General features: G+C 39.1%; 8 protein-coding genes, 3 long non-coding RNA genes, 1 other non-coding gene and 2 pseudogenes across 36 annotated transcripts; 3 read left to right on the forward strand and 11 right to left on the reverse strand.

Moving 5' to 3' along the window:
* Positions 1-11,693: 11,693 nt before the first annotated feature.
* On the reverse strand, positions 11,694-18,657 carry DCSTAMP (dendrocyte expressed seven transmembrane protein). Its single transcript, XM_045895583.1, has 3 exons — positions 17,622-18,657; positions 12,727-13,035; positions 11,694-11,768 (listed from the first exon to the last, which is right to left on the reverse strand). Exons 1-3 carry the CDS (start codon positions 18,648-18,650, stop codon positions 11,694-11,696), a joined length of 1,413 nt encoding a protein of 470 aa, XP_045751539.1. The 5' UTR covers positions 18,651-18,657.
* A 52,184-nt stretch (positions 18,658-70,841) lies between these two features.
* RIMS2 (regulating synaptic membrane exocytosis 2) lies at positions 70,842-652,791 on the reverse strand. 3 transcript variants are annotated; one of them, XM_064588000.1, is made up of 28 exons: positions 651,665-652,791; positions 566,010-566,042; positions 565,523-565,609; positions 535,392-535,602; positions 481,838-482,148; positions 387,619-388,544; positions 368,139-368,347; positions 366,535-366,654; positions 363,685-363,784; positions 362,537-362,660; positions 360,676-360,722; positions 355,854-355,966; positions 345,769-345,899; positions 339,926-340,097; positions 336,888-337,041; positions 304,507-304,575; positions 298,282-298,438; positions 296,442-296,558; positions 272,623-272,802; positions 271,612-271,721; positions 224,199-224,299; positions 202,508-202,680; positions 153,366-153,607; positions 78,311-78,452; positions 74,574-74,686; positions 74,147-74,248; positions 72,146-72,285; positions 70,842-71,721 (listed from the first exon to the last, which is right to left on the reverse strand). In XM_064588000.1, exons 1-28 carry the CDS (start codon positions 651,838-651,840, stop codon positions 71,503-71,505), a joined length of 4,779 nt encoding a protein of 1,592 aa, XP_064444070.1. In that variant the 5' UTR covers positions 651,841-652,791; the 3' UTR covers positions 70,842-71,502. The 3 variants fall into 3 exon arrangements, with proteins under 3 accessions (XP_064444070.1, XP_064444071.1, XP_045752074.1); XM_064588001.1 differs by lacking the exon at positions 368,139-368,347 and adding an exon at positions 368,486-368,553; XM_045896118.3 differs by lacking the exons at positions 153,366-153,607; positions 202,508-202,680; positions 224,199-224,299; ... (18 more) ...; positions 566,010-566,042; positions 651,665-652,791 and adding an exon at positions 99,781-100,061.
* Positions 279,232-279,503, forward strand: LOC123858819 (ragulator complex protein LAMTOR5-like; annotated as a pseudogene).
* On the reverse strand, positions 353,220-353,448 carry LOC123860770 (U2 spliceosomal RNA; annotated as a pseudogene).
* Positions 652,792-652,845: 54 nt separating the features above from the next.
* On the forward strand, positions 652,846-665,859 carry LOC135364081 (uncharacterized). Its single transcript, XR_010410558.1, has 3 exons — positions 652,846-655,095; positions 662,673-662,836; positions 664,956-665,859. It is a non-coding gene; the product is annotated as an uncharacterized LOC135364081 (long non-coding RNA).
* A 12,461-nt stretch (positions 665,860-678,320) lies between these two features.
* Positions 678,321-682,949, reverse strand: LOC123860499 (uncharacterized). Its single transcript, XR_006794691.2, has 4 exons — positions 681,383-682,949; positions 680,957-680,995; positions 680,352-680,444; positions 678,321-678,835 (listed from the first exon to the last, which is right to left on the reverse strand). It is a non-coding gene; the product is annotated as an uncharacterized LOC123860499 (long non-coding RNA).
* Positions 682,950-717,618: 34,669 nt separating this feature from the next.
* DCAF13 (DDB1 and CUL4 associated factor 13) lies at positions 717,619-741,198 on the reverse strand. Of its 2 annotated transcripts, XM_045896120.3 has the most exons (11): positions 741,012-741,198; positions 737,712-737,911; positions 737,028-737,135; positions 732,995-733,084; positions 731,008-731,163; positions 729,892-729,969; positions 727,926-728,008; positions 723,815-723,979; positions 720,531-720,666; positions 719,148-719,311; positions 717,619-718,267 (listed from the first exon to the last, which is right to left on the reverse strand). In XM_045896120.3, the coding sequence occupies exons 1-11, from the start codon at positions 741,079-741,081 to the stop codon at positions 718,180-718,182; spliced, it is 1,338 nt and encodes a 445-aa protein (XP_045752076.1). In that variant the 5' UTR covers positions 741,082-741,198; the 3' UTR covers positions 717,619-718,179. The 2 variants fall into 2 exon arrangements, with proteins under 2 accessions (XP_045752076.1, XP_054368493.1); XM_054512518.2 differs by lacking the exons at positions 737,028-737,135; positions 737,712-737,911.
* A 165-nt stretch (positions 741,199-741,363) lies between these two features.
* SLC25A32 (solute carrier family 25 member 32) lies at positions 741,364-757,779 on the forward strand. Its single transcript, XM_045896122.3, has 7 exons — positions 741,364-741,765; positions 747,389-747,539; positions 749,538-749,623; positions 750,756-750,916; positions 751,287-751,400; positions 751,719-751,864; positions 753,018-757,779. Exons 1-7 carry the CDS (start codon positions 741,612-741,614, stop codon positions 753,157-753,159), a joined length of 954 nt encoding a protein of 317 aa, XP_045752078.1. The 5' UTR covers positions 741,364-741,611; the 3' UTR covers positions 753,160-757,779.
* A 6,579-nt stretch (positions 757,780-764,358) lies between these two features.
* CTHRC1 (collagen triple helix repeat containing 1) lies at positions 764,359-775,613 on the reverse strand. Its single transcript, XM_045899195.3, has 4 exons — positions 775,289-775,613; positions 769,974-770,195; positions 767,743-767,959; positions 764,359-764,617 (listed from the first exon to the last, which is right to left on the reverse strand). Exons 1-4 carry the CDS (start codon positions 775,439-775,441, stop codon positions 764,475-764,477), a joined length of 735 nt encoding a protein of 244 aa, XP_045755151.1. The 5' UTR covers positions 775,442-775,613; the 3' UTR covers positions 764,359-764,474.
* A 25,129-nt stretch (positions 775,614-800,742) lies between these two features.
* FZD6 (frizzled class receptor 6) lies at positions 800,743-839,489 on the reverse strand. 2 transcript variants are annotated; one of them, XM_045896124.3, is made up of 7 exons: positions 839,295-839,489; positions 837,971-838,276; positions 810,691-810,887; positions 806,354-807,371; positions 804,873-805,021; positions 802,983-803,411; positions 800,743-802,220 (listed from the first exon to the last, which is right to left on the reverse strand). In XM_045896124.3, the coding sequence occupies exons 2-7, from the start codon at positions 838,145-838,147 to the stop codon at positions 802,052-802,054; spliced, it is 2,139 nt and encodes a 712-aa protein (XP_045752080.1). In that variant the 5' UTR covers positions 838,148-838,276; positions 839,295-839,489; the 3' UTR covers positions 800,743-802,051. The 2 variants fall into 2 exon arrangements, with proteins under 2 accessions (XP_045752080.1, XP_045752079.1); XM_045896123.3 differs by having other exon boundaries at positions 837,971-838,300.
* A 24,547-nt stretch (positions 839,490-864,036) lies between these two features.
* On the reverse strand, positions 864,037-994,174 carry BAALC (BAALC binder of MAP3K1 and KLF4). 18 transcript variants are annotated; one of them, XR_010410562.1, is made up of 16 exons: positions 991,434-993,577; positions 989,801-990,053; positions 986,109-986,300; positions 981,695-981,837; positions 976,551-976,697; positions 976,187-976,462; positions 974,548-974,961; positions 909,320-909,445; positions 908,280-908,369; positions 891,430-891,596; positions 886,481-886,604; positions 878,284-879,457; positions 873,054-873,107; positions 871,272-872,957; positions 865,011-867,481; positions 864,037-864,843 (listed from the first exon to the last, which is right to left on the reverse strand). XR_010410562.1 is itself a non-coding variant. In XM_064588014.1 (16 exons), exons 7-11 carry the CDS (start codon positions 974,698-974,700, stop codon positions 886,548-886,550), a joined length of 555 nt encoding a protein of 184 aa, XP_064444084.1. In that variant the 5' UTR covers positions 974,701-974,961; positions 976,187-976,462; positions 976,551-976,697; positions 981,695-981,837; positions 986,109-986,300; positions 989,801-990,053; positions 991,434-993,595; the 3' UTR covers positions 864,037-864,843; positions 865,011-867,481; positions 871,272-872,957; positions 873,054-873,107; positions 878,284-879,457; positions 886,481-886,547. The 18 variants fall into 18 exon arrangements, 13 of the variants coding, with proteins under 13 accessions (XP_064444084.1, XP_064444080.1, XP_064444081.1 ...); XM_064588014.1 differs by lacking the exons at positions 908,280-908,369; positions 909,320-909,445 and adding exons at positions 943,822-943,900; positions 944,016-944,064 and having other exon boundaries at positions 891,430-891,646; positions 991,434-993,595; XM_064588009.1 differs by lacking the exons at positions 886,481-886,604; positions 908,280-908,369; positions 909,320-909,445 and adding exons at positions 943,822-943,900; positions 944,016-944,064 and having other exon boundaries at positions 864,044-864,843; positions 871,272-871,798; positions 872,559-872,957; positions 891,430-891,646; positions 991,434-993,519.
* A 12,308-nt stretch (positions 994,175-1,006,482) lies between these two features.
* ATP6V1C1 (ATPase H+ transporting V1 subunit C1) lies at positions 1,006,483-1,049,071 on the reverse strand. Of its 4 annotated transcripts, XM_045896126.2 has the most exons (13): positions 1,048,882-1,049,071; positions 1,031,817-1,031,987; positions 1,030,744-1,030,811; positions 1,024,746-1,024,831; positions 1,023,925-1,024,019; positions 1,021,910-1,022,001; positions 1,020,789-1,020,887; positions 1,018,945-1,019,013; positions 1,011,374-1,011,466; positions 1,011,190-1,011,283; positions 1,009,659-1,009,756; positions 1,008,698-1,008,824; positions 1,006,483-1,007,389 (listed from the first exon to the last, which is right to left on the reverse strand). In XM_045896126.2, the coding sequence occupies exons 2-13, from the start codon at positions 1,031,946-1,031,948 to the stop codon at positions 1,007,294-1,007,296; spliced, it is 1,149 nt and encodes a 382-aa protein (XP_045752082.1). In that variant the 5' UTR covers positions 1,031,949-1,031,987; positions 1,048,882-1,049,071; the 3' UTR covers positions 1,006,483-1,007,293. The 4 variants fall into 4 exon arrangements, with proteins under 4 accessions (XP_045752082.1, XP_064444074.1, XP_064444073.1 ...); XM_064588004.1 differs by lacking the exon at positions 1,020,789-1,020,887 and having other exon boundaries at positions 1,048,882-1,049,070; XM_064588003.1 differs by lacking the exon at positions 1,011,374-1,011,466 and having other exon boundaries at positions 1,048,882-1,049,070.
* Positions 1,049,072-1,074,152: 25,081 nt separating this feature from the next.
* Positions 1,074,153-1,074,210, reverse strand: LOC123860734 (small nucleolar RNA SNORD78). Its single transcript, XR_006794847.1, has one exon. It is a non-coding gene; the product is annotated as a small nucleolar RNA SNORD78 (small nucleolar RNA).
* Positions 1,074,211-1,083,184: 8,974 nt separating this feature from the next.
* On the reverse strand, positions 1,083,185-1,125,314 carry LOC135363962 (uncharacterized). The gene is made up of 5 exons (XR_010410405.1): positions 1,125,111-1,125,314; positions 1,116,988-1,117,118; positions 1,089,971-1,090,033; positions 1,087,719-1,087,882; positions 1,083,185-1,084,794 (listed from the first exon to the last, which is right to left on the reverse strand). It is a non-coding gene; the product is annotated as an uncharacterized LOC135363962 (long non-coding RNA).
* Between the last annotated feature and the right edge of the window lie 28,119 nt (positions 1,125,315-1,153,433).

The raw sequence follows: 1,153,433 nt of genomic DNA on the forward strand, positions 1-1,153,433 counted from the left end.
CATACCGGATTATGGTGGGCCTTAGCCCAAGGACTGCTGTTCTTATCATAAGAGAGAATATTAGTCACAGAAGGAAAACTGTCAGTGTGAAGACAGGAGAAATCGGAGTTATGCTGCCATAAACCAAGGAAAGCAAAGGATTGCCAGCAACCAGCCAGAAGGGAGGAGAGACAAGCAAAGATTCTTCCTTCGAGACTTTATTCAGCTTCTATCTGTGAGAGTGTAAATTTCTGTTGTTTTAAGGCACTCAGTTTGTAATAATTTGTTATAGCAGCCCTAGGAAATAATTCATTCACCAACTGGAAACCTAGGTAGAAGTGAGAGGTTTGAGTCTCTCCAATTTTGTCCTGCCTCCGGTGTTCCACTGCCTCAAGGTTAAATGGAAACGTGCCCCGTTTGTTTCTGGGATGAGAATACTTTCTTTACTTTTGGATGTGAGCAAACAAATACAGAGATTTCCTCCTCCCCTGACATTGGTAACATTATTACCCACAATGCTTTAGACACTTTTATTTGAGATACTACCTAAATATTTATACCTCCTACTGGAGTATGAATGCCTGATACTCCAATGAGAGGCTACCTGTGACCCACCCCTGACCATGCTACACACCACTGGACCCTCCCCTCACGCCCAGCTAATGAATTAAATATGGCTCCTGAGTGGACTCATTAGCCTACAAAGGCAGTAAGGCAACTTGAAGGCTGGATGTGATAAGTAATGCAGATTATAAATAGCCATTGTAAATTTTCTTCCAAGGAAAATTTCTGAAAAAAATGCTTTTAAAATTATTTTTTTTGTTTTGTCTTTGGAGGAAGAGTTCTGGAGCTGGGGATAATGGAGAAGCTCAAGGAGGGATGGAAGCAAATTTCCTGGTTTGGTAGGAAAACGATGGTAGCAGGTCATTCCTGGTCAAAAGGGAAATTTAAGGAATGTTGCAGCAATAGAATTGGTTGGGTGTTGCCTAGAAGCAGAGTTACAAATAAAACTGACTCCTAAGCTGAGAAAACCTGGAAAACGTTTGGGTCACTGACTGTGGTAGGAAATTGATATTTCGAGATCAAGAAAGGCAAGAAAAAGGGGATGAAGAGGAGGATCTATCAGACTCACAGGCTAATAGAGCTTGGCAGAGCCCTCAAAGTCATTGACTCCAAGGCCTACATTCCACAGACGAGGCAGCTGGAGACCGGAGAGAGGAAGCTATCAACCAAAGTTCCATGGCTAGCAAAGGGTGGAGCCAAAATCAGAATCCAGGACTCCTCTCCTAGTCCAAATGAGAGATCAAGAACTGGAGGATTTAGACCTATGGATGTAGATTTTGTAGGTCCCCCACTTTACAGCTGGTAACACACGAAGGAGAATATGTGGAAGGAGGTTACAAACTGCAAACTCATGGCTCCACCTTTACTCTATTTTTAAAAAATTAATATTTAAATTCATTTCTAACATTTACAGATTAGGTATGTTCCTATAAAAAACTCTGGGTTTCTGGGCGCTCTGGGAAAAGTCAGTTGGTCTGTGAGAAACTGAGGAAGAGTTCCTTCCTTTCAGATGGTTTACCCTGCCCACCTGGCTGGCTTCACAGCTGATATCCCCGGCCTGGCCCCGGTGGGCCCTGCAGTTTATCCCCGGGGAATGGGGAAGAACAGCAGAGGTCCTGAGCCCGAGGCTGACCCGCAGGACTGAAATGGCAGAAGGTGAAGGGAAGCCAGCAAAAGAACCTGCAGACAAGAAGGACCAGGGAGCTTATATCACAGATGCAAACGTCTTGTCCAAAAATCCCGGGGACAGAGTTTTCATCTATTTTTAGGTAAAGTAACAGGATGTGGAAACCAAAAAAAGTGGACAGTTCTCTGATCCTGCACAATGGTGATGACTTATGCAAAACATCCTCTTTCCTATTTTTAACTAGATCACAGAAGCTGCGTCAGAGGGCGTGTTGCTGACTAATCCTGTTGCGGCGCCTTTCTCTGAATGGCATAAATGCCATCTACATAGGCTAAAGAACATTTGAGAAGGGGAAAAAAAGTCTGTAAAGACTACTGCACACACGGCATTCTTCTAAATAGAGTTCTGAGTTGAGAGCAGGGAGTTCTGGGCCACCGCTTTCTGGACGTTGTCTAGGCCTTCATGGTTGGATGATGCAGACATTCAAAGAAAATTATTCATTTATTTAAGCTGAGTTAATGATCCTGTGATTGGTTTGTAGTCCATAGTGACAACTGTTTTTCAGTAGGTGACATGGAGAATGATGTTTCAGCAAAATTATTTTCTAGTTGGGTGAATACCCCTGCCCCAGGCATCTGCATTTTGTTGGAGGACCGGACTCAGGAATGAGAGCCAAGGGTTCTCAGTGGTTTCTAGGCAAGAACGACATCATGACAATGACAGGGCTTTAGTGTCAGCAGAGACCTGGGTGACCGTGGAAGACAGCCCCTTCCCATTTTACTGAGATGGAGATGCTGCAGGTGCTGTGGGGCCCCCCCTCCCCCCACCACTTCCGGGCGCTCCAGCTGACCCCAGCTGCCGGGCTCTGCATCCCTTTGCCTGGGGGCTTTTTTCCATAACCGAGGAAAGCCAGAGAGGAATGAAAACCACCCCAAAGCAGCAGCAACCCCAACCAGCAGGTGGTGGGAGTTGGTGTACAAATACCCTAGTCCCTCGCCCCTCAGTGGGATAACCCCTAGCATGGGTTCTGCGAGCTGTTTCACAGAGTAAGTAGGCTGTTGGCTTTGGCAGGCAAATACCTCACTAGACTAATGCTGTAATAATGTTGTTTTGTTTTCAGTGCGCGTGTGTGTATCTGTGTAGTATATATAAAATGTACATAACTGTGTGTATAACGTATCTGTGTATAATCTGCATATATAACAAATAACATACATGTGATGTGAGTGTGCGTGTATGCTACTTTATATTTATGGAAGGTGACACTGTTTTTCCATTTGCAATGATGTTATAAAGCTTCCTTTTTTTGAATGAACTTATTTAAGTAATAATGCTGAATTGGTTTAAAGAACATGTAAGTAAATGATAGAGGATGACCTCTGTCGACATGTGGCAAACTAGTGGAGGTGGGACTAGACTAGAGCCACCCCTGTGTCTTCCTGCTCTGGTCTGCACATCGCTCGGGTGCCTCCCAAACTGCCAAGGTGGACAAGAGGACAGAGAGTGGCTCCAGGCTTCAGCCTCTCCTTGGAGCAGGGCACCTGTGTCTGCCGGACAGGAAGTTGGTTATCTAGAAAGTGAACTAGGGGAAGGGGTCTCCCGCTTCAAAGAAAAGAGTTCACAAGTTTGAAAAAGTGCAAATGGAGTCCAGCACTCAAATGATCAAGCAACTGAGGCCAGGAGAGTTTAAAGGACGTTTCCCAGTTCCCACACAGAGTTTGTGACCCAGCCGGGACATGGCCCCATTCACACGACCCCCATCCGTGCTCTGCCCACTGTGCTCACTCCCTGAGAGGCAGGACTCAGGTAGGGCCTGGAAGGCAGGAGAAAGCAGGGAGGGGGATGGGGAGGGGAGATCCAGGAGAGCACAGCCCTGAAGGGGGATGCAGGTGACTCTTTCAGGGGGCCGGGCAAAAAGGGCTTTTTAATAAAGGAAGGGCTAGGGCAGAGGGAGAATGAGAAATATGGTGGGGGCTAGGATCAGATGGGAGGGAGCTTGAATGCCCGGTGGGGGGGAGTATGAACTCACAGCACGTGTGGATCTGGGTCTCTAAGCTGGGAAAGGACACAGGAAAGCTCGCTTTGGGAGGCAGCATAGTAGAGAGTCAATCATGGCTATTACGATGTTTTCTAGGAAGGACTGAGTTGTGTCAAGAGAGGGAAGCGCCCCGGCTAAATCTAGGTAGTAGTAGAGACAGAATTAGAAGTCAGTTCTGATTTCTAACTCAACGCTCTTTTTCTTTGAAGGCATCCTGTTTTAAAATGATGACTTATTGGGCGCCTGGGTGGCTCAGTTGGTTAAGCGACTGCCTTCGGCTCAGGTCATGATCCTGGAGTCCCGGGATCGAGTCCCACATCGGGCTCCCTGCTCGGCGGGGGGTCTGCTTCTCCCTCTGACCCTCCCCCCTCTCATGTGCTCTCTCTCTCATTCTCTCTCTCTCTCAAATAAATAAATAAAATCTTTTAAAAAAAAAAGGGGGGGGCGCCTGGGTGGCTCAGTCGGTTAAGCGGCTGCCTTTGGCTCAGGAGTCCCAGGATCGAGTCCCGCGTTGGGCTCCCTGCTCGGCGGGGGGTCTGCTTCTCCCTCTGACCCTCCCCCCTCTCATGCTCTCTGTCTCTCATTCTCTCTCTCTCTCAAATAAATAAATAAAATCTTAAAAAAAATAAAATAAAATGATGACTTATTTATTTTCTTGTATTAGCATTTGCATTTGCAAGACACAGGGCCCTTATTTAGTGCAAACATACCTCCACATGGTTTCCTTTTGGAAAAACAGTTTTGATCGATTTCTTTCAGTCCCTAATTAACATATCACAGTTAGAGTAAGTGCACTGCTCGCTTTGAAAAAAACAAGGCTTTCGATTTTCTGGTCTTCAGCCACTGACATCTTAGCCTGACTTGAAACCGTATGAAATTACGTATGACATTTAAATTTAATAACTGTTCTGATTGTTTCTTTGTGTCTGTGGAGAAAACACCATTTATTTTGACCAAATGCTATCTTTTCCCTTTTTCATCAAATAAATCGTACTTATGACCTGAGAGCTTCTGTTGCTCTTTATGATTCACTGGTCAACCATGAAAGAACAAACAAATGCTGAAATTCGGGTGACAGTGAGAGACTGTGGTCTCTCAAAGAATCAGAGACAAGGGATGTCAGCTTCCTCAGAGATTCTGTAGCCCAGCTCCTTCGTCTTTACAGATGAGAAAATTGTGAAGTGAATTTTGCAAAGTCATCTAGCCAGTGGGTGGTAAAAGGGATTTTGAACCCATTTGGGTTTTCTGACTTTGAGTCCCCAGTGCATCATGTCCGGCGTCAACCCATGCATTTCTAAAAAGCCTTCCTTTATTATCAGGCAGACAAATCCAGCTTGACTCCTGGTTTTGCAAATAAAGTTTTATTGAAACACAGTCATACCCACGCATTCACGTTTTGTCCGCGCGTTGCTTTCTCACTACCCCAGCAGAGGTGAGAGGGTTTGCAACAGAGACCCCATGGCTGCAAAGCCTGACCTATTTACTGTCTGTCCCTTCACAAAAAAAGTTTGCCGATCCTGGTGTGTACCAAGCCTGGTTGAGACTCTTTTTTGTTGTTCTTTTGTTTCTGTTTTACTCTTTTTTTTTTTTTTAAAGATTTCATTTGACAGAGACACAGCGAGAGAGGGAATACAAGCAGTGGGAATGGGAGAGGGAGAAGCAGACTCCCTGCCGGGCAGGGAGCCCCACGCAGGGCTCGATCCCAGGACCTGGAATCATGACCTGAGCCGAAGGCAGCCGCTTAAACCCACTGAGCCACCCAGGCGCCCCTTACTCTTTTTGTATCAGACTTTAGTCTTGTCAAAAGTTGAAAAAAGTGAGATTGAGCAGGGGGCAAAGAGAAAGGAGCAAGACAATAAACATTTATTTATTTTTGAGAGACTTTATATGTGTCATTTCATTTAATTCTCAAAAGATGCTATCGATTCCTATTTTAAGCCCCATTTTAGAAATAAGAACATTGAGGCTCAGAGAGGTAAGAGCTAAGTTGCTTAAGTCGTTGCCACCAATATTTAGCAGAAGTAGGATTTGAATCCAGCCCTCCCCATTCTAAAAATCTGTTCTCTCTAGTGTATCCTGTGACTGTCACAGTTGAGGTTACTTTCATTTTTCAAAAAATGTGATATACCATCCCCTAAGTTGGGATAGTTTAATTAAAAAATAGTATGGGTACCAAACTATGTTTGATAGTTAACTGCTAGTTATTGATGAAGTTTTAGAATGTAAGTGAGGTCCAGTGGGGTGGAGTCGGGAGCCAACGACTAGGAAAGAATTCTTGAGACGTCTTGGGTGCAAAATGGTGGTTTATTAAAGCCCCGGGGACAGGACCCATGGGCAGAAAGAGCTCCCGCCCCGGGGTTGTGAGGGGTGGCTGATTATATACTATGGGGTGGGGGAGGTGAGGAAAAAGGGAGGTTTCTGAAAGAACTTTCATATGCTCAGGAAGACTCACAGGATACTGGAGGCCTTGCCATTGTCAGGTTAAGGTTGTTGACCCCTCTAGGAAGGCATTAACAGTAAGATAGTTGGGAGCTTCCTGGAGGAACATTACACTCGCCCACTTCAATTATCTGTCAATGGGCCGCAGGTTATAAGGGCATTTAATTGTATCTACATTCCCTTCTGGAAGCTAGGCCATTGATAGAAATGCTTTGTCCTCATAAATTGCTAAGACTTTTGTAAACTGAAGGAGACTCCTGTCCTGCAAGACTGTGATCTCTATCAGTTAACTATTTGTTTTTCCTTTAGGGCAGCCAGGAGTGCCTGAGGAATGTCACACAGATCCCATGGTGGGGGGTGGGGGGTGTCAGCTTCTGCTTTGTTCTCAGCTTACCTTCTGTTCCTTCATCATTATGATTATTTAATTTTATGATACCATCATCAGTTCTGTTTTTGTTTGGGTGGGGAGTTGGGCTGCAGAAGGTGAAAACAATGTACTTTTTTTTTTTGACAATTTGCATTTTGCATTATTGAAAAATCTTGGTGGATTAATAGCTCCTTCAGCAAAGAGTAGAACGGAAGTTCTATGTGTATGTCCATACAGCTAATCCCATCGTAGATGTGTTTTTATTTAACCAGCAACCCATCCTCTCCAAAGCTTGCTCCAGTCCTCTAAAGCTGTGGTTCCCAAATTTGCCTAATCATCTGAACTCCTGCTCCATCCCATGAAGTCCCACAGAATACAGACTCCCGGGACCCTCCCCCATCTCTCCAGTCAGTGGATCTGAATTTACGTTTGGAAATCTGTAATTTTATGTTTTTTCTTTAGCCTCTGGAGGCAACTCTGATGATCAGCCAGCTTTGGGAACTCTGCTCTGGGTAATGAGTGGATGGATGTCTGTATCTTTGTCACAGTCCTTCCTGGTCCTCCTGTGTGTCCTCTAAGCCCTTCCTCTTCCTGAGCCCCGTGCTGTGGGCACTGGGTACATTGTTCCTCATCTTTACTGAATGAGTCTTGGGGCTGGGGCACCTTACACACCACACTGTGTTTCCACAGTATCCGGGAAAGTAGTGCAAACACTTTGTGCCCTCATTGCAGTGATTTGGCTGGTTATACTTTGATTTCTATCATTGCCTTTTTCACTTTCCATTTGCATTTGCATGAATTTCCTCAAATGACAAATACAACTCTGATTTCTTCTGTTTTCTGATTATAAAAGTGAGGTTCATAGACACCCAGAATTTAGCTGATAAAAGGCTCATATCTCCTGTACCCTGTTATTCATCTTTCCTTTCCTGCTTTTAGAAATGTCACTGCATTAGAGATTAAAACCAAAGAAGACTTTGACCCTGAAAGTTTGTTGGTCTCAGCCACCTATTAATTTAAATCTTTCCTCCCTGCTGTTGTTGGGGGGGGGGAGCAGGGGAAACAGGCTTTTAAATATATGTGAATATAGAACCACGTTCAGCCCATATTCATTTTTTTTCTAACCAGTTCCTCTTTCTTCCATAGTATAAGTTAACTAAAATAATTGAAATTAATGGTCTTTTCACTATGATTGACTTTGGGTGAGAAAGCTAGTTCTCACTTTCAGAGGATGAGATACGTTTATTAATTAAGGTGAATTAAGACAAAAATACATGGTGTGTGAAGACTTCAGTATATCCCATATTGTAATTGGGATTGATGAGGTCCTCATCAAGAAAGCAGCAGAGAGCGAATCAAAAGAGGAAAGATGATGTTTAACATGCCGAGTAGAGCAATAAACGAGGGGCGCCTGGGTGGCTCAGTCGTTAAGCGTCTTCGGCTCAGGTCATGATCCCAGGATCCTGGGATCGAGCCCCGCATCGGGCTCCCCGCTCAGGGGAGAGCCTGCTTCTCCCTCTCCCACTCCCCCTGCTTGTGCTCCCTCTCTCGCTGTGTCTCTCTCTGTCAAATAAATAAATAAATAAATAAATAATCTAAAAAAAAAAAAAAGAACAATAAACGAGATCTATTACTGCGAAGGGTTTAGAATTAGTGTATCTCACCGTCAGAGAGACACAACCTACAACACATGCGAAGCCAATGAGGACGTCAGAATGACACTTGAAAGACCGGAAGGAGTATGGCACCAAGCTGGGGTTCGTGAGATGAGAAATAGTGACTTAGACTGCAATAATGCAATATCTTTTATAAGCCATTAAAATTAGAGGTGAAAAAGGAAGCGCTGTTAAATTACTTTGAGTGGTATCTTTCCACCTCCACGAGATCAACAAGGCACATTTCCTAATAGATGTCTTAAGAAATTTAACCAACTGTTCATTTTTTAATCTAAAGTGGATACGCTGTAATTAAATAAGCATTTTATATCCCAGTTAGACTGGCCCGAATGAGCAAGTCTAAATCTTGTTTTCAGGATCAAATTGCATTTTGTGCCACCCCCTCTTTGTCAGCCTGTCCTTCCAATAGGGACAAGCACTTCAAAGTCAGGGCAAACATGCCTAACAGGGACAGCACGACACTCTCCAGGAGCCCTGTGAACTGTTCAAAGTCACAGTGCATTGGAAACAACAGAGATTATGCTACTTCAGAAAGTAATTTTGGTTTCAAGGGAATTAAAACCAATTGACTAATCTCTCTAATGCCCTTCTCATAGAGAACAGGGGTAAACTAGGCAATTGTAATCGGCCAGGGCAGAGAACCTGGCCCCTGCGCCCTACAGGCACCCCCTGCCCTGTGCCCTTGACACTTTCCAAAACCTAGGGTAAATTGTTATTTATTGTCTAAGCACGTGTCTGTCTTCCTGACTAGACTGAAAGCATCCCAAAGGCAGGGACCCAGGTGAACTGTCTGGGCATCACCAATACCTTCTACATGGCCTGTCCCAAAAGTTTATTCTAGTCGTTGGTGATGCTGTTAGGTAGATCAGTAAGTTAGTTAATTAACAGAATTTAGAAGCACAAAAGCATCCAATTCCTTCTAAAAATTTGGCAGTTCATTCTTTGCCTTTGTTAATATGGAACAGATCTCTTCTCTGTAGGAGGAATAAATGCAAAATGAATACAAACATTCACACATTGGATCCATGTATCAATATATACATTTGTTTATTTAGAAAACACAACAAGGTATGAAATCATGAGAATGATTTGATTTAAATAAACCAAAACTGCAAATGCATCTTCATCTTCTCAAATCCTTTTTTGGTTGGAAGTCATGCCAACTCCATCAGCATTTGCCTTAGTATGGACTGCAGAACTGGCCCTACATGATGCTAATCGTTGTTGCAGGTAAAATTATTCCAGAGTTTCATAATTTGGGGCAAAATAAGTTTTAAAGAGATTTCTTTATTATAGGGTTTCTCAAGTTTTTGAATTGTGCCAACATGCTTTATGAATCTTCAAAGTTAGAAGGCAGATGGTATGGATTTACTAACTCATGTAACTCTTTTTATGGGACAGCTGAGAGACTGGTGTGTTCTGAGGAACACACTTTGGGAAATGCTGAATCAGACAGGCTTTTAATGGAGGCTCCTTCTGTTAGAGAAATTTCACAGTTGAACCTGAATTGAAAGACAATTCTGTAAAACTTTCTGGACTGGTGGTTCTCAATCCTGGCTGCCCATTAAAATCACCTGGGAGCTTTAGACAAGCCATCGCCAAGGCCCCACCCCCAGCCAGCTGAGTGAGGGTTTCCCATCTATCACATGGAAATAATACCTACCTCACAGAATTGTTGTGAAACCTAAAGGAGATCACGTATGTAAAATGCCCACTCTGGGGCCTGAAACAAAAGTTTGGTCTTTGGAACAATGTTTCTTTCTGGGGATAGTGTAGATCCAGTGAAAAATGGAGATGATGTCAGGTAAATAGAAAATCACTCCTTGTCCACACCCTGGTTCTGCATGGACAGATGCTAACAACGGATGATGAGAAATGGGATATTTGCATCGCCTGAATATTTCCCCACAATACACTTAGTAATTACAAAGGGAAGAACAGTAACTTTACCGTGGAAAACTCTGGCAGACCCCATCCTAACTAAATGAGACATGTCCATACCACATGCCCCCTGGTAAAAGGGGACACCGAGATGACCACATCATGGCTTCTGTAGTATTCTTGCCAAAAATATACTATCCGGAGGAATTACACAAGGAAACATCAGGCAAACCCCAGGCAGGACATTTTACAAGATTACTAGCCAGTACTTTTCTAAAGTGTCAAGGTCATAAAAGAAAAAGAAAGACTGAAGAACTGTCTCTGATGGGAGGAGACTAAGAAACTAAATGTGTTGTGGGAGCCTGGACTGACTCAGGGACCAGAAAAGGGGTATTAGTGGGACAACTGACAGCTTCAGTAAGGTCTGTACATGATGCATTTTTTTCAAGGTTGTTTCCCCGGTTTCAATAATTGTGCGACAGTTCTTGGGGATGATGGATGAAGGGTAAATGGAACTTTGTACTATTTTGCAACTTTTTTGTAAGTCTGAAAAGTTTTCAAAATGAAAAGTTAAAATATTAGAAAAATTTAATGATTATTTCTCTCTCATTCAGGGGCTTTCGAGATGATGGAATCAATATTTGAGGAGGTTTTTCTCCCTCTTGGGTATTTGGAGTTTAGAGGAAATAGGGCCTTTATACAATGTAGTCTACACCGAGCATTGTAGAAAGCGGCCCAAGATGGTCCTTTTAACAAGCATTTCCTGTGGTTTGGATACATGTGGTCTAAATACCTGATGGGGGCGCCTGGGTGGCTCAGTTGGTTAAGCGACTGCCTTCGGCTCAGGTCATGATCCTGGAGTCCCGGGATCGAGTCCCACATCGGGCTCCCTGCTTGGCGGGAAGCCTGCTTCTCCCTCTGACCCTCCCTCCTCTCATGTGTGCTCTCTCTCTCTCTCTCAAATAAATAAATAAAATCTTTGAAAAAAATAAATAAATACCTGATAGAGGATTTGATAGAAGACATAAAACCAAAAGTGCTCCAGGAAAGAGGAGGGTCAAAGCCGAGGTGGTAGTGCAGAGAAATTAGGAGCTGCTAGATAAGGGTTTCAGAGAAAGTCTTTGGTGTTTGAAAAAGGACAGGGGGAGGGCAGAGAGTGCTGGGGGTCGGGAATAGCTATGAACGATATTTCAAAGGGCAGAGAAGGGACAGAAGAGTTTAAAGATATTTTCCTTGCATTAAATGTGTATGTTCTCCTTGGCATTTGCCTATAAGCCTTTAGTAGTGATTTTGATTTTTTCTAATTTTTGTTCTGGTTTTTTTGTTTCGTTTTTTCCTTGAGTATTATTCTATGCTGAGACTCATCCTCCAGGGGTCTGGTTTATACTTTTCTGCTACATTGTCACACAGTCCGGATCATGTACCTTGTTTGGAAGACAGATGACAACGCCATTTACCTGGTAGCCCTTTGGCCTTAGGAAGAAAAGTGGCTTGGCCTGCGAGCACACCCCAGCAGGTGCACGGAACACAGTTATCTGCTCTGGGGCAGGTACAGGGACCTGTGTCAGCAGAAACCCAGGAGAACGGCCGCAGTGGTGTGGCCGAGGAGCTCCTGGGGGTCTCTCATGGATTGCCTTCAACTGCAATGCCCGATCGCTTCTTCCTAATCATTTTCAGGACTGGAAGCCAGAAGTGAATCTGAAGAGACAAAGAAGACAGATAAATGAGCATTAGAGTCATTTCAAGTGCCTCTGACATAAACTTTTCATCGTACAACGGCTGGCATCAGGAAAAATGCAAAAAAACACTTCAGAATGGCAGAAACTGATCCTTGTGGGTTATCTTAGTCTTTCATTGTTTATGAGCTATTTTCCAACTCTGTAAGTTGTTGGGAGCCGAGAGCAGCAATGCAAATGATTCTTGTCCATGGACGTGAAAATGACTTTCACCCTGTGGAGTGCAATTAATCCTTCCACCGACCTTGGGGAAGAAACCAGTTTTGCATCTAGTAAGCTCATTCGTTTTGGTGTTCCTGATGGCTTACACATGCGTGTGCTTTGAATTGTTGTTTGAATCGGTTGGAATTTCTTACTGTTCCCTCGTTAATTAGTTAAATGAAGTCTTTGACGAGCATTCATTTTATGTGTAGGAAGTCATTAGGTTACCATATATATGTATAAATATGCATATGTGTCATATACATAATATCATATATATATATATATATATATTTACACACACCAGACATATATTTTAATGCTGGAGAATGAACAAATTCTTTAGAGTTTACCAAGCTGTTGTAGATAGTTCCGTCTGTTATTTCTGTGTGCTTGGCATGATAAATAACTAATTGGACCCTGTCCATTAATAATCACCACAGAGGGTCTTCCTGCCAGTCTCTCTACCTTATGGCTGAATGTGCCCACTTAAAATCAGTGTTTTGAAAAACAGCTTGTAGAATCATCTGGACCAGCATCCAACATCAAGAAACTAAGAGCCTTAGCCATGCACATCTGTTAATTTTCTCCTCCCAGTGTCCCATCTGTTCCTGGGGACGTGAGCCCTAACGTGAAGCTGGAGAGTGCTTTGAAAGTCCACTTGCCCTTCAAACTCAAAATCTCCTTCATGACAGGTTATGCCCCCATCTTGGCCTTGCCTTTGTGAAGTAGAGACGCTGTTTACTGCTTCCTCCTTCCACTGCCTGCTTTGATCTTTTCTTCAGTAGCTTCCCATGCAGGTATCGGACACGCTCCGCCTGCACGCTGGGGTAGAAGGATGCCGACACCAGGATTTTGAGTTGCGTCAGGATGGAGGACAGCAAGCCCAGCATCACTAGTACCACAAGAATGAAGCTGAGAGGAATCCAGGTCTTAGACAGAAGGATCTTTGGTTCAGGGATGCAGGTGGGTTCGAACAGAGATATGTGAAAGGAAGAATCATGGATGATGTCTTGAGTTCCTTGCTCCTAAAATGAAAGAATAAAATCCTAAGATTCATGCCATGGTTGTCCTCAGTCCCGGTCTTTCTCAATCTTGCCCTGCAATGCAAAGCATTTATCTTACAATGTGCAGGAGCTCGGGCTGGAGCAGCTAAGGCGGCACCTCCTGCGTGCTAGGATCAGAATAAAGAGGAGGACCAAATCTTACGGGAAGCTACCGCAGTGTTTTTCCAAAGTGGGTTTGTGGAAATAGAGATTTCCTTGAGAGAAGGGTATCAGATAAGTTTGTCTACTCTGTCCTTTCTTTGCAGAGTCGGGATGCCCATGAGACTGTTGAAGTCTCAAGAAGACAAAGAAATCCAGTTAACGTCAGCTAGCGGCTCTCCTGACAAATGTGACCACATCACCCAGTTTTACAGAACACCTGCTTCTACCCTGTAGGACATGTGGGACTGATGAAAGATGGTTTTAGCTCAACTGGAGGAGAAGATTTTTGGAACTTAGACCCAGTCAGATCCTCCCCATCTTGACAAACACCTTGACAGTGGACCACAATGTCACAAAGATGTGGAAGCATTGTATTATGTTCTAAAGCAACCTTCTAGACTTTGGGGGTGGGGAATTATTCTTAGTGTAAGAATACTAAAAATAGTATTTGCTGAAGGTGGCTTTAAATCCTATTTGTAGAGGTCTCAAACAGGACATTTTCTCATTTTTCCTGGATGCTCAGGTGGAGTGCATTCCTTTCTGCTTGAAGACAAGAGTACAGACCAGTTGCCCTCAGCTGACTGACACAGAGGGCAAAGGATGACATTGAACCACCCAGCCAAGACACCAGCAAGAGAAGTGTGTGCTGATTCAGCTCTTTGTTTCCCCTGACCTGAGAAAGTCATTTCATCTCTCGGTGGATTTGTTTTCTGATTTGGTAAAACAGGAATTAATGGACCAGATCCTGCCCATGAATAAACTACTCCCTGTGTAAATTAAGCACCTTGGGGATGGAGCATTAACCTTACAGGCGGGAGTCCTTAGTAAGTTTTTATCACCGCTGTACCCCAGAGCCCTGGGGCCAGGAAGAGGGAAATGACTTCTCCAAAAGAACACAACCACGCCTAGAGAACAGAGTGCACCTTGATCTACCCCAGTACCTGTGAAGACTCTGGACACTTCAAATCTGGGACCTCTCTACAATCGTCAAGTCACATCTGGAATTTCCATGGCCCCATGCCTAAGCAATGAAAAGCATTTGCGCTGCCTCTCCTTTTCTCTTATTAAAAAGACAGTTCGCCTACAATTAAAGAGAGAGATTTCAGTCCCCAGAGCAAAAGCATGCACTCTTTTTAATACGGTTGAAAAAACAACCACATCGATTGAGTCAGTGATGAGAAATCCTGCAATAAGAAAGCAGTGGGTGTCCGGTCTGGGAAGAAGTTACTTAGTCTAGGAATCTAACTGGGGATTTTGCAGTTGGGAGTCAGAACTTCATAAAGATTGAGTCAACATTTTTGTACCGGGTTGGCAGAGGGTAATGTGGAAGACAAATGAATTCTCTCAAAATGCAGAGCAATATACTAAATGGTACCCTGATGTTTTAAAATGTGTTTACCTCTCTTAAGTAAACAATTTGCCAAGACAGCATTGAGGAATGGACCGAGGTCTGGTATCAGACCGTCCTGAGAAGTTAATGTAGACCAGTGCTGTGCATAAGTAGGGACTGGAAAAGTAACAACGCTGGCTATTTTCCCGTACGATGTCCACCCATCCAGCTAGCTCACTTCGGGTCATTTCCCTTCTTCTTTACTTAAAACACTTCTTTAAAATCATATGAAGGTGGGAGAGAAATACTGGCAAAACCCTGAGGTGATGGTTCTCTCCCTGCTGAGCCTCTCCTTTGCAAACCTGTGACAACAGAGGGACCAGGAGCCTCCCAGCGCATCCTGGGATAAGGGCAGGCTCGGCGGGTCCCCAGAGGCAGCTGCTGACGGCAGTCTCCCAGGTGTGGCAGGAGAGAGTTTGAGAGGAGCCCCCACGGCAGTCTCCAGTCTCGTACCCCCATCTGCCCCAGCGCCCACCGCCCTGCTGTCGCTGTGCTCGCGGCGGCCTCCCCCACCAGGATGTGAGCCTCCACGGCAGCCCGCACAGCTTAGACATCCTTGCATCCCCCGTCCCCAGTGACGCCCCAAAATGTATTTGTCAGGACATCGTCATTGGAAAGCTTCTGGGCTTTTTTTGGAAGGCAGAACTTGCTTTTCTCTCCTTCTGTCTAAAATGGTGAGAATTCACAAAGCAGGCATGGGTATTGGCTGCGGAAGAAATGAATGAGAGAGGAGGGAAAAGAGAAGGGAGGGGAGGAAGAACCAAACAAGGAAAAAAGACAAAGGAGAAAGCGTTGGGGGAGGGGAGGGGAGAGGCCCTTTTACCTGCCAGCTTCGGGATCAAGCATGTCTGAAAGTCTAGTTTGGCTTTCACTTGTAACACCGCTCCCGTTATGACCCTGCTCCAGATATCTAGAGCACCAGGGATCTTGTAATTCACTGAATTCTTCCGAGGCAGTAGAGTGCTCGTGCTGGGGGTCATCAACTCTGAGAAGCAGCCCAGAATTAGAAGGGGCAGAGCCCAGCTACCTGCGGAGCCAGAAGAAGCAGGGAGGGAGAGTGTAGACACCACAGGAGGACCCCAGGCCCGGAGATGAAGAGAGCCATGGAAAGTGGGGCTTCAGAGGAAGGCTTGCAGACACCCTTTCTGCCATTTCCTTCTAAGAGTTCCCCTACTGTAGCTTGACAAAAGCAAGGGAAAATCAGACATGTGCAGACAGCTGTTGGCGTTTTCACCAGCCCAGGCTAGCGCACTCCACCCCAGCACGCACAACGCTCACACACCCACTCACACACATGCAAACACACAGGCCTGCGTGCACACACGTCCCACCTAGTTCAGCTTCACAACTTCTGGGTTTAAAAGAAATCAAGACAATATCTGACAATATCCACATCCTCTGAAATGCCCACATAATCACAAACTTTCCCCAGAGAAAAATGGAAGAGAAAAAAATGGGATGCACAAAAACCATGGTCTTCTTAGCTCGGGACACAGCTGCTAAGAGGAGTAAGAACAAAGGAGAGAAAGGCAGATTCCCTGAGACTCCGGGGGCACCAGCTTAGAGAAACACACCGTCTTGACTAATTAAGATTGTCATAGATCCACCAATGGCCTTCGGCTCCGTTCTTTTGGGTGGGGTTTAGATCCGTGGTTCTCAGTCTTGACCGCACATCAGAATTACTTGGAGAGTTTTTCAAAATCCCCCACCTCAGCCTCACCCCAATCCATTTGAATTCAATTTCTGGGGTGTTCTTTTGCTTGCTCAGGTCCACAGTGATGACACTGTGCAGTCACAGTAGATAACCACTGGTTTAGAAGGTCCTTGAGTGTTGGCACCTGAGCCAAAGTGTCTCCAAGTATGGTCTATGGACCACCTACTTTGAAGTCACATGGAGTGCTTATTAAAGGTACTCTCCTTTTGAAAACGGATTCTCTGTAAATTGAAGGCTGAGACTCTGTATCCATCCCAGGAAATACTTAAAACACATTTAAGGTTGAGCACCACTGACCTAAAAAAACAAGGTAGCTGTTTTCATCGCTTTAGTGGGTATTACCACATACCAGCCCCAGCCATAACATTTGGTTATTTAGGAGCCCCCTTTTTTTTTTTCGGTGCCCATCGTCTTAAATGCCATGTGGATGCATTGGGAGGCCTCCTGTGTTGTGTAAGGGCTCAAGATTCAAAGAAAAGAAGTTCTCATTCCCAAAAGGTGCTCAAAGTCTACTGGCAGAGATCCGACAGAGAGATGAAGAAGGAGCCTAGGTTCATGCCAAGCACTCTTGCTTGAGAACCAACTTCATGTTCCATATCAGAGACACCGATTCCCACATTTAAGTGTTTGCTGACTATAGAAAGCTAAAAATGCTCACCCACCATGATATATGATCCTAATGCCCAGAATCTATAAATGTTACTTTATTTGGAAAAAAGGGACTTGGCAGAAGTGACCCTGATTATCGTGGTGAGCCCTAACACAATCACATTCATCTTTTAAGAGAGACGCAGAGAGAGATTTTACATACTTGGCGGAGGAGACGATGCAAAGACAGAAATGAAGGTGGAGGGCTGCAGCCGCAAGCCATGGAAAGCTGGCAAACCACCAGAAGCTGAAAGAAGCCCGAGTGGATTCTCCCCTAGAGTCCGAAGTGAATGTGGTGCTGCCAACACTTGATTTCAGCCCAGGGATACTGATTTTGGACCTCTTACCCCCAGAGCTATAAGGGAATACATTTTTGTTGTTTTAAACCACCCAGTTTGTGTTCATTTGTTACAGCAACCCCGAGAAACTAACACAGTGACCAAGGATGTTCAGGCTGAAATCAGACTCTTAACAGTAGGACTTCGATTCAATTTAACCAACAATTATTGGGCACCAATAATGCCAATGTGCCAGGCACTGTGCCATCACAGGGATCCAAGGGTGAATAAGACACTGCCCTGGTCTGTGAGGTTCATGGTACTTCTTAAGACACCCCAGCAAACAGCCGGGACACGCCTCTAGACATGCGCCTACCTCTCTGTGCAGTTTCAAGTGAACCTCAAGCCCTGGCAAACTTTGGAAATGTTCGCTCACTGAGAAAATGAGCCGATACAGCAGGTAATCGATGGCTGCAAACAGCACCCAGATGTAGAGGTGGGTAAGTATGGGGAGGAAAAACAGCCCCAGGTTTCTCCTCTCTTTCGGAGACAATCGGAAAGACGGGATGACTACATAGTTCTTCCTTTCCTTCTTATTCAGCGGGAGGACGCAGGGCCTCTGTAGGTCCCTCTCCATTTCGTCGAACCGAACAAATTGTTTGGTAATGAAGATGTTCTCAAACTTCCGACTGCAGGGGTCCAAAAACCGTTTCATGAAGAGCCCGGTGCCAAGCAGCACCAGTAGAAGCCCTGCTAGGGCAAGTACCTGCCGACCCAGCGAGGACAGTACATCTGTCGCTGTCACCATCTGGTACAAGACACCCAGGGCTTGGCCTTTGGTGTCATTTAGCTGTGCCTCCAGGGCTTCAGTGGGACTGAAAAGCGAGACCGCCAGAGTCTGGTTCCAAGAAATAAGGTCATCAAATAGATTTAGGTGAGTGGCAAGGCCATAAATCCACTGAATTGCTTCAATATATCTTTTCAAAAGTGGAAAATGTATGGAAAAGCTCTTTGCTCTTAGGTTGCAAGTCATACCGTCCAGGAGACCTTTGAAGTTGTGAAAAATATTTTCCACGTGTCCAAAGATCACTATCCCTGTGCCGGCTGCAATCAAGGTGCTCCTGCCTTCCCGCAGTCCGCAAGAGAGGAAGAAGAGAAGAATGAAACATCGTGCATGCTTGGAGCTGCCGAGCAGCGCACTGGTGATCACCCAGGAGGTGCTGAAGACTGTGAATGAGGACAGAAACCAGGAAAAGGCCAGAGAGAGGAGGCCCACTGAAATGAAAGCCACAAAAGAGCAAACTCCCCAATGTTGGATAAAGGCCATCCAGCCAGGGCGTCTGGGAGACACATATGTCCCCCAAAGACCTAGGAAGATAGCAGTGCCCGAGGTCCAGACACCCATGCTCCCTGCGTCCCTGGAAATAAAAAAGAAACCAGGGTCAGACGTTGCTTTTCAGTGGCCCCTGTCACTTTGCAAAGGGCATGGTGGTAGACTGGCAGCCAACAATGGTCATAATTCTTTAACCTATCTTTATCTCCGCATCCCTTCCAATGTGACTTCACAGCTTCTCCCACTTAGAGGTTAGAGAAAGAGAAGAATCCATCAAGAGGCGAGTCTATTTCTCCAACCCTTGACTTCGGAGTGGCTTTGTGATGTCTATGACCAGTAGAATGTGGCAGAAATGTCACGGTGCCAATCCTGAGTCTGTGATTCACCCCTGCTTCTCTCTGGGCACCCTCCTGCTAACTTTTTAACACGCCCCGGTGTATTAGTCTCCCATCGCTGCTGTAGCAAACAGCCACAAGCCTAGTGGCTGATAGAAACACCTATTTATTCTCTTACAGTTCTGGAGATCAGAAGTCTAAAATGGGCCCTGAGAGCTGTGTTCCTTCTGGAGGCTCTAGGGGAAAATCCATTTCCTCACTTTTGGCAGTTTCTGGAGGCTCATGGACTCTTCTTCCTCCATCTCAAAGCCAGAAATGTTGCACCTTTTTTTCTCTTGGACCTCTGCTTCCATCCTTGTATCTTCTATGACTCTGATCTTCCTGCCTCCCTTCATAAGGACACCTGTGATTATACTGGGCCCACCCTGATAATCCAGGATAGTCTCCCCATCTCAAGGTTCTTAACTAATCCCATATGTAGAGTCTCTATCACTACGCAGAATAACGTACTAACAGGTTTTGGACATTAGGACATGGGCATCTTGGGGGGGGGGGGCACATTATTCAGCCTATCGCACCAGGTTGGGCTGCTGGATGACAAAGACACATGGTCAGTCAGTTCCACCAACCAACAGCCAGCCGAGCCAGCCAACTGCCAGACAGCTGAAGGAGGCGTCCCAGACCAGCCGGTCACCGGCCAGCCCACCAGCTGATCACAGATACTTTAGTAGTAATAAATGCTTATTTATTTTAAGCCACTGAATTCTGTGCTGCTTTATTAGGCAGTGATTGCTAAATGATAAAAGCAGTAATACTGTATCATGGACCTTAATAATTGCAATAAGCCCTCGGCTGATGGATAGGTTGAAATTCAATGCACCGCATTATGTAACATCACTTTTGATAGTCATCTGTTTTCTCCTGCTCTAATTTTGCAAACCAGAAAGCATACCAAGGGCATCCAAACTGAGATGTAGCGCTGGGCTGAAGCCATTGTGCCTCTGTGCTGTGACAATTGCATCCTCCCCACACCCCTCCAGCCCGCCCCCACCCTCCGAGGGCAGTTCTCCCCCGGAGAATCTTGCAAGGAAAATAAGAATATTTTGTCACCGAGTTAATCATCATTTGTTTTTTCCCAGCTGTGGCATAATTACAACAAAGGTGCTATGGGGCTGCTGCCACGCTGTCAGTCATGCATATTTGGGTCTGTGACGCACTCCTAGTCTTGGGTTCATTTGGAACCACATAAAATCAGTTTGAGATGTTTCTCTCCTGATTAGCAGGAAAACATCTACTGAGCATTATACCATATGCATGGGATTTCCATGAAGCCATTGATTAGGTTTTAAACACAGTCAAATACATCCCTCCTCGGATGTGAGGGCGATCTGGCTGCGACATCTGCCACCCCATTGATCGCCAGGGTTGATTTGGCTGATCTGGCTGGCTAGGCGGGTGTCCCCTTCCTCCCTCACCGCTCCATGTGCGTCCCTCCCGAAGCTGCGCGCTCGGTCGAAGAGGACGACCCTCCCCGATAGAGGAGGACCGTTCTTCGGTCAAGGGTATACGAGTAGCTGCGCTCCCCTGCTAGAACCTCCAAACAAGCTCTCTCAAATACATCCCTCCTCACATCAGATATGCTGGGGCTGGATTTCCGGATTAGCTGCACACGGTTTGAGCCAGTGGATTACACCCAGGGTGTGAGAGGGGTCCAGGCATTGGCTAGTAGGCATGCACTGAGCGACGCAAGGTGAAGAAACGATTCTTTTTGTGTTCGGGCTGAATGAGGTGAATGAAGGGCAGACATGAGACGGAGAAGTGGGCAGGTGAGGAACAAACCTGCGGTTGTTTCTCCTGCAATAATGCAGAAGGTTTGCAACTCCTGTCACGTGAAGGGAGATGGCTCGGAACAGAAAAGAGATCTGGAGAGAAAGTAACTATTGAAGAAGGGTCATTACCATGTGGGACCGGCCTTCTCAGAAATTCAGAATCCCACATTAGAGGATATTCTCACTCTATCCGGAGGGAAATTGGAATCGCCATTAGAATGGGGACCCGCAAAAGGACAAAGCTCTTTTTTCCTGCACACTCGCCTCCTTTTAGGGTCTGAGGTTGGTTTAGAGGTTGGCAGTGCTCCCATGCACTGACCCCATTCCTACTTATTTGACTAAATGATCCACTAAAAGGGATTCACTGCCTATTCTGCTCACTTTCCGTAAAGCATCTCCCTCCATCCTAAATGCCCTTTGCATTTCACACAGAAACTGAGGCTCAGAGGGCTTGCTGAAATCTGTCAGCAATCCCACAGAGAGTCTGTGGTGCAGTGGAATCCAGACCTGGTCTCCCTGCCTCCTGGACCAGCTCCCCGCTCCCCCTGCACTGTGGCCAGATTCTCTGACTCCCGGGTATGTGACAGGACACTCAGCTCAGTGTGTGTCTGCTGGAAACACATTACACTTTCTGCCAGTGACCGCTTAAGAGCTGACCTGTAGATCACAAACCCATTTCTATCTGCTCATTTTCCCCCTGCATCAAGATAGTTGGCCCTGGAAAGCTGTGTCTCAAATCAGCAGATTTCTCTTTAAAGCAGATCAGGAATCTCAGCTGGCTTTTTCCCCCCTAATATCTTTTGTGAAGCACCATTTTGCTTGCTTCCTAAAAAATTAATAATGTGTATTTTGGATTCATATTTCCCTTCTTTTGCCTTCATTCTTGAACAGTGTGTTCTTAATACAGATATTTCTCTGAAAGTAAGAAACGGATTTATGGACACATTAAAACTGTAACATTGGGCAATAAAAACTAGTATCAATTAAATAAGATATAGGACTGCAATTTTGTCCCATAAGAGGCACATGTTTTCTTAATGAGCAACAGATCTAATATTATCCTCCTTGTTTTTGTACTCAAAACAGCACGTCACCAAAAGACACCAAAACTTTCTGCCACGAGAGGACTGAATGCATTCTCTCCTATTTTATTTTATCTTTTATTTTTTTAAAATGTTTTATTTATTTATTCATGAAAGTCAGAGAGAGAGAGAGAGAGGCAGAGGGAGAAGCAGGCTTCCCACCTAGCAGGGAGCCCGATGCGGGACTCGATCCAAGGACCCTGGGATCATGACCTGAGCCAAAGGCAGACGCTTAACCATCTGAGCCACCCAGGCGCCCCAACATTCTCTCCTATTTTATTTATTTATTTTCTTTTTTTTCCCTCAGAGGTAGAAATTAGTGAATCATCAGTTGCATATAACACCCAGTGCTCATTACATCATGTGCCCTCCTTAATGCCCATCACCCAATTATCCCTTCCCCTGACCCACCTCCCCACCAGCAACCCTCAGTGTGTTTCCTAGAGGTAAGAATCTCTTGTGGTTTGTCTCCCTCTCTGATTTCCTCTTAGTTTATGTTTCCCTCCCTACCCCTATGTTCATCTGGTTTGTTTCTTAACTTCCACATATGAGTGAAATCATATGACAACTGTCTTTCTCTGATTGACTTCTTTCACTTAGCATAAACCCCCTAGTTCCATCCACGTCGTTGTAAATGGCAAGATTTCATTCTTTTGGATGGCTGAGTAATATTCCATCGTGTATATATACACCACATTGTTATCCATTCATCTGTCGATGGACATCTGGGCTTTCTCCATATTTTAGCTATTGTGGAAATTGCTGCTATAAATATTGGGGTGCAGGAGCCCCTTCGGATCACTGCATCTGTATCTTTGGGGTAAATACCCAGTAGTGCAATTGCTGGGTCGTAGGGCAGCTCTATCTTCAACCTTTTGAGGAACCTCCATACTGTTTTCCAGAGTGGCCGCTCCGGCTGTACATTCTCTATTTTATAGTTCAAACCACAGACCTGGGCTTTGGACCACGTGCCCAGAAGCTGGTGTTCAATCTGCCCTTCCTGTCACTGTTGAATGAGGCCTTGATTTCTTCTCCAATCGGTTTCTCATTTTCCCTACTTGAATATAAGATCTGCCTGAGCTCCTTCCTGGTGAGGTTTGAAGAGGGGAGCTGTCGCAAGCCCCTTAAGACGACCCGGCCAGAAAGTGCAGCCCATTTCTTGTTTTTTTTTTTCTACCACAAAAAAATTGAGAACTTCCCTTCTCTGAAGGTCTTCAGGCAAGGACTGAATGCCCCAAGTTGATGGGAGGCATAGCGACAGGAGCTGGATTCACCGCCTTCCCAGCACTGACTTTCCGGGTCTCCTTCAGATGGCTGCTGATTTCCTTCCTCTTTTCCTGCAGAGGTGCGAGTGTCCTGCTGAACTTTCTCGGCAGATGGTCCCAACTCTTTCCTTTGAGGCAAATCAGGATTTGGACAAGCTGGTTGCTTTTTCTTTCCCAACGACTTTGTCAAGCAGATACCCAGATCCCTGAATTTTATTTTTAGAGCTAACATGAATCTTATAGATCAGAGCTTCTTAAACGTGAGTCTGTGATCACTAAGGAACCTTGTTAAAATGCAGATTTTGCTTCTAAAGGCCTAGAGTGGCCCCTGAGACTCTGCCTTTCTGACAAGTTCCCGGGTGGCTGATGCCGCTCATCTGAGGACCAGACACTGGGTAGCAAGCTCGGGGGTTCAGCCCTGTCTCATGGCACTTCCTGTGATGATGGAAATGTTCTCTCTCCGTGCTGTCCGACCCAGTCGGCACCAGCCATATGTGGTGATTGAGCACTTGAAATAGAACCAATGGGACTGGAGAGTTGAATTTTTAACGTTATTTAATTTTAATTAACTCCAATTTAAATAGTCGCATGTGGTGGGTGTCATTGTGTTGAGCAGCCCAGCTCTAGAGGACTGACACCTGGTGGGCTGGTTTCCACGGATGAGGAAACAAAAGTCCAAAGAGGCTAAGGGACTCACAGAGCCTGTCCTGGCGTTGGAGACAGAGCTGGGGGTGAGACCCCAGTTCCCACCACTTTACCTGTCACATCAGCATCTCACCTCTGACTTCTCATGAACCCTATTTTAAAATTCTTACCAGGAGGCACCTGGGTGGCTCAGTCGTTAAGCATCTGCCTTCGGCTCAGGTTATGATCCCAGGGTCCTGGGTTAGGGTCCTGGGATCGAGCCCCGCATCGGGCTCCTGCTCCGTGGGAAGCCTGCTTCTCCCTCTCCCACTCCCCCTGCTTGTGTTCCCTCTCTCGCTGTGTCTTTCTCTGTCAAATAAATAAATAAAATCTTTTAAAAATAAATAAATAAATAAATAAATAAATAAATAAATAAATAAATAAATAAGAGCTCTTGGGGCGCCTGGGTGGCTCAGTCGTTAAGCATCTGCCTTCGGCTCAGGTCATGATCCCAGGGTCCTGGGATCGCGCCCCGCATCGGGCTCCTGCTCCGTGGGAAGCCTGCTTCTCCCTCTCCCCCTGCTTGTATTCCCTTTCTCGCTGTGTCTCTCTCTGTCAAATAAATAAATAAAATCTTAAAAAAAAAAAATTAAAATCCTTACCAGTGTTCCTAGATAATGGAGGTAAAATTTTCCACATGCCAAATTTGCCTTCAGGCAAATACATAACTAGAAAAGTGGACAAACTACAGTCGGTGCCTCCAAGACTTAGCCAACCTAATACTAGGTAATAGTAATAGCTATCAATTTGTTAACCAAGTGCCTGGCCACTGTGTTAGCGTCTGATGTACATTATTTCTAATCTTCACAGCTCTAGATATTACAGATATTCTTATAGCTCTATATTTTAGATGAGGGAACTGAAGCTCAGAGTGGTCAAATAACGTGCCCAAGGTCACACAGCTAATAAGTGGAAAAGCCAGGATTCCAACCCACATTCCAGTGGCCCTGAGGGTTCAGGATGGGCAGCTTTCTAGACTTTCTTAAAATGATTTTCAAAGAGCAGCTTCTAAATTTGTTTGGAATATATGCCCAGAATCCCAGTCATGCATGCATCCCGGAATGTGGCTTTAACAACGCTGGTATACACTGTCCTTGCGCTGCCATCTGCATCCGGCGTCCCCCACCTCAGCTGCCAGCTCAGCCCCACTGAACCCTCCAGAGCTGGCTGTGGATCTCCTCTCCCTGGGCTGACCCTTTTGCTCAGCTGTGGCCTGCTCCTTGTTCTCCTTAGAGACTGTTCCAGCCAGCCTGAGGCTCAGACTTACTCATCCCTTAAACCAGCCCATTTGGCGTCGGGCTTCCTGGTCTGAGGTCTGGGCTGCAGGGCCCTCATTCTCAACTCAAAAAGCCCTCTCTTCCAGGGTCAGGGAGCCAGGAGGTACATTCAGGGCTGGTGCCCACACTCTCTGTTGCACAGGAAAGTCAGGGCGGGTGGGCAGCAATCAGCATTTTAAATAGCTACAAGGATCAGACTAGCACCGGAAAGAATAAAGGAAATCAGGAGGTGTGGATACTTCTCAGGGTGAGGGATGTGGAGCAATGGGCGGTGGGTCTTGGGGGGCTGGAGAGCCCAGGCCCCAGTTTAAGTTATCTGGACAGGAGCCTCCATCCCAGCAGATTTTCTTCCAGGCTGTATGGAGACCCAGTGTGGCCAAATTTTCTGATTTTTTTTTTCTTCCAAAAGAAGCCAGAAATCTAGATTTTGGGAGGTGACATCTCCTGACTTAAAAAAACAAAAACAAACTTGGCTCAAATGATTTTTAAATACTCTGACTGGCTGGTTTCTGGCCACCAGACTGTCGGTTTGCAAACCTTGGTCTTTGGGGAATCGTCATTGCTTCCTCCTCTCTGCTCTGCCCCCCTCCTTCCCTTATTTTCCTCTTTCCCACTCATCTGAATTGCTTTTGCTTCTTTTTCCCCCCTGGGACATTTTAAAATCATGCTGTAGGCCAGTTTCCAGTCTCATGCATAAAGGTTTTTCTCTATGCCTTGGGAATATTTATTTTTGCCCAAAGGTCTCTAATTCTATTCTCTTCCGGGAGCTGCTGAAAGGCAAACCTGATCCCTTTAACCTGCAATTTCTCTTTGTTTTGCCTCCATTATCAATAACATTTATTATCTGACTCAACATCCTTGTCTCCCCAGGACAGAGTACCTGCTTCTTGCTTTTACCCACAGTAATATTCCAAGACAATTACCACTTTGCTGCCTTTATCTCTAAACTACAGTTTGCACCACAGCCTGGGTGGGAGAATCACAGCTGGAGTGCACAGGGAGGTAACACGGAGGAGGCCCCATCTCGCTTCCATGGGTTAAAGCAATTTTGGGGGGGCTGGGTGGGAGGGAGCAAGGCAGGAAACGGGGCTGGTGATGAGGCACCCCGGTCCAAGCCAAGCGCCACACAGCCTGTGAGTGGCGTCGCCAGCCGGAGCCCACACTTAGCTGCTTTCACGCGGAGCTGAGCTGTTGCCATGGGAAACAGCAGTGGCCAGGCTCCTCCATCAGCCCTGCGTGCGCCTGCAAACACTGGCTGTGGGGGGCATACACTGCGGCCCCCACTGTTACATGTCAGAGGCAGCAGCGAAGTCCCCCAGCACCCCCCCCCAAGAGCCTGCTCGTCCACTCTGTGGGGGAGTCAGCGGGTCCAACGCTCCTGAGCACCGTCCTTTGAGCACAGATCCTGTCTCAAGGTGTACCGCATCCTTGCTTCACATACAAGGACACATGCAGCCATGAAATAATAACTCAAGCCTCCCAACAAATGGCCTATCCCAGGAACTTTCTAGATGGGGGCATACAGGAGACGCAAATCCCCAGTGCCACTCCGGGGCAGGCAAACAGAAACCTCAGTGCAAATGCAGGAGAAATCAAGGCGGACTTCCTTGTGGAGGGACCTAGAGATCAGGATCTCGGGGATTGTCCTATTGCTCCCCTCTTTCCCTACTTGTGGAACATTCACCTTGTCTGACATCCCAACATTTCCATTAAGTGAGATCAGCTCCTTCTGCTCCTGCTCCCCATGCAGAAGCCAATGGCTTATGCTCAACAGGTCCAGCTGCAGTCTGTAGACACCCTGGGGAGGAAAAGTAAACGCAGCCTGCTGATCCCTCTATTCTTTCTGTGCTCCTCCAGCCAGCTCCGCTAACCCCCTGCGGGAACCTACCTACCCAATACCTCTCAGGATATTTAGGACTTGATGAGACTCTCATCTGAAAGGAAATTAGGACAAAGGTCAGAGTGGAATAAGAAGAGTACCCGGCAGGGAGATGGGAACCCTGTGGTCTAGCCTGCTTCTACCCAGAATGAGCTGTGTGACCTTGGGTAGGTCAATTCACCTCTCAGGACCACAGCTCCTTTGAGCTAGATGAGTTCTAAAGTTCCTGCTAGCCCAATGGTCTGAAATGAAAGGCACAGGAGAGCAGCAGATCAGGCCCTGGGTGCTGACATTTTCCAGCCTGGTACCTGTAAGTGGGACAGAGGAAGAATGGAGGGTTTCTCAGCCCTTCCTTCCTTCCTTCTTTCTTTCCTTCCTTCCTTCTTCCCTCCTTCCTTCCTCCCCCTCCCTCCCTTCCTCCCTCCTCTCTCCCTCTTCCTTCTTTCCTTCCTTCCTTCCTTCCTTCCTTCCTTCCTTCCTTCCTTCCTTCCTTTCTTTCCTTCCTTCCTTCCTTCCTTTTTTTTTCTTTCTTTCTCTCTTTCTTTCCTTCCTCTTGCAAACTTCTAGTTTGCTTGGGAATACACTGTTCTCTCAGGAGGCCAAAAGAGCTTGAACAAGCACAGAGGCCTCCTTTTGAGGTGGAATGAATTCCTCATTTCTTTTCATCGTTCTTGCCTTGGGAAAGCCAGCAAATGCCTTCCTCCGTGAAAGCAAACTTCACACAAGAAAGGAAAGATTAATGAAAGCTACCAGGTAAACAGAAGAGCATTTAGGGCTCAGTTCAGTCTGTCACTGTGCAGGGCATTGTCCATGAGGCCTGGCAGCCTTCCAGGCCGGCCCGGACAGCCCTGCTCCTCACCACCACCCGGAGGCTCAGCCAACAGGTATCAATTCTTCAAAAGTTGGGAAATGGGCAAGTTAACCCAAACTGCTCTCTTCAGAGGATAATCATGCTCCGAGATGAGGGTATTTGGATCCCTCGGGCCAGCATCCACAAAGACTTCTTTCTGGTATTTCTGTACACAGATAAACTGTCTGAGGTAGAGGAGGAGCTTAAAGTATCGTCAGGTCTCAACTGTTTATTCCAATTTACTATTTTTTTTTCATTAAAAAAAGCAATTCCAAGAACAGAATTTTCGAAAAGTTTACTTACAGCTTCCTCTCAGGTTCTTCTGTGAGTGCAAAAGTGCCCTTCCCATTGACTCTGAGTTTTGATATACAACAGGAAAAAAGGAACTAGAAGTGACGAGAGGGTCACATCACTTTGAATCAGCATCTTTATTTCCCCCACAAAGTGACTAAGTAATAATATTGACAAAGGGGATAATTGTTACAAAGGAACTCCATATTTCTTTCCAGTATTTTCCCCAAAATGGATGTTCCAGAAATCAATTCTAGAAAACAACGAAATAAGGCATTTTCAAACACAAGAGAGTGAGTTACGAACACTTGGAGGATTTCTTCCCTCTGTCCTTTTCTCCCCTCACTCTTATTCTCCCTACCCCACCCCCAGCAAGGGGACAGTGACGGTCTTCACCATTCCCACTGCCATCAACAGTCCCAGGGGCATGAAGGAGTCACCTCTGCACCGATGACCCAAGACAAGTGTCATTGTCTGTGTAACCCATCTCAATCTTACCATCTTGGAAATTTAGCTTCCAAGTCAAGAGGATCAGCTTGTATGGTTGAGGGAGTTAGGGAAGCCTCCAAACCCTCCTACAAAATTGTTCTTCACCTTTCGATTGAGACCTATAAGTGGAGGAGATTTTATCTTAAAATCCATGGATTCCTGCCAAAATGCGGAAGGGTTGATAAAAAGAAAAATATAAAATAAACAAGTGGATAGATCACTGAATACTTAGGTAAAAAAAAAAAAAGAAAACTCAGGTCAAACATCATGGTGAAGATACCCAAATGTACGATGTTTGGGAGACATACTATTCATCATGAACAACAGGTATCCAGCAAATGTTGTGAGCAAATTAACGTTACAAAAAAAAACTCACTGATTTTTTCAACGGGGTGGATTGGAGGGGAGTGGGTACAGGGAGCAAGGAGCTGAGTCAGGAGGTAGGACCAGTGTATTAGTCAGTGTTCTCCAGAGAAATGAAACCGATAGGGGGAATGTGTGTATGGATAAAGAGGTTTATTTTAAGGAATTGACCCACATAGTTGTGGGGCCTGACAAGTACCAAATTGGCAGGGTGAACCAGCAGTCAAGAGCCCCAAGTAAGAGGTGGTGTTGTAACTTGAGTCCAAAGGTGAATTGCAGGCAGAATTCCCTCTTTCTTGGAGGACCTCAGCCTTTTTCCCTCTTAAGGCCTTCAACTGATTGGATGAGGCCCACCTACAGTATAGAGGATAGCTACTCAATGTTTACTGATTTAAATGTCAATATCATCTAAAAAATACCCTCACATCAACATCCATATTAGTATTTGACCAAATATCTGGGCACTAGCCAAACTGACCTAGAACATTAACCATCACAACCAGATCTAAGTAACAGAAAGGAAGGACAAAACATAGGGTTTTATTTGTTTGTTTAGGCTGTGGAGAGCGAATGGACAGAATTGGTAGCTAGGGGAGAGAAAGGAATCGGTGACAATCGAAAATTTCCACCTGAACCACATAGAGCTTGGAGGTTTGTAGGGAATGTGTTTGGAAAAATAAGGTCCCAGATAGATGTCCGGATGGAAATATCCATCCTGTGAACAGCCAGGAATGTGGTCCTGGGCTTAGGAGAAAATATGAGGGATAAAGGCAGAGAGCTGAGAATTAGCTCAGAGAGTGCCTGCAGCATAGCATCCAGAGCATTTCTGTTGAATTGAGTTGCAAGCTGAAACTCTGAGGCCAGATGGATTTTCAGAGGGAGATGGTATCCGAAAGGAAAGCAGCAGTGAGGGGCTGGGTTGATGGGTACTGGGCTATGGGGTGCCAGCCTGGGACTCAAAGGGCCAGGGCTTCTGTGGACTCATCAAACTCACCGAACACATGCAGAGAAGGCTTCAGGAGCACAACTGCTTCCAGGGAGGCCGAGAGGCAAGTCTTAACTTTTGGAAGGGTGGGGGTGGGGGGAAGGGAGGCTTCCAGACAGAACAAAATGGCACATGCAAATAAATGCATGGAGACAAATGAGAGCTGCAAAAATCTGGATGTGACTGAAGTGAAGGGACTAGAAACAGGCGGTCACAAATGAGGCAGACAAGCCTGCCAGAGGCACAGCCTCGACAGCCTTCGCGTCAGGAGGCTACTCTGTCCCGAAGGTGAAGAGCGCCACTGAAGAAGGTGTTTTCATTTGAATAAGAAGGTCCGGACCACAGTGAGGGGGCCTGATGGGGTAATCTGGAAGCAATACTGGGGGCCCCAAGAAAGGGATGGGTCAGGGAATGGAGAACCAGAGGCAGGCTGGAGATCACGAAGGTGGGAAGAAGAATGAAGCCCAGGAAATGGCCCTGGACTTTGGTGATCAGGAGGTCACTGTGCTCTTGGAAGAGCCATGTCAGTAGAGGGCTGGGAGTGAACCAGAGGTGAGAAGAGGGGCAAGCCCACTTTACTTTGTAGTAGTGTTGGGGGTAGAAATGGAGAGGGGAGAAGATAGTAGTCCAGAAGCAGTGGTTTTGTGGGGTTTTTTAATTAATTAATTTTTTTAAAAAGATTTTATTTATTTATTTGAGAGAGAGAGAGAGCGAGCATGAGTGGAGGGAGAGGCAGAGGGAGAAAGAGAATCTCAAGCAGACTCTGCACGGAGAGTAAAGCCTGACACAGGGGCTTGATCTCACCATCTTGAGATCAAGACCTGAACCAAAATCAAGAGTCAGACGCTTAACCAACTGAGCCCCATTGGTTTTTGAAGAACAGAGAAAATTTAGCATATCGGAGGTGAGGTAAGGAGGAAAGAAGGAAAGCCACTGAGGATGGGCTCAATCCCCTTGGGGTGAGAGTTGGGGGGCCTTCTGCCCAGAGAGTAGGGAAGGGAGATGGGTCACCAGCTTGTGGAGAGCACATCTGGGAGCAGCTGCTAAAAGAAGCACCAGGAGGAGGAAACTAATTCGCCATCGGTGAAACCTCCCAGTGAGCCCCAGAGCAGTGCCCAAGCTTTGGAATAATAGCGGCCAACTGGTTTCAGACCTTGGAGATTTCTAAAAGTGGGTGCCCCTTAAGGTTGAGGGGCTGGGATGCTGACATTCAGCGGTTGCTGCCAAGATTTCTTTCCTGGGCTTCCAGGGAACTCAGACAATGGGAAGGAAAGTTATGCTCAGCTGGGAATTTTAACCTGAGTCAGCTTCAAGGTTCCTTAATGACTTTGAAAGTCTGCAATTAGTAGACTGGACAATTTGAGAGTCTCTGTACTCCTGAGATAAATAGCTTCAGAACAGCAATGGTTGAGAGGGCCCGATAAGCAGCAACCATCTTGATTCCAAGGTCAGAGCCTGGTGACCACAGGCATGTCTAGGATTCCGCCTGCAGTGTGGGACAGGGAGCAGTCAGTCACTATTGAAATTCCTGTAAGAGCCTAGTTTCGGGAGCATCTAACATTCTTTCTCCTGCCATCAGGAATCTCTGGCCCAGAGGTGATTTTGGTGTTGATGAGTCAGGAAGCACGGAAAATACGAGATTCACTTCAGACTGGTGATTCATCCAGGCCAGGGATCTCTGGAGAACAAGCCAGGGAGTGGGTGTTTTGTGAGACTACAAGGCCTGGCATAGACAAGTGTTGTCATTTTGGCCATTTAGTAGCTTTTAGCCCCTTAAAAATGGCGGTAGACTTTCCTGAGCAACCCATAAGAGGTAGTAAGCTTCATATGTTGAATGAACAATGAGAGAATTCTGTCCCATGAGTCCAGTTGTGTGGTCTCTGCTCCAAAACTCTCTCCTTTTAATCTTAGAGTGATATCCCCAAGTGTTTCTCTGAGGTCATCCAAGAGATAGCCTTTACAATTAAAGATCTGGATCATTCCTGCTGTCTCAATACCGAAGCCTTGCAGTGTTTTACATTCACCCCCGCACTGAAGCTGCTTCCCTCCCTCCACCCCAGGCCCGGGATGTAAGAGATAACAAATATCTCAGTTGTTCAAGCCACTTTTTTTTTTTTTAATAAACTTTATCTTATAGAGCCGTTCTAGGTTACCAGAAAAATTGAACTGAAGAAGGTACAGAGATTTCTCATGTACTCGCTGTCCCCACAAATGCACTCGCTGTCCCCACACATGCACAACCTCCCTGCTTATCAACATCCCACACTAGAGTGGAAAATCTGTTACAACAAACCTACACTGAGACCTCATAATCACCCAAAGTCCATAGTTTATATTACAAATCACTCTTGGTGTCATATATTCATTGGGTTTGGACAAATGTGTAATGACCTGTGCCCACCATTACAGTGGATATTCTGTTGCCCCCCCAAATCCTTGTGCTCCTACCTCCCGATCCCTCTCTCCCCCTAACCCTTGGCAACCACTGATCTTTTCACGAACTCCATAGTTTTGCCGTTTCCAGAATGTCACAGAAGAAGAATCATGCTGTGCCTAGCCTCCTCAGGCTGGCTTCTTTCACTTAGTGATAGGCACTTAGGTTTCTTCCATCTCTTTTCAAGGTCAAGCCACTTTGAAACACCACTTTATTCGGGTATAATTGACATACAACAAACTGCACGTACTCAAAATGTGTATTTTGATAGGCTTCGACATACATGTAGACCCATGAAATCATCATCACAATCAAGATAGAGAACATATCTGTCACCCCTGGAGTTCCCTGGTACACCACTCCCCTCTTCACTCCACCCCATCCTCAGACCATCACTGCTCTGTCACTATAGATTTGTTTGTATTTTCTAGAATTTTATAGATGGAACCACACGGCATGTACTCATTCTTTCCTTTTGGTCTGGCTTTTTTCATGCAGTGTAATTATTTTGATATTTACCCACATGGTTGCATGTATCATTCCTTTTGATTGCTGAGTGGTGTTCCTACATATGAACATATTATCATTTGTTTCTCCATAAACCTGCTGGTGGAAATTTGGGTTGTTTCCACTTTGGGGCTACTAAAAATAAAAACACTATAAACATTTGAATGTGAGTCTCTACAAGGGCACATGATTTCATTTCTTTTGGGAAAATACTTAGGAGTGGAACGGCCAGATCATATGGTAGGTGCATATATGATTAACTTTTAAGAAACGGCCAAAGTTTTCTAAAGTAATTGTGCAATTTTACATTCCTTCTTGCAGAGTGTGAAAGTTCCAGCTGCTCTAGGTCCTTGCCAACACTTGGGATAGTCAGTTTATTTAATTTAACCCAATCTAATCGCTGTGCAGTGATATTTCATTCTACTTTTAATTCTCATTTGTCTAGCAACTAATGATGCAGAGCATCTTTCCATGTATTAATTTGCCATCCCTGTATCTTTTTTGGTGAAGTGCCTGTACCTGTTTCTAATTCATTTTTTTTTAAAGATTTTATCTATTTATTTGACAGAGAGAGACACAGCAAGAGAGGGAACACAAGCAGGGGGATCGGGAGAGGGAGAAGCAGGCCTCCCGCTGAGCAGGGAGCCCGACACAGTGCTTGATCCCAGGACCCTGGGATCATGACCTGAGCCGAAGGCAGAAGCTTAATGACTGAGCCACCCAGGTGCCCCTCTAATCATTTTTAATACAACTGCCACAATAACAGAATTTCTGTGAAAATATGTATCTTCTTTACAAAATAAGAATGCACGTTCATCGTAGAAAATCACCCTTAACTTTACCATTCAAAAATAATTCTCTGTCCATTTTATACACTTCAAATAATTTTCCACTTTGTAATTTGCATTTTAATTTAATTTTTAGGGTTTTCTTTTTCTTTGTATAGAGAGGTTTTTAAAAATGCTATCACTATCTGTCCTTGAAGAAAGAAAATTCTACTTCCCTTACAAGTTTTGTTTTGTGTGTGTGTGTATGTGTGTGTGTGTGTGTGGTGCTCCTATTTAAATATTTAATCTATCTAATATTTGATAACTTATAAACTAGAAATCTGCATTAGTTTTCTACTGATGCTGTAACAACTTGCAAACTTGGTAAACTTAGTGATTTAAAGCAATACGAATGTATTCTCTTACAGCTCTGAAGGTCAGGAGTCTAAAATGGGTTTAACAGGGTGAAAATAAAGGTGTCAGCAGGGCTGTTGTTCTTTCTGGAGGCTCGGGGGAAGAATCTGTGTCCTTGTTTTTTGCAGCTTCTAAAGGCCACCCACGTTCTTGGGCAAGTTCAAAGCCAGACATTACGCCACGCCCACCTCTGCTTCCATCCTCACATTTTCATCTCCGGATTTGACCTTCCTGCTTCCTCCTATAACCCTTGTGACTACACTGGGCCCAGTTGGATAAACTAAGCTAATTTTCCAGTCTCCAAACCCTGAATTGTAAAGTAACACATTCGCGGGTTCTGAGGATTAAGACAAGGACCTCTATGGGGGTGGGGGTGGGACTGGGGTGGGGCTGGGGTGGGGGGGGTGCATTATTCTGTCCACCATAGGAACTGTCATTGTTTTATAGTGGCTCACCGGTTAGCCCAGTATCATTATTGAATAATCAATCCATAATTACTCTACTAATTGGAAATGTCAGCTTCATCATATAAAAACTTCATGTGGGATGTATATTTCAGAACTTTCTATTCTGTTCCTCTAGTGGGGAGAGCACACTTCCTAACATGCATACCTGGTCCGCATTGCGACAGGTCACAGTTCAGACTCCTTCCCGTGACTCTTGAGACTTCCATCACGGGCTCCTGTCTCGCTTCTCAGCCTCATCGCCTACACGCCCGGCAGGCCCACCAGGCTCCAGCCAGAGCCCGGGGAATCTAGTGACATGGTGACCTGCCAGATCGCAGGTGACACAACTGTGTACCACTTCCTGCAGGGACACTGAAGTGAAAATATAAGATCTATGAGATCTGCAATGATAGGATGCCACCTCATTCTCTGTGAACAGTAATGAGCTACATCTTAATGCTTCCAAGTTTCAGCTCAACAAATGTTTGTTGAGAACAAATGATGTACCAAATGCCAGGCTCACCACGGGCGCTATCGAAGGAGTAAGCCACCATCTCTAACTTCGAGGCATTCCTAATCTGGTGGAGAATTCAAATATGTACCATGAGAATTTTAGTATAGACAGCTGTTGTGATAGACACGCGTTGTAGTTCACCCACCAGAGTTGCATTCTTGTTTATCTTTCTTAATGTTTCCATTATGTTCGTATTCATTAAGCACTACTATGTCATTCATTTCATCAAATAGCAGAATCTGTTAAAATTTCAGAGTGAATGTCTGTACTTGCATTTGGTGGCCATGACCATTTTACAGCTGTCCTTGGTAAAATTGCTATAACAGCCTGAACTCATTTCAAGAGGCTGCCGGGTATTTGCTTCCTCAGCCACATCAGCTGCCTGATGGCATAATGTCCAGCAGCCAGGATAGGAAATGCTACAGTGCTTTTGCTAGTCATCACAGACATCTCCACCACCAAACTGTGGTTCACCCAGACAATGGAACGGTACTATGCGCTCAAAAGAAATAAGCAATCAAACCATGAAAAGGCATGGAAGAACCTTAAGTGCATATTGCTAAGCGAAAGAATCCAGTCTGATGTTTCCAACAACACTGAAAAAGACAGAACTATGGAGACAGTGAAAAGATCAGTGGTTGCCAGGAGTCGAGGAGGAGGAAGAATGACTAAGCTGTGCTCGGAGGATTTCCAGGGCAGTGAGACTACTCTGGTGAGGGCTCCATCGGCGCGTACTGGCCATTGTACGTTTATGCAAACCCATAGAAGGTACAACTCCAGGAGTGAACCCGAATGTAAGCCATGGGCTTTGGTGATTCTGATGTGTCAAGGGAGGTTCGTGGATTGTAACGCATTTTCCACTCTGTAGGGGGGATGTTGATGGTGGGAGAGGCTGCACATGCGCGGCGGCAGGGTGTGTCTCGAGACTCTGTCCGTGAACCTTCCATTCAATTTTGCTGTGCGCCTAAAACTGCTCTGAAAAATAAAACCGATCTTTTTAAAATTCTATGATCCCATAATCCCTATTACTGAAAAATCGTCAAATGTATGGCTCTCGGTGACATCCAAAGTGATAGCATTTCCCAATATCTTCTCCCTAAACTCCTAAGACTTATAACCTAGAACCTTATTGACTCCTGAGAACACAGGCTCTACACATGGCGGGATAAACCCGGAACTGCTTCTTCATCACAGAGGGAGGCGGTGATGAACCCAGTCCCATGGTATGGGCCAAGCAGTCCTCCCTGCAGAAGGCTGGGATCCCAGTGTGTGAAGTGAGCCGGTCGGACACGGGGCAGTGAGCCTGCCCAACAAGGTCGGCCCTGGGTTCCACTGCCCGTGCCCACTGGTTATTCTCCAGCCGGAACCCACCTGCTCCCCGGCCCTGGAAATTTACTCCAGACCAGATGATCTAGGTTCAAAGGGGGAAGTTCAGTTAGATAAAAGATGGAACTTTTAAAATAAATGCATAAAACAGGAGAGTAGAAAAGAATTTGCCTCTTGAGATTAATACACGATTTAATCTTGTGTCTTCAGATCATGGAGCTATAGATAGAAGGGAGGTGGTTCTTTATATACTCAAATGGAATGATTTCTAAGAAATACTGATTGGAAAAAGAGATAACAAGCAGAATGATATATGCTGTATGCACCACGTATAAAGAGGGGTAAAAGAATATATAGGCATATTATTTTACCTATATCATTGTTTCCGAAAGACTACACAGCACACTAATGTGATTGCCCCCGCGGAGGGATGTGGATAGCTTCAGGACAAAGGTTGAGGAGGGGCCGTTTTTACTGCATTTTGAATTTTGGGTATATTTTGAGTTTTGAATTGTCTGCACTATGGCCTATTCAAAAAGTAAATAACCCAAAATTCCCAACAATAATAAAATAATTACTAAATTATAACTTAGTATATTATATGATTTTATCAATATATTAAAGTTCTATGTGAATGTAATGAATGTATTTATATAAGTAGATAAGCCAATAATTTTCTATAATATAAATATTGGGAAACTAATAAGTAAATAATATAAAGCAGATAGATCTGCATTTCACACCAGTTACTAGCTGTGTGGTCTTGGACAAGTCACTTACCCTTTCTGAGCCTCTGTTTTGCTCTGAGCTCAAGGATCTTTATTATTGTCTTGAAAATGGGGGTGGGTTGGAGAAGTGGGTAAACTGCCTACAGGGCTGGCAGGGTGGGGAGCAGGGGGCTGGTGTGTGTATCAGCTCCGGGATGGGCTGCAGGGGTGGGGGGAATGGGGAGACAGGTCAAGGACCAGAGGGCAACAGAACAAGGGCCCTCCTGGGGCAAGTCAAAGTCCTTGGGACGTAAGTCCCTCCCTTGGGGAAAGCTCTGGCTCTAAACCCAGAAGCAACTTTGTAACTCTGGCTGGAAAGCCTGAAGCGCCCATCTCCTCTGGGGCTTTCTTAGTCCCGGGCCTCATCTTGGCCCCTGTTCCTCTTGGCCATCAACAGGATAAACACTTAGAATTTACACAGCCCCAGATGCCTGCCTGCCCCAGGGCTTGCTGGCTTGGCCTGAGACTCAGCCGCCGGCCGACCTTCCTCCTCGTCAGGTGCCTCCCGCCAGCCCTCAGTGTTTTCCCTGTGGTTCTTCATTCTCAGGGGCCGAGAGAGGGTATGAATCAACCGTGGCTCAGGGGATAGAGAAGTGGCTTCTTCTTCCCCTGGTTTTGGTTGTGGCTAAAACTGAGGCCACATGAGCCTCAGCCACAGGCTCAGGGAGGCTGGGCCGCTGGGAGCCCACCCCGCACAGCCCGCGGGCCTTCCTCCCTTCATCTCTTCCTCCACTTATAAACGCACATTCTGTAAGGGGGAAGAAAAGATTATCTGTTTTTCATCTGGTCTCTGTAGGTGTCCACTCTGCCCCCCTCCAACCCCACACACAGTTGTTCACTTGAAAGAACTAAATTATTTTTTTTTGCAGGTGGGAAAATGGAAATGTCTTAATTTAATTGCCCCTTCTCTGTAGGCCTCACTGGTTCCCTCAGACTGGCCTTCCTGAGTGCCTTGAAGAGAGCCAGATTTAGAAGAAATATTATTGCAGCTCTCAAGATGGAAAAAGATTTAGCCAGGAGGCACAGACTCTGGAAAATTGCTAATAAATTGTTACTGCCTGCTATTAAAAGGATCGATAAGATAAGGCCAGAAATGACGGGTGGGAGGGAGTTGTGCTTTGAGGATTAATGCAGGAAGTGGCTCCTGGCAGCTCAGCAGGGTCCCTGGCAGGGGCAGGTGCTTGCCCATCACCTCCTTCGCAGAACCCTGGGCCAGCTCCATTCACCGCCATGGAGATCAGTAGCTACTGACGGTGGCTATGAATAATTAAATCAAATGGCATCTGGGGGAGTTCAGGTACCAGGGGAATTTCCTGATTTATTATGTCTGTAGCACTGAACATGCGCCAACATGGCTCTTCTATGATTTTGTTTGTGATGCACGCATGGGGCAGAAGTGGGCGCTGGTGCCCTGTGAGGCTGGCCCGAGGTGGGAAGGAGCCCGGGGCATGCAGCTGGCTCAGCCTCCACGGCAGCCCTGCCCAGCGGCCCCGCGTGCCTGCCCGGCTCACCAGTCTTGTTCCTTGCCACCTTCCCTCCCTTCTGTAGGTGGCCCTGCAGCCAGATGGACACGTGATGGACCAGGCTCATCTGTGGGACCAGCCTCTCTTCCAGCCCGCAGACCTTCCAAAATCCAAGAGGGTGAATCCATGTATCCAACAGCCAGACCTTTCAGCCACACGCATCTCTGTCCTTCTTCCTACCTTTCTCCCCTGGTTGTCAAGCATACCTCAGAGAGGGCTGGGGCAGGGTTCCAAGGTGCCCCAGAAGCCCCGTGAGCTAAAAGTCGGGCCTCCTTCTTGCCCAGGACTCCCGATCCTTAGAACCTCCGGAATGCCTTGAGCAGACCAGATCTTTCTGCCGGCAGACGGAAGTGTCCGTACTCTCAGGGACCCGCACAGGACATCAGCTGTCCCCTCAAAGGGCAAGGCCATGAAGCAACGGACCGTGAGCGGGCTGCAAAGTGCGGTACCGGGGTGGACGGTGGGTGGGCAGGAAACTCAGCACGGGGGCTTTGCCTGAGGACGAGCCACCTTTAGGCAAAATGGCAGAAAGGCAAGTCATTGGTGGCACTTCTGCCATCCCCTCTTCACTTTCTTTCTCAAATGCCCTTCAATGCCTCCCTCTTCTGCTCTTTTGCTCAGGAGAGTCCTGGATTTTGTTGCCATCCTTTTCAGACAACAGTCTTCCATTTCTCCCAGCCTCGAGCAAGCCCAGCCTCCTTCCAGCAGGACCTCCCAGCCAACCAGCAGCCCCAGTGTTCTGGGCTTACCAGTGAATCCTTTAGCGAGCAGCTGGGGAGTCCTGAGTGTGTGCAGGGTCCCGGGCTGTGGGCCCCCCTGTGTTATCACTTGCGCATACCATGACAGTTGGCCGAGAGACCACTCTCCTTACCGTGGGGTGAGCATCCCGAGGAGCAGAGTTATCCCTTGCCCCTGGGGTACACGGCACTCACGTTCTGGAGCCCAGATCCGGCCCTAAAGCTAGGCTCTGTCCTCGACACCTCACCTCCCATCTTCCGTCGGGGCCTCGGGAAGATGGATCTCTTAACTCCAGAATGTCAGGGAATGCTATAGGGGTCCACATCCTCGACATCTGCCCAGATTGGCAGGCAAGGATTGCAGGAAAGCCAGGACCCGAGGAGACTGTGGCTGGGAAGTGACTGCCACCAAGACTCTGACAGCTTCTCAGATCAACCTGGGGATCCCTCGTCTGCCAGACACAACACTGGTGTATCCTTGATCTAGGGGAATGCAGCCTAAAACAGGTGACACAGCCAGAGCCTGAGCAGAGGAAGGATCATGGGCAAAGACTGTGGCCTCTTCGATGGGGGAGTCCGGAGCACAGAAGGTACTAGGAGGGCTTGGGTGTCGGGTGGCAGACATAGAGGTCTGTCCACCCCACAGCCTGAGTCCAGCCTTCAGGAGACCCCTACTCGTAGGGTTTACCAGACACTGCCCAGCTAGTGAGAGGCCAAGTGCAGCCCAGAGCCCTAGAATGCCCACAGACTTGCGGTCGGCGTCTTGGGTCCACTCCCTTAGGCGGCTGGCGATGTGCCACAAAGCAAGTCAGGAAAATGCACAGGGGTGGCTGTGAGGGACAGCGGTGTGTCCTCCTGCCTGGGACCCAATCGGTGGGGGCAGAGGGTTTATGCACACGTGCCCAGAAGTGGGGTCACTTTGGTGTGGGGCGCAGGCTGTGGGTTGCTCCTGGGGGGGGTCCCCTGTCTGTGGGCAGAGGCACAGATTCGGGAGGTGTTGGGTCCTACGAGGGTCTAACTGATGGCCGAGCATTTTAGGAAGAGGCCCTGTCATCCACACTTGGCCTGAAGGTGGCAGCTCATCCTGCGTCTGGAGAGGGTGGGGAATTTCCTTCTCTGAAGCCTTTAAAGTCGGCCCCCTTCTCTTTCCTGGGCTGTCTCCAGCCTTTCAGCACAGAGCAGCCCCTGACACAAGGGCCATGACCCCAAGGGGCCTGAGAGGCAAGTGTGTCCTTGGGAGTCCAGCCAGGGTGGGTGTGAATCCCGGCCACTTGCCAGCGGAGTGGGCTTGGCCCAGGGACCGAACCCCTCTGAGGATGAGAATCCGAATTCCTGTGATTTCCTCCCTGCCCGGCTGCCCTCCTCCGACAAGTCACTCCAGGTCCGGTGGGCCGGAGGGAGAGGGATGGAAGAAATGGAAGCAGCACGCATTGGTCTGACAGAGTCCAGTATGTGCGTAGCAGGCAGTCAGCTTCTGGCGAACCAGGCACTGAAGGCCGCCAGCTCCACTGAGGTGCAGGGCGCCCCCTGCTGGGCACGCTGGGAACTGCAGCTCCCTAGTCTGCATCCCGGCCTGACCAGGAGGGACTGATGACAGTCATAATTACAGCCACCACTTTCTGATGCTGACTGTGTCCCCTGCCTTCTTCCATGCAATTTGTATCTATTAATTCATTTCATGCTAACAACGGCCCTGTACTGCTGGTACCCAATTTTATAGATGGTGAAACTGAGGCACAGAGAGGTTAAAGAAATTGCCCGGGGTCACACAGCCTGTTAAGTGGCAGCTCCGAGATCCAAACCCTAGGCAATCTGGCTCAGCTCTAGGGAGTGCTGTCAAAAAGGCTAAACTGCTGTTGACAGAGGACAGGCACAGAATCATGAAGGAGGAGGTTTCAGGGGCCTGAGTCTGTTTCATGTACAGAGCACAGGGCTCTGTCCCTTGGCCACCAGTGTAGAATGAATGTTCCAGAACCCAGGTGGCAGCCGGCCGAGCAAAAGAGCTGCCTATCTCTGGGGCTGAGGGAGAGGGGATGCAGCCGTGGAGAGCTCATTTCTAGGGTGTTGGGCCCCTCCTGAGTTCTCTCCATCAACGCCTGAGCTCTGTCATTCCACTCCAAGCCCTGAAACACAGGCCCCTGATAAAACAGCAAACCCCGGAGAGAAGAACAGTGGAATTAGAATAACAAATACAGAACACCAAGGTGGGAGCTACATAAACATTAGAAGGGAAATTAAGTTGGAGAAGAGACACACCACGAATGGACTTTGGGGACTGGCTTTTTTTTTTGCAGTTCTTAGATTGCCTTTAGAAGAGAAAATTAACCCTAAACAGAAAGCAAACGTTCAAGGGAAGAGGGATTCTGCTTTCTCACCAGTAGCCCGGATGTCCCAGGCTGGGCCTGCCTTGGAGGTTTCCATCAGTCCCAAAGCCTGGTGCCAGGGCCAGGCTGCTCCCGGCCACCTTCTGCAGACCCTGGGGGTGGGGGGTGACGAGGGTGCATTTCTACATTCCTAACCTTCAGCAAAGGGTCTGTGCACACGGGGCGCTCGGGGCGGGGGTGGGAGCAGCCCCAGAGCCTCACTGAAACTATTACAGCCGCTAATTGCTGCCTGGGATGATCTAAGCTCTAACTGGGGCTTTTATGAACCTGCAGAATTCCCAGGGAGCCCGCAGAGCTGCAGCTTCTCAGCGTCCTCCTGCAGAAAGGCAGAAGTCATTGCGCTAATCGCAGTGTCCCCAGCCTGCTGTCCCTTCCCTCCCCGACCCGAGTCTAGTTCCCGCCGACTTGCAGCCTAATTATTCCTGGGGCGTGTGTGTGTGGGGGGGGTGCGTGCAGAGGTTGGACTCTCATCATTATATTAAGAGCTTTTGACAGGACCAAACTTTCTGTCTTCTATTTCTGTCTTGTTGAAATTCTACTGTGCCACGTTAATGGCAGAAATAAATGTGAGGGGAAGGATCCATCAGCCCTTTCTGGAAACGGGGAGACAGCAGAGTGTGTTGTGTGCCTAGCATTTGTGCCCAGAGGGAGATTTATGTTTTGTTCTCTTGGCTAATAGGAAAACTGCCCAGACTTAGGGGTATGTGTTTGGGTGGGGTGGGGGGAGAATCTATGTTATCTCACTTAGAGCCAAATTTATGCCACTCAATTTTATGCCAATATCAAATCATAAGGCCGAAAGGGGCCCCCAGAAGGTTTCCATCTTACCCCCATTCCTATTTTATGGGCTGATTCTCTCCTTGCACCCTTGCTCTGGTCTTGACCTGACCCATGGTAGTGTGTCCTATTAGATGAAAAGATTAGCACTGGCAAAGTCAAGGCCACTGGCCAGGTCCTTCACCTGGCACGTTGGCCAACGAACGTCCTGACTGCCCTCCATACCCAGCCACTTGCTTTTCTGACCTCAAGGGGAGTTAGTAGTGGAAGAGCATAATGGCCAAAACAGCAGGACTTCTGCAGAGGCAAGATGGCCCTCACTGTGTGATAAAAGGTCAAGAAAAGCACCATGAACAATCACCTGCGCTTGTGGAAGACTCTAACAGTAACATTATCAACGTCTAACATTATCAATTATATACCATAGGCCAGGCCCTGAGTTATGCATATGACATGGCTTATCTAATTCCAGCCTTATGATAATGCTATGAAATAAGCATTGTTAGCCCATTTTGTAGATGTAGAAGTAGAGGCGCAGAGAGTTTAGGTAACTTAACCAGTGTCCTACAGAGAACAGGTTTCGTGATTGGAATTGTATTCATAACTGAGATTTGAACCCAGATATTTTGAACTCTTAGCGCCCACATTAGATTGCTAATCATACACCCAAATGAGAAAGTGAAGGAGCAAGGAGGACATCAGGCAGAGTCACATTTCTCGGTATTCCCTGGGAAATGTCTCTCAGGGTCTCCAACTTTGACTTCTACCATCCACAGCTGCTCTCCCTTCCATCCTTCCCAGGAAGTTTTCCACTGGGGTTTGATGAGCTTTAGAGGGGTCTCAGAGAGGAGCCACAGCCCCTGAGAGCTTTGCTCCCTGGAAGTCCATCCATTTTAGTTTCTGTTCTCTGCCTGCCTATTGATCTGCCCTTCACACGCTGTAGTCTGGGGAAATGAAACACCATTTTCACATGAGTCTAGTCATTCCAAAAATTTCATAATCGCATCCAAGAGCCTCATTCCTGGTGAGTGCATGAATTAGTATCTCAATACTTACTAATCAATAGATGCAATGTGACCAGGGATCCCAAGGCATGCAACTGCTTCCTTCTCGCCTCTAAGGACCCGTATCAGTCAAGAGGGTGCTGGGCCGTGAGTGACAGAAAATCAGATTTATAGGGTTTACACACAAAGGGATGTATTTATTGCAAATACCAAGAAGACTTTGGTTAGGCAGCTGGTCACATTGGTCCAGGGCACAGTGATGTCAGGACTGGCTGCTCTTGGCCTTTCAAATAAGGCTGCAGGATGGTTGGTGCTACTCGAGACGCATGGCCTCATTATACCAAGTAGAAGGTGGGAAGAGGTGAAGTAACAGCAACATCCTTCTATCAGAAAGAGCAAGGACCTTCCTAGAAGCTCCCAGTGGACTTCTGCTGACATCCCATCGGCCCGGGGAGTGCGAAAGGCCGCAATTGCCCTTTGTAACGGAGGTACCAAGGATAAGGGAGTGAGACTATGTTTCGAGCCAATTAACAAGTAGCATCTGCCAGAAGAACGCTTCCTCAAACACTGTGTAGAGCCTGGAGCCAGGATTACCACCCAGGCCTCGTCACTGACTAGCTCTGTGACCACAGGAGAGTCACCTAATCTCATCTAGGTAGACTTCGTTTCCTCGTTTGTAAAATGGAGATAATCACACCGACTCACTGAAGTTGTTCTGAGAGCCAAACACTACGGTGTACGCGAGCACACCACCCCCCAGGTGCCCGGCACATGCTGTCGCAACCGGACCCCAATCAAACTACCAGACACAGATGGCAGGGCTCAGACGCAAGCTGGCCTTCCCCATATGTCTTGCCCTTCTCCCGCCTGTCTTCACGCTCTCCTGCCTGCCAGGTGGGGCACCGCAGGCTTGAGGAGCTCCTACCAGGACAGTTGGGAAACCACCTGACTGGGCAACGGAACACACTGGTTCCGAGCAAGGGCCTCCCGGTCAGACAGGCTGGGGTGTCCCAGGCGGTGGCCTGTGCTTGACTTGCTGAGGTTCTCAGAGCCCTCCCTCCCTAATGTGGGGAGCACATCGCTACCCGTATCATTGGGTCGTTAGGAAAATTAATGCGATCTTACTGGTAAACCACAGGGTCAGATAAATAGCAAGAGCCTGGCAAAGGGGAGCTATTATTACTGGAGATTCGGACTGGACGCCCCCACTTTGGGGCACTAATCAATCCCAGTCCCAGCCTTGCTGAGCTGGAACAAAGTGTAGCAGAAAGAGTTGGCCCTAGTTGGCTGACTGGCTCTGTCCAGTTTGGGCCTGAATTCATTTCCTTGTACCATGAAGATAGAGCCTTCCCTGCCGGCTCCGTGGCAGGACAGGGGAGAGCATGGGGAAAGCACCAAGCCCAGAGCCAGGGGCAGGGGAAGGACTCCGTGCCTAGCATCCTACTGCTGGAACATGAATCAGGGCTGCCAGCCTGTGATGAGCATGGCTTGAGGCACAGAGGTGCTTAATATCTCTTCCGAAAGACAGCTTAGAGATTTCTTTGGAATTCTTTGACAGGGCGCCTGCTCTGTGGAACTCGACAACAGCATAGCCCCTGGAGCTCAGCCGTGGTCACGGACCAGTTGAGCAGAGAGGAATGGACACGGTCAGTCCTGTGGAGTCCCCCAGGGCCCTCGCTGGCATGAGAAGTGAGGTTGCGGATGTCGAGGGTCACTGGTGGGCACACCAGCTCTGAAGCATCAGCAATTCGCTTTATGAATCTTCCTGCAGTGGTCTGGGACCTCTGTCAGGAGGGGAGGCAAGCAAGTAAGGGGTCTTAGGATTTCTGTGTGGCTCTCTTTCCATACACAGAGGGACTTTGTTCTGTGAGTCCAGTATCGCTCACCACTGTTCTCAGTGACTTAAGGGGGGAAATGATGGCGGGGAGACAGCTTTCCTCCATCCAGCCCGAAATGGCAGCTCCATTGCTGAGCTCAGGGAGCTCACAGACTTGCTAGGCATCCCGCAGACCCGGCCGCAGACGACCAAGGAGCCCTGAATCCAGGGGGCGAGATGCACATTTCCTCTGTATCTTTGCAAGATACATAGGTTAAAGCCGATGCCATTTTATGCCTCCTCCCAGAAGCATTGTTTCTCAATTGACCAATAGTTAAAATAGGCCTGGCTGCAGCAGGGCTCAAAACAGACATTGTTAGTTTTCAGGACACTTATACTAACTGGGAGGAGTTACCAAAGCATTTTCCCATCCAATGCTCACAAGGGCCACTTTGTATGAAAACTGGAGAAATGAAGAAACTGAGGCACAGAGTGTTCCTAAAGTCACAGAAAGGAGATTGCAGAAAGGGCTCAAACCCAGTCCTCAGACTCAGCGCCTGGGAGGATGCCATCTTGCTTTCCGCATGAGCACAGTTTGCATGTGAGTCCCATCGCTGATGCTGGTCTCCTCATCGGGGGGTGGGGGGGTGACAGGAGCATTGCATCTGGATTCAGACCTGTGGCCCCACCATGCTCGCTGTGTCCTTGATGCTTCACAGGGTCTGCGGCTCTGCCAGCAAAATGAGGATAGCACTTCCCACACAACATTGTTGCCAGGCACATAATAGATGCTCAGTAAATGGTTATTGTTGCCAGGCACATAATAGATGCTCAGTAAATGGTTATTGTTAATAATAATATTCTCTAGTTCGGCTCTAACAACAGAGATGACTCTCTTTATGTATTTATTTAAATTAGTCTATTTGAGGGGCGCCTGGGTGGCTCAGTCAGTAGGTGTCTGCCTTTGGCTCAGGTCATGATCCTGGGGTCCTGGGATCGAGCCCTGGGTCTGGCTCCCTGCTCGGCGGGGAGTCTGCTTCTCCCTCTCCCTCTGCAGCTCCCACTGCTTGTGCTCTCTCCCTCTGTCAAATAAATAAATTGGTCTATTTGAACATGGGATGCTTACTTTTTTTTTTAAGATTTTATTTATTTACGTGAGAGAGAGAGAGAGTGAGAGCATGAGAGGGGAGAGGGTCAGAGGGAAAAGCAGACTCCCCGCTGAGCAGGGAGCCCGATGTGGGACTTGATCTCTGGACTCCAAGATCATGACCTGAGCTGAAGGCAGTTGCTTAACCAACTGAGCCACTCAGGCGCCCCATGGGATGCTTACTTAATTTGAATGCAAGCCTCCAGAGCTCAGGGACCTCTCACAATCTAAGGTGACGCCAAACCTCTGCCCTTTCCTCATTGTACATCTTATTGACTGGACTCCTACTAGGTGACAGGAAGGTGGAAACTACTGATGTATGTGTGTATTAATGCAGCCAATGCCAAACAAACAGCCACAAGAAAACCCACAGAAAGCTAGTTGATGCTAACAACTTTTGAGTAGAGAAAATGAAGAAAGGGTGGAAAGACTAGACCCAGTGGCTTTGACTAAACACTTCGCTTTGGCCTGGATGTTTTGTCTTCAGGTCTGGCTGAATGTCTGTGTCTCCTGGGTTCTGTAGCTGTGTCCTCTGAAAAGGAAAAGACTTATCCAGTAGCCCTCCTCCCACTGGCCTACTTAGAGAATAATAGGCAGGTAATCCTTTGGGCAGAAGGGAAGAAGTTAAGCAAAAGTGGAGAAGTTCCTCTTTAAAGTGAATAATGTCATGTACAGCTCCTAGAAAATCAAAACCAGGTCTTTGGAAGAAACTTCGTTCCGGCACAGATGGTCCTGCCTCACGGTCCCAGCCAGGCTTTTCAGTAAAAGCTGAGACAGTCCTAAAGTAGCAGAGACTTGCCACCAAGGTGAGTAAAAGGTATTTAATGGGCAAAAGATGCTTTAAACCTGAACATTCCTACTCAAATCATTGGGCTCCCCTTTGCCTTTCTTTTTCTCTCCTATTAGATTCATTTTTCTAAGATCTATAGCAATTTTCTCAAAAGAGATTTTTTTTCCCCCTAAACTGAATCCACCACTTTGTATTCTGTCCATCCCTCCTGCCTCCCAGACAGGTCACTCTGGGACAGGCTCAGAGATGATCAGCCCCATGGGGAGTCATCTTTGGATCAGAATCACTAGCTCCGTCCCTTTCTCATCCTTCCAGGTCAGTGATGGTGGGAAGACCTCAGGGCTGATACCCAGAAGCTGCAAGGCAGGGGGAGTGCACTAAGCTGCCTGGGTTTATATCCTGAGTCCCCACTTAGAACCCTATGAGCTGTGTGAGCTTGGGCAAGTTACTTAACCTCTCTGAGCTTCAGTTTCCTCCCTGGTAAAATGGTGATACCTCATAAAGTTGTAGTGAGAATTAGGAGAAATAAGACAAGTGCGCAGCACCTGAGAAGTACTTGGTGAGGGGCATCTATTATTAATAACCCTTATGAGGCATGGATTCCAAGGTAATCTCATAGATCTTCCTACTTACGTCATTCTGGACACTGAGGTGTGACCACTCTCTGTGGTCATTTGTGATTGTGCCTTTTGAGCACAGAGACCAGGCACTGCACACCGTGGAATCATAGAGAGGGGTTCGCTGAGGCCCAGAGGGGTGCCTTTGCTTAGGACTGGAGGTCAGGTAGCCTCAATCTCAGGCCGATACCCTTAAGATTTTAAAATTTTGGCAGAAGAGGAGGCACTGCCAAGACACAAATCACATGAAACTGAGTCTGGGTATGTGTGTTGTGCTGAAATGAAGCAGCTTATGACGTGGGTACTCAATTTCTGTAATCTGTTCTAAATTTAAGCATGTAAAATGTCAAGTTATCTCACTATTTTGCTTGGGTTAAAAAAAAAAAGATTTAGATTTATGGCTGGATGTTATAAGAACTGCCGCTTCATTTCAAATCCTGGCAGGCCCCTCAAAAGCAGCGACTGGGCAAGAAGTCATTTCCTGACCTGAAGGTCGGTGCGTTGGCCCCGGAACGCACATCAGGCCGACAAGAGCCAAACCTTCTCCCCTGCCCTTTCAGGGGTGGTGGTGGAGGGGGCTGGAGCTTGAGGTTCCAGCTGCTTCTGGCACCACCTATGCTCCCCATATCACCCCCAAACCCCCTCCCCGAGCCCCTCCCACCAAGTGCTGCCCCAGAGCCCCACAGGGCACACCCCCAAGACCTGGGGTGCTGCATCCTCCTGGCCTTGGCCCCTGGCCAAAGTGTGCCCCATCTGAGATGGCTCCCCCGGACTTAGTGCTGGGGCCGACGGGACAGTGTCTGGCTTTGGGGTCCCAAGTCACTTCCAGGTGTCCTTGCAGGTCAGGGACTTGAGTTACCAGGGTAGGTTCAATACATATCTCCCGGTTTTTGTTTTCTTAGATAACAGCCTTTCATAACATCCCATTTCCTTATCAAAGCCTGATAAGAAAGCTTTGTGACTAAAAGTGCTCTCTAAAGAGACAAAGGAAATGGGACCTGGGAGTACTTGTTATTCACGTTCTAACCAGGTCTGGTTACCCGCCCCACACTGGAGATAGAGAAGCAAACTTATTTCCGTTTTGTAATTTAGAGCCGAGATGGCAAAACTCTGGTGGATCTATCCGGTGCTTTTGCAGCTGGATTAGTAAGTGCTGCAGATCCTAAACCGCAGATCCTAAACCGCAGATCCTGCGCCCCCGCCCCCAAGGACTGCACCAAAAGCCACCAGACATAAAGCCATCCATTGCCATCTTTTCTTCCTGTTTTAATCCTCAGCACTTGACGCCCTGAGTGTTTTCTTGTTTGTTAGTTTATATCCAGTTTCCGTTGAAGTCAATCTCAGCCACCCACACCTGGGTCCGCAAAGCCCAGAATGGTGAGTTAAACAACAGCCAAGGCTCTTGGCAGCCTTAACTCCTGTTTGTAGAAAAGGCCAGGAGAGGGGAAGGAAAGCACCCTGGGGCAGGGGAACATCTGGAGATGGAGTGAGGCCTGGGGACAGTGCTCTCAGGAGCGTGGCCAAATGCAGTGGGGAGGGGCTTTGAGCAGAACATTAGTTGGCTCCCGTTGTCACCACAAAATGCCACAGACTCAGTGGTTTAAGCAACAGACATTTATCTTCTCTCACTTCTGGAGGCTAGAAGGCCAAGATCCGGTCTCAGCTGGTTTGGTTTCTTCTGAGGCCTCTGTCTTGGGCTTTTGGATAGCTACCTTCCCTCTGTGTCCTCACAAAGTCTTTCCTCTATGCATGCTGTTAAAAAGAAAACCTCAGCCCCCAAATGGCCTCACTTAAGCCAATTCACCCATCTGGACTTAACACCTCACCCAACTGTGGTTTCCATATCCCCCAGAAATGTAGTCTCAACCTGTCAGTCAGGAATTTTCCCATCAGCCTCAATGAAGAATCTACCCCAGAGGCTCTCCTACTCCTCAAAGAAGATGAGGTAATCCACCTAATGAGACACCCTGACCTCTCCCCTAAGGGAAGGTGACCTTGCTGAAATAATCCTTTCTTTCCTTTTGCTTATTCTTGCCCAACCCTCCTTCCTCTAAAAACCTTCCATTTTGTACAACTCCTGGGAATACCCCTCTACTTGCTAGATGGGATGCTGCCTGATTCATGAATTGATTAATAAAGCCAATTAGATCTTTAAAATTTATTCCATTGAATTTTTGTTATTTAACAGCATGCATTCCTGGTGTCTCTCCAAGTGTCCGAATTTCTTCATTTATGAGGACGTCAGTCGTATCGGATTACAGCCCACACTAACAGGCTCATTTTAACTTAATCACCACTTTCAGGGACCTATCTCCAAATAGTCACATTCTAAAGTACTGGGAGTTTAGGCTTCAGCATACAGATTCGGGGAGGAAACAGTGTAGCCCATAACGAGCAGTGTAGGAGAATGGAAGGCACCAGAGGGGGGAAGAAAGACGTGGTAGCAGTTAGAACCAAGGGTGAGGTCTAGAGTTTAAAACCATCAGTTAGGATTGAGATGATGTTATGGGTTGACTTGTGCTCCCCATCCCCCCTCTAAGAAGGTATGTTGAAATCCTAACCTCCAGTACCTCAAAATGTGACCTTATTTAGAAAGAATCTTTATGGAGGTAATCAAGTTAAAATGAGGTGATTAGACGAGGCCCTAGTCCTATCTGACTGTTGTTCTTATAAAAGGGAAATTTAGACACAGAGAGACACACAGAGAAGGAAAATGATGAGAACATAGAGGGCTGGGGGGATGGATCTAGGAGCCAAGGAATGCCAAAAATCGCCAGGAAACCACCAGAAGCTGGGAAGAGCCAAGGAAGGATTCCCCTACAGTTTTCAGAAGGAGCATTAGCTCCTTTCTTGACCTCACTATTTAGATATTATTTTTATCACTTCAATGTTAGTGAGATTCAGAATTTTTTTAAATTCTAGAATTTCAAAATTTTAGAATTTTAAATTTAGAATGTAGAATTTTTATAAAATGAACTTATCTTAGACCTATCTTCTGATCTTCTGGGATCTTCTCTCTCTCTCTTTCCTTCTGTAGTACATCCTTTAGAATTTCCACTAGTGAGAGTTTAGAGGTCAACCTCCTCAGTGTTTATCTGAAAATGTCTTTATTTTGCCCTTGTTCTTGAGAAGCAGTCCCTCCAAGTATATCAATCTCGGTTGACAGTTATCTCAACATTTGAAGCTATTTTCTTTTTTTTTTTTAAACTCTATTTTTTTTTAAAGATTTTATTTATTTATTTGAGAGAGAGAGAATGAGAGACAGAGCACGAGAGGGAAGAGGGCAGAGGGAGAAGCAGACCCCCTGCTCAGCAGGGAGCCCGATGTGGGACTCGATCCCGGGACTCCAGGATCATGACCTGAGCCAAAGGCAGTCGCTTAACCAACTGAGCCACCCAGGTGCCCCTGAAGCTATTTTCTTACTGTTTTCTGACTTCACTGTTGCTGCTGAGTCAACTGTCAGCCTAGGTGTCACTTGCGGTTATCTCTCTGTGTCCCTAAAGATGTCTTCGCCTCCGATACCTGCAGTTTTGCTGTGATGTGTCCAGGTACCTTCTCTTGTCTACCTTCTTTTTGTTTATTCTGCTTAGGAGTCGTAGCTTTCTTTTCCAGTGGTACTTAGCCCAAGGTTCACCTTTACCTTTCCAGCTAATTATCTGCACTCCCCTTGTTCCTGTTCCTTCTCAAAGTCACTCTCCGATTCTCAGACTCTCTTCCCAGCTCCCAGCAGCCCTTCTCAGAGACCTGCAAATATCGTTAGACCCTTGCGGCCTCCTGGAAGGAGACTTCTTGTTCTCTCCTTCTGCCTTGGCTCCAGGCAACTAAGGCGGCCCCTGGCTCTGGATGTGGCTGCCGACCCCTGAAATGGGGTCAGATGAAGAGAAAGCAGCTAACAGGGTTGAGTGTTGAGACCTCTAATGCCTGGGCATCCAGTGGCATCATATCCTTCTGTGTGGAGTAAACATGTGTGATTTGAAGTCAGCTCGCCTTTGAAAGAGGAGTATCGGAAACATCACTGGTGCTGAAATAAACTCTTTGCTTATCCTCAGCCACCAGGGAGTACACATTTAGCTCATCACTGTGGAGGGGCTGGATTCCTGTCAACAGGAGGCTCCAGCATGGCGACGATGATCCGGGACTTTTTTCCTCCACTGACAGCTCTCAAAGCTGAGACCTCGATGAACTTCCCCCCGCGCTACCAGCTCAGAATGGGGAAAGCCTGAGTCTAGATGGCATGCAGGTAAACTACCTCCGAAGGATGAAATTCTTGACTTAGTTCCAAAAGGTTTTAATCAGAGAATGGTGCCTTATTTTATGAAATCACATAACAAGATGAATTTTGCTCTGATGGAGACAAAAACACCAATGGCAATGAAAACACACGGTTGCATTAAGAGACAAAATTAAAGGTATCCCTTATTGGCTGCTTATATTCTGTAAATGTGTTTATGTCATTTTTTAAATCCTTATTCTCTTTTAGATTGCCTTAAAAAAAATCACCTTTCCTACTAGACTCCATCTAATATGGATACTATTCTTCTACTTAGTGGCTTTAAAAATAAATACTTCTATCTTAGAGAAGTTTTTAATTTTATGTGCTCAAATCTGTCAATCTAGGGGTTAAGTGTCTGCCTTCAGCTCAGGTCATGATCTTGGGGTCCTGGGATGGATTACCTCTCCCTTTGCAGCTCCCCCTGCTTATGCTCTCTCACTCTCTCTCTCTCAAATAAATAAATAAAATCTTAAAAAAAAAAAATCTGTCAGTCTTTTTCTTTATGCCCTCCGAGTTTTTTTGTTTTAGGTTTCGTCTTATTTTAGAAGGCCTTTCTTATTGCAAGATTTCAAAGAGATATTCTAATTATCTAGGTTTTGTTTTTATATCTCAATCTTTAATCCATTTGGAATTTATTTTTGTGTGTGGTATGAGATTGGAACCCAACTTAATTATTTTCCCTTTATGATTATTCCTCATTGCTTATTTTTTTTTAAGATTTTATTTATTTATTTGACAGAGAGAGATACAGTGAGACAGGGAACGCAAGCAGGGGGAGTGGGAGAGGTAGAAGCAGGCTTCCCGCTGAGCAGGGAGCCCGATGTGGGGCTTGATTCCAGGACCCTGGGATCATGACCTGAGCCGAAGGCAGACGCTTAACATCTGAGCCACTCAAGCTCCCCTCCTCATTGCTTCTTACCGGCCTATTTGGCTGCCTTGAAAAACTATGCCTGGAAATTATCAGCCCACAATGTATTCCTGAGATCAGCAGTAGGATTCTGTTCTGTTCTAGCTGCGTAAGTGGTGGCGTTTATTTCAAGAGGAGAAAGTGCGGGTGAACCCAACCCCGAATGCTTAGTTGCAACAAACATGAATGACTGACTGTTTTCCTTTCAGAAGATGCTCACACTGCCACTTTACCACCTCAAAATCACATTCTTTCAATTTCAAAAGGAATTATTATACATTATTGTACATTATACTCTGCACCCTGTGAATTATAATACAAGATACAGCCCTGTGCTCAAAATGCTTATAGAGTTGGGGCACCTGGGTGGCTCAGTCATTAAGCGTCTGCCTTCGGCTCAGGTCATGATCCCAGGGTCCTGGGATCGAGCCCCTCATCGGGCTCCCTGCTCGGCGGGAGGCCTGCTTCTCCCTCTCCCACTCCCCCTGCTTGTGTTCCCTCTCTTGCTGTGTCTCTCTCTGTGTCAAATAAGTAAATAAAATCTTTTTAAAGAAATGCTTATAATCTTATGGGAAAACCAATTTATATATATACACACACGTGTGTGTGTATATATGTAATTAACATATACATATGTGCACATGCAGATGAGATGGATAAACTCCAAAGCAGTATACATTAATGCATCATGAGTGCTTTAAAGAGTGCCTGTCTTCCTCCAAGTCCCCAAGAAAATAAGATAGTGTCATTGTCATTTTCTTTTGCCTGGAACAAAGTAGGAGATTGGTAAATGTTGGCTGGATGAAAGTGAGATAATAGGTAGCACTGGGACTGACAGAAGAGAGAAATCTTCATAGTTAATAAAGGTCGGAGGATGTTTCCTAGAGTCAGCACTGGGCCAGTGCCAAGGATTTGGAGAGATGGAAAAGAGGAATGAGGGGCCACCAGGTTCATCTGCCCTTAAGTATTGACTCCCTTGGAACCAATTTTCTCTGTTTTCACATATTAGTTCAGGTTGTCTGGGACGGAATTGAAAAGCTGCAAACACGATGTTGATCTCCCTCAATCATTGGTCTTCTTCGGATGCTCCTAGGGCGCCGTAGCTTTTCAAACCAGTGGAAATAAATTCTCTGGGAGCGACCTCCTTGCTGAGTCTCCTCTCTGCGGGAGCGGCCAGCCAAGCGTGAGACACGGGCCCAGCATCCATCTGTCACAGGGCATTAGCTCGGCGAGCACTCACCGTGCTCACAGTGCAGAAGATGCAGAATACCTTGGGCAGTCTCTGCGTGGGGCTGCGACTGCCCTGTCCTCCCAGACCCAGCCCTAGTGTCAGTCAACCTGTTTAGCCACAGGTTTTCTGCCCAAGTCCAGGACTGAGGCAAATGGCCCTAAAGTGGCTGACCCTTCAAGCCAGGACCGAGAGGGACAAAGAAAGGATGCTGAAGACAAAAGAATGGACCCCAGCCTGCGTCCCGAGTCAGAGCCCCTTGAATTTGCCTGGCGTGTTTCTGGGGAGCCGGGGACCCGAGGACCTTGGGAGGAGGAGCATGCCTGTGCATTGGTGAGGGGAACAGGGGCCCATGCAGAGCCCCTCTCTTGTCTCTCAAAGCCAGGCCCTCTGCTGCCCCCACTTGCTATTGCTGGCCATCCTGTCTGCCCCTGGGGATGGGTCTCCACAGCCCCGGTGATCCTGCTCCCCACCCCTCACCGTCCATGGTTCCTTTATTTTCTAGATATTCATGCATTGAGGCTCTAGCCAGTCGTCTCCAGGCCAAACTAGTCATCACAAGCTCCGGATTAATCCATCCTCTGAACTGCAGTCAGCCCCTCTGTAAAATGAGGATGCTATTCCCCTTTAGGCTGGTTTGCAGACCTTGGTGACAAAATGACCCTAAAGCACTTACATTTGATACGACACATGGCATGTTAGCTGTGGCCGCGTTCCCGACCTTGTGATCCCAGTTTGGCCTTTAAGATATTTTTTTGGAACTTTTAAATTTATGGAAATCAAAAGAATATATTCTAAACCCTCTCATCTCAGAATGCGCAGGGACTCTTCCTCCTTGGCATCCTACAAGAGACACCCCTCTATCTCTGGTGCTCAGAGGACTCAGGGAAAGGTCCTCTCCATACCCCTGTCCTCCCTGGTCTCCAGTCTGCTTCTCTGAGCACAGGCATTTCTCGGGATGTCAGGCTAGGGCTTCCGACCCCCAACAGAAGAGTTTGAATTAGTCCTGAGACCAGCATTCACAGCTCACACAGGAACTGCATTGGCTACCTTTTGAGTTCAAGCCTGAAAGAAAGCCTGCCTGCCTGCCAGGGTCCCACAACAGGGAGAAAAAACATTAATTCGCTCAGTATTTTCTGAGTGCCTCCTCCGTGTGGAGCAGTGTTCTAGCGAGGGGGGATCCATCAGTGAGCAAAACAGATACTCCTGCCCTCCTTATGCTCCAGCAGGGAGGGCAGTGGAGACAATAGACAATATGAAAAAATAGAAATAAGTTAACACAAATTAATCTTTCAGCAGACTGCACTGGCATACCCCCAATTTAAAATGTGTGCATTTAGGGGCGCCTGGGTGGCTCAGTCGGTTAAGCGTCTGCCTTGGGCTCAGGTCATGATCCCGGGGTCCCGGGATCGAGCCCCGCATCGGATTCCCTGCTCGGCGAGGAGCCTGCTTCTCCCTCTCCCGCTGCACCTTCCCCCGCTCGTGCTCTCACACTCTCAAATAAATAAATAAAATCTTAAAAAAAAAAAAAAAAGAGTGCGTTTATTCCCAGTGGTAGTTTCATTCAGACCGTAATGGGTGTGGTGACTGCCCTCATCTCCTGAGGCCACAGGCGCTGGTCACAGAGCTCTGCAGGGATTTGTTCAAGTTTCTCTTTTCCAAAACCCACACGGCTAGAAGAGGGGACCCAGGAAAATGTGCCCTATGCCCACTGCAACATGTGAGAAAGGTCCCGCTTCCACAAATGTTTGACTACGTTCTGCAAGCCTGAAACCAGGAAGAATGCAAGTGTAAGAGGCACTTGGCCATCAGCCGGTGAGGGCTGGTTCCGAAACTTTAAAAAGAGTCTGCGCAATATAAAAACCCCGAGGAAAGAATCACCCCCACGGATCTGTACCCTGCAGCAACCTTTCCCAGGCAACGGAAGTAGGTTCTGTGGCAGGGAAGGTACCTGAAGGAGACGGCACGTGCTTCTAAACTAATAAACCCTGTGCATTGAGAAATGCCTTCTAGAACCTTTATTTTTCTAGATATTCACACAGACAGCCATTTTTAATTGTCCATCTAATCTATTTTCTATGAGAACTTTCCATCGGAGTTTCTGCCTACCATGAAAACCTCCAGCTCCAAATCCTTGCTTGGCCAATGTTTCTTGTCCTCCTAGTGTCAGTGTATATGTCCTCCGATCCTGAGAAGCCTTTCGGAGTAGTTGAGCACATACCCTCCAGCCCACACTCTCCACCTACCTGATCACTCCCTTTAAAGGAAGAACTAAATATAATTTATGTAGTTTTATCAGAACTAAATATAATTGGAAACTATCTTTTTCACTCATTCATTTCTTTGCTCGCTTATTTATTTTATGTCTGCCTCCACCAGAAGATAAACTCCATGGGAACAGAAAACTTATCTTGCTCTGTCTCTCCCCGGCTCTTAAAGCAGTGCTTGGCAAGAGTAAATGCCCAATAAAGATTTGCTAAATGAATGAATGAAAAACTGTCAGATTTGCTTTAGCAAATCAGCTTTGATTTGGCTGCTACCTCAAGCAACCATCTTATTTCCCTTCTTTTTTTCACAGTCCCATGTTCTACCTCCACTTGGGATCACTCCTTCCTCGGTCTGGCCCCATGGCCTCCCTGAAGCAGCTCTCTTGAAGGTCAGCCCCCATGGTCTCCTTCGAGGTCAGACCCCATGGTTTTTCCTCACCCTCAGCTTCTTTGACTTATCTCCAGATCTGGCAGTAAGGAACCTTCCTGACTAAACTGAGCCCTTTTCTATATGTTTTTATTTTGCTCCCTAAATATGTGTTCTTCCTACTGCCCTATAAGTAAGCACGCTCCTTGAGCTTCTCTCCTTAAAGCTTTGCTCCGTTTTCATCATTTGTCACCCAGATGATACTCATGGGAGCTGGGGCAGCAGATCACAAAGGGCAGTTCTTTTTTTTTTTTTTAAAGGGACATTTATTTCTTTTCCACATGTTACAGTAAAACAAGGTGGAAGAGAATGGTTTTATCAGTTAGAGGGAAAAAAAAGTACAAATTTGGGGTTTGGCCATTAAAAGTTATTGGCAACAATGGGGGGGGGGAAGACAAGTTGTTTCACATTCCAGACGTCCCCTCCCCTCAAAGCCTAATACTTGCTTACCAAGTCAAAAAGGAGACAGTCGAATCACAAGCTGGAGGTTTGAACTTGAGGAAGACATTTATAAAAATCTAGACAGGGGCAGTGTCCTCCCAGCCCAGGTACCCCTAGACACAGCACAAGAGACTAAAAACTCAACAGAGGTGGGAGGCTAGATACTCAGGGTTTGCGAGTGTAGGCACCCCACATCCGGCTCAGGCACTGGAGGAGTAGAGTAAACAAAACCTATTTGGAAAAGAATTGGGGAAGAAAACGCAGCACTTGCCTTCCACAGGGCTGGGGACAGGAGAGGTAGGGCCAGGGGCAGCAGCATGTCCCATCACTAACCTAACTCGGGAAACTGCAAGGGACCATCTTCAGCCGGCCTTAAGAGGAAGGCCAGATGGATGACGGGAGAATCCGCAGGAGGGAAAAGGAGAGGGAACATGGCTGGGAGGGGGCAACAGCCCCTTCCTTTCTGGGCATAGGAAGGCAGCCAGGGCACCAGGTCCAAGCAGTGACCTTATGAGAATGGCACAGTGTTTGCAGCTTCGAGATCACCCCCTACCCGCACCCAGCTACTCACTCTGCTTGCTGGCCGGTGCTCGGTCACTCTCCGGCCCGGGGACATGCCTCTTCTGTGTCTCTTCCCTTGGAGGCAACACTACCTTCTGCCCCCTTGGCGGGGGAGGGGGCTGGGGGGCTGGGGGGGGCTCCTGGCTCTCAGGGGTGGCAACAGCCTCGGCCTCCTGGGCTGTGCCTTCCTCCCTCCACCGTCCTTTTGCCAGAGGCACGTGTAGGATGGCTTTTATTGTGTTCACTTGGTCTGAGGAGTGATGGATCATGTGACTTACTTCTGTCAGTGAAGCATGAGAAAAAGTGTCATGTGTCCCTGAAGGGCAGAAGTTTTATGAACCAGCCCCTGGTTTGCCTTTCCCGGGCTCTGTGACCACTGAGAATATGTTGAGACGGAGCCTCCGAAACACCGGAGTCCCTGGTCACTAGGATGAACGTGGAGCGTGAGTTACAAACAAGCACCACTGTTGCAAGCCCCTGGGATTCCACTGAACTGGTCATGGTAGACCCGCCAGCCTCGCCTGACTGACAGAGCTGCTCAGTCTGACTTCTTCCTCAGACTCCAGCTCTGCTTCTCCAGCTGCCTTCAAGATTTCGATCTGGCTTTACTTAAAGAAGTGTAAGCCCGACATGTCTACACCCACTCATCATTTTCCTCCCCGACCCAAAACAGCCCTCTCTCCCTGACTTTCCTCTTTTGGTTAGTGGCAGCAACAATCTTCTGAAGACCCAAACTTTATGTAATGAGATACCTCATCTTGTCCCTGCTTTATTGTTCCCCTGGGTGCCTCCTGGTCTGGTCGTGGTCCCTTCATTCCTGGATTATTACCCCTCTAGAGTCATCTCACTGCTTCTATTTCCTCCACTTTATGATCAGCTTTCTTAGTCATTGGCCATTCATGAATGTGCTGAAGGTAAATATCTAGATCCTATGATTCCTTTGCTCAACAATGTCAGTGTGTCCCCACCATCTGCTGAATAAACTCTCAATCCTTGATCTGGCATTTGAGACCTTATTTCCTCTCACCTCGACCCCCCTCTCCCATGACTCCTTTGCATGGATTGTACATGAGCAGGAGGTCACTTAGCTCACTATAAATGGGATACCTCTGGTGCTCTTAGAATTAATTCCCTATCTTTGCTTTTCTTCCCACATATGACTGTCAAAACCCAGGTCCACTTTCAAAATTCTGCTGAGATGCCACTTTCTTCCCAGAACCTTCTCTGGTCACTCCCGCCAACAGTGGCTCTTCTCTGACCCCTGGGGCTCTTGCTCTGCTCTACTTCTTGCTGTCACAGTACTATCGGCAGAAGAAGTCTCATCTCCCCTCCCGGACTTTTCTCCCTAAGTCACCATAGCCTGGACATCTGTGGCTTCTCCACAGAGCTCAGCTTTTAACTTTTGTTGTTTTTTTTTTTTTCATAAACTCTTTTTAAGTGAAGAAGCACCAGGACGTGACCTCAATTCACAGAAAATTTGTGTGACTAAGAGAATTCATTTGGGAAGCTCACATTTTGATAAAACAGAGAGCTATAGCAAGCCTAGGCAATAATGAGTGTTATTGTTGTTTTTTAGTATTGTAAGTAATAAAAAATGGACCACCACTGGGTTATGAAATTTCATTTTATGTGAATTAGAGATATACTGCTGGTGGGGATAATAATGACCTAAATATTAGAAACATCTCTAGTTCACCATCATTAGCTTTTCCCATATAGTATATTGAAGAAATACTGCCAGAGTTCAATTTTATACTTATGGCCCTTTATTCATGGCACAGTAAGTACAGGAAACGTAACTAGAATCCCTTAAATCTCCCTGCTGTCATTTCTTCCAGCGGGGGGGCGGGGGGGATCATTATTAATGAAACGATTCCTTTGTAACCTTCTCCTTGCTCTCGGATATCAGCTTCCACCCCTACCCATCACCTCCTGGGATTGTGGATGACATCATGTTGTAAAGTAATGAGTGACGGAGGGCTGGTGACTCTCTACAGGAGGGAAATATAAACACAGACAAACATAGACATGAACTTGCTCTGAGAACTCTCCATATCAGTGGTTCTTACAGTGTGGTCCCCTGACCAACAGCACCTGGATACTTGTTAGGAATGCACATTCTTAAGTCCTTTCTTAGACCTACCAAATCAAAAACACTAGCAATGGGGTCTAAACGCTTATATGTTCACAAGACCTTCTTGGAGATTCTGCTGCATACTCAAGTTTGAGAACCACTGTTTTATATCATCATGACTGAAGTCAAGAGAACTGAGGAAATTTCCAGTATGGTCAGAAAATGTCTCTGGGTTTTGGGTTGCTCATCTGTTCTTTTTTTTTTTAAATATTTTTATTTATTTATTTATTTGAGAGCGAGAGAATGAGAGAGAGCAAGCACATGAGAGGGGGGAGGGTCAGAGGGAAAAGCAGACTCCCCACCGAGCAGGGAGCCCGATGCGGGACTCGATCCAGGGACTCCAGGATCATGACCTGAGCCGAAGGCAGTTGCTTAACCAACTGAGCCACCCAGGCGCCCCCTCATCTGTTCTTAATATATGGGTTTCTTCCTGCAGTGACAGAATGCTCAGATTTGATGAAAGGATTGGTGTCATAACTTACCAAATATTCTGAATGATAGGTATGTTACAGTTTTAGTTTGACCCTTTGATTACATAAACAGAGACCCACTCAAGGTAGCTTAAGTAAAGGGGGTGGGGTTAATGCCAATATCACATAAAAAGATGAGTAGAATCCCTTGGACATCGAAGAAGAGGAGAACCAAAATAAGATAGGACTTTGGGCAGTCTGGAGCTGAAGGATGGTTCTGAATTCAAGATTTATCAAAACATCCTGGCAGAGCTTTATTTTTAGTCTTATTTATTTATTTTTTTTAAGTAGGCTTACCGGGTGGAGCCCAACGTGGGGCGCAGAGCCCAACACTGGGCTTGAACTCACACCTAAGATCAAGACCCGAGCAAGTGTCAAAAGTCAGATGCTGAACCAACTGAGCCAGGCGCCCCCACCCTGGCAGAGCTTTAATGCTACACCATGATTGTGAGGCAGCTACAGTCTCAAATGCCTACTTTTAAAAATCCTCCTACCCATTAGCTTCCTCTGTTTAATCCTGCTTTGGATCCTCCATCATTTTGGGTTGCAGGGATAATTCTCATTCTTCTTGTTCTAATGTTGGAAGATGTTGGAGTGCTAGACCAGCTAGAGAAGAGACACCTGTCGCGTACATTACACTTTCAGTTGTGAATTCGGAAAGACCATGTCTGAGGAATGAGGGCCATGTCCTAGGACTAAGTTCAGAACAGAACTAGACCTGCCCTAACAAAGAATGAAACAAGCCTGACAGGAACCAAAGCAGCCACCAGTAAACTTAATAGTAATTTAAACATAAAGAGAAGCACACCTACATAAAATGTAGGCAAATTGCTAAAAACCAAATGTGAAGAGAAAAATCTTAAAAGCAGTCATACTGTTTTTTAAAAGAAGTTACAAAAAGAGGGAAAAACATGAAGTCTGACTGACTTTTCATCATAAAGAATGGAAGCCAGACAAGAATGAGATGACAACATTAAAGTTCTGTAACCCAAGGAAAGAAACTGAACACAGAAGTTTTTATCTAGTAAAATAAGTATTTCAAAAATTAAGGTGAAATAAAGCTATTTTCAGAATAACAAAACTTAAGAGAATTTGTTGACAGCACTCCTGTGTTATAAGAAATGCTAAGGGAAATCATCCAAGCTAAAAAGGAATAACACTAGGTAGAAAGTTGAATCTACAACAGAATGAGAAAATCAGAAATAGGAAATATTATCAAAAAATATAAAAGAATATCTTTTTCCTACTCTTAATTTGTTTGAAAGAGAACTGATCATTTAAAGCAAAACTAATACATTGCATTGTGGTGTTTCATTACTTAGAGAGACAAATAATAACAATAGCAAAAAGGATAGGCAAGGTAAATAGAATTTTGCTGTTGTAAGGTTCCTGTATTTTATGTGAACTAGTAAAATATTAACTCTAAGTGGACAGTAATAAGAATTCATTTGTCATCTATCTAGAAGCAGCCATAAAAAAAATCAATGCAAAGCAAATAGAGGAATTAAAATGGAATATTAAAAAGTACATTAATCCAAAGGACAGGAAAAAAGATAAAAGCAGATAGGATAAGTTGGCAAGAAATACCAAGATGGCACACTTAAACCCAGTCTTATTTTTTTTTTAAAGATTTTATTTATTTGACAGAGAGAGAGACAGCAAGAGAGGGAACACAAGCAGGGGGAGTGGGAGAGGGAGAAGCAGGCTTCCCGCGGAGCAGGGAGCCCGATGCGGGGCTCGATCCCAGGACCCTGGGATCATGACCTGAGCCGAAGGCAGACGCTTAACGACTGAGCCACCCAGGCGCCCCTTAAACCCAGTCTTATTAATAGTGGGACTAAATGTCAATGAATTAAGCATTCCAAGTAAAAGGAAGAAACTATCAGAATAGATTACAAAGCAAAAGCCAGCCATAAACTGCCCTGAAGGAGACAGACACACAATTAAATAAACCAGCACGTACAGGTGAAGAGTAGAAGGATGGAAGCAGCAAATGTCAGAAGGCTGGTAAAAGTATTTCAACACAAAGTAAAATTCCGGACGGGGGATATTATTGGTGATAAAAAGATACTGCATAATAATAAATTATTTAATTCATCGGGAAGACATAACAGTCATATATGTTATGCAATTCATAACAGAGGTTCAGAATACATGAGGGGAAAAAACTGAAAGAATGAAAGGGGGAAATCGACTCACTTCCAGGCAGTTGCAGATTTTATTACCTCTCACTCAGGAACTGATGGAGATATTGAAGATTTTAGCAATAATATCAACTACCTAGACCTTATTAACATTTACAGAACACGAACACCACACCCAGCAACTGCAGAAAGAACATTCTTTTCAAGGGCACCGGGAATGTTTGCCAAGATAAGCAATATGCCAGATAATAAAATATGTCCCATAGATACCAGAAGATCAAAATCTTGCAGAATTTGTTTTCTGGCCAAATTAGGATTAAGTAAGAAGACATCAATAACAAGATACCTAGAAAATGCCCGAATATTTGGAATTGGTGCACTGTGGATGCCAATAGCAATCATAAAGTATAATAAAGCATTTGACCTGAATGACAATGAAAATGCTAGTCAGCTTTTGAGGGATGAAGCTACGGCAGTGTGTAAAAGGATACATATAACTATATGGATATTAGAAAAGAAGAAAGGTTTAAAGTCAATGATCCAAGCTTCTACCTTAAGAAATGAGACAAAGAACAAATCAAACTTGAAGTAAGTAGAAGGTAGGAAATAATAAAGAGCAGAAATCAGTGAAATAGAGAACAAAGAATATAGAAATATAACAAAGCCAAAAAGTGGTATGTTGAAAAATGTAACAAAATGGATAAACCCCTAGCAAGTCTGATCAAGAAAAAGAGAAAATTATTAATATCAAGAGAAAGAGTGGGTCCGTTATTTTAAGTTCTACAGAAATTTAAAGGATGGCAAAAAATATTAAAATACCCTTAGAATGATAAAATTTGGCAATGTACATGAAGTCAACAAATGGTTGGAAATCATAGCCGAAACTGAAAGATACTCTAGCAGCCTTTTATTTATTAAACAAATTTAATTTTTAATCAAAATTTCCTCACAAAGAAAATTCCAGGCCTAGCTGGTTTCACTGGTGAATTCTGACAAATATTTTAGAAAGAAATAATACCAGTTTTACACAAATTTACTCAGAAAATAGAGGAGCAACCACTTGCCAACTAGTTTTTCATGAAGCCTTCATAGCGCAGGTAAGGAGCCTGACAAATACCACAAAGAAAGAACATTAAAGACCAATATCTGAATACAGAAGTAAGAGTCCTTAACAAAACATTATTAAATCGAATCCAGCAATATATAAAGAAGATAATACCTCACGATCAAGTTGGGTTTCTTTCCAAATTTTTAAATGGCTTAACATTGGAAAAATCAATGTAATTCATATAGTACAGTGTGTGGGCGAAAACCCATATAAACATCTCAATAGAAAGAGAAAAGGCTTTGACAAAATTTAACAGCCCTTTCTGACAAAAAGTCTCAGCAAATTGAGAATAAAAGGTAACTTTCTCAGTATGATAGAGCATCTACAAAAATCCTACAGCTAGCACAATATTTAATGATCAAATATTGAACCTTTCCCCACTAAGCCTGGAAGTCTTGGGCAGAACTTCCTGGAAAGCGTTCAAGCTATTTCCCCACTTGACTGGTGCCCTTTGCTATTCCCTCTTCCTCTTTTTTTCTCTCCTAGGACTGTTGATGTGATGGCAGGAGCTACAGCTGTCATCTTCTAACCAGAAAGCAACCTTGAAGAAAAAACAAACTACTTTCACTGTGGACTCTCTTACCTATGCTGAACACAGTTCCTGGTTAATACAAGAAATAACTTTGGTTGAGTACTTATTATATACTCAGTGGATTTGGAAGTGGTCATTTCTTTTGCCATTTCAACCCCCACAGTTCTTTGAAGTGGCCATTAGGTGTCTCCGTGGCAGGAGAGTAAGCGTTTTGAAACAGAGTAAGTCAGCAGTAGATGGAAAAGCTCACCTCCTTCAGGCAACCTTCCTAAAGAAAATTAACCGATTCTTTCTCCACGTTCCTGTCTAGCATAACTTATCGAACAGCAGACATGTTTTAGCTATAGAAGCATACACTCTGGTCATATTCAGGGAGTCCTTTTGGGAGTCTGGAATGATGTCTTGCTCACCATGACGTTACTAGTGCTTGAACAGAATTCAAAAAATATATATATAAAACCATGTTTAAAAAAGAAATAAAATATGGAGAACATACTGTCTTGCAGTATATTGTTCAGGGTTTTCTTTATTAAGAAGACCAACTATACAGGGGAGAAAAGAGCAAGTGACTACCAGCAGAGTTTGAGCACTGGGATGCCAAGACCTGGAAAATTCTTGCAATCTGAAGTCTCCCGCCAGGACTGCTGCTTGCTGGTGCCTACCCTCATGTTCTAGGACCCCTGAGCCCCACCTTGTTTCATGTCCTGAGAACCTGTTTCATAAGTGCAAAATCCTGTGTTTGAAATGCAGCTGATAAACTGCCCAGCCCAGCAGATAAGAAAAAGACATCTGGGGGCACCTGGGTGGCTCAGTCGGTTAAGCTTCTGCCTTCAGCTCAGGTCATTGGGCTCCCTGCTCATTGGGGAGACTGCTTCTCGCTCTTCCTCTGCCCCACCCTCTTGTGCATGCGCACACACTCTATCTTTTGAATAAATAAATAAAACCTTAAAAAAAAAGAAAAAGAAAAAGATCTGGCTAGGCAGACTAGTACTCTGATATTTCCATATTAAACGAAGAGAAAGGAAAATAACAGACATATTGTAGGAGCCTCAAGGTATTCCCGCTGCGCCTTATCGGGTTCTAGGAGGAAGACCTTTCCATCCCTGTGCCGCTGTGGTCCTGCTCTCTGTGAGCGCGGTTTATGTCCCTCAGACTTAACTCCAGCCCACTGGTGTGGCTCTCTCTTCTCCGAGTGTCCTCTTAAAAGCCATGACCCTTCTTCACATTCAAGGCACACTCAGCTCTCCAGCAAGACCCTGGATATAAGTCTATCATTAAAAGAAGCCTCCAAGTGTTTATTTCTGTTTCCATTTTGTTCCTGGTGCTCATTTGCATTCACCCAGTCACCTGCCTTGCTCCAGCTGGGTGTGAGAAAATGGACCACATTCTAGACAGGGAAAACAGATCAAATCTCATCAAGGGCTAAGTAGTTTGGGGGCCTTTTCTTTCCCGGTCCCCTCCTTTCCCATGCTCTTCATTCCCTCTTTCTCCTCCCACACCCCCATTTCCTCTTTGGTACCACAAAAAAATGAGTGATAGGGTTTGAGGTTCAACTTTGAATGAAGAGTCCCAGTATTTACACCTGAGAACCGAAATGAGATTTATTATGACAATAGAAAAGATAGAAGACAGAAAAGATGTGCCTATTAGTATCTGTAGATCGAGGACCCTTCCATTTGGAAGAGAAATGATTCCTGGATATTTGAAGAGCCTGTCTCTTAGATAATTTTAAGACCTGAGACTCCGTTATACCTTATCACTTCTTCTGAGAAGGCTGAAGAATTAGATTTTTGATTTTGTGAGTTTGGGATTTTTTCTCTAAGTATTCAGGCAGGCACCAAGTTGGTACCTAAATGTTGGCTAGATTGTCAACTTTGAGAGCTCAGCACTTGTCAGATCTCAGAATATTCAGGATGAGTCAATCCCCGATCCTATTCCCCCTTACCACCAAAGCACTGTTTTTTTTTTTTTTTTTTTGTCTGTCAGCACACAAAGTTCTTGGCTATAATAAGTCAAGAATGAAGTAGGCAACACATACATTTTCTCACAATTTCCAAAATTTCTCCAGCAAGAGCTTGAAATTTGCTAAGAAAGGCTTAGTTTTGTCTTGCTGCCATGCTGTTCATCACTCCCAGATCGGGCCCAAGTCATTAGGGTCAGGGTTTGGGTACCCCAGTATATCACCAGGGCCCCTATGTAGTCTGTAGGGGTGCTCATTGTCTTTGGCTGAGCACCCAAAAAGTCTGTTGTCCCCAGCAGCCCACCAGCCAGACCTATGACAGGAAGGGAGCCCAGACTCCAGAGGTGAGAAGCAGAGAAGAGCCTGACCTATTTCTTGCCCAGGAAACAATCAGAGAAGGTGTATGATAAGGAACTCAGGGATCCGTCTATGAGGATTCTGAGGTCACCCTGCTCCCGTGTCATGTTATCTTCCAAGAGCTGGGACTTGCTCTCCCATCACTGACTTTCCAGGACAGAGAGCCAGCCCATGTGCTGTGAACTCTCCCAGGGTATTGTTAAGGTCCTATCATTTGGATGACTGCCCAACTCTGTCTGTTAGCTGCTCCCTTCTGAGGAGGCCCTGAGCTGCTTTGCTGAGATTTCTTGCTGGGGTCTTTCTTTTATGCAGCCCTGATGATAGATGACTGAACCCACTGGGGGCACATTCTTCTTTAGGGAAGATCAGACATGGTCTGCAGGGAGCTCAGTGGGGCTACCTTCCAATCCAGCTTGGCCCGGAGGATCCAGAGAAAATAATGTGTCTCCTTAGGAGGACTTGTACCTTCGATGAGACAGACCAGCAAAGAACGAAATGGTTTTTAAGACCTTCCAATCAATTATTTATGCTTGTAATAGTTAGCACTGACTTTATACCACTCCTGGTGCTGTGCGTTCTATACACAGTATTTTATTTAATCCCTATGAAAACCCAATGTACTGAGTAGCTTTACTTTTCCCATCTTGCAGTGGTGGCTACTGAGACTCAGAGAATATAAATGACATTGTCCGGGCATTTGGGTGGCTCAGTCGGTTAAGCGGCTACCTTCAGCTCAGGTCATGATCCCAGGGTCCTGGGATCGAGCCCCACATCGGGCTTCCTGCTCAGCGGAGAGCCTGCTTCTCCCTCTCCCTCTGCCTGCCGCTCTGCCTACTTGTGCTCTCTCTCTGTCAAATAAATAAATAAAAATCTTTAAAAACAAAACAAAACAAAAATAAATGACATTGTCAAAGGGGAATAGTAAATAACTGGCAGAGTCAGGAACCAGTCAGTAGCGTATAATTTAAAAGAAAAACAACCCAAACTGGTTTGTGATGTAGAAGTCAGTCACTTACACTTTTGGGAGTAAGTCAGTACGGGCAGGCAGCTTTGGTGACTTTTCAACCATTCCTCTGTCAGCCCCTACAAGAGTGACCCCCATGTCCTTTACTGCTGCGTGTGGCACCTCAATCAGGAGTTCCTGGGAAATTGAAGGTGTTGGCCTCAACAGCAGTCCTGTTGTTCAGGTTCAGTCAGGAACTGCTCAAGAGCTCCATCCTGAGCAGGGAGTTGCAGGGAGGGACCAGCGTGGATCATTTCTGAGGAAGTAGAAGGGCTTTTCGGGAGAAGGCATATAAGAAAGGCAAGGGCATGGTTATAACAGGAGTGTGTGAACAGCAAAGAAACAGTTCATTGGAGAAGGAGGTGTATATTGAATAATGAAAAGTAATCTGGGATAGGCATGGAGGACGGAGCCAAAATGGAGTCCTTGGAAATGGAAGAAATGGCGGTTTCCAAGAATGGAGAGAAGACGAGGTTTGGATTTGTAATAACTAAGCTCCCTTTCAAATTTAGAGAAGGGAGGACTTCCATCAGAACTTTGCTGGGTTTTTTTTTTTTCCAGTTTGAGGAACTGCCCTAGCAAGAGATGGAGAAACCCTCCCACCCAGAGCCCCAGGAGGGAAGCCAGTCTTTGGACAGGTTGTTACCCATCACGTTAGCACAAGTGTCTCCCCAGCTGCAAAGGCACCCTCTGCACCCCAACAAAGCTGAACTGACACGGCAGCATAAAACCCACTTCACCCAGGAAATGGCAGAGTCTGCGTGGGGTTCTCTGGGACTCTGCTATCCATGGAGGTGACACTGACTCAGAAATCTCACTCAGTTCGCTCAGAGACTATGTGAGCTGCTGAGTCACTTAACAGAAAGCACCTCAATCCAGAACACCAATCTGCCCCCACCCCGCACAGAATCACCACCTTTTTGAAAAGCAGCAACTTTTAATGATGTGAGCAGAGATCCTTTGGCACTTTGAAAACACTCTCTACTGAGGCCTATTTGCTAAGACCAGCAGGCTGCTTCTGTCACAGAGAAGTAAGAAAAGATGATTATTTCACTGTTTTGAAACGATGCGTGAGCTCAGGGAAAGCTGCAGGAGGCTTGGGGATGGGGAGAAGAGAAGTCAGAGGAAGCCGTGCATACAACGTCTGTAAAGAAAATGTTTTATTTAAAGTGTTAAATACCATCACCAGAATGAATTTGATTTACATTAGTTGGTGTTCATTACAGGACTAATCTGCCCTTTTTTTTTTTACCAACCGGAATTCCCTTTACTTTTAAAACATACTATGTACAGCAATGGTCCAGAGCAGCAATGGTCACTGGAATAGTGCTATTTACACGACTAAACCACAAGTCGAGGTGCAGACATGTGAAAATTAAAAAAAAAAAAACCCACCAACTTTTAAAATAAATACTGCATAATGACAAGTATGTACAAATATTCCATACAGTCATGTCCCTCTTATTAAAATTAGAAATAATTTATATAGGAATATGCACAAAAGAGTATGTGACTGCATCTTAGTATCAGGAAAATGGTAAACATTTATTCTAAGGGAGAGTATAGACACTATAGGTCTATTAAATCAGCTGTTGCTGGTACACAAGTGTCTAAATTATTTCCATAAAGTTTTATTCGTTCTTTGGACAACTTTACCTGGGCCCATCGTAGATCTCAGAAGGTCAAGACACAGTCTCAGTGTATTTCATATTGCACCACATAAAGAGAAGGCATTTTTAGTGATACTCCTTTTAACTTTTGCACCATATCAAGCATGATAGTTTTTAATGGTCAGCATGGAATTTAAAAAGGAAAAAAAAAAAAAAGAAGAAAGAAGAGAGCAATTTTTGTGCATGGCCTTAATGTGGATTTCAAAAGTTGCTGCATTAAAATCAACCTGTAAAAATGCGTTATCAAAGTGTACATAAAGAAACAGAAAGTATGGGTGGCTTTATTACATTAACCAGTGACTTTTCCTCTTAACAGGGGAACTTAAGAGAAACTTGACCTTGCAGCACCACCCAATGGTATAACTATCTGTAAAACCAAAGGCAGGGGTTTGACCTTTGGGGATTTGGGGTGTAGACTTTTGGGTGATGGCATCAAAGAACTATTAATAGGCAGGTTGACTTTCTTTGAGTCACCTAAAAATTGGAGCTTTAAAATTATTTGTTGCATATTTATGTTTACTATATTTCTTTAGAAATATAATTTGTGAAAAATTGTATTTTACTACAGAAAAGTGAATTAATAAGCAGCCCTGTGTTTCAGGCTCCAAATTTTTAGCAGTGTTTTTCTATTCACATAGTAAATGGAAATTGGCTAACGAAATTGCTATAATTAATTAAAAAACAAAACCTAAGACCTTCTAGAAATAATACTTTAACCCCTGTATGAATAATGCTGGTGCTAAAAACAAATTTATTAGACATTACAATGACCACATGATTTTAGGATTTTCCTGTAAACTGAACTTTGAAGGTGAAAAGAAAAGTACCATGCACTGAACAATAAATTGCAAAAGTTCAAATATCTTCTTTATCAAATACGTGCTGACTTACTTTAATGTACTCCCAAGTCATGTTGCAAAATCCTTTTCAACATGCTTGAAATAGAGAAAGCTTAGTTTTTTTTCCCCCTTGAGAAATTCATAAATTCAGAAGCATCTACAGCTCTGAATCAACATGGGGTATAAGGAGTATCAGGTCAAAAACTTGTAATCTTTTAGTATAATGTTCACTCTGGTAGGGAGAAAGAAAATAAAAGATTAAAAGACAAAACAGGAAAAGTGAGACAGAGAAGAGGAAGAAAGATGTGAACAATTTACACATATTGAACTTCATAAGATTTGTATATTTAACATGGAAATAAATTGAATATAGTATGCTTATTTGTCACATAAAGAGAATTTTAAGTATCTTCTAGAAAGTATTCTCATTTGTAATGTCTGCCAAAACACAGACTATGATTAAAGAATAAACATGGTGTGTCTTTGTACCACCCTGTTGCATTCTCTCCCCCTTTTAAAACCATGCAATAGTGAAATTTATTTTTAAAAATAATATAAATTGTTGAAAATGGCTGATTTTATTCTTTTTTTTTTTGCAAGTTGCAGCCCCAAGAAAATAATTTAAGTATTCAGCTAATCTGTGTCCATGCAAAAAAAAGTTTCTTTAATTTCATTCAGTACAGTGTAGCCACAGAATTTTGTTTTTCAGAGTCCGACACATCGTGGCCTTAGTGAATGGTGTGCCTGCTGGAGCTCTGAAGTCTGCCACTGCTCACACTGGACAGGCTGCTCCTGGTCACTGTGCAGAGGAGGGCTGACATCTGTCCCGGACCACTTCTTTGGTCTCCTGCTTTTCACCTGATGCTTCCTAGGACTTCACTCCTTGACTCGTAACATGGCTTAATGACTGTATAGCTCCTTTCTGTGGCATAACAGGGCTTTGGGGTCAGAGAAATGAAGAAAAAGGAACGATAAAAATAGAAAGGTGCCATTGAAAAGGGCTTTTGTTGCATGAAACTGACTGATTCTTTGAGATTAATCCATGGCTTCAGATTGGACCAAAACTCGAGTGCTATTGAACTCCAAACCTGATAGTTCTTCATAACTCTGCTCTTTCACCTGAGGGCCATCATTAGGGCACAATGTGTGCAACTTCCTCTGAGAACACAGGATCGCTTTGTATCCCTAGAAACAGGCTCAGAAGACACAACATTAAGCATGCAGTGTTACCAGGGTTTGCGACCTGTGGATTTTTTTTTTTTTTTTTTGTAACGCTGGTTGCTATGACAACAGTTTTACAGCAGCTATGAACGAGAGTAAGAAGGTCCGGTGGAACTTTCCAGAGAGGATTGGGAAGCTCTTCTTGTCAGAGGGGCCAAGGTTGGATCTACTAGGGAGGAAGGGGGGAAAAGTTTGAACCATCCAATCACCATATTGGACAGCTCCAGTTCGTCTAAAAGTATCTGGGCCACTCCCATAAAGGATTTGTGATCCATGCGGCCATAATCTCCCCAGACAATGATCTGTTGGCACAATAAAAGGAGACGGAGGTCAGTATAGTTATGTATATGGAAACTTGCAAACTAAAATACATTCGGTTAATGTGCTATCATCAAACATCAAGTTAAATAGTTGTGTTTTAATTGCTGGGATAGTGGTCTTTATCTACTAGAATCCAAAGACGCATGAGGAAAAGTGTACTGGAGTGCTAAGATCCTAAGCAGTCCCCGGAGACTGGAGTCTGTGTGTGATGGGGGTTGGCAAGTCTCTAGTTCACTGGAAAGGAAACAACAGTGTCCGTGGCTTGGTAGCATTGGCCACTGCTTTGACGTTTCCCAAGAATTTCAGCTGTGAGCAACGGAAGAGAATGCGGTAAGACATGTGGGTCCAAGGTCTGAGTCCACGAAAATACTTTCTTATGTAAGGGAGAAACCATTCAGTAAATACCTGTAAAACCTTCCCTTGGGGACTTTCTTCGAAAGATAATAGCTGTTGGTAAAGGGGTTCCAGTGTTTTTCTTGCCACTTTTGTTTTCTTTTTGGCTATGCAGACTCCATTATCCAACAGATACACCTTTACATATGGTGCTTGGGAAAGAACACACAGAGGGGAGGGTTAAGTGACGAGCCATGGTTATGGAATACCCAACTCACAGGTGAAATCTGCAACAGCTTAGTTTTAGGCCAAAAAAGCTAGCAATCAAAAGTCATTCATCTTGGGCGCCTGGGTGGCTCAGTTGGTTAAGCAACTGCCTTCGGCTCAGGTCATGATCCTGGAGTCCCTGGATCGAGTCCCGCATCGGGCTCCCTGCTCGGCGGGGAGTCTGCTTCTCCCTCTGACCCTCCCCCCTCTCATGTGCTCTCTCTCATTCTCTCTCAAATAAATAAATAAAATCTTAAAAAAAAAAAAGTCATTCATCTTTCCACATGATGTCAAAATCATTAGATAAATAATAGGTACCTATCAGCCATTGAGGTAGTTTTGGCAATATTAACTCAGAGGCTACTCTGAGTTGATTACTACTTCACCATCAAATGGTTATATGGATTTAAATACAGCATTAAATAAAGTGAAATACTTCCAGTCCCTAATAATATTCGAGAGAGGTCTTACTCAGTCTTTCATTTGTCAGTACTTAAATCTAAGTAAACGTGCTTGCGACAATATCTTTTCATAAATAAATTAGAATATGAACAATACAATTTCTATAAGTACTTATGTAATATGATTATGTAATATAAATAATATAGTATACATTTTTATAAATAACAATCATTTATTTATTACTCAAAAGGGTTTATTTATTGATGGCATCATGGTTACAAGGCAAGGGTGGGGTTTGATGTAATATGTTCACATAAGCTGGGAAGAGGCAACTAATTATGAATTGCATGGCTTGAAATGTATCTGACTCTTCATAAAAGCATTTTCATGCATGTGCGAGTTATGGTATTCTTTTTTTTTTTTTAAGATTTTATTTATTTATTTGACAGAGAGAGAGATAGCGAGAGCAGGAACACAAGCAGGGGGAGTGGGAGAGGGAGAAGCAGGCTTCCTGCCGAGCAGGGAGCCCGACGTGGGACTCGATCGCGGGACCCTGGGATCATGACCTGAGCCGAAGGCAGACGCTTAACGACTGAGCCACCCAGGCGCCCAAAATTATGGTATTCTCTATAGCACGGTGGGGTAACTAGCTCCAAGACCTTTGTAAACACAATTGACTTAATCACCCTGCAAGGTTGTACACATTATCATTTAGAATTTCTGCAAGGACAAGGAAGTTACGAAATTCAAAATTACACTTCAGTCAGTGGAGGTGCCAAGGTGAGAACCCAAATTTCAGAATCCTCACTAACTGTTCCACATATCCGATCTCATGTTCTATACGTCTCTGCATACGGTATCTGGACCCTGTGTCATTTTCTGTGGCTCCAGGCACCTTAGATCATGACATTTCAGTATGAAATATGTGACACCGCAATACAAATTGCTCATGGTGCTTCTCTTTCTTTGAACACTGCAGGAAGTAAAAGTTAGTCTAATTAGAATGTCCTGTATACAAAGGCTTATGCTGCTTTGGAAACCTGTATCTATTTTTATTCTAATGCAGAGCTTTAAGAATTCCCAAGGAGAATTTCGAAGCTCCAGATAAAGTGAAGAACACAAAATATCAGCTAATAAGAAAAAGAAACTCTTACGTACCTGTTTATTTTGCAATGGTTTCTACTACATACGTACTTAATAAGGTTAACTTAAATTATATAACTTAAATTATCCCTACCAGACCACCCTCACTGCATGCTCACTTAGGATAACCACACAAACTACTACAGATTACAGACTCACGCATCTATCTAAAAACAAAGTTTTTGGCATTTAATCAAAAACAAAATATCTGAATTGAAAAATAGGCATTGCAGAAAATAGAAGAATCTCTTCTGTTCTTACCTGGCAGTGTCTTGGAACCTGGTTTTACGACAAGGCCACGAGCCCGAATGATTTCCACCTCCAACTGTCCCTTTTTGTCCATCATTCCTACCTGAATGTCACCTAACGATGTGTGAGGAAGAAAGAGACAGGCCTTAGTGTACAAACACAGTAAGAAACAGGCTTGTGCCAAAGACCCTGGTTTTATATCATTTCATCATTTCCCATATATTTTCCTACATTCAAATATATTTAAAATTCTATCAATGATCTCTTACTTTAAAAAGCATATCAATTAACCTGGAAAAATCAGTTAAAATTTTTTTATTGGTAAAATAAAAATACTTATTCCTGCTGACGATACTGTTAAAGATCCCATGAAACTAGAGAATGTAATTTTCGATAATCTAAAGGAGAAACAGTGAAATCACATGACAGAAATTCTTACCCATTGCAGGTGTAGCCAGAGTCTGGCGCCCCACGAGCTGGGCAGGGCCAAGGCCATCCAGGAAATCGCTGAACTGGCTATCAGAGGCCAGGCGGACACCAGGGAAAATCAGACTAAAAGCAAAATAACACATGGGATTAAACCCTCAACCTATTTACTTTCAGGCAGTTCGGGTTTCCCTCTTGCCCCTATCGGGTACTACCGTGATTTTGCCACTTATATTAACTGGATCCCAGCACCCCGCTCCACCTCCTATGGCTCATCCTTTCTTATTCTCTAGCAGCCCATGTATGTCACCAGAAGCACCTGTCACACAGTATTGTAGGCTGCTAGGTCTGTGTCTTTCTCCTCCTTGTCTGGAGGGCATGGGCTGTGATTTCTATCAGTAGCACTTGGTACCTACTGAGCACTTCACAACAGGCATCATTGGATTTAATCCTTTTAGCGGCACTAGGAGATAGATTCTATTATCCTTGTTTTATAGATGAAGAAACTCTTCTAGATCATTTCCATCAGTACACAAACATACTGTTATTCTTCCACCTTAAAAAAAACCACAAAACTTCTACCTTAAAAAAATCCCTTTCCTAACGCCACTTCCTTCTCCAGCTCCCACCCCATTTCTCTACTCAATGCTCCTTGAGAGAGTTTACTCTACAGGCTGTCTTCAATTTCTTTTTTCTTGTTCTCCCTTGAAACGCTATTCAGTTTTTCCTTGCTCCCTTGCTTGCTTGATTTTTCTCCATTCTACCCAAATTTCTCTGACCAAGGTTACCCGAGGGCCACATGGGAAACCCAACTGCTCATACTCAGCACTTGTCTGATTTAACACATTAACATCAGCTGACACAATTGAGCCCTCCCTCTTCCTTGAAACACTTTGTCCACTTTGCTTCCCAGACCCTCTGGTTCCCGGATTTTCTCCTCTTTGGACGCTCTACCTCAGTCTCCGTCACTGGTTCTACCACTAAATATTGGGAGCTCGATCCTTTGACTTCTTATTTTTTCTGCATGCCCCAAACTCCTTGGTAATCTCATGCAGTTTCACGGTTTTAAATGACATCTTTGTTGATTTGGCCTAGTTTGCCATCTCCAGCTTGGACCACAGACCTGTATTCAATCTGCTTTGTCTACATGTCTGCTTGGATGTCTAATAGGCAACTGATACTCATTTTGTCCCAAACTGACTCCCAACCTCGAAACAAATAAAAAGCCAAAGTCTGTTCCTCTCAGGGGATTCTCATCTTAAATGGCAACTTCATTCTTTCAATTGTCCAGCCTTGGGGTGGCCTTTCCTCTTTGTTACAGACTGACCCCTGTCCCCCCCCCCCAATGCATATGTTGAAGCCTTAACCCCCAGGATGACTGTACATGGAGATAGGGCCTTCAAAGAGGTAATTATGGTCAAATGAGGTCAGAGGGTGGGACCCTAATCTAATGTGACCAGTATCCTTATAAGAAGAATAAAAGACATCAGGGGTATGCATGCACAGAAGAAATACCATGTGAGCACACACTGAAGAGGAGGCCATCTGCAAGCCAAGGAGAGAGGCCTCAGGAGAAACCAAACCTGATAACACCTTGATCTTGGACTTCTAGCCTCCAGAACTATGAGAGAATAAATTTCTGTTGTTTAAGCTACCCAATCTTCAGTATTTTGTTAGGGCAGCCCTAGCAAATGAATACACCCCCTTTCTCTCATTACTCATATCAGATGTATCAAGAAATCTTATCAGCTCTACTGTCAAATGCATCCAGAATCTGACCTGGCTAATGCTACCACTGTGGTTCGAGCCTTTATCTTCTATCTGCGGTATTACTGAACAGCCCTCTGAATGATCCCTCGGTGGCCAAATTTACTTTCCACCCCCACAGCAATCAGAATGGCCTGTTAAAATTCAAGTCAGGTAATATCAGGACTCTGCTCAAACCCTCCATTGGTTTCTGGCCCCTCTCAGAGGAAAAGCAAAGTCCTCACAATGCTATTTTAAAGATGATACGAGCTGTCCACCCCTGCCCCCATCTTAATTCCTACTCTTGCCCTTCTTGCACAGTGCTACCCTCCCCAGTGTTGATGCCAGGCAAACTGCTGCCTCCAGGTCTCAGCACAGCTTCATCCTGGAATGTTCTTCCCTCGAATGTCCACATTCTTAAAATCTTTACCCAAATACATCTTTTTCCCTGTCTACCCTACATGAAACCCACACTTACTCTCTTTCATCTCTCTCCCTTTCTTTCTTTTTCTCTTTAGCACTTATGGGACCTAATCTACTATTTTATGAATTTTCCTTATATATACATATTATCAACTTTTCTTATTTATTGTCCACCTTATCTATTAGACTGGAAGTTTGGTGAGGGTAGGGTTTTTTGGTTTTTTGTTTCTATTTTGTTCACTGATATATCTCCAGCCCCTAGAACCATGCCTGGAATACCTAAGCACTTAATAAATACTTGTCAAGCAAAATCAGTTAATTAAAATGACACTGAGAAAAGTTAAATAATTTGCCCAAGTTTCTACAGTACTGAAAAACAGATGAGAACTTAAGCCTATGTGAGCTTAAGGCCCATGGTCTTAACCACTAACTGATTTTGGTCGCCTTGTACGACTTATATCCCCAACTTAGCACAGTGCCTAGAACACTGGAAGGTGTGGAAATACTTGTTGAATGAATTTACGAGTATTCAACCCATTTTTCCCATAAAATACAAACATCTGGGGTGCCGGGGGCACAGTTGGGACATTTTTGTATCCCTAACAGTATCTAACATAGCACTTTGCAATGCTGAAAGCTCAGTGCACATTCATTTTTCAATTGCTTCCATCTCTTTTAAGACTTCCTTGATTAACATCAAATCTGTTTGTTCCCCCAACCTAAATCCCCAAATATACAGTTAATCCAAGTATTTTAATTAGTATCCCATATAACCTTATTGATAAATGTATGGAAACCATGTACATCTTCTGTATTTACATACTCATGCTAGACAAATGTTCCCTGTGGCACATAATCAATACTCTGCCTCATGTCTTGCAACATGTATATTGTCCAAACATCTGATGCTTCCATGCTGATGACAGAGTGAGGTCAGTAAACCCCACTTTCCTCTATTAACCTCCTTTATGCACCCATCTATGGATCTGTGGTTGCTGATTATTGTCAGTTTGTTGGTGACAGGGCTACACAATCTTGACAGATGCTTTAAAAATATCTTAGCTACAGCTGATTCAAGAAAAAGCTACATGCTAACTACATGAAGGAAAGGCTCACCAACTTACTTTGTGGCATTCCATCCATGTGAACTGCCTGTTACTTCTTGGAACGAAGTATGAGTCAAGTATTCTACAATTTTTGGTAGTAACTCTTAAGAGCAAAGATTATGGAAATTAGCATTGTTCACATGGTGTGGCATGAGTGCTTATTCTTTCTGTGTTTCTATATGTTATTTCAAGCCAGGGCAAACTTTTATGTGCATGTATTGTGACGGTCACATTTTAGCGTCTTGCTATTAAAGCAAAACACTTTATCACCAAACCTATTTCCCTTGATATAAAAGGCCAGATATGCCACATTTCTCGGTGGTAGGCGAGCAAAAGTTCTCTTCACAGCAAATCAGCCAGTGGAAATGAAAATGGCGCCCTCAAGAGTGTGAGTTAGCTTCCGAGAAAGCACAAAGAGAGAGGAGATGGTCCCGGCAAGGCACAGAAGAGACACATCATGGCTGGCCTCACTCACTTTCCTTCTGAGCTGTAGCTGTTCATGCTGCCGTCAGTAGATTCTCGGCTCGCCTGGCGAGTCATCCAGTTCCTCATTTCCACAGCCAGGCCCGTTTCCGTGCTTCTCTGGACAGTGCTCCGTAGCTTTTTACCTCCTGCTTCTGCACAGACAGAAAACAAGAGGCATGATAGCTTTTATCATCACCATCTGGTAATGAAAAATACTCAGCCAACGTGGTGAAGGTCCTCAGATGGAAAGAACTGCATAAAGACAAAGTGCTCTTATTAAGGAGACACAGAGAAAAGGTATTTCAAACAATGTCTTGTTGAATGGGATGAAAATATTTTTAAAAAATCTTCAAGAAGCACAAAATACCATTGTTTTATTTCCATTTAAAGCAGTGCTCAAGTTGGTTACAAAAGGAACAAAAAGGTTCAACTTAAGGAAAACAAAATAAGCTTTGTTTCGTTGTAATATTTCAATACAATGTTAATTTATGCCCATCTTTTTCTTTTTCCTTTCTTTTGATCATTTTGAAATGATTAGGCCTTGACTTTATTTCCAAAGAACGGGTGATGAGTACACCTCAATTCTAGCCTTAACTCTTACACAAAAACCTGATTTTGTAAAGTGATCGATATTAGAAGGCAAAGAAAGCCATACAAGGGAGATAACCTGTCTGATAATAGTTTCACATCTGTTGGTAACTTTCAGAGAGACTCTCAAAGGGAATGCAAAAACCCAGCAATGCCATGTGAAAAGAGCTTTCTAATTTGGGATCATGGGTAGTCATATTCAATAGCTTGAATATGAGATTTACTTACAGAAGCCAATGAGAGGACCAAACAGAAACTGAGTCAGAGACCACAGATGTGACAGAGTGTAAGAAATGCAAGTGATTTGGAGAGGTCAGGGAGGAAGGAGCTTGACAGAGGGAGGGGAGTGGGATTTTAGCTGGGCTTGAGAAATGGGCCCAATGGGACCTAAGAGTCAAGAAGGAAGTGTTTTGGGCCAAGGGAAGGGCCTGGACAAAGGCATGAAGGCAGGAAAAACCATGTGCAGTTGAGGGATGATGCAAATAACCAGATGAAGAGTAATGGTGCGGGAGTGTCAGACAAGAACCTGGGCCCAGAACACAAAGGGCCTTGCGTGCAGGTATGTGGAGTGGAGACCGCAAAAGCTGGAGCAACAGGTGACAGTCCAAACTATTTGTCTTAATTTACTTCTTGTCAGGCCTAAATATGTATCTACATTGACCATGCATACCATTAGCTTTTTGGGATATGGTAAGCTCTTTTAATGCCTGGTATTAATAATTTCATTTTAGATCAATAAACATTTGCTGATATTGACCTTGACTTCTTGAAATTCCTCCTGCCACACCTCGTATAATATTTGCTCACCATTTTGAAACACTGCTTTAAATTTCATCTATTCTCTACTTCCAATCTCAATGTACATCAAAATGCCCTAAAAAGTTTATATCAAATATAAGTTATGACTGATCAACAGCTCAGTTCCATAATCTAAGGCTGATATTTTAGAAAATTGATAGGAAACATGTTGTACTGATATGAACTATAAGAGAATCTAAATTATCCCTTATTGATGAGGGAAGGCCCTTCTTTACAGAGAAATATTAGTTATATTTAATATATGTTTAATACATTTAATAAGTGTAAAAGGAATGATAAAAATTTAAAATGACTAATTTGCAACCTTCAGTGGAACAAATGATTCAGATAAGGCACATCGTGGATGTTAACAGCATTAGATGAAAGGATATTCACATGAGCCCCCCCCCCAAAAAAACAAACAAAAAAATCATTCCCAACAATTTAGTTCTACTTGTTAGAGGTAAACATGGACTTTAACTCTGGGAGACCAACCATCACCATCTTTGTGTGTGTGGTGTGTGTGTTTTATTTTTTTAATTTTTATTCAGCACTGTATCTTGGAGATCCTTCTAGACAGCTAATCACCATCTTAATCAAGTGATCAAACTTAGAAGCACTAGTAGTGGGGACACCATAGGTACCTCCTGATAGAAAATAAACAGTGCCACCTATCAAGTTAGTCCAGACAGAAATATACAAACTGTTTATAATTGGGTCTTTGGAACCAACTTCTAGTTTTCTACAACACAGAGGACAGAGTAAAAGATAAATGACACAATAAAAAAAAAAAATCAGACAAATCCAGAACATGGGGTTTTGTTCAGGAGAACTGACTTAGTCTCTTTAAAAAGTTAATATCGGGCGCCTGGGTGGCTCAGTTGGTTAGGCGACTGCCTTCGGCTCAGGTCATGGTCCCGGAGTCCTGGGATCGAGTCCCACATCGGGCTCCCGGCTCAGCAGGGAGCCTGCTTCTCCCTTGACCCTCTCCCCTCTCGTGCTGTTTCTCTCTCTCTCTCTCTCAAATAAATAAATAAATAAAATCTTTAAAAAGTTAATATCATGAAAACAAACAAATAAACTAACAAGGTAGGGGAATTGGTTCAGATTTTAAAATATCACAGAGATGTAACCATTAAATGCTATGAGTTGGCTTTCTTTTTGGGAAAAAAACAAAATAGAACAAGAAACCCTAAAAGCAAAACACTCTAAAAGCAATTTTAGGACAAATAAGGAAAATCTGAACATGGGCTGGATATTAGGATAAGAACATTGTTAATTTTCCTAGGTAGATAATGACATGTACTATAAAAAATGTCCTTATCATTAGAGATACATGCTGAAGTACTTAGACCTGAAGTGTTACGTTGTCTGCAACTTACTTTCAAATAGTAGAGCAGAAAATACACACGCACCCAAAAAAGAGAAAATGTTTTTAGAAAAAGAATGGGGATGAAGAAGAGACCACTGGTACACAGAAATTTAATATTCATGATTATTTGATGGTGATCTCCAAATGGCCACGTCCAAAGGTCATACAGTTCTGTGCAGGTGTGCACCGGAATCATGGAAGGTGCTGGGCTGTCGTGCAGGAGCCCGGCCAAGGGCTAGGTCCTGGCCTGTCTATGGGGCTGTACTGTTCTCTTCCCATGAAGAATGCCCGTGTGGAAAATCACCTCCAAGTGAGCCGTACCACTGCGGGGAGCTGGAAAATGTGGAATGAGGATATATACAGGAGATGTAGGACTTTCAAAGGAAACGAGATTCCTAAGTTGTCAGGACACAGAACCTTCTCATTTCACATCTGACTCCGCCGCAGCAAGAGTGATGTGAAAACCTGTTAATACAGGGTGATGAGAACCAGCTACCATTTGTCAAAGAATAACAATACAATGGACGTGTCATCCTTGTGTTTACAGACCGCTTTCTACCTGTATTCTCTTCAGAACTCCAACAGTCCCCATTTTACAGACACAGAGTCCACGGGCCCTGGCAGCTTACACAGTGAGTGACACCACTGAAGTTTATACTCAGTTCCCCGACTCCAGATTCTCCGCTATTCGCTGACTTGGTGTCAGAATACAGCCAACGGGTAGCCCGTGTGGTGAGCTCTGTAACTGCACATGCAGGCCCCATGAGCAGTGGCGGGCCTGGGAAAGAGCAGAGCACAGGGAAGGGCTCCGGCCCTGGTGTCAGACTGTTTCTCTTTGAATCCCCACTTAACCATAAGCAAGCTGGGTGACACTGAACCAGCTACTTAGCCCCTCTGTGACTCAGTTTTCTCAAACTGTGGAATGGCAAAGACAGTAATGCCTACCTCATAGGAGTTTTGTGAGGATAAGAAAAATAATATATATATATATTTTTAAAGATTTTATTTATTTGACAGAGAGAGACATAGCGAGAGAGGGAACACAAGCAGGGGGAGTGGGAGAGGGAGAAGCAGGCTTCCCCGCAGAGCAGGGAGCCCGATGTGGGACTCGATCCCAGGACCCTGGGATCATGACCTGAGCCGAAGGCAGACGCTTAATGACTGAGCCACCCAGGGGCCCCAGAAAAATAATATATTTAAGGTACTTAGGATAGTGCCTTGTACATAGAAAATCTTTAATTAATGGTACTGTCATTACTGTTATTACCAGGTAGGGAATCAGAAAACAGATATTCCAGGCCAATCTCTACCACTGACCAGCTGACTCTGTGGTCCTCTCTGAGTCCAATCCTGAGTCTCTGGCTCCTCATGTATGAAAAAGGCAGGGAGTGGGGGGGTTAGGGGTGGTGGTCACAGACGCTCTCTGCTGCCTTTTAGCTATAAAGCCTACGAGTCTGTGTCATTACTGTATGACCAAGATCATGATTAGTGGCAGACACGGAGGAGATAAAGCTACTCATCGTCATCGGATGGGATCGAGAATTGTAAGCAACATGCTGCATGTTTATAATAGGTCTTTATGGCTTTTAATGTACTTCTTTCTAATGCACCACATACACTTATTTAGAAAGTAAATGTATTTTTCAGTACTACAAATCCTTTGCATGACATTCACAATAAAAGTAATTTCATCTAGGGGCGCCTGGGTGGCTCAGTTGGTTGGGCGACTGCCTTCGGCTCAGGTCATGATCCCGGAGTCCCGGGATCGAGTCCCGCATCGGGCTCCCTGCTCAGCAGGGAGCCTGCTTCTCCCTCTGACCCTTCCCCCATCTCATGTGCTCTCTGTCTCTCTCATTCTCTCTGTCTCAAATAAATAAATAAAATTAAAAAAAAAAAAAAAAACAATGTTAAAGTAATTTCATCTAGGGCACCTGGGTGGCTCAGATGGTTAAGCGTCTGCCTTCGGCTCAGGTCATGATCCCAGGGTCGTGGGATCGAGCCTCACGTCGGGCTCCTGGCTCAGCGAGGAGCCTGCTTCTCCTTCTCCCTTTGCCTCTCTCCCTGCTCAGGCTCTCTCCTCTCTCTGTATCTCTGTGTCTCAGATGAATAAATAAAAAATCTTAAAAAAAAAAAAGTAATTTCATCTAAATATAATTGACCATGGTGATTCACATTTAATGCTCCAAATGCTTTGTCATGTCACCCAACCTAAAAACTGAACCTGGAGAACAGTGGATGTGGGTGTCTACATAAGGTAAGTGTAGCAGGCAGAATTCTAAGATGGCCCCATGATTATGTATTTACCAGGCAAAAGGAATTTGGTAGATGTAATTAAGGTGACTAATCAGTTGGGGCGCCTGGGTGGCTCAGTTGGTTAAGCGGTTGCCTTCAGCTCAGGTCATGATCCTGGGGTCCTGGGATCGAGCCCCACATCCGGCTCCCTGCTCGGCGGAGAACCTGCTTCTCCCTCTCCCTCTGCCTGCCACTCTGCCTACTTGTGATCTTTCTCTGTCAAATAAATAAATAAAATCTTTAACAACAACAAAAAAGGTTACTAATCAGTTGACTTAAAGATAGGGAGATTATCTGAGTGGGTCTGACATACCCACATGAGCCTTTTAAAAGCAGAGTGCTTTCTCTGGCTAATTCTAGAAGAGTCACTGAGGGAGATCTGAAACCCATGAGAGATTCATTGTAACTTTGCTGGTTGAAGATGGAGGGGACCACGTGGAAAGGACCTGCGAGCAGCTTCTAGCTTCTGAAAGAGATGCCTGGCTGAGAGGCAGCAAGAATACAGGGGCCTCAGGCCTACAACTGCAAAGAACTGGAATCTGCCAATAACTTGAATGTCCCTGGAAGCAGTTTTCCCCCAGAGCCTCCAGACAAGAACTCAGCCCAGCCAGCAACTGGTTTCAGCCCTGTGATACCCTCAGCAGAAAACCCAGCCATGCCATACCATCCCAGACATGTGGCTTACAGAACTATGAACTGAGTGTTTTACACTGCTAAATTTGTGAAAATTGTTAAGCAGCAATAGAGAATTTTTTAGATACATGTTCTTTTAAATGGCAAGGTCCATAAAAATAACCTATTGGGACCATAGGAGTAGCCCAACTGAAATTTTTCTTAAGGACTTAATAGCCATGATTAAAAAATTCATATTTTTAAAAAGATATAAATATATATACTACATACATATACATAAACATGTAAAATATATGTGCCTGTGTGAGTATATACAGATGTTTAAAAATACTGAGGTAGCAAGCTATAGAACCAAGGCCCAGATTATGTTGTTGTAGAGCCCTTAAAACCACTCTGGTGTTAGGTATTTTAAACCATAGTGTATTTGGAGAAGGCGCCTGCAGGTAAAAATCAAGTTCTTGAATTGCCAAACATCACAGGCAGAAAGCAGAACACAGGCGGTGTCCATGTTATTCTGCTCCGCTTAGTCTGATGACTCATTTACTTGGCACCCTCTGTATTCAAGGAAAGCCACTTGATTAAATAAACAACCATAAACAACCGGTCAGTTTCCCCTAATAATCTGAAAACCCTTTGAGTGACTTGACAACAACAATGAAAAGGTCCTCCCTGCTACCGATCTGGAAACTTTCATAAGTCCCAAGATGAAGCTCAAAATGAAATGCCAAACCTAATGTTATATGGTGACTCCTTTCCAAATCTTGTATCCACAGAACCCATTCCTGCTTGCTCTCACTTGGACGGTCTCATCCCCTTTTTGAAGGCAGACTTACTGATGAGTCAGGATTTTCTGGACATTAATGTGGGAAATTATTTATGGAAACAGGTTGAAGACAGGTTGGCAGATTCTGAAAATTGTCTTTAATTTGTAGTTTTGGCCACAGTTTATGTGCTTGGAGTTAATAAGACACTGATTTTGCATTTTACTAAAAATTACCATTTTCCAGAGTGAGTATAATTTAGAGAAGCCATTTGCATTACATTGAAAGAATTTAAAAATGCATTAAAAATGAGAATTTCTAAAATTACCGATTCATAGAATTTCAGAAGCTACCTCAGGGATCCAACGTGCTTTTATGGTTTACATACTCCCTTACTGTAGCAATGAGAAAGTTGAGGTCCAGAGTGGCTAGCTCCCCTTTAGTAGAAGACTTTCAAATTGAACTTTATTCCACCTAACCCCTCTAATTCCTCAAACTTTCAAGTGTAAGAAATGCTTTCAGCCCTTTATCTCACCTCAATGGTGGCCACTGTGGACATAACTTCCCCTCTGTGGATTATGTATCAAGACATGAAGGAGGGTGATTTATACTCCTCAATAGCGGGATACTCACGAGTAGGTTGCTGTAATTGCATATAAAAGCTTGTGTACTTATGTTTGTCAGGGCTTCTTACTATAATAAATAACACTTACTATATACTTATTATAATAAATATAATTCAAACCCCTAAAAGTCTAAACAAAATAGGGGCAAGTACCTGATAATTTCTTCTGAGTTAAACCAGGATCTGCATTAACAATTACAATAAAATAAAAATTAATAGAAATTAGCAATTGATTTCTAAAATTGTTTCAGAGCTTAACACAAATCCATTTGTTCCAACAGCTTTGTCAAAACTATTATGAAAGGTATGTAGTTAATAGCTACAATACAGTGAACTATAAACAGAAGTCACAATCATGATAGACATTGGGTCTGTTTGAATATATTCACCTGTCCCCCCACCTCTGAAGTTAGGTGTGGTGATGTGACTTGCTCCGCCAATGAAATGTGGGCAAACCTGGCCCCTGTAACTGCCGGGAAGAAGCTTCAACAGTTGAAGTGCGAGTCACCATGCCCCCGTCCTTTAATGTGGAAGCAGTTACCAACAGGCACCTCCCGAGCCTGGGTCCCTGAGGACAGCCACAAGTATGACTCTCAATGGACTTGCAGAAGGAGCGAAACAAGAATTCTTTGAGTTAAGCCACAAATAATTTTGAATCCTTTGTTATTACAGCATAACCTAACCTATTCTGGCTGATCCACACAGAATTGCTGGAAGACACTATTCATTTCTCTTGTAACTAAGGGGTTCTAAATTTTTGTAACTTTTTCCTTTTTTCAACATCATTTATATATTGACCACTTTGAATGCAGTTTTCTGAATAAAAACTCTGCATTTGTTATTTTATTGTATAACTGCTTTCATTGGTTTTGTCATATTAGTATGCTTAAAGAAATTTTAAGAATTAGTAATGCTTAAAGAATTTTAATTGTTCTTAAACTTCAGATTCATGTTTTAAAAATATTAAAATAACTTCTAATAAACTTTTAGTTTTAGAAGAGGTTTAGATTTACAGGAAAATTGTTATGACAGTACAGAAAATTCCAGCATACACCACACCTTATTTTCCCTATTATTAATATCTTACATGGCTATGGTAAATTTGTCACAGTTAATGAACTAATATTGATATATGACTATTAACGAAAGTCTAAGCTTTATTTAGATTTCCTTGGTTTTTAATCTGATTTTTTTTTTCTGATCCATGATGTCACATTACATTTTGTCATCATCATATCTCCTTAGACTTCTCCTGGAGAGAGATTTTTAATGTCTTTAAGTCCTGACATTCTTTTACATTTATAACTCCTTTTAGTCTGCTCTTTGTATATGAAGTTAATATGCAGCATATTTCATCATAGTATAAATATACCCATTAATGAAACCACTTATTTTTATTAAAAAACAATATATAAGTTGAAAATATTCATCAATAGAAAAATAGAAAATATGCCATGTCATAAGTAAGTAATACTGAATGTATGAAAATAAACTGTCAATACTAAATTAATTTATACCGTATGGTATAATGTAAAGGGACAGAGTTAATATACATACTTTAAAAGTTCATTAAAATAAGCTCAATTATGTTTCAGATAAAAATTAAATTAAAATCACTATTCCCAGTGTAATGATTCAGGCAAGGATCAGCGCTGGATGTTAAAGATCATTTGATGAGAGGTTTTTGGGAAACAGGATATTCACATGGTACCAAAATATTACCTCAGAGATTACTTTGTAATTATAAAGGGAAAGATACATCCCCTCCATACAGGGAAACTGGTAGTCATCTCTAAACCAAGTGATCAAACTTTGCATGCCCAAGAATGAGAAAACGTGATATTGTGGCTACTGATGAATGTATGAAGTTTACATCACCTGTGACATTTAAACTGAAATTAACCATGTCTCTAGACCTAATGTTCAGTTTACAGGAAACACAGGAAATAGAGAAAACAATCAGACAAATCCAGGTTGTTAGATATCCTATAAGACAACTTTGTCTGGATTCTTTAAAAGTAAATATCATGAAAAAAAAAAAGGTGAAAGTACTATTTTAGATTACACATAACAACCAAATACAATGAATGAGACTTAACTAGATCCTGGATTGAGGAAAAAATACAACAAAATTTTAGCTATAAGAAACAATTTGGGGATAGTTTAAAAAGTGAATATGGAGGAAATGTTAGATGATAGACACTTTTTGTTAATTTTATTGTTTATGTAGTTTTTTTTTTAATTAGGAGATGCATGCTGCAACTTATCTCACTCTCAAATGTTCAGCAAAAATACATACTGTGTTTGTGTGTGAGAGAGAGAAAAAGAGAGAAGCAGGGGAGAGACAGGAAAGATAAAGTCAACTAAAAATTGGTCAATCTATATAGTGGATGTTCACTGTCCTACTTTTTTTGATATGTTTAAAATATTTCACAATAAAAGTTGGGAAAAATTCAATTACTAAGTTTAAAACAAAGGAAGGAAAGAAAGAGCTCTCGTGTCTTGACTTACTACTATGTGGAGATGCTTTGGATATTAAATCTACCTGCCTCTAGTCCTCATAACAGTGTTGTATGGTGGTTATTATTACTACCACTTTCTATTTGAGGAAATTGCTTGAGTTGCACAGCTAGCAAGTGATATAGGTGAAACTTGAACTGGGAAACCCTAGCAATGTCAAAGCCAATGCTTATTTATCAAACAGGCTGGCTTCCATCTTTAGTATTTTGGACACTAATTTCTAATTCCAGAGTAATCAGTGACTTGAAACCTCATCTCATGTTCTCACTGCTTGTCCAAATAAACTTAAATTGTTTTGTGAACACTGTTAAGATTTAGATCATTCATGCTTTCTTGTTTTATCATGAATGGAAAAATGTTAATTTTATTACTAAATTCTGACTTCAAGAATGTGATGGTGAAAGAGAAAGAGCAAGAGCCTCTTAACTATAGAGAACAAACTGATGGTTACCAGAGGGGAGGGGGATGGGGGGAATGGGTGAAATAGGTGATGGGGATTAAAGAGCAAACTTTTGATGAGCACTGAGTAATGTATAGAATTGTTGAATCATTATATTGTACACTTGAAACTAATATAACACTGTATGCTAACTATGCTGGAATTACAATTTAAAATTTTAAAAAATTACCATAAAGTTGAAAAAATATATTTATGATAAAATTCAAACAAATGTGCAAGAAATAGCTTTTCCTTACTATATACATATGCATTTCTATCTCTCAGCATGTTACTTTGGATTTATCCACACAAAAAATGGAGATTTCATCAAATGATGTCACGGCAGTCAAACAGTATTAAATACATAGTGAAAAATTATGGATTTGCCAGCATGTGATGTTGAAAAAGACCCTGATCCTTTCTGACCCTTATATATAAAACAAAGTGGCTATTACAAGAACAGAAAACTATAGACTAGTATCTCCCATGGAAATAGATGCAAAATCCTCAACAAAATACTAGCAAATCAAATCCAACAATGGATAAAAAGAATTATACACCATGATGAAGTGGGATTTATCCCAGTCATGCAACGCTGGTTCAATATTCACAAATTAATTAATGTGATAAATCACATCAACAAGCTAGAAAAGAAAAATCACATGATCCTATCAATAGATCCAGAAAAAGCACTTGACAAAATCCAACACCTATTCATGATAAAAATTCCGTAAACTAAGAATAGAGAAGAGCTAGGGGCGCCTGGGTGGCTCAGTCGTTAAGCGTCTGCCTTCGGCTCAGGTCATGATCCCAGAGGCCTGGGATGGAGCCCCGCATTGGGCTCCCTGCTCAGCAGGAAGCCTGCTTCTCCCTCTCCCACTCCCCTTGCTTGTGTTCCCTCTCTCACTGTGTCTCTCTCTGTCAAATAAATAAATATAATCTTAAAAAAAAAAAAAAGAATAAAGAGCTTTCCCAACTTGATAAAAAAGATCTATGGGTTAACCTGGTGATGGGTATTAAAGAGGGCACGTACTGAATGGAGCACTGGGTGTTATACGTAAACAATGAATCATGGCACACTACATCAAAAACTAATGATGTAATGTATGGTGATTAACATAACATAATAAAATAAAAAAAAATCTATAAAAAACCTAAAGCCAACATTAAATTTAATAGTGAGAAACTCAAAGCTTTCCCACCAAGATTCAATACAAAACAAGTATGTTCCTTCTCATAACTCCTTTCAACAGCTTACTGGAAATTCTAACTAATGCAGTAAGGCAAAAAAAGATAATAAAAATTATACAGATTGAGAAGGAAGAAATAAAACTTTTTTGCTCACAGATGATATGACTGTTTATGTAGAAAATCCAATAAAATATATATCTAAAAATTCCTGGAAATAATAAATGATAATAGCAAGGTTGTAGGATACAAGGTTAATATACAAAGGCAAATTTTTTCCTATATACCAGCAATGAACAAATGGAATTTGAAATTAGGAAAAAAACACAACAGTATCACTTATATTAGCATACAAAAAACGAAATAATGTTAGGTATGAGGAAAACTATAAAACTCTGATGAATGAAATCAAAGAATTAAATAAATGGAGAGATATTCCATGTTCATGAATAGGAAAGCTTAATATTATTGAGATGTTAGTTATTCTCAACTTGATCTATAGATTCAATGCAATCCCAATCAAAATCCCAGCAATTATTTTGTAGATATTGACAAACTGATTCTAAAGTTTATTATGGAGAGGCAAAAGACCCAGAATAGTCAACACAAAATTGAAGGAAAAGAATAAAGTTGGAGAGCTGTAAGCTATGGACACTTGAAATTCGACACTGTCAAATTTCAAGACTTACTTAAAGCTACAGTAATCAAGACAATATTGTATTCGTGAAAGAATAGAAAAATAGATCAACAAAATAGAACAGAGAGCCCAGAATTAGGCCTAAGTAGTGATGAATAAAGATCTGACACTATAATCTATGTGAAACAGTTTTGAAAACTGTAAAATGCCATACAAATTCTTATTTGAAAAATGACTGGAAAGTGTGAAATTATCCTAAACTTGCAGGAAGAAACTTGCAGGAATAATTAAGTGGGGCCTTGACATTCAAAAGGGGAGAAAAGAGACTGCTGACCAAAATGGATTAAAGGGTTTCCTTCCATTGTTTTCAGATGATATCGAGGTGGATGCCATTAAGTTGAGAGCACAAGAAGTGGGCAGGGCACAGCAGCTACAAACTAAAAAAACAGAATCTTGAGGCTTAAAATCTTTGTCAAATGAGGTGTTTGGTTGGAGTTACTCATACTTGAAACTAACTGGAATTAAATAGACTGGTATGACTATTGAATTTTTAAAGGACTAAGCCCACTTAGAAAAGTCTGTTCAACTCTTAAGATAATTACTGAGTTTCCTAATATGCAGTAGCAGAAACAGGCTATTAATACTATATAGCCTCCTCTTCAAAGCAAATCTTTGTGGCCAATGAAGAATAAAGGCAAAGACATACTTTCTAAAAAAACAGAATCGAGGTTGCCAGGTGAGTAAACCAAGGAATGTATTCTGTCAATCTTTGCAATTCCTTCCAGGTGGGACTTGATAATTCTTGTGGATAATTCATTGTTTTGTTTTTCCTATTCTCCTTTCCTTTTTTTTTTTTTAAACACAATTCTTTTTTTTTTTTTTTTTAAGATTTTATTTATTTGAGAGAGAGAGAGAGAGCATGAGCTGGGGAGGGGCAGAGGGAGAGGGAGAAGCAGAATCCCTGCTGAGCTGAGATCCTAGGACCCTGAGATCATGACCTGAGCCAAAGGCAGACGCTTAACTGACTGAGCCACCCAGGTGTCCCCCTATTTTCTTCTTTCTAAATGAGACTTTTTATTTCCATTATCCTGTTGCTACTCTACCATTTAAAATGAATGTATTGTAAGCAGATAACTTATCTGTAGGTTTGCCAGTATATATATACATATATATACATATATATATGTATATATATATACACATATTTACATAACATGAAAAGCCCCATCTGGATATGAGGAAGAGAACTACACATCACTCAAACATTCTAGATTTCAATTTGCATGCAGTAAATGAATGACATTTTAAGGCTGTCTTTCTAGGGAGGGATTGACTATGTTCTATATGCAAAATAAGAGTGTGCATGGATATTTGGGTAGCCAAATCTGCAGAAAAAGTTAAAATTAAGAGAGCTATAGTCTTTATTCTAGCCTTCTTCCATAGATTCCCCCCCCCTTTCCTATTTGCTTATGCTTATCAAGCAAAGAGGAAAATAACCCAATAGCAAACTAGTATTTAAAAATATTAAAAATAGGTAATTAGGCTGAGTTTAATGGGCTTTTTCCACCGCTAATTATTTTATATTATTAAGTGGATATTTGTTAATGCTTTTGGCTCACTAGTATTTGAACCCTTTTCCTATGTATGAGAAATAATCTATCCTTCAATTGTAGACACTAAAATTGTTGGGTATTACTAGCCTGTCTGGCAAACAGGGCACGAACAAATGGCTGAGGTTCTGCTGATCAGACACCACTGCCCCAAACTTTGATCTGAAGCTAATGAAGCAAAGAAGCTGGGACATCGCGGGCTCCCATTCTAATGAGGGTGGTAGCCACAATGTATAATTTCCAAGAATGGTCCTCCAGCAGTAGGTAATGATTCCACTTCAAAGGCTGACAACAGTGCAAACTGTGTTTTCTGTGCTAAGCAGCAGTGATAGTTCAGTAGGATTAGTTCTGCAGTATGGTTTGGGACAACTTTTCTAACCTCTAGCACAGAATCTCGGTCGTCCTAAAGACTCTGTGACCTATCCAAAATCCCTTAGCAAATACCTTTTCCATCTAATTGCTAGACTTGGTTTCTGTTGATTATAAGAAGGCACCCTAAGTGAAACATACTGCATACACATGTTTCATTTATAATTTACAGTAGAAAAATATATTTCTAGTTTATAAGGGGCTAAGTATGCCCAACTTCCAGGTATAGCACCAAGAACACATGACTTTCAAGCACTATTGCACCTGCAAGATTAGAAACAGTTATTCAAACAATTTGGTCCCTTCCAGCTCTAATAGCTTCTTTCTATTCCATGATATGAACACAGAAGCCAACCAGAGACTTGTTCATTTATTCACACCACATATTTGCTAAGTACTTACTTGGTGCAACACTGTGGGAGATAAATATATGTAACATTTGATCACATAATTCCTTATTATATAATTTTACAATTTAGTAGGTGAGGTAAGATAGTCAATAATGACAATCCAAGGCGATATATTCTAAGGGCTATATGAGTGCTATTAAGTATCTGAAGCTATACTGTCCAATATAACTTTGTGTGAATGATGGAAATGTTCTATAATTCTGCACTGTTCAGTAAGGTAGTCACCAGTCATGTGTAGCTACTGAGCACTCAAAATGTGGCTAATGTGACTCTGGAAATAATTTTTTAATTTAATTTTGTTTCAATCTATTTACATTTAAATAGCCAAGCGGCTAGTGCTTCCTGTATTGGACAGCACAAATCTAGTCCAGAAAAAGGTAAACATACGTTGATATGGGATCATAAGGGAATAATAACCAAGACAATGCAGTTCACAACATCTCTCCAAGGTAAGTATTATTATGCACATTTCACATAAAAGGAGGAAACTGAAGCTCAAGGAAATTAAGCATCCCACTTAGTTCACACAAGGAGGAAAAGGTGGAGCTAATATTTCAAACCCCAGTATATGCCCATTCACCTTCTCCTCTGCCTGCAGAAGCTTATATAGCTTCTGAAAACATGGACAAGATATGAGCTGCGCTTTGAAGGGTAATTATATGTGATGCATATACAGTGGTAGAGGATGAATAGAAAGAAAAGCATGAACAAAAATTTGGAGGCAAAGAACAAGAAGGCTTAGTTTTATTGAATTACTGGATTCCTAAAGGGCCCTAGAAGGCAAAGAAGCTATGCTGTATATAAGTACCTGATTGTTAAAGACTTTGAATGTCAGGCTAAAGGAACTATGTAATAGGAAATGGGAATCTACTGAAGTTTTTGGAGGAAGAGCAGTGTCACGATCAAGACGATATATAAGAGAACTGACACAGGCAATGAAGTTAGATTGGAGCGGAGACCCAGAAGGTAGAGAGCAGGTTGGGAGACTCTCAGAAGATTTCAAAGGGGAGCAAATGTAGTCCTAAACTATCCAGGTGACAATAAGAACTGGAAGGAAGAAAGCAGTTCCTTCGCAGAAGTTGCCAACTGGTGGCACATACTTGGTCAACAGGTTACGTTTTGTTTGGCCCAAATAATGTATATATTTTTTTCATTTAGCTGCCAACATTGTAAAAGTTAAAGATTTTAAGTAAACATCCAGATTTATAGCTTTTCTCTTAGGGAAAAAAGAAGAGTAAGTTTGCCAACCCTGGGCTGATATTCAATTTGGCACCAATTAGCTAGAACAGAGTGCTGACTGGGTGGGTAAGCTTTCTCCAGCTTTTCAGAGTGCTTGCTTTTCCTATTTGTATTACAGCTGGTCTACCTCACTGATGTATGTTACCTGCCTGGCCCCGATTCTTAGGATAGTAAGGGAACAACTGATCACGGAAATCGCTAAAATAAACAGTCCTTTCATTGCAGTCTCATTAGGTAAAATCTAAATCTTAAGAAATGGTACTTCAAAACCTACATTGATGCTATCATTTTTATGATAGCTTTTTTCTTCAGTTGTTCAAATAATATTATATATACATAGCATTAGGTAAGCCCCCCTCATCTCCATCAAACACTGTTACATTAGGAGATAGAGCAAATGTATAGAATGATCTTGTCTGATCAATAATAAGAGCCTACTTAAGAACAACAGAGAGTATCTACATTAAACCACAGTCCTTGGCAGCAATGGGATGCTGCCATTACCACCTTCTAGTGGGTTTCTTCTGTAAGTTGTTACACACAAGGATGTCTCCATAGGGAAACTCATCCCTTTGCTAGCTCTGAATTTAGTGAACTTATTGAAGGATGAAAGCACACGGGGGTTTAAACTTGACTTTTGTATTAAAGTTTTAAACTACTTTAAAGATACTGTTTGGACACTTACCAGTGACAAATTCTGAATCTCAGATAAAAAGGTAATATTTAATAAGCACTCTGAATGGACCTGTTCTTTCATTTATGTTTTTCAATTCAAAAATCTTTTGCTTCACTTATCTGCCTAGAATGTAAACCTAATATAAAAATGTTGTGCTATTTCTGAATATGGTATAGACTCATTTATGAAATGATTTATTATATGTAATCAATCATAATCTAGGGAAAATAATATCTCCTAAGAACATATACAAATTCAGACTAAAACTCTGTATCTATGTCCTGCCTCCAATTCTAGCATTGTGAAGATGTGCAAAAACTATGATCACTGAATTTTAAAAAGTCTAGATCACATATTAAATTTAAAACAACATAAATAAAATAAATAAAAATAGCAGTCAGTATAATGACATCTACTTTGAAAAGAATGGTAGAACTATATACTATTATTAATAGACATTTAGTGGATACTTTGCTAGGCATGATGTCTATACTTGGGAGGATTACATTTAAGTGTATGGAGAATTTTTTATTCCAATGGAGCATGGGCGAAATGCTATGTTCCATTTTAATCAAATGGGACTGCTTATTAAGAATTAAGTGTATCATTTACTATATACAAAGATTAGACCAAGATAGAATTTTTTATACTCTTCTTATTGGTTGCACGACCTCTTAAAGAGTGGGGGTGAATTAAATAGGTCTTTTCTATTAGTCTCTTTAGTTCCTTTTACATTAATTCCTCATAGCTTCACTATCATATGCAAAAAAAAAAAACACCTTTTCTCAGTTTTTCTGGTGATTTAAAATTATTCCTGTTTCTTGGATGGTTTTCCTGTAATTTAATTTTTAAGCTAGTGGCATGTAAAAGAAATTAAATGAATTAATTTATTCAGTTAAATAGCATTAAGTTGATAAGATCTCTTCTGTATGATTGCCAAGCCATACTTTAACCAAAGAAGTCAGGCCATAAAATCAAGTAAATCAAATTCATCATATATTATACGTACCTAACTGAACAAAGATCACTAGCCCAGAACCACAGGTAACAACATTAAAATAGTCTCTGAGAAACCATATCTATCAAGTGTTAGAAAATGTGCCATTTTCTACATTGTAAGATGATAACCACTTACCATTGAATCTATAGATGGGAAGTTGTGGGGCTGCTAAAAGAGTAGGGAGCATATCAAACTATTTCAAGGACTCCCGTTGCTGACACATCAAATAGCCTCACTAAATTTTTTTGAATGAACGAATGAATAAAAAGAATATGGTTTCTCAATAAAGTTCTTGGTACTTCTTGTGCAGAATGGTAAATTCTCCTTGAAATGATTCCTTCTTTCTTAGGAAGGAATCTTAGAATTACTTGTAATGTTTAAAAATTCTACATAACAATAATATTCTACATTGGGGAGGTAGACTCATAGATTCAATGTTGGGGCCAAGTAGTTTATATAGTGAAGTTAATACTTATAGGATTCAATGATAAAATAAGTAAACAAAATTCATAAACTGTTAAGTAAAATGTAAGGGGCTATTATTATTACTTTTACTTAAAAAAAAAAAAAAAAAGCATGGGGAGCCTGGGTGGCTCAGTCAGTTAAGTGTTTGCCTTTGGCTCAGGTCTTGATCCCAGGGTCCTGGGATCGAGCCCCACATTGGGCTCTGTACTCAGCACAGAGTCTGCTTGCCCCTCTCCCTCAGCCCCCATCCTGCCCCACTTGTGTTCTCTCTCTCTCAAATAAATAAATTAATTAAAAAAAAAAAAAGCTACTCAGAGAATTGGAGAATAGTTGTTTAGAATATATCCAGGGACAAGGAAGCAAAAAAGAAAATAACATAAAAAAGAACTACAAGCATACAAAAAAGATGCTACAAAGACAAATCACTTAACTTATTTTGCTTATAGGAATGCCCCTTTCCTCCTCAATGACAATGCCCCATTGAAATTTATAATCCATGGCCAAACTAACGTCTCTGAGTCTCAGTGTTCACATGTGTAAAATGTTGAAAATAATAACTTCCTTGAAGAATTAGGAAACCAAAGGAATGTGGCACATGGGTGTTCAATAATTACTATTATTAATGTACTGTACCTGGTTATCAACTCCATAGCATATTACTAGAAAGTGTACTATAATAATGAGGAAACAATACACAGAGCAGTTAGGATTATAAACTCCAGAGCCAAATTATGGCTTTAGATCCTAGTTCAGGAACTTCCTAGCTGTGGGCTCTTTGCGTGTTGTTTTCACAGGTCCGCAGGAGGCACTGTTCCCAGCAGGTGAGGGACTGAGAGCTGTCACTGAGGCCCAAATCCATGTTTCACTCTCACTTTCTCAGGACACCCTTCTCTAACTCCTCAATTAAGTTTTCTTATAATTCTGATTGCACTCTGTACTTCGCCTTCCTAACACTAGTCAGTTATAATTACATAGTTGTTCCTATTAATATCTATCTCCATTAGACTGGAAGCTCTAAAAGGGTAGGGAGCATATCAAACTATTTCAAGGACTCCCGTTGCTGACACATCAAATAGCCTCACTAAATTTTTTTGAATGAACAAATGAATAAAAAGAATATGGTTTCTCAATAAAGTTCTTGGTACTTCTTGTGCAGAATGGCAATGTCCAGATGCACAGCAGAAGAATGAAGTGAGACTATGGAACTGGAAGGCAGAGGACATTTGAGTTAGTTATTGCACGATGTCTGAAAAGACCAAAAAGAAAAAAAAGACGAGCTTTAAAATCAGGCTAATTTAAAATCAGTTTCATTAGTCAAATTACACTTGTTCGTAGACCACCGATCTCTTTAGACAAGTTGTTCTCAATCAGTGTGATGGATTTGTTGTTGTGATGGATTTACTTTTCTTTATACATTAGAATGGGTCTCACAGTTATAATAACATATTCCTGAATAAGCTTACGAGAGTATGTTACCCACATGAACTTCATGTGTCCCTGTGGGTGTCTCAATAGAAAAAAAAAAAAAAATGTAGGAAGCACTGCTCCGGGACAGTGATTTCTAACTTTTACAACTCTACAGGGTATGTGGAATACCCTAAAAACACTTCAGGACTTTCAAGTCTGGTAGGAATACTGCAAGACAAGAAGAAAGTCAGGAAATCTTCTCTTGGCCATGTAGATGACCATAGCCCAGTAGAAAGACTGCTCATTTATGGGGAGCAATTCCTCTTTGGTTACCTGTAGATAGTTATGGCTTAATTTTGAAAACACTAGCTTCCTTATGAAACATTGTCTTGGCAACACAATAAGCCATATAGTGGAATAGAAATCTGTTTCAACTTCCCATGTGTAGATAGAGGATTTTCCTCTGGGATAGATCTGTGTAAGCCAAGGTTAAATGAATGTATTTTAAATTTTGAAAATTTTCATGTTATATATAAGCTTTCCCTGTCTCTTTAGGAATGGTATTTTATAAATTCAACAATTCTGGTTATAACTTAGGGAAGAATGATGAAAGTTTATCTGAAGCAAACTCAAGACCGAAGATTTGGTGTAAAAATTAAAAACTGAGAAATGAGTCTCTAATAATTTGTTTCATTTAAATATGGATTTTCAGGCACAGCTGGGTTTGAGTTCTAGCTTCACCACTTGCAAGGTATGTGACTGTGGCCAAGTATATGCAAATAATAATCTAGTATAGCCCAGAGTTGGGTGCGTAGGTTGTGTTGTGGACTGCCTGGGTTCATAGGCAACTCTATTGCCTACTACCAGGGAGACACTGACCGTGGGCAAGTTTCTGAATTTCTCTCTGCCTCAGTGTACTCTTTGTGAAATAGGGATAATAAAAAATACTGCCTCATAACGTTCTTGTGGGCCTAAAAGAGTAAATACAGTTAAGTTCTTTGAACAGCGTCTGGCTCATAATAAATACTGAAAGTTTTAGCTTCAGTTGTGATCATTCATCTACCCAATGTGATTTTCTAGTTTCTTGACTTGTTTACACTTCTGAGATTTTAAACCATTTAATTATAGAAAACAAGTGAAATGTCAATGTTCAAACAAAACTAGCAAGACATTAGTATGAAAATTAAAAGTTGTTTGCATAGGGAAGTATCCTTTAGTGATCTATAGCAAACTGAGATTGCAAACTGGGATTGCAACAATAAGCTAGAAGAAACCTGGATGGCTCTAACTAGTGAATTCTTTTGAAGACCACGTTCCAGACATTGTTCATCCTCCCATTTTCCAGCTCCCTGTCCCTCCAACTGGGAAAAATAGGGGGAAGCGTATCTACCTCGTCACGGAGCAGGTAGTTAGTTTCTTCTAAATCAGGGCTCCGTAAAGATATCCTGGTAAGAGGTCATTGATTGTCAATCAGGGCTCAGTGCAGATATCCTGATAAGAGGTCATTGATTGTCACAAAATAAAAGCAGAATAAACTCTATTACCATACAATACTAGAGTTAACATGATGATGATAACTAACGTACTCTGGATATACGTGTAAAGATGAACACGGTTTGCAAGTAGCATATCAATAAATTAATAAACACTATTTCAAATGTTGGGAACGCCATTATTCAGCAGTCAATTTTTACTCTGATTTACAAATTATGTTTTTTCCTGTTAGTTGTTAAATCTTACGAAAAGTTCTTCCTGAAGAAAACCTATGTTGTGTTATTCAAAACTTTATGAAGGTTTCGAAACCACTTGGCGAGAAGTTTAAAACAAAGAGTCCTCTTCCCCGTTTTTCTCTTCAGCTTACTTATCACGGGATCCCCTAACGCCAGAGACAGACAACCGACGGTCAGGTAGGTTGACAGCACTGTGCGGTGTGAACAGTTTCCAGAGTCCAGAGTCCAAACCCCCCTTCAGTACGGTCAACCTCTGACCTGTCCATTGTATCACCCCTTCCCCTCATCTGGATCTTGAGTTTACACAAGCGGGGATTCGCTGCTGCCTCCCCCTTTAATTTTTGAGTACTTCTGTCCTCGAGGCCAAATGTTAATACCGAGATCACGGGACTAAACAAAAACACAGCGGGGTGCCCCCGACGGCTGCTGCCTTGCCTCCCCCAGACTGCATCCCTACTCAACTTGCAAGCCCTTGAGAATGAACTTCACTAGGAAAGCTGTCTCCCAAGTCAGCGCTGGTGGAGCTCTCGGAATAAACCAATAAAACGGAACTTGGCAGCTCAGCCGGCGCGCCTGGGGGTCTCTCAACCCCGCGCAGTGCCCGAGAGCCGAGCGGGGCTAGGGACGCTGCTCCTGGGAGTGCTCGCTCCCCTGCCAACCCTCCACCCACCGAGATGCCAGGGGGTGAACGGACAGCAATGCCAACTACAGACAGCCTCACCTCCTTCTTCCTCCTCCAGGGAGTTCATGCAGGGAAAGTAGCCGGCCAGTGCCTCGAAGGAGGCAGAGAGGCTGCTCCGGCTCTGGGAGCGCTGCATGGCGCGCCCCGCAGCGCCGGCGCCCCCCAAGCCCTGCCGGCCCATCTTGGACGAAGAGCCACTCTTCCCGCGGTACAGGATACGAGGCGTCTTGGCGGCTGGGGCGCGGCGATCGCAGCGCTTCGCGGGCCAGGACGGTGCGACGGGACCCCTGGGGTTCTGGCCCCGGCCTCGCCGACCCGGTCCGGACGGGACGTGGCTCTCCCGGCGGCCGGGTCCTCCACTTTGTTGGGGAGGGGCCACGAGGAGGGGGTCGAGACGGGGGCGGGCGGAGACGCGGCTGCTGGCGGCGAAAGTCCGAGGTCTCGCCGGGAGGGAGCTGAGGATCCCGGAGGCAGTGGCTGCGGAGTCTCGCCGCCCTCCCCTCGCCGGGAGATGCTGCTGATGCTGTGGTCCCCGCCAATCAGCAGTCGCAGGGGGAGGTGGTGGCGGTGGGCCGGCGGCTTCGGAGCCGCGCGCCCTGGCTTCTGGGCAGCTCGGACCCAGAGCAACCCCTGCGAGCTCCTCTTCTTCCCGCCGCGTGCTTAGGACCAGAGGGTGTTAGTTACACGCACTACGTTAGGCATCGCAGACCGGTAATGTATCGGGAAATTTTGGGTTGTCACTTTCCCTTTCCTCAGTTTCACTTAATTTGTTAACGCTCCTCAAGCACTGACAGGAAATACTGAAATTTTCTCCAAATCCTAACACAAGGCTCCCCAATTTTTAATAGATTCCACGGAAGCCTAGAATTAAAGCTTTCTCATTTACCGTCTGTCTTTAAAAAAAAAAATTCAACAGAGGAGAAAAAGGTTAAAAAGAAACCAAGAGCCTGAAAAAGCACCCACACTAAAAAAGTACTTTCTTGCTTATCAACTTTGCTTTAATTTCAGGAATGTTTAATGCTTGCTTTCTCTGAATTAAATAATCTGCTACCTAATGTTGCTAAGAATGACAATAAACACTGGAAGGCTTTAAACATCTAAATAAAAGATAGCATCCTCTTAAGTTGGACACAACACAAACATACTAGAAACAAAACAGTTTATAAGTGACATAACATGTCGCATTCTGGAAACTGCAAATCCCTATCCCAGGATATGAAGCAATCATAATTCCATTTTAATAGGAGTCAGAAGACTGCCCCACTTTTCATGGTTTACACAAGTCCCTCAACCTCTTAGTTTCTTTAGCTAGGGGGGTGGGAAGGTAGGGTACAATGATTCCAGTCCTAACCATGTCACAGCTTGATTCTTGGGTACGTGTAAGGGAGCTCTATTTTTTCATACAATAAATATTTCCTAAGTAATATATATGTACAAATTCTTTGCTTGATGTACTGGGAGATTCAAACGCTCATTCAATTAAATCTACTTGAGCTCCTCGTATATGCTGGGTACCTTTGCAAACACTTAGGACACAACAATAATCAGAGCAGATAAAAATCTCTGCTCTAGTGGAGCTTGCATTCTAGTAGTGGGGACAGACACCATAAATCAGTAAAGTACACAGCGTTAAAAGGGTTAGGATAAATGCAAATGGCAAAAAATTAAGAGAGATGGGGCAGTCTGCAATGTAAAAAAAAAAAAAAAGGTCTGTTAGAGTGGGCCTCATCGACCAGGTGACATTTCAACAGAGGTGTGAAGATGTTGAGGAAGTTAGCCATTCGGGTATGTGAGGAGGAGAATGAGTTTGAGGCAAAGAGAACCTCCAGTGGGAAGGTTTGAGGTGTGTCCTGGACCAGCAGAAAGGGCTAGCGTGGCTGCAGTGGGATGAGTGAGAGGGAAGGAAAGGAGGTCAGAGAGATAAGAGGCAGAGGAACAGATTACCAGGGCCTTCTAGGGATGTTAATGACTCTGGCCATTGGACACTGCAATTTAGAAGGTATTAAAAAAATGCATTCAGGTAAATCATCCTTTCAAATCTTTCTAAAAATTAGGAAACTTTCAGTACAAATAAGCATGCCATCACATAACTTTTGGTTGCTTAGATTTAGGATTATCCAGGTTTCTTGCTTCAGTTTTTCTGAAGGCTTTAGTCTTTTCTCATTATTATTCCTACAACTCCTTAGTTCAATTTCCTGTTCTTTATTCACTTTTGTAACATATCAGCATTTCAATAGAACATTGATAAAGCCAGGAACTCTAAGAGCACTTTTTCATACCATATTGCTTTTTGTTCAGAGAACAAAGACGTTTTTATTAAATGAAATTTTCACCATAAGAATAAAGACAATCAGAATTTTGCAAACTGAAAAAAACTATTTAAAGTCATCTAATATATTTTTTTAAACTGTGGGTCACAAATTTCTAGTGAGTCCTGAAAATCAGTTATTAAGTTTTGATCAGCATTCCAAAAAATAAAGTGAAACAAAACATTAGCGGCTAGCCCATGTAGTTACTGCATCAATTGCAGTATTGTTTTAGGAATACATCTGTATGTATGGGAACAAGTGTGTGTGCGTGCACATGTGTGTATTGTGTTGTGGTCAGGAGGAAAGAATCAAGGAAGAGGGACTGAGTGGGGAAATCCTAGGAAAATAAATTGGCCAGGTGTGGAAACTTTTATTTTGGCATCCAGGGACATCAGAATGATAGCTGAAAGTCACTTTGAAAGGGAATACCTTGGGTTTCTACTAGAGATTGCCGGGGGATAGGGAATATAAAACCTGAAACGGTGGTCATGTCTGAGTTGCTTGGGCCCTGCCTTCTCTGTGTTAATGACCTGGCTTTCTGCACCACGAAGAAGTTAGTCTAGAATAGTCTAGATGAAGCTATTTCTATAGGACCATCATTTCTCTCTTGTAGTTTTAGAACATGGTTGTCCTGGGAAGCTGATATTTTCCCCTATAGTTAGAAGCTTAGAGATACAGAGAAGTGACAGAAGAATGGCATAAGAAGTAGGGAGAACTCAAGAAGAAAGAAGAAAATCACCTTATTTCAAGGAAGAAAGCTTTAAGAAAATAGCAGAATGTTGGCACATGGCATTCAAGAGACAAAGTACAATAATAGCTAGAGACCTCTAGTCCTGAATGATACCTTGTGGCATACACTGAACTTTTGAGAACATTTATAATTCTACTTTTTTTTGTCCTATGCTCAATTGCTTGCCTATGTATAATAAATCTTGTATAAATAATATTTCTGGCTTATATATTTTCAGCAAATTGATTATTTCTTATTCCATTCTGATATAAGTACTACTGCCCCCAAAGGAACTAAAAAATTTATGTAAAAAATAAACCACCGATAAAAATTCACACATGTCATTCCTCCATACCGTATTCTACATATTCAAATGGCTTTGGATATAGTTCTCAAATGATGTGCCATTAGGTAGTTTCATTATATAAAACTAAGTATAACTCCAGAATCATTATAATCCAGTATTTGGATTATTTATAACTTTCTTATTCAACCAAAGATAATCAGAGGAAAACGTGAGTCACAAATATACACAATAAATTACCTCCTAAAAGCACAATGTGGTCTTGAAAATAGATTCTACCACTAAATATGAAAGTCATCTTTTTGAAGAAAAGATATATAAGTATAGCAGCCATATACTATTATAGCATTCTATTTGTTGAATATCACACCAATTATGCCCCTTAATTCTTACGTCAACCCTGAAAATGTCATCATTACTTCTTCTTTATAGATGAGTTAGAAAAGACTCAATAATATTAAGTGATTTGCTTAATTAGAAGGTGGCAGAGCAAGACTCCAATTCAGAGGCTCTGATTTCAGGTTCAATGCCCTGTATACCACATCACAGGTGTCTCATACCATGTATACTTACACAGAAATAGATGATAGATATAGTATGAATTGTACAGTAAATTATTTGATTTAAGAGAAAAGAAATATTGAAAACATATCCTTAAAACCATATTGTTTATTCTGACTATATATCAATTTTAAATCTATATTTGCTTTTTTTTTTTATCAAATCATAGCCACAATTATAACAGGTCTAGAATACATGTCATTTATGTCTCTTTTTTTTAACCATTTCTCAAAAAAAAAAATCACCAAAATTTTAAACTATGTTAGTTTATTCCTGAAATAGAGACTTGGTCACTTAAGTGGATATATAAAACAGTTATTACGTGAAGTAGCTGTATAGTGTCTAGACTGCAGATTAGTTCAATCAGGAACATAGTTATCTAATAAAGGGAAGGGAAGAAAAGGAAGTAAGTCCCTGAGAGAAGTAGTGGAGAAAACAGGTAGCAAGGCCCAGAGGTAGATATGCTAAAAAGAAACAGAAAAAGTACTCCTCTGGCTACTCTATCACCATGCAGTGTTTTCCAGCCAATCCAGAAATGGCTCGTTGCTAGAAGAGACAGAAATTGCTCAGGATAGGTCACGGAGCACGCTGCAGACTGAACTAACCTCCTGATATACATTTGCTTTAGGTAACATGGAGATTCATTCCTACCTCAGGCTTCACAATTGATGTCAATTACTTTGCCACCGTGAACCAATCCTCCTTACAGCAATGATTCTTTGCTAAATAAAAACATTTATGGATATATTTTTTTAATTCAAAACCAACTCTCAGAATCCTAAAATATATATTCTTTTTTCTGTCACAAAATAACTTCGCATTTAAGTCATGAGAGACCAAATCCATGTAGTCAACATTTTCTACTAACTTCAGATTCCCAGAAGTATTTAATAGTCTTGGGCAATTAGCCTTGACTTGCATATGAAATCTAAAATATACAGTCTCTTCTCCCATCCCCAGCTTCATGTCAATATAGTACAAAAAAATTTTAAGCTTTTGTGATTTTTCAGTTTTTCAACGTAGTTTTGGTGTCTACTCAGCATACTTACAAAGTGAATAGCAGATGGTACACTTTAGCAGCTGGTCAACCTGAAACTTTCACAACAGATTGATGAAGTCAAGGGATGTTTAGAGTACAAGAAGATAAAAAAGAAACATTAAATGATCAGCATTTTCGTTATTCTGTAATGAGATTTAGGATAATATTTGCCTTTATCTTATGACAAACTATAAAGAGTGACATTTACCAAAACTTGTTTAGGGCCAGGAAAAAGAGAGGTACATGAAAATGTCCATGGAAGTAAGCAAATTGATTTCTTGATTAGTCCAAAAAGCAGTAATAAGAGTTGACCTAGGAATGAAGAAAAAAACCTCTAAAGATCAACGTTATGAGTCATAAAAGCAGAATATCTAGATGATATAGGGTAAGAACAAAATTTGGATTCTAATATTACCTACAGCCCTTTATGTATAATAATAATGATGATAATAGTTGGTGTTATATGTTCTTCAAAAGCATTACCTCATTTAATGCTCATAAACACTCTATAAGGTAGCTACTCTCATTATTCTCATTTCACAGACAAGAAAAGCAATGTACACTAATTCAATAAATATATGTTAAGTGCCTACCGTGCGCCAGACACTATTCTAGTTACTGGGGATATAGCACTGAACAAAAATGGACAATGAGCCTCACATGCAACTCGCATTCTAATGGAATAATCTAACACTTATATGCCACTTACGATACGGCAGGCCTTTTTCTGAACAACTTTACATAGCACATCAACTCACTTAATAAACGCACAACCCTCTGAGAGATATACGATTATTCATATCTTCATTTTATAAATGAGGAAACTGAAAAGAAAATAAATGAGAAAACTGAGAGACGCGAGTCAATCTCCTGCCCAAGGTCACTCAGGTTATTAAGAAATGAAACCAGAATTTAAACCCACGAAGTTTGATGCACATTCTTATAATTTGTCTGATATCACAAGTAGCAAATCCAGGATTTGAATCCAGGTCTTCTGACTCCATAATCTATACTATTTTTAAAAAATATTTATTTATTTTAAAGAGAGAGAGAGAGGGGTGAGGGGCAGAGGGAGAGAATCTCAAGCAGACTCCCTGCTGAGTAAGGAGTCCCACGCGGGGCTTGATCTCACCACCCAGGAGATCACAACCTGAGCCAAAACCAAGAGTCCACATTCAACCGACTGCACCACCCAGGTGCCCCTACAATCCATACTATTAACTGCTAAATAACATGGCTTAAGAGAACCTTCGGATATCAATATTAGACAACGGGGCTGCCAATATGAACTGTTTTTCCATCCATAACAAAGAACTTCTAGCACAGTAGTTCTGGCTCATTATATGTAAATCTTCATTTAGCTATCACCAGGAATCCAAAACTCTTACTAAATGTCCTCAACAATTTTAGGAGTCAGTGTACAGGGATGACTTCAGACAGAATTCAGCCTCAGAGAAAATAGGAAATACACTTTCATGAGATTTGTAACTTATTGGTATTTGGCCACCCCTCAAAGTATACCTCCCAGAATAAAATGGAGTCAATCATAAGCTAAGCAGTTTGGATAGATAATACCAAAATTTAGGAAAAAAATGCTCATGCCTTCTATATACTTTCTATAGACCATCATGTGAAATGCCATTTTCAAAGAAAAACTAAAATATTCATATAAAAAGGAAACACTTTATTTCACTGATAAGGTTAAACACGATCCAATGATAAGTTAGACACTGATAGGTAAACTACAAAGAGTGACATTTACCAAAACTTGTTTAGGGCCTGGAAAAAGAGAGGTACATGAAATGCCATTATGTTTCAGTCATTCAGACAGTTTCTCTCTAATGTGTGATGGCCTTCCACTTCCCTTCATTTTCTCATTCATTCAGATATTTACTGGGCACCATAGGCAAGACTCTTTTCTAGGATCTTTGGGTAAGAATTACACCAGACATGTGTTTGCCTCTCAAGATGCACAGAGTCTGGTAGTAGGGGACGGAGAGGATAACACAGACGAGAAAAACAAATAAATGCAATATAGTGGAATAGGGAGTAGATTTATGACAGGTTCTAGGCACTCTGGTGATATACAACAGGGAGTGACAACTCTACTTAGATGGGCCAAAGAAGCCTTCACAGAAGAAGAGACAACTGAGCTGCATTTTGAAGGCTGTCTGGTAGGCAGGAAATGGGATGAATGACATTGAAAACAGAAGTCTCTCTACCCTGACCATAATAACTACTATATCTACCTCTTTTGGATCTTTGAAAATGGGTAACAGTTAGGGCCTCTCTCTTTCTAGTCCTTTAGGGTGGTGGTAGGGGCAAAGATGGTTTCCAAGTTTGAGAAACTCCCTGCTCCTTCTGTCTACTGTTCTACTATTCCAAGCCATGCTCTGGTTCTGTGAGAAATTTATACAAAGTCTTTATTTTTTATTTTTATTTTTTTAAAGATTTTATTTATTTATTTGCGAGAGAGAGAATGAGAGACAGCACGAGAGGGAGGAGGGTCAGAGGGAGAAGCAGACTCCCGCCGAGCAGGGAGCCCGATGCGGGACTCGATCCCGGGACTCCGGGATCATGACCTGAGCCGAAGGCAGTCGCTTAACCGACTGAGCCACCCAGGCGCCCTATACAAAGTCTTTATAGTACTGTTAGAAGAACATTTTCAAACATTTGAGAGAAGACAGAAGTATTTCTTCTATTGTAACTCCCTTGGAATTCTAGAAGAACATCACCTAGCAACGTCTCCTATCATGATGAAATCAAAAGCACTGTAAGATTCTGTGAACATAAACATTTGCATAAATATACAGCAAGATCTAAAAATTATGAACTATGAGGGCAGCATTTTACAGCTTCCCTGGGTGAGGGATAATAAAACTTTATATTTTAATAAATCTTACATTATATCTGAATAAATACTAAAAGATGCTTTTCAAGGACAGTGACCTTAAAAATGTAATTGTTACCCATTTTATCACAATTCAACATAACTGCAATTTTATTTTATTTTATTTTTAAAGATTTTATTTATTCATTTATTTGACACAGAGAGAGAGACAGCGAGAGAAGGAACACAAGCGGGGGGGTGGGAGAGGGAGAAGCAGGCTTCCCGCGGAGCAGGGAGTCCGATGCGGGGCTTGATCCCGGGACCCTGGGATCATGACCTGAGCTGAAGGCAGAAGCTTAACAAACTGAGCCATCCAGGCGCCCCCATAACTGCAATTTTATTTATTTTTTGTTTTTTAAAGATTTTATTTATTTGAGAGAGTGCACAAGTGGGGGGCAGAGGCAGAGGGAGAGGGAGCAGCAGACTCCCCTCTGAGCAGGGAGCCCAACGCGGGATTTGATCCCAGGATCCTGAGATCATGACCTGAGCCGAAGGCAGAAGCTTAACCAACTGAGCCACCCAGGTGCCCCTATAACTGCAATTTTAACACAGAATATAAAAAATTTTGTACTATTTTAAAATTCATTTTTAAAAATAGACTCATTTTTATTCTCAACTTCAGATTATAGATCAGGATCAGCTGACAAAGGGTATACTTTCTGCCTTCTATAGCCACTTAGAAGGTGCATGGGGCAGAACCTTACCATTCTGGAGTAAATCAAATAGCCATCACATGAGATGAACAGCCCCATCAACCTTCTAAGACACAGTCTGCTCCAGTCCTTGCAGAACTAGAGCTCACCTCCTTACTCTTAGATCTGAACCCTACCCCCATCTTCAGTTTCATCGCAACTTTACTCTCAATCTCACTTCATTGCTCTGGTCCTACGCTCACCTGGGGTTTGTCAAACCATCAAGTCTCCTCTGCTTCACTGCCTTGTGGATGAACTTTTGACCTGAATGACCAGAGGGAAATGCCCCCCAAAACTGAAGTTCCCCTTGTCTCTGCACATTCCATCACTTTTAATACAACTTTTTGTCTTAAGAGAGAGAAAGATGGTATTTTTTTCCATGATGGAATCCATTAAGAAAAATGTAAAACATTGGAAACTAAATAATCCTATGAGAATCTATTATCAATATGTATTTCTTAATATAATGACCACAGTGACTATAAGAAAACTCTTCCAATTATAAATGATTCCTATAATATTCTCTGTATGTGCGCATTTTATGAGACTGACGCGCTGCCTACTGCACTAAAGAGGCAGGTTGTATGTGCCAATTTTAAAAGTTTATGCCAATGATGCAATTATTAACACGTCAACAATAGTGTAACATATTATAGGGATTAAAATCTTTTCTAGCACCTACACTAGGCATTTCTCATGGTTTAATTTTTCTCATGTTTCTAGATATTGGATCTAATGCGTAATAATTGTTTTATACAGTAACTTTCTCTCAAGTATTTTTGACAAACCTATATATTCATCTCTAAAACATATAAAACATGGAACCTGTTAGTTTAAGCCCCATTTCATATTTGCTAAAGTATAAGGAAGATAAAAGGCTACACATCCATTAGTAGTAGGATCTGGTGAAGCCGAGATATACTGTGGGTTTATAACCTTTTTGTGGGTGTTATACTCAACTAATGAATCCTTGAACACTACATCAAAAACTAATGATGTACTATATGCTGGCTAATTGAACATAATAATAAAAAAATAAAACCTTTTTGCATTTCTGTATATTGAATAATTATTTGCAAAAATATATGTGAAGGGCCCATGAATATAAGCCTGTGAAAAAGTAATCTATTGAAAGTGTTTAACAAAGAGAACTGATTGTTAGCTTAGTAGAACTAATGTTCCATTCAACGATTGTTTATTCAATACTTTAAGCAAATATTTATTGAATGCCACCATGTCCATGTACAGTGCTAAGCAGAAGTAGTATATAGTAGTGGGGCGCCTGGGTGGCTCAGTCGGTTGGGTGTCTGCTTTCAGCTTGGGTCATCATCCCAGGGTCCTGGGATCGAGGCCCACATCGGGCCCCCTGCTTCTCCCTCTCCCTCTGCTGCTCCTCTTGTTTGTGCTCTCTCTCTCTCTCCCCCTCTCTCTCAAGTAAATAAATAAATCTTTTAAAAAAAGATTAAAAAGTAGTATATAGTATCATTTATTAAATAACTGACCATTAGTTAAATCTGTTACTTTCATTTGATTATTATTTGAACTAATAAGTGTAGAAAAGCTAAGGAAACAGATCAAGTAATGCTATGTAATTAAAAATAAAGATATAATAGACCAGAATGTATTTAGAACACGTGTATGAAGCTCAAACGCATTTAAGATATCAGCACCAAAGCAAAATAAAGACAGCTAAGTATTCCTATTTTGACCATAATAATGCCTTTCAAATCATGGGACATTAATTTTAAAAATTGTAGGACTATCACATTCTAACACATAATTTTGGAAAAGTACAGTATTCAACAGGAAAATAGAACCAATGGGGAAAATCAGGAGATAGATAACTTTGGTTATCTCACACACACACACACACACGAACAGTATATCGCACAGCACAGTAAGGGAGTAAACGAATCAAGAGTGTGGGAGGGGACAGTCAGGGTGCTCCTTGGCAAGATGGTGATATCTGAACAAAATCTTAGATAGTTCTCTTCTCCCTCTGAGCCTATTGCCTTCCCTTCCTTTATTAAATTACCACCTTCTTCCTACAGATCTATTTAGTAACTATAATGTGTGAGGTGCCATAATAGGTTCTGGAGACTCTAAGGTCCAGGATATACTATTTCCATGACTAGCTCACAGTCTAGTGGGAGCAGAACCATGAAACAGAAATCCCTACACATTGAGTGTTATAATCAAGGTGTGGATACAAATCAGAATTGGAAGGTGGCTGTTCTTGAACTCTAAGAAAACATGGTCTCGTTCTCCCAAGATTTCTAATTCTTGCTCTTCATCAGTTCTTTGTTGTTCAAATGTGGAGTCTAGAAGTGTAGTTATCCTAATTCTCTTGAAAAGACTTCTACAAATGTTCAGATATTTGAAGCTTTCTAACTACTCCATTTTGCTTCTGTAATAGTTTTATGATCTGTTTTTAAGAAAGCATCTTGTCCTCTTGACTATACTAAATCTGAAAACCATTATTTTTCTTTTCAGTTTCACTTAAATGTTCTGTACTTAGCTTGTCTTATCAAGTTCATGGAATTTCAGGCCCATTTAAAAATCTTTTAATCGAACAGCACCTCTTCCTCATTTTTTCTTTCTATAATACCTGTTTGTATTGAGGAAGATAAACTATTTCTTGATATTTCAGTCCCAAATCTGATCCTTCTAAGTCTTGGTTTTCCCTCAAATTTCAGATTTTCCCTGCCTGTGGTACACAGTTCCTGTTATTTTCTCCAACAGATCACTGAGTGCCTTTCTCCATTGTGGCTTTTCTTGTTACAAAATACTGATATCCACCACAGAAAGTATTCTTCAGTTTTAAACAGACCCTTTTCTCCTTACTTCTCATATTTCAGCTTAAAGAGAACTATGTAAAGGTCAGTCAATTCCCACCACACATATTTTCTGAAGTCTCATGAAATATATGGTATCTCTGGCCAGGAATTCTTCATAGCAGTATCATAATTCAGTGATTATTTAACTTGCCCAACAAGGCTTTAAAACTTACACCTGCCTCCCTGAAGAACCTGTGACTCATTTATGCAGTGAGCTGTTATTACTGGCGAGAATGCATCATATCACTTTGTTGAAAATAGTGGGGGTGGATGTAGGACCTCAGGATCACGATACAGGAAGTCAAACATTATTATCATTACTTAATATTTAACAATTTAATAAGATTACTATCTTATTTGATTTCGTCTACATAGCCATTAGGAATACATTAGATTGGATTTTATAATTTAAAAATTTATTTTTAATTTCACCTCTCTTGTCCCCTTCAATAAAACCTGCCAGGTCCCAGTTGCTAGCTCTGCAGGTAGACAAAGAGCTTGGTTATCCATGAGGGAAAGATGGGCTGGGTCCAGTGGAATTGGCTCAGCTCTTCTTCCTCTTCAGACATGAGAAACTATGTAAAATAGAGCCCCATCTCTTCTTTTGGGTCCTTTGCAGACATTTCAAGTCTTGTATGTCAAAAGGAAGTCTGTTTTTAATTCTGAGGCTATCATTAACTAGATATCTTTTTAACGGATGTGTGATTTCAGGCAAGTCACTGAATTTTTCTCTTTTTTAAAAATATTTTATTCATTTATTTGACAGAGAGAGACACAGTGAGAGAGGGAACACAAGCAGGAAGAGTGGGAGAGGGAGAAGCAGGCTTCCTGCGGAGCAGGGAGCCCGATGCAGGGCTTGATTCTAGGACCCTGAGATCATGACCTGAGCCAAAGGCAGACGCCTAACAACTGAGCCACCCAGGTGCCCCAAGTCACTTAATTTCTCTGTCCCTTGATTTCTTTTCTAAAAAGCGGTCAGATAGCTTCTCTCTACTGTCTACACAAGTCAATGAGATCCCTCCAGCTTTAACAGTTTGCAGTTTTAAACTTTCTGCTTGGTTCCTAATAGCACGAAGACAGTTCCCATTCTCCATCCCCCCTAGAAAGGGACAGGAATGCATGTAATGGCTGGAAGCTAGGCCTCCTTACTTGTTTGAAGGAGCATCCTTCAAACAGCCTGGTCAGATGTTTGCTTATCTTTACCCAGGAGACAGGAAGACAAAGTGGTTAATGGTGTGAACTCTGGAATTAGGCTAGAGTATATACCTCCGAGCCCTTCCACTTCACAGCTGTAGGACCTTGGGCAATTGCTTTAATTCTCTATGCCTCAGTTTTCTCACCTGGAAATGGGAGAATAGAACAGTAATGGCCTCAGAGGGTGTTGTGAGAATTACCTCCTTTCATAGTGAGTATAAAGCTCACAAATTCCAAATCATCAGCCCCTTATCCTCCTTTCCCCAATTAAAATATCACTCTCCAAGTATTAGTAATCTCTGGCTGGTTTAGGACAGAAATAAACTGGTGAAATGGACTCATCTTTCACAGATATTTTTATTTTGAAACACTATCCTTAATTGGTGAAATTTTAGGCAGTGTTAAAAGTGATTTTTAAAACTTTGTAGATACACTTATGGAGGCTTTATAATTTGGAACTGGAAAATCTTCTCCCACGCACACATGCCTTTCCTAAGATTCTTCTCTGGGCTCAGTTCTGAGTTCAAGCTTTGGTATTTTGGTTTTTTCCCAAAAAAATGAACACAGATTTGTTAAAATGGCCAAGTAACTTTTTTTTTTCAAATTAGGTGCTCTAGAAGTGGACATTGAGGGGTTAAAGACAATTTTTTAGTCAGTATGTTAGAGAACTATCTGCACGTATATTTTAATATATTAAAATTTAATTAATACTACCCAGAGAAATTTAACATCAGCCTTTGTGCAATGTTCCTCTGATGCAGATGAAGAATACTATACACAAATATTAGACCCTATATAATATCTATATAACAGTATCATGTTAAATAAGACAAGTCCTTGATTAAGTAAAACCAAGCTTGACAAAACAGCTATCTCAAGGTGATTAATTGCAGTTTTAGGATATAAGTTATCACCTAGTTTGCATTACTTCATGATTATAATGTGAATATTACAAAGATTATTAAAATGTAATATGGATTTACAAAAGTTCAGAATTTTCCCATAATGTTGTATATATAGGCAAATTTACGATATAGGATACCATATGCTATGTTTATGTATTTTTTGTTTTATTTAAATTCAAGTTAGTTAACATATAATGTATTATTAATTTTGGGGTCAAATTTAGAGATTCATCAGTTGCATATAACACTCATGCTCATTACATCAAGTTCCCTCCTTAATGCCCATCACCCAACTGTGTGAATAACTGCTTACAGGTTTTATTTTATTCGAGTGGCCAGACGGACTCAGGATAAGTTTATGTCCCCAAATTATTTTGCTATATTTTATCTAGTATTTTCTTGTGGGTGGAATGGGAGGCAGAGGGTCCTTCTATATCAACTACTTCTGCCATATTTTTTTTTTTAAGATTTTATTTATTTGCGAGAGAGGGAATGAGAGACAGAGAGCATTAGAAGGAGGAGGGTCAGAGGGAGAAGCAGACTCCCTGCCAAGCAGGGAGCCCGATGTGGGACTCGATCCCGGGACTCCGGGATCTTGACCTGAGCCGAAGGCAGACGCTTAACCAACTGAGCCACTGAGGCGCCCCAACTACTTCTGCCATATTGACTATGGAACAACTCTGTGGACATAGGAAGTGTCAATTTAAAATATTCCAACTATTGGCCTCACCTGTTCCCTTACTCAACTGAGAAGTAGCTATAGCGATTCTTTATATAAGTCACCAAAGCAAAAACTTGGAGTTTGAATGCTTCAGAAGTAGTTTCTAATGGACTAATTGCTTTACTTATTGCATTTATCAAAGTTAAAATTAGACAGCTTCTAGTTGCATGACAAATAATTCTTTTAAAACATGTTGAAAATTCAATTGCTTTCGCATGGTCTTAAGTTGTTCTCTTAAAGCCTATTTGATCATTTAAATAGATTTCTGCATTGGGGCAATACTATATAAGATATGATATAACTAATAGTTTAAGAAATTTCCTATTTAAAAAATCCTTTCCCACATTTTTTCTAATATAATTTTTTTCCTGCATATAATAATAGCCACACAATACATAATGAAATTTTGTGGTATTAAAAACTGTATGTAATTTTCTATTCCCCAAATTAATTTGTTTCTGATAAAAGAACCAGATAATTATGTTAAGCATGTTACTACTATAAATGTTCTCTAGTTTCTAGACTTGATAAACCATTTTGTATTTGAGGGATTGGGAAGAATGGCAATGTCTTTAGATCTGAAAATGTCTTGAGAAGGTGCTGGTAAAATCTCTGTAAACACAGTCTTACATGAAGACAATCGATTATATTTTTCTCCTAAATATTTGGGAAAGATGCTTCCTAATCTCCTGTACTTCCAGGGTGATGGAACTCTTAAAGTGAAGACACTATCCTTTACATTCCATTCCATACTTACTCCTAGTAAATCGAAGAAATTTTATTGTGAGTTGTACCTCTTACATATAATACCACTTCATAGATCCCATGGCTGAATAGCGTTCCCTCAAAATTCAGATGTTGAAGTGCCAAGACCTAGTTGCGTGTAACTGTAGTTGGAGATAAGGTCTTTGAAGAGGTGATTAAGTTAAAATGAGGCTGTAAGGGTGGCCCTAATCCGATAGGACTGGTATCATTATCAGAAGAAATGTGGACACACAAAGAGACACCAGGGATGCACAGAGAAAAGACCATTGTGAGTAGGCAACAAGAGTCAAGGAGAGAGAATGTCCAGCCTCCAGAACTGTAAGACAGTAAACGTCTGTCGTTTAAGCCCCTCCGTTCTGTCGTATTTTATTATGGTAGCCCTAGCAAAGTAATATAATATGCTTTGAGATAAATTAAATCTCCTATAATCTTCAGCATTTACAGTGCTTTCATAAGCTTTTAGCAGCCTTGTTTCTACAAGTAATTTATTTAGCGTTACTTAGATCTAGTCTAAATTTTTTAACATCTTGTTACAATTTTGCTGTCCCAATAGACCATATCTCTTTGTATAATAAAAATTAAGCTGTAAAGTGAATTTCCATAAATCAAATGGCATTTTCTAATTACTTCTCCTGTTTTAAAAACTGGTATTTCTACGGGGCACCTGGGTGGCTCAGCCATTAAGCGTCTGCCTTCGGCTCAGGTCATGATCCCAGGGTCCTGGGATCGAGCCCCACATCAGGCTCCCTGCTCAGCGGGAAGCCTGCTTCTCCCTCTCCCACTCCCCCTGCTTGTGTTCCCTCTCTCGCTCTCTCTCTCTGTCAAATAAATAAATAAAATCTTAAAAAAAACCCCAAAACCTGGTATTTCTACACCAATGGTGGATATTATGTGTCCAGTTTAAACAAAGGCAAAATTTTTATATAGTCTCTTAAAAGCACACTTGTCACTACATTTTTATATACATAAGTTGTCACTTTTCTCAAGGGCAGAAACAGTATTTTATTTATGATATTTGAATTCACAGGGTCTACCTGCCACAACGATCAGGGCCTAGCTCACTGATTTGCTTCTAAGGACACTAATTTATCTGAATAAATTCTAATAAAGGAGTTGCTCATTACCAATAGTCACACTCTAGTTCTTATTTCATTCATGCTTTTAAAGAAAAGATTTCAAAATTAAAACTGCTAATACCAGCTTCTGTGGTGAATGCAAATGAATTATCTGATGACTATTACTGTGAATTGTGGCTTTTAAAATTGATTTTTCTTCATTCACACTCTAAATCCTTACTTACAAATTACATTTTTTTGATATTTAAAAAGCTCTACAAAATGCAAGGACCAGTTATCCAATTCACTAAAGTAAATGGATGCCATGAACACATCTTTTATGCCTCCACTTATTAGGAAGCAAATAAAAAATGAACATATATTTCTCACTTTTATCATTTGAGGTGTTCAGTACTAGAAGCCTGGCTAATTTTTAAAGCACTGAATACATTAAAAACTAACTGTGTCATTTTCTAGCTACTTAATTAAATGTAATAGAAATGTAAAATCTTGCATTTCTAAATGTCCCAACCAATATCATCCATTTAAACCTGTGATATTGAATTCTTTATATCTTTCAATTGTTCATTTGCTTTCATGACCATCTTCTTCCCCTAGACATTGTGACATATGTTGAATTGAAGTGACATATGTTGAATTGTGACATATATTGAATTGAAGTGAGTTAAAGTTTATTTTGAGACTCTTTTGAGAATTTTGTGATAGCTCTGGAAGAATACAGAAACCCTAAGTGTTGTTACTAATTCTGTGTTAGGATGTACTGATCTACATAGCAATTTAAAATTCCCATAAATCTATTCATGCCTTCTTTCTGTTTTTAATTAGATTATTATTATTTTTTGGCAGTGACTTGTACAAATTCTTTATATATTTTGTATATTAATCCCTTATGGAATATATCAATTGTAAATATCCTCTCAAAGACATCCAGATGACCAACAGACACATGAAAAGGTGCTCAACATCACTCATCATCAGCGAAATGCAAATCAAAACCACGAGATATTATACCTGTCAGAATGGCTAAAATAAAAAACACAAGAAATAACAAATGTTGGTGAGGATACGGAGAAAAAGGAGCCCTTGTGCACTGCTGGTGGGAATGCAAGCTCATGTAGCCAGTATGAAAAACAGTATGGAGGTTCCTCAAAAAATTAAAAATAGAATATCACATGACCCAGCAATTCCACTACTGGATATTTACCCCAAAAAAACAAAAACACTAATTCAAAAAGATATATGCATCCTTATGTTTACTGCAGCATTATTTACAATAGCCAAGATATGCAAGCAACCCAATTGTCCATCCATAAATGAATGGATATATATAGATATAGATATATAATGAAATATTACTTAGCCATAAAAAAACTAATGAAATCTTGCCATTTCTACAACATGGATTGATCTATAGGGTATAGTGTTAAGTGAAATAAGTCAGTTAGAGAAAGACAAATGCTTTCACTCATATGTGGAACTTAAGAAACAAAACAAATGACTACAGAAAAAAAAGACCAAAAACCCAGACTCTTAAGTACAGAGGACAAACTGATGGTTATCAGAGAGGAGTGGGTGGGGGTTGGGTGAAATAGGTAAAGGGGATTAAAAGTATACCTATCGTGATGAGCACTGAGTGATGTATGGAGAATGTCGAATCATTATACTGTATACCCGAAACTAATCTAACACTGTATGTTAATTATACCTGAATAAAAAAAATGAAGCAATAAAAAATTCCCATAAATCTATGTATTTATGATCTAAACCTATCTCATATCTAAAGAAAAAAAAACAAAGCTAAAATATCTAATTATGTTCTAGAAGTTATTTCAGAAATCAACTTTTATGTTAGAATTACAACTTTGTTTCATTATACATTGGCATAGTTTTTAGATAAAAACAACTACTGATGCTGGTACCAACTCAGAGTTAAAAATATATATGGGGGGGCGCCTGGGTGGCTCAGTCGTTAAGCATCTGCCTTCAGCTCAGGTCATGATCCCAGGGTCCTGGGATCGAGCCCCGCATTGGGCTCCCACCTCAGTGGGAAGCCTGCTTCTCCCTCTTCCACTCCCCCTGCTTATGTTCCCTCTCTCGCTGTGTCTCTCTCTATCAAATAAATAAATAAAATCTTTAAAAAATACAAAAAATAAAAATATATATGGTACATATTTCTTTTTTGCAATTTCCAGTCCCCGTGCCCTGGCCCCAGGCCTCCTGACCTTATGTCTGGATTCTTTCACAATGTGTTCCTTGGCATTTCTGCCTCCAGTTCCTCCCCCTTTCAGTCCATTCTGGACATTTTTGCCAGATTCATTCTCCTAGAATAAATTTTTTTTTTTAATCAAGTCTCTTTCTAAGGAAAACAACAAACTCTCAGTGGGTTGATAGGACAAAATCTAATCTACCAATCTCTGAATTCAGGGCTTCCCACCAAAAGGCCTTCCCAATTTTATTCCCACTTTTCAAACACATCCAGCTTTAATCAAGCTTCGCTACTCTGTTCTCTGTTACTCAGCACACCTCTTTGCTTCTCATTTCTTATTTCCTTTCAGTTGAGTCATTAGTAGGGTCTGGAATGCATCTTCTTGTCCAAAGCCTCTTGTCTGCTGTGCCAGAGCTAACTCCTACCATGATTGTTCCTTTATCTTGAGGCTGGAAGCTATTGATTTCTCAGACCCTCAGTCTCTGGACCCTCAGAATCATGATATACCTCCTAGTCTGGTTATCAATATCGCCATTCCTATGTTATCTCTTGTCATTTCCTCCTATGTCCTTTGACCTGGTAGGACCCACATTCATCCCATCCCTATAGCACACTTTAGACTGCGAGTTCGGACCCCTTAACAAAGGGGCCCAGTTCTACAGCATCTCCGGAACTATCTGGTTCATGTTTCCCTCCTTCCAACCCTAGGTTTATGAATTCAAGGTCCCAGCAGCCTTGCAAGTACAAAGCCTGTTAAAGTCTGTGTGCTGGTCACAGAGCGCTCTTCCAGATCTCTGCTCATTGATATGCTGCCCATCCTTCAAGATTCAGCTTGAATTCCACCAGCTTCCTGAATCCACCATCGTCATGCCTTCCTCTTCCTGAAATCCCTTTATCTCCTTCACTCTTTGAGTGCTCGTTATTATTCTACATTATTGTTGAACTTCTCTTTTTCAGTTGCCGGCTGTACATCTTTACTTGAAAGTTCCAGAGGTATCAAACCCTCAAAATATCCCCAAATGCCTCCATCCTTGGCAAACATGCTCCTAATTCTGTACTCCCTCTCCTGGTAGGTGATATAGCACCAATGCCTTCATTCACTCAGCCACCCACTAGAAGAAACGGTGAGTCTTCTTTAACATTCTCTCTCTTCTTTACTCCCATTCATATCTGTAAATCACCAAGCCCTAACTCATACCTTCTAAATATCTATCAGACAGATTCTACTTCATCCCTAGTTCAGGACTTGATAATCGCTCACTTCCATCATTTAAAATATTCCTGATTTGTTGCTTTATTTTCAGTCTAAGTGCTTTCCAATCTATCCTTCATGAAACCAGATGATCTATTTAAAAAAGAAGTTAGTCCATGTCACTGTTTAAAAAACTTTTCAGTAGCTTCCCTTCCCTTGGCCTAAAGGGCAGGCCTGCTATCTATCTCTAGCTCTTGCTTCTCCCTGTCTCTTACTCCAAGCTCCAGCAACACTGGATTGTGTGAGCTGCCCTGCATATTCCAGGCTACTTCTTAGCACCCACATGTTTGTGAAGGTGGGGTACCTGGAACGCCTTCCTCTGTTTCTCTTCACCTAAACATTTTCTACGCATAGGGAACAACTCCTAATCTTAGGTTGGAGTGGATGCTCCTTCTTTAAGATTCCATGGTATCTGGAGTCTGTCTCTACTAGATAGTATTAAAAATTGTGTTCCCTGTGTTGTAATTATGTTCATTCACTGATACTTAACTATTCATCGAATATCTATGATAGGTCAGACACTTTTTGTGCCATGTACTGAAAGTTCAATAAATGACTTTTGCTAATAAATTAGTGAAAATGCCCAATTGAACTTTTAGAGAAATACTACTGTTTTATTTAATTGACTTTATTTTCATTCACCCTCACGTCCCCACCTTATGTCTAGTACAGTATTTTCTATGTAGTAATAGCTCCAAAACATTTGTCTTATTTCTACATTAAGTCTTGACATGTTTTTGAGAAAAAAATTATCATTGATTGCAAATCACCTTGAAGATTTTGTAAAGTTATATGATCATACAGTGTAAATAATGCCCAATATTTGTAAGCTCTGAAATCTCACCAGCTCATTAATTTTGGTAAACTATTTGCAAAAGCTTGCTCCAGAAAAAGAATTTTGTAGCCATGATATCTGAAGGTTAAAGAGGAATCATATACAATAAAGATTTTAATACAAAAGTGGAATATAGGAGCATTTTGACAACTTGAAAAAAAGAGAAAACTCTCATAAGATTGGTATTTGCTACAAGAATTTATTCTAAGCAGGCTAGAAAATAATACAGCCATTGTGAAAAAGGCCACGTAAAGATCTTCACAGGGTGTAAGTACTGTGTCTACACTGCTTAATAGTTAAGAGTCTTGCTTTGGGGGGTCCTGGATTCTTCCAGATGTTACCTCACCACATTCATAATGGAAAAAAAAAAAACAACCTTCACATAACAGGGAGATTTTTGTAATATTTCAAACTGAAGAAGGAAATAATGTCAGAAACTTTTGAAAACCAGAAAGATAAAGATAGAAACCTCAACAAAAAATGAGTAAGGGTTAGGAACAGTCAATTTGCATAAGAGCAAACAAAAAGATTGATGGGTATAAAAAGATTTTCAAACTCATTAGTTATTAGAGAAACAAATTAATACACAATGAGCAATCACTCATTGCTAATCATCACTCACCACTAATCATCATTCATACTGATACTAGCATATTAAAAATCAGAAAGTAATGCTAATCGTCAGCAGGGATGTGGGGATTTAGAGATGCTTACACATTACTGGTGGGAAGTCTAGAGTAGGCAATCTGGTGAGGAAGCTGGCAGAACCTGGCCAAATTGATTAGATGCACACTGAACAACTTGACAAACCTAGTTCTGGGTAAATATAGATACACATGAGAAATTCTCGCCCAGGCTCATTAGGAGAGATCTAGGAGGACACCCACTCATCTCAGTGTTATTTGGGGTGGCAGGAGCTGGAGTAGATCTGGAGGTCCAGCATCGGAAGAACAGAGAGGACAAAGGTGGTAAATGCATACCAGGTAGAACTATGCAGCAGTTAGAAATACACGACTGAATATACACACAGATGCTCTGAAAACCATAATGCTCAATGAGAAAAGGAAAAGGAGAATGGAAATTAAAATGCATAGGTAAATACATATATGTATATGTAAAACAACAGATACTGCACATTTTACAACAGCATATATATACACTGAAGGTACACATTAAACATAGTAAAATAACCACTCTAACAGATGGAGGAGGAAAATGGTTAAAGGGGATTAAAGAAGGAGGGAGGGAGAGCTGAAGAGAGGGAGGGTGGAACGGGGTGGGAGAGAGAGAGAGAGGACAGGAGAGGAGAGGAGAGGAGAGGAGAGGAGAGGAGAGGAGAGGAGAGGAGAGGAGCCAAGCTCCTCTCTCTGTGTGGACCTGTGTGACCTTCCTTCACCCTGTTTCCTTGCGTTGCCCCCTGTCAACCACTCCATAGTGTTTTTATACACTCATGTCTCTACAGCTAGGTCATAATCCACATGATGGTGGGTACCATGTTTTGGTCTTATTCACTGCTGTATCCTCAGTACCTGGTATTGTGCTTGAACACATTAGGGATTCAAGGAATATTTGCTGAAGGAATGAATGAATGCATATTTTTATATTGGGCTGACTTGTAAAAGAGAGAAAACCAAAGCTGAATTTAAGATCTTGAAAAAAACTTCACATGGATCTTTTCAGTGTTGAATTCCAGGTTTCATCGCAAGAGAGGTTAAGTTCTTATATTTCATTCAAGTGAAGCAGACAAAGCAGAAATTTTATTTTTCATGATACTCCTATGTGGCACTAGCTGGACCCCTTTTGTCTTAGATAATATATTTAAAACAGACAGAATAAAGATTTTCATCTTCAGCTTTTTTATATCAGAAAGATAAAGAAATACTACTGTTCAAAGAGCAAGAAACGTTTCTTTCAAAATCTAAAGTCTGCATATTATAATTTTCCTTATGCTCTCTTATATTGGAACTTCTTAGAAATTCTATCAGGGAGTTCCTTCAACTTGTAACATCACACAATCAGTTGGAATAGGACTTTACCTAACATTTTCATAAAGCATGCCCTTTCGCAGTATTTCACTTAGCACTAAATCTTGTAGAGAGGTATTCCGCTGGGCGGGATGTGGGGCAAGCATCCCTGTCCTCGCAATGCGGATATCGCTGTTCCTCAATTTCCCGCCAGAATCCATAACTGCCATTCACTCCTGCCTGCAAGTGAAAGAACCCTTACCAATAAGTAACTTATCCAAGAAGGACTGTTTAACTTCATCAGCACCCTAGCTTCTCTCTGACAGTAAAACTACATTTTTTTTTTTTTTTTTTTTTTTGGTTCACACGTATTAGGGTGAACATTTTCACTAGAACATTAATTCTTCTGGGAACAAACATTTTTCTAGGATACCTGCTCTTCTTGGGGAATGAATGTATTTTCTAGGACACAGGATAATTAAGGAGGACTTACAGGGCTGTGTTGATCAGCTCTAACAAATCCTCATTGCACCATTTGGTTGCTGATTATCAACAGATTAGAAACAGTGGAAGATTACAGGGTTAAAGATTGGTCAATGCTAGGGCGCCTGGGTGGCTCAGTTGGTTAAGCGACTGCCTTCAGCTCAGGTCATGATCCCGGAGTCCTAGGATTGAGTCCCACGTCGGGCTCCTGGCTCAGCGGGGAGCCTGCTTCTCCCTCTGACCCTATCTCCTCTCATGCTGTTTCTCTCTCTCTCAAATAAATAAATAAATAAAATCTTAAAAAAAAAAATGATTGGTCAATGCTAGGTAATTTACATGTAAACAACAGTTTCTTTGAAACTGCTAAAGCAGCTAAATAATCTCTTGTGGCTTTTAAGTCATGTGTTATTTTCAATATACTTCCTTCTAAACCTCTTTATCTTTTGGTTTTAAAACTCAACTGGTTTTCCTGAAAAGCGCAGATCTCACTATAATATGCATGGTGCCTCATTTTACTAAATCTGGTCTGATAAAACAAGGTCCCGAGACCCACATATACGAAATAGGTGAATTTGAAGAAGTTTATTTTCACCACAAAAATATTTACTAGGTCGAGTATGGTGATTCATAAAAGTTGGAATTTACAAACAGCTGGGCTTTTTTTGTTTTTTTGTTTGTTTGTTTTGTTTTTTGTAGAGTCTATTCATTTCACAGTCAGAAGCCATGGCACAATCTTTATAAAAATAAGACTTGAAATGGCAGGCTTAATTATCACTGTCTTGAGAAGTCTTGAGAAGCCCACCATAAATTTCATAGGAATAGAGATTACATTTCAATTTATAGGTTAAATTATTTTTTAGAGCAAATAATGAAAATTAGATCCTGCTAAAAGACATCTCCCCTGCCCCCCAAAAAGCAGAGCATTTTAGGTAATAAACTCTTTGTGTCCTTCAGTATTTCTTAAGAAATGACTGCATATCTTTGCTTAATCCTATGTGCGACCACCTCTCCCATCTGTTTCCCACCCCAGAAAAGGAAGAGGTGAAAACAAACTCACAAAAAGAAAAGAGAAAGATTAAATCTAACATTCCTCAAGTGTTAAAGAAAGCAACAGGCCTTTAAACTAGTTGCAACCCACTACAACTCAAAACCCGATGGTGGCAACTACATCTTTCTTATTTTTGATGGTTTGAAACGATCTGTGAAATGATTGGGCTTTTAAGGAGTTACCCAAAGGAGTCCATGTGCTCTGATCTGCCAAAATAGATGCATACTTTCAAATCTACAGGAAAGGAGGTGATAGGCCATTCTGCACCAAAGCAGTCCCGTATGCTTAGGACTCCATTCTCAGTGCAAACTTGAATACCTTTGGAGGAGATGATTCAAAATATTTGGGAATTTGAACAGGAAAGACAAAAAGGGTAAAGACTAAAAAGGAAACTCAGACAGGACATCAGACTTTCTTTAAAAATAGGAAAAACTATATATGAAAATTTACGAGGGCAAAAAGTACAACTAACCAACAGATGGAAGTCACAGCAAGCCAGATACGAATCATAATCAAAGTTCTTGGAAAGATGGAGTAGGTTTCTTTATCTTTAAGAAGTGAATTCCCTGTCCCTGGAGGTGTTTAGCATAGGCCAAGTACCCTGAAAGATGATATGAGAAGATTCAAGAAACAAACGGGTAGTTGGATTAGATGGCCCCTTTCAGTTCTGGTATTCTGTGATCTCTGAAGCAAAGTGATTAATGAGTTTTTTCTTTGTCTTCAGAGTTTCATATTAAAAATTGGCCTGTTTCATAATTCAATAATTAATAAAAAATATATATACTACCTCAAGTTATAATTTTGTAACCATTATTCAGCACTTTGGGGAAAATATGTATAATTTAAATGTGTGTAAATATATGTACTTGAAGTACATACACATTTGGAATGTACATTTAGAATATATATTTGGAATACATTCAGAATATATATATATATATATATATGTATATATGTATTTCTTGCTTTCCATGTTGACATCTAGCTGGGACTTTCCAGAGTTTATGCTAGGATCTTCTGGTGTTCTGGTGATTTCATTCTTTTGGACCTCTAGAGAAATAATGGATCTAGTCCAATAGCAAGAAGGTATCAGAGGTAAAGGGAAGCACCTAAGGGAGTGCAGTTTTGTGTCATCCCCAGGTCAAGAAGACAGATCAGTGACCTGATGACAAAAACCTAATGATTTATCCTTCATCAGAGACCTAAGCATGTAGGTGCTGGAATGTTTTTCTAATGCCAGAAGCTTTAAGCAATTTCAGGAGAGAGAAGATGCTTGTTTCCAGTTCCTTCTTTCCATTCCTTCTTTGAAAACTAACTTGAGGCTTCTTTGCCTTTCTTTGATTCTCACAGAAACAGCTATTCTATAGGATAACTTACAGAGAAGTCTGGTGGTTTACTGTTCTTAAAATAAGTAATCATTAAAAAGCCAATTCACAATTTATGTTTTGAAAGACAAAAAACACAATTTAATTTACAAAAAGCAAAGTGAATGAAGATTGAGCAATCTGTCAACATGGGCAAACCAGTGGAGGATACTTATGAAAGGTCAATATTTGTAATTCACAAAAGTAGTCATGGGCACTAGGCAGGCCTAGTCCATTCAACTGCTGTTTTTTCCTTTAAGAATATAAAATAATGCATATTTATTTATTTATTTATTTGAGGGAGAGAGTGCGCCCAAGTAGGGGGCAGGAGAGGGACAAGAAAACTGTGCTGAGTGCAGAGCCCAAAGCAGGGCTCAATCTCATGACCACAAGTTCATGACCTGAGCTGAAATCAAGAGTTGGAGGCTTAATTGACTGAGCCACTCAGGTGCCCCAAGAATATATTATTTTAAAAGCATGATATACTTATTGTACAAAACCAGGAAAGTATTGAAAAGTCTAATGAAATAAAAAACCCTCATAGTTTCACTACCTAAATGAAGGAACCTATATTTTTGTATATTTACTATCTGTAATTAAGTTATAAGGAAAATTGAATCCTACTCTATAATTTTGTGTCCCTTTTTTAAAAACTTACATATTGTGGGCCTTTCCCCATGCATATATAGTAAACTCTCATTTGGATACCACATCCCTCCAATGCTTTACTAAAAATGTTAATCATTTCACACTTCTCAGATTGGGCACACATTATATCTGCCTCGCTTCATAGATTTTGAGTATTTCATGCATAGTAAATGCATAAATCTTACTTATATTTGACTACCTAGGACATCTATCATGTCTGGCACATAATGGACACTAGATACGTCTATTATTTACTCTTTGTGAATTGAATACATAGCAATTAAAATTAACCTACTGATTAAAAGAAAAATCCTGAATTGGATACTGGGAATCTTGAAGAATTTTTAGCTCAGGATAACTCTAGATAAAAACTCAGATAGATCGCCTCTCTACACTTAGATGATTTTATACATGCACAGACATATACACTCTATCTAAATAAACAACTCAAAGTCCTACTTCTTTAATGAAACCTTTCCTCACAAATGGGGTACCCAACCTGAGCTCTCCTTTCTATAATTTTCATTACCAACCAGGAACTGTTCTATTGAACAGATATGTTAAGTTCCATCAATTCCCATCCTATAGACACTCTCATTTTTTATGACTCCTAGATCTCCTATTTCACATCTGTAGCCCAACCCAACCCCTAAACTTTAGACTGGTGTGTCAGCTGCCTCCTACCTATCTCCACAGGCATTTCAAAAATCATCATTCCCAAGATGGAAATGGTATTTCTCTCCTCACCTACATTCCCTATTTTGATAAATGCTTCCACTGTGGACTAAATTGTATCCTCATTCAAATTCATATGTTGAAGCACTAACCCCCCGAGGTGATGGTATTTAGGGATAGGGCCTTCAGGAGGTAATTAGGTTTCAATGAGAGTGGGGCCCTCATGATGGGATTTGTGCCTTACAAGAGGAAATGCTAGAAAGCTTGCTTCATTTCTCTCTCTCTTCACCCCCTCACTGCCTCAGGCATTAAAGGACATACTGAGAAGGCAGTTATCTGAAAGCTAGGAAAAGAACTCTCAAGAACCAAACTGACTGGCACCTTGGTCTCAGATTGCCCAGTCTCTGGAATTGTGAGAAATAAATTACAATTGTTTAAGCCACCTGGTCTGTGGAATTTTGATTCAGCAGCCCAAGTAAACTAAGACAACCACTAAATACATAAGTCTCAAATATGGAAAACTTTCTAGATTCTGCCTCACATTCACTCATCACATCTAAGATGTGTAGTCTAGTTAATACAGTTGTACCAGTTTAGATTTCCTGGTTTTGATATTATACTATATTTATAAAAGATATTATTACCACTGGGGCAAGCTGGATGAAGGAAACATGAGACATTCTTCTGTATTATTTTTGCAGGTTCCTGTGAGTTTGTAATTATTTCACAATAAAAAAAGTTGAAAAAAAAACCGCTTTGTGTCATTTCAACCTCTAGTAATAAGAATTTCTGACGAAGAAGTATTTGTGATGTTGGAAGGTATTCGCTGTTAAGAGAAGCATTTTGTATTCAAGCCTGATAACTTTTATAAAAGTGAAGTATTAAAGAGTCTGGCTGGTCTTACTTCTACAGAATCTCATAATTTCTAAATAATAAATAATATACCTAAAGTACAATTACATTTTACATCCTTAATTACTTATAAAATAGTTTTACCTAGTTCAATAAAGATTCAGGAATAAAAGAAAAACCTTTAGCCAAGTAAAATGGACTTGATGCCCCCAAATAAAACTTTAAGAACTACACAATGTGTTGCTTTTGATACGGAAGGCAAGAGATCAAGTTTTCAAGTAGGTACATATCTAAATGAAAATAGTTGCATTTCTTTGCTAGATCTGAACACAGTGATAGAATAAAAGACTCCAGCTTTGAAATATTTCAGTTTCACCTACAGATTCATTTTCTAAGGCTATTTTAACTCTGCACTGATATTTCACTAGCAGCAGGAAACGATTTGCCTGTCACATCATTATGTTCCTTGAGACTTATTCATAAACACACTATAGATTATCATCATTATATTGTTCACATTATAAGCACTGAATAGAAGTTCTCACAGTGAAGAGGAACTAATTCCAAACAACAAACCAAAGGACTAAGTGCCTACACTGAATTCTTCTGGAATTTTCAAGAACACATATTTTCCACACTTATGTTTCTGCAAAGAGCTTGCTCCAGGAAATCCATGAAGGAAAAGTCTAGAGTGATATAACAACTTTTGCATAGATTATCTTTTCTCCAAAGGCAACCATGTGACTTCTAAGAGAAAGCGTATTAAAATCATGTAACTAGAGACTTGAGACAACTATTACGGCTTTGTTCCATTTGTCAGTCTGTCAATACTATTTCTTCTCATCCTTTTCTTTTCCCCAGACCTCCTTGTGGAAATAGCTTTTTTCCTCCAAGATATATTTTCCTTTGAATTAATGTACTTTCCTGCACTTTGGGGACACCAGCAGATTGCTGGAATCATGCTGGGGGTGTGACCTTTTCGGGCTACAAGGGCTTTTTTGAATCCTTACTTGGTCCCAGAATAGGTAAAAGGCCAAGGAAATGGAGTATCAGATATTCTTTAATGTAGATAAGGGAAACAATCTGGCCTTAGGTGGAGAACATTTCTGCACTACAACTCAGCAATCTATGAGTAGATGAGGCTTAAAAGAACAAAAGGATGTCAGTGGTGGAAGGCATTAACATAGAAGGCCACACACTTGAATATTAACATGAAGGGCCATGAAGAGCCCTTAAAGTTTTGGAGGAAAATTGGCAATCAACCCTACAGACAAAGAGAATCCCTAATTTTCCCCAATTTTTCTTTACCCTTACTCCCCACCCTGGCAATGCAAGAAGTCAGACCCTGGTGAGTAAAGAGTGGTAGAAATAATGATAACTAAGGAGATATTTAGTGAGGAAGAATACAGTTGAACTTTGAGCTATTGATTACACCATCTGGAGTTTTAATGACAAATCTCTAGTTTCTATTTATATCTCCAAAGCTGAAGGCTCTCTTTTACTGTAAGGTTCACTACTTGCCTCAGTGCCTTTGTCAGGATTTGGGGCTACAGGTAATACTGATCCAGGTACACCTAGAAAGGATGAATGGCTTTTGGCCCTTTGGAAAGAACATGGAGACATGGGGTATGGCTCTTCATTCTAATCAGAAAATAAATGAAGACTTAAAATAACTTCGAAGGCTACAGAGATCAAGGATACTTAAAAATTTCTACATAACCCACTATTACCAGGAAGGAAAAACATAAAAGTTTGATGAATCATTTTTGTTTATTATGAAATGTAACTAATTACTGGCTTAAGCAAGATTTTATGCTTTATTCTCAGGGGTTATTGAGTTGAAATTAAGTTCTTGGTGTGAAATGTAAATGTAACTGGAGAAATTTAAACACATTCTCATTTATTCATATGCATAAAAAGATATAATGAAGGCAATTATGCCTCACACAAACCAGGGTTAACACTGAAAATATTTTACAACCCATCAGTCAGAACAGATGCTAGCTAGTACTACTCGTATACCCAAAATAACAGAAGTAAAACAAAATCTATTCCATAGACCATGACTTTGCTAGGGTTTTTTCTTTTCTATTTTAAAGTTTTGCTAGAATCTGACTTCTTACCATGATGCATATGTATGTACATATATGCCAAAAGGTTGCCTAAATATAGTACTTTTTATTTTTAAGATTTTATTTATTTATTTGACAGAGAGACAGCGAGAGAGGGAACACAAGCAGGGGGAGTAGGAGAGGGAGAAGCTGGCTTCCCGCTGAGCAGGGAGCCTGATGCGGGGCTCGATCCCAGGACCCTGGGATCATGACCTGAGCCGAAGGCAGACGCTTAACGACTGAGTCACCCAGGCACCCCAACATAGTACTTTTTAAAAAGGGGTAGGTGCGTCTCAATTGACTTGTTCTTCATTTTTTCCACAAATCAATCTCTGATTTACTGGGATTTCTAGGAAGTGCATCACATTATCTTAATTTTTTACTGAATCTTTTAGAATTACCCAAAATAAAATAAAATAGTCATTTTATAGCAGTTGCTAACAACCACTGAAAATTCCATTGATCTGTTTGAAAACTGTTCCAAACCCAGATATTGAAAGAGAAATCATACGGGACTGAGGATTATAGCCAGTAAGAGCTTTCGTCTTGATATTATCAGAAGAACTGTTTACATCAAGCAAGAAATATCTTTCACACTATCCAATAAATATACTGTTTTTGATATCATGAAGTAGGTAAAAGAATTATAATAAATGGTGCTTTCTCTCTAGTAGTTTTTAATGTAGCTGGGTGACTAGTAACTCAAATTACATAAAAAATAATTACATGTGAGGTTGAGTGTAGATGTTAAGCATAATAGTTTATAGAGAAGATAAAGTCTTTGAACGTGAGAAGCATATAACCTAATGCAATATGAGCAATCTAAGGAGAACGCAGACATGATGACCTTGAGAAAACACAGGGCGCCAGGAATCTGTGCCTAAATTTCACATCATAGTATTGTACTCTGTTTGTCTCCTGTGCAGAGATGACCTGTTTAAAAAAAACTACGTGACATATCTTTTCTGCATAATTGAGGTAGGATACAAGTTATGACATAGATAGCACACTGCTTCCTTTTTTTTTTAGAAATTTCCCATGTTTGGGGTGCCTGGGTGGCTCAGTTGGGTAAATGTCTGCCTTCGGCTTGGGTCACCATCCCAGGGTCCTGGGATTGAGTCCTGCATTGGGCTCCCTGCTCAGCGGGGAGCCTGCTTCTCCCCCTCTGCTGCTCCCCCTTGCTTGTGTGCTCACTCTCACTCTCTCTGTGTCAAATAAATAAATAAATAAAATCTTTATAGATCATGTCCGTACCAAAAAAAAGGTACTTCAATGCCAATTAAAGAAAAAAAAAAAATGGAACAGTTTTCTCCTTGTAGATCTCCATCATGTAAGACTGTATTGAGGGCTACAGGAAGTTTTACCAAAAGTATGTTGATTTCACAGTTTTTAACTCTAGTCCAGACTTTTAAAAATATCTATTCTTTTATATCTGTACCTACTTACTATTTTCCCCAATAGTCCTCTAATGGTAAAAATATATATAATTAATGAGACTATCAAATATAGACCACAAATTTAATTCTATTTTATCTTATCATTTAGTTATGGTAAAAATTGTGGATCTCATCAACAAAATCATATTCTTTTATATTCTGATGAGCTGTCCAGAATTCAATTTGGTTAAAGGAATATTGCAGCATTTTCTAACAATGTCAGCTCTATATTCCTTGATAACTAAATTTTTTTTCTTTAAAAAAGTCAGAGTTTATTTTCAAAATAATGTTCATTTTTTTCATGGTATTCCGGAACTTATGCCTTCTGGTGTGAATGATATTTCAGAGTTTCCTAATTTGAATGTCAATCTTACTAATCTTAAAAATCTGTAAAATAGCTCAACCTTCATTTTTTTTATTATTTTTATTTTTTTGGTTTTATTTTTTTAGTGGTTTTACAAAATATGAGTTTATTGAAGAAGAATAAATGGAAAAAATAATGGTAAAATAAAGCAGACAAAAGAATGAAAAATAATAAAATGTAAATGAGTAGAAATATACTACTTCAAGTCCAACTTAATTGCTATAGTTAAATTTCAAACTTGACTTTGAACTTCTTGGCAGCCAAAATCATAACTGGTACAGAATTAAATAATTAGACAAAAAAATGTATCATCAACTCTTCCATGAAAACAATCATTTTGATAATTTAATTCTTTGGGAAGGTAGCATGTGAAAGGGTTTATTTTGTTTAGTTGTACTCCATCAGACAGGACAGAATGCGGAACAGCAAAACAACTTCCAATATGGGGTAAAAATTGTAGTTACTTCTATCTTTTCATGGATTCATTGTTTTGTTTTGTTTTGTTTTGTTTAAGATTTTATTTATTTGACAGAGAGAGACCCACAGCGAGAGAGGGAACACAAGCGGGGGAGTGGGAGAGGGAGAAGCAGGCTTCCTGCGGAGCAGAGAGCCCGATGCAGGGCTCGATCCCAGGACCCTGAGATCATGACCTGAGCCAAAGGCAGACGCTTAACAACTGAGCCACCCAGGCGCCCTCCATGGATTCATTGTTAATGCTTCATTTATTTCATGTTTTCTGTGGCGTAGGGGAAAAAATGTACTCTGAGCTGCATCTCTGGAATAGCTGCAACTGTCCTATGACTTACAAGTAAATACTCATCACTATTTGTAAATAATTTACAAAGTACCTTCACATACATTTTATATTTTGATCCTTAGAGGAGCCCATTGAAATGGATATTACCTTCACGGTACAGATAAGGGAGCCAAGGCTCACGAAGATGCCCGTCTGCAGAGTGGCTGGGTCCAAAGCTACGCTGTCCCAATGGCTGACACCAGCCACATGTGCTGATTGAGCACTTGGAATGTGGCCGCTGAATTGAAATGTACTACAAAGAGAAAATGCATACCAGCATTCAAACACTTGGTACACAAAATTGAATATAAAGTATCTCATTAATAATTTTTATTGATTACACTGAAATAATATTTTGAATAGAGTAGATCAAATAAAATATACTACAACAGGGGCGCCTGGGTGGCTCAGTTGGTTAAGCGTCTGCCTTCAGCTTGGGTCGTGATCCCAGGGTCCTGGGCTCGAGCCCCACGTCAGGCTCTCTGCTCAGTGGGGAGCGTGCCTCTCCCTCTCCCTCTGCCTTCTGCTCTGCCTGCTTGCGTTCTCTCTCTCTCTGTCAAATAATAGGGTTGCTGGAAAATTTAAATTTATAGATGTGGCTCACATTTCTTTTGGATACTCTTGTCTAAACTAAATCTCAGAGCCCTATTTGACTCTTTCCCAATATCCTTTACCCTTAATATGGGTATCGATAATTTTATTTTGTAAATAAGTGATCTCTTTTGTAAATTGTTCTCAATTGCTGTCTTTGGTAGCTGCAGCCTTCATTATCTGTGGCATAAATCTTACTCTGTGTCCTTCAAGTTAACCCCCTGGTTCGATAAACAACATCTGGGACCTTTGAAAATAACCACAGTAGTCATACTATGTTTTACCATCACAATGTGTTTGAAATCTACAAGTCCCATTTATGCCATAGGTTAGATTAAACCAATTCATCTCTGGCTAGACCACTGCACCTTTATCCTACCTGACTCCTTTTCTCCATAATTACGTCTTTCTTCTTCCTACCACACCTCTTCTCTCACCACGGACCCAGTTCTGCAGGGAGTCTTCATGATTCAGCGGGAGAGTGGAGCAGGGATATGTAAACCGGCTAAGAGGGTCAAGTTAGTCCTTTGTCGCCCGTTTAATGAGAAATTCAACCAGAGAGATGCAACCAAATAGAGAAAATTTTTTTGTCTATTTTTTCTAACTCTGTTTTCTTAAAAACACATGCTGCTATTTAAGTTTGGGGATGTTTAAGTGTTTTTTAAAGTAGTCCAGGCAATACTAATTCCAAGATATGCTTCATAGACAAAGGGTTACTTGGTCAAAGTGAGCCAAGGGGAAGCTACGCATTCTATTTTTCTTTTGAAACGTCATAAAGCACATAAACATAACAAAGGACTTTATGAAGTCCTGCAATTAGGAAAAAACCCCACAGAGTCAATGATATTTTAATGACACTGTATGATGACTGACGGCAGCTACACTTGGGGTGAGCGCAGCATAATAGAGAGATGCTGACTCACTGTGTTGTGCACCTGAAACTAATGTAACATTGTGTGTCAACTCTACTCAGACTTAAAACATTAAAACAAAAAACTGTTTAACCCATATTTTCTCTACTTATTTGACCATGAAATCCTATTTTTCTGCTTAACATCTGTTGACATCCAAAGGTCTATCGCTCTATGGGATGCACTTTGGGAAATGCCACTTTCGGTGAAAGAATTTTCCATCTTCATGATGTCTGCTATTGACCATTTTTAACCGGTGACACTTTTACATGAGCGAAGTTAGAATGCCAGAGGCCTAGAAGCCCTTACTAAATGTTGCTTCCGATTACTTTTGCCCTTGTTCCTGTCACTTCGTTGATTCATTTTTAAAATTGACTTTTTCATGCTTTTGAAAATATTGATAGCTAGAAATAGATCTTAGATTGGCAACAGCCCCAATGTCAGGAACCTTAAAAAGCAATGAATCATAGATTAGAGTTTATGCTTCAAAGAACTACGGAGGATAGAGTACAAATGAAAACTTAATTTTGCTTTCTTCTTTGACAACATGACTTATATAATACAGACTCAGGGTTAGGAAGGAAAAAATATTGCTTCTTCTCCTCCCTCCCTCCCTTTTTTAAAAAGCAGAGCTTATGGTGAGCCATTTCCTAGAGTAGCAGGGAACAAATGCAGTAACATTTCTGAACATACCTCAAGCCACTGCTCCAATTAATCTGTGCTAAATCTCAACAGATGCATCTTGGAAGTACACTTAGAGGAAGAGAGTAAAGTAATTTTCAGAAGATCTAGGGTTGTATTTAGAAAAACTAAAGGGAAAGCTAGTGGAATTCATGAGAAAAAAACATTAGTACCAATCAGAGTTCAATAAGGTGGCCTGACAGAATATTTAAAACACAATTTAAATTAATAATTTTAATAAATAAGTACCAAAAATAACCACTTAGAAAATGTAATTGAAAAAAATATGGTATTTACTATAGTAATACAAGTTGCAAAAAACCTAGGAACAAAATTAACAAATTCTGTCCAGAAGATATAGGACGAAAATTACAAAATATAACTGAAGGAGAGAAAAGAAGACCTAAATCAATGGAGAGACCTACCAGGAATCTGAATAGGAAGAATCGAAATTATAAAGATGCCAATTCTCCTCAAATTAGTCCACATTTTGATGCAATTTTAACTTTACATTTTACCAAGGGAAAAAAAAAAACACAACTTCTAGAAGAAGAAAACACAGACAGCAATCTCTCTGACATCAGCAGTAGCAACATTTTCCTAGATATGTCTCTTCAGGAAGGGAAACAAAAGCAAAAATAAACTACTGGCACTACACCAAAATAAAAAACTTCTGCATAGCAGAGGAAACCACCAACAAAACAAAAAGGCAACCAACTAAATGGGAGAAGATTTTTGCAAATGATATATCCAATAAGGGGCCAATATCCAAAATATATAAGGAATTTATACAACTCAACAGCAAAAAACCCAAATAATCCAATTAAAAATGGGCAGAGGACCTGAATAAACATTTTTCCAAAGAAGACATACAAATGGCCAACAGACACACAAAAAGATGCTCAACATCACTCATCCTCAGGGAAATGCAAATCAAAACTATAATGAAATATCACCTCACACCTGTCAGAATGGCTATTATAAAAAAGACAAGAAATGACAAATGTGGGTGAGGATGTGGAGAAAAAGGAAGCTCGTGCACTGTTGGTGGGAATGAGAATTGGTGCAGCCACTGTGAAAAACAGTATGGAGTTTCCTCAAAAAATTAAGAATAGATCTCCTATATGATCCAGTAATTCCACTACTGGATATTTACCCAAAGAAAATGAAAACACTAATTTGAAAAGATATACATACCCCTGTGTTTACTGTAACATTATTTACAATAGCCAAGATATGGAGGCAAACCTCAGTGTCCATCGACAGATGAATGGTTAAAAAAGGTGTCGTATATATACACAATGGAATATTACTCAGCCATAAGAAAGAATGAGATCTTATCATTTGCAACAACAAGAATGGACCCAGAGGGTGTTATGCTAAGTGAAATAAGTCAGACAAAGAAAGACAAATACCATATGATTTCACTTATATATGGAATCTAAGAAACAAAACAAACAAACAAAAAGCAGAAACAGACTTGTAAATACAGAGAACAAAGTGGTGGTTGCCAGAAGTTATAACAGTGGGGGGGATGGGCAAAATGGATAAATGGGAGTGAGAGGTACAGGCATTCAGTATGGAATAAATAAGTCACAGGATGAAAAGTGCAGCATAGGGAATTTAGTCAATGGTATTGTAATAGTGTTGTATGGTGACAGATGTGGTGGGCACAGTGTAACAGAGCGATGTTGAATCACTGTGCCGTACTTCTGAAACTAATGTAACATTGTGTGTCAAACATACTTCAATAAAAGAAATGAGAGTTTAGCCAAGAAAATCTTGAAGATGAATAATGAGGTCAAAAGAGAAATGCATTATGGAGACACTACTATGTACCACTTGCTGCAGTCCGTTATTACCTTTGATATCTTCCTTTAAGCCTAGAACCAAGAAAGGGAGGCCCAAAGAGAAGTGCATTGTGGAGACATTACTAAACACCACTTTGCCTTGGTCTGTTACTACCTTACATCTATGCACACAATGTGTGATTCTTCCTTCTTTGCCTGTGTGGCCAGTTTGAAGAGACTGCCTTTAAGCATGTACATTTAGTTTACCTTCATAATCACTTGTGTTAGGAAAATTTCCAGTAGTATTTCATATTGATTGAAATATAAAAGCTAGAAATTATTAAGCATATATTTGTGAGATCTTACTAAGCAAGGAGTCAGCTTAGTTCTGAAAAAAGTAAAGATATTACATATAAGGTATATAAAATTTCCATCCTAATGTATTCCTTATGAAAATAGCTACTATAGAATATAGCTATGAATTTTTTTTTAAAGATTTATTTATTTATTTGAGAGAGCGAGAATGAGAGAGAGTACATGAGAGGGGGGAGGGTCAGAGGGAGAAGCAGGCTCCTCGCTGAGCAGGGAGCCCGATGCGGGACTCGATCCCAGGACTCCAGGATCATGACCTGAGCCGAAAGCAGTTGCTTAACCAACTGAGCCACCCAGGCGCCCTAGCTATGAATTTAAAAAGAAAATTTCTGGGGCTCCTAGCTGGCTCAGTTGGTGACGCGTGTGACTCTTGATCTCAGGGTTATAAGTTTGAGCCCCCTTGGGTTTAGATTACTTAAAAATAAAATCTTTAAAAATGAATGAATGAATGAATGAATGAATAAATAAATAAATAAAAAGAAAATTTCCTAGTACAAAGGCAGCACAATCACATTATAAAGAATGAATTAGGTTGTATCTTTGCTTCATTATTAATATTACCATGAGACCTCAAGAAAGTCACTTTATATTTTTTGCTTCGGTTTCACATTCATGAAATGATCTTATACCTCTCTTATTCTATTAAATGAGACAAGTAACTCAAGTTTTCAAAAATGTTATCTCCTTTAAATGCCAATGATAGTATATCATTAATCTAAATGCAAAGGATAGTATATTATAATCATAATTATAGTAAGCTATATTTAAATATATTATAGTTGACTCCTCACTTACACAACTGTTCCATGCATAGGTGTATATTGGCCTTCCATATTTCAATATGGATTCACTTGTTGAATTTGTCACATTTTTTTTTTAAGATTTTATTTATTTATTTGACAGAGAGAGAGAGACAGCGAGAGAGGGAACACAAGCAGGGAGAGTGGGAGAGGGAGAAGTAGGCTTCCCGCTGAGCAGGGAACCCGATGCGGGGCTCTATCCCAGGACCCTGGGATCATGACCTGAGCCGAAGGCAGACGCTTAACGACTGAGCCACCCAGGTGCCCTGAATTTGTCACATTTCTAACATATGTCAAATAACCATACTGCTTTCAGTAAGTAAATATTTGTAAAGGTTGCTAATGATAAAATAAGAGCAATACATAGCCATGTGCAATTTGTCCTCTTCAGATATAAGTTGAAAGGTATACATAACTTCCATATAGTACGGAAATATTGAGAAAGCTTGGGGGAAGTAATATGATGGTCATTCAATTATTTCTGTTTAATTTTTTTCTTTAAAAAGAAATGATTAGGGTGCCTGGGTGGCTCAGTTGGTTAAGCGACTGCTTTCGGCTCAGGTCATGATCCTGGAGTCCCGGGATTGAGTCCCGCATCAGGCTCCCTGCTCGGCAGGGAGCCTGCTTCTCCCTCTGACCCTCCCCCCCTCTCATGTGCTCTCTCCGTCTCAAATAAATAAATAAAATCTTTAAAAATAAATAAATAAATAAAAAGAAATGATTATATAATGTTTGTCTGTTTCTTTTTTATTATGGAAAGGCTTGTCTCTCTAGGACCATGGAGATACTGTTTCTATGAAAACAGGGTCTATAATTTCACAGCAAGGAGGAGATAATAAGTAAAACGATAGCTTCCAGCACCAGAATTAAAGCCTAAGAGAATGAACCATGCCTACTATGATCTAAAGCCAGGCTGGGACTAAGGACAGAGAAACAAATTGGCAAGAACGATGATGATGGTGGTGGTAGTCATAGTGGTGGGAGGTGGTCAAGGTTATATTACAATCAGAGAAGTTTTCTACATTGTTCTTGATTCAGCATGTTACTACAACTGGAAGAGAAACATTTAGGGAGTCTACCCATTGCTTTAGTTTTTTGGATGGTTTAGAATGGAAGACAGGAAAAGAAGCCAGATTTGGAGAGCTGAAGATAATAGGCAAGGCCATGAATCAGTACCAGCCAAGGAGCCAAAAGTAAGGGAATACATGTTGCCAGGGGTCAATTCAAGATAGCACAGATGTAGGCAAGTTAGATTAACAGATACAAAACAATGGGGCCAAGAACTCTCGAGATTCATATAATTCCTGCCTCAGATGGAACTGTAGTTTGAGCAGTATCAGAGAAAGAGAGAGACAAAGAGACAGAGAGAGGGAATATAAATTTGCTGTCCTTAGAAGCTGGGCTGGTTTTGGAACATAGCTCCAGATTTTATGCCTGTCCTGGAATAAAGAGGAGTGTGCAGCTTGGCTCAGTTCTTTTACTCTTTGGGGGAAAGAAGAGTGAAAGAAAAGAACGTCCACCACTGACTGGCCACAGATCTCTAGAGATTACTGGGCCTGCTCAGGGATGCTTCAGATGTTGGTATTCCTTCAACCTTCACAGTAAGAACTTCTTGCTGTGAGAGCTTTATATGACGAATGATGGTGCACTTTTCTTGTTCCTTCTCCCAGTATTTCTGCTCTTCAAAACCATCTTTCATGAAAAATAGGTTTCTCTATGTTTTGGGGGGATTCAATTTCCAATAATGTGAAGATTCAATTTCCAATATCTCTGTTTTTGTTCCACAACTTAAAAAATTACTGAAACGTCGTTATGTTAAAACAATGATATTTTAGCAAACAACGTATCTTTTAGCTTAACCAAAGTGCCCTTGGGTATGGAAAGGAGATTACAGAATCCTTATGGGAATGATTCTGGAGATAGAAGAAGACCCTTTGCCTCTCCCAACTTTACCCTGTACTTACTGATGCCTAAACCTTTATAGTTTCACCACTGGGGTCTAAGACTTTCCATTTCTGAAGATACAAATACTTGTAGAGGGTAATTAAGTAATTCCAACTATTCTCTATCTTAATAGGAATGAGTTAAGCAATTAGTTCCTAAGAACAGAAAAGGGTGAAAGAGCCTGAAAATACTCAAAGAAGATCAGCAATAGAAAGGAAGGGAGCACAAAGTGGAGACTCCTGGAGGCGATTCACCTGCTTCACAATTCTGAGTAGGACTTGCTCAAAGCATTTATTGTCTTCTCCCTCTCCCCCATCACCCTTCTTTCTATTATTTCCTTCAGCTTCCTCATAAAAGAAATGAAGAGTAGAGATCATAATCCCTTCTTCAAAAAGCAAATACGGGGATTGGAGAGTTAATAAAATGGCTGGCGATCCAGGAAATGTCCATTACTCTCTTGTTGCAACTCCTATTTCATTTGGCTAAAGGAAAAAAAACACTTTCTCCTCAATGAATATGACAGTAAATAAAAAGATATCAAGAATATATTTTAGCCATATGTGCCTTCCTAAGCCCAGAAACTCTCAACTTGCCACTTAACCTTCCTCCCCACAAAAGGATTTCAGGAAACCTATTATCGACTAGTTCAAAGGCCTGGGCTTAGAACATGTTGTACACCTGAAATTAACATAACACTGGGTGGTAACTATACTGGAATTAAAATTTAAAACTTTTTTTTTTTTTTTAAAGAATATTTTAGCCATGACTAAAAAGTGGAAAAAAGGAATAGTGTTATATTAGTTTCAGGTGTACAACATGTTCTTTTGATGTTACCCATTGTCTCTAGACCATGAGACTCTAAGTCCTAGAATCAGATTCAATTTAAAAAATCAGAAAAGCTACAGGGGTGCCTGGGTGGCTCAGTTGGTTAAGCGACTGCCTTCGGCTCAGGTCATGATCCTGGAGTCCTGGGATCGAGTCCCGCATCGGGCTCCCTGCTCAGCAGGGAATCTACTTCTCCCTCTGACCCTCCCCCCTCTCATGCTCTCTCTATCTCATTCTCTCTCTCAAATAAATAAATAAAATCTTTAAAAAAAAAATCAGAAAAGCTACAGTAGTAAAGATCTTAAGAAAGCAATAATTCGTACTTTTTTCCTTTTGTTTCGTAACATTATAGAAACTCTTGTGACTAAATCCATAGTAAAAAACTTGAATATTACTTCACTTAAATAACCTGATATTCATTAAAACAAACAGGGGAATTCAACATTAGTCTAAGATTATCTACAAAGAACAGCACTGTCCAAACTGTACATGTCTGGAAGAAGCATGGCCTAACCACCAGGAACACGTCATTTTTCTCAAAGACTGCTGAAATCTCAAAGACAATCCAAAACCCTGGTTACAGGGTAAGAAACAAGGGTCTTCCAGTAGCATTCTGGATAAAGTGGAGAAATGATCATGAACACTGGCTGCGAAGAATTTTTCTTTTAACATATGAATATTAATTTTGTTACACTTGTTTTACAAACTTAAATGGTTATGTCATATTAATCAAAACTAAAACAAGAAAACCAAAAGTGACAGCAAGCATTGTTCAGTGAACCCAAAGCAGAGGTGGTAAACAGGACAGCCATCATTTTATAGAGAGCACAATAAATGTGCTCGGTAGCAAACGTATGGACACAGATAAAATGTCAAGGCTATTTTGGTAGAAAACCCCAGTTTCTCACAACAGTGGAGCAAAGCTTCTTGACTAGATAATCTTGATGAGATATCAGTTTAGCTAGAGTAGAGAACTCCTTTTGGAGTTTAGAAAGAACTGAAAATTAAGCATGAGGTAAAAGGCTGGCTGGACTAAGTGACATTTCATCTTTTGAGATTTAAAAATTATCCCATAAAATATTTGGGTGTCTATTTTTACACTTAGTCATTTCCTCTCTCGTATCTTCAATTACTTCCCTTCCTTTATGTTCAAACAAGAAGATTTTTCTTATCTTGGAGGGTAAAATCGTGTTTGGATCCCCACCTGAATCAAGCTTGAATAGGGCTTGGCAAAGTTTGTGTGTAAAGGGCCAGATGGGGAATATATTAGGCTTTGTGGGTCATAAGGTTTTCTCTGGCAACCTCTCAGCTGAGCCACTGCAGCACAAAAGTAACCACAGACAATACATAAACGAACGAACTTGGTTGTGTTCTAATAAAACTTTATCAAATAAAAAATATATTTATATAAAAAAATAGCAGCCTGCTGCACTTGGACTGTGGTCCATGGTTTTCCAGCCCCTGAACTAGAGTTTTTTCTCCTTTGCTTCTCTGGTTGGTACCTCCAACTTCCACCATTTATGTCCTCCTTAAGCCCTGATGATCTGGCCTTCTTCACATCTTAAAAGCTAATATTTAATAAGAATTAAATTAGGCAGCGCACTGAAGATGATTAATAGAGAATGCACTAAATATAATGCATATAAAGCACGTGTCATAGTACCTGGCACATAGGAAGTATGTGAACCACTTGGTCTTCATCACTATAAAATATAAAACAAAAAAGATTTGACCGTAAGTGGGATTAAATTCTAGAACACAATTCAAAAGAGGACCCTATATAGCTTTAGAATTGTCCATAGTGCTGTACGATTTGGAAGGCAGAATCATTATATTTCCTTGACGAAGGAAAAAATTTCAGTTTTCCATGTGGTTAGGAACAAGAAATGGACTTTCAATCATAGAGTAGTATGTATTTATTTATATGGTATGCCATCTTTCCTATTGTTAGTTTCATCTACTATTTTGTTTGCAAAACACAGGTATTTTCATTTGTGTAAAACTATTTTTTTAAAGATTTATTTATTTATTGGAGGGGGGTGCACAAGCTGTGGGAGGGGTAGGAGAGGGAGAGAATCTCAAGCAGACTCCCCACAGAGCGTGGTGCCCTACGTGAGAGGCTTTATCTCACGACCCTGAGATCATGACCTGAGCGGAAACCAAGAATCGCACGCTTAACCAACTGAGCCACCCAGGCGCCCTAAAACTATTCTTATTGTCCTAATTTTGGGTGGAAAACCTTTCCAAATAAGTCAAATGAACACAGATTCTTAAGGTTTTTTTTTTTGTTTTTTTTTTTTAAGAAATCTATTTTAACATAGTGAAGTAGAACTCTATCCAACTGTAATTTCCATTAAGAAAATTTCACAACTGACCGGTTAGATGAAGAAAAAGTCAGTCTGGCTGATAGCAAGTCAGAAACCTTTGGTCATCCGTCTTCCCTTTGACATATATCTCCCTAATTCCAGTATAAAATGACTGCTGGCAGAAGGAGAAAGAAAACAAAAGGGGACAAGCAATTGAGATATTTCAAATGTCAATGGAAGTGGAAGGCATATGCGAAGAAGCTGGGGGCCACTGATTTCTCACCTCTGGCCACTATATTTCCTTTGGAAAGAAGGTTTTGGTTGGAAGACGTTGTAGAAATGTCTCAGTTATGAGCACAGCCCCCTAGGGGTTCTCTGTGGTTTCTGCAATTATTTCTGTGTCTTTACACCTTTCTGTTTCTGCATTACATGCTGCCTTACCATCAACTTCCTCCTCAGAATATGTTCCCCACCTCATCTCAGATTTCATCAGCTCTTGTCCCACTCTCATTTTCTAAGCGATTATGAAGCTTCCAGTAAAAAGCAACAAATCCTCAGATACCAAGAGAAAAACGAAATGAAAAACAAAAACCACTCTTTGGACTAAAAGCTACAGAAATCACATTTTTCTGTTAATGCAGAACTTTATTGCCTACGAGCATACTAGATCCATTTTCCCACTATGACAACATCAAGCACACTTCTAAGTTAAACTAGAACCTATTGTTTCTGTCCCTCATCGCATATATAGTATACAAATTCATAACCCATACAGTTTTTAAATCTCTTTTCCAAAGGTCATTTGGCTTTCAATTGTCTTTAACAGAAAACACACACACACATACTGACCCCCTTGGGAGATTTGTGGACTGTACTCACAAATGCAGAGATTGCCAAACAAACCGAACACAAAGACAGAAGGGCAGTGTGACATTTTTCTACTATAAATGTGCAACATTTTATACCATTCGACCACCATTTGTTGAAACTCTACTATGTGGGAAGTATTTGGTAAGAGCTGGGATGGACAGAAAGATGAACCAGACTAGGTTAGTTATCTGCTGTGATATATTTTCATGCTACTTGGTACTTTTCCATCAGGGCCAGCTTTGGAATTTTGACTAATTATTACTTTATGTTTTTGTTAAGGCCTGTCTCTCCCACTGGAACATAAATATCCTACAAAGAGGATCTCATTCACTATATGCCAGTGGAGTAGAAATTCAATAAATATTTACTGAATAACAATATAACGTTAACATGTTCTAAGGTAGTAAGAGCGTCAATTTAGAAAAAAAATCTTTTAATAAAAAGGATTTTTCCATCTAGAGCAGCATCAGAGAGGAAAGATGGATTCTACCTCACTGTTTTTCATTCCACAAAGTGTGCAATACAAAATAGCTTTTAAAGCCCAAGGGGACAATGAGCCAACATTCCTACATTTTTCTGTAAGTTGGAAAAATGAGCTGACATTACTCCTAGTAGAATTTTACACTGTTTACCTAGGGCTCTATTAAATTTCCAACAAATACCTGCAACTGTCTCTGGAAATTTTCCTAGTAGGTAAAAGTAATGGGACTCACTTGAAAAAAAAATCTAGTAGCTCCATTTACCTATGCAGAGTGTATGGGAATTTCATTTAAAAAAATGGCCTTTACCTTAAAATGCCATTTCTGTTTATACTCTCATGCTCAAAAACCTTAAAACATTTACTTTTAATGAAATTAAAAGACTTCTTTCCCTTAGTATGTACTTCTTAGCTTACAATTAAACTCTTTATGGTTTTTGTTATTTACATTTACTAGGCCTTTACTGATTACTAGCCTGTACAATGCCTTTGGCTATTCACATCTTAAAATTATGTCCAATTAAATAAAATAAAACCTATTAAAAGTAGCTCCCTGAGAATTTTTATTTTGAAGAGAAAGCTTTTCCCCCCTAATGATATGAAAAGAACTAATTATAAAAACATACTTTTAGCAACAGTGAGGTCACATAGAGTATCAGCTTTGGAGTGGATCCATCTACTATGAAACTTCTGAGCCTCAGTTTTCTGATACGTAAAATGGGAATGAAAATGCAAATATTTAAGTTGTGAAAATTAAAATGAACAAATTCATGCTACTGTTAATGATGTTTTTAATAATGGTAAATTATTTTCTGAATTTTATATTTTAAAAAGCTTATATTCTTAATAACTGGTATGCACTCTGGTCAGTGTAAACTGTGAAGATTAACATTTATGTCTATTTTGCTTTACTCCCAGGAAGCAAATAATAGGATGGACATAAATGATAATTTTTATAAAACATATCTACAATATTTCTTGAATCTCCCCACCTTTCCACCTCCTTCTACTATTATCATTTGTGGTAGGCATAATGGTCCCCAAAGATGTCCATACACTATTTTCTGGTATCTCAAAATATGTTACATCACATGGTAAAAGGTACTTTGCACATGTAATTAAGGTTAAGGACCTTAAAACAGGGATATTATTCTGGATCATCTGAGTTGGCCCAATCTAATTATAGGAGCCATTAAAAGGAAAGAACTTTCTCTAGCTGGAGCGGGGGAAGAAATGCAGGAAAATGGGTACTTGGAGAGATTAGAAGCACAAAAAATATGCAACATGCCATTGTTAGCTTGAAGATGACAGGGGTCGTGTGTCAAAGAAGGGACCTTAGTCCTACAAAGGCAAAGTATTGAAACCTGAATGAACTTGGGAGTCTTCCCTTCAGCCTTCAGATAAAAGCCCCAGTCTTGATGACACTTTGGCTTCTTGTGAGACACAGAGCAGAGAAACCAGCCAAGCCCACCCAAATTTCTGACAGAAAGGCAAATCTGCACTAAGTTGCTAAATTTGTGGTAATTTGTTACGGCAGCAATAGAAAACAATACACCATTGATCAGGCCCTCATCATCTCTGCTCTAAACTGTCTTGCTGAATTCGTCTCTGGACTTTCTTATTGACAACATCTTGATTATCATGACAACACCTCTGATTATCATGACTGTATTCCAAATCCTGCAGGAGATTCCTACTGCCAGTTCTATGGCTCTGACTCCCTGGCCTGACATTAAGTTATTTCTTATCTGGCTCCAACATCCATTGCCAGTCTCACCTCCCACTATGTGTTAAATATTCTCTGCTCTGCTCCTACGTAAACGGCATTTCCACGTCTCGGGTCTACTATCGCCCATGTCTGAAACGTCCATTCCCGTCGTCAGCATCTTCACAGTTTAAACATTACCCATAATTTAAGGCTTAGATCAACTGTTACCTTGTCATCAGGGTTGGAACTGATCATTTCCATGGCTACACTAATGGCAATATAATAATATTAACATCTAAACTATGCTAGTACTTATATTAACAGCAGTAACTGCCATTTATAAAGAACTTATATATGTTGGACACTGTTTGAAGTTCTTTCACGGTGCTTATAACAACCTCATGAGGTAGGAAGATAGAGTCCATTATTTTTACAGCTGAGGAAAGAGAGATTAGGTAACTTGTCCATATAGCAGAGGTAGGATTTGAACTCTAAAACTCTCCAATCTGTTTTCTCTACTCTGCTACATTTCCTTATAGGATATTCTTTGTTTCTCTTGCTTGTCCTCATCATGTTCCACCTTGTTTTATATTTCCTCCAGCCTAAAACTCATTTCTTCTAGTAGATTCTAAGATTCTTCAGTATAAAAGCTGGGAAAGATTAGGGACTATGTTTTGTCAAGTTTTGCCTTCATAGAGCCTACCAAAAGGCCTTCCTTGCAAATAGTGTAGTTGATAAAAAATGTTTACTTTGTGAGATGAATAAATGTATGGTGATGTTTGTACTTTAGGGAAATGATTAAAATACCATAAGAACTCATTAGTAAATTTTTAATAATTTGATTATGAGTGTAATCTCTAGTTTTGGGAAAGGATAATGCAAGATAATTTGCTTTTGTAGATGTAAATGGATAGTTCCTTAACAATCGCTTTCAAGAGTTCTATTTATTCTTTCTACAAATAATAATAACAAAACACTAGAATAGGAGATGTTAAGAAATATTTGACATATATTTATGTGATCATTTATAGCTTTTAAAACCTCATTGTACCAGTTTAACATCCTGAGGAACACAGTTTTAAGTTACCTTGTCTATAACAAAGATGAATTGTGCATTCATTCATTCTAACAAATACTGAGTATTTAGTAGACATCAACTATAACCATAGGTACCAGAGATATTAAAATGCATGAGCTATAGTTCCTCCCCTCAAGGAATTTATAGGCCTAATGAGATTCAGAAAAATACAAGTTAATAATAATAACAATACAACATGTTATTTATACAGAGATAACCCTTAAGAATCTGAAAAACAGGCTTGTATGTTTCTATTATAAAAAGTTTTTTTCAACTCAACAACAACAAAATAACCCAGTTAGGAAATGGACTTTAAAAAGACTTGAATAGACATTTCTTCAAAGAAGATATACAAATGGCCAATAAGCACATGAAAAGTTGCTCAACATCACTAATCATTAGGGAAATGCAAATCTATACTACAATGAAATGCTACCTCACACCCATTAGGATGGTTATTATAAAAACATAAGAAGTGTTGGCAAGGATGTAGAGAAAGCAAACTCTTGTGTACTGCTGGTAGGAATGCCAAATGGTGCAGCTGCTATGGAAAACAGAGTGTCAATTCCTCAAATAATGAAAAATAGAATTACCATATGACCCAGCAGTTCCACTGTGGGTATATGCCCCAAAGAATTGAAAGCAGGATTTTGAAGAGATATTTTTACACCCATGTTCTTCATAGCAGCATTATTCACAATTGCTTAAAGGTGGAAACAATCCAAATATCCATTGACAGATGAATAGATAAACAAAATGTGGTATACCCATACCATGAAATGTTATTCAGCCTTAAAAAGGAAAGAAATTCCGACACATGCTTACAGCATGAATGAATCTTAAGGACATTATGGTAAGTGAAATAACTAAGTCACAAAAGGACAAACACTGTATGATTCCACTTATATCAGGTACCCAGAGTAGTCAAATTCAGAGACAGAAAATAGAACGGTCAGAAGCTGGAGGAAAGGGCAAATGGGGAGTTCGCTCTTTGATGGGTACAGAGTTTGACTTTGCAAGATGAAAAGCCCTCTGGAGATGGATGGATGGTTGCACAATAATGTGAAGGTACTTACTGTCACTGCACTGTACATTTGAAAATGGTTAAAGTAGTAAATTTTATGTTATGTATATTTTGCCACAATTTAAAAAAATAAAGAGTTTTCTTTTTAGAACAAATGATATAAAACTCAATCCAAATCTAAGAAATGTTAAATTAACTTCCATTAGCAGTAAAGCTATCTTTCTTAGCTACTTGCTCACCCCAGCTTGCTACAGAAATACTTTACCACAATTCATAATGTTTAGAATAGTTTTCACTTACACGAAATATTTTGCCTACCTCATTTATTATATTTAAACCACTTGAAGTTGGTACAGATAGTGGCATGACTACCAATACTTTTAATTAGTTATGGCTGATAGTATTATATGTGCTAAAACATTATTTCAAAAATGAGAAATATACCTACATTTAGGATTAGATGCACATTCTTTGTGAGAATCTTTAACATGTTATATCCTGTAGTGTTAATTTGAGATTTCTAATAACATGAAAAGGCAACAGTACTATTTAATATCTCTATTATTCTTCATGATTACAAAGTTCTTTTTTTTTTAAAGATTTTATTTATTTATTTGAGAGAGAGAATGAGATAGAAAGAGCATGAGAGTGGGGAGGGTCAGAGGGAGAAGCAGACCCCCCGCCAAGCAGGAAGCCCGATGTGGGACTCGATCCCAGGACTCCAGGATCATGACCTGAGCCGAAGGCAGTCGCTTAACCAACTGAGCCACCCAGGCGCCCACAAAGTTCTATTAATAGATCTGTGGAGTCAGCACTCAGAACTATAACATACTAGCATCGTGGTTTTAAACCTTTTTGAATTAAATATACTAGGCCAGTTGTTTTAAATCTTTTAAAATACCATCTCCATTTCAGTAAAAAATTATTTATAAATAATACACATATTCCATAATACTTTTATAGCACATAAAACACAAATATTTTAAAAGATTAAAATGCAACAAATATTTGCAAACCATGATTCCTAATGATAAAGTAAGACTTTATGGTCTCAGGAGAAATATCTGAAGTGATGTGCATTATAAGTTTCAAAACTACTGGTATGCCCACCAAACTTGCTTCTCCTTTCTCCTGAGGACTCCCTGGACTATATTCCCCAACCTCCCGTTTTCCAGCATTAGCTTTGTGACTGAGCTGTAGACAATGGAATTCAAGCACAAGTGACTTAACTATTTCCAATTTTAGCTCTTAAGGAGTTGCCATGTGCTGGCTGAACAGAGAGAGTGATCCAAGTCCCCAGAAGAGGGGAACGCCGTACGAGGAAAACCACCTCCAACCCTGACCGACCACGGGGAAGGCTACTGGCCCGGGAATAACTGCATTGGACTGACATTTTTGCCCAATAGATAAAGCTCTTTCGCGGTATGCCTTCACGGTTTATAAATCATAGTGGCTGGCATTATGTGGCTAAAAAATAAAGCAACTTGAAGGTCGGCTTCCAGGCTCACTTTTCTCATACTCACTTTGAATGATGTCGTAGTTGAAGAAGACACTTCACGAAGACATACCATAGACCATATAAAGTATAAATACAGGGTAAGGGGCTCACTGTTAATAATAGTGGATGTAAATCTACATTTTATTCATCTTCCCAATAACTTAGAGTTTTTCAGTGAGCTTCTTGTCAGATCTTAGAGTGTCACTGCATCTACTTCATCAGTGGCTGATGAAAAGCTGAAGTAGGAATAGAAGTTTCAAGGTCTACCCTGTTTGCACAATTGCAATATTAGTACTACACTCAATCCACAGTTCCACTGCAATTATCTTACTAAGCCACTTGCCCACTTTCTGGTGGTTTACTAAACTAACGTCTCCAAAAGGCACGCAACACTGACCATCTGCAATCCAGACCAACCAAGAACACAAGGAGGAAGTGTGTACTAAATATTAGCAATGCTTACTTCTTCTGTCTTTTAGGTTAAAAAATAAAAATAAGTTCTATCAGTTTCTTTCCATTTCCCCAGAGAACTTAATCATGCGTCCCAAGAAGTACATAAGCTTTTCATTGAAGATCACTATATTTGAAACAATACCAGACATGGAGAAAGACACATAAAATAAGAAAAACAGGCTAGTCAGGAAATAGACAAATAAATAAATGATGACGGTTCTTAAGTGTTACAATTAGAGTAAATGTAAAGTCCTGTGTCAGCTTAGAAATCACTATAAGATGAAAAGAGAGCATAGATTCCTGAGTGACCACAGGCTATCACAGCTGATCTCCACTTTAAGCTCTGAATCCAACATCTTTCACCTACTCAGTCATTCCCACAAGGATCCCATCTGTCATTAGAGTAACAAAACTCTTTTTTGACTTCATTTCCCCTAAGCTACAGTCCTATTTCTTTTTTTCTTTTTTTTTTTTTAAGATTTTTATGATGTATTAGAGAGAGAGAGCAAGAGAGCACAAACAGGGGGAGCAGCAGAGGGAAAGGGAGAAGCAGGGAGCTCCCGCTGAGCAGGGAGCCCGATGACAACATGGGACCCTGGGATCATGACCTGAGCCGAAGGCAGACGCTTAACCGACTGAGCCACCCAGACGCCCGGCTACAGTCCTATTTCTAGATTTCCTTTTTTTATCAAGATCCTAGAAAGAGCTGTTTCTGTCTGTACTGTCCAACTCAATAGTCACTAGTCCCATGTGCCTATTTACATTGAAATTACTTAAATGAAAAATGTAAAAAATTAAAAATCAGTTTCAAATGCTCAATAGCTATGTGTGGCTAGTGCCACTGTATTGTGTGGATAGCACAGATACAGAAAATTGCCCGCATTGCAAGTTGCATTGGACAGTGCTGGTCTAGACTATACTTGAATAAGAGTGAAGTCTTCAGATCCATACTGCCTGGATTCAAATCCCAACTTCTACCCTTACTACTTGGGTAAACTTGCGAAGGTTATTCCCCTCTGCTCACTTTGGTTTTCTCATCTGTAAAATGAGGATAGTAATTAATTCCTGCTTCATAACATTATTGTGAAGTTTAAATGATTTATATGTAAAGTGCTTAGAATAGTGCCAGCACATAAAAGTGCACAATGAGTATTAGATGTTGTTATTTTTATTCTTGATATTATTCTCCCCGTCTCTACCTTACCTCCCATTTTCTTTGACTGGCTCCAATAAGGCCTTGTCCACCACTGCAAGGTTTGTCAAGGTTTACCAAATTCCCCATCTTGCCAAATCAAAGGTCAGTTCTCAGTCTTCCATCTTACTTGACCTGTCAGAAGCACTTAACACACTGATCATCTTTCTTAAAATATTTCTTTCATCTGGTGACCAAGATACCATATTCCTTCCTTCTCTTCCCTTCTCTTTCTCTCTCTCTTTTTTTAATGGCTGCTCTATTTTTTCTTTCTTTTTTTTTTAAGATTCTATTTATTTATTTGACAGAGAGAGCAAGCACAAGCAGGGGGAGCAGGAGAGGGAGAAGCAGGCTCCCCGCCAAGCAGGGAGCCTGACGTGGAGCTCAATCCCAGGACTCTGGGATCATGACCTGAGCTGAGGGCAGATGCTCAACCCACACTGAGCCACCCAGATGCCCCTATGGCTGTTCTTTAAGTCTTCCCTGATGAATTCTATTCTGATTTCCCAAAGTTGGAGTAGCACAGAGCTCACTCTAGTTTTCTTCTTGATTTCAAGTTACCTTAAGTAATCTTATCTAGCGCCATGGCTTTCAATACTACCTGCCGATCACTCCCAAATTACATCCTTAGTCTTGACTTACTGGGCTCTGGACTTATATCCAACTAACAATATAACAACTCGCTTACATGTCTAAACAGGCATCTCAAAATCAGCATGTGTAAAATAGAGCTCTTGATTCCCCATGTGAGGCTGAATAGGTTATTGATATCTGACACAATTATTTTAAGTTTTCAAAGCATTTTCTTATAAATTTTAAAATATTATCTTTAAAAAAGCCTTGTTAGATTTGTCAGATGAACATTCTATGACTCAGATAAGTCGGGTAGGTTTTTAAAGAGGTCATATTTGATTATCTTATGTAAGTCAGAGTAAGCAATGGGATCTGAGTCTCCTTGTTATTTCTATGTGTTTTCTGCTGAGTTATAATGCCTAGCAAGTCATATTTAATCTTTAGGAATGATGACTTGAAAGGCAAGTGTCTGATTCACAGGCAAAGGAGCATACAAAATAGCATGGCGGAAGACAGATAGGACTTACTTGCCATGAGTACTGGTCAACAACATACCCTTATAAATGGTTCCCTTTTGCCAGTTATTGTTTACATATCATTGCTATGATATCTTCCCGAATAATTTCACTATTCTTTAGAAAGATCCCATTTTACTGAGTACTCTACTCTTTAGAAGGCAGTTAAGCAGTCTTGTCTGAAAATCCATTCTGGTTACAGTGATATTTATTTTTACAATGAAAAATACCATCTTTGTTCTCCATGTGCCCGGCACATAGTAGGTGCTCAACATTTATCAAAAAACCCCGAGCAAGTGGAAATAATTATTTATTTTAACACCACATATTCTCTAACTTATATAAACTTACATGAATGTCTGTTTTAGGTTTAGGTTCTGTATTTTTTAGTTTATAGGCTTTACTTTTAGAACAGTTTTCGTCTTATAGCTGTTTCTAAGTTTTAAGGAAAAAATGCAGTGAAGTTCTAACTGCTAGAGACATATAAAAAAAGCCCTCAATTTCAAAAGGCCACCATCTATCATATAACATAGCTAATTATGTATAAATATTTGCAATTTTAAAAATCATTGAAATATGTTCTCTACGTCCATAAATTAAATTTTTATTTGTATATATATATATATTTAAAGATTTTATTTATTTATCTGACAGAGACAGCGAGAGAGGGAACACAAGCAGGGAGAGTGGGAGAAGGAGAAGCAGGCTTCCCGCTGAGCAGGGAGCCCGATGCGGGGCTCGATCGCAGGACCCTGGGATCACGACCTGAGCCGAAGGCAGACGCTTAACGACTGAGCCACCCAGGCGCCCCTATTTGTATATTAAAACATAAAATAACATCTTAAAACACCAAATGAAAAATTCCTTTCAATAGCCACATTGAACATAGTGAGTTACAACCACAATATAAGGAAAACCATCAAATAACTATTTCAATATAATATTATTATATAAGGCTCAGATTCCAGAATTGCTGTTATAATTATATAAAATCAAGATTAGTCGGGTCCAGGAATTAACGTAGCCTCCAATTCTTTTGTGTTGCAGATTTTTGTCCAGATTTCTGTGTATAAGAACCCTAGTAATTCAAACATAAATGAGATCTCACCTATTTGCCTATAATTTATTTGCTGTAAAAGGAACACCATATTATATGCTTTTGTTTGTTAAGTAGAAGACATGTTATTATTTCCAAGATACCAGGGATTTAATGTTTAATTATCAACCACCATTTGGAAAGACATGGCTTTGACTCACAAATTTCTTAATTGCTAACTGTGGCTTTTCTGAGTAGGAGTAGGAGTGCCGTATCTAATTTACTTTTGCAGATGTGAGTTAGAAACTGAATGTTAAAGTTGCAAAGCTTTGAATATCTTCACTATCAGCAGAACGTTCCTCCATCCCCGCTGCTGGAGAATATTGCTGCTTGAAGTTTTCGCAGGAAAATAGAAACCGCAGTAAGAAAATTGATACTCCCGGTAAATGGTGCTTACAAACCGAAAAAGAAGTTAGGTTGTCAGCAATAAAAGAACTATATTATTCACACAAAATATGACGTGTCATCTCCATCAGGGTAACTTGCCGAGGATGAAAACTAATTTGGCCGGTTCCCTCCTGAGGAACCTAAAGGAAGCAAATATGTCACAGATCAGATAACCTTTAGGAAGGATCCACCACTGGCAATCCGGCGCCCACAGCTTGACTCCCCCCCGAGGAGGAAAGACACTGCATGCCCCTCAAGAAGAGGGGCCGACGTTCGCTTCAAAGCAGCTTCATTTGTCACTGCAAAACAAAGTTACTGTTTTATTTTCAGAAAGGTTTACCCAGTTTAAAAGGCCCCTATGTCTCTGGGACATGTCCTCTTCCACTAATGACTGCAATAAAATGAGCAAGAGAAAAGAATGCGTATTTGAAGGACAACTCAAATATGAAGTCAAAAGTCACATAAAAATGCCTACCCGTTTGGCTGAGCTGGGAAGCGCTGCGGCTTTTCCGGGAGAGGCCAACAATAGCTACCATTTTGGCGCCAATGCTAAAGCGCCGCTTTTTGCCGCTGGTGCCCAGGGCCCCCACCGCCGTGTCGGACTGGCTGCCGTCTGTCTTGTCCAGCGAGCACATGTCTCCACTGATGCTGGTGCTTTTGGTCAGGTTCTTCCCTGAGATGCCCATTTGTCTGCTTTGCATTTTGGAGGTAAAGACACTGTAGGCCGATGGATCGTTAAAAGGGAGGACAGGAGTGAAAAGGAAAAGACAGAAAATGTATTTTAGATGAAACATCTGGAGTATAGTTAAATGATACCATTTATGGGACCTATTTCTAGGGTTTGAACAGTTTCAAGTATCACGGGCTCGAATGGGCTTTACGATTCAGGGTCAACATCACGCAACTACTGCAGCTCATGCTCCTGATTTCACTTCCGCTGTCAGAGAAGGTACCAGTTTGCATGGCCACAGAGGGGAAAAAAAAATTCGCAAAAAATCAGAGGGCTTATTGAAGACAATATACTGTCCTTCAAGGGCAAATATGCTGTAAAACAGCTATACAGCAAAGGAAGACGTTTGCAAAAGCACTCTTCTCTAGTTTGCTTTCCTATTGCCTTCAAAAAGAAATTACAGGAGAGGGAAAATTCTTCAAAAAATAGCAAAACTGACAGCATCCACTGCTAAGAGTGGCCCTTCAACGTAAGTTTCCCTTGTCTCATAAGATTTGTAAGATTTCTCTAATAATGGTTAAATTTTCTAACAGAGATTGATGTTTTCATTAGTTTTGAATTAAAGATAAGTTATTTCACTTAACATAAAAATAAGTTATTTCACTTAACATGAATTAAAAATAAGTTACTTCACTGGACGTTAAAATAAGTTATTCCAACTTAACTCACTTATGAACATATGTTCATAAACATAATTTTATATTTGTTGATGTCTATATTCCAAAAATAAAGAAAAGGAAAATTTCCTTCTTGCATTCATTTGAAAGAAGGAAAACTCATTATCAGTTTTCTAGGCAATATGGTCAGAAAGCAATCAATGTCTCAATGAAGCATGTGAGCTGATTAACGATTACTGATTACTGATGACGATTACTGATTAGCTGATTACTCCCATTGGCAGTGTTAGCAGTGATTACTGATTACTCCCTAGCGTTAGTCAGTAGACTAACACTGCCAACGGGAGTAATTAAAGACAGGACCCTCGATTTTTCTGTGATCACTGGAGCGTAGTGGGAAGTAGTATGGGGGTTGGAGAATCTGGAAGCAGGCTATCCAGCTGGCCCCCAAAACCCAAGAGAATGTGAAGGAAGCGGCCTGTGTTGCAGGAATGGGAAGACTTATTTACACATCATTTTGACTAGGATTAGAGTAATAATTTCTGCTTTAATTTGGTTTTGATAATATGAGTGAATAATACATAATTATAGAAGCAAAAGAAACAAAATCAAGAAATATTAGAAATATATATTTTTAAAGATTTTATTTATTTGAGACAGAGTCTGTGCCGGGGCGGGGGCGGCGGGGGGGCAGGGGGAGGTGAGGCAGAAGCAGATTCCCTGCTCAGCAGGGAGCCCTGACTTGAGGCTTGATCTCAGGACCAAAGTGTTTGCAGATACTTAACGCACTGAGCCACGCAGGAGCCCTAGAAATCTATTTATAGTTCATTGAAAGAATGAGAATTAGAAAACTGACCTATTGAGGTAAGCTCTTATTTCTAATTCAATTTCTTGGTCTTTCTAAAAAAATTTTTTTTACTGTATCTTAGAGTAAAATCTGCTAAAATGCCAGGACCACATGTTAATTTTACATACATTTCCTCCAAGTATTTCAGAGGGGAAAGGGCTAGTGTAAAATTGTCTTAAAAATATAGTGAGCTAAGGGGGCACCTGGGTGGCTCAGACGGTTAAGCGTCTGCCTTCGGCTCTGGTCATGATCCCAGAGTCCTGGGATCGAGCCCCACATAGGGCTCCCTGCTGAGCAGGGAGCCTTCTTCTCCCTCTCCCTCTGCCTGCTGTTCCCCCTGCTTGTACTCTCTCCCTGTCTAATAAAAAAATAGAAAATCTTTGGAAAAAAAATATATAGTAAGCTGGGGGCGCCTGGGTGGCTCAGTCAGTTAAGCGTTTGCCTTCGGCTCAGGTCATGATCCAGGGGTCCTGGGACCGAGCCCCGTGTCGGGCTCCCTGCTTCTGCCTCTGCCTGCTGCCCCGCCCCCCCCCCCGCCCCCGCTTGTGCTCTCTCACACTCTCTGTCAAATAAATTAAAAAAAAAAATTAAAAAAAAAAAGTAAACTATACTATTTTACCCCTCACATTAGTTTAAGAAGAAATGAGGCATAAACAGGCCAAAAGAGAGAACAGTGTACATGCTTCTACAATACCCCCAATTAATCATTTTCAAGCTTGTCTGATTTTGCTCTTCTTTAATAAACAACAACAGAATAAAACAGAAAGAGTTTTGGAGGCAAACAGATATGGGCTCGACTCCCAATTTTACTGTTACTTAACTGAATTCCTTGGAAGAGTTAATTGCTCTACTCTGAGCCTCAGATTCCTCATTTATAACATTAGAATAGTCTATTTTCCCTTCTTATTTTAAAGAATAGAGATAATATAGGGTAAAAATTTGATGAATTGAAATCATAACAATTTTTATTAAGGAATATGGGCAACAGATAGAAAAAGGCTAAAGCCCTTCAACAAGTGTCATATAAATACTTAACAGCATCCATAGAAATGATATTTATAATTATAAATTTACAAACTTTCTAAGTTAAAATGTCTAGTCTCTTCAAGATAGCCAGCATTATATAATGGACAGCAGACTACACTGAGAGTCAGGAAATCCAGGTTTGATCTTTGGCTGATTCATTTGGGAGAGTTGTTAGCCTTTTCTGAAACTTAATTTCCTCACTTAATAAATGAGAAAATGTAAGTAAAGCACTAAACGGAATGCCAGTCACAGAAGAGCTCCAGAAATTAGTCTCCCCCTCCTTCTCCTTATTATCACCACCACCACCATTGTCCACTGAGCATCCATTAAACATCTTAAACTGGTGTTTCGGTAAGGTCCCCTTTAACTATGAAACACTTTGCCGCCCTATGATATTACTTATTCCATGGATTCTAGGCAAATAAACACAGAAATGCAAAATACAGTTTTCATTGTATGCTGTCATCAGAAAAGCCTAAAAAAGTTAAAGTTTATCCTGTCATGTAGGCATCTTTCTCTCAAACACATGCTTTTCTAAAAGAGCCACTTAAGCTATTCCCACTCAAGGAAGAAAAAGACATACTCACAAAATATTGCTTAATTTACCTTATGTTTTTTGCATTTTAATTTTCATGGTTGGCTATTAAAGCCATAAAGAACTTCGCCAAAATTAAGCAGAATACAATAAAATACTAACTGGAACTGATAAGTCAGTGTGTGGATAAATATTTTAATGACAATTTGGTTTTACAGAAGTATATTCTCTTCGGGCGCCTGGGTGGCTCAGTCGGTTGGGCGACTGCCTTCAGCTCAGGTCATGATCCTGGAGTCCCGGGATCGAGTCCCGCATCGGGCTCCCTGCTCAGCGGGGAGTCTGCTTCTCCCTCTCCCGCTCCCCCTCTCATGTTCACTCTCTCTCTCTCTCAAATAAATAAATAAAGTCTTTAAAAAAAAAAAAAGAAGTATATTCTCTTCAACCTAACAACTTTGATAATGCATTATCTACAAAAAAAAAAGGGTTATTAAAGTTTTGTAAGAGGGATCTACTCTTCATCTTCTAAAACCTTCGAGATCACCAGGGATGAGTTTTGAATAGCTACCCCCCAGTGCTGTGTTTTGAGAAGACAGAGACTGAGGCTAGGGTATCGCTACTGATTTCCTTGACTTTTCCTGCTCCACATCACTTAAAACTACAAGCAAACAATGTTGCAAGCAAACGAGCTATTAACCAAAATTTTTAAAGCTTTATGACTCCTGATTCATGAAATACTTTGCAGTAAAAAAATCTGTAAACATGGGTGATCATTTGGAATGCTCTGTGTGGTTAAGAAAACACAGATCCATTACATTATCAGTTACAAAAGAGAGTGTTTCTAAGGGTCTGGTGATACGGTAAATCTCCAGTACAGCTGTTGGGGTCTCAGTGATGGACTTCTGAAGGGCAATCTGGCAATACGTATCAAAAGCCTTTAAAAAACCCAGCCTAGCTTTTAACCTATCGATTCTACTTTTAGGTATATCCTAAAGGAAAACTTAGCAATGTGTACAGATTTGGCAATAACATTTACTGCAGAAGTGATTATAACAACACACTCACATACACAAGGGAAAACCTCATAAATGTCCAATAGTTGAGGGTATTTAAATAAGTTATGTTCATCAATAAAATAGAATGTACCTTTGAAAATGCTGTTGTAAAAAAGTATTTATTGACATAAAATATGTTCTTGATATGGGGGGGTGGGCAGAAGCAGATATTTGTAGCCTAGCTTTGGCTGGCTCTCATACCAAATATGGATTTACCTTACTGCAAGGGGACACAGATAAATTCAAACCCTGGAGGCTATCCATTCTATCTATCTATCTATCTATCTATCTATCTATCTATCTATCTATCATCTATCTATCTATCCTTGCTAAACTAGGTGGTTGGGGAAGCCTGGATTTGTGAGATGATCTACCATTTCCCTGCACAAGAGGCAAATGAGCAGAATATGAAAAATAAAATATATGTTCAGAATGTTTATGTTCTTATGGGGAAAAAAGTATAAATGCACACAGCAAAAGATCTAGAAGGATATGCTGTGAACAGTACACTAAAAGTAGTTTTAATTTTCTCTGGTTGGTAATCATGCTTTTTAAAAATGTTCTTTTTTTTTTTCTATTTTCCCCCCAACATACACAGCAATATGTATGACTTTAGAAAAATTAAAACAAATAAAAAGAGCAATCAAGGACTAGCATACATTTTTCTTTTAGATAGGTCAAGTTATTCAATCCACATAGTTCATTCTGTGGGCTAAAGGTATAGCATGGCTTTCAAGCTAATCCTAAGAGATTACCACACAATAATACTGGGTGTTGATATAGGATGCTCAGTTCTAGAAAGAGATGCAGGCATTTCTACATTTCTAAATATTGTTTTATACATGTTTTCTAATTTTTGACTTTAGAAAAACAATGGAAAACTTTATATACATTTAGTACTCTCACAGTAAAATACGTGAAATTGCCCATGCAAGCAATCTATTTTATGACATAATTATAAATGGTGAAATTGTGTCCTGAAAGATTTTTCAAAAGGGAAATTTAGTATTGTCAATCATTAGGAGAAAGGTAATAAAAGGCAAGTGAAATATTTGTAGATATTCCTCCAAGACTTAATTTAAATAGCATATCAGGAGTTACAGCAGTATGTGATTAAATTAAATGAAGTTTATAGGCTACAGGGCCAAACATATTAATTAATAGTTTGAATGAATTGACTTAAGTCGTTTGGCTTAAAGTAATAAATAGCAAACATAGGACAAAGTCTGAGTGTGTGAGCTGGGAGGGTGGTAGGAGAGACTTAGCCAAAGTGTTAGAGACTGAGCTGATTCAGAACGTTGTGGCCAGAGCTACAGAGGGCCAGCAGCTGATACAGTGGAGTATGAGAATGGCAGCTCAGGAACAGAAGAGACACTTCTAGATAGGAAGTAGGCAGAGATAATTCCAGGAGTGGAAGTGCTTATAACATCTGGGCTAAGAAGTGGTGCTAGAGAGGGTCTACAGGGCTCAAAAGGTAGAAGACAACAGTCATAATGGTAGAATGGGAAAAAAGCACCCAGTGAGACTGGCCAAGCTCTCAAACATTATGGCACCTTGAAAGGTTTAATTCCTTATCCTTCCCATTGTTGTGTTTCTGGAGCCAGGTGCCAATGGCTAACCATATACCTATCACAGTGATAACTCATACTTGATTGCAGCAGTTGCCAGCTGTTGGGCAGATGTCTGGATTATAAAGCGTCACTTCTTGAATTCTGGCATGTTCCTTGGGTGCGGGAGAGAGGGGTAACAAACTCAGCTCCTGTCATAATTTCTCTTAATTAAAATTTTTCTCTACATTAAATGCTATGGCTTTCCTAAAATGTGGAACTTGAAATTATTATTACCCTAATTTATGATTTAATAAGCTTTATTTCACTTACTCAAATGACCATCTATAATTTTAGGCTTGGAAAGTAGTAATCATCTATTCAACCAATGTTTATTTAACATCTATCTCCACAAATAGAAAGATAAACCCATGATATGACATAGTTTCTTTTAATTAATTTACTGGCAAATATCAGCATGAGAAACAAAAATATGGCTGCATAATGACATGGCCTTTGTTTATAATTGAAATTCCGATGACCAACTCTAATGTCAGGAAACCTTAATTAACAATTCAAAAAAAAATCTCTCTCTGAGGAGTATGTAAAAACTGAGTGTCCTATACTAATTCTTTGATTTCTGAAAATGACACAAATTTAAAATTCAGTATTTTTAGTATTATTGCAGTACTATATATAAATGCATTTGATTAATATACCATAATTTATTAGTATAGTATCTAAGTGTATCGGAGGGGATGTGCGCTTGTCTAGGCCACAAAGTTGATATCCAGAGTTAGGGAGGAATATTTAGCTAATTAATGAAGTATTTTTAGCCAAAAATACCTGCCTTGATGAGAGCCATTAGTCACAGAGCAGGGTGTAAGGTTCAAGTCTTGGGTCTCAGGGAAGGAAGCAGTGCCTCAGAGTTAACAGAACAGATCACTGCTTACTTAGAATAGTTTAAGGAGCACCAGGAAGGCCTGTAAGCTCCAAAATTCCCTCCCAGCTTCTTGTTAATGCCTAAAGTTCTGCTATATTAAAAATTTCTTAAAAACAAAACAAAATATTCTTTAAGGAAAAAAAAGATTTATTTCTTAGTTTGAGGTTTGATCCTCTTTAATATGTCACTACCTCTAGGATTTGATCATTCATTTAAAAGATACTTATTTTGTACCTCCTATGTGGCAGTTCTTGGAGTCAGAAGTACAGCAGAGAAGGACAGAGAACGCCCCTGTTTTCATGGAGCTTTCATTCAGATCATCGTGGGGAATGACAATAAACAAGTAAATAAAGGCCAATTTCAGATGGTGATATGTGATCTGAAGAAAATAAGCTAGAATAAAGTGATAACGGGGACTGGAAAGTTTGGGGGAAGGATAACATTAAATAGGGTGGTCAAGGAAGGCCTCTCTGAAGAGGAGACAACTGAGCTGAGTCCGGAATGATGAAGCCAGTCATGCTAAGGAAGGATACAGAGAGGGGAGCAAGTGCAAATATCCTGAGGCCAAAACAAGCTTGGCTGTTAGAGGGAATTTATGAAACCAATGTTAATTGAATGAGGTGAATTCATAAGGGGATACTGACATAAGATGAGGTCAAGAGAGAAGAGGGCCTGGATGTGTTCGGATCAATGTATGTCCTGTCCTACTTACCCTTATTGAACTGCCTGTTCAGATATTACATCAGAGCAACCCTAAGTCTGTGGGGACACACACTGCACATGAGACCTGGCACCAAGAGACCTGGGATCCAGACCAATATTTTATCTCTAAATATACCATTAAAGGCCATTTTGGAGAGAACATGACTGCCTTCTTTAAACAGCGACAAATTTATAAAGGCTAGATTAGGAATATTCATTTACTCACTGAACATTCATAAATTTATTTAAACTCTTAAGTCTACCTATATATTAATTCCTCACAGTTCCTTAATTTTATAAGTTCACCACCAAATCGCTGAATAACATATCCCACTACCACCACTTTGAGTATGAAGAAACTTACTTTAAGAAAAAAATTTAAACTTAACACTTTATAAATCCTAAGTCTATGTTTCTCTCTGTCACACAGTCTGTTTCTCTCTGTCACAAAATAACATATTTTGCCCATCCTTATATGATTATTTTTCAATATCTTTTATTACGCTGTTGTGTTCTGTCTTCCTTAAAAAGTTAAACACGAAAACTACACTTAGGGTATACACATTTCCATCCTGCCACTTGCTTTCATTATTGGTTTAAGATAACAATTTATAAAGAAACTTTATACAAGGATTATGATTTTAAGATGTTTTCATTATAACATGTATCTTATGAAAACTACATCTCTGACTTCAGCTTCTTCTTTATAATGTCCTCAGCGACAAGATCTAATTTATATTTTGTTTCGTTTTCTCCTTGAATTTTTAGGCCTGCACACATTTCTGGACTCAGCTAATTTACACTACAGTAAACATTCTTGCCACTAATTAATGGATTCCATTAGCAAATATCTACACCTACTTGGCGTTACGTCCTAAAGAAGCAAGTGGAGGCTGAAAGAGTGTCTGAGTTCCATCTTCCTGCTCAGCGGGGCCAAAACTGATGGGAAGAGAACTTTTTATTCTGTACACAAAGGGAGAATTTTCTCTGAGTGGTCTGTTCAAAACAAGTATCTGTTTCTAATAACCTACCTAGGGGAACAGCTTTTTCTAATTGGTGCTAAAGCTCTATTTAGGCTAGAGTAGGGTTGGCCTGGTGGTGAATAAAAACACTGAATGAGGCACAGTCATAATTGAAGAAGCATATAGTTTAAGAATGCAAATAAGAGGAGAAAGGCTTATACAAATTAGTTTAAAAAATATAAATATCAGAGAACATCTCACAGTAGTATGAGATTTTACTATAGAGAAAGAGACCATTAAAAATCAGAGATCTGGAAAGTTTCATGAACCTGGGTCTTAAATAATGGGTAAAAATTATCACATGTACAGAGAAAGAAAACTGTTAAAGAGAAGAGAATACTAGGCATTAAATGCAGAGGTAAGAAAGAACATGCCATGTTTTTAGGATGAGTAGTGCAGTTTGGCTGAAGTGGAAGATGTTATAGGCTAAGAGTAGCAGAGGTTAAGTCCAGAAAAGCAGATTAGACTCAGGTTGCTATGTGGATTCCTGTAAAAAGAGTCACTGAAGCTGATGGAGCTAGAGAATAACATACAAATGATAAATACGGAAGATTATGTAACATAGTGGAGGGAGTCATTAGGCTGTTTACAATACTCTGTTCTCCTTGCAGGTGCAAGGTAAGCTTATTTTTCCTTACCCCGTTGAGGCTAGAAGTGATCTTTTGACTTGTTTTGACAAGTGAAATGTTAGTGGAAATGAGTCATGTTGCTTCTGGGTGGAAGCATTTAACTGATGTCGATAAACTCCAACTTCTCTTTACTTCTGCCTGGGACTGTGGAAGAGGGGGCCGCTATCAGGCTAGGTCCCTGAATGACTACAATGGGAAGAAATAACTTGTGTTGGTTAATGTCACTAGGAGTTTAGGGTTGTTTATCACAACAGCACAATCTCATTTGTTTTGACTAACAAAGAGACTGGAATAAAAGAGACACAATAAAAACCCAGGCTCCTATATTGCTATTACTAGAAGAAAGCAAAGACTAATGTAAAAGTTATTTGGAAGGTACCATCTGTACAGCTTAGTATCTGGATCTGGGAATAAGATATAAATAAGAGCTCAAATTAGTAAGCATTTACCATATGCCAATGGCTACTCTACATGCTTTATAGGAATCAACTCACAACAACCTTTTTGGAAGAGGAAACTAACACCCTTAAAGAGCGTAGTGTTTGCCTGTGTAGTGCTGGTTTAGAAAGCGATCACCACTGAACCAGTGGAATTTTCCGATGGAGAGGTTCCATAGGAGGAAGCTGCACACTTAGGACAAGTGCTCAAGGGAAGAGTCGGGGCTAAAAAGATGGAGTGAATAAATATTTGTTGAATAGGAGAGGATAGAGGAAGTTAGGAGGCAGCTTACATAGGGAAGCCAAGAGTGTAAAGACCGAAATAACAAGGCTTGAGAAGATACTCTGCAGAATACTTATAAAGGTTAGGAAGAAGAGGACTGAGAGAAGAATAGAGACATATTCTCAGAAATAAGAAAAATAGAATAGGGCTAAATTCCATGAAAGACAAGAGAAGAATGCGGTTCAAGAAAGTTGAGGTGGTCAAGTGATGCAAAGAATTCATCAGCAGGAACATTTAAGAAAGGCTCTTGATTTAGCACTTGAGAGAACACAACTGGCCTTTAAGAAAGCAGCTACTGAAATAGAGATCAAAGTCAGTTTCCAAGAAGCTGACAAAGAAACTCGAACAGAGAGGAAGCTATTAAGGTGGATACAATGTTGGAGAGATTTGAAATTGAAGAGAAAGAAAGAAATGGTAAAGTCTTGGGAGTGTCAAAATGAAGAGAACAGTTATGAAAATAAGGATTACTAGTATATTACTTTTTTTAAAGGCAAAATCAGAGGAACTTGAAGAGAGAAAGATTAAAAAGAAAGTCAAAAATTGATACAAGATATTCTTCAAGATGGATAAGTATCTGAGTTTAAGAACTCAAGTGAAAAAGTTTGATTTAGCACATTAAACTTCTTTGTTTCTTTGCTCATTGGGCCTTCTTTTCCTAACCTAGCACATGAGGAGGTTAGAGATCATTAATAGATTTTAACCTCCACATTTTTATGGCTTTAATACCTCTGTTAATCTTTTTAGAATTAATTCCTTTCAAATTTTCATGGTTCTTTTTCTCTTTTTAATTCAGCTTTGCCTATTGTTCCTCCCAGTTTTCCTTGGTATATGATTTTTAAGTAATAACATCTTTCCCTTCACAGGTGTTTGAAATAAACTCCACAATTCTAACCCAGCTACTCAATGTGTGTATCATCCCCTTAAATTGTTCTATTGTTTCATCTGTACTTTTCAGCTAAACTCGATTATTTCTATGTGTAACTATTTGAGGCAAGAATAGACTTCCCTCGCACTCATTTTCATTTCAGCTTCTTCTGATTTCACCACATGATTCCACAGTATATGCTACCCCATAAAAAGGTCCATGACAAATATCAGAAGGTATCCTCACAGGCCTATAATTTCAAGCATCAATTTGCATTTTTCACCATTCTTATCAAAGGAACACTAATAGTTAAGATTTTGTGAAAATAAAAAAAATAGACTGAGAGCTTTGATTTATTCTTGCTAATCGTCCAACTCCATAAGTGTATCAAGTTTGTAGAGTATTTAACAAATGATGACTATTCCACACTATCAAAATGATTACACTAAATAAAAATTCACATTATGCCTCTAAAGATAATACTGAAAGCTAGGCTATAATATGAAAATATTCTTGGACTATAACTTACCCACATCAAATCATGTATTATGAAAATATTTCTGGACTGTAATTTTTACTGGTATGAAATGACTAGATGTTGTGTTTCAAAATGTATAAAAATGTATGAATGGCTATATATTAAGAATATTAATTCTCCAGACTATAAAGTACAAAATACATTAGTCCCATATTTTGAAAAATAGTGGGTACTCTGATTTTTTTGAAAACTTGATTACAGATCAAATCCAAATTTTAAATATATCTCTACTTTCTGTAATCACATTGCGTGCATCATTTCAGAGAATGAGAACATGCTTTAAACTTACATATCTTGATGAAATCTAATTACTCATTATCTATGTAACTTCCATAGCTAATCAAATCAATCTTTCAAATTCACAGAAGAATCTACCATAATTTCTGGAGTCTCAAGGGATTAAAAAAATCCAGAACTGATTCTACAGTTTTTTTCCAAGAGGCCAAATACATATTCCCCGTACTTTATTCTTTTATATTTGGAAACAGTGATGCTTTTATTAAAGTTGTGTATGTTTTCCTTCTATTTGGCTGACAATGACTGAGAAAAGACAAGTAGTTCCTTGCCCTTTTGCCTTTCTTAGCAACTGTTAGAGACAGGTAAAATGATTTGTAGGGCACCACTGTTCCAAGTTCCTGGAACTTGTGGCTTTATGTCACATTATTCTTCTTAATGAGCTCTGAATTATTGCTCGCAAAAGATAGCCATTTTTTACCATCTATCTTCTTTGCAGCAGGGCTCAGGAGACTGGGCCACAGGATTTGGAAATGTCAGGGAAGAGCACATTGTGCTTTCTGAGACAGTGTTGTTAACAGTTATCAGTCCTCTTGCTCGCGTGGGAAAAAATTAGGGCTCTGGGCTTAGAAATAAAAGACCAAGAAAGGGTCTTTCCTCCAATAGTACACACTAACAGGCCACAATTACAGATATTTAAAAAATATCTAAACAACAAAGCTCCAAGTGAGAATTTTTTATACTTCTTAATTTAATTTTAGTGGGGATTAAAAATCGTCTAAAGATTATATGTGTGAGTGCATATATGCATATGTATGTGTACTGTTTATATTTTTTATTTTCCGTATATTATGATGTTTTGACAACTTAAAAATCTTCCTGACTGGAAAGAAATTGCCAATTGTTAGAGATAGTGAAGGGCTCAGCCCCGTGCTTGCCTTTGGTATGCAAATTAGACAAATTCAGAGCCTCGCCTTCTCTATTTGGCTTAGTCAAACCAAACCCATACTTGCCCTGCCCTAAATCATTCCAGGGCCTGGTACCAGGCAATAGAAGACCACTCCTAAAACCCAAAGCCCAGCTGGAAGGAATTACTCAAACCTGCCAATCTGAAACTGTTTACTCTGCCCTATCTTGTCTTTCTAGTCCCCCAAAAAGGTTCTGGCCTTAACTCTTGCCTCATTCCTGCCCCTTCTACCTTCTGAACCCTACACATGACGTGACACGCCTCCTGGTTCCTAGGACCTGTTACCATAAACTTCATTTTCCTGAGCTCCTCCTGTGTCTCCCCTTGTGGCCACACCTGAACTGACCATCACATAGAACACTGAAGACTGTGTATGTATGTATCTATAAATTGACTGTACTTCCTGTCAAGGACCATGGTTTATTGTCTTAGTTAATCAGTTTAGAAAAACAAGATAATAAACTAGAAGAATTATGAAGCAAAATTCCCAGGTAGCTTTAATGTGTAAATTATTTTGTGAAGTATAGTACTGTATCTAGGTTAAGACTTAAACTTGCATATTTTAAGTTCAATTTAGGCATTTCATGTGGAAAACAAAATACTTATATGACAGGTAATCCCTTACTTTTTGTTAAAATATACTGTTCTTGCCTAATTAGATGAATACCGGTAATTTCCCTTTGACTAAATCCAGCGTTAATAAATGCACTATATTAAAATTCCCAAGATTATGCCTTTATACACCACTAAAGAGCATTTTATTATTCTTTCATGTGAAGACACACGGATATACCTGATTTAACTTAGAATATTGCTTAGCTTGTGTCTGTGCATGTAGACAATGTAACTCAAGTATAAGTTTGTATAAGATTATAATCTAATTTAATGATTAAAATGACAGTAATATTTTGACTAGGTGTGCTTGGTCATACATACTGAATCCTCCTTGGAATCTCTTAAAGAAAGGCTTTCAGCTCATTAGAAATCTAAACTTATTTTTTTCCTTCCTTCAGTCCCACAAATATTATGAATTTCTGCTCTGGAATGATGTCTCAGAGCAGGCACAGTGCTAGGCTTTGAAGGGTAGGAAAGCCACTGGACTTGGAGTTGACATAGGAAAGGAAGTTACGTAAGCTATCTTTTAGTCTAGTATATAGTGTTTGAAGTTTTCTTACTATTATTATAAATCTGAAGGACATAAAGAATAACATGATAAAACTATGCAGTATACAATAAATAAATAAATAAATAAATAAATAAATAAATAAATAAATAAATAAATAAATAAAACCAAACCACTGCCAGATTTTTCTGGAGCTAAAGTGATTTATTCAAGGCAACAAAATCTGGTAATTTTTCAAGAAGTGAGACCTAAATTTAAGTTCTGAAACAGTCAGACATGGTTTTCTATCCTATTTCTATCATTTAATAGTTCATGACCTTGAGCATATTTTTTAACCTGTTCTGAGCTTTTGTTTTCTTGTGTATTTATTATATACCCTTCCTCTTGAATGGAAGCTATCTGCATGGGGCAAGGACTTTACCTCTTCTGTTCACTGCTAAATCCCAGGTTTTAAAATAATGCCTGCTGCCTGGTTAAGTATTCAGTAAATATTTATTGAATAAGTGAATTAATTCATCTAACAAAAATAATAATACTCTCACAAGTTTGTGATGAGGATTAAATGAAATAAAATATATACAGCATTTAGCACAACATCTAGAATATGGTTAAGCTATGTTAGCTCTAAATTATATATGTTTACAATTAAATAGGGACATTGAGGCTTTACTAAGCACAGAAACTTAAACTTGCTAGGTTTATTTGAAGAAGCAGCTATATTACATTGAGAAGTACTGTGGCCTCATAGAAATGGTCTCTCAGACTTCATGTAGGTAAATAATTCCCATACCGTCAGTCATTTCAAAGTTAAAAAGATGTGTTTCGGTGAAAATATTTATAAGATGACTTTGTTACACAGATATTAAATTAATAATGCGTTTACAAGTAAATTCAATTTAGCAGACATTTACTGAGTAACTATAAAATGTCATATACTGTGGTTGGTAGTGAATGAAAAATTATACACTTTGGGCACTAAATGAAATGGTACATACAATCTATGTGAATAAATGCACTCTTCCATTTTGTTGGTAAATAATGATTACAATGGGAAATTCTCTTTATTCTACAGATCATCCTCCTGAAAACACTCCCACACTCCAAAACTCAGACTTTACCTTAAACTCCCTTTTGCCTAGAAAGAATGCCAATTTAAGTGCTATTTATTGCTTTTAGCTCACTGTTATTAAGATTGGATAAAAATCTCACTGAGGTTAGAGACTTAGCGAAAGACAAGGAAGAGGTCATTGAAAAGGAGTCACCATTTAACCCGGGGTACACTCGTGGCAGAAGCATTCCCATGAAACATTAAAATATTATTTTCTCAAGTTTGTTTTGAAAACTAACAGCCAAAACTTAAGTCAAGGATATTATGACTTCCATTACAGAAACTAATAAAGTTCCCTTTTCAAATGAATTTTGTGATGTCAAAGGCTAGAAAATAATAAATAATAGTGAAAATAAATACCGATTAATCATCATAATGAAATAATAAATCGAATTTAACAAATAAATGTCATGTCTCAAACATTCTACTCTTTTACATTTGTAAGCTACTTTTTGCTTTCATGGATATTTATTTTTCATTTTCTTTAATGAATATAACCTGCCACTTGAACTCATGTTTGAGTGAGTGAATAATGAATTGCATGTACAAAAAAATAAATAGAAGGTATTCTTCTTCGCCTTGACATTTCTTACAGAATTCAATTATAAGCATAAAATAAGCATATATTGTTATTATGTTTTCTATTGCCCTGAATGTTTGTTTTATAGTAGAATTCTGATTTAAAATATTGAAACCAATAATCTTGCTAATTGGCATTAAATGGAGACCCTAAAATTTTAATTTAAATATATAAATTATTTATTAAATTTTTTATTAAATGTTTATTAAATTCTACATGATTAAATCCTTACATTCAGAAATTCTTACGTTCCCAAAATGGAAATTATAAATCCTCAGAAATTTTTGAATGATTATGTTTTAGATTATTACACAATGGAGCTATCAAATTGCCCAAGATTTATCGCTAGCCATTTAAAGTCAAATTTATATAAATAAACACAATTAGGCCATTTTTTTCAAGTAGTCACATATAAAAGTTTAATACAAAAATACTATGGCTCTAAAAGATAGGATTACCAATCAAACTGTTGTACTATAAAAAGACCAGACTGTGTACCAATTTGATTGCTCGTCTATTTCCTTAAAAAAAACAACAACAAAAAACTACTATCCTTCCTTTCTTCTTTCCAACAAACATGTATCTTTTCTAACCAAGATTTCTTAAACCATGCTTCTCTCAGGAGAAATCACAAAGAGCTTGACTTTATTTGAGTATTTTACTTTGCTGAATTATACTTCATGAACGCTCCACATCTGCACCGTCCAGGACTATAGGCGCTAGCAACATGTGGCTAATGAACACTTGAAATGAGCTTTGTCCAAACTGAGATGCATTGTAAGTGTAATATACACACTGGTTTAGAAGTCTTAGTACACTCCTCCCCAAGATAAAATACAGCATTCATTTTTCATATAGATTAAAATCTGAAATGGAATTATTTTGACTATATTAGGTTAAATAAAAGATATTGTTAAATTATTTTACCTGTTCCCTTTTTATTATTTTAATGTACCTATTAAGATTATTAAACTTACCTATGCGGCTCACATTATATTTATTGGATATTGCTGCTCTAGATAAATGGTTTAAAATGGCATAATTCCAGCAGAAATATTTGATATAAAATGTATTTCCCTATGTAAATTATCCTTTCCCTTTGACATTAATTATGGAATTAGTGACATGTGAATAAAATGGACTAAAACAAAAACTTTTATAAAGGCAACCAAACGATATCACTGACAAAACATTAAGCTTAATACTAAAAATTACGACTATAATACAATTGATATTCAAAATAAAACACAAAGAAAGTGCATTAAAAGGAAAAACACAAAGCAGAATAATATTTAGCAAAAGAAATGTTATAAAGATAAGGCACACATAGGCTCTAAAACAAACAATCCATCTTTGTATTTTAACACTTATTTGGACATTTGTACTTTATTTCTGTTAAAGGCAATGATTCCTAATCTTGAACAAAGAATATCTATGATTTGCATATCTACTAAGAAAAGTAATTATCTACTGCGAAGCCAGGTGAATTTAATCAAGACACTCACACTCAAGATGTAGCTGTACTACTCAGGCCGTAACCGAGGAAACAACATAGTTTGTGCCTCAGTTGCCCTATTATATAAAAAGAGGATAATAAGATCTCAACCTTATTCAGAAAGTTGCTACAAGCCTTTCTGTCTCCCTTCTTTCTAGCTCATTTAATCAGGTATTCTTACTCTTCAATATTATGAGAACTTCGATTCTCTCGCTTTTTCTCCAATTATCTTTGAGTAACTTAGAGTCCATAGCCCATCATTTCAATTCACCTTTTTTAGTGTCCCTCCTCCTATGACATCCAACTGACAGAATCCTTTTTTTTTTTTTTTAAAGATTTACTTATTTATTTGAGAGAGAGAAATAAAAAGAGAGAAAGCACGTGAGTGGGGTGGGGCTGCGGGAGAGAATTTTCAAGCAGACTCCCCACTGAGCGTGGAGCCCTGCACAGGGCTTGGTCTCAAGACTCATGAGATCATGACCTTAGCCGAAACCAAGAGTTGGACACTTAACCGACTGAGCCACCTGGGTGCTCCCTGGCAGAACCTTTTGATGAATCCTACCACGTGCTTCTTCTACGCCTATATCTCTCAACACCGTAGGATTGTTGAAAATAAAAATCAGTAGGACACATTGGTTCCACTATAATTCACTGGCGTGAGCCTCAACAGTTACTCTACACATGTGCTCCTCACTCTCCGCAATAACCACTGCACCCCTTCTTCACGGTACTCAAACTTTCCACCTTTTGCTATTTTCCCTATATTTCATTGAGAAAAATGGAAGCTATCAGAAGCAATTAATTCTTACCTTAAAAATAGTATATATATGCTAATATTTATACCCACGTGTACATACACACACATAAATATGCCAATCATCTCTAAATTTAAGTTAGCTGAGTAGCTTCTTTTCCAAATGCCAGAACTATTTATCCAATTGCCTACTTGTAATAAGCAATCAGATGTCACACAGGATGTTACAAATGTGATGTGCCACAAACTGAACTGAACCCTTTTTTTTCCCTCAAATATATTCCTCTCTCAGCCTTCCCTGTTCCACTAAAGAGTATAACTACTCATCAAGTTGCCTAACCTGGACATCCAAGAGACTCCCTTGACCTCTCCCTTTCCTTCAGCTCCACACCTAATCTATCACTAGGGCTTACAGATCCTACCTCTAAGATATAATCAGACCTTCCATTTCTTGCCATCCTGACTTCTACTGCTCAAGTCCATGCCACTCTTGTGCACCCTACCACAATAGCATCCTAGCTGCTCGTGTTCCATTTTCCACACAAGCAGCCAGAGCGATTTTTTTTTTCCTAAAACATAAATTGGGTTAGTCACTCTTATGCTAAAATTCTTCAATGTTTTCTCATCATTCTTGGGAAAAATCCAAAATCTATAAAATAGAAACTATCAGAAGAAATTCCCTTATCTTCCAACAGATAGTCTATAAACCTAATTGCCTTTGCACATTATTCTTTTTGCCCTCCTAAGGAAAAAAAAAAAAAGTCCCTCCTCCTTGAAAATACCAATTCCTCCAAGGAGCGGAGGACCCCACCGTTGCTCCAAGGTCCTACAAGACTGTGCATGATTTTTTTTTTTTAAAGATTTTATTTATTTATTTGGCAGAGAGAGACACAGCGAGAGAGGGAACACAAGCAGGGGGAGTGGGAGAGGGAGAAACAGGCTTCCTGTGGAGCAGGGAGCCCGATGCGGGGCTCGATCCCAGAACCCTGGGATCATGACCCGAGCCAAAGGCAGACGCTTAACCGACTGAGCCACCCAGGCGCCCCAAGACTGTGCATGATTGACCTTCTCTTTCACCTCATCTCATTTTTCTTTATACTTTACAGCCACAGAAGCCTCTTTTAAATTTATGAAAAAATGCCAAGAACTTTTCCACCTCAGGACTTTCACATATATTATACTCCACTTGAAATATTCCTCTGAATAACTTATGAAATAGAAACTACTATAAGCACGCAAAAAGAATGTGAAGCACAGAAAGGTTATGAGGTTTGTCCAGGTTCTCATTGCTAGGAAGTCATGAAGCTGGAATTGGAACCCAGCAGTCTGCTTCTAGAACACATGCTCCTAGCCATCAGACTTTACCAATACTTCAAGAAGAAGAAAACAAATGCCACTTAGCTTATACCACGGGTTGCCAAAGTTCAGCCTGCATCAGAATAATCTGGAGGGCTTATTAAAACAGATTACTCTGCCCCATTCCCAGAGTTTTTGACTCACTAAAAGTGGAGTGGTGCCTGAAAATCTGCATTTCTAACAAGTTCCCAGGAGATGCTGATGCTACAGATCCAGCAACCATATTTTGAGACTTATTAGCTAGGACTTACGTAGTACAACTGTATCTTATGTAACAAGACAGTAGGCCTTCATCTGCTGTTTGGTAAACAACATTCAGGTCACTCCTTTTGTTTTGCTCAGTTAAAAGACTTGCATTTATTACCTACCTAGATGTAGCCCCCAATCAGAGTTTGATTTTATCTCTACTTACCCAAACAGCATTTTTGCTTTCATGTCCTCCTATAATAGTAGGTCAGAGAAAAGTTAGGGTGGAAATTCAAGTATTCCACCCATTAAAGGATAGTTCTATATTTTAAAATTATTAGCAAAATGATGTTAATAAGTAACGCCATAGGCTTATGAAACTGGAGTTCTGACTTTAGGACTATATAGCATCTGTCTTGAGACAAATAATTTGATCTCTCAGGTCTCAGTACTTCGACTGTAAACTTAAGGGGATGAATATTATAGAACGTAATATAATTCAGTTACAGAAGGCAGAAATTCTAAAATGACCCAAAGAGAAAGTTGCAAAGCAGAGGTTTTTATTAAGGCTAATAAGCTTAGAGTAATACAGAACATGATTATTCTATCTAAGAAAATAACAAATATATTAAAATGCATTTAGCTTGGTCCTAATTATATTAACATGAAAAACAGAAAAGGAAAATGAATAATTTTCACAATTATTTGAATGTATATATGAATTGGTCACTGAAACAGAAAACGTTTAAGAATTTAGAAAACTATTAGCTATGAGCCTCTGGCGTTCCCTCTCCAGTCGTTAACTATAGTAACATTAATACTAATAACGATAATACTAATAGCTACTGCTTATCTAATACTTACTTTGCACTGGGCTTTATGCAAGAGAATTCACATACTTTCTAATCCATACAACCCTATGAAATGAGTACTATTATCTCTTATTTCACAGATGAGAAAACGGAGTTTTATAGTGATCTTTTACAAATAAAATTTCTGCAAAAATTTCTTTAATGGGGGTGCCTGGGTGGCTCAGTCTGTTGGGCATCTGCCTTCGGCTCAGGTCATGATCCCACGATCCTGAGATCGAGCCCCGCATTGGGCTCTCTGTTCAGCGGGGAGCCTGCTTCTCCCTCTCCCTCTGCTGATGCTCGCCCTGCTTGTGCTCTCTCTCTGTCAAATAAATAAAAATAAAATCTTAAAAAAAAATTTCTTTAATGGCTCCTTTGTTTATCGAACGAGACAGAAACTGTTGCATGGCCTACAAATGAGTCATGGTCTGACCCATGCCAAACATTTCATCTCTGTTTCTTTCTCCCTTAGCTCTCAAACTTCATACTCTAGAAATACATGTAGTTCTCTGAAATACCTACACCCTTTCAGCTTTCTGCGCCCTGACATCTGCTTTTTTTTCTCTCTCATAAACATCCTTCTTCACATGGCCACCTGGCAAGCCACCACATTTCTTTTGAGTCACTGCTGGAACAAGGACTCTTCTGTGAAGACTTCCCCAATCTCTCACCCACCAGCTCGGGTAGCTTCGATGGGTTTTCCCTAGGTCAACTGTATATAGGGTAAGACCTCGCAATAACATATGCCACACTAATGTGAAATTAGATAGAACACGATTGCCAATCTGCTCCCATCTTCTGCCTAGCACCTGCTGGCAAATGCATGGGCTCAAATTCTTCTCTCCTGGGAGGGGGATGGCAAGGCTCTGGAGCCCATCTGGAGAAACAGGCTAGTCCTCCCAGTCCTCTGACATGTCCTGGGAAAACCAACACGGAGATAACTGGACTCTGCCACTATCCTGAAAGTCTCCGTCAGCCACAGAATTCAGAATTGCTTTCATTTTTGGTGTGTTCACTAAACAACTGCAGCCAGGTGGTGCCGAAATGCAACTGGAATCTGGGCATTTGGGCTCAGGCAGCATGACTGCTGGTTGTCCCAGGCTTACCCAGGTCATCGAATGAATCTAACAATGTGGCAACATTACACTAGACGCCACGAATTTTTGGATACAAATTACAGTGTTTTCTCAGGGTCTTATGATATCTCCATCACAGAAATTCTATTACAATTGTGCACTCTCTTCTCATGGAGCTTGGAAAGCTCATTTGGCCAGAGTCCTTCAGCAGCCTAGCACCTGAGACTTGGTACTAAGTAGCTCTAAAGAAATAGCTTACTGAATAAATGAATTCAGTAAATTCATTATGTGAATGAACGCTCCCAGTAACGTAGGGATAATTCAATAATAATGTGTAAGCGGCATCTAGTGAGTTTCGTAAGTTATTTTGTACTGAATAAATATTGGCTGATGATAAAACAGAAGTTCCTAATACATGTTTTGGAAATCTATAGATGCCAATCAATTCCCAAATATTTATTTGCACATCTACCGTGTACAAGACACTGGAGTCAATGTTATGCCAACTCTAAAGAAGCAGAAGCCATGGTATTTGTTCTAAAACCACTTATAACACAGTTTTGCTAAATGAAACTTAGAGACAAAATAGAACCCAAGGCGACACCTGGTAAGTGTCAAGTAAATGCTAAAGACATCAAATAGTCAAGAATTCCAGCGAATAAATTAAGGAATGCCACTGATCTCCTCTGTCCATCTGTCCATGTCACAACAGCTTTCCATCCCCTCTAGGCCACGCGGCTGCTTACGGCTGCATGCATGCTTCTGTGCCGACACAGAAAGCATTGCACTGACTTGCGGCAGCTTCCTTCCTTCTTCCACTTAAGCTAACCCTTCCACCTTCTAGGGTCCCCACACTATATTTAAGTTATATCTTCAATCATGTGCAGACACCTAAAGCATATAGTGGGATGTCAATAAATATTTTCATTGATTTGTTATACAATCTAATTAAGTCTCAGTTCTGTCCCTATATAAAAAAAAATATCTAGTCCAGAATATATCACTTTGCTGTTCGGTTGCTAATTAAAGTAGAGATCTAAGGCATAATTTAAGGAAGAATTTATATTTGAATCCAACGTGGAGTGACATTCAGGAATTGCTAAATCAGATCACATTGTAGCCCATCTAGCTAGCCCAAGGTTCTGTAGACAATAAATATTTTTTTCTCTTACAAATTGAAGATGTTTAGCCACTCTAAAACAGGTGAAACTATATTTTTATTTATGTATGTATTTATTTATTTTTATTATTATGTTCAGTTAGCCAACATATAGTACATCATTAGTTTTTGATGTAGTGTTCAACGATTCATTAGTTGCGTATAACACCCAGTGCTCATCACAACATGTGCCTGTATTTTTAAAATTTAGTCTAGCATATCAAGAAAATAAAAATTGTAATGAAATAGAGTGCAGCTGACTAGACAGTATCTCTTACTCTGTTATGTAAGAGATTATTTTTATATCTTAATGCCTCAAAGATTAGAAGATAAAATGACTTCTTATTTGAGTATCTAAAATGTAGTGTTTTTTAAAAAAGATTTATTTATTTTAGAGAGAGAGAGAGAGACAGTGAGCAAGCATGAGAAGGGGCAGAGGGAGAGGAAGAGAGAAAATCTCAAGCAGACTCCCCACTGAGCGCAGAGCCCGACAGGGGGCTCGAGCCCATGATCCCAAGATCATGACCTGAGCTGAAATCGAGTCAGATGCTCAACTGACTGAGCCACCCAGGTGCCCCTAAAATGTAGTCTTTTGATAACATTTTGAAAAGCCATTACTCTTGGAAACACCCCTGATACTCAAATATCCAACTGAACAGCACAGAGGAACTTCTAAATACCCTCCACAAAATTGGACAAATGTATTCTTGCCCATGTTATCAGTATGTCCCTGCTGATCAGACAGTAACTGGGGAGAACACAAATTTAGAGCTAGATCATTCCCACTCCTAAAACTGGCACATCTGGGGATCTCCCCAAGTATGACCAATAAGCTATCCTTTCATTAGACTCAGAAGAACCTCCCTGTTTTGCCTGTTGTAAATAGAGTGACTAAATAGCTTTTACATTTATAAGAGGAAAATATTTATTTGTCACTTATGGAATCTTGGGCGAGATGGGTTAAGATGTGATCTCATGTAGCAATTGCCTGAGTGTTACTCCAGACTAGATTCAAATTCCCTCCCCCACCTCACTGATATGAGGAATTCTTAATCGCAGGAAACAAACTGAGGGTTGCTGGAGTGGGGGGTGGGGTGGGAGGGATGGGATGACTGGGTGATAGACACTGGGGAGGGTATGTGCTCTGGTAAGCGCTGTGAATTGTGCAAGACTGTTGAATCTCAGATCTGTACCTCTGAAACAAATAATGCAATATATGTTAAGAAAAAAAAAAGGAGAAGAAGAAGAAGGTAGCAGGAGGGGAAGAATGAAGCGGGGGAAATCGGAGGGGTAGACGAACCATGAGAGACGATGGACTCTGAAAAACAAACTGAGGGTTCTAGAGGGGAGGGGGGTGGGAGGATGGGTTAGCCTGGTGATGGGTATTAAAGAGGGCACATTCTGTATGGAGCACTGGGTGTTATGCACAAACAATGAATCATGGAACACTACATCTAAAACTAATGATGTAATGTATGGGGATTAACATAAGAATAAAAAAAAAAAATTCCCTCCCCCTTTTCCCAAGTCACCAACCACTGAAAGAAAGCCTTGCAAATGAGAAACATGGACCGGGTCAGTATCAGTTGGCTACAGTTGACTTACCAACCCAGTCTTCATTCCTAGCAATTTTAAATTAGTAGTGCATGACTTTGTAAGTGTTGGTGTTTCACATATAAATTTTGCCTTTAAAGCTGTAGTTAATATTTCTTTTTCATTGTGTTTATCTTAGCAAATATTTACCGGTGTTTACTATGTGTCACTGTTATAAATACTTGGCTAGTTTTAATTTATGTAATCCTCAAACAATCCGATGAGGAAACTGTTATTATCATCACAATTTCATAGATGAGAAAATTGGGCCCAGAGAGGCTAAGTAACTTTTCCAAGATATGAAGTGGGAGATAATAAGTGGGGGAGGCAGGATTCAAACCCAACTGTCTGGTTCCAGAGCCTGTACTCTTATTAAACATAATGCTATATTCTACACACATTCTTCTTTCATTTATTTACCCATCCATCCATTCTAACATTTAGTGAGCATTTACTATATATGCCAGCTCCAGGCTGAACATTGGCAATAGGCAGAGACAAGTAAGATACTCAGAAGATGTTTGTGAATTAATGGCTTTACTTCAACTTTATTCTACTTAGTGAATCCTTAGGTTACTTCTTCTTCTTCTTTTTTTTTTTTTTAAGATTTATTTATTTATTTAGAGGGTGGGGAGGGGCAGAGGGAAAGGATCTTTTTTTTTTTTTTTTAAGATTTTAGTTTTTTATTTTTTTGATAGAGACATAGCAAGAGCAGGAACACAAGCAGGGGGAGTGGGAGAGGGAGAAGCAGGCTTCCCGCGGAGCAGGGACCCCGATGCGGGGCTCGATCCCAGGACCCTGGGATCATGACCTGAGCCGAAGGCAGACGCTTAACGACTGAGCCACCCAGGCGCCCAAGGGAAAGGATCTTAAGCAGACTCCTGGCTCGTGGAGCCCAGCACATGACTCAGTCTCATGACCCTGAGATCATGAACTGAGCTGAAATCAAGAGTTTGATAATTCACCAACTGAGCCACTCAGGCACCGCCCCCACCATAGGTTACTTCTTAAGTAACTGTAAATTAAAACAAGTACAACCTTAAAAGGCAATATTTTAGGATAGCCAAGAACAGACCCATTTATAGAAAAAATTAACTTGAAATAGGTGAATGTTCTAGAGAGCTAACACTTAACTAAAATTAAATTCATATGGTGTTATAGATTTTCCTATCTTTTAAAAGCCACTAAAATACTTTAACTTTTTCTTGATGACCAGGATAAGAATCGTAAATATCAGTTATTATTCTGAGTTTTAGATAATTTGTAACTCAGGGCTGAATGGACACTAGGTTCAGAGTGGCCATAATGAAAATTGGCTTGAAAACTTGTACTTCCTCTTTGATCCATTATCTCTGGAGACAAATGTGGCTTTTCATATCTTGAAAATTATTGAGGAAATCAAAGACCAAAGCAGCTTTACTGAAGGATATTTGTCTTTAAAAAAAAAATTTTCATGTATATAGAACAGGGCCTGGCAAGTAATAAGCACTCAATAAATATTTATTGAATATATGAATGAAGTAATTCAACCAATCATCAAACCCTACTTGATTCATTCTTTGTAATAATCTTGGACTTTTCCCTTACTTGTCCTTTTTTGCTACCTCTTTAGTCCAGCACCTTATTAAAACCAAACTAAAATAACTTCATTTTTCAGATTAATTGGAATAGTTAGTAACACTCTGAGGCAATATATCAAATGCTGGAATACGGTGAAACTGGGAATGTGAATTTGAGCCTCAGAACTTAACTGGTATCACATAAGACTGTTCCCCTTACATTTATTTCCTTACACAAGACAAATACAGAATCATTGGTTATTTAATATGTGTAACCATCTAACATTCAATATATGTAACTATGAAATATTCAATAATGGAATATATCATTATAATAACGGTTATTATATTGTATTATAATTATTTAAATGTCCATGTCTTCCTCCAGCTTTGACTTCCTCAAGACAAGAACTATTTTCATATATCTCAGTATCTTTCTGAAATTATCACAATGGACAAAATGTTGCTACTGGACAAATGGCTAGAGGAAGGAAAGGAGGTAAAGAAAGAGAGAGGACAGGATGTGGGAAGAAAGAAGGAAAGGAGGAAGCTAATTAGTTCATTGCCTATCAAACACCACTAAGGAGAGAGTCCACTTAGTTAATCTACATGTTCATTTCTTTCTATATTTCACTGGTGACTAGGGGAAAAGGCTGACTCTTTCCCATATATGGTGTTATTTCCACCACAGTGCAATGAAATTAATAATGTCTCGACACTGAAAAATGTGACTTTTGCAGGTCTTTTCCTTTTTTTCCTGCTTTTTGTATTTTAGTTTTATAATACTGTTGCTGTCTGTTTTAAGACTGATATCCCAACATTCTTCCTAGAAAACTTGTTTAAAAAGTCTTAAATAATAATCACTGCTTGATTATATGCTGTATGTTTTTTTATACGCTGTATGTTATAAAATGAACCAAAACAGTGAATAAGAATCACCTATAACTTTTTAAGCTAATGAGTTATTTATTTAATCTAAAGCAACACACAGTTCTCAGTGAGAAGAATTACTGCTTTTCGTTAATGGATATAGAAATGACTAACATGTGTCTTTACCCTCATGAAGACTGCAGTCCAGAAATACCTCAATATTATCCCAAGGAGGAAGAAAGCACAGATGAAAAGGTTACTAGATACTCTTTCAAGAAATTATCAATAATTAACTTAAGGAACTAAGTGGCTCATTCAAATAATAATATAAATATGCTTTATATGGTTGGGTAAAAAGCAAAAAATATTAAGCATTCATTTTTCAAAGATATAAATTATAATCTAGTTCATGTTCTTTGGAGTTTAGGTTAAATGTTAAAAGTTTACATTAAATGTTACTTAAATGTTAAAATGATGATCTAAACCTGAATTGCATAGAGACAAGAGACTTGAAGACCATCTGGCTCTCTTTATGAATGATAAAACTGAAAAATGACAATACTCGCCCCAGGTCTCAGTGTTAACAGCGAATGGAATTAGAATATATCCAACCGAGTGCCAATTCTACCATAACATATGGAAATATGCTAGGAAAATCGTTGGATATTAACTCTGCTTATCACATTGTGCTCTACATTTGTCTAAAAATACAAGAGCTTTATTATGCTTTAAGTAAAAATAGAGTTATGAAATAATCTTTTCTTAGACATGACAGACTAAATCTCAATCAAAATTTCTGTCCATACATGCATTTGCTTTCGCTGTTCAAGCAACAAATAAGGGTGTCCACCTTGGCAGGCTTGAGGACGCCGATTTTTCAGTCACCTCGGGTTTTATTTTGAGCAAGATTGCAGCAATATGACAGGCAAGAATGGTTAAATTGCCCCTTTCAGCTCCAACCTAGGAGCGCTGATTCATAGGCATCAATCAGGTGGAAGCTGACTGACAGAACAGCATGTTTTATTTTTATTGCAAATTTTGTTTCAGAGAGAATATTGAGAAGTCAAATTTAGAATTAAAAAAAATGAATAACATACCATAATCTTTTTAACTTAAAAATAATTCTTTGTATTAACATTTAGACAATTTTATTCTCTCTAACAAAGGAGTTAACACTGGGATTTTAAACTTCTTTGAAAATTTTACTCCCCAAGTTAGGAGCAAAGTGTATTTTGCCAATCATTTTCCTTTAACTGACATATATATATCAGCATTTCTAAAGTACTATAATCACATATAAAGTGAAGTTCTGCTCTATACAATAATTAAAAAGACTGTGTATTATGAACACTAAGTGTGAAACTTTAACCTAAAAATTTGTAATCATCAACTAGAAATAGAGTGACTCTCTTTATTAAGTTTTATTCTATGAATTCTCATAAGTGTCTTTAAGTTCTTCCTTTATAGTACTATCTCACACTACATAAGGAATTCTAAAATTTTTATATTTCTTATCCATTGTAATAAACACATAAAGTGGGGTTAAAAAAGGAAACTCCTCTATCATTGAGATGACTTTCCTAGTTATTGCAAGTATTTTTACTTCCTTCTAGTAATTTATTTCCTCTGCTGAAATTTTCAGTAGGCAGTGCCAATGGAAGTTCATAGTGTACTGTCCAGAGCTGCTGTCCATTTGTATTTATTGTGTCCTTAATATGATTCTAAATAATATTTGTAGTCATATCATAAATGTTCTGGTAAGAAATCAATGTAGTGGCTTAAGAATTTCCTTAAATTATACACTTAAATATATAAATGTATACAGATCTTTGGCAGCCTGAGGACAAGCAGAAATTTGATAAGGCTATGCGAATAGCTCAGAATTCAGCACAAGAGAGAAGAAAAAATTTCCCCAAAACTTATCTTAAGGTACTGGGTTTTGTTGATTAAAGCAGAAGACAACATTCCACATAACCTAATCAGTACAAAATGTAAAGATTATTTTGCTCATAATTATAGTCTCTAGAAATTCACAAAGATATATTTTCTTTTAAATGTATATATTCCTACACATTTTAAAAGTCCATTACCCTAAAAATGTAAACCTATTTGAATACATTAGATTATAAGATATCCATGAAATACAGAATGTATGCCAATATACACAATGACAGCTCATATATATAATTTTTATAATTTAAATATTAATATGTATAGTGTGATTAATTTTGCACAAAGCTGAGTTAAGCTGTACATATAAATTTCTGAGTTACTAGGTCAGAAAAAAGAAGGTAAAGCTGTGGGCAGATTTCCAAAGCATAGTTATTGGTGTTACTCACTGTATATAGAAGTATTCCAAATTCTAGAGTGATATAAGAAAAGCTCTCTATCATTTAAAAAACAAATCTGAGAAGGATATTATGATTACTATTTATACTTAAGTTACATCAATAGACAAAAGAGGGCTCTTTTTAAAAAAATCTTATCTATTATTACTATACTATTACTATATTATAATTGTAGTAATTATAATCTAATAGTGCCATACTTGTTTGATTTCAGATAACACTCTTGATCAGAGTTAAAAACAGAATTAAAACCTTCCTCTCCCATGGTAAATTAAGTAATTTCCAAAACTACTAGCTGAAAATATAGAATTCAGTCTAACTCACTGTATACCCTGTGAACCTTAAACCGATCAAGAATAGTTATTTAATTTTGCATTTAAAATTTTTTTTTAAAGATTTTATTTATTTATTTGAGAGAGAGGATGAGAGGAGAGAGAGAGAGAGCACATGAGAGGGGGGAGGGTCAGAGGGAGAAGCAGACTCCCTGCCGAGCAGGGAGCCCAATGTGGGACTCGATCCCAGGACTCCAGGATCTTGACCTGAGCCGAAGGCAGTCGCTTAACCAACTGAGCCACCCAGGCGCCCTAATTTTGCATTTTAAAGAACTGCTTTTATTAAAACCATTTTTAAAAATTTTGTTTTATTTAAAATCAACATATAGTATATTATTAGTTTCAGAGGTAGAATTCAGTTATTCATCCGTTGCATTTAACACCCAGTGCTCATTACATCCCGTGCCCTCCTTAATGCCCATCACCAAGTTGCCCCATCCCCCCACCCCTCTCCCCTCCAGCAACCCTCAGTTTGTTTCCTATAGTTAAGAGTCTCTATGGTTTGTCTCCCTCTCTGATTTCATCTTATTTTTCCCTCCCATTTTAAGAACAAACTTAACTGTCTTTTATTTTCTAGCAATCTCAATGAAGCTTAATTTAATTTCCCCTTAATTTAGGTAATCATACTGTAACACATAGAAGACAAAGTTTTCCACATTGGCAACATCATTTATTTATACTTATTAGCATTTCTATAATTAGCTCCACCCCTGGATACTTAAATCCATCACAGCACTTTTTTTTCTATCTGTTAAGGGCTGTATAGTATTCTGTATAACAATTCCATATTGTTATTATTCCATCCTATTATTATGCTTGTTTCTACCATCTATCTAACAATCAATCAATTTATATATTTACATCTATCTCCCTCTCCATTAACAAGAATATTTTAGAAATGTAATATTCTGATTAATCTGTTTGTATTTACATTACTAAAGGGTGTTCTAAAACATATGAGCAGTTTTCTGACTTAGAATAATATGAAGAATATGATTATTTCCTTTTTTTATCATTTGGAACTTTTGGTAACTCAGAGTCATTATTCCTAGGAATAATTACTATTTCAGATGCTAACCAGTACCCCAGCCCCCCACCAGTGAATCTGGCCCACTGATATACTTTCTTTAGCCAGAAGAGTTTTTACAAAGTTAACATAAGGATTAGGGGATTAGGGGCTTGGGTCTCCTGAAACGTCCCATCTGGCAATACTGCCCATATTCCAGTCTGACAGGGACTAGCTGGACCTGAGCAGCACTGGACCCATTTAAAGGGAACACGTGCTCTTCAGTGGGCTACAGTTCGCATACTACCTAGTCCTCAAACCTGATTTTAATCACTTATATTATCTGCTTGGCCTCTGTAAGACCTTGAATTTGAGATCCCCAGACTAGTATTAGAACACTGTTACTGTAGGAGTCATAGAAATTAAACTTAATAGGTCTGGAGAAAATTCTGTCAAAGTTGCCTTTAAAAGAATCTCAGGAACCTTGGTGTAGGCAGTATCTCTGGTCACTTTCCTATTTCTGGTAAAGCATGGGAGTAAAATATAGTTAATAACAATTCTAGTTAATTTCTAGTTGGTCAACACCAGATACACTGAGCAATTGTTTCTATATTATTGGAAGGAACAATCAAAGATTTTGTTCTAATAAAATTAACAATCCTAGCCTCCTCACTGAACCATCTAAAAGATCATTAAGGCATTTTTTGCATGTGATTTTCATTATAAATATGCAAATACCAAAACCAGAAATATTTAATGACTCAGTAGAGACATCAAGGGGGATACTGTCAATCCAGCACTGAAGAAACTTAATCCTTGAGTTAATGAACAGAATACCTTCTTGAAAAAACAACTCTTTCTGAAGTAAAAAGAAATGAGGGCAGCTGTTATTCCTATGCAATTTATTTTGCTAAAAGCTTACGAATTTAGGGCGCCTGGGTGACTCAGTTGGTTAAGCGACTGCCTTCGGCTCAGGTCATGATCCTGGAGTCCCGGGATCGAGTCCCATATCGGGCTCCCTGCTTGGCGGGGAGTCTGCTTCTCCCTCTGACCCTGCCCCCTCTCATGCTCTCTCTCACTCTCAAATAAATAAAATCTTAAAAAAAAAAAAGCTTAAGAATTTAAACACCATTATTAACATTGTATTTTAAGGTTTATAATAAATTGAATGCAAATTTAGAGTGCACTTATAGTCTTAGCTTCAGAGCACTATTACCTTTTGTCATGCAGAATAATTATTATAAACTATTATGCAGTAATATTCTGAGACAATGCATCTAGTTATTTTCAATTCAAAAAGAAATACTGACTCACAGGTGTTCTCATAGTTATTAGAGTTTGAAAATCTGCAATCCTTCAATACATGTTTAAAAAGCTATTGGGGCTTAAATATTTTTCTTATAATCTATGTAAATGAGACTTTTAAATGATAAAAAAGAGGAAAATTTGAACAATAAAAGCACTGTAAGAATATTGAGTTTTTAGTCTATCATTTTCCACAGCAACTCTGCGGATGATTAGGGCATGGATATCTACTCCATCAATTCAGAAAAATGGAACTGTAAGATTTTTCAAAATAAATGATGTGGTCCTAGAGTCTTAACTTTGGCTAACAGAAATATTAGCTATTAACATTTATGAGCAAATTCCTAAGGGGCTTAAATACTACTAGTGACTACATTTGATTTTATACAAAAGACTAATAAAAATGTTTTATAGCACAACTTATCTATTTCTTAAAATATATTAATTAATCCTTTCAATACCTTTCTGTTCTTTTCTTCATCTTTCATCTTCCCTTCTTGTTTTTTTCTATATCATTGTTACAAACATAATGTTTTTAAATTGTGCTAAAGAGGTAAAATTTCACTCTTTTGCATCCTTTCAATACAAGATGCATGCTATGTTGATTTACTATCAAATTGCGGAATAACTTCAAATGGGCAAAACAATTTGTACAAAGCAAGTGAAATGCAAATTTAATGTAGTAGAGATTGGTGGAATACGACAAATCTTTAATTTGGATAAATGCTATTTAAAGATAGCATTCTGGGCGCCTGGGTGGCTCAGTTGGTTAAGCAACTGCCTTCAGCTCAGGTCATGATCCTGGAATCCTAGGATCGAGTCCCACATCGGGCTCCAGGCTCAGTGGGGAGTCTACTTCTCCCTCTGACCCTCTCCCCTCTCATGTTCTCTCTCTCTCTCTCAAATAAATAAATAATCTTTAAAAAAAAAATAAAGATAGAATTCTTCTTAGGTATGTGTTGTTTTTGTCTTAAAGGCAAATAATAATTATATAATTAATGAACATAAATTAATTAATGAACATAAATTAATTAAAATAAAATTATTTAAAAATATTTTTTATTTTTATATATATTTTACACCCCTCCCCAACCCTCCACCCCGCCCAGTGGGTCAAACATAACTTGGTTCAATTCTGAGATGATAGTCCCTGATACAACTTTCCCTTCCAATTCAATTTTCATGTTCTTAAACTTGTGAAATATATCATAAATACAAAGGAGTATGTAAGACATATGTTCAATTGCAGGATAATTATAAAGTGAATACCTTTATAATCACTCTCCAGGTTAAGACAGTGAACATTTTTTTAAAAGTTATAGGCAGGTAGGGTTTGGCTCCATTTAAAAAAGTCTAATAGTTACAAATGTCCAAAAATATAGTGGACTTGGGTCATAAGGTAGAAAGGTCTGAATTCTTTACACAGATTTAACAATCAACTATCAGTGATATTGTATAGGGTTGCTGATTATCATATCTAGATATACTGGAACAGAATTCTCATGCTAAGGTCAGAGAATTGATGTTTTTAAAACGGTCCCCTGGCAATTTATCAGGTTGGTTTGGGAACCACTGATATAGGAGTCTAACTCTAGTTAGTTCAGAGAACTAGGGAACTTCTAAAGTCCCTTCCAATAATGGTCTGTGGCTTTCTGTATATAATAGTTTAATTATAGAGGCGCCTGGGTGGCTCAGTCATTAAGCGTCTGCCTTCGGCTCAGGTCACGATCCCAGGGTCCAGGGATCGAGCCCCGCATCGGGCTCCCTGCTCGGCGGGAAGCCTACTTCTCCCTCTCCCACTCCCCCTGCTTGTCGTTCCTGCTCTCGCTATCTCTCTCTCTATCAAATAAATAAAATCTTTAAAAAAAATAGTTTAATTATAAGAGAAGCACTACAACTACTGGTATTTACCCCCAAAATACAAAAATACTGATTCAAAGGAATACATGCACCCTGATGTTGTGTATATATATACAAGAGAATATTATCCAGCCATAAAAAAGAATGAAATCTTGCCATTTGCAATGACATTGATGGAGCTAGAGAGTATTTTGCTAAGCGAAATAAGTCAGAGAAAGACAAATACCATATAATTTCACTCATATACAGAATTCAAGAAAACAGATGAACATGGGATAAGAAAGAGAGAGGCAAACCATAAAGCTGACCCTTAACTCTAGAGAACAAACTGATGGTTACCAGAGGGAAGGTGGGGTGGGTGAAATAGGTGATGGGGATTAAGGAGGTCATTTGTTGTGATTAGCACTGGGTGTTGTATGGAAGTGCTGAATCACTAAATGCCATCCTGAAACTAATATTATACTCTATGTTAACTAACTGGAATTTAAATAAAATCTTGGAAGAAAAAAAAAAGAGAAGCACTACATTAAGATTTTAAGAATGAATCATTAACAAGGAAAATTGTAATCAAGAAGAGGTATATGGTGATTAAATATTTCATAATAGTTTGAGGATTAGTGGGAAAAGGCACTCAATTTAATCTAATTACTTGGTATTTAAAAATCTTTATTTTTTAAAATTATCATTCTAATTCATTATCTAAGTTCAATTGTTTTAGTGAAAAACCACATTTTAAAAAATTACTGAAATAGGCATTCATTTATCCATTTATTCTTCAACAAATATGTGTTGAGGACCTACACTAAGCCAGGAAGTGCTCTAGGAAGTGCCAAGACAGATGAAGACTCTGCTCCCATGAAGTCAAGATTTTAGCATCCCCTAAATATCATTATTCTGAGAGAAGTATGCCTAAATCACAGATTCTTTTTATTTTTTACAGTGGTAACCACTTGTACAGATTGAACCTAAATTCTAAGTTTATTTCATTAGAGCAGCATTAGAATCCTAAACCAGGAAAATCCTCATCTCAAAATGTAAATAATAAAACCTGCTTACAATCTCTCACGTCTACGTAGTGTTACCATCTCATGATATACACATATACATACGTACATAGAGCTATATGTAACATACATATGATGTATGGATATACTATATTATATGTTAATATGTACATATATTTGTATGTATTATATATAAAATTAGTTTTTAACCAGTAAAGTACTCTGTAAATATATTAACATTATTTATTTATTTATTGTTAAAGATTTTATTTATTTATTTGAGAGAGAGACAGAGCAGAGGGGAGGAGCAGAGGGAGAGGGACAAGCACACCCCGTGCTGAGCACAGAGCCCCAAGCAGGGCTCTATCCCACGACCCTGAGATCACGACATGAGCCAAAATCAAGAGTTGGATGCTTGACTGACTGAGCCACTTAGGTGCCCCTTAACATTATTATTTACTAAAAGAATAACAATAAAGCGGTGAAGCCTTTGAAAGTATAATAGGACAATGAATTAGCTATATATTGAATTTAAAAATGAGTCTATAAATATCTCCCTTATATATTCACTCATTATTATATTGACAGACCTTGATGAATATTTTATATATCCTTAAACGTAAGAGAATGTTCATGTTTGTCCTATATAATATGTATAATTAATCCTTTTGGTGAAGAGGGTGTATTCTAATGACAGTAGAAATAGTAAAGTTTAATGATGTGTTAAAATATTAGCTGTGGGAGTAATGGACTACATTAAATAACAATGTAAAATCAGCTCTGGAAGCCTAGAAAATTAGACATAAGGCCTCAAGTTCAGAGCAAGATAGAGTACTTCTTAAAGAGGGAAATTGGGAGAGAGTTCCATTAAGCATGTGCTAGAGTGTAGCGCATGCACGTGCGTGCACATACATAGGGACACACATGCACATATGACATCAGTGGAACTCAAGCTATTATCTCCTTTGATCTCAGCAACTAATAGTCCAAGCAAATAGAAAAGGATAGACAAGGTAGAAATGGGCTATTAACCATCAACTCCATCTCTACAGTGCGACTCAACTGCCTTGTTTGAAGTGACTTCTTAAATAGGAGACAGGGTAAATTAAATTTTAAAATACATGTGAAAAGTCAGCAAAAATTATAAATGTCATGATATTTGTTGAATTATATAAGTCATTTTTATGCAGCCCTTTGGTAGCGTCATTATTTGGAGGATAAATCTTATCTCATATTCTTTGGATCATACTTTTCCTTGTCAGATTTGTGAATTTCTAGTTGATTTTACAATTCTTTTCCTAGCCCCACCCATCTGCTTCTTTAGGGTCAAGATTAATCCCTATAAGCAAGTTTTCTCAGCTCTAAGAATCTCTTCTGGGAAACCCCAAATTTTGCACCATAATTCCATGCCTAATCTCATCAAGAATAAAAATATTTATTTCACTGAGAGAATGCAAGCCAAAGTTAGGAATGAAAAATGAATGCATGTCATTGAGTTTAAAACATGTTTCTCAGAATAAAATGTGAAAATATTACATTAAAATAATCTATCATAAAGTTTAGGAAATACTTTTTTAAATACAACTTTATTACAGAACTTCTCAGAATGCTAATATAGACTACGAATCTCAAAGAGAAGGACAGTATGTATGCTGGTTTCCCACACTTGTTGACCTTAAAGCCATTTATTTTTAAGCATTAGTTCATGGGGTTAATTTTCTGGAAATATACTTAGAAAGCACCAATTTAAAAGATTCGATTTATATTTCTAAGTATTCATACTTCATAATCTTGCCTTGCTGATTGATTTTAGCTAGAGACCCTTTCAGATTTATATGACAGGAAGATTAAAAAACAAAACAAATGAACAAAAAATGAAATAGGAGAACCCAGGAGTCCCAAGTACAAAATAGTATGTAATGTTTTAATTATTGTATTTTTTAGATTTTAAAAGCCTTATGTTTGGTATGCATCAGAGCTAAGAAAAACTATTTAACAAAGGTTCTCAAATATGTTCTTTTTTATTTTATTTTATTTATTTATTTGACAGAGAGAGAGAGACAGCGAGAGAGGGAACACAAGCAGGGGGAGTGAGAGAGGGAGAAGCAGGCTTCCGGCAGAGCAGGAAACCCAATGCAGGGCTCTATCCCAGTACCCTGGGATCATGACCTGAGCCGAAGGCAGACGCTTAACGACTGAGCCAATCAGGTGCCCACCCCCCCAGATATGTTCTTAAGCTATTAAGTCAGAATTTTTAAATAGTTAGAGGTTTATAAGACCTAATGGATTTTCTTCTGAGGATGTTTTCCTAGCTTGTATAATGCTGAAAGAGTCACCTGTTTCTACTTCAGTTTAAATGATTTAATATTGGGCAATTTAGATAATGCCTTATAACTTTCATTTTCCATACACCTGTGTTTTAAAGTTAGTAGAGAGCTTTAAATGAGATGATTAAGTGGGTTGTTAAAATGATGTACTAAGGGGGTTATTATCAAATCACATGTTAGAATTAATTTTTATACTTTTACTTACTGTAATTACTTCTTGTAACCATTTATTTATTTCTAATTACTCTATCTCCCCTCTAGACTTTAAGCTCTTTGAAGGAAAGGTCTTATCAACCCATTTTACCAGAGGATCTGGCATATGTAAGATGCTCAAAAATATTTGCTGAATAAATTAAGGCAATTTAAGGAATAAAACCACTACAACTCCAAGACCATTAAAGGTCAACCATATCAAACTCTGAAACAAACCTTATAAACATTGTTCAGAATCTCTACCATATTACTTTGTGAAATTATCTTATCATGAAATCTCTTTGGTATTTTGGGAATTATTTTCTCTTGTACAAAATGTAAGATGGATTTATCTTATTCTGAATTATCTGTCAAAGTGTTACAGGAAAGTTTCTATGAAATACACAGTTAAAAAGGCCAAAAAAGTGAGAATTTTATAATTTATTTTTCCTCTCCTTTCTTTTTTTTTTTTTTTTAAGATTTCATTTATTATTTGAGAGAGACAGTGAGAGCATGAATGGGTGGGAGAGGGAGAAGCAGGCCTCCCGCTGAGCAGGGAGTCCAATGTGGGGCTCAATCCCAGGATCCTGAGATCATGACCTGAGTCAAAGGCAGACGCTTAACCGACTGAGCCACCCAGGTGCCTCCTTTTTCTTTCCTTACTAATCTCTACTATTTATCAAATGCTTATCATGTGCCAGGAATGCCAGGAATGGTGTTAAAGCTTTAAGGATATAATTTCATTGAATTTTCATGACGACCCTGTGAAAAATTATTATTATTATCCATAATATATAGATGAAAAGAGTGATTTTTATTTGCTTACATTTATATTGTTAGGAATTGACAGAACCAGGATTCAATCCAGTTCTGTCAGAATCCACAGCTAAGTTTTAACCTTACGCTATATTATCTCTCATGTATATTTTTGGAGGACTTATGTGTTATTTATTATAATACTAAAACAAATTTTGTTTGATGATAAGTTATATTCTGCTTACTGTGAGTCAGTGCAACATGGCATCAAGTTCTCATTCACAACTTTGCCAAGCAAGCCAGCTGAATCCTTCCTGAGTCAGACTGAAACTAAATCTCTACAGATGACAGGTCTACCATGCAAAGCAGTAATTCATAATCTATGATAAATAGAAATAGTAAAGTAAGTTGGTTAATTCACAGATTGTTCTGAAAATATGCAGTTGTCTCAGACAACTTCAACATTAAGTCCTATGTATCACTTATTCAAAATATCTTGATAGAAAGTCTCAGAAGAGGGACGCCTGGGTGGCTCAGTCGTTAAGGGCCTGCCTTCGGCTCAGGTCATGATCCCAGGGTCCTGGGATCGAGCCCCGCATCGGGCTCCCTGCTCAGCAGGAAGCCTGCTTCTCCCTCTCCCACTCCCCCTGCTTGTGTTCCCTCTCTCACTGTGTCTCTCTCTGTCAAATAAATAAATAAAATCTTAAAAAAAAAAAAGTCTCAGAAGACTAATTTACAAGTCTCCTTATTTTTGCCATTCTAATGATAATCACTATTTTATATGTAAAAATCCTGTATGAAGTCTGACAAGGGTGGGGGAAAAACATATAAGTAAAAATAACAAAAGGGTTCCCTAAGATAGTATTTAAAGATTAGACAAATGAATGCCAATCTAATGCACCCCAAAAGAACAGTGTAAAATTAATTCTAAAATCCTATCAAAAAGTATAAAGATGAGAAAGATAACTATTCTCATATATTAAATCAGTAAACCAACACATCAATTAACTAAATCTTTCCTAAATGAATTACAAATGACCTCTTGGACTATTTAAAAACTTTCATCAAAGAAGACTGAGATGGGCATATTGAGTATTGCACTATGTTGGAAGCCAGAAGCACTATGTTGGAAGCTCTTCATACCTCTAAATTTTCACTGCTTTATTGCAATCTTACTTATTCATATATTCATACACAAACTTTTATTGAGCGCCTACTTTGTGTGATGTATTGGAGATACTGGGAGATAAGACAATAAAAAGATAAAAATGATAGATAATTTATCTTCAAAAGGCTAACTAATGGTTAACCATGGTTGATTTTTTAAAAAATTTTATTTATTTATTTGAGAGAGAGAGAATGAGAGACAGAGAGCATGAAAGGGAGGAGGGTCAGAGGGAGAAGCAGACTCCCTGCCGAGCAGGGAGCCCGATGCGGGGCTCGATCCTGGGACTCCAGGATCGTGACCTGAGCCAAAGGCAGTGGCTTAACCAACTGAGCCACCCAGGCGCCCCTCAACCATGGTTGATTAAATGGATATATAATTAATTATATTCAGAGGAGAAAAATGAATACCACAAGAGAAACTGTTATTGTAAAAGGATATTAGATAAATTGTGAAGGAAGAGAAGAGACAGTATTTCTTAGATGAATTTATGTTTGAGTTGGTATTGAAGGATGGGTAGGTACTTTACTCATAAACAGAAAGGAAGAAACCACAATTTAGGCACAAGAATTGATGTGAGCATATACACAAGAGTACAAAAGCAAGAGCCTGTAAGGAGAAAGATCAGTAAGTATAAAAGACCGAAGTCAAAATAAGGCTAAAATATAAAGATTGAATTGTGTCATTAAGGTTCTAAAGTCTCAGGCCAGGTATTTGTGGATTTTTTTTCCATGACTTTTGCTTCCTTAAGATTAGATCCCATTTTTCTACATGGAGAATCAGAAGCTGAAAATGAAGCCATACTATATAGTACCACATTATACTGATATACTGCCAATAATATTCATGCATGAAAATTCGACTTTAAACTTGATCTTACTTTTATTATTTCTATAAAAATCAAACTTCTATATGTTAAATTTGTTCATCCTAAGGGATAACTGTAGTTCTGCTAGGAGTCACTAGCTCCAAATATCTCATTTAGTTTAGAATAACAACTGTAGATTAATTGTCCTTATTGGCTTGTAAAAACAAATATTAAATATGATGGAAACTACTGCAGTAGTTTTTTTCTGCTATTATTTTGTATGGTGAAAGTCATTCCAATTTAATTGTTTCTCTACTTTCACAGTAAATTTATTTTACTCTCTAACATGCAGCTAGTAGTGAAAATGTTAGAAAGAAATGAAAAAAAGAGCAACAGAACTAATTTTATCTATTATAGAAGGTAAGTCCATAGAAACATTATTTACTTATAGCTTAACCAATGGTGGTAATACCAGAAAACAAAAGTTCAATATATAAATGAAGGCTAATAGACATTTTAAATGTATATAACCTTCAATTGCTGTTCTATCTATAGGGAAATTGATTCATCAGTAAAAATGAATCTGTGTAGACATCTCTGAGCAGGATTTTCTGGTGGTAACAGGATAGAATAACCAGTTATCAGAGAAATACAAATGAAGAGACTTGCTAATAATGATTACATTACGAAGCCCATTAAATTTTATAAGTCTCTTAAAATTTATGCAGGATGTGGGAGTAAATTTTAATTAACACTGACCTCTAATTTCATATCAAAAAATAGAGATGTGGTATTGAAGTATAAATACTATGAGTGAGCTGAAAAGAAGACCCCAAAAAAGCGGTGACACCAACAGCAGAGGAAAAGCCAGGTGGCTCTATTACAAAGCTATACTCTTGTTACTTATTCCAAACCCTTTTCATTATGGTCAAGAAAACAATCTCTATCTTGTCTTAACTAAAATCTGGTGCTTCCTTGAACACATTCCTTCCCTTGAAGTCCTCTCTAGTGACAAATACTTGTCCTTCTTCATAGGTTGTAATATTTCTAACTACTGGCTACCTTTTTTTTGAATATTTCTCTTCTACTTTTACTTAAAAGTTTATTTTTTTAATTTTTTTTTTTTTTTTTTTTTTTTTGCAGTTTATGACTTCTGGCTATGCCAACAGGTACTTCTCCTCTTTTTCTCCTCTTATCATCTGGTGACTTCATGGCCATTGACTCATTCACTCAAGTCTTTAGGAGCTGGCTTAGTCTTCTTTTCAATTCTCATTTTTACTGTAATCCTATGAAACTTATATATTTATTCATTAAGAAGACCTAACCAACTGCTTCATAACTCTAAAACTTACCTATCTCCATCTACCTTCACATTTACTCTTTTCATCCACTCTATTCTACTTGCTTCAATGGCTATGTCTTAAAATTTGCTAACTAGTTAAATAGCTCCATCACACAATCTTAAGTTTCACTGTCAAACTGTGATGTTAAAACCTCTCACGTTTCCAGTTCCCCAGATTTGCTTTTGTACTACATGACATAGTTTTCCAATTTTTGAATTTTCTCTACCTTCTCCTAGTATATCAGTTCCTGTCTGGACTTTTCTTCCTTCTTGTCTAGCATTGATATTTACATAAGAACCCTTAATTTCTTTCCACTACTATTTTTCTAACAGCCCCTCCCATCGAAATTCCCATCCTCCACAAATGCTACAATCTGACTTCTGTACCTACACTTGGATTGGCTCAGTACTGCTAGAAAAGATCACACTACTCTCCCATGCTGGTGTCTCTTGGAAATGTCCCTCAGTTGGATTTACTGAGTTATTCATCAACCTTTTAATTTGTCTTTGGTCAGCTACCTTTCCAATTTTCTTCAGCAATTATTCAAAATCTTCAAATCAAACCTCTAATTCAACTTACAAACTCTTACATTCTGCCTCTTATGTGTTTGAGAAAATTAAGGCTATCAGGTAGTGACAACCAACTTCCCAACTCCCAGTCTAACTTATCTATTTTCATATTTGCCTTTTTTCTGCTTTGAGCCAATCTATCCACCTATGCTTCTGACCCAAAGCCCTCCTCCATCTTCAGGTTCTCACTCTAGTAGCTATGCCTTCTCAGTACTTTATCGTCAAATGCTCCTTCTCTTTAGACCGTATACATAATCAAGTCTCAAAGCTTTCACTCAGTGATCCGATATGGAGACCATGAAGTCATAAGCACACTCAGATTTACCACACATAGAAAACAGTGTGATGGAGAATCATTTAACCCAGTAATTTTTCCAAATTTGTATGAGAATAGCTTATTATTAACTGAGCATCTTCGGTATATAAATAGAGTTCATAGTTTCAGGCCAACAACTATATTTATGTGCAAAGGAGAAATCTGGGACTATAAAAAAGGGGAAAAGAAAGTCATCACCTTTTCTTAAGAATAAGGCTGTATTTTATTCATCTTAAGCACCCTGGTGATGTTAAAAATGTATGCAAGAATTTTTTAAAAAGAGAGATAAATATTTTACGGAAAGGTAGCTCTTAAGGAGAAATGGAATAGAAGAAAACATGCTTGACAAACTAAGCCCTAAACAAAATACCTACATTTATCACCACTATACTCATAATATTTACTGAAGAAGCAACATAGATCACAGTTTCACTTTTTTTTTGCAGATACTTTTTGAGCATTTAAATTTTTTTAGTATTTTTTGAGCATTTTAGAAGATCTAATTCACATACCATAAAACTCATCTTTTAAAAGTATATAATTCATAAATGCTATTATCATAATGAGCTCAGAGTTATGAGTTATTATTTTTAAAAGATAAGAGTTTCCTACTAAACTAATCTCTGTAAGAGATAATAGATTAATTCATGGAAGAGGAAATAGGTTTTGGGAGAAATGGACATATTTCAGAAATGATTAAGCATTAGAATCCATAAGACTTGGTGACTGGAGGCAGGGAATTGTGTTCAGTAAAGAGTGATGTCCGGGTTGCTACACTTGGGCAAGTGTAAGAATATGGGAGCCATGCACTGAGAAAGACAGTACAAGAGAAGCAGACCATTCATTTTGGTTGCTTGTTTGGTGAGGAGTATGATGAATTTAATTTTACATTTTTTAAAAAGATTTTATCTATATATGTGTGAGAGAGAGAGAAAACATAAGTGTTGGGGAGGGGCAAAGGGAGAGGGAGAAGCAGGCTCCCCACTGAGCTGGGAGCCTGATGACGGGCTCAATCCCAAGACCCCGTGATCGTGACCTGAGCTGAAGGCAGATGCTTAACCAACTGAGCCACCCAGGCATCCTTTAATTTTATATGTTGAGCTTGGTATGTCTCCAGGACGGACAAGAAGATGGACAGAACAGGACCGGATAGATCTGGTGGAGGATTAAGAAAGAGATCTGGACTGGAAATATAGTTTGGGAAGTCATTAATATACTGATACTACTTGAAGCCATGGAATTAAAAATGCACTGACAAGATATGTGTAGAGTGTGTAGAGTGTAGAGTAAAAAAATGTGTAGAGTAAAAAAAGGGGGGCCTAGGATGGGACCCTGGAAAATATTAACATAAAAGGGGCATACAGAAAGCTCACAAAAAAAAAAACAGGGGACCAGAGAGATGGGCGGAGAATTAAAGGACTGTACAATCACAAAAGCTTTGAGAAAAAAGCATTTCAAGAAGAGAAGGGTAATGGGGTCAAATTCTAAAAGTCTGCACAATAAAATATGAAAACTGTTAAGACTGAGCAGCATATATAATTTGAGGAAGTTTTAAGAAAAAGTTATAGAACTCTAAATTATAGTAAAATAGAAGTAGAAAAGCAAAGCCTCAAAAAAGAGGCAAAAGTGAAAATGTCAATTATTATATGTAATATAATTTTAATATCATGTAGTTCAAGAAATTGAATGGCATTAATAGGTGTTGACTATGAACTTGACTTCCTGATAGACTAGGTAAAGAGAACATACAGTGGGCTACAATGTTTTGTTTCCTGTGAAGCAGATACATCAGTTGTTTAGGAGAAATACTCAGAGAATTTTAAAAGAAAGTTTTGCATAGACTATTCTAAAATGGATGAGTGGCATCGGAGAAAATATCCTCAAAAATGCTGTGACAGTTAATTCAGAGTAATTCTATATGGTTTTTTCTTTTAAGAACTTTCTATGAGTCACTTCTGTTTAACACCGTAGTGACGGTTTTAGCCAGGTCATTAGACAAGAAAAGGAAGTAAAAGGCATTCAGATTGGAAGGAAGAAGTAAAACTACCTTTATTCACAGATGACATGATCTCTTATATAGAATATCCTAAGGAATTAACAAAAAAAACCTTTTAAAACTAATAAATGAAATACAGCAAGGTTGTAGGATACAAGATCAATATATATATAGAAATGAATTGTATTTCTATATACTAGCAATGAACAGCACTAAAAGTAAATTAATAAAACAATTCCATTTATAATAGCACGCAAAAATGCTTAGAATAAATTTAACAAAAGAAGTGTAAGATGTGTACACTGAAAACTATAAAACATCATTGTAAGAAAGTTAAGAAAATAAATGGAACATCTCATGCTCACAGATTGGAAGATAATATTTTTAAGATGGTAACAGTCCCTAAACTGATCTAATTAAACAAATCCCCATCAGAATCCCAGCTGCTTTTTTTTCACCCCAAAACTGACAAGCTGATCATAAAATTCATTAGGAAATATAAGCAACCCCAAAGAAAGAATAGATAGCATCATAACCACTTGGGGTATTTGTTTTAAAAATGCAAATTCCTGGGCCCCACCCCAAACTTACAGAATCAAAATTCTAAGAGTGATATTTACGTATTTTTTTAAAAATTCCCTTTTCATGCACAATCATAAAATAGAGGAGAACTTACACAAGCTTGTAAGATTTCAGTAGTACTAACTAGAAGATAGCCTTAATGAGAAAGAAAAAAGCAAAAGAAAACACAGACCACTAGTAATAAGGTGTAGAACAGCATAGTCGTTCAGTATGCCCGATGGGATGAGTTCGCACTGAAACATATTTCCAGAAAACTGAAAGACTCAGCTTGATCTATGGAGTATTAAATACTGGTCACCTAAATTTTGGAAACACCTGCCAAATGCTGGAAACTTACGTTGAGCTGTTTGTTCTACTAGTGGTTAGCTGCAGAACCAATGATCTCTTGAGCTCATGATAATAAAGACAAATCTCAGTGTAACAGAAGATGTTTCCTTTCCTGTTGGCGGTGTACTTTGGGAAGGGGTATGAATCATTCATTCCTCTAACTGGCAAACAAAAAAGCCCAGAGAAAGTGAGCGGGTAAATGTGACAGAGTCAGGATGAGAATCCAGGTATCTTAGATTCATTCCTCATCCACAATTACTTTTATGAGACATACTGTTTCTCCTTTAAAAGTCTGTAATGTGGGCATAAATATGCTGTATGTACCAACGAATATCACATGGTCATGAAAATGTTCAACTCCAATCTATAACTCTGATCCACATGTTAGTAGCAATAAATATTTCATTAATAATTACTCTGCTTGCTATTCTAAAGATTTTAAGAATTTTTATCTACACAATTTAGATGGCTTAAGTTTCTTAAAAACAGTTTTTCATGAATATTTGAACAGATGCCAACCTTTTTCCTTTAAAAAATGTCCCTATCTCAAGAACATTCTCTTTAAAAAGAAATTATAACTCTCTAGCATTTACAGACATACCGGAGAACTAAAAGTTTATAGAGAACTAATTTCTTGAATTTTTCCTTTTGTCTTATAGCCCTAGAACAAAACCTAGAAGAATAGATAAGTCCAGTTTGATCATAAAGCTACCAGTATTGTTGGTTTTGACAATACTATATTTTTCAGTATTTGTTTTTTCTATCTTCCATTGCAGATTTACTTAAGATGCCCTCCTTTCTGTGCCAAATTCCTTCCTTAAATATGCTTGTGAATTTGTTTAGGTATATTAATAACATTTTTTGGATATGAAGCTATCCTTAAATGTCCACTCACACAAGGCTAAGAAACTTATTCACTCTCAGGCTTAGATATTTAGAAATGCTTAATTTCATTTCTATCCCCAGTTTTTAGTAGAGTGCTTGAGAAAGTATTGGTTGAATAAATGATTTCTCCTTACCTCTGAACTCTGAACACTGTTTTTTTCTGAGCCAGCTTACCATTTTATATATATGTGTAATATATACATATATATAGGCAAATGTATAATGGATATATATATATATAATTGGCAAATGTAAATGGATATAAAATTTAGAACATGCACACATGTACACAGACTGAGAAAAAATATTTTAAATGGTTAAAATAATCTTGGATTTTCTAGAGCTTACCAAAAGATCATTAATGATATAGGGGCATTAACCTGACTTATATACATGTATGTAAATGTAAATATATAAATATGAATATATTATTTATCAACTTTGAAAAATATTATATTCAAAAATTTAATGAACCATTTTTGAATTTACTTTTTCCTATTCATTTTCTACTTGTATATTCAGAAGACGTACTCTAATGTGACTACTAGACCACAAAAAAACATAATTCTGTATTATGCAATGAGATTCAATTACTGTAATGAAAACAGCAACTATAATGGATTTGGTACATTGTAGTCACTGTGTTAATTTTAAGTTCTAGCATTGCTATAAATTCTTAAATTCTGAAGTCAAAAATTTTTTTCCTTTATAAAACTTGGATTACTAGTAAAAGGCATAAAATGTCAATGGTGTATTATAGAATAAGATTATTTCCAGTAATTTCGTATAAGCACATAAGCTGTTTTTAGTGTTTAAACAATCTATGATTGCGTTCATCAATGACCAAAACAAAATATTACTGGGAGTACTCAGACATATATCCTCTAATAAAGATTGTTCACTTTATTCTAAGAAATGAAAGCAATTTCAAGATCTTATGTTGTAATAATTAGTGACACCAAAAGTTTCCTACAAATAATTGCAGTTGATACTTCTCGTCATCTTATAGAATCTATGTTCCCTAGAGACATCTGCCTGGCCCCCTTTATAATTTCAGAAGGATTATATAGTTACTTCAGCTGAGTACAGTGCCTTGATGTCTCAGATTGCTAGGAATATATCATCTTTCCCTTTCCCCTGCAAAATAATGTACTCTTTCCCTAAAGGAAATGATAAAGAAAGTAATAAATTAAAAACTGAAAACTTAAAATCTTTGTCCACCAAGCCAGGTATGTCAGACTTTTGGCTCCAGGCAAACACCAATGGGCTCAGGTGTTCTCTACACAGTATACAGAAAGAAAAATAGTAGAGACCTGGATTTTGCTCTGCTTTTGAAAGAAAGGAAACTCTTCCAAGGAAAGCTTTTCTCTGTGAACCAATGATGAAATTATTCTACGCCCAACAAATCAGAAAAATGGTCTTTATTGCTAAACCACTGTAATTATTGGAAGTTAGATAAGTAATGAAGGTAGATTTGCAATTACTAGTTTAGATTCAAATCACATTAACAGGCCAAATTTAGGATTCCTTTTAGGTTTAATGTCTGTTACACAGAAACGTTCATAGATCACAGATATAGTAATATACCAATCTGAGACAAAAAGTGAAATGTCATAGACTAAAACACTGAATTGTATACTGAAGGGATAAACATCTGCCCCAGTTACCTTTCTCATTAATTATGAATAAGTACAAACTGCGATTGGAGCTAGATATAATAATGCAAAGTTTGGCTTATACTAAGGTATGCTTATCAAGCCAACTATGTACTAACACAAAATCAAATTCTGGATTGACCACTAGAAATCCAAATTCCTCCAAAATGGACATGATGTACAATTCTCAGTCTCTGAGAAGTATAATTAGAGAAACCTCATCTCCTCAGGCAGAAAGATGAAGTCTACTGCATAATTGTGCTGATGTGCTTTTCAGCACAGCACTGTAAAGAAAGATAGCTTCATACTTACTTGGTGCCTGTGTTATGAAAATGAAAACATAGTTATTTTTATACCTTGCTGCTTATGTTTTTCCCCTTTCTTTCCTGTTCAAAGTTCCTTCTCTGGCAGTTTCTCTAGCTGACTAAATTTTTTGAGGGAGCTAACCCAACGTGCTTGCCGTCTAACAAACCCTGGGGCATCTATCCTTTTCCTAGTAACAGAGTACTGCCCCTGATTCGCAATCTTCCTCAGTACTCAAAACTGGGTTAGAACCCACCAGAAAACTAAGAGGCAAGGGAGCCGGAGAATGAATAAAGCTTACTTTTTGCTAGCTATTTTGCCACTCATTTTTAGAGTTAATCTCCAGCGTGTCATACTTTTTATGAAGTAGGCCAATTTTTTTCAGGCTCTTCAGAAGCTCATTCTAAAAATTTTGACTCTACAAATGGAGAAGTTATACAGCAATTAACATTAAAGGAACTAAGGGAAATTCACATTGGATTCAGAGAGTCATCAAGAAAACCAAATAAAGCAGACCCTCAGAGCTAGTGGATACAAATTAAAGACTGTTTCATAAGTCAATCTGTTTGATAATAATTTGCCAATATAGGAATTAGTTGTATTAGAAGCTAAATAGATAAAACACAAGGAAATAAACCAAATGAAAATGGCAAAATACTTTTTAGGATTAGGAAAAAGGACTACGTTACTAATGGGAAATGTCTACACAAATAAGCAAATTTTACCTGTCATCATCTTGTGAAAATCGTCTTTGCAAATCCTCTTTATTCCACTGTTCTTTTTCTTTCCCTTGCTCAGGTATATCTTGTGCTTTTTCCTCGTCTCCTGATTGTCTGTTTTTCTCCTTATCACATGTTTTTGTGATCTCTGTCCCTTTCTCATTCTCATTAAGTTTTTCTTCCTTTACCTCTTCCTTCTCATGAACTATCTCTTCATGCTTATCCCCTTCTTGCCCTCCCTCTTCTATTCCCTTTGGCCTTTTGAAAGCAACACAAATCGAAGGCATGCAAAGAAACACAAACAAGAAAGAAAAAGTCAAGGAAAAAACTGCACATGAAATTAAACAGAAATGTAATGAAAACTACTCAAACAAACAAAAATTCTGTCTTTTAAATGATGAATACTTTTTTCTCCAGCGTATACCAGAAGCAGCACTGTGTGAGCAACACTCAGTCATCATTGTTTTTAGATCAGATTTTCCTGTCACAAAGTTGCATGGAAAAAAGTTGTAGTCTCCATTACAGACGTTTTCTGATGTAATGGGAGTAAAAAAACCCAGCTTAGGTGCCTATAAAATCTATAGGTCAGGTGATAAGTAAAAATTGTACTAACATATATGACATTTATACATTTTCTTGAGAAGCCGAGGACTTTTTCCATGCATTTCTAAAAGTTTCAGGAGAATGAGAGAGCATCCTACTAAAAAAGTCATATTCTTATGTATTCTGAATCACTGAAGTGTATTAGGCTAGGGAAAAAAACCCCTTCAAAATATTATTTTTCATATTCTTTGGAACGTTAACAAATTCAAGTCTTAACTTAGCCATCACTTTAATTTCAGGAAAGATATAATGATAACAGAATTACTTTTTAAAACAGCAAGCATGAAAAAATAACTCGTGACAGGATTTCAAGTAGTCTAGTAAGAAAACTACGTTCTACAAAACTTTTCTGTGCAAGTAGTTTGAATAGAGACCAAAATATAATAGTGATATGTTCAGAACTTCTTATTGCCTTAACAACACGTATTAACCACTTTGAAATCCAGGATTTTATGTTTGTCCAAAGAAAAATCAAAGACCTCCTAGAATATGTTTAGAAAAAAGAAGTGCCTGCTACAGTCCCCTTACTCACCTGGTTTTCTTGTTTCCTCCTGGCCGTTCTGATTGGACAGACATGTAGCTCGTGCTGCTGAAACGAGAAGCACTACTAGTCCTCGAAACCGCAGACACATCACTTACATCACTGTCCGAAGATTTAGTGGAAATATTATCTGCCCCTCTACGAGGATCCCATCCTGATCGATACTGTTAACACAGATTGACAAACACGCAGAGGTGGTCAGTGTTACCACACACAGCAATCATTAGCTTCTCCTATTTCAGCACTTCAATTGTCCACAGAGGAGACTGCAAAACCCCACTCAGTGGCATATAAAACAAAAGTGAATGGCAATTATCCTAAAAGAGAAATCCAATTTATATGAAACCTTGTTTTTAGCAAAGGCAATTAGAGCATTTTCACCACACCCCAGTGAAGGCCATTAAAACAGTTTCACAAGAGCAATGGCCCCAGGGAAGAACACTTAGGTAAAATCTGGGAAATAAATGTAATATAAGGAAGTGGAATTGTTTGATTGCTGTATAGAATTTGAAAAAGAAAGCGTATAAGGTTGCCATTGTAACTTATAAAGACCAATTTTAGTAGCCACCAAGGTTCTCTTGTAATCCATTATGCTTCACTGAAAACGTAGAGATAGTATAGAATCTAAGTATTAAAACACTAACTTTTTATTTTTTTTATTTTTTATTTTTTTTTCAAGATTTTATTTATTTATTTGAGAGAGAGAGAATGAGAGAGAGAGAAAGCACATGAGAGGGGGGAGGGTCAGAGGGAGAAGCAGACTCCCTGACAAGCAGGGAGCCCGATGCGGGACTCGATCCAGAGACTCCAAGATCATGACCTGAGCCGAAGGCAGTCGCTTAACCAACTGAGCCACCCAGGCACCCCAAAACACTAACTTTTTAAAAGAAAAGCCAAGAAAAAAGAGAGTTTAATTTTTGCATGGTGGCTGGAGTTTTGATGAATCCTAGAAATACTAGAAAAAGTCATTATTATTTACAATAGTTCAAATTTCCTGGAATTGAAATAATCAAATCGTTATCTGGCACAGCCAGCCTGCAGGGTGTTCTGGGTGGTCAAATATTCTGGTAAGTTGCAAGCCATTATGAATGCTTTGTGTTCATGGCACTTGGGATGTAAAAAAAGAACAGACTTTGGAGTCTGGAAAACCTGGGGTAAGAAAAACTCTTACTAGCTGGGTAAACTCGAGCAAATTATCTGACCTTTACAAGCCTGTTTATAAAATAACAGGGATAATAATATCTTCCTTGCAGGGTTGTTTTGAAAATTAGAAATAATACATGTCTGCTATCTAATAATATAAATAAATAATTATGATTGTATCATTACTACCTGATGGCTACTAGTGGGTTAAGAGAATATCTGCTAATAGGTCTTTCTTTGTTTATATGCACTTCAAACATCATGTTGAAACATCCTTATTTGGTCGATTTTGCAATGGAGATTTTTCTAATCACAGATACTAGCAAGTATCACAAAGCCCTAAAAGATGATTACCTTATATAAACAATTTACTGTGACTTGAAGAATCTTTACTTAATAAATCATCTGGTAAGAATAACAATTCACTGCAAATATTAGATAGATATAAACATTCTGGCTAAGATAAATTGAATGGTAATAGGGTATAGTATAAACAGTAAATCAGATTAAAATGATCTGTTTTTTTTTTCCCCAAGGATCTCTCAGTGTCTAGTTATATATTTTTGAGTTAATGACTGATTCTTTTCTTCAAATATAAAATGAGGGGATTAATTTTAAGGCTCCTTAAAATTTGATAATCAAATCCTTAATCTAGAAATATACATTCAAATTAGGTGAGGTACTGGCCTTCCTTAGTACATTTTAACTTTCAACTTTGTTGGGTAAATCCAAGTATCAAAGAGAATACACTTAAGTTCTGCAAAATTCGCTGCCTTTTTTTCAGGAAATACCGATGTAAATAGAACCTTCATGTTGATTTTAAAGGTGGATTATTTATTTACAGTGAATTTATTGGAGAACATTTGGTCCATGATATTCTTTTTCAAACTAACGTCACTTTAAAATATTAAAAACAATTTTTTGTGACATTGTGTGACATTTTGAAGTGACAATGTCTTCAGCCATTGTGTAGAATAGCATCTCGATGGCTGGATCCAACTGTAAGAGGTAGTAAGAAATAATAATGTAACCAGAGCACATGCCCTGGAGTGAGAATGAATTGTTGGTCTGAATCGTAGCTACATAAAATTCTTAGGTTTGTAATCTCAGGCCAATTGCTTCTATAAGTCCCAGTTTTTTATCTGTTAAAACATGGACAACAACTGTATCCATCTCCCATGTTTGCTGCAAGGATTAAAGAAGATAATGTATGTAACAAAGCACTTAGCACAATATCGACATACAACAAGTGTTTAATAAATGACAAATGATGATGATGATGATGATTCGATAGTAGTTGAATACTGGTTTAGTATCAATTCCACGTATATCTTTACCGAAAAAAATACTAGGTAGAAATACCCCAAAATAAATACACTATTTTAAGACTGCGCTAAGCTACAATAAAAATATATCCAATTTTACATATCTCCAAGAGATTCATTTCAGAAAATATGTTTATAAAGCAAAATTGAAATATGAAACCAAACTTTGCCACTGACTCCTACTCTGTCCTCAGGTCTCACCTTCCCCATTTGACCAGCTTCATCCATATCCCATTATTTTATGGAGAACTACTGATTCCCAGACACAGGATGAGAAGTAGCTTTATCTCAGCAGGAAATCCATGACACTTCTTGGCTGACACAGAACATGCCTCATTTTTAATATCTGTCTCTGGTACGTTATCTCAATACACAAAGCCATCTGGTACCTGTGTATTCTGTGTTTCCCTGATTGGTTCTTGTCTGATTGTTATGCCTTCATTTCTGAATCCTAAATCTTACTTGATTTTTATATTTCACTAGTTAGGATTCTGACTTTGCATGCTCTAGTCTTTGTCTTTTTGAGTTGTCGTGACTTTTAACCCTGTTGCTATGATGCATAGGTACATACAGGCTAGCCTAAGGCTTAAGAATTTGTCTTAAAAGATACATACACAAAGATACATGTACATTGCACGTATCTTTGGCTAAAACCTCTTAGATAATCGAGTTTGCTGAGCTAAAATTTTGGATATGCAAAACTTAGGGAAAGATAAGATTACACATATACAGTTTTATAGAATTCAACACACGCTAACTCTTGTTAAAGATGTGTGTTTGTGTGTGTGTGTGTGTGTTTAAGTGTGTTCATTTTTAATTTTCAAACCCTCTACTAGAATATAAGCTCCTAAAGGCCAGGACAATATCTTCCTTATTTTTGTAACTCTCTTAGCACCTAAGAGTCAAAGATTTAATTTGATTTAACTTAAACTCTGAAGCTTAGTTTTTGTACCAGTAAGATAAGGATAAATCTCATTTTAAGGATTCTTGCGAGGAGTTAAGAGACATGATATATTTAAAATACCCCGTAGTGTGCTTAGCACACAGCAACTGCTCATTTCCAATGCCTAAAGCAGAAAGTCATTAAATAAAAAGACACTGAGTGGAAAAGTTTATATAAAGAAAGAATACAAATTAGCTAACAGCTCTAGTTTGATGATGATTATACTGCATTCTCAAGGCTTGTATTAAGTGCATTTCTCTGTCTACTTCTGGGCAACTAAGTAGGTTTACCTTTAGGGTATAGATCAGGTTTCCATTACAAATTTACACATGATACACAGAATGAGAAATATAGAAAGTGAGAAATAATAGAAAAAAATCTTTTTATAAATAGAACTTCAGAAGAACATATTTTGAATATACTTAGAATATAATATCTTCACATATACAATTGCAAAAACCCCAAAATTCAAAGTCATAAATGACCTAATATTAGAGTTTACTTTTAAAGCAATTCATTTTTTAAAAATTTCTTAAATGTATTTTTTTCTTTTCCTAAATTATGGTAAACAAAAGTTTCTAGTTTAATAGTGAGATAGCAGCAGCTAAATTATTATTGTACCAAGGTATTATGAATGCAAATCAGCTCATTTATTTAGAAAACAGTTGGTGTTGTCTTGGCACCATACAATAAAAAATGTTTTCAACAATCAGCATGTATTAATTTACAGCTGACAGATCAACAATGGATGATATGCTCACCATTCTCTTTAATGGAACAAAAACAAAGAAGATTTATTGCATAGGATTACATGATCTCAGCTGAAAATTGTGCCCTGATTGGAGATCATTAAAATCTTGGAAGACAGTAAGGAAGCCTTTCCCGACAGCATTTTGATGTTTTGTACATTGCTATTAAGTAGATCATGAACTAGAAAAATTTACGGGAAATTATTATTCTTCAGGATGTTCCAGACTCTAAAGCGTTCTTAAGTGGCCTAGAAAAGTTAATGTTCTCTCTATTCATCTGACAATAGTGGAAAGTAACAGCATATCATCAAAGCTCTATTAAAAAGAAAGTTATTATTAAAATTTTAGAATATTCCTGAGAAAAAAGTAAATTCAAATTTCTAAAATAAGATTTCCATTTCTCCAGTATACTCATCTGAAGCTCTCAGATTAGGCAATTTCCCAGCTTGATTTCTCTACCAGCATTTCAGCAACTCAGGTTGTTTGAGTTTTGTACATGAACTTCTCAGACAAGACACGGGAGTGGGATTATGAGTTGCCTTGAGCATTGCTTATCTTTGATTTATTAAATTTCACCAGAAAACTGCAATTTGTTGTCTGGGAATCTAGTCCAAGACTTGGTTATTGCAAAATACCAGGCAGGAAAAAAGTCCAAGTTTGAAGAAAAATAAGTTTTATGTCATCAAGAAATACTTGGAGGAATATTCATATCATATTCAGAGAGAAAACACAATGAATAGATCATAAGATTGGAAAAAAATAGGGCAAACATAATCTTTGGAAGGTAAAGGAGAAGCTGAAGTTCTGGACAGGGCTCTCCACACCAACGTGGGGGTCTGGAGGAGACAAGAACAGAGCAGGGGGAGTCTTGGCACTGTGGTCAATGAAATAATCATGTGAGCAAGAAGATGCTCTCATTTTTGCTAACCTATTTTACAGTATTTCAGATCATAATTCAAAAAGTCCTGTTGTCTTTTGATAGTACCAAAATTGCAGAAACTCCCTCTTTGAGGAGCTACTTCCAGATGATTTCCCCTCTGTCCTAGCCAAGGCTCTTATCAGTGCTTGATAGGAATGTTGCGCTATGCGAAAATCTGTTAGGAGATCATTCTGTTTAGATACGACTCCTAAAGAGGGTATTGTGTAATAAGGTCTCTACCTGAGAGGGAGAAGAGAGTGAGGAAAAGCTACAGAAAACTGAGGGCTAATTTAAGATTTAGCCCTAAAAACAATATTCTGCAAATGAAATCCCTGCTAGGAAACTCTTCCTTAATTCCTTCAAGACAGTTAGTCACTGCCTGGAGTTTTCCTATACTACTTTATTCATGAATTTCTTACAATTTTTTCATGTATTTCTTTCTCACACATTAGCTATCTATCATCTATCTATCTATCTATCTATCTATCTATCTATCTATCTATCTATCTATCTATCTATCTATCCATCCTGCTTAGATTATAAACTCCCTGAGAATAATGACTGTCTTACTTATTTTAGTATGTACAGATTATGGGAATTACCTAGATCCTTGCCTGGCAGGTAGTAGGAACTCAATAAACGTTTAATGAATTGAAATGAAGGGAATGGTTGTTTTATCTGGACTATATACTGGAGTATAATCTCCAGGACGAAGCATTAAGTCAGAGTATAAAATACTGTGAAGATAGATGAATAGAGTTTAGTCATGCAATCCTCTTATTCCCTGTGATAGGTATACGCAGTGATGTGCTGATATGTTTAACAACCAGTATCCAAGAGGTAAAAGGTCTGATTTACAGCGTTTGCTAATTTCTGAGGAATAAATATTCCCACCATGGTTGATTTCAAGTTACCAAGTGGTTACCAAATGCAGACTTGGTGTATACCACCAAGCATGGGGTTTAGAAATATGTGCACTGTTTGTAGGATTCATTGAGATTCATCAGGAGACAATGAGTAAGGGACAATAAGATACATTATCTGTAAGTTATTCATCCAGGGAAATCTTGAGAAAGATGGAATAGCAAGAACAGCTTAAGGGAAAGAACTATAATAGTAGAAAGGGTAGCCATTAGCCTATCAGCCAAGACTTACTAAAAAGCCAACTGTCTTTTGGTTTGAGGGAAACTTGTAAGATTAATAATTTTTCCTGGAGAATTTATAGAGGAGGAATTATTGCTAGTAGTCAATTATGACTCACAAAGGCTTGGCTCTGTGGGAACTACATGTCTGTTAGTAAGCAGCTGCTCTCATCATCTGTTATTTAGTTCCATCAATGTCTCACAATTTTAGAAATGGAAATGCCAGTTCTGTGAAGAAATTCCAGATCTGCAGATCTCAGGTAGCTACAGAACTCATGCTTTTGCTCTTAGCAAATGCCCTTACCACTTTTCTCCTCAGAATCCATAACTCTCACCCATTCTAGTCTACCGTTTACTGAAACTGTTCTCAAAAACAAACAGAAAACACCAAAAATATCCGAATTTACCAGCCAGTAGTGTCTTCAGTTCTTTCTTGATGTTGCTGCTACATCTAATATTGAAGTCCTCTCTCCTGAAATGTTTCCATGAATGGTTTCTCAGATAATGTTACTCATGGTTTCTCCCCTGGCTCTCTCACTGTTCCTTCTTAATCTCCTTTGCCAGTTTCACTTTCTCTGACCTGATTTTAAATTATATTTTCCCCAAATTTTGATCAATAGTCCACTTTTCTTTACACTATGCATATCCCCCCCAGGATGACCTGATCCATTATCTGTGCATTTTCACTGCCATGTAATGACGAATAAATCCTTATCGTCTGCTCTCACTACCCTCCAAACTTCAGACTTGTATTTCCAGGTGTTAGCAGGGCATCTACCACATGTTGTTTTTCAGGTATATCACATTCAACTGTGACCAAAACCAAATTTATTCTCTTTCACCTCAAACCAGCTATTCTTATATCTCCTATATTCCCTGCATTATTTAATAGGCTCTAAATTGAACTAAATATTGAACTAAAACAGAAATTTGTGCTACCTTTGACTTCTCCTTCTTCAATATTCTCCACTCTAATTAGTCAAGAAGTATCACTCATTTTATTGTAACAAATATCTGGATATTTAGCTATTAGGGGTGTATGAATAGGTCCTTGGTCTTTCATGTTTGTAATTCAAGTCTACTACTCCTATTCATTGGTCACAGTTGCTGCTGAATGCCTACCAATATTCTTTCTCCATTTTTGTTCTTTAAAACTCAAAGAATCAGGATTTATATTAGTAGTCTAACAATGACAACAACAAGAACAAAACAAAACAACTTCATTTTTCATTTTCCTTGTAGCCAGGGTGATCACTTGACTTGAGTCTGGTCCCTGTGATATAAGCAGGAAAATAGAAGGTGGGGGTTGGCGAGAGCGATTACAGTGGGCTGACTCAGCTGGGATGGCCATTTGCCTTTCCCTCTTTGCTTTTCTTTCTAATTGGAGTTTAAACATGGGCCTAGGGGTGCAGTCATCATTCTGTGACAATGAGCATGAATGTCCTACTCTGAGAACAGGGAGCAGGGAGAGAAGCTCTAAGGAAGCTTGGCTCCTTAAATAGCAGGATCAGCCTTGGGCAGCTGTTTGGATTTCTTGTTTGTGAAAAAAAAATTTTTATTCAGGTAATTTTGTCAGGCTTTTTTTTTTTTTTTTTTTATCATGAACATGTGAATACACACCTGAATGATATACCACTCATTCTGTTCTGGGTCAAAAAAATTATTTTCTGACCTCATAGTATAAAGGCACATTCTTTAACTAACAATATTGATAAAATCTATAATGTGGTCTAATTTTGATGGTAAGAGGCAAGGTATCATATTGACCCTGGGCTACAGAGTGGAAAGACATGGATGTGTAACTGCTCTCCCACTCACTGGGAGCTGTGTTATCTTGGGCAAGTCTCTTAACTTCTCTGAGCCTGAGGTGAGCTTTAAATGAGATCACAGGTCTTGACACATAGTAAATATTTATATCATGATAATAATTAGGCATAGTCTGTGATGAAATTAAAGAAGCTCTAGGCTGTGATACTCCGTTTCTTCATCATTCCAGCTATCACCTCAAACATTTTCTCTTGGCTAAAAAAAAAAACTTGAAAAGAGCTATGAAAACTTTGTAAGTTCCTACTTCCGTATCATTAAAAAAAATAAGGCATTGTCCTTTGACACCAGCTTGGTTTATTTACTTAGAGTAGGACAACACCAAACCTGACTTGGAAATTCATGTTTTTTATTCTTGAAACTATTAACCTGGGTTACTTTTTGTAACTATGCTTCTACTAGGCATCAAGGAAAGTTAAACCAGGGAACGTAACAATTCATGACTGTAACACTAATAATTATTAAAATGTGGATACATTTTATGCTTATAAACTTCCAAATATTTTATATATTGTTTTCTTTTCCCAATGCCTAAGCCAGCTATTATTTTCTAAGTTTACATATGTGTTAACACTTAGCCATCTCTTGATTCAGATGTATTCACATAAGGTAAATGATTTTTTTCTCTTTTTCAACAGCCTTAATGAGTCTTACATTCATTTTTATGCCTTTCTTATTCAGTAATATCTCAAACAAATTCTGAAATTTCTGCCTCAATGAAGAAGTGTTCTCGAAGTCTGTTCTTCCCAGACCGTTAAGTATATTAATGATAATATCTCATTGTGATATACACAACCATTTCATTTATAGCCAAGCTGACAGAGGGGAGAACAGAATGCCTGCTGCCTGTGCAAACCCACAAACCCAGACTTCTCCAAAAGACAGAAGGGTCAATATTAAAGCACTGGTACCATTATCGTGACCAAATGTTTTCCAAACCCTCAGATAAGAAACCTGTAAGATCTACCTAGAACTGAGTATCACAAAGAAGCTCTCCTTGGCCATAAGAATCCCTTATACTTGATCCTTTGTGAATATCTTTAAATATTCCATGGTTTATTATATGATTTTTGTATTTTTGAGAGAATATTTATAGCTTGCATTGGGATATGGGGTAGGGACATTACAGATATTGAGTGGCAAGCTAGCATTCCAAAAGCTGCAACAGAAAGAAAACATGGCAAGACAGCATCAGGACAAGGGTCCTAGGAAAGTGAAGCAGGCAGACACACAACAAAATTTAATGGACTGGGGATATGGAGAGGGCTCCTTTTCAAATTAGTACCTTAGAAAGCAACAGAGTAACTCAAGGTACTTGTATTTGAGAGAATCAGGGTTAAATAACAGCCCAAATAACCACAAAGTGTTGAAAAACTTGGAAGGGTCTGAGAATTGCCATGATCCATTAAATTCAGGAAGAGGGCAGATGTAATTATTCTGTTGAAAATCTGGAAGAAGCCCACTACGCTCATTCCTCATGTGAGAAGACAGAGCAGCATCAGCTGGGTTTGCATTAAGACCATTTGGGTTGGAGGCAACAGTTAAAACATGGCAAGGAATAACAATTACATCTTGTTTAGACCATAGCAGTAGCCTCTGAATAGGACTTCTTGTCTTTAATCTCCCTTTCAAATGCATCTTAAGTTTACCACTAGAATTAATATTTGTTCATATCGGTGACTTCTTCAAATATCTTCAAAGCCAATGTTTATAATGAAAACATTCTGGATTTTTAACTAAGTGATTCAAAGCCCTCTGCAATCTGGTCCCAGCCAATTTTTCCATTCTTATATCCTAATATGTAACCTAATTTGTTGGGTATTTCCATTCCAAAGAACTACTAGGTGTTCCTTAAACATATGGCTTTTGCTCATATGCTTCTGCATTTTTGCTTAAGCTCTTCCTCTACTTGACATGTCCTTCATCTAAGTATTATTCTACGATATGTTCCAGATTTCTCCAAGCCAAATGAATATTTCTCTTCTTATGCTTCCTTTGCATGGTTAAGTTTTATTATATCAGTTAACATAGCCTATTTTGTAAAAGTAACACTGATGTACCTGTGTTTCCCTAATTCAATTAGGAGCTCTTAGACTGGAAGGTTTTTGCCTGCCTGCCTCCCTTCTCCCATTCCTCCTTCCTTCCTTTGCTTTCAAACTCTCTTTTTTTTCATTACTCCCTCCCTTCCTCCCTTCCTCCCTCCATTTGCTCAGTCCTTCATTTTATTGCTATTCATTTGATTGTTTCTCTGGAAATTTTTTTTTCTTTTAATGTTGCAGAACCGGAAACCAGAATTACAGCTGATTAGCTTTAGAGACATACAAGGCATGCAGTTTTGAGTTGCAGGAAAGAGAAAGCTACTAAATGTCCCCTGAGATTATGTTCAGATACACAGAAGAGGACTCATCTATAACCACCCTTTGTTTAAGAAAAAAAAGCCCAGGAAAGTTACTTGGTGCTGAAACATACTTTTAGTTATTCGCTCATCACTGAGTCTTTAAAAAGAAATCATAGTATTTTAAAGCTGAAAGTGACCTCAGAGAGGATATAATCTAGATTCTTAATTTTATAGATGAGAAAATTAAGAAACAGAGAAGTGAATTGACTAAGCTTATATAAGTTGTTAGTATTGAAGTCTTTCAATTTCATTTAAAAATGTGTTAACTATAATTTCATGTTTAATGGGATACTTGGCAAGCGTATGTAGAACATAAGTCATTTCTTTTTAAAACATTCACATTTTTAAGTATATACTTCAGAATAAAGATTTTCTTCCTTTTCTGAATTTTAAAACTCTACCTAAAATGACATACATAATCAGAAAACAAAAACTTACAACTATAACTGGACAGATCTTAAATAAAACTTGAAAAAAAAAAAACAGTATCTTGCAAACTAACTTGAATAAAAAGATAAAGATGTTTTATGTCCTATTGAAATAACCCCTTTACATTCCATTTAAAATTCAGGTCATCTTTTTTGGGGGGGGAGGTGGGGTAGGCAGAAAATGGTAATGGGCTTAAGAAGTAACATGTTCTTACATGGCTGGATCTTGAAGACTATTAGCTTTGCTGTGAGTATGCCTGGTCATGAAAATGACCTGAAAAGGGCCAATCATAAAATCATAGCCATTTTCTTTGTTAGTCAGGAAGTTGTATTGAACTAGTATATTTTGATTCATCTATGAGAATGAAGTTCAACTGTAAGGTTTTTCTTTTATTACCCCTGCATCACATATATAATAATAAATATAACTACCATTACTGGGCGCTCCCATGTGCCAAGCCAAGTTCTGTACCCTTTACACACAACATTTCTACCTCTCGAAGTTATCACCAGCCAAAAGTTCCTTCTCTTATAGGTTAGCTATATTATTTCCAGACTAGAGTATTATTTTGCAATCTTCAAAACTGATGAAATAGAAATAATCAAGATTCCATGTTAAGGAAAACAGTAGTGAATTTATTTTGCTAATAAATAATATCTGTAATTCTTCCAATTGAGGAAAAACTACAACTAATTTTTGTGCTCATGAACAAGCTGTTACATAACAAAATTGTAGACATGTTCAAATTATAATTAGCCAACTTAGATTGAAATGATAGGTGTAGACAGCTCCACGCTGTCCTACTTGACTGACTGCCTAACTGACTAAAGGTTTGGAATTAAGTGTCAATTCAAACCTAGCTGTCAATTATTTCATGTGAAGTAATAGGCTAAAATATTATACATATAAATTTATTCTCTAAATCATAATTAATATGACATAAATTAATTTAAAAATACATAGATTCAATCCTTTGTGAGACTATATCTAATAGAGAGCCTGACCCTGATCAGAGATTGTTGAATCACTTAGATGAAGAAAATGAAATATAGAAAATCTTACTTCAAACCTAATTTTAAATATTAGGCCATGAGATTAAATGATTCACTTATTAATGATGAGGTTGCCTAAAACCCAAATGTTAATACATAGTGTTTTTTTTTTTTCAATGCAGCCTCCAAAGTACCATGTATTTGTGTAACACTTCATAGATTACCAGGTTTCCTCGATTTTTACACAGAAGAAAGCTGGGTTGTGAAGAACTCTAATTTTTATTCTACCACTTATGTGATAAGACTTTGGGTAACAAAGTTACCCAAAAGTTACCCAAAAGTATCACATAAGTGGTAGAATAAAAATTAGAGCCCAAATCTTCTAGTGGTAGAATAAAAATTAGAGCCCAAATCTTCTAGTTTTTTGTCTCAGTATTCTTTCTACTATGATTAACTCTAGACACAAATCAATAATTACATACCCATTAGAAAATTTGCTTCTGACTCTCATGCAATAACCTACCCATACCTTCTCCCGGGGTTCTTATCCTGTCCTTACCTTGGTACAAAATATTTGACATTCATCTCCTCTAAAGCCTTTTCCAAACATATACCACCCCTGACACTCTAGCTTCCTCTCAGCATTGATGTCCATATTCTAGAAAAATATCCCTTTGAGTGCCTATTATAGCCAAAGCAAAGTGCTTGCCACTAGAGAGACTACCAAGATGAAAAAAACATAGTCCCCATTCTCAAGAAGATAAAAAATAAGCAAATTATCATATAAGGCAGAATATATGCATTTTAGGAGGTGATAAATGCCATGATTGGTTCAGAAGGTATATATGTTTTCACCTCTCTGTTTCGAATATTCTTATACTTGTCATTTTTTTTTCTGAAAATACTTAATGCTTCTAGATTACATGGGCTTTGAGTTGGAAATAATATTTCTGCCCTACTTATCACATTTTCTTCCTTCTTTATTTCTCATATCCTCCTTGATTCTATAAAGCAAGATTTCTCTCCTCTTGGTGATCCATATCATTCATCCCTTATATTCCCTATAAGGTATGCTAGTAGTTAGCAATCCAGCAACTCTGGAGGCTTGATGAAAGCAAAGGTGAATGCATGAATTTTTTTGGCGGGGGGGAGGTAAAAGAGAAATGTTTTCCCTGTGTATTCTTACGCAATATACTAAAAGAATTGTGATCTTGGCAATAGCAGCTATTCTTCATAGATTGACCTTTTTAGCAGCAGGTAGCTCAATACATGTTACTTAAAATTCTTTTGTCAGTTTTTAGCAACATTATACTTACGAAAAAGGGAGAAATGATAATTTCTTCTGAAATCTTATAGTGTTCTACAACATATAAATTGCTGTCTTAGTAATCTCAAATGACTTCTTCATAATTAAAAAATATCATCTTCATATTTCTTGGCCTGACATGTGGTTAGATAGTAATAGGTAGCAATTCACAAATATATGTGAAGAAAAAAAGAGTCATGGCTTGAATGTCATAATAAAATTATGACCAAGAAAACCATATTTAAATTTAAATGTGGTTTTATCACTAAGAAAAATAGTTTTAAAAATGAACTTGTTGATACAAAAACAAAATATTTCATCTCCTAGGATGTGACAATGTAGTTGGTGAAATAAAAAAAGTAACAAAATTTTTAAAAAATCATAAAGTTTGAAACAAAATAGCTATATTTAGCTACTTGCCTTAAAATCTCTATTCATATTATAATCAAATATGCTTTTATAAGGCAGCAGTTATTTTAAAAGACCATTAATTATTTTGTAGACATAGGTTATGATTCAGCTGTGTATCCCCCAAATTCGTATATTGTAATCCTAATTCCTAGTACCTCAGAATATGACTATATTTGTAAATAGTGCCTTTAAAGAAATAATTAAGGTAAAATGAGCTCATATGGGCAGGCCCTAATCCAATACACAGAGCGATGACCATGTGAACACACAGCAAGAACGTAGCCATCTGCAGCCAAGGAGAGAGGTCTCAGAATAAACCAAACCTGTCAACTCTTTGATCTTGGACCTCAAGCCTCCAGAACTATAAGAAACTTAGTTTCTTTTTTTAAAGTTACCTAGTCTGTGGCAATTTGTTATGGCAGTCCTAGCAAACTAATACAAGATATTAAGGGGAAAAGGAAGCTAAAGTTAGAAAGTTTTGAATTCAAAGATTAACCACACATAAAAATACCACATTTCTAAAACGGCATTAAAATTATTTACCATTAAGTTTTTAACTGTGGGTCTTTTACATAAAGTAGGTATATTTGTATCTATGGGATAAGCAAGAAATGAATAGTTGTTACCTCTATCAGCTAAAATATGGAGAACAGAAATTCTCCTTGGCTCAGAGCTCTAGGGTGTGTGCAGGTGCGTGTACAAATAGATAAATTTATGTGCAAAATAATTTTATCTCTCTCTCTTGTTAAACTAAAATCGAAGTACAACCAGCTTACTAAGGAGTAGAAGTGGTAAGAAAAATAATTTTGGGTAAATAAAGATTTGACTAAACTGGTAAAAAATAATACAACCTTAATCAATTTTTAGACTTTTATAATTATCATTAATTTTTATATTTTTCCTCCATTTCCACCCAATTATTTTTAGGATTACCTTAGAGATATGCTTATCTCTACCTAGTAGATTGTTAATGGCAACAAATACAGACTTGAACCCCCAAGGATTTTGGTAAGAGCAAGTTATCTGCTGGAAATGAATCTTCTTTTTCTTCTTCTTCCCCATCATCACCATCATCATCACCATCATCATATCGCAGCTAACACGTATGTATTGCTTACTATATCCCAAACTCTGTTCAGGCGTTATACATGTATATAAATAGATTTAATCTTGAAAACAATCCAATGAGGTAGGCACTATTCTTAGCACATCTTCCAGAATAAGAAACCTAACTTGCCCAAGGTCATATAAATAATGACAGGTAGATTTGAGCCCAGGCAGTTTGGTTTTGGAGTCCATACTTTTAATGCTACTCTGCAGCCTGTATTTAATCATAATCACTAAAAATAAATTGAAGAGTGACTAACAAACTGGTTATATATCTCCATTACTGTAATCAAGACTCCAGACGTTGTGCTGTGATTATAGTTGCTACTATGGTTATTGATAATGCTTCCCATTAGCATGAAGCTATACTTCCAATGGCCCCTTCTCCCTTAATGATGCCTTGATCATCCCTTTATTTATTTCAAAGGTAAAGGAAGAAATTATATAAATGTATACGGAAATTTTTTATTTACTTTTAAATTCTAGTTTGGTGGACGTTTAATGGAATATAAATGAGAAATCTACCCTCACAAACATGAGTAAGAGACTACAGAAGAGGGGAAAATAGGATATAAAGGCTCTTACAATATGATTTTACCTGGTTCCTTTTTCATTTCAATCTCCAACTCTCTTTTCATTAGGCTTATAGAGCCATTTGTCAGTTTCGTAGGTGAGACTGAAGTTTTTTTTATTCAGGCCTTGATAAGATTACCACTAAATCTCTTGTACTTGTAGCATTGTATTATATATGGCTGCTCTTACTAGTTTAATAATTTAGATTTTAAAATCTAGTTTTACTTCTCTTCATAAATATACTTGGAAAAGGAACAACCAGAGAGTAACCGTAAAAAAAGTACACAGCAGGTGACTAATAAAAGGCCTGGAGGCTTGTCTGGCTTGGGTAAGTAGCAAGATAGTACAGAAGGATGTGGTCTGGTTTGGGGCCAGGAAGCAACCTAAAGCGTGCAGTACTTGGACAAAATGTATCCTTAAGTGGTGGAGGAGAGGTAGAGAATATTAAGAAGGGACAGCGGCACCCAGGACTCTGTACACTTTCTCAGAACCTTGGTGGCTAAGTTTGGCAATAAGAATGCTTCCAGGTATGTTGGCAAGTGGAATTTAAATTAAAAAAAAAAAAAAAAAAAAAGAATGCTTCTAGGTAAAGTAACTTGTTCGTTTTTCTTCCTACTATGCTCGCATATCAGCCACTTTCAGTGAATTCCAGAAGTTTGTCTTGGGATTTTGCTACCGATCTTGAAGCTCGCTGATTGCAGGGTTATAGAGAAATTAACACAACAATAGAAACATCTGCCAAAGCAGACGGGAAGGTTAGAGAAATGGTGTGTTTCACTGAAGAAATCCAGGTGCAGCTGCTGGCATTCTGGCTGTGGCAGCCCCATCAGTGAGGGGTAAGATTTCTTGACCTAGCTTGGGATGGAACTCACAGGTAAGTAATCTTAATTCTGATTTTTACAAATGAAACCATTCTGTTCGCTATTTGGCCAGACGAAGCCTTGCAGCAATTTTTTCTGAAAACCTGAACCCTACCTCTGTTCATGAAACAATGAACTGCTTCTTCCAAGAAAGGAAGCTTCATGACTTCCTACGGGACATTTTAACCTATTCCTTGAGGGCCTTGCAGGGGAGAGACTGAGTTTCTGAGATCGCTCCTGCCCTATTTATCAGATGATTCCATCTACGTAATGCTGGCACAATGGGGTCTGTTTCATGCAAATACCAGGTTCTCTTGGGAGCTTGAGAAGGGATTCTGCAAGCAGGATTTCCTCCAATGCGCACAAAGCCCAACTCAACTGTTCTGTTGCTGGCCTGTGTTCTATGCTGCCAGCAACTCAACTTTTCTGCCAAAAAAATTTGAGCATTTTATTTCAATCACTGCTTATAAAAATCAAAAGGTAGCATTCATTTCTTCACTTCTGCTAAATACATGTATTTTCTCGCAATTTCTTAATTTGCACAAGGCCACCTATCCACATTTTAAATTTTACTTTTTATAAATTTCGTCTTTGAGTGTTCAGATCCATGTACATCACTGCTATTAAGGAGCATTTCCTGTTAAATGCCCATGCCTGCGCGTGCACCTGTTAACCACTTTCCAAGGACCACGCCCATTAACATCAGCCTTGATAACATAATTTCTTAATTTCAGTAATTTAGTTTGTAATTTCCCATCCCACGTTATGTTCCAGGCTTGCGTTTTTAATCTCCATATCCCTTGAAGATTCATAAATTCCTTCCCCCTAAATCTGATTGTTCATTTTAGATCTCTGATGCTTGAATTCTCTGAGAACAAAGGGAACATTCGATGATATGTGAGTTACCCTGAAATCCTTTTCATTAGCTCAATTATTTCTTTACTATTTCTTTTCGACCTTGTCATTTTAATTTCTGGTGTCTATGATTACATTTGCTGTTGTTATTACAAAAATAAAAACAAATGTTATCTGCACCACGTATTCAGCATTTAATCACTAAATGCTACGCCATTTATATACATCATCTCATTTCACCCTATCATCACCCTATGAAACAGGTCTCAAAGCCCAGTTTAATAGATAAAGAAACTGAGAATAAAGGGTTAACCTACCCAAAGTCACCCAGGGGGGAGTTTCTGCAGACTGTACCTCCATCTACTACACTACAGGCACGAACCACTGCCTCGATACTGAGGTCTTCAAGTACTCCTGTTTACAAACAGCAAACTTACAAACACCCGATATGCCGCCACTCCTAACCTGCCCCAGCCTGTCTCCCTCTTCTGGTGTCCCTGTGGCCTATGTCTTGAAAAATCAATTTAAAACACTCAAGACTGGCCCTAAATGTGTATTCTCAGTGTGGAGAAGAGAATGAGCTCTAATAAAGGGAACAGCTTAGTTAACAGAGGCGACCCATCTGTCAAAAATACTTAAACTGTCTGAATTTTTTTTAAAGATTTTATTTTATTTATTTGAGAGAGAGAGAGAGAGCACAAGAGGGGTACGGTCAGAGGGAGAAGCAGACTCTCCGCTGAGCAAGAAGCCCATTGTGATGCAGGGCTCCATCCCAGGACCCTGGAATCATGACCTGAGCCGAAGGCAGTCGCTTAACTGACTGAGCCACCCAGGTGCCCAAACTGTCTGAAATTTTTTACATTGATATTGATGGCAATCGCATCAATGTGAGTTTTGGTTGTATTTATAGGTTTAAAAAACTGAAACTATTTCTGTGTTACGTTATTCATATTATAATGTAAATTACTTTAGTTGGATTGCTTTCCTTTTGATAGGTCTCTTTGAAATGGGTGAATGGGTCCTTAAAGGACAAAAAGCCTGAGACTAATTAGGGTGACAAGAGGTAGGGTTCAGGTGTGTACAATGAATGGAGTAAAACCCTTTTCCTTTCTTTTACTACACCGTCCTCTGCTCCCTGAACACTAAGTCAGTCTATCAGATTAAGGGTTAAATGCATTAATTTAGACTTTTGGTTCACATTTGAAAAGTTCTGGGCACTTATGAGTTTTATTACTTAATTCTAGGGAGATAAATAAGAAAACAAAATTATAATATGATATTTATATATAGCACTTATGCTGTAATAAGAGTAAGATATTTTTGTGGGAACACAAAATCACTTAATTATTTAATTTAAAAAACAGCATTATTTCTACAGAGATAAAAGCTTTGAATTCCAAATAAATACTGTACCAATGAACTGTATAGCATTCTCTATTGAAATGTTAGGGACTACCCTTTTAAAAAAGTATCTTCCTGGATCATTTTAAAATAATAAATATAGCTAATTAAAAAAATAAACATTATATATTTAAATAAACATTATCAAATTCTCCATATTAATTTTCAGGTATAGCTACATATTGTTTGACATTCAATTATTGCCAATTCTGTTAATTAGTAATTATATAACTCACAGAAGCATAGTTGGTCTATGCTGAATTATATTTTGCACTGTTAAACTTAATAGACAAATCACTTTTTTCTGAACCAACGAAGAGCAGAGAATATTGATCTTATAGGGAAAAATCAAAGTTGCTCCTTAAATTTCTGCTGAGAGTGGAATAGATGTCTTAAACTGGGATAAAGAGAGGCAGGGGTGTGCTCTGGCTACACAGTTAAATTCTGTTTTGAGGGAAGACCCCCTGAGAAATTGGAATCATGTCTGCACATGCCTTTTACTGCTCTTATTAAACAAAAATTTTCTGTTTTCAAATCTCTAGTATAGTTAAAATATTCTTAGATAGTAACTTAGTAGTTATTGTTCTACAGATGCTTCTGTAATTTTCTTTTTGATCCATGACAGAGGAAGATCATGTTAGGGATGATGGGGAGATAGATGACCCAGCAAAGATAGTCCATATCAGTAAGTAATTTGTAGGGTAATGAAACAGAGTTGTGTTTTGGACCCTTTAAAGAAGTTATACCTTAATGGCTTAAATACATTTTTAGTTAAGCTGAATGCATAACTTCATAATGATAAGCATTTGATATCCAAATGATAGGATGTTATAAAGTATGAGCACCCTGTAAAGGTGTCAGATCATCTGATCTCAAAGTCTCCATTTTTTAAGGACATCATTCATCATGGCTTCCAGCTAAGACCCTAATAGAGGAAGTCAATTTTATAAGCGGCTCACCTTAGAGCAGTTCTCAAACTTTGGTGTACACCTGGTAGGTTTGTTAAAACACAGGGACCTGACCCCCAGAGTTCTGATTAAGTACTTGGGCCAGAGAATTGCACTTCTAGAAGTCCTCAGGTGATGACGCCACTGGTCTGAGACTACACTTAGAAAACCACTTCCTTACAGAATACCTATGAAATTATATTGCTTAGTATAGTTTGTCCTTTGCCAAGATTTAAATTTTCTCCAGCCCAAAATAATTGGTCTCAAAGTTATAAAACTTTGAAGATTCAAGAATTAATTTATGAATTGGAATGGCATCAAAACTTATTTTTTTGAAAAAAAATCTGGAGCCATGCCTATTGTATTCCATTGGTCCATCCTCCTACAGCAAATTTCTGTCAGGTATCTATAAAAGGAATCATTGAAATTGCAACTAAAGAACTTGTTTTTATTGTATAAACAATGGGAATCATACAACCGACCCAGTTTCCCCTTCTGTCTTTGCTGCTTTTTAGGAAGTTCACAGTCAAAATACATGCTTCACATGCAGCAGGTATATAGGGTCTCACATTATGCATTTTGTTCACAAACTTTACTTCTGCTGTTACTTTGTTTTGCCTTAACTTCATTTTCTCTTGATATTCATCTCTTCATTGACAGTATTATTGAGAGTATTATATGTACTTTAAAAAATCATCTACATTCTTTCCTAAAATACAGTGGGAGATAAAAAAAAATTGATGTTAGTTGAAGACATGTTTCTAGAAGTTTTTAGAACCTATTTTATTAGGACTACATGCCTTGGTCTTTGGATTATATATAGTGAATATATATAGAGTATAAGAGATGCCACAAAAGATCAGGTGTATCTACTTAGCCCTAAGAAGAAATACTGACAAAGTACCTGGGAAGACAGATATCATTTCTGACATTAAGCTCAAAAGATTGGTAGTATCTGAAATACTATATCATTACAAAACTATTTTCTATGAAATTCACTGAGGCTATTTGAAGTTATTCATATTTTTATTTTAGAAAATGAATATAGGGCGCCTGGGTGGCTCAGTTGGTTAAGCGACTGCCTTTGGCTCGGGTCATGGTCCCGGAGTCCTGGGATCGAGTCCCACATCGGGCTCCCGGCTCAGCGGGGAGCCTGCTTCTCCCTCTGACCCTCTCCCCTCTCATGCTGTTTCTCTCTCTCTCTCAAATAAATAAATAAATAAAATCTTTAAAAAAAAAAAAGAAAATGAATATATTTTAGGACCCGCTGAGTAAAGGTAAGACTTTATTTGTCTTGAATTTACCTTTCTCTGGCTTTAGGCCTATGTCATTTCCAGTACATCAGAACTCTGTGATGAACAATTCTACATTCACCATGTCAGTATTTGTGTAATTTTGGGAAGAGATTGGTGATTTGGAAGATGATGCTGATGTAAGAATCTCTGCCTCTGTTAGGTGGTATAGTGGGGAAACTAGAAACGTATATATGCATATCCAATGTAGCCAGTTATGCTTTCCTTAGTAAGTCTTGACTTCACCAAAGAATGCAGTATAATGGAGAGGAACTAAAGGTTAAGTAGGTAAAAATAAAATAGACCTAAGCGTATAAAAATCTAAACTGCTTTTCTCTAATACACAGAAATATATAGACCACAAATATTACACGATTGCAATGATCACATTACTAAGCCACAGAACACATAGTAACTAAATGTTATATGAGTAAATTTGCTATTTTCATTCTCTTATTAAATCTTAAATAGGTACATCAGAGCAAAGTCTTTTCATGACTTTGACCATGAATAATATCACGAACCTAAACATGTTTTGAAAATATAAAAGCAATGAAGGGCAAGAATCTTCCCTGGTTGACCTCATACCTCAACTTATTCCCAAAAAGTAGCTCAAAAGGATGCTCACTTTTGAACTTACAGCATCTCATATGAATATGTATTTTGTTCTAATGACTCATTAATAAACCAGGTTCCATTAAAATGCTATAAAATTTTTAAAAAAATCTATGTATGGGAAAACCACAGCCGTTCTTCCTAAACATTTTTGAGGGTGTTAGAGCCTTGTAAGTTCTATAAAATAAAAAATTCTAAAAGATCTGTTCTTCAGATCATTTATGAGTTTCATTTCTTTAATCTCCTATATTATTATAATGACTTTTTTAATAAGACAATTTCTATGCCTAAAAGTTGGAATATAAGCACATTATAAATTTTAGCATTTGATATCATGGGGCCATTGCATTATATGTTTGTGTCTAACTAATCTGTGTTCAGAAGTTGAAGAGAATCTAACGGTTTCATATGATTGTTTATTTTACAACTTTTAAAAAGAAAAATGTCTTGCCTTTGAATGGTAATCTTGTTCCAGTCTGGGATCTGATCCGGCTACCTGTTTGTATTTGTTAATTTTCATTTGGCGATTTCTCTCCTCTATATCCATAGCACCTATCGAGTAGAAAAAAACCCATAAAATTAATGTTCAGTTCTTATTTCTGAGCCCTACTTTCAGGATGTATAATAGAAGAAATGTTAGGCTGATATATTACTTTCATTCAAGGTAGTACATACAAATTAAAATGTCATATTATTTCTTAGATTTATTTAAAGTATGCAATTTGGTGAATAAAAGCATGATTACTAAATCTGTAAAAAAAATTTAGTCTAAATAAAATGTAAATGAATTTTAACAGAACAACAAATCTTAACTAGATAGAAAACATTTCTGGTACATGTATGCCCAGGAGAATATATTTGACAGCGCATAAACCTGACAATAATAATCCTATAAATAAAAACTGGCTTGTAACTCATCAGGATTTGATTTATTTACTGAAAAATAGCTGTAAGTCTAATTGGTTTCAAATGCAATTTTACAATTGTGTTTAGAAACTACCATAAAATTAGCCCATGTGTTAAAAAGTAGGTTGTCCAAGCTTACATATGGATCTTTTGAACTTGAATTTTCTAGAACTAGCACCAAGAAAGAGGCACTTGGAATAATACTCCTGAGAACAAACCATGCCAATAAAGGCAGAGTATAACTGAAATCATTTCAGAAAAAAAAAATGTAAGGAGGTGAGAAAATGAGATGGTAAGCCTATTACAAAATGAGACTAATACTCTCGATAACAGGTCTACCTCCAAATGCATCAATTATAGATATCAAGAGGGTCTTTAAAAACTTTGGTTAGAATAAGAACTAAATTCAGTTAGCAAATCTTAGCAAACATGAAAAAGTGTTTTTAAGGTATATTTATAACTTTTATTAAAGAGATTTTATATGAAAATTCCATTTCTCATAAATATGCATAATGAGATTATGCTCACAAAATCTCAATTGTATACTACAAATGTACAAACTGGGAAAAATAATCATAGCTTACTGGGCTCAAGTGGGTATCTACAACATGTCATCATGTAAATTCATAACCACTCAGCGTTGGGAGGAATGTAAACATACCACATATATACCCCTTGCTTAACATCATAACCTGAAAACTGCAGTAAAGATCTCTATACAAAAGTGTGCCTATTCAAGAATAAGTATTTTATGAGAGATGATGGACTCTGAAAAACAAACTGAGGGTTCTAGAGGGGAGGGGGGTGGGAGGATGGGTTAGCCTGGTGGTGGGTATTGAGGAGGGCACATTCTGCATGGAGCACTGGGTGTTATGCACAAACAATGAATCATGGAACACTTCATCTAAAACTAATGATGTAATGTATGGGGATTAACATAAGAATTAAAAAAAAAAAAGAAAGAAACTAGGAAGATCCTTCAGAAGCCATGTCTAGAATAGTAAAGGTAAAGTTTTGCTTTGAAGAGCCTCTGTTTTCCAGCACTGTCCATTATAATATTAAAGTACTTGGCCAGAATCCTGATTCTGTGGGTGTATCTGCCTGGAGTGCTGAAATGGTTGAAAAACTTTGATTCAGCAATTTGACTTAGTCATATGACAAACAGTAGTAGCTTGAGAGATGGCGGAGACATTAGGTGTCCTATAGTTCAACCACTTCACCTAAGAGACAAAGACATTGAGCTCCATGTCTTCCATTATCTGGTTGAAGATACATAATAGCAGAGCTAAATGAAGTACCTCTTGGGATTAGAGTTTTTGTTTATGCATGACTTTGTTTTGGATTAAAAACAGTGCTGTACACAACTGGTGAACCATTGAACACTACATCAAAAACTGAGGATGTACTCTATTTTGGCTAATTTAATTTAAATTAAAAAATAAAGCCGTGCCTGTTTGCTAAGTTAAAAAAAATAAGTATTTTAATACTTATTCTGAAAAAAAATCTCATTGTATATCAGAAAATTCTTGTTGGTAACAAATTTTAAGTAAAAACCGATTAATTTAAAATAAAGAGTAAAAAAAGAAAAAATTTCAAAAAAATCCTAAGTAAAAGAATGTATAAAGAGTCTATATTACATGACCTCTAAGTATAACAGCAAATTTAAGTCAACTATTCAATAAAGTGAGGCAATTTGTTCCTTTTAAGAGTCTCTTTTTAATAATGATTTGATTAAGTCTGTGCCAAATTAAAAAATAGGGATATGTGTCATATTGATATAAATTGAATGATACATAAAATCAAGTGAGTGCCTCCATGATATGAATGTGAAATACAGTGAAGTATAAATGTCTACTAGCCTATTAAAATACAATTTTGTAGTTATTTGTACCTTAAGAGATATTCTCAGGTAAATGTGTTTATTTTCTCCAAGGGCAATGGAACAAAAAGCCATCCCTGTATCAAAAAAATTATGTGTACTTAAAGATACTAGCTAAATTGAGTGTTTGGGAAGTTCTTTTAAAAAGTTTCATTTTGATATCATGGTAGCAAGATAGTATATTAATATGAATAGCACCAACAGACAAAAAAGCTTGAACAGATTTTATATATTCATATTTAAATATATATACATACACATAGATATATATACATACATACATATATACGCATTTTCTAATATTTAGACTTTTTTCTGGACATCAGCCTCCTATGAAGCTACATCAAATTCTTTTTAATAACCAGGTAGTAATGTGATATATACTGGCAGGAGTCGACAAACTTGTTCTGTAAACGGCCAATAATAAGTATCTTAGGCTTTGCAGACTGTATATTTTCTACCACAACTCTACCACTATAACATGAAAGCAGGTATAGACAATGCATACATAAATGAGTGTCACTCTTCTATGAAAACCTTATTTACAAAACAGGCAGTGGGCCTGATTTGGTCTGTGGGCCATGGTTTCATGATCCCTGCATTAAAGCATAATTTTTAAAAAAACATATTGATTTAATATTGCTTTGCAAAGGAGCCTTTCTCCTTAGTAAGGGTTTAAAGATTTTGTAGACTCAGATTTATGGGACATCATTTATATTTAACAGATCATTGGGGGGGCCTAAGAAGAATATTAATTTGTATTTGCTATAAGTAAACAAAGATGCAAATAGAGAGAGTGATATAATTACTTAAATATGTTATCAACTAAATTCCAATTTCAAACACATCTCTCATCTCCAGACTCAATTACCATCTATAGACAGACCTTAGATGGAAAGATTCTTTGTTAGCACCTTACCTAATGAAATTTCAAGTGACCACCTTATTTGATATACAGTCAACACACTTCAGTAAATATACTTTTAACTTACAACTTTAAATTCTTCTAGGAGGTAATCCTTAGGACAAACAGTAACCAGACATTCCTCTCTCCAAAACTATTTGGCTCCTATGAAGTCTTCCATTGCTTTTCTACATTTTTATCAACCTATTCTCATAAAGAAAACACTTCACAAACAATGATATCCATAGAGAGAAAAGTATCCTACTGGTAAAGAGATCCATCATAGGAAATATAAAACTGTCTTCTGTTGAGACTCCCCAAACTCTTGATGACAATATGGCCGAAGTGTAGCTTTAATAAATCTAATTGATTTTCATAAAATACACAGAGATACACTAAATGGAATCTGAGCATAAAACAAAATATTATGTGAGACAGTTTTCTGATTAAGATTAAAGAAGTATATTACTTATATGTATGTACCAAATAAAGTGCAATAAAGAAAAAGGTGGAACCAGCGTATGCAATCGCTACTTGCCCACTTTGAGGTGACAGTTACACAGGAGAAAGCATCGTTCCTTCTGTCTATTTTCTAGTTTCAGTAGGATAGACTATAAAAATAACTTATTAATGTCTTTCACTAGTCAGAGGACTGGAATAGAAACTGTTAAAATGACTACATAAGATATAATGAGATAAATAAGAATAAATAAAAATGTATATGAGATAAAAGAAATGTAACATTTTGTTACATTATTATTTTCAAAGGCCAAGCAATTCAAAAAGAAAATATTGTCCTTGACTTTTATTGAATATTTTAACTGTCTTTCAATATCTGTTAACTGTGAAAAAATTTGTTTTTCAGATTGACAGTCATTGACAGCTTTTGACAAAAAGTTGATAGTCATTTATATGAATGTTTTCCAAAGTACCTGATGTACAATGATACAAAGTAAATTGCTTAAAAATACAACATATTTGGTACTGTGTATCAAAAGGCTTTACAATGGTCATATATTTGAATGTGAAATTTTACTTCCCAGGATTGTTCCTAAAGAAATCAATGTGCAAGATGTACATACAAGTGTATTTATTGCTCACTGTTTGAAAATTGTAAAGGCCTAGGAAAAGAAACTCTAAATGTCCAACAATTTACTAACACCAACAATAGCTGTTAGTAAATTGTACTTGTGGTGTATCTACAGAATACTATGATGCATCCATGAAAAAGAATGCATATGATGTGCATGTGCATTCACACATATAAATGTAAAATAAAGACATTGCAATCGGTAATTATAAAACAGATTAAATGGTGATATAGTACTATAGTTTATAAACTATAATTTTAAAAAATGATATATATATTCATAAAGATATATATACACATAACCTATACAAAAGACAAAGAGAGGGAAAAAAATTAAGATTTACATACTAGAATGTTAGCAGTTATTGCTCGTTATTGAAATTAAGTGCTATTGTTTTCTTATTTGGGTTAATATATAGTTTATAAAATGCCCACAAAGGCACTATACAGAAGAAAAATATTACTTTAAAAAACACAAAACATAGTGTTTTTGTAAAAAAGGACAAATTATTCAGTTTGAAAACCTGTATTTTTGTTGTGATTCTATAAAAGTGCTTTGGAAATAAATGTCAAATAATTTTTAAAATGCAAATATACAACCATTCATTGCTTAACTTATCTAAGGGATATATATTTATTTTTTCATTGCTTAATTTATCTTAGAGATATATATTTATTTGTTAAATAAAAGCATTTGGGTGTATTGATTGAAAATGGTATATAATGAGAAATATTTCCAAACATAATAAAGTACAGATCTTTTCAAATTTTATGAATATTAAAAAGTGACCTGGCATGTTTTAAAATTTTCCTTCTCAGGTTTTTCAAAAGTGGGACTTAAGAAACTATGCAACAAAATTTTTCGAAGTTACTTTAAAATGATTTCTTCATAATCACTTAATAAATTTTGATTTTTTAATACTAAAACTTTATTATATACTAGAAACTCATAAAAAGCACACTTTTGTTAGCTAAATTATTTGTTTAAATATATGTAACACAGAGAATAACAAACATTGGAACAAGTTAAATTTAAAAAGTATGGAAATAAATATTGAGATAAAAATTATAAATTATGTACCAGATTATTTCCACTTCAGTACTGGGGCAAAGAGAAGCATTTTCCTTCTTTCTTTTTTTTTTTTTTAAAGATTTTATTTATTTGACAGAGAGAGAGAGGGAACACCAGCAGGGGGAGTGGGAGAGGGAGAAGTAGGCTTCCCGCTGAGCAGGGAGCCCGATGTGGGACTCGATCCCAGGACCCTGGGATCATGACCTGAGCCGAAGGCAGAGGCTTAATGACTGAGCCACCCAGATGCCCCCAAAAGCATTTTCTTTTAAAGTGTAAACAAACTTAATCTTTTTCTTTAAGTTTTTATTTAAATTCCAGTTAGTTAACATACAGTATAATATTAGTTTCAGGTGTACAATATAGTGATTCAACGCTTCCATACAACACCCAGTGCTCATCACAAGCACATTCCTTAATTCCCCCTATCCCCCTGCCCACCTCCTTCTGGTAACCATCAGTTTGTTCTTATAGTTGAGTCTATTTCTTGGTTTGACTTTCTCTCTCTTCTTTTCCCTTTGCTCAAACACACTTAATCTTAACCGGGCAACTAAGATACACAAATTTTGAGGAATACTTATTTCCAAATCAATCAATTTTGAGGATGTTTCTACTGTGGTTACTAGGAGCTAACACACTGGGAACGAAAGAAAATATAATGTGATTTGGTTTATAATGTGTTTGTTTATAAAATGATCTTTCCTTTGCTCCTAGGAATGTAGGAAGACTGAACTCTATATGTGCCTAAGTGAAACATGGAATTAACGGAAACATAAAGGCTCTAGGAACTTACAAAACTATTGTACTACCTTGAAGCTCATAGGTTTTTAAAGTATGTCCCAAACTTTGACAACCTATTTTAGATATTTAGGTTACCTGTTGCTGTGTGTATCTGTCTGCTATTTCTCTGTTAACTCTCTACCATATTCATTAAATAATACTTCAAAGGAGATGCTATAGCAAATGGCACAGAGTCCTTTCCCTATCATCAAAAGAAGCTGATATTCAGACTACTTTAGGACATATGTTATTAGGAGTGACCTAGTATTTACGGAAAAAGCGTATATCTGTTTTTGACATCTAAACTCAGTGAACAGAATTACTGAGATTTTATCATTCAGAAGACTTGGATTTCAGCACCATTTTAGGTTTTAACATTTAAAATCGGGATATGTTTGGGGGCGCCTGGGTGGCTCAGTCGTTAAGCATCTGCCTTTGGCTCAGGTCATGATCCCAGGGTCCTGGGATTGAGCCCCGCGTCGGGCTCCAGCCCCGCGTCGGGCTCCCTGCTCAGCAGGAAGCCTGCTTCTCTCTCTCCCACTCCCCCAATTGTGTCCCTCTCTTGCTGTGTCTCTGTCAAATTAATAAATAAAATCTTAAAAAAAATAAAATTGGGATATGTTTGGCCTATAGGGGAAAGTCAGGGTTTTGTGTATGGAGAGTGTAATGCAGATAATCATTACAGAGTTGATGGGACTTTGGGACTATCCAGATTTAGGGTAATGGGTATACTTATGATACATAGGAATGAACAAAATCTTAAAAACAAAATCTTAAAAGATAAGAAGAGACAAGACTTAGGTTCAAGTCTTGATTTCACAAGCCTTATAACTGTAAGCACCTCACTTACCTTTCTGGCCATAAAATTCACCATCTGTAAAATTAATAGTCTTAGACCAGATATTCTTTATGTTTCCTTCTGCTATAAAACTATCTGGTTGGTTAATTTTGAGGCCAAATAATGTTTAAGTATTTTTCTTTTATATTATCATATTTATTTCATTAATATAAATAGTATAAAGTGGTCTAGAAATCCCTACTCTATTTGCCTGGTATTGCATTCATTAAAATTTACCTTACTCTGTGTGTGTGCGTGTGTGTGTGTGTGTGTACAGAGACAGGGACAGAAATGAGATGAAGAGAGGGAAGGAGAAAGACAAGGAAAAGAGGGAGGGAGGAAAGAGGGGGAGGAAAGAGGCAGAGAGAAATCTTAAGAGTGATCCTGGCTGGGAGAGGCATAGAGATAGACACTACTGAAAAGTTCATTAAACCAGAGAATTTGCCCAGCAAAAAGAATCATAAGGATGATCTAGTATAGGAGACTAGGAGGATCTTTTAGACTAGCTCAAGCATAATTGTCTTACTGTATATGTTTTTCCCCCTATACACAGTGAGGTGTTTAAAAGAAAATATTAGTAACTTTCTAATAACTTAGTTATTTTTAACTTGTTAGTCACAATTCCTGTCTCTGAAAAAACAAGATCTATCTTATAGGATAAACTTAATTTTCAAGTAAAAGTCCCTCAGAGAAGGAAACAATGGTTATTATTAAAAATGCTCCTGAGAGAAAGTGCAGTAACTACTGAGAAAAGATAGAAACATGAGTCAGATTCATTGAGTTAATAAACCATTCCCCATATGTGTTAAGCACTTTTGGAATCTCCTGCCTTTTTCCTGATGGAAAAAAATCTACCTTGAGGAAGAGATGATCCACAGAGTAGCACATATTATTGCCCATCTTATAACGGTGGGGTATGACATTATGAAAGACCGCTGTGTCTCACATCTGGCGTCTAATGAATGTAGCCATGAGATATATTTCAACTACATCCGCTATTATACATATCGCAGATTGCATGGAAGGTTTGAGAGGAGCGTCATGAAGAAATTTAAATGCAACTTTAAATTTATGTTAATTTAGAAATAGAAATTTAAGTATATTTAGGAATGCTAAGAATGTTAACTTAAATCATAAAAAGATAAAAATGTCCATCATACAAAAACTGTAATGAGGCCTATTCTAGGAAGAGACCCGTATTTCTTTTTCTTATGAATACTGGAAACTCAGTATATTTTTCGTGCTATAATTAAAGACTTATCTAAATTTGCCCACATTACATTAAAATTGAGATCTCTGCATTCCAACTTGTGTTTAGCCTTAATATTGATACTCTAAATTCTTTTTAAAAAATAGTCATGGTATGATTCCAAACACATGGTGAAATTTTGGATTTTCAATTAGTTAGATATTTTGCTTATGAAAATGTGTTTAGTCTGTTGATTTTTTCCTATATAAAGAATTCTAACCATCTCACAAAGTTTGTATAGCAAAGAAATGATAATGATGATTAACAAAATGTTGGACCTAAGGTATGTAACTCATAAAAATGGAAATCCAAACAATATAAATCCCCCCAAAATCAATTTTTGTGGTATTTGATATTGTTCATACTGACTACTTCTTTAGTTTTCATTTCTTTAGGTTTCATTTCAGCATTTCTAAAACTCCTGTGAGAGCTTGTTTATTCAAAAAAGCTTCCGTACAGTGAAGGAAACAATCAACAAAACTAAAAGGCAACTTATGGAATGGGAGAAGATATTTGCAAATGACATATCTGATAAAGGGTTAGTATCCAAATTATATAAAGAACTTGCAAAACTTGACACCCAGAAACCAAACAATCCAATTTAAAAATGGGTGGAAGACATGAATAGACATTTCTCCATAAAAGACATACAGATGGCCAACAGACACATGAAAAGATGCTCAACATCACTCATCATCAGGGAAATACAAATCAAAACTACAATGAGATATCACCTCACACCTGTCAGAATGGCTAAAATAAAAAATGCAAGAAACAAATATTGGATGTGGAGAAAAAAGAACCTTGTTGGTAGGACTGCAAACTGGTGCAACCGCTCTGGAAAACACTATGGAGATTCCTCAGAAAGTTAAAAATAGAACTACCCTATGATCCAGTAATAACACTACTCGGTATTTACCCTAAGAATACAAAAATACTAATTCACAGGGATACGTGCACCCCAAAGTTTATAGCAGCATTATCTATAATAGCAAAATTATGGAAACAGCCCAAGCATCTATCTGATGAATGGATAAAGAAGATATATATATAATGGAATATTACTCAGCCATAAAAAGAATATAATCTTGCCATTTGCAAGGACATGGATGGAGCTAGAGCGTACTATGCTGAGCGAAATAAGGCAGAGAAAGAGAAATACCATATGATTTCCCTCATATGTGGAATTTAAGAAACAAAACAAACGAGCAAAGGGGAAAAAGGTGAAAGAGAAAAGAAGGGAAAACAAGAAACAGACTCTTAACTACAGAGAACAAACGGATGGTTACCAGAAAGGAGAAGGGGGGAGGGGGCTAAATAGGTGATGGGAATTGAGGAGGGCACTTGTTGTGATGAGCACTGGGTGATGTATGGAAGTGTTGAATCACTATATTACACACCAGAAACTAATATCACACTGTATGTTAACTAACAGGAATTTAAATAAAAACTTAAAAACTAAGTTATATTAACTATGGCATTAAAATGATAACATAAATATTTTTGAAGGTAACAAAGAGATCTCTTTTTTTTAAGATTTTATTTTATTTATTTGAGAGAGAGAGCATGAGCAGCAGGGAGAAGGCAGAGGGAGAGGGAGAAGCAGACTTCCTGCTGAGCAGGGAGCCCGATGCGGAGCTCGATCCCAGGACTCTGGGACCATGACCTGAGCCGAAGGCAGACGCTTAATTGACTGAGCCACCCAGGCGTCCCCCTAAATATAGAGATTTTAAATAATACTCATGCTTGGATATCAAGCTGTTTATCTTTTTCCATAGGTGCTCATGATGACTGTCATCAGTCAAGGGAATTAGAAGAACCATACAGAGTGACTAATGTCCTGCAGTTTAATACTTCCTCAGAATTCAAAGGAACGCATCCTAAATGTTTCCCGAATAGGGACAACTCCTGAAATGCTTCTGTTCAATACTGAGAAGAAAGAGGAATAAAAGTTAGGCAGGATGTCTCTCAGAGACAGATAGGATTCGATGGAGACACCAGGAGAGACCAGCCCAAGCTAGAGACAAGGCTGAACGTCATTCAACCTTCCAAATTCTCACACTGGAATATGAGTTACACTGAGGATCCTAAATAAAACTGCAAACTAGAATGAGTTGGTCTCTGTTGACATTAAATCTCTGCTTCTGAATTCCTCTCTTCCTTTTCTCCTTTTCCTAGACATTTAGCATTGTTCTCTAATGGTATTCACTGCACATGTCCCAGCTTCTTGGCTTTAACATTTCTGTATCTTCTACCTTGTCCAATTGCTTTAAATTCCAGCTTCAAATGGTTGGAATAAGTTATTAACTGACCTGTACCTTAATTTTTCAATCTGTAAACTAGAAATAAAAATTGTACTTATAATGGGTCCTAAACTCAATTATGGTTAAAATAATTTGTACCACAGTGACTTAATTATCCATAATGTTTGACTGCTGAAGACTCTTAACCTTCAGCTCCTACCTCTCCTATAAGCTTAAGATTCACATTTCTAGTTGTCTCCTAGCCATCCCCAAATGAATATCCCATCAGTACCTAAAACTCAGTTTGTCCAAAACAATTTTACATTACTTCTCATATCTGTTCTTCTTCCTTTAGTTATTATTAATGAATATCTAGAATATCCAGAATCCATATCTTTGTTAATGTCTTGCCTGTTCTTGCAACTGTCAACCCTAAACACTTTTCTTACTCTTTGTTGGTTTCTTGACCACTGCTTTAGATTCAGAGCTTTAGGCCTTCCTTTGTTAGTTCAACCACTATAGTCATCTCTTCTCTCTGTGTTATGGACTTAACGGCTAACCCCATCCATTACCATGCCCCCTGAACCCTTGTGGGGATGGGACTTGGCTCTTAATTGCTTGGGATGTGTCAGATCAAATAAATTTTCTATTAGCATATATTTAGTACTATTTGGGTAATGTATTAAAAATTCGTTTAAATTTTGTGTATTTTCAGTTATTTTTAAAGTCAGATTTATGAAGGCATACTTACATAAATTAAAATTCACACTATTTAGGTGCAACGTTCTATGGCATCTGACAAATGTATATAGTCATGGAACCTCGCCAAAATCAAGATACAGGGTATTTCTGTCACTGTAAAAAGCTCCCTGGTGCCACCTGTGGTCAATACTCTCCCTGCCAGCCCAGATGACCAATGATAAGATTTCTGTCTAGCTGTTAATTTTTTTTCAACAATGTTTAATTTTACTTTATCAAGGCATAGAAAATAAAATATAACAAGGCTTTTAAGGGTACATGGTTAAAATCTTGTATTCGAGACTTAATACTAATGTTCCTGAACAATTAAGATCTTAACAAGAATAATACTTTGCACACGCCGGGAATTGTGCTAAGAGCTTTGCATGTATTATGATCATGTCACTTAATTAGTACAACTGTATGTGATAGGACTATTTTCACAGTTTTACTTATTAGAAAATTTATACAAGGTCATATAACTAGTAGATGGCTGAGATTGGTCTGTTTTCCAAAACTTACGATCTGAAATACTTAGTCTTTAAAGGACTCTCTCTTGTCTTTCTCTCTATCTCTTTCACATACACACACATACGACTCAACTCTTTTGCCCCAACATTTCTTCCTTTCAACATTTCCCCCCTTTCCTTTTCTAACTACATCATCTTCTCTTTGGCTTTTTTTTTTTTTTTTTGGTCATACTTTAACTTATTTCCGTATGACCCAACCTTAAACTATAATATGGTCATTTTAAATATTTAATCTTCTTTTTAGAGATTCCTTCTGATTCTCATTCCATTACTCTGAAATGGCCTATCAACCTCCTTCACATTCTTCATGACCTTAGAATCTATAACTGTGACCTCCCCATCAGTTAGGTCACATGATTAATGAATCTAATCACTTTTACTTATTATCATTTTGCTTTCCATTAAACTTTGCCTTTCCTACTATCAGTTCCCTTCCTCATCCTTACTCTCACCTCCCACACCCCATCCCCTGAAGCCTTCATACAGACTAATAAAAAGAAACTATCACCTATATGTCAAATAAATCCTTCTCTTCAGTTGAATTGTAATCTAATTTAAACTCCCTTAGCAATTATCTTCAATGTAGCATTATTCATGCCAACTTACCCTCTTTCATATGCAACTGATTTAGCATTCATGCCAACCCTTTTATATTATAATGCTTTCATTATAGATATAAAAGTATAGAGCTTTAATGAGCGAAGAGAAAGTGATCTGAAAACAATCATAACTTATTTTAACCATGTGCTAATGAATACTTAGTATTTTGTACAAGTTAATACTAAATAACTTGATTCCTAACTTATTACATTGAATCCTTTCCTTTCAACTCAAATGGTTTTAAAAATATTTTAATCACAACTTTACCATCCAGAGTTATACTTTATTCCTTCACCTCCCTGAAAATCTTCAATATTTAAAACTCTCATCCATCGCTGACACTTAAATGTCTTCTCAGAAAAGGAAGATTTATAGCAAAAATTATTCTCCTCTTCTGAACTTAGAAGTCCTGACTTTATCTGCCATATATTGATCTTAATTACTTATGTATCTCCTGGTTCCTTTGCATAGTTTATTTCTTCTTACTCTTCTTACTACAATTCAAATTATCACCTCTTCAGAAAGACTTCCTGGATTGCTCCATCTAAAATAATGCCTTCCCACTCCACTCACACTAAGTACATAAGGGTTTTAAATAATAGTATTTATAACAATCTAAACTTATCTTCTTTAGTGACTATTTGCTCTCCCAAGAATATAATTTCCATGACAGGGGAGACCTGTTACGTTCCCAGCACCTAGAATAAGGCCTAGCATATGAAAATGTTTATTAGATATTTGTTAAACAAATGAATTTTTCAGATGTGAAATACCTTTATACCACTAAAATAAGAATTTCAGGCATAAACTCTCCTTTATATAAGCCAGTTATGTTATATGATAGTTTAATATGCCATTTTGATACCTAAAGAAGGATTTGGGTCTAGCATAGCCAAGTTTACATATTATTGGGCTATTTTACAGGCATTTTATTAGTCTCTGCTTTGGATTTTTATTCCTATTTTATTTTTATTCTCATTTTAAATAAAGACTCACCTTTATTATTCATTGTTTACCTTATATATCTGTCTGAAAATGAAATTTTTGGCATAATTGGTTTCAGTAGTTAATAGGAACTACCATTTTTTTACTTTCTAGTATGGAAAGAACTCTGTGACAAGTTCCTTACAGATATTATCACTTCCAATTTTTTTCAAATTACAAAAAAATATAGAAATAAGTGTTTCTAATTTCTATGGCAATAAAATTATTCAATTAAATGGCTGCATATGTATCATAATTTAGCCATTCCCCATTATTCAACATTCATGGTAACATCCTTTTCATCGCTACAAATAATGCTTTAGTGATACTCTGGTACATACATTTTTATCTGAACTCTATTTCCACCAGGTCAAAAGTCTGTGAATATTTTTGAGGCTCTTGATTTATATTGGAAAATTACTTTTTAGGAAGATTATACTAAATTATGCCGCCACTCGTGGATCACATTCTCACCAGCATTAAAGTGTTGTTTTTTAAACAGATGAAACACAGTATCTCATTTTTTAAAAAGTCATCTATTTGGTTATATTGGAATGAAATGCTTTTTATATATTTACTGTCCACTAAATTTCTTGCTTAGTGAAATGTCTGTACATGTCTTTTGCCCATTTTTCTATTAGAGTTTTACAGACTACATAATTCATTTGTCAGAGTGAATCAGATGTTAAGGCTCTTAATACTCTGAGTTGCTGCAAATTTCCCAGTTTGTTGTTTGCCTTTTAATTTGTTTATGCTGATTTTGAGATTCTGAAGTTTATACCTGTCACACTGTAGTCAAGTCTGTTTTCAAATTTCATTACTTAGGAATGTATTTATTTTATTCTTAGAAAGTCCTGCTCTTTTCAGAGAAAAGCTCTTTTATGCTTTCATTAAAACATAATTAACCCTTTAATCTAACTGCAGCCCCAAGTCACATCCCTAGTGGGTGACAGAAACTGGATTGGAATTCAGACCGATCGGATTTCAGTGTTCTTGATTTCTACCCAACTCTGTTGTCCCAGAAATGACAAAGCTCTCCAGTCTGGGTGCAGCAGTTCTGATGCTCGGGTTTGTATGGCCCCCATGTCCTAAACCAGAAGTCACAAGCTAGTAGAAGATATTTGTGATGCACATAACAAAAATAACTAATTCTGTATCATAGAATGAAGGACCACCCATCAAAATGCCTGGGCTTCAATATACCCGACTCAAAATAAAAATTCTGGTTTTTAGTGTATTTTATAAAATTAAAAAGAATACTAGTTTCACTTATATAGTGCCTACTAAGTACCAGACACTGCTTTTAGGTGATTTACGATCATATATTAATGAATTTAATCCATACAATAACCCGTTGATGTACTATTATTATCCCTGTTTTTGAGAGGAGGAATCTGAGGAATCTACAAAGAACAACTTTGTCCAGATCACCCAGCAAATACGTGGTGGGGCTGATCAGGTGGTCTAGTTCCAGAGTCTGTGCTCTAATATTGCTTCTCAGGCTAACATTTCTTTTTTTTTTTTTTTTTAAGGTTTTATTTATTTATTTGACAGAGAGAGACACAGCGAGAGAGGGAACACAATCAGGGGGAGTGGGAGAGGGAGAAGCAGGCTCCCCGCTGAGCAGGGAGCCAGACGTGGGGCTCGATCCCAGGACCCTGGGATCATGACCTGAGCCGAAGGCAGACGCTTAACGACTGAGCCACCGAGGCGCCTCTCAGGCTAACATTTCTTATAGGAACAAATACTTTCCTCAATAACTGAAATTTTCAGGAAAGAGAGCTAAGGTGGACAATAGGCCAAGGTAAAATAAAATGTTACAGTATTCAGAGTGCAAGGTAACATCTCAAATTCAGGATGTATCTTCCAAGGCAGATGGAATTTTCTATCCATAAAAAAATTAAAAAACAATGCATTCCAAACCCCAATTTAAAAGCGAGATACCTGAAACCCAAAGATCTGAAATTATGTGTCTAGGATCACAGAGCTCCGTAGCAAGACTAAAGCTAAAACTAGCTCTCTTGACACCTATTCTAAAAATCTATTATATTAATCTTTTATTCATATTAATTAATATTCTAATAATCTATTCTAATAATCTTTTCAATTTCCCTCACACCAACCACACAAGGAAGAAATACTCAAGACCATTCTTACTCCACGTGTGGCTATCCCTATTATTACAAGTTCCAAGAACTTTCTAAACTCTCCTTTTATATTTGAGTATTTATATGCTTTAGGGAATTAGTCTTTAAGTATTATATTTTATTAATAGGAGCTTTCATATAGATGTGATATGTTTTTATATATATGCACATATACTCATATTTCATTTGATACTTTTTTGGTTAAAATATCACAATACTGCTTAATAAAACGTTAAACTTAAACTTACATAAAATATTCCAAGCTGCTGTGTCTCTTGTAACGTCTAAGGTAGCCAGCACAGTAAGGAAGAGGGAGTTAACACTCCATTCCTCCTTAGGAACTGACTGATTTACATTTTCTAGTAGAATTTCAGTATACTACAGAGTTATGGTTTCCATGACTGAGCAAATCTTGAGTATCTATGTCAGACTTTCATCAATAACAGAGTTCATTAAATATAGGTAGGATAGAATCAATGCACAGAAAATACCTAAAAATGGGTAGAATCTGTGTGTAATGATAAGACTGATAATAAATCAATAATTGAAAGATTTTGGGAAATTTCAGTAACAGCTTATATACATGTTTATATGTGTACATATTCATAGATACAGTAAATTTCCCCTACAATGAATGTTACTTCTCTTTACCTTTTAGGATATAACACAAGTAGAACAAGATGTCAAGTGAAAGCATTCAGAACATGGCATATATGCCAACCAAATCTGATAAAAACTGAAATGCAGGTTTGGACTAACATATCTCAAGGAGCAACATTCAGGATAATCACAAAAATAAAGCAAAAAAGAGGAACTGTTTTAATGCTAAAAACAATACTGTAATTGTATTAATTTTGAAAACTTTCCCTTAGCTAACCCTAACAGGAAGTGAAGTAATAATTTTATTAAGAATTATAGAATGTTAACCAGACTTATTATGGAAATAATTTCATAATTTATACATATTCAAATCATGGTGTTGTCCTAATACTAATATTAATACAATGTTTGTCTTTTTAAGTCATCTCTATGCCCAACGTGGGGCTTGAACTCATGACCCTGAGATCAAGAGTCACATGCTCTACTGACTGGGCCAGCCAGGTGCCCCCTCAAACTAATACAATATTATATGCCAATTATATCTCAAAAATGTTGGAAAATTTTTAAAAGAATTAAAAATAAATTTTTAAAAATTAGAAAAGAATAATTACAATGCAAAGGACATGTTATTTATTCCCAGTTGTATTTTTATTAAGAAGTGTTTAAAATCTGTTCAACTTGAATTGTTAAGCTTTTCAAATTAACATTAGTACCTGGCAGACCAATGGACCAGTCTGAAATAGAAATTTTTAAATATATTTTCCAAAACTCTTGATGTAGCACAGAACCAACTATAATAATGTAAGAAGCTAATTAACATAATAATATAATAATTGGTATTATAATATAATAATTTACCTAAGTAATTAATAAGAAATATGGCTGACAAAACATCTTTTGTTTTTGAGATCTCCTTAGGAGTAAGACATATATTACACAAGCACTAAGATCGCTAGATGCTCTAGACCAGGTCTGGGAGTAATTCTGAAAATTTGTGTAGTTAAAACTTGAATTCAAAAACATGAGCAGTTATTTTATGGAACTTACGAACAGTATTTTTAAAATCCCTTTGTATCATTAGCTCTCTTTCAAATGGTCTCTAAGATCTGTTTTACAATTATCTAAAAAAAATAAAATTGTCATATGAAATTTCTTAAGAGTAAGAGGAAAAGTGTAAGCCCTAATAAAACTCACTACTTCTCATTTAAAAGAAACTCAGTTATTATTTGCAAGGGCTAAAATTAGTGGGGGGGGGGGGTTTGCCACTTCAAAATGTGTGATCAAACTCCATTCTTTCATTCACTGTGTAGAATTGTGTTGCAATGACCATATTTGGACCTATTGACAGATGTGAAGGTCCTTTGTGGTGTTAAATGTAAAATACACACTTCAACTTAATATGTCAGGAAAATGATTAGCCTTATGAAATTATTTTCCCATCACATTTTGGCTTGAAGTATTAATAGGTGGTGTTTGATACAGAGAAATAACCAACTTACATATTCATTAGAGATGTGATGATAGTTTAATAAAGATATTATTTTACTGGTCAAGTCTCCAGTCAGTTTTTGAAAAGTTTTAGCTTCATCTAACTTTTATTAAACAGTTGGAAATCCATTCTGGATTGCTTGTCACAAAATTTACTGTTTTCTAAAATTATCTCCTTTTTCTCTGAAGCTCTTCTTACTATCTTCTCTATAATTCTCTCCTTACTCATATTTCCCTTGGAATGGAATGCATTAGTCTTCATTTATCTCTAGGCTTTGGAGAGTCTGTGGAATCCTAAATTCAGTGCTAGTTAATAAGATCAAATCCCCACTTAAAGTGTTGGGAGTCTACAACTAGAACTGAGAAAGCTCACTCCAGCTTCCTCCCACCAGACGGAAAGTAAGTGTTGTAGATCTATAGCTACGACTGCAGCTTTAAAGTTTACACTAAGAAAGACTTCAAATTATGTTTAGGTAAAAATTAAAAGTAATTTAGGACCTGATATTTGAACATAACAAAATTCTCTTTCCTCTGTATTTTAACCATTCCACATATGTCCTAGATAGCACTGATTTTTTTCTTAAGAAAAGTTGCTTCCTTTATCAATCTTCTCCTCTTCCTAATTTTCAAACTCCCTCAACTAAGTACTTTCCTTTTACCTTTATGCCTATCATGGAGATTCCTTTGTTCAATCTGTTGAATTCCCCCTTCCAAAGCTTAGCTTACATTCTCTATTTTTCTCCGTGTTTTCTCCCCTACCATATTCAATAGTTCATTTCTTCCTTATCTTAGCACCTATTCTTTTCTCAACATTTTCTGATTTGTACCCTCAGCCACACCTATCCTGAGCTTTTTTCTCTAATTTTTCCCTCATTCCTTCCCACATCCTAATCTTTTCTACTGTGAATTCTGATGCCCGATTGCTTTTACTTAAATCTTATGCATTCTCAGCCTCATCTGAGTCCCCATCTCACCCTGTTAGCCTGAATGGAAAGTTGACTTTTCCACAAGAATACTACCTCTGTCAGGAACATTTTGAGGAGAAACTGCCCCAAATCTTATACTTTAAGTAATATGGAATCCCAGAAGTGGGATCAGCATTCTTCTAGATCTGGTCTGCGGCTTCCACATTCTTACTTTTCTAATTTCATATAAAATTTACTCCTTTTATGTTCATATCATTATACTTCCTTGCTGCTACTGTCTTCTTTCTGGGCAATTTCCTTCATCCATTTCCTGTCAAACTTAGGCTATCAGGGACTTCAATGCCTATATAAAAATTCTACATCAAAATTTATTACTTTTCCTTTCCTTTCCAAACTGTAATCCATGCTCCACTTCAGAAATTCACTCCCAGGACCAAACCTTGTATCTTTATATTACTCGGAATTGTCTAACATCTGAAAACCTCTAAGCATTATTAAATCAGTCTCTGAAAATAACCTTCTCGATTTGCCTCCATTAGCCTTGAATATTTCCACAAATTCCTGTTCTTTCATTGAACCCCTTCTCTTCCAGTTCACGGAAAACTCTGCATCTGAACATGATTTAACAAGACCGCATGATTTCACATGACTAGCGACTTCCCTAATCTATCTTGGACAAAACTTTATTTTTTTTTCTTAAGATTTTATTTATTTATTTGAGAGAGAGAGAGACAGCAAGAGAGAGCATAAGTAGGGTGAAGGGTAGAGGGAGAAGCAGACCCCCCTGCTGAGCAGGGAGCACAATGCGGGACTTGACCCTAGGGTCACCAGGATCACGACCTGAGCCCAAGGCAGACGCTTAACTGACTGAGCCACCCAGGCACCCTTGGACATTACTTTAAATGCTTTCCTTGCCAGCCACCCTCAACATCCCCTTTTTCTTTCTACTATAACTGCCCACAAACTTCCAACAATTTATCTGAAGTGTGCTAATGAGTCAATCACACATTAGAGAACCAATGCCATCACAAATTTAAGTTCTTCACTTAAACTATCATCTTTCTACATATCTTTGGTGAGCTCTCTCTTGTAGCCCCAGGGTAGCTACTCTTCATTTTATAATTTCCCCCAAGCCATTCATTCATTCACCTAGTCTACAATCATCTTCATTTTTTTTTTCTTTTAGATCTCTCTTTCCTTCTCTTCCATCTGGCTTCCACCATCCACAACTTCACTAACACCAATTAGGCAAAGATCGTTATTGGTTAGTTTTGTCATTTAACAATATTTGTTCTTCTCTTGAATTTTTCTGATGAGTATACCCTTCTTGAAACACTTTCCTTTCTTGAATTCTGTTCCTTTCTGGATATGCTACTGTCTTTCAAAAGTTCTTTTTGTCATGGTTTTCTGGCTCTAGTTCTTTCAACCACTCCTTAAATGTAAATAAATGTTGGTAACCCCAGAAATGTGATTCTTGGCTCTCTTCTTATTCTTCATATGCTTCTGATAATTCCATTCATTCCAATGGAATCAGTTAAGTGCTGATACTCTATTCTATGTCTCTAGCCCAGACTTCTCTGCTGAGTTTCCAGACCCATACATTCAATCACTTCTATTAGATAGCCATACCTGAATTTCCAAAGGAATGTCAAATTCAACCCATCCTCAAACTGAATTCTTTTATTTCTTTCCCTAAAACTTGTTCAGCCTACATTCCTTATCCTAACAAAATATGCCACCATCTATCCATATATTTAAGCCATCTGAAATTATCTTATTCTCTCCTTTTCTTGCATCAACAATATCCAATCAGTGACTAAGTCCTACAGATTTTACATCTTTATATAACTTCTCATGTATCAATTTCCTATGCTACTGATACCTTATGTGAGCCCATTATCATCTCTTTACTTATCTGTTCAATAGCCTCATAAATGATTTTTCTGCTTTTACTGCTCTAGTCCATTTTTTTATATAGCTTCCACAGCAGTATTTCTAGGAAAAAATATCTGATCTTGTTCCTGTCTTGCTTTACATGTTTCAATATCCTACATGATCTTCAGAAACCCTCCCCTGCCTACTTTTGGCTGAACTTGTTGGAAGTCATTTTTCCCATATTGTTTCCTCTGACTGAAATGTTCTCTACACATGAGGGCAACATCTTTCTAGTTTTTAATGTTCAATTCATTATATTATCTTTCTTACGAAGTCTTTCTTGAACTAATATCCATACTTTCCAGGTGGAAATGATCATACCATCCTTTATGATCCCACTGTATTCTATATACATAGATTTCTCATAGCACCTGTAATATTATTGCATTTACTTAATCAGACTCACGCTAGAAAAAGCCTGCAAGGATAGGGAGCAATTTTGTGTGTCCTGTTATTTCCAGCACCTAGAACAGGACCATGTCACCGTGCGCATAATAAACGAGTATTGAATGAATGTTCAAGTTTCAGTTCAAGTGTTATTTCTTCCATGAAGCCTTTTCTGGCCATCTAGCTGAAACAGATTTTATTTAACTTTATATCTTTGTAGACCATGTTGCTAGAATCATCCATATTGGCACATTAACACAGCACGTTACCCGCATATTTTAACTCCTCAGTGGTATTGAGAGCTTGTTTAGGACATGTATTAGATCTTCACTGTTCTCCACATGTCTAGCACATTGCAGAACTCATGATAAAAATAAAATACTTTTAGAATTATGTAAAATAAAGTTGAAAACAAGGTTTAAGTCTAAAATAAGTTGAAGAATGAAATATGATCAGTTTGTTAATTTAATCTCGCTGGCTAAATACTATATATCTATGTGTATATATGTATAAACATATATACATATACATATATTTGGATCTGGAGTTAGTTACCCATTATGGAAAAAATACACACACACATATATATATATGCATATATATATATACACACACATATTACATAAAAATTAATCATTTTATTTTTATCAATCTAATTGGAGCAGTTGCTGTTAAAAGTTGAATATACTACTACCTGAAATAAAAATGCCTGCAAGATTTAACATTTTTTTATATTAGAGGAAAATGAAAAATTATGAAATGAATAAAAAATAGTAAAAAATTTCTAAAACAAGTTAGATACATGAAAAAATAACAAAGAAAAGCAGTAGAAGAGACAGACCTGCATGTCTTCTCCTTGTGGAGTCCACTTCTTCTGTGGTCACATCGTGTTATGGACAGACATAGACAAAGGAGATGAGTGTGAGTGGATGTACTCAACAGGTAAAAAGTGACACTGAAGGAAAGGGCCCCAAATCATTTTGAGAAAGAATCCTGTACACAGTTGTAGGGAAGATATAATAAAATACGTACCATATTAAAAAAAATTAAAAAAAAGAATACGGAAGAACTGATGGAGAATTGGTTAAGCTATTATGGATTAGCAGAATCAGAAAAATAAAGTTAGTGTAGAAATAAAGAAGATTCAAAAGTTTACGATTATTTATAGACAGCCAATCCTGAACACTGACGCTGAAGAAAGATACCATTAGTGAAAACAATGTTACTTGTATGACCATATTGTTCAAGACATTCCTGAGTCCATTTAAAACCTGTGAAAATGCTTTTAGAATTTTTAATTATCATTTAAAGAAAATAATTTAATTGAATAAACTTTAAAAAGAACATTAAAAATAGTTCCAACAGATTTCTATGTCTTTCAAGTTTCCCAAATTGATGAGTGCACACATGGGCCATCAGGCCAATATTCCACCAAATTACTTCACTACAGCAAAATATTACCATAAAACATTATATTATAAAATATAGAGAGTAACAACTAAAAGATTCATTATAAAAAGAGTAGCTGAAATATATGGCTTTATCTAAATATTAAAAATTCAATGAACCTTAAATTTAGACAAATCTTATTTGATCATATTCTCTTATAATACCTATTTATTCGGAAAATTCTTACAGACACCACATAACACATCACGGACATCTCTATTCAAATTTGCCCATCAAAATCCAACATCTACTATAATAGATACGGCACACATTTTGGAAACACTTCTTTCTCCACTGCTAGTGGAGTTCAGAAGACATTTTATACAGTGATTGAAAGCAGGAAATACCTGCTAAACTCAGCATTCTAGGAAAAAAAATTCTTCCAAAGATATTAGTGAGTTAGTATGACTGACACAGATAAACACAGTAATACAAAACCAAAATCTCCCATTTAATCACATACTTAGTTTTGAGTCAGGTACCATAAAATTCTTAAATCAAAACACCAAATTTACTTCTGCAATGGTTATATCATAGTTTTTGAGAGCTATATAGAAAAACATATCAAAATATGCTTGGAATATTGGTATATTGAAATTATAACTCTTGAGAGGATTCTTTCCTATAACAAATTTATCTCCTTTCTTGAATAGTCAGAAAATGAAAACTTTCCACTAGGAAAAGATTGCTAAGATAACCAAAACTTGTTTTCTTAGAAAAAAAAGAAATCCTAGTATGAATTATAGAGAACTGTAAAGGAATGACACATTTTGAAATTTAACAATGTCATTTTGATTATTGTTTGAGCACATCTTTGATCTATTCAAAATTGGACACTAAATTTCATCATAATTATATTGCAAACCAGGCTGTGTTGATAGGATTGACCACTAGGAAAAGTATTACCCTGCTGAAATGTACTCTATACATTAATATGATATATGTCATATTTTGTTTTCCATCCCCAGTCCACCCACTTCTCAAAGAAGATAGAAAAATCAGAGATATAATAACACAGTTTAATTCTGAATTGTATTATATCTTGTATTATTTCTCATATGCAAAATTTGTCTATATACATATTTACCATACTACTAAAATAAATTCATTGCATGTTAAAATGAAATTGATATGAATTGGATAAAATGACTGCTTAGGTATATTCCTTCTCTAAGAAAAAATTTTATTATTATTACTATTATTTTTTGCAGAAAATGTAAACACAACATAAATAAGTGAAGCTCTTTCTCTACCTAGCATTTTTCTGTATCTTGAATTACTTTAAAATGGCATTGAGGCAATGTTCTTCATGTTATATAGATTCAAAACATTCAAAATTCTTCTCCACTCATCCATTCATTAATAACAAAGGCACACAGAGTTCAAGTGACTTACCCAAGGTCACACAACAAGTTCAGTGGCAGAACCAGAAATAGAACAGAGGTCTCCTGATTACCAGGTCAACTTTCTTTCTACCAGATGCTATATGACCCAATAAAAACACGTGAAATAAAAAGTCAAGCAAAGAAAAAACAAAAAAAATCTTCTCATGGTGGCACCTGATCTGGACATTTTATTATATAGTATTTAGTTAGAATTTTTTTTTACAAAAAGGTAACTGCCACAACTATGCAAGTAATTCACTAATGTTTTTACTCTTGTGAGAAATATGATAACACTTAGCACTGGTAATTTAATTTTTTAATAAAATAATACAAAATTTATATTACATAAAAGGATGAAACTGAAAGATTTGACAATGATCTCACTACTAACTGAAAGTTCCCATTAAATCATTTTTCCATCATTTATGTGAAGATGATCCATTAATAAATAGGTCATAACCAATCTTATGTAAAAATCACTCAATTTCAATTAGCAGGTAGAATATTCTTTAAATCATAAAATCTCAAAAATTTAGTTATACCAAATATATTTTTTTAAAAAAATGGCTTTCTTGTCTTCCTGGTTGTTAGAATTTGTATTATACATTATTTGTATTAAAACAGCCTCATTTTAAAAGAAAAACTTATAGTCAGCATCATTTAAGCAGCCAGGTCTTATTTAAATGGCAATAAACTGTAAATACTTACTTCACATATACAACTGAAATGAACTGCAGACTTCTGTAAGTCTTGAAGAAGCTAAGAGTAACTGCTTCCACAATTCCTATCTCTCTACTTTTCCTTTGATCATTACTATGCCACAAACATTCTACTTTTCAGTGTTGTTTTAATGTCCGTTCTAATGAGAACTCTTTCTAACGCTTCCTTTAACCAACAACCAGTAAGAAGTTAAGGATAGTAGATAGTATAGTAAGATAGTAAGAAGTTAAGGATAGTAAAAGTATACCCTCTCTTTGGTATCCATTACTGTCATAGTTATGGCTGAATCGTAGTTTTAGTTTTAGACTTAGGAAATATAAAGACTTTGCAAAGAGAATATACAGTATTTTTTTTTTTTTTGGTTCTTTCCATCATATGAGCCAACAAAGAAGAAATAAAATATTTTCATATATTATATCGAAAAAGACCTTTATAAGATATGATGAATACTTCATAAGCCCCATAATATCATTTCACCACTTATAGTATATATATATATATAGTATAGTATATATATACTATAGTAGCCCTCATAATATGATTAGTTTTTAATTATATGAAAGTTCTATTTTAAAGTATTAAGTCTTCTGTTTCATTGTCAGGAATCTTTAACAGAATGCTTTGTCCTATAGTATACTATAGTATATATATCTATATACTATGTAGTATATATATAGTAAATTATTTTTGAGAAGTGCTTTTAAATTTAGGTGCATCAAGGTGCAAACTATAAAAAGAATGGGGTTTTGGGGCGCCTGGGTGGCTCAGTTGGTTAAGCGACTGCCTCTGGCTCAGGTCATGATCCTGGAGTCCTGGGATCGAGTCCCACATCGGGCTCCCTGCTCAGCAGGGAGTCTGCTTCTCCCTCTGACCCTCCTCCCTCTGGTGCTCTCTCTCATTCTCTCTCTCGCAAAAAAAAAAAAAAAAAGAATGGGGTTTTAATCAAGCAAAGTAATACAATATCTATGTGTTTATCTATTTACCTATCTACCTACCTACCAACTAAAGTTGTTGTATTTTTGGTCCTTAAAATTAAAAAAAAATCTACTGAAGATAAATAGATATATAATTACTTTCATTGATTTATTTGGTAAAAAGTAAATTTGTAAGAATGTATATGATGCCAAATTTTATGCAAAATTTTGTACAAACCAAAACTTTTCTCTTGCTAATATAATGTATTAACTATCATTATATTTCAACTTAATACACCTCAAGTTCAAAAAGAAATATTAATCTGTAATCAACTTAATTTTAAAAGGCATGTACATGGGTCTGTTTATCTACAAATACAGTTTTTACCAAGTGTGTATGATATCTATTTAAAACCCATTGATGGCTAATGTTCTTTCTCATTTATCACCATTTACAACAGACATAAGGTCCTATTATCAGATGTAATTGTACTTGAGTAAACACATGTCCTCAGGACAAAGCATTCTGTTAAAGATTCCTGACAATGAAACAGAAGCCTTAATACTTTAAAATAGAACTTTCATATAATTAAAAACTAATCATATTATGAGGGCTTTTTAAAGATCATAGAGTCTCAGGATGTCCCTTTGGGGTAAGGAGAGATACCTTTCAAAATGAAGCCTAAATAAGCAACTACTTTGTGGGAGAGCCTCAATGGGGTACAAAGATCAGGATGGATCTAGAATATAAAAACAAAATGTTTACCAAATTTACAGATTTCAAACTAAAACTCTCCACTGTGACAAAAGCTTGTTGAAGAATTCCTCAACCAAGTGATCTGAGCTTATTTTTTAAACTAATTATTACTTTCTGTAATTTTGTCAGCAACCCTAAAATTATTGAATATTTACAATAACCTCTACCTCTTAAAATAGGCAAGGTACAATCTTTTAAAATACTTTGCTGTTTTTAAAAACTCACTAATAAAAATGTTTATCTTTTAAACATCTTCTTTCCTAGCTGTACTGTTTTTTACTGATTCTGTCCTTGAGGTCTGACACATAATGCAATTTTAAATATATTAGAAAAATATACTCAGAGAATGTATTGAGGGAGTTTAAAATAACTGACTTTCAAAATATATCACACTATTTATCATAAACACAACAGTCACTGAATTACAGTTTGGCCTTATAAGCTTATCTGTGTGTTTAGAGGAAACTGAACTAACTTTAAGCAACTAAACTCATAAATCATGAAATTTCACTTTATTGATAGGAAAACATAGTTGTTAACAAAGAATGCTATATTTACATCTGAAGGTATCAATAGTATTTAATTCTGAAATTCCATCAGTTGATTTGTCTTGCATAAAATATTTACTTTGTTTTATATCACTTTTTTTCTTTCAAAAATAAAATTCATTTATTCTACAACAATCTGGAAATTACCAGCTTCTAATACTGACCAAGATCATAATCTTGATTCTCTTTTCCAGATTAGATGGATTAGACTAGCATCTAACTAGAAGACTAATTTAGATTATTGATTTAGATGGAAATACATTGTTTCCACCTTTAAGAAACATCAAAGTACTCAAAAATAAAAGGAAGCAACAGTCCATTACATCAAAATACTAAAAAAAGTTAAGTATTAAATTCACTAACAAAGCACATCTTTGAATATTTACTTTTTCTTAAAATAAATTTCATAAAGCATAAATCCAAAGGTAGAAGAAAAAAAATCCCTACCTTCACCACAGTTACAGATCCACAAAGAATACAATATGGAAATGTCCATGTTGGAAAAAATTAAATGTTATTAACTTAATCATATAATGCTAAAAACTAAGGGCTTATGCATCAAGATGTTATAGTATGTAATAAAACACAACTTGTTACTTTGAATAGTTTCTATTTCCAAAATATTGTATAATCATACAGTAACCCAGCAAAGTGTTTCACTGCCCTTACTTTCCCAGAAAAGCACAGACTTATTTTCTAGAGAAGAAACAGCAAAGTAGCATCATCACGGTTTCAGGGTAATTACAATAAGGGTAGCTAAGTCATTTCAAAATTTTCCTTGCTATAGCATATCTTACACTTAAAAAGTAATGAATCGAGGCACATAATCCTTTTAGGAATAGTATCAGTTAATCATCAAACATATCAGAAATCATTTAAAATTGTATCTCAAAGTCCATTGTTAACTTTTTAAGTCCAAGATCTTTATTTGGAGAAACTCTATCAGTTCTAAAACATTCATTCAGCCTAACTAAATTTAGCTTTCTCACCAGAGTTTTTTGCGGGTGAGTTTAAGCAAAATATGAGATAAAATATTTTATGTAAATTATGCTCTTTTCTCAGATACATTTCAATTACTACAAGAACAGATAGACTCACAAAGTGAAAATATAAAGTTCAACAGATTAAAGTTTTTCAATGTTTAATAGCAATGCATTATTATAGACCATAGTATTGTAATCTAGAATCAGATTGCTCATTGAAAAATTAAGCAACAGATTTTCCATACTCAAATAACCTTGTTTATGTTAAGAATGTTTTATTAACTTTATGACCTAAACAAAATCTAATTCACATCTCCCTGAGGAAGATATTAGTGATTTACACTAAACATTATCCATAAAACCTGAAGTTTAAAATCATTTGTACAATACTTATATTTTTGCTCATATTTAAGATACTAATGTGATAAACACCATTATATTTCCCAGGGATCTTCATCTATATCATCAATTAAGTAAGAGATATGGAAAATAAATCACCCCTCTTGCTGATAATCCCCTCAGGGCAGTCTAGTTTTGAAATATCAAGGTTTTTCTTTAAAAGAAGCAGATACTAGTCCATAATAGTTAAAGTTCATCCAAATATTTATTAGCATATTTTCTAGCCTACATAGTGCCATTTAGTCCTCTGGTTCTATACTCTTATATTTAAAGTAAAAATTTCAAATGATTTTTTTAAGATGTTAGTGTACATCCTAAAAATGGTAAAATTCCCAGCTATTATTCTTGCACAGATTTTCAGAAAACAGCAACAAAAAAGACAATATATGCTATTGATACACATAGTTGACTTTGCATCTCAGATTTGGGTTCAAGTCCTTACAAACTTTTCCTAACACCACAAGTTTACCACAACAGTCTTCTGATGAAGAATCTCTGACAGTTAATGGAAAATGCTATCTTAGATTTTAGTGAATAAAAATTATGTATTAAACATGGATTACAATCAATAGATTATTACTACCATAGATGTACTTAAATATGAAAGAAAGGATGACTCCAAACACGTCTTCCATAAAGCCCACACTCACAACATGTTACTGAAATGTAATTAGCCCCACTCACCTGATATCCCACTATGTTCCTCCCATTTTATCACTTCAAAGTTTCAATAATTAAAAATATTCCCTACATATCCCACCTTTAAGAAACAAACAAAAATATTTAGGAACACTAACATTTAACATAGTGTTTGCTGCCTTAGCATAGTGCATACTTACTCGCGACATTTAGGGTGGGAATTTCCAGGGCCAGTTGAATTTCCTAGTATATAGGAAAATGCACAATTGCCAAAATAGAAAAATCTATAACCATATTAAACCATGACATTAAGGCACTCTAATTACATTAATTTTCCTCTTCTACACATGAAGTTTATCTTTAATTAGAGTACTCAAGGAATAAAGTGTATATATGCTATGAGAATATAGAAATTAATAATATTTCGGAGATTTAAAAAATTTTGTTTGTGAGATTTAAATTTTTTTTAAGCCAACAATTGCATTGTTCCATGACTTTAATATTCAATGTAATTTATTTACATAGATCTATATGGCCACAAACCTTTATGTAATCAGACATGATGGCAAACAAGACAAACAAATAACAGTTTATGACCAAGGGTAACCCGTATCACACAATATTGCAAGGAAAGATTTTTACAGTAATAATTTTTGTTACATAAATCATAACATAAATCATTAATTTTACACTGTTTATCTTTAAATCCCATTAAATATATTAAGGTGATTATTATCTTCCAAACAAACTGTGATGCTTTATTGAAAAATTGAAACAAAAAAGCAAGATATTTTTCTTACAATGTACAACTATATTTAAATTCCCAATGTAAATTCCTGCTTATTTTATTAAATTTTCAGAATGTGTTTTACTAAAAGAGAATTCACAGATAAAGCCATTTGGGCTGTGGCAGTTTTCCTTGCTCACCAGACTTACATGACATAATTCTTTTTCTCAAAGCAACTTATTCTTCTCCTGAACAGTACTATCACAATTGTGGTAGCTTAATCATTAGTATAATTACTTATAATTTATGTATTTTTGCCAGAATGCAAGCTCAATGAAGACAATTGCTGCACTGGGGTGGTTTACCTGAATAACTCAGTACCAACCACAATTCCTGGCATACAACAGGATAGCAGTGAATACTCATTAATAAGTTAGTTTAATTTATACATTGACATATTTTAAAGCCTAAGTTTTAGAGATGTGAGATGAACTGAGTCACCATATAAAAATACATTAACACTGTTACCATAGACACAGTCATTTTAATGATAATATCACTATCAGAAACGCCATCCTAAAATTTTGAATGAAATTTTCAATATACTCTCATCCAGTTACTGATTAAAACTCGGACTGATTATTCCGTTTACTGATTACCTCTGCCCTTTGCTTCTCTTCCTTTTACTCCTGGTGCAAGTTTTTGTCTTCTACTTAGTTAATAATACCTCTCCAAATAAGAAAAGAAGAGGAAAATAAAATCACTTCATTTCAATTCATTTGATGGACTAAAGAGACTACTGAATTCACATAATAAGCTATCGTTCCTTCTTGCTGTTGTTAGCAATATTTTAGCTGCAAAAGTTGTAAATAAGTCATTACCAATATCTGATATAGTGCCTTGACAGTATTATTGAGCGTTGTAGAGTACTTTTTAAGGAAGCAGGTAATACCTCCCCATTAAGGTACTTTAATTATACATATTTATATTTAATTATACACATTATATTTAATTATATATTGTGATGCCTCTCCACGAAGGTACTTTAATTTGGGTCATGACAACCAAATATATAAATGACCATTTGTGCTTAAATTAGTCAATTTTTCTCCTAGAGAAGTAATCTTGATAACAAAAAAATATATTTTTTCCAAAATATGTAGAATTCGTTTTCTATACAAATCTTGAAATAAAGTGTTCACCACTCTAATTTAAATAGGCTCTACACACTATAAAGTTCACACCAAAATGAGAAAAATGAGGTATAACAAGCACACACATATTTAAAAAGCATGAAATGCAATGCTTAGAGTCTCATGCTTTCAGTAGTTTTCCAAACCCTGACAAACCTGGCTCAGATTGGTGTTTCTTTTTCGGCAATGGTTTGTCATCACTTATTGTACCATTCACCTTTTTCTGCTGGTCTTCCCATGTAACTTCTAGTATAAATCAAAAAACAATAATCAGAGCTTGTCAGAAGTATAGATAATGTGTGTAACGAGAACCTAAAAATACTTCAGAACCTAATTATTTTTTAGATTTTTTCCCCTATGTTTTCCCATAAACTTTAAGTAATATGTAGTCAATATTTTAAATACAGCAATGTGACACTTGAATTTTTTATAGGTTTCAAAATCCAGAGTACTAAAATTTATTCCAGTAATCTCCAAAATTTATTTTCAATAAAATGAGTGGGGCCAAGATAAGAAAATATAATTAAAATGGTTTGGCAAATAAAGTTTTTTTCTTAGTTGATATTAAATAATATTAATTTATTTTAGAAATAAACATTTTGCTAAACATTGTGTTATTATGGTGCAATAAAATGTTTATTTGGAATTAAAATGCATTGACTTCCATACATACCAAGAGAAAATCTATACATTTTAATATATGATAAGATAAAATGACTAGTTTTTTGCTACCACATTTAGCACTTTCATTAAATGACAGAAAAATTTATGTGCTGTGGGGATATTATTTCAAAGAAAACTATTAAGTTTGGTGTCACTGAATATGAGTTATCTGTCTTATCTAAGATTATCCAGAATTATTTGTAGTATTGTAAAATATATTTAAATCCAACAAATACATATTCAGCACCTACTATAATTCAGGCATGTCTAGGTACTGGGAATTTAACCACAAACAAAACAGACACAAGTCCATACTCTCAAAAAGTTTATATTCCAGGGGAGAAATAGATTAAACAAGATAAATAAGTAAAATGTTTTGTGACTTAGATATTGGTAAGTGCTAAGAAAACAAAAATGAAGTAGGTAAGAAAAAAATAAAATGTCCAGAGGGTGACAGACATTTGAATAGGCTAGTCATAGACAGCCTCACTAAGAAGGCAAGTTTGAGTACAGAACTTATGGAAGGTAAGGGAGTTAGCCAAATGGTTATTTGGGGAGAAGGCATTACAACCAGAAGAACAGTACATGCAAATGTCTTGAGGTAAGAGCATGTCTGACATGTTCTAGAAAAGCATGGAGACCTCTGTGACTGGAACAGAGTGAATGAAGGGGAAAGTAGTAGAAGATGAGGTTAAAGAGGTAATGAAATGGGAAGCGGGGGAGTACAGATCATGTAGGGCCTTGTAAGTTGTGTATCAAAAGGTTCACAGATCACCATTTAATCTCATAGCAGCATTCATAGATACTTAAGTATACACTTGCCTGTTTTTTACTCACATGTTTCTAAAGCTATATTATAAGTAGCTGGTTACTATCAATGTACATTTTAATCCCCATGAAGTTTCACCATGTCATACAAAATTTTCTGGTGTCTTATCCACCTTCGGCCATAAATAATGGGATACTAACATTTTATGATATTAACCAAAATTTTATGATATTAAGCAAAACATAACTAGGAAGATGAAATCACTGTCAAAATGGAAAATATGCTATATTGCAACATCAAATATAGGTGATTTGGGATAAACTACTGTTTTTGATTACTTATACTGCTAGAATCAGCTGCATTAATTGTAAGGGTTTTCCAGTTCCTAAACCTAAAATAAATGCTATTAATAATAAGACGCTTTATTCTGGCCCAACATAAATCAGCTATTGTGAAGAAGCAAACTCCTTGATTTGGGAGTATTAAAGTTACAGTTAGGTGTGTAGTTGATACCCTGATTTTCTTTTTTTTTTTTCTTTTAAAGATTTTATTTATTTGACAGAGAGAGACATAGCGAGAGAGGAAACACAAGCAGGGGGAGCGGGAGAGGGAGAAGCAGGCTTCCCGCGGAGCAGGGAGCCCAATGTGGGGCTCGATCCCAGGACCCTGGGATCATGACCTGAGCTGAAGGCAGATGCTTAGCGACTGAGCCACCCAGGTGCCTGATACCCTGATTTTCTAATTGGTAAATAATCTGCTAAAGATGTAATATAGGACTCTGGAATGGTAAACAATCTTGATAAAGATACTATATTTCAATCAACCACTAGTGGAAAGAAAATTCTTAAAACCTTTAAAGAATATACAAACTTTCTAGTAAACTCAAAAACTCTAGTTAAGCCCTCTTTAGTTATAGGAATAAAGGAATCATCTGCCCCTTTATCCAAATTAATCTGTAATATAAAAAACCAACAGACTAATTTCTCTGGGCAAAAATAATAAGCTCATAAAAAAAAGTATTTCTCTGCACTTTTGGTTATCCACCAATATAATACGAAAGATTTAACAAGCATTACAGAGTTGTTCCTAAAATTTGCTAAAATCCTACACATTTGTCATTTTAAAGAGTTGTTTCGCCCTTGATAGCTTGTGATGTTACAAAATAGAAGACATGCTACTTAAGATTGAGTATGTAGAAGTAGAAATGGCTTGTTTTGAAAATGGTTCAGCCTACCTGTAAATTGGCAGAAAGCACCTTAACACATAACACATTTAATTTTTAAACACTTTCTTTGAGTTGACAAACACTTTAGTGGAAGAGAAGTTGTCTATAGTCATTTGTCTTGTGTTGACAGAGTGAAATTAGCAAGTATTTGTTGAAAATTTATTCTATGCCAGTAACGAAAGAAGTCCCATAACCATCAATTTATAAATGACAGCCAATATACAATGAAAGAAGACCTAGATCAAGGCTATCGCTGGTTGATAAAAAATGTCACAGATATGTTACCAGTCTGAGCCAGGAATGGTGGCTTCTAGAACATTTCTGCTATTAACTATGAGTACAGCCTTAGGCAAGCTTCATAGCCTCTCTGGCCTCTCATATGTTATATTTGAAGTGAGAAAGTTGATCTTGAAAAGTTGAAAGGTTATTTCCATCTCTAAAATTACAGAGTTGCTCTTGCTTCATATTATTCTAGACTAGTCAGATTCTGTGGAAGAATATCTACAGCAGAGATGATGAAATTTGGACACTGAGATACAGAAGATTTTCCAAAAGTTCTAAATGTGACTATCATTAATCCCTATGTTGAAACTCAAATGTCTATTTTAAAACAGAATTAAAGTCATAAAAAGAACGGAACTGACTACTGACTCATTAATTCATTTATCACCCAAAAATCAATGCAGAGAGCTACCCATATCTAGCCCTCTTGGAATTATGGGCCATAGTATTAAAATGAAACTAGCAAACTAGTTTTGTATCAGGAAAATGTTCAATTGTTTGAAAGTTGTTTTAGATATACTAAACAAAAATAGCAAAAATACACTGATGGAACACCTTAAAGACAGTTTTTTCTGTTAAAGGACTATTTTGATAATTAAAAAAAAATAGCCTCCTTAATGTTAAATAATAATGAACTTAAAATTGAAATTTAAGTACAAAGTGCTAGCCCATGATATTGTACACTTAGTACCCAAGGGTAAAAAGTGAAAATCAAAGATGTACAATGTAGGAATAATTTAATTGGTAAGTATTACTTTGAAAGAATATATGTCAAATAGCCCAGACTAGGAATCCATTCAAGTACACACAAAAAGTTTGCTCTAGACAGATATTTTTCTTTCTTTCTTTCTTTCTTTCTTTCTTTCTTTCTTTCTTTCTTTCTTTCTTTCTTTCTTCTTTTTACTAACACTCCCATTGAGTGTTTTAAAATTGAATTGAGTAAATATTCAGTTGTGAATTTAATTTGTAGATGAGAAAGCTTAAAGATTGATTTAATAAACATTAGATAATATGAAGAATGATTTTACACATGGATACTTAACCATGAAGTGAGCTTTTAAGTGACATCTAAGAAACTCATGTCTTTAAAATAACTATTTCAGCTACTTTCCATCACACCAGGTAGCCAATCCTACAAATGCTACAATTTAAAGAGCACAAATTCTTACGTTAATAAGACTATATTTGTATAATACTATATGCTTCAATTGCCTCCACATACAGCACCATATTTAATCCTATAAAACACAAAAAGGACCTTCTATCAGGTGGTTGGTTTCTACAGGTAAGAAAACAAAGAGCTGGTTATTAAGGATAACTGAATAGTTACAAACAATCTAGTGTACAAACAATCTCACATTCATTACCTCATTTGATTCTCAAAGTAGCATATTGGGCATAAAAGAAATACGGTAAGATTTCCTTTTCTCAGATGAACTGACTTAGGTTAAAGGCCTAGAGTCACATAGTTGGTACATAATAAAGACAGTCCCTGAGCCAAGGTCGAAAACCTGCGCTCTTTCTCTAGTCTATCATCTTCCTAAGATCACATTATTTTTAACAACAAACAGAAGATGGCTTTAGGATTACATTTAGGAAGTCAGTGATGGTATGGCTTGAGTAATGGTTGAAGTATGCAGAAAGGTATGAGGTAGGTAGAAGCGAGTTTTTCACTAAATCTCATTAGCCAATTGAGGCTTTGGAAGTATAGAAGAAATAAAATGAGCAAAAGGGAAAGAAAGTAAAATAAGGAGAAATGGCCTCCAAGAAGGAAAGGAAAGATTAGGAAAAGAAATTTTAAAATATTTGTTTATAAGTACTTAACTTCTACAACTGATTCACTTAGGCTTATGGATTCGAATGAGGAGGGAAATTTTTAAAACACATTTATTCTTCTCCTTGCTCTAGTTCAGAATATGATAGTGGATTATTGAAATACCCAAAATGGTCATGTCCTCTGTCTCTTTTCTTTCCAGCCATCTTGCTCATTGTCACCAAGTTACTATTCCATAATACAGATGTGATTGAATGCTCATCCTGAGAAAAATCATATGATAAATTCTTTTTTATGATATCCTTGATTTCTCCCATATAATTTTTAGTCAAATCATCATTCATCTACATTGGCAAGGAATGCTGTATTTAGGAAATATAAAATCCATTGTTATCTAGATATAAATCAAATTTGGAAATTAAGACATGGGTACCGTACTTTCCTTGCCCTAGAAGCATTCACAAGCATACAGAGAGGTAGCAAAACAAAGCCTACCCATACCCTAAATGCTATCCAACTTCTAGAATGCTTATAGAAGTAAGTATTCATTACAGACTGTCAAAATTACTTCATTATTTTTGGTACCTTTGTAACCTGTTTTTTTTCCTCTTCTTCCTCCTTTCCTTTCTTTCTTATCTACAAGGTTATCTATGTTTGAAATAATGTAGGCAACAATACATTGAGGCTTAAAGGGATAAAATATTTTTCCTTCTGTATGTTTAAGGACATGATTTTTTGATAGGTAGTACAATAGGGTTTATTTAGTCTATCATCCTGACAGTGAATGACTCACTAACAGCCAATTAAAGGTTGTATCTGTTAAGTTTCCAAAACCAAACAGAATTAACAAATAGCAGTAACAACATAGATAATAAATTGGAAACAAAACTATTTGAGACTTTAGATTTCATTAGGTACATCTCCAAACACACTTAGTTTCTATAAAAAAAATTCTTATAGGATACTTCATTTTACAGAAGAGGAAACTGAGGTGCAGAGAAACTAAAGGCCTCACCAGAGGTCATATGCCTAGGAGTAGAAATGAGCTTAAGAGCCAAGTATTGATGTCCAATGGAGTCCTCTAAACACTATAAAACTTGAAAAGTATTAATAATTTAAATAGTTCTCTTAGAGAAAAGTATTCTATTTGCATATTGATTTTTACACATGGATTAAAACATATACAAATGCATTAGTGTATTATGCAGTAACTAATGCTGCAATTTGATCTGATTTATTCCCCCAGGTATTGTTTCTTATGCAAGCTATCTGATCAAGAACAGCATCAAGATTAATAATTTCCTAAAAACTACTAAACAAAATGCATTGAATAAATGGTTCAGGTTTACTTTTATAATCAGGTGTGCTTTTACTTTAAATTGAAAGTTTTCAGAGTTTGTGCTGAAAATACAAAATCGGAGCAAGATATCACTAAGAAACATTAATAATAACAGCTAACACTTATACGGTACTTATTACGTGACAAGTATTGTTCTGAACAATTTAAATATAACAAATTCATTAGGAAAGTAAATTTAGAGCATATCTACATAGCCAGGAACACTATTTAGAGCAGACTAATAGACTAGAGGAGGGCTTGTTCAAGGCAGAATTCGTTATTATCACTCTTCCAAGGTACCTAGTGCTCTGTTGCATTTTTCAGCATCCCTCTCCCTACACTGACTTTCTCCACTCACAGGCTCTAACTTGCTTCCTATAAAGATCTGTATGTAATAATAGCTCAGGTCAGTCTCCTCAGGACTATTTACATTTCAGTGTTCTGGAAAACCTAAAATCTTTATTTATTAAAATAATTAAGCCACTAGAGAAATGGCAGAATATGAACTATAGCAAGCAGGGGAAGAAATTTCTTAAGCTGAAAATCTACCCAGAACCCCTCAAAACTTACCTCTTCTTTGTATGTATCACAATCTCAAGACACTTTATGTAAGTGACATGCTATAAAATAATTTTACCAGTTCTGTTTTGTTATTCTCATTATATTATCATTTTTTTTTAATCTTGGGACCTCCCCAAAGCAGGGAACACATCTGATTTGTCAGTGTATCCTCAATAACCACCTAGTACAATACACTAAAAATAGCAGATATTGGTTGAGCTGAACTAAGCCATTCATTAATATTTAAAATAAAATGAATGGTTGAAACCCATGCAAGAAGATTGCTATTTATCTGAAGAGGCATGGTATAGAAATGCAAACATTGGAAGTCAAGACTAGAGATCTGCTACTATGTGGATTGAATAAAGCTGATTATCTTCTAGCTTTCTGCTCCTTTGTCAATGAAGAAATACAGTTTTATTAAAAGATTTATAAGGTTCCTTCTACATCAAAAAGTCTTGATTCTAAATCTAGGACCGAAGCCCCAGAATACTGAGATACCTTGGTAAACTATATGGAGATGGCCAGGGCCTGGTAGCTCTACAAAGCGAACCAACAATCTGGATTTAGAAACAAAAGCACACCAAATTTCCCACGTATCCTGCATGCATCCATTCCCATGATCTCACCCCTCAGTTTTAGATTTTTATTTCTTTTCTTTCCTTTACAGCCAAACTTTTTTTTTTTTTTTAAAGATTTGATTTATTTATTTGACAGAGAGAGAGAGACAGTGAGAAAGGGAACACAAGCAGGGGGATCGGGAGAGGGAGAAGCAGGCTCCCCGCTGAGCAGGGAGCCCGATGCGGGGCTCAATCCCAGGACCCCGGGATCATGACCTGAGCTGAAGGCAGACGCTTAACGACTGAGCCACCAAGGCACCTCTACAGCCAAACTTTTTCAAAGGCATCTATATTCACTGTCACCTTTCTCTCTTCTTTTAAATCCATTCTACTCAGCCTTCTGCTGCTTACGACTCCACCAAAACTGCTCTTAATGAAGGTTAATGTGATGACCTCATACTTGCTAAACCTAGTGATGGTTTCACACTCAATAGTTCTCTCCCACTTCAAGTACTTTCTTCACCTGTACTCAAAGACACTGTGCTCCATGGTTTCCCCCCTAGTTCTCAGTCTCCTGCTGCTTCATCTTGTCAACTTCTAAATATCTGAGAGTAGTTCAGGGCAGAGTCCCTTGACCTCTTCTACTCTTGTTCTCTCACTGATCTCAACTAGTCTTGTGGTTTCAATCTCTTCTCTTTATGAGAGTAACTCCCAAACAGTCCAAATCTCCAACCTGAAATCCAGACCGAAATTTTAGCCGCCAATTTGACATCTTATCTTAGATATCTAGGACCTAGGTCTCTAACTTATATCCAAAACTGAGCACCTGATGTTCCCACCAAACAATTCTTCTCAAGTTTTTTCCTCTATCAGTTAATAGAAACTCCATATTTTCCAGTTACCTAGGCCCCAAACTTGGATGTTATCACTGAATCTCTCTCTTTTCCCCTATCAGGTAATTCTGCTGGCTCCATCTTTAAACAACTAATAACTATCCAGAATCCAACTACTCCTGTCACTATGGTCTAAGCCACTGTCTCCTTTTTCCTGGGTTATTGCAAAAGCTTCCCTGTTTCTAATCTCAATTCTTCCAGGTTAGCCTTAACATAGCAATTAAACTGATTTTATTTCAAAAAGAAATGGCATTATGTCACTTGAATCAAATCCTCCCATTTCACTCAGTGAAAACAAGATCCTAATATTGATTGATAGATAATATGAGTCACCTGCCCCAGCCCCTTCTGACCACACCTACTACGATTCACTCTGCTCACTGGGTCATACTCAAGTGACCTCTTCCTCGCTCCTCCAACAAGTCAAGCTGGCTCCCATTACAGAGCCTTTCTTCTTGCAGTTCCCTCTGCCAGGGACACTCTTCTTTCCAGGCCTTCACATGGTAATTCTGTCACTTTATTAGGGTTATCTGCTCAAATACTACGTTGGTGGGAATACTTCTCAGAATGCATTATCAAGAATTATTTACACCCTACTTTCTTGAACACTATCCATCCCATTATCCTGAATTTTCTTCTTTGTACTTACCAGTATATGAAATGGTATTCTTTTTTTTTTTTTTTTAAGATTTTATTTATTTATTTGACAGAGAGAGACACAGCAAGAGAGGGAACACAAGCAGGGGGAGTGGGAGAGGGAGAAGCAGGTTTCCTGCCAAGCAGGGAGCCCGATGTGGGACTCGATCCCAGGACCCTGGGATCATGACCTGAGCTGAAGGCAGACGCTTAACGACTGAGCCACCCAGGCGCCCGGTATGATGTATTCTTTCATTTATTGTTTGCTTCCCCCAATAAATGTAAGGATTATGAAGGCAGGGGGTTTTGTTTGACATGTACACTAGCATATTTCCAGCACTCAGAACAAAGACTGGAACATAGTAGGTACCCCAAAACGATTTGTAGAATGAATAAGTTAAAAAAAATTGTAAGTAGCTAGAAACTCACCAATTATGCTGTTCTTTGAGTCTTTTTTTTTTTTTTAAGATTTTATTTATTTATTTGAGAGAGAGAGCACAAGAGGGAGGAGCGGGAGAGGGAGTAGCAGACTCCCCGCCGAGCAGGGAGCCCGATGCGGGACTCGATCCCGGGACTCCAGGATCATGACCTGAGCCGAAGGCAGACGCTTAACCAACTGAGCCACCCAGGCGCCCTGTTCTTTGAGTCTTAATTTATAGTGCCATGCTATGGAATAAGGATAGTCTCATTTTAGCTCATTAGAGGTATGAAGATCATGTATCTAAGGGACTGGCTTAGGTAGATTGTCATTTGAGAACTGTGAAACCGATTCCACCTACCAAAGAATCTGACCTTAATACAGGGTTAATGGAGATGCTCTGGCTGACTGATCACATATCTCACTAACTGAAGGGCAGCATACACTATGTCTATTCCAAAATGATATGTGGGCACTTCACAGAAAGATGTAAAATAAACCTATCTTTATCTTTATTATTTCCTCCCTTTGCATTTTAAATCAGAAGAGAGGACGGGCATAAATCCATCATTCAATTCAATGTTTGGCCATTTCTAATACATGGTTACAGCCGGAATTCATAGTTACCTCTTTTTTTTTTTTTTCACTCTGAATATATAAGTAGAAGAAGGAATATAGTAACATCCCTTTAACCTATGGAATTTTCCTTAATCCACAAATATGCTTTAGCCAATTTAAAAACAACCTCCCACCTTAATCTTACTCATGAACTTTACTGTGAAATTCAACACAAACAGTAAATTTGTCTCTCCCCAAAGAAAACAGCAAAAGGAAAAATTAGGTGCCTAGACCTTAATTATAGGTAGGCTATCAAAAGATTATGCTAATTAAAATGTGAGTTGGTATACATAAAATATCCAGAGTTTTCATCTTTCAAATTTTTATTCATTAATTTCTTTCTAGGTCCAACTATTTCCTATGTAGGATTGATCTATATAACAATAGTGATGTTTTGCAGTAAAGAGGATTTTTATGTAAATGATAAAAATACATTAATAATGAGTGGGAGGGACTCAACAGTCATTGTCATTTTAACCTTTACAAGCAAGATCAAAGGAATAACAAGAATGCAGAACAGCTTAGAGGTGAAAGACTTAACAGCATTTAGGGCCAACTGGAGCTCAGAAGGCCCAAAAAACCTGCTCAGAGTACTTCCTCAGTTAAAGTATTTACCTTAGTGACCTCCTGGGAAGTCTTTATTCTTTTGATACATTTAAACGTACTTAAATTAAAAAAAAAATGGCATTAAATGTCCTTAAAACTTGTTACACTCTAACAATTGAACATTTAAGAAGATGTATCTACATTTCAGATCACTGATACAAATTTCAGTACATATAAACATAGCCTTTCGTAGATACTAAGCAAAAATCATGGAGGTTAAAATATAGATAAAAATGACACATATGTAAGTATACACTAAAAGATTATTTAAATTTTTATTTTTTTATGGAGAATGTTAATATTTTATAAAACTTGATTTCATTTTATTTATTTTGTAACATTATTTTCACCTTCTCTTACCTATAATATCCTAGCGTATTTTAAGAATTTTATGCTGGAAGGGGTGTTAATGAATAATTAAATTAACACTCCACAGTAAATAAAATCACAAAATTATTTTAGTGCTAATTAAATATCACACAGAACATTGTAGACATTATAACAGGTGAAGACATGGAAGAAAGAATATATTCAAGACTAAAGGACATTTTAACTAAAGTTACTGAAGCAAAAACTATTCATTTTTTAATATGGCCCCAACAACAAGGGCAGATTGTTATGATATAGAGAAATTTTAGAACATTGGTTTTTTTTTAATAACCATCTTAAATTCTGACATTCTGAGTCAATACCTGTAGCTATATTTGATTATCAATTACTATAAAACATACACAGTCCTGCTGTTTTTGAAAGAATTTAGTTGTTGCTAGGTTATAGAATTAAGTCACCAATAATCATAAGAAAACTAAACCTAAGTATTGAAACTGATCTTTTTTACTCACTCAGGCAATATATTAATTCATGTGTATAAAACTGAAAAATCTACAAATATTATAAGTATTCATTTAATATTGTTGAACTAATTATTAAGTTCATATCATTTTCTAATTAAAAATTCTGCTTAAAATATTTCTTAAATCACTCTTTTAAAACAATTTCTGGATTGAAAAATATCTATGTTGTGTTTTTCACAAGATAACTTGGCCATCACTCTTTCCCTCAGAATCTTAAATGACCAACAAAGCCAAACTTCTGACTTTAATGACATACATTTCAATAGAATAGGATTGTACTAGGATATTTTTTATGTTTATTTAATTTAAGAAAGTATATTCACACACATCATAAGTGTCAATGATGACATATAGAAAGGCATGATTAACTTCGTATTAGACTTGCCTTTTTTCCCATTATTAGATGGGCTTGGTGTTTCTCCCTCATTGTCTTCTTAACATTGGAAACAGACAATAGTGGTTAATAATTAAGGTCACTAACAACCCAAATAAAAACCAAGCACACTACAAAAGATGAAATCACACACTAGGGAAACAAATTCATGCATTAAACATGACATCTCACATTAATGAACACAAAAGTAAAGTATATCCTTCCCATCCTATGAGAAAAGTAATAAAAACAAAAATAAAATGAGGAATAAAGAGTCATTCTATAGTAAGTTAGAAAGATTATAGTTACGGTTTTATGTTAACTTAATAATTGATGTATTCACTAAGTTAATTTTGAGAATAAAGCATAAGTGACAATCTGGTTCAACAAATAGGCTTTATCTTAATGAAGTGAAAAATAAATAAAAATATTAACTACCACCGAAGCTTCCAAATTAATGATTTCCTAAAAAATGACTTTCCTGTAGAAGCCAATTCATGAACAGTGTGAAAGCATTTCAGTGTTCATATGGACTAATATGAGATACATAAGAATGGGCAAATAGGAAAACATTAATTGTACAGCTAAATTAAAATGAAATTCATTTTTTATCATATTCTCTAAACATGGGATTCCTATAGCATTGCAGGAAAATGGAAGATGCGTGATACTCAGAAGAGAGATAGTTATTTCTGGAAATAATGCAGCTAAACCTGCCTTTGTTTCGTGGTCAGATGCACTCTGATGATTATTCTCATCTTTATGACATTAAAAATAGTTACCGATAATCAGTAACTATAGCTTAAGAGGTTTTGTGTCTTATACTATAAATACAGCCTTGAAAATACATGTTATGCACAATATACATAAGGACATTGCTTTCACACAGTTGAAAAGGAGAGAACATAAGGCACATAAAGTACACTCTTCTGTTCACAAATGAAAAGTGATGATGAGTTAAACATGATGAAATTAGGACTACAGTTATTCTTCATCGTTCAAAGAAATTTAAACTTTTTTAAAAAAATTGATATCTTAGAAAAGATTAGGAGTCAATTCTGTGTTTCAAATAAAAATAGTGAAAATTTGATAAAAGAAGCATATTAATACATTTACTGATTATATAATATTTTAAGTTTTAAAATCCTTTCAGGAACATTCTGACAAAGAAAGTGGCAAAAATTATGACATGTAAACATAACAGGGACTTAAAAAAACACCAAAATGAAGGCCTTCCACACCATTCAGAAGACAGACTCTTTAGTAAGAAATTATGATTGTCAATAAATATTAGAGCAATATTGAGCTGGGATGAAGAACAGGAATATATGGTTAATTGTTCTCATTTTATGAAAAAAATTTATGAAGAAAATTGTGATAGTCCCTAAAAATTTTAATAGACTTTATATTCTGCTCTATATTTACTTGTAATTTGCCTCTACAAAACCAAAAATCTTTAGAGAAGAGGCTAGGACTGTAACATACTACTCAGTTTAACCCACAGTAGGAACTCAGTTTTTAATAAATAAATGAACTGAATACAGAGTTGGGGTAAAGGATAAGTATGAATTTGATCAGAGGCACTGTCTATAATTTTAGTTTGATTTAAATATTAAGGAACATGTTCAGATGGATAAATTAAATATTCTAGTAAGTTATCTAGATTAGATAGCTTATATAATATTTCTCCATTAATAAAATCAGGCAATTTATTTAAAAATCCATACTGAAAAATGAACTTTTTATTGTGCATTTATAAATTTAGAGCCCAAAGTCTTATGTGAAATTGAAAAGTCATACTTCTAAAACATTCAGTTATTTATTTTAGACACACAGTCAGACAGACCTGCCTTGACCTCTTCACCCTGCTTTTCTCCCCACTGCTCTTCCACATGCCCAGTTTCTTCATTAACTTCTGTATTTGCACGAGTAAAGAAAAAAATAATACCAGATATGTATATTTGTTACCCTTAGTGACAAAAAATTTCAAATTATTCATGATATTATGAATGACTATAAGGAGCTTAATAGATTATTTTTAATGAGTTTCTCACATTATGGAAGCAAATAAGTATTCTATTAATAAATTATCATATTATCTCCTTTTATGATGGCTTTGATTTGTGAAAGAGAAATTATAGCCCCTAAAATATTTGCATATGTGATAACTGTGTAAAGTATGCAAAATATTCTGTCTATAAACTTGATACATTCTTAGAAAAATAATATATTATCTTTTCTTCTACAGAACCAAAAAAAAAAATGATATTACAAACTCTCTTTTATTTTCACAAAATGCCAGGACATCAAAGTTAGGAGAAAATTTTAAAAAATATTAATGCCTTAACAGTTGTTTAGCACATTGTACTTTTCTTATATTGCCCCTATTTTTTCTGGTTCTCAAACAAAGAGAAGATAACCAATATTGTACCATCATGAAAACCAACATATCCAAGGTTTTAAATTAACTTACTTAACTGACTAAAATATAACCAAAATCAAAAGGAGTTAAAAGTAGGAGTTACTCATTTTTTAGTTGTTGAACAGGATGAGAAAAATAAACACGTCATTACCTTGATTTTAAAATAATGCCATTAAATTACTTCTGACAACTTTTTAAGAGATAATCCAAACATCATTTGATTTAGACCACCAACTGATAGCCTGTTTTAGGTTATGCACCTTTAACTTCAGTCGGAATTTGAAAACTTCTAAAAGAGATATTTTGTATCTCCATTAAAGCTAAAGAAAATTACACAATTATGTACCTGCTGAAGTCTTCATATCAACATTTACAAAAACACTGCTGAAATCATTCATACGATCAAGCAAAACAAAACAAACAAAAAATCCTTTTATCTCATAATGGTAAGGGAGGTTTTAGCTCTCCTTCCTTTTACTTATAAAAAAAAATCACAAAGAAAGGGGATATTAAAGGAAAACCATGGTTTTAATAGATTCTATAGGGCAAAAACTGATGGCATATACAATGTTGGTTGACAAGCCCATTAAAAACTTCCTGAACCCCGACTTTCAGCATTAGCTCTATGTTGACTTTCTGGTAGGTTTATTATTACAAAGAACAGAACTACTCACATCTCAACAGAGTATTGCTATAAAAAATATTAAAGCTGAATTTTTTAAAAAGTTGTGACATAAACTACGTTTCTGACTTCATATGCCAAGTGAAGTCAAACTCTGTCTTTAAATATCCTGGGGAGACAAAAAATTTCCTACGTACCACAGAACTTTCTTTCTGGAAAGTACTTTTTAAAATTATGTAACCCATTCTAATGCAAATAATTAAGAACTACAGAAATGCTGCTGTAATCTCCTTGTCAGACAGCATAAGAAAACATTAGTCATAATAGCATGGAGTTGCTTAAAATCATGGTACGTAGGATAGAAAGAACCTCAATATAGAAGGCCATAAATCACTCAGTAACTAACAAAAACACAACTGTTCCAAGTTATATAAAGCAATAAAAGTATTGCTTCCCAAATGCAGTGCACTTAAAATTTTGTTACAAATAGGTTATAGATATCTTAATATAAAACATATTTTAATAGAAACATCTATAGAATGACAAGATTATTTTAGGGATATATTATACACTATTTGAAGTAGTTTTTCAATTTTTAAACAGTGTTTCATGCATTCATTCAACAAATATTTTTTGAGGGCCTATAATGTGCCAGGCATTATTCTATGTGCTGGAAATTCATAAGTAAATAAAACAGTTAACAATTCTTTAAATTTACAAAGTTAATTTCAGAATTCTTTCATTGGCAGAGGAATTTTTATTATTTAGTAAATGTATTACACTCCATATATCATGACTCAATATTTTCTCTTGAGGCATAAATGTAGTGTAGATAATAAAACTGTATATATTTAACTTTGGTATACTGTAAACAGTCTTGGTACAACATAAAAAGTGATGTAGGAAATACAAACCACAATCACTATCTAATTCAACAACTTTCTTTTCTAGAAAGCCAAATTTAATAACTGAAAGATCATCATAAATACGAAATGAAATATATGATGATAAGTATCACTAGACTAGGTGTACATCTTCAGTGACATAAACACAGACTGCAATTGATATCTTTGGTTAAAAGTCCACGACATATAGAATTCTGCTTGAAAGGCAAATTAAAATTTTTAGAAACAGAACATTTTATCTTGTCATTTAAAGGAAGTTCAACTCTTTGCATTCTTAGTTAAATGAATCAAAGAAACTTAACTCCTTGGTGTAATTTCCAAGTAAAGCAAAAGCTGAATACCAAAAATCATAAAAGAAAATCATTTACCATATATAAAAGTCTACACAATGGAGGGACATCAATTGCAGTTGGGTTTATTTTTGCTTACACAGCCCCCCAAAAAGGCTGTCAGCACAAAACAAACCCTCCTTTATGTACAGACCTTCATAAGGTTCTATCTCCTTGACTCCATTGTCTAGGAAAAACAAAATAAAAACAAAACAAAAAAGGGAACCAAAGCACAGGGGTTAAAAACAACAGAAATTTCCAAAGGCACAAAATGTATGTATCATCCATTAAAGAAAAGTTAAATGGTGATTTAAATATATATATATATGTATTTTTTTGGCAAAGCACATTCAGTTACTAAATAAAGGGACCATTTAAAAAATGAGGTTAAAACTTATTATATTCTATCATCCATGCTTTTAGAGGTCCTTTATCTAAGAATTTATAGATGTTTGGGGAGTATGCTCATCTGTGTATAAACAAATAGTGTTTCTTAGGCAAAAATTTGAAAGTATTAAAAATATCAGTACAACATGCATCTTTCTTTGTATATTCATGATTACCTTTTCTCTGGTTCTCCAGTTTTGAGAAGGATCACCACTGTTGTGCATCAGCTAACCAGTCCTTTGCAGTGTGTGAAAATTGATTTGGCTAGTTACTAATAAACTTTATGTAACTATCAACAATTACATACACTTAGTTGTAGCAAAGAAACATCATCCAACTGCTTATTTAAGAGTATTAAGTTTACTCTTTAAAATGCATTTATTCAGATTTTGAAAATGTGCAAGAGCAATAACAGTAGGTTATTTTACCTCCAAATATTACAAATTTTAAATGCAAAATATGTAACATTTATAAATATATTTATAAATATAACTACTAGCAAATGCGGCTAAGGCGTTCAATTAACAAAAGAATGCTAACACAAAGGTAGTAAAAAAAATCTTGATTCACCTTAGCTTCCATGTGTATTTCCTACATGACATAATTAGAAATAAAACTTACTTCTCTCCAATGTTCCCTTTGGCGGAAGTTGTGGAAGTTGCCGGCCCCTTCGTCCTGCCACTGGAGTACTTGATGGGCTGGTTTGGACTGACCCAGTACGAGGATGAGACCTACAAGATACACCATCGATGCTCATTTTCAGTAGGATGAATGAAATAATTTGAATACATTTGGTTCATATGATAGCTGTGCAAGTGCAATTTTAAAAGAGGTGTAGCTGCTGATTAAAAGGTTAGGAAAGTAGGACAAAATATGGATATTTGAATGATTGTCGGAAGATGTTTCTACTTTTGCGTCATATGCATACATACACAGATACATGCACACAAAATCCTACAGTAACGTCCATGGAATTGTTCATGTAAATTAGTATTCTATCCATTCGAAAGCAACAGGAGAGTTCTGCAGCTCAAAACATAAAAGGTAATGTTTTACATTTCTTTCTACCAGATTTTAAACTCTCAGCACTACTAACCTCCCTCCCTTGATCCAAGGAGATTTTTACTCAGGCTTATATTAGATATCCCTTTATTAGAAAATATCTCCTGAAACTACAAATAAAACCCTGAACAATTCAAAATTCAACTAAAGAAGGTACTGGTTAATACATGATATTAGTATTGATAGAAAGAAACAAAAATCTAGTTTTAGTCATTGTCATTATGATGATTATTCCAAAAGTGATGTCTAATGGACACAAACAATTTCTCATTCTGTAGGAGAAGAACATGATAGTTATGAGGTGCATTATGGGGGGATTTACCCAGGACTCCTGATAAATGAGAAATCACAAAACAAATGTGGTCAGGACAGTTAAAAACAAATTACAATGGTAGCCACACACTATTATATCCACTGAATATAAATAGTGTGCTTACACTGAAAAGGTTAGTATCGATTGTTATTAGTGATCAGCCAAGGATGATAGAAGAGACCATTTAGCTGCTGGGAAAATAAATAGGTGTGCTGGTGGGGCAAAGGGGAGGTTAGTCTGATTGATTTATCTTTCACCTCGATAAGGCAGGTGAAGGAGGGGCAGATCTTCCAGTCATTAATGAAGGCATCGACCTCATGAGGTTTGTATCAGGACGCTCAGTGGATCTGGAGCGGGTGGTGGTCCGCTCTAGGAGAGGCCGTTGTTCTGTTGATCTGGATCTGTGATATGGCTGTCTATCTGCTGCTTCACAATCCCTGAAACGTTAGTCAAAAAGCAGCTCAGTTGATCTTCAGTGCCCTTCTGCTATTTGGTTATGATGCATCAAATTGATTTTGAAAAAGGTCATTGTTTAATATTATCGAATTCGCAAAAACATATTCTGAGCAATTTTCACTAAACTTCTTCAGCGTATCTAAGGAAACCCAAATCTGCCTTTAACAGCAATTCCCAATGAAGCTACTAGGAGTTGCTCAGTTGTCATCAGTGACAAACGAAATTGTCTGCTTTCCAAAATGAGCTCCCTAAATGGAACAGGTGAAATATTGTGAAGTATTCTATTTCAAAGAATTCAATGGCTTTTCCTAACATTTTTCGTTAAGAGTGAAGAAAACCATATAAGCATTAATTCTAAAGCCACTAAGGTTATTATATGTCAGCTGAACTATAAAAAGGCTTTAGGCACAAAAATAGTATATTGATGCACCCAAACATTCTAAGAGAAGAATCGAAATGTTGTAAGAGAACACTGCAACTTCGCAGGCTGTAGTCCTACTAGTCATACTTAAACACATGGTCCACAGGAAGAATCACAGACAACTGGTTAATCAGCCAGTCTATGCCCCCTATTTGGGGGCACTTTAGCAATGCCAACCGATACCATTCAGAAATGTATTAACAGATCAAAAATAATAATGGTTCTGAAACAATGGGATCTCTTTGACCACAAGTAGGACCAATATCAAAACCGAACCCTTGTTGAAAGAAGTATACTTAAATTTCAGGAATCCATCATTACTGACTTTTGTATCCCTGGAATTTAGCATGCTTTTAACACCTAATGTGTGATCAATAAATGTTTTCCAACACCAGCCCCACTATCTGCGAGACAACCCTAAGAACACAATTTTGGCTCGAGAGCTCCAAAGTAACACATACGCCAAATTATACTTCAAACTGTGCCCTCCCCATCTAGTTGTAACCATAGAAATGGAAATGCTTACATATTATGGACTGTAAAAACAAGCATTAGTCTCCCCCAAGACTAATTTAAACAACTTCCACTTCACCTGTAAGTTCTCCCAATCTCATTTTTGATAATGAAAAATGCGGGCAATTAAAGAAAAACAAGAAAAGAAAGGACACAATTTCCCACATGTATTTAATTATATGGCATATAATTTTGGACCAGCAGACATGAGATTAGATGACTTTAGGAAGTGAATGCTGGGTTTATTCTACAATATAGCTTGTCATTCTCTTACACTTTAAATTTACAAGGTAATAATATATCAGTCAAATCATTCTAATATTTTAAAATCCATGTGCCATGATATGATTGATTTCCTAAGATAAATTTAGTATTTTAATATAAGTATATCCAGGATATGTCAAAAAAGCTGACATATACAAAGTGTAAATACATATACAATATTTAACTACTTTCAAAGAGAGATATAAAAAAGGCAACCTGATGGTATAAAAATTTATAGTTCTATTTCTGTTCCTGAAAAACTATTTGAGAGAGAACACTTTTCTTTAGAAATAAATGTGCTAAATAGTTTGTTAAATGTTTTTAGTGTACATATCTTTGTATAGCTTCATCACAGTACATAAGCAGAAGCAAAGGAACATATATATCTTAGATTCCTTAAAACCTATTTTTTTTAGAGAGACCAATCTTTACATTATTTTCAGATTTCCTATTATCTTAAATTAATAATAAACTTATCTTATTATATGACATGTAGTGACAAAATTTTGTGGAATATCTTTGACAGAAAAGCAGGCTAATCTTTCCTGTATTTATGCAAAATTTGATTTATTCTGATTCCATCAAGCAATTTTCCCAAGTGAAAACTAAGATGTTAGGATATATACTCTTACTTCTTTGACACTATATTTTAAATAATTGAAATACATGATTGTGAGTGAAATCCAGAGAATTATTTCAAATTTGTTGCTATGTCCTTAAAAGGATACTGTTACTTTTATATAAAGCAAACAGGTCACTCTTTAGGAAATATCCCTTATTAAAATTTCTCTTTAGCAGAAAAGTTGTTTGAAGACTATGTCAATGTTTTAAATTCTGCTTGTAATGCTTCTCTCCATATTCATAAATAATATGAATTATACGATTTCCATAGTGTGAAAGGAAAATTGGTTGATAAGTGAAACACAGACATACACAAAAAACCCACAGTAGAAGGTAGCAATTTCCTAAAATGTCTACCATAGTTAAGGGGAATAAAAAGCTACCATATTTTAAACTTAGATAACACAACAGAAGATCAACACAGGCTCCTGCTCCCACAATTGGGTGAGAATAAGCCTTCCTAAGTAGGAACTAGGACAATTACTTAGAAAATTGAAAGCAGGGCGCCTGGGTGGCTCAGTTGGTTAAGTGACTGCCTTCAGCTCAGGTCATGATCCTGGAGTCACAGGATCGAGTCCCGCATCGGGCTCCCTGCTCGGCAGGGAGTCTGCTTCTCCCTCTGACCCTCCTCCCTCTCATGCTCTCTGTCTCTCATTCTCTCTCTCTCAAATAAATAAATAAAACCTTTAAAAAAAAAAAAAAAGAAAATTAAAAGCAGCAATGCCTACGTCTTACATATAACACCCAGTCTTATAGCAGGTTCTTTAAGGGAATGAGATACAAACCTTGACAACTTCTACCTAAATTCTTAGTGAATTTTAGTTTTAAGATAAGAACTTAAAAGTAATTAATTTTGAATGATAGCAACTGAGATGTGGGAAATATGCATTTACAAGGCATAAAATATTTTAGTGCCTAAACTTTGGTTCTTAACTTGGGGTCTATATTTCAGTGTAAGTAGTTTTCTTTGTACCTCCACTTAATTTACTTTATTTTACTTTAGGCATTTTAAAACATTCTTCTAAAGAATGGCCATAGGTTTTCCAAGACCGCCGAAGGGCAAGCCATATAAAATGTTAGGAACCATGCATCTCTAGATTTAAATCTTTCTTAAGGTAAATAATTTTGCTGTCTTTTAAAAAGTGATATCATTTCTAGTAACTTGCTATCTTTCATGGTTCTATTTTTTAATAAATAGTTTATAATTTGTAACATATGTGTAAAATAGTTCAGATTTTTGCATGCATCATTTACCTGGATAAATACCAATTACCGCTCTGCATTATTTAGGGGCTCCTATTCCAAGTGGCAAGCGTTTGCAGAGGACCTGTTTAATAGCCCTTCCACAAACAGAGCTAATTCATCTTGACTGATAATACCGTAACAGGAGCCAGTATTGTAACAACTCAGTTTTATTTTTTTTTTATTTTTTATTGTTTACAACTCAGCTTTAAAAGCCTATAATAGCACAGAGAGACATTGAGCTGAGGATTTCTAAGGGAAAAATAATTTTATAATCATCTTGTAAAGTTGTCCATTTTGAGTTATTTTTCCCTTCACTATAGTTGCTCTTAAAAGACTTTTTAAATTTCCAAGTATCTAGCACAGCTTTCTACTTATTTCATTTACTTTTCCTATTCTCGATTTACTTTTCCTATTCTCAGTTACAGCACAATGTAACAGGGAAGAATAAGGCAGTGGGCCTTCTTTTCTATAACCACTTACATTCGACCATCACAATGATTCAACTCCATAAAAACAAAAGCTCAATGTAGAGCATCTCTGTAGGTATGACAAAAGAATACTAAAAATACTCAAAAAAAAAAAAAAAAGAGAGAGAGAGAGAGAAAGAAAGAAAGAAAAGAAAAAACAACCACCAGCACAATACAAAATTTCAAAGTAATTTGCAGATACTAGTGAAAATTATCCTAGAACTTATAGTCTATGATAAATTAGACAGGCTCATTTCACACTTAGATTGTAAAGATGCCATAAATAAATGTAAAAGGTTTTCTTAAAAAATAAACTTGTAAAAAGTGAAGCTATTTATTCTTTTTTTCCTTTTCATAAAGAAATTATTTCTCTAATGCTGAAATCTTATATTAAAAAAATTTTCAATGTATCTCTAAAGGACAACAAGTACATCTCTCATTTGGGGCAAGAAATGTCTTCCTTGTATCCATATTGTGTAATACAGTAAGCTGATTAACAGCAGAAGCATTACACTTTTGATAAAATATATTGAATGTCTAGAGATTTTCTGAGAATTAACTGCATAACTGAAGAAGTAAATACAGGATAAAATTTTAAAAATAGACGTTTTAGGGTAATTAACAAAAAATATATTTATATAATATAACAAATCATTTAAATTCTATGACTCAACTCTATAATTTTCATGCTCATCATAAATTATAATGTACAAGTTAACTTCTTAAAAACTTGAGTTTATATTATTTTAGTATTGCTTCCAAGGTAAAGAGAATTGCAAGACACACAATACTCACCATGAAACTCATGGTAAATAAAGAAAGAGATACTGTGTACAGATAGGAACACTTTTATTATCCTGGTAGAAGGTAGATTAATTTATCCTTAGGCATGATAGCAACTCTTTACAGAACATTTCTGCTCATTTAAATGTAAATTCTGTATGTTAGTTAAAAGTAAGTGAGTTTATTCAAAAATAATAGCAGTATCTAGTGTTAGCCAAGTTAACAACCTAAGATGTGAAAACAGCAATAATACATATAGTGAGGTGAGAAAGTAAGACACTTCTAATGTGGGAAAACATATTACTGTTACTGATAAGCCTAGTTTATCATCAAAAAGAGAAGTAAACTGTTCTCATATCTAGAGATGCATTTTTCTTAGAAATAGGAGATAGCAAGAAGAAAAGATTATATATCTCAATTTCCTGAAGAAAATTAGGGACAAATGCAATACTGAAAAATAAAGATATATTGTATTATTAAATATACACACACAGAAACATAAAATCTGTAAATGTCTTGAGGATATTTTGAGTATTCTATTAAATATTTATAAGATTCACTGTTATTTTTTACTTCAAAAAATAACAGAAACAAAACCACAAATAAGCAGGGTTATTTACTCAGCAGCAATTAACATGCAGCAAATTAATACATCTTTAAAATATATTTTTTAAAAATCCTGAGATATATAATTACCATCAATAATCTATAAAATTCTTACTTTACTAAATAGATAATTTTCATTGTCAGTGGATGTTCAAGTTTAATAACATTTTGTCAATTGTAAAAAAATTATTGTTATTCCACTACGGTAGGGGATCCCTACGCTTTCCCTTCCCAGGTCCTCAAATTTTCCATAAAATAACAAACATTTTAAAGATTTTATTTATTTATTTATTTGAGAGAGAATGAGAGACAGAGAGCACGAGAGGGAAGAGGGCAGAGGGAGAAGCAGACCCCCCGCCGAGCAGGGAGCCCGATGTGGGACTCGATCCCGGGACTCCAGGATCATGACCTGAGCCGAAGGCAGTCGCGCAACCAACTGAGCCACCCAGGCGCCCGAAATAACAAACATTTTAAAGATATATGTCTAAAAGACCAAATTATACATGGTTACTGTAATATATGTGTAAATGTGATGAGGCTTGGTCCTCACACTAGAATGCTGTGTTCAACAGTTTCACTGATCAACTCTGAACAATTCATTAATCTTCCTTCGTTTTGTTGGGTTTACATGGAGAATGGAATGGGCACAGTGTGATGAGGTCATACACACCGCTACCAGCTGCCCTTAGCTGCCACTTCAGGTCACTCCCAATCACACGGTCAGAGGTGGTGGTCAGAGGATTAATTCCCCCAACACACACACACACACACACACACACACACACACACACATACGTCTAACACAGCAAGAGGTATGCACATTTTCAGACATAAATACTGCCTTACTCACAACTGATGACATGATGAAAATAGTCAATAAAAAATGACTAGATCTCAGAGCTGTACCTCTGAAACAAATAATGCAATATATGTTAAGAAAAAAAAAAAGAAGATAGCAGGAGGGGAAGAATGAAGGGGGGGAAATCGGAGGGGGAGACGAACCATGAGAGATGATGGACTCTGAAAAACAAACAGGGTTCTAGAGGGGAAGGGGGTGGGAGGATGGGTTAGCCTGGTGATGGGTATTAAAGAGGGCATGTTCTGCATGGAGCACTGGGTGTTATGCACAAACAACGAATCATGGAACACTACATCTAAAACTAATGATGTAATGTATGGTGATTAACATAACAATAAAAAAATTTTTTAAATGACTAGAAACACCAAAAAGCAAGAAAAATAGGGCCCACTGTCAAGAGACAAACTCAGAGATGACAGAGATGTTGGAATGAATAGACAGGGAATTTCAAATAAGATAATTGATATATTAAAGTCTACATTAGAGAAGATGGACAACATGCATGGAAAGATGGATGGATTACTTTCAGCAGATAGATGGAAACCATCAAAAAGGGTCAAGTGGGAGACATGCGGTAGAAAAGGGACACAATGTGCTCTGGGGTCCCGGGCTGGAGTGGATCATGGGGGTGATGGAGGAGACTCTGGAGCAGCCCTTGGAGGACACAGTGAAGAATCTGTCCATCATTTGAATCCTGGGCACAGGTTCATAAGGACTTAACCTGGGCTGCTGTGGAATCCTGTCAGATGAGCATGCTGGGTGCTATCTGTTCTAGCCCAGCAAGCAGCCAGGCTAGCCTCTGACCCCACTGATACTCCTGCGAGACGCCTAGAATCAGATAACGGGAACATTATTCTCCAGAAATGTGGTGTCACAGTGGCCGTGCAAAACAAGGCTTCTTGATGTCTTATATCAAATTCTCCAGCAGCCAGTCATCTAGGGACTTAATCCTATTGAAGTTCCAGAAGTTAGGCCATTCGTTTCAAGTGCATTAGGTGCTTTTCTATTCATTTTAGATTAAGCTTTTTTACACTCTATGGACTGCCTTATCAAAAATATTAGTAAGGAAGGGTCACATTTTGAAGCAGAAGGTCCAGGTCATTTTGTATACAGAATTTTGTTATGTTCAATAAATCAAGTTGGAGGGGGAAAGAAGTCAAATGGAACTGCTAGAAATACAGAAAGTAAAATATGGCAAAATATTAGTTAGAAAATTTTCCTGGACTCAGTTTATAGGGGTCTTAAATGCCTAGTTAAGAAGTTTAGATAGGGTTTAATTTTCTTTTTTTTATTTTATTATGTTATGTTAATCACCATACATTACAAAATTAATTTTTGATGTAGTGTTCCATGATTCATTGTTTGCGTATAACACCCAGTGCTCCATGCAGAGCGTGCCCTCTTTAATACCCATCACCAGGCTCACCCATCCCCCCACCCCCTCCCCTCTAGAACCCTCAGTTTGTTTCTCAGAGTCCGTAGTCTCTCATGGTTCGTCTTCGATAGGGTTTAATTTTCAATGAGAGTGACTAAAGCTTCTGAACAAAGGTAATCTTTAAATAATGAATTAAGAAGCTAAATTCAGCAGTAGTGTATGGAATGAATTAGAGTAGGAATAGGCTAACTTATACTAAGAGGGGTGAAAATAGAGACGAAAGTATGGATGACAATTATAAATCACAATGTACAAAATATGCAACATGCAGTATACACAATATACACAATATACAGAATTATATAAGCAGAATTTTAGGGTTAGAAGGAATCACAGAAGTCATATAATCCAATCTTTGTCATTTTAGAAATAAGCAAACTAAGGCTCACAGAAACTTGGGACACGTCACACAAGCAGATGTTTTCTTAGCTGGAACTAGAATCGAGCTTTCTCAATTCTAAAGCCTGTTAACTTCACTGAACTATAAATTCTCTGATAGCAGGGACTTTTTTTTTTTTTTCTCTCAAACATGTTTGACATCACCATATGAATTAAATGTAGAAATAAACAAACTAAAGAAAAAACCTGAAATTCCCAGCCTCCAAAATGAAATGATGATCTATTAACAGAAATGAAAGGATTCTAGGGAGGAATGACAGTAACTTCAGGTTTGAACTTAAATTTGTGAGGGGTGGAAAAATATTCTGTACTGATGTCAATCAGATAGAGAAATCTGGCCTTCAAAGGACAGAGCTGTACTGGAGATACGTTTTGAGAAGTCACTGCATAGTGTTAATATTTCAGGATAGGTTGATTGATTCCTTATTTCAATACTATTTACTGCATTCATATTATGGGCCAGGAACTATACCAGCTATTGGAAATTTAGGTCAAAACCACAGAGATGATAGGATATGGCTCAACACACAGTCAAAAAGTTGAGGACATGAGGAATAGAAAAGAAGAGAAGGAGACAGAGAACAGTCAAAAGGTAGAATGAGAATCAGGATAGTAATGCATTAGAGAAACTAAAAAAAAACAGTGATTAATAATGGCAGGTGCAAAGAGGCAACACAGATAAATATGTATAAAAGCCTTGGCAAATAATAACCATGGGGAAAATAATTTAAAATAAAGTGCTGGAGGCAGAGGTCAAACTGTAGAGGGCTGAAGCTTAGGAGCTGATGAAGGAGTGTTGGAAGCATACGTAAAAATACATACTCAAGAAACATGACTTATTTATAAGACAGAACGGAATCATTCTCAAAGCAGCTTGAAGGTGTGGCAGAATAAAAAGAAGGTGTTATTTAGACTTCATCCATAATTCAAGAAGAAACAAAATCATGAAAACATGAGATTGAAATGCAAGAGAAACAAGAAATAATTAGCGAAGAAAAATTCGAAAGGCATTAAGAGAGGTTACAGTCAGAAACACAAATAGAAGATGAGTTATGATGGAAAAGAAAATACTTGTAAGAGAGAAGATTGGTAACAATGCAAAGAAGTTAAGACAAAAAGGAAGGTAGCTCAGGAAGTATGAGTTACTTGGATTTGATCACGTTTACTAAGGGCTCTCAGTACTACTTGCCAGATAGGGCATCTATTTATAAGCAAACAGGAAACTCCTCCCTCCTGTGACTCTGCTAACTTTGTCAGAATCCTTTCTCTAATCTTAATTAGATTAGTCTTAATCATGGCCCCAAATACCCTGAGATAAGACCAGTCACTGCCTCTCTTCAAACTCCATGGCATCCCTCAGCATTACTCTAGACACAGCTCAGACCCTTCCCAGAACCTTGCTCTGTTCTAGCACCAAAACAAGTTCCAGTTCTCGCACTAAAACAACTTATGATAAATTTAGGATATTTGACATAAATCACTTCTACTCAAGCATCTTATCCCTGTCATTCTTAGTTTTCAATTAAAGGGCAAGCTCAGTTGCCCCTGATGTCATCTCTCTAAATTCTTCATCTCCTGTACTTTCTTCTATATCATTTTAATCTCCCCTAATTCTCTTAGCTGTATTTTCAAAAATCCTTATCCATCGTTAACAAACTTCCTTGTATCATCAAAATCCCTTTGCCTTCCTTCCTTACCTATCCTAGACTCCTATGATTGATCACCTGACCCACTCCCATATCAACACTCAGATTCCCCCTTTTTTTTAAAAAAAGATTTTACTTATTTATTTGTCAGAGAGAGAGAGCACAAGCAGGGGGAACGGCAGGCAGAGAGAGAAGCAGGCTCCCCACTGAGCAGGGAGACTGACACAGGACTCAACCCCAGGGCTCTGGGATCATGACCTGAGCAGAAGGCAGATGCTTAACTGACTAAGCCACCCAGGCGTCCCCTCAGATTCCCTTCTAACCCAATCTTTCAAACATTCATCAGAACCCCAAAATTGGTTCAATGCCATAATTGGATTTCTCTACATCTAGGCAACTGGGTATAGTTTAAGCAAAAGTTATATTCATTCAGGTTGGCACAATGCAAATTCATGGCTTCCAACTTCTGCTGCGCTATCACCAATAATCTTTTTACTTTTATTTCATCGGTTCCCATCACTTTTTAACCAATGACCATTTTAAACTTCATTTCCAATCAAACACCATGTTCAACCTTGGGCCTCCCTGCTCAAGAATTTGTCTCAAAAACAATCACCATGATCTTGATGTACAGCAACAACAAATTGAGGCTATCAAACATAATTACCTTCAATTTAACAACTTTTTTCTAAAAACTTATTTAGTTTCAACTCTCTCATCTATTTTCTTCCTGTCTCAAAAGGAAACAAGAGCTTCTTTCTGTTTACATACTCCATCTGTGTGTTTAGACCAATCTCCTGCCCTAAGACCTTTCTAACAGTCATCCTCTCTTTTCTATATTTTCAATCTAACTTTTCCTAGAGGATCTGTTCCTCCAGCCTACAAACTCATGATGCATTTTGTAATCTAAAGAAGGAAATTACTTTGATATCACATACCCCTATCCAGTATTTCTCCTCCACACTCATAGTGCATCTATTTTTTTAGCTCCCAGGTATGCCTCAGGCCACTGCAATCTGCTTTTTTCAATCACCCCCTTCTGAAATCATTGAAGAAGTCACCGATGAATCCTCACTTGCCAAATCTAATGGGCATTTTTCAGTTATTATTTTTCCTGTTGACATCATTTCTTCCTGCCTTAAACTCTATTTTGTTAGCTCTATTCTTCTCACTCTTCCTTCTCTAGGTCTCTTCCTTTATCTACCACTTAAATGTTAATGTTTCCCAGAGTGGAGAAAAAGTCCTTGGCCTTCATTTCATGGGTTGTTTCTCTGATTTCACTTTCATTTTTGTAGCTACTTACTGTTATTAGTGAATTTACTCTCAAATTACTCTACATGCTCAAACTACTTTAAGTTTTAAAATTATTGATTTTACTCCCTGCTGGAGGTTTCCCCTTAACTCTCTCAGTAATTCCAGAACTGAACTTGTCTCTTGCCTAAACTAATTTCTCTCTGAACATTCCTCCCCCCATTCACCTTTGTTAAGGTACCACATGCATCCAGTTACCCAAACTATAAGACTCATTATGTTTCTTGACTCTGCTCCCCATCAACATCCATTATTTACCATGTATTACTGATTTCAATTGATTAAATCTCCTGTCTTCTATCTCTCCATCCATTACCTTACTTAGTTCAGGCCCTCAAAGAGTTCTCTGCTGCCCAAGACCAAGGCAGCAAATATCTTTATGCATGCTTTTCTTTCACACACCCTGTTCTCTCAAATCAACCATCCACATAGTCTCTAGAGTAATTATTCTAGAATGAATAAATATATTATAACCATCTCCTAATTAAAACTCTTTGAAGTACCTCTATCACTTACAGTCTTAGATCTAAATTCCTTAACAGAACATACAAGGTTATCCATAATTGGGACCATCTCTATCATCCCAGATTCATTTCTTGCTATTCCCTGCCTTGTGGATAATGCTCCAATAGCACTAAAACATGGTATTTATTACTTTAGGGAGTTTGCTCATACATTTCTTTAGAATTCCACTGACATCCTACCTTGTCTATATAAATCTAAATAATTCCAATTCCTCTTTTAAGATATAGCCTAGTTGTCTTCTCCATGACCTCTTTACATGAAAGTCCACCATCATGCTGCCAAACAATGACTTAAGTAGAGATAAATACTAGGGGGAAAAAAGTAAGGTATGGGGATAAATTTTTTAAATATAAAAGATATTATTTATTAAAATAAAGGCTGTATCTTAATAAAGGGATATTAATAAAAGGTAACATGATACCTATTCTAAATATGTTTGTTTAAATGTTGACTGTGTTTAAAAATACACAATAACTCAGATAGATCTGTACTGGTTAGCATAACCTGGTCAGAAGAAAAAGAGTTTCGATTCCTAATATTAGTTAATATTTGTCTCCTGAAATAATATAAAAAGTTTAGCAGCCATTATTTAAGCCGCTATTCATCTGTTCCAAAGAGATAGCTCTCAAAATTTTTCATTTTACAAGGCTGGGGTAGAGAGACTGGTGATTCTGATTCTTCACAGACTGGGGATGCCACATTTAATTTACTACATTCGTTCCATTCAGAAAAATGCAGATTTCATATAGTGTAGTGTAGCTACACTATAGTTCACTTGGAGCTCTTAACACATATTTACCCCCAGAAAGGGAATTTCCAGACCATGAGAGTAAATGTCACCTTGAAATCTGGGCAGGGAAATTGGACACTTAGAGAGTTGATGCCACTTTCTTTTCTTTCTTATTCTTTCTTCTTTTTCCTCCCTCTCTCCTCTTTTCCCTCCCTCTTTCCATCCTTTCTTTCTTTCACAACTCTCAATAAAGAGGTCACTTTTCATTTAAGCATTCAGCTGAGTTGGGGAGAATTTGGAAAATTTAGTTCAGAACAATTCCGCAAAAGAAAGAGATTGGTCCAGATGTGAACTCTGTCAAATAGGTAAAAGAAGAACAATGTAGCAAGGGAATTGAAGATATTTCTAAGAATGGAATCAACCTCTGGATATGTAAGTAAGTAAAGTGGAGACTAATAGGGAAAAGAAAAGGGGTCAAGAGTGTGGAGTTCTCTATTGAGATACAAGAGCTAGTGCAGTAAAAGTAACTCAGTGAGAAAATAAGAAAGAACCATGTGTAGTTCTGGTCCAAGAGTGAAGTATTTGAATTAAGACTTTAGAGGTGTAATAATTTCAAATGATGATAAGATTCAGATATGGCCACGGCAGTAACTGACTAAAGTAGAATTGGGAAAAAGTTCACTACGTCCAATTTGAGACAGCCAAGGAAGTGAGTGGCTGCTGCACAGATCATTCAGGTGAACACTAACATCACGCTGGTTGATGGCAGGAATTATTAAAAGTTAGACTAAAGCCAGGTGCTAAAATCTTCAGTGAATAAAATGGAATAACCAAGAGGTCACCAGATGATCTCAACATGGAAGGGCTGTGCTCAGTTACATTACATACAAAGGTACAGGGGTTAAATTAAAGACAAGAAGCCTAGAGAATTATGGTAACAAACATAGGAGAATGGATACCTGATTATATCCTCAATAATCCTAGAATCTCATAGTGGATTGAGGTGAGGGTCAGAAAGACTGAGTAACTCAAAAAAGTTAGCAGAGTGAAAACAAATGACCAAAGTCACTTTAAAAAAAGCAAAGAAAGGGGATGTTAAACTGAAAATCAGTATAGTGTTTACTACTTATATGAAAGAGGCATATGGATTCAATAGGCAAAGATTCTACAGATAGATGCAATAAGTAAAACCATAAATTCTGGTTTTCAGTTTGGGTAGCAGATTCATGGATTTCATTTTATCATTATGCTTTGAAAGGTGCACATATTCTTTTTTGTGTATTAAACTGATAATGATGAAAGATAGTATTTTTAAAAGCAACTAAAGAATTTCATTCTTACAAAATCCACCCAAATTTGTCTAGGAGTAGGTGTACATTAGTCTCACATACTGGAATCGTCTAAGTGATGGCAAATCTTCAGTAAGAAGATTTTTTGTTACACTCTTCTCTGCCTGCAGGGTCTCGAAATGTCACAGGATGGCTCAAATCCCTACTTGATTACTTGTTTTCTAAAGTTGATTTTTTAAACTGTGTTTTACCTTAATATAAACATTAATGATACTGTGTTTCCTGACCACAAAATAAATCATGGCATAAAAGGCAATTCAGAAATATATCATGCAAAATAGGCCAGCTAGGCTATGTTCAGAATTTGAATAAGTACATGAAATTGATAACCAACCTAGAGCTGATCAAGAACTGATTCTACACATGTTGGCTCATTGAAAAGATAAATAATATGAAGCAATTTACTTATTGATAACTAAGATAAGTAGAATATAAAAAAAACTAATGTGGTGCAAGATTTTAACTTGAATTTAAATGAAGATACCAGTGTAATTAGAATAAGCCTATAATCAGTAATGTCTCATTCATGTCACCCACTTTAAGAAAGGTCTTGTTCAATTATAGGGACAGTTATAGAACTACTTCCTTACATTTTTGTAAGGTAATTGTATAATCACTGCAAACCCAAATAGAATGTAATATACAGCAAAAGTAAAAATAAAAAGACATAACAAAAAGGAATTATTTAGTATTAAAGCAAAATAACAGAAAAGAGACTGAGAAAATACAAAAGACAATAAAATACAGCAATAATCACTATCATATAATAAACTGGAAGGCGCTACATTTCAATTATATTTACTGAAAGACATCACAAAACTTCCATCGTTAGGAATCTATTGTTGATATTATCTCTTATGTTTCCTTCTACATTTATCTACATGAATTCAATCCTTAGGAATTTATTCATTAGTTTCAATTTTTTTTCTAAACCCTTTTATGAATAACTCTTAATGAATTAAATTAATAGTACAAAAGTGGTCACACACAACCCAGATCACTTTGAAACAACTGAGTAGAGCCCATAATTCTTAATCTAGCTGAACCCACTACCACATTATCACTGTTACTTTCTTCTCTGCCTTCAGGGCCTCGAAATGTCACAGGCTCAAATCCCTAAAGCTACATAAAGCCTGGAGAAACTGTAAGCTTTTAGAGACCTTCTTTCCCTTCTCTTTCTAGTTTATCCTTCTTTCGGTTAAATGCCGAATAATTGATATTTCCCTTCAATGTAAGGAGAATGGTGGTAAAGTAGAAATGAAACAAGGATTTTCCCACAGACCCAATATTCTCCATGGATCCAGGATTATCTATGACCAGTTGAGTAGATCACAGCCACCTCTGACAAGGTAAACTATAAACTGATCAGTTCAACCTAAGCATTTCTAGGACTGGTTCCTCAACTGTGGGGGATGGGAGGTGGGGGAGCAGATGATTAAGATATGTAAAAACCAGTGCTGTCTAAATATATAATTATGAAGGTGGTCAGTCAAATGCAATTAATTTTTAAAAATACTGTTATTCTATCCTTCTAGGTAATCAAGGGTTAACTGTAAAGCCTGGTGACCTAAATTTTTAGAGTCATCAAGGAGATGATACTAGCTCATTAAAGGGAAGCTTTGTTTTTGACATCTTACTACAATTAAAGTATTTACATATGCTTTATTTTCTATTATCTTATATAGTAAGGATAATATTTCTATATTCATGAATAATCATATATGTATATATATAAAAAGCAGAAATAGAAGTGAATTATACCATATCATTAGACAGGCACATGCAATTCTACGAACAGACTCAATTGTAAGAAAAATATACCTGCCATCCCTGTGATGATGTTCAGTGTTCTGACTGTATCTGGAGCGAGGTAGAGTAAGAAAATGACTGCAAGCATGGCAGAAACAAGAATATAAATGAGACTCAGGAAAGAAATGAAAAGGTATAGTTTACTTTTAAAAAGTGAAATTCAAAAAAGATAAGCAGACAGTAAGCAAAGCAAATGAAAACTGTTACTAGAAAGCTTGCTCTTTCCTCCCAATGTCCATTGTAATATGGCCATGCTAAAGGTTAAAATATTCTAAGTATTCCAAAATAAACACAACAAAAACATAGCAAATCAAGATTTAAACAAATTATATTTCAAAATAAAATCTTATCAATTATCACTCAAACATCTCTAGCACCATCTATAAAATGTTATACAATCTATAGTTGCTTTCCCTTTTTGAGGAGGAAAGATGGAAAGAGAAAACTAATAAAATAACAAGGAAGTTTAAGAAGAAAATAATTAAAGAGGTAATTCCTAATACACAGGAGATTTTATAAGGTAATTATTTCTTCTTCAATCATGAATAAGTAAAAGTAACTAAAAGGACTTAAAAATTCCATTTAGTAAGGAATAAGCTGACTTGAATTATTATTTGGTTATTACTTTCATTTATTAGGTTCATTGGATGCTACCCATTTTTCCATTCACTATGTTTAGTATATGTTTACTACCTACTGTGGGCTGTGCTACACTTCACGCCCCATGACTATCCTACACCATCAAAGCAGCACGCTGACGTTTTCACCCATCTCTAGGGGCTCCTCTTCTTTCCACAGCGCTGATTTAAACTTTTCCGTTTTTGTAAAACCTCTCATGCCAACACACCTAATTTTGGCAGATGATCATTATGTTTCAGTTTTTTAAAAAAGGAAACCAACTTTGAATCCTCTCTGTCATATTTCTGCCACTAAATGCAGAGTACCTATAGAATATCTTCACTTGTCATTTTCTTTTGCACCAAAGGAAGAAACTCCTCTACTTGTAATCCTGATTTCCCACATTCGCTCTTCCTTCCTTCCTTCATTGTCTCATGCCTTCCATTCCTGAACTGCACTGAATCCTAAAAATAAACCCTTCACTAACCTCGCTCGCCATCCTCTCAAGCCTTTGCATGTCTCTAACATTCATCATACAACATCTTAGCCATACCTACTTCCTCACTTCTCATCCAAGCTTTAAGTTCACTGTATGTAACGGGACTTTCAGTGTCCACCCTTCTCTGGAAGCTAGCCTATGAACGCTACCTGTGAAATCCTGAAAAATCCTTTAACTTCTTGATCTTCCTCATATTACCCTTATCTATGGTGTTACACAGTGATTTTCAACCTATGTTTCTTGACACTCTCTCTTCTCTTGGTTTTTGAAACATGATTCTCTCAGGCTATTAAAAAATAGTATTTATGTAACACTTAATGAGGTGACAAGTACTCCATTAACGGTTTGTCTGCTTTATCTCATTTATTTCTCATAACAACTCTTTGAGGTAGGTTCTAGTATTGCCACAGACAGAAAAACTGAGGCTGTGAGTGCCATATAGGAAGTAGCTGGACTGGGTTTCAAACTCAGGGCTTCCTTAATCCAAAATTCAGGCTCTTAACATTTACACATACGGCCTGGTTTCCCACCTATCTAACTGCTTCTTTACCCATTTCATTTACTGGATTCTCCTTCTCTTTATTCCATAGAGGCAGTGGTTTCCCAAGATGGGTTCTTCAAATTTCTTTATATTCCAACACATTCTTTCTGGATTATATCATTTCCTTTAGAGTGTGAACTCTCACTTTGTTTAGCTTTCATTTTTCTTTGGGTTTCACAGCACATTTCCAGCTGCTTCCTGGGCTCCCCACACAGCTGCCTAACTGTTGTGTAGACACTTCAGAAAAACGCATGTTAATTTTAAGGTTCGAGCAAGACATTCGCCTATTTGGACGCCTGGTGCTGCATTTGTGAAATGAGGGGGCTGGAGCAGTAGTTTTCAAACTTTCTTTCTGATCAGAAGACCAATGTTTTTTTGGAGCAGATTTTTATGTAAAACCCATCATTAGGAAGCCAATAAAATCCGAATGACTCTGGCTAAAGAGGGAGTGAGAAGACTAGTCCCTATCCATTTGGCGTGGTCCTTACCTACAACCGCAGTCCCTCAGTTACCTCCATGATCTCTAAAAGACCCTCTAGTTTCAAATATAATTCTTTAACCCTCCTTTGAAACTTAATATAATACTTCAGCTGTTCCTCTTTGTGTAATCCCAGTTTTAACTAAAGATTTAAATATTTACTTAACAAGCCAAGTTTTAAAAAATCTCATAATTTAACTCCTCCATTTTCCTTATTTTCCACATTTAATTGATTTATAAACCTTGCTAGTTCTAATGCTTAAATAACTCAGATTTATCTCTTCTATTCCTTTCCTCCTGCTACTACCTTCAATCAGGCTTACCATGTCTACTAAAATAATCTATTGCTCCCCTCCTTCAACCCCAACCCTTTCCTGATCCAATCCATTCTCCACTCTGTCTACAAGCAAGATAATTATAAATTATGCTTTTGATCATGTAGGTACTTTGCTTAAATTCCTTCTCTGGTTTCACGTATCAAAAACAAGTCATATTCCTTAAAACAGCATACAAATTAAGTTCTAAACTACTTCAATCTTCAGTATAGTCTATCACTTCCCACCCCTCATACTATAACTTTTTATGTAGGTATGCCAGACCACCTAAGATTCTCTAAATATATCCCATACTTTCCTGACTCTGAGACTGTTCATGCTTATCACTCTGCCAAGAATGCCATTATCCTCCCTCTGTCTCCACTTTATTGCCTTTGAAAATTCTACTCAATCTTTAAAGTCCAACTTCCCTTTAAAGCTTTTTTTCCAATACTCAAGCAAGTAATTTTCTCTCCAATCTATTCCAATAATATTATGCTTGGCCTGACAGGCTTCTATGTTTTATAATTAGTTGGTATATTATATATTAGTTGGTATATATGAGTTGGTATAATTAGTTGGATCATCTGTTTATTTAGGCCAGGATAATGTCTATTTTAAATCTTTGTGCACAATTGGGTGGCACACTCAATAAATATATTTTGGATTGAACTAAAAAGTAAAAACAGAATTATACTATTTTCATGGTGAGCCTACCCTCCAAAGAGAGCAATGGTTCACATAATCACAGAAACTTCTAGAAATGTAAACAGAACATTACAAACCTATGTGGTATAAAAAGAAAGTAAAACAGTATTCAAAAAAGATATTCCTGGCACTACAAAGAGTAGAAGTAATACCCAACAGTTGTGATGTTAGGATTTATTGCATTAAGAACAAATAGATCTTCTCTGAAAATTACTTGAGGAATGAAAATATATAAACTTCAAAACTTATTAAAATTTTCAAATTCATAGAACATATATATCATCATCAATTTCTAATATTCTCCTTGAGGAGCCTTATAGTTAATTTTGTCTCTACAAAGCCAAAGAAAACATTAAGCAAGGATCACCTTTATCAAACATCAGTTTGTTTTATTTCCCTTTTTGTGACTGTTAATTTAACTGGCCCAAGGGGTGCTCACATTTAATGTTATTTCTGAGGGGTGTCTGTGAGGGTGCTTCAGGATGATATTAGCGTTTGAATCAGTGGACTCAGTAGACTGCCCTCCTCAATCAGGGTGAGCATCATAGAATCTGGTGAGAGGCTCAACAGAACAAAATAGGAAAAAGGATGAATTCCTCCCTTTTTCCTGCCTCAACTTTAGAGCTAGACATCTCTTACCTCTCTGTTCCTCAGACTGGGATTTATAACATTGGCCACCCTGGTTCTCAAGCCTTCAGACTTGGACCGAATTATACCATCATTTCATGGGTCTCCAGCTTGCATAGAGCAGATGGTAGGCCTTTTGACTTCTATAATTATGTGAGCCAAATCCTTATTATCTATCTATCCTACTGGCTCTGTTTTGTTGGAGAACCCGAAATGCATAGTTTTCTATAGTCATGTTGTACCTCTTAACTCAATCTGGTCATGATACCCCTTGAGATTCTGTTGACAACTATAAAAATGCATCACTGAATATTACATAAATTTAAATCCACATTGTTTTGGAAGTAATATCCACCTAAGATCCAGAGATGCATTCAAGGTCCTTTCCCACATCCACTTGATACAACTTAAAAACATTTCATTTACTCTTCTCAGTTAAATCATTCTTACATTTCTTCCAAAATTAATGGAATTATAAAACCTAAGTAAACAATACTGTCGCCAATATACATAATGAGTTAAAAAATTGTGTTAAAAATTGCAATTTATCCAATCTCTTTGAAAATTTTTTAAAATTGAGCAGAGCAGTAATTCATTGTAAAAAAAATAGAAAACTAAAAGAATTACTAAATTTTAAAGAGTGAAAAAAAGAAGTTATAGATTCAAAAATCATAATGACAAATTTCACTATTCAAATAATTGAACTGGATTACTGATCTAATTTCTAGACACTCTGATTCTTATTAAGGAATGTAATCTTTAAAGACAGAACAAAACTGTATTTATAATGAATTATCCTTCCATTATATCAGATGAATCTGAATGTCTCCTTTTAGAAACCACCAGACAAAAAGGACTGCAAAAAGAAGAAATAAAATATCTCATCCTTAAATAACCTATAGTTTTTGAAAGCAAAGTTTCCAACAATCTCAACTTAATGCAAAACTTTCTGTTCTGTCTTCAATATTGTTAATGTTTTGCTACTTTATAGTTCCTAAAACATTCTAAGTATGATTTAACTATGTTAAAATATATTCCTGAAATGTAATAAAATGTATTGCTTTTAATTTACTTTCTCTGTATTTTCAAACTTGCAGAGATGTGTTCCCCTCATTGTTGATAACTAAAAGGACCAAGAAGACTGTAAATAGTTATGGGTAATTTTGACACTTCCTTACAGCTGGTTGGCTGATAAAGAGTAAGAAATGGCATAAGTGTGTGAGGTATCCTAGAGATCCATATAATATGACATTTTTCTTTTTAGAATATAAATGTATTAATTGAATGCACACACAAAAAAAGCCTATGAAGTGATGTATCTTAGGCCAGTGTTAATTGTACTTTTTTTTTCTTATTATGCTAAAGGTATACTGCATAGAATTAAAGGTACCCAATATATTTTGGCCTCCAGGATAGACATAAAAATGAGTACTGCATGATATCTCTGACATGTTACAGAAATATTATCTAGTACTCTATATTTACTCTAATAGTAAATTAACTCATGTAAACAAATAAGCTCTTGAAATGGTTTCTAATACTAAAGCCACATAGGTTGCCCCAGGAAAATTATGTTCCTAGTCATAGTTACCATGATTTACCAGAGAAACAATGATCTAAAAAGTATGGGGGATGGAGAGGAAGATGAACGATGTCTGTTATAATTCTTCATTTGGCTAACAGCCCTGCATCCAAGTTTCTGAATTACTTACAAAGAACCTATTTTCTTTTCAAAACAGAATAGGATTTTGACTAATGATAACAGAGTGAGATGTGCAGAGATATAAAGATCCAGTCAAATTTTGATATATAATTCTTTTTAACATTACCTGCAAGAAAAAGGGAATCCGAATACTATTATCTCCTTCTTATACCACTTAGGTTTAGCCAGGCACTATAAATTAATGCCAAAGAGCATCATTTCTCACCCAATGTAGCCAATGTAAAAGCTATTATCTTCATGCACAACTTTCCAATATGTCCCAAGTCCTTCATCCTTCATACTGAGTCTTTCTGATATATATGTATGTTTTGCCTCTGTACTTATGCTTTTGTTCTTGCCTAAATAAGCATGTCCATTTTTCAAGGTCCAACTCATGCTCTACACTCTCTACAAAGCTTTTTTTAAAAAAAATACCTGTATTAACTGATTTCTTTTTTTTCTGCTTAGTTAATAAGCACATTAAGATGTCAATTATTTGTAAGCCACAAGATCTTTTAAAATGTTAAGAGTAAGGCACATTTTCTGAGCACGTACTATGCAACTGGAGGTGCTGTGCCATTTAATCTGCCCCACAACCTTACAAAGTTGGTACTAATGTTCTAATTTTATAGATAAGGAAATCAAGTGTCAAAGACATTAATTTTCCCAAAGAAACACAGCTAGCAAGTAATAAAAAGCCTACATTAAAATGCAATGCCATTTGGTTCCAAATCCTACAAAAAAAAGAGTATATTCAATAAAATACTCTTCTGGTCCAGTGCACCATTTATTACTGACAAGAATAGTTAATGTACCACTCAAAATGCCTACATTTTACTTACTATCTCAAAGGAAATTCTCTTTTAGGCTTTTTAATCAACAGTATTATTGATTGACTATATAAAACACTATCATGAAAATTCACTGTAAGAGTTCTAGAGAATTATTACCTTCTAAAGAGTGCATAAAAATTATGATGTCTTCACATGCATTCTATTATTGAAAATCTTTTAAAATATTTAGAATATAAAGCATAAAACAGAAATTAAGAACCCATTGTTTAATAATTTGATAGACTACCTAACATGGATACTATTGTACTTCTTGATTTTTGATCCCTCATGTTAATAAGTAATGTTTACACAGATAACCTAAATATAATATTAGAAATAGTTTTATAGTCTTATTTAAAAGAAATTCTATTTTAGTTATTTAAAAAAATGTAGAACAGCTCACAATTAGGGGTAACTATGATTTGATAATCTACAGCACTCTAAAAAAGTGATGAAACCCCAGTAATTATGATTTGGTAATCTACAGCACTCCAAAAAAGTGATGAAGCCCCAGGGGTCAAATTCCTCCAAAACTTCTGAATTACTTGAACATTTTTGTCAAACTAAATGATTCATAAAGTTATAAACAAGAAAAAATATAATGACATAGCAGTTATGACCATAATAGCTATATACCAAGGATTTAACAGCAAGTCTTTTATCATTAATGCTATGGCCATTTGTCTTAAAATACTCATAAATTATTATGTGTTTGCATGATAGTGACTATTTTTGTTTGTGAATATAATTGTAGAGGTTAATTTTATTCTATTCCTCTCTGCAAGATTTAGACCATATTGTCTTCAGAGAAAATATCAAGTCCATTTCTCATCTAAAGAAAAATTTTATGCAAACTTGAAGGATTTAAAGTCATTTCAGACTTTTTTCTTTCCTCATTGCCTTAAGGAACTTTCAAAGAACAAGGAGTTTATGAATCACTATATAAATAAAATTTCCAGAGATGATCAAACTTATTAGAATTCTATAATGTTTAATGAAAGTACCTATTCACCCACCCTAATATGACTTCTTCCAACTCCTGATCGTGCCCATACAGTTATTTTTCTTTCACTAGTATCATACTTGATGTGATACAATTTCTTTAGGTACCACACCTATAATTACCACTAAAGACACAGATCACTATGAAAAAGTTAAGCAAATAAAAAAAAATACCACATTAACTTTTATTTAACAATTAATAAAGATACTAATTTAATAACTTCTATTTCTTCTTAGATCTCAGATACAAAAGCTAATACTTGTTTGACACTATTGAAGATTAGGATAGATGTTCCCTACCTTTTCTTTTGGAAAAGTTTACTTAACACAATGAAATTATAAGCCTGAATTGAGTATAACCTTAGATTTAGATGAAAACAATTAAGTTTACAAATATTGACAATGATGAACATTGGGAACTTCTCAAGTCAGTTGATTTAAGATGTTCTTATTAAAATTGGTTTAGGTCTCATACAAAGAGACTTCTGCATTCCCTTGTTACTTTATCATAATATTCTTTATCATATCAAAATACTTTATCATAACAGCTTTCTTTGCGAATCCTTATCTCAAACCTATTTGATAGTGTGGGGGAAATACCATAGCATTTTTCATTTTATATAGAACTAAACCATGAATTCAAGGGTTAATTAATTTGTTTAACTTAAAAACAAATTAGTAGTAATTAGTGTGATTAATGCATTGAAACATATGTTATTTCCAAGTATGTCACATTTAATGGAGCAAACTTGGAGAATTCCTCCAAATACAGAAACCAATAAGCATAATTCTTTAAGATGCTTAAAAGGTTTACTGAAAGCCATGAGGAAAAACCTCTTCATGAATCAGTTTTTGTGTCTGTTTCCTAAACAAACCAGACTTGCGTCAATACTTTTATATATAAAGTCACACTGGTTTCCCTGATGAATATAAAAGACCTTAAATCTATTGTCTCATGAAGTATATTTATATGTAATGATTGGTTATGATAAATGAAAATAATAAAATGTCTATTTTCGTTATAATTATCCTTATAGCCTCATGTGCAAACTCACTAGCTTAACTGTTTGATTTAACAAAGGACCAAAACTGCAAAAGCAAGATGATTTTTTTTAAACCAAAGAAAAGGTTGTTCTTGTTTGTTTTATTTTTTTACACGGGGGTCATAAGAACAAATGTAGGCATTGTAAAGGAAATGGTGTTAGAAGCTAAGATTAACAAATATCCAAGTTCTGGATGAAAATATTTTATGGTAATACCTTCGTCCTGAAGGCAGCGATTATAATAAGGTCTAATAGTATTTAATCCTATTTACCTGTCTCTATCTGGAGAGTAACGGTCATCCATGACACGATGTCTATCCATTCGGCTAATTGTATTATAATGTCCAGCAGTAGAGCGTGTCCCTCGAAGCCCCTGTTCCACATTCCGACTGCAATAGCAAAATCCATTAAATATTTTAATAAACCATAATCATGCACTACACTAAAAAGGAGGTTTATTAATAAAGAATGTAGAAAAAGGTAAAAATCAGTGTAATGCGAAGTCCCAAGTTTTTTGTTTTAACTAATTGCATCTCGGGCTAATGGGATACATTTCAACTGGAGGCTGACAGTGAAGTTGGAGATTGCTGCTATAACAGAGATAAACATAAACATGGTATCAATGGGGGTGGAGATAAGGATTATCAAAATTATTAATGGATGACACCCAGGTTTCCAAAAGTGATTTTTATACGCAATACAGGAGAAGGAATAAATTTGTGTGGAGAAAATGAGTTTAGCATGTTGCTTATAGATAATATTGGTGTATCTTGTTTTAGGACATGATTATGATCTGTTTTTTAAAATCTAAATTGAAGTCTTTATAAATGATCAATGATGATTTATTTTAAGCTACCAATCTTGGCCTGGACTGACAACTTACACATTTCTTTTTCATGATAGAATAAGCCTCTACATAGCTTTTGCTATTGCTTTCTGTTAGGCACAGCTGAATCTATTCTAAAACTTTGCCTATTTTTTTTAGGTGTGTTCCAATATTCTTTCCCTGGTAAAAGTCGAGCATCCTTTTTTTTTAAATTTTTTTATTTAAATTCAATTAGCCAAGCTATAGTACATCATTGGTTTTTGATATAATGTTCAATGTCCTTTTTTTAAAAATAAGAAATGGCTTAATTTATTAAAGTTAAAATCCAAAATCTAGTTCTTTCTTAAATTTAAATTTCAGATTAAAAATATTATTCTATTGATAGGTCTACCATATTTGAACAATTACTTTTCAGAAGACTTTTAATAATTTTAGTCCCATTTACAAACTTAGTTAATCAATCATTTTAAATTTTTATAAACTTAATATATTTTTAATTACTTTAATTGTCTAAATTAAGTAAACACTTTCTAGTACTTACATCTTTATACACTAAATAAATTAAATTCATAAATATAACAAATCTTAAGTTCTCTTAGAAAGCCCAGTACCATGTATAAAATTAAAATCATAAGGAAAAAGTCTAAATCTAAAAATAAATCAATTATTCATTCAAAATAGGCATTATAAAACTATCATTCTAAGAGTTCAAATTTTCTTAAACTTTGCAAGTATATAAAATGTGAATTCTATCAATATTTCTTGTTAGTAAATATATTATTTCCATGGCTCTTACTCCTGTAAGCTTTCTGTACTTAACTGGATTGATGAGAGTTTTCTACGAGGCATAAGACTTAGAGCTGTAGATTTTCTGAGTCACTCTTCCCTCTGCCTGTCCTTTTTTTTTTTATTCTTTGCATGATTTCTCCTAACTTTAAAACCCCATCAGATGTTTATTTTCTCCTATTTCTTAAATTATCAATACCTATACCATTCAAGAGTATAGTTCGTTGGCTCTAACTAGATACGCTCAGTTCAGCATATCTGAAAGCTGGGTCTTCTTTATGATTTTGAACTCTCACATAAAAGAAACATACATCAACCGAAGTTACAAAGTAGTCCATATTTCATATTACTCTCAATATTTAGGTTGTGGAAGAACATATCTGTTTTTTCTTAAGTCACTTTCCCCCACAAGAATTTATTACCTTTAGAAATTATTGAATTCTTTGTGATAAATAGGCTTTTAATAGCATCCTACAAATAAAACGTGTATGGTATCCTACCTTTGTGGAGGAGGGACACTGGGTGACCATGATCTAGTCCTTCCTATAACATCTACTCGGTGAGGAGATCCTGATGGTGAACAATGGTTTGATGACATTACTTGTTCTGGCACTGATAAGGTTGAGCTTTGAAGATCTCGACCATCGTGTCGATAATCTAGAGAGGTGCAAAGATGAAGAGTGCAGTCATCTACTCACTAAGTCCTTTGGCATTTTGTACTTCAGTGAAAAAACTAAATGTTAGTGAAATTGAAAGCCTCTGAACATTTTAAATGTAAAGCATAATGAGTAAAACATGATACCATCATAAAATAATATTTTGTGAACACTTAAATTAAAAATGAATGACAAATATTTAGATAGCTACTATGTCCAAGGCACTGTGCTAGTTAGGCTAAAACTTTTTTTTTTTTTAAGATTTTTATTTATTTATTTGACAGAGAGAGAGACAGCGAGAGAGGGAACACAAGTAGGGGGAGTGGGAGAGGGAGAAGCAGGCTTCCCGCTGAGCAGGGAGCCCGACGCAGGGCTCGATCCCAGGACCCTGGGATCATGACCTGAGCCGAAGGCAGACACTTAATGACTGAGCCACCCAGGCGCCCCTAAGCTAAAACTTTTATATACAGTTAGTTATCCTCACTAAAAGAGGCAAGTTTACTCTAAAAACATTTTCATCTCTTCAATAAACTAGAAGAGCTTTAATCACTTTGCAACAATTATAAATATTCAGAATTATGAACTTCACAAAAATTCCTAAAAGTCTATGGTTATTTTTTTTTTTTAAGATTTTATTTATTTGACAGAGAGAGAGCACAGCAGGGGGAGCAGCAGGAAGAGGGAGAAGCAGCCTCCCCATTGAGCAGGGAGCCCGATGAGGGACTCGATCCCAGGACCCTGAGATCATGACCTGAGCCAAAGGCAGATGCTTAACCAACTGAGCCACCCAGGCGCCCTATGGTTATTTCTTTAAGAGATAAACATATTAGAAAGTATTTGGAATACCATCTGAAGTACCTATGTAAACTGTTTTTCTTATAGTGATTGACAGGGCTGAGATACAAGAGATGCCTGAGAATAAAAACACGACAGTTTGGAGGAAGAAAACAGCTCAATGATTTGACATACTTAGAAAAAGTGTATTAGAAGTGATAGAACTCAAACGAATCTTAGGAAGCAATAGATATTTGACTGATGGAGAGAAAAGTAGAAGGAATTCAAAGTTGCTAGAAAAACCGCAGTTCAATGGGGGGCAGCGGTAGGGAACTAAACAGTAAGTTTGACCCACGTTGTGTATATCTAAAACATCATGAGGCTTGTAATGGAAAAAACCTGAACATTTCTGGGCAGGAACTGGTGTTTGCCCCACCACCATTATCTTCAGCATGTTCATCATGGCTGCTATTGACTTTTACTATGTGCCAGGACCTCTGCTAGTACTGTACAAAGTGTTCTGCTACAACATTTGTCTCAGAAATAACTCAGAAGTATTGGTTCATGTGTGATTTTTCCCAGCATGTTCACATTTTGCAGTATTATCTGAAGTTAGGTTCCCAAGGAATGCAGCAGGAGAAAGATTTGAGTGCACAGAAACGACTGAAGGAGAGGTCTCAAGAGAAAGGAATTAGAACAGGGCACGCGAAGAAACTAAGTAAGAATGTGATGTCAGCTTGATTCCACTGGCCTGTGAATTGTACCAGAGCTGCTCTGATTTTGAAGTAAGGGTCCAATGTCAGCCAGTCATGACTGAAGACTGCCAGTGGGAAGGGGGTGAGATTGTTTTCTGTTTGTCTAAGGCCAATTCTCCGGAACATGGGGCAGCTGTGAGTTGTTAGCAGCCAACATTCACTGGCGATGTGTAAACCAGCTGAACTAAAGAGGCTGGGGGAGCGTCAACAGTGTCCACTCTATCTACCAATAAAAGCAACTGAAAGCAAAGAACATTAACACAGTTGGATGCAGAAAGCTAGAGAAATACAGAACTAAATATGATGCTCATTCATCCCATGTTCTTCCTTTTGGCTCACTTTGGCCAAAAAAAACTCCATCTTAGAAGTATTTCTTGCATGGGTTCTTCCTGGCTGTGTGAATATTTCCCTTGACACCATAACTGTGTAGACTTGTCCTCCTTTCCATCTAGACATACTCCTTCCATCTAGATACCTTCATTTTATTTTTAAATCCCACATTTACTACTTTTATTGCTTAAAAGTTAACATGACTTTTAAAAATTGTGCTTGTACTTTTATTTTTAGTGTTTTGATTACAAAGCTACATGAGTTTTGAATGGTCTGATCCAACTGGTATTCCCAGATGCCCTGTTGTTTTTAGTCCATGATTTTGCAGAGCACAAGGTTTTTTCAGGAATCTATAAACGATGTGAAAGAACCAACTCTGCAAAGAAGATAATGTTATCCCCATTTTGGAGCACCTGGGTGGCTCAGTCGGTTAAGCATCTGCCTTCAGCTCAGATCATGATCCCAGGGTCCTGGGATAGAGTCGTGCATCAGGCTCCCTGCTCAGCGGGGAGGCTGCTTCTCCCTCTGCCTGCCGTTCCCCCAGCTTGTCCTCTCTCTCTCTGACAAATAAATAACTAAAATCTTTAAAAAAATATTAGCCCCATTTTATATTTAAGGAAACTGAAATTTACATTAAGAAATTTGCTAAGAAATTTTAATTGTCAAATACAAGATCCGGGATTTAAAGCAAATTCTATCTCACTCTCAATGCTCTCACTGTGCTCTAAGACTACATCTTTCATGATCAAAGTAATAATTTAGGAAGATGAAGCTGACAGCAGTATACAATTCAACCTAAAGGTTAGAGAGGTTGCAGCAAGATTAATTGCTCTTATAAAACATAGAACAGATTGTCCAACAGAACTCTCTAAAATGATAAAAATGTTCTCTATCAGCACTGTCCAATATGGTAGCCACTAGACACACATGACTATTGAGCACTTGAAATCTTGCTAGTGTTAATGAGAAACTGAATTTTTAACGTATTTATTTTAAATCAATTTAAATATAAATAGCCACATATAGCTAGCGGTACAACTTTGGAGTATGACAACTGGTAGTAGCAACAGACTACACAATCTTTCATTCAACAAGTATTTATGACTGTATGAGCATGTTATTCTATGAGCTACAGTGAGCAAAACAAACAAAAAGCTTCGCCCTTATGGAGTTATCTTCTTTAAACAGGATCTCTTCAGTTGCCATGCTGAGAACAGACTGAAAGGAGAAAGGCAGTAAGTCAGGCAAGAGATGAACCAGGACGACAGCAATGGAGACATGGAAAATAATCAGATTCTGGACATATTTTGAAGGTAGAGGCACTGGGACAATTTTGTCTAAGATTTGATGTTGGACATAGGAGGAAGAGTAGGAGAAGAACAAATGTAAAATTTTAATTCAAGTAAAAGAATGGAGTTACCATCAGTAACTTGGTTTGGTGGGAAAGATCAGGAGTTCAGTTTTAGACATGTTAAGCTGAAGATAACGGCTACATTTCCAAGCACAGATGTCAAGTGGTCAGTAGAAAATAAAAATTTAGAATACAAATAAGTGGTTTTGACTGGACATGTGGGAAGTTTAGCATATGAAGGCATGGGACTTTAAAGAGATGCAATCACTAGAGTAGTGAATGTAGACAGCAAAAAAGTCCAACAATGGAGTCTGGGGACCTTCTAGTATGAACCAACAATTTGTGATCAGATACAAAAGCAAAAAAAGGGAAGAAATAAATGACTCTTAACATTTGATTAGCCCACCAGGAAGTTAAAAGTATACTACAAAGAGGTGCCTGGGTGGCTCAGTTGGTTAAGCATCTGCCTTCGGCTCAGGTCATGATCCCAGGGTCCTGGGATCGAGCCCCACATTGGGCTCCCTGCTGAGTGGGAAGCCTGCTTCTCCCTCTCCTTCTGCCCCTCCCCCTGCTTGTGCTCTCTCTCTCTCTCTCTCTCTCTCTGTGTGTGTGTGTGTGTGTGTCAAGTGTCAAATGTTAGATCTTTGGGGGGAAAAAAGTATACTACAAAGAGAGAAGTTTAGGAGGTTTACCAGTTTGGAGACGAGGAGGTAACAGTATTTTCAGTCTCATAGGCAAACAGTTACACATGTGGAAAAGAATCTTGGGAAAGGCATTAGGACTGTCAATAAAGTTTTGAGAGGCATTTATAAAAGGAGCATCATTGAAATCCAAGGTAAGGGAATATATAGAGAGAAAAGAGATATGACTATGGAGTTTAAAGGAGACTATTGAGAAAAGGAGGAAGAGTTACTACAAGAAGAAAATTCAAATAATGCAGTCTCATGAAAACTGAAAAGAAAGAGTTTTAAGAAAATATTCATTATTAATAATATAAAGAGCTACTCCAAAGTGATAAAATATGAGTATTGAATTTAGGTAATTAACTTAGGAAATCAGAATATTATATGTGACATTTAAGAGTTAATTATTAAAACGTCACTCTACCTTCCCAATGGAAAATAAATTATTTACATGTATTTGTATATTGTTTCAGGTCAGAGTAGAAAATAACACTAACATTCTAAGTGGCTATAATCTCATATTTTATATATATATTCCATTTATTAGCATTGTGGGGTGAGTCAACTGGTTCAAAGAATAGTTGGTCTAGAGGGGAGGAGGGAGGGGGGATAGGTTAGCCTGGTGATGGGTATTAAAGAGGGCACATATTGAATGGAGCACTGGGTGTTATAAGCAAACAATGAATCATGGAACACTACATCAAAAACTAATGATGCAATGTATGGTGATTAACACAATAAAAAAAAAAAAAAGAATAGTTGGTGTACAACACCATTCTTTCCCTACTCAGTATACCCCTGGGGCACAAAACTCATGCCAGCAGTCGCTTCCCTGAGAACCCTAAATTTCAATATCAATCAAAGTTTCTATTTCCTTGGAAGAATAACATTAGCAATGCAAATATAAAAAAGTACCTCTGACTTGAATTATCAGAATAAATGAAGTAAGTAAGCACATGGGAAATACTCCCTCTGGCATAGTTAATTTTCAAGACATCTGCCTTGTAAACTTGGAAAAATGAAATAAAGCAGCTGAAACTGCTCATTATTGAGAGAAGGCTGATAGTTCAGGTTAAAAGGGTTTTGAACGGTTGTAACAGATACTTTGAATTTGACAGATATGTAATGTGCAATTGGAAACGAATCTCGGCATATGGGGAAGAAAGTACTAACAGATTTGCTGGTGTCTAGACTTAGGTTAGTTGTTTAAAATGCTAGTTAACATGGGGGGTAAGAAGGTACTGTGTATATGAATATATGCAATTCACATTCGAAATGCCTTAGGAGCAATTTCACAGAGAATATAGGATTATTTGGTTCAGTGGACAGTCAAATTACTTGACAAACTATTGATTGAAGCATTTAGTCTCTATTGAAACTACTGTTAATGATGGAGCTTAAAACAAAAAGGACATTAAAAAAAAGAAAACATAGAAAAGTATTTTTTAATAGAATTAACGTTTAAGTCTTAGTTATCATGATAGTTATGTAAATGTAATTTATTAAAGTTATGAGCCTATGAAAAGATAACATTTCAAAAACCACAATACCATAATCCTGATTTTCAGGTTGATAAAAAGAATATGAAAAAAAAAGAATATGGTGATGCTTCAGCTTTCTAATAGTAACAGATTTCGAGGATTTGAAATCATCTTCATATTTTTTAAATCATCAGATAAATTTCCAACCATAAATCAGGCAAAATTTAAACTACAATACCATAATTTGAAAATAAAGCTGTGCCTGATATATAATCATGACAATGAAAAAAATTTCAAAAAGTGCAAATATTTGACATATTTGGGTATGTTGGTGACGTCAAAAAGATTTTATTTTTTTTCACACTGTTATGCAGTATAAAGAAGTTTCAACTATACAATAACTTCAAATTTATGGTGAAGTCCTTATTATTTAGTAGTTTAAAAATAGAAAACTTAGAAGTATTCACTTATCTGACATATTTCAGTAGAATATTCAGTTTAATAATTGATACAAGAGTTCCAGCAACTGGAATTATTCAAGAGGTTAAACTGCCATAAGGTTGTTTTTTTTGGGGGGGGGTGGATAAAGAGGCAAGTTATTTCTTTCTCATTTTATTTATTATTTAATCTGTTTATTGGTAGATAATGATGAATAACCCTTCCTTATTACTATAAAATAATTCTGAAATTCTTACCTGATACTATACCAATTCCATCATCACAGTCATAGTCAGAGACTTCACTATCACTTATTCTTTTTGACCCTATGAAGCAAACAATAGCAATAATTAAAATTGCTGATTAATAAGGAAAAAGAAAACTCCTCATCAACCTGAAAAACAAACGAAAGAAATCTGAATGAAATACTTGAGAATAAAAAATAGAGAGAGAAGGAAAGTCATTATAAGCTCATGCTTATTTTTACACATATTTCATAATGTGAAGATATTATTCTTAAAATAAATTATTCTTAAAATGGATAAAATAAATTTCCTAAATGCCTTAAAGCTTGAAATAATATTAAATAATATATGTATGTGATTTGATGCTGATTGATAAAATCTATTGAACAAAAAGCTAAGTTAAAAATAGCTATGTTAAGTCAGTTTCAGATGCTTTTAGACAAAGGTATTTAAGTCTATATAAATTTCAAAGCAAGACAATATGTTATTTCAAGAGCATTCATGTGCCTTTTTCTAATATGCATGACTAATAAATTAAATGTACCCAATTCTTCATTTTTCACACTCATGGAGAAGTATAATTTAAGAGATCTTAAACCATCTACTTTTTAGTATTAGTTTAGCTGTTCCTCCATTGCTTTGAAAAGAAAATGAGAAATCATCCACAAACTTATTAATACATCTAAATTGTGTATTGATTACACACAATTGTTATATTTTCTAAGAAATTAGCCTAAATTTAACAGAGCAGTAATAATTAACATAATTAAAGACCTCTATAACAAAATTTTAAAATGTTTATCATGCTATGGCAAAAATAGCACTGAATTGATGGTTACAGCAGATTGTCTTCACATTTAATTATGAAATATATTACATATATAAATAAACATGTTATAATTTGTTTTTTAATATATTTTTTCTCCTACGTGTGTCTCAAAAATAGGCACATCTTATACAATAGAATCCCTTATTACAGTATTTTTTCCTTCCTTACAATCAGAAAATGCTTAATGATCAATGAAAACAGTGTTGCTATTTCAAGAAATGACTTCTTTTGTCTGTCTACTTACACCATACATTATTCATTAAATAGACCAAATTCAATTATCAGAAAATAAATGCTTTCCTGTAACGTATATAAAATACTGAGAGTTCACGTTTTACAAGGTGTCTAAAGTAGCAATAATTAAATGTTCTAGAAATGCCTTCCAATATTTCCAACTTCCTCTGAGAAATACTCTATACATTTTTTTCTCTTTTTGTTTGTATTTACCCCTGCCCTCTTGGGAAGGGGAAGAGTCTGTTGCCAGGAACTCTTGTTTTCCTCCTTTTAATGGTTACATAAAAGACACTGATCTGTTTTGATCATGTGGTCCCACTGAATGGGTTCACTGCTATTTTTCTTCCAAAGCCTTTAAAAAATTTAAACTCAATCAAATCATAGACTCTTACAGCCCCAACTGATATGGAAACTACAATTACCACACAATATCCCAAAAGACTGAGCACAAAATGATTTACAGAATTAGTGTATACATTCAAAATGGATTTGGGGAAAAAAAGGATACCACAGATAGAAGCTGTTGAAGAGAGACATAATAAGAATTGCTACTCATCTTGTAACATGATTTCACTTTGTAAATGCAAATGCTCAAGGACAGGGTAATGATAGTTTAATGTGCCACATATACTAGGGCCTAAAGATTATATGCTTTTGGTATTGGTCAAGAATCAGATCTGCCTCTGGTGTAAAATAAGAATGACAACAGCAAAAAATGAAGTTCATTTTATCGGCCTTTGTGAGTGGTCTTGTGTGGGTTTGTGCATAGAGTTGGGGGTGGATGGGTATATGTGATCTGTAAATGCTGCTTCCTTCCAAATCTTATTATGTTCCTGATAGAAGTCAATCTATTTTGCTAGTAATTCTACAGAGATTTAATATATTGCAATTATGTTATCTCTACTTGGAACTTGTCATTTAACATCCTGATGAATTCAAGTACTTAATTTAATGTCATTGAATGCATCAATCTTCTCTTTTAAAAGTAGTGTTTTCGGTGTCTTGTTTAAGAAATTGTTCCTAAGCTTATGAATGGACAGATATTCTCATATTTTTTTCTGAAATTTAAAAAAAAATTTGTTTTTAGCATTTACATCCTTTTCTATCTTGAAGTGAGTTTATGTACGGTTTGAGATATGGATGCAACTTCGCTTTTTCCATATGTATAACACATATTTTGGCATTATTTAATATTTCCACTTCCCCCAATGATCTGTGATGTCACCTCAGTCATAAATAAATGTATCCTATCTGCTAGGATCTATTTCTTTTTCCTTGTACTGGCCATTTATCCATAAACCAATAACTCACTGTCTTTGTTATTATATTGTTAAATATCAAAAAGCAAATTCCCTCATATCTCAAATCTTTCCTCTTTGCTCTTCCTTTAGATTCAGGTTATTAAATTGCACAAAACATCCTACTGGAATTTTGATATGAACTGTAATGAATCAATACATCAATTTAGGGAGCGTTGGCATGTAGTACAGCATTGTTTTACCAGCCAAGAGCTAGGCATTCTCCATTTAAATTTCTGTGAAATTTAACTTCGCTCATTAAAATTTCCCACATTTGTTGGATTTATCCTTTGTATCTTATCATTTCCACTGCTATAAGAAATACTGTTAAAATTCTGATTACTAATCTAATTGCTCATATATGGAAATACTTTATTGTAAAATAATGTTAACCAACCACCTTGTTAAAGGCTCTCTCTTTTTACTTCTAATAAATTTTATATGGTTCAATTTGGATTTTTCTCCATAGACAATGTTTCTAATCCTAAAGTCTTTCTTCTTTCTTTTTCTTGTCTTTCTATGCTGATAATCACAATGTTGGAAAGAAGCAGTTAAATTTTACATTCCTTTTTAAATTCTGATTTTAAATAGAAATTTTCTAGTATTTTACCATTAAAAATGATATCTGCTGATGTTACATTTTATCAGATTGAGGAAGGTCTCTTAAATTCAGTGATATTTCATTAAGGATTTTTACATTTTTTTTTTTACAAGTGATTCTGACGTGTTAAAAATTTCCTTTCTTTCACTAACCTTTTGATGTAGGATCAAGGCTATACTGGCATAATAAAAACTTGAGAATTAGTCTTTTTATTCTCTGGTTAAATTTGTGTAGGACTGTAAAAAAAAAATCTGTTGTTTGAAATTTTGATGGAACTCATCTATAAAACTACCACGATCTGGTGTTTCCTTCATGGAAATATTTTAAATTACTAATTTCTATTTTCAGTAGACATTGAATGACCTATTGACTCAAGGTTTAGTAAGTTATATTTTTCACAGGAATTTGTTCACTTTGTTCGTTTTCAGTGTTTGCTACAATGTTCATAATTTTATCGTATTATGTATTTATTTTCTGATGTGTCTTTTATGTGTCCATTTGAATCCTGTACCTTCTTTTTATCCTGTCAGTAAATTTCACCACAAGATTTATTTTGCCATTCATTTCAAATGGTTAACTTTTAGGCTCCATAATCTTATCCACTAGAAATTTGTTTCTTACTTTATTAATTTCTACTCTTACAGTTATGATTTCTTTCTTTCTACTTTAAATTTATTTATTTTTCCTAAACTCTTAAATTAGATGAATATGTCAAAATTTTCAGCCTTCTAATCTTTACTAACATAAGCATTCCCCCTCTGAGTACTTTCCTGCATTACTCAAATATTTATAGGCATTGTATTATTTAAAGTTCAGGTCTAGGTATTTTCTTCTTGGGTCTATAAGATATTTACTATACATCATTAAATCTAAGACACCATTGTCTGAATAATACATGATAATTGCAGAGAGAATAAATATTGGAAGGAAATGTTCATTAGAGTAAAAATGTCTATTTTTAAAAATTTTGAAATATATGGGTATGATTTATCAATTTTTTTTAAAAATTGACATAGTAACACTGGTGTTGAAGGAAACAGCCTATATTTGTCAAGTCTTCAAGTCTTTGAACTTTGTCAGAAAATGAATTATTAAATAATATATTAATAATCCTTACAAATGTTTCATGGATATAACAGGAATATAAATTCATTAACTATTAGATGCAGAGTTCTTTTTTTGACCATGAGATTAAACTCATTAATTGTATGGTTTGATTCTTTTGTATCTCTCCTAAATTTTTGTTTGCTTGATCTATCAATGATTGAGAGAAAATTATAATGGAATTTTCTTCAACAGTGGTTAATTTGCTAATTTTTCTTTCTAGCTTACTATTTCTAGCTTACTCTAGTTATTGGTTTATGGAGTTATTTCATTTATACATGCAATTTTAAAATTATTTCAATAGATGTAGAAGAATCATTTGAAAATGCTTACCCCTATTCATGATAAAATACCTCAGTTAACTAGTCTGAAGAAAATTTCCTCAAATCAATAAAGGGCATCTACAAAAAACCTAGAGCTCACATCAGACTGACTTATGAAATATAGAATGTAGTCCCCCTAAAACAAAGAATAAGCTAAGGATGCCCACTCCAACCCTTTCTGTTCAACACTGCACTTGCATTACAGTAAAATACAGCAAGGAAAATAAATGAATGGCATATAGATTGGAAAGTAAGTAGTAACATGATCATGTAAATGAAAACTCCTAAGGAAGCTATAAAAAACTTATTAAGACTAATAATTTAGCAAGATTGCAGAATACATACATAGTCAACATACAAAAATGAACTATATTTTTTAAAGAATAGCAATGAACAACTAGAAATAAATTTCAAAGCCTCTATCACTTACAAGAACACATGAAAAATCTAGGAATACATTGTAACAAAAAATGTGCGAAACATGTACACCTCCAAACCACAAAACACTGCTGTATTAGTTTCCTAGGGCTGCTGTAAGAAAGGACCAACCACAGGCTGACTTAAAACAACGGAAATTTATTGTCTCACAGTTCTGGAGAGTAGAAGTCCAAAATCAGGGTGTCAGCTGTACCAGGCTCTCTCTGATGGCTCCAGGAAAGAATCCTTCCTTGTCTCTTCTAGCTTCTGGTGTTTGCTAGCAATCTTTAGTGTTCTTTTCACTTGTAGATACAGCCCTCCAGTCACATGGCTATCTGAATGTCTTCATATTGTTTTCCCACTGTTCATGTCTTTCTGTATCCAAATTTCCACTTTATATAAGGACATCAGTCATATTGGATTAAGTCTATCTTAGTGACCTCAAAAATGAAAACTTGATTACTTCTGTATTAACTCTATATACAAATAAGGTCACATCCTTAGGTACTGGGGGTTAGGACATACACTTTTGGTGGGACACAATTAAACTCATAACAACTGTTAACAATTTAAAGAAAATTTACATAAATGGAGAGACTTTTCTACAAGGATGGAAGCCAGAAGTTATTAAAATAACATTGTCAGGATGCTGAGAGAAAATAAAAGTAATTCTAGAATTTTATATATAGCTAAACTTTTCATCAGGAATTAAGAAATAAAGACATATTCCGAAAAACACAGCATGTTTCCAGATCGTCATTGAAAGTACTCCTAAAATATGTGTTCTTCAAAAATAGAGAAATTCATCCCAGAAAAAAAAAGGATAAAATGAAAAGAAAAAGGTTGGAAGCAAAGGAAGTGGTAAAAATTCAGGTAAATCTAAACAAACTCTGAATGAACAAAATGACATTATAATAAACTACTAATTAGGAGGCAGAGTAAAATTCTGGCAATAATATGTTAAATTGTAGGGGTGATGGTACAAATCAGATTTTACAATATTTATGTAGATTGGAAAAAAAGGTAGAGATGTTAATTAATGTTACTTTGTTAAGCGTGCAAGGTTGTGATTCCAATAGTAACCACTAAAAGAATAGAGATAAAAATTTAAAAATCAGGAGGTACACAATGATACTATGTTACTATTTATATTAGAAAAAAGAGAGGAAAAATCCATACATTTTTTTACATAAACATAGACTATCTGTGCAAACACATGGAAACTGGTAACAGCAGTTCATTCAAGTAAGGAGAACTAGATGTTTGAGAAACAGTGGGGGGAGATTTTTTTACTTTTAAATTTATACCATATGAATGTATTACTTAAAAATTTATAGCAACATTTTACATATGTTTCATTTGTAGATGAAGAGAGTGTATATTCTCTATTTGTTGGGAGAATGTTCTATTTATTCAAATTCATCAGTTCTGTAGGTCACATTTGTGAGATTGTTATGATAATTGGGGTTTTTCAATTTCTCTTTCTAATTCTTTCTGGTTTTTAAAATAGGTATGATATAACCAAGTCTGGGATTTTAGATGCTCCTCTGGCTCCTGCTAGATCTCTTTCTTCAGATTTCCCTATCCTGTGCCAAACACATCTGCAGATCCATGACAAAGGATCTACATACCTTCTTCTGCCTGCCACCCACAAAATTACAGTATGAGGGGATGTTTTGCATGCATCTTTCCTTCCCAACCCGTCCTTATGACCTATAGTGACTTCAAGACCCCTAGTGAATGAAGGGGCAAAAGCCCTTCAAATTTTTTCACTAGGTCCTCTCTGTTGCCTCTGGCACATGACTCTTTTCAGATTCTTTGACCATTCTCTTTCTTACAAACCTTCTTACAAAGAACTCCCAGCCTCTGCAATTTTGTAGTTTAAACTTTATAATAAATATTTTGTTTCATATCTCTAATAGTTCTTCAGCTTCCTAATGGACCCTTAACTTTATCTGTCCTTAATCCATCTAAAGTTTATGTACATGTTGCCGGATAGGGATCTAATTTCATCTATGTTCTTTTTTTATGGATAGTACTTTTCCAGCTCAATCTATTAAATCACTTACTTTTCCTCTCTGGATCTGACATGTCACCTCAGATCCTTATAAAAGACTGTCTCATGTTAAAAGAGTCTGCTTCTGGGCTCTCAATCTTATTCCACTGATTGATTTATTCTCATGCCAGTTGTACACTGTGTCAAACTACAGTAAATGTTGATATTTAAGAAAGTTTCTCCTCCTGCTCTCGTAAGACTCCTTCTAGCTATCTTTGGCCCTTTAGTCCTCTATATAATTAGAATCTATTCATCAGTTTCCATGAAGATATCTGATAGGATTAGAACTGAATTAAATATATATGTCAAATAGGGGAAATTAAAGATAATGTCTTCTTATCAATGATTATGGGAATATATCCATTTTGTTAGCTATTCTTTAATGTTTCTTTTTTTTTTTTCTATATGCTCAATTTCACTGTCGTGATTACAAAATGAGATATACTTTTCACCCAGCAGGTGGTCAAAATGCCCAAAGGGTAGACCCCATTCCTGTGGTTGGCTGTGTGGAAGTGGGTGTTCGCAGCCCCCCGGGGGAGGGCATGTGAGTGCAGGCGCTCTGGAGGGGCATTTGGCTCCAGCGGATACTTTACGAATGTGCACACTTTTGAGGACCCCCCCCAGCTAGGAATTTACCGTCTTTAATGTTTCTTAATAAAACTTTAAATTTTTTTCCTGTAGTTCTTTTATATAACTTTTGTTAGGTTTATTCCTAGGTATCTGATATTCTGTTACTATTGTAAAGTATGTCTGTTTGTACTGGTGTATAGAAATGCAAATGACCTTTGTATGTTATTCTTACATCCAGACATCTTGGTAAACCATAATTTGTCTGTATATTCTTTTCAGAGTTTGAGGAAAACAATTACATCATCTATAAATAATGATAGTTTTATTTCTTCCTTTCAATCCTTATTATTTATAAATTCTTCCTGTCTTATTGCACTAGAATCTCCATTACAATCACATTCTTGTTCATATTTTTTTATAAATAATTCTATCATTGGCCATTTGAGTTTATATTTCCTGTAAGTTTTTAGTAGACATTCTATCAGATTGAAGAAGTTTCTTTCTAATTCATGATTTGAATTCTGTTGAATTCTATAAAATTTTTAATTCATTATGAAGAAATGAACATATTTTTTCTCCTTTTATCTGTAAATGTCTAAGATGACATTTATAGAATTTTATGAAACTATTGGATTTGATTTGCTGTTTTATGTAGCTTTTTCTGTCATTTATATTTAAGAGTGAAATTGGACTATGAATTTCCTTTTTTAGAATGGATTTGTAGATTTTTGGTATAAAAGTTATGTTTTCCTCATAAATGAGCTTGGAAATATTCTTATTTTATGTATATTATGCAAGAGCTTTATTAAGTTGAAATAATATGTTAAGATTAAATATGAACTACTTGAAAAGAATGTCTGAGTCTAGTGTTTTCTCTGTAAATCAAAGATTTATTTCAACTTTTAACATATTAATATTTGTAGTTACAGGAATTCAGTTAGCTATTTTTTTCTGTTATTTTTCCATTTAATTCATTAGTTTGAATTTCTTAAAATTGTTCATTTTTTTAAAAAAGATTTTATTTATTTTTTGACAGAGAGAGAGACAGCGAGAGAGGGAACACAAGCAGGGGGAGTGGGAGAGGAAGAAGCAGGCTTCCCAGGACCCTGGGATCATGATCTGAGGCGAAGGCAGATGCTTAACGACTGAGCCACCCAGGTACCCCTTAAAATTGTTTATGAGTGGAATCAGACTGGCATTCTTTTGTCTCCTTCCACTCAGTATAATTATTCTGAGATTTATCCATGTTATCAATGTATATCAATAGTTCATTCTTTTTTTGCTAAATAATATTCTCTATTATGGCTGTACCACAGTTTGTTTATCTATTACCCAGTTGAAGGGCATTGGATTATCTGATTATTACAAATCAAGTTACAATGAACATTCATATGTAAGTTGTTGTATGGGCATATATTTACACTTTTCTTTGGTAAAGACTTAGCAGTGAGATGACTGAATTATATGGCAGGGGTATATCTAACTTTTTAGGAAAAACTTCCAAAGTGTTTTCCAAAGAGGCTATCACATTTTACATTCCCACTAAAAGTATATGAAAATTTCAGTAAATTCCCATCCTCACCAATACTTTGTTTCATAGTTTTTTTTTCATTTTAACCATCTTAATAGGGTCTAATGGCATCTCATTTACATTTACCTAAAGACTAATGTTGAATATCTTTTCATGTGTCTATTTCTTTAAAAAAGATTTTATTTATTTATTTGACAGAGAGAGACAGCGCGAGAGAAGGAACACAAGCAGGGGGAGCAGCAGGGAGAGGGAGAAGCAGGCTTCCTGCTGAGCAGGGAGCCCAATGCGGGGCTCGAACCCAGGACCCTGGGATCATGACCTGAGCCAAAGGTAGACGCTTAATGACTGAGCCACCCAGGCGCCCCTTCATATGTCTATTTTTAATCTCTAAATATTTTTAATGGTCTTTCAAATCTTATGTCCATTTTTTATTGTTATGTTCTCTTATTCATGAGTTTTAACATACACAACTAATGAATCATTGAACACTACATCAAAAACTAATGATGTACTCTATGGTGGCTAACTGAACATAATTAAAAAAAGAAAATAATTATATATTTCATCTCTGCAAAAAAAAACCCAGTTATCTCTATATTTTGTACACAAGTCTTTTATTACATATGTGATTTGCAAATATTTCTTCTGAACTGTGGCTTGGTTTTTCATTATCTTAATAGTGTCCTTTAAAGAAAAAAAAGATTTTATTTTGAGAGGGTCCAATTTAATCAATGCACATGACTTTCATGCCCCAAGAAATTTTTGCCTAACCAAAGGCGATAAAGTTTTCTCCTAGGAGTTTTATAATTTTAGGGTTTACATTGATCCATTTTGAGTTAACTTTTGCATATGGTATAAATAGAAGTCTCTTTTTTTGTTGTTGTTGTTGTTAAAAGGACTATCTTTAGGGCGCCTGGGTGGCTCAGTTGGTTAAGCGACTGCCTTCGGCTCAGGTCATGATCCTGGAGTCCTGGGATCGAGTCTCACATCGGGCTCCCTGCTCAGCAGGGAGTCTTCTTCTCCCTCTGACCCTCCCCCGTCTCATGCTCTCTCTATCTCATTCTCTCTCTCAAATAAATAAATAAAATCTTTAAAAATCTTTACACCACTGAATTGCCTTTTCAGCTTTGTTGAAAATCAGTTATCCATATATGTGTCGGTTTATATCTGCATTCTATATACTGTTCTTTTAAAGCATTTTCCTGTTTTTTAAAAGATCTATTTATTTATTTTAGAGAGAGAGAGAGAATGAATAGGAGGGGCAGAGGGGGAGGGAAAGAGAATCTCAAGCAGACTCCACCCTGAGCACAGAGCCTAACACGGGGCTGGATCTCAAGACCCTGAGATCATGACCTGAGCTGAAACCAAGAGTCAGATGCTTAACTGACTGCACGACCCAGGCACCCCTTCGTTTGTCTATTTTTATCACAATGTCTCATTTATTACAGCTTTATAGTAAGTTCTGAAATCAACTATTGTTACGGCTTCCAACTTTGATCTTTCATCAAAGTTGTTTTTAGCAATTCTGGGTACTAAATATTTTCAGTTAAGTTCTAGAGTCAGTTTGTCAATTTACACAAAAATGCCTGTTGAGATTTTTTTAACTGAATTGAGTCTGTAGATCAAGTTGGGGAAAATTAACATAATATTGGTTCTTCTGACGCACGAATGCAGTATTTCTCTTCATTAATTTGTCTTTTAAAATTCATTTTTACAGTGTTCTATAATTTTTAGTTTAGAAATCCTTTACATTTGTCAAATTTACTCCTAAATATTTCATATTTTTGACATATTTAAAAGGCATTGTATACTAAATTTCAATTTTCAATTGTTCATTGCAGGTACATATAAATACAATTGTATCCAACAAGCTCATAAACTCACTTCTTAATTATAATAGCTTTTGTGTAGATTCCATCTGACTTTCTATATAGATGAAGATGTTGTATTCAAATACAGACCATACTACTTCTTTTTCAATTTGGGTGCATTTTCTTTCTTTTTCTTTCCTTATGTACCAGCTAGAACCACCAGTACAATTCTGAATAGAAGTAGGGAGAATAGACAACCTTTTCTTGTTCTGATCTTAGGAAGAAAGATTTCGGTCTTTTATCACTAAGTATGATTCAGCTGTAGATTTTGATAAATGCCTTTTACCTATTTTTTGAGAAAGCTCCTTTCTATTCTACTTTGCTTAGAGTTTCTTCTTCTTTTCTTTTCTTTTTTTTAACAGAAATGGATGTTTGATTTTCTCAAATGCTTTTTCTGAATCTCTTGAGATAATGATTTTGTGTTTTTTAAATATGATGAATAACATTAATTTTCATATGTTATGAATATTGAATTCATATTGAATTCTGAGATGAACACCACTTGGTCATGCTACATTATCCTTTTTATGTATTGTGGTATTCAATTTGCTAAATTTTTCTTTTGCTAAATCTTCTAAAATTAAATTTGCTAAACTTGCCATAATTTCTATAAGGTCTATAGATTTCATTCTTTTAGTATTTTGGTCAGGTATTGGTATCATGGTAACGTTTCTCTCATAAAATGAGTTGGGGAGTTTTCCCAAACATACATTTTTCTGGAAGAGCTTTTGTAGAACTGGTATTATATTGTCCTTAAATGTTTGGTACACCTCATTGGTTAAGTCATCTGGTCCTCGACATTTCTTTGTGGGAAAGTTTTTAACCATAGATACAGGGCTATTCAAGTTCTTTCTTTTTGAACAAGCACTGAGTTTCTGTCTTTCAAAGAAATTTTCTATTTTTCTAAGCTGTCAAATGTATTGACATAATGTTATTCATAACTTTTCCTTATTATCCCTTTAATGTTTGTAGATCTGTAGCAACATTAGCTATTTTCTCATATTGGTAATTTCTGTCTTTTTTTGCTCATCATTCTGCCTAAAAGTTGAACAATTTTATTGATCTCATAGAGTCAACCTTTGGTTTCATTAACTTTTTTTATTGCTTTTTGGTTTTTATTTCATTGATATCTGTTTTGATTTTTACTATATATAACTTGAGCTTAATTTGTTCTCTCTCTTTTTATATTTTATTAAGGTGAAAAGAGGTCATTGATTTGAGAATTTTGTTTTTGTAATATAAATATCTGGTGCTATAAATTTCCCATCTCTCTTCTGCTGTAGTTGCACCCCATGAATTTGGTATGTTGTGTTTTCATTTCATTCAGTTCAAAATATATTTTATTTTCCCTTTGAGTTCTCCTTTGACTCATGGTTATTTAGAAGTGTGTTAGTTTCTAAATACTTGAAGATTATCTGGAGATATTTCTATTACTGATTTCTAATTTAATTCTATTATGGTCAGATAATATACTTTGTATGATTTGAATACTTTTAAATTTATTGAGACATTTTTTGGCCAGAATATTATCTATCTTAGTAGGTTCTCTGAATGCACTTGAAAAGAATGTGTATTCTGATGTTGTTATGTGGAATGTTCTATAAACATTAATTAGGTTAAGTTAGTTGAAATTATTGATCCTCTCCAGGATTACTGTTTCTGTCTACTTATTCTATGAATTACTAGGAAAAGAGCATTAAAATCTGACTATAACTGAGGTTTTATCTATTTCTTCTGTAGTTTCTTCACTGTATTTTAAAAATAGAGGTATAATTTATATAATATAAATTTAATTGGCTTTAGGTATACTATCCAGTAATTTTTAGTAAATTTTAAGAGTTGTGTAATCATCACTACAATCTACATTTAGAGCATTTCCATCATCCCCCCAAAATTGCTCATACTCATTCTCACTCATTCCCCATTTCTACCCCCAGCCAGACAACTACTAATCTAATCTCTGCTCTATAGATTTGCCTTTTCTGTACATGTACATTTTCATCAGCAAATATATGAGGATTCCATTTTCTCAAAATCCTTGCCAAAAATTGTTAGTCTTTTTTTATTGCACTCATTTTAGTAAATGTAAAGTGATATCTCATTGTTATAATTTGCATTTCACTAATAACTAATGATACTGGGAGTATTTTCATGTGCTTATTTACTATCCATATATCTTCAGTGAAATGACTATTCAAATATTTTGCCTTTTGATTGCATTATTTGTCTCCTCATTATTGACTTTTAAGATTTCTTGAGCATTCTGGATGCAAGTCCTTTTTAAAATATGTGCTTTGCAAATATTTTGTCCAAGTCTGTGGCTTATCTTTTACCTTCTTAATGGTGTCTTTGAATCACATTTTACATTTTATGAAGTCCAATTTATCACTTCATTCTTTTATTGATAATGCTTTTCCTTTTGTTTTGAAGAAACCTCTGCCTAACCCAAGGTAATGACAATTTTCTCCTATATTTTCTTCTAAGAGTTTTGTAGTTTTAACTCTTACAGTTAAGTTTATGATCCATTTTAAGTCAGGTTTTGTGGATGGTGTGAGACAGAGTCTAAGTTAATCTTTTTGCATGTGGATATTCAAGTGTTCAAGTATTAATAGTTAAGAAACAATTTTCCCCATGAATTACCATGGCACCTGTGTTGTAAATCAACTGACCATAAATATAAGGGTTTATTTCTGAATTCTGACTTAGATTCCATTATGCCAGTACCCCAATGTTGTGATTACCATAGTGTTGTAGTAAGTTTAAAATCAGAAAGTCTTCCAAATTTGTTTCTTTTTGGCCATTCTGGATCTTGTGCATTTCCATATAAGTTTTAAGGTCAGTTTATTAATTACAGCAAAAATATTGCTTAGATTTTGTTAGGGATTGTACTGAATCTATAGACAAATCTGGGGGAGAACTGCCATCCTAATAATATTGAGTCTTCCAATCCATTAATTTGGAATATCTCTTCATTTACTTAGATGTTCCTTTAATTTTCTTGAGCAATATTTTCTGATTATTTAGTATTCAAGTTTGTACTTATTTTATGAAATTTATTCATAAGTATTTAAAAAATTTTGATACTATGGGTATGAAAATATTTCTTAATTTCCTTTTTCAAAATGTTAGTGGCTAGTATATAAAATACAATTGATTTTGTATATTGTTCATATACAATATACATATACAATGATTCCCCAAAATATTCCCAAAGTAATCCTTTTAACTTGTTCAATTGGTAGTGATTTCCAATGCATTACTGGTTTTAGTAATATGTGTCGTTTCTCTTGGTCAAACTAGTTGTTTGTTAATTTTGTTGAGCTTTTCAAAGCACCATAGTTGGATCTTGTTTTTTTCTTTTATAAAATCCAGTCTAACAATCTCTCTTTAAATTTTTACCCATATAATTTGAAGCTCTATTATTACGTGCTTAAATGTTTAGGATTGATATGTCCTCTTGATCAATTTACCTTTTTATTATTACAAAATAACCTCCATCCTTGGTAATACTCTTTGCTCTAAAGTCTTATTTGTCTAATATTAATATGGGTACTTCATATTTCTTTAAATTAGTGTTAGTAGGGTATAATTCCATCCTTTTAAGCTAAAACTCTTTGTGTTTTTATATTTAAAGTGGGTTTCTTATAGGCAATATTTAGCTGGCTTTGCCTTTTTAAAAATCCAATTTGATAATCTCTGCCTTTTAATTGCAGTATTTTGACTATTTACATTTAATGTGATTGATTTGGTTAGTTTACATCTATCAACTTGTTGTTTATTTTCTACTTTTCCCATTTGTTCTTTGTTCCATTTTCCCCACTTTCTGTATTCTTTTGGATGAAATGGATACTTTCATGGTTCTATTTTATCTTTTCTGTTTGTGGTTTATTATAACCCTTTGTTTTGTGGTTTTTGGGCTTAGAGCATATATATTTATCCTATTATAATCTACTTTCAAGTGATATCATACTTATTCTCATATAGTACAGTATAAAAACATAATCAGGGCGCCTGGGTGGCTCTGCCGTTAAGCATATGCCTTCGCCTGAGGTCATGATCTCGGGGTCCTGGGATCGAGCCCCACATTGGGCTCCCTGCTCAGCTGGAAGTCTGATTCTCCCTCTCCCACTCTCCCTGCTTGTGTTCCCTCTCTCTCGCTGTGTCTCTCTCTGTTAAATAAATAAATAAAATCTTTAAGAAAAAATTACAATCATACATTTCTATTTTCCTCTCCTAACCTTCCTGTTGCTATTGTCATATATTTTACTTTTACGTATGTTGCAAACCTTATACTGCATTGCTATGTGTTTTAACAGTCAATTAGATTTAAAGGTATTTAAACAAGAATAAACCTTATATATTTACCCGTCTGGTTATCATTTCTTGTGTTCCTTATTCCTTTATATACATCTATATTCTATATTTCCACCTGGTATCATTATTCTTCTGCCTGAGGGACTTCCTTTAATATTTGTTGTAGTGCATATCTTCTGATGATGAGTTCTTTTAGCAGTTGTATGTTTGAAAAAAATCATTATTTCACCTTCATTTTTAAAAGAAATATGAATGGGTCTGGACTGATATCTTTTTCTCTGAGTACTTTCATGGTTTCCAATGAAAAATCTGCAGTCTATTTTATTTCTCAGTTATGTATTGAGACTTGTTTCCTCCAGATGCTTTATACTTTTTTATTTATTATTGGTTTTTTTAAAAAATTTAATTATGAGTTATCTTCATATATTCTTATTCATATTTCTTGTATTTAGAGTTGATTGAGCTTCCTGGATATGTGGGTTTGTAGTTTTCATCAAATTTGGACAATTTTCAGCCATTATGTCTTCAAATATTTGCCTCTCCTCTCCTGCATGACTTAAATTACTTGTGTATTAGGCAGCTTCAAGTTGTCCATTGCTCACAGATACTGTTATTTTTTTTTAATTCTCTTTTTTTACTTGTTCTTCATTTTGGGTAGTCTTTATTGCTGTCTCTCTAAGTTCACAAATTTTTCTCTACAATGTTTATTGTTGTTAATCCCATTCAGTGTATTTTTATTTTAGATAGTGTAGTTTTCATTTACAGATGTTTCATTTGGATCCATTTATATCTTTTGTGTCTTAACATTTTGAACGTAAGTAGCTTTAACTGTTTAATATCGTTGTCTACTAATTATAACATCTGTACCAGTTCTTGTTTAGTTTTGATTGATTTAAATCTTTTTTATGGGTCTTTTTTTTTTCTCTTTTGTATGGCTGGTAATTTTTTATTAGAGGCCAGCTATTGTGAATTTTCCCTTGTTATGTGTTACATATTTCTTTTTTTTTTTAATGTTTTTTTTTTTAAAGATTTCATTTATTTGACAGAGAGAGACACAGTGAGACAGGGAACACAAGCAGGGGGAGAGGGAAAGGGAGAAGCAGGCTACCCCGCGGAGCAGGGAGCCCAACGCGGGACTCAATCCCAGGACCCTGGGATCATGACCTGAGCTGAAGGCAGACGCTTAACGACTGAGCCACCCAGGCGCCCCTATGTGTTAGATATTTCTGTATTTCTATAACTATTTTTGAGCTTTTTCTACATGTAGTTGTGTACTTAGAAACATTTTGAACCTTTCAGTTCTTGCTTTTAAGATTTTTTTTTTAGGTGATACAGTGTCAGTCTAGGGCCAAATATTCTTCACTACTGAGGCCAGAGACTTCTGTGAACTCAACCCAATGTCCTTTGAAATCTGTTGTTATCCAGCCTCATGGGGAAAAAAAAACAAAAACAAAAACAAAAAACAAAAAACAGGCACTATTCTCAGGCATTGTTACTTTTATACCTTTTGGGTGGTCCTTTCTCAAGGCTTGGGTAGATTCCTCCATTCATGCACTGATCAATACTCAGCTGAACACTTGAGAGGGACCCTCTGAAGTTCTTTGGAGTTCTCTCTCTGGATAGTTCTCTCCTCTTCAGTAGAGTTCAGTGAACTCTAGATACTGTTGTCTCTCCAAACTCTTAGTTCCATCACCTTACCTCAGGGAGTCCATAGGTTCCATCTGCTTTTCTCCCCCTATGCTCTGTGCAGGATATTCTCTTAAAGTGGCAGGCTAAGGCAATTTTAGGATTCAACTCATTTGTCTTCCTACTCTTAATAATTACTGTCCTCAGTTGCCTGATATCCAGTGTTATTAAATCAATTAACTTATATATTTGTCCATTTTTGTTGTCTGAGGTAGGAAGTCCAGTCCCTTCTATTTCATCCTGGTTGTAAGTGGTAGCCTTCCTCAGTAGATCTGAAACTTTTGTGTGGCATTCCTGAAGCTTTTTATAATTATTTCCTAAACTTATTCAAGAAGATAATTTTTAAAAATATAAATGTTCATTAGACTAAATATATGTAAAATACTTTCATATTAAAAGTATTAAAACTAAAGTAAGTCCCAGTGACCAGTTATAAAATTTCACATTAGTTTAAAATATCTTGATATACTCTGTGCATGTGTGAATTTAAAACTTATAATACATTAGAGTAATACAAGTAAATCTATTCAGTTTTCCTTAGAAGATATGACAGAATAGCTAAAATGATGGAAACTACAGCAAACATCATAGTTTTAATTGTATTTTAATTCAACATACTAGAATTTTTAACACTACCCCTCCATAAGTAAAAAACATTAAAAATTGTATCCATATAAATTCAAATTTTATGAAACAATGCACACAGTAACACAGAATATATTGAACCATAATTCATTGATGAACTAGTACCATACTATAAGAGACAATATTAGACACACTGAAATCATGAATCACTATATTTCAACAAATGGCTTTTAATACCAAAATAATAAAGATGTAAGCATGGAAATGCTGGAAAAGTACTAAAGGCAGAAAAAGGAAGCTACTAACATTTTGTTTAGGAATTTAACATATGCACAATAACCAGACAAAGCACAAAACAACAAAACCAACTAAACTGTGCATATGAATACATGCATTAAACATTGTGCATGCTAAAATTTACCTGAATTATATGAACATAAGGCTTTATCTGGAAAAAAAACGTTAAAATAATGTCAAAAATATATTTAAAAATCTTTATATGTAATAGGGATATTGAAATCTAATCTCCACTTTACAGTACAGACTGTATTTTAACATTTTTGTTATAAAATAAAAAGGGCATACTAATTTGGAATAAAATAAGATAGAAAGACACATCATATCTGAATTAGTAAAAAATCCAAGTTATGCTAGCAGACACTTTGATTAAATGAAATAATTACAGGCTCAGAGAAGGTACATAAAATAAAAAATTAATAATAGACCTGCCTTGCATATTAATGGCATCAATTTTATTTAATAATACATGGTTATATAACAAACCAAGAAATGTAAGAGGTATTGGCTACACACAGAAATTTAGCATGCAATAAGCATCTAATGAGCTTAAATTGAAGGAATCTTAGAAAACATTACTAATTTTGGAATCCTTGATTTTGAAAAAGTATATTTTAAAACTGATTTCTTTTGGAGAAGGAACAATTTGAAAATTTACAGGGAACAAGTTATTTTGATATTCTCACTTGGTAAAAATGAATATAGAGAAAGAGAAATTGTCACAAGTAAGTTAGCAGAATACAAATTAGATTTTTTTCTATGTATAAATATTTACAAAGTTTTAAAAGGTAGGAAAATATTAATAAATTGTTTTCACATTGAAAGATAAGTAAGTTATCATGTGAATGTCATTAGAAATTTAAGGGAATGTATAACCATCATGCCATAAAAATACCAGAGAAATGTAATTATGCCCTAATACCTGAAAAAATGTAAATATTTATCCTGACACATCTAAGTCATTAGCCCAAAGATAATAAGTCACAGGAAAATAAAATAATAGATTCGAAGGTTATCACAGAAGCTTAGTTTCTAATGTTCAACTAAAAGGTTTAAAATTTGAATGAAATTATTCTGAACTTTATTTAACAAATAGAGAAATAGCATATTTGACAATATTTTACATGATTGATTTTTCTGATTAATAATCTACACAGTGGTGGAATTATATAAAGTATTTTGAGGAAAAAAATAACTACTCTAACCACTGCATAGGAATTTCTGTGGTCAGAGTATAATTGTAGAAATTAAAAAAAAACTGTAGAGTTGAATAATTTTATAAGTATTGTAACATTTATCTGGGACATATGTTCATAAACTAAAGAAAAATCGCATCAACTAGCTTAAATGAGAACTTTAAAAAATCAACATAAAGTTTCAGGTTTGACCAACCAACACTTACCATCACCTCACTTACCAGGTTACCAAGTTACCTTCCACCATTTTCATTTAAAATAGATTTAATATATTTACCATATAGTTTTAAAACCTATTGATACTCTTTTTTGAGTTTCCTTTCATTGTTTTCATATACAGCTTGTTTAAATACTCACTGGGTGTTATAGGCAACTAATAAATTGTTGAACACTACATCAAAAACTAATGATGTACTATATCCTGTCTAATTTAACATAACATAAAAAAATAATTTAAAAAGCAGTTGGATAAAATAAATTACTATTAAAAAAAACAAATAAAAATAAAGTGATTAATTTTCCAATGTAAAAAAAATAAATACTCATGTATATTTTTCTAGTCCTTTAACATTTTGACTTTTTGCATTTAAATTTTGTTAAATCTAAAATTAATTTTGATATACTATATAAGGCAGTGGTATGCTGGTAAATGTTTAACAACTATCCATCTGGTGAAGAAAAAGCCCTGATTTGTGATATTTGTCAATTTCCATCATGTAAATACTCCCAGATAGCCAATTCAAGCTACTAACATCAATGACTGTGAAGAGAAGAAATATGCACAACTGGTTCTATCAGAAAAAAAATTATTAACCATACTGAAGTTAAAATGTAATAGTAGAAGAATGCCTAGGTAAAGCCACAAACATAAACTGAAAATGGGAAGACTGAAGATGCTTTCAGATGTCAAAAACACTTATATCACAAAGAAAAAGAAAACTCTGAGAGTAATAATAATGAAGAATCTCAACATCCAAAAAACAAAGACAATGAAAATAACAAAAGAAGACAGTGTTTCTAAGCAAGAAAAAAAGCAGAATAAAAGTAATATAAAGAAAAAGAATTTGGAACTTGTATAATCAACAGAGCACACATGTATATAACTGATAGTACAAAACTGTCTTATGAAGAGGTGATCACAAGGTATGCAGCAAAAAGTTATAGGAAAAAGTAATAGAAATGTGTTACACAGTTAATAAATAAAATTATCACGTTACTTTAAAAACTGAATTGCTATAGTGTATATAATTTAAATTGTAATACCAATGAGTTGTTATATAAATATTTCCTTAAGTGAAAACACTGAACATAATTGTAAATCTAAGTAAATGTCTATATTGAAATCGTATTTTACATGCTGAAACAATTAACATTTTTACCAGTTTTATAATTCTTCATACATATCTTTGTATAATGTTAAATACTTTTTATTAAAATATTTAGGATGATGATATTCATATTCATATTGATTTACCCACATATGCAAATTAATGCTAATATAACATATCCAAACCCTAGAATTTCAAATGGATAAATATTTAGTAAAGCAAATATTTCTGTTGTGGTCTTTTTACTTTATGTCACTCTACTGTTCAGGTGTTCTGATTTTTTAAAAGATTTTATTTTTGGGCGCCTGGGTGGCTCAGTTGGTTAAGCAACTGCCTTCGGCTCAGGTCATGATCCTGGAGTCCCGGAATCGAGTCCTGCATCGGGCTCCCTGCTCAGCGAGGAGCCTGCTTCTCCTTCTGACCCTTCCCCATCTCATGTACTCTCTCATTCTCGCTCTCTCAAATAAATAAATAAAATCTTAAAAAAAAAATAAAAAATAAAAAAAATAAAAGATTTTATTTTTAAGTAATCTCTACATCTAATGTGGGGCTCCAGCTTAAAACCTTGATATCAAGAGTTGCATGCTCCACTGACTGAGCCAGCCAGGTGCCCCTACTGTTTATGTTTTTTAGTAGTAACTCTGAATGGTGGAACTTCATTCTTGGCAACAATGTTCCCACATGTAACAGTGTGTCTTCAAAAAAACTGAATGTATGTCCCATATTGATATTACAGTATATATAATGGTTTTCTTTTTTAAGAACATCAGGATAAAAGTATTATTTCATGTTCTTTTTACATCTTGAATGATCTGGACATTGTGTTTTAATGACAGGTTTAATTCATTAAGTTTATTATCTCTTTTTCCTATTTGAAAGATATTATTTGAAGATTTTCTGCAAAGCACACTGTTGTTAACCTGATCCCCAAAGTGGCTTTTTGAAAATCACTTGTATCACTACGTCAATTTTAAAGTCAGAGGGTAGTCCCATATGGTTTTCCTTTTTATCACTGTCTAATATGCCCTTAGGAAAAGGACATAAAGTGAAATAATCAGTTCCACTACCAAGAAGTATAAGACTTAATTCAGCAGTGCAGTTTTTACTGCCAGAATTTAGAACAAGACATATTAATGAGTTTCAGATTAATAGTCAAAGGATTACACTATTTCTTAAAACTGTAAGAAAAGGATCACTATAATTTAGGATAAAAGACATTAACTAAACTTCTCAAACTATAGCTCTTTCTCTACAGATCTTGTTAAATACCTAATATTTTAAAAAGAAATAAGAGAATGAATATGGGTGTTCTCTTTCAAGGGTGTAGTTCCTTTGTCTTTTTAAAATTATAGTTTCTATTCATTATTAAAAATTCACAATTTATAAGAAGTTTTTAAATTGGAAAAAAGGTATCAATATTTCAAGCTATTAAAGCTTACATTTTTATTACAGGGATTTTAATAATAAATATTTTTAAAAGTCCCAAATATATGTATTTATATTTATTATATATAATACACTTATATAGAACATAACTTTCCTATAGCATATATATAATATTTTTTAAATAATGTACATATTTTGGCACAAGCTGTGATGCTGAAAAATACTGAAAGAGATTTTTATGAGAGGAGATAGGGAATTATTTACTTATTGTGACATTTACCAATTGGAAACCATTATGGTCATTGTCTAATTAAAGAACTTATAATCTAAATGCAAGCAAAAACATTTCCCTCCTAATTTTTTCCATTGCAGTTCTCTACTTTCCCTAACATTTTCCTAATATAAATGTCATTTAACTTTCTCCAATTTCAAAATACATGAGATTTCATTTATAAGCAAGGTAGGCATTTGTTTATATGGTATAATGAAAGGAAACTCCTCCCCTTAAAACATTTTTTTTCCAGGTTGCAACACATCAAGGAGAGGGAATACATCACGTTAAGACATTATTGTACTACTTCTTTCAGACTTCTACCCTCAAATTATATTTTAAAATGATAAATTTCATAAACCGTAGCCTGGCACTCAATGCTTTCTACATATAAGTCTCATACTATTTAGATTTTATGTCTTTACCCTAGCATACTTAACAATTTACTTTTCTCACCTCCATTTACTGAAATCTTATTATTCTTTTAAGCCCTAGCTAAAATGCTTATCACAGCTTGCATTATTCTCTAATAACTCCACATAAGCTTACAATTTTAATTTTACAACTCTCCTTTCTATATATAATAAAAAATTATACAAATTCCAAGATTATGGTATGATCATGTACTGAGATATAAATTATGGCTTATTATCCTTATATTTCCCCTTATACATTTTAAAGAGGTGACAAGCTTGTTTGTGTTTCTTTTAATTAGGGAAATTAATGTTTCAGGTTGAATAGCAAAGTGACATATAGCACTTTACTTTCCATACTCTAGGCTTATTAATGAGATTTTGCTAGAGGAGAGAAATGAGAGAGGAGTGTAGAGTGGGCAGAGAAAGAAGGAAGGCACTGCTAAAGGTCAATATTTCTCAAAATTAGTAAGGAGACAATGGTGAGAGAGCTTTGTGAATAATAGGGAACCAGGCTCTAGGACCTCTCTGGAGTCCAGTGTTATTTTAGGATTCTGGGATGGTAGCTCCATGATCAAGCTGGATGCTAAACACCAAAGAACCAGCATTAGTAAAAACTTCTATGCATAGACCTAGTTTCAAGTAGCCATTGTGTATTAGACAAATCAGCAAAGTTCTAGAAGGATTTAAAATTAATGGGTCTTTTCTGAATATTTTCCTTTCTTTTTAGGGCTTCCTGCAACCTCCATTAAGAGGTGGGAGTAGGTAAGGAGAAGGAATATTGATATTTGACCGGGAACAGAGAAACCTAAGTAAGATTAAATATAATTTTTGAAAAAAATGTGTATTTTACATGCAAGTTTGTGAATAAGTTTATTGCTACCTAAATATAATGTATCTTTGGATCAATCACAAGTACCATAACGAGTAACTAAATATTTGTGGATATAAATAAAATAATGTGAATTTCAAAAGAAAGCAAGAAAGAAGAAAAAAGGACAAATCAAAAATAACCAACATTGTGTAAAATATTAAGGAAAATTTATAAGAAATTACATTAAATGTAAATGTATGAATTACCCCAATAAAAAATAAATCTTGTCATAATGGATTTAAGAAGACGAACTTTACATTGTTTTCAAAAGACAAACCTTAAATATAAGGACACAAAGAAGTGGAAAGTAAAAGGATTGAGAGAAATACACCACACCAAAAAATGTTAACCAAAGAAAAGCAGCTACAGCATTATTAACATCAAGCAAAGAGGGTCTTAAGAAAAAAGCATGCCTAGATATAAAAAGACATGTTATGTAACGATAAAATTATCAGTCTATTAGAAGAAGTATAACAATTTAGTTTGTTAATGTATTTTAGTTTTTTACATCTTGAATGATCTGGACATTGTGTTTTAATGACAGGTTTAACTCATTAAGTTTATTATCTCTTTTTCCTATTTGAAAGATATTATTTGAAGATTTTCTGCAAAGCACACTGTTGTTAACCTGATAATAAAGTTGTATATGCCCAATAACATAACTTCAAAATCCACGAAGCAAATAGTGACAAAATTAAAAGGAGAAACTCCACAATCATACATTGAAATGTTAACAACTTTCAATAACTGATGGAATACTCAGATCAGAAAAAAAAAAACAACCCAGATTTGAACAACAAAACTGATAAACCTGAATAACTTGTAGAACATGTACAGAACTGTGACAAAATAAACATTCTTTTCAAGAACATTGGCCAAAATTGGTTACATGAAGCACCAGAAAGAAAATTAGTAATTTTAAGGATTCCAAATGATTCAAAGTATATATACTCTTACAAGAGGAGAAATATGCCAGACATCAAAAAATAAATAAATAAATAAACAAACAAACAAACAAACGTTTGGAAACTTAATAATACACTCCTAAATAACTGATAGGTAAATGAAAGCACCACAGTAAAAAATTATGTAAGTATTTTCTGAAGAAATGAGGAGAAACAAACAAACTACATCTAAGAAAAGTAAAGGAGAGATATAATAAGAATAAAAATTAGTGGAAAAGAAAAACAAATACAACCTAGAAAATAAACAAAACAGGTTTTTTGTTTGAAAGACTAATATAAGTCTGACCAAGAAAAACAGGAAAGGAAAAAGAAGGAGCAAATTACCAACACTGGGGAAAAGAGGACATCCCTACACATCCAATGGACATGAACTAGATAACAAGATATTATTATGAGTATTTTAATGTAAATAATTTTTTAATTAGGAGAAATGTACAAATTCCAAGAAAAATCCAACTTAACAATGCTGACACAAGTCACAAATTTTGAAAAGTTCTAAATTTAGCAGAGAAATTGAAATTATAATTTAAAGCTTACACACTAAGAAACTGTCAACCTCGATGACTTAAATGGTGAATACTTCTAAAAATTTAAAGAAATAATACCAATAATGGAGAAATTCTTCCAAATAGAAAATAATGGTATACTTCCAAACACTTTTTATGAGGCCAGCACAACACTGAAATCAAAACTTGACAGAGATTATTACAAGAAAGGGAAATAAGATATCTAAAAGAAAAAGAAGAAACATTTCCTGGTACTTTTTTGAAGCCAGTATAGCATTGATAACAAAAGCTAATAAAAGACAATCTTTCTTTCTTATGAATATAGAGGCAAAAATTCTAAACATAGTATCAGCAAATTGAAACATGGGATAGATAAAATGACAATGCATCGTGAGCTACCTGAATTCATCACAGGAGTGCTAGATTAACATTTGAAAATCAAAGTAATATACCACATTAATAGAATAAAAGAGAAATATCATATGCTTGTACACATATATGCAGAAAAAATTGATACAATTCAATATCCACCCAGGATTAAAAACTTTCATCAAACTAGGAATAAAATAGAACTTCCTGAATCTCAGTGTAGTGTAAAAATCTTACACTAATTACAGAAAAATATCGACTATAATTGAGAAATATTTAAAGATTTTTCCTAAGGAATGGGGAACAAAACATGGATGGCAATTTCTACTCAACAATACCCTCAGCATTTTATGATAAGACCTTGCCAAAACATTAAGTAAGAAAAAGAAAAGCAAGGTATAACAATTTGAAAGAAGAGAAATTGTCATTATTCAGAGGTAACATAATATTGTACATCAAAACTCAAAATAATGTATGGAAATGTTATTAGGACTCGTTGAATAATAATAAATAACTTTTATTTCTGAATACCAACATCAATTTGAATCAAATTCCTAGATACCGATATAGTAAAGATTTGAAACCTATTAAAATATTACTTAGAGATATATCAGATTCATGGAGTGGAATATTCCTCACTCCCTGGAGAGACTTCAGTTCTCCCCAAACTGATGAATGTAATTTGAATCAAAATTCCAGAAGGGTATTTATGAAAAATGATCATTTGATACTCAATTTGTTTATTAAGTGCAAAAAAATTAAGAATATTAAAAATGATCTTAAAGAAGAACGAAGCTGGGTTAGTTACACTTCCAGATACCACAATTTATTACAGAGCTACAGTAATTAAGACACTTTGGTATTGGCACAAGAATAGAAAAGTTGCCTAATTGAAAGGGATAGACTTCAAAAAGCTACCCACATGCACATGGCTTTTTTAATAAATGTACTGGATCAAGTGGACATCCAGAGGGTTAAGAATGAATTTTGATCCCTGCCTCACACAATATACAAAACTCAATTCCAAATGAGTTGTAGATTTAACAAGCAGAGTAAAGCACTATTCTAGAAGAAAACATATAAAAATATCACTATGACCTTGAAGAAGATAAAGATATTTTTATACAGATCACAACACACTAACACTAAAGAAAAAAATTGAAAACTAAAATACATTTAACATAAAAAATTTATTGATTAAAAGATCCCATTAAAGAATGGAAAGGCAAGTCATAAAGTAAAATATATTTGTAATACATTTATGCTATAAAGAATTCAAATTTATAATTTCAAAAAAACCCCTCATAAAGCAATAAGAAAAGACAGAACCCAAATGAAAAATGAGCTAAAAATTTGACTAGTCTCTTCATAAAAGAGGATATCTAAACGGTTTATTAACCTATGAAAAAGTCATTAAAGAAATGCAAATTAAAGCCACAATGAGGTAACACCAAACATCCATGTGAATGGGTAAGTGAACATAAAAATTCCAAAAACAAGTAATGATGTGGAGAAACTCAAACCCTCAACACTACCATAGGAAGTACAAATTGGTACAGTTTTTTACTGTAGGAAGTAAAATGGGTACAGTTTGAGAAACTGTTTAATAATATCTACTGCAGTTGAATATATGCATAGCCTATTACCCATCTATTCTATTATCAGGTATATTCAAAGCAAAAATGAACACATATGATTACAAAAAGGTATGTATGAGAAAGTTCATAGCAGCACTATTAGGAATGGCCAAAATCTGAAAGCAAACTATTAGTCAACTGCAAAATGCATAAATTCTTGTATACTTATAGAAAGGAATTGTGTATAGCAATGAAAGTACGTTAACTGCAATTATTTGCAACAATATTGATAAATCTCACAAACATATTAGTATGAAAAAAAAGCCAGATGTGAAAGAATAATCTATTTTGCAATTCCAATTCTATAAAATTCAGATGTGTGTGTGTGTGAGTATTCCATTTACATGAAATTAAAAATAAGCAAAACTATTTTATGGTGTTTGACATCAGGTTAGCTGTTACCTTGGCAGGAGGAATACTTACTAGAAGAGAGCAAGAGGGAGGCTGGTGATGTTCTATTTCTTGATGTGGGTGCTACTTACATGTTGCTGTTACTTTGTGAAAATTCACTTGGGGGCATATTTATGATTTATACACATTTCTGTATAGATGCTATACTTCAGTAAAAAGTTTACTAAAAACGTAGAGTTCTGCTTCTGTGAATGACAGAGTAACTTATATTGGACTAACTCCCCTGCCAGTAATAATTACAAATTCTGGACAAATATTTTAATAAAAAACTGTTTAAAGACATCAGACAACAAACAAATGCAGGCAGAAATTGGTGATATGACCCTTGAAATAAGAAAAGTGCATATTAAAACAGCTTTTCTGCTAAGGGCCTTACCAATTTGGTGCCCTGCAGAGGAGGTATAGCCCAAGAAAAAAGTTTCATTCTTACATGGCTGAAGAGCCAGAGGTCAGAATTCAGAGTTGTCAGAGCAGCTAGAATTTTAATGAAAATCCTGAAAAAGAGGGAGCCAGAAAAGAGAAGACACAAAATTTACACACAACAGCCCCCTAAATCCTTCCCTAAATTGTAAACTGCAGTAGGAAAAACAAGAAGAAAGCCACAGCTGAAAAGCTAAAAGAGATGCAAGGAGATTTCAGCAACTTCTTGATGCACAGGACACAGAGTCTGGAGTTAAGTCCAGTGATGTGATAGGATTTTGGCCAATATCTTGGACTTTGCTTGGAAAGTTCACACATTAGGAATGAGAACCACAAACCAGACTAAGGACTATGCCTTAGAACTATGGAAGAACACTTAATATATGCTCCATAGGTTTTAGGTGATCCTTCAATAATTTCACTGTGTGCCAAAATAAAAACCAACCTTTTTCCAAATCCAGAGTCTCTAAAATGTATGAAACTCAATGTCCAGTATTCAATAAAAATTATTATATATATAAAACAAGTAGAATGTGGTCCAGAAGCAAAGGGAAAACCAGAAATATAAGTAGACCCACAGAAGACTAAGATATTGGAGTTAGCAGACTTTAAAATAAGTATTATAAATATATGAGAGAATTCACAGGATTACACATACACACACATGCATTACATATAAGTAAATATATTATAGATACTGCACATACATATGTATGTATGTATATATGTAATGCTATGGATTTTTCATATTTACATATGTGATCCTGTAAATTATTTAATATATTTACACACATACACATCATATATGTATATAATATTATACACGCAGGGATATAATAAAAGAAAGGGAATTTCAGGAAGGATATAGGAAGTTCTAAGAAAACCAAATGTAAATCTTAAAATGAAAAATATATTTTTGCTAAAACAATTCATAGTATGGATTTCAAGGAAATTGGACTCTATAGAAGAAAATACCAGTAACTTGAAGACAGATGAGTAAAAATAATCAAAACTGAGTAAGAGAGGAAAAAAAGATTAGAAAATAAACAGAACTCAATAACCTGTAGAACAATGTTAAGAGGTCTTTATATATGTACTGCAGTCCAAGAAAGAGATAAATAAGAGAATGGGGTAGAAAATTAGAATACTGGCCAAAAATCATCCCAAATAGTTGAAATCTTGAGAAACTTAAATGATTAAATCACATCTCTTTTATCGTACACCTCTCAAAACCATCATATTGATTTTGTCCCAATAATTTATTTCCATTCACTTTTCTAAAGACTTGTGGTTATGAGACTGTATAAAAATATAGTAGATATGGTGTTATCTATTTTAAAAAGTGAAAAGGTAATAATGTTACATTTTGCTAAATAAAGAATTAACATTTGAGATGTCAAAGAGATGAACCTGATTAAAATGGGACTAGGAAAAGAATAAAGGATCAAAAAAGAAAACTCTTTTTCATCTGTATAGTTCAATTTGTGATGAGAATGGTGAATAAGATACCAAGCAACAAATTTGTAAATGACTTCTGTCATATTAAAAAGGAAAACACTTCACTTAAGACACTATGCAACTTTAACTGAATGACAGTAAAGAATATATAAAAATAAAAACTTAAACATCAAAATACACCTTCAAAAACAATTTCTTTATGTGTCAGGACAGTAATGAATAGTTTCTTACCAATGAGTCAAAATTAAATTATGTGAATATGTGAGACATGTTACCATCTAAAAAAGCAATCTCACTTCTCTATTGATAAATTTTAGTTATTTGAACATATGGTTCCAATCTTGCTTACATCTTTTTAAAAATGCTTAATCAATCACTCTTTGAAATATGCACGGTCCCATCATTTGGTAATGTCTAAATAATATCTGGGATAGGAGTGGTAAATGTAGACTGAAGTTAAAAATTGTAGAAAATATTACTTTCATATTAAAATTTTAATTTCTCATAACCTAATTTCTTTCAGACGTGAGCAATGAGCAAGTGGCCCTTTCTACAGATGTTTTAATACATAGAACCTTCTTATTTTGCCACATACAGAAATACTGGTGTAAGAAGAAGCCATCTATTTCAAATACTTTCACTAATTCCTTTACTAGGGAAACCATTCAAACCTTATAATCAAGGTTGCCTGGACTTCTATCTCAAAAAGAATTAAGAAAATATTAAAGTTAGCTATAAGATATATGAAATAATTATTATTAGAGTGGTTTTTAAAATATCTCCTTACATGTTTAAAATTATAAATTACAAATTTCCATGGAAATGAAGTACTTTTTTGAATCATTTGAATCTACAAATTTAAAATAGGAAATCATGAGCAGAGAAAACAGAATTCCAACAATACCAGTAAATACCCATATATATTCAATAAGCTCATAGCCTCAGCTCATGGCCTCAGAGATTGAATTACCAACATATTCTACTATGCAGATGTAGAGAATAAATGAGGGATTATTATATATTTTTGATGATAACTGTTCATTCATATGTTCCATCAAATATGTTAATAACCATGATTTTTTACCAAATAAGACATACTTATAAATAAATGCAATATTTACTCTCTCCATGAAAAAAAAAAACCTTGAAGGAGGTCATTCTTATGAATGAATTTTTAAAGTAATTAATGTTTATTTATACATGTCTTAACTTGACAAAGAATCCTCTTATTTTGCCACATACAGAAATACTGGTGTAAGAAGAAGCCATCTGTTTCAAATACTTTCACTAATTCCTTTACTGGGGAAACCATTCAAACCTTATAATCAAGGTTGCCTGGACTTCTATCTCAAAAAGAATTAAGAAAATATTAAATGCTCAACACTGATGAACAATATATCCTCAGCCAATAGTAATGTCTTTAACTTTCTAACTATTTCTAAGTGTAATTTCCTAATCTTCATTTCCTTTATGCATATGTACATATTTTTACATATCTTCAGTCCTACACATTGCTAATAAATTATGATTACATTTTAGGTGTAAAACACCAATTTTTCCCATATGTTCAAATATTGAAAATCTATTTATTAGAGGTTAGTTGGTAGGTAGTGACAAGACTGAATGGTGCAACATGAAACCATATTACCCATGAATGAATTTAATACTATTAATGATTAAGTAGCAGAGGAGCCATTTGGGGGATGATTAAATATTAAAAGCTACAAACTCGACTAAGTCAAATTAATTGCATGAAAATCTATGATACATGTAGCTAACTAGAAAGAACTCTATTCTCATTGTTCTTCACATACACTATTCTTAATTCACTGGGGAGGAAAAAAGTAATGAAAATTGTTGGTAGATTTAAGAGTTTCAGATATTAAAAGTCATCAAAACTAGTTATTATAATAGCAACTAGAATAAGTATTAGCATTAGCTATAAGAATTAGTACAAATTGATTTACATTAGTAAACTTAAGCTATAAACTTAAGCTATAAGAATTAGTACAAATTGATTTACATTAGTAAACTTCATGTTCTAACCCATGATCCTGTATTGTGATTTAGAGAGAATGACTTAGTAGATTACAGTGACCCAAAAGAATAGACACTAAATGAGTCCACATAAAATTCATAGTAGTGTAATTATTACAACAAAAAATGATGTTAAGGCCAATGCAAATAACAGTGGGTAAATGTTTACTCTGTGGAGAAGCTGAAAAAAGTGAGTGCTGTAAAATTAGTGTTTAAATAATACCACCCAAGTATAAAAGACTGTAGCTAGTGAAAATAAAATTCTAGTCATCAGAGACATTATTTTAAAAAGGAGTGAAGGTAATTCTCTAGGCTTTCCTATGACTAAATATCCCATAAGACCTATCCTTTGCTCTAATTCTCTATTCATCAAATAGCCTTCTGATATATAATTTAGTCCTCTATTCAGCAGGGAGATTGTGATCCATGTAGACAACAGTCATTTGTTATGTTGCCAAATATATTTCCCATGATTGATAAATGACATGGCTTTTGTGCTTATAAATTTACACTTCTGCAATTTGTTTAATGTCAATCAATTCTCCATTACTTCACAAAAAAAAATGTTGCTAAGCCTGGAACGTGCTGACTCCATGAAGATAAAATTATCCCATGAACGCTACACAAAGAAGCAAACAGACAACCCCCCCCCTTTATAATAGACACATCAAGAAAACAAATTAGATTCGCACGAACAACAAACCAATAATGCCACTTTTCAGTCTAGAAAACATTTCCAAGTTTCTTTTAATATTCTCTGAGTTGATCAAATTCTACTTGATACTTTGGACTATGTATATAATTCAAGGTAAAATGCAAACAATGATGATGATAATAATAACAACAACAATAATCACATCAGTTTATATTCCTGAGAATATTTAACTTTTATAACCACCCTTAATGTAGGTATTATTTCCTGAGGAAATAATGAGGAAAGTGAATCATAGAGAGAAAACCTACCTGAAGTCATATGGCTCTTAAGTGAGAGAATCAAATTCAAAACCCATGTTTGTTTGACTAATGCTCATGGTCATGGTTTCAACCACTATGCTATACTTGCCATCCTCCATATTTATAAAACACTTGGCATAATGAAGATGGAAATCATAATTTCAGACATGTATAGCTACATGACCAAATTTTACTATAGCTGCTTTCTCATTCTGACATAAGTTTCCAATAGCCAAAATTAAAACATAACTGTGTTTCATTTGGGGTCATACTATGATAAATGAATGCTATAAATATAACCTCATTTTAGTGTATCAATTTAAAACCATCAATAGCTATGAAAACACTAATAGATGCTTGTTAATACCCATAATGGGATCTTCAAATTCTATGACATATATATCGTTTAAGATAATTCAATAAAGGTCTGATAAATCTCACTGAAAACTTACTTTGCAACCTCCTTGTTGGGCTTTCTCCATGGAGCTGTCGTCGCGGCATATATGGAGAAGGGTGGGGAAGTGGTAATGAAGAAACATCATGGGTCTGAAGTTTGTACCAATGTGGCTCATCATCTAATAATGCTGTTTCTAATTCAATTAAAATCTACAAAATCAAGAGACAAAAGAAGATTATATATCTACAATATAGAAACTCCCTTAAATGGTCTCATAACTTTTATAATAATGATAATTATAATAATAATGTTGTTAGGTCAAAAGCAATGTCATGTTACAAAATTGTCCATATGTTTTGACAATAACTAAATAAAAGATAAATATGCATAACTTTTTATTGACTTAATAATTTTAAATATCTAGATATTTTATAGACCTCTGACCACCCACCTACTGTTAAATTTGCCATTACATAAAGACACTACAAAAAAAAAAAAAAAAAAAAACCTACAGGCCAATATCTCTGATAAACACAGATGCAAAAATTCTCAATAAAATATTAGCAAACCAAATCCAAAAATACATTAAAAAATCATTCACCACAATCAAGTGGGATTTATTCCTGGTATGCAGGGTAGTTCAATATACACAAATCTATCAATGTGATACATCATATCAATAAGAGAAAGGAAAAAAACCATACAATCATTTCAGTAGATGCAGAAAAGCATTTGACAAAGTACATTCATGATAAAAACCCTAAAAAAGTAGGTTTAGAGGGAACATACCTCAACGTAATAAAGGCCATATATGAAAAACCTACAGCTAACATCATATTCAAAGGTGAAAAACTGAAAACTTTTCCTGTAAGATTAGAAAAAAGACAAAGATGTCCACTCTCACCACTGTTATTCAACATAGTAGGGGAAGTCCTAGCCATAGCAATCAGTCAAGAAAAAGAAATAAAAGGCATCCAAATTGGTAAGGAAGAAGCAAAATTTTCACTATTTGCAGATGACATGATACTATATATAGATAATCCTAAGGACTAACAAAAAAATACTAGAACTGATAAATTCAGTAAGGTCACAGGATACAAAATCAAAATGCAGAAATCTGGTACATTTCTACACACTAATAATGAAGTAGCAGAAAGAGAAATTAAGAAAACAATCCTATTTACAATGGCACAAAAAATAAAAAAATACCTAGGAATAAACTTAACCAAGGAGGTGAAAGACCTGTACTCTGAAAACTGTAAAACACTGATGAAAGAAATTGAAGATGACACAAACAAATGGGAAGATATTCCATGCTCGTGCATTGGAAGATTATTATTAAAACATGCATATTCCTAAAGCAATCTATAGATTTAATGCAACCCTATCCAAATACCAACAACATTTTTCAAAGAACTAGAACAAATCATCCTAAAATTTATATGGAACCACAGAAGACTCCAAATAGCCAAAACAATCTTGAAAAAGAAAAACAAAAATAGAGGTATCAAATCCCAGATTTCAAGATACGGTAATCAAAACAGTATGGTGCTGGCACAAAAATAGATACATAGATCAATGGAACAGAATGGAGAGTCCCACAATTGTGGGAAATCAACCCACAATTATATGGTCAGTTAATCTTCAACAAAGGAAGCAAGAATATATAATGGGAAAAATATAGTCTCTTCAACAAATGATGTTGGAAAAACTGGACATCTACATGAGAAGAATGAAACTGGACCACTTTCTTACACCATATACAAAATCAAAATGGGTTAAAGACTTAAATGAGACCTGAAACCATAAAAATCCTAGAGGAGAGCATGGGCAGTAATTTCTCTGACATGGGCCATAGCAACATTTTTCTAAATATTGTCTCCTAAGGTAAGGGAAACAAAAGCAAAAATAAACTATTGGGACTACATTAAAACAGAAAGCTTTTTCACAACAAAGGAAACATTCAACAAAACAACAAGGCAACCCACTGAACAGGAGAAGATATTTGCAAATGATATATGCAGCAAGGGATTAATATAAAAAATATATAAAGAACTTATGTAATTCAACACCAAAAAACCCAAATAATCCAATTTAAAAAATGGGCAGAAGACATGAGCAGACATTTTTCCATGGAAGACATACAGATGGCCAATAGACACATAAACAGATGCTCAACATCACTAATCATCAGGGAAATGCAGTTTTCCCATTACAGAAATAATGCTTATTACTACAAGTCTGTAATAACTAATATTTGTATATCATTTGATAATTTAAAAAACATTTTTATTTACATTTAATTTAACCCTTACAAAAACTCTTAAATGGGGAGACAAAACCAAATTAGAAGTGTCTACTGTATGTTAAGAACGATGTCATATATTATCTTAATTCTCAGAAAGAAACTGCTAGATTGGTCTTATTCAACTTTTACAGATAAGGATACCAAGGCTAACAAAGGTCAAAAGAACTTGTCTAAGCTCAAACTAACTGGTAAGTGAAAAAGGTTTAATATGAATCAAAGTCTGTCTTATTTAAAACTCTTGTGTTCAACATATCATGCCACTAGGAATTCAAAACGGGAAAGAAAGTGAAGAATAGATTTTTAATATGAACCATATCATAATATGGATTTTATAATATGAATATTTAATAAATTTACAGAGGAAATCAGCCCACAGGAATAAATGAATCTTTTATTTCCTTTTAGGGTCCTGTGCAAACATGATAGTGTTTGTGATTATGTATATGAGAACTGCTGTGTAATGATAAATCACTATTTAGCTCTGGGAGCTAAACAGAACTGTATTAACTGCCACAAATACAATACATTTGTGAAACACAAACCAACCTTTCAGCATCAACACTGAGATTTCTACAATAGGAATAAACATCTAAAAATTGTCACAGATTATTTAGAAGCCATTTTTTATGGCATCAATGTTTTGTCTTGGAGTAGTAGCTAAATATATTCCATTAAAGAAACTGTTTACTTTTCCAGATATTCAAAATATAAGATTTTACTGATAATCACATAAAGAAAAGTATTTAAGAGGACATGAATAGTCTCAGCTTTAAAATTCCAGATACCTCTCCTAAGAATTCACTTTCTTCCTCTCGAACTCGAGCTTGATCCCAGAGAGTAATCTCTAGCATTCGTTCCCTAAATTCTCTTCGGTGGACTGGGGAATAAATGAATGTTTGGTTCCATTTGGGTTCCAATGTTTTCTTTACTGTCTTAGTTCTTCTTTTGTTTTTATCACTATAAAAAAGATAAGAACATATGAACTTAAACCTTTAAGTTTTGCCCTAAAAATTATTCATTTAAAATTTCTCAGGCAGGGAGTGAAATTTTACCACAATTTATCATACATTATAAATATTATAATCATTTAAATTCCTACTAAAATTTATAAGGATATAATTACATCACTTTATAAAGGCAATATTTCTTTTTTTAAAATTTTATTATGTTAGTCACCATACAGTACATCATTAGTTTTTGATGTGGTGTTCCATGATTGTTTGCACATAACACCCAGTGCTCCATAAGGCAATATTTCAATAAATCTGAAATCCTTCCATGATAATTAAAAACTTCATCTTTCTCAAAATCTAAATAAAACCAGACTGAAGAATATTAACTCTATAATACATATTGCCCTATTGGGAACCTTCAAAATGGCATGAACCAATAACATTACATATGCTGCTCACTTAAACTACAGAAGTGTAATTGCACAAAAGTCCAATAAATTGTGATGTTTACTTTTTATCCATATAGTTCAGCTGAGCAATTATAATTACATTTTATCAAGTTACTTTCTTGCATAAAGAAATACATACTTGTCCATTTGAGAGTTATCAGGTCTTTAAAAGCACTGTAAAATTATTTCTTTTTTTTTCTTTTTTTAGAGAGGGTGGGGGAGGGGTAGAGGGAGAGAGAGAACCTTAAGCAGGCTTCACACCCCATAGGGCTCCACACAGGGCTCCATCTCAGGACCCTGAGATCATGACCTGGGCTGAAATCAAGAATCAGCTGCTTAACCAACTGAGCCACCCAGGTGCCCCTGTATTTTTAACTTTTTGAGGAACCACTATACTGTTTTCCATACTGACTGCACCAATTTATATTCCTACCACCAGCGCACAAGGTCCCCGAAGAGTCAGATGCTTAACTGACTGAGCCACCCAGGCGCCCCTGTAAAATTATTTCTATGTGAGGTCACCACTATAATGTGGGCTGGAAATGCAAGCTGGCCATCCCTAATAGATGGGGCTTCCAGCTCAGAGGCTTCTGTACTTTTTTTGACTGCATATTTCTATCAAGTGAATGTTTTTGACAAAGCATCCCATTATATGCATATATATTTATGAAATATATACGTGTATTACTGTACTGTTGTACTAATATATTGTGTGAATTTGTGAATATACAAAATTAGAAATTAAAAATAATTAGGTAAAAATTTAGAAAATTCAAATATTTCTTCCTGAACTCCAATGGATTGTCTTAGACATCCCCTGGGTGCATCCATTCCTTTTGGAGATCACTACTCTAGCTTATTAGACAGGATCAATGGCTAGATAGGAATAAAGAAAATCATCTAGGAAGAAAACGTTAAGCTATCTAGAGAGCTTATTTGAAGTGAGAAGTGGACCATAAACTCTGAGAAGAACCGTATCAACTGCCACAAATTCCCTCAGCACAACACAATTCTAAGACTGTTGGAATATAGGAAGCAGGGAGAACTAAGAAAGGACAGGGTGTCTCTGGACTGGGGAGGCTATGCAACTTCTTCTCTTAGGTAAATACAAGGTGTAATGCTCAATACAGATTGGATTTAACTAATCAAGAGCACATATGTTTCCAGAGCTCATATATTTAATATGGCAGAAAGCCAGTTTAAAACAATGTATCTTTATTAATTTCTATGGTCTTGTTAGGAAAATAACTTTGCAAACACATGTAGGAAATTTTAACTCTATTCCATGTTATGGAAATGTGGTATTATAAATAAAAATAACTAAATAATAGAAATAATAACAAGGATTATGATTTCTTACTCCTGTCGTCTCCTCTCTTCATCTAAAATTTTCGCAAATATTTATAAAGCATCTATGTATATTCCACACTTTAAAAAATTAATTATGAGACCCTGTGAAGAGAGAAAGTTCCCTCCTTTAAAGCCAGGAAGAAAGCATTTAGTGGGAGCCTTGTTGCATAATTCAACAATGGTTTATACTGCAATCCGAAAGGGAATAGAAGAATAAACCTTGACTTCCTCTTAAGGAGTGAAAAAAGTTCTCAGATAAAGAGGACTATTTCAGAAGGGATTTCTATACTGGGTAGGAGGGAGAGTAGATAATCACTGAAATTCCGAGCACATCCACCATGTACAATTAACATTTAATAAGGTAATTTAGTGTGTACTGAACCACCAATCCATGCAAAGAACCATGAAAAATTATCTTCAGCAAGTTAAAAAAAAAAGCACATGAGTTTTTATTTTAGAAGTATAACAAAGGGGCGCCTGAGTGGCTCAGTTGGTTAAGCGACTGCCTTCGGCTCAGGTCATGATCCTGGAGTCCCGGGATCGAGTCCCGCATCAGGCTCCCTGCTCAGCGGGGGGGTCTGCTTCTCCCTCTGATCCGCTTCCCTCTTATGCTCTCTGTCTCTCATTCTCTCTCTCAAATAAATAAAATCTTAAAAAAAAAAAAAGAAGTATAACAAAAACCTTCAAAATAACATCAGGTTAAAAGGGGGGGCAGCTCAGTCAGTGGAACATGCAACTCTTGATCTCGGGGTTGTGAGTTCGAGCCCCATGTTGGGTATACAGATTACTTAAAAATAAAATTGTAAATCAAATAAACATAGACATTGGCGAGGGTATGTGCTATGGTGAGCGCTGTGAATTGTGTAAGACTATTGAATCACAGACCTGTATCTCTGAAACAAATAATACACTATATGTTAAGAAGAAGAAGAAGGAGGAGGAGGAGGAGGAGGAGGAGGAGGAGGAGAAGAAGATAGCAGGAAGGGAAAAATGAAGGGGGATAAATCGGAGGGGGAGACAAACCATGACAGACTATGGACTCTGAGAAACAAACTGAGGGTTCTAGAGGGGAGGGGGGTGAGGGGATGGGTTAGCCTGGTGATGGGTATTAAAGAGGGCACATACTGAATGGAGCACTGGGTGTTATATGCAAACAATGAATCATGGAACACTACATCAAAAACTAATGATGTAATGTATGGTGATTAACATAACATAATAAAATAAAAAAAACAAAGAAACAAACAAAATAAGATCAGGTTGTATAAGTCAAACACTGAAAAGTTGCTAAGAGTATTTAAAAACTAAGATCGGTACGCATACTATTGAGATTTTTTTTAATAGCAGCCCAACGGCAATAAAATAAATCATTGATCTAACAGCATCATTTACCTGTTAAGAATGGAAACTATTTTTTTAAATAAAATCTAACCTAAAGTCTTTTCTATGTATTTTCATGCTACCAGTATTTTTGGTTTCCATTTAATTTACTAGAGTAACTGTATGCAAAGACTTGATGTGTTCACTCAAAATGAGAGAAAGAAATGTATTTTGACTGAAAACCAACTTTACTTCAAGATATAAAAGAGTGGAAAGCACACCCAGCTATTTTTTAGAGTACATAGTTCATTACTTAGAAAATAACGTTTTGAATGGATTGACTGACACAGTGACGTTCCAGTCTAAATCTCTTCAATGCAGTCTCACGTGTCCCTCCAGGAATTCTTAACGATAAAAAGGCATCAATTATTTTCTACATTCACCTATTCAAATAGTTTTTCTCCCAGAAAAACTCAAGAAAAATGGAATAATTCATACCAAAAGCATAAATAGTCCTTTATGCATGTGTAAAAACTTGTATCAACAGGAAAAAAAAAAAAAAACTGATAATGTAGCTGTTTCTGAGTTAACCAAAGAATTCTTTTCTCTTTTAAAGATAAAAAACCCTGGGGTTCCTGGGTGGCTCAGTCGGTTAAGCATCTGCCTTCAGCTCAGGTCATGCTCTCAGGGTCCTGGGATCAAGTCCCATGTCCAGCTCCCTGCTCAGCAGGGAATCTGCTTCTCCCTCTCCCTCCGCTCATGTGCTCTCTCACTCACTCTCTCTTTCCAATAAATAAAGATAAACCCCAACACAACTTTATCAATCAATGAACTAAGCAACAAACTTGCTTAAATATTCTTCAAATTCCTGATACTAGACAAGAAAACAGCTGAGAAATAATTTGAAAATGAAATATTTAAGTGTTTCCCACATTCTTTGGTGTTGAGAAAAGATAAAAAACACTACATTTAAAACATAAAGGAGTGGTGAAGGGGACCTTCCTTTCCATTTGAGATCTATCTGCTCAGAAAGGGGGAGAGGGTATGTAAAAGAAAATAAAACTAAACAAAAAGAGTCAATCAAATAATAAATTCCATAACTTGAAAGACTTTTATCATCTTCAAAAGTATCTTTCTTCAAAGATTTGAGCGAGTAGAAACTTAAGCTCTATGTACACATAAGAACATAGGTGGGAAGGCAGCATGTCCTGCAGGTTGTTAGGATGGCATTCTAAGAATGCTTGCACTAGAAACCACGTGTGCTCTAACAAGCCAGGTGATGTGGCCTCCAGGATGGCAGGGTAATGTGCCTATGAAATCTGTCATCCAACTAAAATTTAAGCTAGGTAAAAGCCCCAGTTATGAATATCCTCTTTCTTTGCAGTTCAAAGTATATCCCTATCCAAAAGACAACCTAAGTTGTGAGAAAACAACTTTTCTTCAAGCAAACTTTGTAAGATAAAATTATATGGCAAATAGTTTCTAATCACTTTAGATGTGATAGCACCTTGACATATTTTCTGAGGAATTTTCTTCACAAATTTCACTTCAAAACAGGTATCACATAAAATGTAAGGCCTTTGTTAATGGTCTACTTCCTTTCTTTTCTCCTTTTCTTTGAGATATTGTTCTTCAGATGATACTTGGGCACTCAAATCTGATGATTTTCAACTTGAACTAAGTACATGTGGGTCCAGAAGTGTGTAAACGTGTTGAGGATCACATCTGTGCCTGGCCACTTCCAGCCTGAGAAAAAATGACCAGACCTTGAAAGCACTCTGTCCTGAAAACCAGGGATGCAGAACAGCTGGGGAAAAGGTAATTGGTGCCATTAATTCTCTCTTTTTTCATGATGTCTATTCAATAGTCTTATTTGTTTATGTACCAGAAATTAAAAATGATTAGATAATTTTTGAAAAGCTCTTTCTCCAATCCTAATTCCTCTGTTTAAATTAGGGCAGAACAATATCATTTATGCTAGTTAGCATGGACACAAACCAATGATGCTTGAAGAAGCTGATTCTGGGCCCCGTGGTAAAGTTTCCTGGATGATATGGTGTGGTGAAACATAAAACACTCATTAATTTTATGGAATATAAAGAAATGATATCTTAGTATGAGGAGGTAGAAGTCGTAAAGGAATATGATGAATACCTTTCAGTATCATTTCCAGCTTTTTGCTTCTGTAGATTGTGCTAAAAATGCACTTGATTTTAAAAAGTATAATTTTTAATGATTTTGATAAATGAAAATACACATCATTTAAGAATCCATACAATGTAAAATAAATATTAAAAATATCATCTATATTATAACATTTGATATATGTTTTAAAACAATCTTGAAGCATTTACTGTCACTGTTTTGAAGACTAATATGAATCATATGAGTAATATGAATCATATGAATAATATGAATCATTATGCTTATGTTAAACTTCATAAATATCTGACTCGCATGATACATAAAAATAAATAAGACAGAATTGAAACACCCACTGTTATTAACATTTTTTATATATTTTTAAGAACATTTATTTTTGTTTCACATCCCTACCTTCTGTCTGGAAGAAAGTAAATTTTAACATAAGGATTCCTTGGCCTCCCATCTTCCCTGGAAGGGAGATCCTTTGCTCCCAAAATTGTAACTATTAATTGATGACCAACCTTGTCAAACCACAGTTTTATCTGAAAAGCAAAAATATTCATTTATCAGCTCAAACTTTTATTGCCATACCATAATGTTTATATTTCCAATCTTTGCCCCATTCTCTTACAGTAATGTGAGCACAGAATGTAAGTTCTACTAGTAAGTTGCAGAGAGTTAAAATAAAAGGATATGCTATAATAACTTCAATGAATAGAGGAAATAATTCAGGTATTTTGGGTTGACTGATAAATCACTTGAGCTTTTTGTTATCCTAATTTGATTGCTTATTAACATGCATGTAATAATTATACTGCCATAACTAAGAACTTTATATACAATGACTGCTCTGTGTCTATCTTTATGAAAGAATCACTGTGGTTCATTTTAGTTCCCCTACAATAATGAGTTCAAAATAATTGCTCAAATGAATTGAATAGATACCTTATTTATATGGCATTCATAGGGAATTTTTAAGCAAATGTTTTAAAAGACAAAACATTTCATTTAAAAGAAATTTCAAAGATTATAAGCAAGGTGGAATTATTAGTAGCTTTAGTCAATAGACTCCTTAAGTTTGTATTTAAAACCATAATAAATTCATCTTTATAGATTTTTCTTACACAGATATAAAGTCCCCTTTTCATTAGTGAGAAAGATGTATCACATCCTTAGAATAACAGGGTATATTTTATCACTGGAGATGAGAAAATGTGAGTAATTTCCCCATGACATAATTAGGGATTAGAACTTCACATCCAGCTGCTAAATTCATTTGATTTAACAATTATCACCTCCCACACACATACCTCACACTCCCACACCTAGCTAGCTGTTTCTACCATGTCAGGATTTATAACTGTGGCTCTATCCCACATTTTGGCTCAGAACTCAGCACATCTTTGACCACTATCTTGATATTGAATCCAAAACCTGAAATTTGGGAATAAAATTATGGTTTATATATAGTTTTGGGGTTTATATGCTTTTTAATAGTTTAATTTTTCCTTTAATTTGGATGTACAATATTTGCAGCAGTTTAAAAAATTTAAATATATATCTCATGTCAGTCCTTCCCTCTCCTCCTGAAGTGTATATATATACATATATATAAAAATCATATAAAATAAATATATATGCATGTATATATGATATACTGGTAGTGCAGTTCCATTTCTAGCATGGTTTTATTGTGTCCCTCACTTCATATTTTAGAGAATGAGAGGCTGAGCAAGACTTTGACTCAGGAGAGGAAGACTTATGGCCCGGAAGAGTACATAAAATTATTTATTCTGCTTTTCACTCAAATGAAATTAGTCCTCTTAGTAATAGTAAGAAAATTAATTTTTAAAAACTATAATTATTACTCTTTATGTTGTACTAAGTCCTTATGTTTAATGCAGGTATTATCTTGCTGTTGTGTAACAAAGTTTTCCTAATAGAGCTGCCAGGTATGGTCTCTAGACAAGTTTTTCTTAAAGTGTGGTTCCCTAACCTCCTTATATCAGTGTTATCTGGCTTATTTGTAAAAAAGTTCCTGTGGCCCACCTCTCACCTACTGTATCAGAATGGGGCCCAGGAACTCGCATTTTAACAAATCCTCCTGGTGATTCTCATAGGCATTAAAGTTTGAGAATCACTGCCTTAAACTAGGGGATCAACAACCTGGAAAAAAAAAAGACTCTAACATGCAAATAGAAAAAAAGTTCAAATATTTCCTTGTGTAACAATATGAGAACATAGATACAGATGAGGGTAAGTGGAAAAAAGAAACTATTCTTCTGGCAAAAGACATAAGGGGAAAACAACAACAAAAGTAAGAAATACAAGAATGTCTTGTATATGAGATGAAACAGAGATGTTGTCAGATAGCATCATGGTTCCTCTAAAATGTGTCACCAAAACCATATTAATTTCTGATATTCTCTATTTTCTATAGCAATAAAAGCTTATGGCTTTATTTTCCCATGATATTAAAAATCCTTCTCTGAGGATCATGACATGACTATTAGGCACTTCAAAGAGAAAAAGATTCTGAAAGGCTAAAGAAAAAATTTCTGATAAACTTTACGCAAACAATAATAATTATTATTAGACTACGCTCATAATTATTCAAGAAAATCACTGATTTCTGCCCATTTTTTTGAGGGATGAAACTAAGCACTTGCCATCTCCACAGGCGATCTTTTTGCTCCTCTAAAATTGTTAAAGAGAAACATTTCAGATACATAACTTCTAATGTTTGATAAGGAGTATTCTTTTTAGATTTCTTATGCCATAGAAAACCAAAAATATCATTTGTCAATAATATTCATTTTTCATGCAAACAGGTATTAGGCATATGGCCTTCATATTTTCACAATTATACTTTACAGTCTATTAAATCATACTTTCGAAATATATAAATGTTAAAATAATATAGATTAAAAAACAGGCACTTTTTAATTTTACTGATTTTTTAATCAAAATTACAACTTTTAATAAACTGTCTTAAATTAGGCATTTGATCAATAGCCCTAATTTTCATTTTATATTACAGGACTTGCATTGAAGTTTTTAATAGATATCCAGTTCACCTTATCAAAACAGAATTATCTTAGCTAGATTATTTTATCACATTCCTAAATTTCTTATCTGTGCTTTTCAAATGAATGGTTAAAATATATGTTGATTTCCCCAAAATATAACAAATGTATCTCCACAATTCTAGATATGACATACTTCTTATTTTAGCTCTATTTCATTAATAGAAATCCTGGCATCATTTTGATTGTTTTAATATAACAATCATTCCAGCTTTACCATGTACCCATTCTTAAATTTCCTAAGGAGAACTGAACAGCACAAGTAAATATTTAACTCTAAATAACATTAACTAAAACAAGTGCAATTTTTAAAATTTAAACTAAATTAGTATTATTCAAAGCCAACAAAAAAAAAAACATGCAGCAAAGCAAGGAAAGCATACTACTACTTAAAAAAAAAAAAAACTATATTGTCATTACTTTACCATATAAGGGTTTCCTAATGAAAAGAGGCAAACAACTTGTACCAAGTATTACAGTAAAATTAAACGACATTTCAATTACAAAATGTAAACAACATAAATAAACCCAACACATTTTATTTAGTTATTTTGTTCTTTCAAAGTACTACACTTTCCAAAGTTGAACCTTATATATAATATGCATAAAATTCATATTTTAGATACGGTACAAATTTATTTGCCAATCTCCTCAAGGAGTTGTTGCTTGGAAAATGCAAGAGAATGTAGATGTTAAGTGATATAATGAATTATTTAAAGAGACAGCAACCTTAGTGTAATAAAGGATAATATCAACAGTATAAAATTAGCTATTTTTGTCAATGTTATATATATATATGTGTATATATATATATATGTACATATATATATGTACAGTCTGAAGCCTATCAGTTTTAGTATTTGGTTCATCATATAAAATCACTAACAAAGATTGTCTCTTTAAATTTTTATTGTATTTTAATCCCCATGCAGAATTTTACAAGCTGGCTTATAAAATGATTTGAAAGTCAATAATATGGTTTGGAGCAACATACCAAAAAAAGTTTCCTACTACGCATTTTCCAAAAACATACAAATAAGGGTTAAAACACAACTTTAGTTTCTATCAGGCAGACAAGGCCTTTACCTGAACCCTAGGAACAAAAGGCGTTGTTCTTCTACTAAGGCTTTGGCTCTGGTAAGCAAAATTAAAGAAAAAAGCAATAAAACAAAACCAAAAAGGACAACACGCTGGAACTAAAAGACCAAAGTAAAATAAACACATAAAACTATCCCTTAAATATACTTTTTCCATAACGATATATATCTAAATTAAGTACTTCAATATAATAAGTTAATTTTGCCAAAATGTTAAAACATATAAAAACTATATAAAATCTTAGAATTTTTAAATGTAATCAACATAACAAGAATTAAGACTGAATGTAAAGTTACACTTTTGGGCTCATGTACTCTGAAAAAATTAGTATAAACATAATCCAAGAGTCAAGAAATTTCAGGTTTCACCCTTAAACACACTACCATAGGAAAAAATCATAGTCCAAGAAGACGTTACATGAAAATGCATCATAGAATTTTAGTGAAAAGTTATTTGTAGAACTGTATGACTTCTCCAAAATTTATCTAACAAAAGTTTAAAAAACATTAGCCAAGTTGGCTTTAGCATTTCTTAAAAGAATAAACACAGTAAGATAAAAGTGTGCAGAAGGCACTAGACTAGTTGATTTATATCTTAAGAATTGATATCAGATTCTAGTATTTAAACATCATTTTTAAACATTTATTAGGTACCACTCAAGATAACACTGTTTATTGCTAATAACACTTATTAATGATAATACCTCATTTCTTTTTGTTTATATAGTACTTTATATATTTCCAAGCTTTTACTGACAATTTATTGCAAGTTCATTGCCTCCAACAACAGTAGGAGGTAGTTGCTATTATGTCTAATTCAAGATGAGGAAACAGAGACAGAAAAGGGGTGCATACAGTTGCCCATACTCAAACAAAAAGTAAGATAGTGTAAAGACAGAAAATAAAGCTGGGTTCTAAAAACCAAACCAAACCAAACCAAACCAAACCAAACCAAGAGAAGAGAAGAGGGAAAGGGAAAGGGAAAGGGAAAGGGAAAGGAAAGGAAAGGAAAGGAAAGGAAAGGAAAGGAAAGGAAAGGAAAGGAAAGGAAAGGAAAGGAAAGGAAAGGAAAGGAAAGGAAAGGAAAGGAAAGGAAAGGAAAGGAAAGGAAAGGAAAGGAAAAGGAAAAGGGAAAGGGAAAGGGAAAGGGAAAGGGAAAGGGAAAGGGAAAGGAAAGAAAAGAAAAGAAAAGAAAAGAAAAGAAAAGAAAAGAAAAGAAAAGAAAAGGAAGCCCAGTTCTGATGAAGGCATTCTATTTCAAATTCTCAGAATAAAATCAAATTTTCTTTCTCTTCTGGCTTATGCTGTATTCACTTTGAAACAGTTTCCAAAAGACACCACGATAATCAGAATTTTGTGCCTTTATTAAGGCATGCCAATGGTTAAATCAGGAACAAAATCAGATGCATATCTCTGGGTTTGGAGATGGATTTCAAGGCATTTAATTCTGCTTCTTTCACCAAGATTCTATCCCATTCCTCATACTTCTCACGGATGTTTCTCTTGTCTAATTCAAAGAGTTATAAATAGAGGTTTCAGACCTTTCCACTGTTATAAGGAAACAGATAATAGGTAGTAGAAGGACTGTTGCCTAATTCAACTATCATCAGATAGAGATTGTTTAAGACATAAATCCAAAAGCCAAAGGAAAGCAGACCTTAAAAGCAGGTATCAATCATATGAGTCATCTTTCTCTCTCTCCAAAAACCAAGGCAGTCTCAAATCTAAGCAGTCTTCCTTTTCATGTAGAGACATTTCCAAAGGAAGAAAGAAATCTTTAGGTATAGAGTATTTACTGATATCTGTCTGCATAATCCTAGGTGGATACTTCTCTAGCAAATGGACCAGGGATGTATGAAATGCATAGAGATTAACAAGGCAAGCTGAACAGAGGGACTAACAAAATACTCTATTTGGAAATAGATTTTATTTTCCTTGCTCTCTCACCTGTTCTGCCTGTTTTAGACCCAAATAACAAGGTAATGGAAGATTGTTGCAAGTAAGTATTACTTCATAAACTAAAAAAAAATTAATTTCAAACAAACAGCACTTTGAAATAAATTAGTCCTTTAAGGCAAACATTTTCCATCTTCTAAAATGGTCTCAAATAAGCAACTCACAGATTTCTGAAATCGGTTGTCTACAATCTATGGTAATTTAAACCTAATCTTCACCTATAAATTTATACATTAAACATATGTTTGTTTTGCTAGTTTTTTAAATTGAGATGAAATTCAAATATCATAAAAGTAACCACTTTAAAGTGTACAATTCAGTGGCATTTAGTACATTCACAATGCTGTGCAACCTCTACCTCCCTCTAGTTTCAAAACTTTTTATTACCCCAGCATATACTGTACCTATGAAGGAATCAATCCCCATTCTCCTATTGCCCCAACTCTTGGCAAGTACTAAGCTGCTTTCTGCCTCTATGGATTCTGGATATTTCATACAGGAATGGTGAAGTATTATATATTGCATTGTAATTTGTAATTAATACTAATTCATGTATTTTAAACAGGAAATATCTGACCTGTAACAAGTCAGCCTCATACAAATGAAGCAGTGAATTTGTACACAATTTGTTTTGCATTTTTTATTGTCTATCTTTAAGGCATTCCTTTTATGCAGTTCTTCTGGAATAACAAGGTTGTGACGATGAGGTATAATAGGTAAAAGCTCAAAGGAAAACACTTTCACTTACAGAAAGGTTTAAAAAGGCTATAGAATTTCTAAGGAGATATGAAGGATACATACCTATTCTTCAGTTACTTATTCCACTTAAAAGGGCATACAAAATGATTATGTACAATATTTACAAATAATCACCAAAAATGGAGTCAAAAAAATATCAAAACAAAGTAACTTGAGGAAACATTATAGCTGTAAATCAACCACAGACTCAGAAGTAAAATAAAATATGATTGTCAATAAGAATCAATGTGTTCCTATAGAAAGAAAGAATTTTGAGCCATTTCTCACTTTTAAAAAGAGTTGAAGGCTATATTTTATCTTAACGCTCTATCAAAAACTAGCCAAAGACTCCAGATTAATTTAAAAATAATGAAAGAACTACAGAAGTAATCCTCTGATGAAGGAAACTGTTTAACTGTGGAAGAACATAAATATTAAAAAGAATCAAAATAAGGGAGTGTTGGCACTGAGAAGGCTAACACATACTCCAGGTGTCCTAAACCTGAGCTCATACTGAGTTTCTCACCAAATGTATTCATGGCACTTTTACAGTTATGCCCTAGGATAATAACAAGCAGCCAGCAGAATTCAAGCATAAAGAGGAAATAAACAGCATAAATTTTCTAAAATCATCCATAGTCTTTAAAAGAAAGTTTAAACAACAATTTAAATTATATGTGTATTTCTATTTGAGAAAATATCAGTCCATGAACTGACATAATATATTAGGAGGTCAGCTCACAAGCCATACAAATTACCTTTGTTCCCTGGAATTAGCAACATCATAAATTTGTAAGTGAGTTATGAGCCCAGGTAAAATCTCACCAAAATAAAAATGCCCAAAGGTAAAATAAGTAGAAGGAGATAGGAACTGTAATGTTGCCTGATGACTTCCTAGGAATTTTCCCAAAAGGTGATATATGCAGATGTATTTCCTAGACTCTACATCATTAGAGCAAACCAAAATTGTCTCCAGTTGGCAGGAATAGGGTTAAATATAAAGGAAATAATATCAGAAGGGTATCTTGCTCATGTTTTTCTGCATGCAAAGAACGAACATAAAATTAAGTTTCATGAGGATAAAATCCATGTCTGTCTTGTTCATTGCTGTATTCCCGGCAACTAGTACTATGGCTGACCTGGGGTCAGAACTTAACAGGTATTTCTTGAATAGATGACTGCACTTGATCTTAGCCAAAAGGCAGAGAAGCGATCTTGAATAGATGATTGAAGATTAATTTCATAAAAACATTTTTGAGGAAAATGTTGGCAATAGATTTTAAGAATCTTAATTTTTTTTCTCTTTTCTTTCATATTGTAATTTTACTTCTGAAAAGTTTCCTGACAAAAGAATTTTGTCTGACCTAACAGAATATGTAAGAGTTATATTCAAGGATTTCCATGGCATCATTGTTTATAGTACTATAAATTAAGAACAAGATGTCCCATAATAGAGAATTAAATTAAAAAATGGTATATTAGCTCTTAAAATCATTTTAAGATAAATATTTAAAGAAAAAAATTTTAAAGAAAAAAGCGTACAATATATTACTAAGTGGAAAAGCAGGTCTCAAAATACTATACACAGATTAATCACTTTTGTTTAAAAACTTGTATGTATGTGAAAAGTTACATTTTAGTGGTAGGATTATAGGTGATTTTTATTTTTTAGTTACTTATCTGTACTCTCTAGATTTACCACAACAAATATGTATTGTATTTATTAATGTTATCTTACTGGAGCATACCCCTTCCAAGTCATAAGAAAATGATAAAATGTACACATTTTAAATTACAATTACATGGATTTTAAACTAACAACATTTATAAATGTACATACTATTACTTTAAATCACTAATTATACCCTTAGAAGTAAAACTTTTAAGTTTTTATTTCCCCAAAATATTTAAGTCTTACCTTTCTAGTATATTCATTCTGAACCATGATAAAAAAAAAATAGCTGAATTTGCAATTTGTTTAAATGCCTGCATTAGGCTCCTCAATCTCCCCCCACCCCCCACCTGCCTCCCCAGTCCAATTTCTATAGGGGCTTGGGATTTCAAAGACGGTAACAAAGCGATACTTACTTACTATGGAAGTCTAACTTCTACTCCCTCCTCCACCAACTGAAGCCAACTATACACACATACACACACACACACACACACACACACATTTATGTACTGGCATCATCCAGCCATCCTAAGCATTATTTAAAGATGGACTATTTGAATGGAGCCATAATGATTTAATTAAAAAGGTTAATATTAGCACTTTCTAAAATGGTGTAAGAAAACACACATACATTTGTAACTATAAGTGACATCTGTGCTGTAAATATATGTAAAAGAATAAGCAGAAAGATGCTACTTATTATAGAAAATGAAAGAAAGACCACTGTCTTCAAATGAAAAAGATCACTCTATGAGAGAAAGGAAAAGAAAATAATAAAGAAATCAATTTTAGTAAGACATTTACAAGCTCCTAATAGTATCTCAACTTCTTTCTTGCATAATTTTTCTGTTATTGTCACCTTTGTGATCAAAACAGTCCCAGAATGGACATGTCTAAGAACTATTTCAATAATTTTAATGTTAGCTCTGCTTATACTTCCTATAGCTTTTAATTAATAAAAATTCTTCAGTAAAAATCAAATACCTCTCCCACCCCCCAAAAAATAAAAGGAGAAATTTCACAGCTGATTAAACAAAAAGCTTTTTCTATTACTCTTAAAATATCAGCCCAAGAATAGTTTAATTTTCAATTATAACATTTTTTATCCAAAATTCAATGTCTGGATTTTGAGAATCTAAATAGTTCTTAATACATATAAAATTGCAAGTTTAGTAACTCATCAACATGATGTTTCTAAAATACAACTGGATGAATTTATATATTTTAATATTTTAAATAGTTTAAAAAGAGAATGGCAACTGAAGAAATTGATAAAAAGTGAGGGCTCAAATTTGTAAAGCTCTTCTAATATGGACAGAAAATGCCTAATTGAATTTTTAATTTTTATATAAGGTGTTCAAATTAGGGATCCCTTACTATGAAATCACCCAGTATACTCAGTTATCTATTATATATTTCCCCATTTACTGAGTATTGTCTGTTGACCAAAGCTTCTCAAATATCATTATACTTACAGCAATATTCATACCCCAATGATTTACTATGAAATTCATACCAAATTTCCTTAAACTTGAAAAGCAGGGAATGTATAAAATTTACTTTCATCTTAAATATACCATCTTTGTACAGTACTGCAATGTGATTTCTCTCAAAAGTCTAGGACAAATTATAGTCATTTTAAGATAGTGAGCAAATATCATGACCTTGAATTTTGGAATAAAATTACTAAGGTAAAGAAGGTTTTAGATATCTCTACAAATTCTCTCACTGAATTCCAGAAAATCTAATATACTTTAATAAAGAAACTCTATGCTAAATAATTAAAATTAAATTTCAATTAATCAGAACTACTAGAATGAGAAAACTGATGGTTAAAAACACAATTACATTCTAAGAAGAAGTTGGTTTACAAAAAGCTATTGTCATATGGTAATAACATTACTTGGTATTTCAAAAAGAGAAATTAATGTAGTGATTACATACTGAAAGTTGTCCAGATAAGTATTGTGGAACATCCCTCAACATGCCAGGACTCATGGGAGAGGTAACGGAAATAGAAGGGCGATCCATTTTTTGAGATTCAAAAGAGCTAGAACCTGAAATGGTAATTAAACATAAAGAACAATAATGATGACTCTTCATTAGTACTTAATAATCTTTACCATATGTCTTTTAAATTATCTATTTATTTAAAATGTCCACAAATGTCATTATATAGACCATTTTCTTAGCCACAATGTTCCAGATATACTTACAGCTATTTTTTTTTAAAGATTTTATTTATTTGACACAGAGAGAGAGAGAGAGAGAGAGGGAACACAAGCAGGGGAAGTAGGAGAGGGAGAAGCAGGCTTCCCGCCAAGCAGCGAGCCTGATGCGGAGCTCGATCCCAGGACCCCAGAATCATGACCTGAGCCGAAGGCAGACGCTTAACGACTGAGCCACCCAGGTGCCCCAACTTACAGCTATTTTTTGAAGCATAAGTACAGCTGAAGGATTCTCTTAAGACCAAGAGTGAAACATTTTCTCTGCCAATTATAGTAGAGACAGACCTCTACATCAGGACTTGGTTACCTTGTCTGTTATGTGTATACTAAATTCATATCTTATAATAACATATTAAGAAAGTTTTAAAAATAGAAACTTAGGAAAAATCAAAACCTAAACCAATAAAGCAACTTGAAGATGGTCTATACTTGTAATTCTAAAAACATAAGTACTAGAGGGTGCCTGGGTGGCTCAGTTGGTTAAGCGACTGCCTTCGGCTCAGGTCATGATCCTGGAGTCCTGGGATCGAGTCCCACATCGGGCTCCCTGCTCGGCAGGGAGCCTGCTTCTCCCTCTGACCCTCCCCCCTCTCATGTGCTCTCTCTCTCTCATTCTCTCGGTCTCAAATAAATAAATAAAATCTTTAAAAAAATTAAAAAATTAAAAAAAAACATAAGTACTAGAATGTTAATCATGAAGCCTTTCTGGGAGGTGATAATTTCAAACCACATCTGGAAAAGCATATAATAAATTAGGCAGAAAGGAAGTAAAGGTCCTTGAAAAAAGAGACAGCAGAGCAGAAAAAGCAGAGCCTCAACACCCAGAAGTGATATGTATGAATTTATCTCTACGGAAAGGAAGGAACAATTCAGAAAGTGAGTCAAAATGTAGCTAATGGGATAGCGGGGGGAATTAAGTGCCTGGAATTCTGGGCTACACATTTTGGCACTAATTGACTATCAAAGCTAGCTCTTCTGAATGAGGCAATAACTACATTTGCAGATGACTTTATCACTTACTTAAAGCATGGATTGATTTAAGAGCGATGGAAAATACTTAAAAACAGGTGGAATTCAATAAAACAATAATAGGAAATGTTGTGAAAATGGAATGGAAAGAAAGAATTCTGGTGATAGCACAAAATAAACAAAGGAGGACTCAGAAACTAATTAGATAGGAGAGATAAAGGGAAGAGGGGAAACTTGAAGATTTCAAGCCTTGTAGCCAGACATGAGATCAAGAAAGTCCTGGGCGCCTGGGTGGCTCAGTTGGTTAAGTGACTGCCTTCGGCTCAGGTCATGATCCTGGAGTCCCTGGATCGAGTCCCGCATTGGGCTCCCTGCTTGGCAGAGAGCCTGCTTCTGCCTCTGACCCTCCCCCCTCTCATGTGCTCTCTCTCTCTCATTCTCTCTGTCTCAAATAAATAAATAAAATCTTTAAAAAAAAAAAAAGAAAGTCCTTAAGGTCTGTCTTGTTCTCTGCACGGAACACTGCTGATATTCCTTGGGATGTGGAACCCTGGAGATAGTCCTGTGCTTAAGGGAATGGGTGGAGATGTTACTTTGTAACACGGTGACCCCGTGGTACCTCTGAGAAATCCAAGGGGAGATGTCAAGCAGGTAATGGGATCTATGGATGGGACCAAATGTCAAGTAGATATTAGTGTTAGAAATCAAAGTGTAAAGTGTCTGCTGGGTTGGAGCCATAAGAGGATAAAATACACCTCTAGGAAGAGTACAGTATAAACTGAGGGGGAAACTTCAGGCTTTGGGATCAGAAGTGGGGAGACTATGGACTCTGAGAAACAAACTGAGAGTTCTAGAGGGGAGGTGGTGGGGGGATGGGTTAGCCTGGTGATGGGTATTAAAGAGGGCACATACTGAATGGAGCACTGGGTGTTATACACAAACAATGAATCATAGAACACTACATCAAAAACTAATGATGTAAGGTACGGTGATTAACATAACATAATAAAATAAAATAAAAAAAAGAAATACAGTGGTACCTTATATAATATTTAGAAGTGGAAAGAAATAAGCTCAGTTTCTACACGTTAAGCTTCAAGTAACAGGAAGACACTTAACAGAACATATTATTTAAACATCCAAGCATAAAGGAATGATGACAGATCATCTTGGTACTATAAACCTAGGAGTCATGTGGCAATCAAAAGCATTAGGAAGAGAAGAATTTACTGAGGAACTAAGGACAGAGATTAATAATTGGGCCTATTCTTCAACATTTAAAGAATAAAGGATTGATTCTAATTTAATTTGATAAAGGACCCTTATCTCCTCAGAAACAATTGTAAAATTGTAGACCAGGGGATTTTTTTTAATAGCTATAATAAGATAAAGGGTTCCACCCTGCTCATACAATATGAGTGATGTTACTTAAGTGAATAAAAGTTGGACTCTTGTAAGAAATACGTGTGATAATGTAGGCACATCAACCACAATCCCAGGCACTCAGTAAAATGGGAGCAATGATGATAATGATGATGATATCATTATATCAGTACAGTTGACCCTGAGGGTTAAGGGCGCTAACCCCCCGCACAGTCAAAAAAAACCCGCAGTAACTTGTGACGCCTCCAAAACTTAACTACCAATAGCCTACTATTGACCAGAAGACGCACCAACAAACAGCTGATTAACACATATTTTGTACATTTATATATATTATATACTGTATTCTTACAGTAAAGTGAGCTAGAGAAAAGAAAATGTTATTTAAACAATCATAAGGAAGAGAAAATACATTTATAGTAATACACTGTATTTACTGAAAAAATGTGTACATAAGTGGACCCCTGCAGTTCAAACCCATGTTATTCAAGGGTCAACTGTATTTATTTATTGTTATAGTTTTTTTGTGATCATGGTATTATTTTGGATAAAATGATTTAGTACGTAGCTAAAGGTACTAAATCAAGTAAGTCATTCGATCATATTTTAAAATATAGTGCTACGCCATTCCTGGGGCGCCTGGGTGGCTCAGTTGGTTAAGCGACTGCCTTCGGCTCAGGTCATGATCCTGGAGTCCCGGGATCGAGTCCCGCATCGGGCTCCCTGCTTGGCAGGGAGTCTGCTTCTCCCTCTGACCCTCCTCCCTCTCATGCTCTCTGTCTCTCATTCTCTCTCTCAAATAGATAAATAAAATCTTTAAAAAATAATAAAAAAAATAATAATAATAAAAATAAAATATAGTGCTACGCCATTCCCAAAGTATTTCACCTCTCTGGTAAAGATTTTAAAGACACTTGTAATTGTGATATAAAAGTAAAAAAATCTTTTAATAGTATGTTCTTAATTATTGTAGGATCCGATCACTTCTCATCACCTCATTGCTACCACCAATAGCCTAAGTCACCATATAAAATACTAAATATAGAAATAGTTCTCTCACTACTCTCTCTGCTTTCACCCTTGACTCCATTTAAACTATTTTCAACACAATAGCCAGATTTTAAAACATAAATCTCTCCTCAAAACCATCGTATGTAGCTACTGATTTCCCACAGAGTAAAAGCCCAAAACAAAGCAGTCTTCACAGCGGTTTACAAACTCTATGCAATTTGGCTGCCAGGACTCCCCTATCCTTCATCCTTCCTGCTGCTCATCCTTCATCCTTCCCGCTGCTCAGTCTAGTGCAGCAACACTGACCTCCTTGCTTTTCCTCAAGTGCATCGTAGGCTTTCCTGCCTGAGAACCTCTGCACCACTTGGTCCCTGTACCTGGAAAGTTTTTCCCCCAGATAGCCATTCCTCCAAATCTTCGTTCCAATCATTCCTTCTCAGTATGGTCTCTCCTGAGCAACATATTTCAAATGGCAACCCTTCTCCTCTCTTCTTTTACAATATCCCTTACTCTCAATCAATCAAGAAACTTAGTTCACTGGGAAAAAAGCCCTTTGTTTAACATCTGAAATAGCACTCAAACAAAAGTAATAAAAAGCGTCTATGTATTTAACATTACTTAAACTTACTTGTCTATTGTTCCATTTCTACCATGATGCCAAATCAGAACTACTATCCTATTTTCTAAAAATGTAAATTTGGATATTATTCACTAGATTGTCCCAAGGATCCCCCCCACCCCACTCACTGAGGGTTAGTTTACAAAGTAGTAAATTTTAAAATTAGAAGAAATTAAGGAAGGAGGGGGGTAAAACTTTTAGGAGAGATGGGTGTGTTCATTATTTTTATTGTGATGATGGTTTCATCTGTACATCAAAATTTACCCCGTTGTGCACTTAGGTCCAATTTATTGTAGTGTACCTTAATAAAGCTATCTAAAAACATGTAGCAGTTAAGAGGGCATGATTAAAATAAAACTATCTTTAAAATATTATAGAATTTGTATTTTATCCCATAATAACATGAAATAATGCTAAATTTTTCATTTGTATAATAACTATATATTTGATAACAAGATTATTCTATTTCTTACTTCATATTAATAGATAAAATAATTCATCTGACCCCTGAAAAATGACACTATTAATATTTTCTTCTAGAATGAATGAGACTTACTGGACTCCAGTTGTGCATGTGTGCCATCAGGGATTCTAGGGATATCTCTGAAATGATAGAACAAGAAAAACAAGAAATTGTTTCAACAATTAATGCAACTGCTATTTTGATGATCATCAACTTATATATAACAGGAGAGTGTAAAATGAACAAAATTGTATATGATAGTAGCATTATATAAGTAAGAGAAAACAAGACGTAGTACTTTATTGCTAATCAAAGTATTCTGAACTAACCTCAACTGCTTAGAAAGGAATAAACAGTCATATGCATTTATAGCAGATTCATAAAAACATACTTTATTTTCTATGTGCTTTACTACATGATCATCCATTCTAATAAATTTTTGAATTAAAGATAGGTTTTATGATATATTTTAATTCTATTCTATTCTTTAATCAATAACATTGAAGTATAAATAAAATATCATCACAAGAAAAATTTAAAGATTCAGATTGCGAATGAAATTTTTTAAATGTAATAACTCCATTGAGGAAAAAATGCAAACATGTTTTTCATTGGGACTTACAGATGGTAACTGCATTTATGTCGAAAGTATGTACATTTTTGTTTGAGATTTGCCAAGATTGGTAGAAAAAATTTTAATAGTTAAGGTCATTCATAAAAGTACATAAAAGAATATTTAAGATATTAAAAATATGATTAGAGGATCCTTTAATACCAATAAATATATTTGATTAATATATTAATATTTGATTAATACCAAATATAAATATATTTGATTAATATATTTGATTAATAACCTGATACACAGCAGTTTTACCATATTACAAAACTATGAATAGAAAAATGAAAAAGATACAATTTCGTGTGCCAGATTCATTACTTTGAAAGGAACATTTCAATAAAACTAAGTTACTTTTTACACACAAACAATGAATCATGGAACACTACATCAAAAACTAATGATGTAATGTATGGTGATTAACATAACCTAATAAAATTAAATTAAATTAAAAAAACTAAGTTACCAACATAAATCATTTTCTCCAACATAAAAAGAGATCAAAATAATATAGTCCAATCATTTCCTAAGTGAAAGACAACTGGCCATTGGTACTCTACAACAAAAAAAGAATTTTTATAGCTTCTACCCTCAAATACTTTTACCCCAAACTTGCACTTAATAATTTGCTGTCATTGTGTATATTTTTTCTATTGCTTTTACTTAGTTATAGGTATATCTCTTACATCGGCCTAGAATATAAGCTTCTATAAGGGAAACACTGCTGTGATATTTAATGAGAAATTATCAGGATACAGCACAAAGGATTATATTTATTGTCAACTTTTGGAAATTGCTAATTTAATCTATAGGCAAAAAATTACAAAAGCCAAGGAGTACTTTGGTTCTGTTTCCTTAAACACATCATGTTGTTCCTTAAACTGTTCCTCTATTTAGGAATAGTGTGTCCTTGGGACCTCTCTTTCCTATGTTGAAATCTCCATTTTGAAAAAAAAAAATATGTAAAATTCATTGACCCTCATTTTCACAATGTAGAGGACCATACTTCATGAACTTTCTTTTAAAAGTAATTGTTATTATAGTCCCCTTCTCCTACTATGCCTTTAGCCACCTACTAAGCTACTAAGACAATAAAAATAATAAACACCTAAATATTTCTTCTTCTTTTATAATAACTGTGTATTCTAGCATGATCAAATAAAGAAATGTCATGATTTTTGGTGAGCTGTTTTAGCAAAAAAGGAGAAAAGAAGCACTGTCCTCAAAACAATAATTTTTATGGAGCAATCAGATATTTTTAGATTGCACACTACAAATTGTATAACAGTAGTCAACTTTATAAGGTATGTGCATAAAGTACACAAACCGACTCACCCAATAGGTCTTGAAACAAGAAGCTCCACTTGTGGTTCAGGTTTGGATTCCAGAATGATGTTATATACTTCCTCAAATGTGGCTCCTTGCAATAACCTTCCATTCCATTCTAATACTTCATCACCTATAGTGTATTCAGGTAATGATAATTTTAGAAAGAAAAACTAATCCCATAAAATGCACTTGAAACCAAAGCATCCTTAAACTGCAATGAACTCAATAGAATAAAGTCACCATTATGGAATAAGACATACTGAGAACAGCTCCATTGGCATAAAATTTGATGGTAAGGATGATTAGTACTTTTACCCAAAAGGACAAAGGTCTGAGGAATAAAGTTATGTAAAAGTTATCTCTGTGGTTTCTTAATAGGAATCTAATTCTAGAAATTATTAAAATCTGTTAACTCTTTGAAAATTTTACGACTATATTCTAGGTTTGTCAATATATATGCAACTGAGCACCTTGTCTAAAATTTCTCTTTTTTTTTTTTTTAGATTTTATTTATTTATTTGGGAGAGAGCACACGTGAGAGAGAGCACAAGCGGGGTAGTGGAGGGGGGTGGGGAGCAAGGGAGAGAGGGAGAAGCAGACTCCCTGCTGAGTGAGCAGGGAGCTCGATGCTGTGCGGGCCTCAATCCCAGGACCCTGGGACCATGACCTAAGCTGAAGACAGACACTTAACCAACCACCCATATACCCCTACAGTTTCTTATAAAATGTTTAAAGCTTAGCATCTTATCATATTCTCTCCAAGGGACTCAAGGATCTCTCCAATAGTATCCATTACCAAAGAGATAAGGAGTCACACATTGTAGGAAATATGTATTTATCCATAATGTTTGTTTCCTAAACTGTTGGAATTTTTTCAAAAGAAAAGTAAAGCCTTATGGGAAGCAAAATAGATTAATACTAGATACAAAATAAGAATATCCATCAGGAAAAAAAATCAGTAAATATAAAAATCTTTCTATCTGATGTGACTCAAGAAATAATAGTTACACTTGCCATTAAGAATAAAGATTTTTTTATTTAAGTTAAAAATGAGTTCCTTGTTTTTGGTCAAATCATTTCTAAGTGAGGACAACTTTTTTATAACTACTTGAGTTTAGCAGTTTAAATATAAATAATCCAAGATAGAAACCTACCTGGTCTAAGATGCCCTACAGTATCAGCTAAACTTCCCTTTTTTACTTTGGTAATAAATGCACAAAGCCGACCTGATTCAGTCATCTTTCCTCCTACAACCTGTTTAAAAGAGAAAAGTGTTAAAACAGGCATATTGTTCAAAGGAACATAGCTGAAGATTCAAGTAAAAAATAACTAGACAATTTGTAGCTTTTAAAACTGTAATATTCTAAAAATAATTTTTAATAATATAGTGTTATTGGAAACTGAGTACATGTTCCATAAGTGGACTCTTTTGAGATATTCTAAAATTTTCACAATTTAATCTAGTATTTGTGAAAAAAATATTGGGGAAATTGGAGAGGGAGACGAACCATGAGAGACTATGGACTCTGAAAAACAAACTGAGGGTTCTAGAGATGGGGGGGGGATGGGTTAGCCTGGTGATGGGTATTAAAGTTCTGCATGGAGCACTGGGTGTTACACACAAACAATGAATCATGGAACACTACATCAAAAACTAATGATGTAATGTATGGTGATTAGCATAACATAATAATAAAAAAAATTACATACCTTAGAAAGAATTTAATAATTTGTACTTTCTCTTAGAGAATTATTTTTATCATTTCCCAAAACATGCTATTACAGTATTATAGAATTATATTAATGTTTCTAGTTATAGATTTCAAATATCATAACCACATAAATATTTGTTACTTTGACTATAGTTATGATAACCCACCAAAATTTCATTATTTAGTAATCTTTTAGGCTCATTGATAATGTAAATGATAATGATGGATTTTTCCTAAGAAAATTACAAAATGTACTTAATCTCATTAGAACTCATGTAAACTTTACGCTATTTGCATCCCAATTTTTCTATTTTTATGTTTCTATTAATATATATCTTTTAGAAAGAGGAAAAACAAATGTTAGCAATAATGCTGCAGAGTCATATGTGTACCTGTAAGACCGGCCCCTTACAAACTTAATGCTTGTGATCAACTACCATTCAACCAATATATCAACTTTATAGCATGTTAAGCAAATAACAGTAATTGACTTCATTAATTAGTTTTTTTCCCTCTAAATTGAGTGAACAATATCTGAATTTTAAAAATCACTGGCTTTTTCTATGTATTTATTCCCAAGTTGCAGTGAAACACCCCCAGTTGCAGTTCAGTTCATACTAACTAATTAGTGCTATGTTTGATTCTGAAAATTAAATGTATAGATATCATGGGCTGACATCCTTCTGTTAATATTTTAAAACTTTCTTGGCTTGATAAACTTCAATAATAATAATTAATGATACTTTATACTATGATTATTATTATTATTAAAATCTTACAGTGTGCTAGTCACTGTGCTAAATGCTTGTATATTGCTTTATTTAAGTTTATTATAATAATTCAATAAGCATTATTATCTCCATTTTACAGATGAGAAATCTGAGGCTAACAGAAGCTTAGTTGCCCAATGTCATGTTGCTTGTAATGGCCGTAGTCAGGATTCAAGCCAAGACTCCCTAACCTCTACTTTTCACTGCTCTAACACTCTATTGGACAGATCTGGATTTAAATCTCACCTTCATCATCATCTTTGTGACCGTGGGCAAGTTATGACACCTCTCTAAGCCTATTTCTCATCTGCTGCATTAAATAATATGATAGAAGTAAAATGCTCAGATGAGTGCCAGCTACATGGCAGGCACCTAATAAATGTTTGTTGGCCAATTCCACTTATACCCAAAGTTTTCTAATATCTCACTATATTCTATAGGGCAACTTCTGTGGTAATTGCTTAACTCTAAAAACCACTTACTCTTTTTTCATTTCAGTTTTTAATTCACCATACAGATGAACAATAACAACAACAAAAAACCACCACCACCACCAACAACAACAACAAAACCCCAAAACCACAAAGTTCTGTTTGATCTACTTACCAAATAACTGTCTGGTATTTTACAGTCAAATATGAATTAATAGTTATATTAAATCTCCTACCATAAGTATTTTTGAGTTTCCAGACTTTAAACAGTATACTCTTTCTCACACACACAAATACACACACACCCACATTTTCCTACCCTTAAACAAAAATTATATTGTTTGCTAAAAAACAAAATTCAACCACATAAATTTGAAGATCTAATTGGCTTTATTAAGTGATTCATGAATTGGACAGCATCCCATCTAGCAAGCAGAGGAGAGCTCTTCTGAGGTCAACAAAAGAAAGGTTTTCAAAGGCTGAGAGAGGGCATTAAAAAAAAAAATAGAAGAAAGGAATTTATTAGCAAGGAATGCACTGTTAAGGCAAGACTGCCCTCCAAAAGGGGGTCTATCAATAAATTTCCTAGTATTGACCAGGAAATTCCATGTTGACTGGATAGAGGTTACACTGCTGGGAGACTGAAACTGCATTAAGCTAGGGATTAAGTTTTGTTTAACTGACATGGGGCCTTAACCTAAGTGATGCTATTTGAGGCCTGTGGTTTTCCTTTAAACACCATGTCATAAATATACTACATTTCCCAAGTTTGCATATTTAGTCATTGGTTAAAACCATTGTTTTAACAGAATATAAACACAGATACAGACTTAAAGGACAGCACTGTATTCAGTATTCAAGCATATCACTCGAGTTGTATTTTCCAAAATCATATATACAAGTATTATCGTGGAATAAATAATACTTGGAAAATGAAAAGGTTTTGGGTCATGAGTGCAAATACTTGGGAATTCTTGAAAATGGGAAAGAAATACTAAGTTGGCATAAGTTGGAAAGAGTTATTAAATTTTTGCTTTTCTCATAAATCAGTAAAGGAGTAGGGAGCCAAAATCTCATATTTCATCACATACCTTCAAGCCAAGCATTGCTCCTGAATCTCGAGGCACACTTCCATCTTTTAGACGCTTATTTAACAAAATGCGACCAATTAAACGATCTCCATCTTTAGATGGCTGCCACGTCACAGGGTGCTGACATATTGCATCAACAAACAAAAAAAAATTAATGTTCTTTTATGATAAATAACCCTTTGTTGTACAGTCTCTCTAAACTCCAGATTTCCAAAGAGTTATGATTACACAAACCAGTTTGCATTCAAAACACTGATCAAAAGGGCTTACTACGTTATGCTGACATGCTCCAAATCTCAAGATTTTTCAAAATCCAATTACTGCAAATTCTTACAGTGCCCTGACACATTATTGCAGTTATATGTTCTATGAAATCTGAGAAATCTTGAAAATATATGCAAACTATCTACATGCTGAAGATTAATTAAAAATTCACATGACAGAAGAGATAGATTGAAATTCTATGAGGTTAAATTCATTTAAAAATGATATTTTAATATTCAAACACTATTGGAGACTTTGAAAGACTTAATTACAGTATAAGTTAAAAGGTAAAATTATATTAATACATCAAATTTGAGCCTATGATGAGGGCTTCTTTGAAATAGGTTTTTAGATTAAAATTATAAAAATACACAAGCCCCAGTAACTTTTCAGCTGAATCTACATGACAGAGAGAGAGACCTAATTCAAAGGTGAGGCTAGTTTATATTTCTCACTTTTTGCAGGTTCATTGATTCTTTCAGGTCTTTGATCTATTTAGTAAATTAAATTTATTAGATAATTCAATGGTATCCACTGTTAAATAAGCTTGAAAATGTGAGGAGTTTCTCTCTTTCTCAGGGCAGAGCCAAGCCCTTTATAAATCATAACACCGTCCATTATGAATTATATGTCAAATAACAAAGTAAACGATTTGTGTAATCATAGTTTCAGTCATCTAAAAGTAACATGCACATCTTCATGCAAAATTTGGCAGGCAAAAGACAAGTTCTAGTCAATCACATCTATATGGTAAAAAGATTTCAAAAGTCTCACTATTCTAAAAGCAAAAATAATAAATACCAAAGCAGATGGCAATGGTTCTAGTACTAATTAATACTACATTAAAATGCTATGACAATAAAACAAAAGAGCAAAACGACAGTGAAAGGGAAAAAAGAAAAACAACTTTTTCTGTGCAAACAGACCCAATTATCTCCCTTTTGCCTGGGATTGAAACTATTAATAATTTAATTTTCATCCCAAGGAAAATATATGCAAGCAATCAAATAAGCCAATCCAAAAATTCTTTATATTTGTGGTTTATAAAAACATCACAAAGTTCTCTCATGCGACCATAGACAGAGCATTCCTTTGTTCCTAAATTTTTTATTTCATTTACTTATTTTTTGGTATGCCGTCGAACAATAAAAACAGCAAAGCAAGCAAGAAGTATTTTGGTTTGTTTGTTTGGGTTTTGTTTTTCTTTTCTGCACCTTAAGAAATGCTACATTGACCCTTGAAATGCCCTGTCCTTTTATTATGTTCCATTTGAATGAGTGACAGAGAGCAAACGAAGACCAAATGAGCAGGTTAAAAGGCAGGCTCCACAATCTCAGTACCTTATCACTATGGCTATGCTCCTCGTTAAGGGTTGTGCTACTACAGGTATCTACCCCAGAGTCCTTAATCTGAGGCTCAGACCATTCCAAGTCCTCTTCCAAAGAGTGGCCACCAAAGTACATCATTTTCTTTTGTCTCTCAGACTTGGTGTTAGAGTCCGACAAAACTGCCTGCTCACTAGTTTTTCTTTTTCCCTTTTGACTGTCCCCTACAGGTGTGGGATAAAAATAAAAATAAATAAAAATAAAAAAAAAGATACAAAAAAGAAAACATGCAAAGGTGTAAATAAAAAAGGAAAAGTGAAATGAAAAACGAAAATTGAATAGTAAGGCTCCACATGTCTCACCAAAGACATTGGGGATGCCTCACTGCTATGCCAAGACGTATGGTCCAACCAGTTGTAATCCATGTCTCCTGTGAGAGTCAGACAGACAAAGAGTGCAGTAAAGGAGACAGCGAAAGATAGGACAGACAAAGACATTATAAACATTTTAAACTATGTGGTCCTGTCTGGTTTCAAGAACTTTGTCTGCAGCACTCACTATATATACCAAGAGAAAGCTAAGGTTCCAAATGAGTAAAATTTATAGAATGCAGAATATAAAGTTTATGTACTCTAGATGGATCCTACAGATCAAAAGTTCTGCAAGAAGAGAAAAGGCATATAAACAGGAATAGAAATGAAAAAATTATATATTCCAAAAAAGAAAAAGATTATCCACTGTGTCTATTATTCATGCTATTTTTTTCCATGCTGGCCTACAGACATGAGGTCGTTCTCCAAAGATTAAGGAACATTTTCAGAATTAAACAGCGGTTTGCCAATAACCACTATAACAAAAAACCAAGTAATTAAATGTTGTTCCTGGAATGTAGTATGATATTCTTTATAATGCTGAAACCTCCCAAAAAATTGGGGTGGTTTAAAAAAGAATTGGTTACACAAAAGATTAATTTTGTATGAAAATGAAAAAAAACAGAATCACTCAATTTCTATTAGTAAAAATAAAATAAACTTTACTTAAATATCATGAATTACTTAAAATTCTTTGAAATAATTTTTCAACTTTTTTGCAGAAATTGCATTCTCATAAAAAGTAAATTTTCTTTTAAAATGATTTTGTCAAACAATGTATATAATTAGCAACTAAGAATGAATATCCATTTCCCAAATTTATGTGCTCCTTATTTGCTTTACATTTAAAAAAAATTCTTTTTAGTCTATATGTGTACATATGCATCTTTTTAAGCTCTAGTCATATTTTCTTTTACTTAAAAATATTTACTAAATACCTTCCATTTGCTATGTATTGTGCTAAGCTCTAGCATAAGGAGTAAAACAATGAGACACAGAACACAGTGAAGATAAACACAGTAAATAAATCATGAATGCCATACAGGAAAGCACACTATGAGAGAGTACAATAAGTGCAAAGGGCAGAACTCTCAAAACACCATGAAAGAGTATAATAAGATATAATGTAGATTTTGGGGTCAGCAATGACCTCTAAAGAAGTGATCTTTAAAATGAGAAATGAAATATGTGGCCTAAAAGACAAGTAAGGAGATAGGTAGATGGAAAGTGGAGGAAAGAACATTCCAGGAAGAAGCAACAACAGGATACTGTAGAAAAACTGATGGAACACCAGTGTGTCTGAACCAAAAAGAATGCTAAGTGAGAGGGCACCTGGGTGGCTCAGTTGTTAAGTGAATGCCTCTCGCTAAGGTCATGGTCCCAGGGTCCTGGGATCGAGCCCCGTATCGAGCTCCCTGTGCCACGGGAAGCCTGCTTCTCCCTCTCCCACTCCCCCTGCTTGTGTTCCCTCTCTCACTGTATCTCTCTCTGTCAAATAAATAAATAAAATCTTTAAAAAAAAAAAAAAAAGGAATGCTAAGTGAAGTGAGGCAGCACAAACCAGCTTAGAGAGGACTTTTTATGCTATATTAAAGATTACGGATTTCATTCACTGAAGGATTTTAAGCAAGATGTTGACATGAACTGATTTACATTTTAAAAAGATGAATCTAAGTACTAACTACAGATTGGGTTGGAAGACACCAAGGTTAATAGGCATTTGCAATAATCCATGGGACAGGTAATTATAGTTTGAACAAAGGTGACAGCAACAGATAAGGTATGAAAAGGGAACTGAGAGATGTTTTGGCGGTAGAAATAAGAGAAGAAAGACTGAAGAGGGGCATCTTGACTGGCTCAGTCAGTAGAGCATGTGACTCTTGATCTCAGTGTCACAAGTTTGAGCCCCATGTTGGGTGTAGAGATTACTAAAAAAAAAGAATAAAAAATTTAAGAAAGACTCAAGAGTCAAGGAGAAGTCCCAGGTTTCTGGCATTAACAACTGAATGGAAGGAAAGACTACTTATAAGATGGAGAAAGCTGGAGGAAGAGCACTTTTTATTAGAAAGGGGTAGGAAGGAAATACTCCATTTCATAGACTCTAAGATGTCACTGACTATAGAATTCACACATACTAAAATGATAGAAATATGCATCTTAGAATTTATTCAATATGGTGATTGATTTTGGATATATTATTAAAAATATCTATAAGTTATTCAAGTGGGCATATAAAAAATCGATTTGTTAAGCTGTAACAAAGAAAAGTCCGAGCTGCAGACATAAATTGGAATTATTAGCACACAGATAGGACTCAGTGGATCATTTAGGAACAGAAGGTAAAATAAGATATGAAGAGGAGCCCGACTGAATCCTAACATTTAGAGTTTGGTTTGAGAAAAAGAGAGGCTGAGAAAGAGCATGCCAGAAAGAAAAGAAGGAGGGAGGGAGAGGGAGTTCCCCAAACCAAACAGAAGAGAGTTTCCTCAGCAGGAGGAGAAAGGAACTATGGTGAATGATTTCTGTACAGTAGGTAAGATAAGGAACAGAAAAGTGTGCATTTGATGTGGCAACATGAAGATCAGAAGGAGGCTAGAGAAAACTTTGGAAAGAATTATGAAAATTAAAATCTGTTGAAGTAACTGAAAAATCAAAGGGAGACAAGGAAGTAGAAAAATTGTGTGTAGACAAATGGTTCACAAAGTGAAATCCCCTAAATAGCATAATCAACATCACCCTGGGACTTGTTAAAAGTGCCAGATTTTTAGGCACCAGCTGAGACTTAAGTAATCAGAAATTCTGTAGATAAGGCCTAGCAATCTGTTTTTTAACAACCCACCAGGTGATTATGATCTCAATAATGTTTGAAAACCGCTGGAGATAATTCTCTTAAGAAGTTTATTTGTGAAGGATGATGCTATTGGGCTAAATACACAAAATTTACTTTGTAGGGGAAAAATACTCTTTAATCTACAAAATAGACAAGTGCTTCCCAATCTTTCTCATGGCACAAATTGACAATTAAAATTTTATGGCTACCCAAAAAGTTAAGAGTATTTGTATCTCAGAAAACCCTTTGAAAATACAATATTGCTCCACACAAAAGCACTGATAAATCTCCAAACTGAATTAAAAACAGTGTGGAAACCCTAAAGGAAAATTCTTGGCTGGTTTATGTGAAGGTGTGAGAACCTAGCTCACAATGTCTCTTTCTCCCAATGCCTACAACCTACCAAAAAAGGAAGAAATGAAGTTCTTTCCTGAGTAAATAAAGGACAAGCTGTTTAACCATTTGAAGCCAAAGCAAAAATATTTGACTGACCAAAAAAAAAAAAAAGTGTTATATATGGTAGGTAGCCAGTAAACATTTGTTGAATGAGTAAAAGATAGAATTACTTAAGAATTAAATACAGTAACCAATGTAAATCATACACAAAATAGTCCTCAACCACTAGGACTATTAGTATTAATATTCTTATTTTGTATAGCTTCAAAGGGCAGAACTAAGATAATAAAATATTCTTCCTTTAGTAACATTTCAAAAATGTATTGCTAGGCTTTCCAGTTCCAGAACAAGAAAAAGAAGACACAGAAAGAACCTAATAGAAATTTTAAAACTGAAAAATAACAAATTGAAAAAGCAAATGGATGACCTCAACTGTAGAATGCAGAAAACAGAGGAACAACTCAATGAACTTGAAAATAGAACAACAGAAATCACTCAATCTGAAAAACATAAAGTAGACTAATAAAATAAAATAATAAAATAAAATAAAAATAAAAATAAATAAAATAAGCGAGGACTCCGGGGCTTGAAGAATTACAACAAAAGATCCAAAATTCACATCATTGTAGTCCCAGAAGGAGAGGAAAAAGAAGCTAAGCCTGAAAAAGTATTTAAAGAAACAGTGACTGAAAAGTTCCCAAATTTGTAAAACGTGTAAGCTGAGCCTACTGATTCAAAAAACTACATAAACTCCCAAACAAGAAACACTCAAAGAAATCTGTGCAAGACATACTATAATCAGACTAAAAACTAAAGACAAACTGTCTTGAAAGCAGCAAGAGAAAAAACACCTTACCTAAAGAGGGAAAATAATTTGAATGACAGTGGATTTCTGATCAGAAACTTTGGAGGCCAGAAGAAAATGGAACAATATTTTTAATTGCTGAAATAAAAGAATGTCAACCCTGAATTCTAAACATGGTAAATTACATCTCAGAAATGAATGAGAAATAAAGACATTCTCAGACAAAATAAAACTAAGAGAATTTGTCACCAACAGACCTACCCTAAAAGAATGTCTAAAGAAAAGTTCTGGAAACAAAAATAAACAAAAAAAGAGGGAACCTTGAAATACTGAGAAGGAATAAAGAACATAGTAAGCAAAAATATGGGTAAATACAACAGACTTTCCTTTTCCTCTTGAGCTTTCTAAATTATGTTTGGTGTTTGAGCCAAAAAGTATACATTGTCTGATGTGCTTTTTGACATATATAGAAGAAATATTTAAGAAAATTACATTAGAAACAGGGAAAGGCAAAGGAATGTAAGGTATGTAAGGTTTCTACACTTCACTCTAGTAAAATGTAAACACCAGTAGGATGTGATAGTGCATATGTAATATATTATCTAGAGCAACCACTAAAAAAAGTCTTTGCAAAGAAATACACTCAAAAAACACTAGAGATGAATCAAAATGCAACTCAAAAAAATGTTCAAATAACCCATTGGAAGGCAAGAAAAAGAAAGCAGAGAAATAAAAATCAGAGGGAACAGAATACAAAAAAGAAAATGGCAAACAACAAAAAAATGCAGACCAATGTCCCTCACAAACATAGAAATACTTAACAAAATATTAGCAAATAGAATTCAGCAATATATAAAAAGTATAATACACTCTGACCAAATGAGGTTTATTGCTGGAATGTCAGACTGGTTGAATATTGAAAATCAGTGCAACCTACCATATTCACAAATTAAAAGAGAAAAATCACACAATCCTATTCACTGATGCAGAAAAAAAATTCATGATTAAAAAAAACTCTCAAAAAACAAGGAATACAGGAGAACTTGCTCAAATAAATAATCAACCAAGAACCTACAGCTAAGATCATACTTAATGGTAAAAGGCTAAAATCTCTATGTGAAGAGAAATTTCACCAAAAAGAATATCTTTATTTGTAAAGGTAGCTAAAAGGTGGAAACAACCAAAATATCTTTCAATAGGCAAATGACCAAACAAACTGTGGTATATCCATACCATTGAATACTACTCAGTAATAAAAAAAAAACAAAAATTATTTATACATACAACACAGATGGACCTCAAGGGCAATATGCAGAATGGGGAAAAAAGTCACAAAATGTTACATACCATATGATTTCATTCATACAATATTCTCTAAATGATAAAATTATAGAGATGAAAAATAAATTAGTGGTTAGCAGAGGTTAGGGATGAGCAGGGGTGGGGGGGAATGTTACTATAAAGGGGTAGCATAACCAAGATCTTTGTGGTGGTATAGTAGTTCTGTACCTTTATAATAGCAGGGGTTTATAAATCCATATATGTGATGTCATAAAACTATATAAACTATATAAATTGATGTCAATTTCCTGGTTTTGATATTGTACTATAATTATCCAAGATGTAATCATTGAAGGAAACCAGGTGAAGGGCACACGGGATCTCTGTGTACTATCATTGCAGCTTTACAATTCAAAGAAAAGGCTAGAATACCACTTGTCAGCATGACTTAGAGAAAATTGGTGCTTCAGTTAGGAAGTTACACAAAAAGCACACTAAATTTAATGTAACTCTAACATTCAATGATTCTATTACTGCAAGTTAAACATTCTTAAATATGAAACCTGATTAAAAATAGTAATCAAAGACTCACATCTTAGGCTAAGATTTTCTCCTTCACTTACCTCTACTGTAAAACACAAACTAATCCAACAGTGTGTGTGTGTGTGTATGTTGAATACACAGAGAAAAAAGTTTGAATATTCTATTTATTACATTTTTTTCTAAGTCATTAAGTGAATGCAAGAGTTTATTAACTGTTTACGTCATTGTTTTCATTACTTTAACAGAGGTTTTATAATTAAATCACATATTATATAAAGGTATTCTTCAATATCCTCATTTTTAAGTTAAACCAAATTTAAGTCCACAGCATATGATGACAGAAAGAGTTTTGTAGCTAGAGCCACAAAACCTATGTTAAAGTATCTGTTTCATTCCTTATTAATTTTAGGACTTGGGCAAGTCAAGTAATACATTAGGCCTCATTGCCTCATCCATATAAAAAGAGATTAATTGTGATATCTCACAGATTGTTGAGAGGTTTAAATATGATAATGGCAATCAAAGTTCTCTGCAAATTGTAGAGTCATCCCCATTTGATCATCATTATTAAAATGAAATAATCAAACTTCCATTCTAAAATAGACAGGGAAAATTCATTTATAATCTTTTATTTTTCCTCTCATTTCTCTTCCTGATATTTTGCCCTCCTCTTCAACTTGTCAAGTTATAAATGTTGGCATTTCCCAACATGGAACACTGACTGCAAAATGTTAATAGGTCGAGTAATATAAAGGTCCTCTAGTCAAATAAGTTTGGAAAACTCTAGATTAAATGTAATTAAATAGATTTCTGGAGTGAATGATTTTTCACATAGTAATGACAATATGTTTCTTTACATGAATTATATAACATATAGTTTCCACGAACCTAATTGGAACACTAACCTTTCTAATGGAACAAGTGTTTCGGGAACTGTATTTTGAGACATAATGCTGAAACCTTCCTGGAAGGTCATTTTTCTTCATAAGGTAACCATTAAAACTGATAATAAGATGTAAGTATTTCTCCCCTAAAGAAAATGTTCAGTATTAAAGGAGACTCAAAGTTAAAAAAAAAAAAAGTTATATAGAGTGAATATTTTCTAAGGCAATGATTTTCCAACTATGTTCCATGGAGTTGCTTCAGAAACAACTGTTAGGGTATATGTGGAAAACTGATTCTAAGGTGCTGCCCCATTATCCCCACCTTGTGGTGTTCATGCTTTTGCTCCTAATTAAGATGGTGAAATGACAAGGTGATAGAATGATATCATTAGCAAGACTGTGTAGCTAGTCAATTTGCTCTAGAGATTATCTTTGCTAGCTTGATGAAGTAAGCAGCCATGATGAGAAGCCCATGTGCCAAGGAACAGCAGGCTGTCTTTAGGAACTGTGGGTACCATCTAAGAACTTTGGGTAGTATCCAGTCACAAGGAAATGAATTCTGCTGACAATCTCACTGAACTTGGAATCAGATTCCTCCTCAGTTGAGCCTCCAGATAAGAACACAGCCCAACCAACACCCTTATTGTAGCTTTGAGACTCTAAGCAGAGGGCACAGCTAAGCCATGCTGAGACTCCTGAATAACAGAAATTGTGAGATGGTAAATATGTATTGTTTTAAGCCACTAGGTTTATGGTAATTTGTTCCTAATATACTGCCAGCTTCCAAAGCAGCAAATTTTAAAGATATGGACCAAAACATAAAAGTCAGTAGATCTAAAGGCCAGATAGATTCTTTAGACCAAATTTCAACCTCCAAAGCAAAACTAAGACTACTCAAAATACATTAGCACTTTAAATAGAAAGATAAACATTATTCATAATTAGCTTGTTTTTTTTTTTAATCTTGCTCCTCTGGTGTTATTAATATATTCTTCTTTAATTATATGTGATTTTAATCAATTTTAATCAATCACATGTTATTAAAGAATATATTGATAACATGATGGTATATATTACATCCATTAGAATTCATTTTAATTATTACACAGCGTGAAACTGTTCTAGGTTCTGTGGGTACAAATAGGATCTCAAGAAACTCACATTCTAGAAAGATAGGTAGGTAAAATATATAACACAGCATAACATAGTGTAACATACCTTAATATAATATACATCCATTTTATTCTATTTCACTTCATCTAAGTTGCTATCAATTATAATATATACCAATTATCTCATGTATCACTAAAAAAATGCTACCATTAAACAATGATAAGCATTTAATGGTAAGAATTACCTCTATTCCTAAGATATTATAATGTAAAAAAATTTCTTTGAATCAAAATTGTGGTATTTCATGAAAAAATTGTTGATTATTCAGAAAAAGGAGAGATTAATACTTAGGAAATGCTTATAGGTGATATTTAAACTGTACCTTGAGAGATACAGTAAATTTTTACTTACTGGAGGCTTTTACTTTCTTAATGGGAAACAACATGTACAATCTTGGCAAAGACAGGAGAATATATCAAACTACTGCTTCCAATATGAATATATATAATATGCCTGGGAATTGGTAAGTAGTAGAATATTAGCAAATAATCCTTCCCTCAACCTGTAAGTGTGTATTATTTCATGATCTGCATCAGTAGTACTCCGCCACTCTGTTATAACACGGTTGTAAACTGTCACAAACAATGCTAGTACTGATGAAGTAATGTAGTTTACAAATTATTTAATTTTTTTACCCAAAGTGAATTTCAAAGTAGAATTAATTCAAAATTGCATCTATGCTATTATCAATCTCAATTTCGTTAATGAAAAAGAAAGGAGAGGAGTAAAGCTACACAAGAAATTAGAAATTATCCATATCACTAGGAAAGGAATATGACCTGAGTATGAATTATGTTTCATACTGGAAACAATGTTTGGGAATTGTTGATCTTTATTATCAGCTCACGTAACTAATTTCATCAGATGTGAGATAACAGCAACTGTTTTATGCATTAAGAGAACGATAAAATGCTTGGTTTGAAAAGGACAGCATGGTTTCCTTCTGACATTGTCTCAGAACATGTGCTTTGGGAATCCATAAGAAGTCCATTTCCTTGAGGCTGCCATTCTAGAGCGATCACATGGAGAGAGAGAGAGAGAGAAATACCTGAGGAGGCTCAGCTGTTCCAGCCTCCCCACCCTCACCCTCACTGAGGTCCCAGACAAGAACAGAAACAATCAGTCCCTGCTAAGCCCTGTTCAAATTCCTGACCCACAGATACCATGAGCATATTAAATGGTTGTTTTATGCCACTAAGTTTGGGTGTTATTTGTAGTAACTGGAATACACACTCTATATGATTATCTTACTTAACCCTCACAATAACCATTTAAATTAGATAACGGTGATATATTTTGCAGGTGAGAAAAGTATAATTGAGAGGCTCAAATAATTTGCCCAAGATCACATTATTAGGCTATAATAGAGCCAGGATTAAAAACCCATGTAGTCTGTCTTGAAAATTCACATTCTTTTTTTTTTTTTTTAAAGATTTTATTTATTTATTTGACAGAGAAAGACACAGAGAGAGAGGGAACACAAACGGGGAGTGGGAGAGGGAGAAGCAGACTCCCTGCCGAGCAGGGAGCCCGATGCGGGACTCAATCCCAGGATGCTGGGATCATGACCTGAGCTGAAGGCAGTCGCTTAACCAACTGAGCCACCCAGGCGCCCCGAAAATTCACATTCTTAAATCCTGTGCTAAAAATAAATTCTATGGAATTATCATCCTACAGATTTTATCCTATTTAGTAACTCGAAGGTCACATAATCCAAATCAGCCTCTAATTATGCATGATATTAAAAATAACCTTGATTAAGTAATTACTTTTCAATGGATTTTAAACAATTTTAAGGAGCTATCTAAAAGTGGTTAAAAATAAAATTAATCCAATGCCAGTAAGCAAGAATAAAACCTCCATTTTTTATTTAAATTTATTAAATTTATTTAAAAATCCATTATTTAAATTTTAGTAAGTATTCCTCTTATCATTTGGGTTATATTCATTTAATCTGAAGTGAGATAACCTGAATCTCTCAAAATTAGGAAACTAGGTCCGTAAGAATGTGCTTTCATAACTATATGCGAAGTCTACTTATTTATTGTTTCCAAGTTGTGTGGGGTTTTTTTTAAGATTTTATTTATTTACTTGACAAAGAGCAAGAGTGAGAGAGAATGCAGAGAGGGAGAGGGAGGAGCAGACTCCCTGCTGAGCAGAGAGCCCCACCCGGGGCTTGAGCCAAGGATCCTGAGATCATGACCTGAGCCGAAGGAAGATGCTTAACTGAGCCACCCAGGTGCCCCTTCATGTTGTTTTTATACATAGTTCTAATTTTATGTTTTTTACTTAAAAATTCTTTCATTTGTTTTATTTGATATTATGTAGTACACTCTGAGCTTTATAACCAAAGCAAAATAATTTTTTTAAGCTAAGATGTAACTGAGAGAAATCATACAATGTTGGAGCAAAAAGAAATCATAAAAACATTGTTTCATTCATTCACTCATTCATTGTTCCATATAGTCACCCATTTATTCAAAAAATATCTGTTGAGAGCCTACCAGGTGCCAGGATTCAGGCTAATATCTGGGATACAACAAGAAAGAACATAAATAAGATCTTCAAGGAGGTTACATAGTGTAACAGGAAAACAAAACAAAACAATTAAGAAGCTCATTCTCTATAGTATTTTTTTTAAAACTGTTGTAGACGCTGGCATACAGAGTATTGCATGGAACATAAACATTAACTGAATAAATTAATGAATTCAAATAACAAGTCTAGTCATTGCTACACTTCTTTACACCATGGAGCCTCCTTCCTAACAAAACCTCCAAATACAAACTGGTTAAGAACAAAGTTTGGCTGAAACAAAGTGGAAGATCCAGATGCACATCCATATCCTCATATCCTCTTCAGCAGTTCTTAAAACTTTAGCACAGATATCTGGTGCTTCATTGAGCATAGTTTTAAAAATATTGAATTAATCTATTTTCCTCACTTTAAAGAAGAAATTGAAGCCCAGAAAATGAAATAATTTTCCAAAGATTACAGTGGGGTCACTGGCAGAGCCTAGAATGGCACCTGTATCTTCAATCCATTGCTCTTTCTAATACACCACACTGTCTCGCTATAAAAAAGGATAAGTAATAAACCTATCAACCATACTAGCTCCTCAATAGCTTATAAATGTCTCTTTTCTTCTTTTTTTCATCCCAAACATCATATATTTAACTGTCCCAAACATACCCAAATGAATACAGTTGAGATAGTACTTATCCATTTCTTGGTAATAGAAAATATAGTTAAAACCTTAAATTTCTAGTTAAAATGTAAGTATAGTATTAACCATTAAGCAAATGCCCTCTTTACTGACAGTGTTTCAAAAATTGATAAATTAATTGTTGGCTCTAGCTATATAGGGAACTATCAGAACTTCCAGTACGGAATATTTAAGCTTAGTTGGAATAACTGTTTCAGCATTCTTCACAGCAGAAAATGTCTGGAAAAATGTATGTCAAATACAAATTATTGGAAAGATTTTTTTTTAAAGATTTTATTTAGTTGTCAGAGAGAGAGAGAGCACAAGCAGGGGGAGCAGCAGACAGAGGGAGAAGCAGGCTTCCCACTGAGCAACGAGCCCAGTGTGGGACTTGATCCCAGCACGTGGGATCATGACCTGAGCCAAAGGCAGACGCTTAACTGACTGAGCCACCCAGGCGTCCCTAGAAAGTTTTTACAAAGAATCAGGCTGACAGGTAAAATGAATGATGATATTACTGAATCAGAAAAACAAATTTCAGAAGAGTACTTTTAGTATGGCTTATTTATGTTAAAATATTTACATTAACCTATTTAACCTTTATAACAACCATGTGGAATAGATGCTATTATGACATGTATTTACAAATGTGGCAAATGAGGTTAGTGAACAACAAAACAATAAGTGAGGGGCGCCTGGGTGGCTCAGTTGGTTAAGCGACTGCCTTTGGCTCAGGTCGTGATCCTGGAGTCCCGGGATCGAGTCCCGCATCGGGCTCCCTGCTCGGCAGGGAGTCTGCTTCTCCCTCTGACCCTCCTCCCTCTCATGCTCTCTGTCTCTCATTCTCTCTCTCTCAAATATATAAATAAATTCTAAAAAAAAATAAAAATAAAATAAGTGAAAAAAACAACAAAACAAAAGTGCTCAAGGAACTGGGATTTTAATCCAGGCAATCTGTTACCAGTGTACAGCTTTCCTACTCCAGTCACTTATTGTTTTAGAGAAGGGGTGATATCACTGACTTAATGAAGAGAAAAAAGAAAAAAAAATGTATATATAGAACAAACCAATCAAAATGCAATCCAAAGTTTAATGACAAGATTTTTTTTCAAAAGATAGCTAAATTTAAAATTTAAGTACAATCTTCATTTCATAGAAAGTCTACCAAAAGGGGATTTTCAGGGGCAGAAGAGGGGAAAAGGCATTACGTTGTATTATCTCTTTTCTCTATAGCTCTCAAGGTAGCCTAATACTAAAAAAGTACCTGTACTAGCACTTCTACTTTTCTAACATTAGAAGTGTTTAATTAATAAAACCTGTCCCTTAAAATGTGGGTTATATAAAATAGATTTATCTTTTAAATGGGGGCTGGATTAAAATAAAGAGATAGGCAATTTATTAGCATACCTGATACAAAATAAATAAATCTTGACAGAAGACACCATACAAAAATGTTAAGTGCATGAAGTGGGGCTAGGGAAGATGAAGCGTGAACCATAAAAATTCAACACTCTAGAAATTTGATGGAGTTGTAAGGAAAATGTTATGGAGAGATGAATGTTGTTATAAAGTAAATACAGTTTTTTTTACATGTTTTAGGCATTAAGCATGACCTATGTAATACATAAGATTATATTTATGATATTTTTCATATGTACTCTGAGAGTGTCCGGGGGTGTGATCACTAAAAATGAAATATAGTAAGACAATTTAATCAATAGAACTTCCTTTTTTCATGTTTATTACATAAATATTATAGCCACACTAATGAAATTCTACATTAAGTTTTTCCTACAAACTACTGCTCCAAGAAATAAAACTTCTAATTTATCCTTATTTCTTTCTGGTTCTATATGCACATGTCATTTTAACATAGCAGATATAAGTTTCAATCAAGCTTCTAAAAAAAGTTTACATTATACCCTGGACAATTTCCCGTATTGCCATAGTCTCCACAGGTTATCAAAACTTCCAATAGATATCAGTGGTATGGTGATCAATGTTTACCTACCAGTTTTCTGGGAGAAAAACAGGCCCTGTTTTGTAACATTTGTCTATTTTTACGGTGCAAATACTTCCACTTTGGCCAATTTTGAGCTACTAAAACTATGTCATTGAATGTGGGGTTGGGAAGAGATGCACACGACTAGTTCTCACAAGCTGGCACAAGCAAGCTCCATCACACTATTTTTGGACATATGAATTGTTTCCAGTTTTGCATTATTATAATCCTTACAATGAATATCTCTGGCAGGCATAAATGGTTATCTACCAGTCATTTTTTATCCCCTTAGAACTGTGAACTCTAAGCCAATCTTGACAATTCTAACTCTACCATCAGTGGTTAATTAGGAACTGGCATGAGTAGCAACTGTGACACAAATACACATCCCCCAAAATACACATCTATGAAGAAGTCTACAGAGGAGACTTCTAGAACATTTTCCCGCAGTTTCAAAAGGGCATATGAGTAAGAGAGGCTTAAAATTGTTATATCTCTCTTGTAAAAATAAGGGGACAATTCTAAGAAAAAAATCTTACTGGATATTGCTGTATACCATCTATAATTGCGCTCATTCCTCAAGCTGCCCCAAGTGTTGCATGCTCACTGCTTATAGCTGTGTCCTTCACCCTAGAAATATACTCTGGCCAAGACCTGCCTTGCCCTCCCCAGGGAGCAGCCAAATCTAGCCCTCCTGACCCCTTCCTTAATTAGGTCATCTCTGAAGATCTACCCCAGCTTCAAACTCCTGTGGGTTTAGTTGAAACACCTGTCCACAATTTAACTTCTCTTCCAAGTCTTTCCGCCCTTGTTTCCCCACAGATGTTGTTTCCAAGTTATGCAGTTGTTACAGGAGTAATTGCCGCAGTCCCCAAATGGACAGACTTGGTATTTGGAAGAACTAATGCTCCTTGGCTTGTGGGGTTAAAACTATCAAATGGGAAAAGTCATATGGAAGCTTATGATAATGCCCTCCCCAAGCAGCAAAGATTAAATCAAAAACAAAGGATGCAAACATGATGGTTCACATTATATCCTCCTTTTAATTTACCAGGGTGGTGCCTAAAAAAACAAGCATCAACACATCCTGGAAGATGACAATGGAGTACTATAAACTCAACCAGGTAGCCCCAGTCAAAACTGCTATGCCATTGTGGTATCCTTCCCAGAGACAACTAATATGGACTCAAATATAAGAAATAAAGCCACTGAAGTGACAGATGTGTTTTTTCCCATCCCTATCAAGAAAGACTGGAATCATTCACATATGCTTGGGATGGACAAGAATACATATTGACTAGTCTTCCCCAGGGTTATGTTAACTCTACTGTCCTCTATCATAATATAGCCCCGAAAGACCAAGACCGTAAGGACACTCCAGAGAACATCACATTGGTTCACTGTATCATTGAGAAAGAAGTTCGGCAATTATATTGGAGACCTTGTTTAAACACATCTTCTCCTGAGGGTAGAAGATAATCCTACAAAGATTCAGGAGCCCAAAACATCAGAGAAATATTTAGGAACCCAATGGTCATTGGCATGGCCAATCATCCCTCCAAAGCAAAAGAAAAATTATTATATCTTGTCCCTACCACCAATGAGAAAAAAGCACAAATGCCTGATAGACAGCCTCTGGATTCTGAAGGCAACATATTCCACACTGCGGAATACTGCTTTGATTCACTTACCAAGAATTACAGGGTTGCTGGCTTCAAATGGAACCCAGAGCAAGAAGCAGCTCTAGATTAAGTTCAGGCTATAGTGTGAGCAGCCCTGAACTTGGCCTATACAATGCAACAGAAGGTGTGCTATTAGAAGCATCAATGGTGGGAAGAGATGCCATGTGAAATTTATGGCAAGCCTCAATAGGGGAATCAGGATGTACATTCCTAGGTTTGTGGATCAAGACCATGCAGCCTGCGGTGGAGAATTATACACTACTTGAAAAACTGCCCCTGGTATGCTCCTGGCCTTGGTAGGGACAAAGATCTGATCAAGTGACCAAACAGCCAGAAATGCCCAACATAGGCTAGGGCCTGTTAGGCTCAACAAATCAAAAGGTTCGACACGTCAAACAACAATCCATTGTAAGATAGAAGTGATGCATCCATGTTTGAGCATAAGTAGGGCCAAGGGATATAAGAAAAATGCATGTGCAGGTGGTGCAGACTTAAACACCAACTACTATTATTGTATCAGCGTCTCTTCCTCAGCTCACATCTATGGCCATATAAGGGGCCATTATGACTGGAAAAAGGAGACAAAGTCATGCCTGGTTCATAGATAGGTCAGCTCAATATATATATATATATATATATATATATATATATATGTATATATATATATATATTCTGAATATATATATTCAATATATATATATATTCTGCAATAATAATGCTGCCTGGTGCTATCTGTCTATGCAATGCTGGTTAACACTTTACATTACTTGATCCAAAGCTGCTTTGCACATTTTTGAAAAGTTGTGCACAAGCATGAAAAGAGACAGAAATGTAAAGACAATGAGAAAGATGTCTCAGGTTTAAAACACCTTCTTTGGGGTCATTTAGCCTAGGGATAATAAAGCAAAGAGATAACTATCTTTTAAAAGTTGGTTGGTCCTCATCAAAATGATATATCCACATATAAGCATACAGGGAAAAAATGCTGCTAATAAAACTTCTCTAATTATTAGAAGGAATTTTCAAACATTAGTTAACTACCAATGATGGCTATGGATCACAGTGCTAGATAGCTTAATGAGTAGCTTATTCCAAAAGTAGACTGATACTGTTTCCACAAATAACCAAAAGTGCTTCTCTCTTGATGAAAAGCCAAGATATGACAAAATTTAATCTCTGTCCCAGTCTCTCAACAGCTATAACTTCATATCAGTGAATAGTACTACCAGGGGTAACATCCAATAGGAAAAGTTTGTTTTACTTAAATTTCTTCCTCCAAAGCTGAAGTAAATTATGACTGCAGAAACCACACCCTGTGATGCAGATTATTAGGCAGATGAGAACAACCATCTCTCAGGGTCTACTAGGAGTTCAAGACAGGGAGGATACAGATGTGAGTGACATTAAGTTTCTTTCCATATTTGATAAATGTTTTAAGTTCTGCTAAATAGCATTATGTAAGATTTTAATTCAACTCATGTACAGCTTTTTATTTATGTGAGATTTTTATGTTTACTTTTTACATCTTTAAGTGGTAAAACTGAAGGCATTACTTTAGCAAAGAATAACAGAATTATATAAGAGAATCTAAACTAATCCACTAAAGATAACCAAGCTATCTGTTTGTCACCTTTTAGTAGTATTATATACTCAGGCAACTATGGAAAACAACCAAATTAAAAATTATTAATGATACTTAAAGTATTACAGCTTCTGGGAAATAAACCTTCTATATGTCCTATGATAAAATTAAGATCCACAGTTTCTCTTTCTAGACCTTTCTATTTTAACAAACACAATTTTCTTATTATTTATAATCTCAATGCAACTTCTATAAAATGAGGCTCTAACTTGGTTTTCTTTTTTCACTGTATATGCATCTTCCCCAAGCCCATCTGTTGAATAACTGATCTCTTCCCCTTTGGTTTGTGGCACTTTCTATGTTCTTATTATTTATTTGTTCTAATATGAATTTTGGTATAAGGATTATTTTCAGCAGAAGGCACCTGAGAAGAAGCAAATACAAGAAAACTGCCTACCCTCCCCCCATTTGCCTGAAAGTAGGACATAAATTGTAAAGGTGTCCCCCCTGCCCTCTATTAGGAAGGACAGAAGTTAATTGCTCTTTAGCAGGCAAGAGATGGCTCCATAGAAGTCTACATAACAAACTTTACCAGCTAGCCCTTACCTTCCATTAGTTCCCTCATACACTCACCTTCCCATGATTTGCTACCCTAGAAACTCAAAGTCCTTTTTCTTTGTCTTGTCATCTCTCTAAAAATCTATTGTTCTTTTGTAAAGAGACTATATAAGCACAAACTCTAACCACCCCTTTAAGTTTCAGGTAGCTGAAAGCTCCCACATGTACGCACAATGAACATGATAATAAACTAGTTTTTTTCTTGTTAATCTGTCTTTTGTCATTCCCCTGCCCCAATGAGCCTAAAAGGCATGGGGGGGGGGGAAGAGTTAAGTTTTTTTCTCTGTACACCTTCCAGATTAACTTGTAGAAATAAAATATAGGCATCAATTGAGATTATAATTAGAATGGCCTTAACCCCAAGACATTGCTTAGAAAGAATATGCATCTTTACAATATTTAGCCATCCCAATCAGGAACATGAAATGAATATCTACTCACTCAATGACTATCTTCCTTTATGTTACTCAGTAAGTTTTATAGCTTTCTTCATCTAGGCCCCCTTCATTTCTTATTAGTTATTTTTAAATCACATTTTCTGTTTTTAGCTCAGAATGGGAACTGCTTTTCATTCACTTTTCTAACTATTTTTGGTACAGCACAAAATGATTGCATATTAATTTCATATCTAGCTGCCATTTTGAATTCCTTTATTGATTCCTGTTGATTCTTATGAAGAAGTCGATTATTCATCAAATGGTGTCAGAAAATTGTGTGTGTGGTGGGCAAGAGGTGGGTGGTACAGGAGATTCATGTTAGATACTCACATATCTGGTATATTTCGGCATATACCAAAATAAATTACAGAAAGATTAAAAAGTTAAAGGTTAAAAGCAAATAATAAAAACACGAGAAAATATACAGCTAAATATTTAACTGACTTGGGGATGAATAAAGAGTTTCTATGGATTAAAAAAATGGGAAAAAATCACCAAAGATACAAAGACAGCTATATTAAATTCAATATTCCCAAGTGACCACAGAAAATTAGTAGATAAACATCCAATATGGGAAATACACTTGAAACATGACAGTTAAATGGGTAAAAATCCTAACCATATAAAAAGCTCTTATAAACCAGTAAGAGAAAAACTAATTAATACTCATAGGAACATGGGCAGAAGAAATAACAGGAATGAACAGGTAATTCATAGAAGATACCACACACCAATAAAATACAAAACATTCAACTGCACAATCAAATTCAAATTAAAATGACAAAGAGATAGCATTTTTGTGGCCTATTCAACTGCAAAGATTTGGTGCTTTGAGACTGAAAACTTTAACTTCTGACAGGAGTATGGAGCGTTATAACCTTCCTGGAAAGCAAGTTGGTATTCTGAAATAAAAGCTTGTAAGAATCAAAGCATGAATATATATTTGTGAAATACTCAGGGATTAGACAAAAATTCTTATATAAAGATAACCATTAGAATATTATTTGTGCTAGCAACTGGAAGCAACAGCAACACCCCCAAATAAAGGAACAGTTTGTGGTACATCCATATGATAATATGATAGACTATTACTGCAGCCATTTTTAAAACATATTTCAGAAGAACAACTAATGGCTTGGGAAAAAGTTAATGATATGGTATCAATTGAAAAAAATCAGAATACAAATTATGCATAGCATGATACCAATTTTACAAATACGTGAAATATACATGCATAGGAAAAAGAGAAGAAAATACAAAATGTTAACAACGGTTAGATTTGGGGGGAAGATTATGGATAGTTTGTATTTCATTCTTTACACTGAAGAATTTTTCAGATATTCTATAGTAAATACATTGCTATTTGTAAAAGGAAACACACACAGAATATTATTTTACAAAATAGATATTTCTTAATACACCAAGAAGTGATGCAAGAAAATTTTCAGAAACAAAGTGGAAAAGTTTTTTTTTTAAAAAATCAGTAAACTTCTCTTCCACATGAACAACAGAAGATATTTACTTTTAAAAACTTGAAACTTTCTTCACATAACTGGCACCATTAAGAAACTTTTAAAATAAAGGTAGTAATCTCTAACTATTAAGGGTTTATTACAAATACAACCTAAAAAGAAAGCCCCCAGGGAATCAACTATAGGGAAAGTGTGATTAGAAGACAGTACTTACCTTTTTCACTTACACTCTCACTTTCAATCTCAACGTCATCACAACTTGTGTATTCAGGTGTGGAAGCTAATTCCTCCTCTGAACTGCTCAATGAAACCTGGCGCATTTTACCTCCCTTCTTTGATTTATGAGGCTTTGGTGGTGGAGGTCTCACAGACTCTGACTGATCGGAACTGAGAGAATCATTCCTTAACATTGTTTCCATCTTTTCCCGTTTTGTTTTCCTCACAGCAGAGCTAGGATCTAAGTGGTGGTGTTTCCTCAGTGGGTCAGTACGTCTCATGTCTGGTCTATCAATGGGTATTGGACTCCTCCGGGGGGTGGGAGGACTATGGTTTGTGGTCCTTTGTGGGTAAGAACTTGGTCCCTGAGCCTCTCGAGTTCTTTCCATTGAGTAAGATCGCTGATTTTCCATGGCAGCTCTACGTTCAGATATAGATCTCTGCCTTGATGGTCGTTCCATCCTCAGCATAGAAATCCTAGAATCTTCCAGCTCAGCATTTGCCAAAGAAACATCACTATGCCTTCTCTCATGCCTCGCTCTGGACACTTCCGCATGAATACGCATTTGTTCTTCATAGGGCTGTGGCTTTACTGGATAACGGGCCAAATTTGGGTCACTTCGATAGCGTGCCTGGTATTCTTCCTCTCTCCTTTGCCTTTCATACTCATCTCTGCTCTCCGCATCCTCATCATCTACAATGTATTCTTTGGAATGCCTATGACTTCTCCTGTTGGAGTCCCTGTAATTTATATGGTCAGACTCTTCATAAAACTGAGGTTCACGCTGAGACCTCCTATCAGCATAATCTGATGGAGATCTAGGCATGGTGTTATCTGAAGTAGCATACTGTGGATATTCTTCTCGTTCTTCTCTTTGGTCGTATCTTCTATTCTGATCTCTGGATACTGATGGACTTCGTGTCCTAAGTAAGCAAAGGAAAAGAATGATGAGAAGAGCAACGTCTAAACAATTCAACATTTTATTAATTCACTGGTGGGTTGATGAATTAAATTCAAATAGTTCTTTTGCTTTTTTAAAAAAAATTCTTTTTAAAGTCATGCTTAACAAAAGATTTACTAATATTCATTTTATTCAGTTCAAATAGGAAATTTAAAAGGTATTTTTGATATGGTTCTTTAATGCCTGGCATACTACATATGGAATATATCTATGCCCTGAAATAAGATAGCATCATACTCTGCTGCTGCAAGATGGACTTTTCTATAATTTCTTTGCTTGGCTCAATACACTTCGACAATCTCCCAACTGCTATTCAGAAGCTTTGAAAAACTCCACCTGACATTCTCTCTATTCCTGACACCTTGATATAGTCTCTTGAAAACATAATGAAGCCAAACTAATTTGGTTCAAGAGTTGAATACTTTCTGACTAAAATTAAATACTGGCTCTTAAAAATCATTTTTCATAGGGGCCCCTGCATGGCTCAGTTGGTTAAGCATCCGATGCTTGGTTTCAGCTCAGGTCATGACCTTGGGGTTGTGAGATCAAGCCCCATGTCCCGCTCTGTGCTAGGTGCAGAGTCTACTTGTCCCTCTCCGTCTGCTCTTCTCCCCACTCTCTCTCTCTCTCAAATAAATAAGTGAATAAAATCTTTTTTAAAAAATCATTTTTCATTCATCAGCTACCTAGATCACTCCTAGTATTGGTTCATCTAAATCATTTATCTCCAACCCTTCTTTATTGCTCTAACTTGAGATAAGCAATTTAAATAAATAACAACAATAATGACTTATTCATCACACACACACACACACACACACACACACACACAGTCTTTGTAGAACTCAGAAGGGACTGCTATTTTTATTCTATCTTCATTGAGATTAAGGCCAGCTCCATGAAACTTGTCTTTGTCTTCACATCTGACCCCGCATACTTCCTTATAGCCTCAGATGAAGAGACCGTATATTAAGTTCTCAGCCTGCCCCTCTAACACTAGTACAACACAGCGGACCTTGTAATCATAATAATACTCCTTGTCAACAAAATATTCACACTGACCTCTTCCCTGGTACGAACCCAAATAGTGTCAACCACTAGCCGTGAAAAGCAGTGGGACTGGACTCCTGAAGATGACAGAAGTTCAGAATATCTGTTACAGGGATTTTTGCCAGGACATATGAACAGGAGATAATAAAAAGTGAGGTCAGTTGAAGTTCAAGATGACCAACATTAGATAGCTCAGTTGTAAATTTCTTAGATGTTATTTGGCGGGGGCGTGGGGTGGGGGAGCCTAAAAGCAAAAGCAGAGAAAGGCTACATGTGGAATGACCCCACTCAGCAACAGCATCATTCTCCTCTAAAGTCTCCCATGTCACCGAATCTCCCCTGTATCTGAAATACAGCCTGCCAACGTGCCAATCAAGATTTGTTAATAAAAACAGAAGTCACTCTAGGTTTTCCAGGGAGTAAGGGTTTTAATACAGTAATCAAGAGCTATGCAACTGCACCAGCCATGAAGGCCAGAGAAGTTAGTGATCTTGTTCTTGCCTGCAGAGCCAAAGACAAGGGTTCTCAAGATGTTCTTTAGGAAGCTGCTGTGAAGCTCAACAGTCGTCAGGAATTTGCCACCAGTTATCTCAGCTGCCGAGAGCAGTAGGGTGGTCCATTAAGAGGAGCTTGCCAGGAGCCACTGAGACTTTCCCATCCTGTGTGCCTGCCAACAACTGCAGCTGGACAGTACTGGCTTCGGTACGTCCCCCACCTTCCAGTGTCACATAGGTGCACAGCCTGGGGAGACTACCCTGAGCCAGAAAATGAAGGAACTAGTCTGTTTTATGATTAGGCAAGTGGACGTGATTTCTTTTTTACATTTATATCTTATGTCTGCATATAAAACATTTAGGACTTGAAAACAACTCTTTTCAGTTACAACCGTTACATAAAACCATAGACTCCTATATTTTAAAATATACAACCAAAACAGAGCACTCAAAATAAATTTTAGAGTATTGACCTACATAATATCTTATATGTGTATCTGTTAGGCATAATTCATTGTACTTTTTTGTCATTTTTTATACATATGACTAAAGGAAAAAATACTGCAGCACGGTGGCAATGTAAAAAGAACAGAATCAAGGGCTCTGGGTTTCTTAGTCCTACTTTTGTTATTACCCAGTTATTTGAACCCATATGGCCAGTTAATCTTTGAGAGTCTGTATTTTAAAGTGAGAAACATAGATTATACACATTAACTCATATATTATTTTAACACACATGTATTAGGCAAGAACTAAACGCTACATACTACAATATAGATTAGAATAAGGAAATGTGGGGCACCTGGGTGGCTCAGTCGATTAAGTTATGATCTATCATAAGTTCATCAAGTTAGTATGCTTAAATGAAAGCTTTAAGGAGAGCAAAAAATAATACTTCTGGCAAGATATAATTAACTGACTGGTGCAAATTTTCAACATACATCTCATTAACTGGCTACTTATATATACTTACTATATTAAAAAATGAGATAAATGAGAGTTTCTCTAGAGAACTCTAAAAAATAAACAATTACATCAGTTCTTTTTTAAGTTCTTTTTTTAAAGATTTTATTTATTTATTTATTTATTTGAGAGAGAGAGAGAGAGAGATTGCATACGAGCAGGAGGGGAAAGGCAGAAGAAGAGGGGGAAGCAGACTCCCACCTGAGCAGGGAGTCCGACGTGGGGCTCAATCCCAGGACCCTGGAATCAAGACCCGACCTGAGGCAGACACTTAACCAACTGAGCCACCCAGGTGCCCTACATCAGTTCTTCTAACTGACCATTTAACCTCCATTAGATGCAGACTTTGTTAGGAATTCAAATACATTTCGGTATGTTATTTTTTTCCAATCTAAGTTAATGAATATATTTGTCTCCAAAAATATAGGTTACTCATTAACCAAATTTAATATCTAGAAATTGATTCTGTTCCAAGAGTAAGATTCTAGTGTTTCTCAGATTTATTCGGTACATAAGAAAACAATTTTTTAAACTTTATTTTTAAAACTTTTTTTTTTTGCTGTGCCTTTTATTCCTGTAACTTATTCTTCTGTAACTAGAAGTCTGTATCTCCCACTCTCCTTCGCCCATCTTGACCATGCCCTCATTGTTTAAGTTCTAATTTCTCTAAAATCCAGTCTGGATTGAATAGGAAATTTTAAAATTGTATGTACGTATATAAATTTTGAAAGCAGTATTACCTCATTACTATAGACCAGGAAGATCAGGTCATCAGTTAGAGCTCACTTTTGTGCCTTTGTATTTCTCCAACATATACTACCCCATCCTATTTACCATTACCTAATTTGTGCTCTGTACTGTCCACTAGACTTTAAATTTTGAACCATAAAGGACTGTGCCAATTATACCTTTGTAGTTCCACTATTAATTCATTCATTCAACATTTATTCAGGGCTTAATATGTGCCAGCTGATTCTGGTTGCTGGTTGCTGGAAATTCAATCAAGAAAAGACACATAAGGTCCCTGCCCTCAATAAGCTTTCTTTCTAGTAGAGGAGACAAACAATAAGCAAATAAATTAAGCAGTAAATAAAGTAATTCCATACAGTGATAAGTACTATAAAGGAAAACTGAAACACGGTAAATTTACAAAAAGTCTCTGAGGGAAGCTACTTTCAATCAGAAAGGTCTTCCTGAAAAGGTACATTTGAACTAAGACCTGAGTAATGTAATTACACTGAATGTAGCCCATTTATATAAAATATACAACTTCATTGGAAATGTTTTGGGTATTGTCATTAGGTTGCTATTTTTCTTTCTTTCTTTCTTTCTTTCTTTCTTTCTTTCTTTCTTCTTTCTTTCACTTAAAGCTGTTTTATTAAATATAAAATCTACTGAATTCTCAACTGTTGTTTTACTAAATCAAGGATTTTCCAAGGTAGTTCATCTCTAGAACCCACCTAAAAGCAGCTCACCAAGCCTTTTTCATGTACCCCTCCTTTTCAAAAGATTTCATTCTCTCAAACTGAGTAAATTCCAATTCCCCATTATCCTTGATCTCAGATGGGAGTCAAAAGAAAAGCAATCAGATTAAATCAGAATGAATGGATATTGGCTTTATAATATTATCAAAAATACTTATATGCTTTAAGATTTCTAATGCAAATTAATCTCCAAAATGTGGGACTTACGGCCATGCAAGAAAGTAAAAAAATTCAGAAAATGTTAAGGGAGAAATTGGATAGTTTGAAGGCAGTTCAACCTAACGATGGCCTTCCTCCTCACTGTACCTATTCCCTAGGTAATTGTATCCATTTCTATCCAGGAATGTCTACAATACTCTAAGAACTGAAGGTTCATGAGGAGCAGCATTCTGGATCTATGTAAGCTGCACTTAGTAGGTGCTTGAAAAACATTTGTTGAATTAAAGAACTCATTGATTCTCCCTTAGATTATCTCTACTTTTCATGATATGTTCTTTTCTTCTATATTCAAACCCACTGATGTGATAAAATAGTCGTTCTTCTCTTTTCCCTAGTGTTCCTTCAGCAGTAATATCACCCACTGTGGGTAAAAGGAACTGCTTTTAGTAGTGATGTACATTATATGTTAATTTGACTTTTGTTGTTGGGCTTCAAAATCCAACAATTGCTTATAAAATTATTTCTTTAGCAAAATATATTTAGAGTGTCAATCACTTTACAACTAAACATTTAGAACAAAACCTCTGTAAGTTAAGGATTTCTAGTAATATATTTAGTATCACACTTGTTATGGGACAGAGGTAGGGGGTAAGAAAAGAAACACTTCATCTCCTGAGGAATTAATGTAAATTTTTGAAAGTAGGATATAAATAAAGTGACGATAGTGAGCCTTTACAATATAGGAAATATATTTTATTTGATTGATAAAAAAAGAGTATTTGTCATAGAATTCAGTTCCAAAAGAAAGTTTATCATTAATTAGCACTAAGCAAGTCATCTAAGGAGTTTTCAAAAATCATACCTTAGAAAATTGAATTCAATATTAAATCCTGCAATCACGTTGTTCTAGAGATTATGAAATTTGCCTGAAGCCTATGAATCATACTCTAGATGCTGATTTGTACTGAATTTAAGTAAAAATAGAACAGTGCTCATGATTTCTGAAGTTGGGATAACTATTGTCATTGTTACTTAAAATGGAATAAAGTTTTTAAAAATATATTTTAAGGTAGTACATTAAAGCTCTGCAAGGAGCAAGGCAAGATTTTAGTCTATGACTACTCTTACCAAACAATGAAGAGTCTGCTATCAATTACTCCAAAATATTAAAATATTCTGTCAAATAATTTTGCCAACTAGATCATGACTATTTCATATATACTCTCCTTTAAATTAAAACTGCTGTGTTTTTAGACACTATATATTTTTTCAGGACCTGGAGAAAACCCATGAAAATTCAAGTACTATATCTCTAATCTCTACCTTTGCTGCTGCCCTCTATAAGCAAGTCTTAGCATTTATTATTATCAGGTGGAAAACATTTAATTGGTAAAGAATTGAAAGATAAATTGTACAATTCTCTAAGCAATCATAAAGCATTTAACAGTATTTCACCCACAAGTTATAATTCAGAAGAATAGAGCAATTCATCTAAGATGTTGTATTTCACTTAATCCTTCAAAGACACTGAGAAATTAAGAGGCAGAATCCAAAATTACGCCTTTCTTTAGAATAAAATGTATTTGTGACATTATATAGTTCCTTACTTTTTACTCCTATGCATCAGTCAATCCCTATTTCTGATATAACAATATCAGCATATATTTGCATTCACTTTATATTCACCTAATATCTGTTCACTTTACCTCTTTTTATTGAAATCTACATTGTTAACAATTATTTTCTCTTTCCCCATATTATAGGGGTCTTAACCAGAACCAGTTTATAGAAAATCACATACGGACTCTGAGAAACAAACTGAGGGTTCTAGAGGGGAGGGGGGTGGGGAGACGGGTTAGCCTGGTGATGGGTATTAAAGAGGGCACATTCTGCATGGAGCACTGGGTGTTATACGCAAACAAAGAATCATGGAACACTACATCAAAAACTAATGATGTAATGTATGGTGATTAACATAACAATAAAATAAAAAGAAAATACAAAAAAAAGAAATACTGTAAATGAATCTTAATCAGTAGCATTTCTGTTCATTGCTTACAATTTTTTTGTTATATGGACTATTCAATCTATTTCTAAATATTCTAGCTGTATATTCACACCTAACACTCCATTATAAATGGTATTCTGATTAGGCATAATAGTTTGAGCAAGAAACTCTACCAATTAGTCTCTTTAAAGCTCCATGTCTAAAAATCAGACTGACTGATAGAAAAACTCCAAATAGAAAGATTCTTTCCCAATTAAAGTCATTTTCAACAGTTTCCCAAAGGCAGATGCAACTTATGTGCTGTGTAACAATTCACCATGTTTTTACCATAGTTTCCATTTTAATATTGACAACTTTTACCATGCTATGTGGTTTGTGTTATTATACCACCTACAATACTGACTATATATACTACAAAATAATCATCAAGTCTCTGAAAATATAATCTAGTATAAAACATCTGAAAACGTTTATAACAACAATGAAAGCTTACATGGAAACTCTAAGCTTTAATATTTGTGTACTTTTAACTCTTAATACCTATACAATTTTTAAGAATCATGATATTGAAAGTAAAGAATTTAAAGATTACTGATTTCTGCAAATTCAAATTTTATGCTATTCGATTAAGCACTACCTAAAGAAAAGCCCTTACTCATAATCTTTATTAGTAGAGATCATTAAATAAATGTCATTTATAAATAATAGAAATGATATTTGAAGAATCAATAATCTGAAAAGAACCTCCATCTTTTTAAAAGCTTTATAAAGCATGGCTATTGCTAAATAAATTAAAATGATACTTCATTAATTCAATGACACAATTCTTACCATATAGATTAAACATAACATTATAATCAAATTCTAAAATTTGAAGCAATTAAGACACATTAAATCCAGGATTTAACAGAAATATAGGATCGTATAAAATATGAAATGTACAGATCCCATGCCTAGAATTCATACAAAAAGCTTCTAATAAGTCAAACCATTTATATTCACCAAAAAACACACCAAAAAAGACCAATCTTTTTTTTACATATCACAATATCTAACACATTTTTATAGTTTTACCTTTTGCTCAACCAATGCACATCTGTCGAGCATGAAGCATCATGTTGACAAAAATACAGCCACACTGTGCCAGGCAGTGCTTTCATTTAATCCTTCTAGCTCTAGCAAAATCATAGGATCCATCCTTAATCAGATGATTTGAAAGTCTCTACTTGCTTACAATCATTTTATTTCAAAACCGAATTATTAAAAATTTACACATAAAACAACACTCATTCATGGATGGAGTCATAAAATCCTGTAGGGATGGACCTGTTAAGAAAAAGGTTATTCTTTAATGCTGTTACTATGTGGCTGGATATAGCTCCAGGTCAAGTAAGAGTGTACCCTGTAAGGAGGATTACGGTACTTAGCTGATTAGTGCCTCACAATACTGAATACCAAATGCATCCTACATCCATGGCATTTCCGGGCACCCTACTTAAAACAGACAGATTGAGAAATTTGTAAACCACGTTCTCCTACATGAATTACAGTATTACTAAAATAACAGAATTCCCTCATGTTTGCTATTGGTGTCCACTGTGCTATCACTATAAAATGTATAGTGACAATAAACATTGTTGGTTTAGCAGATCTATAATTTTTTTTTCAATTTTCAGTAAGTGTTTTAATCTTCCCTAAAAAGAGAATGCTTCCCCAGAGGTGTAATGGGACACGAAATACCAGTTTCTGTAGAAACTTTAAAAAATAATGTGTTCCATGAACTAAGAAATTCATTAGACATTGAGTTTAAATCAAGTTTTGTTCACTTCATCACTTGGCCTCTCAATGCCTCTGTTCAGTCACTCAAAAAATAAAAAATAGTAAAGACAATAACACCACAGACTCTTTTCTACCAGAAACAATCACCTAGATGTTAATAACTTCTGAGAATTATATTTAAGTGATTCCAAATAAATTTATAAAGAACTGAGGAAAGGCCCGTGTTTGAAGACTGGGGAAAGATACGAAAGTACTGTGCTGTTTTTTGGTCTCCTGAATTTCAAGTTTAAATAAGGGTCTACTTTTGTGCAGTATTCATCTATCCAATTCTCTTCTAGAATTAAGTATAAATCTTGGAGAGATTGTAGAGGGGCAGTGGGGACAGATAAAGTGGTTAAACACTGAGATTCCCAATAAAGACTTGTAGCTTATTGAAACAAATGTGATAAAAATTCAGGAGCACTCATTTTCATAGGAATGCTAACTAATAACAAAATTCAACCGTTTAGACCCCATAGTTAATATCAAACTGAAAAAAAAAAAAAAAAAGATTCGCCAGAATACTTTGATTCTTCCAAGCTGGTTAGTCCAGAAAATTTCAGACACGGGATTACAGTTGATATTATGATAGCTAATCTTCCTCTTTATTTTTCCTGCCATTCACTTTTCCCACTTCATGTGTTCTCTTGGCAGTGTTATACCAACTGAAGTACACACTCCACTGCCAGTCCTCTCCTCCACCATCAGAATTGTTTCCTGCTCCTCTTAGTTGCCCACCTCAGACCTTCATTCATATCATTCCTAATATGTTTGCTCTCTATCCATCTTTCTAGGTCTCCAATTCCCTCCTCCCTACACTTTGAGAGTTATATTTTCCTTTTAGGACTATTTTCCCCATTTTTAACTCTTTACTTTTGTATTTTTTTTTTAATTCTTTGGGTAAGTACTTCCCATGCATTCAAATTTATAAGGACCTAATTTGGGATTTAAAAGGTTTTCATGAGAATATTTATAACTTTAGTATCCACTGACCTCTCCAGAAGTACAAAATAAAGATTCTACAAATCAGACACCAGTTTAAATTAACTTTGATTTTATTCATGAAAATATTTTCAACTTATATTTTAATAGAAAATAGTGCACAAATGATGCTCCCCTATAATAACCCACTGTGTCCCACTCCCCTCTTGCCACTATCCCTCCCAAAACTGCCATGTCAAAACAAAAAACAACAAAAACCAAACAACCAAACCAAACCAAACCAAAAACCCACAAAGACTAGGAACGATTCTATACCAGAAGACAATTTCAAACTGTAGTGATTTTATTCCCCTTCTTTAAGGTGCTCTTTCTGAGTTTATGACAGCCTTAGAAACAACCGTATGATATTCAAACCATATGTTTGAAAACAATACAAAGAAGTACAATGAGCAAGAAATAGAAGAAGAAAAAAGTATAAATACATTTAGCTAACAACTACCTTCCATCATCATCAGTGAAAGCCCCCAGAGTTATTTTATCCCATTATCCCCTGAGGCCTTTATATTATTTTAATATTACAGTTCCTTTACTGAACTGTAATTGCACCTATGGCATTCTCTCCTTTTTCTATTTGTTCCAAAAAAACAACTTAAGAGATTTGGGTTGGGGCTTACAACTACAGTTATCAGAGAAGAGAAATCTCTTCCTATAAAAGGAAATAAACACATCTAGAAATATATATCAGATTAAAAAACAGATGCTGCTTATCTGCAAACCAAACGTGTGTAATTAAATTTTTGTCCTAAGTGTTTATTTTCTTATTGGGAAAAAGAATCATCCAGTGTTTTAAAATACGAGAAATAGAGTAAGTGGGTTTAAGGAGAAGCCAGTGCATTCCATCGCAGTTCATGGTAATTCTTTCCTTCCAGTTGCTTGTCCAATCGATGAGGAAATTCTATAGGATCTACTTACAGAATATATCTAGAGCCCAAAACACTTCTCCCCATCTCACCACCTCCTGTGGCACAAGCCTGGAGAAGTCACCACCCTTTCTCATGGGAGTCACTGCAAAAACTTCCTAACTTGTCTCTCTGCTTCTACTCTATCCCCCTTCAGCTCAGCGTCAACACAGCAGCAAGAAAGTAAGTCAGATATGCTTGACACCTTTCAGTAAGTCCCCGTTTTGCTGACAAGGCTTATGAGATCTGGCACCCATCACACCCTACCCCTCCCCACTGGCTCACTCAGATCCAGCCACCATGGCTTCCCTACCCTGACCACTCTATTTAATACCTCGATTTGTCTCCAACCTCTGCACTCCCAATCCCAATCCCCTTAGCCTGCTTTATTTTTTAAAATCTTTTGCATAACATGTATCACCTTGTAATTATGGTATATTTTTTATTTGTCATGTTTATTGTTTCTTGCTTTGCACGTTTTGCAGGTTGTGGGCAGGGATCACTGTTCTGGTTACTTGATCCCCAAATACCCGGCACATAGTAGATGCTCAATAAACATTTATTGAATAAGCAAATAAAGCTACATAAGCAAGGTATTTTTTTACACCATAATAAAAATAAATATCATTTGTCCTTTTTGACCAGCCTACCTACAATAGAAACGTAAAAGGATTAGCCAAAACTCATACTATTTGTCTCCCTTTTTTGTATTTTACCTTAAAAAATAAACTCACAAATTACCCAAAATACCACTCCCAGGGGAACAAGTAAAAGATGTGCCTTCAGTGGATGAATTTTAAGAACATCAACCTCTGCACTCTCCCAGCTACCGAATTTTTTCTGTGCAATTCTATTGATCTGTAAGAGTGATCTGAGAATTTAAATTATGTTTTCAGAGATGTGGAGAAAACTGTATAGCGATATGCAGATAGGGAGAGGTGAGGAGTCAACAAACAGGCTGTTTCTTGAGAGGAGAACAGAAAGAATCCTTAAAAACCAGAGCTACCATTCTGTCAAGTAGCCTGCCACCAAACTGCATGAGAATCCAACTCACTCAAATTATTTTAGAGAGTGACAGGTACAAAGGAAGCTCCTGCTAAACAAGATTTTTCTTGGAAGAGAACTGATGATAACCAACTCAATACTAAAGTACTGTGTGGAGCAACTACCATGACAAAATAAAAACAAAGACAAAAACACAAAACACATTTTATTTAAATGTGGGAACCATCATTATACCAGTATTTGAGGTCATAGAAGTCTTCCGATATAATTCCTGTATGTTCGTGTGCCAATAAATACACACATAGCATGCTATCTATCTTCACACGAAGCTAAAGGAACAGGCACAAATTCTTTCTGCATGATCTTCACCTTCAGATCTGACTATTAGACCAATTAATGAAACCTGATTTATCTTCCCGTTAACAGAATGTTCTTGCTCAAACAGAGAAAACAGCACCTAACATCTGCAGGCCGGCACGATCTGTTGGAATTCCTTAGCCCTCTATAGCAATACTGAATTGCTTCAAATGATGCATCAATCAGCCCCACTGTTTACATAGGCAGTGTATTTTCTGGAAGATAGATACTCTTGATTCCTTAATTCTTTAAGACTTTAAGTAAAATACTATGAAATGGAATCTTTAGTAGATTGTCTTCAAAAGTGGCTGAGAATAATAAACAATTGTTTTTCAGGGTACCACTGTTTTCACTCCATTCCCAGTCTGAGAAAGTCTGCCCCAAACCCATTTATCTACACCATGAATGTATTAAAACATAATGGAAATTTTAAGGAAGGGGTACTGAGGAGTTGAAGAAGATAACATTGCACCCCATAGAGCATTCCATAAAACAACCTCTTTTTAATAATTCTTTCCTTGAAGTAGTTCTCCCTTCAATAAATCTCTTTTAACCTCTTACCAGCTTATCCCCCACACTCCTCTACAAATTTCCTCGGCCAGTGTCGTGTTACAGCTAGCCACACCAACCCTCCAAAAAAGTACGATGCTTACTGGAGCTCAACCCCAAATCATATGAGGCAGAATGTAATGGGAACCACTGCTGGAGCTGAGCTTTGAGAAAGAAGTCTGTTAAATTTTAACAAGTGCCTTTGTGTGGTTTCATAATATTTAAAACATGATGTTCTCTTTTAGACACCACATTGGAAAAGGGATATTATTTAAGAGGCATGTCAGAAACCATGAGAATGATGAGTCATCAGATCAGATGCTGGAGTTAGGACTTTCTTTTCAATGTGGACATGTTTTTAAATATAAATGCCTCCAGATAAATTATGCATTTCACCACTTTTATGGCAAAGTTTCTTTAGCAATTTTTAAAGGAACTGATAGAAAATAATACCTTAGAATGAAATTATTTCTTTAATCTTTAATTTATGCCTAGTCTCTAAAAATAGGTTAGGTAAAAAATGAAAAATGGGCGAATTTGGGGGGTTACTTATAATCTTCTAAATGAAGAAAATAGGAAATGTACGCTGGAAACAATATAATGAGTTATCTGTTGCTGGCCCTCTGTCATTGATTTCTCTTCTTTCTTGGAAGGGAAGGAATATCTCCTCCACTCTCAGCTTTGTGGTTTGGATTGAAATGGCCTCACTTGACCTCGGGGTGCACCATGATGAGCAGAGTATCATCCCTGCATGTACCATCCCCATTCATGACTAGCACAATGACCTAAGCTGGTCCCACCACAGTGATTTAAAATATCTGACAGTACTGAGACAGATTCCTATTTTAGGATTGAGGACTCGTGTCACTCTCAGAGCCCTGAAATCAATTTAGGCTCATGATTTGAGGGAGTCTTCCTAAAATCAAGTCATAAAATTGAGTGACACCTAGTGACAATTAAAAATAGAAAGAAATTAGGTCTTGAGTCATGTTAAATGAGATTCAAGATCAATCCCAATGGCAGTAACATTTACCTCTGGAGTTTTCAATCAGGTAAACCAATAAATCCCCTTTATTTTTTTAAGCCAGGCTCAGTTGAATTTTCTATTATTAGCAACTGAAATCTTCTTGGCTCACATAGAATCTGTACGTTACTTTCTCATCAGCTGTCATGATGCCTATGAACTCCGTTTCTATGAAAACTGGTTTTGTCCTTTGTGAAAAGTAGGCATACTGGTACCCTTATGTATCTTGCAGTCACATAATTTCTTTAAAGTGTTTGCCATTTTTTAAAGTTTTTATTTAAATTCCAGTTAACGTACAGTGTAATATTAGTTTCAGGTGTATGATATAGTGATTCAACAATTTCATATATCACCCAGCAGTGCTCATCACAGCAAGTGCACTCCTTAATCCCCATCACCTATTTCACCCATCCCCCCACCCACCTCTCCTCTAGTAACCATCAGTTTGTTATCTATTGTTAAGAGTCTGTTTCTTGGTTTGCCTTTTTCTCTTTTTTTTTCACCTTTGCTCGTCTGTTTTGTTCCTTAAATTCTACATATGAGTGAAATCATATAGTATTTGTCTTTCTCTGACTTACTTTTCTTAGCATAATATTCTCTAGCTCCATCCATGTTGTTGCAAATGGCAAGATTTCATTCCTTTTTATGGCTAATATTCCTGTGTGTGTGTGTGTGACATTTTCTTTATATACTCATCAGCCAATGGACACTTGGGCTGTTTCCATAATTTGGCTATTGTAGATAATGCTGCTATAAACATCAGGATGCACATATCCCTATAAATTAGTATTTTTTATTCTTTGGGTAAATACCTAGTAATGCAATTGCTGGATTGTAGGGTAACTGTATTTTTAACTTTTTGAGGAATCTCCATACTGTTTTCCAGAGTGATTGCACCAGTTTGCATTCCCACAAACGTTTCTCATTTTACACTAAAAATAGTCATTTAATGAGACCAAACTCTTTTGAGATCAAAAATCACAAGATTGCTTGCTTAATATTAAATTTCATATGATAATTATGACATTAGACTTGTTCTATTTAAGGCTAGAAAGTTATCAAAACAAGTCACACTCAACATGTCTCAAGCAACAGCAACAAGTTGCTTTTTTAAAGTAATTCACATTAAGCTATCTCCCACCCCAACTTCTAAGCTAATTCAGAAACACATATAAGAGATAAATAGAGCATAAAATATTACTTCTATTACTGGTAAAACTGAATTCGGAGAATTGGCCTACATCTATGCAAAAGCAGATTTTCTAATACCAAGCCTCAGAACCATACAAACACACCTATCCAAGCACAGACAACACTGGTGTAAGGCTATTTTATAGCTTATCCCTATAAAACTTAAGGCAGAAACAGAAGAGAATGCATGCTATCCCATAGGCAGCTTGTTCCCAAGAGAAAGAGAAAAGAAAAAGAAAGTGCTACTTAAGCTTACTTCCTTTTCCCCAAGGGCAGAGTGGAACAGGGAGTCCAAGGGAGCCGGGAATATTATTGTAGTGCAGCTCTCTCCACATGGAAGGAAACATAGGAGAGAGAAAGAAGGGTACCTTATCAACTAGTTAAGTCTAGAATTGCATTAAGCTAAAGCCATTCTATTGAACACAGGACTTCATGATTTAGGGTTCAAAATACACTTTGCTTGGGGCACCTGTGTGGCTCAGTCGGTTAAGCATTTGCTTTCTGCTCAGGTCATGATCTCAGGGTCCTGGGATCAAGGCCCGTATCGGGCTCCTTGCTCAGAGGGGAGCCTGCTTCTCCCTTTCCTTCTGCCAATCCCCCTGCTCATGCTTTCTCTCATTCTCCACCTCCTCTCTCTCTCAAATAAATAAATAAAATCTTAAAAAAAATACACTTTGCTTAAACTGTAAGTTGAGGAGATAGCAGTAAGAAATTATAGTTTTACAGAGTTCATAGGGTTGAACCAGGACCAAAGGCAAAACAGACCGTGGCAGACACAGCTGGTTGCCTGCCGAATATATCTAAATCTCTTTTCTTTCTTACAAATAGAATCCTAATTTTATTCAGATCCACAGTGTACCTAGTCCAAAATATTTATATGCCAGGCTCTTTTGTGGCTAGGGGTGGTCATGTGACATAGTTCAGGTCAATAACAGTCAGAAGCTGACTAAATACAGGCTCTACAAAGCTATTTATTCCTAATGAAAAGAGAGAGCCAGCTGGTACGCCCTTCCTCCTTTTTGACTGGAATGTGGTCCTGTTCCTATTACTCAACAGATCTCTTTTAACTGTGAGTTTGAGAGCTCCATACTGTGGGCAGCAGGGCAGGAAACAACAACAAAAAGCACAGGTCTCTGCTGATTTCCTTGAGCAGTTGTAGCATCCTTGAGTTGGCTATCTCCAGACTTGTTTTTATCTGAGCAAAACATAAAACTCTTTCTTTATTTAAGCATGTGGCTATGCTATATATGTTATATGTAGCTAAACCCAATGCTAACTGAGGCCAGAGAAAGACTTACCTCCAGTGAGAATTCTAAGACATCTGGGGTCATTAGTAACCTGGCTGCTATTTCAGTAGAAACTAAACAAGTGACAAAGGTCCAGGAACAGAAAATATGTGCAGGTTTACTAATAAATATAAGCCAAGGGGAGAGTGCCTTCAAATGAAAGAGGCAGAATAGTATAGGAAAGACCCTAATTCCTTATCCAGTGGTGTAGCGCCACCAGCCTACTGTAAACATTTCCTCCCAACTCTGTGTTCAGTGATGTCATATTGGTACCTTAAAATCAGCCATGTTGGGACATAGTCATTTACATCATGAAAATTAATAAATGCTATAAATCAAGATTTTTTTTTCACTTTGGAGAGCTGATTGTCAAACATTTACCAGCACACTACCGCTGATACCCTACTGCTCAACTAAACAAGAACCTAGAAAAAAGTGCAATAGTTAGCCCACAGCTATCATTATTCAACTGAAAACTTCAATTCATAAGTGCAAAGAATACCTAATACAGAGCCTGACATTTAGCAGTATCTCAGTCACTATTTGAGAAAGGACAGTAAAAGAATTCCTCAGTCACTGATAACTGAAGAGTTAATTTTACTTTTCAAAAGTATGAAAAATAGGAAAACAAACTCCTCAGGTTTTAATTTAATAATACCTGAAAATCTCTGCAATTCTTTGAATAGGGCATTCCACCCCCAATTTTACAGTCTTTTGTTTGAATTGCAAGGTATGACCATATTTAAGTGCATTTGTGAAACCATAACATGTTAGAACTTTAAAAAACCTGGGTAAGTACGATTTTCAAAGATCCAATGATCAGTGCAATGACAGTAGGCAGGGAAAGGGGTGTCAAACTGCATTTGAAGTTCTCCAGTGGATTATGTAGAGAAAACTGAAAGTATTTACCACCAGATGGCACTAGATTATATAATTGAATCCATTATCTTGGGACATCCACTATAAAGAACTATTCTCATTTTTTCATTATTCTAGATTTTTATATCATGTAAAATCCCTTTTCCATTATCTTATTCATTGGAATTCTTTATATCAGAACTCTATGCACAAAGAACTTGAAGTGGCACAAAAAATAAAATACAGAAAACAGTTCAGTAGAGAAGAAAATCAGGATCAAACTCGAAAGTGGCAGGGGAGGCCAGAAATCAAAGTTGGATGAAGATTTAAAAGGCGCATGTACCATGCTAAGCATTTTGGGCTTTCATTCTGTAGACAAGGAGAAGGTCATCAGATGTTTTGTGTTAGAAAGTTAACTCATGCAATAATCTGGCTAAAACAAGGAACAGGAGCAAATCTAGTGGGAGGAAGATCAATTGGAGTATTCCAATGACTCTGGTGAGAAATTATGAGATCTTGACTAAGGCAGTAGAAAGGAATGAAACAAAATATACTTAGGAGATTAAATCTGTGAAACTTTGACAGATTTGATATAGAAGGATAAGGAAAAGGGGAGAAAAAAGTTGACTATGAATTTAATTCTTGAGTGACTACATGAATAGATTTAGAATAGAAAGGAAAAGGTTTGTAGGAAAATGTTTTATTGCCCAATGAATAAATGTATTTCATAAATGACACTGAACAGTAAGAAGCTATGTGTGTTCCTCTATCACTGAACAAAAGAGATGTTCTGACTATATGAGCATTTTTGTCTACTTGGTGGATTATATTTCTATACTGGGTATGAGTGCTTGAATACACTAGGCCATAAATTAATGTGTGTGATGAAGAGTATTATAAATTATTGTTGTTATTATTATTATTGTGATACTTTAGCTAAACTGAGCACTGATTATGTACCAGGTAGTGTTCTGGGCATTTTACATGTATCTGCTCATTCATCTTTCAAAATAATCCTATGAAAAAGGTATTATCATTATCCCCATTTTTCTGATGATTGAGTGCAAAGTTATTTATCTCACCTAAAATCACACGGCTAGTAATGGCAGAGGAGGAATTTAAAACTAGTGAGAGAAAAAGCTGCCCTTATAGCTCTCAGCTTGTGGCTGGTTTAGTTGCTATCAGTTAGGCTCTGGTATGCGTCTGGTAAATGTAAACAGTTCCACAGAATGTCAACAATGGAAAGGACTCTCTATTACAGAACAAGGCTTTACAATACTACGCCATCATCATGTCTGAACAGATGTAAAAGCAAAGACATCGTGCAACCGAAATGATCAACCATTCTCTTTCCCTAGCTACAAAAGTGACTACTGCTTCTCTCAGGTAACAACTCTAGCACTGTTCTATTCCTCCCACCTCCTAAATGAAAGTTAAGATACTCAAACTGCCCCTACTTTCTAATAGCATCCAAATTCAACACGGATCCCCATTTTTTTAATCTTCCCCCAAACTACCTTCTACAAGCCCAAATTCTATAACAAGCTTCCTTTACCCCTTCTCACTAAGATACCCTACAATTTCACAAGGTGTGTGGCCCCTCTTGCAGTAGCAAATAATAAAACCCAACTTTGTTTGACTAGAGATGTGTTCTTGGTTGTCTTTGACTGGTGGACATCACTAGCTCCTAGGCTCCAAGGCTTCTTAAACACTATACTATGAGAAAAACAAAACAAAACAAACAAAAACACTATGCTACGTGTAAACACTCCTCATACAATGAAAAGTACATGATATTAGGGAAACTGTCAACCTTAAAAACAATTGAACAGCTAAGAAAACAAAAAAAAAAAAAAACACTAAAAAATAATGGATTTGGTTTAAAAAAGTAAGTTCTTACAGCTAAATGCTTAACCTATTGCCTAATTACAATGACAATGCATGAGATGCTATACGTTAAATTAGTTTTCTTAATAAGTCTTCTTCCACAATATAACTGTACTATATTCATAACGGCTTATTAAGAATGAAAATTCAGTCATTACTTTAACCAAAAAAAAATGGCAAAGTTGGTTTTAAACCTAGCTCTATGATCAGTCGTGTGACCTCAGTTTCCTGATCTGTTATTGGGAATAAGACATATAGTAAAAATTAAATGAGATAATATATGTTCAGTGCTTAACACAATGCCTGGAACACAATAAGTGCTCAATGATGAAAGGCATTATTTTTGGATATTACTGCTTACTGGGACTGCAGATGGCACAAGAGTATAAAAAGCAAATTTTCTTTCCTTTACTTGAACCTAGAAAAAATGCTGAATTTAAAAAATTTTGTCAAACATATTTCCCCACATCATTTTCTTTAGCCCTAGTTTACCTCCTACTCCAGCCTCTCCCTAAGCCCCCAAATACCTAAAAACAACAATGGCCATTAACATTTACTGAATACTTACTATCTGCTAAATACTATGCATGGTGACTTATTATAGTATCTCATTTACTCCTAACAAACAACTCTATGAAGAAAGTTCGATTATAGTTCTCTTTATACAAATAAGGAAAGTGGAACTTAGAGAGCTTAAGTAAAAGAATACAATTAAAGAAAGTCCTAGCCACAGCAATCAGACAAGAAAAGGAAATAAAAGGCATCCAAATTGGTAAGGAAGAAATTAGAAAGTCATGACATGATACTATACAAAACCCTAAAGGCTCCACTAAAAAACTATTAGAAATAAAAAATGAAATCAGTAACATTGCCGGATACAAAATTAACACACAGAAATTAGTTGTGTTTCTATATGCTAACAAAAAAGTAGAAAGAGAAATTAAGAAAGCAATTCCACCTACAGTTTGTGCCAAAACTTACACAACTTACAGTTGTGCCAAAAAGAATAAAATACCCAAGAAAGCAATTAGGGAGTGACAGAGCCTGAATGTGAGGCCAGTTTGTTTTACTCCAGAACCCATATTCTTACAACAGTCCATTCCTTTATGTGTTCGGTTTCATGAGCTGTCTCAGCTTGCCAGAGAATAGATATGAAAATATTATTTTTCTCTACTCAGTGCATTCCACTATGTTCTGTTGAATCCACCTTTCCAATTCCATAATGACATCTAGAATAGCCACCTTCAATGATGTCAATTGACCTATAGGAAATTAGTTGTGACAGATATTGCTAGAGTCCTATGATATCCAATTTTTCTCCCCTTCTGGGCACCCAGAAGACTATACTTCTCATCCCCCTTCCAGATGGAAGAGGCCAAATGATAGATACTGTCCAGTGAGCTATGAGGGAAAGTATATCATTTGTGAGCTGAGGTGTAAAACCCAGGCTCCATTCTCCCATCTCCCTTCCTCTGCCCATATGTACCAGATAGTGCAGATGCAAGATGATAGAGTTGATACAGCTAAACAACATAGGAATGGTAGGTGATTACTCTGAAGAGTCACCTTTACCCACAGTACCACAATATACCACACTATACAAGAGCAAGAAGTAAACTTTTTAAAATATGAATCACTGGGATTTTAGAGTTGCTTGTTACTGCTACACAACCTTGCCAATCCTGAATAATACACTTGAACGTTCCTTTCATCCCACACATGGAAATACAGGCTGTTCTCTGCCCACACATCCCCTACTCCCACTTTCTTCCCAAGTATCTTCTCCTCTGTTGAAATAGACACAGGATGGTAGATCAATAACTCTACTACCTAGGAAGTTAGCTAACCAGGAAATAGAATGTTATTATCCCTTTCCTGTTAGAACCTCTAATCACTTCAAATAACTCAGAGATTCCCTTCACTTAGTTTTTGGTAGAGGGGGATAATATATTCCTTCCCAAAATGTGGAAAAGAGGAGAGAAGTCCACTGCACTCCCCACTAGACTCCAGATTCGTTATTCAGGTTGTTCTCTTTCCCCTACTCTCTCTCCAGTCTTCTTTTATATTATGGAAAGTGAAGATTCCACTGGGGTTGAAGGCTGAAGGTAGCTACCAGCTAATCTACTTTTAGAAAATCTTGAGAGAAGTGTTGGGTCTCAATTATTGCCAAGACTTTTGTTTAAGGATGGGGTACTTAATGCTTTTTTTTTGGTCCATATTAGGCTTCAGTCTATAATTCCAAAGCAACAGGAAAAGACCCACTCCATATCCTATTACAAGTACTTAGTGTCCCAGGTTATCCCAAGCTGTTATTTATAGTACTTATCTAAGGTATTCAATACTGAGAATTTCTTCAAACCATGATTATCTATTTCAACTGCATATTATAAAGAACCACTCAGGTTGAACCCATCACATATGTGTATGAATGCCAAAAATACCTTTATAGATGGCTTCTATTTTCCCTTCTCTGTAAAATGCATGATTCGAAGTATATAATGAAGATCCCCTCTAGTTCTACCCTACTATAATCCTATAATACTGCATATTATATGGTTGTAATTGATGAACCTCTAATATTATATACATTGTTATAGAATTTTTACTACACTACCCAGCTAGGAGAGATATATCATGATAACTTTAGGTAACTAGGTTCTGAGTTAAGGTAAGCCCAGCTATCCCTAGCTAAGGTTTTCTTTAACTTAATTCTGCTAATTTTATATGACAATCCAATGCTTTTCTGCACCAACATTAAAGCAACTTGGAAAGTTCACTTTTTTATTTTAAAATTAAAAAGATAAGGGGCATTTTCCTTTATGATTGAATAAAGGTAAAAAGGATCCAATGACCACTACCAAAATCAACTTCTATAAATACATAACACAATCTAAGGAAAGTTGGTTAAATAATGTTAACAGCAGCAATTTTCATTTGTTCAAAGGTTTCTGCACCTCCTACTATGGGGTTGGAATTTAGCAATTTTATAAACTAATATTCTCCTGGCAGTCATGAAATAATAGGGTCTTGAATTTCTTGGTCTTCTGGTAACCAAATATAATTATACAAATGTGAAAAGAGGTATTATATTATTTGGGTTTTTCTAAGGTACTCTTCCAGAATTCTAAGTTGTCCATTAATAATATTTCATATAAGAATATATGCATACATAAATAATGTACAAATGTTACTTATTTTCCTAATATAAATATATATTAAAAGGACTGTAATAGAACTAATGACTGAATACAATATACAACTTTCTGACCCTTCAAAAACAAAAACAAGAAAATTAGATTTAAGCTCTCCTAATAAACCCTTATAGTTTTTCCTTTTTAGTTTTCATATACTGGCTAGATTTCTTGAAACCTGAATGAAATATTAGAAGTTGGTAGATTTTTTTGATGGTAACCGATTTTTTTATATATATACACACTATCAACAAGCATTGAAAATCTTCAGTTCTAATTTTTCTAATGAAAGAGCAGTATGTAGATCTAGCTTAATGTAGTGGTATTTTAGTTAGCAAGCCTATAAAGTTACTTTCTTAATACTATTTTTTAATGTATAAAATAATTTCATTCAAAAAATTAGTGTAGAGTCTAAGTAAAAAATTATAAAGGCAAAATAAACCCTAAAAATTAAAATCAGAAAGTCTATATTAATAAAAAGTTATTAGAAGCAGTAGCAAATAATTTATATATTCTCTTACACTCAGTTTTTATTCCTTTATACGTATCTTAATTTACTACTGCTGCAAAGCATTGTGGTAGACATGAGTGGGATTAAAAACATTAATAAAGTAGTATTCACTGTATCTTTTAATGTTTTCTGAGAATATACCTAAGAAGGTTACACAAGCCTAGCCAGGACAATGTCTCATGTTTGTTTTAGCAATAATGTGCAAACGTTTTTGAAGATCAATTCTAAAAGCTAATCTAATAATCATTTAAGAACTGCCTTTGGCTACAAGTCCCAGAAAATCCGTCAAACAGCATTTTTAACAGGAGAAGTATTTATCTGTCTTGCACAACAAGATGTTAGTCCAGGACTGGTGCAGCACTAAAGGATGCCGAGAAGGCACCAGACCCTCTGCAACGTATTGTTCTACAATCCTGGACTTTGGACACTGCATGTGCCAGAAGAGGTTGCACTAGTAGGCCATTTTCTCTTTCTCCAGAACTGAGTCACAAGGCTGCCTGAAGCTACAAAGAAAAGGTGGGCTTTTCATTTTGCAGCTTCTGTAGTAAAAAAGAATCTATAGTAGAGATCTTAGTAAGACTGCAGAGAGTATCTACACAACCTTGTGATCTGTTAATTATTTTGTTTTCCCAATTAGTGTAATTCTAAACATAATAAGTTGAACAGAGTATCATAATAGTAATTTTATAGTAAAGTTTAATATAGTAAATATTCGTACACTTAGGTGGGAAATTGATGATCATCAAATACTCTGAGATGAAAATAAAGGCCAAAATATACAATCTCATATAAATATACATCTTCAAGTAAACCTATATATCCCAAAGCAAAACTTAAGATTCATAGCTCAAAGAAACTAGTAAATGAGTACCTTTATAATAAATACTATAGTAAATACTGAGAAACAATTTTATTGTAATACACATGAACAAAAAGTTGCTTAAGAGTAAGGACAAATATGAAAAGAAGTGATCATGGTTATACACAAATGATTTAAAAAAACATTTCAACAAATTAGAAGTGTCCTATCCTACCCATTTCAAAATAAGAAAATGTTTCAATGAAAGATTCTGAGGTACTAGCTATGTTCTCGGAGTCTTCATTAAATGCTGCATATATTTGTATACTTGTACTCATATATTAATAAGTAACTCCTTACCTGATTTCTTTACCTATCAACTTTGGTAACAGAATCAGTACTCATGAATTCCCCTGAGTAAAATTTTATACCATACAACAGTATAAAGTACTCTGTTAGCTATTATCAAACCTCTCTGAAGACAGTCTTCAGATTTGGAGGGGAAAAAACTTAAAGGTTAATGTAATGATACTGAATGTCTCTATCTATTATATGAGTATTGAAAGGGGGAAAAAACCTAGCTTAAACTTCTTTGGAAAGCTTTGTAAAGAGACCTGATTTAGAGATTAATCTCCAAAATACATAAAGAACTTACACAACTCAACAACACAAAAACAAACAATCCTATTAAAAAATGGGCAGAAGAAACAAATAGACATTTTTCAAAAGAAGTCCTACAGATGGCCCACAGAAACATGAAAAGATGCTCAACATCACTAATCATCAAGAAAATCAAATCAGAAACCACAATAAGATATCACCTTATGCCTGTCAGAATGGCTAAAATAAAAAAGACATAAAAAAACAAGTGTTGGCAAGGATATGGAGAAAAAGGGAACCCTCACCCACTGTTAGTGTGAATGTAAACAGAATGGAGGTTCCTCAAAAAATTAAAAATAGAAATACCATATGATCCAATAATTCCCCTACTGGGTATTTATCCAAAGAAAATGAAAATACTAATTTGAAAAGAATTATGTTTACTGCAGCATTACTTACAATAGCCAAAATATGGAAGCAACCTAAATTAATGGACAAATGGATAAGGAAGATGTGGTATATATTTATAATGGGATATTACACAGCCATAAAAAAGGGCAACATGAATGGACCTAGAGGGTATTATGCTAAGCAAAGTAAGTCAGACTGAGAAAAAAAAATTCCATATGATGTCACTCATATGTTGAATTTTTTTTAATTTTATTTTTTTTATTCTTATGTTAATCCCCATACATTACATCATTAGTTTTAGATGAAGTGTTCCATGATTCATTGTTTGTGCATAACACCCAGTGCTCCATGCAGAATGTGCCCTCCTCAATAACCACCACCAGGCTAACCCATCCTCCCACCACCCTCCCCTCTAGAACCCTCAGTTTGTTTTTCAGAGTCCATCGTCTCTCATGGTTCGTCTGCCCCTCCAATTTCCCCCGCTTCATTCTACATATGTTGAATTTTTTAAAAAACAAATAAACAAACAAAGAGCAAAATAAGACCTATAAATACGGGAATAAACTGATGGTTGCCAGAGGGAAGGGGGATGGAGGATAGGCAAAATGGGTGAAGGGTGGGAAATACAGTCTTCCAATTATGGAATGAATAAATCACAAGAATAAAATGTACAACATAAGGAATGTAGTCATGATATTGTAATAGAGTCATATGGTAACAGATGGTAGATATGCTTGTGGTTAAGTATGGCATAATATATAAATTTGTGGAATCACTATGCTATACCTGAAACTAATATAGTATTTTATGTCACCTATATTCAAATATATTTTTTAAAGAGAGATCTGATTTATCCATACTATGCCACCAACTTAAAATGGTAAATCAAATAATTAATGGAAATATTTAATTGCTGTTTATTATAGCTAGCATTAGATATACACCATGTTTGTCATTAAGTAGAATCAGTGTTTTGGTTATTTAAAAATGAATGCTTTCAGATATATCCCGATAAGCTGTAAAAGGTCTTCAACTTTCTTCTTTTCTTGTGCCCTCTTTTATGCCTTTTATCACTTCTTTTCAAATTGCCATGTGAACTTGCCCTCCCAAATTAATCAGCTACAACTGAAAATTATTATTGTGAAACAGACATGACAACTTCTTTTGAATAAAAAATGTTTGGAATGCCCTTCCAATGCAAACAGTCACATATAAAATATAGTTTTTTACTTATTATGTGCCATGTTAGTAAATTAAAACTTGTATGTGAGAATATTTTGTAAACTACAAAATTAAAATGTTACTAATGTAACATTACCTATGATCTTTCAAAATTCAAATAAATATTTTTGTGCATATTTCCTTTTTTTCTTTTTTATGTGTATTTCATTCATTGATAACCAAAGTGCTAAAATTATTCGCAATTCCCCATGTGAGTCCACTGCTATTACTTTCATGCTATCTTGTGTTTACCAGTTGCTGTGTTGCTCAATTCTATTAATGCTGATTCCACTTATGCAAACCAGCTACTATGCCGTAAGAAACACACAGAATCCAGTCTTGCTGGAAGTTGCAGCCACTTCATTGTCAAAGACCTCTTCAGTCTCAAAAATAACACTTTGGGGGGAAAAAAGTCATTAGTATCTATTCTATTTTGGAGTAAGGTGGAAGGATATAGAAACCACAGTGGAAGACTTCCCTAAACACCCTCAATAACCACCTGCCTGAATATCACTTGCAGCATCTATGCAGGAAAGATAGGGAGCTACAATCTAGATGCCTCTAATGTTTTCTTGGCTCTTCACGGTCCTGAATCATGAAATAATTAATGATTTTCCTAAAAGTGCAATTACATTTTCATGTTTTATTTGTCCTTACAGTACAATCAATACTAGATACAGAAAATGAAATGCTATATTAAGAAGTCCCATTTGGGGCATCACTGTAAATAATTTCTTTGGTTTTATTTATTTAAGATCAAATATATGTCATCCTTTGAATCTTCAGCTTTTGGGTTGTGTGTTTATGCATGTACATACATACAAGCATATACACATACACACACAATTGACCTGTGGCTAGCAATGAAATAATATTGAAATCAAACTATATTCTGAACATGAAGAAAACATACTCAACTGTTAGTCACATATCTGAAAGTTCATTGTTCTATCTTTGTAGAATACAACTTTCTTGTTTACATTATTTTTCTAAATTACTTATCCCACTCTTATTTAAAGGACTCACCCCCATAACATTATCAGATTTTTTCTTACTTTATGGGTCATTATAAATATTTTTGGATTGTCAAAATTATAGGGCAACTCTAAAGATAACTAATGAAACATATAACATATAGCCTATAATTCTTATTTCAAATATATTACACACACCAATAGAAAATTCACAACCATTTTAAAACCAGCTTCCCTGGCTCTAAAAAATACCAGTAAGAAAACTGACCTATAACTATTGGCTGCAACTATGCACTTATTATTTTCTTTTTAATCTACCATATTACTTCATAAAGAAGGAAACTTTAAATGAATATTAAGAGGTGCTCTCTAGGTACTTTTTCCTTCATGCCTAAATGCAAAAACTCACATCAGGTATGACAGTAAACAATGTACAATGTAAAACTATAAAGTATAATGAGGGTTTAGAAATTGACTTTCTAAAATTCTGACACAGTGAATAAATGACTAGAATGTTCTTTAACATTTATCTAAAAGTTACCAAAATCTTGCTCCCACTCAAAGACATCACAGATTTAATATAGAAAATTATATCATTAATATACTTCATACTCAAGAATTAGCTGCCTTATCCAGCAGTAGATGTTAGATAAGAAAAAATACAGGATTCTAAATATACTTTCAGATAAGAAGATCATGTGCAACAAGGCAGATCCAGTACATTTCAATCATTCACATTAAAAATATATGACTTACCTACTAAACTCCAAGCCTACTTCCTTAGCTCTGCTCCCTTAGACTTGTTAACAGAAAATATACATGTAAGGTAAAATTAGGAAGTCATAGTCATGCAGGAAGAATAGATGGTTACAGAAGATAAAAAGGTCAGAATAGGGTGCTTCCGATTCCTTCACCCTCAACCAAAAACCAGAGCATTTGGTCTTTGGCATTCACTGGAGAACTAAAGAGGCACCAGGGAGCTACACTGGAAGATGATCCTTCCTCCAAGATAGTGTACTCAGCAGCCACTGTAACAGGACTCCAAATGGCACAAGCACCAGAGGAAATCTACTGAGCTGTCAATGACTTAGGGACCCCAAATGCACTGGAATGAGAATTTTGTTGACAATTCATTATCAATATCAAGTATATATTATATTTTAAAATGGCATATCCATTTCATTAAAATGTTTTCTTCAAATGTGATAGTATTTCATTCTTTTGCTCTACAAATAGAAGTTATAGATGCAAATCTTGGAAATTTTTCCGCTTGTGCAGTATGTAGCCATATGTATGTGTTGAATAAATACATTTAAACAGTGAACACATCATCGTAGGGTTATCTTCAAGTATAAAGAAAAATTTCTGGAAAAGTGAGTGAAAAGAAAAAAAATGTTAATTCCCTATTAGATAAAATACTGGCAAATTTCCCAATATTAAACTATGGCTGTTTTGCAGTATGCAACCCGTTCAATACTTGTCTTTTTCTACATTCAACCTCTTTAGCAAAATTATATGTAAACACATATTTAGATCATTTTTCTTTTCAACATTTTTTCTAACTACTTTCTGAAATATATAGATTCCTCTTTCTTTAGACAAAACAGCTAACTTTCCTTAAAGATTTTATTTATTTGAGAGAGAGTACGCATACATGCATGAGCCAGGTAACAAGCAAAGAGGGTGGGAGAGGGAGAAACAGACTCTACACTGTTCGGGGAACCATGGGGCTCCATCCCAGGACCCTGAGATGGTGACCTGAGCCGAAACCAAGAGTCAGACACTTAACCAACTGAGCCACCGAGGTACCCCCAAAACAGCTAATTTTTATGATATGGTAAAACACTGAAATCTATAGACAATTCCTAAGTCTCTTTATTCCAAGGAGATATACATAATTTTTGTTTCTCCTTATGGTAGACACTGTTAGTGTCCTTCCCAGATCCCCAAGTTGATGAATCCTTCCCTCAGCTGCCATGAGTATTGGCTGCTATAATGGCATGTACTTCCTCCCTTCAATGAACTGCCCTCCTCAACTAGCAGAAGTCACCTTCCCTGGAAAGGAGCACTGCCATTCCCTCCCCAGGCACGGCGCAGAGCCCATGACCTACTAATATGGGACATCAAAGTCTGCCACTCTTGCCTCAAAGGATAAAACACTACCTTGTGATTTATACTTGAGATCCAAGCCCCCAAACACACAACTTCCCATACATACATACACTCAGGATCAAGCCATGGCTAGACTTTGCCTGAGACTAACTGGGAGAGTAGGACTGGCAGTAAATCCTAAAGTGCTGGGTCAAAGAGGGCAAAATGTAAAGCTGGATAAGAGATTTAGATAAACAGGATTTTAACACTCTGGCAAGGGCCACAGCAGATGGTATTAATATGCAATCACATAGTCCCAAAAGCTTAAAAAGTGATGGTTCCCATTAAATGAAGTAGAAACATCAGTATTATCCTGGAAAATTGTCAAGGAAGAAATCAAAAGATTTAGTGAAGTGTATATGCGAGAACAGTTTTGCTATATGAGACTGGAAAACACATTACCTGACTATATTCCTCAGGAGAACTCAAGGGGCATTCCATTTACCACGTTGATACAAATACATTGGCAAAAGGAACATGAGCATAAGTAAGAAGCTACTGATGACTGTCCTCTGTAGGCCCAAGCTCAGGGTAGAACATGCTATTAGAAAACTGGGCTCTCTGGTGTCAATGGGGATGGTACGAAAGGAGAATATCCAGACTTTTTGAAGGTTGGATACAGGATCCAAATGGGCACTACCATCCAGGAACCCTCCATCATCACCATCATCACCCTCACACACACTCCCAATTAGAGGAGGAACATGCAATGTCACACAATAAATGGAGTCCCAGCCTATGTCTATCTCACAGGGGACCCACCCAGGTCCACTGATTCCAATTATTTCCCAAATGTGCAATCAGAATGAACATACTTAGCAACTGGCAGAACTGTAACATTTTTTTTTTTAACCTGGAGAGTACCTGCCACCCCACCACCACCACCCAGATAGTAAATGAAAAACGACTGGCATTCTGAGGGAAATGATTACTGCCACCCTCAAAGACTTAAATGATGCCTCTCTGGTGGTCCCTATAACATCTCCACTTAATTCACCAGTCTGGCCTTTGCAAATCCAAATGGACCATGGGAGATGACACACTACCATAAGTATAACCAAGTAGCAGCCCCAGCTGCAACTACTGGGCCAAATGTGGTATCTTTATTAGAGATGATAAACATGCTCTTGAATATGTGATGTGTTGTTACTCATTTGGTGAAAGTATTCTTTCAACATCAGAAAGGAGGATTATAAGCAATTCATATTCACATAGGCCAAACAGCTGTATATATATTCACAGACTTGCTCCAAGGATATGTTAATTCTCCTGCTCTCTGACATAATATAGTTGGAAGGAACCCACTATCTAAATGTTCTACAGAACATCACTTTGGTCCACTACATTGATAATAGCATGTTAACAGGACCAGAACAGCAAGCTGAAAGTAAGGTATATGCACTCCAGAAGGTGAAGTGAGAAATAAATTTCAAAAAGTTTATATTTTTAGGATTCAGTGGTATGGAACATGCCACAACATCTCCAACCTAAAGGAATGTTGATTGCACTTCGTACCTCCAAATACTAAGAGAAAAGCCTACTTGTTAGGATCCTTTGGGTTTTGAAGGTAATATATTCTGTACTTGAGAATACTTCTCTGATCCACTTCACTTTGGTGGAGAAGACAATGGCCAATTATTTTGAGTAGGGCCGAGAACAACAACAAAAAAAAAACCAAGAAGAAGAAAGAAATCTGCAATGGATCCTGGCTGTTTCACAATCCCATATAATCCATAGTACTAGAGAGAACGGTAGTAGACAAAGAAGCCATCTGTAGTCTCTGGAAAGCCCCAACAGGAGAACTGAAACACAAACCCATAGGATTCTGAAACAAGGCCATGACAACACAGCAGAGAACTATTAAAAAATCTGCTTCTGTCATGGTTGAGATGGAACATCTGACCTTGGGACATCAAGCCATCATGCATCCAGAAGAGCCCATCTTGAGACCACCAAATCATAAGGTCAGATAGATTCTGCAGCATTCCATAATAAAATGAAAGCAGTTCATCTGGGATTGGGTTGAGCAGGTCCAGAGGCGACAAGTAAGTTGTCCAAACAGATGGCCCAGGCTATCAAGTCACTTAACACTATTGCATCAGTGCTTCCTCTGAAGTTCATATCCAAGAAAGAAAAACGCCGAGCTTAGATCATGAATGGACCTGCTCAGTATGTAAATATAAGCTATAAATGGAGTGCTGCTAGACCTCAGCCCCATTCAAGGTTAGCCCTGAAAAGCAGTGGTGAGGAGAAATCCTCTCAATAGGCCAAGTTTCAGGGAGTACACATGGTTATCCATTTTGTGTGCAGAGAAAAAACTATATATGGGTTCTTGGATAATGGTGAATTGCTTAGATGACTAATCAGGGGCCAGAAAAAAAGCAACACTGGAAGATCTGAGACAAAGAGTTCCAATAAAGAAAAAAGTGGGTAGACCTACAGGAGTGGGCTGATGGTGTGTGGATTCTAGTATTGTACATTATGCATGCCAGAGAATATCTGCCTCAAAAGAGCTTTTAAATAACCAAGTAGACCAATGAATTGGTCATGAGATGTCAGCCGGCCTCTGTCCTCACCAACCCCACCCAACCCCATAAGTGGAATAAAGCCATCGCGGCAGATACGTAAGCTATTCATGTGCCCAACAGCATATTCTACTCTCACCCTGACTAATAAAGACACCCTGCTGAGTGTCTGACCTCTCACCCAATATAATTCCATCTTTCAAAGAGACCACAAAACATTTAGTAATAAGGTGGCTATATCAGACACCTTCTACCCTGGAAGGGTCAGTAATTCACTCAAATGGGCATAGAGAGGTGTTCTGATATGGGTTTGCCTTCCCTGCCCAAAGTGCCTCAACAAGTACCACGGTACATGCACTGAGTGCCTGGTTTACCTACATGGATATCACAGAACATACTTCTGACCAAACAAAGGATATATGCCTCCTTTGTAGTGCTAATGCAGTGAGGACATCAATCAATCATGGGATCCACTTGACCCTGACACATACCATGGCATCCAGACTCTTTCAGCCTGCTAGAGCAGTAGCATGTTCTCGTAAACATGCAGCTGAGACTCCAGATTAGGTAGACACCCTGCAAGGAAGGGATACTATCCTTTAGGAAATGCTATATTCTTTAAGTCACTGGCTATCATATGTTACTATGCTCCTGATAGATACACAGGCCAGGAACCAAGGGGTAGAAATAAGAGTGGCCCGCTAACCATTACTGCCAATTATCAACTTGGGAAATGTGTGTCATACTTCTGCTTCAGGCCCTATGGGTCTAGAGATCCTGATTCCCAAAACAGGGAATGCTTCATCAGGAACATATAACCAAAGCTACAGCTACCGCCTGGTCACTTTGTGCTCCTTGCGCCAGAAAAGAATAGTCATACTGGCAGGAGTAATTGACCCTGATCATTGTGAGGCGGTAAGATGGCTGCTATAAAATGGGGGCAGGAGCATGTGTTTGACATTCAGGCTATCCACTGGAGTGTCTCTTGTTATTTGCAAGTCATGTTGCCACTATCAAGGGGAATCCACCAAAGGACATGGTGCTAAGGTGCTTAGACTCTGCAGTGATAAGCGTCCAGGGTCTACCTAGCAGATGAGTCACTTAGACCAATAAAAGGGTGGGGGTTGGGGGCAGGGAGGGGGGAGAAGGAGTTGATAAGTATCAATTATGGCCACAGGGTTAACTGCAGTAGTCGTGGATCTAGCACTCCTCAAGTAAGTTTTTAAAGAAATTGTGAGCACAGAATCCTGGAGGACCTGTGCCTGAATGGAGTAAACTTAACTGGCAGAGGCAATTGGCTCCAAATTGTGCAAGGGATAGACTAAAGTATACATTATTGGTGGTCCCCCAGTCCCTTTTCCCAGGCCAGTTCACCCACTTTCCAGCTGCTGTAAGTGGTGGCTGCTAGTTGCTCACAGGTACCCCCATTTGTCAAAGAAATGCTCTCAAAGCATGACTGCCATCTCACCTGGGAGGTTACCCCCATCCCAGGGATAACTCCTACCCAATGAGTGACTGGGATAAAAAGAACAACTCCGAGGAATGACTCATGATCAAGAGGCCCCACCCCCATGGCTAGACTTAACCTGAGACCACATCCTTGATTAGCTCTTCCATATCCTGCTTCACTCAGTCCCTGTTATTTTTTTTTTTCCTGAAGAGCACTTACTCAATAAAATATACATACCTGAATTCCTGTCAGGCTCTGTTTCTAGGCAACTTGTACTAAGATACTCCTCTCTTTCTAACTCTTATCATAAATCCTAATGAACCGGACTTTTCAAGTGCAAGGCAGCAAGAAGAAAATAGACATCAAGATTAAGTTTAATTAAGTGTCAGGATTCTGACTTCTAGTCCTCAGGCCCTAGACTCCACACAAACTTCAAAAGGAAATGAGAGTCAGTCATCTGCCAGTGACTTTTCAATTAGGGCAGAACCAAGGTGAGACCAAAGTCCTACTTTAAGAATGGTTCTTTTGGACATATGTTTTCCTTGTAGTGAGTTGACCTGTCACAGTTCTAAATTCTCCAAGGACAGAGACCTTGGAGACCTACTGCCTCTTTCACCACCTTCCCCCTTGGTGACTCTAAAGCACTTGGCAAATTATAGTTAAACAAACATTAGCTGATAAAATAAAAAGTACTTGATAGCTGCCTTTGTTTAAAATAGATGCTTTTTAACCTGTCACAGGAAGAAAATTACGGTACTTAGTGTCCTAGGAAAGGACTCAGTAAAATTTAATACCTACACCAAAGTTCCAGATTTAAATTGGTTCCAGATTAAAATCAGAGGATAAAGCTAGCTTTTGTCTAAGGTTGCACAATTCTCAATAAAGGTGGGGGGGGGGGGAAACAGAGAGAAAAGAATCTGCACAAAAGAGGTTGTGGGGAAAAAAGCCAAGTAACATTTCAAACGGTGTATGTGACAGCAAATTAGGAACAAGAGGAAAGGGAGCAAAGCAGTATATGATAAACTGAGAAAAAGCATCAAAAACATACCAAACTCCGAGGTAAAGTGGAGATAACATTTATGCCACTTGATTTGATCAAATCCTTCTATTACTTTTGCTATAATAGAAACATATTTGGGGTGCAGTGTGGTCTCAAACCCATTAAAGGCAGGGAAACGATTATCAAACATCCTTGCAAAGGCTATGAATTCCTTTCTGACTATGACTGTGCTTGTTCTTTCTCGCATTTTTGTTTTATTCTGCAGTCTGTATATTCAGATCCACATACCTACTCCTCTTCCACTTAACTAACCATTATGTTTCCTTCTGACCAGCCTTATGTCACTAATGTCACTAATACCAACATGCTAGCATACGCGTGCCTGCCAGAGTAGAAATGTCTGAGTTAGGAATACAGCCCTAATCCAATCTAATTGGTATCCTTATAAAAGGAAGTTTGGACCCACGGACAGATACCAAGGATGCACACATACACAGGAAAGACCACAAGGCCACAGCAAGAAATCAGGCCCCTGCAATCCAAGGAGAGAGGCTTCAGAAGAAACCAAACCTGCTGATACCTTGATCTTGAGCTTCTAATCTCCAGAACTCAAAGAAAAATGTCTGCTCTTTAAGCCACCTAATCTGTGGTACGTTGTAATGGCAGCCCTAGCAAATTAATACAGATAAGTGAATGTTTTTATACATATTTTAAAAACTTATATAACAAACAATGAAATTAAACATACGACAATATGAAAGCAACCAATGCCATTTATGAAGAGCAATTTCATGCGTTCACTGTGGAAATGTAATTCGTTTAACCTTTTAGGAAAGCAATTTAGCAATGATGGGAGTCTTAGAAAAGTTGATCGCTTTTGACCTGGAAATTGGACTTCAAAGAATCTTTCAGAGTAAAATCTTGAATAGAAGAAAAGAGGTAATTAATAAAAATAATTCTTATTATTTATTTAGTGTTCATTACTTGTCAGGCCATGTTCTAAATGCTTTATATATTTTAGCACATTTAATTTTCATAAAATTCATTGTCACATTATTTTTTAGTTATATTTAATTATAAAACCCAAAGCATTGGCTGTTAATATCTTGGTATATTTTCTTCAATTCTTTTTTCTATGGTTTTCTTTCCTATTTGTAAAACAAAACGAAAGCTACATCTATGTTCTTTTTTCACTTGACATAGGTGAAGGAAGTAAAAAAGCACTATTATCAATCTTCTATTATCAATCACTGTAAATATAATGGAAGTCAATAGAAAACAGGGATCTTGCTTTATGTGCAAAATCTTATGAACCCAAATAAAAGGAGATTAACCTCTATTTCTTTGAATACACTAATCTCATACATGTTTTGTTTTTGTTTTTGTTTATTTTTCACTTCAATTACAGCTTCACTAGAAGTAATGTTAGTATAGGATAAGTATAAGATATAAAGCCATTTCTTAATGACAATCTTCAAATGTCTACAGATGTATAATCAAGCGTAACCACAAATAGGATTCAAACAAATTTGGTAAAAGCAGTTTGAAGATTTTAAACAGATGCTAAGAGACTTCTGAAACATCCGAACCATCTGTAAGATCTGACGGAGGAAGACATCTAGCTGATTGGGTTAACAAGGCTCACCTGCATTTCTGCAGCTAGAGGCAATGCGAAAGTGCACCATCCGGCTGTGAGAATGGAAAATCTTACTGATTCACTTGCTTGCATCTTTTTGCTGATAATGAAGATTTACACGGACAGAGAAAATTGTCAAGTCCAGTGTTTTCACCATTTAACAATCAACATTCAAATAAAAGAGGTAATTCATAAACTACCATATATGAGAGGGGAAAAAAGTAAGGAAATATTCTTCAGAGCTAGTTTAAAAAGAAGGCAACTATTTCAGATGTGGAAACAAATTTTAGAGATCTAGCATTTATTGTTTCTGGAGATACAAATCAAGAAGAAATTCATTTCCTGATAGAGTTGTGTGTAGAAAGGGGGAAACTGTGGTAACTAATTGAGAATAAACAAATAATTCTCAAGCAACAGCATGAAGGACCTAAATGAGCCCAAATAACCTAATTTAGTATCATTACAGACAATGCAGTTTTTCTTAGCAATCTGGAGACTTTATCCATGAAAATCCTAGACTCTGTGTTCTTTAAGGCCTGCTGAACCCCTGCTACTCCTGCCTATTTCAAAGATCTTTCTTTACCGATGTAGAGGTTTATACCTTGCTTTGGTAAAAAGAAAGAAAGAGAGAGAAGAAAGAAAGAAAAGAAAGAAAGAAAGAAAGAAAGAAAGAAAGAAAGAAAGAAAGAAAGAAAGAAAGAAAGAAAGAAAGAAAGAAAGAAAGAAAGAGAGAGAGAGAGAGAGAGAGAGAGAGAAAGAAAGAAAGAAAGAAAGAAAGAAAGAAAGAAAGAAAGAAAGAAAGAAAGAAAGAAGAAAAGAGAAGGGAAAGGTAGAGAAAGAGAGAAAGAAAGAAGAGAAAGGTAGAGAGGGAAAAAAGAGGGAAGAAGGAAGGAAGGAAAGTGGAAAGGACGAAGAGAGGGATGGAAGGAGAACAGGAAGGAGACAGGAAAGGATGAAAACAAATTTCTGGTATGGGCAGGCTCATTTAAAATATATTTATTCTAAGGTGGTTTTTGCCAAATTAACAAGGGCACCTCTCAGTGACAGCTATGGTTAAAACTATCCAACTTTTTTATTAAGGTTTTGCTTTTGAATCATTTCATTCTCAATTATGAATGCATTGAATTATCATTGCCTAAAAAACCAGCTGGAAAACATTTTGGCATTATCTCTTAAAGTTGAACATACGAATGAAATATATCCAAGAGAAACTCCTGCATATGTACAAGAGATATCTGAGAATATTCACCAGAGCATTTTCACAATAGAGAAAATTTAGAAACAATCCAAATGCCCATTGGCAGGATAGTGTATTAAAAACTGTGATATAGTTACTCTATGTAATATCATACGGCAATCAAAATTAATGAACTACCACAACCCATAACAATATGATACAATGTAGAATTAAGTGTAAAAAACAAACAACACCTTTTGATAAAGATAAAACAACTAACACTTTGGGGGAATACATACATCTAAGAAACCTATATTTAAAAGGAAGGCAAAGGAATGATGAATGTGGGGTTTAGTATTAAAATTGCCACTGGAGGAGCCAAGGGAATGAGATGAAGTTAAAAAAACGATTAGATATAAATTACTGCTAAGGTTCCAGCTCTTGTTTGGGATGGTGGGTTCATAGGTGCTTATTAAATTATTATAAAATAATTAAGAGATTCCTGAGTAGTTAGTATAAGGTTTTCCTTCTTGCCATAAAAAACGAGAAAACTGGGAGGAATTGATGAAACAATCACCTTAAGGCATTGAATAGGACACAAGGTTGAGATTCTTAAGAAAAGAAAAGCATATAAGGTACACTCCATACTAGCTTTTCTGCCTGGAAACAATTTCACAACAATTTCACGATGAGGAACTGGAGCCCAGGCGGTCAGAGGGCATAGGGCTTACTAAGCATAAGAAACAGCCTGGTGTTAAAAACAGAGATTAGAATCAGTCCTGTTAATGCAGTGGGAATTTGTGACGCAGATTACTAGAGAGAAGAGAGCTAAGAGAATAAACCTCAGAAATAGGCACAGAGTTTTTACTCAGGTTCCTGCCCAAATCCTAAGCTATACATATGCAGGCTTTCTGGAGCCCGGTAGAGTACACTTGGCTGAGGGCTGAGAGATGAAGAGAAATGTCAGACGTCACACGATATAATGAAACTCTCTGATAAAGCAGGCTTGGAAAGATATTTGTGAAAATCTCAAGGCATTCAGTTGAGAACCTAGAAAGATCACGCATTAAGAGTAAGAAACCATACCTTAGGAGTAAGGGCTGTGCCCCATGACAAAAGAAAAAAGTAAAGAGTACTATCTAAACGAAGCCTAAAACTATACTTTGATAAGATCAAGGTGATGCTCCTTAATTTAACTGCCTGTTTTTTTAAAAAAAGCATTTAGATAAAAACATAAATGAATACATTATATATGTATTTGGAGTCATAAAGGGAAAGGGGGGACAGAGAAAAGATTGAAGAGATAATGACCAACATATTTTTAAATTGATGATTGATATCAACCTATAAATCCAAGCAGCTCAGTGACCCACAATGAGAATAAATATAAAGAAAAATACTTCAAGTTGCTGAAAACAAAAGACAAAGAGATATATTAAAAGCAATCATAGAAAAAAGACACAATATCTACAGGAAAAAAACAATAAAAATTAGAGCTGATCTCTCTCCATAAAGAGTGGAGGCCAGACGACAATTGAATGACTTAAGCACTAGAGGAAAAAAACAAAGTTCACCTAAATCTATACCTAATCTGTAATTACCCTTCCAAAAACTGAAGGAAAAAAAAATACAGATTTTTTTTTTTAACCTACAAAGGCTGAAAGAATTCATCACCATTAGACCCATACACCATGAAATACTAATAGAATTTCTTCAGGTAGAAGAGATATGATGCCAAAAAGAGGTCCAGATCTGGAGAGAGAAATGAAGATAATCAAAAACAGTAAATGTGTAGGTAATTGTAAAAAGTTCTTCTTAAAAATAAAAAAGTTGATCATTTAATGCAAAATTAATAATAATGGCTGGTGAAGTTTATAATATTTGTATACAATAAAGTATATAACAACAATAGCACAAAGGGCAACTGAGGTAAAAATTAAATTATACTAGCTAGAGTGATATCACCAAGATGGCAACACCGGTTGTTCCTGACTTCAGTCCCGCCACCCCCCACAGTAAGAACAACTAGAACTATTCAAGAACAAGACACACTGAGAGAATCCCAGAACACAGGGCTGAGGCTAAAGCACCCCTGCCACAGAGACCAAGACAGACTGCATTAGGAGGGTAAGAGAAGTGACTACACGTTGACTGCAGTCTGGTTCCTCCAGTGGGAAAAGAGAACCCCTGGGGTACAACCAGCACCCCCAGCATTGTGGGTCGCTTTACAAGAGCTGCTATTCTGATCTTGCAGCAAGAGGATTACTGGGGAATCTGAAGGCGCATCCACTGAGAATCGGACTTTGACTGAGATGGGGGGAGGGTCTTGAAACAACTAGCACACAGATCTTGGCTGAGAGTTCCTACCCGCAGTGCCCAAGTAGTAATCCCAACCAGTGACTTTGCTCATCTGCAGAACCAAGTCAGGGGTACACTCTGACCAGAGAACTTGTTGGGGTGCAAATCTGTCTGATTCAGATGTTCAAAGGAGGAGTTTTGCCAGCCTTAGAGCCTGGTTGCCCATGCCCAGTCAAGGAGCTGAATCATAGCCCCACCCACTGTGGAGTGTCTTCTGGCCCCATCTGACCAAGGGCTGGTGACAACTCCTGGAAGCTGTGCTGCCCCAGCAGCACTTGAGCCAAGAGGCAGGCAGCAGAGCTGATCACCCTCAGAGCAAAGCCAGTATCACCTGTGTAGTGTTCCCATGCTAGGCACAGGTAGGGCGATTAATTCATAGCCAAAGCAGAGGGTAGCTCCTGGCCCCTCCCCACTGGAGAGCCTATTTGGGAAACCGAAAGTGGCCTGGAACAGCACCTCCCACCCACACAGGCAAGCTGCAACGTAGCTCTACCTGCTGTAGAAAATATCTTTCAGCCCCATCTTACCAGGAGGGCTGAGGACAAGTCCTGGAAGTTATGTGACCCAGTAGCACTCAATCCAAGAGGTAGGCAGGCAGAGTCAATAGTTTACAGAGCAAAGCCAGTGGCCCTGTTTGCTCAGGGAATGAGGGGTGCAGGTCGGCTTGAGTTAAGACAATAAACTAAGAGCTTTACCAGCTTTAGAGCTGCCTCTCCCACTGTGCCCAGGCATGGAATCTAATTTGTAGCCCCGCTCATCACTGTACAGCCTTCAGCCTGTCCAATCAGGGAACCTAACCAGAGCACACAGGAAGCTGCACAGCCCATTCAACACCCCTACGTAGATTGGCACAGGAACAAAGAGCAGAGCCTGGGGATTCCCCTGTCTGCAGAGCAAAACCAGTGGCCTTACCTGACCAGAGGATTCAGTGCATACTCTGGGCTGATTTGGGTCCCCAAACAACTAGCTACCACAGGTCCTGGGTCCTGCCAGGACAAGGAAGCTAATTAATAGCTGCATCTTGGGGCACCTGGCTAGCTCAGTCCATAGAACATGTGCGACTTTTGATCTAGGGGTCATGAGTTTGAGTGCCACATTGGGTTTAGAGATTATTTTTTTTAAATATTAAATAGCCCCATGTGGTACTGAATGAGGCACCCACTCCTGACCATCTAGGAATCCTGACCAGAGAATTCAGGCAACCATGGAGCCCATCCTACAGCCTCACTTGGGTAGGGAACCAAGCCAGCAGTCCTATCTAACTGTTCTTAGCCAGCAGCACACACAACCCCATCCCAGTCCTCACAACTCAAACAGCTGCCTCAACCAAAAACAGGCCATAATATCAGGCACCACCTGCCCAAGGACAGTAGACAGACCCAGACCCAGAACCCAAACTCAGCTGACTGGTGAAGAACTGTCTCTGCCAAAGCAACCCTGTAAACTTTGGAAGAGAAGCCCAACTACTCAAATGTGCAGGTGCCAACATAAGGAATCAAGGATCATGAAAAATCAGGTAAATATGACACCACTAGAGGAAAGTAACAAGTTCCAGTAACAAACCCTTATGAAATAAACATCTATAAACTATCAAAGAAGTCCAAATAATCCTCTTAAAAAAGTTTAGTGAACTACAAGAAAACACAGACAACTAAAAAAAGGAAAACAATGCATGAACAAAAAGAGAAGTTTAACAAGGAAATAGGAATGATAAAAAAAGAAAGAAAGAAAACCAAAGAGAAATACCAGAGCTGAAAAATGCAATAACTGAACTGAAGAATTCAATAGAGAATTTAAAAAGTAGACTCAATCATGCAAAAGAAAGAGTCAGTGACCAGGAAGATAGGACATTGGCAATTAGTCAGAGGAGCAAAAAGAAAAAAGGAATGAAAAAGAATGAAGAAAATCTGTGTGGATTATAGGACACAATGAAAAGAAGCAATATTCACATCGTGGGAATTCCAGAAGGAGAACAGAAAGGGATAGGGACAGAAAATATACTCAAAGCAATAATGGCTGAGAACTTCCCAAACCTGAGGAGAGAAATGGACGTCTAGATCCATGAGGCCAAAGGACACCAGATAGGCTGAACCTGAATAGGACTATATCAAGACATAATATAATTAAATTGTCAAAAATCAAAGACAAAAAATTTTAAGAACAGCAAGAAAAAAAAAGGGAGAGAAGTTACATATAAGGGAATCCCCATAAGACTACCAATGGATTTCTCAACAGAAACTATTCAGGCCCAGAAAGAATGGGATGACATATTCAAAATATTAAAAGAAAATAACTGTCTACCAAGAATTCTACACACAGTGAAGCTGTCTTTCAAAAATGCAAGAGGGACAAAGACTTTCCCAAACAAATAAAGGTTGGGAGAGTTCATTACCACCAGACCTGCCCTACAAGAAATGCTAACCATATATCCAATAAGAGGTCAACTTCCAAAATATATATAAAGAACTCATACAACTCAATAGCAAAAAGGAAAAACCCAGTTAAAAAAATGGGCAAAGGTTCTGAGTGGACATTTTTTCAAAAAAAAAACCACTTAAGGCCAACAAGTATATGAAAAGATGTTCAACATCACTAGTCATTAGGGAAATGCAAATTAAAACCACAATAGAATATCACCTAATGCCAGTTACAATGACTATAATCAAAAAGACAAGAGATAACAAATGCTGGCATGGATGTGGAGAAAAGGGAACCCGTGTACACTGTTGGTGGGAATGTAAATTGGTGCAGTCACTATGGAAAATAGTACAGAGGATCGTCAAAACATAAAAATAAAACTACCTTGTGATCCAGCAATTCCACGTCTGGGAATATATCCAAAGGAAATGAAAGCACCAACAAAAAGACTTCTGCACCCCATGTTCATAGCAGCATTATTTATAATAGCCAAGACATGGAAACAACCTAAGTGTGATATATAGCATGGTGACTATAGTTAACAATACTGTATTATATATTTCAAAGTTGCTAAGAGACTAAATAAAAAAAAAAGTTCTTGCCACAAGATAAAAAAAAGTGTAACTCTGTGTGGTGATGGATGGTAACTAAACTTATTTTAGCAGTCATTTTGCAATATATACATACATCAAACCATTATGTTGTATATCTACAACTAATAAAAGGTTATATGTCAGTTATGTCTCAATTTAAAAATAATTACTTTAAGAATGAAAAATGAAAACAGAACCATGAGCCAAGGAATGTAAGAGACCTATAGATGCTGACAGCAGCCCCCAGCTGACAGCCAGCAAGGAAAAAGGGACCTCAGTCCACAACTACAAAGAACTGGGTTCTGCCAACAATCTTAGTACCTTGGATGTAGATTCTTCCCATGACCTTCCAGATAAGAGCCCATCTAGCTGACACTGTGATCCAGCTTTGTGAAACCCTGAGCAGAGAACTCAGATGACTCTGCCTAGAATTCTGACCTACAGAACTGCAAGATAGAACTGGGTATTATTTTAACCCACTAAGCTTGTGGTGATAGAAAACTAATACATGATACACTCACATTAAGTGTTTTATACAGTAATAAATCATTTTTTTAAGTAGTTTCCATGACCAGTGTGGAGCCCAACTCGAGTTGAACTTGAACTCAGGACTCTGAAATCAAGACCTGAGCTGAGATCAAGAGTCGGGTGCTCAACCAACTGAGGGACCCAGGAGCCCCATGAATCTTTTTGACATAAGCCAACATAAACATAAACAAAAGTAACTTTAAAAAGACAATTAAAAGATGGGGCGCCTGGCTGGCTCAGTTGGTAGAGCATGCAACTCTTGATCTCAGAGTCATGAGTTTGAGCCCTATTTTGGGTGCAGAGATTGCTTAAAAAAACAATAAAATAAAATTTAAAAAGATGAGTGCTCATGCAGGTGAAGAACTCCACATAATCTTTGGACTGTATCTAATTGTGGTACCACTTTTCATTGAAACTGCTCATCTATATATGTGTTGCAACACCAATGGTAAACGCTATAATGAACATTTCTTCAGCTCTGTGGGCTTCATGGGAAACATGGTAATATTCTTTGAAGCACATATTGCTCTTAAGTGTATTTTCATCACCAGGTTTATATTTTGTGCATATAGTTTTATAACAAGCTGTTCAGTTTCTGGAGAAAAGGTAGTGTATCCTATTTTATGTACGCAGAATTTTGTTTCCAAATTAAAATAGAACTTCACAGGACCCAAAGAAGTAATGTTCAAAATTCATTGCAAAAAATGCATGTGGCATTGGAAAACTTTATTAATTTAAAAGACGGGCCATTATTACAAGTGATTATCATCAAATTTTCAGCACACACATTTTATGACTTATACTGTGATCGACACCAGTTAAAGAACTGGTGACTACTCTCACAAAGTGGGATTTCATCTTTAGTCTACTCATTCCCATCAAAAACATCATCAAATTTCCTTTAAAAAAGCCACATGGAAATTATTTTGAAATGGATGCCCACCTAACTAAGAGATGAAGAATAAATATGATGCCTTTTGTTTCTTCATTGTATCCGAACAAACATTTTATTTTACTGATAGATCAGAAATATCAAACTTCTGTTTTCTGTGAAGAAAACCTGTGCACATGTTGCTCGTATTTTACCATTAGCAAAAGTCATTAAAATATGGATGAAATAGAATAGCAAAAAAAAAAAAGGGTAATTAAAAGTTATGTATTCTCTATATATTCTGATGACACAATATTAATTTAATTAGAACATGAGGTTCCCAAAGTAGCCACTGGACAACTGGCTATCCAATGATTTGGAAAAATATAACATATTATAAACAATGAAGCTACGATTACAAAAGAAACTACAAATATATTTTCTGCCAGCATACTGTTTAATAAATATAATTTAAAATGTTATAGAATTGATTCTTCTTTGGATAATGGCCAAGGAACTCCCATCAAACTAACCCTCCCGAAGATAATAAGTTCTGGACAAAACATGAACAAATAACTATTTGAAGGTCCTAGAAAGTAACAAAAAGAAGATAGATACTGGGGTGTAACTGACATTTTAAGAAAGGAATAACTTAGATATGCTTCCCATTTTTATGACTTAACTAAATCCATTCAGTGCTTGCAGGCTAAATCTATGTTAGAAAATTCAGAATCTTACTAACTTGAAAAACCAGAGGAAAGAGTTTGAGCAAATAGAGAAGGTGGAAAGTGAGGGGGAAATGACAAAAAGAAAGCTACAGGAAGGAAAAAGAAATTTCTGTGAATAATAAACACTGCCAAATCTCATGCATGCACAGAAAGACTTCAAGCAGCTCAGCTAAAATTAAAATAATTAAACTAAAATTTCAGCTGCTATACCTCAAGGGAAACAAAGTCTGTAGCTCAAGTTCAACCAAGTTAAATTCCTGCTTTAAAAATAATCAGCACTCTTCAAAACAGATTTCACAGTCTCTATACAGTATTGTTAAACATGTCCAAGATAAAATTTAAGATTACTCAATATATTAAGAAATAGGAAAACATGACCCATACTCAAGAGAAAAAAGAATCAGTGGAGACTGATCAAGAGAAAACTTAGCAGAAAAGAATATCAAAGCTAGAGTATGGTAACTATGTTAAAGAAAGTGAATGTAATATGCTCATAATAAGTTAAAAGACAGGAAATCTCAACAGAGAAATAACCATAAATAAATAACCTTCTAGGAGCTACATAAGAGGATAGTTTCATGACTTAGGGATTGGCAAAGCATTTTTGGACAGCACACAGAAAACAAAAACCCTAAGAGAAAAAAGTAATAAATTATAAATATAATAAATTATATTTCATCAAAATTTAAATAAATTATATTTCATCAAAATTTTAACTCATCTAAAGGCATTATTAAGAAAACAAGCAAAAAAAAATGAACAGACAAACCACAGACTGGGAGAAAATATTCATGGAACACATATCTGACAAATGACTGATATCCAGGTAGATTACAAAAAACTTCTACAACTCATTAAGAAAAACAAAACCTAATTTTTAAAAAAATTGAACAGACTTCACAAAGGAAGATATACAACTCGCCAATGAACATATGAAAAAGTGCTTGACATTGTTAGTTATGAGGCAAATACAAAATCGTGTCATAAGGAAATGCTATTATACACTCATTGGAATGACAAAAATTAAAAAGACACATCATCAAAGGTTGGACACTGTGGAATCACCAAAACTCTCAAATATATTTGGTAGGAATTTAAAATGAACAACCCCTTTTTAAAATGGTCAGCATTCTAAAACTAAACATACATTATCTACCCTGTGACCCAAGAACTCCTCTTCTAGGTATTCATGTAAGAGAAATAAAAATATATGACCACAAAAAAGACTTAATTGAGGGTAAGTATATTCATAAAATGGAACACTACTCAGCAATCAAAAGGGAAAAAACTACTCAGGCATGCAACAACGTGGATAAATATTTTTAAGCTATGCTGATTAAAAGTCTTTTATAAAATAATACATTCTATGACTTCAATTATATGAAGTTCTAGAATAGACATAGCTAATCTATACTGAGGGAGAAAAAAACAGAACAAGCTGGGGGAAGCCGGTATGGACTAGAAAGGAGCATGCAGGATATGATAAGTGTTGGAATTCAGAGGTTAATAAATATATAATCCTCTTAACTCAAGAACTCACAATGCAGTGATTTTACCAATATCACACAGCCAGTAAGTAGCAGACCTGAGATATGAACATGAGTTCCATGTTCAACACTACACAGCATAAAGCTAACACAATATTGATAGAAAAATCAGGCACAGATCAATTCTTGACTAAACACGGCAGCTCTCCTTGCCATTTTCCATTACCTCTATCTCTGACACTTCAAAGGTCACACCGTGAGATGGAAAGTTTAAAGGAATTGAAATGACAAGTCCTGAGTTTGATTTTAAGTAAGCAGCTGAAAATTGTTTCTAGAACCTAATGTCCCACTTTCTAAATCAGAGCTGCTCCACTTTTACCTGCTTTACCTACTGAGGTACATTCTGAAGGAAGTATTCTCTGGCAAAAACAAAAAACAAACAAAAAGCATAGTTTGAAAAACATTAAGCAAAAGAAAGCCATCTTCAATGGCTTTTCCCACTTTGCCCAAATAGAAGTGTTCACACACATTTCTGAGATATTTAAAACTTCTCAAATTCAGAAGCTTAACTCAAATTATGGATCAGTTCTGGGAATTCTTTTGTCATACACATGAATCTCTGTATGTAACTGATAAGTGAATATGAACATGAGAGCTCATAGCACGTATGAAATTAATTCATTTTACTAATTGGTGAATAGTGCCAACATTAAACAGAAAATTTACCGATAATTATCTTGAGTTTTCTAAGATCCTTCATGAGCTCATAAAACTTGGTAACAAATAAGCACAGTTAACATTTACCTGTCAGTCATCAACAAAAATAGTAGCTTTATAAAAATGTTCCCAAAAAGAAAATATTTAAAAACTGTGTATCACTGTCAGAGTAAGTATCTGTACTAATAATTGTGGTCTATAGCTAAGGTCCACAGTAAATATTCTAGTAAAAATACATATGATACACATTCATGAATCACAGGTCATTTTGATTAGGAATAAATATAAAGAGATAATTGTTAAGATTAGCTTTTATAACTATAATATATAATTATTAGTTTTATAATACTTAGTATATATATTTAACAAGGTTAAATAAATATGTGAATCTGTGTGTGTACACATGTGCACATGTGTATCAGACTACTGGGTGCTTTACACTTCAGAATAAAGACAGTTCATAAAAAAATGTTCCTATAATAGAAAATCAATTGTGCTATGATCATACCAACTCCAAACAATGCATACTGTGCAGACTGCAGTCTCAGAGCTATGAAAAGTAAGCATGCTGTTCTTTTAATGTCAAAGTAGTCATTAATGTGCCATGATGAATAACAGGAGTTTATGCCAAAAATCCTGAACACAAATTGAAGGCTTCATTATAAACCAAAGCAAGAGTAAATGCTATGTAGGGAACTAAATACTTCTCACCAAAAATACTACGAGACTAAATAATTAAACATTTATTTTGCAAGATTGAATTTTATTTAAATAATATTAATGTTCTAGATCTGTGAAAATTTGTCAGTGGAAAAGAGTCCATTTGCCCTAGGTAATTTCAAGCCTTACATTTCATTTTTATAGAGTGGCCCTGTAATTTATCATCAAATAGCAACGCTTTTGAGAAGTACTAACAATAATTAGTGGAGGATGGCAGGCATAAGATGGGGCTACTCCAGGCAAACCAGGTCATATGGTTACCTTACTAGGAACTGAAAACACCAAAAAATCCAAATATCCTTTGGTCTGTTAAGTTCTTTGTAATCTTACTTTGAAATATGGAAGTCTGCCTATCTCATTAGATGTATATGGAAGGGAGAGAAAGATTGTCTTTAATGTCTATTCTGAATAAATTCCAGTCTTATTATGCCCCTGTGTGGCCAGCCGGCACAGCAATTCACTACCACCCATTTAGTTACAAAGAAAAAAATCACATCTGGAAAAAAAAAAACAGAGATTTCTTCACCATACAAGAGAGATTACTAAAAATCAGTAAATGGAAAAACTTGAAAGATATTAAGTACATTTTTCCACAAGTTTTATCACAAAAGATAGTCATCATTATCATGTATTTGAATACTGCTCAAAGCAATTGATTACTCAATGCAGTGAGCTCTGTTAAAAACCTATGTTCTAGCATCCCAATATTTACGTTTGCTTCCAAAGACAAGATCACATAATGAATTTAGTACTTAATGATTTTTTTATTGGCAACAAAAGCAATTATCTTTGTATCTGATTAAATATTTCATTTGGAAAATGAGTTTACAGTAAGAAAACTTGATAACAAGAATTTAAATTAAAGTGGCATTTCATCAAAACCTATCAAGTGGATTTATGTAGGATGCAGATACTGATTTTTTTTTCTTGCTTTACCTTCAATTGTTTCATTTTAGTTGTAAAAGCACAGAGGATATCTTGCCACCTCCTTTATGCACTGAAATGGTACTCAAGAACCACAATGATAAGAGAATAAGCTAAGAACGTTCAGTATGAAACATAAGGGTCATTCTATATGGCTTCCAACAACAAGTCTAAAATATTCTAATGATTTTCACTCATAAATAAATTTCAATTATTCATTTGATAATAAAATACTTTAACAATCTATATTCATAAACAGTTTTAGTAATTTACTGTCCATAAAATATCCCTGGTGTATTTAAAATCTTGGCTCTTTGACAAGTTGACCTGCCAATGTTTTTGGAGTAACTATTATGGGAGATTTTCATCTTTTAACCTTTTATTGCTTATATGTCATAGTAGTAAACTGCCCTACCATCTGAAACCTGATGAAAGTTGAGTTGCAGATTTCAGGATATGATTAGTTACCTAGGAAAAGTCTAAAGAATATTACTTGAAAGGGTCCCCTCAATGATATGTCATCTACAATTGATGTATAGTACTATTCTAGCAATTTCTCCTTGAAAGCAATTCAGAAAAAAATATAATCTAATTGGCCATATCTATGATGTTATTTTTCTATCAGCTTAAAGATCATACTTTATGTCACAACACAAATACCGAATATTTCATTTGAACTAGTCCAAACAATTAAATCATTACTAAACATGTTATAACAACCAAAACTGCTCTTTCCATAGAGATAGTTACATAATTGATGCCTCAAATCGCAAGACCGTTAATGTCCAGTCTACAAGGTTGAAAGGCTCATTTATTTAGGAAGATTTTTAAAGTTGTAAGATCACATCTTCTGATGACATACTAGGGTCATTATTTTTCCATGACTTTTCCTTCAGGAATGATTTTTTAGTCTACATCTTACTTTCTAATTCAATGCTAACTGAAATGTTGATGTCAAGGCATTTGTATTTTTTTAAAGAATCAAAGCAGGGAAAGAGTTCTAAAGGACCACTTATATCTCATCTGAACACAAAGTAACCAAAACGTTAAAATATGTGGAGACACTGAGAGTTATATAAACTTATTTTCACTCTTCATACTTCTAAAATAACTATTTGTATAACTGGTTTTGACTGATTTTAAAAGGAATTCGAGTAGGTGATTATTTATGAAAATCAATAGATCTGCATGTGAAAAAAATGTCATATGTTTTTTGAAGACTAAGAAGTTGAGAACACAGAAAGCAGGTATATTTTTTCCCCTAAACCAGAATAAATTTTTTATTGATTAAGTGGTAGTTTCAGATAATCTTAGATAAAAAAATCAAAGCAAGTTAAATAAGACTGGTCTTATAGAAGCATCAGAAACGTCACATTTTAATATTTAATTGCAAAAACATAAAATGCTAGATTTTTAATAATGAGAGCAATGCAATTATAAGCATGCCAATAATAAAAGAAACTTGAAGCTAAAACAAAAGCATAGTGATAGGAATCCACAATCCCGTCAAAATATGGATATTCTCACATTTTAAAACTAACATTTCTTTTAAAACTAATTCCATGCCATACTGTTCACAGCACAATTTCTAATGTGAAAATACACCCAGACTTGATATTAATATTTTTAAACACATAAATTCTTGGCATTAAGAAAAGATAGGAATCAAGCAAAGAGAAGATTTATAAAGGATGAGTACAAATCCTAAAACTCTGGTAGCTCCGGTCATGGAAATTTTAAGAAACCCATACTGCCTCCTCTATTTAAATATAACATGCAACACAGATTATTTCTACCATAAATTACAGACACTCAAGACTCAAGTGATATATTACTAAATTAAAAGCCCTAATATCTACATCACATCATAGCATTTCATACACTGTTACATACTTTATCTAAAAACTAAACATAAAATAAAATTAGTCAATTGAATAGAACTGTACTGAGGAAAGAAGTGAAATTTTATTTAAAAAAAAACAAAAAAAACAGATATGTTATTCCATTTTCAGTGAAAAGATCATAGATATGTTTATCATCAGTAAACATTTTAAATGCCAACAAATTTTAAAAGCCTCCTTTTCATTTGCTAAATTAAGACACATACTGTGTAATAGGTTTTTTTAAATCTCTAAATAGGCTGCCTCACATTGTTCAGAAGAGACCAGCAGAACCATTCAATATTCTATGCACTATTAGTTCTCCCTCAATTTCCAGAAGGTTTAGTGCATTATTATCATGTTCACAGAATTTCTTCCTTAGGCTTTCTCCACGTATATTTAGTTAAAATGGGATCTTTTCTATAGGAGGTATATAACATTAGAAATTTTCACAACACAAACAACTGGGTAATAAAACTGCATTTTAAAAGCCTTCTTTAATAGACTGTCTCTTTTAGTGTAAGCCAGAGAAACCGTCTAAAACATATGTTCCTAATTTAACAATCTTCACCACACACACACACACACACACAAAATGATGAGGTTGAAGAAACAATAGGAATTTATAACAAAGCATCTTTTCAAACTAGCCGACCAAATACAAAGCATTATTAGCGGTCTGATGATATAGCTTGTTTAAAAGTGATTATTGATCTACCCTGCATAGAGAAATGTCTCAGACCCAGGAAACATCTTCCGCATGTTTTACAAAGAGATGCATGACTGCTAATTCACATTTTCCAACAAATCACATATGATTATATATCCCCATCCTATATATGCATTGTAATCACTGCCATGATCACAAAGGAAAAAAAAATCTATCAGGCATTTTAAGTTAAGCATCTTATTTATTAGAAAATGAAATCATGAAACAGCCTGTATTACGTTTCAGAGGTCAAACTAGTTAAATTTAAGATGCTTTAGTGCCTTGAAGTAAGCTTATTTTCCTTCTTAAAATCAATTAAGAAGAATACTATATAAAATTTTATATGTATGGTAAAAAAAGCCTTATAATACTAATATTTCAATACAGAAAAATTTGTATAGACATACAAGATTATTACTCTGAAAATATCAATGCCAAAAGAAATACAGTTTAGCTTTACTCACCTTGCATTGTTCAACGTTTGTCCAAAAAGCTCATTTTGTAAAATATTTGGTGGGGATGAGAAAACCCCATGAAAATGAGATAAAACAGAATTGCAGACCTGGCGCAATGTCTCAAATTGCATTTTCTTTCTTTTTTTTTTTTTTCCTTCTCTTATTTTTCCTTACCACCTGTCTTTAAAGTCATCTATTTACAGACACCATCAAATAAAAACATGCCAATCAAGTTCCATATTTCTCCTGAGCTCTGTAGAAACTGTGTTTAAATGAGCAGAGGTTGATAGCTAATTGTACAGTCATTATTCTTCTAATTCAGTCGTGGAAGATTTGGTACCCGTACAGCTTCGGCTTTCTCCTGACTGTAGCAAGAATTCTAAACAGCAGTAAGCTTTTTGGGCATTCCCAGCTGAAGTGTGAAGCTGAGCTGCTTTCATGTACTCTACTCATATTTCTCTAAGCCTATTAAAAACACGCAATGAATAGATGCTGTCGTCAGGAGTTCCAGCACATCTGGCTGCCAGCAATGAAATCTCAGAAGTAATAAAAATGGGGACAAGGTATCTTCTGAATGTTGCTACTGGGTAAGAGAAAGAGAAATGATGCACTTCCCAAGCCTTTCTTCTTTCCCTGAAAAACGAGTAACTCCAGCCACGGAGTATGTAGGTCTCTTCACTGTGAAGGCCGCTGCAAAGGACAGAACACTCTAAAAATAAGTGGTATATCCTTCTTTTGATATCATGAAGCTATAAAAATATGACAGACAATAGGGCTTTTTTTTTTTTTTTAAGATTTTATTTATTTTTTAGAGAGTGAGCGAGAGAGAAACAGCATGAGAGGGGAGAGGATCAGAGGGAGAAGCAGGCTCCCCGCCGAGCCAGGAGCCTGATGCGGGACTCGATCCCAGGACCCCAGGATCATGACCTGAGCCGAAGGCAGACGCTTAACCATCTGAGCCACCCAGACGCCCCAGACAATAGGGCTTTTACTGACTGCATTTATAATGCTGTGCTTCCAAAGAGACTTTTGGAAAACTTACTCGTCTTAATTTCTTAATTTTAAAATGTCCTCATTTATCCTTAAAGAGAAGTGAATCATGTTCAGTCCAGTCCCTTTCTAAGCGCCATACATAGTGACTACGTGATTATTTGTGCGAAGAAATTTGTGCATAGAAAAAAAATGATCCTCTATCAATTAAAATTCACTTAAGCAGCACACATTAAATATGAACTTCTCCACAAATTTAAAAAAAAAAACACACACACAACTAAGCCCAGAGAGACTTTATAAATTATTATTAACTTATTTCAACAAATGGTGGTCATAGCACTTTTCAGAAAGGAATATTTCCTGAAGGCTCCAATTCTCTTAGAGTGCCTCAGAGCACCATCCATTCGCAAAAGAACAATTCTGGTTTAGATAAAATCTTGCCTATTCTATAGCCAGGTGCGTCCATCTTTCTACAAAAGAGGCTCTAAAAGTAGTGTATAAACCAAATTTTAAAAATCAACTCCCTTATAGAGACAATTAATATATTTATAAATCTTTAACTGCTCCTAAACCATGACATTTCTATAACAGATCTATCCCTTTTAGCCCTTTTTTCACCTCAACTTTTAGCCTTAGCCCCTTCTATCCCCTTCCACACACGTACCACAATCAATAAATAAGCACTTAAATACACTAAGAAGTTTTTTTAAAAACCTGTGAATTCTTTGTTGACATGAATAAACCCCATGTCACAAAAGAGCAAAACAAAATAAACATGCAACAATAAATATTTTTTAATGACACAAAATAAACATGCAATAATGCACATTCTTAAATAACTAACTCATTTCTTTTAGAAACTAAGATGTTCAATTATGGGTTTGTCCTCAACTAAGTGTGCTTATTATTTATTACTTTGTATTTTTATGGGTGCATATTAATCTATTTATGAAACAATAATCATAAAGTATTTTTTGTTTATAAAGTACTTCTATATTTATTTTTTAATTTTTTAAAGATCACTTATTTATTTGAGAGAGAGAGCACAAGTGAGAACAGGAGCAAGGGGGACAGTCAGAGGGAGAGGGAGAAGCAGACCCCCGCTGAGCAGGGAGCCCGACGTGGGGCTCGATCCCAAGACCCTGTGATCATGACCTGAGCTGAAGGAAGACGCTTAACCGACTGAGCCACCCAGGTGCCCCGGGAATTCTAAATCTATTTTTTTTAATATCCAGAAAATGTGAGCAGGTTGTAATTCTACTATTGTCTTATAGATGAAAAGAAAGTGAGGCTTTAAAGGATTAGAGATCACACAGCTTATAAAAATAGAGTATTTGAATGAAGGTCTTTGCTTTGGACCCCATGTCACATGCTCCTTCCTTATCATTCCATCTTCTATGCATGTACACGTATGGGCACAAGCACACACGTCCGCACACACCCACACACACACACCTATTTGTGACCAGGTCAGTCTCTAGACATGAATAGGAAAACTACCTGCCAGTGACCGAATCAAGAATATTTCAGTTCAAGCAAACATCTCAATTATTTTAACTCACAAGTAACTTTGAATAGGTTTCTTTCCTTTAACTCAAACAGAAGCAACCTGATGTACTTCAAATTTTTAAACCTCTGATCATGTTGATTTTTTACATCTGTAAAAGGTCAATTTCTGTAAGTGAAAACCTATAGTTTTAAAATTCTTAATTTCCAAGCTTATACTATCTGTAATGCATATACGTATGCATGTATATATTTCCCCCTTGTGGGTAGATTCAATTTTTATAAATAATCAAAAGCCCTTTTGAAGCAAGTCTGTTAGATAAGAAGGTGATTACATTGCAAAACAGTTTGTTGCTTTAAAAAAAAAAAAGTTTCTTTTGTTCCAAAATTGGATCTGAAGGAAAGGTCATAGGAAGAGTTTCAAAAAATGGTCTCAGCAACGGAAGAAGCATCACTGGAAGGAACTGTAACATGACTTCTTTGAAAGACTAAAGAATATAGCAACTACCTTCCTCAGAGCCTTCTTTTTCGGCTCTTGCCATACAACACACACTAATGCTCAGCTTTCTCTTAGTTCCCTCAACATTCCAGAAGTTATTTCTTTCACTTCCCCAGCCCTTACCAGCCTTTCACCTACCCCCATTCACCCTAAAGGACTCAACTGTCACTTTCTCAAGAAGACTTTCTCTGACCTGGATTAGGTCCCCTATCGCACTCTCGTCATACCCTGTGTTTGTTCTTCATGCATCTTCATAAAAGTGTCACTATATATTTACTTGAAAAAAAATGTTTAATTTCTTTCACCTTCAGTCCCATGAGGTTAAGGCTCACATTTTTTTTATTCCAGCATAGTGCCTAGTACAGAGTAAGTGCTCAATAAATATTTGTTGAATGAACAGTTGCCTATATTTTACTGAAAAGGTAATTAGCTTTTAGTCACATCCCATAAGTAGGATAGGAAACTGCTCATGGCTCAGTTTGGTTCTTTTTTTCTGTGTTTATTTTAGCTGACCACACCATATCATAAAGTTCATAAATATAAGAGCAACCAATATTTGCAATCAAAAACACTGTGTAATTTGTTGGAATATCCTGAATATTTTATGAATGTTTATAGCTAATATTTATTTTACATTTTCTATACACTGTAGACCACAAGTAACATAAATATTGGAGGCTTCTATGAGGACAGAAAGAACATGGCACTTGGAGCTTAATGGCCTGGTTTAAGTATTAACTCCAAACCTAACCAGCCATTATACCTCAGGACATTCGCTTTATATATACGGGCTATGGTTTCTTCAAGCTACGTCATTTACCTCACAGGGTTATTATTGTACTTCCACATGTAATGTATATAAATACATTTTATAAACTCTTAAGTACATACTAATTGGAAGTAACCTCACTATGAGCTACCTAAGGAATCAAATTATTGGAACCAAGATTCTAACAATTATGTTCAGGTATCTTTTATTTATCATATTTATTCATGCATTTCTTGGTGCATTTATTCACAAATTTCTTTGTGCAAGGCTCTATCCCTCTGTCTGTTAGATATTGACAGGATACAATGCTTACACTTACTTCTTTCTGGGAAAATTAGATAATTAACTCTATATTTACACTGAGTCCAGCAGAGAGGCATTAACTCTCACAAGTGATGTAGATGGTGCAAACTTGGCTGCACTATTAGAATCTTTTAGCACCTCACTGGTAATGAAAAGCTAATTAGAGTTCTCCCAGAAGAAGAGGTGTTAAGAAACTTCTAGCAGCAAAGGCAATTTTATTAAAGAAGATATCTAAAAGGCTAACCAACACCTGGAAGAGTATTATCTAAGTCATCAAAAGAATTTAAATGAAAATAATAACAATATAATGTATCATTGGCAAAATATGGGCCAGAGGGTCAGAGAATGGGCACACTCTCCTACTATATTTATTGGTAGAAGTGTACACAGGTAGAACCTTTCTGAGAAATATTTAGTAATATGTACCAAAAACTTTAAAAGTGTCCAAAATCTGAGAGAACACTAGAAGAATAAAACCAAAATGTTAAAATTGATTATATTTGAGCAAGAACATCACAGATTTTTTTCTTCATTATACTTCCTTATACATTATCCACAAGAAAAGCCCAAAGTTTAATCCACCTGCAAGTGGGCAATTTTACAATTACAATGAAATCATAACCATACATGTTAAGTACGATGTTGGCCCATGAACTTTTTCTTAGCAATGCTCAAGTAAGTCAAATACTAGATTATTAGTTTTCACATGATTAACTATATCCATTAGCAAAGGTATTCTCTTCTTTATCAGTAAGTTCCTAAAATTCTGTAAGAACTCAAATTGTTTAATTAGTACTATGAAACATCCAAATGAGAGGAGGAAAAAAAAATAGCACTAACATGTTTACATCATCCTCAAAAATACTGGAAGTATAAGATCTTAAAAATTAAAATTACTTAAGAGTCTTGGTTTACAAATGCCTAATGGCCGTGGGCTAAATGTCTTAAGAAATTTAACACAAACTCAAATATTAAATGAAAGAATAAAAATTGAGAACTTACTCTCTTCTAAATTAATAACAACACAAGCCTCTTACTTGATAAGGTTCAATCACTCATGACATATTTCAATTTTATAATTTTAAACATGTCTGGGCTTATTTTGAATTTTTAAGAGTACCAAAGTGTGTCTATTAAAATGCCCCATACATTCAAACATTTAAATATAGCTAATCAATTACTGAAATAATATGATATATAATATGTATAATCCATAACAAAAATCCCAGAAATACTTCCAAGGAATTTTTCATTTTCTTAAAATACACACCTGTAGCTCTAGCTATATAATTAAAACAACTGCACTGTCTCTTCTGTTGCATTAGTCTTGTCCCATTGACTATTTGAAGCATCTGACTGATAAAAATCTAAGGGTTATAGATAAGAAAGATGGTCCAGAGAACAAGTGTCTTCATATGTTTTGCAAATTAGTGTCATGCATCGTAAATATTTCCCTGAGGCAAGACCATAGAACCACTCACCCCAGGGATAATAAATAAGCAAATAAAAGGCAGATGATGAAATTTTGAACAAAAGTAGAAAGGAAAAGGCATTCAATAAAGGTAAATGGGCCTGTACTTCAACATAGGGTGGACAGTATATGGTATATCTAGGGATAAGGAGGAGGAAGAATGGCCCAGACTTAAATAAACACACTACAGGTCTAGAGATTCCAGAGTAAAATCAGAAAACAGTGGAGTTCAAAATACCTACAGCAGTTTCCATAATAAGTTTTTAAAAACGTGTTGATACTGTTATTTTCTGATGCACAAAAAAGTTCTATAGTATTTCCTGGGGCTTGAACTCTATATTATCTGTCCCTAAGTTTTGGCCATTGCTACAGAACAGACTCCTAGTAGTTTCTACCAACTACTACATAAAGGAAAAGGGAAGCATAATGAAATCCTCCACAAATGCAAGAAGCCCCACCATCATTATCATCTCTGTGACTCATCTTTCTAGGCCAGAAAATGAGGGCTAATCCTACACGCTTGGCTCAAGGTGCTTTATTAAGAGAGGTATTACAGGGTGGCTTCAACAGTCCAGTGCCAAGCAGCTCTTACCAGAGTAGTTCCCCCACCTACAGGTTGGCAGCGAAAGGAATTTCTTTTCCATTGGACACAAGAGCCAGGCCTAGACTTAAGCTACAGAATGACAATATCCAGAGTGATTTTATCTAATCTGGCACCTAGAGTTTCTACCTGTTAGAAGAGAGAGAACGAAGATCTCTGAAAACACAATTTGGTAAACCCCTCCAGGGTTAAGACTACTAGTTCCAAGTATATATCTCCTTGATAACTATCAAGAGAATCACTGGAAGCAACAAAAATTTCAGGGAGCTATGTCAATATGAATAAGAGCCAACTCAATCTCTAACAGCTACATTCACCAGGAACCACAGTATAAGAAATGTTTATAGCTTTGGGACTCCAAACACTCACACCTAAGCTTGCAAACTGAATGCCCATTGTTATCACATGAAAACTAGAAAGAACAATCATTGACACAACTATAAATTTGTTTTAGCAAAATACGGGAGCAAATGGAATACTATGCAGGGCGCCTGGGTGGCTCAGTCGGTTAAGCGACTGCCTTCGGCTCAGGTCATGATCCTGGAGTCCCGGGATCGAGTCCTGCATCGGGCTCCCTGCTCGGCAGGCAGTCTGCTTCTCCCTCTGACCCTCCTCCCTCTCATGCTCTCTCTATCTCATTCTCTCTGTCTCAAATAAATAAATAAAATCTTTTAAAAAAAAATGGAATACTATGCAGTAATACTGGCCTCCAAGAGTTCCCATCCACAATTCCTTTCTTTCATGCAATCTCCTTCTACTCATTACATCATGAGCAAATGGAAACATCATAAATACACCAAGATAGTATCTCACTACATATGGATGCAGGGAAATCCATTAAGAAGCTAAAGCATTAGTCAAAGCAAGATACTAGTTGGCTTGGATTAAAATGATTACAGTATGATGCAGACAAAGAAGGACCGAAAAAGTAGATGTTGAATCAACAGGACATAATGACTGATTTGCCACAGGGATGGGAGGTAGTGTACAAAGGTCAAGAGTGAAGTCAAAAATGACTTTCCGATTTCTCTCTTAAGTAACCAAGCAGATAGTTTTAAAATTTGCTGAGACAGAAAATGCTAAAGGAGGAGCAGACTGAGGGAGAAGGAAAGGGAAGATGATGAGTTGTTGAATTTAAGAAGCATGCAAGATAGCTAAAAAAACAAATAAGTAAGCAATTGGACATGTCACTCTAGAGTTTAGAAGAGTTCTCATCTAAAGATCTAAATTCAGGAAGCATCAGCATGTCAGTAATGATTTCAATCAAGTAAGTAAATGAGATTACACAAAGAGAAAGTTCAAATGAAAAGAGGAAAAAAAATTTAAGACAGAACACAGGGAAACTAAGTTCCACATTAAGCCATCAGGTAAAGAAGAAGCAAGTAAAGGAGAAAGAGGAGGAACAACCACAAAAGTAGGAGGGAAATCAGGAGAGTGTGGTGACCTAGAAGCCAATAAAAGGCAATGTTTTAAGAAGAATGGTATGATCAATTCTCTGTTACATATTCTGTCATTTGGAATTTGAATAATTACCATTTGTGACCCTGTGCTTCAAACCAATTCTGAAAAGAGCTCTTCTGGCCTGAAATCACTCACTCCACAGGACCCAAACCTGGCCTATGAAAACAGACCAAGAACAGACATCTAAGCTTCCATCATCTACCCCACTTTCCTCCCTTGGTGGAAGGTATGCACACAAAATTTTTAGTCTTGGTTCAGCCAAAGCAGAAGACCTTATGCAAATAAACTCATGCAAATCTACAGGTATCTTGATCCAACGCTACCAACTTAAAAATACAATTAGATATGCCTGGCCCTTAGAAATGAACCGAGATCAAGATTAATCAGAGAACCCAGCTACTTATGAGTGAAGGTGATTAAGCACCAAATTTGAAAGTAGAAAGGAAAGTATAAAACAAACAAGACCTATTCTATCAATTTTCCGTCTAGCTTTCCCTTTTCCTTACAAGCTCCTTCTTGAAATATTGGGTTTATTTATTATTGAATCTAGTTTAGAAGCCTCTTGGTTCTAATGATATTTGTTATGATGAAGAATAACATTTATTTTAAGTGTGAATCAAGTCACCAATGATTTCATTACTGTTATTTCCTATCTTAAAAGAACCTCCCTTAATCCCACATTCCTGGGATGCCTGGGTGGCTCAGTCGGTTAAGCGTCTGCCTTCAGCTCAGGTCATGATCCCAGGGTCCTGGGATCGAGTCCCGCATCGGGCTCCCTGCTCCGCGGGGAGCCTGCTTCTCCCTCTGCCTCTGCCTCTCTCTCTCTCTCTCTCTCTATCTCTATCTCTCATGAATAAATAAATAAAATCTTAAAAAAAAAAATCCCACATTCCTTCCTAGGTACTGCTCCATTTTTTGTTTGTTTGTTTGTTTGTTTTTGTTTTTTGTATTTTGTTAGAAATTTGTTTTTTTTAATTTAATTAATTAACATATAGTATATTATTAGTTTCAAGGTAGAGGTCAGTGATTCATCACTTGTAATATAATACCTGGTGCTCATTACATAACGTGCCCTCCTTAATGTCCATCCCCCAGTTACTCCTACCCCCTACCCCTCTCCCCTCTAGCAACCCTGTTTGTTTCCTATGATTAAGAGTCTCTTATGGTTTGTTTCCCTCTCTGATTTCATCTCCATTTTTATGATCCTCTTCACAACAAAGTTTCTCAAGGAGTTGTCTATAGTTGTCATGTCTACTTCCTCATTTCACATCCTCTTCTCAATTCCAACTCTAATATTCCATCAAGATTGCACTCACCAATGACTTCCATGTTGCCAAATTCAAATGCAATTCTGTTCTTTTCTCTTTTTTAAAGTATCTTTTTCAATTCCACTTAGTTAACATACAGTGTTATATTAACCTTCATCTCTCTTCTTTTCTTAACATGAACTTTAACTTAACGTGACTTCCCTCCACAGCATTTGATACTGATACTATGCTGTCCATGGCCCTTTAACATTTTTTGTCCTCTTCGTTCTTGAAATACATTCTTCTGATTTTCCTCCTACTCAGTGGCAATTTTTTCTCAGTGTCTTTTGCCAGCCCTTACTCCTTTCTTAGACCTCTAAATGTTGGGAATGTCCAGGGCTCTATTTTGACTATGTTATGGACCTCTTCTGTTCATTTTTTTTTTTTAAGTAAACTCTACCCCTAATATGGGGCTTGAACACACGACCTCAAGTTCAAGAGTTGCATGCTCTACCAACTGAGCCAGCCAGGTGCCTCAACACCTTCTTTGTTTGATCTACATGCTCTTCCTACGTGACTTAGATCCATAGCCTTAAATACCTTGTATAGGTTATACCTTTGTCCTTATCTTTCCCTAGAACTCTAAACTGATATAACTGTCTGTCAACTTGACATCCCCAAATGGAAATCAAAAGGTCATCTCAAATATATGGCCAAACAAAATTTCTCATTTCCTCAGCCAAACCTATTCCTCCTCAGCTTTTCCTATCTTGGAACAACATCATGATTTATCTAGGAATTATCCTTGATATCTCTTTTTCTTTTACACTCTACCACCCACCCACATCAATCATTAGGTTCTGTCAACTTTACCTTTGAAATGGAACACAAATCCATCAAAATTTCCATCTTGCCACTACAATTCAAATTCAAGCTACGAATATCTCTCTCAGACTACTTCAACAGCCTCCTAATTTCTCTGTACATCAACACTTGTCCTCTATAACCATTCTCCACACAACAGAATGACCATACAAAAACATTAATAATATCATGTCCCTTCCATGTTTAATCCCTACAATGGTATCCTATCACATTTAAAACAAAACCTAAACTCCTTCATTTTGCAGAAAGTAAGTAACCTGCATTTTTTTGTTGTTGTTGTTCAAGTGGTTGGTGACAAAGTGTTTGGTGACAAAGTTAGAGTGAGCATCCACATCTCCTTACAGTCCAGTGCTCCTTACACAGTATTGCCATGTCTCTGTCAGTCAGCAACTTCTCATGAATGCTCTCATTTAAAATGTAAGCTAATTTTACAGTTTATAAGTGTCTCCAGAAGGCAAAAAAGAAGGAATGATGTGAAAACACAAATAAAAAGATCAATGTAGACTTGGACATAAACATAACTCCAAAATCTCATATTTTTTGAGGGAGTAAAATACAAAGATGCACCAAAGCACTGGATCAAAATATATTTAAGTAGGAAAGGGAAATATTCCAATGAAAAAAATCAAATTTTCCTAATCCTCCCCCACTCACATGACTCGAATTCTCTTTTTTTTTAAGATTCTATTTATTTATTTGACAGAGAGAGACACAGCAAGAGAGGGAACACAAGCAGGGGGAGTGGGAGAGGGAGAAGCAAGCTTCCCGCAGAGCAGGGAGCCCAGGACCCTGGGATCATGACCAGAGCCAAAGGCAGACACTTAACGACTGAGCCACCCAGGCGCCCCACATGACTCTAATTCTTATTAAGCAAAGTTGACTATAAGAAACAGGTTTCTTACCACTTTCCAGGCAGTGTTTTTAAATCATACCTCAAAACTTTCAATCATGTCAAATAATTTACATAAGCAAATTTCAGATATATATCACTTCTGTGATATATATCTGAAAAGTGCAAAACAATTTTATCTCAAAGTAAGTTTGAGTACATATATTCTGTAGTCTTGCAGGCATGAAAAATATAAACTTCTTTTGAGAAATGTAAATAAAATTTGTCAATTCTGCTCTATCAACACAAATCAATTCTCATGCAGAGCAAAGGAAGACTAAAATAGTTAAAGCAACTGGATAAAAAGAAAACTCAGTAAGATTTTGAAAATATTACTGAGGAAAAATAAATTGAAAACTAACATCTAAGAAACAGACCAAAAAAATGCTCAGGTGAAAATATATAAAAAGAAAGAAGAACTGAAAAGAAAAAAATAGAAGGGGGTTGTATCAGTAGAGAAGGGGAAGTCACCCTTAAGTTTAATTTTCCAGTTCAAGCACTGTGTAATTATGTAAGCACAGTAAGAACTGTCCCACCAATAACCTTCAAACCAACCTTGAAAGACCTTTCCAGACAAAGAGCTCAAAATCATACCTCAAAACTTCTTTTTTTTTTTTTTTAAGATTTCATCCATTTATCTGAGAGAGAGAATGAGAGCACACGAGGGGGGAGGGTCAGAGGGAGAAGCAGACTCCCCGCTGAGCAGGGAGCCCGACGCGGGACTCGATCCCGGAACTCCAGGATCATGACCTGAGCCGAAGGCAGTCGCTTAACCAACTCCAGGCACCCCATACCTCAAAACTTCTAACTGTGTCAAATAATATATACAAGCATGCTTGGGTATATATCACAGAAATAAAAACAGTTGGTTATAGGTAACAACAATTTGTTTTCTCTACACTATTTACTTTTGCTGCATTATTTGTTTGAAAAAACTAGAGTAGCCACAGATTACTAAGGAAGAAATCCATATGATCTGTATCAATGTTCCTAACAACAAACTGTATCCCAAATCTTAGCATAATAGCAATTTATCATGTATTGAGCTATCTTGAGATGCATGAGACTAATTCTTTCTTCAGGATTCCTAGGGATAAAAGAGATCACACAATATTAAAACAAAAACACTTATAAGAAATATACACTAGTACCATTATTAAGTAATGCACTCACATATATACACAGGCAAAAGTGGACATACACAATTAAAAATAAAGAGACAATTTCTATAAACTTCTTTTAAGTTATAAAAAAAATTTTTACAAACTCCTCCTGAGTTTTAAACTAAAATCTCTCAATGGCTACAATACTTTTGTAGGTAGAGTCTAGAGTCAAAACATGCCAGGATCATTTCTGGAAAAATCCTGTCCCAATTCACTACATATTAAACATATTCCTACCTATTCCTCCTAGAAACTAAAGTCAACGAAGATCTTTTATGTTTGTTTATCAAGAGGAGCAGAGAAAATAAACCACATGGACAAACTTAAGGGGAAAAACAGAAATCAAGTGAAAAATAGGGAAAGAAACTGAGTCTCATATACTTCAGCTTATCTTATATAATTCCGTGTATACACAATTAAATATTCTATTGGTAATGGAGTAAGAGACTAGCAAAAACATTCTCTAATCTAGCAATTCTCAAAAGTATAGTCTAATGACTTCAGGGGGATCCCCAAGACTCTTTCGGAGGATCTGCAGGGTCAAACTGACAGTCCTAACAATACTAAAATATTATTTGCCTTTTGGACTCTCTTTTCTCATGGATCTTAGGGTAGAGTTTTCCAGAAGCTAAATTATGTATGATATCTCAAGATACTAAATACAGAAGGAGATAAAAGAATCCAGCTCCAGCTGTCTTCCACTAAATCAGACATTAAAGGGATTTGCAAAAACGTAAAATAATGCCAATTTCCTTACTAAGTTTTTCTTTTCTTTTTGAAATATGTTGTATTAATTCTCTGTTGTAGCTATAAAACAAATCCTCACAATCATGGTGGCTTAAAAAATACATTTATTATCTTACAGTTTCTATAGATCAGGAGCCCAAGCATGGTTTAAAGGGTGTAATCAAGGTGTTGGCTGGACCACATTTCCTTTGGAGCTCAGGGTCCTTTCCAAGCTCATGTGACTGTTGGCAGAATTCAGTTCCTTGTGACCCTAAGATTGAAATCCCCTTTTCCTGCTTTCAGATCCCAGAGACTCCCCCACAGATCCCACAATGATACTGACTACCATTATTCATGTTATTAGGTACTAATAAACTTAGATGCCTGAATCCTTAAACAATTAAAGATATTAAATAGGAAAATACATCTTTAACTTTATTTAAAGCTTTGACTCCAACTCCCTATTTTTTTTTAACTCTGGTGAGATATGCTAGACCTTGTACAAGCCTTAAAAAGACTATTCTTGCATCTAAAGTTTCAATATTCAACAAGATAAAGCCAGTGACTGGCTCCTTAGTCTCACTCTCTTCCCCTATGATCTTCCAAAAGATATCACCCAGTTGTTTTACCCCAGAACTGTCTTATCACATCATCTACGAGATGAAAATATACAGTAAAAAAAAAATGGAAGCAGTTATTTACCTCAAACCAGTTTCATTTATTACCACTTTATTTACTTGACTAAAAGATCTTAAACACTTCTACACTCACCAACCCTTGCCCATCTTAGTATGGCAGTCCAATTTTGTAATCTTTATTCATTACATCCTTGACCAATATCAGAACTGTTTCATTTGGTATATATCAGGAGAGCGAAAGGGTACGGGAAGAGGTGGGTGAAATGCCCTAGAAGTCAGTATATAACATTAATACCACCATAAAAGCCCAACTACAAATATTCCCATAGTTCACCGTGCAGACTCAAACATACACTTCTGTCAATATATCAGTAACTATACAGTAAAAAACTATACAGTGGAAGATTATATAAGCACATATGCTAATATTAATTAAGAACTTGTGGGCGCCTGGGTGGCTCAGTTGATTAAGTGACTGCCTTCGGCTCAGGTCATGATCCCAGGGTCCTGGGATCGAGTCCCGCATCGGGCTCCCTGCTCTGCGGGGAGCTTGCTTCTCCCTCTCCCACTCCCCCTGCTTGTGTTCCCTCTCTCGCTGTGTCTCTCTCTGTCAAATAAATAAATAAAATCTTTAAAAAAAAAAAAAAAAGAACTTGTTATAATTTGGGGCGCCTGGGTGGCTCAGTCATTAAGCCTCTGCCTTCGGCTCAGGTCATGATCCCCAGGGTCCTGGGATCGAGCCCCGCATCAGGCTCCCTGCTCAGTGGGAGGCCTGCTTCTTCCTCTCCCTCTTCCCACTCCCCCTGCTTGTGTTCCCTCTCTTGCTGTCTCTCTCTCTCTGTCAAAAAATAAATAAAATCTTAAAAAAAAAGAACCTGTTATAATTTATTAAATTTTATATTTTTATGCATGAGTGACTTGAGTAACCCAAGATACTCATTAGTGTTGGAATGACTTAAAGTCACAAAAATGGTCATTTTGGTGTTAGCCAATAATTTTCTCAGCAACAGCTTAAAAAAGAGTGCTGCTGGCTAACAAAACCACCACCACTAGCTAACAAATTACTCTATCCTAATGTCTTTCCGGCCTTCCTTTCCTTCTAATTTTACTACTAATGCATTTTCCTTGTTATAATCATCAGTACCAAAACAAAACTATTTAAGTGAATATATGGCACCAAAAGAAGCTTGTTAAAAATGAATTTATAGGGGCACCTGGGTGGCTCAGTCGTTGAGCGTCTGCCTTCGGCTCGGGTCATGGTCCCAGGGTCCTGGGAGAGAGCCCCACATCGGGCTCCCTGCTCCACGGGAGGCCTGCTTCTCCCTCTCCCACTCCCCCTGCTTGTGTTCCCTCTCTCCTTGTGTCTCTCTGTCAAATAAATAAATCTTAAAAAAAAATGAATTTATAGGGGCGCCTGGGTGGTTTAGTCTGTTGGGTGTCAGACTCTTGGTTTCGGCTCAGGTCATGATCTCATGGGATGTGGGATCTGGCCCTGAGTCCAGCTCCATGCTCAGCAGGGAGTCTGCTTGAGATTCTCTCCCTCTGCCCGTACCCCACTCGGTGTGCACTCTCTTTCTCTCTCAAACAAATAAATCTTTTTTAAGAAATGAATTTATAGACACTTTTTTCCCAAGAAATAGTAAGCAACAAGTACAGTCTAAGTCAATTAAATGTCACTGATTAGGAGAATGGATATTGGCTTATAATATCTGAAATATGACTGAAAAGCAATTACTTCTAAAGTGACCAGTATAGTCAAGTCATACTCTAAACGAAGTGGGTAACAACTTCCTAAGACTTTGAATAAGAAGGACAAAACAAAATATTAGTAAACCAAATCCATCAATAAATAAATAGAATAATACCATAATGACCAAAAGGGGTATCCCAGGAATGCAGAATGGTACAACACTTGAGAACAGTACAATTTATTATATAAACAGACTAAAAAAGAAAAATCACATTATCATCCCAATAGAGGCAGAAAAAAGCAAGTGACAAAATTCCACAGCCAACCATGATTTAAAAAAAAAATTCTCAGCAAACTAATACTGGAAGAGGATTTTTTCTTAATTTCATAAAGGATATCTATGTAAATCCTACAACTAACTTCACATTTGCTTATAAAATATTCAAAGCATTCACCCTAAGGTTGGGAAGAAAGTAAAGATCACCTCAATTTAACATTATAGTGGAGGCACTAGTCAGTAAAATAGTACCAAAAAATGGAATTTTTTATAAACCGCTTACAAACTGAAAAGAAATAATGCTGTCTTTTTTACACATGACACAATATCACCTATGAAAAAAATCTCAAAGAATGTTTAGAAAAATAGTGTGGTACTGTCACAGTATAAATAAACCAATAGGATAGAATAGAGAACCAAAAATGGCCCAACTACATACAGAAATATGTTATAAATAGGTGGTACCAAAACCCAGTAGTGGGCAAATAGATTATTTAATAGCTGCTGCTGGGAACCCTGGTTTACTATATGGGAAGAATAAACTTGAACTGTATTTCACTATAACCATATTATATTCAGGTTGATTAAAGATATATATGAGACAGGGAGACCATAAAAGCTAATAGTAGAAAGCGCAAAAGAATATTTCTACAGTCTTTGAGTGAGGTCGGACTTCTTAATCATGACTAAAAGATCACAAAGTTTGTTCATTTAAGCCTCTAATTCTATATACTTCTAAGTTATATTTTGTTACCTTCGTTTTTACCAATTTCAAATAGTTACATTTCTATAACTAGATCATTAGTCCTGACTTACTAGATTATAAATTCTTATGGCAGAGAGCATCTTCTACTGTGTTTGTATTTCTCTGCATAAACTGGTGTTATAAATAACGTATATACTCAATAAATATTGCAGGCTAAGTACCTGAAGTAGTATTTGCTGCAGTAAAGTTCCATGGGGAGCTTTCTATAAGTCTAACAAGTACTAGGCAGTATTTTCATTAGATATTACACAGAAAGCCTCCAAGAAGAACAGAGAGATCATGTGATTTATTGTCCGCCCCAGAACACTTTTGAGAGTAAAGTAAGTGCTCTTAATAATGATTCTGGGACAGGCGCCTGGGTGGCTCAGTCGGTTGAGCGACTGCCTTCGGCTCAGGTCATGATCCTGGAGTCCCGGGATCGAGTCCCGCATCGGGCTCCCTGCTCGGCGGGGGGTCTGCTTCTCCCTCTGACCCTCCCCCCTCTCATGCTCTCTCTCTCTCATTCTCTCTCAAATAAATAAATAAAATCTTAAAAAAAAATAATAATGATTCTGGGACAACAGGTATAAGCCAGGACGGGCCCTGACAAACTGGGATATAGGTCGCCTTACCCAAAAATAGATTGAAGAACATAGAAAACAGCAAGATATTTAGTCACATTCTTTAAATTGAAGCTAAAAGGTGACAGATCAGAGCAAACATGCATAAGAATTGCTTTAAAAATATGTTAAAGCACTTAAAATGCCCCATCATCAGTGTAGGTGTCTAAGAGAAATAGACAATAGTATTCTAGAGATCAATCAGATATGCAGCAACCAGTAGTTTAGTTCTTTTATGCAGCTTAACATGTTTTTATAAAGACATTGCCAAAAAAATTATTCTAAGGGGCAGAGAAAAATACAGTACTGGATTACATAAATAAATTCAATTTTTGTAAATACAGCATAATTGTAAAAGGTAAAAGGTATGGAAAAGACCATCAGTTATCTACTTGTCTTTCCAGTGATTCAATTTATTTCAATTCAACTACTATTCATTGAGTCCCTACTATTTCTAGAACCTAAACTAGGCATGTATGGACACAAAGATGTAAAAGACAGAATGCTCTAAAGTTGCTCAAAATTTAGTAAGGGGGAAACAAGTTGATAACAAGCGTACTGAAGGTCAGATGGGGGTAAGTGCTATTATAAAGGTATACTTTATAAGCAAAAAATTTAATTCCTGCTGGAAAAATATAAGGGAAGCCTTCATGTAAGTAGGGACACTTAGGCTGGGGCTTGAAAAAAAAGTTAAGATTTAGGCAGAAATGCCAAGGTACACCCTTACTTAAGGATCTTGGCACTTACTATTTCTGGGCCTGGAGTGTTCTCTCCCCAGATATCCACATGACTTACTCCTTCACCTCCTTCAGGTCTGGATGTGAAGGTGTTCCATAACCTCTGATTTAAAATTGTTAACTCTCTCTCTTCTCCCACAAAAATCCCTTTCTCTCTTCGCCTGTATTATTTTCCTCTGCAGCACTCTTGACCAGAGCCTAGGAGGTGCCAACTCCAAGTGAATGGCGCCCCCTGGAGGTCTGCTCTGCACAGCCTGTAGCGTCAAAAGCAAGTTCTATTATCATCCAGGTTACTGGTTATTTCTTATTTGTCTTCCCCAACTAAAAAGCAACCTCCATGAGGGATTTTGTATATTTTGTTCACTGCTATACCCTTAACACCTAGAAATCTTTCTGGCACACAATCAACAATAAATATTTATTAAATCATATGTGCATAGCTCAACAGAACTGTAGATAAAAGGAATAGCATGATCAAATACTTTAAATTTTAAGAATGAAAGATATTTTTAAATTCATTAGTTATCTGCTATAGCTATATTACAGATTACATGTGGGGGGGAAGGGATGGAAGATGAGGTTTAAAAATACAGATAATATAAAATCTTTTTTAAAAAAAGGTGGGGGGACACCTGGGTGGCTCAGTCACTTAAGCATCTGCCTTCGGCTCAGGTCATGATCCCAGGGTCCTGGGATCAAGGTCCGCACCGGGTTCCCTGCTCGGCGGGGAGCCTGCTTCTCCCTCTGTCTGCCGCTCCCCCTGCTTGTGCTCTCTCACTCTCTCTCTCTCTCTCTGACAAATAAATAAATAAATAAAATCTTTAAAGAAAATAAAAATACAGATAATAGTGAGCCTTGAAAAGTAAAATAACAGGATTTTGAGTCAGAAAAATGTATGTTGCGATTGAAACTGGTCCTCTAATTTTGGAATCTTGAGAAATCATTTCAGTACCAAAAAAAGGTATCTTAAACCACACCTTACAACTTTGTGGGAATTAAAAGTAAATGCCTTACATTTTTCTCACAGAGCCTAGAATGTAGTAGGTAATCAATGAATGTTAGTTTCCCTTAGAAAACTAAGGATTTGAAATTTAAGTACAAAATGGGAAGGCATCAAAAGGCAGGAAATGAATGACTTCATCATATCTGTACTTAAAAAAAATCCTCATTCTGGAAACAAAGAAAAATGGAGAAAAGCAAACAGAGAGGCAGAAAGCCAGAAAGAAAGCAAGACACAGTTAATGCCTAAACAGGGACTGATGTTATGCATACTGGAATGGAAGGGTTGAATACAAGAAATACAATAAAGATGAAATTGACAAAAACTTAAATAAATATTCATTGACTTTGAAAATCAAGAGGAAGAGGGTTAGGAAATAATATGTAAGTTTCTTAACTTGGGCAGCAGGATGACTGAAGGTGCAATCAGAAGAGCTGGGGAATGACAACAAACCTGCTTCCTTGGGAGGAAGCACTTAGATTCAGAACATTTTGATTTTGAAATATTTGTGAAACAAAAAGTAAGATTGTACACCCTCCAGTTGTAAATACAAGTCTGGTACATGGAGATCTCAAAACTAGAGATAAACATTTGTCAATAAATATAATATTCCCATAGGAAAGACAATGGTACACAAGAAGTTCTGTTTTTCACAATCTCGAATGCCAGCTTAATGCACTTACCAGTCCATCGCCCCCTGTGCAACTAGTTCAGATGAAATAAGCACAGAATCAAAATCAGTCTGCTTTAGGCATGCACCCTCGCCATCTGGTGGCAAAAATGATAAATACAGGTTTAGCCTTGATCATTCAAAAGCTGAAACCTCTTGTCATTTATCGTCATTCCCAGCAATATATTACAGGGAAAGAATCTTTTATATTTCATTTATTTTTTTAAAAGATTTTATTTATTTATTTGACAGAGAGAGACACAGCAAGAGAGGGAACACAAGCAGGGGGAGTGGGAGAGGGAGAAGCAGGCTTCCCGCTGAGCAGGGAGCCCAAGGCGGGGCTCAACCCCAGGACACTGGGATCATGACCTGAGCCGAAGGCAGAGGCTTAACGACTGAGCCACCCAGGCGCCCCCATATTTCATTTCTAACACAATTGCTATTTCTCTTCTCACTTTTCACTCTGACCACTAATACATTCAAACTATATAACTGGAAGAAGTATTATTGGTAAAAAAATATAACCTCCCTACTCTCCAGGACCTTCCCACTTCTTCATAATTCACTCATTGCATAGTCCAATATACACCACAAAGCAGTTAAGTAATTATGAAATTTAATGTATTACTAAAGCTCATGTAGCCAAGTTTCTTGCTTTCAACAACTTAACAGTTTGAGTTGCTTACGTAGCAGAAATGGGCTTTTTGAAACCAGATACATGCTTTGAACAGACTGATCAATAGGACAGTACAGAACATCTATAAATATACCCTAAAATATAATAATTCAAGATGTGATAAAAATGGCATCTCAAATCAGTGGGATGAAAAGATTCACCACTCAATAAATAATTGTGGGACTAAGGGGTAACCATGTATAAAAGAGTAAGGTTGGATCTGTACTCCACACCATAGTCTAGTAAGTTTCAGATTGATCACTGTTTTATAATGTAAAAGTAAAATTATAATAGTGTAAGAATAAATCATGGAAATATTTTTAATCTTAGTGAAGAGAGGGCCACAACAAAGGATTAGAACTGTATACTTCTCCACTGAAGATACATAAATAGCCCAATAAGCACAAGAAAAGATGATCAATATCATTATTCCTGAGGGAATTATGAATCAAAACCACAATGAGATAAAATTTACACTCACAGGGATGACTGTAATAGAAAAGACAGGAAGACTGAAAACATATATCCACACAAAAACTTGTGTAACAGCATTATTCATAATAGTCCAAATGTGGAAACAATTGAAATGTATATCAAGTGATGAATGGATAAGCAAAATGTGGTATATTTATACAATTAAATAATATTCAGCCATAAAAATGAATTAATTACTGATTTATGCTACAACATGCATGAACCCTGAAAACATTATTCTAAGTGAAAGAAGGGAGACACAAAAGGCCATGTACTGCATGATTCCACTTTTATGAAATGTCTGGAACAGACAAATCCATAGAGATATAAAGTAGATTGGTAATTGCCAGGGAGCTGAGGGCAGGGGAGAATGGTGAATGACTGCTAATGGGTAGTTTCTTCTGGGGATGATGGAAGTTGCTTTGGAATTAGTGGTAATGGTTGTACAAATTCATAAATATACTAAAATCCACTGAATCATGTAATTTAAAAGGCCGAATTTTACTGCAAGTGAATTATATATCTCCATTAAAATAAGTAAATGGAGTCATGAAAGGAAAAAAAAATTCCAAACACTGTAAAAGACATGTTTATGTTTATGCATTGGAAAAAGAATATAAGCAAAGCCAAAAGATAATAACAAACTCAGAAGAAACATCTGCAATCTGAGGTGAGCAGAAATCTACAATGATCCCCTACAATTCCTGCCACCAGGTGTACATGCCTGGTGTTACCGCCTCCTTTTGAGTGTAGGTGGATCTGAGAGTATGATGGGATTATCAGTCCCATACATTATATGATGAAAGTGAAGGGCTTTTGTGGATATGAGTAAGGCCCTACACAGTTGACTTTAAGTTAATGAAAAAGGAAATTATGAGAGGTGGGCCTTATGATTAAGGAGCAAGTTAAACCTTTAAAAGAGTTAATAGAAATCAGAGACAAAAGTCAAAAGATTCAAAGCGGCATAGACATTCTCCTGTTGGTTCTGAAGACAAAAACTGTCATGCTATGGGAAGGGACACTTGGCAAAGAACCGTGGGTGGCCTCTAAGAGCTAAGGACCTCAGTCATACAGTTTCAAGGCACTGAGTTTTGCCAATAATCAGTGAGCTTTGGAAAAGGACCCTGAGCATCAGATGACATTGCAGCTGCAGGCAACACCTTGATTTCAGTCTAATGAGACTCAGAGCCGAGGATCCAGCTTACCTGTACCCTGACCTTGACTCACAAAAACTGTGAGATAATAAGTTTATGTTGTTTTAAGCCATTAGGTTTGTGATAATTTGTTATACAGCAGCAGAAAGCTAATACACAACCCACTGCACAAAGAATTATCTTCCATAATATAAATAGAGATGCTAAAAATCCATTTTGATAAAGACAAACCCAGAAAAATAGGCAACAGAGTTCAAAAAGAAAAAAGTAATACAAATATTCTTAAACATATGCAGAAATGCTCGATTTGACTCATTTATGATATAAGATAGAAATATTACAAGTTCTATAACAGTGTGTTGGCTGAGGAGTTAGAAAGCAGGGGGCCGCCTGGCTGGCTCAGTCGTTAAGCCTCTGCCTTCGGCTCAGGTCATGATCCCAGAGCCCCGCATCGGACTCCCTGCTCAGTGGGAAGCCTGCTTCTCCCTCTCCCACTCACTCCTTCCCTCTCCCCCTCCCCCTGCTTGTGTTCCCTCTCTCACTGTCTCTCTCTCTGTTAAATAAATAAATAAAATCTTAAAAAAAAAAAAGAGCTAGAAAGCAGGAACACTAATAATTGTTGACAGAAGTATAGATTGGTACATCCTCTGTAGCAAGCAATTTGGCAATGTTACAAAAAATTAAAACTGCACATGCACTTTGACCAAGTGATTTCCACTTCTGGGAATTTTAGTTTATCTTCTAGATTTACTCTGATACAAAACTGGCAATAACCTAAGTGTCCATCATAGGGACTGAATAATTTTGACACATCCATTAAAAGGAATGATAAAGCACACTCATCGTGTACTGGTTAAAAAAAAAAGATCTCCAATATATGCCTTTAAATGAAAAAAGAAAGATAAAAGTATATATATACACATATGTATATATCATTTTAAAGGAACAAACATATATATAAAAATATATATATCCCTATATTTGCAGAGAATATCTATAAAAATATATGCAAACAAAAATAGTAACAGTGGTTGCAGAGGGAAAAGAAACTGAGTGTCTTGGGTATGGAACAGAAATATAGAATAGGGAGATCCCACACAGAAGAAGAAATATACCTTGAAGCCTAAGAAAATCCTTCTCCATGAGCTCAGAGGTCTTAAAATTCGCTCCAGAAAGCAAGAATTCAAAAAGAAAATGCATATCAAAAGATTGGGGTAATCATGGAACCAGATCTTAAACTGTATTTTAAATCAGCATGGCAATTTTTCAGGTGCTATCAAATTCATCTCTATCACAATAATACTAAGTCATTTTCAACAAAATAACTTCTACACTTGTTGCTAAAGAAAAAATTAATTTAATCTAATTTTACTAAAAATATGTACTTTTCATATGCTATTCATTTCTTTTACTTCTAACCTATGAAGAAAGGTAAACTTTTCCAAAATATCAAAGCTATGGCGAGCTTTAATATCAGAAGACAGGCTAACTCCAAACTTTATGCTGTAAATGAGTTCAGAAGTTGTTACTCTTGCTGTGCACCCAGTTTAAGAGGCACAAAACATAAAATTCTATTTATATCCTTTTGTCAGGGTAATCTTTTCATGGTCCACTGGCAAGATCAATTTTGATATTCAGTGTCAGATCAAAATGTCTATAGCCCATTCTAAAACACTTTTATATGTGTACCATATGTACATAATCAAATGGTGAGACATTTTAATAGCTTTCAAATGGCAGAGTTTATAATTATGTACTATCTATGTCAACCCCAATTAGCATAAATCTCAGTTCAACTATGTGTTATCTTGGACCTTAACCCTATTTTCATAGCAAAGCTTTGTTTCTTGACTACTAAATCTGTCTCTGTAGCTTTCAGTGAACTAATCATATGAATTTCCAAGCATTATGTAAAATATATATGCCAACAATGTACTGATTTCCAATATGAAGGCTACTATCCCTTTCATTCAATTACTTAACAAATTTCTATGCAGGGTCATTTTTCCCACCACGTAGAACAGTTGAGCAGCGAAAACCTTTTTGGAGAGCATGAGAGTAACACAGACAAGCTAAGAAACAGAGACAAAAAACTGAGACAGAGTTCACAGTATTTGAGCCCGTAACTCCAGTTGTTCATAAGGTCTATCCTCATTCTTTTCCTGGGGTTCTGTCAAACACTGCAATGCCCTTATGATTCATTTCTCTTTTTCTTAAGCTCTTCTATGATTCCACTCATTCAGTATTTCAACAACTATTCACTGAGTACAACTATGTGTCAGTTACTGTGCAAACTGCTAGGAATACATTGATGAAGAAGATAACACGTGACTCTTGCATCAGAATTTTTTTTAATTTGTTCAATTCCTCCCTTACTTTCATAGAGAAAATTTATGTCTTTTAAAATGCTTTTTAGAACGTCAGCATTTACTGGTTCAGTGAAGTTCTTCTTTTAATGGAGTTTACTTGTGGGGTACGCACACACACACAACACATACACACACACAAACAACTTAGAATTGAAAATGACTAAAATTAGTTTTAAAGAAAAATCATCAAAAAGAAAAGTCATGCTTGACAGAATGCGTGTAAAATACACCTTCTGTATCTGTAAGTATGATTTTGACATCTTTAGATCTAAAATAACTGACTTCTAAAATAGATGTTCCTTCTTCGCGGGATATTATTTTCTTTTTTGAACGTATGTTTTCAGTGACTACAGGCCCCCTAGTGGAAGTCAAATGAAACAAAAATTTGTGCAAATTACACAATCATCAATAAAAATGCAGTTTTCTTTTTTTACCACCTTGCTAATGAAATACTTATCACAAAGTTTTTAAAAACTACAAAATAATAAAATACATAAACAGTTATAGTTTATACTACACAATAAATGACAATACCACTGTAGAAAAAAACACCCAGACTACCCTCTATACACCCTACAACGAAACTGTTCATCCTCTATTTCCTGCACATGCTTCACATACACCTCACCCATAATTTCTAAAGTCTCCCACAAACCTTACTTCCTGCATCTCACATGCTAAAGAATGAGCCATGATAAAACTGGCCTCGATACCAAAGGGCAAGTGGAACAGTCATGTCAGATCTTCCCCCACCACCAGCAGCGACATTTAGACCACACTTTGCTTTGTCAGTGAGCACCTCGCATCCTGCTCTTAAAAGAGAAATGTTAACTATCGTGAGTCTGAAGAGTTAGGGGAAAGATGGATTCTTGCTGGTTGCATTTCAGAAGAGAGCTCTGTTCACTGCACAGGCATCCCACACAGAATGAACTCATGTCGGGAGCTGTTAAGTACGAAGTGGAGACCTACCAAACTTACCCCAACTTATTTTAGTGCAACTGTTAATGAAACACTTCATATAAAAAAAATCCAGGATAAATGCCAACCTCTGCAGACTGCCAAGAGAGAGCAGGTGCAAACTGGGACCATCCTAGGCAAACTGGCACACATTGCAATTCCTTTTATAGGTCACTTAAAGGAAGGAAACTGGAGAATGGTTCAAGTTTAATTCAGTTGAAAATAGAACTAAAAATTCTTTTTCATCTAAATATTGACATTAAAACTGTTAAAGTTATTTATTCCGAGAGACATAGCTTGCCTTTCAGAGCTCATATCATATTCTTAAAAATAGGTCTCAAGTGTCGGCTATATTAGAAAATGTCATCATATATTTTCAAGCCTGTGGTTTGATCATTCTGCCAATAAAAGACAAAGATGTACAGAAATGACATCAGTCATGTTAAACACATTAGTATGATAATTTTCAATCATTCGTCATCTGTTCCAAGCATTTATTGAATGTGCATAATTCAGTGGAAGTGGCACCAAACACACAGCCATCTTTGTTGCCTTTTTGTTTCGTCTGATATTCTAAAAAGTATAAAAAGAAATATCTAGGAATAAAGGTTATAAAGCTACTTGCTTCCAAGTTACTAAGATTCTTCCTTCTCCTAAGGCAACCATCAGAGCTTTACCTTTTCTAGTTCCTTAGTTCTTTATAATTAATCTCTTTCTTAACCATGCTTTGATTCCCTTCCTTTTTTTTAAGATTTCATTTATTTATTTATTTATTTATTTATTTATTTATTTATTTGACACAGAGAGAGAGCACAAGCAGGGGGAGCAGCAGGGAGAGGGAGAAGCAGGCTCCCCACTGAGCAGTGAGCCCAATGCGGAACTCGATCCCAGGACCCTGAGATCATGACCTGAGCCGAAGGCAGTTGCCCAACTGACTCAGTGTTCCCTTTGATTCCCTTTCTAAAATTATTTCCCTTGGTGTGCCTGAGTGGCTCAGTCCATTAAGCATCTGCCTTCAGTTCAGGTCATGATCCCAGAGTCCTGGGATTGAGCCCCACATCGGGCTCCCTGCTCAGCGGGGAGCCTGTTTCCCCTCCCTCTCTCTCTCTTCCTCTCAAATAAATAAATAAAATCTTTTTAAAAATAAAATTATTTCCCCTTATATATTTTTATCTTCTTTCTCTCATCTTCATGTTACTTGTCCCTCATTACATATCTCAGGTAAAGAATTAGAATAAGATCCCCATCAAAATACCATCCACTTTTTTCAAAGAAATGGAACAAATAATCCTAAAATTCGTATGGAACCAGAAAAGACCCCGCATAGCCAGAGGAATGTTGAAAAAGAAAACCAAAGCTGGCGGCATCACAATTCCGGACTTCCAGCTCTATTACAAAGCTGTCATCATCAAGACAGTGTGGTACTGGCACAAAAACAGGCACATAGATCAATGGAACAGAATAGAGAGCCCAGAAATGGACCCTCAACTCTATGGTCAACTAATCTTTGACAAAGCAGGAAAGACTGTCCAATGGAAAAAAGACAGTCTCTTCAACAAATGGTGTTGGGAAAATTGGATAGCCACATGCATAAGAATGAAACTGGACCATTTCCTTACACCACACACAAAAATAGACTCCAAATGGTTGAAAGACCTCAATGTGAGACAGGAGTCCATCAAAATCCTAAAGGAGAACACAGGCAGCAACCTCTTCGACCTCAGCCAAAGCAACTTCTTCCTAGAAACATCGCCAATGGCAAGGGAAGCAAGGGCAAAAATGAACTATTAGGACTTCATCAATATAAAAAGCTTTTGCACAGCAAAGGAAACAGTCAACAAAACCAAAAGACAACCGACAGAATGGGAAAAGATATTTGCAAATGACATATCAGATAAAGGGCTAGTATCCAAAATCTATAAAGAACTCATGAAACTCAACACCTGAAGAACAAAGAATCCAATCAAGAAATGGGCAGAAGACATGAACACACATTTTTCCAAAGAAGACATCCAAATGGCCAACAGACACATGAAAAAGTGCTCAATATTGCTTGGCATCAGGGAAATCCAAATCAAAACCTCAATGAGATACTACCTCACACCAGTCAGAATGGCTAAAATTAACAAGTCAGGAAACGACAGATGTTGGCGAGGATGCGGAGAAAGGGGACCCCTCCTACACTGTTGGTGGGAATGCAAGCTGGTGCAGCCACTCTGGAAAACAGTATGGAGGTTCCTCAAAAAGTCGAAAATAGAGCTACCATATGATCCAGCAATTGCACTACTGGGTATTTACCCCAAAGATACAAAAGTAGGGATCCGAAGGGGTACATGCACTCCGATGTTTATAGCAGCAATGTCCACAATAGCCAAACTGTGGAAAGAGCCAAGATGTCCATCGGCAGATGAATGGATAAAGAACATGTGGTATATATATATACAATGGAATATTATGCAGCCATCAAAAGGAATGAGATCTTGCCATTTGCAATGACGTGGATGGAACTGGAGGGTGTTATGTTGAGCGAAATAAGTCAATCAGAGAAAGACATGTATCATATGACCTCACTGATATGAGGAATTCTTAATCGCAGGAAACAAACTGAGGGTTGCTGGAGTGGGGGGTGGGGTGGGAGGGAGGGGGTGACTGGGTAATAGACACTGGGGAGGGTATGTGCTCTGGGAAGTGCTGTGAATTGTGCAAGACTGTTGAATCTCAGATCTGTACCTCTGAAACAAATAATGCAATATATGTTAAGAAAAAAAAAAAAAGAAGGTAGCAGGAGGGGAAGAATGAAGGGGGGGAAATCGGAGGGGTAGACGAACCATGAGAGACGATGGACTCTGAAAAACAAACTGAGGGTTCTAGAGGGGAGGGGGGTGGGAGGATGGGTTAGCCTAGTGATGGGTATTGAGGAGGGCACATCTGCATGGAACACTGGGTGTTATGCACAAACAATGAATCATGGAACACTACATCTAAAACTAATGATGTAGTGTATGGGGATTAACATAAGAATAAAAAAAAATTGGGTGCCTGGGTGGCTCAGTCATTAAGCGTCTGCCTTCGGCTCGGGTCGTGATCCCAGGGTCCTGGGATCAAGTCCCACATCGGGCTCCCTGCTCTGCGGGAAGCCTGCTTCTCCCTCTCCCACTCCCCCTGCTTGTGTTCCTGCTCTCGCTATGTCTCTCTCTGTCAAAAAAATAAATAAAATCTTTAAAAAAAAAAATAAAAGAATAAAAAAAATTAAAAAAAAAAAGAAACATAGGAGATGTGTAAAAAAGGTATAAGGAATGGGAATGCATTTTTGTCGAAGGTCAAAGAAGGTAATATTGTCCTAAATAAGATGGTTGTTTGGGGGGAAAGGTCTTGGGACAATATCTAAATGCAAAAGGAAGTTGTAGAAGGTTTGTGAAGGGAAATCTCTGAAAAGGAATTTTAGGTGTGGTCAGGACAGACGAAGGTTGAAATAAAAGGATTTTAAAAGTACAGTGGTATAAGATTGAAATTCTCTCTCTGTTCAAAAGACAAAGTTTTCTTGAATTAGTGGTCTGCTCTTAATAAGAAATTGTAAACAAACTTTTTTCCTCTTTTGTCTGCCCAGAAAACCAGTTTCTATGTTTTGTCATTCTCAGGTCTTTGATTACTTGGTTAAAACTTCTCAGTGGGTGCCTGCGTGGCTCAGTCAGTAGGCCTTTGGCTCAGCTCATGGTCCTGGAGTCTCAGATTGGAGTCCCCCATGGGGCTCTGCGCTCAGCCCAGCCTGAGTCTGCTTCTCCCTCAGACCTTCCCCCACTCTCTTGCTTTCTCTCTCTCTCTCTCAAATAAATAAAATCTTAAAAAAAAAAAAAAACCTCCTCAAAGAAAGGAGCTAAGTGTTGCTAGCAACTATATAACCCTACATATTTGCCTTTGGGATCTCTTATTGTCACCTTGGTTAAATAAAAATAATTAAGTTTTGTAATAAAAAAAAGAATTAGAATAAGATTTCATGAGAACTATGTCACAGTTTCAGAAAACAGCTCACAGAAATAGGCTACATAGTCCCTAAGTCGTATGTAATCCACAGTTAATAAATTCTAAATACAACTGATTTGGTTCTAGGTCCACTATCAGCATTCTATAAATATAAGCATCTCTGAATATATTGAAAAGAACCGTTGTTGAAAGGTTATGAAGAAAAATTCATTATTTCTAATCCAAATTCATAACAAATCTTAAACACTTAGTACCAATAAAATTTTAATGAAACTGGGACCCCTGGGTGGCTCAGTCAGTTAAGCATCTGCCTTCAGCTCAGGTCATGATCCCAGGGTTCTGGGATCGAGTCCTGCATCGGGCTCCTTGCTCAGTAGAGAACCTGCTTCTCCCTCTCCCTGCCACTCCCCCTGCTCATGTGTGCTCTCTCTCTTTCTCTTTCTGACAAATAAATGGATAAAATCTTTAAAAATTTCAATGAAACCGGCACTTAAAAATGTAGCAAATATAAGAATAGATCTTAAAAGTTCTCATCACAAGAAAAATATATATTATGTGAGGTGAAGGATTAACTAAACTTATTTTGATACTCATTTTACAATATACACATATATAAAATCAATATGTTGTACACAAACTAATACCATGTTACATGTCAACTGTATTCAATAAAACTGGAAAATTTTTTAAAGATAAAAAATTTTAATGTAGCGGGGCACCTGGGTGGCTCAGACGGTTAAGCGTCTGCCTTCGGCTCAGGTCATGATCCCAGGGTCCTGGGATCGAGTCCCGCATCGGGCTTCTTGCTCGGCGGGGAGCCTGCTTCTCCCTCTGCCTGCCTCTCCCCCCACTCGTTTTCTGTCTCTCTCTCTGACAAATAAATAAATAAAATCTTTAAAAATAAATAAATAAATAAATTCTTGTTTGTTAACATATAGTGTAATACTGGTTTCAGGTAAAAAGTACACAAATCTTAAGTGTCACACTGCAATAGCTATTGACAAATATACACAATTACTAATCCATATCTCTGTCGAGATACAGAACATTACTATCATTCCAGAAAGTTCCCACAAGGAAAACATTGTTATGATTTCTTCCTCTACCCATTTTTTGGTCTCTTTTTAAACTTTATATAAATGGAACCATATAATATGTACTCTTTAATGTCCGGCTTCTTTTACTCAGCACAATAGTTTTGAGACTTATCCATGTTTCTGTGCATGTAAATAGTTCCCTCATTTTATTTGAATATACCACAATTTGTTTATTCATTTTCCTGATTGATGGACATATGGAAAGTTTCCATTTCCGAACTACTAAGAATAAAGCTAATACAAACATTACTATATAAGTATTTTTATAGACATATGATTTCATTTTTCTTAGGTTAATACCCAGAAGTAGACTTACTGGGTCACAGGCTAAGTGTATATTTAGTTGGGTTTGTTTTTTTTTTTTTAAGATTTATTTATTTATTTGAGGGGGGTGGGGAGGGTGGAGAGGGAGAGAGAGAGAATCTCAAGCAGACTCCCCACTGAGCGCAAAGCCCAATGCCGGGCTCAATCTCATGACCTTGAGATCATGACCTGAGCCAAAACCAAGAGTCGGAGGCTTAACCGACTGAGTCACCCAGGCACCCCAATATGTATTTAGTTTTATAAGAAACTGTCAAAGACTTTTCCAAAACACTCGTACCATTTCACATGTTTTACACTCTCACCAGCAAAGAATTAGAATTCCAATTTGCTCTAAGTCCTCACAAATATTACGTGATACCAGCTTTTTGTTGTTCTAAATTGTAGCCTTCCTAGTGAGTGCATCAAACTATCTGCAGTCTTGATTTGCATCTCACAAATGACTAAAGACACCAGACATTTTTTCTTATGTTTATTAACCATTCATACATTTTCTTTTGTGAAGAGCTTATTCCAATTTTTTGCATTTGGGGGCTATTTTTATCGTTTAAATGTAAATGTTCATTATATCCCTTTTTAAGCTACACGTATTACAAATATTTTGTCTTGAAATTTCTTGAAATACAAATTGATTATACATTTTACTAAGAATGTCTTCTGATGAGCAGAAGTTCTTATTTTGATGAAGCCTGACTTGTCATTTTTTTCCATGATTAGTGTTTTCTGTGCCTAAGAAAACACTGCCTACCCTAAAGTCATGAAGATATTCTCCTCTAGTTCCTCCCAAAAGCTTTATAGTTTTAGCCTAAACAAAGGTCACAATAATTTTCCCCTATATTTTCTCTAGGAGTTTTTTACTTTTAGGTTTACATTTAGATTATGATCTATTTTCAGTTATGTTTATATGGTAAAAAAGTAAACCTCAAACTCCTTTTTTTTTTAGTGGGTATTCAATTGTTCCAGTACCATTTGCTAAAAAGACTATCCTTTCTTTACTGATTTGCCTTTGTACCTTTGTCAAAAATTAGTGTCAATACATGTGTGGGTCTATGTATAGGCTCTCCATTCTATTTCATTGATCTATTTGTGTTTATTTATGCCAATACTGCACTATTTTAATTACTGTAGATTTATCATGTCTTCAAATCACGGAGTGTTAGGTTTTCTATCTTCATTCTTTTTAAAAGCTGTTTTGGTTATTCCAAACACTTCTATATGAATTTAAGAATCTATTTTTATATACGGATTCAACCAGAGAGAAATGACATCTTAACAATATTTAGTCTTTTAATCCATGAACACGATATATTTCATTTATTCAGAACTTTTACTTCTTTCATCAGCATTTCATTGTTTTCAGCATACAGATCCCGTGCATATTTTGTCAGAGTTATATCTAAGTACTTCAATCAGTTGGTGCTAGTGAAAATATATTTCATATTTTTAAGCTCTTATAAATAATACTATTTTTTTTAAGATTTTATTTATTTGACAGAGAGAGAGACAGCCAGAGAGGGAACAGAAGCAGGGGGAGTGGGAGAGGGAGAAGCAGGCCTCCCGCAGAGCAGGGAGCCCAATGCGGGGCTCAATCCCAGGACCCTGGGATCATGACCTGAGCTGAAGGCAGATGTTTAACAACTGAGCCATCCAGGTGCCCCATAAATAATACTATTTTAAATTCCATTTTCAAGTTGTTCTTTGTTAGTATTTAAAAATACAAATGGTGGGGCGCCTGGGTGGCTCAGTCAGTTAAGCGTCTGCCTTCAGCTCAGATTGTGATCCCAGAGTCCTGGATCGAGCCCCACATCGGGCTCTCTGCTCAGCAGGGAGTCTGCTTCTCCCTCTGCCTGTCACTCTGCCTACTTGTGCGCACACTCTCTCTCTCTGTCAAATAAATAAATAAAATCTTTAAAAAAAAATACAAATGGTTATCTGATATTGACTTTATATCCTGCCACCTTGCTAAACTCACTTATTAGTTCTGATAGCATTCTTATAGACTCCTCTGATTTTTCTTATAAAGGCAGTCATGTTCTCTGTAAATTAAGAAAGTATTTCTTTTCAATCTGGATGCCTTTTATTTTATTTACTTATTTTAGTCTTATTTCATTCACTAGAAACTCCACTACAGTGTTGATTAGAAGTGGTGAAAATGGGCATCCTTGTTTTGTTTTTGATTTAAGGGGAAAGTATTCATTTTTCAAGAGTAGATGTGATATCAGCTGCAGAATCACCATTAATACATTTGATTGGGTTAAGGCAGTTCCTTTCTATTCCTAGTTTGCTGGGAGTTTTTATTAAAAATGGATGTTGGAGTTTGTCAAATGATTTTTCTGTATCTATTGAAATAATTTGATGTTTCTATTTTGTTAAAATGGTGAATTACCATGACTTTCAAATGTTAAACTAACTGTACATTCCTGAGATAAACCCCACTTGGTCATGATGTAGTATCCTTCTAATATCCTGATGGATTTAATTTGCTAAATTTGTTTCAAAATTTTGCATCTCTATATATGAGGGATGTTCATCTGTAGTTTGGTTTTGGTTTTGGTATCAGGATAATGTTAGCTAAGAGAAGGAGTTGGGAAGTATTCCCTCCTCTTTAATTTTCTGGAGGAGTTTATGTAGAAATGGCATTTTTTCCTTAAAAGTCTGTTAGGGCGCCTGGGTGGCTCAGTCGTTAAGTGTCTGCCTTCGGCTCAGGTCATGGTCCCAGGGTCCTGGGATCGAACCCCGCATCGGGCTCCCTGCTCAGCGGGAAGCCTGCTTTTCCCTCTCCCACTCCCCCTGCTTGTGTTCCCTCTCTCGCTGTGTCTTTCTCTGTCAAATAAATAAAAAAAATCTTTAGGAAAAAAAAAAAAAGTCTGTTAGAATTTACCAGTGATGCCATCAGGTCCATGGTTTTATTTGTGGGAAGGTTTTTAACCACAAATACAATCTCTTTAGTACATATAAGGTTATTTAAGCTATCAATTTCTTGGGCGAGCTTTGGTAATTTGTGTCTTTCAAGGAATTTGTCCAGTTCATCTAACTTGTCGATTTTGTAGGAAGAACGTTTTTCAAAATATCTCCTTTTTTAGCATGTTAATATCATTGAAGTCCATGGTGATGTCATCTCTCTTGTTCATGATACAGGGAATTTCTATCTTCTCTTTCTTTTCCCAATTAGTCTGTCTAGAGGTTTAGCGATCTTATTGATCTTCTCAAAGAATCAGCTTTTGGTGGGGCGCCTGGGTGGTTCAGTCGTTAGGCGTCTGCCTTCGGCGCAGGTCATGATCCCAGGGTCCTGGGATCGAGCCCCGCATCGGGCTCCCTGCTCGGCCAGGAGCCTGCTTCTCCCTCTCCCACTCCCCCTGCTTGTGTTCCCTCTCTCGCTGTCTCTCTCTCTGTCAAATAAATAAATAAAATCTATAAAAAAAAAAATCAGCTTTTGGCTTCATTTCTATTTTCTCTTTCACTGAGTTTTGCTCTCATTTTTATTGTTTTCTTTATTCTTCTTACTTGGGTTTAATTTACTTTTCTGTTTCTTAAGGTGGACGCTGAGATCAATGCTTTGAGATCTTTCCTATTTTCTAATATAGGTGCCTAGTGCTATAAATTCTGCCCTGAGTACCGCTTTAATGGCAGCCTACAAATTCTGTGCTGTGTTTTCATTTTAATTCATTTAATTAGTTAAAAATGTTTTCTATACTCTCTTTTGAAATCTTCTTTGATCATTACGTTATTTAAAAGTACATTATTTAGCTCCCAAATATTAGGAGATACTTTCATAGATCTTTCTATTACTGGTTTCTAATTTATTTCCATTGTGATCAGTGAATATATTTTGTATTACTTGGATTCCTTTCAATTTAATGAGGCTTGTTTAATGGCTAGAATATGGTCTATCCTGGTAACTGTTCTGTGTAAACCTAATAAGAATGAATATTCTGCTGTTGTTTAGTGGATTGTTCTATAAAGATCAGCTAGGTCACATTGTTTGATACAATTGCTCAAGTCTACTCTATCTTTGCTGATTTTCTGCATACTTGTTCTATTAGTTATTAAGACAAGAGTATCGAAATCTCCAACTACAATTGTGGATTTGCCTAATCTCTCCTTACAGTTTTATCAGTTTTTGCTTCATATATTTTGAAGGTCTGTTAATAGAGACATAAACATTTAAAATTTGTGTTCTCGGGTGCCTGGGTGGCTCAGTTGGTTAAGCGACTGCCTTCTGCTTAGGTCATGATCCCAGGGTCCTGGGATCGAGTCTCACATCAGGCTCCCTGCTCAGCAGGGCGTCTGCTTCTTCCTCCGACCCTCCCCCTCTCATGCTCTCTCTCTGTCTCATTCTTTCTCTCTCAAATAAATAAATAAAATCTTTAAAAATAAATAAATAAAATGTTTATGTTCTCTTGATTAACTGACCTTTTTCATTATGAAGCAACATTCTTCATTCCTGGTAATATTGTTTACTCTGATATCTACTTTGGTCTTAGTATAACCAGTCCAGCTTTCTTTCTGGCTTTATTAGTAGTTTTAGCATGATATATCTTTTCCATTCATTTACTTTTAACTGTATTTGTCTTTATATTTAAAATGTGTTTAACTGATAGTTACCAGTGGGGAGGGGGTGTGGAGAGGGGTTAAATAGGTGATGGGGATTAAGGAGTGCACTTGTTGCGATGAGCACTGGGAATTGTATGTAAGTGATGAATCACTAAATTCTACACCTGAAATTAATATTACACTGTATGTTAAATAATTGGAATTTAAATAAAAATTTGGAAAAAGAAAAAAAATTTGACCACTATTCCTTCAAATTTTTCTTAGTGCTCTTCATGCTCTCCTCTCCTTCAAGGACCACCCAGTTACATGTATATTAAATACTTGATACTATTCCATAACTAATGATGGTCTTTCACTTTTTAAATTATTTATTCATTTTTTATCCTGTATTTCATTTTGCATCATTTCTGTTGGTCTTCAATTCACTAATCCTTTCTTCCTTGGTACCTAATCTTCCATTATCTCCATTAAGTATATTTTAATTCTCATCTTTACAAGTTTAATTTGATTTTATTTTTCTATGTTACTTATTTCTACTTTTTTAAATTGTATGGGATACAATTATAATAACTATTTTTAAGTTCTTGCCTGCTAGTTCTAATATCTGTATCACTTCTGGGTTGACGTCCAGTGTCTAGTTTTACTGTCCCATTATTGATTGAGTTTTCCTGCTATTTTGTACCTGGTTATCTTTGATTGGATGTCAAACACTGTGAATTTTATCTTGTAGGGTACTGAATATTTTTGTATTCCTATAAATCTTCTTGAACTTCTGGGGGGCAGTTAAATTACTTGGAAACAGCCTGATCTTTTCAGGTTTTGCTTTTATGATTTGCTATTCTGTCCCACAGTAGTGCTCATTTTAGCATTAATTATTCCCCATTGCTGAGATAAAACTTTCTAAAATACTCTACACAATATTCCAGGAATCTTGAGGGTTTGTAGTCTGTCTGCTGGGAACAGACATTATTCTTGGTCCTATGTGAATGCAGGCCAGTGTTCCCTCTAATCATTTTGAGTGATTCTTTCCCTGGCCACAAATAGTTTCTTCACACACATGTGCCAATCGTTAGTCCACTGAATACACAAAAAGAACCCTCTTCAGATCTCCAGGGTATCTTTATGTTCATCTGTCTCCTCTCTGGTACTCTGTCTAGCAAACTACAGCTGCCTTGGTCTCCCCAAGCCCTCAGAACTGTCTCCTCAACACAGGAAGACATCTAGGCTCTGCCTATACTCCTCTCCCTGTGGAATAGCTTATAAACTCTCTCAAAGCAGGATGTTAGGGCAATCATGGGGCTCACTTTGTTCATTTTCCATCTCTCAGGTAGTACTCTCCTTTGTTGCCTAGTGCCCAATTTCCAAAAAACCACTGTTCCAAATATATTGTCTATTTTTTCAGATATCTCTGGCTGAAGGGTAAATCTAGGCCCTATTACTCCATCTATACTGGAAGCAAAAGTCTTAAGCGTGTATTTTAACTATTGCTTTTACTTTAATCAAATGTTACACAGCAAAGGAAACAATCAATGAAACTAAAAGGCAACCTACGGAATGGGAGAAGATATTTGCAAATGACATATCTGATAAAGGGTTAGTATCCAAAATATATGAAGAACTTATAAAACTCCATACCCCCCCTAAAAATAATCCAATTAAAAATGGGCAGAAAACATGAATGGATACCTTTCCAAAGAAAACATATGGATGGTCAACAGATATGAAAAAATGCTCAACATCACTCATCATCAGGGAAGTACAAATCAAAACTACAATGCGGTATCACCCATACCAATCAGAATGGCAAAAATCAACAACACAAGAAACAACAGGTGTTGGCAAGGAAGTGGAGAAAGGGGAACCCTCTTACACTCTTAGTGGGAATGCAAACTGGTGCAGCCACTCTGGAAAACAGTATGGAGTTTCCTGAAAAAGTTAAAAATAGAACTCTCCTATGATCCAGCAATAGCACTACTAGGTCTTATACCAAAGAACACAGAAAGAGTAATTCAAAAGGATACATGCACCCCAATGTTTATAGCAGCATTATCTACAGTAGCCAAATTATGGAAACAGCCCAAGTGTCCATCGACTGAAGAATGCATAACGAAGTTATGGTACACACACACACAGAGTGGAATATTACTCAGCCAGAAAAAAGAATGAAATCTTGCCATTTGCAACAACATGGATGGAGCTAGAGAGTATTATGCTAAGAGAAATAAGTTAGAGAAAGACAAATACTATATAATTTCACTCATATGTGGAACTTAAGAAACAAAACAAATGAGCAAAGGAGAAACGAGAGAGAGAAGGAGAGAGAGAGAGAGAGACAAACCAAGAAAGAGACTCTTAACTATAAAAAACAAACCAATGCTTAGGGGTGCCTGGGTGGCTCAGTCGTTAAGCGTCTGCCTTCGGCTCAGGTCATGATCCCAGGGTCCTGGGATCGAGCCCCGCATTGGACTCCCTGCTCAGTGGGAAGCCTGCTTCTCCCTCTCCCACTCCTCCTGCTTGTGTTCCCTCTCTTGCTGTGTCTCTCTCTGTCAAATAAATTTTAAAAATCTTTAAAAAAAAAAAAGAAAGAAAAAGAAAACAAACCGATGCTTACCAGAGGGAAAGTGGGTGGGGGGATGAGTAAATAGGTGATGGGGATTAAGGAGGGTGCTGGCTGTGATGAGCACCAGGTGTTGTAGGGAATCACTACATGGTACACCTGAAACTAATAATACACTGTATGTTAACTGAAATTTGAATCAAACTTTTTAATTAATTATTTAATGAAATGTCACAAAAGTAGTTGGTAGGTTATTAAGTATCAGACATAAGGAAATTATGGTGATTACCAAACTACTAAATTTTCATTATATTTTATTTGCCTTAAAACTTTACATTTTTATCCAAGATAATAACCTTATATTTTTATTACTCTCTTGTCATCAATTACACCTGGTAGCATGCTCACCATCTAACAGAATGCACTGAAATGTAATTGAGTCATGACATTTTTTTTAGTTTTCCACTCTCACCTAATTAAAATTCCAGAAAAAATGATAATAAAGTTTCTCAGTACTTCCATTAAGTGTCATTATTTAAGCAGTAAAAGGTAGAAACAAATACTTAAGAATCTGGGATGCCTATGAAATATTATTTGCGTTATGTTTCTTAAAATTCTTCATAGTCCATTAGAAGCAGTTAACTCTGTTACTTTTTCCTATTACTTCTTAATTTTTGTTTTGTAATAGAATAAGGAAGTAGGGAAAATAGAGTAAGAAATATTACAAAGTAATATAATTACAAGATCAGAGTCAAAATGTCCTTATTGGAGATTTAATCTAACATGTCAGATACATTCAGTTTTATATATGAATCATGGTGAAATTATCTGAGACATGTAGTAACAGATAATATCTAACTGAAATTTGATAAATGTCTGTTGAATAAGTGGATTCTAACAATGAGTTGTTACAATATGGAAGATAACCCTCTATTAATTGAACACAAGACTACCAGTTATAGGAAAGAAAAAAATAATGGAAGAGAATACTTTCAAGTTTATACCATGGCAGAGACCTTAAAATACAACAAAGCAAAGAATTTTACAACTGGAAGTCTTTTTGAGATCTTGCAGACTGCCTTTCTTATTTCAGAGATGAGACAATGGAGACACAAAGAAAAGGTATACATCTACAAATGATAATAGTAAAGAGAAGAAGTAAGAACAGTAACTATGCCTTCTGATTTCCAGTTTTCATCCCTTCACCAAACAAATTAGCCATAATATTTCTTACTTTTTAACTTCTCCCAATGTCCTAGGAAGTGCTAAATAAATACTAAAATTATACATAAAAGAAAAAAATTAACTGTTTCCTAAATTTTAACTACTTTTCAACTATGAAAATTATGAAGCATCCAACTTTTAAATAATTTCAAGTGTATAAAATGTCAACTAAATGTTGTAAGACAAATTTATTTTAGTTTTTATTTAGTTTTATTTTCTTAACAAAAATATAGTTTTTATTTTTTTTAAAGATTTTATTTATTTATTTGACAGAGAGAGAGAGAGCACAAGCAGGGGGAGCAGCAGAGGGAGAGGGAGAAGCAGGCTCCCCGCTGAGCAGGGAGCCAGATGTGGGGCTCGATCCCAGGGCCCTGGGATCATGACCTGAGCCGAAGGCAGACACTTAACCAACCAGGCCACCCAGGTGTCCCGAAAATTTAGTTTTTACATGGTTATTTCACCCACCCTCCTCTAGATCCCACCTTAGATTCCTTAACCCAGCGGTTCACATCCCTCCTCCAGCCCAAGGCCTCTCTGTAAAATAAATATTCTGTAACATCCCCTTTACTCTTTTGAAAATGAATCCAGAGGTAAAATGTCCTAACTATATATATATACTTATATGCTAAGAGAAGTAAGTTAGAGAAAGACAAATACTATATAATTTCACTCATGTGGAACTTAAGAAACAAAACAAATGAGCAAAGGAGAAATAGAGAGAGAGAGAATATAATATATATATGAGAATATAATATATATTATATATAAGGAATATTATATTATTATATTTTTATTTTATTTTATTATTATTATATATAATATATATATAACTTTTAAGATATATATATTCCTTACTGTATAATAATAGGGAAATAAGTAATTTATAAAAAATAGAACATATTTAAATAAGTAAATGCTCAGCCACAACATCATAATAAAGGAGTTAGGTGCTTGCAGCTACATGAATGTAGTCAATCTGCCACCAGGTAGCTAGCTGGTTTCCACCTTTGTCCTCCATTCAATAAATATGTCAGAACGGTATATTCAAATGAACGATTACGTCGCTTCTAAGAACCTTACATGTGCACTGAGTGGTATGCCTCTTGGTGGTAGAGCCAAAGAGGACAACCGCCATTGAGCTATTAAAGGCCAGTGGTGTTTCCCTCCCGAAGATCTTCTTAGATGCCCTGCTGCCTCACTACCGGCCTGCACGAGAAGTACTGGTATCACTTGGAAGCTTGTGAAAATACAGATTATCAAGTCCTACTTCAGAAGTACAGAATTCAAATCTATATTTTAACAAGGTCACCACATTATATGAGTGTAAATTAAAGGCTGGGAAGCCACTGGGCATTCCTGAGGGACATAACAAAGGGTAAGCAAACTGCACATAATTTTTTAAAAATGGTGATTTCAAAATTTATTCTGAAATAAAAAACATATTTGAAAACTTCTAACAATATTTTGCATCTAAACTGATGATAAACATATGCCATTGTTATGAATAAACTAATTAGGTAAATATTCATTAACTCAAAGCCAAGATCTAGGGCCAATTGATATTCATTCACTCAATAAATACTAAGCGTCCAAAACCTGTGAGGGAAGAAAAAAGTCATAAAACAGGTCAAAGCTCCTGTAGTTAAAGATTAAACTAAAACTCCTTAAAAGAAGAAAATGTAAAATACTTTTGTATCTGTCAAACACAATTCTAAGATCTATAGAGATTTAAATTAATTGAGCCAAAGCTTCTCTTCTTGAGAGCACTAGTTTCTGAATGATACTGAGGAAACAAATTACTAATAATACTTTAAACCGAAGTTATATTCCTTATCAGTAGCTCCATTTCACTGTCTAGCTCAAACTGCTAGAAGATCCATTCTGGTAAGGAAGGAGAGCGATGCGGAGAGAAAAAGAGAAAGAGAGAGAGACAGGGGACCCAGAGAAAAAAAGGAAGGAAAGAGGGAGGGAGAGCCTGGGAGAGGGACAGGGAGAAAGCAGAACAAGAAAACAGGCCTAAAATATGGAAAGAGCTCAGATGTCCATCCATAGATGAATGGATAAAGAAGATGTGGTATATCTACAAGAAAACAGGCTTAACTGAAATGATTTAAAGAGTAACAAAAAATGGGCAAAGAAAGCAGACCTATCAACAGAACAAGAGAACTAACTACTCTCTAGGGTAGGAGTTGGCCAACATTTTCTGCAAAGGGTCAGAGTAAATATTTTAGGCTATGAGAGCCATATAGTCCCTTAAAACTACCCAACCCTGGAGTTGTAGCTGAAAATAGCCAGGAAACACTAAGTAAATGAATAGTATGGGGTGTTCCAGGAAATCTTTATTTACAAAACACAGGAGGCAAGCCAGATGTGGCCTGGAGGCACAGTTTGCTGACCCCATGCTCTAGGAGAAAGAATTCCGTGGGTTCATAGATGCACACATGACAAATTGCTACAGAATCTACATTTAAAAATAATAAAACAAACGCTCTGTTTTTGCTTATGATAAGGGGAATTGAATTATTCTTGAAGAGAAAGTATTTTTCAAATAAAAGCTTTTACAAATAATAACCAATTCCATTTTCTAGGCATAACTACTAAATCTAAAACACTCTTCTTTCCTGACTAGAGTAATTCTTTTTTTTTTTTTTATTTGAGACAGAGAGAACGAGAGAGAGAGAGCACATGAGAGGGGGGAGAATCAGAGGCAGAAGCAGGCTCCCTGCCGAGCAGGGAGCCCGATGCGGGACTCGATCCAGGGACTCCAGGATCATGACCTGAGCCGAAGGCAGTCGCTTAACCAACTGAGCCACCCAAGCGCCCACTAGAGTAATTCTTATACACAAAAGGAGCTACTGGTTTGACTTATATGAGCTTCAGAAAGGAAGGATATACTTACAGAATACTTTGAGTCATTAAGGTACACACTTACTAGTAATGGCAGCCAAAGTCACCGGGCAAAAGAGAAGGGAAAAAAAAAAAAAGAACTACTATATCTTGCTTCCCCACAATGGATCAGATTCTACTGTTCATCCAGGCTAATCCTTTGTCAACAGAAGAGTTGAGAGATAATACTGAAAGAGATATATTTGTTCTCATCACCGCCATCTTCAAAGATTAGAGAGATGAATCTAGCTTCCTTACAAAGATGAATTAATCATTCATAAACTTGTTGGATTTATTTTTAACATCCACAACTTCCTGATGAAATGCATCCCAAAACTTCATAATCTATTACATGATCTAGTGTTTTAGTATTTCCTTTTATTCTTCCTAAACCATCTTTCTAAACTCCAAAGGAAACTATCTCATGTATCTATCTAGTTTTTGCAGAATGCATCTATGTTCGCATTATCCGTTTTACTTAGTCATTCATTCATTGAAAATCCTACCTCCACTGGTTATCATCTATTTTTTCACCCAAATTCATATACCGTGACCACTGTAGTTGCCATTTTACAGGCTTTATTGATTTCTAAAGTCCTCCCCACTCACACTGCCTCATCATTTACCAGTCCCTACACAGCACTGTCTCCTTACCATATTTGTAATACTCTGCCTGAGTGCTTTCTCTGGCCACAAGAACATGCTTGGCCAGTGAGTTCCAAAGAGTTAACACCCTCCGGAACAACCCCAGACCAATAACAAAGGAGAGATAGGGATAAATACCCCAATCTCCTTGCCCATTAGGTAGGATAACTCTGAGGCCATTGTACCCTGTCTCCCAGAAGTCTCAGTAAAATTGAGACACATTGGCCAAAAGAGGTAACCTGCTCTTGAATACACCTACTATTGTGTTTTTCTCTCTTAACCGAATCATTGCTCACTCCCCTATAGGTGGTGCCTGGGTCCGCCCTCCAAATAAACTATTTTGTCTGCTTAAGGTGGACCTCAATCGAAGATGGTCCTCTAAACTTAAAATTCTTGGGTTCCTGAGATTTTACACTGAGACATGTTCATGGTATTTCAGCCATGAAACCACCACTGTTTTGCCCAAAGATAGGATTACATTGTTTAACTTTTGCTAGTTTTCAAAAGAACTGGTGAAGTCATCATTTTATTATTCTCCTAAGACATAGCAATACATCGGGGTGACACTTTAGGCACTGTATAAAGTGACTTCCAATTATCTTACCTGTGATAAATGAATGCTCAGAACCCACCATCCTATTAGTATAATTTTAGGTTTGATTTTCCACAAATGCATGACTTTGGACTTATTCACACAGAAATTTATTGGCCACTTCTGGGTGACAGAAATAGTATAAAACAGATTTTTTTTTTAATTTGCAATTCAAATAGGAATGTGGTATAGAAAAATAATCTTCCCATGAAAATGTTTCATTCTCCCCTTCCAAAGGCAGGAAACATAGAACCATAAATACTATTTGTAAAAGTCTAACATTTTTAACACGAAGAAGCCCATGGAATTGATCCCAAATAGTAGTAACAGAGTTAGCCCACAGATAACAGCAAACTTGTGAAATCCTTTCATCGGGATCTACCTGCCTGGAAAACTACCTCATCCTTCAGCCCAAGGTGGAACTTTTAGAGACCTCAGTAACTTTTCCCATTCTCTTACCTCCCACTTCTGGCTAGTTCCTTCAATGCAACCTCTCTAAAATGTCTTAAAAGCATCTCTTCTTCATTCCCATGGCTCTTATCCCAGTCTGTCTTTCCTATGCCAATAGCCTTCTATCTAAATCCCCTGTTTTATTTCATTTCTTCCTTCTGGAAAATCAGAATAAACCTAAGATTGTTCAAACTTCTAAAAGCTCAAGTCCTGAACATCACTTCCGGCATTTATATATAACACATGGACATTGACATTACATTTAGACAACTTGTTGCCTAAACATTTCATATATTTTTATTTCTGTTTGGAATGAAGGTTAAAAATAATGTTTACCTAAAGATTAAACAAAATGTTTACCTGTCTGAAGCTATGTCACTGGCAATTTGGTGCTTCACTCCTGACCCATTTTTAATAGAATCCTGTCTTGTGAGCCCATGAGAGCGACTTTTCTCCACTGCAGGTACAGATAAGTCACCTGAGGGTCCTTGGAACTGGGCCTGCTCATGCACTTTTGCTTTCTTCTCCTGAGGCGCCTCCTCATTCCGCAGTCCTTGGAGAGCCTTCTGATCAGGTTGCTGTGGTGTATTAGATCCACTATTATAAAACCATGCTCCTGATTTAGTGAGGATTTCTTGTTGTTTTCGGCACAAATTACATACCCACATAACCTGCACACGAAGACAGAGGGAAGAAAAATTAGTGTCTCCAAAAGTTAAACACAAATCAAAAGAGAAGGCAGTTCAAACCAACAACAAAAAATCCTATGCTTATCCTTTCTGAAGTTAAAATACAATCCCAATTAACTGCTACCATTTATTATAGCACGTATCTTTTAATTTTGTCAGCATAATTATAATATAACAGGCAATGTTAACCAACAGCAGAAATACCAAACTAGAGTCCCAAATTACTGGTTGTTTATATGTATTCTTTAATTACTTTTTATTTAAATTAGGAGCATGGTGTAGTATAGGGAAAATGGATTTTGAGGCTAGACAGACTTAGGTTAAAACACCAACTCCAAGATTAGAAACTGTGCAACCTTGAACAAGGTGCTGAACCTTCATATCTATAAAACAGTTTCCTTAGTGATAAAATAGGGAAACTGGGATGATAGTACTATTTTTTCCTATATTGTTTTGAGAACTAAAGATTGGAAATAACTTATATAAAATGTCCAGCACAATGCTTGCTATATTTAGACTTCTAGTAGATGACCTACTAATAATTAGGTTAATCTTCTATCACCAATTAATTACATTATAAGCTTCTTGAAGGGGTATTTATTTCTTTTAAGTAGCTCTTAATGGCTAAAATAAAGCTAGGAACACTGTTGATCCTCAATATAAACCTATTAATTGCTCATAATTTATAAAGGATACTTGTTTTTTTTCCTTTTTGTGGTAAAAAAAATTTACCACTTTAACCATTTTTAAGTACACAGTTTGATGGTGCTAAGTATATTCACAGAGCAGTGAAACATATCTTCAAAACTTGTTCATTTTGCAAAACTCAAACTATACTCCTTAAACAGCAAATCCCCTTTCTGCCCACCCCCCACCCCTGGTAACCACCATTCTACACTTGATTTTTTAATAGATATGTTTTTCAGACTCCAGGAATCTAAGAATATTTTAACTACTATCTTTGTGACCACAAAACCTTCACCTTCTTCTAAGAAATCTTTTTTCAATTAATCAGAAAAAATAAAATTATATATTCATGAAATAAAAGGTGAGTTCATATTTCGAGTGTTTTCTGACGTTTATGTCAAATACTGAAACTTACACAGCTCTCAAGATTGCCAAACACTTCTTTATAGTTTAAATAAGTTATAATAATAATAGATAGATAATCGCAGTAAAAGGAAGATTCATTATGGTGTTTTCAACTGATACAAAGATTTTTTGTAAAATGCCATTTAAAATTTTTGCTTAATTGGCCTCATTCTTCTTCATAATGTTTGTATAATCCATATCGTACTACATTGTACTTAATCATTTTTATTATTTTGTTATCTCTTTGAACTGTATATACATTTCTTTTGCCCCCCCAACTAAATTCAAAGCTCATTGGGGACAGGGTTTACATCGTCTATTTGCATAAAGGGACGTTATCAATCACAGGACAGTAAGACCTTTAAATGCTTACTAACTTGAATTCTTTTGAAATCCTTCTTGGGAAAAGATGATAAGATATTGGATACTATTACACTAAGATTTATGTTTCACTGATTTCTAAAAGAATTAGTCATCAATAATGTCAATATATGTGCCTATTTTATTTTTATAAGTAAATAAGAAAGTATTTCTGATATGAAAATACCAAAATATCACCCATATTAAAAAAAAATACCTCATGGTACAAATTTCTTTTGGTTTGAATACTCATGAAATACATCCAACTCTCAAAAATGAAGTTTCAACCAAAATCTTCAGCCTTTTGATGCCATCTTGTGACAAATATTGGTACTGCAGATCTCTCTTAAATGTGAAAGGTAAACTAAATATAGAACCACAAAATAATGTTTATAAAATAAAGTTTGAATTTCAACCTTTCTGTCTTATTTTAAACAGATTACTATTCATATTACAGTGACAATATAAGCTATATGATTTCATGATATGAATCCATTTAGAATAAGTCAGAGTACTGAAAAATAATACCCTTTGTGCCTGGTGACTGACAATAAAACAGAAGTGAGTTGGTGAGACAGACAAGCATCCAATCACAATCATCTGCAGAAACAACCTACTGCTGCTTCATTATTTGCGACAAAGTAAGCAAGTTACAAGTTCTTCTGGAGCAGAGATTCTCAGAGACTATCCCTGGGACAATGGCATCCATATCACCTGGGAACTTGTTAGAAGTGCAGATTCTCGGGGCGCCTGGGTGGCTCAGTCGTTAGGCGTCCGCCTTCGGCTCAGGTCATGATCCCAGGGTCCTGGGATAGAGCCCCGCATCGGGCTCCCTGCTCAGCGGGGAGTCTGCTTCTCCCTCTCCCTCTGCAGCTCCCCCTGCTTGTGTTCCCTCTCTCTCTGTCAAGAGGATAGATAAAATCTTTTTTTTTTTTTTTTAAAGTGCAAATTCTCAGACCCCATTCCAGACCTACTGAATCAGAAATTCTGGGGCAGGACCCAGAAATCTGTGACTTTTTGGCCAAATGCTATAGGTGATTCTGATGCAGGGTAAAGTTAGAGAACCACTGGTTGAAGCAGAGATTCCCAACTTGATATGAGGAATGGGTTACATGTATGCTCCTCAGTGACTACAGGGGGCTGTGCGTAGCCTCACCCATTTACCTAGCGTGAACTAGTCATCGTACAAATGGTAACAGTAACATTTCTGTGTAGCCCAAAATGAGAACAAGACTTGGAAGAACGATGCGCTTCATTTTCCTCACCTGTTAACACCCAGGGGCTACTAATATAAGATAAATGAGTAGAAGGCTTGAAGGATGCTGTACAATTCCTGTTAACGACTCTCTCAGTATTCTCTCCCCATACTCTCCGGGATACCCACGTTGGCTGCTTGCTTTTCTGACTAGACTATGCTCCCCCCTGAACTGCCAGCTCTTAGGATCCTCATATCCTAACACCCAATTCACTTTCCTTTTCTTCTTTTACTATCTCTGCTCATTCCTGGATTAAAAGCTTGTTCATCTTTAAAGCTCAGGAAACAAATCCACTCACTTGAAGTAGTACAGAGGCTGACGCTTCCACTCAAAGCCCCTCACACACACAGCAATGTAACTTCTGAACTGAGGATACTGGACTCCGTCTCACAAACACATACGCACGTGTACGTAGGAGAGGACTTTTAACTAACTGGTTATGAAATTATTAATGTCTATCAGAGGTAAGGTATGTGTCTATGAAACAAAATTAAACTGATTTGGGAACAAAATCACAGGGCTTTTGTTAATGAAACCCTTTAACCAGTTAAGTTAATCGGCAAGTGTATCATACGATGAATGCTGTTAAAAAATATCTTAGTAATACATATGCTTGTAAATAGCCATGGTTAGGGCCTATTAACTTTGCTGATCTTCATAAATATCGAAAACACCAAGGCCCTGAGAATACAAAGGCATATAGGATTCAAAATTATAAGGTATTATTACCTTCATTTCTAAATATGCCAAATTTTTCAGAGTAGTATAGCAATATTAAGAGATGGAATACTCTCTAATGACCCAAATTTGCCACTTATTATCATATGTTCCGTTCTACAAACAACCTTGGTGGGTTTGAAAGGGAGGGAAAAAAAACTAAGGAAAATAGAAATATTTCTTAAAAATTATATAAATAATAAATGCAAGCGCTAAGCTGAACAGCCAAAGAAAAACAAAATTATGTCAAGTGCATACAATAATTTAAAAGAATTTAAAGCCCTGCAAAAAATGTAATTTTCATTTAAATAGGGATAATAAATAATAGAGTAATTCAGGGAAGCAAAGGATTATTGGTTAGACCATAGACCAATTTATAAGATCCAGCGAACTCTGTACACATAAAAGAATTTACTAGACTCCACTTCTCATCATTGCAGCCTGCTTATAAATGTGTATATTAGTCAGAGAATATAAATTGATCAGCTTAATCTGTCATATGACTAGAAAACTGAAAGATCCTGGCTAACTATTAAATTTATTTTCTTTTTCCCCAGGATGCTGCATTTCTCAATCTCCCTTGTACTTAGGGATGGCCATGGCCATATGACTATGTCCTGGTTATTTGATTATAAGTACAATGATGTGTGCCATTAAAAAATTCTCATATATGGGGCACCCGGGTGGCTCAGTCGGTTAAGTGTGTGCCTTCAGCTCAGGTCATGATCCCAGGGTCCTGGGATCGAGCCCCACATCAGGCTCCCCGCTCAGCAAGGAGCCTGCTTCTCCCTCTCCTTCTGCCTGCCACTCCCCCTGCTTGTACCCTCTCTCTCTCTGTCAAATAAATAAATAAAATCTTTTTTAAAAAAAACACCTCTCATATACTACCATCACGCTCTTCATTCAAGACCTAGGAGATAAAGGAGCTACCAAAAAAGGAGCCCAGAGCAAAAATGAACTATTGGGACTTCATCAAGATAAAAAGCTTTTGCACAGCAAAAGAAACAGTCAACAAAATCAAATGACAACCGACAGAATGAGAGAAGATATTTGCAAATGACATATCAGGTAAAGGGCTAGTATCTGAAATCTATAAAGAACTTATCAAACTCAACACCCAAAGAACAAATAATCCAATCAAGGAATGGGCAGAAGACATGAACACACATTTTTCCAAAGACGACATCCAAATGGCCAACAGACACACGAAAAAGTGTTCAACATCGCTCAGCATCAGGGAAATCCAAATCAAAACCTCAATGAGATACCACCTCACACCAGTCAGAATGGCTAAAATTTACAAGTCAGGAAACGACAGATGTTGGCGAGCATGTGGAGAAAAGGGAACCCTCCTACACTGTTGGTGGAAATGCAAGCTGGTGCAGCCACTCTGCACAGTGTGGAGGTTCCTCAAAAAGTTGAAAATAGAGCTACCATATGGTCCAGCAATTACACTACTGGGTATTTACCCCAAAGATACAAATGTAGTGATCTGAAGGGGTACATGCACCCCGATGTTTATAGCAGCAATGTCCACAATAGCCAAACTATGGAAAGAGCCAAGATGTCCATCGGCAGATGAATGGATAAAGAACATGTGGTATATATATATACAATGGAATATTATGCAGCCATCAAAAGGAATGAAATCTTGCCACTTGCTATGATGTGGCTGGAACTGGAGGGTATTATGCTAAGCGAAGTAAGTCAATCAGAGAAAGACATGTATCATATGACCTCACTGATATGAGGAATTCTTAATCTCTGGAAATAAACTGAGGGTTGCTGGAGTGGTGGGGGTGGGAGGGATGGGGTGGCTGGGTGATAGACATTGGGGAGGGTATGTGCTATGGTGAGCACTGTGAATTGTGTAAGACTGATGAATCACAGACCAGTACCTCTGAAACAAATAATACATTATATGTTAAAAAAAAGATAGTAGGAAGGGAAAAATGAAGGGGGGGAAATCGGAGGGGGAGACGAACCATGAGGACTATGGACTCTGAGAAACAAACTGAGGGTTTTAGAGGGGAGGGGGCTGTGGGGATGGGTTAGCCTGGTGGTGGGTATTGAGGAGGGCACATTCTGTATGGAGCACTGGGTGTTATATGCAAACAATGAATCATGGAACAGTACAACAAAAACTAATGATGTAATGTATGGTGACTAATATAACATAATAAAATTAAATTAAAAAAAAAAAAAAAAGGAGCCCAGGAACCTGAATGAGCCCTTGGAAGAGAGCCCTCTGCTGATCAGCCAGACCAATGTGGACTGTAATGTGGACTGTAAATAAGAAACAAACGTCCATAATATTGAGCTACAGACACTTTTTGAGTTTATCCTTCATAGCTGATAGCATTCCCTTAGCTAACTGAGATTAGATTAGATTAGATTAGATTAGATTAGATTACATGTTGTTGAATGTGTATCACCAGCACAACCTTTGTATGTGAAGAACAGTACATTCCTAAACTCACACAGGAAAGTGCTTCAGGGCAGTTCTGGAGCCAGCTTTCACCGAGTCATAAGATCCAGTTGTGCACATTTCTTCCCAACTCCACATTCAACAGAGTAATGTGGCTTAGCTTGAAATCAGCCCTGGAGGCGTATTTAGACAACAGAAATTGGAAAATGCCACAAATCAGGGCTTTTTCTTACAGAAAACTTGTTGTTAATCCAACTAGTAATATTAAAAGATTAATACTGCATTCAGTATTAGTAAGTAAACTTGGATGAAGCTGCAATTTATCATAAAAATTAATTCAGACCATAAAATTCCAGTTTATTTATAGATGGGCCAATAGCTATTAATACTAATTCATTAATTATTTACTCATTCAGACAATATTCACCAAATGCCTCGTATATGGCAGGCACTATGTTAAGCACTGGTAAATACAGTTCAACAGACATAGTCTTTACTGGGGAATTTAAAGTGTCATGGGAGAGACAAGAAGCAAAACAAATAATTGTACAAATACTGTTTCTATTACAATTATGATAAATGCTACAAAATGAATGCATTCCCACCATAGATCCCTTGATATCTTCTTCTCCCCTGACCCAGGCTGTGTTTGAAAAGAACAAGGATTCAGAAAAGGTCTGCAAGAGACCTGGAAATCCAGACAGGCTCAATCACAGCATTACCCAGAAGTCCCCATCACCAGAGCCATGGTGTCTCCGTGTCTCAAAAGGCAGAATTTGGTGGAATTTGTAACTACTAACTGACAAGCCCCTCCCCCAGCACTGTCCCAGTAGATTTGCAAAGTTGAAGTACTGACACATATTCTAGAAGTCTCCAGTTTTCAAATACATTCCTTAAGCAATTAAGAGATCACTGTAATCGCTAAGTAACAGGCTTCCGGATTACAAAACAAAAATCAGAAATTTTGCTTCATCTAATACCTCAAGACAAACAGCAAGACTTTCCCAAATTCCCCTTGAACGACAAGCATGGCCTCTCTAGCTACAGCCGCATTTGCGGACTGAAGCAAGAAAATTCTATGGTGTCTTCCGTAAGTCTCTCAGCAGATAGCAGGACAGAAGAAGCTTTAACCTGGAACATCTCCAAATCTTAGTTGTTGCAAACTCTTTTCTGTTACCAATTGTTGTAGCTTTGAAAACTTACTTGCAACAAAACATAGCTTATTTATTTTTTATCTGATTTTCCTCAACAGCATACTAGCCAAATTAAAAAAAAAAAAAACACTCACATAATTTTAGTCTGTTAAATAGCTCCTTTGGATAAATTCTCTATTTCTGATATTTCTGCCCCTTTCCCTGCTGTATTCCAAGAATGTGTCTAGGTGTTCTATGGGGCTTCTGCTGCTGAAATCTGCAACTCATCTAATTCATTCTGGTTCTTCTCAATTTTGATAGGATTGTGCTCCACTATTGACTCGATCTCACCTCAGATCTCAAGGCACTGCTGAATCCGCTTAGTCCCCAAATAATCCTCTATTCAGCCATGGCTCAAGCTATCTGTTTGGAAGCCTCTTCTGCAAAGTCATCTCATCCTTCATCTCTCATCCCTCAGGATAGGGGGATGTCATGACAGGGACACGCAGCTACTTTCATGTCCTCCATGCCACACTGGAACTAAGGATAGTTCTGGAAAGCTAATGCTGGCCCTTTCTTGGCCATGATGCACTGCTGAATTCATCTGAAGTAGCCATGCCCCCAGTGGGTGCTAGAGCATCCAGATAGGTGGTCTCTTGCAAGAACCTCAAATATTAAGAAGGGTAAAAGCTGCCCTTCAATTTAACCAATAGGCATCCTCCTCCTGGGTCAAAGCCTAGAAAGAAGTTATTAGACCAAACTTCTGATCATCTACTGGCCTTACCTCTGTCTTCTTTCTCCTTCCCTACAATGCACAAGGATAGAAGGGGGGCGGGGGGGCCGGCTTTTCCTTGACTTTCCTTTTCTGTATACCTAACGCTGTCCCCAATTACCTTTAGGCTTGAAGTAATGAGCTTCAGGTTTCCCATTTTGTAGCTTCTCTTAACCCACCCATTGCCTTAAATAGCAAAAAAAAAGAAAGAAAGAAAGAAAAAAGAAGCTGGCTTACTGATCAAAGAATCCAAACTGGGAGGCACTTCAAATATAATATACCTATTATACCATGATTCGAGCATTGTCAGCTATGTTCAGGGATTAATAATTGCCTAAGTACAAAGTATGGACCAGACCCATATGCAGACAGAAAAGTCTGATTCCTCTGCTCTGGGTAGTTGTGGGATAGGAGGCTGGAGGAGAGAGAAACCTAGTCCAGGCAAAGTGTCCCCAGGGAATATGACAATAGCCTATACTACCCAGAGTTGATACTACTTAAAGAAAAGAGGTTAAAAGTGCCAGGTTTTACAGCAAAATTAACTGAAGTCTGTAATCTAAAAAAAAAAAAAAAACAGCAGAAAACATCAGGGGTAGGAGGGCCTGAGGCAAACTTCAGAAACTAGAGAAAAGAGCCAGTTTGGGAGAGTCAAAAGGAAAAATCTGTGTAATTACGGGGGGAGAACCACGAGGACCTATGGTTGAGCTATACCGTGCTATACATAGCATGTTAGTAGTAGCGAGTTCCTTTGGAAAAAACCAGAAAGCAATATCGTAAGTATTAAGGGACTCATTCACTTTTTGAGTGTTCTCCAAAAAGAGTTACCGAATGAAGCTGAAACTGGATTCAACCAATTAAATTACAGAACTGAGGTGGTTAGATCATATTAGTATTCAGTTGCACGACCTTACAGTAAGCAACCAATTAAGTTAGAAAATTGAAACGATCAGATAATTGAGTAGCAATTTCAACAACATTATAATACCCATAGTATGATGGGTCCATCTCACATTTTGGCAATTCGAGATGCCAAATATTAATTAAAAGACAAGAAATGATAATGAAAATGAAGGACAAGATAATTAAGTTGAAAATACAATGATTTATTATATTACCAGTCAGTCAATATTACTTAAATTTCAGATATCCGCCCTATTTAGCCAAACAAAACACCCAATTGAGAAAAAAAACACAATTTAACTCATACTTTAAAGGCTCAGAGAAATAAAAGAATTAAAAATTATACCACCCTACCTAAATTTGAACCTTTACTCCTCTTTCCACTTTCCCTAAACTCTATTTTTATCTCTACATATTAAAGTAGTTTGTTTTATGCCATGATACAATTCTTAATTTTTAACATCTTTCTGCTAAAACAGACATAACTGTTATAGAAAGATTTTTGGTTTTGCACCCAGAATTTTAGCTTATAAATTTACATAGCAATAAATTAAATTAAGATAAAACAGAAGAGAGATGAAACTCTTAGAAAAAGAGACCAGACTTGTGGTTACTAGTGACAGACTTGATGGAGGAAGGTGGTCAAAAGGTACAAACTTCCAGTTATAAGTACTAGGGATGTCATGTACAACATGGGGACTATAGTCAACACCACTATATGATATATAGGAAAGTTGTTAAAAGAGTAGATCCTAAAAGTTCTCCACACAAAAAGTTTTTTCTTTTCTTTTTATTGTATCTATATGAGATGAGTATCTATTGTATCTATATGAGATGATGGAAGTTAAAAATAAAAAAGATAAATTCTATTGTATTAAAAGGTTTACTTTTGAATAGTAAAATAATAAAGTAAAAAGAGAAACCACCATCTGGAAGAGGTTTTATTACAACGGATACAGCTAACAAAGGGTATGCATTCAGAGTATATGGAGAGTTTCCATATTCAATAAGAGAGAGACAAACATCACAGTAGGATAACAGGTCATCAGTTTGGCAATATTTAAAAGTCTGACAGTAGCAAACATTGCAGGGGCGCCTGGGTGGCTCAGTCGTTAAGCGGCTGCCTTCGGCTCAGGTCATGATCCCAGGGTCCTGGGATCGAGCCCCGCATCGGGCTCCCTGCTCCGCGGGAAGCCTGCTTCTCCCTCTCCCATTCCCCCTGCTTGTATTCCCTCTTTCGCTGTGTCTCTCTCTGTCAAATAAATAAATAAAATCTTAAAAAAAAAAAAAAGGCAAGAAGACATGAACAGGTATGTATAAGTAGCACCGCTTCCATTAGAAGAAATCTGGATAACCTAAATCAACATGACAATGGATAAAGTGTAGCATATTCATACAGAAGAATTCTATTCAGCAGTCAAAACGAATGAATTGGGTTTTGATGAGTCTAAATGTTGAGATAACTAGAACTACAGAGTTAATAAATAAAACAAGCTTCAGAGGAGTAAATACAGTATGATCCGTGATACAGCATTACAAACCTTGCAAAATAATACTATCTACGGATTAGCAGCATATATGTATAAAGTATTCAAGATAATCGCTCTAGCTCTAAAAAAAGAAAAAGAAAAATATAAAACAAATATGGCAAAACACTAAGATTTGTATAAGGTTGGTATTATTCTCTAAACTTGACATTTTTGAAATGTTTCAAAATAAAAAAGAAAGGGGCGTCAGGGTGGTTCAGTCGTTAAGCATCTGCCTTCGGCTCAGGTCATGATCCCAGGGTCCTGGGATCGAGCCCCACATTGGGCTCCCTGCTCAGCGAGGAGTCTGCTTCTCCTTCTGACCTTCCCCCTGCTCGTTTTCCCTCTCTCACTGTCCATCTCTCTGTCAAATAAATAAAATCTTTAAAAAATAAATAAATAAATAAGAAGGAAAAGAAAAAAACAGGAGGAGGAGTTGGGAATATGTAAGAAGGAAAGTCAGACTAGAAACCAATCAAGGTTAACTGGACTAGTGAAAATATTTACTGATACTTATAATCACACTGAAAGTAAAGATGTATTTAACATAAATATATTAGTTAACTGAGAATCAATTACTGAATTTTCATACAAATGTTTTTAAAAATAGAATATAGCTTACTTTCAGGGGCTTTTATATGGAGGGGTGTGAGTAAAGGAGTCAATTATATCAAAGGTAATCAATTAGCTGTACATATTTTGTGGTGTTGTTTTATTTTTCTCTTCATCAAAGTATGTGATTTATTTTATAAACTCTGTTCTAAATTGAATGTTACCAAAAAACTAGGGAAGTGGTTGCCAAAGTAGTCATTAAAAAGATTTTATTGCATATTATTATCAGGATAAGGTAATCGTTGCCTTCATAATAAATATTTGACTTCCAAATCTCATTTTAATTCACAACTGCATTTTAAGTTTAAATTTCTTTAAGTAATTTTTTTTTAGGACAACTCTTACACAGTAGGTATACCCAGCAAGATTAAGGAAAGTGAATGTTTCTGCAATTACTAAGTTTTCCCACTAGTCTGTGCTACAGCACTTTGTTCAAGCTGAACTCACTGGCTTCTTTGTATATTAGCTCTACATTGTTAACCCCTTTTTCCCTAAAAATAAATTAAATTTCAGTTAAAAAACAGTAACTTTAACAAAATTAAAAAGTGAGTTCAAAGAGTATATTATAAAATGTGATATTAATTAGAATAATTATTTTTCACTGCATACTGACTCAAAGATGTGAATAAATACAACTATCAGTTGTCAGTTTTCTTTTCCATCATTTAGAAGAATTTAAAAGTTACGTCTAAATTATAGAATTATAAAATCATTTCAATAAATTTAAAGTAAAATTATGATTTAAAAATGGGGGAAGCAAGTTTAACTTTTCTTAAATAGAAAGCATATTCATCTTGAGGATTTCATTTAAAATGGAAAACAGAACGTGACAATTTCTGAAGAGGACATGTTATAAAAGGAAGGAGGCCAGAACATTTATATGAAGGTTATCAGACAGTAAAGATGATGATAATTCATCCAAATTGAAGAAAACAGGGAGTATAAAACTAGACGCTATCCTAACATAATACTAACAAGATATGGTGATATGGAAATCACTGGAACTCTTGGGGGGGGGGGTATTTTTAAGGAAGAGGTAGTAATTCAGAGAAAAAATTCCCAAGTATAAAGCTTCATTTACCTGTTTCTCAGATTCTTACTAGTAATTCTTTAAAACTTTAAAGTTAAGGGACAAAACTGTTTGGGATCTTCCATGGTTTCCTGTAAGTAAATTTTCAGAAGCCATAGACTACTATATGGACTTCCTTTAAATTGTACTTCCTGCTCCTGTAACTGCTAAAAAGCAATAACATCACTCATCACATACAGTCGTGTGACCTACTTCAAAGCAAGGTTCAATAAAAGGCAAGTCATACTTGACCTATCCAAGAGACATTTACTATTCTAAGAATTTACAATTCTAGTGTGTTGATACTCACAACACTATCACAACACAAAATTAAAAACATAGCCTTATATCTAAGCTTTAGTGCATCTGTATTTTGATTCATCTCAAATTTAACATGTCCAAACTGAATTCCAGACCTTCACCCCAAAACTGTCCCATCCAGTCTCACTCATAGCAGTTAATGCTGACTCTGAAGCCTCCCAGTTTGCCTCAGGCCAGACATCTTGGAATCATCTTTTTCTCCCACATCCCATAGATTCCGCCAGAAAATCTTCTTGGTTCTACTTTAAACTATATCTACAGAGACGACATCTCACCATCTCTACCTCAACCACCCTGGTCTAAGTCACCAACATCACTTGCCTAAATTACTGCAATAATCTCATAACTGGTCTCCCAGGTTCCATCCTTTTCTCACTTTTCCCATTAATCTATCTCAACAAAACAGTGAAGTAAACCCTTTAAAATATTTTAAAATGTAGGGCGCCTGGGTGGCTCAGTTGGTTAAGTGACTGCCTTTGGCTCAGGTCATGATCCTGGAGTCCCAGGATCGAGTCCGCATCGGGCTCCCTGCTCAGCAGGGAGTCTGCTTCTCCCTCTGACCCTCCCCCCTCTCATGTGCACTCTCTCTCTCATTCTATCTCTCAAATAAATAAATAAAATCTTTAAAAATAAATAAATAAATAAATAAATAAAATATTTTAAAATGTAACTCACATCATGTCACATTTTTGGTCAGAATCTTTTAATACTCCCCATCTTGCTCAGAATAAATGCCGAAGTCCTTAGCATTTCCTCTGCAATCTTACTGTCCAGAAGGTCCTCTGCAATCTTACTGTCTAACTCTTGTCTATCACTCTTCTCACCCACTTGCTCTACTCCAGCCATACACTTCCTTGCTATTTTCCAACATGTCAAGCACTCTCGTACCATAGGACTCTTGTATTCACTGTTACCTCAATCTGGACTGCTTTTCGCCTACTTATCTACAATGCCAATAACTCCCTCATCTCTTTCAAGTCGTTGCTCAACTGTCACTCTTAAGGCCATCCAAATTAAATTTCCAACACCACCCAAAAGTATCTAGATTTTAATTTTTTTCCAGCGCATTTACACCTTCTTAATAATACTTATTCATCATTAATATTCATGTTGTGTGCATCTCCTAATTAGAATATATTGTCCAGGAAAGTAGAGATGTTTGTCTGTTTTAGTTTACTGCTCTATCCCACATGCCTAGAAAACACCAAGACAAGCTCAAGGAATGAGTGAATTAATATATTAACAATAAGTACATAACAGTTATATGTTTCTTTCTTTAAAATGTTTACTTAGCAAATTTCTACAGTCCAAATACATAGGCTTTCATGAAATTGTCTTTAAGAAAAAAATCAAATAATATTTAAGAACTTTCCAGATTCCAAATGTTTATCACTCTTGACTGCGGTGATGGTTTCACAAGTGTATGCATTTGCTCAAGTCCATCAAATTGTTTACATTAAAGATGTGCATTTTCTTGTATAACAATTACACCTCAATAAAGCTGTTAAAATAAATTAAAAACAAACTTGTGGATACTGCCTGCTATAAGGAGTTGGATAAGTTGAGAGCAGCAAGATGATAGACTAAACCAGTGCTCATCAAACTGCAATGTGCATTTGAGTCACCAAGGGATCTTGTTAAAATGTAGATTCTGAGTCCTGGGTCTGAGGGCAAAGATGCAGGGATTCTATGTCTTTAACAGTCTCTCAGCTGTGCTGCTTCTGCAGGTCTGCAGACCTCACTCTGCATAGCCAGGCTCTGGTCTGTAAACTGCTTTGTAACCAAACTCTGGTCCTAGTAAGAGCACCACCACCACAGCTACTAACAACAACAATACTAACAACAGTAAGTAGCATTGGTTGAGTTTTCCCTATGTTCCAGGCACTCTTCTAATTCTTGTATATTTGTTATCCCATTTAATGTATGCTAATTCCTCTCAGTTAAAGGATGAAGAAACTGAAGATTGAGGAGGTTAAGTCACATAGACAGTGTCTTCCAGCTGATAAGCAATGCAGTCAGAATTCAAACCCCAGTCTCTAATGAGCAAGGGATACTAGATTTTTCACATTAAGTCCATTTTAAATCTCATGTGGATAATTTTGGTACCCAGTGTCAAATCTCTTGGACTCCCATCTGATTCTAGGAATAGCTGTTGTGGACAGTAGTGGTAGCAAATGAACCCAAATCAACTTCATACCCACTGGGATGGATGTAATTTTTTTTTTAAGGAAAATAACAAGTATTGGTGAGAATATAGGATATTGTAACCCTTGTACATTGATGGTAAAGAACATAAAATGGAGCAGTCACTGTGGAAAACAGTTTGGCAGTTCTTCAAAAACTTATACAGAATTATCACATGACCCAGCAATTCCAGTACTAGGTAATTACTGCCCAAGATAATTGAAAATGTATGTTCACAGAACATACATCGTAAATGTATGTTCCTAAAAGCATTATTCATAATAGCCAAAAAGCATAAACAATCCAGTGCCCTTCACTTGTTGAACAAATAAACAACATGTGGTATATCCATACAAGGAAATATTATTCAGCGATAAAGAGAAATGAAGTACTAATTCTTGCTACAACACAGATGAAACTTTATAGCATTATGCCAAGTGAAAGAAGCCAGACGCAAAAGGCAACATACTATATAAATCCATTTATATGAACTTTCCAAAATAGGTAAATCCATTGAGAAGGAAAGTAGTTTGGAAGTTGTCTGGGTGTAAAGTGAGATAGGAGTGACTGCTAATGACTATAGGGTTTCTTTTCAGGGTGATGGAATGTTCTGGAATTTGATATTGATGATAGTTGCACAACACTGTGAATATACGAAAAACCACTAACTTACATACTTTAAAATAGTGGATTTGATGTTATGTGAATTATATTGCAATTTAATAATTTTTTTAAATACCTCTTCTACAAAAAATACCAGACCTAGGTGGTTTTTATCTTTTTTGGGTTTCTCCACAATCAGATCCTGACCCAAAGATCTGAATGCAAAGTTGTCTGTTTATTTGAAAGATGATCCCAAAAAGTACAGTAAAACGAGGGGAAGTGAAATATGTAAAAGAGAAAAGCCAATAAACAGTCAAAGAGTAGGTTATTTCTGAAGGCAAATGAAGCTTGGTCTTGATAGAACCCTCAGACTCATCACACTAAGAGGCAAGGAAGTGGGGGTATTTATCTATTAGCTCATTGGCACTTCTGTCCTTCTCCCTCAGGTTAAGCCTACTTCATTGGTCATAAAATGCCCTTAAGCAGAGAAATGCAGGAAGCTGTTGGTATGTTCAAGAACCATTTGCAGGTGTCATCTGGGATGGGCTGAAGTCTATGAGTAGGGTACCTGTAGTAATTGCTATAATTTTACTGGTGAATTCTACCAAAGTTTTAAGGGACAGTTATTAATTCATATCCTATATAAATTATTCCATAAATTAAATTTTAAAAAGAATAAAAGTCACATATCTCATTTTATGAGCCAAATATAATTTTGACATAAGCTAAGCATAGGCCAATTCTACTCATGTATATGTAAAGAGAGCCAAAACATAAGCTAAAACTTAAATAACAAAATCCAAAACAATTAGAAAACATGTCCTGTCACAGTCAACCACCAATTAACCACAGGAATGTAAGGATGGTGCAACATCAGAAAATTTAGTTATATAATGCAATATAACAGACTAAGGAAGAAAAATCAGATGATTATCTCAATCAATGAAGAAAAGCATATGATAAAATTCCACACCATTTTATGATTTAAAGTAACTCTTAGAAAATTAGGAATACAAGTATATTTCTTTAACTTGGTAAGAGAAGTAGGAATAAAAGGGCATTTCCTTAGGTTGGTAAATATTATTTTTCAAAAATCCTCAGCAAAAATTAAACTTAGTGGAAAAACTGCAGATCTATCTGACCAAATATAACTGTGCTTTCTCAAATACTTCCTTAGAGTATAAAGCACTATATATTTGCAAGATAAAGTAAACAGAAGAATCTGATATATCAACAAAACTGTAAGACAAATAATCCAGAAATATAGACAGAAATGAGACTTTAGTTCAGTTATATTGTTAATGATTTTGATAGTTGCATAAATTGCAAATAAATAAAATGTGGGGGCTTTTCATGTCGATAATCTAGAGTTACCAATTTTTAGAGAATATTTTCAAATCAGACACTAGTATTACACCTTGATGTAACAGAAACTACAGATGAACAAATTCACCTGGCAGTCTTATTCTGCACTGTAATTGCGATTTTCTTAACTTAGCTTCTCAATACATCTGTAAGGTATTCATTCGTAACTGGCAGATGGCTTGAGAACTTCCTGTTATATATACATGATATACACAATACACTTGTAGATTACTGTTATAAGTGTAGCTGTGTCACCACGCAATACCAATACTTGCTTATTAAATGTGCAGAGTTTTCTTAAGTGTTCAGTGAACACTAGGGAAGCTATAGTTATATACCAATAACTAAGCATGGTACTGGCTGAACAAAGTTTGAAAAATTAAGAAAGAACCTAACCGTGATTGTAGTAATACTGAAAAATATCAGAGTGCCTGGGTGTCTCAGTTGAGCCTCCCACTCTTGATCACAGTTCAGGTCTTGATCTCAGGGTAGTGAGTTCAAGCCCTGTGTTGGGGTCCATGCTGGGCGTGGAGCCTGCTTAAAAAAATATATGTTAAAAAAATACTGAAATATCATTTGAAGGTAAGAAACAGTGAAGATTATCACTTTTAACTGGCATTGTTCTTTTTTTAAGATTTTATGTATTTATTTACTTGAGAGAGAGAGAGCACAAGTGGGGCGAGGGGCAGAGGGAGAAGGAGAAGCAGACTGAAGTAGATCATACCTTATAAAGCCTGTTCATTATATGCTATCCAATAATAAACTAATGCCATTTAATACCTTGCAATTTGTTAAAAGTTAGGAAGGGAGGTATGAGAATATACAAGAAAATGCTCTTTGATATATAGTTCCCAGTTATATATCCAACCTGTGGAAGACTGCATTGCTCCAGAGACCCTGAGAGACTCTGCTCTTAAGACATAATCATCAAACAACAGTGTGAACCCATCTCTCTTGCAGCATCATTTATTAACAAAACATTCAAACCCTAAAGAAATCTATTAATGTTACATGAAGAAAACTGAAGTTATTAGCAGCATACAAGCAGTAATCAAGACTGGCTTTGGAAAACTTTTACAAATTAATATTGCTCACTGGTAAAGATAGGAAATCCTTCATGAGAAAAAAGGTTATTCTTCTGTTCCACAAGTGAGTAGCAAAAAAGATGTTAACTGGTGAGTCCATAAGTATAATTTTATTAAAACTTTCATAGGTACCACTATATTTAATAAAGTTCATCAAATTGCAGGAAGCAATGTTCAGCAGCTTGTGGAGATAGAAGATACTACTTACAGACTGAGTAATCTAGATGCTTCCAATCATTCCCAGTTATACTGAAAACAACATAACTGATAAAATTATGGCACACAAAGACTTTATAGGAATCAACTGGTGAAGAGATTTCAAAACTATGAATACCCATATTCAGGTTGTTTTGGACTTAGTTGGAAATGTATTTAAGGATCTTTACTTCATGTAGGAAAGCCATAATCATACACAATCACTACATGAAACAGATTTAAAAAAAAAAATGCTCTTGCCCACTAATCATCCACAGTCTATAGGCATTAACTAAGCACCTAGGAATAATATCCAGACAGGATATGAAAGTATAGAGTAATAGCCATTGCCTATTCTGCTTAGTCAGGTATATATTCTGATTGGCTGGCATCCAGGGTCTGCTGACTGTTAAATAATTTGAATATCAACCATGTAAGTATTTCCTATCCCTTAGTAATTGTGTTAAATACTTATGATAAAGACATTAATAAAAAACAATCTCTGCTCTTAAGAAACCAACAGGCAAAACATATAACTAAACAAATAAATCACAGTACAATCTGGACAGTAATAAAAACATATAGAAGATACTGAGCAAGTACTGATAAAAGCTATTAGGATTTATGAAGAAAGAAATATCTAAGCTGGATTTGGAAGAATCTGTATAAATGGACAAAATAGAGAAGAGGACTCTAGACAGAGGAAACAATGAGTAAAAAGGCACAGAAGCATTAAAGAGAATTATGTCTCCTTAATAAAAGATGTAGTTCCAAAGGTGATGAATTTTAAATTATGAAAACAAAAGTGGAAGAAGGTGAAGTAGAGAATTTGGTAAAATCCCAATGATGGGAAGATGGTAGAGTAGGAAGCACAGGAATCTGTCTCCCCATCTAGACGATAATTGTACCGGCAGAATCTGTCTAATATACCTATTTTGAAACTTTGGAGTTTATTGAAACAATTACAATTTCCAGGAGAAAATTTGGTGGTAAACTGCAGTTACTTTCAGTCAATTTCAGCTTTCAGCACAGTGGCAGCTACCCATCCTCCATCCTTTCCCCTTTGGCTAGCCTCACACGTGTTCCTAGAGCAGCTTCACGCAACTTGCAGAGACCAGGGTCAGCAAAAAGGGAAAGGCAAATCAAAACTACAATGCAGTATCACCTCATACCTGTCAGAATGGCTAAAATCAACAAAACAAGAAATAAGTGTTGGCAAGGATGTGGAGAAAAAGGAACCCTCATGTACTGTTGGTGGGAATGCAAACTGGTGCAGCCACGCTGGAAAACAGTATGTAGATTACTCAAAAAATTAAAAATAGAACTACCTTATGATCCAGCAATTTCATTAGTAGGTATTTACCCAAAGAATACAAAAACACTAATTCAAAGATATACATGCATCCCTATGTTTATAGCAGCATTATTTACAATAGCCAAATTATGCAAGCAGCCCAAGTGTCCCTCAATAGATGAATGGACAAAGAATATGTGGTGTATATATACGATGGAATATTATTCAGCCATAAAGAAAGAATGAAATCTTGCCATTTGCAATGATGTGGATGGAGCTAGGGAGTATTATGCTAAGCAAAATAAGTCAGAGAAAAACAAATACCATACGATTTCACTCATATGTAGAATTTAAGAAATGAGCAAAGGGGAAAAAGAGAAAGACAAACCAAGAAACAGATATTAACTACAGAGAACAAACTGATGGTTACCAGAGGAGAGGTGGGTGGGAGGATGGGTTAGACAGGTGATGGGGATTAAAGAGTGCACTTGTGATGAGCACCAGGAGATATATGGAAATGCTGACTCATTATGTTGTACACCTGAAACTAATATAACACTGTATGTTAAATAACTGGAATTAAAATAAAAACCTTAAAAAAAGGATCCTGGCCTCCAAATATTATACACCTGTACTCTGATTGTGGATTACTATGTCTGGTCCAAGAGGTACAGACAAAAACCAGGGCAGCCATTATTACTGCACCTATCCCTAGTGTTGCAAACACCTGTCACTCTGGGTGAAGTTACCTCCAGGGGATTTAAAGAGCTAGTGCCCTTTTTCTCCCTTTCTTTCCCTTTATTTTTCTCTTTTTCCCCTCCTGAGAGCCAGATATTGAAGACTATAATATTTAAAAGCAAGAACATATTCAGGAAAAATTAGAAAAATGACTATACATTCCCAGAGAAAGGTGTTTGCTCAGGAAAGACCTGAGAAGACTTTAAGTTCATACCTCATGCTGACCTTTGGCACAGAGACAGCCAATAACAATCAAAAAATAAAAACAATAAGAAAAAAAAGCAACAAACCCTAAAGAAAAGGGAAACTCTGATTTCCAGAGATACCGCATTATTAGATTCAAATGTCCAGTTTCCAACAACAACAATGCAATCATGAGGCATAAAGAAAAACAGGAAATAAGAGCCACTCAAAGGAAAAAACAGAAACTGTCCCTAAAAAGACCTGGTGGAGGATCTAACAGACAAAGACTTTAGAACAACAATCTTAAAGATGTTCAGAGAACTAAAGAAAGATGTGAAAAAAGTCAAGAAAATGATGTGTGAACAAAATGGAAATAGCAGTAAAGAAAAAAAAAGATCTACATAGAAACCAAAAAGAAATCCCGGGGCTGAAAAGTACAATAGCTGATATGAAAAATTCACTAGAGGGAGGAGTCAAAGGGAGATTTGAGCAGGCAGAGGAACAGATCAACAAATGTGAAGCTACGGCAATGGAAATACTGAGTCTGAGGAACAGAAATCAAAAAGAATGAAGAAAAGTGAATAGAACCTAAGGGCCTTCAGACACCATCAAGGTAACAAACATATGCATTCTGGTTATCCCAGAAGGAGAAAGAAATGAGCAAGGAGAATATTTGAAGAAATAATGGCTGAAAACTTCCCAAATTTGATGAAAGACATAAATGTAAACATCCAAGAAAATCAACAAACTCCAAGTAAGATGAACTCAAAGAGTGAGACACATTATAACCAAACCTTCTAAAGCCATAGATAAAGAAAGAACCTTAAGAGGAGCAGCAGATAAGTGGCTTGTCACATATACACGATACTCAGTAAGATTACTAGCAGATTTCTCATCAGAAACTTCGGAAACCAGAAGGCAGTGGCCAGATATATTCGATGTGTTAAAGGAAAACTGTCAAACAAGAATCCTATATCCAGCAAAACTATCATTCAAAAGTGAGAGAGAAATCCCAGATAAACAGAAGAAAGGGGAGTTTGTTACCCGCTTCAAGACAGGCTAATGGGAGTCCTGCAGGGTAAAATGAACACTAGACTGTAACTCGAAGCCAAATGAAGAAATAAAGATCTCAATAAAGGTAACTGCATGAGAAATTATAAAAGCTAATATTGTTGTAACAATTTGTAATTCCACTTTTTATTCTCTACATGATTTAAGACATTAATACATTATTTTGTTAATTATTAGTCTAAAAGCTAGCATTATCATAACTTCAGTCTGTAATTCCAAATGTTGTTTTCTACATAATTTAAGAGACTACTGCATTTAAAAGAATTATTAGTTTATATATTTGGGCACACAATATATAAACAGGTAATTTGGTGACATCAACAACTGTAAGGGGGAAGGATGGAGCTGTAATGAGCAGAGGTTTTTTATGTCATTGAAGTTAAGCTGATAAAAATTCAAAATTAGAGTTTTATTACTTGAGAATGCTAAATGTAATCCCTGTGGTAACCACAAAAAAAACAGTTTGTACAGAAAAGGGTATGAAAAAGTAAATGTCTCACTACAAAAAAATCAACTAAATACAAAAGATGCAGGAAATGAAGGATAAAGAAACTATAAAGCATATGGAATACAAACACCAAAATTAAAGAAGTCCTTCTTCATTGAGAATTACTTTTAATGTAAATGGGTTAAACTCTTCAAAGACAGCTATTTGAAGAATGGATAAAATTACATGATCCAACTATAGGCTCCATCAGACTCGTTTTAGATCCAAAGTCACAAATAGATTGAAAGTGAAAGGATAGAAAAAGATATTCCATGCAAATAGTAACCAAAAGAGAGCCAGGAGGGCAATACTAAGATCACACAAAATAGACTTTAAGTCAAAAAAAGTTACAAGAGACAAAGAAGGACATTATATATTAATAAAATTTTCAATAGCAAGAAGATGTAACAATTATAGACAATTACATATCTAATAATAGACCAGCAAAATATATGAAGCAAAAACTGACAGAATTGAAGAGAGAAATAGGCAGCTCTACACTAGCGGTTAGAGACTTCAATACCACACTTTCGATAATGGATGGAACAAACAGACAGAAGATGACTAAGGAAATCGAAGACTTGAACAACACAATAAACCAAGTAGAGCTAACAGACATATACACAATGTTCCATCCAACAACAATAGCAGACATATTCTTCTCAACTGCACATGGAATATTTTCTAGGACAGACCCTACTTTAGGTCACAAATTAAGTCTCAATAAATTTAAAAAGATAGATATTACACAAAGTAAGTATTCCAACCACAAAAGGATGAAGTTAAAAATCAATAATGAAGAAAAACTGGAAAGTTCACTAATTTGTGGAAATTAAACAATACTCTCTTAAACAACCGATGGATCAGAGAAGAAATCACAAGGGAAATTAGAGAATACATAGAGGTAAATGGAAAGTGAAAACTAAATATGTATTTTTTATTACAAACCACAGTCTCACAGCCTCACTAATCATTAGGGAAATGCAAATCAGAACTACTACAAGATACCACCTCATACTCATTAGGGTAGCTACTATCAAAAAAGCAAAAATTGAGAATTTTTTCTCAAAAAATTCATTTTCTCAAAAAATACAAAACAGAAAGTAGCAAGTACTGGTAAGGATGTAGAGAAACTGGAACACTTGTGCACTGTTGGGAGGAATATAAAATAGTATAGTCCCTGTGAAAAACAGAACGGCAATTCCTCAAAAAATTATAAATAGAATTATCATATGATCCAGCAGTTCCTCTTCTAGGTATAGCCTCAGAAGAATTAAAAGCAGGGCCTTGAGGTTACTTATAGCAGCATTCACAATAGCTAAACATGAAAGCAACACAAGTGTCCTTCAACAAGTAAATAAGCAAAATGTGGTACACACACATACACACACACACACACATATACACACAGGGGAATATTCAGCTTTAGGAAGTAAGGAAATACTGACATTTGCTACAACAGGAATGAACCTTGAGGACATTATGCTAAATGAAATAAGCCAGGCACAAAAAGACAAATACTGTACAATTCCACTTATATGAGTTACTTAAGAGTAGTCAGAATCATAGAGATAGAAAGTAGAATGGTGGTTGCCAGGAGCTGGGGAAATGGGGGAATAGAGTAGTTAATGGTTAATGGGTACAGAATTTCAATTTTACAAGATAAAAAGAGTTATAGAGATAGATAATGGTGATGGTTCCATAGCATTATGAATATATTTAATACCACTGAACTATACACTTAACAAGTGTCACAATGGTAAACTTTCTATCTGTGTATTTTACCACAATAAAAAAATTTTAAGAAGCACAGAACAGAAAAAAATCCCAATGATGATTTTATGCCATAATAACTAAATTTCAATAGCAGTAATTAGCTTCTGCTTTACCCTGTCCTCTCCCAAACTAAATATATTTAATCAAGTCGATGGTTCTTGGATTTTCATAGACTCTGTCTGGCTCTAGTATGGGTTATTTTCAGTGTACTTCTAGTGAACATGATCTTACCTTTAGTTGGCCATTTCTCTGCTTTTTCAACATCACAATAAATTTTAATACTAGGCTATTAGGTTAACACAAGCCTCACTGGGTGTCACCTACAACTAAATAAGTGTACCCTCAATTCCAAAATGCACAATGTGCTGGCATTTTTAAAAGGCACACAAACAACCCAGCAAATTCTCTCATGATAAATACCTAAAAAGAAATTCTGGACACAAAGTTAGGCCACCTACCAATGTACATCCTGCGTAGCAGACACAGGTCCCTGAAACCACCACCTTATTCACTGAAAGCCCAGGTTACTCTGTGGATGGCTAGAGCTAATGCAGAGCTATTCTTAGAGACCCAATTCAGTCAGCTCCCAGGCTGATTATACTCTGGTAGGCTCTCATATAAGTGTGGATCCAGAGTTTGTTGTAATGAAGCACTGAATCTGAATTCCCATTACAGGTTATATTTTCCTGTATCTACTAGGAGGGCTCCAGACCAGAGCATACCTTTCTCACCTATGCCCATTTTAATCTGGTTCTACCATCCAGTATAATAAGAATGACTCTCAAAATTGGAACAGACCACAACATACATGACTATGGCACTTAAAGACCTAGTCTGTGATGAAAAGAAACAGACTCTGAACCATTAAGTACTGTGTTAGATATAAGGTATTATATTAGGAAACAATCAACAAAACTAAAAGGCAATCTACTGAATGGGAGAAAATATTTGCAAATGACATATCTAATAAAGGGTTAGTATCCAAAATCTATAAAGAACTTATAGAGCTCAATACACAAAAAAATAAATAATCCAATCTAAAAGTGGGCAGAAAACATGCCCAGACATTTCTCCAAAGAAGACATCCAGATGGCCAAGAGACATGAAAAGATGCTCAACGTCACTCATCATCAGGGAAATGCAAATCAAAACTACAACATGGTAACACCTCACAACTGTCAGAATGGCTAAAATCAACAACACAAGAAACAGCAGGTGTTGGCAAGGATGTAGAGAAAAAGGAATCCTCATGCACTGATGGTGGAATGCAAACTGGTGCAGCCACTGTGGAAAACAGCATGGAGATACCTTAAAAAATTAAAAACAGAATTACCATATGATCCAGTAATTCCACTACTGGGTTTTTACCCAAAGAATACAAAAACACTAATTCAAAAAGATATATGCACCCCTGTGTTTATAGCAGCATTATTTATAATAGCCAAATTATGGAAGCAAATGTCCATTAAGAGATGAATGGATAAAGAAGTTGTGGTATATATACACAATGGAATATTACTCCGCCATAAAAAATAATGAAATCTTGTTACTTGCAACAATATGGATGGATTTAGAGGGTATAATGCTAAGTGAAGTAAGTCAGAGAAAGACAAATACTATACAATTTCACTCAGATGTGAAATCTAAGAAACCAAACAAAGAAAAAAAGAAAGAAACAAACAAACAAAAGACTCTTGAAGATTAAGAGAACAGACTGATGGTTCCCAAAGGGAAGGTGGGCAGGGGGATGGGTGAAATAGGTGAAGGGAATAAAGAGTACATTTATCATGATGAGCATTGAGTCATGTATACAGTTGTTGAATCACTATACTGTACACCTGAAACTAATATAACGCTCTAAGTTAATTATATTGGAGTTAAAATTTAATAACAAACAAACAAACAAATACATTTTAAAAGAGAAAGGTACTATATTTTGTTCCTAGACATAACTGGTACCTGAGACACAGATTAAAAAAAAAAAATCCCTCAGAATGCACAGTGAGGGATGGGAAGTACTGATAAAGAGATGATTGTCACAGTCATCTGAAGTAATTGAACTGTTCACTTTTATTTTCTAAGCTCTCTTAATACTAAATGACAGGACCAAATACTGAAAACTTGCGTTAATAGAGAAAGAATCACCTGGCCAGACATAGCCATTTTTATCCAAGCTCATGCCTGACACATTGTTTTTTTATTTTAAATCATAGTGAAGCTTAAAGTGATTGAAATTTAAAATCTTTCCACTTCAATTTTGGTTTCATGATGCTATTATTTCTTAAAAACAATAAAATAATTATCTCATTTTATGTCTATTATTTTATCTGCTTATTTGGGGCTGCGGACAGGGGAAAATTAATGATATCAGGAAATTATTTCATTCAAGCACTTAATTATTCATATATTTGCAGAGTTTTGAAACCGACTACAATATGCCAAGTCCTATGCGACTTACTAGAGATACAGTGATAAAGAAGACAAACCAGTTCTTTTCCGTGGGGCTTATGGTCCATTGGGGGAGACAGATAATAAATTAACAAATAGGCAAACAAGGAAACTATACATATGTGCTTCGGAGAAAATGAAGTGCAGTATGATAGAGAGTAAGTGGTGCTGAAAGAGAGTTAGAGCCTCCAGAGGGCAATCAGAGAAGGCTTCCTTGAAGTGAGGACAGGTGAAATGATAGCAAAGATGAGGATGAGTTCTGCACAGAAAAAGCTGCTGAAATGCATGCCAGGTAGAGGACAGCAACATAGGTCAGTGCCTACAGGCCAGAAAGGGCTTGGTAGCTCCAGGGACAGAAATGCCTGTGAAAGAAAGCAATGAGGGAGAGGATGGTATGGGAATGATGTTGAAGAGACAGCCAGAAGCCAGAAAGTATATCATCTTCCCTGGATGTCCCAGTAAGAAGTGGTGGGAGAAAGCTCTTAAGGGATGTAAGCAGAGCAATGACATAATCTGATTTCATTTTGAAAAAGATCACTCAAAGAGATGTATGGAGGAGCGCCTGGGTGGCTCAGATGGTTAAGCATCTGCCTTTGGCTCAGGTCATGATCCCAGGGTCCTGGGATCGAGCCTCGCATCAGGCTCCCTGCTCGGCAAGGAGCCTGCTTCTCCCTCTCCTTCTGCTGCTCCCCCTGCTTGTGCTCTCGCTCTCTCTGTCAAATAAATAAATAAAATCTTTTTAAAAAAGAGAGAGAGAGAGATGTATGAAGACTAGGTTGGAGAAAGGAAGCAGACTAATTAGAAGGTTATTGGAAGAATTCAAATGAGACATAGAAGCCACGAGGATTTAGTGATAAAATTGTTGAGAAGGAAAGGGGAAGAATGAAGGATTATGCCTAGGTTTTTGGCTCAAGGAACAGGGTATCCAATGATGCTCTCTTTTGAGGGCTGTATATTAAGTCTGAGATACCTATTATATATCCAAGGGGAGATGTCAAGTAGAAAATTAGATATATGATTCTAGAGTACAGGTCAGGACTAGACTATACATTTGGAAAACATTAGTTGCTATGGACTAAATATCTTTCATTCCCCCCCACCTCAAATTTACAGGTTGAATCCTAACCCCCAAGGTGATGGTATTAAGAGGTGGAGACTTTTAAGGTGACTGAGTCATAAGGATGGAGCCCCTGTGAATAGGATTGATGCCCTTATAAAAGGGATCCCTCACCCCTTCCACCATGTGAGGACACAGCAAAAAGATACCATCTATGAAACAGAAAGTGAATCCTTACCAGACACTCAATCTGCCAGTGCCTTGATCTTGGACTTCCCAGTCTCCAGATCTGTGAGAAATGATTTCTATTGTCTATAACCCACCTAGTCTGTGGTATTTTGTTATAGCAGCCCAAGTGGACTCAGACATTAGTAAGCTGTGCACATGATACTTAAAGCCATTGGGATTTCCCATATTCTACTTTCTAATCCTTAGAATTTGGTTTACATTCAGTTGATCTTTGGTGAAATGGAGGGTGGTTCTGAGGAATACAAGCCTAATAATTCATAATATGCTCCTGCTCAGAAAGGCCTGTAAGTTTCTGTTCTAGCTAAATATTGCTCCAGTATAAAAAAAATAAAACATTCATAGGAATCATTTTTAGTGACAAAAGTTGATTTGAGGCCATTATATTATGCTTCATGAATCCCCTAGAACCTTCCCCAAAATACACCAAAATGCTTTTCCATATAAAAGCCCATTCTCAGATTAAAATCAGTCAGGAACCAAAACTGAGCCAAACCTTGAATAACTCTAAAGAGAATAGGTTTGCCAGATTCATTCTAGCCAATTCATAACTGCTCACAATAGGTGAAAATTAGTCGATGGTAAGGTCTAAAAAACAAAAATCAAAGCTACAATCTTTTCAATGCCAGAATACAGTTTTATGTTTCCTCACATTGTTAAAGAACTTGAGTAAGTCATTTCTTTTTTTTTTTTTTAAGATTTTTTTATTTATTTGACAGAGAGAGAGACAGCGAGAGAGGGAACACAAGCAGCGGGAGTGGGAGAAGGAGAAGCAGGCTTCCCGCGGAGCAGGGAGCCCGATGCGGGGCTCGATCCCAGGACCCTGGGATCATGACCTGAACCGAAGGCAGACACTTAACGACTGAGCCACCCAGGCGCCCCAGAGTAAGTCATTTCTTATAAATGACTAGACAAGCATAATTTCCAACAAGCATAATTTCAAAGCTAGTAAAGTGGTCACGTCTATTCTTGCTAGTGACAAAATAGAACAAGCTATTTACTGTTGGACTGTTCTCTTATTCACAACATGGCTTTATACGTAACACATCTTTGATGTAAAAAAAAAAAACAACTATATTATCCATTGCTTTGTCGACGTTAAATAATAGTCAGAAAATTATTCTACCTAGATAATAATGTATAAAAGATAACAAATAATTTGGATGCAAAGCTAAGTACATAAGGAAGGAAAAGCTGAGGTGCCAAAAAGGAAAATAGAATTACAAACCAGAGCAGTATGCTCAAAGACTGACACTGTGTAGTTTAAGACTTTAACACTTACGCAGGAACCACACAAAGATAAAAAAATAAAGCCCAGGGACTACACAGGCTAAGGAGTTGAATCTACGATGATGCACAGTACAGGGTACTGAGAACTTTATGGTTTCAATGAAGGGATAAGCTAGAAAAATTTCATCTACTGACTGGGAAAGCACAGGAAGTACATCTCTGCTTACACTCTAGACTAACAAAGATATTTCCCCTGAGAATTCAAAACATTATCTTGCACTTCACACAGGTTTATAATTTGTAGCATGATCCAGGAACCCACAAACCCATTTAGCCCAAGTTCTAAATCCAGCAAACATATGCTTCAAGAATATGGATGAAATGGGGACATTTTCAGACATACAAAAGCTGACATACTTGATCTCCAGCAGACCTGAGCTAAAAGAAGTATTAAAAGATTTGGGCTGAAGGAAAAAGATATGTTTGTACAAGAAGGAATAAAGAACACCAGAAAGAATAAATGTTAGTAAAAGTCTGTTGTTTAAATTTATTTATATATACATATACAGACATATACAAATTTATTTTTAAAAACTATTGAGGGCGCCTGGGTGGCTCAGTTGGTTAGGCGACTGCCTTCAGCTCAGGTCATGATCCTGGAGTCCCTGGATCGAGTCCCGCATCAGGCTCCCTGCTCGGCAGGGAGTCTGCTTCTCCCTCTGACCCTCCCCCCTCTCATGTGCTCTCTCTCATTCTCTCTCTCTCTCAAATAAATATAAAATCTTAAAAAAAAAACTATTGACTACTTAGTTATTTTTAATAACAACGTAATGTGGGTTTTTTAGCATATATAGATAAAGTACGTAGAGCACAAAAAGCAGGAGGGTAGTCACTGAAAGTAACCTGATGTAAGACTCTCACATTATTCATGAAGCAAAAGAATATTTTCAAAGTAGACTGTGATAGGTTAAAGATGTATACCGTAATCTCTTGAGCAATCCATTAAAAACACCAGAAAGAGACATAATTAAAAAGTCAATAGAGGTAATGAAATAAAATATGGGGGAAAAAAATCACTTGATACTCCCCAAAGGAGACAAGAGAAAAGAAACAGAGGAACAAAGAAAGGAGAGGACAAATAGAAAAAAAATACCAAAGGCAGTAGACTTAAATATATCAATAATTACATGTTAATACACTCATTAAAAGCAGAGATTGCCAGACAGGATACAAAAAGCAAGACTCAACTAGATGTTATTTATAAGAAATTCATCTTAAACATAAGACCTGTGGAGTACTTTTTTACTTATTTTATCAGTTAACGGAGGGAAGGGTGTTGAAGTCCCATAACTCTGATTGTGGATTTGTCTACTTTTCTCTTTAAAACTTCCGATAAGGACAAAGACAGGTTCAAGGTAAAAGTATGGCAAAAAGATCTACCATGAAAACACTAAGCAGAAGAAAGCTGGTGTGGCTTTATTAATATCAGAAAAAGTAAACATCAAAATTGAGTTCTACCAAACATAAAGAGAAGCACTATGTGATAATAAAAGATCAATTCATCAAAAAAACCCCATAATATTTGCATTCACAATCTTGAATGTGAGTGACCTAATGATAAAGCTCTCAAACAGATGATGCAAAATTTAAAGTATGAAAGAGAAAAGTAAATAAATCCAAAGTGAAGACACTTTAACCCTTCTCCCTCACTAACTTATTTCACAAAATACCAGTAAGAATTTAAAAGTTTTGAACCATGCCATTAACCAATTTGATCTAACTGATAAGTATGAAACAATATATTGAATAATATCAGAAAGCACAATCTGCAGTGCACAATGGATCATTCTCTAAGAAGGACCACATGAGTCTCAACAAATTCCAAAGGAATAACATCTCAGACAATATATTCTCTAACGGCAATGGCATTAGATTGGGAATCAATAAAGTATCTTAAAAAATCCAAATATTTGTAAATAAAGCAACATGTTTTTAAATAACCTATAAATTCAATTAAAAATCAAAAGAGAAATGTTTAAAATAGTTTAACCTAATGATAAAATGTAAGCACATCTATCAAAATTGATGTGATGCCCCTAAAGCAGTTCTTAAAGAGAAATTTACAGTTTTAACGGCTTGTGTTAGAAAGGAAGAACAGTATAAAATTAATAAGGCATGCTTCTACTTTAAGATACTAGCAAAGGAAAAAGAGTAAACCCAAAGTAAAGAAACGAAAGAAACAATGAAGATAAGAAAAAAAACCAACAAAGCAAAACAAATAAACAAAAAGAAAAGAAAGCAAAAATTGATTCACCCCTACCAAGACTGATTGTGGAGACAGACAGAAACAGAGAGACAGAGAAAACACAAATTCTCTATTTCAAGCATGAAAGAGGGGACATCTCTACAGATCATATTAACATTAATGGTTAATAAGCAGATATGATGAACAGTTTTATGGCAACAAATTCAAAAATTTGGATAAAATAAATAAAGTCCCTCACAAAACTTACCGAAATGTGCAATAAGAAATAGTGTGAATGGTTCTATATATCTTTTAAAAATCGAACACAGAATTTTAGACCTTCCCACAGAGAACTCCAAACTCCATTGGCTCAAAGGTAAAGTCTATCAATGTTTAAAGAAGAAATAAAACAAACTTTCAAAATAGAGAAGGAATAAAATCATTCATTCTATGAGATCAGCATAACTTTGAAACTAAAACCAGAAAAGAACATAGAAGAATAGAAAAGTATAGAGCATTATCTTTCATGAACATAGATGGAGAAATCCTCAACAAAACACGAGCAAATCAAATCCCAAACTATATGCATATATTTTTAAGAATATTATATCATAACCCAGCGAGTTTTATCCCAAGGATGCAAGATCACTTATGAAAATCCAAGATTTTGATTTACCACATAACAGATTGAAGGAGAAAAATCATGTGATGATATCAGTAACATGTCTCAGTGACTAGTCTTAGAACTGGAGCTGGCCAGAAGGTAGCGGAAGAAAGACAGTTGGATGATTTACAACCGTTAAAGACCATGAAGTAGGAAGTTGGTAGGTCAAGAAACCTCTGAACAAAACTGAGTTAAATCTGCAACAGAAATGGAAAACCTGCTTGCACAGGAGTGGTGGGGGCAGGCATTTAAAAGTAATCATACAATTATAAAGTAAATTTTAAAATACAACAAAATGACAAGTTACATAGGTTATTTTAATTACATAAGTGAATAAATTTTTATTTCACATTGTTCTGAAAGTTCTGGCTAATGTAATTAAACAAGGGAAATCATAAAGGAGGGCATGGATTATATTATTATTTTCAGGTCCTATGGTTTCATAGTGCTAAAACCCAAAAGAAACAACTGGCAAACTCTAAGAAGCAATATAATTCAGAAACGTGACTATGCACAATTAACATACAAAAATCAATATATTCCTATATAAAAATACATGAAAAAAGTAATAAAATATTTCATTTATAATTTTAAAATAAAATTATTGAGAAGTACACAAAATTAATATAAATACTACCGAGGGATATAAAAGAACATTAATAAATCAAAAATCATATTCTAATTTTGAATATGATGACTTCATATCATAAAGATGACAATTCTTCCCAAATATATCCATAATTAAATATGATTAAGTAAAAATTACCTATATGGTTTATTTAGAACTAAACAAATTGATCCTAACATATAGAAGGAAAAATAAATAAGCAAGTATAGCCAAGAGAATACCTTGCAACCTTGGAGCAGACAAGGATATCTTAGAATACAAAAAGCATTAACCAATAAAGGAAAAGCTAATAAATTAGAGTTCCTCGAAATTAAATTTTTCTGTTCTCCAAAATACACCACTAAGAAATGAAAAAGCAACCCACAGAGAGGGAGAAAATATTCTTTTTTTTTTAATTTTTTTATTGTTATGTTAATCCCCATACATTACATCATTAGTTTTAGATGTAGTGTTTCATGATTCACTGTTTGTGCATAACACCCAGTGCTCCATGCAGAACGTGCCCTCCTCAATACCCATCACCAGGCTAACCCATCCTCCCACCCCCCAGGGAGAAAATATTCTTAATACATACATCTGATACTTGTATCTAGAATATGGAAAAAAACTCCTGCAAATCAATAATAAAAAGACAATAGGCAAAAGATTCAAGTAGACATTTCACAAAAGAAGTAATACGAATGGCCAATAAACCCTAATGATGCTCAACATCATTAGACATTCAGGAAATAAAAATAAAAATCAAACCACTTCATGCTCACACCAAATGCTGGTAACTGGAGTAACCAGAACTTTTGAATATTGCTGATGGAAGTGTAAAATTGTACATGAACTTCGGAAAACTGTTTGTAATAGAAGTTAAATGCATACCTCATTTTTTGCCCCAGCAACTCTACTCTTCAGTATTTTACAAAGAGAAGTAAAAATATGTGCCCGCAAAAGACCTGGAACAATATTTATAGCATCTCTGTATTTTGTATTAAAGGGAATCTAGGAAGTGGTCATCTGGACTTTACCTCATCAGTACAAAGATTCATCATTTGAACTCATTAGAGTATAAAACTAAATGTGTCAATTCAAAAGAAGATGTGGTATATATATACAATGGAATATTATGCAGCCAACAACAAAAAAAAAAGAAATCTTGCCATTTGCAACGATGTGGATGGAACTGGAGGGTATTATGCTGAGCGAAATAAGTCAATGAGAGAAAGACATGTTATCATATGATCTCACCGATATGAGGAATTCTTAATCTCAGGAAACAAACTGAGGGTTGCTGGAGTGGTGGGGGGTGGGAGGGATGGGGTGGCTGGGTGATAGACATTGGGGAGGGTATGTGCTATGGTGAGTGCAGTGAATTGTGTAAGGCTGATGAATCACAGACCTGTACCTCTGAAACAGATAATACATTATATGTTAAAAAAAAAAAATAGTAGGAAGGGAAAAATGAAGGGGGGGAAATCGGAGGGGGAGACGAACCATGAGAGACTATGGACTCTGAGAAACAAACTGAGGGTTCTGGGGGCGGGGAGGAGGATGGGTTAGCCTGGCGATGGGTATTAAAGAGGGCACGTATTGAATGGAGCACTGGGTGTTATAAGCAAACAATGAATCATGGAACACTACATCAAAAACTAATGATGTAATGTATGGTGATTAACATAACATAATAAAATAAAATTTAAAAAAAAGTAGTTAGCTATGTTGCAATTGTAAATATACATCATATTCTCTCCAACTTCCTCGGATCTCTATCGTAGCCAAATTGAGAGTCACTTTAAATCAGTTCTTATTAGTAACATGAACTTCTAGAACCTTCAACATATTATAGTTATCAGTATTTTCACTTGTCATATATATTCTTTACAATTTCCCTGTAGGATATTTTATCTTACAGATATGTCATTTCACAGAATTTGCACAATGTGAGTTTTAATCCCTTTATATAAGAGATCTAAATGAGATTTCCAAAGTTCATTTGCCCATTTACAAAAACTATGCAACTGATCAGGTGAATGATTTTTATTATTATAAATTTTTCACTGAATTTAGAATATATAATATATCCAAGTAAATATTCAGCAGTCCCTATCTTTTTTTTTTACTGATGTGATTTTTATTCCTGTCTTTTAAATAGGCACAATATTTTCCCGGCTCTACAATTTCCCTGTCTTTCAATTTCTCCTACTCAAAACTCTTCCCGTCTTTTTTTTTAATTGAAGTATAATTAGCATACAATGTTCTATTAGTTTCAGGTATACAACATATTGATTTGACAATTCTATACATTATTCAGTGCTCACCACAATAAGTGTAGTCACCATCTGTCACCATACAATGTTATTACAATATTATTGATAATTTCCCCTACGCTGTACTTTTCATCTACTTATTTTGTAACTGGAAGCCTGTATCTCTTAATCCCCTTTACCTATTTCACCCATTCCCTCCACCCTCTCCCTGCTTTCTAAATGCATCTTTCCACATTTCTGTGGTAGGGTATGTTGTCTAAATAATATTGTTCAAAATACTTCTATTTTGCTAACAAAATCCCTGGAGGTTTGTATAGTATTCTTAGTGAAAATGTATAAATTCTGGTCTTTGTCAGACTTATAATAAGAGGCAGAATGGTAGTGGTAGCATTTAAATTTGTGATTTTATTATAAAAGTGGCCCGGACAGAGCTCTTATATTCAATTTCTAGAACAATTTTATTAATATCATATACATGTTATTTTATTGTCAAATAAAATGCAAAAGCAAATAAGCTAATTTATCACTGTTAAGACAGTATTTACTGGAATGCAGCTCTGCACAGCTATTGCCCAGATGAAATGGAACAATCAACCATACTATAAACATACTTTCTTACCAAATTGCAACTCCAAAGGAGAACTACAATGAGCAGCTAGATAAACACATAGGTATGGAATCCTGAATAATGTGCTTAAATCAGAAAAAGCATTAAATTTCAGTGAAAACAAAGCACTTTGCTCTGAATATCATAGCTGCAGCTGCAACCCAACAGATAACTCCTGTTTCTTGAAATGTGAGAAATACTACCAGTCACATATCATCCTTCCACACCCTTCATTTCAATAACAATAACCACTAGTAATACTGGTATCCTAAAAGAATTCATCACTGTTGTAAAAAAAGAAAGAGGATCCTCGTTAAAGTGGTCTTTATATAAACAGATAATATTATCTCTAGACAGTGAAATGAGCATCACTTTGCTCCCAAAGCTATAATTTCATTATGCTCTCACTAGACATGAATGGGTCAATGTTTATTACAAGATAAACAAAGATATGCTTTAACCTATGGGCAAATACTTTACCATAGAACTTTAGTTTCCTCATTTGTTCCACACAAAATTCAAAGAAACAACCAAATTATATTTTTTAAAAAATTCAATCCCTTTTCTTTCATTCTATGTGAAATAGGATAAATTCATATTTAAGAAAATATTCTATCTCTAAGACCAACATATTCATATTAATTTACCATTTACAATCTGAAGTAATTTATATGTAATATATAAGCAGACATGTTAAGTGATCCTAATTCTTCAAACATTTAGAGGCAAAAGCAGATAGATGAGTATCTGGACAGTGATCAATATGTATTTCTTTCTTCTAGTTCCGTATTTCTGAAGAACAACGCTGGATGTTTGTATGGTTTCTCTGCAGCACATTACATCTCCACTAAGGTTTCCATTAGGAATACTTTTGTCTACAAGTAACAGAAAATCTGACTCCTAGTGGCAGAAACTAATTGAGGGTGGGTACTTCTCTCACATTGAAGAAAGGTGTCCGATACTATTAAATCAGTAGCTCAACAATGTCATGCCTAATGATTCCAATACTCTTGGCTTTTCCCTCATCTTCACAAAGGGCTGGTAAAGCTCAAGATAACACTTTTGCATTAAAAGGTAGTGCCAGATACATCTTTCTTTTTTTATCATGACTTTCTAGAAGCCCTCATAAATTTTCTTTTGTTAGAACTGTGTCACAGCCATTCCCAGTTGTAAGGAAATCTAGAAATTTTTATATCTTTCAGGTCCTTCCATTGGGGATTGCAAGAGAGAAGAAAGTTAGGATAGCTATTGAACAAGTTCTAGAACAGTCTGCTCTTTCAACTAGTCAACAGTCCATATGTGTGTTTGTGTACATATATATGCACATGTCTATATGTAACGTATGTATGTGTAAAGTATATATATGTATATGTATAATGTGTGTATAACATGTATATATGTATATACACATGTGTGTGTGTGTGTGTGTGTATATATATATATATATATATATATATATATATATATGTATACACATTACACATAACACATTTCACTCCCTCCCTAAGGGAGATAGTCCCAAAGTCTCATCTAGTTACAAAATCTAGCTCTGAATCTAGGATCTCTAGCAAATCTTTCCATCAAGGTTGAGTGTACCTCACTGTGAACCACTGACTACACACTGAAAGACAAGTTTATCTGTTCCCAACACATTCAATACACAATGATGGAGAAAGAACAGAGTGACTGCCACAACTCTCATCCAAAAACAGGAAGAATCAGAAAGATACAGTGGTTAACTACCCATAGCACACAGCAATCCCTACATGGACATATCTTCATTTCTCTGGTTACCCCATCTGGCAGCCCCTGATTCAGCTCATCTCCTTTGACTGTTGTCATTCATGTCCCCTGGTTCTGCCCTTTGGGAGGTTGCCCCTTGTCCATTATTCTCCTGGGCTATATAAGAGACCGGCACTGGCGAGTGTAGCCTTCCTACATTCCGTGCAGCTTGAATCTCCACGACCGTCTACACATTATACTGCTACTGTGAGGACAGGGTAGTGCCTTAGAGGCTGACTAGTCACAGAATGTTTGCTACCCATGCTTGGGGTTTCTCTAGCCACTAGCTATCTATGGCTATTTAAATTTAATTAAAATTAAATAAAATTTCCATTTCAGTTCTTCAGCCACACTAGCCACATTTCACATGTTCAATAGCTACCTGTGATGAGAACCTACTGCATCGGATATTAACGATATAAAACACTGTCATCACTGGTGAAAGTTCTATTAAACAGGGCTGCATAAAGAGTGTCATTAAAAAGGCCTATTGAGTTTTATTTGTGATGTTCCAAACCCACATAAAATTCACATACTTTTATCTGTTAGCCTCTCTGTGGTTGAAAATACAGACTGTTATATTATGAAATCTTGTCAGTACCTGAGAGTCATTTCTGCAGCTAAGTTAGCACCAAGAGTCTCATCTCTAGGATAGGTGTCAGAATTCATTATGGAAACTACAGATGACAAACTATTATGTAGCCTGTGTTAACTCTGGACACAAAAGTAGCACGAGAGATTCTAAAGGTTTCGAATGGCCTGAATTGTCCTACTTGAGAGTCAGCTAATAAAGTTGGCTGGTAGAAAGCTGGTAGGTTCTCTAGGGAACCTGCCCTGAAGTGAGGATGATGTAGTCTGGGACAGTTCTACGATAATTGAATGTACATCCTCAAAACTGCCTTCAAAATTTAGTAGAATTCCTATAGGTTTAAAAAAAAAAAAAGAAGGTCGTCACTATCTTTTCTTCTGCTCAGAGATTTCATTCTAAACCTACATCAGTATTTGCCAACACCCATATTATCCCAACCAAGTAAATGAAAAGTGAACAGAATAAAAATACTCCAACCAACAAAAAAGAACATACTCTTAGAAGATAATCAGCTAAAGGATCTCTCTTTGGGTATTATGCCAATTTGAATTTGGAAAACTTGAAAAGACCTCAAGTTTTAGTCTGACTCATCAAAGGAATCAGAATAGAAAGATTTTTATCTATGTTTGCAGGAAGTCACCAGTCTCCAGAGCAGATTCAAATCCAAATCAGACTTCCACAGACATTAGCAGATTATTCAAATCCTGCCTGTGGTCAAATTCTATATACCTGAGTATTTTAAAATTATAGTTATATCTAATATTCAACATGAGGATATAAGATAGACATTTTACCAATCTCTAAAACATATTGTTAACAAAAATAAAAATATAAAGGCTCAAATCAACTATAACTATACACTTCAGAAAATCCATGTTCAATGTTATTGAGACTCATTATTAGAAAGATTAAATCTTTATATTAAATCAGAAACTTCTTTCGAAAACTCTGACCAATACAATGATGAGTTTAGAGAAGCATAAGATGAAAGGAATTCTTATCACAATGAAGAATAGTAGAATATCTCTCCTTTAAAAAAAATATGAAACTCTAAAGAAGCAAGCTTTTTCAAGAATCAAATGAAGTAATCAAATTTTCATCTATAATATAATAAAATGTGTTTATCAGTAAAATCAGATAGCATGCTTAAAATATATCAATGTATAGCAATAACCATGCACTACAGCTGTAACAAAACACTTAGAAGTGTATAAATTAAATACAGCTATAAAATTAAAATTAGCAATAACAGCAAGAAAAAAATAATATTAGACAGAAAAAAAGACTCTAACCACTTTGTCCTCCTGGTGTGAAATCCACGAAAGCAAGTTAGAAAGGACAGAAAAGACAAAACAAAAAAAAATAATAATTAATTCCATTCTTAAAACAAGTAAGAGTTTTTAAGAGTTTGTAAGTGAAATAAAAATTCTGAAGAAGTCTAATTTACCATTTTGATTGAAATATAAACATTTTAAAAGGAAAAGTTTTTCCACACATTTCAAGCAAGAGCATGCCATATACTAGAATATATAAAGATACATAAACAATAGTTTCTATAAAAGCAATAAATATACAATCAGAAAAATGAGAATGTTCTTTCCACAAATAAAATCCCAATTAAACACTCAATTAATCCAAAGAGAGAAACTGAAAAATGTTAAATAGCTTTCTAAGTGCAGAGACAATAAACCACAGCATCACTCTTTATCTTTAATTTCATCATATACTGTCAAAAGTAGACAAAATTTTATATGAATTATGCATATTGCTTCTAAAAGTTATTTCTGTCCCATTAATTTAGAAGCCTTCTAAACTTTATAACTAAAAAGAAAAAAAATTAGAAAAAAGCATTAAAGATGAAATGTTATGATTACAGTCAATAATTTTGGATTATGGTTTCCCATTATAAATGTGGAAAATAAAATAGCAAGATACATGACTTGGTCAAGAGAACATATTTAGATATTCTCTAGTTAAAAATCGTTGCATTTCTCTTTACTTAAATATAAAATAATGATAACAGTAAAAGTGATAACGTAATACTAATGATCTGATATAAGAACTTACATAAATTAAAAATTAAAATCATGTGTTTTGAAGATCACTGCTTCTCTGAAATATGGGTGGCCGTATATAATACTTGTGACAAAGAGGAAGAGACCTATCTTAAAATTCCACCTTTTTTTTAAATAACATTTTTACCTGTATATCTTGTGCAATTTTCTTAAGCTCTCTAAGCCTTTATCTGCAAAATAGGGAATTAATATTTACTTTATAGGATTTTCTGACATAAAATAACATGGAAAGCTCTTCAATACAGTGCCTGGCATAGAGTTCTATATCCAATATTCTAACCTACTGAAACATAGGATATTGCCTAGAAGGGAGAGAACTGCATTCTTTACATTATACTGTGTTCTTGATTGCTTCATTTGTTACAAATGATAAAACTAAAGATCATAAAAAAGCTATTGTACACAGTCCAGGACATCTATTGCTAATCATTTAGTCCAACAAAAATCATTTATGAAGCACTCAATATATATGTATCAGGCACTAAACTAGATTTCTGGGACATAATAATTAAGTAAGGCAGTTTCTGCCATCAAAGAACTAAATGTAGTAAGAAAAAAAAATTAAAAACCCATTGCAGAACAGAGAGACTTCTGAAAGCAGGAAAACAACAAAGCACTAACTATAGAAACACAATGATTGAGGAGATCACAGGACTTTAAGAAAAAGGATTAAGAGAAAGTTTCTGAGATGTAAGCAGGTCTTCAAAGAATAAAGAAGAGAATGTTAAGCAAGACCAGTAAGGAAGAATATTTTATGCAAAGAACATGAAATATGCAAAAAGCACAAAGGCACAAATAAGACTGGTATATTTGGAATACAAGTATGTGGGAATGACTAAATTATAACTGGTATGTTTGAACTAAAGTCTCCATGGTTAACTAAAAGCATAACAATCTTTAACAAAAATTAATTCACACTGCAGAAATTTAAAAAATGAAACAAAATGAAGCTATAACTAATGAATTTGCCAAGTTAATCCCTCTGAACAGATAAGTTAAATTTCAGCTATAACACATACATGAAAAACTTAGCTATAAAACATTATGAAATATTATTGTCATCATATCTTTATTATCTTTCAACAGGAATAAAAAAATAACAAAAAACCTATCATATGATTTATAAATAAGGCATAATATTATTACCTACTATTTACTGAGTCTTCAACTATGCTACAAAGTGCACACTGACTGGAAGGAGACAAATCTGGAAGCTGAGAGAACGATTAAGAAGATACTGAAATATGGGGTGTCTGGGTGGCTCAGACAGTTAAGCATCTACCTTCAGCTCAGGTCATGATCCTAAGGTTCTAGGATGGAGCCCCATGGCGGGCTCCCTGCCCAGTGGGGAGTCTGCTTCTCTCTCTCCCTCTGCCCCTTCCCACACTCATGCACACTCTCTCTCTCTCTCTCAAATAAATAAAATCTTAAAAAAAAAGATATTGAAATATTTTGGGTAAGAAACAAATTTGAGAGCATTATGAACTACAGTAGTAGCAAGAGAAATGGAGAGAAATAGACTGATTTAGGAGATACTGAGAGTAAGGCTATTAATACTTGAATGAAGATGTAGAGGAGGACTCCGAGTCTGGCTTGAGCAACTGGAAGAGAACCATTCCTTAAAGAAGAAACACATGAGAAACATACTTGGAAAATAATGAATTCAGGTATAGACAAGGTAAATTTGAGGTGCCAATTAATATATCCAAACAGAGATTTTTTAGTAGGAATTATATATGTGGATCTGGAGCTCAAAAGAATAATCTGGCTAGTGAAATCATATCATAAATCATCAGCATATATACTGTATTTGAAGGTATCGGAGTGCATAAAATCCCCCAGGAAGTTGTTAGAAGAAAGAGGAAGAATGAGAATGATGACTCCTAATCAAAATGGTCCTTCTCTTTGAACTAGCAAGCCTTCCAAGAAAAGAAATTAAAAACAGATTTTAATTTCTAATCAAATTTTAGTAATACAATTAAGTCAGAAATTTCAATGTATTGGTCAAAAGTGATATAAGGCTCATTAATAAACTGGAATTGAGTTGCATGAAAATCAAAGGTAGTGTATAAATATAAAATATTATCAAGGATCTTAGGACAAAGACTGATGAAATATAAAATATTATATTCTGAAATATAAAATATAAATATATGAAATATAAAAATAACTTGCTGTGGAGAAATATTTTTATTTTAAGCATATGGATAATTTGAATTTTAAAATGTTCTTTAGGGGCACTTGGGTGGCTCAGTTGGTTAAGCGTCCAACTCTTGGATTTCAGTTCAGGTCATGATCTCAGGGTGGTGAGATCGAGCCCCATGTCGGGCTCTGTGCTAAATGTGGAGCCTGCTTAAGATTCTCTTTCTCCCTCTCCCTCTGCCCCAGCTCCCCTCTCTCTCCCTCTTCTCAAATAAATAAATAAAGTGTTCTTTAAAAGTGAATTTAATTGATCAATAAATTATTTCAGGTCATAATTACTAGACCTGAAAACTCTAATAACTTAAGAGTATGTCCAAAAGTTATTTATTAAAAGTTTAATAGTACAAATATATATATTTAAAACTTCTTTCAAAAAGCTATTAAAAATGTATTTTATTTTCTAATAATTTTATACTCACCATTTTGTCCCCATAATCAACTCTCCCTATGGCCATCCTTACTAGCTTATCACTTCTGCTAATAACCAATTTACATTGCCTCTCCTGAAGATCAGTTGAAGTGTTAATCTACCTTCTCATTATCATTCACTATTCTTTGTATAACTTTCCATTATTAGTTCCCCAGTCACCTAGTAAACCAATGTCAGTTTCCCTCTGACTCCTTCTCTAGATATTCAATCACGGGGCACCTGGGTGGCTCAGTTGGTAAGGATCGGACTCTTGATTTTGCCTCAGGTCAAGATCTCAGGATCATGACATTGAGCCCTGCGTTGGGCTCCGCACTCATAGCACAGAGTCTGCTTGAGATTTTTTCCCCCTCCTTATCCCTCCCCCTCTGCTCCTCCCCCTACTCTCATGCTCTCTCTCACTTTCTCACCCTCTCTCTCAAATAAGTCAATAAAATCTCTAGATATTCAATCTTTCTCCTACTGTTTCCTTCTTTGTATTGCCAAAAAGATAAATCCCTCCCTCTATATCAGTACAATATACTCTCCATAGTTAAACTACCATCACATCTCTCTCTTCTTGCCTACCTTGTATAATCAATCCCAAACCACTTCTCACACCACTACAATATTACTCCATCTTCTCTGTCAAGTCTAATCCCTTCTTCCAAGAATTGCAATAATTACATACTGCCTATAAAATTTGTCTTTTTTATTCATTTGTTCACAAGTTTGGACTGCCATCTTCAAAAAACCATTGTCACAGTGCTGAGCTGCAGCAAGGAGCTGGATCAAAAGACAATGCCTGGGGCGCCTGGGCGGCTCATTCGGGTAAGTGACTGCCTTCGGCTCAGGTCATGATCCTGGAGTCCCAGGATTGAGTCCCACATCGGGCTCCCTGCTCAGCAGGGAGTCTGCTTCTCCCTCTGACCCTCCCCTGTCTCATGCTCTCTCTCTCTCTCTCTCAAATAAATAAATAAAATCTTAAAAAAAAAAAGACAATGCCTATCCCAGAATAACATGTCCATGGTAAGTACACCAGATTTCTTTCTTCCCTTCATTCACTCAGCAAGTATTTATACTGATCTACTATGTGCCAAACACATGGAAACCTACAGTAAACAAGAGGACTTAGAGAAATAGAGTCACTTAATAATAAAATATTAGGAGTACTAGATTAGAAGTGTTCAGAATCCATTGAGGCACAAAAGAGTGATTAATTCACATGAGTTACCCAAAGAAAACACTATGGGGAGATGATATTAAAAACCAGAAAAATGAGTAAATGTTCATCAAGTGGGTAGGGGTTATGGGTAGGAGCAGGGTCTAGGGGAAAGCAGAGCTGTAATTCAGATTAAAGTGGCAGGGTAAGCAAAAGCATAAGAGATAAATGGCAGTAATAATTTAAGAAAAACGCAATAGTGTAGTTTGGCTGGGGCATACAGAATGGAGTGAAGCATGTGCCTTGAGTTAGGCAGGGTACGAATCATAGGGCTCTTTACGCCACTAGAAACTTCATGAGTCGTGATGACTTCATGACTCATCAAAAAATGAGTCGTCATTAAATAGGTTTTAAGCAGAAGGTAAAATAATCAGTACATTTTACAAATATCACAGTAACAATATGTGAAGTATGTGTATGAGGAATCAAGCCAAGAGCAGAGAGACCAGTTAGGAGACTAACATTAGTCCAGGTGATGGAAGATGAAAGCCTAAATAAAACCGCAGTTAGTAGTTCATATAGGTAGTGAGGAAATGATCATATCCAAACATTGTGAGTAAAGAGGGGTGATGGATAGAAACCTGAAAGTATTCCTGGTTTTCTGGTTTAGGTGACAGAGTAGATAGTGGTGCCATTCAAAATGTTGAAAATTATAGAAGGAATAGATCTGGGGGTTGTTTCAGTGATAGAAAATACATAGCCTGTTTCTGACCTAAGTGAGATTCAGTGGTATTCTAATATACTTATTGAAAGGGAATTAAAAAGACAAGATTTCAAAAGAAGAATCTTACGTACTTTTTTTTTTCCAATTGGGTCATGCATTGATTTATTTAGATATACAAAAAAAATGCATATATTTGTGTATACAACTTGATGAGTTTAAACATGAATACATCCATGAAACCATCACCACAATGGAGTTAATAGACATATCTGTCACCTCCAAAAGTTCCTTTGTGCCCCCTTATGCCCTTTCTTTTTATGGATCAGGATTATTTTTAACTTAAAAAATTGTTTCAGATAAGATCTCATTTATTTTTTTGCTTATGTTTGAAGCTAAATATTTTATTGTGATTGTTTGAAAAAGAATTGGGTGAGATTTATTGTGTATTCCATTTAAAAAGGGTAGAGGAATTCATTACTATTTCTAACCCTCCTCTCACACAGGGTCTGCATTCCATTTCCTTTGTGCTCCCCTACCTACTGTCTGTTTATGCTGCAGTTTTGGTGATATCCTGAATTTCTTTATCTATTAAACTACCACATAGTCTACTTTTATGATTAGAATTCATTGCAGATGCTATCATTAATCTTCCCCTTATAAGCTAAGTAAAATCTATTTAACCTGGTGCTCATCTTATCTACTGATAAGGAACTTACTTCATTTATTGATGAGGATATTAGGTACTGAGCAGGATTCTTCCCACCAAGTGGTTAGGAGCAAGTAGATAGCAAGTAAATAGCAAGCTTTCAAATGCACATTAGCCAAGCCATTGGTTAACAATATGCCATTAACCAAGCATACCTATGCACCTGCTATATAACAGTAGTCTAAATATATTTTTTCTTTTTCTCTAAAATAAATTTCTAAAACCATCTACCCCTCACACATTTTTAGGATAACATTTAAATTTTAAGTTTCAATAGTTGGAAAGGATGCATTTTCAGATATGTTGTATATTGTAGGTATGTTTTAATTATATTTTTATCAAATCTTGGAGTTGCAGATTTACCTCATTCAATATATGGAAAATGTCTACTATATAACCTATTTGGAAAACCAGGCCACATTGAGAAACCATCAGACAAATATGTCTTTCTCTCAAAGAGTCCAAATTCATTTTTAAATTCAAATAAATGTGGCATTAGGGGTCACAGTAATCACCACACATCAAAGTTCTAATTCTGAAAAAGAGACATGAGGCACCAGAGTCTCACCAGAAGTCTGCTGCCTGCATGAAATAAGGTGCTGCCCCTTTCTATATTTCTTAGAAAAACCTCTAACTGCTCTGCCCTCAAGGAACTCTCCCTCAGGACAATACATTCTAGAATTGTCCCTTTGTTTCACGCCCCAGAAATTTTTACATCCTGAAGCAATACATTATATAAAGACTAGATTCACATTAGGTAGGGTTAAGGAGCTGCCTTTTGGTTTGAAGAGTATAAAGGCAATTGTAAAAGTGAGTTAGAAAGAAAATTCCACAAAACAGAAATGTTCTCAGGTAGATCAATTTTAAGAAAAAATGAAAGAATACACATGGAAATTTTTGCCCCTTAAGTTATTCACATTCATCTACTCTTCAGAAAGCCTTCCTTCCATAGCAGGGGGTACACTACCTCACTTTCAAGCCCACTGCCATATACCTCAGAGTATAAAATGCCTATGGAATCATCCAGAGATTCCTGAAGAGAAACAATCCCAAACTGGTAACTACCATAGTCTTTGTAAGCTTACTAACTCTTCTAGGTAATATTACCCACACTGAATCATGCTCTACAGGTGATGGAGGTGGGGCTGAGCCAGGTGAAAATTATAAAAGATGCCATGTGGAGAGGGAATGAGTTCATGTAAACTTTGGCGAAAATGTTTTTCTTTATGCTCAATTTGCAACATTATTTTGCCTCCTCCCATGATGCTGACATGCATGAAGAAGTGTAAAATGTCCTAAGACTCTGCAAGTTAGATTGTTTCTCACAGTCCCTATATTACTCTTACCATTAGGGAGGCTGACATCAATGAGGGTAAATAATTCTTCCTTTTAAATTCAACAACCATTTCAAATAACATTCTCACACATTCTAGGTTATTGAGCCTAAAGGCTTGAAATTGAGGATCCACCTAATGCAGCCACTTCCTTAAGGGTAGTTCTATGAATTACATAATTCTAATAACCTTGCCTGCTACCTATTTCTCAAACTCCTATGAACACAGTTTACTAACATAGTGATGCCCTCAACACTCCTATGTTCTATAAATGTGGGATGGGATAAAAACCAAAGTTTAACACACAGTGTACTAGATACTGTAACATAAGAGAATTAATGGAGCTTTTCAAATCCATTTTAAAATTATTTAAGCAGTAAATATATTTGGCTATATGAATATACTTTTTAGGTACTTCAAGCAAGTTATCTAGTATTAATTTTAAAATTATAAAATGTCAAACCCAGAAGAGATCTTAGAAATCACAAACTGATGCTTTCATTTTACAGATTTGGAAACAGAAGCACTAAGATATGAAGTGACATGTCAAACAAAAGTCACACAACACCAGGGCAGAAACAAAACTTGGTTCTTTTACTGTCTCAACTTATGCCAACCACTTCCTGGAGAATGTCAAGTGTTTCCTGATATAGTGGTATGTAGTAATTCTATGAAATTTAAAAGAAAATTCATATATGATATGCTTGCCTTGGGCATGTGGGAACTGATTATATATAACTATATATTATATAACTATATCACACCAGCACAATAGCTAAAGACTTGCCTGTAATCACAGTGACCTGAAATTTTTTTTAATTTTATTTATTTATTTTAAGTAATCTCTACACCCAATTTAGGGCTTGAATTCACAACCCTGAGATCAAGAGTTGCATGTTCTTCCAACTGAGCCAGCCAGACGCCCTGTGACTTGAAATTTCTAAAAAAGAAAGAACTACCTGAAGGATTGCAGAAATACTCTAATCATTATTTTATCTCTCAGTGAACAATTTAAAAGTTAATCATTAAAATCATTCATATAAATGATACTTAATGACATGGTTATACAGTAGAAACGTCTTATTATTTCACTCTTACCATATAATATATTGAACAATGTATGTCAATATATTTTAAGGGACTTGCTTAAGGATCATTTGCTTTTATAACCATTCTAAAGTTATAATTCATTCTGCTTCAAATCTGATAATTTATAGTAAAAAAAAAATCACATCTATTACATTTGTAAATTAATACAATTCTGAAAAATGTATATTACTTACTTTTTCAAAATTAGATCTTTTAAGCACATGGTAATCTATTTTTCCCACCAAAAAGCAAAAGAAAGAAAAAATGCTGCTATGCTTTGAAGCTTAAAATAATCCTCATTGTAAATTACCTTTCATGTCTGTCCTACTAGAATCACCATTCGATGACTACAAAATAATTTCTTCCTTATAATGTCATTATTTTTAAATCTGAACTAAATATATAGCTTTTATTTACTAAGGGAGTGTCATCTTAAAAGGAAATAAATGAAAGCAACATTTCATAAAAACTTATTATACTGGTACTTCCATATGTCCTGCACTACATTTATTCTTGTTGCATCATAAATATATCTCAAAAGAGTTAATTAATTGTTAAGGATGGCGCCACATGAAAGAGCCTCAAAATTAAACAAAAGGTTCTTTTATCTTGTTCTCATAGGAGATTACTAAAATAATTTTTAAATAGCTTTATAATTAAATTTTAAGCTATAAAATATTTGTATTCTCATTATTCTACTTTATAAAAATTATCTGAACAAATTTCACTGAGCTTAATCCTTTGGGGCTATGATAAATCAAAAAGTGCATTCAGCAACTATTGAGAGCAAAAGCCTTCTTCTATTACACAAGGTAACCAAGCATACATAGGATGATCCAATTTAAAAAGAGAAATTGAACTCAATACTTTTTCATTTAGAGTATAGACAAGCTTTATACATATCGTACAAAGGAATGCTTCCTCAAGTAGATATTGAATGAAAATGTAGAAAAACTAATAAAAGAAATCCAAAGTTATGCTCCTTGAGCTAAAATCTAGATTATTTTTTCTTATGTTTCATTCCCCTAATACTTCCCTCAGATATAAGAAAAAAACATGAGAAAAGTGGGAAGTACTACTTCTGGTTCCTTCTTTCTTCCATAAGCCATCCACCAGGCTAATCCACAACATACAGAGTTCTATAGTTGACCACAATAAAACAGACTTTCAAGGGGCATTCCAATTTTTCACTGTATTTAATTTACTGACTAAAACTTGGCTCAGGATAAAGTGACCATAAATTAAAAACCAGAAAATATATAATCAAGCAAACTATAATCAGATGTCATTAGAGACTTCTACTTGTGGCCTAAGTGGGGTAGCAAGAATAAGATTTCTCCATCTGCCTGGCAAACAAACATAATATGGGAAAAACATACGAAGGAATGGTTTTCAAGACAGTGGACATCAGGCAAAAATGTACTGAGATAGCTAAACTATGGGAAATGAACAAGATAAGCTCTACAATTGCCCCAGCTTACTTCTTTGAGAGACTGTCCAGGCAGCAGAGCAGTACAGAGGAGCTGGAGTTCAGCTTGGCAAATATCCTCAGGTGAAGAGAACAAACTGAGAACAAGCACTCTGAGGAGGCCAACACAGCTGCATTTCATAGGCCAACTTACTAGAGAAGAGAAAACCGCAGAGGGAGAACCCTACAGATCTGCAGGGAGTCCCTTCAAGTATTCAGCTAGTAATGATGAGTGAGCATGCATGTGAAAAAAGTCATCTGAAGGGTTAGAGCCAACAGTGGATGTTTCCATCAGCAAAACTAGAAAAACTCTTAATTCACATCTAATAAACATATATAAAAGTGGTTAAAGTACTCAGGAGAGAGTCAGGAAAACACATATCATAATGAGAATAATCAATCAAAACCAACCAAAAACTGACAAGATGTTGAAAATAGCAGAAGAGAACATCAAAACAGTTATTAAGAGCATGTATTCTACATGTACAAAAACTTAAGTAGATCATAGAAGATATTTTAAAAAGTTCAAAATTGAAATTCTGAGATGAAAAAATACACTGAATGGTATTAACAGCAGATATGACATTGACAAAAAAAAAATGAGTAAACCCAAAAGCACAGCAATAAAACATACTTAAAATGAAAAGCAAAGAGAAAAATAAAATTTGGTTTAATGAAAATAACATAAGTGAGCTGTAAAACACTTCAAGCAGCCTAATGTATGGGTAATGGGAGTTCCTGAAGGAAAAGAGAAAAAGAAAAGCCCAATAAAAATATTTGGTATGTGTTGTGGTGAGCACTGTGTATTATGTAAGACTGATGAATCACAGACCTGTACCCCCGAAACAATACATTATATGTTAATTAAAAAAATATTTTTAAGAAATGACGGCCAAAATTTTCCAAAACCCTACAAAAACTATAAACTCACAGATCAAAAAAGCTCAAAAAGGCTCCAAACACAAGAAACATGAATAAAAATACACAAAGAAACATCATAATTAAATTTCACATAACCAGTGATAAAAAGAATTATCTTAAAAGCAATTAGACAGGGGAACCTGGGTGGTGCAGTTGGTTAAGTGTTTAACTCTTGGTTTCGGCTCAGGTCGTGATCTCAGGACAGTGAGATGGAGCCCCACAGTTGGCTCTACACTCAGCGTGAAATCTGCTTAAGACTGCCCCTCCTCTCCACCCCTACCCCACGCTCAATAATAAATAAATAAATCTTTAAAAAAAAAGCATTCAGAAAAAAAGAACCTATTATATAGAGAAGAACAAAGATGAGAATGGTATCACACTTCTAATTGGAAACAGTGAAACAACATCTTTAAAATACTGAAAGAAAGCAACCCTCAACCTAGAATTCTATACCTAGAAAAAAAATCTTTAAAATAAAAAAAGCAAAATTTTCAGCAGAAAAAGTTTAAAGTATTCATCATCAGCAGACTCACACTACAATAAATATTGAAGGAAATATTTCAGGCAAATAAAATACGATACCATACAGAAATACAGAACTCTGAAAAGAAATGAATAGTACCAGAAATGATAATGATGACAGTGAATATACAATATTTCTTTTATTATTTAAAACGCCTTAAAAGATAAACTTTTTAAACAAAAAAGAATAACAGTGTATTGTCAGGTTATAAGACAAGTAAAAGTAAAATACATCACACCATAACATAAAGTCCAAAAGAGTAGAAATGGAAACACACTATTAGAAGGTTCTTATATTATACTATACGTAAAATAGTATAATATCGGTTAAGTCTGATGATGATAATTTAAAGATGTATACTACAGATCCTGAAGCAATTAATAAAATGACAAAACAAAGAACCAACAAAGCTATAAAATAGTCACAAAGCTAATGAGGTAACAAAGGAGATAACCTGAATCATAAAAAGTGCTTGACTAATTCAAAGGAGACTTAAAAAAAAAAAACAGATGGTACAAGTAGAAAAAAAGGAAAATGATATAACCAAAGTAACCATATCAAATATTATATTAAATGTAAATTATCTAAGACCCCAATTAAAAGGTAGAGATTATCAGGTTGAATAAGAAAGCAAGGCCCAATTATATGCTGCCTATAAGAAAAATACTTTAAATATGAAGACACAAATTAGTCTAAAGTAAAAGAGAAAAATGTAAACCATGTTAATACTATCTATTAAAGAAAGTTAGAGTAGCTTTATTAAGATTAGACAAAGTGGATTTCAGAGCAAAGAATATTACCAGGAATAAAGGAAGCCATTTTATGATTATAAAGTGATCAATTTATTAATAGGAACTGAATAATTCTAAATGTTTATGCATTTAAAAACAGAACTTAATAAAATACATAAAACAAAAACAAAAATACATAGAACTGCAAAAGGAAACAGACTAATTCAAGTATGTTGTATATTTCAATATCCTTCTCTTAAATAATTGATAAAATAAATAAGCAAAAGATCAAAAAGGATATACTAGACTTGAATAACTCTATTAACCAACTTGACTTAAAGGACATTTAAAAACACTCCATCAAAAAATTAAAGAAGGAGCACCTGGGTGGCTCAGATCGTTAAGCATCTGCCTTTGGCTCAGGTCATGATCTCCAGGTCCTGGGATCGAGCCCCGAGTCAGGCTCCCAGCTCAGTGGGGAGTCTGCTTCTCTCTCTCCCTCTGCCTCTCCCCCCTGCTTGTGCTCTCTTTGTCTCTCTCTCTTCAAATGAATAAGTAAAATCTTAAAAAAAAAAAATTAAAGAATATATATCCTTTTCAAGTATACACAGACATTTAACAAAATAAACCATGTACTAATCATAAAATAAGTATGAATACATTTCAAAGGATTCAAGGTATTCAAAGTATGTCTGGGACCACAACAGAATTAAATTAAAAATCATTACCATCAAGATCTCTGGAAACTCCCTAAATATGTGGAAAATAAACAACATACTTCTAAATTATTCATGCGTCAAAGAAGAAAAGGAAAACCTGAAAGTATTTTAAACTGAATGAAAATGAAAGATAACATATCAGAATTTGGGGGATGTCACCAAAGAAGTACTTAGGGGAAACTGACAGCATGTAATGCCTATATTAGAAAAGAAGAGACATCTCAAAGCAAAGACCTCAGCTCCCACCTTAAGGAACCAGAAAAAGAGAAAATTAAACCCCAAATCAGCAGAATTAAAGAAATAATAAAGATCAAAGATGAAATCAACAACAGAAAACCAATGGAACAAAAAACTCATTATTTGAGAAGATCATTAAAATTGATATATTTCTAGCCAAATTAAGCAGGAAAAAAGAGAGAAGATGCAAATTACCAATATCAGAAATGAAAAAGGTAGCATCACTACAGAATCTACAGGTATTAAAGAATAATAATGGAATACTGTGAATAGGTTTATGCCAATAAATTTGACAAATTATGAGGATCTGGAGAAATTCCTTGAAAAACACCAAAGCTCATTCAAGAAAAAAATAAATGACTGGAACAATTCTATACCTATTAAAAGAAATTGAAACTGTACTTTAAAACCTTCCCAAAAATTAAACAGCATGCCCAGACGGCTTCCCTGGTAAAATCTACAAAACATTAAAGGATAAATAATACCAATCCTACAGAAACTTTTCTAAAACACTGAAGAGAGGGAAATACTTCCCAATTTATTTTATCAGGCCAGCATTACTGTGATACCAAAATCAAAGAAACACATTTCAAGAAAAGAAAACTACAGACACTAACACTCATGAAGCAAAAGTTATATACAAAACTTTAATAAATCAAACTCATTATTACATAAAAGGGTTAATCCATCTTAAGCAAATGGGATGTGTCCAGGGGAATATAGTTGGTTTAGCATTTCAAAATCAACCAATGTAGTTCATTACTACATTAACAGGCAAAGAAAAAACATGATTAATTTCAATAGACGGAGGGAAAGCATTTGACAATTTCCATCACATATTCCTGATGTAAAAACAAACAAATAAACCAAAAAAATCTCTCAGCAAATTAGGAATAGATAGCATCTATGAAAAGCTGACAGCTAATATAATATCTAATAGAGAAGGACTGAATGCTTCCTCCCTAAGATCAAGAACAAAACAGGGAGTGTGCTCTCACCATTTCTATTCAGAACTGTGCTGGAGTTTCTAGCCAATGTAACTAGTCGAGGAAAAGAAAAATAATCAGGTAAACCAGGGGGAAAGACTAGAGGTAAAAATGGGAAATTATTTATTCTGGGCAAAACAAAACAATGAGAAACAGGAAACGGTGAGAAAATGGAGACATGAAATCACACAGGAGAACAAATCCCCATAATTATGTCTAAGTAATGTATGTACAAACATCAGCTTCCTATTTTAAAGCTGCCTAAGTAAAGAATTAAGTGATGAAATACTAGGGAGGAGATAAATGCAAATTCTAAAGAACTTACTGAGAAAAACATAATAACTATTTTTGCTTATTTCAGCAAAGCATTCCTTGGGCAGCATTAACATATTCCCTAAAGTGGATGGATAAACTACAAAAATCTAGTATAAAACATTTCCTTAACATTTCTTTAAATTCCATAGTCTAATGTTTATTTCATTAATGTTAAAACAAAAATAAAGGGTAATGTAGCTTCAAAAGCTATAAAATTATAAAACATAGACTCTATAAGCTGGGAAGAGCCTCTTTGAAAGGAAAGAAAACAGGGATCAAAGGACAGGTAGATCTACAAAGTTATAAAATTATGTATAGTAATGGAAAAAGCAATGTCACTGCTCTAACATTAATCAGTTGTGTGACTTTAAGAATGACCTTAATTCTCCCTGAATCGGAGTTTTCTGCATCTGTGAAATAAAGGAGTTAGACCAATTGATCTCTACATTATCTTCATCATCTTTGAAAGTTTAAGATCCTATGATTCTAAACAAAATCATTAGCTAAAAGACATAAACAATAGACAAATCTCTTTAACTGAAAGGAAAAATTAAAAATTTCTTATCTAAAATGAGGACACTATAGGTTTTTTTGTTCATTGGTTAACCTGAATATTAATTTCAATTGTCTGCTTTATTTTATTCACAATTAGCTTAACTGTATTATAAGCTTAGTTATAACTGAATTATGTGTAGTTTTCATTCTGTACCTTGTTTGAACGTAATGACACTCGACCTCCACAACGAGCACAGAACTTTGTTTGGCAATATGAACAGTTATGGCCACATCCATCAGCAAATTTTGTTTTGTGGCAAATACCACAGGTTGGGGCATCACCCTTCTGTTCTTGCTGCTGTTGTGATTCTTCTCCCATCTTCTTCACCTGCTCCTTGTACATTTCAAACTGCTGATGAAGTTTTCTGCAGAGAAAATAGATAAGAAAAATTTGATTTCCTGATGGTCTCAAAAAAATAATAATTACAACAATCTATACACAATTTTATATCCAAAAAATTCATAAAATGAGCATAAAGAATAAAAATTTAATTTTCTGATTATAGAATAACATCCTACATGGCACATTACAAGAGTGTTACAACTAGTTCTGCCCTCTGATATACATGGTAATTTAAGGGCCAATTAATACATGTTAATAGAGATATCTCTTTGAGTTATAATTGTAATTTCTATCTACCATTTGTAACATATTTCAATAATATGCCCTAAAATATTTAAAATATTATTTTTCAAAGGTTTAGCTCAGAAATAGACTGAGCTGATTTGACTTACACAGTACAGCCAAAATCTATGAACTTCAAATCATTGAGACAACTCTCAGTTGGAGTGATCTTAAGAATCCAAACAGAGGGGAAAACACTGGATGAGTGCTTTCACTAATTGTTTAAATCTGCTTACAGTCTGGATATTAGTTGGCTTTAAAAACACTGAGAAATATTAGGAGCCTAGCAAATAAGGCTGTACAAATAAAAGTAAGGCCAATTTTTATCTTAAAAACAAACCAAAAAAATGAGAAAAAAGTTGCCTGGAAAGAGGTATTATTTACTCTTTAAAAATAAATACTGATAAAATTTTTCACCCCCACTATCTTCATAAAGGAAATTTAAAAATGTTTTAAAACTATAATTAACTCTGCTTAGGACTTACAAAACTGTAAATAATGTCACTCCCAACCTAAAAATGCTAAAAGGCTAACTAATCTACAAAATCATAACTTTTCTTGAGCCCATCAGAGAGTTGAGGATATAAGGCAAACAAATAATAATCTGAACTCCAAAGAACAGCAAGCCCCTCCAAAGAGAAACGAAATACACTGTTTCACCATTGGCAGGGCAGAAGAGAAGGAGAAAGAGGGGCCACCATTCAAGCAGGTAAGAGGAAATCAGTTAAAATTTTGACAAATTGTAAAAGGCCAAGTGTGGGCTAACATGACAGTTTGGAATAGCTAGAGGCCCAGGTGCAAGGAAAGTTCACATTCACTCACAGCACTTTTCTGCAGGCCTCTACTGGTTACTTATGAGGAAGATAGGGAGCAAGGCATAAGAATAATTCTTTGGGGTACACATGTGTAGGTGTAAAAGAGTAACTAGTGGTTGCTGGGGTACAGGCACATTCCCCAGACTATCTCTCCTAAAAATGTCAAAGCTATAAACCATAGGGAGAAGAAGGAAACTCTGTCATCCCCAGGGCAAAGGCAAAGATCCACTGCAGCTAGGGAAAAGGTTAAATGGAAAAACAACCTCTACCCATGAAAGAGGGACAGGAAACCATCTTCAGCCAACATCCTTAGCTCAAATCAAAGGCCTTTCATAACTAGGGAAGGGATGGAAATTCCCATCCCAAACCTATCAGAGATACAAGGCAGATTTACTTCTATGGGAAGAAGGCCCTAAGAACTCTGAGCAAACCTCATCCATGAGGCCCAGATGGACAGGTCCCGACAAAGATGAAGGGCAGGAAAACAACAAAACACCTTGCCCCTGCCACAAATCTAGAATCAAGAAATAAGCATCAATAGACTACTGCTGGGGAAGGGGCAAGACCATATGGAGAGATGCCCCCTGTGGAGTAAGTAAATGGAAATGGCTGACGGGGTAGCAAAACACTGGAAAAAACTTCTGATACTCCTGCATCCATCCTAAATACAATGCAGCAGTAGCCCACTGGAGGAATCTGGAGGAATTTGAAGACTGTGATGCACTAAAGATAATGATGGCAAAAACAAAATCCAAACCTATCTGAACTTCTGACCTGACGATAATTTAATTTCCAACACTAACATTCTGACAGAAAAGGCATGCCCACTTTAAGGCATAAATACAATTCAAAGCCACCATACTCAGGGGAAAATAGCAAGGAATAAAGAACCCATTGTTGAGAGAGAAAATAATTAACATAATTAGATTCAGAGATGACAAGGATAATGGAATTATCAGAATTATCAGACTGACTTGAAAATGATTATAATTATTAAGGTAAAAGATTTATAGAAAAAGGGGGACAACAGGCATGAACAGATGGGGTACCAAAGCAGAAAGATGGGAAGTGTAAGAGTCATCTGAAAATGCTGGAAATAGAAAACATGGCATCAGAGATGAAGAATTTCTTTGATGGGCTAATGGATATGCTTGAAAGAACTAAGGAAAAGATTAGTAAACTTGAAATAAGTCAATAAAAAATATCCAAACAAACAAAAAAGAATTGGAGAAGGAAAGAAAAAAAACAGAGCATCCAAGAGCTAAATTGATCTAACATGTGAAATCAGAGTCCCAAAAGGAGAAAACAGAACAGAGGAAATATTTGAAGGTATAATGGCCATGAACTTTCCAAAATTAATGAAAGCGACCAAATCACAGACACATAAACCTCAAAGAAGCCTTTGTAGAACAAACACCAAATACACACACCCTAGACTCATTATAGTCAAACTGCTAAAAACCAAAGAAAACTATGAAAGCAGCCAGAGAAAATGACACATTATATGTACAGAACCAATGATAAAAGTTACAGAAGATCATCTTTCAGAAACCATGGAAGCTAGAAGACTTTGCAGTAATAGCTATATATAGTACTGACGGAAAAAAAATCTGTCAACCCAAGATCCCATATGCAGTGAAATTATGCTTCAAAAAATAAAGGCAGGGGGAGGAGCAAGATGACAGAGAAGTAGGAGACCTAAATTTCGTCTGGTCCCAGGAATTCAGCTGGATAGGGATCAAACCATTCTGAACACCTACGAACTCAACAGGAGATTGAAGAAAAGAATAGCAACAACTCTCTGAAGAGAAAGGCGACCACTTTCTGGAAGGTAGGATGTGAAGAGAAGTGAATCTGAGGTGATATTCGGGAGGATAGACGGCAGGGGAGGGGGCCTCCATTGGCTGCTTCTGGCAAGTGATAGAGCAGCGGAGGACAAAATCAGAAGTTTTAGAAGTCTGCTCTGCTAAGGGACGTCGCTCCAGTGGCTAAGCGGGGGGTGGAACCCTCGTGGGACAGTGTGGTCTCAGGACCCTCGGGGTCACAGAAAGACCGGGGGTGCCTGAGTGCGGCAGAGATCCCAGGTATCAGAGTGCCGAAGCCGGCTGCAGAGACGAGCCGAGAAGTGGGCTCTCAGCTCGGGGTTGCACTAAACCGTGATCCACGGTACAGTCGGGCCACTGCTCTTCCAGCAGAGACCCAACAACTGGCAGATCTGGGGAGACTCCCCTTCCTCCCCCTGGGGAGAAGCGGCACTAGAGCGCACCGCAGGGATCTGCTGGGTTTGGAGACTCCACACGGGGTTGTGTGCCAAAGATAGAAATGCTCGGTCACAGGCTGGGTGAGCATAGAGTGTGGCTGGAGACCGGGGAGACGGGAGTGACTGACTGCTTTTCTCTAGGGGCTCACTGAGGAGTGGGGCCCTGAGTTCTCGGCTCCTCTGGGGTGGAAATTGGGAGGCCGCCATTTTCACCCCACAAGGGGGGGGCAATTCTGCCTCCGGTAAAGACACTTGAGAACCATGGCAACAGGCCCCTCCCCCAGATCAGCAGGAACAGCCAGCCAAGGCCAAGTTTACCGATCAATGAGAACAGCAGAACGCCAGTGCTAGGGGAATACAGCACATAGAATTCATGGCTTTTTTCCCCCTGATTCTTTAGTCTTTTAAAGGTAATTTTTTAAATTTTCTTTTTGTTCTTTTTATTTCTTTCTTTTTTGAATTTTTCTTTTTCCCTTTTTCAACCAACATCTTAATCCCTTTTTTAAAATCTTTTTTATTTTTTATTTTATTATAAAATATTTTATTATTTATTTTATTATAAAATAAAATCTTTTTTATTTTTCATTTTTAGAGTCATAGTCTATCCCTTCATAGTAGTTAACCTTATTTTTGGTATATATATATAAGTTGTTCTCTCTTTAAAATTTTGGGATACAGTTTATTCTAACAGACCAAAATATACCCTAAATCTGTAGTGTATGGCTTTGTTCTAGTCTCCTGCCTGATCACATTCTCTCCCTTTTTTTTTCTTTTAATTTCTCTTTTCTTTTTTCAACCAACATCTTATTAATTCCTTTCATAAAATCTTTTGGCTCTAACTGCTAGGATAAATGAGGCAGAAGAGAGAATTAGTGATATAAAAGACCAAATGATGGAAAATAAAGAAGCTGAGAAAAAGAGAGATAAACAACTACTGGATCATGAGGGCAGAATTCAAGAGATAAGCAATACCGTAAGACGAAACAACATTAGAATAATTGGGATCCCAGAAGAAGAAAGAGAGAGAGGGGCAGAAGGTATATTGGAGCAAATTATAGCAGAGAACTTCCCTAATTTGGGGAAGGAAACAGGCATCAAAATCCAGGAGGCACAGACAACCCCTCTCAAAATCAATAAAAATAGGTCAACACCCCGACATCTAATAGTAAAACTTACGAGTCTCACAGACAAAGAGAAAATCCTGAAAGCAGCTCAGGAGAAGAGATCTGTAACCTACAATAGTAGAAACATTAGATTGGCAACAGACCTAGCCACAGAGACCTGGCAGGCCAGAAAGGACTGGCAGGATATATTCAGAGCACTAAGTGAGAAAAATATGCAGCCAAGAATACTATATCCAGCTAGGCTGTCATTGAAAATAGAAGGAGAGATAAAAAGCTTCCAGGACAAACAAAAACTAAAGGAATTTGCAAACATGAAACCAGCCCTGCAAGAAATATTGAAAGGGGTCCTCTAAGCAAAGAGAGAGCCTAAAAGCAACACAGACCAGAAAGAAACACAGACAATATACAGTAACAGTCACCTTATAGGCAATACAATGGCACTAAATTCATATCTTTCAATAGTTACCCTGAATGTAAATGGGCTAAATGCCCCAATCAAAAGACACAGGCTATCAGATTGGATTAAAAAACAAGACCCATCGATATGCTGTCTGCAAGAGATTCATTTTAGACCCAAAGACACCCCAGATTGAAAGTGAGGGGGTGGAAAACCATTTACCGTGCTAATGGACACCAAAAGAAAGCTGGGGTGGCAATCCTTATCTCAGACAAATTAGATTTTAAACCAAAGACTGTAATAAGAGATGAGGAAGGACACTATATCCTACTTAAAGGGTCTATCCAACAAGAAGATCTAACAATTGTAAATATCTATGCCCCTAACATGGGAGCAGCCAATTATATAAGGCAATTAATAACAAAAGCAAAGAAACACATTGACAACAATACAATAATAGTGGGGGACTTTAACACCTCCCTCACTGAAATGGACAGATCATCTAAGCAAAAGACCAGCAAGAAATAAAGACTTTAAATGACACACTGGACCAAACAGACTTCACAGATATATTCAGAACATTCCATACCAATGCAACAGAATACACATTCTTCTCTAGTGCCCATGGAACATTCTCCAGAATAGATCACATCCTAGGTCACAAATCAGGTCTCAACCAGTACCAAAAGATTGGGATCATTCCCTGCATAGTTCCGTACCACAATGCTTTGAAACTAGAACTCAATCACGAGAGGAAAGTTGGAAAGAACTCAAATACATGGAGGCTAAAGAGCATCCTATTAAAGAATGAATGGGCCGGGCGCCTGGGTGGCTCAGTCGTTAAACATCTGCCTTCGGCTCAGGTCATGATCTCAGGGTCCTGGGATCAAGTCCTGCATCGGGCTCCCTGCTCCACAGGAAGCCTGCTTCTCCTTCTCCCACTCCCCCTGCTTGTGTTCCTGCTCTCACTGTGTCTCTCTCTGTCAAATAAATAAATAAAATCTTTAAAAAAAAAAAAAGAATGAATGGGTCAACCAGGAAATTAAAGAAGAATTTTAAAAATTCATGGAAACAAATGAAAATGAAAACACAACTGTTCAAAACCTTTGGGACGCAGCAAAGGCGGTCCTAAGAGGAAAGTATATAGCAATACAAGCCTTTCTCAAGAAACAAGAAAGGTCTCAAGTACACAACATAACCCTACACCTAAAGGAGCTGGAGAAAGAACAGCAAAGAAAGCCTAAACCCAGCAAGAAAAGAGAAATAATAAAGATCAGAGCAGAAGTCAATGAAATAGAAACCAAAAGAACAGTAGAAAGCTCAGATCAACGAAACTAGGAGCTGGTTCTTTGAAAGAATTAACAAGATTGATAAAACCCCTGGCCAGACTTATCAAAAAGAAAAGAGAAATGACCCAAATAAATAAAATCATGAATGAAAGAGGAGAGATCACAACCAACACCAAAGAAATACAAACAATTATAAGAACGTATTATGCGCAAATATATGTCAGCAAATTAGATAATCTGGAAGAAATGGATGCATTCCTAGAGATGTATAAACTACCAAAACTGAACCAGGAAGAAATAGAAAACCTGAACAGACCTATAACCACTAAGGAAATTGAAGCAGTCATCAAAAATCTCCCAAGACACAAGAGCCCAGGGCCAGATGGCTTCCCAGGGGAATTCTACCAAACATTTCAAGAAGAATTAATACCTATTCTTCTGAAACTGTTCCAAAAAATAGAAATGGAAGGAAAACTTCCAAACTCATTTTATGAGGCTCCACCATTACCTTGATCCCAAAACCAGACAAAGACCCCATCAAAAAGGAGAATTACAGACCAATATCCCTGATGAACATGGAGCAAAAATTTTCACCAAAATACTAGTCAATAGGATCCAACAGTTCATTAAAAGGATTTTTCACCACAACCAAGTGGGATTTATCCCTGGGCTGCAAGGTTGGTTCAACATCTGCAAATCAATCAATGTGATACAATACATTAATAAAAGAACAAGAAGCATATGATCCTCTCAATAGATGCAGTAAAAGCATTTGACAAAGTACAGCATCCTTTCTTGATCAAAACTCTTCAGAGTATAGGGATAGAGGGTACATACCTCAATATCATAAAAGCCATCTATGAAAAACCCACAGCGAATATCATTCTCAATGGGGAAAAACTGAGAGCTTCCCCCCTAAGGTCAGGAACAGGGCAGGGATGTCCACTATCACCACTGCTATTCAACATAGTATTAGAAGTCCTAGCCACAGCAATTAGACAACAAAAAGAAATAAAAGGCATCCGAATCAGCAAAGAAGAAGTCAAACTCTCACTCTTTGCAGATGATATGATACTTTATGTGGAAAACCCAAAAGACTCTACCCCAAAACTGCTAGAACTCATACAGGAATTCAGTAAAGTGGCAGGATATAAAATCAATGCACAGAAATCAGTGGCATTCCTATACACCAACAACAAGACAGAAGAAAGAGCATTTAAGGAGTCAATCTGATTTACAATTGCACCCAAAACCATAAGATACCTACGAATAAATCTAACCAAAGAGGCAAAGGATCTGTACTCAGAAAACTATAAAATACTCATGAAAGAAATTGAGGAAGACACCAAAAAATGGAAAAACGTTCCATGCTCATGGATTGGAAGAAAAAATATTGTGAAGATGTCAATGCTACCTAGAGCAATCTACACATTCAATGCAATCCCTATCAAAATACCATCCACTTTTTTCAAAGAAATGCAACAAATAATCCTAAAATTTGTATGGAACCAGAAAAGACCCCGAATAGCCAGAGAAATGTTGAAAAAGAAAAGCAAAGCTGGTGGCATCACAATTCCGGACTTCAAGCTCTATTACAAAGCTGTAATCATCAAGACAGTATGGTACTGGCACAAAAACAGACATATAGATCAATGGAACAGAATAGAGAGCCCAGAAATGGACCCTCAATTCTATGGTCAACTAATCTTCAACAAAGCAGGAAAGACTGTCCAATGAAAAAAAGACAGTCTCTTCAACAAACAGTGTTGGGAAAATTGGACAGCAACATGCAGAAGAATGAAACTGGACCATTTCCTTACACCACACACAAAAATAGACTCAAAATGGTTGAAAGACCTCAACGTGAGACAGGAGTCCATCAAAATCCTAAAGGAGAACACAGGCAGCAACCTCTTCGACCTCAGCCAAAGCAACTTCTTCCTAGAAACATCGCCAAAGGCAAGGGAAGCAAGGGCAAAAATGAACTATTGGTACTTCATCAAGATAAAAAGCTTTTGCACAGCAAAGGAAACAGTCAACAAAACCAAAAGACAACCGACAGAATGGGAGAAGATATTTGCAAATGACATATCAGATAAAGGGCTAGTATCCAAAATCTATAAGAACTTATCAAAGTCAACACCCAAAGAACAAATAATCCAATCAAGAAATGGGCAGAAGACATGAACAGACATTTTTCCAAAGAAGACATCCAAATGGCCAACAGACACATGAAAAAGTGCTCAACATCACTTGGCATCAGGGAAATCCAAATCAAAACCTCAATGAGATACTACCTCACACCAGTCAGAATGACTAAAATTTACAAGTCAGGAAATGACAGATGTTGGCAAGAATGCGGAGAAAGGGGACCCCTCCTACACTGTTGGTGGGAATGCAAGCTGGTGCAGCCACTCTGGAAAACAGTATGGAGATTCCTCAAAAAGCTGAAAATAGAGCTACCATATGACCCAGCAATTTCACTACTGGGTATTTACCCCAAAGATACAAATGTACGGATCCGAAGGGGTACGTGCACCCCATGTTTATAGCAGCAATGTCCACAATAGCCAAACTGTGGAAAGAGCCAAGATGTCCATCAACAGATGAATGGATAAAGAATATGTAGTATATATATATACAATGGAATATTATGCAGCCATCAAAAGGAATGAAATCTTGCCATTTGCAACGATGTGGATGGAACTGGAGGGTATTATGCTGAGCGAAATAAGTCAATCAGAGAAAGACATGTATCAGATGATCTCACTGATATGAGGATTTCTTAATCTCAGGAAATAAACTGAAGGTTGCTGGTGTGGTGGGGGGTGGGAGGCATGGGGTGGCTGGGTGATAGACATTGGGGAGGGTATGTGCTACGGTGAGTGCTGTGAATTGTGTAAGACTGTTGAATCACAGACCTGTACCTCTGAAACAAATAATACATTATATGTTAAAAAAAAAAAAGAAGAAGAAGAAGATAGTAGCAAGGGAAAAATGAAGGGGGGGCAAAATTGGAGGGGGAGACGATCCATGAGAGACTATGGACTCTGAGAAACAAACTGAGTGTTCTAGAGGGGAGGGAGGTGAGGGGATGGGTTAGCCTGGTGATGGGTATTAAAGAGAGCACGTACTGCATGGAGCACTGCTGTTATATGCAAACAATGAATCATGGAACACTACATCAAGAACTAATGATGTAATGTATGGTGATTAACATAACAGAATAAAATAAAATAAAAAATAAAGGCAAAATAAAGACTTTTCAGGCAAAGAAATGTTGAAAGAATTTATTGTCAGAAGACATTAAGCACAGGAATTTAAAGTAAGTTCTTTAAGCAGAAGGAGTATGATATTTCTTGAAAGTATCATATAGAAACCTGGAACACATAAAAATAAATGCTTATATTAAAAAGAAAACAGTCTCAAATCAATTTCCAAAGAAAGGAGAGAAAATTAAAACCAAAGAAAGTATTTTTAAAAAGTTTTTTAAATTATAGAAGAAATCAATGAAACCAAATGCTGCTTCTTTAAAAAAAAAAAATCAATAAGGGCGCCTGGGTGGCTCAGTTGGTTAAGCGACTGCCTTCGGCTCAGGTCATGATCCCGGAGTCCCAGGATCAAGTCCCGCATCGGGCTCCCTGCTCAGCAGGGAGTCTGCTTCTCCCTCTGACCCTCCCCCCTCTCATGCTCTCTATCTCATTCTCTCCCTCAAATAAATAAATAAAATCTTTAAAAAAATCAATAAAATCAATAAACCTCAGTCAAAATGGTCAAGAGGGGGGAAAAAAGAGAGAAAATAAAAATTACCTAGAGAAAGAATGATAGAGGGAACATCACTACAGACTCCACAATTAATCAAAATTAAATGCAAAAGATTACAAGAGAAAACTGTGAACAATTTTATGCCCATAAATTCTATAACTTACATGAGAAATAGACTATAATAAAATAGACTATTTCCTTGAAAGACTGAAACTAGCACACCACACTCAAGAAGAAACAGAAAGCCTGACAAGTCCCATATGTGTTAAAGAAATTTAATTCCTAGTTTAAAACCTTTAGAATAAAGCTCCCGTTCTCACTGGCTTTTTTGATGACTTCCACCAAACATTTAAGGAAGAAATAACACCAATTTTACATAATCTCTTCCAGAAAATAGAAAATAAGGGAACACATCCTAATTTCCTAAGGCCAGCATTACTGTGATACCAAAACCATATAAAAATATAACGGAAAATTATAGACCAATATTCCTCATGGGAAGATGAAAAATCCTCACACATTATCAAGCCAAATCCAGAAATATGTTAAAGAATAATACATCACAAACAGGTGTACCCGGCTTATCCTGGGAATGCAAGGTTGATTCCACATTCTAAATTCAAGCAATATACGTCACCATATTAACAGAGTAAGGAGAAAAAAACATATAATTATGTCAAAATATAATGAGAAAGCACTTGACTCAGCAAACTAGGAATACATAGAAACTTCCTGAATGCAATAAGGGTTTCAACAAAAAAGACAACAGCTAATATCATACTGTATTGTGAAAGATTTAATGCTTTCCCTCTGAAGTCAGGAACAAAGCAAGGTGTCCTCTCTCACTACCCCTAATCAACATTGAACTGGAAATCCTAGCCAGTGCATTAAAACAATAAAAAGCATAGAGACTGGAAAGGGGGAGAAATAAAATTGTGTGCAGATGGCATAATTATCTATATATAAAATCCCAAAGAAACTACAAAAAATCTCCTAAATGTGCTTTGGCAAGGTCACAAGATACAAACTAAGTATACCCCCAAAACTTGCATTTTTATATACTAGCATTGCATAATTGGAAATCAAAATTTTAAAAAGTAGTCTGCAAAGGCATCAAAAAACAAAAGAAAGAAAACACTCAGGTATAAACTGAACAAAATATATACAGGCTTTTTATGGTGAGAACTATAAAATACTAAAAAAAAAGAATCAAAGGGGATCTAAGAAACAGGAGAAATATGCTGTATTCATCAATGAGGAAACGCTATATTGTTAAGATATCAGTTCTTTCCAAATTAATCTCTCAATTCAATGTTATCTCAATCAAAAACTCAGCATGATTTGTTTTAGGAAATTGACAAGCTACCTCTAAAATTTATGTGGAAAAGCAAAAATCCTACAACAGGCAAAATATTTTGAAAAAGAAGTTTGCAGGACTCATACCACCAGATTTCAAGACTTATTATAAAAGCGACAGAAGTAATCAAGTCAATGTAAGATAAACACATACACCAATGGAATAGAATAGAGTCCAAAATGGTCCAACACTTAAATGGTCATTAATTTTTTTAAAAAAGGTGTCAAGGCAATTTAATGGAGAAAGAATAATGTTTTAAGCAGTGAGAAATTCATGTGCCAAAAAAGTAATTGGAAACCTATGTGTTAAAAAAAAAAAGAACCTCAATTCATACTTTACACCTTATACAAAAATGAACTCAATGTATTATATAACTACAATCAACAGATTACAGAACTAAATATAATGACTAAAACTATAAAACTCCTAGAAAAAAACACTGAAGGAAATCATGACCTTAGGTTAAACAAAGACTTCTTAGATAGGCTAGGCAAGTATTTCTTCAATAAGATATAAAAAGTGTGAACCAGAAAGCAGTCATTGGCAATATGTTAAATGAATAAGCATGGCTGTATTCCAATAAAACGTTATTTATAAACACAAAATTTTAATTTCATGTAATTTTTATAGTCACAAAATGTTATCATTAAAAAATTTTTTTCTATGATTTTAAAATGTAAAAACCATTCTTAACTCACCACTTACACAAAAACAGCCAGTAGGCCATGTTTGACCTATGGGCCATAGTTTGCCCACTTCTATACAATATGAGTTCATTTATATGACATTCTAGAAAAGGCAAAGTTAGGAGGACAGAAATCAGACCAATGGTCACTAGGGACTGGAGCAGAGCAAGCGAATTAACTACAAAGGGGCACAAGGAACTTTTGGGGGTGAAGGAAATGTTCTATGTCTTCCTTATGGTAGTAGATATACAACTGTATGTTTCTTCAGAATTCACTGAAGTGCATACCTCAAAGGGGTGAATTTTATTGTAAATAAATTACACCTCAAAAATCTTGACTTTAAAAAAAGCTCCTTTCAAATGCTAACCTAAAGTCAGTAAGTAAATTAAAAATAGACTATGAGTGAGTCCGTTGTATCTACTTAATTACAAACACACACTTCCTTCTTCACACCTAATATCAATACACTTAAATAGTTATGCCAGTTTGATTAACTTTTTCTGTAACTTCAGATAATACACTGTTTTTTCCCTGATTATCTCCCACCATAAGGGACACTCTGCTAACACAAAACAAGCACCACCACCCATAAAATGTGTACCAGAGCAGGCATGAGTTTGAGTGGACCCCTAGATGAGCTCTGCACCATTTAGAAGAATTATTTTTCCATGTGTGAGGTATCTTGTACATTTCTATTGTATACCTGTTGATACACTTATGATCTCTGACATTCCTCTCAGGAAATGGCTGAACCCAGCGGGGAGAAAGGAAGGCAGGAGGAGGAATATTAGGACCAGCGAGGTTTTGATTCAGTTCTAGAGGCACTGGAATACTAGGCTAATCACCAAGGCACGCTGAAACAAAAAAAGCAGTCTACTGAAGTGAACTGTGCTAAAATAGTGTCTCAAGGGAAGCGGAAGCCCCATTTCACACATGAGAAAGGCCCATCATATTAGTCGCAACGTTAGGAATCATGTATCCCAAAGAACTATTTAAAGAACTATTTGAAACCCTCTTACAGAGAACTGTAGAAATCCCAGAGACTGGAGCAGTAAGGCTGCAGGATGGGATCCAATGGTCCCAGCTGTGGGGAGAAAAGAGATAAAGAAGATGCAATCCAGGGAGGACATAACGACAATAGTTTGAGATAACAAGAGAAGATTTAGAGAGATTTTGTGTATGCATCCTGCCAATCCTATAAAGTGAGAAACTACTATACGTGGAAGTGGTGGTTTACAGGGGAGCCTGGGTCACTCAGTCGCTTAAGCGTCTGACTTGTTTTGGTTCAGGTCCTGATCTCGAGGTCCTGAATCGAACACCACATGGGGCTCTGTGCTCAGTGCAGAGTCTGCTTCAGATTCTCTCTCCCTCTCCCTCCTGGTCTCGCTCTCTCTCAAATGAATAAATAAAATCTTAAAAAAAAAAAAAAGAAAGAAAGAAAGAAAGAATGGAAGATTCAGGAGCTAAACAGGAGATTCAGATTCCTTGCGGAGAAGAATGTATCTCCCCTTCCCATTTATAAATAAGCAAAATTCTATCTCTGCTTCCTCACCCCATTCTTTAACCAATCTAATCTAGTTTCCAGTCTACTTACTAATTCTCACAAAGTTCATCAGTGGTCTCCCTGTACCTAAAATTAGTGAGCAAAATTTTTACTTTTTATTTTACTGAGTTCTAACAATATTTGAAATTATGTTCAACTATGTTCACTGCCCCCTTGGCTTTCACAATTCTCTCCTCATTTTCCTGTATCTGGAGCCTTTCATTTTCTTTCTCCTTTAAAGGTCAAGACTCAGGCCCTCTTCTCTTTTCATTCTATAATGTCTTCTTAGGCAGTCTTATCCCATATCCAAGGCTTCAATTTCTACCTACTTATAAATTACTTATAAATGTAAAAGTCCAGCTCAGACTTCTCCTCTGAGCTTTAAAATTCAATTGCCTACTCGACATCTCTATTTGGAAATCTCAATGCCACCTAAAATTCAGTATGTGTAAAACTGAAATCACCATTTTCCTACACAAACCAGATTCCCTTCCAAGTGTTCCCTATTTCAGTAAATGGTGCTACCATTCAATTACATGGCCTGAAATCTAGAATTGTTCTGGAACTCTCTCTCGACCTCACATGCATAATCTATCTAACACTAAGTCCTTTCAGTTTTACTTCCTATATGTGTCTTGAATCCTTCCACTTGTCTCTATATCCCCCATGAATACCATAGGCCTTGTTACCACCCATGCCCACCTGGTCTCCTAACGAAGCTACTCACTTCCATATTTCTCTCCCTCAATCTGTTCTGTACACTACAGGAAAACTGAGTTTTCCTAAAAGACACTGTTTAAAATACTCTACTGGCTTCTGATTGCTCTTAAATAAAAAGAAAACACTTCTTATGAAGACCTACAAAGAGCCCTGAATGTTCTGGCATACATTCCCTCTTCAAGCGCATGTTTTGCACTGTTTTTTTACCCTCATTCTGTTAATGCCGTTCTGGCTTTCTTTCATCCTTTAGATTCATCATTTTGCATCTCATTACTGGCCTTTGCACTTTATACATGCTCTTGCCTCCACCTGAAATGGATTGCAATGCACACTTTTTTGCTTTCTTTCTTGCACTTTTTTTAAACCTTGGGTATCCAGAACAGAACTGATCATAAGCTTGGTAGTACATATCCATACTTGGCTCCTATTTTAATTAATAATTTTCCCTTCCCCAATGTGATTTCTCTTCCATCGGGTAACCAGTCTTGTCAATTTACATAAATGGCATTGTGCCATTTACTTATTTCTGCTTCTTGTATTTGTCATTCAGCTTTACTTTTTTATATTTAAATCTAAATAGATAAACTATAGCTAATGCCTATGGTGTTTATGGTATATCAGGTAGATAGGTACTATTATTATTATTTCTATTTTTATTCCTATTCTTCAGAAAAACTATTTTGCTCATGGTCACACAGATGGTAAGTCGTTAAAGCCAGATCCAAATTCAGTGCTGCTCCAGAATCCATGCTTTCAACCACTACGGTTTTTGCATCTAGTTCATGCATTTTAATGGATGTATAGCGTTCTGTTTACATAAATCACATTTTATTCATTATTTTTTTAAGTTGGCCCTTTATAATTCATTATTATACATATTTCTGTAATGATATATTTATAAACCCATATACAGGCATGCCTCATTTTATTGTGCTTCACTTTATTGTACTTTGCAGATACTGCCTATTTAACCAGTTGAAGGTTTGTGGCAACCCTGCATTGGGCAAGTCTATCAGCCATTTCTCCAACAGCATTTGCTCACTTCGTGTTTTGGCGTCATTTTGGCAGTTCTCACAATATTTCAAACTTTTTCATTATTATTATATTACAGTGATCGGTAATCAGTGACAATATAGCATTCTTTAGCAATAAAGTATTTTTTTTTTTAGATTTTATTTATTTATTTGCGAGACAGAGTAAGAGAGAGAAAGCATGAGTAGAGGGGGGAGGCAGAGGGAGAAGCAGACTCCCCGCCCAGCAGGGAGCCCAATGTGGGGCTCCATCCCAGGACCCTGAGATCAGGACCCGAGCTGAAGGCAGACAACCGACTGAGCCACCCAGGCGCTCCTAGCAATAAAGTATGTTTAATTAAGATATATACATTTATTTTAGACAGAATGCTACTGCACACTATAGACTACCATATAATGCACACCTAACTTTTATATGCACTTGGAAACCAAAAGCTTCATTTGACTCATATATTTCCACATTCACTTTATTGCAGTCGTCTGGAACTGAATCCACTATATCTCTGAGGTAAGCCTGTATGGTTTTCTCTGGGGTATATATGCAGGAATATAGTATACATCCTCAAGTTCACTAAGTATTTCTAAACTACTTTCCCAAGTGGCTTAACCCAGTTAGCATCCCTGCAAGAAGGGTCTGAAGGTTCCAGTTCTTTCTTGTCTGTGCCAATGTGTGATATTACTTAACTTATAAAATTTTTGCAGCTTTAATAGATATGAATTGATGTGTTTTGGTGGGGTTTTTTTTCCAGTTCATGTTTGTCTGACTTCTAATGAAGTTCAGCCGATTGGACTGCCCCTCCAAAGAACTGTCTGTTCACTCCACTCTTTACCAATACTCTGTTGGATTTCCTGTATTCTCCTTGCTGATTTGCAGTAGTATCCTACATAGCCTATATGTTAATCATTTATAAGTTAAACAAAACAAATATCCTGGTCTGACAATTGATTGTTAATTTTGTACATGGTGTCCTTTGTTAAACAGAAATCTTGAATTTTGATGTAGTCAAATACATCAATTTCTCCCTTCATGGTTTGTGGTTTCAGTGGCTGGATATAAAAAATTCTTACTAATCCCTAAGTCAGTCACAAGAAAATCCTACAGTTTCTTCTAATAGCTTTATAATTTTGTCTCTCACATTTAGGTTTTTAATCGATCTGAAGTTTATTTTTATATGTGATGTGATGCAAGAATTTAATTTCAATCTTCTCCATATAGAGACTGCATTTTCCCAGCACCATTAAATAGCCCATCCTTTCTTCCACTTATTCGTGATGGCAATCTATCAGATACTAAGTTCCCACATGTGCATAGGTCTATTTACAGATTCTGTATTTTATTTCATTGGTTTTTGTATTTGTTCCTACTCCGGAACACTGTCAGAACCAAACTCCAAATACAATGAAAAGTCTAAAAGATCTTAAATATGTAAATTTGAATATATCATTTTCCAATTATATAAATCAGAGGTCAGCAAACCTTTTCTTTAAAGAGCCAGGCAGATATTTTAGGTCTTGTGGGCCATAAGACCTCAACTATTCAACTCTGTCACAACTACTCAACTCTGCCTTTAGGATGTGGAAGTAGTCATAGATAATATGAAAATAAGTAAGTTTGACTGTGTTCCAATAAAACTTTATTTACAGAAACAGGCAGCTGAGCAGGCAGGATTTGACCCACAGGCCACAGTTTGCAGATCCTGGATATAGTCAAAAGAGTCAAAGATATACTTTAATTTAAAACTTTTATTACAAATAAATATTTAAAAGACATACACAATAAGATATCAGTTTAGAAATACTGCTTATTTCCACCTTCTTATTTCATAAAGCTATTTTATCCAAAATTTTTAAAGATTTTATTTTTAAGGGATCTCTACAACCAATGTGGGGCTTGAACTTACAACCCCGAGATCAAGAGTCACATGCTATAATGACTGAGCCAGCCAGGTATCCCTATTTTATCCAAATTTTCATGTGTATTTTTTGCATCAATGTCTCCATCATCACTAAAGCAACTCAATGAACTCAGTGTTTTCCAAAGCAAATTTGCTTCCCTTTCTGAGTTATTTGAAAAGTTGAATTTTTTCAATCCCCTAGTTCCTGGAAATCCTGCTATTTCTGGTAATTTTATACCCAACCACATGTTTTTGTTGCTACTGTTTTCTCACTCATCTCATAGGTATGTTTTCATGATCGTCACAAGCTAACCATTTACATTACCCCTTTTTTAAAGTAATCTTTTTTTATAAAAAAGATTTATTTATTTGAGAGAGAGAGAAAGCATGTGGGGAAGGGCAGTGGGAGAGAGAGAGAGAGAGTCTTAAGAGACTCCACACTGAGTGCAGAGTCCGACGTGGGGCTTGATCTCATGACCCTGAGATCAGAACTTGAGCCAAAACCAAGAGTTGGACATTTAATGGACTGAGCCACCCAGGCGCCCCTAAAGTAATCTTTAAAAGATTTGTTTACTACAACTTCCAATACTAGCCATCGTGAGGTCATATCCCCAGGAATTTCCAGACTGATGCTGAATTTCTTGATCTCCCCTTTCACAGGTTCGGGCCAGATAATCTCTATAGGTACAGGTATGTTTGTTTGAGGTCCTTTCAGGGTAACGTGTCTTCACCAAGCAGTACTTTGTAATTCAAACTAAAGAAACCCTGGGCTTTTCCTAATAAAATAGATGTTGTAACAACTCAAAATAAAGCAATTTCCTTTTACTAGAAGGATAATCTCAGGAAAAAAATTTTTTTAAGGAATGCCACATATTCCCAAATATATACTACTTGGGCTTTGTAACTCATTTTGGTATCTGGCAAAATGAACCCTCCTCCTTGCTCTTCTTTTTGAAAATTGTTTTCCTACTTATAAATGTTTTTCTTCCATTTAAGTGTTTTAATCTTTTTATTACATTCTCTTGAAAATCTTGGTAGAATTTCTACTAAAATTGCATTGCCTTTATAGATTAGTTTTAGGAGACTTGACATCTTTACAATGTTGTGTCTTCCCTCCTACTAACATGATGAGTCCATTTATTGCTAATCTTCAAAAAACAGTAGCCACCTATATGGCTTTACAGGTGAATTATTTAACTCAAGTTTTTTCACTTTAACTCATAATCCACCCCCAAGGAGTCCATAGATAGACCCATTTTTCAATTTAATTGGCTCCCTAATTATATTTTGCTTTGCATTATATCTTATGCATTTAAAAAGATTATTTTGAGATTAATTTGAGATTTTGAGTCTATAGGATTCACCAACTTGTCAAAGCATCCATATAAAAAACAGATTAAAGATCTCTATGAGATACTCTCATGTTTTATATGTTGTTTCAGAAGAAAAGTAAAAGCAAGTCCCCCAACAATTTCATGAAGTCAATGTAACCATGATACTTTGTTCTCTTCACTTCTATAACTCCTTATTATTCTCACAGCATCACTTCATTGGGAAGGTATTTCTTAGCATCTCTGACTATGTCAAATCCTTCCATTAAATATACCAAGCGCTATAGTATATTGCATTTCCACATTCCAGTATTTGTATATATGATTATCTGATTAATGCCTATCTCTCTAATAGAAAATATAATCCATGAGGTTGTTTTGTCTGTTTCTGCTGTCCATTTTATCCCACTGATGGGCATGATGCATGGCCCATCGCCAAGTTCTCAATGAATATTTACCAAATATTTGAATTAATAGTGAATAAACAAATGTGTACTATGTGTGTATTGTTTCACAAGTGGTGGAGCAAAAATATAATATAAAGTTGAATATAAATCAATCCTGTCATCAGTAAGATAAACATATATGAACAAGTATAGACATGAGATGAATATAAACTATGTAATACAAGGCAAAATGATACATACACTAAATAAATATGTAAGAAAAATGGTACTGGAGCACAAAGAAAAGAGCCATTAATTGTGAATGGTGTTGGCATGACTTCATAGAAGACTTCTATGACTTCACAGAAGTTTTAGTTTTTAAATATCCTGCACATCCTGGACTTGAAGGATTTGCAAAATTGTGATCGGCAGAAAATGAAGAATGATTCAACCTGACGTATGCAAAGCACGAAAACAGATGGAGAATTCAGGAAGCTGAAAGTATTGTCTTGGCATAAAGTATGTATGAAAAAAGAAGGGGAAGAGAAATAGAATAGAAGCTGAAGAGGCAACTTGGGGGAGAATATCCTGACTTCCTTGCTAAGAATAATTTCCCATACTATTTGATATCCAACATAGTTTGCCACATCACATGTTACAGGGATCAGTAAAGGAAAGCTGAGAAATATTATAAAACTATCTCAAATAAATCAGATATTTGGCTCACTCCCTGTAGGCTAAAAATACTTTTCCAAAACAATGTAACTATTGCACACACACACACAAAAAAAGAACCCACATTGAAACATGCTTTATATTAAAATTTACATGAAGTTCTTTAGGTAATATTAATTCTTTATCTTTAATATATATCCTTAATATAAATGACCTTGCTTCTGTGTTTCATGATGCCACCATAACCAATATCCAAAAGGCAAAGAAATTCAGAAGGTCTATTAAACAACAACAAAAACTTATATAATCACCAGATATAGAATCTTTGGATTGAAATGATTATTTCATTCACAAGACGATATCATCTTGATGTTAGAAACTGAGATTTAAAATAAGTAAAAGTACACTCATAGCCTATTATTGACATTAGGAAATGATTCATCTTCAATACGTAGATACCCCTCTCTGGTGCTGAGAGGAAAGTATATTTCATTGCTTCTCTGAAATTTGTTTCTTAAAGAAAAGTATTTAACAAATTCAATTCTGGGGGGGAGATATATAGAAGAAACATTTTAAGACCATTATAGATATCCAACCTTCAAGTTCTTTCTGCTTAACCAAAATAAAGTACTTCTTTGAAAAAGACATTAGGAAGTAAAACACTTTTATGCACTGCTCCTGGGTAAAATACTATTTTCTCATCATCTAAAAAATTATGATAAAAGGAAAAAAGAAAACTCTGATCACATTATTTACATTTTTTGCTAAGTTTATCACACTTAATCTCAGATTGATGTAGATAACTGTAATGATTGAAATTGAAATACTGAATGATCTAGTAGCACAGTGCTATTTACCTTGCTGGCAAACAAGATATCTGAATACTAACTCTAACATTTACACTAGAACACTAATGTTCTCTCCACAGTTCTCCAAGCACATCATGCAGATGCTGTTCCAGCCACTAGAATATAATTTACTGGCTTTTTTTTTTTTTACTTAGTACACTCTTTTTCAGCATTCAAGACCTAGTTCAGATTTTAGCAACCCTGTCTTCCCCACCACCTGGCAGAGTCAAACACTCACTCTTAGGATACACTTCTAAACAATATATTATACTGTAATTATTCTTATGTATATTATCTGTCTAGGACCATGCATCTTTTGCCCAGCACTGTGTCCGGGACACATGCTAGGTTATTATTTTTGCCTTATTTAAAATTGAGTTGAGGTATTTTAAATAAGCAAGAAAAAAATCAGTATTTCAAGGAAATCTATGGCAGGAAAAAATAAAGATTTTTCTTTAAACATGGCCTAAGTCCTGATTTCACTTCCTATTAGCTGTATGAGACTGCTGGAAAATTACTTAGCTTAGTTTTCATCTGTCAGGTGGGATTTTAACATAGACTTCAGAGTCACTATGATTGAGATAACATATGAAGACAACCTGGCTCAAAGTTTCCCCATTCTTTCTTCTCCTTTATGTGTTCTTCATGTCTATATTTGTTTTTTTTTTTCTTCATGTCTATATTTGAACTTGGTTGGCTCCTTTCCTTATAGAAGAAGCATATGTTCCCCATGTTCCACATTACCTAAAGTACAATGTTTTAGTATTGTCTAAGTGTCTATCCTTTTTATCTTTGAAGGAACTAAAATTATGTATTGGATTAATCAAATACGAAACTACATTTCTATATCCTCACTCTTCTTAATTATGATTATTATTCTAAGGCTTAAATTGAAATGATATTTATAAAGCTTTTCTTTAACAGTCCAAATCTGTGACACTCTAACCTTAATGTAAGACTTGATTATTAACAAACCTGAAGCATTAAAATAAATATCATTTTAACACTGGTTTCCATCAGAGAATGAATTTGAAGTAGTGCTTTCTACAAGTTCATGGCATGCAGTTTTGGAACGATATCATAAAGTGTAGTCACACACTTTTCCTAGAGTGCTTTTCAAACTGCAGAGTACAACCCAGCACTAGGCACAAACCAATTTAGCTGGCCAAGACTCACGATTTTTTAATAAAAATAGATCAGAGCATTGGAAAGAGTGCAAGTAAGCATTTCATGCAAATCTTGTTTCTATTTTGTATTAATATTTGTATGTAGTATGTATATACGGGGTTATAGCACAAAATAGATTTCTTTAATGGATGGAAGCTTAAAAAAAAGTATGAAAGCTACTGCATTACTAATCAGCTAAGAGAAAGAATTTATGTCCTTTTATGATAAAAGAATAAATATATGCCACATAGCTGGCCATCCCAGACCCTTGGCAGATCTCTCATCTGAACTTCTACAAAGCTCCCTAAGTGACTATTGTAACTCTAATGTTTGTTATAAAGTGCAAATCAGATCATATCATCCTATGTGCTGTTCCTCTGCCTGGAATGCCTTTTCTCCCTTCCTTGGCCAGATGCAGAGCCACCAAAACATCAAACAGTAGGGCATACTCAAGAAACAGTACCAAATAAATAAAAGGGAAACTACAGAGTAACAACCCTGACATAATGATTAGCTTTATTATTTGAAAATATTTTGAAATAGCTTAAGTACTTCATTTTCACAAATAACTACAAAATTCTCCTCTAGAGTAACAGGAAAAAAAAAAATAATGGCATCAGAATATATATAGCAGCACTATCCATAATAACCAAAACCTGGAAAAACCCCATGTGTATCAGTAGTAAAACAGATAAAGAGATTGTAGTATATTCAGATACTAGAGCATCATTAAGCCAGAGAATGAATGAAGTACAACAACATGCAATCATTTAGGTGAATCTCACAAATATGTTGAACAAAATAACACAGATCCAATAGAATACATACTACATGATTCTGTTTGGATAAAATCTAAATATATTATATATATAAATAATCTGTGGTGCCAGATAAAAGGATAAGGTTACCCTTTGGGGTGGGAAGTGGGAGTATGAGGATGGTATGGAGGGCTGGTAATGTTCTGCTTCTTGCTCTGAGTAATGGTTTCGAAACAGATATGTTCCGGCAATTCAACGAGTTGCGTATTTTCAATTTGTGCACTTTTCACTACATATGTTACGTTTTAATAAAAACTTTACTTGGCAATAAGCACTTTGCTACTTTTATCAATTTTTCTAAATGCATTTTCTGAATAAGCAATCTATCATTCATAATTCTTATTTATTTATCTCTTTCTTGAATCACAAGGAATTTAAGGTAGTTCAAAGGTACATGACTGATGTGGTCAATTTTAGACTAGACTGAAGAATATCTATGTCAAACCTGGAAACTCACCATGTGCAGGAACTGCCTCACTATCTCACAACTGCATGTCAAGTGCTTTGACCAGTCAAGCACCAATAAGAAGCATATAGCTTACGTGAAAACATCCTTATCCATATCATTCTCAATCTTCAGAAAAAGCAGAAAGACCAAGTGGATTTTTTTTTTTTGAGCTAGAGCATGCATGTTTGTGGGAGCAGCAGGGGGAGGGACAAAGGGAAGGGGAGAGAGGGAATCCCAAGCAGATTCTATGCCCAGTGCGGAGCAAGAAGCAAGCTCAATCTCACAGCCCCGAGATCATGACCTGAGCCAAAATCAAGAGTTGGGTGCTTAACAGGCTGAGCCACCCAGTTGCCCCCCAGTTGGATTTTTTTTTAATTTTTTTAAAGATTTTATTTATTTGAGAGAGAGAGAGAGCACGAGCAGGGGAGAGGGGCAGAGGGAAAGGGAGAAGCAGACTCCCCCACTGAGCCGGGAGCCCAAAGCGGAACTCAATCCCAGGACCCTGGGATCATGACCTGAGCCAAAGGCAGACGCTTAACCCACTGAGCCACCCATGCGCCCCCCACCCCGCCACTGGAATTTTTAAAGTAAAATCAAATTAACAATATTATCAAGGAATTTTCAACTTCCATTGACATCTGCCTTCAAAACAAGAAAAATCAACACTTTTTGAGGTCCATCAGCTCTCCCTTATCACTTAATAATAGGCTGTGCTTATGCACTTAGAAATTTCACCTCTGACCCTAGACTCAGCTCTATTGCGAGTTAACATGGTTAAGTACAGCAAAAGAATCAAGTGATACACTTATTCTTATCATCAACAGGTATAAGCAGTCTCCAAAACATTCTTCTAAGGTACTCTCCGTGACCTGAAACTTAGAAATTCAGTCTTCTGGAAGAGACAGGAGAGAAAAAGTGCCCCGGAGTCTTAAGGAAAAGACTGTAACAAGCCATGTTAACAATTAGCACTTCAGTAAAAGCCTCAAAATGTGGATCCTTGGATTCATGTTTTGCACCTAAAAAGACAAATAATTTTGCCTGGGCTGTTGGAAATCTGCTCCATCAGGGGATCTTAAATAGGAGGATCTTAAGATTCCTCCAGAAGCAAATGATCTTCAGATCATTCGGATCCGAATTTCAGATTGAAACAGCTAACCAGTGATTCTTGGATCAGGCAGATGACTAATCAAAATCGATAGCTTCCATCCAAGAAAAGAAGAATGATTTTCTGATATCTCTACTTCTCCTTTTAAAAATTATTTTGTTTACTGTTTATCTTAGTTATTATTATGCTTCGTACTCTAATGATCAACTAAAGGTTTCTCATATGCTTTCATATATTTTCATTCTTATCACATTTTTAATCTCCTTTAGTCTTTCACTACCACCTAAGAAAATGCAAAAATCTCCCTATAATCCCACTGACAAAATTTAATAGATGTTCCGGGAAACACTACATACAGTAAATTTCCTCCTCCTGGAGCATTTCTGTATTGGAATTTTCTTCATGTTATTAACCCTAACCTTCAGTCTTACAAAAATTCGACCTTGATCGCAAGTCATCACAGCAGTTTCAACAGAATCAACAGTACCAGGCATGGGGACTAAAATTGTAGTTATCTTTGCTTTAGCAGCAAATCTTTATCTTTGGGCATCCTGAAATTTCCATCTCATTGCAATAAATGAAAATCAAATATAAACTAACCGCAGTAGATGTACTACTGCTCATTATATAGAGTCACCTCTCTTCATGATCACATGGAAAGGCTTTTTAGACTTCCTTGCAGTTAGTTAAGAGCCTTGTGACAGGTTTAGAGAATGAGCTGTGAGCCAAAGTGACTGGTCTTAGGTAGTTAATAAGTTCTCCATTCTCCATTCACTCTCTTCCCTGATGCAGCAACCCTGGTAGCTATGTGTTCCAGTTGGCTTACCAGTAAGATGGAAACAGCCTGGATCCCTGAATTTGAAGAGAAGCATTCTATAATCCTATAGCTAAGTCTCAGTGCTTTTTAGTGGGCCTGTGCCGCTGGGCTGTGACCTTCACAAGTGCTTCTGAGCCTCTTTTCCCCTTTCAGTGAGACGGGAAGTCTAGCGGGGACTGCAATTGGGTATTTCCCTTCTCTCATGTTGACTAGGTAAAGTAGAATTTCCCTTGAGAACAAAAAGCTCTGGAAATATTTCAAAATGGTTACTTTTACCCTCCCCCTGCTGAAAGTGCAAGAGAATTTTTCACTGACCTTCACCTTGAGAACGTGGTGAGGTTTCTAGAGGTAAAACTCACAAAATTGGGGAGGTTGGGAGGTTGTTCCCCTAAGGCTGGGCTCCCAGGAATTTTTAACTCCTAAGTCAGTCCACACTCAGCCTTCAGTCAGAGTTCCATCAATTATAGTTTAAGTTTTCTTACCAGATCCTAGCTCCAAGAGTTTCTGTTCCCAGTAAGCTGTGGTTCTCTTTCTTCACCTCTCCCTCCACTTGTCAGGGCATTGATTTGCCCTGTGATTTCAATTATGTGACAAATCTTAGAAGAGTTTTTGATTTTCAGTTTGTTCTGAACAAGCCTTTTCTTGTTGCGAGGATGAGAGTAACAACTTCCAAACTCTTTACATGTCAAAGAGGAAACCAGAAAATCTCCACAATATTGTTTTTCATTGTTCATCAGCATGTCTTTTTCCCACTTGAATGTGAAATATTTGTGAGAGCGGAAACCATAGTCCTTTTATCCCTGGATTCCTAGTACCCTGCACAGCGTCAGAATTCTTCAGGGCTCAATCATGGACCTTCTTATCTGCTCTTCTTCACACACTCTCTAAGTCATCCTATCTATTCATCTAGCTTTAACACTAAAAGTTATAACTCTAGCCAATCCATATCTCTCCTTCAAAGTTGGCTAATTTATAACATCTGAAACATAAAAAGTTTAAAACTTATATTTTAGTTGTTAGTCCAACCTATTCATCCTTTCCTTGTCTTCATCAGTTAATGGCATCACCACCCAATTAGTTCTTCCAATCAGAAATCTGGCAGTCATCTTTGGCTCTTTTCTCTTCCTTACTAACTTCCTCCATATCTACTACACTAAAAAAAATCCTGTCATTTCAACCTCCAAATATATCCCCAATCCACTCCTCTCCATCTTCACTCTAATCAACCTGGTCCAAGTCATCTTCATCTCTAGCAAGTCTTTCATAAAAGCCTCCTCATTGTTCTATCCACTTCTAGTCTCACTCACCCTACTCATTGAGCAGCCAGATTGATCTTTACACATAAATTTAATCATGCCAATCCCATGTTTAAAAGTTTCCAATTATCTTCTTTTTTTACTGAGACTCAGATCCTTTTATACTGAGACTCAGACGTATCATTCTTTATAAAAACACTGCCCTATCTGAGTCCTACCTCTGGAATCTCATATCCTGCCATACTCCATTTTGTCCACTATATTATAGTCACACTGGTCTTCCTTGTCTCTCAAACCCTTCTCTACTTAAAAACTTTCACAAATGATGTTCCCTATGCTTAAAAAATACTCTTTCTCTTAGCATTTTTTCCTATTAAAAGACCTCATAATCAAAGAGGATTACTATATTAAGTGGCCATTTGATTCTCATGATTAAAATTTTAGATTTTTCCAGTTTTTCAAAAGTGTAATTTTTATTATGTCCCAACATGAATAAAATTGTTATTACATGAAAATTCAAAACAAACTAATCCAACTGACTGGTTTAATTAATCTGTATTTTAAAACTTTCTAACTTACCTTTGATATTATGCTAGATGTTGGGAATGCAAGTTAAATTAACAGTTGTATTACAAAGAATTTAACAGTTTTTTTCCTAGTATGCCCATCCTTAATTACCCAGGGACTTGTTTTACACTTTATATATAACCTATATTACATTGCCTTTAGAGAAACTTTCCCTCATTTTGATGCTGAGGCAAAAATAGTTTAAAAAAAAAAAGAAAGAAAGAAAAAGTAAAATTAAAATTATTTAATTTGTATATTAAGGAATTTCTGCAAAGGTTGAATGAGCTGATAATTGACACAAATAGCTCAATTGATTTTCTATGCCTTAAAACTTACGGAAAGTCAAAGTTGGACCACTGTTCTACTTATACCTACAGTTTCACATGAATTACCAATATCAAAATTAGTAAATCTTCCTGTTATATTAAAGAACTATGAAATACACAAACTCCAAAATGCAGATTCAAGAAACCTACAATATTATAGCTTTGAATAACCACAAAATGGGATTTATATAAATTCATTAAAATGAAATTACTGTTCAGGAAATATTAGACTTTTAATATTATCTAATAGAATACTTAGTTATTCTACTAATGAAAATGTCTATACGGAGTATGAAGAAACATGAGTCCTATTTTTTATATATTAAATGAATACCTGGAATTCAGTTCTTAGAAATAATTTTATAAATGAATGAACAGAAAGTAAGCAGATAGGAAGTTATCCCAATCAAATGGTAGTCAAAGAGAGAAAAAAATTAGATGACTCAGAAAGAAGTCTTAGAACATGGAAAGATGAATTAAAAGAGAAGATTCACAAGTATCCTGGTTTTTGGATCAGAAAGATAAAAGGAAAGCTCCTGGAAAATTATATACCAAAAATCTTCAGCATAACAGGAATGTAAGATGAAAAAGGTAACTATTGAGAGAATCTATTAATTCTCAATTTTTCTTAAAGTAGGCTCCATGCCCAGTGTGGAGCCCAATGTGGGGCTTGAATTCATGACCCTGAGATCAAGACCTGAGCTGAAATCAAGAGTTGGACACTCAACTGACTGAGCCACCCAGGTGCCCCTAATTCTGAATTTTTAAAACTGCATAAATCACAGATCAACAACAAGAATGAGTTGCCCAAGATACTTTAATGGAAATAGTACCTATTAAACAAGAATTAGTTTTTAAAACATCCAAAAGTACTGGTCTTTTCTCCTATCATCTTCCTATCCAAAAACCAAAGCAAACTGAATTATATTTATTATTGAAGTAAAGCTATTTCTTTTCAAGATTGCCTTGATCTTTGATTATGCCAATCAAATGTCACTTTATTTCAATAATTAGACATCACTTTTTAAAGTTATTATCTATTTTATTTAACGCACATTGTAATCTACTAAATAATATAACTTAATCTTGATTACTTTCTGAAACTTACAAATAAGACACATAACTGAAGTCATTTAATACTGAGGCAAATTTGCATCTAATTATATTTTGATAGTAATTTTACTATTTTATGACGTTTCAGTGCCTAAGAGAAAATCAGCAACATAATGACATGGTATGCCATTTTAACACAAATTTTTATTAGAAAAGAGCTTATTAAATTCATTTCTATTCCTTGTAGCACAGTATTCTTATACTATAAAAGGATAAAACATGTAAAATCAGTTGTGAAGAAAGGTTTGCTGAGTTCCTCCTACAGAATGCTATCAAGCATTCTGCTAGATGCCAAAGATAAAACAGTAGATAGGACAAAACAGGTCTTGACTTAACCTAGATTAAATACAGCAACAGTTCCCATTTTAGAGCTACATATACAGTAGACCCCCCACCCCCAAGCCTCACCCTCAGTTTCACTTTCTGTGCTTCCAGTGACCCGTGATCCACTGGGGTCTGGAAGAAGAGGATCCTCCTGCCATATCCTCAGAAGATCAATAGTAGCGTAACACTATGTCACAGGACCTCTCTCATTCCCCTCACTTTATCTCATCATGTAGGCACTTAATCATCTCACATCATCACAAGAAGAAGAGTGAATATTGTACAAGATATCTTGAGAGAGAGAATCCACCTTTACATAACTTTTATTACAGCATATTATAATTGTTCTATTTTATTATTAGTTATTGTTGTTTATCTCTTACTGTACCTAATGTATAAAGTAAACTTTATCATAGTTATGTATGTATAGGAAAAAAAAAAAAAAAAACAGTAAATATGGCGATTATGTGCCGGCCGCTGTTTCAGGCATCCAGTGGGGGTCTTGGAACATATATGCAGATGGGGGTGAAGGGGACTACTCTAAACTATTAGAAGTAGTATACTACAACATAATTTTAGGTTGGTTAAAACTAAAACACTGACAAAATTTAAAATAAAATGCATACAAGGTAGTATAAAATGAATGAGCAGATTACCCTCAGCCATAACAAGACGTTTATCCTCTAGTTTGCATTAAAGGCAAACATCAAAGTTTCTCTGAATATTTCAACTTAGGGCTCCTATAGTAGTCATTCTCATCCTCTCCTAGAGTTCATGTCACTTCTCAATCTGAGCATCCCTACAACCAAACCATCTTTTCCAAAGCCAGAGCTCCCACTTTAAAAAAGCATAGAGGCTGAGTGGTAAGACTGCGTTGGAGTAAGACGACAGTTATCATGGAGAGATTAGAATTTAAATATATACAATCTTTCTCACATTCTCAAAGTTACTTCCACTTCAAAATATAAATAATATTACTTGCACAGAGTTAAAAAAAAGATGTGTGAACAATTTTTTAAAGAATGTTTTCTATTCTACGAAAAACTAAAATAAATGGAATTGACTTTTTTTAATGTTTCAGGTCAATGTGAGAATAAATTGCTGCATTTCCCAAATTATGTTGATAACTTAATGAAATGTTCAATGAAAACAGGACTCAGTGGTCAAATATGTTTAGTAAACACTCAATGTTCTAACCCCTTTGGAGCATTTTTAGACACTCAGAAGTATTACAATAAAGAAAATTTCTTGACCTTTTTTTTAAAAGAACCTTTCCAAAACTATTTGACCAAAGACTGAATTGGGGGGTTAATATTTCTTAATGTCCTCTGAATTATTTTTGAAAGAAACACACTTTAGAATATATTGCATAATTGGAGAAAGGGGAGAATTACCTCTCTTCGTTTTTACTACCTTATAAATTATCCTGTCTTCTTTTTAGATTTCCATGATAATTAAAGATGAAAGTATCAAACTCATAACCTAACAATTTTTGTTTCTGAGGAATAATATTCCAAGGGCAGCATTTTAATACATACTCTTCAGTATGTTATGCTATCAGAGATAATATTTAGTCTGTACAGATCAGCTTACTTACGTCTGGGGCTCCTTTTCATTTTGTTGTTTTTGCTGGGGCTGAAGAACGTTATTTACCAGTTCAGTGATCCCACTAAAGGGAAACCACCTGTTTAAATAAGCAAATAATGTGACTGAATAACCAAATGAATAACAACGTAGGTCAAATGTTTTCTTATCCATAATAATAAAAATACACAGGCACAAAAGCTACAGCCAATGGAAATGTGAGCTCCCATTATCATCAGGCAGTCAGAAAGTACGGAAATTAAGTTTGAACACTTAACCAGTCCACAAGCAGGCAGCAAAAAACTACATCCAGTCAGTGTGTGGATGAAGTAAGAAGCTGCAGGCAGCTCTCTTACAAGCCAGAGAGTCAGAAAGCAGAAGACACACTAGCTGCAGCCTATCCAGTATTAGTGTAAGCTAATACCATCCAAGGTGCAGAAAGCAGAATACGGCAAAGGTACAGAAATCAAGCCTACTGCACTCTTAATACATTTACTTACTGTGTCGGCTGTGGTTTGTGTTCTTCTTTGACCCTAAAAAGATAAGTTTGCACAACTGAGTGCACTGTACTGAGAAAAAATGTCTATCTACAATTTGTGGTCATATAAAAATAAAAAATGAGGTTTGTTACATTGAAAAGGTTAGTGCTTTGCTACTCGGAATTATACATTTAAACTAAGCTAACACAAAAAAAGAGAAGTTGAATCACTTGTTCTGAATAAAGGACTGATATTAAAACTCTACTACTGTTTTAATGATTCCATGATTTAGTCCTCAAGTTCTCTGCATATTTTTATTAATATTGATAGTGAAGCTTTTAAAATATTTATTTTAAAGTACCATATTAAACACAGCTACATTTGTTTTACTGAAGATAAATCGATTTCCTCTTTATTTTTTAAAATTCTTCCTTAATATAAATTGAAGGCCTAAATATTTTAAATAAAATGTATAGTTCTATAAATGTATTTTAAAAGCCTTATAAATGAGTTTATTTATTGCTTAAAAGAGCAGATAAAAGAATTGGGGTTATGTATTCAATCTACCTAAAAATAACTACTAAAATAACTATGTATATTAAATTTTAAATATTTATAAGCTAAAGTAAATTACTCATATAAGATAACAGACTAAAAATGCATTTAAACTATAATCAACTCAGTGCTTCACTGAAATAGCACTGGATATTTACAAGGCAGAGAAAGATCATACCCAAGGGTATTGGATTCCTCTGATATTTGGCTTCCCACACTTTACCTAGGACCAGTCCTGAGAGGTAAACTTATGATTCAATGATCAGTTCATCAGCTTTTACTTTCCCAAAGAAAAGCTAAGGATTGGTAACTAAAATTCACCACCAAAATCTAGGACTTCCATAAGGAAATTATATTAACACTGTGCATTAAATACTTTTTAGATCAAATTGATTTTCTTTTCCAGTGTGCTCTTATTTATAATGATAAAAGCAATAAATGAAAAGGTATACCCTTATACATTTTTGTGTCCCAATAGATAAATATAATTGGTAATTACGTATCTCTATATTAAACCAAAAAGGAATATCTTGTGTTCTCTGAATAAACTTCAAAAAAGTGGAACAGTTTTATCCTAGAGTTAAAGCCACATCATTTAATACTTAAATATAGTCACATAGTGGATTAATAAAGACTGTATTTAGCACCAAATATCCTATCACCAAACAAACACCAAAAACTTAGAGTGACACACGGAGTCTATCCTGAAAACATATTGTATTTCCTACAGAATAAGATAAAAATCTCTTAACATTTCAAAACAAAATAGGTCCCAAACAGATAATGACAAAGAAAGATTACCATATCAGCTCATCAGAATGGAGAACAATGCAAGATTACCCTTCACCAAATGATATGTATGTTAAAAACAATAAATATTTAAATAAATAAATAAATAAATAAATATTGAAATAAATATGTAAATGAGGAAACAATATTGTTAAAGAATTCTTGGGTGATCTCTGCAAGGGATCATGTTGCTATTTTAATTAGTGACAAAGTTTTCATCATAAACAAATTGATATTAATCTACCAATCAGTTCCTAATTTCAAAATCTTTACTTGAAAAATTAACAGACATAAAAATGTTAATTACCAATTCAGGAAGTATTTCTGGGCATTGTAAAATATCTATATGTGAAATATACAAACATTTATATCAGCTTCCCAAATAAAATATGTATCATCGCTTCTCGGCCTTTTGGCTAAGATCAAGTGCAATAAAATATGTATCATAATAAGGCAGTTAAAATATTTATCCTGTCAGGTGGCCAACAGACATATGAAAAGATGTTCATCATCACTTACTCTCAGGATAATGCAAATCAAACTACAATGAGTTATCCCCTCACACCTATCAGAATGGCTATAATCAACAACACAAGAGACAACAGGTGCTGGTGAGGATGTGGAGAAAAAGGAACACTTGTGCACTGTTGGGAATGTAAACTGGTGCAGCCACTCTGGAAAACAGTATGGAAGTTCCTCAAAAAATTAAAAAAGATAACTACCCTATGATCCAGCAGTCACACTACTGGGTATTTACCCAAAGAATATAAAAAACACTAAGCTCAAAGGGACACATGCACCCTGATGTTTATAGCAGCATTGTCTACAACAGCCAAATTATGGAAGCAGCCCAAGTGTCCATTAATAGATGAATGGAAAAAGAATATGTGGTATATATACAATGGAATATTATTCAGCCATAAAAAAGAATGAAATCTTGCCATTTGCAATGACATGAATGTGCTAGAGAGTATAATGCTAAACAAAAGTCAATCAGAAAAAGACAAAAACCATATGATTTCACTCATATGTGGAATTTAAGAAACAAAACAAATGAGCAAAAGACAAAGAGAAAGAGAGAAACCAAGAAACAAGCTCTTAACTATAGACAACAAACTGATGGTTACCAGAGGGGAGGTTGATGGGGGAATAGGTTAAATGGGTGATGGGGATTAAGGAGTACACTTGTTGTGATGAGCACCGGGTGATGTATGGAATTGTTGAATCACTGTATTTTACACCTGAAACTAACAAAACACTATATTAAAAAAATTTACCCTGTCTTTAAATACAATCAAGAGTATAAAATTATTCTCCTTTTTTCCTAATATTTTAAATAAAATCAAACCTCAAAATGTCTGGACATAATTAAAATTCATGATGAGATCATTTAAGAACTGGTAATATGAAAAAGTAATCATATATATTTCTTTTACAATATACTAACATTATTAACAATGAACACCTACATTCCTGCATTCCAAAAAGTGTGTGAGGGGCTTCCAGTTTCCAGTCTGATACATAAAAAACTTAGAAATCATCACTTCCATCCTTACAACAAGCAGAAAGGTGAATGAACTGAAAATCAACAACTCTTCTTAGAGCCATCAAAGAATTTAGGTTACCAGATAAACTGTTGCCCTGAAAATGAAAGAAACAGACAAATAGATACAGACTATCACATTTTACCAAAAGTACGAGCCAAGGGGCAGAAGACCACACCTGAAGCTACTATCTGTAGAAATATTTTTAACTATAACTGACCAATAACTAGAGACTCAGTGTGGACTGGGTTGAGAGTTTAAAATTCCAAAGGGTCCCAGTCTTAGTTTTGCCACCACATTTCCATAAATTTTATCTCCAGGAGCCCTACCAGTTGCTCACTGTGAAAATCAAAGAAAAAAATCTCCTCCTACATCCAGCAGGAGAAGGGGAAAGTAACCATTATGAAATATTCCCAGAGCTCTCTACTCTCCTTACCAATCCTAAACTCAAGGGAAAATATTTTACCAAAGCCTAAATAATTGAGGTTCTACCAAAACCAAACAAGCCTGAAGAAGTTAATTACCTCTTCTAGCCTTTGATGTGGGAGAAAACACACACACACACACACACACACACACAAAACTATACCCCCTCTAGCCTTCAACATGGGGAAAGAGAAATACCTAACTCAGGCTCACCAAAAGACAGACTACAGAATGTTTCTCATATATCAACACCTAACCACCAAATCAATAGAGTTCCTGAAAAATGACGACATTAAACTAAAAGAACTACAAGCTTTAGACACTATTTAGTTGAAAGTCTCTAGGGAAACACAAGGGAAAGGAAGGAAGGAAAAGAAAGGAAAATATAAATAAAGACAATAGAGAAGATTCTGGGAGGATGATGGAGTAGAGAGCAATAGAAATCTGTCTCCCCACCTAGACAACAATGGCAAAATCTGTCCGATGTAACTATTTTGGAAATTTGGAGTCTAATGAAGGCTTTCAACTTCGGGAGAAGGCTTAAACAATACACTGCAGTTAATTTTGGTCAACTTGGGCTCTTAGCATAATATCAGCTACCCATTCCCACCTGCCAGACCCATAGCACACTGCTGTGCACCTGCTCCTGGAGCAACCTGCACACAGCTTGCAGGGGTCTGGATAGGTAAAAAGGACTCTGTCCTCCAAATATCAGTGATTTGTGCTTCAGATCATGGGCTATTGCTTCTTATCTCAGAGGTGCAGACAAAAAACTGGGTGGCTATTGTTGTTGCAACTCCTCACACTGTTGAAGCCCTTCCCCTTCTGGCTAAGGTGATTTCCAGGATATTTAAATGGCCAGCACATCCTACCCCCCACCCTGCTCTGTTTTTCAATTTTTCTCCCTTTGGGAGCCAGACATTAAAGACTGAAACATTCAAAAACAACTGCATGTATGAGAGAAAGTCAAGTCACTATACATGCCCAGAGAAAGGCCCAGGCATAGCAAAGACCTGAAAAGACCTTAAATTTATACCACAGGATAATCCTCAGCACAGAGACAGCCTACAATTAAATACACACACACACACAAAAAAAAAAAATAAACAAAAATAATAACAGAAAACAAGAAAACCCAGTGAAGGGAAAAAACCTGATTTCCAGAGTTACCACATTAGATTCAAATGTCCAATTATCAATTAAAAAAAAAATCCTAACACATACAAACAGGAAAGTATTACCCATTCAAAGGGAAAAAGGATGAATAGAAACTGTCCTTGAAAAAGACCTGACAGCAGATCAAAAAAAAACAAAGACTTTAAAACAACCATCTTAAAGAAGCTCAAAGAATTAAAGGAAGATGTGGGAAAAGTCAAGAAAATGTGTGAACAAAGTGGGAATATCAATAAAGAGATAGAAAACCTAAAAAAAATGAAGCAGGGTTTCTGGAGATGAAAGTACAATAACATAAAAAATTCACTAGAGGGATTCAAACTACAGACCAATACCCAAATACTACCCAAAGCAATGTACAGATTCAATGCAATCCCTATCAAAATCCCAATGTTTTTGGCAGAAAGACAAAAACCCATCCTAAATTCATACGGAATCAGAAGGCACCCTAAATAGCCAAAATAATCTTGGAAAAAAAAAAAAAGAACAAAGCTGGATGACTCACATATACTGATTTCAAAACTTACTACACAGCTATAGATAATCTGTGGTACTGGCATAAAGGCAGACATAGACCAGTGAAATAGTATAGAGAGCCCAGAAATAAACCCTCATATATATAGCCAAATGGTTTTTGACAAGGGTGCCAAGACTATTCCATGGGGAAAGGACAGTCTTTTCAACAAATGGGACTGGGAAAACTGGATATCCACATAAAAAGAATGAAGTTGGTCCCTTACCTAACTTATACAAGAATTAAATCAAAATCAAAGACCTAAATGTAAGATCTAAAACTATAAAATTCTTAGATGATAACATAAGAGCAAAAGCTGTACAACATTGGATTTGTCAATGATATATTGGATATGACACCAAAAGTTCAGGCAACAAAAGATAAAGCAGACAAACTGAACTTCACAAAAATTTTTAAATTTTGTGCATCAACAGAGTAAAAATGCAACCCACACAACAGAAGAAAATGTTTGAAAATTATATCTAATCATAAGTGACTATTATCCAGAATATATAGAGAACTCCTAAAACTTAACATACACCAAAAAAGGAACTCAGTCCAAAAACAAAGGACTTGAATAGACGTTTCTCCCAAGAAGATATACAAATGGCCAAAAAGCACATGAAAAGGTGCTCAATCTCACTGATCATTAGAAAAATGCAAATCTGAACTATTATGAGATATCATCTCACACCCATTAGGATATCTACTATCAAAAAAACAAGATAACAGGTGTTGGTAAGAATATGGAGAAATTGGAACCCTTGTGCATTGTTGGTGGGAATGCAAAATAGTATAGTCACTGTGGAAAACAGTATGGTGTTTCCTTAAAAAATTAAAAATTATTTTATGATCCAGCAATTCCACTTCTGGGTATATACTAGAAAGAACTGATAGCAGACACTGATAGATTAAAAGCAAAGGAATGAAGAAAGATATACCATACTAACATTAATAAAAAGAAAGCTGAAGTATCTAGTTAATTTCAAAGTCAACTTCAGAGCAAGGGAATTATCAAGGATAAAGAGGGGCATTCCATAATGACAAAGGGGTGAATTCTCCAAGAAAACAGAATAATCCTTAATGTGTTTGTGCCTAACAACAGAGTGTCAAAATATGAGAGACAAAAATTGATAGACCTGCCACAAAAAAAAGACAAATCCACTGTTAGAGTTATAACACTTCACACTTCGATTGAATAATTGACAGATCCAGCAGGCAGAAAATCAGTAAGGACATAGCTGAATGAACAGCATCATCAATAAAATGTATCTAATTGACATTCTCTAATACATCATCCAATAATACCAGAATACACATTATTCTCAAGTTCAAATGGAATATTTACCAAGCTAGAACACATTCTGGTCCCTAACACACTCTTTAACAACTTTAAAAGAATACAAATCATACGAAGTTCCTCCGAGTTCACAAAGAAATTAAACTAGAAACAAATAACAAAACTGTGGTGGAAAATCCAAAAATACCTGGAGATTAAACAATATACTTCTAAATAACACCTGGACCAAAAAAGAAGTCTCGAGAAAATTCTGAAGTATTTTGAACTAAATGAAAATGAAAAACAATCTATCAAAATTTGTGAGATGCTGCTAAATCAGTACTTAGACAAAACTTTCAACACTGGATGCAAAAAAAAGGTCTAAAATCCATAAACTAAGATTCCATCTTAGGAAACTAGAAAAGAAGAGTGAATTAAATCTAAAGTAAAACAAAGAAAAGAAATAATAAAAATAAGAGCATAAATCAATGAAATTTAAAATAGAAAATCAATAGTCAAAATCAACAAAACCAAAAGCTGCTTTTTTATAAAAACCAATAAAATGATAAACCTAGCACAGGTAGGCTAGTCAAGAAAAAGAGAGAAGACACAAATTACTAATATCAGAAATGAAAGACGGTCCATCACTACTGATCCCATGACATTAAAAAAGATATAGATAATAAATATTAAGAATAACTCTATGCTCAGAAATTTAATAACTTTAATAAAATGAACCACTTCCTTGAAAGATACTCTCTATGACAGCTCATACAAGGAGAAATAGATCATCTGAATAGGTCTAACATCTATTAAAGTAATTGAATCAATAGTTAAAACCTTGCAAAAGAGAAATCACCAAGGTCCAAATGGTTCCATTTGTGAACTCTACCAAACATTTAAATAGGAAATTATACCAATCCTCTATAATCTCTTTCAGAAAAAGAAGCTAAGAGAACACTTTCTCAGTCTCTTAGAACAGCATCACCATAATACAAAAACCAAAGACATTAAAAGAAATGAAAATTTATAATATCTTTCATGACCACAAATGCAAATATATTCAACAACGTATTAGTAGATTGAACCCAACATTGTATAAAACAATTGTACCCCATGACCAGGTTGGGTTTATCCCAGATATGCTGGTTCAATACTCAAAAATCAGTTAGTGTAATCTATCACATCAACAAGTCAAAGAAGAAAAATCATCTATCATATTTGACAAAATCCAACAACCATTCATAATAAAAACTCTCAACACACTATGAATTGAGAATATTTCCTCAATTTGATAAACAAAAAAAGCTACAGATATCATCATACTTAATGATGAAAAACTAAAAGTCTTCCCCCTTAAGATCAAGGAGGAATCCACTACATAGAGATCAAACAAAAGAATTTTGGCAGTGTCGGAACTGTTCTAAATGATACTGTGTTGCTGTATACATGACCATATATCTTTGTAAAAACCCACAGAACTATACATCACAAAGAGTAAATCTTAGTGTATATAAATTTTTAAATAATCAACCACAAGGGCAGGCGCATCCTAGGATGAAATGCAGAATATGATAAATGAATCCAACTCTGTTTGGAAAATGGATAATAAACCTCAATGATTCAGAAAAAGTTGCTGCTCTAAGCAACAATGGGAAAGGATATTTTAAGTAGATATTTCCAATGATAAAGACAAAAAAGAACTATACTTAAACACTGTACACTAATTGGTAAATTTGTTTGCACACTGCACAGGTTAGCAATTCTGAAACTATCGTGCATGCAGACAGGAGTTGAACAATAACTAAATAGATTGTAGATAATGAGAGCCAGGTTTCTCACTGTCAGAAAAAGAAGTTACAAATAAACAGAGGGGAGGCTAAAATGAATGAACCCTGCCTACAGTGCTGGATTTAGAGTCAAAGATATTAGTCTGAAGTTATGCATATTTACATATTATAGATAGAGATGATAATGATGAGAGAGAAAGAAAGCCTATAGAATATCATTAATAAATTAGAGCTATTGCACTCAAACAATTAGATTAATCAAAAGTGGAGCTGTAAATACAAGCATTTAGTTTCATTCTCTCCCCAAAACTCCCCCAATGACAGGGTTTCTTTGTTTGTTTGTTAAAATGGGTTAGGGTTCAAGGCTAGTAAAATTTATAGAATTGCAAGCAGACAGACAAGTGGTAACTGACTTCAGTCAGCAGTCCTGAAAAGCTGAATCCTAATGCAATGAAGAAAAGAGGCAAATTAACATCATAGAATCCCAGAAGGCTCAAGAATGGGCAGGACCAGGTATCTCTAGAAATGGAGAGTAAAAGTGAGACTGAAAATAGATTGAAAGTGTCTTCACGGGGTGCCTGGGTGGCTCAGTCGTTAAGCGTCTGCCTTCGGCTCAGGTCACGATCTCAGGGTCCTGGGATAGAGCCCCACATCGGGCTCCCTGCTCAGTGGGAGGCCGGCTTCTCCCTCTCCCACTCCCCCTGCTTGTGTCCCTTCTCTCGCTGTGTCTCTCTCTGTCAAATGAATAAATAAAATAAAATAAAATTTAAAAAAAGAAAGTGTCTTCACGAACAAGTGAAAGTGTCTTCACGAACAATAGGACCCAGATTCCCTCACTCACTCCATGCCTTTCCCCAGCCTCAGCAGAAGCTTAACAAGCATCTTCTCTGGAGAAGATAAAACAGAATGATTAAACTAGGGGAGACCAGGCAGATACACAACAGGGGCAATACACTGAACACAGACAAATTAAATGAAATCTTACATAATGAATGTTAAGACTCTAGCTTTTTCCCCAACATGGTCCCCAGCGCACTAGAAGCCAGGCATATGCCCTCTAGCATAAAATCTGGAAGATTCTGCTCTGGAAAATCTAACTCAAGAGTAAAGGACTGTGTTCCCTAACAGTCCAGCCCATCTATATTACAGACTATGTTATTACTGTTAGGGAACCAATTCTAAAGAAAGAGGAGGCTGAGGATATTTTGAAAAGATTAAAATTAAACTAAGCCACCAAACATTTATAATATCAGAACTACAAAAATGGGGAGAAAGGGCAAAGAAAACATTACATACTGAAAGATTTCTACTCTTTACTGTAAATGTAAAATCAAATAATAAGACAGACAAGAGGCCAAACACTTTCTCAGGGCATCTACCTCTACCATTGGTCCTTAAAGCTATTACTACCATCTGCCCCCATCTATTCAGAATCCCCCCCTTAATCTGTACTTCAGTCACTCTGGTTCTCTTTTAGTTCCTAAAAAGGGCCAAGCACCTTTCTGCCACAAGATCTATGTAAATATCTGGCCATATTCAGGGGAAAATATGAACATTTTCACTAACAACTACATAATTTCCTATTTAATGCCACTTATTTTAACATTTGTATACATCTATAAATGGACTGATTTTTTTGGCATTTTACTCACAGCAAACAGACCAGTGTTTTAGAAACTATGGCTCCTAAATTCTAGCTGTCACTACCTTTGCCTATGAGAAAAAGCCACTCACAAATACCTGGAATACTTATGAATAATGGAAGAGAACATTCATCAAACTGTTAAGTCAATAAGGTGGTTGTCGATGAATGCTGAAGTCCTTTCCATATTAGAGTTAGTCCACAAATGTTACATAATCAATCTGGATTATATATGTGGCAACTTTTCAATGCCAAGTTATTTTCCCCCTGACACCAAAGATGTTCCTTCAATACCAGATGGTATTTGCTCAGAGAATGCAAGCTTAATTTTTTTTCTAAGTTATAGATAGATAGATAGATGATAGATAGATAGATGATAGATGATAGATAGACAGATAGATGATAGATAGATGATAGATAGATAGATAGATAGATAGATAGATAGATAGATAGATAGATAGATAGATAGATATCCACAGTGGAAGGTAAATTTAAAACAAAATGATTTTTAATTCTTATTTTATATTAACATGAACAACTAAATACTTGAGTGTATCATTTAAAAACTGTAATCTTTTCTTTATGTATCTTTTCCCAAATTTCTTTCACTAGTTACTCAAGCTTGTCATTATCAGTTTGGGGTAAAGATCTATTTCCTAACCATTTTCTGAGGGAAAATCAATTTAAAAACTTTTAAAGTAACTCAACTGAAATTCCAAAGCATTAATTTTGTATAAAATAGCTGGTGAAAAGAAAATGGGCTCAGGAGAATTTAGACAGACGTAGATCCTATTTCTTAGCTATGTTCCCTGGTATTTATGTGATCATGAGCAAATTATTTAATTGAGCCTCTGTTTGTAATTAGTAAAATTGTGATAGTGGATAAAAAATATTTAAAAGATTAAAATAGTGCACATAGTGCTTACACAATAAGTGAAAGTACCCTTTTCAAAACTGAACTTCCTTTCAAAACTAAATTCACAATATTTAATTATCCAATTTTAAAATATTTATATTTCGGGGCACCTGGGTGGCTCAGTCTGTTAAGTGTCTGCCTTCGGCTCAGGTCATGATCTCAGGGTCCTGGGATGGAGCTCCATGTCGGGCTTCCTGCTGAGCAGGGAACCTGCTTGTCCCTATGCCCCTCCCCGCTTATGCTTTCTCTCTTTCTCTCTCTCTTCCTCTCAAATAAATAAACAAAATCTTAAAAACATATGTATATTTATATTTCATTTCTGTGAATATATTCTCCTAAGGAGAGGACAATAATAGGTGGATAGGAGAAAGGTTTGGAAAAGAAACTTTTCATTGTAAATTTTTTGTAACTTTCGTATTATATTTGAAAATAAGTGAATAAAAATTAAATAAACATAGTAAACTACTATAACCAAAAATATTAATCAAATTCAGTACATAAAGTCCTAATAATTTCATGTAAGTGAGTCCCCTGAAAACAGAGATTATGTCTTATTCATCCATGGGACCCAAGAATTTTGAACAATGCTGGGCACCTAATAAACTTTCAAAAACATCAGGAAGAATGGGTGCATAGTTGAGACCTCTGTCTACAGTTTGGTCATATTTATGTGGTTGCAAAAATAAGACTGAAAATGTCTCTCTAGCTACCTAAATTACATAATAGAATACAACTACTTAACTGTGCTATCACAGAAGCCAAAAGTAACTGATCTATATATAGAGAGAGAGGGGAGAGGCAATCCAAAAACTTTGGTGATTTCCCATAGCATGAAACCCCTTAAAAAAAAACTATCATTCATTTCAAGAGATTTATAGAGAAAAATACATCCTCAAAAATCTAAAAAGCGCTCACAAAAAATAGGGTCATTACTTTTTACAATTGAGAAACCAAGTAAATTGTGAAGATTGAAAAACTATTTTTCCGTTGTTGATTATAAAAATTAATAACTCAGAGTAAACACAACAAATCAGTCCACATTAGAAGGCTATCTATATCTGATTAAGTGAATACACACAATGACAAAAATATACACATTTGGAAATTTCTCAGCATCATCACTGTAAATCACGTAATGTTGGGTCCAGAAGAGGTGTTAAGATATTATCTGGGAGACTAGCTCTAAGGTTTTTTTATTTCAAATGCATAAGATTTTAAAAAAAGATAAGCATGAAATACATCAAAATATTATTACTATTTTTACTAGAGTGGCAAGATTGTGGGTGATTTTATGCTTCCTGCCTCGATTTTTTCAAATTTTCCCTAATGTAATTAAATATATATAATATTTTTAAGATATCGTCTGGTTTAAAAAAGAAGAAACATCTGGTGTACCCTATGCTTATAGGCAGTTTAAAAATTAAACAATCTTACACATTTAGATGTAAAATCCATTTTCGAAGTTCCCAAGGAAGAGATTTATAGTTAGCACCACCTGTTCAGCGAGGAGACTTGCTGAACAAGTTCTTTCTGCCCTCATCACAATGACAGAGTTGCTCAAAGAACAGAAATAACCCATATGTATTCTCTGATGCTTTGAAATGTTGGGGCAGTTCTCTGTGGGGATCGTTAGAGGAGAAATGGGGATACGATCCTGTACAGGTCTTGTGTGAAGAACCATATTTATTCTCCTTTTTCTCTTCTCTGCCATCCAATGGAGCACTGTCCACGGGCAGGTAGCCAAACAGCCAGCTGAACTGCTCTAGCTGTTCATGCATTTGCACCTGCCTAAAATACTTTAATATCCTTTAATGATAAAATTACTCAAAACATAAAGAAAGGAAGTAGCAGCAATAAATCATGCTGGCATAGCCCAGGTTATTTATTCGGAACAGGATGGCTGACAAAGGAACCTGCTGTCACAACATATGAGAGCACTTAAAATAATGAGGTTTTTCAGAAAAAAATGAAAAAGAACACAGAAAAACACTAAGTCCCTCTTGCCATCCATAAGACACTCAAAGAAAATGAAGATGATGAGGGGTTTGGTGTGACATATTGGAGGTTAATAAAGAAACAATGTGATCTCCCAATTTAATTTTGTCAGTTTTTATATGGAAGAGTATGGGGCTTTGGAGTCAAGCAGACAGGGGGTTTGAATACCCGCTCCAATGTTCACTACCTGGCAAGTTATTTAACCATTTTATAATTCATTTATAAAAATGGACACTGAAATAGCTAACTCATAAAGTGACAGTCAGATTAAATAAAGTAATGGGAAAATGCATGGCACATGTTTTATTACTCTCTAAACTTTTCTCTATGTTTGCAGTATTACACAAACACATCATACAATGAGTGGCACATAATGGGCTCTCAATAAATGTTGACTCACTTCCTTGTTACAGACATGAAAATTAAACCAGAGCTTTAAGTTAAAAAAAAAAAAAAGGAAGGGACTAGAGGTCACCAAGTTCAGACCCCTACCTCTAGGCAGATTTATCACATTAAATAAACATCATTGGATGACTTTCAGCACAAGAGTGTAAGAGGAACTTTTCTCAATGCCTAAGAGAAAAAGATCATAAATAGGAAAATAATGATTAATTAAATCCAAAATAGACAAAGTTGGTGCTAAATGTAAAAAGGAACCCACTTCTAAGGATCACTGCAGTTTAAATGTCTAAAACGTGGGCGCCTGGGTGGCTCAGTCATTAAGCATCTGCCTTCCGCTCGGGTCATGATCCCAGCCTCCTGGGATCGAGCCCCGCATCGGGCTCCCTGCTCCGCGGGAAACCTGCTTCTCCCTCTCCCACTCCCCCTGCTTGTGTTCCCTCTCTAGCTGTGTCTCTCTCTGTCAAATAAATAAATAAAATCTTTTAAAAAATAAAATAAATGTCTAAAACGTACAAAGCCATAGTGATTAAAATAAACAAAACCTACAGAATAGTTAGTATCATAAATCAATGGGGGGAAAAATGCATGTTTTGGTTGATGATGTCACAAAAATTCACTCACTGTAAGGAAAAAAATGAAATTATAGTTGAACCTGAAACAACACAGGCTTAAGGATGGCAAGCCCTATAGAGTCAAATATCAGTGTATAACTTTTGACTCCCCAAAAACTTAACCAATAGCCTACTGTTGACCAGAAGACTTACCAATAACATAAACAGTCGATTAACATACATTTTGTATATGACTATATACTGTATTCTTACAGTAAACTAGAGAAATGAAAATGTTATTTGGAAAATACATTTACAGTACTGTACTGTATTTATGGAAAAAAATTTGCATGTAAGTGGACCCACACAGTTCAAACCTGTGTTGTGCAAGCATCTGGTGATCTGTCTTACTATAGAGATCAGTTTTTAAAACTTGAGAGGGGGGCGCCTGGGTGACTCAGTCGGTTAAGCATTCGCCTTTGGCTCAGGTCGTGATGACAAGGTCCTGGCATCGAGACCCCCATGTGGGGCTCCCCGCTCAGCAGGTGAGCCTGCTTCTTCCTCTCCCTCTGCCCCTCCACATCATCCATTCTCTCTCTCTCTCTCAAATAAATAAAATCTTTATAAATAAATAAATAAATAAAACTTGAGAGGGAAAAAAAGAGTTACCATAATCACCATGATTTAAGAATGCAAACTCAAGTCAGACACGCTAGGTTTATACCCTGATTTCACCACTACCTATGATACCATGGACAATGCCCTCCTTTCTCTTGAGCCAGATTCCTTATTTGTAAAAATGGGGATTAAAACAATATTTACTTCACAAAGTTGACCTTTGAATAAAATATAGACAGAAAAGTCCTGGTCCACATTTTAAGTACTCAACAGTTGGTAGTAGTAGTGGTACTTGTTTTTAAGAAAAAAAAAAAGGAAGAGGAAAGGGAGAAGGACAGTTTTAACATGCCTTTGAGAACATTCTTGTGTTTCAGCTGTCTCTCCCTAACTCTGAACAAAACAAAACAAAACCAAAAAATCATTATCTCGATGAATTCGATTTCTATAAGATTTCAATAGTGGAGCCCCTGGGTGACACAGTCAGTTAAGCGACCAACTCTTGATTTCAGCTCAGGTCAGGATCTCAGGGTCATGAGATCAAGCCCTGTGTTGGGGGTCCATGCTCAGCACAGAGTCTGCTGAAGTTTCTCTCTCCCGCTCCCTCTCCCCATCCCCATGCTCACTCTCACTCTCTCTCATTCTCTAAGATAAATAAATAAACCTTAAAAAAAAAAAGATTTCAATAGGAAGATGAATAAGGACTTCAATATCTACACATCTTTCAGTGCAATCCTCTTAGCCTAGTCACTTCCAATGTAGCATTAAGACCATAAGAGCTGCAACAGAGCTTCAAATGCCCATATGCTGCTGAATTACACTTTGGAATCCCAGTTTTCACAGTGGCTTCACCAGATGAAGTGTTAAGTCAGGCATCTCTGGGTAATGTTGTTCTAGGGCTCATGCAAAGGTTGTGATAGAATTCAAAGGCTTCTGCTAAATTTGATGTAGTTCACACCAACTCTTTCAAGGTTTTTTATATATACTTCTAAAGTTGATCATAACCATGTGGAATGATCTCTTTTGATTTGTTTTTTTTTAAGTAGGTTCCAGGTGTGGAGCCCATCACAGGGCTCAAACTCATGACCCTGAGATCAAGACCTGAGCTGAGATCAAGAGTTGGACACTTAACGGACTGAGCCACCCAGGCGCCCCAGGACTGATCTCTGAATTAGTATCATCTAAAAGCAACCAAGGCTGAAAGTAAATTTTCTATGCAATGACATTCAAATATTTTTTGACTTGACCCACAATAATAAAGTTTTACATAGAGTATATATTTATATATATTTATATAAATGCATACAATAAAATTTCATTAAACAATACTTACAAAGGACAATGCACAATAATATCATCTTTTCTTTTCCATTTACATCTTTATTATTAATTGCTAGTTATACTCCCACTAAATTGATTTCATGACCCAGTGAAAAACATTCCTCTAACAGTAACTAGAGATAGATTACACCTTATAACCTCAGGACAAATCTCTATCTTCTGAGTTCCCCATGACTTTGAGACTCTTCCTAAAGTTTCAGAGAGTAGGTTAAGACTTGCAGATGTGACAGGTGGCTGGGTCACCCTATAGATTTCAAATCATTGTAATTCTGTGTGCACAAGTCAGAAGAGGGAGGTTTATTAGGGCCAGAAGGTAAGTATAACCATTGAACAGAGAAAAGGAAATGAACTTTAGAGAGGCAGGAGGTGTGGGACCTTCTGGGCTGACAAAGGAAGCAGAGAATGGAAGATAAACACAGCCAGAGCCAGGAAAACAAGTCAAACCTGAAGCAGGAGGCTAAATGAAGCCAGAGCCAGAAGGGAAAGCAGAAACAGGCACATAAGAGGAAACAAGGCCAACACAAAATAATGTGCTATGCCAGAAAGGAAAAAAGGCTGATGGCATTTGGCTGCATCATGCATGAGAGCAGAAAGGCATGTGCTCTTATATGTGTTCTCTCAGGCTATCAGAGAACTAGAACTTTATATGCAGCTAAAACTCCGTAGTTGAAAAAATGTGGTCTTTGTTAATTATGCTCTATTAATTAGCACTCCTTTCCTACCAATAATGTTGACCTGTTTTTATTAAAAATGCTTGACTGAGTAAATAAACATATGCTCCTTATCTATTTGGTAATTTCCCACTGCCAGAATTTAGAATCAATTTTAATTTCTGTGACATTGTTTTATAATTCTTTGCAGATCCAAATGGTTTCCTAGTTTCTTTAATACTTTATGTACACAACCCTGCTACGGAAAACCTATGTTGTCTTAGCAGAAAAATGCATTAAAATTAATACTACAAGGAGCTAACTTTTATTTATCTTTTTCACATTCTGTACTAATAAAAAAATTATCTCCAAGAGATTTCAATAAATTAGTGATGCAATTACTACAAAGTTATTAACATTTAGCAATGTGTAAACTGTGTCTTTGAAAAATGGATACAATAAAAACAGTAGCAAAATGAAAAAAAAAAGAAAAATGACTGGGTAGGTTTTTTTATATTTATTAGAAAATAACAAGAATCAGTAACTATGTAACAAATTAAATAAAATTCAAACTGAGGTCAGATTTAAATTTATCAAAATTAGTCAGACATTTACATTTATAAGCAGAGCTAATTCACTACCTGGTAACTTACCAAAATCTACTCAATCCAGTTCACGGTTAGGCAAATATACCACAAAACAAAAATTTTTAAAGGCTTATGTGGTATTAGCTGTCATATTAATTGACAAATATCCAAATCAATAGGGCAAACTATTATTCACAGTGAAATTTCAGTAACAAGTTAACAAAATTAAAAATATGAATTTAGGTAAATATTTCATAAAATAAAATATATGTGGTACTAATATCCTCAACAATTTTGCTATTTAGAAACTGTCCCTAGTCAACTGACTTCTTATTTTAGTAGGACATTACAATAACTTTTACCAAAAAAGGGTGTTTTTTCCCAAAAAGCTTTTGGGAAACTTTTACAAAAAAAAAGTTCAATTAAAGATAAATTTCAGAAATATCAGTTTAGAAAAACCTAAAAGAGGTGCAAATGCCCTACAATCCAAAATATATAAGCATGTTCACTGCAACATGGTTTGTAAGAGAGAAATACTGAAAGTAACCTGTAGTAGGAGATAGGATACCAAAACAACAATCTCCCATCATCTTTGGTTGGTTGGTTTGGTTTGGTTTTATTATTGAGATATAATTGACATATAACATTGTGAACTTTTAAGGCGTACAACATGTTGATTTGACACATCTATACACTGCCATACAATTACTACCTTAGTGTTATCTAACACCTCTACTGAGCCACATAATTATCATTTCTTTTTTGAAAAGATTTAAGGATTCAATCTCTCAGTAACTTTAGTGTACATAATACAGTATTACTGACCATAATCACTATGCTGTGCATTAGATCTCCAGAATTTATTCATCTTCTAGTTGCAAGTTTGTACCCTTTAACATTTCCCTAGTTTCGTCACCCCCAGCCCCAAGTAACCACAATTGTACTCTATATTTCTATGAGTTCAGACTTTTTAGATTCCACATATAAGTGATATCATACAGCATGTGTCTTTCTAGGTCTGATTTATCTCACTCAGCATTATGACCTAAAGGTCCATCATGTTGTCACAGAAGGCAGGATTTCCTTCTTTCTCATGACTGAATAATACTCAATTGTGTACACACACACACACACACACATATTACAATCTTCTTTATCCATTCATCCATAAATGGGCACTCAGATTATTTCCCTATCTTGGCTATTGTGAATAATGCTGCAATAAAATTGGGAGTGCAGGTTATCTCTTCAATATCCTATTTTCATATCCTTTGGATATAAACCCATATACTGAATCATATGATAATTCTTCTTTTAGTCTTTTGAGAAACCTCCATACTGTTTTCCATAGTACCTAAACATTCCATTCCCTCCAACAGTACACAAGAGTTCTCTTTTCTGCACATCCACATCCACCACCACGTGTTATCTCTTATCTTCTTAGGCAGGCAGGGGGGCTTAAAACAACATATATCTCTTCTCTTACAGTTCTGGATGTCAAAAGCTCTAAATCAGTTGCACTGGGCTGAAATCAAGGTGTGAGCAGGGGTGCCCTTTCTCTGCAGATTCCAAGAGAAAATCCATTCCCTTGCCTTTTCTAGCTCCTAGACCTGTAGTCCTTCCATTCCTTGGTTCATGGTCCCTAACTCATCTTCAAAGCAAGAAGCATAGCATTTGGCTTCACCCATTATATTTTCTCCAGTAGTAGAATCTCCCTCTGTCTTCCCCTGGTAAGAATATTTATGATTATATCATTGGGTCCACCTGATTAATCCAGGATACTCTCTTCATCTCAAGATTGTTAATCACATCTGCGAAGTCCTTTTTGCCATATAAGGTAATGTATTTACATAGTCACAGAGTCTAGAGATTATAACATGGACATATTAGAGGGTTATTATCCAGCCTACTACATGGGGCAAGAGAGATCTCTTTTCTTTTTGAAGATAGCCACTCTAACAGATACAAGGTAATATCTCACTGGGGTTTTGATTTGCATCACTCTGATGATTCGCAATATTGGGCGAATCTTCATAGACATGTTGGTCACTTGTATGTCTTCTTTGGAAAAAATATTCAGTTCCTCTGTCCATTTTTAAATCAGACTGTTTACTTTTTGTTATTGAGTTGTATGAATTCTTTATATAAACTTTGGACATTAACACCTTATCCAATATATGGTTTGCAAGTATTTTCTCCCATTCTGTAGGTTGCCTTTTCATTTTTGTTGTTTCTTTTGCTGTGCAGAAGCTTTTCAGTTTGATGTAGTCCCAACTTGTTTATTTTTAATTTTATTGCTTGTGGTTTGGTATCATATCCAAAAAATCATTGACAAGACCAATGTCAAGGAGCTTACCATCTATGTTTTCTTCTCCTTTTATGGTTTCAGGTCTTATGTTCAAATCTTCAATCCATTTTGAGTTGATTTTTGTGCATAGTATAAGATAGGGGACCAACTTCGTTATTTTACATAATAAGTGTAAAGTTTTCCCAACACTATTTATTGAACAGACTATGCTTTCCCCATTGTATATTCTTGGCTCCTCTGTTATAAATTAATTGACCATATACACATGGGTTTATTTTTGGACTCCCTATTGTTTCATTGATCTGTGTGTTTGTTTTCATGCCAATACCCTACTGTTTTGATTACCATCCCTTTGTAATGTAATTTGAAATCAGGAAGTGTGATCACTCCAGCTCTGTTCTTTCTCAAGATTGTTTAGGCTATTTTTATGGTTCCATACATATTTTAGGACTACTTTTTCTATTTCTGTGAAAAATGCCATTGGAATTTTGATAGAGATTACACTGAATCTATAAATGCCATTGGATAGGATAGACATTTTAACAAAAATAATCCTTCCAATCCAGGAGCACAAAACATTTTTCCATTTATTTGTGTCTCCTTTAATTTTTTTAATCAATGTGTTAGCTTTCAGTATACAGATCGTTCACCTCCTTGGTCAAATTCATGCCTAGGTATTTTATTCTTTTCAATGCAGTTGTAAATGGAATTGTTTTCTTAATTCCTCTTTCTGATAGTTTGTTATTAGTGTATAGAAACACAAGAGATTTTTGTATATTGATTTTGTATCCCACAACTTTACTGAATTAATCAGTTTTAACAGTTTTTTCGTGGATCTTTTCTATATATAATATCATGTCATCTTCAAGTAAAGACAGTTTTACTTCTTCCTTTCTGATTTACAGGACTTTTATTTCTTTTCCTTAGCCTAATTGCTCTGGCTAGAACTTCCAGTACTGTGTTAAATAAACATGCAGAGTTGGCATCCTTGTCTTGTTCCTGATCTTAGGTGAAAAACTGAAAACCACCACTGAGTATACAACATTAGCTGTGGGCTTGTCATATATGACCTTTATTCTGTGGAGGTATGTTCCCTCTATACCCAGTGTGTTGAGAGTTTTTATCATGAATGGATATTAAATTTCATCAAATGCCTTTTCTGCATCTACTGATAGGATCATGATTTTTATCCTTTCTTTTGTTAATGGGGTGAATTACATTTGTTGAAGATAGAGAATCATCCTTGCATGCATGCCTCGAATACATCCCACTTCCTCATGCTGTATGATCTTTTTAATGCATTGTTGAATTTGGTGTAGTAATATTTTGTTGAGAATTTTGTATATATGTTCATCAGGAGTATTGGCCAATAATTTTTTTTCCTTGTAGTGTCCTTCTGGTTTTGATATCAGGGTAATGCTGGCCTCACAAAATGAATTTGGAAGTCCTCCCTCCTCTTCAATTTTTGGAATAATTTGAGGATTGGTATTAATTCTTTAAATCTTCGGTAGAATTCATCAGTCTTGGACTTTTGCTTGTTGGGAGGTTTTTGATTATTGATTCACTCTCCTGTCTATTCAGATTTTCTATTTCTTTATGATTCAGTCTTGGTCGTTTGTATATTTCTAGGAATTTATCCATTTCTTTTAGGTTATCAACTTGTTAGTATATGCTTGTTCATAGTAGTCTCTTATGATACTCTATATGGTATCACTTGAAATATCTTCATTTTTAATTTTGAGTCCTTTCTACATTTTTTTAGGGAGTCTAGCTAAAGTTTTGTCTATTTTTTTCCTTTTTCAAGTTTTTATTTTAAATTCCAGTTAGCATACAGTGTAATAATAGCTTTAGGTATAGAATTTAGTGATTCATCACTTACATACAACACCCAGTGCTCATCACAAGTGCTCTCCTTAATCCCCATCACCTACTTCACCCATCCCTCTGTGCCCCTCCTGTCCAGCAACCCTCAGTTTGTTCTCTATAGTTAGGAGTGTGTTTTCTGATTTGCCTCTTTTTTTTTTTTCTTCTATGTTCATCTGTTTTGTTTCTTAAATTCCACATATGAGTGAAATAATAAGGTACTTATCTTTCTCTGACTTATTTCACTCTCTCTAGCTCCATCCACATCATTGCAAATGGGAAGATTTTGTTCTTTTTTATAGCTGAGTAATATTCCATTTCACACACACACACACACACACACACACCACTTCTTTATCCATTCATCAGTCAATGGACATTTGGGCTCTTTCCATAATTTGGCTGTTGTTTATAATGCTGCTATAAACATCAGGGTGCATGTGTCCCTTCCAATCAGTATTTTTGTATCCTTTAGGTAAATACCTAGTAGTACAATTGCTGGATCATAGGGTAGCCCTATTTTTAACTCTTTGAGGAACCCCCATACTGTTTTTCCACAGCGGCTGCCCCAGTTTGCATTCCCACCAACAGTTTAAGAGGGTTCCCCTTTCTCCACATCCTCACCAACACCTGTTGTTTCCTATATTATTAATTTTAGCCATTCTGACAAGTGTGAGTGATATCTCATTATAGTTTTGATTGGCATTTCCCTCATCATCAGTGATGTTGAGCATCTTTTCATGTGTCTGTTGGCCATCTATATGTCTTCTTTGGCAAAATGTCTATTCATGTCTTCTGCCCATTTCTTAACTGGATTACTTGATTTTTGGGTGTTGAGTTTGATAAGTTCTTTATAGATTTTGGATACTAACCCTTTACCAGATATGTCATTTACAAATATCTTCTCCCATTCTGAAGGTTGCCTTTTAGTTTTCTTGATTGTTTCCTTCGCTGTACAGAAGCCTTTTATCTTGATGAAGTCCCAATCCTTCAATTTTGCCTTTGTTTCCCTTGTCTAAGGAAACATATCTAGTAAGAAGTTGCTACAGCCAATGTCAAAGAGGTTGCTGCCTGTGTTCTCCTCTAGGATTTTGATGGTTTCCTGTCTCACATTTAGGTCTTTTATCCATTTTGAACTTATTTTTGTGTATGGTATAAGAAAGTAGGGGCGCCTGGGTGGCTCAGTCATTAAGCATCTGACTTCAGCTCAGGTCATGATCCCAGGGTCCTGGGATCGAGCCCCGCATCGGGCTCCCTGCTCTGCGAGAAGCTGCTTCTCCCTCTCCCACTCCCCCTGCTTGTGTTCCCTCTCTCGCTGTGTCTCTGTCAAATAAAGAAATAAAATCTTTAAAAAAAAAAATGGTCCAGTTTCATTCTTTGACATGTTACTGTCCAGTTTTCCCAACACCGTTTGTTGAAGAAACTCTCTTTTTTCCATTGGATATCCTTTCCTGCTTTGTTGATTAGTTGACCATACAATTGTGGGTTAATTTCTGGGTTTTCCTATACTGTTCCATTGACCTACATGTCTATTTTTGTGCCAGAACCACACTGTCTTGATCACTACAGCTTTGTAATATAACTTGAAGTCCGGAATTCTGATGCCTCTAGCTTCACTTTTCTTTTTCAAGATTGCTTTGGCTATTTGGGGTCTTTTGTGGTTCCATACAAATTTTTGGATTATTTGTTCTAGCTCTGTGAAAAATGATGGTAGTATCTTGACAGGGATTGCATTAAGTGTGTAGATTGCTCTGGGTAGTATAGACATTTTAACCATATTTCTTCTTCCAATCCATGAGCATGGAATGTCTTTCCATTTGTGTCCTCTTCAATTTCTTTCATCAGTGTTCCATAGTTTTCAGAGTACAGATCTTTTACTTCTTTGATTAGGTTTATTCCCAGGTATCTTATGGGTTTTGGTGCACTTGTAAACGGGATTAACTCCTTGATTTCTCTTTCTGCTGCTTCATTACTGAGTGTATAAAAATGCAACAGATTTCTGTACATGGATTTTTATCCTGAGAATTTACTGAATTGGTGTATCACTTCTAGCAGTTTTTTGGTGGAGTCATTTGGGTTTTCTACATAGAGTATCATGTCATTTGCAAATAGTGAAAGTTTGACTTCTTCCTTGCAGATCCGGATGCCTTTTCCTTGTGTTATCTGCTTGCTGAGGCTCGGACTTCCAGTAATATGTTAAATAACAGTGGTGATAGTGGACATCCCTGTCTTATCCATGACCATAGAGGAAAAGTTCTCAGTTTTTCTCCATTCAGGATTAAATTAGCTATGGGTTTTTGGTATGTCGGCTTTATGATGTTTAGATATGCTCCCTCTATCCCTACTTTGTTGAGGGTTTTTGTCAAGAATGGATGCTGTAATTTGTCAGATGCTTGTTCTGCATTTATTGAGAGGATCATACAGTTCCTATCCTTTCTTTTATTAATGTGGTATATCAAGTTGATTGATTTGCAAATATTGAATCACCCTTGCAGCCCAGGAATAAATCCCACTTGATCATGGTGACTGATTCATTTAATGTACTGCTGGATTCTATTTGGTAGTATTTTGTTGGGAATTTTTACATCCATGTTCATGAGGGATATTGGGCTGTGGTTCTCTTTTTTTTATTATTATTATGTTATGTTAATCACCATACATTACATCATTAGTTTTTGATGTAGTGTTCCATGATTCATTGCTTGCGTATAACACCCAGTGCTAGTTCTCTTTTTTAGTGGAGTCTTTCGTTTTAGAATCAGGGTAATGCTGGCCTCATAGAATGAATTTGGAAGTTTTCCTTCCATTTTTATTTTTTGGAATAGTTTGAGAAGAATAGGTATTAACTCTTCTTTAAATGTTTAGTAGAATTCACCCACAAAGCCATCTGGCTCTGGACTTCTATTTGTTGGGAGATTTCTGATTATTGATTCAATTTCTTTTCTGGTTTTTGGTCTGTTCAAGTTTTCTATTTCTTCCTATTTCAGTTTTGGTAGTTTATGTTTCTAGGATTTTATCCACTTCTTCCAGATTGCCCGATTTGGTGGTATATAATTTTTCATAATATTCTCTTATGATTGTTTGTATATATGTGGTGTTGGTTGTTATTTATCCTCTCCCGGTTGTGATTTTATTTATTTGGGTCCTTTCACTTTTCTTTTTGATAAGTCTGGCTAGGGGTTTATCAATTTTATTAATTTTTTCAAAGAACCAGGTCCTGGTTTCATTGATCTGCTCTACTCTTTTTTTAGTTTCTGTATCATTTATTTCTGCTCTAATCTTTATTATTTTCCTTCTTCTGCTGGCTTTAGGCTTTGTTTGTTGTTTTTTTTTTTTTAGCTCCTTTAAATGTAACGTTAGGTTGGTTATTTGAGACTTTTCTTGCTTCCTGAGGTAGGTCTGTATTGCTATATACTTCCCTCTTATAGCCACTTTTGCTGCATTCCCAAAGGTTTTGGAGCATCGTGTTTTCATTTTCATTTGTTTCCATGTATTTTTTTATTTCTTCTTTAATTTCCTGGTTGAACCATTCATTCTTTAGTAGAATGTTCTTTAACTTCTATGTATTTGTGGTCTTTCCGAATTTTTTCTTGTGGTTGACTTCAAGTTTCATAGCACTATAGTCAAAGAAGATGCATGGTATGATCTCAGTCTTTTTGTACTTGTTGAGGCCTGATTTGTGACCTAATATGTGATCTGCTCTGGAGAACGTCCCATGTGCACTTGACAGGAACGTGTATTCTGCTGCTTTAGGATGAAGTGTTCTGAATATATGTTAAGTCCATCTGGTCCAGTGTGTCATTCAAAGCTATTGCTTCCTTGTTAATTTTCTGCTTAGATAATCTGCCCACTGATGTAAGTGGGGTGTTAAAGTCCCCTATATTATTGTATTATTATCAATGAGTTCCTTTATGTTTGTTATTAATTGTTTTATATATTTGGGAGCTCCCAACTTGAGGGCATAAATATTTACAGTTGTTAGATCTCGTTGATGGATAGACCCCTTTATTATGATATAGTGCCTTTCTTCATTTCTTGTTACCATCTCTGGTTTAAAATCCAGTTTGTCTGATATAAGTATTGCTACTTGGGATTTCTTTTGATGTCCATTAGCATGATAAATGGTTCTCCATCCCCTCACTTTCAACCTACAGGTGTCTTTAGGTCTAAAATGAGTCTCTTGGGGCTCCTGGGCAATTCAGTCAGTTAAGCATCTGCCTTTGGCTCAGGTTATGATCCCAGGGTCCTGGGATTGAGCCCATCAGGCTCCCTGCTCAGTGGGGAGTCTGCTTCTTCCTCTGCCCCTCCCCCTGCCCATGCTTGTGCTTTCTCTCTCTCTCTGAAATAAATAAAATCTTTAAAAAATAAAATAAAATAATAAAATGAGTCTCTTGTAGGCAGCATATAGATGGGTGGTTTTTTTTTTTAATCCATTCTGACACCCTTGTCTTTTGATTAGAACATTTAGTCCATTTACACTCAGAGTTATTATTGATAGATAGGCATTTAGTGCCATTTTGTTACTTGTTTTGTCATTTCTGGAGATTTTCTCTGTTCCTTTCTAGTCTTTGCTGCTTTAGGTCTCTCTTTTCCATTCAGAGTTCCATTTAATATTTTTTGCAGGGCTAGTTTAGCGGTCAGGAACTCCTTTAGTTTTTGTTTGTCTGGGAAACTCTATCTTTCCTTCTATTCTGAATGACAGCCTTGCTGTACAGGGTATTTTTACCATTCAGCAAATTGAATACATCATGCCACTTTCTTCTGGCCTGCCAACTTTCTGTGGAGAGATCTGCAACTAGTCTTATGGGTCTTCCCTTGTAAGTTAGGGGCTTCTTTTGTCTTGCTGCTTTTAGGGTTTTTTTGCAAATTTAACTACAATATGTCTTGGTGTTGGCCTGTTTTTGTTGATTTTGATTGGAGTTCTCTGTGGCCTGGATTAGGAAGTCTGTTTCCTTTCCCAGATCAGGGAAGTTTTCAGCTATTATTTCTTCCAATAAAACTTCTGCCCCCTTTTCTGTCTTCTTCTTCTGGGACCCCTATGATACAAATATTATTACATTTGAGAGAGGCACTGAGTTCCCCAATTCTACTTTCATTATCCAAAAACTTCCTTTCTCTCTTTTGTCAGCTTCATTATTTTCCATAATTCTATCTTCTATATCACTTATTCATTCCTCTGCTTCTTCCATCCTTGTGGTCATTACATTCAGTTGGTTTTGAATACATGCTTGCTGACCTCAGGGAAGGACTTTCAGAGGAATGAATAATTCCTCCTCATGGATCACAGGCATTTTTCAGATTGCTGATTTCACACTGTCTATCTCTGGGTCGTTTACCTGCCTGGAGCAGCACAGCACCCCTTGGGCTGTACTCTAGCCAGGTCTGCTGACTTTTAAAATCCCAAACTTCAGGGACCTGGTGTGGTAGGGACTTGTACTGGTCCTCTGGGAAAGGATCTTGCCACACTGAGACCATGCAAATTTGACCCAGAACAGCAGTCACACCAGAACACAGGGGCATGGAATTTGCAGCAAGCAAGCTAAACAGCCAGTGTCCCAGTTAGCTGCCCTCAGCAGGTGTCTCTGAACCTATGCTGAGGGATAGGGGAGGGAGATGGCTCCCACAGGTTCTTTTGTCCCCAGAGAGGCAATGCTACCTCTCACAGATGTGTTCCAAAAAGTATGAACAGTCTCTTCCCCATGTCCCTAAGGTGATCCTCAGATCATGCAGTATGCCCCAAGGTTGTTTCCCTGTCTCCTCTCCAGGAGTAGGGCAGCACCCTCAGGACTCTATGTCAGCCAAGCCTGGGGACATCTAAAACTCCAGTCTTTGAGCCCCACTGGTTGCAAAAACTCGTGAAATTCAGCCCCTCTTGTTTTCCCAGCCAATGGCTTTGGGGAAGTGTTTTCCTTGTGTCTATCCCTGCACGTTCCACTCTCTCTCCCCCTTCTTCATGACCAGGGCTCCCTCCTCTCCACAGCACCCACAATCTATTACTCCTCCAAATCATTTCCCCACACTTACTAACTTCCTTAAAGAGGCCTCCTCTCTCTCTCTCTCTAGCTGTGTAGTTTGTTCTATCAGTCCTCAGGTCAATTTCTTGAGTATTCAGAATGATTTGATATTTATCTAGCCATGTTTGAGGGGTGAGGCAAGCCTAGGGTCTTCCTACTATGCTGCCATCTTTGTCTTTTTATTAATCTATTTTTTTAAAGGCTCTTAGTTTTATGGAACTTTCCTATTATGTTTTTAGTCTCTATTTCATTTTTTTCTGCTCTGATCTATGTTAATTCCTTCCTTCTACTAACTTTGGGCTTAGTTTGTTCTTCTTTTCTGGTTCCTTGAAGTGTGAAGTTAAGTTTTTTAGTTGAGCTCTGTTTTTTCTTAATGAAGGCATCTGTCACTATGGATTTCCCTCTTAGAAATGCTTTGGCTGCATCCCATAAGTTGTGGTATGCTGTATTTCCATTTGCTTCAAGATATTTTTTGATTTCCCTTTCGATTTTCTTTTATCCATTTGTTGTTCAGTAGCACGCCATTTAATCTCCAAATTTTTTTAATTTTCCAGTTTTCTTCTTGTAAATGATTTCTAGTTCATTATCATTGTGGTTAGAAAAGATGTTTGAGGGGCGCCTAGATGGCTCAGTTGGTTAAGCATCCAACTCTTGATTTCAGCTCAGGTCATGATCTCAGGGTCATGGGATCAAGCCACGCTGAGCATGGAGCCTACTTGGGATTTGGGATTCTCTCTCCCCCTCTCTCTCTCTGCCCTACCCCTGTTCATGCACTCGCTCTCATTCTCTCTCTCAAAAAAAAAAAAAAGAGAGATGCTTGATATGATTTCAATCTTCTTAAATTTACTAAGACTTGTTTTGTGGCCTAAATTTTTATCTATCCTGGAGAATGTTTCACGTGCACTTGAGAAGAATGTGTATTCTGCTGCTGTTGGATGGAATGCTCTGTAAACGTCTATGATGTCCATCTGATCTAACATGTAGTTTAAATCCAATGTTTCCTTTATTGATTTTGTCTGGATGATCTATCCATTATGGGGTACTAAAGTCCCCTACTATTACTGTATTGCTATATTTCTCCCTTCAGATCTATTAATATTTGTTTTCCATATTTATGTGCTACTTTTTGCAACTTTAAGATTCTGTTTTTCCTTTTCTTTCCCAAACCACAATAGAGAATATCAAATACAGCCAACTTCCTCATTATACCTAACTTCTGAAATTTAGTCAATTCTAAATCTAAATATTTCCATTACATAATTTCCCTAATCTATTCCCTCTTCCTATGCTGTACACACACATACACACACACACACACTCAACTTGTATTTCACCAGAACTGTTAAACATGCCTGTTAATCAAGCAAACCGTACTTCTTACAGTAGATGTTGTAGTGTACTGCCCACATTCCTCTTTAGGACAAAGTCATGCAATCCCCCAATTCTGCCAAAAGTATTGCCTGCTGAGAGCTTAAAATGGAACAGCTCCCCCAGAAACTGCCCTCAGCTGAAGGGAGCTGCCTCATCCAAATTTATGAGCCTCCTCAAAGGCAGTCCACATCCAGTCACCCATGGACAAGAACAAACAAAACCACAGCTCCTTGCCTCAGGTCAGGGGAAACCTGAAGGGCCATCCCACCTCCAGAACTCCCCTTGGGATTGCTTAAAGCCTTTGTTGAAAATGTATCACAGTACTATTTCTCCCTCCTCCTAGTTCTGCTTCCTTCACTTCCTCCCTGGTATTACCAAAAGCACTTTCCAATAAACTTCCTGCAGACCTATCTCCACCTCGAAATCTATTCCTGGGAACACAACCAAAGATAGACTTTCACTGCTCTCCTCTAGTTATTCTTCTGATTTGTCATCAAAATTGGCTTTTCTACTTGAATCATATCTATGCTCTCTTCCTCAATACTTAACAAAGAATTTTACTTCACTACTCTATGTAACTCATTTCCCTTATCCCTCATCAGTAAGCATTCAACTTCTTAAAATTGACTGGAAAAGAGCTGGTAATTCCCTTATTTCAAAAGCTTATAATTTGAACTAATAGTTACTCAGGGTATCCTTACTACAATATAATACATGTACAGAAAAGTGCACGAATCATATGTGTACAACCCAGTTAAGTTTTACAAAGTGAGTACACCTGTGTAATAGTACCAAATCATGAAACAGATTATTACCAGCATTCCAAAAGTTCTCTTTGTGCTCAGTCATTAACACTTCCTTAGGTTAACTATGTTGCTTACTTAAATAACTATAGGTTAATTCTGCCTGGTTTTGAACTTTATATAATCTCTTGAATCTGGCTTCTTTTATAAACATTATGTTCGAAAAAGATACATCCATGTTTCTGGGCTGAGTATGCGTTCTTTCATTTGTATTACTAGTTGGTATTCAATTATATGAATATACCATTGCGTATTTATCCATTCTGTTCTTTTTTTCTTAAAGATGTATTTATTTATTTGAGAGAGAGAGAGCAAGTGTGAGTGGGAGGAGGGAGAGGTGCAGAGAGAGAGGAAGAGGGGAAGCAGACTCCCAGCTGAGTGCAGAGCCCTTTGCAGAGCTCAACTCACAACCCTGACATCAGGACTTGAGGTGAAACCAAGAGTTGGATGCTTAACCGACTAAGCCACCCAGGCACCCCAACACATTCTGTTCTCTCTTTTTTTTTTAAGATTTTATTTATTTGAGAGACAGAAAGCATGAGCAGGGGTAGGGGCAGAGGGAGCCTGACACAGGGCTCAATCCCAGGACCCCGAAATCACCTGAGCCAAAGGCAGACACTTAACCAACTGAGCCACCCAGGCGCCCCCCCAATCCGTTCTGTTTTTTTTTTTTTTTAAGATTTTAACCATTTATTTGAGAGAGAGAATGAGAGAGAGCACATGAAAGGGGGGAGGTGAGAGGGAGAAGCAGACTCCCCGCTGAGCAGGGAGCCCGACGGGGGACTCGATCCCCGGACTCCAGGATCATGACCTGAGCCGAAGGCAGTCGCTTAACCGACTGAGCCACCCAGGCAGGCGCCCCCGTTCTGTTCTTAATGAACATCCGGGTTGTTTCCAGTTTGGGAATTATAGTAGGCCAAATAATGGCCCTCCAGAGATGTCCACACCCTAATCGTCAGAACCTTAAACGTTATCTTATGCGGCAAAAGGAACTTTGCTGATTTGATTAAATTAAGGATCTTGAGATGAGAATACTGGTGGGCCAAATGTAATCATAAGGGTCTTTATAAGAGGGATGCAAGAAAGTCAGAAAAGAAGGCCACGTAAAAACAGAAGCAAAAGGAGAAAAGGCAATGCAGGACTACAAACCAAGACAGCCGATGGAAGCTGAAAAGGGCATGGAAAGGGATTCTCTAGAGTCTCCAAAAGGAAGCAGCCTGCCAACACCTTGCTTTTAGCTCAGTAAGACCCATTTTGGCCTTTGACCTCAAGAACTATAAAAGAATAAGTCTGTGTTGCTTTAAGCTACTAAGTTTGTGGTAATTTGTTATAGCAGCAATGGGAAACTAAGCAGGAATATTCCAAATAATGCTGCTATGGACATTTTTTACTTTTCTTTTGGTGTGTATGTGTACTCATTTCTGCTAAGCATGTCTAGAAATGGAATTGATGGGTCATGAGCATCACACATTCAGTTTTAATAGGTATTGCCAGTTTTCCAAAGTGGTTGAGTTATTTTAAACTCCCAAAAGGAGTATATTTGAAGTGCAGTTATTGTACTTGACATTGTCTTTTTTAGATTTTATCCAATCTCGTGGGTACACAGTAGAGTTTTGTTGTGATTTTGATCTGTATTCCCATTGTGATTAGTGATGCTGAGCACTTTTCACATGTTTATTGGCCATGTGTATAACCTCTTTTATCTAATACTTTCACAAGTGTCTTACCCATTTTTTCACTGAATCGTTTCTTGTTTTATTGATTGGCTTGAGTTGTTTACATATTCTAGATGAATCACATAAATTAGGACCTTTTGAGAGTAAAAAAGGAACCATTCCAGTGGTTCTGCTGGGGATTCTTCCTTATAAGAAATGGATAACTACAATACAGACATCATGATTTGTCATCATAAGCATTCAATGTACTATTGCCAAAAGTCTAGATTAAAAGATACCTCAGAGAAGGGGCTAAAAATATCTCCTATCTCCTTTGTGTCTTCTGCAGATCCTAAGCACTAATTAACATTCAGTATATACTACATATACATTCAAATGAAAGAGTCCCCTAAGATAAACAGAATCCATTTAGCTTCCAAAGTAAGAACTTTCTGGTAACCAGCCAGTCACAATTACTAAAGCTCAAGCAAATGTACACCAGGCAAGTACCAGGAAGTCCCAGGAACCAGGCAGGACCAAGAAGCATATTTTTACAGGGTAATGAAAGACACCTTAGAAAGAGAGAATGAAATTGTATTGAATGTAAACACCAGAGACAGAGAATTACTTTACCAGAGAAGTTACATATCACAGCAGTAAAGTGAAGAAATAAATAGGAAAATGAAGCTCTAGAAACAGGAACAAGTCAACCATAGCAAACTAGGGTAAGGAGTTTAGGATGAAGCTATAAACAATATGAGGCTGAGAGGTAACCTGTTTTGATGTGACAAAGTCTTAGTGGAAAGTACAGGAGGGAAGACTGGTGTAGGAAAGTATTGTCTGAAGATTCACTGCTGTAAAAAGAATAACAACAGCACCCCATACCAGAATTATTATGGTTTTTAGAAATATCTTCAATTTAAATCTTTTTTTTATTTAATAAACTGGGGAAGCCTAGGTCAAATATGATATCTAATTTTTCTTTGACTAGCATCCAGTGTTGTCTCTTAGATAGTTCCAAATAGATTACAAGTAAATAGTTCACCTCACAAAACAATGAAGCCTACACATATTAGCCAGATGAAATATTTTTGATGAGGAAAAAAACCCAAACAGTTTGCTTACTGGAGTCAATGGCCAATTGAGAAAATTATGGGGAAAATGCAAAAACCTGAAAACAGCTAAACATAATATTGACACACCAGTTGAAAATAATACAAATATCTAAAAACCAATCTAGTTAAAGGCAGAAGTCAAATTCTGCCTTAATCACTAAGATTATTCTAGTCATTTGCTTTTAACAAGCTTGGTCTTATCTAGACTGAATTTCAGTATTTTTTTTAAAAAGTCTAAATAATATTTTGAAAAGTATCTTTTATCATTATTTTATATGCTTCATTTTCTTTTTCTCCATCTAAGATTTTTTAATTATCATAAACCAAATTTCTTTTAAAATATAGATGGCTTCATCCAAAATGATCTATTTTTAAAAGTTTTAAAAAGTTCATTAGTCTAAGATTTTCATAATTTAACCACTCAAACAATGTCCTACTAGCAAATGGAATCACCTGAAAAAAGCAAACACATTGAAGGAGTCTATAATCCAAACTGACAATAGTGTTGGCCTCTGACAGTTGCAACTGAGCTTTCAATGTTTAATATGGAAATCTCTGTTGCTAAGCAGCATGGTCAATAAAATGTTTGTTTAGTAGACATATGTGTTTTTCTATATGCTCAAGATCACTTTCTGTAGGGAATCACCCTCCCCCATGCTACGTGGTTCTAATAAGATTGCCACTGGGGCCAGGTAAGATAGCGCAGCTCTGAGTAAATATGGGACCATTATCTTTCTGCACAGAGTAATTGGTGTGAGAATGGGCATGTGACCATGTGACCGAAGCAAAGATAGTAAGAGTTCTTCCCTAGATTGACAGTAAGCAGACAAAATAGCACACTGGTAAGCACACACCATCTCCTAGACTTGAATTCTTGGCTCTATTACTAACTAGCTGAATGATTAAGCCAGTTACTTAATTGGTCTGTCTCTTAATTTCCTCATCTTTAAAATGTAGCTGCTAATAATACCTTTCTCATAGAATCATTATGAAAATTAAATACAGTGAAATGCATAAAGCACTTAGCATAGTAACTGCCATATAAAAAAGCTTTAAATAAATTTAATGTTAACTATCAGTACCATTATTACTACTATTCCTACTGCTGTTGCTTCTGTTATTGGTCTTATAAATACATAAAAGTGCTAAATTTAGACAATGTGGCGTAAATATGCAAGCAGCCTGTCTTTGTCACTTGCAGAGCAAATAGAAAAAAAGTTTTGAAGCCAACAAATAAAAGGAAGCAGAACCAAGAAAACAGAGAACAGAGTCCCAACAACATTCTTTGAGCTCCCGGATCCAATCACCGACTGGGCTTTCCGTTATTTGAGCCAGTATTTTTTTTTCCTTATGCTAATTTGAGTTTTTTTTACTTAAAGAAAAAAGTATTGACTAATAAAACATCTTATGTCTAAAATCACAAAAGAAAACGTGTACACACTTACACACACAAGGAAAGCAGCTTTAGGGACACCTGGGTGGTTCAGTCGGTTAAGCAACTACTTTCAGCTCGGGTCATGATCCCAGCGTCCTGGGATTGAGTCCCGCATGGGGCTCCTTGCTCAGCGGAGAGCCTGCTTCTCCCTCTGCCTGCCACTCCCCCTGCATGTGCTCTCTCTCTCTCTGACAAATAAATAAATAAAATCTTTAAAAAAAAAAAAGGAAAACAGCTTTATTCTATATACTCAGATGATAAAGATGATACAACTCTACTGGGTGGTAGTATCTGTTGCCTTAGAATTTTGGCCAAATCTTCAAATTAATATCCTATTTCCATTAAAGTACTGTTACAGTATTTTCAGGAAATCTCAAGCAGACTGGTATGGGTAAGGTGGGAAAAAGGGAATAATGCAGTGGAGTTTGGAAAGGTAAATTGATCAGATTATCATGGACTTTATATGTTATATTAAGGAATTTAAAATTTATTCTGTTAAAAACAGGGATCCATGATGTTTTTAAGAAAATAAGTTACACTCATTTATTCATTCAGTAAGTATTTATTGAATACCTACTATGTACCAGACACTACATTAGAACATATAAACACATGAGAGCTGCTTTAGTGGAATTTAAAATATAGTGATCAGGTCTATGCTCTTTAAAGATAACATTGATGACAGACAAGAATGGATGAGAATAGATACAGATAGATTAAAAAAAGGAAAAATTAGAAGTAATTTGGTCAGTAGGGTCAAAATGATTCCAAAATATCTACTTTTAAGTAACTGATATTGGAAAAACAGTAAAAAGCAATTGCTTTTATTAATAAATACCATGAGCTTGATTTGAAAATTTTTTGTCTAAGTTCTTTTTTCTAGAAGGTCAGCTCCATGAAAGTTTTAGTCACTGTTTAAACCCAAGGTCTAGAATAGTGTTTGGCCCTTAGCAGATGCTCAATAAATGTTATTTTTGAATAAGGTAGCTTTAAGATTTATAGGTAAAAACATTCATTCAATAATGGATTTACTGAATGTGTCAGGTACTGTGCTAACAATAAATAAAACACAATTCCTTGCCCTTAAGGAAGTCTGCTGGAGTATTCTTTTTTCCAAAAAAAAGATTGTATTTATTTATTTGACAGAGAGAGGGAATACAAGCAGCGGGAGTGGGAGAGGGAGAAGCAGGCTTCCCACAGAGCAGGGAGCCTGATGCAGGGCTTGATACTAGGACCCTGGGATCATGACTTGAGCGAAGGCAGACCCTTAATGACTGAGCCACCCAGGCTCCCCCCTGCTGGAGTATTCTTAACCTTTTCCATCGCTAAACACATTTGCATTCTCATGCCAAAAGTTTTCCTGAAAGAAGTGTTCACAGAGTTAAAGCATCAGAGAATTGATGGAGAAGGGGAGAGTTATTCATTAAAACATTTGATATTCATGTGACTTTAGTGAACTCATTAAAGAACTTAAAAAATTGTCATTTTATGGGATAAATAAGAAATAAAGAATAAGAAATAAGACTCATAATCTTTTAAATCCTGAACTCTATTTGTTAATTGGTCTTTTTCCCCCAAAATTCCACTCTCTAGGTATTATAAATGAGGGAATGAATACCATTAAAAGAAAAATAAACCTTACTTTGTTGTCAGACTCAGAATTTGCAGTTTTAATATTACCTATTATTAACTAGTAAATCATTCAGAAACTTCAGTACTTCAAATTATTGTTAGTTAGAAATATTTGGGACAAACCTTTTCACTAAACTTGGCACACAAGTATGTTACAATGTCAGGACTAAAAGCCAATCTAATAATTTAGATGAGAGGTCTAGAAATAAGCTCTATAACTCTATAAGTCTATAACAAAATAGTATGAAAGTGAATTGTACAGTGATGGTATGAGGAGGTATTTACAGCAACATAAAGGTTACCTAATTCAGTCCAGAAGGATCTGTGAAAACTTCCCAGAGAAGACGATATTTGAGAAGTCCTAACTGAGTAGATTACAACTATTTGCAAGATAGAAGCCAAATATATTAAAAAAAAAATCTATTGTATTTCTGAACAGTAACAGTGAACATTCCAAAAATGAAATTAAGGAAACAATCGCATTTAAAAATAGCATCAAAAGGGAGTGGAATGAAAATTCCAGCTAGCTGAATGAGAGGTGGGTTTTGTGGTACAGCACCCTAGCATTTTGGCTTAGTGACTACAATGTAAGGCCACATCAGTAGGCACTTCAGTACTGGTTAGGTAGATTATATATGGCATATGAAGATGATAGGTTAGTACCCTTAAAGACCTCTGGGCTTGATTTAACTGATCTGAACAGCTATATGGGTGCCCCAGAGCAAAGGAGAGCTCAAGGTTCTGGGGGCTATTCATACATCCAAATGGTGATTAAAATAAGAACAGAGGAGTTGGATAGATTATAGAATGCCAACAAGGAACTAAGAGCTCTGGAGCTCTGGAGACCCACATTCTCAGGAATTATAAATGAAGAAACCTCTTTGTAAAGAAGTCCAGATGTCCAAGAAGAAATAGTGTAACATGCTGATGCTTCCTACCTAAAAGTGAGTTGGAAAAGAGTCAGCCTAGTCTTCTCTGCCCTTAGACTTTAATGACTTCCCATTCTACTGCTCCAGATTGTTTCAAGAGCCATTTGATGATCCAAGTAAAATATAAAGAGCTATTCATACAATTACCTTCCTTTTAAAAAAAATAATAGCATCAAATGGAATAAAATATTTAGTATAAATTTAACAAAAGATGTGTAAGACTTGTATACTAAAAACTATAAATCATTGTTGAAAGGAATTAAGAAGAGCTAAATAAATGAGAAGACATCCCATGTCCATGGATCAGAAGTCTTAATATTGCTAAGATGGCAGTACCCACTAAATTGATCTACCAATTCAAAGCAATCATTATCAAAACCCAAGTTGGCTTTTTTGCACATATTGACAAACTGATCCTAAAATTCAAAAGGAAATTCAAAGGACCCAGAGTAGCCAAAACACTGTTGAAAATGTTCTTCACTTCCTGATTTCAAAAGTTACTACAAATCTACAATAATTAAAACAGTACGGTACCAGCATAAGAAGAGGCATAGAGATCAATAGAATAGAACTGAAATTCCAAAAATAAGCCCTTATATCAATGATGAGTTGATTTTCAACAAAAGTGTCAAGACAATTTAATAGGAAATAAATGGTGCTGGGAAAACTGTATATCCACATTCAAGAGAATGAAACTAGACAGACACCTACCTCACATAATATAAAATTAACTTGAAATGGATTAAAGACCTAAATGTCAGGCTAAAACAATAAAACTCTTACAAAAAAAGAGAATTAAATTTTTATAATCTTGGGTTAGGCAATGTTTTACAGATAGGACACTAAAGCAGTAACAATTGGACTGCATCAAAATTAAAAACTTTTGGTGGTGACTGGCCAGCTCAGTCAGTGGAATATGCAACACTTGATCTCAGGGTTGTGAGTTCAAGCCCCATGTTGGGTATAGAAATTAAAATTTAAAATCTTAAAAATTTTTTTTTAAATAAGTGGACATGATCAAGAAAGTGAAAAAACAAAGCATGGAATGAGAGAAAATATTTGTAAATCACATATACAATAAGGGACTTGCAAGATACACAAGCCTCAAACTCAATAATAAAAAGACAACTCAATTTAAAACTGGGCAAAAGATCTGAATAGACATTTATTCAAGGAGATAAAAGAATGGTCACTGAGCACATGAAAAGGGGCGCCTGGGTGGCTCAGTCGTTAAGTGCCTGCCTTTGGCTGAGGTCATGGTCCCAGGGTCCTGGGATCGAGCCCCACATCGGGCTCCCTGCTTGGCGGGAAGCCTGCTTCTCCCTCTCCCACTCCCCCTGCTTGTGTTCCCTCTCTCACTGTGTGTCTCTCTCTGTCAAATAAATAAATAAAATCTTAAAAAAAAAATGAGCACATGAAAAGATGCTCAACATCAATAGTCATTAGGGAAATGCAAATCATATACACAATGAAGGACAATGAACTTCTGTACACATACATGGTTTTAGTCCATATGTCTGTCAAGTCTCAAATGAGAGCCCAAACAGGACCCAGCCAGAGTCTCTAGCATAAGGAAGAACCACAGATGTGGCTAAAAATTTATGGATGGAAATATGCCACTTAACAGTCTCTCTCTCACTTTTTTGCTCTCACTCTTACAAAAAAAAAAAAAAAGATGGCCATGCCTAATCCCTAAAAAATGTGAACAGCAATGACAGGATAGTTGGAATATACCCACAATGCCTAAGGAGACAAAATTAACTCAAAGGTATAGGATCTGATGTGTTTACTACAATTAAACACATGAAATGAGAGTTGAAAGGAGAGATGAACTTGAGTCCATGTGTTACAAAAGTTCTGTTCCTCCTCTATACAGAAGTAGGACCAAGAATATGCAACAGACTTAGACATTACAATGCAACAAACTGTGATTTGAGGCCATTAAGAACAGGCCAGGGAAAAACACTTGCCTATATAAAGATCTTAAGTAACCCAGTCAGGTAGGTGCTAACTCATTTTTATTGTTGTGAAGTAACTAATATTTATGAAGTCAAGATATATTAGCTGCATATCTTTTTTGTTTTGTTGCTGTTGTATTGTAGTTGCTGCTAGTGCGAATAAGGAAATGGGTTTTGTTTTGGTTTTTTGAAGGGAAACGGTTCTCAGTGGGTCAGCATTGGTAATTTATGTATCTCTTGATTTCCACTATAGTCATAATAGATAATCTTAATCATTACAAAAGCAATAGATCAGATGTCAAGACACAGTAATTGGGCTATATACCAAATATTAAAGTAGCTATCTCTAAGTGAAAGGAGGATTTCTTTTATATGCCTAAATTTTCTAAATTGATACGATGAGCATGGGCTTCTTACTTTAAAAATACATATCATCTGGAATTCCTATTATTTTTATCTATCCAGATGAAAGTATCTAAAATAAAAACGTATGAAAACCGCTCTTCATAAAGCCTACACTAGACTGTTATTCTTAAATATGACAACTGAGATAATCCCTTAAGATGTATATATTTCAGATTCTTGATCACAGAGAGGAAAAAACGGCAGGAAGCTGTACTCTGTTAAATTAAGCCAGATAGTATAAAAAGCTCATGACCAATAATTTGGAACAGCTGCAACTGAGTCACTGCGCTAAATTTTAAAACCAACCTAACTTTGTCCAACAAATTCCAAAACACATTTAAGAATTTAAAGATACAGACAGTAATTTTGGTTGTTGGTTTGTTTTCATAGGTCTTTGGTTTGCATTTTTGTTGTTGTTTGTTTGTTTGCGGGCAATACAAGTCAAGCTGCTAACCAATTCCTACTTGATGTAAAGAGTACATCTATATTTATTAACAAAAAAGAAACCAAAAAATTAAAAGAACATAAGTATGCTATCTGGGGTTTCATTTTTCATTAAGGAATTTGACAAAGTGAATGAGTCTTGCAATTAACTTATTTTTAAAATTTAAAACATCGTAAATTTCATGATTGTTCCCAGATATTGAGATATAGCCTCATTACTTAATATGTAAAGCACCTGAATTACTATATGAGCTGCCTTTCCATCTCTCTTGATTCAAAGAGTAAACACAGTCAATGTTCGATCTGTGTATTCAGCAACATTCAATAATTTACTTAAATATTGCCTTCAGAGTGTACTCTTTTCTGAAGATTTTTAAATAGAGGTCACATGTTTTCAGTTTCTAGTATTTTAGTGGATAGAGACAGATAAAATCTAAATTTGTCTTTTCACCCTCTAATATAACAATAATGCTAATAAAAAAATCTATGATGGAAGATAATTCTCCATGGTCTCTCATTTTCACATGTCTTATAAGCAGAGGCACTGACTTCTTATTCTTCTATACCGTCTTCTCAAGGATGTTTGTACAGAAAAGACCTGGAAGTTAAGATCTGCCTCCAAAGCCAAGAAGGGCAGATTTGCTTACAGCCTTTGAAGATAAAGATAATGTCTCCTTCAAAGCAAAGCGTAGGCATGCTTACCGCATGTTATAAAAGATACGGGGTCCCTAGGCTCAGAAATCCTCTCGTATAATCTGGTCCACTGTGTGGGGTACAGGAGTAAAAAGAATTGGCACAAATGATAGATACTCTGGCTACTATTATAGTAAGTAACAACTATCTTTCATCTCGGACCCAAAGTCTCATATCTTCTACCAGCATCCATGAAACTTGTAACTTGCAGGCTAACTTGTAAACAGGGTAAAATCTCAGACCTTTCACAGTTCTTGATAATCTAATGAATCAATATAATCCAGTAAATGCTTATTAATTATATTCCATGTACTTAGCACTATGCTAAGACACCTTTTGAACTATTCTAAGTTTTCACTTCCAAACATCAGAGTTTCTCAGTTCTGTTCCATCTTCTTCAGGATTCAATGCCATCTGCTCTGAGGAGTTATACCCTTAGCATTTGTACATATCTTCATTACAATTATAATTACTGTTCATTTCTCTGTCTCCTTTATTAGACTATAGTATTGAGTCCCTATTATGTGACCAAGTGCTTTATAAGAATTTAAATGGATTCTCTTATTTAAACCTCACACACACACACACACACACACACGCACACACAAATCCTTTAAGGTTAAGTATTATGAACTAATTGTATAGATAAGGAAACTGACTTAGATAGATTAAGAAAAAGACCATGTCTTATATTCCTCAGTGCCTGGCAAAAATGTTATCACATAGTGGAGATAAAAGTTTGATGAACAGATCAATGAATTAATTAATCAATTGTTAGTTTGGTTTTTGGTTTTTTAGCCAATTGACCACATTTTAGGTTTTTCTTGGTAGACCTCTTAATATCTTTCCTAAACTTCACAATTCAAATATGGACATTACTCAAGGTCTGATCAGTGCATATCTTGAGATTATCTGACAATTTTTATATACTGTATTAATTCTTATTAATTCTTCCTTATTACTTTCTCTTAGGTCCAAGGAGACTCTTGAAGCCTCCTCTACCATAAAGCACATCTACAAAAATATGTAAACTTTAAATATTTTTCTTATGTAAAATCTCTCTTCAATCTCATATCCACAGAAGTGCCCTTGTGTGTTTTACTAAGGCAAAGTTGAGAGAGCTTCCTCCTAGAGCTTAACAACCAAAATAGAGATAAGGATATTTTCTGCAGCTCCTGTCCCAGAAAAGATCTTTAGATGAAACACAATCGGGCTTCCCAATAAAACACTATATGATAAAGCTGAAATCAGAGGTGTCCCAAACTGCTGTTTTATTATTGGCCTTTTCTCCTTTTCCTCTAATATCTACTCGTGTCAACTGTATTATCAGAGTCAAGTATTGACAGACAGACTAGGCTTTTAATCTACTGCTTACAACTTTAAATTACTTTATCTCTGAGTTTCACCTATAAAATAAGCATGGTAGTAGCCCTCGCCCAGATGTTTTGCTGTAAATTTAATAAAATGATAGATGTGAAACACCTAGTCAGTGTCTGCTACTCTATACATTTTAGTTCCTTCCTGAACTTTGCTCCTTATGCCTTTTCACATTCTCTCCTTCACTTAGCTCACAGTATTCAGAAGATTGTTCTACTCATCATTAGCTACCTGAAAGCCTAACTCTTGCTAAACCTATCATTAATCAAAATGCGCCAAATCATTGCCTCACTATTTGGCAGGAACTGCAAGTGTAGAAGACCAGATGGCCAAGATTCACCACTGGCTCCTGGAGCCTTGCCGAAGGTTAATGTTGAATGCTGGCAAAGCTCTGCGGGTGCTCAGAGCGGTTCTTTTGGCTGTGATCACCTCAGTGATAGGGTTAAACATGATAATATTAAAACCTTGGAGAAATATTTGAGCCTGGTATGCTACTAATGGAATAATCATATTTATGAACAAGGTTCTTGAAAGTTTCTACTATTAGAGTCAAAAGTTTAGAATATGGGTGTAGATAAGGCTTTTCAGGCAGTATAGCTAGCTCATTGCTAGACTCTATAGAAGTAATTAAGGATAAACTGGGGGTGCCTGGGTGGCTCAACTGGTTAAGCGACTGCCTTCGGCTCAGGTCAAGATCCTGGGGTCCTGGGATCTAGCCCTGCATCGGGCTCCCTGCTCCGCAGAGCCTGCTTCTCCCTCTGCCTGCAGCTCCCCCTGCTTGTGCTCTCTATGTCAAATAAATAAATAAATAAATCTTTTTAAAAAAATTACGGATGAACTGAGAAGCTACACTGGAAAGGAGAAGGAAGCATTTATACTACCCCTCCATACCTAGTCTACTCCCACTAGCCTAACCTCTAGAAGAGATTGTGCTTTCATGATGCTAAGATAAAATTTCACTGGGAAAAAGGAGCTCTGACATTCAGAACTAAAGATGAAGATAGCTGTTCTAGTTTTGTCCACAGTTTACAGTTGCTTCTGGCTGGTCCACACTTTGCAAAAGATGCAATAAAAAGGATGTGATAATGCTGAGACCAACCATGCATAATTACATTCTTAAGTTGTAAATAACAATTTATGTTCAAAGTTTCCTCCAAAAAATCCTTTAGCCAGAAGGAGGTCATAATAAACTGGATATTTCAAGCTACAGGGAAGCAAATTCCTCTTGATTAGACAAAGAAAACCAGTACAATGTACAGATTTCAGATTAGTATCTACTGGTATTTACGTGCCTAAATCAAAGCAAACCTTTTCTGTAAAAGGCCACATGGTAAATATTTTAGGTTTTGTGGGTATGAGATAGGGAAACTAAGGGACTCCATAAAAATCTGCTTTTGCTCCTTTTCCTGCTTCTGTTCTTGCTAGGACCTGCACCCCCACACCACTTTACACATGCCTTGTAATACAAATAGCATACCTCCTCCCCATAGGGACTGGAGTTAATGATTTCTCTAGAATAGATAATATCTAAGGAAGGAACAGGTGAGAATGACTGGATGAAGCCATCATGAGTATTCCAGACCATGGGAGCTAGACATCTTCACACCAAGGCCCCCTGGCTCCAGGGAATAACCTGGGCCCTCGTCTTTGTTCTAACCATTTCCTGGATGCCTGAGAGGAAAGGTACACCAAGCCACCATCCTCAATAAAAAAAACTCCAGACCCCGAACAAAGACGAAACTCATGCTGCTTTCCTTTCCCAGTTTCCCAGATGCTCTGTCTGTATTTGTTCTCTCTCTATATTCAATAAATTCTGCTCTCACTTCCTACTGGCTCACATTTGATTTTTATCCTATGCAAAGCCAAGATCCTCTTTGGTCCTGCATGACCCCCTCTGGGTCCCTGGACCTGGCCTGCCAGCATTAGGTCAAAAGGCAAAATTAAGAATAATATGTACTACTAATATAAGAGAGAAAACACATTTCCACAAATTTCTTATTGACAAAATTTAAATAACTGAGTATAACAAGATAGGTCCATTAATGAGAATATAATGGAATTCTTGTGGGGTAGTAGTTGGGATTCAAAGTTAGTACTCCAAATCATTCAAATTAATTGCAAATGTTCTTCTGTTAATGCTGATCTGTAATATGATTTTATGAATTTCAACTTAGAAATGTCATTTCATACAGATAAGTCTCAAGTACTGATACTGACCACTGCATCACTAGAGGACACTTCTAGAATTGAATTAGATTCTTCTCCTGGTTTGTCTTTTAGCATGTCATTGCAGTGCTGACTAAGGTCGAGTGGTAGTTCTACAATTGCACAATTAAAAGAATTTTTAAATACATATTTTTTTTTTTGCATTTGCATCAAAGTCTGAAAAATGCTATTGGAACCATAGTCTGAGCTGGGAAAATACATTCCCTGAAAATTGTGGAGGATTAGAGAGCTTACTACTTGTTTTAACTTTTGACAGCATGAGAAGCATATAAAGCAGCTGAAATTATTCATGATAAAGATTAGTGGTCACTGAAGTTAAAATGACTTTACCATAGTGTAAGTGTCACAGATAAGCATACTTCTGTCTTGTAATTATGAGTTGAACTCAGAAACTATCAGTGCAAAAACAAATTTCCAAAGCCATTCAGTGTTCAATAACAGTGGTTAAGGGTATTTTTCTCATGCAGAGACAGTTCAAATATTGGCCCTGAGTTCAAAAACCCACATAAAATTTTATTTTTCTAAGCCATCAATCTTATTGTAACAGAGCAAGTCATGATATTGTTTCTATTTCTGACAAAAAGTACATAGAATTGATGGCTAAATTCACAAGAGGGAATGGTTTACTTTTGACAATACCAATTCAATAATCCATGATGATTCAAAAATTCCTACAAAGTATCTACTCACAACACAATGAATAACCATGAGCTGTAAACATTTTATATTTTCACAACATTTGTAAATGTATCCAACTTAGTCTTTTTCTACTCCACACATATTTTTGTCATCATCAATTTTTTTTTTTAAAGATTTTATTTATTTATTTGACAGAGAGAGACACAGCGAGAGAGGGAACACAAGTAGGGGGAGTGGGAGAGGGAGAAGCAGGCTTCCCGCGGAGCAGGGAGCCCAATGCGGGGCTTGATCCCAGGACCCTGGGATCATGACCTGAGCCGAAGGCAGACGCTTAACCGACTGAGCCACCCAGGCGCCCCTGTCATCATCAATTTTAACACATCTTAGCAGATTCCACTTCAGGCTGTACTGACTCTTCTCAAATTCTTTGAAATGTTCTTGCCTCTTGTTATTCCATACTGACTTCATAGAGCCTTATTCTTCAGTCACTTCAAATTCAGTACCAACTCTTCAAATAAACAAAAGCAGATCATTACCAAAACATCTGTAAACTAAGCAAGAACCAAGGAAAACCATTCAAAATCATTAGCCTTGTTTTTTAATTGACTGTAAGGTGTTGTTCCTAATGTCCTCAACTCTTTGAGAAATTTCTCATTGAAAAGCTAATAGTCGTAAACAAGTTTATTTTCTCTGAACACATATTTGCATCTGCTACAATCAAATGTGATTTAATTAACTCATCATGGTAAGTGGACTGGCTAACAGATGAGCCATTTGGCAACTTTTTTTGATTGAAGTCTCATTTTCATTTTTTATTTTTGTTAAGAAATTCTGCTATAATGAAATATTCCACTTTAAATTTCTAATTTACCCTAATGGAAATATTGCGATAGGTGCTTAGTAGGGTGACATCAACATATATTGTATTCTTTTAGCACAACTACATTGTCAACACATAATAAGCACACAAATAATAAACACAACACTTTGTTATCTAATTTGATAACAAAATAATCCACACTCCACTGTGTTTTAAAAGCATACTTGAAGTCTACTTTTCTCTTCTTGTTTTGACATGATGGATATGCACTGTAAGTAAAAAATAAAACAGAACTAAATATCATAGTACAGCAGTATACATTGCACCCAAAATGCTGTTCAATTTTAATTGCATCATTGCAATTTGTAGTGGATCAAGCAGCAGTGCAAAGTGAGAGAGTGCCACATGTGGTCTCCATCCTAACCACTCAACTCTGCCATGGGCAACTGACCAGAGGCAGGCCAGATTGCCTCTCTACCAGTAAATGTGAACCTTAAATGGTAAATAATGAAGCTGATCCATACAAACAGCAAGTAGCACCTTGAACGGGGCATCCATTAGTTTCTGCAAACTAGCTATCCAGAGCTACTCCAATTTCTTATCCAGAGACTAGATATTTCACATTTCTGAGCACTATCCAATATCCTTATAATAAATGTATTTTCTCTTAAGTGAACCAGGGTCCAGTTTTGCTGCTTGAAACTAAAACACCCTAATTGGTATATCTCAGTTTCAAAGGTTTTTGACCAGTCTTTATAACCTAATCTTTCTTTCAACCAGAAAAAAATGAAAAAAGGGTCTTGACATTGCTCAGAAAAGTTGCAAAAATGTTTCTTTTCTCTATCATGATTAAAGAATCAGTGTTTTATAACTTCTCTCTGTGCTTGTTCTTTATTGGCTCTCAGTTCCATCTCTGCCCTTCCATGCTCTCCCTTTATTTCAGGGGGCTAGAAGCCTATATAGACTACATTTCTCACCCTCTCTCAACAGCTGGTTTCCAATTAAGTTCTGCTACTGGGACATACCGGTGAAAATTAGATGGCAGGGGAAGATAAACCATTTAATTTTTTTCCTTCTCTTTCTAGTTCCTGCAGAGGCAGCAACAATACTCCAGGAAGCTCAGCAAGTTTAATCATGGGCTCTGGTTCCAGGAGTAATAGCAGTACCAACACAAGCACCAGCAACAGCAGTGACTACGGGCTCCAGCATCCTCCATGGTGAGTCCAGCATCATCAACAAGACTGTAGCCTTTCTACATCATTAGAAGTGCAGGCTCCTGGGCTCCAAGGGTAGCAGTGGCACTCCAACAATCCTAGCATCATAGTACTTATGGGCTCTGCTTAGCACCATTTCCAGCTTTTCTCTCCTAGCCCTAGGAAAGGTAGTGGATTCCTCCAGTTGCCCATCTTTTTTGGTAAATTCATCATCCACTTTTTGCTTCTCCAGCCCTACCAATACTTTTGGTAATTAATTCCCTATATTAAGTTGCCTTTGTATGAAATATTCAGAGTGGCTTTTGTTCTCCTAATTACACAACTTTCAGTGCCATGGGCTTCTTTTTCTATTTCCCTATCTGTGTGTTTCTTTTATCCACTCTTCCTCTTTTTCATTCATCCACTCCATTTCTCTATCCTCTCTCTTCCTTTCCTTTTTTCTTTCTTCCTGACCTATTTCTTAAATATATCAACAATATCTATGTCATCATTTATTATAATGATGCTCAGGGCAAAAGCAGTTGGAACACTTTCAATTTAATTAATCAGCAGTTCAAGTGAAAAAACAATAATTTCCTCAGAACTCTTTATTAAAATCCAATTTTTATTATAATTACAACAGTCAATACCTAGAAAATATTTTATGTGCCACTTGAGTGGCAACATCATCTTAGCCCAAAATACTTAAGTAATAATTTTAATTCAAATGGAAATTATAATTCACAGCTTTAGATGATATTTCATATTTCATTTCAAATGTATCATCATTATCCCGTAATAAACAAGAAAATCTAGTACATGTTTTAGAAGATAGCAGAAAACAATCTTTAGATATTTTAACTCATTTGAAAAGTTGTAAAAACATCTGCAAGTTGTTTCTGTGTCTATTCACTTGGGATCACAAACCAAACTCCACATTTGTTTAGAACTGAACTCTTGTTTGAGACAGAAACTTGCAACCTCCCCTGCCCCACTCTAAACACCTCCCACCACCACTTCCCCACATCATACCACTCAACCCATCTCCTTAAATTGTCATTTTATTTAGAATAAAATCAAATTCTCTGCCATGTCATATAAGTCCCTCTCTAATCTAGCTCCTACCTACTGGTCCATCCTCAACTTATCTACTTTCCTTATTCAACACAGACATAAGGAAAACAACCAATGGTCACAGAACGACTCATTCCTAACTCATCATACATACACACACACAATGGCATATACACATACACAAAAGTATATATGCGTGCACAAAGTTCCTCAGTCCTTGGGCAAGATCCTCCTACACAGCCTATGTTCCACACATACTTTCTTGTCTCCTGCCCTCCCTCTTCTTCCAGAAAAGTGGCTGGAATCAAAATCAATCACATCTTCCTTCAGCAAATAATAGGTGGAAAGTGAGTTGATGCTCAATCCAAAATTGAAGTTGGAACTTGCACAGTTTGGCAAGGTATACATTAACATAGAACAGATGCTGGAGATTCAAGATATCCACTCTTTTGCCTCCATAGTGAAAAGTAAACTATCTCTTATGCTCTTCTCCCATCTCTCTCTCTATCTCTCACATAAACACACACAGACACACACCCCACATCCTCATTTCTGGCTACACCAAAATGATTAATTCAGATTTACCTGCAAGGTCAGCTTTTAAAGTGTTTCTAATATAGGGATAACCAGGGAACATAGCGGAGTAGGAAGATCTTAGACTCACCTCATCCCACAGATACACCTAGATAACACCCACATCACTGTAAATAACCTAAAAAACAACCTGAAGACTGGTAAAACAGACTCTCCACAGCTAAAGGTAGAAAAGAGGCCACGTTGAAGAGGATAGGAAGGGCAGAGACATAGTCAGGAGTCAAATGGACCTGCGGGACTGTCTGCAAGTGGGAAGGTCACTGTGGGCAAAGAGAGGGGAGAGGAGCAGACCCCACCCATACCAGGCACCCTAAGCAAGGGGGACCCGCACTGGGAAGACAAATCTCCACAACATTTAGCTTTGAAAACCAGAGGGGCCTAACTTTGCAAGTTCTTTTTTTTTTTTAAGATTTTATTTATTTGACAGAGAGAGAGAGACAGCTAGAGAGGGAACACAAGCAGGAGGAGTGGGAGAGGGAGAAGCAGGCTTCCCACTGAGCAGGGAGCCCGATGCAGGGATCGATCCCAGGACCCTGGGATCATGACCTGAGCTGAAGGCAGACGCTTAAAGGCTGAGCCACCCAGGCGTCCCTAACTTTGCAAGTTCTTACGATCAATGGGTTTTAACACCTGAAACACTGAAAATCAACAGACTCAGCTCTGGAGATAACCACACACACCAGCCCAACGACAGCCCCAGCAATGAGCTGGGAGCAGACATCTGGTCTAACTGCAGGTCCCACCCACCAATTAAAGCTTTCAGGGAACAACACAGGGAAAGTGTCCTCTAGTTCAGTGTTACCCTAGTTCTGGCAAATACCTGATCTGATTCAACTCAAGTCCAAGGTGGCCCCAGACTGCCCCACTAACAACATAAGAACCAAACCCTGCCCACAGCAGGCAAAGAGAACTATTGCAGACAACTGGACTGAAGGCAAACATGGCTCAGCCACAACAGTAGGGTACATGCAACACATAGGAAACACCCTTGAAATGCCAGGTTCTGGCAAACAGGGGACATTCACTGCAGGGCACTATACAGGACCTCTTCTTCACTTGGTCACTATTTTCAAGAACAGATGTAGTTGACTTTTTGAACACAGAAACAGTCACAAGCAGTTTGACAAAATGGGGAGACAGAGGAATATGTCCCAAATCAAAGAACAGGACAAAAATCACAGCAAAAGAGCTAAATGAAATGGAAATAAGTAATATGCCTGATAAAGAATTTAAAATGGTCATAAAACTACTCACTAGATTTAAGAAAAGAGAGGAGGACCTCAGTGAGACCAACACAAAGAGAGAGAAAACATAAAAAATAACCAGAGATGAAGAACTCAATAATTGAAATTAAAAATACACTAGAGGGAATATATGGTAGACTAGAGGAAGCAGAAGAATGGATCAGTGACTTGGAGGGCAGAATAATGGAAAACAATCAAGCCAAACTAGAAGGAGAAAAAAACACAATAAAAAATGAAAATAGATTAAGGGCATTCAGCAACACCATTAAGCGTAATAACATTCGCATTATAGAGATCCCAGAAGGAGAAGAGAGAGAAAAGGGGACAGAAAATGTATTTGAAAAAATAGTAGCTGAAAAATTCCCAAATCTGGGGAAGGAAACAGGAATCTAGATCCAGGAGGCACAGAAAGCCCCCAGCAAAATCAACCCAAGAAGGTCCACATCAAGACACATAATAATTAAAATGGCAAAAAGTAGTGATAAATCGAATTTTAAAAGCAGCAAGAGAAAAGAAAACAGCTATAAAAAAGGGAAACCCAATAAGGCTATCAGCTTATTTTTTAGCAGAAACTTTGCAGGCCAGAAGAAAATGGCATGGTATATTTAAAGTGCTGAGAGAAAAATGTCAACCAAGAATACACTATCTAGCAAGGCTATCATTCAGAATAGGAGAAATAGAGTTTCCCAGACAAACAAAAGTTAAAGGAATTCATGACCATTATACCAGCCCTATAAGAAATGTTAAAGGGGATTCTTTGAGTGGAGAGGAAAGGCCATATGCAAGAGTAAGAAAAATAGGTAGCACAAAAGCAGTAAAAGTAAGTATATCTATAAAAATCGGGGCACCTGGGTGGATCAGTTGGTTAAGTGGCTGCCTTCGGCTCAGGTCATGATCCCGGGGTCCTGGGATCGAGGCCCACATCCGGCTCCCTGCCCAGCAGAGAGCTTGCTTCTCCCTCCCCCTCTACCTGCCACTCTGCCTACTTGTGCTCTCTCTCTATCTCTCTGTCAAATAAATAAATAAAATATTTTTTTAAAAATCAATAAAAGGATTCATAAAATAAAAGGATGTAAAGTATGACACCATATACCTAAAACAAGGGGGGAGGAGTAAAAATTTAGTGCTTTTAGAATGGGTTCAAACTTAAGCAACCATCAAATTAATATAGACTACTAAATGCATAAGATGTTATATATAAACCTAATGGTAACCATAAATCAAAAACTGAGAACAGATACATGGAGACAAGTGAAAATGAAATACAATGGTCCGAAATCTTTGGGTTTCAGCAAAAGCTGTTCTAAAAGGAAAGTTTATAGCAATATAGGCCTACCTCAAGAAGCAAGAAAAATCTCAAATAAACAACCTAACCTTACACCTAAAGGAGCTTGAAAAAGAACAAACAAAACCCAAGACCAGCAAAATGAAGAAAATAATAAAGATTAAAGCAGAAATAAGTGAAACAGAAACAAACAACAACAATAACAACAATAACAAATAATAATAATAATAGAACAGATCAATGAAACCAGGAGCTGGCTCTTTGAGAAGATCAGCAAAAATGATAAATCTCTAGCCAAACTCATTAAAAAAAAAAAAAAGGGAGGGCTCAAATAAACAAAATCAGAAATGAAAGAGGAAGAATAGCTGACACCACAGAAATACAAAAGATTGTAAGAGATTATGAGGGGCTCCTGGCTCCTGGGTGGCTCCGGCCTTAAGCGTCTGCCTTCGGCTCGGGTCATGATCCCAGGGTCCTGGGATGGAGCCCCGCGTCAGGCTCCCTGCTCAGCGGGAGGCCTGCTTCTCCCTCTCCCGCTCCCCCTGCTTGTGTTCCCTCTCTTACTGTGTCTCTCCCTGTCAAATAAATAAATAAAATCTTAAAAAAAAAAAAAAGGATTATGAGAGATTATGAAAAATGATACACCAACAAATTGGACAACCTAGAAGAAATGGATAAATTCCTAAAAATATATAACCTCCCAAAACTGAATCAGGAAGAAATAGAAAATTTGAACAGACTGATTAACAGCAATGAAATCAAATAAAAAAACTCCCAACACACAAAAGTCTGGGGCCACATGGCTTCACAGGTGAATTCTACCAAACATTTAAAGAGAGTTAATACCTATTCTTCTCGGGGCGCCTGGGTGGCTCAGTTGTTAAGTGTCTGCCTTCAGCTCAGGTCATGATCCCAGGGTTCTGGGATCGAGCCCCGCATCGGGCTCCCTGCTCCGCAGGAAGCCTGCTTCTCCCTCTCCCACTCCCCCTGCTTGTGTTCCTGCTCTTGCTATCTCTCTCTCTCTCTCTGTCAAATAAATAAATAAAATCTTAAAAAAAAAAAAAGCAATTACTCATATACATTTAATATAAAAAAAAAATACCTATTCTTCTCAAACTATTCCAAAAAATAGAAGAGGAAACTAAGTTGCCAAATTCATTCTATGAGACCAACATTACCCTGATAAGAAAACCAGATAAAAACACTACAAAAAAAAAGAACTACAGGCCAATATCTCTAATGAACATAGATACAAAAATCCTCAACAAAATCCTCAACAAACCAAATCCAACAATACATTTAAAAAAATCATTCACCACAGTCAAGTGGGATTCAGTCTTAGATGCAAGGGTCATTCCTTATTTGCAAATCAATCAACACGATATATTACATCAACAAAAAATGATAAAAACAGGGGCGCTTGAGTGGCTCAGTCCGTCAAGCGTCTGTTTGGCTCAGGTCATGATCCCAGGGTCCTGGGATTAAGGCCCGCATCAGGCTCCCTGCTCAGCGGAAACCCTGCTTCTCCCTCTCCCTCTGCTTGTGCTCACTTGCTTGCTCTCTCTCCCTCTCTCTCTCTGTCAAATAAATAAGAAATCTTAATTTTAAAAAGTGATTTAAAAAAATGATAAAAACCATACGATCATTTCAATAGATGCAGAAGCATTTGACAAAGCACACATCCATTCATGATAAAAACCCTCAACAAAGCAGGTTTAGAGGGAACATACCTCAACATTAAGGCCATATATTAAAAACCCACAGCTAACATCATACTCAATGGTGAAAAACTGAGAGCTTTTCCCCTAAGATCAGGATTAAGACATGGACGTCCACTCTCTGCACTTTTATTCAACATAGTACTGGAAGCCCTAGACACAACAGTCAGACAACAAAAAGAAATAAAAGGCATCCAAACTAGTAAAGAAGAAGTAAATTATTCACTATTTGCAGATGCCATTATATATAGAAAACCCTAAAGACTCCACCAAAAACTACTAGAACTGATTAATGAATTCAGTAAAGTCACAGGATACAAAATAAATATACAGAAACTCACTGCATTTCTATACACTAATAATGAAGTAGCAGAAAGAGGAATTACGAAAACAATCCCATTTACAATATACCAAAACTAATAAAATATCTAGGAAGTTAAAGACCTGTACTCTGAAAACTATAAAACACTGATGAAAGAAATTGAAGATGACACAAATGGAAAGATACTCCATGCTCATGGATTGGGAAACCAAGTATTGTTAAAATGCCATACTACCCAAAGCGATCTATATACTTAATGCAATCCCTATCAAAATACCAATAGCATCTTTCACAGAACTAGAACATATAATACAAAATTTGTATGGGACCATAAAATACCCTGAATAGTCAAAGAAATCTTGAGAAAGAACAAAACTAGAGTATCACAATCCCAGACTTCAAGATATACTACAAAGCTATAGTTATTGAAATAGTATGATACTGGCACAAAAACAGACACATAGATCAACAGAACGGAATAGAGAGCCCAGAATGATATGGTCAATTCTCCCACAAAGGAGACAAGAACACGCAATGGCGAAAAGACAGTCTCTTCAACAAATGATGTTGGGAAAATTGGACACCTACATGCAAAAGAATGAAAATGGACCACATTCTTACACCATACACAAAAATGAACCAAAATGGAAAAAGACCTAAATGTGAGACCTGAAACCACAAAAACCCTGGAAGAGAGCACAGGCAGTAATTTCTCTGACATCAGCCATAGCAACATTTTTCTAGATATGTCTCCTAAGGCAAGGAGAACAAAAGCAAAAATAAACTATTGCGACTACATCAAAATAAAAAGCTCCTGCACATCAAAGGAAACAATGAAAAAAACTAAAAGACAACTACTGAATAGGAGAATATATTTGCAAATGGCATATCCAGTAAAGGATTGGTATCTAAAATGTACAAAGAACTTACACAACTCAACACCAAAAAACAAATAATCCAATTAAAAAATGGGCAGAAGACATGAATAGACATTTCTCCAAAGAAGACATAGAGATGACCCACAGACACATGAAAAGATGTGCAACATCACTAATAATCAGGGAAATGCAAATCAAAACCACATGATATATCACCTCACTCCTTTCAGAGTGGCTAAAATCAACAAGATAAGAAACAAGTGTTGGCAAAGATGTGGAGAAAAAGGTAACCTTATGCATTATTGGTGGGAATGCAAACTGATGCAGCCATTGTGGAAAACTGCATGGAGTTTCCTCAAAAATGTAAATACCATATGATCAAGTAATTCCATTACTGGGTATTTACCCAAAGAATACAAAAACACTAATTTGAAAAGATATATGCACCTCTATGCTTACTGCAGCATTACTTACAATAGCCAAGATATGGAAGCAACCCAACTGTCCATCAACAGATGAATAGATAAAGAAGTTGTGGTATATATACACAATGGAATATTATCAGCCATATAAAGAATGAAGTTTACCCATTTGCAGCAACATGGATGGACCTAGTGCTAAGTGAAATAAGTCAGAGAAAGACAAATACCATATAATTTCACTCATATGTGGAATTTAAGAAACAAAACAAAGGAACAGAGGAAAAAACAGACAAACAAACAAAAAAAAACAGAGAACAAACTAATGGTTACCTGAAAGGAGGTGGGTGAAGGGATGGATGATATAGGTAAAGGGGATAAAGAGTATACTTATCATAACAAGTATTGGTGAGGATATGGAGAAGTCTTCATGCACTGTTGGTGGGCATGTAAATTGGTATAGCTACTGTGGAAAACAGTATGGAGGTTCCTCAAAAAAATAAAATAAAAATAGAAATACCATATGATCCAATAATTCCACTACTGGATATTTACCCAGGGAAAACAAACACACTAACTTGAAAAGATATATGCACTCCTATGTTTATTGCAGCATCATTTACAATAGCTAAGACATGGAAGCAACCTAAGTGTCCATCAGTAGACAAATGGATAAGGAAAATGTGGTATACATATACAATGGAATATTACACAACCATAAAAAAAGGATAGGATTTAGCCATTTGAGACAGCATGGATGGACCTAGAGGATATTATGTTAAGTGAAGTAAGTCAGACTGAGAAAGACAAATACTTATGATTCCACTCATAAATGGAATCTAAAAAACAAAAAAAACAAACAAACAAAAAGCAGAATCAGCACCACTATAAATACAGAGAATAAACTGATGGTTACCAGAGGGTAGCAAGTGGAAGACTGGACAAAAGGGTGAAGGGGAAAGAGAGATACAGACTTTCAGTTATGGAATGACTATGTCATGGGAATAAAAAGCAGAGCATAAGGAATACAGTCAATGATATTGTAATAGCAATGTAATGGGTAGCTATACTTGTAGTGAATATAGCATAATGTATAAAGTTGTCAAATCACTAAGCTGTATACCTGAAACTAATGTAACATTGTGTGTCAACTGTACTAATAAAAAAAAAAAAAAAGTACACTTATCTTGACCACTGAGTAAGTATAGAGTTGCTGAAATCATTATTGTTATATACCTGAAACTAATATAACATTGTATGTTAATTTTGCTGGAATTAAAATTGAAAAACTAAATAATTTCTGATCCAGGCATACCTCTTTTTTTATGGTAGTTCTGTTTTTAATTTTTTGAGGAACGTCCATACCGTTCTCCATAGTAGCTGCACCAATTTACATTCCCACCAACAGTGCACAAGGGTTCTTTTCTCTTCAAATCCTCACCAACACTAATTTCTTTTTGATTTTAGCCATTCTGAGAAGTGTGAGTTCATATCTCATTGTGGTTTTGATTTGCACTTCCCTGATGATTAATGATATAGAGCCTCTCTTTATGTATCTGTTACCCAGCTATGTATCTTCTTTACAATAGTGTTCATTCAGATTTTCAGGCATACCTCTTTCTTATTCCACTTCACTTTATTGCACTTCAGAGACACTGCATTTTTTTTACAAATTGAAGGTTTGTGACAACCTGAGCAAGCCCTTCTATCGGAGCCATTTTTCTTTTTTTTTATTATTATTTTTTATTATGTTCAGTTAGCCAATATATAGTACATCATTAGTTTTTGATGTAGTGTTCAATGATTCATTAAGGAGCCATTTTTTCAATAGTATTTGCTCACTTCCTGTCTCTGTGTCACATTTTGGTAAGTCTCACAATATTTCAAACTTTTTAATTATTATTATATTTATTATGGTGATCTGTAATCAATGATCTCTGATGTTACTATTGTAATTGTTTTGAGGCATCATGCCCATATAAGATGGTGAACTTAATAAATGTTGTTTATATTCTGACTGCTCCACTGACCAGTCATTCCCGTCTCTCTCTCTCTCTCTTTGGACCTCCCTATTCCCCGAGACAAAATAATATTTAAATTAGCCTAATTAATAACCCTACAATGGCTTCTACTGTTCAAATGAAAGTTACACATCTCTCACTTTAAATTAAATGCTAGAAATGATTAAGCTTAGTGAAAAGAGACATGTCAAAAAAGCTGAGATTCGCCAAAAACTAGGCCTCTTGTGTCAGTTAGCCAAATTGTGAATGCAAAAGAAAAGTTCCTGGGGCTCCTGGGTGGCTCAGTCGTTAAGCGTCTGCCTTCAGCTCAGGTCATGATCCCAGGGTCCTGGGATCGAGGCCCGCATCGGGCTCCCTGCTCAGCAGGAAGCCTGCTGCTCCCTCTCCCACTCTTCCTGCTTGTGTTGCCTCTCTCACTGTGTCTCTCTCTGTCAAATAAATAAATAAAATCTTTTAAAAAAAAAAAAAGAAAGAAAAGCTCCTGAAGAAAATTAAAAGTGTTACTCCAGTAAACACGAAAACGGTAAGAAAGTGAAACAGCTTTATTGCTGATATGGAAAAAAGTTTTCGCGGTCTTGATAGAAGATGAAACCAGCTACAACATCCCCTTAAGCCAAAGCCTAACCCAGAGTATGGCCCTCACCCTCTTTAATTTTATGAAGGCATAGAGTGGTGAGGAAGCTGCAGAAGAAAAGTTTGAAGCTAGCAGAAGCTGGTTCATGAGGTTTAAGTAAAGACACTGCTCCATAACAACCAAGAGCAAGGTGAAGCAGCAAGGGCCAATACAGAAGCTACAAGTTATCAAGAAGATCTAGCTAAATAGTTAATGAAGGGGGCTACACTAAACAGCATTTTTGTGGATGAAACAGCCTTATATTGAAAGAAGATGCCACCTAGGACTTTCATAGCTAGAGAGGAGAAGTCAACGCTTAGCTTCAAAGCTTCAAATGGCAAGCTGACTCTCTGGTTAGGGTCTAATGCAACTGGTGACTTTTTGAAGTCAAAGCTCATTTACCATTCAGAAGATCCTAGGGCCCTTAAGAATTATGCTAAATCTACTCCATCTGTGCTGTAAAAATGGAACAAGAAAAACTGGATGAGAGCACATCTGTTGACAATGTGGTTTACTACACATTTTAAGCCCACTTTTGAGACCTACTGCTCAATAAAAAAAAAGATTCCTTTCAAAACAGTACTGTTCATTGACAAGATACCGGGTCACCCAAGAGCTCTGATGCAAATGTACAAGATTAAGTTCATTTTCATACCTGCTATCACTACATCCATTCTGCAGCCCATGGATCAAGGAGTAATTCTGACTTTCAAGTCTTATTAAGAAATACAATTTGGGAGTGCCTGGGTGGTGCAGTCGGGGCAGCATCCAACTCTTGGTTTTTTGGCTCAGGTCGTGATCTCAGGGTCGTGCAATCAAGCCCGATGGTGGGCTCCATGCTCAGCATGGAGTCTTCCTGAGGTTCTCTCTCTCCCTCTGTCCCTCCCCCCGCCCCACTCCTGTGTGCGCGCACACTCTCTCTCTCTCTGAAATAAATAAATACATATTTTTTAAAAATACATTTTATAAGGCTATAGCTGCCATAAATAGGGATTCCTCTGATGAATCTAGACAAAGTAAAGGAAAAACCCTCTAAAAGATTCACCATTCTAGATGCCATTAAAAACATATGTGATTCACGGGAAGAGGTCAAAATATCAACATGAACAGGAGTTTGGAAGAAGTTGATTGCAGCTCTCATGGATGACTTTGAAGGGTTGAAAACGTCACTGGAGGAAGTAACTGCAGATGTGGTGGAAATAGCAAGAGAACTAGAATTAGAAGTGGAGCCTGAAGATGGGACTGAATTGCTGCAATCTCGTGATAAACTTGAATGGACGGAGTCGCTTCTTAGGAATGAGCAAAGAAACTGGTTTCTTGAGAAGGAATCTACTAGGGAATATGTAAAGATTGTTGAAATGACAACAAAAGATTTAGAATATTACATAAACTTAGTTGATAAAGCAACGGCAGGTTTTAAAGAACTGAGTCCAGTTTTGAAAGAAATACTACTATGGGTAAAATGCTATCAAACAGCATCACATGCTACAGAGAAATTGTTTGTGAAAGGAAGAGTCAATCAATATGGCAAATTTCATTGTTGACTTATTTTAAGGAATTGCCACAGCCACTCCCACCTTCAGCAACCACCATCCGATCAGTCAGCAGCCATCAACAGACAGGCAAAAAGATTACAACTCACTGAAAGCTTAGATGATGGTTAGCATTTTTTAATAAAGTATTTTTTCAATTAAGACATGTACCTTGCTTTTCTGTAGACTTAATGCTATCATACACTTAATAGACCACAGTGTAGTGTAAACGTAACTTTTACATGCACTGGGAAACCAAGGAATTCATTGGACTCACATGACTGTAATATTCACTTTACTGAAGGGTCTGGAATGGAACCCACAGAATCTCTGAGATATGCTTGTGCTATTCTAAATTTCTGTGACATTGTACTCCTTCATACTTTTTATCAGTACCTTGAAGCTGTTTAAATAAGTGTCCTTAATTCCTTCATTAATTCATTACTGGGCACCTACTACATGTCAGGCACTGTGATAACCTCAAAAAGGAATAGAATGATACATCGCACACAATTCCTGCCCTCAGTCTCCACATAAACATAACTTATTAATACCTGGCTTAACCTATAAATATCTGTTACAGTTATAACTTTATTATTCCCCACTTGGAAAATTTAAGGGTTTTTTTTATTATCTGCCATTTGGGAAAATACAAATGATTGATTATTCTTTTTCTAATGTGCTAGTGATTGGGGAGAGAAGATTAAAGAGCAGGAGAGCAGTAGATGCCCAAAGTCATTGGCAAATGGGGAAAAAGGCATCAAGTGGGAAAGCTAGGAAGGATAAGAGATATATTCCACCAAGTTCACTATTTTACCGTGGCCCAACCCTCTTTATCTTTATCTCTTTATCATTCAAACTTGGGCAGATAAATAGAAACTGCATTGTCATTAGGAACATTGTCTTTGGGCCACAAGAATCACAACATTTCTGTTTCACAAGACTAATGACATTTTTTCTATTTTACTGAGGCTATTGCAACAGTGCTATGGCTTCAGAGGGTCTGTTAATCAAGGTTATCACTCTACTCCATATAAACCTAAGAAAAATATTGGTGAAATTTAATTATAATGTCAACCTGGTGTTCCTCAACCTTTCTCTTAAGTAGATGCAATAAAACTCTCATCCACATTTTAATATTATTCAGGCCCAAGTGAACTTATAGTCTGAAGGAATCCCCTATCAACCAACCAAGAGCAACTGAACAACAATTTATGAAAAAAAACTTATGCAACAGAATGGAGAAAAAATATTTGACCAAATGATATTGGTGATTTTTTTTTCTTTAGGAAGAAACTACGTACATTTAGAAACATACCCTGATAAGCTACTTCAGGGTGGAAGAGGAACTCCAAGGGAACAGATTGAAAGAAAATAAAAAGAACAGAAAGAAAACATAGCTAACCTGATATGTATAAAAATTAACAGAAATTGGAGAGTGAAGAAGAAATGGGAGAGAAAAGAAAGGGTAAGCTAAAAGAAGGTAGGGCTAACAATATGGCCCAAGTTGGAACCCACTGGGTGGAAATGCTTAGAGACTTTTCAAGAATGGGAAAGTTTAATTCAGTTTTGACTTATCACTGTATGGAAACCTCATCATGATTATCCCTCAATCTCCAAAGAAATGCTATGAACACAGCTGCCTAATGATATGAGTAAAAGTTTAGAATCCAGGAAATAGGGCTGTGTCCCACATTTGGCTTAATGCCAGAGCAGAGATAAAGGCAAAACATAAAGCAAAATCAATAGTGGAATGTTGAACTTTTTGTTGTAATTGTAATGAAATGTTCTATAAGTATTAAAAATTAGAATGGAGGAGAACCTATTTAACTGAATATGCCTGGCATGTGACAGGTGGTGACATAGATGGTTGAGAAAATATATTCATGGATAAACATCTATGATATTCTACTAAGTAAAAAAAAAAATTTATATGAAGTACTAAGCAGAATATAAAATACATTCACTATAATTATATATATGTAAAACATTTGATGCACAGAGATAAAAACTGTAAGGGAATATATAAAAACAAACAGTTGTGTAGGGAAACAAGAGTATATAGAATTTTATCTTTTTAAAAAAATGTCTACTATTGTTATTAAGTTTAAGTAAAATTTGAGATGAAAATAGTCTTTGAATTTTCTATTTTTATATAATGTAATCAGCCCTTTATGTGAAAGTATTTGAAAGATGGTGATTTCAATAGCTAAGATGATCAAAAGAGAATAAATATAAATTTAGGAGTACTGCTATTTGGATCAATTTGAAAAAGGTATGAATAGCCTTGAAATAGACACTTGTCAAATTAGATGGTAGGTCCATAGCAGGGCTTAGATTTTTTGCAGAATTTATAAAACAAAACAGTTTTTTTTAAATACTACTACTTTTTTACATATTATGAAAAAAAGCCTTTTAAAATTCTGATTAACTAAACTTCCAGCCTCAAGAGGGCAATTTGCTATCACCAACAATCTCAAAAATCCTTTAGCGAAGAAAATGTTCAAGGACAAATATCCAGATGAATTTCACCTGTGTTCTCACTTCCTCTCACTCTAGTCTCATCTAATCTCAAGACTGACCTTCATAGAAACAAATGAGTCTAACTTCAGATAGGGATGACAAGCACACGAGTAGGAGCAGAAAAAGTAACCTAGAAGGCAAACTGTTTATTTTTCCTATTGACGTCTATTGCCTATCCTCTGTATGCCAGGTACGTTATATTTGCATCTCACCACAACCCTAGGAACCAGGCATTATTTATAGATAAAGCAACAGAGAGTCCCAACAATTAAGTGACTTGCTCAAGGTCACACAACTAGCAAATTAGGCTATGACCCAGAGTTGATTTATGCCAAAGCCTTTCCTTTACGGGAAAAGCGTAGCTGCTTACACACTTTGCACCGCCTTGACTCCCTGAAACCAGCTAAGGAAATACTGGATTAGGAGGAAAATAAGCAGCAAAGGCCTTATTTGCAGTCATAAAGATCCAGCGACTTATACAAAGCTGTCTTAACTGATGAGATTTAGACCATAGAAAGTCCCCTAAATTCTAACCAGACAAAAACAGGATTCGTAAGAGGGAAATTTTTACTGGAACTGCTATCTTACACTGTTACAGGAGCCAGCCTAACTCTAAATCATGTTTCTGATTCCAGCGACTTTTAGACAGAGGAAAAAGACAAGTAGCAAAGCCATAAAAACGAGTACTGAGATGACAGTGCTGAACCTAGGCCAGGAATCGAGAGTTCTACAGTGAGGATTAAGCATTGTCTGTGTTAATAGTCTAGAAAAAGGTCCAGGAAAGAGAACTAGTACAGAACTGACTCTAAACTGGAAGGCTATAGCAGGTGATTCATGAATCACAGAAGTGAATGAGAACTACGAGGTAAAGGCCAGGACAAAGCTGAGAAATGTAAACTGGAAAGGGTGGGAAAGAGGAGTATTTGCAAACATTGGAAATACTGAAACATATGGTAAATCGTGAGACAGGCTGAGCTATGGCATGGTTATGTAAATTCCTGCTGCAAAATCTGGTGGCAGATTGGAAGCATGGGTTCCAAAACAATTCCATAAGATTTCCTATTAAAGTTGAAGAAAACCGAGTAGTAAGGGTTTTTTGCCTTTACTGGCATCTGAGATTCGTCAAAAGGTGATTTTAATGTAACTTTTTATTTATCTTTTTGAAGACTTTTTATTTATTTATTTGAGGGCCGGAGAGAGAGAGACTGCGCACAGAGGTAGAGGGAGAAACAGACTCCCTGCTGAGCAGGGAGCCCGATGCCGGCCTAAATCCCAGGAGTCCTCGATCCCAGCAGTCGGGGATCATGACCTGAGCCAAAGGCAGATGCTTAACCCTTAACCGGCTGAGCCAGCCAGGTGTCCCTTCCCAACATCTTCCTATTAAAATGACAGTCATTGGTTCCTGGTGCCCAGGAGCACTTTGTTGCAGCAGTAAAGGGTTGGGCATGCTGTTTGCATGTCATTGTCACTAAGCATTTGAATGCTAGTGTTTCCTACAGGGCATGAAACCCCTGTGCCTCAGGACACCCCCAAAAAATAGTGCCACAAAAACTACCTGTGCCACAGCCTGTTCCATTGCCTCCAACACCAACAGGACACTCCGGAGTATAAGGCAAGCACTGATGACTTCCCAGGGCCACATCAATCCACACCGGCAAGGTTACTAGGGCCCATAATCTACACCCTACCAATGGCACTAGACAACATCATCAGGCAACGTAGTCTCTCAATAAAATTTACCAATCTGCATGAAAGCGATTCAATATTTTAATAACCAGTATCTCTGTACTGGTGAATATAGTTGAATAATACCAGTCCTACATACAACTGACTCCAACAACCAGCTTCCACCACTCCATCCCTTCCTCCCATCTTCCACACACCTAGCAATATAGGAATACTGGCTATTCCCCAAAGACACTATGTTCTTTCACAGCCCAGACTCTGCACATATCTAGAATGCACTACTCCTCCACATACTGAATTATAATTTTCCTGCAAAGCCAGGAAATGTTCTCTTTGGTTATAAAACCTTTCCCCCTAAATCCTCCACGTTCATATAGTCACCCCTTTCCCTTGTTCAGCTCAACAATTGATAAATACCTATTTTAAAGCATTTATCATGTATTTTACTATTTATTTACATGATTTTTACCCACGAGTTTATGAGCAACTCAAAGGTAGAAACTATCTCCTATTCCTCTCCATTTCCTAAATGAGTCCAGGGGCTCATATATGTCAGACACTCAAGGCACATGATTTAAAAGAAGAATGAATAAATACCTATGTGAAAAAAAAATTATTCTTTTTTCTATACTGTATGCTATAATTGGAAAATTTTACATGCAAACAAACATGTACAAGAGAATACTTATTTTTTCTAAATTCTTCTAGAGAGTACAGAGTATATATGGTTTTGTAGAGGTGGCACCATGTAGCCCCTCTCCCTGCCTTCCCACGGGATTATCTCAGGTAGTCTAATTATTACTTTTGTCACAGTGGGATTATTATTGGTGAAGTTCTTTGTTTTATATAGATATGCAAGAAATTTATTTTTATTTAATTTGCCCTTATTTTCACATTTTTCTAGCATTTAAGTCTGTATGACTGCTATCATAATCCTCATCAGCATCACCATCTCGATTGTCCCTATTAGAATGTAAATTATTTTGTCAATTTTTTTGTTTGTTTTTCTTTCTTTCCTTCGTCTTTCTTTCTGTTCTTTCTTATTGGCTTTTTTTTTTTTTTTTTAGTTAAAAGTGGTAACAACATCATATTAGTTTTAGGTGTCCGACATAATAACTCAGTATCTGTATACACTACAAAGTGATCACAAGAGTCTCGAGACCATCCATCACCATACAATTGACCCCCTTCACACTTTCCCCTCTGATAGCTACCAGTCTGTTCTCTGTATCCATGAGTTCAGTTTTGTTTTATTTTTTGTTTATTAGATTCCACATAAAAGTGAAATCATACGGTATTTGTCTTTCCTTGTTTGACATACTTCACTTAGCATAACACCCTCAAGATCCATCCATTTGTCACAAATGACAAGATTTCTTTTTGGGGGCGCCTGGGTGGCTCAGTCGTTGAGCGTCTGCCTTCGACTCGGGTCATGATTCCAGGGTCCTGGGATCAAGTCCGGCATCGGGCTCCCTGCTCGGCGGGAGGCCTGCTTCTCCCTCTCCCACTCCCCCTGCTTGTGTTCCTGCTCTCACTCTCTCTCTCTGTCAAATGAATAAATGAAATCTTAAAAAAAAAAAAAAAGATTTCTTTTTGGTGGCTGAGTATCACTCCATATTGTGTGTGTGTATACCACACATCTTCTTTATCTATTCATCCATCAAAGGACACAGGTTGTTTCCACATCTTGACTATTGTAAACAATGCTTCAATGAACACAGGATTAAATATATCTTTTAAAATTCGTATCTTCATTTTCTTTCAATAAACACCCAGAAGTGGAATAGTGGGATCATATAGAAGATCTATTTTTAATTTTTTGAGGAACATCCATACTGTTTTCATAGTGGCTGCACCAGCTTGCATTCCCACCAACAGTATACTTGGGTTCCCCTTTCTCCACATCCTCTCCAACATTTATTTCTTGTCTCTTTGATAACAGCCATTCTAACAAGTGTGAGGTGGTATCTCATTGTGGTTTTGATTTGAAACTACCTAATACGCAGTAATGTTGAACATCTTTTCATGTGCCTATTGGCCATCTGTATGACTTCTTTGGGAAAATGTGTATGTAGCTCCTCTGCCCATTTTTTAATCAAATTGTTTGGTTTTTTGTTATTGAGTTGCGTTCTTTATATATTTGGATATTAACCCCTTACTGGATATATGATTTGTAAATATTTTCTCTTACTCAGTAAGTTGCCTTTTCATTTTATTGATGGTTTCTTTTGCTGTACAGAAGCTTTCAGTTAGATGTAGTCCCACCTGTTTATATTTGCTTTTGTCACTTTTGCTTTTGGAGTCACATCCAAAAATTCAATGCCAAGACCAATGTCAAGGCACCCATAAGATATGCTTTCTTCTAGCATCAGTGCAACTGTGAATTTTTGAAAACTTTAATTATTGAAGTAAAAATTTAAATCACTAGTTAAGCAATATAATAAGGATCTCAAATTTGGATTCCCATACCCTGATAATTCTTCTCAACAAAATGTCTTACTGCATGAAAAGTTTATCACAAAGCAGTGGGGCCAAATAAACAATGCCAGTACCTGACCACAAAGCAAAAGATTTTAACTTTTTCGAGCATCTGCAAATGAAGGGGCACCTGGCTGGCCAGCGAGAAGAGCATGCGGCTCTTGATCTCAGGGTCATGAGTTCGAGCCTCATGCTGGGCTTAGAGATTACTTAAATAAATAAACTTTTTTTTAAGATTTTATTTTTAAGTAATCTCCACACCCAGTATGGGGCTCGAACTCACAACCTGGAGCTCAAGAGCCACAAGCTCCCCCAACTGAGCCAGCCAGGAACCCCAAATAAATAAACTTAAAAAAAAAGTGTCTGCAAGTGAAAAATAACAAAGCACAACTGCAGAACTGCTTATTTATCAGTTTGCATAAAAACTGCCAACATTAGGGCGCCTGGGTAGCTCAGTCACTTAAGTGTCTGCCTTCGCATTAGGCTCCCTGCTCAGCGGGGAATCTGCTTGTCCCTCTCCCTCTGCCCCTCCCCCCTCCATGTGCTCTCTCTTTCTCTCAAATAAATAAATAAAATCCTTTAAAAAAAACTGGCAACACTATATTTTAAATCAATAAATCAAAAAGGAGAGAAAAGGAGACAGAGAATGAATGACACTTTCAACAATATTATTAGTAAGTGTACTGATGGCATGTGAGGGGATATGGAGACAACTCTAGTCAAGAAAATTACTAAAATTTTCATTGCAGATTAATGAATCTACAGTTAGTAATCTAGTTAATAACTGACATTATAGCACCTGAAGAGAAATGACAAAAAAATATGTAATTTGTCCTGCAAAAAAGTACCAGATTTTGAAACAAAATATTATAGAAATACTGTATAATTTTATAACAAAAAAGTATAAAGTTTCTACAACCAGAGTTTATTCTGGAAAAAACTGAAATTCAAGTAACACTATCTTGTTCCAGAGAAGGTCTTAAATGCAAAATCTTGCCTATAGATATAGATTCCACATTAAATAATGTTTTAATGAAGAATCTAGTCAATCCCAAGCTGCTTTTGGCTTTATAGAGATAAATGAGTTCAGAATACTACTCTCTGCTATTCCATACCTCAGTGCGTTGTCTATTCAAAAGGAAGCTTTCATTTTAAAGTTTCTGGGTTAAAAATAAGCATTGACATTGTGAGTGATTCTTACTTTATAGATTTGTTGAAGCCTGGTAATTGGCTTTAAAAAATGGCTCATTTAAGTTACAGTTTCAAACACCTAGATGAACCCAATCAAAGATTTCCATGAACTGTGCAACGCATTGAGTATGACAAAGTTTACAGGTTCAAAGCAATAGTTCAGCTTCATAAAAATTAAGTTAAAATGATTCACCAGTGACAGTCAATGTTATAATCTGAGTCCTAATTAAGGCTAGCAGAGTACTGTATATGCTTGAAGAAGAATATCAACATTATTATTAAATTGATATTTTTACATTTCAATTGGATTTGAAATCCATTCACATTATGGGAAGAAATTCCAACATTACATTTGTCAATGAAAGAAAAGGAAGAGCAAGCAGTTAAATGTTACCACCACTAAAGTAAAATTTAAAGAGAGTGAATTTTCAAGATTAATAGCATAAAAGGAATTTCCATCAACCAAAGAAAAAGAAGTTCTTTCTTGCAGTTTGCTACCAACTACTTGTACAGTTTCTTGTCAATAGTGAGCAACAAGAATTTGAAGAGATCATCATTAAACAGTCTTGATCAGGAATTATGTATATATGTTTCAAAAATAAGTATATAAATGTGATAAAAAGTATGCTCATAGAAGCCAGCTAAGTTTCTCATTTTAGATGTTGAAGGATATTATTTAAAAGTTTTTACAATTCAACATTTATTATCTTCCATAATAGCCTGCATTTTGTTTTGCTTATAATTATATAATAGAAAATGTGATTTTTTTTCTCTAAGTCTAAAGTCTATTTCTTGGTGTTCCTCTCTTTTCCCCCTATGCTCATTTGTTTTGTTTCTTAAATTCCACATATGAGTGAAATCATATGGTATTTGTCTTTCTGTGACTGACTTATTTCTTTTTCTTTGCGATTTTTATTTATTTATTTGACAGAGAGAGAGAAAACACAAGCAGGGGGAGCGGCAGAGGGAGAGTGAGAAGCAGGTTCCCCAATGAGCAGGGAGCCCAATGTGAGACTCAATCCCAGGACCCCCAGATCATGACTTGAGCTGAAGGCAGATGCTTAACCAACTGAGCCACCCAGGTGCCCCTGTGACGGACTTACTTCATTTAGCGTAATACTCTCTGGCTCCATCATGTCGCTGCAAATGGCAAGGTTTCATTCTTTTTATGGCTGAGTAATATTCCATTACACACACACACACACACACACACACCCTATCTTCTTTTTCCATTCATCAGTCAATGGACATTTGGGCTCTTTCCATAATTTGGCTATTGTTGAAAATGCTGCTATAAACATCAGGGTGCATGTATCCTTTCCAATCAGTATTTTTGTATCCTTTGGGTAAATGCCTAGTCGTGCAATTGGTGGATTGTAGGTACTTCTATTTTTTAACTTTTTGAGGAACCTCCATACTATTTTCCACAATGGCTGCCCCAGTATGAATGCCCACAAACACAGGTGTGAGAAGGTTCCTCTTTCTCCACATCCTCACCAACACCTGTTGTTCCCTGTATCGTCAATTTTAACCATTCTGACTGGTGTAAGGTGATATCTCATTGTAGTTTTGATTTGTATTTCCCTCATCATCAGTGATGTTGAGCATCTTTTCATGTGTCTGTTGGCCATCTGTATGTCTTCTTTGGCAAAATGTCTATTCATGTCTTCTGCCCATTTCTTAACTGGACTATTTGGTTTGGGGGTGTTGAGCTTGATAAGCTCTTTATAGATTTTGGATACTAGCCCTTTATCTGATATGTCATTTGCAAATATCTTCTCCCATTCCGTAAGTTGCCTTTTAGTTTTGTTGATTGTTTTCTTTGCTGTGCATGAGCTTTTTATCTTGATGAAGTCCCAGTAGTTCATTTTTGCTTTTATTTCTCTTGCCTCAGGAGACATATCTAGTAAGAAGTTGCCACGGCCAATGTCAAAGAAGTCATTGCCTATGTTCTCCTCTAGGATTTTGATGGTTTCCTGCCTCACATTTAGGTCTTTTATCCATTTGGAATTTATTTTTGTGTATGGTATAAGAAAGTGGTCCAGTTTCATTCTTTGGCATGTTGCTGTCCAGTTTTCCCAACTTCATTTGTTGAAGAGACTCTCGTTTTTCCATGGATATTCTTTTATGCTTTGTCAAGATTAGTTGACCATACAGTTGTGGATTCATTTCCGAGTTTTCTAATCTGTTCCATTGATCTACTTGTCTGTTTTTTTGCCAGTACCACATTGTCTTGATCACTACAGCCTTGGAATATAACTTGAAGTCCAGAATTGTGATGCCTACAAAGATTGCTTTGGCTATTTGGGGTCTTTTGTGGTTCCATACAAATTTTTGGATGTTTGTTCTAGCTCTGTGAAAAATGCTGGTGGTATTTTGATAGAGATTGCATTAAATGTGTAGGTTGCTTTGGGTAATATAGGCATTTTAACAATATTTGTTTTTCCAATCCATGAGCATGGAATGTCTTTCCATTTCTTTGTGTCCTCTTAAATTTCTTTCATCAGTGTTCCACAGTTTTCAGAGTACAGATCTTTTACTCTTTGGTTAGGTTTATTCCCAGGTATCTTATGATTTTTGGTGCAATTATATATGGGACTGATTCCTTGATTTCTCTGTCTGCTGCTTCATTACTGGTGTATAGAAATGTAAGAGATTTCTGTGCACTGATTTTGTATCCTGCAATTTTACTGAATTCGTAAATTCTAGCAATTTTTTGGTGGAGCCATTTAGGTTTTCTACATAGTGTACCATGTCATATGCAAATAGTGAAAGTTTGACTTCTTCCTTGCAGATCTGGATGCCTTTTATTTCTTTGTGTTTTCTGATTGCTGAGGCTGGGACTTCCAGTACTGTGTTAAATAACAGTGGTGAGAGTGAACATCCCTGTCTTATTCATGACCATAGCGGAAAAGCTCTCAGTTTTTCCCCACTAAGGATGATACCAACTGCAGGTTTTTCACATATGACCTTTATTAAGTTGTGGTATGATCCCTCTAACCTTACTTTGTCAAGGGTTTTTATCATGAATGGATATTCTACTTTGTCAAATGCTTTTTCTGCATCTATTGAAAGGATCATATGGTTCTTATCCTTTGTTTTATTAATGTGGTGAGAAAATGTCATTTATTTTTTTCACAAAATCACATATAGATGTCTCCAAATCTTTTCCAGTTTACCTCAACATGACATACATGTCTATTATTGTTTTCTGTGTGTAGCATGACATGAAAGAGGTTAGGAATCACTAAGTAAAGGAATGTAACTAGTCAGCTAAAATATATGGTAGAAGGGGAAAAAACAAGCCTACAAATAGTAAACGGGACAGATCACAACAGGTCTTGTTTGCCTTGCAAAGAACTGTATACTCTCACCAGCCTTCATCAACCAGAAATCTGAAAGAGAATTATGCTGTAAAGTCCTAAAGCATCCATTGTATTTAACAAATTAATTTATCTCTAATGCATCCCAGTATGGTAGTAGCTATATACCCATCCTGGGAGAAGTAAGAAAATAATTTTCATCATTTGTGTGTACTATCATTCAGAGGAAGGACTCCAGTTAAAGGCTACATGCAAGTAGCAATGGGGAGACACAGATATTTTAAGCAAAAGAGTGACATGATCAGATTGTTCATGTGTAAACCTCCTTCTGGCAACAGTCCCATTTAAATCTTTTTAATAAAAATTCAAATGATCTGAGATCAATAAAGACCCCAATACTGATCTATTTAAATGAGCCTACAGCAGCAAAATTCAATTTTCAATTCTTTCCTTTAAATATTATTTTAGAGGCACCTGGGTGGTTCAGTCGTTAAGTGTCTGCCTTCGGCTTAGGTCATGATCCTGGAGTCCTGGTATCGAGCCCCGCACCAGGCTCCCTCCCAGCTTGCCTGCCCCAGCGTGTGGCAGCTCCCTGGGCCACTTCTCCCTCTCCCACTCCCCCTGCTTGTGTTCCCTCTCTCACTCTCTTTCTCTCTGTCAAATAAATAAATAAAATCTTAAAAAAAAAAAGACTATCAAAAAATAATAAATAAATAAATATTATTTTAAATGGCTAATTATAATGATAACATTGATGGCTATTGTGATTGTAATAATCAGCATGTTATAGCGATTTATAACTCAAAGGTACTTTCATTTACATAGTGTCACTTTAACCCTATGATAAAAATACCAAAAACCTTTCTCTACATAAAGACATTTCACACTGCATGTAACATCATGTCAGCATAAGTTAATGTAAAATTTTTAATGCAAACTTTAAAAATAAAGTCTGTATCTAACCTTCAAAAAAATATATTTCCTGCTGCTTACATTGTTTACAGCTTCACTGTTTCATACAAATGACTAAGTTCACGATCTGGTTTGAGGTTCCTGACCCAGAAGTTAAGAACACCGTCAACTTTTATTTTGATGCTACTTTTCACTAAAATTTATTAAAACTACAAAGCAAATAAAATTTCGGAGGGAGGCGGTGCCTGGGTGGCTCAGTCGTTAAGCATCTGCCTTTGGCTCAGGTCATGGTCCCAGGGTCCTGGGATCGAGCCCCACATGGAGCTCCCCGCTCTGTGGGAAGCCTGTTTCTCCATCTCTCACTCCCCCTGCTTATGTTCCCGCTCTCGCTGTGTCCCTCTCTGTCAAATAAGTAAATAAAATCTTTAAAAAAAAAAAAATTCAGAGGGAGAAATATAAGTAATTATCCTAGGGAGTGCAAATTTTCTATTACCAATCCTGTCCATCTTGTAGTAATTATATTTTTCGACAAACATTCTTGATTTTCCTTCCATACATGGTAGGACTGTACTACTCCACCCTGAGTGAGGCACAGTCAGGAACTTGCTTGGGCCAGTGAAATGTGAGCACAACTTTTATATATATTTCTGAGAGGAAACTTGAAGAGACAGCTTGCAGCTGACCACAGTCTCTCTTTTCCTTTGCTCTCAATGTTCCAGATAGCTTCTCCCTCGGCCTGTCCCAGAATGAGGATGACACAGAGACCCAAAGTGCCCCAGAGAAAACATACAGTGTGAAAAGGCAACACACCTATATTGTTTTAAGCTACTGATATTTAGGGAGAGCATAGTTTATGAATTTATAAATTTACTGTCTCTCAGCTCCAAATCCACCCTTCTTTGTCCTGTTGTGATACTGGATCTGGACTCGGTAGCCATTTGTCTTTCACCAGTTGGCACAGTGTTAAGCTCTGTCGGCAGAGGGAGCCAGAGCAGCGTTAAAGGAAGAAGGGGCTTCTCTTTCTGGTTCTGGATGCTTCCTTGTTATTTTCTGTGTTCCTGGCTGCCAGGAGTTTCCAGGACACCAGTGGCATTCACCCTCCTAGCATGTTTCCCTGGCACCCCAGTGGGCATCTTTCCGTCACTTTCAGTAGCACCCCAGCAGGCACCCCATAGGTGGCTTCCCGGCGAGTTCCCTGGGAACTCCAGCCAGCTTCTCTGCAAGCCCTACCAACACCCTCACAGATGATTTCCAGCTTGCCTGCCCCAGCGTGTGGCAGCTCCCTGGGCCATAGCCACACCCTCTGACAAGGGCTGAATCTCAGCTTTAGCCTTGGGGGAAAGGGATCTCTTCCAAATTTGTTCCTTCCTTGGGTACTCAGCCTCAGCATTAAAAGAGGTGGCTGCTCCCAGCTACAGGTTAATAATCCTTTATATTAAAGTTTTCCTGTTCAAATTACTACTGTAGTTTCTGTCTCCTGACTGGACTCTGACATCTAGTCTATCCTAACATATACAACTATATACTGAGACATGGATTTATGTTAGTAATTTTGAAGGACAACTTGGGTTCTTTTTCTACTTTATTTCATAGCTACTTTTAATGTTCTATTGCCTAAGTTAAACCAAGTTATAATATAAACTAAGTTATATTTTAAACACTGACATAAAGTTTGTCATAATATACACTGTATCTTTTCATTCATTCAGACTTCTTAGCTAATCATTATAAGAAAAAAAAAATACATGAAGGCACACTCATTGCAGGGTAAGATAAGGTTCTTTGACCAAACATGCAAGAGAAACCGTAATCTCGTCAAAAGATTTAAGTCCAAATCGTTATTTACTCATACTGTGAATAAAGTTTATGCTGAATCTTAAAAATGACTATCAGATAATGAAAATACTGCATTTGGAAACATTTCAATAACTCCTCACTACCTAATCATATGGCAAAATTACTCCTCCCTCTATAAAAATAAATCCAAGTATTAACTAAAATGACTACTTAGGAAGAGTACATACATTCTCCTTCTGTATAGAGCCCAGAATAATTCACACTCTTTGCCCCTAATTCTCCTACCCCAACTCCAGATAAGCCAAAATTTTCATTCAGGAGGAAATTGTTAAATAAATTAAAAAATGAAGAGCAAATTGTGAGTGATTTGAGGGAAATAAGGTATTATAAATCCGTGGAAAAGTGCGTTATAAAATATTACTTCAGAGATATCATTTTGGAATTTGTATCATTGAATACAAACATATTTTAAAAAAACAATAGTAGTACAAGGTCTACTTTATAAAAAACATATATCCAAACTTGTATCTAGTGGCACTTACTAGAAAAATGTAAGGAGAATAATGGCCTCCCAAAGATGTTCACATTCAAATTCCAAGAACATGTAAATGCATAGCCTTACACAGCAAAAGGGAGTTTACAGATGTGGTTAAGATGGGAAGATTATTCTGGAATATCTGCGTGGGCCCAATCTAATCACATGAGTACTTAAAAGAGAAAAATCTTCCCCTCCTTTAGGCAGAGAGAGATGCAATGACAGAAGAAGGGCTAGAGATGGCATCAGGAGAAAGATTCAACACCCCATTGCTGGTTCCAAGTCGTAGGAGGCTGTGTGCAAGCACCGGAAAGAAGACTCTAGGACATTAGAACAGCATCCGGCTGACAGCCATCAGGAAACAGGGATCTAACTCAGTCCTATAACCTCAAGGAAGTGAATTCTTTCAACAATCCAAATGAGCAAGGAAACATCCCCCCTCTAGCTTCCAGGAAGAAATGCAGCCAATTCCTTTCATTTTAGTGCAGTGAGACCCACGATAGACTTCTGACCCACAGAACTGTGAGATAATAAATGTGTGTTGTTTCAAGCCTCTAATTTTGTTAGTAGTAGAAAACTAATAGAAAGAATACTATTTAAACCTTGGAAGATCTAGGTCTTACTTTATTAAAGAAAGTAGCAATGTTCTTTCAGGAATTAAAAAACTGAGTGTTCATAAAAGTATTTACTGATGATAAACTGGACTGATATCCTCTATAGTTATCAATGCTTTCCTCTTCTAGCTATTTACTTATTTAACAAACATTTGAATTTACTATGTGCTAGAAACTCTTCTAAGAGCTTTACAAATGTAAACTCAATTAATCCACATAATAACTTCTGAAGTAGGTATTATATTTTGTCCTCACTGATTTCATGTATTGTTAAAAACATATGCTTGTTAGTTTAATTAATCCATGCACCATAACCAATAGCTCTCATGTCCAAGAGAGGTAACAATGAAACTTCTTACAAATGTGTCCACTAAATTCCAAAGATAATCACTTCTTAAGGTATCAGCTCCTATCCACCGTTACGCAGTGCCAGGCTTAATTATTCATTCAAAAAACATTTATATCCATTCACAATGGACCACCCACTGCAAAGACAGTCCTTTCTCTAAAATCTATTAGAAAAGAGTTTTAAAGTAAGACAATAACTATAATATAATAAAGTGTAGTTATTAAAAGTGCAAATTCTAGAGTATGACTGTTTAGGCTAAAATCCTGGCTCCCTACTGAAAACTTTGAGCATACAACTTGAGTCTGCATTTTTTTCATCCATAAAAATGAGAAAATAGTTAAGTATCTCATAAGATTGTGTAGGGGCTGAAATCAGATAATGCATATATAGTGTAGCATATTAATAATACAATAAGCATCCAGTACATGTTGGCTATTGAGTATTAATGTTGTAAGAGTTATAACAGAGGTATGCAATAAGGGTTACAAGAACACAAAGGAGAGTCATCTAACCCAGTTTTCAGCTGGCTGGAAACCTGAGATGAATCTGAGTTAAGAAGGAGTAGGGACTGGGGCTCCTGGGTGGCTCAGTCGGTTAAGTGTCTGCCTTCAGCTCAGGTCATGGTCCTGGAGTCCCAGGATCGAGTCCCACATCGGGTTCCCTGCTCAGCAGGGAATCTGCTTCTCCCTCTGACCCTCTGCCCTCTCATGCTCTCTCTCTCTCTCTCAAATAAATAAATTAAAATCTTAAAAAAAAAAAAAAAAAGAAGTAGTAGGACTTAGGGGCACCTGGCTGACTCAGTCGGTGGAACATGGGACTCTTGATCTCAGGGTTGTGAGTTCAAGCCCCACATTGGGTGTAGAGATTACTTAAAAATAAAATCTTTTTAAAAAAAGAAAGAACTAGTAGGACTTAGCCAGAGAAAAGTGGGTTGCGCTTTCTAGGCACAGAGACCAGTATATGCTAAACTATAGATGAAAGATTAAAAAAAAATAGGGAACTAACTTCACTTCAGTATAACCAAAACAGGTGGAGTGCTTCCCATGAAAGACTACCAGCATATAAAGACTGATAAAACATCACAAAAGGACTTCTGTGACACACCTAGACATCTAGGCTGTATACTAAATGCAGTGGAGAGGCACTGATGAATATTGATGACTTTAAAATAGATTTGTGTATTAGAGTGTTGTAGTATTACGGAAGTTGAGTTAGAGGAGGTGAGCCTGAAAGTGGAGATACCTATTTAGAAACGAATAATTAAGGAAAATATAATAAAGGCATGAAACAGTGAAGCAATAATGAAGATGGAGAGGCGACAGATTTCAAAGATCTTTGGGAGATAATAATGACAGGATTTGGTAACTGATTATATTTGAGAGCTGAGGGAGAAGAAGGAAATTAGAATGATCCCCCCACACACACACATACACACACACCAAGCTTTATTAACAAAGGTTTATTGGCTAACAACTACGTGCCTGGCACTGCCCTGAGCATAAAAAGATGATTAAACTTGGCCCATGACTTCAAAGAAACCAATGATACCAAGGAGAAAGTAGAGATTAGTAACTACTGTTGCATATCAGAAACATTATAAAATAGTTATGTACAAAATGCTATAACAATTGAGAGAAGAGACAGCTAACAAATGTACCAAAGGACTGTATCTCTTCAGGGCAATGGAGGTGGGCACAAAACTGCTCACCAGGTAAAGAGTAAGGGCATGTGCATAATCAAAGAATTAAAAAAAAAAAAAGAATTAAAGAACATGACATACAGAGAGATTCATTAAAAGATTACTGTGGATACATTGAAGAAAGTAGATTGTGAATACCTCAGGTCATGGTCCATTCACATTCACAATCCCAATAAATTTTTACTGAACCACAGTGTATCCAGCAAACAGATGGCATATCCAAACTGCATAACTAGTGTTTAATAAAGAGACTATTTTACAAAGGTGTGGGCGGGGTTTAAGGAAACCAACAAGCAGTATGGGGGGCTGGCAACAGTGAAAAGCGATTTCCAGGACCAGAAGAAAGTAGTTATACTAAGAGGGCCAGCAGATGGAACTGTTGTTTTCAATAGAAAGACACAACCAACTGCAAAGTCCTGCTCTGAAGGAACCCTGGGAACAAATAATATGATCTCACTGTCCTCCTTCCCTCCAAACCACAAATATCTCACGACACAGAACCCAACTAAAAGTCAGAACCAAGAGAGCCCACTGGTGCAATCCATAGAGGTCAGCTTCCCACTGTATACAGCAAAGTGAGGGAAAAGTCGTACAGTAGGAGTAGATCTACGCAGGTGAATGAAAAAATAAGTAACATGCAGTAATAAAAGTTCAACGACATTCAACTAGATCTCTTTCTGGTCTTATAAAATTCGCTTCCAATTTTATAAACCTTCCTAACCTTTAGTTCGGAAATGGAATTTAACCATTATAGCCTTCAACCTGCAAAACTTCTAACACGAGACTTCAGTTTGTTCTAAAATAGATCGGAGGATTGCAAATTTTTCTGTCTCATCATGAAGTCTGTATCCTATATCTGCTTCCAGAGCAAGTATCTCTTTTATGATTCAGCAGATGTACCTTCTTGCACACTCAATAACAAATCCCCAGTTGGGGTACAGCCCAGTTGTCACCAAGCAGATAGAACAGACCCTTCCTGGTAAATTCTGTACTCAAGAATCCTATGGCTGAGTTAAGACTTAAGTTAGCTTAGACCAGAAAATTGTTAAAGAGAAATCAACCTGTGGTAATAAAGTTCAGTACCACGGAAGTACTTCTGGAGTCGACCAGTGCAGATGGGAACTTTAAAGCTTTCCCAAAGTTGTTTTTTTGTTTTTTAATTTAAATTCAATTAGCCAACTTATAGGACATCACTAGTTTCAGATGTAGCATTCAACAATCCATCAGTTGAGTACAGCACCCAGTGCTCATCACATCACGTGCCTTCCTTAATGCCCATCACCCAATTACCCCATCGCCCCACCCACCTCCCCTCCAGCAACCCTCAGTTTGTTTCCTAGAGTTAAGAGTCTCTCATGGTTTTTCTCCCTCTCTGATGACTTCCCATTCTGGCAAGTCCCCTATGGTCCTCTGCCCTGTTCCTTATGTTCCACATATGAGTGAAACCATATGATAACTGTCTTTCTCTGACTGACTTATTTCACTCAGCATAATACCCTCCAGTTCCATCCACATCAATGTAAATGGTAAGTACTCATCCTTTCTGATGGCTGAGTAAAGCTTTCCCAGAGTTAAATAAGTAATAGATAATAAGGGAATTGATATTACTTAAGATAGCCACAGTTATAGATACACTCCTAAAATCAGTGACTTAACACAGAAATGTATCTCTTATTCATACAAAGTCTAATGCGGGGGGGCGGGAGGGGAAGCCAGGGTAGGGGAGGGGAGGCCGGGGTAGGGGAGGTTAAGTCATCAGCCAGAACTTAATCACATGAACCCATTTAGAAACACGGAAAGCTGGAAAAGGTAGTCCAGGGCTGGGCAGCTGGGCAGCAACAACTCTGTGAAAGAGGAATGTAAATCTTTGATGAAAACCTAGCTATTTCCACTACAAAATTCATTTTTTACAAAAAAAAAATTGTGCAAATAAAAGCATTAATTCTTTCAGCTTTTAGTCAAAAGGAATTCTGTGTGATGTGATGAATGATGAAACAGATTATTCATATATGTGCCTGAGAAGCAAACCCTTTACCAAAACCACCATTATGGTTATTCTGTTATCTAGCTATATTGTTTAGTATAAACCTTTTTTCCCAGTTTTAGCATCTCAGTAGCCTAGTTGCAGGATGCACGAAACTGCTAAGTTATTTTTCCCTTACAGCTAAACATAAACTTAGTTGGGAAAAAAAAAAAAAAAAGCTGCCTAAGTGCATAGAGAGTTCCATCTTCCTCCTGTGCCTGAAAGGGCATTTAACCAGCATCTCTGTTTAGCAGAACCTACCAAATTCTGTGTGTGTTACATAAGGATGTTAAATGTTTACAATCTATAAACTGTATATAAGTTCTTAACTCTAAATGCCAGATGATATGCTATGATATGGAAAATACAAATTAGAGCTTTTTGACATGTATATATAACATAGATATAATCCATGTTCATAATACATAAACTGTATAAAAGTTGTCCATTCTTAGCCTTAGACTATCTAGTTGCCTACAGTTTTGGCGGGTAACAACAGTTCTAGAGAGAAGTAGGTAAAATAATATTGTATCATTCCTGGGTCTAGACCTGTTCTTAACTTTTCCCTTTCTATAATCCTATTTCTAATCCTATTTCTGAAACTGCCCATCACAAAATCCAACAAAACTTATCTCTCTCTCATAACACAACACTGAAATCTGCAATAATTCACTAATATAAAGAGGAACAGAATCTTCACCAACCACAATGTCATTCCACAGCTAATATCTTTCCTATATTTCCCTAAACTACACTCACATTTCCAAAATTCCCTAGAAGGTGATGTAGGAATATATACAAAAAAGGAAATTTGTAGGGCATCTGGGTGGCTCAGTCGTTAAGCGTCTGCCTTCAGCTCAGGTCATGATCCCAGGGTCCTGGGATCGAGCCCCGCAACGGGCTCCCTGCTCAGCAGGAAACCTGCTTCTCCCTCTCCCACTCCCTCTGCTTGTGTTCCCTCTCTCGCTATGTCTCTCTCTGTCAAATAAATAAATAAAATCTTTTAAAAAAAAAGAATTTAAAAGGACAAAATGTCTGACACCCTCTAACAATACCAAAGAGACAACACTCTCACTTGATTAGTCTGATATATTTTTTACTATGGTCATGATGTACTAAAAACACCTTTATTGGGGCGCCTGGGTGGCTCAGTCGTTGGGCGTCTGCCTTCGGCTTGGGTCATGATCTCAGGGTCCTGGAATCGAGCCCCACATCGGGCTCCCTGCTCGGCGGGAGGCCTGCTTCTCCCTCTTCCACTCCCCCTGCTGTGTTCCCTCTCTCGCTGTGCCTCTCTCTGTCAAATAAATAAATAAAATCTTAAAAAAAAAAGATTAAGAAAAAAAAAACCTTTATTGTGTTTTTTCATGACACTTTATATTTCAATGTGTTCATATGATTATGGTTGGCCTCCGACTGTCTCTGGGGAGAATTGTTTCTATCCAAAATATTCTGTACATCACTTACCATTCAGCTCTGTGAAGCACATTGGAAATTTTTTTTTTTAATTTATTATGTTATGTTAGTCACCATACAATACATCATTGGTTTTTGATGTTGTGATCCACGATCCATTGTTTTCATATAACACCCAGTGCTCCATGCAATACATGCCCTCCTTAATACCCATCACCGAGCTACCAAATCCCCCCTCCCCCCTCCCCTCTAAAACCCTGTTTCTCAGGGTCCATAGTCTCTCATGGTTCATCTCTCCCTCCAATCCCCCCCCCCATTTTTCCCTTCCTTCTCCTAATATCCTCCATGCTATTCCTTGTTTCACAAATAAGTGAAACCATATGATAATTGACTTTCTCTGCTTGACTTATTTCACTTAGCATAATCTCCTCCAGTCCCATCCATGTTGATGTAAAAGTTGGGTATTCATCCTTTCTGATGGCTGAGTAATATTCCATTGTATATAAGGACCACATCTTCTTTATCCATTCATCTGTTGAAGGGCATCTCGGCTCTTTCCATAGTTTGGCTATTGCGGACATTGCTGCTATGAACATTGGGGTGCATATGGCCCTTCTTTTCACTACATCTGTGTCTTTGGGGTAAATACCCAGGAGTGCAATTGCTGGGTCATAGGGTAGCTCTATTTTTAAATTTTTGAGGAACCTCCACACTGTTTTCCAAAGTGGCTGTACCAACGTGCATTCCCACCAACAGTGTAAGAGGGTTCCCCTTTCTCCACAACCTCTCCAACATTTGTTGTTTCTTTCCCTGTCCATTTTTGCCATTCTAACTGGTGTAAGGTGGTATCTCAGTGTGGTTTTGATTTGGATTTCCCTGATGGCTAATGATGATGAACATTTTTTCATGTGTCTGTTAGCCATTTGTATGTCTTCTTCAGAGAAGTGTCTGTTCATCTTTTCTGCCCACTTTTTGACTTGATTATTTGTTTTTTGGGTGTTGAGTTTGAGAAGTTCTTTATAGATTTTGGATACCAGCCCTTTATCTGTAGTGTCATTTGCAAATATCTTCTCCCATTCTGTGGGTTGCCTCTTTGTTTTGTTGACTGTTTCCTTTGCTGTGCAGAAGCTTTTTATCTTGATGAAGTCCCAAAAGTTCATTTTTGCTTTTGTTTCACCAGCTTTTGGAGATGTATCTTGAAAGAAGTTGCTGTGGGCGATGTCAAAGAGGTTACTGCCTATGTTCTCCTCTAGGATTTTGATGGATTCCTGTCTCACATTGAGGTCTTTCATCCACTTTGAGTTTATCTTTGTGAATGGTGTTAGAGAATGGTCGAGTTTCATTCTTCAAGCCCATTGGAAATTTACAAACACTTCCAAATTAAAGTAATAATTTTTAAAGCAAAATATTCCTTATATTAAACAAATTAAAATTTCAAAATGACATATCACAATATTCTTCTGGTTTCTAGTCAAAACAGATATGTGCTTAATCTGAAAGAAAGAGGAGTTGCAATCATACACAAATACTGTAAGTTTGCTTCGAGCAATATAAGCAAAATTGGACGTATGTTTAAAAATTATAGTTGATTTCAAAAATAAGGGCACTAATACCTAAGCAAACCTTTTTCTTTTCGATTATTGAATTTCACCTTGAAAGGAATCAGTACCTAAATGAACACAGTATCTCATTCCCAATGTTTCATTCATTCACCCAACTAATAATTTTGAGTACTACTATGCATAAAGCATTGTGTTAGGTTAGAAGCAGAGACTGAAATAGTGAGCAAGACAGACAGGGTGTTTGCTCTCTGGGAGTTTATAATCTAGCAAGGTAGACAGACCATAAACAAATAAATTGTAAATTTTAATAAGCATAAGTGGGGAAACATTAAAGATGTTGTAGAAAAGAAGAAAGAGAACCTACTTAAGAAAGAGGCAAGAACACAAACTTGAAGCTAAGGTCAGAAAGATGAGAAAGAGGCAGTCATACAAAGATTGTGTGCATCTAAGAAGCAATGCAAAGGAGAAGAGCACTCTGAACTGTAATAATTCTTCAGAATCCATTAACATGATAAGATTCTCTGAGTTCTCAGATATAATATGAATAAGACAAATAAATAAATACATATTTTTATTAGTAGAGTAAAAAATTGATCCCAGGCAAATCTAAGGACAATCATAGAGTAATCTGCACAAATTAGTTTCCTCACATTCACCCAAAACAATCAGTATTTTGCCAATAACCAATAATTTGGTGTATTATTTTCACTACTACCCCTTAGTTTCCAGACTCTTTACGAATGGTTTTTGCTGTGGAAACTGCTTCCAATTCATCACCTTCCCTGACCTTCTAGATAACTAATGAAGTCACTTAAAAATCTTCAGGTATTCTTCTAACTTCCCAGTAGACAAGGAAGAGAATGTCTCAATTTAAAAAAAAAAAGGTAAGATTTCACCCAGGAATGCTATAATAATATTAAGGCCTAGAAACTGTTGTCTATAATCAGTTAATAACAACTATTCGTTGCACACCTACTTATGCCAGGACATTTAGTCTATATTGATCACAACAATCCTTCAAGGTAGGCATTATTATTCAGATAACAGAGCTGAGGAAACACGGGCTCAGAGTGCTTAACAACATAAGTAAGACCTTACAGTTATTAATTAGTAAAATAAGGTTTCAAGTCAAAATCCATCTGGTCCCTCACACTTGCCTCCATTACCTCTCTCTTTGTCACACAGTATGACTAGTTCCTTATCAACATATATTGTCAACAAAAAGATATTATTTAATTGTCCTAGTTAATTTAAAATACAGAATATATATAATTTATTACGTACTGTCTCATAAAATGCCAATCAATGTTTTAGAATGCATTTTAAATTCTTAGAAACTATAGGTTTTCAATTTTTGACAATGGCCATGGCTATTTACGTGTACAATAATGATTTTTATTTAAAAGTCTTCATGATTAAATTGCATCTATTATTTGACATGCCTTGTTCTTAAAATTTCATTTAGCTCTAAGAAGACAATATGGTAGTTTTTTAAATATTAGAATGAAGAAGATCATTCTAACTACATCATAAACCTCAAAGCCATAAAAAAAGTAATAAATTCAAACACATTTTAAAAAAAATCCTGACCAATAAAAAAAGGTCATAAAACAAATGACAATAAAAAGAGCTTCTACAAATCACTAAAAATGACCAACAGAAAAATAAGACTTTAAACAAATGTAAAAGGCTCTCAGCCTCACTGATAATAAGTAAACTTCAATTAAATCTACAATGGCATATTTTTCACCAAAATATTGGCAAAGATTATCACACACTGAATTGGAAAGGATGTAGGAGTCTCCCTAGTTTATGTCACTTATGCATACTTATTCTATGAAAGTAAATTTGGCAATATTTATTAAAATTTAAAATACACTGACCTTTTGACCCAACAATGCATTTCTAGGAATTTATTCCAAAGATACATTCACACACATAGGAAATGATATATGTACAAAGATATTTATCACAGTGCTTTTCTAATGGCAAAATAATTAGAATCAACCTAAATATCCAAAAATCTGGTTCTAGTTAAAGAAATTACAGAGTATTCACAAAATGAGATATTATGCAGCCACTAAAATGAATGAGAAAACTATATATTAATGGGTGTGGAACTGATCTCCTAAAAAGTAAACTGCAGTACACATTTGTGGTTTTTATATGTACACATATATATCCACATATCTGTGTGCACACACATACACACATACACATACATATGTGTGATGTACACACATATCTACTCCTACATATAGAATATTTCTAGCATGGTATACAATAAACTGGCAAGAGTAGTTGCCTCTAGCTTGGGGAAAAACACAGCTAAGAAATTTTGTACTATAGGTATATATTATCCATTAAATAAAGAAGCTTATAAATTGACTTTGAAAAATACTTTTAAATTATTTTTAAAAATCTAGAACTGCTCATCTATGTTTTAAATGTAAGTTAAATTGTCACTCTGATCTATCATGAAACTTTTGCTCATTGTCTTCCTTTATTTGGGGAGTAAATTATCTCTTTGACATTAACAGAAAATCCAAACTAAGAATAAAAAGATAATTTATACATCAAGAAACATAATTTCTAATTTGATATAAAAAAACTCTCATCTGAAAGACTATAATATGCACTAGTAGAAACTCAATAAATATTTATTGAATGAATACTTTTCTATTGATTTCAGTGGTTTTGCTTTTCTCATGCATTTTTTTCACAATACCACCACAACAACAACAAAACCTCACTGAAAAATACAAACTTAATAAATTATGCTTTAATTTCAAAGAAATCATTCTTCATTTTCCCAACAAAATTTGTAATCTGCCTCATTAACATTACCACAAGTCATAGCAACATTACTTATTAGGTACCTAATATGTGTAGGTGTTAAAGATGCTGCAAAACAGAAACTTCAAAGAAGAGTACATTTTTATTCTTGCCCTCAAGAAGCTTACAATCTTGAAAGACAAGACTTAAAAATATTAATAAGTAAAAGAACATTATAGATTTTACCAGTAGATTGAGTTATCAAAACTAAAACTATAAAAGGATTTTCATGTAAGGATAAAAAAAGTAATTACTGATCTATTGAGGGATCTACTGAGATATAAAATGCTTCCAAACTTTTAGTATCTCAATTCCATGTAAAATGAAATTACTTGATGGTGACAGAAGATTTCTTGAGTATGTGGATGTTCAGCAAGGCTTTGAAGAAATTGCTAATAATTAAATATAAATAGTTCTTAATTAATCTCTTCCCAAAGAGAGAGATTACTATAGTAATGGTCTCAATAGTGGTCTCAATCTCCTTTGATTGCTCACCTCTCTCATTAAAAATATCTCAGGCATGAACTTCTTAATACGTGTGTATTTATTCACAAATTATATGTATCTTAATATTGTCAAACTATATATTAAATATCAGTAAAACGATTTCTTTTTCAAATAGAAATAGAAGTTTTAATATTCTCTTCCTGTACCCCAACATATCATCTTGTGATGTACTTTGGTATGCACACCCCACTCTGTATGAATACTTAGTATGAAAATATTTTCATCCAATGGTTTCAGTTTTTCACACATCAAACTTATCTTCTAATATAGTTGTTACAAGCAGCAGACATGAATTTGATTTTCAGCTTCTCTCTGCCCATGACCTTCTCTCAGAATAGATGTTAACATGCAATTAAATGGACATTACTAAAGAAAAACAAAGGATAATATAGTCTTGACCAGATGAACAGTCCCTAAAACTTAATGAGAAATAGTAATCATTGAAGAATACTAGTATTATTTTTTCTTATACATAGTATTTATAACTTAATACCCAATATAATATTACTTAATAAATTATAAAATTCTTCAAAACTATCTTTATTATAATTCTATCATAAAGTCTATTCTTTTCCTCATTTTCCTTGCCTCATCTTACTTTATTACAAAAGCCAAAAACATTTTTAAACAACATTTAAAATTAAATGTTTTATGCTTTAACCTCCAAAAAACTTCTTGTTAAAATGAATATAAAAATAATTCTGAAACCATATAGGCCACTTTGAGGTATGACTCCTTCCAAGACTATTAGGTAGAAATGCAAAAAGATATTTAAAATAAATATGAACAGATTTTTCATCAATGTAATTTCATAGACTGTATGAGTATATGTTTAGAGAATGTTTTTACCTAAACTATGCAATTATGAATGCATGAACATTATATGTATTTGCATAGTATGTAGGTTTACATAGAAATGTAATGTATATAATATACCTACGTGAAAAAACCTTTCACAACATTTTCCTAATGTAATATACTGGTCACTCTGAGTAATTCTTAATTTAGTATTCAAAAGTTGGTTTACATTTCTATATATCAGCACAAGAGTGAACTAGCCAGTAAATACTACGATTTAGCCTACTACAAAGAAATAAAAACACATTGTACATTTAAATATGTGGGTCAAAGAAATAAAACTACATTTTATTTGACATCATTTTGGCACCACTAATTTTATTGCAATTATAGTAAAAAGTATAGATTCATATATCTGAATATCACACTCTAAGTTATCAAAAGCTTGGTATTGTCAGTATATATAGTTAAAGCAAAGTGAGTAGAATGCTCATAAAGCTTTTAAAAATAATGCTTTATTCCTCCATTAGTTAAAATAAGCTACTTAATCTCTTAACCGTTTTTCATTTCCCAAGCCTACTAATAAATCATATTCCCAAACAAGTCTCCAAACCCAGAAATTAGCTTTGAAAAAGTAATTCTTCTTTATTCCAGTTAATATGTCAGGAACATTTGCTCTCTTAGCGCTTCAATATTTTTTTAGAAATTGTATTTTTCTCAGATATTTGATACATTTGTTACCACAATTTATAGTATTTTTCATTAAAATATGAAAATATATATGTATAGACAGAAACTTGTTTCTTTATAAATGTATTAAAGAATACTGAATTGAACAACCTGTTTTTAAAATTTACATGATTAGAGGTCATGTATTAGTTCCTTCATAGAGGAACTCTACTCTTTCAATTGTGTGTTTCTGTGGAGAATATGGGAAAAGTGTATTTGATAACACGCAGAACCATCCCACCTTTAACATATAAACTGTACAAGTTAATCTCTTAGTACATAATTCATTTCAAGTAAAAAGAAAAAAGTTGAGTTGGAAAAACATAAAAAGGTTACGCGTCTTCTGCACAATCTCTTTCATACAGTAACTGAGAAATCAAATGCCCATAAAACATTTAAAAGCAAACCTGTAGAAACAAATCTCTTTGCTAGACTGAAAGAAAAGGAGTCTCGAAGCTGTATATGTCTGGACAGTTCCCTGGTGCTGAAGTTACACAGCGCTAAACCGATGCCTGGGTGCTGCTTTTACTATCCCACCCTCGTCAAAATCCTGGCTGCCTACACTATGAACACGAGTACTAGAACTTCGCAAGGTAGGAAGCATCCCAAACTGCAGTAATGGTAGGAAAGGGAGCCTCTTCAGAGTCTCCTCAGGATTAAACAGATTTACTAGTTGCAAACAGAAAGAGCAGCAGAGTGCAGGGTGTTAGAACCCGCCGAGGGGGAGGGGCTGGAAGATGGCGGCGGCCGCACACCCACCCGACACATGCCAGAGCTTAGGCCCCTCGCCTGCACCGCCGCCCTCCTGCCTGCAGCGACCGTGGGCAGCTCTGCTCGTCTCCGCGTTGGAGGCAGAGCCGCCCTGCGGAAACGCCGGACTAGGCGCTCCGGCTGCGCCCGCATCCCCGGCGGCGCGCCTTCGCCCGGGTCCCGGCCGGGGAGCACCTGTGCACGGCCATATTGGATTCACTGCCCCAGTCACTGCCTCCGCACCGGGGCGGCTGGAAGGGAGAGGGGACGCGCGGAGCCTGGGTTCAGCTTCAGCCCCGTGGGGGCCCTGGAGCCCAACTGGCCCGCGAGGGAAGTCGGAAGGACGCCCGGGAAAATTACAGCGTCCAAGGGCTCGCCATCCTCATCTCAACCGGCCTCGGCGCCCTCCCTCCCCGACACACACCCCCGCACTCTGACACCCAGAAAGCAGCCCCGGCGGCCGGCGCCGGCCGCAACCCTCGTGGCCCAGGCGCCGCCGGCTGGAGGGAGGGCGGCGATCCCCGGCGCGCAGGCGGCCGCAGGGCAGCCGCCGTGGGGGCGGAGGGGAGGGAGGGAGGGGGGAAGATGGAGCCGGGTCCTTACTTGAGCACCGACTGCTCCTTCTCCTCTTCTTTCTTCTGCCGATCCATGACGGCCAGGATGATTTTCCTCTCCTCCTCCGTGAGGTGGCTGAGGTCGGGCATCTCGGGCTGCAGGGGCGGCTGAGAAGCCGCCGGGGTGGGAGCCGGGCGGCCCCGCGGCCCGACAGGAGCCGACATGTTTGGTGGAGCTTAACCACCCTAGGGAAGCAGGGAGGCAACTCCACTGGCGGCGGCGGCGGCACCCGCGCGGGCGGCTGGGGCAGCCTCCGGCGCTGGGACAAATACATACAAATCAATGGCCTTCAATCCGAGGCGACAGCCCCCCTCCCCCAAGAAAGAAAGAGCCGGGGCGGGGGGACGGGCGAGAGGGCGAGCGCGGGGGTAGTGAGGGCTGAGGAGTGCGCTCCGGGAAATGTTTCTTCTTCCCGGGGGCGAAGGGCTGGCAAGTGAGCGGTTTGGCAGAGAGAGCGGGAGGCCGGGCCGGGACGCGGTGTGCGCGGAGCGGCGGGGGAGGGTGGTGGAGTAAGGTGGCGGGGACGGCTAAGGGTGGGGTGACTGGAAGGAGCGGGCGGGAGGGCGGCGCGCCGGCCGGGGCGCGAGTGTGTCCGGCGGGGGCGCGCGCCGCCGCGGAGGGGAAAGGGGTAAGCTGCGAAGTAGCCCCCTGGGGGAGTCCCGGGGACTCGCTCCAGGCGCTGGGAGGCAGCGTCCTGCCAGCCGGAGGGGCCGCCGGGGCGGGAGCCGAGAGGGTAGTAAGGAAACAGGGGCTAATTTCCCAGAGAAGCAGCTCAGCTGTCCCGCCGACTGACGCGTCACTGGGCTTCCAGGCGCCGCGGAGGGAGGACCCCTCCAGAAACAGCCGGGAGAGGGCCGCGGGGCCGAGGACGGCCGCCGGAGACCGCTCCAGGCTAGAGCGGAGAAGCGAAAGCGAGGAGGGGATGACAAGGGCTCGCGGCGGAGATTCCCGGGGCCCATCGGCTGCCAACGCCCGGATCCGAGCGAGCTCCGACGCGTAGCACGGTCGGGCGCTGGTGCTTCCTCATCACGCGCCTGCCGGCGGACCCTCAGCCGCCGCCGCCCCTTGGCTCCCTGGAGTCGGCGCCGAGGGCCGACTCCCTACGCCGCTGCCGCTGCTGCCGCCGCCGCTCGGTGCCGCCGCCAGCGCCTCCTCCGCCCCTCCGCCTCCCGGGCTCCTCCCGCGGGGGCCGCGTCACCTCCCGGCCGCCCAGGCCAGGGCACGGCGAGCACCCCTCCCGAGCGCGACCTGTGGGCTGGGGGCGGGCGGGGAGGGGGGGTGGGGAGCGAGTTTTCGGGGGGCGCTGGAGAACGAGAGCCTGTGAGGGGGCGCCTGAGGAGTCGAGAGTCGGGGCGAACAGTGAGCCTTGGTAGATGGGGGCGCCCTGGGGGTCGGGTCGGGCGGTAAAGGAGTGGGAGCCTGGGGGCAGGGGAGGAGATGGGGTGCGACTGGGAAGTGGGGGCACCTCTGGTTTTAGAAAGGAGGGAACTGTTCGGAATAAGGGAGAGGATGTCCAGGTGTCGGGCTTGGAGGTGTAAGAGTGAGTGCGTGGAGGGGCTCCCGAGGTGTCATGGGTGGGGTCCTGGAAGGAGGGTCCCCTTGGGTGCCGGGGGTGAGGGGGCTCGCCAGGTTTCCTTAAAAGGAGGGAGAGGGAGCTATGAGCAAGTAGGGAGTGCAGGTGATGTCGAGGACCAGGAACCCTGTGCAGGAGGTGGGGGGTGGGGAGGGGAGGATGAGGAAGTTCTGGAAAACTGAGGGCTTTTGGCCAAGAATGCGTGGAGAGGTACTGAGGGGACAACATGGGAGAGCGCAGAGAAGTAGGGATATGAGATTGGGGGAGTTAGGGTTTGTCTGGGAGAGGTGTGAGGATGAAGAGGAGCCGGGAAGCCGTGAGGGTGCTAGGATAATCCGGTGGGTGAGAATGAGCCTGAGCCTGGGCCAAGGGCTGCGGTCTATTTGGCCCTTCCTGGGGGGCCTCGTCTAGAGAGAAGAGGCAGAGAAACAAGGGGATCAGGTTAACGTCTGCGTCTGTTTTTAGAGGCACAGAGATGGATTCAGTGAAAGATACAGAGAACCAGCTGAGGGAGAATGGCAGTGGCTGCCGCCGCCTTCTCTGGACCCAGCTGTGCGCAGTCCGGACAACCCTCCGGGTGGGGGCAAGACTGGGAGCGAACTGGGAGGGGTGGAGGAGAGGCCCCATGGCCCTGACTGGGGGTGCATCACTAGTGACCATCCTCTTCTGGGCGCTCTCCACAAGAGAGTTGGGGAGTGTGTGTGTGTGTGTGTGTGTGTATTATGTGCACACCCCTACCTCACCTTCCACACTTGCAGTGTTTAGTACCAAGCCAGATTATGGTCAGATGAGTAGTGTAAGGCCTTTGGGGGTTGTATTATATTTACCTTCTTGGTGTGTAGTAAGCACTCTCCCTCCTGCCTCTGTTCCCCAGGTACCATATGACTAACTCCCAATTTAAGAGAGCTGGGGACAGACAAAGCAGCCCTAGAAGTCTCTTGTGACTTCTAAGCTTAAATGTCTGTGTTTCTTTTCTCCCATGCCTTGTAATTGGGAAGAGGGAAGAAGGAAAAGTTTACTTAAGTGCTCTTGTTTTTTTAACTCCCTTGCTTCAAACCAAAAGAGCATACTCCAAATGATTCCTTTTTCATCTTTTTAGAGCTAAGCAAACTAGAAGAGATCATATGTATCCCAATTTACTACATCAAAAACTAATGATGTAATGTATGGTGATTAACATAACATAATAATAAAAAAATTTTTGTTTTAGTTGAGAGTTAGAGAACTTAATAAATCTCTAAGCCAGCCTCGTCATCCTACGGGAAATTGAAGACTTAAAAATCAGCCACCTAGTAATGGCAGCACTACAACTAGAACCTAGATATTTTTACTCCAGTGTGAAACCATGGTGGTTTTCAACCCTGGCTGCACATTAAAATTATCTGGGTCACTTTTCAAAAATACCACCTGGGTCCAACCCTAGATCAAATGAATCAATCTCTGGGGTTAGGACCCTGGCCTGGTCATGGGTATATTTTGACACTCCCTAAGTGACTAATGTACAACAAAGGTTCAGAATTACACCGTGAGCATCGCAAAATAGAAAACAGGAGGAACTGGGAGGCGGAGAACAAGAAGAACACTTCTTTTAGTTATTTTAGGTTGAGTACGTAAAGGTAAACTTAAAAGCGGTTGTCCAAATTAAACAGTTTCGGTGTTCCCTTTACAGTAGAGCCACATCCTGGACCCTGCACTATTTTCTACCAGTAACACAGCATGCGGGGTGCCAGTGGCTGTGTTTCCCTGCACCCCCACTGCCTCTCACCTCCCTGGAGACACTGTGAAATACAATGCACAGGAGATGGTATCATGGGGACAGCTGACTTCTTACAGGATTGAAACAGAAGTGAGTGATCTTACTGTGTTTCATTTTTACATTTCTTTACTACAACACATGATTTTCCTATTAAAGGGAATCCTCAGGAAGTATCTTAAAATCATCTTCTACCTTGATTCATGTATCTTTCCAAGATAAAAATGGGTCAGACTATATATCATATGGATAAAATATCACATAGAGGGGCGCCTGGGTGGCTCAGTCATTAAGCGTCTGCCTTCGGCTCAGGTCATGGTCCCAGGGTCCTGGGATTGAGCCCCACATCGGGCCCTCTGCTCGGCGGGAAGCCTGCTTCTCCCTCTCACACTCCCCCTGCTTGTGTTCCTTCTCTTGCTGTGTCTGTCAAATAAATAAAATCTTTAAAATATATATATATCACATAGAATTTTTAATGGGCTACTTTTCAAAGTAATAGGCCCAACTTAATATAAGATTGCTATGCTCAGAACTAAAAGTACCTTCAAAATACCTCTATCCTTCAAAAGATCTCTATCTTTTGATCTATAGTCTGGAGCTTAGAGGCATTTTGTTTTGTTTGTTCTGGTTTTGTATTTACTTAAAATGCTTATCATATCTTACTGTATCCTGTATGGCATATGTTTTGCTTGGGCATGTCCCTCAAATATATGAATTTGAGGTTGAGTTCAAACTGATTGTTCTTAACTTTAGAAGTAACTGACCGTCTTCATCATTGAATTCTCAAGGTCCTCTTGACAGGCTACACACTAACTCCAAAGTGCAAGTCCTTTCTTCAATTCCGATAGGGACACAAGTTTGTAAAGCCTTTAAGTCTGTGGACTTTAATTTTTACATGTGAGTAAGAGCTACTTGTAATCTACTAAATAAGTCATATGAAGCATATCTAAACTAAAATCATAAACTAATCACTAGAATCTACTGAGGACTCAGCACTCTGCTAAGATTATCTGGCTCCCTGAAATCATTGAAATCATTGCAGCTTTCTTACTGTACATGAATATATGTAGGTGGTTGGTATTTCTATAGTTTCTCCTAACAGATCTCCCTGCTTGTATCCTTGCAACTCTACAGTCTTTTCTCAACACAGCATGAAGAGCAAGCCTCCTAAAACATGAATCAAATCATATCACTCCACTGGTCAAAATCTTGTGGTGGCTCTCCATATTCAGTAAGTCAAAGTTAAACTCTTTAATTGGCCTACAAGTCCCACATAATCTCTCTGACCTCATCCACTACTTTCTTTCAGGCTTTCCTCTAGCTGTTCCCTCTGCCTAGAACACTCTTCGCTGAAGTATTCACTTGCTGACTTCCTCTGCTCCTTCAAACTTTTGCTCAGTTATTCATCCTGTTTAATATTCCAGCCTGCCCCACTGCTCCCTGGTTGCTCCAGTCTCCATTACTGTACCCTACTTTTCTTTTTTCCATAGCACTGGCCGTTCTCTGACAACTTTTACTGCACGTTCACTAATATCCCAATACTAATGTATATCATTAGTTATCAACTTCCCTCTACTGGAACATAAGCATATGCACAGAGCAGGATTTTTACTCATGTAGCCCAAACACCTAGACAGTACATAGCACATTGTAGGTGTTCCAACAAACACCTGTTGAATGAATTTCTGGAGAGAGAATTTGTCATCATTATTGGTTTAAGTTGGGCAGGAGAAAGGGGAAAAAGCATTCTCAAAAGAGGGAAACACAGGTACAGAGAAGTAAGATCTAAACTTTGTCAAGGTATATAGGTTCCTTTACAGTTCATCTCCTGCCTACCTCTAGGCTTTTCTCCAATCCAGCCTACCAACATATTCCCCTCTGCAGCCATGACAACCTTGATGCACTTTACTGAATGTGTAGTTTCTCATTTCTGTGACTTTCTACTCCCTCTCCCATAACCCTCTTCTCAGTCAGTTATCTTCTTTGTCTTCATATGCTCATCCCTCCCTTTCTCCTCTTTCCAACATTTTAGCCCGGGCTCTCTCAGCACTGCCCAGACCTTGCTCACAGATAGCACTTGTCACATGGCATTGTAAGCATTTACTTCCTTCTCTGTAGCCTCAACTACACCATGAATTCTTTAAGAGCAAGGAATATGCCTTCCACTCCAGTTTCCCCACGGCCTGCCAAACTATCTTATATGTTATAGGGGCTCAATAAATATATGCTCCACAATTACATGAGTGGTCACAAAGTAATGAGAAAAATCACTGTTACTGGAGTATGCGGGGAAAGAGGCAGAGAACTGTAGCAAGACATAAAGCCGGAGAAATAGGTTGTAGGAAGATTATGCTACAACCTTATATGCTGTGATGAAGAATTTGAACTTGCCCTATAGTCCTTGGACAGGCAGTGGAGGGTTTTTTTATGCACAGGACTGACATGATCAGCTTTAATTTTCAGGAGAATATCCTGCCTTCAATTCCTCATCCACATCCAAAACAGCTGCTAATCGAATTACGGAAAGGACACAGATGTGCAGTGGGCTTGGAGACACAATACCAGAGTTTTTACCTCCTGTCTCCAGAATTCATTTTTCGGGCCATTTTACTCAGTAGATTAAAACAGCATGATAATGAGGCCAAGGTCATGGTTTAAATCCCTGGGTGAGTCAGTCAGTGCAGTGGCCACAGCTGACTGTTCATCTTGCCAGTTGTCAAATGACAACATGTTATTCCTTGACCAGGAACTGTGTGGAAGAATATGACTGGTTCACCAAAAGTTAATCAGCATTATTGGAAAAGCAACACATAGTACTTAGCTGTGGTTATAGGACCATACTGTCATTTTAATTAAAATAACAGTATTATATTAGGGATAACAAAAGAGCAAGCATCAGAGAAAGAATACATTGTTTATTCCTAGAAAAGAAGCTCAAGATTAGTACAGTTTAATTATTGGGATTTGAGGCCAAGAAGTAATGAAAAATTTAGTGGATATTGGTGTAGCTAAGCTTTATTAATTACTTTTTGTGTATTTAGCCATGTAGGAGGTTATTTCTTAATTATTATGTCATAAAACCCATAGAGTCATTTATATTAAAAGGATCTGGGAAAATCATATTCTAATCATCTTTCATTTATAGCATTATAAAGTTATTTCTATTTTTATTCCCTCCTAGCAGTCAGGGAGCACATCTTTAAAGTGAAAAAGGACAATATTAGAGATTGGGACATAGAGGCATAACTGATGTTACTATTTTCTTAATTATACCTTCATCTTAGTTACAACTCTGACCACTTATAGAAGTAAAAAAACAAGTGAATTTTATGAGATCAGAAATAAATTAAAAATCCCTAATGAACAAATGGATCTAGGCATTATAGCAATTAAATAGCAACAGCTGCTAACATCATAAAAGATAATCAGCCAGGCATTATGTGCTTCCTGATAGAAGAACACAGAACACAACACAACCTGTGAAGTTGTCTTGCAAAAAAAGGAAAAAAAAAAAAAAAAAACCTGAATTTGAACATCTTCTGGTTCCACCTATCAATTACAGGAAACACCGAGAACAAAGGACCATATTAAACTGCACCATGTAATATGTGGAATGAAATTCAGGTTTTTTAGCAAAATACATTACATGGAAAAAATAAAGAGCTGGAGGGAGGATCTATACTTTAAATGAAACCTAACAGACCTCATCCAAGAATTACATGAACCTCATTTGGACCTTGATTTTTAAAAAAAGACTGGAAAAACTTTTGAGAGAACTGGAAATTTGTACAGTAGCAAGGTATTTGATAATAATAGGTAATTATTGGTTTTTTAGGTTAATAATGATACTGTGATGATATTAAAAAATAAAGATTCCCTAGTGATACATACTAAAATACCTATGGATGAAATTACTGGATGCGATATCTGAGATTTGCTTCAAAATAATATAGATGGGGGTGTGAATGGAGCAAAAGTAGTCATGGAAGACAGTAAAAAATCCTTCATAACAAAAGTTTTTAGCAAAAGAATAAGAGTCTCTAGCTTCCATTCTGGCTGACTTTCATTAAACTGGAGAATCAACAAACTCAGATAACCTTTTCTCAAGCATTTATTATTTGATACATACCAGGTTAGCTGCTTTCACATTTTTTACCACCTTCTCACACCATCCCATGAAGAATTAGTATCACTCCATTTCACAGGTTAGAAAACACCCTGAGAGGTTAATTGATTTGACTGGAGGAAGAGCTTGAATTCCAAGGCAAATTTTCAAATCGAGGTCTCCCAGCTCCCTGTCCAAAATTAATGCCACTACACACAATTGCTTAATATGGTTATATGCATATATTGTTTCCCTGACTAAAATACGAGTAAACTTTTACTGCAATATTTAACGTATAACAGACATCATAAGATAGTTATATTTAACCCAAACTGTCACACTTAAAATGGCAAAAAAAAAAAAAAAAAAACAATTATAACAGAAACTAATGTGTAGTTAAGGTGACCGTATGTTCCAGTTTGCCTGACACTATCCCAGCTTGCCCAGGACAGCCCTTGTGTAATCTGTGGATCAGGGGTAATTACTAATTACAACTCCTTTCACTCTCAAAAGTACCCCAGTTTGCCCATCAGATTTTGTGGTTGTGCCACACTTGGTGCAATATGAACTGGGCTCAGATGGACAATATGTAATGGGTATAGAAAATCTATTTCAATTCAAACAGTGTGTTCCAAGATAAAGGTCTGTGTCATAACCATCATGTATTTACCATACTACATTCTAGACATTTAATAAATTTGATTGAAATAGAGTTAACGAATTCTCCATTAGAAAAGAGTAAAACCCCTCTGATTAGATTATACTCTCCCCTAGGACAAGATTTTGACTCCTTCTGGAATCCAGAAATAGGAATACCAAGAATACTGAGCCCATCTTCTAATGCAGATTCATGGCAAAAATGGATCAAACAGCCTAGGATTTGTAAGATAAGCATAATAATGGTTATAGATGTCATCCACATAGGCTAAAATACAGTGCAAGAAGATAAAGAAATAACAATCTTCCCAAATGGAAGCAAAGATAATAGTTGTTTATTTGAAAACATGTAGGAAGTGATTGTGGAAGTGTTGGCCAAAATCTAATGACTTAGGAATAGCCTGCAATCTAAGATTTCCAACAAAATTGTGGCTTTCGGAGACACGGAATGGGTTGATCTTCTGCAACATGAACTGGCTGCTGTATATTTCAGATGTCTGCCTCTGCCTGTGAGGATCACTGTAGCCTTATCTAGATGGTGCCTGATCCAAATGCTTTCGTCCATGTCCTTTACTCTGCCAGACACTGAAATTCAAGAAACTGCCTCCTAGATCTGATGGAAGGAGAGGCAAAGCTTACTATCAGCTTTGTACTGATGGTACTGCCTCCCTAATTACTTCACTATCTTTCTGATTAGCATCATATAACACTAAACTGAAAGGGAGATAGAACAGAGTCCTGTCATTTCCCACAAGGGAAAGGTGAAGAAAAGATTAGCAGAAGAGATCAAGACTAATTCAAGTCTATTAGAGTCTTTACCTTAGTGATAATTTAGTTCATCCAAATACCAGAGAGAGTAATAGATTTATCATATTTATTGGCTGGGTATTTTATAGGGCGCCTCATATATAGAGAAAATGTCACCATGCCAATAATTTTGGAGAAGTTATTCAACTTTGGGAGCTTTGGTTTTTCTCTTATAAAATAAAATTCTTCTACCAGGTGATCAGTGAGATTCTTTCTACCTTTCAAATGTAATGATTCTATAAAATACTACCATTATCTAACACTTCCAAAACGTATCACTCAAACAGCAAGCATGTACCAGGAACTACTGAGAAGAACATAGCTGTATTTCTCAAGAAATAATGTCTCCCTCAAAAACTTCATAAGTCTAGCATGAGGCACAAATATTTATAATCCATTGTGGTACACGCTATAAGAGAGGTATCTATATAATTCTGTGGGAGTACAAAGAGAGGATATACTTACCTTTTATGAGAAACCATAGAAAATTTTCAGATTTTTTTTGTTTTTTTTAAAGATTTTATTTATTTATTTATTTATTTATTTATTTATTTATTTATTTATTTGAGAGAGAGAGAAAGCATGAGTGGAGAGAGGGGCAGAGGGAGAGGGAGAAGCAAGCTTCCCACTGAGCAGGGAGCCTGATGAGGAACTCGATCCCAAGACCCTGGAATCATGACCTGAGCTGAAGGCAGCTGCTTAACGGACTGAGCCACCCAGGTACCCCAAAACCATAGAAAATTTTCAAATGGGTTTTGAAAGAAAGGTTATTTAGGCAGAAAAACAAATTATTTTGTATGACTTTGTGTGGGTTTTAAGAGGTTGGGAAGGGGCGGTTGCTGCAAATGAGGCTGGAAACAACCTCTAAGATATGGTAAGGAGTTGGACTTCATCCTGCAATAGTGCTTCCCAAACTTGAATGTGCATAAAAATCACCTTTGTAGATTTCATTAAAATGCAGATTCAGATTCACTTGGTTTTGGGTAGAGCCTGAAAGTCTACATATCTAGTGAGCTCCAAGTGATGCCTCGCATACCACTGATCCATGGACCACATTTTAAGTGTGAAGTGTATTCTAAAGTAGGAAAGTGGGCGCCTGGGTGGCTCAGTTGGTTAAGTGACTGCCTTCGGCTCAGGTCATGATCCTGGAGTCCCTGGATCGAGTCCCGCATCGGGCTCCCTGCTCGGCAGGGAGTCTGCTTCTCCCTCTCCCACTCCCTGTTTGTGTTCCCTCTCTCGCTGTGTCTTTCTCTGTCAAATAAATAAATAAAATCTTTAAAAAAATAAAATAAAATAAATAAAGTAGGAAAGTGATATGGTAAGATTGTTTTTAGGAAAGGTTACTCTATGAACAGGTAGGAAGTGAAATGAACAGAAGCAAGAGTGGTGCTAAAGAGAAAAATGAGGAAGCTATTGAAATAATGGAGGTCACATAGAACCTGAACCACGGTAATGGAGATGGAAAGGAGGGGGTGTCTTTAGAATATTTCTAAGATGTAGGATGAATAGGACTTGATGACCAATCAGTTGTGACAGGTGAGGGAGAGAGAGGAGTCCACACAAGAATCCAGTAGTCTCAATTTGATTTAAAGATAGAAAATCTCATTAAATCAGTATTGAACTACATCCGCAAAATAAGAAAAGACCATAAAAACACACTTGTTTGGCTATAGCCATCTTTGGCTATTGTTCTATTTAACCCTGTAACAGTCTCAGATGGATCTAGAACTATGTTGTCCAACATGGTAGCCACTAGCCATAGCCACACTAGCCACATGTGGCTATTTAGATTTAAATCAATTTATTATTATATTAATTAAAATTAAATAACATTAGAAATTCAGTTCTTCAGTTACACTAGTCACATTTCAAGCACTCAATAGCTATATATGTGGCCAGTGGCTACATATTGCAGAGTACCAGTATAGAACATTTTCACCTTAGAAGAAATTTCTATTCCACAGCATGATAAAGGATCAGTTCAGCATCTGTATTGCAGGGAATCAACATAAAAAGCATCCCAATGTCTTTATTTTTTTATTTCTTTTAAATAAAATATATCATTTTATAAGATTTTTTAATATTTTTTTTTACCCAACAGTCAAGGAATTAAGAAATGGTAACATTTGAAAACCACGTTGAAGGTGAGGAAATCTTGGCAGGCTCAACAACATCATTTTCCTTTGAGAGACACCACCAGTGTTTGGAAATCCCAGAAGATGTCTCAAGATTATAACACCCTTGAGAAAATGAGCTCATTTGTAAGTAAGTGCATGAGAATGGTAACAGACACATTCCCCATATGTAAGCAATGGATAAATAAGGCTTCATTGTAAAGCTTCATGCAATTGCCATGAGTAGTTTAAAGATTTATTTATCTGAGAGAGAGCAAGTGAGAGCATGAGCAGGGGGAGGGGGCAAAGAGAGAGGGAGAGGAAGAATCTCAAGCAGACTCTGTGCTGAGTGTGGAACCTTGAGATCATGACCTGATCCAAAACCAAGAATCAGATGCTTAACTGACTGAGCCACCCAGGAACGCCTGCCATGAGTAGTTTAGACAAGAAGGAAGAACTGAGTACAACGGTTTAAAGATGGAGTCTGTTCTAGGGCTTTTCCCCATAGCAACAGACAACTTACCAATAAAGAAAGAAAGCATCCCTGTTTTACTCTTACTTTATGTTTAATGAGAAAACTGTGGTTTCAATGACTACCTCAATGAAACTAGTATCTAAAATTGTATCTCTGGGGCGCATGGGTGGCTCAGTTGGTTAAGCGTCTGCCTTCCGCTCAGGTCATGATCCCAGGAGCACCCCCATCAGGCTCTCTGCTCAGCTGGGCACCTGCTTCTCCCTCCCCCTCTGCCTGCCTCTCTGCCTAACTTTTGCGTGTGCTCGCTCTCACTCTCTGTGTCAAATAAAATCTTAAAAAAATAAATAAAAATAAATAAAATTGTATCTCCAACTTCAGTCCTTCATACTCAACTGTCTGTACAGCACTTATACTTGAGGGTTCCACTACCGCCTCAAACTTAATATGCCTAAAACAGAATTTATCCACGACTCCCTTCCTCAACAAAAAAAATAAAGTTCCTTTTCTGACTTCCACTTTTCTATCACTGGAGTCATCATTTCCCCCCAGATCTTCTGGAGCAGAAATGTCAAAAATATCTGTAATTATTCCTTATGTTTTGCTTACATCTAATCAGCCCCTACATACTATTATTTCTTTATAATATCTCAAAGATAAATTCTTCTCACTACCACCACTCTAACTTAGGTTATTATCACATCCCACTCAAATAATTACAGTATCCTAAGTATGTTGTGGAAGAAAAACCACTGGACTTTGAGTCAGTGTACCACTAGTTAGTTATGTCATCTCAGGTGTCACAATCTCTGAACCCTAAATTCCTCTATAAAATGAATAGAACTGGACAAGATAATCACTGTGTTCTCTTCAGTTCTAAAACTTTGTGCCAGAACTACTTTTCCTTGCTTCACTCCTTTCTATTCTTCCCTCCAAATCATTCCACACACCACTCGAAGATTAACCTTTTAAAAGCATCACTTTTGGGTGCCTGGGTGGCTGGTTGGTTGGTTGGTTAAGTGGCTGCCTTTGGCTCAAGTCATGATCTCAAGGTCCTGGGATTGTGTCCTGCATCGGGTTCCCTGCTCAGCGGGGGACCTGCTTCTCCCTCTGCCTCTGCCACTCCCCCTGCTTGTGCTCTCTCTTTCTCTGTCAAATAAATAAATAAATTATTTAAAAAGCATCACTTTTATTATTACATGAAGGAGGCACACTAAAGCAATAGTTAAGGATATCAGCCCTAACGTCAGAATGCAAGTATTCTAATCTCAGCTCTGCCAATTGCCAATCATGTTACTAAGCATGTACCTCATCTGTCAAACAGGAAAAGAGAGAGCACCTCATTAAAGATTTCAATAATTAAATGGGGTAATACATGTATAAAGCCTGGCACATTGTAAGTGCTCGATAAATGTTATTCTGACATTTCCCAATCAAAACTCATTAATTGACCCTGCCTACAAAACAAGTCCAAAATCCATACCCTGAGTTTTCAATGTTTCCTTACACTTGCCCTGACAATTATATTCTATAGACCCTCCACCCCAAACATATTAGTCTATTCTCTATCTTCAAGGGGTTTCTGACTTATTTCCATCTCTTCAGTATCACTTATGCCCAGAACACCCCAGCCTCTTTACTTATCTGAAATGTAGCCATCTGAATCAGAAGGCTTTCAGCTACATGATACAAAAGACCAACTTAGACTAGGTTAAATAATAAGGAAATATATTGGTCTAGTGGTAAAACAGGTTTCAGATTGGCTTGATCCAGTGGCTCTACCTCTGTTTCTTTGCAGTTCTCTTGCCAGTGCCCTCCTCCATATATTTCCTTGGCCCTTAAGCTGACTGACATCTGGAAAGATGGCTGTAATGGTCCCAGGCTTCACCTTGTTGTTGGAGGAAGAGAGAGATACTTTCCAGCATTCTAAACAAGATTCCTGAAACTCACCTTGATTGGGTCATATCCTCCTCTCCCCCATCCCCTACCCATAGCCCCAACTGAACAGTGATGTGACCAGGGGAAATGGAGTGTGCTAATGACTGGATTAAACCAACCACAACTCCTCCTGAAGCTTGATGTGGATGTGGGATAAGCTTCCTTCAAAGTACTTGAGCTTAGAGTAGAGGATATTATCCAAGTTAAAGTCTAGATGCTGTTAGTAATGGGAAAGTAGGTAATGAATATTAGTTGCGGAGCCAAGAATGTCCATTCTACCATCCCTAAAGTCCAATTAAAGACCATCTCTTTGACAATGTCAGTTTCTATGAATACTGCCTGGCTTGCCCTATACTGTGTCTTTTATGCATATATCTCTTGCCTCCTTAAGTAGATTATAAGTTCCTTGAAGTCAGGGACATTATATTTCTATTCAGTACTGAGCTGCAAACAGCACTTAATGAAGGATAAAATAGTTTTATGGTGGATTCAGTGCTGTATATTTGGAAAATGGAACTAGGTGGTTAAAAGGAGTGGCCTGGGTGGGAAAAAGTATCACAGCTCTCAGAATTGCCCTTTGAGAAGAGAAACAAGTTAAGCAATGGATCTCTGGGTTAAAAACAAAACAAAACAAAAACAAAAACAAAAAACCTCAATTCCACTCCCTGAAACAGGAGCCCACAGAATCCCATCTCTCCTTTCAGAATGAGTTTGAAGCCAACATGATTTTATCTTTTTTTAAAGATTTATTTATTTTAGAGAGAGAGAGAGAACTTAAAGGAATGGGGGGGGGGCAGGGGAGTGGAGGAGGAGTAGGGGGAAAGGAAGAGAAAGTCTTAATCAGACTGAGTGCTGAGCACAGAGCCTGACCTGGGGCTTGATCTCACAACCCTGAGATCACGACCTGAGCCAAAATCAAATGCACCCCCGAGGCACTCCCCTAACATGATTTTATAATAAATAGCTGTGTTTGATGATTATATTTATGCCTCCACCAGTGGCTTTCTCAGCCTTGACAATCTCAATTTAAGTTTCTTATTTCCTTTGGATTTTCCAAAGTGTTCTCCCTCAAGTGGCATCTGGGAAAACATATTCATTTATTTCATAACTGCTCTTTTGACCTCTTTATTACTTCCCTGACTATTAGAACCCAAGATGCTCTTGCAAACAGGACTTATTGACAGTTTTCATCCTTTGCAAATAGAAGTGATGACAGACCCTCTACTTTGTATAAAAATATTTTGCTATTTCTATACAAAATATTTTATTAAAGGAAACTACACATTATGTATTTTACTGAAATGTTATGACTTGAAATTTGGGTATCTAATATGTCTCTAATAATAAAGGCTTCATAATGCAACTGTTGCTTGTAGATTTGCAGCTGGCTGGCATTTTAATTTTGGAATTCAAATATGACTGATTTGAAATATTAAGAAAAATTCTCCTTGAATCATTGCACTTCAAAAGAAGAAAGAAAATCCAGCTAATTATGATGCAATCTTTTTTTATACACTGAGATCATTAACATTCACCTAATGCTTTTTTCTCTCCATTAAATGTACTCACTAATAATGCTAAATGAAGTGAAGACTCTGTAAAGTTCAACTCACCAGAGCAACATAACAAAGTATAGAGGGAAGAATTTTTAAGGAATAAACTCATTTCTAAAAACAGTTTCGATAAATAATAAGTATGCAAATAATTACTCATTCTCAAACCTTAAAAAATGTATTCCTAGGTAATGGTTCTAATAATTGTTCTGTCTTTCCCACTGGCCTATGAACTCCTGAAGGCATGTGAAATGCTTTCTTCTTACTATTATTCACCTACCGTCTAGCATAGTGCTGAGTATTTATTGAATTTAATTTAAAATCAATAAGCCCTGCTGATGAGCCAACAATTGATAGGCAATGTTTTGACTCTAAAATCTTTTTTTTTTTTTAAGATTTTTATTTATTTATTTGACAGAGAGAGACACATCAAGAGAGGGAACACAAGCAGGGGGAATGGGAGAGGGAGAAGCAGGCTTCCCGTGGAGTGGGGAGCCCGATATGGGGCTCGATCCCAGGACCCTAGGATCATGACCTGAGCCGAAGGCAGATGCTTAACGACTGAGCCACCCAGGCGCCCCTTGACTCTAAAATCCTGACACTTGAAAGAAAAACATGGAAGCATACCAATATGATTTTCTTTGTTTAAAATGAGAGATTGTTTTTTCCTTTTGGTTTTTATTAACAAGTATTGAAAAAAAATTTAATATATCTGGTTAGGCGAATTGATGAAACATTACTTCACCTTTCCAAATTCTAGCTCACCTTCATTTTAGTTTTAATTCTCTCTTTTAATTTAATTGTCCTTTTTTTTTTTTTTAGGAAAAAAATGACTAAACTCTTTTCTAACAGAGTGTAGGAGGTCATAATTTTTTCCTCCAGGATTGCTCATATTTTTTCCTTCTTCATATCTTATGTGTTTCTCTGAGATTACTATTCTGTTGTTCCTGTGTATGTGTTATAGTGATACGATTAGGGTCATTTTGAAATGATGAGGATATTGATGATGATGGTGGTAACCTTTTAGATCACTTCCTCACAGATGCTCAAGAAGTTAGCACAATCTGTTAACCTCAGCCAGAAAGGTTTGGGTAACTCATTGTGTGAATTATAATAATTCCAGTAATCTACTATGGATAAATAAGGTATACAGCTCAGGTTAGAAACCTGAACTGCATGAGAAGACCTCAGTTAGTCTGAGACATTTAAACCAGGCTCCTAAACTTTGGTCCAAGGATGAGTCAGTATGTCAGGAAAATAGCTCTTTTGTGATGGTAAATGAGATGCCCTGTCATATAGAGGCAAGAAGATGAAAGGGAAGGAAACCATGCTTGCAAAGTGGATCTAATCCTTTAAGGTTGCTGTATAGTTATAATTATTTCATAATCAAAACTTACATCTTTTGTGGTTTTTTGTTTTTAATTTGCTATGTTCTGTAATTTTTTACTCTATCTTACTATTTGGTGAAGTTTTCAAAATGACCACCTATTTCTTCTGTCCTAAGGAGACGCAAGGAAGAATATGTTGTTCACATTTGGCCAGAGTTTTGTACCCAGCATAATTCAAAGTAGGACAGCACAAATCTTCCCAAAGGGAGATGAAAATGGAGGTGAAAGAATTAAGGTCATTTACTTGGCTTCTCCTTGTAGAGATTTTCCTTCCAGTATTTTCAATGACTGAACTTTGGAAGATTTTGTGTTTTAGCCATTATTAAGAAAAGGGCATTGCTTGTCACATAGCATATAATACTTTTACAAGGTTTATAAGATCATTCTGAAACATGTCAACTCATGTAGTTTCCCTAAGAGAAGGAGGTAGAAAAAGAGGAAAATCTCAGCAAAAACAAGACTGAAGATGTGGGGATATCTTTGACTATTACCATCATCATTAATTTAATTATAGATCTTCATGGTACCTGATGATTGCCTTCTACTCTACATGTTGCTATGTTGGGCTGGTACAAAGATAACTCCCTAAAGACTTCAAGTATTCAGATAATTGGGAGCATGAGATTTAATGGAGTTGAAATAATACTGAGAAATAAGAAAAAAAGAAGATATAAAGATTAAGTTAGAGGAAAGCTTAGCGGATTTAAAAATAAAAGATAAATAGCACTGAAATCAAGGGGAATTGTGGGTTGGGTCTTTACAAATATAATGGAGAAAAAAAATGACAGAAGAAATGGTTGGGGAAAACATCTTAATGTTCCTGAATTTGAAGGGAAGAGATTATATCCAGGAGGTACATAAAGAGTGGAGAAATATGGTTCTCATTAGCTTCCATCAATCAATTAACTGTGTTGCCTAGAGCATTTTAATCAGTTCTTCTAGGCTTGTAGGCTAGAGAAAATGAGAGCTACTTTTGACTCTTTCCCATAGTGCATCCCCTATATCAGCACCGTTACTAAATCCTTCTATTTTAATCATTTTCTCTACTTTCGCCTTTCTTCTTCTCCACTGCCATTGCCCCAGTACAGTTCACCCTACTCAGTCTATCTCATATGTGACTCTCAGAGTAATATTGCTAATAATTATTTTCATCATGTCACTACTCATCCTCTCAAGAATCTACATCGCCGGGGCACCTGGCTGGGTGTCGCAGTCCGTTAAGCGCCCAACTTTTGCTTTGAGCTCCGGTTGAGAGTCGTGACCTCAGGGTCTCTCGGGTGAGATGAGCGGGCGACGGACTGTGCGCTCAGTGCAGAGTCTGCTTAAAAGACTCTCTCTGCCTCTGCCCCTCCCCTGCTCAAATAAATAAATAAATAAATCTTTTTAAAAATCTACATTGCCTAGAGTATGAAAGTCAAGTTTCTCCTTGTGAGAAAAAGTTTCTCATTTCAGAGAAATGAGAGCCCTCCACAATCCAACTCCACCCTACTTGTATAAAATTGATTTCCTAACACGTACTCTCATTTTAGACAGGGACATCTATCTGGGCACTTCCCTACAATGCCAAGCACATTCTTGCTTCAGTGCCTGTTCAAGAGCCAGTATATTGCTGAAATGACCTTGCTACTTCCCTCTCCTCTCAACTGTCTCATTTCCAAAGTTGAGTTCAAGTCCCACTGCCTGGCTGAGGCCATTTCTAGTTACTCTAGCACTTACAACACGGATGGCCCCTATTTCTGAAATCATTCTGTCCTTAGATTTAGTGCAGAGAAGAACTTTTTTTTAATGCTTTAGTAGGAAGATTTTAAGCTACTTGAGGACATGGACCATGTTTTTAATTCCTTTTTTCCTCCAGTAGTGTATAAAATGAGCTGAGCCTTTGTTTATTCTTAGTGGTTTGACTCAGAAAAAGTGAAATTTGAAGATAATTTAAAAGTTTATAAGACATTTGTGTGCTGTAAGTTTTTGCAATTTATATTAGTTTCTTAAAAATAAACTATACTCGGGGCGCCTGGGTGGCTCAGTCGTTAAGCGTCTGCCTTCGGCTCAGGTCATGATCCCAGGGTCCTGGGATCGAGCCCCGCATCGGGCTCCCTGCTCCGCGGGAAGCCTGCCTCTCCCTCTCCCACGCCCCCTGCTTGTGTTCCCTCTCTCGCTGTGTCTCTCTCTCTGTCAAATAAATAAATAAAATCTTTAAAAAATAAATAAATAAAAAATAAATAAATAAACTATACTCATAGCAAAACAAAACAAAACCTTTTTTTCAAAAGTTTTCCTCTTTTTGTCAGCAGCTAACCAGGTGGAGATTTAGTAGCACTAAAACCAAAATTGAACAAGTTAGGCTTAAAGTTTACAGACTTTATCTGTGGCAGCACTAGAAAATGAGCCATGGTGTTATTCTGGAATATTTGCTCTAAAAAGAACACATTAGGGGACGCCTGGGTGGCTCAGTCGGTTAAGCGTCTGCCTTCGGCTCAGGTCATGATCTCAGGGTCTTGGGATCAAGTCCTGCATCTGGCTCCCTGCTCACCAGGGAGTCTGTTTCTCCCTCTCCCTCTGTCTCTTCCCCCTGCTCGTGCTCTCTCTCTCAAATAAATAAATAAAATCTTTAAAAAAAAAAAAAAAGAACACATTAGTTATACTTCAGGGTGTTAATGGTTAATGGGGGTGGGAATAAAGAAGTGTTCACATTAGTGTTGGAGTGTACATAATAATCAGTTGTATAGTTAAAAAAAATTTAGCACAGGAATAAATATAATAATTATATACATAATTTCTAAAAATATGAAAAAAATAAAAGGCCAGCCACTCTATAGAGGTTACCATTATTAAGTTCCTTCCAAAATCATGCATGAATTTGCTATGCATATACAGTATGTAATTACGGCAAGTGGGATAATATAATACTCTTCTGCCAATTTGCATTTTTATTTTAAAATATATCTAGGAACCATTCCCATATGAGTATTGCAGATTTACATCTGCAATGTTTTGCTTAGTTTTCCATTTATATCAGAGCACCATAGTTATTTAACCAAGTCCCTATTGATAGGGAATGAAGTTATTTCCAGTTTTATTGCTATTACAATGCTACAATGAACACCTTTTTTATACATTCTTGTGGATTCATGCAAGCATATCCTAGAAGAGAAATTTGTACGTCAAATAGTAGATGCATGTTACATTTTTTAATGATTGTTAAATTCTGTCTTCTAACAAATTTTACACAAACTCATACTCCCACCAACTATGCAAGAATGTTTCCTGTTTCCCTATGCCCTTACCAGCACTGGATGTTACAACTATTTTAAATCCTTGCCAGTCTAATAGATGAAAAATAATATCTTCTATTTTAAGATTAATTTCTTTAACTATGAATGACAAATGTTTATTAGCCATTTATGGAGAGTTACTGCAAAAGGTCTGTTCCTCTCCTTTTTAATCTTTTTCTCACTAATTTATAAAAATTCTTTGTATATGAGGGGTGCCTGGGTGGCTCAGTTGGTTAAGCAATCAACTCTTGGTTTTGGCTCAGGTCATGACCGCAGGGTCATGGGATTGAGCCCCGTGTGGGGCTCTGCAGTCAGTGGGGAGTCTGCTTGAGATTCTCTCCTTCTCCCTCTCTCTCTGCCCCTCCACCCACTCACATGCTCTCTCTCTCTAAAATATATAAACCTTTAAAAAAATTCTTTGTATATGATAGATATGTCTTTTGTCTGTCACATATGTTGAGAATATATTTTCCAGTTTGCCTTTTTTCTTTTTAAATATTTTTATGGTATATTTTTCTCAAATAAATGTTTCAATTATTTTTAAAGATTTATTTATTTTAGAGAGACAGCGTGCGTGTGTGCTTGAGCGAGGGGAGGGACAGAGGGAGAGAGAGAATCCTTAAGCAGACTCCCTGTCAAGCACAGAGCCCATTATGGGCCCAATCCTAGGACCCTGAGTTCATGACATGAGCCGAAGTCAAGAATCAGATGCTTAACCCACTGGGCTACCCAGGCACCCCTAAATGTAATTTTTTATGTTGTCAATTTTATCATCATTCTTTTGTTTTATAAAGTCTGCACTTCCTGCCATACGAAAGATCTTCTCATCTCCAAAAGCATGTTTGAAAATTTATTCATTTTCTCATTGACATTTTCATGGTCTCATTTCTTTCTTTCTTTCTTTCTTTCTTTCTTTCTTTCTTTCTTTCTTTCTTTCTTTCTTTCTTTCTTTTGACTAAATATTTTATCTCTCTGAATTGGGGAGGGGGACATTATAAGAAATGAAGTACAGATACAGATTTTTTCTAGCCAGTTGCCCCAAAATGATTTATTGAAAAATCCACCTTTTTCTGATGTATTTAAGACACACACACACACATAAACATAATTTGTTACTAGCTATTTTACTATTGTCAAGTGCAAGGTAAGGTATGACTAACACATTTGACCAGAAAAGAAACAATAGCCCTTTTTTTTAGATTCAGACAGTTTACTACCAACATAGACAACAGAAGGAAGAGTATCCAAAGTGCCAGCTCCCCATGGCAATACTAAAGCATAAAAGGCCTGATGACCACACACAAATGATGGGACACCCTGTTGCTGAGAAGCCAATGTCATGCTGCAGCTAAGTAGTTTTATAGGCTACAGCTGTACCCTAAGTAGGGCATGGGGGCAAGTCAGAAAGCCTCAGACCTCATCAGTACCCAGGAGGTGATGAGAAACTGTTTTATGACACCCTCCCTGGTAGATATAGGGGCAGGTGGGAAGGACCATGTAGCAACAACTTATTAAGCCTCCCATGCGCCCATGTTCTGGGAAAATCATAAGCCTTCTGCCAAATCAGCTGTTGTTCAGTCTTGCTTAACATGGCCTATGAGGATACACACAAGGTCATCAAGTGCCAGCATGAAGCTATTCCTCTACAACTGATGAAGTCTATTCTTGCTGCTGTCATGTGAAACTTGAAACCTCAATATATAGGATTAACGAGCCCATAATAGCTCAAGTTTGTTTGAGACAAATTTGTATCATATGGTTGAATAAGAGTATTATCTGGCCTAAGCAGAGTGAGGGAGTGAAAGTGAAATGAATTATACTTCAAAAGTCAAATATTGGGGCACCTGGGTGGCTCAGTCCATTGAGTGCCTTCAGCTCAGCTCATGATCCCAGGGTCCTGAGATCAAGCCCCACGTGGGGCTCCCTGCTCAGTGGGGTGTCTGCTTCTCCCTCTCCCTTTGCCCTCACCCCCACTCCTGTGCAGGCACATGGGGTCTCTCTTTCTCTCTCAAATACATAAAATATTCAAAAAAATCAAAAAAAAAGAAAAAAGAAAAATCAAATATTTCCTCTAAAACTTTCTTTAAAGAAAGACTGTAAATAGAAATCTTAAAACCACGGTGCCTGGGTGGCTCAGCTGATTAAGCACCTGCCTTTGGCTCAGGTCATGATCCCAGGATCCTGGGATGGAGCCCCACCACGTCAGGCCCTGTGCTCAGCGGGGAGCCTGCTTCTCCCTCTCTCTGCCCTTCCCCCTGCTTGTGGTCTCGCACTCTCTCTCAAACAAATAAATAAAATCTTTAAAAAAATAAATAATGTACCAATGCATTATTATAAGTACAGCTGAGAGTCTAATGAAAAATTTTCAACTGGCTACACTAATTGTTATTAGTATATTTCTTTCTTAAACAATATCTTCTCAGATTTTAATTAATTCATTTTGCAATAAATTTTTAAATTAGATGTTATTGTACTCAAAATATTAGCATACTCTATATAACCATATTAATTAGAAATATGAATTTGTTGATTCCTTATGAATCTTAAATATACTGAACAATTTTTCAGTGCTATATTTGCATACAAAAATTTCCAGGCAACATGTTTCCAAATCATTATATTTATGAAAGGTCACATTAAAAATAAGCATTTATCCTAGGAATAAATTTTACCGAAGAGGTGAAAGACCTGTACTCTGAAAACTATAAAACACTGATGAAAGAAATTGAAGATGACACAAATGGAAAGATATTCCATGCTCATGGATTGGGAAAACCAATATTGTTAAAATGTCCAAACTACCCAAAGCAACCTACAGATTTAAAGCAATCCCTATCAAAATACCAACAGCATTTTGCACAGAACTAGAACAAACGATCCTAAAATTTGTATAAAATAAAAAAGACCCCGAATAGTCAAATCTTGAGAAAGAAGAACAATGATGGTAGTATCACAATCCCAGATTTCAAGATACAATACAAAGCTGTAGTAATCAAACAATATGGTACTGGCACAAAAACAGACACACAGATCAAAAGAACAGAATAGAAAGCCCAGAAATAAACTCAGAATTACATGGTCAATTAAAGACAAAGGAGGCAAGAATATGCAATGGGGAAAGGACAGTCTCTTCAACAAATGGTGTTGGTGAAATTGGACAGCTACATGAAAAAATGAAATTGGACCACTTTTTTACACCACACACAAAAATAAACTCAAGATGGATTAAAGACCTAAACGTGAAACCTGAAACCATAAAAATTCTAGAAGAAAACATAGGAAGTAGTTTCTTTGACATTGGCCATAGCAACATTTTTCTGGATATGTCTCCTGAAGCAAGGGAAACAAAAGCAAAAATAAACTATTGGTACTACATCAAAATAAAAAGCTTCTGCACAGCAAAGGAAACAATCAACTAAACTAAAAGACAACTACTGAATGAGAGAAGATATTTGCAAATGGTATATCCAACAAGGGGTTAGTATCCAAAATATATAAACAACTTATAATCAAGTCAACACCGAAAAACCCCCAAATAATCCAATTAAAAAATGGGCAGAAGACATGAACAGACATTTCTCCAAAGAAGACATACGGATGGCCAATAGACACATGAAAAGATGCTCAACATCACTAATAATCAGGGAAATGCAAATCAAAACAACAATGAGGGATGCCTGGCTGGCTGAGTAACAGAAGTATGACTTTTGATGTCAGGGTCATGAGTTCGGGTCCCATGTGGGCTGTAGAGATTACTTAAATAAATAAAATTTATAAAAAACCACAGTGATATATCACCTCACACTGTCAGAATGGCTAAAATAAAAAACACAAGAAAAAACAGGTGAAGATGTGGGGAAAAAAAGGAACCCTCATGCACTGTTGGTGGGAATGCAAACTGGTGCACCCACTGTGGAAGACAGTATGGAGGTTCTTCAAAAAATTAAAAATTTCATTACTGGGTATTTACCCAAAGAATACAAAAACACTTATTTGAACAGATATATGCACCTCTGTACTTACTGCAGCATTATTTATAATAGCCAAGAATGGAAGCAACCCAAGTACCAAGTGTCCATCAATAGATGAATGGATAAAGAAGAAGATATATATATATGGGAATATATATAATGGAATATTACTCAGCCATAAAAAAGAATAAGATCTTGCCCTTTGCAACAACATGGATGGACCTACAGGATATAATACTACGTGAAATAAGTCAGGGAAAGAAAATGCCATATGATTCCATTGATTTGTAGAATTTTTAAAATCTCTTTTTTAAAACGATTTTATTTATTTATTTAGTGAGTGAGAATGTGCACACGAGTGGGGGGGAGGGGCAGAGGGAGAGAGATAATCCCAAACAGCCTGCACACTGAGCACAGAGCCCCACATGGGGCTCAATCTCACAACCCTGAAATCATGACCGGAGCCGAAATCAAGAGTCAGACACCTAACTGACTGAGCCACCCAGGTGCCCCATGTAGAATTTAATAAACAAAACAAATGAACATACTAAGGAAAAACAAACAAACAAAAAAAACAGACTTAAACACAGAGAACAAACTGGTGGTTGCCAGAGGGGAGGTTGGTAGGGGGGGATGGGTAATACAAAGGGGATTAAGAATACACTTACTGTTATGAGCACTGAATAATGTATAGAATTGTGGAATCATTATATTATACACCAGAGATTAATATAATTTTGTTAATTATACTTCAATTAAAATATGTATATATTTAAACAACAAAAAACAAGCTTTTTTTTTTTAAGATTTTATTTATTTGACAGAGACAGAGATAGAGAGAGCAGAAACACAAGCAGGGGGAGTGGGCAAGGGAGAAGCAGGCTTCCTGCTGAGCTGGGAGCCCGATGTGGGCCTCGATCCCAGGACCCTGGGATCATGACCTGAGCCAAAGGCAGACGCTTAACAACTGAGCCACCCAGGCACCCAAAAACAAGCATTTTTTTAAAACAAATTAATGTAAAATTATTTGGCCCTATTATTCAAAAATGAAGGCTCCTTAAAACATCTTTTTTTATAAGAGAATATTTCTAAGTGAAAGAGGGGGATTTTTAAATATTAGCCTCCTTGATGCCAATTCAACATGTGAACATTGAGATTTACAGACAAATTAGGGCATAATTATTTGCTCTCTTTCATAGGAAATTCAGATTCAAGTAATATCTTTCAAATTCTTACTATATGACAATTACTATGCCTAGTATGCTTTCAGACACAGTAGCTCATGTTTTTCTATGAGCCTATATGAAAGTCAACTTTTCTCATCTATTTTAACAACAGCCTACCCATGGTGAAGTGTGGAGAAGTGGCAACAGATTTAGCTGAGTAGATTAGGCCAAAACATAAAGTGCTTGCTGGGGGTGAAGTTGGGGGTGGGGTGGGCAGGGAGGGAGGCTATTAAAGAGAATGAAAAACAACCCTAAAACCACTGGAAGGCTTCGATTTGAAGGCCCAAGATAAAGCAAATGACAGAGGTGAGGTTTGGGGCTGAAAGAAGGATTGATTGAAAAATCTGGACAGAAAATAATTAAACTCCCTAGGCTCCTTTCTCAACCTCACAAAATCTGTGACTCCACATTCACCTACACCATCTTCTACCCAACTATGTACCCAAACATTTTTGTCAAGATACCATAGATACATGGGCACCCCAAACCAAAGAGGCTCTGGACTAAGGTCCCAGGCTTGGGGGTAAGGAAGGAAGATAAAGGGCTAAAATAAGAAATTAAGAACATGTAATGGACCCTCTCCCCTACTTTGGTCCCAGGACATAGGCACCAATACCTGTTGTAGTTGATTAAAATGTGTCCTCCAAAAATTCATGTCCACCCAGAACCTTAGCATGTGACCTTATTTGGAAATAGGATCTTTGTAGATGTAATTAAGTTAAGAAGACATCATACTGGATTAGGGTGGGCTCTAATTATCTACATGCAATGATCAGTGTCCTTAGGAGAGGCCACACAGACACACACAGAGAGAAAGTCATGTGGAGATGGAGGCAGAGCCCGGAGCAATGTAGCTACAAGTCAAGAACATCAAGGATTGCTGGGAGCCATCCGAAGCAATCAAGCATTGCTGGGGTCATCAAATACAATGGCTAATACTTGAGCCATCTTTGTTACAATACCTTAGCTTCTCACCTACTAATTCAGCACTATTTTGCTTTTTAATTACTTGATAAAAACAAAAATTTATTTTAAAAGCAAAAAGACTCAAGGAATAGAATATATATATTGTATCAAAATACCAGGCAAGCAGGATTTATAAACAAAGGAGATTTAGGGGATTTATACGTCTTACATATCCTTTTTCCTTGGTGCATATACAGCTTATTCTTTGTTTGGAAAGGGCACAGAAAAATTTAATGTACCTTGCTAACTAGCAGTAGACCATCATCATGGTTTGCTAATCTGAAGGCTGAGCCAAAGGCAGATGCTTAACTGACTGAGCCACCCTGACGCCCCTTGGTGAGCATTTTGCGAGTTAATATATACAAAGTTCTCAGAATAGGACTGGGCTAGAATGTGGGCTGTGAAGCTAGACTGGGTTTACATCCCAGCTCTACCACCTATGAGCTATGTGGCCCTGGGCAAGTTCCCTAACTTACCAGTGCCTGGGACTCCTCAACTGTACAATGAATGTGGCAAGAACAGTACCTACACCTCAGAGTTTTTATGAGGATTGAATGCATTATATCTGTAAAATGCTTAACAGTGTCTGGCAAATAAGCTTCTCCCCATTCTCTCTCTTTTCCTGGGACTCCAGCTATATGTGTTAAACCTAATCACCGTGTCCCATTTGACTTTTACTCTCTTTTCTGTGTTTTCCATCCCATTTTGTTCTCAAGTTTGAATATTTTCTTCTAACTCTTCTTCCAGTTCATCGTATCAAAAATAAATCAGATACGTGCATGTACTTTATTGTTCTAAAAGAAGAATTTTGTGCACTCAGAAAATAAAAGTAAGTATGTGAAAAATACTCTGTGCATGGCATATACTTGACAAATGTTAGCTGTGACGATTAACCCCTATGTAACATTAGAGGAAACCAAAATCTGGGGAGAGCAAATCACTTGTCAAGGTTGCACAGCTAGTGGCTGATGCAGCCGGGATTTAAGCTCAGAGTCCATAGCCTTAATTACTTTAATTATCACGCCACGGCTGCTACTGCCAGAAAAGAACTACCTTGATCTTGAGGGTGGATACTGCCTTTGTTATTGAGCATGTGTGTGTGTGTGTGTGTATTTTAAGGGCTTTGTCAGACTGGGGTTCGTTTCAACCTAATCCACCCTACCTATATCATGCTCAGTTGTGCTCAAAATACCTACCTCCCAAATAGAAAGCCTAATTCTCATCTGTCATTCTGTAGATGCAATCAGTGGGAGCTCCCACCCAGAAGAGATGATCAGTGAAAGTTCTCAAGCAAACAGCCTGTGATTCCAGAATTAACCTCATGCTGCTGCCGTCCTGAGCCCTTGGGCTGAGATGTGGTTCATCTGAGGAAATGAATGAATCACCATTTGTTGTTGTTTTTTTTTTAATTAGTCTTTAGCTATTTGGAGCAGTACCACTTTAAATAATTAAAGGAATCCAAAGGGGAAAAAAATAAAAGAAATAGTGATTACTTTCTTTGCTGATAAAGCCAGAATGTACCAGTATTGACTAGTTGAGAGAGAAAAGAGGAAAAACTTTCAGATGATTCTCTAGAAACAGGTCTGCTTAACTAAAGGGCAAACATAGCAGGAAAACAGATTAAAAACTGGAATGATAGACTACAAAGAAAGTTTAATTATTTTGTTCAACCATCCACTTCCCATCAAACACAGACATATATACATTATCTTCTTTTACAGTAAGTTCAATGATTTCATTCTCCAACCAACAGCACTTTTTTTGCAGTTTATTTTTCCCCTAAAATATCATATTCTATCAGCTCTCATGATCACATCTGCAGATAACTCCTGAATTTTCATGTCTTTTGTCTCACATTTGTTACTACTTCTTAAAAATAGCTGCATGCTTATCCTGCCATAAACCCAAATCAAATATAATTAAAAGTAAACACAATTCTAGTTCTATCTAGGATATAGGGAGCTGGAAATAATATTGTTTCCACCCTAACAAGAGAGAAAAAGCAGGATAATCAATATAATCATACCTTTTCTTAAACTTATCAAAGAGCTGGTATCACTGGACAACAAAGTGCTTTGAAATCCAAGGAAAGACAAAAACTTCCAAGGACAGAGAACACTGGCTCGCTTGTGGCAGAACATTGGAGGAAGAAACTCCAGATGCCATACAAGCAGGTAAGAAAAGAATACAACTAGTTTTTTCTTAGTAGACTCCATGCCCAATGGGGGGCTTCGACTCATGACCCCAAGATCAAGAGTCGCATACCCCACTGATTGAGCCAGCCAGGAATCCCCAGAATACAACTAATTTTTAAATGAATTGCTGAAGTGAGAGTCTGGTGAGAGTGTTTCGAATCCCTGCAAACTGCAGACACAAGGGGAAATCACATCCACTTACAGGCTCTTCTTCATGAATATCCACTGAGTGTGTATAATAGGTGCTTAATATATGTGTAGTGGAGAGAATATGGTGTCTGAACAGGGCCATTCCAGAGACAGGACACATTTAGAGATGAACATCAGACACACCTTGATGGAAAAAAAAAGTGACAGAGAACTACAAAGAACCTGAATATCATGTGCACATATGCACTTGTTTGGGAAGGAAGATAGAAGAGGCAGGAGGAGGACATGAGTTCTCACTTGATTTGACTTGGAGAATAAGGGTTTTAGGTATCCACCATAGTGTGGCTCCCTTTCCACAGTTTCCTAACATGAGACCTGACCATTGTTAACACTGTGAAGGGAAGATATAGAGGAAGACGTGTGAAATCAAGACTGAGAAACGGTCGAGAAGGAAGACAAAATTTGACAGCTGTTTACATGGTTGCTACCTTCTCAAAAAAAAAAAAAAAAGCCTTTATCCATCACCCATACTCACCCCCCTGCTCCCTCAGGCTTATATGTGCAAATATCAAATTCTGCCTTCATTTCCAGCTCCAAGTGTATGTTTAGGAAATTCTCTTCTTATTACCTGCAATATAGAGTATCTTGTTCTCCCCTTGGCCAAATGCCCACCTGAGTTTTTATCCTACTGCACTGCATGGGGGTAGGGCACTAACCAAAGAGCCAGGATAGTATCCCCAGGTTTATCTTATCTGGGTGATGGCTGTCCCGGGTGAGCAAGGTGCCATCTACTACTGACACTGGACACCGGTCTCCCATTTCTGAGATAGCACAGTGTCATATGCCCCGTTTTCCTTTTTTCACCCAATGTCTGATTCTACCACCAAGTCATTTCATTTCAGTAAACCTCCAAATTTTTTCCATATCCCCGAATCAAAATTTTATACTGCCTATGATGACCACCAGATTCAATTAGCAGCTTTGCTTTTAAAACAAGCCAACAACAACAAAAAAAAAACTCTTTTAACATGGAACCGGTCTTTGAGGGGAAGAGCTCTAAGAAAAATGTGTATGGAATTTCATCACACCCAAAAAAAGGAATTTTAAAGTAACCTGAATCAGAAGCAATCAAAAACTTACCATTGCTTGCCAAACCTAAATGGTAACATGATCCTCCACCTGTAGAGAAGAATAGAGCAATTGTGGTAGAAAAAGAGAGAATACAGAATTTCACCATGTGTTTCTTTGGTTTCACTTCTGACATAAGGAAAATTTGGTTTGAAAGAAAACGTATCTAAAAATATTTTACTTATGCTTCAGCTATAATTGAATTTCAGTGTGAATATATATGTATTTAAGTATTCAATAATATATATATTTAAAGTGCATTCTGACCCACCTCAGTTCATACTCAGAACTAGATATGGCAAGATTTGAAGAGTACTAGAAAGATCTCATATCCCTAAATAATCCTTTTTATACCTTGGGACAAAGATGTATCATAGTAGTCCCCAAGAAAATCTTCCTAGTAGTCCATGACCGGTAAGTTTCCCCATCACCACTTACCATGCACACCGTGGCCTTGTCCTTGTCTGATTTATTTGTATGTTTGTTTGTTTCTGGTTTCTTCTCCTTTCTGGGTCTTGCTGTCTCAGCCCAGTTAGTCACTTAGGTTTCAACAAGGCTTTGTTCTGAAGTGAGGAGATTGCAGGATACAAATTATCCCGAGTGACAGGAATACAGTCTGGCTTCTTAAAACAGCTTAATGATTTTTAACTCACTAAACCCAATTTTAACAGATTGTTACTCAAATTTCACTGTCAGGTCAGGTGGTCATTAAGCTCAGTTCTAGCCACCATGCGTTGTCCTTGGTCCCAGCTAAACACCACTTTCTCTCTGCAACCTCCAGATACTGCTTGAGCAGTTGACTGTGGATTCCTTTCTAACTCTCTTCATCAAATTTCCCATCTCAAGATCCCTTCGGTCTGTTCAGAGGAAGTGGTTTAAGCTGCTATTTCCTCTTTCCGAGCCTTTTCTGGATACTTATCTCTATAAGGCTAATGTACTTCTCCCACGGACTCCACTAGCATATCCTTCCAACCTCCTATCCCTGCTCTAGTTTTCCATTTTTCTGGAATTTTCCCCAAGTGTCTCTTTAAGTAACTTCTACATTTCATTTTATCCATCTTCTTCTCTCACCGTTATACCTCCAGTACTTCCAGAGACTTCATCCTTTCCCTCTTGAGACGACATAAAACCCATTTACATTTCTATTATTCTTACCTCCATATGGACAGGAGTACTGTACTCTTAAATCCATACATTCATTAGGGAAGGGTTATCTTTATTTATTTATTTATTTATTTATATGGATTTTATTTTTTTAAGTAATCTCTACACCCAGTTTGGGGCTCAAACTTACAACCCCGAGATCAAGAGTCACACGCTCTACTAACTGAGCCAGCCCAGTGCCCTGGGTTCCCTTTTTTAATCACAACTGCTAATCAATGAAAACTTTGTTAGCAAAGATCACTTTACATCTGGGCACCTGACTGAGACAGGAAGGCCCTGTCACAGGTCACAGACTAAGGCCTGCATACAGAGATGCTGAAACATTGCATGGAACAGTGCAGTAATTCATTAAGGTTCCAAACAGGAGATAGCTCCGAAATTTAGGGATGAAGTTAAGGAAAGGTTAGCTTCTGATACTAAAACTGATGGAAAGTGAATAAGACTGCATCTGCAGAAATGACTCATTTGAAGTCATTTATAAACATGTCCAAAATAGAGCCATTGTCTCTTAGTCCAGTTAAGAAAGTCACTGGGTTTCTCAAACACAAAAACAAAAACAAAACTGCAGTCTTGTCAGTGATATTGCCAAATGCCTCAGATTTTTGTTGTGCTGTCATAACAGAAGGAGGGCTGGAAGTCTGCCTTAGACCTAAGAAAAGGAAGGCAGGAGACCAAGCTGATGTTAGGTTTATCCAGCCTCCCCAGATGGAAGGGCACTTTGACTTCAGAGGGCCAATGTCAATTATTTAGTTAGAATATACCTAGAATAGAGCAGGGGCAAGCTACACTTAATTTTATAAAAATAGCGAGTAATTACATCTAACTATTTTTGTTGTCATTATTTTCACCAAGTGTTGCACTAGGCAGAAAGAACTAGGAGGAGAGGAGAGGAATGTCATGGGTGAGGAAAATAATGTACATTTAGTGCCAGATAGGAAAATAAATTACTAAATGGAAGTTTCAAGAGAAATACAGCTCAGGGATGGGTGAAGAGAAAGGAAGACTAGGAGAAAGGCAAGGCTGACTTACTGATAAGAGGAAGTCAGGATGAGGCATAATCACAAGGGAGTGCATTTACAGATAAATGCTGAATCTGAATGCTTGAATGAAGAGGAAAATTGGGAGAAACGTCCATGGAGAGCTTGCCATAGTAAGCATTTTTTTTTTCCAAATGAAGTTCATACTTTGTAATGTCAAGCAATTGAGGGGTAAGCATTTAAAACCAGTCAAAGTAGGAGATAGGGAATGGAATGTGATTAGTTGGATTTATTAAATCAGCTATCAGACATATTGCAGAAAAGCTGCTAAAACTTTGTCACTTAATATAAGACAAATAAATTCAGTGTTTCCCAAATTTTGCTCTTTGGTTATTTACCTTTATCATCTTTGCTATATTCTCCTACCACCTATACTCTTCAATGTAATTCTTTAAAACAGCTCATGGAGTTCTTTAAAACAGTTAATTAATAATATTTTTCATACTTTAGTTTCACCCTAAGCAATGGTATCTATGACACCATGAGTTTGATAAGCTAGTTAGATATTTTTCTAACACACATTAACATAAATGCATAACCTTAAAAATAAAATCTCTGCATCTGGGTAACGGCTGAAATCAACCTCTGCACTGCTGGTAACACCCAGACCCGTTTTGAGAAACCCTAAGATAGGTATTGCTTGTCCACAGTAATGTTGTGGTTTGGTGTGTGAGAAGGGAAGTGTTAAATGCTCTTACTTTTTTTTCAGGCTCCTTCTTGCTTTTTGAAAGAAAGTGTTAAATGCACTTACTTTTTTTTTTAGATTCTTTCTTGCTTTTAAAAAGCAAGAGAAAATAAAACACCATTAACTCCCTGCTGCTTGGGATGGCTCAGAGCTTAATTTTTAAGTTATTAAACTCCTGAATTACTCAAAGTGTAATTCGGCGTTTGCCTCTGGGCTTGAGATTCATGGAAGAGCAAGATCTCCCCTAATATGGAAGGAACTGTGGGTAGAGACATGTAGATAGAATGATGTTCCTGGATACTCTGAATATGCTTTTGTCCAGGCTACGACCCACCAAAGAGAAAAGCTGTACATGGGAATTAGCGGTGCACCTCTTAAAAGACAGAACCTCTTTGGGGAAGGTCAACTAATATTTATACATGAGTACCCTCCTTCTATGAGCTGAGAGGGGCAGGTGAAGATCCATACTACCTGGAACCATCACATGCACTTTTACTGTATTTCTACCAAAATGCAGCACCAATTTATTCTCCCAGTGGTTTTACCCCTAAGGTAGAGAAGTTGAAGCAAATAGCCAATGTTGGCCTCTGGGCAGATATAATCTCTATAAATCCTGAAACTGCCATTCTAACTGATACAGCAACCTCTTGTGAGTTGTTAGAATGAAATGAATGCCTCCTAAACTTGAACAATTTCTTAATAAGTCAAAAATAATTTCTCAACCTGCAAAGCTAAACATCTACGGAGACTAGCCATAAAAACCACTCACATCTGGGATATAGGCTGGTCAGAAGGCTGTCTCACTGTGTTTGAAACCTTAGTAGGTACAATAGGTACAAACTTAATCTCTAGTCCAGTTTTCCAAAGGCTGGCCCTGCTTTGGATAGCATTATGAGGGCATCCTACTACTCATTTCAAAGCTGTGTCTAACATCTTATTGGTGGAGGCTCTGCCTTGATATTCAGTGAAAGGTATTAACTAATGGAGCTGCTTAAGAAATGAAATTAATTTGTGTGACAGCTAAAATATTTTGAAACACAGCAAGGATTGGTTTGTGCTGTAAGCCTTCATTTGGTAAGAAGCTTGGCGTCATGTTACAGAACCATCTGCCTATCTTCCAAGGGCTATGTTGACCTTCTTATTAAATTGTCTTTCTCTCACTTAGCTCATCAGTTAACAACCTCTGTTAATTAGATGCTAAGAGGACAATGTGACGTCTAGGTAGCAGAATCTAGGACCAACTTCTAATTATATAGTACTGAAAACAAACAGTCTTCAGCATTAGATAAGCTCTACTCTGGAGCAGGTTAGTACGTAAACTTTATTGCTTTTTACTTTTGTTTTTAGCAGTCACGCTGTGCTAACTTCACAAAAGCATTTGATGCTATAAAACTCTTAGAAGAAAACACAGTGTGGTAAATCGTCATGACCTTGGATTTGGCAATGGATTCTTAGATATGAGATCAAAAACACAAGCAATGAAAGGACAAATAAGCTGGACTTCATCAAAATTAAAAACCTTTGCGCATCAAAGGGCATTATTTAAAAACTGAAAAGAAAACCCACATAACTGAAAAGAATATTTGCAAATCACATATCCAAGAGGGAACCTTTACCCAGAATATATAAAGAACTCTTACAACTCAACAATGCAGACAAACAACCCATTTTAAAAATGGGCAAAGAACTTGTAAAGACATTTCTGTAAAGAAGATATGCAAACAGCCAACAAGCACATGAAAAGATGCTAAACATCATTAATCATTAGGGAAATGCAAGTCAAAACCACAATGAGATGCCACTTTATACCCACTAAGATGGCCATAATAAAAAAACAAAAGGAAAACAAGTGTTGGTAAGGATGGGAACAAACTGGAACTTCTGTATATTGCTGGTGGGTATGTAAAATGGTGTAGCTGCTGTGGAAAACAGTGTGGTCCTTCCTCAAAATGCTAAACACAAAACTACCATCTGACCGAGCAATTCCACTCCAAGGAACATAGCCAACAGAATTTTAAAAAGATACTCAAACAAATACTTGTACATACATTTCTATAGCAGCACTACTCCCAATACCCCAAAGATAGAAACAACCCAAATGTTCATCAATAATAAATGGATAAGCAAAATGTGGTAGATCAATACAATGGAATAGTATTCAGCCATAAAAAGAAATAAAGTACTGATACATGCTATGATGTGGCTGGACCTCAAAAACATTATGCTGAATGAAAGAAGCCAGACACAAAAGGTCACATATTGTATGACCCCATTTATATGGATTATCCAGAATAGGTAAATCCATAAAAACAAAAAGCAGATTGGTGGTTGTCCCAGGCTGGAGGGAGACAATGGCGAGTGACTGCTGAATTGGTATGGGATTTTCTTTTGGGGTGATAAAAATGTCTGGAAATTGATAGAGGCGGCAACTGCACAATATCGTGAATGCACTAAATGCCACTGAGTTGTATACTTTAAACTGGTTAATTTTATGTTATGTGAATTTAACCTCAATTTATAACAAAAAGCAGTTGGTGATTGTTATTGAATGATCTGACATGCAAATTTGGAGCCAGAATCAACAGAATGCAACACTGTTATTCATACCCATGGTGTTTGATGATGTATATAGCTCACTGAACTGAAATAATTTTCCAAAGAATCATAAAAGGCTATCTTTTCAGGGAACCCTTTTATGACTGTGTATGTTCAAAGTTTAGGGGCTCTCTGTTAAATAGCAGTGTAAATTATTTAGCTTTGTTCCCCATAACTGATGGAGAATTGGTTCAGAACAAGTGACACTAACCTGAACATGACTGACTATCTGAAGTGACTGGGAGATCATGGGGAACTTGAGAGTGTCAAATGATGATGCTGATAGATACACGGCATTGCAGCTGGCTGCTTAGAAACTACACAAGTGTGTCTGTCACTCTGGGGAGTACTAATCAGAACCAGGGGGAGTCGAAAGGAGAAGTGCTTTGGAAGACCTGTACATCTTTCCACTAAAAACAGATGAGTCTGCCAAGAGAGCATGTCCGATTCCCAGAGATACAAAATTGGGGTAGAAAAAATAAGAATACTTACAGAGAAGACATGCTTTCTACTTTATGGAAGTCAGTTTCATTTCATTAACTTGCACAGAAAATGACTTGATTTGAGTTATCTGCACTTCTGATACAAAGAGATTAACTTTAAATTTTCTCCTTCCTGGTCTGTAATTGGCCTCATTGACCGAACTGGTTAAAAGGATGATTCTTGAACTGTGTTACATACACATCTTGATAATGTGCTAAAGTTTGCAACACTAAACTATCCCCTTTGGAAAGGTCCAGCTTACTTACTGAATTGAAAACAGCTTATAATGATTAGTACAGATGAAACAATCTCACCTAAAATAGACAAGAGATAAAATGGAAAGTATTAACATCGTTTAGGGTGGGGGTGGTTCTCAGACTGAAATTCAAACCAAACCTTGTATCAGTTAGGGTCTTTTCTTGGTTGTAAGTATTCAGAAAATCAAACTAACAGTGGCTTGAGTCAGTAAGGATTTATTTGTCTCATTACAATCAGAAAATCTAACAGTGGCTTGAGTCAGTAAGGATTTATTTGTCTCATTACAATTAGGAAACAGGAAGTTGTATCTCCTTTCTGAATGATGTCATCAGAGACCCTGGCCCTTTCTATCTTCCATTCCATCACCTTTAGCTTAATACGTTGGACTCATGGTCACAATATGGCCACCACAGTACCAGACGTCACTTTCACATTTAAGGCATAAAGAAATTGGTGAGGAGGAGGAAAAAAGGGTAGCACCAACCACATCTGTCCCTTTATTAAAAAAGAAAAGCTTAAAAAAAAAAAAGAAAAGAAAAGCTTTCCCAGAAATCTCACAGTAGACTTCTGTTTATGCCATATTCGCCAGGACAGATTCTCATGGCCACCCCCAGCCATAGGGAGGTAGAAAGAAAGTATTTCTTTCTAAAAAGCTAGCATTTCTAGCCTCTCTAGTGGAAAACTGGGAATGGAGAAGAGGGAGGGGAATGTTTTAGACTAGTAAAATTTCACTGTTTGCCATGCTTTTCCTTGTACAAACATGAAAGAGGTTCTTAGGTAAAGAAATAAAATAACTGATTTTATGCATAATAAGAAGAACCTGAACAATGTATGACTCCTATTTCAACTCTCCTAATGTACAGAGTATGAGTTGTTTATGTTTTCACTTCATCTCAGAAAAAAAAGAAAACTAGCATTCTACCTTAAATGATGTGTGGCCTTCAGGAACTAAGAGATCTTCATGCATATTGACTCATTTGGTTTTACTACATCTAAGAGAAGGACTTTGGGGGTGGCGGATGAGGGAAAGATGGGAAACAAGCTATATGATCATTTACTCACTTAAATTTAGAACTTTAAGATTCCTGGTTTGAAGTTCAGGATATTTGGCAGGTACTTTTTCTCTACTATTCTTCCTCCCCTTAAATGCCCAATTAAACACATATACTTCACACACACACACACATACACACACACACACACACGATATAAATAGTTGCCACCAGCATAAGGTACGGAAACAATTCCCTAAATGTTGGCATGAGCAAAGGAAGGTTGTGACTGAATCCCCAATGCCCAGGAAAAGAGGGAAATTATTATTTTCCTAGGGAATACAATCTCTTTTAAGTTACCAGATCTGAAAAATGAATTTATACAGCAATATTTCAGGGAACAGTGGTCAGATTTATGATGACATAAAATTCATTCAATTTTAGAGGAAAAAAAATCCAGCCTCTTTGTTATCTACAGAACCTATCTTACCCAACCAGGCAAAATAAGCTTAACCTTGACAAATTTTCTTCCTGCAGCAAATGCTCACATCGACTGGCAGATTCTCCTGGCTGTGGATTTGTAATTACTTTCTGAATTTTGAAGAACAAATGAAATGACTACATAAGGATCTAAATATTATCATCCACAAATCTTTCTGCTGATTACTATGAGTAATTAAATGAGTTTTCCACGTTTCATAAGCATTTCCTGTGCTGGTCCATCCTTAGCAATACTACATATTGCCTCTGACAAATAATTCAAAAATAAAATATGAGCGTCAAAGAAAATAAAGCCAACTGTATGACAGAATAGATTTCAAGGAAGATTTTTATAATATCTTAGGGGGAAGAACTTTAAACATACATTTTCCAAGACAAAAAGATAGCAGCCTTTAAGGGTTGCACATAAATGTTAAAATAAATTTTATCAAAAGAACAAAAGTCTTTATAAGTTGCTATGTTTATAGGTTTAGCATTTGAACTTTAATAACTTGGACTGCAACTGTGATAGAAATAATCTGTAAAGATCACTTAGAGACAGAATGCATTCTCTTCTCCTAGGTTGAAATGGACTTCTAATCTGCTAGCCAAAGGGCATAGTTTAACTATCTCTATGGCAACCATTTTTTTTTTTCATTTATTGCAGCATCTGAAGAAAGAACACACTGTGTACAGCTGGGTAACACAGTTGTCCTAGACTTTAATAAATTTGCTTTTCTAAGCTATTTATAGATTTCTATCATATCCACAATCTTAGACATTAAGGTTGAGAGATACACAGAGTCTTCATAAAGTTCTACAGATATCTGGTTATATTAATCCCCCTTGGTAAACTCCTATAGTACAGTGTTTTATATTTGGAAAGTACATTCTAATCATTTCCGTTTATCTTCTCAATATCCGTAAGGATGGAGTAAGTTCTGGACAGGGGAAGTGTTAGCTAATATTGAAGGCAGAGGAGTCTGCTGGGCTTTCACAGAGATTTTATAACAGTGAGCAGAAGTTGAGAAGATAGAAGATCATCTTGTTGGAAATGCCTTAATAAAGTCAGACAGACAAGGAGGCAGAACTGAGAACCTAATGCTGGAACTGAGAGAAAGGAAGACACCTACTAGACCTACTAGCTTCCAAGCTCAGAGGGTAACAATAGTCCATAATTGGTGAGCTTAGTGTGCTGGGCACTGAGATAAGCATTTTACATCATTTATTATCACTCAAATCTCACAACAGTCCTGTGAGAAAGATATTACCACCATTTTCAGGTAAGGAGAGGAGGTTTGTGGAAATTGCTCAATAAAATTTAGGTCCCTTCTAGGGCGCCTGGCTGGTTCAGTGGGTAGAGCACGTGACTCTTGATTTCAGAATCCTGAATTCAAGCCCCACATTGGGTGTAGAGCTTACTTAAAAAAAAAAAAGTTAGGTCCCTTCTCTGCTATTCTCCATTATGATGATGCCTAACAAATGATGACCATCCTTGATTTCAAGTCATCCTTGATTTCAAGCTACAAGTATTTAATGTACAACTACTTAGTGCTAAGATAAAGTGCTAATCATTGAGAATACCAAAATAAAGAAGGCAGGCCCAAGCCCTACCCTCACAGGGTTAACTTTATTAGTCTAATGTAGCACAGAGTCCATGTTTAAGAAATGATAATAGCTGGGCGCCTGGGTGGCTCAGTTGGTTAAGCGACTGCCTTTGGCTCAGGTCATGATCCTGGAGTCCCTGGATCGAGTCCCGCATCGGGCTCCCTGCTCAGCGGGGAGTCTGCTTCTCCCTCTGACCCTCCCCCCTCTCATGTGCTCTCTCTCATTCTCTCTCTCAAATAAATAAATAAATAAATCTTTAAAAAAAAAAAAAGAAATTATAATAGCTAATATTTGCCTAACATATATTACATACCAGGCACTGTTCTAAGTGTTTGACGTATATTAATTCATTTAATTCTCCCAACAACCCTATAATGTATTACACTACTCCACAGATGAGGAAACTCAGTCAAGGCTAGAGATTAAATAATTTACCTAGACTTACATTCCTTGTGATTGACAAAGTCAGGATTTGAACCCAAGTGGTCTAACTTGAGGGACCACTATCTTAACTAATCTACCATTCTTTCTCTCTAAAATTTCTTATTGAAAGAAACAGTTTGATTAGAGCCCTCTCTCATTGACTCCCAGGGCTGTAGAATTTTAAATGAGGGATATATTTCTCTAAGAGAGTTCAAAATGAGAAAACGAAGACAGAAATAACATCTACTCCTTAGAGTATAGGAAAAAGGGGACTTGTGGAAGGTATAATAAAGCAGAGAGGTCAGGGAGTTGAGAACACACCCAAGGATAACAGACATGGTCCATGACTTCCTAAGGCTCACAGTTGGCAGAGCAGTCCTCTGGGATTACATCATAAGGGACCTACCTGACTTATAGGGACAGGAAACTGTTCTCTGAGGAAATGATGTTTGAGGTGACTTGAAGAATTTGGGACAAGTCCCCTAAGGGCAGAGGGAACAATCTGTGGAAGTCTTGGGGCAGAAGAAAGCCAGCATAACTAAAGAAACTGAGAGTAATCCAGTTGGCTGAACATAGAGATGGAAGAGGAGTGTGGCATCAGAAAGAAATGTGATGTTGATCAAGAGAGCAGACCATGGAGAGCCTTGTAAGCCATGTGATACTTTGGACTTTATTCTAATGGCAAGAATAAGCTATTGAAAGGCTTTTAAACACAGGAGAGTCGTCATGGTGAATTTACTTTTTGAAATGATTACTTTGCCAAAGGGTAGAGAACAAATTAAAAAGGGGAGAAATTTATGTAAAAAGACCCATTAGGGGGGTGCCTGGGTGGCTCAGTCATTAAGCGTCTGCCTTCAGCCCAGGTCATGGTCCCAGGGTCCTGGGATTGAACCCCGCATTGGGCTCTCTACTCCGCGGGAAGCCTGCTTCTCCCTCTCCCACTCCTCCTGCTTGTGTTCCCTCTCTCACTGTGTCTCTCTCTGTCAAATAAATAAATAAAATCTTTAAAAAAAAAAAAAAAAAGACCCATTGGGGGAAGAACTAAGATGGCAGAGTAGTAGGAGGGCCCTAGGCTTGCCCCATCCCTGGAACACAGCTAGATAAGTATCAAATCATTCTGAATATCCAAGAAATCGATCTAAGGACTAACAACAAAATGCAAGAGAGGGAGAGAAGAGGCCACATCTTGGAAGCTGGGAGTTGCAGAGATGTAACTGGGGGAGAAAAGGAATGTGGGTGCTGCAGAGGGGAGGGAGCCTGGTCACAGAGGGAAGGGGGACAGAGAGAGAGAGAGAGAGAGGAGTCCATAGGGGATCGCACAAGGAGAACATTTCCCCAAAGATAATGACTGGAAAAATGAGAGGGGTGGATTTTTGTGTGCAGGTGCTGCTTTTCTAGAGCAAGCATGCCTGAGAACCAGAGCAGTGCCCACCACCAACCCCCAAGATCAGCACAAACCCTCCGCGTGCACCACGCCTACTGACCATAGAGTTCTGCAAAGCTTCAGTTCTAGTGGAAATAGCATCAGGTATCATTTAACAAGCAGACCAGAACACACCCAGTTAAAACTCACCACACTCTGGCCAAGGTCCAAATACTCCCCACTGCAGGTAAGGAGAAACTCGGCAGATGACTGGCCTGAGGGATAGAGCAGCCAAAACACAACAGCAGAATACAAACAGCACACTCCAGAGACACTTCCTGAAGTGGCAGGCCCTAGACACTATCTGACCTCTTCTTCATAAAGCCATTACTCTCAGGAGCAGGAAACACAACGGCTGTTCCTAACACAGAGAAGGAGACAGAGACCTAGACAAAATGCTAAGACGGAGGAATTCATCCCAGAAGAAAGAACACGAAAAGGTCACAGCCAGGGATCTAATTAAAACAGATATATGTAATATGCCTGATCCAGAATATAAAATAACAATCAGAAGGATACTAGCTGGGCTTGAGAAAGGCATGGAAAATACCAGAGAGTCCATTACCTCAGAGATAAAAGAGCTAAAAAATAGGCCAAAATAAAAAAATGTTATGACTGAGATGTGAAACTGACTGGATGTAATGACCACAAGGATGGAAGAAGTAGAGGAACAAAACGGGATATAGAAGATAGAATTATGGAAAGGGACACCTGGGTGGCTCAGTCAGTTAAGCGTCTGCCTGTGGCTCAGGTCATGGTCCCAGGGCCTGGGACTGAGTCCCATGTCGAGCTCCTTGCTCAATGGGGAGCCTCCTCTCCCTGCTGCTTCCTCTGCTTGGGCTCTCTCTCTCTGTCAAATAAATAAATAAAATCTTTTTTAAAAAAGATAGAATAATGGAAAATAATGAAGCTGAAAAAAAGAGAGGAAAATTTGGGATCATGAAAGTAGACTTAGGGAACTCAGTGCCCGCATAAAGCATAATAATGTTCGTATCATAACAGAAGAAGGGAAATAATAAAGATGAGAGCAGAAATAAATGATATAGAAACAACAACAACAAAAAAAAAAACAGAATGGATCAAAGAAAGCAGGAGTGGCTTCTTTGGAAAAATTAATAAAATTGATAAACCCCTAGCCAGACTTACCAAAAAGAAAAGAGAAAGGACCCAAATAAATGAAATCATGAATGAGAGGGGAGAGATCACAACCAACACTACAGAAATACAAGCAATTTTAAGAGAATATTTTTTTAAAGATTTTATTTAGTCATTTGAGAGAGAGAGAGAGAGCATAAGCAGGCGGAGGGGCAGAGGGAGAAGGAGAAGCAGACACCCCCCTGCCGAGCTGGGACCCCCAACAAGGGGCTCTATCCCAGGACCTGGAGATCATGACCTTAGCTGAAGGTAGACACTTCTGACTGAGCCACCCAGGCATCCCCAATTATAAGAGAATATTATGAAAAATTATATGACAACGAATTGGGCAAGCTGGAAGAAATGGATGAATTCCTAGAAATATATAAACTACCAAAACTGAAACAAGAAGAAATAGAAAACTTGAACAGACTAATAACCAGCAAAGAAATTGAATCAGTAATCAAAAATCTCCCAAGAAACAGAAGTCCAGGGACAGATGGCTTCCCAGGGGAATTCTACCAAACATTTAAAGAAGAGGAGCGCGTGGGTGGCTCAGTCGGTTAAGACTCTACCTTCAGATCAGGTCATGATCCCAGGGTCCTGGGATGGAGTTCTTCCTGGGACTTCCTGCTCAGCAGGGAGTCTGTTTCTCCCTCTCCCTCTGCATTTCCCCCTCCCCACCCCACCTCCGTGCTCTCTCTCTTTCTCTCTCAAATAAATAAATAAAATATTTTTAAAAAATTAAATAAGAGCTAATCCATAGTCTTCTCAAACTGTTCCAAAAAATTGAAATAGAAGGAAAACTTCCAAACTCATTCTACAGGACTAGCATTACCTTGATTCCAAAACCAAAGACCCCACTTAAAAGGAGAATTACAGACCAATATCCCAGATGAACATGGATGCAAAAATTCTCAACAAGATTCTAGCAAATTGAATCCAACAGTACATTAAAAGAATCTTTCACCACGACCAAGTGGGATTTATTCCTGGGTTGCAAGGTGGTTCAATATTTGCAAATCAATCAATGTGATACACCACATTAATAAAACAAAGGATAAGAACCATATGATTCTTTCAATAGAACAGAAAAAGCATTGGGGCGCCTGGGTGGCTCAGTCGTTAAGTGTCTGCCTTCGGCTCAGGTCATGATCCCAGGTTCCTGGGATCGAGCCCTGCATCGGGCTCCCTGCTCTGCGGGAAGCTGCTTCTCCCTCTCCCACTCCCCCTGCTTGTGTTCTCTCTCTAGCTGTCTCTCTCTCTCTGTCAAATAAATAAAATAAAATCTTAAAAAAAAAAAAAGAACAGAAAAAGCATCTGACAAAGTACAGCATCCATTCTTGACAAAAACCCTCAACAAAGTAGAGATAGAGGGAACATATCTCAACATCATAAAGCCCATATACAAAAGATCCACAGCTAATATAATCCTGAATGGGGAAAACCTGAGAGCTTTTCCTCTATGGTCAGGAACAAGACGGGATGTCCACTCTCACCACTGTTAATTTAACACAGCACTAGAGTCCTAGCCTCAGCAATCAGACAACACAAAGAAATAAAAGGTATCCAAATCGGCAAAGATGAAATCAAACTTTCACTATTCACAAATGACATGATACTCTTTATAGAAAACCCAAATGACTCCACCAAAAAATTGCTAAAAGTGATATACAAATTCAGTAAAGTTGCAGGATCAACATACAGAAATCTGTTGCATTTCTATACACCAATAATGAAGCAGCAGAGAAATCAAGGAATCAGTCCCATTTACAATTGCACCAAAAACCATAAGATACCTAGGAATAAACCTAACCACAGAGGTAAAAGATCTGCACTCTGAAAACTATGGAACACTGATGAAAGAAATTGAAGAGGACACAAAGAATTGGAAAGACATTCCATGCACATGGATTGGAAGAACAAATATTGTTAAAATGTCTATACCACTCAAAGCAATCTACACATTCAATGCAATCCCTATCAAAATACCACCAGTATTTTTCACAGAGCTAGAACAAACATCCAAAAATTTGTATGGAACCACAAAAGACCCCGAATAGCCAAAGCAATCTTTGGAGGCATCAGAATTCAAGTTATATTACAAAGCTGTAGTGATCAAGACAGCATGGTACTGGCATAAAAATAGACATGTAGATCAATGGAACAGAATTGAAAACTCAGAAATGAACCCACACTGTATGGTCAACTAATCTTTGACAAAACAGAAAAGACTATCCAATGGAAAAGCGAGAGTCTCTTCAACAAATGGAGTTGGGAAAACTGGACAGCAACAGGCAAAAGAATGAAACTGGACCACTTTCTTATACCATACACAAAAATAAATTCCAAATGGATGAAAGAGCTAAATGTGAGGCAGAAAACCATTAAAATCCTAGAGGAGAACACAGGCAGCATTGGCTGTAGCAACTTCTTACTAGATATGTCTTCTTAGGCAAGGGAAACAAAGGCAAAAATGAAGTATTGGGACTTCATCAAGATAAAAAGCTTTTGTACAGCAAAGGAAACAATCAAGGAAACTAAAAGGCAACCTTTGGAATGTGAGAAGATATTTGCAAATGACATATCTGGTAAAGGGTTAGTATGTAAAACCTATAAAGAACTTATCAAACTCAACACCCAAAAACCAAATAATCCAGTTAAGAAATGGGCAGAAAACATGAATAGACATTTTGCCAAAGAAGACATATAGATGGCCAACAGACACATGAAAAGATGCTCAACATCACTGATGATGAGGGAAATACAAATATCACCTTACACCAGTCAGAATGGCTAAAATTAATGACATGGGAAACCATAGGTGTTGGTGAGGATGTGGAGAAAGGGAAACCCTCTTACACTGATTGTGGGAATGCAAACTGGGGCAGCCACTGTGGAAAAACAGTATGGGGGTTCCTCAAAGAGTTAAAAATAGCTACCCTATGATCCAGCAATTGTACTACTAGGTATTTACCCAAAGGATACAAAAATACTGATTGGAAGGGACACATGCACCCTGATGTTTATAGCAGCATTATCAGCAACAGCCAAATTATGGAAAGAGCCCAAATGTCCATTGACTGATGAATGGATAAAAAAGTGGTGTATATATATACAATGGAATATTACTCAGGGATAACAAAGAATTAAATATTGCCATTTGCAAAAACATGGATGGGGCTAGCGTGTATTTTGCTAATTGAAATAGTCAGAGAAAGACAAATACCACATGATCTCACTTTTATGTGGAATTTAAGAAATGAAGCAGATCAACAAAGGGGAAAAAAAGAGAAAGGCAAACCATAAAACAAACTCTTAACCATAGAGAACAGACTGAGGGTTGCTGGAGGGGACATGGGTGGGGAGTTGGGTTGAATGGGTGATGGGTTTTGAGGAGGGCACTTGTTGTGATGAGCACTGGATGTTGTATGTAAGCGATGAATCACTGAATTCAAGTCCTGAAACTAATATTACACAATATTTTAACTAACTGAAATTTAAATAAAAACTTGAAAAAAAAAAGAGGCCATTGCCATGGTCTGAGTGATGTTTGATGGTGGGCTAGATTAGGGTATTGGCAGTGGGGATGAAGAGGAGAGGGAATATTCGAAGATAATTAGGAAGTATGTAGGACTTGATGGCTGATGGAAAGACAGAACAGAGCCAAGGACATCCAGAAGTAGAAGTCTAGTGCCTGGGTAAGTATCAAATGAATTATTGGAGCAATGTTAGCATGTTGCAGGGCAGATAGAAGGAGCCGAGGATTGGGATATAGGATGATGGTATGAGAGCTGGAAGAGAAAACAGGCATTGATGCCTAAGATGACAGTAGGAGAAGTGTCTGTGGGTATGGGCAGTCTTCAAGCTGCGGAGGGGGTTCCTGAAGCTTCTTTGGCATTTTCAAAAACAATTCTTCTTCTTCTTTTTTTTTTTTTTACTAATTTGCTTTAGTTATCTGGTGCAGATTCACTGCTGAAAGAAAAATTCGAGCAAACATTTTAAAATGGAGAGCAGTTACTAGTGAATATTAAATATTTTCTTTATTAACTCAAATCGACTTTGGGTAAAAGTCTCTTGTATTAAAGCCATCACTGCTGACATTAGTTCTCTTCCTAGGAAGGGCAGTCCCTAACCAACCAGAAATTGCCTTACAAAAGCTTATTTGTAAGACCACTATATGATTCTTTTTTTTTTTTTTTTAAGATTTTATTTACTTGAGAGAGAGAGAGCACGAGCAGGAGGAGAGGCAAAGGGAGAGGGAGAAGCAGACTCCCCACTGAGGAGGGAGCCCAATGTGCGGCTTGATCCCAGGACCCCAAGATCATGACCTGAGCCAAAGTCAGATGCTTAACTGACTGAGCCACACAGGCACCCTGACCATTCTCTGACTCTTGCAATATAATTTCTAATATAACAAGTTACAAATTGTGGCTAAGTTCCCAAAGTAGCTCATAAGAAGTTATTTTAAGCCTTAATATAGTTAGGCTAAGACTCTATATAAATCATGTTGAAGAGATTCACCACATTTATTCAACAAACCCAATCAAGTATCTATGATTCCATAGACTCTGTTTATATGCTGAGAAGTCAATAAACAACACAAAGTCCCTTGCAGTTCAGTTGGAAATAAAAGGCTGAGGATCGAAAGTAGTGACAAGAAGATTTTCTTTCTTCTTCTGCCTTGACCCCTGTCTCATTTCTCTACCACAGGAGTGGAAAGCAGAAACTGCAGGGAACGTAGGAGAGTGAAGTTTACTAAAGTAAAAATGTGATAAGCTTCCTTCTTCTTCTACCCGCCCCAGATGCTGACCACAGTTTTTCCTTCCTTTGTGCTCCTTCTCCCTATGGAATCCCCCTTCTGTGAAAAACTGGAGCTAACCAATAAATCAGTGAATGTGGAGTGGGGCAGGGATTGAGAGATGAGAAAAAAAAATCATCTTGAGAAGAGCAAGACAGAGTTACAAGGAACAGAGAGAGGAAAATGTGCAGGTCCAAAAGGAGGAAACCTGTCCCCATCAGTTCATATGCAAGATACCCAGGTCAACAGATTGTACAGGGATTACTCTTCTTTGTAGGGTTTCCACTCAACTGCTTTTTTTAAAGAAAAATGATTCTCAGAAAGGCAAGACTGACTTAAGAAAAGCTGGTAGAGGGACACCTGGGTGGCTTAGTTGGTTAAGCGGCTGCCTTCCACTCAGGTCATGATCCCAGGGTCCTGGGATCAATTCCCGCATCGGGCTTCTTGCTCAGCAGGGAGCCTGCTTCTCCCTCTGCCTGCTCTGCCTGCCACTCCCCCCTGCTTGTGCTCTCTGACAAATAAATAAATAAAATCTTTAAAAAAAAAAAAAAAAGAATGAAAAAGAAAAGCTAGTAAATTAGACTCTTTTCTAATGCAAACGCCAAAAGGTAATTTCCTAATGAATTAGTTGGCCAAGAGCTACACACTTATTCTTGAAAACAGACAGAAACTGACTGTTGCTAACTTCAGCAGAAAAGGAATTTGCTGGAAAGGTATAGGGTAGATCACAGATTGGATATGAAGGCTGGAGTTCAAGGCTAGAAATTTGATAGGGGCCAGGGAAGGTTATGGAACTGGAAGCAGGCCAAAGTCCCACTGCAGGAATGATCTGTTTGGGGTGTCTTGATGGACAGGTCCTCCACTGCTGCCCTCCACTGCTGCTGGATGCACCTCTATGTGTCAGTTCAGAACTGGCCCTACATGATAGTTTCACTTACCCCAGATTCAAAGCACTGGGCAGAAGCATCTAATTGGCTTTGCCCATACGGGAATAGGGAGAGGGAGTGTCTGGCTCCATCACTTCCAAGAATCACACAGTGCAGATTCCATCAAAGTAAATACTGGGCAACCACAAAAAGGACAAATGCCCACTGCATACTGCTTATGATAATTTACTAAAGTGTTATTTTAATGAAGGGGTAGAATTTCTGCCAAGAATTTCAGACATGTTTGTAAGCGTAGCAAAGAAACTGCTCAAGTAACCTCCACTAGTTGATTCATTTGACAGATCCCTTCTAGGTCTCTCCTTGACTTTAATTTTAAGATCTTTAAGCAAGCACCTTTGTCAAGATTGCTATTTGGCTAGGGTATGGCATTGTCTCACTAGAAACCCTCAGCCCTGTGAAGGTGTGCATAGAACCACCTTAATATACCCATTTTTTTGTATGACATGGCTGAGTCTCAGACAGGATTTTGGCCTATAGTCACACACTATCAGCATAATTGGTAATACAAATGTAATACAAACAGATTTGGAGTAATTAATTTCTTCTACCTTATTTACTCCAATTTAAGCAAAACATGATTAGTAAAATTATTTTAAAATATGTATTTCCTCTAGGAAATTGTTCACATTTTTTTCCTTATAAAATGAATGATGGTGATTTGGAAATCCCTGATGGATGAATAGGAAATTTTGTTACAACAGAAATTGAGTTCATTAATTATAAATTGGAATGGATAATGCTATTCAAAGCTTCACATTTCACCTGGAAAGAATCTAATTAACAAGATTGCTTTTTATAAATTAATTTTCTGACCTATTTCCTTATAGAATTGAAACTAGACCCAAATATATTTGTTCTAGTTACTTGTTATATTTGAGCTTGAAATTTTTGTATTTGGGATTCTATGTACTGTTGTAACATGTGTTAGGTTCAAATGAATTTTTAAATTAAAATTACAAATATTGAGAACAATAGCTTTGAGGAGCATGTATTACCATCATACCAAACTCAATATTTGGGCTTATATTCCCTACCAATTCTAATTGCTTAAGGAAACTTTCTCACAAATCTAATGTTGTAATGTTTTGATTAAGGAATCTTTGGGGAAATAAGTTTCTTCATGAGGAAGTTAAGGTGTTAAAGCCAATAAAAAGCTTCATAAAGCATGCAAAGCAAGGCTTCCTGAGCATGTTAGCAGGACAACACCACCTCTGTACATAGCCTCTATTTTTCCCTGCTAAGGTGATGATAAAATTCCCTTTGAAGTAATAATGAAGGCCGTGATCGTATAGTGGTTAGTACTCTGCATTGTGAAGTAATAATGAAGTCTGCAAAGTTTATGTTTTTCTCAGATACAAGGCAGGCTGGAACCTCAGCAGCAAGAGAGAAGCTCAGGCTTGGCAAAATGGCGGCTGCAGTTGCTGGTCCTGGCTGTGGCTTTGTGAGCTTGGCAGAATTCTGGGGCTCATGGTTGTTGGCCAGGGCATGGAGGGACGGTTTCTGAGTGCTGAAGTTTAGGAGCCAAAGAACTTACTACCCTCCATTAGGCCAGTAAGCAGGGCACGGGCTATTAGGATCCAGTGATGGGGAAGTCAATTTGGTAGGAGCTAGTTAGGGTTCCATGGCATTACTCACTGCAGGGACTCAGGGTGGAGCCACATGGAGAAAGGATGGTAATTGGGATCTACACCCAGATCCAGGGAGACACTGAGGGTATAGGGACAGTAACAGAATTCCAAGACCCCCTTACAGTTCCCATCTCAGGAGGAATAGAGGCAAGACTGAGCCTGCTCCCACATATTTGGGGGTGACCATCAGGAGACACAGGGTTGAGAAGCTAGGAAAACGGAGGCAGTCAAAGTGAGTTAAGGATGAAATCAGCCTCCTCTTTCTGTGCCCTTTTATCAACTCAGAGTGACCTATCCCCCACTTTGGACTCCCAAGTCCGTTTCCTACTATTCCTTGCCCATATCAAAATATTGATAGGATGTTGCTATTCCTTTTGATCATTAACTGAAATGTACTAAACATTTTAGTGGCTTAGTACCGACAGCTCATTTTGAAAACTCCCACCTCTAGCTCATGCTACATAAGAGGTCAAGGGCAGACCTGTTAACCAGGGCCTCCAAGTGACTCTGATGCAAAGGACTCTGCCCTCAAGTAGCTGATCTCAACTAAGGGGTTTTCCTCTATGGGAAACTGAAATTGAAAGACACAGAGGTAAGCAGCCAAATGATGGGGCACTGGAACTGAGAAGTCATGTCTAGTCAGGCTGGGGCAGTTGTTTGGGTACAGGAAGAGCTGAAGTTGTAAGAAATTCCGAGCAAGGGAAAGAGGCCAATTGGTAGGGAACACATAGAGCAGATGCAGAAGGAGTCTCATCTCCTTGTGGCTCTCCAGTGCCCAGCTCCAGATCCCTGAATGTCTGGCTCAGTGGTGGTTCTGGAGTTCTTGTCCCTGGAGTTCCATGAGATTTCTTCCCCACATATTTCTTGAGCTGCCTTGAGGAAAATATTGTTCCTTGCAACAAAATGATCCCTAATCTACAACAAAGCTATAGTGAGTTTAAATCAATGTATTAACTCAACCAATCATTATATATTAATCTTTGTGTTTCGTTGCAGTAAAGAGATATTTTATTTAGTGGGGGCAGGAGAGAGGAAGTCACAAAATCATTCAGGCCTATTTTTAAAGCTGGCCCTAAAAGTATATCTAATTTCTTCATTTGGTTGGGTGAATTATGGGGGTAAAGATCAGAAGAGATGCTTTCCCTTTTTGTTGCTGTCAGTCTTCTCTCCGCTCCCTCACGCAAACATAGGCATATGTGTGTGCACTTGCTGTAAGCTTCTTTCCTGTCACTGTTGACTGATCTTGTCATGGGCCTCTCCACCAGGATCTGCCGCACATCCTGTTCTGCCTCAGTGCCTCCAATTCTCACACCAACCTTCATCTTTACCTAACAGTCATTCTTTCTGCCCCATGTCCTACACCCCTAAATATGTTTTTTGTGTTTTCTGATCCATTCATCTTTAATACCTAGTAAGACTTCTATCCCATAACTCTCTTATCTCTCTGGAGAACATGAGCCCAAACCTTATATATCATTTGACCTAGGGTAATCGTTTTCTGATAATATAGCATTGCTGCAACAGATTCTTTCATTAATAGTAACATATCTGAATGAGGGGATCACAGATTTATTTTGAAAACAGCCCTGCTATACTTCTACTCGTCCATGCAATATACTAGAACTAGCTGGCACTGATAAACATCATTCACTTCTGGAGGGCTTCTTCCTTTCCCAGCAGGAAGCTAAGGTTTTCCTCATGGGTGCTGCTATGGTATCCTGCTGAGGCATCACAATGGACTGCCATGACTTGTTTTCAATTACTTGTCTATCTCCTTTGAGACTGAGCTCCTTTCAGAATCTTTTATAGATTGAGTGCCAAGTACAGAGACTAAATATGGATTATAACAGGGCCTATAAAGGTTCTATTATAATAGAACCTTTTGGGGTTCTTAAGAGAATTAAATTAGTTTAAATTAAGTGCATGTAAAACATTTGCTGTATTATGAGTGTTCAATAAACATTAGCAGCTATTGTTATTAACACTATTATTAATAATAAAATCTGCTTCCTTATACCCAGGTTTCTGTCTGGGTATCTTTCTGTGTGACACACCATTCAGAAAAAGGTAATGCAGAAGGAGATGAAATTTGGCAGATGGAACAGAATAATGAGTTCATTTTTGGACATTACCTTTACTGCTTGTGAAGAGACCCAGGCATAAAGCTGACTTAAGACACACACCCATAGCTGGGACTCAAATGTCAACTAAATGAAAGAATGTTCACTCAATCTAGAGGGGAGGGGGGTGGGGGGATGGGTTAGCCTGGTGATGGGTATTAAAGAGGGCACATATCGCATGGAGCACTGGGTGTTATACGCAAACAGTGAATCATGGAACACTACATCAAAAACTAATGATGTAATGTATGGTGAGTAACATAACATAATAATAAAAAATAAATAAAATAAATAAATAAATCATTAATTAATTCACTCATTCATTCATTCAGTGAAAGAGTTCTTGGCCCTGACTTAATCCTAGTTATTTAATAACTTTGAAAGGAGGGATCAAAGCAAACTTACATTTACTTTAACATGTATGCACCATTAGCACTATTACAAGTCATAATACTACAAAACTGGAAAACACTGATCAATTTTATGTTTTAAAACCTCCTTCACCAAATAATCAAATGCTTATTTAGTACCTTCTATTATGCAGCTTTAAGGCCCTGTATAAATCACCAGTGTTCACTAGGCTGCAACCAATTTTGGATTCACTGCTCAAACATCCAAGCTGACCATGAATGTTCTCTAAAGACTCAAGATGCCAGATTTCCTGAGTATCTCTTTTTTCCCATGACACAGTCCTTAAGTCTCTCTAGTACTGAGATGTCACACCAATTTTTAAAAATCTCTGTAATCTATTCTGCAATTGTAAAAATGTAGAAGATAAAGAAGTGGAGGAGATGGAGGAGGAAGGAATGAAAGGAAGAAGAAGAGAGGGAGGGAGGGAGGAAGAAAGGAAGGACAGACAGGACAGAAAGACTGCTCTATGTCCACATCACTAAATGGGTAGCAAGTAGAGGGAAATCAATTCCTCTTTCCCTTCTTTTTCTCTTTAAAAAAATTTTTTTTATTTTTATTTTAATTCCAGTATAGTTAACATACAGTGTTACATTAGTTGCAGGTGTACTCCCTTCCTCTTTTTTTTTTTAAAGATTTTATTTTAAGTAATCTCTACGCCCAACGTGGGGCTTAAACTTACAGCCCTGAGATAAAGAGTTGCGTGCTCTACCGACTTAGCCAACCAGGCAACCCCCTTTCTTTTTTCTTAAAATAAGATGATGAGTGGCAATCATAAAAAAAAAAAATTGTTGGATAACAACCTGCTTTCTCTGGTTCCATCAAAGATAAGGCCTAGGGGCGCCTGGGTGGCTCAGTTGGTTGAGCGTCCGACTCTTGATTCAGCTCAGATCATGATCTCAGGGTCGTGGGATCGAGCCCAGCATCACACTCCACACTCAGTGTGGAGTCTGCTTGTCCCTCTCCCTCTACTCCTTCCCCTCCCTCTCTCTGTCTTCTCTCTCTCTCTCAAATAAATAAAAATCTTTAAAAAAAATAAAAAATAAACAAAAAATAAAGATAAGGCCTATAGCAGTGACCAAGTGGCAAGACTTAATAACAAGGTATTTGATGAAACTTCTCTTTCCTGAAGGTTACTAACAATCTTTTGTATTCGCTAGCATTTCTCTACCTCCTTAAGCAACTCTTTCATATCACCTCCATCCTTATTTCCTTCCTTTCCTGTTAGGGTTTCACCCTAACAACCACACTCTTAAAACATATCTTTCCTTTTTTTTTTTTTTTTTAAAGATTTTTTATTTTATTTATTTGACAGAGAGAGACACAGCGAGAGAGGGAACACAAGCAGGGGGAGTGGGAGAGGGAGAAGCAGGCTCCCCGCAGAGCAGGGAGCCCGATGCGGGACTCGATCCCAGGACCCCGGGATCATGACCTGAGCCGAAGGCAGACGCTTAACGACTGAGCCACCCAGGCGCCCACATATCTTTCCTTTTTATTCCAAAAGATTTTGACTGATAAAGTCAAATTCAAAAATGGTCAAAATCATGTTCCCATTTCTAGATTAATAGAAAGCTTGAATTACAGGAAATTGCTCATGTCTTTCACCAGTCAGGATCTGTTGAGTGCAATTCACTGAGACATCACTATGGAAACCACAGGGTGTAGCAGAAGGTAGTATCAGTGACTCAGCAGGTGTTATTTCCAAGTCAGTAGGACCCAATGCCCTGACAAGAAGCCAGGCAAACACCATACTATGCCTGTTTCATTTTTTAAGTGGTATATACATTGACACCGGGCTAAGGTGCAAATCAGACTTCATTCAGATCAGCCAAAACAGGACCAGGAAAAATAGCAAGAGAAAGATCAGAGTCAAATGATGAAAGAGAAAGAAAAAAATAATAAATTTCCATTCTACTCAACTTTGTAAATCAGTGAATGTTGGCCTCAGTGACTGGAACTGATTACTCAGAGGAAGCTGTAAGGGAAGGATGCGCTTTCCTGCTAGGCTCATTCTTATTACCCGTAAGTGTAAGATATTGCTAGATAATGAAACAGCTTTCCTACCTGTTTTTTCTTTCTTAATGAATTATAAACTGCTTAAAATTTGCAGTTTTGAATTTTGATTTAAAAAAAGAAGGATCCCTGTTGTTATTTCTGTAGTGGCTTGGCTAAATTTGACCAAAGCAAGGTTTCTCAACAATGGCACAATTGAGATTTTTGTACCAGATAATTCTTTGTTGTGGGGGTGTTGTCTTATGCATTATAGGATATTTAGCAGCATCCCTCCCTGGCTTCTACCTACTAGATGCTAGCAACAACCCTTTCCCCACCAGGTATAACAATAAAAAAAAGTCTCAGACATTGTCAAATGTCCCCAAAGGTACAAAACTGGCCCCAGTTGAGAACCACAGGGCTAAAAGTAAAAAGCCCTGCTCTAAGGTAACTGAGAGCTATAAAGCCAGACTCTTCTTAAAGATTTTTAAGAAAAAAAAAAGTAAGTTTTTTATTAAACACCTAAACTTCAATGACAGAGGATTAAGACTCATTTCAGAAGTGACTCCCCTTCCTGGGGCACCTGGGTGGCTCAGTTGGTTAAGCGTCTGCCTTCAGCTCAGGTCGTGCTCTCAGGATCCTGGGATCAAGTCCTACATCGGGCTCCCTGCTCAGTGGGGAGCCTGCTTCTCCCTCTCCCTCTGCCCTTCCCCTCCTGCTTGTGCTCTCTCTCTCTCAAATAAATAAATAAATAAAATTAATAAATAAAATGTAAAAAAAAAAAAAGTGATTCCCCTTCCTGAATATTTGCAATATGTGCCAAGTGTTTGGGGTTTTTTTAAAAACATAATTTTATACTGCTTTTTAAAAAAGCCTCTATGACATGATATTACTAAAAGCTCCACCAAAAAACTATTAGAATAAACAAATTCAGTAAAGTTGCAGGAAACAACATCAACATAAAAAAATCTGTTATGTTTCTATACACTAATAATAAACTATTAGAGAAATTAGGGGCACGTGGGTGGCTCAGTCGTTAAGCATCTGCCTTCAACTCAGGTCATGATCCCAGGGTCCTGGGATGGAGTCCCACATCAGGCTCCCTGCTTGATGTGGATCCTGCTTCTCCCTCTCCCACTCCCCCTGCTTGTGTTCCCTCTCTCGCTGTCTCTCTCTCTGTCAAATAAATAAATAAAATCTTAAAAAAAAAAAGAAAAATTAGAAAACAATCTCATTTACAATTACATCAAAAAGAATAAAATACCTAGGAATAAACTTAACCATGGTGGTGAAAGACCTGTACACTGAAAACTATAAGACCTTGATGAAAGAAATTGAAGATGACACAAAAGAGTGGAAAGATATGCCACGCTCATGGATTGGAAGAACCAATATTGTTAAAATGTCCATACTTCTCAGAGCAATCTATAGATTCAATGCAATCTCCATTAAACTTTCAATGGCATTTTTCACAGAACTAGAACAAAGAATTCTCAAATTTGTATGGAACCACAAAAACTCCTAAATCGCCAAAATAGGATGAGAAAGAAGGATGAAGCTAGGCATACTTCCTGATTTCAAACCATATTATAGAGCTATAGTAATTAAATTATAGTGTAGTATTGGCATAAAAAAAGATGCATAGATCAGAACAGAGAACTCAGAAATAAGCCCACACATATATAATTTAGTACTGATGACAAAGGAGCCAAGAATATACAATGGAGAAAGAACCATCTCTTCAATAAATGGTGTTGGGAAAACTGGACAGCCGCATGCAAAAGAATGAAAATAAACCACTTAAATCATACACAATAATTAACTCAAAATACAATAAAGACTTGAATGTAAGAGCTGAAGCCATAAAACTATAAGCTCATTAACACTGGTCTTGGTGAAGACTTTTTGTATCTGACACCAAAAGTAAAAATAAATAAGTGGGACTACATCAAGCTACTACACTACAAAGGAAACCATCAACAAAACAAAAGGCAACCTACCAAATGAGATAATATATTTGCAAATCATGTATCTGATAAGGGGTTAATATCCAAAACATATAAAGAACTCATACAACTCAATAGCAAAAAACAATCCAATTAAAAAATGGGCAGGGGCGTCTGGGTGGCTCAGTCAGTTAAGTGGCCAACTCTTTATTTTGGCTCAGGTTGTGATCTCAGGGTCCTGGGATCACCCGGTGTCAGGCTCTGTGCTCAGCAAGGAGTCTGCTTCAGGATTCTCTCTCTCCCTCTGCCCCTCCCCCCCAACTCTCTCTCAAATAAATAAATAAATCTTTTTTTAAAAATGGGCAGAGAGGGCGCCTGGGTGGCTCAGTTGGTTAAGCGACTGCCTTCGGCTCAGGTCATGATCCCAGAGTCCCGGGATCGAGTCCCACATCGGGCTCCCTGCTCAGCGGGGGGTCTGCTTCCCCCTCTGCCCTCTCCCTCTCGTGCTGTCTCTCATTCTCTCTCTCTCTCAAATAAATAAATAAAATCTTTAAAAAAAAAAATGGGCAGAGAATCTGAATACATATTTTTCCAAAGAAGACAAAGATGGCGAACAGGTACATGAAAAGGCACTCAAATCACGAATCATTAGGGAAGTGCACATCAAGGCCACAATGAGATAATCACTTCACGCCTTTTAGGATAAAAGAGAGAAAGAGGAAAGAAAAAGAAAAGAAAAGAAAGAAAGAGAGAGAGAGAAAGAGGGAGAGAGAGAGAGAAAGAAAGAAAGAGAGAGAAAGAGAAAGAGAGAGAAAGAAAGAGAGAAAGAAAGAAAGAGAGAGAGAAAGAAAGAAAGAGAGAGAAAGAAAAAGAAAGAAAGAGAGAGAGAGAGAAAGAGAGAGAAAGAAAGAAAGAGAAGGAACACAAGTGCTGGCAAGGATGTGGAGAAAAGGGGAACCCTTGTACACCTTTGGTGGGTATGTAAATTGGTATGGCCATTATGGAAAACCATATGGAGGTTCCACAAAAAACTAAAAACAGAACCACCATATGATCCAGCAATCCCACTTTTGGATATATACTTCAAAGCATTGAAATCAGGATCTCAAAGAGATATCTGCACTCTCATGTTCACTGCAGCGTTATTCACAATAGCCAAGACACGGAAGCAACTTCATTATCCATCAACAGATGAAAGGATAAAAAACCACATACACATACACAGTGTAATATTATTCAGCCATAAAAAAGAAGGAAATCTTGCCATCTACAGCAAAAAGGATGTGTGCCAGTCTCAGCCTATCAATAACCAATGCTGTGGCTGAACCAGCCCTTATGGTTCTTATTATAATTGCAAGATGCCCTCAGCAATAGCCATCAGGAAACTTCGAAAGAAACAAGGTTAATTACTAGAAATTACATGGCACATCTGTGGCTACAGAGGGAGGTTGTGGGTAGAGAGAAAAAGAGAGAGGGCATGTGTGGCCCTGGGGTCCTGATTTTATTAGGGCTGAGAATGAGGGCCTAGGGTTCAGGCTCACTTTTTATTGGTGAATTATTTAAAGCAGAATAGAAGGAATTTAAAGTGTGGAAAAAGAAAAACAAACAAACAAACAAACAAAACAAGTGGCCCAAGTGGTCACTTAACAAAACCAAGATCTCTAAAATAAAGGAGACTGGTATGGGAGGGGGGACTTGTGGCCTGACTCTAGTCCTATGGCAGGCAAGTGTTTTTTCAAGATGGCCATCTTTGAAGTAGATGCCTCTTTGAAGTAGATGGCTCAGCAATCAAAACTTAAGTCAGGCACTTGCATTACAAAAAGAAAAGCCAAAGGGCTTATGCTACAGGGGAATTACGCTAAGTGAAATAAATCAGACAGATAAAGATAGATATATGATCTTACTTATATGTGAAATCTAAAACAAGAACAAACACGAACTCAGAGATACAGACAACAGATTGTTGGTTGCCACAGGCAGGTTGGGCAGAGTGGCAGGTAAGCGAAATGGGTGAAGGGGGTCAAAAGGTACAAAAACTTCAGTTATAAAATAAAAAGTCCTTGGGGATGTAATGTACAGCATGGGTACTATAGTTAATACTGTACTGTGTATTTTATTTTTTTTATTTTATTTATTTATTTTTTTTAAAGATTTTATTTATTTGCGAGAGAGAGAATGAGAGACAGAGAGCATGAGAGGGAGGAGGGTCAGAGGGAGAAGCAGACTCCCTGCTGAGCAGGGAGCCCGATGCGGGACTCGATCCCGATCCCGGGACTCCAGGATCATGACCTGAGCCGAAGGCAGTCACTTAACCAACTGAGCCACCCAGGCGCCCCTGTACTGTGTATTTTAAAGTTGCTAAAAGAACAGATCTTTAGACTTCTCATTACAAGAAAAAGAACTATAATTATGTATGGTGATCATTTCACAGTATGCACAAATACTGAATCATATGTTGTACATTTGAAACTAATGTTACATGGCTATTACATCTCAAAAAAAGGTTTATCCTATACATTCATTTCATCAACATCTTTGAGTTGAGAACTCAGTGGCTATAAGTGATAAGCTCTGTGACTATTCATCTTTCATCACTCCCCTCTGCACTCCCTTCAAGTAAAAATGAAAAAGAATGAGGGCAAATATCTAAACTTTCAAAAGTGGTCAGATGGTTTGTGGATAGGCCAGAACCCTGAAATAGTGTTTTTCCATCATTGAAAACCCCTGTCCATCCCCTTCAATAAGTAGAAAAATCTTTGGTCCTCCTTCGTGTTTTATAAAGTTGAAGAAAAAACATAAAAAGAAATCAAGCAAAGGGGAAAACTGGGGCTTTGTTTCTTTCTTTCTTTCTTTTTATTTATTTATTTTAGAGAGATTGAGAGTGCAAGCAGGGGGAGGAGCAGAGGGAAAGGGAGTATCTCAAACAGACTCCACGCGGAGCACAGAGCCCAACGTGGGGCTTGATTCCAGGACCCTGAGATCATGACCTGAGTCAAAAACAAGACCTGGATGCTTAACTAACTGAGCCACCTAGGCACCCCTGGGGCTTTGTTTCTTAACAGCATGATTTGATATATGCAGTCTCATCCCCCATCCCTTAAGAATCACGGTTGGGTCCTGCTTCAGTTATAGTGATTACTCTTCAACGAAACCATAAAATCAGAAAGGTATTTTGTAATATTCATTTGGCCTGACTTTAAATATTTGACTGTATTTTTGGGTATGGATATGTTTTCATGATTTGAATCAATTATTTCAATTAGTTGATTCAAACTGAGGTGTGGTATGAATGACAGAAATAGCCTGCATATCTTCATAAAGGTAAATTTAAGCAGTTATGAGGCAGAGTTCAATGGCTTGAAATTAGTCAACTTTTTATTTTATCAAATAAATTTTTTGATGTTAGCACCATCAAAACTTGAGTTACTTGTTTTTATTCATGCATGTGAACAATACACTTTTTAATATTTCAGAACAAAATATACTTTAAAAAGGCACTCTCCGTAAATAGAGACATTCTGCATTCTCAGCCTTATGGAGGACAAAGGAATTAGGAGAAAAGTGTTAAGTCATGAAAATATATAACTAAAATCAGTAAATATTCCACCAGGAATGCAAGTCTGGGTTTTATTTTATGTCAACAAACATTTAACAAGCACCCACTACGTGCCAAGAGCTAAATGTTGAACTTGGCTTCTTTCTCTGCCATTGGTCACCTCCAATTCCATGAGAGTTAACATTACTTAAGACCAATATTTAAATAACACTTTGCAAATGAATTACACTTTCACTTACATTAAGTTCAAGTAAAAAACTACTGTGTATTTATTGAATCATCTATATGTAGAAATATAAACAGATCCTAATTCATAATGACATGGGTATGAAAGCAGGTAGCTGTGGCAGCCACGGAAATGTGCCCCTCGGATCTCCTTCAAGTACTGGCAGTAAGGAGCACAGTCTACTAAGAACCCCAGTGGCAGCCCATCACCAGGCTCCTGCCAAGGCTACACTTTCCTCCGCTGTTCCCAGTCAAAGACTGAGCACAGTAGGGGTCTTAGTTCTGGCCCATCCCTGAGGGATTAAGAATTCTCTAGTAGGCAACTCCCCATTGGCTTGGCTAAAGCTTTCTTAGAAATGCACGGCTGCCTGAGGCTCTCCTGTCACAGGTGTCAAGCCTACAGAATGGACAGAAGGCTCTCCCTGCCTTTTTATTTTTTTATTTCTTGGCTCCCTGCCCTTTCACCTTCACAGACACTTCCCTCCAATAAATCTCTCGCTTGCTTAACCCTGTCTTGGCATCTGTTTCTCAGAGAACCTAACTAGAACCTGGTACTAGGAATAGAGCAAGAAAAAAAGAGGTAAGGTGGATATTAGAGACAGGCTCACTCACTGCCTGGCTGATAAAAATGGCTCCAGTCTGAGTGGCTCAACTGCTGAAGATTTCAGTGTGATGACCTAGGAAAATGTCCTGATGGGAGAAACTACCTTTGCAGGTGTGATGATTCAAGCATGTGAAAGACGAGGGCACAATGTCTCCAAGGACAGCAGAGTTGCTGGTTATTAAGTTGTACTGGTGCCTGGCAGAGGAATAATGAGAAACTGAGGGCCATTAATTAAAGGCTTACTGTGAGAATCAGAGACCGGACTCGCTAGTTTACAAAGCAGCCCTTCCCTCCTGCAGTGAAGGTGCAGACAAAGCTGAGGAGCAGACAAAAGATCTGATCATGAGAGTTGCACAGCTCTGTAAACATTTAAATGCTCAGCCAGTGTAGTCTGTTTTGCTAAGGACAAGGCTCTGGTAGGGAAAACCTAGAGCTCTGAAATAGGAGGTGGGAGAACTCCAAGGATATTCTGATGATGTGGGCACTGCAAACCTCCCTGAACCCCTAGTGCTTGGAGAGGAGGTCCACCCTTTCCTAGTAAGAGCTAGCATTCTCCTGTATGGGAAGATACCACACAGGCTTCTTCCCAGCAAGGTAACACATATGGAGCACTCCCTGTCTACACTTTGGACTGCTGAGCCAATAACTAGAGTTAAATCCCAGTATTTCCTGGCTAGGGATATGTTGAGCCTGACAAGAAAAGAAATAGATTACACACCAAAAGAGCTGCAAGAATTGGTGTATCCTGGCAGAAGCCAAGGGAATACTGCTGGGATTGAATTTCAAGGGGGGAGGGGCATCACATTGAAAAAGGAAGAATCATGTCTTTTGTCATGGGATTTGGCACCCTGGCAAGGACCCTAGGGAAAGGGGGACACTCACTGTTAGGATGGCTCCTAGAAGCCTGAAGAAAGTGATGGCCAATGTTGAGCAAAGTGGAAACACCTTGTTGCCCTGGCAGCCTGTAGAGGAAGAAATAGAGCTGAGGGAAGTTGGCATGATGGATGGATATATTATGTAAGGCAGAGACCATCAGATTATGTGCAAGGGAAAGCCTAGGAGACACACCATTTACCAAGGTCAATAGGAATGTGCTGGTGAGAGCAGCAGTAACATCACCAAAAAGTTCAGTGCTAGTTCTCCTCTACAGACCAGAACCGATGGTAGAAAAAGGAATCCGAGAGCTGAGCTCATTAAAATCCATGGTGATCATGCCCTTGCCCCCAAACACATACAAGTAAGAGAGGTCAAGTGGTGGTGCTTAACCATTAGAAGCCAGGAGGCAGTCATGACCAGCAAGGTTGGAGGGGCAGCCAAATAGCCTTAATCTGCAGGGAGTTTGGGAAATCACTAAAGCATCATGTCCTTGAGGCAATTAGATGGATATCCAATAATGGTACTCCGACATCTAGAGCCATAAAAAGACAAGAATGGAGGAGGCCGGGTGTAATCACAGTAAAAAGGCACAATCCCTTGCTCAGTTACCAGACTTGAGCTGGAACTGCTGACTGCAGAGGTGGTTGGGTCCTTAGGGGGAGGGACCTTGCAAAACCACAAGTATATGATATAATGGTTTCTCAAGAGGACCTATGGCCATTTACTTACTGTAACTGTGCACGGGGAAAAGAGGGATACACAGATGTTGCAAGGATTATTTGGCCCAAGATCGGAGTTGACATTTTATTCCCAAGACCTGAGGAGTCATTACGACCCTGTTAGAATGGCAACCTACGGGGATCTTATAGATGGAGATCTGAAGTCTAACTTACAGTACGGTCTACTGAGTCCATGGACATACCCAGTTGTCATTTCCTCAGTTCCCAAGTGTATAATTGGAAATGATATAGTTGGAATAACTACCACATTGGGTCCTTGACCCATGAAATAAGAGCTGTGACAGGAAAAACAAGTAAAAAGCCTCTTACATGCCACCTCTTCCCCCCCAGGACAGTAAATCAAAATCAATATTGCATTGGGGGTGGGTAGGCTAGGGGAGATTAGTGTCAGCATTAAGGACCTAAAAAATACTGGAGTTGGGTGGGCAGGAAAGGAGGAGGTACAGTCTCTTTCGTATCTCCATTGAATCTGCCAGTCTGACCTCTGCACAAACCGGATGGATTGTGGAGAACGACTAACTTATGCCACTGCAAGCAGTCAAGGGTGGTAGCGCTGATCCCCCGCTGCTGTGCTGGACACAGCACTGTTGCTAGAGCAGGTATGCTGGTAGGCCTCAGGTACACGGTGTGCAGCTACGCATTTGGCAAATGTGGTTTCTATTCCGGCTAGAAAAGAGGATCAGAAAGTTCAGGCTCACATGGAATGAACAATATTCACTTAATTTTGCCCTCGGACTATGAACTCTCCTGTACTCTCTCCCAGTCCAGAGATCGAGGCTGACTGGACATCCGTCCACTAATCCTATCAAGGTTCAGTAATCTGCCACATTAGTGACTTTTTATGAGTCCAGTGATCAGGGGGCATACCACAAGACCTCTTCCAAAGCGTAACTGCTGCATTGGAAGGAAGCATTGGGCTTGGCAGACCCATTTGAGTTTTGTAGGCAACACATTTCACACCTAAGAATACTTACTGCTTTGGCTCATCTGCTGGGTAATACAGAAGGCTACAAGCCTTGAGTGGAGCCCAGATCAGGAAATAGTTCTGGGGATGCCTAGGTGGCTCAGCCAATTAAGCGTCTGCCTTTGGCTCAGGTCATGATCCCAGGGTCCTGGGATCGAGTCCCACATTGGTCTCTTGCTCAGTGGGGAGCCTGCTTCTCCCTCTGCCTGCCACTCCCCCTCCTTGTGCTCGCTCTCTCTCTGACAAATAAATAAAATCTTAAAAAATAAAAATAAAAAAGGAAATAGTTTTATATCAGGTCTAGGCTCTGGTACAAGCAGCCCTGATGCTTGGGCCACAAGAATCAGTAGACCTTACAGTATAGGAAGCATTACTGGTGGAAAAAAACACAGTGTGAAGTTTACGGTAAGCCCCAGTGGGAGAATCACAAGACCCTGGGATTCCGCCGGAGCAAGGCTATGCTATCTGCAGTGGAAAGTTAGACCTTTCAAGAAGTAGCTTCTGGAATGTGACTGACCTCTGGTAGACACAGAATGCTTGATGAGCACCAAATCACCGTGTGTCCACAACTGCCCATTTTGAGATGAATTTAGTCAGAACTACCAATATATGAAGTTGTATGAACTCAGCAGCAGTCCATCAGAAGACAAGAATGGTACATCTGAGATAGAGCCTAAGCAAGCTATAGGAGTAGGTAGCACAGACTTCCACATCACCCACCATAGTTGCATCAGTGTCATTCCTCCCATTTGCACCAACAGCCTTGGGGGGTAAACCAGCTGAAGGGAGTGGATAATGCCCAAGCTTAGTTTACTGAGGGGGTTGGCTTGGCTCAATATGTGGGCACAAGGCACAAATGGACCATGGCTGCCTTAAAAACACACCAAGGGATGGCCTTGAAAGACAGCAGTGAGGGAAAATCTTCCCAGTGGGTGGATCTATGAGCAATGTACCTGGTTATCATTTTATGTAAAGGCGGCCTTAGAGGAGATTCCTGGGCAGCGGTCAATGGCTGGTCAGGGTATAGAAGTCAAAGGGCTAGAAGATCTGACAAGGAAGTCTGGAGTAGAGGCATATGGATGGATATGAGGGAGTCAAGAGTAAATATTTTGTATAACATGTTAATGTCCACCAAAAAAATCCACCATGGAAGAGGCACTGAAGCACCAAGTAGACAGAATAACTCCACTAGTTGACATTAGCCAATCTGGAAGAGGCACAAGGGGCACATGGATGGAATGGCTTGTGGCAGAGATAGAGGCAATGAATGAGCTCAACAAATGAACTCCCACTTACCAAAGCTGATCTAGCTATTGTGTCTCTGACTGTCCAAACTGTTAGTAACAGAGACCAATGCTGTGTTGATATAGCACTATTTATTCCCCGAGGAGAACAAAAGACCATTTGGTGTCAACATGACTATACTGATCCCTTTGATCCTAGAAGGGCCAGCGATTCATTTTCACAGAGATATCTACGCCAGTATCCCCAGGTATCAGTCCCAAAGTCTCAGCCAGCACCACTATCTGGGCATTACCAGAATGCCTAATTCACAGGCATGAATCCCACTCAACACAGTATTCATCCAGGGAGCCTACTTCAAAGCAAAGGAGGTAAGAGACTGGGCCCAACCAAAGGACCCCACTGGTCATAGCACATACACAGTGCAGAAATACACAGTCTCACAGATTACTGGAATGGCCTGCCAATGACATAATGTAAGCACCAGCCCAGATACAATACAGTAAAAGGATGGGGTACCATCCTTCTGAATGCATTAAATCCATCAAATCACAAACCTTTGTGTCCAAGGACCAAGAAAGAAAAGGAATGGCTCCACCATTCCTAGTGACCCACTGCTTCCCATTCCTAAAACTCTGGGCTCTGCAGGGTTGGAAGAATTATTGCCAAAGGGGTACATACTCTTGCTAGGGAACACTGCAAAAGTCCTACTCCTAAGTTATAACTTTTAAGTTATGACTACCACCAAGGTACTTTGAACTTATGTCCAGGGACCAGCAGGCTGGACGAGTGGTCAGCCTCCTGGCAGGAGTACTGACTTTGACCAGAGGCAGTTTGGGAGAGCTGGGAGAAATACGTGCAGAACACAGGCAATCTCTTTGGTGTCTGCTGATATTCCCTTGCTCCACTGCAACTGTTAATGGGTATGTGTAGCAACCCCTATCTGAGAAGGTTATGATTACCAAAGGTTCAGACCCCCCAGGAATGAAGGTTTGGGTCATGCTGTTAGGTAAGCCACCAAAACTTGCTAATAAGGTGATAGCTGTGGATGAGGAAAATTTTAAAAAGATGACAGAAGACAGAGAAGATGAGTACTAGTTGCAGCCCTTCAGAGACAGGAGTTCCTGACCATCCAACCAAACTCCCTCTTCTAAAAGAGGTGCATGGAAATCATGGAGGAGTTGCTCCCCAAACCTGTAAGAAGTGGATCTGTGTGGCACAAGGGGGTGCAGCTATAGAATGCTCTGCTCAGAATTCCTTCAAGAACCGGCTGCAGGAAGTACAGCTGACGGAGTCCTAGCTGAGGACCCCACGGCTGCTCCCTGCCACTGACTGAGCACAGTGAGGGTACTAGTGCTGGCCCATTCTTGAATGTGGGACTCCTTTGACAAGCAACTTTGGTTCCAGGACACCCCATCAGCCTGGCCCAACCTTTCTTAGAACCACACTGCAGCCTGAGGCTCCTTCTACTCAGTCCTTTCTTCCTGCTCTCCTGTCACAGGTGTCAAGCCTACAGTCCAGACAGAAGGCTCTCCCTGTGCACTCCTGCTCCCGCCTCTTAATCCTTTACAGACAGTTCCGGCCAATCAATCTCTTGCCCATCTAATCTCATTTAGGTATCTGCTTCTTGTAGGACTTAAACTACACCAAAGCTCATATTTTTGGATCAGTTTTTGCATATTTCTTTGAAACCACACCCGAACTAATAGCAGTATAGATGCAAACACAACTTCGTTCATCTTGCAAATCAAGTAAGTAGGGCCTACAATAGATCATATGAATTAGAAAGGTAGACAGATGATCTCTTCTCAGCCTTAAGAAAAATATGGTGAAATATCCAAGATATCCAAGAAAGCATAAATAATACAATGACCACACAGCTTAAGAAACTGAACATTAGTGAGAGTTGGAGTCTCCTGTGTATCCCACCCTATCTTCCTCTCTCTCTCCAGATTTGGATCTTTATCATCCCTGTGCATTTCTTTATATTTTTAATACAAATATATGCATTCTTAACATATGTATTTGTGTGTTTTAAAAAATCTCTTCTTTCAGTTTTTTGTCTTTTTAAGTAGGCTCCACAACCAGCATGGAGCTCAGTGCAGGGCTTGACCCCATGACTTTGAGATCAAGACCTGAGCTACAATCAAGAGTCGGATGCTTAACCAACTGAGCCACCCAGGTGCCCCTAAAAATCTATTCTTTACTTAAAATTTCCTAAAATTTGGGTTATATATACTCATAGTAAAGTTTACTCAACTACAATTAAAAAAAAAAAACAACATATGTCACACAGAAGTATTTATGATTTACTGAGATTGAGAAATTAGAAATGGATCAAAGTTACAATGTTGAGAAAAGGAGGTTTTATTATCTTAACTTGACCATAAATTATAATTTTTATAAAAGTTATATAAATGCAAGCTGATCATCTTTAAAGTCTCAAAGAGCCAAATACAAACAAAGCACAGAGAATTAATTGAATTAAAAAAGTTCTTACATAATTCTTCCATGTTATATGTAATCATAGGAAGAATCATTGCAATAATTACCCAAAGTAATATTAAAGGTAACAGAAGAGATGTTTGGTCTTAAATGTAAATTCAAATGTATAGTATATCTATAATAACAGATCAAAGCGAAAGTGTATCTGCAATTTCTAACAGTAATAAACATGTTAGTTTGCAAATACTGTATTCTTCAATGAAATAAGAAAGCAGATCAAGGATAAAATGTTGGATAGTCTTATCAACCAGGCCACCTTTCCGGACAGTTTTTCAGGGTAGTGTTCTACACATGTAACTCAACTGTTTGTTATTATTCTAAAGCCAGTACTTTATTTGCAGTCTGCACATCAAAATGTAACAAATAATTATTCATCAGGATTGGCAGGAATACCAAGTATTATTTCACAACTGCCACTATGTGTTTCTTCTTCTCTGACACAATTGATACAGATCCAGGCTTGCTATGTTTGAGACGATTCACCTCCCTAGAAATAAAATAAACATAATTAAACGTAAGCAAGTTTATGAGAAATCACCCTAACCAAAGAAAGCTTTCTTAGAAAAACCACAGTCTTTTCTTTCACTAGAAAACTCCTTATTGGGGCGCCTGGGTGGCTCAGTTGGTTAAGCGACTGCCTTCGGCTCAGGTCATGATCCTGGAGTCCCGGGATCGAGTCCCGCATCGGGCTCCCTGCTCAGCAGGGAGTCTGCTTCTCCCTCTGACCCTCCCCCCTCTCATGTGCTCTCTCTCTCTCAAATAAATAAATAAAATCTTAAAAAAAAAAAAAAGAAAACTCCTTATTAAAAAAGAAGTTTTCACAAGGAGATTGGGTAAAAAGTAGCTAGAGATCAACTTTGTTTAACTTATTTGCTTCTTCTCTTATCACATAACAATGTCCTATTACGAAGAAAAGAACATTCTACTGGGAAAATGGTAGTGAGAGCTCTGTCTTAGATCCAAAATTCTATGATGAATAAAAATTTTTCTAACATGTTTCAAGAAATGGATGCTATGAGTTCTTTGCATTCTTTAACTTGGAAAATATACAATACCTCTTAATTCCATTGGAAATCATTTTTTAAAACATTATTTACAATAATTTTTTTTAGTATGAGCAGAAATGTTTTCTTATTTTGATTGAATTCATTTTTACTGGTTGCCCTTTAAACATAATCTCAAAAAATAGGTAATGGAAATTCCCAGATAATCATTGCTTCCCCTTCAGGGAGTATCCAAAAACATCTCTACTGTGTAACAGCACATAAACTATTCCCTCAAAAGGCAGGTTTTTGTTTATTTCCAGTGAGCTGAGAGGAGAAGTTAGAAAAGGGTACTCAGAGAGAATCAAATGCCCCAAATCATACTTCCGTCGGCGAGCTTCCTTCATGATGCGCTGTTCCTGGATCTGGCTGTAGATAGATTTTGGTAGATGGCGGTGACGAGCAATGCGTTTTATATGAGGATGATGTTGAAATTTCTCCTTCAACTTCTGGTTATAATCTTTGGCTGCTTTTTCTCGTGATGTAAGCTAGAAAAATGCATTTTGGTATTTCAATGAATGGTTTGTTCTTTTTCTTCATATAACAAAGCTAGGAAGCACCGTTTGTCCCAAAAACTAAACTTCTAGGACATGCAACCAAAATTGCTAACGTAATTCTACCCTTTACAAGGTTATGTGAGTCATATCTCTGCAAACACTGAATTTCCTTTTAGGCTGTATGCCCCCATGTAGATAGGTGCCACCAAGTTAAAATATCAGTGCTGAGGGAGTAGGGCTATGTGGACCACTGAATTGGACCTTCTCTGGGCATAACTAACAGAGAAAAAGCTCCTAAAATAATCCCTCAATATTTTTCCATAAAAATAACTACTCAAACTGAAAACAAAAAGTGTTCAATTCTGTAATGACAAGGTCTTGTTTAACAAATGTTAAAGAAGATATGATTTTAAGGAACTTGTAATGATGAACTGAAACCTAGGCATAGTGTAATACTTACCGATCATTAAGCCTAAAATAAAATTGTCTTTAATTACTATTTATCATATCTTGATTTTCTTACTGGGGCTAAGTAGAAAATAACTCACATTTAACCTTTCCTTTTTAAACTCAGTATTTGTTGCTGATATAAACACTCATATTTGATACGTCTCATGTTTCTGCTATGTTTTTGATGTTTTTCTAAATGTCTCATATTTCTGCTATGAAACATGAGACATTTAGGATAACACCAAAAGAAAAACCAACCATAACCCCAACCCAGACGTAGCCAGCCAATGATAATATGTGTTATATCTTCACTGAATCTTTTTTATACCCCTAAGCTTTCTGTAATTTTTTTTTAAGTTAATGTTCCACAGTTTTTGAAATTAAAAGACCTCCCAGGCACTTGCAGCCTTTGATGTGCCGGATTACTATTCCTTTAACAGAAGAAACAGGTATTCTCAGTTCTAACCTTCTAGTCTCTACACCTTCTCTCCTTATCTCAAGAAAAACACAAAGAATCAAGAAGGCTCAAATATTATCAAACATTTTAATTAACAAAGGCCCCTGAAGGTGCCTGTGACATGAAAAAAGCAAATCTCAATACAGATTTGTCTATTTTGTTGCTAACTTATTTCTTTTTATCACAACTATGCCAGTTTAATCAAAATACTTAAAGAACTTCAAATAAATTCCTTACAATATAATAATACCCACTAAATTAGAAACTAGTTTTATGATAATGAAAGAAAACGAGTTCTCTTACCACACCCAATTTTTCAGAAGCATTAGCTTTCCATAGACGAATGTTCATTTCATCAGATCCACACATAATATATTTGCTGTCAGAAGTCCATTTTACACAGATAACATGTTGCATTCTCTTTGTGTGATAGACTTCCCTAAAGAAGAGGAATTAAGTTAAAATTAGGATTTTGATACAGATTTTCTTTAACCATTGCCCATGAAGTATCAGGATAGCACTTCTGAGTCTGAAGAGAGTATAAAAGGGAAATTCAAATTAATTTTAACATATTTTTATTGAACCAAATTAACAAGGTTCTATGCTAAACCCTGGGGACTTAAAAAAATTCCTGACCTCAGAGAAATTACAATTCAATAAGAAAAATAAACAAACTAAGCAAAACCAGATGCCCAGGATAAAGTTCACAAAATTACTGAAGGCATATAACACAAATAAAATATGTTTAAGCTAGAGTAGTTTTTTAACAATAAGAAATAGGTTGTCTCCTCCCTCCAAATCAATACAGGTCAATAATCACTTTTTTTTTTTCATTTTACTGGAGAATAAAATAAATGTAATAGCATTCAAAGAGCACATCCTGATATGTTGATCCTAATGTCTGATTTTTGTTTCAGTCAAATTGTTTTAAAAAGCTTGCTTAATTAAAGTGAGAGTTGATGATTTACATGTGTGAACAGAAAGGGAAGGCTATAGAAGTATCTGATGAGTTAAGAATCATTTTATAAATGGAAATGTAAAATATCGTACCTATTTGGAAAGGCTGTGAAACATGTTAAGTGAATTCACAGAAGATACTATATTGGGAAAGTGTTAAGAAGAGCATTAAAAAACAAGTAAAAGACGGGGTCAGGAAAAATAGAGACTTGAAGAAATGAACTTTCCACATCTGGGTTAGATGATTCAAAATGTAGACTCGAGAGAAAGGAAACGAGCCTGGCCACTCTGCACAGTAAAAGAAAACCCACACATGATGACCAGATCAAAAAGAATTTGGATTTATAAAAAATATCTGAGATACACTCACGACACTAGTCTTTTACACTGTTTCTAACGGATATGTTTCGAGCTCTTGAGTGAACACGTAGAGAAACACTAAGAAATGTATTTCTAAAAGGTGAAGGATGGTTAGAAAGAACATCAACTATTAAAATAAAAACATGATAGACTGCATTTTTCCCCCTCTCTATTCTCTGCTTTTACAAGATTCATTTCTCATAATCTCTACCTATTTAAGCGGCCCTTCTTTTCTTTAGCAATATAATGTATGTATGTATGTATGTATTTATTTAAAAAGATTTTATTTATTTGTCAGAGAGAGAGAAAGAGAGAGAACACAAGCAGGGGGAATAGCAGGCAGGGGGAGAAGCAGGCTCCTCACAAAGCAAGGAGCCTGATGCAAGCAAGACTTGATCAGAGGACCCTGGGATCATGACCTAGGCCAAAGGCAAACCCTTAACCAACTTAGCCACCCAGGCATCCCATAATGAATTTAAATGACAGGAAATTCAGGGTGCCTGGATGGCTCTGTTGGTTAAGTGTCTGCCTTTGGCTCAGGTCATAATCTCAGGGTCCTGTGGCGGATTCCCTGCTCAGTGGGTAGCCTACTTTTCCCTCTCCCTCTGCAGTTCCCCCTGCTTGTGCTTGCTTGCATGCTCTCTCTCTCAAATACATAAAATCTTAAAAAAAAAAAAGCCAAATGATAGGAAATTCATCAGGCTTTAACCATTAAAAATAATCTGTTGATATATGAAACCAGTCAAATCCAATGGTTAGTTCCTTAACCAAAATAGAGCCTCCTTAATGGTAAACTATGCAGAGTTCTTAACTTCTAGATATGTTTATACGTGTTAAAGATTTACAAAAGTGGGGCGCCTGGGTGGCTCAGTCGGTTGAGCGGCTGCCTTCGGCTCAGGTCATGATCCCAGGGTCCTGGGATTGAGCCCCGTGTCGGGCTCCCTGCTCATCTGGGAGCCTGCTTCTCCCTCTCCCACCCTCCCTGCTTGTGTTCCCTCTCTCGCTGTGTCTCTCTCTGTCAAATAAATAAAATCTTTAAAAAAAAAAAAAAAAAAGATTTACAACAGCTCACTAAAAGTTATACTATTAGGAGATACCTTTTAAAAACTTAAATTCTTTACTACACAATCAAATTATTCCATGTGAATGCAAGTAATTTACTAGTTTGCTTAGTAAATATTGAATGAAATAGCAATTAAAGTCTAATTTCATTTTTTAAGCTCTCAAATCAGTAACTTTATTATTTTTTTATTATGTTCGGTTAGCCACCATATAGTACACATCATTAGCTTTTGATGTAGTGTTCAACGATTCATTAGTTGTGTATAACACCCAGTACTCGTCACAGTATGTGCCTTCCTTAATACCCATCACCTGCTACCCCATCCCCCCATACCCCTCCCTTCTGAAACCCTTGGTTTGTTTCCCGGAGTCCATAGTCTCTCATGGTTTGTCTCCCTCCCTGATTTCCCCCTTCAGTTTTCCCTCCCTTCCCCTATGGTCTTCTGTGCTACTTCTTATGTTCCACATATGAATGAAACCATATGGTAATTGTCTTTCTCTACTTGACTTATTTCACTTAGCATAATTCCCTCCAGTTCCATCCATGTCGATGCAAGTGGTGTGTATTCATCCTTTCTGATGGCTGAGTAATATTCCATTGCATATATGGACCACATCTTCTTTATCCATTCATCTGTTGAAGGGCATCTCGGCTCCTTCCACAGTTTGGCTATTGCAGACATTGCTGCTATGAACACTGGGGGTGCATGTGCCCCTTCTTTCCACTACATCTGTATGTTTGGGGTAAATATCTAGTAGTGCAATTGCTGGGTCATAGGGTAGCTCTATTTTTAACTTTTTGAGGAAACTCCATACTGTTTTCTAATTTCAAATACTGACTTATTGTAGTTTTTAATAATCTATTAAAAATTTACTTTAAAAATACATTTTACCATTTTAAAGTCTTTCAAAGAAAAACAGTTTAAAAATAAAGATTATTCAAAGCACTGGCTGTGCTTTTGATGTTTGTAATGAACTAGAGCAGACCACAGAACAAACCAGAACTACCTGTTAAGCAGATGAAGGCAAAGATCAGAGGAAATACCACTCGTATCTAAACCCAATCACAAGTGCCATATATCACCGCTGTGATATACAAAGTTAGTCCCACCATATACCCATAACCAAACAACCTTTCAAAAAAGGTAAATGATGATCAAGACAAGAAAACATCAAAAAGAAAAAATAGTTTACTGGTAGTCACATACCTGCTTCTACTTTTGTCCACAGGAAAGATACGAATAGATTTATCAAAACTAGCGGACACAAACTCTTTCCCAGTGGGAGAATAATCCACATCAAGCACCGCAGACACGTGATCCATATGTACCATTACAGGAGTGTCCAGTGCACGCATATCAAAAGTATACAAGCTGTAAATGAAATTCTGATTATTCCATACAAATTTCTATAAAGAAACATATGCAGTACTAAGAGACACTAGGGAAATTAAGACCATTAGCTAAATAATGCACACCTAAATATACAGCTTTTTTACATAGCAGCAAGGGATAGGGAAAAATATTACCAGCTTTTACTATTCCTTAAGATTACACTTATACACTTTCATCCTCATTGTGGAAAATGTGAGTGAAACTTTCAAAAAAGTACAGAGTACAAAGCTTACCTTCAATTCCACCACCCAGAGAAACAACAGTTAGTGCAGTGTAATTACTTCTAATCTTTTCACTATGCTAATATTTAAATATATACTTTTAACAAAATTTGTAACATTGTATAAAGTTCTGTATTCTGATATTTCATGTAGCATATTATAAACACTTATGGCTGCATACTTAAATGAGTTAAAATAACTTATAAATTATTTAAAAATGTAAATATATTTATTTATAATTTATTAATAAAAAATTTCCAACTTTCAATTTTAAATAATTCTTAAATTCCAGTATTTGAATTTTTGAAATTCAATCTTTAACTGAATGGGACAAATTCAATTAAATCTGGACAAATTCCTGCAAGTAAATTACTAAGTCCAAAAGCATGAGAACTTTTAAGGTTTTTGAGTTGACAAGTCATTTCCAACTAAGTTCCACTCCTGTCGGTGATATATAAAAGTGACTATGGCTTTTCAAAGGGTGTATTAAAATTAGAAAGCTATACTTTGTGCACAGCTGGTAAAAAAAAAATGAGTTCATTATTTTCAAGATTTAAAAATTCTTTTTTTTTAATAAGATTTTATTTATTTATTTGACAGAGAGATATAGAGAGAGCACAAGTAGGCAGAGAGGTAGGCAGAGGGAGAGGGAGACGCACGCTCTCCGCTGAGCAGGGAGCCCAATGCGGGACTCGATCCCAGGACCCTGGGATCATGACCTGAGCCTAAGGCAGCCACCTAACTGACTAAGCCACCCAGGTGCCCCAAGATTTAAAAATTCTTAATCAACAGCTAAAATAATAATGCTTCAAATGAACCAATGTGCATAACCGACAACAGTAACACAGCATTACTGTAATCAAGTTCCTAACATTACAACACTTCAAAATGCTAAGATTACTGAGCAAAAGTTTGAGGAGAAACCAGGTATCTACATAATTTCAAGGTATCTCTCCAAAGATTAGTGTTAATTACGAAAGGAAAAAAAAAATTGTTAACTTTATAGTGCAGAAACTTGGCAGATACCATCTTAACTAAGTGATCAAGATTAACACCACCAGTAGTAAGTGACATCATGTACCCCTGAAGTGATGAGCCAAGAAGGGCACATCTGTATTGTGGTATTCTTGCAAAAATTGTATAATCTCAATCTAATAATGAGAAAACATCAGTTTAGGCCAAATTAAGGGCAGTCTACAAGGTAAACTAACAAGCAAATCCTTTTCAAAAGTACTAAGGTCATCAAAAACAAGGGAAGATTGAGCAACAGTCACAGACTGAGCAGACTAAGGAGACATGACAATTAAATGCAACATGGAATCCTGTGTTGGATTCTAGAATGGACAAAGAACATTAATGGAAAGACTGGTGATGGAGTAAAGTCTGTAGTTTAGTTAATCAATGTCAAATGTATTGTACCAATGTTAATCTCTTGTTTTTGCTAATTGAACTATGGTTACATAAGATGTTAATCTTGGGGGAAGCTGGCTGACAGATACTATTTTTGCATCTTTTCAATAGCCTAAAAAAATGTTTAAAAAATTGACCTAACACTTAAAGAATACTTTTTAACATCATTACTATGAAAAATCACTCATGGTATTGGTAAAATATCCCAAATGATACAAAATTCTCAAGAGACAAGTCACTGCTGGTGGTGGTGTTTAAATCTCCCAACATACCACAGGATGGTCAGCCAATGTCATACTGATCTTTGAGGTTAAACTTCTGAGTTGACAACTGCTTTATATTCACTGTCTAGAGCAGTGGTTCTCAACCAGGTTTTCTTTGTTTTAGCACACTGATTTGTTAGTAAATTCTGTTAATCTCTACACAAGAAAAAGGTTAAGAACTTATTCAAAATCTAAGTAAATCAACCCATTTGAATAGAAAATGTTTACATAAACAAAGTTTCAAGTTACAGGAGTCTTTAGGGATTATCTATTTCAACCCTATTATCTTACTGATGATGAAACTATGGCATGGAGTTAGTTTACATGACTAAGTCCAAATTTTTACAGCGGTTACTTGGGTGGGTTTTAAATTCAGAATGATTAGATTATTTGGTGGGCAATAAAAGAAAATACAAAAAAACATAGACTACCAAGGCAAGATCACTTTCAAGTAAGAGCAATTATGGTAGTCTAACAGCCTTCTTACAAGGGATGTGCTTGTTTCAGGTGTCATATGAAATTCTTCCCAAGGCAAGAACTGAGAAATCCCAGAAATACTCTGTAAAAAGGTATCTTGCCAAAAGAGCTAATTAGAACAAACTTTAGAAACCTTAATAAGGGGGCGCCTGGGTGGCTCAGTTGGTTAAGCTACTGCCTTCGGCTCAGGTCATGATCCTGGAGTCCCGGGATCGAGTCCCGCATCAGGCTCCCTGCTCGGCAGGGAGTCTGCTTTGCCCTCCGACCCTATCCCCTCTCATGTGTTCTCTCTCATTCTCTCTCTCTCAAATAAATAGATAAAATCTTTAAAAAAAAAAAAAAAAGAAACCTTAATAAGGTTGGTCAGCAAAACACTATTTTATTACCTTTAACTGGAATAAGGCCATTTAATTTCTAACCGTTCATAAAGACTTAAAGGCCTTCAACTAATTTGGTTTGATATTACCACCTAATGAGAATCCAACTGAGCATAAGTAAAGAAAGTCATATCAGATGTTTTTAGTTGGTACCACTAAAACATCATGTAATAAATCCTATATCTGAGCTAATTTATGTTTTCATAAATAATGACAGTGGAAAGAACAAAGAATTTAAATGCTGAAGATCTAAAGTTCAATCCAGTGACAAACTTTCACCTTCTCAAAAAAACATGTATTAAGAATCTACCATATGCATTGTACTACAACAAATGCTTTGGATTAAAGAAAAGGTAAGACACTCTTTCCTCCCTAGGGGATTAAACTCCCAGCTTTAACACCCTCATGTCTAAAAAGGGGATAACATACATGTCCTCCTATCTACCTTACAGGGATACTGAGAAGATAAAATAAGACAGCCAATGTGAAATGCCTCAACAAGTTTTAAGGCAATATATAAGGGATCATAAAATTCCATCTAGGTCAAAAATGTAAGGCTGCTAAGTAAGTCACTTTGCACGGAGTCTATAAACATTAAGGTAAAAATTGAAACTTTATTTTTCCTTTTGTCTTACTGAAGTTAATAGTGATGCTGATAACATGACTATATGAATATCAGCTATGTGAAGAACTACACATTTGGTAGGCAAATATTTTTAGTTTCTATTAAAACATGTATGGTTCAGTCATTATTTATATGGTACAGAGATCAGCCAACTTTTTCTGTGAAGGGCCACATAATAAATAGCTTTTAGCTTTGTGGGCCATGTGGTCTCTGTTGCAACCACTCAACTCAGGCATGATAGCACAAAAGCAGCCATATTCAACATATAAATGTGTATCATTATATTCCAATAACTATGTACAAAAACAGGCAGCAGATAGGATTTGGTCCATGGGTTGTAGATTACTGTCTCTGGTCTATATCACTTTGAAAACTGAGAATATTTTTCTAAGAAGCTCTTCTCCAATTTGGGAAATACATTTACTTTAGCAAAACAAGTGACAATTTTCTAATATTTGAAGGACTATTACCTACGAAAACATATTAGTAAGATTTATACAACTGAGCCACTTCACATAGAAACAAGTAAGTTTTAAAAAGAAGAAAACTTACTTGTAATCTTCATTTGCTGCAGTAAAAATGAAAGCTTCCATAGGGTTCCAACAAATTGTATTTGTTCTCATATCTAAGATGACCTGAGAAAGGAAGAATACACTAACCCATTACCATGAAATCAATTCCCTCTCAAATGGATAAGTCTCCCACTTCATTTCCTTTCCTTTTTTCTTAATTGATTTAAGCAAATATTTAGTAAACACCTGTTATGTGCAAAGTACTCAGTTCGGTGCAACAGGAAAAGAAATCAATCAATCATTGTTTCCAGAGTACACAGGCTACTTTTGAAAAGTACAAAAATGCTTAATAAATGGTCCTTCAACCACGAATAACTTATAGTTTAGTGAGAAAAATGAGATATATGTAAGAAAAGTTAAAATACAAACAAACAGTAAATGATTAAGTATCAAATTGGGGGCAAAATTAACAGTGATTTAACAGTGATTTTAGGGTTAAAGAAGAGAAGAAAGGTTTCAAAAAAGACAAGCATGATTTGAGCTGACCTGAGAAGGACCAGCATATTAGTGTTCTCAGCAAGAACACTCCTGGCATTTTGAGTAGAATAATCTTTTGTTTTGTGTAACTGTCCACTGTAGATGTTTAGCCTCTCAGGCACATGTCCACTAAAGGCTAGTCTCTAAAATGTCTCTCCCACATTTCTAAAAATATACCCCTTGTTGAGAACTAATTAAGTGTAGGAGAGAAAAGACAGAAGACATAATGACAGCCTACTATATAGAATAAAGAAATGAGAGAAAATAGTATCTCTACCTCCATCAAGGCGACTCGCATATGACAAACCCTATTTAAATTTTGTCTTACTGACTGAAACAAATGTATCAATGGAATGCAAACTGGGACCGGATCTGGAAGGCCTTGAAAGCCAGGCTATAGTTCTTTTCTTCAACTAAAAGTAATGGAGCACCATTCAAAACAGAAAATATAAGGGCAGAGGGGGCAGAAACTACTATTTATTAAGCTAGATTTCATCTTAGCATTCGGCTAAGTGGTTAAAATATCATGTTTTATTCTCACCAATGTGCTGGAAAGTAATTATTAATATCATTTTACAGGAGAAACACAGATTAAGTTGCCTGCTTAAGGTCTAACACCAAAGTTCATGCAAGATTTGCCCACTATACCATGTGAATGAGTAAAATGATTAAAATGGTACTTTGGAAAGATCATCATTTTTATGTAGTTCAAACCTCAATGAATATACTCTACTTCTAATATTTTCGAATTTACTACATGTAGTAAAAATGGTTTAGAAACAACAAAAATGTTAAAAGCATTTCTTTCACATGTGGACTATCACAATGGACTTGTGGCACATGAGTGGTGTCCAGGCTCTTCTGCACTCTGAGTTGGAGCACTTGAAATCAACTTTATACCCTTTCACTTACAGGGGCACTCCTCTCTTTCCTGACAATACATCTGTCCCTCTTGAGAGTCAGCTTAAGGTTGTTTCAGTTTTGGTATCTGAGTCCTGGAATGACTGCCTTAATTAAAACTGCTGGGAGATGTGTCACCTTGAACAAGATAGTGCCTATCTAAACAAAACGGCAACAACAGTATCCATTAGCATGTAATTAAACAAAGCTGGTTATGGGAATCCATTACAAAACATTCTACAACAGAATACTTTATGTGTCTTTTGAAAACCATGGGGTGTGAAGTAATGGGATGCAATACTTAAGAACTCTGAGCTCAGTAAGTACCAATTTTGGTGCCTAAAATTTACTGGCATTATGGAAGACAGGCAGTTGACTAGGATATAGAACTTAGTGAAGATTTAAGGGTCTTGAAAAAGCAACAATGAGATGAGAGAATGCCATTATAATCACTGTGGCTTCTAAGAACAAGCCTGTGAAAATATTTAATTCTGAAAAAAAATTTGCTCCCTATTTTTTTGTCACTCACTTCATAGAGGAATGCATTAACAATTGTACTTGAAACTCACCTTTTTCAGGGGAGTAGATTGCCTCATATCATATAGTACTATATTCCTGTCAGAAGCACAACTTCCCAAGAGGAATGTCTAAAAAATAACAATCATCAGTTAAAAGCCACCTTGGCAGCAAACCCTGTCCATTCAAAAACAAATGATTCACATGCCCTTATTGTTTATGTTTAAGATACAAAGTTATAATAATATCAAAGTCCATTTTTAAGATAGAACAATGAATCACTCATAACCTCAGCAACCTAAGTCAAGTATTTTCTTTTTTTTTTTTAAAGTCATGTTTTTTTTTTTAAAGATTTTATTTATTTATTTAACAGAGAGAGACATAGCAAGAGCAGGAACACAAGCAGGGGGAGTGGGAGAGGGAGAAGCAGGCTTCCCGCCGAGCAGGAAGCCCGATGTGGGGCTCGGTCCCAGGACCCTGGGATCATGACCTGAGCCGAAGGCAGACGCTTAATGACTGAGCCACCCAGGCGCCCGGGAAAGGTCTTAAGTAAGGGCTAGCTTAGCCTTTAGGGCAGCCTCCTTTCCTAAATTCAGACCTCAATAAACAATAAGTAGAGTTTAATCTCCAATTCTTCCCTCAGACCTCGAAGGACTTAGGAATCACCATATCAGACATCTGAGCAAAGAAAAATATACTTATCATCATGCAGTATAGTAGTAATCGTGCATATTATTATAGATCTTTAGTGCCCTTGTCACTTACAAATAATTAAAGAAAACAATGCTCAATGCCCCTCTGACCTCGATGAGAGTTAAGAAATGAACATCTCCCCAAACATACAATGATGCAATCTGTGGAACATGAGCACTGAAGGCATGAGTAAAACCGTTCACAGTACAGTATTTGCTTGACTTCTACTCCTAAGAGCACATGCACACACCTTCCTTTAATGCTACGTAACACTGGTACATGGGGCTAAACTGTGCGCAAACATGTCAAGATTGACCAAAGGTGTCAGAACTCAGATATCTCTGGAAAACTAACCAAATGTCAGAAGCCCACTAAAATTTAAACAAATTCTTATATCATACACTCAAAAGCTTCCTAAACAGAGCTGAAATTATTAAAGAAACAACAAGCAGAAGTATTTCAAAAAGCAGCATTACCTCAATTGGGTTAAATTTAACACTACTTATACTGTCGAATCCCCAGGTCATTGAACATACAGGACTTGTTCTTTGTTCATCCCAAATGTCCACTTGCTGTCCACATGTGGCAAAAACAGCTTCTTTCCAGTGATGATCAATTCCCGTATACACCGTCTTTAAGAGCAAAGATGTTGTTTTAGATGGGTCTTTCTATCATTAATATTTCAAATCTGCATATTTTAAATATATTTACCCACACTCTCATTTTTTTAAGAAAATTCCTGTTTACAAAGAAACTCCTTTGAAGCCTTTACTTAAAGACTCAGTAGAGCATACAACTCTTGATCTCGGGGTCGTGAGTTCAAGCCCCACACTAGGGGTGGAACCTACTTAAAAAATGAAAAAAAAAATAAAGGAGAGACGAACCATGAGAGACTATGGACTCTGAAAAACAAACTGAGGGTTCTAGAGGGGAGGGGGGTGGGGGGATGGGTTAGCCTGGTGATGGGTATTGAGGAGGGCACGTTCTGCATGGAGCACTGAGTGTTACACGCAAACAATGAATCATGGAACACTACATCAAAAACTAATGATGTAACGTATGGGGATTAACATAACATAATAAAATAAAATATATACTCATAATAAATAAATAAAGGATAAAACAGTATGATAAGAAGTAATGATTCCTATCACACATTCTAGGAATAAAGAAAACTGTTAACATGGATGTATTTAAGTTTGAATACATATCTGAAGTAATCCCTAAATCATCACTGGGTATTCAAGGATCTTGCAAACAATTAATGAAATGCAGAAGTAAGGTCTAAAACACTCAGTTCCACATTTAACATATGAAGTACTGATTCCAGGACAAAAACACCAAAACCAACAACTGGATTAAAATTTTGGGGGAGAAATAAACCTGGCAAAGATGGATGCTAATACTGTTAAAATCTCATAAATTTGGTATTATCCATTTAAAAGATGTAATTGATCTATTCAGGGCCAGATTAAAATCTGTCTTTATACTATGTGGTAAAAAATGTTTGCAAAGCAAATTAAAGGGAACTATTTAGCCAACACTTTAGGCTTTTAAAAACTCTTAGCAGCATCTGCAGGCTTCCAATTATATTTTCTATTCACGAAAGCAAGTCTGACAAACTTTTCCACGGTAAGAATTAATCCCCATTACCACAGATATAGGGGTAAGACGAAATATTTCAAAAATATTTGGAGCTCCTAGAGAGAAGACATTTTCAAGAATGAAGCCAATTTTGTTTTAGGAATTACTACTTTTTTTTACCACCTACAAATTATTTCCATCTTATACTCATGCCCCACCTACATGTGCCTTTAAAAACATTTACAATTTCTTGAAATCTGAAAAGCAGAACTTAAATATATACCAACATAATACTAAAATGATGAACTGATTTTAAAAATGCATTTATTTAAAGATTAAATCTAACTTTAGAAGTTTGCTTAATATCAAAATGTAAGCATTATGAAACATGGGTAAAGGCCATATGATCTGAATTACACTTAAGCTATAATTAACCATATCATCTGATTTGCAGAATAATGTTCTAAGAAATGTAAATGCGATTTATACAAATAGCATCATATTATAATACCTCTTTGTTGCCTAAAGGGTTCTTTCAAGTAAGAAATTCTGAGCTTTGTGTAAGATCTATGATAATATAAATCAGAGAGAAGCTGAAGCATTATTTTTCTTATAGATTTCCTCCCATGGACTTACCATAGGAAATGTTTCATTGAATCCCCCAGCTAAACACAGAAACTGAACCCAGTAAAATGAACACCAAAGACCCGTTCAAATTCTTTAGCTGCAAAACACCTTAACTGCATTAAATATTGCTTAAAATAGGTCAATTATTGCAGCCCAAAGTCTCATTTACATCTTTTTTTTTTAATTAAATTCTGACATAATTTTAAGAGAAGAATTTTAATAGACAAAGTACAGGTCAATTTATTTCCGTACCTTTCCTAATATTGTATGCAATGGTTCCTCCTCTTCTCCATAGCTCGGTCCATCCATTTTCCACTGCTTCACAGTTTTGTCATCACCAACCTCGAAACATTAATGATTCAGATGATAATGAACTACTGTTATTAACTGTAAACTTGATAACATATATATCAAATTATAAACATCTCTAATTTAAAAAATACACATCCCATATCCTTCCAGTACTGTATTTGTTGATGCATTTATGTCCCACCATGTTATAGTATGGTACAGTATAGATTTGTGACAAATACACAGGGTAGATAAAATTAAAAATAAGATAGTGTAAGTCAAGCAAAAGGAGAGTAGAAACAAAGGTCATAAATATTGCAAGAAATTGCATACTGTGATAAGGATGGCATTTCAAATTAGGGGAAAAAGTGGATTATAATAAAATGGTATTATGATATCAAGTTAGTCATTTAAAAAGTTTGAAGCAATCTGATACCTGACATAAATATAAAATTCCACATAATTTTAAATGTAAAAAATTAAATACAAAACATAAAAATAGTAGACAGAAGTCATTTTCATTGCCATGGGTAAAGCCCTTCTTTGCATGATATAAGACTCTAAAACTATTAAGTCAGTGTTTTCAAACTGTGAAATGCAGACCTCTGAAGGACCCTGAGAATTTTCCAGGGGTCCATGAGGTCAAAACTATTTTCATAATGTTGTAAAGACATCATTTGCCTTTTCACTGAACTGACAGTTGCAGCAGATGGTAAAAAAGCCATGGTGGGTAGGACTGTTGGCACCTGAGCCCAAATCAAGGCAAGGTAACAAACAATGGTAGTTTAGACTTGGGCATGTGGCAGATACATTCAAGATATTAGGTGAAATAAGCTGTAAAACAGAATGCACAATATAACTTAGTTTAGGGTTAAAAACATAAAATAATCATATACAGGGTACGAACAATTGTATATATACACCAAACCACTAGTTTTAACTGAAAGTAGAAATACAGGGTATGTTAACTTTCTAGCTTACATTTACATTACACACAATCTACATCTACTTTCTAAATAAAAATATTAACAAAGATATATATTTATCTAGGAGAGGAGTGTAAATTTAGTTCTTTCCTTACAGCAAATTCAAAAAGGGAAACCCTTTCTGCAAAACAATTCATAGTGCCCATGATATTAGAACAGGTAAGTGATTAGGAAAGAAGTTTTAGTACTAAGGTCAGACAGGAATTTCTTTTTTTGAGGATGCTAACAGAATCCTTAACAACATCCTTATAATAGACAAGGAAGTATTTAATAGAGCTATATCTTTTTTTTTTTAAGATTTTATTTATTTCTTTGAGAGAGACAGAGAGAGAGATAGAGCATGAGAGGGGAGAGGGTCAGAGGGAGAAGCAGACTCCCTGTCGAGCAGGGAGCCCGATGTGGGACTCGATCCCAGGACTCCGGGATCATGACCTGAGCCAAAGGCAGTCACTTAACCACTGAGCCACCCGGGCGCCCAATAGGGCTATATCTTAATAACAATCTGAATCTGAGCTTTTGGCATCATACCAAAAACTCAATATTGGAAACCCATTACTGGGAGCTAGTAAGATGTAATTTAGGTACTGAGGTCTTCGCTAATCTGGCTTGACCCACTGGAATTTTAGCATTTATGAAAGACAGGATAAATTGTCATTGAGAATGTCTACCCTAAAGACTGCTTCTTTCAATCAAGCTTCTGATAGTATCTGCAAGCCCAAGACTGAATTCCCTTGTAATCGACTAAGCTACTCTATACAGTCTGTTGAGTATAAGCCTTAGCAGATCCATCAATCCTAAGAAAGGATTAACGTTTTGTAGAAATGAGGAGCCAAGCATTATATGCCTGGCCAGAATATCTTATCTCAAGGCTGAGTAAGAAGAAAGACCTGTTGGTGCCACAAATTGAGATATAGTAGATGTTATTTTGCAACATTGTATATTGAACATTTTTTGAAACATTAAGTGCTAAAATTTGGCCAACAAGTAGTTTTCACATGTCTTACCTGAAGAAAGGAAGTGAATAGTGAATATGAAATACTTTTCAGCCTTTATTCATTTTAAGCGTTAAAAAAAAAAAAACTAGCCAGGAAATCCTCTGGCTGGGATATTAAACTAATCAATATATCCAAAAGAATAACCAACTGGAAGTGCAGTTATAGTCAGTCTACTCCAACTTCCCACCCAATTCCTTCTATAACATACTGTATACAGGGTCATGAAGGTTGTTTAAACCCCTTTAGTGAAAAATGCCTGAATTCCCTGCCAACTAGCCTATTTCGGTTTTTGACAGCAAGTAAGTCTGTCCCTACATGGAAACCAAATCTTTTAACATTAACAACTATTCCTAATGCTACTATACAGAAAAGTCCATTTCTTCTTTCACACGACAATCTTTCAAATATTTAAAGGTTTCCCAGAAGTCATCTCTTCCCTTTGCTATGCCTTTTCAATCTACCTTGGCACCCAGCATGCTACTCAAGATTTACATGGTTGATTAGTGTGTAGGTATACACAAACTGCTATATATATGAAAGGATAGACACCAAACTGCCAACAGTGGTAAACTGAAAGATGAGAATCACAGGACCTTTAACTTTCTATTTTTTACAGGTCTATATTCCTAAAATATTTCTTTCAGTCTTCATCCTCATCATCCTTTCTAGAAGTTCACACAACCAATGATCCTTTCCTCCTGGGACATAAAGCTCGTTTACAGGGTCTTCTAGCTCTGGCTACTCCCAGAGTTTTCCTACTTCCTAGGAGCAGGTATTCCCCAAGGCTATTTCTTTGACATTTCTGGTTTTCTACATTTTCCCTGTCACTTTCCCCCAATGATGCCATACCATGGCTTCAATCATTATTCCTGTACTGATGAATACCAAGTTTAGTTCTGACTTCCTTCCTCAACTCCAGACCTACATCTGTAAGGGTCTGATAGACCTCTTCACTCATAGCCCACTTTAGTCCAGTTCATCATACCATATCCTTCCCATTCCCTCTCTCCTCTAAAGTTTCTGACACTCTTGACTTCCCCATTTCTGGAAGGAAAAGGAATCTTCCTATATACCCCTCAGTTGCCACGCCTGTCACACCTCCAAAATGTTTCTAAACCTAACAACTACTTTCCACGGTTTTCCCTCCCTAGCACAGGTTCATTATTGCTTACCCAAATTACTAAAACAGCCTCCAAACTGATCACTTACTGCTGTCAAATTAATTACCCCAAAGCACAGCTTAGATTCTTTCATTCCTGTTACAAAACTTTCAATGAACTTGAGCAGGTATTTGCACACCAATGTTTACAGCAGCATTATTCATAAAAGCAGAAAGGTGGAGACAAATGTCCACTGATGGATGAATGGATAAACAATACATATGTATGTACAATTAGAGTATTATTCAACCTTAGAAAGGAAGAAATTCTGACAGCTGCTACAACATGGCAGATGCACAGAAAAAGAAAGTGAAACAGTGGTTACAAAGGGTTGGGGGCAGAGGGGAATAAGGAGTTACTGTTTAATGGACATGAGTTTCAGTTTGGGAAGATGAAAAAGTGGTGACAGTCACACAATAATGTGAATGTGCTTAATGCCACTGAAATGTACACTTAAAAATTATTAAAATGGTAAACTGTACATTCTGTATACATTACTACACACACAAATACTTCAAAAATTTACTACTATCTGACAAAGTACAAATTACTCATCTCCAACACTGAAAATCTTCCAGAGTAAACAACCTTTCTAGCCTTGCCTTGCATTAATCCCACTTCTCAGTGTTCTACAGAATATTAATTCGATAACATGTTAAGTATTTATTTAAAAAAATCAAGAAGTATGAAGAAGGCTGGAGTATATAAAGAAAACCAGGACTTTTCAAGGCTTTAAGAAGTGATTTTGGGTTGTGAAACTCCAAAACTTGGAACAAATAAATGAATTCAGAAAACATTAGCTCAGTCTTACACATGTTGAAAAGAGTTAATGACTTAATTGCATTATACTTACAGTAAAAAAAGAAGTCCCACAAAAGCGAGTACATATTCCTCGTACAAAACCTTCATGTGCTTGTATTGTACGGTTACATTTTCGTTTAGTCAAGTTCCAAATTCTAACCTATGGTAAAGCATACCAGGAAATTTTAGTGAACTATAAACATAAAATGTTCAGGCGCAGGAGTACTACATTCCAAGAAAAATAAATTCACACTGAAAGGGCTATGACTCACTCTACCAGATTGCTAAAAACAAAATCCTCTAGTTTAAAATACTGCGCTGCATATGGATAGTGTATCAACAAGCAAAAAATTCAATCTGTTAAGTACTCTGTTGATACTAGTTTAAAGTGTTTCAAAGCTTTTTCTTGCCAGAGTGGAAATAAGTGTTGAATCATTAATAACATCCTCTGTGGGGAAAAAAGAAAAAAACCTCACCAATACCTTTACTACTGTAAACATGCTTGAGCCTTCAGCTCAATTAAGCCTTCAGCTGCTATGTTTCTAATTTCTGAGGCTTAGATGAGAAACTACTGTAGTTTGTAATTCAAACAGAATTCATTCTTGAGAATTAATAGAAAACAGGACATAGAAAAATGAAATCAAATCAATTAAAATCCAAAGTAACGCAAAACTAAAGAACATTTGCAACACAACTATTTTTAGTTTAAAATAGCAATGTTTAGAATGACACTTGCCTCTCCATCACATGCCCCAGACAGGACAGTAGCCAGGCTCTTTGGATGCTTTGCCAAGCAATTGACTCCATCTCGGTGACCATCCAGAGAAGCAAGGAATGGTTTTGCAAATACCCGTTCCAGTTTGGTAGCATTTAAAGCTCTTATGTATTCTCGTGGGACCTCAAAAGGATGTAAGGTAGGATCATAATTTCTTGGAACTGAAATAAAAATGTCTCCTCTTAATAAAATAAAATAGTTAGATTTTAATATTTCCTGTGGTCTTCCTCAGCTAATTATTCAATTTGTTACCCAATAAGCCTTTGTTAGGAACACTGTTCTATGCCTAGCACTGTGAAAAATACAAAAGCAGAGGACGTTTTACTCAGAAACCTTTCCAAAACTACCGGAAAATCATGGAATGCATACATCTTGCAAAATAATTAGACCCTACATATAACCTCAGCTTTTCCTTTTACATGTCTGACTATTCTTTAACTGGATTGTAAAGCCTTCATGGGCAGGGCTTTCACCACATTCTTCACTTTACTACTTATGCCTAGCACAGTGCTTGGTACAAAACAAATATATGACAAATGTTTACTCAACCGAACTCTCCTTTTGAGGCACGGAACACTTAATCTCCAGTGCTAGTCACTATACTGATAGGCATACACTGTTGTGACTATGATTATAGTTACTTTTTATTGAGCATTTCACACATTTGTTTACTTATTTAAAAAAGTTTACCATGTCCCAGGCACTGTTCCAAATACTGTATATTAATCATTTAATCTCCACAGCACCCTATGGGGTAAGTTCTATTACTATTTCCCATTTTATAGCTGGGAAATTGAGGCACGGAGAGGTAACTTGCCTATGAAGTGATAAAGCCAGCCAAACATGTTGTCTCAGTTAACAGTTGTGCTATTTCCCATTTTATAGCTGGGAAATTGAGGCACGGAGAGGTAACTTGCCTATGAAGTGATAAAGCTGCCAAACATGTTGTCTCAGTTAACAGTTGTGCTCAGGAAATATTTCTAAGCACACGTCTAAAAAACCGTTAATGTTTAAAAAGTAAATGCATTTTCTTACCCCACATCTTCACCTTGCTGTCTTTTAATCCTCTAACTCCCTATTAATGGTACTATATCCAACATTCAATCAAAATTTACAAGGGGGTGCCTTGGTGGCTCAGTTGGTTAAGCGACTGCCTTCGGCTCAGGTCATGATCCTGGAGTCCCTGGATCGAGTCCCGCATCGGGCTCCCTGCTCGGCAGGGGGTCTGCTTCTCCCTCTGCCCTCTTCCCTCTCGTGCTCTCTGTCTCTCATTCTCTCTCTCTCTCTCAAATAAATAAATAAATCTTTAAAAAAAAAAAAATTTACAAGGAAATAACACCTAAACACCTAAACAAGAATGAAAGAATAAAAAAAGGTAACAAATGGAGCGCCTGGGTGGCTTATTTGGTTAAGCAGCTGACTACTGATTTCGGCTCAGGTCATAATCTTGGGGTCCTGGGATTGAGGCGCGCGTTGGGCTCTGCACTCAGAGGGGAGTTGGCTTGAGATTCTTTCTCTCTCTCAAATAAATAAATAAATAAATATCTTTTAAAAAAAGGGGGGGTAACAAATGTCTTCCTTGATTTATGTTTTACAGAGCTCCTAAACTTCTATTTTTCCATTTTGCTATTAAAACTTCCATCAAAGGTGCTGGGTGGCTCACTCAGCTAAACGTCTGCCTTCAGCTCAGGTCATGATCTCAGGGTCCTGGTAATGAGCCCTGGGACAGGCTCCCTGCTCAGCGGGGAGTCTGCTTCTCCTTCTCCCTCTGCCCCTCCCCCTGCTCATGCTTGCTTTCTCTCAAATAAATAAATAAATAAAATTTAAAAAAAAAACCACTTCCATCAGAAACTATAAAGAAATAGGAAGATATAGAAAATAAGACACTCAATAACATCAGATGACGAATAATCTCCTAACATGGAGTCTACGACCAGCCACTCACTCACTCATTCCTTCCTTCAGACATTTATAAAGCAACCACTATGTGCCAGGTGTTGTCTAGACACAGTGGATATAGAAACAAATAAGATTCTTCCCTTCTACACAAGCTCAGTCTGATGGAAAGGACTAATAACCAAAATAATCATGAGACAGTGTGATACACACTCTGACGTTAGTACAAAAATGTGATCAAAGCACAGAAGAAGGGTGCTTTAAATGGCTGGGGGGGGCAACTACAGGGAATAAATATGCAAAGATTATTGTTCAGAGGAAGGAGCTAAATTGAGTAAGGGTGTGTGCCACAGGACATCTGAAAGAGAAATGTCTGAAATGCACTCAGATTTCTAAGGGTAAATGTAAGCTACTTGCAAAGAAAGTAGTAACTAGGGAAATTAGAGAGGAAGATGGGACCAGAGGTTCAAGAAGCAGAGATGATGTCAGGTCCAAACGACATAACCTAATTTGCATTTTAGAAATATTACTATCTTGTTACCTAACCTGTAAACATCTTGTGAACAGAGGTCACATATTTACCTCTCTGCATTACTCATATATATGTGGATAATCTCTACTATTCAATCAAAATACTGAAATATCATCCGAGCCTCATCTTCTATGGCTTATCCCCCTCACTCAAACTCCGAAGACATGGCCCTTCTCTTATGCTTTATCTTTATTCCTGCCTTAAGGCCTTTGTTATTCTCTTTTCAGACATGGGTAGTCCCTCGTCATTTAGATACTATGATCTATAAACGATAAGCAGTCAGGATGCTAATGGGGGAACAGACCAGTAAATAAGAATAATAAATAAGACCAATAAATAAGACTTATTAATTTCATTGTAGCCATTTTCCCCATCAGACTTCTGCACAAGAGTTTAGAAAATCGATGGCTTTACGTTTCACCTTTTCTCTTTCCACATTTAGAAGGACGTAACTTTAAGAAGTAAAGTCGCCGAAAGTTCGAGAGGTTTAAAGAAGCCTGTTAAATTCTTGAATTCACGAGTTTGGCTTTCACGTTCCACTTCTCAACAACTGGAATCTGAGAAAAATCAGAGAGCAGCAGCTGGAAAGGGGAAGGCGGAAGCATTCCAGGTATGACCAACTTTCCCCCTTACCACTAGAAAAAGTTCTTCAAAAACGGCCTTGAAGAGAAGTTCCCTGCTACCCAGTCCCGCAACGTCCTTATCTGCACAAAGTCAGCCTCGGCAAAAGGGAACAGGGAAAGAACCAGACTGGAGCGCCAGTGTGCCCCCAGCTTTGCTCCGGGGACGCTGAGGCCACACTCACGGGCGGACTCCCTAATAACTTGTCTCACCTCTTTGTAAGTCCAGCTTGGTTTCGCGGACATAGTTGTCCGGGTTTCGGCTCAGCATCTTCACCTTCATTTTGGCGGCTAGTTAGCCCAGACCACCCAAGCCTTTCCTCCGCATTCGGGTTACCCCCGCCTCCTCAGGCACATGCTACTTCCGCTTCAATACTACTTCCTGTCATGTGACTTCCACGGTGTGGAAGCCAGCCGCCTCAGCAGGACCCTGCGGCGCTCCGTAGTTCTGCCGACCGAGGTTGGCCCGAGGTGGTTCTTAGCAGTGCTCTCGGGTCCGCTTCCCTCGGCCCGAAACGGCCGCAGCTGGGGGCGGGGCGGGGCGGGGCGGGGAGGGAGGGGCGGGGACTTGGCGGAGGCCGGCGCCCCGCCTCCTTCGCCCTCTCCGCTGGCGTGACGTGCTACCTCGCCCCTCTCACGCCGGCTCTGCGCTGGGGTCTCTCCGCTTAGTTACCGCGTCCTAGCGCTGGTCCCGGAAGTGGGCTCGCCCCCCGCGGTTTCTGGTCCTGCGCGGCGACGGTCGCCACGGTGGCGGCCACTGCATCTCCTACCACCTCCGCGGCCCTGGGCGTGGTATCAGCGGGCCCTGGGACTATGACGGGCCAGGGCCAGTCGGCGTCAGGGTCGTCGGCGTGGAGCACGATATTCCGCCACGTCCGGTACGAGAACCTGGTGGCGGGCGTGAGCGGCGGGGTCCTGTCCAACCTCGCGCTGCACCCGCTGGACCTCGTGAAGATCCGCTTCGCGGGTAAGAGCCCACTCGGACCCTGGGCTCCTTCTCCTTGCTGGTACCCCGAACTGGGTGATAAGCAAAAGGAGGCCTTGCTTTCCCCTGCCCCTTGCATACTGCGAGGCGAGCGTTGAAGCAAATGCTGCTTATCCGGCCTCACCTGGAACTAGATTTGAGGAAGGGGAGCCTGGGAAAGGGATCCGGCCGGCCTTGTCCCAGTTCCCCAAGTCTAAGGGATGGAGAACAGGGATAGAAAAGTCTGAGAAAAGTTCAAATTGGCGTAGGATGGGGGACTCAACGCCGTATTTGTAAAGTGAGAAAGGGATTGGCACATTTTAGGGTTTAGCCCTCGCATGTGCTAATCATTCACCAACCGTTGGAGGTACTTTGAAATCTTACGGTAGCCACGTGTTTGGCAGCTGAACTGAGAAAAAGTGCTTGGGCTACGGCGTAATCCTCAGCGGGTGGCTGGGAATAGGTTTGGTTTAGGATTCTCTTGAAGTCTTGTTTTTTGGTGTTTATAGTGTGGTACAAAGTCCTATGAAGGAATAGATAGCTAGAATCCAAGTGCTATTTTTTTTAAATTTATGTTTATTGAATTAAGTGCAGGGAGTTAAGTGAAATTTACACAGCACCTTAGAAGTTAAACTCAACAGTAAATTCCGGAAAAGATAGTTTCGAAGAAGGTCTTGATAACTTTACTGGGAAACTATTCTCTGGCATTTGGTTTTCTTACTACAAGTTCTGCCTTGAGAATTAGATCTGCAGAAGTGGTTCATCTTCAAGAGTCAGAATGATTCTATCCGCCTAAAATATATTGTTCTCTTAATATTTGTAGACTGCTGTATAGGATACAGAGGTACCTAAACAAAGTTCTTATCCTCAAGGGACTTATAGTCTAATTGTAGGCTTGAGTGTTAGTCACATAAAAGATAATTCTAAGACAACATAAAATCGAGGGCAAAATCCAAATATCAAAATATGAGTAGAGACAGACTATCAGGAGAATTATAGATTGCTGACAGCCATATGTATCTGTATCTGTAAGATTCCATTAGATCTTGAGGTTCCCCACAAAAGGACTGATATTTTGACAGCTGGAAAGGAGTCAAGAAGCTATTCTACAGAGGAAAATCAGTGAAAATTATGGAGTATACTTCCTAGAAGAAAACCCAGAAAGGCATATAATTTTGTCTAGGAGAAAAGGTGACAGTTGGGATGATCACTGAGGAATAGTGTTGGCTTGGTGAGTTTAAGACTGTGCTATGAAGCAGATTATGCCTGAAGAAAGGGAATTCTTGGTACCTGAGAAGATTGGTCATCTTGATGAAATGGGGAGAGTCTTAGGAAACCAGTGTGGCCAGGGTAATAGGTAAGATGATTGAGACTGGATGGGAGGACAAAATTAAAGATCTAGGAATCAAAGTAGGACTTTGTAATGATAAAGTGTGGCTGTGAAATCGCGATAGAAAAGAGGAAAATGTAGGAAGATGAATAACTGAAATCAAAATAGTTGATTGGCCATCAGCATTAATGCTGTAGTTTTTATGCTTCATAAAACTTACGCCCTTGTAATGAAATTTTAATTACCTAGTGACAGGGGTATTAGTACTGAATGTCCCATTAAACCAAACCTGGAATATTTCGATGAGTTCAGGTGCAAATTGGAACTCAGAAGTGTCCAGAGTGGTAGAAAGATTAGAAATCACTTGTGAGAAATGACTGAAGAACTAGTTTGGCTGCAGGTGGGTGGAGGGCAGGGACAGGTATTTGAAGAGCTGCCATGTGTGAAAGGGATTTATCTTATTATGAGTTCATCTAAAGACCAGGTAGAGGTTGAGTGGAAATGACAGGCAGGCAGATTGTGGCCTGCCCCAAGTGGGGGTGCTCAGAAATGAAACTGGTGATATCTGGAAGTGGTTCAGGACTAGAATACAGTAGATAGAAGATACTCTTGGTTGAGTGGAAAGGTCTTGAGGACCCTTCTAACTTTAAGATACAATTTTAAATCATCCAAGAATGATGAGAGAGAGGGGTGCCTGGCTGGCTCAGTTGGAGGAGGGTGCGACTCGATCTTGGGGTCGTAAGTTCAAGCCCCATGTGGGATGTAGAGATTATTTAAATAAAACTTAAAAAAAGACTGATGAGAGAGAGAATGCATGCCCCAATGAAGAATGAGGTATAAAAACAGTAAGTTTCTAAAATAACCTGAAAGCCTAATAATCCATAAGTTAATCGAGGAACCAAAATGTAAAATCAAGTAACAAGAATACCATATAGTCCAGTTTTGTATATATAGGGTAATATTGCACGACCCTGTAGCTTAAAGAAACTAATACTCACTTAATGCTTGCTGTGTGCCATACATGATTTTAAGGGCTGTATATGTATTAATTCATTTAGCCCTTTGTAATTTTTATAGTTAGGTTCTATTATCTTTCCCATTCTGTGGATGAGATAACCACAGAGTAATCAGGTAAGTGATGCAGGGTCACACACACATTAAGTGTTGGAGTGGAAGGGGGCTGCAAAGGAAATTTAGTGGCCCGCGAAGAAAGAGGAAAATCAGGAGAGTGTGGTGTAAAAATAGCCCAAAGAAGAGTGTTTAGGAGGTAGACAGTCTTAGGTGCTGCTGAATGGTTGGAAGAAAGAGGATTCCCAAAGTTCCCTTTAGGGGCTTTGGAGCACTTGCAGTAATGGGTGGAGGCCCAAATCACAGGGCAGTGGACAGTTCATACTATCACACCATTGTCCTACTTTCTAGCCTAATTTCCTACCATCCCTTCCCTCCATCAACTGTACACTTTTCACCAAAGCCCTAATGTTCTCCCAGACGGTGCCAGGCACTGGGATGCTTGCAGGTTATCTACACCAGCTATTGCACTTGTCTAGAGACAAACCTTTCTCTCCTGTCCCCAAAGACAAGTTTCTAATCAATCTTCAGGGCTCCACCCAAGCATTTCTCTCATGTTCCCTGTCACTCTACTGCATCTCCCCAGTTCCTTCTATACAGAACATTTTTTTGTGTTTCTTCTGTAATCCTATAGCATTTCATTCACCATAGTGCTTGTAACTTTGCAACGTGATTGTTCCTGTTTGGCCTTGAAGATTATGTCTTCCTCAGGGTCAGGGTTTGTGTCCTACTTATGTTTAGATTCCCCCTTTGCCTGGCAATAATAAGGAGTCAATAGTTTTTCAATTTTTTTATAAATTGATAGGTGTACAAATGAATATTTTTCAGATTTAAAGATTTGATCCTAACTATATAATGGAGACAAGATTATAGTATCAGGGAAGTATAGGGTATAGAATGTTGTTGCCTGTTACTGAGATACTTAATACTCTACTTTTATAATTAAGTGACCTGTCAAAACAGTAAAGAAATCATTGGTTCATACCCATGAAAAGCAAAGATGGTGTTTCTGTGGTTTTGTTTTTTACCTCAAGAGAGAAATTGTGTTGTGAGCTTATTATTGAAAGGAAAATGGAAAGGTACTTAGAAGAAATTTATGAGGAGAATAAGAGATGTGAAATTCAAATTCTGATGTTTATCAGAAAGATTATGAAATAAACACAGCAAAATGTTTCTTGGGAGCCAGTCCCTCTATTACTTGCTTTTAAACTTGGTATCTTGTATAAACTTGACAGCAACCTGTGAGGTAGGTCATATTTATCCCCATTTTATAAATGAGGATGCTAAAGCTCAGAAAGATTAAGATCATGTAGCTAATTAGGGAAATTAGATATCAAACCCAGGTCTTCTGACAAAACCTCATGTACTTTAATCTCATTTCATGGTGTAACATTGTTAGGTTAATGATGAAAGAAATTGACTTTTCTCCCTTTCCCTGGCAATGGCAAACAGTGATTCTTTGCCAGGCTGCGTTTTGTGGTGGAGTAGTGACAAAGGGGACAATGAACTGGGCGTGCTTTTATATGGCCAGAGGACTGTAATTTGCATAAACTAGAGGGCAGTTTCAGTATGTACTTAAAACCTTTGACCCATATTAATTCCCATTCTAGTAGTTAATTCTAAGGATATAGGAATTTGAATGTTGTACAGAATATTCTCTAGAAACCTTTTAATAATAGCAAAAAAAAAAAAAAAATGAGAACAACTCAAAGGAGAGAAAGGTTTGTCTCTAGACAAGTGCAATAGCTGGTGTAGATAAACTGCAAGCATCCCAGTGCCTGGCACGGTCTGGGAGAACATTAGGGCTTTGGTGAAAAGTGTACAGTTGATGGAGGGAAGGGATGGTAGGAAATTAGGCTAGAAAGTAGGACAATGGTGTGATAGTATGAACTGTCCACTGCCCTGTCAAGTAGGGGAATGATTGTACAAATGATGGGATATCTATGAGAGGGAAAACCATCATACCATTTTTAAAAATCTTTTGATAGTCTATTTAATTACAAATAACAAGTTTATAATAACAGAGGAATTCTCACAATATACTCTTGAGTGAAGAAAAAAGCAGTATACAAAACTATATGTAGTAAAATTCCAATTTTAAAAAATCTAGATTATAAATTTGACATTATTTCATTCCATTTCCCCATAGGAAACAGAAGGCACATTCAAAATAAGATAATTAAGGGCGTGGCGGGGGGGAGGTTGCTTAACAGGACTGTTTACAAAGATACGGGATTATAACAAAACTAGTACAAAAGTATAAAAGAGATTATAGCAAAACTAGTATAAAAGTATAAAAAGGAATACTGCAGTATTCTGGAGCTAGAAACCGTTTGGGCTGTTGCCACCTGAAGGGCCAAATGTCAAGGGGGAGAAGGTCACTGAGAGAGGGCCCCCTTGAGAGGAGCTGTGACTGGCAGTAGAAAAGTGCAGCCCACCTAAGGCAACCCCATAGGAAGGGAGGTAAAAGAGGAAATACCTGCATCCACTCTCTTCCATCCCTCTGATCTCTTGTCAGGCCTCCCCACTAGCCCAACTCAACCAGAAACTAGAAGACAAGGTCAGGCTGCTAGGCAGAACGTGGTAGAGAGGGATGGACAATGGATCTGGAAAAGAAACAATATTCAGGATATAATAATTGAGCAAATATATATTGAGCGCCTACAGTGTACAAAGCACTAAGATAGGAGTAGAAATATTGCATCAAAGAAGTAGTAATCTCTGCCCTCACAGAGCATCTTCCTACTGGGCAGCCAGAATAATTGAACAATAATGATTGCAATGAAGTGTGTTTTTATTATGGTAGGGAAAGTATGGTATGCCATGGGTGCAAAGAAACTTGAGCTCATCTAGGGGATAGGAAAAGGATCACCAAGGGAAATTATTAAACAGACCTGAAAGAGGAATCAAAGTTAGCTGTGTAAAGGAGTTAGGTGACTGAGAAGACAAGAGTGTTCATGGCAGACAGAATAGCCTGTGTAAAAGCTTTAAGGTTCAGAGACTGTAAGAACTGAAAGTTGTTGAAGATTCTAGCAATATGCATCAGATATTTTAAAGAGAAATTAATAAAGAGTAAATAATTCCAAAAAATAAAGAGAAATATTTTTCTCTATCTAAAAAGGGTTTTCTTCTGAATTTATCTCCGTACTAGGACTATGTGATGTCTGTGTTTATATGTGATTCAGAGCTAGAACTTGCCTCTCACCTAATTTTGTGCCTTTACTGCAGTGAGTGATGGATTGGAACTGAGACCAAAATATAAAGGAATTGTGCATTGCTTGACTACCATTTGGAAACTTGATGGACTACGGGGACTTTACCAAGGAGTAACCCCAAATGTGTGGGGTGCAGGTTTATCCTGGGGACTCTACTTTTTCTTGTGAGTAGATCTGGGAGATTTTACAGTATTAAATAAAAGGAGTTTTTGTTTTCAGTGATCTGTACATTTCAGTTGATGAAGCAAGATGAGTCATTTCATCAGTTTCTGTGAATAGAAAGGGTCAGAAAGAGCAAAAGGCTTATTACTTTCCTTCTCTCTCAGCTATTATCAGAGGCATTTGGTCTGCAAGAAAGTTCTAAATAGGAAGAAGGTGAAGGATGAGAAGCCACCTCTGTGAGGTGAATTCGGGAAGATGCCTTATCAAAGTACTCCTGATTCGTAAGGAAGTTGGAAAGCCGAAGAGGACATGTCTTGGGGTCCTCATAAGAACACATACACTGGGAGCCCCCTCTTGGGAACAGAAAGTAAAAGCCAGTGCGCGGCTAAGAGCTTGAGGCACATCCCTTCTTGCCTCCTGTTTGACCTGCTCCATCGTCTTCCTAGCTCGTTCATTTCCTTCCTCCTTCCCCTGTCAGGTATGGTCACCGTGTGAAATAGCTGTGATTCTGTGAGCAGTGAAGAAGCCGCAGAAAGTGCCTGTGACAGGCGCACCCAGCTTACTGACTGTGCAAGAGCGTGGGAACAGAGCACTGCATTGCAGGAGCGCTTGCTGCCTCTGATATTTGAACCTGAATCCAGGATTGGGGAGGCTTGTTTTTGTTTTAATAGATGGCATTTTTAGGAGAACATCAGGACCTGGTCTATTTGCCTTTTTCTCTTTTGTGTTGTATATTTTACTTTATCTGCCATAATTCTATGGCAGTATCCAAACCACAGTCTTCTTGGCAGTGGGGAGGAGCAGAGGGAGAGAGAGAATCTTAAGCAGGTTCCCCACCCAGCGCAGAGCCTGGTGTGTGGTTCGATCTCACAACCCTGAGATCATGACCTGAGCCAAAGTCAAGAGTTGGAAGCTTAACCGACTGAGCCACCCAGGTGCCGCCAAACCACAATCTTAAAATATTTTTTAAGTGAATGCAAAACAGATTCAACCTCAAAATTGTTTAAAAATGTATTTTTCTTCTTTTTGGTTCTGAAACACACTTAGATGGGTGAAACTATAGGTTTAAAATTGATTCTATTATGAATTTTAAGTTGTGTAGGTTCTCTAAAGAGAGTTTCTAAGGACATGCTCTATGAATGTAAGGTTTATGTGATGAGAATTTCTTTAAAAAGTGTACTTGCCTCATGTTAGAATAGTATTGGTAAAGTTTGGAAGGATTTATGTAGCTGAACTCTTCTTCCAAGAGGAAAATGGAAATTGGAGTTAGAGAGAATAGGCTGATCTGACTCCTCCGCTGAGAAACATTGAGTGGCTCTCAGTTTCCTGCCAGATAAAGCGCACGTGTCAGTCTGCCACTCAAGTGTGTCTCGGTTTTCTCTGTCTTCCCCTGCCGCCCTTATTATAACCGTGGCTCATGCTCACCTGTTTCCCCATTGAAACTGTACCTGTCTCCACGCCCCACCAGTGCCGCCTCCTACACAAGCCTTCTGTGAGCTCAGCCATAGTTTCTCTAGCTCTTATGACACCATCTCTGCTGTCTTTGTTATGATTACTTGTGTGCTGCCTCTGGTCCTTGTTATTCCATAAGAAAGACCCACTGAGTGTTTTATCTAGCAGAATTGCCAACCACAGTACCTGAACATGGTGCTCAGCACTTCTTTGTTAGGGGCCCCCTTTTGTCCTTCTGCCTTGTCTGCCCCATTGTGGCACCACTGCTACAGCCCTCCCCCTCCTAGTGTTCCTGTTGTCGCTATTAATTGGTTAAGTATGTGATTAAAATATTTTGCATATGTAGTGGTAGCCGTATACATTTCGGGGGCGGGATGGGTAAACTCTTAGAGTAAACCATTTCCAGCAAATCCATTCTTGGTTGCCTTATGCATTGACTTTGACTTCTGGGGTACTGCTGTTAAGTTACACACATTTTAAAACAGACTTTACTGCTCTATGACACCTATTTAAATATTTATCAAACTGCTTATGTTTAATTCTCTTAGTTACAATGCCATCAAATCATATAAGACAGAAGGAAGAGCAGAACGTTTAGAGGCAACAGAGTACCTCGTCTCCGCTGCCGAAGCTGGTAAGGCAGTGTGTGAAATCTAAAACAGCAACTACCAACTTGATTTTCACTTTTGTATTTTGTTTGCTTTTTTCCCCCCATTGAACAATAGAGTTTAAGTATGCTTATGTAACCAGTTATCACATGGAATTTCTTAGAAAGCAACTCTTCTTACTGGTTACTCTGGACAGATTTCAAGAATTCTAGTTATCACAAAGGAAGTAAAATTTAGAAAAGTTATGAATTCTTGATAGTTTAAGATGATTTGGTATGGTGTTTTCTTCAATTAAAGTATAATTTCAGTTTTCAAATTAGACAGTTTAGTAGCCTTGTTTAATTGTCTCATGTATGTATAATATTCTGAAGAGAAAAGCAGAACAGGACCCATAAATCTTTATAACTCATACTTTGACACTTTGTTTACTGATAGTTCTTGTCTTAAAAAACCTACTCATTTTTGAATACCTAGCTGCTCGCACAGACCTGAATCACAATGGGACTTAGTAAATGTTTGTTGAGTAAAAGACTACTTAGGAAACTCAGTAAATGAGAAACTTAACCAGGTGAAATTCTTCATATACAAAATTGTCACTTTCTGTAAAGAATGTAAAATATTATTTATCGTAGTTCTTTAAGTTTTGAGATGTGTTAGCTACTTTGAATGGATTTGAGGAGGATTGTGGTAAAGTTGGGATGGATACATATATAGGCACATGTAGAAATTATTGAGGTGTTGGATTCCTGATCCTTTTCCCCTAATATCCAACCCCTCTGGGTTATACTTTGTCCTACTCCTAAATATTTATATCTTATCAGAGTACTCTTCCTAGGACTCCCATCTGTTCTCTACACCAAACCATACTGTTTAGGAGCCAGGACATCTTTGCTGTCTTCACACCTCAAAGGGAAAGTGTTTCACATTTCCATTTCCCTTTTAATTTACCTCCCACTAACTGAGTGAGGAACTTTTTATGACCACCAAAAACTATGGCTACCCTTTAACCCTCAGACTTCCTCAGAGATTATATCTCACTGTTTCAGGTACAACCCCTGGGCAACCCATTGTTTATATTAAAGGACTGTTCTTAATCTGGATTGTCATAAGTGACAAAGTACCTGTATGCTGAGTAATCTTATTTAAATTTGATTTTAGGAGCCATGACCCTCTGCATTACAAACCCATTATGGGTAACAAAAACTCGCCTTATGTTACAGTACAATGGTGTTGTTAACTCCTCACAACGACAATATAAAGGAATGTTTGATACACTTCTGAAAATATATAAGTATGAAGGTGTGCGTGGATTGTATAAGGTAATGAATTATCAATATTTCTTGAATAACTGACCATTGTAACTTCCCTTGACTCTGTTGTCTGAGTTCTGAATGACCTCTAGTCGGTCCTCAAAAGAAGCCAGACTCAGGCAAGAAACAATTTAATGAAAACCGAAGTTCTAGTTTATAAACAGAAATTGTGCTTTAATCTGTTTATCCTAATTACCATAAGGTACATCATCGTGACACTGGTGGGTGTGAGAAGGCCTGTCTAAAATTTTGTACAGTAACCATATGTCTAAGTCACACATCGAGGCCACCCATTCCTTACTCCTGTCCCTGGAAACTGTGGTCCTTTGGGAACTGGCTTAGTTTTTGTTTTTTTGTTTTTTTAATTGTTCCCTTTTAGGGATTTATTCCTGGGCTGTTTGGAACATCACATGGTGCCCTTCAATTTATGGCATATGAATTGTTGAAGTTGAAATACAACCAGCATATCAACAGATTACCAGAAGCCCAGTTGGTAAGGTGGCTCTTTATAAAAGAAAAAGGATATCATTTACGTTTATGAGCATTTAATAGATGGAAATTTTGTTATGTTTACTTTGGTAATATTGCTATGATGACAACTGCCACTAATTTAATTTACAGTTAAATATTTTATAGGCAAATGACACGTGTTAAAAATAGAACCCCTTATTTGCTAGAGCTTGTATTAAATGGGAAAACCATATTTTTCACTCTCAGATCCATTTAAACGCTTTCCTATATAATGTTTACTTTTATATTTGTAGAGGAATCCCGTCTAAAGAAAAATAAATGTTTTGTTTTGTCATTTTAGAGCACAATAGAATATATATCTGTTGCAGCACTCTCCAAAATATTTGCTGTGGCAGCCACGTACCCGTATCAGGTCGTGAGAGCCCGTCTTCAGGATCAGCACATGTTTTACAAGGGCGTGCTGGACGTGATCACAAAGACGTGGAGGTGAGAGCATGCGGCGTCTCAAAACGGCTCTCAGGAGCTGCCCTGCATGCCTCAAAGTATCCGGTTGCTATTAGTTGGGTAGCAAACGCCACTGTGCTGTGGGGAAAACATGGCTGGTGGCCCCTGCTTTTCTGTTTCCCATTGACTACCTATAGAACCACAGACTTAATCTCTGAGGCTTGATTCCTTCATTTGTAAAATCAGAAAATCTAGGCTGACAAGGTTGTTAAAAAAATCAAGTGAGATTAGGGCTCCTGGGTGGCTCGGTCGGTTAAGCATCCGACTCTTGATTTTGGCTCAGGTGATGATCTCAGGGTTGTGAGATCGAGCCCTGTGTCAGGCGCTGCACTGGGCGTGGAGCCTGCTTACAATTCTCTCTCTCCCTCTTTCTCCTCCCCACCCCACCCACCCCCACCTGCTCACACTCTCTTTCAAAAAAAAAACTGTGCTTCAGCAAATTAATATACCAAAATTTAGGTGTCAAAAGATAGTTGAATGGCATTGAATATAGGAAGTCATAAAAACCCTAGTTTAATATAATTAAACTGCTACTTGCACAATAATTTGCAAACAGTTGTCTCCATATAGGGAAGAGATGCTCGCTCTTTAGCCTGTGGAGAAACTGTTATAGGTAGACATCCCCGTATTTTTCTGTAATTCTGAAAGGCCAGAGCAGAATATTTAGGATGTTTACATTGAGTTCAGTTCAGTAAATATTTATTGAGAACCCAAGTGATAAGTTCAAAGGCCATATTTCCATTCTAGGTATTAAGGAAATAAAGTTTTGTTTTTGTATGTGCTAGATTTAGTGTCACCTCGCATTTATATAAGCTATAAGGTTTTTAACGCGTACATCAGTTAATCAGTTAATGCTCCTGTATGCTTGTACGTTTAGAGACATTTGAAAGATGGTAGTCATCATAGCACTTTTCAGTTTTGGAGTGCCTCTGCCCTCTCTTCCTGAGTCAGTCACAGAAGGAATGGAAGCCCCTACAAATAGCTCGTAAACTACATTACTTTAGCATGTCGAAAACATGGACTTAAAGCACAGGGAGGCTTGAATGCTGATTTCATGCCCTATGCCAATTAAGCTTCTGTATCGTCAGGTTAGCTATGTAGGAAATTAAGCATGTTTCTATTTTTCCCTCTAAAGGAAAGAAGGCATCGGTGGATTTTACAAAGGAATTGCCCCCAATTTGATTAGAGTGACTCCAGCCTGCTGTATCACTTTTGTGGTATATGAGAATGTCTCACATTTTCTACTTGACCTTAGAGAAAAAAAAAAAGTAAGCTAGAAGAAGATAATTCCAGTACATCTGCTTAAGGGAGCAACTGTTCTTTCTTTGTGTTTGAGATGTAAACCTCGGAAGAAGACTGCACAGCAACGTGGTTCACAATGGAAATCGGTCTGTAATCATTAGAAGTCAGAGAACTGCTAAGACTTGGCAATGTTTTTCTGCTCTTTGCCTTCCCCGTACGTATGGGACTTGGCTACCTCCGCCAGAAATGGCTCCCACCAACACAGTAGTAAAACTGACATCAAGCGGAGAGTTTCACAGATTTCTGTATGTGTCCGTTCACGTAGAAGCTGATTACAGTATTTGCTTAAATGGATTAGATAAATGTGCTTCTTTTTCTGAACTCATTTGCCTGGATTGGCTTTAAAATCAGTCTCTGTGCAATAGAAAGAAAATGGCTTCTGAAAAGAATTATCATTGCTGTTTCAAGGGTAAATTAAACTTTAAGGATTTGCTGGGAAAAGTACTGCTTAAATCCAGACCATTTTTGAATTGGGAAATTTTGGTAAGAAAAAAAAAAAAAACGCTGTCAGTGTGCTTTAGTTGTAATTCAATTGGAATGTGCTAACTAGGGAAATTTGAGAAGTTCTATACTTCTCTTAATTTGAGAAATATCTGGTATTTGTTGTCATTCTGTCATTAATTTTTTTCTCCAGGGGCTCTTCCATAATTTAAAATGTAATTGTGGATCCAGTTATTATATTTTTTGACATAGGTACTTAGTTTCTCTTAAACTTAGAAAATCTGAATTAGGATCCAGCTTTGTCAGCCCTTACTTAGCATATTTGGCTATAAATCACTAATTGGCTGTAGATGACTAGTAGATCACCTCATACAGATACTGGAAGGATTGGAATGTGTTTGTTGAGAAAGTGTGTGAAAATAAGAAACTAACTTCCTACTTCAGCTATCGGATATATGGGTTCAGATCCCAAATAAATGATTAATCTCCATTGGTTGTTCATATTCAGGTTTAAATACAAATTACATTGACAGCCATTATTGATTTTACTTCTTTAAGCCATTGTAAATATCTATAAAAGCTTGCCCCCAAAAGGATGCCAGAATAATATTTTTATTTATCATAAACCTTTATGAATGCTGTTGCACTTCCATCTATTTGTTGTAAATAAAACATTGTGGTTTTCAAAGCCATATTTTAATGGTTCTTTGAAAATAGGTCTATTTTTTATATTTTGAAAATGGCATTGTTTTAAAAACATGAAACAGTAAGTATCTAATTGTATTTACTCTAATCTCTTGTAACATGCACAGGAATACTTTATAAATTAAATGAGATGTATTTTTTCATACTTCTGGATTTACTATAATTAATATGAAATTACTGTTTGGAGTTTTAGAGGTAGTGCCATTGTTTGAATGCCTCCTGTGTACTCCCAAATTACTAAAACATAATTCCTGTCTTCTAAAAGCATACAAGCTTGCAGAAAAAATAAATAAGCATTAAGTAACTGATAGTTCTAAACTAACAGGCAAGAAGATTTCTACAAAGCCCTGTCAGAGTTCTGAGAAAAGAGAACTCATTGCACTCATGCAACAACAAATTGTTACTGAGCTCTTGCTCGGCACCGTGCCAGCCCTGGAGATAAGCAGGAAACAGGCCGGACAACCCTTCCTGCCCTCAGGGGGTTTTCATTTTAGTGCGAGCAACAAAAAACATAAATTATGCATAATACAATCTCAGATATTAAATGCTGTAAGTAGAACTAAAGCAGAGTTGGAAATAGTGCTGCTATCTTAGGATGGTTAGGGTAAGGAAAGACCTCTTGGAAGAGGTAGTATTTGAAACATTTTGAAAGAAAGGAGGAAGCAAGCCACAATGAGATAGGGAAGCACATTCTAGGCAGAGAACTTATGAAGTACAAAGGCCCTGAGGCAGGAATTAATTTAGCTGGAGGGGATGAGTGAGGAGAGGGTGGCCAGGGAGGAGGAAGTTGGAGAAATGACCCTTATAGTATGGTAGGAAAGAGTACAGGATTGTCTTTAAATTTCAGTTTTCCCATTTGCTATTTGGCCTCAGGCCAATCAAGTTTTCTCATATGTAAAGTGTGTCTTAGATTTGTTCCCTTGTGAATGAGGATGATATGAGGATGCCTGGGCAAGTGATTATTGAGGGAGTGCTCTTATGAGAATCTGTAATGGAGTGAAGAAAACAGAAGTTTCAGCCTGACCCTACAGGACACTCTGCAGTATGAATTAGACCACAGAGATTGTCCTGCCCTGAGGTGAGAGGCTGGGCTGTTGTGTTCTCACATCAGGCAGTCATTGACAGGTATACCTGTCATGGGAGGAGGGGAGGCTAGGTCCCTCTCAGTCAAGAGCAATCCTCCAAGTAAGGTGGAGGTGACAGCTCTTAGCAGCCCTGTAAGAAAAAAGGGATTTGGTGGGTCATCAACAGCGTCTGCCAATGAGGATATTAAAAAGTAGGTAGCTCATAGGATCATTGATCGGATTAAATGGATCAGTCTGTGTAAAGTGCTTAGCATTTTACAAACAGCATGGGCCAGATCTTATAGGCCATGGTCAGAGGTTTAGATTGTGGGAGAGATCATTCTAGTGATTGTATGAGGAAACAATTAGGAGACAAGAAACAGGGTTACTAGTTAGGAAGCTTTCACAGATACCTAGTGAAGAGCTGGTGATAGCATGGACCTGGTTGATGGAGTTAGAGATAGTTTATAGCTTGGGGGGAACTAGAGCAGGGTTCATGGAAGGGAAAACTTGAAGCTTGGCCTTGATGGTAGAGATTTCAAAGGGAACCATGGAAAACACAGGTGACATGTCTTGAGCAGTGTGTCGTCAATGTGGTAATAAAAGGAAGAAGAGAAAGCTGAAAGACCAGGACCAGAATGTGAAACTCTGGAGTCTTACTAAATGTGTTTGGGTTTTATTTGATGAGTAAAAGAGAAATGAGAGACATGGTTACGTCTTAAGGGTGTCAGAAGACAACCAATCAGATAAGAGGAGCAAACTCAAAGGGAAGGGGTTATCAACCATGTAAATATTTCAGTAAGATGAAGATGAATGTCACTGATAACTTTAAGCAGATTCCAGTTATAGAGGCTGAAGACAGATTGCAAGCAGCTAAGCAGGTGGGGCAAAGAGCAAGTATTCATTCCACTCTAGGTTCATCTTTCTTGGATTTCAGCAGATAAAGGAAAGGTAGAGAGAAAACTTTAGCTTGAAAAAGGTACAGGGAGTCTAGGAAAGGGTGCGAGCGGGGAGGTTGGCCAAGGGAAAACCAGAACACGATCGTAAAAATGCTCGAAGGTTAAGATCTAGGCCAAAACAAAACTTGGAGTTCAGCATCAGAGAATGAACATATGGTAGAATGTGAACGAAGACAATGTTGGGTGCCATGCCTTGTGAAAAGAAGGTTATTACGTTGTCAGTATGTGCTTTTGTAGTGTGGCAATTTTAGAAGGTCATGTTGTTTAAAGCTGTACTGGAGAAGGGATATCAAACTAAAAAACACGTTTGAGTTCAGGAGTCATCAGAGCAAGGTCTGTCTTTTGAATGTGGACACATTACTGAACATAAAATCCTCCAGACAGAGTGTTACTACTTTACTAGCAAGGCCTCTTTAGTGACTGTAGAATTACAGAAATAAAATACCAGGAAATGATTTAACTGTTTCTTTTCTAAAAATGTATTAGTTAACATGCAGAAAGTATGTGAAGTTTTGGGTTACTTTGGGTGAGGTCTTAAATTTCTTTCGGAGTGAGTGAATAAGAAATAGACTCTGGAAGTATCTATAGTGAATACCTTGTTACCGGCTGCTTGGCATCTATTTCCCTTCTGAGACTAGTAGCTGGAATTTCTTTTCAGAACCTCTCTCCTCCCTCCATTCTCACCTTTGTGGTTTAGATGGAATTGGCCCCACCTGCCCCAGAGGGGGCCCTCATTAGCAGAGCCAATCTACATGTGCCAGCTCTGTTCATAAGGAACGTTTGGAATTGACACAGTTGCCTAAGCTGGCCCAGTCGGATGACTCTGAAAAAGACATTTTTTTTCTGTGTGTCCTGACATAAGTTCTCTCTTTGTTGTTTCATCAGTTAGGATTTGTGTCCTGATTCACAAAGCTCCTCAAAGCCAATTCAGATTATGAATTGGGAAGTGGGAGTTTGGAGTCAAAATGAAATAAAAACCAGGGAAATGACAATAAAAATTGAAAGAAACTAGGACCTAAATCAGGTCATATGAGATTCTGGATCAATTCTGACCCCCAGCTACATGTACCTCTATAGTTTTCATTTGAGTGAACCAATAACTTTATTTTTTAAGCCACTCTCAGTTGGATCTTTCTATTACTCGCTGTGACTGGAAGCTTCCCAGATGACACAGAATCTGTGATACAGACCCTTAAGTCTGTGTGTCATTTTCCCATCAACTGTCATGATGTTGAACTCTCGTTTCTGTGGAAATTGATGTTACCTTTAGGAAAAAGGAGCGCTTTGTGACCCTTCCATAGGTTGTATAGGTTTTTGAAAATGTTTTTACCTTAACTGAAAAACATTAGTTATTTAATATTTATAAAGAATTAAAGGGGTTATTCACCTCACCATGAGACGCATGAAAGAGGAAGACGGATCAATAGCCTTAGAAAAATAACTAAAATCTGCTATTGGAGAAGGTCCAACTGTACAAGTGTTGGATGATTTGAAAGTTGTCCCCTATGTATTTTCTGACATCAAATATTACAAAATTGTGTGTTTATATTAAATTTCAGTATATATTAATTGTGATGCCAGGCAAGGCTAGAAAGTGATAAAACCAGTTCATACTCAACATGTCAAAAAGCAACAAGATGCTTTTGTTAAGTAATTCACATTAACCTCTTTCTCATCCAGGCTTTAAAAGATTTCATAACTAGGGGGCACCCAGGTGGCTCAGTTGGTTGAGCATCTGACTCTTGATTTCAGCTCAGGTCATGATCTCAGGGTCCTGGGATAGAGCCAGCATCAGGGTCCCGGCTCAGCAGGGAGTCTACTTGTCTCCCTCTGCCCCTCCCCCTGCTTGTGAGCTCGCTCGCTCTCAAATAAATAAATCCTTTTTAAAAAAAAAAAAAACTAATTCATAAATTGATAAGGTAAGTGAAGCATGAAATATTATCCTTAGTAGTAGTAAGGCAGAAATTAGAGAATGAGGCTTATAACTGTGTAAAAGAGGGCTTCCTTATACTAAGCCTGAGTCATACAGACCTACCCATCCAGCCACAGAGAGCACTGGACCAACACTCTTACAGTCTGTCCTTGTAAAACAGTAAGGAGGGAGTGCCTGGGTGGCTCATTCGGTTGGGTATCTGCTTTGGCTCAGGTCATGCTCCCAGAGTCCCAGAACCGAGCCCCATGGCGGGCCCCCTGCTCAGTGGGGAGTCTGCTTCTCCTTCTCCCTCTGCCCCTACCCCCAGCTCCTTCTCTCCCACTCTCACTCAAAATCTTTAAAAAAACAAAAAACCAGCAAGGAGATACAGGGCTGAACTCATGCTGTGAGCAGCTTGTTCCCAAAGAGGAGAGAGAGAAAGCATCACTTGTGCTCACTTCCTTGTCCCCAACTCTTAACAACTGATCACACTCTTACCAATCTAAGTCAAGCAGGAGACAGATTTAACCAGGAGAAGATTAAGGAATTGCTAAGCTATGATAAATATATTACAGGAACTCTAAACAGTACCCTAAAGCTGAGAAAGTAGCCACAGAAGGACAAGCTTGGAAGAGGGTCCCCCTTTGAAATTCAGACCTCTTGAAGAAAGTGCTGATGCAGACCACTGGATGATGAGGAAGTCTGCTGGGTTTACTGGGTCAGAGCTGTTTTAGAATTACATAATAGGAGGCAGGAAAAGATCCCTTAGGACACAAAGCCAAGGCTAGTTGAGCAGGTGGCCAAGGGAGTTGGGACATTTTTGCAGGTGCAAAACCAGGGCAGACTTTGTCCACGTTGGAAAGGCGTCAGGAACAACTCTGGGACAGGCAAGCCGAGACTTGTGGATGAGCATGCTGGGGAATGACGGGCACTGCTGCAGCGGAGGCCAGGAGTATGTGGCGTCCCTCTCAAGTGCAGCAAGATAATCAGACCACCGGGGCTGGGGCTGCAAGTCCTAAAGGACTGTGCATTCTGGGTGTGCAGCTGGAGCAAAGTACCACGAGATAGACACACACACCACTGATAGGAGCAAGAAAAAGCACGTTGCGGCACACTGAAACCATGTGCTTGCTTGCTTCTGCAATGTCCCTCCAGTATTCTCTTAGCAGGCTCCTTCTAAAGGAGAAATACTTAGAGGCCAGTTCATTATCGCAGCTGTAGGCACTGAAGATAGAATTTAGAGCTCAGAAGCAACAAATTGATGAGTAGTTTAATTGACCCTTTGGAGTACTTAGCTTCATTTGCAACCTTCTACACACATTCCAATTCCCGCACAAGGACGAAGCAACTAACTGTATTTTAACCCTAGCATGAGACAGCCATCCCGATAAGTGAAGTGCCTGCCCTTCCCCCATATGAGAAAACAAAGCCCAACAGTCATGGAATCCATTGCTGGCTATATTAAATACTCCTCAAATTCAGTCATGGTCCCAATGAATATTTTGTTAACTAAAGACTACATTGTAAAGTTGACCTCCACCAACTTTTATACAAAATAAAGATGGGAAGGAGAGAAAGGAAGAAAAGGGGTTAGCATGTATAAACAGGCATATAACAAAGAGAAAATATCCAAAATTACCACAGTCCTGGTTTCTGTCCTTGTTCACAAGGCCGTAGTTGGTATCTATAGCTTCCACCTTTAACTACCCATTCCACATCTTCCTTGCCCACAGCCATAACCCACAGCTCTGGGCTCTTTACCTGGTGAAGTCGATCCAAATCCTCCTTTCTGAAAGGTCTGGATCCCCAGTCACTCTGTCTTTTCTGGTTCCTGCAGTTCTCCATTAATCTTTGACAAGGAAGTACTTTTTAGAACCTCAGAAAATATTCTGGGTTCCAAACACTTCCACCATAGTAGCAACCAATTTCCCTTGGTCATTGGGATCCATCAGCAAAGCCGATAGATAAACCTCCTGTTTTTCACCTGTTGGTTCAGTGGTATAAAGAGTGCAAAATGGCCAGGTGGCGGTCTGCAGTAGGTGGGCTTCTAACACATGTTATGATCCCTGCCCCCTGATGTAAACAACCTATTTCTACTTGAGCATAGTTGGTTATCAAGTCCGTGATTATGTTATATGGCAGAAGGAATTCTGCAAGTGTAATTAGGGTCCCTAATCAGTTGGCTATAATCCAAAAGGAGATTATCCTGGGTGGGTCCAACCTACCTAATCAGGCAAGCCTTAAAAGCAGACAATTTCTCTTGCTGGTCTGGAAGAAAAACAGCCATGTTGTAAGAGGAGGGGCCACATAGCAAGCACCTGGGAGCAACCTCCAAGAGGTAAAACCAGGCCTCAGCTCACATCAAGAAAACAAGCTATTCAACACAGCTGCAAGGAATTGGATGCTGCTAACAATCACATGAGCTGACAAGAGAATCCTGAGTGTCAGATGAGACAACTGAGCCAATATTTTGATTTCAGCCTAGTGACACCACGAGCAGAAGACTCAACTAACCTGTACCTAGACCCTTGGCCCACAGAAACCATGAGATAAATAAATTTGTGTTGTCTTAGTCTACTAAATTAGTTATGCAGTCAACAGAAAACTAGCACAGTCCCATCTTCCAATTCAGCGGAACTACTTTTGTGTCCCCTGGTGGAAGCAGTCCCCTCTTGGATACCAAGATCTCCAAACCAGCCATTCAAGGTTGCCAGGACAGGAAGCAAAAAGTCTACAAATGAGTTATTAGGTATAATAGTGAGAGAACACGCTCTCACTTCCACTGCTTGTATTCTGGCTACAGGAGAGATAACAGCATATAATGATTTCTGATCCAAGCACATAGTGTGTCTTGTAAGACAAACCCCCATTCTTCTAGGATGCTGTCTATTGACTGGTACCATAATGAGTCCTCAGTAAGCCATTTCACCTTTCCTTTAGACTAGGCACTCCCAGGTGATGGGGTATGTAGTAAGACCAGTTAATTCCATGTGGTGAGCCCCATTGCTGCACTTCTCTGTTGTAAAATGAGGTTTCTGGATCTGGAGCAGTGCGGAGTAGAATGCCATGACAGTGGTTAAGGCATTCTGTAGGTCCATGCATAGTAGTGCTGGCGGAAGTATTATGGGCATGGAGGGCAAATCTATATCCAGAATATATGTCTATTTGCATGAGAAAGAATCTCTGCCCCTCCATGGTAGAAGAGGTCCACTAGGTGTCTGGCTTGTCCTCTCAGGGAATGGTGCCAATATTACATACTCAATGCTGGTCTCTAAGTAGTAACATTAGCCAGGCCAACCTTTTAAGGGAAATTCCATGCTGTTGAATAGCCTCCATCCTTGCCACCATGGCCCCTTTGTTCATGGGTCCATTGAACTAGCACTGGCGTGGCTGGGGAAAGGAGCTGACATCAATAGTGTGTTATTTTGTCTATCTCATTATTAAGAGCCTCCTCTGCAATGGATGTTCTTTGGTAGACATTCACATGGAACCCAAGTATCTTCACAGTCTGTGCCAATTTAAAGAGGTCTGAACTAACTTGTCCCCACCCAAAATGTTCTTAATCCCAGTCCCATTTCTCAAAATTTTTACCCATCTTGGTTAACTTCTCTTTTCAACATTATTTCATCTAGACTCCTTTTCACCCACTTTTCCTTTCCAGATATTCTGAAGCAAATTCCAGACATCATATCACTTTACCTTAAATATCGCAGGACCTCTAAAACATAAACATTATTCAAAAATAACCACAATATGGGGTGCCTGGCTGGCTCAGTGGAGCATATGACTCTTGATCTCGGGTTTGTGAATCTGAGCCCCATGTTGGGTGTAGAGATTACTTAAAAATAAAATCTTTTTTTTTAAATATTTTATTTATTTGAGATAGTGAATGAGAGAGAGAGAGAGCATGAGTGAGAGGGGGGGCAGAGGGAAAGGGCAAAGCAGGCTCCCCACTGAGCAGGAAGCCCTATGCAGGGCTTGATCCTAGAACCCCAGGATCATGACCTGAGCCAAAGGCAGATGCTTAACCAACTGAGCCATCCAGGTGCCCCTTAAAAATAAAATCTTAAAAAAAAAAAAGTTCAAAAAAATAACAATACCATTATCATACCTAAAAAATAAGTAATTATTTGATATCAAATATCCAGTTAATGTTCAAATGTCCTCAACTATCTCAAGCATCCAATTAAAGTTCAAACATTGAGATGGATTGATATGATAGTAAATCTCTTTTAATCCATGTTTTTTCTTTCTCTTGTTTTGCAATTTATTTTTTGTTGAAGAAACCAAGTTGTCTTTCAAGTTTCCCACAGTCTAGATTTGCTGATTATGATTATGTCAATTAACATGTTCTTCTATCCCTTGAAAATATTCCTAAAATTTAAGGGTTATATCTGGAAGCTATATCAAATCCAAGTTTGATTGTTTCTTGGCAAAACTACTTCTTGGGTGGTATTACATACTTTCATTAAGAGGTACATAGTCTGGTCCCTCCCTTTTTGGAATGTTATCAGTCACTGATGGTCATTGCTAGATCCCTTAATTTGTGAGGGGTTGCAAATTTGATATTCTAATTCCATCACTCTTCATTTGTTATCTATACCAATACACACTACAAAATACACACACACACTTCTATAAGGACAAATTTCCCTTCATCAACAATTTGGTCACCCAGAAATGTGGTTCATATTGAGAAAGTAGAATAAACGCTTGTTTTTTTCTATTTACCAATTTTCAAAGTAACAAGTTGGTTTGCTGGCATCCTCCAAGTTGACCAATGAAATTTGTTAATATCATTATGAACTCCTGCATTAAAACATATTTGATGTGTTGCAAACCATTGCAGTTATTATCTTTATTGACACTTACATTGTACCATCGTTGCCAGTGGGAACCAATTCAAGCTGGATCTTGGATCCTTTTCAGTTGTCTTTCAGAGCTGCCTTGTTTTCCAGTATGCCACGATGTTCCAGACTCACACTGTACATTTCCTGCCCCAGAGCTGAAATCACCCATTTCTTCAAGGAGGCTTAGTTCCTTTTAGTAGGAAATGGAATGTGGAGATCTCAGTCGGGGTGTTACCCGACTTGTCATCATTTCTAAGCCTTTTCTAGGTCATTGTTTGCAGGCCAAAAACTAGGAGGCTTTATTGTTATTGTTTTATAGGCTTCTTTAAGATAAAGTACTTCAGGAGTTCCTGATACTTCCAATTCAAGGCCAGGATTCACCTAACTTTATCAGTCTGACATCTGTACTTCCTTCATCATGAATTCTTTCTGATCACCTCAGCCAGAGGTAATAGAACATCCTTTGAATTGTACCACCCCTCAATCAACTTTTATGTCAATCAACTTTTATGTCAATCAACATACTGGTCTTTGATTTATTGTTATTTTTGTATATATCTTATCTTCCCTACCAAGTGGCAAGCAGTTTGAGGACAGAATTCCTCTTTTTATTCTTTGTTAAAAATAATGATCTTTTTGGGCGCCTGGGTGGCTCAGTCATTAAGCGTCTGCCTTCAGCTCAGGTCATGATCCCAGGGTCCTGGGAAAGAGCCCCACATCGGACTCCCTGCTCCGCGGGAAGCCTGCTTCTTTCTCTCCCACTCCCCCTGCTTGTGTTCCCTCTCTCTCTCTGTCAAATAAATAAATAAAATCTTAAAAAAAAAATAACCTTTTTATTCTTTGTTAAAGATAAAATTCCGAAAATGCTAATGTATTTCCTGACAGGTAAATATCCTTTTTTTCTTTATATTCTTCAAAATATGGAACTCTAATTTTACTGGCAATTAGGTTAACATACTGAAGTTGTTTGAAATAACTTTTATTTCACAGATATAAAACAGTTCTGAACATTTACAACTTGTACAAAGCACTGGTATGTTAGCCTTTCTGTTTTAAAAAGTGCTATCCTAAAAGAATAGAAGAAGTTCAAGACCACAATGACATTCCAAATTATAGGTACAGGGAATGGGGAATATGAAGAAAGTATTCTAATCAACTACAAAATCCTGAAACCATTTTTGATGGAAGGAAAATGAATAATACTGGATTTTCAAACAGTGTGAAATCACACTTTGGTCTGAAACACGTTTCGCTTTGCTTTTTATTCAGATGTATACATAAAAATTATATAAAAATGCCACTAAAATGAACCCTTCAAAGGCTTAATTAAAAAGAGGTAGGGAATGAAAATTAAAGGATTTATTTTGGCAGTTCTTCAATAATGATGCGAGATACTGAATTCCATCCAGTAGAGGCGTCTCCTTTCGGGTAATCCGAACAAGTCCCAACCCAGATGGCAACATCCACTAATCCAGCTCCAATTCCTTCACAAAGCCCTTCCACTGCAGAACAGAGATGAAAGTTAGAGCTTTCTTTAGAACAAAAAGCAAAAATCTTCACCTAAATGTTATTACTTTAGCAAAGTAGGTGACAAATCTATTGAATGCACAGTGAATTAAAAATTCTAATGCTCAATAAGGACTTCATAAAGATAAGGTCTCTTTTTCTTACCACATAAATATTTTTTAAAAACCTATATCTACCCATCTGATGATATAAGCTGAACAGGCAGTTTTCTTGCAGGTTTCAGCCATAAAACCAGAATCTGTTTAGTTACTGAAAGTTACCGTTTAGGTGACTGAAAACAAAAAAGCAATTTATTTGACTAAACAAAGGAAGCCAAGACTTTTATTTGCTTTGCAGGTCTTTTTTAAAGAAAGCCTTTTCTAACACTTACCTATACACTTGATGCATAGAAGAAAGGACTTTTGTAACATTAAAAGAAATTCTAGCATAATCATTATACCAGTCCTTCGATCTGGGAATCCCATTGTACATGGACTTTCCTCACCGTGAACAAACAAACAATCTTGCTTTTCCTCTATGTTCTTATGCTTTATAAATATACGACTTTTCTCAGGGTCTCTGGACTTTCACATACTAATATACAACTTGCAGTCCATCTTACCAAGATCCTTCTATATTAAAAAAAAAAAAAAAAATCCCCCAATGGTCATTTTAACAGACAAAAAGGTATGTGTCTGTGTAAGGGGGTAAAGGAACCAGAGGTTGCCAGATTCTTTCAGAAAATGAGTCCTGACATACAAGTAGTGTAGGGATTGCCATCATGTGACTGGTCAGGTTTCCCATCTGGTAGGTTAGTACATTCCAACTGAGCCTCGGGATGTAGTGCTGGAGCAATCTTCTTCCTTGAGCTGACACATCAATGAATCTAAGGTAAGTCCCTCAGAATCCAGACTTGACTGGTTCAGGCCCCTTTCAAAGCTGGGAGAACGAAGCAGTGTGGCCACAATCCCATTTAATCTAGCACCACACCGAGTGAGAATGCCCAGAAATACTCATGTTCTCCCAAGTTCTGCACGTCCATGGCCTAGAAACTTGTTCACCTCACGCTACAGGCCGTAAGACAAATTTGGGTCTAGCATCAGTCTCACATGAGGAGAATCAAATGGTCACTTCACGGTCTTTAACCTGTGCAGTAATATTTTTTGAATGAATGAACATTTTTGCTATGATAAGGTAATATTGCTACTTATTAAGCACCTAAAATATGTTGGATTAGGGGGTTCTAGACCTGTTTTCCTCTTGGCCCTAGGTAACAAGGTGACATTCAAATGTTTTTCAAACTCCCCATGGGCATATCCAAGGCTCTAAGTCATCCTCAATGTGCTAAGTGTGTCTCCTTTCTCTCAAGAAAGAGTTTCAGTGTATGAGGGAAAGTGATTTTATTGCAGAGGTAACCTTCTATCATCTTAATACAAAAACTGTTATAAATAACAAATTACTTCTGACATTCCACCCAAGTGATCACACCAAATAAATTTCTACACCATGGTCGGGAACTGCTATGTTAAATAAGTTATAAAGCATATGCATGTATAGGGCACAGTTCCTGGGCCTGAGGGCTTATATTACAGCAAGATATTAGCACAAACACCTTAAAGGTAATACAGTAGAAAGTAAGTTGCTTATACCAACTATTTTTATCACATACATACTATAGAGTATGTAATGTTTAATATATATACTTATATATATAATTTAATAACATATATACTAAACATATATCACTTCCTAATTAAATTTTGATGTTATATCTAGATTTTTCTTATTGTAGAGACTGCTTCTCAGATGGAAAACACATCATCCTTTCCAGCACAAGTATCTAAGGACTTAGTGATGAAGCTTTTTAACCTGATCAAAGAGAGGGCTGGGGAGACAAGACGGCAGGCAAGGAGCTGGTTTCTGCTCTCTTGAACACTGATTCTACTGTCCTGCATAACACACTTTATTTCCCTGGACCTTCTCTATAGGCCAAGAGAGGGGGTTCAAATATCTTCTTTATGTCTCAAGGATAGTGTGGGGATTTGAGGAATAATGCAGAAGGGATGCCCTTGATTTCTCAGGAATAAACGTGCTCTGTTAATTTTTGGGTTCAGTATCTGACTTGGATCCCCAAAGCATGCTGAAATAGAATTTCCTCTATTAACAGTGGAGGGATCTCTTCTCTTCCCTCTGCCATTTTTTAAGTACAAGGTTAGTGAGAAATCCCTGCAAGACATCAGGGGAATGAAGCTAGTGATACATACATCTTGTGATTCTCCCAGCAGGGACTGTCATGATGTACAATCCCACTGCAACTCAAGAAACCAAAATGGCCAGCAGCCAAATATCGATAGAGGTGTGTCTGGGTGAGGACATTAATAGACACCCCGACCCCTTCTATTTCTTTGGTATCTTCCAAGCTTTCTTTAATGAACCTTAAAATAGAATAAAACAAACCAATAATTTTTTTTTCTTACAGCTTAAGTGACCACTGGTTTAAATGAATGTCTTTTCTCTTATACGAGGCAGAAACAAAGAATGCACTATAGAAATGTCCTCTTTTACAAATTCAGCAGACAATATCTATCCTTTTAAAGGACAAGGTGGAGAAATAATCTCCTTATCAAGTGGATCTCAACCTTGGCTGAGCATTAGGCTACCTGGAAACGATTCTGAAATCCCAGGGCCTTGGCTGCATCTAGACCCATTAAGTCAGACTCCCTGGAAGGGTGGTACCCAGGTATGGGGATTTTTTTAAGTTCCGTAGTTGAGCCTAATGTGTAGCCAGGGTTGAAAACCACTGCTCTGTGGCATTATGGGCTGTTTTGCCATTTCATCTAATTCAGTGATTTTCAACCTTGGGGATCTTTAAAAAAAAAATACGGTATTATCCCCAGAGATTCTGATTCAGTCCGTCAGAGGCAGAGCCCAGTTATCTGTACATTTTTTTAAAGATCCATTTCAGGGAATTCTGAATGCAACCAGAGTGAGTAGTTAGGTACTGAAAACTTGCTATAGGTCTCTTTATCACAGGCTGGGGAACCAACATGATCGTGGCTTTAAGACCAGTCTTTCGTGTCCAAAGTCATCAGGCACATCCTGCAGTCACTCTTCCACGTACCAGAAGAAGTGCGATGAATATTAATTGTTGAATTGAGTTCGGGGCTTCCTTGGTCCAAATAAATGATGGCTTCAATGGGAAGAGGTCCTGAACATTCAGCTCCATTGAACGTGAAATACCAACGCTGACAGCATGCATTCCTGCATTTTAACCGAAGGGAGCCACTGAACAAAACCCTCAGAGCACTGTTTGAGCGCATCTTCGTAAATGTACACTCCTATCACAAACACAGAAATAGGGTTCAATTAGCATTTTCAATCTTCATTCAAAAGATGCTTTCAAGTTGTAGTGTGAATGTTATTCAATTTTCCTTTTCCTCAAACTACATTTTAAAAAGCTTAGCTTTTACAGAAGGAGAGAGATTCTCTGCAAGGCAGAGAAGAGACTCATATTGATATTAGACACTCTAAGAAAATCAAATTATGGCATTCTTAGAATTCTTCACACCACGGAAGGTATCTTTTAGTCTTACTCAAAACAGCTGGTCTTCAGTATTTTAAGCCAAACCAGTCTATGTATTTACTTTTCTTTTTTCATTCCAAAAATATTTCCTGAGCCCTACGTGCTGGATGCTACAGTTAACGACAGTAAATGAAACAGAATCTCTGCTCTCATGGAACTTATATTCTAGACTATATATTTATTCTTGACCAGTTTCTTTTTGCGCAACAGCAAACAGTATCAGGGGTAAAGCAGAGGTGGAGGTTTTAGGCTTATATAATGACACAATGAGAAGGCCCCGGGTTTTTTCTCTAATTACTCTTTGCAAAATTTGTCTCTCTACTGGCTCATGGTCTACTATCCTTTACTTTCAGAAAGCTCCCAAACTCATTCTGACCGCTCCTAAAAGAAACTTAAAAACATATTAATAATTCAGAGTGCACAGGGATAGTTTCAGAGAGAACTCAGCAACTTTTGATGAACTATAAATAAGTAACCAGTCTATCAATGTCAGGAGTTTAAAGAAGCAGGCAACATTTTAACACATTTAAACACAATGCTTTCTAAGAAGTAACAGGAAAATAAAAATGGTCACAGTCACCAAAATTCTGGAGGCTCTATGGAAATTCTAGTACAAAAAATCAAATCAAGACAGCCTCAAACATTTTTATAGATAATGGAACAGACAGTAAAGAGCTGAGATGAGGAGCATCTCAGAGTTCTGTGAAAGTAAGATCTCTTCTACTTGCATTTGCCTGGTGGTAGGAGTGGTTGATATCAAGGAATAATGTATTGTTGAATAATAATAATATACACACGGAACCATGTACAGAGTTGGTCAACAAAAGAAAGAGCCTTAGGAATAGCACCAGTTTCTTCAATTCTGTGCCATCCCAGTCGTCTGGCCAGTTACCTTTAAAGCAAACACTAATTAAAGTGACTGAATCATTAACCAAAATGCGTTGCTAGACAGGCTCTTTTGAGTACTTTTCCCCCCTAAATGTTGCAGAAAAATTTTAAATGCTTACTGTTGTACATCTCTGGTCCGTTCCACTTCTCGTAAGCTTAGTAATTTTAAGCCACATCTGCTACCCAGAATAAGGACAAATACCAATGGACTTCCCACTTGGGAGATCATTCCTATCACAGGGTTAGTTTCTTGGAAATTTCTTCCCACCCTTATGGTGTCTGGAGCCACAGCAGAATTTCTTATACTCATTTATTTATTTATTTATTTTAAAGATTTTATTTATTTATTTGACAGAGAGAGACACAGCGAGAGAGGGAACACAAGCAGGGGGACTGGGAGAGGGAGAAGCAGGCTTCCCACTAGGCAGGGAGCCCGATGCGATGCGCGGCTCCATCCCAGGACCCTGGGATCATGACCTGAGCTGAAGGCAGACGCTTAATGACTGAGCCACCCAGGAGCCCCTTTCTTATACTAATTTAAAGTTAAGTTCACTTTCAAACAAGATTGGAAAGTTGCTTACTGTCCAGCACAGATACTTATGCTCTCTCTTTTTGCTTGCGTTTTTAAAAAAGGAGTGTTATTTTAGATATTATTAGGTTTAAAATAACATGGTGATTTATTTGTCTTAGAAATACCTTTATAAAATTAACTCTGAAATGTTATCTTTTTTATTCATTAATTCTAACTTAGCCACAGGGTCCCTACTCCTTAATTTTGTAAAAGTCTTTTAGCAAAAATAAAATAAAATCTTAAATTCGCACTCAACTATGAACACTCTTAAGTTTTGCTTCAACTTTAAAATAATTCAGACTTCACTTACCGCAATTTTTCCAAGATCTATGCCATAATTGAGTGAACTCCATGAACACTGCTTGTAGTTAGGTGTCCAGGACTCCTCAAAGCTTTCCCTCAAGCATTCCCCCTTTTCTCCTTTGAATCCATCCCGACCTGGGATCCCAGGGGTACCGGGAATGCCATTGGCCCCAGGGCTTCCATCTCGCCCAGGCATCCCTGCAGGTCCTTGTAAGCACATTCCATTATACTAGAGCAGAAAAAGGAAAAGGGGACAAACCCTCATCATTCAAGATTCAAAGCTCTTTCTGATTAGTTGCATTCTTAAAAGATTTATTTTATTTATTTTAGAGAGGGAGAGAGAGCAGAAGGGGCAGAGAGAGAGGGAGACAAGAAGACACCCGCTGATCATGGAGCCCAACATGGGGCTTCGCTTGGGGCTCAATGGGCTCGACTGGGGGCTCAGCTGGGGGTTCAATGAGGGGGGCTTGATCCCAGGACCCTGAGATCATGACATGAACTGAAACCAAGAGTTGGTCGCTTAACCAAGTGAGCCACCCAGGGGCCCCTAGAATTGCATTTATTTTGAGCCCTTGGAGTCAAGAATCCCTTCATACCACTTGCACATGTTCTAGATGAGTTACTATAGAGAACTGATTTTAAAGTTGTTTCTAAAATATTGAGATTTCTTTCCCATTTTTTTTTGCACAGACTGCTCACACACACACACACACACAGAGAAATCAAAAAAGACAAAATGTTTTCATTTGCCTGCCTTTTCTCTACTGCTTATTAAAAGCATACATGATTTAAAAAAAAAAAAGCATACATGATTTTTAAATTGCTGTATTCCAGGGTGAACATAATTAGATATACTGCTTTTTTCTTCTAACCCTATATGTTGTAAAGCACTGTAAAGTATCATAATGATACTTTAAAAATTTTATGCAAACATTGCACTATTTTGGGATACTTAGGTTATTTCTATTTTTTCTATCATTAGTATTATTGTAATGAAAATTTTCACCCGTATAACTTTTTTTGTCTTTTGAATTATTTCCCTAAGACATAGTCCTAGGGATATAATTATCAAAAAATCTTAGTTAATAATTATCTTACACCAGCAATATCTTTGAATTGGATTGCACATCTCCCGCTTCTATTTTATGTGAAGGAAGTGTCATTAGATTAAAACTTCTGGCCTCCAACCTCACATCTCCTCAGGAGCAAATGGCCTGGTCACAGGTGACCACTGGTAAGTGCCACCAGTAAGGTGGCAGTAATCTCTCAAACCTCTTTTTTTTTTTTTTTAAGATTTTATTTATTTATTTGACAGAGAGAGAGATAGTGAGAGCAGGAACACAAGCAGGGGGAGTGGGAGAGGGAGAAGCAGGCTTCCCGCCGAGCAGGGAGCCCGATGTGGGACTCGATCCCAGGACCCTGGGATTATGACCTGAGCTGAAGGCAGATGCTTAACGACTGAGCCACCCAGGCACCCCTCTCTCAAACCTCTTAAGTGCCAGGATTCTCTCTGGTTTTCTTGGTGGGCCGACAGCAAGAGTATCAGGTAGAAATTAAGAGCATGGATTCTCTGGATTTTTAATCCTGGTTCCACTGCTTATTAGCTATGTGAGATAAGGCAACTTGCTCAACATTTCAGTGCCTGTTCCCTTCCCTGTATAAGAGGGAAAATAATAAAGATTCTTACCTGGCAGGGTTCATGTGAGATTTAAGTGAGATCCTATATAAAACCGTGCTTAGACCCGTGCAGGGCACATAGTATGCACTGCGTATGTCAACCATGATGATTCTTATTACCCCCCAAGATCACGTGAGGCAGTGACACTGGGCAGGTGTGTCTACTCCCTTGGGGGGACCTTACCAGGGTCTAGACCTGGGACAGACAGCATTGGCAAACCCGTCGGCCAGCACGCACACACAAGCCACACACACCAACATAGTTGGGTATGTGGTAAAGGTAATATTTTATCTCCATCTGTCTAATTCCCCTGTCTTTTTTGGAATTGGTCCATTTATTAGGACCCCAACCTCAAATGCAATCCACTTAAATTTTTACTTTAACATTCCCCTATTGGTGTAAATTGTACTATCATTCTGTATAACGACACTGTCCAGTGAGAACAACAACAACAAAAACCAAGATTCCTTATATATTAAAATAACTTCTGGACTTAGACATGGTCATATCATAAAATCCAGCAATGCCGCTGCCTAGGAAGGATCCTCATGTACATAATGTTTCCCAATCAATTTCTTCTCACATCACCAATTTCATCTATCAAATCACTGATAAATGATTTTTGTCATGACTTTGGCCACTACCATTTTCCTGGTGTAAGAAAAGGCACTATTTATTTATTACCAAAGAAACACTAAAAGTGTTTAACAAAATTACAAATGTATTTAACAAAATTTGAAGACAAGCTAAAGTATAAAATATTCTAAAACAGTTTGGTTTATTTTAGACTTACTTTTCATTTTAGTAATCTCATTCACTTTCACTAGCAGATACATGTTTAGACATAGATTTCAAGTGGGAAGGGAGAAACAAGACTTCTGATTTTTTTTTAAGATTTTTTTTTTATTATTTATTCATTTGAGACACAGAGATAGAGAGAGAGAGCATGAGCAGTGGGAGAGGCAGAGGGAGAGGGAGAAGCAGACTCCCAGCCGAGCCAGGAGCCCGATGTGGGGCTCGATCCCAGGACCCCGGGATCACGACCTGAGCCGAAGGCAGACGCTTAACCATCTGAGCCACCCAGGTGCCCCATGATTTTTTTTTTTCACTATTATCCCTGCCCCCCCGGAGGCAAGATGATACACAAAGTTTTATTTTCCTATGTATCACTAGTTTTCAATCAGGGATGATTTTGTCCCCCAGGGTATACTTAGCAAATGTCTGGAGGCATTTTTGGTTGTCACAACTTGGGAGGGGAGGGTACCACTGGCATCTAATGGGGATAGGGACCGCGGGTGCTGCTAAACATCCTACGATGTGCAGGACGGTCCCCACAACAAAGAATTATCTAGCCCCAAATGTCAGTAGGGCCAAGGTTGAGAATGTTTATTCAGATTTTTATCTAAAACCTGCATTTCAGTGGCCACATAATTTTATTGAATTTGGTTCCACGGGTATTACATGTCCTCTTTCACTTTAAAAATGTTAACCCAGGGGCGCCTGGGTGGCTCAGATGGTTGGGCGTCTGCCTTCGGCTCAGGTCATGATCCCGGGGTCCTGGGATCGAGTCCCGCATCGGGCTCTCTGCTCCTTGGGAGCCTGCTTCTCCCTCTGCCTCTCTCTCTCTCTGTCTCTCATGAATGAATAAATAAAGTCTTTAAAAAAAATAAAAATTAAAAATTAATAATAAAAAAATAAAAATGGGGCGCCTGGGTGGCTCAGTTGGTTAAGCGACTGCCTTCGGCTCAGGTCATGATCCTGGAGTCCCGGGATCGAGTCCCACATCGGGCTCCCTGCTCGGCGGGGAGCCTGCTTCTCCCTCTGACCCTCCCCCCTCTCATGTGCTCTCTCTCTCTCATTCTCTCTGTCTCAAATAAATAAATAAATAAATATCTTTAAAAAAAAAATAAAATAAAATAAAAATAAAAATGTTAACCCAGCATAGGCTTAGTACTAGGCAGGCGTTCTGTAAATGTCTGTAGAATGAACCCCTGTTTTTCCACTGGCCACCAGGGGGCAGAGCTTGCTGGAAGCTTGAAAGGAACGCTTTGAAAGGTCCCGTACAAAGAAGTTGCTTTATAGAAACCTTCTTGAAACCTTCTCAGTGACCACATGAACATTTTTTTTTTCTCCAGCAAAACCAAACCTAATCTACAGGATGCACCTGAGCTTGGTTGCACAATAAGCTTTTCCAAGTTGGGCGAGAGTTGTGGGAAACCGCAGGTACTGTAAATCCGTGGAGGAAAAGAAAAAATTGCTAGCTTTATGGAGAAAAGGGGTATTTTGTGCATCATAATTACAAATTCATAAAATGCAAACTGCACATGAACCCCAGCCATTTGGTACAGTTTTAGGCAATTTAGACACTTAAAATAAAACCGTAGCCCTGAACACATTGTCTGCTTTGTGGAGCAAAATTACATAGCGCATCACCAAAAAGTGCAGTGTGCAATGGCAGGAATTTTTTTCCAGAGGTTTTGAATCTGGCATAGAACTAGCTGCCAGGGAGTTTGGTTTATTAGCTCAGTTTATAATGGCAGCTTAGAGAAACAGGTGTTTTGTTTTGTTTTTTATCAAAATAATGCCCCCCCACCTTAGGTCCTGCAATGCCTGTAAACGACACTTGTCTGCAAATAAGATTGGCCTAAGGACTGAAGTTTATTATGTGCCAAGGAATATGGTAGTTGTGAAAGGACAGCTCTTGACACAGGGCAGAGGACTGCTCTGCTCTCCACTGGGTTTGTTGACTTTTGGAGGGAAAGAGCTTTAAGCAAACAGACCTTCCCATAGATTAGACCCTCAGAAAGCACTTGGGCTGTTTGTTTTCTCTTCTGAAAACTGTCTTCTCCCTTAGCTCCACTGTGGTGCTCCTGCTTGGTGGCCACAGGCTGAGGACCCAGGGTATCTGGAAGGACTGACTGCCCATCTGACTATAAACAGAACAATGACTTGGGTCCTGGGAAGGTTAGTGCAGGGTCCCTTCATTTTCCCCTTCTGGCCTTAATCCCTCTGAACCATTCCTGTCCTGAGCTGTGGTTGTCCGACAAAGTAAATTGCAGCCCACACTCCCTAGGAAGATGACCCAACATGACTCATAGTGTTCAAGTTACAAAGAGTTGGACGGATACTTTGTGAGGGTTATTATTCTCTCCTGCAGGCAGACGTGGCCACCAGCCCCAACACAGGACACGTCGCAGGGCTCTGGCCCAGGCCCACCCAGGGGAACAGCGAGTCCAGGGTCTCCCAGACAGCTCCCAGGCCCACCTTCTAACCGACTCAAGCTTCTCATTCTCCCCCCTTGCCGCCCTAACCCTCTCTGTCCTCCCGGGGTGTTGGGGGTGGGGGGACGAGGCCCTCAGAGGCCAGAAATGTATTTTGGGACATCCCACTCGACCCACGTCGCATCTCCGCTCCAGCATTTGGGTCTCCCGTGCGAGTTCCATGTCCCCATGTTGGGGGTGGGGGGGACGGGCGCATTGCTCGCATTGCCCAGGTCATACCTTACACGCGGACTCCGACAAAGCGGGACACCCGGGCGCACGCACGACCCACAGACGCAGCTGTACAGACCACCCCCCACCCCACCAGCCGGACTCCCGTCGCCCCCGTGCGGCCCGCGGCTCTGTCCCCGCCGCCGGACTCACCAGGTCCACCACCTCCCTCTGCCGCAACAGAGCCTTTTGCTTCCCCTTGGGGCTCTCGGAGGCGCTCGACGGCGCCCGCAGCTGCAGCAGCAAGAGCAGCAGGAGGCCGAGGAGCCGCCGCGGGGAGGCGGCGGCGGGGCCGTGGGGGCGCATGGCGCGCGGCGGCCCCGGGACGCGCGGAGCAGGAGCACCAGGCGGAGACGCGGCGCCGGGACGTGATCAGAGTCTGGCCCCGCCGCGTTGCGAGGCCGCCGCAGGCTGTATCAATGCCCCTTTCACCGGCGCGCCTCCCTCCCGGCCTCCCTCCCGCCCCTCCGGACACCGAGTTTCCATCCTGTAATAGGCGGGAACCCCCACCCCAAGCCCGACACGGGGCGGGCCCACAGCCGGGCCCGCCCCCTCCGGCGCAGCCGCCCGGACCCCGGCAGAGAAGCCGCCTGCGGAGTCGGGGCGGGGGGGGGGGGGGTGGGAGGCCACAGGTGGAGGCTTCCAGGCGGGGGTGGAGATGGCACCGCCTAAAGGAACATTGAGGGGCACGTGCCCTTACCGGGGTCCAGAAACCACCTTCAGGGGTTGTCAGACTGTCACAGTAGGCAAGCTCTTCTTCGGAGATGACATTTGGGGGCGGAGCAGGGGTGGGGGAGGAACCATAGGTATCATCGGGTTCTCCCAGGGGCCCATGACCTAACTGATTAAGAACCGATGTTTCATAAACCAAAAAGCAGACTCTTAAATACAGAGAACAAACTGGTGGTTGCCAAAGGGATGGCGGGTGGGGGGATGGGTGAAATAGATGAAGGGGATTAGGAGATATAAACTTTCAGTTAGAGAACAAGTCACTGAGGTGAAAAGTACATCATAGGAAATATAGTGGATACTATTGTAATAACCTTGTATGGTGACAGATCGTGATTACGCTTATTGTGGTGAGCACCGAGTGATGGTATAGAGTTGTTGAATCAATATGTTGTGCACCTGAAACTAATATAACATTGTATGTTAATTATACTTCAATAAACATTTTTTAAAAATACATTAAAAATTTAAAAAGAACTGATGTTTCAGGGCGCCTGGGTGGCTCAGTCGTTGGTCATGATCCCAGAGTCCTGGAATCGAGCCCTGCATTGGGCTCCCTGCATCAGCGGGAAGGCTGCTTCTCCCTCTCCCACTTGCCCTGCTTGTGTTCCCTCTCTCTCTGTGTCTCTCTCTGTCAAATAAATAAATAAAATCTTCAAAAAAAAAGAAAAAGAACTGATGTTTCATGAGCATTAACACTTACTAAGCACCAGGAACCACCCAGGCCACCAGATAGGGTCCTTTATACACCACTGGCTGAAATCTGGCAGGAGAGAGGTTTTGCCACACCTGGAACAACGTGGAGGTTGTTGACAGAATGGCAATGCTGCTGAGGTCAAATTCATCTCAGCAAGGTTCTCTTTAGAGACCCATCCAGTTTCCTGGAAGTTGCAGTAGACCCAACCGATGGACATTACAGAAAAGGAACAGTGGCAGGGGAGCATGTCAGGGCATTTGGAGGAATGCTCCCTCCTGGGCCACTGCGTAACTGCAAGTAAATTTCATTCCTGTTTGTCAGAAGAAGCAAAAATCCAATGGGTTCTAAAGCCAGGACTGGCTACATAATTTTCAGGGCTCAGCGCAAAATGAAAATGCAGGGTCCTTTGTTTAAAAAAATTGTTAAGAATTTCAAGACAGTTTTAACAGAACTATATACCAAGCATAGGATTCTTTTAAGCATAGCTGCACAGGTCACTCACGCATGAGACAGCCCTGCATAAAGCTGAACAAGGTCCCCGCTGGTGCCTTTATGTGCCAAACCACTGCGGTGGCAGCAATCTATAGGCTGGAGAGGAGGGGAGGGCACCCCCAGAGGGTATCCAATCGCAACTCCTGCTGCAGTTCCACCCAGGGAGTTCAAATGGTCCTTCTCTGTGTAAATTTGGGGGTCCAGATTGGATTTTTAGAAAACAGCTCATCTTGTATTACCATCCACGTGCTTTTTTTCCCCATTTCTTTTGCTTAAAAAAAAACTTTTTTAGGGGTGCCTGGGTGGCTCAGTCGGTTAAGCGTCTGCTTTTGGCTCAGGTCATGATCTCAAGGTCCTGGAATTGAGTCCTGCATTGGGCTCCCTGCTCAGTGGGGGGTCTGCTTCTCCCTCACCCTCTCCCCCAGCTTGTGCTCTCTCTCTCAAATAAATAAATAAAATCTTAAAAAAAAACTTTTTAATTTTAATTTTTTTAAGATTTAAAAAAATTTTTCAAAGATTTTATTTATTTGACAGAGAGACAGCGAGAGAGGGAACACAGCAGGGGGAGTAGGAGAGGGAGAAACAGGCCTCCCGCTGAGCAGAGAGCCCAATGCGGGACTCCATCCCTCCGGACCTGAGCCGAAGGCAGATGCCTAACTGAGCCACCCAGGTGCCCCCAGAAACTTTTTTAATTGAAGTATAGTTGACACCCAGTGTTACATTAATTTCAGTGTACAACATGATGATTCAACAACTCTACACGTTATGTTGTACTTGCCATAAGTGTAGCTACCATCTGACACCATAATATCAATATGTTTTTAAAGTACACATTCACGGGGCACCTGGGTGGCGCAGTCGGTAAGCATCTGCCTTCGGCTCAGGTCATGATCCCAGGGTCCTGGGATCGAGCCCCGCATCGGGCTCCCTGCTCCGCGGGAGGCCTGCTTCTCCCTCTCCCACTCCGCCTGCTTGTGTTCCCTCTCTCACTGTGTCTCTCTCTCTGTCAAATAAATAAATAAAATCTTTAAAAAATAAATAAATAAATAAATAAATAAATAAATAAATAAATAAATAAATAAATAAAGTGCACATTCACATAACTAATCAAATTACACTGTAAGATAAGTTAACCAGATATCATTATCTATATTTCAAAGATAATCCATAATAATGTATAAGTGCCTTACACATACCCTCTCGGGTCCTAAAGTTATCACATATCTCTTCCCACTATGGGTTTGATTAACTTCACTGTCTCTGAGCTTACTTCCATATACCTCTGTGTGCTTGCTAAGTCATTTTTCCTACCACCTCTAGAATTTACTATTTCAGTCGAGTTTTCTTGGTCTAAAACTTATGTTCATTCTACCATTACAGATTTTAGTTCCAGTTAGAGATTATGGACTAGTTTAGTGTCTCAGATGTTTCCAGAGTGACCTTTCCCAGAGATTTCCAAATGTTCTGCATATTTTCTGTTCAGATATTTTACTTCTTTTTCTATTGGACTATTCATGCACTTCTTATCTATCATAAAAACTACTTTAAGGTTGACATCTTTAAAACATTTGATCTTCCCATTAGGGACATAATATATCTCCCCAGTTTTCCAAATCCTCTTTTATGCATCAGTAAAATTTTAGGATTTTCTTTATATATTTCTTATTGTTGCTATGATGTATTTTGCTGCTATTGCAAATGGAATCTGCACACACACCCCATAGACTATATTATTTTTCTATTACTGCATAACAAATTACCACAAACTTAGTGACGTAACACAACACAAATTTGTTACCTCCCAGTCTTGTGGGTCAGGGGTCCAGCTCAGATTAGTGTCACAGGAAGCTGAAGTCAAGCAGTCAGCCAGGTCAGTCCTCATCAGGAAGCTTGACTAGGGAAAGATGCACTTCTAATCCTCCTTGGGTTCTTGGCAGAATTCATTTCCTCGTGGTTGTAAGACTAAGGTCCCTGCTTTTTTGGCTGTTTGTTGTCTGGGGTCCGTTCTCATCTACCAGAGGCTACTCTCATGTCTTTACCATGTGGCGCCTCCCTGTAAGCCTTTGAATCTGTGGGGAAGAGTGTAGTACCTTTTAAGGTCTGATATGATTAAGTCAGGCCCATCCAGGATAAGTCAAAGTCAACTGATTAGGGAACCTAATTACACCTTCAAAATTCCTTCTGCCATATAACACAATCATGGAGGTGACAGCCATCATCTTCACAGTTTTGCTCATACTCAAGGGGAGGGGATTATTTACCACAGGGCAGAAATCTTAGGGTGCTGTCTTAGAAATCTGTCTACCCCATGTATCAATGGGCTATGGCTGGGAGCTTTTGATTGTCATCACTTGTTTCCTTATAGCATAAGAAGTGATGTTTTCTAACATAAAAAGTTCTGGCAGGTGACAAGAAGATCAAGGTGGTCAATAAAAATATTGTAATCACACTAGTGGTAGGAGTCAGCCCACAGAATTCTGCATTTCCCTTGCAGGAAAGGAAGCACAGGGAGTCCTCAACTTTTAAACTGTTAGGCATTCACATATCTCTCAGTCACCCTTTGTTTGCCAAGTGCATCTTCCACGCATCACTTGATAATGAACATTTCAAAGTATCATGTAATCATAGCCTGCCAGTCAAAATTCCAGCAGCATCTCTATCTTCGTAAACAGTATTTGTGCAATTATTTGACAGCTTGTATTTGTTAGACCCCACGCCCAGCGTGGAGCCCAACATGGGGCTTGAACTCACAACCCTGAGATCAAGACCTGAGCTGAGATCGTGAGTCAGACGCTTAACCGAACGAGCCACTCAGGCGCCCCTGTTCTTATTATTTTCTAAAAAAAAGAGCAAAAGGGAAAAGAAAGGTAGCGATGTAAATAAGAACTCATAAAGTTAGTATAGTTGAAATAAAATAGAAATAAATGGGCTGAAAGTGCCATTTTTTAAAGACTCAAGGGGACACTTACTGGAATTAAGGTAGAAGAGCGTATAGCATCAGTCGAGGTCTAGTCAGAGTAACATAAACCATGCAGGCGAGTTCAAACAGAGGAGATTTATCAGCCGCTACCAGGAGAAACTGGAGGCTAAAGCTGTAGCTATCCTCTGTGTAGGGGCTTACTAAGTGCTTTTCCCTGGTACTCACGGAGTGCTCTCTCTATATTAGCTATTATTATTTTTATTGTAAGAGTTGGGGATTCCATACAAAATTAAAAGGAGCCATGGTTCAGTAGAGGACACTTAACATATACATCAGTTGTATTATTCAGAACCCAGTGAGGAAACAGAAACCACTCTGAGTATGTAAAAAGAATTTACATGTAGGAACTAACGTAGGAAATTGACTACAAAGTCTAAAATGTCAACAGGGGACAGTGAAGCGACCCACAATTAGCCATGGCCATAAGCTGCTACCACTCTTAAGCTGGAGAGACCTAAGTTGACCAGTCAAAGCTGGAATCATGGTGGGTTTATCCACTGGAACCTGGAACCGTGAAAGAGATGGAGCCACTGCCAGAGAAGGAAGATGAGTAATACCGGGGCTATTCCCTTCTTCCCCCCTCCAATCTCGGATTGGTCAAACCCAGCTAGCAGCCCCCAGAAACAGGAATCTGGGAAACAGCCTGCAGAGCTCAGCCTCCGGAGATACAGAGCAGAGCTGGGGAAGCTTGAAGAATGATCTGAGGGCAAAGAGCACCGATCAGTCCTGAAGGGGGTCCTGAAGTCCTCCCTCCACTGGCTCATGCTTACGTGTGTACATGCAGCTCTCAAATCCAACCCTGCGGTGGCTTCATCTGCAATCTGAAATATGTAAAGTACCAGACTGTTTGGACTGGTATTAAACCATTAATCTATCCACATCCGGCACTGATAAACAGTAAGTATCTAGCACCCTTCCCAGCACATGAGTGACTGGGATTTTTATAGTTCTACAAGAAGAAATGGAAAATTATAGAACCCAAATTGTTGATAAAAGGTAAGTGTAAGTCCCTTGCCTGTGATTATGGCGAGGACATTCTTCATGTACCCTTTTTTATTTGTGCACATGCCTGAGGGCAAGCCCTGGTGGTCTGTGTTAGACCTGCAAGAGTTACATTTCATTTATTCTGAATCATAGCATGTGACGTGCTTTCAGCTTGAGTAGTCTTTCATTTCCTGTCAAATTTTCTTCCCTTTCTTAAGTTACCCGAAGCTGTGTGCTTTCTGCCCCTCTTCATTATGCCCTGTGTACAGAAGTTTTGAAATCAGCATCCCTCTGAACAGGCTCTGCATTGTAAGAATTCCTTAGAAGATGGTTCACCATGGAGATCTGTGTTTGAGAATGGTCAAGATTAAAGGCATCTCTGGGCAGTTCAGATGACTCTGCAGCCTGTGTGTCTCTTTCAAGGCACAAAGAGCTGCCTGTTTTCTGCTAAAAGAAAACCAAAGTAAGCAGGATATTTGGAATTACATCCTAAAACATTTAGGTTTACAAAATGCATCCAGGTCTCTTGTTCCCCTGCACACATCTCCAACCCCATCAGCTAGACCATGGTTTCTGGTTATTGCTTAGTTGATATAAAGTCAGGTCATTGGAGTGGAAATCAAAACAAGCCAAAATATTAATCCCCTCCCTCACCTATCAGAGTTTTTAGCAAATAACAAAGCAAGCTGAATGCAATTTCACTTCCTCCCAAACTGCCCAATAGAGAATGCTGGATAGTGACAACATGGGAATTGATTGGTGGCAGGAGGGAGAAAATCAAGAGGTTTGGATATGAAACAAGAAATGGTTAACTGAGGGTGCCTGGGTGGCTCAGTTGTTAAGCATCTGCCTTCGGCCCAGGTCATGATCCCAGGGTCCTGGGATCAAGCCCCACATTGGGCCCCTGCTCAGCGGGGAGTCTGCTTCTCCCTCTCCCACTCCCCCTGCTTGTGTTCCTGCTCTCGCTCTCTGTCAAACAAATAAATAAAATCTTTAAAAGAAAAAAAAAAAAAAGAAATGGCTAACTGTCCAAAGAAAAAACAAGAGTGAATGGAACAAATCACTATTTATTATGGCATGGAAGTTAGTACCATTTGCTAACCACCACATGTAGAAAATTGAAACTAATTTTAATTAAGTTAAAATTGGTTTAGGCAAATTCTCTTCCTATGTTCTTTACCATGATTTGAAAATAACCCTTTGGCAATATTATCAGATACTTTGGCATTGTTATCAGAATCATCAGCCTTACAAAATTATCAGCATTATCAGAAACATCCTGTTGCCCCTTTTCCTTCTAACTCTTGGCTAAATGAATGATTCCTATTTTTATGGACTGTTGACCTCCTCATTTATTTATGGGTTCTATAGAAAGCATGCTTTGCTATTTATAGATGACCCAAAGCTGGGAGAGGTTGTCAAACTCCTTGCAGCAAAGTGTCTCAGGGGTGGGGCACAAGAGGGAAAACTGAATTAGCCACTTGTTAAATGAAAAACAAAGAATTATTATACAGAAAAAAGTCACCTGAAATTGAATGGGAGACCACAAAAATCCTCACCCGTTAAACAGATATAAACATCCAATGACCCCAGCCATATGCAAATTTTCTTTTTGGATCTTAAATTCACCAGTTAAATGTGGCAGCAGGTAGTTGTATGTGATCCCCACACCAGGGATGAGAAGAGATACCCTACAGCTTGATCCCCTCATGGTTTTGTTGCGAAATCTCGTCAGCTAACTGGAGTCCTTGCCATGGGCCCTCATTTTTTTGTTATTGAGGTTATATTAACATATAACATTAAATCAGTGTGAGATATGTTCCCATACTTGTATATATTGCAAAATCATCACCACAATAAATCTAGGTAACATCCATTGCCACATGTAGTTACAATTTTTTTCTTATGATCATAACTTTGAAGGTCTACTCTCTTAGAAGCTTTCAAATACACAATACGGTATTATTAACTATCTTATCATGCTGTACATTACATCTCCAGGACTCACTTATTTTATAACTGGAAGTTTGTACCTTTTGACCCCGTTTCCCCAATTTTTAAGGTGATTGCTCCCTTGGGCATGAAAGGAAATTTGCACCCATACCCCCTTTCATTTAGGTAGAATTCTTCTAAGAGCCGGGTCACTTCCTCAGCATCTGCTTAATATGTCCCCAGGAATTTCTGCTTCTTGGTAATTCATTAGTGTCTGATGACAAGTCAAGGTATGGTTGGAATATTACATTCTGGGGCTATGGCCCAGTCACCACGCCTTCCTGGCCCATATTCATGCACATAGACAAAGGCAAAGTCCTGCATTTCTACTTTGACGATAATTATATTGCTCCATATTTCACTACTAAAAACCAAGCTAACCTTAGTGATATCGTAACCACGATAAGAAATAAAAAGCATTGACAGACGTAAACTGTCCTGCATGGTTAAAAACCCTGCTGGATTGTGGTGCTCAATGCCAGGCAACATGTTTGTTTTAAAGATTTGTTTATTTGAGAGAGAGAAAGAGAGAGCACCTGTGAGCGGGCGGAGGGGCAAAGGGAGAGGGAGAGAGAGAGAGAGTATCTCAAGCAGACTCTCTGCTGAACACAAGAGCCCAACAGGGCGGCTCGATCTCCCGACCCTGAGATCCTGACCTGAGCCAAAATCAAGAGTCAGACACTTAACTGACTGAGCCACCCAGGCGCCCCAGGGAACATGTTTTAAGAGGAACGAGGGCAAATAGAGCACAGGGATGTTTCTTGGCAGAGGGAGCTCAAAAATCATGTCAGAGATGGAACAGTTGGAAAGTTGGAGCAGGGTGGTGAGGAGGAGACAAGGGCTGTCACGAAAGGGAGGGAGGAGCCTTGATCTACTGTGCTCTGTGCTCGGGCGGATGGCATGAGCTTCTCGGAGATTATCTGTGGCATTCCAGCACATGTCAGGGTGGAAGCGGTCGTTGAGGATGATGTTGGCTTCATAGTAACCGACCAGCTGCCCCCACAGTGAGCAGGCAGGAGCAGGGGTGCTGTCCGAATGGGCAGTGGCACCTCCACAAGGCGTCTCCTTGAGGGGAGTTTGCATAGGCAGTGGGTTGATTCTAGGAGACAATGATTACTACGTTCCAGAAATAGGATATGAATTGGCAATGTCTAAATCCCCGAAACTGAGCTTAATAGGTAGTGAGTGTCTCGGGGACTGAAATCAGATACCTACTCTCCAAACAGCCTGGAGGCAGAGCCAATTTAAGAGCGATGAGGCTGGGGGGGGCAGACCCCAAGCTTTATAAAGCAGGGCTCGGGGACATCATTTTCCTCTCAACGTTATCTCAGGACTTTTAATTTCGAAGAGACTCCACCCAGTCCTGCCTTGCCCAGCAACTGTGCCAACCCTCTATTTCACGTTGGGTTGACTCTGCCACTTGAGTTAGCTCCATTATTCCTGGAAGTCATTCACTCACTTATTTAACATTTATGCAGCACCTACTATGAATTAGGATCCAGTGTTAGACACTGGGAATAAAAATAAGAGAAAGGCACAGTTCTGTCTTCAGAGAGCTCTGAGTCTGATGAGAAAGGCAGATTTCTAAAAACAAATTTCTAAACATACGAATGCAGAACAGGATGGTGAATGCCATGGTAGGGGTGCGTACAGGTTGCCCGAGATGGGGAGAGGGAAGAGGAAGAGGCGCTGCCATGGAAGGCTTCCTGGAGCAGGTGATGTCTGGCTATTTGCAAGAGTATGGCATGGAGGGTAATGAGAGGAAGAGCATTTGGTCAGCGTGGCAGCACAGAGGTAAGGAATAGCCCCCATTTCAGGGAACTACAGACTTGGGGTTGCCAGAGCTTATGGTGCAAGGCAGGGGTGTCCGGCAATGAGCTGGAGAGGCCAGCAGGAGTAGAGCATGGTGAGCTCTGTATTCCTTGCAGAGGTGATTGGGTTTGTAACCAGGACTGGCCTGGTCAGGTTGTTTAGGCAGACCCTCCTGGCTGCAAGCAGGGGCTGGACTTGAGGGAGCCCAGTGGTATCTGGAAGATCGTTCAGGCCAACAGCTGTCTGCAATGCGACTGTGTCCTGATCGATCTGAGAACGGTCTCTGCGAGAGTCCACGGAACTGCCCAGGATTTGAAGTCTATTTTGTCTGGACCGCCTGCCCTAGGAGCAGCCTGAGCATACCTGCTATGATCATGCATGAGTATATTTTTCTCAGAAGAAAAAAGATGCCCACTGGTGTGGGTGAGAGATAACAGGGATCGAAACTTGCATACTGATAGCTGGGTTGATGAGGGAAGGGTGACAATGAGAAAAATCTAGAGGATGCAATCAGAGGATTTAGTGATTGATCAGTCTAAGGTGGTGGTGTGAGAGAGTGAGAGGACCACCAGGATCTCCTCCCTTGCCAGGATTTCTAGCTTGGGTGGCAATTCACAGACTGGGGTGCCGCCGAGTGGAATGTAAGTGCAGCCAAAGAAACAGTGTTCAGAACGCACAGAAGGAAGACCGTGTGAGGACACAGCCAGAAGGAGGCCATCTGCAAGCCAAGGACAGAAGCCTCAGGAGAAACGAAACCTGCTGACACCTCGATCTCAGACTTCTATCCTTCAGGACTGTGGGAAACCAAACGTCTGTTGTTTAAGCCCCCCAGCCTCTGGTATCTTGTTATGGTAGCCCGAGCTGACCAAGACAGGTCCATAACTCAGAACCGGACCCTACCTCTCAACACTTGCATTCAGAAGACTCAGGCATGTGCTTCTACTCACTTTGGGGAACCAGTTCTGCGGGGGAGATGTATTAGCACAGCGGCTGTCAAGCTTCGATGATCATGAGCATCTCCTGGAGCTTGTCAAACCCCAGTTGCTGACCCCACCTCCAAGCCTTCTGAGTCCATAAGGTCTGGGGAGGGGCCCGAGAATCTGCATTTCTACCAAGCCCGGCGGAGGCTGCCGGGCCAGGTGGCATGCATTAAAAATTGAAATAGAAAGCTAAAAAATATTTTTACAAATTCATTTTAAAATAGCAATAATTAGCTCCATTATGTTAGAATAAATAGCACTATAATGAAAAAATAGCTATATTTTCTAAAACAAAAAAGTTAACAAAGAGAATAGCATTATTTTGCATCTTTTGCAAATCTTTTTTGCAGCCAGATTCTCCTATTTACTTCTGTATTCAATCTGTGACCATATCACACATCATGTGGCCTCTGGAAAACTCCGCTGTGCACACGTGACAGAATGAGGGTGGAAAAGATAAACAACATCTTATTATTATGAACATAGTTTCGATGTCACATTTTCCCTGAGACTGTCTCAAGCAGCCCCAAGGGTCTCTGGACCCCACTATGAGAACAGATGATTTGTGGGATGGGCAGAAGAAGAGAGCCCCAAAGAACGGGCCAGAGAAACAGGAGGAAATCCAAGAGAGGCTCAGCAGCGGGAGTAGAACTGCGGTCTGCGCTGTGGTCAGAGCCCAGCCAGCTGGGTTGGAGTCAGTCCTCCTCTGGCCACATGCACATGGCTGAGCACACGTGTGCCTTGCACACTGGGGAAATTAAAATCATGGCACAGAGCAAACATACTTGGTGTATGATTAGCAGCTTCATCCCATTCAAGCCCATGGTGGGCTTCCAGATTCTCGGACTATAGGTTCTGCTCTTCAGCCCTGGACTTTGGTACTAGATCCTCTTATGAATCTTTGCGGACCTCCTGGGCTTTGGAGTTTGTTGATTTTCTTGGAACCCTGGTGCTGTTCTTCTCCTTCCTATCTCCTTGCCTTTAGCCTTTGTCCACAGCATGCATTTCCTTCTCCCCGGCCTCTCCACCAAGCTGGGCCTTCAGAACTGCTCAGCCAGAAAACCAGCCCTTAGTTCTTCCGGGCTGCTAATTCCCTTACATTTACACTCTATTTTTAAGGGACAGGACTTTATTGGAATATGCCTTTAAAACTCGCCTATAGTCATTTAATTAAAAATTTTATTTTTTTGAAACTCGCCTATAATCTTATTTAATTCAATTAATTATTTTTTTTTTGAAACTCACCTATAATTTTAAAGTCACCCCTTTCCAGTTCAAGAATAGGTAGACTTTGGATTTCAGGACACAGGCTGGGCAATAAATATTTATTAAGTGAATAAAGAAATAAATATATATTAGCATTCTTCCAGAGGCAGAAACATGAAATGACCCTGTGATGTGTCCCTTTTCAAGAGTGAGAAAATTCTTTCCAGAGTCCTTCTGGCACATTTCCTTCTTGTCTCATTGGCCAGGATTATTGCACATGCCTGTTCCCTAAAACAAATCACTTGGCATGAGACATTCGCCTCCCGGGGCTAGAAAAAGACCATGCCTTCCCTGAAAGATGTGGCTGCTTGGAGGACAGTGAACAACATTTGGGTTCTATTAGCAAGGAAGAAGGGCAAGTGGCAGGCCTGGTGACTGACTGTTGGGTAGACAACTGAGAGTATCTGCCAGAGTACAGTCTTCCTCATAGTGATAATCTTACCATTTCCCCACTCCTGTCACCCACAGGAAAGCCCTTGGTTTGTTCTGCAACCTACTGTCAGCTCTGGGTACCTTTTGGAAATAGGAGACCTCCAGGGAACGGGCTTAGGATAAAGCATCAGGGAAAGTAAGCCTCTAAGTCCAAAGGATGTGTCACAAAGTTCCATTTGTGGATATTAACTACTCTCTTCTTGCACCAGTAGTTTTTCTACTACACAAAGGCCTATCAGAGAACTCAGGTCTGTTTTTTAGGGAAGTAGCCCCATCTCTGTGTGGTTGCTGTGGAATGTTCCTGAGAGGATCCATTTTCATGAGTGTTTTATGTAAAGACTAAGGAGCTTACATAAATTTCTGGCTCACTCAGTATCTTGCCTGTAATGTTTGCTTCCTGCCTCCCCAGGGATCTAATCTCCATGGAATGTGCTTTCCCGCCCCCATCCTGGGGTGATCATTCCTGGGGCCCCACTTACTGAGGAGCCTTGTGTAAGCCTGGGAGCTCTCACTTGAGAAGACAGTTTTTTGGGTCTGTCATTTTGCCACAGGCCCTTCATTGTCTCTTGATAATTCTTCAAATGAAATTTCGGCTCTCTCATAATGCCTGTATTCTTTCCTAGACTCAGAAACTGAATTATCAGGAATTTGTTTCCAAATTGCTACTAATGATTACCACCATATCTCTGTTATGATGATTGTTACTATACTTTAGCTCACTGGTTGGTCGTTTCCACACTGGTTGTTATTTCCACCGGTGTGGTCTTCATTTCTACACTAAAGAAAAAAGTATGAATCCTTGTGATAAATTTCTTCATTTACAGAGTTCTCCACCAGTTTATTTATTTAAAAGAAGTGTAAGATGATTGTTCCATTCCCTCTTCTATTCTGCCTGCTGTACTTTAGTCCGCCAGTAAAAAATAAAATGTATATACAGCTTATAAGTTTACAGATTAATGGTTCTCAGTAACACACCTGCCCAACTGATTGTCACCTTTCATGAAATAACTTTTAAATATATGTATTTAGAAAATTTGCGGTTTAATCAGATAAAGGAGTTTCATCGGAAGTCCCTGAAGGGGATACCACCCATTTAGCAATTAATTTGTCTTCATTGCCATATTTTTGGTTTCCCCAAAGATTGGCAAGATGGTAGGGGCTGTATTTGACAGTTCTTTGTATCTTCCACAATACTTAAAACAATGTGCTGGGCACAGAACATAATGATGTTAAGTGATGCATATTGCATTGAACTGAAATCCTAGGCTTGCCTTCCTGTGAGTTTCAGAGAACAGATGGATAGAATCTGGTTGGGAAAAGGATCAATCCCTTTTAAATCTGTCACCAAAATGAAGTTAAAAACTTGGCTCGACAATTAGAAAACAAACAACCCGATTAAAAAATGGGCCAAAGACCCGAAGATACACAGATAGCAAATAAGCATATGGAAATTCTCTACATCATATGTCAAGGAATTACAAATTAAAACAACACTGATATGCCAAGGCTTACCTATTAGAATGGCCAAAATCCAGAACACTGACAGCAACAAATGCTGATGAGGATGTGGAGCAACAGGAACTCTCATTCATTGCTGGTGGGAATGCAAAATGGTACAGCCACTTTGGAAGATAGTTGGCCATTTCTTACAAAACTAAACATATTCTTACCATTTGACCCAGCTATTATACTCTTTAGCATTTGCATGAGTTGAAAAGAGTTGAAAATTTATGTCCACACAAAAACCTGTTTATAGCAGCTTTATTTATAATTGACAAAACTTGGAAGTAACCAAGATGTCGTTTAGTAGGTGGATGGATAAATAAACTGTCCTACATCAAGACAATGGGATATTATTCATCACTAAGAAGAAGTAAGCTATCAAGCCATGGAAAGACACAGATGAAAATTAAATGCATGTTACTAAGTGAAAGAAGCCAACCGAAAAGCCCGCATATTATAATATGATTCCAACTATATGACATTCTGGAAAAGGCAAAACTATGGAGACAGTAAAAAGATCACTGGTTGCCAGGGGTTGTGGGGGAGGGATGAGTCAGCAAAAGAGAGTTTTCAGGGTGGTGAAACTATTCTGTATGAAACTATAATGGTGGATACATGTCATTACACATTTGTCAAACCACAGAATGTACAACACCAGAACAATCTGTAGTATAAAGTATAGACTTTGGGTGATAATGATGTGTCAATGTAGTTCATCAAATGTAACAAATGTACCAGTCCAGTAGTGATGGTGATCATGGGGGAGGCTATGAATGTGTAGAATAGGAGGTATATGGAAAAGCTCTGTACCTTCCATTCAGTTTTGCTGTGAACTTAAAACTGCTCCCAAAATAAGGTCTGTTTAAAAAGACGAGTACGATTGGGTGGAACAGTACAATGTTGACAAAGGTCCCCATAAAGTCATGGCTCTGTGTCATTGTTTGAACAAAGTCTTCCTAGAATTGCCATTATCCCCATTGTAAAAATCACTTTGGCTGTGGCAGTATGCAAAGCAGATCGGCAGGTGACATTTCTCTAAGTACCAAAGAGTACAGGAACACAGGGCATAACCCAAAACTTTAAACCTTTTGTTCTAGAGGCTCAGTATCTATTTCATTTGTCTTTACCAGACCTCAGATGGGGAAAAGCTTTCAGCTTATCACTTATTACCCTGTGCTGCCATCATTCCCCTATGTTTACAGCAGAATTTTCAAGGATTTTGTACTGAAGGTCGAAGTCCCTGTAGGAATAAATCACATTTTTCCAGCCAGATGGTTACTGCTATGTTCCCTGCCTACTCTTGACCAATAGTGAGTCCTAGATGTACTCAGTCCAGATGATCCTACAATGTCCTCTTACTTTGCTACTCGTTTTGCAGTCTAAAGAAGCTCAAATTTAGGCTTGTTTGGGTGGAATAATGCAACTCTAGTTGAGGTCACCGAAGGGTCTGAGATTCCCATTCCTAGAATATTTCAACAACCAGGTATTGAGTGTCTTTTATGTGACAGACACTCCACTGGTGACTATGTATCACCCCCAAGGAATGGACTGTTGTATCAGTTAAGATGCTTTCAGCAGCAAATAATAGAAACTTCTACTTATTGTGGCTTAAATAAGGACATTTATTGAACACGAAATTCAGAGGGAGGGCTGCTCCAGAGTTGGTTAATTCAGTGACTCAACCACATCATCAAGGATTCAGATGTTGTCAACTTTTATGTTCTGCCACCCTTAGGATTTGGGATTTCTCCCCATGTCATCATTCCCCCCCTGGGGCAACAGTTGGTCCAGGTGTCCCTGCTGGATGAAGCAATGTCTAGAAGAGGCCCAGTTCTTGTGGTATCTCCTGGTTTAAGAGGAAGAGAATCTTTTCCAGTAGCCCCCTGCCCTTGCACATCCCATTGGCCAGAAGGAGGTCATCTCCCCAACCCTCAAATACTTCTCAAACAGGAAAAGGAGATAACCATAATAGAAATTAAGCAAAGGAAGAAGAAACTCCATGTAGAAAGAGGAGGCCCAGACTCTAGTAGGATTATCCAGGGGATTCCTGGGGATTCCCTAAGAAGGCAAGGAAGTACAGATTTCCCTCCCCTTATAACTTGTCACCAGGACTCTTATTGTTCTTCTTGGACTTTGCATCAGAAGCAAGGATTCAAGTTATACCATGGGCAGCTGTGAAGATATTTTCCCCCTCCTGCCTGACAGAGCCTTGGGAAACCAAAGGCAGAGGGAGGTGGGGAGGTTCCCCTCCTGTCTGAGCCCAACAGGGTGCATTATTAGCAAACTCTTGGCTTTGAAGTTAGGAGTCAAGTCCAGTATATCTAATTCAATTCAAATTTTCTGTTGGAGTTATGGTAATCCTAGACCTCAGCTCATCCAGAACTATGAGCTAAACACTTAATTCCTCAGTATATTTAACTCATGTGGTTATGAGTCATTGTTAATATGTTCAACAGATATGCTGGTTTCCAAGCTGCATATCCAAAGTCAGGGTTTTAATTGTTTTTCTTAGTGATTTGCTCATGTCTGCATACCAGCAGTCAGGCTTGGCTGACCAAAGCCATCTTGAAATATTTAACTTAGAATTGAGTATAGGACCAAACATGTTAAATATTTCCAAGATCTCTATCCAAAGACCTACAGATCCTTCATCAAAGTTAAGGTCCAAACCAAGTTACAGTAGTAGGTAAAACCAACGATGTATTTTATACATTAATATCATCTATGTGATGAATGAAATTTTACATGCCATGTAGACATTTTTTTTGCATGTAAGAACAAACCTATTGTGTCTTTTGCAAAATTGGGGGAAAAGAGGAAATGTTTATCTGGTGAGCAATAGTTTTGAATTCTAGAATAATATCGATAATAACGAAATTCATAAAGTTGCTTATCTTCATATTGATGTATATCTTGAACTGCAATATGCCTTCATTTAGCTGAAGTATGAAATAAAACAAGTAATAAAAGTTTGCAAAACAGGCTGTTCTTTCTTACCACTTTGAGTATGCCCCATGGCACCCAATTTTGGAGGCAGGTGGTAGTAGGTGCTCATTTTGAAATCAGACGATATAGAAGTGTATAAATCTGAAAATGAAAGGTTTCCTTGTTATTAACTCTCACCATGATCTCACTCCTTGAAAAGAACTATTGCCCATAGCTTAGTACATAGCTAGATGTTTCTAGTCATCAAACATATACACAAGACAGTGTTTGTTAAATAGGATTATTGTATTCATATGTGATATTGTGACATAATAAGAAATATTTGATCTTTGTCCCCACTTCTGGCACAGAGCTTCTAAAACCCTTGGAATTTCTGAAGTGATAAGCGTGTTAAATGGGTCTTGATATTCATAACAAACCCCTTTCAACCACCTGGGTTTATGTGAATGAGATGACTTTTGGAAAATACCTAAGGATGGATACTGATTGCTGGGGGACCAACCACATGATTAGAGGGTTGGCTCTTTCAGTCCTACCCCGTGACCTCCAAGGAGAGGAGAGGGGCTGGAGGTTGAATCAGTCACCAATGGCCAAAGATTTAATCGATCCTTATAATGAAGCCTCCATAAAAAACCCAAAAAGGTGGGCTTTGGAGAGCTTCCAGGCTGGTGAACTCGTGGAGGTGCTGAGTGGTTGCTCAGAGACCGTGGAAGCTTTATGCCCATTTCCCCAAACCTTGCCCAATGGACCTCTTCACCTGGCTGTTCATCTGTGTCCTTTATACTATCCTTTATCATAAACTAGTAAATGTAAGGAAATGTTTCTCTGACTTCTGTGAGCCGCTCTAGCAAATTAGTTGAACCTGTGGAGGTAGTTATGAGACCCTCCAACTGTAGCAGTGGGTCAGAAGCAATGGGGACAACCTGGTCTTGCAATTGGCATCTGAAGTCAGGGGCAATCTTCTAGGACTGAACCCTGACAGTGGGATCTCCAGACAGTCAGTGTCAGAACTGACTTAATTGCTGGATGGCGTTGAAAAAAACGTACACATTGGAACACATTTTGTAACCTGCTCTTTTCACTAATGATACTTCCTGGACATCTCTCCCCGTGAACATTTAGAGTTCCTCCTTTTCCTTTATGACATTTTCACAGCATTCTAATGAATAGAATAAGTTATATAACCAGTTGCATATTTATAGATACTTAAGTTTCAGGTTTTTTTTTTTAAAGATTCATTTCTTTGAGAGAGAGAGAGTGGGGGAAGGGCACAGGGAGAGGGAGAGAGAGAGAATCTCAAGCAGACTCCCCACTGAGTGCAGAGCCAGACATGGGGCTCAATCAGACAACTCTGAGATCCCACGACCTGAGCCAAAACCAAGAGTTGGACGCTTAACAGACTGAGCCACCCAGGCGCCCACTTAAGTTTCAGTTTTAAATGATGTTTCAATTAATATCATTGAGTAATATTCTAGTATAATGCTAATCTCTATCAGAACTTATTGTCTATTTAGTTACTTGCTCATTGTCTGACACCCCCTGGAAAATAAGCTCTGTGAATGCAGGGGCTCGTCCCTTGTTCCCAATTAAAGATTTTTATTTATTTATTTGACAGAGAGAGACACAGCGAGAGAGGGAACACAAGCAGGGGGAGTGGGAGAGGGAGAAGGAGACTCCCGGCTGAGCAGGGACCCCGATGCGGGGCTCGATCCCATGACCCTGGGATCATGACCTGAGCCGAAGGCAGAGGCTTAATGACTGAGTCACCCAGGCGCCCCCTCCTTGTTCCCAATTATATCCTTAGCAGCTGGGACAGTACCTGACAGATAATATCACTTGTTGTTGTTACTGGGAGCACATAGATATTTCTAGGTCTTTTCAACAATCCAACCTGGGGTGAGGTGGCTACTTCTGGCCCTCTCCCTACCTAGTCCTCTGACTTAGCTAGTTACAACTCCTTCTTGCCTAAGCAGTGCCCTTGTGGGGATTCTGCTTCTCTAACACCTTGAAATAGTCACAGTTTGAAAATTAGGAACCAGTTCAGAGCTCAGGAATTCCACCCCCACCACGTGTCCTTTCCTCTTGGCGACTTATCTGACTGTATGAGGCAGGTGGGGAGCCAGGACACATTGGGTCACTCACGTCCTTTGACACGTGTGCTCTTGGTAAAATCCAATGGCTCATTTACCATCCATCTGCATATCTTCTTTGGTATCTGTTAAGGTCCTATGCCCATTTTTTAGTTTGGGTTGTCTGTTTTCTTATTGTTGAATTTTAAGAGCTCTTTGTATATTTTAGATAACAATCCTTTATCAGATGTATCTTTGCAAATATTTTCTCCCAGTCTGTGGCTTGTTCTCTGCTACCCTTGACATTGTCTTTCACAGAAGTTTGTAATTTTATTTTTTTTAAGGTTTTATTTATTTGAGAGAGAGAGTGAAAAAGAGAGAGATCACAAGCAGGGAGGAGGGGTAGAGGGAGAAGCAGGCTCCCTGCTGAGCAAGGAGCCCAGTGTGGGACTTGATCCCAGGACCCTGGGATCATGACCTGAGCCAAAGGCAGACATTTAACCAACTGAACCACCCAGGTGCCCTAGAAGTTTGTAATTTTAATGAAGTCCAGCTTATCAATAATTTCTTTCACGAATCATGTCTTTAGTGTTGTATCTAAAAAGTAATCACCAAACCCAAGGTCATCTAGGTTTTGTGTTTTACAGTTAAGTGTATGATCCATTTTGACTTAATTTTTGTGAAGGATGTAAAGTCTTGTGTAGACTCATTTTTTTTTTGCATGTAAATGTCCAGTTGTTCCAGCATCATTTGTTGAAGTATGGGAGTTTTTCCAATCTTTACTTTTACCCAACTAACTGTGATGAGCAACAGAGCGCTGAGAAGAAAGCACAACCTGCCTTTTTCCACTTGATTTATTAATAGATTTACCAAAAATCTCTATGGTTTGTCTGAGTGGTTCCTCGTTTAGTTTTACCTCCCCTGATTTTTGAGACTGTATGCTAATTTTTGTGTTTGAGGGTCCTGAATGGTGCCTACATCTGAAAGCCCTCAAGAAGTGACAAGAGTCAGGCAGGTGAAGATAACAATCCCACTTTTGTTAATGTTAAGGCCGTTGCTGCAAAGCATGGCTTGTGAGCCTAGTGGGCTTGCTTCTGCTCCTTGCCTCCTAACCCTCCTGAGTTTAGACCTTCGAACAGGCCACTTAAGGGAAAACAGCTTACACCCACTACCCTCCCAAACACACATGTTGGATATTTATTGATTTTAAAACCTAGAATGCTAAACACACACTTCAGTAAAAGGCCTTTATAACCAGGAAATGGCCGTTTCCAAATCCAGAGCAATTTGGAATTTGGAATAAGCATCTCAGCAAAATATAAAAATAAATTTAAGGTTGTATTGTTGTCGTGGGCCTTTTTTTTTTTTTAAGATTTTACTTTAGTTATTTGCCAGACAGAGAGAGAAAGAGGGCGCACAAGCGGAGGGGAGGGGCGGCAGGCAGAGGGAGAAGCAGACTCCCTGCCGAGCAGGGAGTCCGATGCGGAACTCGATCCCAGGACTCTGGGATCATGACCTGAGCCGAAGGCAGACGCTTAACCTACTGAGCCACCCAGGCCGCCCGTTGGCCCGTGTTCTTTATGAGACACATGATTTTAACTCTTTGGTATATCTCGAGTTCTATCCTATGAGGACCTTGCCTGCCGCCAGAAATACAAACAGTTGACTTTAACACCCCCACCCCATGGAAATGACGCCGAAGGAATGCAGCTCACAGGAGGAACACAATCCAGTATGGACACCAGCCTCTCATTCTGCAGAAACCGTAAAACCAAAACATATGAACGAAATAGCTATGGGGAGTCACTGAGTTCAGGATCTATAGTGTGTATATAATCTTGCCAAAATATAACTTACGTGTTCTTCTTGGCTGTGCACCAGAGGTGAGCGGTACATCCAGTAGGGAGAGAGGGATCCCTCGGAAAGCTCCAGTAATCTCCCAGGACACAGCTGGGCCTTCTCTGTGGCTAACGTATGCGGTATTTTATCCCCCCGATTAAAAATAACGAATCTCCGGCTTAGGTGTCAGGTGGGTAGGAACGTTATTTTTGCTCTCGGCAAACACGTTAAGAGGAAAAGTTGACTCACCTGCTCTGGAGGGAAAGGACTAAGGCATTTTCTAAAAGCAAGAGCTAATCTCTCAGCTGTTTTGGCAGTAGGCAGGGACAGACAAGAAACATCTGGCCTTCACAGTTCTGCCCAAGTTTGGAACTACCCAGCCAATTGGGAGCTGCTGATCAAAACGGGGTGGTCCCTGAGAATACCTCGCTGTAGCTACTAGACCAGAGCCAGTTATAAATGGCCAACATCCCTCTCACATGCCCCGTCTGAACTCAGCAGCCTGGGCCGACTGCATTGCTCTCAGGGGTGCGTGAATGCACTGGCGGAGTCTCTGGAGAAGGCCAGGGGTCTGCCTTCTGCCGAAAGTCACCAACGCCTTAGCCTTAGACTCTCCCTGACCTTCAGCCCTCAGACTTCTGCATTCACTTCTGAAGTTGGTGAGTATGAATTATCCACGGCCCGGGGCACTTAAGACGTGGGTGAGGCGGGGGGTGTGGCGGATGGAAAGAATTTGCCATCATGGGTTTTCTGAGGACTTCAGTCTTCCCTTGTGTCCCTCCATATCACATCCTGGGGGGTTGGTCGTCTGGCCTCCTGTGTCTCCCAGTGCTGGGATTAAGTAAGCAGGTCTAAGCTTTACTCGTGGGGGTAGGAGTAGAGTCTCGGGAAGGGTCTCGAGAAAGAAGTAGGCACAGAGGTTCTCAAAACACCTGTGGGATTGCCAACAAAAGAGAAAATGGCTTCGGGGACTGAGAAGCACAGCAGGGAGGAAGCAAAGAAAGTTTGCACTAGATGAACTGGGGGCCTTCTGGGGTCTCAGTGGGGTCTGCTGCCCGCGCCCCCCCCCCCCCCCCGCAAGGCATGCGGCTCACAGCAGGATGCCTTGACTGCCCGCAGGCTCCGTCCCCCTCAGGCAGCTGGGCTGGACCCACTGCAGCAGCATCAGCTAGATCCGGGCTCAGTAAATTTTCTTAAAAAAAAAAAAAATTAATTTGTAATTACACCACATGATCTATTAACAGATTCTCTTTATAAAAATTTGAACATTACAGACTGGGTTCAAGTCTGCTTTGATTATCACCTACAAGGCTGATCTCCTCCCCAGAGATCACGCATGTTATCACATTTTCTGGAGTCTTCTTGTGCATTTACATTTATGTATCTATATAACATATACAGGGTTATTCTGTGTGGAGAGGAATTGCTTACATGCATGGTATCATTATGCATTTAGATACATGTATATTTAACAAGAGAAAACATAGTACGGTTCTATGGGGGAGGGTTTACATACACGGTATTCTGTAAGTATAGTTTTGGGACTTGTTTTTTGGTGCATAACAATGCCTTGGAACTCTTCCACATCCGTGGCTTTAGATTTCACTCCTCTTAAGTGCTAATTCTTTAGGTGTTCTCGCCTCTTTCACACGTGGATTCATTCTCCTCCATCGCTCTGGACACTTGGTGAGTAGAGGACAGAATTTTATATTGTTTAGATCTCTCCCGAGTGTCCAGGGTAGCCAGACTCTGCCCTGCCTCTGAAGTCCCTGAGGCTCCCGCCCCCTGGTTTCGGGTGTATTTGCCCCTTTCCTGGTCTTTGCTTCATCAAGAAAACGGTGGGGCCTCTCCGTGTCTGCGGGGCAGGCCTGGAAAGCCCTGGCCAGAGCCTGAGGACCAGGGACAAAGAGGCAGTGATGACGGTCAGTCGACGAAACACAGTCCTCCTGTTTTGTTTTACTGTACTTTTTCTTTGCCCACCGCCTGCCAACCAGGTCAGCTCTAGAAACACAGCGTGCCATTCTCCTTCCCTCGGAGCCTGCCCGGATAGAGGTGGCGGCGAGTGCCAGCAAAGATTTTGCCGGTGGTCAACTTTGTTTACCAGCTCTGGAGGTTTCGGTTTTACGAAGGTTTACATGAGGGCCACTGGACTGGCCATTCGAAAGGATGAAAACGGCTACCGGAGCTTATACTTGTGAATTTTTCCAGATAAAGTCTAAAATCTATTCAGCCTTATATATTTTCTGACCGTGAAACTAATTAGATCCTAGAATAGGCTCCCAAGAAAATAAACCCACAAACTTGCCAGTTTTACTTTAGTTAGCACCTTAGAAAATAAGGTGGAGAAAATATTAAGGTATTTTATTTTCTTTTGCTGTTAAGAAAAACTTTTCTTAATCTTTCTTGATTTTTGCTCTCAACATTTTCTGAACGTAATATGTAGATTATTAAACATCGAGTTTAACCGACTCTTTGCACTTATGTCAAAACTGTATACAAGCCACGTTAAGTAGGAAATATTTGTGATAATAATGTAAATAAATGGCATGAGTTTGGAGAAAATGGCTTATTTGAAAAACTTTAAGATGTTTCTGTTGAAACTTAAGTAGATTCTCTCTCTCTCTCTCTCACCCCTCCTTCTGTGGTGGATATCCTTAGAAGTTTTTCTGGTTTTCTCCTTTTTCCTTCTAGGGATGGAAAATAAGAGCCTTGGATTTGGCTGGTGAAATTTATTCATTTTAGCGTCATTTTTTTCATTTATTTTCATTTCTAACTAGTGTTTACCACTTCTAGTCCTTTCTTTTCCTCTTCCCTACTTTTTCCATATGGCTACCTTTTGCTTCCCCTCCCCCAGCGGTGTCCACAACAGACTTTCCTGTGCTGTTCACCCTTCACCCCTATGGTTCAGCTCTGGGTGCCAATGCATTTGGAGAAGTCTGGATTAGGCTTTTAATCTTGTCTGCTCTCTCTGTTGGTGCAAAGAAGTTAATGAAAGTTTGATTCTTCTGCACATACAGATCACAGTGGCCACTGTTAAAAACCTTCAGCGTCTGGAACTTTCAGTCTTTGACTTGCGCTGGGGGCAGTGAGGTATTAAAGATTACGCTTTCCATGCAGAAGAGTTATAGCAAGACTTCTTGTGATTATTAAAAAATATATCTTTCCTTTCTTGAGAGTACCAGTGCTTGCCTTGGCAACGTTAAAACTTTCCAGCAGTGGTAACTGGATGAGCCCACCAGTGGCATATTTCTGAGAAGTAAGGAAGCACTAAAGCGGTGATTTTGATGATCGATGGTAATTACAAGCTGGTTTTGGTCTAGTTCTTCGAGGGAAGTCTAGGAAAGACTCCTTCACTACCATAAATAACCTAGCAGATGGATCCTAATGGATGTACTTTTTGAAAGATGGCATTCCATAAAATTTGGTTGATTTGTGGCTGATTTTCAAGGTGAAATGCTTTATCATATTTTTTCTGCTGTGGAGTTGAGCTGCACAATGCTCATGCCAATATTGTTATTGAAAATGTAAATCTGTAATTTAGGTCCACTTTCTTGGTCAAAAAATGCTCTGTAATTCTTATAAAAATTGAAGTCACCACTTCTGAAACAGTTGGCTCTTTTTGCATCACAGACTCTGGTCTCATGAAAAAGAGAAACTGCTGTTTTCTTTTGAATTAGATGATAGTCTTGAAGTCTGCTCTTAGAAATAGAATATTTTTAAAAATTTAAGCTTACTGATTACAAATGCTATGTTCCTGGTTGAGGAATCATTTAGAATACAGGTAGGTATGGATGTACATTTTTATCTTAAATTGCTAACAAATCAAATCCAGCAGGATATTAAATGATACACCATGATGATTTTGAATTATTCAAAGAAGGAGAGAATGGCATTATACTGGGAAATTTATTTTACGACATTAGATTTGTAGATTGCAACATTGCTGGCCGATGACTGAGTAAGGTGGTTCCTCCTTTCCCCCCCCCTTCCGCCCCCCCAGCCCAGGCACACACGTAGACTGTATTTCCCAGCCTGCCTTGCAGTTAGGTGTGATTCTGTGCCTGGGTTCTGGCAAGTGGAATGTAGCTGGAAATGATGTGTGCCACTTCCCACTCGGACCCATAACAATCTTCCTGTGCAATCGGTTACTCTCTCTTCCTCCATCTACTGGCTGGGTGCAGAGAATCCTGCAAAGAATCTGCAGCTCTAAGGGATGGCTGTGGATGGCTGTGGATGGCTGCGGATGGCTGCATCGGAAGCTGGAAGTGGTGGGTCCTTGAAGAATCCGTTGGAGGGCTACCTCAAGAACATTTGCACCTGTTCCTTCAGCTGCTACCATCTTGAGGATGGTTACAGCAGTTAGCCTACCTTGACTAATACAGCAACAAGGCATTCAATAAAATTCGGCACCTACTGCTAATTTGAAAAAAATTGTCAGAATAGGATTCATTATTAACTAGTGAAAAAAGATCTATCTTCTATCAAATGCCAACGTTGTTTTTAATGATGAAATACTAGAGACATTCTCATTCAAATAAACAAGACCAGGATGCCCGCTGACACCGCTATTAACAGTGATGGGTTCCCAGTTCAGGCTAATAGCTGAGAAATAAAATTACCATTATTTGACATGAAAAGATCATCTACATTGAAAATCCAGGAAAAACCAACTATAAAATTATTAGAGTGACTAGGATACGTTAATAAAGTCACTGCTTCTCCCTCTCCCTCTGCTTGTGTTTCCTCTCTTGCTGTGTCTCTGTCAGATAAATAAAATCTTTAAAACAAACAAACTTCTGGCTTATTAGTCATGGAGCCACTGCTCTGAAAAATTCTACCACTTCCTGGGTCAGGACCACTAAGAATAAGCACAGAATACTCCACAATCTCTTACACAGAGAAAATTTTATTACTGGAGAGATCACACAATGTTTTTGTATACAAAGTTCAAAATGTGGAAAAGTTAATATTTACATTTTCCATACAGTACATGATAATCTTTCTCTTATGCCTAATAGAATGCTAAATAGAGGAAAAAACCAAAACCATCAGAAAACATTGTTCAAGGTATAACACTTAGTTGGAAATAAAATTAAGAAAATTCTTTAATATTTTAAAGTACGTTATATAAAATACATTTTATCAAGACACATTTTTTTCCCATTTGATTGGCACTAATGCTAACACATTTTTTAACACTTTTAAATGTTCAGCAAAATCCTATTTAAGTACAGAAATGAATTCTACATAATGTCTGACAAAGATACTGTACAAACTTTAGAATTCTAAATGTTAAAAAGCAAAAGTTAAAACAAAAGTATAAGCAACTATAAATGGTCATAAAAATACAATCTTGAGTGGTCATAAAACATTTTTTTAAAAAGGAAATCAATTGCCCTTGGTTTAATTTCTAAAGAGTAAATTTCATCTAATCCTTCAGGACGTACTATTTAAAAATGTCGAAGGATCAGCGAGCAGCATAATACAATCAACACTGGACATCAAGCACCTTATTTTAGTGGCATAACAGATGTATGAAATTCCTAAAACAATAAGTCTTTTTAAAATTCACACAGGGAAGATGATAAAGTGGAATAAGTGGATTCCATTACAACACCTTCTGGTGTGTCAAATATTTTTTATACTATAAAAGAATACTATTTTTCAATTTTCTTAGAAACTCAGTGTCAAAGCTACCAAAGTAGTGCTAAAATCTGAGAAGAACATAACAAAAATAGTTGGATAGCTTTTCCAGGATTCCTAAAAAAAGTTCAAATACATATAAACTTATTTTCAAATATATAAAAAAGATACAAAGATAAGCTTTAAATACTTTAGCAAAGAAATATCTTGATTTTATACCATAAAAGTGAAATAGCATATAGTACATCTTAAAATACTTTTAACAAGAGTAGAATCTTCATAAATAGAAAAGGAAGATTCCTCTCACTGCCTCCTCCCACACAACTTAAAAAAATATTATTAACCAGCACATTTCTGCTTTCTGGGTACACGGTCATTGTTAACCTCTGTGCGAAATGAATCCTTTTATTCTCGGAATCTACTGTTTCCAGTGTAACAGCCCGCAGTGTAGCTGTCGGTGCAAAAGAACAGAACAGGGATACTGATGAGACAGCGCGCTGTCCCCTCCAGTGTAACACGAATCCACTTCTCAGCGGCGGGCGAACCTGTCCCTCAGGTATCAGAGTGACTGCCGGGGCCCTGTTCTTTTCTGCCCCCAGAAGCCGAGTGAACGAGCAGTGACGTGGAGCCTCCCGGGCTGCCCGGCTCCGAGGAACCTGGGGCCTGCAAGCTGTAGCTCTGCCCTGGGCCGGCTTCGGTGACGTCACTTTTTGCAGTCACCCTAGGTAAAAAGACGAAAGGTGACATACTACAGACCAAAGCACACACGTGAGGCCAAATGTCCTCACCCACTGCCATCCCCTTCTCATGAGTTTTACTCCCAAGCAGCATCCACCCTTATCAGAGCACATATCTATTTCAAAGGCACAAATCTACTTAGAATCCAGTCTGCAAAAGCGGTTATGGGAACACAAAGAAGGTGCATCTGGTTTAGTCTGGGAGGAGGGAAGTGAGACAACCTTGAGACCTAAAAGTACTTAGCTGTCGGCATTCTGGCTAATTCGATGTTTACCTGTGTTTGGATCACCTATGACCATTTGGGAAAATTCATTAAAGATAATGTCAATATCCTTTCATGTTCAGAAAATAAAAAACATTTTATAATCATCTTCATATGAAATGACAACTGCCTTTTAGTACTATGATACAGTGCTAATTACAACTTAATAGCCTGTATTTCAGAAGGATCTTAAACATTTACCCAAATATACATGCAACACTTAACAACTGCCATTGAAATGAACATCACTTTCCTACTTGAACAACATTCACGAAGGCTCTCTTCCAAGCTAAGAATCAAACTACCGAATAGCACATTTATAGGCTGAACCCAAACTTCTTAAAGCCAAACTTCCTTGGATGAAGTGTATGGACATGTCCTGTCCTAGAACATTTTCTTTGCAGATGTGCTATGCTTTAATAAAAAACGGATAATGCAGTATTCAAAGTAGTCCCGATTTAAGGTAACAAAATCCAAGCTCACCTTCCTTCACTCCGCGTACTTTCAGACACGCTGATCTTATCATTCCCATTGCCTGCCCGGCCTTTCCTGTCGGCCTGTTCTCCACAGAGTTTGGAGCTGGATGCTGCTGGGGAGGCCGGCTCCCCACAGTCCTCTTCTCTGGATCTGGGGGTGCTCGCTCCATCTGCTCTCACCTCTCTCACGGACGTCTCTGGGGAGGTTGGTATTTCTGTCGAAGCTTCTTGTCCTAAGTAATCGTGGTTAGTGATTGCCACCGAGGATGTGCCGTGATTTCCTGTGGTGCCTGTGCTGGTTCCCATGGATTTGGAAATGACCTTCAGCTTGTGCGAACTGGGTTTGCAGTGCTTCTTTTTGTGTTTAACTTTGGAATTGTGCTTTAAGAAGAACTCACATGACTCCTGTAGAACTCTGCGGCTTTCACTGATTGGACTGCAAGAGAAACCAAGGACAGGGCTTACTCGGTAAATGTTAAGTGCTATCGAGAAGCCAAAAAGCACACCACATCTCTTATGCCAAAAATCCTGAGTCAACCCAGTCAAAAATTCTAAATGATCTATAGTTACGAAATCTGGGATTATAGATATCACGAGCTATAAGTAGATGGTCATGAAATGAAGTCTTTTTTGCATCACTGTTAGTTGCCTTTGTCAGCATAAGTAGATTGGTAAGAAATGAAAGAAGCTAAACCAAAGGATGAGGACAAGGAAACTCAAAGCAGCACAGAGTAGGGCACAATCTGTGTATCACACGTAAATACATCAAATATAAAAGTAAACTAGAAGAGAAAGGAGATAGAATGGTTGTTGTTAAATTTGTTTGCTTTCTAACATTAAAGTTTGCAAGTTATACTTCAGTGTGAGTATATAAATACAGGATAGATATGTAATAATAGTGCAAAATAATTCAAGTCCAGTTAAATGCAATTCTTCAATCGGGCTCCCTGCTCAGCTCCCTCTCCCCCTGCTTGTGTGCTCTCTCTGTCAAATAAAGAAAAATCTTTAAAAAAAAAAATGCAATTCTTCAGACTTCAAAAACTTAGAAAAGATCTATAGTTCTGAAGTTTTTACCCCAAAAAAGTTTATTAATCAAACCAGTGGGGAATAGTTTAAAAACCTATACTACACTGTTGATTGTATAGAGCGTACAATGTACATAAATAACCAAAATGAACTATTTACTTGTAAATCTACTATATTGTTACAAAATACTACGTAAGTTTAAAATTTTACCATCTTAAGCAAGGCAAATAAGTGACTTTTTTTTTTTTTTAAAGATTTTATTTATTTGACAGAGACACAGTGAGAGAGGGAACACAAGCAGGGGGAGTGGGAGAGGGAGAAGCAGGCTTCCCATGAGCAGGGAGCCCGATGTGGGGCTCGATCCCAGGACCCTGGGATCATGACCTGAGCCGAAGGCAGACGCTTAATGACTGAGCCACCCAGGCGCCCCAATAAGTGACATTTTTAAGCCAGCACTATGTGTAATAAAATTTAAAGGTAGTAAACAATGACCATACAATATATTTGAATCATACTCTATAGATTTCCTTACATATATTTGATCCCATTTAATCTTTTATCACTGATAATTAAAATTTAAAATGCTGCACCCAAAATAATGAATCCAGTGATAGCAGTGATAATATTAAATATAAGCTGTGTAAAGAAAATAAACACTTTACAAAACTTTCATTCATATTTCAATAGAATAGTATAGGTCAAAGACTATTTTAATGAATGCCAAACAAAATAAAGTATATTTCCCCAGGAAAAAGATTTCCAAATTTGTCCTAACAGTTGACATACGAAAGTACAATAATGACTTGAATAGTTCCTTGGTTTTTGTTCTATTTAATTTAAAACAACATCAGATAATTCAATAGCTTCTTACTCTCTCTTACGATTTCGTTTAAAAAACCCAGCCCATTCCGTGCATGTCTTTTTGCTTCCAACCCAGAAGACGGCAGAGATGCCAACAATTAATGTCATCAGATATTTTATCATAAATAAAGCCAGTTCTGGTCGAGTTTCTGTTTTTGCCTACAAAGAAAAGTGAATAATAAAAATTTCAGTGATACATTTTCAGTGGAAAGAAGTCTATATAGTCAATGTAAAACTTGAACAAAAAGTATAAATCTTCAGTCTGTTTTATTATAAAATGTTTGACATAGCATAATATAATGACTAGTGCTGCATTAAGTATATTCTTCACTAAAGTTGTGAATGAAGAACTTATCTGTGTATCAAAATATATAGCTAGAAAAGGAAAACACTTAAATATATTTAGGAAGCACATCCTAAATCTTGGCCTGATTTCTCAGCATTTTTTCCCTGTAAGTGTAGCAGCCTCTTGTAATTGCCAAAATATCCTGCTTTAAGTATTCATCTACTTTGCTTCATGAGAATCTACCAAAAAATTACATTTAAATTCACTGGAACAACATACTATTTTAGAGTCTTTATGCATTGTTGTTTATGTTTTAAAAAAATTTGGTTGGTCAGAGTGAAATAAGTATTAATACAATACAGTAAAATAAGTTCTGTTTTTATAAGCATATATATGAAACAAAAATTATGATACGATCACATTCAATATACCCAAGTAAGTTTTCCCCCCACTAACTGAAGAATTAAAAACAACTCCCAATTCAGCTGAAATTGACAGATCTGTTCTTCTGTTTCTGTTCCTCATTATTATTTATCTGCCTTTGCAACCAAATTTAACTTTAGGAAGCATTTTAACTATTGTAACCAAAGCCTAAACTTGAGGAAAGAACTCTTGAGGCACTGACCCCAGTTTCTTCTTTTTTTTTGTTAATTAAAGATTATTTATTTATTTGACAGAGAGACACAGCGAGAGAGGGATCACAAGCGGGGGAGCGGGAGAGGGAGAAGCAGGCTTCCCGCCGAGCAGGGAGCCCGCCCGATGCAGGGCTCGATTCCAGGACCCTGGGACCATGACCTGAACTGAAGGCAGATGCTTTAACGACTGAGCCACCCAGGTGCCCCGACCCCAGTTTCTTCTGATGCCCAAGGAATCATTCCGTCTATTGGATTTTCTTATGGGAAATCTAAGGTCATGCTCATGACTAGTTCAAGTGTGCTTCCAGGGAACATCCTCTATGTTAAAGTTAAATAGTGAACTAATACAGGGGTCCCTGAGTGGCTCAGTTGGTTAAGCGTCTGCCTTCAGCTCAGGTGATGATCTCAGGGCTTTGGGATCGAGCCCCGTGTCTCGGGCTCCCTGCTCAGCGGGGAGTCTGCTTCTCCCTCTCCCTCTGCCCATCCCCACTGGCTTGTGCGCGCTCTCTCTCTCAAATAAATAAATAAAATCTTTAAAAAAGATAGCAAACTAAATCAAATGCTCTTTACCTGATAAGGACACGGGATGTGGTACTGACGACAGTGGTCGGAGACCCAGGTTATCTCCCAGGTGATCCTGTTCACTTGCTCATAGACGTAACATCCTAGAAGTGTCACCAGGGGCACAAGATACAGGCCACTAAAGACCCCAATTCGAATCATAAATTTCTTTAGTTTCTCTTGGTTCCGGCCATCATGCTGGATAACTTGCCGAACGTGATTTAAGGAAATAATGCCAGCTAAAAGAAGAGACAGTCCGACAAACACACAAAGGCAAAGTGGCAGGAGCACAAAGTAGCGGGAAGCATCCAGGTCATAAAGACCGACGAAGCAAACGCCACTAATGTTGTCTCCTTCAACTTTGTTCATAGCAAGAAGCATAACGGTCAGAAAACCCGGTATTCCCCACGCAACAGCATGAAACCAAACCGCTTTTTGTTCAATGGCTTCACAACTCCATTTTCTTCCTGCCGCCAGGAACCACGTGATGGTAAGAATCACCCACCACACTGTGCCGGCCATTGTGAAAAAATACAAAAACATAAACAGAACAGTGCAAGCCTTATTCTGAGAGCCCAGAACGACGGTGTCCCCGAGTTCTAGCTTCTCATCTGCTTTGTTGCACGCTGTGCGGTCGCCTAACAAGAATCCGATAAAGTACATCAGGGACACGATGCTGTAGCAGACAGAGTAATATATAATTGGTCTCTCTGGGTATCTGAATCTTTTAACATCAATTAAGAAAGTAAGGAATGTGAACAGAGTTGCACAAAGACAAAATATTGAAACTATCCCGATAAAACTTTTTGCAAACTCTAGCTCATCACTTTTAAAATACATGTTAGGGCATGGAGGTGCGCACTGGTCAATTCCCAGAAACTTATAGCCTTGTCCCCCGGAAGTCTTAAGGTGCCTTGGACACCAAAATCCAATGTCTCTTTGAACTTCCTCTGTTTTCTTCTGAGGACCAAGAAACTGTGTGTGTGGATCAAAAGTTACAGGAACGGTCTCATCACAGTATTGCAATCTGTAGAGATTATAAAAATTGAAGGTAACATTTTTACTGATTCACTATTTTAACGCTATGCTTTCCAACTATAAAGTATTACCTTATGCATTCATAATTGAAGGGAAGACACACAACCTGGATAGATTATAGGCTAGAGCTTTGAAGTTAACCAAAAACTTGTAGTTGTTAGTGAGGCCCCAACACGCTAACATATATTTAATACGAGGCAAGTGAATATGAAAATTCCCTTACTCAGAAAATGATCAATTAATAATTTTTATTTTGTAAACTTTTTTTTAAGTAAGCTCTACACCCTAGGTGGGGCTTGAACTCAGAACCCCGAGATCAAGAGTTGCATGCTCCACTGACTGAGCCAGCCAGGTGCCCCAATTAATTTTTAAATAATTTCTGCTTCCAAGACTAAATACTTAAGAAAGAATTTATCCTAAAAAAAAAGAAAGAAAGAATTTATCTTAATCAGTAGTCTCCAGACAAAAAAGTGCTGGCTTATCTGTTACAGCATTAGAAATATAAAACTTGGGGAAGTTCACTTGTTGTTTTTTTTTTTTAAAGATTTTTTTTAATTTGACAGAGAGAGAGAGAGGTAGAGAGGGAAAACAAGCAGGGGGAGTGGGAGAGGGAGAAGCAGGCTTCCCGCCGAGCAGGCAGGCCGATGCGGGGCTCGATCTCAGGACCCTGGAATCATGACCTGAGCCGAAGGCAGGCGCTTAACGACTGAGCCACCCAGGCGCCCCGTTCACTTGTTTTTTAATGCCCACAAGCAAAGTAGCTCAACCATATGACTAAGGTTTTGACAGTTAAAATTGACTGAAATGAGACCCTTCCCCTTCCTGGATTGAGTTCAGGTGATCTCTACATTCTTAAAGGCAAGAAGATCACCAAGAGGTAGACTGGGACCAGCTTAATTCACATCACTATTCTGTTTCAGTTTGGCTGGGTTTTTTTTAATTGAGGTATAACTGACATACACTATTATATGAGTTTTAGGTGTACAACATAGTGATTCGACATTTATATACATTGAGAAATGGTCACCATAGTAAACCTAATCACCATCTGTCACAAAATTAATACGATGTTATTGGCTATATTCCCCAGGCTGTACATTATATCCCCATGACATACTTATTTTATAACTGGAAGTCTGTACTCCTTGCCTCCCTTGTTTATGGGAGACCAGAGTGATATACACAGGTATATTTCTATTTTGTGAAAAACTTCATTACTCAGTTGAGTTCTATACAACAGTATTAATTTGGAGGATCTATATAGTTTAAAAATTAGTGGGAGTTTTGGGGCATCTGGGTGGCTCAGTCAGTTAAGCATCTGATTTTGGCTCAGGTCATGATCTTCGGGTCCTGGGATTGAGCCCCACATTGGGCTCCCTACTCATGTGGGAGTCTGCTTGTCCCTCTCCCTCTTCCTCTGTCCCTACCCCCACTTGTGCTCTCTCTCTTAAATAAATAAATAAAATCTTTTAAAAAAATAAAAATTAGGGCGCCTGGGTGGCTCAGTTGGTTAAGCGACTGCCTTTGGCTCAGGTCATGGTCCTGGAGTCCCGGGATCGAGTCCCGCATCGGGCTCCCTGCTCGGCAGGGAGTCTGCTTCTCCCTCTGACCCTCCTCCCTCTCATGCTCTCTGTCTCTCATTCTCTCTCTCAAAATAAATAAATAAATAAAATCTTTAAAAAAAATAAAAAATAAAAAAATAAAAATTAGTGGGAGTTTCTAACAAGAAAACATTTTATTTATTTATTTACTTGTTTATTTTTGTGTTTTTTTCAGATTTTATTTTTAAGTAATCTCTACACACCCAAAGTAGGACTCAAACTCATAACCCCAAGGTCAAGAGTCTCATGCTCCGGGGCGCCTGGGTGGCTCAGTCATTAAGCGTCTGCCTTTGGCTCAGGTCATGATCCCATGGCCCTGGGATCGAGCCCCGCATCGGGCTCCCTGCTCAGCGGGAAGCCTGCTTCTCCCTCTCCCACTCCCCCTGCTTGTGTTCCCTCTCTCGCTGTGTCTCTCTCTGTCAAATAAATAAATAAAATCTTAAAAAAAGAGTCTCATGCACCACTAGCTGAGCCAGCCAAGCACCCCAAGCAGAAAACGTTTAAAATATGCTTTAGATATAGATAAGAGTAGCAAATATTAAAATGTATGCCCATAAAAAGAACACTATGTATCTACCAGCATTTTTAAAATGTAATATTATGTCAGTTTTGCTTTATATCTTTTAAAATAACTAATATAACAGTAGAGATCAGTTGGGACCCCTTTCTGGTCCTATTCTCTTTGCTCTCACCCCAGAAATACTCATTAGTACAAGTTCAGTTTTTATTCTCCTTATGCATTTAAAAAAATTTTACTATGTGACTTTCTAACCATAATGTTATATATAATACTGTTTTATGAAGGTTTTGAATTTTATATAAATGACATACTATATATATTATCCTGTAGCATCCTTTTTTAACTTAACACTATAATTTTTAGATTTATCCATGTTTACAGAGGTGGATCAACTACATTAATTTTATCAACTGTATCATGGTATTCTAGTGTGTAAGTACATCACAGTTTACTAGTCATTCTTCTACACTGGAGTTTCACTTTTTCCCTTTTTAAAAAAAATTAGAAATAATGTGGCAATCAGTATTCTTAGCATGATTCCTTATTTGTGTAAAAGTTGCTATAGAAGGGGATTGTCTAGAGTGTAAGGTATGAGCATCCTCATCTTTACTATATATTATCAATTGTTCCTGAAAACAATTATCCACCAGAAGTATATGACTTCTACAAAGCTTCTATACTTTAGTCTATAAATAAAGACACAAAAAGATAGACACAGCTTCCTTCCCAGCTTTATCATGTGAAGTCTCATTATATCAGTAGAATATTTCAAATTACAATCCACCAATGTCTAGAGAATAGGAGACGAAAGTAATAAGCCAAGGTCAATGTGCAAAAAGGTCAGTGAATTGATAATAAGTTCATTTCCCCCCAGTTTGGGTCAAAGGCACCCTTACATCTTCTCAGAGAACTGTGTACTTCTCCCTGTTGTATCTAGCATGGTTATAATTTTACATTTATTATTATAATCATTTGATTACCATCTGTTCCTCCCACCCCACTGTACGTTCCCACCACAAATCTGTTTTTGCTCACCATTGTGTCCAAAACACTGTCGCCACAGTGGCTGGCACATGTTAAGTGTGCAATAAACGTGTTAAATAATGAAAGCCTGTCACGAACATTCTGGAAAACTACTATCAACATTAGAAGATCACTGGTAGCTTTCAGTTGAAAACATAATTTACCTGTCACATTCAAGTTCCTCAGGCCATCGCATACCAAAAGTGTCGATTAATTTTTTGCAATCAGAATATACTTTCTCACAAAAGTTACGACAAGGTGGAACCACGTTAATTTGTTCTGTGCAGGCTGGTACAAAAGCTTTGCAAAGGAAAGTTTCGATGTTTGGTGAACACTCCAAATTTGCAAGAGGAAGAAAAGGCTATTAAAAACAGCAAGATAAGGTTAGAAAACATTTTAATAACAAATGAATGGAACTTACTTACTATTTAAGGTATATACCTTTTTACTTACACTCCAAAAGAATATTTCACTCTCAATACAGTTAATTTCTTTCACTTTTATTCATTTCTTTATTTTTAAACTAATCTCTATGCCCAACATGGGGTTTGAACTCATGACCCTGAGATCAAGAGTCATAAGCTCTACTGACTGAGCCAGCCAGGTGCCCCTCATACAATCAAATTTAAAGGAGATAATTTCAGTTAGTCTGTTAGACTTATGAACCCTTCACACATAATGGAATATTATTATTTTATTCAATTATACATTTTTCAAGAAGACATGCTAAATCAAATCAAAAGCATGAGTTGATTGCTAGATAAAATAAATTATGCAAATATTCAGTTTAATAAAATGGAATACCCTAACATTGTACTGAGCATTCTAGAGAATGAAGGAATGTTTGGGGCAGAGGAACAGCATGAAAAAGGCATGAGGATCATTAGAACCTTGTCCATGCAGGGCAAGCTTAGTGTGGCTAGAATATAAGGTCAAAGAGGTGGTGTTAAGGGCAGAGCAGAGAGAGGTGAGATTGGAGAGGTATGCTGGGCCTGATCCTGAAGAACGGGAATGGCATGCTAAATTGTCTGGATTTTAGAAATCAAGGAATAAAATACTATTGGAGAGTTTTAAAAGCAGGAAGTATCTCTAGAGTCTGACGGCTGAGTTGGAATGCTAGTCCCCTACTTACTGGCTGTGTAACTTTGTCAAGTTAACTTTTCTGTGCCTTAGTTTCTTCATCTGTAAAATGGCAATAATAATAGTACCTATTGCATAAGATTGTTATGAGTACGGAATTAATAAATGTAAAGCACTTCAAACAGTGTCTGGCATGTAGTAATAAGCACTCAATAAACATTATTGCAATGATTACACTTCAGAGAGGCAGATGGGTTCTGGATAAACCTGGCACATTAACCACATATGTTTACCCTCTTTTCCTCCTCATGCTTCCTTACTAAAATTATAATAAAGAAAAAAAAGGCACTAACCCATTAGTAAGTGAACAGAAGAGACTACATTAGCATATCTGACTTTTCCAATGACAAAAAAAAAAAGAAAGCCCCAGCCTTTCCATGATGGAAAGCTATCAGAGGAGTGGAAAGTGACTTAATGGGACATGGGGTGGATTATGAAGTAGGAGTGGAGGGATTCAGATGACAATGAGCTGATGTGCTCTAAATAATCCAAGAGTCTCAGTTCTTTGAGGTACCAAGTAGCACAAAAGGCTACCCTCACCCCTACCCCAGCCCAGATAACTACTGCATTCTACCAGGGTTGTTTCTGGGAGAAATGGAGATGGAGATGTTCTGCACTTGAGGCATCAAGCACAGGGGAGGGATAATGCACAAAATGAAAAGAGGGGGACTGAGTAACAGTCTACCTATAGGAACATAAAGCCCTCATCTTCCTCCTCCTGTTCTGTTCAGGCACATACCTACCATCCCCATTCTTTGAAAAAACTCAACAGTCTTGAAGAGCTCTACACACTGACAATGAAAAAGCCAGCTGACCTTGAGCTCATCCTACTATGAAGCCCACCAGTAACAAGTCCCGTTCTTGCACACGGAGCTTTTTAGTGCCCCACACAAATAAAAATGGGCAGCCAAGGATCATCAGACATTTGAAGAAAGCCTCCCACATCAAAGAGAGACCAAAGCAAGCAAGCAGATAATTGAATATTTGGAGGAAACAGAGACTATGCAGAGAACAGAAGAAAGCAAATCACAGAACAAATAAAAACCTTAATATCTTAAATGAGAAGTTACTGCATTCATTTAAAAGGGATAGGATGCTATGAAAAATTAAAATAGTAAGATAGCTCAAATTAAAAAAAAAAAAAACTCTACAGAAGGATTAGAAGATAAGGCTGAGGGAAGAGATGGACAATCGGAGAGAAAATCCTCCCAATCAGAGGATCAGTCCAAGTGTCCAACACATGACTAAAGGAGTTCCAGAAAGAACAGGGAGACTGGGGTATGGATGATAATCAGATACAGAATATAAGAACATTTTTCAGAACAGAAGGGTACTAGTTTACAAACTGAAAAAGCTGGTATCACACTGCAATCTTATTACTAAAACATTTCTGGGCTAAAACTTCAGTCAATTTTCTTTTCTTTTTTAAGATTTATTTATTTGAAAGAGAGAACGCGAGCAGGGTGAGAGGCAGAGGGAGAGAGAGAGCCTTAAGCAGACTCCATGCTGAGCATGGAGCCCGACGTGGGGCTCAATCTCATGACTCTGAGATCATGAGCTGAGCTGAAATCAAAAGTTGGATGCTTAACCAACTGTGCCACCCAGGTGCCCCCAGTCAATTTTATTTTAGAGATCTCTCTCATAGTCTCCTCTCTTCCAACCCCCTAATTCCAAACCCTATGCTACAGTGATTATCCCACCAGACAAACTTGTTCTATTATCTCCCACCACAAACAAAACAAAACAATAATATCTTTCCTTGACTCCACATCCCAATCCCCATCCAGCCATTATCCCATTTTTCTGTTCCCCTTTATAGAAAAACTCCTCAAAATAGTTGTCTTTACTTTCTTTCTCTAATTCTGCTCTTCCCATTCCCTCTTGAGCCTCCCTCCAATCATGCTCATACTTCAGTGAAACTGCTTGTCAGAGCCACCAATAAACTCCACATTGTCAAATCCAATAGTCAATTCTAAGTCCTCATCCTACTAAACTCTTAACAACATTTTACACAGTGGATCCTGCCCTCCTCATGGAACATTTTTTTCAACTGGCTTCTAGAATATGAATTCTCCTGGATTTCTACCTATCTCACTGCTGTTCTTTTTTTGATTCTCTTCCATTTCCCAATTCTAAACATTGGAGTGCTCGAGAGTTCCATCCTCAGATCACTATCTTATCTATACTCACTCCCCAGGGGAACTCATCCAGAACCATGGTATTAAATACCAACTGTACATGAAGGATTCCCAAAGTTATCTCTGGCCCCATCTCTCATGTGAACCCTCTACTTGATGACCACCTGCCTCCAAGGAGAATTCCAATAAGCTGTCAACATGCATCTCAAACCCAGTATGTCCAAAACACAACTCAATCCCCTGCACCCTATCTCCCAAACAATCCCTCAGTCTTCCTCATCTCAGTTAGGTGGTGCCACCATTCACCAAGTTGCTCTGGCCAAGAATCCAAAGATTCATCTTTTACTCCTCTCTTTCTCTTACCCCATATCCAACCCAGCAGCAAATCCTGTTGGTTCTCCCTGTAGGATGTATTTCAAATCTGACCATTTCTCACTATTACTAAGTTACTACGTCTAAGCCACTAAATCTTTCACCTAGACTACTGAAATAGCTTCCTAATGGTCTCACTACTTAACATTCTTGCAAATTTGACAGTCAATTTCCATTCAGATCCACCCTCCAACCAATGTGATTCTTTAAAATGTAAGTTTGTCCTTGTTCAAAAGACTCCATTAGAATAAATTCCAGAGTCCTTATCAAGTCCTATGAGGCCTTAAATTTCCTGGCCCCTGGCTACAAATCCACTTTCCTACCACCCTTTTCCTCATTTCCTACCATGCTTTCTCTTATTCACTCCAGTGCCACCAAATTGGCCTTTTGCTTTTCATCATTCCATGTGTATTTCTGCTTCAGAGTCTTTGTATTTGCTGTTCCCTTAACCTAGAACACTCTTCCTCCACAGAGTCACATAGCTTATGTCCTCATTCATTTGGGTCTCTGCATAACTGTCACTTCAGAGAAGCATTCCCTACCCACCCTATGTAAAAAATTGTCCTTCCATTCTCTGTTCCATTATTCTGCTTTGTATTTCTTTATAGTCCTTACCACTATCTGACATTTCATTATATATTAGTTTATTTCTTAATTTCTGCCTTTACCACTAGAATGTAAATTCCATGAGGGAAAGGGATTTTGTCTATTTTTTTTCACTGCTATATCCCTACTGCCTAGAACAACGTGTGTGTGTGTGTGTGTGTGTGTATAGAATGATTTTTTTCTATAAATATTTGTCAAATAAATGAACAATCCAGAGCAATGAATGAACCAGGCACATCAATAAAAAATTTCAGAGCATCAAGAGATCATAAATGCTTCCAAATAGAAAAAAACAGGTCACACACAAAGGAATTAAATTCTGAATATCTAATAATATCAGATACTAGAAGACAATGCAAAAATAACTCTAATATTCTGAAGGAATATTACTTTTAAGCTAGAATTCTATACCTAACCATTTAGGTGACAGTAAAATAATGACATTTTAAGCTCTGTAAGGAATAAAAAATATTAACTTACAAGTATCCCTTTTTAGGAAGTAACTAGAGGATGTAGTATTCATAAAACCAATTGAAGGAATATATGAATAAACCATGAAGGAAAATGACATGGGACTCAGGAATTAGTTGCCAACAATGGAGAATGGCAAGAGGAAGCCTTAGCATGACGGCTATGTATCTAGTCCAGAAAGCAATCAGGGCATATATAGGAGGACAGACAGCTGCAGGAGGACTGTCTCAAGGGAATGGGAATGGGGGACTGGAACTGAGAGATTGTATCATATTTTGAGCATCTGAAAAAATTGCTGTTAGATGTCTAAAAGTCTGTTGGGACATCAGGGAAAAAAATTAGCTATAGGTACATAAAAAACAAAGCAAATAAGGGAAAATGCAGTTACTGTATTAACCAAGAGGGAAGGTATTAAAGAAAGACATGCAATCAAAGCATATTACTTGACTCAGTAATGTACAATATTTAATGTTCCTAATAATGCTAGCACTGATTTTTTTTTAAGATTTCTATTTATTTATTTATTTATTTATTGAGAGAGAGAGAATGATAGAGAGAGAGCATGAGTAGGGAAGAGGGTCAGAGGGAGAAGCAGACTCCCTGCTGAGCAAGGAGCCCGATGTGGGACTCGATCCCAGGTCTCTAGGATCATGACCTGAGCCGAAGGCAGTTGCTCAACCAACTGAACCACCCAGGCACCCCCGTGTTTTAACCAAGAACTGTATTAGAACATTGGGAAGAGAAGTAAAAATAGTAGAGTGAGACAAATAAATTATCAACTACTGTAATAGGAAAGAATAAACAGAGACTGCCTGAAGTTCTAAATGGAAGAATCAATAAGTAACAGACTAAGCATATTAGAACATGGCCTATGTATCAGGGGCGCCTGGGTGGCTCAGTCGTTGGGCGTCTGCCTTTGGCTCAGGTCATGATCCCAGGGTCCTGGGATCGAGCCCCGCATCGGGCTCCCTGCTCAGCGGGAAACCTGCTTCTCCCTCTCCCACTCCCCCTGCTTGTGTTCCCTCTTTTGCTGTGTCTCTCTCTGTCAAATAAATAAATAAAATCTTAAAAAAAAAAAAAGAACATGGCCTATGTATCAGAAGAGCTCTGGAAGAGTTCAAAGCGTCTGCCTTTGGGGAGGAGGATTGGGATGGGGATAGAGAAGAGTGGGCAGGAACTGCCATTTTTCTGTTAAAAGCCTTTAATACTGAGGGTTTTCTTCCAGCTTTATTTAGGTATAATTGGCATATGATAAATTGAACATGTATAAAGTGTAAACTTTGATGGGTTTTGAAACCATTACCACAACCAAGGAAATAAATAGATCCATCACCACGAAAAGTTTCCTCTTGCCTCTTTGTAATCCTTCCCTCCTATCTCCCCTCTCACCTCCTACCCCCACCCCAAGCCAATAACCTCCCCTGGCAACCACTGATATGCTTTCTGTCATTATAGAGTGGTGTTTTCTAGAGTTTTACAGCAATGGAATCATACAGCATATATTCTTTTTTGTCTGGCTTCTTTCACTTGGCATCATTATTTTGAGATTCATCCATATTGTTCCATACATCAACAGTTCATTTTTTTAATTGCTAAGTAGTATTCCATTGTGTGGCTACACCATAATTTGTTTATCCATTCACCTGCTGATGGACAGTTTGAAGTGCCCATGGGACATGTGAGTGTGGATACCTACTAGCAGACAGTTAAATAAATAGAGCTCTGCAAGCAAGAGACTTTAGGTAAAGGACATAGATTTGGAAGCCATCACTATAAAAATGGTAATTAAATTATGTGAATGAAATTGCCCAAAGAGAACATATAGAGTAAGAGATGAAAATTCTGATTCAAGAGGAATGCACTGGACTTACATATTAACATCCTCTTCCTCTCCAAATGCCCCTGAAATGGGAAAAAAGGTCTAAGGATAAAAAAGAAAATCTATAGCTCTACAAAAAACTAGGAAAAGATCTTATCAATGAACTATAAACACTGAGACATTTCTGAAAGATAAAAAGGAATGGAGGTGGACCATCTGGTAAGATGGAGGAATGGGAGGACCCTAAGCTCACCTTGGCCCACAGATACAACTAGATAACGCTCACATCAGTGTAAAAAACCCAGAAAACCACCCAAAGACTGGTGGAACCAACTCCACAACTAAAGGTAGAGAAGAGGCCACACTGAAGAGGGTAGGAAGGGTGGAGATGTGATCAGAGCTAAATGAACCCTGGCAGTCCTTAGAAAGGAGGGAACCATGGACACGGAGAGGGCAGAGCAAGACTATCACACAGGGGAGCCTGCATGGGGAAAATGAAGTGCCATAACATTTGGCTTTCAAAACTAGAGGGGCTGAATTTTGTGAGTTCTCACAATCAGTGGAACTTAAAGCCTCGGATTTTAAAAATCAGCAGGCTGGTTTCTGGGAGAGCCAGCTGAGTCCCCAACCTTAAAGAGATAGCACTACAAACAACCCGTGGGGATACAGCCTAGACACAGCAGTCTGGGGCATACAGGAGGGTTATTTACTAATTTCAGAGTGTGTCCCCAGGGGTTAGAGATCCTTGGGAGACTCCCCCAGGAACAAAGGAGCTGGCAGGCACCATTTCCCTTCCCCACCCCCAGCACAAACACATGGCCATCTTTGGGAACTAGCCCAGAGCTGACATTCATTACCTAACTTGCTTATACCACCACCTGCCCTGTTAAGGGATCTGCCCCACCCCCCCCAGCCAAGCTTGCCTCAGTCCCAGCACTGAGGGTCTTCTCCCCAGAATACTGGTGCACCTTGGCCAACACCTTGTCTCCCAACCCCTGTGCTTTGTGAAGCCTCAATCCTCCAGTGGTGGTGGGTCCCACTACAGACCAGCATGCCTTGTTAAAACTGCAGGCCCCATACCAGCGGCTGCACTGGCCACACCCTGCACTGGCAGCTCCCTCTGCCAACACAAACCTTGTAGACACTGTGGGCCCTGCCTCCTCCAACAGCTCTTGGTTGGAGCCTATTCCAACTGGAGCCACAAGCCAGGCAGTATGCAAGGAGCCGTGACAGGGGTCACAGCACCACTCCAAAGTGACTCCTGCCCTTGGGTGAGGGGAAGATAACCACACACCCCAGTCGGACAGTCCCAGCAGTGGGCTGGGGGCAGACAGTTGGTCTGCTTGCAGGCCTACCAACCAATAAAAGCTTCTCAAGGGACAACACAGGGAAAACACCCTTCAGTTTGGTGCTATAGCAACTCAGGCAAATGCCTGGTCTGACGAAACTCAAGCCCAAGGTGACCCCAGACTGGCCCACTAACAACACAGGGATGAAACACTGCCCACAACAGGCAAAGAGAGCCATTGCAGAAGACTGGACTAAAGGCAAAAGTGGCCAACACACAGCAGTAGGGCACATGCAATACACATAGGACATACCCCTAAAGCACCAGATTCTGGGGAACAGGGGACACTGCACCACAGGGCTCTACAGGATCTCTTATTCATAAGGCCATTACTTTCAAGAGCAGGAGATGTAGCTGACTTTCCTAACACACAGAAACAGACACAGAGAGTTAGACAAAATGAGGAGACAGAGGAATATGTACCAAATAAAAGAACAGGACAACACCATAACAAGAGACCTCAGGAAAACAGAGATAAGTAATGTGTCTGACAGAGAAGTTAAAGTAATGATCATAAAGATACTCACTGGACTTGAGTAAAGAGTGGAGGACATTAGTGAGACTCTTAAAAAAAAGAGATAAAAAGAGCTAATTAAAGATGAAGAACACAATAAATGAAATTAAAAATACACTAGAGGGAGGGGTGCCTGAGTGGCTCAGTCAGTTAAGTGTCCAACTTGATTTCAGCTCAGGTCTCCACCTTGGGGTTGTGAAGTTCAAGTCACACACTGGGCTTCTGGCTGGGCATGGAGGCTGCTTAAAAAAATACACTAGATGGAATAGATAGCAAGCTAGAGGAAGCAAAAAAATGAATTAGCAACCTGGAGGACAGAGTAATGGAAAGCAATCAAGTTTGGCAGGTGAGAGAAAAAAAAATTATGCAAAATGAGAACAGACTTAGGAAACTCAGCAACTTTATCAAGCATAACATTCTCATTACGGGAATCCCAGAAGAAGAAGAGAGGGGAATGGGGACAGAAAATTTATTTGAATAAATAACAGCTGAAAACTTCCCTAATCTGCAGAAGGAAATAGATAACCAGATCCAGGAGGCACAGAAATCCTCCAACAAGATCAACCCTAGAAAGCCAAACCAACACACATAGTAATTAAAATGGCAAAAAGTAGTAATAGAGAGAAAATTTTAAAAGCAATCAAGAGAAAAGAAGACAGTTACATACAGGGGGAAGCCCCATGAGGCCATCAGCAGACTTTTCAGCAGAAACTTTGCAGGCAGAAGAAAGTGGCATGATATATTCAAAGTGCTGAAAGGAAAAAAAAATCTGCAGCCAAGAATAATCTATCCAGCAAGGTTATCATTCAGAATAGAAGGAGAGAGAGAGAGTTTCCCAGACAACAAAGGTTAAGGGAGTTCATGACTACTATAGCAAGCCAGCAAGAAATGGTAAAGGGGACTCTTCTGCGTGGAAAGGAAAGACCATAAGTAAGAGTAAGAAAAGTAGGAAGCATAAAAGCAGTAAAATTTAAGTATATCTGTAAAAATCGGTCAAGCGACTCACAAATTAAAAGAATATAAAGTATGACTCCATATATGTAAAACACAGCAGGGGGAGAGTAAAGAAGTTTCAAAACTTGGGCAACCATCAACTTAATGTAAACTGATATATACAGAAGATGTTATATACAAACCTGATGGTAACCACAATCAAAAAACAGTAATAGATATAAAAAAAATAAAGAAAAGGAATCCAAGTATATCACTAAAGAAAGCCAGCAAACCATGAGAGAAGAGAGCAAGAGAAGAAAGGAACAGAGAAGAACTATAAAAATAACCACACAACAAGTAACAAAATAGCAATACATACATATCTATCATTAATTACTCTGAATGTAAATGGACAAAACACTCCAGTCAAAAGACATAGGGTGATGGAATGGATAAAAAAACAAGACCCGTCTATATGCTACCCACAAGAGACTTATTTCTGACCTAAAGACACAAGCAGATTGAAAGTGAAGGGATGGAAAAGCATTTATCATGCAAATAGATGTGAAAAGAAAGCTGTGGCATAACATACTTATATTGGACAAAATAGACTTTAAAACAAAGACTGTAACAAGAGACAAAAAAGGACACTATATTATCATAAAGGGCACAATCCAACAAGAAGATATAACAATTGTAAATATTTATGCACCCAACATGGGAGCACTCAAATACATAAAACAGTTAATAACAAACATAAAGGAACTACTGATAGTAATACAATAACAGTAGGAGACTTTAACACCCCACTTACATCAATGGACAGATCACCCAAACAGAAAATCAACAAGGAAACAGTGACTTTGAATGACACAGATACATTCAGAACATTCCTTCCTAAGACAGCAGAATATATATTCTTTTCAAGTGCATATGAAACATTCTCCAGAACAGATCACATATCAGGCCACAAAACAAGTCTCAACCAATTCAAAAAGATCAAAGTCATACAAAGCATCTTTTCTGACCACAATGCTATGAACCTAGAAGTCAACCACAAGAAAAAATCTGGAAAGAACACATATATATTCAGGTTAAATAACAAGTTACTAAAAATAAATGGATCAACCAAGAAATCAAAGAAGAAATAAAAAATTACATGGACAGAAATGAAAATGAAAACACAATGGTCTAAAATCTTCGAGATGCAGCAAAACTGGTTCTAAGAGGGAAGTTTATAGCAATACAGGTATACCCGAAGAAGCAAGAAAAATCTCAAATAAACAACCTAACCTTACACCTAAAAGAACTAGAAAAAGAATAACAAACAAAACCGAAAGCCAACAGAAGACAGAAAATAATAAAAATTAGAGCAGATATAGATGACATAGAAACTAAAAAAAACAATAGAACAGATCAATGAAACCAGGAGCTGGTTCTTTGAAAAGATCAACAACAAACAAACAAAGAGAGAGAGAGAGAGAGGACTCAAATAACCAAATCAGAAATGAAAGAGAAGAAATAACAACCAACACCATAGAAATACAAAGGATTGTAAGAGAATATGAAAAATTATATGTCAACAAATTGGACAACCTAGAAGAAATGGATAAATTCCTAGAAACATATAGCCTTGCAATATTGAATCAGGAAAAAATAGAAAATTTGAACAGACCAATTACCAGCAATGAAATTGAATGGGTAATTTAAAAACTCCCAACAAACAAAAGTCCAGGACCAGACAGCTTCACAGGTGAATTCTAACAACATTTAAAGAAGAGTTAATACCTATTCTTCTCAAACTTTTCTAAAAATATAGAAGAGGAAGGAAAACTTCCATATTCATTCTATGAGGCCAGCATCCCTGATACCAAAACCAGATAAAGACAGAACACAAAAAGGAGAACTACAGGCCAATATTTTTAATGAACATAGACACAAAAATCCTCAACAAAATATTAGTGAATCGAATCCAACAATACATTAAAAAGATCATTCACCACAATCAAGTGGGATTTATTCCTGGATGCAAGGGTGGTTCAATATTCACAAATCAATCAACAAGATGCATCACATCAATAAGAGAAATGATAAAAACCATACGATCATTTCAATAGATGCAGAAAAAAGCATTTGACAAAATACAACATCCACTCACGATAAAAGTCTTCAACAAAGTAGGTTTAGAGGGAACATACAATAATATAAAAAAGGTCTTATATCAAAAACTCACAGCCAACATCATACTCAATGGGGAAAAACTGAGAACTTTTCCCCTAAGGTCAGGAACAAGACAAGGATGTCCACTCTCTGCACTTTTATTCAACATAGTACTGGAAATCCTAGCCACAGCACTCAGACAACAAAAAGAAATGAAAGGCATTCAAACTGGTAAGGAAGAAGTAAAATTTTCACTATTTGCAGATGACATGACTTTATATATAGGATAGGAAACCCTAAACACTCCACCAAAAAACTACTAGAACTGATAAATGAATTCAGCAAGGTCGCAGGATACAAAATCAGTGTAGGGAAATTCATTGCGTTTCTACACAATAATAATGACGCAGTAGAAAGAGAAATTAAGAAAAGAATCCCATTTACAATTTCACCAAAAATAATAAAATACCTTGGAATAGAGATATCTTTTTTTTTTTTTTTTTAAGATTTTTTATTTATTTATTTGACAGAGAGAGACATAGAGAGAGCAGGAACACAAGCAGGGGGAGAGGGAGAAGCAGGCTTCCTGCTGAGCAGGGAGCCCGATGTGGGACTCGATCCCAGGACCCTGGGATCATGACCTGAGCCGAAGGCAGACGCTTAACGACTGAGCCACCCAGGCGCCCAAAAATACCTTGGAATAAACTTAACCAAAGAGATGAAAGACCTGTACTCTGAAACCTGTAAAACACTGATGAAAGAAACTGAAGATGACACAAACAAATGGAAAGATATTCCACGTTTGTGGATTGGAAGAACAAATGTTGTTAAAATGTCTATACTACCCAAAGCAATGTACACATTTAATGCAATCCCTATGAAACAGCATTTTTCACACTCCTAAAAAAAACAACTCTAAAATTTGTATGGAACCACAGAAGACCCTGAATAGCCAAAGCAATCTTGAAAAAGAAAAACAAAACTGGAGGTATCACAATTCCAGACTTCAAGCTATATTACAAAGCTGTAGTAATCAAAACAGTATGGTACTGGCACAAAAATAGACACAAAGATCAATGGAACAGAAAAGTTCAGAATTAAACCCATAATTATATGGTCAATTAATCTTTAACAAAGGAGGCAAGAATACACAATGGGGAAAAGACAGTCTCTTTAACAAATGTGTTAGCAAAACTGGACAGCTACATGCAAAAGAATGAAACTGAATAACTTCTTTACACCAAACACAAAAATAAAGTCAAAATGAATGAAAGAACTAAATGTGAGACCTGAAACCATAAAAATCCTAGAAGGGAGCACAGGCAGTAATTTCTCTGACATCAGCCATAACAACATCTTTCTAGATATGTCTCCTGAGGCAAAAGAAATAAAGGCAAAGATAAACTACTGGGACTACATCAAAATAAAAAGCTTCTACACAGCAAAGGAAATAATCAACAAAACTAAAAGATAACCTACTGAGTGGGAGAATATGTTTACAAATGATGTATCCAATAAAGGGTTAGTATCCAAAATATATAAAAGAACTCAACACCAGAAAACCAAATAATCCAAGTAAGAAATGGGCAGAAGACATGGACAGACATTTCTCCAAAGAAGACATACAGATGGCCAACAGACCCATGAAAAGATGCTCAACATCACTCATCATCAGGGAAACGCAAATCAAAACCACAACGAGGTATCAACTCATACTTGTCAGAATGGCTAAAATTAAAAACTCAAGAAAGAACAAGTGTTGGTGGAGATGTGGAGAAAATGGAACCTTCTTGCACCGCTGATGGGAATGCAAACTGGTGCCGTCATGGTGGAAGACAGTATGGATGTTCCCTCAAAGAATAAAAAACGGAACTACACTATGATCCAGTAATTGCACTACTGGGTATTTACCCACAGAATACAAAAACACTAATTTGAAGGGATATATGCACCCCTTTGTTTACTGCAGCATTATTTACAATAGCCAAATTATGGAAACAGCCTAAGTGTCCATCGATAGATGAATGGATAAAGAAGATGTCGTAGATATATAATGGAATATTATTCAGCCATAAAAATAAATGAAATCTTGCCATTTCCAACAACACGGATGGAGCTAGAGAGTATAATGCTAAATGAAATAAGCCAGTCAGTGAAAGACAAATACCATATGATTTTACTCATAAATGGAATTTAAGAAACAAAACAAAGGAACAACAACAAAAAAAGACAATCCCGCCCCCCTAAAAACAAACTCTTAACTACAGAAAACAAATAGATGTTTATTAGAAGGGAGGTGGGTTGGGGATGGGTGAGACAGGTGATGAGGATTAAAGAGTGCACTTATCTTGATGAGCACTGAGTAATACACTGAACTGCTGAATCACTACATTGTACACCTGAAACCAATATAACACTACAGGGTAACTACACTGGAATTAAAATTTAAAAAATAAAATAAAAATGTGACATGATGCTGAGCAACTGAAAGAATGTAGGAAATGAAAGAAAAAAGAATGAGGACTTCTACTTTCTAGGAGTGTGACCAACTAAATATCTCCTACCAAAAAACATTTAGATTCTGGATAAATTGCAACAGATATACTTTAAAACACATTGCTGAGCACTGTATACACCTAATAAAATAGCATAAAATGTATAAAGTAAAAAGCAACGAAACTACAAGGAGAAATGGAGAATTCCATGATCTTCATGAGAAATTTCAATGCATATTTCCCGGTAAATGAAAGGACAAACATAGAAAAAATAAGTAAATATGAGATGTGATTACAACACTACAGTTAACAAGTGTGATGTAAAGGGCACCTACAGAACCCACACCCAACAATTAGAGAACAAGAGCTTTCAAGGACGTTGGACCAGTGGAGAGTTCACCGTGTGCTGATGGGGCAAAGTGACCAGGCAAAGAGAGGCCCTCCACAGGTGGTGTACCATATCGCCCTTATACGAATGATCTAAGTCCGACCCTTTGCTGCCTAACAGGAGCTTGTTAGAGAACAAACAGCAGAATACTTCTCTCAGTTTTCTCTACTGCAAGGGGGAGAATGCCCAGACTGTGCGAGTACCCGTTCTGGAGCTGAGGTGGAAGAAGGAGAACCATGGGCAACTAGTAGCATTTATTTCCTTATTCCCAAATAAGCCTCGTTCCTAAAATTTTTGAGTATCTGTTAATCACACCTATAGTGGAAAGAATGAAAATACACTGTGTTTAATTCTAACTCAGGAGTCATTCTGTAATAGCTAGTCAGCATTTAAGAACTCTTTACTGTCCAGTTTAAGGGCAGGCGGAATGAAAGTGACACGTCCTTTTGCTATGTTAAAATCATTTCCTTACAGGGCAAATATGGCAAGTCCCATCCTTTGCTTAATTCTTCTAGAATGCCAGCACGGGTTAATCCAATAATGCTGGGGTTTATGCAATGAGCAGACAATAAATCAGATGTTGAACCCTCAAATACCTTCAGAGGCCAGGCAGGTAAATTCAGAGGGCAGAAGAGAGCGGGAGCAGCTGGGGGCGGCTGCCATGGGGGCACAGACTTGTCAGAGATATCAATCTTTCAGAAGGAAACAGAATCTAGATTTTTATGTAAAATCTCCAAATATTAAATTTTGGCACTTTAATATAAACATTTAAGATACCGTACAGGACAAATAAAACATGTCTTCGGGTCAGATCCAGTGTGGACCACTTTCAAGTTCTTCTGCAAACTAACAGACATGAAGAATTTTAGATTTGGAAGGGACTTGAGTGGACTTTTAAGTCTATTATTTTCTAAATGTGTTTGTGTGTGTGTGTGTGTGTGTATTTTGCCAAAGAAGATTTTCTTTAAATAAGAGATTACAAAGAAGCCCGATATATTAAATAAATAAAAGCACAGCTGCTCCGGCTGAAAAGGAAGCCCTCCCCCGGAGAGACCTCTCACTGCTCCCCTCCCCTGCCACTGACCTCAAAGCATTTCCAGAGATCACAGTCTGAAAACCACTGACCTAATCCAGACCTTCAGGTTAAAAGTGAGAAAACAGAATCCAACTGCTTTTTGAAGTTGTTCCTGAAGTCCCCAAATCTAACCTGAATTAGAATTTCAGTGCCCTTACTCCTGTTTAATGCTCCTTTTACCAACACTAGAGCTACTGATAACAAATCAGAGTTGCACTTGCTATAAACTAGGCACTGTGGTTTTTCATGTGCCAATTCTTTTACAACAATCCTCTGTGAGAGATGTTCTTATCTTCACCCTGCAGATGAGGACACCGAGGCTCTATGAGCAACTTTCATCGAGCGTCCTAAGTAGTAAGTGGCAACCAAGATGTGAACGTGCGTCTATACGACTCCAGAGTATGTCCTCTTTAACTCTGACACTACCCTACCACCCAACTCTCCCTGAAAACTACCCTTCCCCAAACCACAAGATGGGCAAGAAGGCCAATAAGGATGAAGGGGAAAACAGATATCCAAAGAGGGCTGGTAAACTTCTACATGAAACGAAAGTCTTCAGTTTGAAAAATAGATGTTCACAGTACACATAATCCAAGAGTATAACACCTCAAACTCTGTTTATCACATTTCAGATGACACATGTACCTCCTGATGCAGGTGGTTTATTAAAACAAATAATTATAGAATAAGAGCACTTCAAATAATGGGTAGTCGGCCTGTTACTGAACTCATCCCAATCGAGTGAAAACAACAAACAGAACGAGCATATTTCCCCAATCATTTGAACTAAAAAACTTGATAGGAATCACTTATGGTTTTCCACAAAATGTCCTGTGTTTCTCAGAAACCAAGCCCTGAGATGGAAAAACTTCTAACTTGGCTCATGTGACATTTCTTATGTCCATAATCTTATACTCTGAATTCCATCATATTATTAAACTAGTATTTCTATTTAGCAGGACAAGTGCTATGTAAATATGTGAATTTAGCAAAGATTCAAAGCTCCTAGTCTGATCAGTCTGCTCCCTTTCTTCCCCCCTTAGTAACATACTTCCTTCAAGTCTCTCAGTAAGTAACCTTCATGCTGTCACTTGTGAATTTCTCCTTTTCAAATTTCATTCTCAAAGAAGGCTCAGAAACTCATCAGGTAACCAACCACAACATAAAATATCAATGCTTTTGAGATTCTACTATTCAATAGTAACTAAAATAGTCCAGCTGGGACGCCTGGGTGGCTCAGTCGGTTAGGCGTCTGCCTTCGGCTCAGGCTATGATCTCACAGTCCTGAGCCCCACATTGGGCTCCTTGCTCGGCAGGGAGCCTGCTTCTCCCTCTGCCTGCAGCTCCCCCGGCTTGAGCTCGCACTCTCTCTCTCCTCTCTCTGACAAATAAATAAAATCGTTAAAAAATAAAATAAGATAAAATAAAATTGTCCAGAGGCGCCTGGGTGGCTCAGTCATTAAGCGTCTGCCTTCGGCTCAGGTCATGATCCTAAGGGTCCTGGGATCGAGCCCCCATTGGGCTCCCTGCTCTGCGGGGAGCCTGCTTCTCCCTCTCCCACTCCCCCTGCTTGTGTTTCCTCTCTCGCTGTGTCTCTGTCAAATAAATAAATAAAATCTTAAAAAATAAAAAAATAAAATAAAATAGTCAGCTGATTATAGTTTTAACATTCAGAGAAATTAAACGTAGCCTCCTTTAAGGAAATGGTTAGCCCCTGGCAGAAATCCTGTGGTAGTTACTATTAGTACTAGCAGGGATGAGGAAGAAGTGGGCAATTAAGAAGGCAACTGATGCCTCCATTCTCAAATATAACCAGAGTCAAACTATGATAAATAGACAATAAGAACCAAAATATGCAAAGTATTTTATATAATCCTTTGTCAGAAAAAATGCCAGTGTTCCAATTCCGGCTCTAGCCGTGTCATGAACTAACTACTCCTGCCCACCTGTGGCAGATCATTTTCCGTGTTGGAGTCTCAGACCATCCACCAGTAAAATGAGAGTGATGAATTGCCAGATAAAATGTCTAAGGACATTTTATGACTCAGAAAGTTTACAAAGAAGGTAACAAAGACTTGAGTAGCAGAGCTGGACATAAATTTCTAAACAACTGTAGGCACTACAATGAAATTTCCTCCTTGATAGGTAATCCTGTCTTGTGCTGAGCTCTGGAGTGAAGGCTTATCATTTCCATCTGCCCAGCAGCCCTATTTTGGGAATCCCAAAGTAGGTGAGATGCTACAGAAGCTTAAGGACAGGTGCAGGGGTGCGACCTGACAATAAACACATAGGCACGTAATCTAAGCGTGGCCATTTGGGTGCTCCAAGGATTGTGATTCTTGGGGAGAAGGCTGTGCAAAAGAACAGATCCACTCAGATTACTTAAGGCATCGATAAGGCCCACAGTGCCAAAATAAATATCCAGGGACAATGGTCTAGTAAGTGTCCAATGGCCTTGGCACTGGCGAAAGACTGATCCTATGGTATGATCTTAGCTGTGTCCTGGTTCCCTCTGCTCCCCTCTCTATTCTGAACCTGGTTCTCCAGTCTCCCCAGCGATTCAAGAAGCTATCCAATATCCGTCCATTTTCTGCTTAAATTAGGCAAAGTTGGTTTCTATCGTTTGCAGCCAAGAAGACTGACTGGTACAGCAATTATATAAAGAATGGGTTGGAAGTGACCTCGGTGAGACAGGAGGAATCCTAGAACTGGTGTTCTGGCCTAACCGGGGCCAAGAGCAGTGAACACTCTGCCAGCACTTGGGAGATGCAAATCTGGCAACCCATGGTATGTAGTAGGAAACCAGCTAATTGCATTTTCCTTGTAATCACTTAAATTCCCCGAATGTCTTAAGATGATGTGCCCAGTAAAGGTAAGGCTGAGTGGCTACTGCCAGAGAAACCAAAGATCATATGGAAAGCATGAGGTATTCAAGCACTGTGGGCTGAGGTGTGAGCTTCTAGAGACACTGTTTAGCTTAGGAAAAGAGTGACAAACTGGCATCCTTCAATTCTTGGTTCAAGGAGTGGAATGAAATACAAAGATGAAAAGGATTTAAGGTTTAAGAAGTTGAAAACCAAATGCACAGTTTGATCCCGCAGGTTGCCAAATTATATTTTGGTTAAATCTGCTTCTCTTTCAAATAAGAGATGGAGAGATATTGTGATCTGGAAGCAGTGGGACCCCCAGATCTGAAGTGGGGGTACAAGACAAGGTTCAGAGTACTCACACAGAGCTCTCTGAACCTGAAGACCTCGGAGCAGACTCTCATCCCTTGTCTGTTGGGGCAGGTGCTCCTCATCTGAAAGATCTGCTTTGTCAGAAGAAAAGAAATAGCCTCATACCACATCTCAACCACTCTTCAGCGTCTCAACCTATAAGCAGAGTTCTACCACAGCATGCCCTAGGAGGGTCAAGTCAAAATCAAATCTGGAAAAGAGGACTATACATTACTTGTAAGACAATGTTCACTATATTGGTATTGGTTTCTGAGTGTGCTGGATTAAGGCGGAAAGAACAGAATTTTAGACAGGGCTAAAATACACTGATACGGGTGTATTCATTCTCGATTCAATGAGCTAGTTTCAGAAATGGGGCTTCTGGAGGTCAGATGACAAATGGGCTCATGACAGGGGCTTGGTGGGACCCCAAAGGCAACCCACTGTAATTTCCCAAGTCCGTGCATGCATACTTGAAATAGCTGTATTTAGCAACAGCACAATCACCATACGGCTTCCTGGATAAACATTATTATGGTAGAAGAGGCCAAACGAAAACCACTAGAAATCTCCCTCTGCCATGGCAGAAAATCAAAAGCAATACTACAAGTTGGGGTGGGGGGCACTTTCAGGGACTAATAACACCACTGAAAACATACTTAGGGGTGTAATTCTTAGCACCTGTCCACTTGAACCCTCCAGCACAACCAAATACGTTATTAGTAGATTGTCTCAAGCAACCTTAATCCAATGGCTAAGATGCTTTTCCAGATGTGCTCTCTATGAGAGCAAATCAGTACAGTCTTGGCACCTCATACGCAGGCCAGTGTTAATCCGGCCAATGCTTTTTGCTTCCAAAAGCCATTTACTTTCACCTAGGGAGGACGGCAACACATCCCCCCCACGTGCCTTAGCGCGGTGGCTCTCAGAGTGGCCCCTGAGTAAGCAGCGGCGGCATCGCGGGGGAACTTGTGGGCAGTGCAAACTCCCCATCCCACCCCAGCCCACAGATGCAGGTGGGGGCAGCGATCTGTGCTTCAACAGGCCTTCAGATGGTCCTCACGCACACCAAAGCTTGAGAAGCACCACCTTGGAGTAACATCAGCTCTTCCGCTCTGTGCCTCAACTTCATCGTCAAAGGCTCTAACCGTATGGCTGCTTCACAGGGCATCGCACTGGCCCACGACATCTAGGACATAAGGCTGCCACAGATATAGTCCGATGAGGAGATTAACCTTAAATAAACAAAAGGGCCTTCTACCTTGGTTTTGCCAGTAGTTCCCGGCAGAGACCAGATACACCTATGGGACACCTACACACAACCACTGGACGCTACCTCTCACGAACTGAGTATTATCTCAGTTAACTCACCAACTCATGACCTCAGGTATACCCAGCAGCATTCCACCTTCAAGTGCCCTAGCGGATACTTAAGACACGGGAAAGCAGCACGAGCGAACTGTGTACCCTCTCTGAGGGTCTGCTTCTGCCATATTACCATCTTTTTCCTTAAAACACACCAGCTAGGGCGCCTGGGTGGCTCAGTTGGTTAAGCGGCTGCCTTTGGCTCAGGTCATGATCCTGGAGTCCCGGGATCGAGTCCCGCATCGGGCTCCCTGCTTGGCGGGGAGTCTGCTTCTCCCTCTGACCCTCCTCCCTCTCATGCTCTCTGTCTCTCATTCTCTCTCAAAATAAATAAATAAATAAAATCTTTAAAAAAAAAAAAAAAGATTGTTTAAAAAAAAAAAAAAAACACACCAGCTAGCTGCCCATGCCATGACTTGACAATGGAAGGAATCATAATGTAAGCCTGGAGTTGGTGACGCTGTAAGATCCTCAAGAGAAAGTCTGGGTTAGAATTTTCTAGAGAGCGATCAAAAGAAGAAAGATATTTTGATTTTTTAAAAATACACAAAGCTACCCCACCCCAGAACAGAGTGGTGCTGTGCCAGTATCCGAGCTACGCCTTGACTCCCTCAGTACTAAACTAAAAGACAGAGCATATATAAGCATCTGTCACTTTGCTGAAACATGAATCCCACATGGAAGCAAGGAAGCAAGCCCTTTACTACTGCACAAGACTGAGTGCCGCAAAATATCGGATTCTCAGCTCGGGATCTGTGCTTTCTGCTTATGGGGACATACACAGTAATTCTCAAAAAGTGCTGAAAGCTTTATTCCTTATTTTAAAAAAGCACCAAAACAAAGTCAACTTCTAGTGATGGTAATGAAAATTAGGGTGAAGCGAAGAAGTCTAAAAAATAATTGAGGAAAAAAAAGTGATAGGCCTTAGCTAGACAACAGAGTCACTTAAGATCTAAAGGGGTCTTTATTTATTTTTTAAAAAGATTTTATTTATTTGAGAGAGAGCGCGCGTGCGTGCAAGAGAGCACAAGCAGTGGAGAGGGAGAAGCAAGGTGCCCGCCGAGCAGGGAGCCCGACGTGGGGCTCGATCCCAGGACCCCGGGATCATGACCTGAGCTGAAGGCAGACGCTTAACAACTGAGCCACCCAGGCACACCTAAAGGGGTCCTTATATGTTTACACCTCAGACAGTAAATACCATTAAAGTGGCTACAGAGATCTCAAGTAAATTCTAGGAGATTATTAACAGACACAAGAAAGTGATGCAAACTTTGTCACTTATTTTCATGAATGTGACCAATATCAGGCAAGTGAGCTTCTTTAAATAATACAAACCAGAGCCTGGAATACAAGAGAAGAAAAAGCAGGAATTGCATTATTTCCACAATGGAATACTTGTTATTTTTAAAATAGTTCTTAACAGGCAGCATTATAAATCTTAAATTATTTCTCCAAAAGACTGTTTATTTTGGAAATTAGACAAATATACACAATAACTGGTTGATACTACAAAAGAATCTGTCCAGTAAAGAGCCAACTTTTTAATTTAAAACTTGTAACTTGGAAAAACTCTAATTCCAGGGAAACTACACATTCAGGTACACATTCAACAAATATTAATGAATGAATACATGACAAATATACAAACCAGAGTAATAAGGCTTCATTATCTACATGTCACATTCTCAAGGAAAGGAAATAACCACAACACGACAGTCTTCTCACGGTCTGAAAGAACCATGTCTCTTTGTGGACAGGCTTTCCTGAAGGCATAACTAGTAATGTCCTAGATTGTGGAATATCAAGGAATGGCCCTGTAGGGACCTTGTGCCTATCAGCTCAGTCTCCCAGGAGAAGTACTGTTCTCTGTTCACATACACATCTAACCCTGATTCTGCAGACGCAGAAATAGTCATGGTACTTTCTTACTACCGATGTGGGAAACAAAGGTAAAAGAAAAATTAAATTTCCTTACTACTTAGAGCCCACTGACAAGTCCTTAAACAGGCAGAGTGACATTCCTCTAGGAACTCCTGCCTTCATGTTAATACTTCGCTAAGTGCAAAAGGCAATCTTAGCCCGACCCCCAGGATCCTGTAAGTCTACTTTAACATAAAAATTTCTTTGGAAACTTCCTTTTCTCTACCTCCCCCCAGATACATGTTGGCAATCATCCTCCAAGCATATGACCTGCTGAAATATATCTGAAGAGTCTCATGACTGAGCTTTTACCAAAGAGTAATAAATGACCTTTTCCTAACAATAGCTAGCCCCGCTCTGGATCCTTGTTTCCAAAATACCTGGGAGGCTTAGGCTATCCCTAACCCCCTCCCAACTTGAAAGTATAAAATGAGCCATTCCTCATGACCCAATGCAGCTCTTTCTACACTCCTGTCCCCGTGCTTTAACAAAACAACCTTTTTCCATCAAAGACGTCTCAAGAATTCTTTCTTGGCCCTTGGCTCTGAACCCTAACAACTTTCCTACATCACTACTATAACCCAGTATCACAAAGGAAGTTAAGTTTGTGAGTTCTACATTTAAAATACAAAGGTAGCCACTAATCACACACGGACTTGGAACACATTTCAATATCTGTTTCATTTTGAAAGACTCAACAACTTACTTTCAGAATAGTTACAGCTATATTCAGAAAGTCTTTCCTGAAAAACAAAAGTTATCACACTAAATATTTTCTTTCCTTCTATACGGAGATGTAAGAGTAGAGAATAAGGAGGAAATGAAGGGGCCCACTAGACTCTTCTAAAAGCAGGAAAGTGAAAATGTTTAAAAATCACTGCCTGGCAGAAATAGGTTTTTTTCCTTAGAAGTTTGTTTATACAGTTCCTCTCCATTCCTTTATTTTTAATTGGATAGAGAGACATTTTAGTGGTGCATATTAACAGGTGGAAAGGAAAAGAGTTTTTTTTGGCTTACTTCCCTTTAGACTGTTCAAAAGTGGAAGGGCCACATGCTGTTCCAAACACAATACCTGACTTTGCTTTTGCCTAGACCTCCATGAAGGCGATTCAAAAAGAAAAATACAATATTCCTGTTTCCATTTTCCCTAGATCAGTCTCAGCTCTTTCTGGACAAAATCAGTCTCTCCAGGGACATCAACCTCACAATCTGGGAAACAATGCTCTAGATACGAAACAAAAAGGAACACAATGGAAACCCAGAAGCCATTTGTTTTTCTACTCGGGAGAGTGAGGCAGCACAACACCCTTTTCGTTACCAAGCCGAGTTACTACTCAGAATTGTAAATTCACCCTTTGAAATACAAATGACTTCAGCTTCCAATAAACAAAAGAAAAAACTAAAGTCCCTCATTTCGAGCAATCTCTGAAACAAAACCGAAGAACCAGAATATCCCAGTCAGTGGTCTGTGATAAATTTGGCCTAAGAAAAATTTATGTAGAAAGTAAATAACATACAGCTCAGGTAACATATTAACAAGAATGAACAATAATGTTTACTTATTACATACTGTGTGTGTATAATCCTTAAGAACACTTTCAAATACCTTAAACCAGGTCGAGCAAACTACAGCCTGTGGGCCAAAAAATGACCCACTGCCTGTTTTTGTAAATAAAGTTTTACTGAAAACACATCCACACTCATTTGTTTACATATTGTTTATGGCTGTTTTGCTACAATTGCAGAGTTGAATAGCTGTGACAGAGCCTGTATGGTCTGCAAAGCCAAAAATACTTATTATTTGGTCCTTTACATAAAGTTTGCATTCCTTGCTCTAAACCAATGGGTCTCAAACTTTAACGTTCATAAGAAACACTTAGACAGCTTGTTAAAACACAGCCTCCTGGGCTCTAGCTTCACAGATCATGATTCATTAGGTTGGGATTGGGGGTGGGGGTGGGGGGAGTCCATGAACGTGCATTTCTGACAAGCTCACAAGCTGCTGGTCTATGAACTCGACTTTGAGAACCACTGTTCTAAACCATCTCCTGTAATCACAGATGAGCAAGGACAACAGATGCTATAAATTCTATCACTATAAAACAGGATAGCCCTCATACAAAATGGAAACTAAGGCGTAAAAGAGGAGACAGATCTGTTGACATAGGGAATTCTTGATAGCTAAGAAAACAAACTGGTTGCTGTAATCAGCTGATAATTCTTCAGCCCCTCATCCTAACATTAAGTCATAGTGAACACTGGAAATTCAACAGGGACCAGCAGGAACGGAAGGCAGCGGGTTAGAAGTGTAAAACACAATCTGTTCTTTAGAGAAGTTATAAAGCGCTTTTTTTTAGTAAAAGCCAGGCTATGTGCAGTTATGATTTAGTATTTGACTACAGTACAATGTTTGAAAAAAAAACTGAGACATGTGGTTTATAATACAATGAGCCAATCAAAAGATGAATTCTTTCACTCCATATAAATGGTTAAAGAGAACAATCTTTTTTTTTTAAAAAAAGATTTTATTTATTTGACAGAGAGACACAGCGAGAGAGGGAACACAAGCAGGGGGGGTGGGAGAGGGAGAAGCAGGATCCCCGCAGAGCAGGGAGCCCAACGTGGGGGCTCAATCCCAGGACGCTGGGATCATGACCTGAGCCGAAGACAGACGCTTAACAACTGAGCCAACCAGGGACCCCCAAAATCTTTTTTTTTTTTAAGATTTTATTTATTTATTTGAGAGAGAGAGACTGAGAGAGAGAGAGCATGAAAGGGGGGAGGGTTGGAGGGAGAAGCAGACTCCCCGCCGAGCAGGGAGCCGGATGCGGGACTCGATCCAGGGACTCCAGGATCATGACCTGAGCCGAAGGCAGTCGCTTAACCAACTGAGCCACCCAGGTGCCCGCCCCCAAAATCTTTTAACATTTATTTTTTTTTTTGAGAGAGAGCACATGTGAGCAGGGGGAGGGGCAGAGAGAAAGGGAGACAAGTAGACTCCCTGCTGAGCAGGGAGCCCTGCAGTGGGGCTAGATTCTAGGACCCAGAGATCATGACCTGAGCTGAAACCAAGAGTTGGATGCTTAACCGACTGAGCCACCCAGGTGCCCCCAAAATAAGATTCTTTAAATAAATTCTAAGAAACATGTATCATGCTAATATGGGAAAGAATACAGAGGATGTCAACTAATACACTTCATTAGAACTAGGCTCAGGTAGATCCAAAGTGGGTGATATGCAAACCACCTAAAAATATCAGAGTTTCTTTCACTTGAATACTGCAGATGATAGAGGTGGAAAGTAAAGATTTGGAGGTAAAATTCTCTTTGCTGATTTATTAGAACAGGAAACACCACCTTTTCTTTATTCAGCTTTTACTGTGCATCTACAGTGCTCCGAGGCACTGTACTAGGCACTGGGAAAAAAATGAATAAACACCATCCTTACTCTCAACACACCTGCAATCTAATGAGAACCACATAAATAACTGCAATACAGCATAATAAGTGTAAGAACCATTGTATATTTTAAGTACTATCAGAGTACAGAAAGTGAGCAGCTTACATATGCTTGGGAGAAAGGTGAAAGAAGGCCTCAATGAGCAGATTTACTGCTTTAACTGAGACCTGCAGAAACGGAGCACGTGAACGATAGGTAGAGAGCCTAGGAAGCAATGCATACAATGTGTACAAAGGTACAGAAGTGAGAGAGAGTAATATGCATGTGAGTGCTACAAAGAGGTCAGTTTGGCTGAAGCAGAGTGTGTAACGTCTAAAGGGACAAGTGGGGAAGCTGGACAGGAAGGCAAGGTCCCATATGAAGAGACTGGGCTGTCATGCTAGAGTCAGATCTATTCTTCTAGCTCTAGGGAAATGGTGAAAAATGTTACCCCCAAAGTGGACTGTGTGGATTTTTTTTTTAAGATTTTATTTATTTATTTGACAGAGAAAGCACAAGCAGGGGGAGCAGGAGAAGGAGAGGGAGAAGGAGACTCCCCACTGACCAGGGAGCCCGATGCAGGGCTTGATCCCAGGACCCCGGGATCATGACCTGAGCCAAAGGCAGACCCTCAACCATCTAAGCCACCCAGGCGCCCCTGGATTTTCGTTTTAATAAAATCACTTTGACATCACCAGAGAGGAGCAACTGGTGAAAACTGTTGAGAGCCACGTAAAAACTGTTGAGAGGAGACTTGGTATTCATGGCACAGATGAGAAGGAGAAAGAGAGGTAGGTCTTAATAGGGGTTAAAAAAAAAAGTACCAAAATTCCCAGTTTAATTTTTATAGAAATTTTATAGAAATGAAATTTGCATGGGGCGCCTGGGTGGCTCAGTTGGTTAAGCAACTGCTTTCGGCTCAGGTCATGATCCTGGAGTCCCAGGATCGAGTTCCGCATCAGGATCCCTGCTTAGCGGGGAATCTGCTTCTCCTTCTGAGCCTCCCCACACTCGTGCTCTCTCTCTCAAATAAATAAAATCTTAAAAAAAAAAAAAATGTCCATCACCCAGCCACCCCATCCCTCCCAAAGCTCTGCTATTTTAGACCTGAATCTACAAATGAGGTAGTCGAAAAACTATTCAACTAAACAACAGTGGAAGACTTTTGAATGCACAAAATCAAATCTAATCACTTTTTAAATTAGTATATACATTAAAATTGTAGGAGTTTCATCTCTTAGCAACGTTCTGAGGGGGGAAAAGCCTTTACCACCCCTGGACATTTCTTCTGGAGAAAAACTACAAAAATCTTTGTCTTCTTCCCTTCATGAGACTTCTTATCAATCTGACAGATCTGTTCAGGAGGGCAGGTTCCCGTCTCCACAGGTAACTCTTCCCACACATCCCTGGCAATCTGCATATCTCTAAACCGGAAGCAGGTAACTGAGGTACCTAAGGCCATCTTTAGTGCCACTCTGCTCCTCCCCAGACATGTGCTTTCTTTTAACAGGTATCTTAGAAAGAGTACTTAAGTGCCTCGCTTAAAAAAAGTCACTTTTTAGTGAAACACTACAGCCCCCAAATCTTCCAGTAATGGATTTATTTCAGAAAACCTGGGCCAGGTGAACATTACAAGTACTTATGAAAATACAGGGATGTAGTTCAAGCACTTCTAGTCCAAGCAATATAGGATATATGTGCAATGATTAGGAAAAATTCAGAATTCACATTTCCAGAGGAACTACCATAATTGATTCAGGGAAGCAAAATATTTGCTAGGTGCAAGAATATTTCAAAATCATCACTACGTCTCATATAAAATAAACCCTACCTTAAGCAAATCCACTAACAAGGGCCACAAAACCACACAAAACCTAAGTTAATAGGGGAAATTAATTTTCAAAAGAATGTATTCAAAATATGAAGTTGTGCACAACTTAAAGGAATCCCTTACTGTGTTTAAAAAAAAAAAAAAAAAGTCACATTTATAGTTTATTCCAGAGCAGAACATAAACTATTTCTCTATCAATGTATGAAGAAATACCTCCATTTTCACAGCAGCTGTACTCTGGTCATAATGCCTCATCAAATTAGGGAAAAATGTCATGTTGTAGGCCATTTTCATACATCTGGGAACAGTAATTGGTTCACAGGTGAAAAGACTGTGCCCTCTTATGAAGGGGAGAAAAACACATGTCCACAAAAATGTCAACATTTCCATTTTCTTCAAATTCCTGGTTTTACCACATGGCTGGGATTAATCGCTCTTTTCATCCTCAGATTTCCATCCAAAAATAAAATGTTCAAATTCCTCTTTCATTATTTTGCCATTTTGAAGGAAGCTCTTTTCCTGAAATGAGTTCTGGGTCAATTACTGTAAAAACAACCAAGAGAGGGCATCTGCAACATTTGTCATAAACTCAAATGCGGACATCAAAGTGCAGAGTTAAGATTTTCACCCTGGGTAACTAACACTGGAAAAAGGACGGAAAATTCCGTCCTTTGGAGATACTCTTCCACCTGCTTTGGCACAGAATACAGAATTTGCTGAGGAAGTCTCATCTCTAGGGAACTGATGATAGAACGTTTGTGCTGTCTGGAACAGATGGTAAAAGGGGGGCAGAGGATGAGTGGGGTGCAGGAAAAAAAAATCATGCTAGGTTTGGGAATAAGTTAAAAAGCATTAATAGAATTGTAAAATCTAAGGGGCCCTGTTGGGTATCTGATTACGCACGAGAAAACTTGGGTCCCGGGGAAATTCCTTAACACCTAGTGAGTTCCTCAACTCTTTAAGGACTCCAAAGAGCCAGTCTGTGGGGCAGTCTCTGGGAGATAGACTTTCCTGCTTTTCAAAGGGCCAACTAGGGGGAGACGTCCAGGATTCCTCCCGGAGGAGCGAGATTAGCTCTCACCGGCTGGGGCGAGGAGTGACCCCGCCGAAAGGGAAAAGGAACAAAGCTGGACCGGGAGGGTGACGGATGTCTGGGGGAGGAAAGGCTGTGGGCCCCGAGTCGCGACGAACCGCACCCCGCACCCCAACACCCCCGCCCCCGCCCGGTGCCAGGCTTCCAGCGCCTGGCACGGTAACTCGCCCCACACCCCGCACCTGCCCCGGGGCCTAGAGCCGGGCAGAGCGTCCCGGCCCGGCTGGGCGGCGCGGGGCCCCGGCCCCGTCCTTCAGGAGCTGGCCGCAACTTCTGCGGAAACTCCGGCCTGCGCGGCCTGTCCCGCCGCCGCCGCCGCCCCCGCCGCCCCCGCCGGCCCCGCACCTGCGGCTCCCAGCCCGCCGCGCGCCCCCGAGGCCCCCCCGCTCGCCCCGGGACCCACCGGGCCGCGGCCGCGCGCCCAGCCGGCCCGAGGAGCCTCACCTCCCTCCGGTCCTCGTCCGGTCGGCCGTCCGCCCACCGCGACCTGCGACGGCGGCTCCGGGAAGCGTCCGGAACTCCAGCTGCCTCCCGAGCGGCCCGCGGAGTGAGGGCCGAGCGATCCCGCGAGACTGCGCCGCCAGGTCGGGCGGGCAGGTCTGGGCTCGCGGCGGCGGCGGCGGCGGCGGCGGCGGCGGCGGCGGCGGCGGCGGCGGCGGCGGCGGCGGCGGCGGCGGCGGCGGCGGCGGCGGCGGCGGCGGCGGCGGCGGCGGCGGCGGCGGCGGCGGCGGCGGCGGCGGCCCTGGCCCTCCGCCCGGCCCCGCCTGCGCTGCGGCCCGGGCGGCGCCCCAGTGGCCGAGGTCGGGCTGCGGGTCCGCTGTGCGGCCGGCAGGTCCCCTCCACCGTGCCGTCTGTCCTGGTACCCGCAGCGCACGACTGGGCCGCGCGGCTCGCTATCCAGGTCCAGAGGGGTTCGGCCTGGAAGGGTTTTCCTGAAGCTCTTGGTCATCCCCTGAATAAAACTTCCTTTAAGAGAACCCACTGCATTTCGGATCTCAGGACACACAAGAGTTCTTCAAAGGGGGCAGATGTGCTCTGTAAAGTCAATCGTCCAAGGGTCCTTAGTTGGAGAGTGGGTAACTTCCTCGATAACTATCCTAAAAAAAAAAAAATCCCTTTTGTTAATTCTGGGAGTCCTGCCACCAACCTGAGGCACAGGTGGCAATGGGATTCCAGCCCTGGCAGGTCCCACAGTTTTACTGAGGCAAAACCCTAATAGAAAGTTGAACTACTTTTTTTTTTTTTTTTTAAGATTTTTGATTTATGTATCTGTCAGAGAGCGCAAGCAGGGGGAGCGGCAGGCAGAGGGAGAAGCAGGCTTCCCGCTGAGCAGGGAGCCCGATGCGGGACTTGGTCCCAGGACCCTGGGATCATGACCTGAGCCGAAAGCAGTCGCTTAACTGACTGAGCCGCCCAGGCCACCCAAAAGTTGGACTACTTTAGAAGTCAACCTGGTTTTTAGTACCAACCATGTCACACAACATCTCATGTGTTTCACCTATTATTCATCCCTCCTTTCTTCCTAAGACCCAACGACCAGGGATATTTTTCCTCTCTCCATAGTTTTGTCTTTTCTAGAATGTCATATAGTTGGAATTGTATATGTAGCCTTTGCAGATTGGCCTCTTTTCACTTAGTAATATTCTTTAACGTCTTCTCATGGCTGGACAGCTCATTTCTTATTAGTGCTGAATAAAATTCCATTGTCTGGATGTACCATCATTTATTTATCTATTCACCTCTGGAAGGAGGTCTTGGTTTTGGCAATTGTGACTAAAACTGCTATAAACATCCGTGTGCAGGTTTTCGTATTGATGTTAGGTTTTCAACTCTTTGGGGCAAATACTAAGGAGCCCAATTGCTGGATCCTAAGGTAAGAGCATGTTTCGTTATACAAGAAACTGCCAAACTGTCTTCCAAATTGGCTGTACCATTTTGCCTTACCACTAGCAAAGTTTGAGAGTTCCTCTTGCTCCACATCCTCAACAGCATTTGGTGTTGTCAGTGTTCCAGATTTTGGCTATTCTAATAGGAGCAGAGTGGAATCCCATTGTTGTTTTAACTTGCACTTTTCTGATGACATATGATGTGAACATCTTTTCATGCACTATTTACTGTCTGTGTATCTTCTTTTTTTAAAAAGATTTTATTTTATTCGACAGAGAGAGACACAGCAAGAGAGGGGACAAGCAAGGGCAGAGGGAGAGGGAGAACTGGACTCCCCGCTGAGCAGGGACCCCGATGCGGGGCTCAATCCCAGGACCCTGGGATCATGACCTGAGCCTAACGCAGACGCTTAATGACTGAATCACCCACTGTGTATCTTCTCTGATGAGGTTTCTGTTAAGGTCTTTCGCCTATTTTTTAATGGGTTGTTTGCTTTCTTCTGGTTGGGTTTTAAGAGTCCTTTGTATATTTTGGATAACAATCCTTTATCAGATATATCTTTTGCAAATATTTTCTCCCAGTCTGTGGCTTATCTCTTAGTTCTCTTGACACTTTCGCAGAGCAGAAGTGTTTAATTTTAATGAAGTCCAGCTCATCAATTATTTCTTTCATGGATCATGCCTTTGGTGTTGTACAGAAAAAGTCATCAACAAACCCAAGGAATTCCAGACTTTCTCCTATGTTATCTTCTAGGAGTTTTATAGTTCTGTGCTTTATATTTAGGTCTATGATCCATTTTGAGTTAATTTTTGTGAAGATTTTGTGTAAGATTTGTGACCAGATTCATTGTTTCTCATGTGAATGTCCAGTTGTTCCAGCCCTGTTGGTTGAAAAGATTCTCTTTGCTCCATGTATTGTCTTCCCTCCTTTGTCAAGGATGAGTTGCTATATTTATATGGGTGTATTTCTGGGCTCTCTATCCTGTTCCTAATGAACAAAGCTGGACCAGGAGGGTGACAGAATGTCTGGGGGAGGAAGACTGTGGGCCCTGAATCACAAGTAACTGCACCCTCCAACACACACGCCCTGCCCAGGCTTCCAGCACTGAGCAGGGTGACTCGCCTCACACCCCAGCACCTGTCCCTGTGTTGAGCATGTCTATTGGTACCATTTTTGCAATGGCATTTGCTCACTTCATGTTTCTGTGCCATATTTTGGTAACTCTCAAATTATTTCAAACTTTTTCATTACTATTATATCTGTTATGCTGATCTGTGATCAGTGATTATGACTCACTGAAAGTTCAGACCACGGTTAGCTATTTAGGTTAATTATTAAAAATAATTAAGGTACGTACATTGTTTCTTTAGACATAATGCTATTGCACACCTACTATACTACAGCATAGTGTAAACATAACTTTTATATGCACCAGGAAACCAAAACATTCATGTGACTTGCTTTATTGCAATATTTGCTTTATTGCAGTGGTCTGGAACCAAACCATAGTATCTCTGAGGTATGCATGTATCTGCTTATAGTACCCATCTGTTTTTGCATGGTGTCTACTTTTTCCTTTAGATCCCTTAGCATATTAATCATAGTTCTTTTAAATTCCTGGTCTGATCATTCCAACATTTCTGTATATCTGAGTCTAGTTCTGGGGCTTGCTCTGTTTCTTCAGATTGAGTCTTTTTGCATTGTAAGTATGCCCTGTAACTTTTTGTTGAAAGCCAGACATGAGGTACTAGGAAAAAGAACTGTAGTAAATGAGGCTTTAGTGATGTGGTATTAAAGTGGGGATGGCAGGGGGCGCCTGGGTGGTTCAGTTAATAAGTGTCTGCCTTCGGCTCAGGTCATGATCCCAGGTTCCTGGGATGGAGTCCTGCGTTGGGCTCCTTGCTCAGGGGGAGTCTGTTTCTCCCTCTCCCTCTGCTGCTCCCCCTGCTTGTGTTCCCTCTCTCGCTCTCTCTCCTGCTCTATCAAATAAATAAATAAAATCGTAAAAAGAAAAAATAAAGTGGGGGGTGGGGTGGGGAAGCATTCTATAGACCTATGATCAGGTCTCAGTTTTTTAGGGAGCTTGTGAACTTTACAAGTGTTTATCAGTTTATACTCCTCTCAGGTGGGACAATATCGCTGGAGTGGGCTGAGTGGGGTCCGGTATTTTTCTTCCCGCAACTCAGTTAGGCTCTGATAAAATCCCAATAGATTAGGCTTTGACAAAATAATTTCCCTGGAAGTCAGGCCTTATTAAGAAGAACAGAATGCTCAGGCATATTTTAATATGGTTTCTTTGCTCCTTCCCCTGCCAGAAACATGAGGGGATTTTTCTCCAGTAGTCACTGTCAGAAGCTGGTAGAGCTTCGGGGGTTGCAGATGCACAAACCCACAAGTTTGGGGGTTCCCTGAAGACTGGGTCCCCGTGGGGTTTTTAACGCTCAGACTTGTCTACACTGAGTCTCCAGCAAATCATCAATTAGAATTCAAGTTTTCCTATCCCCTACTCTTTCCCCTGGAAGGTTTCTGCTCTGATAGGTTGTGATTCTCTGTGTCTGTCTCTCCAATTTGAGGAACAGCAGTGGCCTTATGATCTCAGTTCTCTGAGAGATCTAAGAAAAGTTAGTGATCTTCAGTTTATTCAGCTTTTCACTTGTTCAGATGGAGTGATAACTTCTCAGTTATTTACATGCCAGACCAGAAACTCCAATCCTTCATTTTCTAAAATAAGTATTGCTTTAAGAAATGGCTCAATATTTCAGTGGCTACTGCCTTAGCAGAACAAAGTTTCTCTGAATTAAAATTAAGTTCAAACATTCCAAGAGCTATAACAACTCAGGAAAGTTATGTAATTTAACGTTGTTGTTAACGGAACACTGATTATATGAAAATCATGATTATAATAACAAAATTAAGTGATCTTGCTAAAATGAAGAGAAGAAAATGAAGTTTATGGAGTAAACATATCACTTGTAAATTGTGCTAAGTTTTTATTTTATTACTTATCCAAACATCTCCAGCCCGTCACCAGGCTAAGCAGATGCACACAATAATAATAACATTTCTTGAACTTGGTAATTTGCCTATACTCATTAAAATATAGCTTTATACATTAAATTTTTTTAAATTTTATGATAAAGGTAGGGAGGCAGAACATATTTTATTTAACAGTCTGTTAGCTTGATTTATGGCTTTTAAGTGTGTAGACATATAGTATGGTGTCCTCCTTTGTGCTCTTGCCTGGAGCCTGCACAGGTCATGTGGGTAGACCTGCTTGTAATCGCTGACCGGATGCCCAGGCCTTAGGAGTGGAGGGAGCAAACAGCAGTAGGGGGACCCCAGCTGGAGGAAGCTGAGTGAGCGGGAGCAAAGAAGGCGACAGAGGAAGAGAGGAGCTTGGGCTCCAGGGGCTCCTTCCCTCTTGAAGTTCCCTCCCAAACTCTTGTTTGCCTTACCCTTGAAAGCTCTGCCTGAGGCTGCAGTCCCTCCAAGTGACACGTGCGAATGTGATTGCTTATTGACTTAATTTGGGGGAGTCTATGAACACAAGTAGAGGACAGCCTTTATTGAAAAACTTTCACTTGAAGTGCATGGCCTGTCGCTCCCTGCTCCAAAAGCTAATTGCTGCAGCGTCTCTAGCCTAGCCATTAACCTTTTTGCTGTAGTTGTATCCACTGTGGTTGCCCAGAAATTATACACCTTCTAATTACTACCCCCAGTATTACTGGGAAATAAAAATTTCAGTAGTAACATGACACTGCAGGAAGGAGGGGGGGTCTTTGGGAGGTAACTGGGTTTTGATGAGCTATGAGGGTAGATTAGTATGGGATTAGTATCCTTAGAAGAGACACCAGAGCTTTCTTTTTCCATCATGTGAGGACATAGCCAGAAGGTGGGCACCTGCAAGCCAAGAAGCAAGCCCTCACAAAGTACAAAGAACCAGATCTGCTGGCACCTTGATTTTAGACTTCTCAGCCTCCAGAGCTGTGAGGGATAAATACTTGTTGCTTAAGTCACCCAATCTACAGTATTTTGTTGTAGCACCATAAGCTGACTGAGACAGTAGGTGAATGAATAAGTAAACTATGGTACATTCAGACAATGGAATATTTATTATTCAGCGCTAAAAAGAAATGAGCTATCAAGCCATAAAAAGACATGAAGAAACCTTAAAAACATATTACTAACTAAAGAAGCCAATTTGAAAAAAGCTAAGAATTATAGGATGAGTCCAACTATATGACACTTAGGAAAAGGCAAAATTATGGAGACAGTAAAAAAAGATCAGTGGTTGCCAGGGATTGAAGGGGAAGTGGGATGAATAGGCAGAGCATAGAGGCTTTTTAGAGCAGTGAAACCATTCCGTATGATTCTATAACTGTGGACCCAAGCCATTTTACATCCGTCAAAACCCATGGAATATACAACACCAAGAGTGAACCCTAACATAAAGTATGGACTCTGGCTGGGGCGCCTGGGTGGCTCAGTCAGTTAAGCATCTGCCTTTGGCTCAGGTCATGATCTCAGAGTTCTGGGATTGAGCCCTGTAGGGCTCCCTGCTCAGCGGGGAGTCTGCTTCTCCCTCTCCCTCTGCCCCTCCCTCCTGCTCATGCTGGCTCTCTCTTTCTCTCTCTCAAATAAAGAAATAAAATCTTTTTTAAAAAAGTTAGACTCTGGTTGATAATGGTGTGTCAATGTAGGTTCAACAGTTGTAACAAATGCACCACTCTGTATGGGTTGCTGATAGTGGGGGAGACTGTGTGCTTGTGAGGACCAGGGGTATACCAGGGGTATGTGGGAGCTCTCTGTACTTCCCACTCAATTTTACTGTGAACCTAAAACCGTTCTGAAATATAAAGTTCATTAAAAAAGAAAAAGAAAGCGTTCCATGAAAACTTCCCTGAACAAGACTGGCATACTGGCACCTTGGGTTTGAGAGCCCGATGGTTAATTTCAAGAGGTGGGAGAAATGAGGGGTTCCTATCAGGGTCTTTAAAAACTACAGGCAAGAAGGAGATGAGATTATAGGAATGCTCTAAAATAATTAGTTAGACAAATAGGTGAAATAAAAAGAAGGTCTATAAGCAGATAGACAAGTATTTATACTACTCCGCCTAGAGGCAGCAGTCAAGTCCCTAGCAGTGGGATTGAGGTGAGAGGTAGTAGAGGATTCCCACTGTCCCACATCAAGTCAAGAATGACAAAGTCCTACTGTGTGTATCTGTGGAATGCGGGGGGAGGGGGTGTTGTACCAGGGCCCCAAGAGGTGTCAGAAAAAAAATACTAGTAGGGAAATGAGTAATACTGCCTGCTCTGAGGGAGAAATTAAATAAGGTAGAGGAAATTTCTAGAAAAGTGTATATGTCTTGGTCATGTTTCATCCAGTCTGGCGACTGGAATTCTCATTTAAGAAATCTTATAGCAGAGAGCTATACACTACCAAACTGCAGAAAACGTTGGAATGGAACATTCCTTGGCTTTTTTCCTGCTGGACTAATTTAACTATGATTGAAGTGTTGGCAGTCCATTGTACTCAACGACAACAACAAAAAAATAGTCATTTGAGACATTTTGTAACTATCATGAGCTGCAGAGAAATATATCATGGAAGAAAAAAACTGGACACATCTTGGACATTAGGCATGACTATTAGATCTGCTTTTATCATTTGATTTAGCATTTGATTCCCTGCTGAAGCCTTTTGCATAAGCCCATCTCATACATTTTTCTAAACCTAATTTATGCACACTTCTATTTCTGGGTAGGATGGAAACTCTCACAATGGAAAATTGATTCTCTTTTGGGAAAGGAGTGTTTTTTTCTAATTGCTCCCATACTTTTGGTAATGAGCCTTTTTAAACATTTCTCCTGATCACGGTTCTAAGCTTCAAATGTAACAGTGAAATTCCTTAGAAACAGGAAGTAAGAAAAATGACTTTGAGGTTGGAGAAGCCTGGAAAATGAATGAGGTACTTGGTGACATCTGGTGCTCTGGAGAGAGCCTGGTGAAAGGTGTTGGGGGCTACTTACAACCACCAGGTTTTGTGAAGGTAAGTATAGTCCCTGCTGACAATCTTCCCCTTTACACTGGATAGCAAGAGGCAATGTAGGATGGTTAGTCGAAAGGGCTGTAACTTTAGACTTCCTGGGTTAGAAACCTGTGCTAGACATTTACTAACTCCGTACCCTGGGTAAGTGTCTTCAGTTCTCTCTCATGGCTTCTATACCTGTCAAATCAGTTCAATGATAATAATATATTTCTCATTGGGTGTTGTGAGACTTAAGAATTAATTTACATAAAGCATTACAACTAGTATCTGGCAAGTGGTAAGATGTCCAATTAATGTTGGCTATTAAGTCCACTGAAGAAAGTTCTTGCAGGCCTTCTGGGATACAGGCACTTGATGGTGACATGACCTATTCTGATCAGGACATCAGGCATTCCCTATCTCTTTCCATCTCAGGAGGTGTTTCTGAGAATCACACAGCAACCATTTACTATTGCCTGTGAATTTATAGGTTAACTGGGTGGGTCTTCTGGTCTCAGCTAAGCTTCTTCATGCATCTGTGGTCCGCTACAGGTCAGCAAGGTGGTTATGCTTCCAGAGATTGGCTGGCTATTGGCTCTGCCACTTCTCTCCCCCATATCTCCTTGTGTTTTCCAGCAGGCTTGTCTAGCTAGCGTTTGTTCATAGGGTTCTCAGAGTTTCTAGAAGGAGAGCAAAACTCTGCAAGGTTTTTTGAGAACTAGACTCAGAACTGGCAAAATATTGCCTCCGATGTATTATCTTAGGTAAAGTGAGCCACAAGGGGTGGGGGAATGCCATCACTCAGTGGGAGGAGCTTCAACATCATCTTGCAAAGGGGAAAGGGGAAAGAGAAGAAAGTGTAGCCACTTTTGTAAACAGTCTTCTACGCTACCCAATTGAATAATTTCTTCTACAGCATTTCCAGCAGGTGGTCACATGGGACCCCTTGAAAGATGGGCAGATCACTGTTTTACAGGGCAGCTCTATGTTGGAAGGTTCTTCATTATTACGCCTCTATAAAGACACTGATTCTCATAGAATCTTTGAATCACAGGATTGAAGGTCATCCAGGCAATGAACACGTTGAAGCCAGATTCCTGGGCAGGAAGCCACAGGAAGTCTGCAATTTCCATGGATTTGTCCCAGTTCTACCTTTCGGAGCAAAACAAAGCATTATATATTTGTTACTCATTTATTTTTAAGAGATTCTTATCCAGGCCTACTTGGGCATTACGTAACAGGTACATATTCCATTGCAGTCCCCATTCATTCATTTTTTCCATTCATTTATTCACACATTTGGCAGCTATTAAATAGATTCTGTGGCCAGGCACTCATCTTAAAATGAGTAAGAGCAGACGTTTCAAATCACTTAGATTTACCTATCAGTCTCATTTTATCACTTTCCAACTCTGTGACTTGGGAAGTTATTTAATTTCTTCATTTCTCAGGTCCTCATCTGAAAAATGGGTATGTAATTATCCCTACCTCACAGAGTGGTTGTAATAATTCAATTAAATAATGAAAACAAAGGCCTGGTCTTTAGCAGGCACTCAGTTATTGGTAGCTATCACCATTATTATTACTCTTAAGGGATGATCCCCGCCCTGGATGTTTCCTGGGATCTCACTGTCTCCTGGGGTCTCTAATTACTCCACATGTCTTGGCAATAAGTTATATTTTACATAGACAACATAGTGTAGCATAGCAGTTTGAACAAATGGCCTTTGCATATTTGGGTTTGAATCCTGGCTCAGCCATTCACTATTCTGTGACTTAGACTCTCCAAGCTTTAGTTTATGAATCTGAAAAATTAGCATAATAATAATTCATAGATTTGATATGAGGATTATGTGAGAGAATGTACATAAAACCCTTAGCATGGTGTCTGACATTTAATAAGTCCCTCCACTACCCACTCTCCACCTAATGGAAGTTAGGAATTTAATTCAATGCATTTTCATGATGTGTAGCATTGTGTCCTGGAAAGAATCAGAAGAAAACTTGAATCAAGTTACTCCAGCTCTCGGAGTCTTCACCTCAATGTGTAAGGAAGGGGATGGATCCTGAGGTCCCCAGGACAGCTTATAGCTCATGATTCACTTCTTCCAGGTTCTCTCATTCTTTTGATCAGAAATAGAATTATGGAGGAGTGTCGGAGTTACAGTAGAGAGCACAAGAAAGTGGAAATTCAACCCTTCCAAGATTAAGTAATCCCTCACTGTAAGAGTTTCTTCTCTGCTTCCCAAGAATATGCCAGGCCACCCTCTCATTGACAATCAAGTACCATGGTCTGGAAGGCCAAAGTTAGGGAGAAATTGCCCTCTTCTGTCCAGGCTTTTTGCCAGGAGTTTAAGAAAGTGCTAGATAGAATACAAGGTGTCACAGCAGCTGAAACTGAGGGGACAGGCCACTGGACAAAGGCTGTTCTGGAAAGCAAAAACACCACTGTCAAATGTCACAGGTAAATGTTTGATAAGCTTTACTGTTTTTCTTACATTTCCCTTTCCGTGTCCTCAAAAGTATAGAAAAACAACTGTTTGCCTCTTCCTCTGCATCTTCTCATGTGCTTTTTGTGTGTGATTTTCTTCGAGTGACAGTCTCAAATACATAACAGGTGTGGAAATAACCTAAAAGTGAAAGATGGCAGTAACGAAGGACCCGGGACTAACTTCCTGGCACTGGCTTAGCTCTTGTTCAGAGGTTAGAAAGGAAGACTGTAGCAAATTATTTACTTCCATGTTCTAGTGACTTATGCTAAGGCTAAGCATGCACTTAAAAAAAAATTTATCTAAGTTTTGGCAGATGATGTCCTTAAGGTTAAAGTCTCCTAGACATAAGGACTGGATCTAACATGAGAGGGAGAAGTTTGCAGAACAACGGTGGGTCTTGTGATATTTTTTCCCTAATGTCAAGAGCTCCCACTAGTGTTAAAAGCACATCCACAGGAAATATTCAGAGCAATCCACGACTCTGGCCGGCTTAAGTGAAAGGTCTGATGTGCCTGTGTTTGGGTCATCACATTATACTGAGAGCAACTTATCCAGGCTCATAGCTGCATGCAGGCTAATCTTGTTATTGTTGGCTTAGGTTCCATTTAGGGCTCAACATTCCTTTTATGTTAACCCTTCCCTCAAAAATGCTCCCTTGTAAGTTATCTAAGAAATGTACCATATTTAACAATGTAGTTGAGCAATAAAAATGTATGTGTGTATATATATATATATATATATATTTTTTTTTTTTTTTTTTTTTTAACTTATGATAGAATGTTCCACTCCCAGGGTACCTCATTAGTGCTGTTTCTGACTTGAACCAAGATGCTCCTTCAACCATTGCAAAGGGCAGTCATGTCTTGTGAAATTCCTGTCAATTTCAACCGGAATATTGTTCTCCAGGCCGCTGACAATATATAGGCATATCTATGTTATTTGTGTAAAAAATAAGTATCCAGATGCTAGTCCGCTCTCTTAAACCATGGAAAGAGAAGAGATTGTGGGAGACAGTGCTAGTTTTGGCAAAAATAATAGATTTTGTAATAAATCAAGCCCCACAATGTATCAGAGCTATTATAAAACATTTGCGAACATTTATAAATCTCATCTTTAAGAATATAATAAGGAGGGGCCCCTGGGTGGCTCACTGGATTAAGTGTCCAACTCTTGATTTCAGCTCAGTCATGATTTCAGGGTTGCGTCTGGCTCCACGCTCAGCTCAGAGTCTGCTTGTCCCCACCACCCCTTCGTCTCCGCGCACTCTCTCTCTTTCTCTCAAATAAATAAAGAAATAAAATCTTCTTTTAAAAAAAGAATATAATAAGGAAAAGTCAGTCAGACATAAACTTACCATGCAGTGTATTATGGATAAAGCCCCGTGACATGTCATAGTGGTGTCAGAAAAATCACCCCTGGGAACAAAACAATAATTAGCAAGAAAACTTATATCACTGTGGCAGGTCCATCAAACATTATTTTGACATAATTGCAGACTTCTATAGCGTGTAATCATTAGTCAGTTTTCCATATTAGTATGGCTTTAACAGTATGATAATTAAGTCAGTCAAGTAAAAAACAGAGTAAAACAAACAGTCCATACTATAAGAAGAATAGAAAGAATGAAATCATCAGACAGACAAAGAATAACACAGAGGAGAAAGAAACTGTTTAGCAAATACACCCACGGAATTTACAGCTCTAAGAAGTGTTGGGAGCCAAATCGGCCTACTATCGCTCCGTTAGACATCCTGCATCTTGCCCTGCCTCCCCAAGATCAAGTTTTGGAAATATTTTAGATGATAATTATAATGAACATTTATTGGGTACTTACCATGTGTCAGACATGTGCTGAATGGTTGCATCATCTTGCCTGGTTCTGCCAGTAAACTGTCTTCCTAGTAGGTAGGTACTATTCTATAACTGACTTCTGGAGACTGAGTCTCTTGCCCAAGGTTACACATCAAGGAAGTGAGAGAGCCAGGGAGGGAACCCACATCTCTCTGGCTTTGACCCTCTGGCCATCATTTGCTTGTTGCTCTCAGCTGCAATCTAGCCCTTCCATGATCTGCTGCGCATCACGGGGAGCTAAATCTGTGCTGTCCAGTTCGAAACCACTAGCTGCACGTGGTGCCCCAAATTAATTTAAAATGAAATAAAGTTTAAAATTCAGTTCCTCAGTGTGCCTCGGTGGCCCAGTCAGTTAAGCCTCCAACTCTTGGTTTTGGCTCAGGTGGTGATCTCCGGGCCCTGAGATCGAGCCCCGCCTCGGGCTCCGCACTTAATTGCAGAATCTGCTTAAGACTCTCTCTCTCTCTCTATCCCTCTACCCCTGCCCTCCTCTCTTTCTCTCAAATAAATAAATAAAATCTTAAAAAATAAAATAAATTGAGCTCATTGTTCATGGAGACCACTTGACACCTGTTTCCTGTGATTGGAGGAAGCTTTTTTTTTTTAATTCCTATCTCTATTGGCCTGATAGCGTCACTTCCTCAAGTTTGATTTTTCTTCAGTAATTCTTCCTTCTCTCCTCCACCCCTGAAAAGGTAGGAAATTTCAATATTCTGTGGAAAAGACCACCATCTCGTGGGTTGGGGAGATTCCCTCCTCGGTTTCCCCCATTGGGGTCTTTGCTTACCCCAGGGCTCACATTTAGTTGTTTATGGATCTGTCCTCTTCCCCACTAAATGGAGGACCCTGACCACTTGCAAGGAGAGACAGTTACACCTCCTTGCATCCCTAATTCTTATCCCAGGGTTTGGTAGACCCGAAGAGTTCAAAATAGAGTGTTGGAATGAATGAATATTACAGCTTATGAAACATATTCATTTATTCAGCATCAAAATATTTTACATAGAATATTTTAATATGAGAAATGCATGCCAGAAACTTTACCTATGTTAACATTAATATGTGAGGAACAGATGTACTTGAAATACCATGTACCATGCTGTTTGGTTCATTTTAAGCTCATCAATTTTTCAGGAACTTCCAGCACCAGCAGATGGCACCAACAAATATTGTCATGGGACTGAATTGGAAATTGGTTGATATTTTTCGACATGTATTTAAAAATAAAAGCAAAATGAACACAACTTACTTAGTTCAAATGATAATAATAACTGGCCTTTATTTAGCATTTTCCAGTTAACAAAGTGTTTTTACACCCTTGTCTCAATTCTGTCTCAGATTCTATCAATGTGCTGAGAAAATCTTATTATGAACTTTAGATTTTTGTTGACATCTCATGTAGTCCTAGTAACAGGATAATTTATGCCACCTAATGACTGTTTATATTTATGACGCACCAATTTTTCAAAGACCAAAATTTTCTATGGAAAATTTGGGCATGATCCTACACATGAGAACTGAACAGTCACTCAGACACTAATAATTTAGTGAACTATTCTTCTGGCTCATGAAACAGTAATGATTCCTTTCATTTACATGGTGTGCTGTGGATGCAAAGCACTTGCGTAGACACGGCATCCTTTGATGCCCTATAAAGTGGGTGAAGAGACTATCTCTCCTCCTGTCCTTTCCCATTCTTCATGCCTCCTCTTGGGCCCCATTGCTGCCCTTCCCAGCTTCACTTCAGGCCTAATATGTCATCAATCTTAGCAAAATTCCAGTGACACATGAATGGCAGTTAATATTGGTTTCACTTAGAAAATTGCAAGGAAATGCTTAGGTTAAAACTCATTTCTAAGGGCACAGAGTTATCTGATACTAAGGTCCCAGACAGGAATGTCTATCTTTCCTCTCCCTTCCCAACCAGACAGAGTCATGTTTCCTCCCCACAGCTTCTAGAAACCACTACTATACTTTCTAGCTCTATGGATACACCTATTCTGAACAGTTTCTATAAATGGGATCATTCAATGTATGTATTTTGTGGTTAACATTCTCTTAGCACAGCATTCTCAAGGTTCATTCATGTCTGTTAGGTCTGGTTGGTGTATCGTATTGTTCGATTCTATTTCCTTACTGATTTTCTGCCTGGTTGTTCTATTATTAAAAGTGGGATAGGGGCAGCTGGGTGGCTCAGTCGTTAGCGTCTGCCTTCGGCTCAGGTCATGATCCCAGGGTCCTGGGATCGAGCCCCGCATTGGGCTCCCTGCTTGGCGGGAGGCCTGCTTCTCCCTCTCCCACTCCCCCTGCTTGTGTTCCCTCTCTCGCTGTGTCTCTCTCTGTCAAATAAATAATTTAAAAAAAAAAAAGCGGGATAAAGAATGATTCTACCCTTTTGTTCTACCCCGTAACTTGAAGAATTGTATATAAAGTGCCTTCCAAAAAATGGATGAAATAATTATAATAGGTTCATTACAAGCATAACAGGAGAGAAAAACAAAAGTAAAAATGTAAAAACTGCAACATATGATGATTTTATACCTTTTAAATAACCCAATGGGTAAAGAGTTTCTATTGGGATAGGAAGCCAAATTTTGAGAGGGGCAAAAAAAGGATTATGTTGATTCTTTTGTCTTGTTAGAATGGGACAAAAGTTTACACAAAACGTCTCTTGCGAAGTGTCTTTTGCAAGTCAGAAAAGGATTTTTAAACTGAGTCAAAGATGGCAGTGTAAGGTGTCTGCAAAGGCATAAGAGAATCGGGCTAATGCAATGTGCACTGCTTCCAGGTTCTAATACAGAGCATGCTGACTGGAGTTACCAATATTGTATTACGTACCTGAAATTTGCTAAAAGAGTAGATCTTAAATGTTCTCACTATACACACACACACACACAAATGGTAATTATGTGAGGTGATGGAGGTGTTAACAAACCTTATTAAGGTAATCACTTTGCAATACACACGTGTATCAAATCACCATACCGCACACCTTGAATTTACACAACATTATGTATCAATTATATCTCAATAAAGCTGGAAAATAAAACAGAGAAAAATGTACGGTACTTCCCTGCGTTTGTCAATGCTATTGGTACGTGCAGTGATGGGTTATCAGTGCATGCAGACCCACTCTCCAGGTCTTGGCAGAAGTGCTGCTTTATCAGGAGGAGTATTTTTTTTAAAGATTTTATTTATTTATTTGACAGAGACACAGCGAGAGCGGGAACACAAGCTGGGGGAGCAGGAGAAGGAGAGGGAGAAGCAGGCTTCCTGCTGAGCAGGGAGCCCGATGTGGGGCTCGATCCCAGGACCCTGGGATCATGACCTGAGCCGAAGGCAGATGCTTAACCATCTGAGCCACCCAGGCGCCCCTATCAGGAGGAGTATTAACTTTAATATCTAGTACTGAGTCTGTACATATGCATAACCCAATTTCAAGGATTTAATTGGCATGTTTGAGTTAATATTAAGGACGGTCTACATTGAGTTGGCGAGGATGCAAAGAAAGGGGAACCCTCTTACACTACTGGTGGGAATGCAAACTGGTGCAGCCACTCTGGAGAACAGTATGGAGGCTCCTCAAAAAGTTAAAAATAGAACTGCCCTATGATCTAGCAATCACACTATTTACCCAAAGGATACAAAAATACAGATTCAAAGGAGTACATGTACCCCGATGTTTAAAGCAGCATTATCAATAATAGCCAAACTATGGAAACAGCCCAAATATTCATCAACTAATGAATGAATAAAGAAGACGTGGTATAATGGAATATTACTCAGCCATCAAAAAGAATGAAATCTTGCCATTTCCAATGACATGGATGGAACTAGAGTGTATTATGCTAAAAGTGAAATAAGTCAGAAAAAGACAAGTACCATATGATTTCACTCATATGAGGAATTTAGGAAACAAAACAGATGAACATATGGGAGGGGAGAAAAGAGAGAGAGAAACAAACCATAAGAGATTCTTAATGATAGAGAACAAACTGAGGGTTGATTGAGGGAGGTGGGTGGGGATGGGCTAGATAGGTGATGGGTATTAAGCACTTGTCATGATGACCACTGGGTGTTGTAAGTCAGTGATAAACCACTGAATTCTACACCTGAAACCAATGTTGCACTTTATGTTAACTAACTAAATTTTAAATAAAAAATTGGGGGAAAAAAGGACTGCCTACATTGAGATTTCATAATTTACTTTGTCCCCCACCATGCTTGATGCAAGCAAATTAGTGACCTTGTAGTTGAGAGTATGTTTGCCATCTCTTTTTCCTTTCTACCTTACATAATGAATGAATTTTTTAAGGCTTAAACAAAAAATCAAAAGGAATGGCTGTGAAGTTGATCTCCTGGGAGATGTTTGAGAATTTGGGGACTCCTTTCTTCTCAATTGTACTTACTCCTCTTAGCGTGGCAGGACCTGGGTCTCTAGAAGTCTTCACTGGGCTCAGGTGATTTTACTGTGTCTAGTTGTGTTCAGATTTGTGATCTTCTAGGGTAAGACACTGTGCTGGGGGAGACTGGTTAGACCACAGAAGGATCACCATGACCTTCAAGTCTGTTCATTTCCATATGTTAGACAAACAGAGTTTGCTTTTGTTGTATACAGAGTTAGAGCAAGCTTATTGTTCTGAGAGGAGGGATGATGTCATTTCTTCGCTGACTATAGTAATTGTTCAGGAACGTATTGATATGGTTTTCTATAGCTGGGTTTGTAAGTGTTTTGCTCGTAAATTGCCGAGGTGGGCATGGACATCTTTGTCTAGACAGGCTTTGGCACTCACAGGAAATCTCTGCTTTTCCTTCTCCCCTGCTCACTGAAATGTGCACAAACTCCTCTCCCCTTTTCTTTACCGCTTCTCAAACTGTGTTCCAGGGTCCCATGATTTGTCAGCCAGGATTCAGCTACAGATAACAGAACACTCTTTTGCTGGTTTTAGCAGGAAAGGATTCAATATAAAAAATTATGTGCTTATAGAACTTCTAGAGGGGCTGGAGGGACAGGTTCTAGGCTAAACCCCCCGGGGGATGAGCTCTAGTTCAGCCCCACAGAGCTGGCCTGGCAAGGGAATTGCTAGAAAAGAAGAGGAGAGAAATTTAAGATCTTGGTCAAAGTTTTTTTTTTTTTAAGATTTTATTTATTCATTTGACAGAGAGAGACACAGCGAGAGCAGGAACACAAGCAGGGGGAGTGGGAGAGGGAGAAGCAGGCCTCCCGCGGAGCAGGGAGCCCGATGCAGGGCTCGATCCCAGGACCCTGGGATCATGACCTGAGCCGAAGGCAGACGCTTAACGACTGAGCCACCCAGGTGCCCCTTGGTCAAAGTTTTTGCCACAAGTGCGTCATTGACTAAATACATGGATCAATATCATTGCTTTATTATGTTAAGACTGGGAAAACACTGGGACTGCTGGGTGGCTCAGGTCATGATCCCGGGGTCCTGGGATGGAGCCCTGCATCGGCTCCTTGCTCAGCAGGGAGCCTGCTTCCCCCTCTGCCTGCTGCTCCCCCTGCTTGTTCTCTCTCTCTCTGACAAATAAATGAATACAATCTTAAAAAAAAAAAAAAGACTGGGAAAAAACTGACCTGTTCCTTGGGCCCGTACAACATGGTCCACAGACCTACAGCATCAAATCGCCCAAGAGCTCGTTAACAAATGCAAAATCTCGGGCTTCAACCCCCACCGCTGCTGAATTAGACACTCTGAGGGTGGAGCCTGGGAATCTATGCTAACCAAGGCCTCCAGGTGAGTCTGACACAGCAAGGGTGACCAATGGTCCTGGTTTGCCGGGACGGGTTGAAGAGAGTCCCCGGGGCACGGGACTTCCATTGCTAAAACTGGAAAAGCCCTGGGGAGGACAGAACCAATTGGTCACCTCAGATGAAGCAAAAGTTTGGGAAATACATGTTGGGACTTCGGTGTAGACGCTTGTCGGTGGGGAGTAGAAAGGGGGTTTGTGACTCACAGACATGAGGTACAATATTACTGAGGCAAAGTGACAGTGAAATTCTGTTCACTCAAAATAACTTTAGTTGAAATAGCAAAATGCTCATTTGTCACTACTTTTCACATACCACTGAAGAAAGAAGGTGCCAAAATTCTGAGCTGAATGACTCGAGAGTGAGATATGACAAACCAAGAAAGCACGTGTGGCCGAGGAATGTCCACACACCACACACTCAGTGGTACAGAATTTTTTTGCTATAACTGAATTTAATTTTAATCTCAAGCCCCCACTTTGTCTAGTAGCATAGCTTAATCCCAGCCATTTTAGAGAAAACCCAGTCAAATCAGAGTTTTTTTCATTCAGATCCGTATTTTTTTTTCAGTCCATTCAGGATTTTCACCACCATCCCCACCTCATTCCCTGGATTATGGCTAAATTCTGGAAGCTCTCACAGAGCCACAGTGCTTGAGGACCAGGAGGTGTATGTCCCAGCTGGCATCTATGGAGATGTGCGTCACCCCTCCTGGACATTTCTAGAACATCTGGGTTCTCCATCTGGTCTCTGGTAGTAGGTCCAGGAAGGTCACCCTGCCTCCCTCTTATCTCCATCTCAAAGTATCTTCAGGCCTGCTGACCTTTGTCAGCTACCTTTGAGCTCCTCCGAATGGAACGGGAAGGGCTTGCAGACATTGATTTTGGATGTTCTCCCAAACTACCCTAGGGTCATAGGCGATCTATTAATAGTTGTCTCAGGCTCTCCCTGCCTAGACACATCAGGCTGCCATTTCTATTATGGATAACTCACCACATAGGCCTGTCACCTCCTGGATTTTCACCTGGGAGCAAGGCACAGAACCTCTGTTCTTGCATCCCCCAGGCTATCTGAGGTTTTTTTAGAGGATTTGGTCATGAATCTTCGGGCATAGGAACCTGCTTGGGACCCACAACATCCATTTTCTCCTTACTTCCTTTCTGTTCCTCCCCCATCACCCAGTCTGAAGGATGGTTATCTCATCCTGAGAAAATTTGCCATTGCATGATCAAGGACTACTCTCAATTTGTATTTATGGTATCAACTTTATACCTTGACTTCTTCAGGGTTGTGGCAGAAACTGCTATTTGTGACCCTATATCCACTCTTTCTTTCTACTTTAGTAACAGAGTGCTGATTTTATTTGTAGTGTGTATGCCCTACAAAAGATTATGTTTTCTGGGCTCCCTTGCAGCTAAGCATAGCCATGTGACTAAGTTCTGGCAAATGAAATACAACATGAGTGTTTGTGGGACCTCTGTGGTGCCTTATGTAAGTGATCTGACTCTGTAGAAGGAATCCTTTCTCCTTTCCCTAGTTCCTATTGCCTCAGATGTGGATATAATGGTTGGAGCTCTAGCAACCATTTTGTACCAGGAGGTAATCGTAAGGCTGTAAACCAGTACTAGGAGGGAACTAAAATACAGATGGAATCTGGTATCTGGTGACAATGTCAGGTCTACATGATGAGGCTTTTTTTTTTTTATAAGAAAGAGACATAAACTTCTATATTTAAGTCTTTGCACTTTCTGTCTTATGCTGTCTGACTCTAACAAGGTTAACAAGGGCATTCCTGAAAACCCTTTTTTTCTCAAGCCATTTTCTCTGCCCTGAGTTTACAAGATCTATGTTGAAACCCAAAAGCTAAAATTGAACTCTTTCTGTTTCTTTGAGTTTATATTGCGACAATTCTTTTCTGAGAACCATGAGGAGGACATCTTCTTGCTACCTGAAAGAATAGAGCAGCTGCAAATAATATACTCCAAACTCTCTCTCCCGGCTCCTACTCAACACCTGAGCATTCTCCCCTCAAAGGTTGAGGAGTCAATGTCTATATCCCATTTCTTTGTATCGCCTACTGAATTTCACAATGTGCCCTTAGTTAACATCTGCTTATTGGTCTGGGGCTTGCCGGGCTGCCCCTTTAATGAATGGTACAGGTAATCAACCTCATGAGTAATTTACTGCTCCTCTGTGTTGCAAATTCTATTCCTTGTTAAGGAAGTAATGGTTAGTCAACCATAGTTAACTAAATTAAGTTTCCTCAAATAGATATATAACATAGGGCATGTCTGCCTTTCTTGATTTTATTTTTCTGCAAGGTTGTGAATGGAAGCACAACCTGCCACCCAAAAATATGCCACTTTGGCACATGATTTTAAACTAAAGTTACTTGAGAAACAGCTGGTGCAAGAAGGACACTCTGACTGTCCTTCATTTCCCTGAAAGCAGGAAATAAATCTCCCATGTGAAGGTATCCTCCCTATACCAGGAGGACAGAAGGCATCCTTATGGCCAGAGATAGGGAATTCAAAGCCAAGAAGGTTGTATAAATAAACCTTGTTGCTTCATTAATTTGCCACCCGAGCCTAAACCCCATTGTTGTGTCAATTCTTCACAAATGTGTTGTTTCTTTGTCTAAAAGGTATAAAAGTTGCCTGCTTTGGTCACTTTTTTGAGCCTCATATCTTTGACGCTCCCATACGTAGGAAATTAAATGTGTTTTTCTCCTGTTAATTTCTCATGTCAACTTAATTATTAGACCAGCCAAAGGCCCTAGAAGGGAAGAAGGAAAAAGTTTCCCTCCCCTACAGTTGTGATTAATATGGTTGCCTAATTTGGTGGTATGGATGTTCAGTTAGCTCAGCAATCTAGAGAAGTAGAATTAGTTCTAATAAAAGTTCAATTTATATTAGAATATAGTCAAATAAAAGAAAAGGTATTTATGTTTCATCTCTAGAAATAGATGCCCCTGTGAAGACTTACTTCCCTCCTTTTATTAGATATTCATAAGACATAATTTCAATTATGTAGTATAATTTCAATTTTATAGTATCGATGCAAATGAATTAACTGGATTCCTTGATCAGGCATTACAGGGATGACCATGTTGACAAGGCCATGTGACTTATATTTTTTCAAGACAGTCTTGATTCATGTTTGTTTATACTCCACCCCATTCCACAAAGAATGTCATGTCACAAGAACATACACAATAATACCAATAAAATTCAAATACAGAATCAGGACCGAGGAAAATCAAGATCAGATAAAAGAAAACATAAATACGTAAAATCCAGGAACCTGAGCCAACAATTGTTTCCCATTTGTCTCTGAGCTTCCGGAAAGCCAAAGCAGAAGAGAAGACACAGTAAGTCACATAATTCTCATTATTAGAAAAAAGGAAGCAGACAATTTCCTCAGGAGGTGTTTATTTTGTCCTGGCCCCAAATTCTCACAGAAACTGTTTTGCGATTACATAGGTTGCCCTGAGTTGTGTAGGGGACAAAATCCTCAAGAATATTCACAAAGTAGCAAATTGTTTGTGACTCACTTTCTTCTACTTTAAGCCAACGCTAAGGAAATAACTCTTAATTAAAATTCAGTGAACGACCTCCCAAATTGGTGTTCCGGGGAACAATGTTCTGAAGGAAACTCAAAGGATTGTCACTTTTTAAAAAAATGTGTTCCATAGGCAAATATGTTTGGGAACCTCTGAGTTCACAACCAGTCAGGCAGGTTTCTTTGTTGCAGAATTTTTCAGAAACTTTGATATATTGTGCATTGAGGTTCTCAAAAACAAAAACAAAAACAGGACCATAGGATGAAGTGTTTCTTATTTTACCAGAGAAGTTTTTCTTCTGAGGCTCACCTATGAATAATCTCTGAATTCTGTGACACATAGTTTGGAAAGGATGAGCCACAACCCCCTGATGGAAATGCGAGAATGAGAGGGCAGTGCAGTGGTTTTTGTGCTTACTAGCATGTGCGTCGGTCTTGGGCAGATTTGGGTATGAATCCTGTCTCTAACACCTACCAGTTGCATGACTTTGAAAAAGTTACCCAAATTCACGGAGTCTTAGTTTCCTCATCCATAACATGAAATGCATTAATTAGACATGTATTTGGCCCAAGGAACAGAAAATTTGTCAGAGTTACTTCATGGTTTATTTTTCTGATCTAATAATAAGTCCATATTTGGGCCATTCGGGGCCCTTGTAGCTGCTCATGAATGTTGTGGGGCTCTTTCTGCTTTGACATCCTCAGCATGGAGGCATCCGTCTTCCTGCTTGCTGTCCCGTGGTTGCAAAATGGCTGCTGCACACTCGTCCTCACATCAGCATTCCAGTCATGAAGAAGGAAAGGGATGTAAATGACTTTTGAGTAGCCAATCCACAGTGTCAGCCATAAGGGGTAGTAAGAGAAACTTCCTCAAAGAATTATTTTGAGAATTAAGTGAAATAATGAATGTGCTTGCATAAGTGCCTAGTACTGGTTAGTGGTCAAGAAACATCAGTTATTTTGGGTGCCTGGGTGGCTCAGTTAAGCGTCTGCCTTCAGCTCAGGTTGTGATCCCAGGATGGAGCCTTGCATTGGGCTCTTTGCTCAGTGGGGAGTCTGCTTCTCCCTCTGCCTGTCACTCTGCCTACTTGTGCGCACACTCTCTCTGTCAAATAAATAAATAAATTTTTTTTAAAAAGAAAGAAATATTAACTACTGAATATGTATATTAAGTACCATGAGTCCAATATTGTCTCATGGTTGTGTGGAGCTGACTGACACCTTTGTGGGTCACTTTGGGAAATAGTGGGATAAATATCTATTTATACAGATTCATAACAGCCGTGTTTTGGTTTCAAATAGGAAAGAAAACTATTATTATTATTATTATTATTATTATTATTATTATTATTATTATTATAGAAACCTAATAGAAACAGAAGAGGAAAGGAATCTACACGTAGACGAAGGGAATAGTGGGCAATAAATGAGAACGAGGCAAAGTTACATCAAATCGGGTACTTACAACATCCCACCTCATCAGCTGGGGAAGCCCTGGGGAGACAGCCAGGCTGGAGTCCCATTGAGAGGAGCGTCCTCCCCTCAGGTGAGACTTCCAACTGACCATCCCCATAAGGGCCATATTTATAGGGCAAATAACAGGGTTTGAAATTAAACATTTGGTCGCCTACGTGCAATTTGGAGCGAGCTGCATTTTCATGTGATCATGTTTCTCTATTTTCAAGGAGCCTGGGCTATGTCTGCCTCCCCTCCCGGATTCCATTCCAGGGGGCCAGCCCCGCCTGCAGCACTAGGGGGATGTGAGAAGATTTGATTTGTAGCTCTTGGCATCCAGAACAGAAGGGCCAGTTCTGACCTGGAGGCCAGATAATATATTTTAAACAATTAGGTTCCCAAGGTTATTCACACAGCAGGAGTCTCACAAACAACATTCTTTTAGCCTGCCTGTGTGCATGCAGGCCCAGGTGGTCGGTTATGCAGGACAAATCACAAAACTTTATCTATACAGAACAGTATCCTACGTATTAGGAGAAATGCATTGGCAATTAGAGGGAAAAGAAGAAAAGCATTCCAAAAGTAACTCGGAACTGAGTATCGTTACAGGTAATGAAATCAGCTACTAGGGTGATGAAGAAGAGGAGGGCAAAGGGGCACCTGGGTGGCTCAGTCGTTAAGCGTCTGCCTTCGGCTCAGGTCATGATCCCAGGGTCCTGGTATCAAGCCCCGCATCGAGCCCCGCATCGGGCTCCCCGCTCACCGGGAGTCTGCTTCTCCCTCTCCCACCCCTCCTGCTTGTGTTCCCTCTCTCCTGTCTCTCTCTCTCTGTCAAATAAATAAATAAAATATTTAAAAAAAAAAAAAAAGAGGAGGGCAGGGCTGCTGATGATAATGGCTGGGGTTCAATCAACACCATGCCAGACACTGTTCTAAGTGCTTTGCAGACCATGAATTCCAAATATGTAATCCCCCCCCATTTTTAGTATCAATAGCTCACTTGGAGTGACTGCTTTGTGTCCAGCACCAGCACCTCGTCCTCACAGCAGATCTCTGATAAGATTTGCACTACTATCATTCTCATTCCAAGGATGAGGAACCTGAGGCTTAGCAGGATAGCTACCTAGCTACTAACTGGGAAGCTGAGATTGGATAGAGATCTGTCCTCCTGAGCCCAAGCACTTAGACTGCACCGTAGGACATAAAATATATACACTATGTATATATTGTATGTATGCTATGGATGCACATAGCTTTTATAAGAAAATGTTAACTTCTTTTCTTTCAAGAAAAATATGAATTGGGGATTTATTTCTTATGAATTGAGCATTGTTTTGCTGATTGAACTGAACCACCCAGGTTCTCTTACGGCTACATGATTTTTTGTTTTCATCATAGAATCTAATATCCATATCCTTTAAGTAGGGGTGGGAGAGCAATACAACATTGAGTCATCCCCTGGGCTAGGCAAGCTCCTCAGTCTTTGGGACCAAGAGGAAAAAGATCTCTTTGACCCTCTGCTCAGCTGACTTCCAAGAGTTTCTATAAGGTTATTCAAAACCAATCGGCTGGGCCATGTTCCGCATTACCCGATTTATAACTAAATAAAGTTATCTTGTTCTATTGGGTATTTTTAAGTATTGTTTTGTTTTTTAATGTTGTGAACATCCAACTGATAGCCACCATTAGCGAACAAGCAAATAAAAAAAGTAAATGGAGGGACGCCTGGGTGGCTCAGTCGTTAAGCGTCTGCCTTCGGCTCAGGTCATGATCCCAGGGTCCTGGGATCGAGTCCCGCATCGGGCTCCCTGCTCCGCGGGGAACCTGCTTCTCCCTGTCCCTCTGTCTCTCTCTCTGTCTCTCATGAATAAATAAATAAAATCTTTAAAAAAAAAAAGTAAATGGAGCAGAAAACCCAAGTAATTCTTGATTTCTAAAAATACCTCAGAAAAAAGTTTGTTAGATGTTTAAAATAAAAATTCTGAAAAAAAAAATAAATTCTGTAGTATGGTACTGCAAAATTTAATTGAAAACAACAACAATAGAATATTCTGAGACCTGTGATTTGCAACCCTTATATGATTATCCATCACAGAGTAAAATGAGATTTGACCTCATCCTTCCTTTATCTACCCAGATCAATACCAATGTGCTCTTACTTCCATTCTTGACAGAAGGTCAATGGGTTTTGCCCCCTTTTCTGTAAGGATTATCACTTGAATCTGTTAAAAATGATTACGTATTAAAGGGAGAAAGAGCACAGATATTTATAAGATATTCATTCTGTGCCAGGCAATTTCATATTTTACCTATGTTAGTTATCTCATTTAATCTTTAATGCAAACCCATTAAGCTCTACTTCATCTTCCTCGACAAAGGAGAAAATTGAGGCTTTAAATCATTAATAAATCCACCTTAAGTCACACAACTAGAAAATGCAGACCCAGGGTTTGAACAAAAGTCTAACTCCACAGCCCGTGTCCTTTCCCCTCAACGAGCCATTCTCAACCCCGGCTGCAGACCAGAGTCACCTGGGGAGCTTTTTCAAATATACTGACACCCTCGGTCCCACTCCCACCCAAATTAGTACAGATCCAAATCTTACGTATGACTAGTGTATGGCACACTCCTTAATTATGACAAAAACTTCTCATAGCAAAAGAGCTTGACTTTCAAATGTATTCACTGCTGTTAGAAATGTAATTAGCATTGTTTTCTCCAACTTGAATCCAGAGGAGGAAACTGAGCACAAAGTCTCAAGCTATTTTCTCCAGATTACCTCAGTGGTAAATAAGAACTTGGCAGGAGAATGAGAATTTTCAGCCTTCTGTGTCATCCCTGGAGCCCTGAGCTTCTGCTGACCACTGCCCATCATGGTACAGCAAATCGATTCTGAAGGACCAGGGGCAAATGCATCTTGAAACGGGAGCAAGTCAGATATTGCTTCCCTGTGAAAAGTAGAAAATATCTTCAGTGCTGTGTTTCAATACCCTTATTTCTTCTTCTTCCTGAAGCCCCTGAGTGGCGCTTTCAAAGGCTGTACTTCCAAGAGGCACTTTGTGTTCAGGTCTCAAAAGGACCATTCTTTCCTGAGTTGTCACCTGGCATGTCTTACCTTTCCTGGTAGAATAGTTCCTCTGGATCTTATTGTCTCCAGGCCAAGTATCCCTGGTTCCTTTGACGTCTGGGTCTTCAGGGCAAGGGGCAAGTTCTCACAGCTTCCGATCAGTAGTTCCAGTCCCTAGAATAGATGCCTACACGACGTTTAGGCCACTCAGGAGCCTTCAGGTAGTGGTCTGACTGCTGACCGGAAAGGGATATCACAGGCCGAATGATATCAGAGAGTCCTGGGTTTAAAAGCTGGCTAAGAACTTCTAATTGTACGACCTTCTCCGAGTTACACAACAAATCTTAAACCAAGTTTCCTCATCTATAAAATGAAGATACTAATAATATCCCCCAAGATCTCTGACAATGAGATAATGTCTATGCATTGCACGGCACTTAGTAGGCATTTGGAAGTAAAAATTCTTTGCTCCCTTTTCTAAGCTACCATGGCTAGGTGTATATATCTAGATGCTGGGATTTTACAAAGACTAAAATAGAGTCTTTTAAGGAGTTTTATAATAGTCAGCAATAATAGGGGCGCCTGGGTGGCTCAGTTGGTTAAGCGGCTGCCTTCGGCTCAGGTCGTGATCCTGGAGTCCCAGGATCGAGTCCTGCATCGGGCTCCCTGCTCGGCGGGGAGTCTGCTTCTCCCTCTGACTCTCCTCCCTCTCATGCTCTCTGTCTCTCATTCTCTCACTCTCGCAAATAAATAAAATCTTAAAAAAAAAAAAAATAGTCAGCAATAATAAAGTCTTTATACTCGTGTTTATCTTCTGATTTCCTATTGTGTTTATCGTTCTATATTTTAGCTGTCTGATTAGGCTATGAGATCATGAGGAGTTGGATCTCTGTTTAAAATTCTTTCTATGCCCACAGGACTTAAAAGCACTCAGTAAATGCTTGATAAATGACAAATGAATTCATGACTTCCTAAGTAAGCATTTAGGTCATGGACTTCTCTAATCCCTATGTCCCACTAGTGCTTTCAGTCTAATAAACATTTGCTGAGCATACAGAATGCTCAACACAGTACCTTCTATGGAGCTAAGGCCCTTCCCATAAAGTGAAGTATCTTTATCACTTTATAGACGAGCATAAGAACATCTATGATAGGGATAGATTGGTGCCAGAAGCTCTAGAGAGAGCCCTGGGGTGTTCAGGGGAAAGAGAGGTTACATTTGGTTGAGGGGATTAAGAAATTTTCATTGAAGAATGAGTTATCACTGGCACTGAACCTCGGAAGATCAGTAAGATTCCCATCGCGGTGGGGAGAGGATGTGCCAGAGGAGACTTGAGCCAAAGGAAGAATGTGTAATGGGCACTCGGAGCGCTGCAAGGAGCCTGATCTGAAGCACAAAATATGTGCAGCTTGGTTAGAGCTGCAAGGGAAGGAGGGCTTTGAAAGACTGAGAAACTGGTTCTTAAGTCAGGCAATGAGAGCTACTGAAAATTTAGAGCAGGGAAGTTTCTGATTTACAGTAGCCCCCCCTTATCCCCGGGGGATATGTTCCCAAACCCCGAACGGATTTCTGACACCGTGGAAAGTAGTGAACCCCATATACACTACGGTTTTTCCTGTACCATATATACCTATGAAAGAGTTTAATTTCCAAACTAGGCATAGTAAGAGATTAACAACAACAGTAATCAAATAGAAACAATTATAACAATATACTGTAATAAAAATTATCTGAATGTGGTTTCCCTCTCTCAAAATCTTCCTGTACCGTATTCATCCTTCTTGTGTTGATAAAATGCCTATGGGATGAGATGAAGTGATGTGACTGACACATGACTCAGGCACTGGGACATCGCGTTAGGCTACCATTGACCTTCTGAGGACAGGTCAAAAGGATTATCTGCTTCCAGAAGCAGTGGAAAGTGAAACCACAGATAAGGGAGGACTACTATAATCAATGTTTATTGAGTGTCCTTGTTTTACAGATTAGATAAACGAGGCTCAGATAGATTAAAATACTTGGGCGGATTTGAAGGTGGCAGGGATGGAAATCTACAGGGGTCCCTTGATATTCCCACCACACCGAAACCCTTCCTTGGGAAGATTGCATCGTGGAGCTGGGTAGCTTGGGCTGGAGCCAGGGAGACAGAAGCTAGATGAGAGGACATGATTGATGTTTCCTTTACATGCATCCAGCGAATCGCTGCCACAAAGAAAGTGACCTCAGACATAAGATGGTCTTCTATTTTCCCCACGAGAAGATGCAAAAGGATTTTCCGATCCACATGCAGACACTGGCTAAAGGTGGTAGAAGGAGCCAGAGTTCGAAGTGAATATTCAGTAAGCCAGTCTTACTGAGTCTGGATCTTGAGGGCAGTGAACAATTCTAGAAAGGTCATTTTGCCAGCAGTGTGGAGCCTGGATTTCAGGCAAACAGGGAGGCAGAGAGGTAAGGAGAGGTCTGCAGAAACCCAGGAGGCGTGGTGGCCTGGGGGCGAAGGTGGTGGTTGGGAAGCATGCTGGAAAAGACGGGTGGGAAAGACGTTGTCAAGGGTATGAAACAGGATTCCATGACAGAGGCGGAGGGAAGAGCCAAAGGCGACTCCAGAGTTTCTCCTTCGAGCACTCTGGTGGAGAGAGGGCCACTGACTGTGAGATGTAAGGTACACGGATGAGGACACATTTACAGAGCTAGGCACTGGCATTAGGAAGGGAGAGATAAAGGCAAAGGATGGGAGAGAAAGGATGTGACCAAAATATAAGCAGAAACTGAGTTGGGCAAGAGGCTGGGCTCAGGGGAGCTTCATTCTCTCCTGTGCCTCCCCTACCAGCTTACGTTTCCACATTGTCTGGAGGGTTAATCACGTGGTACCATCCAGAAGGATTCGCTTTCCTGCTCTGAGCATTCCAGAAGGAGCAGGAAAACATGGTAATTACTGCTCATATTTTCCTCTCAGGAAAAGCTAAATCTCCTCCAAAATGAACATAATAGTTCATGGACATAGAACAAAAATGGACATAGAACAAGAATGAAAACAATCTTCCTTCGAAAACAAGAATAAACAGAGTCATGGACTATAATCACTCAAGTCTCAACTGCCGTTGCCAAAGGAGAAAATGGCCAGAAGATCATTGGTCTGGGACCAGGGTGATCAGATTGTCCTGGGTTGCCTGGGACTGCCATGATTTTAGCACTGAGAGTCTCCCATCCCAGAATCCTTCAGTGTCACCCTAGCCAGCAATTAGACTTGGGTCCTAGTCCTGATTCTGTTGCTGATTGGCTGTGAAAACTTGGCACACAGCTTCTCTGAGGGGAGTTTTCTCATCCATAAAATGAGAGGAAGGGCTTCTCTTTGTACATCCCCCACTCCAGGTGAGTTCATTCAGTCCCATGAATTTAAACATCGTGTATTGCTGATGTGATACTGCAATATTATAATGCGAAGTATATATTTGGTCTTCATCCCCTTTCTTGGCTCAGAGCTCCTAAAACCCTTGGAATTTCCTAAATGATAGGAACCATAAAGGTGTCTTTTGTTAATGAGGTGACTTTCGGAAAGTCCTCAGTGATGTGGGAAAGAAAGGCCGAAGAAAAATTATTAAATTTCCTTACTACTTCCAGCCCACTGACATGGAAACAGGCAGAGTGACCTTCCTCTGGTCACTCAGCTGCCTTCGATGTTGACACTTTGCCAAGGGCAAAAGACAGTCTTAGCCTGACCCTCCAGGATCCTGTGAGTCTACTTTAAACATATAGAAATTCCCTTGGAAGCTCCCTTTTTCTCTATGCCAACCCCCCCACAAAAAATACATGTTAGGAATCATCCTCTAAGCATGTGACTCACTGATACACATCTGAAGGGTCTCACAGTTGAGGGTTTACTAAACCAGTAATACAGTGAGTAAAATGTTTATCTCAGTTCTGTGAGCTGCTCTAGCAAATGAATGGAACCCAGGGATTGGGTCATGGGAACCTCTGATCTATAGCACACGTGACAACCTGGACTTTTGATTGGCATCTGAAGTGGGGTGGGGGCAGCAGTCTTGTGGAACTGAATCTGGATTCTGCAGGGAAATAATGTCAGAATTGAATTGAACTGCGGAACACCCACATGGTGTCGAAGACTTGCTTGGTGGCGTGAGAAAAAGCCCACATTTTGGATCAAATGACTCTGAAATCTGTGTGACCATCTCATCTCACCCTCAAGCTACAGAACTTGAATTTCCAACTGCTACTCAATATCTTCACTGTGTAATAGCCTCCAGACACTGCAAGGGCAAAAAAAAAACCTCTTGATTTTCTCTCCCAAACCTGTCCTTCCCCTAGTTTCTCTTTCTTAGTAAATGACGCCACCAAGCAGCCAATTGCTTGAACCCGAAACGTAGGGATCATCTTTATTTCCTCACTTGTTCTCTGTCTCGATTCTAAGCCAAAGAGCAAGTTCTGTGGCTCAACCTCTAAAATGTATCCCAAATCCATCTACTTCTCCAAATAGCAGCCAGAGGACCTTGTAAAAATAAAACTCCAACTCCTTGCCACGGCTCGTGATGCCCTCCCGATCCGGCCTCTGCCTTGCTATCCCACCTGACCCCCGCCCCTCGCCCCGCTCTCCCTTGGCTCCAGCCACGCTGGCCTTGCCCAGTCCCCAGCTGCACTCAGAGCCCTTGCACTTGCTTGTCACTTTGCCCGGACTCCTCTCTGCCCAGATGGCAGCTTTGTGCCGCAGGTTCCCTCTAGTCACTCAGCTCTCGGCTCAAATGTCCCCTTGGCAGAGGCCAGCTCTGACCACCCACCCTGTGCCAGGCCAGATGCTGTCCAGGGGGAACCAGAGCTGGGCCTGAGTCATGTGGACTCCTGCCCGGACGGACAGCTTGGGGGATGGGCTTCAACAGAGTGAGACTATATGGAGTGGATCCCCAGAACCAAGGCAGAGTGGGATCAACAGCCACAGGGCCCCAGCCCAGGAGGTGCGCTTGGAGGGGTCCAGCAAGGGAGTTTATGAGAACACAGAAATGCCCAGAAAACAAAACAAAACAAAAACACCAAAGCAGCAAAAATAAGAGCTTTAAGTATTACAAGAACTTGAGAGCTGGAAGCAAACCTTTTTTTTTTTTTTTTAAAGATTTATTTATTTATTTGAGAGAGAGGGAGAGAAAGAGAGAGAGAGAGAGAAACTCGAAGCAGGCTCGAAGCCTGACACGGGGCTCAATCTCACAACCCTGAGATCAGAGCCTGAGCCAAAACCAAGAGTCAGATGTTTCAACCGACTGCACCACCTGGATGCCCCTGAAAGCAAACTTCAAACTGTGAAATGAGAACTCTCCATTCCCTTCCCCCTCATCCTTTGGCAGACTCCGGAATGGAGGAAAGAGGAGGTGAGCAAATAAGGGGCAGGAGCTGACCTGGACTTCTGCCCCGTGGCCGGTCAGCCACTTCCTCCAGGCCCTCCCTGCGGCCGCCAGCCCAGCGGGGCAGAGAGCTTACCTTTGAGTGAAGATCCACATCACTGTTGGTAACTTCCCTGGGACTTGCTATTCCCATTTCTGAATGGAGATCACGTTTGTGACTCCCAGTGACTAGCTGGCTTTCTGATATCTAAGAGTGCCCAGAAAAGTCTCAGGGCTGCTGTAGGTGCCAAGGAAAAACCTTCCCTTTTAGGATACATTTTTAAGAGACAGAGACAAAAATAAAGCCATACTGGAATCCCAGCCCACGAGCTGTGCTACCTCACGGCGAGTAGCCCAGCCTGGAGCCAAGCCGGGGTCTGTCCTTATTCCAGGCCTTTGGCCCGAGGCTGTAAGAATGGAGTCAAGGCTACAGCAGTAAATGTAGGGTTACCAGAGTCTCCTCCACTCTTTGTCCAGAGGCTTTTCTGCGTCTCACAAATTAGCCTTGATTTTACTCAAGAATTAGGTGAGGGAGCGCCTGGGTGGCTCAGTTGGTTAAGCGACTGCCTTCGGCTCAGGTCATGATCCTGGAGTCCCGGGATCGAGTCCCGCATCGGGCTCCCTGCTCGGCAGGGAGTCTGCTTCTCCCTCTGACCCTCCTCCCTCTCATTCTCTCTCTCATTCTCTCTCTCGCAAATAAATAAAATCTTAAAAAAAAAAAAAAAGAATTAGGTGAATTGCCAATATTCTTTGTCTTTCAGGGATGTCAAATAAAGCTGTTCTAGAAGGATCTTTAAAAGAATTTAATTTTCCATGTCCCGTAAGTGATCTTTTTGAATATACTTGGGTCTTTCCTGGGTCTGACAGCCAGGAAGGAAGCTAAGAGGTCTTAAACAGACGAGGAGAATCCAATGAGCTTACCCTGGGCCTGCAGGGGACATCACCAGCTTTGGCACACGGGCTGGAGCTGAGCATTCTCCCTTCCCAGAGAACAGCTTTGCATCTTTGATGCCAGGTTCCAGACATTTTATTGGTGCAAAACAAATATGTGAAAATCCCCAATCCACTGCCAGACAGCTCCTCACTAGGGACTCCCTTACATCTAAAATCATGTCTCACTTGCTAGTTACCAGTTTAACTCCAGAGAGCTTGCAAATGGAAGCTCAGACACCTTTAAAGGGAAACACCAACCCCTTACAGCCTAAAGCCAAGGAAGCAAGTTTTCTTCTGCATTATTCGGAGTCAGTTTTTCTGCCCAGAGCCAAGGACATGTTCCTTAGGACAATTTCTTGAAGGTGGCTGCTCTCCTCATCCCATGGTGCCCCAGGTACATTTTGTATTGAATAATGACCAAGAAAGAATTCACTGAAAATTTAAGTAAACAGGCATTTATGTGGGCAATTAGAATTGCAATTCGGGAGGCACCGCTTCAGGTGGAAACCTGACTCCTGTTCCAAGGAAGACAAAGAAGAGCAGAGTTAGAAAGACAGAGGTCATGTGTGCAGTTCTCATTTAGATCCTCTGTGCAGAACAGGGATTGAAACTGTGGTGTGGGATTGGTTGGGTTAATACGAAAATGAGGGAATAAAACTTGTCAAATCACATGGGCTCTTTTCAAAGTGAGGAATGCGAATGAGTCAGGTGTCATGGTGAGGAGGGAGTTAGGTCCTTGCCAAGGGCTTGCAGCTGACAAAAAGTTCATAGTTTCTCTGATGAGGACGCCCGTAAATTCTTCCTCCCTTATGGCCTCCCAACCCAATTTCAAAGAGATTTTTCTCAGCTATGCTTGCTAGCTCCATTTTGAAATCTCCTTTATAATAAGAAGTGCCTATCTTGAAAAAAGGTACATTTGTGGTGAATTGGAGGATACAACGTGCTCAAATAAGGGCCCAGCTCTCTGGTACATTTACCCTTGAGCTGAGTTTTATATGTCAGGCCTTGCCCATGTCCTGGAATTTCAGGGTTGTAGCACAGTTCAACAGTAATTAATAACCCTGTGTTTATCTTCATATGCTGGGCAGCGTGCTAAGGGCTTTACAGACAGAGCCTTACTAAATGCCCCCGCTACCTTGGGCTACCAATTAGCCTCATTTTATAAATGTGCAGACCAGAGCATAAAGAAGTTAAATGACTTGCCCAAGGTCACAAAGCTAGTAAGTGGTGAAACTGGGATTCAAACCCAGGGATTCGGATTTAAGATCCACTCACAGCGTTTTGGAGACACTAATTCTGTCTGTGATCAGCTAAGCCAGTAGTTCTCAGCCCTGGCTGTGCACGAGAACCCTCTAGGGAATTTTGAAACCTCTTCCCCTGCAGATTTGCACCCCAGACAAATTAAACCAGAATCTCTGGGGCGGGACCCAGGCATAAATTGTTTTCGAAAGCTCCCCAGGTGATTCCACTGTGCAGCCATATTGCAAACCATCCATGCCAAGCGATCCTCATTCTTTCCACCTGCTAAGTTTTTTTTTAACGAGGAAAAAATTCGATTCCATTTTGTTCCTTTCCAGAAACGGTGGCTGAGAGGCCTCCATGGCTCGGTGCTACCATCTGCATGCTACCTTTCTCCTTGACAACCCAGCTGTCTCAGGCCATCACTTTCCTGTTCTGGAACAAAAAGGAAGGAGTGATCACTATGGTAGATCTATAATACCCAGGTTTGCAGTACGTTTTAGAAAGATCCCCCAAATGTATTAGTATTACCTTCAAAAGAATTTTAATATTATAGCACAATTCAAAAGATGGCCACTGCCTTTGCTGTTAAGAAAAAAAAGAGAAAAGTTGAGAACAAATGAGGGTGAGATTTCACAGATTCGTATGTAGGGTGCAATCATTGATCCCGGCGTTAGCGCTGGCAGCTTGGAAGTGCTGAGACACGGACGCTATAAATGGGGCTGCGAAGTCACTTGCCATCCACCAGGACAGGAAGGAAATTCACACTGATGATGCAATGGACCGAGCATGGGGTTTCACGGGCAGGCATGTCCCAGCTCCCTGTTTGCAGGCGGTGGCATCCTGCCTTTCAGTCTTGGTTTCTTCATCTGTGAAGGGGGCCGACGAGGCTCACCTGGCAGGACTGCTTTACTGATTAGAGAGAAGAGCGTGTGTGCGAGGCACCCAGCTCTGTACCTGGTGCGGGGCCATTATTATTATAAGGTGACCGACACCATGTGACCTACATTTGTTGTCTCACTGAATCCTCACAACAGACCCTCAAAAGATGCTATTATTTCCGCTGAAAGGAAGTGAGCCTCTGAGAGCCTCCACAATTTGCAACACCTCCCCCCGGGCACACAGTTGGAAAATGACACGTTAGGATTTGTCTCCTGCACCTGAGGCCTGTGCTCTGTTTTTCCTGGCCGGCTGGCTGCCAGCCCCTATTTCACAGTCCATCCCATGGCTGATGTAGCTATTAGAACAGAAGGACATAGTCTCTCTATGAGAGACTGAGAGAATGAGTCTCTCTATGAGAGAATGAATGAAATAAAAATGCAAACAAAAATTTTGGGCTCTCTCCCTGGCACATGGCCATGTTATGGAAAAGGATCAGAAAGGGCAATATTAGTCACCCCTTTTTCTTTTTTTTTTTTAAGGTTTTTTTATTTATTCATTTGAGACACAGAGATAGAGAGAGAGAGAGAGAATATGAGCAGGAGGAGAAGCAGGCCCCCTGCCGAGCAGGAAGCCTGATGCGGGGCTCGATGTGGGGCTCAATCCCAGGACCCTGGGATCATGACCCGAGCTGAAGGCAGATGCTTAACCAACTGAGCCACCCAGGCGCCCCACCCCTTTTTCTTTTAAAGTGGAGTTCCACCTGGAGAAGGCCTAGTTAAAAAACTAAAACTGCAAAGCTCGGGCTGACAATAACACAGACATGCTCTCTGCTGGGTTAAAAAACCTGGGTGATCCGTTGTCTGATTGTGTCAGGATCTTCTAATAGGTCCCATATTCCTACGAGAATTAAGAATACACTCCAAAAAAAAAATAATAATACACTCCTTCTGATGCTGGTTTCTACGGTCTTCCCTGCGGGGTGGCTTGCGGGAACAACCCAAGGTAATTGAAGGAGACGTAAAGTGCTGAAATAGTTTAGGAGCTCACTGCCAGAGAAACAGGGAAGGATAGCCCAGCTGTGTGAACCACTAACAACAAAATGTCTCTCACCCTGTCGTACCCTGTCTTACCAAGAACCATGTTGAACTTTGGAATCTTAGCAATCTTTGGATTCTTAGGAATAGCCCTGATTCCTTCCTTCTTTCCACCTCCTACACCCATTCCATCAGCAAATCTTAATGTTTCTATTTCCAAAATAGAAACTTCTATCCATCTACCCTCTTCCTTGCCACTAACATCCCTCCCCAGGGCCACTGTGGGAGTCTCCTCAATGGTCTCCTGCTTGCATTCCTGCCTCCTTCTAGTCCATTCTTCTGTTAATAGTCTTGTATTTATTTATTTAGTAAAAGATTTACTTATTTGAGAGAGAACATGTGCACGTGTGCATGTGGGGGGAGGGACAGACTCTTCAAGCAGACTCCCCGCTGAGCACGGGGCGGGGGGCGCCACTCCGCTCTCTGTCCAACAACCCATGATGAGATCACAACCTGAGCCGAAACCAAGAGCCTGACGCTCAAACGACTGGGCTACCCAGGTGCCCCTCCTGTTAATGTTCTTTTAGCAGTTATCACCATCTTAAATTATCGTGATGATTTATTTCTTTTCATCTGTTTTTATTGTGTTTCCTTCACTAGAATGCCAGCTTGATGAGGGCAGGGGGCCAGGTCTGTTTTATTCTTCACTCACATTGAAGCTTTGAGATAAATACACATGGAGTAAATGAAAGTGTGAGTGAACACATAACTTTAAATATTAAGTCACGTTTGGGTTTTTTTTTTTAAGATTTTATTTATTTGACGGAGAGAGAGCGAGCACAGGCAGGGGGAGCCGCAGAGGGAGAGGGAGAAGCAGGCTTCCTGCTGAGGGAGCCCAATGTGGGGCTCAATCCCAGGACCCTGGGATCATGACCTGAGCCAAAGGCAGACAACCAACTGAGCCACCCAGGTGCCTCTTGAGTCACGTTTGTAATTTGCCTGCCCAGAAAATTCTTATGAGAATGGCTTCCCAGACTGCTGGGATGGGGAAAAGGACCTTCTATATTTTGATGACTCCTGAAAAGAACATGTTGGGAACACAATTTGGGGCAGGGGTTGCAAATGCCAATGTCTCAGGGCTCAGGCAGGTAACACCAATCTGGAAGCTGCTGTGTGTAAGCCACAATGAGTGGTGGGGGCCATGACAATCTAGAGACCTCGTAACTTAGCTAATGCACCCTTATCAGCTGCAGCCAACTGTAGCCGAGTGGCAGTAAGAGACCAGAGGTGTAAGATCTCCCAAATTTTCAAAAGAAGACGGAAAGTTTGTATATCAACTAGAATTGGGTTTGGCTGTGAGTAGTGACATGAAACAGTAGCTTAAATGAGGTAGAAGTATATTTCTCTCTCACAAAAAGAGGTCTGGGGTGTGCAATCCATGGAGACTCAGTGGAACGAGGAACCTAGGCTTCTTCTAATTTATTGCTCAGCTCAGCATGGCTTCCATTCTCAAGGTCACCTCATGACCCAGCGGACTGCTGTGGCTCCAGCCATTACCTCTTCATTCCAGGAAGCAGGAAGGAAAAGGAGAAAAGAAAGGAGACTTCCTGGAGGCTTCCATGCCCCGCTATTATTTTTCATTGGCCAGAACTAAATCATATAGCTACTCCTAGCTGCAAAGGAGGCTGAAAAATATAATCTTTTTTCTAAGTGGATATGGGCCCAGCTAAGGAAGAACGGGAGGATGGATAATGGAGTTCTAAACTAGAAGTCCCTACCAGAGCTAGCTTTTTCTGTGAAATTCTCGGGTTTTAACACCATGACAGACAAACAGTAAGCATGTCTGTCATCTGGTCCAGCAGAGATACTGCTGGTTTGTGACCCTGCTTGGGGGAGCAAACATGGATGGGATACATTTCTGTGGCAGGTGGGGTAGCTGGCGAGTGGGGCTGGTGAGGGTCATTAGCAGGTGAAGATTAACAGGGAGTCCAAACAGGAGTGTGTTCAGGTAGCCTGGGGTAGCGGGGAGCACTGTGGAGGTGATGGCGGGACAGGCGAGGAGGTACAGTCCTTGGCCTGTGCACCCAAGGAGCGCTTGGGGCCTGGGCAGATCAGGGAGGTTCCTGGTGGCCCCTGTTCCTCTCAGCTTGAAGTCTTAGCAGCTCTTCTGACCTTCACCAAAGATGCCCTCTTGAGCTAGGTCAGGGTCACCCTCTCTGGAGGGATAAGGAAGCCTGGGTCAGACCCAAAATCCCCAAGCTCCCCAGCCCTTCTCAGTCACTGCTGTCACCCTCTCAGACTGGGGCTCAGCTTCCTCTCAGACCTTGTGAAATGGCTCAGCCTCCCAGCCACATTAGACCTTCTTGCCAGGAAAGGCACCACGCTATACATCGGAAAAATCCCGGGATTTGCAGGCAGACTTCTCTCCCTTGAGTCTCTGCTCAACTGGAGAATAGTGGTCTCCTTACCTACTTCATAATATGCTTTTTGAAGGGTTCACAGAGATCACTTATATAAAAGACATTTCTGTCAAAGAAAAAAATCTAAACAGCCCTAAATATAAATTTAAGGTTCCAGTAAAGACTCTCTATATTGTCCATATGGGCTTGAAATTGATGACTTTATCGCCACAAACTTCACGATAGAAAGTGATGGTAATAGGATTGTGAGAATCGGTTCTTGTATCACACGCACATGAAAAAATTGCCAGATGAATTTCCAGTAGCATGGCTTAACTTCTGATCACTACCTTTGTGAAATCCAGATTGTTCCAGGGAGAGGCAGATCATATATGCCCTTCATTCCCTTCTCCCCCAGAAGTGAGACCTTGTTTCTACATGAAACAGACGCTCTCTTGAGTTAAATCCCAAACAGCGTGCAGCAGTAAGTGAGGCAAAAAGAAGGATGTGAAGAGAAACTGGTGTTGTCCACGACTGATAGCACATGGGGCGGGGGTGGGGGGGGGCAGGAACACCCCACACAGAAACACGACGCATGTGCCCTGGGAGAACGAGCCCTTGAACTTGCAGGACCATTGCCAACCTTTGGCAGTTGGGGGCTCCTGAGTAATGCCGGTGGGGCCATAGAAGTCACAGGTTTTGCTTTTATTTTATCATTATTTTTTCATTTTCAAAACATGAAGTCCCCTAAAAGCCCTTTCTCAAAGAACCTCAAAATGATGGAGGTTTGGGAAAACTAGTTTTGTGCAGGGTAAAGGCTTGTGCAGTGATTAGGAGAATGCCCAGATCCAGGGTTTAAGAGAGAAACCTATTCTGAATGTAAAAGTGAGTTCCACTGTGGAACAATTGACAACATACCCTATACCTTAGGGTTGAATGTAGTCACCTAGTTATTAAGTCCACTGTTAGAGTCAGGATATACAAGTGTGACCGGCCAGACTCCAAATCTCTCAACATCTGCAAGGTGCCTGGTGCAGGGTTGGTATTTAATGTTAAATGGATAAATACACAGTCTACGGAAGGAAGGAAGGAAGGAAGGAAGGAAGGAAGGAAGGAAGGAAGGAAGGAAGGAAGGAAGGAAGGGAGGAAGGACGGGCACTATTTTCCTGTGTTTGAGGAATAACAAAATTGGCAGGTCATGAGGCCGTTTCTAAATTGTAATCTAGGCATGTCAATTCTCTGGACCATATTATATAAACACACCATTAGGCTGCCTATTTCTGCTAAACACGGAGTTTATTGGTACTGTCTGGTACATCTTTAGTCCTACCTTTCACAATCCAGGCTATGTTAACAGTCCTTTAAAAATCATGTTACATTACTTTGGAGGAAGTACTTCCACCTGAACATGTTTAAAGAAATGTTAGATAATAACATTTTCCCCACCTCTGATGTCTAACACAGGGCGCATCAGTCTCATGTCAACGTGAATGCACAGCAACCAGGTCCGGGCTTTCTAAAACAACTCCTTCACAGACAGCACATGGCACAGTCCTGGCGCCGTGGTCAAGAGGCCAGAGCGAAGCCGTGTATGCTGCTGGTGGGTTCTGGATCATCGCCCTCTTGTGAGCTATGCCCGCGCTTTGATCAACAATTGCAAATGACCCACCTAGAGAGAACAAACACCAAGAGCACAAGCAGAGAGACCTGGAAAGCTCTGTAAATGCGGTGTCTGGCTGAGCCCTGAAGGGCGTCCCAGGTTGGGTGCGTGGACCATGGTGACCGCGGTATTGTGGTACGGAGGCTGACGTGGACACCGGTATGGGGGGCGGACATGGAAGGCAGATGAGAAATGGGTGTGACTGCCTCATGGAGAGCTCCCAAAACACGCTGTGGGTGTTGGGGGGGTTAGTTTGTGTGACAGGGGATCTGAATCTGTCTCCTACTGAGCTAAGGAAACAAGTAGAGCTGGGAGTTTTCCTGGTTCGTGATTTCTCCTATATCTGGGTTTGCAGTTGGGTGAAAGACAGCTGTTAAGTGAACACGGTAAGCTTTCTGATGGCGGTATTGGCGGTATTCCGAAGGAACGAATGAAAGAACTAGCTGGCCCGCAACAGTGCACACGGCCACGCGCGGGAGAGCTCAGAACCCACGTGAGCATCTCTCACCAGGGAACCTACTCCTACTTGTCTCTGTTTCATCAGCCACCTGTGGCTTTCGCTCACCACTTTTCCATCAGACCACACTGCAGGAGTTGCAAAGAGGCAAACTGCACATTTGCAGCTTATTACCCTAGGCAAGTACTGTGCCAATTCATCAACGTGGTAAGTAGGAGGCAGAGAATGTCCCAAAAGCCCAGGCGGCCACTGGCCTGCCAGGTAAGAGCGTCTCAAGCAGCAGCATTCTTCACACCCAGCAAGGGCCACCCACTTCTTTGAGACTCCTTGACGGGGTCCAGCATGTGGAGGGCACCAAAGAAGTCCGTCCGCCCTTCTAGTAGAACACTCTGCTAGTTAACACAGTTCTTCGCCATTCTTCGATTTCTGTCCACCTGTCGGATACTGTCTGTAACGTTAATGGTGACTTCTTTTGCAGACATTCGCTTAGCATCTCTTTTAGCCTGTTAAAGTTTAACATCATGAATTGAGTTAGTAGAAAATATTCAAATTTGCATTCATCTCTTGAGATTGTTACATAAACGTGCACGTGCGCGCACACACACACACACACACACAGAGGCAGGAAGAAGAACCCACGAGAACACATGCACATATACTCCTTTTCAGAGGTTTCTCTGTTGAAACTCTAATACTGACCTAGCACAGAGCCTGGCATAAGGCATGCTCAGTAAAACATTGCGGAATGAATGCATTTATCGCTAAGGTCCATCAAGGGCTAGTGTGGAAGGTTCCACAGTTAGCTTTAGTAAAGCAGCGAAGGAGTGGAGCTTTGGAGCCAGACAGACTTTGTGGTTCAAACACTGACTAGATAATTCCACCATGAGCAAGTTTTTTTCTAACCTAACCCTCAGTTTTCTCATCCATAAAATAGGGAATATTAATAGTACCTATCTCACCAGATTATTGTAAGGATTAAATAAGGTCATGCATTAAGGGACTCAGCATAATGCCTGTCACTAAAAAACAAATGACCACGGGGGCCCTTGGTGGCTCAGTCGTTAAGCGTCTGCCTTCGGCTCAGGTCACGATCTTAGGGTCCTGGGATCGAGGCCCGCATCGGGCTCCCTGCTCAGACGGGAGTCTGCTTCTCCCTCTCCTACTCCCCCTGCTTGTGTTCCCTCTCTGGCTGTCTCTCACTCTGTCAAATAAATAAACTCTTTAAAAAAAAATGACCACAAAAAGATTTAGTAAGTATAATAAGTAGAAAGTAAGATAGATTATCCACTTCTAAGTGAAGATAAACCAATGATAAAAGTCCAGAGTTCATATTAAATACTAAAGCACTGACTAAACTGTAGGTTCTTCAACTACATGTGTCCCACCTCAAGAGTAAACTTTAACTAGTGGGGAGTGATTTTGTGCCCGTTCTGCTCAACTGCTTGGAGTGAGCACGGGAGGGGTCACAGGAGTTGCCTCCACAGTGGATGGACAGAGACAGGTGGCACCCAATCCCCAGCCCAGGAAGACCTGGTGCCTAGCTCCTGGGAACGGGGTCAGTAAATAACTTCCCAGTTAGCTGGCCCAATGTGGGGGTACAAAGGCCTGGCCATTTGGACACAAAGCAGGCCAGCTCTGACAAGCCGCTAGGCTCTACAGGTCCCCACGGGGTGGGGTCAGCTGCAGCTGCTGCTCAGCCTGCATCTGGCTGGCTCACCTCCTCCGTCTGGCCACTCCTGCTTCCATCCGTCCTCACCACAGTGGTTGATGCCCAATGAGCATCCTGTATAATGACATCTCAACGTCTGCCTCCTGGAAAACACGGTCCGCCTCAGATCTGAGGGAGCATCTCCCAGTGCATGAGCATCTCCCCATGCTGGGTGTGAGTGTGGATAGATGCATGTTCGTAATATAATATGATCCCTGAATACAAGACAACTACTTTATCTGTAGTGCATCCAAAGACATGGTGGACTATGGGGCCACTGGAGAAAAAGAAAGTGGCCTGTTTGATTTACTAACAAATGATCTGTAGTCTGTAACCTGTCACATAAATCCTGTGTAGTAGCTGTTGGGATACCCCTTCCAGATTCTCTTACATGCCTGCTGCATCCATCCCCCAACTGTTGTGAGTTTTGGCAGCTAACTGCTCACAGCAGCACCCATGTTTTGAAAATTGCCCTCATCTGATCAGAGCCACCTTGCTCAGAAATGCGACAGAGGTCACAAACTAATTCCTGGAAACAGCCCAAAGCCAATGTCTCATTGTTGGGGATACAAAAGGCTGGCCATTTTGCCTTGAGGGGATATAAATCTATGGCATCTTCATGCTCCAGAGCCCCTGTGGGATCAGGCTCCATGTGGGATTCAGCAGAGCTCATATAAGCCTGAACTGGGTCCTCTGCCCCAGAAACTGTGAAATCTTGCTTTCAATCAATTGCTTGCACAAGAATCCTCGTCTTGGGCTCTGCTTCTAGGGAACCTGACCTAAGAATACTTTATGGGTGATCTGAGGGGCGTTTAGGGGATAATTTTGTCTATATGCAATTTTAGTCCTGTCCGTTGATGTCATGAGCTAGGACTTCACTGTTCTCCTCTTCATGTTCCCAGTGCCTGGCACCATCTGAAACAGAGCAGGCTCTCTACTGAAGTTTGGTTGAATTAGTGGATGAATGAATGAATGAGCACACTGCATTTGTCAATGCGCCCTTGTTTGAACAACCAGAAGTCAATGCTGTTTTAAGGACTTAGTCTTACTCTCAGCTTTTCCAAGCCTGAACTGGCACCAGGGTAAGCAGTGACTTTGATGGGTTTATTTTTCCCTAAAAGCAGAGAACTCCTGAAGTCCCACAAACAATTTTGTCTCCTAAAGAAAGAAAAGTGCGGCAATTAGGAGGCCGATTCCATCGGATTTGCGTTCCGGGTGTTGCTGCATACAAGCCTTGCGGACAGGGCATGGAATGGAGACACAGAGGCTTTATTTGAAATGAGCCAAGTTGACAACAGCTTTCCCCTCAAACCGGTAGGCAGTAAGAGAGCTTTCCAGAATGGAAATGTAAACTTTCCAAACAGTATAACTGCTTTTCTTTAGAGTTCCTGGCAAGATTTCACAAAAGGTTATTACAGATTATACACAGAAAATGCTCTGTTCTATATTTTAGTCTGCTTTTCTAAGCTTAAAAATGTAAGCAAAAATTCAATAGTTGGATGATTCTTCATTTCCTTGCCTGTTTAAGCATCCAAAGCTACACAATAGTCACTCCCAGAACAGCCACAGAATATGTATGGTTTTAATCTCAAGAACAACGGGGCAATTTCTGTTTTTTCTTTTTGCAGTTTCTTAAATCTGGATATCCAAAGCCCATCCAAAGTGGCATTATTCAGAGCACAAGCTTTGGGGCCAGACAGAGCTCGCCTTAGGGCAAGGCTTTGTCACCTGTTAGCTGCTGCAAGATATGCTGCTTTAGCCTTACCTGAAACATGGGGCACTAATGCCTGATTCTTTGTGGGCCTTTTTGAGAGAATTAAGCATGTCACTCAGCATTAATAGGGTGACCAACTTTTCCCAATTGGCCCAAGATTGGCCCGTTTTAAAACTGGAAGTCCTCCGTTCTGGCAACCTGGTCAGGCCCCCGCAAACCAGGATGGTCGGTCAGTCCAGTTAGAGCTGCCATTAATTCTATTTGCAAAATGATGATGTCAAACATTCTAAATTTCAGCTGAAAACCTTCTTATTCTACCAGAACTATGGGTCTTGCGGCAGCTTCTTCTAAACAACACCGACGGTAAGCCTGCGCCGTGTGCATTTGGATAAAGGGCAACTGAAGTTCTGTACTCCCGTGGTGGGTACAGCCTCTAAGCCATAAACAAGTCCACTCTCAAATAATCACGCTGTGTGAACTCTATCAAGTTAAACAGAACAACAAGGCATTCTCTTGCAAGTGCTTTATGAAAGAGCAATGCAGACATTCGGGGGTGGGGGGGGTGGGTCGTTGCTGGAATCTAGGTACACCTTGGAAATCTCAGATTTCAAACCCAAATGAGAGGGAGAAAGAGAATTACAATGCCAGATTATTTTCTCTAGAAGCCCTCTTGAGAAGTTGCACTGCCCTCCTACAAGAGAAGAGCTATCGGGATACACGGAACAATTTTCCTATTTAGTTCCTCAGACAGTGTGTAGAAGAGGCCTTTTCCCCTATGATGTGCTTCTCAGCGAGCCAAACCTTTTTATTTCACAGCCCACTCCCTTTATTTAACTACAGGAAAAGAAAACATGTCCCATTTGCAATTACTGGCTTAAAAAAAAAAAATCTCCTGGTTTGCAACTCAGTGATGAGAGAAACCTAGTTGGCACCTTTTTCTTCTGTGGCTCTCTGCTCATTCGATCCTTCTCCCACTTCTAAAATTCTTGCTTTGTGAGTTTTATCACCACTGACTCTTGTTAATGGGCCACCTCTTGTTTCTCACTCAGCTTTACAGCTTTTCTCTTCTTCCCTCTGCCTCATTTTCATTTCTGCAGGTTTAGAACTCTATGAATCATGGATTTTAGTCCTCCTGATGCTGCCTCTTTAATTAAAAGTAATTTATCGGCTGCCGTTTCTCAAGGGTAACCAGATTGACCATGATAACTTCCTGGCAGCCTCAAACTCAGATGAACCTGTTTCTCTTGGGGTTTTTTAAGTCAACGACTCAGCTCATTCTCTATGGAAGTAAGGGCAGTGTACCTGGACTCAGGGTGCAGCTGAGTCTGCTCACCACTTCTCACGTCCCCCCAACATGGGAATACAGATGTTCTCAACTTTACTTTGACTCCACAAATACATCTATACCTAACACGGGATCATCTGAACCTTTTCACAGTTCCTCACACACAACAAAGACAAGCAAGGCTTACTGAGATTATGATTTAGCAGACATCGATTTTTCTATAACTGTATTTTTTATTTATAAAATCAATACAAAATTATAGTAAAAGAAATTCAAAGAGTAGAGAAGGCACAATGAAAGGCATTGTTATGCTCTGGCCACACTTGTGCTTCTCCCAGGGGTAAACACAGCTAATGATTTCTCTCTCCCAGTATTCTTTACTTCCTTCCTGGCCTTAACCGTGGTTTGGATTATGTATTTGCTTTTTCACTTGCATATTTTCCACATCCTCATCAGATTATAAACTTCAAGAAGGTAGGGACCCAGTGTGTTGCGTTCACCAGAATATATCCCCAGAATATAATTTAGTGCCTACCACGTAATAGACACCCAACAAATAACTTGATGAGCACATGTATAAAAAGAAATCTTCAGAAAGAAGACAAAAAATGTCCTGGGAAGGGGCGCCTGGGTGGCTCAGTCGTTAAGCGTCTGCCTTCGGCTCAGGTCATGATCCCTCGAGCCCAACATCAGGTTCCTTGCTCAGCGGGGAGCCTGCTTCTCCCTCTCCCACTCCCCCTGCTTGTGTTCCCTCTCTCGCTGCATCTCTCTCTGTCAAAAAAAAAAAAAAAATGTCCTGGGAATAGCACACCTGTTTGTACTGCCCTGCCCTACAACTTTCATACAGTATTTACATTATGCTTACAATTGATTGTTTCTCGCGCCATCCCTGAGAGACAGCCCGAAATAGTACTGCACTCCCTTTCCCAATGAGACAGGGGAATTCACTCAAGCCAACATAATTTGCCCAAGGCCAATGTCAATGAAGACGGTGGGATGAACTAAAGATGGTAGACTCGGGTCCCACATCCAGCCTCCCACAACTCTGCCAAAGCTTACTCTGAATTCTCCACTGTTTTTTGGTAATGGGAAGGAAGAACATGGGGTTTGGAGGCAGACAGATCTGGGTTTTAAGTCTAACAGAGCCACACCACTATTCCTTGGGCCATGTTGGCCAAATACCTAACCTTCCTGAGCCTGTTTTCCCAAGTGGGAAATGCTGCTTCCCCCCTAGAGTGAGGGGTAAAGATGATGCCATATGCAGTGTGTTTGGCTCATGGTAGACACTGAAAATATCAGCTCCCCTCTCTTCCTTCCCAAAAGATTAAAGACTGAGCCTTGTCAGCTGCAACTCAAGACATTTTTCTTCTTTTCAGTCAAGCCCCATTAAAGGGAAACAGATAACAACTAACGTCTAGCTATTCCTGAATTCTGTGATTTTACTTGCTGCTGCTTCATGGCATTCATTCGAGGTCATCAGGAAACATTTGATCGTAGCAACTCCACCCAGGGCCAGATGCTAGGCTCCAAAGGCAGGGGTCAGGTTACACCTCAGGCAAAACTCTCCAGAAACCCCCAAGCCTGGAGCAAATCCTGTGCCGGCCACAGCCTCATGCATGGCACTCACTTAGGCTACTCAGCATAGGGGTTTAGATCTATCTGGTAGCAAGTGCCAAAAGGAGTTGTTGCTTTTCAACTTCAACCTCAGGTAGATCAAACACTAGGAAGGCAGCAGAACCTGCTTGAGAAAAGTACTGGGGATCCCACAGTACAGTCATCAATCATATGATGGTGGCGCCGGGTAGGAGTGGTGCTGTGGGAAAACTTTCTAATCCTAGTGAGGTTCTAGGCCAGCCTCATTCAATCAAGGAGGCCCAGTCAAGGATTTCTCAGATGCTGAGATGCCAGGAAGGTCCCAAGGAGTTAGTGAGTACATACTAGATTCATAACCCTGAAGTAGGCTCAGGGGGCAAGGGAATAATGAATAAGGAGGTCTCTGCCCTGAGAGTCTTCCAGTAGGATTGGTGTTTCTACAGACCGTTAGATGAATAGTGAGTCTTGCAATTCTTCATGTATATAAGGTGGCAGCCAGCAGATAGATAGCTGCAAATATGGAGGTAGTGAAATCACCACACACACACACCCCTCCACATCCCTATACTGCTAAATTCCCTCCTTTCCCAGGCTCAAACGAAAATGTGTATCAAAGTGCCCTTCTGACAGGTCTCCCTCTCTGGTTTTCCTCAATGGTTTCTTTTGTTTTCTCCCTCCTTTTTTTTTTTTTTTTTAAGATTTTATTTATTTATTTGAGAGAGAGAGAAAATGAGAGACAGAAAGCATGAGAGGGAAGAGGGTAGAGGGAGAAGCAGACCCCCTGCTGAGCAGGGAGCCCGATGCGGGACTCGATCCCGGGATTCCAGGATCATGACCTGAGCCGAAGGCAGTCGCTTAACCGACTGAGCCACCCAGGCGCCCCTCTCCCTCCTTTTAATGGCATGTTTTTGTTTTGCAAGGAGAAACTCATATTTACTTTCCAAACACTTCTCATATATCTCCTATTACCACCACCCCGGAGAAATTCTGGGCTTATCCCATCCTCCTTTCTGGAGCAGGCCTCGCTCTTTGGCCACAGCCATTTCTGGCTGAAGTCCATCTTCCCTGGACTGGACCGAGCCTGGCCACCGGTCAGACACTGGGTTGGGGCGGGGGAGGGGGCAGGAGCAGAAGGAGGAAGCTCCTCTGCTGAGAACCAGTCAGGACATCGGTGGAGTTCTTCGGCACAGTCTGGCCACTTTGTCAAGAATAACAAAGTAACTCACAATGATGCAGCTTCCGAAGACATGCGGGCTCATCGGGAGGCCAGCCACACACTCAAGTTTCGTCTGCTCAGAGCTGTATCCACACATACATTTCTACCTTAGCTGAATACCTGAGGAGACAGTTCTGGGGGAGAAAAACAGGAGTCCTAAGGCTGAGGAAACGGCACATTCAGCCTGGAGAGCAAATGTCTGGAGGCAGCCCAGAGTTTCCTGAACGATTAATTAGCAGGACAGAAGAGCAGCTACAGGACTTGCTCCTGGGTTTTTGTCCAGCTCAGGGAAGAGGCTGGGGGAAGGAGACCCAGTCAAGGATTTCTCAGACGCGGAGACGTCAGGAAGGTCCCGAGGGACTGGAGGGAATCAAGACACAGTAGAGAAAGAGAAGGAGCTCTCCACCGAGACAGTTCCAACTTGCCGAATATCCCTACCGTCACGTTCCTCTCGCTAGCTAGCACCTATTCACACCAGGCGGGAGACAGGGCCGAGGGGACTGCAAGAAGGAAGCTCTGGTTTGTCTGCTGGGACATGCAGTGGCGAGGGGCTCAGAGCAGGAGATGCTGCTACCCGCAGCCATTAGCCCCGCTAGCTGTCCCCAGCGCCCTCCAGAAAGCAGCGCGACCTGTGCGGAGGTGTCTGCCTTAATGGGAGGAGTTGCCATCCCCTATTGATGGCCTTTTAGCTCCTTGAAATAGACAGCACTGCTTCAAATCGGCGAGGCCCTTGTTCAACTTGAATCTCAGGTAGATCAAACATGAATATTCTGTAGTATCTGACCCCCCCAGCCTCACCCCCATTAAAACTGGCAGTCGCTTCAGAGCACAGGACACGTGTTCCTTTTCCACCCCTGGGTCCCTGGCATCAGAACAGTGCCTGGCACCTCGATGGCCCTCCATGGGAGAACATGACACGAATGAATCCAAGGAGTGCTTACAGGAACCGAGCAGAACTTTTCCAGGCCTAGCAAGGATTGCCTCTAACACGCAGACTTGTTTTCTACGTCGGAATGTAGGCAGGTGCATAAAGATGCATGCTTCGTGAATAGGTTCTTCTGGAGAAAGAAAGCTCTTAGAAAGTGCCCAAAGCCATCAGCCCGGTGGCCGGATGCCGTACAGGGGAACGCGGTGAAATGGTAATAGGTCATCTTGGAGGGGAGAGGAAGAGAGAAGAGGCGAGTGGATACTGCCTGAGCCAGTCACTGAAAAGGCAGGAAGCTTTGGCCCAGAGTATAGGGGAGCAGCGAGGAAGAGGTATGTCAGAGGCCCTGGAGGGTTTAGGAAGAAAATGATTTTCCTTGAGCAGATTCACCGCTGAGAGCTATGTTGGGACGAGATAGCGCTGCTGACAGGAGCTTCAATCAGAGGTAAGCTTGGCTTGTAAACCGCCACTGTGGGTGGAAGAACCTCTGCCATGGCTTTTGGGGGGGCGCAAGACGTCTGGCGGCTGGTGAGATCCCAGGACACAAAGACCACTGATGCACTTGAGCAACTGTCTGAACACTCGGAACCGAAGCCCGCTGCTCCCTGATCCCGTTTGGGAAGTGGCTACACCACAGCCATTGCTCCCTGGGTTGTGAAAACAACCTGCATGGATGGCCTCTCAGCGGGTACCACCTGCTCCCGGGGATGTGCTGGTCAGGTGGGCTAGCTCCTCACCGCCCCCCCGCCTCCGGGGGGGGCCCCACCGTGTGTGTGTGTGTGTGTGTATGTGTGTGTGTGTGTGGTGCGAGGGCTGCTTCCCTCGGCCATCTCTGAGTTTCCGTTCTCCTCTGTCAACTGGTGACAATATCAACATTTTACAGTCATTGTGAGGATTGGGTGAGATAATAGAACAAAGTGCTTAGTGCCCTATGCCTGCCTGCAAGGCTGCTGTCATGGGCCTAAGGAAGACTAAGCACAACTTACTGGCTTTATTTATGTATTTGTTAAAAGATTTTATTTATTTATCTATTTATTTATTTGAGAGAGAGAGAGAGAGAGCAAGGGAGGAGCAGAAGGAGAGAGACAAGCAGACTCCCTGATGAGTGCGGAGCCTGACGTGGGGCTCTATCCCAGGACTCTGAGATCATGACCTGAGCCAAAATCAAGAGTCCGTCCCTTAAGCAATTGAGCCACCCAGGGGCCCTAACTTTCTGGCTTTAAATTCTTATGTTCCATAACTGGAATTCATCCACGGCTCGTTAGCGTGTAAAGCTGGTTAGCGTGGAAAACGACTTGTCAGTATCTACAGAAGTTGAATATATCCCCATCCTATGAACCAGCAGTTCTACTTCTAGGAATATACGGAAAAGAAATGAATGTCCACCAGCAGGCATGCACACAAAGGTTAACAGCTGTATTGTTCACAGTAGCCCCAGACCAGAAACAACCCAAGTGTCCTTCAATAGAATGGTTACGTTCATGTAAGGGGATACACATAACAATGAAAATGAGCAAATCTTTACAACTCACAACAGCACAGATGAGTCTCACCAGCCCCATGTTGAACAAAAGAAGCCAGGCACAAAAGAGCACATACCATATGGTTCCATTTACAAACGTCTAAAAAATAAACACAACTGGCCTAGAATCTAGCTAGCTGTCAGAAGAGTGGTTAGGCTGCAGAGGTGGACAGTGACTGGCATATCCCAGTCACCACGGTGAGGGGCACAAGGGAGATTTCTGGAGTACGGAGAATGTTCTGTGTCTTCACATGGATGACGGTTACATGGGTGTGTCGCCTTATAAAGATTCATTGCACTTACGACCGATGTGGGCGTTTTTCTGAATGTACGTTCTGTGTGGTAGGTAGCGTGATTGCCCTTAATCCTTTGCTGTCTCTCCACTGGGGACAGTGTGTACTTCCTTGCCCTCTTGATGTTGGGCTTGTCCATGTGACCTGCTTGGGCCAAGAGGAGATTGGCAGGCAGGATACGAGCAGAGACATGAAATGGGTTCGATAGTTTGGGTTTGCCCTCTTGGGTCTCTACTGTAGTCATGAGAAGGCATGTAGACATGCCCCAGAGATGCTGCTTTTCTGGCCCGATTCCCAAAATAATATACACGGAACAGCTGGAACTACACGTGGAGCCTGGTGTCGAAAGTCAGGCCTAGCCACTCAACTTGCAACTGATTGTGAGGGGAAAAACCAAAGATGACTGTTCGAAGCCACCGAACCTGGTGTGCTTTGGTATGCAGCATTACTGTGGCCATAAAGGACCAATGCCTTATTCTTCAGTAAAGAGTCCGTTCACATCTGTATGCTCCATCTTTATAATAGCAGCCTGTTTCAAGTTCAAGTCACTGGCACCCACCTCCAGCACTTACATGAACAACTCATGTCATAAGTCAAATGAATCGGTTTCCTTTTCTATAAACTGGGGATGATGCTTACTTTACAGCGCTCTCGGGAGAATTTAATGCCCCAGCAGACCTAAAAGCACTTTGTAAATTGCGGAGCACAATTTTAAAGGGCTGAATGCTGGGGGTGGGGGGGCAGGAAGCCAGTGTATGGATCATGGCCACACATCAGGCAAAGCTGCTTCCTGCCCACCAGGACCCAGCCTGACTCAAAGGGTGAGGGCACATGCGTGGGAAGGAGGCTCCGGAACAAATGTCAGGCCTGCGCTAAAGCAGTCACCCAGCTTTTGAGCACAGTTCTGTGGGGCCTACCCTTGGGGGGCAGGCAATGATGCTTACGTCTCTAGAAGGCCAGCTCATGCACAGGCCGAGTGGGTGATCCAGGACCCTCAGAGGGCCACCCTCAAGTTCAAGTCTATCCCCTCCCCTCCATGTCTTTCTTCTGAGTCTAAAGAGCTACCACCAGTGCTTCATTCCATCCTGTTGGGTGCTGTGTGCCTAACCATCCGCTGCTAATCCCTACTGCCTGTCTTACAACACTTCTCAGTTTACACAGAGCGGGCCCATCTGTTCTCTCATTGTGCTATTATTTCCATCGTGTGGATAAGGAACCTGAGATTCCGAAAGATTAAGTGGTTCCTGCCAGGCCACTTAGTTAACAAGCATTAAAGCTGAATTGGCAACAGGTTTTCTAACCAAGGGTTAGGGAGGTAACTCACTCAACTGAGCAAGAATTCCATCATTAAAGAACCAGTTGTAGAATCAGGAAACAGGTGGCCCTGGCCTGAGGGGACAGGACAAGTAAATTTTGACAGGGGAGAGTGGGGCGGGGGAATAGGTTTGGAAAATCAGCATCAGGTAAGCAGTGGACTTTGAGGAGGGTGGGGCAGGGGCAGATGAGGAGGTGGGGGAGGAAGGAAGAGGGAGGAGGCCAACCCCTGGTGGGCCTACTAAGGGCAGTCTTTCCCGTGGGAGGAGCTAGGGCCATCAGGGGGAGCACTTCCCCACAACAGCTCTGGGAGAAAGGAAAGACTCCAAAGGAGGCCCCCTGGCTCTGTGATGCCACAGCCCTGCCTCTTCTTCAACACTAACAGTCTGAGGGTGATGCTGCCACCACATTCTGCAATGATAGCCCCCCACCACCACCACCGTGGGGATGCTCCCACTGCCTGCCTCGGGGGAGGGTGTGAGGTAAAAACGCCTGGCCTGTCTCCTACCACACCTGTCTTCTCTCTCTCCTTCCCTGCCCACTGCCTGGCCCCAAACTGGTTCCTGTGCCCAGTAGCATCCTCAGTATCAAGATGGTGAGAGCTGTGCTGAAGGGATCCTCGAACAAAGCTGTATTTAAGCAAACACACGCTTCCTTTAGAGTGCAGACAGCAAGGGCCCATCTCTGCTGATTCAACAAAACATGGCAACCCTCGAGGCAGGGATGGGAATAGGGTGGGGTCCTGCCTTTGCAACAGTTTTCCCATGGGTGGAGTAGAAGACTCTCCATTGGCATGGGGAGCCGTCACTGCTCCTTTCCTGGGCACCATCTCAGCGTGGCCCTATTCTGAAGCAAGCTTCTCCCCGTTTCTCCAGAACCAAGTGGCTTATGTGGCTGTGACCTACCTCCGTGGTCCGAAGGCCATTCTGTTTCTGGGTCAGAGGACCTGAGCTGAGGCTCTGGGGATTCGGGCACTGGGTCCCACAGCTCATCTTCTTGTCTGGGTTGGAGATTCCACCTGGGGCTGTAGATCGGGGCACACCAGTGGAGGAGAGTCCATCTTCCAGCACACCTTGGGGAAAGAAGCAGAGGATGGCACGGGAGTCTTGCACATGACAGTTGCTGCAAACAATCCCCAAGCGTGTGGGGGGAAAAGCCACAAAGAAATAAGTCACCACAATCCCACCATGCGGAATTACCCTTTCCTAAAAGAACATGTGTGGGGGGGTTTAAATATACATATATATATATGTGTGTGTGTGTGTGTGTGTGTGTGTGTATATATATATATATATATGTATGTATGTATAGGCTCCACACCCAGTGTGGAGCCTGATGTGGGGCTTGAACTCATGACCCTGCGATCAAGAGTCAGATGCTTAACTGACTGAGCCACCCAGGTGCCCCTTTGTGTGTATTTTTTTTTTTAACAAAAATGAGACTTTAAAATAATTTTGTAACCTGAAACTTGACATTTTTCCATGCAATTCAATATTCTGCCTTGTTAGTTTTCACACAATAAGTTTGCCATTGTACAGATGTGTCACCATTTACTTATTTTTAATTTTTTTTAAGTAAGCTCTATGCCCAATGTGGGGCTTGAACTCATGACCCCAAGATCAAGGAGTTGGATGCTCTACCGACTGAGTCAGCCAGCCAACTAATCCCCTCTAGCTGGTTATTTGTTTTCACAATAAATGTCACTGTGGTTGAAACTCCTTAGGCTTTAAGCTTTCTTCTTCTCCTTTTTTTTTTAAGATTGATTTATTTATTTGAGAGGGAGAGAGAGAGCAGGAGAAAGGGCAGGGTGAGAGGGAGAGAGAGAATCCCAAGCAGACTCCCCAATGAGCTTAAAGCCTGATGTGGGGCTTGATCTCAAGACCCATGAGATCACCACCTGAGCTGAAATCAAGAGTTTGATGTCAATGGACTGAGCCACCCAGGTGCCCCTTAAAACTTCATTCTTAATTACCTCCTTAGGATAAATTCCTGTAAGTGGAGTTACTGGTTTGAAGGTTATACAGTTTTTTACACCATTCCACCTGCAGGTGTTGGACTGAGCATATGTTCCTTCCATAACAAATGCCAAGAAATGATAGAATGGGGTTTAAATAAATAGCCTCACTGAAAAGCAAGAGGGCTACATCAAGGAATACTTGGTTGAAGAGTACCTGACTGAACAGAGCAAAGGCGGCCCAGGAAGCATGAGGGGGGCGAGCAGGTGGGAGACCAGAAGCGGGCAGAAGCTCTGCAGCAGCCACAGGGAGGCCAAGGGCAACCAGCTGGACTGGTCATTCTACTCCTCCAGCAGCTGAGGCCAGTCAGCAGTCACAGAGCGTTCTGTGAGGTGGGATGTTGTGACAGAACAAGAAATACATATGTGGTCTTTCCCCCCAGTTCCTGGCACAGATCTCCAAAAACCCTGGTAATTACCTGAGTGACAGGGTGATAGGAGCATCTTTTGTTATAACATTTGGTCTTTGCTCCAGTTCATGACACAGAGCTCCTAAATTCCTTGGAATTTTGTGAGTGACAGGAGAGACAGGAGCGCCATTTATTCTAATGAGGCAACTCTTGGAGGTCCCCTTGATAGCTTCAGGATAGGGGCCTGTTGCCAGAAAAACCTAATCTTGACTAAGAGCTTGGAACTTTCAGCCCCACCTCCCAAACTCTGGGGAGGAGGATGGGGCTGGAAATTGAGCCATTTAATTATGCCTACATGATGAAACTTCCAATTAAAAAAACCCTTAAATAACAATATTGGGGGAGCATCCAGGTTGGTAAAAGCATCCATGTGCCAAGAGGGTGACAAACCCCAACTCCACAGGAACAGAATGCACTTACGAATCTTCTAGACCACGCCCTATGTACCTCTTCACCTGGCTGTTCATTTGTATCCTTTACAATATCCTTTACAATAAACCGGCAAACATAAGTAAAGTGTCCCTGAGTTCTGTGAGCCATGCTAGCAAATTATTGAACCTGAGGAGGGGATATAAGAACTCCAACTTACAGCTGACTGGTCACACGTACAGGTGGCGACCTAGGACTTAGGACTGGCATCTGAAGTGGGCGACAGTCTTGTGGGACTGAGCCCTTCACCTGTGGGGGCTGTGCTGACTCCAGGTAGTTGGTGTCAGAATTGAGCTGAATTGTAGGACACCTAGTCAGTATCCGGAGAGGTGGAGAACTGGTTGATTTGGTGGGGAAAAAATCCCACACATTTGGTGTCAGAACTGTTTTAAGTAGAAACAGCACAGAGAGGGGCCTGCCGCAGGGAGAAGAGCAGTACTCTCAAGGGCCGGTGACCCCTGAGAGAAAGAGAAAGAGAAAACCCACACCATGAGGGCTGACTCTGGAAATAGTGCCAAGAGTTAGGCCAGTAGTTTCCATCCCTGCCTTCCAAGTGGGCTTCTTAAAAGAAGTAGGTGCAGGGGCGCCTGGGTGGCTCAGTCGTTACGCGTCTGCCTTCGGCTCAGGTCATGATCCCAGGGTCCGGGGATCGAGCCCCACATCGGGCTCCCTGCTCCGCGGGAAGCCTGCTTCTCCCTCTCCCACTCCCCCTGCTCGTGTTCCCTCTCTCGCTGTGTCTCTCTCTGTCAAATAAATAAATAAAATCTTAAAAAAAAAAAAAAAAGATTTAAAAAAAGAAGTAGGTGCAGCTGACGTTCTACATGAAATTTCAGTTACAGAAATTAGCACAAAACAAGAATAAACAAACATTTAGAGAAGGCCAATACCATAGAAGAGAGACAGCAAACTTTACGGTGGAGACCCTAGGAAAGGTAGCTAAAGGTATGTAGCAGAAAATCTTAAATAAGTGTAGTTAATCTGCCCAGAAAAATGAGGGAAGATAAGGAAAGCACAAAACAAGGACAAGAGTGACTAAAGATATTTGAAATAATAATTTTAACTGTTGAAATGAATTTTTAAAAACTCAGTAGAGAAGCTGAAGAGCAGGACAAACATAAGGAGCAAGTGAATGAGCTGCCCTAGGGATTCTCCTGGAAGGAGCAAGTGAAGGTATGAAAAACACACTGGGAACACAGGATCAAAATCCAGACATTACAACCTCAATTGAAGATTGGTTCCAGAAGGAGAGAGTAGAGAAAAATGAAGGGAAGTGTTATTCACAGAAATAATAGTATTTCTCAGAACTGAATGAAGAAAGATGTGAAACCCCAAATTGAACTAGCCTACCAAAAACTTGACAAGACCAATGAAAAGAAAAGCCAACCTAGATAGAGCTTAGTGAAAATTCAAACCCTGTCAATAACAAGAAAAGCTTCAGAAGAGGAAAACAAAAACAAAAAGCGGAATGAGACTGACAGACTTTTTATCAACAACCAATGGATGTAAGAAAATATGGAACAATGACTTCAAGATTTCAAAGGATAGGCACATTGTAAAGTCTTTTGCAATACTTTGCCAGATTTACCTCTCTAAATCTCCAATTACCCTACTGCCCTCTGCCAACAGTATATGAAATGGCAATATTCCCCAAACCTGCACAAACCCTGAATATTTTCTTTTTTGTTTCTCATCTTTGCCAAATTTAAGAGGCAAAATAAAGTATCTCGCTGCTTGGATTTACACTTCTTAATTTACTAGAGATACCATATTATTTATGTGCCTATTGGCTAATTGTGTGGGGTTTTTTTAAAACTGTCAAGTCATTTGCCTATCTTTCTTTTGGGGTGTTAGCCTGCGTTTGCTTTTAATCAAACTTAAGGAAAACAAACAAAATCCTTTCCCAGAGTGTTGAGAAATTACTTGCCATGAGGCACGCATCAGAAGCACAGCGTGTTTGATGTACAAAGAGAGGGAGGCTTGGCTGACTAGACAGAGCTGGTAAGGCCACAGCCCCAGCGCAGCCGAGGAAGCAGTGATCCAAAGAACACACACATCCACCTAGGACAGTGTATATATAGCCTACATGCCGGATATATTCCTTCTGTTCCTCCACACTCACTTTCCCCTCCTCTCTACCCTGTTCTATGTCCCATGACACTGACCTGAAGAAACCATGTCAACAGGCTCCCCCGTCCACTGGTTTCTGTTTGGGTTTGCCAATGGGTACCACTAGCTCCCGAGCAGAGGAGTCTAGAGTAGCGTACTGAGGTCAGGTCTTTGTTCCCCTAGCTGCCTCCCCGCAGGGTCGCCATGGGTGCACTGTGTCCTCTATACACTCCTCCACCAAAAAAATGTACAGAACCAAGAAAAGCCAGAGAGACCGTGCAATTAGGAGGCTCCTGGTGACTTCTGGGAGGGCTCAGAGTGGGAGGAATGGAGGACAGATGGCAAGTTGTTGAGTAGGAAGTTATAGATGCTGCATCGGTCAGGGTTCTCAGCTACAAGCAACAGAAATTGACTCTAGGGAATTAAAGTAGGAAAGCAATTCTTTTAAATGCTCTGGGAGGCTCTCAGACTTTCTGGGAGGGTTGGATGTTGAGTCACAGAGGTTATCTATTCAAGCACAATGTCCCAAATCCCTCCATAGAGCTTGGTCTCCCAAGCCCTACACCCTGGAAACTGGCCTCAGCATTGCTGCCACGCTTGTATTAAAAAAATTATTGTTGTTTTTCTGAAATTCCTGAATTTTATCTGACAACCCTTCTGGGTGCCAAGTGCCCCAGGCAGGGGTACATTGTTGTGAAAGCTGCATTGTACTAGACCCTAAGCTGCACCTGCAATTCTACTCCATGCCAGCCCTCTCAAGTCTGAAAGATGGGAGAGTGACTCTTATTTTACAGCAGAAGAAACAAGTTTAATGCAGGTTCTGTATGTTTCCAAAGCTTGCGGTCTTAGCAAGTATTCATATATCCTTCAAAGAAAAAATCCGAAATAGGCAGTTCTCAAATTTTAGTGGGCATGAGACCCACCTGGGGTGTCCGATAAAATGCAGATCCCTGTGTCCAACCCCCAGAACTTCTGATTCAGTAGGGGCCCAGGAGTATGCAGTTTAACAAGTTCCCTCCACCCCTACCCACTTCCAGTGATTCTGAGACATGGAATTCTAAAAATTGCACTTTTAGGCTCCTGACATGGAAACTGATGTTCATGCTAGTTTTGAGGGTTACATGCAAAATGCCCAACTATATTTCTTTCCACAGTGAACTCTGTAGTAGGAAATTGAGAGACATCTGTGTGCCCCTGGGGTATGTCTTTTTTTGACATCCTTCACAAAATTTTCATTCCATCCAGAAGACAAGCCAAATCACCGACTTTGCCAAAAGATAGGAAACAGCTGTGTCCAAAGCTTGCTGAGAACTTGCAACCGATGACTTCTTGCCAGTTTCTTGCTATTTTGGAAATGGAGCTGGGAGGGGGTCAGCACAGAGAAATTAAAAATGATAGTGGAGGGGCGCCTGAGTGGCTCAGTCGGTTAAGCGTCTGCCTTCGGCTCAGGTCGTGATCCCGGGGTCCCGGGATCGAGTTCCACATCGGGCTCCTTGCTCCGCGGGAGTCCTGCTTCTCCCTCTCCCACTCCCCCTGCTTGTGTTCCCTCTCTGACTGTGTCTCTCTCTGTCAAAAAAATAAATAAAATCTTAAAAAAAAAATGATAGTGGAAGCCATGTGGAGAGCAGGACAAGGGGCAACTCCTCTGTAACCCATGCATCTGGCTTTCTTTGGTGAAGGTGATCTCAGTGTCCAAAGTCATTGAAACCACCTGCAAGTCAGACCCTCGATGACTGAAAAGCAAAGTATAAGACACTAGCAGTCTATTGGGGAAGAATCTCCTAAAGCCACATCAGATGAAAACTCTGGCTCATCAGCGTCTGGGCTTAGGCCCTGAGCACGTGGCTGATGATAATTTTGCCTGAACTGAGGTATATATTAAATAAACTGCAACTACCCAGCCACTTAGAATTTGTCTCCTTATTTTTCAAAATGAACTAAAATGGAGAGGTAGCTGTCATTTCTTCAATGTGATGAGTAATTTCTGAGTACACACTATGTGTAAGAAGCTGGTATGCGGCTTTTTGTAAGGCTAATATCAGGAAGTCCTTTAAAAGTGGTGAGCAACCCTTACATTTATTGTCAATTGATTTTGAACAAGGGTGCCAATGGAGAAAGAGTTTTTTCTTCTTTTTTTTTTGGTGGGGGGGAGATGGGGGAGAGTTTTTTCAACTAGTGTATGGGGCAACTGGATATCTACATTTGAAATAATGAAACTGGACCCCTATCTCATACCATATACAAAAGTTAACCCAAAATGGATAAAAAATCTAAATGTAATTGCTAAAACTATAAAACACTTAAAAGAAAACACAAGCATAAATCTTCATGACCTTGGATTAGGCAATGGTTTCTTAAAAATGATCCCACAACCACAAACAACAATAGCAATTGGGCATCAAACCCCCAACCAAAATTTTGGTTGGACACCAAAATTTAAAACTTTTGTACCTCAAAGGACATCATAAAGAAAATGAAAAGACAATCCACAAAACAGGAGAAAATTTTTGCAAATTTATATCTGATAAGGGACAACTAACCAAATGAAAACATAGGCAAAGGATATGAATAGACATTTCTTCAAACAAGAATGCAAATGGCCAATAAGCACATGAAAAGATGTTCAACATCACTAGCTATTGGGGAAATATAAATCAAAACCATGAGATACTACTTCACACCCACTGGAATGGCTTTAATAGAAAAAGGCAGATAATAACAAGTGCTGGCGAATATATGTAGAATTCAGAACCCTCACTCACTGCTGGAAAAACAGTGCAGCCACTTTAGACATCGTCTGGCAGTTCCTTCAAAGGTTAGACACAGAGTTACCATAGGACCCAGAAATTCCACTCTACGTCTATGAAATGAAATGAAATGAAAACCCACGTCCACACAAAGACTTGTACATAAGTGTTCACAGAGCATTATTCATAGTAGCCCCAAAATGGAAACACCCCTAATATCCAACAATGACAGATGGATAAATAAAATGTGGTATACACATACAATAGAATATTATTTGGCAATAAAGAAAACAAAGTACTGATACATGTTACAACACTGATAAACCTTGAAAACATTATGCTAAGTGAAAGAAGCCAGTTACAGGTCACATAGTATACCATTTATATGAAATGTGCAGAAATAGGTAAATCTCTAGACAGAAAAAGAGATTAATGATTGCCTGGAGCTGGGGTTGTTGGGGGGAAATAAGGAATGACTACTAACAAAGGATTTCTTTTTAAGGTGATGAACATGTTCTGAAATTGATTGTTCACAACTCTGAGAATATACTAAAAACCATTTAATTGTACACTTTAAGCAGGTCAATTGTATAGTATGTGAATTATAGCTCAATAAAGCTGTAATTTAAAAAAATGTCAGCAACGTATTATATTGACTAAAGAAAAGAAAGAAGCACATTTGGCTTCGAACAGCAATGGGCTGTTCCTGGTCAGGGAGAGAGACTGACCGATGGACTTGTACATCTACAGGGATAACGGCAATTCAAGTCTAACAGTTGCCAAAGGCCATGGGTCCTGGGTAGGAGGGTGTCAGAGGGCCCCTGTTCCCTGAGATGAGTTGCCAGCCTATCACATCTGCCCTTGGCCATGGGGATTGGTGGTGCAAATGGCTTCCCCCTGGTATTCCACAGCGTGCAAAAAAGACTCCTGCTGAGAGCAACAGCTGAACTGAAAGGATCCCAAGAGAACCAAGGGGAGTCCCGTCTGTCCGCACTGAATTCAGGCAGGCCTGGATGCCTCTCTCCCCAGAGACACCCAAGGACAACAAACAAGCTAATGAACTGGGAGGCAGACAAAAGGAAAGATCAAGATCTCACTCTCCTTCTCCGTGCTGATACTGTTAGAATCTGTCAGTCTTACTTTTCCCTCTCTCCCTTTGATCCGCTCCTTCACGTGCTTCTTCCTCATCATCATAAGTGATCACTTATTTGTTCTTTTATCCTCTGTCTTAGAATTAGCCAGTCATTTGAAAAACAGTTGTTCCGTGCCTACGACGTGCCAGGCACTCTGCTGGGTGCTGCGTTACACCCGAGCTTATGGTGCAGGAGGATGGCGGTCTCTCAGCGAAATCTTCCCTCCACCCACTTTCCCTTTCTTCCTGCCTCTCCCAGTCTGCACTAAACCCTCCAGGTCCACACCGGAGAGGGTAATGGGAGATGGATGGCAAAGGCTGAATTCCCATTGGCGGGGGGTGGAGGGGAGACAGAAGACAAGAATTTGGACTGGTGTTGACAATTATCTGTGACAGGTAGAGGGCGAGACGAGGCAGCAAACATTTAGAAGACAATGCATCATATCCATCCAGGCATCTAACTTTCCCTTCCTTTTCCATGAAACCCAGTCCGGATCCCACCTTCTTACTCAGGCTGAAACTGCCTCTCCAGAGAATTGTCTACCTGAGCAATCCCAGGCAATCCCCAACAAGTGGCGCCCTTAGCATGGCTGGGAAGGCAGTCCTGGGAATAGGGTGGAGTCCCAGGAGGCCCCTCCAGTGCCCTGCCCATCATGGCACCATTTCTGCTTGAATCGGGAGGCTTACTTTGATCTTTCATTCCTACCCCACTTCCTTATGTGTGCAGACAAGGTGTACCGGCTTGTGGCCTGGCTTCTTCCCACAAAGACGGCAGATCTAATCAGTTAGGGTTTTAAAAACACTCCAGGGTTGCACCCTAATGCTGCTCACAGGATGCCTGGCCCCATGCTAGTCTTCATGGCCTGCCCTTCACTCTTTTACTTAGTGAAATTTTTCTTTAAGCAAAGAGTCACCCAATGAAATTTTCCTCTGTTTTCTTTTATTCCTTGGTTCATTTTGGGGGGTGGTTAGCCCTTTAAGGAAGTGGCAGCTTGTTTCCTGGTGGTTGTTTTTCTTTTTACTCCTTGACACCTCCGGAGTTTAGTACAACTAGCTTTTTCAGCAGGCTCTTTCCAGGCTGGCTGTAGCTGCACTAAATTGTCCTCCTAGGTGGATGTTAGAAATTAGGCAAGACATCCTTATCAGACAGAAGTGTATGTGGCTCAATCAGAATTAGGAGATTTAAGTCAATTGTATTGTTTTAATTCTTGACATTTTAAAATGATCCAAAGCAATCAATCAATCCTCTAGCATCTATAAGTGCCCACCCTGTCTAGCACTGGGCTGCTATTAGTGGATATAAAGCATTTGCCTACCTGAATTCTTTATGCTTCTGTCCCTTAATTGGAAACTTCACAGCTTATTTAAAAATTACTGAAAAACAGAGCCGTGCAAAATTTAAAAAACAAAATACTGTTTCTTACCTATCAGAATGGCAAAAGTTAAGTCTGATAATATTCAATGTTGAAAGGGTGTGGGTCCATGGGTTCTCTCATAGGTTGCTGCTGGGAGTGTAAATCAAACAATTTTGGAGGACAATTAGCAGAATCTATTCAAGTTTAAAATGTGCACACTATCATGAGTCAGCGATTCCAGTCGTCAGTGTCTACTGTGGAAAAGCTCTTATCACTGCACAAAGAGGCCTGTTGAGGACACTCTTTATACCACTGAAACAGTGGAAAATGGAACCAGCAGACCAATCAGTTTACTAAGCCAATTTAGTAAATAAACTGTGCTTTACCTATCCTACAGAATTCTGTACAACTTAAAAGTATAAAGATTTATACAAAAAGAAGTCCAATAGATAATAATGAGTGTAAGGCAACTAGAGGATAAATATATTAAAAATGACAGCTTTTGGGGCGCCTGGGTGGCTCAGTCGTTAAGCGTCTGCCTTCGGCTCAGGTCATGATCCCAGGGTCCTGGGATCGAGCCCCGCATCGGGCTCCCTGCTCCGCGGGAAGCCTGCTTCTCCCTCTCCCACGCCCCCTGCTTGTGTTCCCTCTCTCGCGGTCTCTCTCTGTCAAATAAATAAATAAAATCTTTAAAAAAACAAAATGACAGCTTTTATGTAGGAAAAACACTGTTATATACGTTATTATATTTTTTCGCACAGCAATACACACGTGTGTGTATATATCTTTATGTATATATATGTATTTATATGTATACATATATGTGTATGTATATATGTGTGTATGTGTACACCCAACAACCTGATAACGATGTTTGTGTCTGAGGAAAAGGCAGGGAACCAAGATCAGAGGGTGGTTAATGGGGCCTTATCTATAACATGTCTCCTTTTAAAATATATTACTTCTGAAATAAAAATGATTTTTTAAAAATAGAGCTATGTCATATTCTGCCTTTTCTCATTAGTAGTGGCTCTGGACCCACGTAGAATATCTGGCTATTTAACTTGTAGTTATTAGGTTATATTTGATCATCAAATACGCTATCAAGAATAGTAATCAAATACAACGACACACAAGAACAATAACAGCCCACAAGCTGTTGCTTAACATGTTGCTATTAATCCATTCTACAAAGAAAGGTCAACCATTTTAAAATCAAGAGATGAGATGTCTAACTCTCTGTAGGGCCGTCAGACAATTCACTGGGGCATCCTAACAGTGAATGTGGATGGAACTAATTATAGATGTTGGTTAGAACCTGGGGATCACTTACATGACTGAAATCAGGCATGGTTAGTCCCCACAGAGGAGAGGATTCTTGCACAATGTTTAGAAGGAAAGACTGGGCATTGTTGACATGAAGATAATAAAAGAAATGAAATGAAACTCACATTTGTGGGCTCCCATTGAGTGCCAGCCCATGCTAAGAACTGAGGATCTAAAGACAGGAGGACTCCTGAAAGGACTGGTAGCTAAGAGCATGGCATTGGAATTTGGTTCCCAACTCTATTTCTCTGTCACACCAACCATATAAGTAGGTCTTACAATCCCTTATTTTCCCAGAAGAGGAGACTGAGGCTCACGGAGCTTAAGTACTCTGCCTGAGGTCCTACAGCTGGGGCCAGAGCCAGGCTTCCACCCCAGGTCTGTCAGACTCTAAAACCTTTGCTTTCAATGCATTTGTGTTTATTCCCATCATTTAGAAAAAAAGAAAAAAGAAAACCTACAATGAATCATGTTCTCCCTTTTCAAGGCTAGGCAATAACAGAGGTGTATGGTATCATCAAAATAAATGAAAGACTTTTTGTTTGTTGTTTAAAAGATAATTCCACAGCTCAAAGGTCTTACTCCTCAGGGTGGAGCTGGTCTTCAGAAAGACTTAGAATCTGGGCGCCTGGATGGCTCAGGCAGTTAAGCGTCTGCCTTCAGCTCAGGTCATGATTCTAGGGTCCTGGGATGGAGTCTACTTCTCCCTCTCCCTCTGCCTGCAGCTCCCCCTGCTTGTGCTCTCTCTCTGCCAAATAAATTAATAAAATCTTCAAAAAAAAAAAAAGAAGAAGAAGAAGAAGAATACTTAGAATTCAAGTAACTTGCCAACAGATTCAAGTGGGTGGCAATGAAGTACAGACAGGGAGAAGATGAGTGTATTTAATTAAACTACCTTGGTGCATTTTCTACCCCTTGGAACCCTGAGATTGTTCTGCCAGGTGCGCAGCCCTCTGGGTCACCCACTACACATTCATCACTTGTCCTCGAACACTCAGAAGCCACTGCCAAGGCTCATTTTCTGCACTCAACACCTCCCGTTTCAGGGGTGCAGCCAGCTGGCCTCGGGCAATCTCTGCTCCAGGTGGGATCAGGACTACTTGCTCCGGGATGGAAAAGAATTCCAGGGAAGCAAACAAAACCAGTGTTGCAGACACTTGGTGATCCAATCAAGGGGACGAGAGAGGCTGCGGAACAAAGGGATAATGGCCTGGGGATTCCATTGCACAGCCAGAACAATCTTTTAGGACTAGGCATCAGATCCTAGCCCAGCCCTTCACTGACTTCTCCACGCCTTTGGGATAAAGGTCCCAAATCCCCACGTGTCCCGCAGGGCTCTATGTGAGCACTCTTGCCTCTCCTGGCTTCAGGAGTTTATGCTCTCCCGACCGTTCCCTATGTTCCAGCCTTATTAGACATCGAAGGCACCTCACTGCCTTTATCACGCTGTCCCTTCTAATAGATTGCTCCTCCTTTGGCCTGGTTAGTTCTCTGCCTCAACTTAAACATGACTTCCTTGAAGGCGGAGGGCAAGGGAGCTTCCCAGACTCCTTCCTCCCACTAGGTCGGGTTCCCCTAGTTCTGTCCCATAGCACCTTGTACTTCTTGGGAGCATCCAGCCCAGTTGGGAGTTTTTATTCTATGCCCGCCTGTCCCATTAGCCTGGTTGCTCCATGAAGACAAGGACCATGCCTGTCTTGTTCATTACCATGCTTGGCATATATGAGGCATTCAAGAAATGGTCCTGAAGCACTGAGGATGCCAGCGCTAGTACCATGACGCAAGGAGAAGCCGCCCTCCAGACCTCTATACGTTGAGTGTTTTCTCCCTCCTGTACCAAATGGCTGAAATTCCAAAGGAAGCAAGTGCAAATGTGAACCATGCTTGCTGTTCTGATTACTGTGCAATTATCAGGGAGTGAAGGAAAGTGCACGTAAACAGTGAAATCAGCCTCCGACAGCCCTGTCCTATGACGCAGACCACTCTCCCCACATCCTTTCCAGGTTGCTGTGGCTCCCAAGGGCCCCCAGTCAAGGCCGGCGTCTTTCCAGGATCCAGGGCTAAATACAAAGACAAAGACAGTACTGTAGCTCTCCCCAGACTCCATTTTCACTTTAGGGGTTTGTGCTGCCAAACAAAGGGATGGCAGCTCATTGTGAACATCACAGCCCTCTGGTGAAAGCAGTCCCCTGACAATCTCGGCTAAGGGCACCCTGAGCCGAGGAACAAGAAGGGTTGGTAACAAGGCTGGGCAATGCTGCTGGGGGCTGGCGACGGTACAGAGAGGTGAGTCACACTGGGCTGTCCCTTCCTCTCTCTACAGATGGCAGCACCGCTGCTAGAAAGGGGAGCTTTGATGATGGGGCCCTGGAAACATGCTGATGGCCTGACCCTTGGGCCTCTGATTCCAGGATGAAAAATCTCCAGGGGCAACTTTGTGTAGAAAAGGAAAGACCCTCCAAGCCTCCAAAATGTTCCCTCCTTTCTGCTGATGCTTGAAATTCCTTGCCCCGGGGGAACAGTAACCTTTACGCTGCAATTAGCACTAAGTTTTAAAATTGAGTTAATTCCAAGAGAGTGACATGGTAACTTAAATTCACCTCTGTCCACTTCTCCCAATCATTTCAGAGCAGGAAGGCTTCTTGTTTGCTAGAATGACCTCACGGCTGCTTCTGGGTTTAAGAATCCATGTAAAACAAAACAAAACAAAACAAAACAAAACAAAAAACCCAGTGGAAAGGAAGTCAAAGAAAAGAGCGACATTCAGTTGATTTATTTAATAGGGTTTAGGTGGAGAAGGAATAGGAAGCAGAAGAGTGGTATGGGCAGAAGGAGAGAGGAGAGAGATTTGGGGAGAGAGGAGCCACTGCCTGGTTTGTTTAAAAAAAAAAAATGTCTGCAAGTCAGAAGATTTCCAAGAAGTTTTGTTGTGCATCAAAAGTAAACTCCTTCCAAACTCCTGCCACTTGTGACAACATGGATGAACTTGGAGGGCATTATGCTAAATGAAACAAACCAGACAGAAAAAGACAAATACTGCGTAGTATCACTTTTATGTGGAATCTGGGGGAAAAAAAAAAAACAGGATAGAGAGAAAGAAAGAAAAGGAAATAAAAGAAAAAGCTGAACTCAGAGAGATTAGAAAAGTGGCTGCCAGGGGCTGGGAGTGGGAGAAATAGGAAGAGTTGGTAAAGGACAACCTTTCAGCTGTAAGGTGCTTAGTGTGAGGATCTAATGTATAACGTGGTGACTGTAGTAGGTAACACTGTACTGAATCACTAAAATTTGCTAAGACAGTAGAACTTGAGTGTTCTCTCTCACACACAGACAAAAGGGAAATATGTGAGGTGATGAATGTGCTACTTAATTCAATGGTGGGATCCTTTTATAATGGATTTCAAGTCACATTGAACACTTTAAATATCTTTTTTTAAAAACATTTTATTTATTAATTTGAGAGAGAGAGCACGAGGGGGTGGGGAGGAGCAGAGGGAGAGGGAGAAGCAGACTCCCAGCTGAGCAGGGAGCCTGATGCGGGGCTCGATCCCAGGACCCTGGGATCATGACCCGAGCCGAAGGCAGATGCTTAACTAACTGAGCCACCCAGGCGCCCCGAACACTTTAAATATCTTACAATTTTGTCAGCTTTACCTCAGTAAAGCTGAAAAAATAAACTCCTTCCCTTGTGATACTTTTCTTTGTGAGACACAAGATTTGAATTACTTTTTTTCTTCATTCCATCTCTCTGAACCTGACTCTATTTCTTTAAAAGATTTTATTCATTTATTTGAGAGAGAGAGCACACAAGCAGGGAGGAGTGGCAGAGGGAGAAGCAGATTCCCCACCGAGCGGGGAGCCCGATGCAGGATGCGATCCCAGGACCCGGGATCATGACCTGAGCCGAAGGCAGCCGCTCAACTGACTGAGCCACCCAGTGCCCTGAACCTGACTCTATTTTGACACTGAATCTCTTGGGGCCCTACGAGTCTGTGAGTTGAATGACTTAAGTCTATGTTCATTCAACATGTATCACTGATGCCTGGAGACTGTACACCCAGGAGAAATGTGCTAGAGTCGGGCAGGCACTGCCTCTGGAGCCAGGCAGGCCTGGGTTCAAAGCTCAGCTCTGCCCCTTGCGAGCCGTGTGACCTTTCTTGAAGTGACAAAATAATAACATTTATTGTTTGTCAAACTCTCCACTATGATGACTCCCATTTTACTCACTGCCTCAGAGAAGCCAAGTAACTCAAAGAGGAACAAACAGCCAACAGTGCAGCCAGGACTCAACACTCAGATCTGTGTGACTCGAAAGACATCTTGTTCCCATCTACCATCATGACCTGAGCCAAAGGCAGACACTTAACTGACTGAGCCACCCAGGTGCCCTTTTCCTTTTTTCTTTTTTTTTTTTCAGTTCAATGGATTTTATTTAGAGGTGAAAGCTTGAGGCAGGGTGACCAAGCTGTTAGCTATTCTAATTACAAAAGAAACCTTAGAGACAAGGTGCCAGAAACCCAAGGTTATCCTTGAAGCATTTCAAGGGATTCAGTAGTGATTTTAAGTACACAACAATGGAGAAGACTCCATTAGATTTAGTTTAGCATACTAGAACCAGGGGATGTGAAGCTTGAGAAAATACAAAATTCCTTCCAGAGCCAGAGAAAAACAGACCACTGGGGAGCGGGTCGTGCTGCCATGCGCATTTCCTGCACCTTTTCAATGTGCCAGGCTCTGCTCTAGAGCTGGGGATGCGGCAGTGAAGGAGATAGGCACCATCTTTGCCCTTTGGCGGTGATATTTGGGAGGTGGGGAAGAGAGATGTCCAAGGGGTATTGCTGGTGGCCAAGTACAAAGCAGGTCAAAGAGAGGCAGAGGGAGAATCATGGGTAGCCATCGGCACCTCGTTAAGGAGTTTGGATGGTGCCCTGTGGGCAAGGGCAGCCTTGGGACAGGGCTTGAGCGAAGGGCTCAAGCCTGGAGGCAGGGAGTCCAGTAAGAAGAGCCTTGCCTTTGGGGATCTGCCTCCTTCCAGAGCTTCCCTAGCCCTCTGAATGCATTTTTGAGATGATTATCTTCCCAGCTGCACTCACCAAGTTGGAAACCACTCTCAGAAGGCTGTGACTGGTAATTATGCTGCCTCAGAAAGACAGCTTTTGCCAAAATACGCATCTGAAAAGTGCAATGGAGTATTTAGAAAGAAATAGGGGGAAAAGAGAAAAATAATAGTAATTTAATTAGGATAATCATCTGTAACCACAATCTAGATGACAAGGATTTTGGTAACAATTTTGAAAGGACACAGCCAGAATGAACAGGATTAAGCTTGAGAACCTACTCACTACGTAGCTCACTGTTAATGTTTAAGTAGTTGGTAATATCCAAAAATCTCTTCTGTAGCAGCCACATAAGACAGAAATGCTGTGGGTTTTCTGTAGGAAGCATACATTTAAGAACTCCAAATGGGCCAATCTGATTTTGTATTTCTGAAATGCAGTAACTGGCTCTTAAATCCCCGGTTCCTGTCTGCGCAGCTTTCCCCAGATAAAAGCAAGTTTAAGCTTACTTTTTTCTCCTAAGAAGTCAAGTTCAAGCTTCCCCCTTTTGACAAGTTCCTGCAAGGTTCTGGGAGTAGGTGCAGTTGGTTTCGCTTTAAATCATATTACCATTTTGATATTTATAGGAGGAGGCGGCTTTTCCAATGGTGTTTGGACCACATCATCTATAAAGACAACAACCTGTTTGTGTGACCTGATCCCACCCTAAATGCACAAAATCCATTCTGAAACAGTTTTGCTTAGTTTAGCATACTAGAACCAGGGGATGTGAAGCTTGAGAAAAATCAAAATTCCGTCCAGGGATTTTCCTCTCGGGCAGTTTTTCTTCGGTGTAAAATAATAGCAAAACTGATTTTTCTCCAGCACTCCCATTCAAACTGGATGTACGAGAGGGTAGCCAGCCCTGTGGAAAAGTTCATGAGTCCCAGGTTCATACAGGGATCCCACAGATGCAGTACGGGGACTGGCTTACCCAGGCCCCCCACTATTGACCCACATGGTGTCATAGTTTCTGTTCAGGGAAAAAACCCAGTACCTGGTGGTTTGTGCATCACTGAGATGGCCACTTATCGAAACGTCTTATTCCCTGCTCTCTCATATGCTCCTCAGAAATGACACCTGTCCTCACTGGAGTGGCTCACATTGGATACTGAGCTCTCTGCTCCTTTCAGTTCATCTTACCCGGTATCCGCTGATGCCCAACACGTGCCAGACATGTCACCAGGCTCCGCTGACTCACAGAGGCATACTTTGCCCCGCAAGTCCTCACATCTAGTGGGAGAGTCAGAAACAGAAATCAATGCAGTCCTTCTAAATCAAGTCATCCTCATGGTCCAGTCTTAGAATGACATTATACTGAAGAAAACAACGGTCAACACTCGTAAGTTATTCAAAAGTAATCTAAAGCCTTTACTTGCTTTTCTTAGAAAAAAGCAAAGGGAGTTCCCAACAATTTATACTATTCCTAGATAAATACTGAATTAGTGATCTGGAAAACGAAATTATGGGCATAATGAAAATAAGATAAAAAGTTCAAAGACGGGGAAGATGACAGATTAAAGAGGCTGAGCCTGGAGGAAGGAAAATTGGTCAGGACTGCTACACTATCTGGAGGACCTCAACTCGAGCAATGGGATGGGCAACAGGATGTGTTGAAGAGATGGGGGGAAAAGAGGAAGAGATTCAGATAGAGATGTAGACAGCCCTGCAGAACCAGCTGCAGTCTAACTTTTCCACTTGGAAGTCCCTCAAGTCACTTTAGACTCAATATGTCCAAATTGAACTTATTACCTTCAATCTGGTTCTCCTTGACTCTCTCCTCTATATCAGTCATGCCACCCATTTTCTAGCCTCTGGCCTTAAAACATGTGAGTTATTTCCTTTCCCTTCTCCTTCATCCCCTATCATCAAGTCTGACACTAAGCCCTGTCACTTCTTCCTTTTACACATCTTCCCATAGAGCTCTTTGCCCTCCACCTATGCTCGCATTGGAAAGGTCCAGTGCACCTCACTTCCAGATTATTGCAGTAGCACGCAGCTGGCCTCCTTGATTCCAGTCTCTCTCCACTGTTTGGAATGTCCACATCATGACAGGAAGATGAGTCTTCCCCAAACATGGCTTTCTTCCTCACTGCATCAGATCCAAACACCTCTGCCCGGCTTTCAAGTGTTCCATCGAATGGGCTCACTGTAACTATCTTGCCTTGGTTCTCATCACATACCTTATCCTCCAGGCAGGCTGGTGTCCTTTGTGCCCCATAAGTGCCAGACTCCTGCCGACTTTGGTGTTACTGCTCAGGATGACGCTCTACCTGCAGTGTTCTTCCTCACTCCTTCACCTTTCCAACCTGGTGAGGGCAACACTGATCGGTGTTTGCTCCACAACCTAGGCATCTGTAGTCAATATCACTCAAGTAGGGCTCATTGATTCCTTGCTTGTTCCAAGTGCCCAGGTTTTCTCTCCCCAGCGAGGCTATTCATTTGTTCAGGAACAAAATCTATGACTTTGCCCAGATACTTTTACTAACCTGGGAGGAAGAAAGATCTCCAGGGAGCTTTAGCATTTTGGTTTTTGCTCTCATTTACCTATATTATTCTCAAATGGAGCATGGGAAATATAACAATAATTTGTGACCAATTCTTACAATTTGTTCTTTAATTCATTTTTAATTATTAAATGATATATTTTATTTAAACTGAAACTATAAAGCAAGTTCAAGTCTTATAACCTCCTGGCTCACATGAACATCACTACCTCTACAAACTGCAGTGAATAATTTTTTTTCATCAGAGATTTTCAAAGGTTCTAAAAATGAGCAGAAGGGAGTTTCTATTTATAAAGAGCCCCCTGCATGTCAGGCACTGAATTGGGTGCCTGGCTTTTAAAAAGCCTCATTACTATCCTGCAATAGGTGCAAAGACATTTTTTCCTTAAAAATTTTTTTTTATTTTAAAATTATGCTTTTAAAAAGTACTTGGATATGAAGTTGAAGAAAAGCATTTTAAAGTCTAATGGAAATTAAAAGTACTTTAATTGCCACATTTTGACTTTACAAAGAAAATAATGAAACATTGTTTTAGAAAGTTGCCTCCTGAAATGAAGATGTGAAATTTCACAAGCAGTTTTAGGAAAAATCTAAAACATGAATAAATTAAGATCTAGAAAAATATAAGTACTCATTACTGTTGAATACATCTTGGCATATCATCAAGCAAAAATCAAAGTGTTTATAAATTTCATGTACTGAAAGGTTTAGGAAGGGAAAAACACTCCAAATTATGGGGCTATAAAAAGCATAACTGGAGGAACATGCAGGTAATATTTCCTTTTCATCAAAGTTTCCTTAGAACTTTCTACACCTTCCTAGCTCCCAGCTCCCCACACCATGCATTCCAATTTGCTTAAAGATAAAATCATCAATCCTTTCTCATTTTAAAAGGATATATTCTTGCGGCACCTGGGTGGTTCAGTCCACTGAGCTACTGATTCTAGATTTCAGCTCAGGTCATGATCTCAGGGTCCACAGATGGGATCCTCTGAGCATGGAGCCCACTTAAGATTCTCTCTCTCCCCTCTCTCTCCCTCCCCTACGCACATACTCTCTCTCTCTCTCTCTTTCTCGGATAAATAAATAAAATCTTAAAGAAATAAAAGGACATATTCCTCCTTAGAGAGTCTCTTCCGGATCTCCCTAATGATCCCACAGTTTGTTTGACAGCCCCTAAGATTCTAAACCACGTGCAGCGGCCTTTTCCCCACCATTGGGCTCTTGTTCCCAGGAACACCACCCCCCCACTCTCAGACCTGATGGTCTGGGTAGGAGCATGTGACCAAGGGCAAAGCCAATCACCATTCTGTATTCTCAGCGACCATGTGATTGGTTCAGGGGCATCACATGACCCCAGTAAGTGACACTCAGGCCGTCTGCAGGAGCTATTTTAAGAGTCTGGCTCTTTCCCAGTAGATTTGAGTCTAGGAACTGCACGGTGGGTCTGTGGCAGTGGTCTGACCTGTACAAGGGGAGACCCTTTCCGAGGATGAAACCCACACGGAAGAATGGGCTTGAGAGAAAGAGAGGGAGACACGGTTTACTGGCACCATGGGAGCCTTGAACCCAGCCTCACCCCAAACCAATACAGTCTTTGCTTAGTGTTTTTGCGTAGTGTTTTGTTTTGGTGGATGTTGATATGTTTATTACTTGCTCCCAAAAGAGTCCTAACTGACACAGAAAGTAAACCACAAGCTTTACCCTTCAACTGCGCTCATACAAGTTCTGTAGCACCTGGGCATCGACTCACAAAAAAATCCTCTCATTTGAGCGTAAGCTGGAATCCAGACTGGAGTGCAGACACAGCAGGACAAACTGGTGGGGGCTAGCAGCATATCTGCATCAGGGCCTGAGGAGCCTCCTGAAAATAACTTGCCCTAAGGGAAGAGAAGCCAGGCCCAGCAGGCCTTACCCAGCAAGAAGAGCCAAGCCTCAAGGTCAGAGGAAGGAACAGTTTTAAAGACAATCAGTGCTTGTCCCTAAGACCTGTCTGCTGTCCACGACCTGACCCCAGGGAGAGGACATGGGCCATAAGCAAAAATTCAGAAAGCTGCTTTTCAAAAAATTATCTAAGATACAGGGTGCAAGCAACGCTACGTGGGGGCCCCTCTAAAATCACAGCATAACACAAAGTGGGGAGCAAGGTTTTCTTTCCTACTTTATAGCTCTGCTTATTCAGAATATCCTGGCTCTAGAGCAGGGTTTCTCCACCTCAGCACTACTGACTTTTGGGGACAGATGATTTTTTGTCGTGGGGGACTGTCCTGAGCATCGTGGGGCGTTTGGCAGCACTCCTGATTGCTACCCACTAGATGCCAATAGCACCCACCCCCTGTGGTGACAACCCAGTCTCCACACTTTGTCCAGTGTCCCCTAGGGAGTGAAACGGCCTGGTTGAACACAACTGCTTTAGAGTATTAGTGGCGGGGGCACTAAGAGGGGACGAGTGCAGACTGGAAGTAGCAGTGATGCTCTGCCACAGAATTAATGTGCCTGGAAAACAGGCCAGGGCCTTGGGTGTGTGTGGGGGCGGGGGGGGGGGGAGAGGGGAGGAACGGTGAGGTGGGAGGCAGTTTCCAAAGCAGAAAGTCAAGAGACAAAAAGCAAAGACAGAACCCCATGGGAGCGGACAACTGCTGGTTGGTCTCACTGGTGAGCTGCACCCTGGGGACCCCGGAACTACTGTGACAAACTGCAACAGAGCTAGGGGCCTGAGAGAACAAATGGTGGCAAGAAACAGTGAGAGAGGCTCTTTGCTTTTCATAGGAACCCATTTGTCCCCAGAGGCCAGTGAGACCTGAGGATATACGGATTGAATTCGGACAAATCCCCAAACGTTGAACCCTATCAAATAGCTTAGCTCACCATTACCCACAATTCTTCTCTCTGTCACAAGTAAATTTCCCCCCGGCCACAGGGGAATACACTCCAGACTCCACTTCTGGGGCTGAGGCATTCGGGTATGTGTACCAGGAGACCAAGAAAGCAGGAAGGTGTCTTCTGGGCAAATTTAATCAAGAGTGTCCAGGATAGCAGGGAGATCAGTTTGGATGCAGAGGAGGCATTGAGGCAGATGCAAAATAATCCCTGTGCCGCAAGAATCCCAGGGGCGCCTGGGTGGGCTCAGTTCGTTAAGTGTCTGCCTTCGGCTCAGATCATGATCCCAGAGTCCTGGGATCGAGCCCCACAATGGGCTCCCTGCTCGGCGGGAAGCCTGCTTCTCCCTCTCCCACTCCCCCTGTTTGTGTTCCCTCTCTCACTGTCTCTCTCTCTGTCAAATAAATAAATAAAATCTTTAAAAAAAAAAAAAAAGAAGGAGTTTGGTGATGAGAAACAAAGCCCTTTGGGATTTTCAGAAGGAACCAGATTCTTCTATTCACCACAGTTTTCTTGACCTCTTATGTCTGTGGCCGAGGTGTTACAGTGTAATGAGAATTGACTTCGCCACCAGACAGAACTGGGGTCCAATCCCTTCACCATCCCCTATTTGTTAAATAAGCTTAGGCAAGTCACTTCTCAAAGTCTCAGTTTCCTCATCTAATAAAGTACCAAGAGCAGGTCTGACACTTAGTAGGTGCCTTACCACACACTAGCTGACCTTCCATAAAGGGAAACAGGAAGTGACTCCCAGACATTGGCTCCATGGACAGTGATCGTGGGTGCTGTTACTCAGCGGCCTCTGGGGCAGGCCCTAAGGACCACAGATGGATGAGGCTTGGCCCTCTGGGCTGAAGGGGCTTAACATCTCATTCTTCAATCCCATTCAACTAACATTTAAATTGTGCAAGTATAGAAATGGGTGTGTGGGCTCCAGTGAGGACTAATGCAAGACCCTGGCAATAAAAGAGGTCTCATACAAACAAAGAAATGGAAAGTGGGCCCGATTCCACAGGCATGTACCAAATGGGAAAGGAGGTGAGTTAGTGAAAGCAAGGTTCCCATGGTGGCCACTCCCACAGTGCTTTGTATTTCAAGTTCAAAGCCCTTAGCACATTTGTGACTCTCTTATTAATGACTTGGTTAATGTTTGTCTCCAGTGTAAGAGGATAAAGCCCTATGAGGGTAAGGACTGTGTCTGACTTTTCTCCATTATAACTCTTAGCACCAGCACTTAGAAGATAACTCCAAAATAGCATATATCTTGAATTCCAAACAACACATTTTTGTTTCTGAAATTATGGTATATTTTTAAATTGATGTGCATATTTAATCTGCTCAGCATTTTCCCCGTCTTAAAAGCTGTTATTAAATTGATCTCACAGGACTCCTGGGTGGCTCAGACAGTTAAGCATCTGCCTTTGGCTCAGGTCATGATCCCAAGGTCCTGGGATCGAGCCCCACATCAGGCTCCCTGCTCAGCGGGGAGTCTGCTTGTCCCTCTGCCTGCCGCTCCCCCTGCTTGTGTGCACTCTCTCTCTCTCTGACAAATAAATAAATAAAACTTAAAAAAAAAAAATGATCTTACAACCTGCAGAGTTCTCAGAATTGCAGAAAGGTGTTTTCTAGTCAATTGAACAACGCAGGCAGGAAGTGATGTTTAAACTGCCCGTCTGCTCTCCTCCCTTTAGAGATGAGGGATGGGTTTCCATTACAGTTCTAGTGAACAAGAAAACTCAGGGATTGAGATGCCCCATCATTCAACCATTTCTAAGAAAGACACTGTTTGACCTAGGTGGATTTGGGAAGGGCAAAGAAACACAAATTTAAGACAGGTACACCTAATAAAACAGAGCCCTCGGTAAGCATATATGGTACCTAAGGTATTGCAAAACCTAACTATTCCCTGGAGGTAAGAGGTCTTCCATAGAAATGCAGCTGTCCTTCCAGAACAGAGCCCCGACAAGGGTAGGGTGCACATCTGGCTTTCGATGGACGGCACACCAGTCTCCATTCTCCCAGGCCACCTATGAGACACTAGTGTAGGCCAGCTGGGTGGGGAGACGCTGGTATAAAGTATAATGCTTTATTAGGGAAAAAGACAGCCTTCAACAGATGGTGTTGGTAAAACTGCACATTCACATGCTGAAGAATGAAACTGGACCCCTGTCTTACACCACTCACAAGAATTAACTCAAAATGGATTAAAGACTTCAGTGTAAGACCTGAGACCATGAAACTCCCACAAGAAAACACAGGAGAGAATCTCCTTGACATGGGTCTTGGCAATTATTTTTTGGATTTGGCACCCAAAGCACAAGCAATAAAAGCAAAAATAAATAACTGAGACTACATCATACTAAAAGCCTTCTGCACAGCAAAGGAAAACATCAGTACAATGAAAACGCATACTGTGGAGTGGGAGAAAATATTTGCAGATCCTCTATCTGACAAGGGGCTAATATCCAAAATATATGAGGAATTCATACAATTCAATAGTAAAAAAACCCAAACAACCCAATTTAAAAAAATGGGCAAAGGACCTAAATAGACATTTTTCCAAAGAAGACATACAGATGGCCAACAGGTACATGAAAGGGTGATCAACATCACTCATCATCAGGGCAGTGCAAATCAAAACCACAATGAGATATCATTTTGCACCTTTTAGGATGGCTAATATCAGAAAGACAAGAGATAATAAATGCTGACAAGGATGCAGAGAAAAGGGAACCCCCTGCACTGCTGGTGAGAATGCAAACTGGTGCAGCCACTGTGGAAAACAGTATGGAGGTTTCTCAAAAAATTAAAACTAGAACTACCATATGATCCAGCAATTCCACTTCTGGGTATGTATCTGAAGGAAAGGAAATTACTATCTTGAAGAGATATCTGCACCCCTTGTTCATTGCAGCATTATTTACAATGGCCAAGACAATGGAAACAACCTAAGTATCCATTGATAGATGATGGATAAAGAAAATATGGTACATATATACTCAATGGAATATTAGCCACAAAAAGAAATCTTAGCGTTTTCAATAAAATGGATGAATCCTGAGAGCATTATGTTAAATAAGTTAGAGAAAGACAAATACTGTATGATCTCATTTATATATGGAATCTAAAAAAACAACAAAACAAAACAAAACAAACAGAACTCCCAGAAACAGGGGGGTGGAGGTGAATGTGGTCAAACTTCCAGTTATAAGATGAGTAAGTTCTAGGGATCTAATGGACAGCTTGGTGACTATACCCAACAGTACTGTCTTGTATACTTGAAAGTTGCTAAGAGAGTAGATCATAAAAGTCCTCACCACACAGAAAAAGGTAGCTATATGAGGGGATGGAGGTGTAAACTAATCTTACTATGGTAATCATTTTGCAATATATGCATATATCAAATCATAATGTTTCATACCTTAAACTTACACAATGGTGTATGTCAATTGTATCTCAATAAAGGGGGAAAAATGAATTACAATGTTTTATTAGTACCACTGAGGTCAAACCCTCAGGTTCAAAAGTACCTTTCAGATACACTGTAATTTTTTTTTCACAAATGCATTAGAAAGTATAAGTATACTTACTATACTTAGTAGTTTACTTAGTGTATTAGTCTAATGGATGGTGTCTCCTAAAATTCAAGTGCTGTAGTCCTAATCCCCAGGACCTCAGAATGTGACTTCATTTGGAGACCATTGCAGATGAAGTTAGTTAACTTAGTTAAGATGAGATCCTGGGGTGCCTGGGTGGCTCAGTCATTAAGCGTCTGCCTTCGGCTCAGGTCATGATCCAGGGTCCTGGGATGGAGCCCCGCATCGGGCTCCCCGCTCGGCGGGAAGCCTGCTTCTCCCTCTCCCACTCCCCCTGCTTGTGTTCCCTCTCTCACTGTGTCTCTGTCAAATAAATAAAATCTTAAAAAAAAAAAAAAAAAGATGAGATCATTAGGGTGGGCCCTAATCCAAAACAACTGGTGTCCTTTATAAAAAAGGGAAATTTGGACACAGACGCATGCACATAAGGAGAAACAACATGAAGGCAGAGATTGGGGTGATGCTGTTACAAACGAAAAAAACACTAAAAATTGCCAGCAGACCATCAGAGCTAGGAGAGAGGCACGGAGCAGGTTCTCCCTCCCAGCTCACAGAAGGAACCAACCCTGCCGACACCATGATCTCAGACGTCAGCCTCCAGAACGGGGAGGGAACAAATTCCTGTTGCTCTAAGGCCCCCAGGCTGTGGTACTTTGTTAAGGGGCCCTAGAAAATGAACACACTTAGTAACTAAAGAGAACAGACTAGCAGGAATCCAAGGTGGTGGCAGGGGACTGAGTCCTTTTGCAGTTCCTCCCTCTGATCCTCCCAGATCACACACCAGGGTGTCTCTGGCCACGGTTTCTTGGGGTCACATAACTTTGAGGCCTGAGGCACAGCCCCATGTGTGGCTCTCAAGCATGGATGCCTTTTTTTCTAGGAAAGAAGGAAGCTAATACAGGAACAGGAGAAGTATCGATAAACATTAGATCTTGATAAGTGAAGCAGATGTGTGAAAACTTTAGGATAACCACAGGAAGAGAAAGAGAAGGCTCATAGTGGTTAACGAGAAGGAACGAGAGAAGAGGCCAGCAGAGATTGAGTCAAATGTTCCATCCAGGCCTGGGAGTGGTGAAGCCACGGACAGGGACTATTCTACCCTCCCTCATGACACTGTGCCCTCCCTTTACAGAGGGTTGAATAAAAACCTGAGGCCTCTTTATGACTCATTCTTATGCCTTGATCAGACTCCACAGGTACCCCTGCATCAGGCAAGTTATAAACCAACTGACTAAAAGACAGCTCTCTGCACTTTCGTCCAGATGGGTCTCCTGGGCCGGCGCCCTGACGACCCTGTTGTCAGCAGCCGAACAGCCAACAATTCCTCTCGGATGAGTCACTGCACCTGCTTGCCGCTCTCATCTATTTTAAGTTGATTCTTTTTCGCTTCAAGTTCAGAAGGTGACTTCTCACTGTGTTTTTGTCCCTCAGCCTCACCCCCCCCACACACACACACGTGTTCACATACATCTGGAAGCCTCTGGGCCCATTTGGGAGGGAGCTAAGGCTAACCCAAGGCAGCACGGACTAGAGGACATGCAGACAGAATTCCACAGTCGCCAGCTCTGGACTTTGGGCAAGTCACTAAACCTCTCAGAACCAGCATTTTCTCACTTGCAAACGAGGCGCTGCATGTTGGGAGACTAAATGAGATCATCTGTAACGGGCCCAGGTTACTGTCCGACACCTAGTAGGCACTCGATAAATGGCGGACCTCTTCCTCTGCAGCTCTGTTTGACCACAGCTCTACCAGGGACATGGTGTGGTCTGCAGAATAATGCCCCCCCAACCCCCCCAAAAAAGTGCACTCTTAATCCCCAGACCCTGTGATATATTAAGTTACTTGGCAAAGGGGAATTAAGGTTGCTAAACTAATTAAGGCAGCTATTTTAAACTGACCTTTAAAATAGCCGAGCCTGGATTATCCAGGTGGGTCCAGTGTAATCACAAGAGTCCTTAAAAGTGGAAGAGGAAAGCAGAAGAGCGAGAAGCAAAGGGTGATGGGACTATGAAAAAAACACACAGAGGTGCAGTATCACAGGCTTTGAAGATGGAGGAAAAGGCCATAAACCAAGAAATGCGGGCAGCCTCTAGAAGCTGGGAAGGGGAATGAACTCTCCCCTAGAGCATCCAGAGAGGAGCACAGCCCTGCTGACCCCTCAGGCCAGAGAGAGGAGGTCAGGCGTCTAAACTACAGAGCTGGAAGAGAACAAATCGTGTTCACCACATCTGTGGTGATTTGTTACAACAGTAACACGAAACGAATACACTGGCACCGTGGGAGTTTTCCCATCCTGCTTTGCAAACCTAGGTATTCCAATGACAACCCTGACTTCTGTGTCTGGGACCGATCTGGGTGATGAGATGCCTTCGCAGTGGGGCAATATAGCGTAGGGGCGGTGGGGCTGCACTGTTCGTCACCCCAACCTCTGCCGAAAAAGCACTGCTGGCAATCCTGTAGCTGCTGCGCGGAAGCCTACGTGTCCGCCTGTCACCAGGAAAGATGCCCGGACACACCTGGGCCACGGGGCTCGCCCAACGTATGGATCCCCACCTAAGTGCCTCACCCCAAATCTTTGTGAGGAGGGATCAGGAGTTGGCCACAGAATGACACTGCAAAATCCAGCCAGTATATAAAGTATGGTTACATGGAGGGGCACCTGGATGGCTCAGTGGGTTAAGCATCTGCCTTCGGCCCAGGTCATGATCCCAGGGTCCTGGGATCGAGTCCCACATTGGGATCCCTGCTCAGCCGGGAGTCTGCTTCTCTCTCTCTCTCTGCCCCTCCCCCTGCTTGTGCTCTCTCGCTCTCTCTCAAATAAATAAAATCTTTTCTTTAAAAAAAAGTATGGTTACATGTATTCAGGTCTAGCAAACAGGGTTTACTTTATAATGTAGGTGTGGAGGTTCTCAGCTTCCCTTTGTTGCAAAGTCCCAGGTTAACCCATACCAAAGCGGGCCCTATCACCGGTCGGCGGCAGCCCAGGGCAATGTCTGAACAAGGTTCATCCTGGTCTGGTGGGCCAAGCCCCATAGCAATGGGACAAAGCAAGAGATAAATGTGACCTCTTCCAAGCAGCAGAGGAACCACCATTCCTAAAGGGTCTGACTTTTGGCTCTTCCAGGTACTCTGTGGACCTTTTGGCAAGTTGTTTATTCTCGCTAACCCTTAGTTTTCTCATCTATAAAATGAGTGTGTGATGGCTGTGAGACTCCAATGAAATAATCCATTCAGCGTGCGTGAATTGGCCCATAGAGAGTGCCAAGAAATGTTAGTATTTATATTAGCTATTATTAACCAAATTCTCATTTATTCTGTTATGGCTATTAGGTCCAAATCCATGGTAGCTGTGGCCCCTAGGTCCTGGGAAATCAATATAGACTAAGACAGATAGATGCCAGATAGACAGACATACAGCACAGGGGGAATTTTATTAGTTAGCAGCATGGAGTTACCACAAACCACTTACACGACTCCCTAGTCACAGCATGACCTGCCCAGGAAAATTTTGCAAAGGTTAATGATCTAAAATTACAACTTCCCACCAATCAATTCCTGCCTCTTCCACCCCCACAGCATAACCAACCCACCTCCATAAGACGAGGGGAGTGGCGGAGAGGGACCCTTCCAAGAGAGCCTAACTGCTGCATCCTCTATCCTAAGGAGAGGAAAACCAACTCTCTCCCCCTTTTCCCCTATCAAGCTTTGTTTTCAGGAATGCTGTTACTGAGGTTTATCAGGCTTTTCTAATCTAAGTATCCAGAGAGGAAAAGAAAGTAGAAAAACCACTACATAGATGATAGAATGTTTGGTTAGCCAGAGTCTTAAAGAAGTTGGACTGATAAAAATCTGGGGATGGGAAAATCTTCGACTCGGTTCCTTTGCAGTGCTATCTTTATCTGCATATAATCCTGGCGATTCCGCCTCCACATATTTTCCTCCTTTCTGGAAAGGATCTTCCCCCAGGAAAGCTTGCTGCCCGCCAGAGAACTTCCAGGCAGCGCCTCACCTGGCACCTCTCGAGCTCCCTGATTCTGTCTGATCCTTTCCAGAAATCCCACGGGGGCCTATATTCCAGCTTACCTCTCACTGACCCTGCAGTGAATCACGAGGAAGGAGGCAAGGGCTGGAAGGCGAGAGCCTCCTTCCTTTAACTGCTACAGTGGGAGAGGTTGATGCTCTGCATGCGAAGTATCTCGGAAGCAGCCCCCCCGCCAGCCCTGCCCTCCCTCCTCTCCAGGGTTTTGTTCGGAAGGTCGAGTCTAGGTTCCAGAGGCCGGTTCCTCCAGGGAGCCTCCGGGAGCCCCGCTGCAGCCAGCATGGAAGTCCCATCTTCAGATTTTCGAGCCTGTGACTGTGAGCTCCCCACGGCCCCATCATGACCTGTAACAACCAGCCCCTGGCACCGCCAGGCTCCAAACGCTGAGTGGCCTGACCCCATTCTCTTCTCCCTCAGCTCCAGCTCTCTTCCGTCTCCATCTGGGGATTGCATTCCTCCCACTGGCCCACCCTGTCCTATCTTTGGCCTTTTCTCTTGGCTGTCAATTGGCTCCTTTCTCCCCCTTGTTCTTCACAGGTCCCATTTCTGCATCCCCTCTCTTATCATTCTTTTCTGGCTTCCAGTCATCCCAGAACCTGGCCCAGGCCTGCCCTGTGGGCAGATCCCTGTCAGACCTCACATTCCCCCTGGGCCAGGAGTGACAACTTCAGGCTCCTGCCGAGGATACGACCACCCCTCCTTGATCAGGATCTGGGAATTCTAGGCCTCATTAGGTTTCCCTAAGCCCTGAGACCCTAAGGCCATCGTGACCCTCTACCAGCCCCCATCCACCTTCATATTATTTCCAAGTCTCACAGTTGTGATTTGCCCACAGCCCCATCTCCGCAGTCAGACCCCAATACCCTGAGGACAGGAGCTCAAATGTTAGTCATCACCCAAGCCTGGAGCCTAGTACAGGACCCGGCACCTGATTGGTGCTCACAAAGTTTTAATGACTCCATAACAACTGCCTCAAATCCATTTTGGAACAAGAGAGGGTTTCACTGAACATACTCTGCCACAAACTAGCTGTTTGCCTTTTGGGAAGCCATCTCCACTCACATTCCTCAGCTGTAAAACGAGGAGGTTGGATCAAGCCTGGTGAATCTCCAAGGCTCCTGTTGTGCTGAACGTCTATGGCTCCTGACAGAGCACACTGTGCTTCTGTCCAGCACAATGACCCTGTAATTGGTGGGTTTATTTGTGAACAATTATCCAAAACCTGGGAATAATGCCAAAAGATGATTTATGTCACGCTAGGAGCACTTAATAACAAGTTCACCTAAAGGTCGTCTTGCTCTGTGGGCCCTAAGAGCCTAGCATCATGGCTCTCAACCAGAACGACTATACCCCCAGAAGATATCCAGAGACACTTTGGTTATTGACTGGGAGAAGCTACTGGTATCTAGTGGATAGAGGCCAGGAATGCCACTAAACATCCTACAATGTATGGGACAGCCTCCCACAACCCAGAATTTTCCAGACCCAAAATGTCAATAATGCTGAGGATGAGAAACTCTGCTCTAGAGTGTGCAACTTTGTTCACACATTTGACTGTGACCCAAGTATGTTACAATTCTATGAACTGAAAATGTGTGGTAAGTTTCTTTTCCAGCTGCTAGAGAGGATAAACCCAAAGACGATGGAGCTGCTTTTCTGCCCATAAAATAGAATGAGTTTTGTATTTAATTTAGCAATGTTATCTCAGCTTTCCTTCTTTCCAAAGTCTATTTAAAATAAACCAACCAGTTTCTCATATTCTCTTTTTTCTGAGCTATTTATTTTGTTTTGTCATTAACCTTTTATTTGAGATCAGCTGGAAGAAATAATACACAGAGGTCTGTATGCCCTTTAGTGGTTCCCCCCAGAACTATAGGACAAGACCATATCCATGATGTTGACACTGATACAATCCACCCAGCTTACTCAGATTTCCCAAACTTTACGTGGACTCTTTTCTGTATTTGTGTTTAGTGCTGTGCAATTTCATCACATGAGTAGGGCCATGTAGCCACCACCACAGTCAAGATACAGAACAGTTCCATCACGACAAGAAGCCCTCATGTTGCCTTTTTAATAACCACATCCTCATCTTCTCTTTTGACCAGTTTATCATCCTGCTGTGACCCTCATTAATGAGTCCAATAGATAGTGACACCTACTCACTATTTCTATGAGAATTAAGTTTTTAACAATTTGAGAAACATGCCTTGATATATTCCTTTTCCATTAATGAAATTTCCCTATTAAGTAGCAGCTCCAGGCTGAGCTCTGAAGACAATCATAGACCAGATGGTTCCTAATATCTTCATCAGAGACTATATTAATGAAAACCATCACCCTTTGTGTGAGGAACACAGAGTAATCTTGAGAAAGCTACTTAACTTCTCTGCGATTCAGCTCCATCTTCTGTAAAATGGAGACAATAATGGCTCCTATCAGAAGGAGTTTGTGGCAAACTCACCTGGTTAATACACACAAAGCACTGAGACTGGCATGTGGTGCATAATAGAGTCTCAATCCATTTTAGCTACCATGCATGCTCTCATTTAATACCCGCAACAACCCTATGAGGTAGACACTCTTATTATCTCAGCATACCAGATAAGAAAACCAGGGTTCAGAAAGTTCAAGTCACTTTCCCAAGGTCTCAGCCTAGTCAGAGGCAGAGCTATGATTAGAACTCTGGGCTCTGTGATTCTAAGTGCCAAGTGGCCCTACTCACTTCATGAGAATTTGGGACAATGTACTCAGAGAAAAAAGACAGAAACTCAGGTTCTAGAGGAACCCAGGCTGCTGAGAAGGTGGGAAACATTTCATGAGTTGGGTGGCTATAGAGAGAAACTGATCTTCTGAGATCCGAACACCTCTACCATCTTATTTCTAGTTTGAGAAACACCTTTGAACAAAAACTTCAACAACAAAACCCAAAGAAAAACCTTCCTAATACAAATGAAAGGGTATTTTGCATAAATTTTCTTCCCCCAGGCAGCTGGAAACACATGGGGAGAACACACCAGTCATCACGGGCTCAGGCTCCTTTAGCAAGTCTAGCAAAGGGAAGGGAGCACGGTAGAAGGGCAGGCAGCACAGCGCCCCATAACATCTGTCCTCAAGAAGCAGAAGTTTTTGATTCATAGTTCTTTCCTGGTAATATTGATTTGCTCTGAGGCATAATGAGAAACTTCCTGGATCATGTTTTAGGCAAGACAAGACCTCAGCCAATCAGTAGCCTAGGAAATGAAAGCCAACTGTTAGAAAAGGCCCGGGGGGGGGGGGGGGGTTGCGCCTGGGTGGCTCAGTTGGTTGGGTGACTGCCTTCGGCTCAGGTCATGATCCTGGAGTCCCGGGATCGAGTTCCGCATCAGGCTCCCTGCTCGGCGGGGAGCCTGCTTCTCCCTCTGACCCTCCTCCTTCTCATGCTGTCTCTCATTCTCTCTCTCTCAAATAAATAAATAAAAAATCTTAAAAAAAAAAAAAAAGAAAGAAAGAAAGAAAAGGCCGGGGGGTGGGTGTGGGTGTGGGGTGGGGGGATGAACCAGCAGCACAGCCTGAACCACCCTCACCAGTGCCTCCCATCCCCACTTCTATGGAGCTAGGACAGCCCAGCGTAGGGGTTTCCACATGTCAGGTCCTAGATGCAAGCTCCCCAGTGTGTGGTAAGTGAGAAAAATGACATCACGTTGTGGGTATGTGTGTGTGCTAGGATTGCACACAGCCTCTTTCAGCAAGAATGGTGTGCTCCTTCACTTTCAACAAGGCCTTCCTCCCCCACACACTCGTATCCCTCTTCCCAGCCCTATTTTTTCCCCTACAGCACTCATTTCTAACATACTATGTGCTTTCTGTCTTTTTTTTTAAATTGTATCATGCCTTATTAGAATTTAATAAGGGAGAAATTTTTGTTTATTTTGTCACTACTATTCTTCAGTGCCTGGCACATAACAGATGCTCAATAAATACTTGCTGAATTAATTTAGAAATGTTTTCTCTGTGTGTGTGTGAGAGAGAGAGAGAGAGGAGACAGAAATATTCTTTCCACCAAAATGGTAATAATAACAAATGACAGACCTTTTCCATGCCCTGATGCAAAATGAAAAATTAGCTCCTCTATATTAGCATGTACACATACAAACACATCTTTTTTTTAAGTTAAAAAATTTTTTTAGGGGCGCCTTGGTGGCTCAGCCGTTAAGCGTCTGCCTTCGGCTCAGGTCACGATCCCAGGGTCCTGGGATCGAGCCCCGCATCGGGCTCCCTGCTCCATGGGAAGCCTGCTTCTCCCTCTCCCACTCTCCCTGCTTGTGTTCCCTCTCTCACTGTGTCTCTGTCAAATAAATAAAATCTTTAAAAAAAAAATTTTTTTTTTTAAATTTTACTGGCCCAAGAATTCTAAAAGTCTGAGACTCTTATGGCTGCAGGGAAGGGTTTTTGGAGGAAGGGCTTGGTTTGAATCTGTCTCCACCAGCTGCGTGATCTTGGGCAAGTTCCTTTTTTTTTTTAGATTTATTTATTTTAGAGAGAGAGAGAGAGAGTGGGGGAAGGGGTGGAGGGAGAGAGAATACCCAAGCAGACTCCTGCTGAACGTGGAGCCCGACATGGGGCTTGATCTCATGAACCCTGAGATCACGACCTGAGCTGAAACCAAGAGTCAGACGCTCTGAGCCACCCAGGCGCCCCCCCCTTCTATCTTTAAGCCTCCATTTCATGACCTGCAAAATGGGACTAGTAATTGAGAGGATGATATACATAAAGTAGGGACTGGTAAGAGTAAGTTTAGTTCAGTGAGTCACTGTGCTCAGCCATGGTCGAGGCTGGCCTTCTCCACCAGAACCTCTTCTCAAAAGCCCACTGGGGGGTGGCGGGGTATGCTCTGCGCTCCTGGTCCACAGCCCAACAACTGGGGCCAAGCTGGAGAAAGGCCACCCAAAGGCAGTTTCCTGGCATTCAAAGGAGCTAATCTTAATTTAGTATTCAATTCCGTTGCTATAAATATGAATGATAAAATCAAAAGGTTTCCAGGTACCATTTCCAAATTGCTGGAGTCAGTCTATTTACATGAGGGTGGCAACTTTGGAGACCCTTAGAAATGAATAGATTTATACATAAATTCCTTTCCTCAGTATATCTAGGAAAGAGAGGAATCAGATCAGGAACCACTGCCATGGGGATATTTTTCAGAAATGATAAAATAACCCTGAAACTAGAACATAAGCAAGAACAGGAATTCTTTTCACAGCAATTTGATTTGCATGCATTTTCAATTTTTTGTTTTGCTTTCATTCAAGCATAACCTTGCCTTTCATTGGAGTTCATGCTATCGGAGAATTATGTTAATAAAGGAAAATGAGTAAACCAAGGGTGGTGGAAACCGAGGGAAGGTGAAGGCAGAGGTGGGAAGAGAGAGCTGCTTCACTTTGAGAAAGAACTGAGTCAAAGCAAAGAGAGACAAGTCTCTGGGTTTTCCAGTGTTTGGGGAGGGAGGGCATGATGAATAACAGAAGAGGCTAGAGCAGTTTGGCCACACTGACAGGCTCTGTCCTGGGGTTTTGCTGAGTGGATAGCAACCTGTGTAATTCCAGGCAATAGAGACAAAGGGGGAAAGCCTCCTTCAGCCGTGGTTCCCATGTTTTCTAAATGATTCAAAAAAGTTTGGGGGGCTGTGGGCATACTGCTAACGGCCATCTGATGTTAAGCCTTTGCTTTGCCTTCGTCACAGAATCTTGGTTTTTAGCCTGGTGTGTGGCCAATTAGCTAAAAGTCATTTCCCATCTTCCCTGGCAGCTAGATGTGGTCATGTGACTAAATTCTGGCCAATGAGATGGAAGTGATAGTGGATGCTACCGGAAGGTTGCCTTTCTTTTTTTAAGTTTTTATTTTAATTCCAGTTAGTTAACATACAGTGTTATGTTCATTTCAGGTGTACAATACAGTAATTCAACATCAGAACGTTTCCTTAAAGGCAGGAGGCAGGTCATTCCCTTCTCTTTCTCTACCCTGGAATGTGACATCACACCCGGACCATGAGTCCAAAGGCCCCCCAAGCATAGCAGAGGAGTAAGCTCATGGCAGAGCCGTGAGGTAGGAGAAGGCTGAGTCCCTGAGAACTTCTGGAGCCAACCTACTAGCCCTGGAGGGAAACAGACCTCTCTCATTGTAAAACACAGCTCTTCCGGTTTCTTCTTCACAACTAAACCAAACCCTAACTGATACAGAAAACAACACAGGGTTGTAGACTTTTTTGTCACATAAAACTTAGGAAATAAAACCAAACTACTATATTCTATCACACTAAGAAAGTGACATCAAAATAAAGAACCGTCTTTTAAGTTGAACGATTTTTTTTCATTTACTCAGTAACCATTGAGCATTTACAATGTGGCAGGCACTGTACTAGGGCTGAGGGTATAGCAGTAAACATATACAGAAGACATGGGCCCTACCCTTGTGGGGCCAACACTGTAGTGAGACTACAAAGAGCTCCATACACTGGCTGTGTTTCTGACATTTTTGATATTATAAAACATTGCTTATACTCAAGGTGGTGAAAACTATGCTGGAACAGTTTATTAATAAAAGTGACCTAATGTCTTTCTGGCTAGAAGCATCTAAGTTTCTCTGGTTGACCATAATTTCATGGAGATGGGATGCCAGTAACCTAATCCAACAATGTTCTCTTCTTCCTAAGCAGGGCTTTTCTGAAGCTCCAAGGGGTTTAGCCATGGTAGAAAAACCAAGGCACCAAGAATGGGCCTTTTTTTTTTTTTTTTAAACTCGCAGAAGAGATAGGTCTTTATTTCCAACACTGTTATCCATGCACACACGTGGTGACCAGAACTGTCAGAAGTAAAGTGTTCTGTGTGAGTAGGAAAGGAGACACACAGGAGGTAGACCGAACTGAGTCTTTCTAATAGAAAAAGTCCATCTTGGGGAAGAAGGCTGCATGAGGAGATTGAGGATCTAGCCCCCTTTCAGAGTCTAATTAGCCATTTGCTTCTGGAGTTTTATTCCCCTGAAAGCTGCGCAGTGTCCTCTCTGGGTATTTTTCATTCTCTAGATTGCTTATGGATCAAGTGTTCTCTACAAGGGGAACCAGTGCTCTCCACATGGACAGCTGATGCTCCTCCTTACAGCATCTTCCTCCTTGACGCAATAGGGTTTTTTTAAGAGTTGTTTTTGTTTTGTTTTGTTTTGTTTTTTAAAGTAATCTCTACACCCAATATGGGGCTTGAATTTATAATCCCGAGATCAAGAATTGTACTCTCCACTGACTGAGCCAGCCAGACGCCACATGTGATAGGTTTTTAAAAGAAATTTCTCAGGGGCCTCCTGGTGACTTTGAGAACTGCAAGACTGTGGGGCAAGAAGCATAACTAAGTTTGCATTCCTCAGATCACTTTACTCACTTCTGGCACCACTGTTACCAGTTATTTGAGATTCAAATTCAACTCTGTCAGGGTTTAATTTGAATAATATTCTTCCTAATATCTTATTAATCTTTTGGAACACGGAGTCATTGAAATCCGGTTGATTTAACCTTAAAAATACAGGTTGGCAATCTCTGGTCTTAGTGGATGGTTCTGATGTAAATTTCACAACAATTTCCCTTTACCAAGTGCCTTCTACATGCCAAATACTTTCCTACATTTTGGCCAATGTGCTTAAAAATGCAGGGGTCAGCAAACTCCTGGGGGAACTGAGGATATATTCTCCTGCTTCCATCTGGATGATAACTGTAACTTATTATTTACAATTTAATTTACAATTTAATTTATTTTCAATTTAACTAATTAAAAAATTATAATCTTCATATTTAAGGTCATCCAGATGGATGAAGTAGAATTCCATGATTTGGGTGCCCCCGTTGGTATTGTTTTTAAGGCTGTATTGGCACCAACTCCCTTAATAGTCTTGAAATGCAAAAAAAATGTATAAATGAGACCTCTGCACTACAAACATAAAAGGGAAATGACATCTTAAATGAAGACTTTTGAGTCATTTTAATAGCGAAGAGAGTGGGAGAGTTGAATAATCACCCAGCATAAGGAAATACAGGGGTGCTGAGCTGGAAATGATGGCATCCCATTGTAACAGATGTGGTATGCAGTTCCCATCCTTCAAGGTACTGACTTGGTGGATGATGAAAACTGGCATTACTTTTAAAATGAAAAAGAATTACAATAATGATGATGACTCATCAGATGGTCCACTGTGCTCCCAAATTAAAAGCATCAAGTGCACAAAAGTGAAATAGAAAACAAGTGAACGTATCTTTCTACCACTAAAATCAACAGTATCACTCATTTTCTACAAAACGAAATTATCTGCTAAATTAATACTATTGTTCACAATGTTACTGGCTTTCTAGTTTGTAGGTCTCACCTTTGTAAATTGTTTTTTGTTTTATGACTGAGCTGTAAGGGGTAGCTTTACCTAATTTAATATGTGCATTTTTAAATAGATTATGATTTAAATTCTTTTTAAAAATCTGTTTAGGTTATCTTTGGGGTCAATTAACCTTTGGCATTATTATCCCCATCTTATAGGGAAACTGGAGCTTAGGTGATGTGGAAATTTGCCTCAGTAATAAGAAGCCAGCCAGAACAGAATTCAGGATACCTATTCAGGATACCTAATCCTTACAACCTTCTACTGATTTCCTAAAGCAAAAGATGGCCTCTGGGTCATTTTGTCAAAAAACAATTCACCCAAATCAATTCACTGAAAGACCAATTTGCCAAAAGCTAACTGATCAAATACTCTTTTCACTGGGGCGGAGGTGGGGGGAGTGGAGCCCAATAATTAATCCCCTAAGCATGATCAGAACAATTTTACCCGTGGTCTAGGAAAGTTCACTGGAACTATATGTGGTCCTACCCAGCAGGAGAGCAGTCAAGGACAGGGGCAGAAGTTGGAGTGGATACAGGAACCCAGCAGCAGTCCAAAGAGGGAGGGCAGACAGCAACAATGATTTAAGGAAAAGCCCCATTATTTACACTTAAAACAATCCTGGACTAACTGTTCTAAGACAAAGCAGCTGCAGGAAAGTTGAGGCAGGACCCCAAGTTGGGGAAAGCCCTTAGGCAATCAGTGGATTTCCTACCTGGCAAATTGACTTGTGGAGAACTGGCCTTTGGACTGATAGTCAATTCCTCTCTTGCATGCAATCTCGATTTGGGGTGGGAAGCTCACTTTGCCCAGGTTTCCTGAGTTCATCCAGGCCCTCACTCTGACCTGAGAGGTAAACAGAGGTGGGGGACACCTAAAATCTGCTGGTGAGATCTTTCCTCCTCTCTCCTTGTTGCTGTTCTCTGCTCTCCATGGGTCCCTGTGGTTGCCCAGCACTTACTAATGTGTTCTTTAAAATGAATGGTTCCACTGTTGGTGGGATTGCAAACTGGTGCAGCCATTGTAGAAAACAGTATGGAGGTTCCTCAAAATGTTAAAAACAGAACTACCCTACAGTCCAGTAATCACATTACTGGGTATTTCCCCCCAAAATACAAAAACACTAATTCAAAAGGATACGTGCACCCCTATGTCTATTGTAGCATTACTTACAATAGCCAAATTATGGAAGAAGCCCAAGTGTCCATCGACTGATGAATGGATAAAGAAGATATGATATATATACTCATTGGAATATTATTCTGCCATAAAAAATAATGAAATGTTGCCATTTGCAATGACATGGATGGAGCTAAAATAATGCTAAGCAAAATATGTCAGTAAGAGGAAGACAAATACCATATGACTTCCCTCATATGTGGAATTTAAGAAACAAAACAAACGAACAAAGGAAAAAGACAAACCAAGAAACGGACTCTTAACTATAGAGAACAAACTGATGGCTACCAGAGGGGAGGTGGGGTGGGAGGATGGGGGAAATAGGTGAAGAGGACTAAGGAGGGCACTTGTGAGGAGCACCAGGTGTTGTATGGAAGGGCTGAATCACTATATTGTACCCTTGAAACTAATATAACACTGTATGTTAACTATACTGGAATTAAAAAAAATAAAATAAAATGAGTGTTCCCAAGATAATTGAAAAATCCTAGTGGATGGCCACCAGTAAGGGACTTGTCATGGTGGCAGAATTAGATAATATCAGGTCCTTAGAAAAATCCATGTGGAGGAACTAGAATCTGGATTGCATGGAAGAATTTGGGGGGCCCAACTTAGATTCTGGGGGTTCCCAGTAACCTCAGGAGGAAGACACAGCAGGAGGTGGGGAGAAAGTCCTACTAGATTCATTGTTGTTAGAAGATCCAGTGTTGGATCAAGAGGAATCAAGATATATTTGGACTCTCTCCTTTTTTCAGATTGGCTTTCCTAAACTTCAGCTGGCTCTGTTTGACTTGATGGTTTTCCAAAGAAATCAGACAGGCATTTTAAAAGCTAGCCAGAAATTAAGATACATACAGATGTGTGCTACACTATGACAATTTTTATAGTTTCAAAAAAAATTAAGACTATACTCAATGAAACTGACAGATAAATGATATAGAGAACAAATTCCTATTTCAGGGTAAATCACCTTTCATATCTGCAGGCATATTCAATTTCTAGGAAAACTGAAAGTTTCTCCAAGCACCTTCCATTTCTAAGAACACTAAATTGCATAATTTAATACCCACCCTTATTAGTTTCCTAGGACTGCCATAACAAAATACCACAAACTGGGGGTTTAAAACAACAGAAATTTATTCTCTCACGGTTCTGGAGGCTGGAAGCCTGAAACCAAAATGTGGGCAGAGTTGGTTCTTTCTAGAGGCCCTGAGAGAAAATCTGTTCCATGCCTCTCTCCTAGCTTCTGGTGGTTGCTGGCAATCCTTGGTATTTCTTGGCCCGTAGATGCATCACTCCAATCTCTGCCTCTGTCTTCACATGGTGTTTTCTCCTCTCTGCCTGTGTCCAAATCTCCTTTTCTTATAAGGATATCAGTCATTGGATTAAGGCTCGCCTTAATCCAGTATAACCTTATCTTAACTTGATTACACTTACAAAGACCCTATATCCAAATAAGGCGACATTCACAGGCACTGGAAATTAGGACTTGAACATATATCTTCCTGGGAGACATATTCTACCCAGTACTTCATATAATTAACACAAGGACCAGGAACCACCAAATCCATTTTCCACACTATAACCAAGGTGGGTTTTTTTTTTTTTTTAACAAAACAAAACCAAAACAAAATAGGCTCATTGAATTCCAATTTTTAAATGAAGAATTTTATCATTGCAACTGCGATTAGCTCTGTTCCACTCCCCAATCCCACAAAAACACATGTAAGAGATCCTCCAAGGACAAAGAGAAGGGAAAGAAGAAATATTATTAAATTTTCTCAACAGCAATACTGGACCCTAGCAGACATGGACTAATACCTTCAGACCTCTAAAGGAATGGGATTTCCGTACTAGACTTTTACATCTAGCCAAACTATCAATTGAAGAGAGAAAGCATAAAGAAATTTTTTTAATGCAGTCTCAAAAATGTTACCTCCCACACAGGAAGCTACTAGAGCATGTTCTTGGCTAAATAAAAAGAACCGTCTAAGAAAGAGGAAGACACAGGAGCCAGGAAATATGGTATCAACTCAACACAAGAGAGGCTAAGAGGGTCCTTAGGTCAATGGTGAAGATAGATTCCAAGCCAAGGGCTGTGCAGTGAGCCTGGAAAGCAAGCAGCCCAGACTGGAGCAGGTCAGAAAGCGCCAAGGGCAATTTCTTCAAAAAGAAAAAAATTGATAGAATTCCTAATGTGCTTAAACATGTTAAAAGGAAATTTACACAACCAGAGGATAGTTTAACGTGAATCAGTGATGAGTTCAAATTTTTAAAAAAATTCCTAGTGCAAAAATAAAATATTGTGTGAAAGAAATAATCACAATAGATCATGTTTCAGCTGTGAATAGTGTTGACAAAGTCATAATAATACAAACATTGACCATCCATCTAACCAAATTATGCTACAACTCTATTGGGAGTGGCGGGGGTGGGGGGGGGGGGGTGGGGAGAAAGAGTGACATCTTCACCCTCCCTGTGGGTAATCAGTAGACCAGGTCTTCAACTGCAACACTGAGAGAGAGTAACACTTGCAAAGTATTTAGAGACACAGAAGTAAAAACCAAGAGAATCAGGTGAAAGAACTGGAAGTAGTTACCTTGAGGGCACTGAAAACTGGAAAGTACAGCAGGGGACCTGTTGATTTTCATAGCAAGCCTTGTAGAAACTGTTTGACTCTAAAATCTGTACATGTATATAACTGGAAAATATTTAACATTACAAATATATATCATTGGATCAAGTTACTTTCCTGCTCAAGGCTTCTCACTGCTGTTAGGATAACATCCAAGATCCTTAATGTGGCCTATGGGGTCCTAATGTGACCCAGCCCCGCCTCTTCTCCACTCCTCACCTCCAACCTTTCCAGCCCTTCAGCCCCTCTTCTGCCTCCTCTCATGCATTGCTTCATGATGGTTTAATCACACTGGTTGGAGAGTGCCAAGCTCTTCCTGCCCCCAAAGCCTTTGTACATGCTCTTTTTTTTTTTTTTAAGATTTTATTTATTTGAGACAGGAGGGAGCACAAGCAGGGAGGAGGGTCAGAGGGAGGAGGAGAAGCAGACTCCCCACTGAAAAGGGAGCCAATGGGGGGCCTGATCCCAGGACCCTGAGATCATGACCTGAGCCAAAGGCAGCTGCTTAACTGACTGAGTCACCCAGGCATCCCTATGTTCTTCCTTTTGCTAAAAATGTTGCCCACACCAACCCCAACCTAGTGAATCTCAAGCACTTCAGTTTTTAACACAAACATCAATATCTCAGAGAAGTCTCAGCCAAGCTTTAGATTAGGTTACGAGCCTTAGATTAGGTTACATTTCCCAGTTTCATCTTCCCAGAGTACCTGTCTTCTCTTTTGTAACATTTACAACAATTGTAATTAACTGTGTGAATCAGGTTATTCTCTCTTCTACCTCCCTTTCTAATATGGTAGTCACTAGCTACATTTGAGCTATGTAAATTTAACATTAAAGAATATGAGGGTGCCTGGGTGGCTCAGTCGTTAAGCATCTGCCTTCAGCTCAGGTCATGATCCCAGGGTCCTGGGATCGAGTCCCACATCAGGCTCCCTGCTCAGCAGGAAGTCTGCTTCTCCCTCTCCCCCTGCTTGTGTTCCCTCTCTCACCGTGTCTCTCTCTGTCAAATAAATAAAATCTTAAAAAATAATAATAATAATATGAGAAATTCAGCTGCACTAGCCCCATTTCAAGTGATCGAGAGCTGTAGCTAGGGTATCAGTGCAGATACAGAACATTCCATCATCACAGAAAGTTCTATTGGACAGCACTGCACTTAAGTGTAAACTCCACCAAGGGCTCTTCATGGATCTCTCCTGACTGCTTAGGACTATATTAAGGGCTTTGAAAGTGCTCCCTACATAACTATTAAATAAAGAAATTCATTCATAGAGGGCAAAAAGTAAGGTCACTTCTCTAATTGGAAGGATAGAGATATTTGATCCATCTTAGTCTCCAGTCCTTTGATAACATCTATTTCCATATCATCCCAAAAGCAAAACCTGGACCAAAGAAAATTAAAACCTAGGTAACTAAATAAACACTCTGGGCACCATTCGAGGCAAAATAGTGTAGGTAAGTGACTCATGAAGGCAAAAAAATTATACATTTCAAAAGGATTATCATTCCTAGAATGAGACTCTTGATTTGTCTTATGAACTAATCATTAGAATTAACTGTTAAAGACATGTATTTTCAGAGTCCATTTAGACTTAAAGCATCCTAATGTGCCTTGTGACTGTGGCAAGCTAAGTCCCTTTGGGCATCAGTGGAGTATAAATCCAGTTTAGATGCTGTCTTTAGTATTACACACAAAGAAAGAGATTAAGTGGTTATGCTTTCCCTTTAAGAGGATTATTACCAGCCTTTCAAAGAGGCACAAGTACCTCATTAATGGTTAATGTGTTCATTGGGTTTCAACAAATTCAACAACCCAGAGATATATTCAAATATATTTATTTAAGCACTCTGGAGATTTTTAAAAAAAATAAAAACAGGTATTTTTTAATAACAGTAAATCACTATCTGCCTCTTCCCAACATGCTGGCTAGGGGAGTCTCCTTACCAGTATTCTTGCCCATTCCAGAAAGCGGTATCTGCCCTCAGGTGCTCCCCCTCCCCATCCATATCTCTTCTCCATTTCAAGCCCAGATTCAAGGAGGTCCCTGGCAATGTAGAAAGTATTCCTGAGGCCTGCAAAAAGCAGTCTGGGAAAGCAGGGCTCTCTCCTACTCTTTTCAATGACGAATATTTTTGCTTCTGCCTTCTTTTTTATCTGCCTCCCTTCCCTCTTGTTCTCACCCTCTCTGGAACCAAAACAACCAAAGGGAAGCCTACAGCCTTTCAGGAGCAGGGACTGGCAAAAAAAGTGCGTATAGAAGCCAAGTGGATTCTGAGAATCAAGCATGACACAAAAGGCAGAAGTTTAAATTGGGTCCCTGGGGCGCCTGGGTGGCTCAGTCGTTAAGCGTCTGCCTTCGGCTCAGGTCATGATCTCAGGGTCCTGGGATTGAGCCCCGCATCGGGCTCCCTGCTCCGCGGGAAGCCTGCTTCTCCCTCTCCCATTCCCCCTGCTTGTATTCCCTCTTTCGCTGTGTCTCTCTCTGTCAAATAAATAAATAAAATCTTAAAAAAAAAAAAATTCAGGGTCCCTAAAAAAACCTTGTGTGAAGATGACCTCCACTCCCCAAGACAGATCCGTGTCCTGTACCCATCATGTGTGGTCATTTCAGGGAAAAGCAAACAACAGAGGCCCTACTTGGATGACAGACCTAAAACATATAAAAGGACTTGAACTTGTATAGCCTAGATGAGGGAAGTACATTGGGAAGGGGGACAGGGTCACAGCGTAATGAATGATGGCCAGTATTCAGAGAGCACATACGAGAGCTGTGTCCTTGACATACATTACAGCATTCAGTCGGCCCCACAACGTTCTAGGGTTGTGCTTTATTATAAGACAACCGTGTCGTAAAGTGCTGTGTGGCCTCATCTGCAAGGGCCAGGGGGTGAGGGGTAATGTGACCTCACAGGGTTGCTACAAGTATTCCATGATTAGAACAGTGTCTGGCCCAAAGTAAGTAAAATATGTAAGTACTTGTTATACGGAAACAAGTAAATCTCCAATTTGCAGATCACAGGTAAGAAAATACATTCTAGTCTGCATCCTGCTGACAAGCTGGGGCATCAGGAAGGCCCTATGCTCCCAGGTCTTGAACGTCTCATAAAAACTTTAGGGCTTATTTGGATCCGTTTTAGCTATAAACTTTTGCTGATGAACACAGTTTCTCTGTAATTTTCCTTCACTTTATCCCCCTTGTGCTCATGATCTCGGGGTCTTAGGTGGAGAGAGAGGTAGTTTAGAAAGGTATGAGGGCATTCTGGTGTCTTAAAGGGAGCCACACTGCCATTTGGTGGTTGGATCAAGAGATGCTAAATGTCCAGCAATGCACGCAGCAGTCCCACCCCAAATGCCAATGGCTTCCCTACAGACAACACAACCAGCCTCAGAATGTTGCTGGAAATCCTGATGTAACTCACAGAAAAAGCAAAGGGAAGGTTTTCCGTCAAGCAATGGAAACAAATGGGTATGCAGCCACACAGTCCCATGGTAAAGTAGCTACCCAGCCATGCAGCCATGCACACAGTGGCCAGACAGCTAGGTTTCTATATATTCATGCAGTTAAACAGCCACACAACTATGCAGCCATGCGGTCATGCAGCAAAGCAACGGTGTGGTCACTGGAGCATGGAGTTCTGTAGCCGTGCAACCACCCAGCTTTACGTCCATGGAGCCATGCCTGAAATCTCACAGTTTTATAGCCAAGCAATAGCCCGTCATCTTCTTCAAATGCAAGATAGGATAACAAAGTATGTGTGCCGATCTTGTCAATCTCAGAAAACATTAATGGAGCTCCTATTCCATGCAAGGCTTTATAAGGGACAGATGATGAGCAAGACACGACTTTTACCCCCAAGGAGCCCTCATTCCTATGGCAGGGTGGGCCTGTGCACATGTACACGAGGCTAACTATACAACAGTGGAAATAATGATAAAAAGGACAAAAAAATAGAATGGGGATATGGGGAGACAGATTAGTTCCACCTGGGGAGAACTTAGGGAGGTTTTGCAGAGGGTTGGCCTTTGGGTTAGACTTGTACAATGAACAAGTGCGAAGGTGAAATGTTCCATCTGGGGAAAATGTAAGACGAACGACAGAACAGAAAGAAAAGGCCAGGCCTAGGAAACAGTAAGGACTCAGGAATGTGGAACTGGTAGGGAGAGAAGGCTCAGGCCAGGTGGCCAAGGCCCTGGAATGCCATGCTGAAAATTTCATCATTTGTCCAATAGGAAACAGGGGTCATAAGACGTTTTGGGGCAGGAGAGTGACAGGATCACATCTATGGTCAGGCAGGAGTGTGAGGAATGACCAGAGAATGGAAAGGTCAGAACCTAATATGAGACTTCGAGTTGTAGCAGGGGCACCTAATCTTAGCCCTCCTTCCTGCCACCACTGGAATGAAGCCCAAACTCCGCCCATCATCCACAGGCTATTCATATTCCATCCCCTACAAAGATCCTCTCCTACCACACACTGCCTCTCAGTTCCCTCCCAACACTTTGGCCTCCTTCTGTGCCTCAATCACATCAAGTTCATTCCAGCCTCAGGGCCTTTGCACTTGCTGGTGGTTCTTCCCGAGGAATTCTGGCTCCTAACATTCCTGAGTCCGTCCCCCCACCCCCCCACTTTTCACTCACAATTTAGCTCAAATACCACTTTTCATAGAGGCCTTCCCTAACCACTCAATCTGTTATTTCCTCCAACCCTCATCCCAGTTATTCTCTATTTCATTATCTGGGTTGTTTCTCCCCCTCCGCCATGGTGCTTACCAATATCTAAAATTACCTATCTTATTTATTTCTCTGCCCATCACCATTACCCCCAACCTGAATGTAAGCTCCAAGAGCAGTCTTGGCTGTCTTCTTTACTGCTACAATATTTAAAACAGTGCCCACCCCACACTGGGTGCTGAAGAATATTTGTAGAAAGGGAGGAAGGGAAAACTAAAAAAGAGCATTCTCTATCTGAGAAATGCATAAGATTAAACTGAGCTTATGGTTTAGGGAGAGATAAGCAGGAGCAATGAGAGAGGAGGGGGATGCCTGCCTAGCTATCAAGATGCCCCACATCCAGAGAGGTCAATGGGAAACAATTTGAAGATGAACATTACTAAGGGCCTGAACTAGGGTAATATTCCTGGGGCTGGAAAGATGGAAATGATTCATTACAGGAGACATTTCAGAGACAGTCTGTGGGATCTGATACCGCATTAGATGTGCAGAGAGAGAGAGAAAGATGGGAGTGAAAGCAAAATAACTGCCAAGTCTTGCACTTGGCCACCTAGAGGAGGACCATGGTGAACTGCGTGGGGACACATAGCAGCAGGGACCGATGTGTGGAAGAAGAGGTCAATCAGGCCTCGGGCAAGTTGAATTTGATGAACCGGGCTGACGATGATCAGATGTCTTGTGACCAGCTGGAAATGTGGGTCTAGAGTCCGGAGAATCATGGAGCCACCACCAGGGGAAAACTGAAGTCAGAGGAGTGGATGAGCTCATGCTGAATGAGGGAAGACTACTGGAGGAGGGTGTGAAGAGTCACATCTCCATGGGTGGGGGCGACAGGAACCAGGAAGGAAGGAGCCAAGAAAGGAGGAGGAGGCAGAGAAGACATAATCAGAGGTAGAAGAGAAAGTCACCAGCAGTGGGGGTGGTGAAACCAAGGGGAAAAGCCGATTTCCAAAGTGGGGAGGAGGGTGTGGGCAGAGGAGATGAGCCAGATCCACAGTGCTGAGAGCTGCAGAGAGCTCACGGGGAGCACTGACTGCATTTATAAGACCACTCTTCGTGGGAAGAGTTTCAGCAGATTAGGGGGCACAGAAATCTCTGGTAATGCAGTCTACTGCATGTGCAGATGTCTACCTGGACTCATCCCCGTGGCCCCTGTGAGACTTGGGGAAAGGGGATCAGAGCCAACATGCTGACACTTGTGAGGCTTGCTGTGCCTTTGTTTCTGACCCAGGAGTCTCGTGTCTCATTTACTTCCAAGAAACTCACAGCTAACTAGTCGAGTAAAATCTCAGACCCTTCACAGTTCTTAAAACTGCCGTGCTCTTCTAGAATCTTGTCATCCCTTCATCTGGGGTGGGGTCTAATTCCCTCCCTTTGAATCTAGGGAGGCTTGTGACTCACTTGTAACCAAGAATGCAGGAGAAGTGACACTGCGTAATTCCGTAATTCCGAGGCTAAGTCATAAAGAGGCAATGCAGCTTCTCTTTTTAGCTGGGACTGTGCTGGAGCTCAGAGCAGTTATCTAAAGAGTCCAACTGCCCTGAGGCCACCATGCTGTGAGGAAGCCCAAGCTAGCCATGCAGAAAGACCATATGGAGAAGCCCAGCCAGCCCCCAGCTGCTCCATCTGATAGCAAAAAACCAACAATTTTATTTACCAAATAACATTAGGGACTTTTTTGCTTTTCAAAATATCTCAGTCAACGTCAAAGGACAAAGATTGGCAACTACTAAATATGATCAAAAGAACAGGCCTAGAGATATGAACAAATTGTATACAGGAGGGAAAAAGCAATGTGCCCATAATCATGTAAAAAGACAGCAACCTCACTCATACAAATGCACAGAAAAACTAACTGAGCTACAATGTCTTATCTATTAAAGTGACAAAGCCCCCTAAGTTTAACAATATACTGTGTTGGCAAGGATGTGGAAAAATAGGCACTCTCATACACTGCTGGTGAAAATGCAAAATGTACAAGGCCTGAGGAGAGGAATTGGGCAATACTGAGCAAAATTACACTTGCATTCAGGCTTTGGCCTAGCCATCCCACTTTTAAGAATCTACCTAAAGATAACACTGGCAAAAATGAAAAAATACGTGGATAAGATTATTTGTGTAGCAAAAGTCTAGAAACAATCCCAATGGCCATTAATAGGAGACCAGTTTAACAAACTATAACATATCCACACAACTGAGCACCACACAAATGTAGCTATAAAAAAGAATGAAGAACTTATCTATATACTGCTTTGAAATGATCCCTGGAATACGTTAAGTAAAAAGGTATAGAACAAAGGGTATAGTATGTGTGTATACTTTTTTTTAATGAAAAGATGAAACAAAAAACTAATAAAATGAGTATCTATAGGAGGACAAAGGGAACAGAGTAAAGGGGGCAGAGATGAAAATTAGACTTCTTAAATGTAACTTTTGTAGATTTGCCATTGGAATCATGTAAACTCCTTACCTAAATATAAGACAAGACAAAATTTAACTGAAATGAAAAAAAAAAAGAGAATTTATCACAAAAGCAAAATGAAACATATGAACCTTTAAAACAAAGCAATCTAGGGGTGCCTGGGTGGTTCATTCAGTCTGTTAAGTATCTGACTCTTGATTTCAGCTCAGGTCATGATCCCAGGGTCCTGGGACTGAATCCTGCATTGGGCTCCCTGCTCAGCGGGGAGCCTGCTTCTCCCTCTACCCTTCCTCCCAGCTTGTGCACTGCTCTCTCTCTCAAATAAATAAATAAAATCGTAAATATAAAATACCTGTTGATCCCCTTTGAAGAAACTAAGGAATACACTGAAAACTGATCATCAAAGGGAAATAAAGAGGCATTTACTCCACCTTTTCAGGGAAACCAAAGCCAAAGTTATTCTTTTTTTTTTTTAATTTTATTTTATTATGTTATGTTAGTCACCATACATTACATCATTAGTTTTTGATGTAGTGTTCCATGATTCATTGTTTTTGTATAACACCCAGTGCTCCATTCAATATGTGCCCTCCTTAATACCCATCACCAGGCTAACCCATCCCCCCCACCCCCCTCCCCTCTAAAAGAATTCCAGCTAAGAAATGTTAGAATATTATCGTTTTGCAATTCCTAATAAAATAATTGATGTAGGGAATGATTATCAGCAACGGGAAGCTGAGATACTCTATAATGGATGGATCGGGTTGGCACAGCTGATCGTAACCTCACAGCAATGAGAGATAACCAGATACTGTTCGGTCCCTGATGTGTACAGCGGGAAGAGTACATCATCACTTACGATGCATTCTTGCCCCCAAAACTGAACCTGAAGCCCTTCAAGCATGCAGTTCTAATTACTAGTTTACAGGGAACACAGGGACACATTTTAAACAACACCATAGGCATGCAATCAGCAAAATCCCCCAAAATGGGAAAACCTACAGAACAAAAAAACAGGTTTCTTCAATAAATAAAAATTGAAAGGGGGGAGGAGGAAATGGGAAATCTATAAGTTGAAGGAAATTTAGGAAAAAGATCAATGAAATACAATGTGTGGACATCTTTTGTATCCCAGTTCAAACAAACCAGTTGTAGAAAAAACATTGGTGAGACCATTGGCGAAATCTGGACATGACTGAATTTCAGTTATATTAGAGAATTAAGGAATTTCCATTAATTTTTAGGTGTGATAATGGTATTGTGGTTATAAGGTTAAAGCATATAGAATTGCTGATATTACACCATTTCAACTTAAAGAAATGACCACTTCATATGGTTCAATCTTATCTTTTTAAAAAGCATCCCCATCTTTTGGCGATCCATACAAAAGTATTTATGAACGAAGTTACATGACTTCTGGAATTTGCTTCAAACTAGTCCAATTGGTGAAAGGGAATGGAGGTAGGGAGGAAACAAGATTTGCCATGCGTTGATAATTGTTGAAGCTGGGTAACAGATATGTGGGGGCTTGTTATACCATTCTCCCAATTATATATAGATTTTTGAAATACTTGTGTATATCATTTTAAGGTCTTAAACTATTATATGTGTGGAAATGTTATGTTAAAAAAATGCCTGAGGCTACAGTTAAGGGATTCCAGAGTTGTTTTGAGCAATTGCAAGCAGCTGGTGTCCACTGCGAAGAGCAATGCTCAGTTGAAAATATAATTGCTGATATGTGTGTGTGTGTGTGTGTGTATGTGACTACATGTATGTTTAAATCACCTTCTCATGTAAGTTTTCATTACATTTCCCTCTGATTCTTTTGCTTGTGGCTGTGGGATTTGGGGGTTCTAACAAGAGTCAGTGTTTGAATTTTGAATTCCCGTGCAAAAGAAAAAAAATAAACTAATCGGCTTGGGCACACTCTCCCTGGGTCTCTTCGTTAACGTTTTTGGCAGTTTCAATTTAAATGATCCCTCTTCTCTAAGTTCACTGGGTGTTTTCTGTAGCCTTACGTAATGGCTAGAAGCCCCCATCTCTACAAAGGAACACCTGATTCAGAAAAACAAACATCATAACAGAAACCCATTCATCAGCTGCCCAGACTCACAACCAACCAGACATGTGGCGACTTTATTTGAAAAGAGAGAGAGAGGCAGACTGAGAGAACAAGTGGGAGGAGGGGCAGAGGGAGAAGCGGACTCCCTGCTGAGCAGGGAGCCCCATGTGGGGCTCCATCCCAGGACCCTAGGATCAAGACCTGAGCCCAAGGCAGATGCTTAACCAACAGAGCCACCCAGGTGCCCATGGGCAACCTTTTAAACACTCTCAGCAACGGCGTCACAGGCTGTGGGGGAAACTGAGTTAAGGGAAGGTGAGCAAAGCTCCGAGAAACCCAGGAAACTGACTATTCCTCACACCTTCTGGAAGCAGCTCCACACTCTTAGAAGAGTTGCCAGCTGGGAAATGCATTTCTGGAGGCAATGTTCCCAGCACTGAATCAACGTGACCTGTGCTGAAGGGATGGAAGAGTCCCAATTCCTGGAAGCCCGAGGCAAAGAGAGCTCCCCAGAGAACCGGGCACCTTACTCCGGGTGGTGCCAGGATACTGTGCTTCCCAGACCCCACTCCACTCAGGAGCATGATTTGCATAATAAAATATCTAATGCCTTAATGACCTAATGTTATCAGAGATACTTTCACAACCTTCAAAAATTGCCCTCAAGGTGAGAAATGCTCTTAGTCCCATTTATTTGCTCATCCCACCAATATTGCTAAGGGCTTGGTATGTGCTAAGCTCTTTAGAGGTGCATTTGAGGGCTGGGACTCGTAACTGCAAGCCCTGTTCTTTTCTCTCTTCCACGCTGCCTTGAGGGTTAAAGACCGCGGTTCTTAAACCTGGCCGAGCCTCTGCATCACCTAGGACAGGAATCGGTGTTGGCACAGGGCCACGGCCAGTCATTTCTGTATCACCCTTGGCTGCTTTGGTACTAAAAACATCAAGTTGAGTAGCTGCAACAAAGATCACATGGCCCACAAAGCCTAAAATGTTTACCATCTGGCCCTTTACAGCAAAGGTTTGCCAGCCTGTGATTTAGGACCCGCTTCTCTGAGAGGTCCCTGGGCCAGCAGCATCAGCATCACCTGGGACCTGGGTGGCTCAGTCGGTTGGGTGTCTGCCTTCGGCTCGGGTCGTGGTCCCAGGGTCCTGGGATCCAGCCCCATATCAGGCTCTCTGCTCAGTGGGGAGCCTGCTTCTCCCTCTCCCTCTGCCTGCTGCTCTGCCTACTTGTGCTCTCTCTCTCTCTCTGTCAAATAAATAAACAAAATCGAAAGAAAGAAAGGAGAGAGAGAGAAAGAAGAAAGAAAGAAAGAAAGAAAGAAAGAAAGAAAGAAAGAAAGAAAGAAAGAAAGAAAGAAAGAAAGGAAAGAAACTGCAGAATCCTAAGCCCCATCCCAGACCCAGAGAATTCCACTCTGCCCTGACCTAGAGAACTTGTCAAACCTGCAGCCTTTCTGGCCCCTATAGAAGCCCTGGGGTGGGGCCTTTTGTTTACATTGCCCAAATGAATCTGATGTGTAGCCTTAGGGAAGCTGACTGAGAAATCAGGAGTATGGGCCCTCCCAGGATCTCCCTACAGGACAGGCACCAGATCCTCAAGAGGCCAGGAGAGGTGACCACTGAAGGCTCATAGCTGAGCGCCTCTCTAAGAATTGCCCTCCGTCGAAGGAAGTGATCCCACCCAAGATCCCTTCCCCTTGCTGGGGGCAGCCTGTGGCTAAAACTTGGCTGGTAGAGGGTGAAAACGCCTCTCATTACAATATCTGAAGGGCCATCCCTGCTCCCTTAGCCCAGTCCCGCCCTCCTCACCCCTCACACGTGTTGGTCCCTAAAGCTCGCCCCAGTAAAAGCCCACCTCAGTCTATTTCCTGACAGTCTGTAAGAGTATATGGCGTGATAGTAGACATGACATGGCCATAAATAAGAAAATGCAAACCAGAATAAGCGTGCTAGGTGTGTGTTAGAAGGGAACACAGGACTGAGGTGGGCACACAGGAGCTGTGGGGCTTTCAGTGGGGGTGGGGGTGGGGCAACAGGATAAGGTGCTTCAGGCAAAGGGCAAACCCTGCGTCAGGCTAAGTGGAGAGGACCTGCAGACAGCTAGTGGAAGGGAAGGCTGAAGAGAAAGCCTTAAATGCCAGGCTAAGACATTTGCATTCAGTTGGCAAAGAAAAATCATGAAAGGCTCTGAGCAGGAGAGTAACACAATAATGATCCCAGTTATGCCTCAGGAATATTCACCTGGCAATGGTATGAAAGATACTGGAGCGGCACGGACTGGGGTCGGGGGACAGGTCACAAAGCTGTTGCAGACGTCGAGCTGCAAGGCAATGAGGCCCAGAGCTAGTGATCGGTTAGGCGGCTGGCATGAAGGAAAGAGCACAGGGCTCAGAATGAAGACAGAGCCGGGTTCCAGAGCCCCCTCAGCCACTTACAACTTTCAAGCTCTGGCGCAGGCCACCTGGCCTCCCTGACTTCTCCCACCTGTAAAACGGGGATAACAGAATTAGGTAATACAGATTCCATGCGGGGCCCACACTGGGCACTCGGCTAAGGGAAACCACGCTCGGGAGCCAGTGGCTGGGTTTATCTGCATTTGCACACACACCACTTATCACCCCAGCCAAGCAAACCTGAGCCTGGCTGCGCCGGAGACGGTCCCTGAAAAGCGATTCTCACACGTCGCAATTTAATGAGGCCTCGGTTTCATGCTTCAACTTGAACCGTCCCCCTTATGAAGGGTGCGCAGGCAATTGGCACTTCCATTGTAGCTGCCGCTGTGCCCTGTTGTTATGACGACCGGTTTCCCAAACAGCCCTGCTATTTTCTTCAAAGCCTTTCAGTTTCCTCCTGCCCTCAAGTCCATAAGCCCAAGAGACAATAGCGGGGTGGTTTTTTTAGATTTCCGCAGGAAATACTGTCAAGGCTTTAAATGAGCTGACTAGCTGTCTTGCTTCTCCACCAGAAGCCCCCAGCCTGAGCATCCGTGTGACCCTGCACAGCAGACCTCCACAAACGTTCCTGCCCACTGGAAATTGGTGCCACTGAGTAGCAGGGGGCACATCAGTTTCCGGCTGGCATTAACTTTGCAGGAAAATGAAGCAGAAAACAAAGGAATGCCCACTGCACATCTCGTGTACACCACACAGGGTCTGACGTTAAAAGACTATTCCAAAAGATTTAAGTTTAAGCTATTGTATTATTTCTCAAATCAGTTCAATATTAGCACATGTAACTTTCCCAACAAATATCAACCTTTGTGAACTCACTTAACACAAGGTAATACTAAAAACAGTTTTATTATTATTATTATTACTAGTGTAAATTCTTCATACCAATAATTATGTTGCTCTGGTGTCTAGTAGACCTCCCTCTCCTCGTTTTCCTTTCCCCTTCTCCTTCCTTTCTTTCCTCCTTCCCTTTCTCCTACTAATCTTCTCTCCCCTCTGACGTAGCCTTAGGATGAAAGGTGTAGTTACCCTGCTGCAGCCTACCCAATATCCGTTCTCCCCCTTTTTTCTTTGCCAAAAGGACCACGAGACTTTTAGGGTGGTGTGCGCCCAACTAAAAGTCCCGATCTCCTAGACTATCTTGCAGCCAGGGATGGCCATGTAACACAGTTCTGGCCAATGAGACTCAAGCAAAGCTTACTGGCTTCTGAGAAAGCTATCATTTTGCAGATAAAAAGGAACAGACTCGGGTAGAATGCGCCTTTCCCCCTTCTGCCTATCTAAAGTAAGATGCAACAATACCTTGCAACTATGAGGATGAAATCCACACACCACGGATGGCAAAGCAATCAACTCGGGTCCTTGACAGCATTCCCGAGCAGTGCAGCTGCTTCCCTCCAGACTCTCTGTGAAGCACAGAAGCTAAAGCCTCTACTTGCTATCCCACGTTCCCCTGGTTTCTGTTCCTGCCACCAAAAGCAGTTCCTTACTGATACAGAAGATGAGGAGGGTTCCCTCCATTCAACAAATATTCTTTGAGTGCCTAGTCTGTGCTGAGCACCATGCTAAGTACTTGGGCGACAGTATCGAATATGACCCGCAGCCCTTCATCTCCTAGAGTGAAGGAGTAAAGACATAAACAGTAAATGAACAAGACAATGACAGGCTCAGTGATCAGAAGAAAAAAAATAATCCGATGGTAACTGGGGAAGGCTGGTCTCTCTGAGGAGGTGCCATCTGAACTGAGAGCTGAAGGGTGAGGTGGAGTCAACGAGGGGGAAGGGGGAGGGGCCACATTCCAGCAGGTGCCCCAGGAAAGTGGAGGAAGCCAGCGTGGCTGGAACACTGTGAGCCAGAGAAAGAGAGAGCAGGATAAGCAAAGCTGGAGAAGCAGCGGGACCAGGCTATGCAGGTCAAGGAAAGGGGTTGTGTGGGGTTTTATTCTATATATAATAGATTTGGAAGCTACCGGAGGCCATTAAACAAGAGAGGGACAAGAGCTGATAAATGTTTTTAAAAGATTTTTCTCCCTCTAACATGAAGATGACTTGTCAAAGGCAAGAACAGAAGCAGGCTATTGCTGAGGTTCAAGTAAAACATGACGGTGGCCTGGGCTCAGGGAGGACCAATGGAGACGCAGAGTAGCCCTCACCCTGTGGATGGTACTGCCTGTGATGTCCTCACCTATGAACAACCTCATCAGTGCACTTAGAATCCAACCAGGCAGAGATGAGGACAGGGTAGCTAAGATGTTTTTTAAATGCTGAGGTGCCCAGAACATACAACAGGTGATTGGAGGGAAAGATGGGAGAATTCATAGCAAGTCTTTGATTTTTTTTTTATTTAGTATTCAGAGGGAAAGAACAGCAAAGTGTTGGGAGCTATTACATGGGGACTGTCACAGCATGTTAATAAGGAATTAATAGAATTGCCAAGAAGTGGTAAGAACACTGAGGTTCTCAAGAATAAACTGCCATTGGGTGCAATCACCAATACCCATGAGTTGCTCCAGCAATACCAGGCAACTCAGAACCAGGGATGTAAGGAGCACAGGGGAAGAGTACCCCAGGTTTGACACTGAGCCCAGGGCAAGACTGAAGAGGTGAGGAGAACCTAGGTACCAGAATGGCAGCTCTGAGAGCCCACACACTTCATATTTGTGAACACATTCATTCTACAATGATTCCTATCCTACATTGTGGAAACAGAAACCTAGACAAGCTAAGAAACTTGCTCAAGGTCACAGAGGTGGTCAATGTCTGCTGTCAGAGACTAATTCCCTAACCACTGAACTATAATCTTCAAGCAAAACAATAAGGAAGATGATGATGATAAAGAAGAAAGCCCAGAAAGGTCCAGAGACTAGAGGTCATGATGGGTGTGAGAAGCTGGCTCATCAAAAGGGAAGGAAGCATATGAAATTATAAACCGACAGCAGGTCAGGCTGGGTGGTCCTGTGCGAAAGGATGTGTTACAGGCTGATGCAGCGGCTTGCAGGAGAAGCTCAACAGGCTCTGGGTTGGACTTTGGGGCTGAAGGGCATCTGGCCAGGAGCCACCCACTCAGTCTTGCCCAACTGCCCACTAAAATGCCTTATGAAGACAGAAAAAGACCAAGACTCACAATCACCCAAATGAAGACTAACAGAAAACCTAATCCCAGACTCTGGGAGAAATTGGCACTATTCATAAAGAAGATGGAGCTGGATTAAGAAAAATCTAAGGCTTCTGGTTTTGCTTCCTTATACAGACACCACATGGCAGGATGTAGGTAGACACTCTGTACTATTGCTCTGACACAGATCCAGAGCTGGAAGGGAATGGGGTTGTACCTGAAGCAGAACACTGAGCAGCCAGTCTACATGACCTCACGGGCATCTGAGGCTCAGACAGAGAGCTGGCCCCTACACCCCCCCCCACACACACACACCATAGACCATGTTGCTACAACCATAAAGCAACCATAAATCCCAGAAACAGCTGGGCAGAATATAAAACTCAGCCTGAGCCAACTGTGGGGGGTGACAGGGAGGTGACAGGGGGATATGATTATCGTAAACGGTGGAGTCACGATATGCATTTGCCTTATATGTTATTTACCTGAATTCAACTATATTTGCTTAGTATTGAAAGGAAAAAGGGGAGAAAAATCCCTTCACTTATCCAGGGACTTCCCTACCCCTCACCCCTTCCCCCGTTCAAACTAGCCTTTGGCTGCCATGACCTCCAAATAGTGTCCAAAACACAAAGAGAAACAGAACTACTTTTTTTCTCTTGGCCTTTGAGCTTCCAAGAAATTTGAGGAAGTTCTCCTATGTCCCCCAAACTTTAAACATAATCCCCACAGAAGATACCAGACGCCCCATTGGCACCTAGATGCAGGACCTGAAGGGTAAAACACCCAAATGCTGACAGAGGCGTTCTCTCTTTCTGCGCGCTTCTCTAACACTTTCTAAAGTTTCTTAAGCAACATCCTTGTATTTGAAACAAACAAACAAAAAAATTATTCTGCCCCGAGACTGCTCATTTTTAAGGAGGCCATCAGGTGACTGGGATGCGGGTGATTTTCGGGGCACTGTCTGCAGCCTGCTCAGGGCGCTCAGCAAGGCGGTGGGGTAGTGCTCGTCCCACAGGGTTGCCGGTGTCTGCTCAGGGACTCCTGTCCTCAGCCTTGTAAATGCTGGCAGGAGGCTCCCACTCCAAGTATTTTTTCAAAACCACTAAAGGCAGATGGGGTGGAGGAGGGCAATAACTCCGTGCTCAGCAGTTATGGCATGATGGCCACTGCCCTGGATTTAGAAACAAGACACCTGATTTCCGATGCGGGCTCTTCCACTCCCTCTGCCGGTGACCTTACTCGCTCTCCTCATCTCACTGAATCTCAGTTTCCTCATCCAGTAAATGGGGATCACGATGGCTTATGAGATTATTTTAGAGTTATGTAAACTAATGTCCGAAAGAAAAATTCTCACATACATTAGATGCTCAATCAATGGTATTAGAATTTAAATGACAAGAGAATAGACCCAATCTCTGAAGGAAGTGTGAGGTAGTGACAATAGAAATTCATGATTTCCAAATGTTCACAATGTTAGTGCTCATAAAGACACTCATATTAGTTTTCCAGAGCTGCTGTAACAAAGGACCACAAACTGGTGGCCTAAGCAGGAGAAATCTATTGTCACACAGGTCTGAGACCAGGAATCTGAGATCGGGGTGGTTCCTTCTGGGGGCTGTGAGGGAGAATCTGTTTGAGGCCTCTTTCTTAGCTCCTGGTGGCTTGCTGACAATCTTGGATGTTCCTTGGCTTGGAGAAGCATCACCCTGACCTCTGCCTTCACCTTCACATGGGGTTCTCCCTGGGTGTCTATTTGTGTGTTCAAATTTCCCTTTTTATAAGGACGCCAGTCACATTGGATTAGGGCCCACATTAATGACCTCATTTTAACCTCTGTGAAGATCCTATCTCCAAAAAGGTCCCATTTGGATGTACTGGGGGTTAGGACTTCAACATAGAAATCTGGGGGGCAGACAATTGAGCCCATAACAACAGAGCGATGGAGGTGGTTGGGGGGTAGAGTGGGAGGAGAGCATGTAAGGTGAATGTTGGTGGCAGCTAAGACGGAAGGTACTAGATCATAATGTGGGCTCACGATACACCATCCAGCCTCCTTTCCAGATGAAAGCTAAGGAGGTGTTCAGACTAGCCAGAGAATCTCTGTAGGAGTCCCGGCAGAGATAGGATTTTGCAACTGAAGCAAAATGGTCTCCTGAGTGTGGCTAGAGGCCGTGGGCCTGACACAGAAAGGCTCCCGGGATACAAGCCCAGGTCATCTGCCGGGAACGACAGGCTCAGACATCCGATTGCACCAAAGGCCAGGACGGCCTTATCAGCAGGAAGGGGTTGTGGGTGCAGAGATCCCTAAGCAAAGGCAGGACCAGTAGGGGTCTAAGCCTGAGAGATTGCTGAGTACAGGACAAGCCCGGAAAAAACTCTGTGCCCACTGAGAGGGGACGATGTTCCTCTGAGTGGGGCCCAAGTCTGGAATCTTAAATTCATCTCTGGTTAGAGTCAAAATAGTTTATCTAGTGTCTAACAAAGACACAGGTCAGTGGACTGATTTCTAAGACAAAATCATCTAAGATAAAACTCAGGAAAGAGGATATAAGATAAAACTTCACTTGCTTAGTGGGATCATTTCTCCAACCATTCATTAATTTCTACAGGCAGGCGTGCAATGGTCACTCATGCAGCGCCCAAGCCGGCAGAGCTCCCAGGCTACCTGGAAAGACAAAACAACGCAGTGTGACTGGGGCCACCACGGGACTGGAGAGCCTGTGGCAGGCTGTATGTCACTCTGCCCAGGTGAGGCCTGGGCCATGAGCACAGGAGACTTCCTAAACTTTATGAATTGCCTGGGTTTGCTCCCACCTGTTTTTGTAGTGATTTTTGCAAAACAATCCTGGTAACAGAGGCTTGTGTTTGGCAAAGGGAGCCGAGAAAAGTGGAGGTGTTTTCTTACTTTGCAACCAATCAGGTAGACAAGAACCCCAAAAGGATGAACAGATGGAACTTCCGAGGAAGGAAAACATTATCTCTGGGGAATCCAGGAGAACGAAATGGACACAGAGAAGCGTTAGGAGATTTAGTCATTAAAGAAAGATCACTTGAGGTCCTACTACAGACACAGTGTTAGGCACAGGGATCCGGTGGTGAGCAAAAAAGACCCCTAACCTAACTCATACAGCTTGTCATGCTTGAGGGGGCAGGCATTCATGGATAAATTATCTGAAAATATAACCACAACTGTAACAGGTAGATAGAGGGAGCTGGGGGGAGGGGGAGGGAGGAGTCTTATTCATCAGAAAGCCCCAGGTGGGCTCTCTACTGGTACTCCCTCTCAAGGAAGGAAACAGGATAACCTTCCTTCACCTTGCCCATGGTGACAGCCATCGGGAACAGTCCTGCTTCCTCTGCCATGCTCCTACAGGGGTCTGTACACACACTGCGCCCCGCCCTCCACTCCCCTGCAAAATGAACTACTCAGTCTCCTGTACTCCTCCAGCATCTTTCCCCCATGCTGTTCCAGGATGGTCCACAGGCTGACCTGAAGTGCATCCACCTTTGTATCTGTCTCCACTATATTATTCATTTCTTACAGTTCCAGGAACATACCTTTTTTTTTTTTAAGATTTTATTTATTTGCGAGAGAATGAGAGACAGAGAGGGAGGAGGGTCAGAGGGAGAAGCAGACTCCCCGCTGAGCAGGGAGCCCAATGTGGGACTCGATCCCGGGACTCCAGGATCATGACCTGAGCCGAAGGCAGTCGCTTAACCAACTGAGCCACCCAGGTGCCCTCCAGGAACATATCTTAATCAACTTTGTGCCTAATGTATATTGAATGAGTAAGAGAGCAAATAAATGTCTTATCTTTAGTCTGTCAACACAGGGAAACAAAGACCTAGAATACTGTCTTAATGGCACTATCAAGATGAATCAAGGTCAGCACATTTAAGTATTAAACTGAAACCAACAAGATACATTTTAATAGGAGTAAATACAAAATCTCAACTTTGGATGACTGAAATCAATAATATGACTGCAGGATTCATGAGGGGGAAAAGCCATTCATTTGGCAAACATTTACTGAGTGCCACCTATGTTCCAGTCACTGTTCCAGGTGCTGGATTTATAGCACAGACAACATCTCTGATGTCATAGGACTTAAATTTGACTAAAAAGTAGGATCTGAGGGTTTTAACTCATCGCAAGTCTAATGTGAGTCATCAAAGCAATACAGCCCCAGCAACCCCAGCCGGAAACCAGACAAATCCTAACCTGATTTTACCTGCACTAGGAGAGCTTCAGCGCCCACGTGTTGCTCCGTGCTGCTCAGCTAATACCCAAGAGCTTGGAGCTAACCACAGGTCTCTTGTATCTAGAGGGACTTTGACAAACCAAACGGCATATTTGGAAATAATATGGTCAGGTCCCCACAAGTCTGAGAGATGACTGAAAGATTTGCATGTCTTTGAACTGGAGAACCAATGGTCAGAGGAGATGCAACAGCTCTCTTCAAATATTGAGAGTTGTCTGTACAAGACTTGATTGCAAGGGCATGGAGTTCACCAGGTAGAAATTACAAGGCAGCCAAAAGAGTTTCTCACAAGGGGAACTGCTCCACTAAGGTATGGGGGGCCTCCTTCCCTAGGGAAGACATACCACATCCTCAGGGATGCTGCAGAAGAAAACTATGCTGAGACCAGACTAGAATATCAAGAGATCACAGTAGATTTTGAGTCCCATCAACTGTAAAAGCAAGAATTCTATAGTTACTCTCCCATCAATCAGGAAGGCAATATTTAGGAGTATGGGCTTTGGATTCAGGCAGAGCTGGACTGGGCAGTCACTCCCACACTCTACGCCTCATTCCCTTACTAGTAAGAGAAGGATGGTCACAGCTCCTACCTCATCCTGGCCATGAGGACTTGTGAGATGATTTATGTTAAGTGCTGCTTTGTACAGTCCCCAGCCCTCGGTAAGTCATCAATAAACATTAACTGATGGTAATATTAAGTGTTCTTCATTTTATTTTACATATTTCAATTTATTTAGGTAAACTGTTTTCCTGTGAGTCTCTAACTTTGTAATCCTCCATCCTGCATTTACTAAAGCAATTATTATAGCAATCTAAAACTGTAAAGTAGAAGGACTTTAGAGAAATTTGATTTCAGTTCAGGTCTTGATCTCAGGGTCTTGAGATGGAGCCCAGTTTGGGGCTCTGTGCTGGGCATGGAGCCTGCTTAAGATTCTCTCTCCGCTTCTGCCCCTCTCTACCCCACCCCAGCCCCTGCTCAGGCTCTCGCTCTCTCTCTCTCAAAAAAAAAAAAAAAAAAAAAGAGCAGCTGCACGATGAGAAAGGCACTTTGAAGAATCTAGGTTGAATGGGTCCAAGTGGGCAAACTTCAGTAGCAAGGACATCTTGAGGACCACCTGCCTGGCAAGGCTGCCCCATATTTGGCAAGGAACCACAAATGAGCATGCTTGTCCTAGGCCCTACCTGCTGCAGGGCCCTGATCTGATGAGGCACAGTGGGATAGGAGTCAGGATGGCAGACTAAAAAGGAATAAGTACTGGAAATGAATATTTAGCCATCCCATAATAACCATCTCATACCCACACACGTAGGTACACACACCATATACTCCCAGTTACCAAGGCAACCAGTCCTTGAAGCTGTACTTTTTTTTTCACACTAGATCTTTTCAACCATTTTTCCTTGGAGTGCAGCTCTGGCCTTTGACTCTGCTGAGAAGTACCACACCTCCTGGGGAAATGCTGTTAAATCTAACATTTACCAGGTCCCTTGTGAAGGCTTATGTCTTATCCTCATTTCTGACACTGAACTGAGCCAACACATCATTTGGAGATTTGCTGAAAGCACCAGCAACACAAAGTAACCATTATGATTACTGCTGTGAGTCAGAAACATTAGAGACAAATACAGTGTTATGTCTTCCACCATTTTTTTTCACTGACAGTTCTTGCTTTTTTAAAAAAAGGGACTCACCAAGTTCATATGAAAAAGGAGCCAGCTTTGGTCCTACAAGATGGAGGGACTGATTCTTAAAATTAAAACGGCAGCTCTTACGTAGGAAGCATGGATTTCGGATTATTGAACTTTTAAGAGTATTTCACATTTCTTTCCTCCTCCTTATAATATACAGTATGCTTCAAATTAACCTCATTTTCTATCTCAGATTTCATTATTCAAAAATGCCAACAACATAAAGGGGTCTGGAAAGAGTTAAAATATTTTATGCAAATAAGGATCTGGCTTTTGACAACATCCATATACTAAGTAGTGAGGTATTCTCCTTTTCCACCAACACATTTATGACTAAAGGTCAGTCTGTGGCAACAGACTATTTTCATTTCTACTCTACAATTATTAGTGTCTCCTTTAAAAAAAAAATCTGATGTGTGACCCGAGGAGAAAGTTCTTTGCATATTCTTCTGTTAAATTTCTGCTACTGGGGGAATGGTGAGAGTATGTGATTTACAGCCCTAGTCCACGCCTGTGCCCTGCCTCATATGAAGCAGGGAGGCACCACAGGGTGGGGAGAGAGTCCTCACTCAGGAACACCTGCTGGAGAAGTAAGCTTAAGTGCAGAATTAGTGATGGGGTGGGCAGGCGTGCACTGTGCCCTGGATCCTGGTTTTCGCAGCCCGAGGGAACTCCTTCCCTGCAGGGAGAGAAGGGGAAGCGAAGGGGAAGCGAAGGGGAAGCGAAGGGGAAGCGAAGGGGAAGCGAAGGGGAAGCGAAGGGGAAGACTCCACCCAGGCAATCTGGGTCAGGCGCCGTGTCTATAAATCAAGGCAGAGAGGGTCCAGGCGGCGGGTGGATGGAGACGTGGCCGGATCGGGTACACAAGGGCCGGCGTGGGGTGTGTGTGTGTGTGTGTTGGGGGGGAACGAAGCGGGACAGAGGCGAAGGCAGGCGGGCCGGCGTGCGCGTGGGCTGAGGGGCAGGTGTGCGTGTCAGGTGGGCTGTCCTCCCAGCGATGCATGGGTCCCCGCACTGAGCGAGCACTGGCGGAGGCAGGGAGCTGGGTTCCCCGCGGCTCCGGGGATTGGCTCAGCCTCTGTAAGGGTCTCGCGCTGACCCCACTCCCTGGGCCTGGGTCTGTCGGTCTGTCTTCCTCACCGCCCCCCCAGCCCCCTACCACCCGGACGGAAATCTCAGGCTGCCCCTGGCGCCCCTCATCCCTCCCGCTTCTCTGTCGGCTCCGGCCTCCCGGCGCCTGGGGTCCGCAGGAGCCGCCTCACTCACCCGCGTGCAGGCCGCCCGCCTCGGGGCCGCTGTCGGTGGCCGCGGCGCTGGGCGGCGCGTCCGAGTCGGTGTAGGTGAGCCAGGTGGACTCGGTCTCCCGGGTCCAGCTCTCGTAGTAGCGGGGCTCGATGGCATCGGCCCGGCTACTGCCACAGCCCATTCTCCCGCGCTGCGGTCGCGCCTGGCGGCCCCTCGGCTCACGGCTCCGGCTCCCGCGGGAGCGGCGGCGGCTGCTCAGCCCCGGCAGCGCAGCCCAGGCGGCGACGGCGGCGGCGACATCGTGCCCCCGCCCGCCCGTGCCGAAGCCAGGCGCCCAGCTCCCGCCGCGCCCCCCGCCCCCTACGCGTCGCCCTCTCCCCGCGCCCCTCCTCCCCGCCTCCCAGGCCCTCCCTTCCCTCGTTCCCCTCCCCTCCCCCTCGTCCCCCGCTCCCTCCCTCGGAGCGCCCAAGCTGGTCGGGGGCGCAGGAGCGGTGGCCAGAGAACGAGAGGAAGGCGGGGTCCCAAGAGCGGTTCGGCCTCGCGGGCTGGGGTCACGCTACCAGGGTCCTGTGCATCCATCCGTCCGCACATTCCCCCGTTCACCCATTCATGCATGTATCCTTCTTCCCACTTTCCTCCTCTCCTTCCTTCCTTCCATTCATCTATTCTGGGAAGAACTGAAGCGCTTAGGAAGGGATCCCAAGCGTTCTGGCCACTTGTTTCAAAAGCAGTAAAGCTGAGGACAATCTCCCCCCTGCCCCCCAAAATGGGCAGAAAGTAATGCCACTAAGAATTAAGGAACAGTCAGAGACCTTTTCTGGTCTTAGCTGGTTTGGAGAGTAGGGAATGGGGCCTATGATTTCTGAGGGAGTTGGGCTAGACTCTATCACTAACACCTCTCCAGTTCTGTGACTTTTAACTTTGTTTTCAAGAAAGCAAAACAGGACCAGGAACCGTTGAGCATCCAGGACATCCTCTCTGGATGAGGCTGGCAGGCATGGCTGGCTTCCCTCCAAGCCCACCTGCAGCCTTGACATTCCTGTGTGCACAGCCCAGCTGTCAGCCCTTCATTCATTCCCTGTTGCACACTCAGCAACTTGTTGCACACTAGAACTCAGACCTGGGTGGGCCAATGAATTTGCCTGTCCCAGAGAAGCCAGAACACCTGGTAAAAGAAGAAAACTGCCCTGGGCGCCTGGGTGGCTCAGATGGTTAAGCGTCTGCCTTCGGCTCAGGTCACGATCCCAGGGTCCTGGGATAGAGTCCCGCATCGGGCTCCCTGCTCAGCGGGGAGCCTGCTTCTCCCTCTGCCTCTCTCTCTCTGATGAATAAATAAATTTGAAAAAAAAGAAGAAGAAGAAAACTGTCCTTAAAGGAGAGGGCTGGAAAGGGGAAGAACTGGAAGAATAAATCCTCAGTGATCCAGCTCTGCCAGAATAGAACGTGATGTTGAATGAATATCGTTTTCATTCATTCAACATATATTTACTAAATACCTATTATGGCAAAACATTGCTAGTATATATATAATACCCATATAATATATTGTGTATATTACCCATTGTATATAGACTGTAGTGTGTACTGTTTGATATACATCTTATAAAGTATATAGAATAAAAGTATAGTATTCATTATATCCTACATAATGTATAGAATGTAGACTACATTGTCTATAATACATAGCATCTAGTAAATAGACCAAGTCTAGGGCATTGCCTTCAAATACTGTTCATCAAATATTTTCTTAATGAATTAATGACAAGAGGCAATATGGGGATGTGGTTAAGAGCACAGATCTAGGGCCAAACTCTCTGAGTTTGGAGCTTGGCTCTGCCACTTACCAAATGAATGGCCTTGGGTAAGTTTCCTAACCTCTCTGTGCCTCAGTTTCCTCATCTGTGAATGGGGATAATAAATGGTCTAAGTACGTGTAAAGTGCTTGGGAGTGTGCCTGGCACATAGAAAGCACTCAATGTTAGCTATCATGCACATTTGGGGCAAGAAGCAAAAATGGCATTTCTGTCCCTTAAAGAGGAAATCACTGAAATATTATATTCACATGAGATAATGTCTGTGAAGTTCTTAGCACATAGAAGTTTGGTAAATCGTATTTTTTCTTTTCCCTCCTTCCCTTTTCCTTCCTTTATGATGTTACTAGCAACCTTCCTGCAAATTTCTTACCACCATTCCTACATAATCATCACCGACAGAGCAACATTCTATTTTTTCATGGAATCTCTTCTGCTGTTATATAACACCACAAATTCAGAAAATTTTTGAACCTAGAAAAAGTTAGAGATCAGCTGATCCAGTCCTTTGATTTTACCAACTAGGAAATCATAGTCCAGAGAGGTTTGTGGTATCACCCAAATCACAAAGTAAAGTGTGATCTCTGGCAGAAATGAAGTTTCAATCCGTGTGCTTGGGCCTCAGACTGCTGGCTCTGTACTCTTTTAATTATAACTCTTTAGTTGGTACTGAATTTTCTCCCAAAACTTTAGAAACAAATGTAATAAATTAAATGTAAATATGAAAAGTGTAATAAATTATCTTAAACCATCTGTTCCAAATCTATAACTCAACTGGCATGAATTGGTCACCTTTTTTCAAGTTTAAAAGAAACAACAGGAGGGGCGCCTGGGTGGCTCAGTCATTAAGCATCTGCTTTTGGCTCAGGTCATGATCCCAGGGTCCTGGGATCGAGCCCCACATTGGGCTCCCTGCTCAGCGGGGAGCCTGCTTCCCTCTCCCTCTGCTGCTCCCCTTCCTTGTGCTCTCTCTCTCTCTCTGTGTCAAATAAATAAATAAAATCTTTTAAAAAGAAAAAGAAAAAGAAAAGAAACAACAGGGACATTCAGTGGGTTAAGCATCCAACTCTTGACCTCAGCTCAGGTCTTGATCTCAGGTTGTGAGTTCAAGCCCTGCATTGGGCTCCATGCGTGGAGCCTACATACATACATACATATATACATACATACATACATACAATAAAAGCAACAACAAAGAATAATTATTTTAAAGGAAGGAGGGTTGCAACAAGGAATTGAAAGCCTTAGCCAAAGCCATCCTGAGCAATGAAGTACATTATGCCTTTAAAAACTATTGCGGAGGGGCGCTTGGGTGGCTCAGTTGGTTGGGTGACTGCCTTCAGCTCAGGTCATGATCCTGGAGTCCCAGGATCGAGTCTGCAACGGGCTCCCTGCTCAGCAGGGAGTCTGTTCTCCCTCTGACCCTCCCCCCTCTTGTGCTCTCTCTCTCTCAAATAAATAAATAAAATCTTAAAAAAACAAAGAAACAAACAAACTATTGCTGAATGGTATTTGTAACGTGATGGGATTCTCAGAATGAAGTATCTGTGGCTTTAAGAGCCCTGGTGGTGGGTATCACCCCTGGCTTGTTTCTGTGGAAACTAGAGCAGAGGGCTTTAGGGACCAAAGCCCTTTCACCTCCAGATCTTATTTATGTGGCCTAGCATCACAGAGCTCTGCCCAACTGTCAGCGAGCTGAAGAAAGGCGACCTTCACTGAGACAGTCACAGTCCAGGACAGAACAGAGGCTCTGCAGGACCTTCAACCTGTCCTCAGGATCAGTCATCTGAAAAAAGAATACAGACAGATTCACTGCCTTCTACGTTTCGAATTTTACAAGCAAAAAAGTAACACAAATGAGCAGCTATAGCAGCAGTAATTTTGGCCAACAGGATGCAGACCCCAGGTACATCTCTTTAGTCCTGAATGCCAAACCTCAGCAAGTATCCCACAACTCCAAATTCAGTGAGCAAACCAGAACTGTAGCCCCATGCCCTCTGTCTGGAGGATTCTCAAGTAGTTTCCACTGAGCATCCCTCCTGTTCCCCAATCTTGACCAGCTGACACATCCTCATGGATCTACAAATTCTAATTTTGCTGTAAAGGAAAAGAGCTCCACGTTAGCGCCCCAAAGCACAAAATCTAATTGCATTCCTCACATCTGGGTAAAAAAAAGGTGAGCGAAGTGTCACATGGGCCCATTTCCTCCTCTCTCACCCTTAAAAAATGACTCCAACCCTGGGGAGATGTGTGGCACTGGAGTTCAGGAAATACAAGGTAAACATGACAACTGGAGTAAAAACAAAGAGAAACTGAAATATTAAAACAGCAAGAAGATAAATGAGTTTTGGATTTGGTTTAAGAAGTTAGAAAGGGTGAAAGCAGAAACTTGGAAAAAAGAAAGTAATTGCATGTTACCCCAAGTGAAACTAAACACTGTAAATTCTTCCCCATGAATCTTTAAACCAAGTAAATCTCAGGAGAGGAGAGGTCAGCTCCTCTGGGTTAATTCTAAAGAGATTCAGCAAATTCCTTCAATGTCTTCAGAATTTATCTCGGCGCCTGGATGAATGTCCTGTGGCGCTTTGTTATATCCCAGAGGAAAACCCAGGACAAAGCAGTTGCCAGTGTTTCCAAGTTTCTGATTTCAGTATAGTTCCTTTCTGTGTAGGACTAGCTCATTGATAAGGTGTAATGAATAACCAATTTGTTCTCTCAATGGGGAGAATAAGCCACATTCTCCTGGAAACGGCCTGGAGAGGAAAATCAGATGATGAAGTGGATGTGTAATGTTTTAAAATGACAGGACTTCAAATTGTAGACTATAATAGTTGGAAGAAAAGGGGACTGAATTAGAGGTGAGAAGAGATCCAGAGAGCCATAGTCCCACAGGACTAATTTCAGAGACAATTCTGAAAGCCCAGAGAAGGTTTTGATAAAGTGTCCACAGAGCACGACCTAGCACTTTGGCGCCCTCATTATCTATGTTTCCTACCATCACCCTGGGTGAATTCAGTGTTGTTTCCGCACTTCCTCTTCACCTGAAACAAGGAAAGGTTGAATCATTTGCCAAAGGTTACTCTAAATGTCAGGAAGAGGAAGATTAGAGCCTAGATCTCTCAGTCCATACACAGGGAGGCTTCCTTCTCTTTAGGGCAAAGGAAGGGCAGGTTGTAACTTCTGCCCGAGTTTGTAGAAAGAGCATTTTCTATGGCTTTGCATGTTGCTGTCTTTATTTAAAGTGCAGTGTTTTTTAAGAACAATGGTCTCAATTCCATGCATCAGCTCTCTCTGATCGAGCCTTCACCTTGAACCCAGGAAGATTCTGACAGCATGTGAATCGGAAAAGTAGTTTGAGAACGAGCAGGCACTTGTCAGAATATAATCTGATGAAGAGAGAGGAACTGAAAGGGAGAACAGATTCGGTCTGCTGCTGCTGGCAGGGGATTGCGAGTTTACAATGCCAGGAGCCTAGGAATGCAGGGTTTGGGTTTTTAAGGCGAAGCTCAAGTACAGAACAGAATGTTCTCCTCACCTCTGACCATGGCCTAGAGCACGGAGGCAAACTGTAGCTTGGAGCTCTTGACCGTTCTCAGAAATGTTCACGTAGCCTAGAGTAGGCCAGATCATTGAGACGCTTTCTCTGAAAGAAAGCACATACAATTTTTTTGTTTGCCGTTTGCTTACCTACAGGACACTTAACCTGGACCTCCAATCATTAAAGAGATGTGGTGTATCTTATTTATTTCCCTTTGCAAAGAGTTGCTTGCCTTACTGAGTCAGAGCAAATAAAAATGAGTCCCAGGCAAGTGAAAACATACAAATTAATTTTCATATTTATTATATTGCTCCTTAGAGTGGGGCAGGCTGTTAACTGTACTTATGTATAATGTTAGACCACAGCATGGCAAAGCTCAGGGGAACAGATGGTGACTTTTGTTCATCTTTCCCAGATGAAGGCGGACCACAGTCAGTTACTCTGTTGATGCCATCTTGGTTGTTGCCACTGGAATTGACTGCCTTCATCAGGGAAGGTATAGATGTAAGAGACAGGGGTGAGATGCAGGAAAGTCAGGCCATCTCTCAATCCTGTCCCTGTAAAATTAACATGGAAAGGAGGTTCAGTTTGCTTTCTGCTAGTCTTCAGTCAACAGAAAAGTAATCGCCTTATCCTACATGAAAAACATGACTTCCTGATTATAGTAAAGAGAGGGAAGGAAAAAAAATGAGCAGGGCAGACACCAGGTCTTTCATTTGTAATAACCCAGTGAAAACACTGCCTCCTGAGAGAGCTGGTCGCTCAGGGGCTGATGGGAGAGCAGCTGAGGCAGCATGTGGGGCATTCTGAAGACTGAAGTTGTCCAGATACATGAAGCTCCCGATACACTACCCAGGAGAGGGGGATCCATCTGACTGCCTACATTTCAGGGTCATTAAATCAAGAATTTAGAGTGTTTTTGGCACTTTTGCCCCCCTCGAATGAACCTGTGTTCCAATTCGGACTCCGATGCTTACTCACGTGAGACCAGAGGCACTGTTCTGTGCCTTGCTCTCATCTATGAAATGGACATAAACACAGTACCCGCTTCACAGTGTTGCTAAGAGGGGACAGTGAACACAAGTCCTAACACACAGCGAGTGTTCAACAGAGGCTGGCTATTGTTTTAATCTTCAAAACTGTTCTATTCTCATCATTGCTATTCCTTGACTGGCTGGGACGGCTAGGTCTTCTTTCTGTCCCGCTTTTGACATCACGGGGCTGACCTTACACATTCTCCTTCAATGTCCTTAAAGCCTTGGCCTCCTCAGAGCAAGACAGAGCAGGAACAAGCCAAGTGAACCCCAAGGGGGCTCCAAATGTACGGAGGCACCTCTCCCTTGGTGTCTCCACCTCTGGCCAGAGAGGCAGAGCTCAGAGGCAGGACCAGCTTTCTACACAGACGCAGCTGCATTTTTCACCCAGAGGCGACATGGAAACCAACTGGGGGCTCTGGAGGGTGACCATGCCCGCAAGGACGCCCTTTCTGATAAACAGTGCATCAGATGGACCTTTGGTGCCCACCGACAGGCTTCCCAGACTGCAGCAGGTATGCTCAGGGGGCAGGCAGTGGTCTTCCACCCAGCTCCCATGACTAATTCTAGCGAACAGTTATGGAACACTTGTACGTCCCAGTCTCTCTATAACAGGCACTTTGCCTACGGATTAGCTCATTTAATCCTCACAGCAATACCAGGAGGTAGGTGCTATTAAAAGCCCCATTTTTATAACAAGACACTGAGACTTACAGAGGTTAAGTGACTTGTCTAATGTCAAGCATAATACCAAAGCCAAGATTTAAACACAGGTACAGGCAACACCAAAGTGCACCCATTGATCACATTGCCAGTGCCAGTCTTCCATTTGAGAGCTGTTCAGATGGGGCTGGCTACCTGCAAACATCTAAGGAGAGGTCTTCTCCAAGGGCAACCCCATTTGGAAAAGCTACATGTGCTCCTACTATTCACAGGAGGAAAAATGAAGATTAGTAGAGCCTTGGGAGAAATTTTCCAGTTTCAGGCAGTATCTATGCTGTTAGTAATCCTATTTGGAATTGAGAAAAATGAAACAGTTACTGGAAATAGGATGAAAAATACTCCACACTTTAGAACTCCCTCGTAAACAGTCACATGACCGAATCCAGGAACAAGCCATGAATGTGAGAACAATGATTTGATCTCTATGTTGATTACCTATATTGCATAGGGTGTTTATCCTGGCAGTGCTGGGGAGAAACAAGCTAGTAAAAATTATGTGTGGGCTGCTAGAATGTTTTATCTGCATTGTTGATTTTACCTCCTGATAGATTCCTTCATAAGGTTGAATTAACTGATGTGCATTTCAAGTTCTCAGCTAACAGCAAGCAACTCACTTAGGAATCTCAGGGAATGGGGCGCCTGGGTGGCTCAGTCGTTAAGCGTCTGCCTTCGGCTCAGGTCATGATCCCAGGGTCCTGAGACTGAGTCCCTCATCGGGCTCCCTCCTCAGCAGGAAGCCTGCTTCTCCCTCTCCCACTCCCCCTGCTTATGTTCCCTCTTGCTGTCTCTGTCAAAAAATAAATAAAATCTTAAAAAAAAAAAGGAATCTCAGGGAAATGCTGCCATCACAGGTCAGAAAGCAGGCAGTTTCATGCTTATCAAAGCATCTCAAATAATAATAGAAGTAGGATGGGGGAAGGGGGAGAGAAAAGGCACCTTCCTGAATAAGCCCTATACAGGAAGAACAGTATATCTCTTTTGGTCCCTCAAAAATGTACGGAGACATTTTAGGGGGAAAAGGTATGGGGGGGGAGATGATTAGAGAATTAAAGAAAAGTAAGTGGTCATGGTGAGGAACAAGTTAAAGCTAAATATCTAAATCTCTCTGGACAAAGCTCAGGGGAACTCTACTTGCTTCAGAGACTGAAAGCCTCCTGGGAAGATTTGGGAAAAGCAAGCTTGCTCATAAAGGAAGGTCTTAGCAGTCAGAAAGAAGGCAGGCTCTTAGTGCAGCCTCACAGTGGTTATCCAGATTCACCTCCTGCCCCACGCATGTCCCCAGGCTTCCAAATTCTCTTCCTCTATGAACTTGTGCCCAAGCCTATAGAAAGGAGGCGACTGGAAGCAAAATGAGAAAATAGTTCCACTCGAAGCTGTCTGTGGTGGTTGCCAGGGGTGGGGGGTGGAGAGCAGGTGAAATGGGTGAAGGTGGTCAAAAGGTAGAACTTCCAGTTATAAAATAAATAAGTCCCGGGGATGTAATGTAGAGCATGGCGCCCATAGGTAAATGATACTGTGTTGCATATTTGAGCATTGCTGAAAGTAGATGGATGGTAACTAGACTTCTTGTAGTGATCATTTCACAATATGTACAGATAGGGAATCGCTATATTGTCCATCTGAAGCTAATATATGTCAATTATACTCAATAAATAAGATTTTTAAAAGTTTTACAGCTGTCTGGTATTAGGGCATAAATTTCACTCCTCTGGCACTCTACTAACCAGATGAAACACACAGAAAAGTAAGAGAGGTGTGTGGTCTGGCATGTCTAGGGCTCCTAACAGGAGACTGCAGTGCCTAGAAGTGGTGGCACCCAGGGAAATAACAAGGGTGCCCAGCAGAGAAGCCATGGCATCTGGTGGAGACATGGCAACAAGTGTGAATTTTGTTATAAGAACAACACAAAGTATTTTTCTCAGAAGAGAAACTAATCTGCTGTTCGGTTTTTAAAAGATCACTTGGGTGGAGAACTGATTTTAGGGAGCCAAGAAAATAAGTAGGGAGACCAGTTCACAGACTGCTGCAATCATCAAAGCAAGAGACAGACAACAGTAGCTCACAGGCTCGGGAAGGTGGCAGTGAAGATGGGAAAAATGGACAGACTGGAGGCACATTACAGAGGGAGAGTCAGGAAGGCCGGCTGATGTTTTGGATGTCAGGGGTAAGGAAGAGGGAGAAAACAAGAATGACTCTCTGATTTCTGCTTGAGTAGCAGGGTGGGTAAGAAAGACTGGATAAGAAATAAATTTAGAGAAAAAAAATCAGGAGTTCCACTTTAGATGCTTCGAAGTTAAACATGTCTGGGAGTTGAGAGAAGATGGGAGATCAAGGAAGGTCAGTGGTGGAGCCATGAACAAAAGTGTGGGGTTCCCTAAGAAGAGAGGAGAGAGTGGAGAGGGAGAGAAGGGAGGGTGGTCTGGGACCAGCCCTGAAGAGACCACTCTTCAGAGGATGGGTAGAGGAAAATGAACTTGAGAAGAACATGAGAAGGGGACATCAAAGAAGCGGGAGGTGGTATCCCAGAAGCAGAGAGAAAAGGACCTGCCAAGAAGAGGGCATTCAGTTCTGACAAAAGCTGCTGAGAGGTGGTGTAGGTCAGGGACAAAGAACAGCGTGCTGGATTTGGGAACATGGAGTCACTGGTGACCTTGGTGAGAGAGAGGTCAGTGGGGCCGGGGCCGGAGCCAATAAACAAATGAACACACGCATCCAACTCTACTCCCTCTTGAAACCCCACATAAACCCCAATAACAGGACTATCTTTACCGTAAACCCAGAAGGACAGTGAGAAGGGGAGAGCATGAAACAACCACATTTGGAAAGCTGAAAATCCCATAGATAAGCTGTAACTGATAAAGCAGACTGAAGAAAGCTGCATCTGAGTCAGCAGTGAGGAAGCCTCGAACCAACACAACTGACACTTTCAAAGTCGCAGAGACTGGCGGCACCAGGAAACTTTAAAAGTAGAGGTAAGGCAAGGGGGCTGGGAATTGGCATGAGAACAAGGAGAACTGGTTGAAAGGAGTCTTAAAAATAATTGTATATGCAGAACCCCCACCATGTCCTGAATAGTCTTTTACTGCTCTCCCTCAGATGGGCTTCATTCTCTGGAAAGATAAAACAATGGGTCTCTAGGCTGGGGTACCAAGCAGGAAGATGAGGAGACTGTATGCTTACGTATGCTGAGACTCCTTGGGGCTCTTTCCCCTCCTCACCTTCCAGAACACAGGCAAGGAAGATTCTCTTGGGAAATTGTCCAGTCCAGAGGCAAGATACCTGCATCAGGGTTACCCAAGTGAACAGTCAGGCCAGAGTGCCCTCCTATGAAGGTCACAGTTGATAAGCTCTACTCATGTTAACAAAGCTTCAAACCAGCTTTTTGGCCCCCACTGTCAAGCATAAGCAGACAGCAACTATTACAAGATATCTGCAGAAAGCCTGTCATATGAAAGAGCTACTTAGAGAAAATAAAGACTATATAAGAGGAAAAAAACTTCCAGAAAATAATATACGTTTAGTATCCTCAGAGATATTAGAGGAGATGCTACAACCATGAAAGAAAAACAGATTGCAAGTAAAATAGGACCTTCAGAGGACAAACAACAACAAACTAGAGTCCTTGGCAATTAAATTTAAGATGGTAGAAATGAAAGACTCAGTAGAAGGGCTAGAAAAATAAAACTTAGGCAAAAAAGCCATTAAGATGGAGTACAGGAAAGAAAATATACGGAAATTAGAGGATCTGCCTAGGAGTTCCAATACCCAAATAATAGGAATCCCAGAAAGAGATATGAAAACACAGAGGGAAGGAAATCATCAATGAAATAATTCAAGAAAATTTTCTAGAGTTGAACTGTCGAAATAGATGAAGGCAAACCTATCCCGAAGCACATCATTGTAAAATTTCAGAACACTGGGGACACAGAGGAGAGCCTACAGGCGTCACAAGAGAAAACAGGTGACATTCAGAGGATTAAGAATCAGAATGTCTTTGGACTTCTCAATCATAACACTGGAGGCTAGATCAAAGTGGAACATTGCCTTGAAAATTCTGAAGAAGTTATTTTCAACCTAGATTCTTTTTATACCCAGCCCAACCATCTATTAAGTAAAATCTTAGAATACAGGCAGTTTCATTTGCAAGGTCCTCCCAAATCTACCTCCCATCCACTTTTCTCAAGAAGTAACTGGAAGATGTGCCCCACAAAAACAGGAAGGAAGAAGAGTTTAGACTCAGGACCGAAAAGAAGATGAAGAGAATCCCAGGCTGATGGTGAAGGGACCTCCTAAGAGACAGTGCCAACTACACCAGCTCAGGAAGGCAGACTGGAGAAGAACTAAATTTGCAAAGGTCAGAAGGTTCTGGAAGAGATTTCCTCAAGAGGATAAACAAAATTGATAGCTAAATCTAAATGATTTGAGAGGAGAGTTAAATAGTGACAGCTTGAAGTTGAACTGGTGATAAGTACATGGAAACTAAGCAAATAAAAAAAAGGCATTCCCAGGGAAAATTAAAGATTGTATAAGAAAGAAAAAGTCATCTAAATTTATGACATAGTCAACTCTCAATATCTTAATAAAATAAAAACTGATTTTTGAATCAAGCAAACCTGTAATGTAACCATATCCTTAATCTGATGTAAGAGTGTACGTGAGTGCTGTGGGAAGAAGAAGAAATGATGGAAAAAATGAGAGTCAAATCTTCACTCTCTCTAAGGGGGAGTCAGTAGATAAAATTGCCTAAAAGTCCCTGAAATTGAGGGATCAAGAAGCAACTTGATATTAGCATTTTATTTAAAAACACAGAATTAAATGCCAAAAAGAAAATCAGCAAAAAGAATTATAAGTAGCTGTCTTTCATGGGGGAAACAGAGTAGGGGACTGTTTTTCATAACAAGCCTTATAGAACTACTTGGCTAAAAAATGTGTGTGAATCACCTCACTAAAATTAGAAACCAAAGAGAAAAGAAGGTAAATGGAAAGTGAAGAAGTGATGGGGGCATGTATAGCCAAGTTTTTGAGATATTTGGTTCTAAAGGGGATTAGAATAGTGAGGATAGGGTAGCTTGAGTCAAGGGTGGTTTTTTTAAAGATGGGAAATGGAGCACATTTGGCATGAGAATTATCTACCAAGGGGGTGGGGGGGAGAAGCTGATGGTGTAGCAGAGGGAGGATTCCAGAAGGAGCAAAGTCCCTGAGAAGATTAGAGGGATGGAATCCCAAACCCACAGAGTGGGGACAGACGTTGATATGGGAGGAACATCTCCTTCCCTGAAATGAGAGGGAAGAAAAAGATAGGCGCAGACACAAATAACACTGTAGAATTTGTTGGGACTCTGCTTTTTGCCTTGTCAGGCCTCAACAAGATACTCTGGGTGCAACCCAGTGGAAAACACCTACAGTTATCTGAGAAGTCACACACAGACCATCTCCTGGCATGTTCCTGTCTCCTTCAACCCTCCTACGGTGTGGGATGCCAAACTGCCTCTGCTGAATAACTCCCACAATGGATTACCCTTTTATCTCACAGGAATAAGCACGTCTACCTTTGAAAATAAAGACTTCCACTGGTCATGTGCTGGATTCAATATTCTGGGGGGCCCTCCTGCTGCAAAATGACTACAGTTACGGATGCAACACTGGGCTTACAGGAAATTGGGGAAGTTGCCAAGGCACCCCTCCCCAGAAAAAGGAGCAGACCAGAAATGGAAATTCGAGCTGCAAGCAGTGATCAGGCAGGGAAGAACAGAACTGTCCTCTGAGCAAATGGTGGTAGCAGTGGCATGGTCCAGATACAACCCTTGAGCCAGTGGCCAGGGGGAGGAGCCAAGCCTTGGACTCTTCCATTAGGCTACCATTCTAGAAGACATCTGAGTGGTTCCAAGTTAGCAGCGCTTGGCAGAAACAGATGCAAATCCTTCCTAAAGAGAGAATCCCCAATTTAAACCTGGGAGATTCCCACAGATGAAGATCTAACAAATATGAGTGTACACTCAGAGATTGGCAGGCCCAGGAGGGGCAACACCACCATGAGTGAGAGTCAGCAGACACATTTTTACGAAAAGATAGGAAAAGGAGATTAAAACAAACAACCCCTGTGTTTTGCTTTCATACCACTATCACCTGAGTTACTAAAATGCACATTCCTGGGTCCAAGTCCAGGCCCACTGAGATGGGGCCCTGGGGGTTGAGCCTGGGAATCTGCATTAATATTCTCCACAGAGAGAAAACCAGACACATAGACCTGGCCTTCCTTTCCGTAATCATATTCCTGTAGCTTTTACTGTCCACTCATCAAGATATGATCACAGCAGGCTCATCCATTCAAAAGCTAAAGCAAAACTTAAGAAAATAGCTAAACAAGATAGCGCCCCCTAGTGCCAGCAAGATACAAGGACAGAGTTGGCATGGATCCTATCTCTCCGGTTAGAAGCAACATGGCCCTAGTCTATCCAGCCCCAGAGCGCTGCAGCCATCACTGTGCTGGAATCCTGCTCACACTTTTGTGACTACGATGCATCAAATACTGTGCCTGAAGACAATGGGAAGTGGGAACCATAATAACTAACATCATAGCTTAAGGTGTTCACCGGGCAGTTACACGTGCTTAGAGAATCCATGGGTGGGCTGTTAGGAGACTCTGCAGAAGGGACTAAGAAGGGACTGGAAGAACTCACTTCCAAAGAAAGATAGGCATAGGCTGGATCCAAAGACAATGAGCCCATTTCAAATAGAAGACTGATTTTAAGCACAACGGAGGCTGATTCTAATTTACTTGGCCCAACTTCCATGGCCCTTATTCTGGGGAGAATATTGGACAAAAACAAACAAACAAACAAGACAAAAATGCCAACAAAATATAGCACTGCTTTGAAATTTTGCATCTTAAGGAGCACGGGACAGGCTAGGAGGGTAATGTTAAGTGCCTTGTGGGAAAATTGGCGATGGCAACAGCCAGTCAAAGTTGAATGGCAGCTATGGGCCACACAGGGTAGAGTATTGCCAACAGTCCTATCAGGCTAGCATTACTGTTATTATTTTACAAATAAAGCCGAGTTCAGAGAGGTTGAGTAACTTGTTCGATAACACACAGCAATAAATTGTGGAGCCAAACTTGAACCCAGGACTGCTCAACTTCATAAGGCACATTTTTAAGACTATTTTTTTCCTGATGTGATTGTTTAAGTGGGTGATTTAATTTCAGGTTCTATATTTAGAAAAGTCATTATGGGATGTTCAATGAAAATTCCTTCTCTCACTCCTGCTGCCAGCCACCCAGCTCCCCTCCTGATGGACAACCAGTGTCATTAGATTATGTGTGATATTCCAGAGATATTTTATGAATTTCATTTTGCTGCCCAAGTGATGGCAGATTATACATACTGTTCTGAACCTCACACTTTTTGCTGAGGAAAATGTCCTGTGGATCACTCCATACTGGTACATAAAGGGTTTCCTTGTACTGTTTTCCAGCTGTAGGATCTCATGATGGTGTGGATGCCATGATCCTGTTTACCAGCCCCCGGTCAGCAGACATCATGGCATTTCCATTTTTCAAATAGAGTAGCTGATGCACTTTACTCTGAGCAAACTCTGCACCTCTGCAGGGACCTTGCGATTCTCCCAGGGCGATCAGGCTCCTCTAAACTGAGAGACAGAGCAACACTCCCAGGTTACCTTAACCAGTGGGTGTTTATAGTGAAGGCAGGAAAGAAAGGAAACTGAAAACAGCTAGAGAACAGCAGGGGGCAGAGCAGCTTCTCCCAGGCACCAGGCACCTTTGCGCCCAAAGCAGGTGAGGTGCGCCATGAGCTACCCTCACTCTGCTCCCAAAGCTCCCACTCCCATCCAGTGCACCTGAGTGTCTGCACAGGAGAGGGGAGGGTCTCCAGTGCATGGGCCCCTGGGGAGACTTGGGGAGTGGCTGGCCCATCAGAGACCCTGGGAGCAGGGCCCACCCCTAGTCCCACCAGCTGTAGCCAAGGCGGTGAGGTCAAGTGGGTGAAAATGGGAGGGCCTGTGCATAAGAGGCCATTTCCCTGGAAGGGCTTGGAGCCCCTTAAAGCAAAACAGATGCTTTGGTGGTACCTCTAGCCCAGCGATTTCTGAACTGCTTGAGAGGAATTTAAGTGGACTGGAACTCCTACCAAGCAAGTGAGGCCAGAGTCACAGAGTGCCTGTTAAAGTTACCTTGTTCTTAGATTCAGTCTGAGGGGGGAAAATGATTAAATGGAACCACTTATAAAGCTTTCTAGCTTAAAAAACAAGCTCACATACTTTAGTTCACCAAAGTCTCCGGAAATGGCTATTATCAGTAGCAGTCCCATTTTAGGGATGAGAAAACTGACGCCCGCAAGGTTATGTGGGTTACCTGGGATCACACAGCCAGTAAGCAGTGGAGCTGAGACGCAAATCCAGGCCCTCTGACTCCAGTTTGCGCTTCCTTCCGATTCCTCATCGCTACAGTAGCCCCCCCTTATCAGCGGGGGGAACACACTGCAAGACCCGCAGTGATGCCTGAAACCGAGGACAGTACCGAACCCCAGACACACCATGTTGTTTCCTGGATGCACGTACCTCTGATGCAGTTTCATGCGTAAATCAGGCACAGCAGGACATTAACAACAAAAGAGGAGAACAATTACAACAATATGCTGTAATAAAAGTTACGTGAACGTGGCCTCTCTCTCCGAATAGCTTACCGTAGGTACTCGCCCCTGTCCTGGGGAGGACGTGAGAGGACAGACCGCCCAGCCGCGCCGATCAGGTCACGTGAACGACGCAGGCGTGCTGACGCAGGGTGAGGCTACTAGTGACGTGTGCTGATTGGTCAGGAGGATCATCTGCGGCGGGCGGGGCGGGCTGCGGGGAACTGAAACCGCCGGAAGTGAGAGCACGGGTAAGGGGCTTCTGCACGTGCCTTTTTGCTGTTCCCGAATGGTGGTGCTGCCCACGCCCTCCGTTCGGCCCTCCGTTCCGCTCCCTGTCTGGACTCTCTCGGCCTGTTGCCCTTTACTGGCCTGGTCGAATTCTAAAAGAGTGATGGCCCCCCGTTCCTCTGCGCAGCCCAGGCCTTCCTCCAGAGCCCCAAACTCGTATCGGTCATATCCTCCTGGACACCCCCACGTAACCGCCCAAGTCACCGCAAGGGCAACGTCTCTAGAATGAGACTGCCTGTCTCCCTAAACCGCTTCTCCTCCCTGCTCCCTGTCTCCGGAGCAATGGCTGCCACTTCTCGAGCACGCCGAGCACGCCGTGTGCCATTTTATACTGGCAGCAGAGCGGTACTACCATCCCATTTTACAGGTGAAGAAACCAAGGCACAGAGATGCGCACTGACTTGCACAAGGCCACGGCGCTAAGTAGTTGACAGGCAGGATTCAAACTGAGCTCCACTGTGCAGTGCTCCCTCTCTACGAGACTGCGAACTGTAGGGCCACAGCTGTCCACACCGCTGAACGAGCCAGAAGTCGCGGGGTCGTCCTCCCACTCCTCCCTCCTCACGGTCCCCACAGCTGCTCCAGAGCCAAGTCAACCAGTTCTGCTTCCTAAATGTCTCTCAGGCCCTGCCTTCTCTCCGTTCCTATCACCACTCACTCAGCTCGACCCTCTATGACGGCTTCCCCCATTACTGGAACAGCTTCCTAACTAGTTGGTCTCTAGCATCAGCCCCCGCTTCAAATCCTCTCTGTGAATGAGCCTTCTAAAGTGTACCTGATCATCACACCCCACTGGTTAAGAGCCTCCGAAGGCTTCCTGTTACCCTGAGGATGAACTCTCAACTCGCTGAGCCTGCCATGGCCCGTCCCTCTACACAATCTCTTGCTGGGTCTCTGCGAAAGCCCGTCGCATGATTAATAAAAATGGGCTCACCTCTTGGAGGTTTCCACTAACTGAGCCAGGATGCATCCACTGTCATGGTGCATTCCACCGATACAGGTCATCTACACTGTATTCCAGGGAATTACAGAATGATGCCTGCGTGAGTGCCCTTCATGTGCAGCACAAAGAAAGGCTGAATTATGCAGGAACTACTGACAAGCCTCCAGTAATCCATCATGCTGTTGTTTACCCACTTCATCACTTCTATATTGTCTTTGGTAAAATGTAATTTGGTGTTAGAACAGTGTCACCAATTACCCAGGATGGCAGGATGTTAAGTGTTACTGAGTGATTTATTACTCCACACCTCATAGAAAAGTGCACTTTATAAACTTTCCCAAACTGTTCGACGCAGAGAGCATGATTTGTGCTCTGCAAAGGATTCTGTTGTTGGATGCACATTAACATATTAAAGACCCAGAGAAAACCAGCAATGCTGAAAGGAGAGCAATTTTGTTCAGTTTTCTCTCTGCACATCTATTCAGTAACATCTTTTTAAAAATATATATTTATTTGAGACAGAGAGCATGTGAGAGCATGAGCAGGGGGGAGAGAGCATGAACGGGGGGGGAATGAGAAGGGGAGAGAGCAGGGGGGAGAGGGAGAAGCAGGCTCCCCACGAGCAGGGAGCCTGACGTGGGGCTCCATCCCAGGCCCCTGGGATCATGATCTGAGCCAAAGGCAGACGCTTAACTGGCTGAGCCACCCAAGCGCCCCTATCCAGTAACATCTTCTGAAAGCGTTTTCCCTTCATAGATGTTTGGGGAAGCACTAGAACACAATGCAGAGGCCCTAAAGCCTTCTGAAATTTCACCTACTCTGATGGCAGGATGCAAGCACAGGCCCGCCACTGTCTGGAAAAGCTTTGGTTAATTCCTAACAGTCTTTCAAGATTCAGGTCAGGCATCACTTCCTTCCAGAAACCATTACACACACACACACACAGTCTCTCTCTTTCACACACACACACACACACACACACAGTCTCTCTTTCACACACACACACACGTTTGTGACACATAATTGTATATGATCCCGTAACACCCCTCTTTCATAATACCTCTCTCTATTTTCTTTTGGTTTCTATAGAGAATTGGGCTCAGACTGCCTGGAGCTGAAGGAGCATTACAGGCCCAGGCACTGGAGGCGTGCTGCTAGAGTAGTCCCTGCCCCCCTCCCTCCCAGGTTCAAGTTCAGCAGGAAACCAGGCACGTGACTCCTCAGTGGGCCCAACCCCTTGGTCACATGCCTAATCATGGAAATGAGTACAGGATTTCAGCCTAGACCTTGGATGCCACCTCTCAAGTTGGGGGAAGAAAACCTCTTGGGTAGGACACGGTTTTCAAGAGAAAAGGTGGAGAGAGAGATCCAGGATGGCCCAAACCACGAGTGCATAGCCCAGAGCAAACACAGCCTACGTCTTCTGTCTACTTACCTATCTGCCCAGGCAGACTGTGAGCTCCCTGAAGGTAGACCCGCTCTCTTTTCTCCCTACCCAGCCCCTAGAACCTTACCTGGCATACCTCATTTTGAACCAATGATACATGGGGGCACAAAATATTTAAAGCAAGACTTCTACCTTGAAGGAGTTTATGGTCTAGTTCCAGAGTTAGTATTTATATAGTAAAAATCAATTAACCATTTAAGGGAGCACTTGATAAGGGCCAAATGAGTGATTTGGGGTATTGCCAAAGGAAGTCAAAGAAGGAAACGTTGAGGAAGGGGACCATGGACACCTGAAGCCACCACCCTACCCTCACGAGCCCCCACACCTCAGGAGGAAAGGGAGCCAAGCCAGCTACCCCAGCATGGGGAAACTTTCCTCATCCTGCTACGTCATTTTCCCCATAGATTTTGCCACTAGAATTTGAACAAGTTTGGTTTTAAGAGGGGGAGGGCAGTCTTCAATCTGTAGAATTCGGACAACAAACCCTGCTGGGCAGAACTTGTCAGAAGTGAGGAGGGAGAGCTGGTGAACAGTGGTCTTTTGGAGGCCCCTGAAGACATTTCAGCGGCTCCACATCACACAAGGACAAAATTTAAACTCTGTAAATGACTGCCACAGCCCTCTCTGTGACCTGCAAGCCAGGCTCATCTCTCAGCACAACCTGACTTGCACATTACCTTCTAGTACCTCAGAACTGCTCATGGCCCCCACATATACCATTCCATGCCCTTGTTCATGCTGTTCCCTCCACTTAATACTTTCCACCTCCTGTCAGCCTGGTGAACTGCTGTTCTTTAAGCCTCAGGTCAGCTGTCATCTGCTCCAGGAAGCCTTCCCTGATCTTTCTGCCTATCGAGGAGTAAGGGTTCCGGTAATACATTGTAAGCATCTCTATTCCTATGAGCTGAGGGTAGGAAATATCCATGCCTTGCATCTAATGTTCAGCCGGGCATGTTGTGGACATTCAATACAATTTTTGAATGACAATGAATAAATACATTCATACAGGAATGAATCTTTGTCTCTGGCACACCAATCTCTGAACGCTTTTCCTTTTGGGTGGTGTCTGTTCCACGTTTTCACTGTTCTATTTCTTTCCTTCCTTCCCTCTCTCCCTTCCTTCCTTCTTTTTCTCTCCCTCCCTTACCCCCAGCTGCCATTAATATCTTCCAACCGGAAAGCTTCCTATAAACTCAGTCTCATTGAGTATAAATGACTAATATGATATAATAGGTCTCCACCCACCAATGCCACCACCACTGAGGATTTTTTAAAACACCATACACAGTCTGAAAGCTAAAGGGACAAAACTATAGCATTGGGGTTGAGGCCCTGGCTGGAAGTGATCATCTTGGATCTGTGAGGCCCCACTGGCCCCGCCTCTGCTCACATGCTCTACTTCTCTGCTGCTGGGTGACAGAGCGCATGTGCGTGAGGTCAGAGGAGATGCTACTACCCAGCAGAAAAGTCATGAACAAAGGGAACGCTGCATGTGCAGGTCTTGGTGGTTGGGAGCTTAGACCCCAGATCAGACTGTCATCCACTGTCAGGTGACCTTGGACAGATCACTTGACTTCTCGGAGGGTGAGTGAAAATGCTTATCTCAGAGGAATAGTCAGGATTAAATGAGGTAATCTCCATCAAGTACCTAGCACAGTGCTTGACTCAGTCAGTACTTGACAAATATTAAATGTTGTATCAGCTATTGAGACATAACAAATCATCCCTAAAGTTAGTGGCTTAAAACAACAATAATTTATTATTACCTCATAGACCTGGGGATTCTCCCTTAGGGTCCCCTCTGTAGTTAGGTGGTGAGTGGGGCTAGAACCCCCTGAAGGTTCGCTCGTGTGTCTGGCACCCGGGCTGAGAAGACTCCAAGAGCTGATGGCTGAACGGCAGGGCTCCTCAACCGCCATACTGTCTCTATATCATGAGATATATAGATATTTGCTCTGTGGACTCTCCTGCATGGTGGCTTCCAGTAGCCAGACTTCTCACGTGGAGGCTCGGGGCGCCAGAGAAAGTGGAGAGAGAGAGACCTTTTCTGATCTAGCATCAGAAGACTCAGAGCATCGCTTCCTCCATACTCTTCTAGTCAAGGCAGTCACAAAAGCCCATCCAGGTTCAAGGGGAGGGAGCATAGTCCTCACCTCCCCTCTTGGGGGAGTGGCAAGGTTCTAAAAGAATATATGGGGTGGGAAAGACTGTTATGACCATATTTAGAAAATACAATCCAACACAGCGTTCTTTTTTTTTTAGATTTTTTTTTTTATTTATTTATTTGAGACAGAGAGAATGAGAGTACATGAGAGGGGGGAGGGTCCGAGGGAGAAGCAGAGTCCCTGCCGAGCAGGGAGCCCGATGCGGGACTCGATCCCGGGACTCGATCCCGGGACTCCAGGATCATGACCTGAGCCGAAGGCAGTCGCTTAACCAACTGAGCCACCCAGGCGCCCCCAACCAACACAGCGTTCTTAACAGTTACCATTTACTGAGTGCCTACCATGTGTTTTATGATTTCCATATACTATCTTGAAATATCTTAAAGCACTGGAGGGGTGCCTGGGTGGCTCAGTCATTAAGCGTCTGCCTTCGGCTCAGGTCATGATCCCGGGGTCCTGGGATCGAGCCCCGCATCGGGCTCCCTGCTCGGCGGGAAGCCTTCTTCTCTCTCTCCCACTCCCCCTGCTTGTGTTCCCTCTCTCGCTGTCTCTCTCTCTGTGTCAAATAAATAAATAAAGTCTTTGGGAAAAAAAACTGTCTTTAAAAAAAAATAAAGCACTGGATTGGTTGAATAAATTGTAGGTTTAGGAACTGAGCATGAAAATAGACATGCTATGGGGGATCTGAAAGAATCACAGAAGATAAAATCCTTTTCCACAGAAAGGGGAAGGAGGAGTAGTTGTTCATGACCAAAGGTACAACAGTTACACACAATTCATAGTTCAAATTGCATTGAAGTACTCAAAACAAAGCTTAGCAAATTTTGTTTAAACTGCTTGAGAAAATTAAACTAATTTATCTGTACCAGCTAAAAATGATTTGTTCTATTTCTAACAAATAACATCTTTGAGGCTTTGGCAGCCTTGCTCTCTCATACTAACCAACGTTAGAATGCATTAGCCTGATTGTGCTTTAACCTTCCCACCGGCCCAGATGGGAAGGTGTCAAAGGAGGAAGAAACACGCAATGCCCTCATGTTACCTTACACATGGACAGAGTAGATGACTGTGTCTATGTGCATGGAAGCCTCTAGTTAGCCCCTGGGACTGAGATTTCCTCCATCTCTGACATTCCCTAAAGGCCTTCTTAAGAAGCATGTTTATCTAAACCAAGGAAGTAGTTTATCTGGGAGAGAAACATTTCAACTAGCTAGCAAACTAGGGGATTGGGCGATCTTACCAACATCCATGACCAGGTACAGTCACCCAGCAGAACGCAGCCCCTGGAGTGTGGGTGACGGAGAGAAAAGAATGGAAGGCTGGCAGGGTGGTGTGGAGCCTGGGGCTGCCAGAAGCATCTGGGAGTCAGAGCCTGGAAAGGTGTCCTGGATCCAAGAACAAACTTCATCCTTTCACAGCCAGCCCTACACGTGTAATCGGTCTCAAAGGGATGTGTTTCAATCAATTGGGGGCCAGTCAGGAAAACGGAAACTACATGAGTTGTTTTCACAGAAAACTTAAAACAAGTATAAATAATGTATAAATAAATGACAGGTGGATTTAAAAAATAAATCCTGATGCTTTAAGGAGAAAACTACACATACTCAAAATAGGATCTCTTTCCAGGCCAGTCCCTCCATGACTTGGGCTCAGATGGGTAGGTCGACTCTGAGTGCTATCAGACAATAGTGGCATGGGGTAAAGGGACGTCACTTCGACTCCAGACCTAGAAAGTGCCAACTGAATAGTCTCTGTGAATAAAGAAGAAAACGGAGCTTGTCATGTGCTAAGGCAGCATGCATGCTATTCCATCCCCTTCTAAAAACTTCTTGACCATTCTGTGAGGTCCATTAAATGGACTGTCAACCATTGTGCGACAGACAGCCTCCTTCGACAGAGATGGCCACATGACCCAAGCTGGCCAGTCAGAGCTTCCCATCTCTTAGCCAAAGAGGTTGGTTCGGGGTGGAATATGACTGGGTTGTCTTTGGGGCTTATAGCTCTGTGGACACTGCTGAGACAAGTTCACTTTCTACCATGGTTGCTGAGCATGGGAGATAGAAGGGGACGGGAGACATTTTCCCCACCATATCGGGGAAAGTTTGTTGAATGAAGCAAAACATCACTAGCAGACCTGAGAGAAAGAGAGAAGCAGCCCTACATCCAGCCATGTCTGAAACCAGATCCACCCCTGGACTTCCCGGCTATATGAACCAATGCATTCTCTTTCAGAAGCTAGTCTGAGTTGGGTTTCTGTTACTCCCAAAGAAGTGTTAATTAACACCAAGAGTAATATATTACCAGATTCAAGCACTAGAATTTCTGGTACTCAAGATACATCAGATCCTTTATAAACTATAAGGCTGTTCTTTTTTTTTTTTTAAGATTTTATTTATTTATTTGATAGAGAGATAGACAGAAGAGCACAAGCAGAGGGAGTGGCAGAGGGAGAGGGAGAAGCAGGCTCTGCACTGAGCAGGGAACCCGATGCGGGACTCGATCCCAGGACCCTGAGATCATGACCTGAGCCGAAGGCAGACGCTTAACCATCTGAGCCACCCAGGCGCCCACTATAAGGCTGTTCTAATGCTATTTTATGATTTAATGCATTCCTACGCATTTCAAGTTGCTTAAAAACCTTTAACGCTTAATTGTAATCTTATATAGTTATCTCGCAAATGTCATGCAAAGTACAACTTAAGGAATACTCACCTTCTTTGAATGCAAATAGAAATCCTTAATGGAAACCTATGTTTATTGCTAATTCAGGATTCACTCTAAGTAAAATTAATGACATGCCCATTATGTGGATATTCATTTAGCTACAATAAGGAGAGTGAGCTCTGTTGATCCTTTTATTCCCAGGAAAGGAGGTTCCAAAGTTAACATTTATCTAACTATAACCTCTTTGTTAAAACAGTAAGATGCAGGGCGCCTGGGTGGCTTAAGCATCTGATTTAACCTCAGGTCATGATCTTAGGGTCCTGGGGTCAGGCCCCTGTGGGGAGTCTGCCTTTCCCTCTCACTCTCCCTCTGCCCCTCTCCTTCTGCCCCTCCCCCTCTGCACCTCTCCTCCCCTGCTCTCACACACACTCTCTCTCTCAAATAAATAAAATCTTAAAAAAAAAAAAAAGGAATAAAATGCAATATGGTACAAACAGAAAAAAAATCTTGATTCTTTCTGACCACTGCTTCTTTAAGCAACTGCTCTCTGGTTGTTCTTCCCTGTCCCGGGATGAATTCTGAGAAAAGTTCCACAGCTTTTCCAGTCACTCCACTGATTAGTGAATACACCTTCTTCAGATACTGGAAAGTCCAATTCAGTCTACTATCAAAGCTAAAATCCCACAACCAATGTAAAACTCAGGACTGACTCAGGCTGAGGAACTCTAAACAGAAGAGGAAAAGCATGGTGTACTTCTCCCCCATTTCTCACCTCACTCAAATACTGTTCTGGCACCCCCAGACTGAGAGTAGGGAGGGGAGAGGGATAAAGCGTAGTACTTGATCAGCACGGGTAGTTTCAGGACAGGACCCAGGGGTGTGGCCTGCCAGAATGCTTACTCTCTCCCACAGGGAGCTCTTGCAGATTCCCCAGAGGTCTCTCTGTGAGGCAATATTAGACATCGGGGATGTTCCTTGAGCTGCCCAGTTATAACTGTCCCTGGCCCCTGGCTTCTGATGTCTGCCCCATCCTGAGTGATACTGCTGGGGTCACCTTGCCTTGCAGATGGTCCTTCAGGGCAAGCGTCCCTTTTAAGGTAACTCAGTGGCAGCTCTCCTCTGTGGGGTCCTCATGCAGCTGCAAGAAGCTCTCCTCTGAGCCCTGTGGTCACGAGTGCAGCGCACTACCCTGTCTCTCTCTCCTTGTCCTGCCATCATGGGCTCCTCCAACCAGGCTCTGCATTTGTGATTTGAAATGTGGTTCAAGTATCAGTCCTTTGTCCTTCCCACTCCAGAGGGCACCCGTCGAGCATTCTGTGGGCACTCTGAAGCCAGAGTCTCACTAGGCTTATTGTGGGGAGAGTACGAGGCCAAGGGGGAGAAGCAGCTCCTCACACCACAATAGCTCCCACGCTGAAGAGCTGCTCTCCACCTGTCCTGTGCTGCACCCCGCCCCCCAGCCTTTTCTTCTATGGTCTCCAGGTCGGTGACAAGCTGAAGGTCTCAAAGCTGATTGCATAAGCTCTTAGTGAGTCCTGCATTGATAAGCAGCTACATATTTCTCTTTCCCTTTGGGGTCTCTGTCGAAACTCTGAAACAACAGAAGGTGCATCTAACACCCTGTGCATGTGATTCACAAGACGTTTTCAAACCGTCTCCTCTGTTCCTCGCCAGCACCCGGAGAGATGGGCAGGCCAGGCGTCATGCTCTCCCCACCCCACCCAGCCACGTTCCAGATGAGCAACGTGGAAAGTGAGCTCCATAGGGACAGGCAGCCAGAGGACATGGGGCTGGGAGACTCCCCTACGGAGGTCCCAGCCAGAGGGATGGTGGAGGCCTGCTTTCCACACATCGAGCTACGACGGCCTTGCAACCTTTCTTCACCCACGCGGGCTCTTTTTCCCACCCGTGCTTTGGTACCAGCTTGCTCGGGCTACCAGAACAAAGTACCACAAAGTAGCACAAGCTGGGAGCGCAAGCAGCTGAGCTGTATCCCCCCGCGGGTCTGGAGGCCAGGAGGCTGACGTCAGGTGTTGGCTGGGTGCTTCCTTCCAAGGGCTTCGAGGGCGAGTCTGGGCCACGCCTCTCTGCTGGCTTCTGGCCACAGCCCGAAATCCTGTCCCCAGGCTTGGATGTGATCACTCCTGTCTCTGCTTCACCTCTTTCTTCCCCCAAGCCTTCCTAAGGCAGATGGAAATCCGATGAATCCACAGAAGCCTCTTAAAAAATCTCCCTAGGATCCCATTCTGGTGTCTGCAGGCCTCGAGATGTCCATTTTATAAAACAACGAATTACAATTCAGGCCCGTCTTCCCCTGCCTGCCCCTCGAGGGTGGGAAAACCAGTCCGAGAAGGGCCATGTCGCTGGCTCACGGAACCAAGAGAGAGGCGGGTTTCCCCTCCGCATCTGGTAATCATGGAGAGTTTGGTGATTTCCCTGCACCCTACACGGTCTTGTTCCGAGGAGGGATTGGACTTAACCAATATAAGGCCTGACAGGTATGTCTCTCAAATGAGTCAGTGGGGAGGAGCTGAAATGACATTTACCAAAAAAAAAGTAATATTGAAAGAGAGAGTTTTCTGCTCCCCGCTCGAGTGGAGAAGGGAGCCCTTACTATTCCCATCAAGGTGACGCGTGAGTCACGGCCCTTTCATTCCTGTAAGAGCCGCAGGATCATCACAACCTGCCAGCCGTGGGCTCCTCTGACAGAGCCGCTTCCCCTGGAGACGAGCTCTGGGAACACACCACCCCCAGCTGCGCGACACTGCGAGCCCGCCTCAGTCTACAGCCCTTCGGAGATGGGGACAGACCAGCATAATCTTGCCGCCGGCTGGGAGCTGGTTCCGCAGAGGGGCGGCGTCCCAGCATCCTGCGAACCAAGTCCCCACAGCTGGGAAAGCAAACTGCAGTTTGTGTTTTTATGTCACATTTTGTGCACAAAGAAAAATTTATTTTTTGAATAAATTTGCTGAATTATTTACAGTTAACTACAGCCATTTTATGCATATAGTTCGAGTTTTGATAAAGGGATATACCCGGGCCACTTTTGCCCTAATCAAGAAATAGGACATTTCCGCCATCCCAGAAAGTTCCCTCGTGCCCCTTTATAGTCAGCCTCTCCCACTCCCACTCCAGGTAAGCACTGAGCTGCTTTCCATCACTAGAGATTGGTTTGGCTTATTACAGAACACCATGGAAGCGGACTCACACAGTGTGTGCTCTTTTGTGTCTGGCTTCTCTAGCTCAGTGGACTGTTTTTGAGACTCACTCATGTTATTGCATGTTATCAGCAGTTGAGTTCAGTGGCTGAGTGGTATTCCATTGTATGGATACATCACAACTGCTTTTTTTTTTTTAAGATTTTATTTTTTATTTATTTGAGAGAGAGAGTGAGAGAGAGAGAGTATAAGAGGGGGTAGGGTCAGAGGGAGGAGCAGACTCCCTGCTGAGCAGGGAGCCCGATGCGGGACTCGATCCCGGGACTCCGGGATCATGACCTGAGCCGAAGGCAGTCGCTTAACCAACTGAGCCACCCAGGCGCCCACATCACAACTGCTTTATCCATTCACCTGTTGATAGGCGTTTTGGTTGTTTCCAGTTCTGGCTATCATGAATAAAACTGCTATGAACATTACTGTACCAGCCCTTCTGTGGAAATATGCACTTATTTCTCTTGCACATACATCTAGGAGGAGAGCAAATTGCTTTTTTTTGTAGATTTTATTTATTTATTTGTGTGAGAGAGAGAGAGCACGAGCAGGGGGGAGAGACAGAGGGAGAGAGAGAAGCAGGCTCCCCGCTGAGCGGGGAGCCCGTTCTGGGTCTCGATCCCAGGACCCTGGGATCATGACCTGAGCAGAAGGCAGACTGAGCCACCCAGGCGCCCTGCAAATTGCATTTTTAACCATTCATCAAATGTGATGATGCAGATCATGAGCAGGAACTTGGGGGATATGTGACTATTACAGATGATTAGAAAAGAAAATTATAATATTATAACAGTGAAAATCAAGTGGTATGGGGTCCTAGGGGCTGGGCGACAGGACAGCAAATACGGAGTGTCCTGGGATTTAACGCTTCTTACCTTTCTCCAGTCAACATGAACTCGGACAAGCCCCGCACCTTCTGCAACCACCATAAAATGGAAGTAGTTTTATCTGCTCCTTCCTTCATTGAGCTTTAAAATCATCTCTTAGCAAACGTTTGGGTCCTTTAAGAGAACTTCAGCTATAAAAAGGCAAGGTGACATATATTGTACTTATAAATATGGACTGAGCGCAGGCAGCCACAGAACAGACATAAGGTGAGGATGGCTGGAGAAATACAATCAAAACCAAAATCTTCTTTCAACCCACAAATTCTCTCCACAAAGGGCGTATAGAGAACAAAATCAGTTTTATTACTGAATAAGCATTAAACCAGAGTGTAATGCACAGCACAGACAATCCACTAGGAATTGCAGAGAAAGCAAGCAAGCTCACTCTTTCATAGGACCAAGCAGATGCCCATTCCATACATTTTCTCAGGATGAACCATGACTAGTCCTCAAATAAAGGGACTTCACAGCACCACTGGTCACACAGAGTTCATCCTAACTTTACCTGGTAATCGAGGACCTTCTGCGCTAGCTAATTGGCTTTATCCAGGGGAGAAACAACCTTCTCCGACTTTATGATAGGATGTTATTTTGCAGTTCAGAAGGAGGTGCCCACTGAAGTTAGGCTCCTACCCTCCCACCTAAGCTGAGAGACAGAACACCATCTCCCCTGATGTTCACATTTCAAAGAGATGGTGCCCAGGTCCCAGGAGGAAGACATTCGTGGGCCATAGCGCTGACAAAATGCCAATCTCATCTTCCAAATGATCTGTGTATTTTTCAAAGATGAGAGAAGGTACTTTCAATGGCAAGTGTCCTAAAGTCAGTGCTTGGGGGAAAAAAAGAAAGAAAGAAAAGAAAAGAAAGAAAGAAAGGAAAGAAAGAAAGAAAGAAAGAAAGAAAGAAAGAAAGAAAGAAAGAAAGAAAGAAAGAAAGAAAGAAAGGAAAGAAAGGAAAGAAAGAGAGAAAGAGAGAAAGGAAAGAAAGAGAGAGAAAGGGAAATCTTTTCCTTTATTTTCAGCAGAGAATCAAACCTATTTTTAATTTGTATTGGTCCTGACAGTACACACTGAATGTTCCTTAAAATGATGCACACAAAATAAATCATTTTTGATCCCTGCTCCCCATCTGGAGCCTCTAGCTTCGGCCCGAGTAAAGCTGAGGGATGCAGCCCAAGGCTTCAAACCCCAGCAACCTTTGACGAGCTGGACTCTGTCTCCGGACTCTTCTCTCCAACCCTTCCCATCTCATTCTTCTTCATTAGATGGCTGCTCCTAAGAAATTGCCCTCCCCTCCTCCCACTGCTAGCTCAAGGGCTTTGATTTTTGTTTGGTCCCTGCAAGCCTCCAGAAGTCCCAGTAAAGTCCCTGATTGAGCCCTCGCCTCTGGGGGCGCCCGGGGTCAAGGATAACACGAGGCAGCCATGGTGGCTGGGCACCGTTTGAGCTCAGTGAATCACAGAGGAACTCATGGGATCCAAACCCGGCATGACCTGTGCCCCCTTTCCTGAGCTCATGCCCCTTTATTGTTCTATCTACAAAGAGACATCAGAAGCTGCCAATCCAATTACTGCAGTTTCTTCCCCTCTCGAGTGCTAGAGATTTCTAACTGAAATGGGCGGCTTCCCTTTCTAATGAACTCGCGTGTCCTCTTCCCTGAAGGTGGCAGCTGTCATTACGGCTCACTTCATTCTGAGAGGACCGCTGAAACTTGGGGGACATACAAAGTCACCTTTTTGTTCCCCCTTGGTCATCTGGCCTGGTTTGGGGGGATGAAAAGGACACTGCTCAGCAGATGCCTGCCTTCACCCTGTCGGCTCGAGGGGATGCGCTGAGACACCCGGGGGTCGTTCCAGCCTTCTCGATCTCCCACGGAGTGGCTGACTCAGTTCAGTGGGTGCGGGGCTGAGTTTGTGTGTGGTGATGTGTGACACCGCGGGAGGAGGAAGACGGTTGATACTGTCATTATTTAAAATCACTTCCACCTACTGGGCTGAGTCACTGGCACGTCACTGCCTGGGATTCTGCATCAGTCTCAAAAATAGATCTCTGTGGAGCTTTCCATCCTCAGCAGCACGCCCGTTCCCTCACTCAGGCTGCCTAGTGGACCTTGCACCCAGCCACGTCTCTGCCGAGTGCCTAAATCTCCCTCTGCAGCCTCCTGAGAACAGTGATGTGGCATGCTTGTGCAACACGACCTGAGCTTGAGGGAGGCCGTGCGGTGCCCCCACTTCACGCACAAAAAGGCTAAGGTGGAGGAGGCTGAAGGGCCCGCCCCGGGGTCCCCAAGAGCAGCCTGGGCTGGCTGGAATCTGCGCCCCCAGCCTCCTGGCCCAATCCTGAACCAGGAAGAGAGGAGAAAGGAGCTTTGGGTCTGACAACATGGACCCCCAAAGCGCACCTGCGGCGGGCCAAGCAGAGACCAAAATCCACTGTGGCTGAAGTGATCTGACCACTTGACATGTGATTTCAGAAGACATGAGACCAATTTCCTTTTTTTCCTTATACCTCAGACTACGATAAATATTCTCTCCCTGCCCCTCAAAGTCCAAAACAAGAGCTTTCGTCTAATAGGCGTGACTGGTTTCCAGAACCCTTGTGACTATGCATAAGGAAAACTAATGATTTCCCAAGCAGTGAGTTCGAATGGTTCTAAGAACACAGCTTTGGGGCTGAAGCCAGCTTGTGTGGCTTTGGGTGAGTGACCGTGGCTATCTAGTCACTCATGATTATTGTCATCACAGGGTTGCCAGGAAGGTGACACGAGATAACTAAGCACTCAGTACAGAGTCTGGCACTTATTAAACCCTCTGGAAATGATGATGATAGTATTATACATTTTCAGTTAATTATCTCATGCTAGCTATCTGGTAGATCCTGGATACTGTAATGGCCCAGTCTTACTTTTTAAGCACTTTCTATAATGACAGTCCCTTAAGATTTATTTTACATTTGTCATATGGGTGACTGGAGCCCCCTACTGTCAGGGGAGCCCCCAACTACCTGGTTTATGGGTTTTTTCCATCCAATTTCCAGACAAACTCTTGGGAGCCTTCAAGGAACCCAGCAAGTCTCAGGAGGGTTGGTTAACCCACGTGAACAGTTCCCACACTGCTAAGAACATGAGAAGAGCCACCCTCTGCATAATAATGGGGCATGCTCTCCAACAGGGATGTGAGTTGGGATTTCTGGATGCTTGAATATTCCAGAGCCCCCTCTCCAGACAGGAACCTCCATCCTCCTCACCTCCTCACAGAGTCATGCCTCCTCTCACTGCACCTCTGGATCCGAGGTGTCCTTGTGGCTCTTTGCTACATGGATGCCAACCAGAACTGCTCATGGCAGATGCCTCATTGTCCCCACTTTGTCCTGCTCTGAGGAAGGAATGGGGCTTGGGAGCTTCCCCCAGCCTCCTACACTTCAGAAAGGAAGTTCTCAAAAGAGGCAGCAGAGGGATCTAGTCACATGACATTAGCAAGGGTTGGTGTAGAGATGGGCCATAGAGGAGCCATCTGCCCATAGAGGGGCCATCTGCCCATAGAGGGGCCATCTGCCCAAAAGTGGCCTGCATAGAATTCAGACCAGCACTCCCACCGCTAATGGCTGCTCAAATGAAAAGTCCAGGTCCATCTGTCTGATCATCTGGGGACTAAAACAACAGGATCACAACAATAGACAGATATTTATACAGCACTCACTCTGTGCCAGGCATGGTTCTCAGCACATTACGTACATTACACTAACTCTTTAGTTCTGTCCTTAGGCCCCAGAATGGACAGAAATCTGCATTCCTTCCAGGTACTGGGGTGAGGAAGCATGGCAGGTGAGAGGGGTAGGAAAGGAGAGAGCTTTCTCTTTTCCCGAATATCTGAGAACTTGGAATCCTTCCCTCCCTATCTCCTCTGAGATGTTCCTGCTTCACAGAAATCCAGACTTTCTTCTGTTTTGGAATTCAGGCATCCCCCAAAACATTCCCCCGCCCTGCTCCCCAGCCTGCAATGCCCAGTGTCCCTCCCCAACACCATCACCAGGCCACCAGGTGGCCGGGGGTCACATTTGCCTTCTCTGGGCCTCAGCTTTCTAGATCATCACCAGCATCCCTACCCTAAGCAGCCACCTTCACATCCGGTAGGACATAAAGGTAGAATTCATCTGGCCCCAGTAGGACATAAAGATCCTCAGTCCACGAGGAAATTTCCGAAAGGGACCCCTGAGCTAGAGAGTAAATATTTTGAATCCTTTCAATATTGCTAAACAAAAAACCCATGAGCTTCTCCAGGGTTGGAATTTTTTTCTTTGGCTTTCTATCTCCTGCAGCTCCTGTGACCAACACACAGCAGGCACTCCATAAATGTCTACTCGGGAAAAGAATGATACCATCGTCCCAGTCCGCACACTCGTACCTCTCTTCAAGAAGATCCAGATTCAGTATGCAGTTGATGAGCAACCGGTGGGCACTTCTAACTGGAACACAATACCTGTAACCGAGTTGAGAGACTGTGGTGGAATCATAAAATCCTTCGTCCATCTACCGAGACAGAGTGAAGGCGGAAGTGGTCCTGATAAGGGCAGACACAGGCCATCCTGTAGAAACCCTGTCAGTTCAAGGAATTCACACCAGGTCAAAATTTCAGAGAGACTCCATGATGGGTCAGTAACAGACGATGGGAAAAGACATTAGGCTCTAGGGGCGCCTGGGTGGCTCAGTTGGTTAAGCATCCGACTCTTGGTTTCTGCTCAGGTCATGATCTCAGGGTCATGAGATCCAACTCTGGCTCCACGCTCAGTGGGGAGTCTGCTTGAGATTCTTTCCCTACCCCCTCCCTTTTCCTTTGCCACTCCTCTTTCTCTCTCATTCCCTCATAAATAAATAAGTAAATAAATAAATAAATGTCTTTAAAAAAAAAAGAAATGGAGCTCTAGCTTCTCTCAGCGATTCCCCAGAATGAGCACTGCCCCCCAGACCTGAACCCATCTTCTTTAGTCAGAGCCTCCAGCTGCCACCGACATGCCCAAGAGAAAGGCCCAAGGAGAAAAAATGCAAAGGGAGAAACGAACCAGGTAGAAGACAACAGGGTTACTTGCTAAATCCGTTCCCCTGAGAGGGAGGGAGAAGAGTTACCCGAAAGGAAGCTCTCATAGGTAATGGAGATGCCATATCAATGCATAGAGAGCTGAAGGTGCTGGAGAGGCCAGGCGATATGGTGCACTTTTAAAATAACTGATAATAAATGTATAGTTTTGATCAAATGTTATTTACCAAGTTTTTAAAATGCAAATTTTGGTTTCCTTTAAAACAGCCCCAAATATTTTATGTCACTGTTGCCTTTGGGGAGGGGAAATGTCACTGACAAAATGAGTCCAAATGAAGCCAAACAAAATTCCATTGCCTGGTACGTGAGGGAATGCCTTTTGAATTTTCAGGGTTTTCCAGAAATCCACACACATTGACTATATGACTTGCAGGTAATTTTAAAAGCAGTCCTATTCTGCTTTGCTGTCTACGGTGGTATAGAACAACCCAGGCAGGTGGGGACCTCCGACAACCAATTGCAGGACACGGCATCCGCCAGCCAGGCATTCCGAAGGGCATTGGTGAAGAGGCATTGTCTAAGCTTCCCTGGTCCGAAGCAGGGCCCTCCCCCATCTGGCTCCTGTGAAGCTCTGGAACCTGGTCTGTTCCTAGTTCACCCTTGTTCACTCCATTCCAGCCACACTGACCTGAACAGTTTTCATCCATGCTGAGCCATCTCCTGCCTGAGCTTCTCCCTCTGCTGGGATGCTCCCACCCCAGGTGTCTATATGGCTGGCTGCCTCCTTATCTCCTTTGTGCACATCTCTCTTTCTCAGGAACCCTGATCTCTACTGAAAACTACAAATCCACCCGCCTATCTCTATCATGCTGATCATCCTCTTAGACTCTCCGTTTTCCTTTACTTGCTTGTGGTCTGTCTTCCCCCTCTAAAATGTAAACTCCACGAGGGCAGAAACTTCTTTCTTTCTGTACACTGCTCTATCCCTAGCACATAGATCTTGGCTCTGAAAATACTTAAATGGATGAAGATTATGTATCGGATTTGAAAGTGGCTTTGCCTTTTTGACAGATCACAAAGGAACAAAGTTGAAAAGTTTTAAAATGTTATTTGTGATTTTTTACCCATGTCCTCTTTGAAATATTAATACTACGAGTGTTAACCACAGGCATCTGTAAAAAGGCTAGAGTTTTTTGAATGGATACAAGGCTTAAAATATTAACTGATATTGTTTTCTGGTTTTTTCCCTTCTACCTACTTTATCCTCTCCCCACCCCCACCCCAGCTCTGCCTTCCACTACAACATATACATGTCCTGTTGGCTTTTTCCCCATTTAAGCATCGAGGCTGTTTTGTAAATTGAAAAATGCTACAGTGGAAGGAGAATAAAGGGATATTTTTAGCTTTACAAGCGTAGGCCCTGAGAAAGTTCAGAGCACAGAAAAATCAGGATGAACATGGGCCAGCTTTTTATACACTCAGATTAGAAAAAGATTTCCCAGGCTGTTGGGGGCAGAGACTAGGAGGGCAACAGGAATAAGGGGAAGAACCCAAGACATGGGGCCTTTATACCTGACAGGGCCTTTGGTTAAGGAGCTAAGTCACCATCCTCAGCCTCTGCCCCAGCGGGCACCAAACACCACCAGGGCTGGGGAGCTCCCTGGATGTCCTTCTCATTGACTTCTTTTTACAACACTTTTGGCTGTAAGTAACACACCTGTCTAAAGATAATGTAACAACAGAGATACTTAATCATCTTATATCAGATGTCCTTAGAAAGAAAAGTTGGTTTGGCAACTTAATGTCATTTAAAAACCAGGCTCTCTCTTTTCCTACCTCAGAGGACTGTTTTTTTGCTTGTTTGTTTTGTTTTGTTTTTAGGCTTGTCACCTCATGGATGCAAGATGTCTTCCACAGCTCCAAGCATCACATCCTCATACGACTGCATCCAAAGATATAATGAAATGAGACAGGGAAGAAGGGTTCTTGTGCATATTTCTTTTTAGTGGGGAGGAAAATCTTTCCTAGATGCCCTTCAGCAGACTTCCCTTTACATCTCATTGGTTAGGACTAGGTCACATTCTCTCCCCTAGCTGCAGTGGAGGCCGGGAACATCTGACATAGTCAGTCTCTGTTGTGGGTAGAGAGCTCTTCTAACAGGGTATGAGAGGAAAGGGAATCTGGACTACTCTACTGAGAGACAACCAACAGTGTCTGCCACAATCTGATACCAGGTTGTCTGCCATGCATTAACCACCTCCAGCCACCATTAGGGGGCACCTGTCTGTGCCCAGGAATCTGTCCCTTTCTGACTTATGTTTTAATGTCCTGAACACACGTAAAGCTTCTTCAAGAAGAGGAGGTCCCTAGACACCTGTCAAGGTGAAGGTACTGGGGGAGGGAAACATTCGACATTGTACCTGGGGCAGGGCTAACTGGAGGGTTTGCTTGGGATTCAACTCCTTCAAGCTACCCCTTCAAGCCAAGACAAAGGGGCACTCCCTAGCCCCCCATCATACTAGAACACGAAGGCCCTTAGCCACTCCAGGCCCTGCCATCACAATGGTCACCAACACGATACCGTGAGAAGTGTGGATTCCAAATCATAGTTTTTCCAATGACCAGTCTAAGTGGAATAGCCCAAGGAATAATATGGATTGGAAATAGAACGTGGTTCTGAGAAGGCTGGTAGGGGGGATTTATTTCAGTAGTAAATAAGGCAAGACTGGCTGCTGCTTTATTTAGGACTTAGAAGCACTGTTTCGATGAGTAAAAATAGGTTCAAATAACATGAGCATCTGTATCTAGCTGTATTTCCTTTTTTATTAAAATGGAAGAGCCCAAACACTGGCAGCAAAATCAATATGGATAATCAGGCATACTAAGGAAGAAGGCAATGGGTTAAGTGAGAACAGAATACCAAACAGGACGTTAAAAATAATTGTACTTACACACATACACACACAATGTAATGTATTATAAAAGTAACAGTTATGTGGGATTATGGATTAGTTAAGCTGTTCTCTTTTGTAGAAAACAGATATGAAAGATAACTGACTTACTTTGGCTTTAGACATATTGGAGCAAGATTTTGCTAGAGCTTCGCTCCCTCCCTTGCACTGAGGCTCTTTCACACCCGTTACAAGTCCCACACTGCAGTGGACGCATCAAGAACTAACTTAGCTTGGGCGCCTGGGTGGCTCAGATGGTTAAGCGTCTGCCTTCGGCTCAGGTCATGATCCCAGGGTCCTGGGATCGAGTCCCACATCGGGCTCTCTGCTCCTTGGGAGCCTGCTTCTCCCTCTGCCTCTCTGTCTGTCATGAATAAATAAATAAAATCTTAAAAAAAAAAAAAAAAAAAAGAACTAACTTAGCTCCAAGAGAAGATGAGTAAAATGAGCTGGCTGGGATCAGGGAAAGCAGCGAGAGAGGACAGTTAAGTCTCCATGTGTAAATGTAGATCATGTGTGTTGAGCTCAGAAATTTCTCTTATTAAACATATTCTATGTGATTCATACAGCGTATTAGGTTTAGGAGAATAAATATAACTATACCGTTGCACAGCAAAGACAAGTTGTATGCCTATCCTAGACACATGACTTCCGAAAATTCACCTTCCAAATTCTTCCTTGTATATGCTATGGCTTCTCGATCCTTTATTGACAATCTGTTTTAAAATGTTATTCGTAATTTTTTTACTCATGTCCTCCTTGAAATATTAATACTATGAGTGTTTATCACAAGCATCTCTAAAAAGGCTAGAGTGATTCTAAATGTCCCTTTGTGATATTTTGTAACTGGAAATCTAGGTTGAAAGAAATTCTTGACAGGTTACTTAGTTGCTGGCTAGTTTCCTCATTAAGTTACAAAGGAATGATGTACTTTAGAAGCTAGAAGCAGCTTCTTGACCCTCACTTGGAGAGATTCTTGGACCGTGCTAATGAGCACTTAGAAGGAGGAGACAAAGTTCCTGCATCATTTACACATTCTGTTGGTTCTGCTTTTCAAAGTTGAACCTATTGAGGAAATGGCAAAAATAAATCTGCATGAGTGTTTCTTGTTTGCTTTAGTATTTAATTATTCAAGATAATGTATTCTGCAAAAACACTAAAGGAAAAAATTCAGTTTCATTTAGCAGCCTCACAGGGAGAAAGCGAGTTAGACTGGTGTTTTTTCAAACTTTTAGGGCCACAAGCCACAGTAAGAAATACATTTCACATCACAAAGTTTCACAAAACAGTATTTCTGCTTACAACTTGTGAAACACACTAATGTTTTTTATTTTATTCTACTCTGTTCTGCTCAGTTGTCTTTTTTTTTTTCTTTCTTTCTTTCTCTCTCTCTAAGAAAGTGCTGCTTGAACCCCTCTACACTGGTTTCACCACCCTCTGATGGATCTTGGCCTGCATCTCAAAAACACTGGATCAAATGGTGATTATACATTAACAAGGATTAATATAAAGGATATTTTAACAGTTGTTTATAATACTGGGGCTAAGGGAATTAAAAAAGCCCCATGTTATAGACAAGATTATATTAGCAGGCTTTTGGAGGACTCATTAAAATGTTCAGTTGGATTGAGAATAAATCATTTCTTAGAAAGCCTTTTAACCTTTTAATGTTTAACAATTCCCGGGATGCCTAGCTCTGTGTCTATAAACATGAATCTTCATATATTTTTTCAACAAGTCTTACCCTACTTATCTGATTCATGTTTCCTTCCATGTTATTTTCTCGTCCCGTTCAGCAGGTTGGTTTTCCTCAAATGTCGGGGGATCCCCGGCTATGGCTTGTGCTGAGTGTCCTTCTAGGTCTGTCTGTGAGCACTGGGTCTGGCTAGCAGACTGCCTGGGGAACAGACAGGAGGGGGAGCGGGCAGGGCTCCTTCCTCCTCGTCCCTTGCTCAAAGCCTGCTCTGTCCCCGGGGCATAGCTCTTCACTGTCCTGCCAACATCTCCCTAGAAGCACACACACCTTCTTATTGCAGCTTGGCACAGAATGATTCATTTAAAATTTTTAAAAAATGAATAAACAACCACTGAAACTAGAGGTGTCCCTAAAAAGAAGTTCTTCCACTAAGTTGTAGGAACAGAGAATCCTCGGAAAAACTCTGGAGAAATAATAACAAGCACCACCAGGAGCAAAAAGTCCTTCCACAAAATCTCAGTGAAGACCTGGAAGAGAGAGCTCCATTATCTGAACGCATCAGCTCTGGGATTCCACCTTCGCTCACGGTTATAGTCAGGACACACAGTCATCACAAACCCAACTGAACACTGCTAAGGACAAAAAAGGGAATTTATTGAGATGTTATAACTTAAAAGTCCAGGTACACATCAGGCTTCAGAAAATTCTAAATCCAGGGGCTCAAACTAGGTCAGCAGAAATCTATCAGTTTCCATTTTTTAGGTCTGCTTTGATTTTCCAGGTTGGCCTCATTCTCTGGCAGGTTCTTCCCTCTCCTGGTGATGTCAAGATAACCACCTCCATCTCTGGGCTGCCTTTCTATCCAATCGTCTGTCCCACTGGAAGGAGAAAGGCCTCCTGCCCAATAGTTCCAGCAAACGTCCCAGGTCAATGTCTCAGGGGCCTGGTGTGGGGCGGGTCCCCATCCCTGGCCCAATCACTCTTAAGCTGTGTCATCAGGGCCCACCAACCACCCCTGAGCTGGCCGGCCGGCTAAGTACCACCTCACAAACACAGAGAAGTGGGGCTAGAGGATCAGGGTACCATTACCCAAAGGAGGAGGACCAGATCTGGGCTACCAAAAACAACCAACAACTACCTCGCTCACTGTGTGCAAGAAGAGCTGTCTGGTATCACAGAAACAAAGGATTCTTTGGCAGACAACGACCACAGGATCATCAAGGAAGGGAATAACATTCACAGTGATATTTCAGAGAGTTTAGAGGCATGATAGGTGTAGCAGGCAGAATAAGGGCCCCTCAAAATGTCTACACTGTAGTCCCCGGGACTGTGCATATGTTATCTCACATGGCAAAAGGGCCTTTATGGATGTGATTGGTCAGAGGGGGCGGAATGAGATGTGATGTCTCATGCCTGGTGCTGAGCTCTAGGGAGCCCCACGCAAGGACCTGAGACAGACTGCTATCTGCTCAGGGTGGCCCCAGGCAACAGCCAGCAAGGAAACGGGAACCTCAGTCTTACAACCTCCTGGAGGTAAAGTATGCCAACAACCCAAACCAAGCAAGGAAACTGATTATCCCCTAGAGCCTCCAGGACACAACCCTGCCCTTACTGGATAAGGCTGTGTCTGACTTTTGACCTACCAAACTGTAAGATGATCATCAACTTGTGTTGTCAAAACTACTGAGTTTGCAGTAACTAGTTATGTCAGCAACAGAAAACAAATACAATTGGAATGGCCCTGCCTAGTGCCTCTCGGACTAAGGGCAGTGGAGAGCCCCGGGGGGCATTTTGCCAAATGATTCCCCACTGAGAAATGTATCAGGTGTCTTAATGATGTGATCTCATCTGACCCAGGGAGGCAGAGAGGAGAACCCAAACACCACTCACGAACAAAGGGGCTACGTGCCAATGTCACACGCCTCCACAGTGGCTGAGTCAGAATGCAGCCCGAGGTGTGTGTCGTGGGAAAGAGCCTGTGCTCCTTTGACCACATCACACTCAGCAAGTGAAGGAGAAACTGGAAATCAGCTAAAGACAACACACACGCGAAAACACAGGCACACACCTCCCACAATGGGAGCCGAGGGTCAAAGGAGGCACAGGGAAAAGACTTCCCAAAAAGAAAGGGACATTCGAGCCGGCCTAGAAGGAGCAGGCCCTTCCTAGGCAAAGAAGAAACATGGGGATGTGAAGGGGGCGGGGGGGGGGGGGGGCAGTGAGTCCTTGAGAGAGAGAGAGAGAATGCAAGCTGGCAGGGTGGGGGGTTGGGGGGGTGGTGAGCGGAGGGAGCAGGTTGACAGACAAGAGTAAGGCTGGAAGACTGGGTTGGAATCGTATTTCCAAAGAGCTCTGTAGGCCACGCTAAGGAGTTTAACTGTATGTGCAATGGGGATCCATGAAGATTCCTAAGCAGAGAGTGGCCTGGCCAGGCTACATTTGTAAAAGCTCCTTGGGCGGTGCCCAGCAAGGGCTGGGGCACAGAGACTGGAGGCAGGCAGGGGGCCCCTGCACTGGTCTAAGGTGGGAATTGCCAGGCCCGTCTGTGTCAGGCAAAAGTGCTTAGTACTCACTGCCAATCCTCACAATAACGCTATGAAGGAGTTATCTTCTTTTTATGGATTGAAGAGACAGACTCCGAGAGATTAGTTAGCTTGCCTAAGGTCATAAAGCTACTAAAAGGCCAAGTTAGGATTTTAATTTGAACTCCTGTCAAGAAGCCAGACGTTAAAACCTGTGCTTATTAATTGCAGGAAACAAACTGAGGGTTGCTGGAGTGGGTGGTGGGGTGGGAGGGATGGGGTGACTGGGTGATAGACACTGGGGAGGGTATGTGCTCTGGTAAGCGCTGTGAATTGTGCAAGACTGTTGAATCTCAGATCTGTACCTCTGAAACAAATAATGCAATATATGTTAAGAAAAAAAAAAAGAAGAAGGTAGCGGGAGGGGAAGAATGAAGCGGGGGAAATCGGAGGGGTAGACGAACCATGAGAGACGATGGACTCTGAAAAACAAACTGAGAGTTCTAGAGGGGAGGGGGGTGGGAGGATGGGTTAGCCTGGTGGTGGGTATTGAGGAGGGCACATTCTGCATGGAGCACTGGGTGTTATGCACGAACAATGAATCATGGAACACTACATCTAAAACTAATGATGTAATGTATGGGGATTAACATAAGAATAAGAAATTTAAAAAATAAATTAATTAATTAAAAAAAAACCAAAAACCTGTGCTTAAAACTACAGAAGAGGGGGCAGAATTAAGAGCTATTTTAGAAATAAATGGATGGAATTTGGTAACCAATTAAAAGGGAGGAAGGTTGAGGTAGAAGGGCAAGGTCTCCACTTGATTGACTAGGCATGTGCTAGGATACAGGAGGTGCGGGATGGGGGAACCTAGTGAGCTTCCCAACCAGGGACAGCACCACACCCCCAGGGGCATTTGGAAATGTGCAGGGGTGGGGGTTGTCTTGGTTGTTCCAGTGACTGGGTGGAACCAAACATCCTTCGGGGCACAGGACCATCCCACTCAGCAGAGAACCGTCACATCCCAAATGCCAAAAGTACCCTTCCAAGAAATACTGAAGACAATCTCAAAGGACATCTACCTGCCAGACCAGAGAGATGTGGAGATGAGAGACTGAATTTCAGAAAATAAATGACATCAGAATCCATGAGAGAGGATGACACTAAGGGGAACTCACAATGAGAGAACATTCTGGAAAACCTGCAACATCAGTGTCAAAGTGTGGTCTCTGGAGCAGCCGCAGCATCACCTGGAGTCCAGTTAGATGCAAAGCCCTGGGGCCCACCTAGACCTGCTGGATCGGCAGCCCTGGGGTGGGGCCGCCACCTAGGGTGCCACGCGCCCTCAGGGTGATGCTCATGCACAGTCAAGCATGAGAACCGCGGCGGAGGGGCCGGACGGAAGGTGGGGGAAGCTGAGCAAGAGCAGAGAAGGAACGAGAGTTCCTGGGGGAAGAAATGGTCAGCAGTGACAGATGCTGTGGAGTCAAGCAGAGCAGTCACGACACGGGACTGAACAGGATGCTCTCCAGGTCTCTGCCAAGAATAGTGGATGGACAGACAGCAGCAGCAGCTTGGGTCTCAGCAGGCCGAGGACTTATTGGGAGTTAAAAATAAAGAATGGGGAGTAAAAGGAAGAGAAGGGATCAGTAATAACTTGAGAGGGACACAGGGTCAAGGGAGAGTTTTTAAGGATGAAAGAGCGAAGGATGTTTTATACCAAATATAAAGGGGGAAAATAAACAGGAAAGAAAATTACAGGAGCAGAGTGCCAGAGGCCTGTGCACTAAGAAGCAGGCACTAGTCAGTAAGATCTGAGCAATGCTGGGTGCTTGGAACAGGACACACCCTTCCAGAAATGGGAAGGACAGAGGCATCAAGGTTAGAGACGTTGGGGAAACGAGGGCATTTAGCGCTCAGCATGGTGTCTGGCACCCAGGGGGGCTCCCAGGAAGGACAAGGCCCATTGCTTCAAATGCCATCCGTTTGCCCACTCAACAGCTGTGTGACTTTGGGCGAATTAACAGACCTGTCCAAGTCTGTTTCTCCCGTCCACGAAAGAAGAGGCCAGATCTCACATGGGAAGCAAAGGGGTAGGAGTTAGGAAAAGAACTTGAAAAATAAGGAAATTTGGAGCAATTCCTGTGATGCATGAGAGGCCACTGACCAGCGACCAGTAAAAAGAGCATGTACAAAACATGATGAGAGGGTGCATGACCAGAAGCGTAAGAGCAGAGAGGCGTCAAACTACAAAATGATGTCCCAGCTCTGACCTGAGGTCAGCTTCTGTACGTGTCAAACAACATACAGCTCCCAGCCCAGGAGCTGCCTTGATGTTAATCTGACAGGGCCACAGGGTGCCCAGGGAGTTGGGCAAACACAATGCTGGATGTTTCTGTAGGAGATTAGCACTTCAATTGGTGCACTGCCTTAAGCAGACTGCTCTTCCTGGTGTGGGTGGGTCTCACCCAATCAGTTGAAGGCCTGAATGGAACAAAAGGCTGACCTGCCCCAAGTAAGACAGAATTCTCCTGACTCATGGCCATCCAGCTAGGACATCAGCTCTTCCTGGTTCTACAGCAGTTCTGGCCTCTGGGGACTCAAACTGGGACATGGACTCTGGAGATTCTGTACTTTCCAGCTTCCATAATCCTGCGGGCCAATGCATTATAATAAATCCCTTTTGTACACATACACACACACACACACACACGGTTGACCCTTGAACAACACAGATTTGAATTGTATTGGTCTACTTACACAGATTTTTTAATAGTACAGTATTATAAATGTATTTTCCTTACAATTTTCTTAGTAACATGTTCCCTAGCTTACTTTATTGTAAGGAATACAGTATATAATACATGTGACATAAAAGAATGTGTTAATCAACTGTTTATGTTATTGGCAAGGCTTCTGGTCAACAGTAGACTATTAGTTAAGTTTTTGGAGAGTCAACATACAGTCAACATAAAGTTATACAGAGGGAACACCTGGGTGGCTGAGTCAGTTAAGCCTCTCATTCTTAGTTTTGGTTTAGGTCATGATCTCAGAGTCGTGGGATCGAGCCCTGCATCTGGCTCCATGCTCTGCGTGGAGTCTGCTTGTCCCTCCCCCTCTGCTCCTCCCCGCCCCGCCCCCCTCTCTTACTCTCAAATAAATAATCTTTCTTTCTTTTTTTAAGATTTTATTTATTTGAGAGAGAGAATGAGAGATAGAGAGCACAAGAGGGAAGAGGGTCAGAGGGAGAAGCAGACTCCCTGCTGAGCAGGGAGCCCGATGCGGGACTCGATCCCGGGACTCCAGGATCATGACCTGAGCCGAAGGCAGTCGCTTAACCAACTGAGCCACCCAGCACCCAATAAGTAATCTTTCTTTTTTTTTTTTTTTAAAGATTTTATTTTTTATTTATTTGAGAGAGAGAGAATGAGAGACAGAGAGCATGAGAGGGAGGAGGGTCAGAGGGAGAAGCAGACTCCCTGCCGAGCAGGGAGCCCGATGCGGGACTCGATCCCGGGACTCCAGGATCATGACCTGAGCCGAAGGCAGTCGCTTAACCAACTGAGCCACCCAGGCGCCCATAAGTAATCTTTCTTAAAAGAAAAAGTTATACACAGATTTCTGACTGTGCAGGGTGGGGGGTCGGTGCCTCTAACCCCCACACTGTTCAAGAATCACATGTATATCACATTGGTTCCGTTTCTCTGGAGACCCTGATGAATACACTGCCTAACTGCATGATCTTATCATTCATTCCCTCAGCTTAAGAAAGGATGTGAAACGGCTGCATAGCAACATGAAGTTCCAGGCAACTCAGCTTTCTCTTCAACGGCAATCCTTGCAGGAGGAAAAAAAGCAGGTTCATGGGAAAGGGGTGTTCTGAATTCGAGAGAGAAAACAATAGAAAGAATAAGCAGAGGAATTACCAAGGTGGAACAGGCCTAAGGGAACCCAAATGTTAAAAGAAAGATTTTGACCAAACAAAACTAAGAAGAAAGAATAGGGGGTAAAACCAGGAACCAAAAAGGAAAGCCAGAAAAAACAACAATGGCATCAAAGTGGGGGGAGGCGGGGGAAGAATCAACTTTGCTGTCACCTTACAATTTTAATGTGCGGTTTAATGAGGTTTTGGAAGCTGATTAAACCAGGACGACGCTGTGCACCGTATCACAGCTGGGGAGTTAACTTTCCCAGGCAGGAGGAACTGCAACTGTGTGTCTGGGTGGCAAGAGAAGAACGTTCCAAATCATTTATTTTAGAAAAGAAATTCCCACTCAGGGGCAAGCAGCCAACCAAGTTCTGGAAAGCTCGGACTATGGAAAATTTGACACTTCCTTTCAGCATTAGTACCTATGACAGAGGCCCCATTCCAGAACCTACATGAACACTTCTCAAGCAGTCGACTCACAGACCCCAGCGTTCCCGTCTCTCCAAAGCTGCATCAGTTCCCCTTGGAAGAATGTGAGGGATCCGCCGTAGATGAGCCGGACAAATGCCTTAAATGACTGAAGAGGCAGAGGCAAGACGGAAGTTAAAGCGGCAGCAATTCATGTGATAGATTTTCACTTCCTGCATTAAGTTAGTGGATGAAGATCATATAGCCTCTGGTCTCCCAGCAAAAGGCCGGAGCAGTTTGAAGCAAACAAGAAGACAATTTTCCTGGGGCGCCGGGGTGGCTCAGTCCGTTAGGCATCCGACTCTTGGTTTCCGCTCGGGTTGAGATCTCAGGGTCCTGAGAGAGAGCCCCACATGGGGCTCCGTGCTCAGTGTGGAGTCTCCCTAAGATCCTCTCCCTACCCCCGCTCGTGCTCTCTCTAAAATAAATGAATAAAATCTTAAAAAAAAAAAAAAAAAGACAGTTTTTCCCTCTAAGGAGCATGGAAGCAAGAAATTCAGACACACTGGAAAAATGAGTTAGAACCCAGAGCGCCCCTTCTATCCCCCAAAAGCCCTGCTGTTGTGTTGGCTCTTAGCAGAGAACGACTCTGTTACTAGTTACTAGGTGCAGTTAGCCAGTTATGTATCAAATATGGTTTAAAATGCCAGCTCATTTTATAAACATGTGATGACCGTGATTTTGAAATCAGGGCAGTTGCAAAAAAAAATCAGTAATAAGTTTATAAATTGTTAGATTCTGCCTGCCTCTTCATGTACATTTGCAGGAGAATACTAAGTGTGTTTACAAAACACTCTTAAAAGAGTGACAAGGTGAAGAGCTTCTGGGGTCAGCATCAGGCACACTCCCTGGCGTGGGGTACACCCCATATGCCCACCCACTGGACGAACCAGCACCTACTATGAACGTGCCAAACACGAAGTGAGAAATTGCGGTTACAAACACATGAGTAAGACTGCTGCTGGCATGATCCTTGAAAAATGTAAATTAGACCATACAATGGGTTCCCTTTGTAGAACAAAATCTCAGTTCTCCACCATGCTTGTAAGCCCTGCCCCACCTTCATGTGTTGCACTTTCTACACCCCCTCGCTCATGAAGCTTCCGCCTCGCTGACCGGCCACTCCGACTCTCTGAGCCAGTTCTCTCTTGGGGCTCTTTGCATCTGCTGTTTCTTCAGCCAGGGATATTCTCCCCCTGGCTCTGGCTGGCATCTTCCCCCCCTCGTCTGCCACAGCCCCCCTTACCCCTTCCCAGCCCAGGTCACTATCACCTCACACATTCAGAAGTGAAGCGTCTTGTTTATTACGTGTCCATTGCCACCAACCCCCAGCAGGTGAGCTCCATACCAGCAGGAGCCCTCTCCTCACTGCTCACTCCTGTTCCAGCAACTGGTACTGAGCCACAGCTAAGTATGTGCTGAGTGAATGAGGATTCTACCCTCAAGGAACTCATAACGTATGTCCTCAGTCAGGAACTGGCTGTTGAAGGAATGAATGAATGAAGGATTCTTTTATCTAGACAAGTCGTTGGGGTCATGTACCCTAAACCATTAGGCCAGTAAAGTCTCAGAGAATGGACCTTTTCCTCAGAGACTGCTGGGAAGGCGGGCTGAGCGCTGACGCTGATGACCAGTGGCATCAGAGTTTCCTGAAACCAATGCGTCCCCGCCCTGGAAGCAGAGGAGGGGTTTGGCAGCTGCTGCAGCCAAGTCTCACTGGGATGATGAGTGGAACGAAGGAAAACACAAAAGATAAACAGAGACTAACAGAAAAGGAGAAAACCTCATAATGAATAGCAAGACCACAGAAAGGAGTAAAACCCTAAAACACAAAACTCTTTCACCAAAGGGAATTCAAATTAATTTTTACAACTACACTGACATAAACACATGAGCCAAGAATTGAGAGAATCTGTCGAAAATCTGATTTCATTCTTGATAGGTTTTTTGAGAAATAATACATAGAGCGTAATTTATTCTCTTCAGTTATACAATTCAGTGATTTTTGGTATATCCACATTGTCCAGTCATCACCATTATATAACCCCAGAACATGTTTATTCCCCCAAAAAGAAACCCCGTATCCATTAGCAGCCACTCTAAATCCCCAGCTTCTCCCTGGTCCCCACCAACCACTCATCTGGTTTCTCTATCTTTGGATTTGCCTACTCCTATCATCTCATGTAACAGGAATCAGACATTTTGTGACCTTCTGTGTCTGGCTTCTTTCACTCAGCACAACGTCCTCAAGGTTCAGCCATGTTGTAGCATGGATCAGGACTTCATTCCTTTTTGTGGCTGAGTAATATTCTCTTGTATGGACGTACCATATTTTGTTTATCCATTCATTCATCTTAAGTGGATGGCCACTTGGGTCTCCGCTTTTCAGTTATTATAAATAATTCTGCTACAAATTTCCATGTACAAGCTTTTGTGTGAATCTATGTTTTGTTTTGTTTTTTAAGATTTTATTTACTTGACAGAGAGACACAGCGAGAGAGGGAACACAAGCAGGGAGAGTGGGAGAGGGAGAAGCAGGCTTTCCGCTGAGCAAGGAGCCCAATGCGGGGCTCGATCCTAGGATCCTGGGATCATGACCTGAGCCGAAGGCAGACACTTAACGACTGAGCCACCCAGGCGCCCCTGAATCTATGTTTTCAGTTCTTTTGGGGACACACACACACACACACACACACACCCCTTGGAATTGCCTATCCTATGATCCTGGTGGATTTTTAATGAAGGAATTTGCCTTCTAAATAGATATAGTTAAAGGGAAACTAATTTCAATTCACATAAGCTAGAGAAGCCAAGAAACAAAAAAGAAACAAAAATCAAGTAGCATAAAAAGTAATACTGGGCGCCTGGGTGGCTCAGTCGTTAAGCGTCTGCCTTCGACTCGGGTCATGATCCCAGGGTCCTTGGGATAGAGCCCCGCATCAGGCTCCCTGCTCAGTGGGAAGCCTGCTTCTCCCTCTCCCACTCCCCCTGCTTGTGTTCCCTCTCTCGCTGTGTCTCTCTCTGTCAAATAAATAAAATCTTAAAAAATACTACTACTACTAACAAAAGTGGCCATTAGCATGCTGAATCCCCTCTTCGATGCATATACCTTGTCAAAAAATCTGAACACACCATGAGGTTTAATTCTCACAATAATCCTGCACTGTTATCACCATCCCTCTTCTGTAAATGAAGAAATGGAGTCAGACCCAGGGTGGCAGGCTGCCTAAGATCACAGTAGGATCTGGATCTAGCACACAGGGCCAGCTCCAAGGCGCCAGAAGAGAAAAGCAGACCCTTAGAGCACTCGTAACAAATACCCATAGTCTAAATTCCCCCATCAAAGAAATTGCAGACGAAATTAAAAACATTAAACCACATCCCGCTTTCAGAAAACACATAAGAGAAGCTAACTTAAAAAGAAGGAAACAATCCAACTTGAACAAAGGGACTTTCTTCTGTGGGTAAATAAGGAAGAGCTCTTCAGGATTTGTGGGCAGTGACCTGACAGTCCCCTGGCAGCCGAGCAAGGGTGCTACGAAGGTGAGCAGAGAGGACAAGGCCAGTTAGGAGGCTCTCAAAACAAACTGGGGCAAGGAAGGACTGGGAAGGGGAGAGGGGAGAGAAGCTCCAGAATGCCTGAGTGCCTGGCTGCCAAGGGGGAGAGAGACAACGAGCACACAGCAGAGGGGGAGCCTGGGGCTCGGGTGGAGGACGCGGGGAGGAGCTGGCTTTCTGACTGCGCTCCTTCCTCCCTTGGCCAGCTGTCCTGCAGGCTGGTGCCACTGGGCTCAAGAACGGGGCAAGATCCAGGCCAACATACCACTGATGAAAACAACCTGCAGACAGGTGCTATCCTTTCATACATAACTCTCCTCTTTCCAAGGGTTGGTTCCCTGTAAATTGTCACTCTTCTTGCTAGAGACCTGGACTGCTTCACTCTTCTATGAACTTCTTAAATTCCTAAGAGTCAACAGAGACCAAAAAAACGTCATTCAAGAACACGTGTTGAGCATCTCCCTGATGTCTCCCTACAGATGCGAGTGCCCTGCACACAATGAGTACTAAGTGAGCACTGACTGACAGAAGAAATTATATCCCCTTCAGAACCACACAGCTGTGTTTCCAATTCTGCGGATTCAATATTTCCCATCAGAAACAGCTTTTGGTCTTTCAATATTGCAACCAGTTTACCCTCATGCACATAAAGGCACAAAGTATATGTACTTGTCTTTCGTGATCCAAGTGAAAGCTGTCTGTGTAGCAATCTGGGCACATCAACAATGACTCAGAAAGCCTTCTTTCTCAGGCTGGCAGGGAAGTTAAATCTGGCAATCAGAGTGAACAGAAGCTAGGCTGGCTCTTCCAGTTAGAGGAACACAAAAAGCCAAAGGACACAGGGCATATTGGGAACTCAAAGGCAAAACAGCTCATGACTCAAGCATAACCAACTAGGCCTGTGCTGGCCAGTGCAGTAACCACTGGCCACAGGTAGCTACTTACATTAATTAAAGATTAAAAATGTACTTCCTTGAACACATCAGCCATATTTCAAGTGGACTATGGCCCCATGTGGCAGAGGCTACCACAATGAGTGGCATAAATACAGAATGTCCGTCATCGTGGAAAATTGTTTTGGACAGTGCTGAACCAGGCCAACTGTATGGTCGTATTCGCGGGGTGGGGGGGAGGGGAGATCTATTCTTCACTCACTGACTGATAGTACAGGTTGACTTTTCTGGACAGATATCCTCAGAGATGTTTTCAGACTTTTGATTTCACAGATCAGTAATTACAGTGCTTTTTCTCATTTCTCACTGTGCCTTTTTACTGCTCAGCATCACACCCCTGGCACCGAAACCTATGCCTGATTTGTAGTATGTGCTCAATTTACTGAATAAATGAACATATGCGCACACAGACGGACAGACGTATCTATAGAGCCTTAGTTTTTTCATCTTGTCTTTGGGGAAAACTATCACTGGCTGGCACCAGTGTTTGGGCTCTAAAACACTGCTTCTATATACATAGACACTCACACAGGCTGGATTAATTCACAAAATGAATATAAGTCGTCTAAAACTTTCTGAGAACTTTATATTAATAACATTAACTTGTAACAAAATATTGCAAATCAGAGCACTACCTAGTGTTTGTGGGCTTCTCTAAATTGACTATATGTTTCGTAACCAGCCATGAGGGGGATTGGGGGATTAAGCTACCTGTTTGCTTCTAAATGGCACCAGAGCACCCTCTTGTGGTGAAATGTACTACCCGTGTATAGTCACAATTCTTTTTTAAAGAAACAAGTGACTTTATGCTTCCAACAACACATTAAAACCTGTACTGACCTGTAACTACTCAGCCCAAATAGGTACCCAAAATAGTTAAATATAAAATCTGGCAAGTTGTGTTGGTGAAAAAGGTAATTAAGAATGTCCTGTCAGGGGCGCCTGGGTGGCTCAGTCCGTTCAGCGGCTGCTTTCGGCTCGGGTCATGATCCTGGGGTCTTGGGATCTATTCTATAATATTTGTATATATGGTTTTTAACCTAGTGCATTTGTTACTCTGATTTTCTTTAAGATTTATTATTTGACAGAGAGAAAGAAAGAGCAGGGGTGTGTGGCGGGGAAGGTGCAGAGGGAGAGGGATACAGTGTGTCTTAAGCAGACTTCATGCTGAGCATGGAGCCCAACACAGGGCTTAATCTCACGACCCCAAAATCACGACCTGAACTGAAACCAAGAATCAGAGATTCAACTGACTGCACCACTCAGGCACCCTATTACTCTGATTTAAGGGAAAAAAAGGAAATGCAGCTGTGAATAAAGGTGAATAACTTCATATCTATATCAATTTCTTATATTTTATTTCCAACATTTGGGACTATTTAAATTTGAAGTTCATGTTTGCTGAGTATTTGTGATGCACGAAGTATTACTTGAAGGGTATTACTTGGCATATGCTTATTCAAAAAGCTACATTGGAGTCTGTTCCACCCAGACCACACAGTGTCTGCCTAAGAGCAACTTCAGCAGGCAGGAAAACGTTCCAGTCTGAATAACTTGGGCTACTGAAATTAGCATGCAACAGCTAGACACATCACTGAAAAAAAGGTGTGGGTTCCTATGTTCCTGCCAAATACCAGCACAATTTAATATCTCATGAAGCACATGTAATGCCTTTTCCTTCTCTATATCACATGGACTAAGTTGAAGGAAAGTGTCTGTCTCACTCATACAGGACCCTGTAGAGGGAAAGAGGCATGATATGGATAAAAGAGCCCAGGAGTCAGAAAGCTTAGATTCAAATTCTGAATCTAACTCAAAATCTGTGAGATCTAACAAAGAAATCACCAAAGTCCTTTGTCCCTAAGCCTCCACAAGTAGAATGGGGACCACCAGTCCTCCCAACACAAACAACATGGGGAAGGAATGAGGCAACGGGTACTGAGAGCATTGGCAGAATGGTCTCGAACAGACACCCAATAAATGTCTAATGAATCTCAAAGTAATCTGAGCTCTATCCTAGAGGAGAACCAATAGACACTGAAGCAAACAAGGCAAGAGGAATAGAAGAGTCCCTTCCCAGGAATGGTAGCTACCATCAAAAATACAAAAAAATCCAACACAGACTGAAGCTCAGAGACACTCAAACTGCTTTAACATTAGGCTACATACACAAAGTCTACTCACCCCACCACACACACACACACACACACAAAATTACTTCCTTCTAACCTTCAAACTCCACAATGTCATGACTAAACACAGGTGAAAAGAAGCTCTAGGCACTCATCTAGGATTCTGAGTACATGCCTCCAGCTCTCACCGGGCACCATGTCAAAGCCCTGCACGTGCAGGTGGGAACTCTTGCACTTAGAACAACAGCCCTATGAGGTGGGCACGCTAGTTATCCCCATTCTATGAAGGAGGGATGGGGCGTGGAGATCACAGGGCTCAGCAGCAGCAGAACTGGGCTTGGGCTCCACAAGAGCTTGAGAGCTACATCTTGGTCACTCTGCATCCCTGATGGAAATTACAGTGAAAGTCCTGAAGTTCCAAACACACACTGGGATTTTAAACTTGAAACAACCCTACCTACCCATGTCAGAACAATGTTACTGTCCAGGTAAAACCTTAAAGTCATCACGTAGGCCTATCAATCTTTCACTTTGTCAAAACACATCCTCTATCACAGACTATGCCCACTGTACAGATACTAAGACTCAAAAAACACTTGCAAAAGATGACAGAAAACCAGAATTTCCTGACACCAAAACCAAAAATTTTCAGCCTCCTTTTATCCAAAGGAAAACTGAAAATAAAATCTGCAACATGTCTTAAACATGTCTTAAATTTAGAATTCTGACAGGGAACTTGGCAGTACATGTCAGAACTTTAAATATACCCTATGATCTACGAACCCCACTTGCAGGGTCTTTCTTACAGAAATACTAACACAAGTAAACAAAGGTACCTGTAGAAGGAGGTTTACTGCAGCAGTGTTTGTTAAGAGCAAAAACAAAAAATAACCCGAATATCCAACCAGTCAGCTATCTTATGGCAGAAATACATGATGGAAAACCATGCAGCCAGTGGGAAAAAATGAGGTAGCTCTAGATAGACTGACATCTACCTATTTTGGATACACTAGTAAGCAAAAAAGCAAGTGACAGAATATATGCAGTCTGATCCTACATTTATTTAAAAATAAACTATGTTTGCATGTGTGTGATATATATGCTGTGGAAACCTAGAAAAAGGCCTGGAAGAATACATCAACTCCCTTGAGAAGAAATCTGGGGGGGAGGAAGGGTCATCTCTCATTTTTTACTTTCTAGAAGTCTGAATGTTTGAGGTAAATTTCTTTTGAAATAACAATATAAATTTGTGAAGTAAAAAGGATTTGGAAGGTGAATTTCTAGAAGGAATAGAATAGCTGAGAAATGCCCTGGGAGTGCACAGGAAGGGGAGCACTGCCACAGAACCCTCTTTAGAAGCTCCTCCAGGATGCTCAATGAAGTCGTCCAGAGATTTTTACAACAAACAACGTCTTTTTTCAGACGATGCCATAAATGACATATATGTGAAAACAAAGGCTTGTATAATCAAAAAATCCTAGAAAGGAAACATGTAAAGTAAGGACTTACACAGAACAAATGACTGAAGCTGCACGGTTTCGCTACACTTTATTCAAAGTCGGCCCCACTTCCTAATTATTTGCGGGAAACTCAAAATCTAGTGTCCAAATGTAAATATCCATCATACACTGAAAAATTACCTTTACATTTCTGCTGTGATCCAAAATTGGCACACTTAAATCATATGTGAGCCAGACCCAAACGGTTGACCCTCGATACAGAACAAAAGCCTGGAAGTGGCACAGCAAGGTAGCTATGCTCTCCTTTATTAAATTCTCAACCTGAACTGTTACCTTCCGAAGTTACACACACCACAATATACCTTTGCACAGGTAATTTTATTCTCTCCTGTGGGTGTCAACAGCGCTCATAGATTGGAATTTGAAACATTCAGAAAGCACATACCTGAATATCGTCACATTTCGTTACATCATGATTCAGTAACTATTAAACAGTTATGTCTACTAAATACAATGAACAAATGGTATAAACATTTACCATTACCTTGTAAACAAGGCTTTTGTGCACAACAGTAACAAATGGAATTAATGCATACCACAGTATCAATGAAGACCTTCTCTTTAAATAAACTATTCTGTTTATAAATAAACTCTGATTTTTTTTAGTACACATTTACAGACCTGATCAATAAAAAGAAATAAGACATCTATTTTCCTTTAAGAAGAAAATATTGAGAGATGGACCACTATGGAAGAACTTACTAGGAAAAGTGGTCAGAAGCAAGCAAAGGACAAGAGGGAGTTAAAAGTACTGTCATACTGCAACCTATTTCTGTTAGAATACACCAACACAAGGACAGGATTGTCTGGGAAGGAGCTCATTTTTACTTGAATTCCAGCAAGTTGCAATCAATCTTGTAGTACACATAGGGATAGTATTCCTGTTGACTCAGGTTTAAGCCTGGAATATCCATAGGAGCCTATAGGGAAAATCAGACAATTATCCAAATGAGTACTTACAGAAATCAGAAAAAAAAAAAAAAATTAAATATTACCATTTACCTTCTTATTGAACATCTACTCTGGGCTAAGTGTATATGTTTATGCTAATTTAATCTGAGTTAGGCATTATTACTCCAATTTTGCCAATGAGGAAACACAGTGGGTAGTAAAGCCAGATTTAAGCACTCACTGACTCCAAAGCCTGTATGTGTTTAACTATAACCCTGTGATCCATTTTTATGCATAATGTATAAAATTACTTTTTAAATCTCAGGCTTGGGGTATTCAGTTTATGGGGCACTTGGCTTATTAAAATGTTGAATAGAAGTAAACCAAGTATGATTTTAATGGTGTCACTTATCATTTACGCATGTTTTAAGAATATACTGGTAGGAGGGGTGCCTGGGTGGCTCCAGTTGGGCATCTGCTTCTGGCTCAGGTCATGATCTTGGGGTCCTGGGATCGAGCCCCGAGTTGGCTCCCTGCTCAGTGGGGAGTCTGCTTCTCCCTCTACCTCTGCCCCTCCCCTCCACTCATGCTCTCTCTCCCTCAAATAAATAAAATCTTTAAAAAAAAAAAAAAAAAGAATATACTGGTAGGAAATTATGTATCAAATAGTTGAACCTCATATTTTATTGACAATTACATGAAAATGTAGAATGTAATTTCCTGCATTTTCTTCTATCAAGAAAATCTGACATTTCGTGGGTTCTAACTAATGCAAATGTGAGATACTACCATCCTAAAAAGAAAAAAAAACCCAACAAGATATTTGAAATAAAAAAATATGAAATAAAACCCACTACAATTTTAAACAGCAGTAGTGTGCTTAAATACCCTCTGTTTGAAAGAAGATAGAAACACACCAGTTTAGAAAAATGGTAGTTCCTTTTAAATTGCTCCTCTACTGACATCGCTACTTGTACCGAATACAACTGAATTAACTACTTCGTTTCGTCTTCTCTGCAATTCATTAACTTCGGTAAGTAAGTACTATAGTATGACCGGTTGCTTCTGTATTTCTGCAGCTATAAACATCTGATCTATAGCAAGACAATGACTGGCTCAGAAGCAAAAGCACTGATCTAACTAGTATAAAACAGAGTGAACAATGTAAACTACTTGCTATGTTTATCTAACAAATTAACTGAGACCCTCAAAGTAATAAAAACATAGATTAAATAATACAATATTTACTATCCCTTTTCCATTTATCTCCTTCCAATGATTTTTTTCTGAAATTCATTCCAGTTGCTACTCTTCCAAGGTGCCTAGTAAGTACTTACATCAATAATAGCTGCTGCACTGCTGTCTAGATGTTTATACAATTCATATAATACTTCTCTTAGTTTCTTCATTGTTTTCTTATTGGGCTGAAGTAGCATTGCTTGAAAGTTCACTGGCAAGCCATACCTTAGCAGGAAGCAAATGTACAGTACGTAACATAAGTAAACATAAAAACAGATTTTCTTTTCAAAGCAAATATTCTCATAGTCTTCTTTAATCAGTTAACAGAGAGAGGGTATCTCATTTTAATGACCACCTCTACAAGTTCAACTAATATACAAAGAAACTCAAATCTTCTCTGGTCCTCACTGTCCACTAGAAAACTTCCTTAAAATGAGAACCCGCTGTCTACTAAGAATTACTTTTAATTACTCTTTAATTTTTAATCTACGAATACCCTCAGCAATAATATGTATACTTAGTGGAGACACCTTCATGATAAGGAATAACATAATTACATCTTGAAAAGCCAATGAAATTTAAAAATAGCGAGCATGGCTACAAATAAGTATTTTGAACTACATCCAATATGAGCAAACTGTATAGAAGATCACAAGATGATTGAGATTTTAAGTATCTCAAAATAATAAAATATTTAAGGTTAATATGAAACAGTGATTTCAAATACATCATCAGTATACTGTGTGCCAAACTACATGTAAAGTATGTGAAAGATCTTCTTTTAAACAAACATTAGCTAAATATTTTATAATCTACTTTTAACTTAACTACACCAGCAAAGAACCAGGGAATATAGCAGTATGGATCGCTTTTTCCAAACCTGGCATCAAGGACAAGACTAATATGAATGTATGATACTGACAATCTCTCTCTCATGGTTGTCCCTTTGGTTTCTCCGCATCAACTTCCTATTACTGGACCATATATTATAACAAAGAGGTCTAATGTAAAGGGATCTATAAACCCTTCAGTTCCAAGTTTCTCGACAACTTTCTTTACCTTAAAACAGACTCAACAAAAACCCTCAACGCTTTCACATGAATCCACGCAATAAACGCCTCACTGAAATTTACTTTCAGCCACCGTACAAGCGGTCCCTATAAAAAGGAAAAAAAAAAAAAAATCACTACAAATTTGGTCTTGAAAATGGCAATTAGAAATAAATAAACCAAATATTTTTAAAGGAGTGACTATCCAGTAAGAATCTACAGAAGAATTAAATCACATTATATTCACTTTAAAAATGTTTCATTTTTCTCATTATCTTGGACACTTCATCTTAAATAAGATTAAAAGGTCAGCCACTACACTGAAACCTCAGTAGACACCCAAACTGATGGATCCTACTCGCTATACTGAAAAAGGCATGTATTTTCATGAAAGCAGTTTAAACTGATACATAATATATATGTGCCCTAGGTTTGAAAACCGAAATATAAAAACCTGAACTTATTATGCAATACATTTCAAACATTTGAAATAGAATTCAACTTACAAACAACATCTCAGGAACAGGACAAACAGTTATGTAGTAAGTCATTTAATACATATATCCCTAGGTCTAAATTTTTTCATCTGTAAAATCAGGGGTGTTGATCTAGATCCCTTAAACCTCTTCACATTCTAAATTCTTAATGATTCTATTACATAGGATAACTTCTCTTTGAACTTAAAACATTCAATATGATTTCCAGTACTAAATAAAAATACACCTTTAAACAGATTTTAAATAATACTGCCTTTCAGTATGTAAAAGACATACGTGATCAGTTCAGCTAAATTATTTACAGAACATCATTAGGTTCATTTGATGTACTAACCAATTAATTTAAGCAAAAAGGACATGACAAAGTGGAAATCTTTGGTTAAAGTATCTATTCTTTAAAAACGCTCTGGACCTTTGTAACAAGTTGGTTTTACTGGGCATTACTTGGTTAGGATTAGTTTTCTCCCAACTTAGAGGATATGGTTTATAAAGTACTTAGGAAAAATTTTAAATGGGATTTGCTTTTATTTTCTCTTTCATTACAAGAGAAATAAATTTTCACTCACCACCCCTTCCATACTAGCTTCTAGTCTTCACAGTAATCCGGCACTTAAAGATGACAAGGAAGTTGACACCATCTTCCCTTGTCACAATTCCATCCCCTTTCTCCATTTTGCCTAAAACATACTAACTCTCCAGGGGTTTTAAATAGAAATTGCTTCAGTATAATATTGCAGCATTAAAAAAATTTGCCTCAAGAAAATGAAAAATTCTTCCTGAAAAAACTATTATTAATTAAAATAATACCTCACTATACTGCATTTAAAATTAATTCCTGATACAGATTTAGATGGAGTAAATAACTTTAAGGTATGGACTTCAAGATCTATGTTTGATTAAATTCATTTTGATTAATAGAAAAAGTAACTAAAATCAAATGTCTTAAAATAAAATCAGTTTTAAAAAAATTTTAAATAAAATAAAAAGCAGTACTGCTTTTTCTTCTGCTTAATGCTGATAATACTAAATATTAAGAACACATACAAACTGCTTTTTCTTGTCAGTAGAAAGCCTGTTCATTTCTTCTTTATCTGCTTTCATCTCCTCTTCATTATACTGGAAGTCACGAACGATGAATCTAAATTTGGGGTGGGGGGAAAAACAAAATTGTCCATACTGTGTATATAGGTGATCTAACAAATTAAAAAACAAAAAATAATTATCTTACTTGTTTTCCCTGGCTTTGTGCCTGAAGTCATCAACTGCCTTCCTAAACAAGGTGACATTACAAAGGTAACTGTCTTGGTCCTCTGAGAGAACACTATGGGGGGAGAAAAACACACACAAAAAAGTCCATTTAAAGCTTTATATGGATTGCTCTCTTTCACACTGAGGGCAGAACTCACAAACAGAAGGAGGACAAACAATAGGGTACGGCAGCCCTTCCCAAACCACCTCAAGGCTAAGCACGTGTATTGCCTCCAACACTGAGGACACTCAGTGTTTACAATGTGTTTATTTACAATGCCTTAACAGCCCTATGCCATTTACCTCTTCCTAACCCAACAAAATCCAACATTTACTCAAGTAAAATGTCCAAGCTCTAAGAACCATGCTTTTCCATCTATCACTGCCAGGCTGGCATTTTATTTACAATGTGGTACTTCTGAAATCCAAAAAAATAATGTTTTACAAAACCAGTAGCTAGTTTATTCCAGAGTCTCCCTGCTTCCCTGCTAATAATAAGCACCTTCTTCTCTTCTGGAAATCAAATTCTCTCTACCTCTCTCCAGTCCAGCCCAGCCCACTGAGGCCTGGCTCACCATCTATGTACTGCCAATAGCTCCTACCTCAGATCTTTCCTTCCCCACTGCCCCCAACACCCTAACTCAACAAGACAAATGGAGTGGTCTAAATATCCTCTGACAAAACACACTTTTATGCACCTCAGGGCTTCCTCCTAGGCTCTAGAAGATCCCAGCGAGGTCAGAACTTCTATCCAGTCGTGGGTCTCATGGACATCACTGGAAAAACCTTTCCAGACACAACTATGTAGGGAAATTTTAACTGTCATATAAATTTCTAATGCCCTGGGGAAAAGCTGTTTGGAGAGGCAAACTGTACAGTTCATGTATACTATGACTCTCATTTGACTTTCAAAAGTTACCTATAGCGGGCGCCTGGGTGGCTCAGTTGGTTAGGTGACTGCCTTCGGCTCAGGTCATGATCCTGGAGTCCCGGGATCGAGTCCCGCATCGGACTCCCTGCTCGGCGGGGAGTCTGCTTCTCCCTCTGACCCTCCCCCCTCTCATGCTCTCTCTCTCTGTCTCATTCTCTCTCTCAAATAAATAAATAAAAATCTTTAAAAAAAAAAAAAAAGTTACCTATAGCTATTTATGCAGAGAATCCCAGACACGGGGTCTACGAAGCTATACTGTGAATTGTTCAACAGTGATGATGCTGGGGCAGGAGCATCACTTAATGGTGTGTGGAAGGGTCTCTTTTCCTTTCTATTTTCCAAGTATTAGGGTTTTTTGTTTGTTTAGTTTTTATTTACAATGTGGTACTTCTGAAATCCAAAAAAATAATGTTTTACAAACCTGAGGGAGTGCTTGTGGAATTCAAAGATACTTTACTAAATATGGGGGGAGGAAAAAAAAAAAAGCAAGTTTAGTTTTTCCAAGAAATCTAAGAATTGCTTGATTAGGTTAATTCAGGTAAATTCAGGAGGCAACAACAATACTTAATGGCAGAATGGCTATAAGAACTGACGCTAGTCTGGCTCTTGGTCTACCTCTCCAGCAATAGGACCAGCAGACATCTCTGGGAGGACTGACCACTGTCATCACCAACACAGAGAGAAACTCAGCTACTCTGGATTTGGAACATTTAAACTTCCTTTTCAAAGGTGTCCTCTCGGGGCGCCTGTGTGGCTCAGTCAGTTAAGCATCCAACTCTTGATTTCGGCTCAAGTCATGATCTCAGGGTTGCTGAGATCGAGCTCCCTATCGGGCTCTGCACTGGGAGTAGAGCCTGCTTAAGATTCTCTCTCTCCCTCTGCCCTCTCCCCCTCCCTCTTAAATTTAAAAAAAAAAAGGTGCCCTCTCTGGCTGGCTCAGTCAATAGAGCTAGAGCATGTATCTCGATCTTGTGAGTTCGAGCTGCACACTGGGTCTACAGATTACTTAAAAATAAAATCTTTTAAAAACTTAAGAATTAGGGCGCCTGGGTAGCTCAGTTGGTTAAGCGTCTGGCTTCGGCTCAGGTCATGATCCCTGGGTCCTGGAATCGAGTCCTGCGTCGGGCTCCCTGCTCAGTGGGGAGTCTGCTTCTCCCTCTTCCTCTGCCTGCCACTCCCCCTGCCTGTGCTCTCTCTCTCGCTCACTCTCTCTCAAATAAATAAAATCTTAAAAAAAAACCCTTAAAAATTAAAAAAAATAATAAATAAGAGGTACTTTCACAAAACTATTACCCTTAGTTCTTGCTCTCGGTGCCTATCAAATCCAAGGCACAGCAAGTACCAAGTGGACAGAACTCAATAAAAAACCTTTTATGATCTTCAGGTCTCCCAGGCTTATCTCTGTAAAATGCACACTGCAATCTAACAAATCCAAATCCAACCTGACAGGCCAGTGCAGACCCCTAACAATATTCCTCCATTGTCATAGTTATCTTTTAAATTCACACAGTACTTTGCCATTTTAAAGACCATTTCAAAAGCCTTTGATGTTTGACACGGCTCTGTGACAATGAGCAGGGTGTCTATTACGCAGGCTCCTCTATCATGTAAAGACCTGGGTCACAGCAAAGCTGTTTGACTATTCAAAATCCTATGGTGAAGAAAGCCAAGATAAAAATTTAGTCTTATTTTATGACTAAATCCTGCTGTGCTATCTTATTAAGAAAAAATAAATAGAAACCACCTGCTTTTCCTTCCTATCCCAGGAGAAGTATTTCTTAAAACATTATAAAAAAGAAACCATGAGTCCTTGGCATAATGGACTTTCAATCATTTAACATGTACTGAGCCTCTATAAACGTGCCCAGCTCTGGCTACATATTCGGAATAAAACTAAGACATCATGGTTCGCTGACCTCAAAGCATGGGTCTAATCAAGGAAACAGACAGAAACAAGTAATACAATACAAAATTGCAAATGTTATAATAGAAGATATATGTGACATATTGGGGCAAAAAGGGAACGGACAACTTTATCTCAGGGGACATTAAAGAGTTTCACAAAAGCAGTAATGCCAAGTGCAAGTCCGAAAGACAGGCGAAGGAGAGAACATGCCAGGCGAGCCCCACACAAATGCACACAGGTGTGGAATAGCATGGCACATCTGGGGCTCTGCCAGATACAAGCATAGCTGGAACAGAGCACACGGGGTGGGTGTGTGTGCATGCTCCTGTGTCAGTAATAGATCAGCGCACCACAAAAATGAAAACGGCATCAATGCAGGAGACTGATGAGAGGAAAAAAAGAGTGGCAATAAAGGAGACCAGCTCATGGCAATTCCAACAGTCCAGGCAAGAGACGGGAATCCAAACTGAAGCAGTGCCTATAGCTACGGGGGGGTAGGGGGGGTGTCAAGTCAGCTGAACCATATGAAGTTGATGGTATCTGACCATTTTTGACCTACAAGATAGCAATTTCGTAGGTGTCAACCAAATGCTACTGAAGGTAGAAATAACACAGCTGTTAGACTGGGTGGTGGAAGGGCAGGCAGTGAGGGAGAGGTAAGAGTCCAAAACGACTACCATGGTCTGGTTTGGTAACTAGGCACACGTTGGGCCACACACTACAAGGGAGATGGACGACTGAGGCTGAGGTTGGAGGGGATAACGTCCTATTGGTAGTTACCTGTGGCGTAGACATGTGCAGTGCCCAAGAGGAACCCAGGTGTGGGAGTCTGAAACTATGGGGATAGCCAGGCCACGGACGGAGATTTCGGAGTCCCAAAGCTGCAGGCAGAAGTCAGAGCCCTGGGTGTGGCTGAAAAGGCGCTGAGAGAAGAATAGGCTGTCCCACTAAGACAGAAGAGCCCATGTCTAGACTCGCCAATACTCAGGGCTAAGAGATTCTCTCCGGCTCTCAGGCGCAGAAGCCAGCAGGCTGCATTACAGATTAATTCGGAGACAGAGTTTGCAGGAGGTCACGGGGCCAGAGATGAGGGTGCAGGCAAGACAACAGCTGAAGAATGACTCGAGAGTCCAGGCTCAGCAGAAGAGGAAGCACGACTGGGGGAAATCAACAGTGTCAGAGCAAAGGAGTGGGGACTAGAGATGTGGACAAGGTCAAAGAGCAGGTTCTGGGACAGTGGAAAAGATGGAAAGAAGGCTTCGCTTCAAGAACTGGATTACAGATTTAAGAGCCCAGAAGTAAAGCCTTTTTAGAGGTCAAGAGTGAGGCAAGGCAAAAGCTTACAAAACTCAAGTGGAGAGGCACGTGCATGGCTCAGTCAGTGAAGTGTCTGCCTTCAGCTCAGGTCACGATCCCAGGGTCCTGGGATTGAGTCCCACACATCAGGCTCCTTGCTCAGTGGGGAGCCTACTTCTCCCTCTGCCTGCCGCTCCCCCTGCTTGTGTGCTCGCTCGCTCTCTCTGACAAATAAATAACATCTTTCTAAAAATAATAAATAAATAAACAACAACCAAAAAAACTCAAGTGGAGGTGATGGTTTGTGAGCTGCAGGGATCGGGGAAATGAGAAGCCAGAAGCTGGAGGGATTTCAAACCAAGCCAAAACCAGCAGTGACCTTAAGTGACATAGGAGACCAAGGCAGAGAAACAAAATGAAAGCCAGAAGGAGAGGAAAGAGTCAAGAAAGTGCCATCTTCTCGTGATGAAACATGGACTTGGACTGTGCCTGAAAGGGAGCTTAGTTTAGCTTAAGCCAGGCTGCACAAGTTCTACCACGTTCAAATAAATGACCCAAACGCACACCTTCCTTTAGTTCTACCGTTACGTAGAAGTAGCAGCACGACCTTCACACAGGTATAAGCGGGCCTGAAGGAGACGCCAACGTTTTCCAGACACTGCACAGCATTTGCAGTCACCTGTGTGAGCAGCCTTGCTTCTAGAGCTCACTAGCGCTGTCTGCTGCTTCGGATTTCTTGGCTCGGTCCTAAAACTCAGACCTGCCATCTTCTCTGTTCCCTAACTAATCTTCCTATGTCACTGCCAAGACATCTCTCCTGCTTTTCTTCGTAAAAGTTATCTTTGCAACCCCTGCTCCAAAACACAGGGGAAACTTTTCTCTGCACAATGGCTAGTACAGTTTTTCCGAGGCTTTCGTAGCTGGGTCCTTCTAGCTCCCCAACCAAAAACCTCTGGGAAGCACCAATGCGTTTGTGGTACTGTTTCCAAAAATAGAGAAAAGGCAAAAGTCAACTAGTGATCGGACCTGGTCAGACCACCTTCGCAAGGAAAAGTAGACAAAAAGGGAACTGGTAATCCTGAGTACCAGTGAAAAACACTGTTCTCTGAACAGTTTTCCCAACGAGCGGCAGCCAGCAACCCAGCCTCCACTTCTCTGGCCGTAACTGTGCAGCATTGACGCACAGCCCTGCACTTACCCACACAACAATGGTGGGAGCTCAAACTGTCCAGTGATTTTAAGACTCAAGTAGAATATTTTACAAATAGCTGGGTTCTAAGCATTTTTTAAATGGAATTCTTTCCTTCAGATTTGAAGACCGTATTTTTCAATCCGTTCTTCTACCTCACAATTCTACTTTCATCTTCACTGCTCCCAAGAGTAAGGACTCAAGTGCCAAAAAGCAACAAGTCAAAGTATTACTACTTACAAATGACTTAAAAATGAAGCACTTAGAACAATCACGAGCACACAGCAGCTACTCAAAAATGTTATTATGATAAGCTAAAAATCCAGCATCAAGTCACAGAGATCTTTCCTGAACACTGGACAAAATGCCAAACTAACCCAGCACAGCCTGTCTGCCCCACATGATGAGCCGTCCTGTCACGGCACTGGCTGAGCTGCTGTTCTCGTGGACTAAATTTAAACAGCGAAGCTTTCATGTCAGCGGTTCCAAAGGCCTTCAGAACAGAGACACAGGCAGAAAAGAGGTTTGCACTGACTGGTGGTCAGGGAGCACTTATTCGTCATCCAGAAGACAGGCGTTGTCTACACTGAACTCTTACCGCTTGGCATTTTTTCCTTCAAGCTACTAGAGTAATGTTCAAGAGATGTAAATCTCTGAAGTAGTACTTTTAATGTCCTTCTTTCAGAGTAAACCCGAACACAGGTACACACCACTCCCCGGGACCTTGGGTCTGGCATATGTACAACCTGTGAGGACATTCTGTATACACTGGGTCCTTGGTCTCCTCCTTACCCTCCTCTCAGACATAAAGTCAACCTCTATGGCTTTAATGTCCTACAGAGTATAAAGGTATAAGAAGTTGTTATTCGTCAGGATAAACAGCTTCAGTGGGAAACTAATATGAAGACTAAGGCTGTCCCTTAGTCTTTAGTCTACCATGTGAAGGGCTGGTGAGAATGGAAGGTATTCCCCAAAATGGGAAAAAAAAAATTCGTATGAGCAGAGGTTTGTGGTTTAGTTCTCAAAAAAATCAACATTTGTGAAACTATGATAATCATATTACCTTATATTTTGTATATCTTATCAAGCCTTCAAATAGCCTCATAATGTGTACTAGGAAGGGGCTATGCTCATTTTTCAGACAACGAAAAATGAGGCCAGAGAAGGTAAAAGATTTATCCCAGGTCACACAGCAAGTTGGTAGCAGAACCAGCAACAGAACTCAAATCCCTGGGCCCAGCACTCTTTCCATTATACTAAGCTACCTCCCATATGACATAATGAAACTGGAGAAGAAAATACTGCATGGGCCTACCCTTACTGATACCACTTCTTTACTCTCTGCTGTAACCTTCTCTCAGTGCACGTTGCCACCTCTTGAGGCACAGCCATACGAAAGAATCCTCGGGGGGTGCATATCCACCATACTCAATATTTTCTCAAAGAACATCTCGTGCGGAATGACAGAATACAGGAAAAAATGACATGGTAGTGTCAACAGTGTAAGACCTAACATTAAAAAACCTGACTTTTAGTCCTAACTGTCTCCCTGGACACTAACACAGCCAATGCAGCCAAATGCCTTAGGCAACTATTTAATTCTTCTGTATTTTTACTTCTTTCTCCACAAGAATAACTGCTCCAACTACTTCACAGAATCGTTGTAAATATCAAATTAGATAATGTATTATCAATCCGTATATTTAAAAACACTTAATACAAGTTTTTTTTAATGGAAGATATAGATTAGGTAGAATCTATGCTCACTGAAAATTGAGATCAACATGGTACTCTAGCAGCCATTTTGGTATACTTCCTTTGCAAGAGAAATGAAGAATTATAGACATATAGTAGGTATACAATAAATACTGAATGAAGAATTTTCAGAAGGTGGCAAAGCATGGCAGAAAAAGTACCACACCAGTGACCTGGGTTCTAATTCTAGCCCTGCCATCAATGAGATGTGTGACTCTGGGCAAACCACTTCACCCCTGTGGCCTCAAACTTCTCCACCTATAAACATGAGACAGTCGATCAGCCTGTACAAAGTCCCTTCCAGGTCTTTAACTGCGATAACTAGAGTTACTTATTTCTAAGGTGAAAAAGATGGTCCTGAAACCGTAAATTTACCACAAAGAAAAGATAAAGCTATTTCCTAACCCAACATCCCAACTCTAAAAAGGAATTCTAGGAAAGAAAGAAACGGGTTTTACAAAGACTACTACTTACTTGCTAGACCTTGGAACTACCATTTCAGCTAGTGTTTCGTACTGCTTAATCCAGTCGTTGTGGTTTAACCTGCAGAAAAGGTACAGTAAGTAGTGGAAAAGAAAAAAGAAGTCTTACCGCCTGCCATAACCAGAAAGAGAAAAACACATGGGACAAACAGGAAATTCAACTAATGTATACCTCAAATCTATGTAACCAAAAAAAAATTCAAGTTTCCTCCTGAGAAACAGTAAGTGTGAAGCAGGAAATACAGTTCACCACTCTTATATCCAGTAACTATTGCAAAAGAGGCACATCCTAGAACTAAGTTTCGAAAGGAAGTAAAGCAAAGTACAGATTCTAAATGACTTTCAAACTTCAGAGGTAAATGCATTATCTTATTAAAAATAAATTAATTAATTTAAAGGCCATACTGAAATCTCTATCATGTCTATTCACTGGCCGTTACAAAAGGCTGGATCAAACCGTATTTACTAAAAGCACAGTGTACCAGGAAGCATTGAGTAAATTAAGTGACAGCAAACCATGCTGCACAGAACGTTGTGCAACAACCCTCTGTAGAGGCCAACGGATTTGGGCGTGTGCAGAAAGACAATTATGTTTGCAATTTAATGAACTGAAGTATTTGTAGGCCACATAGTGAATAATTCAACATGGAAGGTACCCTAGGTCCTATGTTTCAATTACTATGTACAGAAAACTATAAAAATTTCTGATCTTAAACACAAATTTTCAATAAAGATTGTGGCAAATCTTTTATCTGCGCAAAGGTTATTTTCCTACAGAGTATAAAGACACAGATACAAAGAAGTTTATTATAAATAATCAGTGCTCTGGTATTCTGCAGTAAGGGGAGAAAAGCAGAAGCCAGATAATATTGTAGCCACAGTAAATTCAATGCGGGTGCTTTCCTACCATTTTCCAATATTCCCAGCTCCCTAACCAGATAGAAATGGAGAACACAGCAAAGGAAGAATTCGTGCAAGAATTCTGTGAAGAATCCCCAAATCTCCCACCTCAGTTTGGATCCTCCAAAGATTCCTGATAGCGAGACTTCAGTCCAAGTCAGAAGTGAAACCATTAACAGTGTTTCTCTCTCATACACACGCATGCATGTGCACAGAGTTCTAATCCTTCCTATGAGTGTCCAAAGGTTTCATTTTACCAAGACAAACTGTGATCACAGAAGAGCTGATCTCAAGAAGATTTCAAAGGATTCTCTAATCCAGGAAAACTATGCCCAGAGCCTATGCTTGTTTTCATAAATAAAGTTTTACTGAAACACAGCCACATCCATTTTGTATGTACTATGTACAGCTGCTTTCAGCTACAACCACAAAGTTGACATGGCAGAGATGAGTAGTTGTAAGAGACCCTTGGGCTTGCAAAATGTAAAATATTGACTATATGGCCCTTGAAAGAAAAAATTTGCTAACCCCTGACCTAATCCATCCTTTGCTTCTTAAAGGGTTTAATTCATCCTAACCAATCAAAGATTTTTCAGAAAAACAAATACAAAGGGCTTCCTACTTTGAAAAGCCTAAAATCTGTATTTTTTTAAAAATCTAAAAATTTAGCATTATTTAATTTTTAAATAAGCCCACTCTACTAAGCTGCTAAATTTGATTTGGAATTGCAATTTATAACTGATGTCTCCATTACCAGATTATGAACTCAATTCTACTATGTGTGCCATATGAATACATGTTGGTTCACAGAATGAAGGACAATGTAACAGTCCCTTTACAATTGGGTTCTATGGAACACTTCAAATTACAATATCAGATACTAACATTTTTCTTATATTTTAACAAGTAAAAAACTTTTGTAATTACAAGACATACTTGGGAACTACGACCAGTAATGTGATGAGATACTCTGAATCAAGAACAAAGTCATCCTTCTTCACAATTTCTGCTAAACTTCTAGTTAGCAAACTTCCTCTGAGGAGTAAGAAAAAAATAATCAGGCTGATAATGCCTCCATAACACAAGTAAAGAAATAGCAGGCTAATTATATTCACATATATTCACATGTACTATATATACATCTCGAGAAATGGATTAATTTTATTAGTTAACGTTTTTACTTTGCAAGAAGTCAAAATTTAGCTATTTCCCGCCCTCACTATTAAAGAAATGTCAACATTTATCAAAATTTGCCTTTAGTATCTTCCTTTGTGTTTGCTTTAATTATTATAACTCACCTCTTCTCTTGATTACATATGTAATACCCTGACTGGGCAAGTGTTATTCATTATATGTCAATTAAAGTCTATTTCATAATTACAAAATGATATCATCTAAGGACAACCTTTGATTTTCTTCCCTCTCCCTGGGTATCATCTGATACTAAGCAATTTTGGTTAGTTAACCCAATAATCAACTCTTTCAAATCAGTCTTCATTTGGTCTCCCAGTACATTTCATAATGAAAATGACTTGCCCTGTTTGTACCATTGATGGTATCCAACCAATTTTCCCTCTGGAATATGAACGCATAACTTGAATAGTTAAATGCTTAAAGCTACACTTGCAGTAGTCATAGTACGATGAGATCAAGAAAACAAACGTGTCCTATCTTTTAAAAACCTAACGTAAAAAAGCTAAACTTGGAAAACAGAAAAGCAGATAAATTACATTGTAAAAGGATTCTTCGATAGAATTCTTTTAAGCAAGTAATTGCTATGCAATTAAACTATGATTTGATTTAAAACAATCTTAGACAATTTTTCAGTAAAAACTTAAATGCATAAAGGGATAAACAAACAAGTACAATAAATCAGTCTCGCATCTGTTTTGACTAGGCTGAATTAATAAACTTTTCTCCATGAAGTAAACAAACACCGTTTTGATTACAAAAACAGCATAAACTGGAATTCACTAAACCCCAACAATAGCTCGCGTTCAGTGCATGCTGGAGTGCTTCCCCAATTCTTAATAGTCACATATACTTGATACGCTTACGCATTCTTCCGTTCCAAATTCTGAAGATTTCCCTTCAAGTTATTATATGCGGATGCTCTAGATTTCAGGTCATTGTCAATTTGAGTCACTCCCTTTAAAAATGAGAAAGAAAAATAGGCAAAATTTTCCTAAATCTGCCTCTACTAACACAAAGTAGCTGTACCTGAACATTTACTTTAAAAAACACCATCACTGGTTGCTGATGTAATAACCATTATTTTAAAAGCACAACTTTAAAAAAGGTCATTTAAAAAAATAACCTACTTTTTTTTTTTAAAAGATTTTATTTATTTGAGAGACAGAATGATAGAGAGAGCATGAGAGGGGGGAGGGTCAGAGGGAGAAGCAGACTCCCCGCTGAGCAGGGAGCCCGATGTGGGACTCGATCCCGGGACTCCAGGATCATGACCTGAGCCGAAGGCAGTTGCTTAACCAACTGAGCCACCCAGGCGCCCAACCTACTTCATTTTTAATAACTCTGGTAATTTCCATATGAATCTTTTCTACTAAAGATGTTTTAGTCCACATATATTTTAATTACTGTTATGATACTATTTCTTAAACCACATAAATGCAATCTAGGCTACTGGGTACAGAGATTATTGATTAAAAGTCTTTAACTTCAGAAGGCTGAAGAATTAATTTCCAAAAGTAATAAACTACATGGTTTTGTTGTTCACAACACCACTATTCTTACACAAAATATTTTTGCAATTAAATTACAATTGTGGATGAATATTATTTATAAATGTTACAAAAGCTGATTTAAAAAAAAAACTACTAACAATTTAGGAAGAAAGTACAAATCAGCAGATTTAACATTTGAAGAACTAGTTCCAACTCAGCTCTACCATTATTACCATTCCTCTATGAGCCTGTTTCCTCATCTATACTAGTATCAGAAGATGATGATTAGATCCTTGATAAGGATCAAAAGAAAAGGCTCAGTCATAGTAAGAGCATCATTTTATATAATCAAACTACTCACTTTCATTAAATTATAATGATGACTTCAGTTTTAAAACCCTTAATAATCTACTCATTTATATAGAGCACATTGTCAAATAAAGTCATTGGGACCCAGGAAAAAGTCTGTCCAAATAATTTAAACCATAATTTTCATCCTAGCCAGATCATAACAATGTTGACAATTAAAAGGGCCTCGTCTATTTGCCCTGTTTATAGCTTCAGGTAAGACTTTTACATTTTCTCTCAAGTTCAAGGACTACAATATAAAAGGTGAGCTGTTCATGGATGAGCTTCACAGGATCTGTGTACTCCCTGAAACTGTACATAAAATCACGTGTACATGAATACAGGCATTTTTTTGGGCAGAGGATCGATACTGAATGTCAGAAGGTGTCAGAGAACCCATAAAGTTTAATGTCTGACTCAGTACTATACATAACCATGCTAAAGTAATCATTTTTGGGGCGCCTGGGTGGCTCAGTCACTAAGCATCTGCCTTTGGCTCAGGTCATGATCCCAGGGTCCTGGGATTGAGCCCCGCATTGGGCTCCCTGCTCTGCAGGAAGCCTGCTTCTCCCTCTCCCACTCCCCTTGCTTGTGTTCCCTCTTTCGCTGTGTCTCTCTCTGTCAAATAAATAAATAAAATCTTAAAAAAAATAATCATTTTCATCTACCTGAATGACTACTAAATCTTCAATAGATTCCAGTTTCCTGTTCTACATAATCTGTTACCCTTAAATTTGCATAAATCATAAATACAGAATTTTAAAGTTTACTTTCTTACTTAAACACCATTGATAAAATATCTAAGTTAACCACTTAAGTAAGTAAACAGCACAACTTGGATAATGTACACAGCAAAGTGTTATATTTTAACATCTTTCTTTTTTGGTAAAGTTGTACTAAGGGTACCTCCTGTTTGTATCAGTCACATATCATTTAGTTGCTTTGTCAAAACCTAAAGGGTATTTCCCAGCTAAATACTTATAAAATAAATAAAGCCACTATAAATCACTGTGTCCTACCTGTGTCATTTTTTATCTTACCTTGGCGATTATTTCAGAAATATTTTTCAGGGACTGCTTGATTGGATACTTAGCCATGTCCCACTGAAACCTTGTTATATAAGTAACCAAGTCAACTGAAATAAGGAAATAAATTAATTACTGAGAAGCAACAGAATATTTATAGTTTCCTACACAGTAATAACTTTTAATGGAATCAGTAAAGATGTCATCATTGCTGGAGAGTCCTGATTTTAAAAATGTGGAACTATATTAAATAACATGGATTAATCAACATTTTTTACCTTGTAATCTGACTGGCTCTCTTCTCCTTACTCAAAATTTTATATATTTTTTTTATTCTTATGTTAATCCCCATACATTACATCATTAGTTTTAGATGAAGTGTTCCATGATTCATTGTTTGTGCATAAAATTTTATATTTTTATATATACACATTTTTATGTGTGTATGTGTGTATATATAGCTATATATTAAAATGCTCCTTCTAATTTGATGACTTAAAAAATGGAATATGTGCATACCCATGATATGCCTCAAATGTCAGAGAAAGAGACACAAAGATTAAGAAACTTCAAACTGTCTCCTCAATAAGTAGAATCTGACAAAAGTATGTTCTTTCTTCGCCAACTTAAACTGAAAATAAATCTATTAAAACCAGGTGATAATTGTTTCTAGGAGTCTATACTTCAACAATCTTCAAAACATAGACCCTTTCACATTCAAATGAAAAGAATAAAAAATGTAGAGTCAAAGAGACACTCAACTACTATTCCCTGTTTTCATAGCTAAATCATTCACCTTATGTAAGTCAGTATCAAATCCTCAAGTATTAGCTTACCTCCATTGGCCAACAGATTCTCCTGAACTTTATCTTTACTATCCTCCAATACATCAGCCATGTATTGAGCCACTTTCTTAACCACCCTTGGGAGGCACAAAAAAAAAAAAAAAAAAAAAAAATCAACAATCATTTTCAGGAAAAAGACCTATATTCCATGCTATACAATGAACACATTACATAAGCACATGAATCTGACCATATCTGTTCCCATTACATCTATCTGTATAATATAGAACATGGGTCATAACTTCTACAAATAAGGTTTTAAGGATAAAAGGGACCAAGATTTTGTTATATGTGAAGCTCAACTGAGTAACTGTACAGATTTAAAGAGACTACATGCAAAATGTTTATTAAGTCTGGAAAGAAAGTGATGGGAAACTAATGAGAAACATACATTGTATGACAAAAATGGATCAATGAATCTGACTGCAAGGACCAACAACAAAGGATGGAGGCTGGGAGCTAGCATTCACCACTTACATGCTTTCACTTAGGACAAAAGAGATCTGACAGGCAACAGAATACAAGCAACACTAATGATGAAGAATGAGGTCCTGTATTATTTATTCATTAACTATTTATTAAGCATCTACTACATGCAAGGAACAGTGCTAAAGAGAAACCATAGTGCCATAACTACTGAGGCACCTAGATATCACTTTGTCAATCCCTTCATTTTATATAAGTAAAGACGTTAAGGTATAAAGAGAATAAGTGACTTAATCACAAAAAGTCACAAAGTCACAAAACCAGCTAATGGCAGAGCTGGGACTAGAAACATAGTGTCTGTGGACTTTGGTGTTCTCTCTCCAGTTCCATGTCTGCCTCTGGACCCTGGGTGGGATACAAAAGTATACAAGACAAAAACAAACAAACAACACTAGTTTCACATCGAAATGGAGAGACACCAAAAGACACAAATGACTAAATACAAAGTAATCTATGGTTAAGTGCCAGCTGAGAATACCAGGTTACAGAGAGAAGCACAAAGGAAAAAGGGATCACTTCCAGCTACTATAATAAAAAAAGCATAATGACTCATGAGCAGGGCAATGAAGGACAGGAATGGTTTTGAAAGGATGATTAGATGGGAAGAAAGTACATTCTTGCTGCAGGGCATCCTTTGAGTCAAGATCAGGAGGGGCAGAAAAGCAAGGGCATTCAGAGGATGACAAGGGATCCACACTGCCCAGAGGGCTGTGTTGAGAAGGGGAGGTTAGGCTAGGAAGGTAGCCTAGAGCCAGACTGCAGATAGATAGCCTCTGATGTCAGACTTTAGAGAGAAGTGTAACATGGTCAAAACAACGCTTTGGACAATCTGAGGACCATATGCTCAATGGCAGGGAGGATAAACAGGTAGACAAATTAAGAAACTCCTGCAAGGGGCACCTCGGTGCCTCAGTCAGTTGAGCATCCAACTCTTGGTTTCGGTTGAGGTCATGATCTCATGGGTCCTGGGGATTTAGCTTGGGGATTTGTACACACACTTGGTATGTCTCCAAAATTCACTTATCCCTTCAAAGGAGACAAGGCATTATTCCCGTGTAATTTCACAAGCATCTTATAAACAGAACCATTTGCTATGAACACGCAAAAATGGCCATATGTTTACCGCAGAAATAGTTCAGAGTGTAGAATTGCCTAGTGTCAAATTTATACACCGAGTGTGTAATTCAGAACTTCCCAATCTCCCTGTGCAGCTCTACAAGAGTATCTATGTCAAAGTACACATGGTCACCTTAAAAACTGCTCTGATGATTAGATTACTTGATAAGTAAAAACTGTAATCTACTCCATATATCACAGTGTTCAGCCTTTAAAAACTGGAACATTTAAGTCATTAAGCTCCCATCTGTCAATTCTACCAAGGTCTAACAACTACAGGATTTTTAAATTCCTCATTGTTTCAAAAAAACTGACAAAGACAAGATTGCGTAACAGTGCAGAAAAGAACAGCAGACAAACTGCACAGGTAACTTTTAATTCCACAACCAAATGTACTACATTTAACCTAAATACTTTCCAGATTCCTCCCCTAAAAAATGTGAGCAAACCTTACACTACATTCAGGATATCCCAATGACAATTTAAGGAAAGACCAACAGCGCCAACGAGATGATTAATAAGAATCCAAATAATCACATTCTCAGGGACCTCCCTTCTTTACGTCTCTGGTGGTTATGACCTGAAACTATAATGAGGGGATGGGACTGTAGGGAATATAATCACCTCAGCGATGGCAACTACAAAGAGATTCCTCAAACTTTTTCATAATCAAGAAACAAAGAGATGTTCATACCATCAATATAGTGCTCTGAGAATATCATCAATACTTATTTTCACATTTGCCCTATAATGAATGCATGGAATTACTCACCGTAAAGTACTTTTAACTTTTTAAAGTTACTTTTTCTTTCATCCTTTCATTCTTTTTTTTTTTTTCAAGATTTTATTTATTTATTTGACAGAGACACAGTGAGAGGGAACACAAGCAGGGGGAGTGGGAGGGAGAAGCAGGCTTCCCGCTGAGCAGGGAGCCCAATGCAGGGCTCGATTCCAGGACCCCAGAATCATGACCTGAGCCAAAAGCAGGCGCTTAACAACTGAGCCACCCAGGCGCCCCCCTTTGACTCATTCTTATTGCCAAGTGCCTCGTCTTAAAACTTTTAATATCTCTTGCTTAATCTACTGTAAATGTGTCTGCTGACTTTTTTGCCTCCAATATTAAAGACCATCAGTACATCTGTCTATTTACTTACTACACGCTGCTATGTTAAAAGGTCTCTCTGCAACATAGCCTCTATTACCCAGAGACGCTGTATTATGGCTGTTCCATCAATAAAGAAAAGCCTAATAGCATACATGGGAAACCCTTCCAAACAGACTTCAAGAATAAGTTCCCTTAGAGCTTCAATCAAATATACATTTCTAAAATTCTCCAAAATTCTGTTATCTTACAAAATTGTACCTCTTTACCCAAACCCTAAGTATTTAAATGCTCTGTATTCCAAGAATCAAAGGAATCGTAGACTGGTTCTGCCAATTAATCAAAATGCAAAAAGTGTTCAAGGATCCCATATCCATCTTCAGCTGAAATACAGAGCAAGTAAGTATCAGGAGTGACTAAAACTGTGGTTTAGAAAAACTCTTTTACTGTAACTGAATTTTAAAAACAAGAGCATCATTATCTTCAAATAAATGGCATAACATCTTATGTTCACAGAACAAAGACTTAAAATTATTAAGATGGCAATATTCCCCAAACTGACCTACAGATTCAACACAATCCCCATCAAAATTCCAGCTGACTTCTTTCCCGAATTTTGACATGATGATCCTAAAATTCATATGAAAATGAAAGGTATAAGAATGGCCAAGAAAACCTTGAGAAAGAACAGAGAATTCACACTTTCTGATTTCAAAACTTACTACAAAGCGACAATAATAAAGACAATGTGGTGCTGGCATAAAGACAGAAATAAGGATTAGAAAGAAATATAAAACTGAGAGTCCAGAAATAAACCCTCACATTTACACTCAGTTGGTTTTCAGCAAGGGTGCCAGGGCAATTCAATGGAGAAAAAATAGTCTTTTCAACAAATGGTGCTAGGACAACTGGATACCCACATGCGAAAAAGTGAATTTGGGACTCCCTCACATCATATACAAAAATTAACTCAAAAAGGGGATGGAAGACCTGGGGAGCCTGGGTGGCTCAGTCAGTTAAGTGTCCAACTGTTGATTTTGACTCAGATCATGATCTCAGGTTTGTGGGATCGAGCCCTACATCAGGCTCCACACTTGGCCCAGTCTGCTTGAGATTCTCTCTCTCCCCCTGCTCATACTCACTCACTCTCTAAATAAATAAAATCTTAAAAAGAAAAAAAGGATGTAAGACCTAATGTAAAAGCTAAAACTATAAAACTCATGGAAGAAAATATAGCTATAAAACTGTGTCACCTTGAATTAGGCAATAGTTTCTTAGACATGATATCAAAAACAAAAGCAACAAAAAATAAATACATTGGATATCAAAATTTTAAATTTTATGATTCAGAGGCACCTGGCTGGCTCAGTCAGTGGAGCAGCGACTCTTGATCTCGGGGTTGTGAGTTTGCGCTCCACACTAGGTGTAGAGATTACTTATAAAATCCTTTAAAAAAAAATTGTGGGGGGCACAATGGGTGGCTCAATCTTAAGCGTCCAACTCTTGATTTCGGCTCAGGTCATGATCTCAGGGTCTGAGATGGATCCCTGCAGCAGGCTCTGTGCTCAGCAGGGAGTCTGCTTGAGATTCTGTCCCTCTCCCTCTCCCTTTGCCTCTCCCCACTGTTTGCATGTATGCACTCTCTCTCTCACTCTAAAATAAGTAAATAAATCTTTAAAAAAAAATTGTGCCCCAAAGGACACTATTAAGAAAGTGAAGACAGGGTGTCTGGGTGGCTCAGTCGTTAAGCATCTGCCTTCAGCTCAGGTCATGGTCCCAGGGTCCTGGGATGGAGCCTCGCATCGGGCTCCCTGCTCAGCGGGAAGCCTGCTTCTCCCTCTCCCACTCCCCCTGCTTGTGTTCCCTCTCTCGCTGTCAAATAAATAAAATCTTTTAAAAAAAAGTGAAGACAACCACAACCCAGAATGAAAGAAAATATGTATAACTCACATCTGATAAGTGACTTGTCTCTAGAATTATAAAGAACTCTTACAATTCAATAATAAAAAGACAAGTAAGACGATTAAAAAATGGGCAAAGGATCCAACAGACATTTCTCAAAAGAAGAAACACAAATGGCCGGTGTAAATGCATGAAAAAATGCTCAACACATCACTAATCTTTAGGGAAATGCAAACGGAAAATGCAATGAAATACTACTTCATATCCGCTAGAATGGCTATAATAAAAAAGATGAACAGTAACAAGTTTGTCAAGAATGTGGAGAAACTAGAACCTCTATACAGTGCTAGCGGGACTATAAAATGGTGCAGCCTCTTTGGAAAACAGTCTGGCAATTCCTCAAAATGTTAAAAATAGAGCTACCATATGATCAGTAACCCCACATAGGAATATACAAACACTTGTATACAAATATTCATACCAGTATTCTTATTAGCCAAAAAATGGAAATAAAGAACCTAAGTGTCCACCAACTGATAAATGGATTAATAAAATACAGTGTTACATGTACAATGGAATATTCTTTGGTAGTTAAAAAAAAAATTGAAATGGGGCACCTGGGTGGCTCAGTCGTTAAGCGTCTGCCTTTGGCTCAGGTCATGATCCCAGGGTCCTGGGATCGAGCCCCGCATCGGGCTCCCTGCTCAGTGGGAAGCCTGCTTCTCCCTCTCCCACTCCCCCTGCTTGTGTTCCCTCTCTCGCTGTGTCTCTCTCTGTCAAATAAATAAAATCTTAAAAAAAATAAAATAAAAATAAAAATAAATAAATAAAAATTGAAATATCAATGCATGCTATGACATGGATAAACCTTGAAACATGCCAAGGAAAAGAAACTAGTCACAAGAGACCATATACTGTATGATTCCATTTATATGAAATGTCCAAAATAAGCAAATCTTATACATATGTCAGAAAATAGATTAACGGGCAGGGAGTAAGGGGGGACAAGTAACAGAAGGTTTGTGATGGTGGAAGTGGGAGAGTGGTGAAAATGTACTGTAACAGACTGTGGCGATGGCTGCACAACTCTGTGACTATATTAAAAATTGCAGTACACTTCAAATAGCTGAATTGCATGGGATGTAAATTATATCTCAATAAAAATATGAAAAAGACAGTCACGATTTTCATACTTCAAACAGGTATATTTTATTGTATATAAATTGTACCTTCATAAAGATGATTTACAAAGAAAAAAGAAGTCATTATTTTCTAAAACCATTCCAATAAGCAGAGTATCCATGTGATAATAAGCCCAATGTCCAGTTAGCCTGATAACAGTGACTCTCATTTTGCTCTAGTCTATGTATGTAAGTACATTACCCTTCTACAAATGCATCCAGTTTAGCCAGTTCATCCGACAAACCAACCAAGACATCCAGTGTGCCAACCTAGGAGGGAAATAGACCATTTTACTACCTAGGTTTCATCCCCCCCACTTTTTTTTTACAAGGTGATACAACATCTTGATTTGAAGGGCCCTCAAATCTTAAGTTTTCCGTATTTTATTTCATAATGCACAAGTGTGGTTAAAAAATGTTTGTCAGACATTTCGAAGCTATTTATATGTGGAAGATAATCCTCTAATTCATGGGTACAACCACTATTTAAGATGTGCAGATTCCCTAATGGCAGGCCTCTGCCCTTAACCCGTGCTACTCAGCGACAGGTGGATCATCTGAAGTCATGGTTTACAGCAGCACCTCTTAAATAGGGGTCCATGACTATCAGTGTCTCAAAGCAATTCATAACTCCCCAAATACAATCTTAAGTATTTCTTAAATGAATGCAATGTATAAGTGCCTAAGTTAACCAGCAAAATAAAAGTATCATGATTTTTTCTATTCTGTAAAATTACTGACAGCCTGCTTCCCTTTGAGGCTGCCAGGTTACAGACCTTCAATAACTGTTAAATAAATTAATCACATTAAATAACTAGGTGAGATGTGCCAAGTATGATTAAAGAGGTACAAAGGTAAAACATTTACAACATTACTGAACACTATATCAATTTAATTAACAAAAAATCGGGTTCACTGTGAAATTTAATATATATTACTAAGATTTTTCACTTCTGAAGATCATATTTGTGAATGTAATATATCAAATATTTTCATAAGATTTCTCATTACAATTTATAGAAAAAGCACAAAAGTTTTTAAAAACGTTATCTCACTTTGGTTGTTTACTTCTAAAATCTCAATTTCCTCATTATTTAAAATCTGAAGATCAGAGAGAACAAGGTAAGTTTTCAATTATGCCAATGACTGGAAATGAGCTTTTTTTTTTTTTTTTTTTTAAGGAACCCAGCTATCTCATTTCTTCTAAAAGGTAAGCACAGACAACTGTCCTCTTCATGATGAACTCACACACTATTTTGCACCACGCAGTTTTACCTTTAAGTCAGGAATGTTAAACTTTGAAGCAATAGCAAGATTATTGTTCTTCGTAGTTGCTGCGTGCAATTTCTCCCAAGTTTGCTGACATGTTTTCTCCCCCGGAGCAGATATAAGCCAGAACTCAGTCATATTTGTTACCAAGTATTTTTTCCAAAATCAAGAGTGACTCTGAAAGGTAAAACAAAACAAACAAAAAATACCTTTAATACCATTTGTTCCTAAAGTATTTCAGAGTCACAGGATAAGATAATTATTAACCTGTTTCAAAACTAATCCAACACTGGCAGATGATCTCAAGCAAAGTCAAATTTACTTACCTGGAAGTAAATCCACATAAATGGTAAAAGGGGATTTATTTATGATACTAGAAAAAAAAAATGAGGGGCACCTGGGTGGCTCAGTTGGTTAAGCGACTGCCTTCGGCTCAGGTCATGATCCTGCAGTCCCGGGATCAAGTCCCGCATGGGGCTCCCTGCTCAGCAGGTAGTCTGCCTCTCCCTCTGACCCGCCCGCCTCTCATGCTCTCTATCTCATTCTCTCTCAAATAAATAAATAAAATCTTAAAAAAAAAAAAAATGACAAAGACCTAACACAGGAAGTATCTAATTTTTTTTAAGCTACAAAACATCTAAAATGGAATTACTCAAAGAAGTGAGACTACTCAAAATACTAGCTACCAACGGTTTCATTTCACAAAAGAAGTAGAAGAGTCACAAATTTACAGGTTTATCTTAAACTTTTAAAACATAAAACCAAAATAGGAAATTTAAAAACATGCATAACTTTTACCTTTGAGAAGGAATTGAACGAATGCATTTGAACAGTAGCCACTAAATAAATTTGTCATATCTGGCTTAGCAACTCCAACAAAGTTAGCCAAATTGGTCATTAACTTTAATCCATATTCAACCTAAAGGAATCTCCTCAAATCCCTGGCATATACTTAGTTACCATCAAACATTTATAAATTTGCAAAAGAAATCTCGCCAATTGGCCTTTTATGTAAAAATATGATGGGGGGGTAGTGATACAATCCCACTGGATCTGAGTGAGAGGCTGTGTGTGGATCCCCTTTCCAAAGAATTCCATTAAGACACAACCAACCCTCAGACGCCTGCGTGGCTCAGTTGGTTAAGCATTTGCCTTCAGCTCAGGTCATGATCTCAGGGTACTCCTACTCAGCAGAGAGCCTGCTTCTCCCTCTCCCTTTGCCTGCCACTCTCCTCTCTTCCTCTCTCTCTCTCTCTGTGTCAAATAAATAAATAAATAAAATCTTTAGGGCGCCTGGGTGGCTCAGTTGGTTAAGCGACTGCCTTCGGCTCAGGTCATGATCCTGGAGTCCCGGGATGGAGTCCCGCATCGGGCTCCCTGCTCGGCGGGGAGTCTGCTTCTCCTTCTGACCCTCCCCCCTCTCATGTGCTCTCTCTCTCTCATTCTCTCTCTCAAATAAATAAAATCTTTAAAAATAAATAAATAAATAAATAAATAAATAAAATCTTTAAAAAAAAAAAAACACAACTAACCCTCTTCTACAACCTCCCTTTTTCCTCCCTCCCTCTCACACGGAAAAACAAAAGTCTAGAGCCAAATGTATTCAGAATCTAAGTAGGTAAAGTATACAAACTCAAAAATGAAAATATTACCATACCATTATTTCCACTTTAATATGTCTTCATTAGAACCACCATAAACTTTCCTACTACCTGTGACTGTTGACGCTCCCCTGAATAGAAAATAACTACCTTACAAAGTTGTCCTGATAACAAAATCATATAATGAATGTGAAAAGACTTTGTAAATTTAAATTTCCTTTAAGATGTAAAGTATTATAGCTAATCATAATGGACTTTTATTAATTTCATGATTTCATTCAGCCTATTTTTAGAATTATAATTGAAGTAATCCCATGCAATTATTATACAACTGAAGTGCAGTGAACACAGATGCCATTCTATATATCTTTTTCCAATTTCTGCTTGTAGAGCATCTACTATATACCAGGTACTGTTGTAAATGTTTTCTACATTATCACGATCTTCCCAATACCTCTATGAGATACACATCATCCTCCCCATTTACAGATAAGAAATTCAGACAGGTTAAACTGGTAAAAATATAGATGGTGGTATTAAATGACTATCTCAAAAATTCTACTCTAAAATGATTTTTCCAGGGCGCCTGGGTGGCTCAGTTGGTTAAGAGACTGCCTTTGGTTCAGGTCATGATCCTAGAGCCCTGGGATCAAGTCCTGCACTGGGCTCCCTGCTCAGCCGGGAGTCTGCTTCTCCCTCTGACTCTCCCCTTTCTCGTGCTCTCTAATAAATAAACTAAAAAAAATAAAATAAAATGATTTTTCCAGCATTAATAATAAAGATGCATTGAAGAGCTACACTCTCTCAAATGATCAACAAACTAAGCACAGGCTTGTTAGTGATGGCAAGCCCAGACAAAGCATTTAGTCTGGCCAGAAAATAGTACAGCTTAACTGGCCATCCATGGAAGGAAGCCACTCAGAGCACCAAGTTCTAAAGAAGCCGTCCAGAGATAAGCTTTGACTTGAAAACAAAACCATCACTAGACTACCTGAGAAACTTCAAATGTTAAATTTTAAAGCTATTATATAAATATCATTCTACCCATATTCTTTTCCAACTTAATTTTTTCATTCAACCTGTTTTTGGACTTATTCATGGTGATCCATATATGTAGTTCATTCATTTTAATTGCTATAAGGTATTTTATGAATAACCTAAAATTTATTATCCATTTTCCTCTGGAAGGATAGTTACATTTTACTTTTTTGCTATTATAAACAATTTTGCAGTGAACGCTTGTGCATGTCTGTTTTTGTGAAAGAATTTCTGCAGAATAGAAGTAAAACTGCTGAATTGAGTATGATCACGTGGTAGGCTGTCTTCAAATATGGAGGCGACAAGTGTTTCCATGCTCCAATGCAATGTGACTGTCACTCCTCCCATCAAAAGGTGGATTCTATTTCCCCTCATCTTGAATCTGGGCTGGTCTTGTTACTTGCTCTGACGAAAACTCAAGGAAGCCACACTATATGAGTTCAGGGCCCAGGCTTCAAGAGGCCTTGCAACTTCCACTTCTGTTTCTTATGGTCCTCAAACCACCATGGAAGGAAGCATGTAGTCTAGTCTAGTGGAAAATAGGCCACATGGCAGAGAAACAGCAACACTAGGGCTGATAACCAACAGAAACTACGGAATAGCTGAGTTTCTTGAAACTTCCAGCATAGTGAATGTTCCAGCTGAATACAGCCCCATCAATGAGCCCAAGTGAAACAAGCAGAAGAAGCACTGAGACAACCCACAGAATCAGGAGAAATAAGAAATCACTGTTTTAAGCCCCTAAAGTTTGGGGTGGTTTGTTATATATCATGAGATAACTGACAAAAACCATCATCAACTTTGCTGGGTACTGACAAACTGTTCTCCAAAGCAGTTACCAACTGAAGTTCCCACACAATGGTATAGATTGTTCATAAATATGTATTTACAGAAAATACAGAAAGGAGCAAGGTGCTTCAGCTATGTATTTAAGATTTATTTAAAAAAATATCTGGGGCATGAGTGTTGTTGGAGTGGGGGGTGGGGTGGGAGGGATGGGGTGACTGGGTGATAGACACTGGGGAGGGTATGTGCTCTGGGTAAGCGCTGTGAATTGTGCAAGACTGTTGAATCTCAGATCTGTACCTCTGAAACAAATAATGCAATATATGTTAAGAAAAAAAAAAAAGAAGAAGAAGAAGAGGGTAGCGGGAGGGGAAGAGTGAAGCGGGGGAAATCGGAAGGGTAGACGAACCATGAGAGACGTTGGACTCTGAAAAACAAACGGGGTTCTAGAGGGGAGGGGGGTGGGAGGATGGGTTAGCCTGGTGGTGGGTATTGAGGAGGGCACGTTCTGCATGGAGCACTGGGTGTTGTGCACAAACAATGAATCATGGAACACTTCATCTAAAACTAATGATGTAAGGTATGGGGATTAACATAAGAATAAAATAAAATAAAATAAAATAAAAGTTTGAATAGTAAAAAAAAAAATATCTGGGGCAAATATGGCAAAATGTTAATACCTGTTAAATCTGGGTAGTGGATACATGGATATCTGTCAATCTGAAATATTTGAGCTTTTCTGTATACTTGAAATATTTCAAAATTATTTTAACTGTTGGGCGCCTGGGTGGCTCAGTTGGTTAAGCGACTGCCTTCGGCTCGGGTCGTGGTCCCGGAGTCCTGGGATCGAGTCCCACATCGGGCTCCCTGCTCGGTGGGGGGTCTGCTTCTCCCTCTGACCCTCCCCCCTCTCGTGCTGTTTCTCTCTCTCTCTCAAATAAATAAATAAATAAAATCTTTAAAAAAAAATATTTTAACTGTTACAAGAATATAATTACTTTATGATAAAATAAAACAGAATACTTAGCAAATTTATAAAAATTATAATTTTAATGACTTTCAAATGGAATATCTGGAGAATAAAGTAGCCTTGTTACTACGCTAATCCTCCAAACACAACTTTTCTGTTTTAATACTAGTAAAGATGCTTTCAAATCTGTTTATGTTATGACCAAGTATAATAATATATTGAACAGGAAACCTTTCTGATGTTTTGGAATTTTTAAAAAATATTTTAGGGTCGACATATTCAGCAACTCTAATCACATAAGGTTGTAAAGGTAAGAGCTTGGACTACACACCTATATTAACTACAGGATCCATCTCAGTAAGTTGCTTTTTAAATTAAACTGCTGATGAAATGTGGTTCTATCTCCTGCTTTCCTGTCATTGCCTAATCCTGTTCTCTACTGTACCTGGGTCACCTCACCTAAGCTGCTCCAACCCTGCTATCTTTTCACTTACCTTTGGCCACTTCAGCTTTGGCTTTTCCCTATCTCTGGTCTCCTCCATCTAATATTCTTAGACTTATCAAATCTAGCTTTTTTTTTTTAACCCAAACACCAATTACAGGACTACCTTGAACTTTAAAATTCTTGATTGATTAGAGAATCCAATAATATCTTTCAACCTCTTTTTTAATAATCCAGATCTTCTACGTGATGGTAGTTTTTGGAAATCTGAGGTTTTATTATTATTATTTATACAAATGGTTCCGTTAAAGTATATCTGATGACATTTTATACCTCCTCTCCCCTCAAAAGAGCAGGTGATTAAATCAATTAAGTTCTTCCTAAGATTTTAAAATTATTCAAAATGTACCTTCTTCAAAGACTGTAATAATATGAGCTACTACAGTAGATGTCACTATCATACCATTTAGAGTTCTAGAAACTCTTTTTCATCCAACAGGTTTCCAAAGTATTTCAAGAAATAAGGAAAAGGACCCCATTTCTTATCTATAAATACCTGCCCTACCCTATTTCACTGAGCTTTTATTAGGATTAAATGAAATAATGTCATAATAGTTCTAAGCAAAAGTAGAGTCTAGTAATGTCTAGGAAACGGGTGCCAGGCTGGCTCAATCAGTGGAACATGTGACTCTTTATCACAGGGTCCTGAGTTTGAGCCCCACGTTGGGTGCAGAGATTACTAAAAAAAAAATAAATAAACTTAAAAAAATGTCTAGGAAACTTACAGAAAGTACTCTAATTCCATCTTTCAACTGGAGACTTCTCTAGGGCCTGTTTGGTGATGGGGAGGAAGAGGTGTCCTCTATGTTTGGTACTGTGTTAGACACGTCTCCCATGCTATCTCATTTAATTCTCAAGACAGCCCTATGAATTAAGCAGTAATACCTGAAGAGGTTACTAATTTACCAAGGTTACATAAGTGGCAAATGGGGTTCAAATCTCACTGAGTTTGACTGTAAAGCTATGTTCTTTCTACTGTGTCATGCTAGAAGAAAATGTTCTGCACTCAGACCCACCTGAGCTCTCTCCTATTTGGAGAGATCCACTTGTAACCTTAAACCCTTTTGTCCTGTTTCCTTCCAGGCTCCGAGGAACCCATAGGCCCAAGGAATTCTGCTAGATAAAGGGACCTGATCTGAGCTTCCCTTCCCTTTTTGTTTCATCCAGGATCATCACAATTTCTAAAACAGCAACACCCAACATCGCAGACTATCCTAGCTCCTAGAAGGAACAATATTTCCAAACAGAAAAGCAAAATAAATAAGAGATTCAAAAGACCTGGAGACAGAATTTAAATTAAATTTAAAAAGAGACCTTGATTTCAGAAAGAAAAAAAGCACAAACTTTGGAGTCCATAATAGTTAAAATCCTAACTAACTATATCCTCTCACTAGTTTCCTCATCTGTGGAATACTACAAATCTCTTCACAGAGCTGTTGGAAGGAGTCAACAAAACGATGAATGTAAGAAATGCCCATGAGAACAGCCATCAGTAAATCTTTTGCAAAATCCGTTTTTCTCTGTTTCTGAACAATGTCCACTGTTATCCGGTGGACACAAGTCACATAAAAGATATTTCTCCTTGAGGGGCACCTGGCTGGTTCAGTTAGTAGAGATGTGACACTTGATCTTGGGGTCACTGAGTTCAAGCCCCACACTGAGTGTAGAGCTTACTTAATTAAAAAAAATTCTCCCTGAAATTTAAGAAACCAGTTCCAGATAAAATTTATCTTTGCAGATGAATACACATATGTACATTTTGGGATCAGAAAATGAAATCCATATTGCTAAAAACATTTCCCCTTTTATCTTAGCTGTATGGAAAAAGAGTCAAAATTGGGTGTCCACTGGTTATCTTCTCATTAAGAACCTAGACACTTCCACCTCCTCTGAACGCTTCAAATGACTTCTGTTTTTATTCCTAATCATTTCCCTTTATTTCATCTTAAATATTGGAATTCAGGCATAAATACAGACAAATCATCTGTAAACAAAAGAGAAAATTAAAAGGCACTCCAATCAAATGTTGGAGTTCCTCAAGACTCAGATCTAGGTCTAAGTCCCTCTGCTATATGTGGGTATAAATGTGTGTATACAGGGCGCCTGGGTGGCTCAGTCAGTTAAGCGCCTGACTCTTCATTTCAGCTCAGGTCATGATCTCAGGGTCGTGGGATCAAGCCCTGCAACGAGCTCCATGCTCAGCCAGGAATCTGCTTCTCTTTCTCTGCCCCAACTCCGACTTGCGCACTCTCTAAAATGGTTTTTTTTAAATCTTTAAAAAATTTTTTTTAAATGTGTGTATAGTTTTTCTCTTGAAGATATTATCTATACTCAAGGAAATTCCAGGCTAGATGCTAAACACTCTCCCAAATTTTTATCTCCAGCCCAGGCCCCTCCGCTGCATCTAGAGCTGTACCCAACAAGCCTCCTCAACTAACTAGAAGATGTCTCCACTTGGATGTCTCCAAAGCACCTAAAACCCAACATTTCTAGTCAAACTCATAATCTCTTCCCCAAAACCTTGTCCTACTCCAGTGTTCCCTGAGTTAGTACAGGTGGACCCCTGCAACATTAGACAATCAGAATGTCAAATGTCATCAAGATAACGGCCAATACTTATTAGGCACTTCCTATTTGCTAGCACCAGTCAAAACACTCCATACATATTAACTCAGTATGTTTAAAACAACCTTATCAAATAGGTAGTAGTTACAAATGAAGAAACCAAGGCACAGAAAGTGCCTCATCTATTAGGAGATATATAACATGTATCATATATCATGATTTGCTAAGATGATACCATATATCATTATATGCTAAGAATGAAATGTATTATATGCTTTCATAGCACCTCCTTTTCAGTATTTCCCTGAGGGACACTTTTTATTAATGTCTTTTTTCCAAATAAACTTCCCCTTGGAGTAGATAGAAACCATGACAGTTTTTGCTCACAACTCAGTATCCTCAGTACCTGGCACAGAGGCCAGTATGTAGAACCTCAAAAAGTATCTGATGAATATTTTTTTTTAAGATTTTATTTATTTGAGAGAGCGCATGCGCTCATGAGTGGGGGGAGGGGCAGAGGGAGAGGGAGAAGCAGACTCCCCGCTGAGCAGGGAGCCCTACAAAGGGCTCCATCTCAGGACCCTGAGACAATGACCTGAGCCAAAGTCAGATGCTTAAATAACTGAATACTCTTGAATGAATAAATAACTGTGAGGATTAAATGAGATAATACAGTTAAAGTACCTGGTTTATAACTGGTTACCTCCCTTCACTTCCCCTGTATTTTTTAAAATCAACTTTACTGAAATATAGACAATAAAATGCACTCATTATAAAAGTACTGTTTAATGCATTGACAAACGTATACACCTGTGGAACCACCACCACAACCAAGATTAAAAACATTTCTGTCATCCCAAAGCCTTCCCTCACACCCAATCCCAGTCAATTCCTACTGCATTGCCAGCCCTGGACAGATGCTGATCTGCTGTCACACTATAAATTAGTTTTGCCTGATCTAGAAGTCCACTGTAAATGGAAAATACATTATATATTCTTTGTATCAGACTCCTTTTGTTCAGCAGATCTTTGATATTTATCCATATTGTGGGTATCAGAAGTACACTGTTTTATGCTTACTATTCATTACATGAATGTACTACAGTTGGCTTATTTATTTGTCTGTTGATGGACATTTAGACTGCTTCTGGTTTGGGGCCATGGACAACAAAGGTGCTGTGAACATTCCACTACAAAGCTTTCTGTGAAAATATATTTTCATTTCTCTTGGATAAACATCAAGAAGTGGAATTCCTGAGTCAAATAATTAACATATACTTAACTTCATAAGAAGCTGCCAAACTGTTTTCCAAAGTAGATACATTAACTAGGTATGCAAGTTCCAGTTGTTATACTGCTCACCAACACTTAGTGCTGTGAAGTGTTCAATTCTGCTAATTTACCATTTTTCTTTTATAATATATGCTGTGGCATAAGAAAAATTTGCCTACTCCACAGCTTGGACTTCACTGAGCTTCTTCAATCTGTGTTTAGTTTTCATCAAATCTGAAAAAATTTCATCCATTATCTTTTTCAATTTTTTTTTCTGCTCCCCTTTCCCTTCTTTTGAGACAAAAATCACATGTTGAACCCCCAACATTGTCCCACACGTCAAAAAGCTTCTATCCATTTTTTTCAGTTGTTTTTCTATGCTTCAGTTTGGGTACACTCTTGCTCTATATTTTAGATTGCTGAACTTTTCTTTAGAGTATTCTGCTATTCATCTCATAAAGTGAATTTTTCACCTTAGATGTATTTTTCAGCTTTTTAAGTTCCATTTTTTTAAAAGTAGGCTTCAAAGCAAAGCTTGACTGTAGTTATGCTGTGAGCACAACAATGAAAATGTATTGCTTTGGTAATAAGGGGAGAAATGTTCACTTCTGTTTAAAAAACAAAAACAAAAACAGGGGCGCCTGGGTGGCTCAGTCGCTGGGCGTCTGCCTTCGGCTCAGGTCATGAGCCCAGGGTCCTGGGATCGAGTCTCTCCCACTCCCCCAGCTTGTGTTCTCTCTTGCTATGTCTCTCTCTGTCAAATAAATAAATAAAATCTTTAAAAAAAAAAATTAAAATAAAAAAAAAAACAGCGCCTGAATAAACATACCATACATTCATACACGTATAATTAATTTGGAAATGTATGACATGGTAACATGATTGATAAGATATAAATTCATTTTAAAGCATTAAGAAGATGTAACTTGCCATTATTAATATCCCCAGTATTGCTAGTTCTATATTACAGAAATGATTTCTGTTCTGTGGCACTTAGAAACCCTATATATCAACCTACTTTTTGCATGTTTTCTATGGCAGGTTATAAACTTAAAAAGTGAAAAGCAATATGAAATATGAAATCAAGTACAGAACAAAACAAAATCTGAGTAAACTCTTGCTGGGCTCAAGAAATGCAAGTTTTTATTTAATTTATGAAGGACAGAATAGAGAGGATTTTAAATGCCCTATATAAACATAGTGGGTGGCTTTGTGACCACAATGTAGAGTCCTGATTCATTCCCAAAATATCCCCTTGAAAAATTTTTCCAGGTCTAAAAATATTGGTGATAGAAGGCTGTATAACTCACAGAAATGTATCTCCTAGTTTGCTTCTTTCTTGGAAATAAAACTCAAATCTGCCAGTCTTCACTGTCATCACTAGTGTCCTCGTCTGAGTTTTTCTGCCTTACCTTCATAATCTTCCTGAACTCTTATCAATCTTGACCTCAGGCCTGCCTGCCTTTAGTTCTCTTCCTACTTGCCTCTGCTCAGACAGTCCATTTTGCACAAAACTTCTCTTCCTGTCTTAACCAACTCAAACTTTCCTTAACAAAAAGGTTTTCCCAACTAAGCCTCACCATGCACTAAATCCATTATTATAATCCCAAACCAGTATGTTCCCGTCAGTATGTTCTCCTTCAACCCGTTTAAACCCATGTAATTAACTGCATTAAAGCAGACATCTATTTGGTGTTTTGTTACGTATCTCTTGCTTGACTATAACTGTTTTCAATTTAGGGTCATATCATTCATGTCACCAAATGTTGTAGGTGCTTAAGTTTTCAGAACTGTGGTAGGATCTAAAAGCAAAACAAATAAAATGCACTCCCTATCTCGAAGGAGCTTACAAACACGTGCACACAGGTCTGTGTAAGTAAGTAGGTCTCTGTGTGCTGATAGGGGTGGGAGGAAAACTTAATGCAGATGACAACACAAAAAAGAAAAATCGAGGCAGAATACATTGGAGGGGCTCCTGGGTAGTTCAGTCGATGAAATGTCTGACTCTCGATTTCAGCTCAGGTCATGATCTCAGGGGTGGTAGATGAAGCCCCAAGTCAGGCTCTGTGCTCAGGGCAAAACCTGCTTGCGATTCTCTCCCTCTCTCTCTCCCCCTGCCCCGCCCCCCTGCTTTTGCATGTGTGCATGCACATGCACTCTTTCTCTAATCTTAAAAAAAAAAAAAAAAGACTACATCGGAGCACAAGAGAAACACTGGTCCAATTTTTAAAATATTATTTTGTCTGACTGCAATAAGGGTGCTGCTTAAAAAAAAAAAAAGTTAACAATTATTTTTCAAAACGGGATAAAGGAAAGGAGAGAAAGGAAAACCTGGGTACAAAGCTCTGTTTATTTACTGTGTCAACCCACTACTGGGAATTTGAAGGTTGTAGATTATTTTCCTACCACAACTGACTTGAATATAAAAAACAGTAAAGCAATAACCATCACAACAACATAAAAGGTTAGGATAATAAGCTCAAAAAGAGACCTGCTGGCATCTCTTCTTGAAAGTGTGAGCCCTTGGGCGCCTGGGTGGCTCAGTCGTTAAGCGTCTGCCTTCGGCTCAGGTCATGATCCCAGGGTCCTGGGATCGAGCCCCGCATCAGGCTCCCTGCTCAGTGGGAAGCCTGCTTCTCCCTCTCCCACTCCCCCTGCTCGTGTTCCTGCTCTCGCTCTCTATCAAATAAACAAATAAAATCTTTAAAAATTTTTTTCACAATAAATTAAGACTGAAGGTGGTTTACGTGCAAAACAACCTCCTTTTCAGTACTTGAAAATACCAAGTTTACTAAAGTGGCCTATTTCAACAAGCTCAAGAAACACCTCAGATGTTAGTGAAATATCAATCACACAGCCTTCCAACTGCGATACATCAACTTTTAAGAGAATTCATCAATGCAAAAGATTTACCACAATCCATTCATTTTAAAAAGTTGCCACATCCTACCCCAGAAACTGTTAACACCATACAAATAAAAAGCAAGAACAACTATTTCCTCTTTGAATGATAAAATTCTACCCTTCAAAACAGAAGCATCTTAATTGAGATTGTGGGAAGGGCTTACTGGTAATAAAACTTGTTTAAAAGTTTCCAATAACTAAAAGGGGAATTTTACCTTTCAAGGAGTAGTTTCATGATTCATACAGAATGAAATTTTGAAACTGTCAGAACATACACCTTCTTTAAATAAACCTTGATTTTTGCTTTTTGTTTTCAACTGACATATTTAAAATTGCTCTATAATCCCATTACAGATTACCTGAATTTCACGCCATAAATACATTTAAAGATGGAAGACAATTTTATCTTTAATAGACATATTTTATAAACTACCATCTTTTTAAAAAAAGATTTGAGAGAAAGGAGAGCACATGCGCACATGAGCGAGGGAGTGGGGGGTGGGCAGAGAGAAAGAATCTCAGGCAGACTCCCTGCTGAGCACAGAGTCCAATGCAGGACTCAATCCCAAAACCTACGAGATCACGAAGTGAGCGGAAATCAAGAGTTGGATGCTTAACTGACTGAGCCACCTAGGCGCCCCTAAACTACTATCTTTTTATTTCACAGTTGGCTAAAAATAAATTTGTAAAAGCCAAGCCTTAACTTTTACATAGCTATCAGTCATAAAAACTGAAATGTGGGGGGGTAGGGGAGAGTGGAGGTGGATGGTGTTAGGGTGTCTTAAGGAAAATATCTTGTAATTTCTAGTAAAGCTAGATGAAGACAGGAGGGCATTGTACACCTATTACTGAAAGTAATCATCAGGACCTTCTGAGCTCCCAGAGACTTCCTCTCTGCCACAGGCAACTCAGCAATGACCCAAGGAACAAACAATTCTTTCCATGCCAAGGGAATCCCTGGATCTACACTCATGGCTCCCAAAGTGTTACTTCCCTTTTACTTTGGGCTGGTATTTTATAACAGTAATTGGACCACAATATCACATTCCACCAGAAGTGCTTATATCTCTAACACAATGTAGCCTGAAATTCATCAAGTTACAGACTTAAAACAAGTTAGTTTTTCCCAGTTCATCACTCCAGTAAGCTTGAGATTCTGTTTATTGATAGTGACAACCACTTACTGAATATGCACTATGTGATAAGCACTTCAGTATGCTATGCAATTTTGTGTTTAACTTCTTCAAAGATGTTATTACCACTCCCACTTGTAGATCAAAGAACAGTTAATGAAATTATCTGCCCAAGATCACACAGCTAGTGACTATACACATTTTACATGCTAGTTTATTAAAATACTACTCTTAACTTCTATACCCCCAACAACTAACAGTGCCTGTCACTTAACAAGCACTCAAATATCTGTCCAGCAAATGAATGGTAGCACCACATGCAAGTGTTTTGTAACCAAATGGTATCTCTCTTCCCCAGGAGGAGTTTGGAAACGTATGGGAACATTTTAGATCGTCCCAACGTGGAGGCTACTAGCTGCATTTAGTGGATGGGGACCAAACAACAGACCGTCCTGTCCAAAATGCCAGTAACACCCATACAGAAACATTAAGCGATAGCCTGGTTCATAACGAAAACCCTTCATGGTAAAGTTAATCCAACTGTTAATCAGTTTAGTTTATAAATAACTTCCTATTCACTGGTAGTTTGCTTAAAAATACACTAGTTTCTTTTTATAAAACACCATTTTTGCACTTACCTGGCATTTCATTTTCATATATACACACAACTCATTTTAGATAAAAAGCTAATGCTCTTTTATCCTCTGATGTAACCAAAGCACCTCTCCTCTACTGCTCACCTGGCTCCTTTTTGAACTCAATAAATGTATAGCAGATTTACACAGTGATATAACATTAGAAGTAGATTTACCACTAGAAAATAACTTTGCTTCATTATCAAGAATATAGTTTGAAATTTCTGGTTCCAAGGCTCACTCGTGTCAATAAGAAATTTTAGAATGCCCTGGGTCATCGCCTGAGCTATCTTTCCAAGGGCACTATAGTAATGGCTTCTACTATGTCTTTTTTTTTTTTTTTAAAGATTTTATTTATTTATTTGACAAAGAGAGAGGGAACACAAGCAGGGGGAGTGGGAGAGGGAGAAACAGGCTTCCCGCGGGGCAGGGAGCCCGATGCGGGGCTCGATCCCAGGACGCCGGGATCACAACCTGAGCCGAAGGCAGACGCCTAACAACTAAGCCACCCAGGTGCCCCAGGCTTCTACTATGTCTTTAAAATGTCAATGAAATGGGAATCTAACATGAATTAGTTTACAACGAAAATAGCATATAATTTCACATCAAAAGGGTGAAAAAGACTGACTTCTGCAGACAGATCAAAATATGTACAAGAACAAAATTTAACTAGGAGATACTTGTAGCTATCCCTAAACAAGTTCAATAGGAAGACTGCTTCGGAACCGGTGGACTCCAAGGAGATCCTTCTGCAAAGGTTTATTCTGGCATTCCAGTTTTGCTCTTTGGCCAATGGAATTATTTCATGAGTTATGGAAATAATCACAGAATAAAATTTTTGAAGCTCTAAATTTTCTTTTTAGGTTGTAAAAGCCAATGTAAATGAGATTCCTAATATTGATATGCCAAAAGTTAAAAACAAGTATCTCCTGCCCAGTTCTAAAAGCAGAATTACATTAACTACCTAGCTCTCAGCATTTACTTCAGTCAGATCCCGAGTACTGTTTCCTTAGATTTTATCTAGTCCCTGCAAGATACACCAAAAGAGAAGAAGATCCGGGAGTTCTGAGACACAACCCCAAGGCCCGGTCTTCAGCACAACTTGAGACTTGCTTATTGCCAAAGAACCGTGATTGACAACCTGAGCACTGTGCACTCCACTTTGTTGCTTATTATCTCCTCCAGCAGAACTGTAAATTGACTAGCTTTACCCAAGCTTACAGAGAAGCAGTTTTTAAAGCACTGACCACCACTGCCAAATCCCTTGAAGGTGTCCTACTAGAAAAAGTACACCAAGAGTGCTAACGTGCTGAATCAAAGATTACAACGTACTTCAGCCAACTCATCCTCTCTAGATGTGATTATGGGTAAGTATTATGTAGGTAATCAGCAGGAACAGGACACCAGCAGTCAGCACACTGTGAAAGTTCTGCCAGACTGAGACAAACCTGTTTCTAGTTCCAAGGTTCTAGATAGGTTCCCATCTATAAAATGAAATGCATTTTCATCTACTCTCTCTCAAAGATCTGTGAGAACAAAATAAACATGAAAGTTAATTGAGTCTACCCTGTTACTACTATTCAATAAAAGGTATTCTGGAGAGTAACATTACCAAAGGATAAGTCTGGAAGGCCAAAACAGATTTTTGCAAAGGAATCTCCAGTCACCCACCAAATGATTCAGCCTCCCCTGTCCTCAGGACTGCTTAGGGGGTAGTTATAACTACCCTCAGTGAAGGGTCAAAATAGAATCTAATCATTCTTCCCCTTCCCCAACTCCTTAGCTCCTCTGAAAGTGAATACTGTTAAACCTTCTCCTTAATTCCTTAGTGGAGAGAGAAAGTATCCTGCCTTCAAGTCCTTCAGTGGCTCTCCATTTCCTACAGGAGGAAACTATTAAATTGCTTTGCCATCTCTTGGCAGGAATTACAACAATGACCTCATGAAGTGGTTTCCCCTCATTCAGTTTTGCACCCTCCACATTCCCAACAAAATTTTATTTTTAAAAACCACGTCTAACTCAACTCTACTGCCTATCATCTTCACTGGCTTCCCTTTGCTTTTAGGATAAAAGCCCTGCTGGGCCTGATCCCAGCTTTCCCCTGCCTGCCTCTCTCACATAGTTCTCTGCAGATTCAACCCTGCTAGTCCTCCTACAATGTCTCAAAAGCTTTATTCCTCTTCACATCTCAGGGCACTGACATACGCTGTTCCTTCTGTCTGGAATGTTTTTACTCACACCTTCACATCCTTTTTAGCCGCTTTTCAGATACCAGTTTGGAAGTCATATGCTCCAAAAGCCTCCTTTGAACTTTCTATAAAGACCATGTCCTTTACAAACTCTCTCACACCACTGTTATTCCTTCCAAGCATATTTCACACGTGCATAATTATTTATTAAGACCCATCTCTCCTCCACTCCACTGGAAGCTCTAGGAGAGTGATCCTGTTTTCTAAACCTTCACACCAGCATAGCACTTGGTATATAGCTCAATATATATCAGTTGAATGAATGAGTAAATATTCAAAGTCTTCATTATCTGATCCCAACTTTATTTTTCACTTTTCTGGAATCCAAATACACCATAAACCTGGGCTTCTGACTCCCCTAGGAGTACTCTTTCTTTTCATCTTCAGGCCTTCAAATCCTGTGCCTTTCCCTGCCGAGAAAGTTCTCTTTTCTCTCCACCTGTTCAAATCCTACTGGCTTGCAAAGACCCAACCCCCGTTATCTTTCCTCCAGGATACTTCCTGATTAGTGTCAGTTCATACCTCTGTCCTGCTCCACAATTCCAAAGCACTTAGCAATTTTTTTGATAATTACATTAACCTCATAGTACTTCAATGTGTCATGTGTGTGTGACTTATCTCCCCAACACTGGTGCGAACTCCTAAGGCTGGACTGTTTACACCCCCACTCCTGCACTCCGAGAGCAGTGCTAAGTACTGAGCTCTCACTGAAATACTTGATCTTTCCCTAACATACCAGATTTTTCCTCCGAAAAGAGTATCAGCTTCTCTTTACTCGTTTTCTCAAGTGATTGAATTTACCGTATGTGACTCTCCCCTCAAGTTCCTTTTCGGGGATTTCTTGCCTACCCTTCCCCCATTCTAATAAAAAAATGGTTTGAGTTCTCTGGATTCTTGTTCTTTCCCCTGCCTACAAAGACCCTGCATCCTCTGTGAGAGTCCCCTGCATGTAGTGAGGGGCTCCTAGACCCTTTAAACTGCCATCCCCGCGCTACTCACAAGCGCGTAAGCCCAGTGAGGGCTTCTGAGCTCGCTGTGACCTCACACACACCACCCCAGATCCTCATCTGGGCCACTCTATCACATTTCATCCCTCTAAATCAAGGGGCGTGGATTCGCTCCCCGCCCCCCTTGCAAGGAGAAATGTCCCAGACCCGCAGTGTTTCTCCTTCCTGTCTCGGCTATTCAGTACCCCCTAGGGCCATTTCTTTTTCCCTTCTTCCTCTTCCTTAGAAACAGAACCCACGCCCAAGGTTTCAACGAACCGACGCAGAGAAACCAAACACAACCACCCAGCCAGCTCCAACGCCACAGCCTCGGCCCCTGCGCCCACCCCCATCCCTCCCAGACGGCGACCGCACCGCAAGGTTCGGCCTGGCCAGGACTCCCCATCCGGGGTAACCATCGCTCACTGACCCAGGAAGGTGTCAAACGACGAAGTGGCTGCACTAACAGGTACGGAGGCGGACAGCCTTGCAGACGTTAACGGCTCAGCGCTCCATCCCTCCCGGACCTAAGCTCCGGCCTCACGGCTTTCTCGACCCCAGCGCCTACAGAGCAAGTCACGTGCCAGCCGGAGCAGTCAGCTGACCGCGGCGCGCGCCGCTTCGCCTACGCGCGCGCCACTGCGCAGCCGCAGCTGCCGTCGCAGCCGCGACCTCCGCGGAGGGGCGGGGCTGGGAGGCTCTCCGGGGAGCCCGGGAGACCCGGGAGGGCTGGCGGCCGCCGTTCCGGGGTGTGGGGGGGTTGCCGCCTCTTCCAGCGTCCTGGCGCCGTCTGGTCCGCCCCCTGGTCCATCCCTAACGTTATCCCACTGTTTGAGATTTCTGTGGGTCAGACTGTCTCTAGCCCCCTACACAGGTTACTCCACTCGGGGTTTTTTTCAGACAGCCCCGTTTTCTGAGTAACATCCTTAATAGTTTACTTCGGCTGATTCACATTTTCCTTCTAGTCCACTTCCAGTTAATTCCATAAGTGTTCCTGGAACGTTTACTGTGCACTAGGCATTCTGCTAATTTTTTTTCAGGGTTTATCTACCAGAGCGAATCACTCCTTGCCATGAGAGGGCACGTTATCTAGTTTAGGCGTATGTGTGGCGTGTGATAAACATCACAATAGTTGAAACCACATTACATAATGAGAAACCATGAAAGGTTTCAGAACAAAGCTATGGACAGGGGAAAAAGCATATCCTTTGAGAGGAAGAAGGTAGCAGGCCGCTCTTTTAAACCCTGCATATTCCATTGGCTTGGGAAAATAAGGGGGGGTTCTAATTTAGAGTATAGTTTTAGAAACGGTAGAGAACTTTGGGATTTTCTAATGTAGTCCTTTCAGATTTACAGATGAGGAAAGTGAAGAATCAGAGGTCAACAGAGCTGTTTAGCACAAGAGCATAAACATACCTCGTTTTAAATCCTCGTTCTACTACTATCTGTGTGACCTTAGGCCTCTAAAGTTCAGCTTCTTCACCCGTGAAATGGTGGTAATGATACACACCTTTTAGAGGTATTGTGAGGATTGAAGGAAGTATGCATTTAGCACAGTGGCTGGCACATAGAAACACCCAGCAAATGATCACCAGGATTACTGTACATTACAGGACCCAGGTTTTCTGAGCTATCCCATGCCTTTTCTGCTCTTGGGTCCCTGTAGAAATTCAACACAAAATTTCTTAAAGCCTCAGTATTAAACTGGACAGAAAGTAACAACCAACCAAACTATCCCCAACCTGATATTTTTCACCAATTCTGAATGAAGTTCAGGCAATTCCAACAACCAGTTCTATAACACAGCTTTGGAAACTTATCAGGAATTTCAAAAGTTTTATCTGGCTTCACAAAAATGGGCCTAAAAGCAATATTTTATTGGCTCTGTACTGTCCAATGAAACTTTCTTCAATGATGGAAATGTTATTCTGTCCTGTTGATATGGCATGCACTAGCCTTATGTGGCTACTGAGCACTTGAAATGTGGCAGTGTGACCAAAACTGAATCTTAAATTTTATTTCACTTTAATTAAAATTTAAATACACACAGGAGGTTAGTAGCAACTGGTTTGGACAGTGCAATTTTAGGGTCTGCATTTGAAATCTTTTGGGGTTTTTTGTTTGTATGTGGCCCTGAAGCAGAATTCTCCTCTCAGTTTCTTAAATTTTAAACTCAAGTGATCCACTTCTGTCCTCCTGACACTTTCCAATGTTTTAAACACCATGTTATACTTGAGAGGCAGTGTAATGTAGTGCTCAATAAATGTTAGCTCTATTACTAGGTCTAGCATATCTCATTCAAAAATCTAGCAAGCGTATTTAATATAAGCAGGGCATGATTGCTTCCTAATGCTTCTAATAGTAAGAGAATATGCTTTACAAAAAGAGAGGAAGCTCACTTTTCTATACTACACGTAGGAGCGTGCTAATATGTCAGGATGCCCAGCAGGCATGCCACACTTTTCCCTCCATTTCCAAATACCTACATACTCCCCACGAGGAAGTACATTTTAAGCTTAAAGGAACTGAAAAAATGCATAGAGAATATCTATTTTTTCCTCATATTTTTTAAGGGAAAAAGATAAATGTTTTAATTAAACAAAGTGGGGGAAGTATTTGAAACTAATAGCACAATAGAAATCAAAATCACTTCACCCTCCTATAATATTTAAAATATCTTGAAAGTTGGTACTGGCATTCCCCTGAGGAAAGGAATTGTCCTTGCTTAGGAAAATGTCTTGATAAACTAGCAAAAACCAAAGATAAACTGAGCTTGGGTAAATGGAGACAAACCAAGACATAACTAAACTAGTTTCCAGATTGGAAAGAAACAGAACTGGGGTGAAGAGGTGGGAGGAAAGCATAGGGAAGTGAAGGGAAGAGAGAAGAGAAAGGAAGCAACATGATAAAGAGCTTACAAAAACAGGAGTGCTTAGAACTCCATTTGAGATTGCTGTGATGTAAATCTTTTGCCATCTGCCCAAGTTTTTAATAAAGTCTAAGTTCAGATGCTTCATACAAGCTTTTATTTTGTAGAAATTTCTGCTCTCAGGTTACATTACATAAAGAGCTCAAACAAATGGATAAGAACAATCAGTAAGACCCCAACACACAAATGAAGAAAAGACACAAACAATTAGGAGAAGAAATACCACTGCTAAAACATATGAGAAAATATTCACCCTTACTAGTGTTCAAAAATATAAATAGGCCAACGGCGCCTGGGTGCAGTTGGTTGAGCGACCTACTCCTGGTTTCAGCTCAGGTCATGATCTCCGGGTGGTGGGATCATGCCTTACATCTGCTCCACGCTCAGCGTGGAATCTGCTCAGAGTTTGTCTCTCCCTCACCTTCTGCCCCCTCCCCTGCATGTGCACTCTCTTTCTCTCTCAAATAAATAGATAAACCTTTAAAATATATATAGAAATAAGACAATATAAATATCTATAAAAATAATATATAAATATAAGTGAGAACTTATATTAGCAAAGATAGAAATATGTACATAACAGCCAATACTGGTGAAAATGTGGTAAGATAGACTCCCTTATCCTGCTAGCAGAAATGTAAACTGGTACAACTTTTACCGTCACCAATTTGACTTATGAAAGTGAAGGCTTAAAAATGTTCATTTATTTGCTCTACATTAGGGTGGAAATAATTCACAAGATAGGAAAATATTTATGCAAAATATGTCCATTATATCATAAAGTCTGTTTTTATCAACAACAACATCAATTAAAGATTTAGCCAAAGAACTAAGCCCCCTATGAAGGTGAAGTATTGAAAATGGTTTGAGGGGCGCCTGGGTGGCTCAGTCGTGAAGTGTCTGCCTTCAGCTCAGGTCATGATCCCAGGGTCCTGGGATCGAGCTGGCATTGGGCTCCCTGCTCCGCGGGAAGCCTGCTTCTGTCTCTCCCACTCCCCCTGCTTGTGTTTCCTCTCTCGCTGTGTCTCTTTTTGTCAAATAAATAAATAAAATCTTTAAAAAAAAAAAGAAAAGACAATGGTTTGAGTTTATATCTTGAATGTTTGGAGTTTAATATTCATAATTAATGAATAGAATACACTAAACCAGTGGTTCTCAATCAGAGGATATTTGGCAATGTCTGGAGATGTTTTTGCTTGTCACAACCTGTGAGGAAAGGGATATTACAGGTATTTAGTGAGTAGAAACTAGGGATGCTGCTAAACATCCTACAATGCACAGGTCAAACCCCCACAACAAAGAATTATCTGATCCAAAATGTCAATAGTGCTAAGGAATGAGGACCCTAGTACTAGACCCATGATATTCTCAGATGCCAAAGGTCTTTTTTTAAAGATTAATTGATTGACTGATTTTAGAGAGATAAAGATAGAGAGCATGGGGGGAGGGGCAAAGAGAGAGGGAGAGAGAAACTTTAGCAGACTCCATGCTGAGTGTGGAGCCCTGCACCCCCGTGCTCAATGCCACGACTCTGAGATCACAACCTGAGCCAAAACCAAGAGCTGGATGCTTAACCAACAGCACCACCCAAGGGCCTCCAAAGTTTGTTTAACTTTTATTTTTTTAAGTAATCTCTATGCTCAATGTGGGCCTCAAAGTCATGACCTCAAGATCAAGAGTCATATGCTCTACTGACTGAGCCAGCCAGGTATTCCATTAGATTCCCAAATTCTTGACTACCAACATGAAATATAATACTCTCAGTTTTTTTCTGTAAAATTGAGACAATAATATCTACCTCTATTGTTGTAAGAATTAAATGGAATCATGTAATAAGTTATAGTCACATTGCCACTTCGGCTTGTCAACCAGGCTCACTCACCAGCTAAGAAATTGGTTCCCATATGCCAGCCTCATAGTGAATTCTGGATTTGTCAGAGTCACAAATTTCTACATATCATACCCCTTGCTTGAGAAGAATAGACAGAAATTTTTTATCGATAAATGCCAACTATTTAATGAATAATGGCTTTTTAAAATAGGTTTTCATTTATTCCTATTATAACAATATATATTAATTATTTCATAATTAGAAAGTATAGATAAGCAAAAAGAAGAAAATGAACATCACCCATCATTCCACAAGGCAGGGAAAATCAATTTGGTACATCCTTCGAGAATATTTCAATTCAGATGCATGCACATATGTAATCTTTGCCGTAGGTTCAGAGCAGTGGGTGGGGAATGTCTGTGTCTGATCTTCCCCAGAGCAAGAGCCTAGGACATCCGTCTTCCTGGTGCCTCAGCTGGGCTGTCAGCTGAGGGATGTCTAACGTTGTCTCCATTCCATCCCCTGCTGTTAACCAGGGTTACCTATAATGCTTCCTCATTCATAAGGTTTTTTTCTGAGCCCCATAATCATACATATAACAACAGCCAATTAGAGCTGGACTTCTAAAGCCCTTAGTTTTGTGCCCAGCACTGTTCTGTGTGCTTTGAATAGATTAATTCATTTAACCCTCAAAACAACCCTTTGATACAAGTATTATTATTATCCCCATTTTACATATGAGGAAACTGAGGCATGGAGTGATAATGTAATTTTACTAATTAGTAAGGGGCAGATCTGAGTTCTGAACCCAAGTTGTCTGGCTCCTGAGTCCATGCTCTTAACCTCTGCAGCATAAATCTTCTTGAACTATCTCTTAGACATACTTCTTTTATACTCTGAATTCTCATGGCATTCTTATGGCATTTAGCCAGTTTCACTTGCATTACAATTTATCAATCTTACCAAGACCACCTTTTACTCAGTCTTGAATGTGCATTGTACATGGTAAGCATCCAATAGATGATTAAATAGATTTTACAATTAAAGGAAAGGTCGGATTTTCAAACATTTAAGGACAGAGGGGCAGGGAAGAGGTCACTGAGTAATTAAACCTGTAAGTTCCTTTCTTCTGTTCCCTACATTATTGGTCCCTGAACTAATAGAAATTATATCTTCACCATTATCTCCTTGGAAATGTTACGGAACCTTCTTGGGAGCAGCAGATGTTCATAGGAGTAGGAAGATAAAATATGTTTTTTTAAAAAGCAGTTCTGTCCTTTCACCTGTATTTCAAGATTTTGTTCACTTTATTATTACTTTCTAATTTGCTCATTCCAGCTTTAAATAACATATTAGGAAAGATTTTGAACAACTACTGTTCTGTACTAGGAAGTGGCTGGCTACAGACTAAATCTATTCAATTTTCATCTTATTTACAACAATAGCCTAAAAGTGTTAGCACAAGAAGTTAGCATTCAGTAGTTATAAGGAACCAATCAGTTAAAGGAAAAAAAAAAAAAGGAAAAAACATGCAAAAAACAACTGATAATTATAAACATGTTTTCTTTAGTCGCCCACTTATTGTTACATCTAACTCCTCAATTTACAAACATACATCGTTCAAAACAGTCAATAATACAATTGATTTACTGAAGGGAGAATGTGTTTAAAAAATTACCAACAGGGGCGCCTGGGTGGCTCAGACGGTTGAGCGTCTGCCTTTGGCTCGGGTTGTGAGATCTAGCCCCATATCGCATGGGGCTCCCTGCTCAGCGGGGAGCCTGCTTCTCCCTCTCCCTCTGCTCCCCTGCTCCTGCTCTCTCACTCTCTATCTCAGATAAATAAATAAAATCTTTAAAAGAAATAATAAATGAATAAATAAATAAAAATCACCAACAGAAATAATGAACACTCATTTTAAGTATCCTTTCAATACTTTCATCTCAGCCCTCACTATTTTATTAAATGTATTGATTTATGTGACTCCTGTAGGCAAATGATTCTCGATGGATCTCTCACATTTCTGCATGCCCTGTTAGTAGAGGCACTAACTGCCTTTTGCTCGGACTGTCTTTGCAAGGATGTTCGTATGGCCCCCGGCGTTGGAACATAGAGATCACATCTTCTAAAGTGCGGGACAGCCATACTCACTGTGGAGTATGAAAGATCTGGGTTCCCTGAGCACAGTGTTACTTTCCTGTAATGAAATCGACTGTGTGTCCCCACATCCATCCGGGCCCATCCATGTCCCCGCCGTGGAAATTGGGGTGCGGGAACGGATACGAATATGCTGATGCTCACATACTGTGCTGTGAGTAAAAGTCCTCTGTCTCTCACCCAGGGGTCTTGGGTCTACCGCTAGCATCCTTGAAACTCTGACAGGCCCGGCTACCTTGTAGGGTTAAATCTCAGACCGTTCCCAGTTCTCCATAGTGTTTGTGACAGGAAATAATACATCAGAGACACAGCTTTCTGGAAGAGGAAGGATGAGGATCTCATGGGCTGATTAATGGAATTTGCAAGATGGCCATGAAAATAGATAATAAGCCAAATTGTATGGTCCCCAGGAATCAGTTGTAGGCTAAATTGTATGTCTGCTGAGCAATAAATGGCCTTCTGCTTTATAGGCTGTTACTGTTGTGGAGGTGGTTGCAGGCCATGCAGTCTCAAAGACTAGATAGGGCCATGGTTGCTATGCTGCTAACTCTCCTCCAGGCAGAGGCACTTCCTCACCATTCTGGCAATCAACCTCAGGTCCTCCCTTTATAATGACTCGTACTCATATTTGTCCTGGATGAGCAGAAGGTCACCACCCCACCAATCAAAGAACAGTTACAAAGATCATAAGGATAGTGACCGCTAGGTTGAATACACCACTCACCAAGTCTCCCTACAGTGATGGCATAATAAATCACTGTAAGTTTATAAAAATGCCTTGTCCTTCTTGCATGGTTCTTGCAGATGAAAGTCTGGGTGAGAGTAGGGAATAACTGGTGAAAGTGAAGCGGTAGCCACTGGAATGGGACATGCTGATTTTGTGATGGAGGAAGAAGAACAACCAGTGCCTGGGCAAGTAACACTCTAGACCTCAGCAGGTGCAGAGGAGGAAGGACCTTGAGGATCTTTGTCCTTTAGATCATCCCTGGAGCCTTCTTCAGGCAGGAGAACATGTTATTGTGATTCTCCTAAACTGTTGTAAGCACTTTCAATTTAATTCACTGCTTTACCCTGCCAGATGGCTCTGAGAACAGCTTGAGGTTTGATCATCATTTCCCTTAACCTTACCAACATGTTTATCTGAAATAGCAATGAATGGTCCCAGCTCCTGCATGTCCCACACAAAACACCTGTCAGCAGCTCTAGATGTCTTCCCCAACCCTATTCCTATAATCATTGCTCAGCCATTCCAAGGGGTGGATAAATGCCACCTGCCTAGTGACATGGACAGACAATTTTAGTCTGATTTCCCTCAGGCAGCCCCTCCTTAAACAGAACTAGACTCAATTATTCAAAGTGACCTGAGAACTCTAAGATTTAACAGCTGGTGGGCGACCATGTTAAAGGTACTATTGAGCTATGCCCATTGAATGATGTGGGTTTAACTTGGGGGGGGGGGCACCAACAATTGTAAATGACACTTTCTTTCCAGGGCTATCATGTACACCTCCAGGACTGTATTGCTTGCATGGCATCCGGGCATTATTTTGACTTACTTCCAGAAACATGGTGATTTGCACCTTAGGAATGATCATGAGACCATCAAGGGTTTAAGGAAACACTATTAGTAGATCACATAACCGTCAAATGACTGTGAACCCAAAATGAAGTTCAAAATCAAGACTTTGATTACCTGGAAGAGTTTCCCAAAGGGATAACTGGCTCATTTTTTTTATGGGCAGTTGGTGTTTAGTTCCTGCTACAATGAAAGCCATCCAGTCAGAAAATACAGTACAAAATTTGTCCCTGAGTTGAACTGAAGTGACCAGTGACACCACCTTGGCCCTGGAAAGCATTCAGGTCAGCCTCAACTAACTGGCCAGGGATATTATCGAAGGTGGAATTGCTTTAAACTTCTTCCCCATGGGCCAAGGCAGAGTCTATATGATTGTAAATACATCCTGCTGTACCTACAGTAATGCCTTGGGCCAAGGGGAAAGACCAGCGGAGAAACTTGGGAGAGTCCCCTGACTTCTCTTAAGTTAGACCCTGGTGGTTTATGGGATCTACTCAATGGGTTGATTCTAAGATCCTGGGATACATAGCTGAGGTCATTGCTGCAGGACGGTCACCTCCTCCTGCTGGGATTCCTGTTCACAGTGGCTTTAACAGGATGAGACATATTGAACATATTTGGCCCCAGCCTCTGTCAGTTAGGTTAATCAAAGTGGCCAAGGGAATGGCAGACATATTTATGAAAAAATTCACAAGAAATCAAGACGGTGTAGAAAAGGGGGTAGATATCGCCAGGAGATAATTCTTCATGGGTTTCTTGTATTTCTGCTGTTGTTCTGGGCTCTCCTCCCCCCACCCCCATTTTCAGGGCCAGTTGATTCACCAGGTAAGTTGTTACACACTTCTTAGCAGATTCTGACCTACATGGCCACCGTCCTGCTTGGACTCTCTTATTAAGGATGTTTGTGTAAGAAACAGTATTGGAAGATAGAAATATTATCTCTAGAGCAAAATTCTGGTAAACATTTTTTTAAGATTTTATTTATTTATTAATTTTAGAGAGAGAGCACATGTGAGCAGAGGGAGGGGTACAGGGGGAGGGAGAGGAAGAGAGAGAGAGAATTTCAAGCAGACCCTATACTGAGCACAGAGCCTCACACAGGGCTCGATCTCATGACCCTGAGATTATGACCTGAGCTGAAACCAAGAGTTGGGTGCTAAACCGACTGAGCTACCCAGAAGTCCCTTGGTAAGCAATTTTAAAATATTTATTTTAGAATAGCTTCAGATTTATAGAAAGATTGTGAAGATAGAGTTTTCATGAACCCTCCACTCAGTTTGTACTACTATCATCCTGTATCGGTATGGAACATTTGTCTAAGTAAGCTTTTATGGCATCCAGTCTGAAAGATTTGGGTTTCTTAAGCTCAGGGTCCTCTCCTACAATGCAAGCCACTGTGGGTCCAGACACCCACCTGGTCTGTCCACATCACCCATGTGGGACTCAGAGGCAAGGGTAGCAAACATAAATATGCTTATAATTATGCTGCTTACCATGTGGTGAGTTTCAAATAAAGTCCTTTTTGGGGCTCCTGGCTGGCTCAGTCAGTGGAGCATGTGACTCTTGATCTCAGGGTCATGAGTTCAAGCCCCATGTTGGGTGTAGAGCTTACTTAAAAAAATAAATAACAATAATAATAATAATTTGATTAAAATTGAAAAAATATATATATAAAGTCCTTTTTCTCTGACCGCAGAGATTTGTGCCTTATACCAGCATCCATTAAAACATGGCGGACTCACTCGTTAGCTTGTAAGCAAGGTAAAATCCCACCCTGCACATGTTTTGACAACCCCTCTCTTCCTCCACCAACTCAACTCCTTAAAGGCATGGAACAAGTTCCTGTTCAATAAACAGATACTGAACTGACCTAAAATGAGCTAATAATTTAACAATTGTGTAGAATGAATTTGAGGTTAAAGTTCAGGCTGGTACCTACACAGAACTTGGTCCTGTCGATCAATCTTTGCCTACCAGTTGAAGGGGAATGGGACACCCTATACAGGCCCATGGGAGTAGAACAATCACAGATTCAAGGTAAGAGACAGTGGGACGTTGGGGAAGTTGGACAAGTAAGAGGGCTGGAGTACACAGGAAGTCATGCCCATGCTGCCCAGTGACAGGCAGTCACGGCAGACGTTCAGGGAGGCCCATGAGCCTCTGGCCTGAAGTTCAGCAACAGGACTGTGGTCCTGAACTGCACAGCAGGAAAAGGCACGCTAGATGTGGGACCTGGATTCCAAAGTAGCGATCCTCAAACAGGGTGAGGATGGACTTTAAAAAGTACAGTTAATAGCACTTCGTTTGTGGGGGAAGGAAACTGTATGTTGAACACAAATTAACATCTGACAAAATATTCTTGGCACAACCGATTCTCTGGGGACATGAGAGTTTTGTGATTATCAAGAGTGAGCATGGGCTGGATAAAGGGAAGGGGGGCTGTAAAGCACGATCTTAGAGAGATTGGGTGTTAGGCAGGGACTCAATGCAGCAGGAAAGGTGGTCTAGCTCTGCCCCTGCCACCATGTGGCAGGAGCATCCAAATATGGCTATTGTTGTGTAAAAGCATATAAGATGATCTTTTGGGTTTAAAAAAATAATCCTATAAAATTAAATCCAGCTTGTATAACACTACCAAATCCACCATAGCATATAATTTTTTTTTTCCTGACAGCATTATTTACTAGCTGTATGATCCTGGACAAATATCAAATTCCTAACCTGTTAGATAATATGAATATTAGCACCTCATAAGTTTTGAAGTTTGAGATAATGGAAGTGAGAGTGCTTTGAAATCATGCTTGCTGTATAATTTGCATTATAGTTATGATTATTATATACATTCTCCAACCAGGCTTTACACACACACGCCAGCAAAGGGAGTGAGTACAATGCAGAAGTAAAAGGGTGAATTAAGAAAAGGAGGTAAATACCGGATATAAATGAAAATGACGTCAGCATCATGAAAGCAAGCAATAGTGAAACTGCTGGTTGGAATTCAGACTCTATTTCTTCACTTTGGACTGTTAAATAAGAGCTGTGACAAACTAAGGTTTTCTTCCAATAAATGTAAATTTTGCAATCCAGAAGGAAAGAATAGTCTCTCCTTCCATCTGTTAAGTTTCTGGGTATGATAAATTATAAAGAATTCGGGGTAGGGAGGGGCTGGTCAACTCGTGTTGGGAATGGATAAATCTGAGCAAATATTTTCAATCCATTATTAAAAAGCAGCCTGATAATTGTATGTGATTGTATTCTAAAATAAAACAAATACCTTCAAATTTGGAATTTGGAAACACTGTTTAATTCACCTTTTCCTCAGCAGCCAATAAGTTTGGGCCCAGAAGGGAAGAGTTGCACAATAAATCTCCTTTGTACATACGGTCCTTTGATAAGAACTATAAAATACTATTTTGTATCCTAGCAACCACTTTACAAATATCAGAAGTTAAATCACTAGTTGTTTAATTTGATGATTCATTAAATGCTTTTTTAAGAAATTATGCCTACCTACCCCAACCACACCCATACAGCTACCCTCCCTAACACCCATGGGACTTATACTAGAACCCCCTAGGCTTCTTGTTAAAAATGCAGGCAACTGAGGGGCACCTGGGTGGCTCATTCGTTGGGCGTCTGCCTTCGGCTCAGGTCACGATCCCAGGGTCCTGGGATCGAGCCCCGCATCCGGCTCCCTGCTCAGCAGGAAGCCTGCTTCTCCCTCTCCCACTCCCCCTGCTTGTGTTCCCTCTCTCGCTGTGTCCCTCTCTGTCAAATAAAAATAAAATCTTTAGGGCGCCTGGGTGGCTCAGTTGGTTAAGCGACTGCCTTCGGCTCAGGTCATGATCCTGGAGTCCTGGGATCGAGTCCCGCATCGGGCTCCCTGCTTGGCAGGGAGTCTGCTTCTCCCTCTGACCCTCCTCCCTCTTGTGCTCTCTGTCTCTCATTCTCTCTCTCTCAAATAAATAAATAAAACCTTTAAAAAAAATAAATAAAAAAAATAAAAAATAAAAATAAAATCTTTAAAAAAAAATGCAGGCAACTGGAGCCATGAAAAAAACTGACTTTGAATTCTGGAGAATTGTGGCTTCGGGGTCTGCATTTTATTTTTTAAGACTTTATTAATTTATTTTGAGAGAGAGAGAGTGAGCGTGAGCAGGGGGAGGGGTAGAGGCAGAGGGAGAGAGAGAATCTCAAGCAGACTCCGTACTGGGTGCAGAGACCCTGAGATCATGACCTGACTGGAAACCAAGAGTCAGATGCTTAACCGACTGAACCACCCAGGTGCTCCTTGGGTAGGTGTATTTTAATAGAACTTCACAGAATTTGATAAATCTTTGTACTAGAACTGGTCCAATAATAGATGTGAATCTCTGCACATGGTTGTATAATTCATTTAGCATTTAGGGTGTACTAGTGTGTATTCATGCATCCAACAAATATTCATAAGTGCCTACTGAGTATCAAAACTGTACTAAAAAAAATCTGTTGTCATTTTTGGAGTGTCTACCACCAACTACATTAAAAGGCCCTTTCAGATAAGGACCCTAAGCAAACATTTCTTTGTAATCCTAGAGACTGATAATGTAACCTCCATATAAGAGTTGCCCACTCGGGGTCCATTCACTCCTCCTTCCTTTCTAACAGAATCCCAGTTTTGTCCAGGGACCCATCCGTATAGCCAAGATTTCAGAAGAAATTGTCAGGAATAGATCGGATTCCTCTGAAGGCAATGCCATTACCCCTACCAAGATTGTGTCAGGTATTTGCATGTGGCCTATTTCTGGCCAATGAGGCACAAGGGGATGCTTCGGTGAAGTTTCCTGCCTTGTCCAAGAGAGGTACAGGAAAAGGTGGTCTCTTTCCTCCAAAATAGCTATAATTCTGTGATATCTGGAACTGCAGTAGCCATCTTGCTACTTCTCTAAGGAAGAAGTTTCCACCGGGGACAGCAGAGAGGAGAAATGGGAATGCTTGGGTCCTTAATTACTTTGTTGAGCCTCAAATCAACCAAAGGCAATGTCTACTCTACCTCAGCACTTCCAACTCATCGTTAACACCAGTTTGAGTCTGTGTTTCTGTATCTGCAGCCACTGCGTCCCGATGGTTCAAGATGATGTTGACGATGACTGGAAAAATAAAATGATAGGCTTGCCATATTCAGAGATGGTGTTGCTGACCACAAGTGAGGTTTATCTGTGGGGCTGGGAATAAAAACATCAATGTAAGACCTATAGTCTTTACTCCACAGAGCTACCCTCTTTCTCCTAAGCCCCTATAACCTCCTCGTAGGCCTTTCAGATGCAAGAAGGTCAGGAGAAAGTGAGTGGCTCCCACAAATGTCTCGTGGCCACCACTGTCCTCTTTGGCCACCCCCTCCCAGCTTGAATCTGTCTCCTCTTGGCTCACCTGACACTTGTTTACTTTATCACTTCTCTTCCTTACATGTCGAAAGTGTTCTCCCTCTCCTTCAATGGCTCCCTTCCTCCACTACCCACAAAAGAGGAGTCTTTCTACAGGCGCCTGGGTGGCTCAGTCGGTTAGGCAGCTGCCTTCAGCTCAGGTCATGATCTCGGGGTCCTGGGATTGAGCCCCTCGTCAAGGTCTCTGCTCAGTGGGGAGTCTGCTTCTCTGCCTCTCCCCACTGCTCGGGCCTGCTCATGCATGCACTCTCTCTCTCAAATAAATAAATAAAATCTTTAAAAAGAAAAAAAAAATGAGTCCTTCTAAAGAATGGACTCTCCATTCTCCATTTCTTCCATTCTACTAGAGTTTGTGACTGCGTAGCAGACAATTTCACCTAAATATTGCACTCTAATCAAAATCAGTGTGTTCAAAGTCAGACCTACCAATTTATATCTGAACACCATCTCCTTTATCTGGAAATGATACTGTAATTTTTTCAAGATTAAGATCTTGATTACGATCCTCTTTGATTTCTCCATCTTCCCCCCACAATTTTCACCTGGTTCCAAGTCCCAACAAGCCCTCTTGCATAATTTCTCTTATACATACCCCTTCCTTCTGTTCTTACAGCCACTACCCTGGTTCAGGCTCTGACTTTATCACTTCAGACCTGGAATACTGCAGTATCTCTAAAATGCATTCCTCTCTGTGCCTTCCCCCTGCCTTGTCCCCAGTCCTTCCTGCATACTCCAAAGCAGCTCCCCAAATCAGAAACCTTCGGTGAGTTCCCACTGCCTTTAAATTCATGTCCAAACTCCCAGGCCTAGCAAGTTTCTATAACTTTTTTTTTTTTTAAGATTTTTTTATTATTATTTATTTATTTGAGAGAGAGAGAGCACATGAGAGGGGGTAGGGTCAGAGGGAGAAGCAGACTCCCCGCCGAGCAGGGAGCCCGATGCGGGACTCGATCCCGGGACTCCAGGATCATGACCTGAGCCGAAGGCAGTCGCTTAACCGACTGAGCCACACAGGCGCCCCTTTTTTTTTCTTAAAGATTTTATTTATTTATTTGAGAGAGAGAATGAGATAGAGAGAGAGCATGAGAGGGGGAGGGTCAGAGGGAGAAGCAGACTCCCCGCCGAGCAGGGAGCCCGATGCGGGACTCGATCCCGGGACTCCAGGATCACGACCTGAGCCGAAGGCAGTCGCCCAACCGACTGAGCCACCCAGGCGCCCCAGGCCTAGCAAGGTTCTAGAAGGAGACCCACAGTTATCTTTCCAGGCATGGCTCCAACATGCCTCTCTCCAAACTCTTCAAGGACAAGCAAATTTACTCCTCATTTTTCACATACTCCTTATAGTTTCCTTCCTTCAGCCTTGGGTTTACACTGGACTACCCTTTGCCTCCTCCCTGTCTCCAGCTAGCAAAACTGAACCTATTTTCCAAGGCCCAAGTAAGAGTCTGAAAGTGTTCTGATTTCCTCATATGGAAGTTATTCATAAAAGTAATAATGATGATTTAAAACAATAAGTAGTCTTTAATGAGTGCTTACTCTGTGCCAGCCACTTATAAAATGTGGGTGATAAAACCTACCTAATGGAGTTACTATGCAGAGTCCATGAGCCCGTGTACATACAAGACTGAGCCCAGACCCTGGAATATGTGGAAGGGGCCCAATACAAATCGGCTGAATTGTCACTGATTACGCCATTGAAATGTCGCAATGAGCTCTTGCTACCGGTCAAAATGCCATGTCTCCTCTACTCAAAACAGAACGAATGTGGAAGAAGTGCCTAAGATTACCGTTGGGCTTGGGAAAGGAGAGACCCGGTTCTGGTTCCTCAGCGTCCCCAGCACAACTTCCTGAGTCTTAGGCAAATAATTATGTCTTTGTTCCAAATGACATATATTGTCTGGTGATGTACTTGTTCTCTCTGTTTCTATTATGTGTGCATGTGACATAGCTCTTCACTTCCTTGTTCTAGGCATCAAAATGTGGAACTCAGATAGTATTAGGGAAAAAGTTCTTTCCAAGGTGGTTAGAGGAATAAAATAATGTGGGAGACTAAAGAGAAAGCTCTTTTCTGGTGGGCAAAAGCTCCTCATAAATTTTTATCCCCTTTAAAATAAACAACAAAGTTCCCCTCCTCGTGCTATATTTATTCTTGCTGTTTCTCAAACCAAAACACTACTTAAGAGACCATTACTACATAGTAATGTAAACTACGCGGTTTGCATGCCAAATCTGTGACAATCCTTACTCACATTCCAACTCTAGGAAGGAAATTAGCAATTTAAATCTCTCTTTGAAACATACTGTGGATTTACTCAGAACTTCCCCCAAAATCCCAAGCTGCATTCAATCACACTAAGCTTAAGACATTATGATTTACATAATAAGTATTTGATAATAAGTAAATATTTCACCCTTTATAAAACGGAGATAGGAAGCATAGTTAGAATTTAGAGCTACTTAAAAAGATCCATTTAGTCCAAGCAAAGCCCCGATCGATCTGGTGCTTTGAAAAATATGGCACCATACATTCATGAATGACACAGGATTTAAATAAATTCCTGGAGGGAGAAGGTCACCTGCCCCAGTAGGGGGCTGGATTATAACACACAGGGATGCAATTTCCACTTCTTGGGAAGTCAGGTATAAATTAGCATGTCAAGGACAGCCGAGTTGTTCCCTGGAAAGGGATTCTCTTCTACCCCAACATTCTTATATAGTCAAGACTCCCTGCTTAGGTTTTATCCCCAAATCACCTGGGGTGCTTGTTAAAAATACAGATTCCTATGTTCTACCCAAGGCCTGAAAATCTGTATTTTTAACAAACACCCACATTTTGGCTGACTCATCCTTCAATCCACATCACTTTGCAAAAAAGAAGGTTGTTTTTTTGTTTGTTTGTTGTAACAGATCCTTTGGCTTTCTGTTTTCTGAAGCATGTCCTCCCAGCGTGTTGAAGATTCCCCAGGTGTGGTGCCAACATCCAGCTCTGTCCTCTGAAGCAGATATTTCTCTTCTTTTTCCCCTCATTAATATTCACCTTTTCTGTTGTATCCTTTCTTGGGGGGTGGGGTGGCGAGGGGGAATGAAGCTCTTCCGAAGAGCGTTAAGAGGAAACCGGTAACAATTATTCATGGGAGCTTTTATCTGTGACTTTCAATGCCTTCATTATTATATTTTTTTTCTTCCATGGATCCCTTTTCAGAATAATGATTTTAAATTCATAAAATAAAAAGGAAACCAATTATATTGAAATACTGCTCTCAAATATGTTCTAAAAGGTGCAATGGTAATGTGTTCTTCTTTATTAATATACTAGAAAACAAGATCTAGAGGCATGCTTAGGTGTTTTCTTAATTTTAAAATATAGGGAGTATAAATGATATTTTGAAATATTCATAGCAACTTGAAAATATCTATGATTTCTATTAGTGACAAGGTCTTAGGTAGTGCAAAGTTTTGTTGACTATATTCAAAATTAAACTTTCAGTTCGATGAGAATGGACATAAAGATAAAATTGTTTTCTTCATGCAAGTTCATGGACACCCCGCTGCATTCAAGGTCCTTGGACCTTGGGTTCAGGTTGAGAAATCTTGCCTTAATCAAATGGCTTGATTAATTGTGGAAATTCCAGTCACCGTGGTTGGCCAGTGCAGGCTCTTCTTACACAAATAGGGTGGGTGGCTTGGAGTTTTTTAGCCATAAGTCTCTGACAGTTACCCGCCATGTTGCCTGGCAGTTAGTAAGGGATTACGAAGGTTTTGGAAGCTTCTCTTCTTTGGGTGTTTATTTGTCCTGTATCCCTTGCAGTTTCACCTTTTCCAGTAATGCCCCAGGCCTTCCCACTGCCATCCCATCCCTCTGTGGAATCTTCCCACTGACCAGGCCCCTTGTCCCCTCCCCGGTCCACCTTGATGTTCCAGCCTGTTCCTCTTCCACTCCCTCCCCTTCAGCTTCTACTTTCCACTGTGTCCCCTACAAAGTGCCCGTCCCTTCTGGAAGTTACCTGGCTGTGTTTTCCAGTCTGCCAACAAGTACTTACAAAATCCTTCAGTGGTCTAGTCCCATGAGGGAAATGGAAAAATACCATTTCTCTTGCCCCACTGATCAGCCAGATTCGGAACATTTTTTTCACCCTGTAGTCATAGGCATTAGTGATAGACACGTCAGCAAGTTATTTGGCTACAGTCTCACTGCACACCAAAGCACTGACCTGGCCAGCTTCTCTAATTGAGTGCCAAGCCCCCAATTCACATCCACATAAAAACAGGCAGTTGGGGTGGGAGGTGGGGAGGGAGGAAGGGGAGGGAACAGAGCGGATGGAGGGTAGGGAGAGAGAAATTTCCACGTTTACACAGGAGGAAAATTAGATATGAGAGGCTCAATAACATGTCTAAAATAATAACATAATATATTAATAAATATAAAATAAAATTAAAAATAAAATAATAACAATAAATATATTATTGTTGTATTAATAAGTCTTGATACAATAATAATATTATTATTTCAGACTTGGTTTTTCACTTGTATTTCCTGGAAACAGATTCTGAGACCGGGAAAATTCATAGGAAACTGATGTATTAGGGAGTGTTCGCGGGAAAAATCATTAGGAGAATAAAGAAGTGGGGCACGGAGGAAAAGAGGACCCCGTAAGGGAGTGACATGAAGCAGAGGTGACTTGGGGAGGGGTAAGTCACACTTCAAGAGTTGTCCCATCAGAGGACAGGGATGGGAACATGTTTATCCCCATATCTGCCAGTCCTCGATTAAGGGCTGCCCTCGGGGGTCGGGGGTGGGGGGATCATCGCCTGGGAAATCCAGCTCTCTGGAGCGCAGGTAAAGTAGGTTGTGGCCAAGAAGGTGTGGCCGGTGGCGGAAAACACACCCAGAGCCAGTGCACCTCGTGCAATCTCAGAGGCAACAATGGAGATGCCAAGTAAACACTGGTGGGTTGACTAAAATTGTATTATTTCAGCACGGTAGGAATTTAGGTGGTGGCTAACCTCCAAGCTCCCTTCCTGCTGGGTCTTTAACAGCGAGACTTCCTCTCGGTTTCCATGTTTCTGTTATTCTTCTAGAGGAGCTTGCTTTTGTATATGTGATTCAGCTCTTCAGAGGGCACTCATGACAGTCATGTGAGATGTGTTTAATTCTGTACAGTTTAATTGTCTATTAGCAACAGGGTTTACTAGATGACTCCGCTCTTCCAAGGAAAAATCATTCAAGATTTTTGTTCTAGGAGACTTAAAAGAGGGAAATATAAATGCCAATTTTCTTTGCTAGTATCCATGTTGTGATAAAGAAATAACAAAGAGTGGCTTTTTCTCCAAAATATATGAATAAATGACTTTTTTTTCCACTCTCGGGATGAGATTTATGCTGTTAGACTTGTACTTCAGTTCTGTAGTATTCTACGATCGGCTTACAAGTAGAATAAATGTCGTCGATGCTGTTACGTGAGGCAGAGTCATGTGCGACGGTCTCTCCCCCAAGCAGTAGACACGGAGGCGCGGCCCAGATCCCCCTTCAAGGAGGGATGTGCTGCCCGGTGGGGGTGGTACTGCTGGCTCAGCTCCTTCTAGGTGGGCCTCAGCTGCTTAAACTGCTTCCTCCGAGGTCATGCCCTGCCCAGGAGAGCCCGAGTCCGGTGACTGAGAAAAGTGGGGATATTGAAACATAACCGTTTTGGCCTAACTGGGGAAACCATGCCAATAAATGCATGCTCCAGATTTTCCTGTTGGGCTACTACAGGCTTTGTTGGGTGGATGTGGTAGCTGACTTCTTCCTCAAAGCAGTCCTGCTTCCTCTCACATCCTTTTACAGGTATTAGTCTCTAATAAACATCTTGACCCCAAAGTTCCGGAGACTCTAACCTGCAACAGTTGGTGCTGGGAGTGGTCCCAGAAAGCAGGCAATAAAGTGAGGGTTTGGAAGTGGATCACACACCACTGAGCTGACCGTGGGGACCCCATCCCTCACTGGGTGACTGCTAATACAGGTGGCCATTCAACTGTTACATCTCCCAAGGGGGGGGGAGGGTGATTTGGGCATGAGTACCAGGAAGAGCAAATGCACCAGTGGGTTCAATGTATCAGGTGTTTGAGACTTGGAAGGAAAAGGTAGATACAAGGATAATGGGATTGGGAGGCTATTGCCAAGTCCCACTAACAGCTACAGAAAGTTAAGGAGCAGCTGAGGTGAAAACCAAGTATGAAATTGAGGTGTGAAAGCCAGAAGGCTCATGGATATTCCAGCCGTGGTAGAACAAGAGCAGTTTTGGACTTTTTCAGCCAAGAGACTAGACTTCATAAAAAATGAAGGCAAGTCTGTGTCAAGATCAGGGCCTAGGTTAGAAAAACCTTTAATCCGAACAGATGGAATGAGACGTTTTGGTGGATGTCCCCAAAGATTTTGACATCTCAGACTCTGAACTTCCTAAGCCGTTGGCCGCCCTAGGACTGGCATGATGGGCACATGAATGGAGAGGCCACGGTGACAGAGATGGAGGCTGAGAATATTTCCAAGAGCACATAAAGGCAGTTCTCGCCTTGCCCAGTAGTGTGGGATGGTAAAAATGACCATGTACCCTGGGGCATCTGGGTGGCACAGTCGGTTAAGTGTCCAACTCTTGGTTTCGGCTCAGGCCATGATCTCGGGTCATGAGATCCAGCCCTGCATCGGGCTCTGTGCTCAGCTCAAAGTCTGCTTGAGACTCTCTCTCCCTCTGCCCCTGCCCCCAGCGTGTGCACGCAGTCTCTCTCTCTCTCGTATAAATAAATAAATCTTAAAAAAAAAAATGACCATGCACCCTGAAACCATGCAAAGCAATGTTAATAATCAATGGGAAAAATTATGATTGTACTGCGACTTTTAAAAACTTTTGTCCAAAAAAAAAAAAGAATAAAAATCAGCTTAAAAAAAAGTTTTATCAAAATACTAGAAACTGTGTTACTGTTGGTTATAAATGTACAGGGATTGAAAAACAATAGTACAACTAATATATATTTAGTACACTGTAACTTAAAACATGAGAAAACCTGGAAATTAGTGGTTTATTCCTGTGTAAATAAAGTTAGCAGGAATAGTTTGGGCAGTGTTTACCAGACTCTCGCATACTTTCGACATGGAGAGAGCATCATCTTTTTACGCCTCTGTGGAGAACTATTGTATTTCTTTCTAGGTCTGGATCAGCTTTCCACAGTTTACGCTTTGTGCTTTCAAAGAAATTGAAATTGAAATTGAATTTCATGAAAAACTTCAAAGAGTTGCTTCAGCGTGAAGTGTTTGCCAGGTCCACTTCCTCTGGGACAGCTCCATCCTCTCATTCCTCGCACTTTCTCAGTCCTGTCTCTACCTTTGGCCTCCACTAAGTTCCTCTACTGTACATCTATCCAAAGGCACCCCCCCCGCCCCCCGAGGGCAGCTGGGTGCGCACTCCCACACTCAGCTGTTTCTTCTACCATTTGCTTGACTCCAGTTGCGCTTCCAGCATTATCACTTCTGGAATTTTTTGCTGCACTTTCATCTTTGCTGGCCAGTTCCCTCTTGCGAGTGTCCATTATTGCCAACTGTCACATGGGTTTCTCCAGGGGAAAACAGGCAACACAACTAGATGCTTGGCTGCCTGTGTATGAATTGAGCAAAGATGGGTAGTGAACAATTGCCAACTGACTTTGAAAGAGGTGATGTGATCAGTACTGATCATGACATGCATCTTCTATTTACATAGCGATCTGTGGACTAAAGAGCTAACATCAGGGTTTGTACTCTCTGCGGTCCTGCACAGTTAATACACTGTTATAACTGAAATTTGAGCCACGGTTGTTGGGGGGCTGGTGTTATTTAACTGAACTTTATGCATATTGGAACCATGCAAAGCAAGGACTCACTGTACTTCCAACACTTGCCACGACCAATCTAGCTAGGCCACTGTCCAACGGCCAATTTGTCTGCAACAGAGATCAGTACTGAGCCCCTCATTCCTCAATGAGGCCAACTGGCCACTTGATGGCAAGTTGGCTACATTAGGCCCCTTCCATTTTGGAAGGGCCAGCAGTTTGTTCCCACAGGACATATTCTGGGACGAGCTTTCTTTTCCTGCCTGTAGAGCCTCATCCAGCACCACTGCCTGAGGACTTAGAGTGTTTGACCCACGAGGACAAGATCCCACATTGTGTCAGACAGGGGAACTAACTTAACCAGAGAGGAGTTGTGGAAGTGGGCCATGACCATGGGATCCACTGATCCTCTCACCCAGACACCGCCAGCCTGATGGGGTTGCAATAGCCTGCTGAAGACAGAGCTGAAGTGCCAGCTAGAGACATTATTCTGTGAGGAGGCCTCCTGCAGAGCACAGTATGTGCATCGAACCAACGTCTTTAGGTAGATTTGTATCCCCAACAGGAAGAATAAATAAGCCCAGATGGCCCTATTTAGCACCATTCTCACTGACCCACTTTTGAGGGACCTTGTGTTTCCTGTCCCCACATTGCTGGGCTTTGCAGGGTTAGAGGTCCTTGGCCCCAAAGAGGACTCAGTTTTGCCAGGGGACCCAGCAGGAGTGCGTGGAATCATAAGCTACAGCTGTTGCCCAAACACTTTGGGTTTCTTGTGTCCAGGGACCAGCAGGTAAGAAGAGAAGTCACCATTTTGGCAGGGATAATTGACCCTGATCATCAGGAGTGAGTAAGGCTATTATTACACAATGGGGCAGGGAGAAATATGTGCCAAATCACAACTGTAATTGGACAGGTACAGGAGCCTGACCTGAGAAAGAAACGGTGGCCAGGTCTCAGGCCCCTCATTGATGACAGTCTAGTTCAAGCTCCCAGGTAAGACTCCAAGGCCAGAAGATGTGGTAGCTGAGGGTGAGGGGGATCTAGAATAGATAGTGAAGGAGGGAAATGATGTAGGTCAATTGTGGCCCAAGACCAATTGTAGTTATGGGGGCAGAATTTGTTTCTCCAAAAGTATACCTTAAGAAGGGAGGCCACTGGAATCCTGAAGAAGCTGCTTTCTCAATGCACATGGAGACCGGATCCAAGCAGCATAAAGAGATGGAGACCATGGAGATAGACAGCCCAGGATCTCTCTTCAAGGAAGGACAGAGGTGTGGCCCAGTTGCAGGGAGAGGGGTCATGTGATTTTCATATTTCAATTTTATTTTAGAAGTAATATTTTTTAAAAAATTTATTCTGTGATGAAGATATTGTCATTGGAAGAAAGCTCTTAGTCCCCTAAATGTAAGATCTCCAGTAAGCCAGATTGCAGAGATCACTGTACTGAGGTGTGAATGATGATGCTGTTCATTTATATGACGTGTCACAATATACAAAGCATTTTTATATTTACAGGGTTACTTGTTCCAAACAGCCATCCCATACACTAGGCACATATTTGTATTCTCTCTTTTAAGAAAAAAAAAATTAAGATAAACTGCAGGATGTTTAGGTATAAATCCCAGAGAAAATCCCCCACTTGTGCTCCAGGAGAAAATATAAGGTTATTCACGTAAGTGAAAAATTGAAATAGTGAAAGGTTGGAGCAACCTAAATGCCCCTCAGTAGGGGAATAGATAAATAAAATGTGATATATTCATAAATTAACAATACCATACAGCTAGTTAAAACAGATGAAATACAATACATAATTTATAAAATATATCAAATTTCAATATAAATCTCTGACAATAATATTGAGTCAATGAATGGAAAATTTCAGAATATATATATCATATCACTTAAGTAAATTTTATTTATTTTTTTAAAGATTTTATTTATTTATTTGACAGGAAGAGACACAGCGAGAGAGGGAACACAAGCAGGGGGAGTGGGAGAGGGAGAAGCAGGCTTCCTGCGGAGCAGGGAGCCCGATGCGGGGCTCGATCCCAGGACCCTGGGATCATGACCTGAGCCGAAGGCAGACGCTTAACAACTGAGCCACCCAGGCGCCCCTAAGTAAATTTTAAAATAATGTAAAAACAATACTAAACTTTTTAAGGATTTCTATTTTGTTTTTTTAAGTTTGTTTATTTATTTTTTACTAATCTCTACACCCAGTGTGGGGCTTGAACTCACAACCCTGAGATCAAGAGTCACAGGCTCTTCCAACTTAGGCAGCCAGGTGCCCCAAGCTTTTTAAGTATATTTAAATTGACTGATTAGCTACACACTATACTCCTGGCAAGGCTTCAGGTGGCAGAGCGTAAAGGCAGGGAAGATCCCTTGCTTTGCAGCAATTTTTCTTCAATTCAGGGTACTTATATGACTGTATTGGGAGCTGGCAAACAAAGACCCCATTGAATTACAGTCGGTAAATAAGCACAGCCTGGTTTTTTAACTTCCAGCTCTTTGCAGAGACCCGTGATCCTCATTTCCCTTTCTCCAGGGCTAAGCCACCTCTTCCCACACTCAGATTTCAGATTCTAGAATACAACGTGTGCTCTGTGAAAGTCTGAGGCAAAGGAATGCCCTTCACACCCCAACCCCACCAGCCCCTCAGCGCCTCCACACCCCCATCACAATGAAGTTTAGTTCTGGGGTTAAGCTCAGTGGCGGTGAGCACCAGTCAGCCTGCCACTCAGCACTTGGGGCGGTTGTATGGACCCTCTGTCTGCTACCCCCATGACTGGGGGAGTCCATGAAATCTTTCTTATTGAAAGGCATTTAATGAGAATGGGAGGTCCATTGAAAACCAACCCAGTGAGCAAGTCATGCACAGGATCCTGGCTCTTGATAGTGCCCGCATCAGGATTGCTGCTGGTACTTCTTCTACCCTGTTCAGTGGAGCTGAGCCCTGAGCACAGGGAGAAGCAAGAAGGTACAACAAGGTACAACAATTTTATCTTTTCCTAGTCTGGACAAGGCAAGGAAAGTTTGTCATCAATGCCGCCTCGGGAAAGAGAGGGCTTAGCCTCTTTTTGCATAAACCGCTAAGGCATGCAGTGCTGTAAGATTACCCAGGATCTGTTCCAAACTCTCTTAAGATTTGGCTCAATCCAATTTATCATTCCTAAAGGCCACTTAACAGTACGTATTTCTTGCTTTTTTTTAAACCCCTGTTCTAACCAAAGTGCTTCTGAGTTGCATCTCATTTCTCATAGGTTGAAATTATCAAGGCATCTGAGGTCATCCCAACCGTAAGAGTTTGCAACCCAGGGAACAAACGGAGTAAAAAATATTATGTAAAAATATTTTATGTATTGAATTTTAAAAAGCAATTATTTGAGGTTTTGAGACACTAATGCATTCTTGATACCAAGTTCAACTGAAGGGATCACAGAGAGCAGAGAAGATTGTTTCATTATTGAGAATAAAGATCACCTCTATTTCACAAGACTGGGACATTTGAGAATTAAGTAAGACAGGGTTTGCAAAGCACTTGGGAGTTTGCCTGGCTCATAGTAGGTACTTCATAAACTCAGCTGCCATTCTGTCCTGGTGTACCATATTAACTCTTCGGTTCAGTTTAAGAAGATTCCTGCTTTCTCTAAAACAGCCCCTGTCACAGGTTATATGCAAATAAAATTACCTGGGGATTTTGTTAAATTGTAGATTCTGACTCGGTGGGTCTGGGGTGAGGCCTGACAGTCCAAACTTCTAGCCAGCTTCCTGATGTTGCTGATGCTGCTGGAATGAGATCCACTCGAACAATCACGGTTCTACCTCAGGGGTTAAAATGATCATTCCTAAGGCACCTGGCTGACTCATTCTGAAGAGCGTGCGACTCTTTTTTTTTCTCCCCCCCTTTTTTTCTTTTTTTTCCCCTTTTTTTCTTTTCTTTTCTTTCTTTTTTTTTTTTTTCCATTTCATTTCAGGTCAGACATTTGATCAACATCATAGAGCATGCGACTCTTAATCTCGGGGTCGTGAGTTCGAGCCCCACATTGGGTGTAAAGATTACTTAAAAAAAAAAGATTTTATTTATTTATTTGACAGAGAGAGACACAGCAAGAGAGGGAACACAAGCAGGGGGAGCGGGAGAGGGAGAAGCAGGCTTCCCGCTGAGCAGGGAGCCCGACATGGTTGCTGGATCCCAGGACCCTGGGATCATGACCCGAGCCGAAGCCATACGCTTAACGACTGAACCACCCAGGCACCCCGAGATTACTTTAAAAAAAAAAATCATTCCTACTTACTTCTACCCGACAGTTGTGAATATGCTGTTTCATCCCATGTGCCCCCAATCACCGATTCAGATCCTACATAACTTACAAGGAGTAGTTTAAGCCCCACTCTTTTGATAAAAGCTTCTTCCCCAATTTTTGCAGCCCTAAATGATTAATACCATCTCTGAAGACCTGAATCAAATTTAATAAGACTGGAGAGACATTGGTTAGTTAACATTTAGTAAAGTGGGAATATAATTTAAATGTACCTGCTTTAAACTTTACTAAAAACATCTAAATACACATTTGCTGACCAATTTTTTTGTTGCTTGAGACCTGTTCAAGTCGGTCTCCATTGAGAAGTGCTCTGCTTCAGCTTTCTTACACAGCAGCTCCGGTCGCACATGGTTTAATTCTATTGGGTCTGACATTTTTTTTCTCAAATTTGCAGATTTCCTGGCCACACCTAACTCGACCACATTTTTAAAGTGACTTGCCTTAGTTTATTTAACTCGTTCCATAGACATTGCAGTTCGGTCTTTTTGCCCCCAGATTTCACTGGCTTCCTAATATTCAAGTTAAATTAGGTAGTTACGAGAACAAGCCCCAAAAGAGGGCTGGAAACAAACACAACCAACGGTTGCTAAGAGTATGATTCATCTGTGAGAGAGGAAGCGGGGGGTGGGGAGGAACCTGCCAAAGATGCCCCTTTCCTAATCCCAGGAACCTATGAGTACTACCTTATATGGCTACGAAAATTCATGAAGGGAAACCTCACTTAACATAGACTCCGGAGGCCAGAAGGGGGAGCCCTCGGGCACTACCACTTGATACCAACGACAGACCCCAACAGGAAGAATCCGCAATGAGGGACCTCAACAGGAAGAGAGGCATGTTGCTAGTTCATACTACCTTACTACTCCAGCAAGAGAAAGGAAGATTTTTCTCTTTGCCTGGCAACAGCCCGATGATAGACAGTCACAACTCAGCCTATGAAAAGCCAGTACAATTTGAACTCCCAGTTTATTCCAATGGACTTTTTGTTTATAAAAGCCTTCCCAACTTCCCCCTTTCCTCTATAAAAGAGCGTTCCTCTCCTTTGGACTTGCCTATGGCTTTTGCTATAGCTTGCTTGTTCTGAATTGCAAATCCTTTGCTATTCTCAAATAAGCCCATTTTGCTGGTAAAACAACTGGCTGTTTTACTTTCAATGTCAACATGGCAAATAGGATTTTGCAGATGTGATTAAGAGAAGGATTTTGAGATGGCGAGATAATCCTGGATTATCTGGATGAGCCCAACATAATCTCTTATACGGGTCCTTATAAGAGAGAGGCAGGAGGTTCAGAGTTGGTGGTATAATGTGTAACTATACAAGCAAGAGGTCGGAGTGACATGAGGAAGGGGCCATGAACAAGAATACAGAAGCTCTCTAGAAGCTGAAAAAGGCAAGAGAACAGATATTCCTCCCAGAACTTCCGAAGGAATCAGCCTGGCCAACACCTTGCCCTTAGCCCAGTGAGACTGATTTCAGACTTCTGACCTCCAGAGCTGTAAGATCACAGAAGGGTGTTGTTTTAAGCCATTAGGTCTGTGGTAATTTGCTGCAGCTTCATTGGTCCTAACACAGGGCCCAAGGGTTCCGCTCTGGAGAGGTACTCAGAGTGCTGTGGGCAGGGTGGTACCGAGGGAAAGTGTTGGTCTGTCTGGCAAGTGCTGTCAGTGAAGAGTAAAATCAAAAGTGCTTCTACTGGGGCGCCTGGGTGGCTCAGTCGTTAAGCGTCTGCCTTCAGCTCAGGTCAGGATCCCAGGTCCCGGGATCGAGCCCCACATCGGGCTCCCTGCTCCGCGGGAAGCGTGCTTCTCCCTCTCCCAGTCCCCCTGCTTGTGTTCCCTCTCTCGTTGAGTCTCTCTCTGTCAAATAAATAAAATCTTTAAAAAAAAAAAAAGACGCTTCTACTGTAATTCATTTGGCATTGTATTTTGTTCACTAATCCTTTCATATGTCTTGCCAGAAGGATGCGGAGATTTTTAAATTTTTAATTTTTATTTAGCCAACATACAGTACATCATTAGTTTTTGGTGTAGTGTTCAATGATTCATGAGTTGTGTATATAACCCCAGTGCTCATCACATCACATGCCCTCCTTAATGCCCATCACCCAGTTACCCCATCTCCCCACCTACCTCCCTTTCCACGACCCTCAGTTTGTTTCCTGGAGTCAAGAGTCTTTCGACTCTTGGTTTGGCTCCCTTTCTGGTTTCTTCCCACTCAGTTTTCCCTCCTTTTGCCTATGATCCTCTGCACTATTTCTTATATTCCACATATGAGTGAAACCATATGGTAATTGTCTTTCTCTGTTTGACTTATTTCACTTAGCATAATCCCCTCCAGTTCCATCCATGTTGATGTAAATGGTAGGTATTCATCCTTTCTGGTGGCTGAGTAATATTCCATTGTATATGTGAACCACATCTTCTTTATCCATTCATCTGTTGAGGGACATCTCAGCTCCTTCCACAGTTTGGCTATTGTGGACATTGCTGCTACGAACATTGGGGTGCATGTGCCCCTTCTTTTCACTACATCTGTGTCTTTGGGGTAAATCCCAGTAGTGCAATTGCTGGGTCATAGGGGAGTTCTGTTTTTATAAATTGTTTTTTTTAAGATTTTATTTATTTATTTGAGAGAGAGAATGAGAGAGAGAGAGCATGAGAGGGAGGAGGGTCAGAGGGAGAAGCAGACTCCCCGCCGAGCAGGGAGCCCGATGCGGGACTCGATCCCGGGACTGCAGGATCATGACCTGAGCCGAAGGCAGTCGCTTAACCGACTGAGCCACCCAGGCGCCCAGGGGAGTTCTGTTTTTAACTTCCTGAGGAACCTCCATACTATTTTCCAGAGTGCCTGCACCAGCTTACATTCCCACCAACAGTGTAAAAGGGTTCAGGATGGGGAGATTTTTGAGGGCATCAAGATATTCTTTTGCCAGCTTTGCATCTTGAGAGATAGCATTTTAAGTCAGGAACTGATCACTTCAGTTGTTTATAAATTAAAAGACAGTCTGTGTGGAATGTCTGTGGCTTAATCTTTAGTATATTTAAAGTTTTTGTTTCCCTGTCAAGAAAACTGGATTCTCTACTGTGCTAAAACCCTTTAAGCTAGGAGACCTGAGATGGAGAAAACAGAGCAAAGGTTTTGGAGGCCTACTGGCCTGCTTCTTGCTATTGCCAGCACTATGGCCTGGGACCTGGTGGGGAACTTCTCTTATCTTCATTCCTTCTTACTAAATTGGTGATTATAATAGTATTCACCTAGTAGTCTTGTTGTGAGGAATAAATAAGTACAAAAAAACATGCTTGGTCTATAGGTACGTAAATAGTGCTCACGGATTCTTGCCATTGTGTGTTTGTTGATAGAGAGAATGTTCTAGAATGGTGTGAAGGAGTAAAAAGATACCCATAACGACAGTGCAGATCATCAGATCTATATTTTAAAGCTGGAAGGACTCTTAGGGGCTGACAAACTCTGGTCCACAGGCCAAATTTGCCTGCTTCCTGTTTTCATAAATAAAGTTTTATTGGAACACAGCTATTCATTTACCAATTGTCTATGGCAGCTTTGCACGACAACGGCGGAGTTGAGTACTTGTTACAGAGACTTTATGGCCTGTGGCGTCCAAAATACTACCTGACCTACGGAAAAGCTTTGACCACCTGATTTAGAACACCTAATTTTACAAATAAGGAAAAAAAACCCCAATAAGATAAGTGATTTGGGGGCGCCTGGGTCGCTCAGTCGGTTAAGTGTCTGCCTTCAGCTCAGGTCATGATCCCAGGGTCCTGGGATCGAGTCCCGCATGGGGCTCCCTGCTGAGAGGGGAACCTGCTTCTCCCTCTGCCCCTTCCCCTTGCTCATGCTCTTGCTTGCTCTCTCTCTCTCTCTCAAATGAATAAATAAAAGATCTTTAAAAAAAAAAAAAGATAAGTGATTTGGTCCAAAGTCACATGGCTAGTTAGGGACCGAACTAGGACTATAACTCAGAGGCCTTGACTCCCAGGTCAAAGCCTGTATGGGGCGGAGAAACTGGCGGTTCTCTGAATCCAGTTCAAAATGGGGTCCTTTGGTGGAGTTGTGCTCTGATCTAGGCTTCTGCGGAAAAGACTGCTAGATGCCCTCCCCAGAAACTCCCTGGTTGATTCACACCTTCACATCCTCACATGTGCAACTTGAAGACCTGCCCTAGAAGCAATGCTCACGTGGAAGTAGAAGGATACTGGACCTAACATGAAGCCATATGGAGAAATAAAGAGCGCCGGTAAATAGAACTACCAAGGTAAATACAAAGCCAGTATTATATTTTAGTTGGTAACTCATTTATCCTCTATATGGTTTAAAATGCAAATGCATGAACAATAATCATAGATGTACGTTAACGGGCACACAATGTATAATGATGTAACTTGTGACAATAACAACATAAAGGAGGAATGGTGTTGCACAGAAGCAGAGGTTTTGGTTTTTTGGGGTTTTTTAACATTTTATTTATTTATTTGACAGAGAGAGACACAGCAAGAGAGGGAACACAAACAGGGGGAGTGGGAGAGGGAGAAGCAGGTCTCCTGCTGAGCAGAGAGCCTGATGCGGGGCTTGATCCCAGGACCCCGGCATTATGACCTGAGCCGAAGGCGGACGCTTAACGACTGAGCCACCCAGGCTCTCCAGAAGCAGAGTTTTGATATACTATTGAAGCTAAAGTGGTATGAATTCAAAACTGATTGTTGTATGGTTAAGAGTTGAATTATGATCTCCAGACTAACCACTAAGAATACGACTAAAAACAAATAAACAAAACATAAAAAGATGGAAAAGGAAATAAGAAAGGAATCAAAACAGTACACTACCAAAAAAAAAAAAAAATCAAACACAAAAGCAAAGCAATAATGGAGAAGCTGAGGAGCACTGATTTCTTTCCCAGGTTCTTCTCCTGATTTAACTTTTGTGTTAACGACTGCAAAATAAGATGAAAACAAGATACTGCCCATTGACGAATATTTTGCAGTGTTTCTCCAGCAATTGGGTGTCACAAAACAGAAGCCATCGCTCGTTCGTCTGAGCCTCCCACTGATTCCTAGTCATTGCCAGTCCTTTCAGTGGACTGGGGTGATGGGGGCTTCCGTGGGGCTCCTGTAGGGCAGCAGGGGCACTGGTTTAACTCATTTCTTGAGGTTTTATTATGCTGTTTGAAAGGTGTTTGAGTTAACTTTCTTGTATTGCTTTTGACCATGATCTTATTTACATGTCTTTCATGTAAAACATTCAAAATACCTGAAGAAGCTCAAGTAGACAGTGAATGCAGGGAAACCGCCTTGCTATGTCAGGGTCTATGACAACTGCTGTTAGCATTTGAAATTCTCGAGCCCCTTTTAATACAATTGGGTGTTAGTGAAACGAGATTTGGGGCACGAACATATTCAGGCTCTTTCCGCATAAGATAGAAACCCCGATAAGAAAGCCTGTTGGCTCAAGAAACTGAGAAGGCCAAGGCTTCAGGCACTCTAACTATGTCCTCAGGACCTGTAGGTTCCCCCACCGCTAGGGCTCTGCTGCTTCCGTGTTGGCTCACTTCTGAGACAGGTGCCCCCTGCTGATGACATCGCCGTGGCTCCTCCAGCTTCACATCCTTCCTGGCTCAGGTAGAAAGGCCAAGTCCTGGGACTCATTCTGACCAGACTGGTCTTGGGTCCTGGAGGATTTGGGACCCTGATATCCAGGCCTGTCCCGGAGTCTGGGTCGGAGCCCCACCCAGAGCACAGGGACAGGGAGTAGGGGCAGGGGTGGCTCCCCTAAAGGAACTCAGAGTGTTACCAACGGATGGGGGCATGGATGCAGGGGGGCCTCTGCACTCCTTCCTACGTAGAATGCCAGATGGCACGAAGACCACCGACGTCCACACACTCCTCACGCAGATGCTCCAGAGGGGAGATATTGGCCAAGAAGGGAGTCAGTCCCAGGATGTAAGAAGCAGCCGTGTCCTCAGGGACCCTTTAGTCCAACCCCTTCATTGTGCAACTAAAGAAGCTGAATCCAGAAACATTAATGAGGTCTACAAGGTTAGCACTTCTTTGTAGAGCTTGGTTGGGAGGTGGGGGAGTCCAGGTATTCTGACCCTTCATGCAGACCACTCTAATAAGTACCCCTAGCAGAAGGGGTTAACTAGTAGAACTTTCTGAGTGCCTTAAGATAAAAATCTTCCTCAGCAATGGACAAAGATTATAATTTCTATTTTCTCTATCTCCCCATATGCCCAATAAGATGTTGAAGTAGATATCTGTATACGTACATGGGTAATACATACAGATTTATATGTATATGTGTGTATATAGATATTGCATAGATCTATGTGTGCGGGTATGTGTATATATATATATACACATATATACATATATATATGGCAAGAGAGAGAGAAAGAGAGTGATTGCATTTTAGACTCATGCTTAAGTAGAAACACTTAAGTAAAGAAAGGTTTTTTCCCCCTTCAAAATGCATAGAGTTATGGGATAATTATAGTTCAACACCAGGGAGAAGGAATTGATTATCTTCAAGTTCCCCCACAGTCTGTGTTATTTTTATTGATTTTTCTGAAGCTCATTTCCAAACATCTGAGTAAATATACAAAATAAATATTCCTCTTAAGTCATTACTATCGTTGCTGGGGCTGGGAGCCAGGCCCTCGCATCTGTCCCCTTTCCCATATGCATCAGTAAAGTGCCAAGTGAACAGATGGCTTGTGTGCTCTGCTGAAACATCTGGCGAGCTTGGGTTGTGTTTGGCTACAGTCACAGATGCGGCTGGGCACTGCCTCCAGGCACAGCTCGTTTGACTATATCATACTGGGACGGAGGAAGAGGCCCTGAACTGAGGACATGAACATGGAAATCTCACACTTGAGACAGCGGGGTGTTTGTTCCTCTGATTTAAGAGACATCAAATGAATCTAATCCAATAATCCAGCAGGCGTACTAGGCCCAACATTTGCCCCCCGCCCCCCCACCCCGCCCACAGATAACCCAACATGCAACATATCCTACCAAAAATAAGCCTTGTTAAGACCTCCTTCTGTAAGTTGGCTGCTCACCTGGTCTTTTCATTGTGGCCACTAGTCTTGACTACAGTTTTTAGGTGTGGATCACATAAGTATCTAAAGGGGTCCTTTGACTTACAGCATTTTTTTAAAGATTTATTTTATTTTAGAGAGAGCACAGGGAGGGGCAGAGGGAGAGAGAGAAGCCCAAGCCGACTTCCCCCTGAGCGGGAAGCCCAACGCAGGGCTCAATCCCACAACCCTGAGATCAGGACTCAAGCTGATACCAAGAGTCGGACACTTAGCCGACTGAGTCACCCAGATGCCCTGACTTAAAACTTTATAAATGTAATAGTAGGAAGGGAAAAATTAAGGGGGGGAAATCGGAGGGGGAGATGAACCATGAGAGACTATGGACTCTGAGAAACAAACTGAGGGTTCTAGAGGGGAGGGGAGTGGGGAGATGGGTTAGCCTGGTGATGGGTATTAAAGAGGGCACGAACTGAATGGAGCACTGGGTGTTATATGCAAACAATGAATCATGGAACACTACATCAAAAACTAATGATGTAATGTATGGTGATTAACATAACATAATAAAATAAAATTTAAAAAAACTTTATAAATGTATATAATAAAATGAACTTGGTACAGCTGTTTTTGAAGACAGGTTGGCAGTTCCTTATAAACTAAACATACACTTACCACACCATCCAGCAATTGTGCTTCTTGGTCCTATATTTACCCAAAAGAATCAAAAGCTATCAGAAGCTTATGTCCACACAAAAACTTGCCCATGGATGTTTCTAGCAGCTTTATTCATAATTGCCAAAATGTGGAAGCAACCAAGATGCCTTTCAGTAGAATGGATAAATAAACTGTGGTTCATCCAGGCAATAGAATATTATTCAGCACTAAAGAAATAAACTGTCAAGCCATGAAAAGATATGGAGGAAACTTTAATGCATATTATTAAGTAAAAGAAGCCAATCTGAAAAGGCTATATGGTGGATGATTCCATCTAGAATCATAAGATCTGTGGTTGTCGGGGGACGAGGCCAGGGATGAATAGGTGGAGCACAGAGGATTTGGGGTATGGTGAAAATACTCTGTACAATACTATAATAGTGGATATATATTATCATACATTTGTCCAAACCCACAGAATGTACAACACCAAGAGTGAATACAAAGATAAACTATGGACTCTGGGTGATGATGATGTGTCAATGTGTCAATGTAGGTTCATCAATTGTAACAAATGTACCACACTGGTGGGGGATATTGGTAATGGGGACAGGAGGCATATGGGAAATCTCTGTACCTTCCCCTCAATTTTTCTGTGAAGCTAAACATGCTCTAAAAAAATAAGATTTTTTAAAATTTATTTTTATTTTTTTTAAAGATTTTATTTATTTATCCATGAGAGACAGGGAGAGAGAGAGAGACAGGCAGAGGCAGAGGGAGAAGCAGGCTCCCTGCTGACCAGGGAGCCGGATGCAGGACTCAATCCCAGGACTCCAGGATCATGACCTGAGCCGAAAGCAGACGCTTAACCATCTGAGCCACCCAGGCACTCATAAGATTTTTTTTTAAGATTTTATTTATTTATTTGACAGAGAGAGAGAGACAGTGAGAGAGGGAACACAAGCAGGGGGAGTGGGAGAGGGAGAAGCAGGCTTCCCACTGAGCAGGGAGCCCGATGCGGGGCTCAATCGCAGGACCCTGGGATCATGACCTGAGCCAAAGGCAGACGCTTAACGACTGAGCCACCCAGGTGCCCCTAAAAAAATAAGATCTTAATAATACAAATAAATAAATAAAATGAACTCTATGCAACAGCCACCAGTTAAATTGAAGCTGCTTACATTTATTCATTCATTCTAAAAACTATTACTGAGTGCTTCCTACATTCTAGACATGGAGCTACTGAGCCAAGGGCAGGAAGCAACACCTCGAATAATACACAATTGTTTTTATAGGAACCCATCCTCCCTCTTATGTAAATTGGTAAAAACCCTTAGATATTCTGATCCAGAAGTCTCTCTCTGTGGTTCAACTCGGCTCCTTTCCTTCCGTTGTCCATTAAACCTTTTCTCCCTCACCCAAGAGTTTGTGCTGTCAATAGCTGTTAATCCCATCTGCAGAAAATTTGCTCTCCATTTGTACATAAAGTTCATTCTCTAAGTTCAGCCATCTCTTTGGCAATAATATTCATGAATATGGGCTATGGCAGGAATCCACATACTGCTGGAATGTAGGAAATCTCAATTCTTTCAATATGTATTTTTCACAGTTTAGGCTGAAACCAGGTATCTTGTCACCTGCTCTGCCTGGAAATGCAGCTCTCAGGGTCCCTCAGTACTTCGGTAGAGTATTGAGAGGGCTTTTGCAATCACTCACTCTTTGAAGGAAGTGAAAAGCTTCTAAGTTGAGAACAAATTCCAGGTACTTCAATTACCTGGAAGAGTTTCCTCTATTGCTAAGAAGTTCTTGAACTAGATGATACTTCCTGTTCAACATCATCAGGAGCTTCCTCTAAAGTTGGCATTCTTCCGACTCCCCCAAATGGCTACGATTCTCTTCCATAGTTCTACCTGAAGTAGGGGGTTGCTAATATTAAATACTTTGTTTAGTGCACTAAACGGGAACTGGATGGTCCTGGGGTGGGTAATTGAGAGAAGGTCAAGGTGTCTCAGTAGGAGTTTCCCATGAGACTCTTGGTTTCCCATGAGACTCTTCAGGACCTTATTCCAAACTCCCCTGCTCCCCTGACCTGCTCAGCTGGGCACTGTTCAAGCTCCAGCTCAAGCCCACTTGCCACAAGTCTACAATGGACTGTTTCTTTCCCTTTATGCATTTTTAAGAAAATGTTTCATTTTCAACAGTCATATTTAAGGTCAAGGGCACAGTCTGGAAAACTGCATAAAGTTGAGAGTTTTGGATGGCAGATTTGGCCAAGTGATCAGCAGTCCCTGTTCTAGCAAATTATCTGAAGGTTGCTTCTTCCGAAATTCACTGTTCGTAATTACCAGGACTTGATTAGGTCAGCTTGCCAAAATTGGCCAGGTTTTTAATTTATTAAATAGAAGAAAACTGTTCAAACTATTTGTCCAGTAGATATCACATTCTCTGTCTGTTCTGGTGTCCCAGGCTCAAGGCCCCCAGTGCCATCAAACTTGGTGTCCATTAGTGGAGGGATGGATGAATAAGTAGGTAGGCTGCATACTGTGGAATCCTGTGCAGCAGATAAAGCAACAAATTAGATGATGGACAACAATTCTTAGCTCTTTTTTTTTTTTAAAGATTTTATTTATTCATTCATGAGAGACAGAGAGAGAGAGAGAGGCAGAGGGAGAAGCAGGCTCCCGAGGAGCAGGGAGCCTGATGTGGGACTCGATCCCAGGACCCTGGGATCATGACCTGAGCCAAAGGCAGACGCTTAACCATCTGAGCCCCCAGGCGCCCAATTCTTAGCTCTTTAAAACACAGTACTGGGTGAGAAAAAAATAGTGGGAAAAAATAATACATAAAGTGTATATACACAAAATACTATATTTATAAGAAAGGCATATTTAAGGAACATAGGAAACATATGAAAGTGGGTACTTAAGGTGGGGAGTGGGGGGTTGGTGATAAAGGGGAAAAATACAATACAAGAGAAGCCTGGTTCAAATTGTGATCATAAGGTAGTGTGATCTGAGGATGAGATGGACTCTTTCGAGGTCTCAAAAAAGGCATCAATAAATAATAGTTTTCAGAAACATCATCCTGTAAGTTAGTGTGTCCCAATGAGCTTCCATGGGACTTGAGCATTCTGAAAGGTGTTAATAGGTATTTCCCAAAAGCAGATTCTACGATCAAGCACATTTGGGAAACTTAGGTGAAACAAAGCTAATCAGGGTTCTTCGCTTTAGGTGTTCTCAGAGCATGTAATACATAATGTAATCCAAGACGGATATATGCAGCATTTCCCAAACTTCTTCGGTCTTAGAATGTTCTTTGCCAAATGCCATTTTTGCAAAGCCCAGAGCAGGAAATGCTATTGTAAACATTTACCCCAGTTAACTTTCTTCCCTCAGGACAATCTTTATAATCTATCCCTACCTGTGCTCCAGGCCTCACCTCTGCCGTGAAGCACCCTTTGCAGCCCACAGTAATGTCTATTCTGATTTTATTGCTACAATTCTCTGGCCTTCGGACAGAGGCCAATGAGCAATAAGACCAGAATACTTCACTGTTGCTGCAAAATAGTTATTACTGCGGCACTAAGATCAGAATACAGCAGGAAACTTTACTGTTGCTTCTGCAAAGACTGTTTGCTTTCTTAAGGAGGAGTGTGAAATAATCGTTCCTCTACATCCGAGCTTTTGGTTAAGTTGGCTTGAATAATTACAGGGAAGGTCCTTTCAGCCAATCATTTTACCCCATCTATTCAGATCGGATCACAGTAATACTTACTGTCTATTTCTCTCACTGGCAGGTGAGGGTGGGTGAGTCATATTTACAAAGCATCCTAACAGCCACAGGGGGAAAAAAAGTTTTCTTCACAATGTTTTGATGCTTTAATAAATTTAAAGAAAAATGAGAGGGCGAAACAAGGAGCTTGCAGGCTTTCAAACACCTTCAAGTCAATCAGATGGTTTCATAGCTTTGCCAAGCTCTGCCCGTCACTAGTATTCAATGACGATGATGACGATGAAGAAGAGAATGAGGATGCAGGTGGTGGTAGCTACCTTATAAAGTCTATACTTCAGGCAACTACTATGCTGAGCTCATCTTCTGCCCTCACAGGTTTAACGAGAGAGGTCACTAAAAAGCGCCTTTGACCAAAACCACCGTCCCCACCTGCCTCCCAGAGACCTAAAATTTCCATCTTTATATATAAGTTCCTATAGCCCCTTCTACATTTGTAAAAATGCCACAAGTATTATTCTTGATGATACCTTTGTATAAATTTGTTTATTGTGGATTTTATTTACTTTTTTTAAAAAAAGATTGTATGTATTTGAGAGAGGGTATGAGCAGGAGGAGGGGCAGAAGGACAAGCAGATTCTCCACCAAGCAGGGAGCCCCTTGCGGGGCTTGATCCCAGGACCCTGAGATGATGACCTGAGCCGAAGGCAGACGCTTAACCAACTGAGCCACCCAGCACCCCTGCTTATTATGGATTTTAAAAATTCACCCAGCAGAAGACATTGTTCAAATATTCAGCTTTGACTGTGGTGTGAGGGAGTACTCTTTGGGAGAACAGAGACAGATGAAACAAAGCAATCCTGTTTTCCTCCTACTTTGTACTTAATCAAATACTTGACATTCACTAAAAACTCACTATTTATAAAAGATACTTTCAAGGTCCCTGGAGTTTTAAAGATCAATGTAGACTACAATCTTTGCACTTAGCACTTATCAAGGAGGCAATCACAAATAATTATAATACGATAAAATGCTTTAATAAAGACATGAGAATTAGGTATGTAAAGCACCCAACCCAGATGCTCAGCACAGAGGAGTTGCTTTTTTCTCCCTGTTCCTCTGTGCAAGTCAAAGAAAGCGTCACAGAGAAGCACTCTATCTTGGAGGAGAAGGAGGAATCTTCCAGGCAAAGAGTAGGAGATGACAATGGTGTGCCAGTGAATGTTTAACAACCAGAACTCCAGGAGGGAGGGAAAAAAAAAAAAAAAAAAGCCCTGATGTGTAAGATTTGCTAATTTCCATGGTGTACATTTTCCTACTGTGACAGATTTCAAGGTACCAACGTGATGCCACTGAACAGAGTTGGGACCAGAGATGTGCCTGAGCTAGTAAGAGCCAGCTCCAGCATACCACTGGAGGACCAGATGGAAGGAACAGCACATGCTAAGGCATGGAGGTCTGAAAAAGCCAGTAATCGGTCGGCTCATATCCTGAAGGGTGTGAGTTAGGGTCCGGAAAAGAGATGGAAATGGGGAAGCTCGCACAGTCTGATCCAGATAATCCCTGAAGACTAGATAGGTGTAGCCTGTGTGTGGAGAAACAGACCATGAAAGAATTTGGAAAGTGGTTTGGGAAGAGATTACAAAAGGCATTAAACTTTTGCAATTTTCTCTTTTACGCAATTGATAGCGATCTAAACCATCCAGGATTTGCCTCTAAACTCTAGTGGCAGTGTGGAGGACTTACTGGAGGACAAGAAGACGGGGAGGAAGGTGACTGGTTAATAAATTTTCAAAACGGTCTTGAAAAGCGCACCAAACTGCCAATGCTTGGCATCTTTGGGCCACAACTCAGCCATTTCGGTCAGACTCATATATATCCCATCTTGTGGGGTTCTTTAACTCCGGTCTCTGGAAAACAACAAAAGGAAATAAAAATAATTTTTAAAACACAACTAAATAAAAACTATGCAATATAGTGCATGGCTTTCTCAAACATAAATGTTTGCATATATTTTTATATACAGTGCATTCTTTTGTGAATCCCTGTTCCTCCACAATAGGGAATACTTTGTCTGCTTCTGCTTATCTTCTTATTATTAACTCTTATTGCCTCTTCCTGAGTATCACCCTGGTCCCATTAAACTCCCATATTTGTGATATATTGGCTTGATGTTCAATTATACAAGTGCTCACCCCCTTTAAGCACAGAAAAGTCTGTTTTTGCAGCTGCAGCACCCCGGCAGCTCATTACGCTGAGCCAGATTTCCTAGGTGGGAAGTGCTCTCGCTGAACTCAGCATCTACCCTCGAGATGTCAGACTTTCTCAGGCCTAAGCCACACTCCTGGCCCTCAGCCGCATGGCCGGGGCGATTGATGGCCCTGTGTCTCTGTCAGCTGACCGGTTGGAAGGCTCCCTGACATAGTTCTAGTTCCCTGGTCAATGGTGCTCCATCAGATGGTCATGTAACTGTAGCCTCTGCCACACATTACTGTGTGATGCTTTCCAGGGACCCGCAGTTCCTTGTGGGTGGTCCTGTGATTTACAAAGAGGGGGGTGAGTGTGACAGTGTCTGCAGAACTCCATACCCTCTCTCTCTCTCCCTCTCTCTCTCTCCTTCTTTCTCATTTTTTCCTGTTTTCCTTTTCCTTCTGTATTTGGCATCAGAACCAAGCATTTATTACCAAAGGCTGCATTGCCCGGCTCCCTTAACTCTGGTACCACCAGCAGGTGGGGATAGCAGAAGCAACAGGAGAGCCCAGGAGGTGAGGGAAGGGTGGAAAAGTCCACTGCAGCTTCTCACGCCCTCTCAAGCTCACATCTGAGCCAACAAGGCAAGTCTGCTCACTTCCTCCCATGCACGCTAGCCCATGTCTCTGCCCCACTGGAATGCAGGGGTTGAACGTGCGGACCCTAGAGTCTGGCCACCTGAGACAAACCTTGTTCTATCGCCTCCCAGTAGCGTGACCTCAGTAGGATTGCCAGATTTAGCAAAAACAAACAAATGCAAACCGGAGACTCATTTGAACTTGTCAGATAAACAATGAACACTTTCTAGTGTAAGTACCTCCCACGCAATATTCATACCAACCTATTATTTGTTATTTATCAAATGTAGCTGGCTGCTCTGTATTTTATTTGGCAACCTTAGACCTCAGGCAAGTTACTTCACTTCTCTGTGTCCAAATTTCCTTGTCCAGAACTTGAGAATAATGAGCTGCCTACCAGAAAGGGCTGTTAACTTGAGGACTAAATGAGATAATATATATAAAGTGTTAGGACCCTGCCTACTGGCACATACTAAGACATGTTATGTGGATATTCAATATGGTATGGTGGAATGCATGGACTTGGGAATCATATAAGACCAGGTTCAATGTGACCTTGGGCGAGGTAAACTTCTCTGTGCCTCAGTCTCATCATCTACAGAATGGGGATAGAGTTCTTATGTTGTTGAGAGGAGTAAATAAGACTATACATGGAAATCATTTAGCACATTGCCTGACTCATAGTAAATGCAACCAGTAGTATCCTGTGTAATATACAGTCATAAGAACACCATCCTCACTCCCTCCATGAGCCATCTTTTTTCTTTTCATGTAAGCTTTACTCCCGACGTGGGGCTTGAGCTCAAGTTCATGACCCCAGGATCAAGAGTCCCATGCTCTACCAGCTGAGCCAGTGAGCCACCCTTTTGTGTGGTACCTGTGTTATGCATCTTTTCCATCCTATTCCAACAGGCACTGATTTCACTTCCTCTGAATTTCTGCGGTCCTTGCTGATTTTACCACCAACTGAACCCTTGACTATATTCCACCATGCACTGTTTGCTAACTGTCCCGTTCATGGATGCCTTATCTCATCGGTCAGATCCCGGAGGCCTCTTCTTCCAACTGCTGCCTTCGGTGCTGGGCACCATTTTCAGTACCTATCTTTCGACTGATTAATTTTTTTAGTGCCATCGTCACGGATGTAAGGACCGAGAGAAAGAGGCAAACCTGCATATCCAATGATCTACTTCCTGAGATGGACAGTGCAGACTCTCTCCTGCATGTAGAACCCTGGAGAAACAAGACAAAGTGTCAGGGCTACCATTATGGTGAGCTTGGTCAAGCAAACCATTACGTTGCTTGTCTTCTCCAAGTCTCTGGCACTGGTAGCCTCCTTCTCTCAAATCCTGCTGGTGAGGCTTAAGACATGAAGATGTTCAGCACACGGGTACCGAGCAGATCAATGATAATGCACTGGAAACAGCCTTAGTACTTAAGAAGGGACAAAAACAGGACGTTTAGGTACATCGGAACAGGGTGACAATAGTAAAACCTCTATCCCAGTGATTCTCAACTTGGACTTAATATTATAATCACCTGGAGAGCTTTCAAAACTACCAACATTCTGATTTAGTTGGTCTGGGTGGGGGAGCCTGGCTGTCTGGAGTTTGGAAAGTTCCCCAGGTGACTTAAATGGGCAGCCGTGGCTGAGAAACTCTGCTTATACTGCTTTAGATGGAAACTGACGGCCTGCCTGACATGTGATTTTTGCTACGTACAGAAAGCTGAATTGGCAACAGGTTGAGACCTAAATACCTTTTTTTTTTTTGCTTCTGGACAGTAGATAAAACAACTCAAAAATGACTTGATGTTCTTCCAAATTACTGTGTAATTAACTATCACTGAAAAAACTTCTTGCAAGGCTTTGCCAATGGCATATTTCTATATCCTGTTCGGCGAGCACACAGAGAGCCAATTTTCCAGTGTGGGGTAAACTCTGGTTTGTGGGTACTGATTACTAAAATCACTGGGTGGCCCCCCGCAAAGGCCTGGATCACAAAACTACAGACTGTTAGAGCTGGGATGCTGGAGCAGAGCCTTCTGCTCTTGAATGTGCACACAAATCACCTGGGGTCTTGTTAATGCCCACCTGCTGACTCAGTGGGTCTGGGGAGGGGCCTGGGAGTGTGCCTTTCCAATAAGCTCCCAGCTTGGTCCCAGGACCACATTTTGATAGCAAGACCTTGGAGTAAATCTGCCTTATGGAGCTTTTAAATATTTCTCGTGCCTAAGCCCCACCCCAGACCTAGTGAATCAGAATCTTTGAGCATCAGCATTTTTTCAAAGTTCCCCAACTGATTCTTATATGAAGCCAAGACTGAGAACCACCCATCTGGCAGCTGAGGAAAGTGAGGCCCATAGAAGTGAAGTAGTAAGAGAGCTGGCTGAGGGTCCAATACTTTGAAACCAGCACCCCACACAAAAACCTTCTTCCTCTTCCTCTTCCATTGAGACAGAAAGTAGATTAGAAGTTGCCGGGCCCAGAGACAGGAAGGAAATGGGGAGTGACTGCTAATGGACACAGGGCTTCTTTTGGGGTGATGAGAATGTTCTAAAATTAGCCGGGGGTGATGGTTGCAGAACTCTGTAAATGTACTAAATACCACTGGGTGGTGCACTCTAAATGGGTAAATGTTATGGTATGTGAATTATATCTCAATAAAACTATATAACAAACTTTTTAAACTTCCACTTCTCCTCACTATCATTTTCCTTTATCTGATTAAAGAAATTCTAACAAGAGCAGCTGGAGGTGGAGAAGGGGGGTGGGGCAGGGTGTATATAAAGAGGTTGACACCTGCTTGGATGTAGGTTAATTCAGGGCTGTTCCTAGCTGAGCTTCTTCCTCCCTGTGCCCCGTTAACTACCATAATTTTAAGGCATCCCGGGGTCTTCATTCTGAATGGGCTTTCAGTTGCAGGGTGAAATTTGGGGTTGAGTCATCAAAGTTTCAGTCTCTGCCAGGTCACAGGCATCTCAAAAGCAGACCTCTTACACTTAGGGAAAGAAGACTGTTCTGTGCAAATGAGGGCTGCCATAAAATAATTTCCTTGGGATGGCTTTTCACTTCAGAAGACAAGGAAATAGGAAGTGAAAATTTTTTTCCATAGAACTCATCACCATCATTTTAACATATTTATGGTTCAAGCATATTTATATTTCAGAAGATTAAGTAGATCCCAGTAATAGGTTTAAGGTGATAAACACTCAGCAATCTGTTCGTAACTGGTAGGCAAAGTGTTTAAAAGGATATATCCACCAATTTAACACTAAAATAAGGGAAAGAGATCCTGAAATTCTATATTCTTAATCCTCTTCATAGCAAAGAGTGGAGAAGTTAGGGAGAAATATCTTCATGGGATCTGATAGAGTCTCCTTTTTCAATTTTACCCAAAAAGCGTTTCAAATGACTCAGGCCAACTATGATTCCAGAACATTCCATGCCCTGAAAGACATTTTATTCTACCAGTTAATTCCTAAAGTTCAACTTTAGACAGTCAGGGAGCTGTTCCTCCAGTCACTGGACTCAGACTAATTGTTAATCCACACACAATTTCAAGGCCATTAACCAACAGAGGATTTCTTTATAAACACTCTTCAAAACCTTTCTCTTAGGAATAGGAGGGTGAAAGAAAGCTGTAATTATTCTTTCATTGCTTCAGTGAAAATGGGAAGTCTTAATAGATTGATGTGAAGGCAGGTATTCAAAACCATTTATTTTTTGGGAAAGGATCAAAATCCCTTTCAGGTCGCAGGATGAATTTCCCATCCACTGAGGGTGGTTAAGAAGTCTGCAAGATATGGGCGCCTGGGTGGCTCAGTCAGTTAAGTGTCTGACTCTTGATTTTGGCTTAGGTCATGATCTCAAGGTCCTGAGATTGAGCCATGCTGGGCGTGGAGCCTGCTTAAGATTCTCCCCTCCACCCCCCCCACTCTCTCTCTCTCCCTCTCTTAAAAAAAAAAAAGTCTGCAAGATAAGCCACATTTGTTGTGTGGCATCTTCTAACCTACCTTTAAGGGAAGATAAAAGACTTGGGTCTTTTTTTTTTTGCCTTTCTTTCTGGAAGGGTTTTTTGTTTTGTTTTGTTTTTTTGCCTTTCTTTCTGGAAGAAGCTAGGTCCTTGTTACTCAAAGTGGTGTCTGAGGACCAGCAGCCTTGGCACAACCAGGGAGCTTGTTAAAAAATGCAGAATCTCAGGCCCCTCCCCAGAACTACTACATCAGAACCTTCACTTTAATCAGGTGCCAGGTAATTCATTATCACATTAAAGTTTGAGAAGCACTAGTCCACGTCAACTGTTGTTGAACTTGGCTGCACATTAACTACTTGGGAAACTTTTAAAAGTCCCAGTCTCTAGACCAATTAGAATCAGACCAGGCATCAGTAGCATCAATATTTTTTAAGTTTCCCCAATGATTACAACGTGCAGCCCAAACAGAGACTAATGGTTCCAGGTCAGGTGTTGGCAAACGTTTTCTGTAAAGAATCAGATAGTAAGTATTTTAGGTTTCCTGGGCCATACTATTTTAATCACAATTTATCTGCCATTGTAGCAGGAGAGTATCCAAAGACAATATATGAATGAATGAGTATGGCTGTATTCCAATAAAGCTGACACTGGACGCTGAAACTTGAATTTCACATAATGTCATGTGTCATGAAAAAATTTTTTTTGTATTGTTTCAACAATTTAAACACATAAAAACCATTCTCAGCTTGAAGGTCATACAAAAACAGGTGACAGGGTGAGATTTTGCCCTCCAGCCCTGGTTTGCCCATCCCTTAACTGGGTCACTTTCTTACCAAAGGGAGGAAAAAGCCCTGAAGACTTTCACTTTCACTTGGGCTGATGCAGAAGACTGAAGGCCAGCCACCAAATACCAATTAGCATTCTAATGCAGCGAGCTTGATTAGAATGCTCCGTCTGCAGAGGACACTGGTGGTGCTCCTGGGATAACCCCAGGTGACTAACGAAAACCTAAATGGGAGTCCTCCCACTCAACTGCCACTGCTCACTTCGGTTTTGAGGATTTGGGTTCACACAGCTCAGTGTCAATCCAGGCTCGTTGCCTGCAGGACATTTCCTTCGTTGCTTGGAGGAGTTTTAAAGGAACTAAAGAAAGCTAAATTCCTGCCCTTGAAGGTCTTGAAAGGTAATGGGTGAGAAGACAAAAGATACTGTAGGAAGCCGGACATATAGTATGCTTATTTTTTCTTGCTGGCATTTTCATTCTAAATAGGGAAACGGTTACGTGAGCATCTGGATCATGGTCCTCTACAAGATTAGCAATGCGCTTTCATTGGATATAGTCATGCCTGTTTTCTAAAGAAGTGATTCATAGACTTATACGGCAGTCAGGGGGAATAAGGGTCATTTAATTTTCTCCCTTGATTCAGCCTTGGTGCTGTGGTTTTGTGTGTGTGCACATCTGCTTTCCGGACGATTTAAAGCTGAGGTGTATCGTTTAGCATTTCCATTTCCTTTAAGATTTAGATTTGCCATGCATCCTTCCCACTCCCAGCCAGTTCCCAGTGTGATCTGGTGCCCCAGCGGAGGGGCGCCCCTTCGGTCGCCGGGCCCCAGCTCCCTTCTTTTTTTTTTTTTTTTAAAGATTTTATTTATTTATTTGACAGAGAGAGACACAGCGAGAGAGGGAATACAAGCAGGGGAATGGGAGAGGGAGAAGCAGGCTTCCCGCGGAGCAGGGAGCCCGATGCGGGGCTCGATCCCAGGACCCTGGGATCATGACCTGAGCCGAAGGCAGACGCTTAACGACTGAGCCACCCAGGCGCCCCCCCCCCCCAGCTCCCTTCTGTAGGCTGCCTCAACGGGCTCTTTCTAACTTTCCTCTTAACCCTTTCCTGATGACTTCAAGAAGGAAGTCTCAATTAGCTACTAGTGGCCTTTAAGACTTCGCTAACAATTGGTACTTTAAAAAATTTTTTAAATTATTTTTTTCTTACTAATCTCTATCCCCAATGTGGGGCTAGAACTCATGACCCCAGAGATCAACCGTCACGGGCTCTACTGACTGAGCCAGCCAGACACCCTGCTATTTTTCTTTTCTTTTAAACATAAAACAGTCTTAGGGCTCAGGGCCTACAGTCAGCAATGGTATCCAGCTGGAATTCAATGACATCATTTTATCTTTATTGTACTACTTATCATTACAGTTAGCTATAACCGAGCTATCCATTTAGAGCAGTGAAATAGAGTTTTCAAAATGAACTGATGTAATCATGGTACAAATGTATTTAAGTTTATAAAAGTAAACTGATTTGAATAAAAAATTATGAGGGCACCTGGGTGGCTCAGTCATTGAGCGTCCGCCTTCGGTTCAGGTCGTGATCCCAGGGTCCTGGGATCGAGCCCCGCATCGGGCTCCCTGCTCGGCGGGAAGCCTGCTTCTCCCTCTCCCACTCCCCCTGCTTGTGTTCCTGCTGTCACTGTCTCTCTGTCAAATAAATAAATAAAATCTTTAAAATAAATAAATAAATAAATAAATAAATAAATAAATAAATAAATAATTATGTGTCCCGCAAAAAAGGAGTAATTGTGATAAGATAGAGGTATGAGCTCACACTAAAGTGGTAACCATGTTGCAAGTATAAACGTATCAAATCAACAATTCAACTTACACAATATTATATGTCATTATATCTCAATCAAAATAAAAATAAATATAAACATCATGTAAATATTCTGTATCTATATGTACAGCAGGTACGTACATTATCACAAATTGTGACATGGTATGAGAATAACTGAAATATGGGGAACAAGCCTTGGGAAGAACGAACAGGCAGCTAATGCAGCCCAAGGCCAAAGAGCTGAAAGAACCTAGGGGCTCAGGCAGTCTTTCAAAGGAGGTAATGGGTAGATAAAGAAGGGGGCCATGAGGAGTAGCTGGGCGGGGTGGAGAGGTCAGTACTCATTGTCTTCTCTCCAGTCAAATCAGAAGGCCACTGAAACTTAACTCTTTAACTGCTCTACAAATCTATTAAGCTTTCAGGAGCCTCTTCTAGTAGTTGCTATTTTAAGAGAGAAAGAAGTAGCAAAGAAAAATATTTTTTAGTTTCTTTTCAAACCAATAAGAGGAAGGCAATATATGCTCAAGGAATAAAATATGTGTTTAAATGTGGACTTAGAAATAAAACTTGTAAAGTATCTTGATAATCAACACTTAAATACATACCAAGAGATTAGTAGATATTATATTAACTAATAGGTAGCATTTGTCAGTTTACAAACAGCTTTTCAAATACATTCTTGAAATTCACTTTTTTTTTTTTAAGATTATATTTATTTGACAGAGAGGGAGAGCTGGAGAGCACAAGCAGGGGATGCTGCAGAGGAAGAGGGAGAAGCAGACTCCCTGCTGAGCAGGGAGCCTGATGCAGGACTCCTGGATCACGACCTGAGCTGAAGGCAGAGGCTGGTTAACCAACTGAGCCACCCAGGCACCCCTTGAAATTCACTTTTATAACTGTTAGTGGTTTTCTTTTTTTCTCTATATTACATATCAAGCAGTTTGTGACCCACGGAGATCACGTTGATTTCCAGATAACACACAGCTGAAGCTTGAGTTCAAGTGTCCTGGTTCCAAACTCCACCCCCTTTTGGCCCTGCATGCACTAAAACATCCACCATTGGAGACAAAAGGTAAAGTTTTAGAAGTGTTTTGAGAAGGGACATGTTTTTATCCATCGGCAAATATTTCTTGAGGGCTTACTGTGTTCCAGTTGCTAGGAGGACTCCACACAAAGGAGTATGACGCAATTTCTCGAATACAACTTAAAAAGTGATGAAGACAATGCTTCGGGGGCCACTAGAAACGGCCTTCAGGCTCTGCATCCCACATCCTACAGTGCAGTTGGATGTTGCCTGCGGTAGCCCAGTGCTGGTAGGGAAAAGGACGTTCTCAGTTCTCAGCTGGGAACTGTGAAGGTTTTTAGAAAGCAACCCAGCAATTCTATTAAAATTTAAAATACATAGATCCTTTCAGCATGCGGGGAGCTTTTAGGGTATTGGTAATCTATTTCTTGATCCAGGCGTTGGTTACACAGGGGCATTCAGTTTGTAAAATTCAGCAAGCTGTACAACATATATATTTTAATGTATATTGTTTCTGTATGTATATTTTAATAAGTTGTAAACAATAAAAGTATACCCTCTGATCCAGGAATCCTTTTCCAAGGAAGATATTCCATAGAAACAGGATGTTTATTCAAACATTCATAGTGACAAAATTTGGAAACATCATGAAAGCCCATTAATGTAGTATTTGTGGTACATCTGTGTGTGGAATAGTATTCACCTATTAAAAAGAACAAATTACATTTTTTAAAAAGAATGAATTATATGGACTTGGAAAGATTTCCATATTTGTTGTTGAATGAGATCTAGCGAGGTGGATATAATTTTATTAAAAAATAACATAAAAATTCCTCGGTACAAATATATCAAATGTCTATGTCAGATATTATGGCACTGAGAAATGAGGGATGAATATACACAAAGCTGTTAACGTTGATTTCTGGGGAAATAAAGAGGGGATAAACTTAATTCTTCTACCCATTATGAAGCAAGAATCACAATGGAATTTTTCTGAAAATAGACTTTGTTTTGTTTTGTTTTTTTAAAGATTTTATTTATTTATTTGACAGAAAGAGACACAGTGAGAGAAGGAACACAAGCAGGGGGAATGGGAGAGGGAGAAGCAGGATCCCCACGGATCAGGGAGCCCGATGCGGGGCTCAATCGCAGGACCCTGGGATCATGACCTGAGCCAAAGACAGACGCTTAACGACTGAGCCACCCAGACGCCCCTAGACTTTGTTTTTTTTTTTTAAAAAAAAACAAAAAAGTTTGAGATTACAGAAAAATCTTTAGAGTACAGAAAAACTGAGCAGCTAGTACAGATTTCCCATATACCTCAGCCCTGTTAGTAGCATGTTACATTAGTATGGGACGTGTTACAATTAATCCACCAATATTTAAAACATTATTATTAACTCCAGACTATAGTTTCTTCAGACTTCCTTAGCTTTTACCCCAGGCCCTGTTTCTGTTCTGGGATCCCATCCAGGATACCACAGTACATTTATTTAGTTGTCATGTCTCCTTGGGCTCCTCTGTGACAGTTTCTCAGGCTTTCCTTGTTGTCGTTCGTTGAAGTAGAGTTGTGACATTAGTAACATAATGTAAACAATGTTACAGTAGTTACAGGCGTACAACACAGTGATTCCTCAACTCTGTGCTCACCTCCTATGTCTAGCTGCCATCTGTCAGGCTGTCCTTGTTCTAGATGACCTTGATAGTTCTGAAGAGTATTGTTAGGTACATTATTGCAGGCACGGAGATGTGAGGCTAAACACGTGTGGTGGGGGGTGGGCATTAACTCGGGACAAATTCTGTTAACTGGATGGGTCTCATCAACCAGGCGGGAAGACAAGGGCAGAAAAGAACCAGCAACCTGGGGGGACACGTGCAGCTCTTCCCTCACAAACGAGAAATCAGACGCGGAGAGATTTTGTATGAGGCGGTGTGGCTTGGCAGTTTAGAGGTAGATGCAAAGCCAGCCTGCCTAGCCCCATTCCCAGCTCTCCACTTGCCAGCATGTGGTCTTAACTAAGGTTCTTCACCTCTCCGGGCCCAAGTGTCATAATCTCCCCACCCTTTATTTTCTACTTCAGCCTCTCATTTGTTTCCTTCCTTGCAGAAGAAAATAGGCAAATTAATTTGTCTGATTACTTGCTTTTTTGTGTCTTTCTGGTAGAATGCAAACTGCACAAGGTAACAACCCTGACTCTCCTGTTTACTACTGTGTCCCCAGTACCAACCACAATGCATAATACATACTAGATGCTCAATGAACGTTTGTTGAATGGATGTTTGGATGGATGCATAGATGATGTAAAGACGGATGGATGGATGGATAGATGCAGGAATGAACAAAGACAAAAATAAAGTTTCTGAATCTGCAGGACTGATGACCTGCAAGGTCTAGTGACCTGACCACGTCACATCTACCCACTAAAACCTATCCTGGAAAAGTCTCCATACACCTTTGCTATGATCTGCTTCCAAACTCATTTATTTGTAAAATGTCCCATTTTTTTATATTCCTTGCTGATATACTATATCAGCATACAAACCTAAGAATTTTTTTTAATTTTTAAAAAGATTTTATTTATTTATTTATTTATTTATTTGAGAGAGACAGAGATAGGGAGAGAGAGCATGAGCAGGGAGGAAAGGGAGAAGCAGGCTCCCCACTGAGCAGGGAGCCCAATGTTGAGGCTCAACCCCAGGACCCTGGGATCATGACCTGAACTGAAGGCAGACGCTTAACCTACTTAGCCACCCAGGCGCCCCCTGAGAATATTTCTTAAACATGGGATGGAAATCATCTACCATTTGAAGGAGTGCTCTGCCTACTCTATTCTCTCGGAGATAAAATACAGCAAGGCAGGTCCTATAGCAACAGAAAGTAAATTCTACACAAGAAAGGCACTTTTCTCTGCACTGGAAAGTCACATTTGTGTTTGGGTACGGTATCTAAATAATTAGATTCATTCCTGGTCCTAGAGTTCTTAGGGTTACCCACTGCTATTTGCATCTTATATTTGAGAATATCAGATATTCTGTGATCACACATCGTTTTCTCTCCCACATCTTACAATCACATTCCTTGGGGCCGGTGGACGAGGATTAATCCAAACCATGAGGTGATCTTAGAGACACTGCCAGCTCCTAATATTGCCCCTAGCACCAGGCCCTGATGTACCCTTTTTATTTTTTTAGAATTCACATTTGTGAAAGACTAGATGGAAAGTAGGACTACAGGAGGGGGGAGGGTAGACATGCGGTCCAAATCGGCCATTCGGAAGCTCACACCAAGACTTGTCATCTCTAAGGACTGACACAACAGTCCGGTGCGGGGACACTATTCAGTATGGCGGCAGCAAGGTCGAAAGTCCCCTGGAAGGTGAAAGCAGGTTGTGATTTCTTCAGCAGTAACTCCACAACTCCGTGGTTGTTTTTCCTGTGGTGTGACCCGGCCATGTTTTTCCTGCTGCTCAGCTCTCACGGCTATTTTCTGAGCCCCATTCTCCACCCTCCCGTTGATTCTGTGAACACAGTACCCTTCTAGTGCATTCCAGTAAACAAGTTATCAAGAGTCTGTTTAGTAGTGTCTGTAATAGACACTGTGATGGGCTCTCCAAAATCCCTTTCAAGTCTGAAGAATTTATTTTCTCAGCTGTTGAGTGGGCGGCCCTCAGCTGTCAGCCCTCTTCAGAATGGCCTCAGCTGAGGAGTCTTATTACCCAAGGTCACACCTGCTTTACTGGACCAGTCTGAATCCAGAGACTGGTCAACATAGGGCAGATAGACCTGACCCCTCAGCCCCATTCAAGTGGGATTGCCAGCTAAAAAACACAACGCTCAGATAATTTCAGATAAACAATGAAACATTCTTTCAGTATAATTATGTTAAAAGTATTGTATGAAGATACTGATGGTAAAAAGTTATCCATTATTCATCTGGGATTCAAATTTAACTGGCCATCATTTGTTGTTATTTGCGAAATCTGGCAACACTAAACTCAGGGCAACTCCAAAGTTCCATCCCAGCCTCAGAGCATTCCGTAGGCTTGGCTAGGGCAGCATTTCAGCTAATCTCCTGCCTCTGCACATGCCGGCTTCCATCTCTTCTTTTCCTTTCCTTAGGTGGTGATCCCAACGCCCACCCTCTGATATAGCGTCTGCAAGCCGAGCCCTGTCTCAGAGTCTGCTCCCTAGGCAACCCAACCTGTGACACGTCTCTTCCTTGCAATAGGGTGACCAACTGTCCTGGTTTGCCTATGACTGGGATGGTGCTCAGATGAGTCAATCATCCTGCCTTGCAACCAGGAATTCTAACAGATAGAACTCTTCATGGCTTGGGTGACCAGAAAGTGTCACTGCTGCTTGGCCCTCCGAGGTGCCTAATACACAGTATGTGGACCAGGGCTTTTGCTTTATTTTCTGATCCCAGTGCTTCCATGTCCTGCCGGGACCAAATCTTTGTACTGAATCCAAGCCTATTCCACTGTGGCCCCGAGATCCTGCCTCCCCTCACAGGAGATCAGATCCTGTGCTGCCTGGAACTCTAAAGCTGCTACTTCCTGATGTGGGCAATTGTCTGGAGGCTGGACTCTCCCTGTTCTAACTGCAGGATTGGTCTACCCAACCCCCACCCCCCTTTCTTACTTGCCTCCAATTATACTCGGGATTTCTATTGATTACTAGCTCAGATGCCTTCTCCAGGGTCAGTCTCTCTTTCCAGAGATGACTTTTTCTTTTCTTTTCTTTTAAAGATTTTATTTTTAAGTAATCTCCACACCCAACATGGGGCTTGACCTCACAACCCCAAGATCAAGTTGCATGCTTTACCAACTGAGCCAGCCAGGTGCCCCTGATATATATATAATATTATATATATTAATAATATTTATTTATTTATTTATTTATTTATTTATGAGAAAGAGAGAGAGTGTGCTTGAGCCGGGGTGAGGGGGAGGCAGAGGGAGAGAGAGAATCCTGGGGCAGGAATAGGAAAATGCAGCCCATTTACTTCACGGTGGGATAAATTTAGGCAGGATTCATACTGTAGGGGTGCCCTATGGGATCAGGTTGAGGCTGGGACTTTACCTGAAATCCCATCCTTATCTGTCCTCTTCCCCATCCCTGTTCTGCTACCCCCCCACTCCTTTAGCTGTCTCCCTTAGAAATAGTTCCTTAATAAATCACTTGCACCTGAATCCTCTTCTCAAGCTCTAATCCTAGTGAGTCCGACCTAAAACAGCAAGTAAGTAAATAAGTAATGATAAGCTGTGATCAGTCTATGAAGAAATGAGTATGGGGATAGAGGGACCTACTGTAGACTAGGTGAACAGGAAAGGCTACCCAGGGGGGAGACATTTCAGCCAAGAAGGAACCAGATACATGAAAAGCCAGGGGGAGAGGATTTCAAGAGGAGGGAATGATGGGGCGCCTGGGTGGCTGAGTCGTTAAGCGTCAGCTTACGGCTCAGGTCATGATCCCAGGACCCTGCATCGGGCTCCCTGCTCAGTGGGAAGCCTGCTTCTGTCTCTCCCACTCCCCCTGCTTGTTTTCCCTCTCTTGCTGTCTCTCTCTGTCAAATAAAAAATAAAAAAATAAACATAAATTTAAAAAATTTTAAAAAAGAGGAGGGAATGAGAAGGACAAGTTCTCAAGGCATGAAAGAGCCTGGCATTTGGCATGTTCTAGGAATTGTCTGAAGGCTAGTGGAGATGGATGACAAGTCGTGATGGGGACAGGGGGACGGGAAGGCAGATGCCAACCCATAGAGGACCTTGTAGGCCATGATAAGGCCTTTGGTGAGATGGAAAACCACTGGAGAGTTTTCAGCTGGGGTGTGATACACCTGATTCACATTTCAAGACAATGGCTAGGGCAACTTTGTGGAGGTTTTGAGAGGCAGAAAAGCAGTTGGGATGCTATGACAATAGTCTAGTACTCACATAACAGGTGGTGTCAGCTGGGACTAAGGAAGTAGAGGCGGAGAGAGAAAAGGTGTATTTTGGAGGTAGAATTGACAGGACCAGCTGACGGGTATTAGCAAGAGGGATTAAGAATGACTCTCAGGTTTCTGATTTTAGCAATTGGGTGAACATGGATGCCTTTCACCAAGATAGGGGTCACCGGGAAAGAAGGGCTGGGAGCAGAGAAGCCCACACATCATCTAATTCTTGTAAAAGCCCTTTACCCAATGGGGAAGCAGGCAGGGAGAAGTGTCTGGCCACCCTTTACAGCTAGTACAGCAGAGGAGAAGTGAAACCCAGGTCTGAATACTGACCTTGGCAACCCTGGGCTGTCACAGCAGGCCACCAGAGTCTTATTTGCATAAGAGGTCCTCTGTTCCCAGAGACAAAGACTGAGGAAGGCTCATAACAGATGCTGAGCTTAGAAGAGAAGGGGGGAGATGAAGCCACCCTTACCCCTCACGAGACCAATCAGGGAGCTCACCTGGGAAATTTTCTTAACTCCTATCAAAGGTTGGCTGAGAGAGCATCTCACAAAATCACCATGTGGAACAGAAAAGTGATGCCTCTTTGCAGGGGAAGCTATGGAGTGGTGGGGGTTGCGGGGTGGTATGGCCCAGACTCAGCAGACCCTTCCCCACCCAACAGCCTTAGCTTCCCAGGCCCCTCTCCACCCACACAGTCCTGACTCCAGCCAGGAGCACCTATCTGCTGTTTCCTGCACGCAGCAAGCTTTTTCATGCCTTTGTCAAAGCCGAGCTGTTCTCTGCTGGGGGACAGGGAGCGGGGATCCTTCCCAACCCTTTACCTTGTGGCAACACTTCCTTTGCCTTGAGGATTTAGCTCTAAAATTAGCTGCTTTGTGAAGTCTTCTCTACTTCCCCGGCAGCATTAGTCACCTCTGTATTCCCACAATGTTCTGCCGAGGCATGTGTTATGGATTTAACTATCCCCGTCTTGCAGGCGGCGAAAATCTGAGCCTATACAACTGAAGGTTGGGGGCGGAGGGGATAGTGTGGGGCTGGAGGTGGGCACAAGAACATTCTATATCACATGAGCCAGATGGGGCAAGAAAGTTTCCAGATGACCCCTCCAGGCCTAACAGGGTGAGAATGGAGGATCCAGGAATGATAGCAATGAAGGCCAACTAAGGGAAGGCTCCTTGGGGAGGCTATAACATGGGTTATTTTATTCTGCTACTAAAACCTTTCCCCAGTGAGGGTTACAAATTGAAATTATTCCTGGATGTGTCTTTTCTCCGGAGCTTCTAAAGGGACTGTGGACATGGGCACTTGACTCCATTTGTCTGCCTTACTCAAGAAGGTCCTAAGTGTGGCTTTTCACCAAAGTATCCTGGATTTGTCCTGTTTGCACATGGCACTGTGCAAAGCAAATTAAAGAGAACTAGACCCTGTTTTATATCTGTCACTGGGTTCCTACGAAAGTTTGCATTAATAGCATCCCCCATTTATGCAGCACCTTACCATTCACAAACCACCAAATTGTTTTAATTTTCACACAACACCAGGGTGTTCTGCTGTAAACCCATGTAACAGATGAGGAAACTGAGGCTCCCACAGGTCAGGCACCCTGGCAGGAGGTGCAGAGCCAGGATTAGAACCCGGATGCCTCGTACTTCTTTAAAGAATGACCAACAGGGGCGCCTGGGTGGCTCAGTTGGTTAAGCGACTGCCTTCGGCTCAGGTCGTGATCCTGGAGTCCCGGGATCGAGCCCTGCATCGGGCTCCCTGCTCAGCAGGGAGTCTGCTTCTCCCTCTGCCCTCTTCCCTCTCGTGCTCTCTGTCTCTCATTCTCTCTCTCTCAAATAAATAAATAAAATCTTTAAAAAAAAAAAAGAAGAAGAATGACCAACAAATGCTCCCTGAAGAAAAGCCTTGCTTCCACTCCTCTAAAAGCCTGAGAAAATTCTAATTGCTTGACCTTTGGAACTCAGGAAGACCTTTCTGACTGTGGTTTGTGGTCATGGCCAAAGAAAGCATTATCGCAGGGCCTTGCAATTATAGGGGCAGTGTGCGGCATGCCCTAACCACACTGAGAAGAGCTCAATCCTAGGTTGATAAATAACCCTGCTTCCATAAAGGAGAAAAGATTCCAGAGAAAATAAGCATACAGCAAACTGCTCCTTGTAGTAGGAATGTTCCAGTGTGTGAGTACAAATAAGAAGCATTTTGTAAAGAAGGAAGAGAATGATGTGATAAAGAACTGAGAAGGAATACCAAGGAGCAAAACTCAGGATGGAACCATGGGCTGAAAGAAAAAGATGGAGAACGTGGTTCAAGAGAAAGGCCATGAAATGTCAAAGATAGACATTTAACAATCCAAAAGTAAGAATGAAAAAAAACTGCGAGCTTCTGTATTGAATTAATGGGTACTGAATCCCATAGGGTGATTGTGCCTTGAGAGACATCAGTGACAAGAGAGGGCAAAGATCCTAACAGTGGTATTTACCGAGTTCTTGCTATGTGCCAGGGGCTGTCCTAGGGCTGTAAAGATATAATCCCATTAGTGTGCACAATAACCCTTTAAGAGTTTTGCAAATTGTACAGATGAGAAGCTAAGGCACAATTTAGGGACCTTACTCAAGATCAATTAGCTAGTTGGTGGCGAAGACAGGATGTGAACCCAGGGCTCTTGAGCAGATGCTCTTAAGCTGTATGCTCTGTCACCTCCTGTAGGTGGCCCGCCTTGACAACACAAGGTTTATATGAGAGTATTCAGACTAACATTTAAATCCAATGAGCTCCAAAGTCATCTTAGCAAAAGGCAGGGGCTTGGGGGAAGAGTCTCTGGATAGGAAGTGCTAGCAACACAATTTAAACTGGTTTAAGCTCAAAGGGAGATTTTTGGCAGCAGACTGAGGTGACTCCCAGGATGAAAGAAGAATTTGATAGCTAAGCCTTGGGAGCTCAGGAAACAGGGAGTCTCTGAGATTTCAGCTCCTGGAATTAGGGATGTGAAAGGTCTCACAACACTCCTACCTGTCACCCTGTTTCTCTCCTTGAGTTGACTTCATTTTCTCCTGTTGCTGGAGGATTCCTTCAACGGTGGTGATGTGGCCTCTGGTAGTTCTGTGCACCTCACCTGACAAGAAACCCCACAAGCAGAGAGAGAGAGAGGGAAAAAAAAGCCCTCTTCTTTCCCAACTTCTTTCCCCTTTTCCCCAAGGTCAAAAAAGATCCCAGGGAAGAATTGTAATTGGTCCGGCTTGGGTCATGTGCTCAACCATGGGCCAATCACTGTGGCCCTGGGGGCAGGGTTCTGTGATTGTCAGCCCCCACTCACTAGGGTTACATGGGGCTGTGACAGAGCTTTTCCCAGAAGAAGGGAGCTGCTGTTCTGGAGAGTCAAAACAACAAATACCCATGAGAAATCGGACTACTGGGGAGAAGATTACAAACATCAGAAGAGATGCAAAAACAGCCAAGAAAGAAGAGTTGACAGCAAGGATAAAATGTTCAATAAACTTTGGAAACAGTATTTAATGAAAACAGGATTTAGGCATGATGAGAGGAAATTTATCTAACAAAGTAGAGGGTCTAAAAAGCAATTTAAGAGATGAATTAGGATGTCAGCTCTGAAACCTTTAAATAGTGCTATTATTAAGACAGATGCATTCTGGGAGAATTAACTAATGCAGGGTCATGCTCCTAGTTCGTGCCCACTAACTACTAATTCATTTTGATGACAGGTTTTATTAGAAGTTATTGCTTGCAGCACTTACATATTTATAACATATTTTTAGCAGAATAATCTGCATATGTAAAGTTCTGCATAAATGCAACCAATAATAATTTATTATTGAGTCATTGAGCTTATGTTGACTCTTTCATGCATGCATTTATTCATTCACCTGTTAGTTACTAATCGAGTGGATACTGTATTTCAGGTACTCTGTTGGGCACACCTGTTTTTCTGCCTTCAAGGCGCTTCGAGTACAGGGGAGGAGATAGCTATAAATAAACTGCCTGGGGCGCCTGGGTGGCTCAGTTGGTTAAGCGACTGCCTTCGGCTCAGGTCGTGATCCTGGAGTCCCGGGATCAAGTCCCGCATCGGGCTCCCTGCTTGGCGGGGAGTCTGCTTCGCCCTCTGACCCTATCCCCTCTCATGTGTTCTTTCTCTCTAATAAATAAAATCTTTAAAAAAATAAATAAATAAACTGCCTGGATGGGTAGATAGTAGACACTGTGGTGTACCGCCAGGTCTTCCCTTCAAGACTGAGACACTTTGGGGCGCCTGGCTGGCTCATTTGGTACCGCATGTGGCTCTTGATCTAGGGGTTGTGAGTTCGAGCCCCATGTTGGGTGTAGAGGTTACTTAAGTAAATTTTGTTTTTTTTAAAGATTTTATTTATTTACCTGAGACAGAGAGAATGAGAGAGAGAGAGAGCACATGAGAGGGGGGAGGGTCAGAGGGAGAAGCAGGCTCCTCGCCGAGCAGGGAGCCCGATGCGGGACTCGATCCCTGGACTCCAGGATCATGACCTGAGCCGAAGGCAGTCGCTTAACCAACTGAGCCACCCAGGTGCCCAAGGTTACTTAAGTAAATAAATAAAACTGAGACTCTTTTGCTGCCACTAATGGGGAGTGTGCTAATGTTAAAGGCTCACAGATGAGTCCACCCTCAGGAATTGCCCTTGGCTGATGGGAGGTGCCTCCACCAAGGTTATGACCTCTAGAGCTGGGGCAGTCCCCATCCTAGGACTGGTCAGTGACTGGTCACTGAGAGGGTACGATGGCCAGCCTCCTTGCTTCCTCTGGAGACAATGCTGAAGAGTCATCCTAGCCCCAGAGCTCCCTGTGGGACCCCCTGAGGCCTCTGTTACAACCATGTCACAGCCCAGCTCCTTCCTTTGCCCAAACTGGCTCCTCTTACTCTCCTACTTATTCCTGAGAAAATTCTCCCCACAACAGTCTGCACGCAAATCTCCACTTCTGAGTCTTTTGCAGAAAACCCCACCTAAGACAAGGTACAACTCAGAAAATTCTCATCAGATAAAGCTGTCATGTTCACAAATTACCAGAGCCTGCTTTCCAGACAGAAAATATTAGTCACCCTGGAGCAAGTCTTTGTTGGAAGAATCACCTGGATAGTCCCTCTATTTTTTTGTAAATATAGGAAAGAAGGTACCCTTTGCTCTAAAGGAAGAAAGTAATAGAACATTGTTTGCAGCATGAGAAAGCCTGGCCCTCTCCATTGTTCCAGCATACACAGCGGGTCTGCTGAGGAGAAAAAAGGGTATTTTGCATAGCAGACCAGGAGCTTCCCAGGAAGGGAGGAATAGAGACTTGGACCCTCTCCCTTGTGAGGTTCAATGTTATCATAACCCCTCTGATAAATGGGATGGTCCCTACTCGGGTCCCCTGGTGAGAGAGGAGGAAAAGGCCCCAAAGAAGAACTTAACCAGAGCAAAGGGGGAGTCCCTGGAAAGCCCCTCCTGTCCTGGCCGACTGGAATGCGGGGTGGGCTTTGAGAGAAAGGATGAGCACAAAATTGTAAGTTAAAGAGTCAAAGAGAAACATTTCTAACTCAGGGCAACTCTGAAGGGATCTTCACTCAGAGGACAGTGAGGAATATGAAATGCAAGGCTGTTCATCTCTGTGGTAGACAAATTTATACTATTTTACAAAACCAACTTTCAGTATCAACCCTATAGAATAGTAACAGAATCAACCACAAAGTAAAATAGGGGCCTACTAGGGGACTGATGACGTTTCCTAGTTCTCATTTTTGAATTCAGGCAACTGGAGTCCCACTAATTGGGGAAGGGAGGCTCTGAGCAATTTATTTAACCCTTAGAAGAAATGCAATTGGTACTTTAATCTGGGAGAAGGTGCTGTACAGTGGCAAATAATTCCAAAACAATGTGAGGAGTATCATAGGAAGAAGAATGCCTGCTGCCAGGGAGAAAGCCTTCCGAGAGGAAAAGAACCAAGCCAAGTCTTGTAGGCTGAGCAGGAGTCAGAAGGTGAATGATGAGAGGTGGTCATGGGTCGGAAGAGCATCCAAGACTTCCCAGGACAAAAGCACAGAGGCAGGCAGGCATACTGTCCCCTGTACCTAATCTGTGTGGGTTTGGAGTCCAGGAGGCTCTGAAGGAGTAACTGGAGACAGGGTGAGACAACAGGAGGCCCAGAAGCCAGGACAAGACATTGAAACTTGCCCAGGTTACCAAATCTTGTCTAGAAAAGCTGTAATTCCTGACTTTTATCAGACAGACCCAGATTTTTTAAGATGGCAATTATTAAAAAAAAAAAATTTTTTTTTTTTTTTTGAGTTGTGGGAGCTAGACAAAACATCTTTAGATTTGCCCACAGGCCTCTAGTTCAGGACTTCCGTTAGAATGAAGAACAGATAAGTAGAAAGATCGTATTTGTATATTAAGAGTTCACTCTTGGCAGTATGATTAGAGAAAGAAAGAGACTAGACAGGAAGATGGTTAATTCAACAACAAATATGCTGAGACTTCTGTGTATGACAAGAGCTGCCGTCCCAGTAGTGGGTTGTGGGCCCTAAGCTTGGTGCAGGAGGCCGATTTAACCAACAATCGCACAAATGTGTGAGTACTCACTGTGAGCTTACTCCAGGGAAGAAAGAAAGGGGAGCAAAAGATGGAAGAGACGGGATTAAAGGGATATTTGGAAAGTTTGGTAACAATGCTTAGCTGGGAAGAAAAGAGAGAGGGAGTTTCGAGGTCTTATTTGGGTGAGTGGGTAGATGCTGTTTTTTAGAAAAAAAACTGATCACTGGGACCTTTGCCACTCTCGAGAGTTCCATAAACAGAGTGAGCTTGGTTTAAACAGACAGTGAAAAAGAACAAGAGTTAAGACCTACCTTTTAATTTCTGTCGTCTTACTGAGCCCTCCAAACAGTCCTATTCGTCTCTTTCTGGAGATAATACCTGCCCCAGCAGGCTCAAGATGCAAGAGGAGCCAATGTTTCAGATCAAATCCAAATGCAGGGAAAAGCCCAGGGTCCCATCTCGAAGGCAGTCAGGCAGAGGACTTAGTTAAGGAAAAGTCAGCCCTTTTGGTCTATTCAGGCCTTCAACAGATTAGATGAGGTCCCATCCACAGTAGAGAGAGCAATTTGCTTTACTCAGTCTATGGATTCAAATGTTAATCTCATCCAGAAACATCCTCACAGAAGCATCCAGAATAATGTTTGACCAAATGTCTGGACACCCTGTGATCCAGTCGAGTTGACATATAAAATTAACCATCACATACTTTTGAGTATAAAATGAAACAACTCATTTGAAATTACCTTAGACAGTTCAAGGGCCGTACAAATACAGTGTAGTAAGTGGAGAAAAAATTCATTGCTTATAAGGTACTGTTGAATATTTTCCTATAGATCCATTGCCTCTCCTGCCCTGTGCCTGGAAGGCTGGTCTCTGCCCAGCCCAGTACGGGGACTCCCTGAGCCTCTGGTTTCTGTTGGGAGGTAGAGAAAAGATTGAGAATCAGAAGAGACAAAGGCTGGGCAGGGCATTTACTCTCCCAGGGGAGGCTTAGGTCCTGCTGGTGTCCCCTCTTCCTTGACTGCAGCTCCCTCCCCTGCCCCCAACAGGCTTAGAGCTAACAGCTTCCCTCTGCTTGAGTTTCTGGGTGCTTCTCCACCCCTCATTGCGCTCTTACCCTGTCAAAGAGCAGGTATCCAGTAACTGTCTTGATAATATTAATATTAAATTCATCCCTAAGCTCTCAGAGGAAATTCTTTTTTTTTTAAGATTTTATTTATTTATTTGACAGAGAGACACAGTGAGAGAGAGAGAGAGAGCACAAGCAGGGGGAATGGGAGAGGGAGAAGCAGGCTTCCAACTGAGCAGAGAGCCCGATGCGGGGCTTGATCCCAGGACCCTGGGATCATGACCTGAGCCGAAGGCAGACGCTTAAGGACTGAGCCACCCAGGCGCCCCTCAGAGAAAATTCTTATCAATTCTATCACTAACCTCAAATCAATTCTTGCCATTTTTTTTTCTTTTAATAATGACCACTTAAATATGAACATGTTTGACCCTCAAGAAACTGTCATACGGCGACGGGAAGAGTGAGCCACTACTGAAAGGAGTGCCTGATGCTTAGGCATGGATGGCAAGCTGTTCCAGCCGGTATTCATACATATCAAAGCTCCTGATAGGGGCGCCTGGGTGGCTCGGTCGGTTAGGCGTCTGCTTTCGGCTCGGGTCATGATCCCAGGGTCCTGGGATCGAGCCCCGCATCGGGCTCCCTGCTCAGCGGGGAGCCTGCTTCTCCCTCTACCTCTGCCTGTCACTCTACTTGTGCTCTCTCTCTATCTCTCTGTCAAATTAATTAATTAATTAAAAAAGCTCCTGATAACAGTAGTCATTTGAATATAGTCACTTCTTCAAATACTGGGTCACTTCTTCCTCGGAGTAGGAAGGGCCTGAGCACTACGGGAGTGGTGACACTCTCGGGCTGCTCCAGCCACAGCACGGGTTTCACGCGCCCTTGCAGGGTCTCAGCTCCCGGAGGGCCGCCTGCTCCGGGGTCTCAGGGCCACCTTGTGCGTGCGCTGCGGGCCCTGGGCGTGCGCAGCCTGGCGCGCGTGGTGGCCGTGGCTGTGTGACAAGCCTGCGCTACCGAGGCCCCCACTGGCCAGGGGAGCGGAGCCTGCGATAGGGCCTTTAATAACAGCAACTGTAGCCCCAGGCACTGCGGCTTTGTGCCCGAGGCTGCCGCCTTCCTGTCCTATTGCTTGCCATCTCCACTGCTGGTACCCGAGTCCATGCCACCATGTCTCTCCCAGGTGGCTGCACTGGCCTCCTAACTGGCCTTGATTGCTCCGAGATCCCCTTCTAAGCTCTGCTCTGTAATAGGGATTTGGGAGGATGCAAACTTCATCTCCCCACCCCTTGCAGCTAGCCGGCCTCCTGCTGGGTTTGGTCATGTGAAGCATTCGAAGAAGAGCGGAGAGAAGGGACAAGGGAGAAGGGAGAAGGAACTTCGTTCCTGTTTTTCACTTCCCGTTTCTCAGTTGTCGCTCCAGCGGCAGCTTGTAACTGGCCCCAGCTTCCAGGGACTTGGTACCCCAGGGGCCGGGCCTGCCCACGCCCTCACCTGCTGAGCAGCGCCCCTGAGAGGTCTGAGAATCTGCAGAGCCACAGTGCTTTGGTGAGAGCCCCAGCCAGACAGCAGCCCCTCCTCAGAGGTCTGATCGGGTAGGGCTTCCCTCCGAGATCCCAGCACCAGCTCCAGGAAGCCCCTCCTCCAGGCTCCTAGGTCCGGGTCACACAACCTGTTCTCCAGCCTTAGGAGGTAGGAGCTGCTTCATGCCGTTACCAATCCCTGGCTTATTACCCTCTTCCTTTTTTCTTGTACTCTTCCTTTTACTTTCAGCCTTCTAAGGCCTGTGAAAGCAGTTCTTTATAGTAAAGCCCCTCTGTTTGAAATACCTACTGTGATTTGTTTCTGATTGGCCCTTGGCTGATACACCTTTTAAGCCGTTTTCCGCTTGGCAGCCAGTTATCCTTTGAAAAGGTGCCTCAGATTGCATCACACCCCGGCTGTGCTAGTCAAGGTGCTTGGCTTCCAACAGCGCAAGCCAACGCTGGCTAACTTCCAGAGGAAGACTGGAGACCAAAGTACAGAGGAAGGCATGCACGGTGAAGCTCCTGGAATGGTTTGCTGAGGATGCAGTCCCTGCTTGCCTTCCACAGAACGCTTAGGGCAGCCAGGAGCCAGTGGCCATTGATCACCATATGCCGGACTCCGCTGCCCGTGTGCACGCATCCCTGTGCACTCCTGACTGCACAGTGGCCGCCCTAATAATTTCTAACTGGCCTTGCATCTTTGAGACACACCCTCATGATGCAGAGTCCCACAGTGGGGCATCAGATTGGCCTTGTTCTAAATGTCCCTTCTAAGCCTTGGCTTCCATAGCGAGAATTGGGACCCTGCCTTCCATTACTTTTGTGATTATCACAAATAAGAAGAGCGTTGGCGGGCGCCTGGGTGGCTCAGTTGGTTAAGCGACTGCCTTCGGCTCGGGTCATGATCCTGGAGTCCCTGGATCGAGTCCCGCATCGGGCTCCCTGCTCGGCAGGGAGTCTGCTTCTCCCTCTGACCCTCTCATGCTCTATCTCATTCTCTCTCTCAAATAAATAAATAAAATCTTTAAAAAAAAAAAAAAAAGAAGAAGAAGAAGAGCGTTGGCGTGCTGGCCAGCCAGAGTGACAAACGTCTGCCATGCTGCCTAAAACCCTTCAATAGCTTCCCCCGCCACTTAGAGCAAAATCCCCTAACTGGGCCTTCACGGCTGGCATGATGGGGCCCATCAGACTTTTGGACCTCACCCCATGCATTCTCCCTTGCTCATGTTCCCGTCACATGGGCCTTCTTTCATGGTTGAACATGCCACACTCGTTCCGACCCCAGGACATCACTGTTCCCTCAGTCTGGAAGGCCCTTCCCTGATCTTTCCAAGGCACTTCCTTTTCACTACCAAGTCTCAGCTCAAATATCTCCTCCTCAGTGAAACCTTCCTAAAGGAGCCTCTACCACTTCCTTCCTCTGCCTCACAGGTTTGCCCCTGATATTTTCTTGTGTCTGTATTTGTTAGTTGGTTCATTTTCTGCCTTGCTTTCTGCAGAATGTGAATTCTACCTTGTCTGTCATTGCTGCAGTATCCCAGCTCAGGGGAGAGTGCCTGGCGCAGAACAGGTGCTGAATGTTTGTTGAATGAATGATCGGGTGGATGGATAGCTCAATTCTGTTTATGATGGAGTTCTATTTGATGATGAAAGAAGCAAAACAATTTTGTAATGGAAGCAACGGCTAATCGGATTCCATGAATGCTTTTTAAAGTAATTAACTTTTTGGAATCCATCCATGACATTTCTTTTGGAGGTTTTACTAAGGAGTAAGGGAACTTAGGTGGGTCCTAATAAGTCTGTTTTGATCTTTTGGAGAAACCATGGGTCTCCTTCTAATGGCCATAGCTAGTGGTCCTCCATTTTGTCAATTAAAGGAGAAGGTAAAATTGGGGTAAGGAAAACCACAAAGTGCGCCATATTCATACTGAGTATGAAAGAGACCATACAGTTACAGTTGTTACAAGGATAATACAATTGTTACATGGATTTGGTGTCAGACAGACCTGAGTTCTACTCCCACATCTAATTCCTATTAGCTGTGTGTTGTTGGCTCTGCCACTTCTATCTGGGTGACCTTGGCTAAGTCACTGAATCTCTCTTTGCTTCAATTTCCACATTTGCAAAATGGGAATAACAACAGCACCTACATTTTAGGTTGTTGTGAGGCCAAAGTTAGTCAATATATAGAAACAACTTAGAAAAGTGTCTGGCATGTGTGCTTTGATAAAGCACACTGTAAGCATGAGCTATTATTATAGTTAGGATTGTGTTTGTTGGTTGATAAAAGAAACTTGAACAAGATAGAAGTTTATTTATCTCTCATACATGTTAGAGCTAGGCAGCCCAGGGCAGATGTAGCAGTTCCAAAGTCATCAAGGACCGAAATTCCTTCTTTCTCCACTACCATCTAATACGTAATTTATAGCCTCGAAGTACAAGATGGCTACTGAAGCTCCTATCACCATGTCTGCATTCCAGGCATCAGGAAGAAGGGATGAAGAAGGACCTCATGGCAGGGTTAATACTCTTTAAAGAACCTTCCCAGAGGACCCACACAGTACTCTCATTTGCAGTTTTTTTCACTGGGCGCATTACCACCCCAAATAGCCTTGTTTACTGAAGAAGAAAGAGAGAATGTATATTGCACCTTGTGCAAGTTATTTAACTTCCCCCAATTCTAGGTTTTTTTCATTTGTACAATGGGAACAATGGTACAAATCTCCTACAGCCAGCTGGAAGGTTACATGAAATAAAGCCTAAAAACCGCTAGCACAGGGCGCCTGGGTGGCTCAGTTGGTTAAGCGACTGCCTTCGGCTCAGGTCATGATCCCGGAGTCCCAGGATCGAGTCCCGCATCGGGCTCCCGGCTCAGTGGGGAGCTTGCTTCTCCCTCTGACCCTATCCCCTCTCATGCTGTTTTTCTCTCTCTCTCTCTCAAATAAATAAATTAATTAATTAAAAAAAAAAAAAAACAAGGGCGCCTGGGTGGCTCAGTCGTTGAGCGTCTGCCTTCGGCTCAGGTCATGATCCCAGGGTCCTGGGATCGAGTCCCGCATCGGGCTCCCTGCTCCACGGAAGGCCTGCTTCTCCCTCTCCCACTCCCCCTGCTTGTGTTCCTGCTCTCGCTGTCTCTCTGTCAAATAAATAAATAAAATCTTTAAAAAAAAAAACAAAAAAAACCAAAAAACGCTAGCACAGTGCCCACCACATACTAAATAAACCGTAGCCATATCATAAGAAGGGCAAAATGTATGTCTGAATACTTTTTAAAATAAGCTAGACAAAACCAAAAGGAACCAAAAGTAGAAAAAATATCCCTAAAATAAAGTACTGATTAACTCCAGAAAGAAACCTACTCTGTCTACAGGTTTCTTCCACCTTTTCATTACTTTGGCCCTCTTTATCTCAACTGGTTTTCAGCTGACAAAGTTCCAGCTTTAAATATCACATCACGCCGCCATGCTAGAAACAAAGGGCCACTGTGTGTCTGGGTGGGGCCATCTCAAACTCACTGTTCTGAATCTTTCTGGTCTCGCCCACCATCCAACTTCTGTCCAACTGTGTCCAGGGTTCTAGACCCGTGGCTTATGAACCCGGCTGGTCCTAAGACTCACTCACTTGGAGAGGTTTGTAAAAATACAGATTCCCAGACCCCACAGCAGGAATCAACTGGAAAAACGTCTACCTCTGCCTCAGCTGTGTCAAACGGACTCTGGGTTTTTGGATTAAATGACTCACCAGCTTGAATGTTTACATAATACAGATGAATGTACTTTGAAACAGAAACATTGAGTGTTACGAGGGCCTGGCATTGTTCTAAGCATGTTACATGGGCTAACTCATTTAGATACTATGATTCCCCTTTATACAGATCAGGAAACTGAGGCACTGAGAGGATAAGCAAGTTGCTCAAGGTCACGCAGCTAATAAATGGGGAAACTGGGAGCTGGCATTCAGCCCAGACAGTCTGGCTTCTGAAAGTCTGTACGCTTAACCCTTATACTCTACCACCCTCCGATCTATATGGAAGAGTGAGGCGCTCCAATACAAATTATAAAAAATCTGAACAGACTTCCTCCTAGCATCTATCAAATAAATTGCAAAATATTCTTATTCATGATCATTTATCTTCCCAAGCATGCTGTGGCATCGGTAAGTGGGTTAGAAAAGTATTTCAAGGCAAGTATCAAAAATGGTGTTGAAAACTATATTTTTATGTGTGCATACGTTCACAATGGTGTTCTTTTTTTTTTTTTAAAGATTTTATTTATTTATTTGAGAGAGAGAGAATGAGAGAGAGAGAACACATGAGAGGGGATAGGGTCAGAGGACGAAGCAGACTCCCTGCCGAGCAGGGAGCCCGATACGGGACTCGATCCAGGGACTCCAGGATCATGACCTGAGCCAAAGGCAGCCGCTTAACCAACTGAGCCACCCAGGCGCCCGACAATGGTGTTCTTTACGTAAAGAAATATATCTGCACACACATATACATACACATGCTGTATAGGCCTATAGAAAATCCAGGGGGAAATGTAGCAACACGTGACAGTTAATTCTGGGTGGTGTTTATTTATCTGAAATACACATTTGAATTTTGCCTAATAAAAAATTCTTAAATTTTAAAAATAACGCATTTTATGTATTTTGAAGCAAAGAAAGTATAAAACAGCAGCTATATCCTGTTTTCGTGGAGAGTCTTACAAGCCCTTCATCTGAAATTCCTCCTTGCGCCTCCGGCGAGGCAACGAGAACCGGAAATTCCTCCTCAAAAAGAAATCTGATGGAAAGTTGGGATTACAGGTATGTTCACCTGGTGGCCGAGCTATTGGTCTTAGAGTCTAACGGATGTGGGTTTATATGCTAGCTGGGACATAGAGGTCAGGCAAGTCACGGAATGGTCCAGCCTCACGCACGCTCGGTATAAAGGTCCGGAGGCTGATGCCTTTCGCAGGGCTAAACACACACACGCACAGCTCAATACAACATAATGATCACGGTTAGCAAGAAGTTATCATCATCAGAACATAACTCAGAATTGTTAAATGCCAATCGCCAAACCAGCACCTCTTGGCTAATAATAAGGGTCATAAATAATTAATTAGAATTAAGTGTCCACTCTTGCGAAGAAGTTTGAGGATGGAAAAGGTCAGTCTGCCTTCGGGGATCCAGCGGAGGTCAGTTTAAGTATTGTTTCTAGTTCAAAGCATGGATGTTCTTTGGGACAGGCAATCACCCTAAGCCCTGGCCTCTCAGCTTCTGAACTTTCCATTTTCCAAAACGCAGATTTGTGTGAGTCACACCCTCGTGTGCCTTTCTGCTGTTTCTGTGGCCTGGCTGTTTCCATCCTACCCACAGCCATCCCCACCCCTTCTGCTCTAAGAGCAGCTGTTAAGGCCTTGCTCTCCTCTCTCTGCTTCCATCTGGATTCCTTCCCACCCCCCACGCTGCAGAAATTGCAGTCTCGAGGGTTACCAGTGACATTCTTCTTGCCACATCCAGGGTTCAGCCTTATCTTCCTGGACCTTGCTCTATTAATCGTCACTCTCTCCATGTCTCCAGGCACCTTTCTTTCAGTCTATAAACGTTCTCCAAGCTCCAGCAGCCTTAAAAAAAATAATAAAAATTAATAACCTTGGCCTCATGTCGCTCTCTGGCAAGTGCCTCATTTCTGGAATTCCAGCTTCTTTGTGGTCAAGAGTTTAGATTCTGGAAATTTTAGTTCCCAGTTCTGCCATTTGTAACTATAGGACTTTTTGCTTCACCTTCCTGTGCCTCAGTTTCCTCCTCTGTAAAATAAGGCTATGGATACTATCTACCTCTCAGGCTGTTGTGAGAATCAACGTGTCAATGCAGAACCTCGTCATACAGAAGCTGGTCCATGTTAACTATTATCGGAGTCCTACATTCTCCCTTTTATTCTTCAGTGTACCAGTACCTGGCTCAGGACTTACTGCTCCTGAGATACTTCTCTGAAAAGGTCACCCGTGACTTGCTACTTGTTAGTCAATGGCCCTCTGTTGCATTTGACATTACTGGTTACTTCCTCCTTCCTGAAACTCTCTATTCCCTCATCTCTTGCCCCATCCTGCTGCGCACGCACGTCATCAGGCCCTAGTTAAACTTGAGTTCTGCACACACGCACGCACACACGCACACACGCACGCTCTTACCTTCAAGCCTTTGCTCTTGTGAAACTGTACCACGGCCATCACCATGGAAGGCTCCTCCTCAGTCCAGGCCTCGCCTCCAGTGCCCAAGCCCTCACTCTCCAGGGCCTCCTCCCCTCGTGCCTTCCTCAGGTTAACTTCCACTTGTCCTTCAAGATTCCTCTCAGACCTCGCTTCCCCTGGAACCCCTCCCTAACACTCCTTTCCCACCAAAACTGGGTTAGGCGCACCTTCCTGGTGCTTACATATCTATCACTAGTGCACTTCTCATGCTGTGTTATCGTTCTGTCTCCCCAAATGACTGTGAGCTACCTGGTAAAACTATCAGAATCGTTTCTGACTCCTCTCTTAGTTTCTAGCACTTGATAGGGCATGAGATACATAGGAGGAACTCAGTCAATGTTCATGGAATTAAATAATCAACTAATTAGTATCAATCAACACCCATCTATATCCCCTGAGTCTTAGGTAGTAGATGCAGAACAACCCGACTTGCCAGGAGTCAAGGGTTTAGAAGTCAGAGGCAAGGCAAAGAATAGGCTGGGGGCTCCTGGCTGGCTCAGCTGGTAGAGCCTGCAACTCTTGATCTTGGGGTTGTAGGTTCAAGTCCCATGTTGAGTGTAGAGATTACTTAAAAATAAAATCTTTTAAAATGAAAAAGAATTTAAAAAAGAATGCACAAGGCTTGACAACATGTGGTAAGGAAGTTGGCAGAGCTGAGCAGTTTGGCAGGAGTGGGGTGGGGGCTGTCATGTACATAAACTGTCGAAATGGAGAGGCGGCACCCTTCGGAAAGCTGACTTCACCTTCCTTTAAGCTCTCAGGTTCTCGCAGAAAATCGCTAGCTAAAAGGAATGCCAAAGAAATGTAAAGAAAAACATATTCCCTTTCTTGCTTGCTTCTTTCCAAAAGAACCCAGTTAAAACGATAATGCTAGGGCGCCTGGGTGGCTCAGTCGTTAAGCGTCTGCCTTCGGCTCAGGTCATGATCCCAGGGTCCTGGGATCGAGTCCCGCATCGGGCTCTCTGCTTGGCGGGAAGCCTGCTTCTCCCTCTCCCACTCCCCCTGCTTGTGTTCCTGCTCTCGCTGTCTTTCTCTGTCAAATAAATAAATAAAATCTTTAAAAAAAAAAAACAAAAAACGATAATGCTAGAAAACTTCTGGATACATGCTATTTGTTTTTAAGGCTAGAAAGAAAGAAATGCAAGAAAGAAAAATTTGTTTTCAAAAACTTAGGAGAAATTCAGAACATTCTCTGCAAGCTGATATACATTCCCACAGGCACAGTTTATTATCTGCTTGTGGGCATCTCTTTGCAAGCCAACTATTACACCATCAAGCACAGAACCCAAAGAATGTCTGGATATTTAGTATCTTTGTTACCAATGATTTCCTTCTGACATTAAGGCAGATTCACGGGGAAGAGAAATTCACCATTGCTAAAACTAGTCATCAGCTAGAGGCATTGGGCATTCAGAGTTCTGGTTAGACAAAAGAATACATAAACATGTACATTTCCCCCTGCTGTCTGCTTTTTGCTATTTTCAACTATACATTGGATCTTACACCTTGCTTTTTTCGCCTAACAATCAATTTTGGAGAGTGTTCCACATGAGTGCATGAAGGAACCTTCTTATTTTATTGGTTACATGATATAGATACCCCATGATTTGTTTAACCATTTCCCTGCTCACGGACATAGAGGTGGCTTCCAATATTTTGACACTCAAACAGTGCTGTAATGAATAACCTTTACATACATCATTTTGCATGTGTGCCCAGGTATCAGTAGCATAAATTCCTAGAAGGGGATTAGCTGGGCCAATGGGAATGCTCTTGTGTAATTTCGTTAGCTATTGCCAATATTCTTTCCAGGAAGCTGGTTGTACCTACTTCACTCTCCTGCCTGCCTCCTTATATCTCCATCGACAGTGTTAGCCGACTTTCTAGGCTTTGCCAATTTGGAAGGTGACGAATGCCATCTCCATGTACCTCTAGCTTGCATTTTTCTTATTTTGAGTATGGCTATACTTTTTCTTCCCTTTCTCTTCCCTTCCTTCCTTCCTTTCTTCTTCTTCTTCTTCTTCTTCTTCTTCTTCTTCTTCTTCTTCTTCTTCTTCTTCTTCTTCTTCTTCTTCTTCTTCTTCTTCTTCTTCTTCTTCTTCTTCTTCTTCTTCTTCTTCCTCTTCTTCTTCTTCTTCTTCTTCTTCTTCTTCTTCTTCTTCTTCTTCTTCTTCCTTCTTCTTCTTCTTCTTCTTCTTCTTCTTCTTCTTCTTCTTCTTCTTCTTCTTCTTCTTCTTCTCAGTGCTATTCATATTTTTCCCCTCTTGGTATAAAACAACCACCACAACCACCCCAATAATAATAGCTAACACTTATGGGGCGGCTTACCATCTGCCTAATACATTCAGGCATCTCATTTACACCTCTCAACAGTTCTGTTGTTGGCTGTTTTGTTGTTGTTGTTTTTTAAGATTTTATTTATTTATTTGACAGAGAGAGAGAGCACACAGCAGGGGGAGCAGCAGAGGGAGAGAAAGAAGGAGGCTCTCTGCTGAGCAGGGAGCCCGATGCGGGGCTTGATCTCAGGACCCTGGGATCGTGACCTGAGCCGAAGGCACTTAATCGACTGAGCCCCCCAGGCGCCCCAACAGTTCTGTTGTTGTAGGTATTATTACTATCCCCAATTCACAAATGGGGAAACTGAGGTATAGAGAGTGGAAGTATTGCCCAGGGTCTCAGAGCAATCTATGGCAGTGCCAGGGTTTGAACCCAGGTTTTCCTGACCACAAAGTCCATGTTCATAGAAACGAGGCAACTATACCCACTCCTCAACAACCACACCACAAAAACAGAGGCCCTCAGGCATCAGCTCCCAGATTCCAAACTCCCTGAAATTCCACAAAAGTCGCCGGCTAATGTTCTCTCATGCTCTAACCTCCTTTTGAGGTTACTGTCTTCTCAGGCTCTAGCCTCCTTTCCAGATGTGCTCTTCAGGGACCACACTATCACACGGGCCCGGGGCTCCCAGAAATGCAGCCATGTGAGAGGAGTAATCGAGCATCTGAGTGGACATCAGCTCACGGATAGCAACCGCAGGCCTAAAGTAAGGAAGACGTGACGTTCGTTCGGCAAACATTTATTGAATGAACATCTATTATGTGCCAGGCACTCAGACACGGCAGTGAACAAGACAAACCAGGTTCCTGTTCTCATAAAACTTATATTACATTGGGCAATAAATAAACAAGAAAAAAACTGGTAGTGGGGTGCCTGGGTGGCTCAGTTGGTTAAGCGACTGCCTTCGGCTCAGGTCATGATCCTGGAGTCCCTGGATCGAGTCCCGCATCGGGCTCCCTGCTCGGCGGGAAGCCTGTTTCTCCTTCTGACCCTCCCCCCTCTCATGCTCTCTCTCTCTCTCAAATAAATAAATAAAATCTTTAAAAAAAAAAAAAACTGCTAGTAATCAGTACTATGCAGAGGGCTAAAACCTTGTAATTTGGAAAAGGGGGGCTTCTTTGGGCTGGTTAGTTGGTGAGGGCCTCTCTAGAGGAGGTGGCAGGTACACTGAGAAGCAAATGACGTGAGGGAAGCAGTTATTGCAGTTCAGGCGGAGAGAACTGCAGGCCGAGGAACAGCCCGTGCAAAGGCCCCAAGTCGGGAACAGGCTGAGCGGGTTGGCTGAAGGGAGAGGCCAGTGTACCTGGGAGCCCAGGGAAAGGGAGCGGGGAGGGTCTGTGAGAGATGTGGCCAGAACTCGCCTCAGGGCTCTGAGGAGCTGAAAAGAGAACCTGGATTGTGCTATGCCCAGTGGGAAGCTATGAGGTCTTGAAACTGCTGTGGGGGATGGGAGCATGTGTATGTGTGTGACATAATCTGATTTAATTGATTTTAGAAACAATCCCTTTGGCTGCTAGGAGGACAGCAGCTAATAGTGGGGCAAGGCAGCAAATATGAAGACCAGCTGGAGGCTATCGAAGTGGCTTGGACCGGCGGAGACCATGAAGGCTTGGACCAGAGTAGTGCTTCTCAAGCTTTAGGGCTTCAGAATCCTCTGGGGGATCCCAAACCCTGTGTTTCTGATTCTGGAGAGGACTCTAAGCTTTTTGCATTTCTAACCAGCTCCCAGGGGGTGCTGACGCTGCGGGTCTGCAAATCACACAGCGAGCAGTGTTGGACTAGATGAAAGAGGGGAGAAGTGGACAGATTTCAGCATATTTTGGAACTAGAGTCCACAGGACTTAGTAATGGATTGCAGGAAAGAGGAGAATCAAGGGTGACTTTGGGGTTCTGGTTAAGCAACCGAGGAACCAATACCTCGGGCATACACTGAGAAGTGGAGAACGTGCGCAGGAGCAGATGGGGGGCGGAAATCCAGACTTCTACTGTGGGCATGTGGAAATGTCAGTCATGAGGTGGTGAGTTCTGGTGTTGGGGTGAGAGGTCAGGCCTGGGATGTGATTTAAAGTGACAGCACGGGAGGAGGTGGCCCGGGGAGAGTGTGTTCTTGGGGAGAAGGAGCATAGGTCAGAGCCCTGGGCATCCAGCATGTAGAGAGTCAGGAAGGGCAGGGGAATCCGTGGGCAGGCCACGCAGCTGGAAGCAAGGTGCAGGATGAGAGACCCAGACTGCAGAGGACAGCACCCTCTGGGAAAGGAAAAGAAGAACCAGTGAAAGTGAGGGAAGGACGCCGTGAGATCCTGTAACCTTAACCGCAGCTAGGTTCTTCACACATCGTGATCAGCCATCAACTCCAAATGCTTTTCTTCTGGGAAAGTGAAGAAGGTGGAAACCCCAGCCATTACAGCTCCCTCTCCAGCCAGCCTTAAGTCCTGGAATGGTGGCAGCATTTGAGGAGAGAAAGAAACAGACTGAGTTCTGGGAGTTGGGCCTGGAAAGGAGACTAGGGATTCAGAAATGACCATGGATGTCTTCTCAGATAGAAGGCCTACACCATTTTGGAAACTTCTTCACTTTCACCTCGAAGAACAAGCATCCCTACTCCTCTCTCCAAGAGCAATTAATTCCTCACCCGGTGTTTGTGAGCCCTGAGCCTCTGAGCTGAACCCTGGCTCCAGGGAGGTCTCCTCCCTCGTCTGCATTTTTGATGGCTTCCTCTGGCCTGGCTCCTTCCCCTCAGACTACAATAATGCCACTCCAACCTAAAATAAAGCTCTGTTCCTCCACCCTTCCTCCCCTGCAGCTACTGCTTTCATTGCTTTTACCCCAAACTTCCTACACCGATGCTCATGCTTCCTCACTTTCTTTCTCGTCTGCACCCCCTGGAATTTGGCTTCTGTCCCTGCCACTGTCTCCGAAGCCACGGCCACCTCCTCTCAAACACAGGGCCTGCTCCTTTAGGTCCTTGGCTCAGCAGTGTCTGTGCGGCATTTCACACAATGACCACCCCCTCCTTCTGGAAACTCTCGCCTCTACCATTCCATACAAATGCTTTCCTCTCCCCCAGTGTGGCCTTGGAGTCCAGGACCCTCTGAGTCCCACCACTGGTGGTCTGGTCTCCTTCTCTGCCCTCTCCTGGATGATCTCAGCCATACCTTTCCATAATCACTTGGCCATGAACTGATGACTGATGACACTGGTATTTGTAGCTGCCTGTTTGACATTTCCATGTTCCCCAGGCATGTCAGAGATATCCAAAGCAAAACCTAGAGCCACAGGGCGCCTGGGTGGCTCAGTCGTTAAGCATCTGCCTTCGGCCCAGGTCATGATCCCAGGGTCTTGGGATCGAGTCCCACATCGGGCTCCCTGCTTGGAGGAGTGGGAAGCCTGTTTCTCCCTCTCCCACTCCCCCTGCTTGTGTTCCTGCTCTCGCTATCTCTCTCTCTGTCAAATAAATAAATAAAATCTTAAAAAAAAAAAAACTAGAGCCACAGTTTGCACTTAAGAACGTATAGTAAGTCCATTTTTTTTTCCCCCCTGGCTCACGCCGATCTCCTACATATTAAAGAAAAGGCAATAAGCAATAAACAGAACACTAACACCTCTTCCCCTTCTGTCTGTGTTCGTGAAGTGACCTCACACCCTCCTTTCCCACTACATCTAATTGGTCACCCAGCCTTGTAGATTCTATCTCCAAAATGTTTCTGGAATCTTCCTTCTTTATTCTTTTCTGTTCCTACTCTGCTGTTATTTCCTTTTCTCCAGCTGACCAATGGTAGCCTAACCCCGTGGTTCTCAAAGCTGGCTACACATTAGAATCACCTGGAAGATTTTAAAAATCCTGACACCCAGGCCCACCTAGACTAATTAAACCAGAATGTCTGAGGGGTGAAGTTTAAGCAGTGGTATTTCTAAAAAGCTCCACAGCTGATTATAGTATGCAGTCAGATTTGTGAACCACAGATGGTTCCCCTCTCTAATATCTAGTATTTCCCTCTAAAAAAAATCATCTCTCTTCTGTTTTAAAACTTCAGATGACTCCCTATATCTTATAGCAGGATTTTAAACTCAGGATCCGGTTTCAGGGGATCTGTGAACTCCATTAAATTACACCCAAAATATTGTGTGTAGGGAGATGATTCATCCATTCTCAAGGAAGTCTGATTCAAAAAAGGTAAGGAAATACTAGCTGGATGGTAGTTAACAGTTATTCAACACTTACTATGTGCTAAGCACTTTAACATACCCAAGTCATTAATACTCAAAACTAACCCATAAGTATGAGTATCACCTCCATTTTACAGCTGATGGTTAAATAACTTCCCCAAGTCAGCAAGCCCTTGGAGTCTGGACTTACACCCAACTAGATCTACTCTTTACCACCTTCTGGATTTGCAGGACTAATCCAGACCAGGTAGTTCTGGTAAACAAGGCCCTCCACCATATACCTAACCAAATGCATCCCTCCTCCCACCCCCATGCTCTAGCCACCCACTTCTCTCCATTTCCTGAAATCACATAGTCCATGCCTCTGTCCCCCACACATGCTGTGGCCACTCCCTAGAATGTCCTCCCTACACTTCCTTGCCAGGCAGAACCCTACTTACACTTCAGCAAAAACGTCCCCTCCGATTCTCTGAATCCTTCTCTCCCCCACCCTCCTTCCCCAGAAGACATGGATTATGGCACTTTTAGCATCAGATGATAGAGAGTGGTGTTCTCGTCTCTCCTCTGACAGGTGGAATTCCTTGAGAGAAGCAACTGCATCTTGTTCATCTGTGGCATCCCAACATTTCATAGCACCCTGGCCCACAGGATGGGCTCAATGAATATTTGTTGAAAATAACATAATTTAATTGTATGAGGACCCAGGTTTGATCCCCAGCATCTCCACCGGAAGAAAGAGAGAAAGAAAGAGAGAAAGAAAGAAAGAAAGAAAGAAAGAAAGAAAGAAAGAAAGAAAGAAAGAAAGAAAGAAAGAAAGAAAGAAAGAAAGAAAAATATAATTTAAGTGTGCTTTCTACTTACTGGGGAGTACCCGTGTTCTAAAGTAGGAAGAGTAGGCCTTTGTCTTGTGAGAATGACGTTTAGGATGTTCTTATGTTGCCAAGATGTCCCTGCCGATCTCATGGAGTTATTGTTAAGATTAGATGAAATAATTATTTAAAAGCACTCTGTATTGTTAAACACACTATGAAAATGAAGTCCCGAGTATTAACTAACTGCTCACGTCCAGTGGCTAACGGGCCATTATGAATGTCAGGAAATGTAGATTGAACAGCCACCAGCTACATGACTTATGAAAGTGTCTGTCATTGCATCGGCATCTCCTGCTCTGAAACAAACAATTTCCTCATTGCTGTGGCATTCTGCACAGCTGAAAGAGCCACACCAGGAAGGCTCCATTGAATTAATACTTACTTAAAATTGGTTTTGTAAAACATGCCTCAAGTGTCCTGAGAGGTTCAGACAAAGTTGCTTTTACCGGGGGTGAGAAAACAAAGAGGCATCGGAGTGCAGTTAGACATGCATGGGCCATTATGAAGCTTCCTGATTTCAATAGTACCTGCTAAGGTAATCCTAAAATAGAGCACTTGGGAATGAATAAAACTGGTCTTTTAATGAAAATTATAGAATTGTGGCAAATTCATGAGGTTTGACATATCTTAATTTTGAAAGTTCCCACACTATCTAAGTATTTTTAAAAATTACCCTAGCTTGCCCCACTTGCTAATGAAAGATTGGGAATTTTCATTTGTGGAGAGTGATTTCTAAGCCCAATCCTACAGTGGCAGAGAAAATCATTAAACTGATGATGGCATAATATACCAAGCATCACAGAGTGTGAGGCATTTGGCAAATGCCAAGAAAGAAAGTGAGAGAGAGGAAGGAAGGAAGACGGAGGGAGGAAGGAAGGAAGGAAGGAAGGAAACTAACAATGGAAAGTCTATAAGGACAGAGTGAAAGGAAACATTACCTGACTCCCCTTCAGTGGACACCATATTGAAAAACGTTTTCACTGGAAGAGTTACAAGCAGTATCATTCACACTTGTGCATCCTCATGCACATACACAAAGCAGGATATTTTTTAAAAAGTCTCTATCCATTCATCTGTTGAAGGGCATCTCGGCTCTTTCCACAGTTTGGCTATTGCGGACATGCATGGAGCACTGGGTGTTATACAAAAACAATGAATCATGGATCACTACATCAAAAACTAATGATGTATTGTATGGTGACTAACATAATAAAATTAAATTAAAGAAAGGAATATCTGATCAATGCTATGAAATTTTCAATAAAGGTAGGACTTTTCAATCTATTAAAAAAAAAAAGTCTCAGACCAAACCAACTCCTGACCCTCATGTAATTTTTCTTGGACAACAGTATGATGAGCATAATGGTTAAGAGTTCTGGCTTGGAAGTCAAAATGCTGGGATTAAATCCCAGTTCTACTTCTGACTGTGGTAGAGATCACTATTTGTCCTCCAGTATCTATTCTCCCCCTTTCCCCTGAATTTTAACTGGACATGTGACCTTCAAGAATAACTACTACTGGGCGCCTGGGTGGCTCAGTTGGTTAAGCGACTGCCTTCGGCTCAGGTCATGATCCTGGAGTCCCGGGATTGAGTCCCGCATCGGGCTCCCTGCTCAGCAGGGGGTCTGCTTCTCCCTCTGCCCTCCTCCCTCTCGTGCTCTCTGTCTCTCATTCTCTCTCTCTCAAATAAATAAATAAAATCTTTTAAAAAAAAAAAGAATACTACATTTCCTAGCGTGCTTTGCAACTATGCATGGTCATGTGATGACATTCTGGCCAATGGGATCTGAACACAACCTCAGGTCACGCCCTTAAAGGGGCGGGCTGGATCCTCCTTTTCCTTTCTTCCTCTGTTGCAAATAGGGAAGAGATGTTGCTCCCTCCTTGACAAAGCGGAATCACATGGCCCCTAAGGAAGGCAGAGCTACATGAAAGAAGTCTGCCGCCCCGACAAGGTCGAGCTGCCTTCTCAGCCCTGGACTGCTCATGATGAGACTAACATAAGAGAGAATTAAACTTCTATCTTGTCTAAGCCATTGTTACTTTGGGCGTTGTTAGCAGCCGAACTGACATCCTAACAGAGTAACTGATGAAAAGCAAGTCACTTAACTGCTACTGGCCTCCGTTTTCTCATCTGTCAATTGTGCAAAATACAGTTAACAGCAAAAACAGCTGCAGTAATAATACCTTCCTCCTAGGGACAGGGTATGTAAAATGATGAGACCAATTTCTGGCACCTAGTAAGTACTTACAAGTGTTAGCTCTTAGTAATACTGAAGCTGAGTTACTGAATGCTGATTATATATGTGGCATGACAGTAGCCTCTGGTAGGTCTGAGTTCATGCTCTACACAGCTGTGCCCTTCTCACTGGCATTTAAATATCTGTGTAAAATTACTAAAACTCTCTTATATTTGGTGGGTATCAAGTTGTATCCCGTGAGCATTGTACAGTGTATTGTTTTGCACATCCTGTATAAATAAGTTCCAGAATATGACTTTCTTAGTTAAGAAAATCCAGGAGAAGCTTAAAGTTAACCATGAAAGGTATAGACTTGAGAAAATTTGCAGGTGGGCAGCTTTGAAACCCCATTAAAGCCAGGATTTATGTTTATAATAGGAGGCTGAGAGGTCACAGGGATAAACCCAACATGTTCAGAACTGATTTCACCTCCCTGGCCCTCCCCAAACTCAGTCTTCCTCCTTTATGATCACAAACTTACCCACTTTATACTCTGAAAAGAACTCAGCCCCAAGCATGTGAAATCAAAAACCTCTCGTGTCCCTAAGTCCTTGGGGCTGAGCTGCTTTTGTGTGTGAAATGAGGTGGTGCTCCTTTCAAGTGGTGCTCCTCCTTGCAACCTGCAAGAACTTTCTGGAAGGAAACAGTAAGACTTATAGCCTCCTCTTTATTTCAGGGGGAGGGGCAGAGGGAGAGGGAGAATCTTAAGCAGGTCCCAAGCCCAGCAGAGCCAAAATCAAGAGCTGGACACTTAACTGACTGAGCCACCCAGGTGCCCCCAGCCTCTTCTTTTACTTTCAAAGTAAATGTGATATCCTTGCTGGACTCAGGGTGCAGCCCGAGGTGGCTTGGGCTGAGGTCGGCTGGCAGGAAAGAACAGCCAGCAGTGCCCCTGAGTAGGGGTTCTCTTTTGGAAAGCTAACTGTGGGAGCAGTGCCCAGAGCTGGTCCCCTGTGGTCTAGCCACTTGACCTCACGGGTGAGCCCAGGGAAAATGGCTAACGGTCACTGAGAATGTGGGTCCCCTTGGCTGTGGAGCAGTCATATCCAAGCATAATGCAGGGCTCCTCTGTCCGCAGCCTGAGACCGTGGGTCCTCAGTGAAGCCTGTGCTTCCCACTGTGGTCATGGTCTCACCTCGACTGCCCGGTGCTGACCAGCATGCATCCCTCAATTATTGCAGTAGGTCCAGGAATGGAAGGGGCCTCCTGATGAGATAAGGCCTCGCCCTGCTGGATGCCTTTCTGCCTTGGGGCTCTTATACCTTCAGGTGCTGCAGAGGAGAAGGGCTTATCAGTAGATATAATCATAGCCAGGACTGACTCCTTAAGACTGAATGAGCTCCCTTAGGATTTCTTAAACTTACCCTGAGAAGGAACCTCAAGAAGGAAAAGAAATAAGATGAGAAAGGGAAGAAAGTATCATCCTGTTTTCTCGGATATACATTTAAAAATGTCTCTGGAAGGATACCTAAGGAACTAGAAACGTGGTTACCTTTTGTGGGTTGGGGGAGAATTGAGTGCATGGGGAACAGGTGAGACTTCATGGTCTTCTTCTACTTTCTTGATTTTTGAAGCATCTGTGAAACTGAGTAAAAAAAAAATAAAATAGAATAAATTAAAAGCAGTAAATAAAAACCAGATGATTGAGGGAGGTTGAGCCAGGGTGAGAAGAGGAAGGAGGGGGTGTAGCAGTTACAGACCTAGTTCCTATGCCAGGCTCCATCTCGATATAATAGAAGTCCAAGATGCAAAGAAAAATGTGGCCTCATTTTGGACCTCCATCTATTAAAATAGTTATAGTTATTATCTTGTCTCTGCTACCTCTGAACTTGCTCTTCAATCTGGGCTTGCTTTCTCTCTCACCTTCATTACTCTGACAGCCTTCCAACTGGCCTCCTTGTGCCAAGCTTCTAATCCCTCAGGTCCATCCCCCAAACTTTACATTTCTTTTTGGAAATGAAAACCTGATTGCACCCCTCCAGGCTCCCTCCATGCTTAAAGTCCTTTGTGGTTGCCCACTGAGCATATGATAACCTCGAAATTCCTTCCACATCCTTCCAGGATCTTGCCACTCTCCCCCTCACCTTGCTCTACCCACACGTGCCTGCTGGTGGTTTTCTGAATGGCCCATCTGGCTGTGTTTTGTGGCTTTGCACATGCCATTCCTTCACTCTGAAGTCCCCCCTCGTGTTTTGTCACCCTGGAAAGCTCCATTCCTTCGTCCGGATTTGGCTCAAATACCATCTTCTCTGTGATCCATGGGGTCCCCTCTTCCACCCCCAACCCTGACCCGTCACCCCACAACACTTTGGACACACGCCCATTAACTTTTAGCACTATTTCTACAGTTTTATTAGACTCCCAGCCTCATAAGAGCAGGAGTCATGCCTTATTCATCTTAAATTTTTTTTATTATTGAAGTATAGTTTACACACAATGTTATACTAGTTTCAGGGGTACAACATAGTGATTTGACAGTTCTACACATTACTCAATGCTCACCGTGATAAGTGTAGTTACTATCTGTCACCATATAACATTATATATATATATATATTTTTTTTTTTTAAAGATTTTATGTATTTGTCAGAGAGAGAGAGAGAGAGAGTACAAGCAGGGGGAGCGGCAGGCAGAGGGAGAGGGAGAAGCAGGCTCCCCGCCGAGCAGGGAGCCCAATGTGGGGCTCGATCCCGGGACCCTGGGATCATGACCTGAGCCAAAGGCAGATGCTCAACTGTCTGAGCCACCCAGGCATCCCACAACATTATACATTTTTCAAAGATTTTAAGTAATGTTTACACCCAACATGGGGCTCAAATGGACAACCCCGAGTTTGAGAGTTGCATGCTCTCCTGACTGAGCCAGCCAGGTGCCCCCACCATACAATGTTATTACAATATTATTGAATATCTTCCCTATGCTGTACTTTTCTATTCATCTTTATACTTCCAATACATAGAAGAAAATTGGGTTGGAAATGGATGAACGGTTTGCTCCAAATGAAATCCTCAGGGTTGGCTACAGAGAGCAACTGCTGAAGGTACCCTAAGGTTAAGCTTGCCTTGCAGAATTCTGTAAACTTGGCTCTGTCCCTGTCTAAATAATAATGAAGTTTAAACACTACAATTGGCTCTGTCCCTGACTAAACAATGGCTGGAGTTTAAATTGTAGCCAGATAAATCCTTAGCTCACTTTTTTTTTTCCCTTAATGATTAAGTACTTGAAGGAGATGTGGCCTGATACCAAGGAGCACAGAGTGGTTTTCTGCACCACGTGAATGCTTTGGAAGTCAGGACATGTCACATTCCTTAGTAACAGCATAGTGATACTGTAGCAACAGGTAGGGTCCAATAGCAACCATGTGTGGACAGATTCACTTTGGGGGAACTCCAAGGAGTAGAGTAGGGGTGTTTTTAGTTCCAGCTTAGAGCGCCAAGTGTGGTTTTCACATGGTACCCCTCTCTGTAGGGTAGGTGAGGTGAATGTTAATGGAATTATAAGCTGCTCAAAGACTAAACTCCACAGAACTTTTTGCATAACACTTTTTTGTGATTTTTTTTTCACTCTGGTAAAATATACAGAATTTACCATTGTAACCACTTAGGGAGTAAACTTCAATGGCATTAAGTACATTTACAATGTTGCATAGCCACTGTCCATTTCCACAATTTGCTCATTATCCTAAACAGAAGCTTTGTCTCTACTAAATGTCTCATTCCGCCCCCCTCCAGTTCCTGATAACCTCTATTCTACTTCCTCTCTCGATGAATTTGCCTCTTCTAGGTACCTCCTACAAGTGCAGTCATACAGTATTTGTCCTTTTGTGTTTGGCTTATTTCACTTAGCATAGTATTTTCAACGTTCATCCCCGTTGTAGCAGGTACCAGACTGTCATTCCTTTTTATGGCTGAATAATATGTCATTGTATGGATATACCACATTCTGTTCCTCTGTTCACCCACTGATAGACATTTGGGTGGCTTCCACCTTTTGGCTATTGTGAATAATGCTGCTATGAACAATGGTGTATGAGTATCTGAGTCCTTGCTGTTCATTCTTTTGGGGTATATACCTACGGCAGCTCCACCAGTTCACATTCCCATGAACAATACACAAGAGTTCCACTTTCTCTGCACCCTTACCAACATTTGTTTCCCTTTTTTTTTTTTTTGGTAATAGCCTTCCTAATGGGTTTTGTAGTTTCAATTTACATTTCACTAATGACTAGTAATGATGAGCAGCTTTTTCATGTGCTTACTGGCCATTTGTAGATCTTCTTTGGAGAAATGTCTGTTCAAGTCCTTGCTTCATGTTTTTTGTTTTTTGTTTTTAAGATTTTTATTTATTTATTTGAGAGAGAGAGCATGAGTGGGGAGGAGCGGCAGAGGAAGAGGGGGAAGCAGACTCCCTACTGAGCAGGGAGCCGGACATATGTGGGGCTCGATCCCAGGACCCCGGGATCATGACCTGAGCCAACGCAGACGCTTAACTGACTGAGCCACCCACATGCCTTCTTGCCTCATGTTTTAGTGAGGTCATTTTTTTTCTTGTTGAGTTGTAGGAGTTCCTTATATATTCTGGATATTAATCCCTTATCAGATATATGATTTGCAGAGATAATTTTTAAACTCCATTCAAAAGAAAGCAGTAATGTTATAATCAGTAGCCACCAAAGTGGTGCCCAGCCTTCTGAATGCTAAAATGAAAACTTGCCAGCTGGGAGATTCAATCCCTTCCTGTCAGCACCTAAGAAATGGGGGCAAGCAACCAACAGCGATAGGTGGCAAGAATGAGAGCCCAGTGAGGCCAAGGCAGGAGGGCAAGGATGACCAGAACTCAGACGGTCAAGGGAAAGACCCCAGGGTTGTCCCTTCCCATTTCCCCTGCTGCCTCAGATGTTGACTAAGAAAGCCTCTTCTGATTCCTCCTCCCGGTGCCCACCTGGGGATATCCTGCCCCAACTTCTCCCCTCCCAACCCTGTTCCCCAACTGGGAGTCACATGTTATTTTAGGTCAGGCTTTCTTTTCACTTTGTTTCTGGGGCCTCATTCATTCAAGGCTGACAATGCAGCTATTATAAGATGGGTGAAAGTCCCCATCTCCCCCAAACAGAGCTGCGGTTAAGAAAGGGGCATCAGGTGTAGCGCCATGTTTAAGCTCCGTCTTGGAAGCCACTGGCCGCGTTTGAATGCTGGATCCCCTTTTTACGAGCCCTGTGATCTTGGGAAATCACTTCTCTGTGTCTCATTTTTTTCATCTGCCAAAGGGGGATAATAATAGGATCCACATCAGAGGGCGGCGGCGAGGATTAAATGAGATACTTCCTGGAATGTGCTTAGACCAGGGATGGCACGTTGTGAGGGCTTCATAAGCATTAGCTATTATTATCCTCACTGCATCCAAGGTGCCTCTTAAGTTCTGCAATTGGCACATTCCCGTGAGTGACCCCACACATTGTTCCTCCTCTGATGTTCTCCTGTGTGTCTTTCCCGGATGGCTGACTGCATGTTCTACGAATAGGTAATGATGCGGCCAATGGTGTCCAGCATCATAGTCAATAACATTAGAAACTGAGTCATAGTGCCCGCAGGAGAAGCGTTTGTCCCAGGGGAAGGGGAATCACTCAGAGAGCACTGACAACACCCTGTGATATTTCCCTGGACTACCCCAAATACCACGGCATTCACCTGGGAATGTGGTATCTTGCACTATTGCAGCCAAGGGCCAGTGGGGCGCCCAGGAAGAGACGCATGAATGAACACCTGGCTCGGGCCGAGGGCACCACGCAGAGCAGCTAAGGGTGTGAGTACTAGAGTCAGGAGGCCTTGATTCCGACCCTGGCTCTGCCACGTGTGTGACACGGGCGAGGAGCTGAACCTCTCAGGGCCTCAACTATTACCACCTGTAAAATGGAGACAATAGTGCTGCCCACTTGACGCCAACTGATACATATATAGGACTCAGAACAGTGCCTGGCATAGAGTAAGCATTCTCTTAAAAATGCATGTAACGCTCTGGGGGCGCCTGGGTGGCTCAGTTGTTAAGCGTCTGCCTTCGGCCCAGGTCATGATCCCAGGGTCCTGGGATCGAGTCCCACATCGGGCTCCCTGCTCAGCGGGAAGCCTGCTTCTCCCTCTCCCACTCCCCCTACTTGTGTTCCCTCTCTGTCAAATAAATGAAATCTTTAAAAAAAAAAAAAAATACATGTAACGCTCTGGATTCATCAACCAGCACACAAACACAGGTAATGGAAGAGGAATGTGCCTATCAAAGACAGACAGACGGAGAGGGTGACCCCAGGCCCACCAAGCAGCACGTTAGGCTGGGTGGTGAAGGAGAAGATAGCTTGGTGCCTTGCCTTGGTGTTGGCACTCACTGGAGTGGACACCCTCGTTATCACACAGAGACACCTGCAGCCAGTGGGGTGGGGCTAGGAAGCTGAGGTGAAGAAGGATGAAGAAGGCTCCCCGGGGCTTTTTGGGGGGCTAGCTATTGGGAAGTATCCAGGGAAGGGGCATTCATCTCATTCAGAATCTCTTGGAAGAAGACCAGTTTATACTTGCATATGACTTAAGCAACATCAGCTTCATTATTTTTTTTTTCCACCAGCCCTTAGCTGTGAAATTACATTAAAATAAATTGTAAACCCTTCCCATGGCTCTCTATACCTCTGCAGTTTGCAAAGTGGGTTAGTATCAGGCCGAGGGTGGGCTTCTAGTGAGGCATGCAGGCGCTGCCGTGGGTGTCCCCACTTGGTGTCCCAGAAACACCTCCACTGGCCCTGTGGTTTCCCAGGAGTGAACTGCCAATTCTCAGGTTTCAAACTCCTCTCGGTTTGGCATTTTGGCAATGGCTCCCTTCCTGGCTCAACCGGCATTTCCTGGCACCACTCCTGTTAAATTCAGCCGCTTGAAGGAGGCGTACAGCCCGATGCTTAAAAGTGCGGAATCGGGACAGTTCAAACCTGCTTTCAGGACTTCCTGGCTACATGAGTTGAGGCGGATCACTCCATCTCTTAGAGCCTTAGTTTCCCCATCATCAAAATGGGGACCACCTGCGCCTTCCAGAGCTGCCGTGAGGATTACAGGAGACAAGTGAGCCGTGCTTAGTGCATCCCTGGCATGGCTGGTGCCACATAAGTGGGAGCTATTATTAGCCCGCAGAGGCAAGCACAGCTAGGCCCTGCAGCTGCTCTTCTGACTCCCTACCCCTCCCTGCTCCCTCCTTCTTCCTGGGCTCCAGGTTTTAGGAGGAAGATAATTACGAATGTGTTGAAATCTGAGTGGGGTGCAGGTGTATCTAAAATTACAAACCAAAAAAAATAGACATAAAAAGAAATGAAATTATAAAACAGTTTGTGCCAAACTATTCCAGCTGTCCAGATTGTGGGGCCCCACTTGCCCCAGGCAGCTAATTGTGGCTGTTTTGTGAAGTAATTTGAATGGGGGGTGGGAGTGAGGACAGTGTGCTTGCGCGCATGCGGTAGGGTCCCAGATGCTGGGCTCTGTTGTTGGCTGATCTGGGAAAAACTCTAATGGAACCCACCCACAGGAAGGGGGAAGTCAGTCCCTCTCTTGTTCTCTGTGTTCTAACTGGATGACATGCAAGGGCTGGGGACAATTGAGCCAGAAGCGGGAGGTACTAGGATTTGTTTTTGGCACCAGGGTAACCAGACTCTAAAGTGCTTGTTAAACCCACTCTTGCAAAACAAAACAAAACAAACAACAACAAACCCAGGTGTCTTTGGCCAATATTAAGCAGGATCTTGTCTTCCAAAGGGAGTTCACAGAAAGTTACTACGACAAGGAGTGCCAGTATGCGTGACCTTCTCCAGGGCTGGAATGAGCTCTTCCAGAGAGTGTCTTCCAGAGAGAAACAAAACACAGAGATCTTGGGTCCTTTAGCTCAAAGGAAAACAGTCTTTATCTCTTTGAGGTCAGTCTCCTCCCTTCTTGTCTAGTTATATTAATAATCAAATGAAGGACACAGAAAGGTCAAACGTGCCCCTGCTTATCTCTTGGCCAAATCCAGCCTTTCTTTGCTGAAAGCAAGCTTCTAAGACAGGCATTTCAGGGAACCAGATCATTCTGGAGTTCCCTGGGGCTGCCGCCCTTGGGGCCCCAAAAGCCCCCCAGAGGTCCTTCTTCCTACCAGGAAGTATCAGGTTCCATCCTCCTGGCTTCGTGAAAGAAACCTGAAGTGGCTGTAGAGACTCCGTAGTCCTTCCCTGCTGCCTTTGTGCAGTCCAGACTAGAGCTTTAGGGTGAATGAAAGGGAAACGGGGGATCTAGGCAAACACAAAGTTCCCTGTGGCATTTCTTCTTTTTTTTTTTTTAACAAATTGGCAGAAATGCACTTTTTTTTAAAAGATTTTATTTATTTATTTGAGAGAGAGAATGGAAGAGAGAGAACGAGATGGGGGAGGGTCAGAGGGAGAAGCAGACTCCCTGCTGAGCAGGGAGCCCGATGCAGGACTCGATTCTGGGACTCCAGGATCATGACCTGAGCCGAAGGCAGTCGCTTAACCAACTGAGCCACCCAGGCGCCCTCCCTGTGGCATTTCTAAGTGGGGCTGTAATTATACACACACAGATAACATTATCTGCTCTAAAGACAAAACTTGTGATTTTTGGGGGGGTGCAGATTAACTTTCCCTGAAAAATCTCCTAAGAGAATCCTTGCAATTGGTTTTTCTCCTCCTCTCCCTTTCCCCTCATCTTTCCTAGTTCCTTCTTCTCCTCTGTGGACACTTCTGGAGGGAAAGCACATCAGCTCTATCAGTCCCTGCAGAGCTTGAAAATGGAAGTCGAGATGATGGGACCCGCAAACGGTGGCACAATTTTCAAATCTTGCACAGAATCCTCTAGTAGCCAGTGCCTCTGAACAGAGCTGTCCCGAAACAGCCAGAGAAGTCTTGAGTCACTGGCTTATAGACTCTTTTCTTGTCTTTAATCCTCACGCCCACCAACTCTTGGCAGGTCTCTTGGGGCGATCTCAGAAGTGGCCCCCTTGTCCCAGCCCTCTCTGCTCCGTCCCTCCCACGGGGGTCTGGAGCACCCGGAGTGTTCTGGAGTGCTGACGTGAACACCGGAGTGGCTAAAACCCCATGGGTAAGTGTGAGCAGATGAGGTCCCTGGGCCTGAGCAGACAACACACATCTGAGCCCCAAAGGACTGGAAAAGGAAACAAAAATCAAAAAAGGAACCCCAGAGTCTCATCTACAAGCTCCTAGGTTCCTTCTTGATGAGGTGGGTGAGCAGGAACTTCTCCCCACAGAAGGGCTGAGCTGCATCAAGGGGTCGCCTCCCTTGAGAGGAGATGCAAGAATCCCTTTGGTATGCAGGGAAGCCAGACCTGGAGTCTCCCTGGGGCTTCTCTTGGGCCCCTCAGTTTCACCTCCGCTTTGGAATTGGAGGGAGGTACCAGGATGGTGGGAAACCCACCCCCACCCCATCCCACCCCCGCTTCTACAAAGCTGCCCCTGCCCAAGAAGGAAAAAGCTGTCCTTCCCTTATACACGGGAGCCTTGGACATAAGTGGTGCTACTTGATCTGTTCTCTTTGTTTTCCCGTGTGTGCATGTGAGCCCAGAAAAAACAAAACCAGGAGGGTTGTTGTTATTGCTATGGAGATTTTTTTTTTTTTAACAGTTAAGCAAAGTTATAGAAGAATCTCTAAACTTGTTGCTTGGAGGGGTAAACATAACCCTCACTCCTTGAAGGAGTCCTGGAATACTGTTTAGGTGAGCAGAGAATCCCCACTGATCCCACAGGGTTTTTGATCTTGGCTCCCCGGCCTCTCCACACATGCTGGACGGACAACGTGTCCTAGCCCCAGAAGCTGCAGGTCTTGTGAAGTTCACTCAGAAAGTTGTCTGAAGGGGGCTGAGAAGAAGCAGAGCAGCAGGCCTGCAGAGACACCAACAGCAGCTCACACTGTTTTGCATGCAGGCACCGTGGCCACACGGTAAACGGATTATCCCACTTGAATATCACAATGCCGTAGGAAGGAGGCATCACATTTACCCCCAGGTTACAATTCACGAATCAGTGTAGGAGAGCGGCCCAACGCTCAGTTCCTAGAGTCACACGGTCAGGTTCAAATCCTCACTCCACCACTACCTGGCCGTGTGACCTTAAGCAAACTCCCCGACTATCCCATGCCTCAGTTTCCTCACCTGTCAAATGGGGACAGTAATAGTGCCTGGAGTTGCTGTGAAGAGTGAGAAGAGACACCAAGTGATGAAAGCAGTGCCAGGCATGTAGAGAATTGCATTTTATCACTGTGACCTTGTCCAACCCAATCAGAGGCCATGGAGCCATGATTAGATCAGAGGATTAGATCCAAGTTATCTGGCCACCAAGGCCTCTGGCTCCAGGTTCTGCGGGTAGCTTCTAGGAAGCAAGAAGCAGGGAGCTGCTGACAAAGCCCTGGGGCAGGGCCTTGCCTCTCAGGCTTCAGGTGTCTCTGGCTCACCCAGGTCTGGGTTTTCTCTTTCACACGAAGGCTAAGCTGCAGTGCAAACACCCTCTGACACCTTCAGCAAAAGCAAATCACAAACAGACCAGACCTGTGAGATCCCTTCTGTCCCTGCCATGGCCAGCTTGTGACGCAAAACCCTGCCCTGAGAAGCGATTCTGGGAGGCCTTTACTGTACCTTTCAGCCCTGATGTCCTGCCAAGCACTGTGCTTGAGGCAGCCGCATTCTCCAGCCCTGGCCTCCTGTGCACCGCTCTTTTCCATGAACAACTCAATGAGCTCTTTCTTCAGCCCAGCCATGCATCAGCAAGGCCCGACGTGGGTTTGGCTCACACTGCCAATCAGTGGGATTGCTGGATTCCCGTTACCAGTGTGTGTGTTTGGGGGGGGGGGGGGCTCCCTGCTGGGGGCTGCTCTTTCTAGGGTATTCCCTTGGCTGGTACCCTCACCCTGGTAACTATTCCCCAGGGACTTCTGTGATTGTTGCTGAAGCAATCACGCCCTACCCCCACACCCACAGTCAGGCAGTGCCTCCCTGAGCTTAGGGAAATAGACCCAAAACTCGGGCCCATGTCACTGCTTAGTGGAAAGGCTCAAGGAACATCTAGGAACTACCATCCCAAATATCTTCCCCACTGATCAACCTTCCAGCCTGAGATCCTCTTCATTATAGGCATTCTTTTATTTTATTTTATTTTATTTTTATTTATTCATGAGAGTCAGAGAGAGAGAGAGAGGCAGGGGCAGAGGGAGAAGCAGGCCTCCCGCCCAGCAGGGAGCCCGATGCGGGACTCGATCCCAGGACCCTGGGATTATGACCTGGGCCGAAGGCAGCCGCTTAACCAACTGAGCCACCCAGGCGTCCCTCAAATAAATACAATCTTAAAACAATTTTTTTTCCCCTGAATAAGTGAATCTGAGACTCAATTTCTGCATCTGTAAAAGGGAAAACCTAGTCTTGCAAGATGGGTGTGAGACATAGAGATATTTGTGTACACTGTTTAGCACATGTCCAGCTACTATAGACTTCCATTAAATAAGAACTGAGATGCTATCATCATTATTAGTCATGCATCAACCTCGAAGCAGTCCCACTCAAACCAAGCTGGAAGACTGGAAATGCACCTCCCAGAGAGCTGCTACCTTATTGTGATATACTTCTCCCTCTCTAGGCTGCCTCTAAAGTTCAATGTCAGTTGGGTTCCCGTACAGGGACTTCGTGGCATAGGTGGGGAAACACACAAGGTGATTTGTTCCACACTCACTTAGGGTCACCTGTTCTTTGAAAATAAAGCAAATAAATCAAATGGGTGGGGGAAGCACTAGGTGTTTGGGAAGGGGCTATCACATCATTGGCTGCAGAAAATGGGGGTGAGGTGCAAAGCGTACAGAGCAAACGTGAAAAGTGGGAAAGGTGTTCCAAGGTGTTCATCTGCTTTGCAGTATTGTGCAGGACCAGGATATCAGCTCCATTCCCTATTCCATCCTCAGAAAGTCCTATGAGATGGGGTCTTATTACCCCATTTTCACTTGAGAACCCTGAAGGGGGTGGTTAGATAGCTTACCTAGGGTTCAACGGCTGTTGAGATGCAACACTGAGCACTGGGATTCACTCCTGGTCTGCCTGAGCTGGAGCCTACACACATTCTTCCCAGCTTACTGTCTTCCCCAAGGTGGCCCCGGGGTGAGGAAAGCAAGAAGAATCTGAGATGAGGTAGCCTAATTTCATGTCCTGACCCCAGCTACAGGAGGTGGGACAACTGGGGCTCACCCCCCAGCATAGGGCCTGGCCCACAGTAGGCTCTTGGCAAACATCAAATGGAGCCAATGAGAACTGAGCTCAGGTGAGCTCTTGCCAGACCATGGTAGTAGGGCAGGAAATACCATTTGCATCATTTTCAAATGACCTTTATTTGCTTCTTCCACAGGTTCCTGAATCAGGAACCCAGAGAGAAATGTAATTATATATAGTTTGCTCAGAAACTATAACTTTTCATTCTATTGATTGATTGATTGATTTGAGAGAAAGAAATTGCGTGTGCGAGCTCATGCGTGAGTGGGGGGAGGGGCAGAGGGAGAGAGAGAGAGAAAATCTCAGGCAGACCCCCCACTGAGCACAGAGCCCCACCTGTGCGTCTTGATCTCCCTACCCATTAGATCATGATCTGAGCCAAAACCAAGAGTTACTCTTAACCGACTGAGCCATGCAGGTACCCCTCATTTTATTTATTTTAAATAGGAGAGATAAGAGTGCCCATGAGATGCCTATAAAAATAGAGTTGGCCTAAATAGCATATATATATACAATTTATGCTTAATAAACTTTTCTTTCATTCCGAGACATTTTAAAATGAGATTTTATACTTACAATATTTTGGAGCTGGGAAGAATCTTGGCGTTTATCTGATCAAATGCCTCATTCTTCAGATGAGAAAGGTGAGACACAGTATCATGTGGTTTGTCTAAGGCCAAGCTCTATGGACTGACTGAACCGGTTAGAAAGCCAGAGCACTCTCTCTAGGCCACATGTTTTCAAATTGTGGAGGGCGAACCATTAGTGAGTAGTGAAATCGATATTACAGGCTACAACCAACCTTTAATTTAATTTTATTTTTAAAAAAGTATTTTTAATAGACTTCATTCTTCAGAGCATATTTTGGTTAATATAAAAATTGCACAGAAGATAAATCTGTTACAACTGCTGAACCAATATTGATACATGGTTATTAACTAAAGTCCATAGTTTATATTAGGGTTCACTATTTGTGTTGTACATTCTATGGGTTTTGACAAATGCATTATGTCATGTGCCCATCACTATCATATCATACAGAATAGTCTCAGTGACCTAAAAATGCTCTGTACTCCATCCATTCATCCCTCCCCTACTTCTCATGGACCTCTGGTTCAATTTTTTAATATATAAGAATAGAATTTTAAAAATCAGAGTGCATACATTATAGTATGGGTACTATTTCATGAAACCTTTTCTGGGAGGGGGCAGAGAGAGAATCTCAAGCAGGCTCCACTCCTAGCACAGAGCCCAATGTGGGGCTTGATCCCACAATCCTGAGATTATGACCCAAGCCGAAACCAAGAGTTGGACGCTTAACCTACTGAGCAACTCAGGCGCCCTGAAACTTTTTAGATATATATGTAAATATGTGTATATTTAGGTTAAAATGTAAAATATATTTCTTACTGTGGATTGGAGGGGAAAAAAAGTCGAGAAACACTGCTCTGTGAACATTCGCGTACACAAAATTCTAGGGAATTAATCCAGAAAATGAATACACAGATGGAACATTTCACATATAAGACCAAAACAAGAAAAAAAAAAAAACATAACTAAGAGACATTAAGAAAATAAACAAGCATACAAAAATTCCCTGAAGAGTGAGTTCAAAGAGGTCGGAAAGTTACGGCTTTTCCCCAAATCAGTTCTGATTTTAGTTTCTTTGTTGGGACCGCAGATCATTCAGATTCAGAAACTTTAATGTTCTCAGGCTACAAGATACAGAAAGGGGGAGAAGTGTTGGGTGGGAGCGAGGGTTTCATCCTTGCAAACTAATTCTGTTCAAAGTTTCCAAAAATGTTATCTCTGGATGGTAATCAACAACAACAAAAAATTGCTTTTCAGGAGGGTTTATTGAGGGTCGTTTGGCTCTACGGCTATTGACTTTTTCATCAACAGAGCTACTGTTGTATTTAACTTCATGTCATGCCAAGCGTCTGAAGATTTCCAAAGGATTCGCATTTATGCTTGAGTCAGATTCCTCAATTTTTAAACATCTCCTTTTCATATATATTGGTACTTCATCTGTCCAGGGGAGATGTGGAATCCAGATACACCAATGTGTCTCAGAGAAATCCTGATTTCAAATTTTGAATTGCATTGGCCCATTGTGCAGCCTACAAATACAAATAGCCTAGGGCTCAAATCCCGGGTCCTACTAATTACTGCATGAGCCTGAAAAGGGATTCTCTTAGTATTCTTTTTCAAGAATGATATATACAAGTTCTATATTAAATGATGCTAAGATTATATTAGGAGCCTCTCTTTGTATAAGTAACTTGCTGGGCTAAGCTCTCTGGATAGGATTTTGAATCCTAGCAATAACCTATGACATAGAAATTAGTGTACCCATTTAACAGTTGAACACATTCAAGCTCAGAAAGCTTAAGGAGATGCCCAACATCACCCAGAAATATAGTGGTTAAGCTAATTTGGAACCCATGTCTGGAAGAGCATGTGTCCCCGGGGCCTAACGTAGTACTTGATACATAGTACGTGCTCGGTAACGTTTCCTGTGGAAATGCCTGATGGAAGAGCAAAGGCTTAGCAAACATTTGGGGGTGGTTTTAAGGATAAGTAAGATGTACTACTACTCTGTCATTCATTGAGCACTTTGTGTCAGGTACCGTGTTAAAGGCTTTCCGTGTATTATATACACAGAGCACGTAAAGGAATTAGCATGAGGTCGGGCATAGAGTAAAGACATCAGTGCCACCAACATCATTATAGATCACTATAATAGTAGCTATCATCATTATGGCCCAAGAGCTTCTAACGTTATGATCCCTTCGTCCTACACACTCAGTGCTTTTCTCTGAGCCGTACTGACCAGGTCAGCTGAGGGTCAGCCCTTTCAGCAGGGAACCAGCCCCCAACCTGAGGTTTCCCTCCACTTCTTTCTCACTCAGGCTTACGACATGCTGTGTTGGCCAATCCCCTCTCCCCCCACCCCCACCCCCCACCCCCCCGCCGCCTTTTTTAAAGTAGACGCGCTGCTGAAGCAAGCACGGTGTTGGCCAATCCCTAAATTACATAAGGAGCCCCCAGGGTGCTTTTTGGGGGGAGGGAGGAAAGGGGTTGTGGTCCGGGGCTGGCACCTCATTTGCATAACGTGCTCGGCGCTTTCGGGTTGAATTGAGAAAGAAGCCAAGTGGTCTGGTGGCAGTAGCTGGGAGGGAAGAGTGGTGACTCAGCAGCGCTGCGCGCGCCGAACTGTACAGGGCAGCTCTGCGCAGCCGCAGCGACCAGCCTCCCCCCCCCTCCCCGGCCCCGAGGGAGGGGCGGGCTCGCGGCAAAATCAGGCTCGCGGCAAAATCAGCCTCGCGGACAGCGCCCCGCGACAGGAAGGAAAGGAAGCCAGCTGCCTGTGGTGGGACCCGGTCAGGCTGTGTCCGTGGGCTTGGGGACAATGTGAAGGTCCGGGGCACTGAACCATGCGGTATCGTCTTAGTCCTGGAAGTTTTTTGTGACCTGAGCAAGTGGGGAAGTACCAGGGATTGCCCATGGGTCTACGTAAGGTCTTGAGCTCACAGCCTTGAAATTAAACTTCTAGATGGTAACCGGAATCCTCATGAAGCACATGCCACGAGCAGGAATATTATGCATATTTTTAGAAGTAGAGCCCTTTATCACAATCATAGGTCTTCCATCTAGTGGCCCGACTACCGAACTCAGTATCAATACATTTTGAAACAGGACTCATAGAAAGTCACTGTTACCTGATGACTTGAAAGACTTTTCAACAAAAATTCTCCTAAGAGTTCATTCCTTCGTTTGTTTACTCATTCATTCAATCTGCAATTTATCATCCTTTTGAGAAATTATTTATATTCTCTCAGGTACAGCTGATGGTGACCTGAGTAGAAAGTCAGAAGAAGACTAGTGTTTGAGTCCCATTTTCACTAGGATTTAATTGTGAGATCTTGGGAAAGTTGGTAAAATGTGGGTAAAAATTCTTTGCCTATATTCTAAGAAACCTAAAAAAATTCACCTGAGATAATGTATGGAAAGTGCGTAAGTGGTAAAGTACTATAGGAAATTACTGTGTTTTACCTATTAAAGAAACCAAGACATAGAGTGAACAAAGAATTTGCCCAAAGTCATAATTAGCCAGTAAGGGAGGGCCAAAGATGAAATATAAATTCAGGTGACTGGACATGTTACAAGCTGGAGCTGATTCAGCAAAATGGTATCTTTTTAGCAGTCAGGATGATTTTGACTGTGAGAAACATCAATCCACCAACGTATGAAGGGTTACTTCCTTAGAGTATATACAGATCTCAAGGATCCAAGGATGGACAACAAAGTGTTGGTGGGCTTCATTCAAATTGGCCAGAGAAGGGGGAAGCCCTCAGGAACAGGGGGTTGCGCTTTCCCATGTTTCTCTGTCTCTGATTCTGAGCCAGCTCAGCCTTTCCTCCATCTTGCCTGCCTTCCTCCACTCGTTCATCCTGTGAGAGACACAACACGACTGCTCATCCTGGACCTACACCATGACCACCAAGCTCCAGCACCCACCCGCAATTGGCAATCCACCCTGAAATTCTTTCAGGGATGAGGGAATTAGCCTGGGTCACAGGAGTCATTTCTGAGCAAGTGATTGGTTCTTCCCAGGTCAGGTGTGTGCCCATCCCTGGTCCAATCAGCTGTGGGCTTCCCCACCTCCACCATCACCACCACCCATCTCTAGAAGTCACATTATCTCACATTATCTTGTATAGCTTCCAGAGAGCTGTGGGAGGCAAGGGTGCTAAATTGCCAGGCTGGATGTTATCACATAGAGAGAGGAACTATTTATAGGCAGAGTGTACTTGGAATGATTTTATGATGTATTTCAGTTATGAAATTGAAGACCCAAATTTCCTGGTCAAAAAAATCAATTCAAGTTAATAAATATTGTGTTGGGCTCTGAAGATAGACATATATGTCTACAAGATATGCCCACAAATAACCGTAATATAAGACAGTCTATGAAAGTTTCTTAAAAGATGAAAGTTTCTCTTAAAAGAACAAATTCTTTGTTCACAAAATCATATGGAAGCACAAAAAAGGATTACATCTCCTGGGGGAGCAGAATGGTTTCACTGAGTAAGTGCAATTTGAGATATGTCTTCAAGTATTCATTTAGCATTTACAGAGAGAGGTGGGAGATCAGGAGGACACACATGAAGTAGTGGGAAAAGAATGAGCAAAAAAATGGGAGTGAAGTTAACTTGTGGTTCTGAGAGGTCAAAAAACTACAGTGTGGCTGAAGAGCAGGGTGCAGGGGGAGGAAAAGAAACCACCAGGAACTGACTGCCTTGGCTGTATGCCAGACATTTCCAGATGCTCCCTCATTCAATTCTTTCAGCAAACCTCGAGAAGGCACCTATTGTCCCTATTTCACCAAGTGCACAAAGGCAGAAACCATGCCCTCCATTGTACCATGATGAGGATGAGGTGGTGAGGGTGTCAGAGGGCAGATGGAGGGAGGTCTGCCTGCTATGTAACAAGTCCATGCTTGGCATGCCTGGCTGGCTCAGTCGGTAGAGCATGCGACTTTTGATCTGGGGGTTGTGAGTTCGAGCCCCTCGTTGGGTGTGGCGATTACTTAAAAATAAAATCTTAAAAAATCAAAAGAAAAAAACAAAAACAAAAACCAGTCCACACTTGATTCTGAAGCCACTGGGCAGGAAGTCATGCAAGAATTCTGAGCAAAGAACAGAGACCAGACTGTCAGGAGTAACACATTACAGAAAAATGTTCTTAACTCACAAACTTGAAAACCCATCCTTCTTAGACCTCAAAATGTCCCATCTGTCTGCCAGTCCCTGATGCTCCCTCTTTCTCCATTCCCTAATGTGGCGAGGATGCCATATTAACAGAATAGTCTCTTTGGGGAGTCACCTGATACAATAAAAAAGAAGATAGTAAAACAAAACAAAATTCTGAGCAAAGAACAGCATGATCAGATCTGAATTATAGAAAAGTAATGCCGGTGGTAATGTGAGGATTAAATAGAGTATTTTTCTTTCTCCTTCATTCATTTCATTAAAAATATATATTGAAGGGGTGCCTGGGTGGCTCAGTTGGTTAAGCCTCCGATTCTTGGTTTTGGCTCAGGTCGTGATCTCAGAGGCCATGATATCAGGGTCGTGAGGTTGAGCCCTGTGCTCAGCATGGAGTCTGCTTGAAATTCTCTCTCTCCCTCTCCCTCTCACCCCCTTCCCCCCAACTCATGTGTACTCTCTCTCTCTGTCCTTCTCTCTCTAAAATATATATTAAACTTACTGTGGGCCAAGATCTTTTACCAGGCCTTAGGAAAAACTGTTACACATGCCAGACACAGTCCCAAATCTCATGAAGTTTATAGTCTCTCTTTGTGTGTGTGCATATAATAGCTTTATATACACTTTTCTCTATTTTATAATACACACACGTACATATATATGACAAGAGTAAACTTTTACATTTTAACTTTTTTTAGCTCACAAAAATAGTAAGATGACATTCTTTTAAAAATTATCTATATATTCTAGATATTAATCCCTTATCAGGTACATAATTTGCAAGGATTTTCTCTCATTTTGTGAGTTGCCATTTTCTTCTGTTAATAGTGCCTTTTGATGCACAAAAGTATTTAATTTTCATAAAGTCAAATCAGTCTATTTTTTTCCTTTTTTTGCCTGTGCGCTGGTGTCATATCCAAGAAATCACTGCCAAATCCAATGTCATGAAGATATTCCCTTATTTCTTTGGTAAGAGTTTTATAGTTTTAGGTCTTATATTTAGGTCTTTGATCCATTTGAGTTAATTTTTGTCTATGATGTAAAGTAAGTGTCCATCTTCATTCTTTTGCATGTGGATATACATTTTCCCAGCACCATTTGTTGAAAAGACTATCTTTTCGTCACTGTGTGGTCTTGGCACCCTTTTAAAAAATCATTTGAGGGTGTCTGGATGGCTCAGTCGGTTAAGTGTCTGCCTTCGGCTCAGGTCGTGATCCCAGGGTCCTGGCATCGAGTCCTGCATCAGGCTCCCTGCTCAGTGGGGAGCCTGCTTCTCCCTCTCCCTCTGCCACTCGTGCTCATTCTCTCTCTCAAAAATAAATAAACAAATAATCTTTAAAAATCATTTGAAAATCATATAATTGAGGGTTTATTTCTGGGTTATTTTCTTTCATTGATCTATATGTCTGTCCTATGCCAATACCACACTGTTTTGATTACTATGGCTTTGTAGTAGGTTTCGAAATCAAGAGGTATAAGTCCTCCAAATCTGTTCTTTATCAAGGTTGTTTTGGCTATTTGGGATCCCTTGAGATTCCATATGAATTTTAGGAATTCTATTTTCTCTTTCTGTAAAAAAAAAAAAAAAAAAAAAGCCATTGAGATTTTGATAGCAATTACATTTGAATCTGTAAATTACTTCGGGTAGTATTTATATAGCATTTTGAATACACGAAATGCCACTGAATTGTATACTTTAAAATGGTTAATTGTATGTTATGTGAATTTCAGGTCCATTAAAAAAAAAAAAGATTGAGCAATTATACCTGAAAAGCAAGTCTGGGGGTGGCAAAAGGCAGCTGGAAAGGCAAGGAGGAACGCTGGGATTGAGGAACTCTAATGCAGGATACTTTAGGGTAGGTGAAGATCTCTGGAGTTGAGCAGTAAAAATGCTGGGAGGCTAAGATGCTCCAAAGGTATCTACAAAGACACTGTTCACAGGGAGATTCAAGACTGCAGTTTCAGGACACATATGAGGCTGGGAATGGTGGTCATCGCTGGAATGCAGTAGAGATAGATGGGATTATAGGGGAATTTTACTATTATAGTATCTTTTTAAAGAGAAAGAATAATGAAAATTGTCTTGAAGTTGTAATATAGTAACTTTAATTTAGGAAAAAGAAGATAATGAACTAGATGCCTTTTTTTTTTTTTTTAATTATCATGGGAGTGGCAGGAAGGTGTTACGTGATACAAGCATGAGTAGGGAGTGGGCATGCCAGCTGGCTTAATCTCTTATTTATTTTCAGAGTAATGGTCTGGCGATAGTACTGAGGAGCTGGAAAAAGGCCAACTCTGCTTCCCGACCCTGAAGTATATGAGGTTTGGTAGAGCAAACACGCCTCGATTCAAAACTGAGGCAGGGGAAGCTATGGTTTTTTTTTTTTTTTTTTTGCGGTTTGGCATAACATTTAAAAAAAAATTTTTTTATTGTTATGTTAATCCCCATACATTACATCATTAGTTTTAGATGTAGTGTTCCATGATTCATTGTTTGTGCATAACACCCAGTGCTCCATGCAGAACGTGCCCTCTTTAATACCCATCACCAGGCTTACCCATCCTCCCACCCCCTCCCGTCTAGAACCCTCAGTTTGTTTTTCAGAGTCCATCGTCTCTCATGGTTCGTCTACCCCTCCCATTTCCCCCCCTTCATTCTTCCCCTCCTGCTATCTTCTTTTTTTTTTTCTTAACATATATTGCATTATTTGTTTCATAGGTACAGATCTGAGATTCAACAGTCTTGCACAATTCACAGCACTTACCAGAGCACATACCCTAGGGGAAGCTATGTTCTTATAAGATAACCAGGTTTCAGTTAAGGCAAGCAATGGGAGACAGTTCTGGGCTTGTTCACCATGAAATGGGGGTCCAAAGGAAGCAGCAGAAGGGCGTGAGAAAGAAAGGAGCAGCAGGGGAATGGGTGTAGGAAGGCACAGGGCAGTCTGGGGTCCAGTGTGCAGGATAAGATGGATGGATAATGATAAGATGGATTTGCATACTATGTAAGGTGCCTAAAATGTAAATGGAGGCATTTACATTTTAGGCACCTTACATAGTATGCAAATAGGGTGGTTCAGTGAGGAATAGCAGCCATAGGGCCCAGAGAGACCTGTGATGTCACGTTTAGTGACAGTGGAACAGGCCTCCTGGGATCCGAACAAGATGTTCAACTTGAGCTGGGACACTGGATGGTAGAATCTGGGTAGACAATAAAATAACAGTACAAAGTCACAGAAGTAAAGAGTAGTGGATTACTTTAGGGCCCTTGAGCAAACCAGACTAAAGCTGAAGGTTTAGGTTGGGATTAGAATGCTATCTCCCAAGGGTGGGGTTGGGTTCTGGAGAGATTTATAAGCCAGCAAAGAAGTCAAGACATGATTTATAAGAAACAGAGTTTCATTACAGGCTTTTGCCAGGGGAAGGACAGATGAAAGGAGCATTTAAGGAAGATTAGTGTGAGAAATACCCATGCAGGGTGAATAAGGGCTGGAAAAATTGGACTTGCTACATACTTTTCTATCTAAACATGACAAGTGGTATAGGATTAGACTAGGAAGGAGAAGATAATTTCAAAATAAAAACAAGCAGCACTTGTTTTATATATGGATGAGGTGATGAAAAGAAAGGATTAAAATTTACAATACTTTGAACCTGGCTGATTGAGAGAAAAAAGGAATAGGATCAGTCGATGGGGAAGGGGTAGATAGTGATAAATTTAGTTTGGGATCTAGATTTGTTTGAATCTTATAGCTAAATGAGACTTTTACATCTGGCCATGTGTGACAAATATGACAGAAGAAGAAATCTTGAGTTTGAGATGACACAGGACATCCTAGAAAAGATGTCCTAGGGGCTCCTGGCTGGCTCAGTTTGTACAGCATGCGACTCTTGATCTCAGGGTCATGAGTTCGAGCCCCACATTGGGTGTAGAGAGGACTTAAATAAATAAAACTTAAAAAAAAAAAAAAGATGTCCTAAAGGCAGCTGGCCATTTATAGCTGCACTGTAGTGACAGAACAAAACTAGTGATACCAATTTTTGAGTCATGAATAGTCTTGTCAAACAATTCTGTAAGAATGGATGAATTATCCAAGAGAGAGGACATAGATTGAGGAGAGAAGACAGAGGACATAGAAGATAGCAGAGAATTGAATCAAGAGGTAGAAAAGAGACAGGAATTGGGACTTTGCTATTGGATAGCTCTAGGAACTTGACAACTTACTGACTTCCTCTGGGTCTTAGGCTGCAGTCTTATCAAGGCTTGGGGGATAGCAGGAAGGGTCTGCTTCCAAGTTCACTCTGTGGCCTCTGATCTCTGCTGGCTGTTGGCTGGAGTCATCAGGATGATACTACTACGGTAAGGGCACTTACAACATGGCATCTGGCTTCTCTCTGGGCGATTGAGTGAAGGAAAGAAGGTGCTTAAGATGAAGTCCCAGTCTTCTTAGAACCTAATCTCAGAAGTAACATCTCCCTTTTGCCAAATTGTGTTCATTAGAAAAAAAGTCAATATGGGGCACCTGGGTGGCTCAGTGGGTTAAGCGTCTGCCATCAGCTCAGGTCATGATCCCAGGGTCCTGGGATCGAGTCCCACATTGGGCTCTCTGTTCAGTGGGGAGTCTGTTTCTCCCTCTCCCTCTGCCCCTCCCTCTGCTCATACTCGCTCTCTGTGTGTCTCTCTCTCTCAAATAAATAAAATCTTAAAAAAAAAAAAAAGAAAGAAACAAGTCAATAAGTACAGCCCACATTTGAGGAGAAAGGATTGCACAAGGGTATGAACAAGAGAAGGCAGGATTACTGGGGGTCATTTTAGCAGGTAACACTTACATTCATAGATGCTCATACTCATTTATTTTTGTAGCTAGTTCACCTAAATTGGGCAAGTCAATAAATATTGCATCCACTGAGCTGCATACAGACACAGTTGGGGCACAAAGAAGGCAAAAACTTTTTTTTACTCAGAGGGAAAAGTCACAGAAATTTCCAGAGAGGAAAATTATGCTTGCACTGATTCCTAATTAAAGAATAAACAGTAGTTTATCAGGAGACAAGATGGCCAAGTTAAAAGCTTAATGATTAGGGGCGCCTGGGTGGTTCAGTTGGTTAAGTATCCAACTCTTGATTTTGGTTCAAGTCATAATCTCAGGGTCCTGGGAATCAAACCCCACATCGGGCTCCCCGCTCAGGGGGATGTCTGTTTCTCTCCCTCTCCCTCTCCCTTTGCTTCTCTCCCCCTCCCTTTGCTTCTCTCCCCAAACTGCTCCCCACCCCCGGGGCTTGTTCTTTCCTTCTCTAAAATAATAAATAAATAAACCTTCAAAAAAAAGCTTAATGATTATAATTTGGACTGTGGAGTTGTTTTTTTTCCTAAGATTTGAGAGAGAGAGAGAGGGTGCACGTGAGCAGGGGGAGGAGCAGAGAGAGAGGGAGAGAGAATCTTAAGCAGGGTCCCCACCGAGGCTGGAGCCTGCCACTGGGCTCGATCCCACAACTCTGAGATCACAACCTAAGCCAAAATCAAGAGTCAGATGCTCAACTGACTGAGACACCCAGGTGCCCCTAGACTATGGAGTTCTTACGTACTGACTTTAAAGCTGGAAATATGGCAAGCATGAAGAAAATATTTCATAATTTGAAAAATCTCCACCTTATTAAAATATGAAATATTGATCCATAGAATTTTATCATGATTTCATATATATCTTCAGAAATCCTAATAGTTTAACTTAGTCAACGGTTTTTAGAAATCAGCGTTCCTAAGTCTCATCTCTTTTCTAAAAATATTTTAGGAGTACACTAACTAAAAACTTGCATGAAATTGTTCAGAAATTTAAGATTACAATTCAGATGTACCTAGGAAAAACATAAAAGCTGTTCTCCTATTTCAAGGCTATCACTCTGTTACAACAAAGCTGATACTCTAGTTTTGTTTTTCATTGTTAATTTTATTAATTCCGTGAGCTTTGTATGCCTCCATACTTGACCCCACATTCTAGCACCTTGCTTTCTTCACCTACAGATTTAGTATTCTGGATACTGGTTTAAGAGTATGGCTGACCTTGATGGGGCTCCTGGGTGGCTCAGATGGTTAAGCGTCTGCCTTCGGCTCAGGTCATGATCCCAGGGTCCTGGGATCGAGTTCCGCATCAGGCTCCCTGCTAGGCGGGGAGCCTGCTTCTCCCTCTGCCTCTGCCTCTCTCTCTCTCTCTGACTTTCATGAATAAATAAATAAAACATTAAAAAAAAAAAAGAGTATGGCTGACCTTGAAATAAGCTCATTTGGCAATTTCCCAAAGTGACACACATGACAGAACATGCAGTGGGTTTTCCAAGGGCTTCTCTCCTCAGAACTAGGGCTGTCACTGTAGAAACGGTTGCCCTGTATTCTTCCCCACAAGTCTGCATTAATCTCTGGGGCTGTCTGATCACCCAGGCTTTGGCCCAATCTGATCTGTCTCCCCCAGATCCAAGCAACCAGAGGGGCAGATGAAGCATCGATGGGAGGCCCTAAGCAATGCCAGCTCATCATTTTGGAAGAATACTGATTTTGCTTCTCTGACCATTGTTCTCTGACAACTAAAAGGTTGAGTTCATCATTTCACTGTGGTATTAGCCAGACAGTGTTGGATCCCAGTGCTCGAAAGTCATGTAATTCTGCTGCCCGAGGGTCCGGTGCCTGGGAAGTAGGAGGCATGCCACAACACACTCCCTCTGCATTAGATCAGCTCCCACTCGAGAGCTGCTGCTGCTATTTGATTTAGGAGTCAATATGCTGTTAAGAACCATTGTTTTGTGTGCAAAGAACAATGGCTGGCTTTTTTGTTTTTAAAGCATTCTTGATGTTGTACTAGTATAGTGTTCCTCATTTTCTATTCATTCACTTTCTTTGAATAGCAAACACTCTTTTCTTGGAAACTAGGTACACAGATATAATACGAAACACCCCCGTTTTTGTTTGACAGTTCATTCCCACTTTTGTGGCTACAACTTAAAATTTATTTTAAAAATACTATTCTTCCTCTCAAAGTAGACACAGTCATTTTCTTTTCTTTTCTTTTTTCTATTGTAGGCTATTGATGTCCCTGGGAAGAGGAGGACTCAATAAAATGGCGAATCACAGATAAAAAGCATCCTTTCATATAAGCAAGTGAAGAATGATAAAGAAAACTTCTTTATATGTTGATATACAATCATCACATTTAAAGTTAAAATAATGTCAAATTCTGTTTTTAAAAAATAGTATATAATGAACAGCAATGAGTATGTTTCACCTCTACATTGTGGTTAGGGAAGGAAAGTGTTTAGGAGGTCCCTCGGGTCCAACATCCTCCCAGGGCAGAAACCTCCTCTGTACCTCTGAGCAAACCGTGGCAAGATAGCTTTCTGCTCTGTAAGACATCCCATGGCATTATCCGTTAATTACCTTGTTGGGAAGTAACTAGAGGTCTATGTGTAAGGTACCGTGCTGAGTGTTCTGTAAGATTTTAAAAAACTATCAAAATCCTTGCCCTAAAGAAGCTTAATACCTTGTTCACAAATTCAGACAATATTAACATAAGACAAAGAAGTAAAAGGGGCACAGTAAGGCCCAAACCAAACCTTGTGGGAACTCAGGGCAAGGGATAAGATGCACATCTAGGCAAGGGAACCCACTGGTCCTAGCTCTGCCATCTGGACTGACACCATAGTTTCTCCCACCCATCCATCTACAGAGCCTGACATATTCTATAGATGTAGTCAAAGAGGCAATATGGGTGAGGGGCTTGAAGCTGGATCTTGGGCATTAGACATCTTTGGATACAAATCTGGACCTTCTCTTTTCAGCTGGGTGACCTTGAGCAAGCTGCTTAACCTCACCGTACTTCTCTTTCCTCCTTTGTACAATGGGGCGTTGGTGGTATAGTGGTGAGCATAGCTGCCTTCCTTTGTACAATGGGCACAGTAAGACCTACCTGATAGGCTTATTGAAAGATTAAATAATTAATACAAAGGGCTTTAGAATAGTGCCTGGGACTTGGTGTGTAAAAA

The sequence above is a fragment of the Mirounga angustirostris genome, unplaced genomic scaffold, assembly GCF_029215605.1.
Source record: "Mirounga angustirostris isolate CCGP_5_RB_7025 unplaced genomic scaffold, mMirAng1.0.hap1 SCAF_4, whole genome shotgun sequence".
In the NCBI taxonomy this organism is placed as follows: domain Eukaryota; kingdom Metazoa; phylum Chordata; class Mammalia; order Carnivora; family Phocidae; genus Mirounga; species Mirounga angustirostris.

Excerpts from the sequence above, each read along its gene's own strand:
- DCSTAMP (XM_045895583.1), bottom strand. The coding sequence starts at position 18,650 with ATGGGTGTCTGGACCTCGGGCACTGCTATCTTCCTAGGTCTTTGGGGG. Across the intron at positions 13,036-17,621 it reads ACTTGAAACTGCACAGAGAG|GAGCAAGGAACTCAAGACAT; the intron begins GTAGGCGCATGT and ends CTTTCATTTTAG. Across the intron at positions 11,769-12,726 it reads AGCGTCTCTACTTCACAAAG|ATTCACTTCTGGCTTCCAGT; the intron begins GCAAGGCCAAGA and ends TTGTCTCTTCAG.
- RIMS2 (XM_064588000.1), bottom strand. The coding sequence starts at position 651,840 with ATGTCGGCTCCTGTCGGGCCGCGGGGCCGCCCGGCTCCCACCCCGGCG. Across the intron at positions 296,559-298,281 it reads AGTGTCCCTCCTCCACAAAG|TCGGAATGTGGAACAGGGGC; the intron begins GTAGGATACCAT and ends TTGCTATTGCAG. Across the intron at positions 74,687-78,310 it reads AGCTACAGCTCAGAAGGAAA|TCTGATTTTCCCTGGTGTCC; the intron begins GTGAGTGAGGCC and ends TTTTGCTTTTAG.
- DCAF13 (XM_045896120.3), bottom strand. The coding sequence starts at position 741,081 with ATGAAGGTGAAGATGCTGAGCCGAAACCCGGACAACTATGTCCGCGAA. Across the intron at positions 723,980-727,925 it reads GCAGCAAATGAAGATTACAA|CTTGTATACTTTTGATATGC; the intron begins GTAAGTTTTCTT and ends TTTCATTTACAG. Across the intron at positions 719,312-720,530 it reads CTTCTGAAAAATTGGGTGTG|CTTACATCACGAGAAAAAGC; the intron begins GTAAGAGAACTC and ends GCATTTTTCTAG.
- SLC25A32 (XM_045896122.3), top strand. The coding sequence starts at position 741,612 with ATGACGGGCCAGGGCCAGTCGGCGTCAGGGTCGTCGGCGTGGAGCACG. Across the intron at positions 741,766-747,388 it reads CGTGAAGATCCGCTTCGCGG|TGAGTGATGGATTGGAACTG; the intron begins GTAAGAGCCCAC and ends CCTTTACTGCAG. Across the intron at positions 750,917-751,286 it reads GTGTGCGTGGATTGTATAAG|GGATTTATTCCTGGGCTGTT; the intron begins GTAATGAATTAT and ends GTTCCCTTTTAG.
- CTHRC1 (XM_045899195.3), bottom strand. The coding sequence starts at position 775,441 with ATGCGCCCCCACGGCCCCGCCGCCGCCTCCCCGCGGCGGCTCCTCGGC. Across the intron at positions 770,196-775,288 it reads AGAGGGAGGTGGTGGACCTG|TATAATGGAATGTGCTTACA; the intron begins GTGAGTCCGGCG and ends TTTCTGCTCTAG. Across the intron at positions 764,618-767,742 it reads TATTCATCGCACTTCTTCTG|TGGAAGGGCTTTGTGAAGGA; the intron begins GTACGTGGAAGA and ends TCTGTTCTGCAG.
- FZD6 (XM_045896124.3), bottom strand. The coding sequence starts at position 838,147 with ATGGAAATGTTGACATTTTTGTGGACATGTGTTTTTCTCCCCTTCATA. Across the intron at positions 810,888-837,970 it reads CAGCTGCTGTGAAAATGGAG|CCTTTTCTTCCTCTTGCAAA; the intron begins GTATTTCTTCAT and ends TGTTTTTAATAG. Across the intron at positions 802,221-802,982 it reads AGTACGCGGAGTGAAGGAAG|GGTGACTGCAAAAAGTGACG; the intron begins GTGAGCTTGGAT and ends CTTTTTACCTAG.
- BAALC (XM_064588007.1), bottom strand. The coding sequence starts at position 974,700 with ATGGCGGTTGAGGAGCCCTGCCGTTCAGCCATCAGCTCTTGGAGTCTT. Across the intron at positions 944,065-974,547 it reads AGAATCCCCAGGTCTATGAG|GTGGGAGAAGTCAGGGAGGC; the intron begins GTAATAATAAAT and ends CCCGTTTTACAG. Across the intron at positions 943,901-944,015 it reads TGCGCCAGAGCTTGAAAGTT|CTCGACGTCTGCAACAGCTT; the intron begins GTAAGTGGCTGA and ends ATTGCCTTGCAG.
- ATP6V1C1 (XM_045896126.2), bottom strand. The coding sequence starts at position 1,031,948 with ATGACTGAGTTCTGGCTTATATCTGCTCCGGGGGAGAAAACATGTCAG. Across the intron at positions 1,019,014-1,020,788 it reads TTACTGGTCGTAGTTCCCAA|GTTAAACCACAACGACTGGA; the intron begins GTATGTCTTGTA and ends CCTTTTCTGCAG. Across the intron at positions 1,009,757-1,011,189 it reads CTGACAAGAAAAAGCAGTTT|GGACCGCTTGTACGGTGGCT; the intron begins GTATGTGTTCTT and ends TCCTTTTTATAG.